Source organism: Rousettus aegyptiacus, unplaced genomic scaffold, assembly GCF_014176215.1.
Source record: "Rousettus aegyptiacus isolate mRouAeg1 unplaced genomic scaffold, mRouAeg1.p scaffold_m13_p_3, whole genome shotgun sequence".
Lineage (NCBI taxonomy): Eukaryota > Metazoa > Chordata > Mammalia > Chiroptera > Pteropodidae > Rousettus > Rousettus aegyptiacus.
The window spans coordinates 163,106,036-164,132,941 of record NW_023416306.1 but is presented as its reverse complement, the minus strand read 5'-3'; the positions used below and the strand labels follow the sequence as shown (position 1 = coordinate 164,132,941).

The 1,026,906-nt window shown below is 44.5% G+C and overlaps 7 protein-coding genes, 3 long non-coding RNA genes, 1 other non-coding gene and 9 pseudogenes across 33 annotated transcripts; 8 read left to right on the top strand and 12 right to left on the bottom strand.

Moving 5' to 3' along the window:
• Positions 1–80,537: 80,537 nt before the first annotated feature.
• On the bottom strand, positions 80,538–91,304 carry CALM1 (calmodulin 1). Its single transcript, XM_016154305.2, has 6 exons — positions 91,055–91,304; positions 88,208–88,238; positions 87,126–87,269; positions 84,836–84,942; positions 84,316–84,451; positions 80,538–84,151 (listed from the first exon to the last, which is right to left on the bottom strand). The coding sequence occupies exons 1-6, from the start codon at positions 91,055–91,057 to the stop codon at positions 84,123–84,125; spliced, it is 450 nt and encodes a 149-aa protein (XP_016009791.1). The 5' UTR covers positions 91,058–91,304; the 3' UTR covers positions 80,538–84,122.
• Positions 91,305–91,440: 136 nt separating this feature from the next.
• Positions 91,441–93,240, top strand: LOC118600426. The gene is made up of 2 exons (XR_004950087.1): positions 91,441–91,499; positions 92,440–93,240. It is a non-coding gene; the product is annotated as an uncharacterized LOC118600426 (long non-coding RNA).
• Positions 93,241–97,503: 4,263 nt separating this feature from the next.
• LOC118600802 lies at positions 97,504–97,621 on the top strand (annotated as a pseudogene).
• A 4,335-nt stretch (positions 97,622–101,956) lies between these two features.
• LOC118600752 lies at positions 101,957–102,075 on the bottom strand (annotated as a pseudogene).
• A 34,312-nt stretch (positions 102,076–136,387) lies between these two features.
• On the top strand, positions 136,388–175,095 carry NRDE2 (NRDE-2, necessary for RNA interference, domain containing). Its single transcript, XM_016154316.2, has 14 exons — positions 136,388–136,517; positions 145,762–145,870; positions 148,004–148,234; positions 151,258–151,407; positions 156,821–157,271; positions 158,109–158,514; positions 159,930–160,063; positions 161,993–162,113; positions 164,846–165,021; positions 166,948–167,334; positions 168,103–169,031; positions 169,722–169,860; positions 173,478–173,549; positions 174,102–175,095. Exons 1-14 carry the CDS (start codon positions 136,457–136,459, stop codon positions 174,225–174,227), a joined length of 3,492 nt encoding a protein of 1,163 aa, XP_016009802.2. The 5' UTR covers positions 136,388–136,456; the 3' UTR covers positions 174,228–175,095.
• Positions 151,415–155,054, top strand: LOC118615020. Its single transcript, XR_004956264.1, has 2 exons — positions 151,415–153,475; positions 153,593–155,054. It is a non-coding gene; the product is annotated as an uncharacterized LOC118615020 (long non-coding RNA).
• On the bottom strand, positions 164,305–166,952 carry LOC118615019. Its single transcript, XR_004956263.1, has 2 exons — positions 166,370–166,952; positions 164,305–166,248 (listed from the first exon to the last, which is right to left on the bottom strand). It is a non-coding gene; the product is annotated as an uncharacterized LOC118615019 (long non-coding RNA).
• A 133-nt stretch (positions 175,096–175,228) lies between the features above and the next one.
• Positions 175,229–186,518, bottom strand: PSMC1 (proteasome 26S subunit, ATPase 1). The gene is made up of 11 exons (XM_016154338.2): positions 186,458–186,518; positions 183,200–183,253; positions 182,511–182,607; positions 180,831–180,955; positions 180,421–180,606; positions 180,151–180,279; positions 179,153–179,249; positions 177,942–178,131; positions 177,231–177,382; positions 176,529–176,683; positions 175,229–175,529 (listed from the first exon to the last, which is right to left on the bottom strand). The coding sequence occupies exons 1-11, from the start codon at positions 186,458–186,460 to the stop codon at positions 175,395–175,397; spliced, it is 1,323 nt and encodes a 440-aa protein (XP_016009824.2). The 5' UTR covers positions 186,461–186,518; the 3' UTR covers positions 175,229–175,394.
• A 21,183-nt stretch (positions 186,519–207,701) lies between these two features.
• On the bottom strand, positions 207,702–270,333 carry KCNK13 (potassium two pore domain channel subfamily K member 13). The gene is made up of 2 exons (XM_016154348.2): positions 269,994–270,333; positions 207,702–209,773 (listed from the first exon to the last, which is right to left on the bottom strand). Exons 1-2 carry the CDS (start codon positions 270,331–270,333, stop codon positions 208,878–208,880), a joined length of 1,236 nt encoding a protein of 411 aa, XP_016009834.2. The 3' UTR covers positions 207,702–208,877.
• Positions 270,334–277,289: 6,956 nt separating this feature from the next.
• Positions 277,290–284,568, bottom strand: LOC107515602 (annotated as a pseudogene).
• Positions 284,569–285,369: 801 nt separating this feature from the next.
• Positions 285,370–347,026, bottom strand: TDP1 (tyrosyl-DNA phosphodiesterase 1). Of its 5 annotated transcripts, none has more exons than XM_036239185.1 (16): positions 346,770–347,026; positions 344,353–344,627; positions 340,591–340,634; positions 339,394–339,449; positions 335,854–335,950; positions 333,470–333,504; positions 329,781–329,873; positions 326,176–326,343; positions 325,632–325,710; positions 323,533–323,718; positions 322,847–322,895; positions 320,934–321,000; positions 319,483–319,590; positions 302,769–302,871; positions 294,897–295,005; positions 285,370–285,711 (listed from the first exon to the last, which is right to left on the bottom strand). In XM_036239185.1, exons 2-16 carry the CDS (start codon positions 344,615–344,617, stop codon positions 285,638–285,640), a joined length of 1,533 nt encoding a protein of 510 aa, XP_036095078.1. In that variant the 5' UTR covers positions 344,618–344,627; positions 346,770–347,026; the 3' UTR covers positions 285,370–285,637. The 5 variants fall into 5 exon arrangements, 4 of the variants coding, with proteins under 4 accessions (XP_036095078.1, XP_016009842.2, XP_036095075.1 ...); XM_016154356.2 differs by having other exon boundaries at positions 344,059–344,627; positions 346,621–347,024; XM_036239182.1 differs by having other exon boundaries at positions 344,059–344,627; positions 346,770–347,023.
• A 1,134-nt stretch (positions 347,027–348,160) lies between these two features.
• On the top strand, positions 348,161–650,347 carry EFCAB11 (EF-hand calcium binding domain 11). Of its 9 annotated transcripts, XM_016154380.2 has the most exons (7): positions 348,164–348,361; positions 348,920–349,015; positions 352,214–352,259; positions 364,601–364,702; positions 365,551–365,641; positions 465,919–466,004; positions 473,399–473,441. In XM_016154380.2, the coding sequence occupies exons 1-6, from the start codon at positions 348,287–348,289 to the stop codon at positions 465,998–466,000; spliced, it is 492 nt and encodes a 163-aa protein (XP_016009866.1). In that variant the 5' UTR covers positions 348,164–348,286; the 3' UTR covers positions 466,001–466,004; positions 473,399–473,441. The 9 variants fall into 9 exon arrangements, with proteins under 9 accessions (XP_036094340.1, XP_036094341.1, XP_016009855.1 ...); XM_036238447.1 differs by lacking the exons at positions 465,919–466,004; positions 473,399–473,441 and adding an exon at positions 647,842–650,347 and having other exon boundaries at positions 348,161–348,361; XM_036238448.1 differs by lacking the exons at positions 465,919–466,004; positions 473,399–473,441 and adding an exon at positions 454,289–456,237 and having other exon boundaries at positions 348,161–348,361.
• LOC107515612 lies at positions 486,716–487,520 on the bottom strand (annotated as a pseudogene).
• Positions 584,972–934,028, top strand: FOXN3 (forkhead box N3). Of its 11 annotated transcripts, XM_036238444.1 has the most exons (9): positions 584,972–585,124; positions 586,315–586,378; positions 673,032–673,147; positions 725,974–726,530; positions 771,956–772,092; positions 822,381–822,445; positions 902,512–902,577; positions 911,354–911,459; positions 927,341–934,028. In XM_036238444.1, exons 4-9 carry the CDS (start codon positions 725,988–725,990, stop codon positions 927,888–927,890), a joined length of 1,467 nt encoding a protein of 488 aa, XP_036094337.1. In that variant the 5' UTR covers positions 584,972–585,124; positions 586,315–586,378; positions 673,032–673,147; positions 725,974–725,987; the 3' UTR covers positions 927,891–934,028. The 11 variants fall into 11 exon arrangements, with proteins under 11 accessions (XP_036094337.1, XP_016009909.2, XP_016009992.2 ...); XM_016154423.2 differs by lacking the exon at positions 586,315–586,378; XM_036238445.1 differs by lacking the exons at positions 584,972–585,124; positions 586,315–586,378 and adding an exon at positions 665,023–666,271.
• On the top strand, positions 693,325–693,442 carry LOC118600770 (annotated as a pseudogene).
• Positions 830,225–830,343, bottom strand: LOC118601405 (annotated as a pseudogene).
• On the top strand, positions 855,183–855,301 carry LOC118600999 (annotated as a pseudogene).
• A 7,502-nt stretch (positions 934,029–941,530) lies between the features above and the next one.
• LOC118600942 lies at positions 941,531–941,649 on the bottom strand (annotated as a pseudogene).
• An 11,945-nt stretch (positions 941,650–953,594) lies between these two features.
• Positions 953,595–958,266, bottom strand: LOC107515619 (annotated as a pseudogene).
• Positions 958,267–1,008,842: 50,576 nt separating this feature from the next.
• LOC118601306 lies at positions 1,008,843–1,008,961 on the bottom strand. Its single transcript, XR_004950281.1, has one exon. It is a non-coding gene; the product is annotated as a 5S ribosomal RNA (ribosomal RNA).
• Positions 1,008,962–1,026,906: the final 17,945 nt, after the last annotated feature.

Below are 1,026,906 nucleotides of genomic sequence, written 5' to 3'. Positions count from 1 at the left end.
TGCTGGAGTCACATGGAAACGGTCTGGTGGAGGCGGCACTGAGACCCAGGCCTGAGGGATGAACCTCTGAGGCAGTGTGGGTCAGTGCAGTGTGGGCGACGCTGTGTGTAAGACACCTGTGAAGCCTCCCCGTGTGGAGGCGGCGGGCCGGGCGGGGCTGGAGCGTAGGCGAGAATCCAAGCCTTGTGCTCAAGCAGCGGAGGGGCGGTCGGCAGCCTCCGGCAGGAGCCCAGCTGCTTGTGGGTACAGCCGGCGAACCTTGGGGCTTCTCCTCCCAAGGCTCCCGTTTCTCAGGCAGCTAGAGAGCAAGCTGAGGGTGAATGGGGAGTTCGAGGAGAGTGGGAGAGCTGGCGGACCCCGGAGGGGATGAGGGAGACCGGGAGGGTGAGCGCAGGCCCTTCTTCCAAGGCGACCAGCCCCTCTCAGCAGGGAGGGCTGGCGGGTCCTGGGCTCACTCCCAGGGCTGGGGAGAAATACGAGTTCGGGTCCCCCCCTCCCCCAGGCACAGGGCCTCTGTCCCCTGTGCTCCTTATCTGTCTTCATGGCCCAAGAGAGCATGCATGCGTCCATGTCTGTGACCACGTGGATCAGGCCACAGACTCCTCCAGACGGTCAATCAGATCTCCTTCGTGGTCACACAGTCATCCTCGGATGTCTTGACCCATCTGCCCACAGGAAGTCCCGCCCTCAGCCAGCCTCCCTCCTCATGCTCTCCGGGGATTGCCACGCTCCACCCTCAGGCAGCCTCTCGCCCCCACCCCTGCCAGCAGCCCCTCCCCAGCTCCCCTCACAGCCAGCACTGCCTAGGATGGGCAGGACGGCTCTGCTGAAGGCCACTGTGTGCCCTGCCGTCTTCCAGACCTCCCTGCCTGCCCCGCCCCCAGGCGCCTTCCCAGGGAGCCCCCGCGCTGCCCAGCTCACTCCTTCCTGGTCTCCAGCTGTCTCCCTCCTCTCCTCTCCCCATGCCTCTCACGCTGGGGAGTGAGCGTTGTCCAATTTGGGGGAACCACTCACGTGGGAGAATTGCGACTGGCGCTCTCAGGCTTCGCACAGGGTGGCCACATGGTGTCAGGCAGCTCTTAGCACCCCCTGCACCTCTTCCTCCCTCCCCGTCCCTCTTTCTGATTCCTCTCCCTGGCCCTCCTGCCTACTCCAAAAGCATAAGCTTGCTTAGGTCTTATCCTGGGGAGTCAGGCAGCGGGCGGGCCGTGCTGGGCCAGGAGGACCCCACGCACCTCCCCGGCGCGCACACACACACACACACACACACACGCGCACGCACGCACGCACGCACACGCAGACAGGCCGGTCCTCAGGGGGCCAACCCTCGGAACTGCTGCTCCTGCCACCAGCCTTCCTCCCACACTCATGGTCACTCATTTCCTGCCGCCCTGCCCCTACTGCAGCTGTCTGGGACCAGGAAAAGGACATCCTGTGAATGGCTCAGACAGGCGAAGCCCTCCTCCGGAAGGTCTTTGGGGCCAGGCTGAGGCCCCCCTCCTCAAGACCGTACCCTAGAAGACCCATTGCAGCTCTGTGCCTGCCTGGGATGACCCTGACTGAGTCACTGCTCCTTTCTGGGCCTCAGGGTCCAATGAGGACAGGCACCCTGGCCAGCCTGCCTTCTGGGCTGAGACATGAGTTAGCAGGCAGCTGGAGGGGTTGTGGGGTGCCAGAAAGAGGACATCACCCCAAGCCAGCCTACAGGGGGACCCTTCTGGAGGTCCAGGCCCTGAGTGGGGCTGGCTACAGGGAGGTGGCAGCAGGTTTGGGGGTACCTTCTGAAGGTCTATCTGGAACCAGCTGGGCCACCCACAGACTCCACCGCCCTCCCCGCCCCTCCATCTTCTGCTGATTGGCCCCTGACCCCCCGAGGATGATAGGGCTTCCTGATGACCATTGGACTGTGGTTCGCACAGATCTGGCTAGAATCCCAGCTCTGAGTGACCACATTCCCTCCAAAGGAGATGAGCCTCCAGCTCCCGTCTCGCAGTGGGGGTGAGACTTCCCCTCACGGGGCTGTTGGGCATGTTAATATAATGAAGCGTGATACCTGGGCCCAGGCACACCCTGCAAGGACGGGCTTCTTACTTCCCTGCCTGGAGCAAGGCAAGGGGCAAGCAGCCCAGGGGACACCAAGGAGCTCGAGAGCAGGGCACGAGGGGACATGCTGACTTTTCTTTCCCTCTGCCCACACAGAACTATTTGCAGCTGAGCTGGAAGCCACAAAATGCTTCCCACTATGCATGCTTCATTCATTTGCTCGTCGAGTCCCTTTCTACATGGAGGGGGAGGTGAGGGGCCTGGCGGGGGTCCTGCCCGGCCAATGGTGCCAGGGCAGCAGGGATGCAGCTGTGGCCTCTCCTCACCTCTGCCTGCTGGGCCTCAGAGGCCCGTCCCCAGGCCCCGGGTTCAGCCATGGCCGAGAAGATTGGTGAGCCCCAGCCCTGCCCACGCACCCTGCGGGCGGCTCACATCTGCAGCTGGGTTCAGGCTGAGGGGCCAGCTGGCCGGAGTTTGGGCCTGGACGCCCACTTTCCGAGGAACTTTAGGGGGCTCGCTAGTTCCCTCCGCGTCTCAGTTCCCTCACCTGTCGAGTGAGCAGAGCGAGGTGACCACAGGGTCCGCGTGTGTGTGAAACACAAGCACAGTGCCTGACGGCGTGCGCTCCATCAGCGGTGCCCGTTCGGACGTCACTTCACTCCCGATGTGTTTATGATCACTCTCAGGCTAGAGCTGAGCCTTCCTCTCCCACGCAGCACCCCCAGCGGGCCCACCCCCCGAGGCCATGGTAGCGGGGAGGGGATTCCAGCCTGAGCCTGACCCCGCCCCTAACCCCACTGCCCCATCAGCAGCACCCAGGACGGTATAGCTGCCAGGAAGGCAGATCGCCCCCGCCCCCAAATCCCCCTGAGGCTTCCTGGGTGCCCAGCCTGGTGCGGACAACCTGGCAGTAACTGGGACTTCCTCCCCTTGTTAGCTACCGTGTACTGAGCACCCCCTGTGGTCAGACACAGTGTCCCTGCCCTTAGGAGCTGCGGCGGTCTAGGTGGGGACTGGGGAGACAAACAGCAAACAGAGATGTAAATAAATAAGATAATTACCAGGTAGATGGAACTGCCTGGAACAAATTAGAGTGTTGGGAGTGGGGCTCCTTTAGATTGGGTAGTCAGGGAACGACTCTGTGAGGCAGGGCCATTGAGTGACAGGAAGGTGCCCAACCTGGAGTGACGCAGGTGTCTGGGGTTCTCGGCCTGAAAGAGCAGACTTTCTGAGAGCAAACTGTGGCCAAGAAGCATGTGGTTCTGCTACTTGCTACCAGGTGCCTGGGCCTGGCCAGTGTGCAAAACGGGCCCATCCTCAAATCGGCAGTAAGGATCTGATGACGTGACCATGTGAAGAGGAAAAGGCCCTCTCTAAGCTGAAAATATGTGATCAACTTTAAGTCTTCTCAAGGCTTTTTTTTTTTTAATGGTCGTTCAAAGGCAACTAGGTCGATTTTTATAAATATTTTCATTTAGCCAACAGTGGCCTTAAAAACAATAAAATTAAATGAGAAATATGAAATAGCCCCTGCGTGAAAATGAAGCTAGTTCACCCACAACTCTGTCTTTTTTCTTAAACAGTTTTTTCTTTTCTTTTGTGATTATAAACCACATACCCACTGTATAAGTTTCCTACGGCTGCTGTAACAAATTGCCACAAGTTTAGTGGCTTGAAACAATGTGTTTATTATCTCAGAGTTCTGGAAGTCAGAAGTCTGACAGGGTCTCACAAAGACAGTTGACAGCAGGCACTCTCTGGGGTGTCTAGGAGAGAATCTGTTCCTTGCTTTTTCCGGCTTCTAGAGGCTGCCCACATCCCTTGGTTCGTGGCCCCTTCCTCCATCTTCAAAGCCAGCGGTGAAACTCTCTGACCTCTGACCTTCCTTGAACATCTCCTTCTCGGACCCTGACTCCTGCCTTCCTCTTTCATGTGTAAGGACCTTGCAACTACTCTGGGCCCAATGGAGAATCCAGGACAATCACCCCATCCCAAGATCCTTAATCGCATCTGCAAAGTCCCTTGTGCCATGTAAGGTAACACGTTCTCAGGTTCCAGTGATTAGGACACGGACATCTTTGGGGAGGCCTTCGTTCTGCCAACCACACCTGCCACATTCCCTTTCAGAAATGCGAAGATTAAGGTCATTAGCTTCCACCACCTGACGTTCACATTCTCAGCATTTGGCTTCTTGACTTCTAGCATTTTCCTTAGAGTGTACATTTTTAATGCGGTGAAATCATACTGTGTGTCACACTTTATAGACCTTTTCACTTAATATGCCCTTGTCATTAAATTGTACAGACAGTTTAAAGACAGCATAATCTTCCATCTCACCGATACACTGTAGATTATTTAATCTGCCCCAAGCTGTCAGCCATTTAAGCTATTTCACATTGTCATACCACATAGAATGGAATAATTAATGCTAGCTCACATTTATTGAGCATTTACTATGTACCAGGCATTATTCTGAGCAATCTATATCTTCTAACTCATCTAATCCTCACGACGACCCTATGAGATGGATACAGATACTGGGGCAGTTGAGCAATGAAAGTTTCTTCAGACGATGAAGAAACTTGCCCAAGGTTAGGTGATTCTGTGATAGGATTTCGAACCCAGGTCACCTGATTCCAGGATTCGTACTCTTAGCCACCCGCATACACATTTTCCCCCAGCATCCAGGGTTATCTATTTTAGGATAGACTTCCAGGAGAAATGTTAGTTTGTGCAGGAACCACACTCCACACTTCCTGTGGGTTATCTCGTTTAACTCTCACATTTCTGTAAGGTGGTCTGTGAACTGACCAGAGCCCAGCTGCTCATTTCGAACTGCTGGATTCTGTCTGGAGGCTCTGTGTAGATAGATGCCAATCATTAGCAGCACCGAGGGCTATGGGCTCCTCCCCAACAAGCTCACCTTGCCAGCTGGTGCCCCAATGAATGCATGGTATGGACAGGTGGTATCGTCAGCAAGATGCGGGTCCACTGTCTGGGCTGAGCAAAATCCCAGCGCTCGGGCACCTCGGGCACTGAGAGGCACTCCCGTGAAGGGCCATCTGAGCCGATGCCACAGGATTCTGACAACAGGATTCAGGTTTCAGCTTCCCTACTAGTCAAGTCAGGCAACAAAATCCTCAAAGGCATTTGGACACAGAACTAGATCGCGTCTTTGGTCCTGTGGTACTCCTAAAGGGGTAGTGGCTACTGAGTCCATTAGAGGTGCCTGAACAATATTGCTAACCAATCCACACTGACTGCAGATTAATCCATACTTCAACACCACTAATTTGACCTCCCCCCCCCAAAAAAAAGCATTTCTCATATCCACCCTCATTTCGTAGATGGGAAAACTGAGGCTCGGGGTGATGAGGTGACCCACCAAAGAGCGCAATCTATATTCATTCCACCCAGGATCCATTTGATTATCTAATTCCATGGCCTGCAGGAACCAGGGCAAAGACCATCAACATTTTTAATGTCCTTAAGATGTATTCATAAATTGTGCTTCCACTTTACACTCACAGTAGGGTGTGACTATGTCTGCTGGCTCCGGGGCCGCAGTTCTTAACTGGCCTCTTGGAGGGTCATTTGTCACTAGCCAAACCCCAGATCCAGCTTCCTGCAGCCTCTCTGTGTATGGCCGACTGGAAGAGGGGGAGCGGGGGAGGGGCATTCGAGGCTCACGGCAGGGGAGCGCGGGTCGCCAGCCCTTCGGCATCACCCGTTCTTGCTTCCCTGGTTTGTGCAGGTAAGGGGAGGGGGGTGGCGGGTGTCCCGCATTGCCCACAGAGAAACCCTGTAACGTACATAAGTCCTTATTCATTCAATACATGCCCACTTCACCCACCAATAAACACCTACTGTGCTCTGGCTCTGGGCCAGGACATCCTTGCAGGTCTCGGCCCTGGTCCAGCGGCCCCGGGCCATTTTCCTTCTCATGGTGGTGTGATCATAAATGAGTCATCTCCCGGACCTCGGTTTCCTCATCTGTCAAAAGGATAAGGAAAGGTTGGACTAAATGATCCCTGATCCTTTATAACTTTCAACGCTGCCGTGTGTAGGGATTATGAGAACCTCCCCCAGAGGGACAGTGGTCGGGTTAGGCATGAAGGGCAGTGTCAGTGGGAGGTGCGGGCATTGAAGATCCTCATGTAAAAATGAGACTTGGGGAGCTGAACATGTGCGTGTGGGCTGGATCTAGTGACTCCCATGCAAAGAGTAGTTTGGACATAGGGAGAATAGTATCGACTCCCAGTGGTGGAACCTGGCAGACACCACCTTACCCAATGACCAAAGTCAGCATCACCAGGGGAAAGTCATGCGGAGAGCATGGACTCCTGAAAGGATGGGACGAGAAGGTTCTTCACCTCTGTGGTCTTCTTGCCCCAAACCTATAACCCCAGTACAGTCATGAGAAAACATCTGAAAAACAAAATTGAGGAACTTCCTGCAAAATATCTGACCTATGTGTCTCAAAACTGTCAAGAGCATGTAAAACAAGGAAAGTCTGAGAAGCTGACCCTGGCCAAGGAGCCTGTGGAGACATGAAGACTAAATTACAACGTGGTACAGTTTCCAAGACAGGGTCCCGGAACAAGAAGGGAACCTCAGTGTTATGAACTGGCGACATCTGAATAAAGTTTAGAGTTTAATTAACAATAATGTACCAGTGCTGGTTCCTTAGTTCCAACAAATGAAGCAGGTGATATCAGGGGTTAATATTAGGGGAAACTGAGTGAGGGGTATATGAGTATCTTTATTTCTTGGCAACTTTTCAGTAAATCCAAAATTATTCCAAAATTAAAAGTTGTTTTTTTTTTTTTTTAATGAAATCTGGGCCAATAAGCGCATGAGAGGATGTTCGCCGTCATTAGTCATGAAAGAAATGCAAATCAAAACCACAGTGAGATACCACTTCACACCCCCTAGGATGGCTATAATGAAAAAGGCAGAAAGTAACAAGTGTTGGCCAAGATAGGGAGACATTGGAATCCTTACATATTGCTGGTGGGAATGTAAAATGGTGCAGCCACTTTGGAAAACGGTTTGTCAGTTTCTTAAAAAGTCAAACATAGAGTGACTCAGGAATTCCTCTCCTAGGTATTCACCCAAAAGAAAAGGAAATAACTCTCCATACAAAGACTTATCTGTGAATATTCAGAGATGCTCATTCATAATAGCCAAAAACTGGAAACGGCTCAAATGTCCATCAGCAGATGAATGGCTAAACGAATTGTGGCACATTCACACACTACTGGCAATAAAAAAGAATGAACTGATACATCCTGCGACATGGATGGACTTCAAAATAATGATGATGAGGTAAAGAAGCCAGTCAAAAAAAAAAAAGAGAGAGAGAGAGAAGATACTGTATGATTCCATTTACAGAAAACTCTAGGAAATGCCCACTAATCTACAGTGACAAAAAGCAGACTAGTGGTGGCCGAGGGCAGGGAGGGACTGAGGAGGGGAAGGGGAGGGATGGTAGGGGCTGCACAGAAGATAGGGAAACATTTGGGGATGATGTTCACCCTCTTAACTGTGGTGACGGCTTCACGGACGCACACGTATGTCGAAACATATCAAAGTGCACCCTTTAAATACGTGCAGTTTATCACGTGCCAATTATGCCTCAATTAACTGTTTTGTAAAGTGAAGCCTGAGGATAAGGATGAGGAAAGCATGGCCTCAGTCTCTCCACCTGTATTATGGGGCGATTGCATGTGCTCCGCACCCCGTGAAGACCCAGGTTGAGGAGGAGGCCACGCTGCTAAACCGAAGAGCTGGTCAGCTCTAGCAGTGGTCCCCAACCTTTGTAGCACCAGGGACCGGTGCTCCTATGAGGATCTAATGCCTGATGGCCTAAGGTGGAGCTAAGACGGTGAGATTAGCGCCGAGGAGCGGCTGCAGATACAGAGGAAGCCTTGTTTGCTCGCCCGCCCGCTGCTCACCTCCTGCTGTGCAGCCTGGTTCCTAACAGGCCACGGATGGTACCGGTCCGCGACCCAGGGGTTGTGGACCCCAGAGCTACAGGACCTGCCTCTGTCCCGCCAGGAAGGAGGCGACTGGAGCCCCTCTCCACTTCCTCCTTCTCTATTTTCTTCCTGAAGAGAAAAAACACGGGATGCTACATGTACTTTGGGGATTTTTCAACACAATTGTCTAAAAATAGTCTGGGCCACCACAGCCTGATTCCTTTTTAGGAAGGGTTTCGGCAGCCCAGCCTGTCCTGGCAGCCAGCTCAGGAAGTGGAGGCTTGGCCGAGAGGAGCCTGGGGCAAGGGCCATTGACCAGGGCCACAGGGACCCTTCCCTTGCTCAGGCCAGGCCCACCTCTGGCCTCCCGCCTCGCGAGAGCCAGGCTGCCGGGAGGACATGGTGGAGCAGGTGGCAGCCTCCTTGTCCTCCGCTGCTCCCTGGGCTGGGCCCACAGCCCCAGAATAGTTCAGCCCCATGCATCAGGGTGCCCTGCATGGCTGTTCTGTGCCTCGGTTTTCCCATCTGAGAAATAAGAGTGCTCCACTACCTTGCCCCGCCCCCTCTAGAGCAGGGCTGTGCCCACTAAGCCGACAGCGTGAGCTGGCCTCGAAAATGACATACCTGCCCTTCCCTGTGGTAGAGTGGACAAGTCAGGCTCGGGAAGGCCACTCCCCGGGCCAGGTATCAAGCTCCAGTGCCCCCCTCCAATCTCCTGGGGGTGCAGGCCCGTGTACACCCTGTGCTGTGAGGGTTATCGATATAATATAAGAGCCTGGACAGGTGGCGGTACCCAGCCTTGCTAGTTCCATTTCATCGTTAATAACTCCCACACCTAACCTATGAGGCTGATACTCATATCACAGCCTGTTATGGATTGAATTGTATTCCCAAAATTCATATGGCGAAGTCCCAACACCAAGCAAGCACCTCAGAATGTGACTCTATTTGGACTTTACAGGGCTTTAAAGAGGTGATTCATTTACATGCGGTCATATGACGAGGCCTTGATCCAACATGACTGGTGGCTTTGGGAGGTAGGAAGAGGACATTAGGACACAGAGGGACACAGAGGGTGACCATGCGAGGACACAGCGAGAAGGTGGCTGTCTACAAGCCAAGGGGAGAAGTCTCAGAAGATACCAGCCCCGCCAACAGCCTCCAGAAGTCGGAGGAAATAAACGCCTGTCGTTTTAAGCCCCCCGGTCTGTGGTGCTTTGTTACAGCAGCCAGGAGCAAGCTAGTACAAGCCCGATTATGAAGGGAAAGGCTGAAGCCTAGGTTACGAAACGTGCCCAGGATCACGTAGCCAGTGAGCGGCTGGGGCAGGAGTTGAAGCCAGGACCATCTTTCTACCAAGTGCCCTGTGAGGGGGCCGCGCGGGGAGCTCGGCCGTTGATGAGGCCACACTGGGCAGCAGGCTCTCGCCATGGTCCGGCCAGGAAGGGCAGCGAGACAAATACAGGAGACTCAGGAGCCTCTACTTGCCCGCAGCAGCTCAGCTGACCAGGGTGGGGCCAGGTCCAGAGCCCAGGGCCCTTTTCCCAACTAACCTCGGGGCTCCCTGGGCCTCAACCCTGTGGGGTCCACACTCTGCCCCTGCCCAGGAACTCCATCTGGATGGGGCCTACTACACAGCTGTCCCAACTCACTCCAGGAGGACAGACTGCAGGAGAGCCAGGAGCTCTGTGGGATGGCGCCAGCGTGAAGTCCATGCAGACAGGGAAAGCCATGAAACTCAGGCCACGCACCTACAGCCGGAAGGGATGACAAAGTAGGGCAGGGGACGAGCCTGGGCTTGGAGCCGGCGGGTCTCGGGGGAACGCCACCTCACTGCTATGCCATGAATAAAACATAGAACGTCCTCCGGTTTCTTCATCTGTAAGATGGGGGTGATGCTCCTTGACTCACAGGGCTGTTGGGACACACACTAAGGCACACGAATCCCCCCTTGCACACTCAGACACATACCAGGCACACATACTCCCCTGACAGCACAGAGAGATGAAGGGGGCTGGGCTGTGACTCCCCAACACCCCAGCTTTCCGCCTCCTCTCAGCTGTCAGGCCTGCCTCCTGGAGATCTGCTGTTGCCCTGGCAACCAAAACAGGCTCAGGATCTGAAGCCAAAGGACCAGCTTTGCAATCACCCAATGCAGGGACAGGGTCTCTCTTTGAGTGCCCCGGCTACCTCTGGTTTTACAGAGAGGCCAGGAGGGCAGAGGAGGTGTGGAGCCCAGCTAAGGCTACAAAAAGGGACAAGATTGGGCTGGGGCTCAAGGAGGCGACCCGCCCTCCCCCAATTCTCCCCCCGAAAACATGCAGCTCCTTTGTAGGACAGGTGATGGGAGCAGACTCTCAGAGCAGAAACTTCGGAAGCCAGGAAAGGCCTGTGGCTGGCCAGGAGAGGGAGGAAGCCATGGTAAGAGCTCGTCGCTCTGACGGCTCAGCCTGCCTGCATCTCAGTCCAGCACAAGGTACCCTGCAGAAGAAGCTGTGTCCCCTTCCTAGCTGGCCTGCGGACGGCAGAGGGGCGGAGAGTAGAGCATTGTGTCAGCTTCTCTCGGCCCTCGTGGAAGGCTGTGGCCACGGACACAGGAGTCAGACACCCTGGCTTCGAGTCGGGACTCCGCCGCATGTCAGCCGCCTGCCCTCGGGTCTGTCCTTTGCCCTCCCAGCTTACTCACCTGCAAATGGGACGGTAATAAAGACTCTCCATGTATCCGTTTGCTGTAAAAAACAAATATGATCATGTTTTGAAGGCTCAGAGCACTAGGCCCCACACGTAGTAAGCATCAAAAAACCATCGGTTAGTTAGTTTAGCGAGGTATGATGCAAAGAGAGCCAGGGGGTTTATATTCCAGCCCATCGGCCTTCCTGTTCTGGGCCTCACTTTCCCCAGCTGGGGGCTGAGAAGGCGAGGCGCTTGAAGGACATTGTCTTTCCTGCTGTGATTCTCACATATAAAACAGGTGTGGGACCGGCCCGGGGACCACAGGAATCGCGGGAAGAGCCCAGGATGTCCCAACAATTCTGCGATGTTGGGCAGGTCACCCCTTTCAGGCCTTATTTAAACTCCTGTCTTGCGAAAGGCTCAGGCTGGTGTCATCCCCTCTCAAACACCTTTGCGAGCTGTGGGAAACAGCAAAGACCTCGGGAGGCCCTCCTTACTGGGGCCTGCTCGGTGTCAGGCCCTAAGGCCCCACCCGGCCAGGTGGCCAGCCATCCCGAGTCTGGGTGCTCCTCCAAGGCCTCCACGGGAGTGCGCTGGGCTCTGCACCCCAGCTGGGTTGCGAGGCCCTGGCCATAACCGCTGCTCTTCTGCCTCTCTCCCTGGCCCCCCCCTCTTCCGCCACCCCCAGAAGTTCTCTGGAGTCCCTGGGAGAGGGCCAGTGGCCTGGCGAGTAACAGTGTTTGGCTTTATTCTGTCAGAAGAGCAATATTTTCCTCTCTTCGGCTGTACTTTTTTTTAATGGCGTTTTGGACCCGTGCCCAAGCTGGATCGAAGGCTCTGGGTGGGGGAGGACAGCAGGACAGCATGTTTGTCGGGAGAAAACCGTGGAGGTGAGGTCTGTGGGTCTGTCCCCTGCCCGTGGGGGCTGGAGGAGGTGGGTAGTGTACGAGGTGGGACTGCCCTGAGCTCCAGATGGGATGGAGGGCTGGGATCTCCTTGTGCCAGAGATGCCAAAGAGGTGAGGACCAGGAGCAAGGGGATGGGAAAGGTCCCCTTCAGGGCAAGGTGAGAACAGAAGCGTTTCCCAGCTTGCTCGCCATGACTGGGCCACCTCTGGGCCAGAGAGCGAGGTCCCAGTGGACCCCTGTCTTCAGGGCGACCTAGAACTCCGCTCCAACTAGCAGGAGGGTGAGGGTGGGATAAGGAGCCTGGGACCATCTCTCCAAGCTTCTGGCTTCCTTCACCTTTCCTTCCCTCTTACACAAGGTCCCCCGCCCCCCACGCCTGCCCCTAGCCTGGCCCAGCTGGGGAAGCCTGGGAAGCACCCCTAGTTTGGGGGTCTTTGCATCAAAGGCAAGGAAAGCTCTTCTCAGGGGCAGCTGCACCAAAGCTGGGCCCCTGAAGATGCCAGGAGAGAAGAGGGTCGGAGGGGCCCAGAGAACATGCCTGCTGGCGGCGGCCTGGAGCAGCCCAGCGGGGCGAGGGCCAGGCAGGTGGTAAACAGGAGGGAGGTGGCTCACCCCTGGGAGCTGCTGCCTCTGCTGCTTGGTGATGTTGTTTTGGAGCAGGGAGCAGGAGGCAGCCACCGTGGAGGCCCCAGGGCCCCGGAGAGCTGCTGGGAGCTGGAGGGGCCATCACATGGGTACAGGCCCCTGGAGACCCAGAGTCTGGGAGAGCTTATGCGACTGGCCTGCGTAACTGTGAGTGCACACACCCCTCCGGACACACCCCTGTTCACATGCACTGGCATACGCAGCCCTGCACACACCCCCGTACGCACCTCTGTACACACACACGCACACACACGGACATGCAGCCCTCCAACACCCGAACCCTGTGTGGGGCCACAGTGTACGGTGGAGCAGAAAATCCGGTTCAAGTCCCAGCTGCACCATGTCCTGGCTCGTGACTACGGCATATCACGTGACCCCTCTGGGCCTCGGTTTCTTCATCTGCCAGGTGGAGCCAGGACTCCTGCCTTACCCCTGGGTTGTCTCAAGATTTGACATATTAGTTGTCAATTTACTTAGTCATCATCATCATCATCCTCATTTCGTTAAGGAAACTGAGTCTCAGCGAGGTTGGGGGGGGGGTGCCACAAGGGCCCAAACCGAGTCATAGGACCTCGACTTGAATCACATTCTAACCCCAGAAGTCACATGTATGTATACCTTGCACATCCATTCACACGTGCCCATATGTGTAGACAACCGTGGTACACGTACCATGTGCACACGCACACTAACATGTGCCGTGGTGATGGTGGCCATCGTGCTAAGTGCTCTACATGTGCTCCAGCTGAGCAAATCACACCCCACTGCCTCCCTGACATGCTTTGCTACGAGCATCAGAATCCAGCTAAACCACAAGAACAGTAATTGCTTATTCAACAAGGATCCTGGGCATAGGGAGCTTCAGGGTGATTGGCAGGTTGGTGAGGTCATCGAGGACCCAGGTTCTTTCCATCTCTCTGCCCACCATCCTCAATGTTAACCAGCCACACAGTTGCAGGATGGCTGCCGCCGCTCTGGACATCATGTCTGCATTCCAGCACGCAAAGAAGAGGAAAGGAAGCCTAAGAGAACTCTCTTTTCATGCCTGTCCCTTTTATAAAGGAGCAAAAGCTCTCCCAGATGTCCTCCCCGCTCCCTCCCCCGCAGACTTTCCCTTATATTTCATTGCTTAGAACTGGCTCAGTAGCCACCTGGAGCTACAAGGGTGGCCGGGAAAGAGAGACTCTGGCAAAGGGGCACAGGACCACCGGCAAAGCAAGGTTTATGTCCCTGGGCCTGGCACTGTGCCGTTCTGAACAGCATTAGGGCGGCCAGGAACAGGGACGGAAAGAGCAGTTAAAGTGCCTGGCACTCGTGTCCCATGGCCGTGAGCGCCATCCTCCATCCCTCCTCCAGGGGGCGATGTGAGGACAGAAGACGCAGAGGGCACGAGGGTTTGCACTCCCTGGGGAGGGAAGAGAGGGACCCCAGATTCCCATACATCTGCGCCCACAAGTGTGGCAAGCCCAGCCAGAAACAGGTGTGCGGAAGACAGCTCGCCGGAAGCAGGAGGGGGCCTCTTACCTGGTTGCGTGCAGCCCAAGCGCCAGAATCTTGGTCGTAATGTCCTGTGTCCTCCAGATCCAGACATGTGATGCTGCAGTTCTCAGCCGTTTCTTCCCACCACGGCGCCTGCCATGGCGGCACTCCTGCAGGGTCCCACCCCTCGCCGGCCCTCGCAGGCCCTCGCCGGAACATCTGCCCCACTCCCCGCCTCCCAGACCCCAGCGACCATTTGTAGCTGAGAAGCCTTGAGGTGGCAGCGCTTCACGAAGACGATTTGTTGAGGATGGCTGGCAATCAGGTCCCTTCTAGAATAAAAGCAAATCTGTCTGCCCTTCAGTTAGCAAGAGCCCGAGGATGACGAGCCATGGCTGAGCCCTGACGGAGGGGCTTGGTCACCAGGGTCCCGTCTTTCCTTTCTGGGCACCTGTGGCGATGGAGACATGTCCCTGTTCTGGTTTAGTCCGAAAGCCTCCTCTTCGGGATTGTGCTGACGCCAGGGGCTTTGTGAGCACTCGTCCAGGCCGTGGGGTCTGGGAGGCGCCCCTTCTGAGGCGAGGCCTCTGTGACTGTGTGCATGACATTTGGGGTCCCTGAACCAGTGAGTGCTCTGAGTGCCCTGGGCGGCCAGCCCCAGCCAAGCAGCTGTCACGGGTTTCCTTCCTTCAAGGCGCTCTGTGCCATGCTGGCCACCTGCCTAACCAGAAGGCTCCTCGCTTTGTGTTTGGCCCTGCAGCTCCCTGTCCATCAGCAGCTGTCTTTGTCCCAAGCACTGGCAGAGGGAGGTGACAGAATCCCTTCCAGACGTGCAGAGCGTGGCCCCAGGACACTTGGTGCCAGCCCTGCACACAGGACCCCTCCTGGCCACCTCCACCCTGCACATGAGGAGAGCCATCGGCGGCTGCCCTTCCGCGAACCCGACTCCCCATAGGTTCTTCTGGGTGTGAAGGATGTGGCACCACATCCGGGTGGCCCTGCCCCCTGAGGGAGCTGGTGCCAGGGAAGGCTGGGTGCGAAGGATGTGTGAGCAGCAACCCAAGGAGAGGGAGTCCCCAGCACGGTGGCTGTGGCGGCAGGCCTGGCTGCCCTGTGTGCAGGGGCAGGGTGGGGGCGGTTGTCTGAAAAGGTTACTAAAGGTCGTTTCACTCAAAAGATAGGGTTCTTTTCATCTTGGTGACTTGGAGACCAGAGCTGGGGGAGGGGTGAGAACACAATGGGGCTTTCAGCTTCCTGGGCAGAGCCCGGTGTGCTTCTCTCCGGCTGCTACCTGGGCAGCCATCCCAACTGCGCACCTGGCCTGAGCCGGGGCTGTGGAGACCCTGCCCTGGGAGCTGGGGAGGGGCACCCTAGAGAGAGGCCGACAGGTCACTGCGGAGTCCTGCTCTCAGCTGGGGGTGATCGTGCCACCCAGGGGCCACCTGGCAACATCTGGGGACATTGGCGTTTGTTATAACTAGCAGGGGTTACTGCTGGCATCTAGTAGGTAGAAGCCAAGGGTGCTGCTAAACACCCCAGGGCACACGGGGCGGCCCCCAACGTAACAGAATGAATGCGCCGAGCCCCGAACGGTCAGCAGCTGCCAGAGCGCAGGGCATCGAGGGTGGAACCTCCTGTGATTATGCGACGCCGCCCCGCAAAATCGCCGTGGTTACTCATCGCGCCCGCTGGCAGGCGGCTCTGGAGAGTGGCACGTGGTCTCCATTAGGCTCTGGGCCGGCGGGGAGGATCCAGCCCCGTCCTCAGCCTCGCCAAGTCCCAGCAGGCACGTGGGGACCCGCTCCTGGTGGCAGGTCACGGACTGGCCCGGGCCCTAGTGGACTGGAAGAGACTCGGTCAGGGCCGCGGCCCCGGCAGCCCTCCAGCAGGGGAGACTGGCTCACTGGTGAGCGTCCAGCTGCCTCCTCAGGCCAGTCCCTCCCCCCCCCCGCCCCCCACCCCCCCCCCCGCAGCCCTCCTCCCCCTCCCCCTCCCCCCTTCTCCCGCCTTTCCAGGGCTTCCCTGACTGGAACAGTGAGTCCCAGAACACAGAGGCACCCAGTCAGGGACTCTGCCTCACCCCAACGCCCTCTGGCCTTCCGGTCTCCATGACCTGGCCTCGCACTACCTTTCTAGCCGCCCGCCACCACCTCGGCCCTCACCCCCTGGACTCCCCCCGGGGTCCTGATCTTACAGAGTGCCCTCCTGCTCGGCCTCGAGCCCTTCCCTGCCCTCGGTGTCCGCCACCCCCCCACCCATGGAGACTTCCCGTCCCCACTGAGAACCCCTGATTTAAGTCACTCTGTGCCCCCAGTCCATTTCCAGACAGAAAGTGAAGCCTCCGTGTTTCCATTCATCGCTTACTGCCTTTGAACTTTAAACTAAAAAATATAACTTTAGTACGTTTTTTAAAACAACTTTATACATGTTTGTTTGCATTTTAGCTTAAACAATACCAAAAAAATGTAAAGAAAATTAAATCGACCTTAAAACTGCTGCTAGCACCTTGGTGAGCATCCTCGCACACATCTTTCAGTGCATGTAGACGTCTACAAGTCCAAGTTTATCATTTCACCTAAACAGGATCTCTTCGTATCGGCTGTCATGTGATCCGCCTTTTCATGTCACGTGACACTTAGATTAGTCCAATTTTTTGTTTTTACAAATAATTCTCTGATGAATGTCCATGTGCATAGCTCTTTACCCACTTCTTTAGATCCAGAATGGGTGGGCACAATTAAAATTGGGGTATCTGTTTCCAGATTAGCCTTTAGAAAGGTTTTACTAATTTATACTTTGAACCAACAGTAATAATAAGAATAAATAATAGCCACCGTGCAATAAGCACCTTTTCCTTGCCTGGACCTGCTCTAAGCACTTTCTACGTAATAGTTCACTTCATCCTCCCACGAACTGCAAGATGAGTACTATCATGACCATTTTACAGATGAGGAAAGTAAGGCACGGGAAGTTGATGTCAGTGGTCACAGGTTAGTGGCAGAGTGTTAGTTTTTGAAGGTGCCCATTTCCCCCCACTTTTGCCATCAAGAGAAACGTTTCTCATCTTCCGATAATCTAATAAGAGGGGGAAAAAAAAGGAGATCACACTGTTGCTTTTATTTGCATTTTTGTTACCAGTAAGGTTGTTGTTTCAGTTTTTTTTTTTCCAAGTGTTTATTAGTCATTCTTTTACAAATTCTTTTATGAATTACTTTTTCATGTCTCCTCCTCATTGTTCAACCAGGCCATTTATCTTTTTATTGATTTGTGGTAACGCTTTACATAGTACAGAAAGCAGCCCTTTGTCATCTCCCTCCCCGCTCCGGTTCACACAGTGAGGGCCTGTGGGAAGCGGGTGACCATCCCCACCCTTCCCCCCACACCCCCCGCCCCCGCCGGGGCCTGGCACAGAGCAGGCTTCCTGCGGTGGGGTTTCTCACTGTTCAAGGGGGACTCTGGGAGCTCCTAGCTCCTGTCTGGGGACAAGGGCACAACCCATTTATGATCCTGGTCTGTCCCTCGGCCTAAAACGAAACTTCCCTTCGTTTGCACAGGGGTGGGGTTTACAGAACGCACATGCATCTTGTGTGATGTCCAGGCTGCCAGGTGAAGCAGACAGGGTGTAGTAGCCCCTTGTTACAAATGAGGAAACTGAGGCTCAAACTGTCTTTACAATGGCCAAGACTGACATCGAACCCCTGCTTTCTTGGCCCAAGGCTCACTGTGCTCCATCCCTGACTGACAAGCCCAGTGGGAAGAACAGGGCAGAATTGCCTGCCTGTAGAGGACAGGGGCCCTCGAGGGCCTGGCTCCCCAGCACACCCCAGTGCCTCACAGGCAGCAGGTCTTGCACCCACTGCTGTCACCTGCCAGGCAAGGCCCTTGGAGCCTCCCAGCTGGGCCGAGCCTGGGAGGGGAGGGAGCCCAGGGAGGGCAGGCCGCACAAGGGCCCCTTTGTGCCTGTTGCTAGGGCCTGGCTGTATTTACTCAGCCCGGTAAACAGGAGGTGCCTGGAGGCCTGCTCTGTTATGACAACTTAAAGAGCATTTTCTTTCCTTCCTGAGGCTGTTCAAGGTGATCCTCCACATTGGAGGGGATTCCCCGGGGCTGAGCTGAGGCCTACGCCAAGGTCGCAGAGACAGGGCTGGCCGAAACAGGCCTGGTGGTGGAGGTTCTGTCTCCTGCGAGCTGATTTGGGAGGCATCCACCTGTCCTTCACACGCTGATCGTTAGTATTTGGCTCAGCCTCAACTCCTCGCCACTTTCCTGCTGTCAACAGAAGAACATCCGAACCTATGAAAAGTTTTATAAGTTTATTGGAGCCAAATTTTTGAGGACAGACCTAGAACCAAGATCTCAATGGATCGAGAAAACGCTCCAGAGAATGTCAGTGTGGCAGCTTATTTTGTACGTTAGAATGAAAGGACGTGTAAGGAGGGTCACATGAAACCCATTGGTGACATTAAGAAGGCAGGAGAAGCAAAGCAGGGAAATCTCTGGGATCAGATAAAAAACAAAATGGAGAAACACAAACTTCTTTTATTTACATTAGCGGATAGTTAGTATTTAACATTTACAGCACATAGAGATGGTATGCAGGCTACAAGGTAACAGTGAGGGTTCTGTGGTCTCGTGCTCTGGTGCCTGTGCTTCGGGGGGGTCTGGAAAAGCAAATTATTCTGACATTTCAAAGGCCTGTCGCCCTGTGTTCACAAAGACTGCAGACAGAGCTCCATTATGGTGAAGACCAACCTTGGCTAAGGAAGCTAGAGCCGGAATGTGACCGCCCCCCACGGCCTGCCCACTTAGGGATTTATGCTCAGGGCTCTGAGCTTGCCAGGCCTGCCATGTGGCCCCTCGAGCTTGTCAGGTTATTACCAGCCCCTTTCTCATTCACAGCCCTCCCTGGGGGCTATGGCAGGGCCTGCCGGGCACACTCACCCAGCCACCTGCGGTGTTAATGAGTGTGGGGGTCCTCTCCCAGCACCTTGTCCAGGTTCTTGATGCCACGAACAAAGAATTGAGCAAGACGCCAAAATACAATGGAAAAGAAAAGTTTTATTAGAAAGGAAAGTAATCTTCCAGACGTGGAAGTAGATCTGAGCAAGAGAAGCGTGGCTCAAAAGGCCTGATAACAAAGGCTGCAGGGTTTTTATCCCTTTTTGCTGTGGGTGGTTACTTAGAGTGGGCGTCCTTGATTGAAAACTAAGACTGACAGAACTCAGTGATTCATCATTTTGCTTTCTGCGCATGTTTGTTCCCAGAATTCAGTCTGTTATAATGATATGAATGACCTTTCGGGCATATGCATCATATTATAATGATTGTATAAGGAGACTCAGGTGAGTTGAAGGTCATTGGGGTCTTCATTGAGCAGGTGCAGGTGTGAGTGACTCACTTAATCTGGTACCTAAATCTCTGACTACTGGTTTCTTTGTGTGTTAAAAAAAAAAAAAAAAAAAAAAAGCCTTCTGGCTTGCTTAATTGTGGGTGGATTAGGGTGGACTCCTTTTAAAATAGGATGGCCTCAATGTCTTTGCAGGCAGACCCAAAACCCCCTAACTAACTTTCCTGCCTACCTCTTTTCTAAGAGCCATGAACCCCTTTATTATTATTATGGATGCTGAGGGACGGGAGGTCTCTTCTTCTGTATCTGCTTCCTGCTGAGAAGGGCCATAGTCCCTGCCTACTGGGGTTCCATGGAGCTCTTTCCCTTTCTGCCTCCATCAAGGTGGGCTCTTGGGTTTCTTGCTGAAGTGCCGCCTCAGTCCCTAGACAGGAAAAGAAGATACAAACTCATTATTTAAATCATATATCTATTAATTTCTATTATTGATTTGCCTATTAAGAGAGTAAAGGGAAATGGTCTTGGTTAATACGTTTCTTAAAGAATAAAGAGAAATACCTTTGGCTTAAAGTCCCTTCCCCCTCAGACTCTAAGGGACCTGCCTGGCTTAACATCCTTTCTGCTTAAGGGCCAATGACCCGTATCAATAGCCAGAGGATCTGAGTCACCAGTTTCAGGGCAATTATCAGGATTTGAGGGAGAGGGCCTTATTCCCAAAGAAAGGAGGGAAGACAACTTAACTAGGTTTACTAAAAAGATGAACTCTGCAAGAGATGTCCAATTTCATTTCCTGCTAAAAGATTAAGAATTTTACAAGTGATGTCCAGTTTCAACAGGACCAGGCCCCCATGGAGCCAGAGGACAATGCAAACTGCAGTCATTTTTAAGGCTCTGAATCTCTTACCAAACCAAGACACATCGATTAGGTTTATAAGAATTATGGTGTTATTTTTAATGTTCACAATTAATAAATCAACACTTTTAACCCCTGTCCTGGGGTACTATGATAGTGGTAGCTACAAGCTAGTTGTAGGATTTGTTTTCCACATGTGCATGAATCCCGTGAGGGGCCCACCCTGGTGACTGGAAAATGAACTTCCTTTAGCCCTGTAGACATCTCAGTTATGCCTAAGGCTGTCACCTCCCTCTGAGAGAATGTCAAAGGGTTACCTCTGAGGCCCTTACTACTATGAGACCTTACTCCTGTGACCGACCTAGCCCAGGGTGGCCAGTGGCCAGGGCTCCTGTGTGACCTTCAGCCAGTGCCACCCTCCCTGGCACCCCTCCTCTGGGGGAGGGGCAAACCATGCTCCAGGCTCTGCCTTTCCAGTTCTGAGGTCCCTGCTCAGCCTTACCGCACACAGGGATCCCAGGGGAGCTGGATGTGGGGCCTTTTAGAGCTAACAGCTGATTTCCGGCAATACCCACAGCCCCTGGGCAGGTGCCAGATGGGCTTCCTCCAGGCCCAAGCCCCGCCCTACTCCCCTGCTCACACTCCAAGCTCCACAAACAAAAGCCCTAGGTACCTTGGCTGGCAGGACGTTTACACAAGGACTCCCGTGGGGAACAGAGTGGATCTCCTCAAAGGTGGGGCGGGCTGTCCAGGTGAGGCCTCCTGACCCTGGCAAACAGCCCACAGCACGGGGCCAGTCCTTACTGCTGCAAGCCTGGCCCAGAGCTCTTTAAAGGTGCCCGCCTGAGCTCTCAGCCTGGCAGGGGTAGGTCAGGGGCCAGAGGGCCCTGGAAGGGAAAAGCAGTGGAATCGGCAGTCACCGATGACAATACCGAACAGCCCGGACTTTCAGGGACATACCAGTGCCCAGCTCTTCAGAGATGATCGGGCTGGCACTGCGATGTTGAACCGCACCTTGGGTGGACACTGGGGGTACGTTTCAGGTGAAATCTGAATGGAATGGGTCATCTTAGAAAGACCATCCGTGAAAGGGGTGTGCCTGGGGGACGGGCGAAGACCGCAGAGGATTTTCTCCTCTCCCTCAGCTCACATTTTTAGCTCCAGAGCCTGAAGTTGTCCTGGTGGTGCGTGAGCCTCCCTGTTCCATGCAGGCAGCTAGAGGTCAAAGGCAAGCTGAGCCTCAGTTTCTCTCTGCCGCTGCCAGAGGAGGCAGCAGGAGCCCCGAGCAGTGAACGGTTTCTGGGACAATCAAGATCAAAGACAATGATCTAGGAGCCCTCAGCCTCCAGACAGGAGCATCTGATCCTTCGAACTTGGAAGCTCAGAAGCCTGAGGAAAGCCACGTCCCATGCCCCCCATGGCCTGGAGAGCATTAGCGGTGACTCCCACAGCGGGCCATGCCAGGGGAAGTAGCCTTCATGGGCTCCGGAAGAAAGAGCAGGCCTGCCCACCCGCCTGGGAGGAGCTTCCATGGAGTGCGTGAGCGAGGCAGGCCCAGGGGACAAGCACAGGAACAGCAAGGCCCACTCAGAGTGGGACTGGTGTCCAACAAGGAGTCAGTGCCCCGGGGGGACCCAGAACGGCGTGGCAGAGCACGGGAGCTACAAACAACACAGCAGCAGGCGCTCGCGCCATGTTCTTTAGATCACGAATCGCCTCCAACACCTGGTGGTTTAAAACATGTCATTACTGTGTCCCATAGCTCTGGAAGTTGGCAGGTGCTCACCTGTAAACAGTGGCTGGGGCCGGAGTCGTTTCGAACACTTGCTCACACAGGTGTCTTGTGCTTGAAGCTGGCTGTCAGCCGGGACCACAGCCGGCACCGTTGGCCAGCACGTCTGCACGTGGCCTCTGTGTGGCTTGGGCTTCCTCACGCCATGGCAACTGGGTTCCCAGGGCGAGCCTGCCAGGAGAACTGGGCAGAGCTCTGTCACCTTTTCTGACCCCGTCTTGGAAGTCATTTTCTGACATAGTCGCAGGCCTGCAGAGATTCACGGGGAGAGAGCGCAGACTCCATATGCAAAGGAGAGAGCGTTGGCACCATGCCGTGAGAAGAACTAGTGTCTGGGAGGTGTGGTGGCCAGACGGGACATCACTTGTAAAGTCCTTAATCTTTTAGCAGGAAATGAAACTGGGCGTCTCTTGGAGAGTTCTTGATCTTTTTAGTAAACCTGGTTAAGTTTTCTTCTCTCCTTTCTTTGGAAAAAAGGCCCTCTCCCTCAAATCCCAATAATTGCCCTGAAACTGGTGACTCCGATCCTCTGGCTATTGATAAGGGTCATTGGCCCATTGTTAAGCAGAAATGGTATTAGGCCAGACAGGACCCTTAGAGCCTGAGAGGGGAGGGGACTTTAGGCCAAAGGTCTTTTTTACTCTTTAAGAAACATATTGACCAAGCCTGTTTCCCTTTACTCGCTTAATAGGCAAATCGATAATAGAAATTAATAGATATATGATTTAAATAACCAGTTCGTACCTTCTTTTTCTTGTCCAGGGACAGAGGCGGCACTTCAGTGGAAAACCTAAGACCCCTGGCTGAGGCAGAAAGGGAAAGAGCTCCATGAACCCCAGCAGGCAGGGACAACGGCCCTTCTCAGCAGGAACCAGATACGGAAGAAGAGACCTCCTGTCCCTCAGCATCCATAATAATAATAAAGGGGTTCATGGTTCTTAGAAAAGAGTTAGGCAGGAAAGTTAGTTAGGAGGTTTCAGGTCTACCTTCAATGACACTGAAGTCATCCTATCCTAGAAGGGGTCTACCCACAATTAAGCAAGATAGAAAGCATTTTTAGCTAAAAGCAACTTACACACACACACAAAAAGCAAGCAGAGAATTAGGTACCAGTTTAAGCCAGTCACTTGCACCTGCACAATGAAGACTCTAACAACCTTCGACTCACCTGAGCCTCATTATACCATTATTATAATATGATGCATGTGCTCAGAAGTTCGTTAATATCATTATAACAGACTGAATTCTGGGAATGAACATGCGCAGAAAGCAAATGATGTATCACTGAGTCCTGTCAATCTCAATTGTCAATCAAGGAAGCCCACCCTTCTAAGTGACCATCACAGCAAATAAGGATAAAAACCCCAAAGGCTCTGTCACCAGGCCTTTTGAGCCACGCTTCTCTTGCTTCGGACCCCTCCCACATCCGGAAGCAGACTCTTCCTTCTGATAAAGTTTCCTTTTCTGCTGTATTTCGGCGCCTTGCTTGATTCTTTGTTTGAGGCTTCAAGAACCTGGAAAACGTGCTGGGAGAGGACCCCGCTCTCCGGTAACAATGGCAACCATCTTTGAAAATAGACCCTACCATCTTCAGTAGCTATTTATCGAGCACCTACTATGAGCCAGGCACTGTCCTAAACACCGGGGACACAGCAATGACCCAGAGACAAAAGTCCCTGCTTCATGGAGCTGACAGTCTAGTTAGAGAAGACAGACCATCGACCAGATAAATAGGTAAACTAAAAGGCATATAAAGTGGAGGTGACTACTAAGGAGGAACAGTGACACTGGGTGACACAGGGCTAGGGCATGCTGGGATGGAAGATGGGTGACCTGTGAGAGTTGGCCGTGAGGACGGATCAGCTGGAGCGGAGACACTGGGGTCGGGGTGTGTCTGGGGCTCAGGAAGCAGCCGGGAGGCCTGCGGGGCAGGCATGGGGGGTGGAGGAAGGAGCGGGAGGCAGCGGGCGCACGCCGTACGGGGTCGCCAGTCTTTATGGGGACTTTGGTTTCTGCTCTGAGCAGAGCAGGAGCCACAGAGGGCCCATGGAGGGTTCTGAGCAAACGCAGAGGACCTCTCCCTCCACGACTAGGACTGGGAATTAAATGCCCCCCTCCCCCAGCCTCTGCTCCTGCACCTCGAATGACGGGGAACATGCCCCTTTGTTGTTCATGAGGTTTGCCTTGTCATGAATGAAAATAAACTTCCTCATAACGTCCCCTCATTATGGCCTGCCTCTGAGATCGCTGTATTGGTCCCTCAGATGTTGTAAGGTAGAAGTCTAACTCTTCCAGACTTCATCCTGAAACCCACCCAGTTCTTTCCCTAATCCACACGTACCTCACCGTTCTAAATGCTCACCATACTGGTCAATCACGTGTATTCAGTAAATAGTTTTATTGGAGCATAGCCACACTCGTTTGTGTGCTATTGTTGTAGCTGCTTTGGGCTGAATCCAGTTCCTGACCTGGAGACTGTATGACCCACAAAGTTGGAAGTATTTACTATCTGGCCCTTGACAGAGAAAGTTTTCTGACCCTTGTCCTAATTACCTGTGCCTTAAATTTCACTCTGGATGAGATGCTGAAAACAGGCTGTCGGGGGCAAGGCTAGAGGCAAGAAGGCCCATCAGGGGGCTGGACTCTTAATGACACACAGTAATAAAACCCCCAAGCACAGTATTATCGGACTTTTGCTATATATTTGTACAATTCAAAATATTGATTTACACAAACGCATATTTTTAAATTAGATTATCTATCTTGTTCTCTGTACAGGTTTCTAGGACCTGTCTCTGTTTGAGTAAATACAGATTTCTGTATATTTTCAGGAACTATCAGCATGACAGAGCTTCAGACCTCACCTTGACTGAGTCCCTCCCTCCTGCCTGTGAGGAGAGCAACGGTGGAGAACAGAGCCGGGTGGTATCCTGAGGTACGATTAAAAACCACAGATGCTTAACTCTGAAAAACAACAACATTAAAAACCGCAGCAGGCGTGAGGCCCACAAAGGGCTGAGTGTCTGCGGCTGGCTGGCAGGGATTGGCCGGCGTTTTCGCCAGAGAAAACGAGAGAGGCCACACTCCACCGGCCAGGCCGGCCTTCCTGGGAGACTCAGACTGTCCCTGAACCTTCCACGGCAGTGTTTTTCAGTCACTAAGATCATGAAGCACGAAAAGAAAGCCCTGAGTTGTTTTCCAGGAAGAAAAGGAGAAAGGAAAACACCCAAAACATTGCCATTTCAAAAACACGTTTTGTCCTCAGGCTGCCTTAAAAAAAAAAAAAAAAACAAAAAAACAAAAAAAAACCATGCAGCAGGACTTAGAAAATTGGACGGAGAGGCTAAGAAAAAAGTGAAGTCTTTGCCTCTCCTTAGTGGCACCTTCCAGAATTTGTGCCCCTCGATATCTAAACTGTGTGGCCTCTCTGACCCCTTCTGCCCTGGGTCCATATCTGTGCAGTAGAAACCCAGGCCCGTCCCCTCAAGGGGCTGCGAGAAGTCTCGATGAGAGGGTGACAGTAGGCGTTCCAGGGGAGGGAACCGCCAGGTGTCCCCAAGTGGGGCTGAGCATGGAAGGACAAAGGAGCAAATGGCATCCTGGGTGTGGCTTTCCAGGGCTATCGCTACCCACACTGGGATGCAGGGTGCAGGGCCGTGTGTGGGAACCACAGGTGTCCAAGCATCGTCTGGAGCCTTTATTAATGATGTCTGTGGTGAAGAACTAAGAGAGTAAAGAATGTTACCAGGGGGACAAGCCTGGGGACACAGGTGGAGGTTCGGCCATTAGACCTTGACTACGGGAGGCCAGTGGGGTGGGGTCAGAGGGGCCAGAGACTCCTCCAGGCCCAGACCGTCCTCCGAGTTTGCTGAAGGACACCCCGACCTCCCCTCCCCCAGAGAGTTCTCGGGACACCCAGATGCTCTAATGCTGCCCGAACCTTTTCTGCGTCACAGCCCTGGCAGGGCGCCTAGAAGCTGGCCCTGGACCAGACTCTTCTTCCTGCTCAGGAATGTTTCCAGGGTCACGTTGGGTGTAAAAAGGCAGCTTCCCCGACTCAGGCCTTCCCAGCCTAAACCCTCGGTAGAGGTCACTTCCTTTTCTCATTTGTTCCATGAAAAAATTCTCCTCAGGTGAGTAGACAGCCAGGCACTGCTCAGAATGAGCCTCCAGGGAGAAAATTTGAGTAAATCAAAGAGTAGAAAGCAGAGCTCTGGAGTCAGAAGAACTGGGTTCAGGTTAGATTATCCCAGGAACTGGCCTTGACCCGGCAGGCTGCGCAAACCCTCTGAGCGCCATTTCCTCTGACACGTCCTTGCATCCAACACTTCCTCGAACTCACTGACCTCTGCTATCCTAGCTTTTCTTAATAACCACGAACAGATGATTAGTTTATTGTCTAAGGTGAAAAGTACCAGATCGAGCAGCTGGAACCAACTTCAGGGACGACCTGGGAGTCCCAGACCGTCTTGTGACAAAGCTGACCATCTCGAGTGGCATGAGAACTGTCACATCTACCCATGAACCACATTAAAGTATTCATCCATCACTCAACCATCCCTCCATTCCTCTTTCTATCTTCCCTTACGTTCTTTTTTCTTCTTTTCATCCTCCCACCCATCTATCCAACCATCCGTTTATCCTTCCATGGTCCATCATTTCGTCCTTCTATTTTTTTATCCATCACTCTTTCTCCCTCCTTCTCTTCCACATCTCCATCCTCCTTCCATCATCCAAACATCAGTCTTTACGTTCATCCCCGTCTGTCCATCCATCCATCCATCATGCCTTATCCTTACGTCCTCACATCCAATATCTATCCTTCTATCCTTTCATTCAGCTGTCTCTCCTTCTTCCATCCTCATTCCTTCAGTGTATCCATTCATTCACCTTTCTTTTGCCTTACTTCCATCCATCCATTTAACCAATTATTCTTTCCTCCGTTCTTCCATTTGTTCGCCATCTTTTCTCTCAATCAATACGTTCATTGATTACATATTTATGAACACCAAGTAGATCTAGATACTGCTAACATTTCAATATGCACATTTGCATTCATGTCCAATCTGAATAAATCATGAGCCTATTCTAGAAATATCGCGCAAGAGAGAGAGAGAGACTTCCAAATACTTAAGGCACAACACGAGAAATGTATTCGTAAGAAGCTGTGAGAGTCTGAGGGGGAATTGCCAATTCTGAGGGTGTGGTCAGCACGGGTTTCCCTGGATATTCTTGAGGGATTAGAGGGATGGATGGGTATCATGCAGATAAGGGTGGAGTTGAGAGATATTTCGAAGGTAGGGGGAGCAGGTGATGGACAGGAGATGAGGGTGGTTATGCTGAGGGGATGCCTAGCGGGTGGCCAGGAGCTGGGAATGTGTGAGCAGAAGGAAGGGTGGGAGGGCAGGCAATGAGTCTGAGTTCAGTTATGGAACATCTGAATATGCAGCTGCCAGCGTGCATACAGACCAGAGCACGAACCAAGTTCGCCTTTGCTGCCGATGAGCTCATCTGGTCTCCACTACCGCCCTCGGACCAAGGCCGGGCACTTATTCATTCATTCATTCGTTTATTCACTTACTTGTACACAACGAACTGGCCGTCAAAGTTCCTGGCACTCTGGGGCTGCATTCTGGTGACAGCAACTGCCGCTGGACAGTTTAGGAGTCTAAGAAGTGAAGCAACCTATCCGAGGGCACACGATCAGCAGGTGGCCAGGCCGAAGCAGACGCTGAGGCTCCCAGGTGCTGCCGGGCAGGGGAACGGAACTGAGTGAGGGCTGCTGACTCAGCTCTACAAGAAGCATGAGGTGACTCAGCAAATAAATGGCTTTTTTACTGCAGCCCAGGACCCAGAGCCAAGAGGGAACACAACGAGACAGCCGGGTGTCTGTGGCCAGAGCTCCCGCTGCCCCTGGGAGGCCACTCCATTTCCTCTGCCTCTTCCTGCTGGAACCTGCCTCCCCTCCCCTCACCCCGCCCTGTGTCTCCACTGCTTCCTGCTCCCAGCCCCCAGTCCCCACCACACCTTCACTCGGTCCCTTTCTTGGCAACTGCCTCTCTTCTTTGCCAGACCCCCGGTCTCTGGATGCATTTGTCCTGGACTACCTATCGGGTCTGAGACATGTCATTTGGCCAATGAGTTGCCTCCATTTCTCTGTAAAAGAGGGCCGCCTGCTCAGTGTAAGAAGAGCTTCCCTGGGTCAGGACTGTTCAGACAGTCCTGCCCCGGCAGGTGTGACAATGTGCAAGCAGTGCTGAGGAACATGTGAGGGACATGTGCCAGCTCTGACGGGGCCTTGGGGCCCATCAGCCTTTTAAGGAGCTGTCTCAGTTGAGCCCCTTGGCTGTGAAATCCAGAATCTATTTCCAAATGCCTCCTCAGTATCTCCATGGGGCTGCCCAATGGATATCTCAAAAAAGAACACCTCTAAAACTGAACTCTGATCTGTCCCCACAAACCTGCTCCTTCTACAGCTTCCCCCATCTCGGCGGAAACTCCATCCTTCCAGTTGCTCGGGCCTTGACTCCTTTCTCTTCCATCACACATTTGATCCTTCCGCGAATCCTGCCGGTTCTACCTTCAGAATGTATCCAGTTTCTGATCTGTTTTCACCACTGCCCTGGCTACTAACATGGTGCAAGCTACTGTCCTTTCTCTGGGGAACAGCAGAGGCCCCCTAGCTAATCTCCCTGCCTCTACAATTCCTTCTAAACATGAGTCAGAGCATTTTCTTCCTCTGCTCAAAAGCCTGCCTTGGACCCCATCCCACTCAGAGCAGAAGCAGGTCTTTGCGATGGCTCCCCACAGTCTGGTCCACGTTGCCTCTCTGAATATCATGGTGGAGAGATGGGCTGCAAGTAAGTGAGGAGCCAGGGGCCTGGGATGCCTTTAGCAGCTGGTCAGAGAGCATAGGGTCACCCTTATACCTGGCGTGGGGGTCCAGGCAGACTCAGCCCAGCTTCTCTCTCCACCTGCCTTCTCTTCCCCTCCCCCACTTTTGTGCAGAGTGGATCATACCCTGGAAGGGGACTGGTTCTTAACTGTATGCATGGCAGGCTCAGGTGTACTAAAATCCTCCCGAATTGTACCAAAACTTTAGGTTCACATAGGGTATTTTTGGGGGGGTCGGGGGGTCGGGAGGGGGTGGTGGAAGGATGAGGTCTTTTTTTTCACAGTATGTATCTTCTTCTGACATACCATATAATTTACTTATTTATTATGTTTCCAAATTTATTATTTATTATTTACCCGATTCTCAAAGGGCTTTATGACGTTAAATAGTTGAGAACCACGCCTCAATCATCCTGCTGCTTTTCTTGTGGCCAGTAGGGGTCCTGGACACCCAGACCTAGGAATTGCTCACCAGGCTTTCCTGGGGTCTGTGACTGCACCCTTCACGCGGTTGGAGAGGTGACAGTCAGTATCCTGGGCCTCAGCCAGCCCCCCACACTCTCTTTCCTCCACTCCCAACCCGGTGGTTCCCAAACCCCCACAGATCCTGCCCTTCTTCCCCTCAGATCTTAGCCTGAGCCCTGCCCCTCAGGGTCAGCAATCTCAAAATGGAAGGTCCATGCTGGCTGTGGTGCTCTCCGTGGTCCTGAACCACATCCCGGGTCCCTGTTCTGGATGAAATTGTTTCTTTGGGAAGTAGAGGTGGAAGGAGGGGAACGGGTAGCCCCAGAGGACCCCTCTCCCTCCATGTTACACTTGTGTTTCTTAAAACTCTAATCTTGTTTATTTTACTTAAATTAACCCTCCTTATCTCTGAGGTCTTGGCTAAGTTGTTACCTCCTCAGAGAAGACTTCTTGGCTTCTGCGAAGCTGAGAATGGTCTCCTCCTCTGTGTTCACACGATGTCCTGTACTTCTCACACTTGGATGTGTAAGGACCACCTGCCTGAGCCCATCATTCAATTGATTGTAGGCTCCTAGTCTGTCTCCTGCACTGTTGTATCTTTAACATGTTAAGTGATGAGGATAAATTTGGGTTGGGTGAATGAATGAATGAATGAGTAGTAGATGGTCTGGAGAATAATGCCCTCATGGTTTATCCTTACCCTTTGATTAAGCTAGGCCTACTATATCAGGTGCTCCGTGCTAGGAACATGGAAGAGAAACAAGGGGTTGGCATGGTTCTTCCCCTAGGTTCTCCATACGACAGGTGGAGGAATTAACAGTGGTTGACAACCTTGGCCCCGTTGTACACGGGGAAAGACTGAGGCTCAGAGAAGTGATGCGATTCTATAATGCCATAGCTCAAGAGTGGCAGAGGTGGGTCCTGCACCCCGACCCCTTAGCCCCAGATCTTGTATCCATCTCCTACCTATGTCATTACTTCTCCCTCTAGATTGCAGTTTCGGCCCCATGTAATGAAGACATTGGGATAAATCTATCTCTAAGGGAGTCTTCCAACTCCCATATTCCGTGGAAAATTGGGATCATGGGCTTAGTCTCTATTCTTTGGGTAACAGCTTCTGGGGCCACTACAATTGCACAAGGGAAGCCCTTTGTTTCCAGTGAGTGGTTTTGTTGTCCAAGTCATATCATCAGACAGGGGTGAGAGGCCCCTGCTTTCCAAGAGCTGGATGCTCAGCAGCAACCACCAAAGACACCCAAAAGGCCTGGACAGGCAAGGCCATGGCAAGTGGGGTAGGTGTGATATGGCCCACACTGACCTCAGTCTGGTCAGGCAGCCCACACCCCCCCTGTTCGTGGGTTGTAAGATCTGGGGAAAATTCTGTTGTCACCAACCTGAGGATCTTCACCTGCAGGGTTCTGAGAGATGTGAACTATAAGCCACTTCTTGGAACTATCCCACACATCCTCCACATAACCACTCAAGTTCATGTCTCTGTTTCCAGAGCAGTCAAAGCCTGGGCTCTGATGAGGCTTTAATGATCAAAACTGGGCCACGGTGAGCATAGTTCCTCGATAAAGGCTGTTTGCTGTAGGAACAAAAGTTTTGAAAACGTGGGGTTTATAGAAGAAAAATTAGATAGAAGGAGCTGGGTACATGAAAGGCAGTAGATTTCTGGCTAAACCAGACCCTACCAACCTCTGAAAGGGATAGTTGGCCTTCTGCTGGGGATCGAGGCGCAACTGGCTTGAGGGGAGGCGGAGAAAAGATTTGAAGGGAGGAGCCAAGATGAGGCCGTGGAACCTCGTCGGGGAAGGCTAGAGTGTGGCTGCTGAAGGTTGACTTTGTGGCCTTCTCATTTTGGATGAAACTTGGGGCTATTGAGAGGGGAGCAACCACAAACCCCAACTACCACTGTGTCCGAGGGAAGTGGGGGCAGTGGTGCCCCCTCCCCGCCCCCCGCCCCAGGCTCCCATTGTTTCCCTGCATCCCCCTGGCTCTCGGCAGCTGGCCTGCTCTCTGGGGCTGGCCCGCCATGTAACTAGTCTTGTCTGCGATGTCCTTATGTTCCCTGTGCCTGCTGAACTCACAGCTGAGCCCGGGAGAGAGAACCGGGGGGAGTCAGGAGGCCTGTGCGACCTTGTATGAGTCACCTCTCTGGTTGAATGTCCCCCCTGAGGGTCCTTAATGACAGTCCAGGCAGGACCCCCATTCTGGATTCCATGGGGGCAGGGCTGGGTCTCCACAGAGAGGCAGCGCTGGCCCCGAATCCTGGCAGCAGTCTAGCTGGCCGCCCACGCGCAGGCAGGCAGGTGGGAGGAAGGGTGCCACAGCCTCATTGCCAAGCACAGAGAACTTTCCACTAGGTCCAGGTTTCCATCACCATGGCAACTGTTGGGGGGGGGCGGTGAAAGCAGAATTCCTCAGAATCGAGGAGATTGCATGGGGGAGGGAAGAACAAGAAAGTGAGCCCTGAGCAGACCCTGAGTGGACAAGGCCTGCACTCAAGTGGGCCCCCCATTTCCTCTCTGCCCTCTTCAGTCCCTTCTTCTCCTTTCCTCCCTTTTTTGATGTTTCTCTCTGTGCCCCTTTGTCTTTCTTCAGGTCCCTCTTTCCCTCCTCCCTTCCCCGAGCCCTTGCTCTTAGGAGCAGTAGCTAATGTTTTATATATCGAGCACTGTTCCGAGCGTTCTGCACACGTGCACTCATTGAATCCTCCCACTCCTGTGTGGTAGGTACTGTAATCATCCCCATTTCACAGATGGGGAAATGCAAGCCCAGGGAGGTTGGGTGACTTGCCCAGCTCACACAGTGAATGGCAGATTCAGGAGTTTGTATCAACTCCAGGGTCTGTACCCTCAACCTCTATGGTGTCTGGACAGTGCCCTTTGTCTGAGAAATTGCAGGCACTGGTAATGAAATGAAGGTGGTGTGGGGGACAGACAGGGACACGGAAGGCACATATCCATGCTCTGGGGACCCCTCAGGGACTTCCCCACTTCCCCCTCTCCTTTGCCTGTGCTCCATGCTGACCTTCCTAATTGAGGCCAGGGCCCAGGGCAATGCAAGCTGCCCATCCTTCCCCGGCACTATTGATGGCTGGATTCCTTGGCCTTGGCTGACCAGCACTTGCTCCCAGGGAAGGCTCCTCACCTATGGATAGCATTGGGAGGTCCACAAGGCCGGAGACCCAGGTGCCATTCCATGCACCAACTCATTACTCCAGGGTCCCCTGGGGTGAGAGAACCTGACCAGGAAGCCTGGCCTAAGCCACACCATGATCCTGCAAGAGAAAGACTCAGAATTCCCAGAGGAGTTCATTGCTCACCTCAAAGCCTTCCAGGTGATAGTGAAGGGCTGATGAGAGATCATATATAAGGGCACTGTGGGAGCAGCAAAGATAGCCACCCATTCAGGCCAGTCACTCAGCATGACCACCATGGTGAGCCACTCAGCAAGGCTTATAGAGACCAGAACAAACTGGAGATTGGGAAAGACCTGCTTCAGCTCTGGGGAGAGAGAATCCCCTACTCATAGCTTTAAAGATGGTCGACTTCTCTCTAGGCTGGCTCTGCCTGCCCCTCGCTCCCTCCTGGCTTCTGCATCCTTGTGGCTCATGCTCCTCTACTCACTAGCTTCAGTGTGATTTTCATCTTCTGATCCCTCTAGGTATTGTCCCCCACACTCTCCAAATTTCTGGCTCAAATTCACAAGAGAAGGATCCAGCCCAGACCTCTGACATCCTGATTGGGCAGAGCTCTCCCTCTAGACCATCCCATTGGCTGCTGACCAGGCTACTGATTGGCTGCTCTGAGTCTGGTGCTTTCCCCTGGTCCAATCGCCTGTGGCTAAGGAGGCCAGGTCCCACTTTATTAGATATTGTTGTTGAGATAAAGGATACATTTCTCATTGTTTAAGCCATTTGGAACTGGGGATTCCTTTATCTGAGCAGCACCCTCGCTAACTTAGAGTTGGGCCTCACGCCCCTTGGCGATGAGTCAGTTGTTCCTCTGCTTCAAAATGGCCATTTGAGTTGGAGTTTCTGTTATTTGCAACCAAAACCTCCTGGCTGGAAACCCGTTTCATAGGTTTATTGCAGGACTGATTGAGTGAGACCTGTTCAAAGGTAGTCATGACCTTATAGAACTGAGGTGGGGGGGTGTAGAATGTTGTCTCCAGAAATCTGGAGGTCCCACTTCTATTTGTGAGCCTCCTCCCAGTGGCCAGCCAAAAGCAATGGGAGGCTTGTGTTTCCATATGCAGTCGTTGGTGGCTGTGACCTGGCCCCAAGATGCCTATGCTGGAGAGGACCAGAGAAATTAACTCCACCAATGCTCTCCCACTATTTTGGTCAGGGGAGGGCACAAACCAGGCTCTGAATCCTCCCTCCTGGGCCAGCCTCCCTATTTCAGGAGCCAGCTTCCTATCACCCATAGGAGTGGGAATGCATATCTGCAGCCAGAGGTCTCCCCAGAACCCACAGGTTCCTATCAAGCTAACCCTGCAAATGTCTCCCTAACTCCTGGGGCTTCGTGATCAAAGGGACTGTGGCTGCATCTCCAATGTAGTATCCATGCCTCATTATGTAGGCAGGAGGCACTAACTCAGCACCGGGTACCAGGAAGGGTGGGAGGACAGGGCCATCATGGGCAGCAGAGAACATCTCATTACAGAGCAAGACTGAACACTAAAGAACACCCAGCCCAATTCCCCCATATTTCAGCCTCTGATTGCACATCTCTGATGACATAGAATCGTTCCTCTGTTGTTTTATGGGGTCTTCCTTGGCACAAATAAAAATAAGCCTCTTCGTAACTCTCTTCCATTATGGTTTTCCCTCTGGGATCACTGAGTGGGCATGCCTAATACTTCATTCCACCCATGCCCCAACCTCCAGAACCCTTACCATACCAGTCTTTTATGTCTGTCCCTTTTTCTAAAGTAGAGTTTGGCAAACTACAGCCCACTGGCCAAATCCAGCTATCTGTTTTTATAAATAAAGTTTTATTAGAACATAGCCACACTCATTCGCTTAGTATTACTGGGGCTCCTTTTGTGCTACAAAGGCCAAGATGAATAGTTGAAATAGAGACTATGTGATCCGCGAAGCTTAAAACATTTGCCACCTGGCGCTTTACAGAAGGAGTTTTCTGATCCCCCTTCTAAAGCATCAGTGAGTGGTTCCCTAAATGGCACAGGAGACATGAGGTATGACCTGATCTTCAGGACCGACCCTTTCCTTCCCCCTCCTTGGATTCTATGTGTGTGACCGTCTGGTGCAGCCTCAGACGCTGTGGTGTTTCAGCAGCCACGGCCCAATATTGGCTCCAGGAGAACCTATGGTCAACAAAAACGCCCAGGTCACTCTTTGCACAGCCTGTTGCTAAGGCCTGTAGCCACAACAAGCTCCTCCCGCCCTGGAGTTTTTCAGGACTTGCATTCGTCTCGTTTCATTTTCCTTTGTTTCCTTTGCCCTGGGCTCTTGGCCTCTAGAGACTATTTTGAACCACGAGTCTCTCATTCATCTATGAGCTGGCCTCCCCAGTTTTGTGTTTTCCATATACTTGTTCGGCTTCCTTTCTGTGTGTCCATCCAAATTTTTTATTTTAAAGGAGCCCTGTTGCATGTCACTACAGACCTCCTTTCTAGGTTGTTATTGACCTATCGATCATTGCTCCTTAGGCATATTAATCAACCTTCATGACCCATCTCCAATTACAACCTGCAAGGGATATTTATCAGTAAGTATATTTGGGGATATTTTGTCAAATATTTCTATTCTCAAGGATAGCTGTCCACCTTCTAGAAAATAGAACTGCAAGATAGAAGGGACTTTGAAAATCCCCTGACTGATCCTCTTTTCTCACAGAGGGTGAAATTGCAGCCCAGAAAAGTGACCTGTCCAAGATGGCAGAGCAATTGGTGGTAGAACCAGGAGGAGGGTGCTCTTTGCATGACGCCTTCATTATTCACACAGTGTGTTAGTTAGAGTAGGCTAACTGCTGTAATGAATAGGCCCAAACATGTAAAAGATCGCAACAGGCGTTATATCTGCTCACTCTAGTCCTGGGTAGGTAGGTATACAGGGTGGATGGTCAACTGTCCTCCTCACTGACCTTCGGAGACCCAGGCTTCTTCCATCCTGTGGCTCTGCTATCCTGTAGGGCACATAGTCTGCCTTCAGAAGACAGAAGGAGAAAAGTCCTACTTTGTCCTTGCTGAAATCCCAAATGACTTTTTGCTGGCTTTCCCCGGCCCCTCATCGTGCCCTCAAGCAATTCCTCCAGACCTCAGCCTTCTCTGGGCCCCTGTCTCATGCTCAGCTCCTCTGCCTCAGGAAAGAGCATGACTCAAGGAGGTGTAGGGAGAGATGAGATGGGGGTGGGCCAGAAGGGAAGGACCTCGAATGCCAGGAGTAAGAGCCTATTCTGAAGTCAGGACTGGCCAGGTGGGCAGGGCTGCAGTCCAAGTCACCATGCTGAGGGAAGCTGGGCTAATTGAGCAGCTGGTGTGCGTCCAGTAATCATCCATTCTGCAAGGAGGAAAGGAGGCCTGTTTCCCCCATCCTGTAGCAGGAGAGAACAGGAAGCAGCAGCTGGCAAGTTCACAATTGGAGTCTGCCCACACGGAATCACAAATCCTTCACTCTGAATTTAAATGCGCCTGGAGCCATGGTGTAAGAAGCAGTTCCTTTTCTGAGGAGACTCATTTGGACTAAGGGGTCTGCCAACGGGGTCCTCTAAGAGGTGCACATCTTTGTCATTGCTGCTATTGTGGCTGAATAGGATTGTGAATGCCTGGCCTAAATTCTTCGCATTCCACGTCCACCACACCCCTTACTTACTAGTAGTTTTTTGTTTGTTTGTTTTTTGGTTTTGGGGTGGTTTTTTTTTTTTGAATCTATGTTGGTAAAGTCTGGGCTCTTAGTCCTGGCCAACCCCCATCTCGTCTTCTCCCCGCATCTCCTTGAGCTATGCTCTTTTCTGAGGCAGTGTGGCATTGCAAGTATATGGAGCAATGCAATTCTGGTTCTACCACTTACCAAGGGTATGGTCAGCCTCTCTGTGACTCAGTTTCCTTATCTGTAAAGTAGAAGTAATAGTAAGTAGTTAGCAGGGATATTATATGGATTAAGTGAAATAAAGTTATGTAAAAAAAACCTGGCACAGTGCTCCACAAACACCACCTTCTCTGTACCTTGCTTCTTTCTCTGAAGTCAGGACTGGGTTCCCATGGCTTCCTCTTCCTCTCTGCCTAGCTAGCTGCCCTTACATCTCAAGCCCTACCCCCAGCATCTTTCAATGACTATTGGAGGTAGGCCGTCTCTGATCAACCCATTTCCCAGTCACCTCTTTGCTGTCGTACTAATTGATGGGGGGAGTAGTTAGTTATATATCTGTAACCCAGAACATGGGAATCAGTCTTTGCATGAAGTTGTACTCAAAGCCAGTTTTGCAACCAAAAGTAATTTTAAAGGACATTTCAATCTTGATTCTTGATTCTTGCAAAACAATCAAATCCATAACCCACAGCGGACTTCTCAGAAGTTCCTTTGCAACTCCCACGTTCCCACACACCCTGAAGAGGTAGATCCCACAAGCCCACCCCGGCCCCACCCCCTGCGGTTTTTCTTCCGTTCTCCCTCCTTTAGTTCTTCATCATGTACATTGCTGGTGGGGGAGGTAGGGAACATGAACTCTCACAGATTAAAACATCTTGTCCTCCGCTTATGAGTTTCCAATGGGCATCTCCCTCATCTGATTGTAAACTCCAAGAGAAAAAGACTGGGTTGCAGGCGGGTGGGGGTGGGGGGTTACTTTTTATTTTATATCATTTCAAATATACAGAAAATTTGCAAGAATAATATATACACACACACATAGACACACACACACACACATATGTGTGTATATATATACACACATGTATATATATATTTACATATATAACTTAAGATTTTTTGAAATCATTTATAAGTCAGAGATATCATGCCCCTTTATTCTTACATATTTCAGTGTAAATGTTCTTTTAAAAAAAACATTCTCTTATATAACCACGGAATGGTTATAAAAATCAGGAAATTAAGCATTCCCCCAATATACTATTACCTATTTCACTGTCCATATTAGAATTTCATCTATTATCTCAATAATGTTCTTTATAGTTCTTTTATTTTCCCAGTCCGAGATCCAGCCCAAGGTCTTGAATTGCTTTTAGTTGTTGTGTTTCTTTAGAAGGAAATATTTTATGTTATATGTTTTTTTTGCTGATTCCTTACTCCTACCCAGCAGTGCTTAGCACAATGCTGTGAACTTAATAGCAATGCAGTAACCCCTTTGCATTGAATTAGAAACAAAGGGTTTTATAGTAATAATTGAGGCTTCTCACGTATGTCCTATGGCAAATACTCTTGGTTATGTACCCCAACAGTCGCTTCCTTGGGATGTGGATGTGGTAGTGGTTGGATGGAAAGATGGGCAGAGGGATGATGGATAGGATGGTGAGTAAATGGGTGAATAAGGAATAGCTGGACAGAGGAGAGGGATGGATAGTAGATGGCTGGAAGGATGGGATGAGATATGAATGGATAAGTTGAGAAATCAGTGAATTTGGGAATGCAGTAGAATTGTTAAATAAATGAGATTGGTGGGCAGATGTTATTTGTACCCAATATTCAATATAATATAATGGAGAAAGTACTCAGATGGGAGTCAGAAGTCCTTGGTTCATGCTCCAGCTCACCTCCTACTAGCTGGGACTCTTGAAGAACTCCTTCCCTACCCAGGACCTCAAAGGCATCCTTTGTAAAATGATGTTGCTGGACTAGTTGGCTTTTTTGATTCATTCTAGTTTGGACCAATTCCTATCTCGAAGTTAAATAATTTCCTCAAGATCATGGAGCCAGTGCATGATGGAGCCCAGATTTCAATCTGGGCAATTTGGCTCTAAACTGCATGCTTTTTAACTATTCTGCTACACTGCCATTATCGGGGCATGAGAAGAAAAGCTGGAAGGTCATCCAGGGGCTCCTCCTTCCCCAGTACCAAGCCCCCCATCAGCCATTGCGCCAAGCCACTGTCCCAGCCAGTCACTCTGCGGCCTTGTACCAGGAAGCACCTGGGCTTTTTCCACATACTCTGCCTCACCCAGCGCCTAAGGGATAACGCAGGTGGCATTTTCCACAGGCCCTTCCCCGCTTGCTTTCCTTCCAGCTCAGCCTCTCCATTCCCAGTCCCCAGTGCCCTTTGTCACCCTCCCAGTCAGCAACTTGCAAGACTTCCTGTTTCCTCCCAGAACCACAGGAACCAGGGAGAGGTGCCAGCAGCGCCAAGACCTGGCCCCTTTCCAGCCACGTGTAAGGGAAGTTTAGCGCCTGCCCACACGGACAGGAATGGGACTCGCTCCCACGGATTCCAGGGACACACAATTTTCAAGGTGCTTTTGGATGAGTATCACTTGCCTCCTGGATCCCACAGCAGGAGGCCCAGCAGGTGCCGAAGATGACAACAAACAGAGGCACCAAAAATAAATGAGGAAAAAGAAAACACTTTTAAAAGATTTTGATATGTCATGTTGTAAAAGCGCTATCAAAATAATAGTCACGATAAAAGTCAGAACTCAGTTGGACTACGGTATTTCAGTATTGTTTTAATTTTGTCTGACTTGCGGGGTGACGGCAGTCCCATGAATCTCTTCCAAAAATAGTGGTTCAGAAAGTCTTAATGTGGCCCTGCCTTTGAGGAGTTTGGAGCAGTGAAACTGTGTGGGCTGAGCTGACTAAGGCAGGTAGAGCCGAGGCTTGGGTCCATGATTCTAGCATTTTAAGAGTCTGCTGACATAAATGCCCTATGGGACCTCAGAGAAGGCATGGCTGCCTTTTCCAGCCTCAGGTCCCTGAGACTCAGCTTCCCAAGGCCAACCTTCAGGTCAAGAGTGGTACCCCTGCTTCCAGAAACAGCTCTCTGAGCCAGGGCAAAAGTTGCGGGGGTTGGTAGGGGTGGCATGTGCATGTGGATGTGACATGTCCAAGACCACATAGCCAGTTCCAGATAGAGCCAAGACTTGAACATTATGTGGCAGAAAATGAAGGGCCCGTGTAACTTACGTCATTTGTACCAGTGCAAGAACAGGAGCCTTTTCTAAGAGCTGTTCCTGGCAGCGACCCAAAGCTGTAACTAGGCCAACAGTTTGCTTTGAGACTTCAAGTTGAACGAGAAGGTTAATGTGTTACTGCAACACCCTTCTGCAGACATTAGCCGGCCTTCAGCCTTCATCAGAACATGTAGTTGATGCATCTGCATATGACACTCATCCCTCACTCAAGCCACTGACCTTTGCTGAGCACCAGCTCTCGGCTAGGTGACTAGAGAAGATGTGTAAACAAAGAACTCACAACCCAGTTTGCGACTGGGGCAGGGTTCGTGCCAAGTGCCCTGGGAGCACAGAGACAGAGTGACTCATTAGTTTTGCCTAAGGAAAATGGAGAATGTCTCACCAGGGACCTGGCATTTTGAGCCAAATCATGAGGGATGAGAAGAGAAGAAAATGAGAGGAAAAAGTCATGTTTATTGAGCATGGTATTAATTAAGGTGTTGTAGCTGCTGTAAGAAGCAAACCCTGAAATAAATAATGGGTCGAACGTGACCGTTGATTATTTATTCATGTAAAGTCCCAGACTGTGTTTCTGATTAGCAGGTGTCTCTTCCACATGGTGACTCAGAGACCCAGCCCCCCTCAACACCGCAGTTCCACCGTCTTCACCTTGCTTGTCTGGCAGAAGGAAAATGAGCATGGACAATTGCATGTGGGAAGTTTCTTATAGTCCTCACCTGGACATGGCACACGCCCTTCTTAATAGATTCCGTTGGCTAGCGGACAGCACATGGCCACAGCTAACTGCAAGGAACAGCGAGAAATGTTATCTGAGTCTATGCCCAAAAGAAAGGATGGTTTTGGTGAGCAGCTATAACAAACACCCGTTAGTCGTGCTATTTGCTTAATTGTGTCACCCTTATCCATAACTCCGTGACTTAAAGCATTGTTATCACTCCCATTTTACAGATTAGAAAGTTGAGGCTTGAAAAAAAAAATTCTGCAATCAGCCCAACTTCACAGAACTGGTTTGTCTGTGTAGGTCCAAGTCTTGTTCACTTTCCCAATATCATCAGGCTTCATCTAGAAGGAGAAAAAAACAGGAAGCAAACATGAGGGTGAATGGAGGAGACTGAGAAGCCAACGGAAGGGGAGGCAAAGGAAGCAAAGAGGGGCCTTAGTTTGCAAGTGGCAACGCCAGACAGCGAGGGGGGAGAAGGTGCCAGGGGAAGCGCCTGGGAACCTCTGTAGTTCGCGCTGTCACCAAGCACAGGCCACGGCTGCCACAGAAGGGTTTAAAACCAGGCCCCACCAATCTGACACATGACGCGGCTGGACAAATCTTAAACAGAACGTTAGCCGACAAACAAAAATACCGGCAAACAAAAATCCAGAAACACGTTAAAAAAATACGACATTGACACCATTTTAACATGCGACGGAGGCAAGAGCCAATGCAATTAGGTACGAGAAAGCAAACAGAGGCACAGGAATCGAAAGGAAGAGATGAAAGCCGTCTCTGTTTGCTGGCGATATGACAATACGCATCTGGGAAAGCCAAAAGGATATGGGAAAACTGCTATAAACAATGAGAATTTAGAAAAGTAGTCAAATAAAATTAACATGCAGAAACCAATATCCTCGTGAACATAAAAAAAAATGTAAGTTAGAAGAAAATAACATCAAAGCAGACTCCATTTATAATAGCAATACCAAAATAAAATATTTAGACATAAACTTTAATAAGAAATGTGGGAAATCTAGGAGAGGGAAAATTTTAAAGTTCCTGTAAAACAAATATGTGCACTTGAACAAATCGATGTATATACCGTGTTCATAGGTGTAAACATTTAACATCGTAAAAATGTCATTCTTCACAAGTTCATGTATAAATTTAATGAGTTCTCCCTCCCAAAATGCCATCTTTTTTTCCCTGGAGCATTAGAAGTTAATCATAAAATTCGTATGGAAGAAAGTTCCAGGAAAAAAAAAAAAATCTTTAAAAAGAAGAGCAATAAGGTCCTAGCCTTATAAAATATTAAATATATTTTCAAGCCTCTATAATTATAACAGTGTTGTATTAGTGAATAAATATGGATACATCCCTTTATGATACATGGATTAAAAATACAGAAGTCAGTCCAAGTGAGTATGGAAGTTTAATATATGATAGAGAAAGCATGTCAAGTTTGTGGGAGAAAGAACATTTTAATAAGTCATGGCAGTACAACTGGAAAGCCATAAAGAAAAAGATAAAACTGGGCCCAGTCATGTGCCATATGCTGGGATAAATTCTGTTTGGATCAGAGTCTAATTGTAAAAACTAAAACGACACAAATATTCTTTACAACCTGTGGCTAGAAAAATATTTTCCTAACTATAACTATAAATCCAGAAGGCACAAGGGGAGAAAATGGTACAATTACCCCCCAAAAAAGTTTTTAAAATTTTTATATTAAAAAATATATATATAAGCACAGTGAAACAATGATAAACTGGGAGAACATTCTACTAATCGTATAATTTTAAAAAAATTATCTTTATTGGCCACCTTTGGAGATTGCCAGGGCACCATTTCATTATTTTGAAAATTGATAATTAAAGAGAAGGAATGAAGTATGTAACATGCCTTTCCTGTACAAACACATTTTCAGTATAATCAAATAATTGATGTGAGAGAGTGCCTCTTTCTAGAAGAATTAGAGCTCATAGAAGTAGGAGAAATGATAGAATGGCACCATTGCAACTCCTAATGAAGAAATGGATCTGTCTATTCGATTGCTGCTAATACTGGTAGCAGCGGAAGAAGACTCATGGAGAACTTTATAATAAGCCATGCCGACAGGACCTGCTCCTAAACAGCACTGAAAGTGAGACGACTGGGTAGAACGTCCCCTGCTGTGATGTCTGCAAGTACACAGCATCACCCACGAAGCCAGCCTTCTTCTCCCGAACGCTAGATCCAAAAATATTTAAGCCTCTAGATCAAAGTCCAGTTTACTGGAAGGTGGAGGAAGAGGAACGTGCTAACACCACACCATGAGAACACAATCAGCCAGATCCAGAGTGCCGGACATTTTATCAGGCAAGTGAGTGCGTTTCTTCAACAAATGAATAGCGTCTTTAAAAGGAGGGGCAATGTGATAGACTGAGAGAATCTTAAGGGACCTGTAACTGAATGCCATGTGGGGACCTTGTTTGAATCCTAATTCAAACAAACAATCGCAAAAGACTTTTTTGAGAGAGTCGGTGAAAATTAAGAGTACTAGCTGATGTTATGCAATTAAATATTAATGTCAGGGTGATAATAGTATTATGGTGACATTCCTTAGCAATAGATGAAGCAAATACGACAGAACATTAAATCTAAGTAATGGGTATGCGGGAGTTTATTACACTACTATCTTTATTTTTCTGTACGTTTCGAAATCTTTCATAATAAAAAGTTTAAAAGGAAATTCAAAAAGGCCCCAGTAGAGGCAGAACCGCAATCCTTCACAGACCCAGCCCCATCCCCCCGGGCTGGTGGCTGCCACAAGTCCAGGCCCATTCAGGCAGCTGGGGATCTGGCCCTTGGCCCCTGTGAACTCGAATCACTGCTTCTCACAGCAGAGAATGGGGCTTGTTCTCCTCTGCAAAACAGGGGTGTTTCCGGGAACGGCATGAAGAGAAGCATCGACTTACCTCCATCACTGTAGGTATCTGAAGGGTGATTCGGTCACATCCCTTTTTTCCCAACTTCACATCTGCTCCTTCCATCATCCTGCACAGCTCAGCCTATTGGAGGTGACTGACCTGGCAGTGCTGAGGTACCAGCAGGGGTCTTCTCTGGACTTCTCGGGTGGGGAGGGGGAGGGGGCTCCCGCGGAAATGCAGCCCAGGCTTCCCAGCCCCGTACCGGGAATCCAGGACTACCTGCCAAGACAACCTTTACACCCCAGGCACTGAATAACATCCTTGCAGAGCATTGAGGAGCCAGAGGAAATTACTCCCACTTGTTTAAATATCTCAGCAAAAAATGGAGTGAGGAGACAAGCCTTCCCACCTTCACTTTAAACATTCCTCTTCCTTGGATCATCTAAAAGTCTCCGGCAAGTATGTTTCCATGGCACCAACGATGTTTTCAGAATGCTGGGACCAATGTGACATGCCTCCAGTTTAAACCAGGTCCTTTGGTAGTTTGGTAGTTTGAGTTACTGGTCTCAATTCGTCCTTCTCCCAGAAGACAGCTCTAAATCCACGCTCTTACTACAGCCTCATGGTGGTGGAGTGTACTTCTCCTTTTGACTTTAAACTTGCCCGTGTGACACTGGAGTATTAGTGGTCATATATTGGGTAGAAGCTTGAAGTGTGTTCACCCAGTTGCGCTTACCCTATTGAGCTCTGGGGATCGCCGTGGAAGAACAAGCCCCTTCAGTCTGAGCCCTCAAATGAGACAAGAGGAGCAGGTCACATGTCCCAGGTGGCCACTGGGCCAAGGAGGATGAGCAATATGTAGAGCAGGCTTGGTTTCAAGCAGCAGCCTAGGGCCTGGAGTGCAGGGCCCGGCATCTGGAAATCGGCCCAGCCCAGCTGAGGTGCACTGGACCTGTGAATATGCTCATCATTGATTGCTGTTTTAAGCCACTGAGTTTGAAAGTATTTTGTTACACAGCATTATTATGGTAATAGCTGCCTAATACATCAAAGCATAAAGAGCTTGCTGCTTATGCTGCAGCAGCTATCAAAAGACCTGACATTAACCCAGCTCCACCATTAACTCTCTGTGTAACTTTTAACTTCTGCCAAATTTCAGGTGCTTATTTGGAAGATACAAGTCCAGCTGGACTCACTAACCCCATCATCACTCCAGCAAATGACCATCTAAGACCCAGGCCTGTTACTTTGTAAATGTTGCCCCAACAAGGGACAGGTAAGTAGGGACTGTTTAGAACAATTGTAAGCCCTTCAGAACATTTGTTTACTTGATCTCTTAAAATTAAGCTTAGAATTTCTACCACATGTATTACTAAACACAGATCACCTGTTTTGAACTTAATACCCACCCCACACACACACACATAAACTGTTTTTGAAAGCCTCATGTGTTTCTGAGCATGTATTTATCTAATCGACTAATTAACTGTAGACATTTTAAAATGTTTATTTGGTCAACCAAAGGTTTAATCTGTGTTAAAATAGCCGAATTATGTGTAATAAATCTGGAAAACCATGTAAGAAACGCTAAGAAACAATAGCGGAACAAAGAAATAAACTGTTATAGGCGCAAAAGCTAATTCGTTTGACTGCAGGAAGACAATGTTAGAGATAATATTAAAATTTTTATTCACCTCTCATGTAAAAATTAGGAAAGAAATGAAGCTTTAAGAATGTTCCATTTACAAATTGACCTCTAGCTTGTCCCAGGTCAGGTGGCTTCAGTGCGGAGGTGTTAATGGCAGCACCTCCTTCATTATTGTTTCTTTTTTAAAAAAAAATTTAAAGCTGTTGGGGTGATTATCATAGTGTTTCAATGTTTGGTAGTTTGCGTTTGCCCAGGCAACTGGGTTTGCAAAATCTCAATTTTTCATTGAATCAACTCTCACCAGGTGGGCAGATGGCTTTAAAAGAATCTGAAGACAGAACTAATCATGTATGCATAGGAGAAAAACAAGCAAATGACAACGTTGACCCTCCCCTCTTCTGAGGCCGACCTTTATTTTCAGCTGCACTGAGATAAAACCCGTGGCAAAGCTAACAAGCAATTACCTCTTGCTCCCGATTTGAAATTCTCAAGAAGACTCTTTGAAAAGTGGGTTTATTTCCACCATTGTAAATGAAGACTCTTGCACTAAGTCTGTATTGGGCCTTGAGATTTTAATTCGTGGTAGCAATGCTTAAATGTAGTTTACAGGGTTTACAGGCGTCTAAATGTACCTATTTGGTGGGATGGTGTTCAGAAATCTTGGCTGGTGGGGTGCGTGATCACAAAGTTTGGAAGCTGCTTTATGATGATCCAAGCAAGCAATCAACACGAGAGAATGGAAGAATGGTTGGAACTGGGGAGACCAGGAGAGGCACCTTAGCTGAGGGTCGCTTACTAGCAGCTTTACTTAACCTCTCTGTGCTTTAGGTTTCTGTAAAATGTAGATGATCATTGTTCCTACTTCCTAAGGCTATTAGAAGGATTCGATGCGTTAATAACCCCTCGACAGTGTTGGCTCTTAATAAATGCTCCCTCAGAGTTTGTTATATAGGTTGCGAAATCTCATAGGATTTCAAGTGGAAATTCTGACTAGGAATAAACAATAAGCCAGAGTATAACCTGGCATGTCACCAATGCGAGCTGTTGGGAACAGGAGTCAAACACGCATGGCAGATGAATGGCAGGTGCCAGGCTGGGTACAGCTACTGGAATCATAATCTTGGGGCTCTCCCCTCCTGTGGGATGCACATGGCATCATCTATTTTGTCATGCCCGACACTGGCTCTTGGGGTGACAGAGATGAAGAACATTTGGGTGCTTCTGGAGCTCCCAGCCTGATGATGGAGGCGATGATGCCAACAGACACGATGGCCCAGGGAGATGGGCTGGGGAGGGCTTGGCCCTTGATGAGCCTTTTCTCTGTCCGCTTCCTTCCCGCTGGCTTGGAGAACTCTCCGGTTGACGCAGGCGCCCTCCCACCTCCCCCACCTGGAGCTCAGGGCATCAGCCCCCATAGCAACCAGGGGCCCTGAGGGAAGAGCTCTGACCTCAGCAGCTGAGGTCACCAGATGGGTCAGCTGCTCCATGAAAGCCCACTTGAAGTCAGGTGAAAGCAGTGTGAGTCGCCAGGAGCAAGGGACGCAGGCAACAATGGCACTCCAGTGCACCCACCTGGGTTTTCCAACTGGAAGATCTATTATTTATCCAAGTGGTGTGGGCTGGAAGTCAATTTGTTTTACAGGAACCCAGAGGGTGAGTGCCCTGTCTATCCATCAAAATAATAACTAAGCAATTAGGACATAATAGAATGGAATTGATTTTGTAAAAGGCAGGCAGTTATGTGGCCTAGTGGGCTGGGACAATGAGATTCAAAGGCTGAAGCAGGCATGGGGCCTAAGAAGGCTGAAAGCCTAAGAAGCTGGGATGGGAGGAGAAGGAGGTTGTGAGCAGAAAGGGGCAGGGGCCCCAGGCTGCTTTGCCCACCTCCTGTCCTGAGACCTGTGGGTGGCTCCACCTAGCCAGTCACACGCTCAGGCGGGGGCCACATGTTAAAAACTGCTCGTCAACATGGATCTTGCGAGAGGAGCTGTGGTCCCCTGGTTAGTGGCCAGACAGGCCCAGGGAAGCCCCAGCTGCATTTTCGGAGCCTGTCTCTGAGCTCTGTCCTGGGCAGTGACACCTTGTGTTCCCAGTGCCTAACCTTGAGCCTGGCTTAGAGCAGGTGCTCGTCAAATATTTGATGAGATGAACAAATAAATGAATATGTGCGGGTTCAGAAACTAGAGGGACACAGTATGAAGACAGATGTCCTGGACATGACCTTGGATGTGTTATTTCATCTCACTGTGCCTCTGTTTCCTCATCTATAAAATGAGGAGATGGATTAAATGAGTTACTAGAAGTCTAGAAAAATGCCTGACCCATGGTAAGCACTAGCTTTATGGCCGGCAGGACCATGGCACCCTGGTACCACAGCACATGTAGAAGCATTTCCACCACTCGCCCATGTGGCAAGTGTCACCACGTCCTGCCCATGTGTCCTCCATGACAGTTCTCAGGTATGACCCACCTCCCCAATCTCACTACCTTCCCTCTCTCCTCATCCCTCCTTTCTGACCTCCAGGTCTCCAGGCCTCCTCTTCCCATCTCAGTGGCAGTGAATGCCAGGCCAGGGATGGAAAAGATCACCTGAGTCCCTTCCACTCAAACCATGGTTCATGGGCCAGCAGCGCTGTTATCACCTGGGAGCTTGTGAAACAAGCAGACACTCCAACCCCGCCCCAGAACTACCGGTAATTCAACACGGTCCCAGGGGCTTTGTGGGCACATTAGAGCCGGAGTGGTCTCACCCCTGGCTGCACGTAAGCACCACCAGGGAGCAGCCAAATCAGAATCACTGGGGGGGTGGCGCTTGGCCATCGGTAATGTTTACGGGGTTCCCAGGGTGAAGAACCACGGACTAGACAAATGCTCTCCCTTCACAGCGAGGCTGACCAGGGTCCAATCTATCCCAGAGCAGAATAGGCCATAGCAGTCCAGCTCCCTTCCTCCTGGCATGACAGTGGACAGTGCGTGACAGTTCAGCCACTGTTCTAGGCCTCATGGGAATGATCATGGATGAAATACTGTCCTGACCCTGCGGTACTTGTGGTGTGGGGAGGGAGACACTTGAGTCGAGAGCCAACAAGTCCGTGTAGGAAGGGCAGGGGTCAGAGTACAGACTCGGGGAGCACAGGAGAGGGAGTGAAGAACCTGCCTGCGGAAGCGTGGAAGACGAGGATGGGGTGGACCACTTCTGAGCCTCATCCCAAGGAGCTGGGAATTTGGCAAATGACGGAAGAGAACAACAGTGCAGAAAGAAAGAAGAGCATTGCAAAAGCATGGATTCACATTCAGGCTCGTTGGTGAACGTGGGGGCTGCTAAGCCCTAAGGGACTGAAGCCTAGAGAGTCTGGAGCACACAGGTTGGTGAGAGATGAGGATGGAGATGTGGCGAAAAAGAATCAGCCTTGAATGCTGAGGAGGGGTGTCCAGACTTCACCTGGAGGGCAACGCACAGCACTGGCAAGAAGGTGCAGGGACAGAGCCAGTCTTGACTTCTGAGCTCACTGGCAGCAGAGGAAAGAGTGGATGGGAGGGGCCAGGCTGGGAGGGCGCGCGCCATACTGGTTTCTACAATGGCCGCACCGTTTTGCACCCCCCACCAACAGTGCACGAGAGTTCCGATCACTCCACATCCTCACCAATACTTGCTCCTTTCTGATTTTTTTGATAGTAGCCATCTTCACGAGTGTGGTATCTCGGTGTAGTTTCAATTTGCATTTCCCTAATGACTAGTGATGCTGAGCATCCTTTCGTGTGCTTATTGGCCATCTGTATATCTTCGTTGAAGAGAGAGGTATTCTCTTGAGTGTGTGTATGTGTGTCTGTGTGTAGCTTATAAGAGAGGCTGGACGATAATCCTTGGACAGATATCAAAGAAGTCAAATATATCAGAATGCAGAACTTGTAAGAGGCAGATTCGGAAGTATTCTTGAAGGTCAGGCAATGAGAGCATCTGTGTGTCTTTAAGGTGAGGGACCAGGCGACCAGCAGAAGCGAGGAATCTTGGCTCTGCAGAGCCACTGCAATGTGACGAGTCATCCCTATTCAGAGAAACCACAAGTCGATCCAGATTGAAGGAGGAGCAGGCTTAGGCGCTCCCTCTCATTGGGAGGAGTGTCAAGGTCACACTGCAGAAATACTGTGAAATTCTGTGGTAGCCATCTCCGGAAACTATACCTGGCGTAGGAGGTGTCCTCCTCTTCAGTACCTGTCTTTTTAAGTACCTTTGGAGTGCTGTCTTCTCTTTCTCAGCAGTTCCGGCCTGTTTGGAAGCATGGGAAGGCCCTCACTGTCTTCTCAACAGGATATACAATGTGCACCTAAATTATTTATGGAAATCAACTATATCTTTGGTGGAAAATGTCCAAGAAAAAGCTTACACATTGAACTAATTAGCTAATGTAATTGAAACGAAGGGATAGTTCAGACACTAAGTATGACAAAAATGAGGAAAAATGGATTTTTCAGTGGGAGGTGATATAGTTACCACGCTATCCAAAGTTACTGGTTTTATGAGCCATTCATTTAGCAAAATTTCCTGAGTGCCTACTAGGTGCCAAGTTCTGTGTTATGTACAGGCTGAAGATGCAGATGACCCAGATCCTACCTGCGAGGTTTTTAAACTTAGCAGTGGAGGTGATAAAAAAAATATATATAAGCTGTTCTGTGCTAAGGCTCTGATGGAGGATGCGAAGGTACCCTGGAAACAGGGGAGTGGTTGGCCTCAACAGTCACCCTTGAACTGGTTTTGAAATGTAAGCGCATTGAGAACCCAGGGGCAAAGCAGGGCAAGGACTTCCATATGACCCAGGAAGTAATATTCAATATACATATATATATATATGGTTTCTCCATCTCTCACTGAAGCCTTAAAATAGACAATAGCAAGTCACAATGTATTAAAGGCCAATTATACAGCAATGTGGAAGAAACTCACATGTCCACTGACAGATGGAGGGATAAACAAGATGTGGTATAGACATATAATGGAATATTATGCAGCTTGACAAAGGAAGGAAATTCTAACATGGGCTACAACATGATGAAGCTTGAGGACATTATGCTAAGTAAAATAAGTTAGACACACACACACGCACACACAATATTGTATGATTCCACTTGTGAGTTACTTAAAGTAGTCAAAATCATAGAGACAGAAAGTAGAATGGTGGTTGTCATGGGCTGAGGAAGCGGGAGATGGGGAATTACATGATATTATAAATGTATTCAACACCACGGAACTGTAAACTTAGACATGGTTAGGATGGTAAATTTTACGTTACATGTATTTTAGCACAATAGAAAAAGGGGAGGGGGAGAGAGAACATTTCCATCAAGTCACATTGATCTGCGGTTCTCACTGATCATAACTCTCTGTGCTTCACTCAGCCTCGAAACCTCCACTCAAGCTGTGCCCATGGCAGAAGACGTTCTCCTTGTCTTTTTAGCTATTTCCAAACATTGTTCTTCATATCAGTTAAAATTAGGCAGGGCTGCTGCTCAGCGGGTTTTCGGCTGGTATGCTTGATACACCATAAACCAGTGGATAAAATATTAAAATCCTTTCATACTAGTTGGGAAATATCTGTTGCTCCAAGATCCCCTGCAAGCTCCAACACCTTCCTCTGCTGCTCTCACATTGCGGCCGGAGTCTATTCTGATTGGTCAGTGCCCATGCTAGTCTGGTTGTTAAATATTTTAAATATTACCCCTGGAATAGGTTCAGCTCCATATAACAAACAAAAAAAAAGGATAGGGGGTACTTAAACGAGATAACAGTTTACTTCTCTCACACAAAAAAAGTAAAGAGATAAGTACCCTGGGGACATTATAGTGGCTCCACAGTGTTATCAGAAACCTTATCACACCGTATCACCCTCAGGGCACATTTACTATCCGCAAGGTCAGCTCACACTCCAAAAGGGATGCTGGAGCTCCAACCATCACATCAGTGTTCCAGACCAGCAGAAAAAAAAAATGGGACAAAAGGATTCTTCTCCCCGCAGCTGAGTCAGATCCTTTTAAGCATCCTTTCCAAAGGTCCCACACGATACGTGTGCTTTCACTCCTTTGGCCAGAACTTTGTCATGTTGCCACATCTAGCAACGAGGAAGGCTGGGAAATGTAGTCTTGGCTTCATTATTAAGGAAAAAGGGAAGAATGAATATTGAAGGGCTATAAGTAGTTTCTTATTCTTTTATCCTTCAAGGTTTAGTACTAGATTTCCCTGTGTCACCAGCCCCCTAGGATTACTTACACCCCACATCATCAGAAAGTCACAGTTCACATTCACTGTTAAACACTCATAGGTTTATGTAAAATTAATAACAGTAGTAGTTACCATTTAGTAGTAGGAGTTACTAATAGTAGTAGTTACCCTTCAATGTGCCAGATACTAAGTAGTTGACCTACCTCATCTTATTTAATCCTCACAAAACCCCTATGTAGCAGGTATTAACTGTCATTACCCCCAATTTGCAGGTAAGGAAACTGAGACCCAAATGGAGGTTAAATCCTTGCCTGAGAAAACAAAGCCGTGAAGCGGTTGAGTCAAAATTTGACTCATAATCTTGTTAAGACAAGAAACCGTGTTGTTTAAAGCACCAGCACAGGGGTCAGCAAAGAGAAGACGTTAAGAACAAACAAATGAGAGAAATGGGCTGGTCAAGTGATTAACTTGGCATTGAGATAGAAACAGGAACTAGAAAGGGACTTAATAGAATGACCTAGGTCTTCTCCGGGAATGGGAAACCGCGAGTCTGAGAAATAGGATGCTGTAGCTCCAAAAGTTAGGAATTTGCAGTCCATGGGATGAAGAAGGGCTTGAGTCTGGGGCCTGCCTCTGTGCCCACTGTGGGGTCCTCTGGCCAACATTCCTCAAGGAAAATTTGCGCTCCAAGAAGGACCCAGCGCGCCTTCTTCGGCAAGGAGAATTTCCATACTGCTTGTTCGGATTCCCTTAATTTTTTATTGTTATTTTTTGAGCAATTAAAACATCAATGGCACCATCTTCTGCAGCTCAAACATGTCCAGGCAAGTCATTGAGCATTCGCTATCAGTGACCAGTAAATTATTATTATTATTATTACTATTATTATTAGTTCAACAGAAATCATTCATGCAGGTTACAGAAGCCTCTGCGAGTTTTCAGCTTTTCTAATGACAATTCTACAGATTCTCGCGCCAGCCTATGACATCGCTTTCCTACAGCGGAGACGTCTAGAAAAGCAGATTCGGACCACTCCTTTTGCTCTAAAAAAATATATTTTTTTCATTAAGAAAAACTTCAAACATATGCCAACTTCATGTGTTTGCAGCACATGAAATTGCCATTTCGAAGGCCAAAAATGATAAAAAAAATCAGCAACTTCGTATGACTCATATTAATCGCACGGTATTACGACTCTGTGAGCCCCCCCCCACCACCACCCCGCTGCAGTGATGAGCCCATCTCGTCTCATCTAAACCTCCACACCCTCCTCTCCACCACAGGTAATTCTAAAGCACACTCCAGTCACCTTATTGTTTCATCCGTGAATATTTGAGTATGTATTCCTCAGCGATTAAGGTCTTTTAAAGCACAATCCCCAAACGCGCTCAACACTCCTCAAACATTAAATATCGTTCACTGACCTCACTAAACATCCAGTCAGTGTTTGTTCGAATTCCCCCAGTTGTCTCATGAATGTCTGTTGTTGTCATTGTTGTTTTTTACTTTGTTGGTGAGAATCGGGATCCACATCAAGTCCATATGCTATAATTAGTTGATATTTCTCTTGAGCTTTTCTGTTAATTTCTAAATACTCCTTCTGTTTTCATTTTTTTTTCCCTTTTATTCTTTTCCTTGTGATCTTTTGTTGATGAATCCTGTAGCTTTTCCACAGAGATAAAACCTAGCCTCATCCCTGTAACTGGAAGTTCCCTTTAGAGGTTCGATCAGATTCAGGTTTGATTTGGGCAGGAATACTTCATAGGTGGTGCTAATGGTTTTTCATGAGAAGGAACATCATTTCCACCTGTCTATCATTTTGTGATGTTAGCTGGCATTGACAATCACTGCCTAGATTCACTGTATTCTAAATGGTTGTAAATTGGCCTTCATGACAGGCAGGTGGCATATTCAGTTAATGGTCCCCTGATTCCCCCCATCCCTGGCTGTATTGTTTGAGAGAGAGTGATGGGGCTAGATGCTACCCTTTCTGCTCACCACTCCCCTCTTCTCCCCACCCTCCCCATCTCTGTGGGAGGTGCACCGTTACGGAAGGCCAGGGAATTAGAAGGAGCCTTGAGTCTGGGCCTAGCCCTGCGGATGCAGCCTGGGAAGTTGCTAGGATACGCAGCTCCCAGTGACGCCTCAGAGTTACAGCTTTCTATTGCAGTTCAGACCCTGGATGGGCTTGTTTGCAGTGGGGAGGGGAGAAAAGGGTGGCGCCCAACAGACAGACCTGCCAAGAAGTGGGAAACTGGAGCTCCATGGAACTGGGGAAATGTCCCCTAGAAGCATCTCTACGTGAAGATTAATTCTGACCACTTATGGTGAAAGCCAATCTGAATTTTAAAAGTCCCCAATCTTATCCTCCCCTGACACTTGCATTTCTTCCACAACATGCCCTTCTATATGTAATTTAGAAGATATAATATGAATGAATTAATAAATGCCAGCCCTCTCCTCTGCCTGTCTGCCTGGCAAACTTCTCTACCACCTTAAGATTCAATGAAGGGCTGCATCCTCATCCTCAACGCAGCCTTCAGACTCCCAGGCAGACTCAGACACTCCCTCCTTGTGCTCACACTCACTGACAGCGTTTCAGTTACCCGTTAAAGTGCTTGTTTCCCCACTGGGCCTCGTTCTCCCAGCACTTAGCACAGTGTCTTGCATCGGTCAGTTTGGATGCATGAGTGAAAGTGATCTGCTTGCACTCCTCTGGAGACGGGGAGCTCACTATCATAAAACAGCTCATTCTGGGCAGCTTCAAAGCTCTTCTTTATGCACAGCCAAAATCTGCCTACCAGAAACCTCCGTCTGCCACCCTTGGTGAGCCTGCCAGTGTCACACTGAGCAAACCAGCTGCCTCTTTAACTAGACCACCCTTTAGCGCTGAATCTCTCTCTACTCCCCTAGGCAACACCTACCAAGGAGTAGTGGGAAATGGGTCAGAAATTCATGTTCTAAGTCACTAAAAGCTTGACTCCACAGAAGCTTCCCCAAGGTTAGAGGCGTTGGTCCTATTACGCAGAGACATTGGCACCCTCTCCCTATTCCCACTGGGACAGCACCCCCCTCCCCCAGAGCCCTAAACAGTAGGGCAGAGGCATGGATGCCAAAGAGCTTAAAAGGAGGGCACAGGGTGGGCCCACAGTTTTCCTGGATGTGAGAGTATCTGTCCCTGCCCGCTCCCGGTGCAGGTTAGGGGACACCGAGGCCTAGAGAGGAGGCGCACATTCCCGGGATTGCTCAGAGAATCTGCAGAGCTCAAGCTAGAGCCGACAGAGCTGAGGGGAGAGAGAGAGGAGCAGGCCAAGAGAAGAGGCAGCGAGGTGCCAGCATCCAATGCCACGGTTGACCTGACGTGAGCAGCTCACGGTGATAGAGGCGCCACCGTCCTTGAGGTGGCAGAAGAGCTGACATCCTGACATCTCAGGATTGAACTCAAATCCTAGCAATGGTTTTCCCCATCACCGCTCAGGCTTGCTGAGGACACTTGACCAGAACAGCCTGGCCCTGACAAGCCAGTCCAGGGAAGGCTCCTGCCCAAGACTGCCTGCCTGTCAGGTGGGGGAGCTTGAACCAGGATAGAGGTGACAGCTGGCTGTTCATTCCCGTGGCGCTGGGATTCAGGGCTCTGGAGCTGGCCTGCCTGGGTGTGAATCCTGACTTTCCCATTCACCAGTTCTCTGACCTTGGGTGATCGGTGATTCTCACCCAGCCTCAATGTCAGTGGGCATATAACGTTTATAGTATGAATAAAATAATATATAAGGCTTAGCCCAGCGTCTGCCCTTTTGGAAACACTCAGTTAACAGCACCCATTGTTCTACATGCCCACATCCTGCCAGACTCGGGATGAAAAAGAGAGAGAGAGAGCCAGAGAAGACCCCTGTCCTCTCGGGGCGGGCAGCCCTGCCGGGGGATGTTCGAGTGGGTGAATGTGTGGTTCTGGAGAAGTGGGGCGGAACCTGGTCCCAGGGAATGCTGTAAAATGGTGGCGGTGGGGGAGGGTGCAAGAGCAGGAATGCTCTCCTCTGGCACGTGAGGAAGCTGACGCCTGGCAACACCGCGCCTTCCCCCTAATCAGTGGTAGAGCCTGGACCTCCAGCTCCGTCGGGCCCAAGTTCTGCCCCACAAGGGCCCTCTGCAAACCTGGCACCAGAGCTTTGGGAGCCCGGGCCGCAGAGAGGCCCATTGTCTGTCTAGGTAGGGATGCGGGGCCAAGGAGGCTGTGTTCCCAACCAATGGGAGCCCACAGCGATGATGTAATGCTCTAACTCCACCATCATTGGCTGCCCTTCTTACCACTCCAGAGCCTGCTCTGGGGCTGTGCCTTTCATCCGCAAGAGGTTTATCCGCAGAAAGGGTCATCGGTGGGGGGGAGGGGTTGGGAGTGAATAGGGCTGAGGACTGAGCTGAGAGCTCTGGTCCCTCCCTGAGCAGACCAGGAGACTGGCAGCCATCGGCTGCCGCCTTTACCGAGCTCAAAGCTCCTGGGAAATGCGGGGAGCGCGTTCTAAACACCCCCACTCCGTCACCTCCTGGGGCAGCGGAAGCGTCTTCGCGTCTGCGAGCCTGCAAATCCTAGGAGAGTTAGGAGGAGAACTGGGTACCAGCCCAGCCCGCCCGGGAGACAGCTGAGTGCCTGGGGGGAGGAGAGCTGGGCTGAGACGGCGGGAACCTGGGCTCAGCAGGAATCAAGCATGAGATTCCGATACCTGGGACCTGCTCTAGACATAAGGCGATTTATAGGTCTGCGTCCAACATGTGGGACCTGCAGCCTGGAGCTGCTCGGGACTTAGCTTCGCCTTGGAAATCACTGCTTTTTATAAAAAGATTACGCAAATGGCCTGAGGGAGGAGGACTGGAGGAGTAGAGGACGCGGCCAAAGCAGCTTTTACTTCTCTGAAGGGAGTGCTGGGGGTACCCGTGGGGAGGCTCCTGAGGGCCCCCCTTTCTTGTCCTCTGCCCCGTGAATCCAAACCACAAACACCAGCACACAAGGGCCCTGACCCTCCCCAAGCCTATGAGAGAATCGCTCTCTTTATCCCCATGTTACAGAAGAGGTGAAGGGGCAGGAAGTCAGTACCTGGCTCAGGGCTGCCTGACTTTGATGCCAGTGCTCTGTAGCTCACACAGGTGGCCCTCCAGAGTGACCCAGACTGAAGGGAGGGTTCCACCTTGGGCATGAGAAGCAGCAGTGGGAATCCTGGGATAGGGGGAAGGCTGGGTGGGGAAGGGAAAAGGCAGACCCTGCCTTGTAAACCGACTTGCAGCTGGAGCCCCAGAGTCAGGTCGCAAGGAGCATTTCCTCACCCTCTTCAACAAGGGGGCAGAGGCCTGGGACCACCCATCCCCCACCCACCTACCCAACTGCACTTCCTGGTTCTGAGAGACAATAGAGCCCGCCTTCCAGCCCCCCTCCTCTCCAGAACCCTGGACCGGCCCACTTCCTCCTTGTGCTTTTGCCAGAGCTAGGTGTGCTCAGAGCACACCCACAGGGCCCTGAGACTTGTGTTCTGGTTTGGCCTGGGCCACTTACCAACTATGACATGTGGGCATGGTCATGGAGCCTCTCCGGGCCTCCCTCAAGCTTCTGGGGATCACACCCACACGACAGGTGCAAAGAGCTTCCAGCATGCAGTAAGCTCCCCCCGCCCACGGCCTCCCCACCCCCCACTTGACAAATAAAGATCCTGAGCCCCAGAGGGCGGTGCTGCCCGGAGTCCGCGGTTGTTGAGGCAGTGCCAGGACTGCTCTCTAGACTCCCAGCTCAGGCTCTGTCCGTGCCCACAGGTCTCCCTCCCCCTGTCACTGTAACTGTGGTGTGGACTAGCTGACCAGCGACCAGCGACTCCTGACCAGCGACTCCTGAACAGAGTCGGCGAAGGGGCAGGACAAGCGGGAAAGGGAGAAGTGTGGAGGTGGATTCCTTATCTGGAGGTGGAGCGGGGAGGAAGGAAGGAGGGACCCTATCTCTCTCCTGAATATCTCCTCTTTCTTCTCTAAGGAGAAGGCTGTCCCCACCCCAAGCCTTCGGAGCAGCCTTGAGGCAGAAGTGGGGGTTGGTGGGGAGAGACCAGGTACAGAGAAAGGAGAAGAAAAACTGATGCCTGCAGTTATGAGTGAAGAGCATTTGGGGGGGAGGGGTCCTGAGATGGCATAAAGGAGCTCACCATCCCCCCGGCCAGCCGGGATGTCAGGCTGCCTTCCCTTCCCTCACCCTTGGAAAGGGGCAGAAGAAAGGAAGAAGGGGAGAGCTTGGCTCTGGCTGTAGCGGGAACTTTAAGGGAGGCAAGGCAATGCCTGACAGTACAATGGGACCGATGGCCAGGGGTTCCAGTCTGAGCCCCACTGTGAACTTGCCATGTGACCAAGGACAGAGCATTTGTCCTCTCTGGGCTACAGGCTCTGTATTCACGCAGTGAGGGGTTAGACTAAAAGGGTTTAAGGGGCCATTTCAGCTCCAAGACTGGTGACCTCAGCAGAAGAAGGGACACATTTAAGACCCTTGACCTTACTTGTTCTGACTCTACCTTCCTATGACATCAAAGTCACCTGTAGGGGAGGGTGAAGTGGGTAAAGGGGATCAAATATATGGTAGCCGAAGGAAACTGGACTTTGGGTGGTAAACACACAATAGAATATACAGATGTCAAATTATAATGTACACCCCAAAATTATATAATTGTATTAACTAATGTTACTCCAATAAACTTAAATTAAAAAAATTTTTTTAAAAAAAGTCACCGGTAAGTCCTCTTCACCCAAAACCAGAACAGTAAACATGACCAACCCCCTATGGCCATCAATACCATGGACACACAGAAAGTGTCTTGGCCCACTTGGGCTGTTGGAAGAGAATGCCATAGACTGGGTGGCTTATAAACAACGGACATTTGTTTCCCACAGTTCTGGAGGCTGCACGTCTGAGGTCGAGGTGCCAGCGTGGCCAGGTTCTGTGAGGACTCTGTTCTGACAGCCGTTTTCTCCTTGTAATCTTACATGACAGAGAGGCAGAGATGCTCTGTGAGGCATCTTTAAGGGCACTGATCCCATTCATGGGGGCTCCACCCTCGTGCCCTAATCACCTCCCAAAGGCCTCACCTCCTCACAGCATCACATTGGGGGTTAAGATTCCAGCACATGAATTAGGGGGAGGCGGGGACGACACAAACGTTCGGTCTATAACAGGGGGTATGAATGAGCCACCTGCAGTCACCAGTGGGCAGAGCTGAAGTGCAGGTCCAGGAGTTTCTGGAAGTTCTTGCTCGACATCAGGAAAACACCATCCTGTGAGAGAACCTTCCACCAGGATCCATCGGGATCCTGGCCAGTGGCAAATAGGAACAAACAGGCAGAAGAAACATTCCACCAGGCGGGCCTTTTCGTCAGTGAACCTGACAGATGTCCACCCAGTCAGCTTGTGATAGCAGCGAGGCTGGTGGCCAGTCAGCCGGGTGATCTGTCATTCACCAGATGGCCAGGTCAGCCTGCCCTGGAGTCTTCAGGGCCACTGGCTGGGGGGTATTCTGAGGTTACCTTGGGTCCTCCCTTTGAGCCAGAAATTCCGGGCTTCTCCCTCAATCCTAAGCACCCCCACACGTTCCCACCCCTTAGTCTTTGTCTTTCCATTCTCTTTACCTTTATTAACACCATATCACTTTCTCTATTGTCACAATAATGCTGCATAAGAAACCACAAAACCCGGTAGCCGAAGAGTATGCATTTCTTTAGCCTCCGAGTGTGGGTCAGTGGGGCAGTTCCGCTCTTGACTAGTCCCATTCACGTGTCTGCATCTGTGGTCAGCGGGCTGGGCTCTCCACATACCAGGGCCTCAGCTGGGACGACTGGGCAACTTGTCTCAGCTCCACGTGGTGTCTCATCCTCCAAGGAGCTAGCCCAAGCTATTCACACTAAGAAGGCCGGGATCCGAGAGAGTGAGTGACAGCAGGCAAGGCCTCTTATGGCTTGGGCTCAGGACTGGCACACTTCTGCTGAATTCTATCAGCCAAAGCAAGTGCCAAAGGTATCCCAAAGATTTGGGGGTGGGAAGGAGCTACAAAGTCTCATTGCAAAGGGTGCGGGTACAGGGAAGCCATTCACTGGGGCGGGCAAGGCAATCAGCAGCAAATACTGTCTCTGCCCCTCTTTCTTCCACCTGAGGGCCTGCTTCCTGTCCTTTAAGGCCCTTCTAGTTCCTTGAAGCTTTGCCTGAATACCCCCTCCCCATCCACTCCAATACTAAAGGAAGTGCTGGCTTCTCTTTGCCCTCCCAATATGGCGCCTGTCTTAAAGCCCTCAAGTCTCCCCAAGGCTGTGGGGTGACTTTGCTGGCTGCCATCACTGCTAGGGGTGCACCCCAGATTCCATGAGTGGCACTAGAGTACTCACCCCCAACACATCTCAAAAGCAGGACTGTCATCAGGTAGGGCTGAGAGCTGGGAGGCCAGCCTATTGCAGAAGCCCTGGGAGCCCTGAGCAGCCCAGGCTCCTCGGAGCAAGATACTATCTGAGACGCCCCCACCTTTCATGCGTCCTTGTGTGACCTTCGGCAAATCAGTTCATTTCTCTGAGTCTCTGTAATCTCCTACCTCCCAGGGTGGCCAGAAGAGAGGGTGGCTGCCAGTAGGTGCCAGCCTCAGGGCAGCAGCAGGCACAATGCATGGCAGCCTCCTGCCTTCTGCCCTATTTTTCCTAGCAGGACCCAGACCCGTGCAGTGACTTCCTCTCTCCTCACGGTTCTTCTGGGCTCCCCACGGGCTCTGCGCCCGCTCATGCATATTTGTCCTCATTTGAACACATAGCCTTGCTACAGGGAAGGGAGTCACCCACGCCCGCACTCCTCCAGTCTGCCCGGCTGCCCCTCGTCCTCTCTGCTCCCCTCCCTGCCCTCTTACCTCTCCCCAGCTGACGCTTCTGCAGACCGTCGGGGCCTTCCCCGGGGACGGCTCCAGAACCTAGAGGCAGCAGAAGGCTCCCGGAGGGCGGTCTCCAGCAGCACCGCCATGCGCGCCCACCACCGTGCTCTCCTCCCAGAGCCTCGCCAGCGCCGGGCACTCTGCCAGGGCTTCCAGGTGGCATCGTGACTTGGAGAGGAGGGTCTCAGGCTGGCCCAGATGAGGCTCTGCTGCCCACTCGCTCTCTGGGTTTCTATTTCTGCTTCTATTTCTCCTCCTATTCCGCTCTCTCTATTTCTGCTCCCATGTTTCCTATTTCCGAGGCAGTTCTGTGTCCTGTCCTCACTGCTCCTGGTGTATCGGGGCCCCTCAAAACACCGAGCCAGTGAAATCCTGACTGCGAAAATGAGCGTGCGGCAGTGCGGGGCTTGGTGCTGAAGAGCGAGAATGCGGGCGGCAGACAGTCTGGACCCAGAGCCTCCACCACTTTCCAGCTCTGTTCCCTTAGGCATGTCGCTGAACTTCTCTGTGCCTCGTCCGTAAGATAAGGAAAATAATAGTGCCTATCTCAAAGGGTAGGAAGAAGTAAATGAAAACGTCTCTGCTTCTCTATTGTGAGAAGTAGGTAAATTAAAACAAAAAGCTTTATTAACTAGTCGAGTTCATGTGAACTGCTCACAGCTGAATTACATACAGAACCTAACCCTGGCTAACAAGCAGCGCAGGGCAAAGCCATTTACTGGGAGGAAACTGGACAGCTTGCAGTAGTGAAAGAAAAGCCAAGGAAGCAAAGACAGCTCCTTGGGCAGAGAGAACTCAACAGAAACCAGCTTTAGGGAGGAAGGGCACCGCTGTGAGGATGACCCAGGACCTCTTTGTCACTCGGCATTTGCCTGGAGAGTCTGACTGGCCCCGCCTGAGCATTGCCCTAGCCCTTTGGGCTCAGTGTGATGGCTGACAGGCCGGGGCCTATTGGAATGGGGCAGGGTGGCTTTTTAACAGAAATGCTGAATGAACTTACCATAGAAAGAAGGGAGGAGGAGCCGGGTGCAGGGGTCTGGCACGTGGACCTGGGAGCCCGGCTGTCTAGGTTTGCGGTCCTGCCTTTCCCACTTACTGGTTGTATTTAACTAGTACGCCTGGCTATGTCTCGGTTTCCTCACTGGTGAAATGTTAGGGTGCAGTAATGGGTCAAACTCATCGGATCGTTGCGAAGTGTCGATGAACTCTCACGTGCAATGAGCGTTGGGTGGTTGTATCACTGTCAGGGGACTGGGAGAAAGAGTGGGGAGCTGGCCTCAGGAGACAGCACAGGCTGCCCGGGTGGGCCGCTGAGGCCCCTGACAGGCTGCCGGCTTCCTGCTCCTATGCTCTCTGCTTCCGGGTGGAGGAGCTCCGAGAGCTCAGAGAATGTGGGTGCTGCTGAGTCGCCGTCACGGGAGGCTCCATAGAGAACGGGACAAGTTCTTTGTCACGTTTCTGAGTCTCATGTGTGTTGGCATTGCAGTTGGGGCCTTGTGGGTGCCGAGTCCATATTAGCAGAGCATATGGCTTCCTGAGCTGGCACCAGATGAGAAGGTAGCAAGGTTAGGTGGAACGATCTGGACTTGGCCTGGAGAGATCCCATTGGAAACATAGCTCCACCATCACTCGCTGTGTGAACTTGGGCAGGTTACTCCAAGTCTCGGTTTCATCATCTGTCCAGGGAGGAGGAGGTAGAGGGCTCCAAGTGCCACTGCAATTCCCTGATCTGCCACTCAGAACTTCACCCCAGAGCTGGGGCTGACTTTTCCCATCTGATCACAGGGCCTTGTTTGTTTCCAGCAATGACCATGTAGCTCTTAAGTGTCACCCTCTGTGGCTTATCTTTGCTAGTCGGCATAAGCAGGCACCGGAATTAAATCAGGCCAACGAAAGCCTGGGCTTCCCAACTCTGTACAAGTGGATCCACTTTATGACAACCCAGCATTATTATTCCCCAGCAGAAGGACAAGAGAGGCCTGACTTCGCTCTCCTCCCAGTTGGGCACTTTGCTTGGGTAGCGCGTGGAGTGATGGGAGGAGGTGAGGCCAGCTTGCCCGGCATCAGCTGGAGGAAGCGGAGTGTGATTGGTCCAGAGAGACACACCATGCAGGAATGCTTCGAGAGATGCCTGGCTCACAGCCGCTCTCCACAAACCGCTGGGCAGGATGTGGCCCAGCCTGGCTGTTCTCTCCTAATCTCATGATCTCGAGGAAGGAAATCAGGTTAGCCTAACAGGCTCGTCTTTTACAAAGCCGCTTGTTTTTCATCAGGTTTGTCCTGTTGCCCGGTGTTACCCCAGACTCCGCAGTAAGGTTAGCAGAGAAGACTGTGAACTATTCTGACGGTGGACAGGGAAGGACCATGGGTATCGCCCAGTACCACCCCTTCGATTTTTTAAACTTAAAAAATAATGATAATAATTAGTCACACACCAGTGTTCAAATCCTGGCTGTACCACCAGATGGCTTCGAGCTTGTGATTTAACCTCACTGTGCCTCAGTTTCCCCATCTGTCAAAAGACAACGGTAACATTCCCTTTTATGATAAAGTCATGGGATGCTGATAAAATGTATAAGCTTCAGATGAGCTAACGCGTGGGCATGTTTGGAGCACCGCCCGCCTGAGGGCTCCCCGGCTCCCACCCAGGGCTTGCTCGTCCGCCCAAGGCTGGGGCCTCCCGGGGAGCTCTGTGTCCTTATGCTGGGGGGCAAGGGAGTTGGTCACAAGCACCCCAGAGGACCTGCCTCAGGCCAGGGATTGTGCCAGACCCTTGTCCTCACCACCCCCTCCCCTCCCCAAGCACTGTGACCCCTGCATTGTGATTTCTATATTTAAATTACAATATTTATTATACAATATATAATATACATATACAATATATTTGTTTCAGGTGTACAACATAGCGATTCGACATTCACATACCTTACCAAGTGATCACCATAATAAGTTTTGTACTCATCCGTCGCCGTACATCATCATTACGATATTATTAACTATATTCCCTGGGCTGTACTCTACATCCCCGTGGCTTATTTTATACCTGGAAGTTTGCACTGCGATCTCTAAGCGGCCCTCGCTCCCTTGCCACCAGCCAGATTCCTTCAGCTATTCGCGTCTCCTCCCTCACCACCGCCCCTCTCCAGGCAAGGGTCCCCCTCCCCCGAAGTCTCATCCCAACTGCTAATGTCTTCTGAACACCCAGAGCCTCTCTGCACGCTGTGGCACATGATGACTTGCCAAGAGCCCCACTTAAGACGACATGCGGAAACCATTTTATGCCACTGTCAGAAAAGGAGGGCGTTTCTAGAGACTTTGGAGGTCTCTGGCACGAAGCTGAGTGGCCGCGCAAAGGCAGGGGTAACCTGAAGGACAACTCCCTGGCCGGGGCTGGGAAAGTTAGGCCTTCAGGCATCAGCTGCTGAGTCCGTAAGGAGAATATTCTGTAAGGAGAAAAGCAACATTCGCTTGCTGTTGAACTGAGTGATGAGGATGGACCACTGGTACTTAGGGGTTTATTTTGACACCTCATCCTAACTTGCATATTGAGAAGCAAAGCAGGAGAACTTAAAAACGATCGACCTATATTTAGGAAAGGATGACAGCGAAGACACGTGGTGTTGTCGGCTGCCAGCATCGCCCCCTGTCCTAACAGTACGCCCGTTTCCTTTGGGGGAACTCTCTCTCCCCCATTGCTTCTACTCTCAGTGGGAGAACGAGTCCAGGGACCGGGCCTCACCACGGGAACACGGGGGACGGATACTCCTTCTCTGGGGCCTGTGACCTCGGCTCAGCCATCGAGGCTCTCTCTCTCTCGTTCTCACATCACCTACTGTGCCACATCACTGGAAGTGGAAGTCACTGGCTCCAACAGTCGTGGAATAAGCAGGAGGTGTGGTCTCGTGCCCAGCTTTGCCACAACCATGTGACCTTAGATGCGTTATCTAACTTCTCTGGCTCTCCGTTTTCTCATCTGGAAAAACAGACAAATGTTACAATCATGATTTTGAGTAAAAGACGCTGACACAAATAACGTACTGCGTGAGTCCATTTATACACAGTTCAAAAATAGGCAAGGCTAAACTTTATTATTTAGGGATGAATGCATGGTGGCAAAACTCAAACAAAAATGGAAATGATCTTCACGAAAGCAAAGTAATGAGTACCCATAGGAGGTGGGAGGGGGCGTGGCCGGAAAGCCCCCTCAGGTAGATGGCTCATTCTATCATTCATTCTATCCTGATCTGGGGTTTTTGTGACACAGGTGTTCGATTGACAATTATTACAATTATAATCATTTATGACACTTGACATTTGTTTATGTCCTTTTCCATATGTCTGCTGTGATGATAATGAAGAAGAAATGGACAATGTTTTTAAAGAGGTTTTTAAACTGTAAAGTGTGCGTAATGTTAGGGCTCGTGAATAACCCCTTCCTACCTGTCAAGGTTCACAATCCGGAATGTTCGAGCAAGGAGGAACCATTCTAGTCCAGCCTCCCACGTCCCATTTTATGGAAGGGCAAACTGAGGCCCAGGAGAGCAAAGGCATTATCTCCTCTTCCTTCTCTCCTACCCTCACAGAGCTTCCAGCCCTGAGACCCATGCTCACCTGGAAACAGAGGCTCCCCACCCCCACCCACCACATACACTTCCCTGGAGCTGCTGGAGTGTCGTGTGTGACTTCAGCCACATCAAAGTACTTCCTCTTCTTCAAAACCTGTTCCAACACCCTCCATCACAGGCTGAAAAAAACATTTGCAATTTCCTCCTGCCCACGACTTCCCTCGGATGCGCTCAGCCTTGGGAGCAGTAGGGGACTTTATTATTTTTTTTTTTAAAGAACTCATACACACCCTCCCGAGCTCACATAAACCCTCTGAGCATCCTTCTGCAAACCAACCCAAAGAAGTAAAACCCAGGCTGGGGAGAGCACCAGGCCAGCTGAAGGTGCATCTAAGATTCCTGCTCAGACATTGTGAGCTTGCAAGCGGCTCCCCCATCTCCCCATCACCCCAGCAGGTGTGGCACTTATTTCCTTAGAATAAATTGCCTTCAGCTTGGAGCAACTGGGAACTTTACAAGCCGTCCTGCTCCCAAGGCTGGTAAGTGGCCAAAAATTAGCAGTGACTAAGATACCTCAGTCTCCCTTTGTTCTAGGAGGTGGGGACCAGCTTGTCCTACAGTTTCACTTTTGGCCTTGGTCAGACGGCTATGGATACAGCCATCCATGGGCCCCTTTGCCAACCTTCGTGTGTGTCCTTCTGGCCTCATCCAGGCTGATGAGGAAGCATCACTGACTTTCCGTGACATTTGGTTCTTCTTCTTTGTTTCTCCACCATGTCCCCCTCACTCATCTTCCAGAATAAGAAACAGAGTGGGCGGACTGAAGGCCGTTTTCACTGCTTTGTCAAAAACAGGAAGTTTTTCCGAGGATTGGTGAGATCTTCCAAACCCCCAAGCCCTCTCAGAGCTGGGGGGAGCAGCCAAATGCTCAGGGACACTTCGAGTTACCGCTTAGAAGCCTGTGGGTCACCGGGGTGAACAGGGACATCCACAGGGCCCCAGAGAAGCTCTTGGGTACCAACCTGAATTTGCAATCCTTCTTAAAGGCACGAGGGCTGGCTACATCGCAAACCAGACTTGGCCACAAAGCTGACTTCTGAATTTTCAAAATGAACCATCTGCCTTGGAGAATATAAACATGGTCATTCCATTAATAAAGCAAGGTAATTTCTTTCCATTCAAACTGTAGCAGAAATTGCACTGGGAGACAGAGAGATTCGAATGAGAAAAATTACCTCCTATGATCTAGATATGTACTAGAGCTCAGCACGTGCTAGTTCAGTCTGAAATGGAGCTGGTCACTAAAGGGGACCAAAACCAGCCTTTCGGTTCCCAGAACCAGGGTCTGTGGGTGTCAGGCTGTTTTGGCCTTGAAATCAGGTGCCTTGCCTGCCCAGACCAGGGTGTCACATACGAAAGCATAGGTTGTGTGCTGGACAATGGGAGCAGTGCCCCAGAGCTGTGTGCCAGGGAGAGTCTCCACGAGGGGAGGGTGCCCGCGATCACTGAGGGCCTCCCCGCCCCCTCAGGGCGCCCTCACTAATCACCACGCCGCCACCATGCAGCTCTGGCGTGGGGTGCTGCTCGCCCTTTACCGTCCATCCTCAGTTCCCTTTAATCCCCCTTCGCCCATCCAAGAGCAGAGTGAACCCCTTAATCAAATCTTTATTAGAATCCCTGGGACGACAAAAAGGAAATAAAGAGCTGGTGCAGCTGGGCGATCTGTCTGGCTCGCAAACTTCACGCCTCTCCGGAGCCCTCGGGCTCAGCCCCAGCCCCAGGGGTTCCGGACAGAGCCAGGACCACCTGCTCTCCTTCCCTGCTGCCTGGGGAGCCTTCGCCTCGCAGGAGGACCAGCCTCCAGGAAGCAATACAACTTTTCCTCCTACGGGAACTTCCTCACTGCAGCCCAGAGAAACAGGGAAACAGCCAAAGTTCTACGCAACCTGCATCCTGTTCCTCTTATTCTCTCTCCGCCAGCATTTTCCTGAAGCTTCCATCTCAACAGGCCTCAGGGAAGAAGCACTGAGGTTCAGGGTCAAGAGACCAGGAGTTGAGTCTTGCCTCTGCTCCACGCCAGCTGTGTGGCCTCCGAGGAGTCATTTCACTCACCGCTCTGGCCCTCAGTTTCCCCATCCATACAGTGGGGACGATATGGGCCTCTCGCGGAGTGGCTGGGAAGATCCCGTGAAGGCTGAGGGGAAATCGTGTTGCGTCTGAGTGTTCGGGTCACTGCGATACTCGGCCCTGTCCAGTCGGGATGTTCTCTCTGGAACTGGATGTTGTCGCAGAGCAGGCAATTGAAGCTCAAACGGCCACCATTAGTGGCCTGCACCTTGTCAATGCTTCCCACGGAGAAACCAGCTGCCGATGGCTCCCCGCCTGTTCCCATGGAAAGAAGAGAGGAGGATGGGAGCCAACTGCAGCCCCTACCCCGAAATGTGCACGAGAAGGCCTCCTCTCTGTGACTATCGGTCTCTTGGTCCTGGTGGTGCCATCAGGAAGGGGGCAGCAACTGTGGATTCAGAGCAGCCAGCTCTGTTCATGCAAAAGGAGGGGAGAACATCCGAGAAAGAGGAAGAGACAGTGACGCAGAAAGAGAGAGACAGGGAAGGCCCTAGAGAAAGACTGGGCCATCGGGGAGACCCGCACAGAGACAGAAAGAGACACGGAGGAAGGCTGCGATGCCGAGACTAGAAAATGTGTCTAGGAAATGAATATGAAAAAGGAAAACGAAAATCGAACCTCGCTTTCCAGCGGGCCTACAGCCTTTCCCCTCAGTCCCTTAGGCAGGACCTCCTGTGAGGTGTACGACAATCGCATGGGGCAAAAGCACTATCGAATGTCAGCATAACTCAAAGGAAGTTCGAGGCTGTCCCTTCGATAGGGTCGCCCTCGCTAGTTCGCCCTGCCTGAGGTTTCTGGAGCGGGACTAAGAGTGCCAGGTGCAGCAGGTGGGCAAGCCCCAGCTCCTGCCTGAGGAGGGCTCTAGTCTTCCCATCTGCCCCCTGGAATTTCCTTCCTCTGAGCTCAGCCACTCACTGCAGGCCCTTTGCAGACACCAGGTGGGCACAGTGCAACGTTCCTTCTCCTCGGTCTCACCTGCCCCTCCAGCCTTGGGCTCCCAATGAACCCTCCTTACCCACCATGGTGACATGCGGGGTCATGGGCCACAACCCTGGGTCTAAATAGGGCTCTGCCTTCCTGCCTGTGTGCCTGGCGCCTCGGTTTGTCGTCTCTCAGTGGGGATTCTAATAGTGTTCTTATTCCCAACAGAGGTGGAAGGGTTGGAATGACCTCTCGCCTAAAGCACCGAGTCTGGGGCTTGACACCCAGCGAGTGCTCGCCCAGTAACTAACGAGTTCATCCTGTGGCTTTGTTTACCCAGATGTGAAACAAAAGGATTGGCATGAATGGCAGGGGCTTTCCAAACTTTTTGATGGCAAGTCACAGTGCAAAATAGACGTTTACGTCACAGCCCAGTAAACACATAGGTGTTTTTGTAGCTGAAACAAAACTGGTATATAAACCAACACACTCACCCTGAGTGCGTGCGAAGCATTCAGTTACTGATGTCGTGACAACTGGTCATGACTGGAGTTTGAAGAGCACTGGGCAAGGGTTCTCAGAGGCAGTAAGAGGCCCTTACTCTGGGGAGGAGAGACCCCGTCAGGCAGGACTGCGGGCCTCAAGCGACCCACCTCTCCCGCCTCAACCAGAACAACCCTCTGTTCTGTGCTGTATTCGCTGGGCTTCCCCATAAGGTTTAGCAGGGCAAAGGTGTTCTCTGATTAGACTCCCCCGCAAAAAATAAAAATAAAAATAAAAAACAAGAAAAGAGTAAAACCGACTGGACTGGCAAACATTGGTTGATTTTGAGCTTTGATGGTCTGTTGCTGTGGTTTGAACTGAATTGAGCAAAGTGAGTAATTGCGAAAACAAAATTTAAATTTCTGGGAAAAGATAGAGTTAGAATTATTTCCTCTGGACAGAAGGATTTGAACGTATTTCAAGTAAATATGTGATTATGATGCATTAAATAAAATGACTGCCTTCGTCGAGTGTCTTCTATGTCCCAGACATTGACATCACTCAACGAGTTAGTGTCTTCCCCACAAACTTTTGAGGAAGGGCTTCTTATGCCCATTTTGTACGTAAAGAAACCGAGGCTCAGAGACAGTTAGAACTTGCCCAAGATCACACAGCCATAAAGAATATCTCGCTCTCCCAAGAGAAGAAGCTAAGAGGAGATACTCCTGAACCAGAGGAAGCACCAGGGCAGCTAAGGGGCTCAGTTTTCTCTTTCGTAAGCCAGAGGAATCGCAGCGTTCACTTCGTGGGGCTATTACGAGACGTGACCGAGATAATACAAGTGCCTGGCTCATAATAGTTGCTCAATAAATAGTAGCTATCGTGATTGCAATGTTTCCATTTGAAAAGCTAAAGCCAACCCACAGAATATCTCCACTCTTGCAACACACACACACACACACACACACACACACACACACACACACACGCTTGGGCTAAAATCCTGCTCTATAGCTCAGTTTCTGGGAGAAGGAGCCACAGTTAACATAGCCTCTAGGCAAACAGCATAGCACAAAACTCCTCGAACTGCTTTTAACACAATTTCTAAAAGGACATGTCAGCTCCTCCCCCACCACGCCCCACTCCTCTCCCGCTTACAGATGACAAGCACAAAAAGAACGACACTTTCCTTCCAACGCAGGAATCCGAGACTCCTGTGAAATGAAAGCCGCCGTAGAGACCAGTCACCCAACCACATCCTCCAGCCCATTTCACTGATGAAGAGAACGGATCCCAAAGAGGGGAAGGCAGAGGCGCCCCAGTCTCATCACACGCCTGTGGGAGAGCTGGGCTCAGAACCTCAGAAATTCGCGTCCGCGTTTTATAACTCCAAAGGCAAGCCTTTCCTAAGCAGGCATGAGTTTCCTGGCATGTTCACGTTCATGGGCTTTGGTCCCAGGTCATAACTTCACCATCCCCTGACTCCTAACAGCCTGCAGCTCAGAGGGCCCTGTCTGCAGAGAGGAGCAACGCTGATTTTCCTACCGAAACCACCAGTGTGCCCTTTTGCTGGCTCACCGCAGAAGCCAAACTTAGACATACTAATCCTAATCCTTAGTCCAGGCACACGGGCAGGCGTCCACAAGTGTTTGCCATGAACTTGTCTCTCTTTGCCAGACTGTGAGCTTCCTGAGGGCAAGAACTGGGTCTTCCCAGCCGTATGACCTGGGGCAGGTTGCGTGCACTCTCAAAGGCCTAATTTTCTTATTTCCTTTATTGGAATAATGGGACAATTAAATAAGATAACATATATAAAGAGCTGAGCATGATACCTGGAACCTAGTAAACACTTAATAAATGTTAGTTATCATCCTTCTTGTATTAACTTTTGTTATTATTTGTATCCCCATCACCAAATCACAGTGCCTGACAAAAACATAAATTTACAAGAAATAAACGTGCCAGAGATGGTGCCATTTATTAGTCGCCTAGTGTCTACAGAATTTCTGCTAAGTACTTCTATGAGTCAGCTAATGCCATGAAACGCTGTGTGACAAACCACCCCAGAAATCGGAGAATTACAACAGCCAGCATTATTCTCGCTCATGGGTCTGCTTGCTCTGGGGTCCAGGATAAAGGGGTAGCAGTGCCTAGGGGGAACTTTCCTCATGGGGCCAGCAGATGTGCCGGAGGACAAGTGGAAATGTGCACAGTGTCTTATTGCTTAGGCTGAGAGCTGACACATTGCCACTTCTGTCCACCTGTCATCGGTCGAAGCCAGTCACGTGGTCAGCCTCAATCATCCTTGGGGTGGGGGGAATCCACACTGCCTCTGAGGCCAGGACAAGGGAGCGGGTGTGTTATACGAGCACAGGTAAGTGAAGAGTTGCAACCAATAATCCCACCTGCCACAGCGCTGACCCATGGGGTCAGTCTCTAACTAACAGACGACCAAAGGCGGGTCACTCCACTGCCCTTTTCCTCCAACCCATACTCAGAAGTCGCTAGAAGGATGTGTCCCCACCAGGATCTCAGGGAGAAAAACATCTCAGACAGAAAATGAAATGTGTTTTGAAGCATTCCGCGAGCAAAGCGTAAACAAACAGACAGCAATTCTTCCCATTTTGTCCTCTGCAGTTAGGGATGTTCATACAAAACAAACTCTTCCTAACAGAAGAGTTTAATTTCCAGAAGCTGAAAACCGAGCTGACAATGTGTTGTTTACAGGCCAATTCCACGGTCTAGAAGTAAGAAGAAAGCTTAGTTCAGGCCCACGGATTATTTTTTCCATTAGGATCAAGCCTCCGTTTTAACCCAACAACACCTCTTTCAGGAATATACCCCCTTCTGCTTCTCGAAGGGCATTGGGCCCAGGCCGATGGGAGTGGGGAGAGTCCAAAGGGCAGGAGGCCCAGCGTGCTCACCGATAGGGAGACAGAAGCCTCCGGAGCCCCAGGCGTCCCTGCAGCTCATCTCTGAGGGACAGACACCCTCCCTCCTCGGAGCCTGGTCCTCTCGGGCTTCCCTGGGGGGCACTGGACAGTGCTAGAAGGAAGGAAGCAGAAGTGTCGAGGCCGGGGATGTGGGAGGAAGTCCGCATTCGCCCCCTCGCAGCAGCAAACATTGTTTATCTCCAAGTCTGTGTTTTTCAAGGAAGCGGAGGACCAGCAGAGGAAAAACGCCCTTGTAAAAACATTTCCACGAATTTATATGGTTCGTCTGGGGGGACACAACCCCTCGGTGAGGTCTCTGGGATGCGATGTGGGCTGGCTGAGGCCGGCCTGCCTCTGGCCGCATGGAATCCACAGCCGCGCAGTAACCAGCCCGCTGGGTCCTCGACGGCAGGACACCGGCCAGGCCGTGAGGGTGCAGGTGTCACCCTGGGCGGGTGTCACTCCTTCTTGGAACTGGGAGGGGGATTAGTGCTTCACAAACCACATGCCTGGGACCCGAGGACGGCGGTCTCCCGTGAACACTCAGGGAACTGTCCGCAGGAGGAGAGGACAGCAGGTCCATCCCACAAACTCAGCTCGCCAGCAACGGCGAACTACAGCAAGCGGCCCGCCGGGGCAGCGCGTCCCCAGGGCCAGTATGACACCCTGGGAGGTGAGACTTATACTCATGGGAGTGGACCCAGCATTTGGGCAGTGGCTTAAGCCTCCACACAATACACAGTTAGGTCGGTCCCCACTCACCCACAGCAGCCCCACGCAATACCGGGGATGTCTTCTTCCCTGTCTCACCTCTCAGGCCCTGCAGAGTGGAGGGGATGGGACAGGGTGGGGCTGGAGCGATGGCCAAGGCCATCGGCGGGATGGGGTTCTGGAGGGAGCAGTGGTCCCCAGCCTTCCCCCAGACGCCAGTGCCCAGTTGACTCCATCAGCCCCCCTCCCCCACCCTCTCTCCCTTTTAATCCAGCAAAAAGCTTTTACCGTTTTTTCCTCTGCAGTGGAGCCTGAGGATTTAGATCTTTTGCATTTCAAATGTTTATTCGTGTTTTAATTTAAACCCTTGAAACTAATTCTGGGGACTCCATGTACCACGTGGCCCCCTGAGATCCTGAATCCTTTTCTCATACTCGTCCCCTATCTCATCAGACTAATGGGGTACGATGGGGATTTATTTGTGAGTATGTGTTTTTAAGAGGAAAAAAAAAAATCCAACGAAAGGTTTTTGAGATTTTAAATTGTTGTTCTAGTCTTGAAAATTTTGGATGGTTTCCATGGTAACTGGTAAGTTTGCTGCTTTGTTCTCTCCAATTTTCTAAAGAAGCCAAGACAGCTCTCAGTAGCTTCCCAAGTAGGTTTGGATCAAAGTCGCAGAGTCCTGGCATAGGAGGCAGCAAGCTGTCCCCCACCCCCAGGACGCCGTTACTAACCGTTAGGAAGACTCGAGCCAGAACGAGCCCCCGTGTTGACCCCACTCCCCTCCCCACATCTCCCCTAGGTTCAGATCTATCCCATCAAGGCCCCAGAAGTCCGCGTGCATGCTGGAAGCCCAGGTGAACCCCCGTGGGCTGCAGCAGGCATGGGGGTGAGGGAGTGGGCATGGGGACCAGCCTGCTTCTGCCTTCCCAGCTCCCCTGGGGCTTTCAGGGGTGCTCATCCAGATGCTCAGACACCCCACTGCCTGAGCTTCAGGAGGGCCATCTTGGGCCCTTCCTTCTGGGGGCCAGGCCAGAATCACACTCGCTGTATCTGTGAGCTCAGCCGCTTCTCCATCCTCAGCCCGGAGGCCCTCAGTGGAGTCTAAGCTACCACAGTGCTCAGAAGTTTTGCTCCCCATCAGAGCCTACTCTGAGGGTGAGCCTCCTCTCGGTCACCCGTTCTCAGTTACTACCTTTTCTGCATTAGGCCCTTTCCCCTTGTCTTCCGTGACCGTGCTTGTCAACTGTTCGTTGTTGTGAACACAGCCAAGGACCCGGCAGGAAGCAGAGGGCCCCTCCAACAGGGGAGCTGGGACTGTTTCCAGGGTGTGGGCAGGGTTAAGGAATTCAGCACAGGGTGCGGGAGCACCCAGGGCTGGACGCGGCGCCGGTCCCCTTGGCCTTCGGGACAGTGGGACCCGGCGTGGGAGCTCCTCAGAGAGAGGCAGGGGAGCTGCAGGAAAGGGCTGAGCCTCAGAGGCTGTGTCCCCCGACGTCCTTCACAGCCACTGCTGACTCATGGCCCAGCAGCCGCCCTTCGGTCTCTGTGGTAGCTCTTTCTGGCCAACCCCAACCCGACGCCAGCTGGCCGGGGCCCGTCAACGCGCTGGAGACAAGTCTAGGCACTGGGCAGGGCAGAGGAGGGCGAAGACGAGTCTGGGGGTAAATGGAGAAGAGCCGGCACCGCAGGCTCCCAGCCTCCCCACTGCCCCCCAGGTCAAGGACTGCTCCCTGCCCGGTATCAGGGGCTCTTAGCCAGTCCCCAAACCGCCCCCCACCAATATGTTCAGAATCAGGACACTCCCAAGGGGTCCTTGAGGCCTTGCTGCTGCGTCTGTGACCACCACCCAGCCCACCCTGAGCAAGCGTCTACCAGCGCCCTGCAGCTCCTGCAGCCCCGGGCAGGGCCAGGTTGCCCTCCAGGCCCTGGAGTTCCTGCTAAGTGGTTCATGCCATGCCCAGGCCTCCCGAGGCCTGCTGGTGCCCCCACCCCAAGGCCGCCCTCCACAGGCTGACCCCCTTCCTGGTCCCCTCCATTCTAAGCAGGCTCTTTCAGTGAGAGTTCACCAGGCACCTGCCCTGAGCCTGGTCCCGTCCTGGGCCCTGAGAAGAAGAGACCACGGGACAAGCCCTGACCTCCAGGAGGCTCTCGGCCGAGTGTGTTGGGGTGGGCATGGTTGTGTGAGGGGGTGGGTGAGGAATTTAACTGTATCGAGGCCCCCACACACACGCAGGAGAGGGAATTCATTAAAGTGCACCTGTATGTTTGTCAGCTGGCCCGTCAGGTGTACCCATTTGACACCTGACCCCAGGAGCCCCGGCCGCAGGACTGGTAGTTTCTGATGGGAGCTGATAGAAGGCAGGTCTCAAGAACGGCCATGGGGCAGAGCCTGAGGAGGACGCTGAACCGGGTAGGCCATTTCGCCCATGGGTGTCGTGCGTAGGAGGTCATGAGTAGGGGAATGCAGTCACCTACGACTTGCTGGGGTAGGAGGCACTGGCGAGGCATCTGGGGCCTGGGGCCTGCCTGGTCTTTCCGCCCTCTGGAGCTTTGGTCAGTGCTCCTCCACCGCTGGGAACAGGTTCTTCACCTGTTAAGTGGAGAGCCTGGACAGTTCCCCAGAGTCACTTCTCAGCTCCGAACGTTGGGAACCCCAGCCCCAGCCCACCCTGCAGCCCTCTCTCCAGGGACAACACCGGAGAAACCCTGTCTGGGGTGGGTTTTTCTCCCTGCAAATGTGCCTGACAGGAGGGGAGAGCAGGGTGGAACTGTGGCCACCTGCCATGACCCCCAAGCCCAGGAGGCCTGCAGCCCCGACCAGGGCAGGTGAGAGTAAAGACATGAGTGGGTTTTTCCCTGAAGCTGCTCAGGACCAAGCCGAGGGGAAGACCAGCACGCGGGTGGTGTGCCACCTGAGTCAGCCCAGCTCTGGCCTCACGCGAGGGAAACTAACTGTGGGAGGTCAGGAAGTCTGGTGTCAGGTAGGGGAAGGGGGTGGGGGAGGGGTGCGTGCGTGTGTGTGTGTGTGTGTGTGTGTGTGTGTGTGTGTGGGAAGGTTTGTGCCTGCCAGCTCATACGGGTAGGTTTCACAGAGAGCCCATACCTCCTCACCTTTCCACAGCAATTTGATGAAAAGTGTCCCCTTCCATTACTTCAGAGGAAGGGATCTAAAGTTTGGGGGCAAGTGAACCCAGTTCTCAGCCCAACTCAGCTCAGTGGTCCAGGTGGGTAAAGCAGCTCAGAGAAGCTGAAAATCTGCCTAAATGACTCAGCCAGAAAATTGAGGAGCCAGGATTTGGACTCAGGCTGTCTGGGTCACGCTAGGCCCAGAGTCTTGCTGCTCCAGGTGGGTCTGGGAACCAGCGGCACCAGCTCCCTATCTGCCAAACTTCCCAGCTCGCACTGGTGAGGGAGCAGCACGAAGGTGGCTGGCTCTATTCGGCAGGTGAGGTCCAGGGAGCCAGCGCGGCAGAGCCGGGACTCAGACCCGGTCTCCTGAGGCCAATGGCTGGGCTTCTAGCACTGCCCCCAAAGACAGTAAGATGGGCGCAGGATCCCACAGCACAGCCGTGTCTTCTCTCTTGTAATAGGCACATCACACACGCCGCGGCAGGATTTTCTAAGGTCACTGAAAGAACCCTAAGATACATGCATCACTGACCAAAATGAGAGACAGCCCAAATGCCCACCAAGTGATGAATGAATGAATTGTGGTCTAGCCATACAATAGAATATTATTCAGCCATGAAAAGGAACAACATACTGATTTACGCTACAGTGCACATGAATTTTGAAAACTTTATGCTAAGTGAAAGAAGCCAGGCATGATGATAGGTCGCATGTTATATGATTCCATTTGTATGAAATATCTAGAATCAATAAATCCATAGGGACGGAACACAGATTGGTGGCTGCCAGCAGCTGGAAGGAAGCAAATGGGGAATGACTGCTTAACACATTCAGGGTACAGGGTTTTCTTTTGGGTGATGAGAACATTTTGGAGCCAGATAGAGGTGGTAGTTATACAACTTAATGAATGTACTAAATGCCACTGAATTGTGTACTTTAAAATGGTTAATTTTATGTCATATGAATTTTACCACAGTTATAAAAGAAAAAAAAAGAGAGAGAAATAGGCAGTTACAATGTGATACATATAAATTTTTCAAAACCCAGCTAGAATGCATTAAACCCTCTTACGTGCCAGGCCCTGTGTGAACACAACCAGGACAATGTTGCCTTAAAGCCACTTGGATCGTAGGGTTCAAGTCCCTGCCTTGGCTCCTTGGCCAGGACCACGGTCCCCCTAGGGCTGGACCCTGCCTTGGGCTGGCTGCCCTCCCCATCTCCTCCTGTCTCCCACCACAACAGGAGCCCTGTCACAGCGCCGAGGAGTGTCCCCAGCGCAGCTCACCTCTGCGGACTGTTCGGCACTTCTGCCCTGTGTAAACTTCCACTGCTTCGGCGGTGTGTCTTCCGCCCATTCAACAGATATTTATTCTTGAGGACATCTAACGTCCAGGCCTGGGGCTGGAGGCCGGGGATACACTGATGAACCTGGTCCCTGCCCCGATGGGCTTTGACTTGCACAGGAGACAGATAGCGAACAAGGGAGGGATACAAATTAAGCTAATGCTAGCAACCCGGCATAGGTGGTGTGGTAGAGACTAATGGGTGAGTGTCTTGTGGAGGTTGGTCAGGGAAGGTTGGCCTCTAGAGGAGGAAACATCAAAGCTGAGACCCAAGGGTTAAGGAAGCTAGCCATCCCAAAGCGGAGGGACAAGCATTGTGGCCAGAGGGAACAACCTGAGCCTAGAGGGATGCCACAAAATGTAAGACACACTCCTCACTGTCAAAGAGGTCAGAATCCAGTCAGAGAGAAGCCAGAGGGAAGCCATGCTGGAATGTAGGAAGAGCATCAGAAATGGGATTTCAGATTGTGGAGTCGACACTGATCCTTCCCTAGCCTTGAGTCACTCACTGAATCTCCAGAATTCTCACAGTGCTACTTCACTTGCTGCCCTAGATACTGTCTCCCCCACATGGGCGGGAGCGTTCTGGAACCTCAGCATAAGATGCTACCTAAAGGCCTGTTAAATTCCCGGGAGCCCGTCTTGCCAGCGTGAACTTTCCGTATCCCAATTCTGTCACGCAGGGTGTTGTTATGGCTTCATCAGAGCCAGGCACAGAAACGGAGCCCAGGACAGAGCCCAGCGGCAATCCACTAGAAACCTCATGCCACATGACAGTTGATCCCTAACACCTTTTTGGAGTATGGTCTTATCTAAAGGCCGGGCCCTGTGGACTCAGACATGAGTAAGAAAAGGAAAGTCCACTGGGGAGGTAGGCGTAGCAGCTCACGGAAGCCCTTGGAGAACTTCTAACTGAGGCTGGACTTTTCCCTGGACAATAGGAAAAGAATCTTCAACGTCAAGGTTTTAAGTAGGAGTGACGCAGTCAGATTTGCGTTTTATGCAGATTCGTGTGGCAAGTGCGTAACTGGTGGATTTGAGGGGGACAAGCCAGACAGAGGCAGGCTGTCCAGTTAGAAGGCAGTGGCGGTCAACCAAGAGACAGACCAGGTGGAAGGTAACAGGATCAGGGAAATGGGTCAGGACCAGGGGGTGTTTAAGAGGTAAATTGTCGGGAACACCTTCAATCACAGTTATCTCAAGGATTAAATAATATGATAAGGAAGGAATATGGTGTTTAGTAAATGCTCAATTGTCGAAGTAAGGAAAGGGATTGAGGAGGCGCTGCAGAGTGGTTAAGAACATAGCCTCTGGAGCCAGTTTTCCTGGGTTCAAACCTTAGCTCTCAGCTTCCTGGCTGTGGGACCTTGGGCAGGTGTTGGCGCCTCTCTGTGCTGCAGGTTCCCTTCTGGAAAGTGGAGCTGATAATAACTATTTCATGGGGCCATTGCGAAGATTACATGAGTGACTATGTGTCGAGGGTTTAGACCAATGTTTGGCATAGACTAAGTGCTATGCGAGTGTTGATTAACATCATATAATCGATATTGCATGAGGGAGAAGGCAGGGGTTATGAATGACCCCCACGTTTCTAGTTTGGGCGATGAGTGGACAGCAATGACTCCGAAGGAAGACCTTTCATCCCCTCTGTGCGTCATCCCCATTCTGAGAACTCCCGCGCCCCTGTGGTTCCTGTGGGAGCCGCCCTGATCTCAGAGTAGCCCAACTCCCTAGCAGTGGTTCATTGGTCCAGTGGCCAACACCTGATCCAGGCTAAGCCAATCGCAGGCTGTGGCAAACAGAACCATGGCCCCCCCAAAGCGTCCACACTCTAATTTCTGGAACCTGTGAATATGTTCCCCCACATGGCAAAAAGAGACTGCAAATGTGATTAAGTTAAGGGCCTTGGGGTGGAGAGTATCCTGGACTATCCAGGGTAGTCAATGTCATCATGAGGTTCCTTATAAGAGGGGGGCAGGAGGGTCACGATCAGAGGAGAATCAACGCATGGAAACTAAAAGGAAGCAGGTTTCAACCTATTAAGAATGTGATCACACTTAGAACTGCTCAAAATGGAACATGCCAAATAGCCTTTATCAGGGGACTGGCTAACTAAATTATGCCATATTGATATAGCCAACTCCTTAAATGATATCCAAGAATTTAAATAGAGAGAGAAATGTTGGATATAAAAAGTGAAAAAAAAAAAGAATAAAAATTATGAATACACGACTCCATTTATATATGTCCAGAACAGGCAAATCAATACAGAGAAAGTAGATTAGGTTGCCGAGGGCGGAGGAGAACAGAGAGTGACTACTATTGGGTATAGGATTTCTTTCCGAGTTGATGAAAATGTTCTAAAATTAGTGTCAATAGTTATACAACCTTGTAAATATATTAAAAACCACTGAATTGTATACTTTTAAAGGATGAATTTTATGGTACATAGATTATATCAAAGAGTATAATAAAGATTATAATACGTGTGTATATATAGAATATGTAATTGTATATAATAAGGAATATTATGCTTGATTTTGAAAAAAAAAAAACCATACATACAGCTCCCAATTTTTTCGACTATATCTCTGCATCCATATGGTGAGAAAAAAATTCGGGCTGGAAATATAAAGTGTTAACTATATTTTTAGGGTAGTAGGGCCACTCGCTATCACAAATTTTATGCGATAAAGAGCATTTCTTTTATAATCAGAAGAAACGCTTGTAACAATAGGACCAGGCTGCCTGTTGGGGCAACGAGCTTCTGGTCATGGGAAATATTCCCAAAAGTTTGAGTGGCCAGATACGGACACTGGCCTACCATGTATGACCCAGTCCTTATTAACGAAGATATCATCATTTTTTAATCGCTTTTTCATTTATTTTCTATTTTTTAAGTAACCCACTATCTCACATCTTAATCGGTACTAGTTGGTGGGGGGAGGGAGGGATTCATCTTTTACTACAAAGCATAGAAATTTAAAAAGATCACAACTTGAAGAGTATACTATGAGTCAAAATCTGAAAGAAAAGTGGTTTAAAAGAAAACTACATGCTTATAAGCAGCCAGGATTTAAAAAATTATGTTGTAGGAAAATAAGAAATGATCTAGAGGAGGAAACTGGGGTTTTCCCTTTCATCTTTGTAAAAATGAAAATAAAACTTTAAAAGGTGACATTTGAAATACTATCTGAATGTGTACACATTCACTCCAAAGGTTGCTGACACACGAGCAGAACATAGTTCTTATGAGGAAGATTGCCACCTTTTTTTAACCCGAGTTCAGGGATTGTCAGCCATGAGATGGGAAGCCAGCCAGCTCCTCGGCCTTGTCAGCTCTCCCATGGGGCGCTGGAGCCTGCGCTCACTCCGCCCACCGCCTGGCAGAGTTGAGGGCAGTGGGAGAGGAGATGCACCAAGCTATAAAAAACTTTAAGTTTTATTTCCTTCTAAGGTGTCCTGACACTGGGTGCTCCAGCCCCCGTGCCCAGGCAAATTCAGCTCAAACCTGAGTGTGTGTGCGCGCGCGTGCGTGTGTGCGTGCTTCCTGAGCCAAAGCTGCCGAAAAACCAGACGACGTTGTCCCTTGCACTGAATCTCTTGCAGGCCGAGTGGTGGCTTCCTATTTCCGTCCTGGGAGGAGTATGGAAGTCACTTAATGCTCAGTTTCTCTGACCCACGTTCCAATATTACATCACATCCTTAATAGCAAGCTTACCCTCCACTCCACCCCCAACACGGGGCTGCTGAGACTAAAAATCCCATTTGTCATCTCAAAGCATACAGCGCTCCTACACAATTTTGCCTCCCACTTTTTAGGCTGCAATTTCAGTTTAAACACCAAGTGATGCCAAGCTGAGTTGGTCAGAATCCTAGAAAGCCATAGCTAGAAGGTACTGGGTCCAATAATCTTCTTTTACCAAGGAAGAAACTGAGGCTCAGGGATGGTAGAGAACCTGCCCAAAGCTAGAGGGACAGACCCAAAAGGAGGAGCCAGGCCTTAAAGTCTCGGAGGGACTCTGTATCCACGACGGTGTCCACATCCTCATAGTCCCAGCTCCTGTATACAGCAGGGGCTATTTAAATGCTTTCCAGAGATGTCTCAAGCTTTGTGGTCAAAGTAGGGGCTTACCCTGTGATCATTCCTTCTTTTTGGCCCTCTTTCTGCTTCTGTGCAGTGGGGGAAAAAAAATGGGTTAGGCAGCTGGGAAAAGGTTCCTTCTGGAAGCAGGTGCAGCCAAGAAGCAGTCTTTCCTGCTAGAGAAGCCTGTCTGGGACAGCACTGAAGGGGAACGTTTCAACTCCAGGGTTCTGAATGAAAGTTGCAACCCACTGCATTTTCCTCGGCTGCCCTGCTCTCGACAGTAGACACACATGCTTGTTATTTAAAATTCACATCTGATTTTTAAGTATATTTCTTTACACAATTCCTAAAGAGACTTAGATTAACATTGAGGTTAACAGTGTTTTTATGTACATTTTCTGCATAAAGCAAACCTGGGTACATTAATAGGCCTAGAGATTGTGTTAAAATGTCAGTTATTAACACCCAAACTACTTAAAACTAGAGTCGGGTTGCAGTGGGATGTGTCTGTGGTTTTTCTGGCCCCTCCTGCTCACCTACCAAACTAGGGCCCAGGTGGAATTACATCAGAGGGCAGGTATATCTTGTTCATTGAGCAAAAGGGATTGAAAGCTACGCAAGCTAAAAACCTACACAATTCGCAGTTAGAGATGAAAGGCTGCAGAAATGTTTATTGAATACAGTGCCAGGTTTATAAATAAAACTTATTTACAGTTTCCATAAGAGTTGGTCCCCCATCAGAGAGGTGGTGTAATCTCCAGTTTATCTCAAGATTTACAGAAACGTTCAAGTACATCTCCTTTACAGATCGCCACCGACTTTGCTACAGACATGTTTAATGAACATAGTAATAGATCTGGAGAAAGACCACACACTCCACTCATGCCACTACCTTCTTACTCCAAGGGATACAGACAGCAAAGAATTTCTGTCTCCTATAGGACAACTTCAAGGGATAAAAAAAAAAAAGAATAGTTAACTGCCGGCTGAAGGGATAGATTAAGACACATTCGTGGAATCTAGTCACTGCCAAAAGGATAAATTTAGAATATACAATAAAAGGATTATTTAGGATATACAATAATTAATTCAAATGTTTGAAATAATTGAATGAACAAAGAGCAGATTGACCAAATTTACATTCTTCATTTAGGAAAAAGTTCCCAGTATGCTGAAGGGCGAATAATATGCTGCTATTCTGACGGGCCATAGCAGCGATAGGCCTACTGGACAGCCAACTCATTACAATGTGGTTACAAGTACAGTCAGACATGCATTTATAAAGAGAATATAAAAATATGTACAGTAGCTAATTTTCAATGTGTTTAAGTTGCCGAAAGACACCAATTAAAGTGTGCAAAAATTCGTTTGTCAAAAATCAGAAAAAGCCCTCCTCGGCAACCATGCCTTAAAAGCCCATCTGAAATAAGATATTTGCCTTGTTCAACACCTACCCCAAACAGATGGAGAACAAAACTATGAAAGTGTCTGCCAAGTACTCAGCAGTTTTTTACGGCAAGTCTCAGGCTCAAGCGGGATGCCAGTTAAACTAGTCACTTCATATTTTTATATATATATATATATATGTATGTGTGTGTATATATATATATATTATGTATTTATTTATAGAGCGGTTAGAACTAGGGGCAAGAGTTTACAGGAAGATGCTAACCAACTTGAGCACTGCCACAACACCCAGTTATTTCCTCTCACAAACTCTCACGCAGACTGCAAACACCTAACCCCTGGGCTCGTCGTCCCCTCAAATGCCAGAAGAAAAAGGCTACAGCGGACTGGGCTGCACTTCTGCGCCAAAGTGGAACTCAGCATCCCTGGTTAAATCTCCACACAGACACCAGGGAAAAGGTTTCTGGTTCCTATGCAGCATCCTGGCCATAGAAGAATCTGATTCTAAAGGTAGTCTTCTGAGAAAGACTGTGGGACCACTAAAATGGAGTCCGCCCAGCTTCTAGAACAAGACTTGGTTGAAAGGGCAAGATAGAAGGCAAAGTTCTCAAAAACAAGTCAAATCACCCTCAACCCTCTTTGAAACAACCAAGAGGTCATCTACCATAGGCCTGAGAGGTCGACAGCCAGGCTACCAGACTTCTCTGTAAGAAACATCCAGGTCAATAACTAATTCGAACCAGGAGCCCTCAGTCCTATCTCACAGAACCCCTAAGGTATTCTTAGGTGTTCCTTCCAGATTCAGGGAATTGTGAAAGCCAACCCTCGCTCAGGATGTCGACTTCTCTTCTACCAACCACTGAGTATAAGCACCAGCAGCAGAGGAAGATGGGTGGGGGGCTCCTCTCCACTGCTCTGACCCACCCCTCTGGCAGGAAATCTAACAAGCTGCAAAATGCCAGAAAGACGGGGAGTAGGAGAGGGAGAAGCCAAGGGTCTCTATAAATCGGCCCTGGATGCACCCATTTGGCTGCCAAGGGCTTCTCACTGCCTCGCTAACAGCCTGCCACTGTTCCCTGGCAAATTAAAACCTCCCACACACACACTTCAAATCCAAATCTTGCTAATAAGATACAACCAGTTAACACTCTGAAAAATGCACATCTAGCCTTCGTTTCAAAAGAAGTTCTACACTAAAGCAATACTCCTGTAAGGGGGCTTTTATGAAGCAGCCCAACCCCATTGCAAAAACCAGTACCAGCGTCTCTTAGTTTTGGTTACAGTTTTATAATTAGATGCGAAATTCCCTCTCGGTTAGAATTTGACTTTCAAGCTAAGGGCTACCCTTAGTTCTTAGGGGGAAAAAAGCAAAGTCAAGTCAACTTAGAAAGTAGAAGGAGGCTAAGGTAATCATAAATTAAGAATCATGAATCAAATAATGACTGGTAGTGTCTTTTAGGCATAAAGACTGGCTTAGAAAAGTGACTACCGCTTCTACCACACACAGCAAAGACTGAATTACAGACACACTAAATTATGTCTCCTGCACAGATGGTCTCAAGTAGTTACATAAAACAGGTAATCAGCAGCACAACTGAGAAGAACCCCTAAATACATGCTTGAGAGAAAGTGGATATTTTTCCTTAAGAGCTCTGCCCGGAGAATCATGAAGTTACCAAGATTCAGTCTCCCCTCCCCACCCCCCAGTGAAAATACAATAGAGCTACACGTCCATAAACATGAAGCAATCCGCATCTGCTTGGTTTAGGCAAGGTCTCAGGCTCAGAGGTTGGTGCTTGAATGCCAGAAGGTGGGGAACTCCATGGCTGGTCTGGGGGCATTTAAAGGTGCACTGGCCTCCCCTCCGACTGCCTTGTCCCGTTTAGATCTCAGCTTTACAAAGTATTTAACACCACTTTAAGTTAATGGTCTTTTTATTGGAAAAAAAAAAAATAAAAAGACTAGCATTTACAACTTGGAATGGACGTAAATCGTGATTTCTTGAACAGCAATGTTGATGGTTGTGCTGAAGTCCACAGCCACAGCCTACCTCTGCCGGCTCCAAGTCATGGTTCGGAAGGTTTTAAAAACAGAGAGTCCAAAGGTGCTCCCTTGGTAAAAGTTTCTTTTTAAAAATTTGTGTGAACGGTGACAGCCTGACACCCATTTCGCTCTACTACAATGCAGACAACGCTAAACCAACACACGTGGGCATGCCACCAGGGTGTGTCACCGTCACCAAGGGTCAGGGCACATGGAAGTACAAGAGGACCAACCTGCTAGTGGGACTATGTCTAGACAGTTTATCCTTCACCCATTTTTCTACACGCATCCTGAGGTAAACCAATTTTAAATGTGTTTGCTTTCAGTAAACCAGCGATGACAATTTATACTAACAAACTGAACTAGAACCCATTCGACGTGGTTTTGAATTTGTTTTTTCATTTTTCGTTTTTAATACAAATGCCTGACTGTGCTCAATTGTCAAGCTGCATGCATGAAAAACTGGCCAGCCCAAACAGTGTATTAATAATCATTAGCAAATGGAACTGCGAGGAGTCCACTAAGTGCTTCCTTATCGTTAAGGTAGTACAAGTATTTATATTGTAAAACTGAGGTGTAGCTTGATCTTTAGGGGACAGGACCACCAACCAATACATGCAGATTGTTTTGTGTGTGTGGACAGAAGGTACTTTTGACATTCAGTTTTGCTATATAGAAACAGAATGAGTAAATGATTTTTTTTTTTTTTTTGCAAGAGGTAAGTAAAAGATTCAATTTGATTCTTCTAGAGGGGGGGGAAAGGAGTTGAAAGTAGGTCTTCATTTTGCAGTCATCATCTGTACGAATTCTGAAAAGACATAATCATAACTTTCAGTCACCTTCAAAAGCAGCCTGAATAAACACATCTCTACTATGCATAAAAAAAATCAGTGAATGCCCTGTGAAGCCGTTAACTTGTTTATATTTGTAAAGGAAGATTAAAAACTAAGCTAAAGAATTGTCATGTTTTACCTTCATAGTTGACTTGTCCATCTCCATCAATATCTGCTTCTCTGATCATTTCATCTACTTCTTCATCTGTTAGTTTCTCTCCTAAGTTTGTCATGACGTGACGTAATTCTGCCGCACTGATGTACCCATTACCATCCTGTGAACATTCAGCAATTATTACTGACAGTGTGGGCAGGGATAGTGCCCTCGAGTTACTGCCAACTCTGCTCTCGTTGACAGGCCTGATCTCCAGTTCCCACCTCAACCCACCACATACGTGCAAGATGGCAAACTCAGAAAACAGAGGCTTTCAAAAGCTTACAGAAATCGAAAGTAACAATCAAGAAACTTGGTTCAAATTTTCTCTATTTATTCTGCTTACCCTCACTCAATAAGGTTACTGCAATAAGTCAGGATATTTAAAAATGAGATTTTAGAGGCTCAGGCAGTTAGGTAAGAACGAGAACAGACTGTTGAAGCTTTAGAAAGAGCAAAAAAAAGCCGTACAGAAGTATCATCTGCAATGTAGATGCAAGATTACCTTGTCAAAGACTCGGAATGCCTCGCGGATTTCTTCTTCACTGTCTGTATCTTTCATTTTTCTAGCCATCATAGTCAAAAATTCTGGGAAGTCAATGGTGCCATTACCTCAAATTAAAAAATAAAAAGCTCATGTAAAATAAATGCTCCAGTAATGCTCCTCCACATTAATAATTTTAGAACTTCACAGAATAATAAGCACTTAGCTAGGACAAACTGGCAATTTTATTAGGTTGAACTATTTGTCGGTCTAAACTACTAAAGTAGTTCACAGGGCAATTTCACATAACTCAAACTAATAATCAATGCTCTGCATAGCATTTAATGATGCAAAAGAAACTGAACATATGGACCCTAGACCACTGAAGGGGTCTGTACAGTTCAGGAGAAAAAGGCACACAGCACAGCAGGCTGAATCTTTCTACTCCTAAGGGAGGCACCGGAGTAGCAGTCGAGATTGTCTCCCCCATACTCCCGCCCCCACTCCAAGTTGGGGCAATCACTTGGCTCTAACTCTGCCTTGGGTAGTGATACCGGTCAAGGCCCAGATTTAGGCCACCCAGAGCACAAAATGTTTTTAGGGATGAAAAGGATCATGAGGGGATAAACTGACTCTGTTATGCCATAAACCATAAAGTATTAGAAACTGTCTTCTACAGGGGGCGTGACATTTCTCAGCCACTTTAGGACGATTAAGTCACCTAATCGTTTTCTCCCCAACTCAGTATCTTTAGTTCCCATTAAGGGCAAAGCTCAGAAGTGCTTGCACAGCTCAGACTATTAACATCTAGGAAACTATGTCAGAAGAAGCTGTTCTATGGCCAGGGTTCCAAACAACTTCTCCTCTAAAACTAAGATATCGATCAAACCCCAAAGACAAAGGATCCAATTAATAATGTAACTTAAACGAAAATAAATTAAAATTAAAAAAGCCTTGTGTTAAGTTACTCTTTCACCAGTACTTTCAAATCAAAATAGTAATTCAGAGATCTTTTCAAGTCTTTTTGGCCTCCAAAATTTTAAAGCATTATTGATATTTATACAAATCAAAATTATTTGGAGTGTTATCTCACAGCAGTGTAGAGATGTCCTTAGGCATCATATTTATTCACTGTGAATACTAGATTTTGTCGCCTAAGACAACCTCTTTCCCTCGTTCCATACAATCTGAAGGCTTGATACATTTTGCCAGTCCCCAAGCCCACTTTCCCAGGGTTTATACAAAAAATAAGAGAGCTACTCTGTATTTCCAGATGGCCGATCATCTTCTCAAACTAGAGAGAATGATGGACCTGTTTTTCCGAAACATTATTAAGGATGAAAACAGACCTCAGAAGTAGTTTGAATAGACTGAAACCGTTGTTAAAGAACTTAACCGAAGCCCCTGCTTCTAAATGCACGTGACCAGACAAGTGTAACTCCACTTTATCACCTTTTGATGCTATATTTAATGACTATCAAGGCAACCATCTAGAAAGTAATCCAGATCAAAGTTGTTTATTCTTTGCTCACCTTTTAAAAACTTAACTAAGTTCTACAATGTTATATAGTACATTTACTAGTATATACATATATATGGTTTCCAAAATTATATTTTTGGGGGGGAGGAGGGAGGGCCCCAAAACTGTTTAATGATGGAAGAGAGCAAACAATAAAGTCTACCATCCACTGTTTTAGAGTCCAGAGGAACGGATGACCAATCGGCGACCAACTGCTACAGGGGTCACTGTTTGTTCCTTTTTGCTCCATGCCTTATACATCTCCTTCTATTAGGTTCTGTCGCTCCGTTCCCCAGTCAGCATGTACCCCACCTTCAAGCCTCAGGTGACCTTCAAAATTCTCTTCAATAAACACATTTATGGCTCGCACTGTATCCAATTCTATACTAATACTTAAGAGTACTCTTCGCCCACCTCACTTGGTGTTTTTCTGCTCCTCTTAGAGACAGGAAGCTTTTTTCACAGGTCTATGGCTATGTATTTTTTACATCCCCACAGAACTCAGTGCAGACTCATGGGCCAGTTAATAAAAGATTGAGCTGTAGGTCACAGCTGGTGACCTGCTTAGAAAAGAACAATACCGTGATCCAATCCAGGAAATGTTCTAGACGGTGAGCAGGACAAAAGGCAGGCCCATAATCTTCTGTTTTAATTGTCAATGGCCATTAAGGCAACCACAGAAAGGATCTCTGGACATTTGCTTTGCTCTGGGGACATGAAAGACAATCTCCCAACATGTCTGAACTTGAATTACACAACACTGGCACTCATTCATAGTTCTAAAGCCCTTACCGTCAGCATCCACCTCATTGATCATATCCTGCAATTCGGCTTCTGTTGGGTTCTGACCCAGTGACCTCATGACAGTTCCAAGTTCCTTTGTTGTGATGGTGCCATCACCATCTTTGTCAAATAGAGAGAAAGCTTCCTTGAATTCTGAAAACAAAAGTTTACCTTTTAGAATAAATGTCTTTACCCAACCCAGCCACAATACCCACTTTCCTGGGGCTGAACAAGCAAGCTGTCCAAGGTGTTTAAGTTATCAGAAACTGCCTGGACTCCGCTGAAATAAAAAGCACAAAAGTCCTGCTGGACTGGCCTTTATATCCACAAAGCAAACACTGCTCCTAGTAACCAGCTCCATAAAACCACAAGAGACTCACGTTTTTAAAGGCTAAACTTGAACACGTTTCAATCAGTCCTAAGTTCAATGTGACAAGTGAAGATTGGTCCATGTGTTTCCTTAAAGTCTCTTCCCATTAAATTTGTACACATAAGAATGTCTTGTTTCATATCAATTTGAAGAAGTTGCTAGAACTGTACATTCCCAAGTCACCAGTATGTTCTATGTGGCATTCAGATTTTTCCAAAGACATTCCTGGTTTCCTAAGGAGAAACCACCTCAAAAAAGTCCTCCAGGGACTATTAAGAGCTAAAATCTAAACTAACACAACTCTCTCCCCAATTATAATGGTCCTAACACTCCTTTTATCCATTTCCATTGATTTCCCATTGATTATAGAATAGCAAACACAAGCTTTCATGGCGGGTTACTAAAATACCTGTGACATACAAATTGTAAACTACATTTGAACAACAGACTCAGTACAATCTCATTACATGCAAAACCTCGCAAACTGTGAGTCGGCTACTGCTACTCCAGAGAATAACCAACGGGTGTTCTTGTTCTCCTTCCTTTCACGTTATCTCCGAAAAACTAGCAAAGAGTAACATCTGACCTAAATACTTCTGCTTGTTTTTATTGATTTAAATTCTCAGAAAACTGTTCAGATTAAGGGAGACGTGGCAGTCACCGAAATGGAGTGTTGCCTACTTTTCTGGCCTAATGGGGACTTCTGAACCCATCAACTCACCAGCAATCTGTTCTTCGGTCAGCTGATCAGCCTACATGGAGAAAGAAAAAGTTACAATTCAATTTACAATACTTTGAGATTAACAATGTTTTTCTAATAACACTCTGTGACCTTTTAAAAATCGATATTAAAAAAATAATTATCAACTACTTAAGAACTACAGTACTGTCATTTAATGAAAACAATTAGGATAAAGGGAACCCTTTATGATATTTTAAAGACAAAGGATGACAAGGAAGTGACAACATCTCGCTTCAGGCTTTCTCTTCTGGGCGGACGGGGTAAGGTCTAACTAGGAAGGGTCGGTTCATAATTGAAAAATGGCACCTCTAGTGGCAAAAGGTCCCACAACATTGGTTGCAGCCGCGGGCTCTAAGAAAAAAGGGCGCCATCTACTGCACCACCGACGCCACAGTCCCCGCTTCCATCAAGAAGGGACCCAACATAAAACACTGTTGTCACCGCAGCCAGGATCTCATCCAGAGGAAGGCTTTTAGCGCACCTTGCGCATTGCTGCGGGCGCTCCAAATCTCCAAACTGGCATTACATAATGGCTTTGGGTTGGATTACAGGCTTTTATATCCATTTTATGAGATATAATTAAGTGGAAAAAATAAATATACCGCAATGGGTTACCCCACCGACTTCATTTCAATGTAATAAATGCTTTCAATCACTTAAATTAGGCTTTTATTTGTTAAAAGCCTACCGTTTACAATGGCTGATGCCTTGGTCAAATTGATTCAGAAGCCAGGAAAAAAGTGGAACCACCTACAACTGAGCTGTTACAAAACTGCAAAAATTAAGTATATAAAAAACTACACAATAATCATGATATTATATCTTTTTCTGGAGAAGAGCAACGTTGCTGGAAGATATTTACTCTACCCACCTTAAAGATAACAAGAGCTGCTCACAATAAACACTTTACTAGAGGCAGTAATGGCTAGGAAGGTTAATTTTCACTTGCATTATTTGGTCTCGGCAACACTGAACCTGTGCCTTCAGCCAGGGGAATTCGCGATCTCAAAGAGAACATGTGGATTTTTATTTTAATGAAGGACGCCTAACAAAGCCAGTTACGAAATCAGTCCTAACAGAAAACTGACCATGTTAAGTTTATTCTAACTTTTAGATGAAAAGTTGCACGATTAGCAACGGTGTTCCAATATCCCGAAAACTTCTTTTTTCCGATTAGAATTGGATCTTCCTTCCTTTCTACCCCAGTGACTGCAAGTCGGTTTTCTTTACATCAAATGAGGTAGACGTGATGATTTATGTAACGCCAGGGCAACGTCTGTCTTGTACAACAGGAAGCGCTGCCGCACCTCGCAAGAGAAGCTGTCACCTTACCAGGAAGAACAGTCCCACCTCGCCGCAAAACTGCCGTGTGAGAGGGGTTATTGAGAGCATCAGCCTTCCTCGACAAGGAAATATCCCCCAATCGCACTGGCCTTGGGGGCAAAGGTGTACTGAGCCTGCCAGGGACCGTCTCCCCACCTCACCAAGCCAGAAAACTGTGGGTGATGTCAGCTCTGCCCGCCGAGGGAGGAAGGGGGCTGTGGAAAACACACCCAGCAAGGCGCACAGGCGTATCTGGAAATCTAGAAGCTGCAGAGAAAGCGGAAACGTGGAGGGCATCTCCCTGCGGACTGGGAAGTGGCGCTGAGTGGGGAAATGCTGAGCCAAGGGCCAGGCTAGGGTGCGAGCCTCAAGGGCAGGCGGGGTCCCGGGGGCGAGGCAGCCCCAGCGCGGGGACGAAGGCGCCGCCCCTCCCAAGCCAAAGCGACTTCCCACTCCCACATCCACTCCGGGGCCGCGCGGCGGGCGGGGGCCAAGTCCGCCCCGCGCCTCCCACCCGCTTCAGCTCCCCCAGGCGGCGAGCCCGCCGCGCCACCGCCTCCTCCCGGAGCAGAAACTTTGCGTCTCTAATGGAAACCGAGCCGCGCGCCAGCTCCCTCCTCCACCGCCCCCCCCCCGCCCCAATTAGCGCCAGCCTAGCGCCTCCCGCGGGAAGGGGCCTCCGGGTGTACCAAGGCTCACGCACGCTTTTACTGCCGCACTAGGTGGGGGGCTGCAAGGGTGCGAAACAGGTAGACACGAGCCCCGGCCACACCGCAGGGCTCCGCCCGGGCACAGGGCGGCCGGCCCGCCGCTTCCGCCCTCTCCGCCCCCCACCCCTCGCCTTCCTGCCCCCACCCCACCCGTCCCCGGCTCCTTCCTTCCCAGCCCACGCCCGCGCCGCGCCCCCCAGGAGGGAGGAGGGGAGAACCGCTGAGGGTGGCCAGCGGGGTCCGCTGGGGGGTGAGGGAACGACGCGGACGGCGCCCCCAAAGCCTTGCCGGAGCAATGTGCGCCACCGGCCCATTCATTCTCCCCAGCCTGCGCGACCGGCCGACTTCGAGCCTGGGGAAAGGCGGGGGGTGGTGTGGAGAGGGCTAGTGCCGGCCCCGCCCGGCTCCCCCACCCCCCGGGGCCCCGGCCGAGGCGCAGCGCTGCGGGCAGCCCGGGTGCGGCGCGCTGGATGCAGTGGTGCGGGGCTGGGGGAGGGGGTGGATGCGGAAGCCCGGGGCACAGCAGCCAGAGCCGCTGCCCGCGGACGGCCAAGTCCTGTTCCAAAGGGACCGAAATTTAAATGAGGATCCCTGAGGGAGGAAACCGAGATGCAAATCTGGAATGCATCCTTCTTAAACGCAACTGCTGCGTAACACCCGGAAAAGAAAAGAAAAAAAAAAAGCCCATCAAAAATACAGCAAAAAAAAAGAAAAAACCCGGACTGAACTAAAAATCTGTATAGAAGTCATGTACTGGCAGCTGCTACGCTGACGTCTGCCACTCCCGACCTACCATGGTGCGAACGGAGGGTAGAAGAGCAGAGGGATCGAGGGTGGCTGCACTAGCGCAGGGGCTGTAACGGCGGAGGAGCCTCCGCTGCGGCTGTGGCTGTGGCTGCTGCTGCTGCTGCTGCTGCTGCTGCTGCTGCTGCTAAGGCGCAGGGTGCGCTGCGCGATGTGCTGCTGCCGCCGCCGCTGCCACCACCGCCGTCCGAATGCGAGTAACGACGCCGCGTCCGCGATGTTCCCAACACCAATGCCGAAGTGCGAGCCTGCGCTCTGCGAAATATATACCGCGCTCCGTATCCCTCCGCCGCGACCGCGGCCGCCTCGCTCAGAGCGGCGCTGCGAGGGCCGGGCCTTGCCCGCTTGGCCCCGCCCCCGGCGCGCCCGGCCTCGCGCCGCCCTCTGCGCGCCCGCCCAGGCCCGCGGCCCGAACGCGGAGCGTTCGGACAGAGGTGAGGGGCTTCGAGTCAGGCCTCACCTGGGGCGGGGGCGGGGACAGAGCGCCAGCACAGTCCCGACCTGGGGCGGCCCTCGGCTCCAAAAGCTGCCCGCCACTCACCGCAGCTCCACCCCACCTGTGAGACCCCTCCATCACTCTTGCTACCGCTCTTCTGGGGCAGCCGGTCCGGTTCCGGGAGCCGCGGGACGTCTTGGGGCTGAGGGCGGCTGCGGGGGGCTGAGGGCAGAAGAATTGACTGCACACCCTCAGCTTCCAAGGAGAGAGGTCTGGAAGGGGGAGGGAGGGGCAAAGCAATTTTCCTCGTGCAAGAAATTGTTCGGATGTTTTGTTTCTCAAAATTTGAAGCATTACGTGAGACATATATGCTCAATCATTAAATCTGTCGTGCCCATTTGCTTAGCCACTCATTCTAATGTTTTTACATTTCCACTGAATTTTTTTTTATATGCCTGAATAATATTTCTCCCCTGCCGATGTTCTCTTTTTTCTATGGAAAATACTATTCATCCTGGCTCCAGGATTGCTGAAATTAATGTCTCAATGCATCTTCTATAGACCTTACAACCCATGCTTTGATTTTTTTTCTCTTTAATTTTCTTGGTTTTGAAAGGGATCAAATTTTTATTCATAAATCCATAGACACAAAGAAGGAAAAGATGCTTAGAATCCCCCAGATGCCAGCTGGAACACACAGCTAACTGACTACTATGGAGCTAGACCCTATTTTAACCTACAATTTTGATTATATTCATTATTAAGTAGTATTTTAGTCCTTAAATTTACTGTTTTCAATTTTCTGTAAAATAGAAAAAGGATAATTCCAGCTATTAATTTGAAGCCCAAAACTCATAAAGAAAGAAAGAAAGAAATTAAAGCGTTGCAGTGTATTTTCTTGCCAAAGCAGAACACAGAATTTGATCTTTTGTTTACAGGGCCTGGGCAACAGTTGCAAGTTACCTTCTGAGAATGTGGCAAAGTGAGTGAGTGACAAGCTCTGCTAGAAAGGGCTTTGCTTGGTTATGTTTGTTTCTGGCTTTGAGAAAGTCTGCAGAAAGGTGTTTTAAGAGAACGGAAAATGTTCAGCCACATTGCAGATGCCACAGGACTTCTGAGGTAACCTCAAGCATCGGTGGAGCTCTTCTTTCTCATGTTCCTTCTAGAATGCTGCAGAAAGGGTGAAACTGCTGTTCAATTTAAAGAGAGGCTGCAGGAGCAAGTCGGTGAATCTTTGCAGATTAGAAAGACATTCTCTTCACAAATCTACCAATCATCATCATCACCATCATCATTACCATCTTGTGCTCATGGAGGGAAACCTGAATAGGAATGAAGTATATATATATGTATGTATTAATTGGAGAGTTGGAAATAGGGAAGTAGAGGAAAGAAGAGTAATACAAAGTCAATTTAAAGAATATTCAATAATCCAGTGAGTTACAAATCTAAATGGCCAAACGTCATTAAAACTGCTTCAATCCTAATTTGTATTCTTTTGTCAGAGTTCTCACATAGTAGTTAATTAAATACATTTTAAAACATGGTATACATTGTGTAGCGGGAAATGCAATGTTTTTTAATTATTAAAGATTCATTAGCTTCCAGTACTCTTCCATTTCTTATTATTTTGGTTAAACTGCTACAATCCATGATTTTGAAAACCAAGCATACTTTAAAATGATATTTTCTACTATGTCATGTAACCTATTTCACCCAAAATAAAATACTTTCCATGACTTTCCTTGCCAGAATTTTTACTTATTACAGCAAAATTTATTATTCTAATCTCTTCATATTTACCAGCTAATGTATTAATTAATTCTTTAATGTATCAAAGCACATCTTAGCTTTCAAGTCTGTTGGATATATAATGAGGTCATGCTTTATTAAGTTTTATGGCTAGTTTGACACACTGAAATATAAGAAGGTCAAGTGACTTGCCCAAGATCTTACTGTGAGTCAGCGATGGAGCATAAAATAGAGCGTGAGCCCTTGTTCAGGGCTTTAATCTTAGATTATATATACTAGTGAAAGCACTATCTGAAGTTTTTAAACATATAGTGTGAGGGATTTCCTATTTCATGATACAGATTCTGCTGACTACTTAGATGATCACTGAGTTTTCATTAAAGTCAAATACAGTTGACCCTTGACCAACACAATCGTCCCAATCTGAGTTACATGGGTCCACTTATATGTGGATTGTTTTCAACAAATACTTATACTGTTTCTGATCTGTGGTCAGGAGTCTGCAGATGTGGAGGGCCAACATGTATGCATTGCTGTATGCCATTTTATAAAGTGGACTTGGCATCCACAGCAGGTGATGGAACCAATACCCCACAGATACTGAGAGACAATTTCAGTTTTCAGGCCATCAAAAGTCATACTTCGATTTTCAATTGCCCGGAGGCCTGGCACCCCTAACTCCTGTGTTGTTCAAGGATCTACTGTGCAATAGTCCCCCTGCTCATCTGCAGTTTTGCAGTTTCGTTTTCTGAGCTTTAAGTTACCTGTGGTCAACAGTGGTTCAAAAATATGAAATGGAAAATTACTGAAATAAACAATTCATAAGTTTTAAATTACATGCCATTCTGAGTAGTGTGATGAAATCTTGCACGATCCCACTCCATCTTGCTTGAACATGAATCATCTTTCTGTCCAGCGTCTCCCCATCCATTAGTCACTTATCGGATTGACTGTCACAGTATCGCAGTGCTTGTGTTCATGTAACCCTTATTTTAGTTAAAATTGGCCCCAGACTAGTGATGCCGGCAATTTGGATATGCCAAAGAGAAGCCATAATGTGCTTTCTTTAAGTGGAAAGATATGAATATATAGGGGAGAACATAGTATATATAGAGTTTGGTACTATCCATGGTTTCATACATCCATTAAAGGTCTTGGGATATAATCTCCCACAGGTAAGTGGGGACTACTCTAAAGTCCTTTAAGTGAATGAACTTCCTAATTTATAGAGAGATCAGCAATGAGGAAAATAAGCCACATTATTGTGATATCATAATTTGCTGAGAGCCAAAAGTCTACAAAATATGTCATGATATTGAGAGAAAATGGTTATTATTGTTATTTGAATAAAATAAAATTAAATAGAAGAAAAGAAGAAAGAATGCAGCCCAAGCCAGGAGTCTCAGGTTTGAATATCATTTTTGTCACTAACCAGATCACTATACCCCTCTGAGTCTGACAGAAAGACTACAAATGCAATAATTGCACATACTCTATTCATGGACACAACGAGAGGTTTGAATTTGATCTATAAAATTCTTCTAGCTGTAAAAATTTGTGCCTGAGACTAAAACATGATTATGAAATATACATATATCACATATATGTATCATACATATGTGTCACATATGTACACACACAAATATACATATATTGAAGATGAAGAGGACAAATTCAGAAATTAAAATCATTTAAAAATATAACACTTTCTGAGCATTGACTATCACCAGGCCCTTCTGCTCATTCTGTGAGGCAGGTATCGAATTATCCTTATGTGGAAACTGAGATACTGAAATATTCAATGATTTGCCTAATTTAAGTAGTGGAACTCAAAAATCTAGCTCAGAGACCAAGCACATAAGAATTACATTATATCTCCTATTATTAAATAGATTTTATTTTTAGTTTTTTGTTAGAGTACAAAGAATAAGATTAAAATTTGATTTTAAAAAGATATTTCTTAGCCAAGAATTTAAAATTAAAATAAAATTATAGGAATGTAGTAACAAGTTTATCTCCCACATAAGGAGTAGAGTGTTTGTGAAAAACTCAAAGCAAAACATTTACTTTGTGATGCTATCTGGAAGAAAATTCTCATTTTGCAGATGAGGCCTACAGAGGTGGGATTTGCTATCTCACAGGAAAGAAATCTTGTCTTCTACCTTTCCACCATCCCCAACTACCCTCCTCTCTGCCACATAGTCCAATACAATCTTGATGATTATCCACCATTTGGGATTCTCTGTCTCACTAATCATCTCCAATAGCCAGACCAGATTCTTGCTGTTTGTGTGTGAATTTACATTTCATTAAATGTTATACAGATTATAAAAGCTTTATTGTCTCAAAATGCCTCATTATTTTTCCTTTTTAAATTTTGCTATGATCTTTTTTTATTTTTTTGCTATTATCTTTTATGAATGACTCATATAGGTAAAGAACAGAGTAAAAATTGTAACATTAGATTTAAATTTGAAAATATTTTACCATTAGAACATAACAAGCAAGTGTGAGGCCATGACTTCATACCATGAGAAAAATATCAATTTTAGCATATAGAGTGTCTATTTAGTGTCCCATAATTTTAAGTGAATCATAACCAGACTACATACATGTCCTACTGTGTGTTCCAGCTTACAATGTTTATCAGTATATTTAGTTAATGGTCTAAGCTACAATCTTTGCAAACAGCACCATTCACCTTGCATGTATGCCCCATTTTTTCATTTGTTTTTTAGTGCGTTCTTTTATATAGTAGAGGACATCTCTTGCCCTCCATTCACAGAGCTTCTGCTTGTTTTGCTAGTAGCTGTGGTGATGGATTTGCACTATTCCTTCTCTGGCCTGGTCCACCCTTGTGACCAAGGTCATGAATATGCAACACAGCAAGCTTGGGTCAGGGATAGAGAACAGAGCAAAATAATTGGCCATTAATGAGACCAGACCCATGACTTGGGCCTTGTTAGCTCTGTGCTTTAATCAACTGGGCTCTTAAGTCACAGGCAGCCAATGGTTATATAGACTTAGGGACGGAGTGAATATGTGTATTCAGATTCTAAATGCCCAATGGGATAAAATCATAGTTTTTGTGCTTCAGTTTTTACATGAAATTCTAGTTGACCTTTTAAAAAATGTAGCTGACCTACTAAGCAATGTTTTCTCTAAGTTACATTAGTTTGGAAATTTTTGAATCGCCATTTTTCCCATTAATTCAAAACTCAAATGCAAAAGTAACTTTAATCAACACCAAACAGTAACCAGCAACTTCTCTTTTCTACCATATATGCTAGAGTGAGAGACAAATCATAGAGTGGATCTAAGACTTCCATGCAACAATAGGCATTTAGCAGCTTACAAATGATTTAACAACTACTCAGTTGGGAGATATGTGGCCACAGTGGTAAACTGAAATGGCAGGTTTTGGGGTGACTCAGTTTGCCTGAAGAGCAGAGCCAGTGATTGGCACAAATTGATACTTTCCCTCAGGTCTTGATATGCAGAAAACTGAACCATTATGATAAATCAGATAAACTGATGTTGACTGTGGATTATACCAAAAACTGGGCCTCACCAATTCCTACAGAGAGAAGGTCTACTTTGTTAACTGTGTTATGGTTTTGAATCATAATGAAAAGCCTTTGTCCTACCTTCTGGAACCATGCCATCAAACAGAGTAGCCACCATCCATGTGTGGTTGTTTAAATCAAAGTTAATTAAAATAAAAAATTTAATTCCTCAGTTTTACTAGCCACATTTCAAGTACTCAATAGGCCCATATGGCTTGTGGTTACCATATTGGACAGCATATAACATTTCCATCATCACAAAAGTTCTATTGGACAGCTCTGTTCTAGAGATTTAAAAGGAAAGAAATATTCATTTTTGCCTGGAACAAGAATCTTAACAGTCCCTAAAATTTTAATATCACATCCATGATTCTTTATTCATCCCAATTAGCATGTTCCCTTGTGATCTATCCAAATACACAGCCACCAGATTTGTTTTATCATGTCATTTCTATGCTCAAAAACCTTCACTGGCTCCCCAATGCCTACAAGAAATAAAATGCTAAGTCCCTGTGCCTAGCATTCAAAGCCCTTCGACAGTTTGTTGACCTACTTTTTCAGCATTATTTTAGTTATTCCACAAATATGAACTCTCTGTTTCAGGCAAATTGCCTTTTCCACGTCATTCCCAGTGTCCAGATGCCTGTTTATATCTTCACCATCTCTCTCTATCCTATGAGGCCTGTCTATGGCCATGCTACCCTGAACAAGCCTGATCCTGTCTGATCTCAAAAGCTAAGCAAGTTGGGCCTGGTTAGTACTCGGATAGGAGACCACCTAGGAAGACCAGGTGCTGTAGGTGTAAAAAATAAAAAAAATAAAGGATTGTAAGCTGACAAGGTCCTTGCAATCTGTGAGGTCAACCATGGGCTGCCTTGCCTAAAAAAAAAAAAAAAAAAAAAAAAAAAAAAAAATCCTATGAGTCCTTCATGCCTGGTTTAAATCCCACATTTTCTGAACATTCCTGATTGGTATAGCACCTTATGAACTTCTTCCCTGCTAAATGCCTATACCTCTTATCCATTTTTATCTGATATTATCTTTTCATGTATCTTACCTCCTCAACCAGATAGTAGCAGAAGCTGCCATCTTATAGTCTTTGAACTCAGCATAGTACTTGAGTCAATAAATGCCAAAAGATTATTTAACTGATTAATGTTGCACTCAATTCATTCCTGGGACTGGATAAGATATTAGACATGAATTTTCCAAAGTAGAGAGAAAAGAAAAAGAAAGTCCTTTGCCTTAATGCTGAACTACCTCCTAAAGCTGGTCTCCCTAGATTTGGTGGCAGGTCACACCTCCTCAGGAACACACTGTCCTGCTTCGATCCTTGTACCCTATAGGACTTGTACCCTATAGGACTCTGAGCAGGAATACACCTGGGTGAGACTTCCTCCTTCCGCAATTCTCTCTCTACCTTCATATAACTGGATCCATTCCCTGCTTCCTGTAATGGAGAAAATACTGGGACTCTTTCTAAGTCCAGTGAAGATGATTTATTGAGTTTTATTCATTCTAAGTAGAGACTCTGAGTTATTGGATTATAAACCAATTCTAGGCATCATAACAGGATCATTGAAACAATTGGTCGCTGAAAATACTTGTCTTCGGGAGAGTTTTCAAGTAGTACAATTGAGTATTGGGGTACCCCCTTTCTTCTCACATCCTCCTTCATAAACCAAGGGATAGACAGAAAGGTTATGAAAGGTTACCCAAAGTTTTGTTATCTTTATTGCTTTGAAAACAGTTATTTCCCAAGAAACCTCTTCTACTATATCATGGAATATTATTTGCTAGTTTAAATGGCTGCTACCTTGGCCACTTAGGGACACAGACTCAGCCATCTCATTTGTAAAATGGGTATAATAATAACACACCTCAGGGGCTTTTGTGAGGGTTACATGAGAGGGAAAAAATGTCAAATTAGATTATAAACAATAAAGCCCTAGACAGATATAAGGCGTGGCTGTTTATAATATTTAAAATAAAAGTCAGCTAAATTGGCAAAGGTCAGATCAAATGTCAATTTAGAACCAGTTGAAGAATCTGAGGCAGTAACCTAATGTCTGGGCAGTGGGAAGATCTGAGATGGTCTTCCATCATTCAGCGCCCCAAACAGGCTGGTGCCCTGGCAAATAGCCTTCCGCAGTCTCATTCCCTTCACCACTCCAACGGAATGCTGCTGAGTCATCACCCTCTTCTAGAGCAGCCTGAGATTTGTGACTCAGAGAACTGATTTATAGTTTCATGTTTCACTGCTCTAGCTCTTCTCTGCAACACTAAGTGTCATAGTTACACCTGTTTCACACAAAGTTTGAAACCTAGGAAATGACCTCAAAACTGAATAGCAGCTAAATACATAAGGCATATTTTAAATGGCCTATTGACTTAGTGATTCTAATGAAGACATTTCTGATTTGCAAATCCTAAAGAAAGATGGAGAACGGATGCGAGATAATCAGCACTTAGTACTTGTGGGAACTTCATATTTTTGGATACTTTGAGGTTGGAACATATACTTCAGCCTATATTTTGTATGGTGATACCGCAGGCTCCCACCAAGCCAGCCTTATTTTCTAAATGTATTTTGCATGTGAACATTTGCTAGACAGCCAGCTAGGTAAGGGAGTTAACTGCTGCTGGAGCCATGGAATAATGTTGGTTTTCTTTTTGTGAAAGAACACCATCTCTAAACAAGTCCAATCCATAACTGTGTCAATCAGCTGAAGAAGAGAACCAAATTTTTTAGAAACCAGACTGAATGTTGCATAATGAGAAATGAAGATATAACCTTGATTATTCTTCATTAGCCCTTTGCAATATCCTAAAACATACTTCGGAATGCAATAAAAGAATTATAGTTGTATAGCTACATTCCTTTTCATTAGTTTGTTACCCATCTCAAAACAGCTTTTGGGAATAAGAAAAGGAAACACTGCTAGACTAAAGAAGACATAAGTAAAGAAATGTGATAAGTTAACAACAGGAAAGTGTCAGCAATTTAAATGAAGGTCAAAGATTTAAAACAAGCCGTATAGATAAGGCCTAGCACAGAGAACAATTCAACACAGCCAAACCCTAAATGGAATAACAAAGTCCAAAGCAAAGTCATCTTAAGATTTTCCAGTCACTTGGAGGCCTTGTGGATGAGAACTTTCCTCTGCTTCCCTTATTACGATTAATCTTTGATTAAAATGTTTTCAAAGGTCAAAGGAAAGAACGATCTAGCATAATTCTAACGCCGCTCTGTCTCTAACTAGTCACTTCTCAGAACTTATCTGAAAAATGGAAAAGATGGACCAGATGGACTTTCTCTGGTTCCTCTCAGATTTAAAATTTTATGATTCTAAACATTTTGCTTGTGAATTTTGTGAGGAACTTGTACAGAATTCCCTAGTAACTCGGAGCCCCTTGGAGATGTGGATATAAATAGAGCTATGGTCATAGGGGACTTGACTCATGAGTTACATCTTTTTATAAATGGTAAAAATTAAGATCATTATAGAATTCCTACTTTGTTAAATGATACTCGATTAAAATACTTAGAATAGACTAGGCCATGCCTACTCAATCTGACTGATCAATCCTGAAATTTATTTTGAAAAATCACTAAAAAATATCAAAAGCTGAGCACAGGACATTATCTCTTTATAGAAAAGTAACAATAGAAGGAGAAAGTGAGCAATTTTGGTTGAATGAGTCAGGTTTTTTTTTTTTTAATCATTTTCTTCTAAATCTTTGTATTCCTCAAAGAATGTAACAGAATATATACAAAGAAAGCTTGGAGATAAGCCCTGTTATTTATGAAGACATTTTTAATGTCTCATAATGATGATATTTATTTAATTTAAAAGTAAAAGTAGAGACAGCTCAAATAGAGAAAAAAAATTGTGGTGCTGGAAAAAAAACAAACCTGTACCTTCTACATTGTAGACTCTCAATAAGTATTGATTGCTTTTCTTGGAACTCAGAAGACCCTTTCATATTCAATTCTTTTACCACTGTCCTAATTAATGTTCATTCATTCCTTCAATAAATGTTTACTGATTTCCTGGAATGTAAAATGAAATCCACTAAGCACTGAGAATATAAGGATGAAATGGACAGCCCTGCCCTTAAGGAGCTCACAATTTAGTGAATTAATTTGCTGACGCCCCAAAGCAGCAGGTTTGGTATGTAAAAAGACTGAAGTAATAAACCCAGAGGAATATTTTGTGGCATGCTGATTCACATTTGAGATAAACTCGAGACAAATTTTATAGTAAACCTTCTTTGTAAATGAAGACTCTCTCTCTAGAAGTTTTGTGAGTATTGAACATGAAAATAAATATAAAAGTGACTTGAAAAGCAGAAGCAGGTGAGCCTGAATATAATGGCATAATTTATAGTACAAATTCTTCACAGCAGCATCAAATATTAGAGCTGGAAGGAAGTCTGAAAATTATCTAATACAATCCTTTCATTCGACAGAAAAAAAAAATTGAGGTTCTGAGAACAGAGACTTAGCCAAGAATTCCCGATTTGTTAGTGGCATAGTCAGACCTTTCTCACATCACTGTCTGGCTTGATACAAGGTCATGATACATATCCCCTATACATATACATGGCAAGAGAAATATGATGTATTGTTTCTTTAGGCAGCTATTTTTATGGTGAGATACTCACTTTGAAGTTCAGATATTGGCTCACTTTGGCAAACATCTTTGGGTAGGACTACTAGCCGCCTGCAGAAAGAAAACCACAGCTTTTGAATGAAGGCTTTGAGTAAAAGTTTAAGCAGCAGCAATAAACGGCAACTGGCAACTATAGCCTTAGATCAAAGAACAATCTTTACATGAGTACAGTGCAGTCACCACTACTGGTTGCAAAACCTTGGGAAGGCCATTAATAGCATAATCTTAGAAATGGGTTGTGAATACAGTTCAATCACAAAACTCATTAGATCGTCCAAGCCCTGTTGTGCCAAAGTCACAGATTATGCTAACTGAAATGGTGGTTCTAGGAAATCCACAAGATTTAACTCTCTTAATTAAATTTCTTAGACTCTTATAGTACTGAGAATAACCAAGTAATATTTCTTCTCTGCTACTTTCTCCTTAGGATACTGATGGAAAATTATGTTTATTTTTTTTAATGCTTACAGCACCCGGTATTCCTAGGTGGTCTTTCATCCAAGTACTAACCAGGCTCCACCCTGTTTAGCTTCCAAGATCAGAAGAGATCCGACACATTCAGGGTGATGTGGCCATAGACTGAAAAAGTATGTTTAGAGAACACTATTCCCTTAGTTCCTACACCTTCTGTTATTCAATAAAGTTCCCCAAATGCCTGACCATCTCACAGTTACCATCAGCTCTAGAATGGGGTATTACTAATTAGAAACACACAAGCCTGGGAGACAGGCAACTTAGATTCTACTCTGTGCTCTGCTGCTGAATGGTTTTGTGGCAGTAGGCACGTTGACTTCCCTGGGTCTCAGGTTTTTCACTGTCCAAAGAGGGCTTAGCGATACCTTCTAGCACTGGACAGACGATGGTACCAAATGTGGCCCATTTAAGAAGTTATTTCACTGAAACTCTAACTAGACGGGCCTTTCCTCAAAGAAGTGGCAAGAGGCTGTCCATGGGGGAAGACAAAAGAAGCTTCCGCTCCGTCTACCCAGGAGCTAACCAGCGGCTAACCAGCAGCTCTCAGGCCACTCTCTGTTGAGATACACTCTTCGTCTTGTCCCGTGGTCCCCAGGCCAGCCCCTTTGTTCCCCCTCTGCTCACACTGGGCTGAAAACCGCAGCCCGGCGAGGAGATAAGGCAATCACAGGGGGGGACTGGAAATGGGCTCCTCTGAAACAAAAACGCCCATGCGGGTGCTTCTCAGGCGGCGGGGCCTGCCCTCATAAACAGGAAGGGTCAGCTCGGTGGCAGTCCCAGTCGGGGTTTCGAGATAAGCGCGGAGGTTTTATTTCCCCTGCGGCAACTATTTTCACAAAACATGCCGTAGGAACAGCAACCAGCGAGTCCTCATTGAGCCAGGGGGGGAGGGCGAGGGTGTTTTGAGACAGCACCTGGGGCGGCCACGTGCCACGGCAAAGGGACTTAGGATAGTTTTTCAGGTAGCCATTTGTCTCCAGTGTCTGGGAGTGGGAAGGTAAGAGCGAGCCTCGCGCCCAAGCGCCCCAAGCGCGCGCGAGCCGGCAGGGCGCGGCGCGGCCGAGGGCACTATATCTCCCGGCGGAGGAGCACACGGCGGCTCTCGCGGCACACGCCCCGAAACGCGCTCTGTAAGCGGCTGCTTAGTTGGCGCTGCCGCGGTTACTTTCCCCGTTGAGTTTGACAAGGGCGCTCTGATAGGCCAGTGCGCCCCTGCAGTGGTTGGCCGGAAAGAGTCGAGCCTCCTGATTGGTCGCTCCGCACCTGCAATGCGTCAAGCCGGGGCTGGCGTGGCGGGCTCCGCGTGAGTGGTCGTGGCTGGCGAAGCAGCCCGGGGACTTCGGAGGGAGCGGCCCCGCCTGTGGCCGCCATCTTTACTAGTGGCAGCACGGGCGGCCCCGGATGCAGAAGGGGCTTTTCTCGGCGCTCTTGACCCGTAGAAAAAGGCTGTGCGACACAAGTTTTGTTTGGGGTTTCTTTTCCCTTTTCCCTTTGCGGTGGTTTGTTTTGTTTTCGCTCAGGTCCTAGGGATGTGGCGGGGGTTGAATTCGAGGGCTAGAGCAGGGCAGAGTGGCCACCCCGGAAGGAGAGGGTCTGACGAGACTTCCAGCTGCCGCTTCGATAAAACCGCTTGGTTTGCGTTCTCTCGGCGTGCGCACGGAGGGCGATTTCATTCCTCTAAATTTTTAGAAGCAAAAAGTGAGATTTGCTTCCTGGGCATCTTGCTCGAGCTGGAAAGCAATTCTGGACAGCTCCTCCGAATACGTCATGGTTTTTGCGCTCGCTGTGCGCGGTCCCACCCGCACGGAATGCGTTTTTCGTTTGTTAGAACTGAAAAGCAAACAGCCGTCTTGGAAACTTTCTCGCCTCCAGAAACAGTGTCCTGCAGGGGCAAAACTGAGCTTGCCTGACAGGCATGCTACGAGATGTTGGCTGAAAATTTTTTTGATCATATCAGTTCACTTGCCTTTTTAGGCAACTGTGGTGTTTGTGTGTGCATCTGGTTTTCATTCGTTTCTGACGTCTACCCCCAGAAAAAAAGAAAAAGCCTTGTCTTTAACTGTATCAAAAGTGATCGCTGTTTAGGATTCAATCTCCCTATAGGGGAGACGGGTGCAAAAAATTAAAAAATACATTCTCTGGATGATTTAGAGGTGAGGAAACGGGAAAAGCCATGGTTGCCTTGGTTCGGCGGGAGGCGATGTCTTTGTTGTTTTTATCTGAGCTGTGTAGGTGCAAATTCGCTGGACTGTGGCTATCCAAAGGTGAATTCCGGCGCTACCTTAGTGCAAGTGTTGCCATGGCTACAGGGAGATGTAATTGGTGAATTGCAGGGCCGATAAACTCAGCGAGGCCAAGCCTCTGGTTTATGAAGCCTTGGGAGTGATAGACTACCGTTGTTTATGCATCCTGGCTTTCACTTTGCTCATCGCTGTCCAAGATTCTTGTATCGGTCAAATCAGGCACACGTGGGCGTGTCGATTTCGGTATTGACTAATACAGGCGCTCCCTTGTGTAGATTTTCTGATTAGATGCTGGGTATAAGAGTATTATAGTCTTTGTACCTTTTGCCTTCCTTTTTGATTTGTAAGTTATTGCTACTCTTACCTGATCTTACCAGTGTTGAATATTATTGACTTTCCTGCCTTTTTCCATAGGCAAACTAGCACTTTATCTTAGGGTGCCTTCTGCCTAAAACTAACACTCCATTTTACTGTGTCTCAATATAATGTCGGAGCAATGAGTTCATAGACTTTGTAAAAGAAAAAAAAATGCAGTTTTTGCATGATCTCCATATAGCAACCACCACTTGTGCTTCTGTGGAAAACACAGTAATTGAGTGTTCTTTGGCAGCTAGCTGCAGTTCTAGGCGCCGGCCACTTTGGTTGCTCTGTGAGGTAGCTAGAGCAAAGGACTAAATTTTCTAGAGCCTGCGTTTTTTCTGTAATGTGAAGAGAATCAAATCTAGCTCGCAGAGTTCTTGTGAAGATTACGTGAGCTGCGAATGTGCCAGCACTTGTGTAAATTGTAGAGCTACTGACGTAATGATACTTTGATACTTGGTTACTAAAGCGTTTACTGAGTACCCATAACTGTCTGACCTTCTGAGAGGAAGATTTTCCTTCAAGATTTTTTACTTTATGGGCAGAAGAGATGGAAAAACTCAGATCCAAAATAAATCTTAAATGGCATAGTTTTTTTTTTAATTTAAGCATAATAGTAATATGGTTTTATTAGAAAATATTGCCACATTTGGGGTCTTTTAGGATCACTAGCTCACCACAGTTTGCCTTAGATATTCCTGGTTATAGGACTCAAAGGCCCATTTCCTAGACAGCCCCTCTGTCCCAGGCAATGGAACAGTTGGTCACTCTTGGACTGTTTTCAGTGCCACAAGATGAGAGGACGAACAGAATGGGAAATGAAGATTCTTACTGTGTAGATGTGAGTAGGGTTCACTGCAGCTGGAGGTTTCCTGGCACAAGAAAATGGATGTCCTTGTATGAAATAAGTATGAGCTGACACCTGAAATTCAGCGTATCCGGTCAGAGTCATAATTTTATTCATCTTTATTGTTCTTCCTTCTCTCAGTCCCCACACGGCTCTTTTAAAAAATATATATGGATATATTTAAAATTTCCTTTTCTAATCTTTATTTCTGATAAAGGCTCTACCGAATTGTTAGTTATATTTGAGAGCAGAAGGTTTTGTTTGTTTGTTTGTTTGTTTTTATAATGTCTTAGACCCTTTGCCAATCTGATGAAGGTTAATGCTGTTATGGTTTGTTGCCCATATTCATAACTGTATGCTACAGTTCACTTAGAAGTTAGTGAAAATAAAGACGTTCTCCTTTTCCATCTAGGTTCGTGGACCTCTTACATTCTCTATGGAGTCCAGGTTGAGAACCTGACCCTCCATTACCCTACTCAGTTCTCTTTCTGCTCTGTCCCTTTACATTCTTTCCACTGCCACCATCATAGTTCAAGACCCTGTTGCTCTTTTCTTAACTGTTGAAAAAATCTTTATTGGTCTCCTATCCCTAGTTCCATCTGGTGCCCAGCTGATGGAATAGTTTTTCTAAAGCACACTTCTGACTATTATCATTTCCCTGCTCAAACCTCCCATGGCTTTCCCTGGCCCCTAGGGTTAAATCCAGTTTCCTTAGGAGTTCCTTCAGGACTCACCTTAATTTGACTTTCCTAGTCCTAATAACCTTTTGCATCTCCTAAATTTCAGCCATGTAAGTAGTTCTTAAATCTCTGCTTTTCCTTCTCCATCCTTTATTCACATAGCTCTTTTGGTCTAGATTACCGATTTCCATCATCTCTCTGCCCAACAAAGATCTTATATCGTTAAGGGCGTTCTTCAAATGCAAAGTCAGCTGAAATAACCTCTTCCTCCCCTGGGCTCCCTTAGCATTTTATTTCACCTTCTTCTGTTGCCACATTTTACTTTTATTAGTATTTGATTACTCAATTTTGTAAATATTTATCACTTATCTTTTGTGAGTTTGCTTCTGTACTAGGGGTCATAAGGATTTGGCCCTTAGTTTTTGAAAGGCTTATAATTTAGGTTGGGAGATAATGTAAACCTAAGCGACAATTTTTCAAAGTAGAAGAAATGACAAGTATTTTAGGAATCCAGAGGGAGAGCTCACTCTGCTAGAGGGATAAGAGAAAGCTTTGTGGAATTGGTGGCATGTGAACTAGCTTGGAAGGGCAGTGACCTGCATGGTTGTACATAGGGAAGGCATTCCATGCAGATGGAGTACCAGGAAGAAAGCAAGGAGGCTGAAAAGAGCAGGATGTTGTAGGGAAGGGAGAGAAGTTTAGCCTGTTATTGAGAGGCCTCAAGAAAGACCAGGCTGGTGTCAGGTTGGTTAAGGCCAGGTAGAGGAGGGCCACACGTTCTAGGCAAGAAGATTAGACTATTCTGTATGCATGGAATCCATTGAGTCGTGGGAAGAGACTGACTAAATCAAAGGTGATTTAAGAATAATTGCGTCACAGCAAAGTGGGAGGTGAATTTTCTATGTAGACTGTAGGCAGGGAGATCGATGAAGGCAATAACAATAAGAATAATGGCTGATTTTTATTAAGCACTTATAGTGTGCCATGCAATATCTCTACTTACAATATCCATTTTTTTCGCTCACAAAAACCCTGTTATTTCACTCCTTTTCACAATTAAGGAAATTTAAGCTTAGGATAAATAACTTATCCAGATTGACCATGGAGGCAGAGCTGGAAATTGAACCCACTTACTGTCTATTGTAGTTGGTGCACAAGTTGGCTATAATCTGAAAGTGTTAGCAGTGGAATTAGAGAAGATCCAAGAAATGATGCTCTCTTTACGTGGTAGTATTTTCTTTATGGTAGAGGTGAAGAATGAAAGAACAAATATCGGCATGGTTGGGCTCAAGTCCTGGACTATCTTCTCCAATACTGGTCTGATCCTATATCTCCTACATACTTTTCTGTAGTAAATAGGACACTAGTAAGCAAACTGTTGTTACAGTTTACCTCACTTTACAAAAAGTCATGGTACCAAAATGAGGCAAGAGTGTAAGTACTAATCGGGCTCGGCCTTCTATTGGGACTCCTCAGAAACCTCACAGAAGGAAGTGGCAACGGCACTGGCTTGAGGTGTACCAAGTTATGCCTCCAAATGTTCCTTCTGGGGGCATTTCCCAAACATGGGCTAGAATTTTTCCAAGGCATTTGCTTCTGGGTGAAAAACCTTTCTTAGTGTTGTACCTCTTTAAAGATTGTAATGCTCTCAAGGCACCGGAGGAGTAAGGTTTTCCTACGTTCTGGTCAAGTCAGCACTTCTGTGTTCTCCCTTCCTCTCCCAACCCCCAAAGGTGACAATAAGGAGGAAGAGCTGGTGAGTGTGCTCCTCAGGAACCACAGGATTGTTTTGCATTGCCCGTGGTCTTCTCTTCCCAATAACTGAAAACTATAAAGGCTATAACAGGGGGAGTAGGGAGGGGGGAGGGTCATTTATTGCGATTCGTTCTTTTCTACCTCTTCCCACTCTTTATACTTCTGGTCTTTACCTGATTGTGGATGAAAAAAATTAAGTCATGTATATAGCAGAACTCTTCCAAACCTAGGAAAGACTTTCACCTTCACAAATTCTAGTATACATTTTATCATACACTGACTTTTCCCCTTTGCTAATATTCTTACATCATTTTGTTTCTTTTATCATTCTGATTAGCTCCTTAGTGCCTTAAAAACAGAAAATTACCTTAAAAAAAAAGGACCTCCTATCACCTGAACCGTTGTCCTGCATATAATAATCAATCTTGATTTGTTATTTTTTCCTCTTTTTTTTTATTTTTATCTTTTCTACGCAACACTTATCTCTGGTGACACTACCAGCAGTTCAATCATATTCCTTCAGTACTGTTTATTGAATTAATTCTATGTGTCAGATACCTTAGACTGTGAATGCTGATCGCTTTCTTGATGTCATAATTCTTAGTGTTTGGGGAGTCACCAATACCTTTGAGAGTCTGATAAAAAGCCATAGGAATCTGCTCCCAGAAAAACATACATGCATAACATAATTCTGCAACCACTGTCATATAGTCTGTACTTTCTGACTTCATCAAAACTAAAACTAATCATTTTTAAATCCAAAAGATCCTCTTCAGTATGATATGTTTAGTGTTTATACTATATAATCACATATAATCTATATAATATATATATATAGATAACTATATATTAAGAATTCGTATGTAGTTGATCAGCATTAAGGAAACTATTTCAATACTCAAACTTTTTTGCCCCCAAATCACAAGATTGTAAAACAAAAATTAGCCATCTTTCTGCTACTAGAATTTGAAAGGCAAAATATATTATAGCATTGTTTTTTCTTTAAGAGTTCTAATTATTCACTGATAAAGCATTTTTCAAATTATAAGATGCCATATTAAATCTAGTCTTTGAAATTTTTAAGTTCTAGTCTCTTTTGTTTTAAATTTTGTGCTACCTGAAACATAGATAATTAAATTAAACTAGTATAATTGTTGTTTCAATCAATGTTTATTGTCTTGAAAATATATCTATTTTCATTGAAGAAAATGAGTACTGGTTTGCGAAATTGTTTTCAGAAGAGTTTACCAGTGGGTTTTTTTTTTTTTTTGCATTCTTTCCCATGTACTGCTCTACCTAATTAACATCAGCATTTGCTAAATTTTATTGCAGAAAGACCGATAAGAAGGAACCCTGTCATCTAGAACTCAGGATCTCTGAATTTGTGTAAAACTTTTATGTTACAGGGCACAAAGGAAAAAAAATTGTCATTTGAGAATTTCTTCTCTCTATGAATAATTAATGATGAGATAACTGAACGCAGAACAAAAGTTACAGACATCCAAACTTCTTACCTTTATGCAGAAACCTGTGTCAATGATTATGATTTCACTAAGACAAGACTGTTGAGACTCCCAAAAGGATGCGATTCCAGGTAGCTTTGAGGAATCAGTATGATGTTGCTTTGTTGCTGGATGAAGTCTATTTTAAACGGTAAAGTAAGCTGATTGCAATGTAAAGAATCTTTCTACCCATAAAAAAGATACGTAGGCAGTTCAAACATCCTCAAGATCAGGGAACATAATTCAGATTCTTACATGAGTAAAGACACTCCGGAAGGTACCTGGCTTACAAAAATTTATGTATGGCGCTTGCTGCCTATATGGTTTGCACAACTGACTAGACTAATTTGCATGAGGACAGAGACTGTGTTTTTATTTATGTTGTTTTTTTGTTACATTTATCAAATAAAAATTCTACACTAGTGTTTACAAGTGCATGCTTTTGTACAATGTACTGTATAGTGTATTGTATCTACTATCTTAAACTCATAAATTCCCAATAAATAGAATATTGTAATGGCAGGACAATTTTATCCTTCCCATTTATCTTTCTATATCTAGTTTTCATTGCAGTTCCGTATGCAGCCATCGAATAAGTTTGTATCTGATGTCTTTATTTTTTATTTTGACATAATTTCAGTCTTACAGGTAAGTTACAAGAACAGCAGAAAGCATTCCCATGCACCCCTCGCCTGCGTTTGTGAACGTCAACGTTGACCACATCGCCCCACACGCATATGTTCTCCTGTTCCCCGCACCAGACGGGATGCCCTTTTTGTCCACAAATATTTCAGTGTATATTTCCAGAAAGAAGGTCATTCTATTATATAGCTGCAATACAAGTATCAGAATTAGGAAAAGGATATAATACATTTTGTTTAACATTTTCTAACCTGCAGTCTTTATTCAAATTTTGCAAAACTCCCAATGCTGTTCTTTAAAGCAAAATAAAATCCCAGGTCATCCATTGCATTCAGGTGTCAAGTCTGTAGTCTCACTGAATCTGGAATCCTTTCTCAGTCTTCGTTTTTCACGACATTGACTAATTTACTGATTTTTGTTTTCTCTTTCATTTTTCTGTTTTTTTAATTTACTGATTTCTAATCAATATGCTGAGAATTTTTAAGGAAGTAAATATATTTTAAGTAACTGAATTAATTGCTGTGAAGATATATAGGAAAAGTTTTAGACACTAATTATCTTATGTTACATCATTAAAAAATGATGCCCAAAGAAAAAGTAAAAAGTAAGAAAAAATTTAGAATTCTAGACTCTTCCCCTTACTAATTCAATACACTATTCTTTACAGATGAGAAATTAGAAAACAGACCAAGTCAGATCAAATAATTGATCGAAAGTCTTCCAGCTCACCTGATTTCTAGGTCTCTATAGCATATAATGCTTAATGGGAAAAAAATTATTATAAAACTCAAAGTATTACATTGGTTTATTTTACTAATTCCATCTACTATATTTGGTTTGCCCATAAGAATTCTGCCTATCAGTGGTCCCTACTGTTAGACATTAATTCTGTATATATAATGCTTATAATATATAATTCGATATATAATGTTTATAATATAATACTTGTCCTATATAGAAGTTAAATTTATCTTAGGACCGTCCACACAGTATTTAGACAGCAATCTGACAGTTTGTCTAGGATACAAGCATAGCATGATCTTAATCTTACGTACTTCACAGGGGACAAGGTGGGCTCCGGGCTGTCTTCTGGAGGGAAACGTTTTAACCAGGTGTTGCTCTAAGATTTCCACGCAGCACAGCGGGAGGGAAGAAGTTTGCTGCTGCAGGCCCGTGGGTGCAGCCTGAGCTAGTCTACCCAAAGCCACACATTTCTTTGAAACTGTATTTCATGTTTAAAATTGATACACATTTATGTTTCTTGTAATTAAAAAGATGTTGCCCCCAACGACCAAGAGATAAAACTTATTTTTCCTGTGGTTTCAAATACCCCTGTATATCATGCACCCCAGTTTGAGAAATACATGAACAAATTTATGAAGAGTTGTGGAATTGCATGCTTGGGGTCCAGACAGAATAAGTATGGTAACTCATGAGTGACATTTTGACAAGTAAAGGTAATCTCTGGAGAAGTACGGATGTGGGACTCAGCAGTAAGGTTGGGCAGAGCAGTTGTGTGGACTTTAATGCCACCACGAGGAGTTAGAAACAGTGAACAATAGGACTAACGCAGATTGCAAGGAAGGAAACCAGTATTCTGGTTCTCTGCTACTCCCTTTGCCATTTGACCTTGGGCAAGCACGGAAATCTGGATTCTGGTTTCTTTATATGGAGAAAGGCAAGACTAAAATCAGTGGTTATAACTTTCCTTTTGTCTATAATATTTTGTGTACTTTCCAGTGACATTCTGCCTCTCCCCCAGCCCAAACTGCATTTTCAATTGCATTCTTAATAAATACATTAGCTTGTTAATAGTTCATGATTCATAATTGACAAATTTAATCTGATAGATGCCCTTAATATTATTAGTAGCCACATGCTCCTGATGACACACAATGTCTATTCCAAGGCAACCTGTATATTTTCACTTTTAAGAACATCACTGTGATATCCAGGCCTGCCATCTTATGGATCCTGAATGGTACTGCCAAAATACAGGGTAGTGTGTCTGTTAGTGTCAGGAGATGGTTTTTGCACAGATCAAGAGAATACCTGCTTTTGTATATGTAACTTATTTCCAAAGGAGTTTACACAGTATTTTGAAATTTTTTTGATAATTCTTAATTTTAACTCTGTAGGAAAGAATTCAAGTAAATCTAAGAAACTGCTCACCCTAATTTAATTGTGTATTGCTCCCAAAAAATATTTATCTAGGCAGTGTTTCTTTGTTTTTGAAATTGTTCAGAAGAGAATGGGTCTTTGAAGGGATTGCGTGGAAGTGCTGGCATGCATGTTTTATGAAAGCTGTGATCAGCTCCTCATACATGATTGTGAAATATGACGGTGTTTTTTTTCTTTTTCTATAGCTGGGAAATGATGAGGATAGTTCCATTGCAGAAAGGCTGCGGGGAATTCACTCCTTTATTCCCCTGCTCATTGATGCAGTTTAGCATTTTTCTTTATTTCCGCAACAAACATGGGGGAGGTTAGACAGTAGGAAACATTTTTCGACTCTTTTGAAATTGTAACTTTAAAATATTGCAAATAAAAGATGAAGGAAAAAAGACTGACTCTAAAGTTACTTATGAAATGTATGAAATTTATCTCAACTTAAACTTTGTTTTGTCCCAAACATCCAAATATGATTGTTTTGTCTCCTTTCCCACTGATATAATTTGAGACACTGAAATATTCCAAGGATTGCTTTTGATGGGCGTTTTGAAATTTTATCTGGGAGCAAAAATGGTAATTCTGTTTAAGGTCGTTGATCTCATGAAAGTTTTAAAACTGCACTCTATTTCTCATTGGTTTTCAATTTATTTTCAATATGCTTCAGTATTTGTAGAGGCTTTAATCCCTTTCAAGTTGAAAAATGATTATAGCACAGTAGAAGGCAGCATTTGAACATGGCTGATACTGCAAGCACTTGCTGTAACTAATTTTCATCAATATGGATCCTTACAACTGAATCAAACATCACTTTATCACAGAGAATTATAGGAGAATTCTATCCAAGCCATTTTAGCTTCTTGGGGCGCCCTTATTGCTGAACGGAGATGTTGCCTGAGATTGCCTTCTTTTTTCCTGCCTTCTGGAGGGTTAATGCTTTTCCTAATCATTTTGTGATTGAATTATCAGATCCCCATTCTTTAGAATTTTCTCTTAGCTTGACTAAGTTATTACTATTGCCTTTAGGAAACAGTGGAATTATTTCCACATCAAAAGACTGTGACTTCCATGTTTTTTGTTGAGTTTGGTCATTTATTTTAAGATTTTTACAAATATTTAAAATGCTTTAAAGTTCCAGTCAAAATTTGTCTATGGCCATGCTACCCTGAACAAGTCTGATCCTGTCTGATCTTGAAAGCTAAGCAGGTTTGGACCTGGTTAGTACTTGGATGGGAGACCACCTAGGAAGACCAGGGGCTGTAGGTGTAAAAAATAAAAAAATAAGGGTCTACCAAGGGCACCTTGTCTAAAAAAATAATAATAAAATCTTGGTCAAAATTTATTCTTTTTGTAGTCTAATAATTTAAAACATTTGAGAAAGCTTTTGGTTTTTCCAGGTTATTCAATTCATGTATCGTAATTTCTAAATCATCTACATCTTTTTTACTCGTAAAATATGCCGTCATTATAAAATTGTGTGACTATACCAAGTGCCAACAAATATAGTTTATAGAAATGAAATTGCTTGCCAAAATAAATCACTATAGGAAAGATACCTCAAGCATATTTTGTGAGGTTCAGATTTCACTGATAAAGGTAAAGTTTGAAATAATTTTAATGCTGCTACCTGGTTTGGGATAAGGAATGCAAATGTGTGATTTACATGTTGAAACAAGTGTATAGCTACCTATTAAATTTCAACATTTAGTTTATTTTTACTTCTGCCGCAGGAATATTCCAGTGGCCATAAATCCAAAAATAAAATCACTGCCAACTCTGTACCTTTCACCTAAATATGCAATCACAGTATTTTTCTTGAGGCAATTACTTTTGGAAAAATAAGGTACCAGTGAAAATTTAAATTGAGGCAACTGGTTTTATAGAGCCCTGTTAAAAAAATATATATATATATATATATATATATATATAAAACTTGTTAAGCAGAATTGCTTAATGTGGAATAAGTTAGATAGAAAAGACGTAAATTAGTTGTTTCTGTGAAAACGCAAGCATAAGTTGGGGCTTTTGTAGAATATATTTTTCACTGAAGGGGAGGTTGAAATAAATATATACTCAGAGATCCCTTCTAATTCAAAAGCCTAAGATTTTAGTAAGTTTAATCCTTTTTGCAATTTACCTTAGCAATTTCAGAGATAGGACTGGAGGCATTTTGAGAGTTGTTTAAAAGCAATTATCCATTTCAAGTTTCTCTTCTATTTCTGCTGATCTTCAGCAAGTCCTTTTTAATAGAAAGCAAAGATCATTTCCTGTCATTGAGTTCTGGAGTTTCATCTCCAAAAGACAACTGTCCTTTGATAACTGGCCATGTATGGTGTCATGTGCCTTGGAGGATCTGGGTGTGTTGGTCAATGATGAGGATTTTTCCATTTAATTCCCACAGAAGAACCATGTGATCAGAACCCATGATTCTTCCCTTTGGGGTGGGTACTGGCCGCTCATCCTCTCACTGTTCCCCAGCATATATCACTGTTCCCCAGCATACATCTAGGAAGAGGAAACGGTTCTCTGACTGCCAGTGCCTGGCAGGCCTTGGCAAAGCACTGTGTCAGAATTCCTCAGGGCGGGGTCCTCTTGACCCAGGATAAGCAGTAATCCGGAGGTCTGTTTCTGACCAGTGGTAAACCAACCATTAGTAAAACTATGACGTAAAGTTTATTTCACACCATTAACTCTGGTTCCCACTTTTTCTCCTCTCTGGTCTTCAAGTCACAGCTTCCATCCTGAGTCTTGATTTAGTATTCTCCATGACACGCCCTCTCCTAAATTCACTAATGCAAATTTAGGTTAATGTCTTATCGCTCAAGGATGTGTACATTTCAAACCTTTCTTCTTGTGGGATAGAATCAGCTGACAGTGGAGGAGGTTTGGAGGCCCTTCCGGAGATTATATCACACTATCTCTCAGCCTGCCTTCTTTTCAGGTCTTCACCTCTAGTCTCATCTCCAACATGCCCTCTCGGACAGCTTTCTCTCAGTCATTCAGTCAGCAAGTATTTATAGAGTTCTGATACGTGTCATGCACTAGACTAGGTGCAGGGCATAGCACAGTGAGGTGAAGGAAGGCACGGTTCCAGCTGTAATGCACATTATAGTCTAGTGAGAAATTCAGACAATCACGTAATCAGTAAATGTCAAGTTACGACTGTGGTGAATGCTGGGAGCGGGGAGGACGCTCATGCTGCAGAGTGACCTAGCCAGGAGGTCCGGGGCATGTTCTCTGAGAAAGTTTGCGCTGAATGGTATTAATGAAACAAAAGGGGTGATAGGATGTATTGGTTCCCCATGACTGCCGTTAAAAAGTGGCAACGCTTCTTTTTCTGAAACATCAGAAATGCCTCACGGTTCTCGAGGTTGGAAGTCTGAAATGGGGGTGTCGGCGGGGCCACGCTCCCCCTGATGGTTCCACAGGAGCATCCTCCTCGCCTCCTCTCGCTTCTGGTGTTTGCCGGCAATTCTTGGCATTCCTTGGCTGCTTGTTGTGTAATTACTCCAGGCACGGGGCTATCTTCTCTCGTTGTGTCCTTCCTCACACCATCTTTCCTCTACATGTCTGTGTCTGTGCCCAAATTTCCCCTTTTTAAGAAATACAAACATTAGTCATATTGGATCAGGGCCCACCCTAATGACCTCATTCGAACTTGATTACCTCTCTAAAGACCCTCTCTCCAAATAAGGTTACAGGCCGAGGTGCTGGGGGTCAGGACTTCAACATATCCTTTTAAGGCCACGATTCAGCCTAGAGCAGGGTAAGCAGGCAAGGGATAGAAGAGTGTCCAAGGTGGGGAAAACGGCACATGTCAAAGTCGTTAGGTGGGAGGGAGCCTGGCCTGTACGGAGAGGAGAGTGAGGGGAAGCATGGTGTGAGAGGAAACCAGAAAGCAAGAAACGGTTAGTGGTCAGGCCTACGTTAGGGATCTCGGTCATAATGTAAAAGCAGTGAAAAGTTACCCGAGAATTTCGGCAAGAGTGAGACATGATGAGATTCGCACTTTGAAAACATCCTGGCGTCAGTGTACAGAGGGGTTAATGACAGCAAGAATGGGGGCAAGCGAACCAGGTGGAAAGCTACCGCAGTAGAGCAAGTGAGAGGGGAAGTGACGTAGAGAGACTTGGTCATTGAAAGTAAAATCAGTGAGCTTTGATGATAGACCAGATGTGGGTTGGAGTGGCGAAGGGTCAGGGTTGATGGTCTGTTCCTAGATTTCCGACTCGTTTGCCTGGATGCATGGAGGGGGACACTGAGAAAAAACTAGGTTAGAGGGCAAAATCATGAGTTTAGTTGGCCACGTTGGGCTTGGGTGCTCCCTGTGGAACTGTCAAATAAGTATGTGTGGATCTGGAGCTTAGAGGGAAGGTCTGTCCCGGCAGAAGACGAAAACTGAGTCCTTGGCACATAGGTGACCATTGAAGGTGTGTGCTCTGGATGAGAGAGTTTGCACGGAGAAGAGAACAAGAAGGTCTAGGGTAGTAGCAGGAAATGGTCCTACAAAGGAGATTGAGGCAGAGTAGCCAAACAGAGAAGAGGAAAACTAGGAGAGTGTGGCTTCACAAAAGCCAGGGGAAGAGAGCATGGTAGACACGGATGGGAGATCCATAAAGCGTCCACTGGATTTAGCAACATGGAGGTGATCGGTGACCTTAAGGAAAGATGCTTTTGTGTAGGGAAATAGGAGGAAGCCAGACTGGAGGGACTGAGGAGGGGATGTTGGGGGTGATTGGGGGAGGCAAGGAAAAGAAGACAGTCTGTGTAGACCCTGCCGCTTGCCAGAAACTTGGCTGGGAAACGGTGGAAGCGGTGGTTGATGGAAGCGGGTGGTGGTACTGTCTTAGCTTGAGGTGCCATAACAGACTGCCATGTGCTGGGGGGTTTCAATAACAGCCTAGCGACCACAGGTTCAAGATCGAGGTGCTAGCATCATCGCTTTCCGGTGAGAGCTTGCTTCCTGGTCTGTCGCGGTGGCCTTCGCGCTGTGTCCTCACACATCTTTCCTGCTTTTCTTCCGAGGCAGTAAGAAAAAGTCATGTAATTTTTTTCATGCTATGGTGTGGTCAAGTCCAACCTGGAACAAAATCCATTCCGTCCTCTCCATCGGGACAATGATTCATTTTGCTGTGTTTATAATGTCTGGCTCCTTTATTTATTTATTTTATTTTTAATTCTAGATTCAATTAGTCTGCAATTATAAGCATTCCTGGGACTCATCTGTATTCTCCCACTCAATCTATTCTGCATTTCCTATGTTAAGCTTCCCGTCCTAGGTATGCATTTGCTTTGCCTTCAGCTTGGGCTTGTAGAAGGTACTGATAAAGACTGAGTCTCAGCTGGTAGGTAACTTAGGATCCCTCTAGTTCATACTGGCCTAAATGGACTTAGGATTTCCATGAAAGTCTTTCCTTTTTTTAAGATAAATATTTTGTCTTTTTTTTTTCAAAGTACTTGAACATTTTATATTCTTATTGTAAAAGATTAAAAAAATGCAGAAGTATTTAGAACAAAACTTAAATATCTGCCATCTCTCTTCCCAGCAGTCCCCAGTCATCCCATCACTATATCCTAAGTGAGGTTTTCATCTTTTCAATACCTTTTCTGGGTACATGTACCTAAATACTCTGAATATATATGTGGTTTTTAATACATGTTTATTTTATATATAGTATTTGCATATATAAATATTCACACATTTTATATATTTTTATGATTTCTTATATTTTATATAGGTACATACACACATTTATAAGGTTTTTTTTTTAACCTTAGCAAGATTATATCATACATATTATTCTATGACTTGGTTTCTCATTTAATATGTTTTTCCAGTTTTTCCACATCTTACCCCCCTCCCTCTCTCCTATTTGTTTTGATAACGGCAAAGTATCCCATAACACAGAGATATTGTTCTGTGACCAATGTCCTATTGATGTTCTTTGCTGTTCCTGACAATACTGCAGTGAACAGTGTTACTCTTACGTCTTTGTCCATACATGAAAGCATTCCTTTGGTTAGATTCGGAGAAGTTGTATCCTGGGCACATGCATTCAAATGCTGGCAAATGTCTGTGGTACCTTTTTTGCTTCCAGTTTCCCCATCTGCTGCAGCCCCAGAACTCTGTGGGCAGGAGGTCAGGGGCTGGGGTGGGGGTGGGGAGCAACATGGCAACCGCTGCTGCCATGTTCCTTTCAGTCGGAGAAAAGAGAAAGTTTGGGAATGTGGCAGAAGCAAAGGGTCTCAGAGGGGCTGCCGACGCGCATGCTCCCAGACATCCAGGAGCACAGACAGATGCCTCGCTCTGCAAAGCAGAGTTCCAGACTCATGGGCTTTGAAGGAAGACAGCTCGCGCGCGCACTTTTCGTTTGCTTAACTAGAAATTAACTTCTAAGGCTTTACCCAAGTTGAGACAATTGACTAACTTGTATTTAGGGGGAAAAAATTGATTTCTACCCTACATCATACGTCAACATGAAATTTCATATAAATAACAAGTTTAGATGTAAGAAATAAAACTAAAATGTACTAGAAGAAAATTTTGGTGAATATATATCCTAGGTGTGACCTTGATTTTTCTAAGCATGACACCAAAGGCAGAAACCACACACACACAAATAATTTGACTAAAAGGAAATTATAAAAAGTTTTCCATGACAAGAAGATCCCATATAAGCAAAAATTTAAGATGAATGATAACCTGAGAAAATATATTTAATATATCTTATATAACATCTGTGTAGTGTCCTATATACATATGTATGGAGAACTCTTACAAGTAAATAAGAAGACAATCTCTCCAATAGAAAAATGGGCAAAGGTCATGATGAAGCAAGTTATCCAAGAGGAAATACAAAGGACCATAAATATTTAAGCATAATTAGTACTATATTTCCGGAGCTAATGCAGTACGGTGACTATAGTTTACAATACTATATTGTATACTTGGAAGTTGCTCACCACACACACACAAATGGTAATTATGTGACATAATGGAGGTGTTGACCAACCTCATTGTGGTAAACATTTTGCAATATCAAATCTTTACATTGTACACTTCAAACTTACACTATGTTATATGTCAATTATCTTTCAAAATAGTGGGAAAAGAGTCTCCGGATCTATAGTCTGTATAGTACATCCTCTCTTGATTCTTAACAACTCAGTGTTCTCACCTACTTAAAAGCAGAACAGCACTTTCTTGAGATGTTAGACTTAAATTAGTCCCAGTCATCTCCCAATCATATCATTTTGCATTTGCTGCTTCTCATGAACGGGTGCCAAGACAAGGGACTCAAAGAACAATCATGACCCTCTCAAACTGAGAATTCAGTTAACTACTGGATGGCAGTGCATGGAGTGGGAATGTTTAAGTGGTCATAACAATGACAGCAACAACCGCCAAAATACCTCAAAGGACTTGTCAGTAGAAGACACTGTTGTCCCAACAGACCGTGGATGTGCTTTTTAAACAGTTAAACGTCAAACCAACTGATAGGGTCAAATGTTGACAGGCATTCAAAAGGGCTTTTGCTTATTAAATAGAAAACTTTGTTGCAAAATTATTATCTACCGTCTACTACAGTTGGTAATCTTGTTAGGAGCCTTAATTAAAAGGCCCTCTTGTTTTATGTTTTTCCTTAACTTTCCCTCAGAAATGGGTAACATGGAGGGAGAAGGTACGATGGGATTCCGTGACTGGGAAAGTGGTTTGCCCTGCGATTGCTAAAAAAGTTGGTTGGTTGATATAATTTAATGCCAACCGCCAGAGCAGTTAAAATTAGAAGAATGATTTGGTGCAAACTCATGAAATATCTCCAAGCATAATTTGCTCAGGTGCCCTTTGCAAACAAAGGAGTGTGGAAAAAAAAATGCCCAAAATGCAGGTCCAAAGTGTCCCAGCCAAGAACCCACACCTTGCCTGTCATGAGGAAGGAATTTACCCCAGGTGGAAAGGTCATCGAACGTGCTGCACCAACTATTTGAAAATTACTTGTTCCAAAAGCCCTTCAGAAACCAGTAATCCTGTTAGCTCAACTTCTGGGACACTTACCTACCTGCAGTAAAAAGTAATTACAACTGTCTGCCAGCAAATAATGTCTCTGGTGTCTAAATGAATGGAGAAACTTCTCTGGAAGGAATAACTGCTCTGAAGCGAGTCAGCTCAGCCACTCGTCTCGGGTTTGGTTTGCTGACAGATTGGGCCATCTGCTTAAACTAGTGAGGAAGGGTGAAAAGGTTGAAGGAGCTTTAATTGGTGGAAATAAGGCAGAACAGGGACTACCCAAGGTTTATCGGCTAAAGGGATTTTCTGAGCCATGCTAGAACTGAGACACCTTTGAGCCATTCCTGAAGATATGGGCATCCTCAGATGACTTCAGGTCAAGGACTTGGTCACGGGCTGCATCATAAAACCTCTGAATCTCCGACCTTTTCCTCCTGTTCTTTGCCAGTGCTCAGTACCTTTACAAGAAAGTCTGGCAGACAGGAATCCCTGTGTCCCGCCCACCACAGAGTAACAATGTCAGGGCGTGTCAAAGTAGATCTTTTCTGAAGGAAATCAATGGGCAGGGTTAGGCAAGGAAAGGAGTCAGTTTGTGAAAGATAGCATTCCAGTACATTGGCGCAATGCCCTTCCATGATACTCAAAGCCCCAGGTGCCACTCAGGATACCTAAGGGACCCCACTTTCACCTGAAAAGCCAGCTCCACCTTGGTTGATACCTCCATGTCACTCCCAGCTGGAAGAACTGGTGTACAGCAGAACCTCCTCTGGAGAAGATCAGCGTCTGGCCCAGCCACGCCTTGAGCCAGCTCTTGGGTTTTCCAGGCCTCTGTTTTGTCACATGTAAAATGAGAGGAAGAGTTTTCATTGAGGGTTCTCCTACTTGGAAATTCTCTGCTAGATTTGAGGCACAGTTGGGCTGTGAGGTCCGAACGCATGCCGGGTGCTGTAGGCAGCCAGCTTTGGAGATGAGGTTTTCAAGAACTCTCGCACTGAATTGAAAGCTTTTTAAAGGGCTCCTATGCACGGAGAGCCTAAGGGCATGGTTAAGTGGTGGGGGAAACTTACACGGGCCGCGGCTGTGAATCTGTGAATCGGAGAGGGAGTGGATCATCAGGCAGAGACCTGGCTCTGCAGCAGCGGTGTGTGTGCTCGGAGGCAGAAACCTGCTGCAAGGGACCGAACTTGCTCAGCCTTGATATCATCCATTGTCCTCGGCTAATGAAGGCGAAGCGCAGTGGGAACGAGGCGTTGGGGAGGACTGCCGATGCAGAGAGCGAGTCCGCCCCCCAAGCCTGGAGCTTCCTCCCTGGTCTTCCATTTAATAACAGCAAATTTGGAAACTCACCGGTGCCTGCAAAAGTAACAGGTAGCTGTGCTCCGGCTTCTGTGTTTTGTTCCCTCTTCAGCCCCAAGTTTAATATCAATATTGACTCATAATATTAAACATCTAACTTAACTGAGGACGCATTTGCTCACTGGAGACCAACAATATAAGATGTTGCTAACGAGACATGAATTCTTTCCTTAATTACTCCTGAGGTTAGTTGCATAAGTAACAGTAGTTAAGCAACTGCCTGAGATACTTATTTACTAATTATTAATTCAAAGTGTATTTTCTCTCTCTCCACTGTAGATTCACTTTACTATTATATCTATGAACATTGTTAATAGGAAGATGTATATTTAATGTATATCTATTAATGATGTCACGACTTTTAGTGAACTGCTTTAAACTGCTTATCAACTTTGCTTTTATAAATAACAGTTTTTGATGCAAGGACTAGGAAAATAATTCACCTGTTTTTTACAAAGCACTTTGTTTGAAATATTTTTGTAGGCAAATATGACCCTATGGCACTCCCCCACGACCCATTGGATACGTTTTGTTTCAGTATAACATTCCACATGTACTCTGTAAGCATTCCAGGGCTGCTCTTCGCCCATGACTGGGCCAGCACCAGAGTGCTGTAGGAACTGAGAATAAGCACTTGACTGCTTTCTGCTTTTATTTCCCCGGGAGAGCTCTTTTCATTCTCAATGTTGACACTCTGGAGAGCCCGTCCTTTTTCAAGATTTTAAACTCTCTGCAGACAACTCCCAAATTGGCATTTCCAGCCCTGCACACCTCCAGGCCCACATCCCCACTCAGGCATTCTGCCATCTGCAACCAAACTCCACCTCTGGGCTGGTCTCAGTCTGGAAGGCTTCCTTTGCTGGGCCCTAAAGTGTGAGGTGTGGACGAGTGTGGGGAGGGGCAGGGGAGGTGTTCTATGTAGCAGATCAGCAAACAGAGAATGAGGAATGACGGTGGTGTGGCACCACGGCCAGGCTCCCGTGGCTGCCTCAGGCTGGGAGGAGTGAACCCGGCAGTTAAACCTGGCTTTTGGTTGATGGAACAGTGGGTGGCATTAGTGCGCGAATGTACTGGAAAGAGACCGGAGGCCAGGGGGTCAACCAGGAGGCTGCTTCAATGTTGCAAGTGTAGCATAATGATAATACGTATTGATGAAAATGGCAGACCACGTCCATCCTTTCAGAGGAGGAGAGGGTCATGGACCCTTTGAGAACAGAATGAAAGCTAGGAGTCTTCTCCTCAGAAAAATATGCATGCATGTACCAAGTATTTGCGTAATTTTTTTTTGAGGGGGGGATGTTTCATGTGTCCCAGGAGATTGATGAAATAAATGAATTTGGGACCCCTGCAAAAAAATAGGAATATTTGCACACGTGTAACTTGTAGAAGCCAATAGGAGACTTGGAAAAGGAAGTTGTTTGGGAAAGAAGGGAACAGGTTTAGTTTCATACAACAGGACATGTGGAGATGTGGACATGTGTTTTGGAAAACTGGTCACGTGTCTGGAGCTGTGAGGAGAGATGCTTGGCTTCAGGGGAGATCCAAATCATTTGGTTCAATTGCAAGAGTTTGCATTTTGAGAATGAATGAGCTCCCTGAATTGAAAGAAAGGAAGGAAGGAAGGAAGGAAGGAAGGAAGGAAGGAAGGAAGGAAGGAAGGAAGAAAGAAAGAAAGAAAGAAAGAAAGAAAGAAAGAAAGAAAGAAAGAAAGAAAGAAAGAAAGAAAGAAAGAAAGAAAGAAAGAATTTCCCAATATAAATAATGGAGCAATAAATATGTGGGTAATATTTCTAGGAGAGTTTGGGATTACTGTTATAAAAACCATATATATAAAAAGTAGACACTAAGTGAATTCCTAAGTAAATTATTTCATTAATATTCATTATAAAGCTTAAAAATTAAGTGAAGTTGTAAGAATCAAGGTCAGGATAGGAGTTGACTATTATAAATGATAGTTATTAAAATAAGCTTAAAATGAACAGATATGTCGAGGTGTCTAAACTTTTCAAAACCGTTTTCACGGCGTCTGTAAGTTGCAGGGGGGACAGCGGGCATCGAAACGGCACGCCTCGGTGGATCCGGGTTCTCTGCCTCCGCTCCCCCCACCCCCCCGCGCTGGCGGCCGAAGCAGCAGCATCTTTGACCCTGTCATCTGCGCGCAAGTGGGGCCCTTCGGAGACGGAGCTCCCAGGAGCCAATGCCTGTCCCAGCAGAGAGAAGGGAAACGATATGGTTGGTGCCCCAAATGTCCAGTCTGCTGCCCTCTCTATGCAGGAAATCATCACTCTGACATTTGGCTTTGGGAATTCACCAGTTCTCCTAAGTGGGGCCAAAGCGACACACCTATTCCAGAGACCGAAGTGGGACATATCCCTGAATCTTCTCTCAGTCACCCTCCCAGGCTGCTGCCACCTTCCTGACAGGTCTGGTTGTCGCTGGACAGGCCATGCAGCGCCCTGCGTGGATCCCGGCTGAGACTGACAATGCTACAGCCACCTGGGGACTGAGCACTGGTCAGGACCTTCTCGGAGCCTACGCCCTATTCACTACAACCTACGTGAGGTCTCTACATCCGGGTGCTTCAGGTAACCGGAAAGCAGAGGCTTTAGAATGAATTATTGGCGTATATCTGAGCAGAGTGATTTACTTACCAAGATAATTGTCTGTGGTGGTTTCAGGGGCCCAAACTAATCTTTACTCCTCAGGTGCTACTTAGCTTTTGGACCCATTCAGATAGTTGTGGCATAACAGGCCTAAAAGACCTCTGCTCCCCAGAACTTGCAACTCCTGGAACCCTGTTGCTTAATTATTTTTGTGGGACTCGTCTCTCATCAGATAACATCTAACGGTAAGGGAGGTGACTCGCTCCAAGGACTCGTGTCTGGTCCCTTGAGCAGAAGAACCACATTATTGGTAAGCCATAACTCTGTAGCGGTCACTGATGTTTTGAATGCGGACCCTGAGGTACACACCATCCCTTGTCGCTGAGGAAGGTCCAGTCGACAGCCCGCTAGGTCTACAGAAGTGTCATTTACAATAAGAGTTGAAGCAAAAGATTTTCTCCTTGGCTCCAAAAAGCAAATTACCCAGAGCTGCCTCGGTCTGTTCAGCTGCAGAAACCAGGGCTGCTGGCCTGGGTAAGGGGCTCCTGGAGGGTCTTATACAGGCCCCGTCAGAGGGGAATGGGTTTAAGGCAAGGAGGAAGCGGGAGCACAGGGTTAGGAGCCGAAGAAGCCGTTCTGAGCATCAGGTCCAAGGCTGTCGGATGGGCTGCAGGCAGGGACCAGGTTGGGGGCAGGGCGTGCGGGGTCAGGCCAGACGGATGTCCCTATGACATGCCAGTGAATTGAGACAATCCCTGTTGCAGAGGAGGCAAAGGTGTTGAGGGGACCAAAGGAATGAGGGTGGATTGGTCAACTAAGATACACCAGGAAAATTCTAGAAATCTGAGTTTCTGCTATATTTTTGATACAGCAATAAAATGCCTAAAATCAGAGTTTGAAGCCTCCTTGTGTGATGGGTATTTCATACAACGTCACAAAGGACGATAAATGCTTATCGGTTAGACAGCTGCCCCCTCATCTCAAGCACAGGCTTCCTTCTGGTTTGATGTGCTCTGGTCTCAGCCTACGTAGCCATCGGGTTCCCCAGCGTCTGGGGGGTTACTAGTGCAGCGTCTTGTCATCAGGCGATAAGGGGGCTTTTTCCTGCCTTCCTTCATTTGTACCGTTGAATTCCTCGTGCCAAGTGAAAAGCTTCCCTTTCTATCGGCACATCTGACATACCTGGCAATCTAAGGCCACCAGGCAGAGTGCATTGAGCTGGCCAGAGGATGCCCGGGCCCTGCAGGATGGTGTGTTTACAGTGTCCGGCTGGCTTGCTGGTGCTGAATCTGGACTCCCACTGCGCCCATTTGCTGTTTCTGTCACCCTGCCAACGGCTTCTTCTCACTCCCCACTGCTCTTCTCACTCCTGTGTGATTGTGAGAGCAGTTCAGTGAGCCCCCCTCTAACCTTTCCTTGTCTCGGCCTCGCCTCCCTGTGAGTTTTCCAGCAGGGACTATGTTCTACACGGAGTGCCCCTCCTGGGAATGACGCGGGGTTTCCAGGAGATTAGAAAAAAACCTGGGGGAATGTCATCTCTGTGTTATGTTCCCTCAGCCCTTGGAGCCCAGGGCAGTTCTAGAAATCTTGTCAGTGCTTACTCAAAGAATTATGAAAAGAGGTCAAACACAGGGACACATTTAGGTCTTGGTGCAAAGTGTAATGATCCCTTCTGGCAGTTCTAAGTGTTTAGGATGATATGACATCTCAGTACTTTCAAAATCTCAGCTGCCTCTTGCTAATACACTGGATCCTAGAGATTCTTGCATTTGAGCACCGTGGATAATGATGGCTTGCCATGATTCACAATTTCTCAAGGGCAGGAGACCAGGTTTTCCTGAGGATTCTGATTCCGAAAGGTTCACTTCTGGCAGGTTCTTCTCAAGCCCCCCAATATGGAGCCCAGTATCTCTGGCTGGCATATTAGAGATGTTAATTTAGTCTTCTATCTTTATTACACAACCCCATTTTAAAAGAAAAATTCCCCAGCACTGTTCATCTGATTGCTTAGGGTCTCATGCGTGATATATAAAGTTAGACAGAAATTGAAAAAGTCATGAATAACACCCCTGGCAGCAAATACAAAGTCCATTAATTCAAAGCACCAAACATTGATTTGTAGAACACTATAGCACAGTGTAGAATAACATTATCTACAGTGTAAGAATGGGAAAGTAGGAATTAATTTAATTGTTAATGTACTTTTGACTGCTCAAAACAGATATTAAACATTAATATAATTTAATATATACACTGACATTTATTAAACTACTGAATCACAAACAAATGAAGCGTCATGTATTTAAGTATTAAAGAGTCAATGGTGATAAGTAACTGGAACGTCAAAGAGGAAGCCGTTATCAGCATCTTCTGCAGGATCCTCCATAGATTGTGCAACCCATATGCTGAAGGCTTGTGAGAAGTTGTGATCAGCTGCTTGGTATTCTCAAGAGAGACTGTTCTGACATATCGGTCAGCCAAACATTTGAAGATGGTGAAAAATGAGGAGACAGATTCCATCCTCGATGCCACCTTTCTGTCCAACAGGGAAAGATCTGTTTTTCATGTCGAGGCAAATCGAGCTGCCTTTTGGAGGTCCTGCCCATGACGTAAGCATCACCAATGATGCAGAACGGAGAACTGTATGAGGACTGTTTCTTAGTCTGAAGGACCCTCACCACTATGTGACATTTCATTGCTGAAGTGTTTGAAGTTGAGGGGCCTGACTTGAATTTAGTTTCTTTAAATATAACAACTAACTCAGAATAAGTAGCGAATTGGGATGATTTTTCCCTCAAAAGAGTCATCGCTCCAGAGACTGAATTAGTTGATAAACCTATCAGGTGCTAAAACAACATATACTATTGTGTTGGTTTTCTCTGAGTTGGACAGTGGATTTATCTGTGGAATTCAATTTGGTTGGTGTCGAAATTGAGCATAGGATTCCACGCTGCTAAAAAAAAAAATTTGTCTTTGAAATTCGCTAGTGTATATGTCTACTCTAACAAGGCCTTTTGCCTTAAATTATCTAGTTTGACAGGTGACAGTGATTAAATTAACGAAACTGATTGCCAAATCATAAATTCTATTGGTTAATTGATATTTATTTTGGTTTATAATTTTTCCCCAAATTAATCGTTCCACTCAAGATTGTAACTGCCTCACCTCAGGGGCCACTTTGCTGGTGCATGCTTTTGCTCATGGTCTGCAATTATTTATGCAAAAAATTAGCAATCAGAAATTGAAATGTATTTAAATAATCCTGGAAGAAATAAATTTGGGGCTGAACTGTCCTTTTGAAAATAACTTTCATCTCCTTTATTATGAAAGTAAAAATATTCATTATATAGTTTTTCATAAAAATATGAAGTCGAACGTGTGTATTTCCCACAACTTCACTACCCAGATGTTATGTCGTTTAACTTTATTTTTCAAATGTACGTATATATTTTTCCCCAAAGTGTGGTCACGCTAAGCCAATTGTTTTAAAAACTTTTAAGAAGCATGTCATATATCACGGCAGCTTTCTGTGTTAATAAATATAAATTAACTTTATCACTTTTAAGGCTGCATAATATTTTAGGTTGTTTCTAATTTTTTACTATTTATGGATTGGATTGTGTCTCCCCAAAATTCCTATGTTGAAGCATAGGAGATAAGGCTCTTAAAGACGTACTCAAGGTTAAATGAGGTAATTACGGTTATGAAAGGGTGGGTCTTAAAACAAAATGACTGGCATCTTTCCATGAAGAAGAAGAGACATAAGAGCAAAGGCCACGTGAAGACACAAGAAGATGGCGATCAGCAAGCCAGGAGGAGAGGCCTCAGGAGAAACCAGCCCTGCCGACACCTGGATCCTGGACTTCTAGCCTCCAGAACTGTCAAAAAAATAAATGTCTGTAGTTTAAGCCACCCAGTCTGTGGTGTTTTGTTTTTGCAGACTTAGCTTACTAACACACACTATTATAAACACAATAGACTCACATTTAAGATAAATTTAAATTCTTAGAAAAGGACTTGCTAGTTCAAAAGTATTCCCTTTACCTTCTCCTCTTCCCTTCAACCTGCTTTTATTTATTTTTTCTACTTTGACTTTTTTTATGCATATTATCAAATTCCCATCCCGAAGATTTTTACCTAGGTATCTTCCCACTATCAGTGAAAAATAGTCTTTTTTTCTTTTTGCACACACTGATATTTTCACTATCACTTACTGCGGTGAAATTCGCATTTCTTAGACTATTAAGAACAATATCTTTCCACATGATTATTTGCATATCTTCTTTTGTGAATTGCATTTTTATTTCCTGTTTCCATTTTATGGAAGAGATTCACATTTTTCTTATTGATTTGTAAGAGCTCTTATAAATTTTAAGGACATCAGTTTGGATGACGGAGCTTTTTTTTTAAAACTGTTGTTGCTGTGCTTTTTCCATTTTTTGACAGTTTTTGTAGTTTGGAAGTTTTAAATTTTATTTAATCTAGTAAAATCTATCAACATTTTATTTTCAGAATTTCTAGTTTTGGTGTCATGTTTAGAAAAATCTTGTTTTCCCTAAGATTTTAAAAATACTTATATTTTCTTGTATTTGCATGTATTTTAAAGATATTTAACCTTTGCTCCAACTAGAATTTATTTGGTATTAAGGAGAACGAGGGATATAATATAATTTTCCTCCAAATTAAAATTTATTTAAAGATCATTTATTGAATAATCCATACTCTCTCTTCACTGATTTGAAATACCATACTTGTGATAGACCAAATTCTATTTCTCTACTCTATATTGTTTTATTATGTCTACATAGTTTTAAACCAATGCCATACCATTCAAATTAGCAATGTATTTAAAATTTGGTAGGGCACGTTTACTTGACTATTTAAACGGCATTCTCAGCTCTTATTACAAAGTTAAAAACCGTAGTTAGGATGTGATGGAAGGGTGTTGCTATTACCAATTGAGTCTTTAATTTCACCTCTGCTGCAATTATGCTGAAAAAAATATCTTTTTCATTGTTCCGCCATATCATCTTATGAACATTATCCTCTAAGGGGTATGTTTTCCGTTCTGGATTATGAAACCCTTGAAGGCATCTTAAATGCTATTTCCCTCACCTAGAGATGATATTTTATTACCAGTGTAGAGGATGGTATTTAGCAGCAGTTGAAAGATATTCGTGCTTTCTATTTTTTTTCTTAAATAAAAAATACAGAGCTATATTTTGTTTTTTTATCTTTTTGGTAACTGTCACTTATTCTAGTTAATCTTTTTTTTTTGCATTGAAGCATCAATTCAGTATTAACTCAAGCTTCTTGGGTTAATTAACCCAAATTCTTATGTTTTTTATAACACAAATATGTTTGTAAAACTATAATTTGAAATAGACTATCTTTGCTCAGTAAGCCAATAGATGTTATTAAATTCATGCTGTATTCTGTAGAAGACTCAACCACGTGATCTCGTAGGATGGACTCCTGGCAGCCATGTCAGAACTGAAGGAGGAGGGAATGTTTGTTATGCTTTGGTCAGAGCTGAAACATGTCTGTCCTGTGTTTAATCTTATTTCCGGAAATGGTTTTTCATGGTTTTATTTTGTACCACAATGAATAAAGAGGAGTAGATAAAGGACAGTTCACTCTCCTCTCACGTTCTTAGGTGGGAACCTCGCCTGGCTTGAGAAAGGGAGCAGCACAGAACAGTGGCAAGGGGTTGGGCGTGTGTACCCGTGTGTGTGCACGCACGTCTGTGGGGAGAGGGTTTAAAAGGCAGCATCTTTACAATTGTAATTTTTTCATGGCAATAGTCTTATAGGAGACACTAAAAATTAGGTAATATCAAAGAGCCGAACCCTAAGAACTTAGGAAGAAAAATGGAAAAAAAAAAACCCACCAAAAAAACTCTGTCCTCATACCTAAATATCTAGAAATAAGGAATAATTAAGTATATTGTGATCCCATTCATTGGATGAAATATTATACATCTAATACATGTTCATGAGATTTGTAATAAAACAGAGAGATGCTTATGTAGATTATTAGAAGAAAAGTAATCATAATGATGATGAATAAATATACTAATTTACTGGAAAAGCATACAAGAAAGAAAGAAAAGGCCTGCATAGGACTACCCCAAAATGGTATTTGTCTTTGGGTAATGGAAATATGAGTGATCATTCCTTGTTTTCTTTATACTTTTCTATTTTTAAAATGTGTTCTGTATCAAGCACGCAAGCATGCTTAAAATGGAAGGAGAGGATAGTTTCTGCTTTCCCAAATGGGTGGGCAAAAGGTGAAATCAATTAATTTAAATATTTTCACCTGCACATGGAAATTTACAGATGAAAAAGTTCACACTGCTTCTTTTTGGCAGTGAGAGGGGTCAGTGAAAAGAGAGGTGCAGATGGGACTGAAAGTGGGGAGAGATTAACCAGCCAGAGCTGCCCCACGCTTAAAAGACATGGGGCCACAAGCCAGGAGAATCACCGGAGAGACAACGGTCAACAAAGTAATAAGGAGTTTTTAAATGGAGACTGAGACCAAACCTGGTCTTAAAATGTCACTTTCCTAGTCAAAGAAAGGCAGCCTGAATAGTGGGAATTCAACTCCGCCTATTAAAATAGTATTTTAAAACAATGTTCAGATTGTTTTACTGAGCTCTTTCATAGTCAATATAACTTATAAAACATAATATCACTTTCTAGAAGAGCTCTAATCACAATGAAAGCTGAAAATTCTTTCAGGGCATTTTGGGAAGAAGTGTTAAAGACCAAGAAATTCATTTAACCTTTTAAAACTCTGTGGCTAAAATCACTATTATCCAAGGCTCTTGAGAAATGTCCTCGGCTTGACCCACAACCCTCCTTATTGGAGAGTAAACCTAAGTGAGATTCCTCCTAAGGATCTGAAAGGTTCTGAACAGTAATGTCATCATCAAACGCTGTTGCCGACATCCTTCTCTAATTTCTGCACTTCTCAAATCCTTACATATTTCAGATTTTTGAGTGACTGAATTGTGATTAAGCATAAATACGTTAGTTTAGCTATGACTGAAGAACTATTAATTGGGACTGTGTCCACATATTAAGGAATTTGTAATCTAAGATATTCCCACTCCCCATCTCCCCCCTCTAAAAAAAAAAAAAAAAGGAAGAAAAAAAGGAAAGCAGATCACACCAAGAAGTGGTTCAGGTTCTTATTTCCTTGTTGGTATCTCTGGTTTCCAGAGGCACATTTTCTTACTTCATAGGGACTACCAGAAATTCCTTAAGATTGAATGAGTCGATAGACCTGTTTCTCCAGTTTGCCTGAGTGAGTGAGTGAGTGAGTGAGGATTCTTTCCTTCTTAAGGTGAAAGGAATTTGCTTTTACATGTTCTGGGTAGACCAGTTTAAAAGTCTCATTCAGCACTGAAACTAGTTGGAACACATCCAGACTTGGGGATTATGACCTTCAGTATGGAAATAGTGTCATTTACTCATTCATTCACTTTGTCATTCTGTTTGTTGTAAATGACAGAAAGTCAACTTGCATCTGTTTAACTGACATGGGGAATGTTTTATAAGGATATTGGGCGGTTTCCCAGAATGCAAGTGTAGGAATGTAGCTCGAGGGATAACTAGAACTGGAGTTCCAAAATCTCTGGGACTCACCTCTTCAACTCACATCTGCCTTCATCTGTTTCCACCCACAGGCAGGTTTCCTCTGCTCCTGCACTAGGTCCTAGGCTACTACATCTTGCAGCCTAGAAGCACAGAGACCAGCTTCTCTTTCTCACTTCAAGTTCTAAAAATTCCTGGAAGAGTACTCTGCTTGACCTGGCTTGGGTCAGAGCTGGGTTGAGCACCTGAACACTTGGCCAAGTTGGGTCATATACTTACCTTGACAAATCAGATGGGTCAGGATAGAAAGGCCACCGTTGTACTAACATGACCACCTTGTAAATACAGAAAAGAGGCTGCTAATTAAGTAAAACAAAAGGTATCCACTACCTGTTCTTTTTTCTATACTACCTTTCTCGGAAAGTAATAATAGAAATTATGTAGGTGCTGTTCCGCTGACAAACATGAAGAGAGCACCTGCTACTTTGTGTCTGCCTTTTGGCAATCTTTTTATTCCTATTGCGTCTTCTATGACCTCATTTAAAGGCTGTGTTCTATAGTTTTCAGCCCCTACTCAAGCCCACCTCTTTTTCATTCTTCATGGACAGTCTTCCTGAGATCGAGACTGTACATCCCTCATCCAATTCCTCTGCACCTGAAACAAAGCCGTGTTTCGCACATCTGTCCTGCACAATGTCCACTTCTTCTGCTGTCTCCTATTCCTCCCAGCTTCAGAGAAAAGACCAACCCTTGTCAGCGACCAGAAGCAATCAAGATCAGTGAACGGGATGCAGGCTAAGTGAGACTACACTAGAGAGTGAGAGAGATGCTAGAACAGCAACGTATCAACTTAGAGTGAGTAATCTCTGCTACAAAGAATAAAAATACTTAAACATGGTTGAGTAGTGCATTCTCTTCGTTTAGTCAAGTTACGTACACAATTTATTCTAAGAAATCCCTGCCACAGGCACTGGAAATACCCCAAGTATCCGTATGGTGAAATAATTAATAATAGTTAAAATGAGTTGTTTTCGTGTTCTCTGGGGTGGTTTTTCCTTTACAGAAAAGATTATTCAAAAGTCTACTTTTAGTTTTGTCTAATAGTAAAAAGTTTGCAGGGGTCCAGCAAACTATGACCCTGGGTCAAATTGGCCCACTTCAATTTCTGTGGCCCATGAGTTAAGAATGCTTTTTACATTTATAAATGTTGAAAAAATAGAGAATAATATTTTGTGACATGTGAAAACTGTATGAAATTCAAATTCTAGTGTAGTTGCCATAGAGACCGTATGTCCCGCTAAGTCTAAACTCTTTAGTATGTGACCTTTTTCAGAAAAAGTTTGCTGACCCCTGGTTTAAAAGATTAGTGTTCAATTTATTAAAACAACAAATTCAAAACCTCGGTGTGTTTGTAAGCTTAAAAAGAAACAGGTGGGTTACACATCCATGAAACCACCAAAATCAAGATACACAGTTATATCACCCCAAGAGATTCTCCATGCTTCCTGTAAAACATCAACCCTCTGCCCCCCAGAGCCAAGAAACCACTGGTCTGCTGTTTGTCACTATATATTAATTTGTATTTTCTAGAATTTTATGTAAATAGAATTATATAGTAAGTTCTCTGTTGTGTGTTTGTTTTTGCCCAGCATAGAGATTTTGCGACTTATTCATGTTGTTATGTGTATCAGTAGTTTGTTCCTTTTTATTGTTACACTTTTAAAAAAATAAACTTTAATTTTTAGTTTAACATTTTTGTATTATGGAACATATCACCATACTTAACAAAAAAGCCCCAAATAGGGTATGAACTCCCCGTGTACACATCACCCAGCTTCAACAGTTATCAACTCAGGGTTAATCTCATTTCAACCATACTTTTGAAACCGAGGGTCCTTATGGCTTTGATTAAATTTAGTTTTAAACCCTAGCTCTAGAACTCATATTTCTCTCTCTCTATATATATACCCCCTGTCAGAGAACTGCACTTTGCTCTGGATATCAGCAACTCCACAGTCAGCAGAAGGCAGTAGCCCAGACCTGCTAATGGTCACAGGGTCCAATGGGCTGCAGATAACATCTTGATTTAAGTTATGTTTCAGCTCTTGAGCTGTAAGTGGAATGGCCCCCTGGCTACTTTCCCATGAAACAAGACAGAGGGACCCGGGAGACCTCAGAACTGTCCTCAAGACCTGAAGAATAGATTCATGACCCTTACCTCACCTCTGACCAGTCAGTTCCCAGTATGACCCCATCCCCTAACCCCCAGTGTCTTGGGGGTTATAATCCATAACCTACATGCTATCAGGGAATTTGGGCTTTTGAGCGTTAGCTTCCTGTTCTCCTGGACGGCACCATTTATCAATCTTTCTCTATTGCAACTCTCGGTGTTTAGTGTTGGCTCTGCTAGCACTCGGTGGACAAACTCTGTTCCATAACTCCTTCACCCATTAACTGCCCACTCGTATTTAAACGAGTCTTGGGCATCACACCAGTGTTCTAGTATGTACTTCTAAAAGATATGGACTCTTTAAAAAATATATAACCACAACACTATTATAATGCCTATAAAAGTTTAACGATAAAAATTAATTTTAGCGATAAAACTAGTTGTTGGATATAAAAGAAAAAATGTTTTAATTGAAGAACGATGTTCTTAAATGTTCATGTTCATTTTACAAATTTTATTTATGTCTAGTACATTTTAGCAATAATTTAAGGGGGTCTTGAGTACTGTTTGTTTCAATTAATAAAGATAGCTAATTAAACACCACCTTATGTAATACAGGACCTTTTGGGGCTGGCCAACTATGGCTGGGGGCTTGCCACTTTCTTTTTGCAAATAAAGTTTTATTAGAATACAGCCATGCCCACTCATTTATATATTATCTATGGCTGTTTTCCCAACACAATGGCAGAATTGAGTAGTTGTGACAGAGACCCTCTGGCCCTTTATAAAAAAGTTTGGTGACCTCTGCTAGTATTTACACATTTCCTATAAATTTATAAATTTAATACATTTTATTTCCTTTTCAGGTACTTCAGTAACCTGACTCTATATCAATTTTTTCAAGTATTATTTTTTATTAAGCTAATTATACTTACAGATATGGTAAACTTCACATTCTCTTACGTGTTCTGAAACTCTGCCGAAACTTCGTAAGATTTCAACTTAATCAGGAGACTACATCAGCTACTCGATTACTTTAAATTGTTCTTAAAAGGGGGTTTCTTAAACCAAATTGTTACACATTTGTAGCACAGAAAAAATCTAATATGCCCATATTTTTTCTTACTACAGATACATTACTATTATGGTTTTGATTCTCATAAACTTTCCATATTAATTATTTTTCTGTAGTGGAAAGATATGAAGCACTGAGGAAGACCGTCACCATCCCAATTACCTGAGGTGATCTGCAAAGGGAGGCAGATGCTGCCCCAGTAAGTTGAGGTAACTTAGAGCTGAGATTGTGGTAGGATCCCAGTTTTACAGCTGCAGACATGTGGGAATTTACCTCCCCTACTGTCACACTTGGTCTCTTTTTTGTAATTTCTATGTAGAGGGCTCACACAAGACTGTAGCTTTCATAAGAGTCCACCCATCCCCTGATTAGATTTTGCTTCTTTTTGGTTCCTAGAGATCTCTGAAATCCCTGGAATCCAAATAAATGTATTTTCATCTTTAAATATTGGAGTATATATCTCTAATATACAGCATGTATCACTAAAATATAAGAACTTTATAAAGTAAACTTAGTGCCTATAGTTCATCCAACAAAATTAAGAATTGCTCGATGTCATCTAATACTCAGTTCACCTTATTCCTCCATCTGTCCCAAAAGATCTTTTTACAATGTGTCCAATCAGAATCATGAGCAATGTACTAAATTTGGTCTCTAAGATCTTTTCATCTATTGCAATCTTCCATCCCCTTAAAGCCATTAATTTGTTGAAGAAATTTTTTTTTTTTTTAACTAATTTCCCGTACTCTGGATTTGGCTGATTGCTTCTAGGTCCTATGAATTCTTTAAATTGCTCCTTTATCCCCTATGTTTCTGGTAGGAGGCTCGATTTTATACATACATACATACATACATACATACATACAATTTTTTTGATCAAGAAGTCAAGAATTCTTGATAGGTTGTAAGTGTATTTTCTGACTAGCAAAGACCTTTGAACTTGATAGGACCTTGCACTTTGTTATTCCTAAAGTATTCAAAGTGGCAAACTAAAGTTTGGATATCCCACAGAGCTTTGAGTTCGACTTGCAGTTACAACTCCCATAATGTATAATTTTAAGTGCTTTCCACAGACCAGGCACAATGTTAACTAAGCACCTACCTACCTGCTCATTTAATTTTTAAACATTTGCAGATGCGAAACTAAAGCTTAGAGAGTTTGATTAATTTGACCCATTTAGTAAGTTGAGTTCAGGAGTGGAATTGGAATCTCAACTTTCTAGTACTTTCTGTTCTTAACGACTCTACCTCCCAACCTACGCATTTCTACTTTTCACAAAAGCCCGCCGGTATCTATTACTGGGAAGTGCCCCTGCCCCGCCCCACTCCTTTTCGCCCCGCCCCGCCGGGTCCCAGGTCAGGCCCGACTGAGCGCTAGAAAAACCACATTTCCCAGAGTGCACCGAGACCACGGAGGCCTCACTACCGGCCGAACGCTGACGCCATTTGTGTCGGGGAACGGCGGTGCGGCCTGTCATCATGGCCCTGTTCCCGGCCTTTGCGGGCGTTAGCGAGCCTCCCGATAGCGGTTCCCGGAAAGGTAAGCACGCAAAAGGGATGAAGAAGGCACTCGGCGGGCTTAATTCGTAGTTTCTCTGTCCCAGATCTCGGCCCTTGCCTTAGATTTGTTGATCCGCTTGTGTCCCAGAGTTCTCTGCGGCGCTGCAAAGACTTCTGGGAAGGGCTCCTGTCTTAGTCCCGGGTTCTGGTCCCGGCTTCTTTGGGGCTAGAATTGTAGAGTATGGAAGGAGAAAGGCATAGGAGAGACCCTGGAGCTGGGAGTTACATAATATCACTGTCTCTGACCCCATTTTTTCTCTGAACCTCAGTTACTTCACCTATAAAACGGGAATAATGATACTCCATATCTCAAGGAGACTCCTGATGCTAATGCTCGATGTTCTTATTCTCTCTTATTTCTGAAATGCTTATTGGGTTCATATCTTTTGGGAGGCCTAGAGCTGGGGGGTTGGGATCAAAGCCTAGTGAAACAGTTGCTTTCCAGACAGGCACAGCTGCTGGGAATAAGAACTAATATTTATTTATTGAGGGCCTACTGTGCACCAGACATCATATATTTTATTTAAGACTTAAAGATTCTCAGGAGATCTGCATTGTTAAAAATTGACGCACATACAGGCATACCTTGTAGACACTGCGGGTCTGGTTCCAGACCACTGCAGTAAAGTGAGATGTCATCTTTTTGCTAGTGGAGGAGCTTCCTTTTGTAAAATCCTCAAGACCCCGTGAAGTGCAGTAAAGCGAAGTTCAGTATGCCTGTAGTGAATTGTAATTTAAAGTAATTAATCCTAAATCATGTGGCAGAGTCAAGTTGTGTCTGACACCTCTTTTATATCCACTCATGGCTACTGTACCTATGTTTTGGTAACATAATTGTGAGTAATTTCATATATAATTTAATTTTGGTTATCCTTTTACTGTCTAATCTCTGTGTGATCAGGACAGTGTTTGTCTATTCATTGTAGCATACTTAGCCCTTAGCACAGCCCCCGAATATAATAGGTGCCCAACAAATATTTGGTAGTTGTATTGACCACTAGTAGGTACTTGGCAAAAAAATAGCAGTACAAGGTAGAATGTTATAAATGTCACAGGTGAGCTACAGGAACAACGACTTCTGATGAGAGATTCAAATAAGCCGTTATGGCTTTATATAGGAGCTAACTTCTGGGTTGGGTCTTCAAGAGGGTAGGATTAGACAAATAGAGTTAGTGGAAAGGCATTCCAGGGCCTGCAAAGGCATGCAAGAAAGGAAACATGAGACCTGTGCAGAGAACTGCAAATAGTCTAGTTTGGAAATATAGGATGTAAAGAGGAGCATTGGGAAATATTGGAACTGGTGGTGAGGGAGTATAGTGACTTGAATAACAGGCCAAGGGTTTATCCTTTTATTTTGGGAGGGCGAAATGGAGAGTTTACAGGGGAGTGTTGCTATTGTCATTTACCTTAACTAGTATTTGTCAGATATCTCTGGGTATCCACCATCAGGATAATGTTTATAAAGGTTTTTTTTATAAAGTACTTAAGTTTGAAAATTTAAACACATTATTACTCTCTATGAAATTAACTGTCATTCTTTAATATCATCTAATTACCAGTTGATGTTCCAATTTCCAAACTTGTCTCAAAAATGGCCTTTTACAGTTGGTTTGTTCAAGTTGGGATTCAAAAAAGATCCAACGTTGTATGTTGTGGATATGTCCCTCAGGTCTCTTTTTAATATAAAAGTTTCTTTGTCTCCTCCATTTTCCCTTGTGATTTATTTGTTGTGGAAACTAGGTCATTTGTCCTATACACATTTCCCACCAAATCCTCATGGTGTCATTTAATGAGCTTCTCTATCCCTGTAAACTGGCGATCTAGAGAGTTAGATTCAGGTATAATTTTTTTTTTTTTTAGTTCAAAATACCTCACTGGGGGTTCTCTGCACTTGCTGTTGAATCAAATCAGGAGGATCTTCCTTCTAGTTTTCTCTTTTATAATGTAGTGATATTAATATTGATCAGTGGATTCATGGACAGTGTGATTCATCCAATATGAAGCTGCTTGTCAGCTTTTCATTCAATAATGTTTGTAGCCATTTTTGATTATTGCTTAAATCCATTATTTCTGTATGGTTACAAAATGGTTATTTTCTAATTTTAACATTTCTCCTATATTTATTAGCTTCAATTATCCTATAAAGAACTTTTTCTCATACCCTGAAATACAATTTAGGCAGAAAAGACATGATGAATGGTTGCTTTGTTCCCTTTGTCAGTTTTCAGAATAATGAGATAGGGTCTCTTTTGGAGGTGACCAATGAGGTGTTTCTTTTTTTCCCCTTTTCATTATGAGCTCATGAATTTTTAACATATTTATGTTTCAACCCATTGTAGGCATAATTTTTCTAGTGCTCAAATTGTCACATCTTTGGCTAATGGGAGCCTAATAAAGTTAGTGCCTATGTCTTTTTGAAATGGCCCAGTTGTCTCTAATCACTTCCATGCTTTCTGGCCTAAAAGAGACCCAGAGCTCATTGCTTACATGTTCTGGAATTGGCTGATCCTCCAAGGAACGTTTTTTGTTTTTAAGTTGAAAATGGTATGAGTATGTGAAAACTACAATTGAGTGTTAGAAGTACTCATTGCACTGGGTTGTCATTGCTTCCAGATATTTTTAGTGGTTAGAACCAGGAAGAAGAAACTACGTCATGAGTGCATATTGATATTTCCAGTCCAAATTTAAGATTGTGAGATTTTTACTTAATTTCTTTGATATAATATTTGTATTTCTTTCCTCTTATGCCGAAAATCTTAGTTCCTGGTGCCATTAGTACAATTATTGTATATATTAAAAAAAAACAGTATTAATATGACTGCTACTAAATAGTTTAATATTTCTTTTTGGTGCCATTTGTCTTTAGGACATATCCCACAATGGATATGCAGCCAAATTACTGTGTTTTAAAATCTCTTGAAATAATTCTCTGTGTGGTTTTGTCACCAATTGATATATAATTAGGTACATTTGGTTTCAATTTTGAGGAATTGCTTTTTTAAAAATTTAATCCTCTTTCATAATGTGAAAATATACATGGTTTCAGAGTTGAAAATATAAACCGGGTATATTCAGAGGAAAAAAGTTTTCATCTCTGTTCCTCCAACCTGTTAGTTTCCTTCCCCTACAGGTTCGAATTTTTATTAGTAAATGATATCCTTTCATTTTTTTCCCCTTGATATGAGACACCTACATTTCCCTTCTTTTTTAGATGTATGGTATTCTGCATTTTGCCTTAAATTCCAGAGATCATTGTACAGTGCGTAGTCTCCTTCTGTCACTACCTAATTTTGCCACCATCATCGCCTGGATTATTACAACCACCTCCTAGTCTCCCCATCTTTAGTCCTACCTTCACTCCCTGAACCACTCTCCACACTGTAGGCAGAACTTTAAAATGTATTTATTTTAAAACACTATGTGCCATTTACTGGTCTAAGTGCTTTATAAATATGAACTCACTGAATCAGAACAACCCTATGAAGTCTATACTAGTATCTGTATTTTTAAGAAGGAGGGAATGGAGGCCCAGCGCCAGGAAGTACCTTGCATAAGGTCAGATGCTTAATAAGACTCAGAACAGGATTTGAGCTCAGAAAACCTAGCTTCCGAATGCCTGCCCTTAAACACTGTTCTTTGCTGCTCATCTTTTGAACACTGGATGTGATTTTGTCACCCTTGCTCAGAGCTCATATTTAGGGTAAACCCTATCTCGAATGTGTTTTTTAAGGCCCCTAACTTCTCCAGATTCATTTCAACCTCCTTCCTTGCTTCTCACTTCCAGTGGTCTAGGCGTAACAGCTTCCTGCTTCCCAGAGAGTCGTGGCTTTCTCACTTTAGGCCTTTGTATCAGCCATTTCTTCTGCCTAGATGCTTCTGAAGGGCGTATTTAGGTCTGAACTGAGCTGTTCTCCCTGGCAGCTTTCTCTAATATGCCTAGTTTGGATTAGGGAACCTGTCACGTGCTCTTATTATACCCTGTATATTTTCTTTGTCTTGGCGTTTGTCACATTGCATGTGACTGGCAGTATGTCAGCTCCCCGAGGATCATATTGGGTTTGTCTTGTTCATTGTGTATTCCTAGCACCTAGAACAGTGCCTGGCTTTCAGCAAAGTGCTGAATGAGAGATTATTTTGCTCAGAGTTGCACAACTAATAAATGTTAAAGCCAATATTTGAACACAGGTTCTTCCGATTCCAGAACTTGTGTTATAAACCACTCTGTATTAGAATGGTGGGGTTCTGGTTGTTTATACATTACCTTTGGGACCCCTGAGTCTTTTCAAATTGTGGGTTAACTCTGTGCAAGAGCTGGCTTTGCTTAGGTTCTCTGTAATCACCATCTTATGTGCCGTTCTTAGCCATGTTTGCTGGCGCTTTTAGTACGAATGTTTGTGCTCTAAGAGTCTTTGTCAGAAAATAAGAGTTTTGGTCAAAATGAAGAGGTCGGCTTATTCTTTTTAGAAGAACAATGCCTCTCCTAGTACATACGCTCATTGGTTTATATAATCAGCCTGGGAGATGTCCCTGGAGGTGGGGCGCTTACTTGAGCTCACTTAAAAAAACTAGCAATCAGTGCTGTTTTGTTATAATAGAATGGGGAATGGGTGTGAAACTTGGATATTGTATTCAAGTGTGTTTCAAAATTTGTTTTTAAAACTTAAATCTATTCATAGCAGTTCCTCCCTCCCTCTAGCTATAGCGGAATTGAATTAAAGCATTTTCACTAGTGATGGAGAAGTAGTTACATAATAAATTTATCACCAAAAAAACCATTCAGCTTAACGTATTCATTTTATTATTTTCTGTAAAATATGCGTGCTGTGGTTCTTCCATATACCTGCCTGGTTTTTGTTAGGCGGTAGTTCTGAAGCGTCCTTTCTGCCTGATGCTTCCACCCTTCTTTCTTTCATAGGTGTGTGTATTTGTATAGCAGAGTGCTAATTTCCAGGTGAGTTTCAACCCGAGACTGATTTACTAACCTGCAGGGACAAAAGGTTTGTCAGCCAGTCTGCTTCTCTATCTTAACCCCTAGGTGGGTGGTCGGTCTCCTGCCAGTCTTCCCTGTAATGTGTTAAGTCCTGCCTCGCATTGACATAGTTATCTAAATAAACATTTGATTTCTATCAAGGGCACTTGTACATTATGTAAGGTTGTAGATAAATATAGAAAAGGACTTTGCAATCTGATTACTAAAGCATCTTTTAATTTCAAAGAACTTTCCTGAAGATTCTGGGTAACTAAAACTTAATCGAAATGTTTTATGTGAACAGTTAATGTTATCATTGAGTGTAAGCACTATATGAGCAAAGCCCTGACCTATCTGGTTCACCGCTGGACCCCTAAAGACTGCAGCTGTGCCTGGGCACAAAACAGGTGTTCAGTACTCTAGTCTTTAATGATTAAAAATGTATTTACAATGAAGACTAAAAGAATTATGATACCTAGATAATGACATGCTTTTGACAATCTCAAACTCCTTCAAATTGTTCAGTAAATCAGGCACTGAGGGTATAAAGATGCAAAGATGTTGTTCAGACCCTCATTCGTTTTATTTATTTGACGAGTACTTATTTAGCCGTTGCTCTGTCCCAAGGCACTGTGCCAGGAGTAGTCATGGCTTCTGCCCTCATGTCGCTTTTAGTTTGGGAAGAAAGGAGTGGGAGGAGGCAGGTGAGCTAGAATCGTGGACGCATGAGTTGTAAACCAGTTGGCGTCTTTGTTTGCTGGCAAGGTATTTTTGTTTGTCTTTTTTTTCTGTTGTCACTCTATAGTGTCACTGTAATCGTTACTAACCAGGTCCCTATAAGGCTCCGAGTTATTGACTTTTGGGTTTAGAATGTAGTGGGAAGACTGACAAGCGTGTCATGAGATTACGGTGTGAAAATTGGCATAGTCGCCCATGTCCTAATTGCAAGTAGATTAAGGAAAACCGACTGCTTAGTCGAGGAAGTGAAGAGCATCGCCATGGTATGGTGGAGGGCTGGGTGGAGAACCGCAGATCCGGTTCACACGTGTGCCTTTGGCCATGTGACCTGACTTCTTTGGGCCTCCAGCTGCTGATCCGTGAATGAGGGAGTGGTGTCCGGGCTGTGCTCCAGAGAACCTTCTCAGAACCGTCTTCCTCTGAACCCCCAGCAGAAGCAGTCTTGCTTTCTCCTTCCTGCATTTTGAATTTCTCTGAAAGGTTTTGGACAGTGTGCTCCTGGATTAAAAAAAAAAGTTTTGAAATCTCTGAATTAGATCTCCAAAATTCCTCCAGGACTAACATCCAATGATGAGTACTTCTAATATTCCATGCATGTTCTCTGCTAATCTGCTATCCTCCCCCCCCCAACCCCCCCAAAACAAGCAACTTTTTGTCAGCTGAAAATATCTTTTGCCCTGACAGAAGGTCATTCGATTGAGGTGAAGGTCACACAGAGAGTCAGTGATGATTGGAATTCAAAACCCAAGAGTTTTTAGTGCTTTATAAACCACTTTTTTTTTTTTTTTTCACAGTGATCCCATTTGGCAAAGCCTTAATTGCAACCTTAAAAACTCTTTCTTGTACCTTCTGAAGGACTTTGGAGAATCACATGCTTTATGATTTTTTGACATATGTATTTCTTTACCTTTCCTCCAAGCTGTCATCACTATCTGGAATATTTAAAAGTATGCTAGAAGTATTTGACAGCATCTCTCCGGGCATATTGTTTATTCCATCTTTTCCCACTTTTCCTTTGTTTATTATGGAATACAATTATTGTGGAAACGATTGCGATCTAGGCAACAGGAAGCATTTTTACTTGCCTCTTGCCAGGAATTAGGCCCAAGGGAAGGTAACCAACCTCAGAAGGAAAAAGGAGACAGTAGAAGAAAGATTGTGTGAACAGTTGTTCAGCGCCTCCTGGGCCTACCCTTCCAGATCACTTACTCCCTTTGAGCCTTAGCTTCCTCCTCTATGGGGTGGAGATCATAATACCTCCCACAGAGGGTTGTGAGGAGAGCAGATAAAAGGATGCAAGGTGCTAATCTTGGTGCTTGGCCCACAGCAAGAACTTAATAAATTAGAGTCCCTCTCTTTTTTCCCCTTTTCCCGTGCTTTTTATTGTACTTTGCCTCCTTAGAAATTGTCCTTCCTCCCTCCCCTCTTTTCCACACATGTTTGTTAAACTCCTGCTGATACATACCAGGCATTGATCTCAGTGCCAGGGACATAGCAGTGGATAAAACAAAGTCCCTGTCGTCATACAGCATGCATGCCGAAGTCTTTTCCTCACTAAAATGCATTTATCATTAGGGACTAGAATACAGACTATAGAAAGAACTCTTACGACTCCATAAAAAAAAAAAAAAGAATCCAGCTGAGAAATGAGCAAAGGATTTGAATAGCTACGTCTTTTTGAATATGAACCATCAGTAAACACACGATGCTCCATATCAGTAGTCACCAGCGAGATGGAAATCAAATCTGCGACGAGAAAACACATCCCACCCACTAGGATGAGTATAATCTGACAGACGAGCAGTCGCCGTTGGTCAGGGTACGGAGAAGTGGGGAGTCCTGCTACGTCGTGAAAGGGGGCGCGGAAACGTGAGGTGGTGCGGCCACTGTGGAGAGCAGTCCGGCAGATCCCGAAATTGGCAAACATGAGTATCCGTATGAGCCAGCCGTTCTCCTTGGTATCTTCCCAAGAGAAACGAAAACATGAGTTCATACAAAGACTCGCACGTGACTGTTCCTAGCAGTGCTATTCACGGTAGCCCCAAAGTGGAAACAACCCAAGTTTCCATTAACTGATGAACAGATAAAAGGTGGTGTAATGCATAAACTACTGTTGGGCAATAGAAAGGATTAAAGGCGTGATGCACGCCACAGCGTGGATGAACCTTGAAAGCCTTATGCCAAGGGAAAGAAGCCAGTTCGGAAAGATCATGAGATACACTGGAATTATTCGACACGTACACATATACTGGAAGTGCTCGAATCATCTCTCCTCGCGTAGGATAGTGTCTGTTCCATCTGTTCCCATTTGTCTTTTGTTCATCCTAGAATCCAGTTATTGTGGGAATGATTGTGATCTCAGCAGCAGGAAGTATTTTCCAGTTGTATGATCTTCTTTATATTAAATGTCAAACATAGGCAGATCTGTAGAGAAAAAAGTAGATTAGTGGTTGCCTAGCGCTGGGGGTCAGGGTGGGAGAGCGGGGCCGGGGTGATGGAGAGGGACTGCTAATGGGTCTGGGGCTGCTTTTTTGGGATAATGAAAATGTTCCGAAATTATTTTATGATGATAGTTGCACAGTTCTAAATATTCTAAAAACCACTGAATTGTACACTTCATGTGGGTGAACCTTATGGTATTAGGAATTATATTCCAGTACAGCTGTTGAAAAATGTAATTACCTGTCTTTCTTACAACTCCAACCATTTCACGGTTCTTTCTTCTTGGCGTATGAATGTGCCCTGCCTCCCATCCTGAAACAAAACAGGACTAAATATAAACCCTTCCTTGTGCCCTCTTGCTACTGCTTTCTTTCCTTCATAACTGAGATTCCTAAAATTTAGAAAATAAGTAATTTAGAAAGAGTTCATTGTAGAAGAGTTAGAAAGTAAGGGATAAGCAGAAAAAAAGTTTTTAGACATTTAATCTCAGATGTAATCATTGTTAACATATAATTTTAGCATTAATTAGAAAAGCTGACACCATGTATTTTTATTTTCAAAAAGGAGTACTGTTTGTTATAAGGAAAGGTTTATTATATTAAGTTACTGTGTGAAGACAGAGCATTAAAATATTTTTTTAAAGAAAAAATCTTAATCTTCTGTAATAATATTAAGCACGGTGGCCTTTTAGGCCTGATTTGATTTTTTAACTTTTCGGAATTGTCTAAATCAAATTTGAGGTCATTAAAACCTAATGCTTAGGAAGCCTTCATTCTCATCATGTGTGGATGGAATGCATAAAGCCTTGTTGCCTTTTGGGTCACACTTGTTACATGGCTTTTGCTTGAGCCACAGCTTGATATCACAAGAGGATTTCATTCTTAAATATTTTAGAGTGTGTTAAAGCCCCATGCCCTGTGAAATAAAAATTTCATGGATTCCCTTCGGCTTCTGTAGACTGTTCTAAACGCCTGACTGACATTGGCTGTGGATTTGGATGTCTGCTGGTAAGATGGATTTCCTGCTTTAGAAACATATTGAGTTAATTTCATCGATCTCTCTTTTGCATGTGCAGAATTAGACTGGCTGAGCAACCCAAGCTTTTGTGTTGGGACCATAACATCTCTGAGCCAACAAACCGAAGAGACCACAGCTCCTGTTTCTGAAGGTTCTCCACCGACAAGGTAGTGTGTTCGGTAGATGGGTTTTCAGTCTTTGTCAGTATACCGTCTATAGCCTAGCCTGGATGACGCTCCTTAGGAAACTCTGTGATAAAAGACCTAAGTAAAACTCTTAAAGTAACGAGGTGATCTTCGGCTGTTTTCCCTTATCTTACTCTTACAGATTCTTCCCCTTTGCATTGCCGTGGCCACGATGTGGCACAAGTACTGCCAATAATTAGGCCCCGAGGGAAATGGCGTATTGTGATCTGAAGTAACTTTACTAACCTCATTGGTAACCTTGAGAATGTTGATAAATATGGAATTCAGATATTTCTTTAGTTACATTTTCAACACTCATAAAATTAGAAGGAGCTCGTATAATATAATGTGGGGTAGGGGAAGAATTCTTTTTTACCTCCTCTGGTTCTTTTTGGCTGGCAGAATAATCAAGCAACAGGAGGTAGACAAGAGAAAATCAAATTTAATGTCGTGTGCATGGGAACCCCACGAGAGAGTCAGAGACCTTGTACACACGAGCGATTCTGAGGTAGAAAGCAAGGTTGAGGTGAATTAACACCCTGAGCTGGGGCTGAGGTCAGGTGCTCGGGGGACTTCAGAAGGTCAATGCAAGGTGATAAGAAGAGGAGACCTTTAGTAAATAGAAGTTTGCCCTGCCCTATAGATAGGTTAGAAGAAGTTATCTCTGCTAGGATTTCATTGTTTTTTAATGGCTGAGTAATATTCCATTGTATCTATGAACCATAATTTCTTATCTAGTCATCTTTTATAGGCATTTAGGTTGCTTTCATATCTTGGCTATTGTAAATCGTGCTGCCATGAATATTGGGGTGCATAGATCTTTACGAATTATTGTTCGCAATGACATGGATGGACCTAGAGGTTATTATGCTGAGTGAAATAAATCAGACAAAGATAAATACTATATGATTTCACTTATATGCAGAATCTAAGGAACAAAAAGAACAGACTAATCAAACACAGACTCACAAATATAGTGGACAATTTGGTGACGGACAGAGGGGAGGCGAGTTGGGGCGCTGGGAGAATGCAGTGAAGGGTTAAAGAAGTACAAATTAGTAGTTGATAGATGGTCATGGGGATGGGGAGCACAGCATAGGGAATGCAGTTAGCATTGATATGTTGGCCAGGTGGAGGGTCAGGGGAGGGAGGGAGCAAATGGGGGGATCGTTTTTGAATTATATAGATGTCTAACCAATGTACTGTATACCTGAAACTAATTTAGATAAATAAATTTATAAAGAAAAAAAAAAGGAAAAAATGTTGTCTCTGATAATCTCTTACAGGCAAGGCCTCTAATTAAAATTCTTCTGGGTGGTTAAGGGGTCAGGGGGAGGGGGAAGAAGTTTCTCTTCTCCCTGAAGCTGAAATGGCCTTTAGCTCAAAGCAATCTGCATGCCACTGAGGCACATCTTGGGGTGGCTCATTCTTGGGGTGACCCCCACAATAACATAGGATAAAACTTCATGATAACTTTGGGGAAAGCAAAATGGCTACCCAGCCTTGAAGGAACTTTGTTGTGGGTCATTGAACTGAGAAATGAACTCTCTCGCAAATCTGGACTAGATGGTCTCAACGTGATGAACCCAGGGTGCCATGTACTTGAAAAGTGTAAGAAGCCTTTGGAAATCGGGTATGGCTGATGCACAAGAGGGAGTTGATTGTAGATATCTCAGTAATGAGGAAGAGCTCATTATAATCTTTAAAAGCAAGGGCCAGAATTAAAGCTTGGGTTTTGTTTTGTTTTATTTGATATTAAGGACATGTTGGTATGATATGTAGGACTGAAAATAAACCTCTTATAATGATGCTTTTAAAAACACTATATTTGATAAAATAACTGATAGATTACTTTCATTTTAAGGTGTATAGATATGAAAGTATAGGTTTAGAAGCTATTAAAATTAGAATTTCTTTATCTGGTTTCATCTTAGATCTAACTCATGTCTTGAAGGTGAGTTGTAATCCAGGAAGATACTGTATAATATATGGGCAAATAATCTGTGTGAGCATTTTTAGAATGTCTCTATACATATTTGTTTATTCGATTGCTTATTTACCTATTATTTTCCCTAATTATCTTCTGAAAGTTCTCATGTCGATGTTCCCACACAGGAGTCCTCTGAAATCAGAGCCTTCAGATGAAAGCGATGCTAACACAAAGCTGAAACAAACAAGCAGAAAAAAGAAGAAAGAGAAGAAGAAGAAAAGGAAGCATCAGCACCACAAGAAAACCAGGAGAAAACACGGGCAGTCGGACAGCAGCGGATCCGAGCCAGACACGGGTGCCGAAAAGGACAGCTCTTCCAGAAGCAGAGACAGTAAAAAGGAATCAGAGAGATTTCCGTAGGTTTTCTGTTCTCCAATACCTATGATAGTTTACATTTTTAATTTCCCCCCCTTGGATTACTGCTACAAGTTAGACATTTAAATGATGATTTAACTCATTGTTTAATTCCACTCAATCAAAATGAAGTCAATAAATAGCTCAAGCTCAGAAAAAATAGAGCTCTACCATTAGGTCAACATAAAAAAAAAAAACCCTCAAAATCAGAAAGGTTCCATGAAAAAGATTAGGGCCATGATTTTATTGGAGAAATGTTAATTAGGTACAATAATGATGGTGTCAGAATCTGACTAAGACAAAAAGTCTTTGGGGTTTTTGAAAGATGGCAGACGTGCCACACACACAGTGGGTATATGGGCTGCTTTACCGCATGGTTAAGGGTTGCGTCCGTGAGGGGCCGTTGGCCTCCACGCTTATGAAGAAGAGAACTGTCTTCTCATCGATGTATCTACCTTCCACTCACTCCCATCAGCACCCCTCCCGGCCCCCCACTCTTCGCTTAAGGTTAATGCAGCACTTAAAAGACTTGTCGTTTTTGTCCTCCTTAGCTCACGTTGATTTAGAACCGCCGTGTTGAGGGTACAGACTAGCTCATGACCACGATATTTCCTTCCCTTGGGGGCTTTACTTCTCGCCACGTTTCACGCCGCCGACGGCCTTGAGCGTGGCGTGCGGGTCATTCTGTGAAATGGTCAGCGCGCAGGTCCTCGTCATGGCTTCTCCCCTCCACTCAGCCCCGCAGTCTCTTGCACAGGGACAGCTGGTATGTGGCGAAACTAGTTGATGTAGTTCTCATTTACCTTTTTCTTTCTTTGTTCATACGGTCTAGAAGAGAGAAAGCTTAAGTACCTGTCTAATACATACTTGAAAAAAAAATTAGCGCTATTAAGAATTCCGCGACTCTTCAGGGTTATTTGCTTAGAAGTCCCATCGATGTCAGCGAGAGCTCTGCGTGGGACCAGATCTGGAATCTGGCCCGTAGGGTTTCTGTCAGAGAGGCAAACGCCGCAGTCTCCCGGGACCCTCTGTCGTCCTGTCGGTGTTGGAGAGCACCACCGGCCCCTGGCGCCGAGGCTCCAGGTTCGCTTGGTCCTCTGCGCGTCCCAGATGCTGTGCCGGCAGCCCAGACTTGCTCTAGGAAGAAGAAATAAAGGGACTCAAGCAAAAAGGTTCCGAACTGGACTGAATTTAGGCAGGCAGGAACCGTGCCCATTTTACCGGCCATTGTGTCCCCCCACAACCCCTACCGGCCTCGGCACGGGGCCTGACACTCAGCAACATACACTGAATACAGGTTTGATATGTGGATGAATGTCTTATTGATGTTCTTGCTTTTTTGGTATGTCTTCAGAGGAAAATATATTAAATATATAAAAGATACATTGTATCTTTTGAAAACTTACCTTTAGCTCCTTGTCCTTTTTTATACTTGAGGAAAATGAGCTTTAAAAGATTTCCTGAACCCACATGGAACTTGAAAGATAGTTATTTTCAGCCTGTGCTTAACCACATCAGAGGTGATCTTTGCAACCTTTTGATAATTTTATGATCCAGACAGCAGTTTTAAGTTTGTTGATACCTTGCAGAATATCTCCAGTAAGATCAAAATAGAATGTTCTTGTCCTCTTTTACTTTCTTATTATTAACTTCTGTAACTTCTTCTTGGGAAGGTGACCTGGAAGAATTGTTTGTTTCCTTATTGACAAGGACTAAGATGTTAGTGAGTGTGTCTTTCCGTGATGTCAGGAAAGTGGGTTCATGGCGGTAATATACCGCATGGGACTCTACTTCAGAGGTATCGAGGGACAGTTCCCCCAGAGGCTGCAGCTTCTAATTAACCTTTGTGTCCTAGGATGACCTCTCTTCACCTTCAGGTGGAGGGAGCTCCCTCCTCCACACAGCCCAGGCCACGTCCTGCTTCCTGGCCTCAGTAACCGGTAGCGGGGGATAGGGCTGTTTCCTCCGCAGGGGTGGTCTGCAGCTGGCCCTTCGTCATTTATTTTTATTTTATTTTTTATATCCTCCATTTCTTTCTGGTATGCATCAATCTTTCCCCCTCCTTTCACTGCTCCTAACAGGTTTTCGTTGACAGATACCCCTCCACAGTTGTTCTGAAGAGGACCGTGTTAAAATCGCCATGTATTTTAACCTGAGACATGCCATTTATTGAACAGCTACTTTGTGTCCCTGAGCTACCATTGCCTTGGATTCCTAGCCAGGAATGATTTAGAAACCTCCAGAATCTCTGTTTCTATCTGAGCAGAGCTAAAACATGAAGATGGAACAAGTCAGTGGCTCTTTTGACCACCTTGGCAGCTTCTTGTGTCAGTGGTATATTCTAAACTGATTTTCTTTAGAGGAGGAAAGATGTCAGATGCCAGGAAACCCTTCCCTCCCCCTCACTTGATTCCTAGGGGAGTGGTTCCATTCGAATCTGAGCTGAAGGTCTGCCAACTCACAAATTTGTTCCAAAGGACAAATAAGGGTCTTGTCTTACGATGGGCTCTCTCTGCCCTTCATGTAGGAGGTCGGTACATATAGGCAAAACACCGTGCAGGGAGCCCAGACTAGAAAGACGAGACTTAGGCCAAGCATCATTCACGTCTGAGGCTGAACCATTCAGAATCGCGGCTTTTGCTGTTGTCAAGTTTTGAGTTGGAGTAAATAATCTGTACATTTCAAATAAGGTGAAGTAAGGGTAGCCCACATTGTTTAAAAAAAGAAGAAAGTTTGTGGATTTATTTGAAACTCAAGTTACAGTCATTTAAACGGAATATTTAAAAAGAACACCTGTATCCCTCAGGGTAATTTCCGAGATGACTTCTTTTTAGGTAAAGTATCGCTTGGTATTGACAATTTTTGCATTATACTTTAAAACTTGAGAGCAGGCGTCCTCTTCAAAACGATGCTGTGCGGAGTTCAAAATGTTTTACCTTTCATGCTTCCGCAAATGTGAACCATGGAACTGGAAGATTTCTAAGCGCCTCTCCCTTTTTCTTCTCCACTTTCCTTTGTCTCACAGTCAAGAAAATACTGCTGTTGCTGATGTCGGACCTCGCTTTGTTTGGCTTGAGGACATTCAGCCTCTGACAGGAGAAACCTTCAGGACAGATAAGAAACCGGATCCCGCCAACTGGGAGTATAAGTCCCTCTACCGGGGAGATATAGCAAGGTACCCACCCATCCTGATGTCTTTCCTGATTTTCTCTGGTGGGAAGTAACTTCTTTTTCCTGTGCTCTCAGCACTGTCTCTGTCCATAGACCCTCCCCCAAGATTCTGTTGGGTTTTTATCCCTTGCTAAGTTGTTTAGGCCTATGTCTTATCTCACATTCTAAAATGAAAAATTTAAACCTTGAGATCAGGATCCAGGTTGGATTAATCTTATTTATCCATAGTATGCTTGGCATGGTGCCTGGCATAATAGGTCTTCAATAAATATTTGTTGGACAAATGCATCTAAACAGACCTTGAAATAATTGTGACAAATGATCCAGAAACCATTTGGTCTAATCTATATGCCATTTAAAAAAGTTGTGAAAGCCTTTTATTTATCCACTGCCCACATATGCCATTTAAAAAATGACATTAAATGGTAATGACTTTTTCAAAATGTTTCCAGCATTCATCACCAGATAATCATAAAAATAGGTGGTGGTATTTGCTTCACTAATGAGTTTAAACTTTAATCTGTCAATCAAAAATATTTGAATACTTATTAAAACCCATTTGGCACTTCGTACTTTGTAAGACACTGCCGGGAACCTAAAGAACAATAATGCACAATCTCTGTTCCCAAACAGCTTATGGTCAATGAAAAGTGAAGGCAGAGAATCTTGGAATGTAAGGCCAACGGGAGACCTTGAAGGTCATTATCATTTTTTATAGACTAATTACCTTTTCAAATAAATTTTGCTTTTCATTCCTTTGCTGCACCTCCAAATTTTAATCATGTTTCTACTCATCATGACTTACCTCCACTAAAAAATTCCTTTATGATGAGTTTATATCAGTTATTTTTCAATGCATATTTATATCTACATTATCTACGAAAATCTCATGGCTGAGAGTAAATGACTTATCATTTAAAATGTATTCATATATTCTAAAATTCTTTTAATACTCCCTAAAATCTGGTTTGGTTTTCCATGCCACCACAGTGTAGTGTCACAGATGTGCTAGGAACCAGTGAAGGATGGGGGGCCAACAGACACCGATCGGGCATGAGGTGTGGGCCGCGCTCCTGGGCTCACTGACGTCTCGTTCACATGCTGTGCTGTGATGGGGAGAGCGCCCCCATTTTACAAACGAGGCACAGGAACCGCAGGGAGCCTCGGTGACGTCTCAAGGTCGTGCAGCCAGGAAGCAGCGGAGCTGGGCTTTGCAGCCCTGTTTCTCTGACTTCAAGTGTTCTTTCACTGTCCACGGACAGACGAGCCGGGTTGTATGCTAGGACATTTTCTAGGCTGGGAAACAGGGTCTGGTTCTCATTCTGAGTTTGCCATTCGCTGGTAATGTAATCGCAGCAAGTCACTCACCGCTGTCTGGGCCTCCATTTCTTCATTTGTGAATTGGGACTTGTAACTCTTGCTGTGCCTTACACACAGATATCAGAAATATTGGATTTGGAATTAGAAATCAGTGTGCAACTATAAAGGGTTATCACTTAGTAATAGATGAAAAAAGGAAAGTAAATATTAGCAATGAGTGGCTCTTGGGTCTCTGCTAATGAATGGCTCAGCCCTTCGGAAGAGTAATTAGTGACAGCTTCATCAATCTGAACTGCAAAGGTACTGCTGTGAAGCGTTTAGGGCATTGATGCGACATCCAGGAACGTCACCAGAGTTTACGTGAGGTGAGTCCTCCTGGACTGATACCTGTACAGCTGTTAACGTCAGGTCTTGGAAGGTACTGATCACGTGGCAGTCTGAGCTGGTCAGAGCACAGTGGGAATACTGTGTCAGGTACCGAATTTTCACCTCCGAAGAGGGACATTGACAAACCAAGAGGTTTGCGAGGGGGGCGAAGAGGTGACTTGGCTAGCGCCATCATCTGGGGACTGAATGGGGACTAAATGGCCTGCGGCAGGGTGTGGTCGTCGTCTGTCAAGCTTTGTCGCACTGACTTTGGGAGGACACAACCGGGGCCAGTGAGCGGAAGTGCCGGGAGGTCCGATTTGGCTCAGGATAAAAGCATCGCAGGGGCGATGTGTGTGTCGTTTGGAGCGTCACGCAAAGCAGAGGTGAGGTTCTAAAGCAGGTGTATGACAGAGTTAAAATTACCTTTGGGAAATTCCTTAGGACTAATATACTGTCTCTCAGTGAAGTTCACCCCAGTCCATTTTTTCCTCCCTTTTTAGAATGGATTGTCGTGTCTGTGGCTACACACCAGATGAAGCAGTCGCCATATGTTTAGGAGCCAAGTTCTATAAAAGAGTGATAGTGTACACTTCTCTAGCCCTTACCGTGTGGACAAGGACTTCACGTATATGAGCTTTTTTGCTCATCTCACCAGTTCTCTGACAGAGGCGCCATTATGATCCCCATTTTACAGATGGGGAAACTGGGACACATGTGTTTGTTTATTTTTTAACTACTGGGATCACGGTCACCCAGTTAGTAAATGTAGAAGTTGATATTTGGGCCCAGGCAGTCTGGCACCGTGAGAGGTGTGAACTGGAGTCACCGGAGGAAAGACACAGTTATGTCGCCCAGCCCAGCTCACTCTGGGGCTCAGGCCCACTGCGCGAATTCACGGCAGAATCGTGTGCTCGATCTAAATATATTCTCTTCCATACCCTCTTCCTCGTCGTTTTCTTTTTTCTTTGTTTTCTTTTTAAAATTTCGATGTCTGGGTGCCTATGGCTGAATTCATTTAAATTAAATGTCCATATGATGTCGTTTACTGAACCTCCAAAGTGGGGTTTCTGCTTCTAGAATTATTCAAGTGATGACTGGCTGGTTATTTGGTAAGGATTTTACAGGAAAAGTGCTTGCATTTGGGGGGAATATTAAATTATCTTCTAGGTCCTGTCCAGTTATTAAGATTCTATGGTAAGTGATAAATTGGCCACAATTGAAATGTCCAACTATAAGGAAATAGTTAAATAAATTATGGCACATCTCTCCAATGGACCAGTTTGAAGCCAGTAACAATTACATATTCTAAGACTAGTGGTATGGGGAGATGCTTAAGAGTAGGGGGGAAAGCCTGAAGCAGTTGTCAGGTATTTTAATATAGAATGTGTGTGTGAGTATACATTTCATATCTGAAAGTAGACACTTAGTAATATAGACCAATAAGGCCAGTCAGAAAACTCAGCAAACATTTTTTAAGAGATGATGTGACTATCTAAAATACTGTTCATTTTTAGTAAAAATTAAAATAGTACTTAAGGAGAATGAAACTAACTTTTCACTTAAAATTTGTTCCTTAAGGATTGACAGGCGTGTTTAGAGCTCTCGCGGCACTGTTTTGTCTCCTGCCGCTTTGTTAAAGGTGTTTTTTGACTCACAAGTGGAATGGAGAGGAGATTATCCCGAGGCGGATAGGAAGAGTTGGGAGAGAGGATGAAGAGAAAGGGCTTGAGAGGCAACTCCGTATGCGTGAGTCACTCTCCCCGCAAAGCGGAATTCACTGCACTTGGCAGCCAGGGAGGCCCCGGCAGCAGAGAGCTGCTCGGGTGCCCGTCGACTGTGGGGAAGCAGAGGTGACGGGCTCAGCCACAGGGAGCCGGAGTCAGAGCTCTCTGGGAGTTGACAGACGGTGGCGGCGGCTCTCTCCTGCCTTTTTCTCCCCACAGCATTTTATCATGAAAAATTAAAAAAAAAAAATAATACAGCATTAGTTGAAAGAATTTGAGTGAGCACTCACATACCCATCCCCTACATTCTGCCATTAACATTTTGCTGTGCTTGCCTTTTTGTATATCTGTCCATCCATCCATCTGTCCGTCTTATTTTTTTGATGCATTTCAAAGTAAATTGCCAATGTACTGCCCCCTAAATACTTGAGCATGGATGTCATTAACAAGAGTCCGAGATTTGATTAGTTTTTTCTTTCAATTTAAAATTTACATACAGTATAATACACACATCTTCATTTGCCGATTTTGATAAAGACATACACCTGGATAACCCAGACCTCCATGAGGATGTAGAACATGACCGCGACCCCAGAAAGTTTCCCCATGCCCCTTTCCAGTGAGTCTGCACCCCACCTCCCCAGAGGTGATTATTGTTCTAATTTTTTTCCCATCATCTATTAGTTTTGTCTGTTATAGAATTTCATATACATGGAATCATATAGTGTTTACTCTTTTGTGTCTGGCTTCTTTCACTTGAAGAAATGTTTCTGAGCTTCATCCATGTTGTGGCTTTTATCAGTAGTTTGTTCCTTTTTACTGCCAGCGGTATCGATGGTGCGGCCATATCACCATCTGTTTGTTCATTCATTCTTCCATCGATGGACGCCTGGACTCTTACCAGTATTTGGCTGTTCTGAATAAAGCTGCTGAGGACCTTTGTGCACAAGTCTGTGTAAACGTGTGGTTTCCTTTTTCTTGGGTAAATACCTATGAGTAGAATTGCTGGGTCATAGGGTAGGTCTGTGTTTAGTTTTTTTTTAAGACACAGCCAGACCTTTTCCCAAAGCGATTGTACCAGTTTATTCCCATCAACAGCCTATGAGAATCCTGGTTACTCCCGTATTACTCACCAATATTTAGTATTGTCAATCTTTTTAATTTTAGCTTTTTGGTGGGTATGTGGTGTATCTCTTTGTGGTTTTAATTTGCATTTCCTTGATGACTAATGATGTTGAATACTTTTTCATGTGCTTATTGGCCATTCATGTCATCTTTTGTGAATTCTGTTCAGATCTCTTGCCCGTTTTTTAATTGGGCTGTTTATATAACATACATACAGAAAAGTGCACAGTTTTCCTTCGCTTTTGTTCAGCTATGCAGTAGTCATGTGTTTGTAACTCTGGGGACGCCTACATGTTCCATAAAAGCATTTTAAAACCCAGCCTCTTTTCCTCTAGAGTAGAAAATAGCCAGCTGTAATTTTATTTGACATACTTTGTTTCAGGATTAAAAAAAGCATCTTAGACCTATATGTTATCTTTTTAAGTAGGGACACAGGACGATATTGAGGAAAACGGACTCCTCTGGGAGACAGATGACTTAGTGTCTCTAAGGTCTCCGTGTCCTTATTTAGGAATAGTGCAAAAGAGGGGATGATGATTTTTGCCTTGCCTGTCACATATGATTGTGACGATCAGACGACATAATGTATGTGACAGTACTTTACCTGCAGAGTGCCAGGAAAACGTAAATTACTAAGATCTGGAAGACAGGCAGGATCTTAAATTCATGAGACGTAAATGAAGGGTTGAAGTTTTAAAGGAATAAGCCAAATGGGCAGAAAAAGTTAATTGCTCGTTCTCATATTTCTCTAAGTAGAGACGATTTGAAAGTAAGGTGAATTTGAATATATGCAGTTACCTTGCATAAGAAGAGTTTACGTCTCATTCGTGGCTAGTGCACATAGTCCCTCAGTGACCTTTTCTCTCTTTCAAACGTAAGGTACAAGAGGAAAGGAGACTCCTGCCTTGGCATTAACCCTAAGAAGCAGCGCGTATCCTGGGAGGGGCCTTCTGCAGAAAGGAAGCCCCCTCGCAGGCACGTGGAGCGCTATTTTACGAAGAAGAATGTGGGGTTGATGAGTGTGGACGGAGTTGCCGTCAGCAGTAGCCCCGGAGCTCTCGCGTCTGAGCCACTGTCGTTTATCCCGGTCAAGGGCTCCGACGACGTGGCGCCTCCCGTTACGACCTGGTTGAACCCTCTGGGGATTTATGATCAGTCCACCACGCAGTGGCTGCAGGGACAGGGTCCTGCGGAGCAGGAATCGAAGCAGCCGGACTCACAGCCGGACCGAGAGAATGCGCTTCTCAAGGCCAAGGTGGAGGAGTTTAACAGGAGGGTTCGGGAGAATCCTCGGGACATTCAGCTGTGGATGGCTTTTGTCGCTTTTCAGGTAAGTGTGGCCGTCCCAGTTCTCTTACCTTACTTAGCACGGCAGTCCTCACTGCGGGCAGACCTGTTCACTCGGCAGCACTTTTTGAGCTCCTGTGAGGAGCCCTGGCACTGAGCACGTAAAGATTATTAGAGGACGACCCTTCCCTGAGCTTGTCCAAAGTGTAATGAGGAAGGCCGATGTGTGAAGAATAAATGCAGTCTGGGGTAATAAATGCTTTAACGTGTCATTTGGGGATGGAATGAGGGAGCGACTTGCCATAGACTAAGAAAGGGTTTTGAAGAGAAGGTGAAATTTGAACAGAATCTCGAAAGAGCAGTAGATGTTCAGCGGGCCTAGCGAGGCATTTGTGAGGGACAGACAGCACGCAGACTGCACAGAACTGAAAGAGGAGGGGTCGCGGGGTTAGAGCCATGTGCCCCCTTTCTGCAGCGCGGATTTGTCTCAGTTCCACTTAGTTTTTTTTGGAACCACTTAAATACAATTATATTTTGTCCTACTTTCAGCTGTTTTAATGGTAAAGTTGACTCTTCAGAAAGGTTTTCAAGGTATTGCATGCTCATTGATGCATAAATCTTAGTTGAAAATGACAGATCAGGTGACAGAAACACAAGATCAAGATCAGACATACTGGGTGACACAGGCACCCTGAGAACTGAGTTTCCGTGAAAAGGAATTCTGATGAACGAGTGGGTACCACGAAAGCCTGAATAGCAATTCATTTTGAAGGGCGAGAGACCCTTTGGAAGGCTGGCAAGTAACTCTGTGAGCAGTGTTGGAGCCCAGAGGGTCCCTCAGTTCCCTTTGCATTTGTAAATTGGTGTTTCTGTTGTTGAGGACGAGGTCATGAAAAGTCCTGGCCTGTATGCTATCGAGGAAGGAGAGCAGGAGAAGCGGAAGAGGTCCCTGAAGCTCGTTCTGGAGAAGAAGCTGGCCATCCTGGAGCGGGCCATCGAGAGCAACCAGAGCAGCGTGGATCTGAAGCTCGCCAAGCTGAAGCTCTGTGCGGAGTTCTGGGAGCCCTCCACGCTGCTCAAAGAGTGGCAGAAGCTGATCTTTCTGCATCCCAACAACACAGCCCTTTGGCAGAAATACCTTTTATTTTGCCAGAGCCAGTTTAGCACCTTTTCAGTATCAAAAATTCACAGTCTCTATGGAAAATGCCTGAGTACTTTGTCTGCTGTGAAGGACGGCAGCATCTTATCTCACCCTGAGCTGCCTGGCACCGAAGAGGCCATGTTTGGTAAGGAGATACTCACCAAGTCCGTTTACGTGGGAGGAATTGTACTTTTGGCTTTAGTTGAGAGTGAAGATGTATTTTGGTTTATTTTAGAAAAGTCTAAATTGATAAAATGGATAAATTGATAAAATCGATTAATCAAGAAAAACTATTTTGACGCTTTTGAGCATGACAGATCCCCCCCGCCCCCAGCTTCTTAGTGGTGGTGCAGGGGGTGGGGGGGGGGGAATCTGAGTTAGGAAAGTGTCACCGAGCTAGAAGTTCCAGCTTTTCTATTAACCAGGGAAGCAGAGTCAGGTCTCTCAGCTGCTTTGGCTGTTGACCGTCATCCACGGAGACGCCTGTGCTGCTCAGCACACCCAGTTCTGAGGTCTCAGGCGGCCATGTTTGTGAGGTGCCTGACTGACTGGCAATCATCGCCTAGGTATATGTGGTACTGATATTGTTACACTGCCCGCATTTTTGGTGTGTCCCAAAGGAGCTGAGACTAAAGCTTCTGTCCAGCGATGAGTTACCGGGGGCAGGGCGTCATGCAGGAGCTGGAGAGTGTCTGTGTGGACTTGAGTCCTGGGTTTGCCCTTCGTTGGTTCTGCTGTGACCTTGCATAGGTTCCTTGACCCGTGTGAGCTCCAGTTTCTCCCTCAGCAGCAATGGCACAACAGCCGCTCCCCAGGGTTTGTTGTGCCCATTAACTGAGCTAAGGCATGGTGAGGTCAGCTCTGTGTCGGGTACACAGCACGTGTGTATTTGGTCAGAGCGCTGCTATTACTGTTAACTTCTAAACATGGAAACATACTGCTCTAGAAATAAGCATTCATTCACCACTGTGACATAGGAGCCTTGTGCTCGATATCATTTGTGATGAGCTCAAAAAACCTGATGTTATTCAGTGGATGGAATGTACCACGGTTAAGACGAGCTGGAAATTTCAAACACGGAATCTTGATTTGTTTACAGCCAACTCTGAGCATATGATGAAAATTGCTGGTGAATAATGCCATCTAGTGATTAATTAAGCACAGAAATCTTTGCCTTCTGATAAAAAAAAAAAACAAAAAAAACCAAAAACTACACCACCCTTTTTCTGGAATTTTTCTTGAAATAATGAATGAGCTTTGAGTGATAACTGATATCCAGAACAACCACTTGCCCTGTGTCGATGTGATGTATATCGTTCTTATTGTTAATATTTGTGTTCTGTGATGGTTTCACATAAAAATTAGAGTAAATGTGCTTTGATTACAGTTGCTACGCGTCCTTTTAAATCAGGACGGCTCTGGAAACGCGGCAGGGACGGGTTTCAGGGAGGCGCCCTCGGGGTCGAGTCTAGCTGTCTGGCTGCGTGTTTTTAGAGGCTCCGGCCCTTCCCCTTAACGCCGCTAACCAGGGTTCTCGCCCTTTGCTGTCCGTGCTCGCAGCGCTCTTTCTTCAGCAGTGTCACTTCCTGCGCCAGGCCGGTCACTCCGAGAAGGCCGTCGCCTTGTTCCAGGCCATGGTCGACTTCACCTTCTTCAAGCCGGACAGCGTGAAGGAGCTGCCTACCCGGGGACAGGTGCGAGCTCCGTCCCCGCCCCGGCTCCTCCCTCCGCCTGGGGGTGGGGCTTGCGGACGCTCCGCCCCTCTCGGGGAGGTGGGGCTTGTGGGCGGTGGTCCTAGTGCTTTTAGAATAGCTCACCCTCCTCTGTCTCAGTTCTGCTGAGGATCGTTTCTTGGGAATCTTCTGATGAGCTAAGGAAAATTTCAAAACAAAAGTAGTGAAACATGGAGAAATGAAAGAAGATTCTCCTGCCCTCCCCCCGCCCCCCAATATGAGGACTACTTACGCCCCTTCTTTTTCCTACTTATAGCCCTTATTTACATGCGAGTCATCCCCGCCAGTCAGGGACACGCTGTCACGTCTTCGAGCCGTGCGCCACTCTCCCCTGCCGCTGCGCGTTCAGATCTCGGTCTTGCGTCACCTCCCCAGTTAATCTTTCTGCTACCCGAAGTCTTTGCTGGAGTCCGGAGTGAAATTACACATTGGCACTTTGTCAGTGCAGATCCTGACTGGGCAGGGGGTAATCATTTAGAGGACAAGTGAACAGTGCCAGTGTTTGTAATGCGAAGCAATAAAAAAACTTATTATAGAGCTGTCCATAAAAGAAAGCCTTTTTCCCCCTTTTTCCACTGAAGAAAACTGTTCTTCTGTGAAGAGGATCCGGTGAAAGATGGGTAGGATAGCTGAATTTATGGTGACCTTTCAAAGGTCTTTCTAGAGAGGCTAAGGTCTCCATCTTGTAGAATTTTCATGAATTGCCTATAAAGACTTATCTTTTTCATTTTTATCTTTTTTTTCTAGACAAAATTGGGTTAAAGAATATTGCTTAATGTTGGTATAACTGCTTGTTAGTACGATACGCCAGATAGCAAAGTTATTTTAAGACATGCGTTGCTATCTTAAGGATATGCTGTGCTACGGAAGTGATTCTTAGCCGAGCCTGGGGAGTGTGGGGTGTGTGGTTGGGGGCAAGGATCAGATTCGCCCTCATGTCCACTGCTTTGCTGACACATGACGAGATGTGTCATGGGCTGGGGGTGGGGATGGGGGTGAGGGCACTGCCCAGGACGCTGAAGCATCGAGAGCTACCCCCGATCCACGCTCTTGGGGTTTTAAATACTCACAGCACATGTAATTGCAAAGTATTTATATGACAACTTTGAAATAAAACTTTTTATTTAATGACATTCCATATCTTTATGACTCAGAGACTTGTTACCATAAACAGTAGTATAACATAAAACAGGCCGAGTCTGGTATTACTGTTCTGTGTTTCTGTGGTTTAAATTGGTTATAACCATTTATCACACTAAAAAAACCTCTTTTTCTTGAGTGCACTTTCTTCCATCCCTCTTCTAAGAGCAGAACCTGTAAAGAGGGGTGTCGTCTTCCCAGTCCCCTTCCTGGGTGGCCGGTGTGCACTCGGAGTCCAGGGCCCATGTCAGGACGTTCACCCCCCACCCCACTGCCCCCCGACCTCCCGTGGCTCCACGACACCGTCCACTTCCTGGTGTGTGACGCACTCCCCTGCGATGCCACTGTCCCTGTTAGACTGGCCTGCCTGCCAGGGCCAGAACTGGGAAACCACTCCATTCCTACCCTTCTGATGACCCTGGCCAGTCTCGTTTAAGCCAATCTTAGGAGTGTCCTCCCATCACTTTTTGCGATACCCTGTTTGCCAGAAGCGACTGGCCCAGCCCACCCCGCAGAGTGTGAACACAGGGCCCGGGGAAAGTCACGGAGGGCTATCGTGGAGTCCGCTCCCACACCGCACAATTATATTTTCTGTTTTGGGGTGTGTATCACGTATTTACTTTAGCCACTGACAACAGGCAGGATTTCAAGAATCCCAAGCCCCTCTCAGGCCATTTGGCACTTATTTGGACCAGCGACTCAGTAGTTTTGTACAGGTGAGGCTCACTTCCATATTTTAAACCTCAACAGGTAGAATTCTTTGAGCCCTTTTGGGACAGTGGAGAGCCGCGGGCCGGGGAGAAGGGCGCCCGAGGCTGGAGAGCGTGGATGCACCAGCAGGAGCGGGGCGGCTGGGTGGTCATCAGTCCAGGTAAGGCCCCGCTCGGCACGCGCACGCGGTTTTCCTTTCAGAGCGTGCTTTCGCACCTTCGTAATTGTTGGTTTATATGTGCAAGCCATTTATTAGTAGCTTAAGAACATTGTACAAACATCAAACTGTCAAAAACACGTGAAGTCGACGTCCTGGGAGAACCGACTGATTCTCTGCCTTGGAGCCTTCAGAGAGTCTACCCCGTTCCTTCAGTACATAAGGCTTTCAGCGTTTGAGGGGTTTTTTTATTTGTTTGTTTGTTTCACCAGAGGAAGTATTTTTCATTTTTCTTTTTATAGGCGACACCTGAAGTAATTTTGTTGCTGATCCCTCCACTCCTACCCCATTTTAATGTGTAAGACAGTCTTTTTGTTTTCTTGGAAGTGTCCAGATCCTTTGAAAAGTACTTGCCTTTTAAGGAATACTGTAAAATAATCATTAGCTAGCGTTTATGTAACTGTCTTTCTAAATGGCCCCAATGCACTTTCCCGATTTACACTCTAAAACAGGACTGTCCAATAGAAATACGATTCAAGGCACATACGTAACTTCACATTTTCTAGTAGCCATGTTAAAAACATATCAAACTACTCACATTCCAACATGTAATTGGTATTAAAAAACCAGGTATGTATTTTCCATGTATAGCATGTCTTGGTTCAGACCAGCCACCTTCCAGTACTTGGTAGCCATGGCATTGCACAGCGCAGCTCTTAGTGACCCGGGGATTCCTTCAGCCTCGTTGGAAAAGGCAGGGAAAAGCAGAGGGCGGGCACCCAGGAGACGGCCCCTCGCCCAGGCTCGGCCAGCCCCTTGGCGCAGGTCATCACCCTCCTGGGCCTGGGTTTCTTCATCTGAGGGATGGGAACCTTGATTGGCTATGATCAGCATGACTGCACAGAGCTCCAGGCCAGGTTTCGTGTCTGTCACCACTGAGGCAGGGACGGGTCCTTCGGGTGTTTTGGGCAGGCTCGCTCCAGGCAGTGCCATCAGGTGACAGTTGTGCCTCGGTTGGGCCATCGAAGCCTCAGCTGTTTTGAAGTCCCTTTGAGTGTTTTTCCCATAGAGACTTGTCCTTCAGTCTGCCCAGCGGTTTCACACATGAAGAAGAACCACCCGCAAGGCAGAGCGGAGGTGGGGATTGCCGTTTAGCCACCGAGTCTGCAAGGCCACACGAAGAGCCCCAAACGCCAGTCTTTCTGGTACTAACTCTTCTCTGAGTGACCCACTCAGTATGGCTCTGTTTCTAGGTTGTTTTTTTGTTTGTTTGTTTGTTTTGTTAATGAGCGAGCAAGACTCTTACAATGCGTGGTCTTGTATGTTCTAAAGTTTTACCATGTTCTGCATTTCTGTGAGGACGAGTTCTCATAGCAGTGTCCAGAGACCATTCCTTCTCTGATAAGTAAGTGTCCATATGTCTGGTAGTCACTCATAATCAGAAGTAAAGTTTGTTTTCTCATTATGATAATGCAAGTGTCAAAACCGTGATTTTTTAAATCTCAAGTTAGGAATGTGTGTTGGTACATGTGTACCCTGCAAGCTTTCCATCATGGGCAATCTTCTGCTGAATTTAATGTATTTAACGTATTTAATGTATTTTATCCTCTGAGGAACAGCCGCTGTGGCGTTTTGTGCAGCGGCGGCACCATCTTACGTGCCCGCCACGAATGCACTAGGGCTCCACATCCTTACCAGCACTTGTTTTCTGTGTGACTTTTAAGATGGGCTCTTTTTTCACGTAGCATAATCCCCCTAAGATTCATCCAAATTGTCGCACGTGTCAGTAGTTTGTTCACATTTATGGCTTAGCAGCATCCCCTGGCAAAGACGCGTCACAGCTGTTCTCCTACTAAGCGCATCTGGGTTGTTTCCAGTTCGGGGCTCTTATGAACCTAGCTGTTATGGGCGTTAGTGTTTATGTGAACAAGGGTTTTCATTTTTCTGGGATCGGCACCAAAAGTGTGATTGCTGGGTCTTACGGTAGGTGCATGTTAGTTTTATAGGAGACTGCCAAACTGTTTTCCGGGTGGCCGTATTATTTTATATACTCTGTGCGTTTGTTCATTTTAAAATATTGAACTTTACAGAAGACCCAGACTCTCTCCTTTTCTAGTCTGCACATTCAGAATTAGGGAACAAAGTGAAATCAAGTATAAGATACCTTGAGTCGCCTTTTTTTTTTTTAAAAAAATAAAAAAAGACTATAGGTCATAATCATAAAGCCATTGACTTGAAAATTCTGATGGCTTAAGAAAAGCTAAACGAATGCTGTCACATGTCATTTAGCATTCTAGAAATGTGTGGTTCAGTACGGGAGCCAATGGCCACATGTGGCTATTGTAATTACAATTAATTAAAATGAAATAAATATTCAGGTCCTCTACCAGTAAGTCACAGTGAGTTGCCGGTGGCTGCCACGTTAGCACAGATACAGAACATTTCATCACCACGAAGGTCTGTTGCCCAGCGCTGTTCTGGAATACGCGTCATTCCCGTTCTAGATGGTGTGACGGCGTCAATCACTTGATTTCACCTGCTAATCTGCGGTTCCTCCTGGGGACGTGAATGTGACTGCAGGAGAGTCCCTGCCTGCCTGGCACGTCCCAGGCTGGCCCCAGGTCTCACTCATCTGGCGTTCCAGGTGCTCACCGCAGTCCCTGGCACACAGGTCGACCGGGTCTCGATGGTTCTGTTTGCTGGGTAAGCGAGCTGGACGTTTTGTTCTTGTCTAGATGATGAAGACGATGAGCCAGAAGACGATGACCAGGAAATAAGAGATAAGACGCTGCCCCGGTGGCAGATCTGGCTGGCTGCCGAGCGCTCCCGCGACCGGAGGCACTGGCGGCCGTGGCGCCCTGAAAAGACCAAGAAGCAGACGGAGGACGACTGTGAGGATCCAGAGAGACAGGCAAGTCCCTGCCCCCAAAGAAGGTGGCTGGGCTCCCTGAGCACCTGCCTGGCGTAGGAGGTGCCGGCTGGTCCTCCCTGTCCGGAAGCTTCCCTCTTACCGAAAACCAGGGTAGAATTGGTTGGCTTGCTGGCGCTGTGGGAGCAGAGAGCCAGTTGACCAGGTAGTCGCTGTCCCCGAACAGGAGGGCGGGCTCTCACGGTCACCCTTCTGGAGACTGTCTTCCAGGTGGTTCTGTTACCTTTTCACGTGGGAGCTTGAGGCCTCAGGGTTTGAAAATGCGGAATTACTGTCCTAGATTCTTTAACCGTGTCCATTTTTCCCACCCCACTCTGACGCCCTCAGAAATGTAGCGGCTAGGATTGACTCCAGAGGCACGGGGGACTAGGTGTGGAGGCCATACTGAGACAGTGACCATATAGCTTGTCCTGCTGGGGAAGAGACTGGCATACATAATCTGTCGTGTGCCAGGTACTGAGCTCACAGTAGGTGTCTTACTTACTGTTATTGCGTGACTTGGGACATGCTACTCTGTGTCTAGTGGCCAGAGCTCTGGAAGTCTTACATTAAAATAAAGGAAGAGATTCTATTTTGGCACCTGGAATTGACCCAGTTTCACAAGATACCAACTGTGTTGCTTGGCATGGGGCATGTGACAGGTATAGACTGAGAGGTGTCTCAGTGGTGGCGCTTGTTAGCTTTGGCATGTGACCCTCCCTACAAGTTATATGCCTTGATGGTGGGGAGTTTTGTCTGTTTTCTTCACCGTTGAATCACCTGTGCCTGGACTGTGTGTGTCCCGCGGCAAGTGTTCAGTTCATGTTCCTGGATGTCGAATGAACAGTTGTTTGATGGCAGAGGGATCAGCCCGAGTGAAGCGTCAGTACCCGGAGGGTTTGAGGAGTGGTGTGGCCAGACAGAATTGAGCCACAGAGAGTTGGGAAGAGAGAAGGAGGTGATCTCTGGGCAGGAAGAGGGGAAGCCTCAGCTCACTGGAAGGCTTGGCGAGGGCACCGCCGTGAGGCTGGTCTGTACGTGGGGGCCCTTACCTGGCCGAAGCTGAGGTTCAGGGAAGAGCGGAGTCTTTCTGTGGGGCTCGAGGGCCTTACGGAGTTCACGTCACCCTTCCAGAAGTTAGTTCTCGAGGCTCAGAATTTCAGCTGATTTCTGGAGCAAACTATTACTGTGAGCAGTTTCTTGTCTCTTAACTTTTTCTCTACTCAAAGCCTGATGGAGAAGATTTCAGATTATTTGATAGTTTTGATCAGTTAGTCCCTCTTTGATGAGAGCCACAAAGACCAATCAGATAAGCAGGACCTTGAGAAAAGGGTCGTCTGCAGGGCCTTACATTTTCAAGTCCTGCGTGCAGTCAGCCACAAACGTTTGTGGTCAGCATTGGGCTCTCTTGGTTGCTCTTAACGTGGTTCGTTGCTGCCGTAGCCCCTCGCCCACCTTGCTGCTGTTTATTCGAGCACATTTTTCATTTCCCGAAGCAGTTTTGTACAAGGAAAGCACAAAATAGTAAAGGCCCTTCCATCTTAAAATAAAAATTTTTTACATTTGCAACTTACCAAAGTAACTATAAAAACACTTACGCATACTTTCAAGGCGAATATGAGTCTAGATTTTCTGTGAACCCATTAGAATACTCTGAAAGGCCTGGGCCCGCTGACAGTCGGTCCTCCCCCCGCAGAGGCCCCGGGAGGTTTGAGGATGCCAGCAGCTCTCTGGGAGGCCTCCAGCTTTTTTTTTTTTTTTTTTGCATCTTGCAGAAAACCTAGCTCCTGTCTGTTTAAAATGTAATCCGAATATGTTGAATCATGATATATTCCTATAAAAAGAACTGCGGGAAAAATCGTGAAGGCTTTTTTGTTTGTCGCAGTAAATAAACTCCCAAACAGGTCACTTTACCTTGTCTTATTGTAGGTGTTGTTTGACGATATCGGACAGTCCCTGATCCGACTCTCCAGCGCAGAGCTTCAGTTCGGGCTGATCGCGGCCTTTCTGCAGTTCCTGGGCGTGCCTTCCGGCTTCAGCCCTCCAGCCTCCTGCTTCTATCTGGCCATGGATGAGGACAGCATCTTCAGTGACGGACTTCATGACAAGAAGCCACTGACTTCCCTCAGCCTTTCGTTTTCCGGTGTCAGCTGTGTCGGCCGCATGGACCGGCTGGGCTGCCGGCGCTGGACCAGGGGTCACGACCGAGAGGGCGAGGATTTCATCCGCAACATCTTCCACCTCGTGATGCCGCTGTTTTCCGTTAAGGAGCGGTCTCAGCTCTGCTTCTCCTGGCTACAGTACGAGATTGCAAAGGTATCTCCAGCCTCCTCCACTTTGTGTCCGTGTGTGTAATGGAATCGCAGGTCCTTGGTGTTCCTCAGGCTACTGGGCCACAGCACCTCCTTTGGGGACCCTAAAGGCGTCTGGTGTGTGGCTGCCCCTCCAAGGGGCTACAGTGGAGAGGAAGAACGCAGGAGGGAGGCCAGTACCTTAGTGACCGGAGCTTTGTATTGTGTTGATTCTTGTATTACCAGATGTCTGTGATTATGTGAGCAGTTAGCGTTAAGAACCAGGCTTAAGCTTAAGCAGGGTTAGAGGATTTAGGGGGGCTTATTAAAATAGATAATAAGCTACTTACCCTGCCCTTTGTAGCTGTTTGCTAGAAATTCATCTAGGATTGAGTCTTCTGCCCTCTGCTGGCCACTCTTAGAATTGGGTCTTCACACCCAAAGTTCTGATGCTTTAACTGCAGATTGCATACCCCAGGCTGTATTATTAAAATAGTATTGTCAGATAAAATTTGGTGGCCACCTCTCTCTGGAGAGGAGCACTTGGAGTACATATATATAAGCTTTGTTTATAGAAGTTTGAGATGGGAACCTGGATATGTTCATTTCGGGGCACCTGTCGCCTTAGTAAAATCCTGATTTGTTTCCTGGCTCAGAGATCCTAAGTGTTTACCAAATAGGTGATGAAGGAAGGAAGCGTAGACACCTTGTGTGGCTTTTTCAAGTCGACAGCACAAAGGGATTGCTTTAAAATCACAAGGTACTTGGAGTCATCCTTTTCTTTTTACCTTAGGTCATTTGGTGTGTGCACACTAAAAACAAGAAGAGATTAAAGTCACAAGGAAAGAACTGCAAAAAACTAGCCAAGAATCTCCTTAAGGAGCCAGAAAACCGCAACAATTTTTGCCTCTGGAAGCAGTACGCCCATCTGGAGTGGTTGCTTGGCAACACAGACGACGCCAGGAAGGTTTTCGATACAGCACTCAGCATGGCGGGGAGCAAGGAGCTGAAGGACTGCGAGCTCTGTGAGCTCAGTCTGCTGTACGCGGAACTGGAGGTGGAGCTGTTGCCGGACGTGAGAGGGGCCGCCACAGCCCGAGCCGTTCACATATTAACCAGACTGACCGAGAACGGTCCGTGTGGGGCCTACACCGGGCAGGTCTTGGCCGTTCACATTCTGAAAGCTCGGAAAGCTTACGAACATGCCCTGCAGGACTGTTTGGGGGACAGCCATGTCTCCGATCCAGCTGCCACTGATGCCCTTAACCGCCTGATTAGCTTGGTTAAATGCTTTATGCTCTTCCAGTATTTGACCATTGGGATCGATGCCGCTCTGCGGATATACGAGCAGGTATCTGCAAAACTGAAGGGCTCTGTCTCCCCCGAAGGCCCTGGCCCGGAGGACAGCGCCGGCCCCCGGAGTCCGAGCGGCGTTCTCGAGGCCGTCACCCTGATGCACACGAGCCTGCTCAGGTTCCACATGAAAGTCAGCACTTACCCTCTGGCTCCTCTGCGGTTGGTGCTCTCAGAGGCTCTGAAGCTGTATCCGGGCAACCAGGTGCTATGGAGGTTGTATGTCCAGATTCAGAGCAAATCCCACAGTGCCAGTAAGACCAGAAGATTCTTCGATGCCATCACCAGGTCTGCGAAACCCTTGGAGCCTTGGTTGTTTGCAATCGAAGCTGAGAAAATGAGGAAGAGACTGGTGGAAACTGTTCAGAGGTAATGACAGATCATTTTATTCGTGTGTTGGCATTCTTTATGGACTGCTTGATGTGTTCCCCTACCCTGCCGGGCCTCAGGGAGACGGAAATGAGCATAGGCCAGTGCCTGGCCCACTTCCCATGGGTGTTTTAGGTATTAGGGAATAACACTGAAAGAGGAATGAGAGACTCGCAAGTAGCAGCATCTTGCTTTAGAGGCTTCGTGGCTGTCTTGCTCAGTCATGCGTTTTGGGATCCCGAACGTTGCTTACAGTGCGTGGCTGGTGACTGTCAGGCCTTCGGGTATCTGGGAAGCTGTAGAAAAGCACCATGGGTAAGAGCACAGGCTCTGGAGCTGAACTCTGGATTCAGATCCCAGCTCTTCCACATATCAGCCGTGTGACCTTAGATAAGTCACTTCTCCTCTCCCGTGGGCTCCCGAGAAGCAGGGCGTTGGCGTGTGATTCTAGGCAGACTCGGCGTGGTGTAGAAGCCACAGCACCCTGGACACTGCCTTCCTCTGGCCTTGGAGAAGCCACATCACATCGCACTCCACACCCCCGGCGCCCACAGACCTGAGAGGCAGCCCCGTCTCTGACACGCGGTGACCCAGTTACCGCCGACATTACTTACCACTGATGTTATCCCTTCCTCCTGTGACGTGGGGTGCGAGAACTTGTTTCGGAGTTACACGGCCTTTGTCTTGCAGGGTAGATGGCAGAGAGGTCCATGCCACGATTCCCGAGACTGGCTTGACTCATCGGATCAAAGCCCTGTTTGAAAATGCAATACGGAGTGACAATGGCAGCCAGTGCCCTTTACTGTGGAGGATGTATTTGAATTTTTTGGTAAGAAAATACTTAGTTTTTGTTTTTATGCAGAACCGTTTCTTCTTTCTGAGTGAGAAAGTGCAGGCGACCAGTAGCCACTGCGTGGGCAAGCTGGGCGGTGCGTACCTCACCCTCCTGCCTTCTTGGCTGTGGCGAGCCCTTATGGGACCCAGGGCAGAACAGGGTCTGGTCTCTGAGGACTTGGGAAGGGTTGCACTTTGCAGTTTTACTCAAGCTATTTGGTGGAATGACAGGGAGGAGTAATTACTGGGCGTTTTAGTGCAGCAGAACTTAATGCGGGTTTCTCTGAGTTGACTTTGTTGAGTCAACAACTTGGAAATGGTCTAGGACAGCGGTCCCCAACCTTTTTGGCATCGAGGACCCTTGCTTCTGTGAGAATCTAATGTCTGACGATCTGAGGCGGAGCTGAGGCAGTGATGCTAGTCCTGGGGAGCGGCTACAAACACGGACGAAAGCTTCACTTGCTTGCCCACCGCTCGCCTCCTGCCATGTGGCCTGGTTCCTAACAGGCCCCGGACTGGTTTGGGGAAGGTTGGTATCGGACAAAGGTTGATTAGATTGATTAGAGTAGGGACCTCGGCTAGCAGCTCCGGAAGCGTCTGTCTGGGTGGTCTCCTAGAGCGTTGGTAACCATGGTAAGAAAATCCGATGGGGCCAGAATGCGAGCTGTGGGCTGCAGTGCCCGGGAGGGCAGAAGGGAGCTGAGGGTGGGGCTCCGTGGGGAGGGGGAGTTCTGTGTGCTCGTGCGCTGTGCCTTCCAGCGTGCACGCGCACACCCAGCGCACATGCAGGCGTGTTCGCTTGCTCACTTTTTTTCTCCTGCAAAAATGAAGGAGTTAAAACTTACTGTCGACCATAGAGAATATGGGGAAAAAGAGGAATTGGACAAACAAGTTAAAATTTTCTACTAAGGTTGAAACTTAGTTTAAAGCTCATTTTTGAGGGGGAACTTTCAAATGTGCTGTTCTGCATACACGCGAATACTTTTAGCCAAACTGTTTTTGGTGTTTTGGCTAAAATTATAGTTATTTTCAAGATTCTTAGAGTTATTTAGTTTGGTCATCTGCCTGCGTGATAAAGGAAGAAATTTAAGTAAATAAACCAGTTGATTCCGTGGGCCTGATGAAAGGAACCCAAATACGGATAAAGGGAACGGTGACATGTCTAAGTTGGAATCCTTAGATTTTGTTTTACTGTCCAGTGTCATTTCTCGTTCCACTATGTTGACAGCTGGGGGAAGTTACAGTACATCGAAAGGGCACCGTTGGCAGGCGCTGGAGGGCGGGGAGGGTCCTCTTCTGCCCACCTTCCTGGCGGCCGTGACTCAGCGAACCTCCCGCTCTGGTGCCAGCCCCTGCCAGCCCCTGCCAGCCTCCTCGCAGGAGCATGCAGTGAGACACATTGTAGAAATGTCTTCGATTTGGGGAGCGTTAGATATCAGTTCTGTCAAATTACTTTTTCAAAGAATTGTTAACAGTCACTCAGGTTTGTTTATACCCAGTTAAGGAAAGAGAATCAAACATTGCAAAAGCCTGAAGACCTTCAGCCTTCTCTCTCAGAGACGGGGGTGGTTGCTCCCCCGTGCGGAGGCGGCACACGTCAGATAAGAAGGTACAAAATGGCACAGCAAGGGATTACGAAGCACCACCCAGCTCCCCCGAATGGGCAGGGCCAGCACTGGTTCTGTCATGGCTGGTGGGTGGCAGCCATGGGGCCCTCCCGGCCCCATACCCGCCCATGTCGGGAGAGGATTACTCACCCAGCTCCGGTCTGGGCAGCCGGCCCACAGCACCAGGGCCTCCCATAGCCGCGTGTGCCCGTTCACGAGGGTCTTGTTTGCTGAGTCCTCCCATGGCCTGTGTGAGGCTTCGAGCCCGGGCTTAGTCCCGCTGGCGGAATCGGAGGCTCCCTGGAGACTGACATGCCGGCTCTGCCCCTGCCTCGGCTCTGTCCTCCTCCTGAGATGGCCGGTCTGCGTGCGGAGACACACCTGAACCTGGTCGCGACCCCACGGGAGCTGCCCACTGCGTAGATTGCAGCCCTGACTTAGGATTTTACAGGGAGTTGGGGTTTGAGATGAGGAAAGTCGCCGGGTGAGGAGGGCGGACGCGGAGAGCCAGGGTCGCACCCACGGACTCCTCTTCAGACCACCTGAGGCTCTGCTCCAGTGAGAGGGAAAGGGCGAACCCAAGGCCGTATCTTAGAATATGACATCCTAAACGAAAAAGGCAGTGGCCGCCACCAAGCTTGCACTGGCGTGGAGCCCCTCTGCACCGCACACGACAGAGGTGTCGGGCGGCCGGTCGACAGCCACACTTACTTGAGGCTCGGCCACCTCACATACCGGGTCTGCTGGGTCCTGGGCTATCTGTGTCTCACTGATACAACAGTAATGCAGTCCTTTTTCTTCTTTCAGAAAGAAGGGGGAAAAGTTAAGTTTAATCCGTATTTTAGGAGAGGACATGGAAGAGCAGCTCACACTGCCTCCCGGGGTATAAACCCAGGGGTGTAGCCTCAGACCTGCAGAGGCCCATGCCAGGGAGGGAAGATGGGAATCCCCGGGTCATGCTGCTGGCCGTGTGTGACAGGTGCTTGGAGGTGGGGAAGGCCTGAGCCTTGCCTGAAGCCAGGTTGTCACAGCTGCTGGTTACAGCCCGAAGTCAGTCTTGGCGACTGTGGGAGTTAACTTGAAATGATGGGAAAGGCAGGCTGACCTTGGTAGATCCAGCTCCTGAGCCGTAGGCTGGGGTCTCTAGATGCCATTGCCAGGATTTCTGGGAGGTCAGTCAGTAGTCTCGACTGGTCCCATGCTGGGTGCTGAGCACAGGCCACCTGGCAGAGACCAGGCGTCCACCAGAAGGTTGTCCTGTGGGCACGGGGAGTCTGCAGGAGGTGGGTGGGTGGAAAGTCCAGAAACACTTCAGCTATGCAAGCTTGGCTTGTGCCCACTAACAGCTTCCAGCCTGGGGGGGCTGCCCGGGTGGGCTGTGGGGGGCTGCCCGGGTGGGCCGTGAGGGCCTGGAGGAGCTGCCAAGTGATGGGTCCCTCCCTGGGACTTGGGCGAGGCCCCAGCGGGCACCGGCTGCCACAGCGGGCGTGGAAGGAGCCCAAGTGAGTAGAGACGTAAGAGTTTTATACCTAGAGAGGAGAAAACCTGCTGAATTACACTCTCAGACTTAAATTCCTGACTGAAACTTCGCTTCAGTGTTACAGATTTAGGATTCCTGATTCTCTCATATCTCTTAAGGTTTCAGAAAATGGCAAGTGTTAAAGCAAGTACTCTGTTTCCGTAAAGTCACCAGCCGTGTTGCACACACATGGCCTCGTTCCAGGCATTGTTACGAAAGGCGCGAGGCCCACAAGGAAGGAGTAAAGACAAGTGAGGAGTGTGAAAGGCCGACGCTCTGGGCCCCTCGGTGGAGGGAAATGACCCCACACGGAGGCGGCCCGGGGTTAACAGACACCCAGTGGCCGCCGTGGTGGGCCAGGCTGTCCCCACAGGCAGGCCGCCTGCAGCCGACGAGCCTCCGTGGGGGTCAGTGCAGGGGGGCTTTCTGTGGCCTTAGCCTCCCTATTTCAGCTAATCACCTTTGTATTTGTTCCCCTCACCTCAGGTTTCCTTAGGAAATAAAGAAAGAAGCAAAGGTGTGTTCTACAAAGCACTTCAGAATTGTCCTTGGGCAAAGGTAAGTTCTGAAGACCATGGTGTCTTCAGACTTCCCAGGACCATGCTGCTGTAAGCGTCAGTCCAGCCAGTGTGTGCCTGGCCCTGGCCTGTACCACCAGAGACAGGGCACGTCCCAGACCTTTTCTTACTGAAACTGTCCCCTGTGGAGCCTGAGGCTGTGGGCATTTGTTTCCTTTCCCTGCACTGGAGCTGGTGTTTCCTGAGTGTTGCTGCGGGCAGCTGGCTTCCCAGCATTCGCCTTAAGTTCGGCCCAGATGCCAAAAGTGTTGGCACCTATGTCCCAAGTCCGCCTCGCAGCGCCCAGGTCGGAGGATCAGAAATCAAAGTCATAGTGACTGCAAAGTCTGCCAGCGACTCTGGTCCCACTTCGGAAAGAGACCTCGCTTTGAGTTTGCTCTCACTCTGCTTTGGGTTCAGCGTCCTCCCTGCGGTGTGCCCAGGTGCTGCCGAGTTAGGACAGGGAAGGGGAGGGATGACGTAGAGGGGGCGCAGGAGGGCTGGCTCGCTAGGACAGGAAGTGGCTGACCAGGGCGGTGGCTCTGCCCCCCAGGTGCTGTACATGGACGCCGTAGAGTACTTCCCCGGCGAGATGCAGGAGATCCTGGACCTGATGACCGAGAAGGAGCTCCGAGTGCGCCTGCCGGTGGAGGAGCTGGAGCTTCTGCTCGAGGACTAGACAGGAGGGGAAGGGGCCGCCCCTCCGGGGCCGTGTCGCCTGCCCTGGGAGCCAGGACGAGCAAGAGGAGACCGGTGACCCATCGCGCGAGTGTTAGGACTCCTTTTTTAAGTTTCTAGGTAATTTGTGTCTGGGTTATCAGTCTCTCACCCTTGCACATTTGTGCAAATGACACAAAAGCTGTTGTTTTACATATTATATATGTGAACCTGCGTATACGTGCAGAGAAGAGACTCAGGCCGGGTGATAACTAAGCCTGTGGCTGGTGTGTGCGAGCTGCTCTGCTCTTCCTGGCCAGCGCCGGCCCTGCGGTGACGTCCCCCGCTCAGCGGCATCCTCAGTAGTCCTGCCACGTCTAGCGTTGAAGAATTTCTTGGCACCTCATCTGGGAAAGCTAGTGTTGAGGAATAGAGTTTGGGCTAGAAACTGGTGGACACTGGGTGGGAAAAGGAGGGAAGGCAGCGTAGCGAGAGCACTTTCTAGGGCGGCGTCTCGGAGCACCCGAGGGAGCCGGCCGGCCAGGCAGACGCCTGCTGCCCCACTCGCTGACTTTAGGACCAGCGTGTTCAGAAAGGAAGGGCAGAAGCCCTGACATGCTTTTGGATGCTCTCGAGGCCGCGGCATCCCGGACCTGGGTTTCTAGGAACCCTCTGTCCCTTAGCAGCACCAGTTCTCCCCTCCTGCCCCCGGAGTGAGAGAACCCGCAGGCCTTTCGGGAGGAAAGGATTTACTGTGATGCCACAGCCACGTGAACTCGGCTTTGTTGCTTTAACAGCAACTGTTCGCTGGCTGTGTGGCTGTGATCCTGTCTTCCCCATCAGCAGCTGCCGAGCAGTTCTACCACCAGCACTGGGGGAGGGGAGGAGAGGGGGCGCGCGTGATACCGGGCAATAGGGAGTAAAGTCTGCACTCTTGTGATGGCCCAGAAGCTTCCCTGACACCTGGACCCACCAATTATTGCTGCCGAGTGGCAGGTGTCGAGGCTCCAGAAACAGATGAACTGCTTGAGAAAGAGTGCACTTTATTGGGAAGAGAGCGCTGCAGGACGGTCCCTCTACACATGCTCAGAAAGAGGCACAGGACACAGGACACAGGACGTTCTGCTAATGAACGAACAGAAACCGGCTTCCTCTGGGCAGCTTCCCCGGCCCCACCCGCTGTGGTTCGCTAGAGATACAGCCCCTCGGGGGTGCCTTCCTGTTTCTTATAAAGAACATTTTCTTTAGATTTTTTGAAGTCTTCATTTGTTACTTTCATCCTACGTTCTCTCAAGGCCATCAGACCAGCTTCTGTACAGATTGCCTGTAAGAGAATAGTATGTTCAGAAAGTGAAATACTTGTTTACATTCCAACAATTCACAGCTATTTTGAAGTAAGGTGTAAGACAGTACACACAAATCTATTTGGGAAAAGATTCAATTTTTAAAGATGTTTTAAAGTCTTCTAATTATTTTATCAGAGAATCGGAGGTAGCTTAGACTGGAGTAACTGAGAAAGAGGATGGGCCAGGAATCGAGGCTGTGGGTTCTGATATTGGCTCAGGTGCTAACCAGCTATGTGGCTTGGCTGGTCAGTGCGTTCTCACGGTCTACTTGCAGTAACGCAGTATTTTTAGGAAATAGTTGAAATTATACTGAGAAATTTAGAGGCAACGGAGTATACACCCATTTCATATATCTAGAATCATAAGAGAACACATTCTGGTTAAATATTTTAAGTTTCAACATAGTATTTATTCTAATATATTTCCTCAACATATTACTTGCCAAAGTAAAAGAAGAATACAGGCAACGTGATGTGATAACACAATCCTGCGTTGAAGTTTCTATTGGGTTATGGCCATCAGGCTATTTACTTTAAATGGTTCAGCAGAAAAATATGTTTGTGGATAGAAAAATAAAGCAAACGAGTAAAATGGTACTATTTGGTAAATCAAGGTGATGCATATATGTATGTACTATTGTTGCAACTTTTCTGAAGGCTTGAAATTTTTCAAAGTAAAAACGCTGGTACAGAAATAAGTAATTTCCATTTCAAAAAGAAATTTTCCTTCCTAAGACACAAATCTCATTCTATAGATGCCAGTGACATGTAGTTCTGTGCAGGCAGCAGCACAAAAAGGCCCCACAGGAGCCATCCCGTCCCTGCCTAACCATGGTATTTATGCCTGATGGAAACCCAAGTCTTCCCATCAAAAAGCAGGATGTATCCATATTCAGTCTCTCAATTCTGGGAAGAAACATCCCAACTCACATATGCACGTGGTACAACCAAGAGGTACAGTCCAGCCCAGGTTCTCACCTTGATGTCAGCACCAGAGAGGTCATCTTTAGCCATGATCAAGTCGTCCAGTGTCACGTCATCGGCCAGCGTCATTCTGCTTGTGTGGATCTGAAAGATGCGCTTCTTGGTCTTTTCATCCGGCAGAGGGAACTCGATCTTCCTGTCAATGCGGCCTGTATGCAGGTAGAAAGGCTTTCAGGCACACCCCTGTGCAGCCCCCCGCTTTGCCTGGCCCAGGAGGAGGTCTGAGCCCATCTCCTCACACGTGCACTTTGTCACTGTCCTTTGGGAAGGTGGTCCAAGTCTTAAAAAGTGAACATGTCTTTGTAGTTTGTAAATTTTTACGTTTGAATTCATCCCATTTAAAAAGTCCTCACTGCTACCTTCAGAAACAAATGAAAAGAACAATTCCTAAAAGCACACTAAGTGCAGAAGAACAGATCAACCCTGTTAAATACTAAAGAGAAAGCCAATTAGCTACTGCTATTTTGGTGCTATATCAATGTAAAAAATGAACCCGAATTCATATGAATTTTTTCTTCAGAAAAAAAGTGAGCATTTGAGAAAGAAAAGATCATAAGATAAGACTGAAATTCAAAGAGCCAAGCCACAGAGACTACATCCCGCTCTTAACTATAATTTCAAGGGGTCAGAGTTTGGATAAGTTATTCTAAATTTCAGTGCAGTACTGGCCTTACATGTATCATTCTGTAATCTGACCTGGTCTGATAAGTGCTGGATCCAAAGTTTCTATTCGGTTTGTGGCCATGATAACTTTCACATCTCCCCGTGAATCAAATCCATCCAACTGGTTCAGCAGCTCCAACATTGTTCGCTGAATTTCTCTCTCACCACCAGAATTTGAGTCATATCTTTGGAAAAGGAGGAAAAGAGAAGGAATGAAGACCCAACTGATCGCCTGCTAAAGGGAAATTACAACAGAACGCCTCAATATTCTTATCTCAATCCTTATATCATACCCTCAAATACTCCATCAAAAAATATCAGCACACCCTCCCAATGACCAAATTACATGTCACATTATTTTCTCGGTAGCAGTTTTCATGCCTGAAGTTACATCCTTTGTCCTATCTCCACGTCTGGTGTTCACCCTGACTGAGCTCCTTGAGGGCAGACACTTCTGCTCACGCCTGTGTCCCCAGAGTCTAGGTGATGCCTGGCTCAGAGCAGACGCTCAAGGCATGTTTACTAACTGACCCATCTCCAGACAGTCACAACTCCTGGGTACCTGGGAGAGCAGCGTCTACAGCAGCCACAGAGGACCACATACAATAGAAGCTGCAACACAGCACTGTGCAAGCCACTCAGGGAGTGCCTGAGATTGTCTGTTTTCAGAGAGAGCTACGTGGTTTCTACCTCTAAAGGATGCAAAATCCAAAACAGGTAAAAAAAAAAAAAAAAAAAGTCTACCTTTTTGTCCCAATGGCATCAATTTCATCAATAAACACGATAGATGGCGCGTGTTCTTCAGCAACTCGAAACAATTCCCGAACAAGCTTGGGCCCGTCACCCAGGTACTTCTGAATGAGTTCGGAACCAACCACTCTCAGGAAAGTGGCCGACGTCTGGTTTGCTACTGCTTTGGCTAACAAGGTTTTACCTATGTTAGATTGAAAAACACAAAAGGGAAAAAATCCTCAAGTACTGTTTTAAAAACTATCAGTACCACTTTAAATGGATATCCAAAATGGACAGAGTCTACGAGGAAAAGGCATGCCACCATTCGGATGTCTTGACATTCTGTTCCCCCAGTCCCTCCAGCGTGGGCAGTCCCCAGCACAGACCCTCTTGGGAATGTGGTTTTGCTTAAATGACCCCTCTTCCTTTTAATTTACATGGCAATGAAATGCTAAGTCTTGGATTGTACAACTTAGGTCATTTTATTGCATGAAGAACCACGTGTGTATATATGTGTATTTTTATCTTCATACTCTTTATTCATCCAGTATTACATTTAGTACCAACGGACCAGGAGAATGAACCCTATCTGAACAGCACAGGGCAGCTTTAGGATCGGTGGTGCTCCACCGCGGCTCTGATGCTTGCCCACACTCCAGGTGATTATATCAGAATCTTCGGGGATGGGAAGAGGCATCTGTATTTTTTAAAGCTCCCAAGAGAATTCCAATATACAGCGAAACTTAAGCACCCTGTTTTATTTTTTCTTATAAACTTATTTTTAATAGACTCACATTACTTATAAATATTCAAAAGTTTTGTTTTATAGCATATCCACTAGTATTATCAATTGCTTATAAAAGAGTTCCTGGAAATTATAAATGCATTCACACTGAGCAGGCAATTTTTGGGGGGAGTTCCTACTGGGGTTTTTGTCGCAAGCCCTACTCTGTTTTTAACACATTAACTCTGCAGCCTACAATTTCAAGTCTAAGATAGTTCAATTTCTTAATGCATCCGTTATATAGAAAAATCTACTTTTATGTGAGATAGTTTTCCAGAGGAATTGCTTATTCAAAAATTCCCCAGTGTTACTTAGAGCACCTTGTTTTAAAAGAATTGTGGCATCCTCATTCAACAGTAAAGTAATTGTAACTAGCTCATGCTGCTGCTCAAGAGATGAGCTGAATCCCTGGAAAGTGTCAAAGGCACAACACACATACCTGTGCCAGGTGGACCATACAGAATGACCCCTTTAGGGGGCTTTATACCCATCTCTTCATAGTATTCAGGATGAGTGAGAGGAAGCTCCACAGATTCCTACAGAAAACAAACACCCAGTAAAAATAAAAGGCTTTCTTACTGAAATCATCATATTCATAAATCGGCATTATGAATATATCTTGCTTTCAACAAAAATACACTAAAAACAGAAATAAGCTAAAATTTCAGTTCCTCTTGTTGGAGACAATGTGCTCGACTCCGACCAGCAGCAAGGACGCACTGGAGAGAGCAGCTGTCCTACTGGAGTTCCCGGCACCTATTTCCTGTTCCTAATAGCTCCTGATCCCCGTTCATGTCCCAGGAGAAGTTAGCCTTGAGAAACAAGCCCTTTCTCAGTAAACGGACTTTAAAAAGTTACAATTCACCCTTTTCAAATTAAACTAGACAGAGGCTGGCAAGATTTTCTGATTGCTGTTACCACCTGGGCCATTCTACAGCTGTCTGTGAGGTCACCAGTGTATGGATAACTGTGACAGCTCGGAATGACTTCCCTACAAAAGAAAGAACCTGCAGAGGGCTGGCCCACAGTCATCCTGAAAGACCACTTCCCTCCAAACCCAGGACCCAGGCAGGGGCTGGGATTACAGTCTAGACCCCACCACTGTGGAAGTGTGTGCCATTCATCCTACCCCGTACATCACTGGCGCCTTCCAGACAGCCGTAGCGGAAGTCGACATGACTAGAAACTACATGCACACAGCACTAGTAAACATGTAAAAAGTGTAAGCTGCAGCTGCCACAAGAACTGTCACATGATTTGTTATTTCTATTACCTACACCTTATTACCAAAACACCACACTGGCAAGCTTTGAATCAGTTACTGGTCTGATCAATAACGAAAAAAACAAAAACATGTAAAACAAGTCCAAGTACCCTAAACGTAGACATAGTAAGAAAACCAGAGTCTAGACACCCGGCGCTGGTTCCTAGACGTACCTTAATTTCCTGGATCTGGTTGTCCAACCCCCCAATGTCAGCATACGTCTCCTGCGGGGCCTTTTCCACCTTCATCACTGTGACCAAGGGGTCCGTGTCGTCCATCAGCACCCCTATCACAGCATGCACCTAACAGGGAACATTAAGCTTCAACACAGGAATACGAGGATCACACAATCCGTTTACAACAAAGCAGTGCCGATCACCTGAGGAACATCTACGGACGGGTCCAAGAGGAAGGAGAAAGCTGGCTTGAGACGCTCGACTTACCTTGTGGTTGAGCAGGACCGAGCAGCCCGGTTCCAGCAGATCCTTGTCTACAAATGAAAGGATGCTGACGTAATGTTCTGAGCCCACAGATGTAGATACAATGGCGTGATTGTCATCTATGATCTCTTCCAAGGTTCCCACTGACATTGGCGTCCCCCGTAGATCATCCACCTTTGACCTTTCCTCCTGTGTGAGATTATGCCGAGAAGAAAAAGCATGTTAGACCTGTGGGTGATGCTGACAGCTCACAAGGTTTACAAAGCAGTTGGTGCTTTTAAGAGACAGCTAATAATGATTCATAAAAACCTGAAAAGTTCAACTACTTGAATTTCATTTATTCATTGACAGTTTTAGGGATTAAATAGAATTCGATTTGTAAAAATGAAAGTTACTGTAATTTCTTAATTTACCTCTTGCTTTTCTTCTAAAGGTTTCATTTGTTCCTGATTTCTAATGAATTCTTCCTCCATAAGAAGGTAGTCTTTAATTCTCTCTAACTTCAATAATTTTAACCGGCATTGAGTGTGAGGTGTCACTGTAATTAAAAAAATAAAGTTATATTCTACTTGAAGCTTTAAGTTAGCAATTCAGTTTATTATTGAGAAAAAAGACTTAAAATAAGCTTATTTTAGTTTGACAGACTCTGAAAAATTAAAAGTTTGGTGACCGTAAGTAAGCAGGTGCCTAAATGCAAAAAAGAAGGGGATTTGGGCAGTTTCAAGAATATAAAAACGGGGATGAAGTCCGTGACCAAACAGGTAACATACAATTAATTATACCTACTGAACTGCCTATAGACGTAAGTAATAAAAATGTCACAAACTCAAAAGATAGTTTGCTTTGGCCCATTGTTCCCGACCGGCGCTAATGGATACTTGTGCTGTTCAGTCAGCATAACTTGTCGCACACTAGCTACAGCACACTCTCCGTTTACAGGAATGTGAAATAATAGAGATATTAACGTATGTGACAGACATTTTTCCTACTTTTTTTTTTTTTTTTTTTTTACTACTTATGCTATACGTGGATTTCAACATTTATATAGATAAACCCCTTAATCTTTTCTTTTGTAGTTTCTGGGATTGTTTACTTCTTCAAAAGGTTTCTCTTCCCCTAAGGTTAATAAATTTATTCTTGAATTTTCACTTACTTATTTTCATTTGTATATCTATAATCCATCTGGCAAAAAGGGGTCTAATTTCATTTTCTTTCAATAGCAAATAAAAGATGCCAGCCATTTATATTAAATAACCCATCCTCTTCCCACTAAAATGTCGCCTTTACCATACATTATTTGTTCATATAACTTGACTGTTTTTGGACTTTGTGTCCTTCTAGTGAACTGACGATCTACTCTTTATCAATACCATATTGATTCATTACGGTAGATTAATGGCACGTTTTTTACTGACTCCCTACATTCTTAACTAAGCAATATTTTGAAAATTATTTCATCTAAGCAGGAAGGGACTAGTTTAGATAAGGGTATTTCAGGTATTTGAGCTGAAGCCTGAAGGGATGAGAAGCAGGAAGCCATGGGAAGGACTAGGGAAGAACATTTTGAAGAAGAGGGAAGCAGAGGACATGGGCACAGCCCTGATGTGAAGAAGAATCAAAGAGCATAAGACAGGGCAGCAAGAAAGACCAGCAAAGGGAGTGGTGGGGCTGAGGATGGACACATGGGCTGGGCTGGGTCACCCGGTTTGAGTTTTACTCTAAGTTCATTAGGAAGCCACTGAAAAATTTTATGTTCAGATACCACGTGATATGAATGGCATTCCATTCATTCATGAAATAAGTGTGTTTGTAGGTTACTCAAGCTCAGCCTGAGTTTTCTAATCTAAATCTGTACTTTTAATACACTAGAAGAACTGGAATTTCTTAAAGTAAGATAGTCGTATACTGTTAAAACAAAATATATCTTTGATTCCAACTTAGAGGAATGCCGTGTGCAAGAGTTAGATATGGTCACAGAGCTAGAGCGTCAGCCATGCCCCTGTCCCATGTCCACAGTCCCACCTCTAAGCTCCCCGTACACAGCTGATTCCCCTAGGACTTGGAAAGACAGCAAGGAAGAACCATGTCGTTACCCAGTGGCAGTTTGCTGGCAGCATCTGGTCCCTTTGTTTTCTTTTTCTTTTTCCCCACTCTAGTTGGTACAGGAGGTTCATATTTCTTTTTCTTGTCCTTGAGTTTTCAGAACAGCAGGAGAAAACAGTCACAGGAATCATATTAAAACATAAACATTCCTTAGGACCATTATCTATTTCCAAGTGATATAATTTTCCTTATTTTTTAGGATGCTATTAAAAACTGTCCTTTAAACAAAAAAATAGGTTTTACATTCCTGAAATTTTAATATGTGAATGTAATTGATCTATATACTATCACAGGTTGTTCAATAAGGAATATAAAAATCAGAATTCAGAGTTACAGGCCAAAAGTCTGAGTTGATATAATGAGACAATTCTTCACATCTCGGGATATTAAACACTACAATTACAAGCAAGTTATTTTAACACTTCTGTAATGTTACTACTTTTACACATTTAAAAATTATTAATTTGTCAATACCTATTTGACAAGTCAATAATTTTATAAAACATGAAAAGGGTACTGTATCTGCAGGCCACACTGGTTAAATAACTATGGGATCATTTGTTTTGTAAATGATCATTTAAATCATTTTAAGCTTCATGAATCCCTGAAGAACTTCCCCAGATCTATGACATTTCCCACAACTTGCTCACATCACAGACATATCTGGCTTCTTATTTACCTTGTCATCCTTCTTGCCACCTCCAGGACCATGACCACCACTCTGACTTTGACCCTGGGGGGAAAAAAGTCAAAGCTATAAATTCAGAATATGGTCACTTCGAAAGAACATCTCTTTAACTTCTTGTGATTTGGGGTCACCAGCACTTTCCCCCTCATTTCAACATTTCTGAACTCAAGAGGTACCTGTAGGCATTGTGCACATTTAGCACAACAGAATTTATTTTCTGAAAAGCTGTTATTAGCAGAGCAATGGTACACCTTGTAATTGACTGCACCTTAAATCCAGGACAACTCTGTCAATAGATAATAACTAATGGATCTTCATGAGGCTAAGATTCTAAGACTCTCCCCTCCTTGAGAGGAAGGTAGAATTCGGCATTCTTTAATATAAAACTACCTGACCGAGGCCACTGAGAGTTTATTTTGTGGAATTAGGCCAGGAAAGTGAAATCATTTTACCTATTCGACAATGATTTATTAATCATTTACTCCGTACTATGATCACACCAAGATCCAAAAGACTTACCTGTTAACAGCAACTTATACACCCCCATCCTTAAAGCCTGGGGCGCTTGGGCTGGGCTTTTTCCCTCAATCTGAAAAGCTGAATCACCTTAAGGTATCAAGAACTGATGTGTATTAAATAATAATCAGCTCAGTGGAATTTCTAATTTTAAAAGACCCTTCAGTTATAAGACAACACTTAACATAGAGCTATGTCTCAGAAATGATGGCATTTTAAATGAGTAATAGTGAACTTATTTGATTAAGGGGCCCTCTCGGTCCCCTCAAATCACTTCTAGTCACCTCTAATACACTGCCAGCTTCACTGTCAAGACAAAACTATTATATCTTGGTTACCTAAAAGAGTTAAGGTCAAATATATTTCCCCATGTGCAGGATTCTTAAAACTTTGTGCCTTATAATGCAAAAGGTAATTAAGATCTCTAAGAAATTTTGGGAAGCAGTTATACTGTAATAGGCTGTCCAAATTATAGGTCTTTATCAATTACTTATATCCCCTAAGGCGATCTGCTGTTGGCTGAGGCAACTGTTTGTGGGGTGCTTACTACATGCCCAAGTCTGTACTAGACATTTTCCTTCACTGTCTCATTAATTCCACACACTTCTTCAAGGCAGGGTTCTTTATTCCCGCTTTCTAGAAGAGGAACTGCAACGAGCCTAAGAACATGGGCTATGGAATCAGGTGCATCCAGGTTTGAATTCGGACTCCATTAGTAATAGGCTAGGTGACCTTAGGTAAGCCTTGGTGTCCTTGACTAGGGATACTGGCTCCTACATCTTACCGAAAATGAGGCAACACACGTAAACCGCTTCCTGTTTACACGACTCCTAGTAACTACTGTCCAATATTGTGGTGTTAGTGAATAAGAAATGTTGGGGTCAGGATTTAATGGTCGGTCTGGATACAAATCTGGACTCTGAAACAAAGCCATCCTGCTGTAGCTCACTCTCGTCTATCACCTGTTTTTGTCCAGGTCATCATATCTTATTTGGACTCGGCCTCCCAACTGAGATCCCCATGTCCACCTTCTCCCCTTGTCAATCCAGCTATTCTCTAAAACAAACAGCTGATCCTTTATTCTCCTTAAAAACCTTCAACTGTTCCCCAGCATTTACAGTGTGCTGTCCAATCTCTTTAGCTTAGCATGCCTGGCCCTCTCCAAACTGGCTGCAGGCTCATCTACTTTTCAGATGGATTTTCCAGGTTCCTCTACTTTTCTCATGATCCTGTAAGTCTTGTCCCACTGGAGGACGTTGTCCTGAACAGGTCCTGAACTTTTTGTCTGGGGCATTTTCAATGTTTCCTAGTCTCAAATAACAAGTAGACCCATTATTGAGCCCCAGCTATATGCCAAGCAGTGTGCTAAACATTCTCAGGGTATCATCTCATTTAATTCTTACAGACACTGTGAGGTTGGTACTATCATTAGCTCTAATTTACAGATAAAAAACCAAGGCCCAGAGAAGTTAAGTAATGCCTATTGTCACAAAGCTTGTCAGGAATCACACTTAAGACTCACCAGTATCTGTGCTCCTCTACTGCATGGAAATCTAATGCATCATAGCAGGGGCTCTAGAAACGACTTACAGGGTTTGTGTTCTGGCACGGCCACTCACTGTGTTTCAGTCTCCTCCCTGGTGAGTGAGAATACCACTACTTCAAGGGACTGTTGTGAGGAATACTGAGAAAATGCTGGAAAGGTACCTGGCACATTTTTATCAAGCTTAGATTATTATCTAAGTCTATGTGATCTGGCCTTCTTGCTGTTCACAATACAGGCTAAATAGTCCTATCTCAGACTCTTTGAACTTGCTGTTCCTTTTCTCTGGACCTGTTTCCATCAGACATTTGCATAGGCTACTTTCATTTTATTAGGCTCTTTGCTTAAACCTCGCATCCTCAGAACCTCACATCCTCAGAAGGACCTTCGCTGATACCCTATGTAAAACAGCCACCCCTCCACATTCTATGCTTTCTGATAAAACAGACATAACAATGGCCACCCCATTCATCTCCATCCCATTCCCTGACATTACATATTTCTTTTCCATTTGTTGTGCCTTATCTAGAATGTAAGTTCCATGAAGGCAGAGGCCGTCAACCATGCTCACCCCCTTTATACTCAGTGCCTAGAACAGACCACCCCCAATGCAGATGCTCAATACATATTTGCTTATGAACGAATAAACTCCAGCTGTTTTTATTCCTAATGCACCAGGGGACCTTTCCTTCCGAGTTTTACCTGCTATAAAAGCGTCAGTCTTTAAGGATTCCTTCAAAGGCCCCCCTTGGTTTGGTCTTCCACGACTCGGCTCTCCCCCACCTCAGCTGGAAAGAAATTCTCCCTCTCTATAGACACAGCCTGAGCGGCTCGGAAAGCATTCATCCCAGTTACTGGAGGAGGCCCCGTTGAAACCCCCGGCACTGCTCAGCGGAGACCCCGAGAGCAAAGCTGGGCATCCTGACCCGCTCTGCAGCCCCACTGGCCCTCCCTGGGGACGCTTCGTGCAGAACCCCGGCCCCAGGTCCCCCGAGCCAGGCCCGCGGGTCGGACCCGGCCCGCGGGGGACCTGAACGCCGTCTCCGGGAGCCTCCGTCGCCAGCGGAGGCCGGGCCGGCGGGCAGGGAAGCGACGGACCCCATGCCTAGGGCAGCCAACTCGGTCCCTCGTCTCAGGCCACCCCGACACCGTCACACCGTGACCATCAGCCGAAACCCTTAGTCACTCACCATCTTGATTCGGCTCCTTGAGCCGCCGCTGCCGGAAGTGAATTAGCCACGGCGGTCCGTCAGAGGCGGAAGTTGCCGAGGGTCGCTACGGCGGCCGGTAGGAACCAAATCCCGCCCGGACTGAGTCGCGCGCCAAGGCTTCGTGCCGGCGGGTTGCGACAACGGTATCTGAAAAGGTGTGGATGTTATATTTTACTTGAAAAAAGTTTTGAGTTGCAGTTATTAGGCTTTTTTGTCAACAACAAGAGAGCCGAGTCGTAGAAGATCGCTCCGAGTGGGGCATTTGAAGGAGGCCTTAAAGACTGACGCTTCTACAGCAGGTGGAATTCGGACGGAAAGGTCCCGTGGAGCATTAGTAGTAATAAAAACAGCTGGCATTTATTCATTAGTTCACTAAGCAGATAGTTATTGAGCACCTGCGTTTTGAGGGGGGGCGGGACTGTTCTTGGCAATGACCTCGACTGTCAAAGTACCAGGACATGCAAAAATCATAACTGGTAAGAACTTTACTTATCGCTCCAAGAATTGCAATGGCATTTGGAGCTGCGAAATTGACATATTTTCGCATCAACGTCTAACTTATTATTTTGTCTCCGTAATTAATCTGCTCATCTGAACATTTGTCTAATGAATTACCTAAATCTTTTTTTTTACTCGACTTGTGATGATGCCAAATGTTGTTTTAAAATCCTCATCTTGCATCTAGTTGTTAAAGTTCATTTATTACATCCACCAGGACACTGGAAAAATGGCAAGCGTTTCTTTGGCCTCTGGAAACTTCCATAACAGGTGCTCAAAATGCTGCAACTTGCTGAACTGGAGAAATGGATCGCTTTGATCTTATTTTTTGCTGCTCCAGATTAATTCAGGCATTTTAGCTATGAAACACTCAGCATTTCACTAACACACAACAGGTGCAAAATACAGGAAATCTTTCGTTTTCATCATCACTAAAATACTGAAAGTCTTTCTACAGCAGAAGGTCTTGACACTGTCACTCCCTACTAACAGATCTGGCATGTACGTGATATATGAAATGATTTGATGGGTTAGACGTGACAACTCACCATGAATGCTGACAGCAGTGCCGGTGATTTGTATGGAAAGTCTAGGCAATCCGTGTGAACCTGAAGGCGTCACATTCAAAGAAACAGGCTAATTATCAAAACTTAAAAAGATTTAAATTCTGGGGGATATGCTTTAAGAGGTGCTTTCTTAATGCACAGCAAATACATTTGTCTCTTTTCTCCCTGTGGCTGACTTTCTCAGTATTCTCCACGCAGTTGAGAGTCGTCTCTGAAAATCTCCCTCTTGCAGCTTCCAACCTCCCAGAGCTGGGTGCCCCAGCAATCTCTAATCCCCTCCCCGCTTTCTCTTAGCTTTCATCTTGTGAATAGACTTCTTTGTTGTCTTAGCTACATTTTACCAGTTTCTTGGATTTCCCTGACAAAGGAGGCACAGACACTGACCCAGTCGTGGAATACCCTTCTATCTTAGCAGAGGTGGAGCTAGGAAGAGGTTGGGAGGCTATGAAGAGTCACATTGATTACTTTTGTCTTGGTAACAAGTGGAAACAATACTTCTTTTTTGTAATTTGCCTAGCCTTTGTTTAGTATATCCAGGAGTTTAAACACAATATTGACTTTTGCAATACTGTCTACATATGTTTATAAATGTGTATAGCTGTATATGTATTTATACATATACTTGTGTTTGAGTACGTGTGTATATTCCATATCTGTGTATGTATCTATATATCTATACACACAGGCAGAGACATGCTACAATTATCTAAAACTGAACTTAGTGTTTCCCTGAGACCTGTTTGCCCTCACATGTGTTCTATCCTGCCTAATGACACCATGCAGATTCATAAGCCAGAAGCTTCCCCTCCTCTCTCTCCCATCCCCAGCCAGCTCAGTGGTTAAGTCTCATCACTTTAACGCCTCCGTGTTCCAACATCCCACCTCTCTTTTCATTGCTGCCTGGTTCAGACCTTGTTATCCCATCTCACGATTCATTCATTAAATCATTTCTGAGCACTTACCATTGGCCAGGGGCTCCTTCAGGGTCTGAGGATACTGCAGTGAACAAGCAGACAAAAATCCTTTCCCTAATAGATTTTACAATAAACAAGTAAGTAAGTAAAATATATAGAATGCCACATGATGATAAATGCTGTGGAGAAAATTCAACAGAGAAGGATAGGGATCACGCAGCCATGGTGGTGTTGAGGTGGTTTTGACTTTACGTAGGATGATATCTGAGCAAAAACCTAAAGGAATGAGAGAGCTGTAGGGGATGGAGACTAAAGACACCCCATGTGGCCAGGGAGTCAAAAATAGACACTTAACTCCCATGGAAGCTCAGGGGTTAGAGTCAAAGCAATATAACCTGGCAGTAAAGAGAGTTGCAGATTATGGTATTAGAACCACTGGGTCTGAATCCGGACTGCATCCCTTATAGCTGTATTGATTTCCTATTGATACTATAAGAAATTACCACAAATTAAGAGTATTCCTTTCTGGAGGCTCTAGAGAGAGCCCATTTCCCTATCTTTTCCAGTTTCTAGAGGCCACCTGTATACTCTGGCTTGTAGACACTTTCTTTCTTCCATCCGCAAAGCTAGCAACATCGCATTTCTTTGACTTTGCTTCCAATATCACATCTCTTTCTCTGAGCCTCTTCTGCCTCCCTCTTCCACTTTTAAGGACCCTGACAATTATATTAAGCTCACCAAGACAACCCAGGATAACTTCTCTACCTTAAGGTCAATTATTAGCATCCAGATTTCTATCTGCAACTTTAGGTCCCCATTACCATGCAACCTAGCATACTCACAGGTTTCAGAGATTAGGACATAGACATCTTTGTATATGGGGGGGGGTCATTATTTTGCCTAACGCACTAGCTATTCAAACGTGGGCATGTCACCTCCCTCTTTGTGCCCCTCCCTTTTTTTAAGTAATGAAGGAATGATCTGGCATCCCTCAAAAGATTGAACATTGAGTTGCCCTATTGATCCAGAAATTCTATTTCTAGGTATACACCCAGGAGAAATAAAAACATTTGTCCATGCATAACTGTGTGTAAATGTTCAGTGTTATTCATCATAATATCCAAAAACGTGTAAATAATCTAAATGTCCATTGACTGATGAATGGATGAACACAATGCAGTCTATACATACAATGGAATATTATTCAGACATAAAAGGAACAAAGAACTGATACATATAACGTGAGTGAAAACGTTCTAAAATTTACTGTGGCGATGGCTGTGCATATCTGTGAATACAGGTTCCCCCCACTTATGTGAAAGTAGAACATGCCTATGAAAACTTTCATAGGCCAAAATGGTGTAAAGCGAAGAAGCAATTACCTTTAGGACACGTGATGCTATTTTCACTTTTCACCTTTTTTTACATAAAAATGAGAATCTTCTTCCGAGTTCTTTTGGTAAGCAAAAACGGGCACCGACGTACATCTTTTATAAAGGCGAAGTGGTGCAAAGCAAACTTTCAGAAAGCGGGCACACCCGTGCACTAGAAAACATTGAATTATACACTTTAGATGGGTAAATCGTATGTGTGTGAATTACATGTCACAAAAGCTGTTACATTAAAAAAAAAAAAAAAAAGAGCGTTGGGGCAGTGCAGTCTGATGGGTAAGAGCACAGACTCCGTGGCCAGGCTGCCTGGGTTCGACCCCCAGCTTGCCACTCACATGGCATGCGAGTGCATGACCCCAGACCTCAGTTTTCCCATCTGTAGGCTGATGTACTAATAGACGCTACTCACAGAACTCCTTGGAAGAACAAACGAGGTGACATTTGTTAAATGCGTGCAACGGTAGCTGGCACGTAGTATGCACGACGTGTGTTTGTTCAATAATTTTCTAAATGAAGCATTTGGGTAAAATGACTCGCAGTTTGATCATCTGCGACCAAAAGTAACCCCCGGCTTTGGCGCCCAGGCTGCTCCTTACTGTCCGTGCGTCTCCTATGCTTGGTGACAAAGTAGGAATGAACGGCAGGCAGTTTTCTCGGTGGTTGAAGGGGGTCTGCAGTTCAGACACTCACAGGCAGAGGGAGCCACATAACCAAATACCGCGCCGTGGCCTGATTAGAAGTCCCTCGTGGAGCAGGGCTCCTGGGTTCCTGAAGGGCTTTGGGTGCTCTCCCTGACACTTCTTCTCACCCCTTTTCTGGGGTTGGCCCACCCTTTTTCTCACCGTGGCCCTTGAGCCCTTTGGCCGGGAAGACTGGTGTTTGGCCGCTGTCAGTTTCAAACCCTGCCCGCTCAGGCATTGCTTCCAGAATCTACGTTTGGCAACACCGAGGCCACCTTTCTTCCCTCTGTCCAGGCTCCGCCGGGCTGGTCCACCCCTCACGGACACTGTGTGAGCCCCTCTCGGTGCTGGAACCAGACCGCTCCATTGTCCCTGGATCCCTGGTCCTTCCTTTCTACCCCCAACGATTACTTATTTCTGCCTCGCCCCCCACCCCCATCCCTCGCCTCAGGGACCTGATCTTCAATGATAAACTAAATCTAAAGACTTTGATTCCACCTACCAAATGCCCACTATCCACCCACCTTCTTAGATGGGATCAGATGACCCACAACAAAGCTTTGAGTTTAGTGCGTTACCCTCATTTTTCACATAAGAAATGGGGCCTCAAAGATGTTCAGAGGCCTGCTGGAGATTATACAACTGAGGGTCTGTCAAGTCTCAGACACTCTGGCCCCAAAACTTTATTTCCATCTCCTCTTTGTCTCAAGAAAACCCAGAATGCTTTCTGACTGAGGTGCACCCTAAAGCTCGCATCCTGCAACTTGGGGGCAACTCCCCACCCGGAGTGCCCCAGCCACCCCCTGGGGAGCCCCGTGACCTCTGCGTGGGGACTCTTCTGCCCGGCTTCCTCCTACTCAAAGTTCAGGTCTCAGCTTAAAGACTTTGGGGACCGACTTGGAACCCTAAAGTTGGTATGAGGATTATTTTAAGCTGAAAAACACTTGAGATTCAACAGATACAGAAGGAAGCCTTCTTGGACCTTCCCTTATCTGACTAAAAGCAGCAACTTCTGCGAAATGAGGCCACCATGAATTCCGTCTTCTGGGCGAGTCTATTTCTAGGTGAGAGATCAAGAGTGAACATACCATGAATTCCATCTCTGGGGAGTTTTATGGCCCGAAGAAGACAGAAAGCCTGCTCCTATCCGTAAGGACAGACATCATCACAGACTTTCTCATCTCCAATTTGTTCTTCTGAAAATCCATTTGTCGTTTCTAAAAACACCTATTTGTTCTTCTCTCAAAAGCCTTTTCTCCCTCTTTCCTTTGATATACTAAGTTAGGTTTGTAAGCCTTTGACTTAAACGACTGATTGAGTTAGCTCCATATGCACATGAATAAACGCTTTTTCTCCTGTTAATAAGGCATTTGCCCCAATCAGTACACCTCAGAGGGTAGAGAATAGCCTTTTCCTCTCCCAGAACATTCCGCCTGGGACATTTTCTCCCTGGCCCCCAAATCTGATCCCCGCTTTGGTCACATCTCCTCATTCTTCCCTCTGAGACTTTTTAAGAGTAGTAGCAGCTGTATGACCTTGGACAACTCACTCGACCTCTCTGAGCCTCTCTTTCCTTCTCTGTAGATTAGATGTTAAGTGGGATAATGCGTAGATGCCCACGGTGCAGACTTTAGCACATAATAAACATTTACTATACATATTCCAGGATTCTAGTTGACTTATTTGCTTCTTCTGCTCTATGTCCAGAGAACTACTTATAGTCTGTCCCCCTCCCCCGCCCCTAAGGGGAGGCAAAGGAGACATTCGCAGCTGTTGCAGAAGTTAGGAGAAACCCTCACACTGAGGACAGCAGACAATGAGTTCTTTCAGCTGCTGAGAAAGGTGCTAAATCCATCCCTCCATGGCTCGCTGCTGTCAACTTCCACCAGGTGCAGTGATGGCCCCTGTGATGGAGGACCAAACGGTAGAGAGAGGAGGGCATGCACGGAAGTGGAAGGTGCTTTAGGTTTTTCCTTCTCTCTCCCAAGTCTAAAGAGCAAAAACCCGGGCGGAATCGCCCCTAGAGGCAGGGAGTTATTGGGAGAAAGGACTAGAGTCTCATTTCTTGGCCACACGTTCGCTAAGCTGCAGACATGTGGGCACCAGGTGACAGCCTGCAAACGAGTAATTCTGGGGGGAAGTTGACATATATGCCTGGAGTTGGGGGAACAGCGTGGGAGCGTGACTGGAGCAGCTCACGGTGGCAACTGGAAAGAGAGGGCAGCCACAGGGCGCCCGTGTGCTCATCACGGAAGAGATGGATGCGATGAGAAGTCGCCGGCTGGAGCCTTCGATGGATCTGGACCAAGAGGCGGTGAGCTAGGATGAGGGAGCCCTGCAGGGAGAGAGTCTGTGGCAGACCCTCCAGAGCAGGAGCTGTGCGGCGGGGTCGTGAGAGGTCAGCTGGAGAATGTGAAGCCGATGTCTGGGCACAGGGCAGCGTGGAGGTCCCCACAAGCCTCAACAGAACCCCAGTGTGATTCATGAAAGAGCTGGCCTTTTGAGCAGTGGGTGTCAGCCAAGAACACATGGCAAACAGCCCAGCTAAGACTCAGTTCTCAAAATCAGATAATATCACTCTGTTGGGGGCCGTTTGTAAGCGCAAGGGGGTGTTTTCTGTTGTCACAGTGATTGCAGGGGGGATGCCCTGGCGTTTAGTGGGCAAGGATACTAGGCAGCTTGTGATGCATTGAACAGTCCAGCACGATGAAAAATGGCCCTTCTAAAATACACAGACTCTAAAAAATAAAATAAAATAAACACAGCAAAATGCACACACTTTGGAACCATGAGCGACCCCAAAGAGCCAAAGCAATTCTAAGAAAAAAGAACAAAAAAGGAGACATTACGCTTCCTGATTTCAAAATATATTACAAAGCCATGGTATTCAAAACAACATAGTATTAGCATAAAAACAGACAAATAATCAATGGAATGGAATAGAGAGCCCAGAAATAAACCCGCACACATACGGTTAATTAATTTACAACAAAGGAGCCAAGAATGTACAACGGGGGAATGGATAGTCTCCTCAATAAATGATGCTGGGAGAACTGGACCACAACACAGAAGAGAACGAAACTGGACCACTATCTTATAATGTTCACAAAATTAACTCAAAATAGATTAAAGACTTGAATGTAAGACCTGAAAACTAAATCTCCAGGAAGAACCCATAGGTTGTAGTTCCTTGACATAAGACTTGGCAATGATTTTTTGGACTTGATTCCAAAAGCAAAGGCAACAAAAGAAAAATAAACTAGTGAAGGAACAACATCAAGATAAAAAGCCTCCGCACAGCAAAGAAAACCGTCAGTGAAATTAGAAGGCAAGCTATGCAATGGGAGAAAATATTTGCAAACTATCTCTCTGATAAAAGGTTAATATTCAAAACATATAAAGAATTCATACAACTCAATAGCAAAACAAAACAAAATAATCCAATTTAAAATGGGCAGAGGATCTGAATAGACATTTTCTCCAAAGAAGATATAATACTACATGAAAAGGTGCTTGACATTGCTAATCATTAGGGAAATGCAAATCGAAAGCACAATGCCATGTTACCCCACACCTGATAGAATGGCTAGTATCAAAAAGACAAGAAATAACTAGTGTTGGTGAGGATGTGGAGGAAACGGAACCCTTCTGCAGTGTTGGTGAGATTGTAAATTGGTGCAGCTATGATTGAAAACGATATGGGGGTTCCTCGAAAAATTAAAAATAGAACCAACAATTGATCCAACAATTTCATGTCATTTATCTGAGGGAAATGAAAACACTAATTCGAAAGGATATCTGCACCCCATGTTCATTGTAACATTATTTACAACAGCCAAGATATGAAAGCAACTTAAGTGTCCATTGATGAGTAAATGAATTAAGCAAATGTGGTAAACGTACACAATGGAATATTATTCAGCCCTAAAAAAGAAGGAAATCTTGCTATTCATGATAACATGGATGAACCTTGAGGGCATTATGCTAAATGAAATAAGTCAGACAAATACTGTATGATCTCACTTATATATGGAATCTTAAAAACAAATGAAAACCTCCCTGGACTTACAGATACAGAGAACAGATTGATAGTTGCCAGAGGTGGGGTGGGGGGTGGGGGTGGAGGTGGGGGTGAAATCAGTGAAGAGGATCGAAAGGCACAAACTTCCAGTTGTAAAATAAGTAAGTCCTGGGAGGTGACGTACAGCGTGGTGACCAAAGTTAACGGTACTGTGTTGTATATTTGCAAGTTGCTAAGAGAGTAGATTTTAAAAGTTCTCATCACACACAAAAAATATATTTATAACTGTGTCTGGTGATGGATATTAACTAGACGTATTGTGGTGATCATTTCACAACTATACAGATATAGAATAATTATGTGGTTCACCTGAAACCAAGATTATGTGGTATGTCAATTATATCTCAATAATAAAAAAAATAAAATGCAACACATTCCCTTGAAGAATGCAAGTTCAATAAAAGACTTTTGTAGTATCTGAGGAGAAGCTACAAAAACCCTTCTTCCTGTGCCCTGATCCCGGGAGTGTCAGAAACCACGGAGAGGGAGGGGGAGGGGGAAGAGAGGCATGAGCCACTGTGGTCACGAGCCACGCTGAACTGGGTCTAAACTGGGGAGATGGGAGTGCTTCGGACTGGACGAGACCTTTTCATCAGGGCGAGTCTTCCAAAATGTGGCTATTCTTAATACTGGAAATGATCCCAAATGCTGGAATCTGCGTAAGATATGATCCAGCTTTGGGAAGAATGATTTCTCAAGGCACGGGTAAAAGCACAGTTTGGAGAAAAATAAACTCATTTCCCGTTTGAACTCTCTCTGAATTTTAATAAACCAGTTGTTCATTCACACATTTATTCATTCAATATTCATCGAACAACGATTATGGGCCGGGCGCTACACTTATCGAGGGGCAGACAAAGCTTCTGTTCTCATGGAACGCACCTGGTAGGTAGTTGGCACTTCATCCCTCTGTGCCTTCGTACAGGCTTCTCCCTCTCCCTGGAGTTTCTGGCTCTCTTCATCTCCCTGCACGTCATGGGATTCTTCCAGACTCAGGTCAGGTGAACCCTGACCTCCTGAGACAGCTTTGGGACTCTCTCCTTTCCAGTCCCCCCGTGATGACAAGTGCCAGCCTGCTCTAATCATAGGCTCACGTGCCAGTTCCTCTCGTAGCCTGGAGTCACCTCGTGATCTCTAGTGCCCCAGTGATAACATGCACTGAATCATTAAAGAAGACTCTAAAACAGCGGTCCCCAACCTTTTTGGCACCAGGGACGGTCCTTCTATGAGAATCTAATGCTTGATGGTCTCAGGTGGAGCTGAGGCGGTGATGCTGGTGCTGGGGAGCGGCTGCGAATACAGACGAAGCTTCACTTGCTTGCTAGCCGCTCACCTCCTGCTGTGTGGCCTGGTTCCTAAGAGGCCAGAGCCGTGTCCATCCTGCGACCTGCTGGGGCTTGGGGACCCCTGCTCTAAAATGACTGTAGGGTAATTGGGAAAATTTGCCTCCCTTTATTCACCATTGTTCAGCACTTTACTCTAGGAGATCCTAAGCCCATTCTTCACCTCGAAAGCCTGGGCCTCACTTTTCCCGTCGGTGCCGTGGGCTCGTAACCCTTACCCCCCCCAGGTGCTGTGAGGATGGAATGGAATGGCGTGAATGGAAAGCCCATTCCGGGCGGGGCTGCTGGGTGCTGCCCCCTGTGGGTGCGGGCGTGGTCTAGCCACAGCCTTGGCAGGACCTGTGCTGGGCGATTACTATGCCTTCTGGATCATCCATCACGCTACAAAATCAGGACTCCGATGAGCTTGCAGGCAAGTTCTTGTGCTGGCATATCGATACGGAAGGACTCCTCTGCGGGGACTATTGCTACGTGTCACTTTTCTAATTGCTTCTCCCATAATATCCTGCTTTTCAGACAAATTGCGCTAGATCCGTTTCTTGTACAGGCCCCGGGATGCCCACCCTCCTGCCTTTACTCGTACGTCTATCTCTGCCACTAGCTGTCGAACTCAAGCATCAAGACCCACGCGAATGCCGCCTGTCAACAAAGCTTTCCCTTTTTCTCTTAAGGTTATGCTCCTGCCTCCTTTCTTAATAAGGTGTTTTCATCCAACCACTTAATTAGAGTGGTTGTGCATCTCTCATCCCCTTTCTGGGCTGGGAAGCTTCTAGATTAGGAACCATATCTGTTTCGTGTCTGTTCTGGGACCTGTGCCTGGTTTAGTGGCTTGCGTACGGGCGAATTGCAAGGGATTTTCCTTCCGGGGAATGAAACCGAGATCGTGGGGGCATGGGTGGGCCCTGGGACAGGAGCCAGGCGGCCCAGGGTCTGAGCCGGGCTCCGCCTCCATTATGGGCTGCCTGAACTTGCCCACGCCATAGCGGCACAGCCACCCATCCACGGGTACCCAGGGAACACTCGGTCATTCCCGCAGGCTTCCCCCTGCTCCCAGGAGAAACCGGCTTTGCTCCTGGGGAAGCCCTCATGGAGGTTTAAGATTAGGTGCGATTTGTTAACAAGAGCGTTCACTACACGTCAGAACTTGGCTTTCTCTGTCTCAGCAAAGCTTTCTTGACAGAGCAAACTCCTCGGGGAAACGTAGCAAGCAACAAGTCCCTGTGGCGTTTGAGCAGCTGAGAAGCCAGCTGCCGGAAAGATTCCAACCAAGCAGCCGCCGGCAGACACTGACTAATTTATGGAATCCAATTTGCAATATTAATAGTAAACATCGCTACCCAGGTATGTCAGCCGTGCAGCCAGGCATCGAGCCGTGGGCCTAAGAGCCGGTTTCAGATGGCTGAGGACAGGGAGTGGGGGTGGGAGGCGAAGGGGATTTTGACAGTCGGAGGGCTCGGGGTCCAGGACCCCCAGTCTCCTTCTCCTTCAGCCGAGTGACCACTGGGCCCCATGGCTGGGTCTATGCCCACTGGATTTCAGGTTGTTGGCCTGGAGCATTTATTGAGCATTGAGTGTATGCACAGCACACTGGCTCAGGAATTGGAGAACCTGGCTCTGCGTTTTTGGATTGACAATCACTTTTGTCTCTCTGGACCTTGTTTCCTTAACTGCCATGTGGAGACAATGATGGTGACAGAGAGAACGAGATTCTAAAGTCCTCACTTAACATTGTCGAGAGGTTCTTGGAAACTGAGACTTTAAGCAAAATGACATGTAACTTACCATAAGCTAATTGATATAAATAAGTTCCAATGACATATTTCTGGTTACGAAAACATCAGCGAACTTCTAAATAAAGACCCCAAACGCTTCTAATAGTAAACAGTGAAATACATGTGAGCCATACAAACATTTAAGAAAGATGAATTTAAGCAAGTAAGGTAATGATTTTCCAACCTACCTGTTTTAGTTCGGGGTCATGAGCGGCCAGAGCCGGTCCCAGCAGCTCAGGGTGCGAAGCGGGAACCCGCCCTGGACAGGACACCCGCACCCACACCCACTCGGTGAGGCACACATGACAGGTCCCCTCACGTGCACGGTTCTGGGATGCGAGGGGAACCTGGAGCCCCCACGGATCTGGGGGTGGGAGGACACACAGACCCCACGCAGACAGTGGTCCTGGCTGCAATCTTTTTTTTTTTTTTTCATCAAAGTATAATGAAATGACATTGAGTGAGACAACATTATTTGAGGACCTGCTGTATTCGATGAACCCTTTCAGTATGCCAGGCTCTGTGCTAGGAGCTTTCCAGCCATGTCTTATCCCATCCTTATAACGACCCCAAATATAGAGAAGTGATTAACAGCACCACTTTATAGATGAAGAAGAAAATACGAGGCTTAGAGATTTACCGGGTTGGATAGAGCTCCCGCTCCCCAATTCAGGTCCTTCCCAGAAACTCGGACTGTGACCTCGGACTGTGCGCTGTCTGAGTAAGGTGGATGTAGGGTTGGCCCTTGCTCCTGTATGACTGGTGTCCTAATAAAAAGAGGACCTCTAGCCTCCAGAACAGTGAGAGAATGAATTTCTGTTGTTTCAAGCCACCCAGTTTCCGGTAATTTGTTCCGGTTGTTTTAGGAAGCTAACCCAGAGAGGTTAAGTAAGTTGCCCAAGGCTGCACAGCTGGGAGGCAGAACCCCTGGGATTCCAAAGCAGATTCTGATCCCAGAGCCCCATTTGTGCAAATCAGTGCCTGAAACGCAGCAGGAGCCGAGAAAGTGCTATTGTTGTTAAGTTGTTACTTATAGATTATCGTAGGCTCTCTCCCGCCTCTGCAGACTTCACGGGGTTGACGTGAGGATCAAGAAGATAACGAGCACCTTGGAACCTCTCAAGACCGAGACAACTATAAATGATAGTATCATTAATATTATCAGAGATGATAAGGCGAAGAAAAACTCTAGCTAATATTGTTTCTCAGCCTATCGAAGGTGAGGAAACGCGACACCAGTTCGTCCTGACGAGCGGCAGGTGGGAATTCTGTTTTCTTTGGTAAAGAACTTGAGATTTCCCTGCTGCTTCATTTATGTCACCAAACACTGCCGGGCCCGAGGCCAGAATGAGAATGACCTTCCGATTCCACATCTTTCGCCGAGTGACTTTGCGGCTCCTTTAACTCCCCCAGGTGGTACGTATTTCCCTGTCCTTGACTTTTTACCATGTGACTTTCTTTGGTCAATAGAATGAGAGGAAGTGATGTTATGTTTAATCTTTTGCATTTCTATCTGCCTTCTAGCGCCTCTGCCATCACCGTGAGAATATTCTGGGGCAGCTTGTCGATTCCAGGAGGAGGGTGAGAGCCACCTGGACCAGAGCCACCTCCAGTGAGCCCAGCCTACATCGGCCAACCCCCAGCTGCAGACCCATGAGCAAAATCAGCGCTCATTGTTGTAGGCATCGAACTTCTGAGGTTGTTTGTTATGCAGCATTCTTATACTCAAATCAAACTGATACAACCCCCCACGGACTTCCTCCTTTACATATCCAGGTCTGCAGGCGATGCTAGAGTCACCTGGAGCTATGACACACAGACTCAAATAGCAGAGAGGGCAATCCCTCGGGCCTGCACGGGGACTTGGAAGTTGAAGATATGGTCACGTGAACAGCCTCTAACGCCTCTGTCACCTTTGACATCTTCCTTAAATCTCTGTCTCAGACTTTCGTTTGTAAAGTGGGAATAAAAATGCTCCCTTTAGGATCGCTTTGAGTATTAAATGACATAAAATATGTGGAAGGGTCTAGCGTAGCACCTGGCACATAGTAGGACTCAGTAAGTGTCAGTTTCTTAGCAAATGGAGCGGTCGGAGAGGCCTCATGCTGGTTAGACTTGAGTACTTGGGTGTGGAGGTGAGTCTTTCTGTCCATCTGCAAGATGCGTCCGTCCTAAACCAAGGCTTGGGGCCTAAGGAAGGCCATCCGCCTGCAGACCGGGGCGCCCTTCATTCAGGCCTTGAAAAGTCTGAGGCCCTTCACCTTGCCCACTCCTTATGATGCAAGTTTTATTCTGTGCGACAGAAACTGGTTAAAGAACAGTTAGACGCAGGGGCCTGGAGCGCGGCCTTCGACAAGTTAATTACCTCTCTGGGCCTGTTTCCTCACCTGTGACGTACAGGGGGTTATACTGCTCTCCCGATGTGGCCGTGCTGTGGGTGAGATGTCACAATGCATGGAGGTGTTTAGGACAGCACCTTCTGTCATTAACATCTGCAGGACAGGCCAGTCAGTGGCCTCTGCGTCCTGGGGGCTTATCCCACCCCATGCGCCTGAACTTACCTGCTGGCCCCATCTGTAGGAGAAGCATGTCCCTCTGGCGACTCCATCTCACAGGAAGGAACAGGGAGTGCGGGTCGTGTTTTCTTTTAAACGCACACCCTCCCGGGCAGGATGTGTCCTTTGAAGCATTTCTGTGAGCGGACAGCTCGCTGTACACCCCCCCCCACCACCACCACCATTTTTTCTCCGTTTTTCTCTCCCTCACTCCTTCCTCAAACCAACTCTGTGATGCATGTGGGAATCATCCAGGGAGGACTCCAGGGCTCACCCTTGACTAAAAAACTCACTATGCAGTGGAGGAATTGAGGTGCAAATACAGAAATAAGAAAATAATTGTACGGCCACCATTTTACTGAGCCCTTGCTCTGTGCTGGGCACTGGGCTGAGCGATTCCTCTGCTTCATCTCGCTGAATCCTCCCACAGTCCTGTGAGATGGGTGGTAAGGACACTGAGTAAGGAAGGAAACTGAGGCTCTGTGCAAAGACCCACAGAGGACCGAGGGGAGAGGGGAGGGAGCAGAGGGGAGAAGGGTGGCTGGCTGGCGGTGGTGGCAGGTTGGGCTGGGAAGACCTCAGGAAGTAGATTATTGAGGATGAGAGGGGAGAGAAGCGGGGAGAGAGGGAGAGAGGCAAAGAGGAAGAGAGAGAGAGAGAGAGAGAGAGACCACCATGCAGGTGTCCCAGCAGCTCCTGTCAGCCAGAAAAAAGCAGGTGACACACAGGTGACTCTCACAGGCCTTGCTTCATCTAGAGGGGAATTTTGCAGGGAAAGTCATCTTTATGCTGTTCAGCTGGAAAGAGATTCCTTTGGGCCGTAGTAATAATTATAACATTTATAAAGTGCCTTTTAACTATTGACAAGTATAGCAGTAATAATAGCCACTACTCTGTCAAGCGTCTCCTCTGTGCTGGGGGCGCATTATTTATGTCTAACGTTATGACAACTTAGAAGGTCCCATCTCACCCTCATTTTACAAATTAGGGAATTGAAGCCTAAGTGACCCAGCAATGAGGGGCAGAACCAGGACTTGACCACGAGTATCTTAACACGCAGAAAAGGGTGGCAAAGGATGGTCAGAGTTTGAGCAGGTGGAGAAGCCACGTCCCCCACCTCCACTCCCCCTGCCAGCGCCCCGAGGCCAGGCTCCCAGCAGTACTGTTTGAGTGGGGTTCCAGGTTCCCAAGGGCCAGTGGCTGGGGGCGGGGTGTCTCCTTAAAGGCCCAGCTGACCCTGCACTTGTGTTTGGGAACTGGGGTGTGCTCCATCTGTGCCCTCTTCTCCCGCACGCCTGCAAGGGCATCCACCTGCCTCCTTCCAGCTCCATCCTCCAAGGGCCGTTGCCGGAAATCGTTCTGGAGTTTTAACAGCAGCTGGAGTTGAGCCGCAGTCACAGCTGTTTGGAGTTCTCCCTGCCACGAGCCTTGTGCTTTTCCTAATCCATCTACCATCCATCTGTCCGTCCGACATATGTTCGTGGAGCGCACACAGTGTGCCAGGCACTCGGCTAGATACTGGGCTCACAGCAGTGAAGGAGACAATTTGCCCGCCCTCACGGGCGCTCACATTCTCGTGAGAAGATAGGATAAAAAGAAAACCCTCCCGACAAATACTTTAAGGAGGGTCTGATAGGATCTGTCGGTTTTTGGCTCCATTACCTCACTTCCTCTTTGCAATGACGACAAAAAAAAAAAAAAAGACGATGATGATGATGAGAGAAATAACGGCTGCATTCGCTGTTGGCTCACTCTGGCGGGGCTTTTACTCGCTTGAGCTCATTGCATCGTCACAAAGGCCCGACGAGGCTGGGCTGTTATTATGCCCATTGTACAGTTGCAATGATGCTAAATAACTAGCTCAGACTCACGCAGCTGGTGCATCAAGGACCGGAACAAATTAAAACCCAGGTTCTCTGGACTCCAGCGACCTTTCGACACACCCTCTCCCCGACCTTTGTGTGACCCCTCCTTCCAACGCGCCTTTATACATACCTTCAGCTTCTAATCCACCTTCTCCTCTTGTGCTCCTATTTATATAAAAGGCCTACTGTGTGCCCGGCAACCCCTAAACACTGCAAATATGTTTTTATTTCATGGTATTTTATTGATAGGTGAATTGAGTCACAGAGAAGCTAAGTAACTTGTCTCTGGTCAATAATGGTTGGTAAATAATGGAGCTGAGATTGGAGCCTCGGTCTGCTTGACTCCCACACCTGTGCTCACTCACCTTCGTCTGGCGAACTCCTACACATCCTTCTAAACCCACTTTAAATGGAACCTCTTCATGAAGTCATCCCTGACTCTCCGAGGCATAGTTTCTTTCTCTTCTGTCCTCCTGTTGTCCCTTTAATGTGATATTAGTTTGTGATTATTTGTTTTACTTCTGCATCTTTCTCCCTAAACAGATGAGCCCCCCCAAAGGCGGGCCATGCCTGGCTGTATTCTGTTAAAAATAATTTCGCCTCTTCCTCTAGAGACTGGGGCTCTGTGCATTGGATGTCACTTCTGATTTTAAACTAATTTAAGCTGTAAGCCTATTTGTTCACTTATTTCTGCCATTTACCACTAATCCAAAGAGTATGAAATGAGGATTCAGTCCCAGTGGAACGGAACAAGTGCTCTCAAGGTCAAGTCCAGCCTTTAAGAATACTGTGGACTCTGCCTTTAACCACTTCCTGCCCTCTTATTAGGAACACTGGATGATAAACATTCACCCCAATTTAATGTCCTTGGATCCATTTCTTCAGAGACCTGCATTTAATTCAGAAATAACTAAAAGTAGAATTTCACTTGCCTTCTCTTAGAGCAGGGCTGGGGCATGATTTTTGTGAGCCTTTTGATCCACAAAACATGTTAAAAATTATAGTTTATGACTGTAATGGTATAAAGACTCCTGGGCGATTTATATTCGTTCCCTTCCCTTCCCTTCCCTTCCCTTCCCTTCCCTTCCCTTCCCTTCCCTTCCCTTCCCTTCCCTTCCCTTCCTTTCCTTCCTTTTGTCCTTCCTTTTTTTTTTTGGACAGGAAATACAGATTTATTGTGGAAAAGCTGAGTTGGCAGAAGTCGGAACAGCTACAGAACGCTGAACCCGTCTCTTTGCAATATGCAGGGGTTGGGGTCCCATACACAGCCGCAGCGCCCCCCTCGTGGCTGCACTGCCCTCCCTCAGCCTCAGAGGTTTTTATCCCTTTTCATCGACAGTCATTTCCTGACTCTGGCCCTGGACCTGCCGCTGGCCACACAGTAGACACACTCTTCAGGCCGCTGTCCCATCGTGTAATTCCCAGGCGCTGCCTCCTGATCCCTCAGGCTTCCTTCCCAGTCCCTGGCTCCTACGGCATGCTGGGTGTTGCAGGCGAAGCCCGATTGTGGTAAGGGGAGGGGAGAAGAAGAAGAAATGGCAACCGCGAACCTCCGAAGGGAAGGGGAGACACAAAGCGGTAAATCGAATCGTTTTTCGTTTCCGTTTTACTTTATTTGTTTGTGTTCCTGGGAGTGACTTGGGAATGGTGCAGTGGTTACAGGTGGCACGAAGTTATGTGTTTACAGCTTTGGCGTTAGCTGGATCCGCCTCTCCGTTCCTCTAACTTGGTCCCCTTTAACTTCTGTAAACTTGGACTAGTCACTTCTCTGAGCTCCAGTTCCTTTGTTGTAAAACGGGGATCATAATTGTTCCTATGCCATATGGTTATTGTGGGGACCGCATAAGATAATGTATACGAGGCACTTGGCAGAGTGCCTGGCACCCAGCCAAAACTCAGTGTTTGCTGTCATCACAGAGGGAGCTGATCGAAGAGACCGAATGTGCAGAAGAGAACGGGGTAATGACAGAGGGGCAATGACAGAACCCAGTCCTCAGCCGAGTCCCTTAATGGGCTCGTACCTACCACAGACCCCAGAGACTCGGGTTGCCTGGTGCTGACAGTTGGTGCACCTGCCCCGCTGACCGTTTCGTGCAGAGTGTGACCAGAGGATGTAGGCAGGAGCTGGGCCTTCCGTGAGCTCATGGAACGGGCTGTATGAACTGGGTTGAAACCTGCATGCCACTAAAAGGTTGTTGAACACGTATGTCGGGTGGAATCTGGTCTAAGACTGGCTTTCATTTCTTCCTGGTCGCAAGGTTTGGCGGGGGTGGTTAACTCTCTTTCATCTCAGAGTTTTCAGTGGTCACTGTCATCCAGCAAAGAGATCCTAAGAATTGGCAAATAATTAGACTGGCTTGGGTCAGATCACAGGAGGTACCGGGAATGGGCTTTGGAAGTGAGGAGGAGACGAAAGGAACGGGGAGTTAAGAGAACGGGAGAAGGGAGGGATCCCAGGGGTTAAGAGGAGAGAGAAAATGGAGTGTCCGGGGCTGAAGAGGTTGCAACATCTTCAGATCAGTCTCTACAGCTACCTTGCAGTGGCAGCCAAAGATGGCTCAGTGGCTGAAAGGCAACCAGCTGGCTGGACTAAAGGGGACCGTGGGAGCTGCCCTGCAATGAGGTGCCACTACGACTTAGACTGTGAAACTTACCAGTAACTTAATTATGACTGTTCAGGTGAGCGGCACCTGCTCCCCCTGGCCTGCCCATTCTGTCCTCTATTCATGGAACGATCTAGGATTCTAATTAAGGGACCTCTTTTGTAAGGCTTTGAAAATGAAATGGAATGGTGGAACACTTAAGAAAGATTTTTTTTTTTTTTGAGATCCTCTGTGTGAGACGCGTTCTGTAGCTGAAGAATAATTATCTCCACATTTTCAGCACAGAGAATGGATACTTCAAACATTGACCCAGGTGACCGTCTGCTTCTCCTGAGAGGTTTCAAACCGTGTTATGGTTCAATCCCCTGGCTCCCATCACTAATCTGAGAAAAAAATAAAATAGGAAATAGGCAATATTTTGGATCAAAAACAAATTGATGGGTGTAACTGTATATTCCCACCCTTAATAACTCCATAATTGAGAAAGATCTTTGACTTCAATATAATAGGGCATCCTTATCAGCAATGGTTTTGAAGGATTCTTCTCTTTTGTGAATCTAATTAGAGATTGTTTGTTATATTCAGTAATAGGCCCTTTTCTCATTGGAGGGATACAATTCAAAAGGGAAGGACATGAAGAAAAGAAACTATTACGATTCCTCATAAAAAGTGAGAAGAATAGGTAGTTCTCCAAAATAATCCGGGAGAGGATGAGAGAATGAAGTGGGAAGGAGTATTAGTCAGGGGGCTCTAGAAAAACAGAAGCAATAGGAGACAAAGATAGCTAGATGATAGGTAGATGACAGATAGATAGATGATAGATAGATAGATAGATAGATAGATAGATAGATAGATAGATAGATAATGATTGAGAAGTTCTTGGAAAAGGCCTGAAAAACTGCATTAAAAAAAAATCTCCTGAGGTGATTCTCATGGTTATGAGGAACATTGGTTGCATAGTGCCCTCCAGCAGGCAATTCTAGAATGAGTTAAATTCCAAGGCCAGCTGCTAGGAAGACAAAATAAAATCCAATCAGCCAATGCCCTAGGATGACACAGAAATCTTCTACCCAAGGATAACCATGAGGCGATGTTTTGTTTTGTTGTGTTTTTTAAAGTCTCTTACAAACAGAAAAGCACCACCTTCTGCATAAATCCAGGATGCTAATTATTACCTTCCTCTTAACACAGTACGGTGTACATAGTTTCCAGAGTAGTTATTTTGGCGTCTGGGCCATTCAACATCATCCGAAAAGGCTCTGAGCTGCAGAAAAGAGAGCCGGTCCTGCGAGGCATTGAGATCTGGCCACGGCAGTGTAGCCAGATGGTCACACAGGCTGCGCCCCAGGGGAGAGCCTCTTCCCTGTCCTCCACAGCTCACGGTCAGGACAGTGTTCTTTATTAGGGAAAAAAAATCTCAGGGAGGACTTGTTAAACTATAGGTTGCTAGGTCCTGCCCTTAGAGGTTCTGATTCCTAAAGCTGGGTTTGGAGCCTGAGACTTTGCATTTCCATCAAGGGCCCAGGTGCTGCTGCTCCTGCTGCCGGCCTGGGGACCTCAGTCTCAGAGCTACTGCTTTAGATCAATGGCCAAGCCCTGCTTAGGACGTGAGAACGGAACTGGAATCGTAGGTGTGTGCTTAAGCCACAGCCCGTCGAGGTGTGACCTGCAGTGTGAAATCTGGAGAAAGTCTTGGCTTTTTTCTTGTTAATTTTTTACCGTGAGATAAATTTTAGACTGGGTCGAGTTGTAAAAATAGTACGACGTTCCCATTTACCTTTTACCCAATTTCCCCTTAGGTTAACCTCTTATAGAACCCCAGAGCAACCATTAAAACTAAGAATTTAACCTCCATACAAGACTATTAACTAGACTCTGAAAGTTATTGGACCTCACCCCAGTGTTCCCACGAGTGACCTTTGTCTGTGCCAAGCTCCAGTCCAGGACCCCACGTTGCATTTAGCTGTCGTGTCTGCTTGGTCTCCTCCGGTCTCTAATCGTTCATCCGTCTTCTTGTTTTGCACGAGCTTGAGACTCTTCACGAGGACTTGGCGGTTATTTTGTAGTGCGTCCCTCGCTTCGTGTCCGTCTGTTGTTCTCTTACGATCGGACTGGAGTTATGTGTTACTGGGAAGGATGCCACAAGGATGCTGCACCCTTCTCAGTGTGTCATTTCAGGTGTCACATGACACCGGCAGGTCCTGCTGGTGATGTTAGCTTACTTGCTTAATGCCATGTCTGTCAGAATTTTACCCTGGAAAGTGACTATTTTTCTCTGTTGGTGGGGTTCCTTGGAGACTACAAATATCTCGATTCTGCTTAAACTTTTATACCTCAATTTTAGCATCCATCGGTGGATCTCTCCTGCAGCAATTGTTACTTCACGTTCTAATGGTAATTTTCTATTTCTTGAATTCCTTCTATGTTTATTAAGTGAAATTCTTCTGTATGGAAGAGTTGTTTCTTCTGTGGTTGAAGGCCTCCAACTTTGGAGCTACACAGCCCTAATTTCAAAGCCCAGAGCTGCTGCTTAAGACACTTCTGCTGTTGGACACTTCTGGCATTGTTAAGAAAATATTGGGGCTTGCCATCTGGAGAAAAAGGCAACTCAGCATGAAGAGGGAGCTGTGCTGGGAGGGTTCTATGGCTGTGTGGAGCCTGGGCCAAGAGCCCAACTTCCCCGTAAGGAGACCTGGATTCTCCTGGCTGTGCACCAATCAGCCCTGAGAGCTCAGGCAAGGAACAATTCCTCTGTGCCTATTTCCTTGTGTAAAAAACGAGGCAGTTGGGTGGGATGGTTCCTAAGGTCCTCCCAACTCTGATGCTTTCTGCCCAACATTTCAGTTTCATCATGTATAGGTTTTCTCCTTTATCTTCTCAACTGTATCTGTCTTTCCTCATTTTTGAAAGTGCTGTGTGTACATCACTCTTATCATGTGAAAACAACAGTTATCCTTTTTTTTTTTTTTTTTTTAACTCTCATCCCCAAAATGTTCTCTCCTGTATGTATGAAGATCAATAGCCCTTGTTCCTAGCACGGATGTTTTAACTACTTGGGAGTTTATGTAACTAGACTGTTCTAATTCCAGAAGGCAGAACTGAAACAGATTAGACGAGAAAAGCGAAATCTTATTTTCTGGCCCAGAATGTTTCTCCAGCCATGAACCCGAGATGATTCTCATATCCCTAAAGGTTAATTTCCCGCTTCCTTTTTCTCTGAGTGTAATAAAAGCCTGTTTAATTAGGCGCCCCACCCCCACTGTTCATAACGAGCACTTGTGTAATCTTGGTTAAGAAAATGCAAATTCATTACATTTTCAGTTCTAATAAGCACTCAGCCATTATCTTTGCAATGGGCCCCAAGCCCTGGTGAAAATGAAATGGTCTCTGTGACCACTCACAGTGAACATGTTAAGCCATATTCCTTAGTTGCAAAGGTGAGTCTCCCCCGCCACCTCGCTTCCCCTTAAAGGCCTGAAGCTGAATTTGGTTTTCTTATCACACCGAAGTCCCACAGACACCTTGCCCAAGCATTAAGATCTTAAAAATAAAAGAAAGAAAAAAATAAAAAAGCAGAGAAACAGGCACAAAGAGCAGAACAGACGGCTTCCTTGGCCATGGATGAAGCTGCTTGGAAGGCAGGCCAGAGCCCAGCCGCGTTCTCCCCTGCTGTTTCTGAAGGGGCTGGGAGAGGTGTTGACTTCCGCCATTGAGAGTTCCCAGGAGAAAATCAGAACCGCCAGGGTTTTTATTTCCAGATGCAGAGCAGAGCCGCAGGAAAACAAGGTTCACTCAAAACCCCCCTCCCTTAGGCAGTTAAAACCCTGGCGCAGGATGAGTAAAGAGACAGTGCAAAGTCTTAGGCTGCTTTTGTGATTCGTTTTCCAAAGACTGAATTTCGGCTTAGAGAATAAAGATAAGGAGAAAGGCATTGAGGCTTCGAGTTTCCGCAGCCAGAGAGCTGGCTGTTTGTTGGAGCCAAAAGATGAGATTTCTAAACCTGGGCTTGAAGAAGCCAGAAGGAACAGCTCCAGAATGAACTCAGCCACCAGCAGAGCTCAGCTGGATGACGATCCTCTCAGCGGCCGCTCTCCAGCCTCGGCCTCCGCACCCAGCGCGCGCCCTTCATCCCTACCTGTCCCCACTCGTCTCTGCCAGCCTATTGTTCATTATTGCAAAGGCTCCTACCCCCCCTGAGAATTCGTTGTTGTCCCGAGACAGCGTGCTGGCCTGGTGAGGGCAGCCATTGGCTGTCTCCGACAGCTGCTTCTGGAGGACGGCCAGTGAGACCTTGTTGGCTGCCAAGAAGTCCTTCATGGAGATCATCTCCCCCGAGGGTCGCCGCCCATCTGTGTCACTCTCCATCACCCCATCCGTTTCTATGGAGATGTTGCAGCGGCTCTGGACGTGGCCCGGCATGACGACATTCCTCCGTGACCGCGAGAGTCCACTTTGGCACTGTTGGCGGCACCTGCCATCCATTTTCCTCAGGATCCAGTTCACGGACTGTTTGATGAGGATGGAGATGACGTTGAATAAGGAGTAGATGCAGCAGACGCCCATGAGGATGAAGACAAAATTGGCGAAGCGGTAGAGGCCTTGGCTGTCGTACTGGGCGTTCTGGCTGCTGACCAGGTCCCCAAAGCCAATGGTGCTGAAAGCCACAAAGCAGAAGTAGAGCGAGTCGAAGTAGCTCCACCCTTCGACGGAGGTATACATGGCTGACGCGCAGCAGGAGATGAGGAGGGAGGCCACGCAGAGGATCAGCATGACATAGTACACAGAGGGCTTCCAGCCGGCCAGGCTGTCCGCCTCGCCCCTCCCCGCGTTCTTCAAGCTCTCCTGGGGCAGGGCCCTCCGGCTCCGGAGCTGCCGCTGGTGGCACGACTTCATGATGTAGGCAATAACGGTGATCAGGCGCTCCAGGAAGAGGTTGAAGAACAGGATGGTGCTCGCACACCCGATGAGGCCATAGAAGATCAGAAAGATTTTCCCTCCTACTGTCGCTGGGGTGGTCATCCCAAACCCTGCAGGAGACAAAAGTCAGAGGAGAGAAGAGTGAGGGAGGTCTTTGCCGTGAATGGGGGCAGGGTCTTGGCTTCGATGGCTGGCGAAGGACCTCCAGAAACTGTTTCACAAAAGCACTCAGCCCTATCCTTCCTAGGAAGGAGAGGGAAAGTCGTTGCCTCCCTTTGAAGACACTCAGTGTTGATCAGAGCTGGGGCCATTGTGCAAATCAGGAAAAGACACCTTGTCCTCCAGGCAGATACGGCCAAGGAAAAATGGCTTGGTGATGAGAAATGGGCTGGATTTCAGCCTCTCTGCCCCACCCTGCTAGATACTCTTGTACAGTACACAACCTGAACGACCATACTCAACAGACATCATTCAGAGAGACAAACAACGGCTCCTACAAAGAGAGGCTCATACAGAATAGTTATTGAGCACCATTCCAGGAATGGGGGACAGACCTGTGGAAAAGACAGACTGGTCCCTGCCCTCAGGGGGCTCTGGTCTAAGGAGGGGACTACTACGTTGTGTGATGAGTGTAGTGCCGGAGGAGGTACAGGATCCCACGGGAGCTGCTCAGAGGGGAGCCTATTTCAGGCTTGAGGTTCTGGGAAGAAAAAACAGAAAACCCTGAAAGCTAAATAGGAGTTAGGCAGGCAGGGAGGGTGTGTGTGCGTGTGTACGTGTGTGTGCGCACGCGCGCGTGCACACTTGTATGTGTGTTGGTGGCGATGGTGGCGGTGATGGGGTTGTTCCAGGCAGAGAAATAGCAGAGGCCGGCGTACGTAGAGATGAGACATTTGCTCAACATTTTCCCATTTTCAAACAGAATTCTTCCAACATACACCTCCTGCTTTGGGAGTGAAAACTGAGGTGTTCGTGGATAAAATATAAAACGTCTCTCTCGCCTTTGTCTCTTCCTGCTCACAGTTCCCACCTCCCTGACCTTGCTACCTGTGCACACAGACATGTTGCTAAAAATATCAGCCATGGGACAATGGATGTCACTAAGAAAAACGAGAAATAGAATAGAGCAGCGATACACTTGCCGACCATCAGAACACTTTCTGGTGCAGCGCAAGATTCAAATGAGCAAATATTTTCTTTCCCCAAATCTTCCTTTCTGATCCCAGAGGTGACAATTACTTTCCTCTTGGAGAGCAGAGCAGCAGCCACAGGTAACAGCAGTAATTTATTGAGCACCCGTTAAGTCAAGGACCTGCACCCCATGTCTGAGCCACACGAAGATGACACGGACAAGGTCCTGGACCTCAAGGAGTCCAGTGTCCGGGCCGAACCAGATAAACTTGCATCTACGAAACAGGGCACAGTGAGTCAAAGGGCAAAATAAAGGCACGCTGGGGCTGCCCTGGCTTCGGGGTCCTGAATTCAGCCTCACTTGGGATGAATGACATGGGCACCCACGGGGATGTCCCCAAAGCCCGCCGACAAGCCCGAAAACTGATTTTTCCAATCCGTGAGATTTCTAGTCATTTTGCAACATGTTCTGGGGATTTACGAATGTCTATTCTGCCTTGTTTATTTGGTTTTAAGACCTTCGATTGAATAAAAATAATTCATAACTTTCGTTACCTACTGCATTTGATTATCACCGCCCTCATTTCAATCAACAAAAATAACAGAAAATGGCACAAGCGGTGGTGTCCGCGGAAGCAACGGGAGACAGCCTCTCAGCCTCTCAGCGTTTGCAGTGAGAGGTGTTTTCCACAGCTTTGACCACTCCCAGAGCTTAACAGCATGTAAGCTAAAAACGCAGCCTTTTTCATAGGAAGCCTCCGCTTGTTTGGGCTGCATAAGAATGGGCGATAAGGATGCCTTGGGCTAAGAATAAGAAGCCTCAGGGTCTTCCTCGGTGGGGGACAGGACACAAGCGTTATCTCAGGCCCTCCACCCCGGCCACGCTGACTCCTCTCGCCCAAGCCGGGGAGCTGGGTGTTCATGACCAGGTTAGGAGTCCCATTTTGATAGATGAGAAAAGGAAGGACACAGAAGCTAAGCAACTTGCATAAAGGTGTAGAGCCGGAACCAGAACCTCGGTTCGTCTTGTCTCCCGAGCCTGCGCTGTCCCACCTGAGGGTGCTGAGTGCGTGCAGGCTGCAGTCAGTGCGCCGTATGCGCTGTAAGGAGAACTGAGCGAGGGAAATAAACTGAGCCTCCGCAGTTGCACGCTTCACATAAACACCCAAACTTGCAGCAGCTGCTAAATCTGGTACTAAAATCAGGGGATTGGCTGGCATCAGAAGCTGGAACCCTATAATCTTCACTTACTAAAACATACGTTTCCGAATGTATGCATGCCTCTTCCAACAACTGATGTAAATAAATCAGTTTAAAATCTGTTACGCTCCGTGCATTTCAATCTCCCTGTATTTCGTAGGCACACGAATGAAACTGATGTCACAGGTGATGCTTTTCAATCCACAATTTATTCCCTGTGCTTCGAAGCGGAGGCCATCTGACTTGTGTCCAACCCCTGAGTCTGGGAGCAGACGAGCTAGCCGACTGGGGGGACCAGGACATACAAGTTCAGCATGATGGCCAAGGAAGCTCACCTGGCAATCTACTCTAGTCCGGCTCCCTTGAACCATTTCAGCTCCATTTTAATGTAACTCTACCCCATTGGCAGCTCCTGGGACCAAACCAGGCTCCCTGACATCCTTGGCGTCAGGAAAGAAGCAGCCGGGGACTGCCAGGGTCGCGGACAACGTCAACAGAGCCCTTCATGAAGACTGTGAGGAAAGGGAGGCAGGCTGCAGTCTCCCGGCCTTTTGTGTATGTTGTCAACTACATATCCTTTTAAACATTTTAATCAAGGTAAACCATTTAAAATTCAATCAAGGCAAAAACATTTTAATCATGTTTTCCAAACACACACAAAGGGAGAGAGAATGCTGTGATAAACCTAATCCCCCAGTGTCGGCCCTTGCCAACACTTTTGCCAATCCTGTTTCCGCTTTCCCATCTCACCCCCTGATTGGCTGGAGTCTTAAAGCAAATCCCAGACAACTCCCACTTCATCCATTAGTAACGAGGCATCTGCAACTGACAAGAACTTTGTGTTCCCAAAATAGCCGCTCTGCCAGTTTCACACCTAAAAAAAAAAAATTAGCACTAATTTTTTAACACCAAAGAATATCCCGTCCATATTCAAATTTCTCAGAATTATTTTTTCCCAGATCATCTGGATAAAGCAGGATCCATGCATTTTATCTTTTAAGTCTCTTCTGTTTGTTAACAGTCTCCCCTCCCATTTTTTATGCCATTGATTTGTTGGGGAAATGTGTCCCGTAGACGTGAATCACAGTTTTTTCCCAGAAACGTTTGGAAAATCAAACAAATGTGTATTATACGAGTGTCCTCAGATGCAGCAGCAAATCTCAAACACTTCGTGGGACATATAAATTGGTGTAAACGGTCTAAAAAGCAATTTGGTAATATATATCTGGTATCTTAAAATATACTTTTTTTTCTGTTTTGTTTGTTTGTTTTTAGGGATATATTCCAAAAAGTATAAGAAAAATGTGACCATGTCTTTACTATCAATAATGCAATCCTCAGCAACCTAAGTATAACGGGTAGATTATAAACCTAAAAAGATACTAAGGAAATGAGTAAAAGATGTAGCCATTAAAACAAACCCATCAAAATTACATATATGAAGAGTCTTTAATGCCTAGAGAAGATGTTCATTGGAGAGAAGCAGAGCCGAAGTGTGTCTGCAGAGCGACACACGGGGCATCCTGTTGGACGAAGGAGGAATACATTTTATGAAATGCATTTGTGCACCTATTGTAGCAGTTAAGATGCTTTTGGCTGCCAGTAAGAGCAGACCATAAATAGAGGTGGCTTAAACATGGAGGGGATTGATCGTTTCCTAGAACAAGAAGTTTCGAGATAGGACCGCTCGAGGGATGATGAATTGGGTGGCTTCGGAAAACCGTCTCTGAACTGAGACCATCTCATGTTTCTGGCTCCGGCCCTGACATGTTGGCTAGTTCCTCTCATGCCAACAGATTTTGGCACTGCGTCTTCACACATCAATGTCCAGCGCCAGAAAATGTTGTGATCCTGCCTTGTGTATGTCTTCATAAAAGCAGGGGATCCTTTCCAGAACCCTCTTGCCAAAATTCTCACATGTCATTAATCAGTACCAAGTCACACGGCCACTTCCCAAACCAATTATCTGTGAGAGGAATGGATTTTCTCTTAGACTGGTCAGGGCTGACTCCAGTCCCTGGGGGGAGAGCTGGACCCCAGAACCACAAACGTATGCAGAAAAAAAGGAACATAAAGGGAAAGGGACAATATTTTTAATCGGGTTATTTAAGGGTAGTGATAATACGGATTACTTAATTTTTTCCTAACGTTTTATATCTTTTATTACTTTTAAACTGAGGTAGATACATTAAAAGATTCTGGAAGCTCTCCTGAGAATGCAGGCAAACATCTGCCAGAAGCAGCATTCTTCTTGACACACTGAGAAATCAAAGTTTGACTTGGATAAACTTTTTCATAATCTTTTTGATTTGGAAATGATAAGTCTCTTCGTGTGGGATGAAACTACATAGGGCTTTGTGGGTGGGTTTTTTTTTTTTTTGGTTGTTGTTTTAAAAAAAGATCCTCCAATTCGATTGGGCTGGAAAAAGGAGGCAAGGAGAGATCCCGTGAATTATTCTTCCGAGGGATGGGGAGAAGGTTCCGATGATGGAAGACCCGTGAGTCTCGCCAGTCACGCAGTTTTTACATAAATTATGGAACCACAACCCTTAGAGCTGAGAGGGACTTCACAGCTTTCTAGTCCAAGCTTTTTGTGTTATAGGAGGGGAAACTGAGGCAACCATTGGCCAGGTTATCTTCGTAAGGGGTGGAGGATGGGCTTGAATCCAGGTTCTCCATCCAGATTGCTCTTCTCTACTCTTGTGGTAAATTGTTTCCAAAGATGATTTTGAGCACATTGCTCCCATCCCTGTAAGTACTTGCTGTTCCTCTCATTAAAACAGCAGTCCCCCTGAAGAGACACTTCTTCCTAGAGGACATACAGATGGCCAACAAATATATGAAAAGATGCTCAACATCACCAGCTATTAGGGAAATACAAGTCAAAACCACAATGAGATACCATCTCACACCTGTTAGAACAGCCATAATCAACAGTACAAGTAATAATGAATGTTGGTGGGGACCCAGAGAAAAAGGAACCCTCATACACTGCTGGTGGGGCTGCAAATTGGTACGGCCACTATGGAAACCAGTATGGAGGTTCCTCAAAAAACTAAGAATTGCTCTACCATATGATCCAGCAATCCCTCTACTGGGTATTTACCCCAAAGACTTGAAAACCATTATCTGAAAAAGATATCTGCACACTGATGTTCATAGCAGCATTATTCACAGTGGCCAGGACATGGAAGCACCCAAAGTGTCCTACGATAGATAATTGGCTAAAGAAGCTGTGGTACATATAGACAATGGAATATTACTCAGCCATAAGAAGAGATGAAATACTGCCATTTGCAACAACATAGATGGATAATCATGCTAAGCGAAATAAGCCAGACAGGAAAAGGTGAAAATCACATGATATCACTTATATGTGGGATATAAACCTAAAAGCAACAAATAGACAGGACAAACAAAGAGATGCATGGACATGGACTATAGACTAGTGATTACCAGAAGGTAGAGGGTCGGGGAGGAGGGGGGAGGTAGACAGGGTAAAGGGGAATCAAATAAAAGGGGTTGGGAGAGGATAAAGTGGGTAAAGAGGATCAAATATATGGACTTTGGGTGGTAAACACACAATATACAGATGTCAAATGATAATGTACACCTGAAAATTATATAATTGTATTAACCAATGTTACTCCAATAAACTTAATTAAAAGAAAAAAGACAGTGGTCTCCAATCTTTTTAGCACCAGGGACCAGTGCTCCTATGAGAATCTAATGCCTAATGATCCAAGGTGGAGCTGAGGCGGTGATGCTGGCACTGGGAGCGGCTGCAGATACAGATGAAGCTTCGCTCGCTTGCCTGCTGCTCACCTCCTGCTGCGTGGCCTGGTTCCTAAAAGGCCACAGACCGGTCTTGGTCTATGGCTCAGGGGTTGGGGACTCCTGCATTAAGAGGCAAAGCCCATTTTCCTTGCCTTGAAACTTTATGACCTTGAGACTTGCTCTGACCAACAGAATGTAGTGAAAGTGTTGCTGCACCAATTCCAAACTTCAACAGTAAGAAACCTAGCAGTCTCATTTTTCTCTCTAAACCCCTGAACTACCGTGTAAGAAGTGCGACCACTCAGCTGGACAGGGGGGCCCGGCCCTCTCCAGCTACTCCAGCCTTCCCAGATATGGTGTGCAGCCATCTTGGTGGATGTTTCAGGCCCATTCAAGCTCCCAGCTGAATGCAGCCCCATGAGTTAGATATACCAGCTGATACCGTGTGGAGCCAATGAACCACTAGTTGTTTCCAGCAGATCTGAAGAATTATGAAAAATGTCCTTGGTTGTTGTTTAAGCCACTAATTTGGGGAGGTTTACCACATAGTAATGGAAAATGAAATGTCTTCTCACTGGGACTTGCAATTTTTCCACCGGGCATCTTTTCTCCCCTCTATTTAACCACCCCTCCACCTCCTCCTTCCATTTTTCATTGATTGTTGGTGTAAGGGACATAAAGGAGCTTCAAGAGGAGGCCTGAAAGGGATTTGGAACTTAATGGAAATTCCATTTGCAAATCAAGCAAAGCGATGACCTGTTCGAGATTAAGGAACAGACGCCAGCGGCATCGGAGGGGTGGGGTGAGGAGGGCATTCTACTATTGATGCAGATGTGGGTCATTTCTAGTTTGGAGCTATTATGAATAGCATTTCTACAAACATTCTGGTCCATGTCTTTTGGTGAATATATGCAGACATTGCTCTTGGATATACGCACTTAGGAGTGGGATTGATGACTCACAGGGTAAGTGTATGTTCAGCAAAGTGGACATACTGATTTACCCTACACTCATCAATGTTTGAGAGTTCCAGTTCCTTTATATTCTTGCCAATATTTATTTTAACCATTCCGGTGGGTACGCTGGTTTTAATTAGCATGTCCTTGACGTCTATCAAATTGAGCATCTTTTCACATGTTTTGTGGTCACTTGGGCATCCTCTTTAGCACCTGTTCGATTATTTTGCCCATTTTCTTTTTTTCTGTTGACTTTTAGGTGACATAGAAACAATAAAGCCCCAGGCCTTGGGTGCTGCCTTGAAGGGTTCCGGGTTTTCCTGGTGAATTCACTGCCTCTTTCACGTAAGGCTGTTGGGTTCCACGCGATCCGTCCCACTAACCTTGTGTCTTAACAGCCCTCATTTCCCAGACAGAGAGTTATTTCTAACATTTCTTATGCTAGCCTGTACACTGCATGGTGTAGATTTGATAACAATACTTACAGTGCTTAATAGCCACCTCTTGAGAATGAATTCCAGAACAGGCTCTTCCCTTGATGGCTAACTGCCTCTAGGCATAAACTGAGGTTGACTTACACAAACACATACTTACCCGTTTATATGAAGTGTTTTATGGTAAATGAGCACTCAGACCATATAATAGGACCAGAAGACACTCATGTTAACACTCTGTCAGGATTTTCACTTGACAAACAGGGTTGGAACCCTATAATTGAAAGCTATAGTAGTGCACCAAACGCTGATATGCTCAGTGGGAAATAATTTCTGTTCCCCTCACGCTTGAGTGGTCTTTGTGTACCAGTAAATCCAAGGCAAAGGTACAAGCTGATGACTCAAAATCCTTATTCAAGACCTAAAACTTTAAAAAAACTCACTCCATCCCAAACGCTGTTGGTTGGATTCTTCAAGATAGAATTCTGCCAATAAACAGAAATTCTTTTTGGCTCAAGGGAATTTCACATTGCACCATGTTTGTGTTCACTGCAATTTTCCTTATACAAATTAAAAAAGCAATCTCTATTAATTATTAATATCCAACGAGAACGTCTCTCCTTTGGCCAACCACTGGGAAGTTACCAAGAAGGACCAATGGGATGTAAACCAGCCTTCCTCGGCTGCTGTAGGTTTTCCTCACCGTCCAGCGATCGTCCCTGTGGCTCGGAAGTCCTGTGTGAGTGTTAAAGCTCTGTGGGTCCTTACGCACAAGACCTTTTGGCCGTTTACGCCAGCTCCTCGAAGCAGTCAGAACAGCTTCAGAATGAGGATGCTGATGGTGATGGCAGTTGGTGTGGACGGAGCACCTGCTCTGAGGCAGGTATGCTTCACGGTTTACATGAAATCACTTCTTCAGTCCTCATGCCAACCTTGTGAGATAGGAATCTTATTTCTCCACTCTTACACGCGAGAAATGTGAAGTACATAAAGGTTAAGAACTTGCTCAAAGTCACGTAGCTAGCTAGTTAGGGACCGAGGTTCTAATTCAGACTATTAATGACCTCGGTGTGAGATAGTCACGACTTACTCTGTTGTCCCTTTGGTGAAATGAGGGTAGAGTGGGCCAGATGAACTCTAAAGACCTTTAAATTCCAATAATCTGTGACTCACGCATGCAGGGTGTGAATTGGATACCTAAGGTGAGCTTTTCCCAGAATTCCGGGATGAATTCTGGGAAAAGCTCACCTTAGGTATCCATGGCTTTCCTTCTATAGGCCAGGCAGGTAAATCTATAGTCTACCTGAAGAAATGGTCTACCGTTTCTTCATATCAGCCTGAAACGTCAACAAGACGTTGATATAAAGCATTTCATAAGACACTAAGGAGGCCGAGGGGAAAGAATATGAGTTATTATTCTGCATCAGTTACTGTTGTGGATACAGAAGTCATGAATCCCTTCTAAAGTTAATATTTTTAGAATTTGCTATTATTAACATTTTGTTAATGGTAAAGCATCTCTGACAAAAAATTTATGAAATCATATGTAGTAAAGATTTAACTATTTTCCTGGTAACTTTTGAACTAGGCGACATGTCTAGACTCCTTAGCAACGGTAGTTTACAAGTCAAAAATAAATTACTGCTATCCTAACTATAAAAGTTGAAAACTTGGGTTTGACAAATAAGAATTCTTTAAATTGTGTACATTACTACAAGTCAGTAATTTTTATAGCTGGAAGGCAACAAAAATTAGCCTCAGTATCAGAATATGTCAGCTCCTGAAGAGGAATTTTACAAATTTCATTTCCCTGAGAAATACACGTAGTCATGGCATTTAGCTCTGTATTTCATGCTTTCTCAAGCCCCTTTCCTCCTTACAAATATCTAGCTCGTGTGATGGTTGAAATAAATGCTGTCATTATCTCTGACTTCACCCTCATTTAAAGGGGGAAAATCGTTTGATTTATTTATCCCGAGTAGGTGTTCTAATTCCAGTGCTACTCAACTTTTAGATCGTGAAACTACTCCTTAAAAGTAAGCACCTATAATTATGTTCTGTCTTAAGCTGAATTGCCCTCCCACAGACTCTGCAGAAACGGTTCCCTTAAGGAGAATGTTACCATAACGTGGGGCACATAACTGAGGAAAGGTGCCTTTTCTTCAACAAGAGTGAGAAGACCTGGCTGGAAGGCATTTGGAGGCATTATGAAAATGACATCTTTGTCTTGATGCTCCCAGCTCACCTTCTGAACAGCCTCCCCTTCCTCTCCATCCTCTGTGGGATCCTGGGACTTACAGAAATCCAATTTGAAAGCCAAAGACCTGGCATATATTGGTGGCTCTTTTGCCTTTTATGGTTTTTCTTAGATGTTGTAACAAGAACAAAGCATGATCTGGACAAGGCAAATGACAGAATTATGACAGAATTGTATAAGAGTTAAGAAATGTGTTATATATTATCATAATCTGTGTTCTTCCCCAGTTTGTATCTCTTCTCTACAAACTCATGAAATTGCCTATGTGTTATTGACTGAATCTTCATGTCCCTCCCCACTCAAATTCATATCTGGAAACCCCACCCTCCAATCCATTAGGAGGTGGGGCCTTTGGGAGTAAATTGAATTAGATGAAGTCCTGATGGTAGAGCCTTCATGATGGGGTTAATGCCCTTAGAGTCACCACAGAGGGCTTTCTTCTTCTCTCTGCCATGTGAGGATAAACAAGAAGTCATGTCTACAAGCGGGAAGAGGGCTCTCACTCAGAATCCAGCTGTGCTGGCCTCTGATCTTGGACTTTCAGCCTCCAGAATTGTTAGAAATAAATTCCTGTTATTAGTCACCCAGTTTATGGTATTTGTTATTGCAGCTCTATCTTACCATTATGTACCCTGCATTACCTAATTTCCTAGAAATATTTGGCAAACATCTTTACGTACTGTGAAAATTAGCTCTAAAGAACCAAAGTTCCCTATGGAAAATCAAGTTTTTTTTTTCGCTTTCTCCCTCTTCCCTTCTCTTCTGGCCCCCGTCCTCCCTCCCTCCTTCCTTCCTTCCATTTCTTTAAGAGTCTTTAGAGACCTATCACTCAAACCTTGCTCTTTTTAAAGGCATCTTCTGAGCTGTATCTAAATGCTTTGCTGCTCTGCAATAAACTATTCTTTCAGGGGGCCCTATTGGGGCCTTCTTAAAAACATTTAATTTTGGTGTTATTAGTTCCAGAAAGCAGTTATAACTTCCTTTTGCCCAAAGCCAGTAGAGAACCCATTTCGGAAAGCATTGTGACACTTGTGGCCCAAATGGAATTGGTATAATAATTTAACTGCCAGAGGAAATGTTCAAAAATATAACACAATGGTATTTTACCTAGTCTTGGGAAAAGAAAGGGCTGATTCATTAGGATTTATTTTTTCACCAAGGGAACAAACACTGAAGACAATTACCTCTCCTGTTAACCCAAATATGAGTGTCTTGAGTAAATTACTTTTATCTTTCTCTCTCTCTCTCTCTCTCTCTCTCTCTCTTTTTTTTTAAATGTAGCCTACAGCATCTGGTCTTCCCAGGTGGTCTCCCTATCCAAGTACTAACCAGGCCTGACCCTGCTTAGCTTCCGAGACCAGACAAGATCGAACATTTCAGGATGGCATGGCCATAGACTAAATTATGTTTAAAAATGGAAATAAGAAGTTAGAGTCAGAGAACAAGTTTGAGATGCCCAGTGCAAACCAAGATGCAGGTTCGTCCTGAATCTGATGCACTTGTCAATCACACTGTCTGTGCTGAGTGGGGTCAGATTTGGTGGCAAAATCATATGGCTGGAGAAGGGCACATTCAGACAAAAGGCCTTAGAGAGTCTCTTTTAAACCCTAAACTTTAACTCAGAGACTCTCCTATCCTAGTACATTCCCACTGGAAGTTTTTGGGAGTTCACACAAGAGATTATCTTCAAAAGACATTGTTTTTAGTTTTACTGACAAAATATAGGCTCTCCAATAAAAATTGACCTAATTTGCCCCTTTCCCCATGAAAAATGTTCCAGACCTCTGCTTTTTTCTTCTCCTCAACATGCATCCGAGGGTTTCTTCTCGTTGACAGGCCACCTTGTTCTTCATCTCCGCTTACTCATTCACTCAACAAACATTTATTGAGCATGTATTATGTGCCAGAGACTGAGCAAATTGTTACTGGTAAATAAGACATCACCTCTCAGCCTCCTTCAACTATATTTCTTCCGGAATTTATATATTTTTTTCTCTACCAGGTTCTGCTTCATTGCCTACATTTTTCACATTTTATTTCTTCTTTTGTGAATTCCTATTTATGTCCAGTCCATTTTCCTATTAGGGTGTTTCTTTTTCTTATTGGTTTGTGAGAGCTCTTCATATGTTCTCAAGAAAATCAGCGTGTTTTTTTATGTATGTTGAAATGTTTTTCCAAATTTGTCTTTTATTTTTTTATAAATGTATTGTTGCTATGCTGAACTTTAATTTTTATGTAGGCGTATCCATTTATTTCTTCTTTTGTGGCTTTTGGCTTTGGGAGTCACTGGAAGAAAAGTCCTTGGGAATATACTAGTATTCACTTATAGTTCTAAGCTTTTAAAACAATATTTAATTCCTCTTTAACGATAGGGAACTACCATCTTAAAATTCATTTTTCTCAGCACGACTTTCGATTGAAATTTTTGTTGAGATTATTGTAGATTGATAGGCAATTGTATGAAAAAATACGGAGAGAGTCAGTTTATACTTTACCCAGTTTTCCTTTATGCTAGTATTTTGCAAAACTATAGTGTAATATCACAACCAGGATCCTGACACCAATACACTCCATTGGTGTATATTTCCCAATATTTGTACTCATGTGTGTATTTAATTCTACACAGTTTTGTCACATGTGTAGGCTTATCGGCATCATTTTTAAATAGTCTATTCTTTCTCTGCTCTCTTGAAATGTCACTTTTATCAGAGGTGAAATTCTTACGTTTATTCTGGATTCTGGATTTTGTTTCATTGATCTGTCTATGCTGGGATAGGTACCAAAACATAAATGGTTCCTTTCAATATCCATGAAGACTTTTCCCTCTTCTTCCTCCCCTCTTCTCTTCCTCCTGCTTTTTCCTCTTTCTTTTCAAAACTTCCCTCGCTTATTTCATGTTCGATTTTCCTGATGAGCTTTAGAATCATTTGGTTAAGTTCTAGAAAAGATATTGGGAATTTGATTGGTGTTGCCTTATATTTAGATTCATTTGTGGAGAAATGACATTCTTACTAAATTGAATTTTTCCACCAGAAACACTGTATCTCTCTCCACTTACAGAACTCTTCTAAAAATGAGCCTTAGTAGAATTTTGTAATTTCTTCATATGAATCTGCACAAATTTTGTCACACTGATAGATTCTGTTTCATGGCTTTTGCAAAAGCTGATAAAAACAGAGTCTTTTCCTCTACCACATATATTTTTGTTTGTTTTTTTAAATTAATTTTTCAATTTTGATAAAACAATATAATGTGAAACTTACCATTTTAACCATTTTAAAGTGTATAATCCAGTGGTATTAAATATATCTATATGTTGTTTAACTATCACTACTATCCATTTCTGAAACTTCTCATTATCCCAAAGAGAAACTCTGTACCCATTAAACAATAACTCCCTATTCTCCTTCCAGACCCTGGTAACCTTATATCCTACTTACTGTCATGAATTTGCCTATCATTTAAGTGGTACCTCATATAAGGACCTCATATTAGTGGAATAAGACAAATTTGTACTTTTATGTCTGGCTTCTTTCACTTAGCATAAATTTAAAGGTTCATCCATGTTGTAGTATATATTATATTCATTTTTTTACGGCCAAATAACATTCCATTGTGTGTATACAATACCACATTTTGTTTATTCATTCATCGTCAATGGACATTTTGGTCGTTTCTGTCTTTTGGCTGTAGTGGATAATGCTGCTATGAGCACTCGTGTACAAATATATTTTTGAGTAAGTGCGTTTTCTACATTTATTTGTACATAGAATAAACACTAGTTTGTCCCAAATCCAAATATACATATTTATGTAACATAAAAAGGCACAACCACTGGACTGGACCAAATACAGCCGACTAGAAAGATGCCCTATTGAGGTCGGGGCTGAAGGGATCCCGCCTGGGGATGGGGGGAGGGGGAAACGTCCGGCACTGAGAGGCAGCGGAGCAACTTCACCCCCCGGTGAAGAGTGTGGACTCACATCCACTTCTGCCACTCATGAGTGGGGTGACCTTGGACGCAATATTTAACTTGCCTGTGTCTCAGTCTCTTCACCTGTAAAATGGGATGATAATAATACCTACTCCACAGGACCGTTGATCAGATTAAGTGATGCGCCTCCTTGTTGTAGACCCTTAGGTGCCTCGCCCATGTTCCTTGAGTATTTCAGCCCATGGTTCACAGTCAGCAATCTCTTCAATGATACTGCTGTCATAATTCTAGGTGATTTCAGTATCCATAGAGAATAGATGCTCTTTGCAACATCCTGGCATGGCCTCTCAATTCCAGGACGTCTTCCCTTCACGAACTGAATCACTTTCTTCATTTGGTTTCCAGGACAGTCTCTTCTGGTTTTCTTTCTAACTCATTGGCTTCTCCTTAGTCTCCTTTGCTAGCTCTCCTTTATTTTTTTGTCTTTTAAGTGTCAGAGCACCCCAGCCCTCAGTCCTTGGGCCTCTCAGAAAAAAAAAAAAAAAAAAAAAAAAAAAAAAAAAAAAACCTTTGACCTCATCCCTAACTGCCTAAAAGAATTCAGATAGAGGACCTGCTCCGGGAAGGTAGTTATCATCACAGATAACTATAGTGTAATATGATCTAGGTATGATAGACGGGGAGGAACCTAGCAAGGCTCCTTTGATCAAAGCCCTCTCTGTGTCCCATTGTTTAAAAAGGCCCAGCAAACATCTATTTATGAAACATTTGCTCCTCCATTTCCCTTAGTTCAGAATAGCATACAAGCCTCAACCGCCTGATATGTCCTCAGGCTCCATCGTCTTATGGTATCCCTGTATGAGCATATGTAATAATTTGGTTACTTTCTCCTGTTAATCTGTTTCATGTCTCTGATTATTACACCAGCCAGAAGAACTTAGAAGGGCAGGCATAAGATTATTTTCCCTCCCACACAGTAGACATCCCACAGGGAGGGATGAATTACAAAAGGCATAAGGAAACTTTTGGGAATGATGGGTGTTTTCATTATCTTGTTTAGATGGTTTCGAGGATGCATATATATGCCAGATCCCATCAAATTGTACACCTTAAGTATGTGGAGATTATTGTATATCAATTACATTTTGATAAGGCTGTAAAAGGCAAAATCTATGGATTAAAGCAAACAGCTCTCTAGTGAGTCTATTCAGCTTTCAAGTGCAATGCCGCATTCTTGTGTGTGATTGCACTGGGGAAAACACTTCCAGGAATGTGGTCAATATTCAAGTCATTTCCCTGGGATGAGGAAAGGACTGAGAGGGAGGGCTCTGGAGTGGGGGTGAGGGGCTGCTAGCAGGAGCCAGCTCTCTTGGTTTCGACCTGGAGTGGCTAAGATGTTTAGGAAAACCCCATCTCTGGGGAATGGGGTAACGTGTGGTAGAGTAATGTCCTCCCTCTCATTTACTCAGTAGGAGCTTAAATTGGTCCACTGAGAAATAACATGCCTTCCCCTAATGTGAGAGGTGGGTGGCTAAGAGCCGTAAGAAGCTCAGACACCCCATCCCCACTGATTTTAAGTTCCCATTAATTACTTATTCCCCAGGATATGTCAGGGCTCTGCCAAAAGTGGCCAGAGCAATGATCATAAAAACGCACTGCCCCGAGCAGAGAATAAACCTTTGCTGATTTATTTCTCATCATGGAACCTAAGACCTACAGAAGGCACTGGAAAATTTATCTTCAAGTCCCAACCAATATCCTTAACCCTCTAACTCCACTGGATATAATTAATCTTCCTCAGATAATTCAGAGAGATCTTACAGGAAATCCTGTGGGATTGTCAAAGGAGCAACATTAAAACGAAATGGGCTTCAACTCATTTCTGTGCTCGTCCAGTTGGAGGACCAGGTTTATCTCTTTGGAGAGAGGGATTTGGCGTGGACGAGATGATGACCCACAATCCCAGCCCTCCACCAAGGTTTAAGAATTACCAGCACAATTCCTTGGCTCCATCTTCTCGAGATCTAAATTCCTGCTTTGTTAGTATAGTATGTTAAAATGTGTAAGTTTATTTCTTCTTAAAGAGACTTCGAGAATCAGAATACCCTTAATGGGGTGTAGGTCTTCAAGAACCAGAAGAAATGCATACGTTTCTCTTGCCTTTTACTCTGTAGGTAAGACCAGGCACTGGGAGAATCCAACTCTTATTTAAGAAGCCCTGCTTGATGGCTCAGAGGCTCTGGGGTTGGGGTCTCGCTTATTCTTACACTGTAAGAAGCAACCTCTTACTCATAGTCAAAGGGATGCTACTAGCTGGTAGAAGGAGGTTCCCTGCTGGGCAGGTATAGTCCCCTGGGTGAAAGGTGTGGAGTGCACAACAGGCTAGGTTTTAGCTCCCCACTCAACTCCTTGGCTAAGGGTCTTAGTGCAGTGCACATGTCCACACAGCTATACGTAGCATCTTTGAGTGGTCATCTCAGAGATGCCGTGTCAAGCCCCATAGCATGGATTTTTAGCCTCCTTTTGGTAAATCTCTGTTCTCTCACACTTTATATGAACCCCCAATTATCCACGGTAAATAGGGAATGGAAACATGAATGCCAAAGACAACCTCTACATTTACTTTAATAAATCTCACTACTTACCAGGCCCTACCTATGTGCCAGATGCTGAGCTGGACAGTTTAGCACATTGTCACATTTTATCAACCATATTTCAGCACTTTGTGAAAAGAAAAAAATAAGTTACAAAATTCGATTGCTATATGATCTCTTTAGAAAATCAAAATCGGTTATATATGTATGATAGATAGAACACTTTCTAGTAGTTACTTTGGGGAAATAGGATTTATAAATAGGATTTATACTTGATGTATTCTGAATTGTTAATTTTTTCTTACAATGAGAATATAATTACTTTTATAAACAAAATCATAATAAAGATATTTTTATTTTGGAAAAAAATAGCATGGACTAAAAAACTAAAAATGTAAAATCAAATGAATCGCTTTAAATTTCAGGTTCTTTTATACACAAGATAAAAGTTAATGTGAGTAATATCTTTTTACTTCCTGTCACGGGTGCCGGTGAGCAGGGAAATGACCCAAGATGACCCAAAATAAGGTCGGAAGAGGAGATACTGCCAAGGGCTGAATAATCAGGCCTGGAATATCTTCCCAGGCCCCCATGGGTGACAGCAATTAGTCAGGGGCAGAACCGATCCAGTCTTCTCACCAACAGCTAAACCCCTCACCAGGCTAACAGTGAAATCAGTCTCTAATTATAAGAAGTTACAGGCTTTTTAAATGCACAATTGTGTGTGTGAGCAGCTCATTGTGTCAAGTCACTGAGCGAGCAAATGAATTCTGACATTTGCAGTTCTGATGTGGTAAACACGCAGCTGAGAGTCGATTATATTGTTCGTGTTTTTACAGCTCATTGAATTCCTCCATTTTTAGCAATAACTTCACAATTAATAGTTTTCTTTCATTTGTTCCCACTGTGTCATTTTTAAACAAGAAGAAGAGCATCGGCCACAATGGAGAAAAGTGGGGGAAGAAGTCACATTGCTCAACTGAGGGAAGCGCGTGCCTTGCTACTGGCAGGAAAACCCAAGAGAATTAAATAGCCAGTGACCCTCACCGCAGCAAGGAGACAGGAAGCCAAAGGCCAGAAAGACAGACGAAGGCTTGCCACGTTTCAGTGTGTTTATGTTGGCTTTTTTAAAAGTGAGCACAAACATAAGAAGAAGAAATAAGACTCGGAAACACTCGAAGAACTGCTCGCTCCACGGCCTGTGGGCATTTCGTCCTGTAAACTGTACCTTCGTCGCCTGTTTCGCTGTTTCGTGACTCGTGCTTTGCTCTTCTGTTCAGTTCTCTTTCGTTGTCCATCTGAGCCAGAGAATTGCACGTGATGGTACTGACGAAGGTAGCACTGACTTTAAGGACGCAACGGGTGATGGCCTTTCACCATCCCAAGGGGTATTTTAGAGCTGACTGGGCCCATGGTCCCCCTCGGTTCAGCCTAGAATGAGGGGATCAGAGACGGGGTACCTTCCCTCTCTCTCTCCAGTCTCTCCCCACCGGTTTATCCTGGAACATTCATTCGACATCCATTCCCAGCTGGACACTGAGGAAGGAGACGAAAGACTCCTGACCTCAAATAGTTCAGAACATGAACGATTTGGACGGGCAGCCGGGCGAGGAGCCACTTAATCACACGATGCTATATGCTGTGTTTATTATTGGCATCCATGAGTATAGTTCCACTAAAACTTTAGACAGCTCGGGTTTTAGCAAAATGGAAAAAAAAAAAAAAAACACCTAAAAAACCCTATAATCAATGAGTAAGTTTGTGTCTCTGCAATACTTCCTACGGGGTCCTCGTTAAAGGATACTCCCTTCTGGGATCAGGATTTGCTTGGTAAGCGAGTTTCCAGATTTCCTGTCCCCAGAACCCCCACCTCAGGCAGCACCACCTGCTCCCAGCTGCCTGAAGTGATCTGCATGGGAACCATAAGAGCGGAAGCCAAGCTCTGTGACGAGCACATGGGAGACATGAAGAGTAGGCCAGGGACCATTGACGCCATGTGCTCTGTTTTGCAGGAAATGAGGACGTGGCAGGCCCGGGGTATGGAGTGTGTGCGCCTGATGTGCACAGACTTCCTCGAGGCTCAGGCTTCTGCTCACCCCCATCCCACCGGCTCTCATCCACCCTCTGGTCACTTTCTCTGACTCTCAGACCAACCTCCCTGTTGAGTAACATGTTCCCATTTCCACACACCACCTGGCTTGTCTGTCTACCCCACTGCTGCCCTTGGCCTTGGCTTGCTCAGCCAGATGCGCATGTCCTGCAGGTGGCTTGTGCCCTGAGGCCCCGGTGCTTCTAGCACCTGTGTGGTGGTTCCATTCAGGCCAGGTGAGTTACTACACCCGGACGCAAGTTCCTATCTCTCCCAGGGGAAAAAAGCGGCTTATCCGAATCCTCTGCCATCATGGTGACTGTGGACCTTTCTCAAAAGTCACTTCAGGGACTTTGGGGAACTTTAATAGTCCATGAACAATGCCGTGCCCTTAAAATCAGTTAGAATGAAAAACTTAGATACGAAATGAAAAGGCTTCCTTTTCGTCAAGAGGCCATTAGCACAATCTGGAGCTGGAGCACAAGCCAAGTGCCCTCTAACCTTCCCCACAAGGCCAGACATTTCTCACACCCACCTGTGACACAGGAGACCCGCCCTACCGATGACATTGCAGGCCATCATGTCTCTGATGCCCGTCTGTGAGTCAGTGAAAGTCATCTGCCATTGTCATCCTGCGAAGGCAGGAAAGGTCTCCGCGGACCTGACGCTGGGCAGTTAGTGGTCATCAAATGGAAAATGATGAGACCGCAACAGCTTTGTGTTTTGGAAATCTGAGAAATCGCTTGCGTAGCCCCCTTTATCAGCCTTGAACCAGTTTGAGGTGTCAGTGAACCTCAGCACCTCCCTTCCCTTAGTTCTCAGTGAGAAGTGTTGACCACATGCCACGGCTGGCGGAGGCGGACCGAGGAGGCCCGAGGAGACGCTGGCCAGCGGCACACTTCCCGTCTTTCCTTTGCCAAGAAGTCATCAAGCACACGGAGGGTTTTCTCTCGTGAAACTCGCTTTATCCTTATCTTTGTTTTCTTTTTGAATGAGTTCCCAGTTGTGGGATTAAGCACAGATTTGTGTGTTTTTATTGGAAGACCTGGGTCAGCGGCAGGGAGGTGAGAGTCTCCCCAAACGAGCCTCCAGGCCCCATTCCTCTGCGACTTAACGATGTGTAAAGTAACATGCTCACTGGTGACTCTGACGGTGAGCTGTGATGCTTCAGTAATCAGCCTGGCAGCCGGGGGAGTGGGGGTGGGGGGGTGGGGACACCTCTCACGCCTGTCCTATGCCTGATCAATAGCTGGTCTTGAGCCCCGCCACTCCCAACGCAGGGCAGCCCGTCCCCTGGAGGTGTTTGTCCTCCGGCTGCAGATTCTTGGTTTGTTCTGAATGACATTTAGTTTATAACAACATTTAATGTGTGTTACTCCCAGTAACACATATTCATTATAGAAAATCTGGAACATGTAGAAAAGCCGGGAAATTAAAAACCATTCATAATCCTGCCACTCAGAAAACATAGTTAATGCAGATTCGGATCCACCATCGGTAAAGCGGGGGACAAACAATAGCACGAGAGCGTGAGGATGAAATGAGTTGATCGTGTAAAGAACTGAGCGCGACTTAAGGGCTAGTTAGCGTGAGCTGCTATTACCGAAAACTGCTTAACGCGTTCGGCCTTTGTGTGTGTGTTTCGCGAACTTTGGATCACTCTTACGGAGAAATTTAATTTTTCTTAAAATTCCTGCCTGTGTCCAATTTCACCTGGATTCTGATTAATGCTTCTAAGGCCACGAGCCATAGAGTCTAACGGGCAGAGGGGAAAAAAGATAGAGAGTCAAAAATTAAGAAGTGTTACCTCTGTGCACAAGGGAATAATGTGTATGCCTCGCCCTTGAACATGAACTTGCAGATATTTTTTTCCAGAGGCAGTAATGGGTTTTTCCCAAGTCACACACGTTCTTATCTAGTCTCCTATCTTATCAACGGCACAGGCTTTATAAAAAGTCTGTCTGGGATGAGATTCAATTTGCAATCACAGAAAAGAAAGCAACACTCCGTGACCTGCACAGAGATTAGACTGGCCACCTTGGCCTCATTAGTATGAAGAACTCATCAGTCAAGTTCACCAAACCCACTATTCCATTAAAGTGCCCCACACGGGGCCATTTCACTCAGGGGTCTTCTTTTGTGGAAAGGATACTTTGTGGGAGGGACTGGCCTGTGCCCCATGACCTCAGCCACAGCATCAGGACTTGGCACGTGTCATCGGTGCCGGACACGAGCTAGGTCCTAGGATTACATGGCAGAAAGGACCCGATCTCTCTTTTCTAGAAGCGTATCCTGTATACTGAGGAGGCAAACAGGGAGCCTGCCTTCTAGGACACTGTGAAAATCACATTAGAGAAGGTGCGTTTAGGACAGCAAAGGCCCAGGAGAGGAAGCACAAAGGTGGCCTCGAAACGCAGGAAACCTTTCTACAGAGGTAGAGGTGAGCCGAGTCTCAAAGGGCCAGTTTGTCGGGCAGACAAAGGGGGAGAGAAAAGTCCAGAAGCATGAAGTGTCGACTCTGCACACAACCCGCCCTGTTCAAACCCCAGCTTGTTACTTGCATGCTCTGTAACCTTGGGCAATTCCCCTCACTGCTCTGTGCCGATTTTGTGTTTGTTTTAAATAAGATTTAAAAAAAGAAATCAGTTTTATCGAGATATAATTGAGATACCATATGACTTACCCATTTAAAGCGTACCATTCATTTAAAGTGTAATAGTCACAGAGCTGTGCAGCCATCTCCATGCCAATTTTAGAAGCTCTTCGTCATCCTACAAAGAAAACTCGCGCCCCTCAAGGGTCCCTTCTCATGTCCCTGCAAGCCCCCAGCTCCTGGCAAACACTCATCTACTTTCTTCCTCCCTAGATCTGTCTCTCCCGGACATTTCATACAAGCGAAATCATACAACATGTGGTCTTTTGTGACCGGCTCCTTTCACACAGTATATTGCTTTTGAGGTCTGCGGCTCTTTTGTCGGGTATAAAGGACAGTAACAATCTCCATCTCGGACGTAGAGTTTTCTGGTGAGGGTGAGCTGAGGCCGAGTCTGCCAGGCGTCTGGCACAGAATAAGCGCCCAGTCGTGTTCGTTCTCCTCATGCTGATGTTTCTGTGCGGCGCCAAGGAAGGGAACAGGCGAAACCCATGTCCCGTCTGGAACGATTCCATCGTCCACACATCTAGGTGCAAGAGGGACCGAGCACGGCTCATGCCCACAGCTGGTCAAGTCTAAAACGGTGCCTGGTGAGGAAGACAGGACCTAACCACAGAGGCGGATGCATCAGAGACAAGGCAGGCCAGGTGGACAAGCATAAAATGAAGGTTATGACAACAGCGTCCTCTAAGGCACCCTGAGAATTCGACATGAAAAAGGGCCTTGAAAACAGTGAACTAAAGTAAAAAAAAAAAAAAGTGGCAGTAGTCGCTATTCTTATAAAGCTTATTTGACAGGAACAGAGGAGACGGAACGCTTATTAAATGCCCTACTATGCGCCAGGCGCTCTGCATGTGTTATCTTCTCACATCCACCTCCACAGCCCCACGAGGGTGACAGAAGCGACTCTGACTCAGAGAGGAAGAAGCTGAGACTCAGGGGAGACCAAGGCGTTTGGGCCAGTTCTCACACCAAGCCACGAGAGGGGCGGGAATTCACGCCGAGGTCCGGCTGGCGAAGGCCGATTCTCTCTCCTTCGGGCGCTGCTTTGTCGCCACGTAAGTGAAGGAACTCTACGGTGCCCTGCGCAAAGCTGCCCCTCGCCTTCTCGTGTTTATTCTAAATGTCCTTCTCTGCCTTATTCCGGTTAGTCCTTGATCCTCTTATCTGTCACGATATCGTAAAATCCCAACCACCTCTCTCCCGGGTCTTTGTCTCAAAACGAAGAGCCTTTTTGATTCACCAACGATGTGAGAACAGGCCAAAATGGTTTCAGCCTCCATAGGAGGACCTTCTCCAGTTTTGCTTTGGCTATTTGAGATTAACGACTAAACCATCAGCTCTCCTGATTCTGGTAAAAGACATTCTGTTAAAGTTATAAGAATTGTTCACTGTTTACTTTCCTTGGCAAACCTGTGAAGAGTCCATTCCTTTGATTGTTACACCCAACGAAACACACCCAAACAGTGTAAAGATCTCCACCTTCCTTTTAAAAAGTGTGAAACACGCTTTTCTCAGCGCATAAAATCTTTCCCTTCCCACGGTTTCAGCCACGTTGAATGTAGAGAAAGGAAATGAATGATGTCAGGGACTGGTGAAAACGGGGCTCACCAGAAGTTTCCTGCATGCTCGTGAGAAAATAGAATGTCGCAATGCCATAGGAAAACACCTGGGCATTTTCTTGTACTGCAGGACAGGTGCACGCCCTGCAGCCCAGCCATCTCACTCCTGCGTATTTATTTACCCTAGGACAGTGGTTCCCAAAGTGTGGCCCCAGGCCGGCAGCATCACCGGGAAACTTATTAGAAATGCAAAGTGTCTGGCCCCGTCCCAGACTACCAAACCAGAAGCTCTGGGAACGGAGTTGGCAATAGCATTTAAACAAAGCCCTGCAGGGAATTCTGACACACACTCACGTGTGAGAACCACCGCACTGGCCACCACTGCTGCGGATGCCCCGGGGACAGCGGCCAAGTGTCCGCTGTGCCACTGACGGTCATGACAGAAGCCTGGAAGAACCTCGAAGGCTCCAAATCAGGAGAGTACTTACGCAAACTGCGGAACATTCATACGATAGCATACTAGACAGAACCCAACATAAACGAACTGCGGTTGCAGGGGCCACGCATCAGAGGAGACTTAGAAACATAGCATTGGAGCTAAAGAGAAAGCCGCACTTGACTACGTTCGGCCCGATGCTTCCTTCGTAACTCTCAACCCATTGTTTCAGATTACATGCTTAAGGGACTGGAGTATAAATTTTGAAAACCCAGTGAGTGAAAGCACACAGTTCTGGGCTGTGGTCACCTCTGGGAAGGGGAGGTGGGTACATGTAAGTGTCTCCTGTTCTGAGTGCAGGTGGCAGGTTCGTGGGCGTCCACCTTATCGGGAAGATTTGTAAGTTAAGTTTAGGCTGCACGTATTCTTCTGGATGTGGCGAATGTTAAGTGAAAAAAGGAGGGAGGAGATGAATTCTGCCGAGCAGCATACCATCTCCTGATTGGGAGAATGATGCTCAAGGCGAGTGTCCTGTTAAGCGAAGGAATGAGAACATCCTCCAGGGGACGACCAGCTTGGAAGGTCTGCTGCCCTCAGGGGAACCCGTGGAGGGAGGCGGGAGGCCAGAAGACACAGAGCCCTCCTTCCTCTTTCCTCCCCATCAATCTCTGTCTCCACAATGTCTCCACGTGTTCGCGCTTTTTCTGCCACCATGCCTCATCTGGGTTATTCATTCATAAAACACTTGAGGGCCCATGATGTGCCAGGCAGTGAGAAGTCAGGGAACGGGGAAGAGCTGAAAGGCAGTGAGGACAGGAATCGAAGGGGCAGTGGCCTTGGTGGCCCAGGCCTGGCTAATAAGACCCTGGAAACATCGAGAAGTCAATACATAAAAGTGCTTTTATTGCTTAATTCTTTCAAACTTTAAAATTTTTTTTAAATTTTTAAATTTTTTTAAATTTTTTACCATCACTTGATCCCTCCTGGAACTGGAAATAAATGACTGAAAATTGGCAATCTTCCCCTGAATGAGAGAACAAGTTTCATCTGAAGATCGAGAACTTAACCACCTCATAAAGTACTTGAATTTATGTGCCATCAAGTTCGGAAAGACGAGATACACAGTACTTCCTGTACTTCCTCTGATGGGCTAGGGGGTAAAGAACCTATATTCTGTTTCCATGTGCAGACTGATTTAAAATCGCCTCCCTACCCTGATGCGGGAAGCTATTCTAAATGACATGGGCTAGAGGTGGGTTCCCCTGGGCCCAGGGTCACATCGGGTTTGCCTTTGCCTAGGGCGATTGCCGAAGCTCCATCTGTTTTCTCCCTTATTTCCCAAAAGTATACTCGAAATGGTCACAGAATGTACCTTGCTCAATGAAACACATTCTCGGAACATCGAATAGCTTCAATGTACTCTGGTGAGTGAGTCGGATGTGAAGCAGAGAAAGCAGTGTACAAAGATGACACAGTGTGCCGAGTGCTTCTACTTCAAACTCTCTGAAGAACAGATGCTCCCTCCCCGCAAAAGGGCTATTCTGGGGGCCATGCCCAGATCCGCACGCACGTAGGGCTTCTTTTTCTGCCCAGAAAATGCAGAAAGGTTCTTTTCACTCGATAGAACGTAAATGTGCTGTGGAAGAAACACTTGTAGGCATATAATTTTTTTTTTTCACTTAAAAATCGTGAGTGTGGTACAGAGAATTCCCCTATACCCTGCATCCAGCTTCCCCTGTTATTAATTGCTTCTATGAGTAGGGTGCATTTGTTATAATTAATGAACCAATACTGGTGTATTATTAATTAAAGTCCATACTTTATTCAGATTTCCTTTGCTTTCACTTAATGCCCTCTAACTTTGACCATTGCAGGATCCCATCCAGGGCTCATTACAATTAGTCACCCATAGGCACCACTTGTCTATGACACTTTCTCAGACATTTCTTGTTTTTGGTGACCTTGAGAGTTTTGAATACTGGTTAGGTATTTTGTAGAATGCCCCCACCCCACCCCCCGCCCAGCTGGGATTTATGTGATGTTTTCTCATGATCAGACTGGGGTAATATGTTTTTGGGAGGAAAACCACAGAGAGAAAGTGCTATTCTCATGGTATCTTGTCAAGGAAACTCGCCACCGACATGACTTATCCTGGATGATGCTAAAACCTCGATCGCCTGGCTGAGAGGCTGCCAGGTTTCACCACTGCAAAGATCCTGCCGCTCCTGGACCAGACTTTTCCGTCCTGTGCTCCTGGAGGCCCCCCACATGGAAGGAGTGGAGAGTTGTGCCCCACCCACTTCCTTAAGGGCGGAGCATCTGCACATCTTATCTGGGATTCTTCAGGGGAGACAAGTCTCTCGCCCTTATTTATTTATTTTTTGAATCATTTACTTACATTAGTATGGATTTGTGGATATTCATTTTATATTTGGGTTATTATCCGACACTACTTTATTGATTGCTCAAAACGTGGTCCAGCTTCGGCCTCTTCCAGTGGGCTTTGTGTCCCTTTGATATACTCCCATTATGGCAGATTTTTTCTTCTTGAGCATTTCCTTACTTGGTGCATATGATTTTACCATGAGCGTTCATCCTAAAATTAAGCAAATTTGGGGGTTGAGAGTGGGAGATAGTAGGAATTCCTTTGAAGTCGGAGGGCCTATTATAACTATTATTTTCTTCATAAAAAGCCTACTCTTTCTAAATGATCAGTCATTCGCCACAAAAATCTCTCTTTTCCTTCAATCTATAGTAACAGGTTCTTCACTCTCCTTTTTGCTGGAACTTCCATCAAAAAGTGCAGAATTTGGACCTCCCAAATCACCTAAGGCCCAGGACCCTCAAATTCAAAATCTTCTTGCGCCTAAGACTGGAGTTACCAAATACTTGTTTCTCCTTTTATACATTTTGTAAATTTGAGTTGCTAAGCTTCATGACAACTGGGAGAATGTGTCATTTTTCAGAGATCAGCTGTACTAGTTTTCTATTGCTACTGAAAAAAATTGCCACAAATTAAAATGCTTAAAACGACACAAATTTATTATCTCACTCTTCTGTAGGTCAGAAGTCCAACTTGGGTCACATCAAGCTAAACCCATGGTGCCTGCAGGCTGCCTTCCTGGAGCTGCTCGGGGAAAACCCTTCCTTGCTCATCCAAGTTGATGATGGAGTTCAGTTCCCTGTGGTTATAGCACTGAGGGCTCCATCCGTTTCCTTGCTGGTTGAGAGCTGAAGGACTGTTCCCAGGGCGCCGTTTCCTGGTTCGTTGAGGCTGCCTACATTCCCTGGATGGAGGACCCCTTGCTCCATCTTCAAAGACAGCAGTGAAGGGTGGAGTCCTTCTCAGACTTTGACTCTTTCCTGCTTTTCTTATGTTCGACTTCTGCTAGGAATGGTTCTCTGCTTTTAAGGGCTCATATGATTAAATTGAGACCACACAGATAATCCAGACTAATCTCCCTATTTATTCAAAGTTCCAGGGATTAGGGTATGGACATTTTGGGGGGAGCATTATTCAGCTTATCACATTAGAATGGTGCCTTGACTATCATAAGTCTTCAAGTAATGAATATCTTAATGAATGAAAGCACAAAGGAATGCTACGTGTCAAGTATGCATAAACTAGAGACTCAAACTTGAGTTGCCACTGTGATATTTTGCTGATTAGAATCTGTTCTGCATACAAAGGTCAATGTTTGTTCAGCAGAATGCACGACAATTTAGGATAACGAAGGCAACTCAGGTCTCTCTTTATATTTCAGTTGTACAAAGTTGTCAATTCTGGGTGCACATTCACATCACCAAGGAGCTTTAAAAAAAAAAAAAGCAGCAAAAAAACAACACCTCCACAGACCAGTCAACTGAGATTGAGATTCCCTGGGGGCATTGCTAGTTATAAAATTTTCCAGGTGATTCTAAAATGCAGCTGGTTGAGAGCTTCTGGTTTAGAATTAGCCATCTTTCATAACTGAGGATTTACGATCTTTCAAACTCTATTACCTTTTGTTATGTTGACGTCCTAACCCCTAGCACCTCAGACAGTGACGTATTTGGAGACGGGGTCTTTAATAAGGTAATTAAGTTAAAATGAGGTCATTAGGATGGGCCCTTATCCAACGTGACCAGTGTCCTTATAAGAAGGGGAAATGAGGACGCGGACATGCACGGAGGGCAGACCACGTGAGGGAAGAGGGAGAAGACGGCCACCCGCAAGCCCGGAGGAGACGCTTCGGAGGAAGCCAACTGTGCCCACACTCTGATCTTGGACTTTGAGGCTCCAGATCTGTAAGAAAATTAATTTCTACTGTGTCAAGGCCCCTGGTCTACAGTGCTTTGTTACAGTAGCCTGAGCACACTAATAATATACTTTTTTGAGCGTCTGATGCCTCTAGCTTCTTTATTAAGCGCAAACTCCTGGGCCTTGCCTTTCACCTTCGCGTCTCCTGATGCTTATCGTGCTGTTTTGAATAGAGCAGTAGTTCGATGAATCCAGTAAAAGCAGTCCCAACTCTGGGTTTACGTTGCTCTCACTTAGGGACCGTGCAGATGTGATCAAGTTAAGGATCTTGAAACGGGGAGATAATCCTGGGTTATAAACGACTCAGCTTCACAGTCTTCACCTGTAGCATGACACAACCTCACGTGACTGCTGTGACGAGAAATCTACTAAGATCTTTCCACAGCCTGCAAAGGGGTGTGGACGGAATGAATGAGCAGAGTGTCACGGAGCAAGTCCATGAAAACCTTTTCTTCTCTCAGCTCAGCTGCGATTTCATAAATGAGCTCTCACATTGGTCTCCAAGTTACAGCTTCTCCCTGCCCCCCACCGCACTTATTGAATGCTTCGGGCTAATTTGTGAATATCACATTCCAAATAAAACCCAACAATTTCACACATAATCCTTAAAATATAAATGGATGTAGCCCTTTGGGAAAGCGATGTCAAATTATGGGCGAAAAGCTGTTAAAATATTCATACTCTATTATCCAGAAATTTCACTTCTGTTACTCATTAGAGGAAGATGCTAAACATAGAAATAACTTTATTCGTAAGTATATTATTCACAGCATTACATATAACAGTGAAAAATCAGCAACGATCTAAATGTTCAGTAAGAGGGGATAAATAAAATATAGATAATAAATAAAATATAAAATACAGCGCATGCCCAACATAGACTATCATGAAGCTATCAGAATTATGAAAAATGTTTATATCATGGTGCCTACTTAACGAAGAGATGCAGAATACACATATGAAAACCGTATAGGGAGAAGACCGAAAGGAAATCCAGCGAGCTGCTAATAAAGTGGGTGCCTTAGCTGATGGAATGGTGTGATGTCCCTTCTTCCTTCTACTACTCTGCAGAGCCTGACTTTTTTTCTACACTACACCTATCATAGGAGAAAACAGAGTTAATCTAAGACAACCGACGACCAACAGAAGGCCTGGGAGAGCCACGTCGCGTGGGGATTCAGCCATCCTATTAGAACGCATGCAAAGGACCGACTGTTACTTAGCTAACGATATGGCTCTGGCATGATGGCTCCGGCACGACGGTGTCTGTCCCAGAGCATTTTCCTGGTGTGGGTGGAAAGCACATCCTTAGGAAGTCATAATACTTAAAGGGAGGCCAAGGCCAGGAGCTGCCAAGTGCTGCTTCAGCAACTTCTTTTCTATCCCTTTAACAAAACATTCTCCTTAATTAATTTAACAGAAACCTGTCGATGAAAGTCAATATTTACACAAACCTGCAATTCTGATAAGGCACGTATGTTAGTCTTAGACTTTGCAGCATGCTCTACAGGGTGGTCTCTGCCTCTGCAGTGAACGACACAGCCACCCACTCAGTCCCATGAGCCGGAAATCTAGGCGCCGACTCATTGCCTTCCTTGTCCTCTTTGCCGCACTAATCCTTCAAGTGCTATTGATGAAGGACTCCCAATCTCTCTGCGTTGGTCCACTTCTCTCTGCGGCTAATGCCACCACCATCTCTCCTTGACGAAAAACGATAACCTCCTGGAGACTGCTCTCCTTCTAATTTCATCCAGTCTTTCCACAGTAATAGGACCTCCTAAAGGAACTGAGTGCACAGCCACTTATTAAAAAAACCACCTTTCCCTGTTTCCTCGCAATTAGGTGAGGCCATGTGACTAAAAGCAGCGATGTGGCAACTTTGGGATTATGTGTCCCCCTGTCCCTTTCTGGGAACATGGGCTGGAGTGAGGACATAGTGGTCATGGTTTCCAATTCTTTAATTACCAGGAGGATGTAACTGAGCTGTCAGCCTCCAGTGTATTAGATTTCTCCTGCTGCTGTGACAAATCACCCCAGATTGAATGTCTTAAAAGAACAAAAGTTTATTCTCTTCTGGTTCTGGAGGTCAGAAGTCTGAAAACGGTTTCACTGAGCTAAAGTCAAGGTATGGGCAGGCTGGTTCCTTCCGGAGGATCTGAGAGTAGAAACTTCCTGTGTCTTCTGAGCGTTGAGAGCTGCATTCCTGTATTCCTCGGTTCATGACCCTTACAATGAGCCTGCAGTGCACATTTTCAAAACTCTTTCTGCTGCCAACCTCACATCACCTTCCATAGTTGTTAAATATTTATCATTTTTTATGATGATGCACTTGCAATGCTTGGCATATAACTCAGAAGGCATTCAAAGCATCGAGTGGCATTGCTAAACAAAACTTCCTTCTGTTCTCATTTGCCTGTGTATATAAGCAAGGCTTCTTAGAGAAAAATATTATACAGCTCCATTCATCTCATTTAGAAATATATTTTCAATAAAATATCATTGTTTTTTACCCAAATTTGTTACCTATTTATATGATTTTGATAAATTGTAAACTACTAATAATTAAAGAATAACTCAATCAGAAAAAAAATTTTTTAAAAATTTAAATCTTACGATGACAGGAAATTTAAAAATTAAATTTCAATTTATGTATATATTTTTGTTGTAGGAGAAATGTGATCAAGGAAAGACGTACATAACAAATTGTTGTATTAGTATAAATTTATTAGGGTGATCTAGAATGGATGCATGGGTTCCAAAAGAAAATGGAACAATATAAAATTTCTGTCAGTTAAAGAAAATCTTGTTTATATATATATATTTAAACAGGTCATAGTTGGTGGGTGTCAAATGGCTGTGGGATTTAGATTGCTTTGGAAGACTGAGATTCCACTTAGAAGACATAGTAGTTTTCTTTTATATGTCTAAGCAACGTTTAGATAATGTATCTAATGTTTCAAATAACGTATCTAAAAATCCGTCTTTACTATTTACATTTGTGAAGAAATTCTAGATGTCGACTTAAAAATGTGTGAGTTTTCCAAAAATTCTTTTAGGAGGTATATGAACAGAAAGTTTGCTTACGAGGCCTCCTCGTCAGGAGTGCACCGTTCCTCTGGCTCCTGCTAAGGATATTTTTTCTTGAACCATAATGCTGAGAAGTGTCCTTGGGCCCTCAGCCCAAGATAATATCTCAGGGGCTCCGCCGGCTCCATCGCAGTAACTACAGATACAAGTACCCAGAATCCTCTATTCACCAGCTCATTCATTCTCTTCTCTACACTGTGCAGTCAGAGAGATCTGTTTGCAGATAATCGAGCCCAAGAACCTCACACTCTGGCTGCCAACATGGAGTACCTGGTGGTTAGAAGAGACCTTGCAATAGCTCCCAAGGTTCCAACGGGAAGACCAGATGTTGCCAGAGAACTAAATACAGTTATTGCCCACTCTACCATCAGAAAAAGAAAGCAAGACTCCAGTGACCCACAGTCACAGGTTGCTATGAGACTACTTTTATGAGTGTGATATATATAAGGCGATTATTTTGGTTATTACACAGAGTAGATATAATTTGAAGCAAACTCTTAGAGCAGATTACTTGGTTATCTTCACTGGGATGGCGCGAGCATGTACACACACACAAACACACACACACACACACAGAGCACAACAGAACAAGTGTATACGTGTGAAGAATGAGCAGAATTGAAACCAGGAATCAAAGTGCACCCAGCCTGGGGTCTCTGAGCACACAGGGGGAACACAATGCGTATCTTGTGGACTTGAACAACACATACTACAAACAGTTAACAAAAGAAACATAGACAGCCAGTCCTCCCAGTAGGAATAAAAAAAGAATAAAGAGGGTGCAAAATTCCCAAGCAAACCAGACTCCATCGCCCATTTGGTCAGGAGCAGAAAGGGCTGGGGGGCTCTAAGCCATCCCGTTTGGGCCCCCACCTCGGCTCTATCGTTTACGACCTCTGTGACCTTGGACAAGACACCTAATTTCCTTATGTCTCCGTCCCTTCATGTAACATAAGAATGCTGGGTAGCTCATAAGGTTGTTGTGAGAAACGAATGAAATAGCACTTAGGGCAATCCTGATGGTTATTATTAGCTAGTATTCTTAAAAACAAACATTTCTTAAACACTATTCTCATCAGAGTCTAGGCCTTGGGCCAGAGAAACAAAGGAGTGCTGCCGACGCTTCTCACATCAGGGTCGGCCCCTGAGCCCAGATGGGCATGTGCCGAAGGGCTTTCCCTGCTCCTCAGATGCCTCGGTTCGGAAGCACAGACAGAGGTAAGACCCCACTGTAGAGGGGCATGGAAGACACTCATCAAGGGGCTGCATGTAGGGGTGTGTTTAGGTGACAAAACCTACCTGGTCAGGAAGAAGTACATCCGGACCAGGCTAGTCAGAGGCCCTGCAAAGAGGAACATTCGAGTCTGGCACTGAGCTGGCAAAGTGAGTTTGTTGGTAGGTATTTTTGTTGCCTTTCTGACACCAGTTATGAACCAGTTGCTGTCACTGGTTTAATGAAAACAGGTGAGCAGAAGACCACAGTCATCCATCACCACACTGGTCAGGACTCAATCACTCAAATACCTTTCTTGAAACATTTTCACATTCTGTTTTAAGAAGCTACATGTTGAGTGATAAAAGCAATTTGTGGTATATTTAGTTTTACTTTTTTTCCTACCTTTCTGAAATTTACAGCTATATTAACTTTTATGATGGAAAGGAAAAACTAATTTAAAGGAAGATCTTGGAAATCAACTGTAAAAAGACATTTTGGGGACAAAGAAAATCTGATATAGTCTGTATTATATGATATTAAAGAATTGCCATTAATTTTGTTAGGTGTGATAATGACATGATAGTTACATGAGAAAAGCTCTTTTTAAAAAACTCACAATGAAATATTTAAGGGTGAAATATCACGAGGGCTATAATTTACCTGAAAGTATTTAAGAAAAGAAAATGAGAGAGAGAGAGAGAGAGAGAGAGAGAGAGAGAGAGAGAGAGAGAGAGAGAGAAATGAACTCCCAATTCAAGGCAATTTAAGCTGAAAAGGGAGACCAGCTCATACGACCAGACCGAGGGGAAGTGACCCTTCTCTGGGACAGCTGGGTCCAGCCCCTGAAATGGTATGTAGACTGGTTTCTTCTCTGTTCCTGTATCTTCTTGCTATTGGGTCGTTGGGAGATGATTCTGTTTGTTTTATATTGTGTGGGTTGTTTTTCCCTATTACATCTTATTTTTCTCATTACAATTGCTGCACTTTTCAACCTTACCAAGTTTATATTCCTTAATTTCTCATTTGTGACAAGTTTTATTATGCACAGTATTAACTGTTGCCAGGTTCATGTTGCACTGAAAATATTTACTGATAACTTCAATAAAAGACAGACAATTTGTATTTTCTTAGGTAAGCCATGGAAGAATTGAGCGGTTCTTCTCAGATAGTCCAAGGATGTTTTATTGTCCAGAATTAATCTACTGTGTTGCTTATCTAGTGATCCTGAATGCTTGAGCTCACTTCCCATGCCATGAACTGGGAAAGCAGTAACAAATGACAGCTCATTTTTTTTTTTTATTCCTGTCCATCAGTAGCTCTGTCCTGCCCATAGAACACAGTGTCAATGGCACCCTTGCGGTTGTGTGACATGGCAGCCTGCTGTGCAGAAGAGCAAAGCAGAATAAGCAGAAGACAGAAGAGGACGGCAGGCGGAGTACCAGGCGGAGACACAGGCGCCAGAACCGGGGGGGAGGCAGGGCCTCGGCCAGAAGGAAGAAGTCCTAGTTCTTGGAATAAGGGTCCAAGGTCAGGATGAGGCTAGCCCCAAGGTGATAACACTGCTGAACCACTGGCCGAGGCTCTTCGGACCCCATACTCCTTGGAGAAGTGGAGTCTATTTAAGAGTCTGAAGCACAGCCCCGTGACCCACCGGCGAGGGCTGCATGGTCGGGATAGAGCCAGGAAATTTCAAGAGAAGATGACTCATCTGAGGAAATCAGGAGCCTTTTTTCTGTAAAAATGTTTTCAGAAGGTTTAATTGTAATACTCTTGTGGTAGCTAGCTGCCTGTCCCGAGGGAAGGGAGCTTTATTGCTGTGGCCAAGCCAGCTGGGGCTCTCATGCTGTGGTGGGGGAGATGGCGGGGTGGGGGGGCATCCTGCATCCAGAGAGAGCAAGACTCAGGTCCTTCTGCAAACAACCCCCAGGTGGCCTTTTCCAAAGCAGCGCATCTCTCTGCTTGGTCTCAGGACAACAAAAGCAAACATTTCATTGTGTCTTCCACAGTCCCCTCTCCCACTGGCAGATTAGAGCAAACAAAACCAATAGAAAAAGGACACAGCTAGAAAATGAAGGATAATTGGGCTTGAGTAGTAAATAATAATTCCCCTCATGCTTTCCCGGGGCTCACTGACCTCGTGTACTAAAGCTACCGAGGAAAGGTCTTGTCTGTGTGGATGTGAAATGTAACATACATTCAGAATCAAGTGAATAAACGTATAAATGGCTTGAGCATCTACGCACCTATCACGCAGTCAGGAAATTGAAAATTTCCAGACCCTGGAATAAGTGGTCAACTTTCTCACTTCTATCTGATGTCAGAGGAAAGATTTTTGACTTGACGGCATCTGAGATTTGGATGGAAAAATAGGGCTTCATTCCATGAGATCCTCAAGGCCAAGAGATCTCTAGAGAAGGTACTTGGGGGTTCTCAACTTTAGTGGTTTTAAGGCAATAATTAGGGAATCAAGTATTAAGATGCAGACGTAGGGAGTTCCTGATTGAGCACGGCTGGGGTGAGGCTCAGACGCTTACATTTTGACAAGCATCACAGGAGATTTGATAGCAGATGGCTGTCAGGGACACCCTACTCTGGACCATGGCCTGTTAGGAACTGGGCCACACAGCATGAGGTGAGCCACGGACAGGTGAGCGAACCTTCATCTGTATTTGCAGCCGCTCCCCAGTGCGAGCATCACCGCCTCAGCTCCACCTCAGATCATCAGGCATTAGATTCTTGTAGGAGCATCAGTCCCTGGTGCCAAAAATATTGTGGACTGCTGACCTAGATCCTTGTTACTCAAAAGTGTGGTCCTGGACCAGCAGCAGCAGCCATAGCACCTGGAAGCCTGTGAATGCAGAACCGTGGGCCCAGCCCAGGGCTCCGGAATCAGATGCATCGGAATAAGATCCTGCAGGGAACCTGAAAGCTTTCGAGCACATCTCTGGGGTCATTGAAGACGGAGCTCTCAGCCGGGGCAACGCTGCCACTGCAGGGCATTCTGGAAATCGGTGTTTGGCAGGTAGATTGGCTGTCATCTGATACCGCATTTCCCGGACAGGGGCCAGCGACGCTAGATGGATGTCCCGTGATGCCTGGTACCATCTGCACCTTAAAGAACTGCTCTGCATCCTGAATGACTTTCAAACATCCTACTAAGTATTCATGTATACGGGAAACCTTATTAATCTGAGCCTAGAACCTAATTCTTGTTTTACAAATAGACACACTTTTTTTTTTTTTTGCACAATTTAAAAAAATACATTGAAATATTCAGGAATGCAACTGTCATATAAGTTGGGGAGAAATTCAACATTTATTTTAAATATCACCAACAGTTGTTCACAAACTGTGATGGTTAATTTTATATGGCAACTTGACTAGGCTAAGGGATGCCCAGATGGCTGGTGAAGCACCATTTCTGGATGTGTCTGCGATGGTGTCTTTGGAAGAGGTTAGCACTTGAATCATAGGATCGGCAAGGAAGATCTCCCTCCCCAGTGTGGGTGGGTGTCATCAAATGAGTTGAGTGCCTGACTAGAACAAGAGGGTTGAGGAAGGACAAATTTGTTCCCTCTGCCTGAATCGAGACATCCATCTTCTCCTGCCCTTGGACATCAGCGCTCCAATTTCTTAAGGTTTTGGACTAAGATCTGGGCTTAAACCATTAGCTTCTCAATTTTCAGGCCTTCAGACTCCAACCGAATTACCCGCCCAGGCTTTCCTGGGTCTCCAGTTTGCAGACAGCAGCTCATGGGACTTCTCGGCCTCTATAACTGTGTGAGCCAAGTCCTATAATAAATCTCCTCTTCGATCTATTTATCTATCTATCCACTGGTTTTGTTTCTCTGGAGAAGCCTAAAATACTACCTCAGACAATCCTATCGCAGACAGCAGTGCAGCAGTGAGGACGTAGCCAGTATACCTGTGTCAGTCTGCCCGCACAGGCAACACCTGACTACCTCATCGTCAGACCCTAGCATGTACATATTAACATACACGTTATTTTCCTAAGAAACAATTTTGTTTCTTTTTTATACAGTTAGGTCGGTACATGTTGAAATTATGTGTATAGGTAGCTTAGCTATAAAATTTTATTTCGGGATACTAAAGGAATATTTTATTTATAAAATTTCGTTTCATTATTATAAGAAAAATGTTGATGTAAAAAAGAAGTTGTTGGGTATAACAGAGCTGAGAAGAACTGTGCTGACTGAATTGCCTAATTTATTAGACAAAGGATATGAAACTCCAGGAAGTAGAGTACCCGAGGTCACAGGGGTCACTTGTACCATAGACCCAGACACCCAAGAGCCCACCCCCCAGCACTGTCCACCCGGCCTGCCCACTGTCTGGATTGCTTCTCAGATACATTTAAAAGCTTCTCTGTCCCTGATCTTGCCAAGGCCCTGATCAAAGATTTGTAATGTCATGTAGCCTCACGAGGAAGCTCAATTATTGCTTTATCCCCCAGGATCTTTTCCTTGGAGACAAAGACCTTAAAAATAATAATAAATGGAGCGCATGTTCCTGGCTCCTTTTGGACACAAACTGCTGCCTTGTCTATTTGGAACTGGCCTTCAAAACAAACAAATAAACAAACAAATGGCAAGAAGAAAAAAAATAACAACTTCAGATTTTGGAAGGCAATGGATTTTGTAGCTAAAGACCCCAAACCTGAGATTCTAAGCCTATTAATACACTACCATCCTCAATGACAACAATCCGGGGCCACAGGGTGGGTGGCACCTAATCTGCATATACAGAGGACCCCCACAAAACGTGTAACAATTCCATTGCTCAAACACTGGTTGTTCTGCCCCTTGCTTTATTCTGAATGTGAAAACAAAGCGACACCTTGTGCCTCTAATGTCCATCATTTCAGGATAGGGCACAGAGGAGATGAACGAGGGGAGGGCTACTTCTCCAGAGGTGGTACGAGAAGCTCTCCTGTCTTCAGGAGAGCCTGGAGGACGGTGACCCAGCTTCATGAAGAGCCGAGAGAAAGAAAAGTCAGTCCAAAGGGCCTGAAGCAGGAAGGAGCTTGGACATAAACCCAGCCCCCAACCTGTAAATGGCAAGATGAAGTTGGAGTCAATCCTCAAGTTTAAGATGATACCACCTAAGAAGGGAAGGGATTACCTGGGACCCTCCCATCTTCCTTGTCAAACCTGGATAGGGCAGATCTCTCTTGGGTTTAACCTGGTCATCCCATGAGGACATGTAGCTTGGGACAGAAACAGAGGAGGAAAGATTTCACGCCTGTGAGATACTTCTGGCAGAATTCTTCAGATTATCAAAGTTTTTGAAGAAATTTAGAAAAGGATAAAATTATCAAGCAAATCGCAAGAGTCCCCAAACACAGTAACGCATGTTGTGACAAGGGCAATGTGTCTCATTGCCATCTGGGTGCTTGCTGTGGGAAGGGAGAAATACGCCTTCAGAGAACTGTGTTTTCAGTGAGGCTTCCAGAAACTCATCAAAGAATGGCCTATTCAATAATGGATTTGAAATAGTCTCTCTAAACAAAAGATGTGATAGCTTTAAGGGAGAAAACGGTCCAGAGAGAAAGCCCTGAAATGACTCAGTTCTTGACACCCAAGAAGAACGTAGGGAGAGGCCAAACAGCATGACGAGGAGGCGGCCGTGGGGGTGAGCGAGGCTTTCATGCCGTTGTGTCTTTGAGGAAGAAAACCGATGTCAAAGGAGGAGCGAGGTGCGCCGTCGACATGGCAAAAGATCTGGAGAGAGACGTAGACAAGAGCAGAGACAAAGACGAGGCGTGAAGGAAGCGAGAAGCTGACCTTCGACATCTGGGTGGGATTCCTGCTTCGTCTCAGCCAGGGAGAAGAGAAGAAGAAAAGAAGCCTTCAACGGTGGGAGATGCACCTTACAGATTTCTCTGGCCCGAGAAAGGAGAAAAGATACTGTTCCCTCCTTGGGGTGGAGAGGGGAGGGGGACCCAGTTTCCATGCAACTTTCATGCAACTTTCAATTCCAAAAAATATCTATATTATTTTTCATGGGAAAAGGCCCCGGGGAAAATAACCCGCATTGCGGTTAAAATTCCCAAAGCGTTAATGAAAATAAAATTCCTCAAACTCTAATGTATAACGCTTTATTTAGACTGAAATTTTCCAATTTGATTGGGAAACGGCCACTTAGAGAGACAAGAACTCAGTGTGAACATCTAAGAAAACACGCCATACTGATTTAGGAGCTCCGTGGGAAAACTCCCGTTCCCAGGGGCTATGTGGATAAGCGGAGGCAATTCACAGGGGGGCGCATAGGAGGGAATACACTGTCTGTGTAATTGATTCCCCCAAACCAGGAAGGAGGCAGGAGGGAAGACATGCCCTGAATGTGTCTGAGAGGGGGCCAGGGTTGAGATTCTGGATTCTGGAGCCCTGGACTGAATTCTGCCTTTGCTACCAGGCACTTGAGCGCATGCAAGAGTTTTCCTTAACCCCTCACCCACGAATGAAGGTACTCTGGGAAATGGAAGAGCTGTGTGCTGAATCTGGCATCTGGGGAGCTTTCTCTCTGGGGGCAGTACCGCGCCGCAGGTGAACAGCCTCACCTTTAACCAGAATTAATGGGGCGCCCACTTATGTCCAGAGGAGTCCATTTCAGTGGGTCATTCCTGAATGAGACCCCGCCCCCTTGTCTCAGTCCTGGTTTTGCCATGTGAGGGCAAGACACCCTCCCCTCACTGGCAGCTAATCCGGGGCAAGGTATCAGAGTGGAGACATGAGGGGACTTCTGATAATGATTCCAGAAAAACTGTCTCCCGCCCGTTTGGTACTGGGAGTGATGTCGATGAAAAAGTGCCCTCACAATGAATGTGGATCGAGTGTCCCCTGGATTGTGGGCATGGCTCTGAACACCTGGCCCAAGCCATTCTTTTACTTGTCAGCTCAACTCTGCGAGGTGTTCTTACTGTCACCCCCTGCCCCGTTACAGATGGAGATACTGAGGCACAGAGGAGTGAAGCTCCTTATAAGTAACTCCATTAATAAGCTGCAGCCCACTTACTTGTAAAGGCTGTAGGGGCATCTGCCTGAGTCAAATACCTGAAACGCAAATACAATTTAAAAAGTGGCGGCTCTCCAGAGTAGTTTTCAAAATCTTTCCACTCTTTCATGAGGACAAATCAAAGCTATAAAAATAACCACTACTAATTTGATGAGATGACTGGGTTTGGGCTGCTGTTGTTTAATCCACCGCTTCAGGTCTAATAACCTTGGTCTGATTAGGCTTTTGTCTTCTCTGACGTACGTAATTTTCTCTCCAGGAAATAGAAAAGCCTTATGTCCTGGGGGTCACCCGTTCCAGCTAAAAGTGGCTTATTAAGAGTAATCTCATTATGCAGAATCTACTTCCAGTTCAGATTTCATCAGGGATCAAACATTACTGAGGTCTGAGAATAAGCCAGTGACAAAAAATTCAATCACAAAAATGCAGCCATGGTACCTATTATTATGGAGCTTTTAGGGTGGAAAGTGAACTCATTTTTTTGCATCAGGGTTTCTACATGAAGCTCTTTGTACTTTTACTTAGTTCTTTTTTCACCGTGGCCAATCCCGAAATATCCAGGTGTAGATTATCTATACTATTTATGCCAGAGTGGGATTAACTCCAGAGAAACTTTACCCAAGCTCTTAGGCACTTCTTAATAGAGAAAAAAACTTATTAATTTTAATATTGAGTTGAGAAGGGAAAGGCAGGGGAAACCCGAGCCTTAAGCAATGGTGTTAATGCAACAGCAACTCCAGAAAACTTCTGAGCTGCATGATTTGCCAGGCGTAGGTATCTGTTAGGGAAGGAACTTTGCTGGTGGGGAAGAAGCTATTCTGTACAACAAAGCCAAATACATACAGTTTGGAGACCACTTTAGCTGCTTGCCTATCCTGGAAGGAAAAGGCATTTTTTTTTTTTTAAATAGGAGAAAGTATGTGGTCTAGAACTTTCTCCCTAAAGCAGATGTTCCAAACTTCTTCTAAATAATTCTGTGAACATCACGCCCACCTGTTTTCCACTTTTCCAAAAGCTCTGTGGTCATGTTTCACAAATATTGACTTGCTGCTTCAATCATGCAGAGATGACCTTGCTCTGTGATGGCAAAACTTGCCTCTACAGTCAGCACTTCTCAGTTGTCTCTCAAACAAACAAACAAACAAAAAAACTCGATGATACACACAAAGCCAACTATGAGCCAGAAACAATCTTTCTAATAACTCCTATGGATAGATGAATCCTCAGTTTCCTGGAACCCAACTGATGGACATTCTAGTTTTCTTCGAACTTCTTATATACTCAACTTTGAGGAAAAGGAAGCCGTTAACAAGAAACGAAGTGCCTCAGATTTATCTCGGACATTTCAAAGTCACCAAAGGGTTAATCTGGATAAAGGTGGAGAGAGGTCCTCTTCTGACACTCTCTACACTCACAGTTGCTCCTACAGTGTCGGAGGCAATGCAGAATCTCAAGCAAAAACTCTACTGAGACAGAAATATGTTATCTCAATTATGTAAAACCCATACAAAAGAAATACACAAAAATGGAAGCAGATAATGGATGATTATTCTTTAATTTCAAAGGTGAATACAAAATTATTTTCTAAAGATTTGGAGTAGGATCCTGGTATTCCTTGATGACAAGAGAAGCCTATTAACAGGACCAGGTCCATTTCCAAAACAATCAGATAAGGCTTTCACAGTCTCCGGAAGGGCCTTCTCCATGATGTGGCCATACTGACCTTTGGCTTGGTGGTCATGGGCCTAAAATTGTTATATGCATTGCATCACCTTAAAACTCTAAACTTCATCCTAAGCCATGAGAGCAAGAAATCACAGAGCCTTGGTGTCTGTGTGTGCACATGCCATTTACGTAAATAAAAATTCAAATAGATAGTACAATGTTTTCCATGTATCACCTAAAATTATGTGCACCCCGCAGTACTTAGGGAACCGTGCGGTAGGAATGCGCAGGCTCTCTGAATCTGTATTTTAAAGCCCCGAGGCTGGATCCCGCCCGGCACACGGGATGGTCGAGAGGGAAACGTGAAGCAGGTGCAGGAGGCCCAGAGAGAGACCGAAGGACTCGTCCCCTCCCGAGGATCTCCCGAGGTTTCTGCCCTGGGACAACGAGAGGGGGCTGGATCCTAATGATGAAGTCTCCGTGTCTGCTCAAATTCGAATGGTTTTGGACACCTGTGTCCTAAAGAGCCGGGTTTCACCTTCCTCCCCTTGGCCCTCGGGGCGCTGTATACACTCTGCACCAGCGGGTAGTAAGACGACATGATGCTCGGACCGTCCATCCCACATTCCTTTTCCTGAAGGGGAATTTTTTTTTTTTATTGCAATTTTGTCTTTTTTTTTTCCATCTAGTATTGTACTCTGGGTGTGTTGTGGGTGGTGTAACCTAACTGCTTCATCCACAGATGGCAGCGGGTAGGCGGTCATACCTAGTGCGGGCTCGGCGCTAGGTGTAGCTGCACACGCGTGGATGAGACAGACATGGAGCTCACGGTTCCATGTAGACGGCGAGTCCTAGGAGGTACTGGGACACTCCCGCTCTTCTCCGCGGAGCGAACGCTGAAGCAGAAGGTAGGAGAGATGACGTAATGGGAGAAAAAAGCCAGAGGGGCAGCATGGCACCCGCCAAATCCCATTGCAACGAATCCCAACACAGCGCAGCCGGTTAGGGAACCGATTGGTGTTTCCAAATGCCAGGCGCTAATCAGTTACAGAACAAGCACACTCAGGATATTGAGAAAGATCCTGAGCTGTATTTCTGAGTTCCATGACTGAGGATTTGACATAGCCTCCACCTACGAGCGAGGAGACCTTTGAGACTCCTGCGAGGAGCTGACCCTACAGAACTCAGACAGCTCGCCGTATTCTCTGGAAGTGAGTGGGAGACAAGAAGCTTCACAGGAAACCTCCAACGACCCAGCACTGTCCGCTCTCCGGGGGGCCCCTGCAGCCTTTAGTAATATTCAATCCACATGTAATGCCGGCTGGGCACACCCGACAGATCAGGGCTTCCTTGGAATACGGCCTCGAAAACCTCCACCATTCTCCCTGAATCACCCTCGATTTGTTTAAAATGCTGAGGTGGCAAAGGAAACCAGGGCAGTGGTAACAGCTTTAAAACACACACACGCACACACAACCATTAAGGAAGAATAACATCGACGGAAGTGGAGCTGACTTCATTTTCACTGATGATATTTTGAATGAACTTTCTTCATCAGCGCTTGGAGAACAATAACAATTCTACACCACGTTTCTGGGGAGCGTTATGCTCAACCGATTAGTCTGCAGTACAATCCGATGCTTGCGGAGGTGACGTGGCAGTCTGGAACGAGCGTGGGCTTTGAAGCCAAATGGACCTGCTCCACCTCCTGCCGGCTGTGGGACAAGGAGTGGGTTTCCTAAGTCTCAGTTTTCTCATCTGTGGCATGGGGACTTCATCATCTACCTTGGAGTGTTGTTCTGAGGATCAAAAGGGATAATCATAAATCTGCACTTGGTATGGTGCTTGGCTCACTGAAGGGCTCGACAAATTTAATTATTATAATGGAGGTGTCCACTTGGAGTGTCTGCCCGATTAGTTCCCAGAGGAGATTCAGCATCTGGTATAAAGTAGGTCCCTAAGAAATGGTGGCTATTTCATTTGCCTCTCCTCTTCTAGAGCATCCTGAGGGTTCTTTAAAAACAAAGAAACGACAACACTCAAGTCTGAATCCGACTCATCTCCGTTACTTATTGGCCGGTTTTCCTGCCACTTCAGAATGCTCCCTTTGACACCCATCTTCCCTACCTTCTGCCCACAAACTGCAGCATTTTTCTTTTTGACTGTGGCTTTACTGAATCTGTGTCCAATAAACTCTGTTAATCAGTTAAAAACCCCTCTCCTCTCTTCATTTATGTAAATTATTGGAAAGAAGAACCTGAATGGATGGACGTCGTGTATCTCGGGGTCTCTGTCTTCCCCCGCAACAAACACGAGGTGATAAGAAAGGGAGAGTTTTTACAGGAGTCGTTAGAAACGTGTCACCAGGTTAATGTTCACAAAAGGTGTCTTTAAAAATGGAGCTCCCTTTTCCAACGTGAAATTGATTTTATTTTCAAATAACACTCTTGCCAATGTTTAAGAAAATACACACATGATGCAATTCTTTACCCCACTGCTTTTCTGACTTCCCCGAACCGTCAGCACTAGAAACTTCCAGACTTCCTCTTAGCTTCTTCTAAATGTCACGTTCTTAAATCGTGTACAGAAGCACCCCACCCCGCCCAAGAACAGGGTATTAATCTGCCTCATACCCTTTATGGGTCCTTTAATACTCGTAAATAATGAGGTATTTATGGTACAGTCACTCCGGCAGGGTTGTTCCACATCCCGAGGTTCAGAGCAGTCTTTCCCCCAGACACTTGGGTGTTATCCAAAATCAACATGGACGGGATCCAGCAAGACCTCAGAGATGTTATTTTTCTCTCACTATGCGGTGTCAACTGCCTATACACAGGGCTTGATCCATCTCTAATTACTCACCGGGTTTCCTCTGAACTTGTCACTTTTCACCATTTCCCGTTAGTGGGTCTTTATTTCTCATAGGAGAACCATTAGCCTGTCACAAAGTTCATGCTTTTCTGGTTCAATTCTCACTCATGAAATATCGTAAGGAGAAAAATCTCTTTGCCTAGTGATTTGGGATGACCAGAGGGAAATTAACAAGAATGGAGTAAATTCTTCATGCACCCCATTAAGGAGAAACTTGACTGCCTCGCAATCAAACTGGAAACTATTTTTAAAAATTAAATCATAAGGAACCCAACTCTGCAATTTTTTCTTGATTTTTTTTTTTTATAAAAAGCCAGGGGACGCATCACTTGGTTCTTAAATCTCAAAGAGACAAGCTGAACCTCAGCAGTTAGGCCGCGGGACAGGAAAGAAGTCAAATACAGTGATGATTGGCAGGTAACACTCAGCCGGGTAGCATCAGGGTACCACTGGGCTCTCTGAAGGGAGTAGATTCACAGCTTTTCTTCCGTGAGTGGCTGGCTTGGAGAAATGTGCACCTAGCAGAGCAAGATTTTCTATTTTTTCCAAGAGAATTCGGAAATCTAGATTTTGACTGGAAAGTATAATTTTTAAAAGTTGAGACCCAATTTGAATTTTCTCAAACCCTCTGCAGCCCAAAGCAAGTGTCCTGGAACTGGCTGGTACAGGCTCACAGGAGCCAATTACGCACATCTTGCTCTGCCTCCTGCCTTCAGCGACTTCACGTTCATAGCTCGAAGTCAGCCATTGTTGGGAACATTTATTCCATGGAAATTGGCAAATGCTACAACTCAAGGGTTTTGTTGTTGCTGCTGTTGTTTGTTTGTTTTAAAAGTTGGTTGTTAAATATTTACCAGCACATCACCAACTGCAGGCAGAATAAAGCATGTCACCTTTCGCCAAAGTTGTAGCACCTAATTTAAATATCAAACAAGAAGTAATGTGAAGTAACTATAAAGAGTATTATATATTCCCAAACCAGTGTTTACAACAAAGAGTACACAAGACACTGCAGCCATCGGGGAGGTGGTGGGCTAAGAGTCAGAGGGACATCAGAACCAGCTGAGAATGTAGAGATAAAGACACAGAGAGGCAGCTCTGAACCAAGGGTACGACCTATTAGAAAAGCTCTCCATAAATAGGACAATTGTAAATGCTTGCTTTTTTCCCACTGCTCTGAGGGAGTGTGGCCCATCGACACTGCCAATGATGACCCTCAAGACACTGCAACATTCTGAAATGTCTTCTGAATCATCGGGAAAAGATGAATGAGAGTAGGCCCAGTGATTGAGCAACAGTAGTATCTGAAGTCAATTTTCAATTACAAGCAGATTAATGCCTTTCACCACTTGCACAAAGGGCAGTGACGGCAGCAATCGTAGTTCCTCTTTCTCCCTTCATTCAAAACCAGCCTAACCTTGTTGCGGCTCCCAATTCCTGTATTCTGTTAGATGGAGCCTTGGGCAGTCTGGGGAAGCTGCTGGGCCCCTTCTCAGAATGTTCTTTAAATGAAAGAAATAGCATGCATATGATTACAAAATTAAAACACAGTTATTAAACTATGAAACAAATGTGCGCTATAGTACGCACGCTTCCTTATTCAATCATTAAATAACAAGAACAGGTCTAATAACTACCATAATTTTGAAAGAGCAGCGTGGTGGCATCTGCCATGCTTTAAGGTGTGAGGGATACATCTGTGATTTCTACTAGTAACAAAGCTACAGGTGCTGCTCATGCTACCTGTGGCTTGTTGCCTAGGTTTATTATTGAAGGAAATGCTAAAAGCTGCTTCGTTAGAAGTTAGTAAACATAAAGATGTAATTATTTTCTCATCCAAATTTATAGACCCCTGAATTCTATCCATGGACCTGGGTTAAGGAACCCCTGTAGTGAGGTTGGGCGTCTAGGAGGAACTCAATAAATTCTGACTGAACCAAACTGAATTTTATATTTGACATGAGATGGGTGCTGGGTGTCGTCTTCAAGAGACAAGAGAGGAGAAAGGACGGTGTTCAAACCCAGTGTAGGACATCTAAATGTCTTCCTCATTATACCGCCTGGCAGCCCAACGTCTTCAAAACAATAGCTTGTAAAAAATGTTCATCGGTAACAGCAAATAGAAATCCAGTGATGGCAAAAAAACACAAAGAACTAGGGCCATAGGTTTTTGTTCCCGTTTTCAGTAGACTTTTGACTGTCTCAGAGGCTAACTTCCTCTCCAAAATTTAAGTCACAACTGAGCAAAGTTTGAATCAGAGTTCTACCACTTCCTAGCTGTGTGACTTCGGGTAAGCCATTTAACCCTCAGTGCTCCAGATTTCTCGCCCACAGAATGAGGAAAACGACAGTGCCACCCCACAGGATGAAAAAATTAGGTGTCTGGAATGTTCCCTCTAGTACCAAGGAAGAGGAAGAACACAGTGCACATTAGCTGCAACAATAACAAGAGCCTTGCAAATTGGTTAAGAGAACATTTAAAATGTTAAATTCTCAAAAATTTGACAGTACCCATACATATTTAAAATTAAGAGTTTAAATATTACATTATAGAGCTGTGATACCAGCAAGTAATTAGAAACAACCCACATGTCCTGCAACAGGAGGGACATTTTAACTGCTGGACATCCATGCCACAGACATTAATTCTGGGCAGCCTCAGAAAGGCACAGAAGAACTGTAGGTGAACACTTTCCGACTTATTCTATAGGCCAGAACTATCCTGATGCCAAAACAAGAAAAAGATATTGCAGGAAAGGAAAAAAAAAATAGATCGATGTCTCTTTTGAGCACACAGTCATGCACTGCATAACAACATTTTGGTCAACATGGACCACATGTATGACCACATAAATGACCATATAAATGACTCCACTTTGGTATCCTTGTTTCTAACGACAATAGCATCGTATACCAAGTGATCCACACTGGTGTGTCTGGGGGCCATTCTCCCTCCTCCCTTCTGTGTGTACCAAGGATCCTGGGAATTGCTCCCTTCTTGACTTTCGATTGCATGTCACTCCAACACGTCCCTTGCCACCCACACCAGAGGTGGGTGTATGGCTTGACTTAACTCTCATTAAGTTTGTCATGAAAACATGGCCACACAGGGCCCCGTCGAGCTCTGTTCAGGAACTCTGGGAAGACAGGCTCTTTTGCCTTCTGAGTTCTTGGATGCTGAGGGTCACGTCAGTCTGACCCTGCTGGGGCTGACTTCACTGCTCTGGAGCAGGCCCTGAGATTGGCACTTGCAAGAAAAAAGCAAAGCTCAGACAGACAGACAGACAGAGACAGACCTAATGACATGGTTTGAACCCATAGGTCCAACCTGTCTGAGGTGGAAATTTCAGTCCTATTTCCATTAAATATATATATATTTTTTTGTCAGAGAGCTAACTTTATTAATGACTTAGTTTAATAAGAAATAAAGAACAGTCCTTTTCATTTGCGTTATTGTTTTTCCTTTGGAGACTAACATGACTAACAACCTTAGTTAAGAAGAGAAGAAAAGAGGGATGGAAGGGAGGGAGGGGAGGCCGGCCAGCAATGGCACCTGCCAGCCCTGAAGACCCCCCGCGACCAATTCTGCAGCCGGTCCTGCTCCCACGCTCCCTGGGTCGCTCCCACGGCATCCGGCCCTCACCACACTCTATCCCGTTCTCTGCGCAAGGCAGAGGCCATTCGCTCTGAGCTCTGCATCGAGGCTGTCCCCAGTGGACCTTCCATCTGCCCTTCTTCTGTCTCCTCTATTTCCTTGCTGTTTGGGGCTGTAGTCGCAGCCTCCTCACTGCTCTCCAAGCGTCCAGACTCTTCTTCTGAGAGATCTGATGCACTTCTGCCAGATTAACCTCCCTGACACTCCATGTTTCACGATGTGACTCTTCCCCGGTCTCTAACGGCAGGCCAGCCCCACTGTGCAGAGTCCCCACTGTGGCCTGAGAGTTGAGCCTCTTCGTGATTCATCACTGATCATCTTCCTGTGGCCAAGCACTGCTAGGCGCCTACCTAGTGTTCTTCGTTCGTTATTCCTTAGTAATTATTTTCTGACACGTTACAATCCGGAATAAAGACTTCATTTCCTAGCCACTTTTGCAGCTGAGTATGACCATGTGACAAAGTTCTGGACGATGAAATGTAAGAGAAATATTATCTGGAATTTCTGGGAGGCCCCCTGTAGTCGACACTGTTGGTGCCCCACTCAGATCCCCCTAAACCCCATGTCCCAGCTGTGGTGAGCTTGGCTGCTGATAGCTTATACCTGGGGTTTTAGGTTTTAGGTTCCTCCCACCCCTAGCCATAGCCAATGAGTGACCGGGGTGGGACTGGAATAGCCCAGTTCCTTTGCCTCAAGGTGGGACAAGTTCCAAGGTATAATGTATGTTCCAGAGCTCCATGAAACACCCCCCTCCCCTACTTGGCTTCCTCCCTTTTCTCATCCTCACTGCCCTCGGCCAACTGGTGTCTTCTACTAGTCTCTTCTGGGAGCACTTCCTGGATCATTTCCGCCCAAATCCTTAGCCCGGGGTTGGCTTCTTAGAGAAACCGACCTAAGACATCGCCTTGAAAGGGAAAGGCCACACCCTTTGTCTCCCTTTCTTCCATCTTGTACCTTTGGACGTCCCTATGGTACGGATGCGATGGCCACACCCACAGCCATGTTGAGTCCTGAGGAACAGGGCCGCACCCTAGGGGCAGCAGAGCTGGAAAGGCCTGACTCCCTGTTGTCACCGTACAGTCCCCACACTAGCCCTGAGCTGCCTACATGCAGCGCATACCTCTTTTCAGGGATAGGGTAAAGGCTGTTTCCTGTCATATAACTTGGAGCTAAACAAAATTCCTAACTGATACAGTCACTCGCCAGCTGTGCATACTTGGGAAAGTTACTGACTCTCTCTGAGCCTTACATCCCGAACTTGAAGGACTGTTGAGAGAATAAGCGAGTCACCAACTCTTTCCAACCAGACCCCAGGTCCCAGATCCTCCAGGAAAACTGTCTGAAAACGTGGTGGTGTTTCCTTTAAATTATCGACTCTCGGAATTCAGTCTTCATACATCATTCTATTAAATGGAACACAAGTTTATCCCTGTGTGGTCAAAGCACGTTTTCAACGCACACATTTCTTTTTATAGGTGTTGGTACTGGGTCACAGGCTGTTAAATAAACAAAAAAACTCAGTGTAAAAAATATGGTAGGTTGAGAAATAGTATAGCATGCCTTCATACCAAATACCTAAAATATAACATCCGGAGCAGAAAAGATCAACAGCCAGAATTAACGAAATAGGCCTTAGTGAGAAAAATGCTACATGTAACAGAAATTGAGTTTTAAAATTTTTAGTCTCAAAGAAAGGTCTTAAAATTCTGCTGGAAATGGGAATGGCTTATGGGAAACAGCCAGGGAAACTAAAAAAAGAAAAGCTTCACAAATCTGTAAGATTGAATGAAGAAAATCTACTTTCAGAGAGAAAAGAAGTATAAATCACCAAAAGCGAAGGCAACAAAAGCAAAAATAAACATGCGGGATTACATCAAACTAAGAAGCTTTTGTACAACAAATGAAACCAGCAACAAAATTAAAAGGCAACCTACCAAATGGGAGAAAATATTTGTAAATTACACACCTGATAAGGCATTAAAATCCAAAATATATAAAGAATTCACACAAGTCAATAGCAAAAATAAAATAAAATAAAATAACAACAACAACAACAACAACAACAAACCCTACAAACATTCTGATTACAGAATGGGTAGAGGCAAAAGAATGAAACTGGACTGTTATCTATTACCACACACCAAAATTAACTCAAAATGGATTAAGGACCTGAATATAAGACTTGAAACAATAAAATGCATAGAAGAAAACATAGGAACTAACCTCAAGGACCTTGGGCTTAAAGAGGATTTTATAAATTTGACCTCAAAGGTAAGAGCAAAAATAAATAAATGGGACCACATCAAACTAAAAAGCTTCTGCTCAGCAAAAGAAACTGTCAACAAGGTAAAGAGACAACCATCTGAATGGGAAAATATATTTGCAAGCAACGCCTCTGATAAGGGCCTAATATCCAAAATATACAAAGAACAAAGAACTCATATGATTCAATAACAACAACGACAAAAAAACAAACGATCCAATCAAAAAATAAGCAGAGGACCTGAACAGACACTTCTCCCTAGAGGACATACAAACGGCCAACAAATATGTGAAAAGATGCTCAACATTGCTAGCTATTAGGGAAATGCAAGTCAAAACCACAATGAGATACCACCTCACACCTGTTAGAATAGCTATAATCAACAGGACAAGTAATAACAAATGTTGAAGTGCATGCAGAGAAAAAGGAACCCTCATACACTGCCGGTGGGACTGCAAATTGGTACAGCCACTATGGAAAGTGGTATGGAGGTTCCTCAAAGGACTAAGGATTGACCTACCATACGATCCAGCAATCCCTCTACTGGTTATTTACCCCAAAGACTTGAAAACTCACATTCAAAAAGATGTGTGCACACTGATGTTCATAGCATCATTATTCACAGTGGCCAGGACATGGAAGCAACCGAAGTGTTCTATGATAGGTGATTGGCTAAAGAAGCTGTGGTACATATACACAATGGAATATTACTCAGCCATAAGAAGAGATGAAATACTGCCATTTGCAACAACATGGATGGACCTTCAAATAATCATACTAAGCAAAATAAGCCAGACAGAAAAGGTTGAAAATTACACGATATCACATATGTGGGATATAAACCTAAAAGTAACGAATTAACAGGACAAACAAACAGAGACTTATAAACATGGACAATGGACTAGTGGTTACCAGAAGGGAACAGGGAGAGAGAAGGAGGAAAATTAAAAAAATATTTTAAAAAATAAATAAAGTCAAAATAAATAAACAAATAAATAACAAAATGGGCAGAGGATCTGAACAGACATTTTTCTAAAGACGACAAACAGATGGCCACTGATATATGAACAGGTGCTCGAATCCACTAATCAGGGAAATGCAAATTAAAGTCACAATGAAACATTGCCTCACACCTGTTACGATAGCTAGTATCAAAAAGACAAGATAACAAGCATTGGCAAGGATGTGGAGAAAAGAGACCCTTGTGCACTGCTGGTGGGAGTGTAAATGGGTACAGCCACTATGGCAAACAGTATGAGGTTCCCCTCAAAATTAAAAACAGAACTACCATATGATCCAACACTTCTACTTCTGGGTATTTACCCGAAGGCAACAAAAACACTAACCTTGAAAAGAGATCTGCACCCCCTTGTGCAATGTAACATTATTTAAATAGCCAATACATGGAAAGAACCTAAGTGCCCATCTACAGCTGTAGAATGTGTACATATACACGTACATATAAATACATATGCATATATACAATACAGAATATTATTCAGCCATAAAAAGAAGGGAACCCTACCATTTGTGACAAGATGGACAGATCTTGAGGGCATTACGCTAAGTGAAATAAGTCAGACAAAGACAAATACCTATAATCTCACTTATATGTGGAATCTTGAAAAAAAAAACAAAACTGAACTTATAGATACAGAGAAGAGATTTGTGGTTGGCAGAGCGAGGGAAGGCAGGGAGGTGAGTGAAATGGGTAAAGGTGGTGAGAGGGCACAAACTTCCAATTATAGAATAACTAAGTCCTGAGGATGTTTCAAAGAAAGGAAATTATAAATCAAGAACTGTTATGATGATAATAAAGATAACAGGAAAATGGCAGAGAAACTTCCAATATTTATACCAGTGCCCGACACAGAGTAGATCCTTAATAAATATCTTCTGGAAATATAGTTAAAATCGGAAGACAGTAGTCAGACAATAGAACAAAGAATTAGTGAGCTGAAAGATACATGGAGAATCAAATCCAAGATATGGAATTAAATAAATGAAAGCAAAGCAAAAGTACCTGATAGACTGTGAGAAACAGGACTATCCAAACTGAGACTAATAAGGGTACCGAGATAAACAAAAAAAGCAAGGCTCGTTAAGAGAACACTTGAAGAAAAATTCCCAGGATCGAAAAAACTTTAAGACATTAACATTAACTACTCATACACTACCTCTCGAAATAATCCTTAAAGGAAAGATGCCTAGACGGTATTTTTTCAGAAGATACAGTATTGTTGCCACACAACACTGTCCCTTCTCTTCAGCTTAGTAAAGGAACCTTAATTGTGTTCTCGGTAGTGATGCATTTCCATGCAGACGGGGGCGAGGACATTCTGACATATTATGGCCAATGAGGTATAAACAGAAGAGGAGGCCTCTGAGAAAGTTCTTTTCGAGGGACGGCATCAAAGGTATACATCTTTGTCTTTTCTTTCTTCCTATCTTGGTGCTGGTGACAACGTCTGGAAATGCAGGAGCTGTTCCGTAAGCACCGGGGAGAAAGCCACCATCTAAGCCTGCCAGAGCAGCAAGACAAAAAGCACTGGGACACTGGTGGCCCTGGGCTGCAGACCTCTCAGTTTTAGCAAGTGGGAAAAGTAAACTTCTGGTGCCGAAGACATTGCCACTGCAGTTTTCTGCAACACCTGCCCGATGCGATCTGCTGTTGATCTATCTGTCACTTTCTTTTCCTTTTTAAGTACTGAAACAAAGAAACAGTAGTACCAGCAACAGGAAGGAACAACATAACCTCGACCGAAGTGCTCATAAAAAGAGTTGCAGAATTAGGAGTAAGAGAAGCCAGGAGCACAAAGCTCAGAAGAAGCCGGTGACAGACGCTACTGTTTCTTTTTTTCCTCTCCACTCAGTGTTAAGCCGCACGTTATTTTCAGACCACATAGGAAAGTGATTCTTTTGAAGGTTAATTATCTTGCTTTAGAAAGCAGAAGCGAGGCTTGTGGAAAAAGCAATAATGTTAAGTAGATTATCAACCAGAGCCTAAATGTCCAGAGGCATAAGAAGAATGGAACCAAATTGAAGAGGAAGATACCGAAAGGGGAAATGCTAAGATCACTAAAGAGAAAAAGGTTGTGGGGGTGACATGCTCTCGGTCATCAGATATGAGGACACAACGCAGGTTCTAAGATGAAAAAAATGTAATCTCGAAAAGAATTTCCAGACAACAAGATGTGACAACCAGCAGCCAAGGGGGAAAGGGGGTTGGAGGGAATGGGGCTGGATCCAAGGCTGTAAGATAAGACTCCATACTGTCCAGAGAAAGGGTTCTTAATTTTGTTTATAAACATGAAAAATAATGGCAAAAATTGTCTTTTATCTGCAGGAAGTTTAGATAAATTTCATTCTGATCACACTTAAAATTACGAAAAAGATAGCCAATCTACTGTAATAGAAGGTACAGAATTGAAAAGAGAATAGAAAAAAATGTGAGTACAGAATGAAAAAGGATAATATATAGGAAACCAAATATTAAATGTGTGAAATTCCCCTACAAAGAGAGAAGTTTAAACCTGATTTAAAAAATAATATAAAATGCTTTAAGTGGTTTACCTAAAAAATTGCTAAAAATTATAACTGGAGAGATGATCTAAAGTTATCAAATATCTGCCAATATGTTGCAGGAATTTATATGTAAGTTTAAAAAAGATGTTAGCATATAAAGCACTAAAAGATAAAAAAAAAGGTATTAATAAAACAATAATGAAAGTTACACAAGTGATGAAATAAATAACACTGAATTTCTATGCCCTGAAACACACAACCGAAATGTTATTTTGGGTATGTTTACCAAGTCTGGAGTTTGTTTGGACATTATGTTCCCTCCTGCTTCAAAACTCTATCATGGAGGGAAAACCCAGGTGAAATATATACACAGATAACAGCAAACAAAGAAACATCCAAACAGAAAAGAGAATTCCGGAAAATGCATTTTCAAATCATTATGTGATAATTTTAGAAAAAAAATCAAAGCATAATTATATAGCCGATCACATAAAACCATTTAAAAAGCAGTCTTTTTGAGAAAAATTTGAGATGAGTTAGAGCTAACCAAAGAATTTGTGAGAATATTTATCTTAGCCATGGAGAATACCTGAGTTTATGAAAAACTATAGAAAGAAAAATTGCAAACAAAATGAATGTATTTGGTTAAATATATATATATATATATATATATATATATATATATATATATATATATATAAAATCTGTTCTATATGCCAAAAAATTTAATAGTCAACAAAAAGGTGGTATAATAACATAGAACTTTGGACATATATAAATAAACAGGGATAAGAACTTGAGGGATCCCGTTGGCCCTTGAGAGAGCCCTTAAGATACCACAGTGAAACCCAAGGACTCTTTGGAGCACTGTTTGAAAACCACTGCTCTGGATGATTGGTAGGATGAATGCCTTATGGTCTTCATCAGATGTTTAATACAATGCAAGACTCAAAATGCAGATAACCTTGGTGCCAATAAGAGCTCATAGGCAGAATCAGGAATTAACTTCTGGGATCAAATGTATCTGAATTGGAAATGAAAGGCCCGGGGACGGGCACATTAGTTGTCATGGTGATGGGAGGAAGGTCACAACTTTGAGAGGACTGTGAAATACTGTAACAAGAGGTATAAGTTATCATTCTATGGGCCCCTGGTCATCAGGCAGAACACCACCCAAGGTTTTCACCCATGGAATTGCAGACATTACAATATCACAGAGGTCTTGAGATTCTGCTAACCATACTATCTCTGTCTTCTTATATTATCCCAAGTCACCTGAGGACCACCACATCTGAAAAAAAGAGGTTATAGTTCTTTAGTTGGTGACTCTTTCCACACACACACAAAAAAAGATCCAAAGAAAGAAAAATGGCAAAGGAGGGAAGTTCAAAGTGTGAGCTTTGAAGGGAGGCTCTACACTATTGCCAGTGGGGAGACTTCGGACATCGCATGCAAGCTCTCTGAGGCTCAGGATCTGGAACATGAGAATATTAACAGTCCCTATCCTCATGGGGTTCTTATAAGAATTAAACATATGTATAGATGTGTACTGGGTTTAACCCATGGGTAGCTCAATTAACTTCATATATTTTATATATATGTATATGTGTGTATATGTATACACATATACACATACACACACATATACATATATATGAGTTAAAAAATCACATATAACCCCCAAATCTAACAATTTGAGGATACTTGAATAAACTATTCCATATTAATTGGAACACACGAAATTCTTGAGAAAGTGTATAGGAAATAATGTAAAAGGAAAGAAAAAAGCAGAACAGTATATACTACGAATTACAACACCCATGTGAAGACATGAGGATAAGAGTTAAGAGAATGTAACTGTCCTTAGCTCCTTTTAGAAATTAGTGGGTACACAACGACACAGCACGTATGTTTGGCTCACCTTCTGTGGTGACCAAGCATCCTGCACAGATGGGTACTAAGTGAACTGAAAAAAAAAATCAAGGTGCGGCTACTGATCGCGAAGAGTTAAGAGTTTCTTGTCCTTTTCACTCCCAAAGGGCGAGAAGCCTGGAGCTCACAGATGACCGAAGCTCTAACTCGGGGACCCAAACTCCAGTTCTGTTGTCATCAGACCTGTCTGGCCAGGACAATGTTGTTTTACAGTTAGAATCGGAATGCCTGTGGTGGGGCTGCCCTCTCCGGGCACAGGCCCCGCTGTCCCCTGACGTCTCATTCCTCAAGTGACACTCCTTTTCATCGTCCTCTGACTCCTGGGCTCACTGGCCATAGGTTTTCCTCTCCAAGGAGGGGTGAGGCAGAAGAGATGCTGGGGGTTGATCTGAGAACGGGAACAATAAAATCCGAACACTTATGAGGCTTCTAAAGATGGCTCTCTGGACAAAGAAAGGTGTGGCACTTCAGAAAAGTGGAACCACACCTGACAATTCAGACAGACTGAGCTGAAGGGGGCAGAAGGCGGGAGGGAGACGGGGGCGGGGGGGGGGGAGCCGTGTAGCAACAGTGAGGCCTCCTGACGAGGTAGGTGTGTCTCAGCAGGACCATGTGCCTCTGGGGCCGAGCACAATGACGTCCTCCTCTACGGGTTGAGAGTGTCCCCATGTATAAGTCACCAATGTACTGATGATCATAACCTCCTCTCCCTTCCCCCATCTCCTTCCTAAGGGGAAAGACTGTAGCTTGCTGGGTCAGCTCCCAGGGCTAGCTCCTTTACTATGGACAAAACAGGCACAGGCTGCATGAGAGAAAGCTTAAAGAAGGTGCAGAGGTTAAGCCGGTTGTGATAACGGAGGACAGAGAGGTGGAGGTGGGGGGTGAGGAGAGGCAGAAAGACAGAGAGTGCTGAGAGGATTTGGAGAAGCGTTTAGGAATAAAAGGCTCCAGAACGCCTCTGAGATGAGAGAGACAGGAGAGGAGGAGAGAGGGGACTTTCCGTTGTGTTGCACAAGGGAGGGATGTAGTTCCCTAAGCCCCTTGAAGTTGGGTGTGGCCATATGACTTTATCTGGCCAATGAAATGTGTGTGGAGGTAACTTGGGTCATTTCCAGTTGGCGGCCACTTAATTGCTGGCACGCCACTCTTCAGCACTTTCTTCGCCTTCCTGGGCTGTCCTGAAAGCACGAGCTGACGAAGGGGAGCCATGAAATTAAAGAAGCCTGGAATGCGGGGCCCACACAAGAGACAGCTGCCCTGGGGAGTCATGGCACCCAAGTGAGCTTTGTGTGTCACGCTACTGAGATTTGAGGGTAACCTAAAGCCTAAGCCTACCCTGACTACATTATATGCAAATGGCCTCAAATCCTTTTTGGAAAGAAGCTGAGTCATACATAGGCAAACATAGAAACAAACTCTTAACAAAAGCATATTTGAGAGAAAAGATATTTATAGAAAATCATATATAGGATAAGCTGTCAATCTACCTCTCTGAGTACTTCAAAATTATTCCTGCTTCAAGTCTGATCACCAGCCTCTTTCAGAATCAACATCCCTGAGTTGTGCTTTAATAGTCTGCTCTGATTTTTAAAGTTGTGGTAAAACATACATAATATTTATCATTTTAAGCATTCATATGTGTACAATTAAATGGCATTAAATGCATTCACACTGTTATATAATTATCACCACTATGTATACCCAACACTTTCTTATGGTCCCCAACAAAAATGCATGCCCATTAAGCAATCCATCTCTTCTTCCCCCAGCCCCTGGTATTCTCTGTTCTATTTCCATCCCTATGGAATTGGCCTGTTCTAGGTTCTTCATATAGGTGGAATTGTATAATATTTGTCCCTCTATGTCTGGCTTATTTCACTAAGTGTCAAGTTTTCAAGGTCCATCCATCTTATAGCATACATCAAAATTCGATTCCTTTTTATGGCAGAATAGTATTCCATTGTATGTAAGTACCACGTTTTGTTTATTTATTCATCAGTTGATGGACACTTGGTTTGATTCCATCTTCTGGGAACTGTGAATAACGCTGCAATGAACATGGGTGTACAAATACCCATTTGCTTCTCTGCTTTCAACTCCTCTGAAGCTAATCCCTAGGAGTGGACTTGCTGGATCAGATTCCATGTTTAACTGTTTGAGAAACTGCCAACTGATTTTCCAGTCTACTCTTTTAAATCAAGTCTTGATTGGGCAACAGTTGCATGAAATCCTTGATTGCATTTTCCAGGAAAATGCTCTTCGTGAACAACTCACACTGTTCTATGCAATGTTTCTCATACAAAATCCCAAGGCAGAAACAGTTCTGAGGATGAGGCACTGGGGTTTGTTTCCTTTTATCTGATAATAAGAATTCCAGGGTGAGTTATGGCTCTGGTATAGAGTTTGCAACCAAATTTGGAACTTGAATAGTTATTGTTGATGCCTGACCCACAGCCCTGGGGATCCCCTTTACTATTTCTAGTCAAACTGGCCTGACTTCAAATGGCCAGTGTCTTTATCTTTGTCAGTGGGCTACCCTTGGGCTGTCCATGAAAAATCAAGCCAGAAGCACTTATGAATTATAGCTTTGTGCTTCCCCCACCCTCCAAGCAACTTTTAACCAATTAGTGACAGGTGCGGGTGTATAAATACCCTGGCTGTCTTGCCTGGGATAATTCTGGGTCATGAGCTTTGCATTGTTTTCAAGTTTCCACTTGGGATTTAAGTACAAGCATACCTCATTTTACTGTGCTTTGTTTTATTGTGTTTTACAGGTGTTGCGTTTTTTACAAATGGAAGGGAAAGCCCTCTATCAGCAAAACAATCATGAGTCTCTTTATTGCGATACTATTTGCTATGTCATGGTGGCCTGGAACCAAACCCGCAATATCTCTGAGGTTTGCCTGTCCCAGCTGCCCACCCTGGTTTCTTCCTAATACCATACCTGTGTTCACTTACTTCCCTTCCTTGTACCAGTTTCTCCTTCACCTGTACTTGCCAAGGTCTGCTACTGAGGAAACTTAAACCAAGATGAAGCTCTTCTCTTCCAACTTCCTACATTCTTTTGCTTCCCATATTTCTGTCCTTTCCCCTGGTTTGGTAGTTTTATTTACATTTATGATTATTTTACTGTATGCTTCCTTGTTGTCTGTTACCTCAAAGTCTTTGCAGAATAAAGCACAGTGGAACTAATTTCTAGAAGAAAAACACCATCATATAATGTTATGATTAAAATATAAGATATAAATGATTCTTGTATTTTATGATTCCAATTAAAAAAATACATACATATGTATGGATATGCAAAGGGAAAAAAAGAACAGGAAGAAATGCACCAAAATGTTAACAATGGTTAACTTGGAGCGATGTCATTACGGATGGTTTAACTTTTCCTTTATACTTTATTTTACAAAGAACATGAGGCTTTAGTTTCCTCATCTATAAAGTGGGAATAATCACATGACCTCATGAAGACTGTCATCTGAAACTGTGTGAATATAATACAATTAGCTGCCTCATGTATTTACATAACAATCACAGTATATGCCTAACATCCTAATTAAGGGTAGCAAGTGCTGTTATTACATCAGCAATTAATAAAATAATTTAAAATGTTAAAAATGAGAAAGTAAAAATGAGCCCCTACTTATACAGTGCTTTGTACTGGAGGGGAGGGAGTGGGCAGGAGACAAGACTAATATTGACTGAACAGCTACAGTATGCCAGAGACCAAGGTGAACGCCATGGACATCTCAGATGAGAAGAACAAGGCTGAGAGCGGTTAAGACGGTTGCCCAAGTAACAGAGGCATGACAAACGGCTCTAACTTCAGACCCTCAGTCTAGATTTCCTTCTATTCCACCAGATTACATTATTATATCTGTGCCTCTTACATGCCCACCCATCCATGACATTCTCGATTCCTACGGCATCTATGTTCATCAGTGTCTAAGAGCACTCTGCTCCCTCCTAGCCCTGTGTGCATGGGGTGTACTCGTGGTGGTGGTGATGGGGGAGAATTTACCCCCTGATCACCCGTCAAATCCACCCCACATAAATATTCGACCTACATCAAAACCCTGGACTTGCTATGCAGACATAGCAGATTCCAGGTGAGTTCCTAGTTTGTTCATCCCTTGTCCTCCGTACATAGAAATTCGGGAACTATTTTCTGAGGTGACATAATCAGGGACTTAGGGAATTATGCTAAGAGAGTGCGGCAGGCAACGGGGCCTGGGGAAGAGAACTGAGGAGGGGATCACTTCTCTGTGCGCCTCAGGGACCTGCGTTCGGGTCATCATGGAGGATGCCATGCCAGCTTTTCTTGCCAGGCACCCAGGTACTGTGGTGCTGTAATGGCCTGCTGATGGCCAGGACCACTGGGATGGGATGGGGTGGAGGTTGTGAGCAAGGTAGTTGAGGACAAAGCACTTCAGATACAGCCTGCGTGTCCCTAATCAAGCCAGTCCTCTACACCTTGCCTCCTACTCACCAACTGAAGCCCTGGGCGTGGGAAATCCTTCTTGACAAATCAGGTCTGAGGCTGATCTGTTGTACTTTGTGCTCCTTCTTTTGGCAGAATGTCGTCTACCCAAGACAACCCCGTGTGGGAGCTTCGGGGAAGTTCGCCTTGTCATCTAGCCTTGCTGACAAGCTCTCTTGCAAGCGCACAAGCCACAGTTGCAGAGAACTTGCCCTCTGAGCCGTCTGATGCTGTGTGCCCTGTTACTGCCCCCGGAGCCTGGCAGCTGGGAGCCATTCTCTGTCAGCATAGCCTTTCAAAGCCCCCTCCTCCTCAGCATTTCCGCATCTTCCCCAAACCCCTTATCCCTCGATTATGTTTCAAGGGTGAACAGTGTTCAGGAGTGTCATGCAAAGACTTCGAACATTTTCCTTCTGCTGGGAGTAAAGGCGTAACTGACTGTAGCCATGCCATACTCTTGCTCAAAAACTGCTTCTAGGTAAGTTTTAGCTCCTTAGTCTGACCTAAGGGACCCCGAAAGGACCCCTCCATTCCGTTTGTTTGGAGACCTTCTGAGCCTTCCTTCCACTACTCTCTTGATCCATGGGAGCAATTCTCTCCTCCCCCAGAATGCAAAGCACTTTCAGCCCCCAAAGCCGAACCATGCCTAACACTAACTGGTTTAGCCCCAAGGTCACTTCTCCCCTGATTCTTCCCGGTAGGAAAGTTTCCATCCTCATTAGCTTTTATGCCTCCTCATGTCCAACCTGGTATTCAATCAGATTCTCTCTCTGTAAGTTTGAAGTCAAGGAAAGGCTCCTTCAAAATCTGTCTCCCGCTCTGACCAGTGCCTTGCGCGCTACTAACGCAGTACACGTGTATAGGTTCCTCTCCCAGGAACTTTGTAAGCTTTCTCCCTAAAGTCCCAGAAAACTCAAGCAATGACTCCTTAACGAGCCTGAACACTGAACCGAGCATCTCTCATTTCAGGATCGTTCAAGTCCGCGGGGGACTTTGTTAACTGCAGATTCAGACTCGGGAGACCAGAGAGGAGCTGGGACTCTGCGTTTGTTAACAAACTCCCGGGTGATGCTGATGCAGCTGGTCCGCGGACCACGTTTAGAGAAGCGGAAGGCAGAATCACCTGTTGGTCAGCAGCAGCTCACCTCCGTGCTGCCGGCTGAGCGCGGAGGTGATGAGCCCCAGGTGGAGCCGCACGGGGCCGGCCTTGGAGCGCCCAGCCAGGGAAACGCCAGCGCGTACCGCAGCCCCTGCGCCCTGGCGGGGTTCACTCACCTATGGTGGACACGACCGTTCCCACGAAGTAGAAGGCGCCGGTGAAGTCCCAGCGCTGGCGAGCGCTGTCCACGCGGATGCCGGCCTCGGCGGCCTCCTCGTAGTGGCGGAGAAAGTCGCGCAGTTCGTCGCGGCTCAGGCCGTGGCGGCGGCTGAAGTTGGCCAGGCGCTCCTCCCAGCGCTGCTTGGCCTGCAGCTCGTGCGCCAGCTCCAGCGCCGAGAAGACGGCGGCGCCGCCCAGCAGGTAGAGCACGATGAGCGCGGCCAGCAGCAGGAAGCGCGCGTTGTCCTCGTTCAGGTGGCCCGAGCCGCAGCCGCAGCCGCAACCCCGGCCGGCCATGGCCGGGCCCGCGGGCGCAGCCACTCGCCGGACGGCCGTGACCGCGGGCGGACCCGGTCCGGGGACCCACCTCCCCCCACCCCGGGGGGTCGGGGCCGGGCGGGGCGCTCAGCCCGCCGCGGGGCCACCGACGGCCGGCTCGCCCATGGCCGCTGGGCGCTGCCCCCGGCGCGCTGCCCCCCGGGCCGCGGCCTCGACCGCCCCTGTGGCGCCAACACCCCACGTCCGCCTTGACCCCGGGTTTCAAATCAGCCTTTTCGTCGCCATCCCCGCGCGCTCCGGAGTCCTCCTAAACGCGCAGAGCCGAGCGCCGCGGCGCACAGGCCTCCTCCGCGCGGCACGCCGATGCGGGCGCCGCTTCCCCCCGGGCGCCCCGGCCCGCTCGGATCGCGCAGGGGGCGTGGCGCGTCCGCCGCGAAGGTCTGTGGCCTGCGAGCCGCGTGGGTAAGCGGAGCCGCGCGGACTCCGTCTAGGGCGCAGGGTTTCAGTCGACAAGCTTTGCTGGTGAGCCTCGTCAGGTGGACCCGCCGTGCTGCGTCCCCCCCGAGGCGTCGCTTGGAGCCTCAGAGCCCTCGGGTCACCCGCCCGGCCGGCGGGGCTCAGAGGCTGGCGCAGGTCCCAGGCGAGCGCCCCGACAGGGCGCCGGTGCGGAGCGGTGTTCACGCGTTTCGACCTCCGCGCGGGCGCCCTCGCTGCGCCGCATCCAGCGGGCGGACAGGCTGGAGGAGGAGACCAGAGGGGGAGGTTGGACTGAGGGGGCGAAGGGCGTTAGGGGCATCTCCCCCGAGCAGCCTCCCTTGCCTGGCCCGGACCAGAACGCCCTTGGCCTCTGGGTCCTGCGCCGTGGCGTCTCCTTCCCCAACGTGTCAGCTTCGCCGGGCACCGTGAGCCAGCCCCAGCGAGAAGCTGCCAAGAACCGGGGACTGGTGGGACCCCGCGGCCAGGAGACGATGAGCCAAGGGTGCCACCTGCTCCGCCCAGGCTTGGCTGCCTCGGTGCGCTCGAGACTGTGCGCGCACAGAGCTCCGCGCGCAGTGCTCTCCCCCACCCGAAACAGACCAGCGGCAAGGCTCCCCAACAAACCGCCGAGCCCCCTCCCCGAGACCCCGCCCTTCAGAGACCCGCGGCCACACTCAAATCTCACCTCCCCGGGAGCGCCGCCTCCGCTGGGACTGTCCCCAGGTCCCCTCTTTGCCGCGGCCCTGCCCTCCAGAGAGACGCGGGGAGCAGAGGTCCGCGCCGAGCTTTGCCTTGCCTGGCCCGTGCGTTCCGACGCTGCAACAGGTGGAGCCCAGCGGCTGTCTGAGGAAGCGACTGCACTCCGTCCCCCGCCCCCGGAGCCGCCCCCAACGCCAGTCTCCGCCCGCAGATGCCAGGCGTTCGGCGGGCTCTCAGGGGGCTGCGGTGCTCCCGCCCCGGGCGCGCAGATCCGGGGAGTGGGTGCTGAAGAGGCGGGTCAGGTGCTTAGCGGGCTGTGCGCGCCCCTCTCCGGCCAGAAGAGGGCGCTCCGTCCCCTTCAGCCACATCTCACCCCTACCTGTGCAACCATCCACACGTTGCCCCTCCGAGAATCACCAGACCACTGGGATGTGGGAGTGAATCCGAATTCGTAGAGGAATGGATGCGTGGGCATCTTCGAACTAAGCAGAATTTCCTCGCCTCCCGAGAGAGTGGTCCCAGGCTTAAAGCTCACCCACCCACCTACACTCCCCAGGAGCACAGAAGAAAACAACCACAGAGCTCTGGATTCCAATAACCTGGCATCAGAAGCCCTGATGCTGCTAGCATTCCTCTCAGCTCCGTTATGCAGTCCCGAACGCCCCTCTTTTGCCTAGCCTATTGGGGGTGGGGCAAGAGCATTAGGGGGTAGTGCGTATGCAAGCATGTGTATGCACCCTGAGTGGGTCCTGCCCACTGCCCCCACCATTTTTATTATGAAAAATGTCAGACATAAAGTTGAAATCATGTAAACGTGAACTCCCAGATACCAGATTCTACAAATGAACATTTTACTTGTGCATTAATATTCATCCAAACCTCTTTCCATCCATCAACCCACCTGGTTTAAATACATTTCAAAGTAAGCTGTGGGGATCCGTGCACTCCCTCGCCCCATACTTCTCCCTGTATATCATTAACTAGAGTTCAGTAGTTTTCTTTGGGGGTAAAATTTACATACAATGAAATGCACAAATCTTAAGCAAACCATTAGTTGTGACAAATGCATACACCTTTGCAAATTAAAGACCTACGGAATATCAACCAAATATCACCAGTAAGTCAGTTACCACGTTCTTCCCAGCAAATCCCTGCCTGGATTCCCACAGAGGAAGTCGCTGTTCTTTATTTTTTTCTACCACCGATTTGTTTTCTCTTTATAGCACTTTTGCCTGTTCTAGATCTTCATATAAGTGTACACTTTTGTGTAAAAGCACTGTTTTTGACATCTATCCATGGTGTACCTTTTTATTCCTAGTTTGTTTTTTTTTTCTTTTACTGTTTAACTGTATCAAAGTTTTATTTATTGATAGAAACCAGCGCTGTCAGAAAATTGTGGCTGTCTTAGGTAACTTGGAAATATTCTTGTGTAAGTATTTGTGGATGTATGTTTTCTTATCTCTTGGGTAAATAGCTAGGAGTAGAATTGCTGGAATAGGGTAGGTGTGAATTTAATTTTATAAGAAACTGGCCAACATTTTTCTGTAGCTGTATCAGCCATGTACAATAGTTCTAGATGTTCCACATCCTTGTGATCATTTGAGTTTTAAACACATCGGTGGACGTATAGTGGAAAGTGGTTTATTTTTTGTTGTTGTTGGTTTTTGTTTGTTTGGTTTTTTTTGCCGTTTGCATTCTGCCTTTGTAAATTATCTGTTAAAATATTTTTCCCATTAGAAAAATTATTTTCTCTTTTGTATTACTTAATTATGGAGGTTCTTTATATATCCAGATTACTCCTTTCTCAGATAAATATCTTGCAAATAAATATATTCTACCAGTCTCTGGCTTGCCTGTTTCTTAAAGATGTTTTCTGATGGATATAAGTTGTTAATTTTGGTACAGCCCAATTTCTTTTGTTTGTTGTGCTTTGTGTACTAAGAGATCATTACCTCCCTCAAGGTTTCATGTTTTTTTTCTTCTTCCCTAGGAATTTTATAGTTTCAGCCTTTATATTTGGGTCTATGATTCATTTTTAAGTACGTTTCTGTATAGATAAGAGTCGAGGTTCATTTTGTCCATGTGGATATCCACTTATCCCAGTGCCATTTTCTGAAAAGAAAAAACGAGTGAATTTATTTTAGGTATCTGCATATTGCTCATTATTTGTCCATCCTTAGGCTAATAGCACAGTATTTAGATTGTAGCTTTATAGCAAATCTTGAAGTCAGGAAGTGTATGTCTTCCAACTCTGCTCTTCTTTATTAAGATTTTCTTTGGTTATTACAAGACCTTTACATTTTCATTAAAAAAAATGTAGAATCGGCTTGTTAATTTCATCAGAAAAAGCCTTGTTGGGTCTTGATTAGCACTGTGTTGGATCGATTTTGGAGAGAACCAACATCTTAATTCATGAAGTAGGCATATCCATTTGTCTTCTTAGCAAGTCTTGCACATCTTTTGTACATTCATTCTAAAGTATTTTGTTTTTTGATGCTATTGTAAGTGAAACATCGAGATTTACTTTTCCAAGTGTTTACTGGAGGATATATAAATATGAATTTTTGCAGATTAACTTGAATCCTAAAACCTTGATAAAATCACTATTAGTTGTAGTTGATTCCTTTAGGATTTTCTATGAAAATATTCATGTCATGTGAAATAAAATTTTGCTTCTTTCTGATAATTATTTTTTCTTGTTCTTATCTTACTGCAATGGCTAGGACCTCAGTATAATGTTGAATAGAATAGGTAGGTAGAAGCAGATATCTTTGTCTTATTCATGATCTTAGGGGAAAGTCTTTAGTTTTTCACCATTAAATATGATGTTAACCTTGGGATTTTCATAGATACCCATTATCTGGTTGAGAAAGTATCCTTTTGTTTCTAGTTTTGAGTTAAAAAAAAAATGAACAAGTACTGAATTGTGAAATGTTTTCTCTGCATCTAGTGCAATGATCATATGGTTTTCTCCTTTGTTAATATGTTACATTTCATTGATTGCTTTTCTAATGTTAAGCCAACTGCAGTTCGGAGATAGATTCCACTTGAGATTTCTACTATTATTTTCATTCTTCTACTTCCTTTTGGGTTGCTTCTTTTTCCAGATTCTTACAGTGGACACTTACGTAACTGATTTTAAACCTTTCTTCTTTTCTAATATTAGCTATATATTTTCCTGTTATCCCTACGATAACTGTATCCTGAAATTTTTGGTATATTTTCATATAATTTTTGTTCAAAATCATCTTTTTCTTTTCTTACCCATAAATTATTAAGCGGTGTGTTGCTTAACTTCCAAATATGTTTTTTTTAAGACAAATTATTTATTTCTCACATTGTCAATGTGGCCAGAGAACCACATTTAATGTCTCACTGAGACCTGTTTTATGGTCCAGCATATGGCTGATCTTAGCGAATGTACCACATGCACTTGAACATGTCTTCCGCAGTTGTTGGGTGTAGTGTTTTGTAACTGTCAATGAGGTCAAGGTGTTTAATACTACAGTAGTCTAATACGGTGACTACTGAGCACTTGAAATGTGTCTACCATCTTAGCATAGGTTGAGGCTGCTTACAGTCAAGGTAGTGATTTATATGACTGGATGTAGGTCTACCCTTTTACCATTTGCTTTGTTTGTCCCCACTGCTTTTTACCCCTGTTCTTCCTTTCCCGTCGTCTTTTGGAATAACTGAAAAATTTTTGGAATTCCACTTTATTGACTTTGTAGCTCAGTCTCTCTGCATTACTTTTTAAGTGACTGCTCTAGGGATTAACTTTTCGTAGTGCTCTAAGAGTTAATATCGCATGACTTTGTGTAAAATATAGAAAATTTGCAGCTGTACAGGTTTATGTCTCAGTTTCTCTACATCTACCATGTCATGGTTGCCATTCGGATCACATCGACATATGCTAAAATGCACACTACAATTTGTTTTTACTGCTTAAACAGTAATATATATATTCTTAAAGAGAGAAAAAAAAGTAGTCTTTTATGTTTACGCAGACATCTGCTGTTTCCACTGGTTTTCCTTCCTTACTGAATATCGAGCTGTTCTCTGGTATACTCTTCAGCTTGAAGATTTTCCTGCAGCATTTCGGGCAGTGCAGATCTGCAAATTCTTCGTTTTCTTTCATCTGAAAATGTGGTCGTGTCATCCTTATCTGTGAAGGATCTTTTCACTGAGGTGGCTTCTTCTCCCGGCGCACTCACGATGCTGCTGTTCTGCGTCCCGGCGGCCCGTGTTTCTGACGAGAGGTCAGCGGTCCCTGGAATCACAGCTCCCAGTTTCCTCCAGCTGCTGTTAAGGCTTTCTCTTGAAGTTCGGTCGTTGGTAGTTTGCCTGCGATGCATCTCTGGCATTTCCTTTGTGTTAATCCTGCTGCTTATTCACTGAGCTTCTTGAATCTGTAAAATTTGTCACCAAATTTAGAAACATGTTTAGCTATTTATTTCTTCAAATGTTTTCTCTGCACCATAAGTTCTCATCTCCTAGGATTCCAGTTACATGTAAGTTAAACTTTCTGATGTTATCCCGCGTGTCTCTAGGCTCCCCAACCCCCCACCTTATTTTCAATGTTTTCTTTTTGTTCTTCAGATTGGATAATTTCTCCTGACCTGTCTACAAGTTCTCTGACTCCTCTGTAATCTCCATTCTATTATGCCCATCTAGTGAGTTTGTTACTTTCCAGTTCTAAAAATTCCATTTAGTGTTTTAAAAATAATTTCTATTAATCTGCTGAGGTTCACTGTCTTTTTATTCACTATGAAAATCTTTTTTATACCCCTGAACGTAGTTTTAATGACTGCTTTAAAATCTTTGACTAGAAATTCCTGGGGGTGGTTTCCCTTGCTTTGCCTTTTTTTTTTTTTTCCTTTTTCTTTTTCTTACAGTGGGATGTGTTTATTGAGCTATATTGTAAGAGCACAGAGGAAGGGTATCTATAGCAGGAAACGGTTCCGACAGAAGGTGACAGACGGTAGTCAGTCTACCAGGATCCCACAGTATCAGTGGACTGCTCTACCCACGTCCCTACCACCTGGGAGCCTCCTGGACCATGACAGAGTACTTACTACAAGCTCACAGGAGGCGTTCCATGAATGCGGAATTAAGGAAGGACCCAGGCACAGAAGGCCCCCTCTTCTCTAGAGACCCCAGGCTGAGGCACGAGGTACATGAAGTTGAGATAGCAATGAACAAGAAACTTTATAATCCTACCTGCCCCCTTCCCTGCCACCAAACACACACGCTAGCACCAGCACCACCACCACTGTGATTACCCAGCCTCTGCAGACGAGAGAATATGGACACCCTGACACCCAACAGTCCTGAGTCCAGTGTCCAAGAGGGAAAGAAAGAGAGGCAGGCATGATTATGGCTTTACTTGGGATCAGGGAGGACCGGGCAAGGACCGTGGTGTGGAAGTGGGGCCTGCACACCAGGCCAATGCTGGTCTTCGGGGCAGTGCTTAGGGCTTAGGGCTTAGGGCTGAGCTCCACAGGCCGGGGGTCCAGTCAGCTTCCTCAGAGCAGAGCAACCGCTGAAAGGAAGGTTCGTCTGGTAGGCTTCATTGCAAGAGGGTTAATGTGGGTAAGGGTAGGAACGCCATTGAAGACAAGCAGGCAACTGAGCGTTAGAGGGCCCAGATGGAAAAGTGTTGGGAGAACAGTAAGGGGCCAATAAGGCATCTGGTGAGGGGGGAGAAGGGAGTGAAAAGAAGAAAAAAGACAGCTGGTTCTAGAGGTACAGGGAGCTGCATGTGTTCTCCGGGGCTCGTAGTACTTCTCGCTCCAAAATCACAGCTGTACAAGGACCTCGTTGTTGCCCCATGCTGCAGTCTTTAGAAACAGAGGACCCGGGAGGAAGTGGCTGGACTTCATGGAGGCCGGGATCTTCTTCGGTCTCTCAAAGTGGACCACAAAGTCCTTCAGGTCGGTGAATGTGTCCAGGCACTTGGGTTCAAATATATGGTGCAGGTCCAGGATGTGATAATTCAAGGAATCCACAGAGATGAGCTTGTCCCCTGCAGACCAAGACCTCTTCCCCAGAGCCTGAAGAAGCTTCATCCTTTCAGGCCACGCCTTCAAGTACTCAGGCATCGGTTTCTGAGTCAGGGCCATAGCAGCCCGTGACCAGGGACATTCGGATGCTCAGAACCTTGTTCTCCAAAATGTCCACGTGAATCTTCTCTTCCCTCTCCCCACATAGGTTGTGCCTACGAGCAATGTAGCAAAGGATGGCATTGCCCTGGGTGACCCTGTGAGCCGCACCAATTAAGTAGGGCAGACTGGAAAAGTCCAGTGCCAGCTTGAATTTTTCACTGAGCCACCGGCTTTTGTCAGAGTCGGGAGCGAACCCCTCATGTACTTCTCCTCATAGTTTGAGTCTGTGTACTCCAGAAGCAGGCAGATGGCGTGAGTCAGCCCACAGATGTCCCAGTAACTAAAAGTCATGGCCAGGGTGCTGATTTTGCCCAGTGGACAGGCTTTTGTGGAGCTAGACTTAAAAATTACTCTCCTTTGCTTTTCTTTTGAGAATAAATTTTTTATTATTTGTATATTGAGTAATTTTTGGTTACATTCTAGGCATTATAATTGATGTATAATTTATAACATAGAAACTCTGGATTGTTATGTTCCAATGAAAATAATTATTTTTAAACAGATGGTCCACTTGGCTGAACTCAACCACAAAACTGTCTCCCTGTAGTAGGAAGTAGCTCAAATTTTAGTTCAGTTCTTTTAGCCTTAGGTGTGCATGCACGGTTCAGCAGTCAGCCAAAGATATGAGTAGAGTTTGTAAACTCTACTATAGAGGACTTGAGAATCCACTGTCTGGCTCTGTTATTCCCTTCTCCACTCTCAAAGGCTGTGGTTGCTTCAAACCCTGTACTCTGGATGGTCAAGCGAGTAAGACTGCAGATTTTCCACTGGAGGGAGGTTTGCCTGCTTTGCTTGGTGCAGACTGAGATGTGACCTTGGGCCGAAAGTGGAAACAGGAAACTCACCCTCTATGTGCCTTTCTTCATATATTGACTCCCTTCCAGTTTCTGCTTGCTTTCGGTCACTCTCAGTACCTTTAGCTGGTTTTTAAAGACTTTGTTTCCCAGGGCTTATATGCTTTATTTGTGAATGAGCTGGTTTAGTAGGAACTATTCGGCACTGCCAGAAACCTGTGTTACTTGGTTTTTCCCACAACATTTTACAATGAAAATTTCAAACATATGCTAAAGTTGAAAGAATTCTACAGGGGCAGTCTTGTTGGTACACTTAAATTTTCCTGTTTGCTTTATCATGTACCTAACCACCATTAATACAACTTATTTTAATGCGCTTCAAAATAAACTGCAGATGTCATTACACTTGCCCCTAGATCCTTCAGTATGTATATCATTACAGTTCAACAAGTTAGTTTTCTTTTGATGTAGAATTTACATACAGTGAATGCACATATTCAAACCGTATTCTTTTTTTTTTTTTTAAATCAGCTTTATTGAGCAATATATACAGCAGATCCTCAAATGACGCCGTTTTGTTTGAATGTTAATGAGATGCCACAGGAACTTTACTCCTGTTGATATCAATTGACCTACGATAAAATTGCTTTTGTTTGTTATACATCGTTTTGCTTTAAGTCCTGGAACCTATTAACAAAGTTAAGTGAGGTCTTAATATAATTTACATATAATAATAAAAGTTACCGATTTGGTGTATAATTCAAAGGGTTTCATAAAATGTAACGAATGCCACAATCATGATAGGAACATTCCCATCACCCCAAAAGTTCCCTCATGCAGCCAATCCCCTCTCCCCACATCTTATTATTTTTAAGGCCACCCAGTTCTGCTTTGGTCAGGAGCCAGGGTACAGATTCAAGTATAGGAATTAGGGACCAGGAGAGAGACGAGCCACTGCCAAGTGTGTCCTCGAGTGCCAGAGGAGAAAGCAATGGACCTGTGGAGTGTGTGGGACCAAGGCTCGGGCTGGGCTCTTCCGAAGCGTTTTAAAGTTGTTTCTAGAATGACTTTAAGTGGCTCATTGAGACCCCACAGTCCAGATTCTGCCAATCCAAGCACAATAAAGATGCTCCTTTCCTGAGCCCGTTACGGTATCAGAGGATTTCTGGGAGCAGGTGCTTCATGATCTTCAGGAAGAATGCAACCTGAGGTGGGTTTCGCATGCCTCTTTGAGCCTGTTTCTTCATGTGTAAAACGGACTTCCAGGGGTGAAGTGTCCACTTACCCCTGGGGTTCACATGAACATGGACTCCCCAGTCCCACTCAACCACCACGAGGGCCCCTCTCTCCTGGAAGCAGCAGGCAGCATGGATCCAGTACTTCCGGGCTGGGAGGTATGCAGGTCAGTGTGCAGTCATTCAGGGCGTTTCACACACTGGGCCCGGGCTGAAGACTTCCCTGTGAACAGGGCCCCTTCCTGTGGAGTTGAGGCCACTGGCCACTGTGCTGCAGCCAGGACTCGTAAGTCTACCCCCGTCTTCTGAAAATAACCTGTAGTTAGTAGTGTGGAAGCCGAACTTGTGGGAAAATGCTCACTTTTCCAAAGGCATGGGGTTTATTTTCTACACTTGAATTCCGTTCTCTAAGTGCCCCACAGAGAGACCACCGGCTCCAGGCACTTTCACTTACCGAGAGTAAGAATCATTGTAATGCACATTTATGCGGCACTTCTCAGTGCTCCCGAGCACCATTTCACCATTTTGTTTGAGTCTTACATCAAGCCGTGGAGGCAGGAAGGATAGATAGTAGCTTCACTTAACAGCCGAGAAAATGAAGACTCGGAAGCATCTCACGACTTGCCTGAGGTCTCAATGCGGAGGGCACAGAGCTGGGACTTGACAGCTCTGAGTCCTGAGTCCCTTGAGCTGAGTCACTTCTCCGGCTTTGGTCAAATCTCTAGTCGTCACCCAAGTGACCACCTGTCTTCATTTAGGGTAGCTGAACTAGCAAACCTGGGAAGGAATACATTTCATTCTGTAAACCTGAACACGCTCACATAAATTGAAACAAAAATTACCTCACTTTGTGTTACACACAGACATTTTTCTACTATATTTCACTTAAAAGTGCAGGTCATGACCCCTGAAATTTATTTCATGATTCACTGAAGGGTTGTGACGCTCAGCTTGAAGTGAAGTCTCTTTTCCAGAACAGGTTACAAGGGTTCACTTATTTATGGAGCTTTTCGTGAAACTTGAATTTTAAAATTTCCTTCTTGGTTTTCTTTTGCTTTTAAATAAAATCTGCATGCCCGCACACATTATTTAAGCATGTGGCACAGTATTGAGAGTTCACCTAGAGATGCTTCTTGTTGCAAAATGAACCTCAGGCATTTTCCCGCTTGTCTCTGGAGATTCTGCACCTGGCCCCTCCTAACGAGGGGCTGTCCCATGACCTGGACTGCTTGCATCAGGGATGGACACGTGGCTCAAGCTGGACAATCAGGTGCGTCGAGGGACATGCTGGAGCTACTGGGAAGGAAGTATTTTTTCTCTGGAATGACAAGCTGGATGTAATATAAAACCCTGATGCTGGGGATTGGTGTGGCAGGGAATTTCAGCCTCCAGGTGGACAGGGCTTGCTCGGGAATGACGTCTGTATTCCAGAAAACAGAGCTGAGACTTGGAGATCAGCCCAGTTACGTTGCGATCCTCCGGCTCCAGCATTTGCTGGACTTATGTTAATGTCTCTTTCGTTGCTTAAGCCTAATTAATCTGATTTCTGTAACTATAAAAGCATCTGAATATATTCTTCCATAAAAATATCGATCAAATATTGTTGAATAATATATATCTACAGGCTTTTGTAGTTCAGTAATGTAAATTATCTGAAACACACACACACACACACACACACACACACACACACACACACACACACACCCCAGAATCAGCATTCAGCTATCACGATGTTAATTCTAAAGAACCTATGAGCAAAGAGCCACCCAGAGCATACAGTGGCATCATCTGTGTCCTCAGGACCAGCAAGGGATACATATTAATTGTGTGACCCTGAACCTTATTTTTCCCTCCTATAAAATGAGGTTACTATCACCTGCCCCATGGTGTGATAATGTATATAGTTACCTGCAGTCATAACCCATAACCAATTCCCCGCGGATGCAATTTCTCCTTTGCCGTTCCCTTCTGAGCTTCCCCTTATTCATGTTCATTAAAATAACTGGTCCAGACGCCTTCCAGTTCTTAATACAGCGGAACGGGGCTCTCTGAAAACCTTCCTGCAGAAGTAACAGAAAACTGAGCCAAGTGCCTCAGACTGATTAACATCGGCCAGACTGCGGGTCGAGCGGAGCTGCTGGTGGGGAATAAGTATCATTTCTACACGGCCACTGGATTCTGCTTTGAGACGGATTTGCTAAACATGGAATACAGATCATGCCCAGACTTGCGATGCTACGGCCCCATATTTGCTCGTCCCCCCGTTGCATATCCCAGCACCCCGTTTCCTGGGCAGCCTCTTGCCCTCCCCCTCTCCAGCATCTCCCATGTCACCTTCTCTCCTGACACTAGGGCTGATTCCTTCTGCTCTGTGCCTTACATCTGGGGAGTCCATGGAAACACATTTCAGAGAATTTACTAGAACATACTTAACATGGCAAAGTGCTCGGCCCTCAAGGTTCTCGCTGGAAAGGAAGCTGCTCCACTGCCAGGTTCCGGCTTTAGTAATTCAGTGGCTTGGTCTTGCACGCTAATGCCACGCGTAGTGGCTGGCTTTTGCGTGCCACTAGTTGGTTCTGTCACGCCATGATTTGCCAGTACAGCGGTTCAAAGGCACTGGTTTTGTAGCTACAGTTACGTATTTTATACACAAGGCCTCCTCCTTGGCTGGGGACATCTGCCACACTTGCTGCATGGGTTCAAATCCCAGCTCTGCCACTTGCCAGCTAGCTGTGTGACATTGGGCCAATATCTGCGTTTCCCCCCTCTGTAAAAGAGAGGTAATAGTGCCTCCTCCCCTGGGTTAGCGGTATGAAGATTAAATCAGTCAACACACATCACATACACAGAACAACAGTACCTGGGATAGAGTGCATGCTCAGCACTTGCTGGTCAGTGTGATCGCTCAGGAGCCAGTGGACAGGGACCGGGCTCAGAGGTGGTCACCAGACTCCACGTGTGTCCTGGCTGTATGTGCTGCTGGCATTTCCCAAGAACAGAGGGCTGCACACAACCCCTTATCAGATCTGTCTCATCTTTTGTTTTTGTGGGTCAATCCCATCATAAGCAAGGGCTACTTAAGACATATAATTTATTAGTTAATAGAAATGTAGTGAAAAATTGAAGTTTTGTTGGTAGTACTCTTTTGTCAGTCCTTGATATTGCTTGAAGTGGGCTACTAAACTTGGAAAACTTGTCAAAGATTTTATCATAATGGGATCTTGCCTATGTATAACATGTAGTTAGCACATGATCAACAGACTTTTTAGATTTAATCCTATACAATAGCTAAGCTGTTTTATGTCTGACAGTCATCGAATCCCTGATGGACTTTTGTCATCAGACTTTGTTATTATAATATCATTTCTCCATTAATACAATTGCTACATTTTACAAATGCAAAAAAGAATATCTAACCTTTTCTTTGAGGTATTCAGCAGTCAAAAGCAAGTATTCTTGAGGAAGGGGTACGGCTCTTAATTCTTTAGTACAAGGGAAAAATTCAAATGTCCTAAGATCTGAATCAAATTAACACCTAGGTCATCCAAAATGGTTTCACAATGGATCAAATAATATTAGCTATTTCCTTAGAAAGTGAATTTTTTAACTTATGTGGAAAAAAAGGTGACAAAATCAAACCTAAGATCCTTATTCTAAGCATACTGAATCTGATGCACAAACCGTATTCATTTGAAGTCATGTAGTATTAACAATTTCCACTAAGGAAAACTATACAGCTTCTACAGAACCCCGAGAAATGACACTTGGCTCTGTCGCTCTTGGTGGGACCTTATGCATGTGATTTCACAGAAGGCTGGCGTATTGTGTAAAAGCATCTGTCTACCACAGATTGGGGCACATGGTCCATCTCCCCAGATCCCGTCTACCATACTGCCTGGGAGCTTGGGCCGCCTGGCAGTACAGAACAGGCTCTGGACGCTGCCAGCCCTGGGGTCAAATACTGGTAGGAGAACTGTCTAGAAGTGTGACCTTGGACAAGCACCTTGTTTGGGTCTGGGTTTCCTGATTGGGAAAATAATCCTAATGAATTAACTGTAACAGCTACAATAGCAATCACTGTATAGTTCTCACTCTGAGCGGGCCCGCCCTAAGCGCTTTCATGTGGTCATTCACTGGACACTCAATAACCCTCTGTAGTGGGTATTACTATCCCCACCCCCACACCCCTTGGCCATTTTACAGTTGAGGAGACCAAGGCACAGAGAATTTAAGTAACCTAGTCTAGGGTTGCACAGCCAGGAAGTAACAGAGCTGGGATTCAAACGCTGGCATCCTGACTCCAGCTCGCAGCTCTAAGTCCCTTTTGCAGTTATGTGGATCAGATGAATGACATACCTGTGGGACCTCACACGGTGTCAGCCATGACTACCAGCTGTCCGTCTGCCATTGTTGCCTTGACTGGTAGGAGAACTGTCTAGAAGTGTGACCTTGGCTTTCTGGGTCCTGTTCCTGAGCAGGGTGACTGCTTGGAGCCCCTGCTGCCCCCACCCAGGATGGGACCACTGTGCTAGTGAGAATCTTAGGTCCTCTGCCACAGTCCTTTGGACACCCAGCTCAGACTGCACCTGCTCTGGGTTGTCTCTACTGCTACACTGGCCTCTCCTGCCAGCCCGGGGTATCCACCCGTTGTCTCTGGGCTCATCGGATGCAGGGTTTGAAAGAAGTAGAAGGCAGGGTCGGAAAAGGCTTAGGCCTTTGTTTTGTTACTTGTGGAATGAACTGGTTAAACTAATTAATTCAGTGGCTCTTCAACTTTTTAAAAAGCAGAGCACTAAAAAAACCCCCCAAAATACCCCAGCCAATATCCCAAACAGAATCTCGGCATGTACAATAGGAGATGCAGAGCCACTGGGGGGGGGGGCCCTCAGCGGGTTCTTCCCAGCCTCCTCCTGTCACAGCACGGCCACCCCTCCGAGTTCTTAAGATGAAAATTCTAGGACAGTTTGAAGAACAATTTTACGAACCTCTTTCCAAATTAACATTCAGCTCTTCTAAACTGTAAGATGAAGAGGCTGGTGACAAACTGGAGATCGACTCCATGCAAAAGAAAACGAAGAGGGCCTGTCACCTCGGGAGGACTGGAGCCCTCGGAATGAAGGACACTCACAGCTCTGGCCCCAGCCAACCGTGTGGCCTGGGCGGCATCCTGAACCTTTCTGGGCCTCGCCCTCACTTGGGACTCGAAGGCACCAAACTGTGTCACCCTTTGGGGTTTCTTCCAGCTATAATCCTTGTGTGTTTTTGTCTGATTCTCTGAGCTGGCTTTTCCGGAAATCTGTGGGGATGGAAAAGACGCCCACGCAGCCTGGGGACCGGGGGCGGGAGCGGCAGGTGGCTGGGTCCGGGGAGACCCATCGTAAGCCGTGAGGCGGCCAGCACGGTGCCGGGCCGTCCGCCTGGGCCGAGGGGCCCCGTGACCCCCGGCTCCGACCCGCGGCCGCACCGGGCTCGGCGGCAGGTGCCAGGAATCGGCAGACTGATGTCCAGCGACCCCGAGCCACGCTCGGGAAGCCGGCGGTCCCATTCCTCCTCGGACAAGTGTCAGCAGAACGAAGGGCACCGCTCGCGATGGAGCGCGGCGCACAGTCAGCCTTCAGGTCAGAAGGGCTGCCGCCCTCGTGAGGCTCCGCGTCGCTACGGGGCGCGTTTCACGGCTACGTGTTCTTTTAACATCGTGAAGTTTAATAGTCCTCATTCCGAAGCACAGTGCAGCAAAGGGAATTAAGAAACTATATCTTAAAAAAAATTTTTTTTGGGGAGTGAGAAATGTTAACAACTGTAACAATAACCGTGTTCAAAAGAGTGACCCAGACGGAGCGCTCCCCAGGGCGCAGACAAAACTCAGGGACGTGGCCACCACGGACCGACGACAATGTCCCCCGTGCGGGGCTCGCGGTCTCACGCGGCGGCTGCACGGGGTTTCGGGCTCTCACGACGGCACCCACATGTTCCCGTGGGTATCCGGGGCTTTGACGTAGGGAATGTTCCAAATCCACGGCCGGTCTGGGGGGGAAACACATCACGTGTTAAGGTCAACACTTGTTCGAACAGGATCACGGAGCCCTCGCCCACCGTGCAGGGCGACGCCGCTCGTGCTGGAGTCCGCGGACTGCAAACCCCAGGTCAGGGTCCGCTCACTCGGACGGGTCACGTCCCCTCGCAAAGCCTCGGCTGCCTTGTCCCGACCCACGGCGTGAAGCCGTCGTGAGGGTTAAACGAGATACACCTGCGTGGCGTCCCGCACAGGGAGGACCTCACGGAGACCGCACCCAGCTCCGTCCTTCCCCGAACCCCGGGGGAGCCGTCTGCGCGGTGGCTTCGGGGTCCTTGTCTGCGAAACGGGAGCTGACTACACTCGCAGCCAGCCGAGACTGCTGCGAGGCGCAATTGAGAGGACACCCGCGGAAGCTGCTAGCGTGTTGCAGGTACTCAGTAAACGGGAACTTTTCCTCCTTTTGACTGATGTTGTGGAAACTGGAAAAAAAATCCAAGCAAATCGCTTCCAGCATGTAGCACTAGTGCTAGAGTCAAACCATTTCCAAAGAACCATAATGAGTAGGTAGGGAGTAAATACACTGCAAGGGCTAAAAATAGTCCCCATAGGACTGTCCCGATGGGCATGAGAGAAACAGTCCCGAGGGCGGAGTGCTGGGCGCAGACTGGCCACCTCGCAGGCCCGCTGAGATGGACCGGCCCACTAAAGCCGCCGCTCGGCACTGCAGCCGCCCTCGCGGGGAGGCCTTCTCTTCCCGGGCAGAGGGAGCGCGGGCTCACAGGCCCGCCTGGCACCCAGCGGCGTCATCTGCTCTCCACTCGCTGCCTCACTGGGCTGAGTAATCGCAGAGCAAGCGCGCACACAGCAGGGGAGGAAAGCCAAAGATGGCAGAGAGTCATCAGAACCCCGTTCTCTTGTCGTTGGCCTGGAAGTGGTTTGAAAGCCTGACACCACAACCTTTCTGTGAATTAATGAGCTTCTTAGAGAGCCATGAACCGGGGCCTGTGTCACATGCTTGTTTCATAAAAGGGGAGGGACTGGCGGGGCTGGCGACCTGACTCCCCACAACTACTCGCTGGCCTTTAAAAAGGCGCTCTCTTCCGCTGGTAACACCACCTTGGTGGCTAGACGTCTCTGTCTGCCCTTGTCCTTTCCTGCAAAGTTGGCCAACTGCAGCTCTGCTTCACCGCCAAGACGGAGGACACCCTGATTCTTGCAATGAGCAGCTATTAGATTCTTCGCTAAGGCAGATTTGTGATGCAAACATTTGCCAGTCAGCAAGTAACTTCAAGCCCACCACCCCATTTACTCCTCCCCCTCGAAATTGGCCAACAATGGGCAAGCAGGGCCTGGTAACCTCGCTGTTGGTAAATCCCCAGATGCTCTGCTTTACAGATGAGCACATGTCTGTACCTACAGGCTAATCACTCTCATGCTGGCAGAAAGGCCCTTCATTACTTTGGGATAAAGCTGCAAAAGGCGGCCAACGGGTAGGTGAATAGAGGGTGGTCATGACTGTGGTGTCTTTTTGCCTATCACTAGAAATCAGCATTAACATGTACTGGCTTAGAGGAAGGCCCGTTTTAAGCCATCCACCTAAATCGTCCCTTAAGAGAATGACCTGCCTCATGATATAGTCAAGCACGTATGTGCAATGTTTGTTGAGTGCTGGTTAGATACAAGGTACTTTGCCAGACAGAGCCGAGGTCCTCTCAAAGTTTACAGTCCAGTGGGGCAGACAGAGAGCAGACAAGACAGGATGCTGGAACTCGTGACTTGACCACGTCTGCACAGCTCCCTAACTGGGCTCCTCTTCCCCCACGTCCAAAAAGCCTGTTTTAGTAGGTCTGGGCGGGGGCCTGGTGGTACGCATTTTATCCAGTTCTAGAGGTGATCTTGACACAATCAGAGTGTTGTGTCCAAGGGTAAAGGGGATGGGAAGCTGTCCTTCTTCTTGAATACGATGGGCGGGTTTAAAATAGCAGTGTGACATGACCGGATGTGCGTGGCAGCAGTGCAGAGGACAGTGTCCAGCGGGAGGAGGCCAGAGCCAGGGAGACAGATGAAGGCAGCATGGTCCAGGTGAGACAGGATGAGGTCTACAGCAAAGGCATGGCGGGAGGCTGGGGATGAGGGGGCAGCCTACGAGGTTTTCCGTGTGTATCCCTAGCCCGTCCTTCCCTGCGGCCAGGATCTGTGTGCATCTTTCATCTCTTTGTAACTCCCGAACTTGGCCCTCCATGGGGAGGTGCTACAGTGTGAGGGTAAGCGGGGCACAGGCACCGGAACCAGGCTGTCCATGGGGCCTGGGTCGAGTTAACATGAGTGGTTAGGGTTCCTTACCTGTTACACTACTACCTGCACCATGGAGTAGGGAGCGTTTAATGAATTCATTCATGTCACGTGCTCAACAGCAGTTCCTGGCACATACTACGTGCTTAAAGAGTGCTAGGTGCTATTATGATTATAATAATTACTGCCACCTTCAACTCATAGTGAGGACTGTCATTATCCTATATGCTATGTTAAGTCCTCACAGGTTTTTTTTTTTTTTTTTTTTTAACAATCAGACAAACCCAAGTACAAAATCCTGTTCTATTTGGCTAGCCACGCAGCTCTCTCCTCTAATCCTCTAAGAGTGGCCCTTGGGTGAAGGACTTGTGACTCAACCCCTCCAGGACCAAGCACTCACATGAACATTTCCCACTGTCTTCTCTTCAGGGGAACTTGATATGCTACCTTCAGAAGCCACTGTTTGAGCTGAGCAATCACGTTTCATTCTTACACTGGGCATAAGCAGACTGTGTGTGGTGTGTGGTTCCAAAGAGATGAACCAATTACCCTGAGACTTCTGATGTTATTGCATTTTACTATACTCTGAAATTAGGGAATGTATAAAAGACTTGCCAGCATGAAATATAAAGGAAAGCTCCAAAATATTTCACGCTGGGTTGCCAACCTAGTAGAATTGAAATCACTTGGAATTTCTGGGTGAATCATAATACAAATGGAGCCACTCCAAGATGGAGTCGGAGCTGCCATTCCGGAGAACGGCCTTGCACAACTTACTCCTCAAACCTTTGCAATGTTTAAACTGGGTAAGACAACCTTTGGACCTGGCCTACAGGAGCATCACACTCCAACTTTTTGCAAAGATAACAGGAAAGCAGATGTTATGACTAGCAGACTACAAATTAAAGGGATTCTTTAGAATTAGCATCATGAGGTTAGCTCATTTGCACCTACAGAAATTCCTTTTTTCCACTGGTGAAATTGTTCCCCTTCTCTTTCTCATAAAAACTCCTTGCCTTCACTTCCTAATCAAAACACTACTTGAGTTTCTGTCTGAACCAGTGCTTCTGATAGTATTTTTTTGGATCTCAAATAAACACTTGTTGCCTCTCACTTTGGGCTTTCATTTTTAGGTTTATAGCGGTATCAGTGTTATCTGAAACCCATTAACACCTTAATTTGTGATTAAATTAAAACAAAACAAAACAAAACAGAGCAATCTAGCTAATGGGAAGAAAAATAATTCGAATTGCTAAAAACCAAGTACTTATTTCAAAGTAATCTGATAAATTACTCTTTATTTTGATGATTCTAGATTTCCTAAAACTTTCTGATTATAAAGTCATTTTAAAAGCTAAGCTGGAAATTTATTTTCAGTCTTCTGTTTGTGTTATAAGCATAAATAGGTCTTCTTAAAGGAGATGATCAAAATCATGTCTAAAAAATGTTCTGGCTGCCTTATTTAAAAAAAAGAAAAAAAAAAGCCTCATTTCTTAAGATCTTTCAAAAATAGGTCCCTGAAAACTAAAATGAAACATATTGACAATCATTTTTAAGCAATCTACTTTTTTTTTTTTTTTGTATTTTCTTTAGATCAAAACATCACATCAACTTCGTTTCCCTTGCAAAAAAACATTATGAATCTAGACTCTACTATTCGGCAATAATTCTGATAGGTCTAAAGTTTATTCCCATATCTAAATGCAAGAAATTATTTCAAATTAATCAAACAGCAGGGCAAATAGTTACACCATTTGGGAACTGGAGGGGAGCAGAATTTGCCACCCTAAAATGTGCCTATTGGGCACTGATTTTAATAAGCTGGTTATTTTTAAGAAACAGAAGATGGGGGAAGAACCTTTGACCTCTCCTACCTAAAAGAATTCAGACAGAGGACCTGCTCTGGAAGGGAGCTATCATCCTAGATACCCACAGTGAATACAAACGAGGTATGACAGACAGGGAGGAACCTAGCAATGTCTCTTTGATAAAGTCCTCTCTGTGTCCCATTGTTATAGACGGCCCAGCAAACAATTGTTTCGCAAACGTTTGCTTTTCCGTCTGTCTCCCCTGTGAACTGACTTCCTGCTCTCTGAAGTCCCAGACCAAAACCCTCCACTTCTCCATAGCACTTAGGCAGCGAATGCCTGATTTGTCCTTGGGTCTCACATCCTCCTGGAGCTATCCCTTCTGTACATGCATAATTAAATCTCATTTTCTGTTAATCTGTTTTATGTCATTTTAATTGTTCGACCAGCCAGAAGAATGAAGAGGGGAAAGGGGGAAATTTCTAGTCCCCCATAGTACTGTGGTTATGTAAGAGAATGTATTTTTAGGAGACATATATTGAAGTATTTAGAGAAAAAGGGACATTATGCTTGCAACTTTCAAATGCATTAAAAAAAAAATTAACGTGAGTGACAGACATAGAGAAGGATTATGCGAACGTGATAAAATATTAACACTTGGGGAACCTGGGTATATGGAAATAATTGGTACTTTTGTTATATCTTCTTATAAATCTTAACTTACGTAAAAAATTTGAAATACTATATGTATACCATGTATACTGAAAAAAAGAAAAACAGACCACTTGATAAATTATAACTAAAACTTTGAAGCTGTTTAATTACTTCTTAAACTAAACATAAAGCTTATTCTTTAAATCCAAATAAGATAGGCTTTACTTAACCTTACCTCCTTTTAGTTTCTCACCGGTATATCAGATAATAAAAGAATATAAGGTAAAAAAAGTATGCGGAGCAGATGCCTTTAGTACAGAGCTCAGCAGAGACGACACACAGTCATTCACTTCACTGTCTCTTCACGCTCAGGGTCACAAAGCCAGTGGGACATATTGAAACAATTTGTTAAGATTAAAAAAAAAAAAAATTGGTGATTTTGCTTTAAAAAAATTTCCTTTTAAAATGACAACTATCAGTAAAATGAATTTGGTAAAGTATGAGTTTACAGAAGAGTAACTGTAAGCTGTGTGAGGGCAAGGATTTGAGGCCGACATATTCCGAGTCCCTACACAGTGTCGGCACAGTGTAGACGCTGATAAGAACTCGTGGAGAGAACTCGCAAGCGGCAAGTACTGCACAGGGTGAGGTGAACCCGTGACCCAGCCATTTCTGCTTTACTTTATACGATCCATTTCTTGGTTTCGGGATGTCTGGTGGCCTCTTACATCAAACTGTAATTTATTTCTTTGCTAAGATTTTTGCAGTCTTCTGATTTAAAAAGATATGTGTCACAATGGCCTGAAAGTCACTTTTCCAAATAAAGTGCTTTTGAAATGTTCTTAGCCGCTCGCTTTCCCAAGTCTTGGTAAAATGCCTTTGTATAGGCCACATGACTCCCTCGAATGTTGGTGATATACGAGACAGTGATATCTGAATCACCTGCATTATTCTACATGCTATTAAGGCACTGTGGAAAGTAAAAGAGGAGTTAGTGATAAAAACTAAAATGCTCCAGTCTCTCTGGTCTGTATCTTTCAAAGGAAGTGCATAAAAAAAAAAAAAAAAAAAAAAAAGAGAGAAAACTCAGTTAAGCAATGGAAAGCATTCTGCCTGCTGGCCAAATAAAAGGTTTATCATTACACAGTCTACGACACTGGCTACTTGCAAACTTTTAAATTCTTGGGAATGCTTTTTCTATTGGAACTGAGAAGAAGGACGTCGGGATATTTTTAAGTCTCTTCTATCTCTTCCACGCTTTCAAAGCCCTTTGGAAATTTACTGAAGGGAGCGGGCAGAATTCCAGCACAGGTTCAGGGCTGGGGGTGAGAAGTACACGGCCCAAGGTCAGACCGTAGCCTAAGACGATCATAGTCCCCAGCTCCATGTGTGTTCTCAGGTAATAAACAAAAAAAACCCAAAAACAAACAAAGGGAATATGAAGACGAGAAGAAAAGACACGAAGGCAGAGAACGCAGGCAGGGGAGACCCCCAGTCAGTCCTGGGACAGTCCTATGACGCTGGCGGGTTTAAAGACGGTGTTGCACAAGCCTCCCTCAGCAGCTCGCCCTGGATAAGGGGAGAGAATGAGCACGAATCCATGGTTACACGCCGGGAGCCGAACTGGACATTACAGGCCACAGCGTGGGGCTGCGTAATACACCTGGCAAGCTCAGGGGAGGCCAGCATGGCGCGCCTTATAAACTCAGAGACCAAAGTAACCACGGAGGATGGGCTGAACACAACGATTCCTACCTAAAGGTGGGTCATGGTGGGGAGTCACGTCCCTTCCCTGTAGCTTCCTTGACAAAGGTCAGCTTACCTTACGTGAGCCTGTCTATTGTCTTTCTGCATCTAAGATAACATACCTTTGAAATGTCACCGCGATCTCCTCTTCTAGACCTCAGGACACAGTGGCACCGGAGCGGGAGACCACAGAACCCCTCACTGTTATCTCGTGGCGTTGCCCGCACACCATCTCCACTGTGATGTTCATTATCAACTATCTGGAACCCGCCAATGTAAAAGCAGGAGTCTCTCCATTTTACCTGTCAGCCAGCCTCAGAGATTCCCGCCTGCCCTTCGCTTTCTCCCGCCCGTTCGTCTACCACCAACGACTTCATGTGATCCTCCTTCGGTCTCCTCCTTCGATTCTAATATCTCAAGTAAGCTGCAAAACGGCCATTCGCCAGAGCACTTTCTCAATCCATGGAGATTTATTTCATGGCGATTGTAGTCGGTTTGGCTCAAATAAACTTCTAAAAATTCTCTACAGGTTAGGACATTTCTTATACCGAGAACAGAAGCACTAGCTAACATTTACGGACTGCTAACTCTGCATGAAAGCACTGTTAAGTGCACTACAGATATCATCTCGGTTCCTCGCGTCAACAGCCCTATGGGGTGGGCATTCTCGCTCTTTTGCAGACAAAGACACCAAGGCCTGACTGAGATTGCACATAACTGCCCAAGGTCACTTAATAAGTTACAACGTGGCACGTAAACACAGCCTGGTTGTAAAGCAACGTTTTCCATGTGTGTGTATGGATGTGTGTGTGTGTGTGGGGGGGGGGGTGGTCAGGGACACGATGACAAAACCTGTATAATCTTGCTAGTGAAAAATGAAAATGCATGAATTCTACAAATTTAGAGACTTGAAAAAGGGTACACAGCATGGAAAGGAGGGGAACAAGAACGCCTTCTGAAACGTAGTATAAACACGACTGATTTTATATATATATAGATAGTCATCTGCAAGAAGCTAGTGCACCAGACAACATGAGATAGGATTAAATGCTGGATGTGTCAAGACAATCTAAGAAATGGGCCCATCAGAAGGGGGAGGCTTGGCTCACCATGAAAGCCAAAAAAGGGCGGGCAAGGCTGACTGTTAGGAAATCAGAGACTTTGGAGTATTAATGGGGTGATGTTATCAAAGCTTTCCGACCAAAAACCAAATTCGCTCTGTTCAGATTCAGCATTTACTCAAAAAGTATAGATTATCATTTGGCTACACGTGTAAATCTCTATCTTCTGGGGGAAACATGCCGGTTATGGTGGCCTGAGCTTTTGCTATTTCAAATTAATAAGCAGGGCCCGTGTGGGGGTTCAGAAGGAGTCACCCCCAGAGGTGCCTCTGGTATGCAGATTGTTTTGAGAACTTTGGCCTTAGGCTGAAAGGAACCATCTGCTCCTCCCCACACTAACTAGAACTTGAATGAGGGCCTTGCTCATAACTAGAGATTATCAGACATAACCTCTTTTGACCTATCTATAGTGCAAGGCAAACTTTTATCTCCTAAACATCTATTCTTCTTATCACCCTGCAAAGACCCTTTGAAGCCCCCGGGGCACCTGACCTCATCCCTAGCTTAGGATGTCTTACACTCCCAGGTTCCTTTTTGTCTCTGAAACTCTCCTATACGTGGGGGGTCTCTGATTCTCTCCTGTAGTTTCCCATACATATGTACATATTAAATTTGGTTATTCTCTCTTGCTAATCTGTCTCATCTCTATTTGATATTTATAGCCGAAAAACCCTGGAAGGTAGAGAAAAGTTTGTTCCCCTCCCACACCTAATTACACTCTTCACCTGTGAGTTTGGTAGGTGTGAACTTGCCCCAGCGAAGGACAGCCAGGGTGTGAGAAAAGCTTCATCGCAGCCTGTGGGGCTGGGTCAGAGGTGGGGACCCCCACACCAGCCAAACAACCTTCCTCCAGGAACACCCCGAACCGGAACCAAAATGCCATTGACTTTGAATTGTGAAAAATACATGGTCACTGCCCTTAAAAAAGTCACAGTCTAGGGAAGCAGTTTTCTAAGTGCGGCCTGGGGACCTTTCTTTTGGGGGCAGAGCTGTGAAGTCAGAATTATTTTCATCTTAATATTAAGCCATTACCTGTCACTTTCACTTTCTCGGGGGTGTAAAGAAGCCAAGTGACTTGTGTGATATCTCATGCTGAAAGAGGTTTGTAAAAAATACAAACAATACTGCCTTGCTCGCTCACTTTTTTGGGGGGAGGGAAGAGTCATAAAAGATATATATATATAATATATATATTATATATATAATATATATATAATAATGGGTTGATTACTGTTATTTTAAACCAGATTGATATATTCAAATTTCTTGATTTTAATTTCTGAAGTCGTGAATATCGATAGGTACGGAACTCCATATAAATAAAAGCTCTTCGTGGTCCTCAATAATGATGAGAGTGCAGAAGGGTGTGGGGTGCAACCACTTTGAGAACTATGCTTCCAGGGGCCCCAGCCAGGGCGGCAAAGGGGCCTACGCGGACCCGCGCTTCCGGACTGGGCCACGAGCCAGCACCCCCCCCCCCCCCCCCCCGCCTGGGGAGATGGACGGCTTTCCCTGGGCTCTCTTCCCGCTCTGGCACACACACCCCTGGTTCTCCTTCTTCGGGGGTCTCACCTCTACTTCCATACAGTTCTGGAGGCAGATCATACGGCACTGGAAAGGAGGCTGCTGGCTCCTGGCTGCCTGAGAAGAATTTCTGCTTCACTTTGAAGCTCTCCAGGCCCTGCAGACACACAGGAGAAATCTATGATGGCACCGATTTTCTGAAAAAAGATGGATCTCAAGAAGCAATTTTATCTTCATGGCACTTGCAACAAAATACTAGTTATTTCAGAGCTATTTTCAATGTTCAATAGGTCAAATCTATTTACGCCATTCTCCCTCAATTATCCTTTCTTAAAAATAAGAAGGGTTCAAATTTCAGAAATCAAATTATAGCAAAGTTTGCAAAAGTTTAATAAAAGAGGTAAAGATGTAAGAGGAAAAAAAACAGTTTCAGATATTATAGCCCATTTCTACTAACCGCTACATACAGTTTGCAGCAAGTGTTTACAAGACTGTATAAAAATACCTCAAAATACTTTCAATATTGCTATAGTAACAGGCTGCTCACTCTGGTGTAACAAGAAACAGAAGTCGCTTTCATGTACAATGAAAGCATTCCAATATAATGTGATCGGAATACAAAAGTGAAAACGCGTCGAGATGCACCAAAACAGGAAGGTTTGTTCCAAGAACCTGAGAAGAGGGTATTGATCTCAGATCTTAATCAGGGTGCACGTTAAGTTTCTGTATGGAGGCTGACGGACGTGACTGTAACCGCCCTTTTCTTCCAACGCAGGGCCGGGCACGGTGGCGGGTGCCTGACAGGACAGCTCTGTTCTCCCCATGCCGCGGGCATTGACCAGCTTCTGGCTCCCAGCGAGCATTATCCTGGCACTCTGTTTGCAAGTCTGTGTCTGTCTCTCGTTCCTTCTGTCCACTCGTCTAAATATACATCCACCCTTCACACCCCAAATACCTACATATCGAACTGTGCTAACGTCGTACCAAGGACCATGCATGGCTTTTGGTTTTGGCGATCACGTAACAGTGGGGGAGGCTGGTCACGGGCACAGCACGGGGGACATGCTCGGAGTTGAAGTCATACTGACCACGGGCCATTCGAGGTCTAGCTTTTGTTTGGGTAGTTACCGAGCTGTGTGAATGGTTTCACGTTAGCATTTATTCGTTCAACACATAATTTCTTGAGTCCTTCCTTGGCATTAGGAACGAATGGCAGGTACTGAGTATATAGGAGTTACCGCAAATGTCGCTATCCCTGTCCTCACGGGGTGTACATTCGAGCGGGGAGGCATTAAACAAACACATCTTAAAAAGTGAAATTAAGTACAATCTGTGATAAACATTATAAAGAAAAACAGGAATACTGAAAGAGAGCGTAGTAGGCTTGTTTTAGATTTGGTGGGAGGGGACGGTCACAGTGGAAGCCGTCCTAAAAAACTGACGTTTTAATTCAACTCTGAAGGATGAGTAGGGTTTTGGTCAGGTGCAAAAAAAAAAAAAAAAAAAAAAAAAAAAGTTCCGGGCAGAGGGAACAGCATCTGTGAAGGCCCAGAGGTGGCAAAGAGCTTACGTGTCCCAAGAACTTAAAAGAGGAGGTCAGTGGGACACCTGGATATGTATTTATTAGGCTTCGATTTTCACATTTGTACAATTGAAATAATATCATATTGTTTCTCACTTTAGCACTTAGCACAGGTCTTGGTGTGTGGTCAGAGTTCACGCAAGGCTGAGTGGTTATAAAAATGGTATCGAAGCATCTTCTCTGCTTAAAGGCTTTTGCATTAGATCACACGAAATAACGTGTGTGAAAGTGCTTTCTGCATGTTAAGGCCTCTAGAAAGGTGTGAGATTACAGCAGCAACAAAGACGGTGGTTCGTACTACAGTGAAAGGCACAGACTCTGGACAAAAAAAAGGAAGAAACGATCTTTGGCCCACTGCGGGATAAGAAAAGGCTTTGTAGAACATTGTTTAGCTGGGCCTTGAAAAACTGGTATGATTTTGGTAAACGGAGGGAAGGCAGGAAGAATGTTGCGGGGGAGACCAGCATCACCACAGGCGGAGCTGGACGGTGCACGGCAGACCGTGAGTGGACCTGTGCAGAGGAGGAGGAGGGCTGGGGAACGCTGCAGAGGACAGACGACCAGAGCCAGACTGGACCGCGTTTAGAATGGGAAGCAGCACAGACATCTGTGATTGTTCCTGTTTAACCAGGCCCGTCCCCGACCAGTGACTCTGGATGGGCACGTGGCCCAAGTCAGAGGTGTCGGAGAAGAGACTGTCTTTCTGCTGGGAAGCTCACCTGGTAAGGCGTGAGCCTTGAGCTGCTGGGTGCTCTTACGTCCATCAAACCGCACTCTGATAACATGGCCCAAGCCCCTGGATTCAGCCCGAACTGAAGCAAGTGACTCGCCCTCCATGTTGCGCTTCTCTCGTACTGTTGGGGTTGGTTACGCTTCACTTGCGATGGGAAGCACCGCAGGACCCCAGTCAGGGCGTGGCCTTTGCCATGACACAGAGAAGTTGCGCTATGAAGGCAGAATGGCACTGACTGGAGAAGCGTCGGGCTGGGAATTGCCAGAGGCAGGAAACGGGACATGGAACAGCGAGTGGTCATGATGATACGCGCGTTAAGTATCGTCATAACAAAACCCGAGACACGAACGAACGAGGAGGCGAGTTCGGATGAGACTGGAGTCCGTGGAAACACAAAGAAAGAAATGGACTTGAAAGAGACAGAAGGAAACATTACCAAAATCAGGGACGGATGAGGGCGAAGGGGGGAGGGAGCCGAGATACAGGACACCTGTAACACGACCCACCTGCCTGGCCCCGCCCCCAAACTTCCTCCCCCTCAGCAGAGGGTGCTGGGCCATCTCTGCAGGCGGCCCTAGTGGGTCCCCTTATCTTTGGCACATTCTGGATCTAAGGATAATCCTGACACACTCATCCTTTTGTATGTTATTTACTTGCTGGTGACTCTAGGTAAATTCCTTAACCTTTCTGGGACTCACTTCTCTTATTACATGGCTACAGCGAGCACGGTTATCTAGAGGGATAATTGGCACATGGATGTAAACAAATACAACATAAATATATGCGCGGTGTTCTCTGTGATGTCATTGCTCATGTCTTACGAAGGAGGAAACAAATTTGGAGGTTAAAAAGCTGCCTGAGGCCACATAGCGTTTAGGCGGCAAGGCTGGAAATTGAACCCTGCCTTTCTGATGCTTGGTCCTCCGTTTCTTCCACTAAACAAACATATGGTCTCACCTTCACACACCAGGAGCCACAACGAAGGAAGAATCCCTTGCAAATTTAAGAGGCAATGTTAAGGCAGGCCATGTCAGGACGGGCCTAATTCGGGAAACCTTGGTCCTTAATGTTTTTAAAAAGAAAGAGGCCAGAAGTTGGATGGGAAATGTCGATTTGATTAATGACTATTAAATACTTTATGGAGTTTCAGGTTAAAACCATTTCCCTCTTCTTCAGCTCCTGGCTTATTTCTGTTAATTTTCAAATGCATCTCAGTGAAAGATTAAGGGTCTTTATGGCAAAGATCCAGATGTGATGGCTTCATTTTGTGGTATCTGGCTGGCTTCACATACAAGAAGGTTTGAGCCATCCATGTCTGACAGGAAGCAATATGCAAAACGCTTTTTTTTTTTTTTAAATGCCATTTTTGATCCAAATTCTAGGGTGTTATGTATACATATATATAAAGTACCACTTTTCCCTTCAATCTGGATGTCAAATAATTTGAGGCTGTCTTCTAATTATCATTATTTACGTATCACAGTGGTGTCGCTCAGGGATTTTATAAAACAGAGGAAGACACCCTCCCAGGCACAGATACTTAAAAGACAATTAAGACAATGCATTTATAAAACACCAGGTGAGAGGGTGGACATGTATCACGCATGAGAAATGACTGGCTTTTCCCTTCGTCAGCTTTGGGAGTAAAAGAGCCGGTTATCACTGTGATGGATGAGGTTTAGCAGCTTAGCTCAATCACAGAGAACAAGGAAGAGGCTCAAGTTTCAGTTGGAGATGTAATTTAAATTTTAGTTGCATCTGACTGAGTAGCATTCTCCAGCAGTAAAAGCCTAGACAAGCTATCACATTTTCCTGGTTACAATAGTAATGGCAGCCGAATCTTCCAGAAGGAGCACGCTTAATCAAAGATGGGCTAAGTGACAGGGAAGTGAATTACAGGAAGGTGGCTGTCTGATCCTTACTGTAAGGCAGTATACGGTCATCGGCTGGAAGGGTTCCAGCTCTAGGCTTAGGAGAAGCTTCGTGAAGGAAAATACACCTCACAGGACCAAGAAGGACGGGATTTTGATGAGCAGGGGGCTGACGGTGGTGGGGCGCACTTCAGAATGAGAAAAAGCAGTGGGGGAATGTGATCGTGGGTCTGATGTCGAGATTTTGTTCACTGAAATTTAGTCTGCCTTCCACTTTCTGCTGCTGCTACTGCTAAGACTAACTGCACCCTGGGCCCAGTAACTTGCTAAGAACCAGGTATCTCTGTTAACTACTTCACAGGTCACACTCTTAATTCCCAAATGATCCTATATTGTCCCCATTTCACAGCTGAGAAAAAGGAGCCCTACGGAGGTAAAGTAATAGCCCCAAAGTCTAATAGCTTGTGAGCAAGATCCCAACTCCATTCTCTGTCTTTTTGGATCCCTGAGATCCAAGGTCTCTAAAACGCACACCGTGCGCTTTTTCTTGGCCCTTGGCATCTCTCCAAAGTGTGCATTTATATTCTGTCTTTTCAAGTTCTTTTAGAGTCTCTGAGGCAGAGCAGTCCAACTAGTGAAGGGATCACACAACTAGTGAAGTGGCAGTTGCTGCCACAGCCTACCTACCTCACCTGTACGCGAATGAGTCTTCGTGGGTGTATCAGGAATGGGTGGGAAGCTGTTCCAGTTTACAGTGGACCTGGGTGTCCCAAAAAGGATTCGGGACATCATCTTGTGGGCCAAGGGGGACCAGTGAAGGTTTGAAGGTAGGGGACTATAAACCTCGACAGGTGAGCAGAGACACAGCTTCAGAAGTTGGCTGTAGCTGAGATGGGGATGGAGGGGGGAGATTGGGTCAGTTAGTCCAGGGGAAGCAGAAGACAGTGACTGGCAGCAGCAGGAAGAACATTTGTTGATAGAGCAGATGGCACAGGATGTGGCAACTGGATTTAGATGGAAAGAGTAGAATGCAAGGACCTGGCTTTACGAGCTGAACAGGAGGACTTAAGAGGTTACAAAGAAACACCACTTGAAACAGTGTCACCCAGATGCGGACTCCTGGGAAGCCCAGAGAGCCTATATTTGGTTGCCATGCGGGATGGGGCTGGGGAATACAGAGGCGTGGAAGGCAGACCTGTGGCTGAGCGGTCATCGCAGATGCAGGATGGCCGGCAGCTGAGCTGCGGAGCCAGTGTGGCGGCCACACCGGGGGTGGTAAGCCCCGCAGCGGGCCCGGCTCCGACCCTCCCAAGTCTTCGCTGTCTCGTTCCTTCTGATCCTGTGACATTCTCCCCAAGCACCTTTCCAAAAAAAATCACCCCCTCCTGTGGGCTTTTGGGCAGCCTCGAGTTCATGGATGCCCCCTCTGGGCTCCGTTCATCCAGGCCCGGTACCCGCCGCACACGCCTTCGGACCTCGCGTGCGCCTGCGGCCTTTCCCATACCAGGCGCCTACTTGACATCGGTGGCCTTGCTCAGCTTGACCATTAGCTTGACATTGGCTTCTGGCTCGCCTCTGTGTATTGTCCACGTGCCTAATTTCAACACCCTGCCATTTATGATTCACTATGGGACAAAGACAGTCTACACAGAAGAGAGAATGTCTGTTGACAGCATCGTGGCAGTTTGTGGGTACTTATCAGTGTTACGGAGGAAGCCCGCTGTAAAGTACTATTCCGAACTCTGTATCTTGAGACGTTGCAAGAACTCCGATTGTTAGAGAAGCTGCCATCTTCTTAGTACGTTAATTACACAGTCACCTGCTTGGGGTCTTGATCTTGAGTCTGTTGGCACAGCATTTGGAGGGGGTGTGGGGGGGAAGCCATTCTTTATATTCTCACCTGATGGTCTTTATAAATAATTTATAAATACCTGAATCTCTAATTTACCTAGAATTTACTTAGAATTACTACTGGGGCCCTTTCTTATTCCAAAAGTGTAGCAATAAATCTAGTAGAGGTCGAATCTGCAACTTCTAAACGACTATCCCTATTTTTTCTCTATTAGCCTTCTCTAATGTACAGACAGAAACCATGTCAGAGGGAAATACTAGCAGCTTAGTAGGGTCTGGAGGAGCCTTCTTTCCTTCATTGCCATAGAAATGATAATTCCTAGTATCATTTTCAGGATGAGGAATTAGGTCAGAACCGTTAGAAATGATGAGAATTTTGCAAACGCTGACAACAAAAGTCAAACACAGTGACAAGAGTCAAACAAAGCTACGGTCACTATAGTCACACCCGATCACGGAGCATCACGGCCCAGGGCTGTGAAGTTACCATTTCCCTGGGATACGGCTGAAGAGCACCGGAGGGGTCAGTCAGAGCCTGAGGTGGGAGAGGTGAACCGCGCTCATCGGTGGCACCTCAGGAGAGTCACATCCTTGCCCACAAAGAACAGGGAGACCATCTACCCACAGGGCCATGGGAGTGCGTGACCTCAGCTGTAAGCCTTAGGATTTGCTGTCTGACTCTGGAGGTAAAAAAACTAAAGTACTGGAACCTTATGACACTTTCAGGAGGGGACTGTTAGGAAGTTTTGCAGCGAAACCCTCCGAGATGAAGAAAAGGATGGATAAAGACTGGCAAAGGGAGGAGAGAGAGAGAGGGAGAAAAGAGCTCTTCACCGGGGCAAGCGTGAGAAGCGTAACGGTGAGGACGGCTGGGTGGGTGGGGGGTTGCTCTTCGTTCTTTAAGCTATGCGTGGGTCGGGATTTAAGCCTACGGATAAGTATGCAGTGCTCTGCCCGAGTGGTCCAGTCCGAGAGGTTTACAATGGAACTGCATCATGTGTCTGTTTATCAAACTCAACTATAGAAAGTGACAAAAGAGAAAAAAAAAAAAGGAAATAGAAAGCCCTCTCATCGTGTGAGCAGTTCTGACCAGTAAACCTGTGCCTGGAGCGGGGGCGAAGGGGTGAGACGGGGGGCCCAGGCCTGTGTGCCTCTCAGAGCGGGACTGCCTCTCCGGGCCAAGAGCGATGCTGGTGTTTACGGAAACGTATGGCTGGTACGCCCCAGTCCCTGCACGGAAACAAGCCAAAGCCGCACACGAGCTGGCTGTGCTGGAGGGACACGGCTTCCAACGCGGCGTCTTCCCAGGGGGCTACCGGTGCGTCTGAGGGCAGGTGTCCCTCGCGACCCCCTGAACGCCATCTCTAGCAGATGTCGTGGGCTTCCTTCCCTGTCTCCCCACCTGTGCTCCTGCCATTCCCCCCAGATGGGATGCCCACCCCTCTCCACCTGCCCTAAATCCTGAGCATCCTTCAACCCACACCGCCACCGGCTGCCCTGCTTCCAAAGGCACTCTCCACTCTCCGGTCAGTCACCCTAACCTAAAGTGTCTGCACCAGCTGAGTCACTCCTTTGGTGACGCGTCACTTAGCCACCTTGTAATAAGTTTTCACGTCACGTTTCACAATATTAATTTACATATTAACTTTACCCAAAGCAGTATCTTCGCTCTCCAACCAGGGAGCAGCGATCCTCCCCCCAGAACGGTGAGTGTTGGGATAGGTTCGTCGGTGCAGGCCAGAGGCTGGGCGCCGGGCCCTGGGGTCGAACGCTGGCTCTGCTACGTCCTAACCTCGGCCAGGTCAGCCCGAGACAGGAAGGGAACACAAAAGCCCGAATCCTTTCGCGTGCCAGCGGTCAGGCCGTTTCCGGTGTGAACTTACGAACGCCGGAGGGAGGAAAAGGACGCCGAGCTCGTAGGAGCGGATCATCAGCTGGGTGCCGTTTTTCTCTAGCGCTCCCCAGGCGGCCTTGGACAGATTCGCGCTGCAGGGACAAGGACACAGGAGGAGCCGGCTCAGTGAGGCAGTCCGGCGTGGGTCACACGTTCACAGCTGCGAGAGCATCAGAGCATCGGTCAAACGCACGGACGGCCGCGATCACGGTCCGGCGGCTCCTGCCGCAGCCGTGCGCTTTGGGGAATGGAATTTGAAGCCTGCCGCGCTGTAATCCTCAAGATTTCACTAACTGCTAATGTGGGATAGCTTCGCCCTCATCTGCGTTTTCGCCTGAAAACGTAATTAAAGTAATTATCCTTCCTTAGAAAGATTTTTTTTTTCTTGTTCTATTTTCATGACCCTGGTGTAGCTAGGATGTTTGGTTTTGTTGTATAGAAAAGCAGCATTTGAGAAAAAGCTATGTCAGTATAATCTTATACTGCAGTATCTTAAGCTTCGCATTCCGTTTTTTGCCCTTCATTTTAGGGTAGGTAGCGCTAATTTCTGTTTTCAATATAAAGAAAAGCTCTGAGGGCACTAGACTGGGATTTGTATTTGGAAAGAAACAGTGCTCTTAGAATCATGTTTTAAAAGAGTTGTAGATACAGCTCGAGTCATACGATGAGGCGAGAGGAAGGAGACTCAGAACCGAATGGACAAGAGGCACTGAGATGCTATCAGGCTTAACCGTGACTGAGCTCGGAGGCAACTGCCTTTGGAGACTTTCTCTCCCACAGCAAACCAGGCTGAGGATGCTCATGAGCTGACTAATTAACATACACCGACCGTCAGCATTTCTTCCTGTCGGGCTCACCCGAGTTCTATTTCGTTTTTAGAATGTGGAGTAAACCCCCAGACTCTGAAAGCCTGACTTCGTGAACCGCCTGCCTATTTCAAGATTCATTCATTTTGTTTTCTTCCGAACTAAATGCAGGACCCGTCGTCATCATGCGAATTAGAGAGTCAAAGAGAAACAGAACCAAGGAAGGTGAAGAAAGTGATCTCTGTTCCGGGTTCTACGGGAACAGACAAGAAGGATGACGGAAATCGGAGTTAAGGAAACTCTTAAAGCAATTAAGCTAACTTAAAACATCATCATCAACAACAACAACAACTGTGTTTACAGAGCCCCCTTAACAACAACAACAACAACTGTGTTCACAGAGCCCCCTGCCTTAAGGGCCCATACTGAGGACAAGGAGCCTCTGATGCCCTAAGGCCACAATCGTGAACACCCAGACATGAAATGCAGACGAAGCGCTTGTCTTTTTTACAGAGTCGAAGATGATGGCTTGCTTTCGGGTCTCTCGTTAGTGAAGTGCGATGACGTCTCGGGCAGAGACAGCACTCTAACCGCAAAACCGACCGGGGAGCCTGAGCGGCGGAAGCAGTCCTCCCCCGAACACGTCCCCCATTTCCTAGACTACCGCCTCCCTGACGACCACCCCGACTTGTCGGCATCGCACCCCCACAGGCCAGAGGCACGCGCTAGAAGGCTCGCTCTCATTCCCTCCTCGCTAGTTGCGTTTCTCTCCACATTTCCAAGACCTGAGGGCTAATTCCAAAATAAAGATCGGTGGAGCCCATGAGGACGTCTCTTCAGACAGTTTCCTCCGATCCCTCCTTTGTATTTAGCTCCTAACAGAAGTCTAAGCATCTAGAACCTTAAACTTATCCCAAATGATGGGAGAATAAGAGTCACTTGTAGGGTGTCTAGGTGCTAAATCAATACGCTTTGAAATAGCACCTTTAGTCATTTTTTATGCTCTGAATACACGTTGGGCGAGTGGTCGCCAGGAGATGGGGTATATATTTCCAAACTGACCCCGCCTGCTGTGTGCGGGCGGCGTGAATAGGTATCTACGAGTGCAGGACACTTGTCTTTTGTCAGGCAAAGTGACACCACAGATCTGCCTACGACAAGCTCTTTTGCTCCCCAGACTCCCAAGGAGTTCTAGCTTCTTGTCCCCTCCGTTCAGGACCTACGTCCACTACCTGCCCTGGATTCTCGCAGTGGCCACGGCCAGTCTTCGAGCCCCGTTCCGCCATGCCATTCCCTCTGCCCACACCCCTCCATGTCCCCACCTCCTGGGGACCGGGCTGCTCCCCGCCCCCTGCGCTGCGGTTTATTTTGTAGCTGTTGCTGGGTGTTTTTGTTAAATGACGCTCCGTCACCACAGAAGGTTGGGGCTTGGTTGGGGTTATTCATTTACGTTGCTTTCTTTTAGGGTATGGAATGACTCTGTAAGTTGGAGAATTCCAGAGGGTAGGATTCTGGATGCCCAAAGTTGTGCTGTCCACCAGAAACTCTGCTCGGGCCGCTAATAAAGTTGTGGTGAGTAAAACAGTGGTTTTTGGGGGATGGAGGTATGTGGCAGTCGTGGTTCAACCAGGGCGACGGAACCACTCTGGAGGGGTATGCATGTCATACCCCATGAATATCTATCTTTATATACATACACATATAAAGATAAATATTCATGGGGATTTGGCCTCATGTACTGTGGCCAATGCTGCTGTCTTTGCCCCGAAGCTGGAGCTTGAAGTCTGCAGGGCCGGCAGAAGCCAGGGAAAAATGAAACAGAGAGCAACAAGCCGGAACCACGAGCAATGAGCTGAAGCCACAAGATCAGACTAAAACCGTGTCAGTTCACGTTGTCTCTGGCATCGGGGGTGCGGGTGCCCTGCCGGAGCTGGGCCCTTTGCCACAGAGCTAAACACGGACCCCCGGCGAGGCGCAGGGGTCGGAGAAGCTGAAGCAGGACCCAGGGGTCGGGGAGGCGATGTGTGGCAGCAGCAGGTGCAGCCGCTGGCTCACGCCAACAGGATGAGCCGGCACGAAGCGAGGGCGTGTGGGCTGTAGGAGTGGCCGCTGCTCCACACCCGCCCCCCAAATCTCCACGGGATTCTGCTCTGGGGCCCGCCCTCACTGAAACGTACAAGAAAGGGGATTCTGGAAAACGGGCTTCAGCCTAGGCAAAATGACACACGGCGGAGCCGCCACAGGGCGGGCGCTTTTGTTCTGAGCCCCCGGCTAAGCTGACTGCTGGTCAGTTATTCAGTCGGGCAGTCTAGTGAGGAACTTGACTGGCGGGAGATGCTGTCCCAGCTTGTGCAGGGTGGCTGCACGCCAGACGCCTGATCTCAGTCCGCAAAACGGGAGTTTCGTCCCAAAGGTGAAGCCTTTAGGAGTAAATTTAAACTAATCGTGTGTAACGAGAACTTTCTAAAGGGAAGGACTGGTGCCAGCTAAGGCTCATGGAGAAGGCAGATGGGCCAGTGTCGAGAAAAGACCTCTGGACCCCAGCTCGGGGGAGAGGTTTTGCCCCGGCTTCCCCACGAACTGCGACACCCTAAGGCATTCTTCTCCCCAGGCCCTCGTTTCTTGTCTCTAGAATGAGGGGTTCTAGCCGATGAGGCCGAACACGGCTTCCAGACTCCAGTCTACGGCTAGAGACGTCCGCGCTCACATCCAACTAGATCGCCACCCCCCGCCTCCCCACGCCAACCGAAAAAGATAAAATCCACAACTTTTACTGTAACTCGCCACTAAGGAGCGTTTGTCTGAAAGTTCGTGACCACGTGCTGCGGAAACAGCTACGTAAGAAAGGCGAGGGGAGCAACGGGGGCGCTCAATGGGGGCGCTCTCTGGGCCAAACCCTGCCACGTGCATCCTTGAGAGTCTACAATGCGGTGGCGGCCGGAGCACCGCCTGCCACCTCCGACTCTGGCCAGAGCACCTGTTCGCACGGCTGAGTTTCCTTTTAAGGTTTCGTTAGAAGGCGTCAGCGTCCCCGAGGATGGCAGCTGTCATGGGAACATGTGTCAGGGATAAGACGTGTTTCTTCGTCGCTGGTACTTCATCTAAGCAGTAGCTGCTCAGAGAGTCCAGAGATGACTAACAGACTCAGCTTTCAGCCACGGAGGACCGGGGGTGGGGGCCGGGGACAGACACTTCCACGGACAGAGGCGACGGGCAGTGCGTGGACAGTGGGTGCGGGAACAGACGGAGACTGGGCAGCTGGGGTGACGAGGAGGAGAAGGGGGACCTCTAGCGGACGCTGCTGTCGCCCCTGCCCCGAAACTCCGCAGCCGCGTGCCTGTCCCGCACACGGTGACACCGTTAAGCCGCCTTCCCTTTCGCATTTGCTGTAGGTTTTCTTGCTGCTGCCCTTGGGCTCTGTTTCCTTTTAATGCACCGGAAAAAAAAAAATTTCACAAGTGATTCGGAAAGACGGTCTCACTGTAAAAGATTCGAGTTGCATACAGGTATACGTAAAAACAGAATCTTTAATTTTGATGGATTCTGCTAAGTTTCCCTCTGAAACCTCTTTCCCGTTTAGACAATCACCTTATTCTTCTAGACCAGTGGCTCTCGACTGGGGATAATTTTGCCCGTTGGGGACATTTCGCAATGTCTTGGGGACATTTCGCAACGTCTTGGGGACATTTTTCATTGTCACAGCTGGAGGGTGGAATGCTACTGGTCTCCAGCGGGTGGAGGCCGGGATGCTGTTGAGCATCCAACGAAGCACAGGGCAGGCCCCCTACGGAAGGACAACGCGGCCCGGGGGCCGGCAGTGCCGAGGCCAAGCACTCCCGCTCCGGGCCTCCCGCTGCCCGGCCCTGGCGCTCTCCGCCTGCTCTGCGCCTTCCTTCCCTGGCTTTCTCTCCACCTGACTGTTCGGCTTCTCTCTCACGTGCTGCCCTTCCCACCCCGCATCTTCTAAATTTACGCTCTGCTCTTGGCTCAATTCTACTGTCTCTTCTCCCTTTTCCGCGCGCCCAGAATAACCATCGCTTCGACAAGGATGGAGCCCAGACTTCTCTCATCAAATTTCCAAACGGGCGTCTCCAACCACCAGCTGGATTTCTCTACCGGGATGTCACACTGTCACCTCAAACTCGAAACTCCAAGAAGTGAACATCCCTTCTGCAAACCAGCTCCCCGCTTCATTCCCTTCTGTCCACAGTCTCATTCAGTCGGGCTCAGACATCTGAGGCACGCTGGACTTGTCTGCTCCATAGGCAACTCTGTACGACTAGATGCCGAGCTAGTTTACCCTTGTAATATCATTTCTATGTCCAATGAGGTCTCCCTGGGTCAGTCCTTTTTGCCCTAGACTCTAGATTCAAAGGACTGTCCTCTCCACATCTTCCCCCAGCGGCTCTCAGTATCAACGCGTCCTTCCTGCTTAAGCATACACAAAATGAACGCACAGTCTGGCATTCAGGACCCTCCACGATCTGACTGCGAATTGATGCTTTGTGATCTTATTTCCCATTATGCCTTTCCTGGCTCCTCTACTCTTAAATGAATTCATTTACTGACTACGCCTTTGCAAACGTCATTTCCTTGTCCACAATGCCTTCCACCCTACCCACTCCTGTGGATACCTGAGCCCTTTCCTCCTCCACAAACCCCGTATCTCTTTCAAGAAGCTGTCTATGGCTCTTCCAACCCACAGACGTCTCCCAAGTGAATCCTGCAGATGATATGTAGGCAACAAACATCTAATTATTCCAAGAAAAGAGACTAGTATGCAAAGGCTTAGAAGATACAACTCATCAAAACTATTGGTTCATCATGGTTCATCATGGTTAGGAAAGTAAAAAGTTTAAAATCACAAAATCTAGAGGAAACATCTAACTGTAGACAATGGAGCACGAAAGGCCCAGTAGGGCGGTGAGTAAGAGCGGAAACGGAGCTCGCATGCATCCTGATCACAATCTGGTACTGTCGCAGATTCTCAATACGGTAATGGACCTGCCTCACAAAGATGACGTGCAGACAATATAAGGTAAGATATGTAAAGTGCTTGGCACATAAATGATGCCTAATAGACGTCAGCTATTACCATTGCCAATACTTTGCTAAATTCATGGGAGGTCGACTCTGGTCCTCTCTGATGTGACCCACCAAGCAACGGAATTCTCCAGAAGGCAGGTCCACCTAGGCCCCTAACCCGAGAAAGTGTTGGTGGTAGATGGGCCTAAATATTATTCACCAGATTGCTTCACTGGTTTCACAACCCTTGAACAAGTCCCCACCGCAGAAATACAGTGAGCTTCCATTTCATTTTGTAAAGGAAGTTAAGGGGATTTTGGTCCCCCTGATACAGATATACGTCCCCTTGACTTTTTAAGATAGATACGAGTGATAAAGTGCCAGGAACTTGACAGCAGAGTTAAAATTAAGCCAAACCTGCAGATGTCCAACAATCACGTGAGATTGAGTACCAAAGGGGACGCAACATGTCAGGGGTGTTTCGGGGGCCGGTATCGAGTCTTATAGATAACAGTGTGTCAATGAAGAAATGCCAGCAGGAAAGGAAAAATGGCAACGATTAGGATACATGTTTTGCCACAGATGGAGGAGAGCAGAGCACGACAGGTCGTCAGGGACTTACGTGACTGTGGGCTTTTAGAAGTAACACTTCTGACGAATCGCCAAATAAATTTTAAGAAATCTATTTGCACACTGACTTTGTTCCTCGGTCACAGGCACATTATGACCCTCAAGCAAACTCTATCCAAGGTGCGCTGAATTGGGAAGGCTAGCTCTCATTCCAGGGCGCAGTCCAGCCTCGGTGTCAACCTCATCTTTAAAAGGATCCGTCCACACTTGATCCCACAAATGGAATCACATGGATTTAGAAGCCACCACATCAGCATCCCAAATCCAAAATGTCAAAAAATACTGGCAAAGCAGGATCAAAGTTGCTTTTGCAAAGTTCACGTCAAAACTGGCACTCAGAATATACTATCAAGAATTTCAGTATGTATTTAATAGTAACCGATGTGATAACTGAAAACTGCTTACTATTTCAATTTTGACTGACAGGTTTCACTATTTTGGTTCGTCTCCTATGGCAGAAAGGCAATATGGAAACTTGAAGAGTTTTCAATGACAAAACTATGACAAGTTCTTAGAATGGGCCCTGGGAGATTACCTATTACAATGTTTTTCTTTTTAAACTGGGATAGTCCTTTGTACAAAGGAAACATTTATGTAAAGCAGACAAAAGGCAAGTGTCTCTAAGCGAACCAGGAACTAGTCAGCATGTAGTAAGCACCGTACACATATTTGCTATTACTTGTGAGAGGGTTTCTTTGGGGGCCAGTTCCTGGTGAAGGACTCCCAAATAGCACCACCTCATCTTAGGCCACAGGTACACCTGGTGATTAGCGATGCTAGTGCACAAAGGGTCTTGAGCCTTGAGGCTCAAGATCAGGGTGTCTCAAGCCTTTCCCCATGAGGGATAATGTTCCATGAGATCTGCCCTCTTGAGCCTAAAAAGGAGTATACTCTGTGTTTGGTCTACTTGGACCAGAATGAGAGAAAGCGAGGGTGGTGATATGACCTTGAATCATCTCTAATGTAGACAGGAAGACGTCTGCAGACTGCAGTACCGATAACCATTATTTGTTACAAAGTACACTAACCCCAGCATCTCGGAGCTGCAACACCAGGCAACTGAGTTACCCAATGACATGTACAAACATTTTTGTGTGTGTGTGGTTGAATTCGATTTTGGACCAAAAACTCAGACAAAGGGGGAAAAGGGACCATTTGTTTCAGAATCAAAGTAACAGACATTAGAGAAGCACGGCATGGGTATGTTGAAAAGCAGAGGAGGGCAGAACGTTTTTTTGTTTCCTCAAAAAGGCACAGTGGTTTTGTAGTCAAGCACTTGTCTCATTTTTCTCCAAAGTGGCAGCACCAACATTTCTGCTCATCCCTACTATCCCGAAATGCCTGTCAGTTGCTAGGCAACTGTAACAGCGATTGCTCTCTGCCCACCCACAATGCACAGCTTTCATAATTGTCCTCGTTGGGCTTGCCAATTACTCCTAGGTACTATCCTCTCAGCTAAGGCTGCTTCTTCCAGCTTATCTTCTTGTCTGCTTAGTTAGTCCTCTGGTAAAATTTAAACACTATATTTGTCATCATGTCTTGGTAATTTCCATAACAACAGGCAGTCCATCAAACACAGGATTTCATGGATCAAAAACTATAAATAGGTTTCCACAGAAGCAACCAGACACGAGAGGAAATTGCCAGCCCACGAAACATTCTAATAAGTTCAAGATAAAGTGCTAGTTTTAAGTTTCTTTGAACATACACTCTGGCCGAATGTACTTATCTTGATTAGACAGAATAATCTTGACCAATTTTTAAATAACCACATAAGTTTAGGAAAGGCTATATCTACGGACAAACCATTAGGTCATGTATAAACAAAAAAAGATAAAACCTTCATAAGCTGCTTTTTTCAATCCCGAGAAGCTTTAATGAATATGAGCTTGGTAACATGTGGTTGTTAGCAGCTACTAAAATTAAACCGTTAGCTAGTATTTAATACATCATACATACCAAAAAAAACGACATAATTCAGTTTAATAGGTAATCTCCACACATATTTTTTTTTACCATTATCCTCAGAGCATTCAATGAGATAAAAGCCCAGATTATAAAAATGACTTTTCTCCAAAATGTAAGTGGCGAGGCTAGTAAGTGGCAATCCCAAATGAGGCCTTGGGCCTTTCGACTCGACCTCGGTGCTTTATCTTCCATAGTACGTTGGCCGATTGAATAGTATCCCCATCTGAGGTACCTGGGCTTGCAAACGCTGAGGGGGTTCGAGCTGTTAAATCTAAGACACTGGTGGTACAAGTTTGAGGTCCAGGACCAGCATGGCTGGGCACAGGGGGTGGGAAGCCACCCTCTTCCTATTATGTGCATATATTACCTATTTGAAAACAACAGCGTCGTAAAGGGCTCTGATTCAAACAGGTATTGGCCACTAACCATAAGCCGTGCACAGTGTTAGATGCTGAGGATGTAAAGGTGGGTAAGACCCGGCACCCGGGCTCAAGCAGCTCGTAATATACGGAAGAAATAGGACCCATAAACAACTGACAAGGAAGACAGAAAAGGCCTAAGCAAAAAGTGCTCCAAGGCACAAAGGAAAAAACGAGTTATGTCTGCTGAGCTAGAAAAAGTTTCAAAGGGATCTGAAAGATAAGCACAAAAAGAAAAATATAAACTCAAAACAGGAGAAGCAATGAGAAAATGAAATGGTAGTTAGGTTAAGGGGGATATCCTTCATTCATTCATTCATTCATTCAAATTTCCTGAGTCATCGTAGACCATGCACTGTACTAGACACTACATTTGTTGGTCTGAAAGAAAACAGACATTAAACGAATAATTACCAATAGTTAGGAGAATTATTTTGGCAAGGACTGTAGGAATTACAAACTCATTTTCTCTTAGAGTAGAACAAAAACTTCTACCCTAGAAACGTTGTTAAAAGTAGTTTTAGTGCAGATTTTACAATGCTTGGTGATGTGGCCACTATATACTAAAAAATGACCTGGGATCTCTGAAAAATGTTTTCAGTCAGATTCCCAAACATAATATAATGAAAGAGAGGAAATGAAAAATTGATTTATGTGTTTTTAAAAGGAGAAATAAAATGGAAGATGAAAACTATATTAATTTTTTATAAGCATTTTTATAAGATTCCAATCCCTGATCGTCAGTAGCCGGTGTTCACACTTGTGAAATGTCATTTGGGTAAAAGAAAGTCCCCATGGCCAGGAAGGCAATGCCCTCTGCTCACGACGGGTAGGGAAGTGACAGGTAACAAGATATAGTATGTACACACTATATAGGAAATACGTGAAGTACACCTCTAAGGTGGTAGGCTGTTTTTTGTTTTGTTTTGTTTTGTTTTGTTTTGTTTTTAAATAATGACATTAGATTAGGACATTAGATCTTTGGGGAGTTTACTTGTCTTTTATATGACTTATTATTTTTAACGTCTCTACATACCCAAGTGAATGTGTTCTCCAATCAGTCGTGTTGTAATTTATTCCAATAAAGCTGACTTCTCTGGCTCCAAATAATTACAGAACATCACTTCTCAAACAGACTTTGGAGCCTAAGCTTCAGCCTTTTGGAGTACAGTCAAGGGTAATTCTGCCTAACTATGGAAGTTAAAACTCAATTTTGAAAACAGTATGAAATTATTTCAAGTCCAGGTTGGAGAATAAGACGGGTATTTATCAGACTGGGTAGTAAACACCAGCGAGGCCCGTGGAAGGCAGAATTCCCAGCCCTGCCCTGGTGTACACACCCCGTGTGACCCCTCCCTTTGAGTGTAAGCAAAAATTGTTAACATGATGGGATTTCATTCCCATGGTTAGGCTGCTAATCAAACGACTAAGTTGATCAAAAGGTTTGGAACACTCATGGGTGGGCCTGACCTTATCAGGTGAGACCTTAAAGAAGGGACTTGGTTCTTCCTGAGGTGAGAAATTCTCTGTTGGCTTCAAAGAAGTAAACAGCTGTGACGTGAACTGTCCATGGAGAGAGGACCGTGTGACAGGGCACAGAGGTGGCACCTGGGAGCTGAGAATGGCCCCCCAACTCACAGCCACCAAGAAAGTAGGAACCTAAGTCCTTTAGCCACAAGCAATTGAATTCTGCAGACCAGAGAGCTTAGAAGAGGAGCCTGAGCCTCAGAGAAGACCCCAGACCTGAGCAACACTAATCCTCTGCTTTTAAGCTGTTTAGTTTGTGCTAACTTATCACATTGCAACGCAAAACTAACACAAGGCCCCAAACAGAAGAGTGTCTATTTTTGGTAAAAGTACGAAGTTTCAAAAAGGCAACACTTCTTTGGATGTGCAGATCTGGATTATTAAAAAAGTCTCATTATCATTTTAGAGTCAGAATTCATATTGTTTATCATCCATCTTATTTATCACTGTAATATTTTTTTCCTAAAGAATCTGTCTTAATTTTGTTATACTTAATAAAAAGGGGTTACTCTTCCCAAACACACACATTAACATGGATTGGTAATAATAAATCAAAGTAGGAAAGTGTCAAAAAAAAAAAAGTTAAATTTATGTAGCTTTTGATGTATTTAGCTTTTGCTAAAATCTAGTTCTTAAAACACTATATCTGCCCCTTGGTGGCTGGACTGTTACATTTGCCTAGAATCTCTGCTTTTCCCAACAACCTTGCCTCATCGCTCTAAAGCAGGAAAATGCATTAAATGAAAGGACAGTAGCACTCATCTATCGGTTGTTCACAAAGCTAAGAATTAATTCTCAAAGGTGACGATATTCTCCACCAGGGTAGACAATCTAGGCGACACTCAGAAATGCATGGGGCATCTAGGGGGCTGGCACCACGACAGGGCATGCAATACGTGAGGGACAGGTCATGACATTTCCTATAATATAGCACGGGGCTCCGGCACCACAAAAAATTATTTTGACCAAAATGCCAATCGCGCCCTGCTGAGAAACACACTATTTGAGTATAAGCTAAAGCCAACCACATGAAAACCAGGTCTTATTCCAGAAAGCCTCATGGAACATTTTAAAAGTGCATCGTCGTTTTAAATGCACATGATCAAATATATAGATGTAGAGCTGCCATCCGTACACCTACAACGAAAAAAGCTTCAGGAAACCCAGGAGACATCAGGGCAACAGTAATGCTGCCTCTAAAGCAGGAAAAAGGCCAAATCTGGCTGCCAGCTACTACTCTGCCCTCCGGCGCCCGCTCACCCCACTCACTTCGGCACCACCTTGCCGTTTCTCAAACGCGGCGAGCACGCTAGAACCTCGAGTTCCTGCCTCTGCCTCTCTGCCCTTCCACCCAGCATGCTTTTCCCCCAGCTAGCCATCCACATGGCTCCCTCCCTTCTTCCAGGTCTCGGCTTCAATGTCACCACGTCAGGGAGGCCTTCCCCGGACCCTGGCTCGTGAGCAGCCTTCCTCCCCAACCCAGGTACTCGCTCGCTCCGGCACGGCACGGCGCTTGAGGGTGCTTAACCCCTCTGTGCCTCGATTCCCCCACGCACACTGGGGATTAACAGATTAATTGAGAGGGTTACCTGAGAGTGTGTGTGGGCGTGACATGTGCCTAGGACAGTGCCTGGAGCGGAGAGTAAGCACTACGTGTTAGCTCCGAAAACCTAAGTATGACCTAAAACAACCGTGAAATGAAGCTTTTGCCTAACTCATCTCATTGTACGGCAAAGCTTAATCTTCTAGACTCGGGTGGTAGCAAAAGTGGACCTAAGCCGACATGAGGCTACTTGTAACACTGAGGATGTTAACAGATGGTGTGTGCACCATATATTACCATTCTAACCCTCAAATACAGACCTATATCTGTGCCTAAGGATTCTGAATACAGGACTGGCATATTGGACTTTATTTTTTTTCTCTGTAGCACTTATCACCATTTGATACTATATAAAGAAACTTGCTTTTTGCTTAACTCCCACATGAAAACATACAGCCAATGATTATACTCCCAGCACCTGGAAGAGTGCCTGGTATATAGTAAGTGCTCAATAAATGTTAAATGCATGGTCAAAACTGAATGTGAAACACTTTTCTGTGGTAGAAGGAAAATTACTTCACGGAAGATGGTGGCTAGTTGCTCTTGAGGCTTGGATCCATTTCCTGGTTTCTCTTTTGATGACCATGACCACCCCCATCTCCCTACCAGCCACGCCCCAAACCCAGGAATCACCTTGGGAGCATGTGCTGCATTCACTGTCACAGCCTCCGCCCTGGCCTCCCGCAGCTTCCTCACTAACGAAGCAGTACCACCCTCCCCCACACACACGCTGGTACCGGGTGTGCTGAGTAAGACAGACATGGACTGGGCTCAGAGTCTGGAAGGGAAGCCGACGGTGACACGGGCAACCATGCCGGAAGGGGAGGAGCGCAGCACACAGGAGGACCAGGGCAGCACGGAAGGCCCTGGGCCCAGCACCCAAGGAGAACGTCAGTGATGCTTACGCTGAGAACCGAAAAGATGGTCAAGGCCTTGTTGGGTGGACATCTACTTGGGCAGAATAGTCAGGAAAGCATTATGTCCACAATTAAACAACACGCGTACCACGAGCTCTTTCCTAAAACCATCGTCGTCCTGCCGTGAATTCCCCGGGAGCGGGAATCTCACCTCCCTCTATCCCTGTGCCTGGAGCTGGCAGCTTTGCCCATGGGGCGGGGGTCGGGGGTCGGGGGGCAAACACTCGCTGGGGAACGGATGGAGCTGCCTCAGCTCTGCAGTCTTACTCCGCAGGCTCTTGTGCGGCCTGAGACGATGCGGCAAAAGGCGAGAACGTTCTGCCGCACGGCAGCTGGTTAAGGAGGGTCGAGTCCCCCCCCCGCCCCGTTCTGCTGACCCCCGCAGAGCGGAAGTGACTTTGTTTCATGCCCGGGCCAGGGCCTGACATTTTACCAGACTCCCCAGGTGGCTGACGGTCTGAGGAGAACCACGTGGCCGGCTCAAGGCCCGGTGGCGGCCTCCGAGGTCTCCGCAGTGCTGCGGTCACGGTGAGTTCACAGGCTGGGAGGCTCCTGGGGAGGAGTATCACTGCCCTGTGAGTGTTATAGACGTTGTCTCACGCGCTTACGAGGAGATCTTTATTACAAACACCGTTACACCTAATAATTTTAAGCCTCAGGATGAAGCTCCTCTAAGCAGGGAAGCTTAGTGCCATTTGTTGGGCTCTGCATTACTGGCCTCAAGAGTCTCAAGGAAACCTGCGGCATGACTTCGCGCCCCGCTTTCGGACCTAAGGAAACTGGAGCTCGGCGAGACGTGCCGACTCATGAATGGGAAGTGGGGGAGTTAACATCGGGGCTTGGCTCTGCCTGACCCCAAACCCATGCTCTTCCCACCATTCCCAAGTGCATGTCCTTGAGAGAGGATTTTTTGGGGGGGATGTGTTCCATACAGAGTCCTCCCCCTGGCTACTCCTCCAAACAAAACTAGGGCCTACGTGCTCTGCCTACCTGCCCCTCGCACGAGCAGTGCCACCTCCCGTAGCTAAGCCGCCATAACCTCGGCACGCGTGCCCCCCGGGGCTGCACGCGCCCGCCCACTCCCAACGATCCGCTCCGGTTCAGCAGCCTGGGCTTTCTGGGTTATCACGTATCGGACGGCGTCACTCCGCTGTTAAGCTCTCGTATGGGTTTCGCAGCACTCTGCGTAAAATCCCTGTTCTGGCCTTCGGGGCCCGCGGGGGCCTGGGACCGGCCTCTGCACGTCCACACCGCCAGCGCCCCACAGCCCGCGTGCGCTCCGACCAAGGGCCTGTCCCCGGCGGTTCTCTGCCCAGAATGTTCTTCACGGGGCTGGCACCCTGACGTCGACTGACTCAGCCCCAACATCGCTTCCTGCAGGAGGCCTTCTCTGACCCCACCGGGAACGCTCTGACGCGCCCCCGCGTCTTGTGGTTTACAGCCCTGGTCTGCTGTCTCATGCTGACTGGCTTGTACACTGCCTGCCTCCCCTATCCCGCTCTGCCTGAAAGGGACGCTCCCTTAGAACAGGGTCACTGTCTGTCTCTCTTGCGTCCCGTGGCTTATGAGTGCCTGACACAGACACGGCAGACACATCCTCCGATTACAGAACGAGTCTCGTCGAGCGCTCCGTTCACCTTCTCGACGAGCATTTAGTGAAAATCCAGTGTCTCGCACCTCTCGAGGCATTCCTAGTGACTGAGTGCAGCAAGGACGGTGTCCCGTTTAAGTCTTAATCCTCAGCATCTCACAGAGAAGCTGCGCCCAGGACTCACTGGATCTCTTGAGTGAAGAAACGGAGGCTGTGCTGTATCGCCCCTGGGTCCTCTCTGCCCAGCATGACATCGGCATTCAAGAAATGCGTGCTGAGTATTATGAGGGGCTAATGATGACGACTGGCTCCCCTAGCTGCGTGAGCCTGTAACAGGTCAGTGGGAGGGAGAGCGGGCTGGCAGGTGATACTGGCGCACACACCAAACAGGCGGCTGTTTTGAAAGCACCCGAGAGCACAGGTACCACCATTACGAGGGGGGCCAGACAGTCCCTAAGGGCTCCATGCTTTAAACGGGGCCTTTAAGGAAACGGAATTAGGACTCTTAGAGAGAGGAGGGGTGGCGTGTAGGCAGATGGGTATCGTAAGCAAAAGCACCGCAGCAGACTGAGCCAGCAGGGGTGCGGCAGAGACGGCCCTGCCCGGAGCAGGGTGGGGTCTGCAAGGAGCAACGGACGATGTAAGTAAGATGTGCGCACGAGCTGTCTGCTAAAACCCCTCCTTCCAACGGTCGTGAAGGCAATGTGGAGCGGGCGCACGCTGTCACTAGCAACCCTCGTATTAGGATTTGCTCTTCTAGTTCTTTCACTGTGCTTCATCAGCACATTTATCGCACTGAATTTATAATTATAGAGACTAACTCTTTGGAACCTGTGGGGTCAAGTCACGGAGCATGGCACCTCATACCCTCACGGCTGCTCTGCAGTTGAAGGTCTGGGGCTCAGGGAGGTTAAGAAAGTTGTTCAAAGCAGAAGACCTGATCAACAGTGGCCACGGTGGTCTCGTCCGGTACTATCTGGCGATACTAAAGCTCGTGCTCATTCGTCTCTACGAGACGAGACAAAACGGTGAGGGGGGAGCTCCGAGCTGCGCTGGTGGTGCAGGCGGGGTGCCGTGAAGGTGTGCAGAAGGGAGAGGGCGGAGAGGCGGGCAGAGCCTCCGGGGAGAGGTGAGACCCGACCCGAGCACGGATCCTTGGGAGGCGAACGGCTACTGGAGAGACGGAGAGAAAGGGCGGAGGGATCGTGAAAGGGGACCACGCGGACTGCTGCGGGACGGTTCCCGGGGCAAAGACGCGCCGCCTGGCTGCTTCTGGGAGGACACGCTGGGGAACCCGGGATCAGAAAGGCTTCGTCTCGCGAAGGCCTGACTGCCAAACTGAGGACTCCGGACTTTGGTGTACAGGAAAAGGAGGCAGATTCTGCATGTGGGGCTATGCGGAAAACCTGTGTTTGAGACAGAGAAATGGTCGCGGACACCGGGCCTGGGAAGGGACGGCACACAGGCAGGCAACCACTTTAGCGGTCTGGGTGACAAATATCTGACCTGGTAATTCTGGGGTTTAGAAAAGCAAAGTCTGAGACATTTCAAGAATGAACAGGCTTTGACAGATACTTCCAAAGTGTCTATGTGCCCACCTCGAGCATGGAATACATCTCTTCCTGTTGCGATCATTTCTGTCTGGCTTCGACACCTCTGAAATTGTGACTTGTCTCGAAGGCACTGAGTAAATCTTACTTTATTCTGCGTGTCTGACGTCCAGAGTGGGGGGAAGGACTTTACTAAATGCTGCAGGACGCTCTGAGGAGCGACCAGGACAGGAGGACAGCTGGCCTTAAGCCTGGCGACGAGGGCGGCGGGTGCCACGAGGGCAGAGAGGGGTGCTGGGAAAGAATTCTCCTTCCGGGTAAAGGAGCCCGGTGTGGGATGTTCTGACTCTGAGATAAAGTGGCAAACAAACACAAAAAAAAATGAAGGGAGTTACTGGTGGGTGTGTCTCTTATATTTGGGATCTACACCTTCCCATGTGTGGATGGAATAAGAGCGTGGCAAGTATTTTTTTAAGTGTTACTTAAGCTACACCTTCACAACACTGGGATGCCCTATGGGCAAAATCGGATGATGGTTACGTGCTCTATGGAGGGATTAGCCATGGTCCTCCTCTAAGGCTCATAAGAGACACACACAGAAAGCCAATGACAATTCATAAACACATTTAAAAAAATTCCTCCCATCAGGAATATAAGGACTATTTACCTTGTGACGAGGAACCACGCGATTTGACTGAAGTCTGGAGAGGGTCTCATGTATGTCTTAATATGCGGCATGGCATTGCTGCGGCCAGACGTCTCCGCTGACCATTTGCTAGACACAGGAGAGACGCAAGCGGGTTATAATCCCTACATTAGAAAACCGCACGAGATGCAAAAATTCTGTCATCTAAAATACAGTGCGCATACAGGTCTCTGTGATCTGACCTGTGATATCTGCTTTCACTGTGTTCAGGTCGCAGAATAATGCATGCTCATTTTTAGGATGTAGGCATGTAAAAAAAAAAAATCGCCACCACTCACAAAGAGCACATGGCCTTCCTGTCTTCTTTGCCATGGACACGCACACACACATGCACGCACTGTATTATTTCTGTTGTGCTTTTGACAGCGCGCACATCTCGTCTCCTAGCTGGACTGCGAGTTTTTAAAAGCTGGAATTGTGCTCCCATAGCACGTTAGAGGCTCAGTAAGATATTGTTGAATGAAACAACATACGAAATGGAGAGAACAAGCCGGGGTATAATTCAGAAACATTTCAGTCAAATGCTGATGTTCACCAATCTTGAGTTTGGATGTTAAGTTTCCAACACTGTCAGACTAAGGTTCCCCAGGGGAAATGTGACCTATATCACGAGGCGACGATCCTTACTTATGAATATAAGAGATGGTCCCTCAAGAGAACAGACTGTCTGCAGGAACAGAATCAGGATTAGCTGGGCCCATCGTTATAAACTCACTTGAATGAAGACAGTACTGAAAGGCCCTCAATCTAAAGAAATGTCCTCTGCAAGGTACAACCTTCCAAAAAGAGCGTTAGAGAAAGGGGCCAGATGACACACCGAATTAGGCTGACAGCTACTGAAATGTAACCTGCCCTCATTTCTGGCCGTCCAGCAAATTACATGCCCGTCGAAGCAAGCATGAGACTGGGATGAGCCTAGAACATGCCAGACCTGCACACGCTGTAGCTGGAGGAGGGCGAAGGTTATTCCTTGTGCTTGTCCATTCGACCATTTACTGAATTCTTACAAGAAGCCAGATATTACCCCGAATGCCAGAGAGGTTCTGTCCTCAGCAAGCCTGCGGTCACACAGCATATGACTGTGCAGACGGAATGGTTATATTTCATATATTGGAAACATGACTAAAAGGTACCTACTTACATAAATTCTAAACTACCCACTATGTTCTTTTATTTATCTTTTTCTTTGTGTGCCAATATATAAACAAAAACCTCGCAGAGATAAATTTTACTCTTTGGTATTAAAAACTATTCCACAAAAAAATGTTAAAAACTTTATTTTAAATTATTTCCATCACTAATATACGTAGAGAAAAAAATTTAGCTATATTATATAAGGTTCTTTTAAAAAAAATCTGACTGATATAAATAACATTTTCATTCCTAAAGAAGCAACAGCAGCAATTACTTACTGAAAATAAGAATGAAGCCAATTCTGTTTTTCAGCAGTCTGGATGCTATAGGGAAGAGAGCCCCCAGCTTTCAAAAGAAGAAAAATAAAAATTAGGGAACATAATTTGAGGATCCTTCATTAAGAAGGAAATCTATAATAAACAGTGAGATGGTAAAAAGAAAAAATCAAAACAACTTCCACTATGTCACCTTATGGAACTGTTCTTTGACAGAAAGTGTCTATACTTGCACTGGGTATGTAATTCTCAGTGGGGTTTCTTAGGGATGCATATTAAACGGTAAATGTTCACTATCTGAAAAGAAAAAGGTATTTAAGTACTGCGTGTGTGTGTGTGTGTGTGTGTGTGTGTGTGTGTGTGTGTATGTGTGGTAATTTAATAAGTCACAGCACAGATCTGAAGTGTTAGAAAAATGACAGAAAGGATCCCTGGCTCATCCTGTTGTCCTCAGGAAGGCGAGACCTCCTCAGCCTCGTTCTGTGGGGAGCGGTCGGGAGCGCTTCTGTTTCTGCCGTGACTGGGACCCTGGGGGCGGACGAGCGTGAGCACACTCAGGAGAACGTGCTTCATCTTTTACGCTCTGCTCCTTCCAAACAGACTTTGCACTAGCTAAACGAATTCTTACAGATGGAACAGAATGAGCGCTACTGAAAAATAAATAAATAAAATAAAGATACAGTTCCAGTGGAAACACAATTAGAAGCCGACTTTTGTTCATCTTTGAAAGGAGGAAGGTTCCACTGCAGATTTGTTGGCCACTTTCCAAACCCAGACTGGACCTTCTCCCTCGGAAGCTGTATCCAAACAGGGCTTTATGTTTCTCCGGCTTCTCAGAGGCGGCATGTTGCACCTCCTACTGCAAATAACTAACATCATATGCGGGATTTCGGGTCCAGGTATAGAGTGGTTTTACTGAAAAGGCCATGTTCTCCTTTATTAAAAAGCATGCTCTGAATGGATCCGGCCTATGAGGAGTGTGGAAAGGAGACGACAGAACAATCCACCACGCCCTTGAGTCTCAGCGAAATAGTTTTAGTTTCGCCATTAAAAAGCAGCAAATGGGCTAAAACACTCCAAACCCTACTGAACTCTTTCTGGCAAGGTCACGTCTAGTATGACAAGCAACGACTGGACTCAAGGAGCCTAATTCAGAGCATTTTGCTTCCAGCCATTCAGACTTCCTTTTGTCCAGAGGCATATGCTGTTTGGGGTTCTGGTTATTCCCTCCTGAATGCACTACCCCGGAGTTGGGGGCGGGGGGCGCTGCTGACTTCCAAACAAAAGTTTAGTGTCCAGCACTGGTTGGTATTAGGGAAACAGAACGGGTGATGTCTGCGAAATAATCCTAGGTATTTACAGATGAAGCTCTTGAGAGATCAGTTATATCAACCAGGCTATCTCAAAGGTTGAAACATAGGTTCTAAACCGTAAATGTATCTGTATTGAGAAGTCAAATTCGCCAGAACCGCACAGTACCACAGACACAGGCGGGGAGGGTACAGGGAAGGAGATCAGAGACAGGCGTGTTGATTTGCTCTGGAAAGGCGCAGAGCGGCAGGGGAAGCTGGTGTGATTTGGACCTCTCGTCTTGACAGCCCGTCCGTCGGTGGCACTGGTGAGGACAGGCTTATTGGTAGCAATCGGGAGGATAACAATCATTCAGAGGGTTCTTGTGAGGATTAAGTAACATATACAAACGGCCCAACTGCATCTTGGGAACAACCCAGTGCTCAATATTACCTATCTTCAGAATTCTCATCCCGTGAAGAGAAAATCATCTCCAAATTTCTAACCCATAATTTTCCCATCTCAAAGAGGAAGGCATCTTATTACTTGTTTTTAAGGAAGTTTGCCAAGGCATTTATGAAATATACACCAAAAAACACAATTGTGACAGCCTCCCCAGCAGTTACCTGGATATCCTTCTAAGCTGGTTCGCACATTTTCCACAGATGGATAGATCTAAAAATAAATAAGAAAGTAAAAAACAAAATAAAACCTGGAGGATACCGTGTTGAAGAAACTATTTCTTAAAAGGAATGCTACCTTGTTTTTTGAAAATGAAAATCTCGATTAAAAATACTTAAAGACTTAGAAATGACTTTAGATTTTAAAAAGTTCCCATCTTACTGAAAAAAAAAAAACCAACAAAGACAAAAATGGAACTTCTAGTAATTAAACTACAGGAAGTGTATATACTTGATGAAAAAAAAGATAACACGCTGAGTATTTTTTCTTCTGACATGCCAAATTAACATTGAATTGAATGCAAAATTAATGATTGATTCAAATGGATCTAAATAATAATGCTCATAATTCTGCCGGCAATGCTTTATCAAGTACTTTTTCCTTGGCTTGAACACCTGAGGAAGGAACTTCTGGAAACCGCAGGCTGGTCCGTGGCTGAACTGGTGCTCCGACTAAACCAGCGCCGGAGGACATCGGGGCCACTTGATCACAAATGACAATACTGTAACTGCCGTGTCCGTCCAAAAAATCACTGAATAAAAGATCTTTCCATGGCAAGGAGGAATGACCCTCAATTCCTCTCCTGGACTGGAGAACACGAATTACTAACTCAAGGAGGCAGAGCACTCACCAAATGAAGGGGCACGACGCTCCTCCCTGGGGTCCGGCCTTCCTTCCCCAGCGTCGCCAAGGTCTCTTTAAACTCAGAACACAGCCATTTGGATTCGTCGGCCCCCATGGAGCCAATGCTTGAAAACTGGCCTACTACTGGCCAAGACTCTGCTTTGGGTATGGATGAGGCATGTTCCTTCAGAAGCTGTGAAAGAACACAGTGAACCCTACAGTCACTCACATGTGAACGGAAATGCTGTAACGGCTCAGCACACGGTTTTCCGCCCTTGGATTTCCTAATTAACGAAAAATGCTGAAAACACTAGTGATTAATTTCATATCCATGTAGATACATTTTTCTCTTCTTTGGAAAATATTTTTTAAATTCTACGAATATTTTATTTTAATGGAGCAAGTGGATAGATGTCCTCTTCTCCCAAAATTGATTTGTGTGAAAAGCAAAATCAAATAAAAAAATTTTTTTTTAAAGATCCCTTTTAGGAGAAACGTCAGATAAACCACTAACCTACCTTATATAATGTTAGATTTTTGCCTTGAAATCATAATTGTTTAATATACCTACGTAATACATCGAAGGTCCAACTACTGTATATTTTGACTCTCATTTGAAAGAGGTTTAACGCTTGGGCTCCGGGTAGCTCTGAGGCTCTTAAAAAAAGAGAATATATTTATATATAGAGATGCACACTGCCTTAAGCACAGCAGAAGACGGATCTGCATTTCCTGCTTTGATACGCAAAGCTGCAGAAACAATTCAGAAAATGTTCAGAAATTTACCCACGTAAACGTGTACAGAGTGTCTATACCGAGAGGCAGGAGCCGGCACGGGAGAGAAGCTGTGGTGCCCGCCCCAGTGGAGCTCGTGCTCGGACTGAGGCACTGTTTAGTTTGATACGTACTGGTGAACACAGCTTAGGCATTTTTATAAACACTCTCACTAAAAAGCCCAACTAGTTCTCGCCTTCCACCCCGGGTGCCGCATGCTGTAGGAAAACAAGACTGAACTGACAACTACAAGACCCAGTGTCTGTTCTGGGGCTCGGCCCCAGTCGGCTGCATGACCCCACGCTTCCCCGTCCACCTCACTGAAGTCTGATCGCCCGCCATCCCTGGAAGGCGCTTGTGATGCAACACGAGTGACGGTCTGTGAAAAGTGGTTTTAAAACGTGAAGATGCTATTCAGCGTTCAGTAAGATTGTGACCCTACACAGCACGCGCCATTACTTAGCCCGTCTAAACCACCCATCCGGCACACAACCACTAGGCTTACTGAATACTCAGCATGTTTAATCCTTGCACAATTCCCTAGTTCGTTTAATCCTTGCACAATTCTGTGACTGAAGCCATATTAATACGCCTATTTTATAGATGACATGAAAAGGCAGGTTGAGGAGCAAGCCACGGTCATGTGACCTGTAAATAAAGGTCAGGGTTTGAAGCCAGGTCCGGGCTTCTACCTGCAAGCTGTGCACTTGGCCACAGTGCTCTACTCTCTTCCTAGGTCAAGACATGAAGCTGGTGGCTTCGAGGTCCTACCTGCTTTCAGCTGTGATCTCGTTTTTTAAAAAAAATTTTAAATTTCATTAACCAAGGAGAGTTCTTACATAATGTAAATAATTTACAGAAAAAGAGGTAAGGCATTTAAGAAAGACATTTTAGGGAATTTTTTAAGGTCAGTAACTGTCTCTTAAAAGGAGATGAGGACTTTTGTTCAGTACACGAAACGCAATATAGCTCAATTGTAGCCTCTACTTGACACAATTTTCTATTTTTTTGCTGAATTTGTATGTTACAAGTCCTTGATATGATGATCAAAAGTTACAAAATATTCGTATGAATGTGAAATCTCTATTATAATATAACACTCAAAGTCCACATACTTTTGCCATTTAGAAGTCTATACGCCTATAGAAAACATTAAAAATTACTGAAAACTATAATTAGACAATCACTTTATCATTTGCCTACTATTCTACTTGCCCAGAACTGTGCTAGGGATATTGTGATGCTGCCATCAAAATAAACAATTATAAATGAAAAAGGAGAGTATACATTCAATTTTTTTTTTAAATGTTAAAATAGTAAAAAATCACATACCTTCCTAAGCCTAAAATGTCCCCAATTATCTTTCTGATTTCCTTGAAAGCGTCCTGGGGTTGATCCAACGAGGTAAACGCTAAAGAGATATAAAATGTAAGTTATATAGAACACAGTGATGATTTGTAAATCCAAAAATCACAAAATACACATGAAAACTTCTGTAACTAGGAAATAATCGAAGAGCTAACCCATTTTTTTTAGGATGCTTCCTCAGAGAAGTAATTGATACTTAAACTCGTTTTTAAGCACATCAACTAATGGTGGAACACCTATAAGGCATAAGATGCCAGGCAAAGACCTCATTAATTTTTAGAGTATGCCAGCAGAGGGCTTAGAGTAAGTGGGAAGATTTCCTGGCCTCCGCTTCAGTGGCTGAGAACCAGGAGGTGATGACAGTGACTGAACCTTCTGCTCCATCACGTCGTGAAGGACGGCCGAACATCATTCGGCCTCTTTCCAAGACCCCTGCATTCCAGACCTTGTGCACCTCTTAAGGTACTGACTTACTGTAAGCACCCCGACTTGCTAAGATGACACATACTTTGTTTCAGAGAGATCGTGCGCGTGGATGGCGTCCGTCCACTCCTTGAGGGCAGGAGCATTATAAGCCGCCAAGTAGCCGATGAGATCAGCTTTAAAATGTGTCGCTGACTCTCCGGATGCGTTGGTTCCAGGGGCGATTCGTGGGTATAAGGGGCTCAACCATATTCTGGAATGGGAAAAAATAACGGCAATGCAACTGGTATCTCTGTACTAATTACGCGCTCAACCTGAGAAGTGAAGTCTCACAACCGAGCTTTACGTGTTCAGTCGCGTGACCCTTGTGAAACATAAATCTGATCACACCGAATAGCTTCCATCCTATTCGGAATTATTTTTGAACACCGCACCGTGAACTTAAGTCTAGCCTCCGCCCAGCTCTCTCGATCCGATCCCTGCTCATTCGCTCACCGCACCTTCCCTCTTCCTACCTCGCCCTCCATATTGCTTTCTGAGATGTGATCACAACAGTCGATAGTTCTGATTTCAACTGTTACGCCACCTGTAGCAACCCCAGCAAGCTTCTGCCCACGCCTGTCAGTGCAGCTATTTGGCCCAATGGAAAAGAATAAAAGTTGCCTATACTAAGAAAAATATATGCGTAAATCTATTTCCAATAAACGAACTGATTTTCATGATATATAATGGTTTTGAGATATTTCCATATCCTATACTTTTCTGGTGTCTGGAATGAGTATATATACCACATTTAATAATATTAACACTGACCTCAGACTTTCAAATAATACAGTACACAAAATATTAAAGACATCTTTCATTTCGTCAGTTCTCCCCAAAGGAAAACAATGCACTTTGCCAAAACTTCTATATTATATCCACAAATGAAAATCTATATCTAAACTCAATCCTTCTATGAACTGCTCCATGGTAGAAAAAAAAGTAGTTTCAAAATCTCTTATGCTCAGTTTCAACTGCAAAGTTGGGTTAACAGTCCTGACTCACAGAGCTGTGACAGATGCACACAGGTATGAACAGGCAGTGACCAGCTTAAGGAAGCATTTGAGAGGTCTTACCTGTTACTGCCTTTGGTCCCTTCTGTGGCTACTTCCCCCACAGTCCTACCCATTAAGCCAAAACAGAAACTGCCGAATTCTGCTTTTCACCTGGTGGCCCTTGAAGACTGGCGAGAAAAAGGCCATCAAGGCAAGAAGCATCAGAAACCCAGGACCCCAGCTGTGTGTCTTCTGATCTTTGTACCTGTCTTTGGCATGGTGGCATGTCATACTTTCTCTTCTCACCCTTAGGAGACCCCTTGCAAAAGGAGTAACGGCACAGTCTGCCAAAGCCTGAAGCCCAGGCTCTGAGCCTGGATCTAACTGGCTGTGTCATTTCGGGCAAGCCCAGCAACCTCTCTGAGCCTCTGCGTGTCAAGGTAGAGGCTGGACGGGTGTGCAGGCCTCCCTCCCACCGGCTGAGCGTGGCTGCCCCTGCCCTGCTGGCTCACTCCCAGGATGGTTCTGGATGAGGAAGAGGACAGATGACGACTATGGAAACCGTATGCTGAGGTGGGAGGCATTTTTTAAACTCTTCACGAAATGAGGAAATGACCAAGGTGGGCCAAATCATTTTAAAAGTGAGGAATTAACAGGTAGACCAAGCAGCAGCTGAGAAGATGGCTGGATAGCAGAAAAGCATGAGCACCCACGGCAGACAACTATGAAGATCACACAGAAGAAATGCCTTTGAATGTTGTTGTTGTTGTTGTTTTTTAAATTACAACCCACAACACAAAACTGCAAAGTAGCAGAAAGAGAAGAATCGAGACTAACTAGGAGATAACAGTGCCCCACTCTGGGGGCTGCGAAAGGATGTTGGAGGGAGACTTCACACCCTTGGTCCTTTTTGAGTGTTAAACCAGGCGAAGCTACTACCTGGTCAATAATTTTTTTAAAAAACTTTAAGTCTTTTAAATAAAAGAAAGCATTACAACCCGAGCCCTTCCCCCTACACCCCTCCCCCACAGCTGCACTCCAGAGAAGCCTAAGGAGGCACAGCTGCCTATAAATTCATGCTTCCCACTTGGGAAGGAGCAGGCCAGGGGCGGGGATCATGAGACAGCGCCAACTTAATAAATCCAGTTAGTTCCATAAATCGCTGTTTCCCTAAGAAAAGAGGATTAATCCCCTTTCCTTTATAGATGGGGCTTCACAGAAGCCAGAAGCTCAGAACCGAACCCTGGGCGAACCCTGGGCGTGGAAGCTCGAGGGGGAGGGGGAGGGGGAGAGGGAGGGGGAGGGGGAGGGGGAGGCGAAGGCACCAGCTGGAAACTCAGTAGGTTCAGAGTCCCAATCTGCTCGGCCCTGAACTGAGTGCATTTTGAGACGCATATTTTAAGTGGGATGCTCAAACTAGGGCATGTTTTAAGGAAAACTTTCAGGGAGAGGGCATGGGGCTCAAAGCCACCTGCTGAGGTGGGGAGGGGGCTTGCAGACAGGGAACAAGGGATGTCGGGCTCAGGGAAAACTCGTCTTTCAAACTCAGAGGGGCTGTCTTAAGGAAGAGAGGCAACTGATTCCATACGCACACTCCGGTGGAAGTAGGCCCAGTGCGTGGGGGCTGCAAGGCTCTATGTTTTAGCTCAAAAAAAGGTGGGACTTGGCTCCGTCAGAGCTAATGCTCCCCTAATGAGGGGTTCCAGCCCAGGCTGACCAATGAATCGGGGGCAGGTCCGAGGGGAGGATACTTGGGCCCTGAAAGCGTGCTAGGGCCTGCTTGAGTTTCTTCTAACACAGGAGGCTGTTAACCAGCAACTAACCTTACACAAAATGGCTTAAATGAAAGAAAGGTAAATGAAAACCAGTCACGAAGGGCTTGCCAAGAGACAGAATGATGGTTAAAACTGGATTGGAGAAAATCCTTCACATCCCTAAGAATAAACCCAAACCTTCTCTTAAAAAAAAGTGAGGGGAGGGATCAAAAACTAGATCTAACACGTGTGCGCCAAGGACGAATGGTAAGAAAAACAAAGCATCAAAAACCTTCACGCTCTAGTTCTCTTGGAGAGTCACAACCCTATGGACATATTAAAGGCTTGACAAAGACACCAGTGTAGATTTGTTTTATGGGAAACTAAAGCGACTGGGGGTGAGGGGACATCTTTGGCATGTGATTAACCCCCGAGCTGTCCTTTGATACCTGCAGGGAAGAGGCAAGCAGTACACACGGGTGCAGGGCCAAGCGGAGACCGAGAAGGTTATCTGGTGGGTCTCGCTGGAAAAAATAATGAGTTCGGACCTTCCGTTTTGCATCTTCTTTCCTGCCTCGACGACCTGGATGTACTTGGCTGTAGAGTGTGATCTCATTTTGTAAAAACCAGGGGGAAAAACTACTGAGTGAACATATTTACCTATGTTTACATGTATAACAGAGACAGTTAACATCGGCTACTTCAAGAGAGAGGAACTGAGGGTGGGAGGGGTTAAAAAATACTATCATTTATCCTGCATACGTGTTCTTCCTATGCCATGTGCGTGGGTTTTTCACGATAAATAAATAAGAGAAAAAAATAAAATAAAGCAAACGTTCTGGCTTTTGCCCTTTCTCAGCACTTGGCCGCGGCCGTGAAGCGAACAGAACCCCACAAACCCTTGTGTTTTCTGGTGCCAGTCGGCACGGATGAGGTTGGAGGTGTGTATGACGACCCGGAGGCCTTCTTCATACAGCAGTAGCATCATCTTCCTGCGGAAACAGAAGAGGCATCAAAAGGCATTAACGGTACTTTCCAAACAGGCAATATGTTTCGAATGCAAATATCATAGCTAAAGGAATGCTTCGAACCCTTATATTACCCAAACTTTTCACGCCTAGAATCTTCCTTTCTTCTACACATCATCATTATCAAAGTCTGCTTCCGAGTACGTGGCGGTCCATGAACTTTTGCCCTGGCCTGTCCACAGGGCCGGTCCTGGCACTTTGGACCCCTCCCCTCCAGTGTGGCCCCTTACTATCTACTCGGCATCATCTGTTACTTTAGGGGCAATGGGTCTGGTGTTTCTCTCAAAGTATGGTCACAACCTCTTGCTGTATCAACACTAGCATTTACACAAAACTGCGATATAGAATAAATTAGAAATTCAAGAGCACACTGCATATATTTAAGTTCAATACTGGTTCCTGAAACTCCTTCCGGCACAGAAGCGTGGATGTGTGTGGTAGACTGAAATGTCAACCGTATTTATCATTTTGGGTCGCAGTTTAAATAAAAGGTTGAGAGAGGCTTCGTTTTCATAATCCACGGATGCCACACTTATCACCAGCACACACTGGGGCTTGAGGTCACTCTTCCCTTTTTCTCTCCATTTACTCAAATCAGACCTAGTTGAGTCCTCTCTCTCCCACGGGTCTTCCTCAGGCCTCTAGTCGTCAGACATATTTCTCTTATTTTAATTCCGGTGAGAGAGGGAACAGGATATGAGAGTTCTCCTTTTTGAGGCAGAAGACCTAAGCTCCAGCACTGGAAGCCGTGGGACCCTAGGTGGGCCATTTAACATCCTCAAGTCAACCCGTGTCCCTCAGCCTTGGTTTTTCGCTTGTGACCTGGAGGATCAACCCCTTCGTTTACCTCACGGAGTTGTTGAGAATGAAATACGGTACGCATCGTGTTAGACGGAAAATACCCTCACGTATTCCCGAGACTCCTCCATGCCTCGCTTTATTTTGTAATCTACTATTGGGTGATTTTTTGGCCTCCTGATTGTTTTCGAATTATTTCAGGAATCTAAGTTCTCTCTCCCCAGCCAGATAGTCACTCTTCCAGGCAGTAGCTCTGTCACTTAATGCTTATGTAAATCAGTTCACACAGAGGGAAAAAAGTGAAAGTGTGGGATCTCTCAAATAAACGATAATGTGACTACTATCTGGATAGGACAGGGTTAGCGTTAAAAGCTTTGGAAAAGAATGTAAGAACAGAGAATAAGATTTAGCTCTTGCCAAAATGAGAATTTAACCCAAGCTGGCAAACAGTAAATTAACGCAAAGCTGGAGAAATGACAGCTGTTGACTCAATCTTGTTTCCATTTATGACATGTGCGCCTTGAAATCTGGGCAAATTTATATACACAGTTACCAAATTAGCAGCTGATTGTAATTAAGAATAAGCCAGTTATGAATTCATGATACGAGTTTTACAAATATTTCCATTAATCAAGGCATCAATTATCGGGAAAATCCCGCACTAATGCCAGTGAATCCTATCAAACAGAACTGCAAACTAATCTATGGGGTGTCATATTAATCCTTTCACAGACGAGATGGCATGTGCCAATAAGGTCACAATAAAAAATGGATACAAAAGGTAAGAAATGGGGTCTCCCTTGAAGAATGACGACCCTACGCACTATCTGTTGAGCTGTGGGGTCAGCAAAAGGGACACTTCCCGAATGTGAAGCTATTTCTGTGTAGGGGGAAGGAAAAGCAACGTCTCCAGGGCACCCAGGAGCCAGTGTGTTTGTGTATTTGTGTGTCTGTGTATTTGTGTGTGTGTGTGTGTGTGTGTGTGTGTGTGTGTGTGTTGGGGGGAGGGTAGATGGGTGTGGAGATGGACCAAAGGAAACAGTGAGTCCATTTCAGCAGTAAGGAAAACAAAAATAAAACGAGTTAAAATAAATGGGTTCTAGTACTATTTCTAACACCGTCCTGAGCAAAACGGCATGCCTACTGGAGGTCTCTGGTCTACGAGATGAAAAGGAAGGACCGAATAATTTTTTGAAAAGCATTAAAAAAAGGATAGCCCCTCTAGGCTCCATCGAGCACCATGGTGTTAGATCCTGGCCAGGCCCAGCATGCTCGGTCCCTCCCAGGACAAAGGGGACAGGCTGTTGTACTTGCTAGCGCATTAAGTGCAGGGTGGCTTTGCCCATGAAATGACGGCCGGCACGGGACGTGTGGCCAGCACAGGAACCCGGCACCGGCGGTCTATGCCCAGAGCCCAAATGAAAGACAGGACTTCTGGATGTATTTCAGGATCGGTAAGGTATTTACGCTAGGGTTCCAGCTATGGGTGGGGGGCGAGGGTCCACCTGGGGTTACCCTACACTGGCGGAAGGCCTACCCATGACAGGCTGACCAGTGCCACCCATCAGTGTCTCCTGTGACGCAGCTAGGGGCACCCTGAGATGCTGAGCTGCCTTATTCAATGCCATTGTGTATCCTCTGCCAAAATTAGCATCCGGCGAGTTCGGTGCTATGTACAAAACAATTCATTTATATCGCAGCCAGCTGCTTGAGTTCACTCTCAACCATCAATGAACTCTATTTTGTCCCCTATGAGACTAAAGCTACCAATTAAGGATGGCTGGTAAACTCGGGAGCATCTAAGACTAGGTAATATAGATTTGATGGGCATCCTTTTACAAATGGTTCAATTCTTTCTGCTCCAGTTCCTTTTAAAAGCAGATTGACAAAATATAGTTTTAAGTGTTCAATGAGAAAGAAGAATGTATGCCCTGAGTTTAGGTCACAGTAATATCAGAAAAACACCAGTCACAGCTAGACTCAGGAGAACCCCCCCCCACCCCCAGATCCCTTTTTGCCCTACAGATACCCGAGGGAACATGCCAGCTACCCATTCCCACTGCTCGCCTAGAAGAAAAATGAGGCTTTGGCATATTCTTTTCACAAATCCTTTCTAGAGGAAATTCGATTTATAAAAATAATGAAATGTGGAGAGGCCCATCATCCCTTTTCTCATTTATAGAACAAATTACGTAAAAGGGCTCAGCAAAAATGTCTGTAAAACTAACCAAAAATGGGAGTCAAGTTGACAATCAGGTGTGATGTGTCAAGCAGGAAGCAGTAGGAAGGTTCTTCCTGTCTGATGTTTGCAGTGTCTCAGAAAATTATTCTACAAGAAATGTCTTAGCTGTCTTATCAGGGACAGGCATCAGCCTCTCAGGCTGACGACTTTTTGTAAAATAGTTTTTCCTTCAATCACAGCATGGAGCTGACCTAACAGTATTCTATTTGATGCAATTCAGAATCTTATTTAAAAAAAAAAAAAAAATCATGCGACGGTCTTCAAAGTTGTGGAATCCATGGCCACGTGGCTAACACACACCGTCATCCATACCCATGGCCCACACAACCAGTCTATTCTCCTGTAGAGAACGTGCCACACAGAAAGCAGAAACTGCATCACAGACTCACACTTTCATGTTGAAAGCCAGATCCCAGGACTCTGTCTTAGGCTACTGGAAAGCAACTCTGCTTCCTCTCCTTCCTTACTGATAGCTTTCCTCCCCAGAGAAATCCTCCCCCCTTTCATAAAAATTGCTTACGTGTGGTGTGTTCCAAATGCAATATCCAGCTTTGCCTAGGATGAAAAAGAAGTCAAGTCACTCACTCAAACAAACAAACAAACAAATAAAAAAAAAATAAAAAGTAATATCCCTACCTATTGGAAATTAGAAAAGATTCAGGTCATCTTGTTTTGTTTTGTTTTCACTGCTTTTACTGCCCTCTAGTGGACAAGCCCTTGATTGACAATCAAGTTTTTATAATAGCGTCCAGGGAGGCTCATTTTTTAAAAAACTTACCCCACATGATTCAATATATACTGCATTTTTAATTAGAGTAATTTAATTTTTAATTAGAGTAATTAGAAGCAGAGAGGCCTAATTTCTTTAGTTGTCAAAAGAACTAATAAAAACAAATGACACTCTATGCAAAATTATAAAATGAGATATTTGGCCTATACTGAAAATATATTTTTCCAATATATTGCTGCCGGGCAGTAATGGGCAAATTGGAACACACAGGTGAGCATGATACAGGCCCTGCCATGGGGATGCTCACAGACAGGGGGCACGGTTCACTGTCCTCTTATACTCAGTGTTGGAGGAGGCTGCAGACCGGCCTGCATTTGTGTGGTCTGGGCACAGAAGAGAGAGCAGGAAACTGTATTTCATGTCTTTAAAATTACAAAATTAGAATGAAGACTGCCATTCTGTAAATTAATATTTAGCCTAGAAAAAGCAATAATCAAGAGACCTGGCTTTTGAGTTTAGTTTTGATTTAAGTTGTATGCTTTGGGGCATGTCTAAGCACAAAAACAAGGATGATAATAACTTCGACAGATAATATTTAATGGGTGTTTTTTGGGGGGTGAGAGCACCAAATCCCTTGCACAACCCTATAAAGAACAGTATTAGCAATCCACTTTAAAGATGAAAAAATTTGGCCTAAGGATGTTAAGTGATGAGCCCGAAATGACACACCTAGGATGCAGAGGGTTGGCAGTCTGGACCTTGAGCAGCAGAAGGCCTCAAGCTCTGGCCTCCGGCTCCGTATGTGCAAAATGGGAGGAGTGCCAGCATCCACTGATTCCCTGACTGACGTCAAAGTCAAGAATTCATCTAACAGACAAGATGTAAAGGTATTTCAATAGGTCAAGATGGGCCACGCATCTCCTGTACTTCAGACTAGAGATAGGAGCTTCTGAACAGCTCTGTGCACCAGGTCTGGAGGACAGCGGCTCCTTTCGCCCTCTGCTGGCGGACCTGGGGCATGCTACCAGGCACATCACCATCTCCCTTACAGGTAGTTAGTATTTGAAAGACGATTTCTATTGATGCAGCCACTGGTTTTCCAGACTCCTATGTTGTTTTATTTTCTGCTCACTTTTGGTCTGGTGAGAGCTAGCCAACGGGAGTTCAACCTCTTCTATTTTTTAGTAACTAAAACAAAGCAATGGGATCTTTGGCGACGGCTAAGCGAAGGCGTGTCTGTGTAGAAGGCCAGCCACAAACAGGTTGGGAAAAAAAATGCTTTCAAACTGCAACTATATAAAGTGCAGCGGTTAAATCACGGCGCTGAAACCCAGGTTTTGAGAGGCACGCTGACTAACCGGAGGAGGACCAGAGGCTGGAAAAAGATAGGAGATCCATGTTACATCAGACACGACTGAAGAAAGTGGGAAACCTAAGGGAGATGACTTCAAATATAAGAACCACTGGTACGTGCAGGGAGAATTATTCTATGTGGGGAAAATCAGGACCAAATGCGTGGGAGTTACAAAGAGGAAGACTGTGATGGCTAATTTTATATGTCTACTTGGCTAGACCACAGTATCCAGATATTTGGTTAGATGTTGTACTAAAGGTATTTTTTTTAGATGAGATTAACATTTACATGAGTAGGCTTTGAGTAAAGCAGACTACCCTCCAGGATGTAGGTGGGCCTTGTCTGATCAGTTGAAGGCCTAAAGAGAATAAACACTGACTTCTTCAAGGAACAGGAAATGCAATCTACAGACTGACTGTGGTCTCAACATGCAATATCAACTCGCTCCCAGGTCTCCAGCCTGCTGGCCCATCCTGTGGATTTTGGATTGCCAGCAGCCCCCACAACCACGTGAACCAATTCTTTGCATGCACACGCGCACGCGCGCGCGCACACACACACACACACACCATTGGTTGTTTCTCCAAGGAACCCTAACACAGAGATTTCAGGTCAACATAAAGAATAATCTTTCTAACCATAGGGCTACTCACAAATAGGATGGGCTGTCTCAGGAAGCATCTGAGCCAAGGCTAGACAAATACGTGTTGGGGATGCTAGAGAGAGGATTCCTGCACTAGGCAAGTGGATAGACTAAACGTCCAAATTCCCTTCCATCCCTCAGACCAAACATGATCTCAAATGACAATAAGCAGCTTACCTGGCAAAGGGAAATGTTTTTATAAGGCTTTGCCTCGGCGTGTAAGTGAGCCTTGGCTTCTCGTTTATCACCATGCACAAGCAGGATTGGTTTCTTCCTGAAAAAGATCAGAAGTATTCCATAAAGCTGGACTCCTGCCTAGTGAAGGAATGCTCGCTTCCTCATCACCCGACATGTGCTTCGGGCCTTCGTGGTGCCTGAGTACAGGGCTAACATGTAGCAGTGATCAGTTGATCTTCATTTACTAACCAGTTACATTTACAATGGCGCCGTGTGGCCCAATCCTAAAGCTCTACTGCGACCCAGAGGGGTTGTGACTCAAGAAAGACCTTGAGTAATGAATTTTCTTCTTTGGTCCCAAAGGGCACAGTTAGCTATGTGTTAATATGTCTGAATTCAGACAGATTAAAAGATTTACAATTACTATTACATAGCATGTTGCTCTGTTCTTTCCTTTGGACCAAGCGAGCAATGGATTACCTTACTAGGCCTGTGTTCACCAAGCTCCTACTGTGTGCCAGGTACTGCACCAGACTCCTCAGGTCACAAGCATGAACTCTGGCCCATGGCACAATGCGGACTCATTAATAAGTAAGGTTATAATTCAGTGATACAGAGTCCAATGTACATTGAAAATACTGTTTTTAATTCCTAAAAGATATCATAAAAAGACTCTAAGAATAGATTTAAAAGGCTGTTAAGGGAATCATGATCTTCTTCAGTTAATTCAAAGCAAGATAATCCTTAGAAATCAATAAACCTTCACAGGTGTTCCCAACAAAACAAAAATTGGATTTTTCTCCAAAGAACAATTGAGATGAACAAATGTAGCCACTGCCACATTTATCAATCATGGTGCAGAATGATTCTCTAGCATGCATGAAGGGACGACACTCGACTCACAAAGAAACATTATAGAAAATGCACTTCTGGTACAAATACCTAGCTACCTAATGCCCAAGAGTTTTATTCTAATATTGTAGGTCAAAGAAAACTAAGAAACGTGCATTCGTAACTTTTTTCTATTTGGAAACTTACTGTTTCACATCTAGAAAACCGGTACAGAGAATAATGTAAGAGACACTCGAGCATCTATCACCTGCAAACAATTAGCATTGGCAGATCGTCAGGACTTCTTAAACAATAAAAGATGAAACATTACTGACAGAAGTGAAGTCTGCATTAATTTTTTCAAATTTATTGGTTCTGTCAACTACCACAAAAAGGCAGTGGGTGATGGTTCATTTTATGGGTCACCTCGACTGGGCCAAGGGGCATCCCGATAAAAACATGACTTCTGCGTGTGTCTGCCTGTGAGAGCGGCTTCCGGTTGAGACCAGCATCTGAACTGGCAGACACAGCAAAGCAGACAGCCCTCCCCGAGGTGGGTGGGTGTCCAACTGCGGACAGCCTCGGTGGAGCACAAAGTGAAGAGACGATTTGTTCTCCTCCTGCTTGAGCCAATTATCCGTCATGAAGAGACATTTACAGGTCTCTCCTGCTGGTTCTGTTTCTCTGGAGAACCCTACTACAGGGCAGCCGCTGAATGACGTAAGAAGGTACAAACCCTTTCGATCTGAGTTTTTCTCTACACAAGTTCTTGATGTTACCTCGACATTTGTCATTCCTCTCCTTCCAGTGCTCCTGCTGGCATTTCCAAGGTGCAGTCAACAATGAGTGGGTGTTGGGAAGGGCAGGACTCTCCTGTCCCTTGGTGACAATTACTGATGGTCCAGCGGGTACCGAGCTAGTTTGCTGGGGCTGCATCACAAAGTACCACAAACCAGGTGGCTTAGGTAACAGGAATTTTTGTCCCGTGGGTCTGGAAGCACGAAGCCTGAGACCAAGGCGTCAGCAGGGCTGGCTCCTTCTGGGACGTGTTCCGGGCCTCTCCCCCAGCTCCTGGGAGCCTCGGTGGTCCCCTGACTAGCAGATGGTGTTCTCCCTGTGTCTTCACGCTGCATGCATCTGTGTCCAAATTTCCCCTTCTGATAAGGATACCAGTCGTAATAGATTAAGACCCACCCTCACGACCTCATTTAAACTTGATTATCTTTGTAAAAAACCTGTCTCCAAATAAGGCCACAGTCCGAGGTACTGGGGGTTGGAACGCCAACTGACCCTCTTTCAGGGCGAGACGATTCAACCCAAGACAGATACGGAGGGAACTGCAGTCTGTACTATGGCAACACTTGAAAGGCGCGACAATTTGATTTCAAGGTCTTTGAGAAGCAAAGTGATGAAAAACAGTAGTGCCAATGCCACTCGCAGGGATGCTTATGGCCAGAAGGAGCCTGTGGCAGAGACTGAGCGTTGCCTCCCAATAGGCATTCTCCTTTCTCCCTAACAAAGCCCAGATCTTACGCAGGACAAGGAGTGTTCAGCTAAGACTCCATCTGCATCCTCTTTCAGAGCTGGTTAACGTGATATAACTTGAGTTCCATCCAGTGAAATACAAGCAGGTGTTGAATAGGACGTCCAGGACAGCCACTCGGTGAGGCCTTGGCCCTTCTGTCCTTCTCCCCTTTTCTCCTTCCTGCCACCTAGAAGACAGACCAGTGATCTGGAGCTCTCGGTGCCATGCTGGACTGCTGGGTGGCTCTGAAGACTAAAGTCGCACACCAGGAAGTGAGACAGAAAGATAAAAGGGTTGGGGAAGTCATTGAGAATCTAGACCGTGAATGTCTACCGCCTCGTCTTCTTAAGCTGGAGAACTCTTTTTCTTTCTTGTTTAAGCTACCGTTATTTTGGGTTTTCTGTCACACGCAGCTAAAACGAATCCTACGTGTCACGGGTCAAGTACAGGCCCCTGAGTGGCCAAAGCTACCTGGGAAATTTCAACAGCATTTTTATCTACTAGTCTCCACAATTTGCGCCCTCAACGCACTGAGGACTTTGAGGATGCTGACAATCCTTTTTCTTGCGTGTGCACTCCTCCATCTTACTTGTCGTTGTGGATTCTGCCGTGTAGATGAAACCGGGAAGTGTGGCACATCACTGTGTGATGCTATCTATTTGGTCTATATTGTCTGAGCCCAGGCCGAGGAGCTGCAGAAGACTGAAAATCCATCCCCTCCATCACCTGGATAAGGGAGGTCCTATGAGCCTTTGTCATAACTCCTAAACTACGGGAAAAATCATTTAAGAGATTCTCGGAACAGCACTGATGTGCTCAGTGAAGCGTGGCCTGCTGGCCATGTGTTGGCATGCTCACAGGCCTAGAGAGCAGGTGGCAGTGACCTTTTCCTCTATATTAACACTGGACATAACAAAGTTCTCTTATTTGGGTTAGAATTTGTCCTTATCTACCTCTGCACGGAGCAATGGAGGAAAGTGCTAAAATCTGTTTAGAGAATGCATATGATTAGATAGGTCACAAAAATGCTGTTTTAACTGAACGATTTCCAGTATAACTTAATGACTTCAATGGTTTTAAAAGACATTTGAAAAAGATGGATGGCGGTTGCCTGAGAAGCACTAATCTTGGGTTTTAAAGCCCCATTACAGTTATGGAGCCATCTATCATCCTGTAGAACTCACCTGAACTCTGGTGGGTACTGTTTTATGAGCCAGTCCACGTCAAAGCAGTAGTTAAACTGGATGGGGGAAAGAAAAGAAACTAAGTCATGAGTGATTTAGTGAAGCAGTCAGTCTATAAGAACTACTTGGTTATTAAAATTGAAAAAAACTCTAAACAATGATGAACTACAATTTTATTTATAAACCTGGACAGCTAGGCTACTAGACTTATAACCAAACCTAAAATATCTCTCAAAGGGCACATTTGGTTCAAGGAATCTCAATCCATGGAGGAATGCATGTAAAAACAGGCTCTAAGACAATTATCTCTGCAGCATTTATTTCTGAGGGCTCTCTGATTAATTTAAATTAAAAAAAAATTATAAATTTATTTCTTTCTCCCTAGGTGATTATAAAAAGGACTTTTAGAAAAGAATATTTCCTTCCAGCCTAACTTATGAACTACCTTTATAACTGGACATCTGAGACTGGACATTCCCTAGGTTTACAACGATTACATCCTGACTCCACATCCTGTACTGGACTTAACCATGGGGCTCCCTCCCATCGACCTCCTCCTGGTCACAGTGACTCAATCTCGCTAAGAGAACATACACAAATTCGCCCCACCTTCCATCTGGAGACCAGAATTCCTGAGACCAAGTGGGAGGTGAAAGGCACAGGAAGCTGTGCTTTCTTCGGAGAAGTGACCTTTTTTTCTACCTGCTCGAAAGCCTGGAGCCCTGGACCGTAATGTGATTTATCAACACAAAGACACCAGCTTCGTCAGGCAAAAGCAATCAAACACGCTCAAGTATCCCTAACTTGTATGCATTTTGCACAAAACATTTTACTTTTCTAAATCAAATCAAACTTGACTTGGCCTTCATCGCTCCACACACACCTCCGCAGGGGGTTGCACCAGAGCCCAGGAGCTGATCAACTGTCCCAAAAAGAAGTCCCTCAGGCTGTAATTTCCAAGTGACTTCTTAGCCAGTCTTTGCAGCCTAATCCAGAGCCAAGATCCCCACCGACAGAGACATCCAGGTTCCATGCCGAGAGCTGTGGATCCTACAACTGCGGCTGTGGCCTGCGCCATCTTAGGGACCTGCACAGGACTGAGACACAGGTCCCCAACACTCACATTTCCTTATGGAGTTGTTTAACTATTTGCCCCCGTTCATCCAAAACAAAAACAAAAAACAACTGGAAACTCACCTGTGCTGAAGATACAAGGGTCCCAAACAGAGGAGATAAAATATCTGAGAAGACAAAACATGTAAAGTTCATATTTTGACAAAAATTCTCAATAATCACAACTGACGTGTTAGTCATTGATGATCAATTTTTGGCTTAGAAAACAGTGAACCGAGAAGTCACTGCAAAGCTAGATTTTAATGTTCCATAAAATTCAAGAAAAAATTTCTTGAATTGTGCTATTTAATATTATGTATTCTTTAATAAAATATAAGGTAAAATTAAAACCTACAACTTTGGTACTGGATGACTTGCTCAATTTTAGAAACTGCCAATAAGGACAATGATATGTGTTCTTTCCCGATCTAATCTATCTCCTTCAAGTCTTCATTCAGGTCCCCCTCGAGAAAACCTCCCCTCCAGGGACTGGCAGGAGGGTCTCTTCCGAAGTCTGGGAGCACTTGCTTCCTGTGCAGGAGGCAGAGGCACCCACAGCTCTAAGCTCTCATTTCTGGCATTCAAGGTCATCTCTAGGGAAGACCCATCTCACCCGCATTCAAGCTTGACTTCAGATGGGTCAGAAAGCTCATAAAGTTCACCGTGACAGGAAGTGCTCGGTGCTTGTCATCACCAAGGATTCTAACAACTGCACTGGAACAGGACTTCTGCGGTGCCAGGCACTATTCTTGGCACTTCCCATGTGTTAACTCTTCCCTCCCCCCGCCACAGCCATCTTCTGAGGCGGGGTCTGTCATTCCCATTTGGCCGATGAGGAGTCTCTGCCTAGGAGGCTGCCCGTGACCACATAGCCAAGAAGCGACAGTATCAGGAATGTGAACCCAGGCCAAGTGGCTCCAGCACTTCCGCTTTTAACCACCAAACTGTCTAGGGGGGAAGGGGGTTCAAATGGGCGTCTTCCTTTATTTGGTCCATATTTACTGTGTGCCTCCTTCTTCCAGACATGAGCTAGTTGCCTGGGTACAAAGACTTCTTTCTTTGTTATTTTTTATTTTTGGGGGGTACAAAGATTTTCAAAGAACAAAGTAGACCTCTTAATGAAGCTCCTATCTTTACAGGGAGTTGCATCATCAAAAAATAAATTGCAATATATTCCTGCACAGTGTCTTCTATTTTGCCATCAATGGCCACTCTTTTGACCTTTCTAAATTTTACCCATCTTTCTTGGCCCATGTGAAGTCCCTTCTCCTCTGAGATCTTCTAAACAACCTACAATTTTGTAGATACCGTATGTACCGCTCCGTATGTTGGAAGGGTACATCAAACAGTTAAGATCATGGATTCTGATGCCAAATGCTGAGATTCGAACTCCAGCTCTATCGTTTACCAGCTCTGTGACTTGGGTAGTCTATTTAACGTCTCTAAACTGCAGATCTGTCACCTATGAAAGGACAACTGTAATATCTACTCATAAGGTGGTTGTGAGGATTAAAGCTTACACACACACACACATGCACACACACTACCTTAATGTTATCACACGTTCCTCAATATCTTGGTGCTAATAGCCAGATTCTATCATTTTATTGCATACAACAAAGCCTTGCATCGTTCTCTAATGATTTCCTGTGTCTCTCTTTCATAACTCAAACAACAAAAACACTGAGTTCTAATATTTCTTCCAAGTATCTAGACAAGGGATTCTCAAAATGAAAAAGAACCTGAAGAATCTAACTCCTATTGTATAGAATTAAATATACCAATATTTAATATCAAATATTTATATATCACACAGAAGATATAATATACAATTACATATTTGATACGTAATTAAAACACTACTGATAGGTAACATAATCTATTTTTGAGTGTGGACCAGAAAAAAAGGTAATCTGAAATAAGAATGTTTATTTTGTTATATCTGCCATGTGAATATACTGTGTTGATCGCTTCATGTACTTCCTCCCTTTTTTCTGAACCTCCGCCCCCTCCAGTTTAAAGGTGAAGAACGCTGGGGCCTTTGTTAATCATCCACCCAGCACGTGAATGGTGAGACCAGAATTCAAACCCCGTGTCGTGGCTCCTACAGCACCTGCCATTCTCTCTTGGAGGAAAACTTCCTCTCTTCGCCCAGTACTTCTGACACCACGTGCTTGGGGGTTTTCCACAGACTTAGTCTCCAGTTCTCTGGGTGTCTACGATTTCATTCAGTTCTGACACCATCCGCCTGGAGTTAGCATCGGATCCCACAGGTTTGGCCCCACTAGCCTGTTCCACCTCAGACGTCAGTCACAGGTCCAGATCTCCTACGCTTTGATTGTGAAGCTATAACTTGGGGGTTCCCACGATCCCCTCCTCAGGTTTGATAATTTGCTAGGAAGTCTCACAGAATGCAGGAAAGGACTTTACTTACCAGATGACTGGTGTACTTAAAAAGGACACAACTCAGAACCAGCCAGATGGAAGAGATGCACAGGGCAAGGTGTGGAGGGAGGGGCGTGGAGCTTCCGCACCCTCTTCAGGTGCACCCTCCCAGCCCCTCCCCGGGTTCACCAACCTACCAACCTGGACGCTCTCCACATCCCTCCAGTTAGGTTTTTTTTTTTTTTTTTTTTAAAGGAAGCTTCATTACATAGGCATGAATGATTAAATCTTGGCCACTGGTGGTTAATGCAACCTCCAGCCCCTTTCCTCTCCTAGGGTATGGGGAGTGAGGCTTAGAGTTAGTTCCAACTTTAATCAGGAAATTGGTTCCCCTGACAACCTGCCCCCCATGCTTAGGGGGCTTTGAAAACTCATCTCATTAACATAAACCCGTGCATGAAAGGGGTTTGTTATGAATATCAAAAGATACTCCTTTGACTTTTATTACTTTAGAGCTGATTTTGAAGCCTGGGACAAAAACCAAATATAACCAGGGATGAAGACCAAATATACTATCACAATGTCAGATACCCCTGCAGAATGACCAAAGCCACCCAAAGGCCATCTTCGGGCTCAGACTGAAACATCTGTTTGTACTCTGGAATTCTTTTTTTTGTTTTGCTTCTTCAATAAGAACCAAAGCCAGGCTTCGAAGTAGCAGTTCTCAAACTTGATAGGGCACTGGCACCCCCTAAGAGGGTTGTTAAAACAGACTGCAGGGCCTTGCTCCCTGATTTAACAAATCTGGGTAGAGCCCAAGAATGTGCATTTTTAACAAGTTTTAGGTGATGCTGCCTGATCCGGAGACCAAAGAGAACTGCTGCTATCGGGTATTCGCTGCCTCGTTAATAAAGTGTTATCGAGTTTAATCCTTAACATAAAAGTTAAACAAGTCTAAATATTGCACTAAGTGGTCCCACTGGTTGATCTGTGGGGCTGTGAGAAACGCCCTCCGATTCCCTGACCTAAGTAAACAGTTCGCTGTCAAACTCACGCATTTGCCTCGTCAAAATGGTATTTTTTCTTTTCCTGAGAATTTAAGACCATGAAGAAGGGTCATTCCAGGCTACCCTCCTGGTCTCACCGAGGGACTCTGGCACAACTTACCCTTGATGTGGAGGGCGCCAGAATTATACTTTGGCTTAATTCCTGAGACTCTAGTGAGGTAAAATTGGAAGGGATTCCCTTTATCCAGCATGTCCCAAATGTCCTGGCCTTCCCCTGACGTCTCGTACTCCTCTTCCTCCTCGCTGAGCCCGCAGCAGGCGGGATTTCCTGCTCCCTGGGCGGCATCGTCTCTGGGAGAGGAGGTGCTTTTCTCCTCCTTGACAGCCACTTCCTCAGCCGGCATCTGCTGCGTCTGTGGCGGCAGCTCATCATCACTGCTGGAGAGATACCAACCTAGGTCTTCCTGGGAGCCACTCTTCTGCCTTTTGGGAGGTGACACTTCGGAAACTGCATCTGTGTTGCTGAATTTCACAGGTGACATCTTCCTCCGGTGGGCGGCTTTCCGAGCCTCGGAACAGGTGTACCTTGGCTCACACGCTACTCCCTGCCCAGCATGGGCGACAAGAGAAGTCGATGGCTTGTCCGGTTTGGGCTTTTCCTCCTCACTCTCGTCACTACTGGATATCGTCCACCTCCCGTAACCGCCTTCCTGAGACATTATATTTCTTCTGGGAACAAAAGATAGAAATATAATTATTTCCCACGCCCACAGTTGCCACTGGCAAACCAACTCCACTGCTCTCCAATTTCTTGTCATGTGACTGTCCGCAACACATAGAGGGCACCTGACGCCTACCAGATGCAGAACCAAGTAACCAACAACAGCTGCTTTGCAGGTGGTTCAGAAGTGTGTTACCAGAATCTGCTACAAAAATGTGGCAAATAAAAGTGACAGCAAAAATCCCAGTCATCTTCGCCTCCTCTTCCTTAGTCTTTCAATCTTAATGCCTCGAGAAAGGAGGTTGAGCAAAAAGTCCAAAACAAAACAAAAATGTTCAGTCTTGGTCCTGAAGCTTCCAGTAGGTGCTTGAGCTGAAAACAATTTAAGGAATTTCAAGTAGCTCTGACTATGTTCGACATCTTAGGGTCCAATTGGAATTTACAGATCTATCCCTTACCAAAGCATGGGAGCCTGAAGGACTTCAGCGATTACTTCTTACTTCCCCAAAGATAAGCCGACGAAGTCCTTGATAGTGTCAAATGGTCGATTCTGGATCTACATTATCTAGAAATACTTCAATGAGGACCCAACTAACTTAACAATTATCTTATTGGTCTGGTCCTAAAGCTAACTACTTACTAAAACCTACAAAGACCTCGTACTGAAGCAAAACATTTTTCTAAACCGCATAGTCTAATTTCCACTTTCTTGATTTCAGAAGAGGAAAATAGATGCCAAAGAAGATGAAAATCTAAAGAAATTCTCCCATCAAATGCTACCTTGGAATATTAGAGCTTTTAGCAAGGACTTAAAAAAAAATCTGTGGATGCAAATGAGCACTTCCCTTAAAGCTGCCAGCTCTTCCTCTGTCCCCACCATACCACATCCGCCTGGGGCAATTCCTTTACATTCCCACTGCTCTTTTTATAGAGCTTGAGACCATCAGTAGGGCACAGTAGTCAGGCTTCTCAGCTGAAACCGGTTGTGGCCAGTAGTGGGCAAACATGAGTCCCAATTTCAAATCTAGTCATTACCAGGGGGTAAATGTACACATGGGTAGGTTACTTAATTGCTGAAGGCTGTTTCCTCCTCTGTAACAGAGTATCATACCCCCGCCCCCCAACCCCGGTTCATTCATTAGACAAGTACTCATTGAGCAGCTACTATGTGCCAAGCCCTATAAATAAAGAGTTACTATAGAAAAAGTTTGTGCCCTGGAAGAGTTTATATTTCAGGGAGAAACAGATTAACACAAAATAAACCCCCTTCCCGCCCCCCACCCCGCCCCGAAAAAAAAGCCAAGATGTCTTTAGACATTTCTCACATTTCACAAGTATGAGACACAATAATAGGATGCCCTTACTTTGGAACTCTCTCTGACTAAATCACATTTAAGGAAGACCTGGAGGATGAAAAAGAGCCAGCCAGGAAAAAGCAGGGAGGGGGCAGTATTCCAAGTAGAGGGAACCCAACCTGCAAAGCCCAGGAAGTGAAAACGAGGCTGTGATAACTATCAGAGCAGACGGAAAAGACTAAAGAGGTGGGGAGGAGTAAGGCGTGTTAAAGACACTGGCTTTTATTTTAAGGACAATGAGGTCCCATTAAAGGGCTTTAATAAGCCGGGGGTACGTTGACCCGATTTACTCCTTTTTAAAATATTATGCTCCCTACAACTGTGTGGAGAACGGTTTGGAGGTAGACATAAGTCGAAGCGAGGAGGCTTCTGCAGGGACGCGGGGAGCTGTTGAAGGCGGTGGGGGTGGAGGGAAGCGAGTAGATTCGGGTGTGCTGAGGAAGTGCGGACACCTGCTAATTTTTCTGTGCGCTTACCTCACGCCAGGCACAATTTGAAGGGCTTTACCGGGTATAAACTCGTTTCGCTTTCACAAGTCTTCGACTCTTCCCATTTACCGGGAAACAGCACAGAAAGGTTAAGTGCCTGGCATGGGGTAGACGTTCACGTGCGCTCGCTATCACTCGTAACAACCGAGACCACCCACCTGCTTAGTGGAGCAGCCGGAATGAGAACCCGAGCAGGAGAGCTCCTTACACCCCACTCCCGGCAGGACTCTGGTCTCTGCAGCGCCTGAGGCTTGCGCCTAAAACGTACTATTACTGGAGAAAGCCGAGGCCCAGGAGGGGACCCTACCCAGTGTCTTTACGAGATGCACCGCTTCCCTGGGGATCCGCCTCCAGCTCCGCCCAACACTCACGACTTCGCCGGACCTTAGCGGCCGGTGCACCGCGACCCGGCCAGAGGGAGCACGATCGCGGGTCGGGACCCCGCCGCCGTCGAGCATGAACCTGAGGCTCCCCAAATCCGCAGCCGTCAGGGACGAGACCCCTCTACGACCACCCGCGCCTGCGCGAAGTTCAAAGTGTCCGGGCTGCGGCGCGCACCTCTAGGCCCTGCCCCTTCCTTTTCCGGGACGCCCGCCCTTGGGTCCTAAAGACCACCATATGGAGAGGGGCTGGGGCGGGGCTTTCTCACGATCGAGGTGGCGGGAAGACCTGGCGCCTCTGGTTCTCTGTTCATCTCCTGACCACTTCTACAGAGAGAGAGGGAAAAGAAGTGTTACTTCACTTCTCCCTCAATTAGTTAGCAAAACTCATCCCATTTACAGGGATTCTCATAAGCAGCTGCACCGCCGCGGCTCGAGGCTGGTGGGAGGTTTAGAAGCAGAGTTCAGCTGAAGTTCGAGGCAGAGATCTCGAGGGCTGAGTGAGATCTGTGTCCTGAGAAAAGCGGGCTGACCTGGAGCGCACACTAAAACCTGCTGTGAAATAAAAGGTTAACAAACGGACTCGACCTCAAATGCCTGTTTCTTATTTCAAACAGGTCTTGGTGCCTGCGTGTGTGTGTGTTTTTCATCTTACAGACTTGCCAGAAGAAAGGGAATCTAAGAAAAACTCCTTTGCAAAATGAAACCCTCTCCTCCATATTCTTTGCCTTTAATAAAGATGTTTGCTATGGAATTTGGGCTCAGTGCTGTTTATACTACTTATTCCGAGTTTCTTTCACCAGAGGATTGAATGAAATAACTTCCTGTAAATGTCCAAAGGGCTCGCTTGATTGGTTTCGTGAACGTCCGCTTTGTGCCAGGCATCGTGCTAGGTGCTGGAGTTTCCGAGAGGACAAAACATCTCCGAGGTCTCGATCCCAATGACTTGCTGATCTGCACGCGAATCCTGGACTTGGCTTGTTTTGTTTGGTTCGTTTTATGTTTTGTTCATACTCTTGCGTCTTCTATAATAGCACAGTGCTGTGGATCAAAATCCTCAAAAGTAATTTATTGCAAGGTGTGGGGGAAGAAAATGAAAGGAACCGCGCGGGACACATTGGAGCAAGACCTAGGTGAGCTGGATTCCGAGCAGCGCGTTAGCGGTTAACAGGACTAGACGGGGCGGAGCCAGTGCAGGGGGCGGGTCTGGAAGTCTCTCCACCATAGGCTGCTCCGGGGAAACGGTAGTGGAGCCTCTGGCCAATAGAACTGCGGAATCAACGCCAGTGGCTCGCAGGCCATCCAATGGGATGAGACATTGGAGGTGGCTGACCAGGTTTATTTATCAGAGGCGCGGTTAACGTGGCCGGTGGTCTGCAGCGCGTCAGTGTCTGGCTGTAGAGGTCGCGGATTCTGCTGTACTGACTCGGTTGTGGCGGTCGCGATGTTTTTCTCCCAGGCCAGCGCCCAGCCGCGGACGTGGGAAGCCAGCCCCTCAGAACGCAAGAAGTTGGCAGAAGTAGGTGTCCCGAGGGCTGAGTCTCGGACTTTAACTTGACCCGGGGCTCTCACTTTGATCACCCCGCTTGGGTTTTACTCAGCCTCGTTGCAAAGACAAGGACTGGACTGTCCTTGCAAAGTGTCATGATTAATGACAGCCTAGGGCTGCAAGGCTTCTGGCTCCCTGTCCAGAGTTCTGGCTTCTTCTAAATTCCTTCCCCACTGCAGCAGCGTTTACTAACTAATCTGCATCTCTCCTCCCTCCTTTCAAAGTCAGCCCCTTTGCCTCACCTTCCTAATTCTAGAACCGAATTTTTGATAGATTAACCCAATGGTTTAAAGGAATCAACTTGCATCAGTTTAGCGATTAAGTCTTTGAAACTTCTGAGGGGTAAATTTTAGCCCATCATTAACATTTCTTGAGAATTTAAAGTAGGATAAGGAAACTCCATTTTCGAGCCCTACAGCTGGGCTGAATTTTAGATTTCTGAGGTTCAAATTAAATATAACCTAGTAATAAAAATAATGGAACAGACAGTTTTTAAATCTTAACTAAAGGTACTTTAATTTTCCTCAGGTATTCAAAGCATGTGATGAAGACAACAAAGGCTATCTAAGCAGAGAGGACTTTAAAGTAGCTGTTGTAATGCTGTTTGGGTACAAGCCCTCCAAGGTAGAGCTTTCTTTATGTATTTGGGGATGGGGCAGACAATACAGGGATCCTAGTGGTGAATGGATCCTAGATATTTATAAAGTTAATCTCTGCCTTATAAACAATTTCAGAGATGTGTCCAGTGCTGAATATTATCTTAAAAACCCAAATGAGGGATGAATTAGAAAGCTATCTCACTAGAGCCCAAGACGCCTATCTCACCACCAGGCTGCTAATAATTAAAATAAATATGAGATGCTAGAGAAGTGTCAAGAGGAAGGGCTGGATGGGGAGTGTTAGTAGTAGGAGGAATTCACAGGAGTGACATGCAAGTTTTTTTTTTTTAAATTTAAAAAATGTTTTGCTTCATTTAAATTATAAAAGTAAACATTTACATATTCAAAAAATTCAAACAATGCAGAAAGGCATAAAATTGAATATAAACTCCTCTCCCTCTCTACCAGAGCATAAAAGCATAGACCACCACCACCACCACTTTTTAAAAAACAGTCATATAGTATTCTCATTATCCAGTTCCTGTTATTGGTCATTTAGAGTCCCTTATTTTTCATTCCTACAAACATTGGTGCAATGAACATCCTTTTGTACCTATATCTATGTTTGTGGATGTATCTGTGGAATTCCTAAAAGTACAATTCCTAGGTACATTTGAAATTTTGTTGGATATTGCTCTCCAGAAAACGTTGCACTAATGCACTAATAATGAGAGTTGAGCTGAGCTTCAAGGGACGTACTTTAGTAGGATAAGTGTCCTTTTCTCTCCCTCCTTGTGCTACTCCCCTTGTCTGTTATGTCACATTATAGGAATGGATCCCTCTTCTTAAGCTCCTAAACTGGAATTAATCAAAGATCTTGTCCAGGTTTAAGAAATTCAACTGTAGTCATCGAGCAGAGGGAGCATTCAGGGATTTGCCTGGAATGCCTTCCCTCATGCCCTCGTTAGACCAAATGGCTTGGCAATCACTTTGGCTCATTGTTGCATGTGAGTGGGCTCTCGCTGTCAGATTGTAAGCTCAGCAAAGCCAGGGATCACATGATGTTTCACTTCTCCATCCTTCATTATGCTTAAATGCATCACAACCTCACTGTTAACATGGTCTGTTGACATAAGTAGGTCCCATGAACACCCCAGGTGGGTTCGGAGTGGTTCAACTAAACTATTAGGGGATGTTGGTTACTGAGAGGCCCTTTACGGAGCTCAGATAATTAGGCAGGACTGGCTCCCAGAAAGCTCCCAGCAGCTTTCCTGTTAACATGCAGTCATTTCAGCTGGAATGCCAAAGCAAGTCAGCTGAGCAGACTCAGCCTTTGAAGCACTGCCTTTAACCTGGGTTCTGCTAGGAAGATAACTGGTCTCCCACCTTTGTCACCCTTGAGTCTACTAAGTTGGTTTTAATTTTAAATGTAAGTAATTTAATGATAGGTACAGTGATGTGGTAACTTATGTACATATACTCCATGAAATTTAATAGATTTTTACTTTTATTTTCATACCTGGTTGAGGTTTGGGATTTTATTTTTAATCCAATGAAATGTTTATTGACTGCAGATCATTAAACTGTAAAGGGCTAGTACAGGAAATCACCTATACACTTATCAATCATTTGTACAATGATTTTTTATTAAGTAAATAACACTTAATGTGTACCCTGCGTGAAATTTAACAGATTTTTACTTTTATATTAGGTTGAGGTTTGGGGTTTTACTTTTGAGTTTTGCTTTTGAGCAATTGAAATATTTACTGAATGCAGGTCATGAAGCAATAAAGCACTTATATAATAAACCACTTATACACTTATGCCATTGCTTACACAATTAAATTTATTAAGTAAGTGTTCCTATTTAATAAAAAGAACCCTTGGCTGGTTGTTAGATATAAAAGTGAGTAAAACATAGACCCTATTTTGAAGCAGTTTACAATTTAGCGTAGAGAGACTTATAAAACTTTGTGATGTGTACTAAGAGAAGAACAGAAAGAACAGAAAGTGAGTGTGACAAGGAGAAGGATCTGAGTCCAGTGGTAACTGTAATAGGAGTCCAGGCATTATTTAGACTAGAGGAGCTGACCCCTCTGACAGGAAAAGTCTGGGCGCACTTTATGGTGGTGGAAGTTACTCCACGGGGCTCGATTGGATGTGGTGTGCGTTCGAGGGTGCTGTGACACCAAGGAATAAAATGCAAGGGTAGGTTTGAGGAGGCCGTGAGCATTCCAAGTGCATTCGCTTGTTAAATACTGTGCGGGTGTCAAGGTTATGGTGGTAAAGATCTCTCAGATCGGGCTGCCTCTCTTAGACACAGAAATCTGAAATTGGGTGGAGAGGTGGAGGCTGGAGATAGATGTGGGACTCCTCCAGTGCCCCAAAAGGGCACTGGATGGAGAGTGTGAAGGGCAGTAGCCTGAGGGTAGAGCACTGAGGAGAACCAGCATTTAAGGGACAGCCGGGGCTCCGTGAAGAAGATGTAGTAGGGGCCATCTTGGGGAGGCAAGAGGAACCAGGAAAGTGCTGGGCATGGAGTCCAACGTGGAGAAGCTATGTCTAATCCTGCCAAGGACTAATCTGGTTCTAATTCCTTAATGTTTATCCTCCCCTTGTAACAATGTGAGAAATGCTTGTATTTTAATATTTAGTGAAGGCAGGTCCCCAAGCTTCATATACAGTCTGTTCTCAAATATATTTAAAATATATGGGGGGCGGGGGGAGCTAGACAGGCCAAAATATTAACAATGGTTTTCATTGGATGGTTGGTTTAAAATTTTTTCTTCTTTATAACTTTTTATATTTTTTGTTTTCTACATCATGTTACTTTTACAACCAGAAAAAAACAAAAATGAAAACAAAAAACCAAAAAACCGTAGAGCCCATTTCTGTATTTGTCTAAAATGGAAAGGTTACCTTTTAGGTTATACTATGTATGTAAGAGCCAAGTCGATTTTATAGGCTTAAACTGTTTTGGTCAATGAAGTAAAGTTTTAGGGGTCATTAGAGTCTGTAGCAGATTAGCATCTGGTGTCTAATAGATATTGATGAAAGCATAAAGTGAGTATTACAGCTGTCTTGTGACATTACTTGTCTGCTGGACTCAACAAAGTTGGTTTCTTATAAAATATATCACTTCCCCACACCCCAGGAATTAAGAACTTGCTCTGTGAAAGCATTTGATGAAATTACATGTCCTATTATTGTTTCTTCTTTCTAGATAGAAGCTGATTCGGTGATGTCTTCATTAAATCCAGACGCTTCCGGTAATTAATAGTTAATACTAATTTTTAGTACCTTTATTTAGACATTCATAAAACTAAATTTAAAAGCAAATATAGAAACTGTAAAGCATTGTGTTTAAGTACATTTTTATTTTGTTCCATTTCAAAGAGAGTAGTTTTCATTCTTTTGATTAATTCGTGTATTCATAAGTATCATACATGTTTATTGTAGGCAAATTTTAAACCATTGAAAAACATAAAGAAAAAATGTTGCTTATAATTTCAACACTCAATGGATGATTTGGGTTTTCTGACTTGAGCAGCCGAATGGATGAAAGTAACACTTACTGAAATGGGAAGACTGGCAGAGAAGATTTGGGGTTGGAAGAGACCAAGAGTTCAATTTCGAATATATTAAATTTGAGAAGGTTCAGCCACTGGGTTGTATGAATATGGAATTCAGAAGAAAGCGCTGGGCTGAGGAAATAAATCTGGGCGTCATCAGCATATAGATGGTTTTGAAGCCTCGAGAATGGATGAGACCACCTAGTGAGACAGTGGACGAAGAACTTAGGAATGATAACCTTTAGAAGGCAGGTAGAGGATGAGGAATGGAAAAGGAGACTTCCAGAGAGGCAGAAGGGCGGGAGGGAAAACCTCTGTCAAAAACCAAGTGTCTTTGACAGAAAGAAAGCCGAGAGGTGGATAGTTCAAGAAAGAGGGTGTGGTCACCACAATTGCCTGTGCTGCAGAGAAGGAGCATGAGAACTGAATAGGATCCATTGGCGCTGGCAACCGGGGTGTGTGGCGACTGTAGCAAGAGAAACTTCAGTGTGTGGTGATGGCAAAGCCGTGCCGGAGGGGGCTGAAGACAGTCGGAAAGTGAGAAGGTGCGACCGTGTGAGTAGATAAGTCTCAGTAGGTCTACGACAGTGCTTTGTTTTGTTTTGTTTTGGAATATGGTGATATCTGTAAGCTTGGAATGACCTAGTGAAGCAGGAAAAGGAAGATGAGAGAGAAAGAGGGAAATACCTGTTGTTTGAGAAGATAGGGTCCAGAGCATGTTGGTGTGGCTTTTTAAAAATTACATTTTAAAGAAATAATTAAAAATAGTCTAGAAAATAGCTGTATCCCTTTACCCAGATTCACTTATTGTTAAAATTTTACCCCATTTGCCTTCTCATTTGCACTTTCTACCACCACGCCTTCCTCTCGCTGCTCTGTACATAACCGCAGCACACTTAGCAACTTCATAAATTTATACTGAGACCATCCTTTAATTTCCCATCTATATCATAACAATATCCTTAGCAGCATCTTTCCTTGTTTATTACAGAAATTTTTCTTTGGTGTCATGTGTCTTTAGCTTCCTTTAATCTGGAATATTGCGGTAGATTTTTTTTTTTTTTTGTGCTTTCTTGTAACATTGATATTTTTGAAGAAATAGCCCCCCTTCACTGTTTTGTTTTGTTTTTTAAGAACAGTCTTTATGTTTGCCTGATTTCCTCCGTAACTCGGTTGAAGTTCAGCATTCTCAACCATAATACTGTTTCTGTCTTATGTCACTCTCAAGGTGCCACATCCAGAGGCATACAATGTCCATCTGTCTCTCTTAGATGATATTAACTTTTATCACCCGCCAAGATGTTGTCCAACTTCTCCATTGTATTATTTCCTTTTTATATATTTTTTCTCTTGCAACTAATAAGCAAGCAGTCTATAGCGAGACACGTTTAAGACATTGCAAATATTCTACTTCTCATCAAAATTTCCCCTTAGATTTGGTATTCGTTCATGATTCTTATTTGATCCAGTTTTTGCCATAATGGTTGCAAATTAATGGTTTTCTAAGCCCAGTGCTTCTTTCAGTTAGCTCTTGGCATTTTACCATAATCAAGAGACCTGCCTTCTTCCTTATCTATTTATCTACCTGTCTATTTATCTCTTATCAGCATGGACTTGTGAATTTGTATGTTTTTAATGATTTATAGTTTTTTGCTGTCCTTAATTCTTTCAGTGCTCAGCTTGACACAGGTCGGGCTGTTGAGTGCCTCCTTGAGCTGTCTCTTCTGTTCTTTTGACTGGTTTGACTTTTTCTTTCTTTTAAAAACTTTTTTATTTATAAATGTTAGATTTACAAAAGAGTTTATTGGATTGTTTTTTCACATCCAAGGTTTGGTATCACATATAAAATATGAATTTTAAAACGATATTTTTGCTAGGAGAAGGTGTTTTTTGCAAACTCCCTATCTTGATGGAATTTCAAGTTATTTAAATATCGTTTCTCTGATGTAAATTACTTATAACTTCTTGGGGAGGACCTCCCTACATTTTATTCCTTCTGGTTTCTATGTGAATATTCTTACCTACAACGATTTCTGTCTTCTGGATGTTGCCCACATTTTTTGCTTCGATAACGTTTCTCTCCCATAGGAGTCCCCGATGGCCAGCGAGTGGTTCAGTCTAGATGAAGGTCTTTCCCAACTCATCATATTGATATTAGCATTCCTTTGTTTTGTGACTTTTCTGATGCAGCAAGTGTGAATCAGAAAGCACTCTCACATCCATTATTCTCATAGAATTTCTTCCTTCTGTATAATCCCTGATTCTGAATTAAGGATTGGACTTCACACAGAAGGTTTTCTTTCCTTAACCAGTTCTTTGATGTACAGAGAGGTGTTATTCTGGAAGAGAGAGTTCCCATGTTCTTTATGGGCCTATTGAGTTCTCTGATGTATAAAGGTTGATCTCCAGCAGAACTTTCCCCCACATTCAATATCTTAAGTTCTCCCCCATGTGTATTATTTCACATTAGTAAGATATGACTTCATTAAAAGGCTTTTCCATGTGTGTGCCATTCTTATGGTTTCTCTCCTGTATGGTTACTTTGGCATACAGTGAAGGGTAAATTCCAGCAGAAGGTTTTCCCACCTTGGAGCACCTTCTTCTCTGAGTGCTCCAATATAAAGGGAGGACTGATCTGTGGATGAAGGATGCTCCAAGTATCCACTGTTACTCTTCTCCCCTATGTTTTCTTTTTTCCCTGACCTTTGGGAGAAGTTTGACTTGTGGCTGAACATATATTCATGAAATTTATAAAATTTCGTCTCCTTTATGAGTTCCCTAATTCTTGAAATTTGACTGTATGCAGAGATAGCTCTCAACCTTTGTGGCGGTGCTGAAGCTCCCATTCGCTCTGAGTTCGGATGCACGCTGGAGCTGTAAATTTTGAACGAGGGCTCCTGCACGTTTACGCGGTCTCTCCTGTGCCGGGATTCTCATACGTAGTGAAGGCTGCCTTATTATGGAACATTTTCTCAATTCATTGTGGCCCAGGGATTGCTTCAAAGCTGGAATTTTTTGATACCGAAAATAGTCTCCCTGTGAGGGATTTTGACTTCGATGCTGTGCCCCCCGGATCTGCTCCCGCCTGGTTTTCCTTGCATTTACTATCAAGGATATTACATCTACTTTCACATCCACTTCTCAATCGAATCATTAGGATGCTTCCTTTCACAGCATCTTTTTATAATATTAAAATATATTTTAAAAGGTTATGAAGTAGATTAGTCGTCTGAGAAATTCAGGGGAAGATTGGGTTGGAGGAATGAGATCGAAGTGTAGGTGCTTAGCACCTTGCTCCAAGATCACCGCGAAAGGACTCACCTTGGTTTGTAAGCTCCCAGTCTTTCCCCTTCCGCTTCTGGTCTCGACAGCAATGTCAAATTAACTTTCTCAAGCATCACTTCATGATTTAAAGAAATAGACTTCTACCCAGCATTTTAATTCTCTAAATAGCTTCAGTTTGTGTTCACTTGAAAGGGGAGACCCAAGAGAAAGAGTAAAATAGCCACCCTAGCAAGAAATCTCTGCCGAGCTCTGACGACTGCTAACATACACATTTTTTTTTCTCTTAGAGCTTTTCGATGCTCAACCAATTTCAGACCGTGAACTCCCTCTTATCTCTCTTTCAGTGATATGTCATATTTACATGTTCTTTTCCTTGCAGGAAGAAGGTTTGTGCACAGATTAAATGTTTTTCCAAATATGTTACCTCTCTCCTTAATGTTTTCATCTGGAAGAAGAACTGAAATGTTGGCCTTGCCTTTCTGGGAGCTATTTATTCAGGTTGTCAATTTTCCTAAGTTCTTCTGGGGAGCTGTGACTTGGGAATTCTGCTAGCTGTTGCACTTCTTACATCCAGACGACATTGTGTCAGGCCCCCAGCATGCCACCATTCTCTGTATAGTGCCCAGTTGCTGCCCAGCTTCCTGGGTGAGGTCCAGACTCACCTGGATTGACTCTAACTCACAGAGTCCTGGCGATGCACACACTTCACACAGCACCTATACCTGGATGCCCAGATTCCCAAGAACTTCTGGTCTGTCTAAATATGGATCATTTCTGTAGAGTTTCCTTGTAAAAATTAAGAGTGGAAAGTTACATCAAAGCTCTTAGAAATAAGAATAGAATGTCTCAAGGAAGGTCACACTGGAAGAATTTGAGGGCGGCCAGGATGAGTAGCAAATGACGCTAATAACATTTTTCGCCCCTATAACCTAAGAAGTACATGAGTATTTGCAAAGACTGCTTAAGCACCAGGAACTAGAAATTATATTTTTGGGAGAAAAAAATTCAAGCCACTTATTTAAGGAAGCAGCAGATCACTGTTGGGGTTGGTTCCAAAATGTGCTATTGCCGCCCCTTCCGTAGGTTTTATTTCATTACAACCCTTGGCCTCTGTGCTGCATTTTGTATCTTCTCTCAGCACAGAGAATGAGGTTTGGAACTGGAAGAGACCTGAAAACTGTCATCTATTCCCTTTGTTAAAATGAGGAAACTGGGATCCAGGGAGGAATAATAAAATACCTTCGTCCTGGCATTTGATGGTTTCGTGTGTTGCAGTGTTTATTATTATAGATATTATAGCTATGCTTGCCATGTCCAGGCTCTGTGATGATGCACAGATTGTTAAATTTAAAGCAACTTGATGACATGAGGATAATCTCCATTTTATAAGTTAAAAAAAATTCCTGAAGCTTGGGGAGGCTAACTAATTTGCTCAGGGTGGCACAGCCAGCTAACAAGCAGCAGACCACAGTGGTCTGATCTCCAAACTTACCCTCTCAGCCACTCGATAAACTCTTCCTTTGATTATAATGGTGCCATGGGCCCTACCAGTCATTGTACTATGGCAGAGTCGAGGCCAGTGTTCAATCCCCCTAGGAACTGAATTCATCCATGAGATGAAGTCAGGAGGGAGGCAGTACCCAAAAGGCAGGTTCTGTGCAGTTGCTAGAGGCCGATGCCAAATTTGGTTTTGAGCTACCTAGTGTTTAGAGCAAACGGGGCTCACAACCAAGTACAGCGATCAGTGTCCATGGAATAGAAACTCCTTTTCTAGAGAGACGAATGTTCCTCGATGTGGGATATATTTCTTCCTCGGCGTCTCATAGAGGGGAGACTGACGAGCGGATGTTGTTATCTACAAACCGTTCGATAAATACATTAGTGAACGATGTTGAGGCCGTTCCCTAGACTTTCCTCAGTGTAGGCCAGTGTTTAACACCAACCATGTCTGGGCAACTCCGCGAGGGGCAAAGACCATGTGTGATCTCAGATGATTTGACGGCATCGTGGGATAAATTGTAGAGCGTTTTACGTGAATAACAACAGCTGAGAACTGCATGAACATTGCCCCACCGAATCCTCTCACAGTTGTCTGTGCGTTTTTATCCTAGATCCATACAAAATATGCCTAAGGGAAAAACCAGAACGAAGTACGTCAGAATTTTGTTTTAACCAGGTGATTAGATAGAGCTTTTTCTTTTCCCATTACTGTTTCCTTAGATTATTGCCCTTTTAGAACAATGAACATATTTTACTTTCATGCTTAAGAAAGAAAAAGCTTTCTAGGAACTTTTAACCTTTAACTTTGAAAGATGGGAAAATTGAAGAGATTGATTCATCATAAAGGTGATTATGGACTGTTTGACTCAGTCATGCTCTGCCGTGTCAGTTCAATTGAAAAGTAATTTGTGAATGCTGAGGTTAATGGCCAGTCGTCTTTTATTTATTTTGCTTTTATTTTTTTCTGACTTGTTTTGAATGAGACAGTTGACTGTTATGTATTTTTTCCCCTAAATTAAAATGTCCATTTTCCAGTCTTTCAAGTTCTATGTAAACGCCTTTTGTTGTTGTGTACGTTTTGTTGTTTTTGGCTTCCACCTAGCAACTAAGACTACGGGGTGGCAAAGTTTCGTTTGTTCGATTTCAGATTTCAGTTGACCTCTTAGTTCTTTTCTATAATCGGGAAACTGCATACACATTAAGGCTACCCATTCTTGAAATCAGAATCCCAGGACTATTTTGTGGTGTTGCCCAGATATTCATCCCTAAATTTATTCACCCATTTAGAGGATGCTGAATCAGTATCATTGTAGGGATAGAAAAGAATTAGGAGACACAGATCCTGACCTAATGACATTAAAAAATAAAATAAAATGTGGGCTAGGGAAGACGAAAGAAGTATTGTCACTTCTTTTATGGCCAGATGTCACATGGATCCTATACACAAGAAAACCCCTAGGGAGCTTAGTGGAGGGCGACACTCCTTTCCTGCACAGGTGTGGCCCGGAGCCAGACGTGGCAGGATGGGTGGGATTTGAGAAGGTGGAATGGCAGGAGAGAGGGCATAGTGAGTGAGTGAACGCAGGGCAGGTGCCAGCTGTGAGCTCGTCCTCCGGCTCCTGGTGCTGTCTCTGCGCTGCTCGTGCCAATGTGGGTGCAGAACTCACCTTGAATTTAGACTTAACCCGCACACTGCAAGTCCATAAACATGTCGTGTAGACTTTGCCGAGGTGTTTTGTTAATGGTACAGAGGAGCTTTATCACTCACTCCCCACAGCTAGCAATGAAACAGTTCAGGTTAGGGCTTTCTTCTCTGGGGGCGGGGGGTTCTTTCTGCATACCAACCCTGTGGAGCTTCTCAGAGTTTCTCTCAGACTCTCTTCCCCCACGCTGTGTACCCTTAGTGGCTGAAACAACTTCTCCCACATCCCTGCCCCTCATTTTACAATACCCCCCTTTCCCTGCTCACCTCAGATGTGTAGACCAAAGTATGAGCTGTCATACCATTAATAATGAGTCCTACTGTAAACAGGATCCACCTTCCCTGGAATATTTTTGCCCCCTGAACCAGCAAGGAGCAGAGTGCGTGCCTATACACGAATGGCGTTCAGCAGAGTCAGCTGACCTGATGGAAGCTGAGAGTTGGGAAGGGCTGAGAAGGAAGGGTTAAGGACCATTTTGCCTAGAAGGATTAATGAAGCTTTAAATTCCAGAACAAGGTATCAGAACTTTGCACTGTTAACATCAAAGAACCTTTGCAGGTTTATGAGCAGGAGAGGTACATAATAAAAAAGGTAACGATTCCTGCCCGTGTTTGATAGAAATAGGGTTTTTTTTGGTTCGGATTATTCTGCTCTAACCTGTTTTTTACTCTTCCTTTTCATTTCCTTCCCAATGATATAGTAAAACTTGATTTCTTCCATTATGGAAGATTCTTTTCCCCTTATTCCCTTTTATGCAAGAAGCTGGAAAATATTAGTCCTCTGAATTTACTTATCCATCATACTGTGACAACTCACCGTCACTGATGCCGCTTTCACCTTCTGTCCTTAAAATATTTTTATATGAACATTTTATCTGTTTTTCCCTCATGGCTTCCAGAAGTCACAATCTAAATTTTATTTCTCAAACTAGAGAAGGCTTGTATTATATCTTTTAAAAGGTCACTTAATCCTTTTAAACTCTCATTTTTAGGCATCAATGTTAGTATGTGGCACAATGAACATGAACCCTCTCTTTTCTCTTCAACCTAGGACCAGACCCGTAGTCTAAATAACTTGGCATTTTTATTGTTTTCTCCTTCACTCTCCCCAGGTTTATTGCAGTTTCTAATTTAAGCTCACTGTGATTGCTGCAAACTAGACTGGTACTTCATTTTCAAGAGGATTTCTCTGTACGCACTGACCCTGAAGCTTAGAACTGTGAACCACAAAAAATATATACATAATGAAACGTTCAAGGAAAATATTTATCTAGTTTTATTGGACTTTTTGAATATATCCACCCCTGTAGTGAAAGACGATTATCCTAGTAGGAAACGGCTTAAAAATAACAACAGAAAAATAGAAAAGATAACATTCCTAGTCTTTCTATATCACATTCATTAAGTAGTTTGGAAAGTAAAATATATGTATTCATTATAGAACATGAAAAGGGTTCATTTTACCAGAGTGGATTATAAGATGAAAGGAACCGTTTTCAGTGATGTGGGAAGTGCACGGACTTGCAGACTCTAGATGGATTTGTAAAGACTGTTGGTCCCTGTGGACTTTAAGGTGTGATCCTCAATCTTGGGGCCTATGGAGGCAGAGGGGGCTCTGCTGGCCAGGAGGTGGTGGGGAGCCACCTCGCTCCAAATGGGATAGCTCTGCCCCATCCGCTCTACCCATTAGGCTTTCCTACAGCTATTAAAAAAAAAAAAAGTCTGCAAACTACTGATAGAGTCCAACTGCCAGTGCACCTTCTGAACACCTTCTGCTGACGGATTAATCATAAACTCAGATAAACACGCAGGGCTGAGTGGTTCCTGATGTCGTCACCCTCATGTGTAACTACAGCAAGGCGTGTTTAGGTAACGGTGATTAGAGGAGCAGTGTACTTAGGAGACCCGATGTTGTATTTGAAGTTAGAATGGTCTGAACGTATTCTTTCACTCCAGAGCTGGCCACAGGCAGTGCACGTCTCTTTGGGTATGAAATCCTATGACTTCGTGAAGTGGTAATTTTGGGTTTGACTATTGTGACAGCAGGTGGAGCTAGTAGGAGGACCTCTACTTCTAGGCCATGTAAAGAGCATCAAGAAGTACAAAACTACATTCAATGCATTTGCATTTCAGGGCTTCGGGAATAGCAAACCATTATGCACTGGCTTTGGGAAGTGGTCATACTGCCACAGTGTGAGAGCCAAGCTGAATGAAAACTTTGTCCCTTTCAGAGAAGGGGCTTGCATTCGGATATGTGTTGCCATGGAAGATTAGATCAAGTTAAGGGCATGTGGCGGCAGGGAGGCAGTAGAGATACATTCATGTGGTTTAATACTACTTGATGACTTTTAGAGTATTAAGGAATAATACTCTAATATGATCCTGTGGCAAAATTCTGTCAGACGACTCGATTTCTTATGCAGAGTTATTTATGTTACTATATTGTTTCTCTTTTTAAGTGGTGATAAACATACAGTTGAAATCCATATACACTTTCTCCTAGGAAAAACTAAAGAACATTTGCTTTCTATCCCACAAGGTTATGAAGTAAAGACCTGACGACTTTATAGCTCCAAATATGGATGAGTTTTCTGAATTAGTAATTTGCATATCACCATTCACGTACTTTTTTTTTTCTTGTGACTCAGACATTTAACCATGGAATTGTGCTTTTTTCTTATCATTTCCCTAAATCAGATGTAGTGATAAGTAAAGAACAACTATTACACATGCTTTTTCTTTACCTCTGATTTTTGTTTGTTTTTTACTATATCGTATGTATTTAGGAATCAGGTTTCTGAAATGATGATTTACTTTGCCGGCTATGTGAATAAAAAGTGACCTACTTTTTTTGTATCAGTTTACAGAGTTATAAGATCATTTAAAATACACATTTTAAAGCTTTTTTACTGAGAACTAGAGATAATATCTTTCTCTTATTTTGTTTACTTATTCGACAAACATTAATGAATGCCTACTTACATGCAAGCTGTCAGACCAAGCACTTGGGATAGAATTGTGAACAATACACAATGCTTTCTTTATCTCAGTGTTTCTGAGGCTGATGTCTGGCCAAATAATTACCAAAGGACCAGTAGATTCTATGATCACGTTAGAAACATAGGGCTGTCGGGTCACAGAAAAGGGGCTCAGGTGAAAGGAATCGCGGCTTTGCACCTGGAAAGAGATGCAAACAGTTACTGGGAGGAAAGGGACAGTGCACGCTCCGGGCAATGTGTCCTGTCCGACACCTGCAAAGCCGCGGAGGTGTGAAAGAGCCAGTCGACTCGGGAACCACCGGGAATTTGCTAGGAGGCTAGAAAGGTAGCTGGGGCTTGACTGTGAAGGGCTTCATCACATGTGTCATGATCAGTCGATACCTCGTTCAAGGATGTCAGTTAATCAAATGCTATTCAATCGATTAGCTTTTGGTGTTCATGAAACTCAAGTTACGGATTGGATCCTCTGGGAACATGGCACGATGACTTCAGTTTTAAACTCAGCTAGCAGTTTTAAATATGTTCCCCAGTCACAAAGGTGATTAGATGAGAATGGAGCCGCATCAAAACACACCCTAACTACTGTGGGGGAAATGCTACATGTGCTAAGTCCATGCACACATACTTACTGCGCACACGGCCAGCTCTCTGGGAGGTGCTGGGAGATGCACCCTGTTGCCTAGACTGTCTCCAGCTGCCCGCTTGACGTTTGGTCTTGGCCGTCTCCAAAGCATCGAACACATAAATCCAAATCACAGCTCTGATCTCACCCCTGAATCCTGCTCTTTCCCTCGTCTTTCTCATCTCCTTAAATGACTCCTCAAACCACTGAGTACTCAAGCCAGAATCTAGGGGTTATTCTTGACATCTCCTTTCTCACCCTTCACCTGTTCCAAAACGTCTGCCCCTCCATTCCCGCCAGCACCCTAGCGACCACGTCCCCTGCCAGCAGGCTCCTAACGGGTCTCCCTTTTTACATTTTGCTTTCTCCCAGTTCTTTTACGAGGCAACAGCCAGAAAGATCTTTAAGAAATTTCCATCGGATCATGTCACTTCCAATTCACATCTTTTATTGGCTCCCCGTTGCAACTTAAATAAAAACCGAATCATTTCCTCCCGTCCGTAAGGGACTGTGCATTCTGGCCCCTGCCCCCCTCACCAGCCCTGCCATGCACCGCGGTCTTGCTCACTACGTCCCAGCCACAGTGGCCTGTTTTTCATTTCTCCCACTTCCCACCCCATGGCCTTGGCACCCGCCGTTCCCACTGCCTGGAATGCTCTTCCATCCTTTAGCCTGTCAGTATCTTCTTATCATTGCGTTCTTCGCTTCAGTATCACCTTCTCGAAGAGATCGCTCGCTCCCTCGGGAGTCCGCTCTGCAGGATTCCTGTGACTCGTACAACCTCCTGTTTATCCCCTTATCGCACATGCTACACTTTATAGTTATGGGTGCGTTTGCGATCACACTGTATAATCACGGTTTCCCCCAGTACGCCAGTAAGTCCCTTGGGACTGGACTCACATGTGTGGTCTCTTCCCCTCTCTTTCCAGAGCTTGACACAGTGCCTGGCACACAGTGGGTTCCAAAGAGTCGTAAGAGAATCATTTAAACCCATAAAGATAGATTAACTTTTTTAGTGTCTAAGTCTTTAGAAGAAAAACATGGAAAATTAAGAACCCTATTTTCTCTGGGTTTCAACCATTAGAACTATTTTAGGAAAGGTATGCAGCTCAGCATCACCTCACCAAAAGAAATTAGCATGTGGTTATTGTAGGATTTGGGGCTATTTTTAAGACAGCGATATACTTTTTAATGGATATCCTGAGTATAAAAATGAACTGCTCTTTTTATATATTTAGGGCTCAGGTCACTGAAAGGTTTAAATTCTTGGCTCCGCTCTTTAAACCTACTACAAAGATCACATTAGAATTCATTTTAATAGACTTTGTAAGCACAGTATCCCATCTCATGTGATCACGCTGGGCTCTTTTATTATGAGAATCGCAGGAAGCAGAGCTGGAGGCAGCAGAACAGTCGTGGAGTGTGCCCAAGGCCGGGGACGGTGCCAGCCCTATTGTTTATGGAACGTTCTCTCCACCTTTATCTGTGGCGCACAATTGGTATTGACTTTTGAGAAACTACTTCTTCGCCCCGATCTCCCAGTTGGAAAAAAACCCTGCGGTAATGACATCTGGCTAAGAGAAAAGGGATCAAAGAGGCAGAAGGGAAGAAAAATTATGAGACCTCGTTTAATATGTAGTTTGGGGCCCGTCTGTTAGATCTCTTAGGGAAAGAGCGTTACACTTTTTCAAGGTCACCATTCCTTTATCCCCTGGAGAAGCCCAGGGAACTTCGGCCATGTCTGGCTTTTGGCTGTTGACTGCTAGCGTTGGGCCTACTTAGTGTTTAGTAAACTATTTTTTTGACTTTGTAGATCTTTAGGAATAAATACTGTTTGCCAAAATTAAGATAAATTTTGTGAAAAAAATCATTATGTTTTGTTTTTTTCTGAAAGAGGAAGACAATTTTTTTTTTCCCTCCCGACTTTTAGGTTTATCACTTGAGGAGTTTTTAAATTTTGTAAAGAAAAAGAAGGAACTTCAGCTATATCGGAATGAAATAAGACACATCTTCACAGCTTTTGACAGGCACTGTAAGTCTTTTCTAAAGTGTTTTGATATTAAAAATTGCTGTTAAGGAACCGAATGGGAACATATACTCAGTGAATCAAATAAATATCATTGGACGTTTATTTTACTGTGTTCATTAGCTGTTACCTTAGATGTTAGTGTGAATTTTTCTCTCCATTACAATCTTCAATTCTTGACTTTTACCATGGATGAAATAACATTTACAGTTATACAATTGTACCTATGATTATAAAGGGGACAGGAAAAGGACCGGCCATGTAGGTCATAGGTCATGAGCCACCTACGGTGGAGACGTGTGGCTTCTCCTTCGACTCCTGCTTTGACCCACACGTGGTTGGAGGAATTCTTATCCCTCACTGGGAGTGGCCGAGAAGAGTGGCTCCACTCCACACAGGTCGAAAATACTTAAGGAGTCCAGATTTAGTGTCTTGGCTGCTTTTATAGTTTCCTTCTAAATTATTATCATATTATATATAATATAAATATTATACTACTAATACCAAGCAAGAAAAAAAGTGAATTTGGAAAAATAAATTGTTTTTGGTAATTTACAAAGAATTGAAGCCTAATGCTGTTATTGCAGTGTATTTCTCTGTCGTCCTTTTCCTGGGCCTCCGAGAATCTGCAGACGATAGGGCCAGAAGTAGAAGTGGCCTTCGAGATCACCTGGGGCTGCACTGAAGCAGAGTCTTATAAGATTCTTAAATTCAGATTACCTTACACGTGAAACCAACTATACATTTCTGCTCTTCTCCTAATAATAAAAGTATTATGCAAGTTTTATGGCTAAAATAACAGTTCATAGGGTTAATAGAAGTAAATGAATGTTTTATATTTTGTTTTCAAATAGATCGTGGATATTTAACTTTGGAAGATTTCCAAAAAGCATTTAAACAGGTGGCTCCCAAGTTACCAGAAAGGATTATTCTCGAGGTTTTCAGGTAAGACACCGAAATCTTTACATCTATCTACTCCTTGATTTACCATTTGCTTTTACCAGTTTTCAGTTTTATCTTTATGCTGATTTTTCACTCAGAACGTTTTCATCTCATAGCATAGTGTCATGATCAGGAGAGAATTTTATCGTGGGCTATTAATGCACCCATATCCTTGACAGTAGGGCGCTTGCACACCGGGGAGGTGTATAAAAACCCTTGTTGGCAGGAGTGGGAGAGAAACAGGAAGGAAGAAGAACTTCTTTGTATAGTTATGTGTCGACCAGAAAAAAAATGAAGCTTTAGTATTAAACATGGATGTTCGTGTTCTCCAGTGTCCCCTATTTCATCAGGCACAGGTTACACAAGGTTCTTGAGCTGTTCGGACAGAAGAGTTGGCGTTACTTAATGGGGGCCTCGTCGTTCATTTGCTTTCAGAGTTTTCGATACATGTTGCAGTGCATGCGTATCTGATAAGGTAGATTTAAAGGGTATATTATTTCACCTTTATGAACTAATCTTAACAAACAGGGCAAGTGGCTCAAAAGCAGTTTCTCCTAGCAAGCTGCAGGTTGGAGGTAAGGTGAATAGAGCAAGCACATGTCGACATGAGGAGATGGCAGAGCCGCCGCCTCTCTGATCGGCAATGTGAGCTCTTGATCAGCCGTTACCTGGTGTACTGATTGGGGTTCAGTACAGCAGCGAGAGCTAGAAAAGCCAAAATGATAAAGCTCAAAAGAGATGGCAGTGTACTTCCCCCTCTCCCATGAACATAGGCAGTCCGGGGCTGATCCGATGGCCTCGTAGTCATGTAGGACCCGGATTCTTCCTTCCTTGTTGTTCTGTCTGCCTGGACACCTGGCTTCTCCCTTTCGCTTCAAGGATTATTTAAACTTCAGCTATCGAACTTGAATTCCAGCAAGATAGGAGGAAAGGGAACAGAAGATATGCTCCTCCTTTTAAGGCTATCCATTATTTGTCCTTACATCCCAGTGACCAAAACTTAATTCCAAGGTCATGTATCACTGGGTGGGGGAGAGGGCGAACAGTATAGTCTTTGCTTTGGGCAATTATGTGCCTTCTGAGTTTCTGATACTGAGGAGGAAGGAGAGAATGGACGTTTGGGGACATCTGGTAGGTGTTCCCATTTGGGACAAAAGTAATTTCGTGAAATCTGACCAGAAGTCAGCCCTGCCCATTAGAAACTATCAAGCAGGTTGTTCGAGATAAGGATTTGCACTTACACAGATGTCTATGAAATTCTCTTGCTGCATCATTTACAAGTTACCGAGCAAACTATTGAAGAATAAAGGAGTTAAAGCCACATGCTGACGAAGTGCCATAGGGCAGTATTCCTTAGTCAATTCTGGAACAGCAAGTTCTTTAAAATATAGTAGCATCTTTGTACACACTTTGTGATGAGATGAGTAATGAATGTCAAATGTATTTCTACCTCCCAGGGGTTGTTTTTTAACAAAAGAACAAAGAATTGCTACTTTATTTTTCTTTTACAAAAAGACAAGTGTCCAGATTCGTTGACCCTTATGTGTTAAGTGGTTTCAGTAGGAGCTACCTCATAGAAGTTTTTGAAATATGCACTCAAATATAGAAGCAGTGAGTGAGAAAGTAACTGCTTCTCAAAAGAAGCCTGTGCCACTGGGAGAGCATCTTTGAAAATGAGTGTTTGGAAATGTGATTAAAAATAAAACAAAAGGTTTGTGTCACCTATTAAAACCCTTCACACCTGCATATTCAGTAAGATGAAAATGGGATGTCTCAATCTGGTGCAAAAAAAAAAAAAAAAAACTTGCAAAGTTTTAGTGGTTTTAGAACATGATTTTTAAACATATAAAAACTTCATAGCATTAATGTTTTCAAGAGCAGCTGACAGGGGGGATGGACATTTGCTAGCTGAAGACCAGTTAGCAACAACAACAACAACAAACAACAACAGCAGCAGCAGAATACACCCCTAAACCTTTTCCGTATGGGAGGATGGAATTAAAAACCGAAGCACTCAGTGCCATGATTCCCTTTTTCCATTCTTATCTACATATCTTCATGACATATCTCTGATGGCCATTAAAACCAAGTATTAAAAAACAAGTTGCTCAATCGCAAAGGATTAAACTGAGATGTTCAGAAATAATAAAGTATATTAAATCATGTTCTTGATACATATGATTAATGATTTCTAGTGACAGCAAAAAGACATTTGCCATTAACAAATAAAATATTCATGTTTTTAATTCTTTAGAATTTCTGTATTACGTTTTATAATGTACATAGTATATTAATATAGTAGCACGTGTGCATATAATCTATAAATAAGTATGTTCTTAGGATCTTATCCTTCCAAAGATTGTGCGATCAAAACATTTTGGAGTCAACTGCAGTGTAAAACCAAACAGGCACTTTAGTTCATTGAACATGCCCTGCTTAAATTGTAATTCTATTATTATTATTATAGCACCACAGTCCCCAAACCAGAATAAATGATGCATAGTAAGCATTAAGTGAAGTTGTGAGACCATAAAATGAGAGAAAAATTTTTTCTCTTAGCGCAAATTGAAATAGGCCAAAGAAATGGAGATGTCTAATGTCCACACATCTTTCTGTTTCAGTGGTGCAAACAATTTTCAAGAATAAAGAAAAGTAAATCAGGCTGTTAGAGATGCAAACATACATAATGTTTCTAAGGTTAGACACTCACTTTTTGAGAAGACTTTGAATTAATTGACTAGTGTAAATGAAGTTCATTACCTGGATTGGTCCACAGTTGCCCAGAAGAAAGCTGGTATTTGAAAATCACTGAAAGAAGGCAACTAGAGAGGAAGATTTCTACTTAGATCAGAGTCACCAGTGGTTTTAATGACTGAAGACACTTTCATAATCTTCAATTCAATGTATGCCAGATTCTTCTCAAAGAAACTTCTAAAGACCAAGGGCAGTCTCTTTGAGAAGTACCTGCCCCTATTACACTTTCATTTTACAAGCCAAACCAACGAACCACAACAATAAAACCAACCAAACAACCAAACAACCAAAACAAACAATTGAAAAAGACCGACGGGGCCTGAGGCATCAAAGAATCATTTGACTTTACAACTTGATAGAAACACTGGTGTGTCATTCATTAAATCTGAGGGTGTTCCAAGAACTAAATGAGATTTTTAGAAGGTTTATGAATTGTTGCCTATTAGTGGTGTTTACTTGAGTGATTTTATCATGAATAAAAACAATGTGGTTTTTAAATATACATGTATTACCGGAGCTGATAGCATTCACAGTCTGTTCTACAATCACAGCCTCTTTCGTTTTAGTCTTACTTGTGCAGTTAAATGGACTCGGAGTTCTCACCTGGAGTCTTGTGCCATCGTTTCTGCTTAGCTGGAGTTGACCCTCCAGGAGGGATCATGAGAACTCTCTTCCCTGGTGTCTTTCATGTTCAACATGTTTATCTGGGCCATTGTCCTTGAATAGAAATATATAATGCATTGAATGTTAACATTTTGGAGTCACTTTCTTTTTCTTTGAGAATCCCGATTATGCTTGTGTTGGAATTCCTTTGAAACTTTTTTGTTAATTTCTATTTCATTTGCTGGCTTTGCTCACTATGTCTCTTAGTATATTTTTAGCAATGTCTGTTCTCCTTTGTGCTTTACCCAATGTGGCCTTTTTTTTTTTCTTGTTATGGTTTTATTTTTCTCTTGAGCTGTATCTGCTGATGTTTCCTTTCCTTTTATTTTTTTGCTATATCTTGTTATTTTACAATATCTCCCCTAAGCCTTACTATATCTACTTTCGACTCTTGTTTTATGGAGGTATTTGTTTTATTGGGGGAAACAATGATTTCTGAGGTTTTATTTTTAATAGATGATTGCTTGGGGGCTGCTAATTATGGATTTTTCTCCATATAAATTAAGAAAAGCAAGTTTTCTACTGAGGGAAGGGTTTTGAGGAATAAGTTTCATAAATGTTTATTATTTAGATTTAAAATTTTGGGATTCTTTTCAGTGTTTAAAACATAACTTTGCTTTCTACTGAGAGCTGATAATCATGATTTATATATTTGTGTTCTAAAATAACTGAGTGTATTTCATCACTAAAATAACTTTTTCTACCCATTACAAATGGCAGAAGTTCAAAAGGTATGAAGACAGAAAAAACTGTTTATACAATAGAATTAATGTGGGATAATAGGCTGTTTTTAGTACAAAAAGGTTAAAGCAAATAAAGTCTTTTTAATACCAATGAAACTTAACTGAAAACTTTGTACCACTATCTTTAAAAAAAATTCAGAAATCTTCAGTGACTCTGATGAGTCAAGTTAAAACTATTTAACTTGGCTCTCTAACATCTGGTCACCTTTCCAAACTCATCTTTCATTAGTCCCAAATTCCTGTGTTTTCCTTGGCATAGTGCTTGTTCCTTTGAATGTGTGACATGTGTTTAAACTTCCTTCTGTTTCCCTCGTGGGCAAAGCCTCTCCCTACTCCCTACCTGTTCCAATTAGTCCTCTCTTCACGGCCCTGCTCAGTAAAACCTTTTTTTCTTTACTTTGAATAGTCTTTGTCTCCTTTCTCTAAATTTCGATAGTACTTATGGTTGTGTATTCTTTTCAATCACATACTCGATAAATAAAAATATAGAGTTTAGGATTATCTCCATAAAGTACTACAAGCTCTTTGAGTTTATGAGCTTATCTACAACTTCCACTGTCTCCAGTATATTGCTTTATTCATTGTAGTAACGTAATAAGTGGTGGTCCATTGTCCCTCTAAATATCCAGTGACAGTAAAATTCTCACTTATAGTTTAATTTACGGTTTAACGTACACTTATAAACTAGGAAAGAGTACATTAAAATGCAGGCTTTGCTTTCTATTTTTCTTTTTCTACATGTGATTTTTATGAATCAATCTCTGATGGCCTCTCTTTGCTTCATTCTGGGGACATTTTCAGTTCACCATGTAGCCTCTGCCGTCACCAGGAAGGTGGCTTAATGTTCTTTCTTGACTTTGCTCACCATCAGTGCCCTGTGGTATTTATGGCTTGTATTTTTATGTGCATGAATATTTATTTCTCCATGTCTAAGAGCCTTCTCCATCTCATTGTAAGCACTGAGATTTGCACATCCCCACCACCTGTCAGTGGGCAAAAAGTCCTAGGAAGCTTTTTTCTGCTTTCCAGGCATGAAATGAAATGTGGACATGTAGAAAGCCCACCCTCACCCCATGTTCAACATTCTGAATACACAGGCAGATTGTCAGGTATTAATGTAACACGGAAATATTGAACAGCATTTTGGGCAGCATTTGGAGATATCAAAATGCTCTCCAGTCATGGCCGGAGCTGTTTAAAGTTATGTCCAATATTTCTGGCGTAAGAATCCCACCCTTCATGTTACATGGGGAGGGTAAAAAAATACAGAACATCTGATTCTCCTTTTTTGAGGTATTAAAAATTCGGCAACAGTAAGAGCATCAGGACTTGTTGACTAAAAGTTTTCAGTTTCAGAGTGTCAGTGGGGTAGGGGCTTAGGGATTCAGTTTTAAAGGGGAGTGATGGATACTCTTTTGGCAGAAAGATCATATATGCCTCATATTGCAGCCATTACACAGGGAAGGATTGTCATGAGCTTGGGTAAAATGAAGTAACAGACTCTTCTGAATGGAAGAGACTCTTATGCTGAATGGAAGAGAGTCTTACAGAGCTAGGGCCCTCTAGGAAAGTGGTTTAAGATAGCATTTATTTTTGCACATCATTTGCATCTCTTTTGAATTGTTATTCCTCACTGTGTTCTTTAGCTCCCTATAATTCCTTCCTACCAGCAGCCGACTTGTTACATAACCATTTTCTCGGACAATCAGTCACAAGAGAATTTCATAGTTATTATTTTGTGCATCTGAATGATTCTCTTATAAATGTAGTCACGTGACCTCGACAAAATCACTGTAGTTTTTTACTGTAGTGCATACCTACTTTGGGATTGATTATTGATCTGTTGGTATCTATATGTTCTGTGTATAGACAAGTATAAAAAAAGTCTAGAAATCCTATCTCATTCTTTGTAATCGTACCTAGACATGTCTGCCTGGGCGTGAGTAATGGTCAAAGAAGGAGATTTCTTGAGTTTCCAGTTTTTATTTCATGAATTTTTGTGTCTTCTCTGCAATGGTCATACCTTAGTTTTTATTTCAATTTTTTTTTCAGTTTCAAAATTGTTTTGCCAGAGATCCTCTCTTCTGATTATTCTCCTGTGCATATTCACTATGAGAGATAGGGATGTGTGTAAGCTTTTCAAGATGACCTCAGAATTTCCTCTCTCTGGGGACTTTCACATGTGATGTACTGAAAAATCTGCTTTAAAAATCGAGTTATCAAAATGATTATAGTCTAATCATTTTAAAACAATGCCTGTTTTTTAGAGCATTGTTCATCAATTTTGTTCCATGAACAAAAATTATATCCTTGCATTTGAGGATAGTTCTTTTACCAGCAAAAACTTTAGAATTGGTGCAGGAATTAAAGCCCCAAAACTCCACCAGAAATACGAGTAGAGAAGAGTGATGACTTTATCACATAGGTTTTCAAGTAGAACATGTTATTTTGGTTTCTTCAGTTAAACTAATGTAGTTCATGTTATCAGGGATATATTATTTGACTGGAAGGAATACTCTCTTTCACATTTAGGGTGTCTAGATTTTGTAGTCCTCTCTCATATTAAATCTGTCCAGGTCCAAATTCAATTTATCCTTCAAGTCCCAGCTGTTAAGATATTTACCTTAAAACCTGGCCCTACCCGACACCCCGCCTACCACCTTCCAATCTCCAAAAAAGAAATCGTCTCTACCTTCTGCTTTTAATTCCTAATCTGTCATAAATATCTTTCTTGTTTATGCTTATTCATGATGGTTGGTATACATACATTATTGCCAGTGTTAGAACGTGAGCTTAACACGAGCAGGCATGCGAGGGTATTCATCATCACACTCCACAGCACAGTTTGTACGTGTCGAATAGATGATTACGTTTTATGTAAATGAATGGCTTGCTTACGCAGTGAACAGGCTTTTTATTATGTATTTTTGTTTCACTCTCCAAATGCCACATTGGCACCATATTAAGGTTGCACTGTGCAGTGAGCCCCATGGCTGGGGATCAGGACTTGAGTTCTAGTCTCAGCTCCGCCACTGCCCAGACTTCCCAGAAATCACTGAACCTCTCTGGCCTGCACGCTCCTCATCTCAGAAATGAGGCTGTTGCGTTATATGATCTGGCAGGCTTCCTCCAGCTCCGAAACCCACCGATGGGGTTATCTATCATGGAGAGTGGCTTGGCAGTCTCCTTTATTTTCCCTGTGTATCACAGATATTATTCAGAATCCACCCCAGCATGAATGCAGATGTGGTCTGTCAGTGTGACAAAGACTGCTCTCAAGAGGAAATTGCTGGGTCTGACAGCGACCCAGCCCAGGGCTTCGTTTTTGAGATGTCACTATAACCAGCGTTATGGCCAACGTATCCAGTCTCTCATCTACATATGTGTTTGAAGATGCTGTTCTGGCTGTAATAGCATGAGAGCTGTTTTTCTTTTAATTCAACTGTCACATAAGAAACTGCTGCCATGGTTTCTCTCTTATGACCAGTGTAGCTAACCCTTTCACTCACCCTTGAAGTTATTAATAGCTGCACATCATGAATGTATTCATGCCATTTTCCTTTATAGAGAAAAGAATCCATTTCTTACGTTTTTCTTTTGTAGTAGATAACTAACTTCTGCGTGAAAATTTTGATAATATTGTGTGTCATACTCATAAGAAAAGTGTTTACTTAAAAATTTATATTTTATGGGATATTTAAATTAATATTGTTTTAAGATGTCAGGAAAAAAAATAGACTCAGAATTAAGAGTTACACTTCAGAGTTTCAACTGTCCTCCTTATGTGTAGCCTAAAATCAGAACCAAAGATTTCCAGTGCTGTGTTTTCATCTGTGACATACACACCTATGAGTTTGCTACGTCACGTCCAGCCATCTCATCTACCTACCTGCTGCCTAGTCATTCTTTCCCATCAGGCTGCTTTGAAAACAGATACGTTCTTGTCATTCAAAGAGTGCTCCAAAGACCATCAGCTTCGATGTTAGAGAGCTTACTAGGAATGCCTGCTCTCACGCCTCACTCCAGATGTTCAGAATCGAATGTGCTTGCTTTAATATGATCTCTGGGTGATCCATATGCACATTAAAGTTTGAAAATCACTGGCTGCCCTTCCAGTTACATTTTGGATAATGACAGTAAACCGGTATTACCTTCTAATGGTGCTTCGGGACTTGAATAGCTTTCATTGCCTACCAAATAATGCCTGGGTCCTTAGCCCGACATACCAGCGCTGCCCTCCCAACCCCCGACACACACACAGCCCTGGCACACCTTGTTAGCACGTCTCCCAGCATTTCCCAAATTAAAAATTCTACTCTACCATTCTGATAGACTTGCTATGTACTGATCCTTTCTCATTTCTCTTCTGGCATTTTTGCCTATGCCGGGTTCACTGCCCTCTCTTCTTCGCTGGCCGCCCCATCCACGTATATAAATGATATCCACCCCTTAGAGCTTAGCCAAACTCTCTCTTCTATGCAGCCTTCCCAGATCACCCCAGCCAACAAAATTGCTTTCTTCTTCCTTAAAGCACTTGTAGCACTTGCCACATTAATGCATCTAGTAATGCTAACTAACCACGATGATCCTGGCAACTAACATTTAGTCTTTAGTGTGTACCGGGCACAGCTGAATGAGTCTTCATGGATTAGGCTCTGTCTTTTCCCATTTTACCGATAAGGAAAAAGCTTGGAGAAGTCAAAGGACTTGCCCACGGTCACCAGCTGGTGAATAAGGGAACGAAGATTCATACTCGGGCAGGCCGACTTCCAGGATTACGCTCTTAATCACTGTTCTAGTTCCTTCTCACTTCTTGTAACAGTGTAAACATCCTGAGGGCAGGCACCTGGCCTGCACCCCCACACCACTGGCCTAAACACGAGGAAGCAAGGCGCGTCCTCTCCACCCAGAAAGGCTCCCGATAAACCAGCTGTGTGTTATACAGCTTTTCCCTGTCCATACGAATTGATTTGGTTTGCATTTCTGTACTAGAAATTTCATTTGGTCACCTGCAATATAAACAAAAGGAACTGTTCACAAAAATGTACAAAAGGAAGCTGCTGCAGAATTTTATCACGTGAAGCTGTCGCAGCCATACCGGTTCAGGTTGCTTTGCTAGGAACCCGTATGTCACGTGTGTTGCCTTTGGAAGTGTGTCACCACAGCGAAATATTTTGCCAAATAAACTGGAAAAGAATTTTTTAAAAAGTCAGCGGATGGGGTTTTATTGTATTAACTGGGTCAGGGTGCTAAACTAAATTCATGATTGTCTCGTCAGAAGGCAGGATTATACTTTGATTCACTCGAAAGACCCTTTAAATCTGTTGCTGTGAGTTTAGCATTGTGTTCTGTCATTTCCGGCTTGTCCACATTATCTGCTTGTCTTCCTTCCTTGCTTATAACCTGCTGCTGGAGAAAATCAGGGTGAAGCAGTAATTAAATGCATTACAGACTTCTCGTGGCTCCTGTCACCGGGAGAGGCAGGACAGGCCCCGATACTAATAACCTTTCCCTTTCCCACTCCTCTGTCCTGCTTATCACTCACATCTACGCATCTCCCACGCAGGGGACTTAGAATTTTACAAGCCCAGAACCGGTCATCTGTGGCTACACATGGCTGCTGGACGCTCATCATTCTTCTTCCTCCTCCTGCTGTGTCTTCTGCATTCCCCACCTCTGTTCTCCTTAACTGTGACGAAGCCCAAGTATGTTTATACCACTTTCCCGTCCTTATCTCCGTGTATAACCCAGGCCTCAGGCAGAGCCTCTGTTCAAAGCCCCACCGTGGTTCTGACCGGCCTGCAGACGTGTGCAGCAGGGCTGGGCTCTCAAGTGGGCCCTGGGACTTGGACCTGCTCTGTGCCAGCCTGAGACCCTGAGCGAGCTTACCACGTGCCCTCTTTCTGCAATGTGTCTACCTCCTCCCCTAGACACACACACTGCAATTAAATTCCCTCTCCCTCTCTCATCGAGTGTAATGTCTGAGAGACCTGTCAACTCTGGATCCTCCTTCCTGGGTCTGCCGCTTAGATTCCCTGCTGCCGGCCTTGATCCTCCGACTGCCTGTCCCAGAGCGGGCCTGCGGTCTCAGGTCAGGCAGATACCATTGTGCCAACTTGACCAAAGAGCTTGGACTACCCAAGTCTGTCGTCTGCACACGGTTCCCCGCCCTGGCCCAGAATAACTCAGAATGCTTTCCTGTGAGTGCTGAGGTCTGGCGCACCTGTCACTCAAGTCGTGTTAATACCCTCTTGCCATCCAGGAGAACTTCAACCCGTCTGTCTTCGATTCCGTATTTCAGGGATGGCAAGTAGTTGGCATGTGCGCCGTCACCGTCCCTTCCTGTGCCTGGGGCCTCTACTCTCTGGTGAGCCTCAGCATCCTTCCTAGCATCACACCCCCAGCCAGGTCATCAGCCCCGTCACACGCGGTGAGATGGGCGTGCTCTCCGTCATGGCTGTGCCACACCTTTCCCGCTGCTGTGCACAGCAGGCCACCTTGCTTCCGCTTCAGGACAGGGTCACAGCCTCTGCCTAGATTTCCGTTACTGCCTCCTCTTCACCTCCAAAAGCCAACGTTTCCCTTCCATCCTATTTCTAAGGAACGGGGGTTTCTTCTTTTTTTTCCCTTATTCCTCTTACTTGTTCTAATCTCATCCCTTCCCCTTCTTCTGATCTAAGACCTGTCTCCATCATCCATTTGTTCTCCTGTTTGTAACTTCCATCCCTGCCTGCAGCTATACTCCATTCCACCCCCCCCGCCCCCGCCAGCCCAGAAAGCTGCTTTCCCCACCTGATTCCCTGTAGGTAGCCCCTCGGTGTTTTCTCAGTTTACATTCTTGTCAGCTTCTCCAGGCATTTAACACTCTGCCTGGGGACCCTGTCCTTGATGCTTACTCCTCCCCAGCTCTCCTGGCGTGTGTCATCCCTGTGCCACTGATGGAAGTTCCCATGCCTTGAACACCTGCTGGTATTAACTGAGTCGGCGCACCGATCCTTCGCATCAGCCGTTATTCAGGCCCATTCCACAGATGGGGCTGAGCTCCTTTATTGATAATTTCAAGTCAAACTGGACTTCTCAGTTATTTATCTTTTGGTTAAAGAAGAAAAGTTGGGGCACTGACAAATAATAGAACCGTTTTTTTTTTTTTTCTTAATTCGATGACAATCATGTTGCTGGTACTTGCTAATGGTCAAGTGTTTTTGTTATACCTCAAAATTGTATATTTCAATTTAAGAATACCACTACCTAATAACAACAGTAGGCTGAATTTACAGTTAAAGTAAAATGCCTAACCATGCTTATCATTAAGTATCTTTCAGGAATCATGTTAAAGTACATATTTAGAAAGAAAAATGCAGGTTACAAAATGCTTTTCTTAACCTAAGTCTTCTTATTGTTAAGCTTCCTGGCACTCCATTTATGATTTCAAATAGAAATCTTCTCTGCTTCAGAAATGGAATATGGAGACTCTCCTCTAAGGAGAGGGGAGGGCGGTAGAAGTGTCTCATTCTTGTTCCCTTTTTGAAGAAATTTAACTGTTTGCTGAAGAGAGCGTATTCAATGAATACATGAATGAATGAGTAAATAAATAAATGAGCAAAGGGATACAATGAGGTTGATCAAAATTTGCATGTTCAAATTATGTGTTAAATTGGGTAGAGCAGCTGCTGGTCCTTAATATTATCTGGGCCTATTACAGATTGTCTTTACTGGGTTTTCAATTGCAGATTTAGACTCAGAGGCTTTAAAAAATATGAACTCGACCACACATTTGTATAGAGATTGAAATTGCTATCATCATAAAATTACCACCGTGATTTTAAACTCTGAGAAAACTTTTAACAGAACCCTGCCATCAGAGTCAAGTTCAGTTAACTGGATGGAACCTTTTTCTTTTTCTCACGTGCACTATCTAGTAGAGAAGTTTCTTCTGTGACCAGATTCGTTAGAGTGTGGTGCCGTCCATTCTGCTGGGTACAAATTCGTCATGACAACAAGTGGCTGGATATACTTTTCATAGACAGCTTACATCCACAAATTGATCGGTTTTGGGGGAAAAAATGGACTTCTTCAGAAATACTTATTTTCACAGGTTAATTTATTGTCTAGGGATCAGATTGGAAGCCCACAGACGCAGTCGCACTGTCTGCAAACTGCTCTCCATTGCTAGATATGGTTCAAGGAAGGACACGTGACAGCCTGTGTCCACATGGCAGATGGCAGAGTCCATCTTCGTGTCAGGAATCTTGGCGAAGAACTCAAATTTTTTAAAATGGGAAATTACCGCTTCATTTTTATTTCCAATATAGATACTGTAGGCTAAACAAAGTATTCAACACCGTTAAGTTTGATTTCTCTCTTAGTTTCTAATTTTTATTGTAGTTTTTAGTCTTTGCTTTTGGAGTGTGAGCTTATGGTAGAATAAATCAAATCAACTTTGGAGGGTAGATTTAGCTTTCTCTAATGACTTACTAACCAAAATATACCTTTTTATGTGAAAAAGCCAGAGTGGATTATTATTTATTTGACTGGCAAAGAAAGTCATTTCTAATTTTTTTTAGTTACTGAAACAAATTACTTTGCTGTAAATTAAATGTGAGATAAAAGTATGATCCTCCCTTAATGAACAAATGAGAGCCCGGCAAGTTTGTAGTAGATCTCTTTAACCAGTTGGTGGCGCTAAAAACTCTGATAAGGAGCTACCTGCAAGGGGAGGTGGTTAACCTGGAGCCTTTCCTAATACTATCTCATTCGTTTTTGAAAAATTCAGTACCAAATACTAAAATTGTTGCATCTTCTAAGCTTAGGAACTAAACTAAATCTCTCTGATGGGCAGTAGAGTACATTTTTAGTAAACTCGTGTGAAATGTCATTGGCTCCCATAGTATTCACATTTTGGATATTGCATCTTGTGTAACAAATGGCTCCATCCCAGAAATGACCTTAACCTTCTGTCTGGGGACTGGAGGTGCGGACAGTAATGAATGCTAGAGCTTTGTTGCTGGTTCTGTTTAGGTGCCAGATTTAGATTTAAGAAATAATAATAGGTGTGATCACTACTCCCTTTTACTGTTAACGCACTTTTTAGTGGCCGGTTCTTTGTTTAATGCTTTTTAACGCTTTGTTTTTTAGCGCCCGAGAAGTCTGATCTATCAAGGTTTGTTGCTTGATTGTGTCCCGAGAGGCAGTCAGAGGCACCCAGAGGCCTTGAGTCAGGGAGAGCGAGTTTTGAATGTCCACATATGTTTCGTAACTGTCCCTTAGTCACTTACATAAATTATTTACAGCTCAGTTTTCCCAACTTGTAAAACAGAGATAATAATCTCTTTCCCCAGGGTTTGTGTGAGCATTAATACTGAGAAAACGAGTACTCTTTAGATGTTGTTTACCCTCCATTTCCTTGTTTGAGGCAGAGACTGGGACTCAGTTATTTTTGAGCCAGCTCTGTACCCCGGACACAGCCAAGGCCTTAGGCCAGGAGGTCCTCTCTGCCTCTCAGATTGCCTCATGCTTCACCAACGTAAAGATCCTGCTAGGTCATAAAGTTCCACAAGGATTTTTGTAAAGACTCACAGACTCACAGAAGAGATACTCACCTAGTTATATCTGGTTTTCAGGCATTTGCCTGTCTATCTCGGGGGTATTTATGCGTTCATTTGAATCTGCCTAAACATTTAAGATTGAGGAAGGGAATACAAGATTGCTGAAAGGCGTAGCAAAGGTATTACTCAGAGTTTGTTCGTCTGTTTATTTGTTCCACAAACTTTCATGGAGCATTACTGTTCCAAAGATGGACTCCAGGAGAGCCTTAGCATGTCTCCAAGCACAGCAGACTTCAGGAAGCAGGGTGCTTCCCACTTGGCAGGACTTCATAGGCAACCCCCATTATGAAACAGGAAGATTATTTAAATATAAATATTTTCCATAACATTATAAAAATCAGTGTAGGATTCTCTGTAAAAAAAAAAATTTTTTTAACTTTTAAAACCTTGATTGTGTTGTTAAAATTTCCACAGCATATTCTGTGTTTGGAAGTTTGAAACCAGTCAGAGGAGGCTTCAGTAGATGGTAAAATCACAAAACATTATTAATTGGGTGCTTTAGTCAGTATAGGATTTAAAAGCATGACAGTGTAAGGTATATCTTTTTTAGGGACAACACAGCTAATGTCCTTGGCCAGATCTGATGGATAGATACAAACCTTTGAAATTTAGCGATTACAGGATCATGAAATGCGACAGTGGCAGAGCCTGGACCAGTCCCATACACCATCTTTCCTACACTGTAGCTAGGAAGATGGAGGGTCGACAAACTTAATGGCTTACCTGTGGCTACGCAGACCTGCATCAAAACTCAGGTCTTCGGACCCCCAATTCAGTGCAAGCACATTATTTTTCCACCCTAGCTTCTACGCGATGAGCCATTTTCAGTGTAAATAAAAACAAGTGTATGCTTGTTCAGCCTCTAATAAACTTTTATACTGAACGTGGAATAGCATTTCCACCCAGTCCTCAGAATGCATCCCTGGACCGTCTCTGAGGCAGCTAGTTAAGGTGCTCCTTCCTACACACATTTCGGAGCACAGCTAAGGGGAGGGCGAGCACCCCAGGCACGTAGCAGGCAGTCCTCAGCCGGTGCAAACGAGTGCCTGCTCCTCGTTTCTTGCTAGATGAATGGCATCCTATGCTGCGGGTGTATTAGCAATTTCAGAGTTTGTTCCCCACTAAAAGTGACCTCATTGTTTTGTGCTTCTCTTCCATAATTATACAGTAACAGGAAAATAAACCGGCTCCGAGTACAGCCCACAGCAGAAATCTTGTGCTCTTTATGCAAGTTTGATTTATAGACATGCACTGCAGAGCAGAGTGACTATGAAACATTCATCTTCCCATTGCTAGTTGCCATGGAAATCAAGTACACAGAGCAGTGTCATTCCAGTCCCGGTGATGCCTGCGGTAGTTTATTCCTTTGTTGTTCTTGTTTCTTAAGCAACTGCCTCGCATTCTTTCATCATCACAATTAATCACGCACACGAGTTTTTATCTTTTATCTCAGATAGAAAGCCCTATAAATGTATGAGAAAAATAGGGGGAATTTAAATATTTTTGCGGCTTTAAATATGCATTTGTGATTTTTTTCCCCTTCAGTCCCATTGGAAAATAGGTCATGTGAAAAAAAAGAAAAAGCACACATTAATGTACAGAAATTTCGATAAAGAGAGCAATATAAATTTTGAGGAAAAAGCAATGCTACGCTAAGGAAATGCTAAGGAACTTCAGATTCTTAGGTTTCCCAGTGTTTGGAGCTAAGTCTGCATTTTGGGTACTGCCAACCAAAAACAAGCCCCTGAGCTATATATTATCAACTCTCCTTTGTTTTTTTTTTGTTTTTTGTTGTTGTTGTTGTTGTTGTTGTTGTTGTTGTTGTTATTCTCCTTTGGGATTTGAACAACCTAAATATTTGCCCGGTAGATATGGCAGATATTAAAGAGTAGGAGTCCTTTTTTTCTTTAAAAGCTAATAAAGTTCAAGAATTTTTTACAGCGTAAGTTAAAGGAATTCTAGTTAGTCTTCCTTTTTATTATTATTGTTTTAAAGAAACCATCTCACCCCAGTTTCACCTAGCCTAGTTCCTAGTATATACAGAGCTAACAATTAATAAGTGCTTGTTGACAATCTGCCCTCTTTTCCTGGGCTTCTGGCCAAGTCTGTTGTTTAAGAGGGCATGTTCTGGAATAACTCTGTCTGGTTCTAAGTCTCGGATCCTTTGCTTATTGGCTATGAGACCTTTGAGAAGTATCTCTATTTGCCTTGGTCTCCTTCTCTGTAGAGTGAGCACTATAAAATTAAGATAATAATGGGTCTTTGGGAGGGTTCTCAGGAATGACACATGCAGAGGGCCTAGCTCTGTGCCTGGCACAGGATGGATGCTCAGGCTGGGGGACTTGTGGCGACGGTGATGGTTGTTACGACTAGAATTATCGCTCTTACTGCTATGACTACTCTAGGCCAAAACTGAGTGGAGAGCTAAGCTCTAACCCAGGGAACGATTCCAGCACCAAAGCCCGGGACCTTGTCCCCAGCATCTAGGTTCACAGATAATGGCCCATGCTTTGTTTCACTTGGGCTGCATAGACTCGGTTCATCTCCATACCCTAGGTACTAGGATGGTAGCCTGGACGTAGTTACAATGGTCCTTTGATCCACAAATTGAGAAGAGAAGGCTGCTGCAAATTTCTCATCTATGACCTGGACTTGTTTCTTACAATTGGTTGTGTATGGGGCACAAAGAGTAGGAACGAGCTACCTGATCGTGTCTTGCTAGGGGAAGGTTCTGGTGTTTCTTTACAGCAGTGGTCCCCAACCTTTTTGCACCAGGGACCAGTGCTCCTATGAGAATCTAATGCCCGATGATGATCTGAGGCGGAGCTGAGGCGGTGATGCTAGTGCTGGGGAGCGGCTGCAGACACAGATGAAGTTTCGCTTGCTCCCCTGCCGCTCACCTCCTGCTGTGTGTGGCCCGTTCCTAACAGGTACTGGTCTGCAGCCTGGGGCTTGGGGACTCCTGGTTTATAGAGTCTTAAATAACATCTGATCTGCTGCCTCTCTACCCCATGCTCTCCGTGTCACTCAGCAGTGGCCGCAGCCGTCCGTCAGCCTTTCTGGACCTGAAGTATTCCAAACTGGCGGCAGAAGCATTCTTTGTTGCAATCCTGTCCTTGGCAGTCCTCCAGGGTGCACGGCAATGCCTATTTATTGGATTTAGGTTTCGTTTGGTTAGCCTTGTATTATATCTGTTTTGCTTTGTGCAGCCCTTACCCACCTCCCCACCCCAAGTTTTCGTGTTTAAATACTTTGGACATCATTTCTATTTATTTTACTGGCTTGCTCCATAGTATTTACTGCTAGAAGTTGTTTGCTTTAAGCTATCACAAAATGAGTAGTAGCCTTAGTTTTTTTCCCCCCCAAGCCTGATCCAAAATGTGAGCGAGGTACACTTTCGTTAATGATTAAGACAAAATCGCCTGGGTGGTTTCCCCTTTGCCGTGTTCTCTATCACACCACAGCGTCTGCAGTTCTCTTTATTTAGCTCGTCGTTTTGACTCGCCCCGCCCCCCAGCAGCAGGCTCACATCGGTTCTGAAGAGGTAGTAGTGTAACTTTTCTGAATCCTTGTGTTCGCTCATCTCTGTCATTCTTCCTGCTTCTCCCCACGAGGTGAAAACTCTAGAGCCAGACTCCCACGTCTTCCAAGGGAAGCTGCTGACACCCGAAGTAACATGGCTGCTCAGTAGATACCTATATTCTTGCGGCTACTATTGGACCCAGTGTGTGTAGGTTTCAAATCAGTGCCTGAAATTTAGACCCTCTCTAGATGTTAGTGGTAGCTCCAAATCGTCCCTGGTCTCCTGATTGTGTGCATGGTTCTCACCTCATACTTAATGGGCAACATGCCCCCCAGTCGCTACAGGAGATGGTGCTGCCCTGTGTACTTCTGTCTGTCTTTGTTTTGGAAACAAATATTTGTTAGCATCCCCTACACTGCAGACATTGGGAGTACATGAAAGTAAGTAAGACAGTCATTGTCCTGCTCTCTGGGAGTTTATAGTCTGGTGGGGGAGATAGACAATTAGAATTCAAGATGGTTAATCCTGAAAGATGACCACAACGTCCTGTGAGAATATACAGGAAGGAGATTTAATACAGGCTGGGGAGAGGCGCCGAGAAAGTGATAGCCAGTGTGAGACCTGAAGGATGGGAAGAGCAGGCAAAGAGAGGGAGAATGTGTTTTAGGCAGGGCGCATCTGCCGGAGAGCAGGAGAGCATGCCATTGTGAGTAACAGAGTTGTTCAGTATAGCTAGTCTGCTGTACTGGAGCTAGAAGAATGAGTGCTGAGTCTTGACTGGAGAAGTGGACAGGGCCAGCTCTTGTAGGGCCTGATAAACTGTTGAGAGGTTTGAACTTTATCCTGGGGGCAATAGGAAGCCACTGAAATGTTTCAGGTAGGGAAGTGACATGATCAGATTTGTGCTTTACCTGATTTTGCCTCTTGCAGGGTAGAGAATGCACTAAAATGTGGTCCCAAGGACCACTTTTGCAAACTCACCTTCTCCTTATCCCTACAGTGTGTATCCAGCTCAGCATGTCCAATGTCTTGCATTTTCCCAATTACCGTGAAGGCTTGTCCCATACTAACGCTTTTCTATCTTGCTGAGCATCTTTGACCCCTGAAATTTATTGCAGTTCACACTGTTGGCCCTTCTTGCTCAGCCAGGCCAGGCCAGACGAGATTGCACCTGAGAGGATTCTTCTAGATCTCTTTTCCCCGCTAACGGTTGAGTATCCCAGGTATTCTACACTGACCTCCACTGCACCCCTATACAGGACAGTAAATGTGGGAAGATGAATCGAAATAAAATTAGTTGAACTGAACAATAGACTTTGGGAAAGTTACTTAGCTTCTCTGTGCCTCAGTTTCCTTATCTATAAACTATGGATATTAAAGAGGATCTAGATCATGGAGTTGTTTGGAGGATTAAATGATGAATGTGTATAAAAACACCATGCCTGGCCTATAGTAGGTGCTCACTGTTTATTAATATGTTTATGAAGGTGTCTAGATTATCTCGGAGAAAGAGGCAGGAGAACATAAAACGTTTTGGACTGCTAGAGTCATTTGCCGCAGCCAAATGGATATTCACCGTGAAAGGTCCACTATTCTTCACTATAGATACCCGAGAGGTGACAGCCATGCTACGTCCTGCCCAGTCGGGGGATATTGACCAAGCTGTCTTTATTTTAAATCTGAGGATTTATGCTGTGCTGATTTTGTTCCATAAATTCTTTTAGTTTTCGAATTAGTTTCGCATTTCATAAATTATGCTTTGTTCCAAAAGGCAGTCATGATATTTGCCTCAACTTTGTAATTTGACTAGCCTCCTAAGACCAGCCTTTTTTCTTTAATAATAGTGATAGTGCCAGCTGCTGGTTGGTAAAGCAATAGAAAGCAACTCTCTCTATATATATATTGCTTTATTCCATGAATAATTACTCAGCAAGTGCCATGTGCAAGGCACTGAGAAGGGTACTTTGGGGTCTACAAGGACAAATCAGGCAGGGGCAGTCTCACGGGATGACTGTAAGATGATAGAAAATGGTACCTTCTGTGGAAGAACAAATCAGGGAGAGGATTGAGCTCCAGCCAGGGCAATCCAGGAACTTAAGAACGGAGTTAGGAGTCGAAGAATCCTTGGGAGGAAAGACATCCAGGGAGAGCGAACGGCGTGGACAAAGCGTGGAGAGGAGATGGAGCTAGTGAGTGAGTAGGTGGAGGAAGCGAACGGCATAGCTAACACACACCGAGTGCTCACCGTGCGCCGAGCCCTGTGCTAAATGCTCGCTCGACTTAACTCGTCTTATCTGCACAACAGCCCTCTGAAGTGGCTACTGTTACCCACCCCCATTTTACAGATTAGGCAACTGAGGCACAGAGTGGCCGCGTAACTTGGCTAAGATCACATTAACAAATAGTATTTTTGGTGTTAACCCAGACAATCTAACTCCCGACTGGAAACACAGATCCGCATGCCCATCATTGCCTTTCCCTTTTATATTTCTCCACGTGCACCCTTTGAAAGGGATTTTTGAATCTCTTTATCAGTCAGAGCTACTACAGTTTACAGATTTCGAAAGAATCATTTTATAGAAGGGCCTTTTCCAGTTCAATTTCAATGGAATAAAGATCTAGACAGCATATAAATTTTCACAGTCAAAAATAGAGCTATGTAATCTATGGCTATAACCCTTTTCACAAACCTAAGGCTGTGGACGTCTGAAAACACTAGCTGAATTGTACCTCTTTCCTTCTGATTTCTGAAAATTTGGTCATAAAAGTCTTTTGATAAAAATTTCAAAAAACTTCATATTGCAATACTGTAAAATGTGAGTGTTAATGGCAAAAAACAAAAAACAACCCCTCTCCCCCATATTTTAGCCTGTCTTGAACTGTTTAAACATCGTAATGGGAAACATTTATGGCCTAAATAATTGAAATACGCGTTTCTCAGAATCCATCTACTCGTCTCAACCTTTTGTTAGACCTTTAAACAAATCAGAAAATTGGCTGGCTTGCGTTTTGCCACGGCCCCCCTCTTTTTCGCCTTCGTGCTCAGGCTCGGATCCTATTTTAGGGAGGAGCTGACTCAAACAAGTGTGTTAACCGCCCTGGTCTTCAGTCTCCTCTTCCAAAGGACTTTTTAAATACCCTGATTCTCCGTTTACTTACTCTTTAGAGAAATTTATAATTAATAGTACATGTGATCTAATGGTAAGAAATGAAGCAAAAGCAAGCAATTTGTTTTTATCAATTTCATTGAGTATTATTTGACAAATGTTTATTAAGCACCTACTGAGTACATGATAAATATTTGTGTTTATCATTTTCCAGTATTGCTAATAATTACAGTATTAAATTATCAGACTTACTTGGGATTTACCTTCTCCGTTTACCCATTGCTAATGTTCTCTTTGTGGCTACATTATTACTGTAGAATCTTATACTATTTAATCTTATTTTTAATGTCTAAAACAAATAAAGCAAAACAGAAACCTTTTATCCTAAAGGAACCCATTAACATGTTACAAATTATCATCAAATCATATACAATATTTTTCTTTCGATTATTTCAGTGTAAAGAAGCCCAATTTAAACCTATTGGATTATGCTTAGGAAAACCCACAGCCATCAAATGTTCACATCTAATCCAGGTGGGTCAGCTGACATACTAGTTTTAATGGTTTGCAGTGATAAATTTGTCATAGAATTTGAGCTTTCTCCAGGTTATAAATTGCCCAGACCCAAACGCTGTGGAAAATTTATAAGGACTGCCATTAGAATAGAATGTTTTAAATTATCTGTTGTATGGAGGAAAAAAGGAAGACCTGATAAGAGGTTTATCAGATAGTCATGAGTTCATGTGACAAAAAAGAATTACTGGGCTATTTGTCAAATGATAAACTGGATAATGATGATGGCAGACGTATCTGTCATTTTTTTAATGCTTTAATGGGTGCCAGGTAGTGTCATTATTTCAGCCCTCATAATAACCTAATGGGTTGTACATCATTATTATTCCTATTTTACAGATAAGAAAACTGAGCTTAGCAAGGTATTTATAATTGTTTGCAAAGACTCACAGTCAATAAATGGCTGAAAATGTTTCAAGTTGCTTGTTGTCACCTTCAGTTCATCATACTTAAGGTGACAGTCCTTATCCTTGTCCTGCCGTCAGCTCCTTCTGTTTCTGTCAGTGATGCCATGGTTTCCTCAGATTCATTCCTGCAGTCATCTTGTATTTTTTCTTCTCTGTCTTTCCTCTAATCCGTTCAATCACCAAGGCCATTTTCTTGTTCAGTGTCTTTCTGCTGTCAGCTCCCTTCCTGTCACCTGAGTCCAGGTAGCGAGGCCACACACCTAAGTGTACAGGCTGAACCCCAAACTCCTTATTCCAGTATTCCGGGCTGGTTGTCTTCTGCTCCCCATCTCCTCCTGGGTTCTGCTAACTTCTCTGCTGAGGAACTGGTTATCTAAGCATATCACAGCCTTTTCCCAGTGCTCTCTTTGCACATAACTTCCTTCTGGGGTGTACTTTCCTCCACACCCTGCTGTACGAGCCCTGCCCCATGCTCCTCTAGTACTCGTTCTGATCAGTCCGTACCTCAGTGATGGTCCCCTCTTCGCAGCGCCTGTGACAATAGTTTCCGCATCCCTCATTTTACGCTAGGCACGTGTCGCCCACCTCACACTGCTGTACAGCACTTCCCCTACGTGATCTGCGTCTCAGTGGCGCGTAGGGGCGGGGCGGGGCTCCTCACCAGCTTCTGGAACCTGGCTGTACATGCGGAAGCGCAGGTGCCCGCGTCCCGTGTGCATGTGTGAGGATAGACGCTCTTCTGGTAACCGCAGCGGACTCACTGAGTTAAGAATCTCCCTTCCATCCCCAAATCTCCTTATTCAGAGGCCCGCTTCGCTGGAAAAGCGCGCGTTTCAGAGATGATGGTGGTGGGTTGTCACGACGGCCACACTCCCCATTCCTGTCGGTAAGCCCTTTTGCATAGTGCCTTGACTCACTCCCATCTGGAGACGCAGTTTATTTCTCCACTTTCCGAATCTGAGCTGACCTTGTGACTTACTTTGACCAAGGAACGTAGCAAAAAGTAAGCATATCATTGAATCCGAAGGCGATATTGGGAATCTTTGTCTCCACCCCAACAAAGGGACCCATCTGACACTATGACTTTTGTCCCATCCCCTGCTGAGTTGTTGTCCCACTGTGTGCAAACAAGAGATGTTTGTTTTGAGATGCTTCCTTAACCACAGTCAATGTATTTTAAAATTCTGCATTTCTGTAGAAATGGTCCTGAAAGTAGATGATATATCGTGATTATTTACATGCCCTAATTCTATAATTCTGGTTTGTCTCTTGTAATTTTCTGAGCATAATCCAAAGCTAACATTGATTTTTGAAATGCTAATATTTTTCACAAGTCTAAGTTTTTAAAAACCTGTGTTCTTGGTTTGCAAACTGAATTTTCCCTCCCTGTGTCTCTTTCCCATTATATGGAAACAAGCTCCATCTTTGCCAAATAGCAAAAGAGCCTTTCTTTGACAGTGTGTATTTCACTTTTGTGCTACCGCTGTATCCAGGTAACATTTTCTTTCATGGAAAATGACAATGGCTTCCAGGAGTCTGAGTGTGTGTGTGTGCGCGCGCGCGTGTGTGTTTGGCACACGCGCGCCCGTGTATTTTTTCATATGCATGAAGTTTTAAAAATGAAACTTCATTTCAGACAGAATGATCTTTGGTTTTATAAAAGTGGAATATTTTTTATGGTTCTGGGGTTGTTCATCATTTTACAAACTATTAGTTGTAGCAGGTCAGCTTGAGAAATGAGGAGTTTTACATCTAACTTAGACAAAATACATCACGATAGTTGGATTTGAAAACCGCCAGTGAAATTGTGTTCGAATGATTTTCAAATTTGTTTTTTAAGGGAGAGCCTTCTCCTTTATATGTGCATTCAGTAAAACAGAGTTATTCAAATTCTAGGAGACATGTAGGAGCTTCGGATTCACGCATAATGCAGATATTGCTCTGTTTGTGGGGCTTTTACTCCCTAATGACTGACCTAATGTGTTCTGTCTCCTTTTTCTGGCTGAGAGAAGGAATTCTATTTCATAGGCATTTTATTCAGTAATATGTTCATATTGCATTTCACCTCTTACTATTTCTCAGACTACAAGAATACCTGTGACATATTGAGATAGCTCATATCATTGCTGGAAAAGTACACGGTAATTTGGATAGAAAAAAATAATGAAATAGCTTTAGCAACAGAATATAATTAAATTAGGGCCTAGTGTAAAAATAGTGAAAGGATTTATTTTTAGTTTTTAATGGATCAGATCGGTGTGATTAAAACATGTAAATTAAATAACAGCATTCACTTCAGTGATCTTCTCAGTGACATCAGCTCTCTCTAAAACTTGTAAGTATTCCATCTTCTTCTACTCTCCCCCATTTTTAAGTAAACCCAGTATGAAAGATTTCGAATTTGCCAGAATAGGGAATGCATTTTTTTTATAGTCGTAGAAGCTTTTTAACATTGGGTGGGCATATTTTTATTAATCCATTCAGTAAATGGTTTTTGAGCACCTACGGTGTACCTGGAACCTTTCCGGATGCTGAGGCTAGAGCCATGAGCAAAGCAAACAAGGTCCCTGCTCTCAAGGAGTTCAAGTTCGGTTGTAAGAAGATAAGCAATAAGTGCATGAACAGATTAGCTTCAGATAGCATTATTAGCTGCTATAAGGAAAGTAAACCAGAATAAATGAGAGAATGAATGGGAGGGGAGGTTAGGGAAGGCGTTTTTGAGGGGTGACCTTTGAATAAGACCTACATGATGTGAAGCTGACTGCCATCTGGGAGAAGAGCCACCCAAAAAGAGGAAAAGCAGTTGAAAAGGCTCTAGTATGAGTATGAGCTTGGCAGGATTGAGGAATGAAAGAGAAAACCAGAAGGTGGATTGCAATGAGTGAGACGAAGAGCTAAGGCGAGATTAGAAAGGTCAACAGGGGCATGACGATGCATTATTCACAGATGCCACCAATAGTACATATTGTATATTATATCCTATATATCATACCATATATGTTTATTTTGTATTAATATTACTTATGGAACCTTCTATAAGGTTGCAGATATTGTAAACAGGAAGATGAAGGTTAAGGACAGACGTCAGGGTCCTCAAGATGTGTAGGTTTTCTAAGCATTCCCAGTACACAGTCATGTTAGTGGGTTGTAGTATCCTTTCTTGGATCCCCACCATCTTTCCATGTTTGATTTTAATTTTCAGTTAAATTCAGTTCAAAAAATATTTCCTGAGCCCATGCTGGGTCCAAGAAACTGATGAGTCCACTGGGCTGTTGTAGACAGATGCAGCAGAAAATGTGACAGACTTTCACTGGAGAATTTCCTAAATTCTATCTGTCATTTCAATCAGGGGTCAGCTACCTTTTCTAACATCTTATTCATCCTTAGGTTACATACTGTAAAATGGTATTAAGGACCAAATATCTAAATGTCAGTGATTTGTAATGCTAGGTAGTCTTCAATTGTTCCTCTTCATTGGAGACACAAGACATGAAAAAATAATTTTGAGGCCCATGTATGCATCAGTCCAAAAAGGATTTATCATTTGAATACCTCTCTTCTGGAGGAAGGAAGTTGTTAAAAATTAACAGTTTAATCAAATGCACAAAAGCTTTAAAAAGATATATTCTTTTGAATGAAGCAACACAGATTTGTAGACTGTCCTATTATTGTGGTTATGACGCAAGGATTTGGATGAGGGAGTCGAGAAATGACATAGACTATCTCCTTTCTGTGTGTTTTCAGACCATAAGTCGTCATAATATACTGACTTAAAATTTCCACTGAATTAAGCTTTCTAATGATTTATAAGACATTGAAATGTATTACTAAGAGCACTTATTGAATCTTCCTTCAGAGGTAATTAGTAAAAAGATTTCGTTATTTAAAAAAAGGCAATAGTTTAGGTTTCATCCTGACAAAAGTAAGTTCTAGAAGCCTCGCTCCGATTTGCTGCTAGTAATTCCACCCTTTTGATGCCTGTTTTGCTTTGTTCTTCCTAACTCTCCCTGATTCTATCGTTTAATAGGTTTTACTCCTGTTTAGAATAAAACCGTGGAAGCCAGCACTACATTTAGTATCTCTCTCCAGGCACAGCCAATGCCTCTTCCTGCTGGCCCTGTTCCCGGGGTTCTGGAAAAGAGCTGACAGGGCCTGAGTGTGACAGGGCACGTGGCTCACATAGCTTTCGCACCTCTGCTGTTTCTCTGTGCATGCGTGTGTGTGTGTGTGTGTGCGCACGTGTGTGTATAGATATATGAAATATTTAAGGCAGGGGGAAGAAATCCATATATGTTCCTCCCAGATTAAGAAAGAACACATTCATTCCAAACACCGTTCAAGCCCCCGGGTACCACTGCCTGATTGCCTTTCCCTTCCTCTGCCCCAGAGAGAATCGCTATCCTGAATTTTTAAAATCATTCATGTGTGTCTTATACTTTGTGACACAGGTTTATGTATTTTAGATAATACATAGTATTATTTTGTATATTTTTAAACCTCATCTACATGCAAATTGCTTATTCCCGTATCATATTTTTAAGACTTGTCCATCTTAATGCACCTATCTTTCTTTTATTTTCCCTGGTGTATAATGTTCTGTTGGGGTTTAAGGGGGCACAATAACTAGCACTCTCTTTTTCCGTCTAGAATAAATTGAGAAATAGACATGTCAGAGAGTAGGGGATAAAAATATCAGCTTTATTTGTGAGATGGCTCTATTGGAGGGGTGGGCTTGCTAAACACAGGCAGAGTTAGATAGATTTATCCTTCTAGTCACAGGCTGTGTAGTTAGCCTGGGACTCCCCCCATGAGGCTGTCCTTGTAACATGGGGAGCAGAGCACTGTATATGCCCCCCAAAGTCAGGCGGCCCTTGTGAAGAAAAGGAGGAGGGGGCACTAATTAGATAACTCATGCTTCTAGGAGGAATGGGTAAAGAGGTGGCAAGAGGCTGGGAAAATTACTCCAGAAGAGCTTCCTCTGCAAGGAAATATAGACAGAGAAAGGGAAGTTGTTCTTGGAACGGTTTTTTTCTATCATGTAAGTATCCTATAATTTATATATCATTCTCCTATTGATGGACTCATTTATCGTTATTGCAAATGGTGCTGCAGTGACTATTCTCATCTACAAATGGGCAAGAGTCTGCAGGGCACATATACATAGGAGAGGCATGGAAGGGTCGTAGCTAAGTGTGTAGCTGAGTATGTAGCAACGTGACTTGCCTCCTAAGTGGTCTTTTGCATTTTCACTTATCACTGCATTAGAATTCTTTTCCGTCTGTATTCTCAACACTTACTATCAAACTCTTTTGGTTTTGCCAATCTGCTGGGTATAAAATGGTATCTTATTGTCATTTTAATTTCCCTGATTACTAGTAAAGTTCAGCATCATGTCTGCTAGCCGTTGGGGTTACCTGTTCTGTCAATTTCCTATTCATATTATTGGCTTGCATGAAAATATTGAGTTATCTGTTTTTTTAATATTGATTTATAGGGGTTCTTTATGTACTTCGGATACTAGTCCTTTCTCATTTATGAGTCACAAAACATCTTTTCATTTTTTAAAATAGAGTAACTCTCGACAAATATCTGAGATACACACAAATAATTTGGAAATATCATTTGTCATTTTATAACTATTCCCCTTCTCGAGAGGTTTTAGGGATAACTTTAAAAAAGAGAAAGTATAGGATTCTTCGACATGTCCAAAGTCTAAAATTATATAGAGAATGTGAAGGATCATTTGAGCATAGTAATTAGAGGGTCTATCTTGTGATTTTCTGCCTGTTCGAATGTTCATGTTATCCTTGAATAGTTGCTGATCTTTCTTTCCTGTATTAGACTAGGCAGTTTGAACAATATTTCTGCAAGATTTATTTTACTTTTCAAATTCTTTGACGTTATAGAATTTAATGCTTAATGTTTATTAAACTATAATGCTTAAATTATGAGTTTTGGTCTCAGTGCAGTCACATAAAAAGGCTATACCACAAAACACCTCTAATCTACCAAAAAGCAAATTTATCCACCCCTTGACAACTCTCTCATGTGTAATAAAACACTCCCGTTTTAATGAGTTCCATGCCAATGCTGTATCGCCGCTTCGTTCTCTCCTCAGAGCTTCTGGACATTATCATTGAAAGGCTTAAGTCCCAAGCGATTTTGCTGATTCTTGATACAAAGGGTTTCTTACAGAGTCATAGACTTTCACCAGTAAGAAGATCCTTAAAGAGCAATTGGTACAGTCTCTTATTTTACACACGTTACACATGTGAGGTTAAATGACCCGCCCAAGGCCAAACACATGGGCGGCACAGATTGAGATTAGGATTCGGGTCTCTGTCTTGTCACAGTGTGCTCTCCATGGTGATGGCGTCTTAGTCCATTCAGGCTGCCCTAACAAAGTACCGTAGACCCCGTGGCTTAAGAAATTTATTTTTCGCAGTCCTGGAGGCTGGGAAGTCCAGGGTCTGGGTGCTGACAGACTAGATGTCTGGTGAGGACCCACTTCCTGGTTCACAGACGTCCGTCTTCTTGATGTGTCCTTGCATAGTAGAAGACACCAGGAGCTCTCTGGGTCCCTTTTATAAGGGCGCTAATCCCTATAATCCATTCTTGTGACCTAAGCAACTCGCAAAGATTCCGCCTTCCAAACACCATCACTTGGGGGGTTAGATTTCAACATATGAATTTTGGGGGAACACAGACATTTAGTCTATAGCAAACAGATTACAGAAGCATAGCTTCATCCTCTATTTTTATCACAGTGTGTATTTTACAGCTAGATATCCTTGACTGATAGGTTTCAGTGCAATTTGGCTTTTTGTTGCTGGCATCTTTTTAGTTTCTTAGTACTGAAGAAACTGTTTACAATACTTCCTTAAATTAGCTTTATGGTAGTAATGTATACTATTTTCCTTACTTATTTTCAACTGGTGCTTACATGGTAGTCTTTCTAACAGGTTATATAAATAAGTTAAATGTTATGATAAATTATTCCAAAATGGCATATTAACAGTTTGCATAAATTAAAACTATACTGCAATAGTTTGAATCAGATTGTAGCAAGATGTAAATTTGTAAATGTGTGCAGTTAAGTTTTTAAATAGAATTTTTTCATGCATAGCTATCATTTATTTATTAGTGTGTTTAACATTACAATGAGTACATTTAATCCCAGAATTAAAATGCCACCATGAACTCACATGCAGCCACGTGCTCTTCTATCCTGTCTTCCTGCTCCTCTCCTTTAGGAACCACTATTCAGAATTCAGTGATTATTGTTTCCCTGCTTTCAAAATATGTGCATACATCCATGCAAACGTACACACACAAGCACGTGCAAACACACACACATGCCTGGGTATTTCCCTAATGTTTCATCTTTCTCATTTTAAAACTATAAAATTGATTGTCAAATGTATGTAGTCTTTTGTGACTTACTTTTTTTCACTGTGTCTCTCATATTTATCTCTGTTTTGTATATAATTATAATTTACTCATTTTAAATGTGTATAATGTTCCACTATATGATATTACTGTAAATTATTCTGTTGATGGGCATTTAGCTTTTATTCTCCCCAACTCAGTTTGTTTTTCCTATTACTGATAATACTGTATGGACAGTCTTGTATCGTGACTCCTGGTGCACGCATACAAGTGTTTTGTCATAGATATGTACTTTGGAGTGGAATTCCTGGGTTATAATGTATGCAAGTGTTTACTTAGATAGTGCCAAATAACATTTCTAAATCATTCGTATCAGTTTGCACACGCAATGATCTGTGTTAGACAAACCCTGAATGTTGACTCCTGGCTCCTTCTCCCATGAAGCCACCAACAAATGTGCCAGTGCAGACATGAACGCTCACCCTCGGGGCAAAAGTGGCCGACTTCCCGCTAACAGTTAGTGTCTAACCTCTTGGGGTTTGCCTTATCTTGAGAATATGGTCTGGCCCCCTATCTTTTTAAGTCAGTGCTTTTAGGTAGCTTTGTTTCAGCGTCTTATCCAGCATTTTTGTCCCCAGTGGGGGAATTGATCTGACCATTCCCAAACAGAAACTCACATGAATTATTAAATATTTTTTCTCTCAAACTTTTCTTTCTAAACTCTTTTTTTTCCAGATATTGATTTATCGGACAGAACATTGGATTTATTAAGTGTTGCCGAAGACTAATCGCTCATTCGTAAGCGAAGCAGAAAATATGTAAATTAGTGATGCGTTGCTAAAGTTTAGCGATTCTGGCATTTTGGTCGTGCTCTATTTTCTGTTGCTATTTGAAGGACGTGCCTGAGTATTTCTAACCACTTACCGTTCTTCTCTTGAATATCATTTAAATATTTATTTTCATGCACCTTAAAAGCATATTATCAGGAAATAGTGATATAATTTAATGAACATGCCATCGAATCTCAACTTTTTTATTTCATCCGTTATTTATGAAGAGCAACAATCCAATGCTTTCTGTTTTCATCAAGGTCTTATATTTAAAAATCACTTTTCTTGAACTTCAAGATTTTTTTAATGCATTTTTTACTATATTTATACCTAGTATCAAATTAGTATATTTTAAGCATAAGAGTCGGTGCGTCCCCAGGACCACCACCAAGTTTGACAATTTGCTGGAAGGACTCAGCATATGATTGGACTTCAAGCGGCGATTTGTTATAGTGAAAGGATACGAAGCAGAATTAGCAGAAAGAAAGGCGGCTGGGGCGCAGGCCAGAGGAAACCAGTGCAAGCTTCCAGGGACCCTCTGCCGGGGAAGCCACACGGGATGTGCTTAATCCCCCCAGAGACAAGTTATGACAACACGCGTGAGATGTTGCCAGCCCGGAAGCTCGTTAGAGACTCGGCGTCCCAGGTTTTTGTGGTATGATCATGTAGGCAGTCTCTGCCTGGCACGTACCAAAAGTCCAGACTCCCAGAAGGGAAGCAGGGGTGCCACATAAATCATGTTACACAGTCTTAGGCACAATGATCCATTCTTATGAATTAATAGTGGGAAACTTCCGGAAAACCAAGTTCTCAGACGCCAGCCAAGGGCCATCCCTGTAAGCAGGATAGCTGTCAGGGCTACAATGTGGATTCTTCTCCACATATGGAATTATGGCTAAAGTGTTTAAAGCACTTACTATATGGTAAGTACTGTTTTTTATTTATTTCATCCTCATAATAATCATTTCATAGAGGACAAACTGAGACACAGAGAGGTTAAGAAACTTGCCCAAGGTTGCACAGCTAATTCATAGTCCATCAAGATTCAAACTCAGGCTTCAGAATCCATGATTTATCAAATGCTTTATTGATATATTTCTTTCTCTTTCCATTTTGTCTCGCCTCTTAGGTAGGATGTTTTCATATGTTACCTTAAAAGTGTGATTAAAAGAAATTGTCTTCATGTAATGTCTGCTAATCTTGAGTGTTGTTTCATGGCTCATAATTTTCAAGTTTGGAAAACCATTCTAATTTTTGTATGCAAACCTTTCCTGATCTCACAGGCTTTTCTCAGCCTGTCTATTTCTGGATTACAGGAGTTGAATTGTTTATTTCCATCTTCCCATAAGAAGGCTTGTCTGGTCTTCGACCACAATTTAGTTCTATTTTTTCTGAAACTTCTTTTGGTCTCTTCTAAGACAGAGCAATTAGAACTGCAAACAGAGAGGGTATCACAGGACCATGGTTCATAAACAAAGACAGGACAGCATTTTCTGTTTTATTTCCTCCCTTATAACTCTCATCATTGTGTTAGCCATATTGTCTACCTCAATGTATTGGACAGTGACGTAGGAAATGGTCTTTACGTGCCCCTGGATGGCCATCTGGGATATAATGATAACTAATATAGCTGGTAGAGCTTGCCTCTCTGCTGGATTTAGAATTCTTTTTTTCTGATTGAAATGAAGAGATCAACCATTTACTGTATTCATTCCCAGGAAAATACATTATAGCTTTGAGAAAAGTTTGAGTAGTAACACATGTGCTGAAATATGATACAGATGTTTAATGTCTTACTTTAATATTATTTTACTGTTCATAGTCACCTGTTTTGATCCCTGGCTAAGCTTGCTTGCTTCATTCCATAACACCTGTTCCCAAGAATATATTTACAGTCTATTGTCTTTTCTTAATGGATGGTGCATTTGTTAGAAAAAGATTGATTTTTGCCAGTGTCATTCAGTAAATATCTTAAGGAGTCTTTGTTATTTTATTTTCAGTGTTATTTTATTTCAGTATAATACCATAATACTGCTTTTATTTAAATACCATATAAGAAGACATGCTTTATGACTTACGTATGATACTTATTTAAATGTTCATGGCTAGGAAACAAGTTATTTTTATTTTACCTTTTTTAAAAAAAGAATTGTAAAACTTTCAAACTACTGTATGATGACAAATGTCCTTGCATTTCTATAGGCTTAGAAAGCTAATGTTAATCATTATGCCTAAGGGGTCTGGAGCATCTAGTTAGAGACATTTGCTACCTTCTATTCTTGGTCTCTGCATTTTTGGTTCCCTATTTAAATGTTGCATCATCAGAGAGGCCTTTCCCATCCAATGTGAGTTCATCGTATCTCCTCTCCCCTAACAGTAAATTTTTACTACCCAGTTTTATGTCATTCAGGGCACTTAGCAATCTCTGAGATGGTCGTTTGTCTGAGTTTATTCATTGCCCATTTCTCACACTTAACTCTAAAGCTCCATGAGAGCAGCGGCGTCTGTCCCGTCTTGCTTACCTACGGATATTCAGGTGAGTGCAAAGCACCTGGTCATTTAGTTCTTGTTGAATCAATCAGGGAATTAATTTAGTAGAGACTACCAGAAAAAGAAGTTGTTTGTGTTAGATAGGATATTTGATCTTTGTCAAATCAAATGTAGCAGATATTCTTTGGGTTCCTTAAATCTTAAAGAGGGTATCCAGACTTGGGTTTAGGTTCCAATAGCTAACTAAAAGGTTCATATCGTGTATATTTCATGTCTAGGCTTGATTAAGTTTTCTGCTTCTTTGGGCTCTGAGGATTGCGTATCTGCCATAAACCATCAAATCTACAGTAAACCAGGGCTCCTGGCAAATTTCAAGATACCAAATACATCCTTCCACCTTTTTGTGTCCATTGGAAATATTGTAAATACAGAAAAGTGTGGACAGTAATATAATATGACACTCGCATTTCAACTACCTAGCTTTATTCTGTCTTAGCATTTGCCATATTTACTTCAGGTTTTTAAAGAATTAAAACATTACCTGCAGCACTGAAAACACCTATGCATCCTTCTCCAACTCCTTAACCCTCTCTCTTCTCTGGAGAGAACCATGATGACCTACATTTTGGTATTTATCAATCTTGTGCATGTTTTAATATGATTGCACAGATATTTATAAACAATGTATTATTTTGTTTTGCATGTTTAAGTGTTATATACATGATATCATATTGTTCATAACCAGAACCTTGATTTTTTTCCACCTAATTTAATAGTTTTTGAGAAACATCATTTAGCTCTCAATTTTCATTGCTATGTAAAATCTCACTGAAAGATAATTCACATTTTATTTATCTAGTTGCCTGTGGATGAATGTTTAAGTTGTTTTCTGTTATTCACTATTTCAATTGCTGCTGCAATGTTTTCTTGTACTTTCTATTTGTACATATGTGTAAAGCACTTGAGGACAGTGCTTTATTTTTTTTTCACCTTATTTCACCCATAGACAATGAGAGTGTTTATAAAACACATGTATGTAAACAGAGAAGTTCCTTTAGACTGAAAGCAAACTGCCCCCCTGCCCAAGAAACTCTGGGGCTCAATACCCTGCCACGCCTGTAAACCATCTGTGGCAGAGTAGAGTTTGGGGAGCTGTGTGCTAGGGCAGTGGTCTTTTATTTTCCTAAAAGCATTCTTAAACATTGTGTACTTCCTTGTGCGTTTTTACATTGGTAGCTAAAACTTCTCAAAGTAAGTTTAACTGGTTGCAAAGCATATGACTTCCAGAGAATTATAAATATTGACATTTAAAAATATAACTGTTATATCATTTAAATGTATCCAGTAGAATCTAAATACCATAGTGATTTGATACTTATCATTTCTCTTTCAAAAATGTGTGAACAAGCTTTTAAAATGATGTGACAAATTCTTCTTTTACAATTTGAAATTTTACATCCTTTCTTTTTTTGAACACCTATTTCTATTTTTCTTCCTCGGCTAAGTTTTATCTTAATATAATATATTTTTTTTCATTTTTTTGGCTTTCACAAACAATCTTTTGAAATTAGGTTTACTAAGGTATAATTTACATATCATAGATTTCTTCATTAATAGGTATAGTCATATGAGTTTTGACAGATACATACAGTGTGTAACCAGTGCCACGATCAGTATATAAAGTATTTCTATCCCTTTCGGTTCCCTCCCTCTACTCCCGGTCTCTGGCACCACTGATCTTATTTCTGCCCCTATTTTATAGCCTTTTCCAGAAGGTCATATAAATGGAGTCATATCGTTGGTAATCTTTGGTATTGCGCGTTTTTTTTTTTCACTTTACAAAATGCATTTGAAATTCATCCACGTTGTTAACATGTATCACTGGTTAGTTCTTTTTAACTGCTGAGTTGTATTCTATTGTATGGATGTACCATAGTTTGTTTATCCGTTCAGCAGTTGTGGACATTTCGGTTGTTTTCAGTGTGGGGCAATTACTAATAATGCTGCTATAAACATTTGTGTTCAGGTTTTTGTTTGGATATTTGTTTGCATTTCTTTTGAAATAATAAGTGTGATTTCTGAGTCACATGGCAGGTGTAGGTTTTAATTTGACAAGAAACAGGCAAATGTTTTTTTCCGATGTGCCTGATCCATTTTGCATTCTCATTTGCAAAACGTGAGACTACCATTTGCTGCTCATTGTTGCCGGCACTTGGTATCGTTAAATTTTTTATTTTGTTTTTGTTTTTAGCCATTTCTACAATGTATATGGTGAATGGTATCTCATTTGGCTTTTAATTAGTACTTCCTTAATGACTGACTGAAATGATTGTTTCTTGTCCTTGTTTGCCATTCGAATCTCTTGTAATGAAGTATATGTTCCAATCTTTTGCCCATATTTTTCTTTTATTCTTTAAGTACTGAGTTGTAAAAGAGTTTTACGTATTCCAGATCAGGTTCCAGCCTGTGAATTTTATTTTCATTTTTTTAACACTTCCTTTTAGAAACAGAAGTTTTTCATTTTGATGAAGTCCAATATATGAATTATTTTTATGATTCATGCTTTTTAAAAATCTTATCTTAGAAATCTTTGCCTAATGTAAGTGTGGTGGTTAATTTTATGAACATAGCTAGGCCACGATACCCAGTTTTTGATCAAACACAAGTCTAGATGTTGCTGTGAAGATATTTTTAAGTTGTGATTGACATTTAAATCAGTAGACTTTGAGTAAAGCAGGTTACCCTCCATAAAGTGGGCGGGCTTCATCTAATCAGTTGAATGCCATAAGGAGGGAGGACTTCAGCCTCTAGGCTGCCTTTGGACTGGGAGACTGTACCATCCGCTCTTCCCTGGACTCTCTATTATTTCGCATTGGTTTATTTTGTGCCAGAATCACACTCTCTTAATTATATGGCTTTATAAGTTTTGATATCTAGTAGCGCAATTTTCACTGTTCTTAACGCATTGCATTTCCTTATAAATTTTCAAGTTCACATCTTTAAACACTATGTTCTACTGCCCCATAAGTAATATTACTTTTCATTTTAGTGAAATAGCCAAGGTAACCAAGCCGACTGACTCTAAAGCCTGTATCCTTAACTACCTACCTCTCAATGAAATGAATTATAGACAGATATACCTGGCACATTTTTATCACTTGTTTTCTTTTAAATAATTAACATTTATTTTTCCATTTTATTATTTAGTTCCCATTATTATTTTTCAACTTATTATACACCATCTTCAAAAGAAAAGAAAAATGGAAGCAAATTATCAGTTTAGGATCAATTTGAAATACAGTAAGAAGCTTTGAGTATGAGGTCAATTAATTTGAGCCCTTCATCTGGCTGAGCAGTTCAGTGGTCAGGAGGAAGGGAGTCAGACAATAAATATTTTAAAAGCTGTACTAGCAAAACTTAGAATAAATGGAAACTGAAAAATTATTAATAGGCCAGATGTGAGGAGAGGACATACTAAGACAAAAGTGTGCACCCATACACATGTCTGACGTTTCTGACAGAACAGCTTTGTTCCAGAGGGTTTATATGTGATGAATTTTGCTTAAAATTCTCCTGTAATGTCCCTATTTTGAGATAGAGGAAGAATCATCACTTTTCTCTTTTTATAATTAGAAAAAGCAAGACCGTATAAGATTATGGCCAGAGTGAGTCAAGCTGAGTATCAGGTAATCCCGAATCATAAACACGTCCACACTCTACTTAGAAATTGTTATCTATAAGACTAGTAAGAGAAATGAGAGCCTATATGAGCTCAGCAGTGCAAGTTGGCCTACAAATTAGGTTTGGTAAAGGTGAAGTGTGCTCTTTGTGTTCTTCAAAATATTTATTCAGATATGTATATGAAAGAAAGTTTTGGTGTATATAAGTAATTGAGGTGTTCATTTTTTCATTTTGTTCCTTAGTGTTTTGTGGGGACTTTTTTTTGGCAGCTTACCATAGCTAAATAAATTACATGCATTAGCTCAGAAAAATAGAACACAGTTAAGTTTAGTAAGTAATATGGTTTTATGGGATTATACCAAAGTTAATAGTATAATCACTAAGTAAATAAGTGAGATGAGGAAGAGAATAATAACAGTTGTTATGGTACTGAAAGGGACCAACATATGGAACAGCAAAAGTAACAAAAATGAAAATATCAGGAAATGACCTAAATTTCATAAAAGAGCTGTCTTTTTAATGTCTTTAAATACAAACAAAATAAGACGAAGACAGTAGACTAAAAAGAAAAATCGTCACGTGATATATGAGTATGTCCACCAGAGCTTAACAAAAACAATGGAGAATAGGAAAAAATGGGGCTAAATATTGAATACAATAGCTACTGCGTAATGATGAAGGGACGGGAAGATGGGAGAATGTGTTTTGGCAAAAAGAATGGGCACAAGAGAGCAGGAAGTACGGTTTAGGTCAATAAGGAATAGAGGAAAATAATACCAAGTAGACAATGTCCAAAGGTAATAATGTATATTCTAATGTTATGCACATTGCTTAGCAACAAGCAATTTTGTTTTTAAAAAAGAATGAAAAAGGAAGTACAAAAACCAATTAAAAGAAGAAAGAGACATATGTCTTGTAAAGTAATCAGGTACAAGGTGAAAATGAGAAAAGCCAAGATGAAAAGTGAATTTAGACCTCGAAGAAGGTTAAGGTAAATATTCATATTTGTTAATTGTCTCTTAGGTCAATTTCAAAAACACTTAGACACTGAATTGTAGTAACCATCATTACAATAACTGTCCAAAGTAGACATATTGATTGCCATCAAAAATATACTTCATAGTCTATAGTCTATATAAAGCATTGAAAATGGATCTTAGATATTCATATGTTTTAATATTTTAAGAAAACATATTTTAATTCAGTGTGATAAAAACAAATCTGTGAAAATGATTATTTTTAAAATGTGGTTTAGGAAGGCATTTGGCAGTGATTTCTATCTTTCATTTTCTTATTTTGGATATAGATTGTTGCTTTGTACATATCTAATACTTTATTTAAAATATTTGGACAGTAGGTAGCATCCAACATGTTTGTAAAGTTCAAAAGTACCTTTAGGTAAATAATAGCTTCTAAAGGCCAGTAGACACATTTAAAAATAAGCAAATAAATCGCTTCATCCCATACTCGGCAGTGAAAATAGAACGCATTTCCAATATATGAATTTAGATTTGACCCTGTAAACACCGAAAGCAATACAAACCCCGGATGCCACAGTTACCACAGAGTTCGTCTGGTAAAAGAGTCCTGTCTCAAAATATTCTTCAGAACCGTCTTTTAGTATGTCCCAACTGCAAACTGGAACTTTTCTGTCATTTGAAACAGTGGCGTCTCCAAGTCTTTTCCCCGACCCATGCAGTAAGTGATTGGCATTCTACTGTGTTGGAATGAAAGCACCAATTTAATTACAAACACAGAAACAATGGAACAAAAAATGATAATAATCAGGCTCTTTTTATTATCGAGTTTTGGGACCTGGATGTTGTTACTCATGATGCGGCATCACTGTGCTTCCTGCCAATTAGAGTTCTTACTGGTCTCTGTTTTGAGGGGTGAATTAAGTACATAGCTGTCTCTCAAAATAGGTACTCAGGGTCTTAATATACGAAGGGGTACCTTTTAAGATGCTTCGTTTCTGAGATAGTACTTAGAATTTGTTTGTGTTACGTGCTGTTGAATCAGCTCTGACCCTAGGCAACCCCGTGGATGAGTGATGTCCACAGTACCCTGTCCTTCACAGCCCTAGAATTTACGCACTGCTAAAGCTGAGCGCTTTTGATTACCCTCTTCTCGAGTAAAGCACAATATCATTAGCTCTGAGACATCATTGATTCTAGGTCACCATCATATTATGGGCCACAAGTGAAAGAAAAAATTCTGCCCATTAAACTATGACACAATGTTAAGGTACCAATAACCGTAAGATGTATCACAATTTTAGAGATTTTAAATTGTGGGAAAGATATCCTGAGAATCAATGAAATAAGGTAATGTGCACGTGCACCTTGAGTCCACAAACATTTCATAGCCACCTTGATCTGAATTGTTTTCAGATTTCGTAAATACTATCCTCAACCAGTTTACTTTATTCTGTCTTTTAACCCCCTCTTTGATCTCATTATCCTATTTCCCTGGATATAACCTTGACGTTGCTCAGAAACAGTGTTGGTCATCCACCTGGAGAGCGGGTCTCTGACCGTAGTAATTACATTGACCTCCCTGCCCTGTCCTAGACTCGTGAGCTGTGAGTGCCCACTGGGCTAATCTCGTTTTATAAGCAGGACCTGGGCATCAGGGCATCACGACCTGGCTCTAGAGCCATGATTGCTATGCAGCCATGGTAGAAGTTGCATTCGGTATTGGTTGAGGTCCTTCTAGATGCCTGGCATTGTGTGGGTACTGTGGGTTACAATGCTGTAATATCTGCAGGCAAGGAATTTACAGCCTGGAGGAAGAGTAAATGTATAGAAAGGGACTAGAATTCACCTAACTTAGGAGATAAAGTCTTCTCCACCTTCTTCTCAATTCACTGTTCCCCCCCTTTTTTCAACCCAACTTACCCCTTCGTAATATCAAATGAATGTAGTCTACCTCACGTCGCAGAGAAGCCTGTGAGGAGTTATCCGCAGACAGGCTACCTCTCCCCGTGAGCGTGCTGTGAGCAGGAACTGGCTGTAACCCAAATCAGCCCCTCCGCGACGGGTGCAGGATCAGCTCGTTGTACGGATGATGTCCGGTTGAGTCGTAGAGAACATGTCCAAGAGGCCCGGCACCCTCCGACCTCAGGATGTGACCACGGCAGCCCCGTCTGTTTCCGCCGGCAGCAGCAGCAGCAGCACTGCCGCTGGCGATGACAGAGCCTGTCCTGGGCCCTGCAGCGCTTCCAGCGCCACTTCGGCCGCGCTTCTTGCGAGGGTAACCTGTGCTTGCTGTTACATCCCCCCCCAACCTCTTCGCTTCTCACCTTGGTGTGGCTTTCGCCCCTGACGGTTCCAATGAATAATTTTGCTGCGCTCACTCCTAATCTCCGAAGTGTCAGATTCAATGGACGCTCTTCAGTCGCTGCCCACTTCTGAGCATTCAGCCTTGATGACCACTCCTGGCATGGGACACCCTTTTCCACTGGTGTCTGTGGCAGTACTCGTTCTGGGGTTTGGTTCTACCCATAACGGCCATTCCTTTTCATCTCCTTCAGCGGCTGGCCTTCTGCCTGCGTACCCCGCCCAGCGTTCTCCCCGTTCGCAGTGTTCTTCCTCCGGGGGATTCCATTCCCTGCCTCCGCGCCCGTGCGGGGGGCGCCCCATTCCATTCCTTTATCCCAGTCTTGTTTTCCGCAATCCGCACCCGTGTCTTCACTTCATTTCCTACTGACCAGCCTTCTGGGCGTCTCTGCTGACCCCCCGAACACCGCATGTTCTAGATGCTTCATATTATCTTCTACCTCAGAGCTGCTGAGATTTCTCTTTTTTCTTGCGTTACTTTTCTTGGTTCACGATGTCACCATCTACCCAGTTACCTATTCCAGAATCACCGAAATCAACTTCTTTTCTTCACCGCTGATAGCCAACTGGTCACCAGGTTTTGTCTGTTCTGCCCCCCAAGTCTGTCTCAGGTTTTCCTCCTCCCTATCCTTGATCCATGCTGTCTTAGTTTGCCATGAGGAATACCACAAACTGGGTGGCTTAAATGACAGACATTTATTCTCTTAGAGTTCTGGAGGACAGAAGTATGACAGCAAGGCGTCAACAGCGTTGTTTTTTCCTGAGGCCTCTGTCCTCGGCTTGCACATGGCCCCGTGTCTTCTCACGGTCTTCTCTCTGTGTGTCTGTGTTCTGATTTCCTCTTATAAGGACACCAGTCACATTGGATTAGGGTACACCGTAATGACCTCATTTTAACTTAATTAACTCTTTAAAGGAGGTGCTGGGGTTAGGACTTCAGCATATATTTTAAGGAGACACAGTTCATTCTGTAACATGTGCCCTCGTCATCTCCTTACTAGTGAATAGTGTGCTCTCCCGATTTGTTTTCCTACCTCCAATATCACCTCCATTCTGACAGATCATTCCGTGCCACCACCCGACAGATTTTTCTAATTTCAAACACGAGCCCATTACTCTCCTGCTGAGGACTCTTTAACGGCTCCCGAAGACACTGAGTGTAACACCCAACTTCCTTCAGACGGCACATTCACGATCTGCGTCCGCCACTTCACACCGTGTGCCAGCCGTCCTGAAATACTCGCGCTTCCCTGAAGGTTTCAGACCCGCACCTCTATGCCTTTCCACACACAACATTTTGCATCTGGAACCTTCTTCACCTCCTTTTCTCACCAACCCTAAGTCACGTAAGACTCAGCGGAAGTCGCGTATTATTCTGCAGGAATAATTATTCCGGTCCCCCCTCCCAGCGGCCGGAAGGAAACGTGGCAGACGGCACTAGTGCAAACCGAGAGGAACTGTTAACCCGTGAGGAAGCATCTCTTTCAGATAGATGCAAAAAAAAAAAAAAAAAAAAAAAAGAATGTGTTAAATTACTTTAGTTTTTATAGACTTTTCTCATTCTGTGGAGCCCCTGAAGCTTTCTTAAAGGACAGATTATAAAATTGACATCTTCCTTTCATCATTTACTCAGCCATCAGCTCAAGACGCAGCCCATCATATTTAATCACGTCCTAACTCCTTCCTAAGTCAGGATCCCTGTCCAGAGGCTTGTCGTGAAGTCCAGAGCACTCACTCTCAGCAGTCTCTGTTCGTTAGCCCTGGACACACAGTCACAGTGCAGCTTTTCCCCAGCTTCTCTGAAAAAAAAAAAAAATGAGCACAAATTACAAGAAATGCAGTACAAATTGTGAGATGTCAGTACATTAGTCGCGACATGGGAAATCTGATGCGGTCGGCGGGAGGAGAGGTGTAAATTGCAGGATGATAGAAAGGGGAGCGCAGTCTGTTAGTAATGCAAGGAGTATGATGGGTTTAAAGAAAAGGTACAAATTACAGGGTAATATAAAGAAGAGGTCAGTACATTAGTAACATGGGAAAACTGACAATTTGGGAGGAAAGGTGCAAATTGCAGGATAATGTAAAGTAGGGGCTTAACTGTGAAGATGAGCTTCCATCAGCCCGAGGAGGCTCGATGGTCACACCGACACTGGCTAGAACTTCCAGCGTTTGTATAGTCCTTCCTCCCAGCGGGTCTTTATGTCTCTTAGAATCCTGCATTAAATTTCAAGCTAATATTACAGAGCAAAATTATTGTTCTTGTCGAACAGAGGTAAAAACCGAGTCAGAAAGAGTCCCTCGAAAGTTCTGAAGCCTGAACCAAGAAACCTCACATTTGTCAACTCTAACAAATAAGCACACACCTTTCGCTGCGCTCAGACACACATTCCTCCAAGAGGCTGTGGAAATCTGACCGTCATTTCTGGGTTCGAGATAGAATTTTAAAGAATTACACGATTAAAAAAAAAAAATTTAATGAAAATTGTAAAGAATGACAGATGATGGGAGACTGTGGGGACCCCATGGATCTCTTTTGTTTCTACGCATCTCGTGATTGAGGCACTGACTACCCTCTGTTCCAGAATATCTTTTCAAGGATTGCTGTCCAGTGACCAGCCTTGGGAGACACAGGTAGTGAGTGTCTCCCTCCAGAACAAAAGGCAGGCATGCTTACCCACCACTTAATAAAATCTGGGGTCCCTAACTCAAGTTCTTCTCCTACAACACAACTCTCTATAGGTGCAGGCATCTCTCTGGGCCCATCTGCATCACCCCACAGAATCTGGGGGTACAGGGAGCTGACAAAAATGTGCTGACCCTCATGCAGCGTGTGCTATGAGCATTGAAGTCCTTGGTCTATGCTCCAATAGTCCCTGGTCTTCGGCTACCTTGCTAACTTGTTAGGGGATTGAATTCTCAGGTTCTTCCCAGTTCTTAACAGTTTTATCGATGAGAATGGGTTGCCAATAGTGACATGGCTTTCCGGAAGAAAGATGAGGAAATCATGGTCCCTAACAGGATTTGAAGGACGTCCATGAGGACTAGCGATGAATATGCTGACCAAAGTATACGGTCAACCAGGCAGTGACAGTCCCCGCTCCGTTACTTGTTAATGAAGAGGACTCAGGGAGGGAGTTGCGGTAGGTGCCCGGACAGCATCCGGGTTGTTGCGACGCCCCTCCAGGCACGAGGACTTCCTCGCCAGTGTGGCGGTCAGCCTCAAGTCTGCCCCGTTCTGATGACTGGCACAAAGATTCCTGTTGGGAGAGCGGAAAGTTTTCATTCCATTGCAGATAGAAGCTGTGTGGACAGACACCTGTACTTAGAACGAAGGGACAGTTGCGGCTGCTCTGCGTGGAGACCAGGAGAATTCTCAGGACTTTGGCTGGTTCTCTTGGGAGAAGGGGAGCCGGGCAGGCAGGCGAGGCTTGTGAAGGAAGAACAGCAACAGCCGAGCCAGCTTCTGGCTGCTGCCGCCCACACTCCGTGGTGGGCCCTTCAGATCCACTCGGAGGTAAGGTCTCCATGTTTTTGTAGTGTTCCGCCAGACTAAACAGTATACACGTCAAGGTCCATATTTGGGAAATAATTGTTCGGAAAAGCAGGGGGACGATACATTCAGGTTCAGGAGCGTGATCACTTCCGAAGGCAAAGTACAGGGCTGGAATCAGGATGGGGAACCGACAGAGCCTTGTCATGTCCTAGTTCTTGAGTCGGGGGTAGGTTCACAAGTTCTGGTTTTATGATCACGCTTCATAATGTAGCTGCTCGTTCTATATAGTCACTCTTTTGTATGTATCAACTACTACATAATAAATGTTTACTATCAGCTTTGAGAAATTTAGTTCATAATTAGAATTATTGACTTGCTACAAATTACATAACATCTGTTTGATTCCTGTGTGGATGTTAGCAGAGTCTTCCTTTTAAGAACCCTAAATATCCAACGGGAAAATGGTATCTCTGTAAATCTTCATGCAGGAAATCCTGGAGAGAGTCATCGTGTGACCTTTCTTAGATAGTAGATATGTCATGTAATTGTCGCAGTTTAAGAGCTCATGTTCGCCCAAGCTAAGATTAATTTAAAAATTATTTTAGCTTGATGTCTTATTCTAGAGTGTTTATTTTCTTCATTCCTAAAAAAACAAGCTATCAACATTTTCTATATTTATAATACTGAGGGGCATTTGAGAAATTTGGGGAAATATCTGTACCCTGCCTACCTCACCGTGTGTGGGGAATGGCATCTTACTTCCCCTCCTCATCCTGTCTTGTGTTTGGAGAGAGGGAAGCGTTCTTCACAACCTTTCTTAAGCGACAGAACTCTAAGGAGAGTCTTGTGCTTCCTGTGTTCCCCGAGAACGACAGTTTGGCCCACGACATTGCCCCCAGGAGTCGTCCGACCCTAAACACGCTCCTCGGTCTAGCTGACCTTGAGAGTCAAGACACTAGAGTCTTTGCGAGGTCACCCCTGGGTGGTGGTCATCCTACAACTAGCTAAAAGTTTTTGTCACCTACTGGAGACGGAACACTTTCGGTGCTTTGTTTCACTGACTTTTTACAGACACCCGAGGTGGTGGTTATCACCACCTCCGTTTTGCGTTGAAGCAGGGTGTAGGGAGAGGTGAAGGAACTTTTCACGTTCTCCTAGTCAGAATCCCAACTTGGTTCTGCAGGTTTAGCAATGCCAGAGCCTTGTCGTTGAATCCATGAATTCTAAGAACACCACATGAGTAAGTATACAGAGTTTTTTTTACCTAAGGGAAGTCGGAATGCCACAAGGATGTGGCGTTGGGAGATAAGGTCTCAGACTTTATGTCATAAGGATAAGTGGGCCCCACTCTGTGGCCTCTGGGAGGGAGACTGCATTGGAGATTGCTGGGAACCTGCTACCCCTCTTTTTAGTGAATTCCATACTTTTTCTTCTCACTTAAACTCTATCAATGATATCTGGGCGGTTAATGGTTTTTGAATAAGCTGGATTTAATATTTCTCAAGTGTGAGGGGGAAGAACATGTATGAGAGAGATTTTTATTTTGCTGAACGTGGTTTTATTTCTCTAACACGCCAGAACTAGACCGAGCGTGCATGCGTTTGTTTCTGTAAGGAGGCCAGCAGGGTTCGAGTTGTGTTTTTGTTATCTGGTAGTCTCATGATTCGTATGAATGCCATCTTTCTCCTGATTTATAATTGATCCCTATGAGGGAAGTCAATTACTTATTGTGAAATGGGCTTCAAAAGGCAGCATTTGAAGTATCTTTATCCCTAGCTTGCAAATATATCTTTCTTCAGCTACAGAAAAAATAAACAAACAAACATCTGACTTACGGAGCATTTAAAACAAGAAAGTACAGTTTAAAGATAGCAGGAGGGTCCTCCCCCAGGAGGTACCTCAGCTGGTAGCATCGTCCAAGACAAGTGCTCAGCGCTTGAGAATCTGGTGTGGAAGCCCCGGCTGCAGTGTTTTCAGAAGAGCATTTTACAGAAGACGGTTCACTGCTCAGCTCTGCGGAGTACCTTAACCTGGCGCATACTTACAGGGGCCTTACCTTGGTGGGGCTCGAGGCAAAATCAATACCTCTTTCCCTGCCAGGGCCACACAATCTCTTATGTAATAATGGTTGAACTGTAACGCACAATTTGAAATGCAGGCCGCTCCGAATTACAAAATACATGATGATCTTAGAAGAGGATCAAAAAGACACTTTGACTTTGGTTTAGCCCTTTTGGGTTTCTTCTTAGTGGCCATGTTCCTCTCTTCTGTGATCGGATCGCACACTGCTGATCTGTCAGGGAAACAGGTGTTTGTTGCACAGTGGTTATGGGCTTAGTTCAGAGTCTGCTTCCTCTTTGGAAGAGACGAAGAAAAGATAGCCCTCTAGCTAAGAGTAGATTGGTCTCCAAAGTTCGAAAAAGTCGAATCTGGAACCTGGAATGTAATGCCCTGATAATATGATAAAAGGATGCTGACTTTCCCAGGCCAGCCCACCAGGTATCTTTAATCCTTGATGGCTGAGTCATACCCTAAGGCCTGTGGGTCCCGTTACTGCTAAAATACGGAAAGAAAAGAAGGGGGAGCCTCTCTAGGCTCTAGGCTCACCCTTCCTTCAGTGCTGTCCTACCTCACAGGTTCCCAGGTCCACGCATCACACTGCTCGCAAATCATTGGCTGCTGCTTCCCCCTCTCCCCACTCCATCAGAACTCTCATTTCTTCTGTATTGAAAGAAAATACTTATTAAATGCTCGTTAAATCAAACAAGTATCAATTATTCGGGGCATAGAATGCAGTGAAATAAGAGATTAAGACAGAGCAAGAGAATTTATGTTGGGGCAGGAGGGTCACCATGGAGACAGGAAAGCCCCGTATGGAGCTTGTTCCCTGGGGAGAGCTCTCCCCTAAGCCAGCCCTGCTTTTCCTCACTTCTTCCCTTGCGCTGCTTCCAAACTCATCAGTTCTAGAAAGAGCCGAATGTTGATGTCGTGAGACAGCAGTGGAGGTGAGTTTTGGGGAGAACACGGGGAAGACCGGGGCGTCGTGGGACATCAATGACCAGTTGTGGCGTGAGTTGTGCATAAGCCAACCAGTATAAGGCACGGACACTGGCCTAAGGAAGGACACAGGTACCTCAGTAAATAGCACGAGGCATGAAATCATTAAGCAAATGCAGGCCCTGAAAACTGGTGACGAGCAAGTAGCCCTGCTCCTGCCTTCCTGCTTGGGCTCGGTCAAGTCAGGAAAGAAGACTTAGGTAAACAATCACACTAAAACTAGATCATCACAAATCTCTCTGCCTGCTCGTTAGAAAAGCAGAGGGTATCACGACTGATTATAACCGGGGCCCTGAGTGAGGTGGGCACTGGCTGACTTCTCTGAGAGAGACGTCGCAGCAAAGACCCGGAGATCAAGTCGAGTCAGCCAGGTGAAGAGGGTGAGGGCGGCCAGGCCATGTGGAGAGCATCTCAGGCAAAACGCACAGGACGCATGAAGCCAGGAGGAAGGATCCTCGGTGCCTTTGAGGAATTGCCAGTGATGCTTGAAGATGGGGAACCTGTTGCCATGGGAGCCTGGAGGCCAGAGAGAGACACAGCTCTGCCACTCAGGTGTTGTAGGGCCACGTCAGGGGCTCTGACTCAAAGAATTTAAAGCTAAAGAACGACAGGGTATATTGTGTGGCCCTCGCTATATGTATCATGGGGTTTAGCGGAGGGAACTCGATCAGCGAGGGTTGTTCAGGTCTGCAGGGGTCATAGAGGGGCTGTTTTTGCCTCCTGTGTGTACTTTCAAGGGGGCCTAGCAAGGCCTCTGCTCAAAAAATACCTTTTTGGTTACCCCTGAAACAGGGTCTGAAATCCTGTAATGGAAGAAATGTCTCCTTTAAAACTCATTCCATAACAACCAAGGCTTAGGCAAAATTATGCATAAGTAACATTTAAAATGTTTTTCAGCCCCCCACCCCGGCATCCTTTTCTCAATTGCCTGTTCGCTTTCTCTGTGGTATCGCTTTTCCCTTCGGATACCCTCAGCTCAGTCTCTAAACCAATACCTGATTTCAGCAAAGACTCTGTCCGATTTGACTTACATGAACTCTATGATGCATACATTGAATTAGTCTGTAGGATGTAACCGTGGCTGATGGTAACTCAGATGCCTTAAGCGATAAGGTTTGGTGGCTGTCATAGCTGAAACCCGGAGAGGTGGGGCCGGCTCAGGCCCCGCGTCTCTGGTGTTGCCGTGGCCTTACCCTCGTCCCCGGTGTCCCCTGAGATCTTGGTCTGACGCCCGTTGTGGTTGCCACACTAACTACGGCAGCTCCGGGCCTCACGGCCACACCTTCAAGGAGGCTCCTCTCCATGGTCGGGGGGCACCTCTCAACCAGTTGCTAGGGCCAAGAGTGTCTGCTAACGTGGAAACCAGTCACTGGCGAAGGGGTGGTGTCCTGCTGACTGGCAGAGCACAGCCCCGAAGCTGTGGGCATGGGTGGGATCCTTCCCTCCCAGATCAGGGGGATCCTGGGTGCTGGCAATGGGGGTGGGTTGAGTGGGTTCTAGGAAAATGCCGAACAAGGCTGGCAGCATAGGGTTATTTCTAGTTTAAGCCTGTGTCTACTTGTAGAAAGTTAAACAGGTGTGGACATCAGCAAGCAGACAGGAAAGGAATTGCTTTTAGAGTGGACAGGGGTGCCATCTCAGAGTCCCTAACACTTGGGCTCCCCACATCAACCTTCTCCCCCCAACACACTTACACAGTCACTTCTTTGCTGGTATGGCTCAGATTATCCAGTGAGTTTTGTCTCTTACACTCCTGTGCCCTGGGAGTCTGTGAAGTTTAAGTAGGCTAAGTGTGTGTGTGTGTGTGTGTGTGTAGTGGGTGGGACTCAAAAAAAAGATGTAGAGCCTGTTTAGGAAAATTATGCATTATTTAAAACTATTTGTTATTGTAAAAAAATTAAAGAGCATTTCTTATTGTATGCATTAGAATAACTTTAAAAACTGAAGTTGAGCAGGAGGGGAAGGAGATGCTAATAAGGGTTATTGGTTAATTAGAAGTGAATCTTCATTCTTTTAAATGGGAGTTGTTTCACTTCTTACAGTTTTTACTTGTCTGAATAATACAAGGCTATACTGAATTCTTCAGAAATCTTGCCAAATAAGGCTAAATATGTAGCATTTAAAATTTTTAATTCTGGGTTCTTGCTCTTCAACCAACTATATTTTCTTAATGTTCTCTTAAATATTAAAATTAGGAGCATACGCGTCCTCATCAACAAACATTTGTCATGTGCAGGATGCTTCCTAGTTGCTGGGGATACAGAGAAATAGAGAATCACTTCCTCTCCTCAGGGAACAGCATACGATGTACGTGGGAATGAAGGCAAACCCATGGAAAATAAATAGGAGCAGGTCATTCACTGTCTCGTTCCACCAGGTGAGATGAAATAAGTTCAGAGAAGGGAGCAGTCGCGGGTGGGGGGGGGGGTGGTTAGGCCCCCAGAGGATGCGAGAGGCGCAGATACCGGCAGGAAGAGGAGAGCGTCCCGGGCCGCCAAGGAAGTTTGCTTCTGCAGTTCACCCTGTTTTCCCTAAAATTATGATTAGAGGATCTCGTTTAACTTCAAGATTTTCTTCATTGTATATTTCCTGTAAAATTGTTAGGATTTGGTCATATGGATCACTTCTGACCATTTCGTGTATTTTCCAGTATTTCTGTAATGATTCCCTATTACTCTTCCAGAATTGTTTTATGTTGATATGATGATGGTGAAGAAAGGATTGCCAAAAACACACTAGGAAATAAAAGTATCAACAGTTATATTTCTTATGAAATAAATGTGGGAGCACTTTCATATTTGTAGTTACTAAAAACTATTCCATCTACGCAGTCACGATTTTGCAGCATCTTAAAATGTTTGAGACCGTTACTCAGTGTTGTCTTAGCCTGGCACATTCAGACATGAAAACTTCAGAAAACTGAATCTGTGGTCAAGATTGGCAGAGTGTTTCTTTGGCATTAATTTAACAGTGAGTCGTTGGATTATTCTTCATTTAATGAATTTAGAAGTAAACCTGAAATTTTCCATTTAGTGTTCTTTCTTCCTTTTTAGTTATTTCCTGTCCCTTACTCTTCATTTCTTTCCACCAAGCCTGTGGTCTCCCCGGTTTGGTTGTGAATTCCTTTTGGACAGGGATCACTAAATCACTAGAGCTTTGGACGGTGCTCAAAAAATCCTTAGCGAATGAATACAAACAACATTCCGCATGTGATTAGAAAGAAATAATGCAGAGGAAATTAAATACAAGTACATATGCGTGATTTTAATGTTTGCACGTGATTTCGAACCATCTATCTTATTATAGCAACTTCCTGCCAGTGTTACCCTGCCAGGAGCTAACCTTGATATGAAGGCCGTAAGATTTATAAGCCTAGCAAAGAACTCTTAAACGTCAGTTATTTTGTAAGACAGACCTGTTACCTGTGACATATTAACACGTTTGACAATGTGGATGCTCGGATTTTAAAAGATCTTTGGCTTCCTCTTCTGCATAATTAAGTTCTTCACAGAACAGCTTATATATTATAGATTCCACACGTGTATTTTAGGCTAGTCAGACTACACAACTAAAATTTGATCGTGATTACTAGCTTTTCAAAAGCTTTCTTCATTTCCCAGCAGGCAGCTTCTTGTCAGAATTCATTTCCCATTTGGAAAATATCTCTCTGACCCGCGGTTTTTCAGACACAAGTCATCCTTCACATATTTGAGTCTACCATTGTCATCAATCCTTAGCTCCTCGGATGCCAAAAGACCCCTTTATATTCAGAGGGATAAGATCTATTTAAAACAGTGGAAGAGAGAAAACTAAGAATATTCAAAGATTTTGTTCCAGTGGCATTTCCAATTTTTAAAAAATGCTTTCCGTGTGTGTGGGTGTGTGTGTGTGTGTGTGTGTGTCTGTCTGTCTGTCTCTCTGTTTTTACAGTTTAAGGAATTAAAGTCAAAACCGGTATAGCTGAAGCAAGATGTGCTTTCTGTTTTCCCTCAATTTTTATATAATTAAAATTAAGCTTTGGCAGAGCTGCAGTACACGTTCAATTTAGCAAACGTTTGCGGAGACCCCTTCGTTGGCCCTTCATAACAGTGGTCTCTACAGAACTGCCCTCCAGTTGGAGAAAGCGAATGTGAGAGAGTGTATTCCAGATGTGACTGCTAAAGAAATTAAATTCACTGTGGCAGAGGTTCGGTTGGGAACGCATCATGCAGTTTCTTGTTGGATCTTGGAGGAAGTATTAGATTTGACTTGCAAAGGGGAGAGTCGTTCCAGGAAAGAGATACAGAGATTAGATTGAACAGGGCATATACTGATTCTTGCACAAGGAAGGGACATGATGACAAAGGTCTTCATCTGGCTTCAGGCTACAGGATGTACCAGAGAATGAAGAGGCTGGTCCACAGGAAGACTGTGACTGACTAGGGCTGAACCAATGAGGTCCTATTTCAAGGGTAAAGGGAGTGCACATGTGAAGTGAGGGTCAAATCTTATAAATTTTACACAGAAGGAATCTGGTAGCCTCAAAAGCTGATTGGATATTGGGAAGCAGTGCAAAGAGAACTGTCGAGGTTAGCTTTAAGGACCGAGAAGCCTAGACGAATAGGAGACTCACGGAGCCACGTTAGCATCCTTGGAGAATTAAAAAGAGAAACAGACCAGGCGGGGCCCTGGGAGGAGGCCTCTGGTTTGAAGGGAAGCCAGGCAAGGAATAGTCAGGGGCGAGCCAGGAACCTACACTTTCACAGAAACAAGGGGAAGACAGTGTTTCAAGACCAGGTGAACAAAAGAGTTAAGAAATCAAAGGCCTGAGTTTGGTTTTAGACAGAAGGACAAAGTGTCGGCCTTTGAGAACTTCAGAAAACTGGCAGAAGTAGATGCCAGATGGTGAAGACTCTGAAAGGGAGAAGAGTTCGTGTTATTAGTGAGACTGTAATACGAAGTCCTTCATATATTTCTGGTAATAAACGCCTTTGAGGGAAATCCACTCACCCGACGAGTGTTACATGACAAAATGCCAGCATATTATTAATACCTGTAGATTTAAAACATACCTATTTCTACATTGTAACCCAAACATTATTTTTGCGAACCATTTGGAAATAACATTTTTTTTTTTGATTCCACTCTTTCAGAATTTCTCTTATCCTTCTCTGAGATTTATTTCTAGGTCATTGATTCAGATTCCAAAACTAGTGTTTTCTATAAGCTTATTTTATGCTTACTAGAGTTTAAATTCAAACGTTTTTCTGACAGTAGCAACTGAAATAGCTTCAAAGACTTTTTTTTACACCTACCTTTGCTTTTTCTTTGTTGACTGTATCTTTCCTAAAGTGCCCCAGATTGATAGGTCCTGAGATAGTATTCCTATAGTAACAACACAAAAATGGTGTTGTGCTTTTTAAAATTGAGAAGTGTCCTCTGGCCTTCTGGTTCCTGAAAAATGTCCTTCACTCCTAAAAGGAGCCGATCAAGAAAAAAGTACATGAGAACTGGGTCACAGGACCTGTGTGACCTTGGGGAGGTCAACCCCTAGAGGTTTTCAGCTATGCTGTGAAAGGATTGTTTAGAGGATCGATTGGGTCTCTTTCAAATTAAAAAAAAAAAAAAAAATCCCAGAACTCATGAATACGCTACTTTATTCTTTACCTTGGTCAGCAAGCCAACCACGTGGTATGAGTCCACATTTGAATAAGTGGCCAGGTCCCTCCGGCACTCTCTGTGCCCCATTCCCTAAGGGTGCCACATGCTCGGCCTGTGGTGGAGGATCATCTCGCCCCTCCCGTGGCTGAGTTGCTTACTCTCTAACCTCGCATTGCCTGTTTTCTGGTGTATGATGGTCCCTGCCTAACCTCCCATACACATCAATAAATATCTGATGATCAAATAAACCAGCTGTATTATGTTATCGTCCACCCTGGTGTTGGGGAACCACCATACTAAGCATCAGAATCGATTATGAGTTTAAAAACGTGGCAATCTCCAGGTTCCCTTCTCCTGGCCACCTTTGATATTCGAGTTTCTAGAAATGGGCCTGTGCCTTCATATTTTAAAAGATCTCCATGGACCGTGCTCCTGCAGGAAGCACTAGTCTATCGTCAGTGGGTTCCTGGAAGTCACCGACCGTGGCCCCTACCAGCACATTCCCAAGCCCTGGGGCAATTCCTGGCAGAAATTGGGTATATAATAAATGTTTGTAAATAAATGAATCTAAATTTTGGGATATATATAAATGAGAATAAAATGTTTTTCTTTTTGGTCGTAGATATAATACCTAGAAACTTTATATACTTATTCGCGCTACCCATAAAAATTCTATTTTTAAGTAAATAAATTATTTAAGTGCCCAAATCACCGATAAAATTCAAAACTCATGGTTCATTACCTAATAATTGTGGCTGGGACCACTTGGCTCTATTTGCCCAATTCTTACTATTTGTGATAAATCACTTGCTTTCATCATTACTGCCTTGCCATCTACCTTGTTCTAAATGGTTTTATAAGAAGTCACAGCCCATCTTGCTTAGTTATAGAACCCTAGTATTTTGAACTCTGTTTCTTCCTTTGGGGATGTGAGTCAAGGGTCGGAGCAGGACCAGCATTAACTCTGTTGTCCCACGAGCCACAGTCGTGTGTGTCAGGTTTCTCTGCTCCAGAGAAAAGAAATTGAGGGAAATCGTGTTTTTACCTAAGAAAATTACTCTATCCTGAATACAAAAACTTTATCACTAATAGCCTATTGACCCACGTCATAGGTCTAAGACCCCCGTTCAACTGGCTTTATTGCCGTGGTCTGGAACCGGACCTACAGCATCTCCGAGGTGTGCCCATATTTCTGAGTAACAGATCACCCTGACGCTGAAGGAGATCATAGCAATGAACATTTAGTCTCTCAGTTGTGCGGCAGGAATCTGGGCGTGGCTTAGCGGGCGGTTCTGGCCCGTGTCCTCTCATGAGGTTACACTCAAGACACTAGCTGTGGCCGCAGTCAGTTGAAGGCTTAAGTGGGGCCGGCAGGTTCTCTCCTGAGGCGGCTCACTCAGATGCCTGGTGTGTTGGTGCCCGCCGTTGCCAGGAGGCCCCAGTTTCTCGCCAAAGACTCTCATCTTTGAGTTCCGGGTGCTCATCGTCAGGGCTGCGTGTCTTCACGACGCAGCATCTGGCTGCCCCCGAAGCGAATGACCCCGGGGGGGTAGCGAGTGGGGGAAGCCCCAGTGCCCACGCTCAGGGGGAGGGCTCTCAGGCTCCGCCCTTGTGGAAGGAGCAGCAAAGACTCTGTGGACACATTTTAAAACCACCACAGCCTATGACATAAAACCCCGTTTACTCCCTGATTCAGTGCTTTGTCTAGGATCTGAAAGCATCCATGATCCAGGTTATGTATTTCCCTTCTTATCCATGAACAGAAGGTGGCTATCGGAATTCCTGGTTTCCACTTCTTTGCAGCCTCCACTTCCTTTTTCTTTTCTTAGATAAGATAATGAGGTGGTAAAAATCATGAAGTATTAAAAATCATGAAGATGTCATTTTCTCCATGCATTCCAGACCAGAAACTTTTTCCTCTAGACTACAATTCCTAAAACTTAATCTCTCTTATTGGAGGTGTGAAGAAGTTTAAGAAACCTGCCCAATTTCCCAACGAACCGGTGAACACCACTTACATGGCACTTCCGGGTGATTGGAAAAACAGGTGCCCAGAACAATAAGGCTTTAGAGGAGCATCTTATCATTAAAGGAGAGCTTCTCCAAAAATGAAACCGGCGACCGTCAGGTATTTTGTCGGTGATTTTATATATGGCTTTTCGGGAAGACAAGAGAAAGGTGAAGTCAGTAACAGCTATAAGCCCAAATAGGCCTTAGAAATAAATCAACCTGAAGGCACTTATTACCTGAGCCAGGTATTAGGCACTGGGGTTTTTATATAATTCAGTTCTTTTCCATCCTCCCCAGTCTTTCCTCCTTCATGTGCTTTCTCACATCTTGGTTCTAGCACTTAAGAATGTTGTCACAATTCTTGGTCCACATCTGGCCGCCCCACTAGGCTGGGAAGTGCCTAAGGGGCAGAGATGTGACTTTCATCTTTGAATCCCAAGTGCTCAAGGCAGTGCCTGGCTCTTGGTTGATTTTTATTGTTTGCTGTTGATTTTAACCAGCTTTGTAAATATCATTATCTTCTTTTTCTCCAGAAGGGTGTGTGACTTGACTGAAGCTGCCCAGTACATGGCAGGGTTTGGGATTCAGGGCCAGGTCTGTGGTTTGTGCTTCAGCACAGGTGCTCTTGGAAGACTGTAGGAGGCAACTGTGTCGGGAGGCCCAAGTAGCATCCTTACAGATCCTACCTGGGAGAAATTACTTAAGAGATTTTTCTGTGTTTACCCAGAATGGATCATCATAGGTTAAGAGACTGCCAAAAAGAGACAGTTTGTCGATCAGATAAAAGGGTCTTAAAAATAAGCTGGCCCATAGTGTTCAGGCTACGAATGAATTTTTAGTATCACTCAATGTTCTTCCATCTCTAAGTGTGATGCTGAAAGTTTCTTATACCTAAAATGCTAAGGGAAGAAAGCCTTTGTACCTTTCTCTTTCCCCATTTTTTCCAGAGACTTTATCCTGGTCGAGGAAGGAATCAAACATGGTAGTGGGAGCTCAGTAAGTGAGCAGATCTTGTGTCAGACCCTCTGGCCAAAATGATCATGACTAGCAGAGGCTTCATTGCAAGAGTCTAGGCCCCAAACCAAGAGAGAGGTAGAACAAGTGCATTCAAGTGGTGTCTTATGTCTAAGTCCACAGGACCCTGGTGGCAGGATATGCAGTGGAGGGAGGCGGAGTTGAAGATGGCTCCTAGGCCTCTGGCCTGGGAGTCTAAGCGCATGGCGGCTCCACTCAGTATGACAGGGGACACAGGAAAAGGAGCAGGTGCAGGTCAGTGGTGATGCCAATTTGGGACATGTCTGTGGAACAGCGGGGAAGGTGTTCTACCTAGAAATGGACATCAAGGTCAGACGGTTCCATGACAGAGGAGTTGTCCCAGGATATCTGAGAGAGAGTCTGAGTCTTAGGTGTGTGTCTGTTGATGGATCGTTTGACAGAAAAGAGCCAAATGGCACAGCCGGCCTTTCTTGGCTTTGCTGTTCTGTTGGGTATCTCTGCTGCTGTCTTTACATTTCAGTGTCCTCCTTGAGGAGAGGAGCAAGAATGACCTCTTGTTTCTGGATGTAGAAGGGGACGTTGTTCTGGAGGCTGAGAGCCCATCTCTCTGCCCATTCTCCCGTTACATGGAGCTTGCTTCCGCTCGTTATGATTTGACAATCTTAAATACCTCCTTTATTTTTTTGTTTTGCTTTCCATGTTGTCTGTATCTGTTTTTGAAATGTCATTCATTTTTCTTTTTAGTAGACAACTGCAAATTCATGCTTTATTTTCCTGGGAAAAATAATTCTAATAAAACTGTAGCTTGCTTTTTCCATGTGGGTGTTGATACAGATGTTTGTAATGAGACCTCTTTTGATTAGTCACTTACTATCTGACTCTGTGAATTATTTTAGATGTGCTGGCTCACTTTTTTTTTTTTTGATTCAAAGAGTTATCTTGAGACATAACGTACTTAGCTTGTATTATAGTCTACAAACTTTCCAGCATATTCTCTTTTTTGTGTGTGTGCTAATCTGATAGCATAATTAAAATGTCTGACTTCAGTTCTTTCCTTACAAATACTGCCTAACTCTTCTGTCTTTAATTAGCTGAAACTGTTCCTATGCAAACAAATAACAGTTGAAGATTGTGCTACCTACACTCTTTCCTTGTGAAGATTTAAGTGCACCCCTTGTTTGTTAAATTCTAGTCTTTTAAAAAAAAGCTAGATGTGACATATTTTGTCATTTAGTATGATGGAGTAGAAAACAAAGGACCACGACTGTAATTTTATTGTTATACCTTTTGTTAACATTCATTTGAGAAGCCAGTGTGGCAGGTGGACTGAGGACAGGTTTTAGATTCACACCAGCTTGAACATCTCAGCCCCGCCACTTCTCTGTGGTGCAACTTTGGACAAGTTGGGTACCTCTCTGTGCCTTAGTTTTCTGTATGGAAAATGAAGGTGATAATATTTGCCTCACAGATTATGCAGAGTAAATGACATAATGCAAATTACATGCTTAGCACAGTGCCTGGCACATGGTAGGTGCTCAATAAATGCTAGCTAGCAATATCTATTTTTATATAGAACCAACCAAGGGAGAATCGCAACACAGGCGTCCGCCAATACCATGGGGTGTGCAGGTGCCAACCACCCTTCAGTTACGTGGCAGATGGAGGCAATCTGTACTAGTCTTCCTGCATTGACCAGACATTGGGTGTAGGCTGCCTCCCAGGGGAAGGGGCCATCGCCTTGAACAAGGCAACTTATTTTGGCTGTAGGCGAAGCTCAAGACATTCTCAGCTGTGAACCCCCTTAGCAGGTAACACTTCCAGCTGGAGAATCTGGTGGTGACCACAGCATCCACAATCATGTATATCCATTTTTTGAGTCTTTCCCCTTTTCAACAGACTTTTAAAAATTAGCCGATTGACTGTTGGTCCAGCTTACTTCAGATAAGAGCATCTTTACTACGTACACATAGTCTCCTGAAGGCGTCATCGTGTTCTGTCTTTACATATGCCAAATTGTGACATGACAACGCTGTGGCTTAATGACAACTAATAAACGTGTGTGATATATTCAAAGCTCAACTGATGTTAGGACTCTATTGACTTTTAAATACTTTCCACTCTATATTTTGAGATTTATGAAATGTCAGATTTTGCTTCTTAAATTTCCCAGCTTTTTTTGGCATGTGATGATTTCCTCCCCCCTATAAGACTCCATTGTTATGCTATAGGTCACTCTCTCGCACGCCCTCTGGCATCTGCCGCTGGGAGCCGTCCACTCCCGTCCCTTTTACGTTAGCGTTTTCCCTTTAGACCTGCATCCCTGTGTCCTGAGCCCCCGACGGTCAGTGTGAGCGATGGCCGGTCTCCAGGATGCCCAGATTTCATTTCTAGATATACTCTTTTGACCTTGAAAACAGGAATGCTGTTTTTGTAGTTGTTTTTGTTTCACTGTTTACCATCCTAACCACTTTTAAGTATACAGTGCAGTAGTATAAACTATACTTATATTGTTATGTAACCAATCTCTGGAACTTTACCATCTTACAAAACTGAAACTCTGTCCCCATTAAACTATAACTCCCCATTCCTCCCTCCTCCAGCCCCTGGTACCCACCATTTTCCTTTCTATTTCTCTGATTTAAGCAACTCCTGGTACTTCATGTCAGTAAAATCCTACAATGCCTATCTTTTTTTGACTTGCTTATTTCACATAACATAATGTCTTCAAGGTTCATTCATACTGTGTCAGAATTGTCTTCCTTTTAAGGGCTGAGTAATACTCCATTGTATGTGTATACCACATTTTGTTTATTCATTCATCTTTTGATGGACATTTGGGCTGTTGACAGTTTGGGGCTGTTGTGAATACCGCTGCTGTGAACATGGGTGTGCCAGTTTTTGTTTATTTTTAAATATATTTTTTCGTTTCTATCAGATTACAGATGCTAAAGAGGAAGTCTGAGTCCCTTTGCAAGTGTGACCATAAATATCACACAAAGATACTATGATTTCTGCAGGGTCTGTTTTCCTTTCGCGTTGGGCATGCGCTAACCTTTTAGCAGGAATTCTATTCAGTCTCATTTATACTTAGCCCTTCATTTAGCCATGTTTTGTTGTTTCCTTGGTTTCAAATTTTCTCTCTTTAGATGAACTGGGAACTGAAGCCTTTCATTTGACTTGTGATCTTGTACATTCTGGAAGCTCATACATGTAATCGTGTAACAAATAAAGCAGCTGGAAGAAATCTTTCCTTGAACAAAGCCCAAGTGGGGCATTTGGGTGTGAGCCAAGATTTCAGCAGCTACAGAGGGAGATGTAAAAAGACTGCCTATGTTACAACACCAACAAATCACTTCTGGCCTGATAGGAATGTCCTTTAGGTAATGATCAGATAGAGGATAGAGACCTTTACAAGTTTAATTGCCTGCCCACAAAATAAAGCGTTTACTGTAACCTTCCAAGGTCTCTGCCCAAGTTAATTACTGTGATATACCTGAAGGTAGAGCCTCATTGTGACTCAGTGGACTCAGCCATGGACGGAAATTCTAAGGCTGCTCATTCTGAACCTGGCCTCCCGCTAAATTGCCGTGTGGTCCCCTTGGCAAAACATGGCATGTTTGGCTTCCTAGGATTCTGTTCCTCCAACTAAAATTCTGAACCGTACTATAAATTTAGCTACTAAATAGCTAGTAATAAATGAAGCCCTGTATTAACAGCCTCTTTTTAGAGGAGAAAGCTTAATGTCCTACAGCAATTAAATATGTAAAATTTTACTGGACATTTTGACAAGATTGTATATTTATTTTTTTATGTTTATACATATACATATGTCTGGATTGACACACGCAAAATCAAAAGCTCAGAATGGAAGTAGTTTTTAAAAATATATAAAGGAGTGTCTCAGGTTTTTTAATCGTTTGTCAGTTCATTCAGCCAACATTACCTTGAGTGAGGCTTCTCAAACCTTAGGAGCATCAGAGTCACCTGGAGGGATTTCGACAACCTTGGTGGGACCCATCCTCAGCATTTCTGATTCACCGGATAGGGTGCACATGTGCTTTATTCCAACCTAACGCCCATTGGTCGACATTGAGTCTGCCCTGAGTGACCCCCTATGGCTGATGCCCTGACACTGAAAGATGAGGGACAGGAGTCAGCCAGGCAAAGACAGCATGGTGGAGGGGTGGACATCAAGGCCAAGGTCACGGCCAGTGCAGAGGTCCGGAGGTGAGGAGACCACAGCCCCTGAGAGGAGCGGAAAGATGTGTGGTCGGGAGTGGGGGCACAGAGATGAAAGCCTTGCAGCCAGCAGCCTGTAGTTGGACATCCTGGAGAATAATAATGGGCCAAAATTAAGTTAGTCAGGAAAAAAGTACAGAAAAAAGAAGGCAAGGAAAAAGAGAAAAATTCTGCAACCTACCGCTGAACAATGTCCCTTTTCAACCAGATCGTTTTAACACATTATTTTCACCAACTTCTAATTTGATTTTGACTAAGTTGTTTTCGCCAAATTACTTTCAGTTGTATTATCTAGTTCCAAATCAATAGGATTTGGGGACTTACCGGATCCAGTGGCGAGCTGGAGCCGGCTCGTCAAGCCAGGTCTGCCGTCTTTTCCCCGGTGGCATTCAGGGGTGTCACTTCGGTAGCTTTAAATCAGCAAATACTACTAATCAGGGAATTTCCCCTCCCCCCTCCCATGAAGCCAGCTCCCCAGCACACTGCTAGATGTCACTGCGTGAGGTAGAAGAAGTCCCAACGTCCTGGGTTTTGGCTTGGGACTCGAACACAGAAGTTGTATACCAGTGCTGTGCCGCACAAACTTTGGAGTCAGAAGGACCAGGATTTGAATCGTGTCACTTTCCTGTCATTTCCAGCCGAGTAGTTAACTTCTCTAAGCTTCATTTTCCTTATGTGTGAGATGGAGTCACTAATATGTAACTTACAGATTGTTATACCATTAATCCTTGAAAGATAGAAGTTATTATGATTATTACTGTAATGAAGGAGGAGCCCGAGGACGTAGTTGGCTTTTTTTTTTTTTTTTTTTTAATTCATGAAGCGTGAGTTGCTTTTGAGTTTTAGGTAGAGAATCCTGTTAAACAACTATAATAGCTAACATTATCCAGTGTTAACTATGTGCATATTCGTGTGTTATTTTCTTTAATCTTCAAAAGAATGCTAGAGGTAGATGCCAGTGATGTGATCGCCCCCATAATACAGCTGAGGAGACTGGGCTTTCACTGAATAACCGTCTCATGGCCGGATAGCTGATAAGTGCAGAGGCAGGAGTTGGAATGAGAGTTTGTCTGAATTCAAGGTCTACATTCTTAACCAATGTGCCTACGAGGTCTGCCCTCAATGGACACATCTAAGGTGGATGGTATGCATTTATGAATCTCCTGAGTGGCCGAAGTCTTAGGTGTGAATGAGCTCACACTGGAAGGATCTGAAGAGAATGATAGGGGGCAAAGGTGCAGCCCTGGGCACTGCTGGTATTTAAAAGACCAGATGAGTTTAGAGAAGAAAAGAACAGTGAACGGTTTTAGATGCCACAAGGAAATCACCAAAGCTTAGAATTAAAAAGGATTCCTTGGATTTGACAATGTGGAAAACATTGATAATCTTAACAAAAGCAGTTTGGATAAGGTAATGGAGACAGAGACCAGATTGCTTTGGGGTCGAGGAGTGAATCAATGAGACGAAAACAGAGAGAACTGGTATAAACTACTTTTGAAGAATAAGATGCTAGAGGAGTGACTTGGCATCTAGGGAGAGATTTAACAGCATACACGTGTTGGGAAGAAAGAGTGAGCAGAAGTAAAGGCATAGGAATGTGATCGAAGGAGCAAGCCCTTTAGGAGGTAGGAGGAATGGGATCCAAAGCCTGGTCAAAGAATTCTGACTGGATTGATGTTGGGTTTGGATTTCATAAGGAGGCAGAGAATGGAAGGTAATGGGTAGTAAAGGCAGGGCACCATGGGCTCTCGGCTACGCAGAGGTATGTAAAACCAGACAAACCTTCATGGACAGAGAATGTAGCGTGGCCAAGGTCCTGAATGTCTCAAAGATACTGAAGAGAAGTTGGGGATAAATGAGCAACAGAGTTGTAAGAGTAAGGAGGAGTCATGCACAGCGAGTGGGGTCTTGACATCAAACAATTCATATGCAGAGAAGTTCTGGGCAGTCGACAACATCGAGTCTAGCTATTGAAGGTCAGTTTTTGAAGCAGAATGGAAGTGAAGGTTATCAGAATTCAGGAGATCAAGACCTCGCACTGGTACCTTTGGAGTCTCCATCTAATAAGAATATGTCTCTTTAGAATACTTTGTTTTTAATTCAAATGTCTGTCTCTAAAGCAGTCCCTCCCGATAAGGATGGGAACACTCCTGGTGGGCAGTGACACATTCTTTAATTGGTGTCTGAGAAATCTGATAGAATCTTCAACTTTTTCTTGGGATCTTTTTCCTGGGGTTGGTAAGAGAATAGAAAAGTCCTAGAGTCATTTCTTCTCCTTCTAAGGGATGTACGGCTTATACTTTCAGAAGTTAATGATGATAATAATAATAATAGCTGCCATTTGTTAAACTCTTATGACATTCTAGCCCTGTGCTGTAACTACCATTCTTTACAGGCTTAAAACAATGCAGTGAGATGGGTATATTTTTAGCCTCTATTTTATAGATGAGAACTCTGAAGGCTTAAGATGTTAAGTCGCTTGTCAAGGTCACTCATCTCGTAAGTGACAGAGGCAGTATTCAAATGCAGGCACTCTGCCTCTAGAACTCAAGATCTCGACTGTGAAAAACTGCCTGTCAATGGGGAGACCTGGGTCAGCCTCTACTGGACATCTGTGTTTTCCTGTTTGTGATGGAGGAAGCAAGTAGCCCCTCGGGATCCCGTGTCTGAGAGACACACCCTCGGGACGAGGGCTCCTGACTGGCCGCCTTCTCCCCGGTGCCCAGCTTCATCCTGCTTCTCTCTGGAGCAGACTCACCGTGCCTTTGAGTGCCCACCACCCCAGACAGCACAGCCCTCCCAGGAGAGTGCCCCTCCCTGGTGGGGGCAGCGTGAGATGTCTTCCCAAAGCCCCCGGAAGTTAAACCTCTACTTGCAAGAGAGCTGAGGGATGGCAGTGACAGGCATTTCATTCTTTCATTGGCTCTCGGAGAGATTAGAAATTTGTTTCACAGGGCATGCTACTATAATGCAGCTCAGCTGTTCAGAATGCAAGGAAAACTCAGGTTTCCTTGATGTGGAAACCTTAATTCAAGAATGCTCAGAAAAGTAATATGAGAGGAATGCGAGGAGATGAAAGCATTTCTTTGTAATGACAAAAACAAGTTACTCGACGAGGAGGACCTCCTTGAAAATCACATTAATTTGCTTCTAAATTAATTTGCTATTTGCCAAAAGTGATTTTCAGGAAATGATACCTTGCCCTGTGGATGCCCAGCTCTTTCACATTTAAAAGATGCTTTTACCAAGGCCTCATATTTGGACTAACTCCTGATGCATATTCATAGTGATGGAAGAGAAATGATGAGCCCACACTTTTAATTTATTTATTTCTTTTAATTAGTTTCAAGTGTACGGTACATTGGTTAGACATTTAGACATAGTTTCTAAAATGATCCCCCTAATTGCTCCTTCCCTCCTCTGGTTTTCCACCTAGCCAATATATTAATGCCGACTACATTCCCCATCCCCATGACCATCTATCAGCTACAATTTGTACTCCTTAACTCTTTACCCCATTCTCCCAGCCTGCCCCGTATGTCCATCACCAAATTGTCCACTATAATTGTGAGTCCGTTTTTGATTAGTTTGTTCTTTTCGTTCCTTAGATTCTACATAGAAGTGAAATCATATGGTATTTATCTTTCTCTGTTTGACTTATTTCACTCAGCATAGGTCCATCCATGTTGTTGCAAATGGTAGGATTTTATTTTTTTTAATAGCTGAGTAATATTCCATTATATATATGAACCATAACTTCTTTATCCAATCATCTCTTATGAGCATTTAGGTTGCTTCCATATCTTGGCTATTGTAAATTGGACGAGCACACACTTTTAAAACCACAGTATGTTGAGCATTTTTTTCAGCTTATGTTCATAAAGTAGATGAAGATTTTTATTTTGACCTTTATCTGCAAGGGTAGAAGAACATTTCATATTATCTTGCAAGAAGAAAAGCAGTAAAGCAGTTGTGTTTTACCTTCGAAGTTAGGTATATTCCTAAACAATGTCAGTTTGCACCCAATTTTCAATCCCTATAACCCCACTGTCCCACTGCCCCTGCAGCGCACAACCAGTGCAAGAAACAGCTAGAAGTAAACCTGGCCAGTCCACCTCGGAATGGTCCAGAAGAGATACTAAGGAGGATTTACCTTACTCCTGATCATGAGCCTCAAGCCAGAGGGCAAACACCTAAAGCCAGGCCCCAGAGACAGTAACAATAGTGATGCCAGGAAATCGAGTTTCAAGCGGGACTTTGTTAGGGTCTGGTGTCAACACCCAGGGCTTCAGCCAGAACCAGCTAGTGGGGGAGGAAGCGCCTGGGAACCCTAAGAGTGAAGAGGAGGGAGTGAGCCATGCACAAGGTGCTCAGGACGCATTTCAGGCTGCGTGAGCCAGTGCCCCAGGTAGCCTGGTCACAGGCATCCAAGCCGGCCTGTGACTTCCTTGCCTGTATTCATCCGTCTAGCCCAGTGATTCTTGACATGTGATTTCTGGTCTCAAGCGGTCTACAAGGTCAAAAATATTTTCATAATGCTACAGCACTGCTTACCTTGTCTCACTCTGGTGGCGTTTGCATTGATGATGCAAAAGTTGTGGTAGATAAAGCTGCGTGAGTCATTTTATGTGTGTTTTGCATGAGTTGAGGCAGAAGCACCAAACCGCACTAGTCATCACTGTCTTCTTCACCCCATTCCCTTCATGGTTAAAAACAAAGTCGGTTTCACTTAAGAATAGCCTTGATGAGGCAATAAAGACTATTTTATTAAATCTTAACCCTCAGGTGCATGTCTTTCTAATATTTTGGGAAGTAGCATTTCTGTTATGTGCTGAAGCGCGATGGTTGTCTCCAGGAGAAGCAGTCACACAATTAAGTTGAGATCTGAACCGACTGCTGTTTTAATGCAGCGCTGATTTTATTTGAAAGAATGACTGACAGACAAACTACCGTTGTTCAGACTTGAGTATTTGGTGAACATTTTCTCAGAAATGAACGATGTAAGCCTGTCATTTCAAAGAAAACAACTGACAGACAATATTTGTTGCCAGTGATAAAAGTCGAGCTTTCAAGGGAAAATTAGAATTTGGGAAACTTGTATCCACCACTGTGAGCTTGACGGTTTCTCAATACCTAAAGACTTTTCTGATGAATTCAGTGGTGATATTAACATTCGTGATTTTTTATATTGTGTAATGAAATGTGTTAACATTCAGAATATCTGTATAACTCTGAATTAGTATTTTTCTGATAACCAGTGTATGATGTTAGAAAATCATGCTCGGGTAAAGATCTATTGAAACTACAAGATACACGAATGGATTTTAATATAACAAAGTATGAGGAGTTAATTGATATGGTTTCAAATTCTACATTGCAGCTAGCCTTTAAGAAACTACCACTTATTGAGTTATGGTATCAAAAAGAATATCTATAATTATCTGAAAAGACTATTAAAATACTCTTCTCCTTTCAGCTACATAGCTGTGTGAGGCTGTATTTTATTTTTACATACTATAATCATATCGCCTCAAAGGGAACTCAGAAGCAGATGTGAGAATCTAGTTGTAATTTATTAAGCAATACATTTAAAAGACTTGCAAAAATGTAAAATTCTCTTCTCACTATTTTTTTGTTGTTTTGGAAAATTTACTTAGTTTTCATAAAAATATGTCAAAATGCAATGGAGTTGTTATTTTTAAATGAATTAGCATTTTACAATTTTCTAAGTTTTAATTTCTAGTATGGTAAATTTTGATAGATTTAAGACACATCAACAGAAGCTCTTTAGGGTTCTCCATTTTCAAGAGTGTAAAGGAATCCTGAAGCCAAAATGTTCGAGAACCCCTGACCTAGTACATATTGAGTGCAGGCAGAGTGTGATGTACTGATCAGACGTGGGCCTTGCCCACTGAGCTACTCGTCCCCTACATTTAAGCAGATCTTCCCACAGAGGGTGGTAAGTGTGGCGATGGGAGAAGCAGCAAGCAATATGGGAGCACGTTGCAGAGCACCTGGCTTTGTGCAGGGGAGACTTCCAGGAGGAGTTCATGTCTCTGCTGATTCTTGAAAGATGAGTAAGAGTCAGCCAGGCAAAGAGGAGAGGCTGACTACTTTGAGTGGAAGAGTGTGTCAGAGGTCCCCATGTACGAGACCCTGGCTTCATGGCAGATGTAAAGGAAGTCGCGTGTACCTGGAGCACAGAGTGGAAGGGACGGTGAGACCTGAAGTTGGGCTGGAGGACAGCAGCCAGACGATGAATGGCTTTGTGAGTTCAGGAGTTAGGACCGCCTCCTGGGGGCGATGGAGGATCCTGGAGGGTTTTATGTCAGGAGAGTGGCGTCGGATTGTATTTCAGACAGCTCTCTCTGACTGTAGAGAATGGTTATCCAGAAGCAGGGAGATGGGTTATAGGTCACCATGGCAGTCAAATGGAGAGATGGTGGAACCTAGGCTAGGGTGTCAGGGAGATATGTTTAGATTTATGAGAGATTTTCATAGAGAAGTTTCTATAACTAGGCGAAGAGATCGGATGGACAAAGAGGGATGGGTAGGCATCAAGATTGAATCTAGGTTCCAGGTTTAGATCTGGGAGTGATGATAATGTTCACTGACAGAGAGAATATAGGAGGTGCAGGTTTAAAAAGGAGATGGAGGAACTCCACTTGGGTTACCTCTGGCTATCCAGGAGTGGTGGCCAGTCAGCATTTGGATATGTGGTTCTGAAGCCAAGGAGGAAGATCTGGACTCGCGACACAGATTTGAAGATCATCAACATACAGATGGTAACTGAAGCCATGGGCTGAGTGAGATCGCTCAGAGAGAGGGTTTAAACAAGGGAAGACTTCCCAAGAGAGAACCATGGTGAGTACCGACATTTAGGGGATGAGCAAAAAAGGGAGAGTATGTAAGAGGGCTGAGAAAAGTGCCCAGAAAATTAAGAGAATCTAAGACCATGTAGTCACTGAGACCAAGGGAAGAGGGGTCAGGGGTGACCAGTACTGTCAAGAAGTCAGTAAAATGAGGATTAAGGCGTCTCTTTGATTTAGCAATGAAGAGGAAGTTGGTGAGTCATTGACTGCATCCAGAATAAAGCCAGTGGAGCGGTAGGCTCCCATAGCGTGAAGAGTGAGGAAAAGGAGAGGGGGTGGATAACAGGAGGTGTGGGAGAGAGGGAAGGAGGGAGAAAGAGGGGGAGGGAGAGAGTTAGTTGAGATCACTATAATCTATAGGAAGGTTCAAGATGCAAGAGAGAAGGGGAATCCAAAAGGGTGACATTCCAGAAGAGTCAGGAGGGGAGGGGACTTGGGGCATAGGTAGAGGGACGTCACGTCTCCAGTGAGAACCAAGTTCCAGTCAAGCCATGAGGTGGAGACGGCATTAGCTGAAGAAGTCCGAGGCTATAGGATAGTTTTATTAGAAATAGAAGTTCCATGGTGCTCAAAGAAAAGGTTTAGGAGAAGAGTGGGAGTTTAGATTAAAGGAGAGAAAACACAGAGCAGCGTAAGCAAGAAGGCGGGGGAGACTAAGCGGGCCAGAGATGCGGGCCAGAGATGCTCGCCAGGACGACCACCTAACAGTTACACGAGGAGACAGGCAGGATGTACAGAAAGCTGTATCTCTTTGTTGGTAATGTAATTAAAGCAATCACCTTTTTCCATAATAATGCATTTACATCACAACCTAAAAATTACCGTTAACAACAGTGATTCAGTTTTTGTTTTTGTTTTTGTTTTTAACCACAGAACATCATTTTCTGACCAATTCAAATTTTCCTTATGTGTTTCTATTGTTTACTTTTATGTTCACCAGGTTAAGTCTTCAGTTATGTTCCTGCCATTAAGAGTTCCCTATGTGGAAAAATCTGTTCATTATGAGCACATTTCTTGCTTCATTGAGTTGCCTATTTAAAATACAGAGAACCACAAATTAAATGTAGTGCTTTTCCATTTTGAAAAAAGCAGATGAATGGGTATTATTTTCTTGAATACATCATGTTTTTCTTACGTAATTAATAGTCCAGATTCATAGGCTAACAGATGCCAATCCTTGCCTGTTTTGATATTTGTCTCTTATTGAAAGGGATGCTTCCTGATAAGGCAGATGTAATGGAGACAACTGCTTTTTGGGGGCAGTTAAGTGGTCAGCAGAGAGATTAGTCCCCAAAATCTATTTCAGTGAGGTTAATTATACAAAGTATACGACCATTGAAATTATAAAATATCTCAAGTAGCTTCCATATAAGAGTAAGTTATTAAATACGTCCAGATATCAAGTCTAGAGTGCTCCACTAAATATTTATTGTATTTAAGACTTTAGTGTTTGTTCCGGATACACATTTTTTAATGGCGTCTCCTAATTTCTCGAGGTTTCTGATACTGGTGGATGTGAACATGCCGCGATGAGCATGTGTAAGCGGAGACTGCAGTGTATGACAAGGGCGCCGTTAAGAGGGAAATCTGCAGTCAATGCTTAGTGGATCTGATCTGGAGGTCAGAGTTTATTCTTTTGTTTCTTCCCATTGTAACTCCAAAGAGGCCTTAGGTTCCATTTCTTAACTCATGTAATGGATCCTCCTGTGGGGGTTGAGTCTGTGGCAGGCTTCCAGAGAGAGCTTTTGTCTTCGAGGCCACCTAATCCCACCAGGGTCACAGCCCCACCGTCTGTGTTAAACACAGAAGCGCCTCGGGCTGTATCACCCCTATTCCATGCTGATCGTCGCTGGATCAGCCTCCATCCTGTCATCTGGCTGACTTTCCCCCTGTGTCCATGGCCCTGTCTTCCACCCACCTGCAGGCCATTTGCAGCACACACAGCCTCCAGCCAGACGTAGAGCCCTGACGCCATCCTGCACTTTAGATTTTCAGTTCTCTCACCCCCTGTTCCAATGACCCTCATCTGCGCCATGAAGATGACGCGGCTCTTCCCTGGCGTGTTACCAGCAAATGTACCGTCTCTAAAATCTCACATCCACATAACTTTGTTTATGAGTCAGGACCTCTAATACAGTCTTGGGGCATAGGGATGGTAGTGGGGATGGATCCAGACTGCGTTTCTAGCTTTTTATAGAAATGTTTTTAAAATCTCAGCATTTCGTATGTTACTGCTATAGGGCTTTGGTGGGAGGAATTACCTCTCATATTCCAAAGCTTCTAAATCTCTCCGTTGTAAATAGGTGTCGGACGACTTTGAGTGTTTTTTTCCTGCACATATGAGATGCTCATATTGTTCTTCTTCTTTAATGTGATATTTACAGCATTAAATATTTTCTCTCATCCATTGATTTTCTCTCTCCTTCTGTGACTTCTTTTTAGTTCAATATTAGCACTTTCTTTTACATCTTCTATGTCTCCTTAATTTTTCTTTTTTTTCTTCTCCTTTTATTTTATTCCTTTTTTTTTTTTTATCTCTCTGTACTAAATTCTGGAAGATTTCCTCAGTTCTGCCTTCCAGTTCATTAAATCTCTCTCAAGCAGTGTTAGGCTTGCCAATTATATTTTTTTTCATTTCAATATTTTCAGTTGGTCCTTTTTCATTTCTCTTATCTTACAACCTTCCTTAAAAGTTTTTTTTTTTTCAGCTGAGTTATAATTGAAAAATAACATGTTATTTTCAGGTGTACAACATAACGATTTGATATTTGTAAACACTGCAAAATAATTACCACAATAAATCTAATGAACATCCATCATCTTATATAGTTACAAAAATAATTTTCTTCTTTGATGAAGACTTTTAAAATCTCCTTTCTTAGGAAACTTCATGCAATAAGGCATTATTAATTATAGTCACTATGCTTTACTTTACATCTCCATGACTTATTCATCTTATGTACAACCTTCTGATTTCACAATCTTGTTTGATAGCTATTAGTCTTCCATTATGACTTTGAAGATTTTTAAAGTCTTTGTTAGTATTCTGTTATATGTATTTCCTCAAATGTGAATTGTCTTATTCATTGGACTGCCTTTAATCATAATGCACATTCTTGTACATTTCCTAATTTTCCTTTTCTTGAGAGCATAATTTCCCTGTGGATTTGCTCTATAAGGGTTCTCCTGCAGGAGCCGTTTTCAGATTGCTCAACCCCAGGTCTGTGAGTTCCTTAGCTCTGAAACAAGTCATAAATTAAGCATAGCTTGGGAATCCTGCTGAGGGAACTAACAGTTTCTGTGCCCACGTGCAGAGCAGACTCAGATGCTAGTGAAGTATAGGCATCTTATCTTCATTTGTCGTCACGGGTAATTTGGAGTCTTGACCTTAGCTGCGAAAGTGGAACTAATCTCATCCAATCCCACCTGTTATTTGTTCCTTTTTTTTTTTTTTTTTTGCAGATACAGAAATCTCAGACCCCAAGTCCTTCTGGTACCTGCCCCACCTCCAGTCTCACAGGGTCTTAGCCATCACTTACCGCCGTGGGCTTATTTATTATACCCTTTATTTTCAGAGACTTTCTTTTCTTTTTAAAAATGGTTTCAATCAGCCAAGACCCCAGCAAAAAAAAAAAAAAAAAAAAAAAAAAAAAAGAATATTATTCAGACACTTAAATTCAAGAAATTTTAATGGAGGGACTATTTATGGAAATATGGACAGGTATAAAGAATGCCAAAAGATGACTGGAGACTAAAAACAGTAGCCAGCTATTACCATGCCTTGTCCTGAAGAAGCAGGGTTGGAAATGTCATCATTGGAGCCCAGGAGAGCTGTCACTACGGGGGAGGGGCCTCCAGGTAGAAGCGGTGTTTGAAAGGAAGTAGCCACTGGCTGGGAAAGGCAGGCCTGAAGCAGAGAGGGGGCAGGGAGGAAATGTCCTATCCTCTCTCCTCCCACCCTCTTCTCCTGTTGGTGACTTCTGTTGGCCAAACCCTAGAGGAAGGCAGCCAGCAAGGGAGCCCAGACAACGTGCTCCAGAAGGGTGCAGCGGAAGGCAGAAAGTGCATTGAGAGGATATGCAAATAGAGAATAAATAGAACAAGCTTATGTGGATTTTTTTTTCTTTTAATTGAGCATATTATTTCTATATGTTGCAGCGGACTGGGAATTTTCAGCAAGTGTTTACTGTGCCACATTGACTCGGAGTCTAATACCAATCCCTCCTCCAACTACCCAGTTGACTCCCTCTCCAGGCACACCCCTAACATTTGCACGGCCTGGGGCAAGAATATAAATGGAGCCCATAAACTATATGTCTATATACAAAAATTATAAGTCAAGGTAAACTATTAAATAAAATGCTTTACCTTCCTGCCTCGATGAATATGCCTTAAGAACAGAGTAGAATGCAGTCTTGATCTAGAAGTCATCAGTGTCCAGGAGGTCTATATGGGACACCCAGGACCTGGGGGAGTGCTGGCCTCTGGTTTCTGGTTCTGTGCCATGTGGCGAGGAGCTTTGTGTCCACATGCAGTTGTGTGGACACGGCCCTCACATCTGAGTTTAATCCACATCTACAAACAGCCAGCCTTTGGGCGGAGCCTCGGGAGGAGGCAGTGGCAGTGGCTTAGAGATGCTTGGGCAGGGAGTTCTAGGGTCCAGGTACCTGGACTGTGGTCTAGAAGGTGGTGTGAGTATAGGCTGGGGGTGGGCACATCCCCTTGGTCCTGCAACTCCTTATTCCGTGGAGAGGGGTGCAGCTAGAGAAGGGCTAGAGCAGAGCCCTGTGAAACTCAGCCCCAAGGCCGGGTCCCCTCTGGCCTGGGTCTGGTGCTGCTCCCATCGTACCTGATCTTCATCAAGACCTCTAGTTCTCTACCCTCTCTGTTTTTCTCAGACCATGAACCTGGTGTGAGACTCCCTTCTTTCCCTGTTTGGCCTGGAGCCTGTGGTCCATCGTACTCTCAGCACTGCCCTAAGCCTCCAGGCCCCCTTGTTCTTTGTCACTCTTACCTAGCAAAACCTCAACCCTGGGTCAACCCGACTCTCCATCTTCCTGCTTTACACTCAGGTTGTTGGGTGCCGGCAGTATACATAGTATAAGAGGTAAACACATGTCCCTCCCAGCTGGGCCTCTGTGCCCCCAGTGGTCCTTCCATGTTCTCCTAGGCAGCTTTTCCTGGTTGCCACAAAAGCCGTTTCAACCGTCGCCACTTGTCTCAGGCTCCTGCCCCGCCATCTTTCCTGGCTCGTCATCTCAGCAGATGGCCTTGCCTCCTGCTTCTCTAGGAAAATAGAAGTCGTCGAAGCGACAATACCTTTTACTTCCCTCTCCCCCACACAACTTTACCGTACACTGTCGGCGATGGTGGGGAGGATGAGGAGGATACTGGATAACTCTTCTTTACCCGGGACCATTGACCTGCCACTGTGCTTCCTTCCCTCCTGTCACAGTGTCGAGGTGCTGCTTCTCTGCCCCACCCCCCCAGTCTCAGCCAGTCCTTCGACCTGAAGACTGGCTCTGGGTTCTGTCCCCATCTGCTTCCTCTGGACCCGACGGTGTCACCTACCTTCTCTACCACGGGTCTGTGTTCAAGCCGCCGTCTCTCCTCTACTTCTCATGCCAAAGCCCTTGCAGTCCACTGTGATCTTACTTCTGGCCCAGCGACTCCACCGAAACTACTCTGACCAGGCTCGCCAGTGCCCTCTCTGTTGCTAAAGCCAACGGGTCCTTTGGTCCTTCTTTAGAGTGTCTGACACTGGTGAGCACGCCTTCCGAACGCGCCCTTTGCCCTTGACACCTGAGCTCCTCCCGCCTTCCTGGCCAGCTTTCCAGGCCTCCTTCCCACGAATGTCCTCTTCGGGGTTCTGCCCTCAGCTGCTTCTCTTCTTTTTCTACTCTCGGCGCCTGGCCTCTAGAAGGTGCTCAGGCAATATCAAATGATGTATGCAAATCGAGCCGCTGGTTTCAAATTCAGCAATATACTCGAAAGTCTTTAAAAGTTTGAGCCAGAGGAAACCAACTTTTTTTTGGAGTGATACACATTTCCCATTATAAATGATGTATTACTTATTGCAACTGGAGCCCGCTGAAGGAAAAAAGAACATAATAGCTTATTTCAGAACTAATATGGCTATACGTTAGCAACAGAAATGATGCAGCTATCTTATTAGAACTACAACAAAGAGATTGCTTAGCAGCTGTCTCCCCACACTGTCATTTCATTTTGCTCTGTAGTTCTTGGCAGAGAATCTAGAAAAAAAAATTATTAAGCCACGTTGTGTTCTCCTAGAGTAAATGATTTCTGCTTTTCTGAGAAACAAATCTTAACAGGCAATGTATGTCTCCTGATTATTGGAAATAGAACATTTTCGAAGGTTTTTCTTTTCTTTTTTTCCCCCAGAGAGAAATGATTAAACATTATGGTCTTTTCCCTTCCGTATCTTGTGGTAAAGTTTCTCTTAGCTGCATATTCCACACTCAGAACTTGAGGGCCCAACACCAGCCTTGGGGGCCATAATGAGATCTTGAAACACCCCACTTCGCAAAGAGAATTCTGCAGAGAACCGTTCAGTGCTCTCTTTGTGTTGAGATAAAGGGATACCACATGTAGAGCATTCATTTGTTCATTCATCATTCATTCAACAAGTAATTATATTAATAGCCACTTAGAGTCATCTTAGGATAGATAGTATTTAATGTGTGGGAAGATGCTTGGCAAACAAGATGCCGAGTTTATTTTTTACTTCATTTGGCCTTCACCTGCCTCCCCACCTTCAGACTGTGTTAGTCATCAGGACCCACTTTGCATAGTCACGTGTGTCATATTGTTATGATACCATCTGTCTCTGCCACAGTCACTTTAATAGTGATCTAGGTCATGTGGGTGCATGTGTGTGCGTGTGCGCGTGCACGTGCGCGCTACTCTGTACTTAAGCAGAGGGAAAACTTTTTATCAGTCCAGGAAGAGAAGGAATTTTTAAAATTAAATCAGAAGTCAAGGTTCCATTGCCTGATGATTTTTATAGCTCACGTTTTTACAATGTAAGTATGAACTAAAAAAGTGATATTATAACTACTTTAGCTTTTGTTGACATGTCCAAGAAAATGAATATGGCTGGAAGGGAGCCAGGTGAGATGTGTAGATTTCATGGGAAAATTATTCATGCTCTTAATCTTAAGATGTTACCTAGGTGCCCAAGACAGCACAAGGCAGATCTGAATACAGTGCCCAGCCCAGGGTGAGAACTCATGCATGCTCCTTCAGGGGTGTATCATCATGGCCTGCCATAACATAAATGCATGACTTAAGCTGGGTGTGAGGTCATGGGGAGTGGTGACGCCTGTGGCAAAATAATAATAATAAAAAAAAACACTATGCTAGCCAAACAAAAACGTGTGTAGAGATTCAGTACTGCCCCTCGCTGGGGGGTGAGGTTTCCGAATGCTGCCCATCCCCTGCCTTACTTCCTCCTCCACTCTTCTTCCGTCCGCCAAGCACCCCGTGTCTCCGGCTGCTCGCTGCCTGAGACAGAAGCTGCAGTTGAAAAGTTTTTCCCTCATTTCAAAGACTGACTTTAACAAAATGTGCTCGTTTGAAAGTGTTTGCTTACGTCTTATCCAAGCATCATTTAAAACTTTTTAAGATTCATCAATCTTTGTTAGTTGTTTCATTTTATATGCATGTGTATAATGCATGTTCTTTATTTAAACCTTTTAACTATATAGAAGTGAATAAAGTAAAATGCATTCCTTTCATTCTCCTCTCTGCCCATCCCATTCCCCAGATAAATACTATTAACTGTTGGGTGTGTATACATTCCAGGTTTTTTCTGAGCATGTAAGCTGACATAGACACGCACATACTTACATACATAGATTACATATAAATATAATAGTATTCAAATGCTACCGTATCATTCTGTAGCTTGCCTTTTCATATATTGTAGACAATGTTTCCTAGTAGAATAATTGTATCACAGTTTTTGAAACTGCTATCCTTTCAGCAGTTTATCAATGTAAAATAATTTTTTTTAACCAGCCCCTATTAGTGACATTTAAATTGCCATTTTTCTGCTCTTACCCAGCTCCCTACATGGCCGTGTGATAGGCATCTCCACGTTCGAAAACCAAGCTCCTGATCTTGTTCCCTAAACCTGCTCGCCTTACAGTGTTCTCATCTTCATTAGTGGTAACTCCGTCCGTTGTGTCGCTTGAGCCAAACCCTTGCAGGCACCCCCAGCTCCTTGCGATTCCTTTTGCTCCTGCGCTAGCCCCTCTCAGCGCCTCCACTACTGCACCCCAGCTCAAGCCACCGTCGCTCATCCCGGCTCCACGCCTTCCGCCGTTGCTCAGCAGTTCATCCCCAACCCACGGGATTCCGTCCAAATGTGCATCAGGCCAGGCCACTCCTCCGCTGCCACCCTCCAGTAGCTTCTTATCTCACCCGCACAAAAGCCAAGGTGCTTAGAGTGGCCTTAAGTGATCTGCACCCCACCAGCCTTCCCCCCTACCGCCCCCATATTCGTCTGTAGCTCTCCTGCCTGCTCCTGCTGCTCCAGCCACACTCGCCTCCTCGTGTTCCTCGAACACGCTGGGTGTGCTCCTGCCTCGGGGCCTTTGCACACCCTTCGCCTTCCGTCCGCAGGGCTTGCCCCCCAGATCTGCACAAGGCTCGCTTCCTGACCCTTTCTAGTGTGTGTTCAATTGTGTCCTTCTCAAAAAGGGTTACTTTTTATTTAGTTTGTTATCTGTCTCCACCCCTAGAAGATAACTCGATGAGGGCAGGAAGGTTGTCTGTTTGGTTTTCCGCTGAATCCGCAGCACCTGGAAGTGTGCCTGCCACACAGTAGGCTCATGATAGCTACTTGTTTAATGAGCAAATGTTATAAACGTGTCCGCAGTGACCATCCATGTACATACTTAGTTGTTCACACGTACAGCTATATTTTCAAGGTGAATTATTAGAGGGCATGCATAATTTAAATTTAATAGATATTGCCAAGTTGCTTTCCAAAAAGGTTGTGCTATGCGGCATATGTGATTTTTCTTTTTAAAAAAGATTCATCGTTAGAAGAGAACTTAACCTGGACGTGGGGCGAACGCACAAGTGAAAGGGGCCTCTTAATTCAGGGGTTCTTCCTCGGGAGTCTGTGGGAGTCTGCGCGCGAGAGCGTAGACCGCTAATGGGCATTTAGCATCTTTATAAACTAGAAGTGTTGGCAACAGAGCACAGTCATTTCAGCAATGTCTGTGATTTTGTTACCAATGGAAATCACAGGTGTTTGTATCGTAATGCAAATGGAGATGTCCCGAATTCCTGTGCGCCCTCCTCACTGCTTTGAAATTACAGGGACCCTTCCTCATGTGACTCTTCCCTTTCCATCCCCCTCCACCGGCTATGTGCCACTGGAGCTCGTTATTCAACGTGTGAATAAAGAAGCACCTATAGTACATTATTGCTAATTTATTTTTTCAACTACTCTGATACTTATTTCAATACGGTTGGTTTTACTTGATGCATTTAACATCAGAGTCTTTCTCAAACTGCCACGAGGTCTATGGTGCAAAAACATTTAAGAACTCTATTCACTGAAGGTGCCACTATTCTTTTGGAAGGAGTGAGTTATTCATACAGATAATCATAAGGTATTTTATAAAATTAAAGTGCCACAAAATGTCATTACCACAGTAACAGGTACAGTAATATTCATAGCTATTATGTCTTTCCTTCATTCATCCAGTGCATATGTATTAAGCACTTCTGTATGCAGCACGCTGTGGAAGGGTTTCTGGGGAATCAAAGGTGAAGAGCTGCGTGCAGTAGCTTAGTGTGGGACATTTACAATAATCCGAGGCTCAGCATCAGTGATGCACACCGGAATCGCCTACCCAAAGCCTTTTCTTCATTTGCTCTCTCCTTCCTCTCTCTGCCCACCTCTGCAGGTGAGAAGGCTCTGGCTTTGCTCCTGGCTTTTTTCTTTATTCACACGTTCTCCCTAGATGAGCTCACGCAAAGTTATAACATTTGAACGCTGGAGATTTCCAAAGTTACACTTTCAGACAAGATCTATCCCTAAGTTCCAGACTCTACCATACTTATTATCTCTACTTGAGTGACTCATAGCATCCCAAACTTAACATATCCAAACATATTTTTCACAACTATTTCAGTAAGTGGCATCACCACCCACCCCGTGACTCAGGCTAAAAATTGCCCAAAGGTCTTCCTCGAATCCTGCCTTTCCTTTACTCACCCCCTCTTATCCCACATCCCTAATGCAGTTCATGAGCAGATACCATTGGTTCTATGTTCGTGCTATGTTCGTGATAGCTTATGACACTGCTACACAAAGTGTGGTCTCCATGACCTGTTCATTACTGGTCCATGACAAGTTAGGTATAGAAATTGAGAGTGAGCATTAGAAGCTTTGATAGCAGCTTGAAATCGTCCTGGTGGCGAAGTTCACAATGGTGAACTCATCCCACTGAAGAAGGTATAGACGCTTTTGTACCGGCCAGCTCAAATGGTGAGTCAGATGTGGTACACGTTGTGTAATAAATAATCACATGCAGTAGGACCATATACAATATGGGATATTTTATGATTGGTTTGTCGACTATACTCAAAGTGTAGAAGAATCTATAAAAACGTAAGCACTTATTTTTATAACTTATATTTACGAATTTTCACTAGTAATCAAAATATTTCATTTTATTTAACATTATTAGTTCATTAGAGAAGTAAATTTACTTAGTTATTCTCACCCTCATAAATTTACTGAAGGTAAAAGACGCCCCACAGGAGTTTTTTTTTTTTTGTCATTTTTATCGTTTTGGTGGAAAAAATGGTTTTCTCTTCTAAATATGGCAAGAAGATAAACCAAATGGTGAAGGTAGAAGTGAGTCCAAAGGAACAAAGACCCAAGAGTTCATACTGGTTTTCCGCGAGATGATCCCTCACGTACTGAGTTCAGTTTATAGCCGTCATTGATGTTGACACCCTAAAAATAGTGTTTAGTTATTTGTAAAGATATACCGGTTATGAAGCAATGGAACCATCGTAACGATGGGGCATTCACTTGTAAAAATTAAGCGTAAACTCACAAGAATGTTTTCAAAGAAACAATACTGGATTTTAAAAAGCCGATTGAAACAGATGCTCAGTATTTCACATGAAGAAACATTAAGGCTTTACAAACTTCTTAATAAGTAGCCTTTCAGTTTGCTGAGCCCAAAATCCACATTCCTGTGCCAGGACCTTGGCAAAAGACTATCAGAGGCGTTTGCTGGGAAATGATGGGTGAATCCACAGCAAAGAAGGCAGCTCAGTACTATTTCCAGGGGCCCCATAGCTCAACCTGTTGGGGAACCAGCTAACAATATGGGAGACGAACTCACAGAACAATTAAAGCTAGCACTGTACTTTTTTCATTGCAGTTTGATAACATCACTCATATTCCTGTTTATCTGCATTTGACCGTGTTGCTGATATGGAGGAATTCCTTTTTTCAACTTTGTTGTTGACAGTCATAACTAAGTCTGAACTGTATGAAACTCTGAAGGGTTCCATTGTCAACAGATGTGGTTTGGGGGTTACATCTGGTGGAGGAGCACGTTCCAGTGGTGCAGAAATCATCCCAGAGTTTAAAACCCTGATTAGGCGCCTCGCACCAGGATCTAAATCACTGTGCTGATTCTCTCATGAGAAGGTCCTGCTAGGAAGAATGCTGGTGGAACTAAACAGTTTAGTGTCATACTAAAAATCATGAATTAGATAAAAGCTGGTGTCAAAGTCTAGATTATTCTCTTGTGTTACATGGTACTGTGGAAGTGGATCGTAAACAGCTGTCCCTGTGTGCCGAGGTGCGACGATAGCTGAGTAGACAAACATTCGAGAACATTTCATCTACGGAACAATGCGCCATTCCTGCAAAACCAGAAGATGGTTTGTTTAAGGAGTTGGACAAACAGGGTTGCTTGTGTATCTGAGATCTTCAGTACTTTTAATGATCTCAATACTTTCAATACGAGGGAGAAATGCAACACGGTTTTTCAATGGCAGATAAGATCAAAGGGCAAAAATGAAAGTTATAAACTCAGAAGGATCGTTTCTACAGATTATTATGACATGTGTTCCATAATTTAACAATTATCAATGACATAGGTGATGATCTTGATACTGCACATCTGTGAAAAGCTATCACAAAACACCTTGAAGTTTGATAAAGCATTTTGAATTTTATTTTCCATCAAAAGAAGATCTATGCCTTAAAACTACATAGATCCAGAATCCATGTCTTTCATCAAAAGATAATTTAAATTTAACTGTAACTTATAGGATATATTACTGGAACTGACTTCTATTAAAGGGTTTAAAGGATTCTGAAAACATAGTAGCACTTTCTCCATTTTAGATAAAATTTAAAAATGAATAAACCGAGGTTACTGAAATTGCTCTAAAATCTCTTCTTCCATTCCATTCTGTGAGACTAGTTTTTTTTTCCTATTATCAATATTATTTAAATAAAACACAGAAACAGTTTAGATACATTATCCTCTACAAGCAGCCTCATTGACAATCCCGCCCAGATTAGATAAATTATCAAACAAGAATCAAGTCATTTTGTCACATTAAAAACTTTAAATATTTATATACACTGTGTATCCATAGACATTTAATATGTGGATTCATTTTTTCCCTCAAAACGAAAAAAAAGTTACACGTGTAATAATGAGCCTATGTATTAGATGCCTGTGTGCATACTTTCAATGAATACATAACATGTACAATTTCATACTTTTTTCCCCCATTTTATGTTTACCCTGGTAATAGTTATTACAATATGATTTCCTGTTTGTTGAACTCATAATACAAAATTACAGCTTTTATCTTGTGTCTTTTTTTTCATTTTGTTTTTCTAGTAATTCCTTTTTTATTAATTTTTACAAGTATCAGTTTGCAACAGACTGGAAAAATTTTTTAAGCATCCTTTGCCACAGAGAATTTAAGCAGCACTGCCTTATGGGACTGAATATAAAATTAGACTTTTCTTCAAAACATACCCTTCCAGAAAGAATCAGTTCTCTTACAGAGTCTCTCAGACTACAGGACATGCTCTCAAATAATTTTAAATGAGAAAATAGTAGTTGAGCCTGAAACAGCCTCAATCAGCGTGAGGTTTTGATGCTTACAGAGGTCACCAGATGAAATTGGCAAATAAATGAGGCAAGAAGGTTAAAACAGATCTAGTTTTTATGCCTAGTGTTATAAACTCATAATTGCAAATACTGGCTATCATTGTAAACAAGCCTTTAAAAATCATTTAAAAAGCAATACAGTAAACAGTAACGTATTGGAGATCTCAAATATAAATCTTTCAGGTTAAAGGGGGAAAAAAAATCCAAAACACATCTTTTATAGCGTCATACAAATAGCTACTGAGTGGCTTAGGTAAAAATTTCTCGTGTCAGTACCAGGCATGGAATTCCAAAGCCCTCTACTCCAGACAGCTTTTAATAGATAACGAAGATAGAGTGGAAAACAGAGTTAACGTCTCAGAAGCGGCCCTGGTGGTCATGAAAACATCGATATGACATAGGTGCCTGTCGAGAATGAATACAGTTGTTTCACAAGACGTGGTCGTGGACAGGCAGCGCGTGTTGGCTGGTTCGCTGCGGTCTCTCGGCGCCCAACCCGCCCTGCGGGGCGAGGCCAGGACGAGGCCTTGACACTGACATCCATCGCTGTTGGTTCCCCAGCTACCCCCCTTCGAGTCCTTCCTCCCGGGGTGCAGAGGGCGTGCCAGAGGCTGGAGGAGGGAGAGGCGATGGCTCCTTCCTGTCTCGGTTCCCGTGAGGGCCACCCCAGTGACCTGTGATCGGTGCTAGTCCCCCGCTGGTCCCCACCCTGGCCTCTCAGAGATGGCACCGCCTCCAGCGCCGTCCCCCGGAGGTCTGGGCTCAGTCCCCCAGGGCCCCCACCTGCCTCCCGGGTCCTAAAAACCTCGGCCTCTCCCCTTTGATTCTTCAGCCCTGACGATGGCAGAGGCTTCGTGTGTCCGTAGTCACCCCCATCTTTTCACAATCTTTTTTTTTAAGCTGTCGTGTTGTCTTCAGCCCTCCAGTGCACGTCTAACTCATTTCTTATGTTAGATTACCTACCTGGTTTAAAGTAACTTATGTTTCTGATTTCCCAACTGGATCCCGAGTGATACCAACTTGGTACCGTCACCGGGACTTGGTACCACATGTGGTCCCAGGTGGTCTGGGAATGGTCACTCATGCCTCAGGCCCTGAATGCAGCCTCCCAGTGCGAAGTGCAAGGTTAGAATCAGGTCATGCCGTGACACCACCCGGACTGTCGCCTGAGGTCGGTGGTGCCGAGTGCCTTCCGCAGCAGGTCACCTGAGGCTGCTGCACTCAGCCAACATAGTAACAATGACAGAGACGGAGAGTGCAGCGTGCGATGCCATTTCTGCCCGGACGGCGTCTTCACGGAGAAGAATGACAGGCTGTAGTCTTTAAACACTCAGTTCTAGTGAGTCATGTGGAAAATCTGAAGGGATTCCGTATTTCCTTCTCCACTGCTGCCATCCTGCCTTAAGCCACCCTCCTCTGTCCCCCGAAGTTCGCACTAACCTCCCAGCTTCCAGGCCTCCCTCCTCACAACCCACTTTTTTATACAGTGGCCAAAGTACCCCCAAATCAGCTCCTCTGCTTAGAACCTCCAGCGACAGCCTCTTGCTTTTAAAATAAAATCTAACCTCTTCAAACCCATCTCAACCCTCCTTCGTCCTCTCAGTGTTCCAGCCTTTCTAGCTCTTTCTGGCTGTGGAGCCTCCCGGATTTATAGTTCTTTCTGGTTGGAATTCATTTCGCTGCCGTGTATTTTTAAGCTCTCTGGCTCTCTGCATGTCTGACTGCTTCTCATCATTCAGATCTCACCTTCCCTAATTTTCCAAGCTTCCCAATATAGAGCAAACCTTCCACCATTTCTGCTAGCAAATTCGTCTTCCTGGATTCATTTCTTTCATAGCACTTACCACAATCTATATGCATCTTGTTTATTTCCTTATTTGTCTTTCCCATGAAACTGCACTCCATTCGGGCAGAGTCTTATTGGCTACCGGCTTCCCAGGACCTTGCTCTAATACCTATCACATAATGGATGATCAATAAATACTTGTTGGTTGAATGAGTTTTGGAAATCATTTTCCTTCAGTTAATTAACATTTTAGTTTTGAAGCATTTCAAGCATGCAGAAAATACCACAATCAACCCAGAAACCTGCCAACCAAAATTAACAGATTTTGACATTTTTCCATGTTTACTTCAGATTACACTTTCTTCTCTTGTTTTTTCAAGAAATGTTAAACATAAGAAAAACTTGTCCATTGTGTTTAAGTTTAAAATTAGCACAAATTATGCCTCATTGTCAATCCTGATATAGATAATTTGTGGGGTTTTTCATTCTGATCAGTCCAGCTAGAGTTACTGAACTATATTCCTTTTCGTGGACATTAGGATTTCCTACTGGGTTTTTGCCGTTATAAAAGACGATGGCATAAATGATTTTCTACCAAAAGCATTTTTTTAACATCTTTAATTGCAATATAATTGGCATACAATAAACTGCACATAAAGTGTACAATTCAGTAAGTTTTGACATTTATGCCCAGTCAAGCAGCAAAGATAGCCATCACCATCAAAAGTTTCCCTGTTTCCCTTTGCCATCACTCCCTCTAGCTGCCCCTTCCCACCTCTCTGCTCCCCCTTGACAGGCAACCCCAAACTGCTTTCCATTGCAACAGATTAGTTCCCATATTCTGGAATATTATATAAGTGGAATCACACAAAAGGTATTCATTTTTATCTGGCTTCTATGACTCAGCATAATTATTTTGAGATTTATGTTATAATGTGTATCAGTAGTTTGTTCCTTTTTAATTGCTGAGTAGTATTCCACAGTAACGATGCACCACAGTTTATCCATTCACATGCTAATGGACATTTGTGCTGTTTTTTGGGGGGAGGGGGTGGCTGTTGCAAGGAAAGCTGCCATGAACATTCAGGTCCAAGTCTTTGAATAGATGTGTGCTTTTATTCTCCTTTTGGCAAAGAGGAGAATGGCTGGATTATAGGATAGGTGTACGTTTAACTTTTTAAGAAGCTGCCAGCAGCGAACGAGAATTTCAGTTGCCATGCATCTTCACCAACACTTAGTCTTGGCAAATTTAGCCATTCTTACAGGTACGCAGTGGGTATCTCATTGTGGTTTCCAGTCATGTTTTCCCAGTGACTAATGCTGTTGAAAATCTTCCCACGTGCTTATTTTCTTTCCGTATATTTTCTTTAGTGAAGTGGCTGTTCAAGTATTTTGCCCATTTTTATTATATTGCTTGCTTTCTTATTACTGAGTTTTGAGAATTATGTATGTACTGCTTTATCAGGTATATATGCTTTGCGAAGATTTCCTTCTCTGTGGCTTGTCTTTTCACTCTCTTAATAGTGTCTTTTGAAGAACAAAAGTGTTTTAAATGCGTTTTCTTTGGATGTATTTGCAGAAATAGGATTAAAGGGTCAAAATTATCACCTTGTGTGTGTGTGGTTCAAATTACCTCCTGTCAGGCTGCCTTCTGAAGAGTTCGAAACACTGTTATTGAGTAATAGTATATTCCCTGGAGACTTGCCAACTCTGGCATTTGTCACTTGTCTTTTGAGTGTAAAATGTTACATTACAATTTTATTTCATGCCACTCGTCTGGCAAGTTGAACATGAACTTAAATTTGCTGTATTTAAATATTTTTCCTTTTGTAACTTTTGACCATTTATCATTGGAAATTTTGAGTTTTCTTATATATTTGTAAGAACTTGTTATGTAATTTAAATTAAGTGTCAAAATTTACATGTCAATATTTACCTTTAATGTTAATTTTATGACCCCTTCCAACCACCACATATTTGTAATTTCTCCTGTTTTTAAAATAGTAAATCTAAATGCCTACTTCAGATAAATGTATTATTTTCTTTTCCTCTAAATTTGGGGAATTTTTCTTTACTATAATTTTCTTATGGTTTGTAGTATAAAGTAAGGGTCTAAGTTTATATTTCTTAATATCATTAACTAGTAGCCTCAGCAGTTCTGCTTTCTAATGCTCTCAGATTGCCATATATTCAGCTCTCATGTAACTGATATCCTGTTTCCAAACTCTTTACTTTGATTCATGGATTTCCGAAGTCCGCAACATGCTTTCGATGTGGGTTGCTTTATGGTAAAATCTGATATTTCCTAAAGCAATCCCCCCTTTATTGTCTAAATTAATCTTTGATACAATTTTTATAATTTTTTTCTGTAATAAATTATCCTGTTATAATTTGAAAATGTACTAAATATGTAAATGAACTTGAAATATTGCATGCTTGCAGTATTTTTTTTCTTCTATAAAATATTTGCAGTTTTATTTATACTAGGCTGATATATCCCATCTTAGTTTTGTTACCAAATAGATACTCAGTAAATGTGTATTAAGTATAGATATTTTGTCATTGTTAAAAATCTATTTTAAAAATAAAAATTTTAATAGTTGTTAATTATTTAAAATGCTTTTATGTTGGACTATGTTTTATATAATAAGTATTCTTGAAGTATTTTATTTCTAAAATTCTTAGTAGATTCTGCTCAGTTTCCTGGGTTATATAATCATGACTTCAACAGTTAGTGATGCTCCTTTCCTATTAATTTTTCTTACTTTTTTTTTTCCTACCTTATCACCATGGCAAGACCTCCTAATAATTTTTTTAAAAAGCACATACGATAAAGAGTAGATTTGTTTGACTTTGCTTTTAGGAAATGTGCCACTGGCGTCTGTATATCCACTGAAAACAACATTGGCTTTTATTTGAAAGTTTGTTTTGTTCAGTTTTCAGAAATTAAAAATGAAGAAAGTGTGTTATACTTTATAAAATTTCCTTTTAAGTCTTCTATTTAAGCATAATATATAAGTGCCTACAAAGTATGCTAAGGGTGAATTAACTATATTATAAAAGGAATATGTTCTCTCTCTTTTTTTTTTTGGATTACTTTCCATTTTGATTCACCAATTTTTTGTCTTTCGCTCTGAATTTTCCAAGGTTTTCTTTTCGAGGAGACTAGCCCTCATTTGTCCTGCTGCCAAGGCCGCTGCAGTCTCCATGTTCTCTTATCTCGGCGCTGTCTCTAATCTGCTCATTTGACTTGCCCCGCGATACTCGTTTTTTATTTTTCCAGTTAGGTGCTCTATCAAGTCAGTCAAAATTCTAATCCTCTGGATGTTCCAGGAACACTTTTCTCCTTTAACAGTTTCTTTCCTCGCCATTGTGCAAACTCAAGTTTATAGCTAAGTAGTATTAATTAAAAAGGATTTGGTAATGAAATTTCTCTAATACTGATACCAGCGCTTTCATTAAACTCAAATTTTGCTAAGGGCTCTTTTCTTAAAATCACAACCCAGCCTCTATGGGAGAAAAAACATAATTAAGAACTTTAATGGAAAATTTTCAAATATATACTTACTATATAATTTTGAAGTACCAATATATTGAAATGTTTTTGTCATTCTCCTTACCCCCAATTTATTGGAATGTTCTCTGTTATTCCATGGAGCTCTGAGAGAGAAACCGATATGATGTGTTTAGAGCATTTCAGGTCCCAGTGTTATTCAGCCCGTGATTCTTCGTGGCTGTGAAAAGCTTTGGACTGAGACTGATCCTAGTCCCAGAATTTACCCCTTTTCCCACATCAAGTGGAAATGATGGCGGAGTTGGAAATGAGTTTTGTTCTTTAAAGTATCTACGTAGCTCTGAGCTGGCTGTGTCCTGAAACTTTGGCTTTTCTTTCCATATAATGTGGATTTTTGACAAAGATTCCCACGATCTCAGAAAGCCCAGGATTATTAACTGGGCATCGGGCTATGAATCAAGAGACCTGGTTTTCTGTTCTGGTTTTGTTGCCAATCGTAACATCAGGAAAGTTATATCTGAGCCTCAGTTTCCTCATCTGTAAAATGAGAAGAGCAGGCTGGGTGATTTCTAAAGTCATTAAAGGAAAAAAAAGTGACTAGGGCTATCATGCTGGGAGAGGGTCAGAATTTGGGAGTTTAAAAGTGGCCTTTCCCCCGGTGCACCAGAACGTGTGGGATTGACAGGGGACAGGTCTGAAGCACAGCAGGTCACTTGACTGTGGAGAGGGTGGTCGTGGGTTGGGAGACAGAGAAGCAACGGCGAAGAAAAGACGTGGCAAGTTCCCATCTCGGAGTGTTTGTTCTCTACAGTGCTCCAGAGGTGGTCACACCAAGCTCCAAGTTAAGGGTGGTTTTATCATTGTGGTTTTGATTCAAACGAAGAAAAATGTTTTGTTTTCTTTCCCTCTACCCTTATCCCAACTCAGGAGGTGTCTTCAGTAAAACTTTCGTACAGAGATATAATTCTTACTAGAGTGTCAAGTGGGCCACATAAACCACGCAGTCACAAAATGAAGGTGCTGCTACCGAGCAGGCGCCCAAACAGAGCACCCACTCCTCTCTACAGAGTTGAGCACAGTGGTCTCTTGAAAAGTTCTATCCACGACATCTTTCCTTTCATTCCTTTCTAATGAACTCATATTATGAAAGCCTTCTAAATGCTAAACGTTTTTTCCTTTGTTGACCGTCACTGTCAAGAGGATTTTATCGAATGTGAATTTTCCCCCTCAGCTGTCCACTGCATGCTAGGGGAAGCTGGCAGAATAGAGACAAGGTGTTTGTGTGTTTTGCTCCGTGTGCCCACACCGGTGCGCATGTGTGCGGGGTTGGGGAGATCGGATTACAAAAGTGACAAATGCTCTTCATAGAATATTTTGGAAATAGAGATAGGTAAGAGAAAGGAAATGAAAACCGACCATATTCCTATCAAAGATAATCGACGTTACTATTTTGGCATTTATTTTTTTCTGTTTCCTCCATATTTTTGTCGTTAAAATAAATGAGTTTTACAGCCCATGCTTTCCAATTATTTTGCTATGTTCACTTTAAAAATAACCCTACGATCAATATATTTGTCTATACCTTGAAATTATTTCCTTAGAAGAGGTTCCTAGGTGTGGGAATATCATGTTAGAGATTATGAATTCGTTTTATCATTTTTATGAGTCCTGATTCTTATCTAATCACCTAATTAACAAATTATACCCTCTCTCAAAATATCTGCCCCTTTTACCACATCTTGCCGGTGACTGCGTGTTAACTTATTTTTCAAATACTTGCTAGTCTAATAGGTGAAAAGTGTCTCACTTTTTGTTTTATTTCACTGATTGCTAAGAATATTGAACATTTTCATGTTTATTAGCCCTTTCTATTCCCTCTTCTATAAGTTATCTATTCATGTTATTTGCCCATTTTCTCATCTATATGAGAATATGTAACTGTTTTTTATTTTTATTGTAACGATTTTACTAGTTTATTGTTTTTTTATTTTTATGTTTTTTCAATGTGCAAAAATTTTAGGTTTTCATATATTCAAATCTGTGATCTTTTACATCACAATTTCTTCCAGTTTTTATATACTAAGAAAGTTTTGCTCTTCTAGAGACCAAGTTAATATTCATTTCCATTTTCTTGGTTGGTTTTAATCAGTGGTTTGTATTTTAAGACTATTTATCCCTTTTAATGTATTTGGGATTTATTTTGCATTTATTATAGCATGGGGTGATGACCTAAACATTTTTGTTCCAAAAAGCTATCTAGCTTTACCATTATCATTTGTTAAATGATCCCTTGAACAGTAACTTTTGTTTTACATGCTAGAGACCCGTGAAGGCTGTCCCTTAATTTCATTGGTCTCTTTATTCTTACATCAAGGAAATACTTTTCTCCTTCAGTTCTTATAATATGTTCTAAAACCTGGTATTTCTCGTTTTCAAATTGTTCTCCGCTCTTCTTGGCAGTTTCTTTTCCAGATGAATGGTGGAATCATTTTTGTGGAGTTCCAAAAACCTCCCTTTAGGGTTTTGATGAAAATCACATTCAACCTATAAATTAATTGGGAAGAATTTGGCATCTTTACGACGTTTTAGTCTTCCCAGGAATACACATGTGGCACATCCCTCTGCATTTTCAAATATCCTTTTGTATGTCTCAGTGGAGTTTTGTAGTTTTCTTTCCATAAATTCAATACATTTCTTGTTAAGGTGTTCCCAGATTATTTTATATTTTGCGTGCTTTTTTTTAATGGAATCTTTTCCCCTTTTAGTTCAGATCCACTGTTTTTAATTTTTTGTTTATTTTTAAATGTATGTTTTGATTATAGTCAACGTACAATATTATGTGAGTTTCCAGTGTACAATGTAGTAATTCAACATTTGTATACCTTATGAACTGATCACAGTATGTGTAGTAACCATCTGTCATGGTACAGTTATTAAGATATTTTTGACTAGATTCCTTATGCAGTATATTATATCCTCATGACTTATTTTATAATGGAAAGTTTGTACTTCTGAAGTCCCTTCTTCTTTTCTTCCCCTTACCCTGGGCAACCATTAGTTTGTTCTCCATACTTATGAGTTTGTTTCTATTTTTAATATCACTTTTTCCCCTAACGATTGCCAAGTACTGACAGGAATTTAAGTAAAAAGTGTATTTGTTTCTTTCCAAGCTTATAAACTCAGAGATTTAGAACTGGGACCAACCTTAAACATATTTTCTTTTTATATATGATAAACTCGAGGTCATTAAAGGTAAAATAATTTATATAAATATCATGTAACTTGTTAAGAGAGTAGCTAGATAGATGAATACTTCCAAATGTCCACTTTCTTTGTCTCAGGGACATGTACAGCTTAAATATCCAAAACCCCGTCACTCTTTGGTTTACAGCCCGAATCCTTCAATGGCTTGCGAAGTCCTGAGCAGTTTCATTCCAGTCTACCCTCTAACCTCACTCTGCTCCGTGCTCATCCTCACTGCGTACTCTGCCCACACTGACTTCTTTCGGTTCCTTGACTGTACCTTGCTCTCTCCTGCCATGAGCCTCTTGCACACGATGTTCCCTCTGCCTGGAAAGTTCTTCCCCGACTCTATCTTCCAATGAACTCCCTGCTTATCCTTCAGTTCTCAGCCCCATCTGCTCCCTCAGGGATGGCTTCTCTGAGCAAGGCAAAGGGGATGGCTTGTCCCTCTACCCCGCCCTCAGAACGCCTTCTTTCCCTCCTTCAGTACACTTAGCACACTGATAATTTTGCTTGGCTTGTAGAATTATTTAATTCTCTCCCTGGCTGGACTAAAAGCTGCAAGGGGCTCTGTTCTCTCCTGCTCACCCCTATGTCTTCAGAACCTAATGTACCTGGCCCATCGTGGGCTCACAGTGTGTCTGATGAATGAGTAAATGAACTCAAGAACCTATTTCTAAGAAAAAAAAGCATTATTAAAGAATGTGTTCATTGACATATTTGTAAAAGCAAAAAAAAAAAAAAAAGAAAAAGAAAAAAAAAAGAAACCGGGGTATTTTAAAAGTTCAACAAATAAATCCATTTAATAAAATTATATAGCGCCGTTAAAGAATGAAAATGATAAAGACTGTAACAGTGTGGAGAAATGTTTATATTATTTTTAAAATAACAGGACACAAAATGTTCTTATGTTAATCAGAAGGAAAAGTGCCAAGATTTTCAGAGTAATTGGTTTAAGGTCCTGGGATGGCGAGCGATATTTCTTTTCTCCCTTCTCTAAACTTCCTTTTCACATGTGCACGTAGTCAGCACATGTTCCTTGAAGGCCAGTGTGTGACGGGCACTGTGTCAAGTGCTAAGAAAAGCACAGAGAACAAGGTGTATTGTGGTCTCTGCCCACAACGAGTTTACAGCCAAGTGAGGACGATAGTACTCAAAACACAGATGGCCCAATATCCATGGACTGTCGTATTTCAGAAAGTATGGGTTCCTTTATCATAGCGTACACCATAGGCTAAAGAAAATATTCTTTTGGATCAGTTCCATTATTATTGTTGCATTAAAATTTTAAATCGTGGGGAAAAGTGTAGGAGTAATATATCCCCTTTAAAAAAAAAAGTTTTTAGGCTTTGAAGGAGATTTCCTAAATTGTCTCTTCAATCTTTATCACTGCTTACCAAGACGTACACTCTAGAAGGAGAACGTCTGGGGTCAGGATGAACTCTTCCTGGTTACTTTAGCTCAGCTACATTAAAAAAATTTCTGTAACCAGGACGCCTTTGATGCCTGCCCAGCTCATGCTCAACCCACACCTCCGGGGATTCTCAGCACCCACGTCTAGAAAAGTGAAAAAGCGGAGTTATCCCAGCGTTAATTCTCCTGGTTTCCTCTTCTCACGCTTAGGTACTCAGGGGCTGTGCCTCTGTGCTTGGACATAATATAAATACTTAATTTGTTTAATAAACATCCTGAAATAGCCTCTTTGAGTTGTTACTAGAAGGGCACGAACCTTTTAACTCACTTAGCCGGCACAGATCAACACTCCATGTCTTTAATGATGGTCCCGACCTTTTATAGTGGCTGCTCCATAATCAATGACGGGGGCCCTGCCTGCAGGCACCAGAGACCAGATAAACGGCAGAAAGTGTCACACTGCATGGGGCCAGTAATTTGAATCCCTGGCATTGGTATCTGTGTGGCCATTTATGGGAGAGCACAGTTTCTCCCCAAGGCTAGGAAGAGCCCCCTAACACCACTTATGTCCCTTAGTGATTTACACGTTAATGAAACCCCTTGTGGCCAGGTTCTGTTCTCAGCCTGAAACCTCTGAAGATTCGTCTCCCCAACCCCCAACCCACCCATTAAGGCAGATGCCATGTCAGTGGGTACCCAACTGGAGAATAATTCTCAGTGCTGGGCAGCGGGTGAGAGGCCTGTCAGGGTTGGGGCAGGGGGATGACATATGCAATTGTGAGACCTCAGCCCCTGTTCTTCCCCATCCCCATACTAACTTTGAGAATTATTATTTCAGAGATAGAAAACAAGTCTTGTTTTCTAGCTGTTGAATGAAGAAGCACTTCCGGGTTTCAGTCCTAATCTCCCCTCTGAACTTGTTCTTGGGAGACCCTAAGACTTGATTACTCTGGCCATGTTCACATTCTCTGTGCATTTCATAATATTCTAAACACTTGCCATGGGCACTCTGAACCTCTATCTCTTTCAACTGAAATTCTCATATTAAAAGCCCAGGTGGTCATTCCATTTGCTGTGACTTTGTGATTATTGGTGGGCTTTTATTAATAGAGGGATTCTGATAATCCAAGGGAATTGTTTCATTATGAAATATTTATTTTTTCATGTTGTTTATCAATGTCCACAGAAACAGAGGTCTTAGATGCTGGGAGCATGTTGTAAGCGAAAACATAAGTAATTTATTATAATTATGCTGAACTAAAGCCAGATTTTTCTATTGGTTCAGCAATGCACATCAGTGAGAAATGGGCTGGGATATAAAAATCTTATGTATCTAAATGGATTATTTAAAACTATAGGGTAAACAGTAAAAAAATAATAATAATAAAACCTTAATTTTTGTAATTCCCACATCCTTATTTAATGGAAAAAAGTGTGTGTGTGTTGGGGGTTGGGGGGGAATGTGACCTGCTAGAATTTTTAAATTCTTAATACCAAGCTATATAGAGTAAATCCCTTGGATTACTGGTGAGTCTCTGCTAATACAGTATGAGAGTATCTTTTAGGATTTGGCCATGGCACAGCCCACAGATGGCTGTCAAGTCCTGTACACTCCTTTGAAATGCGAGTGCTTTTAGTTAGATGGAGCAGTGGATAGTCTTTGTTTCTATATTCTTATATTATTATCATTCCATTGGCGGAACTCCTAATCATGCCTGACTGCAAGGGAGGCTGGAAAACGGGGTTTAGCTATATTCTCACGAAGGGAGAGAAGTAAGTTTTGTTGAACACATAGCAGGCTCTGCCGTGAAATCAAACTCCACTCATTCTCAAGTGGATAGCCAATAATCCCAGCTTCTTTTTCTACCAACCTGTTTCATCCCCACCAATTTGAAATCCCTCTTTTAACCTTTGCTGAATTCTTATCCAATATATAGAGAAATATACACATATATATGTAGATATGTTCTGGATTCTATTCTCATTCATTGATTCTTGAGTCATCAACACACTTTTTAAATTAGTGAGGCATTACGTTTTGTTTTTGTTTTGATATTACTATTTTTTGAAAAATATTCTGAATCTTCTGATGTATTTTTTTCAGATAAATGTTAGATTCAATTTATCAAAATCCCTTTAAAAAGAAAATAAAAACTTCTACAATCCTCATCATATATTATTGAAAATATATTCCACTTGAAAATATTATACTAGTAGAGAAAATAAGCATTATTCGACAATCGGTGTTTTCTGACTCCGAGGAAAGATGCTTTAATAGCAAGCTTCCTATCAAACAATGGCTAACAATGTTATTAGCAGGGCATTTATAAATGGCTCGATGTTTGTAGTTCATATTTCAACTTCAGCTCTATTTGTTGCATTAGCAAAATGAAGCTCATTAAGCCTTATTCTTTCAGTCCATCTCTGCAAGCCTCTGAACCCGCTAATACTCAGCTTTCTTGTCTGGAAGTATGTAATCTTTCCTACATTACACTTGAAAGTTCAGCTCATTCCTAAACCTCCAGTCAAGGATATGAACTTGTTGCTTTCAGAGAGGCCACATCTGTGCACCGAGCCATTACACCATCTGTTAAAGTGGTCAGAGTTCATTTTATTGCCTCCTTTGTGGAAGGACTTGTACTGTAAAAGTGTATGTTATTGAAAACATAATTTTCCTCATCATTATACTTTCTTTCTAGCCAGATCATAACCTGCCAGGAATCTATTTAGCATACAGTGAAAAGCTCTTCAGAATAGCTGTTCTTAAGAGATTAAATGATTGCCATCTCTGTCCCATTTCTTTTATCTCATAATCAAGTTCAAGATGATACTCGATATCTCAGCTGAAGTGATTATATATTTGAAATAGAAACGGCTTTATCTCCATTCGTGTTTCACACTGTCGAAGGTGGGATCATCCCCCCCCCCATTTATATTTTTATATGTTTATGGTTCTTTACTGCTGTCCACAGGATTACAGACTCAAGCTACTTTTTAAAGGCTAAAAATGGCTAATGGGAATTGGGTTGCTTTTCAGCTTTTTTCTGTGGACAAAGACACTAGTTATATATTAAGATCCAGCGTAGATTCATCAAAATGCAGAGCTGTATTGAATCATAGCCCAGTCATTCAACTTGACCAGTGAGGAGCTAGAAAGTCCTATCAGCTACGAGACTTGCCTAGGGTCACCCCGTCCAACAACAGCCTTGCTGAGACGAGGGCTCCCGAGTGGGTATTCCTGGTGGACCACACTGCCACATTCCAACTAGGCCCATTCCACGGATTATGGCATGGGGGAAAACCGGAAGATCTGGTCACTTAAAAGGACAAGAACCAGACTTTTATGATGAGTTCAAAGATGTTCCCCTGGGCTTTTGTTCTTCATCCTTAAAGCTTTCTGATCTGTGCCATTTTCTTACATCATAATTTCTCTTCCAGAGATTCAAACTGCAGAAAAAGATCATGCCACTATTAGAGAAGGAATGTGATGAGACTATATGCCGGAAACGAGACTGTAGGCTATGTGGTGATTGCATTCATCCACGTGCCCACAAGTAGTCAATAGTCAGTCGATGGCAACGAAATTACGTTCTTTCCTCCTTTTAAAATATTTCTAGCTTTAAGTAAGAATCCTCATTTTTAAAACCTAGTAAATAGGAAAAAGTGAGTCATTATTTATGGTTAATCACTTTTGCCAGCTGCGACTGCATTTCACATCCATTTTTTTCCTTTTTTTCTTGAAGTAGAGAATCTATTCTATCAATCTTGAGAGGAAAAAAAACATACTAGTTCCATCAATAGGCTCTTTTAGGACATAATCACAGTTAAGACACTGTGAACAGAAATATTTTTTAGATACCGCAAGAAAGTTATGTCTTTAGAATGCAGAACTATGGAGAATAATCCAGAATCTTGGGATAGCACCTAAAGAGAAACTTGACTTATTTTAGAGTTCCTTTCAAAATGGAATAATTATTTCAAAAATATTATACTTATTGAGCATCTGTTCCATGTCTACCAAGTGTCAGATATTGCAAGGTTTAGAAAAGATTTCCGACAAGATACCTGGTATATCAGGATGCAAGTATCAGGAAATCCATTTAAGGCTTCCATAAACAACCCAGGGAATTTATTGGGTCGGGTGACTAAGAGTTTCGATATAGAGCATACTCCAGGCATGGTCTGATCAGGCTCCACCTGGCTCTTCTCAGTCTGTATAGCTCCATTCTCAGGCTGATAATTGACATTTAAATGCATGTGGCTAAATTTTTGGATCAGCGCACCACTAGATCATAGAACTGTTGTGGAGATTGGACCCTTATGGTAGGAAAAAGATTGTTGTAATACCAGCCTCACCTCTGCATCCAGCTGTCCAATGAAAGAGCTTTTCCTTTCTCAGCTCCAAGCAAAATTCCTAGGCTTCCTATGGTTGGACGAGCTCTTTACCAATCAGTCATGCCAGGGGAGGAAGGCCATGTACTAAATTGGCTTAAGGCAACCAGTCCTTGAGCCATCGCTGTGATAAGGAGGGTGGGATTATAGGGATTGGCTGAATACCAGTCAGATCCCACTTCTGGAACTTGGGGTGGAGATCTGTCCATCCGAACCACACAGCTCCTGCATAGCACAGATGAGGTGAGATGGACGCTGGGGAGTAACCGACAATGTCCACTGCATCTTTCATCCCATAGGCTGAGCCTGGTCTGAATGAGGCGAAAGTTTTGTCTGGTTTGTGTAATTCTCTGTTCCTGGCCTCACAGTTCATCCTAAACGGCCACGTCCACCCTGTGCGCATGGCCAGTCCACAGCTATACCTCTGTATCCAAAAGGCAGAGCACTCTCTTATATTCAGAAATACAATGTTCTCATGCCGAAGGCATACTTAAAGTTTAATAATGCTATTTATTGTTGACAGACTAACTTATGAAACAAGACAGGTGTATTAGAGAAGACTGCTGTATCTTTTTCCGTTAACTCTGATATTTCAGTTGCCTGGAACATCAAACATCAGAGCTCTTCTTAAAGGCAATATTTAATCTGCTCTTAAAGTCTGCTCTTCAAATAGAAGAACACTCTAGATCAGAGAATAGATCACTTCAAGTAGTGAGATCCCTGTCACCTGAATGAGACTCCGATGTGACATACCGTTGCTGAGGTCAATTTACAATGCCCTGTGAGAACTTCCTCTCTCAAAATAAACTTTCCACTGTGTTAGCCTGGGTCCTTCCTTAAAAGCAGAGTTTTAGATGAGGTCTGGGTGCAGGTTGTTTGTTTGGAAAATAATCTCAGCGAGCCAAGAGCACAGCAGAATGAGCGAAAGCCAACGCAGGTGTCTCTTACCCAGTTTGGTACTTGCGTGAGCAACTGGAGCTCGGTCTCACCAGAACCACGAGCCAAGAGACAACCTCTGAGTTGTGAGGGACAGAAGGAGAAAGCAGTTATCCACTGACTACTGTTCCCTCATTGGCCCAGGGTCGCCTATGGGGAGTTGCTTCTTTCTTCGCGCTTCCGGGTTGCATCTGTGTGAGGGCCACATCCAGGTGTTAGAATGGTCCCAGGCAAATAACCAGAGGTGCCCGGTGCAGAGTGCAGCTGAGGGGAGGCACTCCCAGCAATGGCTGCAGTAGAAGATGGCAGAGAGCGTGAGAGGTGAGGCACCGAGGGGTCCAACACATGCTGAATTGCCAACGTCGCATAGAAAAGACCAGGAATTATCTATCGTGTCTTTCCTGCGTGTCTGAATGGCTTTTCGTAACATGTACCTTTAAAAAGGTAAAATTAATAAACACATTACTGGCTGAATTGGGCAGAGCCCTGCGGTCTCTCATCAACAAAGAGGCAAGCATGCCAGTGGGAAGGACCAGCGGGCGCCTCAGAAAAGGAGGCTGCTCGCGGGAGAAGCTGTCATCGTCACGTCTTCAACCGGCGGCTCTTCTCATCCCCAGCAGGGGCTCCTTGCTTGGGGGGTAATTTTTACTCTCACCGTTCAGTCAGTATGACAGCTCTGTCCCTGATGTCCCTAATGGCAGTTTTGACTTTTGTTTAAATTATTCCATAAAGAATCAAAGAGAAAGAGATTCTTTCTCCTTTTCCCCATCCCAAAAATTCCACTGAGGAAACTTTCCTCATTTAAATCTTTGCTTCCACATTAAATTTCTCCTTCATGTTTCAGGTGAATCAATACAGCATTAACTTTCAAAACTCTGTGTGACTATCATGGTGACTCAAAATAATTGCTCTCCGTCAGTGTGTTTGCTGGGAACACAGATACATACGCCTGTCACTAGCTCTGTTATCACCACCAAGAGCTGGCCTCTTGTGTGGGGTCTTCCCTGGGCTCAGTTCAAAACCTTGGTGATGGCAAGGCAGAGTGCTGAGGCAATTACCTGCACAATCCACCCAAGATACATATACGCCTCGGCTGCCCCTGAAATCACATTAAAGAAGAAGTCTTTAAGGCAATTATTTTAGTAAGTACAGATGTAGCTGGAATGTTCCAAAAAAACTGCCTCCAACTTTGTTTCCTCTAGCTCAGTGGTTTTCAAACAGGGATGATTCTGACCCCCAGGGAACACTTTGGCAACATCTGGCTGTCACAACTGGGGCAGGGGGAGGGCACGACTGACATCTGGTGGGTGGAAAGCAGGGGTGCTGCCACGCACCCCACAGCGCGCAGGACGGCCCCCAGCAGAGCGACCCAGCCCCCAGCGCCAACGGTGCTGAGGTCGGAAAACCCTGCTCTAGCTGTGAAAGATGTGTACATGGAGAAATAAAGTCACTTATTTAGAAAATTCGGACCGAAAAGGAAGGAAATATTCCTTCAGTTGAAAAAGGTATCAAGAATGTAAAGAATATTTTAAGACAAAATTACTCACTTGTAAGACAAAGTTTCTGTTTAGCATATAACCTTCAACTTCTGCCCAAATGACTATAGATGTGTATACGATTGCTATTTGAATATATGTGCTAGTTTGTAGTCTTGCTTCTACTTAAAAGTGTCACTTTTATAGTCTTTATATAATTTTAATAGAGAATATTTCATTGTTTCAGTGAAATGAAATTAAAGCATTGCCTCTTCGTTTCCCTTCTCCTTCTCCTTCTGCAAAAGCAAAGTCTGAAACCTGGCTTTGGAGAGCTGGCCATGCTGTACTCTCACAGTATTTTACAATAAAAAACTGTTTTCCAAGAAATAACTACTTTCAAAACATTACAAGAAATTGTGATGATGTAAATATTTTTGTACAAAAAAACCCCAAAACACATTTACTACTTGTAAGAAACATTAACTATTTACATATTTTTGTGTTTCGCTTCAGACCGTATTAGAGCAACACTATGGCCTAGCTTAACGAAGGTTCACGGTGTGAAACCCTGGTTCTTTCAGAGTGGGGACCACTTAGCTTCTGGTCACGGGAGCACAGCTAGTCGGGGCTATCGAAGTCTGCACAGCGTCACAAAGAGGGGAGAACAAAATCTTGCCTGACAAATCAGGAAGTGAAAGATGCACATGCTAAAGCTCGTGCTGATGAAAGCAATTATAACTCCTTATATGACGAGTTGGAAAATATGTTTTAACAGATATGAAAACAGTCAGAACTCAGCTGAATGGACCAAGTCAAGTCCTGCCTGAAATTCTCAATGAACGAACCCCAGTGTCAGCTGGGCTCTTCCTACATACACTACACGGTCCACATAGCATTGCCTGGAGCCCCCATTCCACACCCTGTAGAATTTTAAAGCATTTCCCAAGATTTTTTTTTTTTTTTTTTTTTTTTTTTTGCAAATTTCTGAAAGGCTTAGGTCTCTGAGTTCTCATTTCCCTGAATTTGTTCAGCCGATGGGCCGTCTTGCGGTCCCCACTGCTCTTTGCTCTCTCTGGCACCCACTCAGTGCGAACTCATCGCCTAACTCAGTTCTCAGCCCCTAACTCAACAGGACACCCCAAAACACACTATCCCTCTTTAAGTGTGTGTCTTTTGCACCCTTGATGAAGATAGGGAAGAGTTTATGCCAAGTAATACAAACAACTTCAAAGCACACAGTAAACATACCAGTCAACCGAAGGACTTCTGATCAGGGTACCACTAGGGACGCTTTCTTGGGCCAGTTCCCCTCGTGTAGGGTCCCAGCTTCCACCCCTTAGTAGCCCCCTCTTCCTATACCCTCTCTTACCTTGCTTGTCATTCCCCTCATCCCAGATGACCTTAAATTGTTCATGCTGAGTCATACAGAGCAGTTCCGCTCCCTTGAGTCCCATTCCCAAAATCGAGTCCGGTCTTTCTTTTGCATCTCAAAAACAAGCAAACCAAAGTCCTTACCTAGACCAACATTTCTAAATGCAGCTATTATTAATAACAATTTCTATTTCTCGTTCATCTGCAGAAGCTTTGTCAATTCCTTTGACAAGCCGGTTCTGACGTATAAGCCTGTATGTGTGTCTACAGTTGAGCCTTGAACAACATGGGTTTAAACCGCACAGGTGCACTTACATGTGGATTTTTTTCAATAAATACTATAAGTGTACTTTCTCTTCCTTATGATTGTCTTAATAACATCCTCTTTCCTCTGGCTTACTTTATTGTAAGAATACCATATATAATACATATAAAAATATATTTCAATCGACTGTATATGTTGTCTGTAGGGCTTAGTAGTTACGTTTTTGGGGAGTCGAGTTACATGTGGATCTTCGACTGGAGGGTCAGCACCCCAAACTCCCACGTTGTTCAAGGGTCAACTTTATGTCTGCTTCCATGTGTCTGTTAAAAGAGCGACTACTTAATTAACCAGGTTGGTGTGCTCAGGCCTCAGCTGTAGGACAGGTTAGTCCAGTGTTCTGCTCTTTATCTCTGAATTACTCAGCCTGACCCTCCGGGGGTTTCTTCCATCCATTGCTCTAGGCTGCAGCCTCATTTTCCAGAGTTCATCTCTCACTTGGTCTCTCTCCTACCGGGTCTCTGTTTACAAAACACAGTTGGGCCTGAAAACCGCAACTGGCCGTTACTAATAGTCCCTGAGCGATGGTTCCTAGGTACCCTCTCCAGTGTGTATTATTTCTCCGGCTCGTAGTTAGACTCCACGAAAACAGTGGTGATAGACTCTCTCCTTCTGTGATTCCCCAGTGCCTCCTGGAAGGCAGTCGATATTCCATACTGTCGTAACTGTTTCCCCAGATTCACTTATTTCACAAATGCCTTCGCTCTGCAGACATGCCCTGCCTGCTCTGGGCGAAGAAGTGGGAACGCAATGGGGAACAGAAGAAAGCTCCTGCCTTCCCAGCGTTTATTTATAGTCAGGGTGAGAGTGGCGGATTATTTTAGTCCTGAATGTATGTCGGTGACACAAAAAAACAGCACACTCGAGTTTCATAACCAGAGTAAACTCCTTTCAGGGTTAAATGCTAAAAGCAGAAACAATGAAACTTTTTTTTTTTTTTTTTTTTTTTTTTTTTTTTTTTTTTACCTAGTGACGTTTTCTTCCTCTCCTCTACCCACCAGCCACATGCGCTCTCCGATCGCACGATGATTTGCGTGTGGGTGCTGTGAAACCTTCCTTCTTCAGAATAATTCCGTCTGCAATGGAATACAGTATATTTTAGCTTTTAAAATTATAGCTCTGAAATGTGAATTTTCCTCTTCACGCCCCTCGAGGCGACCAGATCTGCTCATATATATGTGCGACGAGGAAGACGAATCGGAAGACAGAAAGCGTTGTACCATGTCTCATTCTAAATATAAACATGACGCTCCTCTACTCGTTACATGAATAAAATGCCACTCCACACCTTGTGAAGAGACCTTTCCATTTTTAACACCTCTCAGTTAGACCGTGCCCATTTTGTGATGGGAAGCTTTGGCAAAGACAGCAAGACAAATAGGAAGTTAGTGCAATTTCAGTGGTGGTTATTTACTAAGAAAAGCAGGCAAAGGGATTCCCTTTTCTCCAAACTCACAGCATCTCAATGAGTGAATGAAAACACTAAAAATATATATATTATCAGAAGCAGTTTATTCTAAACATCACTCTTTTAGGTTATCCACTTAACTCACCCTATGAGATGTAGAGTTCAACCATACCAGTTCAGAGCAGAAAGAAAAAAAGGCCATTTATCTAATCCAGTTCCTTGGGGGAAAAAATACTTAGGCGATATTAAGAATCTTCAATTATCTAATTTAATAAAAGGGATGATTTCTATTCTGTAGTCAGTAACATGTGATACTGATTATTTCTAATCCCTTAGCAAAGATCTGACATTCTGCTTTTGGTCCTATATAGCATGAAATTGTCATGTATATTTTACCAAAAGAAGTAACGAGAGTAATGGCCTCCACAGTCTGCAATCATTTTATGCGAACACACTGCAACATGGTTTTGCCCTGGGGCAGAGAAGTGGGGATTTTCTCAACTTCAAAAGAATGAAAAATTATCATTGCTCTATCCAGAACCATTATAGACTTCAGAGACTTTGGCATGAAATATTCAGAAAGTTTATTTTAGAATTCGATATTTTAAAAGCCTGCTTTAAAACTATTACAGTGATTAGTGGCCCTGTTACTTGGGCCGGTCTTTGCTTTAAAAAGCCCTGTGTCACGGTTGATACCATTGGTTGTTTCAACGAGGTATAATTTGCATAAGGCATGTAATGCATTGTTTTAGAACGCCCCGCAAGGAGGAATTGCGACCGCTACTCATCAGTTATCCCTTCAAACACACCTTTTAAATAAACATCGCTTTTACTGGGAATGGTTGAATGTGTTGTTTATGCCGTGATTTTGTCCCTCTGTTGTTCCTAGCCATGTGGAATGGGTGCCGTTTCTCTGCTCCCTGTTTGGGAAGGGCGTGGGGGCGGGGGGAGCAGTGCTCCTGTCTGGGCCAAGGCGCAGGGCCAACCCAGCCCAGGCCACCCACGCCCTTAGCCACCAGCCAGAGGCTCACATCTTCACCACTCTTGATAGGAGTCAGAAAAGATGACTGGGTGTTTGTGAGGATTTAACAGAACTTAGGAGGCCATGAATGAAGCCAGTGAGCACTTCCGGAGTTAGAGTTAGCCACGTGAGAATTACAATTCAACAACTTCGCTCTGGAATATCCTATTTATGGAGCGGGCAACATGCAGTAGAGTATCGAGCCCTAGTTTTGGAGTTTAATGATCTGATTTGAGTTCCAGGTCTGTTACTTACCAGCAGTTTGATCTTGTGAAACTGCTGAACCTCTTCAAGCTCAATGTCTCTGTCTGTAAAATGGACTCATCCCGGCATTGGTGCGGAGAGTCAGTGAGACAAGGAATGTAAGGCGTGCAATGCAGGATGTCGGTCATTCTTTCCATCGTTCTTACTTCCAAGATGTTCTGATCTCCGGTTGGTTTATTCCTCATGTTTCGTTAGGTAACGCGTATGTGTTTATTGATAGATCACAGAGAATTCACAGGATGACTAGGAAAACCGTCATTTCTGCTTTTCTCATATAACCTATGCATTTGACTTCATTCCTTTAAATGTATCGAATATGATATTTCTGTAGGATTTAATAAATACCTTTTCCTTTCCTTCCCACTCATCAATGTAAAGAAAAGAAGCAAGCATCAACCTTAGCCTTCAGGTAGATGAAATAGGTGTCTCTCACATACAGAGAAATGAAGCTTCTGATGTGCTCTTGATGTGTAAGTGTGATGAAAATAACCTCTAAATAACTTCTTGTTTCATTTTCCAGGGAAGTAGATCAAGACTCAGATGGTCATGTAAGCTTTAAAGACTTCGAATACGCCATGAAGTATGGACAAAATGAAGCCTAACAGTGTGAGCTGCTTTCGGTAACTTCTGGGGAGACCAGTAGATTGTAATGTATTTAAATGTCAAACTTCACTCTACGTGTGATGTAACACTACATACTTGCGATTGAACTCTTCAGCATGGTTTGTGAATGTCGATAATTGCTAGCATCTCAGAAGCCTAGAGGTGGACATTACAGGCACTTTCCTTGCATGTGGCTAGCAGCCCTGCTGTGGCACTGCCCCTGGGGTGGTCCCCAACCCGCCCCTTCACTCTCAACCCCTCACTCCCACCCCACACTGCAGGCCGGGGTGCTCCATTCATTTACTAGTCCTCACCACCCCACAGGCTCCCTGATTCTCATCACCTAATTTCAGGAGAGGAGTCACTTTTTCCTGCCAATGGGGCCAGTTTCCTTCATGCATTCGACTTTGGTTGAGCAAATAATAACACCTACCTGTACCGAATGCTTACTGTGTTCTAAGCAATGAGCACGGCATTTTAGGATTTCTAAGATAATGTACCCAGAGTCAAAATCACCATTCAAAAAGGGCCGCAGACCCCCGGCTGTGCAAGACAAGCCAGATTGGGCTAACACAGATACGTCTTCTCCAGCCGTATACAGAGGGGAAGGACTTATTTGCAGAACCCTTTATGATGGCCTGGGCCTGGGGATTCTGGGGCCCAGCAGCAAGGCCCGGTCCGCCCCGCCGCCTCTGCTGCACCCGCCCTGGTTCCGGCTGGTTCCATCCTGCACCGAGAGCCTCAGCCGCCGCGTCCGCCTACTCCACACTCTTCCCGTCCCCGCCTGGGGCCCGTAACGACTGCGCCGGCGCAGAACCCGTGACACCGACATGCGGCATTTATTCTCAACAAACACCAGTGTCAATACCGATGTTTTATCTATTTGTGTTCAGAATTTCTGACATCAACAACATTAGGAAAATATCTAATGCAATTCAAATTACAAAAGTATTAAACATTTAAAGGTCAAGTAAAAATGTAAATTCGTAAAATGGAACTATTAAGCAAGCATCATTCTAACACAGATTATTAGCAGATAAAATGAATAAAAATAAGGTCTCAAACTGTCATAAGTCAGGGTAAACACTAACAAATTATGGACTTTAGTTAATACTGTATCAGTAGTAGTTCATTAATTGTGACAAATATGCCAAACTCATATAAAAGGTTAATAATAGGGCAAACTGGGCGAGCAGTCTATGAGAACTCTGCGCCATCGTCACAGTTTTCCTGTAAATTTAAAACTATTTCAGAATTAAAAATTTATTTAAAATAGAGTCTTATTCAAAAATTAGCAAATAGACATTATCTAAAATGAAGAAAACTTTGAAAATCAGTAAGAACAAGTGAAATATTATTTCAAAAACAAAGTGGACCAATGGTCTCATTGAGTATCGTATGTGTTTTAGTACAAATTGTTCTAGAAAAAAAGTTTAAAAAGCCCTTTCTAACTTTGGATAGAGTTTTGTTCAACAGGTATTTTTATCATAAATTGAATAATTGAGTCATTGATATTTATCTCAGTACATAAATAATATTGGTTTACGATTTTAAAAATATGAGAATTAGAGTAATACACCAACAAAGTGCCAGTATTCCAATAATTGCCAGGATACCAAAACCTCATATATTGCAACCACTATTTGGACCTCATTTCTCCTGGGAAACATAACAAGATAAAGGGAGGTGTCATGTAGGCGCGAGGCCGGGCTATGAACAGCGACGGGACAGCCAGCTCCCTTGACCTTGTATTAGTTCAGGCTCTACTTGGTTTCAGTGACAGAAACCTACTTGAACTAAATTAGACAGAAGGAATTTACTGGAAAATAGTGGCCTAACGTATGGAGTATAACATGGGTGGTGGGGGGCAGTGGTGCAGCTTGGTTTCTGGGGTAAGTAGAGCCCGCACGGCCTCTGTCCCATAGTCACCGTCAGCATTACACCATTCCATGAAGGAATTGGCCCCTGATCTGTCCAGTTCCAAGTTCAAAGACCCCACAAAGAGGCTTTTGGTTGGCCCCTGAATCAGTCAACTCTGGTTCGCTGAGAGGGTGTAGACATGGCCCCTGGGTACTTACCCCGGTGTATGCAGGCTGCTCACAGGGAAGTTGATGAGGGCTGGCCAGCCATTCCACTCTCTTTCTCAGAAGAAAACGACATGGCCAGCACCTGGTCTAGGAAGGAGAGCAGCCTTAGGATTCGCCACTGAGGAGGACCCGGGCTCCTAGAGCACAGAAAAAAAGAGAGGGGAAGTGAGAAGATGCTTGTTTCACCTTCTCCTCTTATCGCTTCCCCAAGCCCACTCCTAACCATCATCCTGTAAGCTTTTCCTCCAGCTTCTCACTTCCAGGTCCCAGTTCCTGCCCTTGTCCCCAAGCCACATGATGCTGTCTGTGCAGTAAGACCTTGTCGGTCTGCCCTCGGTCAAATGCCCCAAGAGTGGGCGTCTATGCAGGTTGATTGGCTCAGGCTCTTCCCTTGGAAGATGTCAAGAATGAGAGTGTCTAGGACATAGCAACTCTGCTCTAGGTGGCTGAGAGAGTGGGTATGACTCAGGAGCAAGTGGCAGACATGTTTTCCACCACATGGCCTGGAAATCCGAGACAGCTGGTTTGTAATGAGAGCAGAAAATGTAACAGATACCGAGAGAGAAACAAGAAAGAAGCCGGAGAAGCCCTATGGTACTTGATTTCTAGTTAAAGCTTATGTGCAAAGCCCAGTCATAACCCTTTGGGTCCTGTGAGGTAACCCTGTATCCTTGCAATAAATCTCTCTGCTTGAGCCAGCTGGAGTTGCTTTCTGTTATTCGAAACCAAGAGAACCTTAACTGTTATGAGCACAGAGCCAAGGAGAGTCCTAGGCAACATCAACATTTACTGGGCAGCAGAGAAAAGGGTCTTCTAAAGAGACTAAGAAGTAGTAGAAGATGGCAGGGGAAGCTGTTACCACTTCTCTCTCTGGTACCCTGGCCTCTACTTGACCCCTCACTCTGGTCAGCTCCTGTGGTCCCAGCTCTTAAAGAGATCACCAGCGACCTGCTAGAGGCCGAGCCTACCAGCCCCTCAGACCTCATCACACCTGTCCCTTCTCCTGGGTTCTTCTCTCTTTAGCCTCCCTAACATTGGGATCTCATGGTATCTCCGAAGTGTTAATATTCTCCAGGGTCCTGTCATTGGCTGATCTTCTGGATCAACACGTTCTCCAAGGATGATTTCATCCCAAGGCTCTGGCTATCATTTTATGTGGATGACTCCACAAACAAATCTTTATCTTTAGTCTTGACCACTGCTCAACCCCAGACCTTTTTTATTTTATTCTATTTTTCCAGAGGTGGGGAGTGGAGTTTTGCTTTTTGTTTTTAATTTGTTTGGGGGTTATTTTTGGTTTGTAGTTGGGGTTTTTTGAGCCTGGAACATCTTATAGTGCCAGAAAGTGAGGAAGTACTAAAACAAACAAACAAAAAACCCTATGCTGGTATGGAGTATGTCAAGGGGTCACAAGAACCAACAGAAAGAGCTTCCAGTGGCTAAAGGTAGAACAATTTGAGCAACAAAATAGATATAGTAGTATTGGGTTATAACCCAAAGTATAAAATAAGTATCTATGAGTCCCTACTGATTCAAATGAATGAATGAATGAGTAAATAAATAAATGGAAGAGTAGACACTACTCTCCCTTGCAGAAGAGTTCCAAATAACTTAGGAGGATACTCTGCCCACAAGGGAAAGAAATGTAACTCTGCATTCCTTCAGTGTGGGCTGCATGTAGTGACCTTCTTCCAAAGAGTGCAGTATGGAATCAGAGGACAGAATAATAGTAGAAACACCTGACAGTTACTACCTTAGCCAGGTGATCAAGATCAACATCAACCATGGTAAATTATGTTGATATTACATACACTTATATAGGTTATGAAAATGGCTTTGCTCCTCTAAACTCACAGCCCTGGTCTAATGAGAGGAAAACATCACAAATCTCAACTCAGAGACATTCTACGAAGTACCTGACGAGCCCTCCTCAAAACTGTCAAGGTCATCAAATACGAGAAAAATCTGAGAAACTCTCACAGCCAAGAGGTGGCTAAGGAGAGGTGACCACTAGTAATGGGATAACCAGGATGGGATCCTAGAACAGTAAAAAGACATTAGTTAAAAACCCAGGAAATCTGAATAAAATACAGACTTCAGTTAAAAATCATGTATCAATATTATTTCATTTATTACAATAAATGTACCATATTAATGTAAGATGTTGATAATAGGGGAAACCGTGTGTGAGGTTGGGGAAACTCTGTGTTCACAATTTTTCTGTAACTCTAACACTATTCTAGAAAGTGTATTTTTTTTTATTTTAGATTTTACTTTATGATGGAAATTATATCCCTTGTCATTATTTAAATTTATAATAAAAGTCTTGATGTCAATTAAAAATATGTTAAGAGGGTACATAGTTTTTCAAAATAATGTTATGGGGTACATTAGCAAAAAAACCTCTGAAGACCACCACTTTATGGCACCTTTTTAGCACTCTCTGAACTTTCCACAATGATCCACTGGGGTCAGGACTGCCACAGGAAAGGATGTTCACAGCCTGTTACATAACATGGGTTTGTTTCTGACAAAGAAGAGACTTCATGCGGTTTAAAGTCTCTGCTTTTGAATTACTTTTGGAGAACCTTCAAAAACCAAAAAGAAAAAAAAAAGCCTCCAGCTTTCCTATTATATGGCTTTCAATATACATTTCAAGGAGAGAAATCCCTCGGCGTTGGATCTATTGAAAAGAAAACCCCTTATACTTCTTTTGAACTTCATAATTCCTCACAGCACTGAGAAAACTGTAAGGTGCCATCAACCCACAGGTGCGGTTCCTACATTCTTCCTGTGTCTGGTCTCAGAAGGCCTGTTAACATAACAGACATGAAAACAACCTAAATATCCGTTGATGGATGAATGGATAAAGATATATACCCATTTCAATATATATATATATAATGGAATATTATGCAGCCATACAAAATAAATCCTGCCATTTGTGATAACATGGATGAATCTTGAGGGTATTATGCTAAGTGAAGTTAGAGGATGACAAATACCGTACGACATTACTTATATGTGGAATCTAAAACATCGAAATTCGTAGAAACAGAAGAATGGTGGTTTCGAGGCCGGGGAGATGGGAGTGGGGAGATGTTCAACAAAAGGTGCAAGCTTCCAGCTACGAGTAAGTTCCGGGGCTCTAATGGACAGCATGGTGACTACAGTTAGCAATACTGTATTACATACTCTTCAGAGAGTAAGTCTTAAATGTTCTCAGCATAGTAAAAGAATAAGGTAGTTATGTGAAGTGATGAAGGTGTTAGCCAACCTCATCGTGGCAATCATTTTGCAATATCTATGTGTATCGATGTGTCGGATCATCAAGTTGTGCACCCTACACTTACACCATGTTATATATCAATTATATCTCAATCAATCTGGTGTGTGCGTGTGCGGGGGGGATGTCCATTTATGGCGGAGCACAGGGGCGTACTGTGACCATCTGCGCTCTCTGCAGTCATGGTGGCTCGGCCTGCGTCGTAGCCGTGGGGGCCAGCATGGTCACTGTGCGATTATGTGGGAATGAGACCATGACAAATGGTAATGAGCCCAGTTCTTCCTTATGCTTTCATCTCATATACAGATCATATTGTTTTATTTATAAGTCCTGAAGTTTTATTAATCACTAAGGTGGCCTTTATAATTCTGGCACAGTTCCTTAAGTTTTAACTACATGTATAAATAACATATCCTGTTATTATTATTTTTATTACTTTGCTTTGGCCTTTCTAGGGATTTATCAACTTTATTAAGCTTTTCAAAACATCGACTTTTGGGCTTGTTGCTTTTCTTTATTTTCTGTCCTTATCATTGTTATTTCCGTCTTTCTCTTTTACTTTTTATTTCTAGCTACATGAGAGACTAAGATCATTGATTTTCTTCAGCCTCTTTTCTAATACTTATATTTAAGGCTATAAATGTCCTCTAAGCACTGCTTTAGCTGTTTCTTACAAGTTTCAATATGTCTTATCTTCGCTCTTATTATCTTCAAAATATTTTTCTAATTTCTGTTGTGATTTCTTTTTTGATAAAAGTATATTCATAAATGAATTGTTAAATTTTCAATTTTTTCGATTTTCTAGTTTTTATTATTGATTTCTAGCTAATTCCATTGTGGTCAAAAGACTTATTTAGAATGTTTTCAAACCCTTAAATCAATTCTCTTTTAAGTCTTTTGGTTCTCCAATGGAAAATACTTCATCCCAGGTATTTAAATATATATTTTAGGTGTAATTCATTAACTCTATAATCTGATAAGTCCTAAATCTCTTGAATATTCCAATACTACTTTTAAACTTGGATTTCAACATAAAAGCAGAACTCCAAACCAACTTTTATCTTAAACCGGAATCACAAAGTGAATCTATTCATCAGTCTAAAACAGCTATCCGATGTGGTAGCCACTGCTCACGTGGCTATTTAAATTTAATGTTTAACTAATCAAAATTAAACAAAATTAAAAATCCAGCTCCTCACTGCATGGTCGTGTCATGTTCCGTGGCCGTTTGTGGCTGGCGGCTACCATATTCATACTGAACAGCACCCAATAGGACATTTTTATCATCGATCGAAGTTCTGTTGGACAGTGCCCCGTAAATACTCCCAAAGGGTGCTGCCCAACCTTTAGATTGGCTGCCCTGGTCCAACCAGGTGACCAAGTCCTGTGGCGCCAGCATGCTGATTTACGCAAACATACCCCAAACGAGGGAACTGTTGTAGGGGCACCAAAGGGACTGAGGGGAGAGAAACATTTCAAAGCAAACTCCTGGCCACCTCTCCGAGCCCCACGCCAACATCCCCTGTGCGCCCACTCACCCAACTCCTTTAGGAGATGAGTCGCTTTCTTCTGGACTTGGCCCGCGGTCTCCTCAGCGTTCTCCTCATGCGATATATTTCTATTTCTGTCTCCAACTCCAACATATGTGCTCCCCGAAGCGAGGACTATGTGTCTTTTCCATTTTTTGTGTCTTTAGTGTCTGACACCACGCCTGGTACATGGCGGGTCTGGGTCCATCGATGAATGAGAGAGAAATTTCCTAGAGAGGCCATGTGATACGGAGCTAAGAATCAGCAGATCTGAATTGTACCCTCTACTCAGCCCCTACCTCCCGTGCAAATCAAACACTTTTCTGTGGCCTCAATTTCCTCTTCCTTATCAGTATCAATGTGGAGGTTGACAGATGAGGTTGCTCATTGCCTGTTACACATAAATGTTATATGAACAAAGATTGACATGGCCAAGGAAGCTCAGGAAATATTTGGCCAAAGATTATAAATGGGTATTTTCTTTTATTATTGTAGGAGTTCACAGAATCTTTAAAATGCTCAAGTTGATGATGGTACTCCAAGAAACAGGTAGGATGTGCAGAGTTTCTCGGACTTGTGTGATGGATCATAGAAGCGTGTGTGTGTGTGTGTGTGTGTGTGTGTGTGTGTGTGTCTAGAAAGAGAGAGCCATCTTAAAGACCTAATGTTCCATGGATCATTCCTCGGGAAATGGTTGATCAGCTGATCTCTAAGGGATCTTCCGGTTCCATGTTTTTATGACTTTTATGAAGGTGCCACCCAGTCTTACCATCCCTAGTACCTGATGTGAATAGTTGTGTGACTGTGAGCTCATGGAGACACACACTTAACCTTCCACTCCCTTTGCCCCTGCTTCCTCGTCTCCCCTTGCACCCCCATCCCCCACCCCAGAGAAGGATTGGAGCAACTCTTCTCGAAATGCCTGTCGGTAGGGAGGGGGCCGGGGTGCGTGCATTTAACTTTGGACCTCTGATCGCGAGGTAGTATCAGTGCTAATGTAAAGGGGAGCTTTGAAAATTGAAGAGTAAGACTGATTTTATTTTAATTTCTAATTGATTTTCTCCTTTCTGCCATGTTTCTTTTAGGATATCATTGGTATCACTGGTTAATATATCTAATTGGAGCCATAACTTAATATATCAGGCTTTCATGCCCATGAATTCTTAAGTCAGCAACAGATTATTGTGTTAATAGGGAAGCAATAATGAAATATTATGCAGAGTCTCTATTGCATGTTATTAATAAAGAGCTTTTGTGTTTGGTGGGCCTGATATTTCATGATGTGATTGCCGAATAGATTAGAAAATGTTTTTGCCTTTTCTTAGCAAAAAGACCCCAAATTAGACTACGTGACTAGGTAACAGGTAACAAAAATGGCCATAAGCATTGTGAGATGGGAGGCGATGAACTTATTTTAATCTGAGGAACAGCAACATTCTTGTTGCTCAAGAGTGAAATGAGCAATTCTATCCTTACAAATAAAGAGTGGAAAAAAAAAAAAAAAAAAAACAGGGTTTCCGCAAAGCTCGGTCCGGTGCTGGGCTGAATCGCGATGTGCACTGGAGCATGCTAGCATCGACTGTAAAAACCAGTGCTATTGTACGTCCGTCGTTGGCTGCATCGCTCTAAGCACTTTACTTGCATTGTCACATTTAATCCGTGTGGCGGCTCTGAGAGGGAGGTATTATCTTCACTCTGAGGAGGGAGAATAAGCACAGAGAAGGAAAGGGGCGTTAGCGGTAAGTGGCAAACCCGGGAGTTGAACCCGGCCAGTCTGACCCCTGAGCCCATCGTCACAGCCTTGACGCTGAGCATGGAGACCCCTGGCCTTCCAGGTCTGAGCTCTGGGTCTGGGGAGGCGCCGCAGGCCTCCAGCCCACCCGGAAGAGCTTCACGTGCTCCTGGTCAAGGACTCCTCTGCCTGCACCTCGGAGTGACCCCTAGGTGTAGGTGTAGGTGTGGGTGTAGCGGCCGAGACATGTCCCAACTACACTGCCAGACGTCGAAATCCCGAAAAACAAAACTCCATTTTCCTCAATCATTTGGTTTTGAAAATGGGAGAAATGACACAAAGTTGACTTAGCCAGTGTCCTTTCTGTAGATGTAGTCATGGTAGCTGTGATTTAAATACTAATTCTCTGCCAGGTTTAGTTTTAAGAGGTTTTTTTTTTTTGTTTGTCTTTTTGCAGAAGCAGTCAGGGGAGTGACTAAAAGCTTGTTCATTTGCAGGGTTTTTCTTTTGGAAATGAACATGCTGGCACAATTTTAATTGGGTTTTAGTTGTTGTTGTTTTAATTCTCACAGTGATGGCTTGGCTATGTCTTTTGGGACTGCAGAGGGAAGCTGGCATCTGGTGTTTGAGGATTCTGGGGATTTGCACCATATTTATGTGTAATAACTATACAGTAAATAAACAGAATGAATAATTAAGTGAATAATGAGTTTCTCAGAATAGAGGACTCCTCTGAAGACTTATAAGACGGAAATTCTTATGTGTTTTCCGCCCTCCCTCCCGGGTGGCAATTCCCCTCTGTCCTCACAGTGTCATTGCCCTGTGGAAACCAGAAAGGACATTTTCCAAACCAAAATCAAGCATGACCTCAATCAGCATGATTTGATACAAACAATATATTTTCTTCCAATTGCAAGGATGTTGGATTTATTTCTCTTAGAATTATCTTTTTTACCCTAGAGAGAGATATTTGCCTCTTTAAAAATAAAATCCACGAGATTAAATTTCATTGAACAGTGTTCTCTGGGGGACTAAAAATGTGAAATTCCAGGAATTCACTCTATCTAATAAAATTACATAAATGCATGTTAATACCCATATTAGCCAATACAAAGTGCTCTTGCTTCTAGATGCAACCCAGGCCTAAAGCAAATCTTCCCAGAGGTAAAAACCACCGTGTGATTACTGTTTCTTTCACGCACGGGTTCATCCATTTACTCATATGTTTTATTCATTCATGCAGCAAGTATTTAATGAGCACCTACTACGTGCCAGGCACCATGATGATGATGTTGTGGTGAGCAAAACCAGACCCAATTCCTGTCCTTATGGAGCTTGCATTCTCATCAGGGAGAATGCAAACAAGAGTTAAATTGCAGCTATGAGAGCCTCTGTGAAGGAGGAGGTATTCGTTTGATAGGGCTTTCATGACAAGTACCACGGACCAGGGGCCTTAAACAACAGAAATCGATTTCCTCACAGTCCTGGAGGTTGGAAGTCCAAGATCAAGGTATGAGCAGATTTGGGTTTATCTGAGGCCTCTCTTCTTGGCTTACGATGACCACCTTCTCGCGGTGTTCTCACGTGTTCACCCCGGTGCGTGTGTACGTCTGTGTCCAAATTTCCTCTTCTATAAGGACACCAGCCAGACTGGATTAGGGCCCTTCCCCAACTACCTCATTTTAACTTAATCACCTCTTTAACGGCCATATTCCCAAATACGGCCATATTCTGAGCACTTGGGGTTAGGGCTTTAACGTGAATGTTTTGAGAGGACACAAGTCAGCCATAACAAAGAGGTATCTTATACAGAGATATCAAAGGGAGGAGTCAGACACCCAGGCAGGGTCATAGGGCGGGCTTGCCGAGGATTAAATGGGGATCTAAAGGATGACCAAGAGCTAAGCAAACAGAGGAGGGAAGGGCATGTGCCAAGGCCTACGAGTGAGAGGGGATGGCGAGGCTCAGAGACCTAAGGCAGGCCAACCATGCCACTGAGGAGCTGTGAGGGACAGCATAGGGCCGAGGATGACCCTGACTTTGCAGAACGGCCCAGGCCTGGCACGGCCTTGCAGAACAGGCAGCGAGTTTGGTCTTTTCCCCAAGGGCAACAGGAGACCATTAGAGGTGTTTAAGTGAGGGGAGAAGTGGCAGGACTGGATTTGCAGCTGGAGAACAGACATGAAGGGCCCTGCAGAGCATTCTGGTAGAGTGTTGGATACAGGGGAAAGCTGCCGGCATCAGGTAAGACATGAAAGTGGCTGGGGTTCAGGTGGTGAGGTGGGATCAGGAAGAATCGAGTGGATTGGATAGATCTATGGGGGAGCAATGGGTTAGACATGGTGGAGCGCTGGGTGACAGGAGTTGGTCATAAGGCAGATTAGATCAGTTGGCACTGGGTGAGGGAGATGCAGACAGGGTTGTCTCCTGGATTTCTGACTCCACAGCTGGGTAAACAAGGTGGAAGTCAGTGGGTCGGAGAACTGGAAGACGCTCATGTTTGAGTCGAGTTTTGATCGTATTGATGTCGGCGGACACCAAAGGCCTCGTGGTCCCTTTTTGTTTCTCAACACAGGTACCTCTTTCCCCTGCACACGCTGTTCTGCATGGACAGTCTTTCCTGCTTTTGCTTCACTACCCAGACACCTCCTGTGCGAGCCCAGGGGCCGACCTCCTCAGCAGCCAGACCTTCCCAAACTCCTCAGGCCAGGCTACTTCTGCCTGTCACACGCTCTTCTAATACCTGTACTTTTCCTTCAAAGCAAAAATTAAAATTACATAATTAGTTGTTTGAATTCTGTTTATCCCACTAGAACGTGAAGCCGATGAAGGTCAAGACTGTACCTAAGCAGTACAGCAGACTGGTGGTTCTATGCCAGACTCCCCAGGTTCGACTCTCGACTTCCCTTCTTCCGAGGGGTGTGAACGTGCTGTGCCTCAGTTGCTTTGTACGTGAAGTGTGGATTATGATCCTCTATCCTTTACAGACATGTTGGGAGGATTAAGTGAGTTAATTAGCATAAAGTGTTCATAACAGTGCTTGACACACAATAGGCACTAAATAAATGTTAGCTGTTATTATTATTTATCAATATATCCTTAAGTATTTGATGGACAGATGATCAGATAGATCAATGGACCAATGAATGGGTAGATTGAAAATGGAAGGGTAGGCAGGGTATTAGGAAAAAGAACACGATCTTTTTAAAGCCCAAATGGGTATTGTGAAAAAGGGAGCTAGTCCCATACTTCATGGCATAGCTAAATTCTAAGACAGTGGGTCTCATTAATGTTAACTCCTATATGGTTACTTTCAGGCAGGGCTTTAAGGAATCTCCGTCAAGCCTCCTTCAATGATAAACCGGGTTTTTTGTTTCTTGACTTCAGTAGAGTGAAAAAAAATATCACCACAATCCGACCATTTCCTCCTAAATTAAACTGACTGCAGATTCCCGACTTAACTGTGAAGTTTTTTTGAAAGATATCATTTTAAAAATTAAGTTTAATCTGATTTAAACAATGAATTCATTTATTCTTTTTTTGTGTTTCTCCCTTAAACATTTATGGGATCCTGACTATGAGTCAGGCACTGTGATAGGGATGGGGCTTGTTACCATGGCAACTAAGATATTGTCTCTGTCTTCAAGGAGCTTCAGAGTCCTAATAAACTTCATAAAGAGATCTTAACTAAATCCATGTGATAGCAATCCCTGATCAAAATAAAGCAAACGCAGAAGCAAAAGCTGTTTTCTAAACAGGGCAGGCAGGCGCCAGTGGGTCATCCTCGCTGTGATGATGGCTCATCCCTGCTCTGCCCGGTCTTCAGTGGCGAAGCCACCATGTTGAAGCCAAAGCTGCTCAGCCCCAGCTGGAAGATATTTTTATTGCTGTCACTCTATTTATGAAAGCAACTCATGTCTGGTCTCTTCTTTTTACCCAAAGGATTCTCTTTCTGTAATTTATTACAAAATTCAAGGCCGTTCCATTAGGGGGAAATGCGCCATGTCATTATTAAAACGACTCCCCCCATTTTTGTTCAGTTTTGAAACTGACAATCTAAAGACTATTTTTAGCTCAGTCATGTGAGATTATTTGTTTCCTTATTATGAGTTTTTCCTTCGGACTAGTTAACATGAATTTTATGCTCACTTATTATGTCACATGCTCCAATTCAATTTATTTTAAAGCAGATTCTTTGGGGAAAACTGTAAAGCTAATTTGAATCGATTCTTTAGAGATTCCATTTTAAATGAAGTGCTATAAAATTGGCAGACAAAGTGAAAAAATGGAATTGAATTTTCTTCTTCAGCTACTCATTGGATTCAGAAATCTTGCCTTTCGACACTGCCAAGGGTTTTGATATAATGTTTTATGCAATTTTCATAACATTTATCTTAAACTCCACTGCTTTTAGTTTGGTTGTTCAACTCAAAATGGTTTCCTGATATTTCCATGGGAAAAAAAAAAAGCAGAGTTCTTGCTAAAAGATGAATTTGGTGCTTTCATGCAAACTTCCTGCCATGCACAGTGGTGCCCGGCTATCAACCATCTGATGTAAAGCAGGTGTTTTAATTCCAAAGTGAATATTGAACATTTGTGAACAGACCTGCTGAGGGAGGTGTGGGATGAAACGGCACCCCAACTTCCTCCGACTTTGCCCAGTTTATATGTTCCCTTCTCTCATATCTGATGCCTTTACAGCTTGAGGGAAGCATGGGAATAACAGGCAAGATGCCTGATGGCTTAATTTCCTGTCCTCCCCAGACCCCAAGAGACACCCGTTGTTTGTCAGGGCAGCAGGCTCCAAGCTAATCAGAAACAGCCGTCACTGGGTGGGGAGAGGGACCCCAGGATTGGCCCTTATGATTCCAGTAGATGATTTATATCCGATTATTAACAATCAGATAGAAAACATGTGTCTACAATTTTACCTTGAGACACACTTGTTTTCTTTGATAGGTTTTTAAAAGGGAGTTTTATTTCACACTCATCTTTTCTCCCGAATTCCCTAAATAGCTCCTATCATTCCTATTGACCCAGATAGTAGACTAAAAAAAGCAGACGCATGGAGGGTCTTCAGCCAAATCTGCTCTGCTACCGTTGAGTACAGCGTCAAGTACTTGGAGTTATTCCCCTAAACTCAGGTTGGTCTTGAAAGAAGCAAATCATTGCTGCCTGTGTTTTTGTTCTGATTACAAAGAAAGTAATGTGTGAAGTGAGCGCACCTGTCAGCCAGGGTTTGGCGAAAGAAGCAGGCCCAGGGCCAACTTCTCCATTAGACACACAACGCCTAGGGCACCCCTTACTTGTAGGGGTCCACAAAAGCTTTGCTTTTAATTAAAATGGGTATCCTAATAAATATATAATAATGAGCCTAGCCTAGATAATATTTGTTTTTATACCATAATAGCTTTAAAATATCAGTTGTGGAGGAAGGGACTGGAGCCCACGAAGGCAGTGTCTCAGGCCCAGGAAACGTAGCCCTGAGCAGAACCACTGTGAGGTACATGGGATGAGGGGTCGATTATGGGATTATATCTGTAGGGGCTGGCGGAGAGGTCGCGGCAAGTTGCATAGGCCTCTGCAAGTAGATGTGGGCCTGAAGTTGCTGTAGGTCACAAGGCCAGCAGGCGGGAAGAAAAACTGGATGTGAAGACAGCAATTCTCGACCCAGGCTGAGTTTGCCCCCCAGAAGACAGCTGGTACCATCTGGAGAGTTTGGTCTGTCACACAGCTGGAATGAGGGTCGCCACTGAGATTTAAGGAGTAGGGCTAGTGACCCTGCTAAACATCCCACGATGCACGGGACAGCCCCCATGCGACAAAGAATTATCTGGCTCAGAATAGCAGCAGCAGCACCGAAGCTGAGAAACTTTGAGGTTAAAGGACCTGCGAGGCCAGCTGAAGCCCACGTATGTCTCCCACAGAAGTTGCTGGTGCCCTTGAACACGGAGCTCCTCTTGCACCTGGCCGAGTGCTTGGAGAAGCTGAAGGAGAGTAGGTATTTGCTGAGAAGCTGCAGGCCGTTGCCCTGAGCAACAAGATGAGCCAGCAAATAAGCAGCGATACACATGAGCCACAGCAATGCATGGTGCCGTGCACCAGCCTTCAGAGTGTGGCTGTGGAGGCTGGCGGAGAGGTCTTGGCAAGTTGCGTAGGCCTCACTGCCACCTTCCGAATCTCCCGCTCATTTCTCTCACGGCCAACCCTAGGCTTGGAGCCTGACAGGGAAGGGATCTCTAGGCAATGTCACTCCAGCTCCGCTAGGTTGACAGAGTATACACATCCTCCCCGGTAGACCACATGGCTCTCTGCTCACAAGAACTTTGCACTTACGAAGCGGCTTTTCCTCGACTCAGCCTCAATCTTGCACACATTTAAATAGGATTTGGTATTTCAGTTGTTTTAATCTGCAAACACCAGGTGTGAGGTAGACTGACAGTTGTGCACCAACATCTGTTCTCTCCTTCAGAAACAGAGTCATGGCCGGACACACAGCTACCTGGACAGACTAAATGTCCCGGCCTACCCTGTAGTTAGATGTGGCCGGGTCGCTAATTACTGTCCACATGACTATGAGAGCAAGAGGTTATGTCAGCTCCAGAGCTGGACCTTCAGACCCTGTGCCGTGTGTTTGGCCCCACGTCCAGCTGGAGCCCAAGCATGGAGGCGAGCGGCTTTCATCACACCGTGACGAGAGCAGAGCAGCAAGATGGAAAGGTCCCGGAGGCTTCGCGGTGCAGAGGATTCTTCCCTTAAGCATTCTTTTTCTCAAGGAGTTCTAAGTGAGCACATTAGTCACTTAGGTTGTAGATGATAAAGGCCAACTGCAATTCATGTAAGCAGAAAAGGAAATATATTTTCTCACATAATTGGTAAGTTCAGAGTAATGGTTTCAGGGGTTCGGCTGATGTCGTTAGGGCCCTCTATCCCCCAACGTGGGCTTTCTGCAGAAGTCCTGGGAAGATGACCTTGAGAAATTCCAGCCTCACAGTCTCCTTACAACTCATGACCCAGAAGAAAACAGGAGTTTCTCTCTTCCAACGTGTGTTTTTAATTACACAGAGCAAACACTGACCGGTCCTGCCGAGGTCACAGGCTCACCCCTGAACCAATTTCTATGAACCCCAGGAGAAGAGAGATTGGAATAAATCTGCAAAATTAGTAGCTGCTACAACCAGCTCAGGAAGTTGGCCGACGTTGCCAGGAGCGAAGACTACGCCAACGAGTGGGGTCAGGTCAGGAAGTATCAGTCGGGGTTCAGAGGAAGGAAAATCATACTCGACTGGGGTGGTTAGAAAAGGCTTCACAGCAGAGGTGGGCTTTGAGCTGGGCATTGAAAGACTTAGAATTTAAAAATGGATAAAGAAGAAAATACCGTACTTTCATTCCTGACCATTTCAAAGGCTCAAGCAGGCTCAGTAGCCCCATGGGATGGAAAGGATCCTGTCGTGTTGTTTTTTTTTTTTTTCTTTTACCATCGGTTCCGAATGAGAAGTATTTGTCTTTGAGCACTGAGTCCTCCCAGAGACTGACAAAAAGGGGAAAGAGTCTTGTTGTCAGGACACAAATCTCTAACATGGGCACTCCCACATAAAGGAAGGAGAAAACGCTATGCTTCCCCACAACCAGAAGAAAGGTTGGTAAATGTAATTGACAGTTCCCTTAATCAGTCCAGAAAGGCTTGTTATGTAAATAAATGATTCAAACATGAAGTGACTTACCTGAAGAAACAGGCATTTCTCCTTTGCGGTTTTTGTGTTCCTAGAATGTTTTCTTTCTGTTTGGAGTGGAATAGGCTTATAATCTTAATATGCCTTTATTAATTCCAAAACTGTCTAGCGTTAGAATTTTAGAGATACATTTTTTTTTTTAATGACGTTTCAAATAGCTTAACGATTTTCCAAGCAGTCAGGCAACCAGAGCCTGGGGCTTATTTCTTCAGTACAGGGGTCCGTCCTTTGGGATGGAAATGCCCCTTCGGCCAACCAAACGGATGCTTTTGGCTGGGTTCAGGAGTGGGTAGCTGGCTTGACCTTAAAGGGTGATGGTGGTGATGATGGTGATGTCATGAACAGCCACGTCCACAGCAATCCAATATCCCCTGTAGGAAATTAGCCTTTTTGTTTGTTTATATTTGTTGTTTTTGTGATATGGTTTGTTTTACTGTTTCTTTTGTTTATTTATGGGTATGAGAGAAAAGCGAGGGTGTAAGTACGATTCTTCAGGAAGCAGACTTTGAGGCAGGTATTTATTGGGGTGTGCTTTGGGGAATGACATCGGTGAGAGAGTGAAGGAAAGATCGGGCATAGAAAGAAGTTGAAATTCAAAGCTGTTGCAAAAGAGGCCTCAGCCCATCATCTCATGGGGAACTCTGAAGATGGGATGGCCCTTCAGAGATGACTCTAACTGAGGCAAGGGGCCGAGTGCTTTAGTTCTTTGGGCGTCTTGGCAACATACTACAGTATCCACCAAAGATACACAGAAGGGTTTTGGCTGATTGTGGTGAGACTCTCAGGGTGGTTGAGTGACAACTCTCAGGGTCTGATACTTCCATCTCTGAGATCCAGAACCTGAATTTCTTTATATATCCGTGGATAATTAGCTTCTCAATGGCAAAGCCACATTAACTCCATTCAGACAAGACTGATAAATACATGGCGAATTGATTTGTTTACAATGAGACTATCCTTTTTCAGTGTTCAAAATGTTTGTGTTTTTTTATTTCTAGCAGCCCTTTCCCCAAGTCAAAAGTTACAAGAAAATCATGGTCCAATTCGCAGCAAACTAAAATGAACCATGATTTTGAATCATCGATGGAGTATAATAAGAAGAGAGAATTAATTGACCACACTACTGGGAATACTCTCTTTTGAGTCACCCAGGAGTTGTGACATTGGACCCAAGAGGAAGAAATGTAGTCTTAACACAGTCCTTGGCTCTCCAGGGAACATTTGCCTGCTTAAAATAATTTACATGCAGTTCTTTGGTTTTCAACTCAGAATTAACCTGCCGACCAAGCAGAGAGGACTTATCATGGTTACAGGACAAAACATAAAGCCATCAATCAGAACAATGGAAAAGTACAGGTCAACTGACAGGAGTCGGAAGGAGAAAGCAGGGGAGCTGGCACCTTCATCTCACCTCGTGCGGAGTTCAGAAATACTGTGTCAAGTTCATGGAATTAGAAAAAGAATTTTAAAAACATTAGTCGAAGTTATCGAAGTAATCAAAAGAAGAATCGAACATAATGCTGTAACTACCACACTTTGGAGAGGAGAAGGCGAAGCGAACGCAGAGTAAGCAAACTTCCATTTTCAATATCGATAGATAATAAATAGTATTGATAAATTGTGAAAGAGAAGAGTAATATTTAGGGTTCTGGGGTGACCACCAGAAGACACAAAAACAAATGGTCAAGCGGTTGGCCTTTGGATGTGGCTGTGGGTGGAGGTAGTTTGAGGGGGATGAATGTTACTTCTGTAATATTTTATTATTTTATCCTATATATGTGTATTCCTTTAAATTTGCGGAAAATACGCATGATTTTTAGATCACCAGGCAAAGCTCATATATTAATCCGAAGTATGTTTGGCGGGTATTGACTCGTATGATTTGGAGGACGGGTCTTTTATGTTCTAGGAAAACCCAGTGAAACCCTCCTCACCAGCAAAGGGGGGCACAGCTTCGGTCTTCCCTCGATTTCAGGACCTGTCTCTACCAAAAAAGAACTCGGTCCACGCAGACACACTTTAATCTGCTGGATTCCATTTCCTTTACTCTGTAACCCAGCAGCATGGATCAGTGTGGGTCTGACTTCTCCCACAGTAACCTTTTTCAATCCTTTGTAGCTCAAAATAGAGAATAACTGGTTCCCAACTGTGGTCACACATTAGGCTCTCTTGTGGTGCTTCAAAAATATATCCTTACCAAGGCCCCATACCAGACCAATTAAATCTATGGCCCAGGCTTTAATATTTAAAAAAAAAAAAATTCTCTACTCCTTGCAAGAGTGGTCATATTTCGTCTCAGCACAGCGTCTGAACTTCCTGACAATGCCTTCAATCTTAAATCACTCTCCCTTGGCTCCTTTGAACCCCGCGCTCCCTGATTTTCGTCCTCTCTGCTGAGCGATCTCAGTCCAGTTCACGGGAGACCCCTCCCCTGCCTCCTTGGGACTGTCCTCTCATATTGTCTTGACCGCCATTACCATCGCGCCAAGGATGGCTCCCAAAGCATCTCCTCCATCGTAGAGCTCCCTCCTGAGCTCCAGGACTGCATGGCCAATGGCCTACTGGACAGGGCCACTTCACCATCTCACAGGTACTTCGAACAAAAGCCGACCCCAATGAAACATCGCCTGTGGCCCCCAGCCTTCTCTCCCATCTTTCTTGCTGTATCGACTGGCACCAGTTATCTAACCCCATTGAGTTACACGAACTCAAACTCCAGGAATTCCCTAGACACCTCCCTTTTCCTCCTCGCACCGACGCCCAATGCATTCTGAGTCAGCCCCCTTCTGCTTTATCTCTCTGTCCCAGGTTGGGTCGGTCCATCATTGTCTCTTCCTTGGATATTTGCAACAACCTCCTACCCAGGCTCCCTGCCTTAATCATGTCCCCTTTCGATGCTCACTTGGACCAGAGTGATGATTCCCAAGCACAGATATGACCGTGTCAATCTCCTGCTTGAAAGCTTCCTCGTGGCTGTCCAAGTCCAAACTTAGAAAGGACCACCGTGCATGTAATAACTCACTCGTCCCTGCCTCTCCAGTTTCAGCACCTGTTCAGCACCGCCGACAGATTGCCCTGTGCATCTTATGACACTGAGTCCCCCACTCCCACCAGCCACCCCGTCCCCAAATCTGCCAGCCTGCTTCCTCCCTGCTTTCCCCTGCAGTCTCCCGGGCCTGGAATGCCCTCCCTGACTTTCAGCTGTCTTCTACTCTCACTTCGAAATTTTGTTCAGAACTCACAATCTCCAAGTCACTTCCTCCTCCTCAGCGCCCATCCCAGAGCCTGGAAAACAGTGGATGTGCTTAAGCCATGTTCACAGAATCAGTGAATATACAATGCTGTGAATTTCAGAGAGGGAATAGAATTACTACATGAAGAAAGTGAAAAAGGAAACTATAACTTATCTCTGATTCTCAAATACATTGACTTTAAAAGGAAGGTTTTCGATGTACTCGAAAAAGCCCTGGGGTCTCACAGAGCCTCTTCGAAGAGCCCCGGTGGGGATCTCCATTAAAACAAGAATAGCATTTCCATCTGATGTATTTTATACGTTGGTCTTCTGAGAAAGGTCTAGTTTGAACAAAGTGTTTTGTGGCCAAGAAATATTTGAAAGCCAATGGTCTAAATTATTCAAATAATTAAGGTAAAATGTAATTTCTATTCAATTATTCCTCCAAAAAGTCCTCTTCAATCTATATTTATCTTTTAAGCAGAACAGTGAGATGTTTTCTACTGATTTTACTTAGTGTGTCTTAGTGACATATTACATTTTAATTATTTTGGCTTTATAAAGGAATTATTATTTTAAATCAGTAATATGTGCTTATGGTTAAAAAAAAAAAAGGGGGATTCAGTGAAATATTAGCCTCCCCTCAAACACTCATCCCCCATCCTCCAGAGACAACACTGTAGCCAGCTTCAGCGTGTCATTCCAGAGATTTCCATGCAGGCATCACTGCCCTCGTGGGCGGGAGACACATCCCCTTGCTAGGGACAAGTGAAGGGCAAGCCTTCTAAACGCCACTGATGGTTTAATCATTACAAACTCAGAGTGGTCTCAGAAAGACACCTGGCCCTCCTATCTAATGACTGTTAGGAAGAAGGGCTTAACATCAACTCTTCCCGTATCAAAATCATTTTTGGCAGACAACCTCTAGCATTCGCTTGGCTCATATCCAAATACCCATTTAGGTCAGCTTATTTACTTACTAAGGGGGACATTTTTCTCCTAATACTTCTATTTTAGAGGCATTATCAGAAAATTACACTACTTAAAATGAGATGGTCTGTAGGTACTGTCTGATTTTTTTTTTTTTTTAAAGCACCATGAATAGGTTTTATTTGTCACTGTGAAAAGTCTGAATTGTAAACAGATTCTTGGACCGAGGGCTCATATCCATCAGCTCATTCAATTTTAACATCTGCCTCATCTCCAGCAGCTTTTCCAGAACTGCAGCCTTCATCATGAAGCTCCATGAGTTTCCCCAATTCAAACGTAGACTTCTTCAGCATTTTGACTGAACAAACAAAGGAGATCCTGGGGCAGATAAATAGATTGGCAAATCTTTTTAATGTTTTTTTCCAGTGCTATCTGGAATCAATTTATCGCCCACTCTTTCAAGTCCTTTTGTCTTCACCTCTTGGGTCTTGATTTCCATGATCTTTTTCTGGATTTGGTGGACCTGTTGATGCTGAGCACAAGAAGTCTTCCAAGTCTGGTCTTTGCATTTTTTGGTAAGACCCACAAAGAAGAGATGGCACAAATGGCCATCGGTAGTCTTGACATCAACGTGAGCTTTGATCGTGGTCCACCGCTTTTTGAACATGGAGCATGTGTTGTCACAAATAAGAGCCATGCCATGGAAATTCATAAGGCAGTTTTGGCCCCGAGCATCCTCAGTAATTAGCTTGAGTTAAGACTTCATCATTCTGCAGATCAGCTAGGCTCACTTCAAAAACACGACCCCTTGAGTCCATCAGATGCAATTCTTGTTCCTCAAGTTCCTGTGGCAGGCGTTTTCCCAATATGTCTTATACTGAACATAGCTGGTGCTTTCACACCATACCAGTCTTTCTTAGAGAATGGGTCGACCGCTTTCTTCTTAACTCCCTTTTTGCCACCTTCCTGAGGGTGCTTCTTCCTGCCGACTGCTGTGAGAGCCCAAAAGCCAGGTTTTTTTTTTTTTTTTTAATTGTGGGAGTAAGTAGTTGATGTTTCAATAGATGGTGTTGGGACAATTGACTCTCAACTGGGGGGGGGAAAGAAACTTCCTACTTATCCTCATCATAGAAATAAATTAAAGATGTACTGTAGATCTAAACAGGGGAGAAATATAAGAAGAAAATATAAGAGAACACCTTTATAAATTTTGGAGAGGAAACACTTTTTTATTTTTTAAGATGACACAAAAAAGAAAAACTATAAATAAAGGTTCATCTGATTACATCTAATTAAAAACCTTTTATCAAAATAACACCATGAACGAAATTAAAGGACGAGTGGTAGCCTGGGAGAAGGTATTTACACAACAGCTAGCAGACAGAGGGTTGTTATCTAGAATGTACATAATTAACACAAATCAGGTAGAAAAACACATATGACCCAAAGGAAAACAGGCAAAGGATATGAATTGAGAATTTATAAAAGGTGAAATAAGAATGGGCAATGCATGTGTGAAAAGATATTCAACTTTATCTGTAGTTAGAGAAGCACAGTTAAAACAACAATAAGATTATTTTTGTCAATCATATTGGCACAAATTTTTAAGTTTGAGAATATCAAATGTTGGCTAGGACATGGGAAAATTGGTATTCTCATTCACTGTTGCTGAGATTGTAAATTGATACAGATGCTTTAGAGAGCAATTTGGCAGGATCTTGAAAATTTGAAAATGCGCCTCCCCTGTAACACAGCAATTTCATTTCTAAGTATTGCCCTAGAGATTCCCCCACAAGCGTGTACAAGGAGCCGTGTGCAAGGATGCGTAGTTGTGCTTAGTTTTCATCTCAATATCCACCACTAGGGGAGGGCTAACCATACTGTAGGATTTTTATTCCGTGGAATATTCGCTGCCTGTATTAGTTTGCTCGGGCTGCCATGACAAAGCAAACCAGGTGGCTTAAACAACAGCTGTTTATTGTCTCACAGACCTGGAGCCTAGAAGTCTGAGATCAAGGTGTTGGCAGGGCTGGTTTCTTCTGCATCCTCTCTCCTTGGCTTGTAGACAGCCGTCTTCTCTCCATGTCTTCCCTTTGTGTGTGTCTGGGTCTTAATCTCTTCTTCCAGGACAGCAGTCATAGTGAATCAGGGCCCACCATAATGGCCTCGTTTCAACCTAAGTATCTCTTTAAAGACCCTATCTCCAAATAGTCACATTCTAAGGCTCTGGGGGTTAGGGCTTTAATATATGGATTTGGGCAGGGGAGACACCTCATTCATAACACCACCTCTATAAGGATCGAGTGAGATTCACGTGTAACAATGAAGCTTCATCTCAGAAAACAATGTTAAGTTGAAAGGGCACGAGGCATAATGGTCCCTACCATATGCTACTACTCATCACTATGGGTGTGAAACACACACAGACCTACACAAATACCTTATATATATACGGTAATCCCCCCTCATCAAGGTCAACCGCGGTCCGAAAGTACTACATGTAAAATTCCGGAAACAAACAAATCATAAGATCAAAATTGCGCGCCATTCTGAGCAGCGAGATGAAATCTCGCGAGCCCTGCCCGGTCCCGCCCTTTGCTCTGCGGCTCAGCCACGTTGGAGACGCTCCCTCCGCTCGAGTTACGAGTTACGTCGCAGCCGGCTGTGGCGGTGTCGCAGGGCTTGTGTCCCGGTCACCCTTCTTTTACTTAGTAATGTCCCCTAAGTGCAAGAGTAGTGATGCTGGCAATTCAGATATGTCAACGAGAAGCCGTAAAATGCCTCCTTCAAGTGAAAAGGTGAGTACAGTACAGTATGACATTTTGAAAGAGAGACCGCATTTATATAACTTTTATTACATTGTTTTGAAACAATATTTTGTTATTAGTTATTGTTAATCTCTTACTGTGCATAATTCATAAAATAAACTTTATCATAAGTATGTAAGTATAAGAAAATACACAGTGAGTATAGGGTTCGGTACTATTTGTGGTCTTGGGCAACCGCTGGGGGGTTTGGAAGGTACCCCCTGTGGATAACGGACTACGGTGTATAAACTCCTCAGTGTGCTGGCATGGTCTAGTCAAACGCATTGGAGGTTGCCTCTATACTGGTTGGTTAAACGTAACTTCAGCTGTAGTGTTTTATTTCTTTAAAAGATATTGGAACCAGATGCGGGAAATGTGAATGGTATCTAATTCTGAGTAGTAGAATGTGGGAGTTTGATTATATCCTTCGTATTTTTCCTGTATATCTTAAAGTGTTAAAAAGTTTAAAAAGCAAACGGTCGACTGACTCATCCATTCCTTGAGGTACTTTAAATTTATTTTTTGGGTGCAGTCAAACCATGAAGGAGCTGAAAAGTGGGACTTTACTTCACCTTGACCTCCCTAGAAAAACGTTGCTCCTTCTCCCTGCATTTTGGGGTCATGGAACTCAGGCTGCTTTAGGGATCAGCTCTGTGAACTTCCTTTTGAATTTGTTATAGGAAGGTGGCTGGTGGTCTTGGCTACCACCTCATACTCTTTCTCCCTTATGAGGACTAATTTATTCTGGAGATATTGTTATGAGCTAACTAAAATCCTTTTAGACTGAAAAGGGGCATAAATAAATAAATGACTATAATATCAAATGCCATAAACATTTCTCTGCTGGTGGACAACAGGCTCATGCCTTTAGGATGAAAGCAACCTTTACTGAACTCCTATTGTATACCAGGCACTCTGCTAGAGACTAAATAATTGTCTTTAGAATTTTAATTTTCATAACTTTTTGAAGTAGGTTATGAGGAACAGCGAGTTTAAATAACTTGTCCAAAGTCACATAGCAAGTGACTAAACCAAATTATAAAAGAATATTCTCAGGAAAAAAATATATTTGGGAAGCCAGTGTTTTATGATTATACAGGAAATGGAAGATGAAGGGAGATAAATTTCTGTTAATTTGTTGATAATCTAGTGCAATAATCCCATGAACCAATGATTTTTTTAATCCCAATTTTGAAATAAAGTAACTAAAACTCAGATACGTTAAAAAAAAAAAAAAAATGAGAGGGCTCCAGATGACACATTAAGTGACTCTATAAGGCAGTTCTATTTTTAAAATGAGAGGAAAGTTTCAAGATAAATATCTTCCATGGAAAATACACATGCTGGCTTCACTTCTTTTGTCCTGTTGTATTAGTTCGTGGGGCTGCCATAACAAAGTCCCACAGACGGGGCGGCTTGAAAACAGAAACTTATTTCCGCACAGTTCTTGAGGCTAGAAGTCTGTGGTCAAGATGTTATCAGGTTGGTTTCTTTGGAGGCCTCTCTCCCTGGCTTGTAGGTGGTTGTCTTCTCTCTCTGTTTTCTCATGGGCTTTTTTATAAGGACGGCAGTCATATTGAATTTGGGCCCATACTACTGACCTCTTTTTAACTTAACTACTTTTTTAAAGACCGTGTCTCCAAATACAGTCACATTCTGAGGCACTGGAGGTTAAGACTGCAACATACGAATTTTGGGGGGACACAATTCAGCTCATAACACCCATCATTCATGCTACTGAGGAACAGGATGATTTTAGGAAGCTTTTATGGTCTGGAGAGCTGGTAGTCCAAGAAAGGAAGAAAAAAAAAAAAAGAGGAAAGGAGGAAGGAAGGAAAGAAAGAAGGGAAGTAAGGAAGAAAAAGTAAGAAAAAAGAGGCCTAAGTCATAGATCACTAGAGGGCTGATTAGGGCAAAAGCTGCCCTTTTCATAATGAATAATTCCTTATGAACTAGTCTTAATTTCAATTAATTCATGTTGCATCCTACTTTAGCTAGGCCACTGTTAGAGTGCTCAAGCAGAGCTGAGAAAAGAGAAATTACTTCTTCACTGCATGAAGGAAGTCATCGAACACTCAGATAAAACAACTTGTGTTTCCTACCCACATTTAACACCAGACTTGAAAAGGACAATCAAGTGATGCCTTGAATTGGCGATTCTCTGAAGTGATCTATTTGAGGTTGGGGGGAGTGGTCTTCCCCAAACTAAATGGGATGATTTCTTATTTCCTGGGATATAAATCTTTCAGGAAAACTCTGTTTCGCCAAACAATCAAGTGATTGATTCAGTGACTATTTGCAGAGGGTGAGAGTCTTTCTTACAAGTGATCTGGGTCTGTTTCGAGTTCATTCAGCAGGAAAAAAAATATTGCCCCCCACCCCTTTATTTTTTTAATCTCCATTTTGGAAGTCACATGTGGCTTGGGACACTGCTGTTCCTCATTTCTATCGACTTTCTCTGTTGGCGAGTACTGAGTCTCACAGCTTTAATTATCACTTATATACAGATGATATTCAAATTTACACTTCATTTCCAGCCCTTTCAGATGATGTCACCCTTTGCCTCGCCCCAAATTTGGCTTGCATCTTCTTTTGGATGAGCCACAATTTTCTTTAATTGAATATGGATGAGATGGAGGCTTTGCAGTCTAGTTGTAAATAAAGTCTAAATGCACTGGAGTTAATTTACCTCATTGATATCCTGCCCCTCCAGTCAAGAGAAAGGGTGTTCAGTGACAGGCTCCGAATTACTCTCCTGCTTTTATCAGAGATGATTCAGCCAAGGGATTAATCTCAACAAAATTATCCAAAGATGTGTGACAGTTTCCATCACTTCCAATTTTGGCCAGAATTCTGGTTATCTCACCGCAGAAATTCTGCCATGATCTTTGCAAAGGCCTCCAATAAACCTCCTGTTCACGGTCTACTTGGAATACGGCTGCGCTTTGGCCTTGCTCTGTGTACACAATCCCCGGACACATTTTCCTTCAGGCAGCTGTGCTAGTTTCTTGTGCACTGAATAAAATGTTTGTCAAGATCTTGGCCAGATTCTCTGCCTTCGCATAAACTAGCCTTTGAAATGACTTAAAATTATGGTCTCTCCTTTTCAAGACTCGCTTGCTGTTTTGTCTCATCACGTAGTTGGAGATGTACCCTACATGGCACTGCGCTACTCATAGAACACGCTTCCTTAAACAAAAATGTGTATTGGAAAACATTAGGAATATTTCATTATAATCATTAGCCTATGAGACTTGACACATAATAAGCAAAAAGCACTTAATGCTCACCAGGATACAGACCAGATAAATGAACTTGTAATCCTTTGATCCATTTATGGGTTTTGCTGCTGTAGTTATTTATAATATATTTTATCTACCCCTTCGCTTATTATGTAACTGTGTCTGTGTAATTAGTATATCAACTAGAACATATTAGAAATCTCCCTTGACATAACTGAAGGGTATAAAATAGAATAGAGTTATCAATTAGCCAATTTGTCTTATGTTGCTTTTCTTCATTATTTCAGTGCAGCTAATGGTTCATTCAGCACATTTTAATTAAAAACAAACATATGTGGGTCTTTTAAGGACTCTCATGTCTAGTAGCATAGTTAGACAGGGATGGCAAATATTGCTAGCAGCGACCATATGATATCTTCCATTCATCTCAGCGATAATCCTCCAAATCTAATTATTGGGAGGATAGCAGCTGTATTAGGTTAGGCTTTTCTTCATTTTTACAAAGATGTATTTTTTCAGCTAGTTGTATTGTAGAAAATCAGCTGCTGTTGGAGTCCTTTCTAAGGATGGAGCCCCAGCATCGACAGGACCTTCCCCGGTTGCTTTCCATCACAACACTAACCATGTGTGCCTGCCATGTACCTTCTGACCGGAAGATGTTCCAAGGAAAAATATAATCTTCTGACAGTATCTCTTTCTCTGTTTATATAAATATGTCAAGTATCTTATTGTAAACTGAAGATATAATCGTGGAACAGGTGTCGCCAGGAAAGCCTTTTAGAATGATGTGGCGTTAACTGCATGAAGTCGCATGTCCCAGAGTCTGGTGTTCAGTTTTATAGGCTCAGAGGCACGATTCTATTAGTGTCAAGAGAGTAGTTTAGTTTCTTACTAACTGAGGACACAGAGGAGAATGTGTTCATTTAAAATGAGAATTATAACAAAAAATGTCCACTTATACCAAGTGTTCCTGTAGTGAAATAATTGAGCACAGGGATTCTGGAGTCAGATCACCTGGGATCTGACTAGCTGTGTGACTTGGAACACATTGCTTAATTTCACTAAGTGGCAGACAGACTTTAAGGTGGCTCCATGAACCCTGCCTCCGAGTAGTCACACTTTTATGTCATTCCCCTCTCCACAGTGTGGGTGGGACCTGTGATGTGCTTCCGACCAGTGGAAGGTGGCAAAGGTAATGGGAGGCATGTCATTATGTACATGTGATTATGTAAGAGCATAGCACCCATCTTTCCAGAGTTCTTCTCCCTCTCCCTCTTTCCCTCTCCCTCTCCTTCTCTTTCTTCCTCTTCCTCTCTTCCTTGAATGTGTGCTTTTGGAGACTTGCAATGCCATGATGCCATATAAAAAATTCTACTACACTGCAGCCACCATACTGGAACAAACATATGGAGAGTCCAAACAGAAACAGAGAGAGATGCCCAAGGAGCTGCCTGTCTTCCAGTACCAGCCTCCAGTTGTTTGAGTCTTTCCAGACCAAGCCCTAGACACATTATGATGAGGGCCTCAAGATGATTCCAGCTTCACTCACATACTGACAGGAGCCATGGGAAGATGCCAAGTGAAAATCACCCAGCTGAGCTCAATGATAGAAGTGTGAGAGAAGAAGAAACGATTATTATTGTTTTAAGCCAGGTAGCTTGAGGTAGCTTATTATGTGGCAATGGAAAACTTGAAAATATACACATACCCAAACTCACATTTGTGTGCATAAACACTCATACCGATATATCATACTGATATATATTCTGTTTTACATACACATAGTCACAAGGCTTGGTAACTAGTGGTGTCAATACTTTTGCCACATCTACTATTATATCATAGACACTTTCATTCCTAGGGCCAGCATGCATGGTTTTGATTATTTGCAATTCCTAGATGCATGATATATGGTCACTTGCAATTTTGCTGAGCCATGAATTTGAATCACAGGCTTGTGGGTGGAAGTGAGTCTCTCAGCTAGTGAGTGATCCTAGCTGACTACCAGCACACACATGGTTTGGTTCTCTATTAGTAGTTCCTTATGCAGTACATTTTAGGATGTAATTTTTTTGTAATTTTTTCTCCTTTGTAAACACACACACACACACACATCTCTAAAAATTATCAGCTAACTGCTAGTTGTAGTGATAGAAATAAAGAGAAAACAAAGAAACCTGAGAGAGAGAGAGAGATCTCCCACCCAATAATAAAAATTTCAAAGAACAGGATGTCAAATGTGATGGCAGCTTGACTTTATAAAGTGAAAATATTTGGCAGATGCAGTCTCAAAACAAGGGAACATAATTGGTTAAGCCATTTTTGGTGAGACTGCGACTGGAATGTAGTAATTAATAAAGTCATTAGCCTAAGGCATCGTTCATATTTTTCAGTTAAAATATACTTCATTTTGGAAGGAAATTATATGCTAGTTATATTTACCAATTTGTGGGATATTTGAAGGTGTGGGGGGATACACCTCTTAAATATAGTCCTTAAACTTCATGTACGAGATACTCTGCTAGGCTTTTGCAGCCCTGAGAAAAGTACAGGGTCCTTGCCCTTGAGACGCATACAGTTTATTGGGTAGGAGGTGTAGAGAGAAGAAGGGGAAATGAGAAACAAAGGACAAGTTAAATATTATCAGTCTCATGTATTGTAGTAAATGAGAATAAGGGCTATTAGTTCAGGAGAAAGAGGAGAACTTGAGATCTCTCATAGGATAAGGTCCAAGCTCCTTGGCCCGGCATTCAAAGCCTTCTGTAATCTCACCCAACTTTATCTCCAAACTTCTCTCCTAATATCTGCTATATAAAACAGCCCTCCTAGTCAATTTGTTTGATTCATTAAGAAATGCACACGCCTCTCAATTTACATCCCGGTATTTTAAGTTTAAAATAAAATGAAAGAGAAATGAGCAACTTTAAAATGTGCTTTTAAGTGTTGTTATAACATTCTTTAACATGAAAGAGAAATGAGCAACACACACTACACATGAAATAATTTCAGAACAACAAATTTTAACTGCCCGCCATTTTCTTTCCTTTTTTTTTTTTTTTTTTTTTTAAAAAAAATTTCTTCTCAGTAGGGACTATAAAAACTTATCATGCACGATGTATCATGCCCCCCCTATTTTTCTGGCTGGCGGGAGTGGAGTCAAGCCCCAGGGTGATCCTGGAAGCTACATGTTGAAGACGGCAGAGCTTATAGCAGCTTGGTCCATGAATGAGTATGTCCTGGAGGAAAGTCACCTAGCAACCAGGACAGTCCTTGTCATCCTGTTACATATGTAAGAAGTAAGCATCTATTGTGGTTGCCCTTAGAAAACCGGGCTTTGTTTATTATAGCAGCTAGTTTCTTAGGCAGTTCATATCATTTTAACCAGTATGGCCAGTTAATATGAAGAAGTGAAGAAAAGCTACCACTACTAGCATCAAAATGGAGGTTACCAACTGTACTAATAAAAGCTAAGAGGACTGTTTCTATCAAGAGTATGGAATCTAGTAACAGATTACAAGATTGAAAGCCAGTTCTACCGTTTACTGTGTATATACCTTAGGCAGGTGTATTAGGTGGGGTTCTCCAGAGAAACACAACCAATAAGATGTGATATGTGATATATTTCTCTCTCTCTCTCTCTCTCTCTCCCTCTCCCTCTCCCTCTCCCTCTCCCTCTCCCTCTCCCTCTCCCTCTCCCTCCCCCGCCCCCACTCTTTTAAGCATTTGGCTTATGTGATTGTGGAGGTTTAGCAAGTCTAAAATTTGATGGGGGAGGCCGGCAAGCTGGAGACACAGTAAAAAGTTGCAATTCAAGTCCGAAGACAGTCTGTTAGTGAACCAAGGAGAGCCGATGCTGCAGCTGAAGTCCGAAGACGGTCTGCTGGCAGAGTTTCCTCTTGCACAGGGAGGCCGGTTTTTCATTCTAGTTAAGCCTTCAGCTGATCAAATGAGGCCCACCCAACATTATGGAAGGCAAACTGCTTCACTCAGAGTTCGCTGATTTAAATGTAAATCTCATCCAAAAACACCCTCATAGAAATATCCAGAATAATGTTTGATCTAATACCCGGGCACTGTGGCCCAGCCAAATTGACACATAAAAGTAACCATCATAGGAAGATATGCAATCTCTCAGTGCCTCAATTCCCTTATCTGTAACACAGATAATAAAAGAACCTATCTTATTGGGTAAACATGAAGACGGAATGAATCAGTGCGTGCGTATAGAGCAGCGCCTGCATATAGCACTCAGTATTTGCTCTTGACTATTATTATTATTATTAATTACTATTGTCACAGACTTTGCTGTGTATACTTTACTCTGATGAAAACGCTAAGAAAAAGTTTAAGCGGGGCCACCAAGAGTAACAGTGTTTGGCTGCGTACACCACTAATATGATAAGAGGCTTCATAAATTAGAATTCTCATAGTGTAAAACATGGAGACTTGCATACTAGCATTTGCAGACTCTATTAGCCAGTGCTCCATTAGTCAGTGGCTATTTTTTTCTTGTTGTTATTCCATGAATAAATTTTAATATATTCAATTTCCCCCATAAACTATTTATTTACTGCTCATATTAATGCACTATGGCAAAAACATTTACATGACTGGAATCTTTTGAAATCTGCTACTGCATTTCTCCTCCTTTTCATTCTCTTCATTTCTGATGAGAAAATTCATTTTCGCTCTACATGTTTTTGAATTTACTATTTCTTCTCAGGTATGCAGCATCAGCAAAAAAAACGAAAGGCTGATGTGCAGTAGAGTGATTAAGAATCTGACTTGGGGTTGGCCAGAATTGGCTACGAGCCTTTCCAAGCCCCAGTGCCTTTGCAAAAGGTGATCGTGAGGTTTGAATGGGGAGTCTCAGCACCGTGCCTGGCCCTCAGGAAGCACTCGGTGAATGGGAACTAGGACGATTCCTTTAACTAGTAGTTCTCTATATTGTTATAATGTTCCTCCTTGAGTTAAGGAGACCTAGCATCCTGGATCACTGAATGACTGTGTGGAGGAAGTCACCTAGCAACCAGGATCGCCCCTGTCAAAAGTGGTTCATATGCAAAAAGTAAACTTTCGTTGTAGTTAACCTTTTAAACTTGGAGTTTCCTTATAGAGCAGCTTGCTTGTTAGGCATTGCACGTCACTTTAACCAGTATGGTCAGTTAATATTGTAAGACGATCACTAACAATTCATGATGTCCTCTCCACCTCTGCAGACTTCAGGGATCTTGAACTCCTGTAGAACATATCTGCTCCAGAGTTTATTTACACTCTGTATCTAATAGCCAGTTCTTCTCTCTCTCTCTCTCTCTCTCTCTCTCTCTCTCTCTCTCTCTTTTTTTTAATGGAAATGTACTGCTTCCCTAGTTAGTCAATATCATAGATATTGATTTAAGGGTGTGAGAAACATGACTTTCTTTAATTTCTCTCCTGGGTTTTCATGTTACTGACATAGCAGAAAAGGAATTCTAGTTAATTTGGTTTTTTTCCTAATTTTTTTTGAAGTTGCTTCTAAGTTCTGGATTGTGAGGATGAGCATCTCGTTTTCAATGTCATCGTCTGATGCAGGCATCCTCATTTCTGTTTGGTATTTCGTTGTCAGTTAACTGGGTTTTCATTCATTCTTGACTGTAAGGCCTCCCTCCATTGGTCCAAGTCTCAGCATTTTTATGCCTCTTATAGGTACACGAGGATAAAGAGGCTGGTGTGAGAGTCCCAGGTATGTGAAAATCTGTCTGTGGGTCAATGGGTAGAAGAAAATACAAAGACCAAAAAAAAAAAAAAAAAATCAGTTAACATGTTAATATTTCAAAACTATAATTCTACCACAAAAAGAAAACCCCTTGAAGGCAGGAACAGTATCTTGACCACATCCTAGTACCCTGTCCAGCAAATCAAGTTGACCTCATAAGTATTTGCTGCTGCCATTTCATGATATAAATAAATAAATAAATAGATGAATAGATAAATAAATACATATAAATAAATAAAGTTGATGGGCCATAGCAACAGGTGGCAAAAAGATTCCCAATCATTTTTGAAGTAATAATTTCAAGTGTGAAAATTCTGTTATGTGCTGAATTGTGTTCCCCACCCCCCCACCCCTGCAAATTCACATGGAAGCCTTAACCTCCAGTACCTCTGCATATGACTGTATTTGGAGATAGGGTCTTTAAAAAGGTAATTAAGTGAGACCGAGGTTACTAGAGTGGGCCCTAATCTAGTGTAACAGGCGTTCTTACAAGAAGAAGAGATCCAGAAATAGACGCACACAGAGGGAAGGCCATGTGAAGATGGAGGGGTTTCCTTCGCTCCTCTGCGGTGGCTGCCAGGACTGCAAGAGGACAGCGTTAACAACTGGCCAGCACAGGACTGAGATGCATTTTCAGTTCTGTACTGAAGGATTTTTTTTTTAAAAAAAAGTCATGCTGTGTAAATTTATTTCTCATTATGCAAATTTGAACACCTTCTGTTTCTAACCATATTAGAATAACCAGTATTACTGGTTTTCTTCTTGCTGTAAACAACTGAAGGACTGGACAAAATACGTGTAACAATTATTTTTCGACATTGAACAGAAGGACTAGAATCCCTGAGAGAAGGGAAACAAGTCAAGGCGAAAGAACCAACAGGAAGCTCAGCTGAAACAGTCTCAGCAGTCGCAGTGATCTGGGATACGGTGGAGTTCCACCTGGTCAGCATGGAGAAATCTCTCTGACCGCAGAATTAGTTTTCTATGTCTGCTGTAATGAATTGCTATAAATTTAACAGCTTGAAACAACACAAATTTATTATCTTATGGTTCTGTAGGTCAGAAGTCTGACGCAGATCTTACTGGGCTAAGACCAAGGTCTTGGCACTGTGCATTCCTTTATGGATCAATGAAACAGAATAGAGAGCCCAGAAATAAATCCACACCTATACACTCACTTAATATATGACACAGGAGGTAAGAATATACAGTGGGGTAAAGACAGTCTCTTTAATAAATGGCGTTGGGAAAATTGGACAAATACATGCAAAAAAAAAAAAAAACTGGACCATCTTCTTACACCATATATAAGAACAGACTCAAAATGGATTAAAGACTTAAATGTAAGACCCAAAACCATAAAACTTCTAGAAGAAAACATAAGCAGTAAACTCTCTGATATTATTAACAGTAATTTCTTTTTGAATATATCTCCCCCAGCAAGGGAAACAAAAGAAAAAATAAACAAATGGGATTACATCAAACTAAAAAGTTTTTGTACAGCAAAGGAAACCATCAACAAAACAAAAAGACAACCGACTGATTGGGAGAAGATATTTGCTAATGATACATCTGATAAGAGGTTAATATCCAAAATATATAAAGAACTCATACAACTCTACAACAACAAAAAAACAGTCCAATTAAAAAATGAACAGAAGCCCTGAACAGTTACTTCTCCAAAGAGGAAATATAGATGGCTAATAGACATATGAAAGGATGCTCAAAGTTATTAATCATCAGAGAAATGCAAATTAAAACCACAATCAGATATCACCTCATACCTGTCAGAATGACTATCATCAATAAATCAAAGAACAACAAGTGTTGGTGAGGATGTGGAGAAAAGGGAACCCTCATGCATTGTTGGTGGGATTGCAAATTGCTACAGCCGCTATGGAAAACAGTCCGGATGGAGGTTTCTCAAAAAATTAAAAATGGGTATACCTTTTGACCCAACAATTACACTTCTGGGTATTCAAAAAAAACCCAAAACAATAATTTGTAAAGATCTATGCACCCCAATATTCATGGCAGCACAATTTACAATAGCCAAGATATGGAAGCAGCCTAAATGCCCATCAACAGACAACTGAATAAAGAAGTTATGGTTCATATCTACAATGAAATATTACTCAGACATTAAAAAAATGAAATCCTACCATTTGCAATGACATGGATGGACCTAGAGGTTGTTATGCCAAGTGAAATAAGTCAGTGACTCGTCTGATCTCGGAAGCTAAGCAGGATCGGGCCTGGTTAGTACTCGGATGGGAGACCACCTAGGAAGACCAGGTGCTGTAGGCGTAAAAAAAAAAAAAAAAAAAAAAAAAAAGAGAGAGAGAGATAAATACCATATGATTTCACTTATATGCAGACTCTAAGGAACAAAAAGAACAAATGAATCAAAAACAGATAAATATAGTGGACAATTTGGTGATGGGTAGAGGGGAGGGAAGTTGAGGGGCTGGGTGAAGGGTTAAAGAAGTACAAATTAGTAGTTGATAGTCATGGGGATGTGGAGCATGGCATAGGGAATGTAGTTAGCATTAATGTATTGGCTAGGTGGAGAACCAGAGGAGAGAAGGAGCAATTAGGGGGATCATTTTATAAACTATAGAAATGTACCGTGTACTTGAAACTAATTAAAAATTTTTAAAAATGCATTGTCATAGTGTCAGAAGAAAAAAAATACCCTATCAAAATAGAATTCTATATCCAGAAAAAATAACCTTCAAAAATGACAGCAAAATAAGACCTTCCATCCAGGAAACTGACACTGTAAGAAACGCTGAAGCTTTGGAGATGAAGGAAAAGGATACGCACTGGAAACTTGGATCTGTATGACGGAAAGAACACTGAAAGCGGCAAACGTGTGTATAAATATAAGCTAAATTTTTCTCTAATATTTCTCCTGAAAGGAATTGAATGTCTGAGGCAGAAATAATAACGATGTGTTGTGGAGTTTACTCGTATGCGTAGAAGTAGAATATACGGCAACAAGCGCATAAAGGACCCAAAGGGTAAAAGGGAAGCGCACTACTGTGAGCTTCTCAGGTGATGTATTAAGAGGCATCTTATAGTTCGATGTTAAAGATTCAGATTGCGACTGCTATACTCCACCAAAAAAATAAAGCAAGTAAATGTAAATAAACCAAAAGAGAGAAAATAGAATCTAAAAATACTCAACGCAAAAGAAAGCACGAAAAGAAAAAGATAGTAGATAACTGAGTAGGAAATGAAACGTGAGGTGGTAGACTTAAATCCAACCATATCAGCAACTACATTCAATAAAAATAGTTTAATTAAAAGTCTCTGGACTTTAAATTAAAGTCAGATGGGATAAAAAAGCAAGACCCAATTAAATGTTGCTTACAAGAAACCTAATTTAAATATAAAGATACAGATAAGTTGAGTGGAAGAAGATACACTATACAAACATTAATCGCAAGAACACTAAAGTGGCTATATTAACATCAGACAAGATGAATTTTAGGAAAGACTATAACCAGAAATAAAGAAGGACAATTCACAATGCTAAAAGGATCAATTCATTAAGGAAATATAACAATCCTAAATGTGTATGTACCTATTCTCAGAAATTCAAAATATACAAAGCAAAAACACTGAGAGAACTGAGGAAAGATTTTAAAATCCACAGTTATGAGTAATTTCAAAACTAAAGATGTTTTTTCTTTTAGTGAGTGGTGCTGGGAAAACTGGACATCCACATGCAAAAGAACCAAGTTAGACCCTTTTCACCATACACAAAAATTAACTCAAAATGGATCAAAGACCTAAACATAAGAGCTAAAGCTATGAAACTCTTTGAAGAAAACAGAAAAAACTTCATGACATTGTATTTGGTGATGACTCTATGGATATGACACCTAAAGCACAGGCAATGACAGGAAAAATAGATAAATTGGTCTACATCAAAATTAAAAACTTCTGTGCATAAAAGGACACTATCACCAGAGTGAAAAGGCAACCCACGATATGGGAGAAAGAATTGCAAATTATGCATCTGATAAAGGATTAAGACCCAGTATAGATAAAGAACTCTTACAACTCAACAGTGAAAAACAACCAACCAGATTTAAAAATGTGCGAATGATCAGTAAACACATAATTCTCAGCTTCACCAATCATTGGGGAAATGCAAATGAAAACCACAATGAGATACCACTTCATACCCAGTAACATGGCCATTATTAAAAATATATATATAACAAAATAACAAATATTGGTGAAGATGTAGAAAAATCGGAACCATTGTACATCGCTGGCGGAGATGTAAGATGGTATAGCTTTTATGGGAAACAGTACGATGGTTCGTCAAATAATTAAACGTGGAATTACCACATGATCCAGCAATTCTGCTTCATGGTATGCGTACACCCCAAAGAATCGAAAGCAAAAGGGACTCAAATGGACACTTGTACACCCATGTTCATAGGAACATTCATCACAGTAGCCAGAAGGTGGAAACAGCCTGAATGTCCATCAACAGATAAATGAATAAACAAAGTGTGGGACGTAAGTACAATGGAATATTGTTCAACCTTTTAAAAAAAAAGCGAAATTCTGACACATGCCGTAACGTGGAGGAACCATGTTATTATGAGAATAAGATATTACTCTAAGTAGCATAGGCCAGTGACAAACGGACGAATATTACATAATTCCTTTAAATTCCTTTAATTTCTAGAGCAGTCAAATTCATGGAGATGGAAAGTAGAATGCTGGTTGCCAGGGGCTGGGGCAGGGGTAGAAATGGGGAGTTAGCGTTCGATGGGGGCAGAGTTTCAGATGAGGAAGACAAAAGTTCTGGGGATAAATGGTGGTGATGGTTGTACAACGGTGTGAATATAGTCAATGCCATTGAATTGTACACTTTAAAATGGTTAATGTGGAAATTTTTATATTATGTATATGTTACCACAATTACAAAAAAGAAAAGGGGAAGAGGAGGAAGAGAAAGAGGAGAAAGATAAAGGGTTTGGGAAGAAAATCTCAATACTTTTTTGACTGAGATGCTTTAATTTCTTCTTTTTTTCTTCTTCTTCTTCTTCTTTTTTTTTTTTTTTAATTTTTGCATCTGAGGGAGATTCTTATATTGCAACCTGGCCCAGTTCCCCTCTAAGAGAACTCCTGTGCGCTAGAATCTGTGGCCAAGTGGGCCTGTGGGGGTGTGCGCTGGCACGCGGACTAGTTTTTTCTTACTTCCCAGTTTAATTTAGGGGAAAGCACTTCACCAAAGTGCTTAAACAGGAAGGAGAAATTACCAACACTGTTATTTTCTCCTAACACAGCCTCAAGATTCAAGCTAAGCTACCATTATCCTTTTCCCTCAGTTCCTCTAAAAATACTCACTTCCCTAGTGGATTCCACGCAGAAGGGAGCTTCGCCTGGTTCCCAGGTGCAGGCGGAACCACCGGCCTCCTGGTCCTCACAGGCTCCTGCAGTGACAAGGGGCCTGTCCTGCCTCTGGATTATCCCTAGGTGCTCCTCGCGAATTCGGGCGTTGGGCCGGATCCCAGACTTGGATGTGGACTTCCTCTCTGAATGATTGAATAAGTTATTAATTTGTCCAATAACTAATAGACCCCACAGGTAGTTAAGTCAACGTGATAACAATTCAAATTCGACGCCAAGTGGTGCTTTCACACACAGCAACAGAAGTGTGGCTGACATAATAATTTTTTAAACGGGAAAAACAATATTGACAACATTATAAGCTAACATTTGAGGTGCTTTTCATATATCGATTCCTTTAATTCCCGCAATAATGTCATAAGGCAGGTTTTATGATTATCTCCATTCCTCAGATGAGGAAACTCAGGCACAAAGACACAAAGTAACTTTCCCAAGTTACTCGCTCGTCCATAAATTTTTTATTCCTTCCTCTTAACAGCTTCTTTCACATGAGGTGTGTCACGGAGAAGCAGAATGGTTTGAGGCTTGCTCTGTATCACTGTATTATTCAAATTATTTTGTTAGCAAGCTGCGGGAAACCAACTTAGAATTTGCTGCAGCAAGTATGGGAATTTATTATCTGTGTAAGCAAAACAGTCAGGTGTATCTAGTTTTGGACACAATGGTATCCAAGTGGCCAAATGGCGGCACAAGTGCTCCCTTCCTCTCTCTTACACACACACACACACACACACACACACACACACTCTTTCTCTCTCTCTCTCTCTCTCTCTCTCTCTCTCCCTCTCTCCTTCCCTCTCCCTCTCTCTCTCCCCCTCTCCCCTCCCTCCCTCCCTCCCTCCATTCCCCCTCCCCCTCCCTCTGTCTCTGTCTTTCTGTCTCTCTCGCTCCCTCCCACCTTGGGCCCATATTCAAACGTTTAAAGTCTGGTAGAAATAAAAGGCTTCTTTTTCCCCTCAAAAGTCCCAGCCTGAGTCCTGGGAGTGAGTCTTGGACCAGTCTTGAATCACCTACTACCCCTAAACCGATCATTACGGTTGAGTGGAAGGAAGTCTTGGTCTTGGCCTCACCTGAGCTAACTGCCCATCTCCACGTCTGGGAAGGGGTTTGCCTCCACCTAAACTGTGTGAATCCAGAGTGAGAAAGGCAAATTGAGATACCATTATTTACAGAAGGACAAGTATGTGCAAGACAGACAAAAATAGCACACATTCATTGCTGCTGCTGCTGCCGCCAGGAAAGCCATCAGTGGCTGACGCTAGATATTACCTGACCTCCAGGTGGAGTCTAGGGAATCTCTGTATCTCAGGATTGGCTATCCAGTGGCCTATATTTTCCCTCTGAAGCTTGCCAACCTAAGTCCCTTTGAATATGTTATCAGCTTTGCATTCATGACTCATGCATTGCTCAAGAAACTGAGTCACTGCTGTATTTTCACTCTTCTTTTGACATTCATTTATTCATTCAGCAAATATTAGTGGAGCTCTAACTGTAAGTAAGGACCTTGAAACATGGAGGTGAATCAGAGTCGTGGCCCAAGCTTGCATTTGGAGAGGGGCCTAAATGTCCATTGCTGTTTAACGTAGATTTGCTTGACTCTGTAAGTCACATGAAGCTTTTGCATCTAAGATTGGATTTTCCCATAACGCCAAGGATAGAATGTCAAAAAGTAGCATATAATCAATGCATGTTTGCTGATTGATTATATGACAGTAAAGATTATCCTTCTAAAGATTTTTTTCTCTATTGTTTATCTGCTCCTCAACCAATCAGATCATGAGTGATGCAAACTACCAGCTGTGTTTCCAAGAACAGTGATGTAATGCTATTCCTTATATGTGGTAGAAATGGAAATTATTTGCTATAGGAACCCCACATGTATTAATCATTCGTGTGGTGGTAACATGTGTGGGAAATAGGAAGTCTCAAAACTGCCTTTCTTCCCTTTCTGTATTTTTGTTACCTTTGACCTGGAATTTTAATCTTACTGGGTTAAATTATTTCTGGCAAGGTGTTCGAAAACTTTCAAGTATCTCTGCTTTTTTGCATATTAGCTTCTCTGTAGTGTGTTTTTTTTTCTAATTATTCCAAATATAGTATAATGACATGAAAGCAGGAAAAAAATACATTTTATGTTCTTGAATTTGATTTCATATTCGCAGCTTCCGCTTAGTACCTCTCTCACTAGTAAGTTAATTTCAATGTCATTTTCAGGGTGCCTGCCAGGATTAGAATCATTTCAATACAAGTTACTATGCAGTTAGGGAATAATTTGGTTCATTTGATTTGAACACAGGATTTTGATATCTGTGTTTATATGCTGCTCAAACTCCTAAGATGGTTATTGTAGAGCTGGACTACTGTGCATTATTTTATTAATTCATTGATCAGATAGTTATTGGACACTTACTATGTGTTAGGTCCTACTTTAGACATCAGGAATACATCACTGAACAAGATAAAGTTCCTGCTCTCAAGAAGCTTTCATTGTAGAGGAGAAGATAGATAATCAGTGTGTAAATAAGTAGGTTTGTATTATCATGTGCTATGAATAGATGTAAAACAGGGTATGAGATAAACTCATGGAAGCGAGTCCAAGTTTGGGGGTAGGGTACATTAGTCTGCTCAGGCTGCCAGAATAAAATACCACAGACAACGTGGCTTGAACAACAGAAATTTGTTTTCCCTCAGTTCTGGAGGCTCAAAGTCCACACTCAGGGTGTCAGCAGGCGTGGCTTCTTCTGAGGCTTCTCTCCTTGGCCTGCAGATGGTCATCTTGCCGTGTGTTCACCTGGTCGTCTCTGTACGTGCACGTGTCTGGTGTCTCTGTGCTAACCTTCTATTCTTATAAGGCCACCAGTGGTATCGGATCGGGGTCCATCCTAACAAGCTCATTTAACTTAATCACCACTTTAAAGACCTTATCTCTGAATACAGTCACATTCTGAGACGCTGAGGGTTAGAGCTTGAACATATGGATTCGGGAGGACAGAATTCAGCCCATAACAGGGAGTCAGGGAAGGCCTCCCTAAGGAGGGGAGCCATCTGAGCAGAGATCGGAATAAGGGAACAAGTCATGGCTCTGCGGTGGGTCATCTGGGGGGTGTTTTCAGCAGGGAAGATGCTGAGTGCACGGGCTGGAGTATGGAGGAGGCCTTGGAGGCCAGGGCCCCGCAGGAAGAGCGAGGACACCGCAGGTTCAGGCAGAGGCCAGCTCACGAGCCCTGGAGGCGCGGCAAGGACTGGATTTTCCTCCGAATGTCATAAGAAGTCATAGGAGTGTTTTGAGCAAGGTAGGGACATAATCTTGCACATGTTTTTAAAGGACAGTTTGAAAACTTACAACAGATTTTCAGTAGACTCCCAAGAATTCAGTGAGAAAGATCATACTGATCATGAAACCTAGAAAAGTTTAAGATAACTAAGATGCAGACCTGAGAGGCTCCTCTCCACCGATTTTCTAGGAATTCCTTCCCTCAAAGGTTATCAACTAAGAATTATTTGGAATACTGGATTACTGCTGACATTTCTCCTGCTACATTCAATGATGCCGAGTTTACGACAAAAAAAAAAAATATCTGGTTCAATTTGCATATATGGAAGAACACTCTTTTCCTGAAGCAAAGGTTATGATTTGATCTGTAGTAATTTATTCATAAGGAGTAATGTTAATCGACATCACTTGAGACAACATGAGTCAGGGCAAACTCTGAGGTATATTTTCCATCTTTGACAAATGCCATCTCCAGACTTACATAAAGTAACAAGAGAGTGATTAACAATTACTTCGGGAGATTTGAGCAACTCGTGCCAAAAGATAGGGATCTCCACAAAGCAGCTCCCATGCATCATACCTAGACCCCATTTGGAATAGACCAAAGTCTGGATGTTTAAAGCCCCACGACAGAGAGCTTGCATGACACTGGATCATGCCAAGCATCAAGGTATTTCTTCAGTCGCTTAAAATGTTATGTCCATTTTTATGGAGTATTTATGCTGTACTCAGATGCAAGCAATATACTCAATAAAAAAACATTCATTGATTAGATTGGTAGTCATTTTCACGGGAACTTATAAATATAAGTCACCAATTTTCCTTCTCGTATCTCCATTAAATGTTGTCACTGAGGGCTGCCTTACAGCATCTGTGAAGAGTTTGTTTCCTCATATAGAAGAATAGTATTACAATATTATAAATATACACTCAGACACACACACACACACACACACACACACACTCCACAGAAACTCTCAACTGTAATATCCTGATTAGAGTTAGTAAAATTTTAGGAGCAACCAGTTATTTTTTTTAAATAACAAAGACTTTTTTAGTCTTCGTTTGGAAACACAGTATTTATTTTATAAAGGGGAGATGGTAAATAGAAAATAAATTTAACTAGTATATGCCATGGAAATCATTTAGAGAGAACTGGAAACAACTTCAATATGAATATGAAAGCTTTCCTCACCCCCGCAGAGAGAGAAAATGGACTAACCTTTCTGGTCAAATAATTAGAATCATATATGTGGGAAGTGGGTATAACATCCGTAGTAAAAGACATAAACTGCTATGGATTTCTGCATCTCAATCGCGTGTGGAACATTCCCCTAAAGACTGTCTTCAGGCACCTGAAGAAACCAAACACCCTAGGACAGCAACACGTTTTTCATAGAGTCTTGGCACCAAAGGATAGAATGCAAAGCCAAAGCCAGAACGTCTCAGTTAAGTTCTTGGCATTTTGAAGCTATCCTAGATGGCTGAATTAAAAGAATAGCGCAGTGGTAAAGAAATGTCGTTTCATTTGCTTTAATAAGCAAAGTTAGAGATTATTTATGATAACACAGTCATCAGTGGAAGGAGGGCCCGTGCATTCTGAAAACACGAAGCCTCGCTTTGAGCCTTACCATTAAGTCCTTGCTGTGAAGGGGTGGCAAGTGTTATTAAGTTGTTAGATTAGCAAGGTTCTACTGCATTTTCGCTTTAAGCCAGAGTGCTTTCACAGCTGAGCTGTAATGCTCTGAAAATGCCTACATAACAAGATCCAGACGTGGAGTTGAATCCCAAATGGTAAACGGCCAATGGCATTTATACACCATTACCTTGTTGAAGCCATAAAAAGTCAGAAAGTCTGAAAAGACACTGCGCCTAAATCCAAAAGCACAGAGGAAGCCAAAACAGGAAATAGGTGGCTCTTTCAACGATAACACAGCTCTACAGGCCAGGAAGGTAGTTCTGTTTTCTAGAGAATGCCAGTGTGAACGCCAATCCCTTCCTAAGAAGGCAAGTAGAAAGAATGAACCTAAATTATCCTATCGATGACTAAATGTTACCTTTCGCTCCCTGGAGTCTGTGCTTGGAACAGAATTTCAAGGAATCTCATTTAGTTAGCCTGCTGGCCAAGTGGGACTTACTGCCTACTTGAGTAAACATGAGGTTTCTTGATAAACTGTCTTTCTTAGAAATCTAAAGTACCAAAATCCTGAAGTTCAGGAAAATTTGGATTTCTCAGAGAGGCAGGAACGTGGATCAAGCTGAACAATAGCACTAGGAAGAAAACCCTAACGTACTTTAGGGCAGATAGCTAAAGGGGTTAGAGAAATTACATTTCAGCGGCCAGGTTAGGCTCTAGTTTTAAAGGTGCTTGGACCCTATGACTAGGTTAAACCTTGTACAAACCCTATTTGCCTGGCTCGATTCAAAGTAATCTGTGACTTCCATTTCCCACGTGACTGACGCACTTGACATTGGTACCTGAACATGACAGGGGAACAAAGAACCGTAAGACCTGCCTTTGGGCTTGGAGAGGTAGGGAGCAAACATACACATCTGCAGCAGAGGCGGCAACATGGTGGTGGGGGGTTAGGAACAGGCGTCAATAAAGTGAGGAAGAGTTTAGTGAGTTGCAACCTGAAACAGAAAGGTAGTTTTTTCCTCTGTTCGGTTACCCAAAGTAGCTTATCAGAAGGATGTGGGCCACAACCAGAGATGCAGAAGCAAGTTCCAATATCCAGAATACAGATTCTAGAAAGTCGAATGAAATTAGTCTGTGACTACGTTAGCAGAATCCAACGTCGTATAGGGGATTCATCCTCATGGGGGTGAATGATAACACTTAGCTGACTATAGTTGCGAAGTTTTGGATGTAAAAATGATCCATGACCAAAAGGAGCAATCTTTGCTTTTGTACATACAAGCTCCGTGACTCTTTTTGGTGCTAATGGTTCTGCTGTTTCACAGACCAAACCTTTTAGTACATCGATGTCCTTAAATCGCATAGAATTTTTTTTAAATGGGAAAGTCCAAAACAGTAAGATAAATTTTATCTTGTAAATAGAATAAATGAAAACAAGTTTCTGACTGTGTATCTGTTATCACATCACCTGGGAACAACAGGGTGGATTTTCCCTGTGTTGGAAGGCATGTTTGGAATTATCTGACTTAAAATAAGAGCTCTGTGGCTAGCACAAAATTTACTTGAAGTTCGGTCCTGGAGGGCTACCTCAAAGAGAATGACAGTCATCAGTCCAAGAGGTGGGAACTGTCAGGGTGGGAGCGGGGCGAGGCTATGTGACTGCTAATGACCAACGAAGGGATGTGCCATGTATATTATCTTAGGTCAGGATCTCCCAAAAATGGACTTGGATGTGAGGATTTACATGCAAGGATTTTTAAATAACCTGCTCCCCAGGGAAAATCAGTGGGAGTAGAAGGGATTAGTGAGGACAGACAGGACAGAGAGCAGAAAGAAGCCACACCAGGGAGCCATGTGAGGCAAAGTCCCAGCCTTGGCCTGACCCCATGGCAAGCCATGAGGTGTAAGTTACACCTCAGACTTTGTCCCAACTCTAGGCAGAGAGCTGGGCTTTCGTCCTGGGCACCAGCCGGTCTTTGACCAAGCCCCACTACCGCTCCCCCTAAGAAGGATCTAGATTCCCAGGCAGTTCTGGCTCCAGGCTTCTGAAGAGGGTCACTGGTGCTGGCCATTGGAAGCAAACATAGAAGACAAGGACAGGGCATCCAGAAATGGAAAAAGGATGTCGAGGGGATCAGATAGAGCCCAATGGTGTGCACAGGACAAGAAATAGATATTTCAGATAGGAGTCCAAAATTCCACGGGTAGATACTTCAAACTGGTTTACAATTGAGCTGCTTATCATATGGGCTATTCTATGAAGCTGGCAGCAGCTAAGATTTGTAGACCTAGTCATGGTTTTAAACAGTGGCTGGTGATCCCCCTGGGCAATCCTAGAAGGCCAGTTGCCGTGTAACATTATGTGCCTACTGAGCCTGTCCCTCTCTTGATGCTGCCCTTAAATGGGAGGGGGGCGGGGGTGCCTGAGTGCTCCAAGGGCACCTCTGACCCGAAGCAGCTAACGGCCTCTTTCTTATTCAACTTGTATCTGGCTGAACCCTTTTCTCTTTGATAACTGGAGAGGCTGAGAGTTTTCATCAAAAAAGACTACATAATCAAGGGCTAGGTTCTGTGATACAAACACTATGAAAGTGTCATGAAAACGGAGGTTAATTAGAACTAGCGAAGCCTCGAAAGGCTTTGGGGAGGGGATGAGATTTCACTTTGGCCTTGAAAATGAGCAGAAATTCATATAGGTAGAAGAGAAAAGGAAGGGCATCCTGACAGAGGGCAACAAAGTGAGCGAAGGCACAGAAGTGAGACCTGACATGTACTTTTACGGCACGAGTAGAGACTGGCTTAGCTGAAGTGAAGAATCACAGCATAAAAGCCTGACTGCAGACCGCCCTGGGCCTGATAATTGGGTCATGGTCTTAAGTCGTCTCTCCCTCTCCTGCTTGCTTCAGCTTCTTTCTGATTCTCTGCCCAATTCTCCACTCAGACTTGCTTTCCATCAAGCTGTGTCGTGCGCTGGATCATCCTGCTAATTAATACGTGCCAGGTTCCATGAGCTGACAAGCTTTCAATGCAAAGAAACAAATGATACAAGCCAGGATGAAAAACAGAACAAAATAAAGACAGCAGGGGTTGTTTTGAGTGAACAGTATCACAAAACAGGCAAATTTTGGAGACTTTTTGGCAAAGGGGAAGCCTGATGTGTTAATTAGGAGTCTATTTCTGTAATAAGACTGCTCAGAGGAAGGTAATGAGAGAAACAAAGAGGCAGTGGAGGGGACTATTCGGGCAGAATGGAAGTTATGGTTTAAGGAGATGGGAAAGAGTTTATTATCCTCTGTTTATTATTCTCTGCGTGTCTCTGGTCTGTTGGCTCCATATGACAGAGGACTTAGCCTTTTATGTTTTGTAAAGCACCATGAATAAAGAGCTTCGGGTATAAATGCAGTTTCTGCTCCCAAGACCTAGTTCAACAGGAAGTATGACAGCCTTACCAGCTCCAGCTGGTGGTGGATTTGGGCTTTTCAAAGCATATTCTACTCAGAGGAACTGTCTGCCGCTTAGATGGGCCAGTGTAAAGACTCAAAACGAGAAGAAGTGCAGCAAGGAAGCAAGCCACCGAAGCGCCCACAATGAGGAACACGGGCTTATGGAGCCAAAAGCCTTCATCTAGCTTCAGTCTGCCTGGCTTAGGGGATTTGAGCACAGGCACTGAAATCAGACAGACACGGTTCTCAACCCAGCTCTGCCACTTGCTGGCTCCACAGTCAGGTCTTCCAGCTGGTGCTGCTGAGCTAAGAAAGGACAGTCTGTCTTCTACACTGCTGCCAGTTTAATTTTCTGAAAGCACAGCTTTGAGTCTGTCTTTCTGCTGCTCAGAACTGGCCGTGACTCCCAGGTGCTTAGCAGAGTCAATCCATAGCAGGCTTTGAGGACCAAGTGAGTTAGTTAACCCTCCTATACCTCACTCTTTTCTACGAAGTAAAGATGATAATAATCACTGCATAAGCTGGGATAGGACACAGGTATTCAATAATTGTTTAATGACTAAGTCTTCACAAATGTTATATGCCCAGTAGTGGCATAGCTAAGTGGCTCATTCATCAGAAATTGAGCTGGACGAAGACACTAAGACTCATGTTAGTCCAGTGGTTTATGAACGAGCCCTTGACAGCAGCCCCCTGCAGTGCTAGAAGAAGCCTCACCTGACCATGGGGGCTTAGGAGAGCCTGTCACCCTCTCTAGGGTTCTTTTTCATGGTTTGTAAAGCTAGAAGTTTAGACCAGATGATCTGTGTGGTTTCTTCCAGCTCGCACATCTACGATCCATCCAGCTAGTGACCAAACACCAAGAGATGATGTGCAGAATTCCTAGTGATAAAGGGAGATTCCGGGAAAGGTACCAACTGACTCCTTTTCCATCATCTCTACTTGATTTCAGAGCAATTGCCTCTTGCAAAGACCAGACCAGGTAGACAATTCTTTGTCATCCTGGAATCTCATTCTCTTTTAATAAACTATTAGTTGTACTGTTTAGAGGTATTTTTAAATTACCTGAAATTATAAAATACAAATTCTCATAAAGAAGAAATTTAAGATCCCATAGTCCTGAAACTCAGTGATTGCTTCTGTTAACTTTCGGGTATATATTCTATCAGATGTTTTCAATGAACTTATATGCAATTTTTTATTTTTTATTTTTTATTTTTGGTCAAAAAACAGAACCATGTTATATATCACTAGTTCTATATTTTGACCTTTTAGGTCTTTAGGACCAGTTTTATTTCCTTGTTTGTTTTTTGGTTATTTTTCTATTTTTTAGTCTTCAAGGTCTCCACACTATGGTATCTCAGATTCTGGTTTTATTGTAAATATTGCAGACAAGAGGCAGGGGTTTGCCTCAGTGGCTGAAGGAGAAAGTTCAGAGGGTCAAAATATGGACAGCTCTGAAGGAGATCAAAGCAGGAAGGATTTGAACCTAGCTGAACTCCTCCTCAGTAATGGGTTGAATTATGTCACCCCAAAAGATACAACCGAGTCCCAGCCTGGGGACCTGAGAATGTGACCTTGTTTGGAAATTGGGTCCTTGCGGATGTAATTAAGTGAAGGATCATAAGGCCACCCCGAATAAGATCTTTGCGTATTTGCAGAAGGGTGGGCCCTAAATCCCGTGACCGATGTCCTTCTAAGAGAAAGAGAGGAAGGCTTGAGACACAGGTGCAGAGACACACAGAGGGGAAGGCCACGTAAAGAGGGAGCAGAGATCAGAGTGATGCATTGACAAACCAAAATGCTGCAAGGATTGCCAACAACCAGCAAAAGCTCGGAGAGAGGAATGGGACGAATTCTCCTTCAGAGCCTCTAGCAGAAATCTGAAGGAACCTGCCAACACCTCGATGTTGGACTTCTGGCCTCCAGAACTGTGAGAGAATAGGCTTCTGTTGTAAGCGACCAAGTGTGTGGCGATTTCTTATGACAGCCCCAGGAAACTAACGCACCCTCCATAGCTTATTGCTCTTTTGTTTCATTCTTGTTTCCTGACTTGCCTGGTAAGCCATTGAATGTCTTTTCAGCAACCCTAAGGAGTTAGTTCTGGTAAGTGGGGTCAGAACTACTTCAGTTTCCTGAACAAGAATGCCATTGGAGTTTTTCCCAGAATAAGAACCGTGCAATGTACAAACTGGACCCCCTGGCTCTAAAAATTCAAACCGATGAAGTCAGTTAGACCAAAGCCCACCAGAATCTCCAAAATAAAAATAAAGCCACTACTTTATTAGCTCTTCGTATCAGATTTAAAGTCATAGAGGTCTAATTAGGACCATGCCTAAATGACCACATCTCATCTCTTCTCTTTGGTCAAAGTTTTGCTACCGCTGCTAATAGCCAAGGAGAAGCCAAAAGGAATAGTGTGTACTACACGGAGTGAATACTGTTCTAAATAAAAATTGGTTTTTCTCATAAACACTATATTTGAGAGAGTTCTTTAGATCGTCTTGGTTGTTTTACTCTCCTGTACTAGCACTATGTGAAGCAATCTCACTGTATTTACCCTTCCTTTCATTATTATGCCAGCAGAAAAAATGCATGTCACATTTTCTAAGAAAAATTGCGAGGGAGGGTGAGAGGCACATCATCTGTGTGGGCTTATTCCCATACAATGATTGAAAATAGATTGATGTGAAAGTAGTACTAGGGTCTAAAATTTGAGAAACTTTTTTTCAAATTTGTGCTTTAAGTTACAGAAATAAATGTCACGTGGTTTAAATTTCAAAAATTTTTAATTTTGTTTTGGGGAAATTTTCTATTGTGCTCATAGCTTTGATTTTACTTAAACCGTCATTCATTTTGAATGACATTTACAAACTGTACTCACTGCAATTTTGATCAACCAGAAGCAGAGAAATGAAGGTTACGGGAAGAGTAATGAGAACATTCATTCAACAGATTTTTTATTGTATGTTTTCTTAGCTTCTTCCATGAACCAGGACCCTGTGCTGGGTGCTGAGAGTCCAGTTCCCTGGGAGCTACAGTCCAGCAGGAGAGTCACACAATGGTAATGGGATGGAACCTTGGTGGGCTGTGCACTGGGAGACACAGCAGCCTGGACTGGCGGGTGGGCACCCCAACTCAGGGCTGCTGCGGCTTCAGAGGCTGGGATGTCTTAGTGTGAATCTGAATCAGGCAGGGTGGGAGGGGAAGGGGTGAGCAAGGAAGGTGAGCAAGACACAACGGAATCCACATGCAAAGGCCTAGGGCTTGAAGATCGTAGAAAATTTGAGACATTGAAAATAGACCAGAGGGTAGAAATATGGAGGCTGGGGAGTGGGGAAAGCTTTGAGAGTTGAAGCCAGTTGGAGGAGTAGGGATTGGATGCCAAAGGTCTTAGATAAAGGTCAGGCCAAGAAGTGCACTCTTTGTCTTGAGGGGATTGGGAGAGTGAGTAAAAAGTTTTAATGTGGCCAGATTTGTGTGGCATTGCCAGGATGGCAATAAAAAGAAGAGACAGGCAAAAGAAAGGCTAAGGATTAAAGCTCAGCTGAACCTGTCTTGTTTGGGAGCAAAAATGCACTACCTAGAATGGTGCAGTCAGTCAGCTTTCAGGAATAGGTGACCACGCAGTTAGCGGAATTCTCTCATACACATTTTGCCTGTGTTGAGAAACTAAAGCAACTTAACCATAAAAACTGTAACCAAATAAACTATTATTCTGAATCTGGTACCTGAAAACCACGAAATAAGAGACCAGACTTTAGCTTCTTTCCTTGCTCTGAACATACCGTGTGGCTAAGACACTTGGCATCAAAAGGAACCGTCTCTCATTTTGTATATCTGCAGCCGACAGGCCTCATGAAGGGTGATGTTTGAACATTTCAAACCACATTCTCTCAGTTGAGAGTGTTAAGGAGTTTGTTATTTTAAACAATTTGGACAGATATTTGCATATACAAGCAAGCACATTCTTTGAACCAGCCCATTATACAACCTCACTTATCCCTGCAGGTAATAAACTGTTATAAATGCAGAATTAGATGTAATCCAGGGTTCTCTGTGCATGCACATGTAGTCAGACCAATGAGAAATAAACCCACTTGTCGGGGACGATAGCTGCCTTCTACTTGACATACCTCTTATGAATTATTTCTGCTCTCAATTCCAAATCAAGAAAAATACATCATATTTCCTAACTCATGTGCTCAGATAAGTGCCAGAAGAACTAATAATAATGGCAACTGTACAGAAATGCGTTGGAGTGAGATGTATGAGTCTGCTGGTGTAATATCTAGAAATAGAGTATTCTATATGCTCCCCCCTTTTCTCCTCACATCCTATTCAGGGTACCCTGTTCATTATTCATTCATTCATTCATTCATTCATTCATTCACTGCTTATTCAACCAGCTTTGTAAGGCTCCTGCTATAGCCCTGTTTTGAATATTAAAAGTGAGATTTCATGTCAAATAAAGTACATTCCAGACCTCCAGTAGTTGACAGCTCCAACTGAGGAACTGGCATTATTAATGGTGCATCAGAAAAGGACATGCTTGTGCGGCACTAACCCCCATCTCTTCTCACTTCTAAGAGAGGCAGCACAAGCTCTGGAGCCAGAGTCCAGGGAGTGAATCCCAGCTCTGCCACTCACAAGGGTCAGACCTTGGCCTCTGTGAACTTCTTTCTCATCTGAAATGGAAATCCTAATAGAGGCTACCTGATATGATTGTTGTGAGGATAAATAAATTCGTAGAGCACCTAGAATAAGGCCTGGCACACAGTAAGGACTCAACCAATTTTTGTTATTAACATAAATGCCTGGAGTTCCTGCCTAGGAATAATTTACTGTGTGACTTCTATGTGCAGGGCCACACCCCAGCTGCTGCATTGGGACTCAAATGTGGGCATCGCATTCTAGTAGGTAGATATAATTGTTCAAGAATAACCATATGTGAAGATATCCTCAAGTCTACAGGCCAGTTGCAGAATTCTAGTATTAGTTTATCTACTGTGGTATAACAAATCGCCACAAACTTAGTTGCTTGAAGCAATATGCATTTATTATCTCAGAGTTCCTATAGGCTAGGGACCTGGACTTGGGTTAGTAGGGTCCTCTTTTGGGGGTCTTTCATAGGCTGCTATCAAGATATTAGCCAGGACTGAGTTCTCATCTGAAAGCTCAACTGGGAAAGGAGCCTCTTCCAAACTCACGTTGGCAAAATTGAACTCCTTAAGGGGTGTTGGACTAAGGGCCTCCGATCCTTTCTGGCTATTGGCTGGAGGCTCCCCTCAGTTTCTTTCCCAGGTGAGCCTCTCCAACATAGCAGCTCACTTTATGAAAACATGCAATCCACAAGCAACAGAGAGGGTCTGCTAGCAAGATGAAAAATCATGATCTTATATAACCTAATCAAGGAAGGTAACTATCTGCTCAGGGAAGTAGGGGAAGCAAAACACCCCATGGCACCCATCTCACTCATGCTCTGAGTGTCCACGTACTGTGCTCCCCCATCAGCACACACGGGTACCCAATCTCTCTATGTCTCCCCAGTGGTTTACTCATAGTTAGATTCGAGGAGGTGCCAGAAGCTCCATGTTGGTTGTTCATGTGTTAATCTGAGCTCCTTTAACAGTTGTGATACTCTGTCTAGGCCCGTGCAAGTTCCCCGTATAGGTTCATGCTCCAGTTTCTATAGGCTTTGCTCCAAAGAGTTCATATCTACATCTTTCTTTGGAGAGCTACCCCTGGTACCCTGGAACCACTTCACTCAGATGACTTCAGAACCAAAAAAGCCTGAGAACTTACAAATCCCCACGGTGGCCTGTAGCTAATGACTATGTGGTGCAGAAGTGTGAGAACCTAGCTTCCTTACTTTCAGGCAGAATGAACTCTCTTGGGTAATTTATTCTCAAAAGTTCTTCGGGGGTTCAGGTTCCGTCTGGAACTTTACTTGAAATCACAACCTTGCCTGGCTAATTTTTGTTCCCTGATCTGCTTTTCCTACCCCTTACCAATCTCCTTGGGTAACTTGCTTAATAAATTACTCACATACAAACCTTCTCCTCAGGTCTGTGTCTGTGGAACCTGCTTAAGGGAGTTAGTGCCACAAGTAGTCCCAGAAAGTTGACTTTAAGAATAGGATTTCGGATGCTGCTCATTCACCAGCAAGATGAAATGGGTATCTGGTGGGATTCTGTATTTTTTTATTTGTTAAAATTTCAGCATATCTTTATTTTATATCAAGGAAAATTAGATACCTTTATATTCATTTTACATAAATTTAGGGAAATATATACAAATAATCGAATTAGTACTATATGGTAAAGCATCAAGAAAGCAGACTTTTTTTTTATGTACATGGCATTCATCATGGCCCTCTGCATCTTTATACCAGTGCAGTTACTAAAACTTTCACTCTTGGCGAACTGCGATGGGACACAAATGGAAGAGGATGCACTGACTTGTGCAGTATCCCCAGCTTTTGAAAAATACAGAGGAAATAACAATTATAAGGACTATGTAATTGGGTGGAATTAGGCCTGAGATCTGGAACATATGAGTAAAATGAATGAAGTAGGGGTTCAGACCTCTGTGTTATTCACTAGCCAATGCACCTACATCAGCTCACACCTATGGCCTCACAGGGTATCTCTTATGACACAGGCCGATAGCAGCAAGGTCCCAACTTTGGTTCACACATGGGTTGACTTAGCTTATTGGTGCAGAGTAAAAACAGCTGGGCCCAATAGCCCCTCCCAGAGTTGGCTCCAAAGAGGCCAAAAAGGATAAATCATGTTAACAGGAAGAGCTTTGGCATTGTACCTGTCATCTACTTTGTATGGCGAGAGAGGTGGCCCAGTGTAATAACATAGATAGACTCAAGGGCTGTGGCAAATGACCCTCCTGGTCAGTCGTGAGACTAGAAGGAACACAGTTGAAAGATGGGGGATAAGGAAATTTGGGGAAAGAGGATCCAAGGGAGCGAAGCTCTTTATATTGCACCCTAATGCCTACCAGCGAGCATTCACTGCAGAAGAGGCACTAAGCAACCGGATGGACAGGTCGGTTCATCCAATAGACGTCAGCAGGCTTTGTCCTTAGTTACCGTAATCCTTGTCCAATAGACATAAGCCTATAAATGTGGTAGCTACAGTGACAGGCGGCTATGAGTCCAAAATCATGGGCTCCTTCTCACCACAGCTGCTCTGGCTGCTGCCACTGCTGAATGGTTTGACCTATCAGCAACGGAGATTTTGAGTGCTAGTCTTTGAAGAGACCAGAGACTTGGTGGCAAGTTAATTATAAGACTCCTTTCACCCTGGAAATGGCAGCATTTTATTTTTAGTGGAATTGATACAAATTCAGTATATAAATCGGCCTTTCTTGCCTACAGTGCTTTGGCAAGATCCACTATTTGAGAACACATAATGTCTAATTTGTTGGATCCCACAAAACATTACTGCCATTATTGCCAAAGGAGATATGGTATGGGCATATGACCACGGGGTCCACCAATCCCACAACATACCACACCCTTCAGAAGCTTCTAGCATGATATGTTATAACCATCTTTTGAAGGCATAGATGGGCACTAGCTTAGAAATGATACCCTGTGAAGTTGGGGCACCATCTTTTAGGATGTAGTATGTACCTTAAGCCAATAGCCATTATATTGTGTTGTGTCTCCAGTAAGTGGAATACATGGATGTGGGAACCAAGGGTGTGTATAGAAGGCTAGCCCGGCTCACTATAACTCTGTGCCTCTCTTGTGGAATGCATCCTTCCTGTGTTCACAACTCTGGGCATTAGGTCTAGAGGTTCTAGTTCCCACAGGGAGAATGCCACTAAGCTACAGCTGCAGCCCTATCATTGTAGACTTCATGTAGTCAAAGAAAGCACTTACTATAATGGCAGGGGTAACTGACTCTGATCTTCATAAGGAGGTAAGGCTGCTGCTACCTAATGGGGGCAGGCAGGACTACGTTTGGAACTCAGCCTACCCACTGGAGTCTCTCTTGCTGTTTTGACTGAAAATAGGTAATTGTACCAACTCCTACCCGATGGGTATTAGTTATAACCTTAGGGCCAGCTGCAGCTGCATGGGCTGTGGTTTGTCCCACTAGTTCTGTGACCAATTAGAATCTCGAGTAATTTGTAACCAGATGATAGAGCAGTCTTAATGTGAGAAACACATAGATCTGAGTGGTGCAAGAGGCGGACTACATAGCAGATGCTTTCGGCGCTCTGCCCAGATCTCTTCAGATCGCCATTATTCATTCACTGTACCCATTCCCGGGCTTCTTGGTGCTTCTCTCCTAATGGCTCACACTTCCGCCTCCTTAAGAGAGCTACCTTCCCTTAATCTACAGCAACGCTTTACCCAGAATCACCCCAGAACTATAAGTGCTGGGTATTTATGTCCCCCACCCCCTCCAGGAAGGCCTGTAGCCAATGACTGACTGGTATCGGGGCATAAAAACCCAGCTTGTTTGCCTCAAGGTGGGATCAACTCACTATGTAATTTGTGCTCTGAGCTGCCTTTGGGTGAAGTTAAGGCTGGAACTTGACCTTAAGTTGCCCCCTTGCTTGCCTCCTCTTGCCCTATTCCACTTCCCTTACACCCTTGCTAGTTTCTCCAGGAAGTGCTTCCTTAATTGCTTGCACACAAATCCTTGACAACACAAGTCAGTTCCCTAGCAGAATATAAATAAACTCTTTGTGGACAGACACTATTGAGGAAAAAAAAAATTTAATCTCTTACAATAGATAGCCTAGCATGGGATACTTACAGGAGTCAGTATGCGTTTAGGCAAATTCTTAGGTTTAGAGTCGCTTCCTGTAGTGAGGATCTGAGGATCCTAAATGGTGATAGCAGTAGCGTTACAGACCGGGACATCAGTAAATTATCAATGTAACCAATGTAAACAGTATGTCCCAGGTTTTTTGACAATTCTGATTTCAAATTTTCAATCTCCTTGTCAGGCTATTCCCAGTGTATCCTAGTTGATATGGGTCTATGGGTGTTTGGATGAAAAGGGACAACGTGCTAGCCAAGAGGCAGCTGAGGAAGGACACTTAAGCATTATGAAAAACAGCAGGGACCTTGAAGTTAAGACTGGACCTTAAATTCTAGCTCCACCCCAACCAGCTGTTATGCCTTGGCCAGAGCTTATTCATGTACAAATGAAGTTACTAGCTCCTGCTTTACAGAATTAACAATGAGTCAATGTATGGAAAGTGCTTAGCATTGCTCTTTGATATAGTAAAGCTCAAGAAATGGTTCCTTTCTGAGTGGAGAGAACCGTGGGAGTCTGGGGACCTTCTTGCTGTCCTTATAGAGCCAGCGTGAGGAGAGTCAATGCCAAAGTGTTTTCGTTCATTTTTCCTCCCAGGGAACAAGACACAATAAGCCAAAAGGAAAGAGGGCGCCACCTTGGCCGGAAGGGCCGGCCTCAATACAGAGAGGCCCTGAGACTCTTGGCCACCACGTGGCTTCTCAACCACTCTCCCGACCCTCCCCCACCTCCTCCTTCTCCGCAGGGCTGAAGTAGGTGAAGGGTGGAAGCAGAGCCTCGCCGCGGAGGCGGACGCCCTCCTCGGGTTTCCTAGCAACCCCCGCCCCACCCGGTCCTGCTTGGCAAGCCGCGCCGGCACCGGAAGGGGCGAAAAAAGAAAAAAACGGGCCGCCCGTTGCCATGGCAGCGCCTCCGCCGCAGCAGACGCCGGCGTAGTCTGTGGGAAGCGCGGGCTCTGCGCCCGCGTGGGCTGCCGGCGGCTTCCCTGCCTGGCTCCCTCTCCCGTCCGGACCAAACCACGCGCTTGCCGGTAGCCGCCGGGGACCGAGCCGCCAGCAAACTTGTCTGGGCCGCCGGGCCGGCTGGCCCCCGCCCTCCCCGACTGGGCCTGGCGATCAAATCTTGACTCTTGGGGACGGAGTTGGTCATCTGGCCTGGTCTAGGCTGAGTGAATTGTTGGTCATCCGGCCTGGTCTAGGCTGGGTGAATTGTTTTGGTTTTGGAATCTCGTCGGACTTTTTTTCCTACCTACATGCAAGACGTGTACACACACACACACACACACACACACACACACACACACCACACCCCCCCCCCCTCTGGCTCGGCCTCCATCCTTTTAAATGTTATACCTGAAGGATCTTTTAATCTTGGAAAGAGAATATGCAGAAAAAGAGGAGCGGGCTTCCAAAATCAGCCTTTAAAACAACACTGCAAATAAGTATCATGTTTCTCGAGGGCCATTTTAAATTGAAAACGTACATGCCTGGAAGGGTATTCTGGATTCTGGACTTAAATTTGCATTCTTCTAAATCCCTCTCTGCAGTGAACTGTGTTAGATGGAGAATTCAGTTATGGGGCATTACATTTAAATATATATCCCTCTAGCTAGTGATATGATTGCGCTGTTAAAGGACCCACTCACAAAGACAAAGCCACACACATCTCAGCCATTCCCTGGCTCGAGAGTATTTTTAACAGAGGCGGAGTCAGTCACGTGTTTGTGAGTTTAATCAAATTGACAAGGGCTCTGAGCAAGAAAAGCTTGCTATCTAATGCTAAGACAGCATTGGGTACGTAGAGATGCATTCTCTTTGGACTTACTTGAACCAGAGCTTTTCAAATGTAATCTTCTCTTGCATATATTTTCCTCAATCTACTGCAACTGGAAAATTTAAATCAAAATCCTATTTCTCATGTTCATTTTTATGGTAAATGTGTCTAAGTTGAGATTGTGCATTTTCTTGATCAACAAGAAAATGCGCAGCAATCACTGTGAATTGAGCACCTTGCCGATTGAGCAACACTTGAACCTGGAGGCAAGAACAACCCGTAATCTTAGAATAAGAATCCTCCGCGCGGTATATTTCACAAGCATATTCACAGCTAACCTTTTTCCACTCCAAAGGATTGTTTGCTTGAAACTTTTTTATTCTTCCCTTTGTCAGAGTATTTTATCACTTAGAAAACCACATTCCTGCACTTTTTAATTTGAAAATATAATTGTAGTTGGACAAGTAATCACATAATTTATAGTATAATAAGTTATAATAAATATAATTACATATTTTTTCTCTTACTCTTAGATCATTTTTTCCCAATGTCTAACCAGAACCTTTAATTTGCAATTTGGAGAGTAGAAATAAATTCTCAAAGTTAAATCAAGGATCTGAAATTAATAGTTTCATGTTTAGCACTATTGAAAAGAAAAAACCTAAAAACTTATGTGTACCTTATGACTTTTTGTGCTTAAGGCAAATCACTAGAATAATCTGCTTCAGATGTGGTAGTTTAAATGTTATAATAGCAGACACAATAACAATGTATTTTGTAGTAAAATATTAGCATTTGTACACATTAATTTTTTTTTGGTAATTTTCATAATATCCAATCCTTCATTATCCTAAAGGTTTTTTGTTTTTTTGTTTTTCGGTTTTTTTTTTTTTTTAGAGAAGTTTTTCAGCAGTATGAGCCCAGACAAAATTTACTGCAAGATATTAGTGAGGGTCCTCATATGCCTGACAAGGCAAGTAGTGCTGACCAGATTAGCTTTCTAACTGATCGGTTTTCTCTGCAGATAGAGGTTCAGTTACACTTATAAGTCAGCCCAACCTTCACTCTTCAGACTTCACTGACCACTTCAGAGAGTTCAAGCGACAGACATCAGAGGCTCCCACAGGATTTATTGCATGCCCTACGTTATTAATAATGTCTGAATGTTGAGAATGTCACTAGATTTTCCACATAATTTTGGACTGATCTTCAAACAGCTGGTCCAGTTAATTTCCAGTTTTACAATGTTTCTATCTTATCATTTGTGGTTATTGTTTCCTCAGGAACCTAATATTTATCAAACACCAGATCCATTTGGAGTACTCACCCTTTCTTCTCTCCCAAATAATCAGTGACCTTAAGCTTTGAGCATCTTATCATTCTTTAGGACTACCAGCCTCTTATCTGGTCCTGCATTAAACTCCATTTGCTGCTTTATCTATACTGCTTTAATCTTTTAGAGGCTTATCATAATATGAACTCTTTAATGAAATCTTTTATCATAAGAATAAACTAACCATTCTCCTTTTTTCACATTCCTCTAGTTTTGCTCAGTTACCTGTATACCTTTATCTTTCTTTAAATATTCACATTCCCCAGTTTCATTTCACATACAATTGAAACAAACCAAAATGCTATCTTGTTACTGCAGAAATGATTGTGTTATCACAAAATGTGAATGTTCTTGTTCAGTTCTTAATGACATATTTAGTCCTCCTGATCTCGGTAAAATCTAAATGCTTCTGTTGCTAGAGAACTCCTTCACCCTGAAATCTTAAAATCTTCCCATCAAGCTGCAAGGCATCTAATATTCTCAAATCATTCCTTTGGATTTCCAGGGGCAATATGGTGTGGTTGTTATGACACAACACTCTGGACTCAGACCAGGATCCAGGTCCTGAATCAAACTTGCTAGCTGTGTGACTTGAATCAAGATTTTTTTTTTAAAAAAAAATCTCTCTAGGCCTCAGGTTCCACATCTGTAAAATGGAGATAATAGCACTTAGTTCATTAGGTTCAGGGATTTTTAAGGATCAAATGACATAATTCTTATAAAGTTCTTGGCATGCAGTCAACTCTCAATGAATGTCTGCAGTGGCTATCATCATTATTATCAACATTAAAACATTGCTCCCCCTGTCAGCGATTAACTTAGCTTGAATTAGTTTATTGGATTAGTCTACCCACAGATAGACAGGATTCTGACAGGACATAACAGGCATTTTGATCAAGGTGGGGATGGAGACGAGGAGAAGGGAAAAGGCTAGAGCATGAGCTGGTGCTGGAGGGGAGTACATGGAGACATTCTGGAAAGCTAAAGCACAGCTCAGGGTCACCAGGCACCTAACGTGAGAAAGTGGAATGAAAAATAGAGCCCACAGTAGAATGACGTTCATAAAATTAGTCATGATCCAGGTACACAAAGCCATGACAGGTATGACTTTTAAATACATGTAAGATTAAGATTATGAGACCTACCATATGGGGAAAATATTTTTAAAATAGAGGATTCTGATATATGCTAAAGACTTAAGACCTAGATGGAAAGATTTTGTTGTTTATTTATTTATTTTTTAAAATCAGAGTTCCCTGGCAGAGATCTGACTCTACTTCAGGGCATGTAAGCAGGAAGAAATTTATCACAGGGTGGGATTGGCTTCCAGACTTGTACTTAGGTTGCAGAAAACACTCTGGGTTGAGCTTTAGGACTAATTCTTCAAACTCCTACTCAGAACCCAGCCATGGTAGGAACTGCTGCCTTTTGTGCAACAGAAACCTGCGTGCCAAGTCGTGAAATTGCTCCTTCAGGTGCTGGATTGGGAGCCACTCTGCCTCGGCCACGATCAGGAGGCAGCCACCATCAGGAAACCCCCAGCACCAGGAAGTTGCCACTACCGCTGCCAGCTCAGAGCCACGGCACCTGCCCCACTGAAATAGGCGTCCTCCTCTGACACTTACAAGGCTCGTGACCACACACTACCACCTGTGTCAACCCTGCCCAAGAAGCACTCAATGGCTCCTTGACCACGCTTGCTAGTAGAAGCAGCAGAAGCCCAGAAGTGAACTTGGAATCGCACATGGTAAAAATAAAAATTATAACTAGAACTGTGCTATGAGGGAGTCTGGAGCATGAGCCCGGGTGTCCCCACCTCTGCAGCAGAGGCCCGCATACAGAAAGGCAGCTGAAATGGCTACTGAGCGCTAACCCTTGTCTACTGTGGGCCAACCCTTTGGTGGTTAATGTCCATATAGGCCCTTTCCCCAGATTTAAGCTTCCAAGTGATAGCAATAACCACAGGTCCTTCCTGACATGACACACAAATACTCTTGCCGTCTCTCCAACAGTGCTCTGCACCGATCTCCAGTAATGTTCATTTTTTTCCTGCAGCCAAGTCACAACCCAGTCTTGATGTCCCACAATCTATGGACTGAATTGCAAAGTTAATCATGCCCGAAAAACCTTTTATAAAATGTTAAAACCCAAAAGGCGGGAGTCAAAAGAAAGTGGTTGATAAATGTAAGTGACGCATAAAGAGAGCAAGAAAACAAACATGAGTAGTTAGTTGCCACTATCCCAGTTTTTGCTGTGGTCACAAGTCTAAGTTGGTATTTATAACTTCCTTTCTCTGCTACCCACGCCATGTAGTCTTTGCTCCCAGCAGGTTGCTCAGTGGGCCAGACTTCTCTGCCTGGTGGCATGACCTAAGCAGTCATTTCTGAGGTGTCCCAACTTATAGGTTCATCGAAGTGTTCTCTAACTTCTGCCACTGGATGTAGCTGTACTAGGAGGCACTCACTCCAGAGAAACTCTTGGCCCGTACTGCATGGCAGCAGTCTTAATGTTACTTGATGGTCAGGAAGCCAATGATCATGAGAAACCCGATAACCAGGTGGAATCCAGTGGAACCACATGTTCCCTGAGAGAGGTGTCCATAAACCTCTAAGTCAACAAAAACTCGAAGTCACAGAGATGTAAATTACGAATTCCGCATGTCATCAGGCTTAACAATGACAGATGCCTTTCCTGTTCCTACCCCTTGGTTTCCAGCTGCCTGAGAGCTGGGCTTCTAGTCTCCAGAACTGTGAGATGAGGAAGTTTGGTCGTTCCATCACCCAGTTTGTGGCACTTCGTGACAGCAGCCCTTGCAAACCGACACGGACTGCGCATCCCTCCCTCCCTGTAATTTATGACGTCTTTGTCCTGACTTCTAAATCGGGCTCAGAGGGTCCCATCAGAGTTGCCAAAAAAAATCAAGTCAGTGCCTCCACTGTTACTGATAACTCTGCAACATCCGCCACTGAGAAGTGAGCTCCCAAAACCATTTGAGATGACAAAATTGTTTCTTTAATGAGTTGCAGCATTTTAACTCTGAGATAGTTTGGAATTAAGCAGACACATTTAAGAGGAACCAACTTACAATATATACATTTATGAACTGAAGGAACCAGTTCATATTTGTGAATATTTGTTTAAGAGAATGTAAAACAAGTCCGTCTTGTTATTCTAAATAAAAATTATAATTGATTTGGGCTCGTGATTTCTAAATTGAAATCTTTCCACATTTACACAAAGTTTTGGAACATTCAAGAGAACTTCAGACTTAACAGTTATAAGAGTACAGTAGTTATGTTATAAATAACTATATATAAATATATAAAATAATTATATAATTATATAATATTGTGTCATAATACAATTATGTATAAATGAATGTTATTTATAAATTGAAGATTCAACATGGTTTATTAGATTTATAAGAATAATGCTTGGGAATTTTTTTTGTTAAAATAGATACTTGAATTATTTTAAAAGTAAATCTAATATCAAGTTTATATAAATATATAGTTAAAATGTTTAAAGGAGTTTTAACTAAATTTATAAAAGCCTCTTTAAAAGTGACTGTCAAGATTTGCCAGCTTCATATAGAGAATAATAAAATCTATATGTTGAATCCAAGACGGGTTGGCAAACTCTTTTTGTGAAGGGCCACATAGTAAATATCTTAGGCTTTACTGTTCCTGAGGTCTCTGCTGCAGCTACTGAACTCTACCATTGTAGCACACACTCAAAATGTGAGTAAATAGGTATGGCTGTGTTCCAATAAAACTTTATTTTCAAAAACAAGCATCCAGCTAGATGTAGCCCACAAGCTGTAGTTTGCCAACCTCTTGCTTGCCAACCTCTTATCTAAAAGATTAAAGATTTTCAAATACAAATTTTTAAATTTTTAAAGTCAATAAAGCAAATGTGAATTATGAAAACAAGCACAACCACTGAATAGTCTTCCCTGTTCGCAAAAGCCATCTTCAAAGGCATCTAAGAACTCAGATTGAAATGAGCTAGATGGCATTGGGAAACTATGTGATGTAGTACAAAAAGGATGAATTTTGGCCTCTGAGACCTGATTTTCAGTTCTAGCTCTGCTACTCAAGTAACAATACTGTTTGAAGAAAATCTTTCAGCCTCTGATCTTTGTAAAGAGAAGAACACAGTCTCCACTGAACCTACACTCATAGATTTACTGTGACCTTCAAATGAAACCTTGCATGCAAGTGTACATCGAAACAAAAAGACATCTTTCAAAAATAAAATATTATTATCACAAAGTGTAAATGCAATTGTACAATTTTGGTCCTCAAAATGTAACAGGAATTTTGAATAGTTTCTTATATTTATCACTTGAAAATTATCTTCTTGGTTGTAACTATTCTATGATGTTCTGCTGATCAGAATCTGAATTAATTTAATACTCAGAAACCTGGCTCTTTGACATCAAAAATGTTAACATAGGCACTTTGTAATTTCAACAGATTCAACATGGATTTCTTTTCTAAGACCAACTTCTTTCCCAGGAAAAGCCGTTTTTAAACTTAATTCATGTTTGTGTGCCATAGTTTGCTATATAATTTTAGAGCTAGAAAGGATCTTGGACGTCATTTAATTCAATCTTAAACTGTTTACCAACGAAGATACCGAGGACGTGATGGGCTAAGTGGCTTGCCCAAGAGTACATTAAAAGGTGCACATTGGTAACTTAATGATGTTATGCATTAAAGCATAAAATCGATAATGAGGGACCCTTTGTATTTATAGGATGAGTTTGAGTGCATGATCTGAACCTCACACAAACAATATACAACTAGAAAGAGTAGATAAGTGATTTACAGCTAACAATGCACGCTGCAATCCTTTCAAAGTCTATTAAAGTGAACTATTTGGAATCATGTGTAGGAAAAAATGATCACTCATTCCTTTGGGTCCTTTATTTTTCTCATTTGTGCTATAAATCCTCTGTAGGTTTCCTAGGACATATTGATAGAAGAAAATAGTAAACAAATTAACTCTCACATTCTTTTTTAGTATTTGTCCACAGAGGATTTGCCTATTTAGTTTACTACTTTATTTTATTTAGTCTAATCAGGTCCCTGCAAGAAATACCACTGAGGAAGATTTCTAAGGTATATGTTTTCATGCTGGCATTGAAAAGCATTAATAGAAGTTAAATGTGGAAATCCCAGCATGCTGAGATAAGTTCACAGCTGTAAAATATAATTTCCTTCAAAGTCTTTTCAAGTCTGGAATGTTGAGAATGGCTCGTTAAACTCAAAATATTTATGTAGTTTTGATAGTATCAGAAAAAGGAACTTATTTTCATTCATTCTTTTATCTTAGTTTTGTTACAGAGTTTTCGACACAATCTTTTCAACTAGGTTTCCCTCTCAGTTCAGGGGACAGAGGTCTCACACAGACAAGCATTTGAATAACCAGCATGGGTTTATGTTGAGAACACATATATGTAGATATAGTTCATTGTGAAACTGGAAGCATGTTTATGTATTGTTGAGTAACCCGCTTTTGTCACTTTACATGGACGTTTTCTCTGGTGATTAAGTGTTCTTTTGCAGCATGATATTTAATGCCCACATGGTATTCCATCAACCAGATGCACCGTCATTAATTTACCCACTCTATTGTTGGACATTTGCGTTTCCAATTTTTCAATATTATAAGTAATGTTGTGATGAATACGTACATAAATCTTTGTGCCCGGTTATGATCATTTTTGCAAGACAAATTTCTAGACATAAAATTGCTGGCCCCAAGAGCGTGAATATTTGTGAAACTCTACCTATAATGATCACGATAACACCATTTATTGGACTCTATCTACTAGGTACTATGTTATAAACATAATCTCATTTAATCCTCTTAATAAATGTATGATATAAGTACTATTAATATCCACATTTTTTTCGGAGGAAAAATGTGGATATAAATAGTACTTATATCATAAATTTAAGCTTTTGCCCAGAAAATGGTTAATACATGATAGTGGTTGGCAGACCCTGTATTTGAGCCCAAGTCTCTGCCTTCAAGGCTGATAATCACTACACTACATTGCTACCTCCCTAGTGCCAATATATCTTTCAGAAAAGATGATTACAATTTAGATTTCTACCAGCAATACATGAGTGTGCGTGTTTCCCTGTCCTGTTGAGGATACTTTGATTAATAATGAAGCTGAACAAATTTTTTCATGTTTGTTGGCCATTTGTGGATTGTCATTCCTTTGCGTAGACTACATGTCTGAAATCTTTCCTTTTGAGATGCAGAGTCAGGTGATCTGAATTCTAATCACAGCTCTGTCCGTAATTAGGTATGCGATGTCAGGAAAAATCACTGCAGCATACTGAGACTCCATTTCCTCTCGTGGAAAATTAGATGGTCAAATTAAATAATCTCATTGCCCATCTTTAAAATTATATGATTCCATCAGTCCACCCACCTTAAGTCCTGTCACTGGGCAACGTAGGGGGGAATAAGAGGTCACCTACGTAGTATATCCTCATTTATATATTTAAGGAAGGGCCTCTCTCTCCTCCAAACCTCTCTCCCAGCCCCTGGGATTCTGTGCCTGAATCCCACCCATCACTCTCTGGGACTTTTATCCAGCCTCTGCCAAGTTTTTCCTTCCTGCTTGACAGTTTCTTATTCTTTGGCTTCCCTTTCTTATGATTTGCTCCTACTCAGATTCCTTCTCAGGTTTCTCTCTCTTTCCCCTAAAATGTTTGGATTTCCCAGGTTTGCCCTTGGCCCATTAGTCTTTTAATTAGATAACTTTCAGTCATAATGATTCATATGAGGTTCCTCTAATAGGCTATGAGTCTCTTGCCCATGAACCCTTCAATATGTTGCTCCCTCTGCCAGGAATGCTCTTTCTTCCTTTTTCCCCCCCTTTTTTTCTTTCTTTTTCTTTTATTTTCTGATAATAGTCATTTATTTTTATTAAAAATTATTGGGGCAACATTGATCGATAAAATCCTGTAAATTTCAAGTGTGCGATTCAACAATATGTCATATATATATATATATATATATATATATATATATATTGCATTGTATGTTCATCACCCATAATTAGAGTTCCTTTTGTCACCAAATATTTGACCCCTTTTCCCCCTACCTATCTCCCCGCTCCCCCTTCCCAGAATGTAGAAGCAACCGAAGTGTTTCTCTTCCTTTACTAAACTGAGTTTGAGCGTGTCTTCTGGAAAGCGGCTTGGCTAAAACTTGATACACGGGTTTGCAGTCAGTCAAGTCGAGGTTCTGAATCTCCCATGAACTAACTGCGTGACCTTGGATAAATTATGTGTCCTTTCTAACCTCCATTCCCACATCTGTGCAGTGGGAGTGATGATAGTGTCTATCTCTTAAGACTGTTGTGAGGAGAACGTGAGATAGTGTATGCAAAGCATGGCCCGTGGCCCGTGATGCTGGGTTGTTGTTGTTGTCGTTTATTTTGTTTGCTCGTTTTTTGAGTTTTCACAGCACCCCTTGCCTACATCTATCACAGCATTTAACACACTGCATTCTGAAATTCACCATTTCATCTCCATTCATTCATTAGCACTGTGTCTGGCACACCGTAGGCACTCAGCAGTCATTTGTTGAGAATAAATGAATCACATTGAAAATACCTTTAGGAGGCTTTTATTGTGATGGTTGTTTTGTTGTTGTTGTTGTTGTTGTTGTTGTTACTCAGGTTTGTTTGTCTTACTAACACCCTATCAGGATGCTTTCTAATCTGACATATAAGGAAACATGAAATGGTTAGATCATTAGGGAACAAGGATGCCCAACCCAGAGACGCAGAATGGTACCACAAAGGGAAGCAAGGATGCATTGGAGACAAAGTTTATATCTCTGTGCTTTCGCTGTGGGTACTCCGAGAAAATGTCCTATTAATTCCCTTGCGTTTCTTCCTAATTCTAGCAGAAACTTTGGCCATGTTAGTTAGTTCATCATCATGGGCAGGTTTAAGTCTACATATACTTAGAGATACCTAATGTTACCTGTTAATCCCTCAACCCAACCTCACCAAGCAAATGAGCAATAAAATATCTCGAACCAGATGTTGTCACTAAAATAATAAAAAAAAAAATAGCATATATGTTTGGGAAATGGGCTGCCTGAGTGGTCAGAGGCTAGAGATAACAGAGAAAGCAAGGGTAAGTGTATATGGGAAGAGCGAGGCCTAGAGGCGTATTGAAAATTGAGATGTCTTTGGGGGAAGAAAAATCAATACGGGCTATGAATCTTTTATAGACTGATGGTGAAAGGCATCACGAACTTTTTTTTTAAGGATTTAAAAATAATTATCCATGCACATTAGCTGGTGTTTCTCTAAAGAAAAAGAAGCTCGCAAGTACTGTATTTCAAAAAGATTTTAAAATAGTAAAATTACCTCCCATGTGCAAATCGATACCTGGCCCCTCTTGAAAGTGCTACACGGGTTTATCATCAGTCCTAAGAGCCTCAGACACAGAGTCCTCATTAAGATGGGTTCTGGCACTCACTAAGAGTAAGTGCCGAGTCAGTTTTATAAAAACAACATCTACCTTCTTTCTATATCCTTCCACACTTCCTCCAAACCCAAGCAGTCTTTCTAATGCCTTTAAAGAATTGAATACATTTTGTTGAATTTTGCCCTAGAAATGTAACGTCCTTCACTTATCTCTTGCCTGTCCCATCTCTCTGTGGTTTTCATTAGGTCCGCACTTGTCAATGACACTTTGAGACTGTACATCATCATCAGTACCTTGAATGGTAACTCAAGGCATTTGTACAAGGTGAACATAAAAGTGAGGACGGTGGTAGCCCACTTGGCTCGTAGTACTAAATTTCTGGCTTGAGAAATTAACACTCGTGGTGATTCCAGGAATTAATTATGATATAGAAAGAGACAGTCCAGCCTTCCACATACTTACATCTTTATGAATGCATGTCGTTGCATATTCTTCTGACATTTGATAAAAGCATTTTAAAAAATATTTTTCTTTTGCAACTTCCTAATGTTTTTCCCTCCATTTTTCCCCACTTTGGATGATTAACCTTTTAAATGATAAAGGAAATTGGTGTGGGGTTATGAGTTTGAAAAGAGACAAGAGGAAATGCCTCTCCCTCTGCCTAGAATTCCTCTTTCTATTAATTAATTAATTTATTTATTTTTGTTAACCTATAGTTGACATACAATATGATATTAGTTTCAGGTGTACAACATAGTAATTTTTCAGCCTCCACTGAGATCTGCTATATATTTTCTTGCCCAGAGTATATGTCACTTCTGAATTAAACACAGTCCCATTTAAAAGTGTGAAATGCAGGGTAGCTGAGAGCCACATTCGAGCATAAAATTATTTATGCTCAATTTAAGTACAGTAAAGGCTGTGTTTCTCAAAAACTTATCTCAGAAAAAAATTTGTAGGGAAAATTGATTTCTGTTATTTTTAAATATAAATATTCAAATGGTTGCATTTTCCCACGCTGAAGCTAATACAGCTTTCCAAGTGACTTGTCGCAGGCAGAAAACTTGGCTGGCAAGAGCAAAGGCTGACTTGCTTGGTCGTGGTTTTAGCACCAAATGTTTCCCCTCCCAAAGTGTTTCGTTTATTTTTCCTTCTCCTAGAACTTGAAACACCCTCTGTAAGAAATGCCCTCCAGTTTTTTCAGAGGGTTCCATTACATTTCTAGGAATCCTTCAGTTGAACTGAAGTTCAATTAAATTAATTTTTATTAGCTCCTAGGAATAAGGCACAAAGATACCCATTAGAATACACATCACTCTTGTGCTGTTTAAAGGGGAGAAGGTAAGTTTTGATAAAACGAGGTGTGTGAAAGGCCTAATGCATCCTTCACATTACTATAGGAATTGTCCTCCTAGAATATGGAGCTTATTGTGTCATACACACCCCTGACCCCATAACTCCAAGGCTTTTGATGGCTCTGCCTCCTATGGAATATCTGCTTCCTTTTTGTAAAGGATGTTCATCTGACTTATTCAAACAGGAAGGCCTCTGGTACTACTCCGACTCTCCTCTACCCCCGCACCCACCCACCCACTTAGGAAGCAAATTCTCTCAGACATTTTTACCAAGACAAGAGCATAGATTATTGGAAATTTCTAAAAAAAAATAAATAAATGATGGCCGTTCTCCGTACATAATTACTGAACAGTAAGTTAACAAGCATCCATTGAAGAAAGCCCGTTGCTGACATGATCTCCACTGTTCCGTAGTGAAACTGTGGTGTGAACCTCACGCCTCTCAGGCAACATCCTTTACTTACAAGGTCATTGTTTCTTTGCTCTCATCTTGTCTGCAGGTCACTTCTGAAAACCTACGCCTGTCCGCAGGGGGTTCGCCACTCCCTTTTGTGTCGGTGCCACAAAGCGCCAATTCAATGATGGCGTTCAAACTGCGTGGTCTGCACTTCCTCAGACCTCCGTCTTTAAACTTCAGTCTTTCTGCCTCAACTACAGAAGGTTCATCAACTATCTTTAACATAGTTCTCTAATCCATTCCTATTTTTTTTTTATTGTTCTTGATTCTGGACAAACCCCACGAGACACTGAAACAGTGGGTTCTGCCTTACAGGGTGGGGTAACAGATTTGGCTCAGTGTTCACTGTCTGACTGTTTTGTGCCCAGTGGGCGGTATTAACACGCTTTCAAAGCCCTTTCATACTCAACTTTTTCTGCTATTTCGTTGTCTCCCGTTACCTCCCTCTTCATCTGCCTGCCCTTGGGCAAACCAGCATGAGCATTTTTGCTGTTCCACATTTATATCTAGAATGACAGACACTTATTGACTGGTTTTTCTGTGCCACGTGCTTTTAGGAAGGCCACATGGGGTAAGATTCAGACCAAGGTTTAAATTTGGGCTCTATTACCTAACACCCTGGCGACCTTGGGCAAGTCTTTCGGACCTTTCAGTTTCAGTTTTTAGAACTTCCATTTTCTTATAAGAAAAACGGAAATAAGAACTACCTCATGATATTAAAATATATATGTATATATGTGTACGTTATATGTTTATGTATGTATGTAATTGTTCATCTCATTCCTTTATATTTAGTTTCTTTGCTTTTACTGTTCCTTCCTCCTTCTGGAATGCTATTTGCTTCATCCTCCACCTATCAAAACCCTACTCATATTTCAAAGCTCAGTAAAAATTCCACCTTTTCTAAGAAGACCCCCCAGATCTTGCAAATCAGTTTCCCACGGGTTCCCACTGCTCCCTATTTACATATTTTGTAACCTGGGTTTTCCAGGATGAGGAGACTTGGTATAATAAGAACCAAGAACAGTCACAAGCTTGTCTCCAGTCCTGTTCCTACCTGCAATTGTAGGAACTTCTCAACCCTAATCCCTTTGCCTCGGGGAAGCATTTTACAAGCCATCAGATGACCTCGATCCTGACCTCTTTATACTTTCCCAATTCTGTACTTTTCCTTCATAGTGTTGACTCAGTGAAATAATCACTTATGCAAGAATGAGTTAATATATCTGTTTGTCCCAAGCAGACCATAAGCCACTTAGTCATTGGGCTGGTTGGCCATTATATCCTCAGGGTCCAGTCCAGTGCCTGCATATGGGTGATGCCCAATAAATGGTCAGGTCCTGTGTTTATGTAAATGAACACAGTCTCCAAGGGTGCCTCAGCTTGTTCATCTGCAATTAGCCCTGCCCTCCAGGGTCTCTCATTCCCCACCCTCCCACCCTCTTTCTGCTACCTGCGATGCTACATGTTGTTATGGGGGCAACATTGCTGACACCAGCCAAACAGAAGCCTTTAGAAAAAGAACTTCTATCTTCTGAGACCATCAGAACACCACTGATGATCACAATGGCAAGTGCACATTATCTTCCCACAAGTCCTCTTTAATCCAGTTTCCGGCTGGGCTGTCTAGCTGCTTAAAACCACGGGTCTGTGCCATGTCCACATGGGCTTCAACAGTAACCCGGTGGGAGAGGAAACCTGAGGCTCTGGATGCCCCATGGACCTGTTACTGATGGAAAGATTTTGTTCTTGGGCTTCACCCCTTAAGACTCAGTGATGTGGCTGAAGGTCGTGTTGTACTCAACCTATCTCATTACTCTGACTTGGAAGCACTAAATATACAACCATCTTAGGCACCTGTGCTCTCTCTCCCCTTACGAGTTCTTTTCCCCAAAAGGCCTCTCAAGTCGTTGGGCATATTAACTATTACAGGTGTGCCCTATGTGATTTCTAGGCGCTCTGAGAAAAACCCTCTCCTAAGACACTTTCTGGTTCCCTGTCACACAATCGGAGCCCTCGATATGCTCACGACTTTATTACAACCTCCATATTTAGCTCCCTCGGATTTTAAATTCCTCTAAGAAAGTTATTGTGTCTTCTTTGTCTTTGCATCTCTCTCTCTCTCCCTCCCCACATTTCCCCAGCACCTAGACCAGGCCTTGTGCATATTAGTTGCTTAAGAAATACTTGTTTCACAGACCAGTGAATCAACAGATGAGTGATTATCAAGGAAGGACAGGCTTGGCAGAGACCCTCAGAGCCCACTGAAATCTCAGAGGGCACACAGGAAAAGGCAGGGAGAGCACAGAGGAGCAGCCAGAGAAGACGCCACTTCCGCCTGACAGTTGTGTCTGTGTCAGAATGTTTTCTTCATTCCTCTTGTTCCCCACAATGGTGAGAAAGGAAGCTGTAGACCTCTGCCTGACAGGGCTTCTGCAAAAATCAATACTTTCTGTTTACAAATTATTTTCTTTCCATTTATGTATAGGTCTTGCAAAAAGAAAAGGCAGGAAAGAGAAGACAAATAACCCAAGCCTTACATACGGCTGGGGAAAGGTCAACATGAATTAACCAGAGTTGCTGGCCAGAGTTTTGGACTAGCTGACGTCTCTCCATTTCCCCAATATCAGGTAACAAGGCTTTTTTTCTACTAATGTACCCATACATTTTTCTTTAGGTTGAATATTTTTTTTAAAATACATTTGTCTAGAATGGTAGCTATTTTTTCTTTTTTTTCGAGTTTCCATTTGCATGCACAGTCATTCCATTCGAGAAGACACAGTTTACCACCATTATGCAATAAGTCTTTCACTTCTTCAGAAACATACAGACTATTTTTACAGTTCCCACTCTCTGTGGTGAATGTTAAAGTCCCAGAAAGAGCACACAGAGTACAGATTTATGCACCAGCTACACGTCTGCTCGGGGGTTCACAATGCCCTTCTTTCTTCATGATATAGATGATGGGAACTTATTTACCTTATGCTTGACCTAAGTTTTCTAATTAGAACAGAATCTGTGTCTCATTGAAGTGAATATTCTTTATAGCTGAGGGCTTGGATTTATGGAAATACAATAGAAAAATAAATAAATTTCTCCTCCCTAGCCCTCCTTTTCTTTTAAATGTTGAAATTAAACTCCTTTTCCCCACTGGCTGCAGCATTTTCCCTCGATGAAATGCTTTCGATGACAGATTCTGAAAAAAATGGCAAAAAATATGTCTTTGACATCAACTCTATTTGAATTACTGTGTTGTGTTTCTTAAACCTTCTTGAGAAATGGAAGACCCGAAATTAAAATAATGAAATCTGAGTCCAATATGGCCTCAGCCATCCTTCTGATTTACTGAGAGTGCTTACACCTTGGTCTACGCCTTACGGTTCCCCATTTGAAAGAGAGGTACTGGATTTCAAGGTTGGTAATGATCTGACATAAATTCTCAAGCACAGTAATGTTCTTTCTCTTGTTGGGTTAGAAATAGGACATATATATTGGAAGCAGTGCTGAAAATTTGACCCTAATTTTTCACAGATTGCCACAGTCCCTTCTCAAACAGTGCATGGTCTTATGCACCAAAGGAAGACAGTTTGAGGGAAATATAGATGTTCGTCGAGATTCAGGTTTACAGCTCGTGGTTTCAAATATTTGGGTATGTCCCCCTTTCCCCCAATGCACTGTTCTGGCAATTCGTTACGCATTTTCCTGACATTCCTGCACTCGGTCTGAAAGAGGAGGTTGCATTACCAGATTTGCTGTATGAGGTCTGCAGAACTGTGAGCTCTGCGCATACTTGGCCCTGCCTTGGATTCTCTACGCTCTTCTTCCTTCTCCAGCACTTGAATCAGAACTTTACGATCTAGCCCATTGGTGTCCAATAAAAATAAAATGTGTTAAACAAAACCTTCAAGGCCAAAAGTTTTTCTGAGAGAAAGGCTTTATTGAGCCCTATGTTAGTCAGGCAAAGACAAGGTCGGGGGTTTGGGGGGCACGCAGGCTAAGCCACCGGCAGCAGGGCTGGATGAAGAAGACAGACATGTCCACCCTCTTGGGGCTGACAGGGGATCTTTCATACAATGAATTCAGAGAAGAAGGATGTATGTTGTGTTGGCAGAATATACACCGGCCATAGATAAAGGGGTGGGTCAAGGCCGAGCGGGAATTATTCTGGGATGGGGGCATCGTCTGTAAGGAAGCGTATTTACTGCGTTTGGATTGGTCGTGGGCAACGTTCATGCATAAGCAAGATGTGGTGGCCATTCCCTCTAGATGGGAGCTGAAATAGCCACCGAGGTGTTAAGTCAGCGTGTCAGCCTGCAATCAGACACGTGAGTCTTGTTGATTTTGGCCCTTGGCTCTGTTAACTCATTGACCTCACTGGTCTTTCTCTCTGACTCTCCGGCCCACTGTAACTTACCTTTAAGACATCGCAGAATTTTGCTCTCTTCAAACGTGTGCCCCATATGTAATTGACATTTTCTAGGGGCCATATTAAAAACAGTAAAAAGAAACAGGTGAGATTAATTTCAATAATATATGACATATCATATTTAATAATATATCCTAAATGTTATCATTTCAACATGTAATCGATATAAATATTAGAATGTGTTTTATATTGTAAGTCCGGTGTGCATTTTATCCGCATACCACAGCTCGCTTCAGTCTATCCACATCCAGGTGTGGAGCAGCTACGTGTGGCTACCTAAGTGGACAGGGTAGATACAGGACATTTCCATCGCTGAAGAAAGTTCTGTTGGACAAGGCATATCTAGCCCATTCATGAGGATTTTTAGCTAGAACTTTATCTTTGTGTAGAAAGCATCACCTGTCATCTTTACTTTCTAAAGAGCCTTAGGCACTGTCTTTCTTGTGAGCAGAAAAACAAGAAAGCCCATTTCTGACTATTTGGACCTGTTTTTCCTCAGGGCTCAAAGTATACTACAGTCCTCTGAAAGCAAAGAAAACACAGTCAAATAAATGCTCTCTGCAGGCCTTGGCAGAGGCTTGGGCCGCCTCTCTGTTACTCTCTCATAAAAATTCTCACTGGTGTAAAAGTTAATTTACATATCATTCCTTGAAGTTCCCATTTAAAAGGATTGCCTTCCACCCACCTTCGAAACCACTCAAAGAAGTGGTGTGCTTGTAAATGTTTCACAATCCATTCTCCCTGGGAAGAAGCCCTGATTTGTAGCATTTGCCAACTTCTGTGGTGTAAACACTCCCACTATGGTCCATAATTTCTAGCTTCCAAAGTGACATCTCTGAACACCGAGGTGGGCGGAGATGCTCACAACCTATGTGGCAGGAGACAGTGCCAACACGCCACGGGAGCACATCAAAATATCTGTAGCCTCCCCCACCGCCCTTGTCCAGGAATATAAATCATAGACTACCCTTCACACACAAAGCAAAAATGTCCAAAGACCTCAGTGTGTTGGATGCTAGCGAGATTTTAAGCATGGCTGAATTCTGTAAGAAAGCTCACCAGTTAGCTTAACAAAATACATAATGTTATAGATTTATCATTCTTACATTCCACATCTATACTCATAATTAACAATGTAGATCTAATAAATATTATGCTGTTTAAAAATAGCTGTAAGTGATAAGCAAGACAAGTCAAAGAAAGACAAATACTGTGTGATAGCATTTTTGTGTGAAACCTGTAAAAAACAGGGTAGAATGATGGTAATCTGGGGATTGGGGAGGTGAAAGGGAAGAGAGTGATGGTATTTAAGGGAACAAACTTGTCATAATAGTAAATGAGCCATAGAACTCTAAAGCACAAAATAATGAATATAGACAATAACATTGAACTATAATTATACAATACAATCAATATCACTACATCAGCAATTATATTACAATATAAATGCACCAAAGTAACACGCTGTACACCTCACACTTACGCGATGTTACATGTCAGATAAGTTATTTGTTCAATTGAAAAAAAATGTACTTGAAAGTGGGATCGGCTTTCATTAGCACCTTTTTATTCTGGTCAGATGACAGCCATACTGCCCGCTGTTCCATTAGGAGAAACAACACCAGATACATGTGTAGCTCGAGAATTCATCTGAAGTTCTCACTGACCCATTCTTCCAATAAAAAGTGTTCGTGCTTCATGAGGCTGAAATGAATGGTGTAAAGCAAGATGGTGGATCTTGTATGTGGGGCTGTAACTCGTAGAGTCTCAACTACCTCCAACCAAACATAGGATCTTAGGTAAACATTTAAAACTGTACTCAGGGCCTCATTTGTCTCACCTTTGAAAGTAGGGATTGGACTAGATCAGTGTTTTCCAAATTTTAGTCATTCTTATGTATGACCATTACTATTTTTGTCATTTACATATGCTACCTGTACTACTTGTTTCTTAATATTTTTCTTTAATCAACTCATCTCTTTTAATTTTACTGAGTCTTTTCTTAAGTAGTAACATCTACAAAATGATAGCTTCAATACACTAGCTTCAATAGCTTCAATATTTCTGTTTTTAAATACATATTGATATTCAAACATAACTGTAAATTTAACCAATGTGTGTGTACATCCTAAAATTATCTTGTATATATCACATGTAGCTAGCATTCTAAAGATGAGGTGACCTCTGTGGGTCCCAAAGCATTATTGGTTTGAGAGCTGTCATAACTTCAGCCACTTGAGCGCTTACTGTAGACATTTCAGGATTGATTCACGTTGCAGAGATACTTGTCAATCAAGAAGATGAGTGAAAGTAATGGGTCATCTTTCTACACTGTTGTCCAGGTCTCTCATTATAGATACACATGGTCTGAGACATTGACGCTGAAATCTATTTGCTCCTGTACCAATATAACTTTCTTGTTTCTTCAAGCAGCAGAAAAATCTGATCAAAAATTTAAATGAACATATTTTGCATATAATATTTTGTCTCTTACTATTAAGCTCTGTAAATAGGTTGAAATTTGCATATAAATCACTTATATTTGCCTAGTTGTCTTTATGCAGGTTGCAATGATGGTGCTTTAAATATCACGTGAAATTTTAAGTGATTCTGGGTATGAGAGAGACTATGAAATTATTTTTATTAAAAAATTAGGAATTAGAAAGCAAGACTTTCTTTAGAGTTGATGTGGCTTAAATAATTTCAACCAGATAAACCGTTGTCAACAATTTGCATTTAAAACATAATTAATTATGTTAGTCTGCCTGTTATTATACTAGGAAATTAAGATATCATACATGTTTATAATAGAAAATTTCTCAATTGTCTTTTTTAATCCACTATGAAGCTGCACATTTATTTCCACAGGAGGAAAGAAAAACACATTATGCTGCTAAAGTAATACCAGTCTTTTCTAGGATTAAGAATCAATGGATGGTTTGTGGGATTAGTGATTTCTATTCTCGAATGAATACCAGATGGGCCAAACAGACAGCGTAAACAGTTGAGGGAAAAAAATTGGCAGAAAAAGTCACATTTGACAATTACATTTGTTTTTACACTTTCTTTTACTTAATGAGAGTGAGAAAGTTGGTTTGTAGGAGAAGGTAACTCCTAAATTCTGATTTAACTCATTAAAAGTTCAGATTCATGTTTGGGAATAATTGTGTAACAACATGATAATCAAGTAGTTCTTTTTATTAGAAATAGGAAATTCTTACAAAAAAATTCAGGAAATGTTCATCCTACTGTTCACTTAAATGTATAATAATCAGTATATGTATGTTTATATTAAAAAATGGGAAATTTAATGTATGCCCTCTATTGTAAATGTATTAGCAATACCTATGTAATTACTAACCATACATTTTAGTAATATTTGGTGTTTTAGCACAAATGTAAGAAACTAATTTATATAAACTTAGGAACTAGACAGTAGAAACTGTTATGTTAATCACTCAGTATTTTTGAGAACATGACACTGAAGATACAATACATGTTTTGCTACTTAACCTGGGCAGTTTGTCTAGAACCCCAGATTCATAGGCTCATACATTCATCCACATTCCATGAGTTAGGTTCTGTGCTCGGCGCTTCGTGAGCATTCTCCCATTACTGTCCCCACTTTTCAAAGGTGACCGAGGCTCCGAGAGGCTCAGGTGATTGTCTGGCTTTGCCCAGCCAGTATATGGCACAACCGGGTTTGAACGCTGACACCTGCAGAGAGCCTTGCTCCGGGTTGCTGCTGCTCGCCAAACTCTGGGCTAAGCGCTGGGAGCTCAAGGATGAGTAAGATGTGGATGACACAGCCCTTCATGTAGAACCTTAGAAATTTAGAGTCGGAAGACACCATGGAAATTGTCTAGAAAACAGTGAGAGGCTAAGCGTCTTACCCTCCATGTGTATGGTAGAAAAGTATGTAGATAAAAATGTGAGGATAAAAATTATGAATTGGCTATTTAAAATGCTGCTAGTGTCATTAAATACTGTAGATCCTTGTGGCGTAAGCGTGTATAAACTGGTACTTCAGCCCATTCTTGGCTCAACACATGGCAAGAATATAGATATCAATGAGTATTGCAACTGTCGCTAAAACAGAGATTCGGAAAATGAAATAATAAGTCTGATTTATTCAGTTCAACAAGTATAAATCGAGTGTCTATGTGCTGGGCACAGAGGTAGGTGGTGCTGGATAAATAATGATAAACAAGATATACAAGGCCCTATCCTTGTGGCTATTGCCATGCAGTGGGAGAGACCTATAATTAATGATTTTACTGTACAGTGTGATGGGGGGGGGTCGGGGTGTTTTTGGCACATAGCAGGGACACCAAGCACAGCGAAGGGGGACATCTGGGTTGGAGGGAGAGCTGGGGAGAGGGCGGAAAGGAGAAAGGTGATCCAGATAGAAGGATGTCTGTGTGCCAACCCCTCTCGAGGGAAAGCTGGACCTGTTCTAGGTGCTTGTGCCAGATTCCTTCCATTCGCTCCTCGAGGTCTAATTTCCACCCTTTGCCCCTGCTCTCTCATGGAATACTGACCTACAGGGGTGCACCAATGCGCCCTGTAGCTTCTGGATGGATTTAGCCTTTGGGGAGCCCCAGGAGGAGATTTGGTTGGAGGAAAGTGAGTGAGTCCAGGTGCTTGTGGGGTAGTTTCTAGTTGGCTGGTGGTATCCAAGGACATTTCTCCACCCAGCTCTGATCCAGGGTCCTATAACTGTTTCCACCTTTAGAGGTTACAGCCCTCGGGTACTGTGCTATCCTAACAGTTTCCCTACAGCCCACCCAAACCTTTGTATGCTATCTCTTTATTAAAACCTCCTTGAGTGACCCCAATTTCACGTGCAGAAATTCCTGAAAGGGAAGATTCAGAAGAGGGGAGTAGTGTCAATGGGATCGGCAAGGTAGGTAGGGACAGATTCACCAGAAGGTTTGTAATTTAGGTTAACAGAGTTTGTGGCCCAAGGGTAGCTGGGGCCAAGATCAAGGAGAAACTTGTAGGCAAAGTAGGATTTTGGATTTTATTATTCTTTATGGGCTGGAAGAGCTTTGAAGGTCTTCAGCAGGGGAGTGACAAGATCTAATTTGTGTTTTTCGAAGATATCTCTGGCTGCTAGGTGGAGAACAGACTCTTAGGGCTAAGGATAGGACCATGTGGGAGGTTATTGTCATAGTCTCCATGAGAGACGGGGCGATAACCAGCAAGGTCATGAGAAATGGTGAGATAATGGAGCTGTTTGGAAGGTCCAGCTGACAGGGCATACTTCTAAGTCAGATGTGGTAGTGGGTCCTGGGGATATGGAGAGCTAAAGTAGACTTGCTTGTTGCCCTTCTGGAGCTTTTATTGTAGTTGGGGTGTCAGACATTAATCAAACAATCCCTTACATTAACTTCTAACTGGTTAAGTGCTCTGAAGAAAAGCAAACCCAGGACTACTCAGGTGTATAGAGAATCTATTATGGGGTGTCATCAAGGAAAACATACCCTGAATCCAAAATCCATGTGCCCTGACAAGGTATGTGTGGGTAGAGCAGAAACAGCATGTGCGAATGTCCTGGGGAAGAGGGGGGAACCTCTGAGAGGATCCACTGGAAGGCCAGGGAGAGAAGTTAGAGGAGACTTGAGGAGGTAAGTCTGCGAGAGAGTGAGCAATGTGAAAATGAAGACATTTCGAAAAAGGCTTTTGTTTGCCTGTCACATTTATTTATTTATTTTTATTTGTTTACAGAGGCAGCAAACACTGAGTTCAATAAGAATAGCTATTGTGGACACACTGGTTTCGGGCAGGAGTGCTGCGATTAGGAGACAAAGGCAATGGGTATCTTAGAGAAAGGGAAGGGGGAACAGCTACGCGAATAGAAGGGGGGAATTAGAGCAGATGACGTAACATGCATAGCGATACTGATTGTAAACAGCGTTGTCAATTTTCAGTCCCATCCTCATCAGTCTGGTGGTCGACTGCTTCCTTATCTTCGCAAACAGTTCTTTGGGACAGAATGTTGACCTAGGCCCCGCCCGAAAGTGATTTTGCCCTATTTTTAGCATTCCGAGGTACTGCAAGGCGAGTCCTCTGGGAGGGCAACTCCGGCTTCATTTTAAAGTGGCCCTATTTATATATTGTTTACAGTAAACACACTAATTATACTGCGTAAAGTCCATCACACTCCTATAATGGTCAAACGTCGTTTGCACCTAAATTAAAAAAACTAAGTTGGATCTTTTTGTATCACTCTATTTTAAATTCATGCTCCTTAAAGTTCAACTCGTTAAGGGGACATTCTAAGAACCAGAGCGAAAGTCTCATGACAGGTAGTATTTGATGGAAAGAGTGGGGTGAAAAAGGTTGATCATGGGGACTGCCACTGTAATACCCGTGGTCTCACCCTGAGGCAAACATAAACCCTGTTAAAAACATTTTGATGTATTTCCTTCTTGGTCCTTTTCTAATTTATTCTTTTTGTTCTTCCGTGTGGTTGATATTTTATTTTTTTGTTTGTTTTTACTACAATGGATAGTTTTGTCCAAATAATTTATATAGATAATTTCAAAATCCAAAACGTATCAGTCCAGGTTCAACCAGAGAAGCAGAACTAGTAGGAGATACGTATTAATAGATTTGTTGCAAGGAATTAGCTTACGCCATCATGGGATTGGCTGGGCAAGTCTGAAGTCCATAGGTCAGGTGATCTGGGTGGACAGGCTGGGACTTTCTGGCTAAAACTGAAGCTGCAGTTTCTTCTCCAAGGAAACCTTGGTTCTGTGATTAAGGACTTTCACTGATTGAATCAGACCCACCCAGATTGTTGAGGATAATCTCCTTTACTTAAAGTCAACTGATCATGGACTTTCATCACACCTACACACTGCCTTCACAGCGACTGCAAGGTTAGTGCTTGAGTAACTGAGGACCTTAGCCTAGCTAAATAGACATATACAACCCACCATCGCCGCCCTCCTAAACTTTAAGGAAATATTGCCTGTTACTTTTAGAGTCATTCCCAGAACATGCAGACTGGAGGGCACACGGGATTAACTTTGAAAACCCATTTCCCGCCCTTGGTTGTGTGCTGTGGACTGACTTGACTATTTGATCAGCTGCTGCCTCTGGACTTGAGCTCTGTTTTCCTTTGCTGTTTTTTTTTTTTAATTGAGGTGAAATTTAGATTACATAAAATGAACCATTTTAAACTGAACAATTCAGTGGCCTTTGGTATACTTACGATGTTGTGCAAGCACTCTAGTTCCAAAACACTCCGTCACTCCAAAATGAAACTCCATATCCATTAAGCGGCTACTTTCCATTTCCCCTGCCTCTCAAACCCTGGAAACCACTAATGTACTGTCTGTCTCTATGGATTTACCTCCTCTGGATCTTTCATATAAATGGGATTAATAGAAGTTTGTGAAGTGCTTTCGTTGTATCAATTAAAATTATTCTGTGACTTTAATCTTTTATTCTGTTAATGTGGAGAGTTATAGTAATTGATTTTCAAATGCTAAACTAATCTTGTACTCCTGAATAAATTCAACTTATGCATTATATATATCACATTTTTATACACCTCTGGAGTCAGTTTACTACTATTTTGTTTACTATTTTTGTGATCTACACTTACTGGAAAGATTTTCCTTAAATTTTCTTTTCTTATAATGTACTCTTCATGTTTTAGTATTAAAGTTATGTTGGATGTTTAAAGTATTATTGAGAAATATATATTTTTTCTGTTTTCTGGAAGCTATTGAGTAAGAATGGTGTCAGCATTTCTTTAAATATTTGGTAGACTTCCTCATGGAAACCAACTGCATCTGGAATTTTCTTTGTGGGAAACAAATTCAATTTCTGTAACAGATGTAGGACTCTTTAGACTTTCTCTTTCTTCTTATGTCAGTTTTGGCAAATTTTGTTTTTTCAACAAATGTATGTATTTCATTCTAAATTTTTTAACATAATAATGATGTTGTGGTTCGATCAAATCTAAGACCCATGAAGCCAATTGAGATGAATTGTGAGCCTTTATTAGCCGGCGGCTGACTCTACCATGCAGGATTAGAAGAGATCAGTCCTGAGCTCCCAAAAGAGACAGCTTATGCAGCCTAGAACCACACTCTGGTTAACGTCAAACAAGATTAACAAGCAAAGAGATTATAGAATCAGAATCAGAAGTTGGCCCTTAGCATATCTTTGAGCAGATTATGACACCCTGGTTAACAGAATCAGAGTAAAACCTTAATGCTGGCTCACTGGAAGATTTTCCACCCTTAACAGTTGACATGCTATCTTCTTATTATCTCTTTAATGTTTGAAAGGCCTGTGAAGATTTTTTTACTCTTCATAAATAATATTTGTTATTTGTGCTACTCTTCTATTTTTTTCTTGATCAGTATTTCCAGGGCTTTATCAACATTTTTGGACTTTTCAAAAACCAACTCTTTAAACTCTGTTGATTCTATTGTATGTTCGTTTCCATCTCATTGATTTCTGTTCTAATTTATGCTGTTTTCCTCCTCCTTTCTTTAGATTTATTATGCCATTCTTTTCCTAATTTCTTGAGATTAATGCTTAGTGAATTGGTTTTTAGCCTTTTTCCTTTTTCAAATCTGTATATAAGGATAGAATTTCATACTAAACACTGCTTTAGCTGCATACTGCAAGTTTTGATACGTTGTGTTTTCATTACTATTCACTTCAAAATATTTTTTCTCGCACTGTGCTTTCTTTTTAATCTATGTTAATTAAAAACTATGCTGTTTAATTTCCAAATATTTTAGGAGGTCCTTATTTATTATTACTAACTTCTACTTAATTCAGTGGTAGTCTGAGAACACTCTATATGATTTTATTATTTTAATTTGTGGCCCAACATATGGACACTTTCGGTAAATTCTCTGTATGTGTTTGATACAAATGTATATTCTACAGTTGTTAGGTAGTGTTCTACATATCTTCATTAAGTTTATTAATTCATGCTGCTCAGTTAATTTATAATCTTAGTGAATTTTTGTCTATTGCTCTGTTAGATACTGAGTAGAGAATTTAAATTTTTTCATTATGTTTATGAACTTATTTCGCCTTTAAGTTTTGTCATAGAGAGATATATAACTAAGTGTCCTCCCTCATTATCTCTAGTAATGCTCTTGCTTTAAAGTCTATTTTGGTGTTAGTAGAGCTATATTGGCTTTCTTCTCATTGTGTTTGCATGGTGTGTATTTTCTGTATTTTACTTTTGACATTTTTGTGTCCTTATACTTAAGATGTGACTAGTGTAAGCAGTGTGTTGTAGTTGTAATCTAGTCTGAAAATTTTTTGTCTCTTAATTGAAAGATTTACATTTAATGCGATGGCTGAACTATTTGGAGTTAAATCTACCATCTCGCTATTCGTTTTCTTTGTATTCATGTTCTATATTTCCGTTTTCTCTCCTCGTCTTCTTTTTATTTAATTCCACATTTATTAATACATTTTCCAGCTCTCGATGCTTGTTATTAGTACATTTTAAACTATTTTTCAGCCCAGCAGATCACAACATGCATTCTTGACTTACTGAAAGAATGATATAAATTAAAACATATTAATTGCTTTTGTCCCTCACATTTTGAGCTACCGTTGTCATATATATTAATTGTATATATATCTCAAACCTCTCAAGACGTTACTATCATTCCTTTATTCAGTAAGTATTTATTTAAATTCATGCATATATTTATCCTTCATCTTTCTTGCAAATACTATCTGGGATTATAGTCCTTCTTCCTAAAAATCTTTCTTTTGTATTTGTTTTAGAGCAGATTTGCTGCTGGGAAAAAAAAAAAAATCTATTTTTTTTTTTTTTTTTTTTTTGCCCAAGAGACGTTTTTATTTTATGTTAGTTTTTGAGAAGTATTTTGCTGGGCCTAGAATTCTAGGTTGGCATCTGTTTTCTTTGAGTACTTGGAAGATAGATGTCTACTGTCTTCTAGATTCCATTGTTTTTGTTGGTAAGTCAGAGGTAAATTTTATAGTGTTGCTTCTTTGAAGCTAATATGTTATATTTCTTATGAATGCTTTAAAGTTACATCTTTGCCTTTGATTTTTAGCAGCTTTACTAGTATATATACGTACATATATATATTTTTACGTAACGTTGTATATTTATACACATATATGCATACATAATGCTTGTGTGTTCATGACACTGTTTGTACCTATGAGATCACTAACATCTCTGCTTACCTTCTCATTCTCTCAGCCACATTTCATTCCAAATGGCTTACTACTCTTGATTTTTCTCTAATTCAGATCTTGATCACACAATTATCTCTGCTTTTATATTTACATAGCATCTTCAGAGTTTGGGGCTTATGCGTGTTTTTATATTCTCTCAAGTTTTCCTAATTTTTCTCAGAAGGAGAGGGAGACAGAGTTTTACTTGATGAACATGGGGATTGAAGAGAAATTATACTATGTCATGAACCGCTTCCCCATTTAGGAGGTGCCTCTACTATGCTAGTCTCTGTACCAGTAAATGACAGACATGAGGAGTGGTAAGATGCTACGTAATCGGACGGCATGAGGTTCAAAGAGGAAGAGAAGTCCATGTCAAGGTAGAAAAGCGATGACCTGACTGCCACAATGAGAAGCTTAGAAAATACCAGCCCTTCTTGCCCTGATCCCACCTCCAGCTCCCTGCCCTATCACAAATCAGTCCCGTGAAAACAAACATCTTCTACATGAGAGTCCTATAAAGACCATCCATGTCCTCAAGAGAGAGATGTTAGTTATAATTAGAAAGTGAAGGGAATGTTTTAGGAAGTGATGGAAAGTGCTAGAAAATTTGCTTAGCATTTAGCAGGGATTCCAGAGGATGAAACGGACGGCTTGGGAGAAAGAAAAGTGCCCATAAAATCTCTCCCATGCCATTTGGAGAGTGTGATGATGAAGTTAGGGCTGAAATATTCTAGCAATCAGTATCGCAACCAGTGATGTTTATTCATGACAGTGTGAGAGCAAATTGAAAAATGGTTGCTGACAACACAGACGGCATCCTTCATATAACTTAGAGCCAAAGATAACCCAATTAGAAAATGAGTAACAGAATAACAGGTATACGTTTTCAAAATTATGTACATAGATAAGAATAACTTAGAATATAATGATTTACTCACTTGACTTAAATTGCTGTAAGAACAACCTCTTTAAAAAGATGAACAGTAGCATTTCGTATGGTGCGCCACTATGGTGTTATATGATGTATATATTGAAGGCAAGTAACAGACAAAGCTAAAAAGAAGGGCAACAGTATTAAAATCATTCTGAGTCCTATTGGACACATAGATGACATTTCCTTCTCCAGAAAGTAACAAATAGGAAAACAAGAAAGGACAAGACAACAAAGAGACTATGCTGATATTAAGAGGGGGAAAGTTTTCGAAAAACTATTATTAAAAGAATATATAGCCTAGAGCAAGAGGCATGTTTCGAAGTTGCTAGTGCATGGGACCCTCTTCAGGCAGACAATCTCAGGCCTGACACCATCACTTTGCCTTTGAGATGCTAAAGGCTAACATGGCGTTTCTAGAACAAATGTGGCTGTTGAATGCAGAAAAATATAAAGTGTAAGTCACTGTTACATCTCCCCATCTTTGTATACCGTAAATTGGTTATTTTCATGGTACTAAGTTCGTGGTTGAGAGTGGCCACAGGGAAGTCATAGAAAGGCTCTCTCAATACCATTTTACCACCAGTATATACTCTGATGCTTTTTTTTCAGACCCTGCTTTAACTTTTCTTCCTAGGATTTTTTTTTCCTATGTAAGTTGTCTTTAAATAATAAAATCCTTTTTCTTACTAGTATGCACTGCTTGTAATGACTGCAGTGAAACATTTAGGTCATTTGTGGCACAGAACTGTTTTGTGATTCACATCATTACAAAATATGTCCCATTAAGATGATGCACAAGCTGCACTGGAGTTAATGAGCCCGCATTCTTGCAGGATAATTCAAACTTTAAGGGTGATATTAAATAAAATAAGAAAGGGAAGAAAATTCAGGTTCATCGTATACCGGGGATCATGATCTCTATCCTCTCAGTTCATAAAAACATATCTATTGCTCGGTTACTCTCAGACCATTAGTAGAGTGGTTGTAGAGCACATATATGTTTATAATGAAGTGCCCCTCGGTGGTCATAAAAGGACTGCATGTGCTTCCACAGGGAGTGCATGTGGAACTCGGTTCCTAAGCTCGTGAAGGAAAGTAGGTACCTTTAACCTTTATGGAACGCTGCATGGGAATGTGGAATATCCCCACCTACTATGCAAAGCAAAGGTAGGAATGAAAGAGTCAAATCTGACCCCCTGCTGGTTTTGTAAATAAAGTTTTATTGGAATACAGTCACAGCTATTTATTTACATATCGTCAATGGCTGCTTTAACCTTATAACAGCAGAACTGAGTGGTTGCAACAAAAATTGTATGGCCCAGAAAGCCTAAAATGTTTACTATCTGACTCTTTAAGGAAAAGATTGGCCAATTCTCAACGTAAAGAAAAACCTTTGTTTCATACATGTTGACCATATACATGATTGCAAAATGAGTAAAACCTACATTCAATTAATAAAACATCACTTCAGAGCATGATATTTGTGTATAGTGTCAAGGTTCTAGGACCCGCTTCTTTAGGAATATGTATTTTGAAAAAGCCTATACTCGGTATCTTCAACTCTTCTGTTGTCAAGAAATTTAATTAATTAATTAATTAAAACAATAGCTACTAGTTGTTTTTTTTTTAACCCCCCTGAAACACAGTATCTCGAGTTCCCTGTCTGGCTCTGTGGCAGCTGTTAACTATCAAATACTATTTCTAGAACTGGGCTGACATCAGTCGACGCTCATACACAAAGCTGTTTGGCAGGACATACTCTGTGCAAGTTGAGGCCGTTAAAATGAAACGGCTCTGTTAAAATTAACTCTATTCACATCACAGGGAAAATATCTAAGTTTGCCAAATCAAATCTTTCCTATATTAGTGGGGAAGAACCATTTTCCAACCTCTAAAAAAGGTTATTCAGACACAGGAGTTTAAAAAAAAAAAAAAAAAAAAAACCTTCCAAAATTAAAATGATAAAACAAAAATTTGCTTGACAGCAAAAGTGCTTCCAAATGTATGAAATTGAATCCAAAACTGAGCCTGCAACAAATTTAACTGACAAGAAAGTCTGCATAATGGACTTGGTTTTATTATTAATGCTAATATGGGTACATTTTTGTTCTATTGTGCTGATGGCAAGAAGATAAATGCCCACTGAAGGCACTAAAATATCTCTGCTCCGCTGAAACGCTGGTCAGAGTGAGAATGCAAACATTTATTCTTCACTTGTGAGAAAAAAATATATGAATTTTAAAGCAAGTGCTAGTCGAGAGGCCATTTTAGAATCAGGTATAGCTTTGAATTAAGAAATAGAATTTCTTAAAATAACTAAATGCAATTTAAAAAAAAAACTTTTTATAGAAATTTAAAATTATATAGATATAATTTTATCAAAATGATAGATATATTCCTTACACGATTTATAAATAGAACTTTTTAAAAAATGAATAATTATACTCTCATTGTCCTTATGATCAGCGGTCAAAGTTTACATTTGGGGCAACCGAATCAAATGGTGTAAAATGCTTTTTTTCTGCCAGCTCACCTCTCCCTGAGAAATCAATATTTAAAGACCTCTCCACCCCTGAACCCACGTCACACTGGGGGTTGAGCAGCAGCCGGACAGGAACTGTGAGAGGTGGGGTCTGTGCCCAAGTATATGTGGCCATTTTCAGGACACGAGCCAAGGGTTGAGAATCCACAGTTGTGTGCAGTTGGGAGAGCCAAGGGTCTGGAAGCCAGGGAATTCAAGCCAAAGCCAGAGTGTGTCAGGCCAGTAAATCAGTTAATCTGAGAAGAAGCAATTGGGTTTGAGAGATCAAGGCTAGCGGAAGGTCAGAAACTCTGGGAGGTTAGTAACAGCAAGGAAATAGAATATAGGAATGCCAGCCTTTAAGGTAATGTCTATTTGTCTTCGCTCTTACGGGGCTTGTTTCTACTCCTCCACAGTTGTGTTCGGAGTAGTGGGGACCGCTACTGTCAGAGCGAAACCACTGTGCGCAAACCTTGATCCTGGCTGCAGACAGCCTTTAATTACAAGAAAGCTGTTACAGACCTCGGTGCTGTCGAGATTATTTAAACAGCAATGACATCTGCTCTCTAAGCCTGTGCTAATCATTCCAGACTCCCCTACCACTTGCTTGCTCTATTATTTATTTAACTTGTTTCTGCTTTCTAGATCAGTTCTATCTGTCGTAGACAGAATTTTAGGAAGGCCCCCAAGATTCCCACCCCTTGGTGTATAGTACCCTGTATAGTCCCCTCCCCTTGAGTGCGGGTGGACCAGTGAGTATAATGGGGCATCACTCCTTTGATTAGGTCACTTATCATTTGGCTAAGTTAGTCAAAAAGGAAATTATCCTGGGTGGGCCTGACCTAATCAGGCAACCCTTTAAAAAAAGGTGACGCGCCAGAGAGATAATATTCTGCTTGCCTCAAGGGAAAAACAAACTGCCATGTTGTGAGGGGAGGGGAACACATGGTAAGGACCTCAAGGTGGCCTCTAGGAGCAGCAAGCACTCCCTTGGCCAACAGGTACAATGAAATAAATTCTGCCAACAATGAGTGAGCTTGGACAAATATCCCAAGCCTCAGAGAAGACTCCAGCCCATACCTTAATTTCAGCCTAATGAGAACCCGAACAGATGACTAAGTGTATATAGACTCCTGGTCTATGGAAAATATGATAACGTTGGTCATGTTTTAAAACACTAAGCTTGTGGTAATTTTTTATACAATGATAAGAAACTAAAACACTACCCAATAGAACTTTCCACCACAATAAAAACATCCCATATTCATGCTGCTAAGATATGGGGCACTAGCCACATGGGGCTATTGAGCTTTTAAGATGAGGCTAGTATAGCTGAGGAATTGAAATTTTTATTTTATTTTATTTTATTATTTTATTTAAAACTTGAGAAGCCATATGTGGCTCGTAGCTACCCCCATTGGATGGTGCATTTCAAGAGTGATAGTAATGAAGACAGCAATCCTTCGATTTTCGTGTTCTTGATCACAAATAGCTCTCCTCTGAGTTTACTTTTTGAACTTCAATCTTAAATTCTCTAGGAAGACTATATGAGAAGCCATGCACGATCTCACCCCTGCTCTCTGTCTTCAGCTCATTCCTTTCTCCAAAGCACAAGTTATTTCCCACCTGAAACCTTTCCTCCACCAGGACATTCTTCCCTTCACCCTTCATCTGTTTAATCCTGACTCAATATTTAGGTCTCAGTCCAAACATTACTTTCTTGGAGAAGAATTCCCTGATACCCTGCCTCAGTCAGCTAGCTATTGCTGTGTGATAAATGATTCCAAAATTCAATGGCTCAGAAAATGATTTTTTATTATAGTCTATGCACCTGTGGGTCAGCTGAGTCTTCTGATCTAAACTGGGCTCACACAGGTGCCTTTGGTATGGCTGGAAGCTTTGCTTTAAACTGGGATTGGCTGGAGCACATGAGTAGGGTCATGTCTCTCTGGGTATCCTTCTTCCTCCTGGGACCAGCAGGCTAACCTGGGCATGTTCTTTTCATGGCAATGGCAAAAGTGCAATAGAGAAGCATGAACACACATGGACTGTTGAGGCTTAGGCTCAAGACTGGTACAACATCACTTTGCCTCCTCGGCCCTTATTGCGGGAGGTGGGGGCAACACTCTCGTTGGCAAAGGGCTTAGATACAGGGAAGGGTGAAGAATTGGGGTCAGTGATAGACTCTTTCATATTTTTTTCATTTAAATTGAATCCCTCATTCTTAATATCTCACAGGAAAGACTTTCTTTCAAGGCACTTGTACTTGATGATTGTGTATTTATTTATGAGATTATTTATTTACTGCCAATTTCCCCCACAATGCTGTGTGAGCTCAATGAGGTCAGGAATCACATTTATTTTATTCACTGCTGTGTTACTAGAACCTATGACACTCAATTATTTATGAATAAATGAATAAACAAAAATGTCTGAAGAACATTTTAAAGCTGAATATGTCCTGATAAGCAGGATCTGAGAACAGATAGTTAAAGGTTGAGCAAAATTTGTTAGTTATTATCGGAGCATGAGGAGATGTAATTTAACAAATCAGCCTTTGAAAGTCAAGAGAAGTAACTGAAAAATAGGAGAATGTGTGTGTGTCTGTGTATATATGTGTATATAAAATTCGTATGTGTATGTATGACTATATGAAGGCAAGAGAGAAGGAAGGAGGGAGGGAGGAAGAGAAGGAAGAAAGGAAAGAAGAAGGGAGAAGGAATTGACAGGTAGAAATCATAGAACAGGTGTATCTGTTTTTGGAGCAATAATATGAAAATCCTCTAATAGTCAATGAGTAATCAGCCAGAATATACCTCATATAGGAGTCAATAATAGAATGATAGATTCTGTATATATCTTTTTGATGCGATTATAAATGGAATTGTTTTCTTAATTTTTCTGATAGTTCATTATTGGTGTGAAAAATGCAACTGATTCCTGAATTTTAATTTTATATCCTGCTACTTCGCTGTATTTATTAGTACTAATAGTTTTTTAGCGGAATCTTTAGGGTTCTATATACACTATCATGTTGTCTGAAAATGACAGTTTTACTTCTTCCTTTCTGATTTGGACTTGCTATTTATAGTGCTATAAAAGTGTGCAGAAATACTTATTGAATACCTACTACCTTCTGATGCTGGAAATACTAAGATCGGTGACCAAATCTCCCATCTTCACGGGGCACACAATCTAATGTGTGAGGCACACGTGTGTAAACACGTGATTCCAAAGAGATGTGATGCATGCTGTCAGAGAGAGAGTTGTGCAAAGTCAGTGGACACTTGAAAATGAGTATATTCATTTCTCCTGGAGAGCTCTCTGAAAAGAAGGTGATGCTTAAGCTCAGGATAAGTAAGAATTTGACAAGTGGGTAAAGGGCAAACCAGGAAGAAGACAAAATTTGAGAGCTGTCGGGGTCCAGACCCTGAAAGACCTACTTGCTTACATTAAGATGTCTGGCTTTTATACCTAAGTGTAATGGTTCTCCAAGTGTGGTCCCCAGAATACCACCATCTTCCTCACCTGGAAACTTGTTAAAGAGGAAAACCATTAGTCCCCGCCCTAGACTTACTGAGTCAGAAACTCTGAGAATGGAGCCCCATAATCCGTGTTTCGACAAGTCTTCCAAAAGAGTCAGATGCATTCTCAAGAGGACAAACCACTGCTCATGGTTTGGGGAAGTGGCTGGGTCAGACCTTGACGTTCAGAAAGGTGTCTCTAGCCATAATGTGGAGGCTACCTTAGAACTGGGAGAGGAAGCGAAGGTGAGTGGAGGCGATGAGACCGATTAGGAAGCCATGGAGAGCATCGTGGGGAGCCCTGATAAGTAACCAGGGATCCAGAGGGAGGCTCTCACATTCGCCCTGATTAAGATGCAGAGGCCTTAAAGGCATAGAGGTTATTGAGAGGCTTTGCACTCCATTAAGGAAATCAGGAGCAGAGGAGCCCTGAGGCCACTGAAGAATTACTACAAGGGGCTTATGAATCCACGTATCCACCTAGACTAAATCAATCACGGAGTTCACATGTGTGTGTGCTGCTGTTGTCAATGGTACACAGCTGTTTGTGAGTAATAATATGCACATTCATTTAAAAACACTTCCACATTTTCAGTAACTTTTTGTCATTACATATGTTTAGATCAGGTACTTTGGAAATATTACAGGGAGTCCTCATATTTTTTAAATTCTCGATCCTAGATATGGTGCCTTGAGTGCCCCTTTGTTACTATTGTTGGTAATGGAGGCCCAGTATAACATCTGAGGTTCACGCAGATATGGAAATTTTACTGATTTGGTTCTCTGATATTTCTTTCTCTTTGTGGGGTTGAGTTTCTAAGCTCAGCACTCAAAAGAGTGTTTAGTCCCTTTTAGTGCTTTGTATATGATTAGGGTACTGGCTGCCAAGTACGTGATGATTCTTACATTAGAGCTTTATGGTCTAAAAAACCCAGATTCCCCAAAGGTATGATTAGCCAAAAGATTAATTTATTTTACAATCTAACTGTGATTTCTTTTTGCAAAGAAGGGATCTCTTTGTTAAAATAGGTAGCAAACATTAAAAGACAAAAAGAAGATAGCCCCACAGAGGAAATACTAAAGAAAATATATACCTAAGTACATTTGTTACATTTCTCACCCATCCTTAATTCTTGCCAATCATTTTTAATCTTTGTCTTATTCTTCTTTAAAATCTTTGTTTTATTCTTAAAGCTTTGTACAAAATTGCTTGTTCAGTCACCGGAGTCTTTGTACTTCTAGGCAAAACTTCCAGTTGCTCTGTCCGACTTGCACCATAAGCCTTCCCCAAAGCCCCTGGCTCTCCGAGTCGCTAGAATGGGATCTGCTTGCATGTCTGGTAGGATTAATTAGAGAAAGGGATTTTCCAGTATAGATGGCTCCTCTCCTCTCACCTACCCACTGCAAAGTTGAGGCTGTCAAGTTCATCTCTCGTTTTATTAAAAATCTAAGAACCATCCTGAACTTCCCAGTGGCAGCTGGGATGCCTCTTACCAGGAGAGCCTCACCTCTGAGCGCTTACTGCTACACCCACGGAAGTCTGCTTCTCCTCAAGCTTTGAATTGCACCATCTTTCTCTTCATGAAATAACAATCTTTAAAAAAAAAAAAAAAAAAAGCTCTTATAGGCATGTAGAATGTGTTTGCATCAGCACAATATGATTTTATATGATGTTTATATTAGAGTTCTCCAGAGAAACAGAACAAATAGGATAAATAAAAACATACACACACACATACACATACACACATATATACACATAAACGTACATGCACAGAGAGATTTAAAGGAATTGACTCGTGATTGTGGAGGCTGTGCGGAATAAGTTAACGGGCTAGATGCCCAAAGAAGAATCGATTTTGCAGCTTAAATCCAAAAACAGTCTGGAGGCAGAACTCTCTCTTCTTTGGGGTACTTTGGTATTTTGTTTTTTTCTGTAAATAGATTTTATTTTTAGAACAGTTTAACATTTATAGCAGGAAAAAAATTAAATCATTTCTTCAATTAAATAAATAAATTTTAAAACACAAAATAAATAAAGTTTATAGCAAAATTGAGGGGAAAGTACAGAAATTTCCCACACCCTGCCCCCACACGTGCGCATGCGTAGCCTCCTCTGTTATCAACATCCCCCGCCAAAGCGGTACGTTTGTGACACTTGATGAATCTATCCTGACGCATCATCATCACCCCAGAGTCCGTACGTTAGGGTTCACTCTGTGCGTTTAGACAAAGATGTGATGACATATGGCCATCATTATAGTATCCTCTGAAGTAGTTTCACTGCCCCCCAAATTCTCTGTGTTTCACCTATTCACCCCTCCCTCAACTCGCGACCCTTGGCAACCACTGATGTTCTGACTGGCTGCATAGTTTTGCCTTTTCCAGAATGCGATGTAGTTGGGTTCATACAGTACGTAGCCTCTTCGGACAGGCTTCTTTCACTTCATGATATGCATTTAAGTTTCCCCCATGTCTTTTCATGGCCTGGGAACACATTTATTTTTAGCACTGAATAATATTCCATTATCTGGGTGTACCAGGATCTCAGTCTTTTTTCTTTTGAGGCATCCAACCGATTGAATGAGGCCCAGCCATATCTGCTTAAAGTCTACGGATTTAAACATTAATCTCATCTAAAAATATCTTCACAGCAACATCTAGACCGGTGTTTGATCAAATATCTGGGTGTCGTGGTGTAGCCACGTTGACACATAAAATTATCCATCGAAGTCTACCGTTTATCAACTTGGCACCCACACACATCTCCATGAACCACCCTTCGTCTCAAAATGAAGACAATGACAAGGTCATAATTCCACCTAACATGGCCCAGCTGTTCTGCATGCAACAAGAAATGTGCTAACCCTTTCCTAGGAAGAGGATGCAAAGAGGATGTTTACTCTTATCCTTGCTGTCCCATAACTTAAATATTATAATGTCAAGTTAACAACACTAAGTACTATGACGTAAAGTCCATACATCTTATGTTACGTAATAAGGGGATAACGGAAGAAAATAAAGATATTTGATATCTGTATATTTATATATCTCTCTTTCTGTAAATACACACATATACCCACACTAACATACCACACTAACATTCATAATAAATTATGGAAGAAATACTCATGTCAATTACAGTCCCCATTTCTGTAACTAGTCATGTGGTCGTAGCTGTTGTTTATAACTATCTCTTCCACTGCCCATTTCACGTTGTCTTTATCTTTAGTGAGTACCTCAACTGGTTGTGGTTCTTTCCCTGGTGAGGTGACCCATATCTTCATTCCTGAAGGGTCTCGGCCAGCAGTGGTCTTTGCCAGGGTTGGATGTTGTAGTTTTCCATTGATTATAATCACAGTGGATGGCAGTACTAAGAGCTGCTCTTAGTGATCTCTTGTATTCTGTATATGCTCTTCCTTATATCCATTGTGGAGTAGCAGTCCAACTTCCCCGTGGTAATCAGCATCAATCACTTCAATCAGCACAGTTATTCTCTTCTTTGCCTATTGATCCAGAGGTATGAGGAGTCCAACGTGACCAGCTGTCAGTCTTAACTTCCAGTTTAATGGAGTCATCTTCACATCTCTTTGTGGAAACATTTCTCCCTTTGCAACTAGGACCTCTAGGCCAGCAGAGCATAAGATCTCAGGGAAAGGAAACAAGTGTTTTGCTAGTGGGTCACTAGGGATGGTAGCCAGTGGTGCCACTCCTGTTTCCAACCCCTTGATTCCTGGAGCCATGAATCCTGCATGTGGGAGCAACAACATCATTTATTGGACTCTGATTTGGGGAACATACAGCCTCCTAGAGAACCTTGCCCAGACCTGCAAGATATTGCCATCTGGTTGGCGCCGTAACTGAGTCCTCAAAAGGCTACCCCACACCTCTGTGAAGTCAGCTGCTTCGGGATGGTGGAGAACATGGTAAGACCAGGCTTGTTGGAGCACTTCAGTTGCTGTGAAGCAAGTTCTTGACCAGAAACAATGCTGTATGGAATACCATGACAGTGGCTAAGGCATTCTGTAAATCCACAGATTATAATTTTGGCAGAAGCAGTGTGTGCAGGGAAGGCAAACCCGTGTCCAGAGTAAATGTCTATTCCATGATGGAAGCAGGCCAGTGCCGTCAACCTGCCACCAGGTAGCTGGCTGATCACACTGGGAAATAATGCCACATCAGGGACACAGTGCTGGTCTCTGCTGCTGGCAGATTGGACACTCAGCAGTGGCCATAGCCAGGCTGACCTTGGTGAGCGCAAGTCTATGTTGCTGAGCCCATGCATAACCTCCATCCCTGACACCATGTCCACTTTGTTTATGAATCCATTGACAATGACAGGGCTGTCTGGGGAAGGAAGCTGACTGATACCCACAGAGAAGATCATTCTATCCACTTGATTATTAAAATCTTCCTCTGCTGAGGTTACCCTTTGGTAAGTATTCACATGAGACACAGATATCTTCACGTCTTTGCCCATTCAGAAACATCTGTCCACATACCTCTTCTCCAGACTTCCTTGTCACCAATTTTCCAGTCATATTTCTTCCAAGTCAAACAACAGACCTCATGTGGCCACAGACCATGAACTGCTATGTCATCGTGTATCTGGCCACTTCTCCTTCCAAACAAAGAGAACAGCCAGGTGTACTGCTCAGAGTTCTTCCCCTGGAAGAGTTTCACTTCACCACAGTCCTTCGGGGATGGCTCAGAAAGGGACTATAGTGCTGCAGCTGCCCACTTTCGAGTGGCACCTACATATCATGCAGAACCATCCTAAATAAGGCCTGGTTTTCTCTTTCCCCAGGTGATCATAGGGAACTCCCCAGGAGGCCATAGGCGCAGGCTGGGGAAGAGAAGGTAGTATTGTGGAGTGGGAACCCAGGGAAGAGTTGATGCTACATTTCGACAACGAAGGCAGTCTTCTGGCACAGTTCTCTCTTTTTATGAGACAGTCGTTTTCAATTAATGCCTTCAACTGAGTTGATGAGGCCCACCCACATTATGGAGAATAATCTGCTTTACTCAAAGTCTACTGATTTACATGTTAATCTTGTCTAAAAAAACATCTTCTCAGAAATGTCTAGAATAATGTTTGACCAAATATCTGGGTACCATGGCCTGGCCAAGTTGACAAATAATATTAACCATAATAATTTTTTTTCCTCATAGAAAAAAAATCTGTCCTCCCTCCCACACCCGTCTTCCTTCTTTTCTTCCTTCTTTCTTTATATTCTTTTTTTTTCCTTTCTACAAATATTTCCTGAGAGCCCACCAGATTCCTGATCCTAGAAGCCTACTGATGAAGTTGAGCTGTCTCCTTGGTAACCATCTCTAACCCAGAATGGAATACAAAGTGCTTTCTGAAGCAGACTATCTTCTTTAAAGAGATCATACATCCCTTTTCAATTTTAAACCCTAGCTTACAAGAACACAATTTTACTATCTCTTTTAAACAAACAAACAAACAAAATAACAGTTTTACAAAGAGATTCATGACTTACTCCACTGTTTAGCTGTTAGGTGCACTAATTTAGATCCTTCTGATTTAAAATGTGTCATGATTTGGTCAGAGATTGGCTCAGAGATTACTCTTGTATTATGGGGTTTGTCATGGAAATGAGTGGTTTAAAAATATTTCAAAGGAAAACATTAAACCCACTTTAGACAATAAACTGTTTTCACGTCATTTAGGTAGCTGAATATATAATTAATGAAACATGTAAGTTACACTACACTTAAAACTAGATTTATTAAAGCAAGTCTTAAGATGTCTTATTTGTCAAAACAAACTGGAAAAAGCATTGTAATTCTACTTTGAATTAGGATGGTGCTTGGACACTTATTTGTCATGGGGGTTGCTTTTTTGACATGGGCTCGCTACCCAAGCCTGTCACAGAGGAGACTCTCGAAGCTCCCTAAGGGGTCGTGCGCCCAGCATTGCACGTTGCCATGTTGCCGATGTCACGTCTGTTCTTTCCAGCTCCTCAGAAAGCGCACGAGCTTCTCTAGTTTCTCCTCACCCCGGGCCGCAGTGAGGCTCACGGCCGCCTTCTTAGCATCAAAGGTTTCCCACCAACCCGACATCTGCTCCACTGTTCCCGTGAAGGGGCCTCGGCCGTGGTAGAACAGACACGTAAACTCCTTCGTGATATCATTCCCTTGATATCAGGTCCACGCACACTTTTGCCACTCACGAATGGGTCAAAACTATGAATCAAAACACAAAATGAGTGTGGGAAAGAGAGGCCACACACCACAAACCTCATTTACGTAGCCTGGAAGAAAACTGGTCGAGAGCACAGGTGACCCTTGAGCGACGCCCGGGTCAGGGGCACCCACCCCTGTGCAGTCGAAAGTCCGCATATAACTTTCGACTCCCTCCAAACTTAATTAATAGTCTACTGTTGAGCAGAAACCTTACCAATAACATAAACTCTTGATTAACACATATTTTATGCAAGCATTATATACTGTATTCTTGCAATGGAGTAAGCTAGAGAAAATGTTATTGAGAAAATCATAAGAGGAAATACATTTAAGTATTTATTGAAAAAATTCACACCTAAATAGACTGCAGTTCAAATCCATGTTGTTCAAGAGTCAACCATATATGCTTTATAGTACGGTAATGCTCATTGGACAGGAGTGCAGAGCACAGGCTGTCACATCCTTTCTCATTGGCTAACAGCACATGATCTCCTCAGAGCATAAGAAAAACAGATATTGCAGTAGACTCTCATGGGATGTGTGTAGATATATATTTTTTTCCTTAGAAATTATGAATATGAAACCATCTCAGAGACAAGCAGCTTTATAGCAAAATTAGTACTGCCCGAGGCAGTACTACATGTAGCATGCATGTACTTAAAAATTATTTTGTATCAAAATATATCATCTTTAATACAGACGTTTTGTGATTTTAGACCTACTGTATTCCCTATGACAAATTAGTTCAATAATTACAAAACAAGACAATGCCTATTTTTGAACAGAAGCAAGTTGACCACTTGTGCCCAAATTTCTCATCTTATGGGGTCTTTTTTTCTCATGCCTGTTATTGTATACTTAGAAATTCCCAGGGACTGATGGCATGTCCCCCTGATTTTGTAAATAAAGTTTTATTGCAACACAGCAGACTCATTCTTTTAGGTCTTGGCTGTGGCTGCTTTTGTGGTGTAAAAACAGAGTTGAACAGTTGTAAGAGAGAACGTTAAGCCCTCAAAATCTAAAATAGGTCCTATCTGTGCCAGTAAATAAACTGTTTGTTATCTCTTGCTGTAGATACTCATAATATTTTTGTCCTTTTTAAGCAGATAGAGGGCATTTCATGGACTCAGAGGATGAATTAACATAGACTACTTACCTCTATTTCTACAAACCTGCAAAATAAACTACTCCAGCATCCATCTTGAACGTGTTAAAGAAAGAATTGCCTAGAGCAGAGCTGTCCTACATAATTACAGTGCTTGCCACTTAGGCAATTTAAAATTTTCTAGTAGCCACATGGAAAAGGTAAAAAGAAACAAGTGAAATTAGTTTTACTAATATATTTTAGTTAACCCAATATGTCCAAAATATTGTCATTTCAACATGTAATCAGTAGACAAAATTAGTAATAGCGTGTTTTACATTTTCTTTTTGTTCAAAGTCTTTGTAGCTCAGTGCACACCTAGATTCAGAGTGGCCGCATTTCAAGTCCTCGTCAGCCACACACGCTGGCGGCTGCTCTGTGGTGCGGTGCAGGCCTGGAAGCATATGACATTTACATGCCACTTTAAAAATTACTGAGATCTTGCAGAAGTAAAGACAGAGCTCCTGTTCTGAAAGACTTTCTTACTTGGATACTTAGTTACTTATGTAGTTATTTTGCACTTTTCTGAGTATCAAAATGTGCAAAAACGTTGGACATGAGGAAAAGCCGCCTAGGTTTCTGGAGGGAATGTTGCTTACCAGAGCATAATAAGATCAGAAACAGGACCACCGAGGAAGAGGACGGGAGGAGATTTCAATCTTTAAACACCGTGTATATGCTTACCCTCTTTTTTCTCTTTAACCAGAACAAGTCGGCAGTTGCCAGCTGGTAGTTCTCTGAGCATGGCCTGGGTACGCATATGCACCAATCTGAACTAGAGTGTCAGCTCAGGAGCCCAACACCACTTGGATGGCTGAGCATCTAAATATAGTCATGGATCCTATCAGGGTGTTTCGGTCCAGAACAGGCCACATATACAGCAGTGGTACACCATGCAGCCTGGGTGTATAGACGCCAGACAATCTAGGTGTGTGTAAGTGCGCGCTATGATGTTTGCTCAATGACGAAGTCACCTAATGACGCCTTTCTCAGCACACATCCCTATCGTTAAGCAGCGTGAGACTGTGTACCATTTCTTCTTCCTCCTCTTCCCTCCCTCCTCTGATGCCCTCTGAAGAGCCCTGTCTTCCATCTCGTTTCAGTCAACGTGCCCTCAAGTACATGGAATTATATGGATAATTAGCTACTATGACATGAATCATAATACTTCCTATTGATCAGTTTTGTCAGTCTTTCACCTTTTTAAGAATCTGGTTAAAAACTTACTCTCTTTGTTTCGATTTAAAAAAAAAATTGGAAATGAGAGATTCTGATTATATTGGGAGCTAGGTTAAGAAATGGAGAAAGCCTTCAGTGAAATATAGATTTTGTTTTCTGCATGTGTGTGTTGGTCATATTAAAAGTATATTTGTGTTAAATACTCTTCAGACACCTTAAATTATTTCCATATTTTATATAGTCTACCTACCTAGTGACCAAAAGACACTTTGTCCTTTTCAAATACGGAAACAAAATCCTTGCGTATTCACAGGCAGGTACTGGCTAGAGGTGCCTGATCTTTCTAATAATCAGAGAACCCAGGGCCACAGGGAGAAGCGTAGCAGAAACCAGGCCTCTCCTGGTTTACTGTGGGCATGATGGAGGAGAAGGATGGTGATTTTTTTTTTTTTGGCATGCATATTTTCATCACCTCTATTTCACCCATGGCAGACATCGTTAATCAACCACTACGTTCCTTCCTGCCGAGCACAAACGTGAGCTCAGAAACCTTCTAAATGGGACACTCTAGGAAGGCACTATCGAATGAGAGGAGTCGGCACACGAGACAAAACCTACTTCACATCTCTGGTATACAGAGCAGGTTTAGCATCCAACACCATAGTTAAAAGATAAGGAGCTGCTTATCGTCTATAATAAACTATCCTTTATGGCCACCTGAAGATGTCTTAAGAAGTTCCGAAGGGCCAGGGTAAAGGAGATGTATTTGTCATGAGTCAGGGGAAGAACAGGCGGCATTAAAACCAGATAAAAGCTATCAAATCTTTTTATAAAAATTTTTATTCATTAAATATTTATCGAACAATTACCAAGAGTATAAACATCTTGAGCTTTTAGAGGTTTTCTCATTTTCTTGTTCTAAATATTTTACCAGAAGTTTCTATTTTCAAATTCCTTTCTATGAACTACAGAATTTTAAAATAGTGGAACCTACTCTGAATAAAGTCACCTCTTCTTCATCCTCTCCATTCATTAGCTATTGATGTCGCATGAATAAGTTTTACAAATCTGTTTATTCACCAATTTGTTCCCTGCCTGTGTGTCCCTTCTAGGCATTGTATGCATTGCTATTGCTTTGTTTTGCTTGGATCTTGTTTTTTAATTACAAAGGACACCTAAATTAATACTGGCCATGCTACTCTGAAGTTTATTTGCTGCCTATTGACTTTTCAGTGTTGTGAGCAAAACAACCTTTATTTTCCTATCAACTTAGCTATTCGTATAATGTGACTCACTTTAGGTCTTCTTTCCTAGAGTATATCGCTCCACCTTCTTTTCATTGCCGAGGTTTTTCGTTTGCTTATTTTTAAACAAAGAATCCATTCTACAAAGAAGATAGAATACAGTATTAGCTGCCTTTCTTTTTCATTTGAAAAGAAACAATGCCTTTTTGTGGCAATCATTCACCTACCCAGAGGTCATTTTTCCAATAATGTCAGTCATAGAAAACACAGCTCAAAGAAAAAGGCCTCCGAGAAGTTAAAGTAAATGCCATAGATCTCATTCACTAAGCTCATACATTTTATTTCCATCTTCTTACTCTGTCATTCAGCAACTGTCTTTTCCCTTTTTAGTCACAATCCTACTAACCCTGGTTACCTAGCTCCTTATCCCGTAGAAGATTAAAAACAACTAATTCAAAGGAGATCAAGAGGCATCTAGAAATCAACGTGATGGCTGGTAATGAAGGAGAAGATAGAAAAAGTACCAGACTCAAGAATTCGAAAATTACAGCAATCGGGGGCCATTTTATGTTTGGTCAGATAGTACTACATACTGTAGTAATCTCCGCTACCCTCAAAATCATGTTTCTAACTATGTCTTTGAGTCATCGAGTTTATTTCATGTTCAATACTTCCTCATTTAAGAAGAGGCGGATCTGTTGTTTTCTGGGAGGCTTCCGCATGTCGAAGGTGATGTGATCAAAAGGAAAGAGAACGGGCTTAGGAGCACAATACTTTGGCTTCCTACTCTTTCCTACTTCCTGTGGAACCTGGCACCTCTTAGTCTCATTTTCTTTATCTGTAAAATAGAGAAAATAATTCATGGGTTAATATTCACATAGTACCGCCTTAATAAAAGTGGGTGCCAGAATCCCGCAAACAGTCTGGAGTCTCAAGCCCACAAGTATTAGAAGAAAGAAAAGAACAAAATCAAATGTGAAGGGTATGACAAAGGACAGATAAGATCAAGTGGTAAGTGAGAGGCAGGTAAGCTAGGGAGGATTTTTAAATGCCACAGTACACAAGACAGGGAAGTACAGGAAGTGTTTTACCTCATTTCTCTTTTCTGAATATTATTTAAGTTTTTTTTAATTTTCAAATAGACTTTTTTTTTTTTTTAGAGTGGTTTTAGTTTCCCACAAAACTGAGAGGAAGGTACAGAGAATTTGCATACCCGCTACCCCACACATGCATAGCCTCCCCCATGGTCAACGGCTCCCATCAGACTGGTGCATTTATTACACTCAGTGAACCTACGTGGCCACAGCAGAAGCCAAAGTCCACTGCTTACATTAGGGTTCACTTTGATGTTGTGCATTCTATAGGCTTGGACAAGTGTATAATGACGTGTCTACCATTCTGTATGTACCATACAGAATAGTTTCAGTCTCCTAAAAATCCTCTGTGCTCAGCCTATTCATCCTTCCCTTCCCATCCCCTGGCAACAACGGATGCTTTTACTGTCTCCATGTCTTTGCCTGTTCCTGAATGTCGTACAGTTGGAATCCTACAGTATGCCGCCTTCTCAGATTGGCTTCTTCCACTTAGTATTATTTATTTAAGTTTCCTCCAAGTCTTTTTGTGGCTCATTTCCTCTTAGCACTGAATATCATCCTTTGTTTGAATGTACCACGGTTTATTTTTCCATTCACCTGCTGAAGGCTATCTTTCATGCATGATTCCAATTTTTGGCAAATATGAATGAAGTTGCTATAAACATCCATGTGCAGGTTTTTTTTGTGTGGACATAAGTTTTTAACTCCATTGGGTAAATACCAAGGAGCACAATTGCTGGGTCATATGGTAAGAGCATGTTTAGTTTTATTTAAAAAACTGCCAAACTATCTTCCAAGCGGCTGTGCCATTTTGCATTCCCACCAGCAGTGAATGGGAATTCCTGGTGTTCTGCATCCTCACCAGCATTTGGCATTGTCAGAGTTCAGGATCTGGTCCATTCCGTTAGGTGTATGGTGGTATCTCACTGTTGTTTTCATTTGCATTTTCTTTTTGTGACATGATGTGCAGCCAGTTTAGGAAATTTTTAAGTGAAATGCACTCCTTCCACCTTCCAGTCACATGAAGTTCTTCACCACACTATAAGAATGTCTTTTCATTCACTCACTCACTTGGCTTTTGACAAATTTGATGTGCCTGCTACGTCTCAGGTACTGTGCTGCTTGGTATACAATAAGCAAAGTAACTGTAGTTGTTAAAAAAGTAATAATACCAGGAGTGTTTCCTACTCTACTATCACCAAAATCCTGACAAGTATGGAAGCTCCTCGCTAGGACACTTGACATGTGTCAAATTTGAGTTGACGTTAAAATTTGAGTCAACAGTTAGTGGTGACAGAGGGAATCAGGGTTGATGTCGAGTTGAATGTTTTTTCAAATAGAGAATTAGCTAAACTAAGGAAGGTGTAGGAAAAGAGGAGTTGGTCTTGAGCGGGCAGTAAGCAGAAGACTTCTCTTCCAGCCATCTACTGTTGGTCATTGGCGTGGCATCAGCCCCTGCGAAGACCTTATAGATCGGTGTTAGGTCAACGGGAGAGAAAGTCCTCCTTACTGAAAGAGTACAGCCCCTGATTTTGGCAAGTGGTTTCTTGTTTATCAACCTAACATTAGAACAAGACTTCACTTTCAGGTTAGTCTTCTACCACATCTTAATAATCTCAATAATGCAAAAAAAAAAAAAAAAAAAAAAAAATCTGTCATTTATGTTTGTATCATTTACATGAGATTATATCTAAAAGATATGTTGTAGTTACTAGACAAGATGACTTTATTTAAATATGATGCTTACTACTTTAAAAACTCAGTAAAATACCAAAGAAAAGTTACTTTAATCTGGAGCGTAAAGAAAGGGGGTCAAAGTCATGTGGTCTTCTAAGTGGCCGATCCTAGCTCTGTCCAAACACAGAAAGAAAAAAAAAGTAGTCTCATATTGTCTTAGAATTTATTTTCTTCTTTTCATTAATTTTGCCTTGCAAATCTTGGAATTATGATTTCAAAGACCCTCGGGATTCCCAAGCGATCACCTGCTTCATTTTACTGATCAAGAATTTAAGCTCAAAGAGGTTAAACGATGCTTATGGCTGTCTGTTATAGTGGTAGCGGAGAGTTTACTGGACACAGGCTCAGGGGAAAGGCACAGCTGTTACTTCCTTCTCAGAAAAGACTTTCAAGCAGAACAACCTCTGGAACCTGATTTTCGTAACATCTCACATAGCTATCGAGAGTTTTGTAAACAAGACAGGGGTACTTTCATAAAAGGAATTATTGATCAGTTATTGCCGCCTCCTTTTATCTGCAGTACCTAGAGTAGCTTTCCTCTGCTAAATTTGATAGCAGTTAACGTTAGTTTCAACCTTTGCCCCTCTCGCTTTGCTGAAGTTGCCACCATGAAACGTAGAGGGTTGTTTCTTTGACTCTCGCAGCTCCCTCTGTACCACTTTCCTTTGGCAGCAGGACATGCATTTGCTGTTGATCTGACAAAATTGTAAAAGTGTGTGTGTGCAAGCATGTGCGTGCATGCAAAACCCAGTAGGCTAAGGAATTTTACTGCCCAGTTTAACAACTCAGTAAATGGGATTTTACATTATAAGGTTTTTTTTTTCCCTTCTGTATGATGAAGAAACAATTGGTCTTTTAATTTACAGTCTTCTCTTAAAAAAAGGTTGCATCAGCTATAATAAATTCTGGATAAAAATGTTTCTGCTAATTCATTTTTCACTGAGCCAACCAGTCTGCCAACAAGCTGCTTCTTTATTTGAATTCAAATTGATAGTGAAATATTTTAAAGCAATACATTTGTGGCTTCTTTTCTTTCCTTTTTTTTTTCTTTCTTTCTTCTTTTTTTTTTTGGATCATTTAAAATCCAATATTGCACAGAATGTAATTATCTCTTTCAATAAATATTTGCCATGACTTTGGAGTTATACTATTTTAGAAGCAGAAGGTAAACAGAAATGCACTGAACCAAGAAAGGAAATCCAAGACTTTGATGGACTACGTGACTGTAAAGAAAGCACTTAACCTTACGGGGTCTCATTTTCCCAGTTTATAAAACAATAGGATTGGACTAGAAAATCTTCAATGTTTCTTCTAGTCCAAGATGTCATGTTTCTATATACTTGGCCAAGAAATATGAATCTTATCTGCTCCCAAGGCTTCAAATGGCATCTACATGTAAATGATTTCCAAGTCTTGATCTGTAGTCTCGTCTCTCTCTGGAACCAACGCGTTCACTTGCTCTCTCCATTTAGATGGTGAGTAAGCATCACTAATTTGATCCCCAAGTCGAATTCCCAAGGCACCTGCTGACTTCTGGGTTAGCTCTGCTTCGGTTTTCCCAGGTCAGTGGGATGGCTTTACTGTCTACCTAGCTACTTAAGCCAGAAATCCGGAGTTATCCTCAATTTCCCACTCTCCATCCGCACTAACAAACAGCTATTGGCAAGTCCTGTTTACTTCGGAAGTTATCCCGAGTCTTTCCACTTTCACTACCCTCATCCAAGCCCTTGCCATCCCTCTCCTAGACCACTATGGCTACACCCTAACTTGTTTCTTGGCTTTCAGTTTTGCCTCTGTGCAAACTGCTTTCTGTACAAAAACTGAAGTGAGCTTTAAAATATATACATAAATCAGGCCCCGTTTCTCTCCTGATGAAAACTCTTCAGTGGCTTTTTACCACACTTAGGACGCATCTGAACACACTCTGCCTCGCAAAGCTCTAAGTGATCCGGTTCCTGTCTTTGCTCATCGCCTCCTCTCTTTCACTTTCAACTTCCCCCATTTCACTCCAGTAACTCTGAGCTTCTTTCCTTTTCTTTTACGGGCCTGTATCAGTCAGGGCTCTCCAGAAAGAGACGATAGTATAGTTATACGTATATACATAAAGAGATTGATTACAAGGAGTCGACTCACGTGAATATGGAGGCCGAGAAGTCCCACAATCTGCCATGTGCAAGATGGAGGCCCAGGAGAGTTGGTGGTGGGTTATTGTCTGAGCGAAGGCCTGCGCACCAGGAGAACCGGTGTGAGTTCTAGCCCAAGTCTGAAGGCCTAAGAACCAGGAACATTGATGGTATAAACCCCAGTCACGGGGCAAGAGAAGACCACGGGCCCCGTTCAAGGAGGCAAGCGGAGAGAGAGAATCTCCCTTCCTCCACTTTCTGGTTCTATTCAGGACCTCAGTGGCTTGGATGATGCCCAGCCACATTGGGCAGGGCAACCTTTTAAACTCAGTCTACCGATTCAAACACTCACCTCATCGGAAAACGCCCGCACAGACACACCCAGAAATCATGTTTAACCACATAGACCATACGCAGTCAGCTGGACACGGAGTTTTCAGCCATCACTCGTGTCAGCCTCGTTTTCCACCTCGGGCCCCTGCGCCCGTTCTCCCTTTTGCCTCAAATGCTTTCCCCATGACTGCGTGGCTCGTTCCTTCTTGTTATTCTTGAGAGTCACCTTCCCCAGAAGGATCCTTCCCTAGCCATCCGAAGTGAAGTAGCCACCCGAGTGTCACGCGTTTATTCTAACTTCTGGATCAGGGCCGGCACAGAAGGAGGAAGGGCATTTCGATGATCCCACACGCATCTTTTTAACCTGAGGTCTCTGAAATCCGTCATTCCCCTGAAGCGGTTGCCGTATTTTATATGTCTTTGTGTGTATGTATGTGGTTGCTTCGGATTCTCAGAGGAGCGCGAGACCCACAAACGGCGAAGAGACAGTTGAAGCGGAGCCGGTGGCCCACGCACGGACGCCCCGTCGCACTTTGTTCCCCGTCTTCCATTTCATCTAGAAAATTAGAATTTACCTTTTGTAAGGCATCGCAGGTCACGCCCCCTTTGGCGCCCGTTCTTGTACCTCGGCAGAGGAAAAGTACCCGTTTCCCCCCTTGAAACAACAAGAAGCAACAACGACAACAACAAAGTTCGATCCTCGTCACTCCGAGGCAGTTATGAGAGGACAGACGCGCACCACTACCCTTCTGAGGGGCGTCTACGGTCCGGCTTTATTATTCGGCTCTTACTAAAATGCTAATCCCCTGGGAGGAAAAAAGAAAAAAAAAAAAGTCTTCGTATGAGTCCTTTAGCACATAGAAATACCTTAAAGGAAATGCGAAGTAAAAATCACATTGATGTAATTTCAAAGCTGCAGTATGACAGGGCATGACCAGACACCTCCATCGCCACAGAGAAGGGGAAGGGTGGGGGAAGTAAGCAGCTTACATAGAGTAGGGTGAACTGAGCTGGGAGGTGGGAAGGCAAGGAGGCACATTTTCCTAAATCCATGAGCTGCGTGACAACAGAGTAAGTCACCAAGGAGAGCAATAATTTTTAGGGCAACATTAGAATGTATCCACCCAGATAAGTTCATGTTTGATTTTGACATTAACAAAAGCAAATCCCACCACACGATCTAGCCCATGTGGTGCCCTACCAATAAAAAATATATAAATATGTCGTGGGGTTTCATGCCCACAGCTACCAGAAGCAATGAGCTTTTCATTTTTTCATTTTTATTGACACCACCAGTAGACCTGCCTTTGGAATTGTTCTAGAAACTTAATAGGTTGTACAGAGCCCTAGTTTATGTCAGTGAGATGGACTAAACAGATGCTTCTAAAGGCGCTCACTTCTCCTGAATTCCTGTGAAAGGAAACGTTGCCCAAGAGAAGGAATTCGAGGCTCTCATTTGTATTACTAATTTTGTTTCTAATCTCATTTCCCTATTTTTCTTAGCAGATATTCTAAAGAGACACCCGTGGTGATCGATGCCAATTCTCAGCGAGTAGGAACCAGAGCATGCAAGGATAGGGAAGGAGGCCATTGTTAGAGTACAGAAATGTTACATGCTGAAGGCAGTGGTTGGCCTTGGGACCCAAGTATGGAGGGCTGTCTGGCCTTCCCTCTCTACTTCAGCCCCGTGTTGGGGTGCTGTCCACCCCTCTGAGTCCTATAATGAGGATCATAGACAGGACTGAATTTTTTTTCTCTTTCTTTTCTTTCTCATTGTCCAAGCACAAAGAGCACTCAGCTTGCTCCTCAGAGATCAGAGAGAGCTCCCTCTTCCCCTCACCCATCCCCTCCTCCAAACTCAGACAACATTTGACCCAGCTTCCTTCAGGCCTCTTCTGTGGCGCACCCAAGCTGTAGGGTCCCAGCAGTACGGTCACATGGGCGGAGCGAAGATAATTCATTGGTGGGTAAAGGCTACCTAGACTCTGGGCTGAGTTTGAGGATCTTTTCTTAGACTCCGTGAAGGATGCTCTCAGGGCATCATCTGGCAGCACCACTGCAGAATGGATTTCATCGGAAAGTAACTTCCTTTTCCTCCTCCATCCGTCTTCCCCTGTGGATTAGGAACTCCTCAAAGTGGGAGATTTGTCTTATTCGCTGGAGTCAAGTTGGCCCATGGTTGGCACTCAGTCAGTATTGGTTCATCAAATGAATAATTATGTATGTGTCAAAACAAACATGTTGGAAGAATTATAGGACAGGACTCTAGGAGGAGAAAAGGCCTGGGTTAAATGTCAGCAATTGGAAAATCAAGGTCAATGGTTAAGCGTGTCAGAGGAGAAATATTAATTTAGACAAGTAAGTGATGACACACTGGGAAGCAAATCCATGAGAGATTATGGGGGTCCTGGAGGCTCAGAGGGAGGTATAAAACTGTGCGCAGTGTACTCTATGGGTGATTGGCAGTCACCAAAAATTGGAAGACTGGAAAGTGATGGAACCAAAGTGTTATTTTAGGACAACTAAGTATGTGGCTATGGGCAGCTTCCTCGGGAGTAGGGAGCAAGTGGAGGCAGGTGGCCATGCACCAACCCTGGGGGGAGCCGAGGACTGGCTCGGTCACTAGTAAAGGCAGGACTCGCTGCGATCTCAAACCGTACCTTTCATTCATCCAGTGTCTTGACCCCCTGAAAAATCTTTGTTCTTTTTCTAGCTCCCATCTGCTTGGACTCCCAGGTCTGATGGGCTTTTCTCCCTTGGCTGCCCAAGCAGCACATGTCATCTGGTGTGAGAGTAACTGGGAAGCAGTATGGGGTGTGCCGGGGGCGGTAGCAGTGGTCAAGAGATGACGGGGGCTGAACCGAGTCAACAATTTCTGAGGCAGAAACTATAGAATTTAGTGAATGAATGTGGAGCGGAAAGGAAAGGGCGTGTTCAGGATTAGTTTGAGGCTTTTGGATGCTGAATATAGAGATATAGAAAGAGTAAGTTGAGACCAAGAGGACAAATAATTCAATTCGGGATGTATTAAATTTGAATTTGAAGCAAAATTTCGAGGTGGAGGGGTCCAGGAGCTTACTGGAGACGGAGACTTGAAATTCAGAAGGGTGGTGGGGGCTGGTTATTGGTTATCGGTGATCATTCGAAGGTGTGGAAACAGGTGTGATCACCCAGAGAGAGTGTGTGGAAATAAGAAGAGGCAACCACAGAACACGAGCCTAGCCGTTAGCAGATGGGCGGGGGAGGAGGAGCCCGCGAGAGCAACCAGGAAGGACCGGCCACAGAGGCAGAAGGAGCCGGAGGAAAGCAGAGCTCGAGGAAGGCTGGAGTTCTCAGAGAGTGAAAAGAGCAGCACTACCTAGGGCCGACAGGTAGAGTAAGCCGTAGGGGATTCATTAGTGTGTTAGTGGGAGTGATGCCAGCGGAAGCCAGGTCAAGGGAGGTGCGGGAGGAAAGGGGGCGGAAACCCTCGTCCCCACGCTTTGCAGCGGTGCGGGGGGGGGGGGGGGGATGCTCACCTTCCACACTGAGTAGCAGAGTCTCTGAACAACTGAACACAAAGGAATTCAGCATGAAAGGCAGAGGGCGATGCCTTTCATTAAGACCCCCCCGATCTGATTCTCTTCCGTCTACCCTGCTTTCAAATCAAACCTGGAGCGTTTGTTTCTGGGCTCGCTCATGGCTGCTACCAGGAGCGTAAGTGCAAGGCTTAATGATATCGTTGCCTTCTCGTTGTGTACGAGATTATTCTACTTCCACTTCTTAACGTGCCGGGAGAATAAGACGAAAAACTTGCCTCCCTTGTTTTTATCAATGGAAGTGCACATTTTCTCAAACATTTAAGAAATCACTGCTTGGCTCTTTGAGTCGAAATGATCCATTTCACGTTGAAAGCTTCTCATTGTCAAGTTCAGTGCCATCAGGAAGAGTCAACACATAAATTATAAACATTCACCACAATGCGATTTATATAAGACAAAGGGGAAAAGCTAAACAAAGAAGAACTGGATATCAAAACTGTTTCTTCTCTAGTGAAACGGCAAAAATATTTTCTCTATCGCTTCGGAGGTTTGTTTTGTCTTTTTGCTTTTGATCGAAATGCTAGCATATTATATTCTGTAGTGTCATAAAAAAACTCTACCCTGCCCGTGGCATCAGAAACATGTCAGCAGTCCCCCCTTATCTGTGGGGGACACGCTCCTAGACCCTCTGTGTACACTCGAAACCGCAGATGGCACCAAACCCTATATACTAATTTTTTCCTATTTTTTACCTGTTCACTTGAAGAAAGCACTGTGGCTTCTCATTGGCGTATCCGAGTCGCCAGCATCACTGCTCTTGCCCTTTGGGGGCTGTTATTAAGTAAAGTAAGGGTTACACAAACACAAGCACTCTGATACCACAACCTTCAATTCGATAACCGAGGCAGCTACTAAGTCACCAATGGGCGTCTGCAGCGTGGAGGTGCTGGGCCAAGGGGAATCTCACATCCTGGAAGGGAGAAGGTGGATGGCGGTGGATTTTATCGCGCTACTCAGAACGGCGGACAGCCTAAACCTTATGAATTGTTTATCTCTGGGATTTTTCCTTTAATGCGTTCACACCACTGTTGATCATGGATAACTGAGAATGTGGAAAGCCTGCAGGTGCAGGGGCGTGGGGGTGGGGGACGCTACTCTAAAGAGCACATTCCCCGTTTTATCCACGCGGAAAGGTATCTGAGGGTAACTTTGCTTACATTCCTGGTTGATTCACTTAGCATCGGCAGCCAAGGGTGACTAGTTAAATCCCCAGTGAGAGCAACTGGCTCATTCTGTGACCACAGACAGTCTCATTCCTAAGTGTGTGTCGTTATGACATGGGGAGTCCGGTGAGAGCGTGGGGCATCAGCGCTACTGCTCACGAAACAGTGGCTGGTTGGGATCCAAGAGGGAGGCCGTGGGACGAGGCCCTCATGTCAGTCAGTAGCAGCGGACTCCGGTTGCTCTGAGTAGAAAAGGCGTTTGGGTGCAGCACGGTTGGTGGCCCACAAGAATCCTCAGGAGGGCTGGAAGACCAGCAGTGAGGCGATGCCGCCTGGCCCCAGGCCCAAGGCCACGCTGCAGACCAGTCTGGTGACGACCCTGCGAAGGACCCCAACAATGCTGCGCTCTGCCCGAGGGGCTGTGATCACCCTAGGGCTGCTGAATTCGGCACTGTCCCCAGCCTTTTTACCACCAGCTGCAGGGGAGCCTTCATTATGCCCCTCACCCCAACCGCAAGAAAGGCTGGGAGGATGGTCTCTGGCACTTCCAGTCTTTAGTGGGGAAGTGGCTTTGCCTCCTGAGGTCGGGGCTTCCCCAGGCACAGGAAGGAGGTCACATCCTGGGCAACTAAAAAGAGTGACAAATGTCACTCTCGTGCTTGAGAACTGGGACTATAACTTCGCCCTCTTTATGGGCCCAGACCCAGCACTATGCCCTGCACATGGTGGGTGCCAACGAAGCTTTCGATTGTGAATGCTCTGCCAACATACGTTCAGGTGTGAGTTTTACCTCACAGATCACTAGCGGCCTGGAGAGCTGAGCCTTGGTGACACATGTAATCTTGGCTTTTTAAAACTGTGGCTCTTTGGCTGAACATGTTGTGATATGGTCATATTATAGTCACACTGTTTGATGGGATCTATATCAACAAAACCTATTAACAAAATCTGCCATCCACTCAGTGAAAATTTCCTTCTGACCCCTATGCGCACATCACCATTTGCATGGTATAAGAAATAAGGAAATAAAAGTGTTTAAATCCTCTGGTCTCTATTCAGTAAGAGGAAGGATATCCTCAGCATTTTAAGATGAATATCTCAAAAACTGGACTCGGGTGGCAAGCAGTGTAATTTACAGTGTTATTTGACAAGATCATTCTTCCTCGTCACTGGCCACCAAAAGGGAGCTGATTGACTGGCAAGCCATCCGTTTTCTGTGAAATAAGAAAAGCACTGGGGGCTTAAATGGTAAGGTTATAAAATCTCTACATCCAAACAGCTATCTTAAAATGACTTCCACACAGGTGACGTTTTTTTTTTTCCTGACAGTAATGTTGGTTATTTTAACGTACAGTACGGTGCCTTGCAGTCACTGGAAACGCAATGAGTTTTTCTTGGTGACGATAACAGCTAGAGATAACATGAATTGCCTTTTATTTTGGTAACAAAAAACTTGACACATTTTTGGACCCTGAGGAGGCATTTTAATCTAGTATGCTAAAAGTATAGGTGGAGTATTAGATGGATTGTGTAGGCATTACTGATTTTAATGCATTTTTATAAGATTATTGTGATTGTTAGATGAGCATTTATTGCAAAGATGGAACAGGAGAGTTCCTGCATATCCCTCACCCAACTTCCTGTAATGTTAATATGGCAAATAACCATGACACATTTATCAAAGCTAAGAAATTGACATTGATACTGACTGTCGACTAAACTCCAGACTTCATTTGGATTGACCCTCCCCCCACTCAAATTTCTTGTCAATTTTTTCAGTACTAATTTGAGCTAGAGGGCCTAGCACGCTACATTAATTCAGAAGTTCTGGGGTTAGATATAAAGATGGCTCAGAAAGGCCATAAAATCTGCCATTTTATGTGCCATACGTAAATATGTTTTAAATTTTGGCCCCAAATATTTTGCACGCATGATGTGATTTCATCCTCTCCAGAAACTAAGGGGGAGGGAGCGTAGATACTGTCATATCCACTTTACAGCTAAAACAGATGGACGTAGGATTCCAAACAATGTTTGCAAGATAGCTCAGCTGGGGAGTGGCAAAGCTGGGATGTGGTCTAAGGCCTCTCTGAGTCCACAGCCCGTGACTGTGACTGTCACCACTATGGCACAGAATGAAGGGCATTCTCACAGGTGTGACACAGAGACCACACCTCGATCGGCAGCCTTGCTCAGGACCCACCTCTCAAAGGTCGTCTGGATCCACTGCGGTGGGCGACCCCGCGATGGGCGGTCGTCCTGGAAGAGGGACATGTGACTCTAAGCGAGGCGTGTGGCGTGTGGAATCATCTCGCCCCTTGACACCCCGCCCTCACGCGTCCCAGCGGGAAGTTGTCCCTGGCGGCTTCCTGCGCGGGGCGAGTGTGGGGCCCGGCCGAGCAGCCGAGAGGAGCAGGGCACGACCGTCCCCACGCGCCTTTTGCTTTTCTTCCCTGAGCGTTGCAAGGCTTAATTAACGTGTGTAAAGTGATCTGAAACGCAGGAATAAAAAGAGCTGGGGAACTGCAGTGTCGACAATTACCTGAGGCGAGACAGCTGAGAAAGGGGAGCCCAGGGAGACAAAGCGGGTCTGGGGAGACAAGAGAGGCCTTCAGCTCCGCAGCCAGCTGGTTGGCCCCGAGCCAGATGGGGCTGTTTCTGGCAGCGTCTGCCCCAAGCATTCCTCTCAAGGCCTGCAGGGCCGCTCTGCTCAGGAGTCAGACCCCAGGATGAATAATTCTTTAAGGGCTGAGCCAGAGCTGAGGGAAATAGATTTGAGGACACGAACCGCAGCCAATTCTATAACTGGCCCTGTAGAGAAGGGAACGAGATGCCACCCATCTTCCAGTATTGCCAGCGTAGGACCGTCCCTAAATTACTGGATTTGGTCAATGAAGGAGTAACTAAATGTGACAAATATCGAAGACAGGAATGAAGCAAAGTGAGTTTCCTTCGGTTCCTTTTGACAAGCACGGATACATAGTAGTGATTTAGTACTGTCACCTGCGGGAGGCAATAAATCCCGTATAAAGTGCTGGGTAAAAATAATGAAGTCTGAGTCACATGCTAGTTCACCGTCTCCTGGGTGTGTGTTCCTAAAAGGGCAAGGCTGTTGGTTTCCTGGAGAATGTTAAAGCTTGTGACTTCATAGGGTGAAGGCAGGTGGCATTTTACTGCAATTTAAAGCATAAAAAGAAGCAAGCAGAAAATCTTTCAGCGTAACCCGATACCACCTATATCTAGAAAGTTAGCATTATGGGGTTCTTGCCAACAGAGTGAGGATTTCTGTGCATCTGTATATAAGTGGTGGCTATGTATACAGCCTATTCTAAACTGTTTACAACGGCGGAGGGATAAAGGTTTATTTGGGTAATCCAAAGTTTATATTAGGCTTTCATCATGTTTTTATGTCCCAGTCGGGCGAATCATTGGGTGGTTATCCGTCTCCTGAGCCTACAAGCTGAGGATGCGGCTGCTGGCAGCACCCTATGGCTGGGCGACCAAAGCGAAAGGAGGCCCGCTCACCCTGGCGTCCGCCAGAGGATTCCAGAGGACCCTAACCAGCCTGGCGTGGGGTCGAGGGCCCACTCCGGGGCCAATCCTACGTTCAGCAAGGAAGGGTCCCCCCGCGAGATGCCCGCTCCCTTTCAACGCCATGTGAAATGGAAAATCCCCCAAAGAAGAGCCAGGTAGCCATCCTCGTTTGTGTCTACTCCAAGTGAGCAGTTAGAGAGGCCGGAAGACGCTGTCGTCCCCAGCGTTCAGCCAGGGGCCTTGGCAATGGCCAGGACACAGCTTAGTCATCCAGTTAGTTCCGCTCTGGACATTTCGCTGTGACTGATTCCTCCGGGAGTGGTGTCTGCGGGACGCCGTTGGTGTATGTGACCACACGTGTTGTTCATGGGTCACTGAAGGATCATCCGACGCTCCCCATGGTGGCTTCCTCCTGGTCTGTATCGATTCTTGCCAGAATTAATATAATAATAACCTCCTGATAAGTCTCCCACTTCTGCCTTGCTCCCTTCTAAATCATCCTCCGTACAGGTCCTAGAAGGATCCTTGTAAAACACAGAGTCCTTTTCAATCCTGGGACAATGAATTTTACATGTGAACTTGACTGGGCCGCAGGGCACCCAGATATTTGGTCGGATATCACCCTGGGTGTGTCTGTGATGGCATCACGGACAGTCCCAGCCTGAGTCCCTGGAAGAAAGCCCCTGCTTGGGAAGGGAGGCAACAGGGCTTCTGCAGCAGAGAAACAAAATCACTTCAAGTGTTTATCATAGGAGAAATTTCTAAAAGCAGACTTTATTCTTCGTAACACTTTTAAATTTACAGAAAAATAAAGACGATGGTGCAGAGAGTTCCCACACACCTCAAACTGGTGGCGTGAATAAAGCAGATTGCTTTCCGTAACGTGGGTGGGTCGCGTCCAATCAGTTGAAGGCCTGACCAGGACAGAGAGGCTGAGTAAGAGGGAACTCCTGCTAACTGCCTTGAGCTGGGACATTGGTGTATTCTTGCCTTTGGACTCAAACTGAAACATCGGCTCTTCCTGGGTCTGGAGCCCGCCAGCATTTGGACTGGAACCACAGCATCAGTTCTCCTGGGACTCCAGCTTGCCTACTGCAGATATTAGAACTTATTGGACTCTACAATTGTCTGAGCCAGTTTCTTGAAATAAATCTCTATACAGACTTAGAACCTACTGGTTCTGTTTCTCTGGAGAACCCCGACTAATATAAACATCTTCTTATTTACTAACTTTATTCATTCATTCATTAAAAAGCTTTAGTGAGCACCTACCAGGGCCAGAAACTGTTTTTTGTTCTTGGAAATGATCACTGTACAAAACAAGGGTGCCTGGCCCTTGTGGGGGGCAGTGGTGGAGGGAGGGGGACAATGAATAACAAGACCATTAGTAACGCGTTAGAAGGTGGTACAAAGGGGAAGGGAAAAAGTAGAGCAGGGTTGGGAGGATCAAGAGACATTGAGGGGACAGCTGAGCAAAGGCTTGAGGGAGATAAAGGGGTTCGCCATGTGGATAACAAAATAAAGTGCAAACCTGGTGGCCCCTGGTTCTCGCCTCCATCTCCAGTGGAATCTACAGGCACTTCCTCATAACGGACTTAGGCTTGAGCTATAATTCTGCCCCTAAATATCTTTGCAACTTTAGGCAAGTTCATTTGCCTGTAAAAGGGGGATAAAAAATAGCACCTTGCTTATAAGGGATTAGAAATGAGAAAATGCAGGTAAAATGATTCAGTGACTCTTAGCTGCTATTATTATTGTTCTTCCTCTTCCCCTTCTCCACCCACACCCCTCCTCCCCTCTTCCTCTTCGCTCTGTGCTCCCAGAGAGCCCAGGGCCAGCCCCGCCCCCACCCCCACAGTCATTCTGACCGGCCAGTGGAAGCAGTCTCCTTTCTCAGCTGAGGCCCTGGGCCCTGGCTTCTCACCCTGACAGGCTGTCTTGGTTTCCTCACTCACAGCCCTCAGCCTCCTCTGGTCCTTCTTGCCCCAGATCACATTCTGGCTCCAGATTCAGGATTTTTCCTGGCTTCCCAGAGCCACTTGATCCCTGGCTGGGATGTTTCTTGATGTCTTGACTCTTAAACTCCCAGCCTGGGTCCCTAGAAGAAGTCCCCTGCTTGGGAAGGGAGGCAATGGAGTTTACCATAGAAGAAATTTCTAAAAACAGACTTTATTTTCCATAACAGTTTTAAATTTACAGAAAAATCAAGACGATAATACAGAGAGTTCCCACACACCTCACATCCTGTTTCCCCAATTACTGACACCTTACTTGTTAGGGTGTGGTACAATCAATAAACCAATGTTGATACGTAATTACCAGCTAAAGTCCATATTTTATTCAGATTTCCTTAGTTTTTAACCTTTTATCCTCTTTCTGTCCCAGGGTCCCATCCAGCATACCACAATACATTTAAATATGTCTCCCTAAAGCTCCTCTTCGCTGTGACAGTTTCTCAGCATTTCCTCGTTTGTGATGATCCCGAGAATTTTGAGGAGTTCCACTCAGGTTTTGTCTGAGAGCTTCTTCCTCTGGAATTTGCCGATGTGCACAGAAGGAATTTAATGCAGGGGATTGCTTACACAGGTGATGGAGGATCTGAGCTACAAACAGGGGAAGGTACAGTTATCCAAAGACTAATTTCAGCAAGAAGACTTTAACGTTCCTAATCCAGAGTGTTAACAGGAAGTAGTGGTGTTACCTACGCCAGGAGCTGAGGTCTCCTGGCAAAAGCCTCAACCAGATGCGGCCACTGATGGACATGCAGTCAGAGGCAAGAAGGAGGAGGAGAAATCACCTGGCTTTTCATTTCCTCCCACCTCCACTCTCCTGCAAGTGCCTGTCAGTGACCACACCCAGCCGTCAGCCCACTGAGCCCGGAGTCTGTGAAACCAGCTGCAAGAGAGTGCTCTTAGCAATACAGAGTAGAGGGCATGGCTGAGAACGACTCTAAAAGACAAACTGGCCCACGACTGGGACAGTTGGCATTTGAATACGCAGCATCTGTGACATGGCTTTCTTGCAGCACCTGCCGCACTGCTTGGCAATTGTCTGTCTGTCCATAGGCTTTGTATAATGATGGGTGCTTTGAGGGCAGTATTTATTCAATTTTTTTTATACCCAGAACCCCAGAACGGTACTTTGTTCATATTAGGTTTTTAACATTGGAAACATATACAAGGAATGAATGAAGGTATGAATGAATTAATGATGGTTTCTTTCGACCAGTACCTCTTCTGGTGTGCTCTGGCTTTGAGAAAGTGCTCACCGCCAGCATTTCTTTTCGGCTTCTCATCACCTCCTACTGGTGTTCATTTTACTTTGAGCCCAGCATTTGCAACATTTCAAGGCCCCATGGATGGTGTGACTATAAAGTACTTAGATGGGTTTTCAACAAAGGGATCAAGTCGTGCATTAACCTTCCAAGTAGTTCCTAAAGGAAGTCATCCACATCTTCCAAAGATGCCGGTGTGCCTAGCTCCTTCCTTGCGAGCTGCACACGAAAAGGAATGGATCGTTTTTTAGAATAAACCTTTTCTGTCTTTTCAGCTAAATGTCACACAGGCCTCACCTGGCTGGCATTTAGGTGGGTTAGGACACATCATCAGAGAAGTTACATTTCCTTTCGGCAGAGGGGAGGAGGAAGTGGACTGCCACAAACAGAACTGACTGGTGACTTTCCCATGGGTGCAGGAAGGCTGAGATGTAATACCTTGGTTGTCGCCACGTCTGAGTAGGGACATCCTGGATCTCACTAATAAGCCACCTGGTATCTGAAACATCTGAAGTCCTAGAAGTTTTCAAGGACTTTCAGTGTTGGGACGACATACAGAAAACCAAGTTCCACTTGAGAAAACCTCACTCCTCTGTGTGTACCGTGGAGTCAATTCTTAGTCTCTGATAAAGAGCCAAATAATGCACAGTGACAGGAGTATTGCTCAGCCCTAGAGGTTTAAGTTTTCTGTCTGCTGGGGGGGCCCTGGACAGCCACAAGACAGAAATCTGGCCAGCCTGGGTCTCACTAGCCATCTTATTTAGCAAAGACTGAAATATTTTCATCTAGCCTCTTCTTTCCATTCTGGTAAATCACTGCTCTAATACAGGTGGAAAGTGATGACTACAGAAACTTCCCTTCATTTTTGTTTTGGAGACCTCATTTTTCACAGTAGTTATAGAGAAATAGTTGGAAAGCCGAGTGGTACAACTTGAAAAAGCAGGAGTGGATGTTGGAAATGTGGTTTTGGACAAATCACTTTTTGATACCTCCACTTTCTCATTTGAAAATTAGGAATCGTAATGTCCGATTTATCTCAGAGGTGTGGTGAAGATTGCGTGAGATGCACGTGCGAGGACTTTGAAGATCGACAAGTGTAAAATATTACAGTTAGTTCTTTGCATGGACATAAGGCAGCAGAAAAAGGTGCTTTTGATGTTTAATTAATATTAAAAATCTCCCATTACGTTTATTTAGCTATAATTGGGAAGGAGGAGGGCAAGGCTAATTTTCAAAGGGACTTTTTTTCTGTTCCGAACACAGAACTCAGAAAACACCTATTTGCTTTTCCTTTTGGTGTCAAACCACAGTGCCATTGTTATTAGCAGTTCTACATAACCGTGAACTTCGAACTTAGGGATATCAAAGACTGAAAGAAAAGCCCCCAGTCTTAAAGCCTTTTAAAAAGGCGTTTCAAACTAAGACAGTTTTATTTTGAAGTAAGAGCTAATAGAATTGTCCTCTTAAGTGAGCACTTGCAATTTTAAAAGTTGCTTTACAGGTGGCCTGCAGTGAATGAATGTGCCGAGAGGGCACTGAAAGCCCTTTTGGGGACGACAAGGGTCACCTGTTGTCGGGGGCCATATAACATCCTTCCCACAGTTAAAAGAGAAATTGGGAACTTACATTTTTCTTAATATTACATAAGCGGATTTGCGTATAGATCTAGGATCATAATTTACTTTCGGCTTACTGAATTTGTGAATTTCTGCATTTGTTTTAAATTGTAATTAAGTTTTCTCTATGAGGCACACCATATGCCACCATTAATTCTTTCTCGTTAATTTCTTAGGCGGTACACAAGGGCATATTTTGATGCAATTTTTGAGGTCTTTTGAAAATCAGATGACTACATGTTTAGCCATATGGGCCTTTGTTATTTAAAATAGGGTATGATATATAAGGGAAAGCAAAATGCGAAAGGACCTGTTGAGAAAAAAAAATTGGAAAAATTGTTTAAAACATCGTTTTAAACAAGTGATTTCCAACCATTGTGTGTGTGTGTGTGTGTGTGTGTGTGTGTTTTATTTTTGAAACCTATCTATTGATCCTGCACTGTCTCTTACCGTCTGTGAATATGCGCTATCACACGTGCATCGGGCAAAACCTACCGAAACCAGTTACTGCCCTGAGCTTTACACTGGGTCTGCAGATACTCACATCCGCCTTCCATGAGTCCAGCTGTAGCCAGTGATTTTCTTTTAACATCCTACGCCAGGATTTGACAGTAAGCTCCAGTTGATCCGCATTTACGGTGTCCGGTCTTGCAAGGCACGGACGGGTGATTCGGTTTTCGCGGGGATTCACGGTGCTCACGAGCTGCCTGCCGTACGTGCGGGCGCAGACCCGGCCGCCGGCGGGCGCGCGGCGCGCACTAGGACCCAGCAGGGCTCCGGGCCCGGGTGGGAGCCGCGCCGCCGACCCCGGGCGGGCGCCGGGGCTGGAGCCCGGGTTCCGGCCACGATCGGCTGCAGCTCCGCCGGGAGACGGCGCGACCCGGCAGTGGGGCCACCGTGAGTCCAGCGCCGCCACAGCCCCCCAATGCAGCCGCGAGAAGCAGCGGGGGGGCATGCGATCGAAGGTAACGAAAATGGGCTCATTTCCTGCCTCCCGATCTTCTGCCCTGGTTCAGCATTATCACGAGAAGCCCTCACTGTTCGGGCTGCTGCATTTGGGGGCACCCTTTGGTTTTTCAAGGTGTCCACCCCCCATATTTCCACCTCGTTTGATTGATTTATAGCATGCAGCCCATATGGGAGAGATCCAGGGATGGCAAGTTGCATATTTTCATTAGTTTTGTCTCAAAAGTAAGTTCATTAAAAAAAAAAAAAGTTTCTCAGGAATTTGTGGATAGTCGTTTAAAATATTTTTAAAAAATAGGAGACAAATAGATAATTTTTAAAAATTATCAAATAATTGGTGTAATTGTTAATTACTTCCTAGGGCTTTACTTTTGTGGGCTCCCCGGCGTTACTTTTATTTTCAAGGAACTAACGTTAAATGTGGAGTTTGGCTCAAGCAGAGTTTACAGCATTGCTGTCGCAACTGTTTTGCTATCAATTGTAAACAGAGTGTCAAATCTGTGGGCAGTTTAAACCTCTTTTCAAAGACTGTAACTGGTTATCCTGCTATGACACGTACGGATGAGAGTTTCCTGGGAGGACAGTCAGAATATTTCTCATTTTGGAGCAACATTGTTTTGAGGAGAAAACCATGATTACTGGCTTGGGAGGCTGAAGAGACTATTTTTCATGCTTTGTTTATACTCCCGAGATGACATACGAGGACGAGAAACACGTTCTTTCTCTGCGGCTCTTAACCGTGGGATTATTAATTTATTTAATTTTTTTAGTTTCAGTCGGTTGGGCTCAGGGAGCCCTCTGTCACAGGATGTGCTTAAGGTGACACGTTTGCTAGCAGTTGGGACACATGATTGCAAATGTAAAATGTGCATCCCCTGAAAGGACTGGCCTGCTGGGGGCTCCCATGTGGAACTGTTGTAGGCTGGGTACCACTGGCTCATTGAGGAAAGAGGGGATCGTGTTCCCTAGCTAAGGAAGACATCCTGTGATATTCCTTTTGTTCCCTGTTTTTCATTGATCGCCAGCTCTGCCTTAGAGAGAGGGGAGAGCAGCTCAGAGAGTGCAGAGCTCGGCAGGCTGCACAGATGACTACAGCCCACTTTAACTCTCACCCTGATTGGTCAGCTAGGCTGAGACTTAGGAAAACAGTCACTCAAAACCTCCTTTTACAATCACGCTATAATTTCAGATTCGCCTGCTTGTGCACAGATTTCTGCGAGACTGACTTTTAATTCGGGTGCTGTTTGCTTGAGGTACCTTTACGTTTAATTTTCTGTTGTTGTTTCTATTCCAGATTAAAGTAGGCCATTTTGGTGACAAATTTCTTTACAGACGTCAGCGACTAGCTTACATTTAGAGACATATCACTTTACAATCCATTCTTAACGATTTCTCTTCGGGAGTTGTAGAATGCAAAGTTGTTCAACTTAGAATAATTTTTCCTGCTTTTCGATCTGAATATTTGAATAGCGCCATTAGCAGATGGATGCATAACTGTATCTTTACTTTGGTAATGCAAGTGTCTTGTGCATTAGCGTGTATCATGCACTAAATTTAAGTCTGCAACAGTGATAGAAAAAGACAACCAAGAGCAAGCAGTCGAAATTGGCTTGTTAGAAGAAATTGTGGCATCTGGCTTGAGGAGAATGCATTTCACATCGGGGAAAAGGGCCTTCTTCACCTTATAAGAATATGAATTAGTAACTAATGTGGAATGTTTTATCTATAAGAGAAAAAATATAAGGCCGGTGGACATCTCTGTTTGAATCTTAAAACACCTCAATGAAAGAAGCACTGTCCAAGGAGTTGTTAAATGTATAAACACTTTTCTGATTGGCTTAAAAATTTAGACACAGGATGTGGATGGTATCTAACAACTGAGGAGTTGGAGACATGGTTGTCATGGAAACCGACCAGAGTACCCCCCCCCCAGACACACACACAATGCACTACCATAACCACCACTTAAAAAAAAAAAAAAAAAAACCTGCATGTCATCACAGATGCCTGGAGAACATGTTGGCTTCTGTGAGCTTTCCCACAGCATCTGTTGAAACCTGAGACTGTGCCTGTCAAATCAAGGTCATTTTACAACAACAACCAAAAATGCAGTCTCCTAGATTTCATAACTGTATTTTTATTGAAAATATGTGAGGAAGAGTCTTAACGCAAGAACGAGCACATGTGCTCATTTGGCATTTTGCTGCTTGTGAGTTGTGCAACGGAAGGCTAGGAAGAAGGCACGTGAGCGCTTAATTGTGGAATCCAGTTGATTTGTACGTCTGTGTTAGAACAAAACTCTTTTTAGAGCTGTAGAGACTAGAATATTACCTGTCAAAGAAGCGTCATTTGGGGGAAGGTATAACGAAGACTTTCTGTTTGCAGGAGGGTTCAAAATTGAACTCTCTGAATTGTATTTGGAGAACTGTGGTCCTTGAGAACCCTACTCTAAGGCTGCACGTGCCAGGGTAAATGAAGGCCAAGTCTTTTGCTTTCGGAAGTGTGAGGGTGTTCTCAGAAGCTGAGCATGAAGAGGAAAACTAAATTGAAAATAAGAATGCTTTCAAAACAGCAACTGTTATTACTTGGTTAACTCAGAAAAGTTTCTTCTTCTTTTGTGAAGAGCAAAGAGTGCTTTAGTTTTTAGTTCCCCAAAGCAAGGTTGTATTTTCAATGTCATGCTAATGGTTTCAGTGAAGGAAGTAAAGAAAAAAGCAAAGTTTGGAGACCCTACAAGCTTTCACTTTGCTAAGCGAAACATAACCAAGAAGGCCCACTTCTAAATTTTGGCTTTGGAGATCCACAACGAACCTTTTAAATAAAAGGACAATGCCTTCCTTATATTTCTCTAATCTTGTCAATAGTAGTCTTCACATTTAATGTTCTTGATTTTCATTTAGAAATATCTTTCTTCCAATCATAATGATTTAGAGCATGATATTGCTTTATCTTAATTGAAAATAGTTTTAAATCTCATTTAATTAACACTGTGATCTTTTTTAAAAGCAGCAAATTTCCCTTGTTTTTATCAAATAATTGCATGGGGGGAAAGAGGAGATAGATAGAATCCTAACTATATTTTAACGTTTATTTACTATCCTGGATCATGTCATAGGAAATACTATAGACTTTACAAGTGATATAGCATCATTAGGGTGATTTAGTATATATTTCATGATCCCATGTTGTTAGATATTTAATGGATGGGGATTTGGTGAAAAAGGTTAAGTTTAATGGCACAACTGTTCTCTTTTAGCAAAGGATTTCCTGCAGGGAGCTTTCTTATCTGTAACTGTGTTCATTGGCAGGAAACATGTCAGTTGCTTGTTTTTACAAACTGAAGGAAATGAATGGGATTTGTTGGTTTCTAGAATCTGTCTTCATTCTCCATTGTCAAATAGTTTTCTCAGAATACTTCATTTCTAAAGGGACTTTTGAGGAGTACAATTAAGCACTCCAAATCTTAGGCATTTCTGTTTATTTATTTTTGACTTTGGGATTAGAAAAATTGATCATTATAGTACTATGTACAATTTAACTTTCCCAATACAGATTAACAAAGTATTCAATAAAGTTCCAGTTTATTTTCAGTTGTCAGATATACACATACTCACTGTAACAGGCACTTTTTTTTTATAGCTATGTAAATTTCTAATAATTACTCTAGAATACCAACTATATGCCAATCTCAATTTTGGATTAGTCTGGAAGGGTAAAGGGAGAGAGGCAGCTTCGTGCTTCTCTTTGTGTAAAAGAAGAAAATCCATCAACACTACCATCAGGTATAGGCCTACTTTGCTGATGGCAAAAATTTGATGTGGGGAAGAGTAGGAAATTGGGCATGGGAGTTGCTAAAACCAGTTTAGAGCCCATATGAGAAAACAAGTCTTAATCTTGAAAAGATTTACTGTACAAAACTCTGGAATTTTTTTTTTTTTTTGGATATTTGTAAATAAGTATATTTGTTTCAAATTTTAGAAGAGGAAACCAGGGTGAGCTTCTTTAGAGGAAAATTAGTGCGTAAACTCCACTGGAAGGAGTGTCTGAGAGAGAGAGAACCATTTGTTGTAATGGGTTACACACCTTTTCGAAGACATCATTTTTGTTTTATATTTAGCACCAATGAAATCTATGCAAGGCCCTAGTCTATGAGTGGAGTGAAAACTGAGCTACTTCGGGGGAACCAAAAGCCAGGAGCCCAGAGTCTGCTCTTTCTGCTGGGCTGTGCCTGGGACACACTTGAGAACCCGAGTACTGCTCTGAACACAGTTTGAAAACCACCGTTTGTCAAGTGTGCAGAATATTCTCTAAAGCAGGCCCGAGTGAATGACTTGCAGAGTCCCGCCACATCTTAGCTGAAGAGAGAACTTTTGTCTTGACAGTTTCCGAGGACACTTCTGCTCAGAGCGAGTAGGAAAAAGGTATGTAATACAACGTATGCTAGTAAGCCAGTGCGCAGAGAGCACAAGATTGGACTTGCCGTAAGTATGAAAAAGCCCTGGCCCAGTCCGTAAGGAGGGAAGGCGAGAGGATGTTTTTAAGGGTTACTTACAAACGAACCAGGGCCCCTTTCCTGGGAAGTTACAGGAACATGATGGAGGTGTTCGAGGTCAGGTGGCTGTCCTACCCGAATGCGTGGACTTATTCTATTACCACCTCAGGAGCTGTTATATCACCGTTATTTTATCTGTCAGTGAAAATTATTTCATATTAAGTGTCATTCATGAAATGAAAGTTTGCCAAGCTATATAACTGTTTGGCAGACTCACTGGTGTTTTGAGTGTTGAGTAAAATGATAACACACAGATGATATTTGAATATCATCAAACACTTTCACGTTATCTCCCCTATTATGAGATCGACTGAAATGGTGATCCTGGGATTGGGCTCAGTTCTCCTCTTTTACATCCCAGAAGCTACAAGTATTAATATTTCTGGGGGTGGCAGACAGAGGAACCCCCTTCAGTTCCATTCTTGGTTTTCACACCCCCTTGAGTCGCACACGCACGGTTATGGAGGAGAGGAGAAGTCAGCAGAGACGGCAGGCAGACTAGTGGCATTGCGTTTCTCGCGGCCGTGGCCACTCTCCCTGCATTGTTTCTTAAAGGCTGCGTAGCTGGGGAGTTTGTAAAAGGAAGAAGAACAAACCCTTCTCTACATTCTCCTATTCCACCGTGCTTGCCATGCTTCTTTCTATTATGTGCATGGGGTTAGAGATGGCAATGAAAATAATCACTGTTCTAAGAAGCCACAGGTCTTCCAACAATTTGTGCTGGAACTTTTTCTTTTTTTAAGAAAATACTTCAGTCTCCGGCCATACCACCCTGAACGCGCCCGATCTCGTCTGATGTCGGAAGCTAAGCACGGTCAGGCCTGGTTAGTACTTGGACGGAAGAAAATACTTCCTCTTCAGAGATGAAACTAGTATAAGCACACAATAGTAGCCTGTGATTTTGGATGAAAATGACTGTGGTTAACTTGTATTTGTTGAATTGTGTTGAATGAAGCTTTTCATGTTTAGGCCATTTAGAGCTGTCTTACTCCTCCTACCGCCTTCATTTCAAAGAAGATTGAGTGTTGTACAGTCAAAGAAAACCAATGGAACTGTCCCGAGGTGTATTTATGAGGATAGACCAGTGACTCTTCGTGAGTGAGCGTTTAAATCCTGATGTTCTCGGGGACTTTGGGAACTCAGGAATGCACTTCAGTTACTTGGATGTTGCTGGAGCTTCCGAAGCAAGACTTCAAATGTTCTATGGGGTGTGTGCCCAGTACTTTTGCAGATGACACTTTCTTAAGATTCAGATAGTAGCAAGTCCTACTCGCAGAGGGCATTTTAGCATTTTACACAAAGTTAAATTTTATATAACCTCAGATATCTCTTCACACTTTGAAATTTTCTGATTTGGCAAACTTAATATTTTTGCCGACTTTAAAATGAAAACAATTACCATTTTAATGACTAGTTAATACATACCTCTAAATTAAGACAGTCGTATTGTTTCATGGGACTAGATTTAGTATTTAGAATGATCTCTTGAGAAAGAAATAAGTCGTTCTGGGTAAGTTTGGCAATACTGGCTACTATAGAAAAACCATATCACACTGGTAGGGGGCTTTTAAATGCTGCCCCTACAGTATTTTAATTGTCTTATGATAACCTAGTACTAACATACTGCTGATCATAAGCAATGATAGTATATGTTAATATCCCACTTTGCAGATGAAAACACTGAGAACTCTCTTCTCAGAAGCATACTCTTTGGTAGCCAAGTAGTTCTCATTCTTAGGGACCCCCTCTACTTAAAAGTCCAGGCATTTTCCACCCCGCTGGCTACCTTACACCCGTCCCTCAGTTTCCATTCTGGGGTTGATGATGTCCCCTTCTGTACGTAGAACGGCGTCTCCTCCTGGGAAAAATTGCAGAATGGGGTGGGGAATGTTTGTTATGACACTGGCAAGAAATAGGACTATGCGTATCGTCATTCTGTGTTCCTGTGTCTGACCGTCAGCGATGGGGGGCGAGAGGGGGACCTTTTAGTTCCCTCCTGGGCGACCGTCTTCCTTAAGTCATCTTCGTCCTTTAAATTCCCCCTCACCTACCCCTGAGCACATTCAGCAGTTCGGTAAATGGAAGGCCCTTACCCCAGGGAATGACTTTCCTGAGTTACCCAAATACTACCCATAGTCTTTCTGTTGGTGGCATCCCCAGAGACGCATTTCCTAGACAACATTCACTTTTATAATTCGGATGAACTGCCCAACAAACTCAGGGATGTAGATACAATGACATCTCTTTTATTTCTTTCTGAATTAAAAAACAATGGGCTTAAGTAGTCAGATTTGCAGGATGTCCAGCATTTCCTTCTTGGGGTTCTCCTACCCCTAAGTCATGCAAACCTCACTTGGGTTTACACAGACCCAATGGAGAAGGGTCAGTTTGACTTCCTCATCCAAGCTGGGAGCTCTGCTCTTGTGCTCGAGCAGGGGAAATTACAAATTAAATCCCCAGCCGGGCATCCAGGACGCCTGGCATATGTGTGCCCAGTTGGAACTCGCAGTGAAACCAGTGTAGACGTTTTTGGTAAAGCATGTGCCGGCGCGCTGTAATTTTCTTGACGACTTCAGGTGAATGATCAGAATTTGATGGAACTAATTCATATTTCACGTGTACATGTGCTTTCGCAGATTTCACATGTATGAAATCATTTTAAAAAATCAGTCTAGGAAAGTGCTAAAGATACACAGACACATACATGTATGTACACACACACACACACACACACACACACACAAATTTGGCGAAGCAAATCACCCATTCATTCAGTGACCAGTTCTTGAGCACCTACAGCCTACCAGGTACTGTGCTTTTGTGATAGGGACCACAAGCGTGAAAAAAATCGCTCCCGGACAGCCCACTGTCTGTTCTGTAACTCTGATTGGCTCCTTAACCCATAAATATCACCCACGTGGCTCTTTCGAAGTTCATATTCTGAGCTGATGTAGATGATGGAAGCGATTCCCCTCGGGCTCCTTCCTTTAGGTGTCATGCCTTCTGTTTGAGTTAAGAGGCTGACCTCACAAGGAGGATACCAGGGTAGGTTGTTTACTTGGGAGCCGATCCAGGGAAGCCATCAGCAGGGGACATGAGTGGGAGACGGGGACGAGAAGGCGGCCAATAGTGAGTGACTCGTCCCTCCAGTTCCCGCTGTGCCCGGAGCTCAGGTGCACTGCTGCACGCGGCGAGCTTGTGTCTGAAATGCCACAGGCCGTGTGCCGTCCCTGGTGGGCGACTGCTCTCGGGGAGCATTGATGCCCAGCAGCCGAGGGCGGCGCACGAGCTAGCGGAGCAGGCTTCGACCCCAGCAGGTTCTCAGGGACTGGTCGATGCCTTTGGTAGCAGGTAAAGGCTGGGCTGGTGTGTGCCAAAGCAGAAAGGCCGGGAAGGCATGTGGTCAGGGCCTCGGCTGCTTCTCTAACCTCTCCCTCCCATAGTCTCGGGACTGTGGTTGCTTTAGAAGAATCATTTTTTTTTTTTTGATGGTTCTCTGAACTTCAAAATGCATGACGATCCTGGGAGAGTGGGTTTTCAGCCTGAAAAATGGGAACAAGAGACATGGCGTAAGTCCCGAGACTGAGCATTGAGGCAGGAAGCTTCAGTAAGGGCACTTCCTTGGTTCTCTTTGTTTGTTTTCTCTTTTGGTTGTTGTGGGTGTTGTTCCAGCCATTTTCCTTGTTTCCCAGGTTGGAAAATGTGGACACCCACTTGTTTTACATTCCACCTTTACCTGGGACTCAGTAGTATGGAAATAGACTGAGTACTGTGGAAATCCTGAAGGGATTATTGTGAAGGCTCTGAAAAGCCCTTGGCACAGAGCCTGGCACATAGTCACAATGTAAATTATTGTAGCTACTTTTATATTTACGTTGTTGGTGTTATGTCCGTCATCCGCTAGGAACCTAGCGTGGCTCCCTGAGACTCAGGTCACCATGCCTGTCCTCTTCTGCCTGACTTCTATGCCCCGTAAGGCCTTCTGTAACCTGGCCCCACCCAGCAGTGCTCAGGGAAGGCCGTTCAGTCTGATTAGGGTTCATTCATCCCCGAATTTGCTTTGCTCCTTCCAGTTCCCCTGCCTTTTGTTCATCTTGCCCCCTGACCACAACCTTCTTCTTCCTGCCTTCCCCCGCTTGACCCACGCTGCAACTCCGAGTAGAGAAAATGCAATTTGTACATTTTGTCTACAGCAAACCTTCCTCCCCAGCAAATGCCCAGTGGTTATCAAAAGAAAGAATAACTTTCGATCCTCTCCGTTTTAAAACTTAGTTTGATCTGAGAGTCCAAACAGCCCCTTAAGATCATTCTCAGTCTTCCTAGGCAAACGGTAGCCATTCCCTTGTGTTCCCCTTCTTTGCCTATGGGAAGGGGTGTCGAGTGCACTCCTCCCTTTTGTTTCTTGTGGAGGACAAGCAAACCGAGACTCCTGGCGGGGGCAGGGGGTGGCCTCTGCTCTCAGGGGCTAGGGCTTTTGCCCATCTGTGCTGCTCATTCTATCCAGCAGGCCCTCCAATAATGTCATTTTGTTCAACATCATCTTGTTAGAACATTGATGAGATGACATGGGAACCTAACTCTTGTTTATTTCAATTAGCCTATGGTACAGTTGATTTTGTTATATGTCATTTCGCTTAAAGTTGCGGAACCTATCGATGGCATTGAGGACCTCCAGTACTAGCGGTTGTAGTCTGCTAACATAACACGTGGTTTTCAAGACCCACAGTCATGAGATTCTAGTAAACCATGGGATATATGTATACCATGCAAAGGTTTACTAAATAACGTGTCTCAATAACATTCCGTCATCAATGGACATTTGGATTGTTTTGCTATAGCTGAAACATAATTTTTACAAGATAATATTCTTGCCATCCTAGGGTGTACTCTAATCTCTTCTATTTTGTTTAATGAAAAAAACACACAGGTTTGGGCCCAATAATGTTAGTGAACACAAGGGGTTCATTTTGCCTGCATGCGCCAAAGCCAAAAGAGACACAGGCCAGAATTTGCCGCAAAGAAAGTAGAGGTTTATTTAAGAAGATGGCTCCAAGCCCAGAGACACAGGTGAGCTAGCACTCGAAGATCTGGTTCCCTGATAGTCTCTAGGGGATAGGTCGTATAGGCAAACACTCTGAAAACTCATTAGTAGCAAAGGGAGTTGGGGTCGTGGGCTCTACTGAGTGGTTGGGACTAGGGGAGGAAGCAGTTGATTGCATCAGGCCCTGACGTCAGTCATGGCGTCATTCTGTTTTCAAGGGCATGCTGGTAGGGTTGTCTGCCTTTGTGGATGTGGATCTGCAAGATGTTATCTTTAGTTTGACCCGAAATTGTTACTGTGGTCACCATACCTGAGGCTTTGTTCCTAAGACTGTTTGATGCTGACCTAAGGGCTTAATGATTAAGGGAGTGGTGGTGCAGGATGCAGAAGGATAAGGGAAGAAAAGAAGCTAATAGTCCCAAAACCAGTTCGAATCAAGGAGAAAGAGAAAAGAAGTCATTTTAAAGATTTGCATGGATATAGGGAGTGACTCCCAGTTCACAAAACATGTTCATCTTGTCATCCTCTCAGCTTTACATAGCCCTGTATGGCAGTCCCCGCTGACTTCTTTTCACCTTGGCTCCCAGTGACAGCAAACTCTGAGTATTACCCACACCCCTATCAAGCCCACTGGCCAGGTGGTCTTTGCAAGGGGTCCCCTGCTCTGGCCACAGCTGACCTGAGGCTCACCACCTCACCGCTCCCTCTGCTTCACATGCAGCAGCACCGGGCTGATGAAGTGATGCACCGAGCCTGGTGCAGGCTGTGTCCTCCCAGGGCTCCCAGTGATGCAGGGAGCTTGGCACCAGGACATTCTTTTGCACTCAGCTTTGTTACTTTCTTCATTCAGGGGACGAATCCCCCAGGGGCGAGTCAAGACAAGCAGCTAGCCACTTCACTGTCTTCTTATCTCCTTTTTCTTTCCCCTAATTAACTAGACTCTGAAAGGGGCCAGCTCTTTTTTTCTTCCCCTCTACAATCTCATCCTTCTACCATGGAGGCAGAAAGATTAGGGCCTTTACTATCCCTAATGGGTGGAAGCAGCATTTCTATTGCCTTTGAGTAAATTCTTTGAGCTGAATTCTCCAGACTCCTGTTAAATGGTAGTCAATCCTGTCTGAGGACAAAACCTGACTTTCAAGGCCATGGAATTTCTACCTATGGCAGAGTCTACCAGTTCCCCACCTAAGTCCATTCTCTGTAAGTTTTAGCTAGGATCGGCTAACAGCCACATTTCTAAGACTGCCTTGCACATAAGAATGGCAAAATTCTAGCCACTGGAATCTTAGTAGATGTGAAGTATGTGGCTTCTGGTTTGTGTCTTTGTTTTTTCTTTACAATTTACCACATACATTTGTTATCATGAAACTATATAGTTTAGTTGTGCATGCTTTCTTATGAATGGAAACACAGATAGGCTTGTGTGTGTTTTGTTTTTGTTTTTGTTCAACATTATGTTCCTGCGGAATACCTGTGTCATTGAGTGTTAAGTAATTCATTCATTTCTTTATTGCTGTATACTATTCCACAGAGTAGATATACTAAAATTTATTCTATAATCAGTGGACATTCGGGTTGTTTGTTATTACAGTGTTGCTACGAACAGTCTTAGTAAAGTCTAATTGTAATTAATATCTTTTCTCCCAAACAATGCGAAGACCTTAACTCCAGTCACACTACCCACTTAAGTCCCCATGGGTTAAACATTCTCATTTTAAAATAGAAATTTTTGTTCAGATATACATACCTACATATTTATTACGTTTTTGCTTGTAATTCCTTTCCCCACCTTAAACCCCCAAGATCACTTCTATTCCTATATTTCATTTGTGAAAATCAATTCAGGGAAAGCTATTTCAGTTACTGTTTGTTGAAAAACTCTATTTTTCTTGTTTTCTTAAAATATAGTTTGGCTAGGTATAAAATACATTTTTGCTAGGTATAAAATTCTAGTTATTTTTTTCTCAACACATTAAAGATTCTCCATTGTGTTTTTGCTTCTGCTGCTGAGAAATCAATACTAAATCCAATTGCCGCTTGTGACTGAAGGTATCTTTTTTTTTTCAAGAGTACTTTATGGCTGCTTTTGATATATTTTTGCCTCTGGCATTCTGCAGTTTAATTATAAAGTGTCTAAATGTGAATTTCTTTTTCATATATTTATTTTGCTTCGGGTTTTTTTGTTTGTTTTTGGTTCTGATAATTTGTAGATCGGTTTTCTCATTAGTTCCGGAAGATTGTGAGAATATTGTCCCTGCTTTGTACCCTTCTACTTATAGATTTCGGATTAGGTATATGACAGACTTTTGTGCCCTGTCTTCTCTATGTTTTAACCTTGTTTGCATATTTTCTGTTTCTTTGTGTAATATCTTTATGTGTTAAAGTCTAGTAATTTTTTTCAGCCTTCTTCAGTTTCCTGCATCTACTCTGTTTAACCTTGTCACAGCTATATGCTCGTTTCCTTTTCTTATTTGTTTAAACATTTATTCTGTGTTCTGTGTCTGATAATTTAAAATTCCGAAGTCTTTACAGCTTCAGTTCTGTTTTTTTCTGCCACTTGTTGTTCATGATGCTTTGTTTCCTTATACGTGCGCGTGTTTGTGGGTTTTGTTTTGCTTTGTTTTATTTTACTGTGACCTTGTGTTTGTTTACGTGTTTTTTGAGAGTATACAAGTGGGAATTCTTTAGGGTTTGCCTCGAAAGTGAGTTTCTCTAGATTTTGCATTTGTTTGTGCCTGGGATCATCACCAATCTGCAAAGCAAGGACTTAAAATTCTCGCCTTGAGATTTTGGGGACCAACTCCATAATCAGTTCATAGTCAAAATCCATGCGAGGGTTGTCTTATGGTTACAAGTTTTCAATAAAGACCTTCTCCCCTCTACGCAGCACTAATTTCGGGGGCAGGCAGTTACTGAAATTGTCTTTTGGTAGACTTTGGAGTCCTATCTTTAGCGGAGCACTTCCTGTTACTTTGTACTGTGATGGGCCCTGGTGTCATCAGTGCCGTCAAGTATATCCTCGGTCTCCTGGGCCCTGCTAAGTTGTAAAAAGAGAAACTCAAGCTCTGTCAGTTAAATGTCTTCAAGACGAAAGCCAGTATAAGTGCTATGCTCTGACTATTCCTCATTTGCTCATCCACTCATAAATACATTTCAGATTGTTTCTGGGGAAATATTTGTCCAGCATTTTTAGTTGTTTTAAGAGGATTGGGCAGGTATTTTTTTTTCTGCCATACTGCCAAAAACAAACAAACAAACAAACAAACAAAAAACAAAAAGCAACTTCCATCCTCTTTCTCTTTGTAATCTTTAATTATCCTAACATTCCCTGAAACATATGCATTCCTCTGGGCAACTAGGGTGAAGATCATATGTGCATAAAGCAATAAAGGAAAAAGAAAAATCATTATTTTCAAAATGTTACCTTCTTCCACACATATTTGAGGGTATTTTAAGCCCTAACTTGTATTAGTTGAGGTAACACTAGATGCTTCAATAAACCCAACATAGTGCAATGAATCAGAACATTAGATGTTTACTTCTTACATATCCCAAGTGGGTGTCCTGATTAGGGGGTGCCTCCCATTCAGATGGTGATTTAGGGAAACACGCGGATTCCATTCAATGGTTCTGCCATTTTCAACCTGTGGTTTCCAGGGTCATTGTGCTTACTTGGATCACACTGGTAAAAAAAAAAGAAAGAAAGAAAGAACATGGAGATTCATAAGTGATAGGTTTTTACCAGCTAGTGCTAGATGTAGCACATTCTATTTCTTTTCCCATTCCATTAGCTAGTACTTAGTAAGACTGCCGCATCTGACTGCAAAGTGATCTGAATGAGAGCCTAGGACAAAGAAACAACGGCTTTAATGAAGAGCCAGTCTTCTCTGCCACACATTTCCTCTTTGAAACTTTAGCCCAACCTGATTTCACACTTCTCTGACTATTTCACTTACAATCAGTGCCACCAAGTTTAAGATCTAATCATCCTGAATCATTTTATGTTTGTACAGTTTAAATGCCCAGTTTGAATCCCTAACTGTATAATAACTTCTTTGAAGTTGTGAGTTTTGTGCTGAAATTTTGAAAATGACCTCTACCGTATGCTCAAAAAAAAAAAAAAAAAAAATTTAAACCTCTTAACAAAAGGAGAATGTTCTTGTTTAAGGAGATACCTAACATATTTAGGGATGCAGGGTTATGGTCTGCAACATTGTATTATTCCTTCAGTTTTTCTTCTTAGATTTGGAATTCATCAAAATAAAAATTTGAGAAAAACAAAAAACAAAAAAACTAAACCCCTGAAGTTTGAAGGGAGCTTCACAAACAATGGTGGTATTTCCATGGGGGATTAATTTAGTTGAAATCAGCCCTCTCAGCTCTTTCTGGGTTGTCATGAGAATTCACTTGGTGGTTATGGAAGTATTCGTTGATGTCTGTAGAATACTAGATACTGTCGAGTGGCTGGGCATAGGGAGATGATCAATACAGATAAGATCCTGCCCTAGACGGGGTTAGTGAGGGGGTATAGAGACTGTTTTGAGTGGTGAAAGTCCTTTACAGTTGACTTTGTGACTGATATAGTGGAGGTGAGGTTCTGGGTTATTTGTATGACTTGAAAGAAAAAGGCTTGGTGCTGTCTGAAGTCCTTCAGTAGAGACCTTGCACTCTTCTTGTTCCTTTGTTTTGTTTGTTTGTTTTAGGCCTTGCTTAAGGAGGGCAACATTTTTTTTTTCTCCCTAGGCCAGCCAGTATTTAGCAGATCAACAAGCAGAGGAGCTTAGCTCTTGAATATTCCTCAGGGCCACAGATAATCTTAGCTGAACTGGACCTTGGTTTATTGGCCTCCATATCACTCTCTACTTGAGATTAACTCATTACTTGTTGCTTGGCTCAGTGCTTTTTCAATGTTTCTTTTTTATTTTCTGTTGCTGTTGGTCTCAGTAGATGAGAATGACATATGAACTTGAGTTAAATTGCTGGAATCATAATTTGTTTTTGAGTAGTTTTCTTTCTCTTACTGAACTGTACTGTGGATGAGAAAATACACTAACATCTTAGTAACTATAATCTATTATCCACCTGCTAGGATGCGAACACAGTGCATGTGGCAAATTACTTTATATGCTGATAAAGCCTGTGTTTTGGAAAAATGTTGGACTGTTTATATACAAAACATTGTTTTCGAGTCAAGCCAGCTCAAATATGCAGATGAAGAATAGGGAGTTGTATCCTGAATAGGATTATTGAAATTCCAGGAAGGGTCAGGCTGCAAATTTTAAGATGTGGTGAGTCTATAATTAGGTATCGGCCATGTTTTATTTGATCGAGCATCTCCTCGAGTTTAGCTCTGGCATTGGTCAGAGAACAGCTCTCCAGCTCAGAGGTGTTCACTGTAGAACATGGCTTGGGTGGCGAATCTAGCTCCCTCGAAAGTCAAGACAGAACAAGCTCTCGTTATGTTGTTTCCTTCATGGAACAGGGTATGGAATTTCTGACAGATGAGAGCAGACTCCCAATTTATTTTTTCTATTTCTTCATCTATGTATTTCTAATAAAATAGATGAGGGTAGAGGGGAGGTGCACAGTTCTCTTGGAAATTATGTTCACTTTATTCTCATCTCTAATACCTCTCGCTTATCTGTTCAGAAACATTTGTGTAATTTGGAAAAGTTTTCAAAACTGCTCTTTTGGAGATACCAAGCCTCAGCCAAAGACATTTATGAGATACAGAGCCCAGGAGCTAGCAGGCTGTGTGGAATAGTTAACCCCTCTGGTGATACAACAAGCTACTGAGTGGTTTCTTCCCACATTGAGCAAGGGCTGATTTCTATCCTTAACACCAAGTATTCATTATGGTCACCTTACTTACAATGGTAGTCACCATGTCTAGCAATAGTAGATCGGCTTTGTTCACACCAATTCTTCTGCTGAGAAAAGCTGCTTAAAATTTAAAAAAAAAAAAAGTTACCTCAAAAACATTGGAGAGCCATCAAGGCAATGAGGAATTGCAGGGCCAAGGTTTGGGGGAGGAAAGCCCTAAGCCTAGCTCTTGGATCTTCTTCTGGACATAATTGTCAATTCCAAAAGTAGTGACTAAGAGACTAAGAAACTTAGCAAAACTTTGAGCAAATTCATGTGGTTGGAGACATGCTAATTGTATTCAGATCCTGCCAAAAAAACAGAAGCCCTAGTAAATAACTAAGGCTTCTACTTGGAACTCTTAAGTCAAGAGGAACCAGAAATAGAAAAACTCTCACAGGGACTGAAGCCAAAAATTAAATATTTTCATATTAGTGTCCCCAGCGTAAGTGCCTGCCAGAAGCAAAAGTAAAAATACTCTCGGGAAGAAGATACGTCTTTCAGAGCCTCATGTTATCACGAGAGCTTTTCATGTACTATATCCATCACCCAGTGCAAATAAGCAGACATATGAAAAGACAAGACATGATCAAACACAGAGAAAAAAAAAATGGCAAATAAGAGAGACCTACAAGAATCCAGATAGTGGATTAATCAGTAATTGGTGTTTCAGTAGGAGAGGAGAGAGAAAAATGGAACAGAAAAAATAATTGAGAAAAAAAATGGCTGAGAATTTTCTAAGACTAACAAATGACACAAATTAAGAAGCCCTAAGACACCAAGCAGGCTCAGTATGAAAATACTTCACCTAGGAACAACAGTAAAAATTCTGAAAAAAAAAATAAAGAGAAAAGCTGGAAAGTAGTAAAGGGATGGAAGAGTAGGTACCTCTTGCCTTCGAAGGAGCAATAATAAGACTGCCAACTGAGTCTTCTACTCAAACAAAAGGAGTCAGGATGAAATGGAATGATATCTTCAAATTGCCGAAAGAAAACAACTGTTATGCATGAATTTTATACTTAAAATATTCCTCAAAAATGAAGAAAAACTACAAGTTAAAAAAGTTATCATGAGCAGATTTGTACTAAAGGAATACTTAAGAGCATCATTTGGACAGAAGGAAAATTATTCCAGATCAAAGCTCAGAGGTATAGGAAGTAATGAAGATCAATAGAAATAATAATTGATGATTAAATATAAATAAATATTGACTGACTAAAATGATAATTGTCCCTAAATATACAGGGAATAAAATATGTGATCAAAGTGGAAATTATGTCTGAAGAGATTAATGAAGTTAAATTGTTCTATGGTCCTTATATTGTAGAGGAAGTGATAAAAAACTAATTTGTATTAGTCATTAATAAGTTCAGGATGCATGTTTTAAACTCTGGATAATCTTTAAAAGAACAACGTAGGGATATATAAATAATCTAAGAGAAGGGGAAACAGACTAATAGAAAATATTCAGATAATTCAAAAGAAGGTGGAAAATGGGAGAAAAAGGATCCTAGAGTAAGTGCCACAAATAAAAAATAGTAGTTTAAGTGAAAATATATCAGCAATTATATTTTTAAAATCAGAGTATTTTTAAAATACTCTAATTAAAAGTCACAAATTATCAAATTGGATTTTTAAAAACTTATATACTGCTTTACAGAGACATACCTTACTTAAGAAGATAAAGAAGGGCCAAACATAAAAGGATGTAAAGGATATACCATGCAAACACTAACCAAAAGAAAGATTGTATAACTATGTTAATATCAGGTAAAGTAGACTATTTACAAGCAAAAAATACTATTAGAGATGAAGAGAGATATTTCATAATAAAAAAAGTTCAGTTTACTAGGAAAATATAATATTTCTAAATTCATATGCAATTATTAAATGCACACACAATTGTAAGACCTACAAGGAGAAATACAGATCTTAATATATTAGAAATTTTAACTTATCTCTCCTAGTAATTGATACAACCAGCAGATAATAAAAATCAATTAGGATATAGACAGGTTAAATAAAGTTAATTTACAAACCCCATCAAATTATAAGGCAGTTCACTCAACAAATATAGAGTACACACTCTTTTCAAGAGCACATAGAGTATTTGATAACATTGCCCATATTCTGAGTCATTAAGCAGCTCAGCAAATTTCAAAGACTTAAAATCATACAGAGTATATTTTCAGATCACAGTGACATTAAACTAGAATTCAATAACAGAAAATATAACTGAAAAACCCCCATGTGGTTAGAAATTAGCAGCCATGGGTCAAAGAAGAAATGGCAATGAATATTAGATAATATTTAGAAATTAATGGCAATGAAAATACGACCTACCAAATGTTGAATTAAACCAAAGCTATACTTAGTGAGACATTTAGAAAAAAAGGAGGGGCTTAAAAATAACCTAAGCATTAATTTTAAGAAGTTATAAAAGAACAATTAAAAATTAAAAACAGGTAGAAGGAGAAAATAATAAAAATTAGAGAAGGAAGTAATGAAACAAAACAGACATCTCATAGAGAGAATAGATGCAAAGAACTAATAAAATTAATAAATCCTAGTGAAACTGATCAAGAAAAAAAAGTGCAAATAATATCAGGAACGAAACAAGGGACATCGCTATATTTGAAAGATAATAGAAGAAGCAATATGATGAATTAGCCTATGGCATATGATGAAACAAAATTTTAGAAGAAATGGACAAAATACCACTTATCAAAACTCTCATAGGAAATATAACACTTTGAGTAGCCCTAGGTCTACTCATATGAATATGTAATTAAAAACCTTACCACAAGGACAACTTCAGACCCATATGGCTTTTCTGTTGAATTCATTAAATATTTAAAGAAGAAATAACACATTTTCCACAAACCGTTTCAAATAATAGAAAAAGAAGAAACACTCCCAACTTACTTTAAGAAGTCAGCAGAATTTGATACTAAAACCTGGTGCTACAAGTAAGGAGAATAACCAAGTCCCATGGCCCTGGGAGCCACACTGTGGACTCCTATGTCCCCAATCGATTTGGAGGGAAAAGAGCAGGTGTAGGGCAAGGGTGATGAGGTGACTCTGGAAACTGAAGCCCACAGAGCTTTTCACGATTTTCTGGGCACACATAATCCCACAAGATGTTCCTTTATCCTTAGGAAACAGAAAAGGTCCCTAAAACACACAACTGAAAGCAAATTTCATGAAGTGGGGCCTTGAGATTCATATTTAATTAGGAGAAATAAAGTAATATCGCTTCCCTTGCACTAACTGTGGATCGAATGTATGTATACCTATTACAGATAAAACCAGGTCAAGATCCTGAGGGAGCACATATTTGGGGGAGAGCAGTCTCACTTCTGGAGAGCAGATCAGGCAATCAGGTGTTGGTAGAAAGAATCATGCAGATGGAAACTGCAGGGACAGGGGGCACCTTCTAGAAATCACCCATTCCTTTCCGTTACCCAGAATCTTCCAGGAGGATGAGGTCACATCCCCATTTGTCAGGATTATGTGGTCCATCACTCTTGCCTGTATTTGTATGATACTCAGAATTGACCGAGAAGCCCGCATGGTGGTATCTGCACAGAACAAGTTTTAGTTAAAAACATTCAGGGCGGTTAGTCTTAAAAAACAATCATGTGAGAGGTTACAAAACTCTTTATAATCTAGAAGAAAATTATTTCTCCTGAAAGCTCTGTGAGAAACTCATTTGGTTCCTCCAGTTTACAGGTGATAAAGCTGTGGCGGAAGAAGAAATTCTCAGCCTAGTGTAAGTTCCCAGGTGATTTGTTTCTGGAAAATCTTAGGAGCAGAGTTCCCATTCTTGACTGATTTTCTAGACTCTGTTAGAAAGACTAACCTGGAGTGTCAAAAGATGGGCACACGAGCCAAACAGATTCAGGTTCAAATTCTGGCTTTGCCTCCAGTTACCAGGATGACCTTGGATGTACCTCTGGTAACCTCATTTTTCTTCTGTTCAACATAGGAATAATCTATTTATAAAGTTAGAAAAATGTAGGGAAATATATTTACTTATTTATGTACTTACTGAGAAATTATTATTGGGTATCTCCTCTATAGCAATGAGAAGGATGCTCAGTGTTCCAGCTACCATGGAGATGAGATTTGATCAAAGGGGCAGGGAAACACTAAGTAGTTAAACAAATAAATATATATGATACTCTCAGGCTTAAAATACCCATAGAGGGTAAAGAATGAAAATGAATGATAGTGAGACCCCTTTGACAAGGGTGTCAGAGGAGAGTTCTCTAGTTACATAAAAGGCCAAAGGGCATAGTACATTGATTGAGAGGCCCAGAGGTAGGAACCAGCTTCCATGTTTGAGGAACAGGAAGAAGGACTATTGTGGCTCAAGGTTGGTGAGTTCTGAGGTGACTGGAAGATGAAATAACAGGGTCCCATTACTTTGGGTCTTACAGGCAAGGGAAGCACGGATTTTATACTAGGTGTACTGAGTATAATAAATACTAGAGAATTTTAAACAAAGGAGTTACTGAATCTGGTCTATCGATTTATTTATCTTTCATTGTAGTTTACATATAATATTATATTAGTTTCAGGCGTACCACATGGTGACTCGGCATTCACATACCTTGTGAGGCGATCGCCACAATAAGGGTCATAACCACCAGTTGCCACACGTAGTTATTATGATATTATTGATTATATTCCCTGTGCTGTACATTACATCTTATGACTTATTTTATAACTGGAAGTTTGTACTTCTTAATCCCCTTCCCTTTTTCTGCCCATCCGCCAGCCTTCCACTTCTGACAACCGTCAGTTCGTTCTCTCTGTCTTTGAGTTTGTTTCCGTTTGTTTGTGATTTATTTTTTTTTCAAAAGATCATTCTGGCTGCGATGTGGAGGATGGAAGCAGGAAGACCTTTTAAGAGGTGTGACAGTGTCTGGGAGAGAAGGGGCTTCAACCAGAGTGGTCAAGGGGAATGGTGGGAATGGAAAGAGTCGGGGTGTATTTTGGAAGTAGGGCTGACGGGCTGGAAGGGAAGGTGGGCGGGAAAGGAGCACGGAGGATTGTTTCAGGATTTCGGAAGGTAGCGTCGTTTCCTGAGATGGGATGGACTTGGGCGGGAGGTGGTGATCTGGGGAGGCGACAGCCCAGGTTTGAGATGCCTGCTGGCGATGTCCCTCGGGCAGCTGGGTTGTTTACATCTAGAGCCGGGGGAGGGATGTGGGGGGAGAGTCATGGGCATATAGGTTCTGTCTGTATCTATAAGATTGGGTGATATCATCCAGAGAGAGGGGCAGGAGAGAGAAAAGGACGCAAGACTGAGCCCTAAGCACCAAAATTTAGAGATAAGACCAGAAAGAGACGATCTAGCAAAACGTCGTGGAGAAGGAGCTATCATGGGGGTTGACGCAGAATCGGGCGTGAGGTGTCACAGCAGCCGTCATAGCAGCCGAGAGAAGGATCATGTTGACCAGGCGGGACACACAGTAGACGCTCAATGAAAGTTAGTTCCCCCCTAATGTGAATAGTACCATTTATTTTAGCTCCTTCAAGGGATGTAATATTACCTTTCATCCTGGCATTAAATTAATTTGCAATGGCATTTTTTTTTCTTACCTCTTTTATATGTCTTTCAAGGTTGACATCTAGAGCCCCGAAGAGCTGTGGGTTGGTCACCCCTCTTGGAAAGCACGCATTTACCAGCCTGCGAATCCACCAAGTGAAGATTTCGCTTTTTCCGCCTTAAGTTCACATGATTTAATTTGCCTGCATAACCTGCTGTCATAGGTTTTCATAGAGTCCTGACATCTAACAGAGTAATTAATGCTTTAGGCTTTTAGGAACTGTTTCAGGATTTTATTAATCACCGTTGTGATTGCACATATGAATTATGAAGGAGTTATTTTGGTAGTCGGATTTCCCCCTCAGAAAAATTTCCATATTTGTTCATTATGAACTGATAGCCTGGAATAAAAATGGAGAATGTTCCCTGGGTCCTACGCAGACATTTCAAATTATCCAGAGTGAGGATTGCTTCCTAGTAAACAGGAGTGTGAGTTGTGCGAAGTGGGTAGTTCAATGCTTTCTCTTTCCCTCACTGCAAATTAATTAGAGACTCTCGGTGACTGCCCCGATCTGTGGATTTCGTGAACTATTTAAAGATACACGAACATCAGAAGGAATTTGCGGGTTTTGTTTAATTTGTCTAGGATTCATTCCCATCATTAGAGGAATCACTCGTCGGATTTTTCGTGCTATTCTTCTGGGGCTTTTCCAAGAGACGAAAGTCTCCTAGTAACTGGAAAGAAATAGAAACGAAGGCTTCTAATTCCTTCTAATTTTATTTAGGGAAAACATGATGGATTTTCAAAAGTATGTGATTGCATTTGAGATCAGTGTATGAAGGAGGAATGTGACTGGTGGTGTCTAGTCCTTAGGACTCAATGTGAAATGTAGAAAACAAAACACCTTAAATGTTTTCTTTGAAACTCGTCCCCTGAGGCATCGCCCGCCCCCGCCCCCACCCTCCACCCCCCCCCCCCCAGACGCTTGCAGGTTCCCTACAAATATGCTAGTGTGCCTGCAGTTGGGTCCTGCTTGCCGTTTTTCTTGGCATGGGGGTAAAAGGAGGCTTCCCTTGTGTTTACAGGAAATTTTACTCCATGCCTCTTCCCCTGACAAGAGGAGACTTGCTGCTTTACTGGGAATAGAGCTCTTTCCAATGATTAGAGTGATTTTCTGTGATTCTGCCATACTTGGGGAAGATTTTCGAGACTACAAATAAAAGACAAAGTGGTTATATCAGTGTATGGATGGAGGCAGCCACTCTGCTAGTATGCAGTGCCTTGACTATTGAATGGAAATACCTATTATTGCTCTAACTGCCATTTTTGCTCTTTCTAAGTGGCCAGTTGGGATGAGGGGTGGAGGGAGGAGCTGGGTTGGGCAGGAGGAAGTCCATTTGCAAAGCCAATAGAGGAAGTATTCGGCAGAGCAGCAGACATCTGATCTGAGTTCTATGTAGATAAGGGGAGGATTTGATACCCAGCAGATGGGCCACCCTGCTAATTCTACAGTAGCTTGCTGTGACAGACTATGCACTTCTAATCTGATGGTATTTTCATCTTAATTTACTCACAACTTGCTTTTTTTGTTGGTAACAGCATTTCTGACAAAGGTGATAAATTTGCTAAAGCTTAACATTCAGACTCTTTCCTCATATGAGTGTTGTATAATTATATATACATTTGGGCTCAAAGGTCCCAGTCTAACAAATTCCCTTCACAGGAGTACCATTTGAGAGCCCATTCTCTCATTAATTTTATTTGACATTTATGTCAACATCACATTCCTAGCCTAAAAGGAGAAATCACATGTGTACGCAGGGGTGTGTTTTAAAGTGGAGTATTTAGTTTGGCAGTGAAAAGCAGCCGCCAAGTCTGCTAAAGCAAAATTTTCTAAATTAGTTAATATGAAGTGGTCTAAATGCACGAAATTTAAATTGTTCTACAAAGTGCTAAATGCTGGCGCACATGGCTGTTTTGATATTCGTAACATTTTTCCTGCACGGCTCCCAGACTTGACCAAAATGGTATCTGGAAAAATAACTTGGGAGCCATCAGAGGCGAGAGCAACGGACTGAAAACAAGTGGCTTGTGGTGTCGGGGTGGAAGTTGCTAACATGAGTCCTGGTGCAGAAGCGATTCTCCTCCCGCGTACACAGTGCTCAGAGCGAGGAGTCGATCAGTTAGACGCGTGGCATCCAGGTCCTCGTTCTGCGGAGTGAAGCGTCCCGCAGACACTGCCCTGGCGGTGGGAGGGCCGTCGGGAGCCCCGTCCGAGCAGCACGAGCTGCGTTATTTCTCTGACCCGTTGCTCACATGTCCACAGCATGGCTTAGTGCTTCCGAAAGCAGACGAAGGCATGATCTGGGGTTGTCAGCCCAAGGTGAGAAACGGTTGTTAGGTGACGTTGATGGCCTCTGACTTAGGGGTCTGGGTTGAATTGCAGATCAGTGGTCACCAGGAGAGAGGAAAGGAGCTGTTCCAAGCGGCACCCCAGGGCCTGAACGTGGCCGCTCCTGTGGTTCCAAAGTGCGGACTTCCACGTGCTCTGTGGTTTGCGTGTTCTTGAGCTGTGCTTTGTGCTTGGCTCTGACGGTGAACTGCAGACTGGGCTCTTGTTTTGCAGAGAACTCGCCAGCGTTGGAGAAGCCTGGCTTGTGGCGTAAGTAGGGCGTGAGCAGTTTGTCCAGCCCCCTCAACCCTCTTCGTTCCAGCCTTCGGCCCCACCCGCCACAGGCCCCCAGCTCTGCCAGGGTTTCTGGACCCCAAACGAACGTCCCAGTCCCCTGAGTGCTGTTGCAGTTTAAATCATTCTGCAGTGTGCTAAATGCTGGCGCACGTGGCCATTTTGATATTTTTAACATTTTGACGTATATGACATTGTGACTCTGAAGGATCAAGTGGTTGGTGGCCAGCAGACCTGTGCGCCTGCCTAGATGGCAAGGTCTCTCACGGTCATCACTAGAGTGATTTTTACTCTGACCTTCAGGGGTCGGTATCTCTTGGGAGTCCATGGTGGGTTGGCCACTGACCGTCTGTGAAAGGTAGGAATTTTACCAGGGAAGATGAGGAGGATGGCAGCTACTGTTCATGAAGGAGGAACTTTGAGTCCGGGTTGGTCTCACTGTCATCAGCTTAGACAGGTTTGTTCTTCGCATCCCACTTTGGCTTGGAAGACTTTCTGATTTCCTTACCTGGTCTCGTCTGCTACAGCTTCTGGTATACCTCGGTAGTGGCCAGGTGGGTGTTTGGTTTGAGCACTCTGGTTCACCCTTCCAACCCCCTTAAAGATACTACATGCAAAACTAAGAAATTCGTAGTTTTCTGCCTGTCAAGACAATTCTGAATTTTGCAGGGAAGAGATCTGGAGAGCTGGAAGGACCCTGGAGGTCTGGGCCACCTTTGCACATGTAGATAAGCCAGGTTTCCTGACAGGTCCTCAGTCTTCTTTTCTCCTTATGCCTATGGGATGGTCAGAGAAGCTTCCCATTGCGACACCAGCGTAGTGGAGTGGAAAGTGGTAGAGACCCCTTAGCTGAGAGTCGGTAAGTTATGGTCCAGTACTCTAGCATGGACGGCCTCTTCCACGCTATGGAGTCAGACCCTGAGGCGACAGGCTCAGAAAGGCAGACCTGGGACAGGCAGGGAGCTTTTTCAAGCCCTTAGTTCAGTGTTCCCTTCAACATTTGGAGTGGAAGATGATTAGAGGCATCCACTGGGTGAGTCTCTCTCTCCTCTCCACCTCTCTGCCAGCATATCCATTCCAGGCCTTTATCAGTCCCAAGGAAGACCTAAAAGCTCATTAGGGAAGTGTTTATAGTGAAACTGATTTGTCCTTGCTGAGCTCATACCTCCGTTTTTAACTCAGTTCAACAAACTGCCATTCCCTTAGGAAATTCCCTTAGAAAACATCCATTTCTCTGGAATTCTTGCTGCTCCCATCGGCTGCCCGTTGGGGTCTTCCTCCGTTCAGGGGCTGTAACGAAATATCGCAGACTGGGTGGCTTATAAACAACAGAAATTAATTTCTCACAGTCTGGAGGAGAAAGTCTTGAGATCAAGGTGCCAGCATGGGCGGACAAGGGACCTTCCCCAGGTCGTAGACTTCTCACTGTGTCTTCATGTGGTAGAAGGGGCCAGGGAGAGATCTGAGCTCCCCTTTATAAGATGCTAATCCCATTCATGAGGGCTCCACCCTCATGACCTAATCACCTCCTGAAGAGGCCCCACCTCTTCACACCACCACATTGTGGGTCAGGATTTCAATATGTGAATTTGCGAGGGGGTGGGGAATGGGGTGAGGAGTGGGCACAAACATTCAGACTATAGCGAGGACTGACACTTTTCAGCCGGGAAGTGGTGAGGGTCTTCTCTGGAGGGCACCGTGTGATGGGTGAGGGCTACAGGGAGAGTGGCTCAGATCAACAATAATTGCAAACTGTGGCTGTGGAGATAATTTGGCCTCCTATCTTCTTAAAAATGACTCTTCTTTGCTACTGGAGACCTTGCTTTAGGTACATGCCTCCTCCTCCTTTACCCTTTGGGCCCATCGTGCTGCACCTGGCAGGGGCCCCAGTTCTTGTCCCCCAATACTTGCACATATGGCATCTTGCTTGTTCCCGGGCCCGGGAGTGGGAGCACAGGTCACGTCCGAACGGCGTGAAGGGTGCTCACTTGCAAACCTTTACCTTTGGTGCAGTTTAGAAATTGCCAGGGGATAGCCCTGTGGCTGGAGGGCCCAGTCTCTTCTTTCACGAAATATTCAGAAAGCAACAAGTGCAGCTGATTTTCCCTAAGTGCAGCTTTATTGGCATCTGGCTTCTTGTAATATATTTTTAATACACTATGTATGCTGTATCTGAGTAAATCAGTAGGTATGTTTTGAAATTAAACATTTGCTAAGGGCTGGGTTCTTCTGGTGTTCAATTATTGATAACAAATTTCACAGACACTGTATGAGACTTGATGATATATGATTTTCGAGTGACCTGCTATTTATTAGGCTTTATCTGCCCATGAAATCCATTTCCAATTCAGACCGTATCTACCTCGGGGATTGCTTGCCAGAAATCTATTCCCAGGTTTCTCCTTATTTCGGTGAAATATCTCTGTCTCAGCACCTTTCCCAAGGTGGCTGATCTAATCGGGGCCCAGTCACTTATCGCTCCTCATTTTCTCAGGCAGGTCTGTCAAACTGGGAAGCACACACTCAGAAGCACAGGGACCTGCCCACCTGCTTTGCCCTCTTCCTGCAAGTGGGAGGCTGGACAGAGTGAACTTCAGGACCCGGAGCTCTGCTCTAGGCAGGGTCTGTAAGCAGGCACAGGACCGCCTTTGTGGTCAGGAAAATGGAAGTGGTCCCGAGTGGTCAGGTCCCGCCCCTGGATGCCACCGAGCAATGAGAACTCGTTTGCATGGCATGGAAGGCCATGGACCCCCAGCCCTTCCCAGCTCCCCCTCCCTTTCTGACTGCTCTGTAGACAGGTGCATGCTTCTGGCTGCAGCAAGGGCCAGCTGGCAGGACAACTCTAACTTGTCATCACAGAAATAAAATTTGTCACCTCTGTGTTCTCAACCTCTGTTCTTTCATGTTTAACCAGCACTCTGAATCTTTATAAACATGTCAGGGTTTCTATTTTTATTTCCTAATTAATTCAGAAAAGGAGCAGAAGACATCAGTAATGATAGAGAAGAGAAAGGGACAGGTAGGGCTGAGGATGGCTTTTGTTGTTCCGTTAGATAAGGTAATTGAATGAACATGGGTGCCCAGCAAGTTGAGAAATTACTCGGGGCCTGCCAATACCTCGGTGATTCTTGGGCTGTCCTGGTACTGGTCAGAATTTATGAACGTGTCTAAATTGATCAAATATGAAGGCAAGCTTTTCATACACTAACTGGCAATGATACCTCATTTTCCCACGTACAAGGGAGAATAAGAATTTCCACATATATTAATTTTTTAATTATTTGAAATGTATTCTTTTTAGCACTACTTCTGACATTAGCTTCTCTGAGTACATTAAACCTAATTTAACCTTTGCCTTGATGATTCAAAATCATTTTTATAAATATCTGGAGCTGTGTACTTTAATGATTCCAGAATCTTAACAATCTCAAGGGTGTAGTGTTTTAATTAAATGAGCATTTCCTCCATTCCATTGTTACCGAAAAGCTAAAATAATAGACATGAAATAATGGAAAGAGTTCTAAACTTAGAGTCAAAACCAGTTCTAATTTAAGTTTAATCATTAATTAGCTGTTTGACCTTTTGTAAGTCTCTTAACATCTCTGAGAACTTATTTCTTTATCTACAAAAATGGGGAATTGGGGCATAATGTTCCCAAGCTGCTTTAGATTGCTAAAATTTTATAATTTTATGATGAAGAATCATACTCTTTTGTAATACAGTTATCCCGAGGGCTTTCGAGGTTAGGATTATTTATTTCTTTATGATATGGCCCCAGATTACTAAGATTTCCTGGATGTTGTGTTGGCTTTGAAGCTTTTCTCTATTCCATGGGTGGCAAACTGTAGCCTCTGGGCCCAGTTCGACCCACCACCTGTTTCTGTAAGTAAAATCTTATTGGAACAGGGCCACTCTCATCCGCTGGCTTCTTTTAAGGAACAATGATCAGGCCGAACAGTCACATCAGAGAAGGTATGATCCATGATGTGTAAAATATGTACTGTTTGATCTTTATCTTTACAGGAAAAATTTGCCAACTGCTGCTCTATTGTGATTTATTTATTTTTTTTAACTTTTAGTCTATCACTTCTCCAGGAGTCCATTTTAATTTACCACATCTACCTGGCTAGAGGCTAAGAAACCAGACAACACAACTAATTAGAATTAAGTTCAAAGGGAGGGTCAGTAGGCTCTGAACAAAAGTTCAAGGGGACAGTCTTTGAGTGCAGTGCCCAGTGCAGGGCTTTTTAGCTGCTTGGAGGTCCTTCTTTCTCATTTAAATATCTGGGTTGTTTTGGGTAACCATTCAGTGTAGCTGAAGTCTTAACCACAGTTTGACATTTCTAGAAACGGTTGCTTTTGTTTTGCTGACAGTGGTTATGGGTTTGTCATAAAATCTGCTTCCTACCTATACCTACGACATCGTACATGTAACTTTACTATCATGCTTAGGCTCACTGCAAAAGTAGCAAACTGAATTTACAATGGAAAGACCTGAGTTTGGATCCTGCTTGGCTTCCCTGTGGCCGTGATCTCAGGCAGTCTCCTTACATCTCCAAGCCTGCTTTCCTGGGCTGTAAAATGGGAAAGAGACGAAATTCATCACAGGATGTGCTGCAAGGAATATCGTGCATTTCGGCTCCAGCCTTCAACTGCCCTTCATGCCGCTTGGGTGGAGCAGTTGTGAAACCAATGTGCCAAATTATAGAAAACAAAACGGGCCTCAAGCAATGACAGGCAAGATCACAGTGCCTTAAAATTTACGCCGTGGCTCCACACGTCTCCTCTCCTGTGTGTGGCCAGGTGAATAAGTCTCGCCAGTGCGCTGTGTTGGCTCAGCTCATGATAAAGTCGAACTTGGGTTCTCATTGGGCCTGTTCCTGTGTATAGCTCACTAGGTGGGAAGGGGAAGGAGTTAGGGTGAGGGGCAAGAGGCGTCAGACATTCATGGGTCCCTAGCTGTAATAGTATCAGCCCCAATTGCTATCAGGTACTGATGAGTGTGCTATTTCATGGGCATAGGTCTGAGAACAGGTATGTCTAGACGCTATATAGAAGGCTGCCTCCCTCTCTGATCTATACGTTTCTTAAAGGCAGGGACTATTTTTCTTTTTTAATTTTAGCTCCAAATCTCCATTGACTAGAGCAGTGTCTGGCCTCAACAAATACATGTTGAACCGATTTGTCATGGCCAAGGTTTTCTGGCCGCATCAAGGTTTCCTTGAGGTTTCTGTGTTAACTGTGTGTCTAGGTAGACCTCTGCAGTAGCCATCTCTTCTAAATCGCTTCGTTGTCCAGCGCTCAGTGTAAAAACGCAGCCACCTCGTGGAGGAAGCAGTCCTTCCTTTAGGGGACAGGAACAGAAGGTGGGCAGCAGCTGCGGTGACCACAGAGCCGGGCAGAAATCGTGGCGGGAAGTCGCGTCCGAGCCTGCCGCTCACCCAGGATCACCGCGGCTTTCCACCACCTCCATCCTTCCCGCGACTCCGCGGCTGGCGCCCACTTCTCACACCCATCCCCGTGGCCCTCCCCGCTGTCAGGGCGTCATCTGGGTCAGGTGGTGGGATCCGACAAAAAGACTGCTTACTACTCAACTCCTCTTGAAGGTTATCCAGGAAAGGGCCAAAGTGTACAGCGCGGGGACTCTCGTTCACAGTGCTGTGTTGCATATTTGGAAGTTGCTAGATCTTCAAAGTTCTCATCAGAAGGAGAAAAATTGCAACTGTGTGTGGTGGTGCATGTTAACTAGATTTATTGTGGCGATCATTTTATAATATCCGCAAATATCAAACATTTTGTCGTACACTGAAAACTCGTATAATGTTATCTGTCAGTTACACCTCGATTAAAAAAAGAGGAAAGAACCAAATCATCCATGAGCCAAACTATGTGTAAGTACATATAGGACCTTCCTCCTATGTATACTTTCTTGGGGAATAAATAACAAACACTTGATTCATTCATTTAATAAAATAGTGAATCTGGTTTGTGTCAGGCCTCATGTCAGTTGGTGGGCTTGTAGCAGTGAAAAAGACAGAGGAGGCCCTGGCCAGTAAGGAATTTGTATATAATTAACAAGGAAACAAACAAGTAAAACAACTGCAAATCGTGATGAAAAGCAAGGAAAGACACAGGTGTCAGGGGCCAGCTCTGAGGAGGTGACATGTACAAAGAGGTTTAAAAATCCAGAAGTAGTTTCTTATGCAGATGGTAGAAGGAAGAGCTCGCAAGCTGAGGGCACAGCATGTGCAAAGACCCTGAGGCTGATGGAGGGAGCCTGGCTTGTTTGAGGGCTTGGAACAGTGTGAATGTGTGGGAGAGGGTGGCCCGTGAGGCCAGGGGCGGGTGGTGCAGGGGCAGGAGGCTCAGGGAGGAGGCTGGGTTTCTTCTAGTTGCTGTGGAAGCCATTGCCCAGTTTCAGGTGTGGGAATGGCATGGTCGAGTTTCTGTTTAGAGCATCACTTTGCGTTGTGTGTAGAATGGTCCAGAGATGAGCATGAGTGTAATCGTGGAGACCAGGAGAGTGATGTCCCTGGACTGGATAGAATAAGGGGAAATACTTAAGTGAAGATGAGGAGAGCTTTCTGGATTATTGGGATGGAAGTGGGGAGGGCCAAGGAGGTCCTGGGATGCTGACATCTAAGAGGTGGCATTTATTAAGATGGGAGAAATTTGGGGGGCTGGCAGGAGGAGAGATTAGGGGGAAGAGTCTTAAAGCTCTGCTTTGAAATAAAGTGTGTGTTGGCGGCACAGGCACCCTTGGGAGCTGATGAGTGGGAGCCAGCGTCGCCTTTCTTACCCTTCCACTCACGAATCGTACCACGCCCTGACAAACAGCAAGCTTTGTCCTTACCTGTGAATCTTCCCCAGGCACCCCTCGGCGACTTAGGTCTAAACCACGTGGCGTTCACAGCACATAGTGTAATCGCTTGCTTGCAGTAGATGCTCAATAAATCATTGTTGCTCTCTTGCCTGCACCAAGCATCCCCGGCCTGTTCCCAGAGCTCGACTCCAAAGCAGGGAGAAAGGAGCCGTGGTTCCAGGGGAAGAGGTGACAGTGGGGACGAGGAGGAGAAAGAGAGCAGCGCCATGGGCCTCATTCAGGTGTCCCAGGGCGGGGGACGTCCTTTGGAACACGTGGTAGCTGCAGTCACACACACACACACACAGACGAGTCGCGAACAAGGTCACGTCCCCAAACCCAGCACGACGAGCGCGATTTCACGTCGTGCGGTCCGTGTTCTGGGTGATGGCGGTACCACTCACTACCTTCAGAGGTGCACCTCTGTGATAGGTCTCATGCCCCGAATTAGTCATTTTTTTTTGACAAAGCACAATAATGAGCGCAGTGCCCTGCAATTTTTAAAGCTTAAACGTTTGTTGCATTTAAAAAAAATTTATTTTTTTAAGTTATTTCTTCCCTGTAGGAAAGTAAAGAAATCCGTGATAAAATAATAATTAAATGCTGACAGTGCTAAATTTCTGCCCAGCGTGAGCTGGCAGCAGTTTCGTACCAAAACATTAGGTCATTTGAAGAAGAAAAAAAAAAAAATCTGATTAAATACCTCGGTCGGCTTTTCTGATTAGCCGTTTTTAAGAGTCGGTGACAGTAATGAAAGGGTGTAATTTGACAGCCGCAATTTACTCTCAAGAAAAAAAGGTAAAATAGAATCGAGTGTGTGTGTGTGAGGTTTTCACAGGAATTTCTTACGGGTCTTTTCTGGTGGGGTTTGTTTCGCTCATCGTTAATTTCTAGTCATCCCGAGGCGCCCGCCAGCCAGGAATTCCGTGAGATGGAAAAGTGCGTGGCATTATTGGGGTGAGGACTGGGGGTCGATGTCGACGCCAAGCTCTCTCTTCTTTTCTTTTTCTTTCTTTCTTTTCCACGCGGCGGGTTTCGTAGTTCTGGGGTTAAATGACCTTGACATGAGCAGGTTTGGAAAATGAAGTGCAGGGCGCTGAGACCCTCCTTGCATCCCACGTATTAATTTTCCGCGTCTGGCAGCTCCTGGCGTCTCTTTGTATTAACTCGCTATGGCATGAGGGCCGCAGGCCAGATTTGACGTGAAGATGGAATGAGTAGGTGGCATATGGTAAACGCAACCACCACCACTAATTACTCTTTCTTTTCACTTTCTCCTTGACTTCTACGGCGGCTTGCAGGTTTCTTGAATTTGAAAATGTTTTCCTTTTTTTCAGCCCCATTGTACTCTTAACCTTCGGTAGATATTAGAGCAAATGACTTTCTTGGCTATGATGTGAGAGACGCGTAGAGCTTCAAACCTAAGAGAGGACTTAGGGCTTATCCTGCCCAAGGACACTGGGTCCACAGGGGTTAACCGGGAGGATTTGCAGATGGAGCCTGGAACTCCGGTCTCCCAAGCTTTAACGGGCCTGGCTTTTCCCCTCTGTCCTACCTCCCAAAAGCCGAAATGGAGTTAGTGTATCGGTGTCCTGCAGCTGCTATAAGAAAGTACCACAGAGCGCCTTTAAAGCAGCAGAAGGGTGTTCTCTTACATAAACGTTCGAGGGGTTAGAATTCGAAAATCCAGGCGTGGGCAGGGACCACGCAGACTGAAGGCTCTGCGGGAGAGTCTGCCCTGTGCCCTTCGCCCAGCTCCTGGCGTCGCTGGCGATTCGTGGCGTCCCTTGGCCGCGGCGGCCCAGCTCCGGTCTCCGCCTCCAGCGCCAGCACACCGTGTTCTTTCTGTTTCTGTCGGCATCTCTCCTTCTCGTGTAAGGACCGCAGTTGTATGGGGTTGAGGGCCCGCCCGCCTTATTCCAGGATGACCTCATCTTAACTCATCGCATCTGCGAGATCCTGTTTGCAAATAAGGTCACATTCTGAGGTCGCGGGAGTTAGGACTTCAGCACCTCTTTTTAGGGGACACGATCCGACGCGTAACAGGCGAGGCTGGGCAAGGATTTTCATGGAGGGCTTTGGAGACGTTCAACTGTGATGAATCGTTATCACCTTCAAGTGTACTTCCAGGGCTGGTTCTGTCTTTATGCTTTTCCTGTCAAGAGCAGGAACCTGAGTCCTTTCCATTTATTATTAATGATGATGATGTGTAGCTTTCACTTTTTAGCAGGGAGTGAGAGCATGTGAGGCAACCCGAGGATTAGCCATTAAAAAGAGGATAAAGTTAGAAACAATTCGGAGACAAGATTCGAGTTGTAGACATTTTTATAGAGATTCTATGGGTTCTTTTTCAGTCTGCATTAAAGCCCTTCAATTTGGAGAGTTGGTTCTACTTAGTTTTACATTTGACTTTTCTTTATAATTTAGAATACACAGCAACTTATTCTGTAGTATTTATCCTATAATTTATTCAGCAACCACAATTATCCTAACTTTCTCCCTCACCATTATTTTTTGACTATCCTTCACTCTAAATTCATCCTTCCGGAAAGCCTGGCCGTTTTCGTTCCTTTGATCCTACCTCGCTCTGCGCGTAATCCGCAGTGGCTCCCCATTTCCTGCCGTTGCTGTCTCCTTGCGGTGGCCCCGTCGAGCCTCCCTCAAACCGAACGGATTTACTTCCTGACCTCCAAATACACCTCATACTGATCTACCTCCCTACTTCTCTCCGGCGCCTCTCGCCATCTGTGAAATGGTGTCCCCCTTCCCTTTCTGCCCCTCTGAATACAACCTGCCCTAAGGGGTAGTGGTCACACGGGAAGTGATCTTCTCCTGAGTGAATTTTAACAGAATTCCTTGTTGGTACCTCATTTGGATCTCACAGGACTGCCTTTTAATGCTATCTCTCTATAGAAGCGGTGGGTTCGCAGCCACAAGACCTGCCTTCGATTGTGGTTCTGCCCTTAGCACTGCGTGGCCGTGGGTCACTTCTGATACTGACTGCCTGCCTCACTGTGGCTCTACGAGAATCAAATGAGATAGAACGTTAAAATTGTTTGAAACTCATCCATGAGAAGTACTATTCAAATATTTCTACTTAATGCGCCTCGATTTACTCGCCTATAAAATGTACCTATTACTAATACTACCTAATGAGAATTAATTTAGTAAAGGACAGAGGATACTCCTTGGCTTACGGTAAGTCATTCCAACAGTAGTTAGCGGTCGTCTTCATCATCCTCAGGACGGAGGCTGTGTTCTGGGGTCTCCTCTCTGTGTAGGATGGACCCTTATACTGGATGCGTGATAAACACCTGCTGGTTAAATCGAGAGTTCCGATTCTCGTTGCCATGTGCGAGTACTTAACGTTCTCTTTTTTTCCCTCTTTTTCCTAAGACATTAAAATTCCCGCTGATCTCTCTTTAGCCTGGACATTTTTAAATGACTAGAAATCAACTCTCCGACAGCACTGTTGATTTTGGCTCTGAACCTAAATTAGTTTGATAGGGGAATCGCTGCGGTGGGACGGATGTCATGATTCAAAAGTGGTCCCAATTCCTTTGCTTTGGATGACTCCTCATCAGGACATACCATGGGCATGTTTTGAAATGGAGCGTCCTCTATTAGCTGAATCGAGCGTAGTTTTGACAGCATCGAGGTCTGTGTAATGTCCTCATAGTAACCCTTCGCAGGTATGTGTGAGGGCTCAGTCGTTCTACAGAATGGTGGGGTGGAAAATTTCCGGTGCAGCTTTCTGTTCCACGTCTGGTGGAGGGGAGCTGGTTAAGTGATAGTGGGGGAATGAGAAGGAACAGAAAAATCTTGCAGATGACTACTTGGAAGTAGAATTTTAATATGTTGCCTAAAAGTACATGGCATGATCTGCTCACACACATACAAAAATTTGCAAATCATGTGCTTTTTGATGGTGGTACAACTTTCTAACATTTTGACCCCCTCCTCCCCACCCTTAGATGAATCTTATATATACACTTTCCTCCCCAAGTCCAAGTCCATCCATCCCTGTTTTTTTCATGGGTAGAAGGATAGAGATGCCTTTGGGGATAATGTGAGTGGATTTCATGCTTTCCATATACCGGTATGATGCCCTGACTGGCACCGACGCTCAAAATCTGTTGATAACTGTCTCTCTTCCTAGCACATATGATCGGGTGATTTTCCCATGAATTGCTGGTATGGCAGCAAAATTAGCGATGCGTATTTAGAAGTAGTTTTCTTCTAAGAAATTGAGTGGGAAAATGTTGAAATCCCACTTCATAGAAGCAGGTCAAGGCAGGGAAGTAGCTGCTGCTACAGGGAGGGCCCCAGGAGGAGGCAAGAGAGCAAAACAGAGTCTTGTCATTTCGATGTGATGGCGAATTACTGTAACAATCACACTGGAACCCCTTTCCCCACACACACGTTCCTCCCTTCCCAGCCTTGTGGTAGGGTCGCACCAACCTAACCAGAGTGACAGTAACAGTAGACAGCCTTCCTCACAAGTTGCACAGATACCTCTCCTTCGGGTATTTTTGAGAGATTCCCTCCTCTGCTACCATGTTTCCCTGATGTGTGAAACTAGTCATTGCCTTTGAAGGTGCCCCAAAGCCATCAAGGTTACTCAAGGCCACACCCTTATCATGCAAGCCAAGTCTTTGTGATGCCCGCCAAGCATGACATCTTCCCTTCCTTCCTCTCCAGAGCCCGTGTGGATCCCCACCTGCTGCTCAAGCCCAGGTGGCTATTCTACATCCCCACTCATCTCACTTCAGACTCTGCATCCTATACTCCTGAGGTTACACCCAGGGCCGATTTCAGCCGGAAGGCACCTGGACTCCCGTACCTGTCATTTACTGCCAGAATCCTTTCCAGTTGGTCTAGGCATAGACATGGCAGTTGCTACATGTTTAAATAATCTAGGGCACTTTTGTTGGAAACGTCTGAACTGAGGCTGTATCTGGAGGCCACGGAGCAGAGTTAAGAGGTGGGGACTGGCTTGTCCACCGATAGGCTGTGATCGTGGGAAAGTTATGTCCTCTGAGAGCCAAATGGGTGTCTGTAAAGCCCTGATCCTGGTGACTGTCATGCACCACACCTTGGAGGAGTGGTATAGCTGGTTTTATTTTTCTTTTGAATATCCTCAGAGATATCAAAAAATAAATCACTGGAAAGCAGGTAATACTTGCTGGGTAATGTAATTTGGGGTCCATAACGATAGGTCATTATGAAGTAATGAGACTCAGGCTTGTAAACTGGCTCTGGAGTCACCTCTAACGTCAGTGGCAAGATATATTACTGTTCATAAAGCCTTGTGTTCCAGGGCTAGGGTTTCGCTGTCCACAGCTTCTGTGCCAGGGCGGAGTTGTACAGGTGACCTGCGGACAGGCTATGGTTTCCCGCTCCTTGCATCCAGTCAGGACAGGCTGTGTGAGAGGGGCGGCCCCGTCCTGTCACCAGTGATCGGGGGGCTACGCAGTGCCACAAGCTAGCCAGCCACTTGCCCATGCGCATGACAGTTCGTGCAAGGACTACGAGCCTGGCAGGCCCTCCCTGCTTTTGCAGGACCCCTTTCTTCCCCCGGCGTATGTGTCTGAGCTAGTTCAACTGCCTCTGTCCCTCAGCCGTTACCGCCCGGTCCCAGAGCTAACGAGAATAACTTTACTGCACGCAACACCCTCTCCTCACTGTTAAGGGGAGCTTTGCTCCCAGATGCTATTTGTACACAGAGGTTCTAATACATCGAGTTTAAAAAAAAAAAAAAAAGGGGCCCTGTGGCTCTGTCATAACACTTTCCTTATGACTTTCGGTAGCACTGTGCCTTCCGGAGAAGGCGAGCGGGCACGTGAAGTGATACATAGGAAGAGGTTTCCTGTCCAGAGAGGCCTAAGCCGCACATGTGAACAGGTTGCAGAACATCCACTGAGCATCCCAGCCAGGTAATGAAAATCAAGGTGCAGCCCACCTGGCTCAGTGGTTGCCCCCACTTTTCAGCTGGCTCCCCTGGGCCTGCTGTAGCCCCAGAGATGGTGCTCCCTGCGAGCTTCCTCTCTCCTCCGTGCCTTGGCAGGGTGGGCGGGACCCTTGGGCTCCAAACCTAGGCATCGCTCCTCACTGCACAGCCAAGGCCAGCTCAGCCTTCCCTGGGGGGTGGGGCTTGTCCAAGACCTGGGATGATGACTCTTGACCTGAGGCAGTATTTAGGGAACTTGCTGCCTAGTCCAACCTTGACCTTACCTCTTCATTCTTTTTGTTGGTTCCCCAAACTGGCCCCCAGGTCCCTATCCTGTTTCTGAGCCCAAACCACCCCACTCCCTCGTCTCATTTTCCTGGCTGAGAACCGCAGGCGAGGGTCCTGTGCTCAGCCCCGCCCCGCGCGCCCCGCGCATGCTCGCAGCAGCAGCCCGGCAGAAGCTTTGCCCAGCGGACTGTCTGTCTGCCTGTCAGCTCTGAGTTTGGCTCCGCTCCTGTCCCGGTCCGCAACCCGTGTCAGTGCGTTCATTCTGTTTTCTGACTTCGTACAACCTTTTCCCTGTACTACCAACTTGTTCTTTCAGCCTTGCCCTTCGAGTTTAGTGGAGATAGTTCATGCAGGTTTTAACCATATGCTCTAGGTAAAGATAGGTAAGTACGTAGGTAGGTAGGTAGATAGGTAGGTAGGTACATAGGTAGGTAGGTAGGTAGGTGGATGGATGGGTGGATGGGTGGGTGGATGGATGGATGGATGGATGGATGGATGGATGGATGGATGGATGGATGGATATCATCTGGAGAATTAGAAGCAAGTTTTCAATATGCACGGTACACGTTGTAGATTTTTAAGGTGACTCCATTTTGAAGCCACTTTTAATTTTAAAGTGATTTTGTCCACACCTGGCTTTTGCCTTATGTTTTGGCTTTAGTTCCTAACTCCTGCATGACATGAGACCACGTTTGTGTGATGTCTAAGGCCTCCTTCCCGTGCTCGCCACGGAATCTTCGCCTGGAGCACCTGCCCTGCCCCGGTGAACAGATGTACTGCTGAAGGCCAGCCGGGAGGCCCTGTCTCCAGCTACCCAGGCAGAGTCAGGCTGCAGTGTGGGCTTGGGGCCAACTCTCCGGGCTGGCTGGCTGAAGCTGGTACCAGTGCCACCAAGAGCTGATTAGATTCCCACCTTTCCCGTGTTTGGCTACATTACACTTCTCACCCACCCTGTGACTGGGACGGGCGCTCCATCAGATGATAGTAGAATTTCTAGACAATCCGAACGTGCTTGCTCTCCCAGGATTCTTCAGCTTGGCGAATATTAATCCTTCAGTGAGAGTGGGAAATGGGAGGAGAGATTTTCTTGTGTAGCTAAGGAAGGAACTACTGTTAAAGGAAATGAACGGATTGATGCAGTAACTAAATTAAAGGGCGAAATGGCACCTTTTATTAAAAGTGTAAGCTCGGATTTGTGAACCGTTGCTCGTCGTATCTTCTGGCCACACTGGCCTTGAAGACAGTCAGGAGTTCGGTGAGGAGATGGCAGGGTTTTAGATCTAAGTCACACCCTGTGCGACTTAGTACCAGAGCCCTTCAGCACAGCTTAGCTGAGTCACCTCCTGCCGTGCTCACCAAGCCCTTTCCTGCCTGCAGGTTCTGGTGGCTGCCTGCCAGGTCCTCAGAGGCAGCTCTGATCGGGTTCGCCTCTCTCTGTTTTTGCCCCATTGCTCACAGCTCTGGCTCTCTTTCCCAATTGCCCTGCAATATGGACACAATATAGTTCTAGAGCTTTTTTAGAACTTTCCTGTCCCTTTTCCCAAATCATTCAGATAGTTTTCATCCCAAAGCCCCTTTCTGATCAACTAGAGACCATATTCTTAGGGACACGCCAGGGAATACTTGGGAATCAATATCATAAGTTGAACCCAGAAGCATTCCTTGTCGGTTGTCAAAAAAAAAAAAAAAAAAAAAAAGACGGGCCCATATGGTTTGTAACCTCCTTCTCTGTCCTCCTGGGGGGCTCCTCCTCTCCCCAGTGTCATGCAGTATGGGAAGGCCCGCCCGGGGTCCCAGACTTCCTGGGAAAGGTGTATGTCAGTCCTCTGATACCCCCCTCCACCCAATACTCTGCCGACCCAGGTCGATGATAACAGGTTGGCGTACGTAGAGTCAGCTCGTCTAGGCTTTGGCTTGAACAACAGAATGAGAGCGAAACGTTAGTATTTCTTATTTGCTTGAGACACTGAAAACTGATGAGGCAAATAGAAAGTACAAATTTATCATCAGAAGAAAAGAGAACATTATCTTTCCATTCTTTTCTACAAACTAAGAGACATTTCGATGTAGTAAACACACACACACACACACACACACACACCATTATACTAGAAGGTAAACCACATGAATTCTAGTACTAGATACAACTTTCTATGAGCTCTTGGGCCAAACCTGCTAACTGTCTAACCCTTGGCTTCCTGAGCTAGAAAATAGGAATAATATTTTTATGCCTTCTTACTAGCTTCTTGCAATTATTAAATTAAAAAAAAAATGTATGACTGGGCTTAAAGAACTATAAAGATCTATACAAAGACCAATTTGGATATTGAATATTATTTACTAGATTGCTTTCTTTTAATAAAGAAAAGGAATTGGTAGAAAGTCACCTAGAATATGCCATTGCAGTTGACATAGAGGAAATAAATTGCTGTTAAACATATGAATAGATGCTTACCCTCAGCTCTCATTAGAGAAATATAAACTAAAACTTTAAGACATCATTTTTACCTGTCAGGTTGGTGAAGTTCAGAATGTCGATAGTACTCCATATTAGCCAAAGTGAGGACAGGCAGACTCAGTGCCGATGAGTGTGTAAACTGATACAGCCTCTAGGAAAAGCACATTGGTAATACTAATCAAAGTAGAAAATGCTAACATTTTGGGGCAAGTGATTCCTCTTCCTAAATGTATCCTACAGATGTGCTTGTACTTGTACAAAGTAAGGCAGCTCTATATGTACCGATACAGAGTGATCTGGAAGATGTGTCAAAGTGAAAAATGAAAAGCGTGGAACAGTTTATAAAAACCATTGTTTTGTTTTGTTTTCACAAAGAGAAAAATGCTAGTATTTATATAGATTATATCTGAAAGGATACGCCAGATTTAGATAATTGTTTTCTTTCTTTTGTTGTGTTTTGTTTTGTTTTGTTTTCCCTTTGGTAGTAGTATTTGCTGTTTTTTCTGTTTTTTTTTTTTTTTTACCCTGCCAAGGAATGGGGTTGGGCGGCTGATGACAGGGGTGATAAGGTTACTTACTTTTTACTCCGTATCCGTTTGAACCTTTTGAATTTTGTACCATACGCAGATGTCACCGATTTTTTTAAAAAATTGAAACAAAAGTAAACAAAAATATCAAAGTGAACAACAAAAAATTGCAGACAAAGCCCCAACTCTCCTACTTTCCTCTTGCTAAAAGAATATAAAATTAAAAGAAGAAAGTCAATGGGTTTTTGTTTGTTTGTTTATTTGACTTTCATAGAGTAAAATATTGTTCTCTGAAAATTTGGAAGACTAACTTGCCAACCTTTTACAACTGCAATAAAAAGAGATTTTATTTTCACCATTCTAAAGAGCCAGACAGTCATGCCTATGCTTTTCCCTTGATCTCCCAATCTTTATTTCTGAGATCTGAGTAACCCTTGAAAAGTCGTGAGCATCAAACCTCACCTGGATATTCATTTTCTCTGACTTCCCAACCGGCAGTGGAACTGGCTGGAGAGCGCCCTTGGGGTCTGCGACCAGGGTAATTGATCTCAGGAGCAATTAAATGGCTACTCAGGGGCTGTGGATCCTAAATGGGTATCGAATATTTTGTTAAGTGACTCACGTTCTGTCTGTCGTCCTTCAGCTTTATTTGAAGTTGTAAGTTGTGTATTTGGGGATCGTACCTCCTGAGTTTTACTTTCTTTATTTTCCTCTTTTTAAACTCTCATATTGTTTAAGCAGAGGGCTCCTTTAATCAGGCTTGTCTTTTTACCTCAATTAACCCACAAGCACTACTTTATAGTCCTTCCTTACCAAAGTGTTCCCTTCGTGTAATTATGGGGAACTGTGCAACCTCTTTGCTGTGAGGGCCAAATGGAGCCCCCACCCCACTATCAGGCGAGGTCTCTTGAAGAGTTTCGGATAAAGAGGTCCTCCATCAACGTGTGCCAGGAGCCCCTTCTAGTTGACTGAGCATCACCTTCAATTAGGAAAATTTACCACAGCCTACATGGAGACACCTGCCAGGCCCCCATACGAGCCTGTTGTATTGTGTGTATAGACAGTTTAGAGTTAAAGGCTAACTTCAGCCAAGGGTCATGTTTACTTTTCTATTGTGAACTAAAGCCACTTGTTTGTTTGATGGGGCTCAGCTTGTTTACACATTACTCATACCTATAAGTCAGAGATGATCTGCGTGATTGTGACACATAGGTGAATTGCATGCTTATATTTGCTGGTAGGGACTTGAGTTTAGCTAATATTTTCACGGAACTTTTCCAGCAATCCTTACCGCGTCATTTAAGCAAACAAATAGTTATATCCTTCACAAAACAACTGAGTGCACAATTCCGAGTGATTTTTCAGATGCTCTTTACAATGATTGGCCCAAGGCCTATCCTAACATCATGTACTGTAGAAGCAACTCTAAGTTCTTTGAAGAAGAAAGATAAATCTCAAGGCAACAGATTTCCTTCTGTTTTCCTTTAAGTGTTTGGCTCCAATTCAGGAATTAGTTTTACGCAGATCATCAAATCATGAAAGTGATGGTATATTATTTTTCTTAGGTGACTTTTACTAGGTTCCCAGAATCCCTGGGTTCCCAACTTTTTGAGGTCTTGCTTAATAACTTTTGTCATGACATGAATTTGAAATGAAAATAAACTAAACTGCTCTGGCAAGAGAAGGTTCTGATGTCTGTGATCGAATCATGGGTCAGGCCCTAAAAATAGAATGTACCCCAAAACAGGTAGAGAGCTGGCAGAAAGGGAAGAGAAAACGCTGGAAGTGGGCGTAGCCAGGCCTTTGTTCTGTAAGCGTGTCGGGAGTACTCACTGTGTACCCAGCACTGCTCACACAGCGTGCAGGGATGGGGTGGTCAACCGGATAAGACAGGTCCCACCGTAGAGAATAAACACCAGTCCGGACGCCCTAGAGAAGACCCGTGTGGAGGCACTCAGAGAGAGTGGGCGTTAGGCCTCCCTCGCCACCCCCTCCACCCCGTGGAGGATGGTATCAGCACTTTAGACTCCTACTTGAGAGGCGGCCTTGGAGTGAGCTGGGGGGACACCCTTTATTGAGGGGGGTGAGATGGGTCACAGCAGTGTCGTGGTGTTGATAAGACCAGGGCAGGTCGAAGCATCGGAACCTACCTCTGCTTTGTGACTTTGTTGTAAGTTCCACCCACAAAACTGATCTGAATGGCGTAGAAGACTAAAAATAAAGGAGGTTCACCCCGATAAGTCAGGCCTGTGGCTCCTGTTCCGCCTAGCCCGATGGAGTGCCCGTGTGTAGGCTGCTTTCCCCACCTCACCATCCTCTCATTTGCCATTTCAAAAATTTGGCTCTTTTGCCTGGCGCCACAGTGAAAATATTTCCACAATTCTTGGTAAGTAAATGGAGTCTTAAAGCTTAAACCTCTGCCCCGGGGTGAGAAACCAAAGGATGTCATTGTGCATAACTTCAAAGGCTGATAAGATGTTTAAGGTCGCTCCTCTCTCAAAGAGTTTCTTTCTTTCAAGGCCAGCCAGAAATATTCGTGTGCAGGGCCCACCACTCCCAGGAGAAGGAGACTATGGCGTGAGTGTTGAGGCTCTTGCGTACACATCTCCAGCCCACCGAATATATCCTCTCTCTGCCTTACGGTGATCGTGTTGCGCTTTGGGTGGTGCCCGTCCATCCAAAGGTGCTGCACGGCATTGAAAGCAGTACCTTTTCCATCTAGAGGAGTTGAGGAAACGGTGGTCTCTGTGGCACCATTTCCATGTTTGCATGAAGCAGTCACCCAAGAACTTGGGCATTCTTGTTGTTGTTGTTGTTGTTGTTGTTGTTGTTTTAAGCTGATGTGTTATAAGCTGGTGAAAAACAATCACGCTGCTTTCTCACCATCTCTGATCATCCACCATTTAAAGTCTCTTGGTGACAGGTCACACTGGTTTAGTTCAGAGTCTACCGTGTGTCAAGGACACCTCTCTCTCTCTCTCTTTTCAATTTTATCCCTGGGCAATGCAGAATACATTGGTTTCTCTCTGTCACCAGCAGGTAATTTGGCACAGCAGAAACCCTCAGCCTATGAAAGAAGGGATGGAAGATTTTCAGTAAATTGTCCAGGAAATAGAGAAATACTGGCTGTGCTGCTGGGAATGTTGACTGTTGACTGCACGTTATTTCACATAGAGTATCTTCCAGCTATCACACGTTTTTTAATACATTTTGATTTTGAAAATGAAGGCCTGCACTGTCAAGTCTAGGAGCATAAGGTCTCAAAATGGAGTCCTTGAGGTGGTGGGCCGTGGACCATGGATGCTTCAATGGCCAAAGATGGTGGTGCCTCTTTTGCGTCTTTAGAGCACAGTGCTTGGAACTCCTGGGCACTCGTTAAATGCCTGTGCGTTGCTTGATGAAAGTGTAATCTAGGGTTCTGGTGCTTGCTTACAGTTCCCCTGTCTGTCACCTGAATTCCCGGTGCTGAGGATGGAGACAGAACTCCCTAGTCCTGCTTTACGATGCCACTGTGCGTTACCGCAGTTCACAGGCATCGGGTTGTTGCCTTCCACTGAAGGAGCCTTAGCAGGCCTGCTGGAAAAAATGTAAGATAAATGAAGATTTGGGAACCTCACAGGCTGAAGCTCCCCTTCTCGCATTCCAGACTGATGCCCTCAGGCAGACTGGAGATAGCTCAATACAGGCCTGTTTGTAACCAGATCAAAGGGCACAGGGCCTGTCTAGCCTCCAAGATGAAAACTGGACTGTGCCACTGGACCGTGCAAGCGAGCCTGTGTGACTTGACCATGCCTTGACTCTAAAAAGAAATACCAATTCTGTTATGGATGTTTGAGCCATCAGATGGAGACTTTGAAGTCTCTCTGCCTATAATAAATTGGATTTAATGCCTCCCTCATCCCCCCCACCATGACCTAGGACTAGTTTAAGATTAGGGGTGTCTTCTAAACAGGTGCCGAGTACCGTGGACCAGGGCAAACTCAGCTCGGAAACAGGCCCTCAGGATGTACCAGAGGTTGCTGGGATTGGGGTGACTAACGGTAAAGGGGAACCTTACTTTATCTCCCCAAGCAGACTGTGGGTGTTTTGTTTTGTTTCCTGGATCAGCTTTTTTCAGACTTGGGTTCTATGGATTTGTAAAAATTTCAAAAGAAATTTTTCTTTCCTTTTTTTTTTTTTTTTTTTTGCAGCTAAGGGCTTTAAAAATTATCACTTGTTATCATGACAATTTCATAGAACAATGGCCTTTGAACAATCCCAAAAAATCAGCAAGAATTTAATTTCAGAATAAAAGCAGTTTGGTTTGGGAACAGGTATTTGAAAACTATTGTGTTAGGCTACGTATATTATGTAATACATAGACATATAGATGTACACATAAATTGAAGAGAAATACCATAGTTATTATGGTAATAACTTACATTTACTTTAGGCTGTAATTATAGAGTTACTTTTACATATATTATCCCATATGATCAGTTAGTGTTTGCCTTTGAAACATAAATTAGTCGTAATAGCTTAAGCTAAATAGAATTAAGAATAGAAGGGAAGTCTGGTGTTTAAACTGTTAGTGTCCTAGAGTCAAATATGAATAATTTTAAAAATTATCTACTGCTTTGATTTTTCCATGTCTGTTACCCTGATATATTAGCAAGAATAAATAAACATAATACTGTGATGATATGCACACAGCCGTATGTATAGCTGATTTGCATGCATGCATATATTTATGATGTTTTTTTCTGGATAAAAAATTAAAACATATATTCTAACAAATATAAATGGACATGTGGAGAATAATATAATTATCTGAAATGCAGTATGAGGAAATAGGAGGAAATGTGGGGCAGGGGAGAGAGGGAGGGAGAGAGGAGGAGGGGAGGGGGTTGGGACAGGGCTGGTAAGTGGAAAAACCAGTTTTTACTGAAAGTGAATGGGAATGTTTGTGGTCCCAAACTTATATTTAAAAACAAACATGTATTTTGACTTGAACCCAAGTGTCTCAGGAGAACATGTCAATGTAGGTGTGTCTGGTTGAGTGTCCTCTTGGAACAAGATGATAAAGTCTTTTCGGGTTGCCAGCCCTCCTTCCGGCTCCTGCTTGTTCTCCAAGGGTCACTAGCAGGCTCCCTAAGATGCCCCCGTAGGAGGGTGTGAGCTGAATTCAGTATTCTGGTTTGCCAGAGTTTCTCTGAAGCAAAATCCATGGCGAGATCAGCAGCCCAGTTGCTAAATTGGTGGTCTTATTTTGAAAACCCTCAACAAGCTAGAACTTCAATTAGGCATTAATTAACCAATTGATTAATTAATTCAGGTTTTGATTATTCAACACATCGTTACTTGGTATGTCCTGTAGTCAGGTTTGGTGCTGATAGGGCTCAGGATAAAATGGTTTCTAACCTTGGAGTGCTCACAGTCTGTTGTGGAGAGACAAACTAGGAAGCAAAACATAATTAATTACGAACAGTGATGAGTTCTGGATTGGGAACCAATGGGATGCTGTTATTAATAAACTTGAAAGACGCAATCTTGCAGACTCATTGGCTAAAGAGAAAATTTGTTTGTATAGATATGTGTGTATATATGAAAAAGACCAAGGTTATACAATACATTTGTATTACTTTTTTTTTTTTAAGAAAGAAAACCATTAGGAAAAATATCATTTACTCCTTATTTTTTCATGGCGTCTACTTACTGATTGCTCTGCAAAGCCACTATTTATGATGTTAACTACAGAGAGCAATGTGGACCCCAGTAGGAAGGCGGAGCCAGTCGGCCGACTTCACACCCATACCGCAGACTCTTCTGTCTTTGACACAGCCCCGATGGTTTGACCAGGTATCCCAGACTATCCATAAACTAAATTTTTAATTTTAGGGGGTTATATTTACATGCCGTTTTGTTCTCTTCCAAAGAAAAACAAAGTCATCTCACATGAACTGAACATCTGTTCTGAATAAGGCCCCGAGCCTGCACTTGGGGAACATACACCTGTAAGAGAGAGGGTAGTTATCTGCGAAGGATGGGTATAAAGTAGAAAGGTTCCGTGCAGGGGCAAAGCTGCAGAAACAGGGAGAGATTAGTCGGAGGAGGAGGGACTTAGCAGAGGATTTCTGGAGTGGCATGGGGACTAGACCTTAGAGGGTGGGCAAGTGTTAGACTTGTGGAGAGTGGCAGTACCATGCCCCTGCTCAGCCACCTCTACGAGCTCATGGGAACACCCATTAAGCCTCTTTTTCATATTAAAACTAACAACTCTTTGTTTCCTGAGGGCATATGTCTTGTTACAGAGCAATAATAATATATCAATTTCCATCAAGTTGCATTTTATCATCATAATGGTTACAGAGGAGGCTGCTTTTAGCCCCTGCAGTGCATTTTAATGTGTTGCAAAAAACATGGAAACTGACTACAGGCATAATGGATCCATAATGGACCAGGGGCTGACGAGGCCACAAATGGGACATGCCACGGCTGGAGCATGAAAGTGCTTCACTTGAAGTCGTATATGCGTTCTCCGCATTAGAAGGGGCCGATGGACACAATTGGATTTCACCCGACGCTCCTTGGAGATGTGTGGGCAAAATTTGCTGGTCTGCTTGGTCTGGGTACGTCTGCCCTCCGCGTCTCCTACGGCGGGCCTGTGCCCACTAATGGTCACAGATGCAGGATTGCATGTGACGAGGAAGCACTCCGTCAATGCGAGTGTGTGCAGTGTTCTGAAGAGGCTCTTACCGAAGGCGCTGATACATTATGAATGCTGTGGAGGATGTTTTTCTAAAAGAAAGAAAAGTTTGAGATCAAGTGTGCATGTATTTTATGCCATTCGGAGCCCTGGCAGGTAGGCCAGCTTCACACCGGAATTCTGGGAAAGGACAGGCATGGCCCTTAAGCCTTCAACGCCAACCATCTGGGGAGTCTAGCCAGCTTAGTTGCTGTATCTTGGAGGTGGTTTTGTAAACAAACAGTCATGCCAAATTTACCTTTTGCAGAAGAACTTGGTTGGTGAGAAGAAACCCTTTTACCTTATGCCCTAGTAGTAAATATTCTAAATAAGGCCTGGCCCAAAGGCTTTTTGTCACCTCCCACTGCATGCAGGTGAAACCTCTGAGCCCTTAATGAGCCCTTGTTGATTATTGACTGCAGTGCGGGATGTTTGCTGAAGAAGGTGTGAACACCTTCACCAATACCAGACACAGAGATGCATTTGAATCCAGAACTCCTTCTAACCTCGAGGCTCCATCTTTATAACACTAATATTTTCCCCCAATACTCTCGGATGCTATTTTTACCCATTGCTTTTGGATGTTCTTGTTGAAACAAAATCACGCGGATACTAGCTAGACGACGCAAGAGATCAATCACACGGTAGAATGAACTTTAGTGAATTCTACTTTTCCCAATGATAAGTTAGTCGTTAGCTGGCTGTTGGGATATTTTCTATCTCTCCCCAATTCCTGAATTTGGAAGCGAGTGAGTTCCAGTGTGTTTTGATTCAGGTTTAATCCATCAAAATCAAGTTAGTTATAAGTGATAGAGGAGCTTGCTTTGTATAGTCCAGGCTGCCTGGAGACGTCAGCCACATGCCAAAAGCTTGCTCGTTGCCCGGCAACCTTGCCGGAGGAATAGATTTCCTGCCACTGGTTCCTTTTTTAGTCAAGGTGGAATTCGTTACCACTAGCACTTGGGCCCAGACAACCGGAGCCGAAGTTCAGCTGAAAAGAATAGTCCAAGTTTTTGGTTTTTATTTTGTTTTTGTTTGTTTTTTTAAAAAATAAGCCAGCACCATATCTCTGGCTTCTAAACACTCTTGCTAATTTCACTGACATCTAAATCAAGACTTCAAACTTATTAATATTACTTAACACTGCTGAAGCTAAAGAGGTCAGTCTTGTGCCTGCTTGACTCCTGCTTGAAGCTTCTTGTTTCATTTCTGGAGAAACTACGTTACAAGGAGTGAGTGGGGACCATGAGCATCCAAAGTGAATGTGGAACAGAAAAGAATAACTTCATTCACCCCCAAACTTTGTCCTAAGTCTTCGCTGGGGTGTACTTGTCAGCTCTCATGCTTTCTGGAGGCAAATTTATCATCTGGCCGTCGAAGCTGTTTTTTCTTCAAGTATATGCGATCCAGCTCTGATTGAAAAGTGCCTGTGAATTCCTTCCTCTTATCCTTCAATCAAGGAATGTCTTTTGTCCTTTTGTAGCTAAATACTTCACCAACAGGATTGATGGTTTCCATCTACCAGGGGAGTTTGTGTTACTGTCAGCTCAATTGTTTTGCTCATGCTCTTAATGTAATGGCCTTAGGTTGTAGCAGGGGAAGATGATGGCTAAGCCCAGGTCAGGTGGCTGGAGTTATTTGCCTTTGCTGAAATGCAATTTTAATAATGGACTGTATCAGCTCAATGTGTTTTCTTGCCCCTTTGTAAAACAAAAGAAGATCTAGCGCATTAACTCATTGGTGGCAGGAAAAATCAAAATTGCCAAGAACCACTTAATTAAATGACACTTGCATCTCAAATTAGAAATCTTGTGAATAGGATCCAGGAATTCTCTGGGTAGGAGAGGAGGGGGAGGATGGCTCCCTTTTAAGTGAGGGGACATTAGCCATCTCATCGGTCCCACTCTTTCCAAAGGCCAGCTGCAGAAAAACACAGTTTGTGAGTTGGCAGAGCAATGGGCTAACTTGAAAACACCATGGCTAATTTGATAATGCGTTTAATTGTTCTGTTCATTCTAAACTTTATTAATTGTGATAACTCAAGCATTTGGATTTATATTTTCCCGAGCAATCTTAGAATATTACTGATACAGGACACCTTTGAGGGCATAGTTCAGGTGCTCAATTTTGCAAAGAAGAGGTGTAAATGTTGACCCAGGGATGCACAGCTATCTTGAGATGGCAGAGCGGGGACCAGAATCCTGGCCAGGTGACTCCTGATGACAGTACCACCCAAACAATGTGTTTGAAGTGAAGTAAGGAAGGAAAAGCATCTACTTCCACAGCTCTGATTCAAGCCATATATCCAACAAATGTATAATGCAGCGGTCCCCAACCATTTTGGCACCAGGGACCGATGCTCCTGTGAGGATCTAATGCCTGGTGATCTGAGGCGGAGCTGAGGCGGTGATGTTAGCGCTGGGGAGCGGCTGCAAATACAGAGGAAGCTTCGCTCTCCGGTCTGCCACTCACTTCCTGCTGTGCAGCCCAGTTCCTAATAGGCCTCGGACCGAACCAATACCAGTCCTTGGGGAGGGGCGGGGGTTGGAGACCTGCGATTTAAGGCACACCTGCCATGGCCGTGCAGGTACTGGGCTAGGTGCTGAGGAAAGGCAAGGTCTTTATCTTCGTGAAGTTGTATTTCAGGGTGGGAGAACCCCACAGTCAACGATGAAATAAGGAAATTACATGTGATGAGGAGTACGTAGCTAACATATAAAGTGAACATGAGAATGTTGGTGACAGTTATATAACAAAGTATCACCTGCTAAAGTACTTCACTCTTTGGGAACACCTGCATCTTTACCACTCACAGAAGATAAGTCAGATAAATTGAAACCTCTGGAAGGGATTCATTGTGGCATATCATGTCGCATCATAATGGAGAGATCTGCCTGGAGAGGTAGTGAGCTTCCTGTGACATAGTGCACAAACCAAAATCCAGGTTGGCCGGTGTCTTAGAACTCTTCTGACTCATAGACACGGTGACTCAGCCACTCCATTCATTCACTTGTTCACTTCTTCATTCACATTGCAAATACTTATTATTTGTAGATCGCTATAGAAAATCTCTGCACAACAGAACTATTTCCAAGACCCAATTTGATACACTTACATCGAGGGATATTCTATGCAAACTTCTGTTAGCGGCAGACTTTGGACATTTTATCATAGTGAAATTTGATTTTTGAAGTCATAGATCTCATTCTTCCCCCCGCCCCCCCCCCCCAACTGGTTGCTTTGCTATCCCGGGCAACTTTACATGGAAGATGGAAGATTTCTATTTTTTTTAAATGTGTACTATGAAACCGTAGTGTGAGGATTTGCTTAGTTTCAGGTCTGTATTAAGCAAGTCTCTTCGAAGGCAGTAGTAAAAACTAATTTACCTGGCCAAGCGAAGTATCTGTTTTCAAAGTCTTGATCTTATCATGTGTCACATGGTCGCTTGTTGCTGGCTCTGCTGCTACCTCCGTGTAGCTCCTTAGAAATACGCTGGATCCTGAAATCTGCTGTGAATTTACCGTGGGTGGGTATGGCATTTCCTTCCACCGCCATCTTGCAAACACCAGCTTGAAGGAATGAAGAAAGAAAACACCTACAAGTATTTATCCTGCTATTCTTGCGTTTTCTTTGCTTTTCGGATACACTGTGATATCTAGACATCAGATTTCATAGAAAAGTAGAAACAGCCAAGGGCACTGTTTTTGTAATTTCACGTCAAATTCATTTCCATGAAAATTTGGCTTGAGAAGAGTTTTCTTTAAACTTTTCTTCCATTTTGGTGAATTTTTTTTTCTTCTTTTCCCATATGGGCTGTGGAGTTTTTCACTTGTAATCAAGTGAATGGACTTTTGTTTTAGAATAAGAAGACACAGCAGCAGAGGACTAACCTCTGTCACCCTCTCTCTGGGGCCCCTCTGTCACCTTCGATCATCTCAGATGATTGTTTCTGACCGTTGCAGGTTTGCTCCGTGCTAGGTAGGCACTCTGCTGGATGATTTGATTCAAATGCTCCCACTTACCCTTACGGGCAAGTAATGCCATTATTCCCATTCGACTGAAGTGGGAACTGAGGCTGAGAAAGTTTAGGCAATTTTTAAGCCAAGGCCACACAGTATAAGTGGTGAGCAGGACCCAAAGTTATATTAATAGAATTTGAAAGTCCCTCTACTGCTGTGGGCAATCACCATAATGCCCCGTTTATTTCTCCATTATAGGCACACTTTTTTTCTTTTTAAACTTGACAAAGCTCATATAATAAGAAGGGTAGGTGATTTATATATCATTTCCAGTAGACCAGTATTTTCCATGTGGGTTTTCCACAACACTAGCCAGGAAGATGCTTCTAAAAATCAAACAAAAAAGAGTCTTGCATAAATTTGGTGAAAACTGCATTGTGTAACCCCTTCTAGGAGATTCCGAATCCACCTTTTCATATTAAAAGACCTGAGATGTGTTTCAACAACAACAAAAAATGTGTTTTTATTTTAAAATGAAAAATGTTTTATTTTTATTTTATTAAATACTCCCAAATTTCCATTTGACCATAGAACAATTTTTTACCGCCTTCTAATGCCTTTAAAAGCACAATCTGGAAAAATCGTTAATTAAAAGACTAGTCAAGAGCTTCATGCATTCCACTATACAGTTGAATTTAAGAAAAAAGAAAATGGAATGTCCTCAAGTCCCCCGAAGATCACAGCCTCCTCCTTCACCCTGTTCCACCTTAAAACTCTGCTTTTCTTTTTTACCCACATTCCTCCCAGACAAGAAATGTGAGTCCCCTGCTCTTTATCTCCTGCCTTCAGACTTCATTTTTTTTTTCCGCCTGAGTCATGATTCTAGGTTTCTCGCCATCTGTGTACTTCTCCACCCACCACTGTACGTTAAGCTCCTTGAGGGGAGGAACTGGGCTGTGACATCTTTGTGGTGTTACAGGGCTCGGTAACCACCTAGAAAACACATAGAGGAACTGCATTTCAGACAAAAGAACAAATGGAGGATATGGATCTGTTTTTCTGAGTTGACTCCAGCCAAGTGAATAACCCTCTCTTTGGGTGACAGTGAGCAATTCGAGAAGCTGCAGTAACTCATTTATATCACTAGGGTTCCATTTGGAAAATGATACCTCCTGTTGTCTAATTTAATTAGTAATCGTGTTTTCAGTTCCAATTGAAAGCCTCAGAAGAAAGGATTGCAATAAACTGTGGTATTTGGTATTATTATTGTTACCTAATTATATTTACTACTGTGACAGTTTTAGATTAAGGCACTTTTCAAGAAGGAACTTGTCAATGTTACCTAATTGGTTTTTCTCTGTTCCTCTCCTACCTCCCCTGTATTCTAAAGTCCAGTATCGTGAGCCCTCTTTTGCAGATACATAAATCAATGCACACAGTTTTACTGTTATTATCTTTGTTTGTTTGTTTTAACACATGGCCTAAAGTAATGGCAGGTCCATTCTGGATACAGAGGTTGAACCACAAGTCTTTTCAGAGGTGTCATTCACATATGGGCAAAAGCAGTGTTGACCTAGTGAAAAGATGACCCAGTAGGAAGTTGGAAGATATGGATCCTGCTTTGGCCCTGCCATGTGCTTGTTGGATGGCTTTGGACAATTCATTCATCCATTTGTCAAGAATTTTGTGGAGTATCTACCAGGTTGTCTGGTGCTAGGCTAGATGCTAGGATTGCAAAGATGAATAGGACATTGTCCTTGTTCTTAAGGAGCTTCCTGTTTAGAGTGTGAAATCAGACACATAAACCAGTGTGCTCAGAAAAACGCCCTGGCTGCTTCGTTAGAAGTGCGTCCAGGTAGGGTGGGAGCCCAGAGCTGGAAGCAGGGAAGCAGGAGCATGGTCTGTGGCACCGCAGAAAGGCTTTGTGGCAGACATGATTTGGGGTTGAGGTTTTTTTTGGTGGTGGGATATATGTATACATAAATCCTCACTGAGGGATGATACCTTGGTGAGGACTTTGGACTTTATGCCTCAGTTAATTTCCTCACAACAAGACTCACTGAAGAGCTTTAAACGGGGAATAGCACAATCATTTTCGCATTCTAGAAAGAACTATATGGCGGATGAATTTATGTCATCTCTATGAGCCTTACTTTTCTCATCGTTAAAGTGGACAGAAGTGATGCCTACTCTTCTTGCCTCATGGGTTTGTTTGGGTTGCAGTTCTCTCTTTAAAATGCAGTAAGGATAGGCTGAATGTGTGACCCGGGGGACACACGGCTGGTACTAGTGGCACAGTCAGGATTTGAACTCAAGCCTGCCAGATTCCGGAGCCCTGTGCCCTTCATCATCATGCATTGCAGTTAAGATGCTGGCAAGTTTCTCATCTGCCCCTCATTTCTCACCTGAAACATCTTGGCTGGTGGCTGTGATTTGCCTCCAATGACCTTAGCAAAGAGTATTGATGTATTGGAAAGACTCAAGATCAGCACCAAACTATTATTTACGGCTGTTTAATCTTCGTCTTTAATAATATGGTCTTTTATTATTAAATAGAACCAAATTTATGGAGTAGACTATGTGACTTTAATTCCTTTGTACTAACTGGGTATTACAAATAATGTATCTTTCTATGAGCACGGACATAAATCTTCCTTCCAGTGTTAACAGAAAATCAATCGTGACTCTGACTCCTTCATTTTGGGGAGCTCCTTTGAAGATCCCTATTACGAATAGGTAAAAGCAAAAGCAAAGAGGATGTAAGGAGATGGATTGGAGCAAGAGAAGGACTTCGAATAGGGTAGGCCATCAAGAGGAGTTGCCGAGGAACAGAATGGACAAAGGTGAGGAAGTGAGTTTGGCAAACTCAGCGAGCTCTGCTTGTTGAAAGGATGGTTTGGAAAATATTCTGGAAGTTCACACACAGGCAGTTGTAATTCAAGGACAAGTACCTCTTTGGGAAAAAGTTTAGTCAGTATGTTTTCTCTGTACTAGGTCATCGCAGGGTGAAAAAAAAAAAAAGCTGTGTTACCCGCTAACCGTGAACCAGTGTCTCTCAGTATTGCTGCTTGAAGATCCAGATGGTTCAAGAAGAATAATGAAAATAAAATGTCGTTCCATGTCTTGACCCGTGTTCGGCGGGCCCAAAAATAGCCCTGAAAAAATGCCAGGGTTACACGTTTTGTGGCTTGGGAGGAATGTTTTGATCAGCCTTCAGCTGCTCATAAAAAAATAAATATATGGACTGTTTTTTGAAGATCTTTTAGAGTAGATTTCCAGCTGAAATTTCACCTCCACTTAAAAACAAAAAAACAAAAAAGCCGTGCCTTACTTAAAACATTAGGCGTGTCGTGCCCGAGTAAAATAATGCAATCATAAAGAGAAAATGCTCTATTGAGATAAAACAGCTGTCCTTTATACTCACTGCTTAAGTATAATTCATCCACTGTTCATAGGTTATGCTTTAATGGGAAGGACTATTAAGGGAATGAGAAAGAATTTCTTTATTAAATGGAAGAGCATTGCGAGAAATATATATACCCTCAACTGAGGCAGCTGTTTTAGAAGAGGAGGTTCTGGAATGTGGGTGGAATTATAGCCCCCAAGACTCCAAGACTCTGCCCCCCAGCATGAAGGAAGAATGGAGTGAACACGAGGGGTGTGTGAGCCGTGCATAGGACTGACCTCATGGCATTGGTGCGAGGTAGTGGATGTCACTGCCTGGCACATCGGTTCTCAAACTCAGATGTGTACGGGAATCTCTGTGATGCCTGGTTCCACGTCCAGAGGTTCTAACTTAATTGGTCTGGGGTATGGCCTGGGCATGGGGCTTTTTAAAAGCTACCTAGAAAATTCTGACGTACAGCAGAGTTTGAGAAACGCTAGCCTAGAAGATGACTAATTTTTCTCTTCCTGTGTTCTCCTCAGCTATAGGGACTTGGTTTGGAAGCCTCTGCCCTAACTCCAGTGCAGAATTCTTCAAAGCCAGAGTCAGAGAGCACTGGATTAAGTCTTCAGTTTGACAGATTCCTCTGTTTAAGGGCTAAAAAAGTAAAATTTTAGTGTTCCTTTGAAAATGAGTCCTGAGATTTTTTTTTTCATCACAGGAAGCTTAAGTATATTCTCTGTGAACTCCATGATAGGAAAAAAGGAGACAGAAAAAAAATCCAGATGTGGGCAAAATTCCAAATCATGGGAAGATAAGTGAGGAGAAGCTGATCTTGGGGAATTGAGTCTTAATCCTAATTTGCTGCTGTTAAAAAGAGAAGAAACGGAGCTATAGCGACATTATTATGGGTCAGACGGTCAGAATCGCATAGCCCTGCTTAAGTGGGAGCTTTCTGGGATCTCCAGGGAACACCAGATAGTGTAACCTAAATAAGAAGGAGTGTGGCTTTTTGTTAGTATTTTGCTAATGATAAGCTTCGACCTTCAATAATTCACTTAACTTTTATAAGACTGGTTTTTCTCAGTCTGTAAAAGAAGTGTAATGCTGTCCCTTCGAATTTCTATTCCAAAATCAGATGTAGTTTGATAAAGGACATTTACTTCCTTACAGGGAACACCCTCCCAAGCCAATACGTTAGCACGGGGTGACTGAGAGGGGGTGTCTTCACGTCAGCACCAACCACAGGCAGCCACGGGGGGTGTCCAGTTGAATCCAAGGCTTGAGCAGTGTCGCTCAAACAGAATGCCCCCAGATCTGCTAGAGACGTTCAAATACAGATTCTGATTCAACAGGCCCAGGGAGGGACCCGAGAGAGTCTGCATCTCCCACGAACAGCATTTCCGGGTGGGGCGGATGACCCCAGTCCCTGGGCCCCACGTTGCGAGGCACGGCGGTTCAGAACCTCTGCTGGTGTGAATGTTTTTCTTAGTGCAGCAGGAAGAGAATAGGACGTGGATGGAGAAGGCGGGCGTGTGTAGCTGCTCTCTGCAGGACATGAATGACGCACGGGCACAGTCACAGTTGTTCAGCTTTGAGTTCGTGTGGCTCCAAGCCGCTCGGTGTGATCGATGCCTGGTTATGTTCTCCACTGTCCTTTTTACAGATACTAATTTTTATGTCTTTTCCATTCTCATGATCTTCAGGAGAGCGAGTATAAAAATTTAGTTTTCTTCATTAATATTTTTCTATTTTTATTGAATTATGGCATGTCAGCTGCCTACCTTTCCCTGTGATTCAATCTGTCTCTCGAGTCTTTGTTACTTACACGTATAGCTAGGTTTCTTTTATCTGGTGCCTACAATAGTGATTAGAAAAAATCTCTAGGTAAGTGGCACAATTATTCAAAATAATCATCCGGCTGACCTCATCCTCATTGGGTTATCAGTGGAAATATTGGGGTAAAATCCATCTGTCAACATCATTATAAATAAGATCTTCTAATTATATTGTTTGCCCAACTGATAGATTTTTGTTTTGTCAATATAAATCAGTAGCTGTGTTGTATTTTCCTGATCGTTTTGTGATGTTCTCACATATTATTTAAGGTTTGTAAAGTTTAAGAATAGCTGTAGTTTTATGTGTTGTAATTTAAACAGAGTTTGGAAAAAGAAGAGGGTTTTAGAAAATACGATTGTGACATGTTTATTATAAACATGGGAAAATGGAGCCCATGATTATGCTGGTGGTGTATATGTTGTACCTTATCAACAAAAAAAGCTTTTATGTTTGTGTTTTTCACATTGTGTTTTCTTTAAAACATGTTAGAACTGATCATTTCTCTTGGAAGACTTAAAACACATTCTGGTGTAAAATGGCCCTCTATTACTAGGTTTCTTCTCGAAGGTTCCATGGCTTTCTCTTAGAACTGCAGACCTTTTGAAACAGAGCTGTTTTTCATTAGTTGTCGTCAGTTATTCCTCATCCTCTCACCAGTGGTTCTCGAATATCAGCAGGCATCAGAATCTTCTGGAAGGCTTATTAACACACAGACAGCTGGGCTCTACCACCAGAGTTTCTGATTTGGGAGGCCTGGGGCAGGGCCTAAGGACTTGAATTCCCCCCTCACAGTCGCAGGTGTAGCTGGTGCCCCTGATCCAGCTACGACGTGTTCAGAACCACTGCCCTTCAAGCCCTTGCTAAGTGTTTTCTAGGGCCAGCAGCGTACGTATTGTACTTTGCTGATGCATCGTCTTGGAGCTTGTCAGAAATGCAGAATCTTAGGTCCCAGTCCTGACCCGTTGAATCCAGATTTGCATTTTAACAAGATCCCATGTGATCTGTATGCACGTTAAAGTTCGAGAAGCCTTCCTTTAAGCTACTTGCAACCTCATAAAGGCTCTGACGATAGCACTGAGATTTCTCAGGCACTGAGGTGTAAGGGGAAAGAGGAAGTCCTCAAGAAATTAGAACTTAGGGACTTACTTCCTCTCTGTGACATCATCTTCTCTGGCAAGCCGAGGTCAACCTGGCCACCGTTGAACTTGCTTAGATGAGTTCAATTCTGTACTAGTCTAAAAAGGAATTTTAAATGATTTCATTAATTCTAGAGAAAATGACTTGCAGGTTTATTTAAAGCTACTTATGTAAAAAGCATCATAAAATTACAAATGGTTTGTCATAAAAAAGCAAGCTCAAATACTCGATATTCACTCATGGCGTGTTGTAAGTGAGTACCCAGAGGACTGCAGACCGACATGTCCATAGACCTGCGAGGTTTGTCCGGAGGGTCAAGCCGCAGCAGGTTCTCCCCCGCCTTTTTCGACAGCCGCAGGGCTGCATAGTGAAATCTGAAGTTCATAATTATAATCCTGAGGCATTGTCTAATCCAGTGGAAAGTCAACAACAACAGAAAAAGATTTTCTGGGATAACTAGACTATTCAGTTAATCAAAACCAAAAGTGCCCCTTCCTGGACGAATGAAGAGTCTACTGCGTTTTTTTTTTTTTCTTTCAAATCGATTAAATGTCAAACATTTGGAATTCACAGTCGTTACTTAAAAGAGGAAAGGAGTATCTAACATTGGCAACTATATTTTCTGACCCGTTTCCTAGAAATTACAAGTAGAAAAAAGAGGAGTTGGAGGAAGGGTGACTAACACAACAGAAAGATAGGAAAAGCATCTAGACGTGGCAGTTGTGCTGCTAAAAAAATTCTATGCTCCTCTTCCGTGCGTGCCAGGGTAAGCAACACCACAAGGGAAACAGGGAACATCCTCCCGTGGTATCTGTTGAACCCGAAGAATTGTGGGGGGGACAGGGGACATGTCATACAATCTAACTCGTAATTCATATCGAAAACATTGAGTGTATATTGAAACAAACACAGATTGTTTATAGACTAGAAAGTAACATGTATGAATTTTTAAGATACAGCATGAGACTTAAAGTTGGCTTTTGTGGCTGGCTGCCATGGGTTTTATCTCCAGACTCTGGGTTTTATTCCTTTTATTCTATAGGGGCACATTGGTGGAAGACATTAAAAAGCTCGTCTTAAGATATCAGGTAATCTTTTTTTAAAAATAACCTTTACTGAGGTATAATTGATATTTTACACACTGAATATTTGCAAAGTATGCAGAATGTTACGTTTTGACGTATGTATACACCTGTAAACCCATCCTAACAATCCAGATAATGAAGATATCCATTACCTGCAAAAGTTTCTTCATTCTCCTTTTATTCCTCCCCACCCTTGCAAGTGACCACAAATCTGCCTTCTTTCCTGATAGATTACTTTGCACTAGCTAGACTTTTATATAAATGTAATCATATAGTATGCACTTTTTGAAGGAGTGTGTCTAGCTTCTGTCATTCAGCATAATTATTTTAAGATTCATCCACGTGTAAGATTCATACATACATAGAGTACATATTCACCCTTCAATCTACTTTATTGCTGACGTGGTATTCTGTTGTTTGGGTACATACAATTAGTTTTTGCATTCACCTTTAGACGAGTGTTTGAGCTGTTTCTAGTTTAAAGCTCTCAGAAGTAGAGCTCCTGCGAACATTTGTGTACAAATCTGTGTAAGATCATGTGCTTTCATTTCTCTTGGGTAAATGCCTATGCCTAGAATGTCTGGATAGGTGTGTTTAATTTTAAAGAAACTAACAAACGTTTCCCAAATTATTTGTACCATTTTACATTTCCACCAGCAGTGTTATGAGAGATACAGTTGCTTCCCATCCTTGCCAAAACTTGGTATAATCCTTTAAAAATTTTAGCCAGGTATGTAGGGGTAATATCTCATTATAGATTTAATTTGCATTTCCCTACTTACTAATGATGTTGAACATGTTCTCATGTTCTTATTTGCCATTAATATATCTTTATAGTGAAGTCTCTGTTGATCTCTTTTCCCATTATGTTATTGGTTTGATTATTTATTAATTGGGTTTTGAGATTTTTTTAAATAGCATATTCTCATTATAAGTTCTTTGTCAGATATGAGATATACAAATGTTTTATCACAATCTGTCACCTATATTTTCATCCTCTTAATCATGTCTTTCGAAGAGCAGACATTCTGAATTTTGAAGTCCAATTTATAAAATTTTTCTTTTGTGGATTACACTTTTGGTGTTATATCTAAGAGGTATTTACATAACATGAGATCACAAAGATTTTTTTCTTATGTTTTTCTCTGAAAGTTTTATAGTTTTACATTTAGATCTGTGGTCCATTTTGAGTTTAATTTGCATATATAGTACAAAGTGTGTATTAAAGTTCATTTTTTAATATATGGATTTCAAATAGTTCCAGACCATTGGTTGAAAAAACTTCCTTTCTTACTGAATTACTTTTGTAGCTTTGTTTAAAATTTATTGACCAAATATATCTGAGTTTATTTCTGGACTCTATTTTATTCCATTGATCTGTTTGTCTTAATGCCAGTACCACACTGTCTTTATTGTTGTAGCTATATAGTAAGTCTTAGAATCATGTAGTAAAATTTATCCAAATTTATTCTTTTTTGAAAGTTTTTTTTTGACAATTTGGAGTCCTTTGTATTTATGTATGAATTGTTATTCAGCCTGGCAACTGCTACAGAAAGGCCTGCTGGGATTTTGACTGGGATTATATTAAATTTTAGATCAATTCTAAGAGAATTAACACCTTAATGGTATTGACTCTTTTAATCCATGAACATGGTATATGTGTCCATTTATTTATGTCTTTAATTTCTCTCAGTAATGCTTCGTAGTTCTTAGCATATGAACCTTACACATCTTTTATCAGATTTATTCCCCGGTACTTCAATATTTTTATGTTATTATAAATTATATTTAGTATTTTAATGTATTTGTTTGCGAAGATACAGAAATACAACTGTTTTTAGTATATTGTTGTAGTGTTCTGCAGCCTTGCTGAACTCGCTTATGGATTCTAGAATTTCTTTTCTAGATTGTCTTTTTTTTTTTTCCCTTGCCTGCTGGTTCTGGCTACAACCTCCAATTCAATGTAAAGTAGAAGTGGTGAGAACAGAAGAGCTTGCCTTGGTCCTGTGATCTTAGGAGAAAAGCGTTCAGTCTTCCACCTTTAAGTTTATAGGTTTATTTGTTTGTTTTTAGTAGATATGCTTTACCAAGTAAAGAATGTTCCTTTCCGTTCCTGGTTTGCCGATAGATTATACCAAGGATAGGTATTGGATTTTGTCAAATGCTTTTCCTATGTCTTCTGAGATGAGCACCTGACTTTTCTCTTTAGTTGTTACTATGTGAATTATATTGATTTTTCTAGTGTTAAATTAACTCTGTATTCCTGGAATAAACCCCATTTTCTCATATGTTAACTTTTTACATTTATTATTTGTTAAACTTTTTTTAATTTTTAATTTTTGCACATATGTTCCCAAAAGGTTTGGTCTTTAGTTTTCTTTCCTTGTACAGTAAGTCCTCACTTGTCATCAATAGGTTTTTGGAAACTCTAACTATAAGCCAAACAACATATAACAAAACCAATTTTACCATAGGCAATTAATATAAACAAGAGTTAAGTTCTTATAGCAAGTTTTTGTTCTAATACCACCAGACTTCTAAATAAAGACCCCAAATACTTCTAGTATTAAACATTGAGATACATGTGAGCTATACGTATATTTAAGAAAGATGAACACAAACAAATCAGATAATAATTTTCCAAGAGGCTGATTCCAGTTCAGGTTTGTGAGTGGGTGGAACCTGTCCTGGCAGCTCAGGATGCAAGGCGGGAACCCACCTTGGACAGGACACACTTCCATGGTCGGGTGCACTCACACACACACCCACACTCATTGAAACCAAAATAATTTAGACCTGGCACTTCACCTCATGAGCACATCTCTGGGATGTGGGAGGGAACCCGAGTACCCAGAGAAAACTCATGCAGTCATGGGAAGAACTTGCAGATTACACCCAGACAGTGGCCCTGGCCGCAATGGATTTTTTTTCTCCTCGACATTATAACAAAATGACATTGAACAAAATGATGTTATTCGAGGACTTGCTGTATATCTTTGTCTGGTTTTGGTATTGGAGTGATCCTGGTCTCACAGGATAAAGGAGGAAGCATTCTCTCTTCAATTTCCTGGAAGTGTTTGTGTAGAATTAGTATTGTTTTTTTTTTTTTTTTTCTTAGATGTTTGTAGAATTCAGCACTGAGACTATATGGGCTTGGTGCCTTGTTTGTGGGAAGATTTTTACCTGCAAATTCTATTTCTCTAATAAATGCAAGCTTATTCAGAATATCTACTTTTTATTGATCTTTGTTAGTTTGTGTTTTTCAGGGACTTGTCAATAATTTAAATTATTGAATTTATTGATATAAAGTTGTTCATAATGTCCACTTATTATACTTTCTAATATCTATAGATCATAGTGATATCACTTATTGCATACCTGATATTGGTAATTTAGTTTATGTCTCCTTTTTTCCTGATAATACTGGTTAGAGATTTATCAGTTTTATTGACCTTCTCAAAGAACCAGCTTTTGGTTTCATAATTTTTTTTCCTATTTTTTGTTTTCTGTTTAACTGATTTTTAATTTTTTTATTCTATTTCTTCCGTTTGCTTTGGGTTTCATTTACTCTTCTTTTTATAGTTTCTTAAGTTTGAAAATGCTGCAGTTACTAATTTGAGACCTTTCTCTTTTTTTTAAATATAGGCATTTAATGTTTTAAATTGTCCTCTAAGTCTGCTTTAGCATTGCCTGTGAATTTGTAATATATTGTGTTTTTCTTTTCATTCAATTTAAAATACTTTTTAATGTCCCTTTAGATTTTTTTCTTCGACTCATGGATTATTTAGAGATGTCCTTTTTTTAGTTCTTTGGGAATTTTCCAAATAGCATTCTATTATTGATTTCTAATTTAATTTCATTATGATCAGAGAACATATTTATATGACTTGAATCCTTTTATAAATATTACCCTTTAGCAGGGTAAATTTCCTTGATTTGAAATCGACTCCGTCTGATATCAGTAGAACCATTCCAGCTTTCGTCGATTAATGTTTGCGTGATAGATCTTCTTCCACCCTTTTATTTTGTGCATTTAAATTTAAAATGGGCTTCTTGAAAGCAACATGTGATTTGGTCTTGTTTTCCCTCATCTGACAATCTGTCTTTTAATTGGGATATTTAGACGACTTAGATATAATTTGATTGCTGACTTGGTTGGGTTTAAATTGGCCACTTTATTTGTTTTTCCTATATCCAGTCTGTTTTTCATTACTCTTTTCTGTCTACTTTTGGATTGAGTATTCTTTTTGGATCCTTTTTTTTTTATCTCCTGCTTACTTAATAACTTTATTTCTTTATTATTTTAGTCATTACTTTAGCACTTGCAGTATACACCTTTAACTTATCACAATCTACCTTCGAGTGATGTTATACTAATTAATATATAGAATAAGAATCCTAAAACTGCACGTGGCTGTTTCTTTCCTCCTGGGCTTTGTGCTGCTGTTGTTACATGTTTTACTTCTGTGTTCGTTATAAACTCTATCATCCGTGGTTATTATTTTTGCTTTAAATGGATTTTCTTTCGAAGAGATTTAAATAATAAGAAAACGTGTTTTATATGAACCTACACAGTTACCATTTATGATGCTTTTCATTCTTTCGTGTGTATCCAGGTTTCTATCTGGTATTACTTTGCCTCTCCCTGAATGCTTTCTTTTGACATGTCATACAGTGCAGGTCTGCTTGTGATGAATTCTTTTAGCTTTTGTATGTCTGAAAAAATATTTCACTTTGTTTTTCATTTATTTTCACTGCGCGTAAAATTCTAATTTGACAGGTTTTTTTTTTTTTTCCTTTCAGCATTTTAAAGATGAGGCTCCACTGTCTTCTGACTTGCATTGTTTCGGATGAGAAATCTGCTGTCATTTTTACCTTTAGTCTTCTGTATCTAATGTGTTTCCCACTCCTCTGGGGGAATTCACTTTGTATTCTGCTTTTTTATTTTATTTTATTTTTTAAAATCTCTTTTCCCCAAAAGGATTGGCTATAATATACTCAGACATGATTTTCTTTATATATACCTTACTTGGCGTGAACTAATTTTCTCGAATATAAAAATTTATGTCTTAAACCAAATTTTGGAAATTTGGAGCATTGTATCTTCAAATAATTTTTTGTGCCTCATTCTTTCTCTTCTGTCCTCCTGTCCTCTTCTTCTCAGACTTTAATTGCTATACATGGATAGATAGTTGATAGATAGATACATAGATAGCCAGCCTGCCTTATAGGTCCCAAGGTTCTAATTTTTTCAAATTTTTATTTCTCTCTGTTTTATAGACGGAGTAAGTCTGTATTGCCTTCAAGGTTACAGACTCTCTTCTCTTCTTTCCATTCTGTCCTTAAGCCCATTCAGGAGATTTTTAAATTTCAGATTTTATTTTTCATTTGGATCTATTTGTTTCTTATTCGTTATGAGCATATTTTGTTTATGCCGTGCATTTTTTTTTGTAATAAAATATGATGTGCATAGTTGTAATAGGGTTTTAAAATCCTTGTTTGTTAATTCCAACATCTGAGTCACCTTGGGATCAGTCTTTTTATTGCTTTTTAACTTTCTCTTAAGAAAGGGTATTTTTTTTGTTACTTCATATGTCTAGACATTTTGGATTGTAAACTAGATGTTGTGAACACTACATTGTAGAGACTCTGGATTCTGTTATTCTTGAAAAATGTTAACTTGTTGTTTCATCAGGCAGTTATCTTGAGTTAACTCTAATTTCAACCTCCATGTTTCTTGCAGTGGGAAGACGCTAAATTTCTTTTCATTTTGTTTAGCCTTATTTTTCTGCTTATAATCTTCCCCACACATGGCTAGCCACAGATTTGGGTAGAGTTTTTATACAAAATTTAGGTCTTGCCTCTCAGACTTGCTCCTTCTGTGATTTTACTGCTCACTTTAGAGCTGCTGCAGTTGCCCCAACCTGTCTTCTGGTTCTTCAAGCCCAAGTTTTAAGTGACTCATGTGTCAGTGACTGGTGAAAATTCCCCGAAAAACAGAACGTTCACCGACTGCCTTTCCCTTCTGTCAAGTGTAGACTCCCCTATAGTTTTGCCACTTCTGTGCTCCGCACCACCTTTCGGAAGTATTTTTGTTGGCCTTTTTGCTCATTTGTTTGTTTTTAAATCTAACGTGGGTAGTTGTTATCTGCAAGAGGTTTAGTCTGTTAGAAAGTATTCTGCCGTTGCCAGAAGGATAACCTTTCTCTTTCCCTAACTTTTAAAGTTTTATCCCTGGTTCTAGCTTACGTCTCCCTGGGCTTCGCCCCTTCAGGGAAGGCATTCCTGCCCTCCTCCGACCCCGGTCAGATCCAGTGTTGACGTCTTCTTTTCCTTGAGGGACTTGGGTTCTAGTCTCCTCATTCCCACTGGCCTCATCATCTCAGGACAGGCTTTATCCCTTCACACCTGACCTTCTGGCTCCGGGTTTCCCGCCTCCAAACTATCTTTAACACCTTTGCCCAAAACTTCCTTAAGCACCACATTCACAGTTTCTGCCTTGCTTCGAGAACTTCAGCAGCCCCCCAATGCCTGCGATGGTGGTCTCCACACTCAGAGATGGGGATAGATTAGGAGTTCCAGAAGCCAGCTGTCCTTCCGTTTCTTTCCACAACCTTTTCTCTATAGTTTTCTAGCTTCCTTGAAGGTGAGAGAGGCAGAATAAATGGAAGATTGTCAGCTCAGCTCCACTCTTAAGACTTTACTCTCAGTATGTAGTAGAAACATCTCAGAACTTCAGGGAAATGAAAAGCATGGTTTTCCTTCAGGTATATTGGCATTCTTTGGCTTGCAGCCTGAGCATCCACAGGTGTGCACAGGTGGGCTCAGCCCACTTCTGACCTCAGCCCCTCCCTTCCGCCTTCTGGCTTCACTATTTCCTCTATCTTGGCCCACCTTCCCTTTGAGCAGGAACCACGCTCATTCACATGTCTGGGTGAGTGCTTGTGAAGAACTCATTCTTTAAGTCTTAATTCCAACGCCTGTCTTTTTTTTTTTTTTTTTAACTTGAAGCTCTCCCAGCTGCCAGTGGCTGAAAGTCATCTCTCCCTATGCTGAGCCTTTATATTTGTGTTTTTGAATTACTTAGCATGATTTTATTACAAGTAACAGAGACTCCCTTTTTCTTGGAGTAGGGCAGAATATATTATAAGTGGACTTGGGTCTCTACCTTGCTGTTTCCCATTCTCTAAATCCTGATTCTGTGTTTCTGAGGAAGATAATCTGATTGGCCTGGCTTGGGTAGGTACATACACCTCCTCCAATCAGTCTAGGCCAAGAAGGCAAGGTCCTATGATTATAAACATGGCAGCTTCATGGTGGGGGGGGGAAGGGGGGGGATAGTGATTTGGGGTTGATCAAGGGAAAGATATGACCACAAGGTGGCAGTAGCACACGCAAGCTTTATTGGGCACTATGTAGGCAGGTTGGCGTGGGGCGGAGGCTGGGAGAAACCCCGCAGTGGAGGAGTCTGTTCGGAAACTGCATTGGAAGAATTGAGGGCAGGTGCTAAGGAAGTGAGGAGTGTAAGGGAGCTCCAGGGGAGAGGGCCATTGGAGAGGGGCTACCGGTGTCTAGGTGATGTCAATCAGCAGCATGTGGGGGAGTTTCTAGGTCAGCAAACTCCTCCAAAGGGCAGTGGCCAAGGGTCTTATAGCCACAAGGCTCTATCTTATCAATGGCTAACAGATGCTGGGTGTTGTTTCCCGGGGTATGCAAAGCAGGCTAGATCTCAATGGCTTAAAATCTGCTTGTTTGGGCTATTTTAAAAATAATTAGAGGTGTAAAAACTTGAGTTTGGTGCCAGCAGGCTTTTGAGCTCACAGTTCTCAGACTGCGGTGAAGAAATAAACAACCTAGGGGCCAGTATACAGGGCCCTCTTTGACTCATTTATGTAACGCCCCAACTTATCTCCGTTGATTTGGCCAGTGGGGAGGGGAGTCGAAAGGAGGAGGAGGCAGTTTCCAAAGAAAGCGGGGGCATCTGCACTTGCTCTTCGGCCCTCGCCCTGGTCACAGTCATCTAAGCATTATAGCTGTCAGTGCGCACACCACCTCCTGTAAGCTCCCGGGCATATTTATCTCTGTATTAGCTGAAGTACACTTTACCTTATTACACAGGGTAAATGCGAAATCATGTTTGTTGAATGAACAAATGAATGAACAAATGAATGGACGTACGGACGTATGAATGAACGCTTTCTTCCTCTCTGAAATGCCCGGCATCTCTCTGCAGTCTACTCACGCAAGGTCATCTCCCTTCTGCTGCTTTCCTGGGCCGATCTCTGTGTTTCTCTCTTCTGTGCGGCCTCTCTGTCACTCCTTGACACATGCCGTCTCATGCGCGCGTGTTTGTATTCCTACCGAGATTGTAAATTTCTGGAAGGCTTGCGATACGGCATCTCCTTCTTTCATCTTTTTCGTCATTAGAGTCGTGCCCTGCCTGCGGAATGGGGAGCGCTTCCCCATTTGGGTGGGTGCACGTAAGCTAAGGGACCTGGTTCTCAGGGGAGCAGGAAGAGCAGAGTCTGAGCACCGCAGTCATGCTTCCGGAAAGCTTTGGTTGGTGGCCAGGAAGACAACCAAATGTGGCTGACCCTAGAGAAGCCACACCAACAAGAGGTCAAGCGATGAAGTCAGTGCCCGGGAGAGCGTGGAGGGGGGCCGGTGAAGCTCCGTGGACAGGTCAAGGGCAGCAAGTCATAGCTGTGACTAAGACCGGGAACTGGTGGCCAGAGTGCTTTTCTGCAGGGTGTCTGCTCTGCAGAGCTCCTGGAAGTCTAGCACTCTGTGCCCAGCACAGAGCTCCACATGCGCTTGGAGGCCACTATGTTTCATTATTTTCCTGAGTCCTGGGTGGCATTTTAATCCCAGAAGTCCACTCTGTCACAGCAGAAGGACAAGTTATTGTGTGTAGAATACTCAGTGTGTGCTCATCTTTGAAATTTCATTTGCTTATTTATTTCTATACCTTAGAAGAGTGGAAGCTTCCGTTTCCTGTGTAAGGGCATAAAAGCTTTAAGCGACAGAGAGCACAGCTAGACGAGAAACGTTAGCCCTACCCCGTTTTTCTAAGTCCCCGAGGCATCGCGTGCACAGAGGGCCGTCTCTGTACGTGCAGTGTCTGCACACGGATCAAATGCCCTCTGTGTGGGGCGCCTCACAAACAATAGTACTGTGTACTCGCTTCTCCAAGATGCACAACTCGAGGATGAAATAAACTACTGTTCTGTAACGATTTGCATGCTTAATTTGGACGATTTGGACGCTGGGGTTTTTCTTTCACACTCTGCGGCATTTAAAAAACCCTGCAGCCATTTCACGTGGTGTGGCTGTTGACCGAGGCTCTGGGGCAGAGGAGGTGCACACCTGCTTCAGGGTCCCAGAGGCAGCCACGCCGTCACAATTATGGCCCCTGAAATGCCTCTGGGGTCCCAAGCGCTGCAGGAGTGAATGGTTCCCGCTGCAGCCACAACCCTCAGCGTTCATGGCTGGGCTGTCCGCAGACCGAGCCTTTGACCTTTCCTTCTGCGTATTATCTTACCAGTTACGCCCGCAATTGCTTGGCTTCTTCCAAAATGGTCTTCGCTGTCTTTGAAGTATTTCTGAAGAGGAAAACCAAAGACCTCTCTAAATGACAGCGTATGCCGTCAGTTGACAATGGTGACCGTATTTTTGGTGGGTGTAAACCTTGGAAGCAATTTCTTTTCTGCTCTCACCCCAAGCGGATTGTCGACGTAGAACTGGCCACTCAGGGTGACTGTTTTCGCCCTCTGTCTGCTGTTGACATGACAAACAGGTGGCGATCAATTTAAACTCTTGGACCCCTCTCCTTTGAAGGAGAGTGTGACGGAGAGATCCACGGGAAGCACTGAATAAAGCGAAGCTAGTAGAATGGCAAGATGCACAGATGGAGTGGAGACTAGAAAATTCCTCGAAAGCGCAAGCCGAATGTGTGATGAACTAAAATTAAATGTAGTTGTGCTAGGCAGTGTGGGTAGCGGAAAGAGGGCCGTCCTGCCGACGGCTCCGCTCCTAACAACGTACGTGACCTTGACCAACCTCTTTGGGCCTCAGTTTCTATGTTAATAAAGTCTGGTTGTAGGAGAAGACGTCCATTTCTAAGGTCTAAGACTCTCGCTCTAAGACTGTGTCATAAGGAACATTCCTTGGTAATTTAATTGCACTTAATTGAGGCAACGTTGCTGTTGTCTTGACGCGCGATTTGCACAGAGGTTGGCCCCAGGGAGGAGGTGAGGACAGCCTTGAGCTTATACGGGCAGACACTAAGGTCTCAAGTCTAATCGATGCTGAGGCCAAAGGCCATTCCATTTGCAATAACGGGCTCCCTGTGAGACCTGCAGCCGCAAAGCTGGGGGAGGAGCGGAATGGGGCTCCATTGTTCCAGCCAGCTCTGGCCCCCAGGCGTCGGGACTGGAGAGCGTGGTTCCCCAGCAACGGGACAGCTCCCCGTTCTCCATGCTGCTCTTCCTCGCTCACCACTTCCCTCTTATTCTAGCATCTTCTCTTCTGTCTGGCCTGTCTCGTTATTATCTTCCATTATCATCAGTCCCTGGTTCTCCAGCGACCCTTCCACATTAGCCACACACATTCCGGAAGAAGAAGCAAAGATAGAGCAATGTCCCCTTCCTTCTAGTTCATCTGGAAACTTCTCTTAATTGTAGGAGAGGGATGTGTGTGTGTGTGTGTGTGTGTGTGTGTGTGAGTAAGAGAAAAAGAAAAAGAGACTGTTACAAGTGGTGCCATGGTGAATAGGGTTTTGACATTTAAAAAACTCCAAACTCAAAAACAGTCGTATTGGAAACAGCATTGGACCCGGTGGAAGCTGCATTTGGGGCGTGGTTCTGGGAAGCCGTGGCTGCCTCGTTTGTTTCTCACATTTCAGTCTTAACACTCGACAAGACGCCGCCCGACAGCCCTTGTTCGGTCCTGCAGGGGATCAGAACACACCATCCCAATGCGTGCCACGTCGGCGTATTGATTATCCGAGCTGAAGGCTTTCGAGAAACGGCAGGTGCAGGAAGGGCTCTCTGCCCTCCCGCTCTCTACCTAAAAGCGGGCCGTACGTGTGCTGTGAGAAAGCCGATCAGCCTATAGCAGGAGGAGAACATCCCTATCGCTGGGGACGGGGGCTGGAAGCGTTAAGAGTCCGTACAAGGAAACCCCACTGGGGTAGCCCTTATCTTCCGTCAGTTTCTCCCATATATTTTCTAGTCACTTTTCTACAACCCAACCTACCCCCCCCCGCCCTTTTTTTTTGGTTTTGTCACATCTCTACAATTTATCACTCTTTGTTAAAATGGTATACAAACCCCCGCTGGTCTAACCACTCTTGGGAGATTTTCAGTTCTTTCTCCGAAGCTCCCTGTACCATATAAAAATATCGATATCAAATAAAATTTGTATATTGTTTTCCTCCTGTTAAACTGTCTTTTGTCAGTTCAATTCACAGGCCCCAGGGATGGAGCGTATGAGGGTGGAAGAAAAGCCTTCTCCTCGAGTCCCCGGCAGCTGGCCATGCCCCTCCCCTCTCTGTCCTGGAGGGGTGCAGATACAATTGTGTGCTCTGAGTGGCAGGCAAATGACCGAAAATGGGTGCGTCATTCTGAGAATGCAGCATTGTGTCCTTTTTTTCCTCCAGAGAGTCTGTACTGTTCATGTCTGAACTGCAAAACCTCATTAAGTCTGGGTCAGTTTATCAGTTCATTGTCTCTGGGGGTGACCTCTAAACTTCAGTGGGAGCTGGGCTCTGAGGGAATATGAGTTATAATCTGAAACATGAACCCAGGAGGGCTTCCAAAAACCCTGCACCCTCCCTGGGAGTGGGGGCGCTTTGAATGGGAGTTGAGGAACTCTCTGGATACTAATAATTTACCCCCAGGCCTGCTTTGGCCAACTCTGCACCTTTGGGATGGAATGGGAGCAGAAATAGCTTTTGGGACAAGGCAGAAGGTGAACTTGGTCACTTACTACAATCTGCAAATTCAGAGCTGCAGTCGCCCAACTCCAGCAATACCCTGCCATTCTGAATGTGATGGTGACTGTGATCACGGATTTTCTGAGAGTTAAGGCGAAGCTCCCCACACTCTCGCTGGTCTCCTGCATGCTTGGAGGTAGGCATTGGTGAGATGCACGGCCGGGTCAGAGGGCAGCGTGGGTCCTGGACTTCCACTGGCCACACATCCATCTCTGCTTAGTTCTAGCTGCCTTCAGTGCACATGCTGGACTAACTCCCGGGAAGAGTTGATTTTCTCTGGTTTTATGGATGTCATGAGATGTATTTGGGATTCCTGTCCTAGGTCTTAGAGCTGAAACCATTCTCAAACCAGATCCCAGATTCTCTTTACAAAGAGGAGCAGAGTACAAATAAAGTATTGGGAGTTGGGAGGCGTGGGCTCGAATCCCAGTGTTAGCACCAGAGGCCAGTGAGACCCTGCTCAAGTCACTTCTCTGGGCCTCCGGGTCTTAACATGCAAAGCGAGGAATTCCCCATCTTGCTCTCCAGCTTCTCTCTGATCATCCCCGTTTGGTGTAGGAGTACGAGGTCCCTCTTCTGGGGAGGTTTGCCTGCCAAGTTTGATCCGCCTCTTGTCTTTGTGGGTCCTGGGAGGGGGGCGGAGGAGGAATCCGGGCTGAGCGGTGAATGAGAGCTGGAAACGTGGGGAATGCCTTTGCCTAGGAAGCCCGTGCTTGCATGACGAGATAAAAATAGCTCCCACAATCTGTAACAGCCAATCCCTTTGAAATCTCAAAGAAGTACCTTTTTTTTAGATTGAAAAATAGCGTTCGTATTAGATGTAAGCAGATCACTGAAGTCCTTGAAGATGACCATTGGCACTTTAAACATTTCATTAAAAATTAAACTCTTTCTTCTGCCCATTATGTACCGTACACTGGAATAGATGTGGCAGTGAGCAAAACAAACAAACAAACAAACAAACAAACAAACAAAACCCCTCGACCTCTTGGGACTGATAGCCTAGTGGGGAGAAGGACAATGGGCACAATAAACAGTGTGTATGACTGGCACCTAGAGAAGGACGGAGCAGGGAAGGACCCGTAGGAGGTGTGCAGCCGGGGGCTGTGACCGTACGCAACCCGGATGATGGCGAGAGGAGGTTTTCCCTACTGAAGGAGGTGAGGGGCATCGGCAGGTAGATATCCAGAGGGAGGATTGTGCGGGTAGAGGGGACAGCAAGTGCGAGGGGCTGAAGGGAGTCTGTTCTGGTCCGGGAGCTGCAAGGCGGCCAGGGCGGGTGGAGCAGCGGGCGGGAGGGAGGGGGAGATGGCGCAGAGCCCTACTGGTGAGTGGAAGTCAGAGGACGCGAACGCCAGCGGAGGGTTCCGAGGCACGCGATGTGACATATACAACTGACCCTCGAACAATGTGAGTGTTAGGGGCACCGACTCCCCCTCACGGTCAACAACCCAAGTGCGATTTTTTGACTTCCCCGAAACGTAACTACTAACACTAGCCTGCTCTCCACCAGAAGCCTTACTGACGACATGAACAATGAACACATATTTTGTATGTTACGTGTATTATTTTCTGTATTCTTACACTAAAGTGAGCTAGAGAAAAATGTTGCGATGAAAATCACAAGGAAGAGAAAATAACATTTATTGCATTTATTGAAAAAAATCCACTTGTAAGTGGGCCCACACCATTCAAACCCATGTCGTTCGAGGGTCAGCTACCCTTTAAAAGGGCCAATCGATAGCAGTTGTTCTATTTTTTGCCACGTATCCGCTCACGCACGGGAGTCTGCCCAGGGCGTCTCCACTAGGTTGTCTCTCTTTCCTCTTTGCAGAATGTTACAAAGGTACAAAGTCTATACTGTGATGGGAAGAGCGGCGGTACACTTTGAGCAGACACGGCGGCTAATCTACAGACCAAAGTTCCCATCACTTGTTGCCGGGTCCCTCATGGGCCTAGTGCTGCAGGAAGGCCGGTCACCTTCGAGGGCACGTGGGAATGTTGCTTCTTGTGACGAGCATCCCTTTCGCATTGCGCGGGCCCGCCCGCGCTAGCATCAGGCGTCAGGTCCCGGGCCTGCCCTCCTGAGACAGGGCACACAGCTTGGTGCCCTGGGTCTGCAGCCTGGAGTCCGGATCACCTGATTTTGGCTCGACAATGATTAACTTCTGAGGAACTTCAGGCAAATCACTTCACATGCCTGGATATCAGGCTGCTTTTTGGATAAAAATCTAGTTATAACCATTTCTACTTCACAGGCAGGTTATTGAGGCTTCATTATCCAAATGCTTTTGAGAGCTGTTCTTAAATGTGTGATTTCCAGGCTGTAGTCACTACATACTAGCATATCTTTCTTTTTAACGAGCGTGAAATCCTCTCCCCACTTTTGTTCATTTAATGACCGCAGCATTGACAGCAGATAGTGGCAAATGCCTTTTAACGTTACTTACAGATTATTGCAGGTTAAGAAACAAACTGGGCATTGACCTTTCTTGGCCGTTTCTGAATTAGTCACACTTCCCGTTATTTGTGTATGTCAGCAGAATGACCTAAATAAAGTTAGAGTTGATCTCTTTCAGAATACATTTTGGATTTCTCCTTACAATAAAGTTAAGGCAAGCTGATGTATGGCTTGCAATCAAATAGAAAGACCTTTTCAGCCAAGCCCTTTCTCAACTAGGGAGTCTTTATTGAACATTGGTTTCTGGATGCGGTCAAATTCTCAGGTTTCTCAAGTGTGTCCTGGCTTGCTAAGGACTGTAGGAGAAAGCAGTCCTCATTTGTCACTGCCGTTTTCCATTGGTGGGGCCACTCGATCGTGGCGATTGCCCTGCGTCTTACCTTACCACCGTAGAGTGGTAGATGAGCCCAACGCTAGCCGGGGTGGGGTCTTTTTCAGATCTTTGCTGTTGCGCCCTCTGAGCTCACTTGACCAACTACTTAATTAGCTGCTATCCTTGCCGTGTGAAGCAGGGAGGTTCAGGGACAGTTTTTCACTCCTTGTGTGGTTTTAGACAACCTTCCAGTTAAAGCAAGCGAGCACACAACGCAGCGTTAACCACTAGCACCCAAACGCCCTTGGTCACGCCTGCGTCTCATCAGGTTTAGGCCGCAGAGATAAGAGTGGACCAGGACAACTCAGCCAGGCAGGAACCGCATCGGTGGCTAAGTCGCAGGTCGCACGTCTTTTCCGGCCCTTTGCTGTTCCATCTGATACAGTTTCACTGCCCGGATGAAAATTGTCCTGGACCTCCAGGATGCATAAAGGCTTGTTGAAGAAGAAAGGGCTTCGTGACAAGTTCCTGCCCGGTTCGGAAGCTCCTGGTGTGAGCGGGGACTGGATCCAGGAGCTCTGGATGCCAGGTCTCGAGAACTGCTCGTTGGGTCCGGTGGGCCGTGGCTGCCGCTGGAGAGCATTTGGTCTAGTAACATCGTGATGTGTCATCTTACAGAAGGTTTATGCCACGGAGAAGGTCGCTCCCGAGCCGTGCGAAGCCGCTCCTCAGGGGTATCCCCCAGACCTGGGACTTCGATTGGGGTTAAGGTCTTGGGGTGGTGGAGGAGTGGGATGGAGACCCTGGGACTGGACCAGGTTGCATAGACGCTCCGGCGCTTCCCACACAGCGCTGTGGCTCTTCGTCCTGTCCTCTCTAGTGCCGCTGGGAAGAACACCAGTCTTCATAAAATGGGCCAGATTGAGGGATTAAGCTATTGCGAATTGCTGCCAGGACGGATCCAGGAGAAATGCTATTGTTTTGTTCTCTCAGCTCATCAACAAGTTGGGGAAAGTTTGCTCACTTCCGTCACAGGCTTTGCCACCCGCTCCCCATTTCCAAATGCATAGGAATCAAAACATTCATTGTTTGGACCACCTCGTGGCATGGTAGCCATCCTGCAAACACGTGGCTTGCATTTTCGACACGTGGTTTGGGAAGTAAGCTAGCATAATGCCACAGATTTCAGTCTTTTGTGGATTGGTGTCCCCCGAATGCACATGAGTGGATTAGCAATGCACATGACCGCTTGGCTTGTATATTCCCTGACTGAATGACCCAGTTAGAGGCCTGGCCCAGGGACAGGATGAGCCATGCTAGCTGGGTACTGTCAGGGAACCCTCCCAGCTGGGGGACAGGGGCTCCTGCCATCCTCGCCAGGGGTGCAGACGAGTGTGAGAGCAAAGGAGAGTCCCTGCTGTTGGCTCGGCCTTGGGTCATTTCCTTTCTGGCTATGTAGATAAATAGAAAGAAGCACAGAGAAAATCTTGGGCTCGATATTAGACCCTATTTCACTGTATCTCATGTGTCTTTTGGAAGTAGCCATTGTGAGTGGTCTTCTGGTTTCTCATGCAATTGTTAACCAAAGTTGAAAAATACAGAAGCTCCTTGATGCGTTAATATGCCCAGTGAGGTGAAAATCACAGTTGTGCCCTCATCAGGGACCAAGCAGAGCTTCAGAGTGGTCGTGGCCTAGTGAAAATCGCACACTCGCACCTAGCCAGGCTGCAGCAGGGCGCCAGGCCCCGATTCCGTCTGTCCCACTATTGTCTCTCAGATGGTGAAGTGGCTTGATCTATAAAACGTGTGGTTGCTATGAATTACTGTTGTTGGTAAGGAGAATTGGAAACACTCTCATTTCTAGATTACCTTTCAAATATTCAAATTCATTCACCAGTAGCATATGGCAAGAACTTTTATTTTTTCACTCAGATGTCTTCCAATGTGCTTTATTGAATTCCAAATCCACATCAGGTTCGAATTTCGAAAATGCCAACTGTATACGAAGGGAACGTGAGAAAGGAAGAAAACTTTCATAAATTTTTCAATAATAATGGTGATTTATTTTTCTGCATTTATGTAAACCAGCTGTATGGATTTTTTTTTTTTTTTCCATTTTGGTTCATTTGCATCTTGATAATACTGAGGGAACAATGTTGCCGGTGTATTCTTAGCTAATTTTCTGCAAGGTAGTAGCACATGTCGGACATTAAACGGAAGTGGGTCACGGTGGTCTCGTTCTGTCACCTCTGCTGGTTAGGAACATGGCGTAACTTTGGGTGGATGGAGGAGTCTTTGCTGTCCTCAGATGTCTGTGTTTTCTGTGTCCTCTCAGCCAGCCCAAAATTTGGTCCAATAGTTATCTGACTCATATTTTCTTCTTACGTGGGTTGAGTTTTGTTTGTAGGTGCTATTTAGGCTTTCGTCTCCTACCAGGTGAGAGTCCTTAAGCACTTAAGAACTAATAAAGGAGGGCTTTTATCAGCTAGATTTTCCTCAGTTGCAGAGAAAATTAGTCCCAACGTGTGTTTTCACATGACCTCGGTAAGAGGCTCTATCAGTGAAAAGAATGTTTTCCCAGAAATCAGAAAAACCACCCAACAGAGGGAACCCAGCGATGGGGCTCTAAGAGCTTCATAAGCTTGGGGGTGCCCACTTGTGGAGACCTTTTCCGCCTACTCTCAAGCATATGAAAATGCTCCATGCTCCACTTGAAATATAATTTATACATTGTACATCTCCAAATCTGTTACCATTAATTGTAAAGTATAACATTATTTTATGTACCACTAAGGAAAAATGCTACCTAATATTGTAATTAGATGCACTCATTTCAGAGGAAAATGTGCATTTTAGAATTGGTGATATACAGTTTAATTTTGAGTTGAGTCATTGAGATAATGCTAAATTTTGTGTATGTTATTTTGCAGATCTCAACATTTTGCCCCATTTGCTTCATTTTTTTTTTTTTTTTTTTTTTTATATAACACTGGAGATGCAGTTGCTGTCCCCTGTATATCCTCAACCCCAAGGCTCATCCTCCTTGTATCCCCATGTAGCGGCCATCTTGAATTTGGTATTTATCATTCCAATGCTTGTTTGTGAACTTTTAGGATATATCTCTATATCTGTAAATATATTTAGTATTTTTTAAACACTGCAGTTGTCCACCAGAATCTGTTCTCTGCTTTTTTCCTTTTAATAGTAGAACCCTGGAGCTTTAGCTGGACACTATCTGCCCCATTTGCTAAGTGACTAAGTTCCGGCTGATGGATGAGCGTGGTTGGGTAGATTTTACCTTCAGAACAAAAGAGTAAGCCCTTCATGTTCTCTTTCTTCTTGTTTCTGATTATGACAGGAACAGGGTGGTAGTGAGCTACTGAAAACCATACAAATGTGGGAAACACACTAAGACAGCGGTCCCCAACCTTTTTGGCAGCAGGGACCGGTGCTCCTATGAGAATCTAATGCCCGATGACCTGAGGTGGAGCTGAGGCTGTGATGCTAGCGCTGGGGAGCGGCTGCAGATACAGATGAAGCTTCGCCAGCTCACCCTCCCACTCACCTCCTGCTGTGTGGCCTGGTTCCTAACAGGCCACAGACTGATACCAGCAGCACAGCAGGAGAGGAAAACCCTGGGTCTCTGCCTTCAGGGCACCAGCTGCCCCACCCCCAGACTCCCTACCATCTTGGGCTGTTTTGTGAGAAGTAAACAACCAACCATATTTTTACTTAAGTCGGTTATTTGATCTCTTTTAAAACAGACCCAAAAATGTTCTAATAGAACTAGTTTATTCTGATTATGTACATTACTAGTGACTTATGGTAGTAAAAACTTCCCTTTTATTAAGTAGGGAGCATTGGGTAAAACACATTAATGCAATTCACCGTATCCTCAGATTAAAAAGCAAAACAGTTTTTTTACAACTTTCCCAATGGTTTGTGTCCAGTCCTGGAGTGAACATAACTCCTTTGAGGGCACATGAATTGAGTGCATTGATTATCTTCCATATAGAAATAGAGGAAGTTCATACACACTGAGGACAGCCAGCTGCTCTGTCCCCAGCCAGAGACATTTAAAGCAAATCTCCCAGTGATGGTTTCAGAACGAAAAGTTTTCATTCCCAGGAGAATTTTCTTCCTAAGCCCTGACCGAGTGTCCGAGTGTCCGTGTGTGCATCACAGGAGTGAAGCCTTCCTGGTTAATGGACAACTGGTCCCTAACTCCGCATAACTGCATGCGCTGCTGCTGCAGGAAGAAAAAGACCCTCACTCTGCTGGCCGGCATTTTCCAGCATTTTGGCAGCTCCAGGCCAGGGCACCATGCTGGGTGGAATGCTTGCTTTCCACAGAGTGGTTAAGTGGCTTAGGGACTCCCAGAGGGACAGTGTCTGTGTCAGAGCCTCAGGTTGATAATTGGGGAGGGCGGGAGTGTACAGGGACCGTCTCCAATCCTTTCCTGTCTCACTTTGCAGCCCCGATGCTGTCTGATAGGAGCATGCCACTAGCTCGTCCCTAATCTCACAGGTCAACTTGGTTTCTGTCCTTAACCGCAGGTCTGGTCTTCGCTTTCCCTCCCAAAAGGCACTTGGAACAATGCTGCGTGGCACTTGGCCTCTCCTTTTGAATGGGGCTGGTGCCATTAGTTGTGATCCTGCCGGATAGACCTTGACCTTGGGCTTTTCCCCCCTTGCATTAAGAATCGGGTTGTCAGGTGACTAATTCTCAGACTTCTGCAGTCTATGCATCGCTTTGATGGCAAAAATCATGGATGCCTCTTAGTGCCATCCGTGTCGACATACAACACACAAACATTCAGAGCACACGGCAGGGCCTCCTGGGATGACTGGGAACGTGAGCACTGCTTCGGGTGAGACTCAGCAAGCTGCGCTTCGTTCCGTAGTGCCCGTCAATGAAGTTCACAGGGGAAAAGACACAGAGCCGGGCCATGCAAAATTCCTTCCCTTCAGTGGAGGCTGGAAACTCAACTGTGCCGAGTTTATACAATAAGAAGAAAAAGGTCTGGGTAGCCTCTGAAAGGCAGTTCGTGCGTTCCAGTCTGACTGAACTTCAAATTCCCTTGGACAGTTTTTGCATCCTAAAAAAAGAAAAAAAGAAAATTAGAAGTAAACATCTCTTTAAAACTAGCCACCCGTATCAATTTGCCTAATAATCAGCTCACCAGAAGTTCAATTCCATTTTGAGCGTTTTTGCACTCATTGCCTTTATCACAAAAAAAATTGTTGAATTTAAAAATTAAAATTAAACAAAAACTTAAGTTTAAAAATAAGCTGGGTGTGCCTTAAAAGACTCGATTTATAAAGCTTCTAATGCCAAAGGGATGTCAAAAAAAAAAAAAAAAAAGAAAAGAAAAGAAGAAGAAGCAAAGGCCATTCCCTTGTAAAAACACTCAAAAAGGTTTTAAATTATAGGCAAATTGCTCGTTAGGTGACTGGCTTTAGGCCAATTGACCCAGAGTCAGTGGCATCCAAAAGTCGACACTTGTGCTCAGGAACACTTGCTCAGGTCTGTATTCATCTTATTTTAGACCAAATTCTAATCGACTCTCTTATTTGGTTTCCCAGCCCCTGGCGTATTAGATGTGAATCCAGTTGGAGGGAACAGCCAGAGCCAGCCACCTTGTGGGGCAGGAAGGCCAGCCGATCCCCGGACAGCAGGGAGGGCCAGCCGGGGGCCAGAGAAAATTACAATGTAAACAAAAGGCTTAGAAAATCATCGTAGCATGGGGCCTGTCCCTGTGTGGGTGACCTTCTTTCTCCTGCCCATGCTTCTGTGGCTTTGAGAACATCTGTGTCATAATGTACATAATGTCAGCTGAGTTGTGGGACATGTAAATCACGTGCTATGTACTTGGCCCAATTTGCTGTTTTCTTACATGGTCCATTTTAGAAAGCTTTTTACCAAGCAGGACCGAATCGTGGACTCTTAAGTTGAAGCATTTGTTTGAAGGCACCCAGTACCCCTCGCCCCCGTTGAGGGGGTCCCCCTCAGAACACTGCACCTTGGAATGTCTTCTGCTGCTTTATGAATACCGCCAGGTTTACCTGGGATGCACTCAGTAGTCTGGAAACACCTCCTCCTAGGAAGTCCTCTTTCACCAAAATGTAGCGTGAACAAATTCAGTTAATTCTTGATATTGAGGGTACTGCGGGTAGGAGGTTGTGAATAACCCAAATCACAATGAATTCCATTCTCAATTATTTGGTCGCTGCAAGTCCAGAATGGCTTAATTCCTTAGGAAAATGTATTACTCAGAGTTTTCCAGAGATGAGTTTTCCAGAGATACTTTACCAGTAGAATAAACACACACACACACACGCACGCATGCACACGCACACACAACTGTCACAGGAAGCTAACTACTGTTTTTTGCTGCTGCTTGCTGCTCCCGAGTCCCCTTTCACTTCCAAAGCCCAAGGAGCCTCCAACCACCCTCCTCCCCCTGGCTGTCTCTGAGGAGCGGCATTGGATTTAGAGCTGGGTCTTTTCCTCCCACCCTCGGGAGATGAAGGTGGGTAGGCCAGGACAGAGAGGAGCTTTAGCTTAACAACAGCCATCATTAACATCTACACCAAATAATCTGGTACTCGTATCAGTCCCTTTGTAAGTATTGTTACTGTAGGTGTCATAAGCCATTTACAGGCGGCTTCATTTGTGAGCCGCCCGGAGGCAGCAGCGTGACACATGCAAAGAACATTAGAACAGAGTCGGGTCAGGGCTCTGCCACTTCGTGTGTGGCCTTGGGCCAGTCACCGATTTTTGGGACTTTGGTGCTCTCCACTGCTAGATGAGATGAGATGGTCCAGACTTGCCAGACTAATTCATAGTGTAATCTTGTGATAGTCAAATGGGCTGACCCGAAAATGCCTAGTAATATTGGACAGATGTAGATACAGAAGTGCAAAGCGCATGGAAGGAATGACTATTGCATTGCTGCGGCTCTGCTCCTTTTAGTTTTGTAAGTACTGGTCACAATTAGTTAAAGAGTAATCTCTACCTGCCTTGCTAATACTCGAAGACTAGCCTTTATCCTGCACCCCAACATCGTCTTGAGATTGCTCTTAAAAAGTGATTTATCTCTTCCACCAGTAAGGTTTGTGTATCTATTTTTTGTTCTGCTTTGTCTTAGGGATGAATTGATTATTATTATTATTATTATTATTATTATTATTATTGTATGTAGAGAAGGATGATTCAATTTAGAAAATAATAGGAAAAATTTTCATAGCTTTCGTAGGCTCATTTGGCCATAATTCCCACAAATAAAGTAATGGTTTCTTTAGAACATGCCGGTTCAGAGTCACAGATCTGCACTTTTAAAGCCTACAATTGATTGTTTAGTGTGAAAATTATATTCAAGTGAAACACATCAGTATGCAAATCTAAAGTGTGGCCATTTTCATTTAGATTGAATATTATTAACTAGCCCAAGGGATAGGATGTAATTAAGATTTCGAACAGCTTACTTTTGTCAACTTTGTTGAGCAACCCCATTATTTAAAGCGGCGCACCACCAGTTTGAATAATAGCAAGCTGGCCCACCGCACCGATATCTACACATTCTGGCTCTTAGGTGTATTGAAAGGATTTGACTTTTCTCCACCAGTCCAAACACTTGACAAGGGCAGAGATTTGAACTTGCAGCAAATAAAAGAATGTTCAAATTCCAGGAAAATCACATTTCTTTCTAAATGGTGGAACATTTCCATCTTGTTTCTCATTCCCTAATTCTAATACCTTCTTCCGTGGGCTTGGGAAAGTAGGGACAGATGAAGCCCTTGTTGAGGTTTATGCTTTCGCCTAATTAAAGCGATTGGATTTACAGCCTGCTAATGCAGTTCTGGTTGGAAGGGAAAACAACTCTTAGCTTGGATCCACTTCAGAAAGTTTGCAAAAACCTCCCTCTGCCTTTCACAGAACTGATTAGGCACGATGCTGATAGCATCTTTATTCTGCTGCAATTCTGCAGTAACTGTTCTTAGGTGAGACCAGATGCTCACCTTTTTTTTTTTTTTTGTCCTACCCACACCGTTTTAAAAGAAAGAGACAAAGTTGTCTGTTTCTCCCAGGAGAAGTTAGTGGAAAGATCTATTTCATAGCTACACGACCTTAAGCAGATACTGAGCAGGCTGGGTTGGCACACAGCACATTTTGGCCATTCGTATTTTCAGGTGTGCCATATGTATTTAGCGCATCATTTGATAATGCTAAAAAATATTAAAGCAGTGTGAGACTAAAGGAGAAAGAAGATGAATGTTAGCATTCCCCTGGGGTTCATGGGTGAAGGAATTAACACAGCGTGGCACTCTACCCTAGCTGTGTTTGTTTCCATGGCAACAGCTACGTACATGTTTCAGACTATCTACAGTGACACAGTTGCAGAAATAGTAGCTTGCAGGTTTCTGATATCGCATCAGTGGACAGGCAGCACGCACTATATTAAGTAAGTGTAAAAGAATTTAAAATATAGCCGTGATTCAGCTGAGTGATGATTTGGGGGTGGTTCGGCATTCCCCTTCCTCACGGCAGCAAAATCTGGGCAAAGTTGAAAGTTGCAAGATTCCAGTCAAACAATTGTCCTTGCTTGGGTAAATATCATCAAATGAAACAAATGTGAGTGAGTTGCAAAGGTAAGAAAATGGCCTTGGCAGATGACATATTTACGACGGATATTGTCAGGGAAGCTAATTTTTTTTTTTTTTTTTTTGGAGGGGGGTAGTGATGGGTGAGGGATGAAAGCTTTGGTTGAAAATAGCTAAGTCTTAAAGCAAATCTAACGTGCAACAGAATCTTTAACTGCTGCTGACTTTATGGCAACTAAGGTCTTTGAACGTATCATTGTAGAGATTGCTTTTATATAAAAAACGATCAGGTGAGGAGCAGAGAGGTTGATTGGATGTGCAGTTAAAGAGAATTGGAGCTCTATTGTCTTTTCTGAATGCTTATGTAAATATCTCTCTTTGCGGGATGACCCTGGCTTGTCTTTGACATTTGCTGCTACTTTTTGGTACCATTTGCTGGTCTCTGTGTTTATATTATGCTGCCACATTGTAGCCCGATAAGACTTGAGTATTGGTTAGAGAGCAAACAAGTAAAGATGATAGACTTTGTAAGTGTGTGACTTTGCAATCAAATTGTACAGTAATTTAGGAGGAGAAGTGTTCAAATGGGTATTTATTTACACGCTAGACCTCTGCTTTTGAATAGCAGCCTAGGTATTAGGTTAATGGATTTCAATGTGCACGTTATGATTGCAGGAGCTTTCAAGTATGCCGTAGTTCAATTTATACTGAGTTTTTAATGTCAAAATATTTTTATGTATGCCCATTATTCAGTTTAAGCCCGCATTTACCTTATAGTTTTATTATGCTTGTATCAGTGAAGAGAATGTAAAATGGCATTGTACTTTAAGCTTATCTGTTTATTTGAGCAGGATTCCTTTTCTGACCATAAGTGGACTTTTACGAAAAGCAGCGTGATACACGCAACTCTTTTGTAGTGTATGAGACTATTTTTTATATACATGGGAAACTCTCTACAGCTCTTACTGCCTGTTGTTTTTCGCAGTAATTATTGGATTAAATGTTAACACAACACCTATGGGTGCGGGTGTGAGTGGAGCTTCCTGAACCCCTGGGTCTGTGGAGGGCCGGGACAGATTTTGCATTCTAAATCAGGGACTTGAACCCTAGAATGTTCGACACCTCAGTGGATAGATATGATTTGCCTTTCTAAATAAGGTGATCCAAAATGAAACTACTGTTGAAGCTTCCCGTTTGGGCCCATCTGTGGTCTGAGCCACCTAGAGGTGGGAGGGGAAGTTTGTGTCTTCTACAGGGAATTTTTTTTTTTTTTTTTTTTTTTTTTTTTTTTTTATGGTTGCTCATACCCAAGGGCAGCTCCTTTCTCAGAGGAGGCTCCCTGCCTACTCCCACACTCATCCCTGTGGAGTTTCGAGACACCAGCTGTCTCTGGGGCCCTGGGAAGGACAGACTTGCAGACCCCTCCCCCGTGCCCCGGCTTGCCTGGCGAGGGCCCCGTGTGTCATGGCGAGCAGCATCTCTCTGTGACAGCTGCAGGAAGCCACCTGTGCTTGGCTGCCCAAGGCAAGGAACCAAATGCCATTGGTGTGAGGGTTTACATCATATTCTGCTATTATTATTATTTGAGGGGCTCTGGAAACCTCGAGCTTATTAACCTTGGGCTCTGAAACCGGAAGTCCAAAAAATTTCAATGAACTACTTTGGATGAGTAGTTCAGCGTTTGTTTGGGACTGCCAGAACAGGCCCTTCTAACAGTCGGGATATTTGTATTTGTTTTTTCATCACCTAGAAATATTTTCCAGTGTAAAAAAAAAAAAATCCAACAACAAAACCCACCAGTCTATGCCATGTTATTTTAACTCTTTCGTAAGAATAGAAAAACACACCTAAATGTCAAGCCCTAGGCCCAAGCAGTCATTCGAATTTAAATCCTGGCAGTGCTCGTAGGAAACTCAATTGCTTCCATTTGAAGGGCCAGGAAATTGATTTGGAAAAAATAATAAATTTGAGGGATTCCCAAATAGTGGCAGCATGGAATGAATGAGAGAAAAATGAAGGTACAGACTGATCTTATTACTAGTCTTAAATGGTAATAGAATTGCCAGAACCCACTTCCCGGGGCTCTGCTGCCCAGTAACTTCTGAAGGCTCTGGGGGAGCACAGGGCAGAAGCCAGCACGCAGGCTGGCGCCCGGGGCTCTCCGCCACCCGTCCCTTCCCAGCCTCCCCCCTCTCTGGGCCCTCTTTCCCTTCAGCATCCTGTGGCTGCCCTCGGGGATTAAATACTGTGTCCCAGCCGCGCCAGGAAGCTTCCCGGCCTTTGCTCTTGCTGCTGCCTCTGCCTAGATAGATGCCTTTACTCCCATCTTTGCTCTGCAAGGCCTAGCTTCAAGTCTAGTTCCCCGGTAAAACCTTACAGATCTTCCCCTCTAACCGTCCCCTCAATGGGACGATTTCTCCATGTGCCACATTCCCATAGTAGTTTCTTCGTCTTCAGTTGTAGCACTTATTTTCATTGTATAAAGATTAGTTGTGTTTCTCCTTAACTGAGATGTAAGTGAATTAAAGACCGAAGGCTGTGACTTATGTTAACTCGCTTTTGCCATGCCTGGAACAGTACTTCAAACCGTTGTATTTCTTGAATTCTTAAAACCTCGTAAAGACAGACATTGTTACACAATCTTCAGCGCTTTGTTCTCCGCTTCAAGGGAGCCCATTGGATGCTGAGGTCCCTAAGGCTCTATCTGTCACATCACCAAGCATGTGGACTACTTCAGCCACTTCCAGAGTCTTCCAGATTTCTGGCTGTCTGGCATCCTCTAAACACAGAGACCAAGGGAATAGTTAATTTTTTTTTTCATATTCATAACATCACAAGATTTTAGAGCCAGAAGGAACCTTGCAGAACTGAACCCCTCCCACTGCAGAAGAGGGAACTAAGTGACGTTGCCAGAGCCGCATGGGTGGTTAGTGACCCAGGGGTATGGGTGCAGCCAGCACTGTCTCCACATGGCCCTGCCTACTGAGCCTTCCCGACGGAGGCTTTGGGCTCCACTTAAGACATTACCAGTCAGCTTGTGTTCCCTGCCCGGGTTGGGATTGGCTGGCCTTCTGTATGTAAACACTGTCATCCGACAACAATCTCGTTCCACACTTTGCCAAAAGCTGGTATCATCGGGGTAGAATTAAAAACAAAAGTGGACTGAGAGTTGAGCTCAGGGGAGCTGGGAGCAAAGCTAACAATTCATTAGCCATCGTCTCGCTGAGAATATGGCAGCTGCTGAATTCAGTCAAGTTCAGACCCTTAAAAAGAGTGGAAAAAAGAAAGCACATACTTTCCAATGCCTGGGCACCACACAGCTGGGCCAGCTGGGTGCAGCACTGTGGCAAAAAGATCTCTTCAGTTTCAGAAATATGAGACCGGAGCTTGCACACAGGGAGGGGGGTGCGGCTGCAACTGGACCTGATTTGGTGTTACGTTTCTGGGCTTATGTGTGCCTGCAGTTATATTAGACTCAGCTCCTATGGGAAGTCCATGAGTATCTAAAGAAAGAACCAGCCCTCCAAGCTGACAGGATGAGCAAGCTCTGCGTGTGTGTGTGCGTGTGCATGCATGCATACGTGTGTGTGCATGTGTGTGTGTGTGTGTGTGTGGTTTCAAAGGCCTGCGCCTGAGGCCAACAGGCTTTTTAAGAGGAACTCTCGGTTTTCTATGTAAACGTGTGCATCCTCTTGTCCAGAGTTAGTTTGTTAAGGGAATAAAGCGCAATTCAGGTTTCCAAGTTGGAAGCCTGATTAATCTCTCTGCCAGTTACATATGGAAATAAATTAGTAAATGGTCCATCTGGGACGAAACTACTGCCGAGATGATAAATTATCGCCATCGTATGTGTCTGTGTTGCTGAAGACTGAGTTGTGCTCACCAGGAGTTGCTGAAAGATAACTGGATGCTCTATCGTGGTCAGAAGGATAAATTTAAAACGAAACAAAAAAATCACAAGTGAAAGATACACTGTGAAATGTTTCATGGGTTTGGTTGATGCCAAGTTTGTTTTTTTTTCAGAACTGCGTTATCTGCAAATATTTAAAAGGAGTGTCAAGGCCATAAGAAACATTTTGCTTTTATATTTCCAAAGGCCAATACAGTAACCAGTGTTAATTAGTACCCAGTTGTTTCAATGACTAGGATAATTCTATACTTCTGCACAGTGTTGCACTTTATAATTTTCGTGTCTATTTTTTTATTCAAATTTCAAAGAAGATGGGGCAAGGCAGCTCCTCTGTTTCTTGATTGATAAAAAAAAAAAGCCCGGGGTTTAGTGCCCATATTACTCGAATGGCTAAGTGAGCAACCAGATATCGCCAATACTAAATCCAGCTTATTTTCTATCAGACGTCGGACAACGTTTTCAGTATCTCATCAATATATTCATCTAGCAACATCAGTAAATAAAAAATTATACTTAGTCAGTTTTCTAAAATCGAAAGCCATGCCTTCTTGATCATGCAAAGCATTTTTTCTGTACTTGGAGATGCTCAGTATCAGTTGAACTTTTTCCTTCTACATGTTTTAAGTTTTTTATAATTGCGGTCTAATTGGTATATAACATTATATTAGTTTCCGGTGTACGATGTAACGATTTGATATTTGTATACATTGTGAAATGATCACCGCAATAAGTTAACATCCATCACCTTACATAGTTACAAATGAATTGTTTTTCTTGTGATGAGAAATCTTAGGATCTCCTCTCTTAGCAACTTTTAAATGTGCAATACAGTAGTTTTAACTATATTCGCCATGATGTACATTACATCCCCAGGACTTATTTATTTTATAACTGGAAGTTTGTACCTTTGATCACCTTCACCCATTCTCCCTAACCCCTTTAAAATTTTTCCTGTGACTAAGGCATACCATTGCCTACCTGAGTCATTTTATAAAGCTGAAACCATAGATGTCCTCGGGGACTTTTTAGGAGTGGTAAGATTTTGCCCCTTTGCAGAATGGCCCGAGGCTACTGTGACATCCGGATTCATGCCTACTTTAAAATGTCCTTTTGTGTCTTCCTCCTGGGCAAACCTTCAGCAGTTAAACCTTGACGCAGCCCAGATGCTCGCCTCCAGAAAACGCAGTCCAAAGAGTACAGAAAAGCAAACTGGATTTAGAAATCTTTAAATCTAGTTTATGCGACATCAGTTTCTAAACATAAGTAACATGCTGTTGAGTGGTCTTCACACATGAAAGAGAGCCCACAAGGCCTCTTGCATTTACCTGTTTGTACTTGGGAGTGACCTCGTCTCACCCAAATCACCTTCAGGTGTCTCTGACGTCAGCCAGACCTGGATACGCCATGCACCGGAATAGCCTTCATGCTTTCTCACCCCTGGGCCTTTGCTTTAGCTACCGCCTGTTCCTACCCGTCAAAATCCTGTCTCAATCTCAAGACCCACTGGTACTGTTATTCTCTTGGTGCTTTTGCTTACATGTCTGGCCCCCAACCCCTACCAGAAACAAATGTCTCCGCTGAAACCCTCCGTTTGTTAGAGGAAATAACATAATCTGTCTGTATTTGAGTGGCCTATACACATGCCTTCTCTCCCACAGTAGAAAATACATTTCTCAAAGGTGGTGATTTCATCACCTTCTCTCTCTGACCCCTTCCTTCTTCCCTCCAATCCCCTAGCTCAATACTTAGCCCTTAATTGAAGTCTAATGTGAGTAGGATAATTCTGTTTTACAACAGATTAAATGTCTTTCGATGGGTGGATAAATTAACGATCTAGAGTATATCAGAATCACTCGAAGGGCTTATTAAAACAGACTGCTGTGCTCTACCTCCAGATATTCAGACTCAGTGGGTCTTGGGTGGGGGCCAAGAATGTGCATTTCCAACAAAAGCTTGGGTGATGTTGCTGTTGCTGTTCCGGGGCACTGCCTTTTGAGAACCGCGGATTTAGTGAATTTATTCCCTAACGTTCTCACACTAAAGCTCATAAGGTAATACTATTCTTTTCATTAGAGAGTCTACTGATGTGTCTTCCATCAAATTATTATGCAATCTATCTCAGGTACTAACTTTCCTATTTTGCAAGATTATCGGTTAAGTGTGGCTGAAAGACTTGTAGCCTAGTTAGTGAGCTTTAGCTTGATAGGATCTTTCCCCCTAGGAGTAGAGCCAGAGTCATTTTATTTCACAACAGACTAGCCATTGACTTCACAGCCTGTGTTCCTGGTCTACCCAGCGGATTGAGGATGGTCCACGTGGTGGAACACTGGCCTTGAATGCTTGTTGGGGCACCGATGTTTTTCCTTTATACAGGCAAGTGTTTCAGTGGCAGCTGTAGTAAAATCAAATGATCTCACAAATGTCTCACAGCCGTTGTAGTAAAATAAAATAATCTTGCAATGTCTGTGGCATGTATTTTCAAATTTCTGGGTCCTTTTATGCCCCATGAGACAGTTTCAAGAACACTCCATCGTGAAAGACTCAGTGCTTCAGTAACTTTCCAAGAAATAAAGAGGTACCGTTGTAATTGACTTTTTAAGTGAAGTGTGCCGTCTTTTCGAGTCAGGCCAGAGATGACATCCATTGTAGTTGAGAGGGTCCTCTCTCCTCCTCCGCTCTAATCTTGTCTTCCTTCTGCTCATCTCCGCCAGCCACTAGAAGCATCATCTCCTCTGAGACCAGCATTCTTGTGATGATGGAGGCTTCTTTGTCCTTTCTGTGACTGGAGCGATGCTGACCTCGGTTTCCTGGACCCATTCTGACTCAGGTAACCAAGCTCTGCCTTCCCCGACCCGCCTACACCTCACGGAGACTGCAAGGAATAAATGAAATGCCAAAGCTATATTTAAATGCAAATGCCAAATTGATTGTTTCTCCATCAATTGGCATACTCCCCCTCTTCCTCTCAATCTTCTTAATGATCAATTTATGCAGCTGATCTGACTGACAATGTGATCAATCCAATTTAGGCATTAAGATAATGAAAACATTGAATCACATCTTCATTTAAAGTTTTGGTGTGTGTGTCATAGACACACAAAGCAGCAGAACGTTGCTGGGAATTTTCCGTGTAGAAACTAGCCTCTTAACCATGGTTCCTCTAAATCGTTTTCTTCCCGTAACACCACGTTTTACTTGAGTTATATTGATATTTTTAATCTTTGTACCTTTTAATTGAGGTCTGTGAGTATTTGTTGAGTCTGGTTATGTGTTCTCGGACAGATGAGGATAAAATAACGTTAGCCGTGGAGCTGCTCACGGAGCTCACAGCTCAGCCACAGACCCGGGACTCAGTCCTGAGGAAGTGGCAGGTGCAGCGTGGGCTGGGCACGGGTGCGGATGGCGGCTCTCGGCGTCAGGGACCTGAGAGACTGTCAGCACTGGGACTGAAATAATCAGGGAAGAATTCATAGGAGAAGGAGGGCTTTGTCGCTGTGGATCTTTAGGCTGGGAGGAGGGGACAGGAGCCGCTCTGTGCCTGGGTGGGAAGGTGGGAATAAGCCCGGGCGGCGAGGGCCTGCCTGCCAGGATCAGACGGGGCTCAGAGAGCACCGATCCTCTGTCACAGCCAGGGCCAGACTTTCTTTCCGAGCCTGGGTTCCTTACGACTTCCTGGGGAAACCCCGCCTGCCCTGCGACCGAGGGGCGTTGGCCGGCAGCTGCCTTCAGCGATAGCTGTAGTTGTTTGGCTGCCACCTTGCTGGCTTTTTCTGCTTCTTTGGACCTGTCCACGCCTGGCCTCTGCCTGTCTACCTGGTTATTTACTCTCGTCTACACTCCACCCCGACACCCCCCACCCACTCCTGCAAGCTCAGCCCGGCAGGCCGGCCCTGGCAGACTCCGCCTGCCTTGGCATGCTCCCACCCCGCTTTACGTCTCGGTCTCCCGGAGCTGGATTGCACCGGCGTGGCTGTCCTCTGTCCAGCACTTTGAGTGTCCAACCTTCCTCCGTCTTGTGACACCTACATCTCAAAATGTGGCTTCCTGGTTGCCGCGACATACGGGGGAAAAAGCGTTGAGAACACACGTTCATTCTTCAGTGCCTTAGACGAGAAGTGGCTCAGACCAATTCCACATCCACAGTCCATTGGGCAGAATTAGTCACATGACCCTGTCTCCCTGTCAGAGTCTGGGGAGTAGGGAGAACCAGAGGAATGCTTGGGGTCCCCCCTGCTCCCTCCGTACCGTGTCGCTGTGGGAAAGCCGATACTTTTTCTGTGCTTTTGTTTGTTCATTATTAAAGGGTAATTAACTCGGCCCTATGTTTTTTGCACATAGTTTATGAAAAGCACAAATAAGATGTATATAAAAGAGCTTTGTAAGGTATAGCGAGTTGTAAAAGATGTAAGATGTAATTGTTACTGGGTTCATTAGATGGTGAATGGTGATGGGCTGGAGTCAGGGTAGTCACACACGCCCTGGTATGCTTGGGACCGTCTTAGCATTCCCCAGATGACCCAGCATAATTATCACACCATCCTCCCTTTCACGCCCAGAAATAGCCGGACGTAGACAATCATTTAGATGACCACCCCTGCTCGACTCCGCTGGTTAACTTTCGAGATTATTCTTACTTACTATTTATTGAGCTTTTTCTAAGAGTCAGACACTGTTCTAAACTTTTGCCTGCATTACTTCATTTAGTCTCAAAAAAAAAAAAATGTGAGGTAGGTACAAGTAATCTCATTTTCAGGGGAGGCAGCAGATGCAGGAAAGGTTGACGCGTTCATGATCACACGGCTGTCCAGTGGCGGCACTTTGCCTTGAGCCTCGGTCTGTCTGACGCTGTCCTCTTAGGCGTCCGACGGGGCTGCCTCACTCATCCTTTACAAGGATCGAGCCCTGGACCACGTGGGGCCCCACTTCCCTGACACTGGCTTGGGAATCTGTTCCCAGACCACAGGCTGGTAGAAAGTTACAGGCCTGAATGGCGACTTCCACCCTTTATGACCCAACAAGAAAAAGAGCTTTGGGTTCACTTTGTGAATCTCCAGAACCAACAAGTAACAGGATCAGGGCTGGCGAGTGTGTCTCCTGACTTCCCATCACTACCCTGACGTGGACGTGTGCAGCTTGTTTTAAAACTGGGCACTGCGTTTTCCATAGGGAGAAAAGACTTTATTTTGAAATCTAGGGTGGAGTAGAACTAGCCAGTGAAGACTTGCCATGTGCTCTGCAGTCGATCCAAATAGGCACCCTCCCAACACAAACAGCCAGGAGAAACCGGCTCTGTCTTCAAGAAGTTTATTTACAAATTTGTTTGTTTTAAAAAATAAAAAATAAAAAAAAAAGCCGGACTGCAACCAGAGCCCAGTTTGCTTGCAGAATAATATCAAACAAAAACCCATCCACTCACAAGATGGTTTTAGTTTCCCTGGTCCCTGGCCTTCCTAATCAGTCTTCGAAACCAAAGCCGTGGAATCAAAGGGAATGGTCTCTGAAAAATGAACCAGCTGTGGCAGAGTCATCTAGTGCATTGCTTGCTTCAAGAAACCCCAGCAAATTATATATGTGGCTTCTAAATGTACAAAGAAAACCAAAGGAATTCCATTACGAAAGAAAAATTAGATGGAAATTTCTAATCCTGTCTCATAAACAATATAGGAATAAATTTAAAATATTCTGCTTTAAGCATGCATTTAATTTGTGCTCTGGGAACCAAATAATGTTGCTAAGATAAAACATTCTAATAATGATTTATGTAAATTTATTTGTACAAAGTAATGGTGTAGTTGCCTATAGCAAATTGCTCGGAATATGAAATGACATTTATGAGGTCTTTTTTTCCCCTCTGAATGAATACAGTGGAGAAAATGAGAGGCTCCAGAAAGAAAGAAAGAAAGAAATTCATGTTCAAAATGGAGTCTGATGCCTCCAGAGGCAGAGACAGCTGGACAGGTTAGAGGGTGTGAAACAGTCAACAAACTCAATTCAGTATGTTTTCCTGTGATGTTCTCATCATCATTTAAGCTATTTAAAAAGCCAAACAAAGAATGTGTGTGTTTGGTTCTTAGAAGGCTAGAACCCTTTATCTTAGTGATCATAAACTGCTCAGACAACGACGCTCTTGTAGAATAGCCAATGACAGATCACCTGTTCTCACAGTGCCCTGATAGACACGGTGTTTACAACACGGGGTACGAAGAGGGCAAATGTAATTAAAAACTGGGCCATTCATCTCAGCTCCCAGTTACTTTAATACCGAGGAAGTTATGCTTGAATCATCAATGGGCCCCAAACGTTGATAAACAAAACAAAACAAAAACTCTCCCAGAGACTGATTCATGGACTACAGAGAGTTTTCCTATTGGCTGTCTGGTTAGAACCTCTCATAATGACCTCTGGTGTCTCCCGGAAACTTTTTAATTAAATGGAAACCCCACATAGGTAACAGAGAGGGTTTCTGCATCTGTGCATTGGGCTTCTAAATACCCGGTATTTGCCATAACCTGTACCGTTTGGGAGAGGTGTGATGATGTTGACACCTTCGTGTCGGAAGGCATCAGTTATTTTTTCTCAGACCCTTTTTGCTGTCTCACGTGGTCATTGCAATCATTTAGGTTGAGAGTCTGTATGCTCTGTATCGGGAAACTGAGAGCCACAGAAGTCACAAAGCAAGGCGTCAGCGGAGTAAGGGGGACAGCTTCCATGCTAAGGCTCGTCCCGTTATCACCACAAGCTAAAGCAGATGAAAAAAGTCTGTGAGTTCTGGAGAGCTTGCTTTATTTAAAACAAGTCAGAGTTTTGGCCCATCATAAGCCATTCTGGAACGGTATCAACTGTCCTGAGAGAAATGGGTTTATCTAATTGGACAGAATGACTTTGCAATTCCGTTGTCAGCTGTGGTGGGGCCAAGGCCTGAGGGCTGAAGTTAGAGCTCCTGAGAGAGAGGGCATAAAGCCTGAACAGGACTGTGAGGAAACAGAATGAAAAGAATGCTGGCTTCGAGGAGAGAGGGGACGGCCTGGGTTTCCAGCAAAACCATTTAACGCGCGCGCACCGTAGAAGCCATGGCCTACGGCAGGACTGGTGTTGGTGAAATGGCCCAAGATCCCTAGGGAGAGGCAGTGGGTGTTAGAGTATCAGCCACACTTTCGGATTCCAGTCCTTCTTCTTCCTACGTGAATGACTTTGGGTGTTATTTCTGAGCTGTGGATTCCTAGCTAATAATGTCCGGTGTCTGAGCCCCCATTTCTCCATCTGTAAAATGGAGATGGGTGCTATTTAGCTTATAGAGATGGTATAAGAATGAAATTAAGTAATTCTCATAAATTACTTGGCATAATGCTTGACAGATAGTATACACTCATTTTATGGTAGCTCTTAGAGTGATTATAATTATTATTACTTAAGAATGTATGGTCCTGACCAATAATGGGAAATGATATTAAAATCCATTATTTTATTTAATTAAGAATTAACCTAAAAGATTTCTAAATTGGTTGTTTTCTATGTACCAAAAAATAACAAGGGAACTATGAGAATTCATTCATCTGTCCATGCAGCAAACAGCTCTTGATGTCAAAGGCCCTTTCTTTGCAAGCTGTTCACAAGGGGTGGAGAGGCCAGATATGGAGTTCTCGTCTCAAGGCGTAAGGGAGACTTTCACTCATGGCAAATAGGCACTGTGCGGGCCACTTTAGTATACATGGTCTTTGTCTTCCAAGAATTTAGAAATTAGCTGGTGTAAATCCTTACTCGTCCTTGAAAGTCCTGGTTCTGAGCCAGAGTCCAAAGCCAAATTGGTTTCCTTCAGAACAGTTGTCTTGGCTGGTTATGGAGTAGGTTCATGGTCAAGATGAATGGCTAGAAAGTCTTTGGTCGTTTGCTCCTTCTGCCACTTCTGCCTGCAAAAGAAGGCGTTCACATTCTTGGCACATGTGTTCTTGGCCATTGTAGGCCAGGCTCCTAGGCCGGAAGTGTGAATACACTCTTTTGTTAGAATTCATTTCCATGAGAAGCACATCTACTACTGTCTTATCAAGGGTTGAAATGAATCTGATGTAAAATGTGTTGATTTTTTTTTTTTTCCAAGACAGCTATATAGTTATGTCACCTTAGAGAAGGTGTTTCACAGAAATTCTCTGAAGGAAGATAAGAAAATGTGCAACATTCTCAAGTAAAATGAGAAAAATAAGCAATAATTCTCAGATGCTGGCTGCCCTCTGGCCTATTTCAAGGGGCCTCCTGTGGGGAAGGCAGAGGGAATTCTGAGGTGCCCTGATTGAGTTTACGGCCCTGCGCTGGTGGGTGGGGGGCAGGAGGACAGACAAACATGAACAAATAAGCGTTCAAACATGACCTTTTCCCCGAGTCCAAGGCAAAGAGAAGAATAAGCTCCAGCTAGTGAGTTCAGTATACTCACTTGGCAAAAGAAAAAGTTGGCAACCCACGCTTGTCCCCGAAACTATTTTTGAAATTTTATTGCAGTGCAAAGTCACGATCTGGGAACTCACTCGAGGGGGCTCTCTTGCCCCTTCTCCTCAGCGTAAGAGTCTCACCTCCCTCTCTGTCTTCCTTCCTGGCTCCTGCTGTTGTTTCCTGGGGGTCCTCCTATTAAAAAGGAGATTAGCAAGTGTTAGAGACTTAGCAGCAAGTAGGACTTTCTTCCTGATTTAAGGAGGAGGAAAAAAAAAACAATGTGTTTGAGAAGACGAGTAGGCCTCTGTCTATAGCATTCTGGGTTAAGAATACACAGCCCCACGTTTGTCTCCTGGCAGAAATCGGGCAGAGCCAGCCCCTGCGAAGGCAGAGGGTGAGCTGTTACTTACTCCCCACAGAACGTGCTGCTTCGTGCCAACTGTTTCCCTGTAGTGGATGGATTTATGTGTCCACATGTATTTTACTCTCACTCTGGTGTGTGCGTACGAACTCTTACATGGATACACTGGCATTAACCAGGAACTGAGTCTTTTAACTGCGCTCAGAGCCCGGATTCTGTCGGTGGTGGTCCCAGTGAAGCACAGGTGAGAGCTTTCTGGACTCACAGGATAGGGGTGACTCGGAGGAATAGTCGGGACCCAGAGCTGGGGCATCTCCTGGGGAGTCTGAAGAGGAAGGGCTGTTTTGAAGTTGATACCCCTTGAAAGAGAATGGCATCCATGTTGGTTGGCCCTGTCAATATGACAGCTCATGATGAAGGTGGGGTAGGTGCCTTTGTCAAGGGTGTAATATCACCCCAAGCTTGGTCAAATGGCCTCTGAGCAGTTGGGCTTTTAACTGACGAGAGACTAGTAGAAGGTGTGTGTGTTGGTGAGGTGAATGCATCCGATGGCAAGTGGGTCAAGCGCCCCCTCCAGCATCACTTTATTCTTGCTGGAAACTGAGGAGACTTGACTGCCTTTGACTTTTTTTCCTTGAATACCAGAGGATATCATTACCTCACACATAAGACATATTTTTCCAAGTTAACAAAAAGTGTCAGGAAATTGGTTGTAGTAGCTAATGGAAAGTCAAAATTACTCACCAATTAGAGTTTAACAGACTTTCTCTGTGATTATTTTGATCTGGTGAGGGAACACCGTCCCTTCTGAATCAGTCCTGGGAGAACTGGTAGAGAATTGGGCAATGCTGAGTTCTGATTAAGGACTGTGTGATTTCTAGAGTGTTCCATAGGGGTCCTCTAAGGTAAACAAGGAAGAGCCCTATTCTTTTACAGAGTGGCGTGTGGCTGTGTGGTAGATAGTTAGGTGCTTGCTAAATGCTCCTAAATACTGATGACCTATTATTATGATGGCATTTAACTTTATCCCTCACATTAATGTAAACGAGAAGTTATACTTAATTACAAGAATCCATTATATATATATATATGTAATATGTGTATGTAAATATATGTGTCTATATGTATATGCATGTGCACGTAAGAATAAATAAATTACGTCATTTGATTTTAGGACAGTTTATAGGATTCATTGTTGTCTCAAGATGTGGAAATATCTATTTTACTACCATTGTAACTAGCTCCATTTTTATATCATTCAGTCTCCATTTCTTTTTTTAGCTCTTCTACCGAGGATACATGAATAACCTCTGGACATACATGCGCTTAACCAAACAAAAGTGTCAGCAAGCTGCTGTTTATTTTATTAAACAGCTTGAGCAGAGATGTTCAGTCTGATTGCAGGAAATCGTTAGCTTATCATGGAACTGTCCCAATAATTCTCATTATTCAATTCGCATTGCTTATGCTAATAATTATTACTATATACAAGAGCACGATGTTTTTATTTGTATAGTTCTTTCATTAACAATTTAATTGACTAGTACATTTACGTAGTTTTACGAGATGCGTATCAAGGTACTTAGAGATTGGGCCTGCGTTCCTTGGGAGGCCAGAATTTACGTATAAATTACAAGCCTTGGGGCAAGAATACGGATGGCAGGCCGGTCCTTTGGCCTTGGCATCCCATTAGTTAGCTGCACTTTCCCCCTCCTATTCATTTCCAAGCATTTTGTTGATTCACCAGCAGCCAGTGACCCTGCTCTGGTTATTTTAACAACCTAAGACATTCCATTACGGTATAGTTATTTTGGACGCTAAAATGACTAGATTGGTACTGATTTGTAAGTTAAAAGGTAATGATGACTGAAACAATAAATCTGGCCCAAAATGATTGCCAGGAGTGGCTACGTGTAAACAGAATCTGTGTCTGTGGGGCCCGTTCTTTAGAAATGGGAAGATTTTATCCATCACAGCTTAGCTCACATTCCTGGTCTGCATTGCGACTGTGTCAGACATATGTTTTGATACATCTTACTGCAGAAACACTTAGTTTGTGGATTTTTCTACTGTAGGAGAGTGCTGCAAATTTTGTCCTAAGTCATATTTTATATACTAAATCAAATGATGAATTAAGATATGCTTTTGGTGGAATGAAAAATGGGGTTGGACCTGACTCTGGTTGCTGTCGACCCATAATGATGTTCCAGGAACTGCTTTTTAAAACTCTGGATTCAACAGGGAAAATAAAGATGACAAAGGAATTCCCATTTGGCCAGACCAGCCCGACATCTGGGTGGATGAGCATGTGTTGATCAAGAGTGTAGTGGAGGAAATCTTCCACATCAGAATTTGGAGTCTGCTAAAACGATTGCCTCCCCCGCTAGTGGACGACGCATTTGGAGCAGGTGTGGATGTCTGGTCCTTGAAGCTGGGACCGTCTTCACTGGGGCTCAGGAAAGGAACTGAGGGTTATGGGTCTTGTTTGAGAGAGCTTAGTTTTAAATTTTACCTTCTGGAAAGGAGTTTGATTTCTCATAATTAAAAGTCGTGTCTACATTTGTAATAAGCGGTAGACTTCCTAGCACCGTGAACTCCGCAGGCTCACAATCTGGTTTTATACAGTTAAACACTTGGCCATCAGTTACCAGTTAAGAGAAGAAAGTCACGTGGCAGTGGTTAGGTGGTACATATTTGTTACTCAGGGTAGGCTAGGTTTGGGGTAACAGATAGCCCCCAAAACTCGGGGGCATAAAAAAATGAAAGTTTATTTCTTACTCACTCTGTGTGTCCCTTGAGGCTGGCTGGGGACCCTGCTCCATGTCATCCTTGTTCTCATTCCCACCTGGAGGCCGAGTCTCCATTACCGTGGCTGAGGGGAAGGAGAACATGATGAAGCACGTGCTGGCTCCGAAAGCGCAAAGTGGTCCAGTCGTGACGTGTCCCTTCCACGCACAGTGTACTGGCCAAGGCTAGTCACGCGGACACACCTAACTTCCAGTAGGTGGGAAAGTGTGATGTCACTGTGTACTCGAGGAAGAGAGAGCTGGAATATTTGTAAGTAGCTCTGTGATGTCTGCAGTAGGCACCTTCAGCATTAGAGCTAGAACTCTAACCCAGCTCAGCTGAAGCAAGCGAGTAGAATTCGTGAGAAAATTCTTTACGTCCTTCCGAAAAATGGACCAGTCACCTGAAGTAAGGTTGTCTGATCTCTTCAGTACCGTCCACCCCATACTCTCCATCTTACAGACCATTATAAGCCACTCGGACAAGTAGTTGGCGTGCTTGTGATGCAGGTGCAACATCACGTGGAGGCCCCCAGCATCTCTTTCCCAGGCCACCCAAGGCCACCTCTGAGCTCCTCCGACAGAGACATTCTGGAATGGCCACAATGTCTTCGTTTCTTCTTCTTGGGTGTTCATTGCGGACTGTCCCGGTGTTTGAGGTCATCCTTCAGATTTCTTTTTTTTTTTTTTTTCAGTGGGCATCGGAAGGTTTCTTCCTGCAAAGGCAAAGCCCAGTTGGTTGGGGCATTGGCCTTGGTGTAGAGCTAATGGCAGGGACGCTGTCCCTCACTCAGGGGGAGTTCCTGTTCTCTTTGCCTCCCGTGTTTCTGCGTCTTCTGTTTGTGCCTCCCCGGCTGCTTCAGGGTGCTCGCCGAAAGGCTCCCTGCTTACACCAGAACCCTTGGCTGGGGTCGTTGGTGTAGCAAGTTCCATCAGAGCCTTAATTATGTCCTTCAAGGGCCCCAAAGGAATTTATATCCACACAAGAGAGCCTCACTTAGCCAGCAAATTCAGCTCTCTGGAATATAGCCAAGAATTAGGAAGAAACAAAACATATCTCAGAAGGCAAAATAGCTTTCTCTAGATCCACGCACTCCGCCTTAAGCAGATCCTCACCGGTTCTGTGTTCTTCATGTAGCCGCACTCCTGATGAGCTTGGCTTTCTGATTCTCTTTAATTTTATATGTGAGAAAACTGAGGCACAAAGAGGTTAACTGATTTGCCTAAAGTCTCAGCGCCGTGAGTGGTAGAACAGGTTCTTATGATTCTAGACTTAGTTGGATAATCAGTGTTTATGGTGGCGGCAGTGAGAGGAGGGAAAAGGGCGACCTGTGTTTAACTTTTTTTGTTTTTTTAAAGAAAGTAGTAGAAAAATATGTAGTAATTGTAGAATGATTCCTTTAAAAACGGCCACTCTGTTTTTTAATTCTAATATGTGATGAGTATCTAGTTGGCTGAGAAAATCTGGTAAAGTGGAACTGTGCTTCTTCGATCTGCCAAACGAATGCGAAAGTACTAGGGTTCTCTCCGCTGAACATCTAGTTTAGCCGTGATATAAATAGACGCTTATGAAATATATATTTTTTTTGCACAATCAAAATGAAACCTCAGTCTGTGTCATGATGATAAGCCTGGTTCTCGTAAGCTTGGGTAGGAGGGGGCTTCAGGAATACCTTAGAGCAGGGGCCGGTCCCACCCTGGAGACTGAGGCCAGCAGCTTCAGAAAGGAAAGCCCCAGCCCGGAAGCCAGGGGCGACCAGCTCACAGACGTTCACCAAGGTCCTCCCTTTGGACGGCGTGTCAGTTTTCAAATCGCTGTCATGCACACACCGTCTACTCTGCCAAAAACAATCCCGCGTGTTAGGCAAAGCAGGCCTCCGGGTCATTTTCATCATTCAAGTGAGGACAGCGAGGCTTAGAGGAAGGTACCCAAGGCCCCAGCACCAGCGAGAAGCAGAATCTGAGCCCCTCACCTAGACCAGGTGCCCACACCCCTACCTGCTCCGTTCATGCCTGTGGGCGGGGCGTGTAGTCAAAGGAGATCTTTTTTCTCTACTCCAAGTGGCTTTCTTTTCTGGTTAAAGAAGTCTTGTTCTATGGAGAAGGAGAAAGAGGATTGTGAAGGCCCAGTGACAGCATGAAACACTTTGCTCTCAAGCAGAAGAAACGTTTGAGATGCCGTGAACAGGAGGGAGAAGACCCTTGGCACCTCGGGCGGCTTGGAGGTGAGGCTTCCTCTATCTTTTGGCTGCCGTCAGCCACCTTCCAGTCAGAGAAGCCCGGCAACCCTGCTTCCTCGGCCAGGACGAGGCTGCGACTCCCTCCACATGGCAGGGGGGGTTCACATGCCTCGGGATCGCTGGTGCTGACGGAGACCCTCACCCTAACCCTTGCAACGGAGAGCCCCACCTGCCTACCCAGCCTGGGCATCCCCTGCTCGGGGAAGAGGGAGAAATCGGCTGCCAGTGGACCGCGCACCCATGGGTGGCCCCTGACCCGACAGGTGGCCCCTGACCCGTCAGGTGACCCATGCTCATCTCTATAACTAGCACAGGGTTAGACCTGAAGCCAGTTAGGGGACTAGGGGACTTTTGGGTCTCTATTTTTCTCATCTGTAAATTAAACAGTTCGCAACCTCACTCGTAATTTAAAGAGGCTCAAACCAAAACAACATTAGTTACTCGTCTGACTGGCAAATATTAAAAACATTTAAGAATGTTCATTTCTGGAGAGGGCCTCAGTTTTCATGGCAGGAACACTGGCGGAGATCTTGGGAGGGCATTTGGCGATGTGTACCAAAAGTTACATGCACTGACCCAGCAAGTCCACCCTTAGGAACGTAGCCTATGGATCTGTTCACCAAAGTGTCAGAACCTGGTGAATGACGGTATCCTGATGTTGTTTATAATAGCCATAGCAGAAGACTGGATATAACCTCAACACCCATCAGCAGGGGATTGGGGAAGTGTATGCCCTTGGCACATAAGGGTGTATGTCTTTGGCACATTGGGCAACATTTCAATAGGATGATGTGGTACAAAGATAGATATGGTGGAAATAAGTGATAATAATATGTACTTTTGAATGCCATCTACAATCTCAGAAGCTTATATGTATTAACTCACCTAGTCCCATTTTTAGAGATGAAAAAGCTAAGGCACAGTGAAATTAAATGGCCGGCTCGAGATCATAATATAATTAGAAAGTATCGCGACAGCAGGAGCACAAAGCAAGCATTAAGTTTTCAGAACTCTGTCCATTGCCTTCTGCCTTAATCTGTTTGGGCAGCTGCGGCGAAGCACTACATGCTGGATCGCTCATACACATCAGTAATGCATTTCTCACAGCACTGGAGGCTGGAAGTTCAAGATCAATGTGCCAGCATGGCCCAGTGAGGACCCTCGTCCAGGTCACGGAGTTCTCGTTGTGTCCTCACGTGGTGGAAGGGGCTAGGGAGTTCTCTGGGGCCGTTTTGGTGAGGGCAATAATTTCATTCCTGAAGGCTCCACCTTAATTAAGACTCCAGGAACATGTCCAGCTTGCGTGGGGTTCAAGCTCACAGGCGAAATAGTTGTCTGAGCAGTCGAGAGGTACCAGAAAGCAAGTTCCCTATGCTTGCTGTCAATTGGAAGATAGATGAAAATGAGGAGGAATAAGTGGAGTGTTGTTTTTTCTTCTTTTTTTCTTTTTTTAGTTTAGCAGAATTATATTTGGTAGCAAAATGGCTGCCCCGGGGTTGGCGGGGCGCTGAATGTGTAGATCGCTCTCCTCTCAGTTTGCTTTAAGCGGAGTAACCTGCATGCCTCAGTGAACCGAACTGCGATTTCGGAGGGGGCAGACACGAAAGGAAAAGAGATGGAAAGGAGGAAAAATAAGTGGAGGTGGTGGACCAGAGGCACCGGGAAGCCACCGGAGCCTGGAGCACCTGGGGGTTTCTGGAGAAACGGGCCCCGCGTTTGCTTGCTGGCTTCTTCCTGCCCGCGTGCCCAGCCGTGTTCACACTGTGACTCATTTTGGGACAGCTGGTAGAAACCCCTTTGTGTGTGTGTATGCATAATTTATAAAAATGAACGAAGCTAATGAGATGGGGCCCACCCCAGTATTCTACCTGAATAGTCAGCGTGGGAAAAGAACACTGTTCATGAAAACCTAAAAACTAGAGTAAGCATGAATTGTATAGGACAATCCAGAATGACGTCCTAAGCCTACCACATCTAGACAGCTCTAGAGTTGAGATTTAAATGGAGATTCGCGAGAGTATCTTCCACCTAAGTCAAGGGCACTAGCCAGTCCTCCCCTACTGGAGAGAATAGAAATGACCTCTCAGTATCTGAATTGATGAACAGCTCAGGTTGAAGGTGTGAGATCACTCTTCACAGTCTTTGCAACACTTAGATCTGGGAGTTCCAGGGCTCCCCGTTTGCATATGGCCGGTGGTGTAAAACACACCTTGAGTGGCCATCTTGAAAACTTCCTGTCGGATACTGCTGAGGAATTAAGCAAGAAGTTGGATCCTGCTTTATTAACTGTGGCGGAAGCTTTCTCAGCAAAGGTTTCTGGGAAGCGGGAATCACTCGTAAGTTTTCCAGGTGTTGCTGGAAAGGTAGCTAAACACTATGTCCGTGGGTTGCTTTTAAGTGAGCTGAGAGGATGGGACATCTTGGAGATGATTCTGAGGAGGGCTATGTGCATGGAGAATAGACACCTGAGCTGCCTGTAACCCCAGGTCAGCAGAGGGACTCCAAAAGTCTGGGAAAGGGGGCAGGCCTGGGAAACAGTAAGAAGGCAGAGGCCACTCACAGTCCCTCCCAAACACTTCCTTATTCTTTGGTGCCCCCGTATCCGCTCAGCTGATGGAATCTGGAGAACACTGGGTTCTGTTTCATCTGCCCTGTAGGACAGTGGGCTGGGAGCCTCCACCCCTGCACTGGTCCACAGCCAAACCATTAGGGGAGGCCAGCTTCTCATGGCCCCGGAGCAGTGGTGTCTTGTGAGATGGTTTTTGCTAGCAGTAGTCAGATTCCTTATCATCCCAGTCTGATGCATTTGACCTTGAATGCTTTTGCCAATATCAAGGGTTCACTTGAGGAAAAAGAAGAAGAACTTGACTTTTTCGTGATCAGGAGAGCTCCCCACAGTGACGCTCCCCACAGTGGAGGAGTGTGCCCCAAAGGGGCAGGGACTCCTGCTTCTCCCTGATCAATTTTAAATAGCCTTCTGGCTTCCCTTCCAGCCAGCGAGAACTCAGAAGTCTGGAGGCGCCGTCTCTAAGCTCCCTGCTGTATAATCAGGAAACATTCATTAAATGAAAAAGCCAGTGTTTACAAATCTTGTTTTACTAGACAGAAAGCTGATCATCGAGAGTGGAAGCTCTTGTGGGCAGAGCCTCCTCTCTCCTTCACTGCTGTAGCCCCAGCAGTGCTCATGAGAGGTCGCCAGCTTCCTGGGGGGACAGGTGTGCGCCTGGATGCCTCCAAGGTTTTCTTTCATGCTGGTTCCCAAGCTCCGAAACACCCTGTTCTCCCCGTCCCTACTCTGACCTCTCTTTGAATCCAATCCTTCTCTCTAGATAGTTGCCTACCGGACACGTTTTCTGGTTGTCCCAGCTCCGGCTGCATCTGCTTCCTTAAGGCACCTCCTCCAGACATCGCGTTGTATGTTTTCAAGTAATTTCCTATGATCATGGTTAAAGTGCTATATTTTGTAAAGGACTTGGTTTATTTTATTTTATTTTATTTTTTTAATTAGAAAGGCTTTAAGGCTAATGGCATCACTCTCAGCATCAAGTTTCTGATACACTTTCTTCGTTAATTCATTAACATATTCATTGGTCATTCAGAAAATATTCATTCCTTAAGAGTGGTGAGTGAGGGTGTCCCCCGGTACCGGGGAGACCGTGGTATGTGCAGCCGAGGTCCCCATTCTTGTGCCAGCTGCATTCTGGTGGGAGAAGACAAGACAGCAAACAGACGAGAGATTTCGGATGAGGATTCGTGTGCTGAAGGAAGTAAATAAGAGGCGTGAGAAAGTGCGTGCGGTGCTCGTGGGCCAGGGAGACATCTCCGAGGGGGCAACATTGCAGCTGAGAGGCCACGGAGAGAAGGGGGTAGGAAGGAAAGGGCGGAACCCTTTCAGCTCGGTGTGCACTGCAGGGAGGAGGCTGAAAAGCCCTCGCCTCAGCTGCTCATCTGGTACCCGGAACATTGTTGCCTTTTTTTCTTTTTCTTTCTTTCTTTCTTTTTTATTTTTTTTTGCCATGTTTTTTGCAACTTCTTATTTTGAAATAATCATAGAGTCAGAAGTTGAAAAAAATAAAGAAAGTGTGAAACTACCCTGTGCATCTTTCCTCCAGCTTCCCCCACCTTATGTAACTACAGATCTTACTTAGAAGAATTCACCAGTTTTTATTTGTATTCATGACATTTGGAGGACGTGTGTGTGTGTGTGTGTGTGTGTGTTTGATATATTTTTTTAATGTGTACATTTCTTCATCTCTTCTTCTTTAAACTTATCTGCTGGTTGTTTCAGGAATGTTTGAGTTATTTATTCAATAAATCTTCACCGAACACCTACTCTGTCAGTTGGTGTTGGGTACTAGAGACACAAGGCGGACGCAAGGGGCCCAGCGACTGGTCGAGGAAAGCTGCCCGCAGGAGGCGTCATCAGTCTGGTGAGAAGGTTCGGATGCTGACAACGGCTGGCCCATCCCAGAAATGCCAGAGGAGAGAAGGGGATGAAATCGGCCAGGATAGGTTAGTGGGTTTAGGGTATGCGGGGCCCAGAGAGCCAGGCTGAGGGTTTAGGGCTTGATGCCTCTTTGCAGATTTCTCAGTGCCTCTCGGAGGTAGGAACTCAGAACATGATTGTGATCGAACGATAACGCTACTTAGTTTATTTATTCTCTCCAATCCATCTTTTTGAGCGATAAAGACAATGTCTACTATGTGCAGACCTGACCCAGGAGAGACCCCTGCGTGCAGCCTAGCAAGGTCCCTCCTCCCAGGCGGGGACCTTGAACCACGAGAAGCCCCTTCACCATCCGACAAACCAGTGTTTCTCGACCAAGAGCCTGTGTTTGCACATCATTGACATTTGTTGCACGAGAGGAAACTAGGTGTCGGATGCTGTTTAGATGTTTCCTTCAAGTTTTCTGGAGAGGGTGCGAGACACCTATCGACTGCTGGATCCGCACGGATGAAAAAGCACCCATCCACCAGAAAAGGAACGCGCACGTTAATCGGAGCATTTAGTACTTGGCTCTGACCTTTTGAATGTGTCATTTGCGGGTGGCAGCCTGTTAGACACAGCCTGCATGGCTCTACCGGAACGCTCAGTGTAACTAGATGTCCCTGTCTTTTAGAACAAAATGCAAGAAAAAGGAGTCCCCCTCCCTTGCCCCATCGCCCCATCGAGAGGTAGCTTGACTTTCTAGAGAAAAGAAAGAAGGAATGTGCGTCGTGGACCCCGGGGAAGTGTGCCCTGGGCTCCTGGGAGAACACCAGCCCGGCCGGGCTGCAGGCCCACCCCAGCTCCGAGCTGCTCTGCCGGAGCTCACAGCGGCCTCCCCTCCCGCTCTTGCGCTTGCCCCGTGCAGCTGTGCACCTCGCTTGCCCATCGCACAGGCCCCTGTGAACTGTTTATTCGGTCTTGGTTGCAGATCCTGGAATGCAGCCCTGAGTGAGAACTTGGACACTAGACAGGCAATGACCTTCCTAGCAAAGGATTCGGGGTTTTGGGCTGCACGTGATGGACCCGCCTTCTAAATCCAGCTGGCGCTTGCGCTTGCATAGACAGGACCAGCAGTGAAAGCTGTGGTGACCTGAGTGAGGTCGGGTGTGCTTCTGGCCTCCCCGACAGCCCTCTAGGGTGGAGCCTTCCTCTTGGCCCTGGAGGTGCTCCAGTGAGAAGTAACTTCCATTAGCAAAAGCTCTCGCTCTCTGCTGCTGCCTACACAGGGCTGTGAGGCCGTAGAGTGTGTGTAGCAGATGCCAGGGGCATAAGGAAGAGTTGCAAGTTCTAGATCAAGTCATTTAACCTCACTGCACTTGGTTTTCCCCATCTGTAAAGTAATGGCTATGGACTAGATCATCTTACAGTTTCTCCCAAAATAAATATGCTGTCATTGTTTGGGTGCAGATTTTAATTCACTCTGATTAAAAGGGCGCCTGTTTTTTGACCAAGCTCCTCGGCGATTGTTAAGGAATAGTGTGACCTTTCAGGAGTTCCCTTTCTAAGGTCCCCAAGCCTTTACCGATCTAAAGTACAACAGTGTCTTTGTCACTTTAAGCCGCCATAAGTTCTTTTACAATGGCCCTACTGCTTTTTAAGGGATGCATCTAGTGCAACTCTTTGCTGAACCCCCTTTTTGGAGAGCCCACTAATTGTTTGTGATTCAGGGACCAAAATGTTGAGATTCCCACCAGGTCAGTACACACTAGCTTAGCCTTCTCCCGAGAGGAGATTGGCAAGGTAAGCAGGAGAGAATTACTCTTTCTGGTCTGTGGTGAGAGCTTGCAAATGAAATTTGTGCCTTTCTGTCCTTTTGCGCTCGGCAAATATAGACTTTGACTCTTGGCTGTGAGTAGGCTGGAACGAGAGTGGCTAATCTCTATTTAAGGCTTTATCTTCTCCAGGGCCAGATCAGCCAAAGTTTTTGCTATACTTGTTGACTGGGACCTGGGGTGGGTTTCGAAGGCTCTGTTCGTTGAGGCTCACACAGAGCCAGCCAAGAGGGCTCCACACGCAAGACAAAGCAGCTGGCAGCTTGGGCGACAGGTGGGAGGTGGGGTGGGGGGTGGGGTGGGGGTGGCTGGATAACTTTTTGGGAATCATTTGTTTCAGGCGTGCCAGGGCTGCACTTGAAGCTCAGATTATTCACAAGCACAAGAGCCAAGCTCTCCGTTACGTTGTGTCTCCCTGCTGAGTACAGAAGGAATAGGGTAATTTTCTGAGAAGTACACGGGAAAACACTCGTTAAAAGGGCGTCAAAGAAGCAGTTGGTGTGCTTGGTTGACCCGCATGCTGAGTTTTGAAGGAGAACAGTGCTCTCCTCCCCAAAGGAAAGGCAGCCCAAGTGACTGTCTCCAAAAACGTATCCATGCATATCTCATATAGGGACAGGGACAGCTAGCTAAGCCTGCAAGGCCCAGAAAGCCAGCCCAGGTCCAGGCAAAGGGAAGAGCTGCAGATGGCCAGACACATACAACATGCCAGATATTTCTTAAAGGAAAAAAACCGCGGAGAGCCTGGGCTGCAGAGGCAGCAGGAGCCATAATGCTTCGCCATGCCACCCACCTCCTCCTCCAGATCACCTAGTTGCTCTGACATTGAGTGATGCTCGTGCGCCCCAGACAGATGTCCTGCCTGACCTTCACGTCCCCCTGTGAACTCACCGGCCTCCACTTCTCATTCCTCCCACATCTCCCTGGCCCGGGCTTCTCCGTATTCGCCGTCTCCCACCTCTTCTAGAAACCGTTCGGAGAAGCGGCGGAGGCCACCAAGTGGGGCTTCGGAAAACTTCAGTTCGGGTCTAGACTGCGCCACGGCTGTCTCCTCCTCTTCCCTCTTCCCTCCGAGTCTTCATTTATTTGTCTGTTTATATAATCTTTTATTCAATGTACATTTATTGAGCACTTACTGTATGCTGGGCGCAGCAGGCCCTGAAGGTCTGGCAGTGAGCATGACAGACGCGGGCCCTCAGGGAGCTCACGTGGACTTGTTCATTTTTATGGCACATATGCTTAATCCTTAGAGACATCACTGTAGATTTGCTAGCTGGATAAATGGTTCAGACCTTCTCTGGGTGACCTGTCCATAGTTGTATGCCCAGATTCTTCAGTTGGGGAGTGTCCCAATTGAAAAAAAAAAAAAAAAAAAGTAATCAGAACAGAGATTTCTGTTCATGTAGATTCCAGGCCTCGGCTTCAAAAATGCCAAGATCATCACTCACCTTAGTCTGTACTTAGTTTTTTGGGTCAAACAGGTGTGACGGACTGTTAGAGTCTTTCAGCTTGCAAGTCATCTCGTTATTTATTCGACAGATATTTATTGAAGACTCACTATGTGTCAAGCACTGTGCTTATCTTCCTGATGCTTCTGTTTGCATCACCAGCGAATTCTTTCCTCCAGGCCTCAGAGAGGATTCAAGACGATTGTAGGTTTAATAAAAATGTGAAAACACAGAAAAGATAGTTTGCATGGAAAGAATTTTTTTTTTTTTCTGGGAGGTTTTCTGCCAACGGGCTGATTGATTTCGATGATTTTCCACAAAGCCACAAGAAACAAAATCTTCTGCTTTTCCCCCATTTCTCTGGGTAGGCCCTATTTTCGCTCCCCATTTTCCGAATACGAACACTGAGGTTTCAGGTGGTTGAGTAACTTTGCCGAAGGCCTTGTGTTAAGGTAGGTGGAGCCAGGATTCAAACCTGGGTGTCTGGCTCCAGATTCCACACTTACCACGTTAGATTTTGCTTCGTGGAACAGGGTCAGGCCACAGGAGGCCAAGTCAGGATCAAACCTCAACAGTTTGGGCCTGGGCAGAACCAGAACTGCCCACAGACCTGCTGGTTCTCTTTGACTAGTCTGCATGGCCTTCTGTCACATACACCTTTTCGGGTGCTTTGCAAAGGTCTCCGGAAGCAGTGGACCCCCTGAGAATGTAATGAGTAAAGCCACTTTGAAGGACACCGGGAAAATGCTATTTTTAACAGAGAGGCGGTCGCCATGTTGGTTATTAACTAGTAGCTCCCGAGGGCCAATTGAACTGAATTGTGTCACTTTTAGGTGACAGTAGTGATTCCAGGAGATGCTTGGGCTATGGTATGAGTCGGAGTTATTAGTACTATGATTCAATATTGGTTCTCATTTTCTGAGAACCTGTTGTGAACGAGAGGGCCCAAGCCGGATTTTCCAGTCTCCACAAAAGCCCTGAATTTTGCTTCAGGAATCGCAGTGGAAGGACCAAAGGCTCAAAAAAGGTTCAGTGACTTGCCCAGGGCCACACAACTTATAAACAGTTAACCCCGCTGTTAACCCCACTGGCTCTTCAGTCTGTGCCCTTTCCACTACATCATTCGTTCATAAAAATATTTACTGGCACCTACTATGTGCTAGCCATGGTTTTCGGTGCTGGGGATGCCATGGGGAATATAGTCCACAGGTCTCTGTTTTCCAGAGTTTGTACCAGACAGCGGTGGCCTGCCAGGGCCTGGGACCCCCACTTAAACTAGACAAGTAGGAGAATAGGGTCCAGGATGTAATATGAAGACCTTGAGTCGGCAGGGTCCAAACCCTCTTTCACAGTCAGGGTTTAATCAGACATGTCACGTTAGAGATGTGGATCCTTTAAAGAGGTTTAATTACAGGGAAAGCATGACTATCGTGGTGGATCCAGAATGGGCATTTTGGGGCTAAGCAGTTTGAAGTTTTAAGACGAGCTGCAATGTCCATGCTACCCTGAACAAGCCCGATCCTGTCTGATCTCGGAAGCTAAGCAGGGTCGGGCCTGGTTAGTACCTGTATGGGAGACCATCTGGAAGACCAGGTGCTGCAGGAGTGAAAAATTAAAAAATAAGGGTTTGTAAGGTGACAAGGTCCTTGCAATCTGTGAGGTCAACCAAGTGTTGCCTTCTCTAAAAAAAAAAAATAATAAAAAATAAAAGATGAGCTGACTGGGGAACAGGCTGCAGAGGTGGGCCGTCAGGCGGACATTCAGGCGGTCTTGCTTCCTTGCTTTCCTTCGACAGCCACCCACCTAGCACCGAGCACCCAGCCCCGCCTTAGCCATTTGTCAGGTCAGGAAGCCGATGACTGCTGTCCTCACCAGGACCCCTTAGTGTTACTCCCTGGGATGAACTGGTGTGGACCGTCCCATACCTTGTGGCAAGTTTAGCATCTCTGCCTCGACCCATGAAGTGCCGGCAGCATCCGCCTTCTTTCTCCCTGCTACTGTGACTACCCAAACCGTCTCTGAATATTTTCAAACATTCGGCTCTCCAGTAGAGAGCCTCAGAAGTGTCTGTCTTTTTCCTGTCTTTTCCCCGTTTTACTTTCTCCACTCTGCTGACTCTACACCAGCTCCAGATGATGTAGTGAAACTTTTTCTCAATTGTTCTTTGTCTCACGGTTTCCTGATTTCAGGCCCTGTGGTATTTCGACCAACAGCTACTGAGTACCCCTTCCATGGGGAGTCTGATCAGGGAGGGGTCAAGGTCTTCATATGAGAGAATATCAGGAATGATTCCTTCAAGCCCTTATTCTTACTGATGAGAAAACTGGAACGTGGGAAGGAAAGTTGCCCAAGCTGACACTCTCGAGTCATAGCCCTGCAACCTTGTCCATCACACGGGCTACTTCTCAAGTACGAAAGGTATTTAGTGTAAAGGTATTAGAAAAGCTGGAATTGTGAGCCATTTATCAAATGGAGTTGCTGGGATTTAATACATAGCCCAGAGCCACTATTCTCCAGAATGTGCATGAAGCGCGGTCCTCACTCCCGCTGCCGGGATATGATAAGGAGCAAAGACGAGGTTGTAGATAATTAAACAATGTGAAGCTGGAGGAATTCATGTTTTCCCTTTCTGATTACAAGTTACTGTTTAATGTTAAAAAATAAAAACATGAAAATCCTAACTCATTTAGAAGTGTTTATCATGGAAAGTTTAAAGTCCCTAATGATCCACCCATCAAAGGTTTTCTGTACATATATTAACATATCTAATACTATTTTATGAAAAATAGACTTGCTATTTTTTTGTGTTTCTACAACATGCTTTTCTCGCTGAGTGTCTTTTTCCTCCAGCACTTCAATCTACCTTTTTCTTTTAAAAGCTGCCTATTTTCGTTATGTGAATGAACCAGGATTTAGCTAACTGATCCTTTTTCGATGGACACGGCATCCTTTCTACTTTTCTGCTATTATAAACGATGCAGAAATAATCCTTGTACATTGTATGTTTTTGCACAATTGTGTATTTCTGGATGATGAATGCCTACAAGGAGAATTGCTGGGTCAAAGCTGATGTGCATTTTAAATTTAATAGAAATTGCTAAATATCCCTCTGAATATGATAAGACCCACCAACACTCTCATTGACCAGGAGAGTGCTTATTTCTTTATATCTTCACCTACAGCAGGTTTTTACTGATTGTTTAATTCTTGGAGCTAAATTTTTAAAGAGACAACATGATCATTTGGTATAATTTAAGTTTATATTTAAATGTCAATGTCTTCTGTCAGGGTACAAAATGTTTAAAGGTATGGTGGTTCCATTTTTAGGTAGGCATTTCTTAAAAGATTTTTGTTTCAGATTTTTGGAAACCTAAAATTAAAGTCTAGTCCCTTTCCAGCATTTTTTTCCCCCAATGTTTCATGATGGGGCTGACATGTTTACTGGCCCCTGGCCCACAGACTGTTGAATGTGGACACACTGGTCTTCTCGGAGCTCCATAAAGGAAAATGGCCAATTTCCAAGGCCCTGCCTTTTAATGGGGACCAGAGCCGAGGAAACTCCTTGAAGCAGACTGATGTTTAAGCTCAGCTCCCCATTAACACGACTTCCCCCAGCAGGCTTTAGTGAGCACATTTCCTAGCCCAGATGGCCTTGCAGCCTGGACACCTGGCCGGGACAATGAGCTGGCGCCTCCTGTGTCCGCGTTAGTGCCGCTCGGTGACGGTGTTGACGGTCTCAGCTGTGCTCAGCGCCGCCTGCCCCCAGCAGCGCCGGGGAGACGGAGATGGGCTTGGCTGGAAGGCCTTTCCACAGCTCCGCTCGGGCACCAGGTTCGCCAAGGGTGGGGACGTTTTCCTTCACTGGAAGGTGATTATGGGATGCTCTTTTTGAAACCAAACTCAGAAGAGGTGGGGTCATCTCCTCAGGAAAGTAGTGCGGTGTCCTCCTCGTTCTGGGTACCACTACCTGTGCTTTCTGCCTTTCTCTCTCCCTGCCTCTTAGGACACACCTTGACAGTGCACCTTTACACTTCCTAGGGGCACATGGCTCCCTGCTTTCTCTCCAACTCGTTTTCGGGACTGACCCTGGTATCAGTCATTTATACACTGCTGTGACTGTAATGTACTGGATTTTAGACACTGGGCAATAGGAAGGGGGTGAGGAATGGGCTTCCTGTATGGCTCCTTCTTATGCCCTGAAGTCGCTCCCATGAAACGATGCTCTCCTGAGTAGTCAGTGGACTCAGCGAGCTGAGCTACTTACACAGGGCGGGGAGCAGGGTAATGGTGTTCTCTTCTGGAGTCCAAAAGATTCTGGAAACTCTAGTCCCCAGCTGCCCATGCTTGAGTGACAACTTCCAAAGATATACTTTGTGTCTTTTAAAAGCTCTTTTAATTTAAACTGTATGACACACACACACACAAGCCTACCAATTTTTCAAATGGGTAGTGAGTGGATACACTGAAAGATAAAAAACTGACTCTGAAGTGTTAAGACAGGCAGGCAGGGGTGATGAAGATTTAACTTGTGTGCCTGTCACCCTCAAGCTACAGCAGTTCTCCAGAATGAACACAGAGACATGGCAGCACCCCGCACATCTTGGCCTGTGCTCAGGCTGACATCTGCATGGTGACGCGTTACTGACAGGTAGCATGAAGAACTGAAGACATGTTAATCCGAAGGCCAGCCGAGGAAAGCCTTGTTAAATGATAACATGGTCCAGAAGCTGCATTACCAGATTGGTGGCCAAGGGGCAGTATGGGGGTGGCCGGCAGTCATTTTTAGGGCTAGGGCCCTGGGTGGAGGAATTAGATTTCCTGACAACCAGCCAAGATATTCAGAGCATCTGTTACCAGGTGCTATTCGCCTGACCTGATCATAACTGGTCGGCACTGGATGCCCCACCCCGCCAGGGCAGAGCCGATGGCAGGGAACTGGCCGACTTACCTTACGCTCTGTGGACATCATCAGCCTCCTGGAGTCAGTATCAAATGGGAGGCAGCTAATGTTTGTGTCTGATTCGGGGTGTTCAGTCAACACTGGCTTGTCTTCTTTTCCTATTCCGCCCTTTGCTGGTTAGCTTGAGAGTTCTACTTGCAGAATCCTGGGCTTTTCACTCTGAAAGAGACGTTAGGATTTATCCCGTCTGCCCCACTAATTACAAATGGGAACACTGAGCCATCACTGTTAAAACCAGTGGGGGCAGGATGTTGCCTCCAGGCCGTGCAATGTCCCCTAGATACCGAGGAAGGAAAGGCTAGCCCCGGGGGACTTTCCTGGCATGCTCCATGTTCTAGATTCATTTAACAGGCGAGCCTGGAAAGTTATTTTTGTCAAAGGCACAGGGAGCAAAGTTATAGGAAAATAAAAGAGAATATTCATTTTTTTCCGCTGGACGAAACTTTGGAAAAAAGCTGGAGGTCCTACTCCTCATTGTCAGAAAAAGACACTGAAGCCCAGAGTGGTTCCAGGGCTCATCCAAGGGTCGGGAGCTCTAAGGCTGACTTACCTTGGGCTGGGTTGGGCTCCAGGGAGTTGCTGAAGTTTCAACAAAGGGCGCCAACCAAGGCCTGGAGGAAAGAGGAAGGGAGGAGGGGATCCTTTCCCTGGGAGCTGTGGGCTCTGAAGCTCCTGGGAGAAGGTGTAAATGGCAGGTGGGGTCACAGGAGACCTTTGAAGGCCTGCACCTCAGTGGGCAGATACAACAGGGATAATTAATTGTAACAGAGATCCCCAACCCGCGGGCCTCAGACTTGTACTGGTCTGTGGCCTGTTAAGAACCAGGAACCAGACCACGCAGCGGGAGGTGAGCAGGGTGAGAGAGCGAAGCCTCCTCCGTACATGCAGCCGCTCCCCAGCAGCGCTGCCTCAGCTCCACCTCCAATCATCTGGCGTTAGATTCTCATAGGAGCACCGATCCCTGATCCACAAAGCTCCCTGATCCACAAAGGCTGAGGACCGCTGACTTATAATGCTCTCGGCCTGGCCGGTCCCTCCATGAAGCAGTGATATTAGGCGTTCGGTGAAATAATGCATCCTGAGGGAGCATTTCTGTGGAGGGTGGGAGAACGTGAAGACCTCATGAAACGGCTAGAGCTGGGTCTGTCAGGGAGCTCCCGTGGCTGGGAACGGTCGCAGGCCGCTGTCTTGGCATAGGGGTCCCTTTCCTGCCACCCCTGGTTCAGTAATGAAAAAACGGGGAGTGTCAGGAGCTGCAAGATACCTGGTTGTCCCCTCTGTCCAGCCTGGGTCCAGAAAAATCCCCCCTAAGGGTGGAAAATGGAGCAGACAGAGTTCGTTGGCTCTGTCCCATACAACGAGCAGATCCTGCTCTCAGTGTAGTACCGTCAGTGGCTTAGCGGCAAGGGGACGTGGCCAGCGTGCCTCTAGTGACAGGGGTGCCCTCTTGTTGCTCTTCTACCATGTCCTCTTGCCGGACCACCCACTTCCATGCCTGACTCCCATGGTATGTTCCCCTTGACTCAAGAAATCTTTTTTTCGCCAAGTGCTTTCTTTAGAGGCTGGCTTTCTGGCTCTCATCACGAGCCCTTATCTCCCAGGAGGCTGCCTGATGGCGAATTCCCTTTCCGTTGCTGAAGGAGGCAGAAGTCCATGGGCAAGGCTGTCAGACCCCCATGGTGAGTTGGCTGGATTGTACGCCTGTGGGGTTGTGGATCTGGCAATGCCACTGCTCCAAAAGAGAATGCAAAATGTCCTATAGGCTGGCCTCCTGCCCCCACAAATGTGGTAATTCCAAATGTCACCTTGGCATTTTCTTCTCAAATAAATTTGGTCTTGTTCATATCACAAGAAAACTGGAAACATGGACTTTAGAACGTCTGTGTTTATTTCTCAGTCCTCTGATTGACTTGCAGTGTGACATGTTGAACTATTAAATTTCTTTTGTGGATGAATGTGAACATGGGCTTTGCGATTTTTATCTGTGGAGTACTGGACTCTTGTGGTTTATTTTGAGTCAAAGAAAAAACAAGTTGGACTTCTGTATTGTGTGACTGTGTGTGTGTTTATAAAAAAAAAAATGATATAAGGTGAAAAGTAGCTAATTGTGAAGAAGCATATAGATTTTTAAAATCTCACAGATGCTTTGAAAGGTAAGGAGATCTCCTGATGACATTGTCATCAGAAACTAAGGCAGGGGGACGATTTGAGTAGAAGAGCAGTGTTCACCTGTTAAGAAAGCAGGAGTCACAACAGAGGAATACATTGAATTTAAAGAGATGCTTTGCCTGTCAGAACGCATGAAAGATTTTTATGCTGCAGTTCTTTATAAAGTTCTTATAAGACACACAAGAGAGATGCAGGAGTCACCCCATTTTGATGATGGAGAAATGAAGACGCAAGAGGTTATGTTGACATAGTCATTCTGGGAGGGAGGTGGGATTTGAATCCGAGGTTTCTTGTGTAGAGAATACAAATAATTTTTCATCTTTTGTTCTCTCTAAAAAGGCCGTGGAGAGAAGCTAGTGGTTTCCCTGAGCAGTCAACCCCGAACTGTGGGAAGAGACATGGGAGAAGGGCTGCGGCGGGGGAGGGGGCGTGAGAGCCAAACTCATTATCATATGGTATCAGGAGTGAGTGTCTTTCCTGGTGTACTCCGTGGTGGGGTGCAGGAGGGGCGCACACATGGATGTCGGAGCCTCTTCCTTGCTGAGATGCTTCTGTTGGCTTCCAAGTGACCTCAGGCCACAGAGAGTGCGGGCTTGGGGCTTTTGGGGTCAGCTCCGTTTTCGTTTTCACAGAGCGGCCTCCTTGACCTACAAGGGGCAAGTCGATTAAATCATTCTGTTAGATAGATTCATCTGTAATTTATTTTGCTGATTTTATATTAGGAAGAACAGAACTATTTCTAAGAAACAAATATTAAAAGTGTGTTTTGAGGTTCGCAGCATGTCGTTAGCTCGTGAGTGTAGGCAAAAAGACATTTAGAACCCACTGTGGACATTTTCTTTGAACTGCAGACGTTTATAGACCAGTTTAAGCGAAACGGACTTGGTGCCAGAGACGCAGATTTGGTGTCAGTCACCGTTTATATGGAAAGATTGGCTTTTTTCGTTCTGCGTCTCAGTAAACGTCCCGGGCTCCTGTGAGGGTGGGTATGTTTCTTAGTGTAGCACGTATTTATGTGGATAGTAGGCAGTTGATAATTCTCCTTGTAGTGATCTGAGGTACCATGTGATAGTTTTCAAAAGAGAGGATGTCAGGTGGAGGCTGGCGAAGGTTTAGAATGACACCCTGTGTTGTGTGGGGCCGCCAGATACCAAATGCATCTCATTCCAGCGCCGACTGAGGGATTCTGCCATTTCCCCTTGACTCATACTTACTCTATGGAGAAAGTGCTGTGCTTTCACTCTCCCGTGTCACCGGTGGAGGATGTAAATTAGGATTTCCTTTCTGGAGATCAGTGTGGCGGCAGGAATTCAAGGCCTTACGGTGTGAGCACTCTGCCCCATGATTACGCTTCTAGGAACTCGTTATAAGGACACAGAGCCGCGTTCAAGATACACGAATAAGGCTGTTCCTCTTATATAGTTCGTATAAACAGAACGCTGGGAACATGTAAATATCCAGCAGAATGAGGGTGGCTGAGTCATTGGTCATATCACATAATGTCACGCAGGCATTCACTCATTCCACAACCATTTATTGAGTGCCTACTATGTGTCAGACACAGTAGGTGTGATATCAAGGCTGACATGGTCTCAGCCCTCTGAAGCTCAAAATTTGTCATAGAAGCATATTTTATACATTGTGAAGTAGGCAAAAGCAGGGTACAAGGTATCTTTAAGTGTGATCACATTTTCATTATGAAAATCGAAAAACCTGGGAAGACAGGCTGAATCATTAACAGAAATGTAGAAGCTTTGGGTAGTGGGGATATATACATGCTTTTTCCTCCCATTTTACTTTTCCAAATTTTCCACAGTGACCATTATAAATTTTATAATTTTTAAAAATGTGACTTTGAGGAAAGAGAGGAAAAAAAGTGCCCAATTTTGGGTTCTAGACCCAACTCTTCCTTAAACTGATGGTGAGATCTTGAGTGAGTCAGAAATATCCTGAATCTCCTCGAAACGGGGCAGGGCGAAGAGGCCTCTGAGGCCTCCAGCTTGGGGTTTGAGATCTCTAGCTCTTGCCCCCTCCGAGGACACTGGGGATTTTGCTGCAGGGCCGGCAGGCTATGGGGCTGCCCCGAGAGGCAGGACAGCAGCCCGGCCGCTGAAGCCCCAACCCCTGGGCATTTCCGATGACCAGGGCTCTGGTCCTCTGGGAATCTATCCGGTGATGTACACAAGTGGGGAAAGGAGTTTCTATATCATACATGTGATAATTAAATTAAAGGAGTGCCTCACTTAGCAAAAACAAAAACAAACAAAAACAAAATAAAATACCAAACTTGGACTAACTTAACCCAATCTTATGGCACCCAAGAAAACAAATGACAGCATCTCTATCCAGTACGACTTACCCAGGTGCTATGCACAGCGTGACAGGTATTTTGTGGACATTTTCCTAGTTCAGGCATATGATACCCCCTGAAGTAGTTCTGCTAACATGAACAATGTCAGGTAAATCATCAACTCCATTTTACAGGTGGGGACCTTGAACTCAGAAAAAGCAGGTAACCCGAGCAGGTCACCAGGGTAGAGGATGCTGGGGTTCAAACTCCAGTCCGTCTAATCTAAGCAACATTTTTAACCTCTGCTTTGTGCTGCTTCCCATTCTAAGAGGCAAGCTCTACTATCACTGTAAAAACGAATGTTTAAAGCCAAGGGGATGTGTATGGAATGGAGTGATCCATCAAGTGGCAGGTCATAGTGAACCTAAGGGATGCAGAGGCTTAGAATGGGCAGAAGCTTATTCCTTAAGAAACCTGATGCAGAGAAAGTTACTCTAAGCTGTGTTTCTGGGAGGTTATAAATGATGAAGTTGGGGTTTGAGAGAAAGAGAACATGCAACCACCTTCATGCTCACTATAATAACCTTTTCTCCTGCTTGTGATTTCAAGTCAAAGGTCACTATTGCACCTTATATACCATTACCTCCCCAAAGAGTGATAACTTAACACCAAGACTTGACTTTTTTTCTTGAAATACTTCCTTGCTTATTTCCGGCTTTGCTTATTTAGCAGGTATTAAACGATTATAAGACATATTGGAGATAATCAGGGATACACATAGAAAAATTTAAGTTAACATGAGGATAAAGGATTGTTTCTTTTACCCATCAAAAGAGTGTTCCACTATGGTAGGTCCTATTTCCTGTTTCAATTCTCATTCCTCTACAGTTCGGTTTCTTCTGATTCATCTTACATACCATGACCAGATTAACCGTTCCAACATGCCACCTCCATGGCGTAATGCCCTAAGTTCCCTAGAACATTCAATGGCTCCCCCTTGACTAGGATAAAATCTACAGTTTCGGGCTTGGGATTCAGATCCTTCTTAATCTGGCTCGGGCTTTACCTTTCTGGCCGTCACCCCTGTTACTCCCACGAGTGACCCTTCTGTTCAGATGAACTGGTCTGGTCCGTGGATGGTTCTCAGAATATCTCACTCTGAGCATTTGCTTTACTGCCCCCCCCCCCCCGCAGTTAAGAACAAAGTGGAATGTTCTCCCTTCCTTTTTCCTTTTTCTGAAGTCCTACCCATTCTTTTAGGCATTATTCATTTCCTTTTTTAAAAATAAATAAATAAATAAATAAATAAATAAATAAAAGCAAAGAAAAAAGAAAGAAAAGAAAAAAACACTTTTTGACTATCCCAGCCTAGAGTGACCTGAGTTTTCCTTATCAAGTACTATCTTCTGCTGGAGTCCAGTGTCTTGTGGGGGCTGTGATGAGTACAGTGTATTGCATATCACAGGGGCTGATAAGCACCAAATGACAATATGTTCGGCACAGCTGACTAAAAAGGAGTGCTTCCTGTCCCAGCCACAAAATCCTGCTATATCAAAGAGAGGCCCTCTTATCCTACAGAAAACAAATAGCCAAATCTTCCAGTCATGTGTTCAAAATGCACGTATTGGGCTATTAGCTAATTATTTGTCATGCATTTGCAACCCATGACTAATCCTATTTTATGAATGGAATGGAAGCAGAGAGGTAAACATACTGGCGTGACCTCACAGAGCCGGGCCATTGGCAGAAACAGCATTCGAACCCAACTTTCCTTCTGCTGACTTATTAGGAGATTGTTCCTTTTAAATCATGAATCATAGGCTATCAGGAACTTCTGTAAATATTCTGGTGGCTCTTATCATCCTCTCTTCTTTCCTTTGAAGGGCCAAATAGTAAATATTTTAGGCTTTGCAGGCTATGATGATTTCTTTGCAATTGTTTACCTCTGCCCCTGTAGTGGGAAAGCAGCCACGGGCAATCCATAAATGAATGGGTGTGGCTGTGTCCCAATAAAACTTTATTTACAAAAACAGGCAGTGGGCTGGATTTGGCTTACAGGTTATAGTTTACTGATTCCCTCGTATAGAAGGTTTTCTTTTCTCTGTTTCTGATGTTAGGTTGGAAAGTCTAGTTAACCATAAAGAATTTTCATTTTGAATACTGAGCAGGCCCTGCAGTTGAGTATAGGCTAACATGTAAATTATGTCCGTGGCTGAGAAGACTGGCTAGTTAGGGTAAAATTGGGAAGTCGTAAACATTCAAGCAATAGACTGTACCTAACCAGCCGTAGACAGCAGTCACCCTTGGACATGGCCATCGGTCTCAAGGGAGAGTGAGGAGCATTCAGAAACGAGCCAGCGTTGAGGGGCAGGGTTGCCTCCTCACCCTCCACTGGCGGAATGGTCCATCATGCCCAGAGTCTGCGCCTACACACCGACCTCACTTCTCACATCTGAACGTGGGCCCCGAGAACAGTCAGGGTTAGGACAAATACGTACAGCGAGCTCTCTGGTTGTGCGTCATCCACAGCACGGAGCGGTTCTCATTGGCGGCAGAGGGCCGCGAGCGGTGTGATTCCTCTGCACGGAGGTGCATCCGCGCATCGCACGGCAGAGGGCCGCGAGCGGTGTGATTCCTGTGCACGGAGGTGCATCTGCGCATCGCACGGCAGAGGCCGCGAGCGGTGTGATTCCTCTGCACGGAGGTGCATCTGCGCATCGCACGGCAGAGGGCCGCGAGCGGTGTGATTCCTCTGCACGGAGGTGCATCCGCGCATCGCACGGAAGCGTCACTGGAGAGGCTGATACCTGTCCCCTCAGAGGAACAGGCAGATTTGAAAAGAAAATGTCTTAAAAACTCTCTGTGAGTCTCCCCATCCCTAGGAGGGTGCACATTCTTAAAGGGCAGTTTCCAACAAATCAGACTGAATTCGAGGGGTCCTTGGGGCCTGGCAAGTTTATCTCAGTTCTGCGGTTCTGAGAGCCAGTGAGGTCGATCCTTTCAACAGAGGTAGCATGAGATCGGGGACCAAGTACAGAAACGTTTTTCAGAGGTCTTCAAGGAGTTGTGGAAAATATCAGGAAATCCTAATTAATTTCAGCAGAGAATTTCAGTGGTGTCTTAATAGTTTAAACTACTGTATAAAGAAAGAAAACAAGGAAAGCTTTACTCGTTCTGCTTAGGAGGAAACGTGACCGGTTAAGGCAAAGTTAATGTAAACAATGAGCAAATAATTCTTTAATTGGCTCTTAACTCTTGTCCTATTATAAATTTGTGTTTTATGTAATACTAGTAAACAGTTGTATTTACCCTGGGCCACGCATTCATCTAAGTACAATGTATTTAATTGTCATAGCAGCCTCGTGAGGTAGGTGGTGTTATATCCCCATTTTACAGGGGAGGACAACGAGGAACTAAGAGGTCTAATGACCGGCCCAGACCCTCACAGCTTAAGTATGTTCTTGCTAAAGGATCCATTGCTTCCCAGAGCAGACCATTTGGTCTCTCATTCAATTTTTTACTCAGCGAAGATTTCTAACGCTCACCGTCTGCTGGGCAGGACTCTGCCGTTGAGCTTGCTCATAGGATAGGAGTGTCCCAGTGGGCCTTCACGTGGCCCATAGCAGTCTTGGCTGAGTTGAAGAACTCTGTATACTATGTCACCTCCATGGATTGACTTCAACCCAGAGGAGCGGGCCTGTTTCCCAAGGGTGCACCTATTAATTAATCTCATGGGACAGATGCAGCAAATCAATAAGTCCGTGTATTAATTTACAGTGAGAAATATTACTGCCCAGAAGTGGTTTGGTAACCTCGGGAAGTAGGACGGGAAGGGAATTCGGGTGGTTTGAATGTTGAGTGCCATTGGAGAAATCAGCAGTCACAGTCCTCTGTATAACTACATATGATCTGATCATTGCGGGGAGACACACACCCCCTGCCCCGCTCCCTCAAGGCCAAGGTTAAAGCTTCCAGAGTGCTGAGTGGGTCTTAGAAGAGATTTCACATTTGTGGAATTTGTAGGAGTCTCCAGTACTCTGACCCCGCCCCCCCTCCCGCCCCCCACCCCACTCCACCAGCCAAACCCTATTCCAGGCTTTAGTTCTTTAGATATGTTAATACAATCTACCCTTGGGTGGGAACTGGGCGGTTTCTCTGGAGCTTTGCATATCTATGCCCAATCTTGGAGCTGGGGGGCCTTTCTGTTCTAGTGTGGATGTGTAGGGAGGAACTGAGACTGGGTGATTCAGAGCACTGGTGGGGACCAGTGACACTGTTTTCGTGGTTAGGTCAAAGGCCTTACTTTCCCTGGGCTCCCTGGGATCCTCTCAGCTCGGCTGCTCTGCTCCAAGAAGGTAAGTCACCTACCACCTTGCAGTTTCATTATTTTTAACATAAAATGAGTGCTACCCAAAAACAGCAGGTCCAGTCCCGTGTGCAGGGAGGACGTCCTGCAGAAAGTTCAAGTAGCTGGGGAGACGGGTCTCAGAGGAGAGACACAAAATTGACTCAGCAGGGAGTTTGCCAGACACAGAGCATTACGCGGACGACCCAGTGGTTCTGAATTCGGAGGCGGGGGGTTGGCCCGAGGCTGGGGTGAGACTCTGGGGAGGGGCTGGGCTGGGGAGGAGGGGGAGCTGGCACTGCAGCCGGGCTCTCACGCCGCATCCAGGGCTCCCTTTCCTGCAGTCGGGCCTGAGCCTGGTCCTCCGTGTTTCTCCCTCGCCACCCACCGTCGCCATCTATCCCTCTGCAGCCCAATCAGCATCACCTGAATCATAAATAACATCGAAGGAAAGGGCTGGTCACTGACAGAAGTTGTGGCTCAAGAGGTGACCCACTCAATCCTATTGTCACCCTTTGACAAAGGTTGAACCCTTAGCTCTGCAGAGAACTGAAATAGGGCCCTCTGCTGGGGGCGTGGGCTGGGCTTGAGATGCCCCTTCTTTCCAAACTGTACCCAGAAGCTGCTGCAGCAACCAGAGACTAGGAAGGCACACCTAGACAGGAGAAGGGGTGGCCCTTCCTTTTCTTGCCTTGTGGAGTGGGCGGGCCGCAAAGCAGAACTGGTAGGGCAGCATGGTACCCTGGCTAGGAGCCCTTTGGATCAAACTGCTGGGTTTAGTGAGTTCTGGCTCTGCCACTTAGCTGGGGAACTCTCGGCAGGCTGATGTGGCCTGCTCGGGGCCCAGATCCCTCATCTGTACAATGGGGATGATAGTACCTGCTTCAAAGTGCTGTCGCCCCGCCGACAGAGATGTACGGGATGTATGCGGGTTTTGTATGGCCTGAAGCCTATTCCGTCAGTGGGGTGGAGGTGGGGGTGGGTAGAGGGGTTGGGGTTTGGGGGTGTGTGGGGGGTGAGGGGGTGGTGTCTTTAAGAAAAGAATGTAAACTTACAAATATAAAACTGGGTATCAATCAGCTGTTTCATGTATGTCTTTTCTTTCCTGCATTTTTGGGGCTGTGTACTCTGATCATTTCTTTATATGACAGTGATTTCGGAATGTCATTTTTTTTCTCTAGAGAATAGCTCTCATTTTTCTAGCACGGTTGATTGGGATTTGTTTTTTTATTATTGATAAGTTAGAAAACAAGGGTTTTAGTTTCCCAACTGGTTATTGATAATGTCATTTAAGTTTTTAGGATGATTGTCAAGTTTGGGGAAAACTCAAGTTTCTTTCATATATATGAGCTAGAAGGTTTCAGGGCAGTTTAAGTATTTTTTATGCAGTGACTAATCTTAAAATATTAAAGAAGTTCGTTTGACACATTTCTGGGGTCTTTCCCAGCTCTGTGGAAGGGGCCCGTGTGGTGTTGGAGATGATAAGGTTCAAGCTTCAGTATTTCATGGTAAATCCTCCTGTGAATACGCAAAAACATTAACTAGATCATATTCGATTATATTTATTGGTGCTCATCTTTTTAATTTTATACTTTTAGAATTACTACAGAATGTACTCTCATTGACACCAAATATAGTCTTAAATTAGTTAAATTTGTTCAACAGCCATTCATTCCTTCGGTATCATTTAACTCTGATCAACCTACCTCACCTTGAGCATTGGGAGCATTTGATGACATAAAGCAGATAAAACACAGCTCAATGGGTTCCTGTAGTAACTAATGTTAAAAAAACAGAATTCAACCTGAGTACATTTGAAAATCCAATTGGCTTTACTAAATGATTCACGAATCAGGCAGCACCCCATCTAGCAAATCGAAGGGAGCTTCCAGGAGGCGCACGAAATGAAAGCTTTTTCTAAGCGGAACCTGGGCGGGATGAGACAGTTACTAGCAGAAGAAAAGAAAGGATTGTTTCAGGCAAGGGCACCTTTCTTTGGAGAAGGCAGGGGTTTTACCCTGCGGACAACCTCCTCAGTGGAGATCCGGAAAATCCAGACTGGTTTGTCACATTCCTGGGAGGAGCTGAAACTTCAAGTAAATTTTGGTTTGCTGTCCTGGGGGCAGGCCACTCCACCTGGGGCCTCTTTCTTTTCTTTCCTTCTCTCCTCTCCTCTCCTCCTCTCCCCTCCCCTGCCCTCCCCTCTGCTCTCCTTTTTTTCGTGTCTCTCTCCTTCTCCCTCTCCTCCTTCTCTCTCTCTCTCTCAGTCTCTCTCTCTCTCTCTCTCTCTCTCTCTCTCTCTCTCTCTCTCTCTCTCTCTCTCTCTCTCTCTCTCTCTCTCTCTCTCTCTCTCACCTTTCCACTACAGTGTACTCAGTAAATTTAGCCATATGACCGTCATCACCTCTCCGGCACCCACTCTGGGGCTAGGCACTTTGGGGATATACAGTTAAGACATTGTCTCTCCAGGAGGCCTGCTGGTCGAATTCTGAGACCTAAGTAGGAGTCATGATTTGTATCAAGTTCTAAAAGACCTGTCTAACCCCCATTAGCCTTGAATTCTCTATAGTTAATCTCCATTCATGAATTCTCCATTCATCAATAATACGGCCACATTTACACATTAAACCATACTTGTAAAGTGCTCAATGATCATATTTAATTTCATATTTTACTCCCAAATTTTTTTCATTTTTACCAAGTCTGGCCACTATATTTTTCAAAATATGGTTTTCTCTATTTTGTCATGTTAAAGACTACTATGACAGGAATACTCCTGGACAGACAGTCAGGATGTTGGTTCTGCCAATAACGCTGCATGGGTATCTGTTGGGATGCTTTGGGTTACAAATGACAGAAAAGCCAACTCATTGTCTAACCAGTAGAGGAAATGTGTTGGCCGGCACACTGAGTCCTAGCTGGACCTGCCCATTCTTCAGTACTAGTCCAGTGCCTCTGGAGCAGACGGTGGGGCCAGTCTCACACAAACCATAGGCTGAGAAAGTTGGGATGCTGTTGGGAAGGGAGAGGAGAGACACTAGAGCGGAAACTGCCATCGTGCATTCGGACATGTGGCCCTAAGACATTTCGCTTCTCTGGGCTGAGTTGCCTCATTAAATTAGAGAGGCTTGTCCGCCACCATCAGTAAAGTCCTTCCTAAGGGTCACATTTAAGATTTTATTTTCTTTTTTCACTAATTGGTTTTTGTAATGAAGAAACAAGCCTTTGCTGGCCAATGCTATAAAGCTAAGAATGTAATTAGTAAACAAATAGTTCTGTTTAGATCAAGTGATAAGCCAAGGCAGTCGGCCTCAGTACCTTTCTTCCTACCCATGAGTTGTAGATTTTGATCTAGAAAAATGAGCAAATGGAGGCTGTGAGGGAGAAGCTGTAGAAAACAGTGTCTAAAACCTGCCCGGACTCAGTAAGCATGTCTTCTGTGCAGCAAACGTCACTTGGTTTTTTATTCACGGGAGATCTGGAAGGTCTGGCCGGGCAGGGCTTATTTTTCTTACCACCACACATCAGAGGCTCTGCTATGATCGTGGTGTCACAAAGAAGCCAAGAGACGTTTGATTTGGTTTCAGAGGGAGCGGGCGTCGGCAGAAGCCAGAGCGTGGCTCTAAATGGCAGTGGCACCAGTTCCCTGTGGATAGCTGAGGGCTTCTCGAGGGTGAAACCACAGACCTCAGCTTCTACTTCATCCCCTCTTTACGGAGCCTCTGGCTAGTCTTGAGATGAGATTCCAAAAGCGGCATCAGGAAAGCTTTCAAGGAAGCATCTAGGGTGGGTCATGAGGGGGTCACCTCCTCCGTCTTGGTACCAAAACCTATCTGGGAGTGCCCTGGATGTGCAAGGTGACATGAGTGCTGGTGGTGGCAGGAGGCTATGGGAGCATATCTTCTCTTCATCTCCAGTGGACGAGGCTGTGTGAAGACTCCTTGGGCCCGTGGGGCATCAGGCTGCCTCAGTAGGCGAGTTTTACCCTGCTGTTCAGATGTAAGGGGAAAAAGTTAATCGTATTAGTAGTACAGTCTGTATATTTTCATTGTGGCTGGCTAATTTTTGAACATATTTATAACGTTGGCAAAGGTTGATCTGTACTTTGACCTAGTTCTTTGTAATAAAGCTTTTGGGAAATAGTTCTAGTGTGGTAGTCAATGGTGTTTTAAAACTGGCAGACAATAACCACTTAACTTTGCCTGCAAAGAGTAAGAGAAATAGTTTGAAAAGGGTTTCCAGTCAAACGTTTGAGCTTTGGAAGTATTAGCTTGAAGGGAACCATGGGATCTTTATCCCTGTGGCTGCAGGATATTGAAAAATGGTTCATTTGTTGGAGTGGGGGAGTGGGGGGTGAGGACTGGAGAAAGTAGATTGTTGTGTGGGCTCCTTCTTAGCGCTCGTTCCTTCTGAGTGTCTCTCCAGATGGGAGATGGGAGATGAGGACAGATTTGGAGTTTCAGACCTGGCCTCTGGAGTTATTAACTGTCATGTAGGCTCCTCCCCCAACCCACCCCGTGCCCCCATCCCCCGCCCAGTCTTTGGGTTTCATGATTTAGATAGCAGCAGAGTATTTTGTTATTTTGTAAATATGTTTGTCCATTCAGTGAATGGCATCCATTTCTTTGTGAGCATTAAGAGCTAAGCCTGTGAAAACAGAAAGCGTATCAATGGATAGTGGCCCATTTGAAAAGTGCTATGCAGAAACCAAGTGAAACAAACCCCCAAAACTGTGACGAAGAAGCCCAGGAGGTAGATTATAAACAGGAAGTTACACTCTGTGATCTTGGAAATTAGATCTTGGTTCTAGGGTGGACTCTGCGGGCTGCAAGACGTGGGGTCTTAACTTTTCATTTCACCTCTGCCAGTGACCAATTGTTGACTATGGGCAAATGACTTAATTTCTTTAAGCCTCAGGGTCCTCACCTGTGAAAGGATGACAGCACCTGTGTCATGGAAGGATAAAAGAGAGAAAGCAGGTAAAGCTCTTGGCATGATGCTGGCATGCGGGAAGCATTGGAGGGCTTTGTTATGTATGTTTCGTTGCGTATGTTTTGTGATTTGAGGAAACAAAGAAATTGTTCCTCAGTGTTCACCATTTGAGCTGAACCTCCTTGGGCCTAACTGACATTACCTCTGATCCTCAGGAAAATTAGGAACAGGGTGATATTAGGATAAGCCAGTTTTCCAACCCATGAAGGGAGAGGTGGACTCCGTCTGACATGTAACCCAGGAAGGCCCACATGTGGCTTGGTTTCAAAGCGGTGTTTTGCCCACACCCTTCCACAGAGAGGTGACAGGAATCTAGTTAGTGGAAAGGTGCAGAGCATCTGAGACTTCAACTTTTTTATTTCTTTGGTTGGAATTGGGGTTTTAACCTGTTGTTTGATTAAAAAAAAAAATGAAACTTCAAGAACTCTTGCACAGAAGACCAAAAGAATAGCAAAGTACTACATACAGAAATGTGGGTAAAAAAAAAAAAAAACAAAAAACATGCCAAACAGGTGAAGACCGACCAGATGGCTGTTGGTATGTGGCAGAGGACTCTGCTATAAATATTGAAGGATTCCTCTTTCTCTCTTTAAAAGAAAAATCACTTTGCATTTCAGACAACAGAAATGGCTGGACAAGCCTTTAGTTCAAGTGCAAGAAGCTGTGAAAACAATGTGCAAGATTTTCCTTAAATGGAGTCAGAGCTTGGCCCAGTCTCATTTTGAAGTTAGGGCCTTGCTCTTAATTTGCCTTCCATGCGTTATTTCTCATATGTTATGCAAGATGCCAGGGCCCAGGACCATTCATTTTTCCCCCTCTGTAATCTCGAGGTGTGTGCAGGGCACAGCTCAGCTTCAGACCTTGCTGCTTTCACTTTTGGTTAGTCAGAACCTCCATCTGGCGGTATTTGAACATGAGTATTTTCTGTGGCTTTTCTGTGGCTCCTTTTCAAAGTATTCAGAGCAATTTAAAAATACATAATGTTCAGCGATCTGACCAAGAGCTAATGTAAGTACTTATTTGGGGGCTATTTTTAAGGGGGAAAAAAAGACTCTATTAGATTTGAAATTCATAACTCTTACTGTGTCTTGAAAATAGATTACAAAAAGGTTTGAAAAACATGGGACTTGCTTCTCCAGTCCTAATGCTTTTAGTAGTGGGAGTAGTAGCAAAGTAGCACAGTTTATAAAAACACAAGAGCTGAAATTCTTTATTGAATATTAAACAGGAAACTGAAAGTTGTCTGCAGCAAATGTGGTGGGTTTTCAGCAGACCTGCTGCCGGCTTTATCTGTGCTGAGAAGCCTAAATGAGACATTTCTCCTTTTATTCTGTTAAGATTGTGAGTTTTTCAGGAAAACCTTAACCAAAACATGACCATGGGAAGCAGGTTCTGTACCGTAAGGTTTGAAGCAACGCGATTCCATTCGCACCGAAGGAGCTTTGGAAGCAAACTGAAAATCTCTCAAAGAGTAGAAAGCGCCCTGCACTTTTGTCTTGCCTTTCTGCGCTGCTGTCACTCACCCGACGTGTGCGTACGAATGTTCTTTCCGAAGACCTGGGCTTAATTTGAAGGGTCAGCCTTCAATTTCTAGAGAATATAATTTGCTGCTATTTTTAGAGCATCAGGGTTGCTTGTAATAACGAATGGGGGAGAAAAAAAACTCAACAGAAAAATAAATGTGTAACAGCTGTGTCTGCTTAAATTTGATTAAAGGCAGAAAAAAAAAAGTAAACGGAAGAATGGATGTGACAACAGACGAGGGAGAGACGAGTGTCCCTCTCATGGCGAAGTTTTGCAGACGTAACTAGTTTCACTTAGGAGGCGGCCGTCGTCTGTGTTTAAAGTTTACTTTACTGTTTGTCTTGAGTGGGATCAGTGTTGTAGTGAATAATTTATAGCCAGCATGAATGAGCTCATTAGTCACCTTTTCAGACTTTAAATGAGTTTTGTGGTTGTCATTACTCGGGCCTTCTGTTCAGCCGCCGAGCAAAATGACAGTTTGGCAGTTGGCTGCCTTGTGGGGCAGCCGGCTCCCCTTCGGGTCTGCCTTGCTTTTGTGTTTTATTGAAATCTTCCCTTTCTATCCCTGTGCTGGTCCTGGGACGTTCACATGGCAGATACCTTTTGTACCCCAAGTTTAAATGAGAAGTTTTTGGGGGATTATATATATATATATATATGTATATATATAAAAACCTCTTTCAGTTGCATCGGCCAGAGAGAATGAAATAGGTAGAGTGCGCTTTCTCCAGCAACTGCTGCGTATTATTCCCTCTGTGCTCAGTTTGATACTCAGGTTATTCCAAAGCGGCAAACTGGGGAGCCCTTGTGGAGCTGCTGCGCAGGGCTCTCCCAGGGTGGCAGGCACTTTGGGCAAGGGGATGGACCTTGCAGTTTGGAGGGAGGAGGGTGTTTCAGAGGGTGCTTGCATTGTTACAGTCTGTCCTGAATATCACTATGACGTGAGTGTGTGTGTGTGGATAAAGAAACCCAACTCACATTTTTGCTGGGTTAGGTTTCCAGGCCATAGAGAGAAAACCACATTTTTCCTACAAAGGGGTCGACGAATGACCGTTCAGGAGGACCCCAGCCTATGCGGGGGTCCAGATCATTAGGAATGGTCAGCCGTCATACCCATCTCTGCATCTTCCCAGTCCAAATCATTAAGAGCCAACAAACTGTTGCAGCTGCCTGCTCGCCATGCCCCTGGGGGCTTTCCTGGGGGGCTGGTAGGTGGGGAAGAGGATCCTGGACATGCTGCTAGCAGGTGGGATTTCTTTGGGGTGATGTCATGAGGTTCATCCCACCCTTTGAAGCCGGCCTGGGCAGCCTGTGGAGAACTCTTGACCTCCACTCGCTGGGACTGGACTCCATCCTGAAGTCCAGGACACTGTGGCGTGCCTACCTCGGACCTTGGGGGGCCTCTGCTGGACTCATGGTGTATGGGTGCTCATCTGGGGTGCCTCATCCAACCTGCTGGACCCCTGTCCTAAAGGCTCTTTGACATTTGCTATGAGCAACAGGCACTACAGGCTGCGATCGCCAATGTGGGCAGCACCCCCTTCCGGGATCCATATTGTTTGACAGCTGGCCGAGCACTGTGTGAGGCGTGTAGAAAAGATGCTCAGTATTCCTCTGTGGAAGAAGAAATGCCAACTTAAAAAGGACGCCTGGTTGTTTGGGGGCCAAATCTTTAAGGCCAGTCAGAGTCACATGTCTGAGTACAGAGAAATGAGGTGCTGTTGATTGCACCCACAGAAAGACAGCAATCCACTTGGCTACTTCCTTTCCAGTCCCCACCCTTATGAGAGAGCGCTCACACACGCTGATGCCTGCACCTGATTCACAGCGTTAAAGGCACAAGAGATGCTATTTTGGAAGGAGTGGGATTTCAAGACAGGAAAAGTTGGTGAATTTCACCGTCCAATATTGGGGCAAAGACCTCAGGTTTGCCTGTCGTTATAAGTTGAATAAGTTAGTAATCTCTTCCAAAAGAACTTCGTACAGCAGGGAACTACGTTGGTAATATGTACCGTTTAATCTATGTACCGTTTCCAGAGAGTTCATCAAATTTTGAGCTTTTACTTTGTTTTAAAAAGACAGTCTTAAGGAGGAGAATTGATTGTTTTCTTTCACATCCCTCTGAAAAAAGAAAGATGAGAGAAGTTATTTCTTGGCATGGTTGACTTTGGCAGACCTAGCCACTGAAACCCATGAAACTGTGGTACTTGGTGTACTCACTGGAGAGAAGAAAACAATAAAAGCTCTTAAAAACTTTGGAGGAGGAAGAGGTTGATGAGTCTACTTTTCTTTGACTAATCTGTGTAGTTATTACATACTGGCTTGAGAGAGGAATTAAAAGCAGCAATTTTTTTTTTCTGTTAAGCGATCCATACTTTTGATTACCACTGTGCCACATGCTGTGAGCAGCAGAAAAGTACAAGGCGGGGTCCTTGCTTCTCAAGGCACTTACAATCTGTTTCACCCGCAATAGCTACTTGACTTATTTTTTTATGAGAAAGGTATACTGTACCATATTGGTTATGACATAGAAGCTGAACTTTTTTGTTGTTTTGTTTTTTGTTTTTTTTGCAAGTACTGCCTTTCATTCAGTTTAAAAGTCCTATTTTCCTTTCTCCTCCTTTATTTCCTGGTCACAATTTTTCTTCTCTGGAGCTCCACTGCTCCTATCCATGCTCGAGAAGTCAGATGCTCTGGATTGATCTGAAGCTTCCCTTGATTGCTCCCTGGAATATGGCTCCAAACTCTAGAGTAAGATTATGTGGACTCAAATCCCAGCCCCATCACATACCAGGTGTGTGACCTTGGCAGGTGGCTAAACCTCTCTGTGCCTTGGGTTCCTCATTTATGAGATTGGCATAATAAGTAGTACCTCTATCACACAGTTAATATGAGGCTGAAACGACTATTTGCAAAGCCTCAGAATACTGTCTAGTACTGAGTCTATTTAACCATTCATTAAATACAGTTGATCTTCATTAGTTACAGATTCCATATTTGCAAATTTTCACACTTGCTAAAATTTATTTTAAACCCAAATCCATGCTCCTGGGGCTTCCACAGTCACATGGACGTTACGTAGAGCGACGAAAATTTGCGTTGCCCAATGCACGCATTCCTGGTTGAGATCCAGCAAAGCAATGAATCTGCCTTCTGGTTTCAGCCCCGGTTCTGTAAGCACGTGTCCTTTCCATGGTCTATTTAGTGCCACGTTTTTTTGTGTGCTTTTGGTTGGTGATTTTGCTGTTTAAAATGGCACCCAGTCACAGTGCTAAAGTGTCTTTTAAGTGTCCTAAGCTCACAAAGGCTGATTGCCCCGTGGGGAAAATCCATGTGTTAGTTAAGCTTTGTTCAGACATGAGTTACAGTGCTGTTGGCTGTGAGGTCAATGTTAATGAATCAACAACATAAATAAGGTGTCTTTAAAGGGAGACACAGAGGAAATAAGGTTATGTTTTGATCAGTTAATGAAAATGTTATGACTAGCACTGCTAGGAACCTAACCCTGAACTTCCTCTAGGAGCAGTGGTTTGGTGTTTGTTAATTTGTTGTTTGTGGAGACTTCGACAGAACACAACTACCTCGAATAACAAAAACTTGACTGTAGGTGCATGAAGTCCAAGAGCTCAGAGTGGCAGCTTTTTCAGGGCCCCCTCCTGACTGCAGGGAACAGCCCCTGGAAGGCAGGAGAAGCAAAAATAGTTCTGGCCACGTGGAGTGCCTCAGCTGGGTGCAGATTTTCTGTCAGGTTTTGAAAAAAGATAACCTGACCATATTTGGTCTCTTATACACGGAAGTTGTCAGAGAAGAACAATCTGGAAATAGAGAGTAAATATTCCCCCCTCTCACGCAAATTCTTAACTTGAGTATTTTGCCTTATCTTTGAACACATATAAGTTTGTAGAGAAAGTTTGACACTCAAAGGCTGTATGTAACTCGATAGACTTCATACAACCAGACAATAGAGCCCAGAGTGTAGGGTAGAGTGTTGGTTATACTCAGCCAGTTCCCCTGTTTGCTGAGGGCGTCAGCCTTCTGATTGAAAAGATCGCAGAATACTTCCATTTGGCGGAAAGCTTCTGATGACATATTTATTCTCTCCCAAACTTTTACTTTGAAAAACGTTCGCAGATTGTTTCACACCTACAGTATCTGAGAATGTGAAAGTAATTCAGAAAAAGGGAACCTTCACTTAGAAAATGCAAATGACGGAGGACAAAGGGAACCTGGGTACTGTGGCCCACATGATGCAATCATATGCCTCTAGCCTCTTCTTTCAGCAATTCTCAGGTTTCCAGGAGGTTAAACAATGCCCCACAAACACCCTCCTGAGTCCACTGTCGCATATTTCAGTGCATTCCGTACATGCTGAGTGTCTTCTGTGTCAGGCACTGGGGTAAGTGCTAGTGTACGTGGCCGAATAAAAGAGGCTTGAGTTCTGCTTTCATGGAGCTTAATGTCTCAAGGGGGTAGGCAGTCTGATGGGGGAAGTTAACTAGGATAAATTAATACCTAGAAACTGGAAATTTAGAGTCCATGGCTATGCTGTTTTATGCTTTAATTCATTTTGTCATATGGCCCTCTTGAATAGTTGTACCAAGTCCCACTGGTCCCAATACCACACTGATGAAGGCAAGGTTGTTCGTTTTAAATCTGTGCCAATCTGATAGATGAAATGTAATTGCAGTTCGCATCTCTTTGTTATTGCTGAAGTTGAGCATCTTTTCATCGGTATATTGCCAGTTTTGTTCTCCTTTTGTGAATTTGCCCTTTTATCATTAGGGTGATAATTTTTTTTTTCTCGTCGAGTTTGTCAGGGTTATACATTTAAAATACTAACCCTTTTTCATATGTACGGCAACTATTTCCTCATTTTTCGCTGACTTAATTTAGGACCTCTGGTACTACACACAAATTTTAAATTGTTACACAGTCAGATATGTCAGCAATTTTCCCTTTGATTCATTTATTTACCAAAAATAGTGCTAAGTACCAGGGCACTGTTATATATATATTTTCCAAATATTACTTAATTTAATCTTCCATCGCAACCCTATGAAGTGAGTATTGCTATTAATCCCCTTCCCCCTTTTTAAGATGAGGAAGGTAGGTAGAGTGAAAGAAGTTAAGTACCTTGACTGAGGTTACACAGCTACTAAGTGGTAGAGAATGTGAACCCAGCCTCAGGTACTGATCCTGGCCACCATGCCATGCCACCTCTGGCTGTGGTGACAGGTTCAGTGTGTTTTTTTGTAGTTGCTTCGTAAATGCTCACCGAATCTCCCCGATCCTTGAGGGTGAGTGCCAGGTCTTTTATGTCTCCTGGTTCTTTCCCAGTCTCCTCCACTTGGTAACTGGGCATAGAGTAACCAGATGCTTAATAAATACTTGTTGACTGAATGACTTGACTAAATCTGGATTCTGGATCATCAGCTCACACTTGTGTTCATGCTCAAAAAGGAGTTGACAGGTTCTATATTTCCATTTTGCCTCCAGCAGGCAACTCGGTAAGCTCAGGTCTGGCTAGGGCACCTGAGCTAATGCACTTTGCTGGTTCAGCTTTACTTTCTCTTCCCACACACCCCTCCTTCCCTCTTCAGATAAACTTCCTGGCTCTATTCTCTGCCAGAGAAATTCTAATAAACCCTTTCCCAGGCGCCACCCTTCAGAACGTGTCACGTAAACACCAAAAATGCACAAGAGGAAAACCCCAAGAGAGGATGGCCAGAAACTCCAAATGATGCTTCCTCTAGTCTTGAAACTCACCCAGAGGTGGAGGGTCTGCTAGCAGGGATGCTGGTCCCTCTTCCTTCTACACTGAAGGGAGGAAGTGAGAAGCTTTTTTTTTTTAATCACCACAAAGAGCATTCTCATGTTATCTCAAAGAGACTCTTAGTCAACCTATGGTTAAGGTGTTATTTTTGACCATAATCTCTCCCTTTCTTCTCATATTCAATCATCGGACAAATTCTCTTGGTTCTTCCTTTGAAGGCTTTCATGAATTCATTTTTTCCAGTTTCACTGACTATTCTCTACTTCAGTGGGTCTCAAAGTGTGGTCCTCAGATGAGCAGAGGCAGCCATCATCTTGGAGCTTGTCAGAGATGTGAATTCTCAGGCTCCAGCCCAGAACTACTGAATCAGAAACTCTGGAACAGGGACCGGCAAGCTGAGTTTTAATAAGCCCTACAGGTAAATTCTGACGCATGAGTTTGAGAACCACTGTTCTAAGTCCCCTCTTTTATTATTAGAACACTATAGATTATAAATGTAATAGATGCTCACTGTAGAAACTTGGGAAATGTAGATGAGAATGAAAGAGGCAGGCAAAAAAAATTACCCCATGACTCTACCACTCGGAAGGAACCACTATTTTAATAGTTTAGCATTTTTCTAGTTAAAAAACATATTAAAATAATCTTGATTCTCTTTTGGATTACTGTAATGCTGAATGGTTCTGCCTGTTTGGGGTCTTCTGTTTTCTCTTTTTTCGCCCCTAAAATTCATTCTGGATCCATGCTTTCCTCTTCCCCCTCCCCCACCTTCTCTTCCTTTTTCTCCTCCAAATTGAGATATACTTGACATATAACATATAAGGTGCACAATGTATTGATTTGATAGATTTATAGTGCAATGTGGTTACCACTGTTGCGTTAGCTAACACCTTCATCATGTCACATAATTACCATTTTTTTTCTCGGGTTGGGAACAATTAAGATTAGTCACTTTGCAAGTTTACTGTTCATAATACAGTCTTGTTGTCTATAATCACTGCTTGTGTATTAGGTCTCCAGGACTTATGCAAGCCATTCTTCTTTTTAAGCATATTTTTGATAGTACAGTGTCTTGGACTCAAAAATATTCAATGGTTCCTCTTGTCCTCCGAATCAGTGCATGCAAACTGCTCACCTAAGCATTTAGGGAGTTTTGTGATGTGTTTCCACTGTTCTCCACTAATAGGCATGCTCCATAAGGAACAAAATTCTATATCTCTGGTGCCTAACACAGTTCCATGTACTTAGTAGGCATTAGGCAAATATTTGTTCATTGAACAAATGCATCTCCTAATATAATCAGGTTTGCAACTGTTAAATCTGTATGTGCCATTCATTTCTCCTACTTGGAATAGCAGGTCATGCTACGTGGTACCTTCTCAGAATGCACATGCCTGGGACCCATCCTAGGAGATTCTGATCCCTTGGGTGTGATGTCCTGGGAATCCCTAGTAGAGAAGCTCAGGTCCAGAGCGCCATTTCCACAGATCAAACTTCCACCCATCTTTATTGGCTATCCTCCATCCAAAGTCATCTTCCCTCCCTTCCCTGGTCCTATTGTACCAAATGGTTCCACCATGCCCCCTGCCTCGGCTCTTAGGATGGTGTGGGCACAAAGGGAGGAGTCACCTGACTCAGGCTAAACCAATCAGATGATTTCTCTGAGAATGTGAACTGCGAGTGGAAGACTGAGGTAGTCAGAAGGTGGCAGGTGCTCCTGCTCCCAGATACTTATGTGCTCTTTGCCCCATGCCCAGAAGGGGCTGCAGAATGGTCCCATCAGGTCCCCAGTCCACAGTGAGTTCTGGGGCACCCATAGGATTCTGCCGTCAAATGTGTTTTTTAACAGTGTCCCTTGTTTCTTTGAAACTTCTCAGGGTCTAAGGCACAAAGGTATTTCTTGAAAAATTTAAGAGGGGAATTGAGAATGATGTTGTTCCTAAGTGAATTTGGCCTCTGTACCCTTTTGTCAGGGAGCACGTCCCAGAGTCAGGGTCTGTGGAATTATAAGGTGAAAAAGCCAAACTAAGCCCTTTGGCTTTTAGGAATGTCTTGAGCCCCCATTTCAGACAGAGAGACAGGCAGAGACGTGTGGACTCCACTGTCTACATCAGGCAGGGCTGGTCCATCACTTCAGGCTTATGCCTTCCCTCATCTCCTGCCACACTTGTAATGGGAAAGGGAAGTTAAGAAGAAATACACTTGAGGTTAGAAGAAACCAAAAAACTGTCAGAGGAAAAAAGAGGTGAGCTAATAAAAGGCAGCTTACCTCTCCCTCATACTCCACCCACTGCTTATGGCTCCTCCAGGCCCCAGACTTGCTCATCTTTAACTTTTTGTTCTTCTAGGATGGCTTGTTCAGACACCAGAGCCTAATAGCTTACACCGAGAGTTTTAAGAATGACATATTCCATGTGCAGTAACCTTCAGCTCACATCCTCTCGTTTTGCACTCTGAGGAAGAATGAAAGTGCTGAGGTGAAAATAACATGCCACCTCTACTTAATGTAGAGAGATTTCTAGCTATGGTGTGAGTGTGGCTAGGGATGGGGAGGGCTGGTAACTGATGGAAGGGGGTCTATTCCTCACCCAGCCAGTAAGGTGCTGGGCCAAAGGTCTCTCACCTTGGTTCCTTTGATGGAAGATTGAGCACTCTCAGCTGATATGCTGATGAGGGGCGGGACATGCACTGGACCTAGCTCCTGTTCTGGCTTTGTTACCAGTTCTGACTTCAGAGATGATCTGGTTTATTTCTCTTACCTCACACCTTTTGCTTAGTGGCTTAGGGAAGGTCACATCAAGTGCTCAGTAATTAATGGGGTGGTGCTGGATGACCTCAGGCTGCTCCTGGGCCTCCACTTCTGAATCATCTCCTGGTTGGGATTTGCCATAGAACTGGTAAGTAGTGAGGCCTGTGGTGACCTTGCTTGAGACTTGCCGCCCACCATCTTGAAGCTTTGTTAAAGGGAATGACTCAGATCTATTGGGGTTCCTTACTTTTTGAAATTAAAAAAAAAAGAAGCTGACATCTGGGGGATTTTTCTCCCTCTTTGGCTAGGTACGGCAAGCTAGAGGAGTTTCTGAGGGAGATCACTCCTGCTTGGCCTTCTTAATTGGTTTTTCTACAGTTTTCAGATAGCTCAAAATAGCCTGTCCACTGGCTCAGGTGGGTTCAGGTAGGGGTGGCAAGAGTGACCTGGACTTCTCTTCTGTAGAGGAACCTACTGATTTGGCTACCTGGGAGTGTTGTGCCATCATATTTTTTACTTATGTCACCACCAGGGTGTCCTGTTGGACTCTCCTTTCATCCTCTGAAAAGGCAGCTGTTTGGTGTGGCTCTAGCAGTAGGTGGCCGTTCTTTGGAGGAGCGTAGACTTGGAGTGGTAGCTGTACCGTTTGCCGGGTGGCCCTGCGAATTCAAAATGTGAAGGAGACGACTCTTGTTTTCTCTGGAGGGTTAGAAGTGGTTTGGGGCTCTGAGCACAACGCACGGGAGAGGCCCCAGTGGCGTGGCCTCTAGGACGGGCTTCTTACTCTAATCTGTAATGGCCACCCTCCCTCCCTTGTCAGACAGGCGCCAGCAGACGACAGGAGGAGCGGCCACCTGGGCCGGAGGCTGTGGTGCCTTTGTGCCTTTCCTCCCGGGGCACGAGGTGCGCACTGGAGGAGGGCTGGTACGGCCCTGGGAGTCCGCCGTGATTAGGGAGAAATGGAATCTTTTCTCCCCCTCGCCCTCATCGTATCGTGATTCTTTATATTATTTACTTTCGAGCCATGTAAGGCATGCGGATGGGGTAGCTCGTTCCGGCGACACGTTGCCCGCGGCGCAGCGCCGGCCGCGCCCGCGTGGCCGGAGCCCGGGTAATAGACAGGCCGCACGCCTCCAGCCTCCCCAGTGTCGCCGCGCACGGTCGTGGCCGTCCCGGGTCGCGGGCCCCGCAGCTCGCCACCCCCGCCCCGCGGTACCGCAGCAGGCGAGTCCTTGCGGCCCAGCCCGGCTCCAGCCCTGGGCGCGCCCGGGAAGCTCCTGGGAGGGCGGCCGATCGTGGCGCAGAGGACGCCGGCAGGGGCCGCCCCGGTGGGTTCGCGCCCCGCGCCCCAGGCCGCCGGCAGCCCGGCCCACGTTTTCCCTCTCTCCGGCTCCCTCCGCCCCCAGCGCTCTGTCCCTCCCCTCCGCTCCCCTCCCTCCCCGCGCTTCCCCTCCTCCTGCCTGGTCATGTGTCGCCTTTTTTTGTTTGCAGTGGAAACAATTTCTCGCCGCTCGGCGCGCCCCGGCCCGACGCGCCGCGGCGGAGGCGAGCGGGAGGCGGGACGGGGCGGGGAGAGCGGCGGGGCCGGCGGGAGGACGCGCTGCGCGCCGGGCGGACGCCGCAGGTCCCATGCCGCGCCGCGACCCCCGCGCCCCTGCCGCCCGCACCCGCGGCCGCCCCCCGCCGCCCGCCGCCCCGGGCTCGCCGCGCTGCGCCCGCGCGTCCTTAGCCGGGCCACCAAGCGATGCCCGCTGGGCGCCTGCGAAAGTTTGTCGGCTCCCGCTGAAGGGCAGCGGCGCCCCCGCGCCCCGGCGCCCCGCTCCGGCCAGGTGAGTTGCTTCGCGCTCCCGCCGGCGCCCGGACCCGGCTGGGTGACTAGGGGCGGGGGCGCTCGTCCGGGGCCGTCCTGGAGGCGCCGTGGCGGCTCTCGGCAGAGGAGGGACTCCGCAGTTCCTGGGGGAGGGCGCGGGGCGGGGGCCTGGCGGGGCGCGGGGACCGCAGCCCTCCAGCCGGGAAGTTGCTCGGTCGGAAGAGTTTCCTACCCCGACGTGCGGGCTGTTTCCTGGTTCCTGGGCTTCGAAAAAGACACCCGACAGGAACAGAGTTGGTATTGTCCGCGGTGGACGGGGTCCCCGCCTTCCGGGCCGGGAGAGGGGGTACTGATCAAGGGGAGACCCCAAGATGAGAAACAGGCACCTAACAAAGATACCCTCCCCCCTACAAGCTGCAGGCTTGGCACGAGCAGTGAGCGTCCCCCGAGACCCCTGAGGCTGGACCCCTCCTCACTCTGGCCCCCTTTGAAGCCCTCCTTGGGCCCTAGAGAAGTTGGGGGACGGCGGGCTTTTATTGATGTGTTTTTAAGGCTTGCCGCGGTGCGGCCAATAAAAGGTTTATGACATCTGACCGGCAGTGAAGGTATGCGAGCTCCCAATTGCCCTGTATACCAGAAGAGCAGTTTCCCGGTTGCCTGGCAACGCCGCTGATTGACGCGGGAGCCAGCCAATCGCTGCTCCCGCAGGTCCCCTTGAAATGTTTTTGACAAGTACAGTAGACTGGAGCGGAGCGCGTGCGCGCGCGCGCGCGCGCGCGCAGGGGCGTGTTACCCCGCCCCCCCTTCCCCCGCAAACTCGCGACTGCTCTGCTTCGCTTGGGGAGAATTTCTCAACTTTTTAAAGTTCTCATCGAACATCTGTTCAGCGCTGGGCCCGTAATGTCTTTTTTGTTATTTGGAGACATTCTGAGAGTCGGCAGGAAACTAGCTTCTCTGTCGCTTTTTCTCTGTTAAAAAGGAAAAAAAGATACTAAACACAGCAAGTCATAAAACAAAAGTGTGTGTGTTTGTGTGTGTGTGTGAGATGATGCGGGCGGGGTGGGGGAGGGTGCGGGGGACTGGCAGCGAGGACGTAACCAATAGCACACCGAAAAGTTGTAAGGAGGTCACTCACTAGTGGATAACTATTTGCGTATATCTGGTGGAGCAACCTTTTTGGCAGCAGATTAAAAATGTTTGCTTAACTGCAGACTCACATGATCCGGATCCCTTTTTTTCCCTCTAAAAGAGGAGGAAAAAAGATTTGGCGAATTACGTAGTTTGAATATAATAATGGAAAACTCCTCAGCTATGGTTTCTGGGAACTGTTTTTTAAAATGGAAATGTAGTGATCAGCAGCTCTTGATACTGTTGCTATAAAATGTGGATTTATAGGGATGCAGTTGACAGTTGGAGGGCATGGGTGGGGGACAGAGACACAAAGCAGGCAAATGATTGAAAGGGACTGAACCCCATAACCCTGTTTTCTTGACAGTGCTATTTTTCTAATAAAACCATATTGCTGGCAATGTTTGTTTAAAACAAAAGAAAACATGGAGAATAGCGTGTTAGTTCCTTTGGGAAGCTACTGACAAATAAGCAGATTAAAAAAAAAGAGAGCAGCATGTTGTTGTCATAGCAACAGGGCAATTAAATTACTTACTGTCAGCCATGATATAATTTTCCTGTTTGGAAGCTCAGGAGACATAAAACTTTCATCTGGAGCTAAAGTTGACTTCAGTGACTGGGTAGTAGTTCTCTTTTCTACTCTACTGTGTAGATATTCCTGGTTATCAGAAAATTTTTTTTTAATTGGAGTCTGAGGAAAATTTGAAAGAGACAGTCCTAGCTTTGTTCATAAAGAAGGTGAAAGCAATATCAGGCTGGCCTCCGTCAAGTCCCCAAACCTAAAGATACTAACTTATTCTTTAAAATGTGCCATGTACCACTCAGGTGAGTACATGACAGAAATTTCCCTCTGGATGAACTTGAGGTGTTAAAACTGCCCTGCTCCATAGGACTTTGATGCTCATAGAAGTTTTCTTTCCTTAGAATTGGATGTTTCACAGCAGCTCTAGAGAGCTTGCCTTCAGGCCTTCTGTCAGCAGGTTGTTTGTCCAAGTTTTGGAGGAGGGAGGGTACTGCAGTTCTGGGGCACCCTTTGTTGGCTGTGGTTGAAGGGCACCCACATTATGCTTTCTAGAATCCCATTCCAGAGCTTCCCCAGCTGAAGTGGCAGTTATTTTAAGCCTAGTGTCAATGGACATCGAGAGCCCTAGAATAATCATATCTTTGCTTTGATGTGTTCATTTTTTTTCCTAGATAGATTGCTTGATCTTACTTGGGGAAAAATAATAAAAGACACGCTTCTTAAACCAAGTGCATTGTTGGAGCGCTACAGAAGGAGAGTGGGAGACCTCTCATTATCTTCACTGTTCTCTCTATCTTACATTAAGTACCAGGGGATTGAACAGCTTTGAATCTGCTGGGGTCATTCTTGCCACCTCCTCATTTTCTTTTCTCATCATGTATTTTACTCCCTGTTCTAGGTCATTGATAAAAATGGGGGTGGCAGCTGGGGTGGAGGCAGAAGAGAGTTCTGTAGCAATTTTTGTTGAATTTACCTCCCTGTCTTGAAGCTGCCCCTCGCTCTCCTGATTTTTTTCAGCAATTCTAATTTCGATTATTGGCTTTTCTTTCATATTCCCACTTGTGCCTGAAGTTACTTTTTCGGTCAGAGTGTAGTGTCCAATAAAATTAAATGTACTTCTTCCTCCAGTTTGAATCCAGAGAATTCAAATGTAATTAAAGTTGCAGAGCTTTTGGTCATGACTTGAAGAGAGAGAGAAAAAAATCAAATCAAAAACTACCAAATTGATGCTCACCGTGGCCACCGTTTTCATTTCAACGCAGTTGTGATGGTCTTTATGTGGAAACAGCTGAACTTAATCTGAAACCACTAAACTTAATCTGAAACAACTGGCTTTAAACTTACAAGTATTTTCTTTTTTTTTTTTGAGAAGGAACAATGAGACCTATTACCCCAAGTGACAGGGGTTGTGTATTGAGCTTATCATGTAGTGTTAACTTGAGGCTCAAAAGGTTTTTACCTATGTATGTACTTATTCATGTGTTACAGATAAACTGAGGCAGCAGGAAATAACTGAGTTTCCCAGGGTCGTAGAATTTTCATAGAGCTAGGAAGAAAGCATCGTGGAATTTCTCATTCTCTTTAGGATGCATTTGCACATTAAAGGTGCCCTAAAGGTTCCTAGTCTTAACTATATTGAGGGGGTAACACGTCTCTACTGTATGTGTGCATGATGGACCGGTTTTACTTATCATGCATCTCTGTGGTGGAATCGTGGATTTGTGTCACCCAGTGTGGGAGCCGTGAAGTGTTCCTATGTGGTGGGGGGTCCATTGAGGTGGCAGGGGCCGGGGGCAAAAAAGTTAGGAGGACACAGCCGTCCTTCTGGTTTGAGTTTCACTAACTCATCTTTTCCCTGTGATGTGTTTACCAGGAGCCTTCACGTAAATGGGTCCAGTCATGCCTCCCAGTAAGAAGCCAGAAAGCTCAGGAATTAGTGTCTCCAGTGGGCTGAGTCAGTGTTACCGGGTCAGCGGTTTCTCCAAGGCCCTTCAGGAAGACGATGACCTCGACTTTTCTCTGCCTGACATCAGATTAGAAGAGGGGGCCATGGAAGATGAAGAGCTGACCAACCTGAACTGGCTGCACGAGAGCAAGAACTTGCTGAAGAGCTTCGGGGAGTCGGTCCTCAGGAGCGTCAGCCCCGTCCAGGACCTGGACGATGACACGCCCCCGTCCCCCGCCCACTCTGACATGCCCTACGATGCCAGGCAGAACCCCAACTGCAAACCCCCTTACTCCTTTAGCTGCCTCATATTTATGGCCATCGAGGACTCTCCAACCAAGCGCCTGCCAGTAAAGGATATCTACAACTGGATCTTGGAACATTTTCCGTATTTTGCAAATGCACCTACTGGGTGGAAAAACTCAGTGAGACATAATTTGTCATTGAATAAGTGTTTTAAGAAAGTGGACAAAGAGAGGAGTCAGGTAAGCCTCTTTCCGGAACTCAAGTTGTTCATTTTTAAAATTAAAAATTTTTCTCCATTAAAAAATTGTTAAGGAATATAAATTCGCCACACTGCAGCAGCAGTTATAAATAGATACTTTTAACTTGATTTCATTCATTTAGGTAGTTGTAAAGAACTTCCTCTTCCTTAAGCACATTAAGTAAGTACTCTGGTATTGGTGCTGGGTCGAGGGTTTCCTTCTGTGGTATCTGAACATAATCACAAAACTGGTTCACACACTTGATCTTCTTCCCTCGATGTGGACGGGTAAGTTTGAGTTTGGAGCACATGGGGCAGCCAGTTAACCATGAGGTGTATGGATAGATATTTGAGGAAAATTGCTGTGAAGGTCTAGAGATAAGTGACATTTATTTTCTCTCTGAATATTAGCTTGGAGAAAAGCAGCATCTCTGGAATTCTGGAATAAAAATGGACAGTCATACACAGTGGGAGGTGACCTGAACATACTGATATGTATTCCAGGACTAAACAAAGACAGACATGAATTGCCCAGGTGACTCTTGAGATCAGGTGTCTGCCCAAGTGTTTGGCAACCTCGGAACTCCCCGAGTGTGAAAAGTTGGCTTAGGGTAGAGATCTCATTAGAGACTGTCTTAAAAAGTGTTCAGTTTTGACTTGAAAGCCTTAACTCAAGCTTCATGGTCCACTAAAAGACTTTTAATAATTTGCTTTACCTTCCTCGCAAGGAACATAATAGGTACAATAGAAATTGGATTAACTGTTAGAACTGGAAAACAAAATTGTGACCTAACTTGGAGTTCTGAACGGTAATGTATCCACCGTTAAATTTCCGGAAACGTTTTCTGCACAAAGTTTTCATGTGACTTTTCCATGTTAATAGTGCTGCACTGTGCAGCTCCTCGTCTGCTTTTACCCTCCCGAAGTTCAGGTTTGGGCTCTGGACCGCAATTGTGGGGGGGGGGGGTAAGCTGCTCTGTAGGGTTGGGGTCTTTAATTTCTTTCTCTCCAGAAACGTGTTTCTGTTTCCAGTAGAATCTTGAGCCTGAGAAAGTTCTCCTTGTCTTGGGCAGGGAAGAATACGAATCAGAACGTGGTAAAGTAATTTGTCTCCTTGCTGCAACTGGACATGTTTGTCTGCAAATGCTGTGACCAGAGTTTATGTTCAAGATGGGGAGTGGGCGTCATGCAGGGCTTGAGGAGGGGACGTTGCCCGGGAAGGGGAGGGTGTGCACACTAAGGACATTGCCTTTCAGCGCTGCCCGGGTCCAGTGGGCAGCTGTGAATATTCGTATGTCCTGGGCCCCTCCTTTGCCAGCGTTTTATTTTTACATAGCTCACAGTTGTGAGGGACTGCTGTCGTCCCTCGTGTCCACTTCTCTTCCTCCTCCACGTCTCAGAATGGACATTTGGAGACCGACCTCCAGACTTGGCGCTGTCGAGTGTTTCAAGATCATTCTTTGCATTTAGAGAATTTGCTCCTCCCCTCGTAAAAGCCAGTCTGCGGTATTAAAAGCTCAGGTACAGATGGGGGCCCTGTGGCATGAAAGGGAAAGTCTTAGACAACAATTCCAGGGCTAGAACATAGAGAAAAAGGTGCTGCGCAGGTGCCCCGAAGGTGCACGTCACTGATAAAGCAAAAACAGGGCTTTTAGTTTGGTGAGAAACGATTGTGCAAGTCACTGCGTGCCCGCATCTGCCATCATGCCGATGTGCATCAGAGTCAGCAAATGCACACTCTGCAGTGTGAACCAAGCAACTCCAGAGTGAGCGGCAGCGACTGGAGGGTTGTTCACCGGCCTGGGAGTGACAGGTGGGCGTTGGTGTGTCTGGGAGAGCTGTCTCTCCTGTGCACCCCCTGCTCCCCCAGTCATATTTTCCAGGGGTGACAGTTGTCATCCTGAATAAACATGGATATCACCCGTTGAAAGGAAATGGTGTAAAGGACTTAGGATTGTGAATCTCCTGAAATGCTGAGTTCTGGCTTCCTAGCCATGCTGATCTGTGTTGACACGTTTCTGATCGAATGCCAGTCAGTGTTGTGGTTGAGAGCTTGTTCCCAGGGTTTGTGATGCTGTGAGAACAAAGCAAGGAGTGTGAGTTTTCCCATTTTCTCCTTCCCTTGGGCTGCCCTGGGGGACTGGCAGGGACTTCCAGGACACCGGTCCTGGCCCGTTCGCATGGGGTTTTCTACCCTGGCCGGCTGAGTAAAGGGGAAGGCATTCCCCCGTGACACTGAGCCCAGCGAAACTTCTTGGGCTCTCCAGGTACACGTGTTTTTTCCCAGAGGATTTTACTTGGCAGTAGCTTCCACACCGAGGTTCGGCTGTGACACAGTGACTAAGAACACCCGAATGCTGGGGGGAAGTATGTTGCATGAAGGGGACAGTGGAGCCTTGCAAGGTGTAGTCACAGAGTTCGCCATTTCACTTTTTTTATTATTATTATTACTTCTAAAAGTGTCAAACACAGTTTTAAACTTGACAGAACTGAGAACACAGAATTCTGTGTGATCCTTGTCCCCGAGGGCTTGGAACATGGACCTGCTGGAGGAGCGCTTGGCTAGGATATTGGCTCAGGAATGTACTAGATTGCATCAGAATCATCTGAGGCACTTAAAAACAATGACTATTTTTGGGCCCCTCCCTGAAGATTCTGATTCAGGCAGTTTGCGGTGGCTTGGGGGAAATCGGTGTCCTGATAAGCTTCATAGGTGTTTCTGACTTGCAGCCAGATTTGAGAATCAGTGAACTAAATGCTTTTGGGTTCTTTCCAGTGCTAAGATTTCATCAAGAACGTACTCTCATGAATGAGTCAGTTGGGAGAATAGATGATTTTGCTTCCGTTTCATCTCACTATTTTTTGATTTATCTCTTACAGGAATTTAAAAGACGTAGTTCGCAAGGGCTTCCCTCCCTTCATTCTGTTTTGTTTTGCTGTTGTCTAAATAGTTTGAAGCAAATCCTAGACCTCGTGTCATTTTATCCCAACATATTTCAGTGTGTGTAATAATAATCGACAGTGTCTTACATAACCACAAGGCCAGTGTCACCCCTAACAAAACGAACAGTTCTTTGGTGTGACCTAATACCAGGTCCACATTCAGATCTCCCCGATGGCTGACAAAATGTTTGAATTAGGACCCAAACATGGTTTATGCGTTGCATTTGGCTGTTAGGTTTCTTCTGTCTGTTATTCTCCACAGCATCCCTACTCCTCCCCCTACTCCCCCTTCCATGTTTGAGAGACCCATCAGTTGGGCTACAGAATGCCCCCCATCCTGTCTGTTCACTCGAGGTTTTATTTAGCTTGTTCCTCTATCCCCTGTCTTTTCTGTGAAATGGAAGTAAGCTCTAAAGGCTAGATCACATTCCGGCTTTTTTACCCCCAGCATATGGAAAAGTCTTGTGTGTTCTCACATCGAGGAGCCTGGTTGACCCTCTCCTGGGGATGCTGAGCTTGAGCTGTGGGTTCACATGGGGTCGGCCGCGCTCTCCTCCGCAGAGTTTCCTGTCAGCTTTTCACCTCATGGTTTCATCTGTTGAGGACCTTTGCCTGAATCAATCAAGATAGAGTTTCAAAGTCAGGGATTACGTTTTATACCTCCTAAATACAGACCTTACTTAAGACTACCCGATTAGCATGTACTAAACCCTGAGTACTTGTAAATTTAAAGTAGAGTTATTTTTTTATCGACTAGATGGTAATGGTTCAGGCGTGTTTCTGTTTCTGTGCTTTTTTTTTCCAACTTCCCTTCTTGCTACTTTAACAAAAACATTGTTGTCATAGGAGAGTTTATAAAGGAAACACTGTGCAAAATCATTTTTTTTTTTTTTTATGTCCAGGACTGAATGCTTTAAATACAATTTTAGCTTACAAATATAGGCAACTTGTCTTGGTTGAAAAAGGACTGTGTTGGAAGCTAGGATTCCTGGTTCTAGTTCTGATGCTGGTGGCCCTCAGTCTCCTCATATACAGAAGCAGGAGTTTGTTGTTGCTTGGGGTTTACTTAACTTGGGTCTTTAGGTGTCAGAGTTTCTGCGGACAGCCTGAAATTATTAACCACATGTCCTGTGATGATGCATATTGCATTTTCCTAGAAGATTCCAAATTTTTGTTGGTTTAAGCTTTTAAGTTCTTAAAAGCTTAAGACCCAGGAAAGGTGTGAGGAACCACCGAAATTTTGTAATAACTGTATTGGACTTAATATGGAACACCTTCTTTGTTCTTTCTGTATGCAGTATCCTATTTCTTCCTCCCTACAACTTTATATGGTAGGTCCTGTTTTCCATCTTAAAATAGATGACAAGTTAAGCTCAGAGTTGTTAAGTCCCTTGCTGGATATCACACAGCTAGTAGGTAGCAGAACAGGAGTTTACCAAATTCCGTCCAAAATAACTTAAATAAACCCAGAATTTGCTGTAGGGGTGCAGGATAGAGAAAGGTAAATAAATAAAGAGAATATTTTCATGCCGTTGAGAGAGGGCTGAATTCTGTCTTTGTCAGTAAATGGAAAGGTGTCACGTTTGCACGAAGCATATCACTGTCCTCTCTGCTTCCTGTTTCCAGGCTCTGACCTCCCAGGCCCCCCGGCCTCCCAGGCCCCCTCCACCGCCCAAGCGCAGAGCCCCTTCTCCCTGCACGGGCACCGTTCATAGCAGTTCTCCCGCCAGTGCCCAGCCCAGCCCAGCCCCCTCGAAGTTCACTTTTTGTCCTGCTGGGCGAGATTCTTCTTCAAAGGCAGTTTGGAAAATGAGGTAGCCCTTCTGATGTGGCAGCGCTTCGTATGCACTGTGGCCTCCGATTTCCTCTCCTCGAGTGATGTAAGCACAGGATCAAGAGCACTTCCCTTTCCCCTGACGCCAGTCAACATGTTCGTTTAATCGATGGTCATTTTAGTAAGAAGATAAGACATTTTGTTTTCTTTTGTTGTTTGGATAAATAATGCTCTTTGAAAAACTGCGCAGCCTGGGCCTGATGGGTAAATTCCTAATGGTGGGTGATGGGACGTGCAAAAATGTGATGAGGTATACACGTCTTCTGTGGTCTCTGGGGCAAGTGACAGTCCTGTTCTGCCCTGGCCTGGGGCTGCCCCTCCCAGCAGCGGGAACACTACCTCTTTCTCATGGTGCCCACTGTCTTCTGTTGTCTGTGCTGCGTAGACTGTTGTCTCAGACACCTCAGAAGGCTGAGACCATCGGGGTCTCCGAGGGGCCTGATATAAACATACCCCCATGCCACGGGCCCTGGAATAGGAAACACATCATACCGCCATCCTCCGCCATTCCAAGAAAGCTGCGTTCTGCTCTTGGCCCCTTTCCCCAACTTATGTATTTGTTCCTTCCTGATTCTTCCAGGTATTAGACACCTTGGCTGGGGGGTGGGGGGAAGGGGCATTTCTGTTGTCTTGGTCTTTCAATAAACTTTTTTAAGTACCTGATATTGTCAGTGCCTACTCTACTGGAAAAGTGTACAAAAGTGAATGTCTTTTGGCCACAGCCTAGAAAGCAAAGCATTCCTGGTCCAGTGAGCCCTCCTGACAATCTCCTTCTAGCTAGTAGAACTTACACGCAGAAGCCTACCCTTCTCGTTCCCCCTTTTATTTGTGTTTCCTGTTTCTCACATCATTGCTTTTCCAGCCCTTCCATTTCAAGGATATGCTGCTTTTCCAGCGATTCTTCTGCTGTCAGCTTTGATGAGGGTCTCTACACTGTCTTCTGGAAAGCTTGGTTCCCCTGGACCCGAGGCCCCTGGTGGCGCATCTCTCCAGTGTCTGCACATTAACTGTTCAGAAAACATTGCATTCTCTTTGGTAGGGTTTTGTGGTACCTGGGTAGGTCTATGAGATGCTTCTTCATTGATGTACTGCCTGCATATCCAACCATAAAGAAATTGTTCATAAAGAAATTGTTCTCAGAATCTCCCCTCTTGAGCTGAAGAGTCTCTGGGATTTCCCTTTGAAATCACTTTAGCTGCAGGATAATTCTCTGCGGTAAATAATATAGGAAGTTGGCACACTGACCTCCTATTTGAAAGTCATGGGTTTTGCTTCTTTCACAAATAGTGATGGGTTGTTTGGATTATTACATCCTCTCTCACGGAGCCCTTGGCCATCTTAATGTTCTTAAGCTTTGTCACGATGATGGCAGGTTTCAGATTTTGTGGAAAATTCTACCACCTTCCCAACGGACATGTTGCGTACTTGACACAGAAGACAAATATATTTTTTAAAGGTTAACGTAATGTTTGTTTTGGCGATACTGTGTTAATTAGGCAGTTGTTTTGTTTACAGATTTTGGTTTCGTGCTCCCTTAAAGTGATTTAGTTTTGTTTCCACTCTTGTCATTTTTAACTTACTTGCTGCTTCTCTCAATGACTACATCTCACTGTCCCTGTAAGAATTTATCCCTTGGCTACATTTGCTTCCATCCGAAGTTTTCCAGCTGTAGGAATTTACCCAGGTTGTTCCCGGAGATTCCTCTGTATTAGGAGGTAATCAGGATCCCATTACCTGTGATACTGGGACATTCAAGCAACTTCTGCTTATTAGTTAGTTTATTTGAGAGAGTTATTTGGTGGTGTTGAAAGTTAAATAAAAAGTGAGATTTGGTTCTTGCCTTTTAGGAGCTTACATTCCAGGGAAACAGGAGACGTAATACAAAATAAAGAACAAACCACCACCAGTATGGGAAGCAGGACAGGTCCTTAAGTGATCAGTGTCGTTCGAGGTTAGTCAGGGGAGCTTCCGATCCCCAGAGAGAGAGGAGCATTTGGAACTGAGATAAAACGTAGCAACGGGCAGGTTTTGAATATTCCTTCTGGAGGAGCCCTTGAGTAAACTGGTAACCAAGCATTCTTCTGCCGTGGGAACGAGCTTGAGACCACCAAGAGTGGACTAGTTAGGATGAGGTTTGACTGTCCATTGTAGAAAATCCAGGTAACAGTGACTTAAACAGACGCATATTGCTGTCACATAGAGTAAGTCTTGAAGAACTGGACAGAGACCTACCGCGTTCCATCTGTCCTTCTGTTCAGCTGACCTTAGTATGTTGCTGGTTTCCATTCTCAGTCTTCTCGTGGTTCAAGATGGCATCAGCTCGCTTGTTCTCATTTCAAGGAAACAGGAAGGGGTATGCAGGGAGACTAAAGGCGGTTCCACTGACTTAGCAATTTTAAAGCGCTTTTCCAGAAACCCCAGAGTCTGCTTTTGTCTCGTTAGCTATGACCTGGTCACTTGACTCCTTAGATGCAAGGAAGTCTGGGAAATGTAGTCTTAAGTGGGCCCATTGCAATCCGAAGTGAAATATTAGTTCTGTTACTAAGCAAGCATGGGATTTTCGGGGTTTCGGCCACAGAGGCCTAGATGCTTAGGAGATGAATGTCGCTAGACCCAATGGATGTGTCTGAACAGTATCAGAGGAAAAGGAGAGAGATGGGTGGTCGAGGAGGTGACGTAAATAAGTATGAGGAGTTCTGGCGGGGGAGCTAAGAGGGTAAGAAGAAAACTTTAAATTGCTCTAGTAACTTTAAAGCAGAGATGCTGATCCATTTTTTAAGAAACGTTCCAGGTAACTAAGATTTTGCTTCAAGGTATTCTGGTTAAATTGCATTTAATCTCTTCAAAAGCAATACCTCGATAGGGGCGATGATGCAGTCTGCCAAGTATGATAAGAAAAGCAAGGAAATACATGGTTCAAGATAGAGTAAAGTTGTTCTTTTAATAATAACTTGGTGGTGTGCTGTATGAGGTTGCACAGTTCCGAGGACAGAACGAAATCTTTGATAATTGTGTGTGTGTGTGTGTGTTTGCACGCGCATGCATGCTTCTTGGAGTACCTTTGCCGTGAACTCAGCAGGAGACCAGTAAATACAGGCAGAGTGTCTCTGCTGCTTCTGAGGGTTGGGGGAGAGGCTCTCCAAGTACCCCTCTTTCTCTCTCCTCCCCTCTGGGTGTGTAGGGTTCCTCTCTGGGCCAGGTGAGGTCAAGTTCAGTGTCGCCTTGCATTTGTTAGAGCTCTGCGAAGTGCCTCACAGAAGACTCTGACTGTTCTCTAGGGACAGGACCAATGAGTGATTTAATTAAAGTCATTAGACAGAAAACAGATAGCAGAACATTTGTACATACTTTGTTTTCAGCGGGGTGGGCCAAGTCATGTGAGCGCTGACTCCAGTCACGGCTGTCGTGGAGGGGAGAAAAGTCCAGAGCTTGCCGGAGTCAGATACGGGCAGTGTGGCACAGAGCCAGGGTGCAGAGTCACACTAAGTACTCCCAGAATACGGAATGCCCAGCTCCTTCCAGAATCTTCCATAGATGCAGTCATGTAAAGTGAGAACCTGTGTTCATAGCCATGATTCTGAGACCCTGCAGAAGCCTCAGTTTGCAAGGTCAAACTTAGGCACCGCGCTTAAAAAAGAAGTAGCTTCAGTCATTTTAGAAGCATTTTCAGCAGTGGTTCATTTATATTCCATACATTTGTGGACCGCCAGGCACTGTGCTGGGTGCTGGGGATGCAGTTTGTGACCTGTGACAGTCCCTTGGCTGTTCTCCCACATCCGTGGGGCAGGACTAGGTGAGGGGGAGGCACGTGTGGGGCAGTAGATCTGTACATGGCCCTGTAGGTCACGTGTCAGACAGTGATACCTGTGGTGAAGGAAATAAAACAGGGTAATGTACTGGAGGAGGGGTTCAGGGACAGGGGAGAAGCTTCCTGGAGGAGCGGATTGGCCACGCCTTGAATGGCAAGAGGGACACAGCCACCAACGACCTGGGGCACAGAGAACAGCAAGAGCCAAAGCTCTGAGATGGCAGCAGCTCGAACCGTCCTAAGACCAGAAGGGAGGCGTCTAGGAAGTGTGTTAAAGAGAGGAGAATGAGCAGTTTAAAGGGACCTCAGGGGGAAACACCTACTCAGGGCTTGTTCCAGTGGTGCGGGTTAGAAATGGCGATGGAAATGACCCCGGCTCAGACCGGGCTTGGGGTTCGCAGATGAAGGCATTTGGGGAGTGGGATGGAGGTTAGAGGAAAAAGGCTGTTTTGACCATGTTAAATTTGAGATGGCCCTTGATCATCTAAGTGGAGCTATCAAGTTGGAAGTTTGGTAAATGACTTTCAAGCTCCATAGAGAAGTCCGAGTAGAGGTACAAATCGGGGATGCATCAGCGCTTAGTTGGTGGAAACTAAAGAGGATTTCTGGATTACCTTTCCATCAGAAAGGAGGTGAAATCGAACTTCTGTTTTAGTTCTTATAGGAAATTATATTTCCGTTAGTGTTTGACTAAAGCATTTATTTTGGAGTATGTTCATTGTGGCAGGTAAAAACAAAAGGTTTCTATTTAGAGGGAGAAATTCAAAATTATTTCAAAAATAACTTACCTGTAGTTATTGCAGTTACGGCCTGTAGTTCTGCAGGCAGAGGAGAACAGACTCTTGCTTTTTATAATGAGGATGCGACTTCTCTATGTGCTCAGGGCCATGGCGTCTCTGATATGATGAGAGAAATGTACTCCGGTAAACATTGCGTTTAGCAAAGCCCCCTAACCCATGACTTCTGTGAGTTCCCTGCCATCTGGTCCCTGGCTGGAGAGAGGAATTCTTCTTGTATATGTGTCTCCATAGCAACGAGTTTGCAGTTGATATGGAAAGTAAGCAGTTGCCTTAGCAACGGAGTTGCCGATGTGGTGGCTCCCCTGCTTTCAGGGAATGGACAAGCTGACCAAACTAGTTTAGATGCATCCTGTAGACACTGTAATAGCGGGCTGCACATGCTGCCCCTACCGTGTAAAATCAGCCCAGCTCTGAAAGAGCTCGCAGCCCCTCCCTTTCTCAGGGGGAAGGGCTTGCAGAGGTAATAAATCAGACAAAAGTAGCTGCTGTCAGTTGAAATAGATTAGAAGAGAGATCTCTGGTGGAATTTATTTAGTTTCGTTTAAAGGAGAGTGTCATACTGTGGGCATATTTGGTTGCAAGGAAAGGAAAGCCACCCTAGTGGGCTTAAGTAAAAGAGTGTTTGTCCCAAGGACATAATAATCAGTCCCACAGACCAGTGGCGAAGAGCAGTGAAGCACACCTCAGGTCTGTGGTGATTGGAAATGGCCCCGCTGTGGCCACATGGATGCTCATCCCTGCCTTTCTCTGGGGGTCTGCCCCAGTCTCCTCTTTGCAGCCTGGCTTCCTCTGTGTGGCTCTTGATTTCTGCTTCCTCCCACCCGGGGCGTGCTGTGGCAAAGGATTGGCGCCCACCCCCGCAGTGTGAGGGCCCCAGCGCCCAGTGGTGCCGACCTCGTCACCTGTCATTCCAAACACACAGACTTGTTCTTCCTGAGTTAGACGTTCAGCTGTGGGCCAAACAGGGGCAAGGTCCCCAGGATCAGGACAGCTGCTGGGATTGTCCCTTCACCTGGGGTGGGGCTTGGGCTTGGGCTTGAAATATGCCTGCAACAAAACGTTTCCTGGAAGGAAAGCCTTTGGTCTTTTGAAAACATTTGCATATGAAAATTAAAAAAAAAAATAAGTTTTGAGTGTTTTATACTCACTGCTTCCCTTTGTGTCACCTCAGGGCACCTCTCACAGGTGACAGGTGAGCACACCAGAGAACTCTGGGACTGTCCTGAGCCTCCCTCCTGCTTTTTGATGGTCTCTGTGATGACTTCATCTTTCTTGCATTTCGTTTCCCTAGATTTGGGGCTGGTGGCTCCCAGGCTCGCAAAGTTTTTCTTTGGTGGCTGCTTTTTCCTGCCAGCTACCCTCAAATTGCCTGTAATCACAGGGTTGAGTGATTACCAAATATCGTGAACTCTAGCCCCCTGTTCTAGACAGGAATAAATGTCAGCTATCCAACACAAGTTGTCCTGGTTTTCAAGATCAAGAGATTGGGTGATGATTCTTGTTAACCACTGTGTACCAGCCCAAGTCATCACATCGAGATTTTCAACATGAGAGGAAATGTAATTACTGTGTGCTGGGAACTGGAGATACCCAGAGATTACAAAACTCTGGGCAAAGATAAAAAAGAGAACAGGAAGGTTAAAAGTGGCATTTGCCAATTGTCTGGGGACTGTCCCATGGCCAGAATTATATGATTTGGGACTCCAAAGGATTAAAATGACCCAGTTGGGAACCCTGGAGAGAAGACAATTTCATCAGCTGGACTTTTCGGGATGGCCAGGCTGGGGGCTGGTGACAGGAGACAGGAAGTCACCTGAGTCAGTAGGGTTAGCTTGGACACAGAGTGGGGATGCATATGGGGGAAGACCGGATGTGAAAATGGGAACTGATATTTCTCAGGGCTCGTGGGGGGCTGTTCGGCATCGTGTGGGGCGTTTGCATCCATGCTCTTCCAGCATTCCGGCAACTGTAAAGTAGATACTATGTTTTTCTTACAGGTAGGGAGACTGAGGTTCAGAGAAATCCAGTGGCTTCCTCAGGTGGCACAGACAGATGTCGAATCAAGATCTGAGACTTCTTTGTTTTTCGTTTACCCTAGTTGGCTGAAGCGGAGGGTTCCTTTGGGGTAGAGAGGGAAATCGATTTGGGAAGGTAGTTATTTTTATTTAACGGACCCTGTTTCCATTAACCGTTGCTTTTATTTGTTGATGCCACCTCTGACTATTAGTGTCTTGGCCATTCTAGAATTCTGGCCTGTGGATTTGGTCATTTTGGGGCGTTGGGATGGATTTTCACTCTTCCCGTTTCAGATGGCGACATCTTTTTACCTCTGGCATTGTAGGCAAACATTCACCCTTTAGTTCTGTAGAAAACAGGGGCAAGGAGGTGATTCCATTCATGCCTTTGTTCATTCAACCACATCGCGTTCTTGGAATGTGGAGGTCATTGCACTGGGTGCTGTAGGGGCCACACAGATGTGTAGGACCGGGCCCTTGGGGGACACTTCGGGAGTCGTCCCTGGTACTCCAACTCTGTACCAAATGTCCCTTGATCCTAAATGTCTCTCGGCTGTCCCTTTCTCCCTAACCCTGCTGCTGGTCTTCAGTGGTAGCTGGGTGGTGCGGGAGCCTCCAAACCCCTTTCCTCCTCCTCCTTCACTGGCCCCCGCAAGTCCACCTCACCCAGCACTGCCCTGCTCCCCGAGGGCCGAGTTCATACACGGACCTGCTTTGTCACCGCCCTTAGTGTCTCCTATCACCTGGAGTGGTTTGTCTCAAAGTGTGGCTCTGACCACATAAACTACACAGAACACACAACCACAAAACCATTATCGCCCCTAAAAACAAATGAACCATGATTCTTTGCTGTCATCCGGAATCTAGCCTGTTGTAGAATTTATCTGATTGTCTGCTAGGAAGACATCTAGCAGTAGTTCGTTCAAATTGGAATCCAAAAAAGGTCTAGAATATGACATTTGACTGATATATTTCTTAAATCTCATTTTGATCTATGCTCCTTCGCCTTCCTTCCTGCCCCTTCCCCGCCCCCCCCCCCCCCTTGCTGACCATTTAAAGGAAGCCATCTTCCCTTTTTGTCCTCTTCTCCTGACATTGTTCCCATGTTCCCGTCCTGCCCTGGGTGAGGGCTCCCTGTTTCTGCAGAAGGCCGTGTGCTCTGGTACTGGCTTTCACTCGCAGATGCCGTTCCTTTGTCTAGAATGCTTTTCCCGCTCTTCTCTCCTGGACGCTGCTTTCCCAACTTGGAAGACCCAGCTGATCTCCACCCCTGCAAAACCGTCCCCTTTTAGCTTTTGTTTTGTAACGCTCTTTTCGTTGTGTAATTAATTGTCTCCTTAGTATCTGTCTCTGCTGTTGTCCTCCCCTCACGCCTCTCCCCACCCTGAGGAGGGCAGGGAGCACTTCTTTTGCGCATCCAGCATGTTGCTTGGCGTGTCGTAGACACTGTTAAAACACCTTGCGAGAGAATGAACAAGCCATAAGCCACCAATTCAGGTATTTTTTAATAAACTTAGCATCAGCTTTGGGACAACAGTTGAGTATCTACTGTTTGTGTATCCTGTATGAGGGGCTTTCTCTAATTAGGATGATCACGGCTTCCTGATTTCCTTCCGTCCACCACGATACTGGAGGCTCATTCAGATGCCTGCCTCTACCTTCCTTCAGTGGCCAACAGCAGCCCTCCTTCCTTCCTGTCTTTGCCGTCCCCGTCACCTTCTTGTCAAGAATGAACAAAACAGAGAGGACACTTCTTAGCACTGCGTGTAGAACGTTTCACAGTTGCTGGAGAAAAGAGGCGGTTCAAATGATACGGAGGAGTTGATCCCTACTGTATGGAATTTACTTAATTGTCGAGAACACCCAATAGTCTGTCGCTTCGTTCAAGTGAACTTGAGCACAGCAGATGTTTATTCGCTGATGGCGTTCCCTACAGTTCTTTGATAGAGTTATTATCACTGGGATTCTAGAAGATGATGTGGGTTTATAGATGAAGAATCCCAGGTCCAAACAGTGCCAGCGACTTGCTGAGAAAGCGTGTATCTGGGTAAAGCCTGGCTCTGCCGCCTCTTGGTCAGACTCACTACCTCATTTATTCCTCAAGGACTCTGGTTAATTGGAAACAGACATGAACTCGTGTCATATTTTGAGTCACTGAATATACTAATTTTTTTATACGCGATTTATTTTCTGTTTGTGACCTTTGAAAAATATGCTCGGACCTATTAAAATTTTGTTTCCTTGATTACTCCAAATGTTCTTGGATTTTAGTCTTTGAATGAGTCTGTGGATACTGCTTTGAGTCATCTATTAATTAGTGTTATAACCATTGATGAAACCTACACAGATTTTTCCTGGTGAGCAAAGGACCCGATTCTGTTTGTTGATATGGATATTATTTGTAGAGAATGCAGATTGCCCAGAAGTGGTGACAGGTGTAATTGGAGGACTGTTGTAAGACTTTTTATTTAAATAACTGTCTTGATTAAGTCTACCATTCATTATCTCTGGTTCTTTGACTTATTTTAAAGGTTTTCTCCCCATCCTCAGGGATCAGTTTATATTGAGGGGGATCGTTTCTCCGAAATAATATTACTAAGTAATAAGGTAATGATACCACTCCTGTGTGGTGCGTGAAACTTCCCCACAACTCATCCATTCATCCAGCAGATGTTGGTTTCATACTTATAAACAGGCTTTGTTCTAGGCATCAGAAAAACAAGGATGATTCCAGTCTAGTGGGATAGAGATGCTTATAAAGAAACACATAAACACCATGGCATATGGCATCTGTACAAGGGGCCGTGGGAGGGGAGGGGAGACCGCCTCTTGGTATTCGTATGAGTCAATGAACAAGATATGTTGCAGAGAGAGGGTTGGTGACTAAAGAAAGCTTGGGGGTGCACAGAGCACCGAAGTCGACGTTAGGGGATCTGGGTTCTAGAGCTAATAGGCTCTGAGGCTTGAGCAAGTCTCTGCATCTCTCTGAACCTCATTAGATTTCTTCATCCCGTCGAAGGAGCCTTCCTTCTCTTGTGGGCTCACTGTGTTCGTTCACTGTATTCATTCAGTAGTTCATCTGTGAGCCGAGTTAGCCTAGGTTCATGCTTCTCAAACTACTGGCTCCGGAGGACTCGTTATCCTCTTCACTCCATGCTTTTGTCAGACACATAGGATGACCACCAGGCACAGGTTCTGCTCAGCGTCGGATACCCGGTGCCAGCACAGTGTGCTGAGAACGTTTCTGCCCAAAGGATGAGAGCTGGACATGGCAGCTTCCACAGCCACGTGGTGCATAAATGTGTGACTTCCGAAAGGCTTCGGGGAGCTGTGGAGTCCTCACAGTGCTCACTCCGCAGAAGACCCCTTCTGTTTGGGACCAGCCAGACTGCACTGTGTGATCTGCAAGCCCTTCCTGTACTGTGATTAAAACTCTGTGCAGCCACATGGGAGGGACTCACTGGCTGGGACTGAGTTGGATCTTGCGTCTCCCCAGGGCCCGCCGGGTCTCTCGTTCTTGCCTGTGTCTTACAGTCAGCAGTCGGGACCCAGCTCTTCAAATGCTCCCCCAATGCGTTCCAATCACGGGGACCCAGGGTTAGAGAATAACCGCTCCAAACATCCTGTTCCTGCAGAAATGGGATTCTAGGTTTGTGTGTGGCAGGGCGGGCACCCTTGGCTCACACGTGGACCCTGCCAGCTCTCTCAGGCCAGGCACGTCCCCACTGGGCCGTTGGCTCTTTTCTCTCTGTACGTTTCTCTCGACGATGTCTATCAGAAAGCATTCAGTAGACCTCGAAGCCAGAGGCTGCGAAGGTCACTTGCCATCTTCCTCACCTTTCCTCCCCAAGTTTCTGCACTAGACAGGTCACACCTCTGGGCTCTCTCTCAACTCGTGTCCCTCTGTCACCATCACTTCAGACAAGCCTGCTGTCTGTGCCGGCGTGATTTATTGCCAGATGGTTATTTTATTAGCAGTGGTTGAGTTTTATGAAATGTAATCCCAGTTGGTCTTTTATTTCTCTGTGTAAATATTTGGTTTACACACTCTGTACCATTTGTTCACCCCCGTGCTTAGGTGTGCAGGTTTTGTGGCTGTCACCTGTTCGTGGCTGATTGATGTATCGCTTCCCCTCAGCAATTCAGAGACAGCGGTGAAGGTTTTCAGATAATCTGTTCTGAAGTGGTAGTTTCTTCCCACAGTGTCATTGTTGGATTTCTCACGGCGCCCCGTGTTGCCTGTATAAGCAGTCCTTGTGGTGTGAATTGTGTCCCTCAAAAAGATATGTGGAAGTCCCAACCCTCAGTACCCGTGAACGTGACCTTAGCAGGATATAGGGTCTTGGCAGATATAAGTTAAGACGAGAGCATATTGGATCCGGGTGCGTTTTAATCCAGCGTGAGTGGTGTCCTCGCGAGAGGACGTGAAGAGACACAAACACTTCGGGGGGAAGGCCCATGCACGAAGGTGGGGACAGCGGTTGGGGGGACGCATCGACAAGCCGAGATGCTCAGGGGCCGTGGGCAGCCGCCGGAGTCTGGGAGGGAGCATGGAGCACGGCCTCCTTCAGAACTTCCAGGACAAAGCCGACGCCTGGGTTTTGGACTTCAAGCCAGCAATGTAAGAGAGTAAATTTCTGTTGTTTTAAGCCACCCAGTTGGTGACACTTTTTTTTTTCCCAGCAGCCCTAGGACACTAATTCAACAACAGAAAGAATTGGCAGTGAGTTTCTGCCTACGTTAAAGATGTTAGAGTAAAACCTAGACAACAGCACTTAGGAATTACGCGGGGCAACTGTGTCCTGGGACCCAGTGGGGATCTGAGGTCTGGGCAGGTGCCGTGTCCACACGGGGGTGCTGGTGATGGGCTCGCGTCCAGTACCCACCTCTCCCCAGGTGAGGACTTCCTCCTCACTGCCTGTTCCAGCCCTTTCGAAGCCTGCCCTCGTTCACATTAAAGAAAAGCCACGTGAGGAGGGGGCAGATGGCTTGTTTTCCTCTTCAGGTTTTGATGACGAGTGAGACACAGAGCGAGGAGACTTTGTAGGGTTCTGTTGTATTTGCTCCCCAAGTGGAAAGCACACCGGTGGCCAAACCAACGGGGCTCATTATTCTGGACCGTAGCTTATTTGTCATGCACTCGAACTTTCTTTTCTTCATCAGAAATGGCGTGTAATAAGTCCCATTGTGTTCTTTTCTTTCTTCCTCTCATCTCCCCTCCTCTCGAAATGAAAGCATTTAAAAAAGGCTCTTCTCATTGTCTCTCTTGGGTCAGGTAGAATGGGTGACTGCGCAGGTGCAGGCAGGAAGGCTTAGCGTTTTGGGTTTATTTGAAAATCCCAAAAGGTGGCATTCTGCTTGAAACTCACAACACTCATTTCGCCCTCTCAAAATCCGACTTACTCTTTAGAAGACGCCCTTCCTCAGAGCGTTGGCTTTCTTGGCTCGTGCCTCCCTACTTAGAGTTTGAGGTGTTTACGGGCCTGGCTCAGTCTTCTCCCCAGTCTGCCAGCACTAAGTCTCCACCGTCCTGGGCTGTGACCTGCACCCAGGCATCTGCCTCACGTGCTCACTCATTGTCGCGTGTACCTGCAGCGCGGTCTTAGCCGTGCCGAACCTGTAGGCGGTTCTTGCTGCCTGGAGCTTGGCTCGAATTGGTATAACGAGGTGCCATACTTGCCCAGCATTTCTTACTGAGAGCCGATCTGAACCTTGAACTCGGAGTGACTCTTGTTGGAAGTAACATGTTCTTAAGCAGAAAATCCATGAAATCGGAGACTCGGTTTGTACAACTGCAAATGGTCACGTCAGATGAGTTCTTGGTCCAGAAGCGGAGGGACTGGCTGGGTTCCTGTAAAATTATTAATGTATTTGCTATTTGTCCCCAGTGACTCAGTGTTTGTATGACCTCAGTTTTGCTAAGCATCTGAAGGCACTTTTGTCAAGTGTCTTCAGTTTGCCCAGTGTAACATTTTATTTCTGAGCAACAGTCGTGCCCTTTGACTGGGCTGCTTCTCAGGGAGGGCAACTCACTGGTTGCCCTTGAGAGCCGAGGTCAGTGTGGGCCGGCGACGGGCGGTCCGGCTGCTCTGGGTTCAAGGTGATTCTCTTCCCCAAAGTTCTCACCCTCATTAATTGGCCCCAGGAGACCAGACGTAAACAAGTAAATGCAGTTCCCTAGACGCCAGTCCCCTTCACCTCTGGACGGCGGTTGGCTGGATCCACTGTTAAGCTTAGCAGCTGGAAAGAGAGCTTTCTGGAGAGACTGCCGACCAACACTCTTCAGCTCATCTGTTCTGAGGCTTTGAGCTTCTTTTCTCAGTGACCACCTTTCCTGAGTGACAAGGGCAAGGACTCTTGAGAGGAACTAGACTAAATTAAGTCTGGACTCTGCCTTCAAGAGGGTCACACTACCCCCCCGCCCCCCGTATCAGGACTTTGGTGGCGGTGCCTCTCACAGAGTTGTGGGGGGGATGGCAAGGACTTCAGAAGCGTTTCTGGAGATTTGGGTCATATGCTTGGATCCAATTACTTGGGAGCTTCCTCGCGCCATTTTTATTTTCTTTAATACCTTGTGTGTTATTTTGCTAGGCTTCCCCCCTAGAATAAAGGCACATTCAATAATAAGAATTCTCTAGTATCCAATACAAAATGATACTGCTTGTCAGTTTGAAGAAAAAGCAAATTGTCTGCTCTGTGGGTTGGGATTTCCTTTTTTTAAAAAAAAGCAGCTTAGAGAAAATCCCTGAACATAGTCTTCTGATTGAAAAATATATTAGTGGATTTCATGGCTTTATCATTTTCTTAAAGTAACAGCCTTTTTTTTTTTTTTTAAACATTATATATATTAAGATATATATATTGCCGTTGGAACATATGGAGGAAAACATTCCCAGTGCTCAATATTTACGGTTTACAAAACTGAACAAAGTCTTTATTACATAAAATTGCCTAGTTGTAAAGGACGTTATTCTTTACGTCCGACTCTCTGCCATGGGCCAGAGGGCAGGAGTCCCCTGTGTAGCCATGACCAGTCTGGGTCGTTTCCGTGAGACTCTGTGGTGGGCTTGTTGCTGTCATGCCTGACACCTGTAGACCACTCTGAATGCCGAGTTGGATTTCCTGCCCTTCATCCGGTGAACGCTCCCAGCCGTCTTACCTGGATACGTCATTTTCAACATCTTCTCATCTTTGTCTTTATGGCACATTTTGTGTGTGTGTGTGTGTGTGTGTGTGTGTGTAATCACTTGGATTGTTTATGTACTTTGCCATTGTTTTCTAAAATTAAAAATTAAAAGAGTTAGGAAGAGCATAATTCTCCCGAAAACGTCCATTGAGAAGGAGCTGGAAGTTGATGGGCGTGACTCCTGGGTCTTGCTTGGGTAACTGTGGGAGTCCTCGGTTACGAAGGGAAAGAAGAAAGTTAAAGGGCACGTGTGAAACGCTGCAAAGGAATTGTGGATGCTTGGATCCGGAAGGTTAGGTGTATTTAGGGATTTTGTAATTGTTCTTACGTTTGGTTTTGGGCACTCTGAGAAGGAATACTCCCCTATGCTTGCGAGATGTGTGTTGTCGCATGTAAGGGTTTGACTTTCCTGCATTTTGCTTGCAAACGCATTTTCAGGCAAGCATCACAGATGGGACAAAAGGATTGTCGTGAGAGGCCAAGCGGATCTGTAAGTTTGCCTGCTGGAGCTTTCCTGGATAGATATTTCCTCTGCATTTTTTTTTTAAAATAATAATTTATTTATGGTTACATTGGTTAATGAAATCTGGTAAGTTTCAGCTGTCCATTTTAAGAGTAAGGCATATATGTATATTTACATTGTGTGTTTACCTCCCATAGTTAGATTTCTTGCTCTCACCACATATTTGACTCCTTTTATCCTATCTACCTCCCCCACCCCAAATATTTCGTATTCAGGTAGCAAGACGCCTTGGAGGTCAGCCCCATCACCCTGATTCTGCCTCAGATGTTCAGTTACCCAGGGTTTTCTCTTTCTGAGTCACCTGACCTTGGTCTCTCCCATTCCACCCCCCCTTTTATTTCATGGATGACACCAGGTGTCACAGCAGTCTGGGGCCAGCGTGCTGCCGGCCCTGGTGAACCGCCCCTGGGACTCCACCCCCTGACGCCTGGAAGCCATCCAGTTTCATCACTGTCCCCCTCAGCCTTTGCTGTCAGCCTCCGAGGCATCCCAGTTTTGAATTTCCTGCCTCTCACCTAACCTGGCACCTTCTGGTCTGTCACCTTCAGGCTTTAACGACACCTCTTCCCGGAGGCCTTCCTTTAGCTGGTTCCCTCGGGACTTTTCCTCCAGGACCACTCAGCCCCCAGGTGTATTCGTACATTTATATGTTGTGTTTTACCGTCTGTCTACTTTTCCAAATGGAGGACAGCACTTTGCACAGGAAGCTCCAGAAGTTCTGAATGAGCAAATGGCACCCCCATCCACTTGGTCCCCTTGGTGCTGGACCTGGCAACTGTCTTTGGAGTTTATAATGAACTTTATAAAAAAGTCTGCCATCTCATGAAATAAGGACCAGTGCCTTGGAGATTGGAATCAGAGAGACCCAGGTACAAGTCTTTGTTTTCACCATTTGCTAGCTGTGTGTCCTTCAGCAAGTTAATTACTGGTAATGAGCTTCAAGTCCTCATCCGTGGTACTAGAATAATAATGCCTCTGTCACATGGTGGTTGAACCCATTTCTCATCCGCCCCAAGAATACTTGCTGGCCGCGTGTGCTGCTGCAGCATTTACCCCGAGATAACTCATGGATCACAGTCCTAACTTCACCCCGAAAGTTTGTCTCGCTTTTATTATTATTTTTGTATCGCTCTAGTAGATCGATTGTCTTTGGGAACAAATGACATCGTTATTTTTATAGCGTTCTGTTTTTAGTAGGGGTATTTCCATTTATAGAATATAGTAATTCTTGATCATCACAAATGTCAAATCCTAGAAAACAGCATCCCTACGCATGATGTGAACATGGTTCTCGAACATTTGTTAGCCGAGGATTCATTTGATGAATCTGGTTTATGTACACATTTCTGTTACATTAGGATTAGAGGCATATTCTGTTTAGAAATAACTCCAAGAACAGATTTTATATTTTATTTTCATATTGAAAACCAGTCAGATTTGCTCCAGCCTCAGAGAGTGTGTTTATGTAAACTTTAAATAGCACTCACTGGCAGCGAGCTGCACTTTTTTTTCCTAAATGGGAAATGGGTTAAAGATGAAATGATAATGATGGTACAACTTCTAGGATATAGTAGATGCTCAGTAAATAATATACTGATGGCCATTTTCCTTGTGCTGGTGCTGCTGTCTGGATGATGTCCCCCTAAAATTCTTATGTTGAAGTTGTAACCCCACTGTGACTATCCTTGGAGACAGCTTTTAGGAGGTCATTGAGGTTAAATGAGGTCATAAGGGCGTGGTTCTGATCTGGTAGGACTGGTGGCTTTATAAGAGAAAGAGAGAGGGATCTAGGCCTCACCAGAACCCAAATCAGGCAGCATTTTGATCCTGGACTTGGAGTCTCTAGAACCACGAGAAATCCGTTTCCGTGTGTAAGCCACCCAGTCTGTGTGTTTCGCAAAGGCAGCCTGAACTGACTCACAGGGTTGGCTTTCACTCTAATTAGATAACAATTTGTTGAGCTGATTTTAATTGAGCACTTATTATATGTCGGGCGCTTTCTCATTTAACCTCACATGTCTAATCTCTCAGTTCTCATAACCACCTGCGGAGACTGGTCGAGTAGCTTGCTGAGGTGCCTGTGGCCTGGCAGTGCCAGAATCGGAACCGCGGCTTCACGTTGTGGCCTCGTAGGGCTGTGCAGCGTGTGCCTCTGTGACCCTTCGCGATGCCTCCGATGAGAGGCCATGTCTGTGCCTCCAGATTCCGGGGCACATGCACTTTATATCTGGGGCGATGTCTCATATTTTCTCCCCAGTAGCACTTAGCAAGTGCTGCGTGCACAGGCAGCAATTAGAAGATAATTTTTGGTTGGCTAATTTTTCCCAAATAGATCTCCCGATCAAAGAGAGTGAATGTCTCCACCCGCCCCAGTTCCCCAGGGGGCGTCCCCTGAGTACTTTGCCTTCGGGGGTGAGGCGGCGGGCATTGCTTTTGAGTGCCAAGGTGTATAGCTTGCCCATGAATTGTGAGCTGAGGCACGGAAGCATCAAGAATGGTTGGACAATAAACCTTCGCACATCTGAACCTTCAATTCTTGTATTCTCTCGGTGAATAAAACTGAGTCTTCGTGAGAATGGTCCTTGTGGAAGCTTCTCTGCATACACATCGGTGATATAAGTAGTTCTTGTTTTCTTCCTCCTTCGCTTGCTTTCCTTCTCTCTATGAACTAAATTTAAGAGATCAGAGAGTACCTTAACCCATTTTTATTTTTGCCTCAGCCTTTGTTATTCAGAGAGAAATTTACTTTACTCCTCAGGACCCAGATGGTTTTGCTAATAATTAATTAACCCCTTTCCTCTCAGAAGTTGATGGGTTTGGGCTTCTGAAAAAAAAAAAAAAAAGATGAACCATGTGGCATTAAACGTAGGTTCAGGGTGTTGGGTTATAGCTTGTAAACTTCGAATACCACATGTCGACAAATGGCCTATATTCCTTATCAGCATGTTTATAATTTATACTCCACTACCTTTTAATAAAAATTCCTGTAATGTATATGACCTGTTACAATAAGGCTGTTACAGTAAAAACTGAAAATAGGCAAACTCTGTAGAGGAGGAAAGCAACTATTCCAAATTCTTAAGCTGATGGGTTTGCTGTGATCGAGTGCCCAGACAGCCAAGGCAAAACTGGAAACATAGCTGGTTACATAATTCTGCCTCCCTGGTTAAAAGCCAATTTAGGAGAGAGTTGTAATTCTCTAATGCCAGTTTCTAAATAGACTACATTGTGGGGCTCTTTCTCCAAGGGATATAAAACCACGTAATTTGCAACATGTACAGCCACCTCAGCCACAGTTTAAGAAGTGATCGAGGCTTTTGCTCATGCTGATAGTTTCAGCCTTATCCTTCTTTGCCTCTGGAGAACTCCTCTTCATCCTTTAGATGCTGACAGGGGTCACCTCCTCCAAGAAGTCTTCCATGATGCTCTCTTCCAGGCTGGGCTGAGTCTCTCTCCTCAGTGGAACCATACTGCTGCAGGCATATCTTTATCTTTCCACCTCCATCCTGCCTACGTTGTCTCTCACAGCTAGCCTACGTGTTCCTAGGATGCATGCTTAATATATTGGTAGGTGTGCGGCTATCGCTTGTTAATCTAGGTTAGAAAAACATTTCTAGGTGGATGAAACCAGTTTCTGCCTGTGCAAGCCATCAGCTGATTTTTAGTGTCTGCTTGCCTCTGACACAGAAAGCTGTAGATGTTTTTGTAACTGTTGAGAGTGCGGTTGTCAGATTTGGACTCGGGAGACCTGGTGTCCGGTTGTTCCTTATTCCTCTACCAAGTGGAGGTGTGACTTGAGCCTTTCACGGGCTCAGTGAGCATGTCACACTAGGTCAGAGGGCACCGACGTGGAATTCACCTCCGGTCCCACGTTCCACACCCACGGTGGGCAGCCCTTATCAGCCCCAGCCCTCCCCCGTGAGCAGGGTCAGGCTCCGAGCGTCGTTCCCAAAAGCCACTGTCAAACCACCAGGGTTGGTGTCAGAGAAGAAACCTCTTTAACTTCTGCGGTTATCTTTGGAGTTTTCAGTTCTTGTGATTTTAGAAAATTCTCTGGTTTTCCTATCATCACTGAAACAGGCTGAAGAGTGGACCCCCCAAAATTCATGTCCCCCTGGAACCTCAGAATGTGACTTCACTTGGAGATACGTTTCTTTGCAGATGTGAGTGGTTAGGATGAGGTCATGACTCGTGTCCCTCTGATAAGAGTGTGTAGACACACAAGGAAGGGTGCTTCGTGACCATAGAGGCAGAGATCACAGTGATGCAGCCACAAGCCAAGGAGCCACCACACCGAGGAGGTATTCCCCAGAGCCTTCTGAGGTAGTTACACCTGTCAGCTCCTTGATTTCAGACTTCTGGCCTGTGAGAAAGTGTTTTTTGTTTGAATACACCAAGCGTGTGGTAATTTGTTACAGCAGCTCTAAGGAACCAGTATGTTAACCTCTTATTTCTATGTAAAAACGATCCCAGTGTGTTTACTGTCTCTAATGCTGGTACATCCCTCCTCATGTTAGAAAGATGTCTTTTTGCCATGCTGTTGTACGATGGAAAAAAACAGACATTTCTCTGACTGTTCATAAAAATTTAGACATTAATAAAAAGCCCCTTTTCCCAATTAATAGATACAAGCATATGAATTACTTTATATTTTTGTGGGACATATGTTTAGTTCAGACTCCCCGAGGTCTTATTCAAATTATCAAAAACCTGGCCTCTGCAGTGTAATTCACAGATGGCACTGGCTCTAGCCAAAAAAAGAAAAAGGCAGGGGGGAAAAAACCCATCCTGTTCAAAACACAAAACTGCTCGAGTGCTCTGAGCAGTAGGATGTCGAGGGAGCAGCATTGGACTGGGCCTGCCCCCCGCTTCTCCCGTGCGGGACTTAGCAGCATACCCTTTTTCTAGGAGGTGGAGACTCTCCACTGTCCTGCTACTCATCCTGTTCAGTGTGACCTGCGAGCTTTTGTCTGTTTTTCCCTGCCTCAGATACTGCCCTGTCACGTGTTTCCCTGAGTTGTTTAATGATCTCAGCGCTCCGCAAAGTGGGCGATGATTGTCCCACTTTATAGACCAGAAAACCGAGACTGGGACAGACACGTAGGTAACCTTTCACAGGTCACGGTTCGTAAGCAGCAGAGCAGAATCCGAAGCCCACATCCGCCTGCCTACCTCTGGGCATCTGTGGAAGGGGTCGGGGCGGCGGCTTGAGCAAACTGGGATGGACATTTATGAGTTGGGCGAGGAAGCTGGAGGAATAGGCGAACACTAGGGAACCAGGCCGGGTCCGGAAGCTTAGGAGGGAGCCATGCTGAGAAGGGCTTGACTCTCAGGCCTGGAAGGTGGGATGTTTTGTCTACACTGGGAGCTGTCAAAGGCCTGGAGCGTGGAGAGGAGTAGAATGTGGCGGGAGTGGCGCTTGGGGTCGTTATGCCTGGCAGCGGGAAGCAGAGTGGTGGATTAGAGTCGAGGAGGGGTGGGAGGTTTGGCCGGGGTAACGAGGGCTGAGCTAGGCTGGCAGTGGGAGGAAAGGCCAAGGTCACATCAGACCTGCTTTCCTGGGGGAGGAATCCACAGGCCGTGATGACAGCTGGGGCCGTGGGGTGGGCAGACGAGGAAGAAGACTGTGAGTCCAGGTATAGGAGAGGGTGGTGACATCATCCACTGTGACAAGCAATAGGAGGGGAGGATGTGTTAGGGGGCGGGGAGAAGGTGATAGATTCTGGTCTGGCCACCACGCACTGAAGAGTCATCAAGACAGGATGAGCAGTTGACAGCCCGGTGCGTGGGCCACCATGTGCGGGCCAGGTGCAGCCTGAGAGAGTGTCGAAAGGATCGAGCAAAGGGCCTGGGCCAGCTTTCGCTTCATTTACACAGAGGTCTCAAAGCCCTTCCCGCACAGCACACACTGGGGACAGCTGGACTTGGCAGTCCTCTGCAGAGCCAGGATGCCGGGGGCGTGGAGTTAGCTGGGGGTGGCTTTTATGATCATGCCACCAGATGTTGTGGGGAGGCTTTTTATAAAATTAAGGACAAATCTATAATCCATGTGGTTTTGTAGGCGGAAGCCTTGGTCCGAGCCATAATCCTCCGTGAGTCGCTTCAGGAATACAGGGAGTCAGTAGTCTGCAGTAGAGAATTGTTACTCCCATTTGTCACTAATGTTTGCCCACGACACTTCTGTTACCTTGCAGGTGTCTTTGCGACGATTCTTTGAGCAGGTGGCTTTTCTCCTGTGGCCACTGGGCTTGATTTCAGTCTTACCTACCGAGCCTTAGGCATCTCTGGGCTGGTTTTGCCTCTAATGCAGCCCGGCGCCCTGCTTGTAGGCGGGGCCTGTGGGGGGCGTGGTTTGAGTGGGCACTCTGGGAAGGACAGGTGCATAGCGGCGCGGTGCTGGCAACGCCCAGTCCTTTCTGAGACCTTCTTCTTTTGACATTAATATGGATGAGGAGGTGAGACCTTCGGTGTCCCTGGAAAGTAGGACCTTAACGAGGATGAGGCTGGGAAGAAAGCGACGTGGCCGTCTGTGGGCGTTGGGGAAAGTGCCGTACTACATTCGAATTGAGCTTGTATTTGGAGATTACTCTTTCCTCTTTTGGGGGGATTCACGATAAATTTATATAGTTTATCATGCTTTGAGCAGAGGTTCTTAACTGGAGGTGATTTTGTCCCCTGAGGGGACACTGGACCACGTCTGGGGACTTGGTTGTCACAATTTGGAGGAAGGATCCTACTGGCATGTTGGAGGGACTCTGCTGAACTTCCTGTGATGCTTGGGACCAGCCCCACAGCAAAGAATGACCCTGCCTCAAATGCTAGTAGGGCAGAGCTTGAGAAACTGTGCTAGGGTTCCAGCAAAATCTTTTCATCCTCACCTGTCTGCTGGGGAGGCCTCAGAGGTCTTGCCACAGCCATGCGGTCCAGCCAGGGCAGTCTCTGAGTGAAGATCCAGGTGGAGAGTGGCCCATGTGGAGACTGGGGCCAGGCCACCAGCCCTGTGCTGTCGGCAAGCTCTATCCATCTGAGTTTAGGTTCCTGAAATGTCAAGTGAGGAGAGCTGACCAGCTCTCACTTCCTGAGATTCCAGAGCTGGCCCTCTATCCTCATAATAACCTGGGCATGATTCAAGTAATGTAGGGAAAGAGATGGGATGAGATACCATTTTCTTTGCCTTTCTTATTCATTTTTATTTGCATTTTTTTTTGTTCCCAAAAGGTAAAAAATGAATAATATTAAATACATATTTAAAGTGTCTCTTTATTTTAATCAATATGAGCCATGGCAAACACGAGAATGTTTCTTTTATTTCAAGGAGAAGCGACTTTAATATATTTGACACATTTCTGCTCAGTGATGAAAATTCGATATCTGATCACTTACATCAGGCAGCCGTGTGCCTTTTAAGTGTCTCTCCCAGGATACACCCAGGCTGCAGGGATCTCCCCAGACATCTCTGGCTCTGAGAGAAGGCGTCCTGGGAGTGTGCAAGAGCCCGCGATTCCAAGATGTCTGGGTATTCCCCAGCTGATGCAGCAGACGTTAAGTCATCCTGAATAGCTGTCTCAATTCCCACCCCTCGCTGCACACACGTACGCATATGCACTATCCTGGGAGCACTTGATGTTCTGTATCAGTGAGTGGATAATGTATGTGCACAAGGTAGCAAAAGCTGTTTCTCTACTTGGATTAGAGCAGTCTTCCTCTATCTCGTGGACATCCTCCCTTTTCATTTGCTGAGGACTGCCATAAGTATCAAGACGGGAGGCTTGAACGACAGACACATTTTCTTCTCACAGTTTTGAGGCTGGAAGTCTGAGGTCAAGGTGTTGGCAGGGCTGGTTTCTTCCGAGGCCTCGCTCCTTGGCTTGTAGATGGCCGGCTTCTCCCTGTGTGTTCACAGTCTTCCCTCTGGGAGTGTCGGTGTCCAAATTTCCTGTACTTACAAGGACACTGCAGATTAGAACCTACCCTAATGATGACCTCAGTTTAACTTAATTACCTCTGTAAAGACCTATCTCCAAATACAGTCACATTCTGAGGTGCTTGGGGTTAGGACATCAATATGGGAATTTGTGGGGGTGGGGAACCCAGTTCAGCCCAGTATAGCGATGAAGATGTGTGGAGTGCCGGTCCTCTCTGGGATAGACTTTACAGATGTGATAACGTCACCTCTGCTTTCTTTTCCCCCTCTTCATATTTTAATTATGAAAAAATTCAGACCTATAGAATAGTTGCAAGAATAGTACAGTGAACTCCTGTGCACCCTACTACCAGGGTAGTAACTCTACTGCCTAGAATTAACTATTGTCAATGTGCTTATTTGCTTCATCTTTTTGTGTAGACTGTATGAACCAACAACGTGATGGGCATTGTGATGCTTCACCCTTTAAAACATCGGCACGAATCTCTTAGGAATAAAGACATTCTTTTGTATAAACACAACACTATTATCACACCAAGAAAATGGGAAATAATGTCTCACAGCATCAGATATGTAGTCCATAGTCAGCTTTCTCTAGTTGTCCCTCAAAGTTGTTAATAACTTTTTTTTTTTAAACCAGGATCTAGTTTATATCTCTTTAGTCCTTTCAGCCTGGAATGATTCCCCCACCCCCCACCCCACGCCTTTTTTTTTTCCCCCTCTCTGAAAAAAATCAAGGCCCTTTGTTTTAGGGGATGCCTCACCTCCTGATTTTGGCTTATTGTTTCCTAGCGATGTTGTTCAACTTGTCTGTGTGTCCCCTGGAAGTCAGATCCAAATGTTTGTTGTAGTCAAGCTTGTTTAAACAGTTACCAGGTAATGCTGAGTGCTTCTTAAACCGTCAGCTCTCACGAGGTGGACCCACTTGCCAGTGATGCGAAGCTTGAACACTGGCCTAGGCTGGCCATGCTGGATCTCTCCACTGGATGATATGTAATTCCCTTTGCATTCAGCCCGCAGTCTACGGGGGGATGATTTGGCGTGATGTGCCTATCGATTGGTGATCCCTGCCCAAATTATTTCACTCGGGGTTTGCAAAATGAGGATTTTTCTAATTTCATCATTAGTTGGCATTACAGTTCCCTACTGTAATGACCAAATTGTGGAGAAAAGGATTGCTGTAGTAATCACCTCTAATGGTGGCACGTGAATCTCTCTCTGTGACCATCACTATGGACTCATAGGTTTTTATTTAGTCGTGTTTTAGAATCAATTACAGTCATTGTTTTGGTGTTCAAAGTATCCCACATTTGGCCAGCAAGGGCCTTTTTAAGCCACCTTTTATGTCCTTGGAACATACCCCTTTTAGTCTTCAAGTACTCCCTTGTTCTCTTGCCTAGAAATGTCCTAGGCTCATCTTAGTCATTCCATTTTCAGACAGGCTCATTCATTTCTCCAGAAAGCTCTGATTCTTGTTAGTGGAGAATGGTGTGTATAAACAACCTGGACACTAGGTGTGCTTATTGTGGCCGGGGTGGTATTTTCAGAGTTTTCAGTGGACAGAACTAAAGAAAAGTAGAATCATGAATTTATTGATATTTCTGAATCCTGTTTAATGTCACTCGGTTTTTTCCCCCTTAAAATCTTTGATTTTTATATTCATAGCTCTTTGCTTGGCCTCCTATTTCTATTAATGCTATTAACACATTCACTTTTTGCTTTATTCTACCATATATAAAATAGTTTTAAAATTCTGTTGTCTGTTACTATTAATAATATTCTGATTAAAACATAGTATTTTTTCTTGTAGTTCATTTCGTCCATAGGATGTACATCCCACTAGAATGTACAGTCAATATTAATATTAAGTTCAAACGCCATGTGAAAGAATTCTTTTCCCTGTGAGGTTATGTTGCCAACTGGATCACCTAGTCAGGTTATTTCATTTGCTTTAACATTTTATTTTCAACTTATGTCCTGCTCTTTTTTTTTAATCAACTTTATTAATGCATAATTTAATACATTTATAATAAATATACCCATTGAAGGTGTTTTGATTAATATGTATAGGCCTGTGTAACCAACAGCAGTAGTGGCGATCAGAACATTTTCGTCACCACAAAATGTTTCCTTTACTCCTTTGAGTCAGTCTCCTCTCCCTTCAAGCAACTGATAAATTTTCTCAGTAGATTAGTTTTTCTTTTTCTAGAATTTCTACTACTGAAATCATAGAATAGTATTCTTTTATTTCTAGCTTCTTTTACTCAGTGTTATGTTTTTGAGGATCATAAATATTTTGTGCATTAATAATTCACCCCCTTTTACTGCTGAGTAGTATTCCATTTTACGGAGATATAATTTATTTATCCTGTCACCAGCTGATGGATTTTGGGTGGTTTGCAGTTTTTAGGCATTATGAACAAAACTGCTCTTAAATATTCCTTTCCAAGTCTTAATGTGGATGGATATATGAATTCATTTCTCTTGGGTAAATATCTAGGAGTGGGATTGCTGGATCTTGTGATAAGTGTGTGTTTCATCATGTGATAAGATGCCGAACTGTTTTCCAAAGCAGTTGTGCTAATAGTTTACATTCTTCCCAACAATTTGTGAGTGTTGCGGTAGCTTCACGTTCTGACCAGCACTTAGTATTGTCAGCGTTTTTAATTTTAGCCATTCTAATGGTCATGTTGCCACAGATCATGATTTTAATTTGTAGTAGTATTTTTTTTTTTATTGCATTTTTGAAGAGTAAATTGTTTCTTAGTTCTGAAGTCAGAATTTTTTGTAAAAGGATATTTAATGTGGCCTCAAACTCATTTTTCTCAGTCCTTCTATGGAAGGCGTGGTTTAAATGATTAGACAGTCTGTTGAGTGCCTGTGTCTGTGTAAACTGGGTTGTGAACAAAGCGGTAATATTTCCTCCCTTCACAGAGTTAACATATTTGCGAAGGGGATCTGGACATTAGTCAGCTTCACAAATAAATATAAAATCATAACTTTGCCGTGGGCTGTGTAAGAAAGATAAAGGAGAGGACTAAGGCCATGACAGTCTCTGGATTTCATCACCGTTTCCCAAGAAAAAGAAATCGTTTATGTGCTCCCTCCCTTAATCCTTGTTGCGAAATTTCTAAAATGCTCTTACTCTGAGACCTGTATTAACAGGTTCCACCCTTGGAAAGTCACCAGCATGCCATCGTTGGAACCCAGGTCCATGCAAAAGCTGTGATAAGCCTGCACATGATCGTTTGGCTTTAGATGAAGACATGCAGACTTGTTCCTCACAGAGCCCTGCTTGAAACACACTTTGCATCTTTGAAAAATATTTTGTCAATACATGGTATACATTTAATTTGTTAAACATTCCTTTTTATTTTGTTTCTAACATAGATACTGATACTAGATTTTAATCATTCCTCAGTGATTAAAAACTGTCAATGCAAGTTATTTAATCAGTGTTGTTGTTGTTTTTTTTAATCACATCTTACAGGTTTGTTGGAGATTCCCCAGCTCCCTCCACCCATGAATGAGACTCTTATAGTGTTTAGATTTGAAACTATTTTAATATCCTGAAGGTCACCCTGACCTAGTACAAAACACCAGTGGTCTTCCAGATGAGGTTGACTGTTAGGTCTTAAATTCTTAGAAATTTTGGTTCAGCATTGTTATTGTTATAATAATCGAATTCACACTATGTTGTTGTTATTCACTCTGTGAAGTGTTTAAGATGAGATGCAGTTTCAATCAGCTCTTCTAAAACTGAAAACTCACTGATACTGTTGTCCTACTTGCAATTTTTATGCACCGTTAACATGACTCTGACACATAATAGTAATCGTTGATGATATACTTATAAAGGAATTCTACCTAGGCTAGTTTTAGTAACAACATACTTCTCGGATACTGTAATTGAGTATTCATGTTTGAAGTCTTACGTCACTTTTTAGGAAGACAAATTCTGCTCTTTCCCCATATGCAAGATAATAAATTATTTTGGAAGTATTGACACCCCCACCCCACCCCCCACCTGATCTCTGTCCTCTGTGACTTAGAGGAATCGCAAGGGAGTTATGCACATATTGTGGCGTGCAGATGCCAAGGGTGAAGAAATTCTAGGGTGATCAGTTTGGTTTTTATTTTGCTGGTCACCGTCCTGGCGGGAGACGGATGGCACACTCGAATGGAAGTAACCGAGGAGCGTTTAACGAAGGGCCAGGTCCCCGCGAGTGGGCAGGGGGACGAGGAGCCAAGGGGGGCGTGCCACCTTCCGGTGCAAGAGAAGGTAGCAGAGACTGTGAGCCTTTGGGAGCCGGATGCAGTAACCCCCCGGAGGGAGCCAGGGGGAGAAGTACCCGGCCCTCTCCCCCAACGCCTCCCACCCTCTCTTCCCTCCCTGGGGCCTGCCTTTAGTGGAGCCAGACCGGAAGTCAGTGGGCCAGGGAGCCTGATGACGTATCTGGGAGTGGCGGTCTCCTGGGGCTAGAGGCAAAGCCTGGGAGGGTAGAGAGTGGCCGTGTGGGGCAGGTCGAGTGTGTCAGGCACACTGAGGGAATATACAGACTGGGGAAGACCAACAACAGTCTCAGTGGACCCGCCCTCTGCCCGAATAGCCAGTGCATGTGTGTGCTTAGCCCTAACGGATGTCAGGATGACGGAAGCTCACTGCGCTGGGGTTTTTTTCTTTTAAATATCTAAGGATCCTTCCTTCCTTCCTTCCTTCCTTCCTTCCCTCCTTCCTTCGGTGAGGCAACCCTTGGTTGACCTCACAGATTGCAAGGATCTGTCAGCTTACAATTCCTTGTTCTTTTTATTTTTTACACCTACAGGACTTGGGTCTTCTAGGTGGTCTCCCATCTAAGTACTAACTAGGTCTGACCCTGCTTAGCTTCCGAGATCAGGATCGGGCTTGTTCAGCGTAGCATGACCGTAGACAAGGATTTTTCTTTAATTAAAAATACCTAAACAGAGCCCCAAACTTTTTTCAGCTAGGTTCTGATAGTCGTCATTTTTAAGCATTTGATGATTATATTCTCATCACTGGAAGATGGTACAAAATCAGGGGAGATCTGTCCCCAAGAGCCTTCCTCGCAGGGCCCCCTTGGGGAATGCGGGAGACCGAGCTGGCCTTCCTGTGCAGCTCGCATCTCTACAGGGCCCCGTATAAAGTGTCCGTTTGAGCTGGGTGCTTACAGGGGCTACCACGTGGATTTACTATGGCTAAGATGGTCTGAGTAAGGTTACTGTCCAAGAGTGCCCCGCAGGCTATGAGTTGTCTTTGGGGGTACCCCATGGGGGAAGAAAGTGCTGCTGAAGGAGATGTATTGTCTTCTTGTAGTTTTGAGGAGCAGCGGCACAGTTGGAACACCCAAAGTACATTTCTTTCTATTGTTTTAAAATAGATAACTGTGTCTCATAGACGCACTTCTAAGCACTTACCACGTACTGGGGTGAAAACATTTCTAGTCGGCTGGGCTTTCTCACGGAAGCAACATTTTTGATGGAAAGGTGGAGGTTTGAATCCCGACGCTGCTCCTGGCTGATTACGACCAGGGCAAGGCCTCCAGTCTTTTTGGAGCCCGCTTTCCTGGCTCTAAATGGACTTCATCTTCTCAGGTTCTTTCATCGAGTTGTTTAGGGCCACCTGAGATAGTTGATTGCCCTTTGAAATTTGCTATACAAACAAGAAGGTGATATTTTATCTGCAGGTGGTTATGTGCCAGCAACACCAATATGATGTGATAACACTAATTGTCACTTTTAACTTTGTTTTTCATCTACGTGAATGATTAAAGAAAGTGTGTGTGTGTGTGTGTGTGTGTGTGTGTGTGTGTCAGAGAGCATTTGTGTGCGAGTTGCCACGTAAGGATGCGCATTGCTTAGTACAGTAGACGATCCCCAAGTCATTCGTGATTCGACTTGGAAAAACATGGCTTTTTTGCAGCTGGCTGCCTTTCTGATGGTGTTTGTCTCAGACTCTCATCGCGATGCTGACAGTTACAGGTTCCTGAGTCAAACTGCTTTTTCACCTTAGGCAAGTTACTCAGCCTGTCTGAACAACAAGGTCCTTATCTGTAGGGTCAGAATACTTAACCTGCCTCCTAGATTTATTGGTAGAATTAAATGAAATAATGCAGGTAAAATGCCTGGCGTAGCACTTGGCAGGTGGTCAGCTCTCAATTACTGTTAATGGTTATTGTGTCACTACTGTCATGGCCGAAAGGTTGGTGTGTACCTTGAGTTCCAGGTTGGACCAGCATTTAGGCCAGGCGACTCAGCAATATACTGATTTAAATTTCTCGTGTATAAAATTTCCATGGATAATTAAGGGCCGGCTCTGCGTGGAGACCTTAGGTAATCGTGGTGGCCGGGTCTGAGAGTGTGGTTGGTATGACTCCAGGTGCGTTCCTGGACAGCACGCCCAGCTTTCCCGTCCCTCCCCTCCTGTGGGGGAAGGGGTGGGGTTGGAATACCGGCTGTGAGTCCTTACTGAGCCCCGGCTCAGGACTAACGGCGTGGTGGCCACAGAGTGCTTTCACACGGTGAGAGAGACGCGCAGGTGAAGTGTCTGTTACGCGGGAGGTGTTCCCCCTATGCGTCACAGCCAGGTAAACTGATCACCCTTGGCAGACTCCCACTGACTGTCCTCTGGTTTGCTATCAGGTCACCTTGTGTTCTTTGTGTTCTGTGCCTCTGGTTGTAGTGAGTTCTCAGGTGAGCGGAGAAGTGTCCAGAAAGAGATGCGTTGTCCCAGGTGCCCCTGTGAGCGTGAAACAGTCTTCTGGGCCACTGTGCTCGAGGCCTAGGCAAATCCCCCTAGTGACCCATAGCTCCCTTGTGACATTGGGCTTCACGGTGACACGCATCACGTTATCACCCAAACTCAGCAATCCGGGAGATAGATGTGCAAGTGCGGAGGCTGGCCATGCCGCCTTTTGCAAGACCTCACAGGAACACAATTCGGGAGGAGGATCTGATGAGACCGAGGACCAGTTCTTTTGGTGATTTTCTTTTTAAATACTCTGCAGTGGGCCACATTGAGATGGGAGGGTTTAAACTCTGTGGGGCCATGGCTCCTGACAGCTGCTGGGCCAGGCGACTCTGGCTTCCCTGAGGTTGTCACGTGATCTCATGTGGTTCCCAGGGTTCATGTCAGCTCGTCTTTTAGGGTAGACTCTGTCCACTTAAATTTTTCCTCAGTCCTCTTAATCATAGGACTAGTTCCTTCTCCGGCTCCATCTCCCTTTCCCCACTCTCCCTTCTCCCTTCTCTTTGTTTGCCCAGAGCTTGATAAGGCCTGTGGTGAGTTCTGGATTAGCCACCTCTTACTGGTTTTTCTTGACCCACTGTACCTCGGCTGTGCACTCTGCACCCGTGGGCTCTGTCCTTATCGTGACTTGCGTCTACCAGAATTTTGAAGACATCCATCACACAATATCGTTCCGTCATTGTCGCTTCTCCCACTCCAGTCCTGTCAGGGATGGTTTCGGATTTATTTTTGTAGCAGATGCCACAACGTCAGGGGTCCAGGCCGTTGCTCAAGCACCGTTTGTTGAAAGGGTTTCCTTTGCTCTTGGAACACGTGTGCTAGAATTTAGAAGCATCATCAAAGCAATTTCTCCTTCAGAGGGGGCCGAGTTGGTTATAGCAAGATGGTGTGGCGAAAAGCGGGATTCCAAACTGGGACCTTCCAGCAAAGGCCCCATGTGGATGAGTTAGGTGACTGGTTGGTCCCATGGCCAGTGGCCACTTCTTAGAAAATGAGACCCAGCAACCCAGTATGCATGGTTCACTGAGAGGGAGGATCTTTATGATTTTTCTGTTGTCGTTGTTGTTAATAAAAGGCTATAACTCTGGGCCAGTTACACATACACCCTGTAACTAACTTTTACCTGGCCAGGTACATTCAACACCTTTTAGTTACGGAAATAAGGTGATCAAATTACATGTGCCAATTAGATAAGATCACAGTGGAACATTTAAAAATAGATGAGTAACTACTGACAACCAGAAGATAAAGTGGCACTACGTGGGCCAGTTGTAATCCAACCAGGGGTGTCTCTATTTGTCAGACCCATATGTGTCTTTATTACCCGCCGTAAAACATGATTGCATTATCATTTGTGGCATTTGAATCACTTAAAAGAAAGTGGACGTACAGGACAGAGCGTGAGCTCAGTCCGGACCTAGAGCTGGCGCCATCTTTCCCTTCTCCGCTTCATGGAGTGTGTTTGTAAAAGTCCTGTTCTGGGTCGTGAACTTTTTAAGTAACTGAGTTTTTGTTTCTGACAACATAGTAAGTAGTGAATTTTACCTCCTCTCATATCTACTCGCTTTAAGTCAGTTTGCCTTTTGAACTAAAAAAAGAAAGCATGTAAAAGGCAATTTAATATGTCCATGTGTCCTCTTTGTAATTTGTCATGCAGTTTGAACTTTTAGATTGTAAGGTGATACAAACAACTGTTTTTAAAAAGGGATTCTGTCCACGTTTGGAAAATTTTATTATAGCATTGGACATTCCTCATTTGTAGTAGGTGACAAAACCTTTTAGATTTGCACATCTACGTTTCTATAATAAAGTTATTAGCAGTTAAATGGTCATAAAGAATCTGTGTTGGGGGCTTGATGCCTTAGGATATCTTGAATTCTTGAATTTGTTTGAGCAGTAGTTCAGCTCTTTGAAGTCGTGGAGCATGGCTCATATTAGGAGGATATAAAACAGCCAGCTTTTTATACTTCCTGGTACTTTCCGGGTGCTTAAAATTTTCTTAAATGTCTCTGTCTATACTCTTTCTCAGCCTGCATAGGTAAAAATGTAAGGTTTCCGATAGGGGGGTGTAGTTAGCCCTTACTTGGTAAAGGCTCCCCAAAAAACAGATTGGTAAAACTAATTTGGGAGAATCTACTACAAAATTCACTACGATTTACTTGGGTAAGAGCAGTGCTGTCATAGATGTCATTCTTCGACTTCCTGACTTGGAGTATGAGGAATGTGTGTGCGCCCGTGCGTTCCTTTCTTTAGTAGGACCTAGAACTTACCAGCGTAGAGCTTGGTGATACTTATAAGTAAACATATTTTGGGTGTTTTGGTGATCATTTTAACATCAATTGTTCTTGATACTCTAGCTGTTAACTACCCTTGGCAGTTGGGAAACAATAGTCTAGAAAGTACAAAAAAACTCAGCCCAAACACACACTCAGCTAGCTCTGCCAGCCTTCACGAGTGGACGAGCTTCAGATTTGCCCCCCTCCTCCCACTCCCCCATGGAAATGCCATCTGTGGGCGGCAGAGGGCAAGATGCAGAAACAGGCTTCATCACATAGCGAGCGGTGAGAGGTTCCCGCACGGGCACAGCTCCGGTAACCTATAAACTAGGCTCCTTCGCATTGCCAACCCCACCCAACATCACCAACAGGTTCCTCCTAGAGATCATTTGGTTTTAGGTCATCTTGGGGCCATTTTGGTTTTATTTAGGTGTTCATGCAAGGAAATCATAGATTCTCCCTGCATTGAATAAGACGCAGTTCACGCATGCATGCACACAGCCCCCCCCACACACACACGCACACACACAACCTGTCTGGCCACCACGTGCCTGAGACAGTTCCTGCCACGTCCACGGATGCTCAGCGAATGAAGGTAGCCGAGGTGTGCTTCTGAATGAGCCGTGGTGCTGTAAAATCTCCACAGAGCTCGGGTACCTGGATGTTGTACAGGTGACGTGTTACTCGTGCGTGATTTCCATCTTTATAGCCTTTAGAACACACCTGTGGAACGAGAGCAAGACGGTGACAGGAGCGGAGTTGATTTCCTTATCTGGTGTTCGGGGGACCTGCTGTTCGGTTGAAATCTTCAGTGGCTGTGATTGTCAGGGGCTCTGTGTCCAGCTCCAGAGGCCAACAAGCCGGCGGGGGCCGGCCCTCGCCGCCTGCAGGGCCCCCGCCCAGCGCTGGTGTTAGACTGAGGCACGCAGCTCCAGGGTCTTGAGAGACAAAGTCCTCTCTAGACCAGGGGTGTAATTTCTCTTTTCTGTCCGTCCTACTTTTGGGGGGAGAAAACCCCAAACCTACAAAACTATAAGAGAGCAAAATGGGACGTTTGGAAAACTAAAGATAGGGAAATCCAAGTGCCTGAAGTGACTTCTTATTAAATCTTTTTTTTTGGAGTGTGTGTTTGTTTTATTGAAATGAACATGGTATATCTAGAAAAGAATTCTTTGTAATCAGTTTTGTTTTTTCTCTTTTCTCCTCTCCTAATATTTTTAAAAGTTAATAATTTCCCTTCATGTCTTTAGACTGTGAATTACAGAATTGTAGGACAAAAACGGCCTTTGAGAACCACTCACCCACTAAGTATTTCATTGTGGTACGACGTCACGGTCACTCGTTAGAATGACTTTTTATTGTTCTCTTTGTCTTTCGTTTGCTTCCCCCGGTATCACTCAACTTCCCCCGTGACTTCCTTTGACAGAGAGGAGAATTACATTAATTACTTAGATGCCGGGCACGGCGTTAGGTGCATCTCGACGTCACAGTTTAGCCCAACGTGACGTGGAGAAGATGGTGCACAGGGGAAGACACCGCCAGTGTGCGGGGACGAGCGGTTTGTTCCCGGTGACGGTGGCAGCGCAGACGAGACACGTACGGGTCCGTCGGTCGCCTGAGAGCACTCGTAGGGGCGTGTTCTAGAGTGTTCCCCTGGGGGGGGGTCCTGGCATTGCTCTGGGCATATTTGCCTCTCACCAGAGGCCCAGGGAGCAAGAACTTAAGGGTGCGCCCCTCCGGAGGTGAGCGAGGGGAGAAGAGGGTGCGGTGGGAACAGCCTCGAGGAGGCTGTGTGTTCCAGGTGGGGGCCGGAGGGCCGCCTTGAGCAGGGGATGGGGCGTCGTGTGGGTCCACAGGAAGAGGCGGCCCGTGTGTGCGCGTGTACGTGTGCGCGTGTGCTTGCACTCGCGTGTGACGTTTTAATACCTTCCTCCCCACAGCACTCATTTCTTCCCCCCTCTGTTGTCCTGTAGCCTTTTGGCCAGCTTGTGCAGTCACTCACAGTTGCTTATTGTTTGGCTGGAGGTTCTGCACCCTCAAAAAGGGACCCATCCTTGTGTCACGGTGGCCTGCCCAGCATCTCATACTCTCTGTTGGCTCTCTGTAAGTGCTGTTAAGTGACCTGCTTCGGTTTTTCTGGGGCCTGGTGACAGTTTAGTGGAAATGGGAGAACCCGGGCACTGGACTGCTTCTCCCCGCACCCCTCCCCCAGCCCCTTCTCCTCCTTCTGGACCCTCTTTCTCCTTTACCCAGTTTAGACCCGAGGAGCCTGAGCCTGAGCGGGAGCCAGTCTTCAAGAAAGGAGGAACCTGCAGTAGGGAGCGGCTTGTCGCGGGTGGGAGGGGGGACAGAAACAAGGTGGGACCAGCATGTCGGGTGCTGCAGCAAGGTGCCCCCTGGGAGCTAAGTAGGTATTTATAGTGAAACAAACCAAGCTGCTCCCAGAAGACTAAGCCTGTCTTCCAGATCCTGGGAAAACCTGTGTGTCTAGAAAGGCAAACCCGGGACCACCTGTCTATAAATAAAGCTGCAAGTGTCTTTTTGTGCCAAGTGAGGGGACCTTATCAGATCCAGTTTCCAGTGTGAACCCACAGATCCCCCAGAGAGCAGAACAGTGGCCTCCGAGGCCTAGCCCTCCCTGCTAGGGGGACTCTTCTGTCCATCCCAGCTTGTCCACCCCATCCTGTCCACCTCATCCTTTTCTCTCGCTAGGCTCCCCTTCGCCCTGTGGCCTCTTCACTCAGGGAAGGAGGTGGCAGGTCGTAAGCCCTTAAGGCCAGGGACCACAAGGTCCTGGGAACCCAGGGGGCCCTGATGCCAGAAGTGACGCCAAGCAAGCTCTTCCTCAAAGTCCCTTATCCCTCCCGTCACCCCTCAAGTGACCAGGTCTTGCATTGTTCTGTTATTTTCTTCCCTTTCCTCCATCAGCGCATCTGATACAAAATGCTTCCTGTGGACCATGGAAAGCACCCGTCAGCAATGGAAAGCAAATAGCTGTGTGTGGTCCCCCCCCCCCTTCTCTAGCTAATGAAATTTACATCATTTAGCAGTTTGACAGATACCTGTTTCATCAGGTCACAGCCTGGATTTTTTGGAGCTTGGTGTCAAGGAAAGCTGGCTATTTAATATTTTTATGATCTAATTAAGGACAGCAGTGTTTGTTGGACTTTTATCATGTGCCAAGCAGTATTATCTCTTTTAACTCTTGCAGCAGTCACGTGAAGCAGGTGTGATTATATTCCTCCCGTTTTGTAGATGAGGAAACTGGAGCTCAGAGCAGCTAAGTGTCTTGCCCAAGGTCACACAGCTGGGAAATGGAAACGAGGCTTGGTCCCAGGTCTCTGCGTGTCCAACATCTGTGCCAACCAAGTACAGGTCACCTTTTGAAAACTCAATAATGTGCTTCTTGTCGACTTTACAGATGCGTGGTACTGGCCCCAAATGGAAAAACGTCAGTGTTGGGAAGCTAGCAAGGAGGTGGAGAACTCTGGGCTTACGTATATAATTAATCTATGGTAACAGTCTCAAAGCTGGGTTATGAGCCTGTGGAGTGATTTAGTCTGACCTCTGAATTCACGGATGAGGAAATAGACCCAAGAGGAAGAGTGAGCGCACGTGCACAGTGGTTTCAGAAGGCGGCGATGCTAGGTACAGCTCAACAAATAACAGTCTGGGCTTACTTATTCCAGTCTGTGTCCACACCTCCTCCCTCCCCCCAGCCCTTCGTGTGTCCCCCTTTCCTGCCTTGGCGCACTTGACTTGGCTCATCAGCACCCCCTTCCAAGCCTCCAGGATGCGCAGCCCACCTTTCCTAGCCCCGAAAGACCCCTTACCTGGTTTTAGGTTCTCAGAACCACAGAAGCGCTGAGTCTGAACCCTAGGTTCAAGTGCGGGAGCTGTAGGGCAGAGGCGGGGAACGATGGGCGGACCGTGGTTTTGTAACTAAGTTTGGGGGAAGCGCAGCCACATCTGTTCGTTTACATCTGCGGTTGCTTTTGTGCTGCAACAGAGGCCATGCGGCCACAGTCTAAAATATTCACTCTGGCCCTCTAAGAAGAAGTTTACCCAGCCCCGCTGCAGAACGGCCAGTTGCGACGTCAAACCTCTAAACCCAGACCACCTCTGATCTGCCTTTTCCCATTCATGAGCTTTTGCTGTAACAGTCTGGGTCACTGACGGAAGGGAGGCGGTGTGTGTCCAGCAGGTTTCCAGGTTCCCTGATCAGTAGTCCTTGGTACATAAACGTCTCAAAGGTCGTGTGTTGCAGTGAGCACTGGAGTTTCCCCTTCTCACCATCTTTGACCGGGTTCGTTGCACAAACCAAACCGTTATTTTTTGTTTACCTGCCACCTCTAATCCATATCCAGGTCCAGTTGGTTTTTCAAAGTGCATCCTGACGCTGCCCTGCTTTCCCCACTGCTGCCACCTGGTCACCTCAGGCTGGACTGCAGTGTCAGCTCAAAACTGGGCTTTGCGCCTAGGTCCTCATGCTGCTTGCAGTCCATTTATTCCTCACCCAGTGGCAAGTTTCTTCTAACTCATTACTCTGTTTTCGTCACAGAAGGCATTACAGTCTGTCACGATCTTGCATATTTTTTTCTTTACTTACTTACTGCCTTCTTCCCCCTCTAGAATCCAAGCTTCAAGAGAGCAGTCCCCTTTTGTACTGTTGCGTATTCACTAATGTACCCCCCACCCCTCCGTGGTGCCTGGCATGTCCTGGGTACCACATGGATGAGGTGGTGGACGAGGGTGGATGGTGTTGGAAACACCCTCAGAAATGGCATGTCAGAAACATCAAGAGGGATCATTTCAAATTCTCCACGAACACATCGCCAGCTCCCTGCTCCCTTGTGATGTGGGTCCTGCCTCATGATCCCCATCCCCCGAGTTCAGCCCCTCCCCCCCGCACCGGATGTTCCCCGTTACTTCTGGAAGTGGGCCTTATCCCTCAGAAGTGATGAGAAGGAAAAAAGAAATGTAAACTGTTGTCTTAGACCAGTGTTTACCACACTTTCTGGACCCAGACTTCTAGTAAGAAATGTGTTACCTTTGGGATCCAGTATGCACCTGCGTACCTGTATATACACACACACTTCACAAAATGCCACTTGCTACAGGTATTTTCCAGTCTATTCTCTGTGGTTCTATTCTGTTTCATTCAAACAATGCTGATTGTGACCCCAGTACACTGATTTCATGACCCATGCGTGTATCAGAGCCCACAGTTTGTAAACAATGTTTAAAATATGATACTTACTCTCAGCACTCACAACTGAGTGAAGAGACCCAAAACGTATACGATGTCAGGGTGAACGGACAATCAGGAACCGGGAGAGCTGGGAGAGATTCAGGAGCTGCCGGAGACGGCCCCGAGGTCTAGACAGCTCAGGGAAAAAAAGTTATCTGTAGGAGTTAGAGTTAGGCTTTAATTTAGTTGTATTCTTAGCTCACTCTCTCTCTCTCTTTTTTTTTTTTTAACCTTTCTCACTAATCAGTTTTTTTCCTACAATATAGGCTCTTGTCTTTTTTTTTTTCTTTTATGTACTGATTTTTTTTTTTTTTTATTGCTAACAAGGGAGTTGTCTGTTATTCCTGAGGCGCTTTTTAATTAACAGCAATGAAAAAAAGCTTGGCCCCCTCCATACCTTTTTTACTCATTTTGCCCTCTACTTTTCACATTAGTCTTCTAAAACTGTGTGTGTATGAAAGATCTTTATTCATAGGAACATTTTTGATCTTAAAAAAAATATGTTTTTAAGATGAAAATGTATGAATAAATCTTTCTTCCCTTTTTATTTTGAATTTCTTAACCTCACAGTTATAGTAAAAAAAAAAAAATCCGTATTCTTTACAGAAGATGCAGATATTTTTAAAAGCTCTGTCAAACATAATATATAACTATGATCAAATGAAACCCTTCTTTCCTGTGTTAGGAGCATTCAATGTAATTTTTCCTGGCCTAGGAAAGTCAAGTATCTTCTCTGTGTATTTCCATTTTAAAAGTTTTCAGGTCAGTTTTTTTTCCACTATTCTAAATTGTTACAGGAAACGAAGCAGAATGCTTGCAGATAAGATGCGGTGCCAGCCTCTTTCATGCTCTGACCATGCTAGCCTAGTGTTCTCCACCCTCAGGTTATTGGAGGGATTAAAGAGATTGACAGTGTTTTCATGGGTGTGTCTTGAAGATTTTTATACTTTCATTGATTCACTTTTGCTCTTTGGAAATTGTTAAGTACAAGATACTGAAATCCTTGTCTGGCCTGTAAACTGCAGGACTGATCAAGGTCAGAACCGTTAATGACCCAGAGCTTGGGCGGATGTCTGCAGTGAATGAGTCTTGTGAATATGTGCTGACCAAGTTTAAAATTAAACCTTAGCTTGATGATCACTGTGCAGAAGACAACCAGGTGAAAGAACCTCTCGCAGCGAGGTCGTGAGTCAGAATTGGCTTCTTGAGCAAAGGAGAATTTACAGTAAAGAGGACACGGAGTGAGGGGTACACAGAGGCCGATGTGGGGGTTGATGGAAATAAAGAGGAGTCTGAAAACATAGAAAAGCTTCTTAAAGTCTAAGCCAGGACCAACAGCCCATGAGTAGAGTTCATTTCCCTCCTGCCTCACCACGGCAGCTTGCCGAAAGCCCCTCCCGGCGGGACTGTTGGAATTCCGTGCCTGTTTTACGATGGACGGCTTTGGGGAAATCAGATTTGATTTAATAAAAGGCATTTTACAGCCAGCTTTGCTGCCTTTCTAATGTCAGAAAGGAGATGTTCATGACACCGCCTGTCGTTGATTGAGTACCTGTGGATGCTGTCACTGTGCCATCCCTGGGCCTGGCACCAATCTCCGAGGGGTCTTTATTTTGCCAGTGAGCAAGCCCAGACTTTCTGCGGGACCGTGATTTTCCCAGGCTGCACAGGAAATGTCTTGCTCCAGAACTTTTTGTTCTTACTGTAACTCCACCTGCCTCTTGCACCTGGATCACTTACCTTGTGAAATGTCCCCTTCAATTCTGTGGTTTTCCACTTAGTTTGTAAATAGTATTGTAATATAATAAATAAGCTACTTGGGTCAGGGTTGGGAGAAACCACAGTCTTGGCCTATTGTTTCTCTATGAGGATCAGTTGTCCTTTTTTTTCCTTTGTCATATTTTTTACTCCCTGTAAGATTAACCGACTCTACCCCAAAAGCCACCTTGATGAAAACAAAAGTCTTTAGGTTCCCAGGACTTAGGTAATCTCTTCGCAGAAATGTTCAGATTGTATGGGGCCCTAGCCCTCCAGGTAGCTTGGTGTGGGCCCTTTGTTTAAGTGGATCAGAGAGACAGGTCCCACTGGGCTCCACAGGGAGCTCTGAAGTGGTCAGGCCAGGGCCCTCATTGCTTAGGAGTTATGGGCTTCTGTGGGCGTTTGTGCTTTGTTTGACAGCAGCGATCTCCAACTTTTTCTGCACCAGAGATGGTGCTCCTGTGAGACTCTAATACCTGATGATCTGAGGTGGAGCTGAGGCGGTGATGCCCTTGCTGGGGAGCGGCTGCAGGTGCAGATGAAGCTTTATTCACCTGCCGCTCACCTCCTGCTGAATGGCCTGGTTCCTAAACAGGCCACAGAGACTGGTACCGGTCTGCAGCCCAGGGGTTGAGGACCCCTGTTTTGCATTATCCAGATTTGGCAGTTATGGTCTACCTTTTCCTCCCTCACACCTCTCCACCCCTAGCTTTTGGCTTCCTTCCGAAAAGCATGCTGAGTGTTTTTTTCCCAAAGCAAAGAACGGAGGGTCCTCGGCAGATCTTTTGGTGGCCTGCCTGCTTTACTCAGAAAGTCTCATCAGTTCTCCCGAACTATTCTGGGCTTGAAAATGGACACATGAAAGGAAAGCCGTATGCGGATATGCAGTTTTCTGAAGTTGAAATCTTTCACATCTTTATACAGTGCGGTGATTAAACTGGGAACTTTGGTGTTTAGCTGAGGCAGGTCAGCCTGACTGGAACTTGTGTTTGGGGTCAGGCCTGTGCCTGGGAATGGGTGCCTGGGGCATGGGGGTCCCAGCCCCCTGACCTTGGCTTTGAGCAATTCTCTGCTCTCAGTGCACCAGAAAGAGTTAATTCCAGTTACACAGCTTGCTAACGTTATTAATAGTAAAGAATTATAGTGTGTTCTGTAAATAAGTTTGTAAGTAAATTATTTAGTGAACCGATAACTAAAATACACATTTTTAAAAGCTTCTTTAAAGATTTTAGGAATCACTTATTTTTAGTACTCCCTTCTATGAGATTTTCATGGGCATTCCCTCCTATAATAGTTGAGCAATTTTCTTGTTTGCTTTCTAAATCTTTCTGTAAAACAGTAGTTCTGAAAACAAGAGTCTGTTGGCTGGAAACATGGGTGGGCACGGGTTTATGTAATTTGACTTCTCTCTAAATCAGTAAATATTTACATATGACCTTATCAAACAGCTTGGGCACATTCTGTCACTTGAAAGTGGTCAAAGCAGGACCGACCGTCAGCTTTCTGCAGTTCCACTGGGTTTCACAGGAAGGACTTAACTTTTTTTCTTTTTCTTTTCTTTCTTTCTTTTTTTTTTTTTTTTTTTTTAATAAAATGCTGTCCACATACCATAAAGCTTCCAAGCTGAAAGTGGGCTTCAGCAAGTCTCTCTCATTCCATGCAAACAGGTTTATAAAATTTGCATTTTACATTTGACATCTAAAGATTCGACTCATTTAGGCTTGTAGCTGAGTACTCTGAACTGAGGAATCCAAAAAATAAATACTGGATTTTGGCATAGGTTTATCACTGCTGCCTGAGTGCTTTTGTTTCTTTGGGGAAGGTAATTACAGAATTCTATTTGAAGCTTAAATGTTGTATTTTGTGAGTAAGTAGGAAAAAAGAAGTGGATAACTTTTCTGTTTTTATAAAGTAGTACCAGTGCAATATGGTTTAAAAACGGAACTCTTGGAATTTTAAAGCAGTGATGGAGTATTTTCTTTCATTGTTTGAAATCTGACAAATTAATTAATTTTTAGAAGAGAGTACATGTTCTTCAAAGTTGACAGTGAAAAATAATAAAGAAATCTAAGTTTTTTGGTCATTGGGATATGAAAATTACAACGTTATTGTATTAGTATCACCCAGTAATAACATGTTCCTTTTATCTGTCAGACTTAATATGAAAAAGTGCATTTTATGGTATTTTGTCATCTGAGTACAATATTTATTACAAGATTTAAGGCTGGCAAACAGTTAACAAATAAATGAGTCTTTTAACAGTAAGTAACTATGATAATACTTACTGAAAAATACTTAATGTTTCTGTATTAATCATGTGTGTTTTCCAATTTTCTTTGCAGAGTATTGGGAAAGGGTCATTGTGGTGCATAGACCCAGAGTATAGACAAAATCTAATTCAGGCTTTGAAAAAGACACCTTATCACCCGTACCCACACGTGTTCAGTACACCTCCCGCCTCTCCTCAGCCATATCAAAGGTAAGCAGTTCGGACTTCCTTTTTTTTTTTTTTTTGTTTGTCTACTGAAGTTGCCTTATTTTGACAGAGACAGGTATTGAAACTAATTTAATAGCTGTATGCCTTTTAAAATAGATAAGTGAGAAGGAAGGTAAGTATTATTTGAGGTATATTCATTGTTAGATTTCATGCAAACTTACCGTGTTTGCTGCTTCAGAGGCATGTGTTTCCAGAAGACTTCATGGAGGGTGAAGTACTGTCTTCCTGGGCAGAAGCGTTGACAAAGAAAAGGTGACAGCGTTAGCATCTCGGTGTGTCACCATTTGTTGGAATAAAAGTACAGGAATGAGACTACCAAGTGACTTTGTCTTCCCTTGATCTGACCAGGAGTGTCTACAGGTGTGCCCTGAAAAACTCACCCGGTTGTTGTCATTCCGGTCACCATGTGCACGGTGCTCCTGAGTGATCATTTTGTTGTGGTTACTTGATGTTTGCCTTTTGAAGGAGAACAGAGAACAGTGGAGACTTTTATTTCCCCTCGTATGCCCATCGTTTTTGAGGCAGGGAGGTCGTGGGTCATGTGTACTATTTTTACAAAGACATAAATGGAGGGGAGGATGTGTAGCTTGTCACTTTTTAAAAAGTGTTATTAATGTTAGAGTTCCCCAAAATATAGCACAGAGCCAAATTTTAAAATTGATTTTATCTTACATAGTACTTGGCTTTGGGCTTTGACATAATATCCCTCAACCTTCTGAAAAAAAAATTTTTTTTTTTTAATGTATAGAAATGTTTCTATTTTAACCACCCAGTTAAGAGAAATTAACCTTGGATTACGAGCTTTTGTCAACGAGGAATGGTGTGAATGCATAGGTTTCAGTAGTGTTATGGGGCTCGGCTTTGCAGTCTTTCTCTAGTCCTGTGTTCTACAGAAAGGGGCACAACGTGATGCCCTGAAACAGCATTAATGAAGTTCTTGTGCATCTCAGTTGAGGAGCATTCCATCACAGGCCCCAGACAATCAGTCTTCAGCAAAAGACGGGAAGAACAGCTGGGCTCTCTGAGAAGACTGCTGTATGTCTGCCTTCGCTAGCGATTAGCGTGATGGTAGCCATGGCAACTGGGGCGTCTCCATAGCAACGCGTAGCCGAGACAGGTGCAGTTGCATCACAAGACTGTTTGTTGCCTGGCAAAAGGACAGGCCATTAGTACTGAGATATACGCTGTTGCCTTAGAAACAAATCACCCTACACAGCAACTACAGTTGCCTTGAAAGATTTTGGGGGGAAAAGAAAGGTTGTAGCAGCTTTTATCTATGTTCATAAAAATCAGTGGAAGCATACTTTATTGGAAATGACAACTTGAGGTCATATAGCTGTAGGAGATAAGATGGGATTTTCCAAAGCAACCCAGCCAACATCGTAGAAACATCCAGAAGGATAGAGCCATATGCTTGGTTTTCTTCTTGTGGCTGTGGCCATTCCTCAGATGCAAGGGGACTAGGACCGGAGTGGAGCGCTGCTGATGTATACGGAGTTGGTGGGGGAGGAGAAGCTACCGGTTATAGGACCATTTCCCAGACCCTCTTGTTCCTTTGTCACTCTCCTCCCTTAGCCTGCAGACCCCACAGAACACCGTTTACTTTCCTTCCCAGTTTGTACCTCATATTTCATATCCATTTGCTTCTGGGAAGTTAATGTAAGTTTATTCACTAGATCATCTCATTGGTTCATTTTAGACCAGAATTTTGTTGCCAAGTGTGACCCCAAGGGAAATGCAGTCGTTACTTAATAATTTGAAGGATTATAGCAGAGCAGGGGAATGCACACTCAGGCGAGAGTCTTTCTGAGCTGTCCTAAGCTTCATGACTACATTTGATTTTTTAAATATAGGCATAAAAATGCAGACAAATTCGACTTTTTGTAATGAAAACGCTTTCCAAATGAATACTTCAGGTCCTGTACTATCACCTCCTGTTCCTTTTTTCCCAGTTGGCTGAGGGGAAAAAAATGTTTCCGTATTTACCCATGCGGGTGCTCAGATTTCACCTCCATAAAGGTCACTGGATGCGTAGTGAGGTGACATATCAGATCCTAGCCTGCCTCTTCCATATCTTAACTCTGTGAGAACAAGGCCCTTTGTCTTTCCTGGGGACTGTAATCCTTCACCTGAAGGCTGTAGGTACCCAGTACTGGCTGATTGTACAGTATTTGTGTGGTTTATGACGTTGTGATGTTCGGCTCTCATTCTAAGCTGTGAGGCCACTTGTTGACACTACTTGGGGAAGCATGAAGTGGGACAGAGCGAGAAAGCGAGTCATTAAATGGGGACCAGAAATTCTGACTCGACGTTATCTGGACGGATCCCCTGTGATGTAGGGAATCACCTGTCAGCGGCTTGCGGGGTTGCTGTGTGGGGCACCTGGGGCACCTGGGAAGCGCTCGGCTTTCCTGGAGCTGGTACTTAGCATGTTGAAGATGGCGATTATACACGATGGGTGGTCATTGCTGGTACTTGCAGGTGTGCTTGGCAAAGGAGTGCTCTGAGCCACGCTGCAGGTGGCTGAAAACTCTGCAGAGGAAATGGGACATCTGAAAACCTTGTCCTCGTGCTTTGGTCACGTCCAGTAAAATGCTAAGTGTTGTGGCTTATAGACTCGTGCCTCTGTTTTCCAGTGTACTCTTTGGATATTTGTTAGCGTTACCTTATACCTACTTCTTTGGATGCCACATTTGTTTTTAATTGAAAAGTGACATTAGCTATTTATTAGATTGCCATAGCAAAGTAACTGCTGAGTGACTTAACACAACAAAAATTCATTTTCTCCCAGCTCTGGAGGCTAGAAGTCCAAGATCAAGGTGTCTGCAGGGTTGATTCCTTCCAAGGCTGTCACGTAGCTCTTACCTAGCTTCTGGTGGTTTGCTGGCATTTGGGGCATTGCTCGGCTTATGGAAGCATCACCCCAATCTTCGCATGGTGTTCACCTGGTGTGCCGTCTGTGTTGAAATGTCTCCTTTTTATAAAGATACTAATCATATTGGACTAAATGGCCCACCCTACTCTAGCACAACCTCATTTTAACTAATACATCTCCAATGACTATTTTAAATAAGGTCACATTCTCAGGTACTGGTGGCCAGGAGTTGAACATGAATTGGGGGGTGGGGCACAGTTTTTCTGTAACTATCCTTTTTTCTTAAGGCATTTTTGCTTAATATGGAGAAGAAAGGGAGGAAGTATTCAAAATGCAAAATGATGGAGTTTGTCAGAGTGACACCAGAGCTCACCTGGAATTGGTCCCAGTCGCCGAAGCTGGGGCTATTCGAACAACAGAATAAATAACAATAGTATTGGGTTATAACCGAAAAGAAATAATAAAAAATATCCATGAATTCACACTGTCATAAATAAATGATTGAATAAATGGGTGTAGAGACAAATTTCCCATACAGAAGAATTTCAAAACGATTTATGTAGATACTTCCTCCACTGTAGGAGATGAGGCTTAACTCCCCACTCCCTGAGTGGCTGCACTCAGTGACTTACTTCTAAAGACTAGAGTATGGAAAAGAAAGATTATAGTGGAAGAACCTGGCAGTTACTAACTACCCTGACCAGGTAATCAAAACTAAATAACATCCTTCATGTGAAGTTGACAGCTTGTACCTTTGATATGGTGTCACGAAATTGACACTTTACCTCTGTTATCCCTCCCCACGCCCTCCACCCCCGGCCCCAAATCCATAACTCCAGTGTCTCAGGGGAAAAACATCAGACAGTAGTTTTGTCTTCAAGGGGGGACGTTCTACAGAATACCTGGCCAGCACTTTTCAAAGCTGTCAAGGTCATCAAAAACAAGAAAAGTCTGAGAAACTGTTACAGAATAGAGGAGGCTTGGGAGACATGATGGACTAAATGGGTAACATGAGATCCTGGATGAGTTCCTGGAACAGAAAAAGGACGCTAGGGAAAAACTAGTGAAATAGAATAGACCGCACAGCTTAGTTGATAGTAATGTACCAGTGTTGGTTCCCTAGTTGGGACAAACGTACTATAGTAATGTCAGATTTTAGTACTGTAGTAATGTAGATTTGAGCGAAGGGTAAATAGGGATACTCAGTGCGCTCTTTGTAACTTCTGTTAAAAAAGGAAAAAGGCAGACTAGTTGAGTTTTTCGATTTTATCAAATTTAAATATTCAAGCCGTTTTCGGTGTAATGGCAAGTGAAATCATTTCATCGCTGAGCAGTTGTCTGGCCTCGTTTGGTGTCCGCCTTTGTCTTCGTCATAATGCATCTGCAGGGCTGATTGCAAGGAGCTCTCTTGCTTTTACCTAATTCCCTGTAGGATCTGCTGAGCTGCACAAGGGGCATCGCTGTAGGGAGGATATTACAGTGTTTGGAGCTTTATTTTTGTGACATGGCACTCAGTTGGGCTTTGTACGCTCCCCATGGCCGCAAAGGGATTTGGGCTAACCATGCGCAATCCACTTTCCATAGGACTCAACCTTTGCCAGCCTGGCCTTCCAACTCTTAAAAGAGGAGGGAGGATGGTGTATTTGGTTTCTTGTCCAATCCCTTCAGAAAAGTCCTGTTACTTGTCTTAATGGTTATCTTGCATGCGCCTATCCCTCTTCGATGTGGAATTTCTCATTAAAGGGTATGCATATTTTAATGCTTTTGATAGAGAGATTGGCAAATTGCCTTCCGATATTACACGCTGTTCCAGTCTATACTCCCACCAACATTTTAGGAAGTTCTCATTTTCTAATCTTTCTCCATGTCTGATGGTTAAATAAACAGACGGTTGGTTCCCCAGTGGGTGATGTTTTTTGCATGTGTGATTTTGATACTGTATAGTGAGGGCATTTAAACCTTACAGTATTAGATTAATGCCCTGTAAATAGCAGATGTCCCATAATTGTGTTTATGACATCAGATTGTTTTCAAAAATTATGTATATGGATCCTGTGTAATATCTTTTCTGGTATAGGCACCAGTCCAAAGTCGCTTTTGCAGAAAAAGCATTTTAATCATCTCTCACCATAGGTGGGAATAGATTTTACGATTAATTAAGCAGTATGGTTTATAGAGAGTTTTCTGGATGATCAGTTTTCAGAAAAGAGAGGTTAAATAAAATATACCTAATTTGAAAGCCAAAACAAGTTTGTGCTTCTTTGGTAAGTCCAGAAAAATCTCAGCGTCTTCTGAGCCTCTGGTCAGTGCGACGGGTCACCCGCGGCGTACTCAGATGAACACAAACCCTGTTGGAGGGGATTTTTGTTCCCCATTGCGTCTTCCATTTGTTGTTTCATTATCTTCTGCCTGAAAATAATGGCAGCGTATTATATATTTTGTGTAAAGTATTACAGCACTTACATATACAAAGCTAGGAGAATTCACAAGACTATTAATTTGATGTTCTAGGTCTAAAGATGTATTTCTTGGATGACTTCAAAGTTTGCAGAGTCAAAACATGTGAAGAAAGTTTGTCGCTCTCATTTTTTTTTTTTTTAAACTTATCGTTTAGCTCTTTACATTTTTGCTTCTTCGGAGCAATCTAATGGGCCACTAAAAAAAATATAGCCTCTCCAAAGATTCAGCCTTTCACATATTTAGAGTTTTAACGAAAATGGCTGATTTGGGTGCTGATTTGGCCCAAGGTTTTATTTTATCCTGCTTGGTGCCATATTCATGTGCTTTGAGCTTATTCTTTATGATTTCTTTTAAATGCCTACATAGCAGGGTAATTAATATTGCTAAGGATGTAGAAATTGTACAGAGTGGTCAGTATATATTTGAATTAATGAAATCATCAGCGATTCCTCTCCGGGTAAGTAAGTCGTGGCTGAAGGAGTGAGCTGGTAATGTCAGATGGGAGATTGCATTGGGAGGAGGTAGGGAAGGTAAGGTGTTTTGGGAGCTCATCCTTTTAGACAATTAGAAGATTAGAAAATCCTCAGAATGTTAAGCTTGTTAATATAACGGTGTTAATTCCCCCACTGAAATGCTGGGTTTGCACACAGCGAGGAATTCTTTGCTTGGATAGCATCCAATAATTTTTTAACTTATAAGACATCTTTCATTCCAGTTACTCAGAGTGGTGTTATGCATTTAATAGTTGGCAAAAGAACTGGAAGCCACAATAAAATCAGTTTTAACTTGTGTTGAAGATAAATGGTTAGATTGGTGTGTCACTGCAAGTTTTCATGTAGTCAAGCCTGAGGGAAGAATGTGAGGATTTCGATTAGTTGCATTACTATTACACCTTATATTTACTTACAAACAACATATTTGATAGAGCCATTGTTTTTAAAAGTCTCCTCGTATTCAATACACTTTTGTAAGTTTAATTGAAAAGGGCGAGATATTAGATATTTTGAAAGAATGTGCTTAAACTGCAAGTTTTTGTTAGAGTAATTTTTTAAAGAAGGCTAACGTAAAAAATCCACAGTAAGCCTACACTGTGCTACATATGTAGAGGGAATGTGCTAAATTAATGTGGTAAAATGGATATGGGATTGGATGGCACGATTTTCTAATAATAGTACTTGCAAATTTAAACTTAATTTTGTTAAAAGATTGGAGAAGACATAATAGAAAAGCCTTAAAATTGTATGAGGTCACTCATATATAAAAATAATGGTCATTCACAGTGTGAGGTTTAAAAATCCATTCATTGAAAAAGCATTTTAAAAGAAAGACTAAAAATCCACTAGTTGGCTGTAATTTTATTTGCATATCAAATCATATTATCTTTTGACTTCCGGTATATTTTCTGAGTTGGTCTCACAGTATTTTTGCTGTTAGCATTTTGTCTTCAGTATACTGTTTATTGTACATTTTATTCTCATTTAATCTTGCATTATTTTATTTAAATGGAAAACAGCCCCTGTTATCTTTGAGGACTTAGGTAGTAGGCATATCACATGAATATTTTGCCCGGTTATCCAATTCCGTTGTTTTCACACTCACTTTGAAAGTTGAATGTTTAAGCAGCTGGGCCGATTATATCTGTTTTACTCAGGTGCTGAGTAAAACTCATGGCTGAGAGAGCCCCTCCAGACTCTCGGGGTACCCTCAGCCTCTGGTTTGTATTCTGATTGCAGAAGCGTTAGGATCTCTTCACATCTACTACCGATATGTTTCTGTTGCTCTGACTCCTGAGACGATGGGCAACAAGGAGCGTGTGTGTCCCTAATTCCTGGTTAGAAAGTTGAAGTGTCGATGGACTGAGGGGGGAGCCTAGGGTCTTCGCCTGGTTGCTTCTCCACATAGCCAGTGGAGGAACTGGCAGATGCCTGGTCAGAGCCTCTTAGATGTCGTTAGAGCTGGGGAATGTCTGCAGGCTGAGGCTGACCTGTGTTCTGCAATACCAAACCCCTCACCCTCTGGCGGGGAGATATTGATCTACATGTTAGAAGTATGAAAGAACTGTCAAAAATGCACGGAATCAACGATATACAGTGTGAAAACAACAGGCAGCCTGTTTTTTGTTTTGTAGTGGTATAAATGGGCTTTTTTTTTTTTTTTAAATCACAACAGAAACTAAAAACCTATCACTCCCATGTCTAAGCTTCCATTTCTTCAACTTCTGGTTGTGTGAAATGCTTTTGGATTTCACAGATTAAAAGGTGGGGTATGTGCGTAAGGTACAGATGTAATACAGTTAGATTGGAGGGTGGGTGCAACCCATCATTCATAAAGGTTTGGGGAAGATAGAATGGAGGTAGCATTAGTTTATTATAAGCAGGACAGCAGCGAATTAGATTGGTCAAAAGGTAATCTTAGGTAATATTAATAAAAGGTAAGTATTTGAACGAGCGATTGGTCTCAGTAATTCCCACTTTCAGTGTGGATCAGTCTTCTCTAGGAAATTTCTGTACAGATGGGAGAGACACTTTGAGATAATGAGGAGAGCTATCCGGCTGGCTGTGTGTCACTCCTGAAAAGCTGGGAAAGTGTAACTTGGAGAAGAACATCTTCAGAAGGTCAGCCCGCCAGCCATCAGCTAGGAGGGATTTATTTAGATCTAATGGGGAGAAGGAAAGAAAGATTCAAGCTTAGTTAAACAAAGGTCTAACAGAACAGCATCAAATACTGTGCCAGGGACATAATAGGAGATAGGTAAGTGTTTGGGTTGACGGGTAAATAAGCCACTCATGAGGATGCTGGTCAAGTCTAGACAACCAGCTGCCAAGGTCCTTCGAAGATATTTCATCTTTTCATTTTTGCGGAGAGAATTACAAGGTTCAATCTCTTCCAAATCTTGAGATATCCTAAGTCTGTTGAGTGGCAATGGCAATAGAGTATGGGCTATCACTCTGTAAACAATGTTTGTCGTGTTCCAAGCCCACGTGTAGGTTGGAAACGAAACATTAGGGAAAATACGCATGGCTTCATCACTCAGAAATGAAAGGTCAGATTCTTCTCATGAAATTGTTAAGTCCAGATTTCAAGACCGTGACAGGACTAATTCAGTTACTCTTCATTTTGTGCCATCCAGCTTTTTGATTTGTGCCCTGTAATTACCTCTCTTGTTTTAGTGACACTTCTTTGCACTTCCTTCCGTGTGAATAAAATTATCACTGCAGTGTTTTGCCAAGCAGAAGATCATTTCCAAAAGCTGTCCATCAAATCACCCAGACCCTCCCCCTATTGTTTATCCACTGAATTAATGAGAGCAATACTCACCCTTTGTATAAGTCCCCATGGGATTGCTAAACGGGTGTCCTGGTTCTGTAGAATCACATGTTTTTGGCCGGAGTCCCTGATCACATTTTTAACCTTTTGTTTTTCTTAACGTGAGGTTCATGTCACATTATTTGTCAAACCATCTTTGAGACCCTGCCATATATACGAAAGTTTTGGAGTGTGAGAATCATCAGAAATTCCACATTAATTGCTAACTTCTGATTTTTAAGTCATCTGGAGAAAACATCCGGAAACTGTTTAGGTACATTTTTAAATCCTTATCTTTTTAGATTGAGTTGCTTAATCGCAATAGTCCAAGTTGAGACATGTTTACTGTGTGTTTAACTACTTTTGAATGGAAAGTTTTGGGTCAAAGTCTGTTTACTAGCTTGCTTATTGCACTCATATCTGTCTAACAAACTTAATCTGCCCCCCACCACCGCACTTTATCTGTCTAGTTTCACAAGAATAAAAGTGAATGGGGAGGGGAAAAAAACCACTATTCAGAGGAAAAATACTAAAGAATTTTAGCAGCTTTCTCTACTTTGTTCCCTCTTCTCTATGCAACTGTAGGACTTCTGAGTGAGAGGATTTTTGTTTTAAATACTCTAAGGAAAGCAGTTTCTTAGGATTTTTCTGAGTTAGAAATTGACACATACCCCCTTTTCCGCTGGTATAGAGACAGGCACACAGAGTGACACCCCTCTTAAACTTTCCAGCGGAGTCGCCCGCTGGAGATGGGTGTTCCGGCTGCTTTGGTGCGTTCCTCAGACCCACAGGCCCCCTGCCCAGCCTTATGTCTGCCCATACTTGCTGTGGAGGGGGACCCCAGCTGGTCCTGCAGGCTGACGGATGGATGCAGCAGCTGTGAAATCCTCAGGAGGAAGAGGCAAGTCTGGGGAAACAGTAAGGAAGCATGGAAAAGTTCCGAAGCTCCCAAGCTCTCAGTATGGTGCTGGCTTCCCCAGCTCTCCCCGCCTCCCTGGCTGTCACAGCCCTGCCCCGTTGTGGAGCAGAAGTCGGACAAGGCACTCTGTCCTGCACCTGTCTCTGAGGTGCTTCTGTAACTTTGGGCAGGTCCTCGTCCCTCCCTGGGCCTCGGCTCCGCGTGCATAAGAGGGTACACGATGGAGCAAGACCTGAGAACCCCACACTTGCTGGCAAAGACTGGGACTGGAGGTCCCCAGGCTCCCGTCCAGCTCCTGCAGGCCATCTACCTTCAAACCATCAGGCCTAAAGCAAATCCCAGTAAGTTTCAGAAAGGCACTCAGGTTAGAACCTCACCTGGGCCTTGGACTGCGTGACCTTGGACAAATATCTGACCCCTCTCAAGCCTCTATTGTGTCTTTTGTGTTATGGTATACCATCTCAAAGGAGAGCTACAGGCATTAAATTAAGTAAAAGGATGTAATGAATGCTTAGCACTTGTGCCCGGCCCACAGGAAATCAGCGTGTTTTAATTTCTCTTTCCTCACCCTCACCAGACTTTCTTTTGGTAATTGTGAAGTATTGTTTTTGTACACGCCACGTACCAATTTGGCCCTTGCATATATGGGTTTGCATTGTAAAGTATCATTTTATACTTTATATTCTGTATTTTCCACTAGATTTAAGGTCCGTGAAAACCAGAGTTCTTGAGTGCTCGTTTCCCTGGCTGTAAACAGAACCTGCATGCAGGTGTTATTCAAAAAATATTCATCAATGATTCCTCCTAGAAAGCGTAGATTATGAGACTAGTGCCAAATGTTTTCTCCGTCGCCTAGGGATGCCAGCGTAACTGACTACCTTCCTCCCCTTTACTGTCACAAGGCAAGGGCCGGAGGGAGGGGGAGGGAGGTGCTCTGCTCCACATCCCTTCCCTCTGAAGATATTTGAGCGATTTTGCGGTGTCGGTGTGTTTCTGGCCTTCCGTCTTCTCCGTCTGTCTGCCAAGGCCCCGCCGTACCTCCGGGTATCACAGACTTCGACCAGGTCATTCTCGAAGCCTTAAGAGACCCATCAGGCTACTCTGGGGTGGAAAGGTTATAAATTCCAGGCTGTTGACTCCAAGGCACCAAATACTGTCAGGACTACACACATTTTGCAGCTGCCATAGAAAATGCAAATGTGCTCAAGGTGGTGCCGGCTAGGAATTGCTCCAGCTTTGTCTCATTCATTATTCCTGTGAAAAGAAGCCTCCCTCTGCTCCTCACTGAAAAGAAGCCTCCTCTGTACACTTACTGCAGAACAGAGCACTTGAAAGGTAAGTCGCTCGGGCCCTCCTTGCCCTCATCATAATGGGAAAAGTTTTCACCGCAGGCCGGCCAAAACAGTCAATTGTGTTCATTCTCTCCCCGATCCATAATCCGTGTTTAAATCTCTTGGCAGTAACTCATTAGTTTTTTTCGTCTCCCACCCCCCCACATTCTTTTCTTCTTTGATGGGAACAAAGCCCGGCTCCTCCCTACGCAAAGTCTTGCTTCTCTCTCCCAGGAAATCTCACTGTTTCACTTTCATCCCTGAAGAAGAAAGCCCCGCCCCCCACCCCAAATGTTATCCTTCCCTACCTGCTAAAAGACGAGGATCTCAGTTCTTTGTACTTCAGAATCTGTTTTCAGAACTCAGGAGTATGTCGTGCCCCAAGCCCCAGGATCTGCGACGGTAATCTGGCGATGATACCAAGGCCTGTCTAGCTGAGGACCCCTCGCTCCGGCCGCTCCTCCTCCCAGCTCTTGAAGGGACCTTTCTTGAGAAAGGAAGGATGGGACATATGGTGACTCCGGGGGGATTTTATTCTTATTAAAGCCCTTTGAAGTTCCCTTGTCTAACGCCCACCCCCTCTCACCCTCACCTCTTAGATGTGGCATATTCTGTCATCAGGATCGTTGAAATCAGTGTTACAGGAAAACCAACCTGAATCTCTCTGCAACAGCTCTTTGATGCAGTCAAACAAAGATCTATTTCCACCCGGTATTTGAGACTTCTAAGAAATAAACTATGAATATACGCCCTTTAGCATTAAAGGGTGAGAAAGAATTTTAAATTCAGTTAGTCCCTCCTGTTTTGGACCCTAAACCGTTCTGAACTTTGAGTGGGAGGCAGAAAACCAAGCACTTATTGAATACTTACTGTGGTATAAAAGACATCATATATGCAGTGACTTAATTCTTACAAGAATCCGATGAGGTTGGTTTTAGCACTGTTTCACGTCCGTGAGAGCCCAGGCTAAGAGAGGTCGTCACGTGCCTGCAAGTGGCGGGCCGCGTAGCTGGCGAGCGGCTAAGCCGGGATCTGAGCCGGCACGATCTCGCTGTTCAGACTCCAGAAACTGAGCTCTCCCCACGTAATCGAGCACCTTGTGGTCACTGCCGTCAGTGGGAATCTTGTCCGGTATCTAATAGTTGAAGGGATGAGCCTGGAAAAGGAAGATGGCATATCGTTTTTCAAAAAGCAGGTTTTGTAGCATCATAAGGGTGGGATGGATGGAGGTGAGACCCGTTAGGAGGACATTACAGTCGATCAAGCCAGTGGAGATGGGAAGTTCTGAAACTGGCGGTGGCGAGGAGGGAGCAAAGACGGTTGGAGGGAGGTGATCTTCAGGACTTGGTGGGGGGCGAGGGGAGGAAGCAGAGAGGGCCTGACTTGTGTGGATGGAGAAAGGTGGCACTGTGAGGGACGTGAGCGGGCAGCGACTCGATCGTGTGTGTGCGCGCGCGTCTGCCTACGTGCATGTAAATCTTCTGTTTTAGACAAAATATAAAAGTAAATGTGGAGTGGGGAGAATCATATTTTCTCAGACTTGTGACTTGAGTTTTATGATTTTGGAGATCATTTACACTGACCATTTAATAAGAAAAAGAAATTCAAAGTTCAAACATCAGAGACCTTGCCTTGTCCAAGAATTTCACTCTTAGAGTAATTAGGGTTTTGTTTTGTTTTTTTTTCTTCTAGGCTTGCTAAAATACTGTCATCCTTAGGAATAAATAGTCATACTTCAACTTTCTTTCTAATCTAATCATCGCTATGTGTAATATATATATATTTTTAAATATATCTGTAGGGAGAGCTGATAAGGGCTTAACCAGCTTTTGTGTTTGAGTATGCTTTTTTGTCGTTGTTAATGTATCTTGTTAATATTATTTTTAAAAAACTCTTGGCCTGAACCTTCAATATGTATATACGCAGTATAATATTTGTGAAATAAAAATGAATAAATGTAATTAACATCCTTTATTTGATGCCGAAGTCACAAAATGAATTAGAAACAAAAAATTGTGTTAAGGAATCAGCAGCGAAAGTTCTTCAGAAAAACCTGGCTCATTCCAGTTGACCCAGGTGTATAGAAATTAGGCTCTAAATAAGTATCGAAATAGTGCTGTGAAATTTCATGTTTGCTATGGCGAGACTTAGGTGGTAGGACCCGGTAAGCACACGTGGCATGTTGGTTTAGAAGTGCCACGTCGATCGGACCACTCGGGCGACAAAGCGCAGCACAGAGCCTGAGGGTGTTTTCAGCAATCCGAAAAGGTGTAGGAATAATGCTACATTTGAGAAAACCCACCGAAATTAACATGCTAGACCATCGAGCTGTTGTACGGTTAGTCTTGGAAAATTTGGTTTTAATAAAGTCTCTAGATCAACATGAAGGGGGAAAAGGGTGTAAGGTATCAGAATCACTGGAGGGACTTTTAAAAAAACTGTAGAATGTCGGTGGCTGTATACTGGGGAGACTTTCCATTCAATTTTCTCTGAATTTAAAACTTTTAAAAACTACAGTCTATTATTTTCTTTTAAATTTATATTAATTTATACTAATTTAAAATTTATATGTATAGTCATATATGTGTTTATCATATATATAAGATACAGTATTAAAATCACTGCCTTAACTGAGTCACAGTTAGTGTGGTCGTGGGGGAGGTATTTGCCTCTCTGAGGTATGCAACGGGAACATCATTTTGAGAAATGCTGTTCTGTAGCGTACAATGTTGTAGCAGGAAAGAACCTAAAGTCGCCCAGTTTAGTGATCCCCAAATGACTACGAAATGAAGTTTCAAGAGATGTTAGGACTTTGCTTTTGAGTATGCGTGAAGTCCTCCATGGTCAGTAAGTGTGGGAAATGTAGCTCATTAACTTCTTCGTAGTGAGCTAATTCAGATGGTTCCCACAGTTCTTATGTAAGGTCCTTTTTGAGGGCTGTACTTACCAACATATTCCAAGAAGACCAGCTTGGGAAAAAGTAATGTAAAATAAGGGTGTTTCAAAGTGTGGTTGTCAAATCAATTTAGGGAATTGTAACCTTCCTTTTTTTTTTTTTTAATGAAAAATAACAAGAGACTAGAACATACCAGAGTTATTGCACATAAGAGGGTAAATGTTATTTTGTGAAACTTTTGTTTTAATTATGTATGTGGGTTTGTATAAACTTAGTCATAATGAAACATCTATTTTTAACTACAGATGATGTTCCCCAAAATTTTGGAGAACACCGGTCTAATTCAGTTCCTCAATTTTGTAAGTGAAAATTCTGAAATGGGTCTCAGGACCACGTGGGGAGTTAGTGACAGAATCTGAGTCCACACTTCATTCTCTATCACCTGCACAATTGCTCCACCAAATTCACAAATCACCTTAATATTTAAAAAGCAGCAACTGGTGGAAACAACCTAAATACCCATCAACAGATGAATGGATAAATGAAATCGGGTTTATACGTATAGTGGAATAGTATTCAGCCTTAAAAAAGGTGAATTTTGATACATGTTGCAACATGAATGAGCCTTGAAGATATTCCGCTCAATGACATAGCCAGACACCAAAGGGACAGGTATCGTATGATTCCGTTTACTGAGGTTCCCAGCGTAGGCAGGCTCATGCAGACGAAGTAGATGACAGGTTACCAGGGGCTACGGAGAGAGGAGAACCTGGAGTTAGTGTTTAATGCATACAGAATGTCTGTTTGGAATGACCAAAAGTTCTGGAGCTGGATACTGGTGATGGTTGCACAACAGGATGAGTGCCTACAATGGCAAGTTTTAGGTTATGTGTATTTTATCACATGATTAAAAAAAAAAAAAAAAGGATCCAGCCACAGAGGAACAACAGTAATAATAAAGGCAACACTGTTTCTTTTAGACCTTGTTTCACATTCTGACATCCGCTCAGCTCATCCCTTCGGGTTGTCACTTGAACAGGCCCGACCCGACCCGGGCGCTGAGGATCCTGAGGCCGACAGGACAGGCTCCCTGCTCTCAGGAGTCCCTGGAACAGTGTGTGGCCACATCTGGCCTTGATTCCAGAATCCTTGGTGGGTGGTGACTGCCGGCCTTTCCACAGGTGATGCCTTTTACGGCCACGAAGTCACACTTAGCATGTGACCTTTGCCGTGCTAATAGCGCTGATCTTCCGATTGCAACACTTGAATAAACCAACAACTTGCTTTTGAAAGGCCAAGCGGAAACGTGTTGCATGGCTTTTCTCTTGGTTCCACCCCGTCATCAGTTGGTCTTTCGCCCTGACCCACAGACAAAAACGGCCTTTCCTCGCTTTACCCTTCCCTCTTTCTTCACAAGACGGCCCGTTGTAAATAGCAATGTCAGTGAGCCCTGCCACCCCAGGGTGGTTGTGGTGGTTCCCTCTGTCTCCATTCTCTGCCCCTGCTTCCCACGTCTGGCCACGAGGATCAGAAGAACCTGGTGGAGCAGAAATGAGGGCAGCAGCGGCGGTCGGATGGCGGAAAATGGATACGTGTTTCTTCCGTGGAGCCGCTGAGGTTTTTGAAACTCTCAATGCAAGGCGGTTTCTGCCCACAAAAGTTATGGCTGAAGGAGTCACTCGTTGGCGGTTGGAGGACTTTGGAGGTTTCTTACTGTCAGGCAGGCACCCTTGGGCTTCCGGTCCCTCCACAGGGATTGACAGACAGCAGTTCTGTGCTTGTAGCTACTCTGTTGGCATCTCTGGGTCTCAAGTCAGCATCTGCAATAAAGGAACCGGGAGAAAATGCCTCTAATGCAGTCAGCAAAGATGTTTACCTTGGTTTACTGGGAGCTAAGAAGCTCTTCATAAATAGTTTATTTTTAGGTTACACTGAGATTTGCCAAGAATGAAGGGGCAGCAGAATGACTGGCCCGAATCCTCCTGAATTGGGGCAGTGCATCCTAATATTGACCTCCAAAACTTTTAGCGTGACCTTGCAAGTTTGACGTTTAACTCAGGATTTCTCCACCTTGGCACCGTTGGCATTTGGAGCCAGATAATTCTTGTTGTGGGGGCCGTCACTGGCCTTTCCCACCAGATGCCAGCAGCAGCCCCCCAACCTGAGATTATCAAAAATGTCTCCAGACGTTGTCAAATCGTGTGTGTGTGTGTGTGTGTGTGTGTGGCAGGGGTGGGTGGGGGCGGTGATCACCTCTGGCCAAGGATCATTGGCAAGCTCCACATACCTTCTGTGTTCTGGGTTTCAGGCATTAGGGATTTTGTCAGCTGTTATTCCGGAAATAATGGAAAAAGGCTTGGGTTGGTTGGTTTGTTTAAGTCCTGCTTTATTTGTACAGAGGTCAGCTCTTTAAAGTATGTGTAAAGCATCATTGACCGGGAGAAAGTAATGCCTAGCACTGGTGGCAGAATGTAGTAAGCGCGTTCCATGATGAGTATTTACCAAGGATCTCAGGTGCAGTGGAGATTTGCGTTCTGGGTCTGGGGCCTCTCTCATTTCTTCTGCTTTGCTGCTTCTCCCAGTTATCTGGTGGGGTCCAGCGTGGTTATTGAGTGAACAGGAACCAGCAGGCTGAAATTGCTGGAGCCTGCATCAGAAGCGTCTGAGTGTACCCCTCCTCTTTACCTGCCATGCCAGTCACATGGCCAGATGATAGGAGCAAGTTATTTAATTACTTCCCTCCAATCTTTCTCACATCTCAATAGAGGATGATACCTACTCTTCGTCTTATTAAATGGCCATACTATGGCCAGTTCATCAGTCAAGCTCACCTCATGGAGTGGTATCAGCTGTTCGAGACCATGGAATTCTTTGTAATTTTATGACCTGTTCCAAATTCTCAGATGGGTTCCCAAGGTCCATCTTCCGAAAAGCAAAACATCCGTCTTCTTCCTCTATGCTGACTTAGCTAGAATGTTTCTTTATTCAGTCATCCAGTGTTGCTGGAGCTCCTGTGTGTCCTGCTTTGTATAAGTCACTCGTGTAAATCACTTAGATGACTAAGCCAGGTTTCCTGTCACACTCTAGTTAGAAAGATGGGTTTATAAATTAATGTAGTACGAGAATTGCCTTCTGTCACCTTTACAGAGTACTGTGCTTTAACCTTGCTGCCTATTTCGAAGCTCTTCTTAAGCGCTGAAGAACTGGAACGTGATGGCGACTGGTTTGCAAAGCGTTAGCCATGCTGTCTGGGGAGCACTGTTCTGGGAGTGTGAAAACCTGGGTTTTTATGTTGACTCTGGCCCTCTTGAGCGGTGTGCCCTTACCCAGGTCACTTCATCCTTCCGGTCTCACTTTCTACGTTTATGAAATGATGTGTATGAGCTCGATCATCTCTAAGATCTCTACTGACTCCTGCCGTTTACACTTGTCGTAATAACTATGTTGTAATTATTAAATACTATTTTGTTTGGAGCCAGAAACCTCACAATTAGCCAGTCTTTGTGCAGAGGATTTATTGTAAGTTTTTTAAATGGGTTCCCTGCTCACTTGTGCCTGGTGGGGAGACTTGGATGATTCTGGTAAGGTCAGAGGCTTTCAACACTCTGAGTCCCTGTTTAAGGGGTAAACAAGTCTGAAAGGTTGAAACAGATGTCTGGCCCTGAAAGCTCCTTGAGATACCAACTCAAAATAGATCCATCAACTTCAGGGAGCTTCTTCCCACAGGGATTTTTGGGGAGGGGTGCCTTCTACCTGTATCTTCCTGTCTACCTACAGAATTATGTAACCTCACTAGTTCACAGTTATCTATTCCTTCCACCTGAAGCTGTAGGTAAGTTTGCTATTCAGTTTAAATCTCGTGACAGCTGTCACTTCTGGATGTTGTATGCTCTATTCCCAGCGTCCCAGGGCTGGCAACCTCACGACTGAGGCCACACTCAAGGCAAGAGATCCCCAGTCAGGGATAAGATCTGTAGTCACAATGCATGTCATATAATAATCAGGGAGACATATTCAGAGCATTCAGAGCATGTCTCTCCTCAGACAACTTAGCCTCCTTATTAACATTCTAGTTTTGGTCTTGCAGGTAAATCTCACCTTCTCTGAGAAACCATCATGTAATTTCTCATTGCATGTTAGAGTAAATCTCTTGAATCATCTGGATGAAACTTGGCAGCTACTGCCTTAGAGTGTGCTCCTGTGTGAACATGTGCTATTTCTCTTATAAGATTGCAGTCATCTCCTGGAGCCCTGATTGTATTTAATCACCTGGAAGGACCCCACGGCCCCGGTCAGCCTGTGCGTGCGTGCGTGTATATTAGATAATTGATACAGGCTGGAGGAATGGATGGATGGATTGCGGTGTCAGGCATTGGGAAGCACTCAATAAATAGCTGTAGAATTGGACTGTGTGAGCGCTTAAATATTTCACCATTCTCTAGTCTTCCTTCTTTATGCCATTTACTGTGGGTTAGAAAATAAGATGGAGTTGTGAGCACACACTAAAGCATGTAAGTGCTTGTTGGTTAGCTGGAGAGCCTGAGAGCTTTTAGCTTTTTTACAGCTCCAAGTCCCTTTTTTTTTTTTTTTTTTTTTAGCAGTGTTTACTATTTCTGGCCATTATGTACACTAATATAAAAATTTAATTAGATCCTTTCTTTTCGATTAATTATTACAGCCCTGTTTGTTTGCTCTCTTGACAGAGCCTGCATTATGGGAACAAGAGAGATCAATTTTTTATCACAAAATTCATTAGTTTTGACTAAAGTCCCATGCGCCTGTGAGTGTATGCGCCACTCTTGGTGACTTCTGAGGCGGTCGGGGGATTGTGGATTGTGGAATGGACGGGTATTCAGCAGCCTAAGAGAAAGGATTTTTCTGAATCAGGAGTAGTTTTGCTGTGGTCATTGTCCTCAGAGCAACACGTGAAGCAAAGATAAAATTCTGTACAACACTGGAGACTGAAAATATACACGTGTCTTACTAATTCCTCATTGTTTCATATTTTTTTAAAGTACCTAGAGAGTCGAATTTGGGTATAGACTACTCACGGGGCTCTGGCATCGGAAAGGGACTTTGTTTGAGAGCCCCTGCGAAAGGTGTGTGTTCTAGGAGGACAAGGGGCCTGCAGCTCTATTCTTTCTTTACCTCCAGGGCCCACACAGTGCCTGGCACAGGGTAGGTGTTCAGTAAGTATTCGTTGAATGAGAATTCATGAGATGAATAGCTTGTTTTGCTTTTTGATCGCCGATTAAAGTGTTTTCTGGATTAAAGGCTCTCTGTGACCATGGCTCTAGGTCTAATGTCTTGGATGAGGCCACTTTGCAGTGTTGGGAGATACTACCACACCTGTCTTCGTGAGCTGCAGCTACGGTATCTGGCTTGACAGGGCAGGGGGCTGGGCCTGGTTCCCAAGAGGCACAGTTCACATGGCCCCTAAGGACAGAGCATGAGCTTGCAAGTCATGGAAACCTGCTGCAACGCCACCTACCACTAGCTCCGTGACACTGAGGCAAGTAGCATAACCTCTCCTGTTGTCTGTTCACCGTCTGTAAAGCTGGGCAGGTCACACCTGCCGTCCAGAGTGGGTGGTGGGTATTAAAGACGATAGTAGTTGATGTCCTGTATACTCAGATATTCAATAAATATATCCATTTCCAGTTTCTTCACCTTTTAGAGGTATATCACTTGTATGTCTCCTCTACACTGAATGGTTTACCTTTTTTTACTCTTGCACAAAATGGGGAAGATGGGAGAAAGGGCCCAGTAACCTCAGTTCCTTGGTGCTTCAGAGAATCTTTGTTATGATGCAGAGTTGGCAGCTAGAGTGTAAATGCAGGAAGGGTTCGTCCTATGTAGCAGTGGTGGTGGTGGGGATGGTGAGCGTAACTGAGGAGCTGAAGTTTTAATTTTATTTCATTTTAATGTAACTGATCACATGTGGCAAGTGCCCAGCACATTGGACAGTGTGACTCTGGGGCCTGGCTCTGACATCTCCCCAGACCTCCTAGGGTCAGAATCTGGTTTAGAAACCAGATCCCCACCACGTGGTTCTTGTGCACCCTGGAGTTTCAGAAGCCCCGGGCTGACTGGCGTTCGACCCGCTCAGCCTTCTCTGTGGACTGGCGCGGGACGGTCCGTGGTGGTGCCGTGCAGGACGGCACCTGGCACCTGGCAGCTGCAGGGCCGGCGTTGTCATCTTTGTGTGCCCAGCTGTTGGCACGCCCTGACGTGGTTTTCAGGGGATCCATGCACGCAGGTCTCTCTGCCCTGTGGTTATGACATTGAAGAAAAAATGTTATGTAGCTTTTAGCGCAGTATTAAATATTATTTTGCTTATTCCTCTTCGTAAACTTTCATTTCCGTGTTTTCTCCCCAAAAGGTTGCTCTTTTTTGATGTTCCCTTTCATCACACTACGGTTTCATTTTTCTTTCCTTTCCCATTATTTTGCCTTAAACTGATAAAAAGATTGAGTGCGTGTGCACACACATGCACACGCCCATGCACACATGTGCTTTTTAGAAGTTTCAAACCAAACTGGTCCATTCAGGTTGTGGTTATCGTAATGCTTTCACTCTAGCTAGTGATAAATATTTCAAAAGGGTAAACAGCATTTTCTTTTTAAGTGGAATGAGAGGACTGCCTCCCACCCCTTTGAAAGTATTAATAATTTCTCTTCTGTAATGATGCTAATGTAACCGATTCAAGCAACAACAGAAACCGTCACAGATTTCTTTGACATCATCCATCAGGCAGGTCACTCTGGCTCCTGTGGGTGATGCTCGGGTCTTGTTGATGTTGGCCACAATTGGCAATCTGTGTTTACTCTCCTGAAGACTTTTTATTTTGCTCCCTTTCAGGTCTTGATTGGTTCATAGACGTCATGTGATGATGGCTCTGTGGCCAGATGTTGTCTATGTGATGTCTGTAGGGGGTCGAAAACCTTATAGGCTGTATCCGGTGCCACCAAGGGCACTAGGAGGAAACCGACGCATTGTGCCAGTCGGGGCACCACCCCAGCGCTCCCTGCCTCTCTGATGCCTCTCTAAAACTGACTCACGTTCACGGCACCAGCAAACGATGCAGCCGGAACTTGACCCCTAGCGTTTGGGCTCCAGCCCGCCTTTGCCCTCTGCCAGGAACCGGCTCCCTCCAGCATCCAGTCTGCCTGTTCCTTCCCGCTGTTGCCGTCATCTCTTTAGACCCTTAATGTCTTTTCTCAGATGCCACCTTCTCAAAGGCACCTTCCCTAGCTGCTCTGTCAGAAACAGCGCACGCACGGGCACGCACACCCCGTGTCACTCGCTATTGCCACTGCCCTTCTTCCTTTTTTCCATAGCTGCATCTCATATATTTGTATGAATGTCCCTTGAGAGCAGTGCCTTTGTTTTGTTCACTGCTGTATCACCTGGATCAAGAACACTGCCCAGCCCATAATAGCACGAGGTAAATATTTTTTTAATGAACCAACAAATGAATGAATGTTAAGAAGCCATTCTAACTTGGATAGCCGCCGTCACCTCCCAGGTGGTCTCTTTCTTGCCTCTTTCCGGGTGTGCTCCCCTCAGTGGCCTGAGCAATGCTTCTGAAACTTGTACTTGCCCCCTGACAGTTCCTTCCAGAAGCTCCCTGTTTTTATGGCTCCTGACTGCCTCTTAGTCCCCTTCTCCTCAGCCTTCCCTAATTTCCTTCGTTTTTTTTTTTCATTCTGCCTCACCACACCTCCTTTCTCTGTCCTTCCCTCTGCAGCTCCTGCAGACCAGGGCACTGTGTCCTCACATGGGCCCCAGCTTCGTCTGTCTGGCTTTATACTTCACAGCCATCTCTTCCTCAGTCGACTCCAAGCTTCATGAGGGCAGGGACCATCTCTCTGTTGCTCCCCTTCGCTCCCCCACTCCAGGCTTCACACCCCGCCAGAGCAGGCACTTAATAACTATGTATGTATTGGAGGGTGAATGAAGCCACTTAATTCTTTGCGTCGATCCACACAGAATCTGTTGGAAACAAGTCTCACTTCTCTAGAATTAAGTGTTTCTTTGGCGCCACGAGGTCTTACTGTTCAAGCTGTGAGATTTAAAGACAAAATGCTTCCTGCTAATTATTAACAGTTGCCCTGTACGAACAGAGCCATTATGAGGCCCTGAACCCTGGCACGCTGCCCCTCGTCCGGAGGTGTGGTGTGGGGTAGGGAAGCAAAGGCCGCCCCGGACCTGGCGCCCATTAGCCCTCAGATTACCCAAAGAGGATTGCAGCCTTGGGGCCAAAAGAGTAAGGAATGGGTAAAAGGATTTGAAATGAGATTATAGGACCTAAAAGCGCCTTGCTTTTTGTTCAGGAAATAATGTGCCAGTTCTCCTCAAGGCAGCGAGACAATCCGGTTTAGGGCCTGGAGTGGTGGATCCATGTCCTGGGGCGCTTCTGAAGAATGAGTTGATCTGTAGTTGTACTTACTAGGCTTCTTCTTTTTTTATTTTTTATTTTTATTTTTTAAAAAAGAAGAAGATGGACAGAAATGGGAAGAAAGAAGAAGAGCTCCTAAAAGTACTAAAAACAAATAAAATTGACACGTGATCTTTAAGAGCATACAAAGACAGGCCCCCTTTAAAGCAGGGGTCCCTAGTCCCTGGGCCTCCTACATACCTTCTGTGGCCTGTTAGGAACCAGGCCACACAGCAGGAGGGGTGAGTGGCCAGCGAAGCTTCATCTGCGTTTGCATCCGCTCCCCAGCGCCAACATCACCGCCTCAGCTCCACCTCAGATCATCAGGCATCAGATTCTCATAGAAGCACCGGTCCCTGGTGCCAAAAAGGTTGAGGACTGCTGCCTTAAAGAACACCTTACTTGGTCAGTATGTCTTCAAGCCCAAGTCTAGAAGGCGAATGGGTATTTTGAATTCTGAGAATGGTTATTTTTCCCCTGGACACCAGCTCCCTCCATGGGGGATCACTTGAAAATACTCTGCAGGTCTGGCTGGGGCTGAGTTAGAATCAAGCTGGTGTTCTGCCGTTGGTGGTGGGTTTTATAGCCGTCATAACAATTCTCTTAATGCTTTAACGTCTTTTTCACTTCTCATGCTTCCTGGAGGGATATTTTGTTTGGCTCTTGGCCCAGGTGCCTCTTACAACCCTAGATCTCTTCCTCACACTGTCGGCTTCCCTGCCTTATCTGAAGTTTTTATTGATACAAAGTGGCTTTTGGCCCAGTTAGAGAGCAGGCCTTCCTATTCCTCCAAGTATGATGACGGAGACTCACAAGGGTTCTGTTGCAGCTGATAAAGCCTGGGTCTGACCCCGCCATGATGGTGGGGTGACCAGCTCTCCCGGTGAGGTATGCTAAAGAATACCACGTTGTCTGAAACTAAACTCAGAAGCAGGATATCCCATCTCCAGCAAGAGGAGCAGTTGGTGGGTGATTCCAAGGACAACATTTGAGAGATCATTCCTCTTAAGGACCCCTGAGCTAACACAAAGTTTGGGAAACACAGGTCCTCTGGTTACAAAATTTACCTCCATGCCTTGAGTTTGAATTCCCATTGTTAAAAATTTATTCTGGATTTATGAGACTGTTTTCTGCCATATTTCTGTCAGAATAGGCTGAACGAATACTTGATGTGTTGGAGGACACTGTTTTGCCTTTGCATGTTCGATTCGTAATTATGTTGATACATAAAGTATGTGCCCACTGTTGAGAGGCCGCAGGAAACGACTGTTTTGAATAACTCCCTGATCGAAGCTTTTGACTTGCCCCTTTCTCTTGAAAGTGAAATAATCTCTCTCCTCCCATTCCCCTGTCGCCTGCTGATGTTTTTTTTTTTTTTATTATTTGAATATGGGGGCTAGTTGGGTTTCAGTTAATTAAAGTTTTAATTGTGTTTGATTCTGCAGCAGGCCTAATGTTTATTTACCTTAATAATGAAATGCAAAGTGTCACCATCTTCGAGCTTTTACTGTCCTATCGGACAGCGAGGGGAGTAGAAGCAATCTTGAAACCTGCGAGTCCTGCCTGGTGATTTGTATTTGCTGTTATAGTCATAATTCGTCATTTGTTTCTGATATATTCACGGCTGAAATAAGTGCTGATTGAGGCTTCATAATCTGAACATTATGAATTGCTCTAGTGTCTAAAATTTGAGCACCGTGTGTTGTATATAAAACATCACCTGTTCAAAATCTAAATACTTGTCCTTCTGTACGGAATACGGTTAACAGAGCAGGTGGAGACCGTTCTCCTTAGAAAATCCTGCTGGCAAGGTTGGCCCTTGGCTACTAGTATCAGGAGACGGATTTCAAGATTCCCACTCTTCGCAGAGCTGGTCACCAGAATGGTTCACTGTGCCTGAACTGTTGGTGTTAACTGTGTGATTGAAGGAAAAAATCGGGAATTTGGACACGTGCTGGGCAGAGGGTGCCTATGGGAGCCATCCCCAGCGACAGGCTTGGGCAGTGAGTCCCCGACGAGCTTCCTTGATAGACAGCACTTAATCTGTGACGTCACGACTCGTTGCCGGAGGAATTAGAGCACATTCTGTGCGACTCCACTGGGGGCGACTCGTGGACGCTTGTGCCTGATTTCCTTGGGACTTCGCCCTATGCCTTTTCCCTTCTCTGATTGTACCTTGTGTCCTTTTGCTGTGAGCATGTCTCTGCTACGTACCAAGTCCCGTGAGTTTTCCTCTAATTTCCTCAAATCTCAGACGGTGACTCGCCCTTCCCGGTGCCTGTCTTGGGCGCCTCGGCACCCCTCCCAGACCTGTTCTGCCTTTCAGATGTTCCTGTCTTGGCAGATCTTCCCCTTCAACCCTGCACCAGCAGTCAGGGACGTCGGCATCGTCCTGCGTTCTTCCTTTCGTTTCGGCACCAGGTCTTGTCAGCTTTGCCGAAGGGTCAGAAGGGTCTTGGATCCGGCCTGCCTGTCGCCCTTGCCGCTGGCCCGGTCCCGGCGATCACTGCCTCCTCCTGGACTTCCCGCAGCGGCTTCCCTGTCCCGTTTTCCGCCTTCGTTCTCTCCTCCAGACTGTTTTTCATGTCGCCTTATTCCAAAACCGCGGATGAGTTACTGCTGCCAATGAAATAAAACACGAATGCCTCGGGTCAGCCTTCCAGGGCCCGTGTACAGCTCCGCCTGGCGGTGGCGCGCCAGAGCCGTCGGATTCGTGTTGTCGCCTCCGCCACGCACCTGCTGGCCACAGGCAAGCTGCAACCTCTGCCCGTCGGCGTCCTTATCTATTCGTGAGGGTAAACTCGGCACCATCCTCATAGGATTGGGTCGAGGATTAAACGAGTTCATATTTAAAACACTTAGAACAGTGCCTGGCATGAAAGATGTGTCTGTTCAATAACTGTTAGCGGTGCTTGTTTTTTATAATTATCCCTTGGTATTCTTCCCTCTGGGCTGTGAGCTACCCTCTGACATTGTGTGTGGCTATGGCTCTTTAATAATCAATTGCCGGATGAATGAGAAAGAGGGGGAGGAAGGAAAAGTTGGTTAAGACATGGTTTGTACTCTTAAGAAGCTTATTAGTTAGTTGGAGGATATAAGATGCACGAATAGATTAAACTGAGTTTGAGAGGAATGTGGTTCCACTGCTGGATTCAGAGAAGGCGCGGTGAGAAAGAAAGAAAGAAAGCAGACCAAATCGTTGAAGCAAAGTTACCAAACTCACGCCTCACTGCCATTTCAGATCCTACGGAGAGAGGCGGAGAAGTGTCAGGATTTGGTGTGTTTCTAAGAAATAATGAGAAGGGCAAAGTCTTGCTACGGGACCCTTAGACACTACCCCGGCTGCAACTCGTCTTTTCCTGGGGTGACATTTTGAGTGGCGTAACGGGCTGTGTGCACCTCCGGGAGCGTGATCACTCTATGACGACTCCCAGATGGTTCCCCCCGGGGTGCCCAGAGTCCCTCCCTGCTCTCTGAGGTAGCAGGGACCCTCGGGGAGAGGAAAATGCGAGCCACCACCAGTGCCGCCTCCTGGGACCCTTGCCTCCCAGAGCGTGTCTGAGGGAGAGGGCTGGCTGTCACCACCACGTCTTGCCTCACTGGGTCGGCAGGATGGGTTTGTGCGGGTAAGTTGCTGTTCAGTGCCATGTGGAGACAGTTTGTCCCGTGAGCTCCTTCCGTAACTGCTAGAGGCAAGATTGCACAGTGTCATCAGGATTGCCGTACCCGCTTTACTGTACTTTACTTCTTGTGCATGAGGCCGCTGCTAGTCACTGTAGAAAGCTTCATCTTGAGGCTATGTATCGCCGTCTTGGGATCAGTTTGTTGTGCAGGTTTTATTGTAAGGAGCTTTGTATCATTTAGCTTCTACTGTATAACAAACACCCCAAACTAAGTGGCTTAAAACAATAATCATTTCTTTACTCGTCATTCTGTGCATTGGCAGTTTCGAGTTGGGCTCAGCTCAGGTGGCTCATTTCTGTTCCTCGTGGTGTGATCTGGGCTCTCTGTGTACTTGGACCTTGCCTGGGAGGGCTGGGACAGCTCTCAAAAGGGCCTCACGTCCTTTAGCAGACTGTTCCAAGCATATTCACATGGCGGCAGAAGGGTTCCCAGCAACAACAGAAAACAAGCCCTGTTACGCAAGCGCTTTTCCAGTTTCTGCTTGTGTCCAAAGGTCCCGTTGGCCACAGCAAGCCGCAAGGCCAAGCCAGAGTCGTCGTTGGCAGGGCCCCGCTGAGTGTCCTAGGGTGTTAATGTGGTGGTCTACATCAAGGAGTTTATCTGGGGTCTTGCCAGGGATGAAAGCAGCAATGCTGTTGGCACTCTTGGCCTTTCTCCTTGGGACAGTTGCCTGGCGTGAGTGGTCAGTGGATTAGATGCTCCGCTTACTGGTCCACACGGGCCTCCTTAGCACTGCTTCTCTCTGTAACCAGTGACTCTACAAAGGCTTAAGCCATCTGACTCACAGATAGATGGGCACTCCTAGTCCCAGAGGACTCACCAGAGAGCGTGGCCGGATCAGCACAAATCCAATGTTAATGCTGGAAAAGGAACTCCAAGCTGATACTAAACACGGCCCACGCCGAGAGGTCTGACAAAATGGCTTCTAAAATCCCCTGCAGTCTTCTGCACCTGGCCTACGTCCTCCCTCTTTTCTTGAGCATCTCTGAGGAAAAGCCAGCAGCTGTCCTTTGTGCACCTAACAGTGCTGTGGGGGACACCAAAGACAGCAGAGCAGTGGGGAAGGGTCTGGGGACGTGAGAAGTAGAGACTTTCCTGGGACACTGGACGCACAGATCGTTTAGCTGGGTTTGCTGCTAGGCGACTTTGATCTCTTGGGTAAGTGGAGGGGTGGGCTGAGGGACTGGATGATAGCCGTTTTCATCCCCGTTCTAATAATCTCATTTTAAGATGTGTATCTTTTTAGGGTTTATGCTGATGTTAGAGGTTGTGTTAGCAAATATTATCAAAATATTGTGCCTTGACGCACCACAAGACAAGAGTCGAGGGAACGATTTTGAGATCAGATAGGTGTTTTCACGTAGAGCTGGAGTGAGGAGGGATAAGGTGGAGGTCTTCAGGGCCTAGAATGATGCTGGGCCCTGGGCATCAAACACACGTTAATCAGCCCGTCCTTATTTGGCTGAGCCAGGTGAGGGGTATGCAGGGCTGATCAGTTATTAGAGAAATTTTACCAAGTGCATTTGGAGGAACTAATTCAAGAAGATGACTAGGCTTCGGAGGTATGATTATTGGGGAGATGACTTCTGCTACGAACAGGGGAAAAGAATTAATTTGAGCAAGAATGAAATTTCCGTTCTTCTAGTCTGAGATGATGACTGTGTCGGTTGAGCAGATTCCACTGTTATGGTCTAAAGCCCGCCATGGTGGGAACCGTGAAGGTTCCAGGCAGGCTGGTGTCAGTGTCATTGAGTGAACGGTGGCCAGAGTGACTGTGTGTGCGCGTGCGTAGCCTAGTATGGAAACACAAGCGGACAGAGCTCCAGACCAGCTCGTCCACCTCACGTCTGTCTTCCCAGTTATGGTCTGAGCTCAGGAGCCAGGAACGGAGCTCACCCTGCCAACGCGGCTTTGTGCGTTGCCAGGCACCTATTAAGCACTTAAGAAATATTTATTGAACAAACGAATCAAGAAAAGCTGGAAGGTTTTTTTTTTTTTTTTTTTTTAAGCATCTTTATGTGGTAATTTTTATAGAATTAACCCTGGACATATTCTAATCAGCTACAGGACAATGACCGTTGATGTCTTTTTAGCTCTTTTGGTGGCAGTGAGATAAGAAATGAAAGGAAGCTGACAAAAGTGACCAGAGTTAAATTTATACAGTATTAAAAACAATACACGCTAGCTGCTAAAAAACTCAAAACCTAAGTTAGATTATCAGCGTCGTGTAATAGAAGCACATTATCTTTTTGTGGCATGGTTCTGTTTTTCCAGAATTAAAATAGCTTTGTTGTGTTTTCTGTCAGTAAGTAAATAACGTACTTATGTAGAATGGTCAAATTATAAACCAGTATAGAGAATTCCACCCTTATTTCTATGCTATTATGAAAAAAAATTTAATCATGGTAAAGTACATATAACATAACATTTCCTATTTTAATTTTTTAAGTATAGAGTTCAGTGGCATTACATACATTCGCATTTTATGTAACTGATTTCCAGAACTTTTTCATCTTGCAAAACTGACCCTGTGCACCCACTGAACAAGTCTGTATTTCCTAGTAACCCCTGGCCCTGGCAGCCAGCACTCTGCTTTCCGTTGGCATGAATTTGACCCCTCTAGGGACCTCATGTAAGTGGAATCATACCGTATTTGGGTTTGTGTGTTTCCATGTCTAGTTTTTTTTCACTTCGCATGATATCTTAGAGGTTCATCCATGTTGTCACATGTACCAGAATTTCCTTCTGTGTAGTCTATTGTATGTGTTTATATATGTAAAATATACATACATACATACATAACACGTACATAGCGTGCACACGTGTGTGTGTGTCCATTTCTCCCTCCGTGAACCACCTGAGTTGCTTCCACCTCTTGGCTGTTGTGAATAATGCCGCTAGAGCCCTGGGTATCGAACCTCTTTTAACATGTCCCTTCACCACACACTCCTTGTTTATAAATGGGATCGTATTGTGTGTGCTGCTTTGTAATGTGCATTTTTCCTCAACACTCTGCCATCTGTATCTTCTTTTGTTGATTAATATCGACATCAGTGCTCTTTTTATATTGTGTGCGTAATGTAGGTGCCCTTGTATGGATTTATCTATTTGTACTTGGACATTTACATTGTTTTTCATTCCTCGTTATTGTAGTTGTGCCTGAGTAAACATGCTGAGACTCATATTATTGCCTCCTTGCCTAGTAACCAAAATCATAACAGTTGAGTCTTAGGCTGGATTCTGCAGAAGCTGAGCCTGAGGCAGGGATTCGAGTGTGATTTACTAAGGGGATGTTCTCAGGAGAAGAGGAGGCATGCAGGCAGGATGGGGAGGGGGGCTGAGCCCGAAGTCTAGCCTAGGTCTTACTGGAGCTAATCACACTGATAGGGTCGACCCTTTCGGGTCAAGGGGGCCTTTCAGCTACTTATGTTGTTCCTCGCAAGCCTCACTGGGGGAGCCCTCACAGCAGCTGGGGGGATGAGATGGGTGCAGTCCCCGGTGCTGAGGCTGTGGATGGGACATCACCATCAATGCTAGAATATTTGTATTACGTGCTGTATGCCTTCAGTGTTTTAATAGCCCTGTGCTCTAGGTGCTTGTGTAGCCCCACGTTAAAGATGAAGAACTGAAATCGAGAGAAGAGAAGTAGCTTTCCTAATGTCCCACACAGCTAGGAAGGAGTGGTTGAAACTGGAAGGCAGGCTCAGGTCGGTCCTGTACTACAGCCTGGGCTGTTTATTAGTAGGCTTAGGACCCAACAATGAACTCCTGGAAGCAGAATTGCTGGGCCAAAGAAATAGGCATTTTAGATAGACATCTATCTATCTATCTGTCTGTCTGTCTGTCTGTCTGTCTGTCTATCTGTCTATCTATCTATCAATTAGATAGATAGATAGATAGATAGATAGATAGATAGATAGATAGATAGATAGATAGATATCCTAGTTTCTCTCCTCACCCCTTCCCCAAGTTGCTAATTTATATTCCTGCTAACACTTGGACTATTCTTCTGCCACGCCTGGGTCTTGTCAGTCTTTAAATATTTGCTAATCCCAACAGTAGAGAGTTTTTGCCTTCATTTTCTTTTCTTTCATTATCACTGATACCAACACCCTCCCGCATGTTTATTGGCCAGCTGTATTCTTTTCTCAAGGTCCAGGTTTTGGTTAAGGCTTATTGCTTTTTTTAATGGTCCTTTGCACCAGTGTTTGAATTTTCCAGATCTCTTCCAGGGATTTGCTTTGTTGCATTTACAGAACACTTGTTTCATACCAATGCTTCATTCTTTGTTTGGACTTTCAACTGAGTTCTCTGTCTAGTCTTTTGCTAGCGACATACTTTTTAAATTACTGTACAGCTTATTTTAAAATACATAAACTTGTAGGATTTCTCTTGTTAGCTAGTTGTGAACTAAAGGTTGCCAAGTCTAGGACTTTTATAGACCATCCAGCCCCAAATAAGAATAAGTAAAACTCTTTATTAGCAGTTAATAACAGTACTCAAGTACTGGTGGCTTATTTTTATTTTTTTTTAGTGAAGACACTGTTTCTCTTTTCAGCCCTGTCTATTATACATCCCTTTGCATGGCAGCCACTTTTTAAAGGTAGCGGGAGAGGTAACCTTGAATTTAGTCTCTATTTGAATTATCAGCCTGTCAGTTAGTACTAAATTTGCAACTAAATTTGAGAGAAAATTTGACTCATAGGGTGGCGTTAGGTACAAATGAGAATCTATTTCACTTTATCTAACTATAAAGTCCAAGAGTGGGTCTAACTTCAGCCAAAACTTGTTCCACGGCTCAAAAGTCATCAGTTTCTCCTGCTCTATCTCTCGGCATTGCTTCTCCATGTTGGCCCTTAGGCAGGCTTTCGCCTCATGGAGGCAAGATGGTTTCCAATCCAGCATGAATCCTTGAAGGTCAAGACCAGTGATAAAAGAGAGGATCTCCTTAAATTCGATACCCTTAAATATGAGCTTGGCTGCCATTGGCCTAAAGACTGGTAACTGTTAACAGAGGACTGTGTATATACCATACAATGTCTGCTATCAGACAATATTTAAATTAACTTAGAAATCAATAACAGAAAGATAATTGGAAAATGCCAAAATATGTGGAGATGAAACCTCATACTTATAAATAACACATAGATCAATAAAGAAATCTCAGGAGAAATTTTAAAATATTTTAAACTAAATGAAAATGTAAACACACCTTATCAAAATTTGTGGGATGCAACAAAAGCAATGAGTAGAGGGAAATTTATAGCATCAAATGCATGTTAGAGAAGAACTAAATCAATAATCTTAAGTTTCCACCTTAGAAAACTAGAAAAGGTAGAGCACAGTAAGTCTAAAGTAAGCAGAAGAAAAGAATTAGAGCAAAAATCAATGAAATCAAAAACAGGATATTATTAGAGAAAAATCAATAAAACCATAGTTTTTGAAAAGATCAATGAAATCAGTAAGCCTGTAGCCAAACTAAGGTAAAAAGGGAAGAAGACTCAAATTACTAATATTAGAAATGAAAAAGAAGACATCACTGCAGATTCCCTGTGGACATTAAAAGGATAATGAAGGAACACTGTGAACAACTCTCTGCCCACACATTTGATAACTTAGGTAAAAACAGTCCTATTGCTTGAAAGTCACAGTTTGCGAAAATTTATACAAGAAGAAATAGACTATCCAAATAGGCCTATATCTATTAAAGAAATTGAATCAATAACCTTCCAAAGCAGAAAGTACCAGACTCACCAGTGAATTCTACCAAATAATTAAGAAATTATATCAATTTTCTACAATCTCTTTCAGAGGATAGAGGCAGAGGGAGGTACTTCGTAACTCATTCTGAGGCCAGCATTGACCTAATACCAAAACCAGACACAGACAGATATTACAAGAAAACAGCAGACCTGTATCACTCATGAACATAGATGCAACACTCTTCAACAACATATTAGCACTTCAAATCTAACAAATGCATAAAAACAATAATACACCATGACCAAGTATCTCAGGTATGCCAGGCTGGCTTAGCATTTGAAAAATCAGTGTAATCCATCACATCAACAGGCTTAACACACACACGCACACGCACACGCGGCATTTAAACTAACACAAGAAAGATAAAAAGGGTTTTGGAGCCATCAGGAAAATGCCATTCACATGCATAGGACCATAATGCAGGCAGGCCTTAAGGGGACCAGCGCCTGGGGAATACCCCAGGCCCCACTGAGCTCTCTCAGGGTTTCAGGTACCTGTTCTTCAGTCCTCCTCTGCCTGTGGCTCCAGACATCTCCCCAGAAGCCAGATTCTTCTGCTCTGCCTTCAGCTTCCTCAGCTTCAGCCAGCCCGTGGGGTCCACCACGGCCCCAGCTGCCTCCTGGCCTCCTGATGGCTTCTGCTTTTACAGTCTCTTCTCTGGAGTTTATTTGTATGTTTCCAGACTTGAGGACTCCGAATGGCTCAGCGCTTCCTTTCCAGGTAGGCCAAATAGATTAAACACCACCTGGAACATCTGTCCTTTGCGATCTGCCCTCAATCAAGGTCCTCTTCTGCCCAGCCAGCTGTGGCCGTTGACGTGGGCTCGTGTGGTATCGAGCATGGCCACTGGGCCTGGGCATGCCGTTGGGGGGCATTTTCCTGAGGGTATCAGCCAGCAACACTGGGAGGGACTAGCAGTTGCCATCAGGTATCGAGTTCACCAGATATCCTCAGTCACCAGATAGTGCTTTTCCTACCTCAGCCTGAAAATACTAGGATTATTTTCAGAGAAGCAACTGTGTTCATCTGCTGAGGACAATGTAGGACATCCTGAGGAATTCCAAAAGATTCAAGGTCATTTCAGGAGAGCTAATTCTAGCCAGCAGGATCAGGGAGGTGAAGTACCTTTTTTAAAAATTTTATTTTGATGTTAGTTACTCTCATGCTCTTCTTCCAAAATTGCCACGGCCTTAAATACTGCCAAAATTAAAGATCTTTTCTCTTATGTCAGGAGCAGAGTGTCCAAAAATTACTTATGTCTGGCATGCACTTGGGTTTTGATCAATGGAGGTCGCTTTAGGATTTATTGTAAGTGATCCTGGAAGGTTTGAAAAACGGCATTTGACAGTGGAGTTGAGAAGGATGGTCAGATGAACAATCATGGTTATGCAAAATCCACGGGCTGTAATATAATGCAAAACATGTGCCCCGAAGTAGAAGCAGAAGTGTGAGCTGCCAGGGAGCTTCAAGGAAATACCGGGGTTCAGTAAACAGAGAGCCCTCAGGAGAGGGAAGCCAAAGCCGGGACTGTTGACTTTCAGAATTCAGCGAGAGCGCATCCAGATCTTAATCTGGATCAGCACTTTTCCTAAAGAAAGTTCATGGACATACAGCATAATCTAGTGGGCGGGCTTATTTACACGCAAAATATAATTGATTCCATATTCCTCTCAGACCTAAAAACAATACTCATGTTTGTTTTTAATAATAAAATCAGTCCAGTTTAGAAAGCGATGTCTGTTTACATAGACCATCTGATGAGTTGCTCAGATTGTTTTGCTAAATAACGAGAGGAGAAACAATCGAATAAAAACATTTTCAAGGTAATTTGTGCGTGTTTGGTGGGGAAGGGAGGGTTAGTTAGCTGAAATCAGATTCTAAGTAGTGGTGATTAAATTTATACTAATGAAATGAACATTCCAAAGGGGCCGTTTTCTGGAAATTCGGGTGTGCATTCACTGAGCCGCTCGGACTCATGGCCACTTGGTGGGAAATGGCTTCTTCACTTTTATTTTGGTCACATTTAAACTTAATCCAAACATCATTTTCTTTTTCAAATACTAAAACATCGCTGGTCTTTATTCCAATTCAGAGATCTGTAAACTTTTGTGGTAAAAGGCCAAGTACTAAAAATTTAGCACAAAATAGATATGTCCGTAAACAAAGGAGCATGTATCCCAATAAACTTTTATTTATAAACATTGGAATCGGATTTCATAGAATTTTCACGTGTCATGAGATATTATTCTTTATATATATTTTTCAGTTTCAACCACTTAAAAATATAGAATCCGTTCTTAGTGCTGGGTCAGTATAGTTTGGCCAAACTCTATCTAGTTCCTACTCTACCTTTGTAGTTGGTGTTTTGTCTTTTGGAGGAGAATATACTTATACTTTGCATAGGTATATACTTTGTTCCCTTGAAAGGAGCCAGCCTCCGCTCTGTGGGATGAAGCAGGGCACCCAGACTTGTAGAACTTTGATCATTCAGGATTTTGCCACCAGCGCCATAGCCTCATGGACTCTGAAACAACTCTGAACTCATTCTCCACCTAGAGAAGTCCGAATGACGACTGAAATAAGGGAACTAAGAATGCAGGCAAAGGCAGAAACGCGATAGGCTGTTGAGCTTTTCGTCCAGATAGTTCTGTAAGAGTTGTGAAAATGGTGGTAGCAGCCTCATAATTTCTTCGAAAATGTGTACATTTTAAAAGGCTTAGATGTCTCTGATGCTTCTTTTCATCCTTATTCTTAGAGAAGGAGGCAAAATACACACTTCTTAAAAAATGTAAGCACATGGTTTTATTTAGTACAATATTTAGGGAATTTACAAAAGTTGCAAAAACATCCAGTTTCCTAAAACTATCTGCATAACGTGGGCTAATGAAACAGAGAAATGCATTGTATTTGGTTAAATCAGTTTACTAGGAATCGTTCTTATTAGGATGCTCTCCCAAAATTCTTAATAAATATAAAGCTTTACATATTTGTCCCATTTTGTAATTAGTCTAGATTTAGCAGTGGCTCTTCCTCATTTGGGAAGAAGCATGCTTGACTGTTGCCAGGCAACAGCTAATCAGGGTATTAGCTGCCAGCCCGCTGTTGGCAGTAAGTGTAAATTCTTTTGTCTCGTTAACAAAAAAATGAGTGTTAAAGATACCCACAGTATATAAAGTCTATTCTCTTGTTCAAATCTATATAACTGAGGTGATAAATTCCTGGACTACTATGACCTCAATGTGCTGCTAAAATTTATAGTGGATTCAGAGAACCCGTTCATTCTCGCGTGCGAGTCCCATGCAGTCTGCTCATGGCACCAAAGCTCACAGAACGGGACAGTGAAGTGCTAGAGCTGTCGTTTTCTCAAGGTCTGCAAAATAAACAGACCGAAGTTTTCGTTCAGGCACAGATTGTGGAACGTATGTGAACTTCGAGCATAAGTGTCCCAAGCGAGGGCTCTGGTTCATGAACTGGAGCCACCAGTTCACCACATTGACCTCAGTCTCCATCTCCTGGTGGCCAAAGTGATTAGGAACTGTGGTGAGTCCTGCTGCCGCCGGACCCTTGTCCCTGTCCAGCTCAGCCAGGCTCAGCACGAGTTTTCTGGGACAGATCCTCATAAAACTAATTTTCACCTCATAAACAAACATGGTGTGAGTCATTCTTTGGATACGTATGATTAATTAATAAGAAAGAAAAACTTGTGTTTATTTGGTAGGCCCTTTTTTTTTTTTTTTTTTAACAAAACTGCGCCATATCCCAGACTTGACCATGGTCAGCACTCTCCCTTCCGGTCCCGTGTTTCTAAATGACATTGCTGGTTGTCTGAGGGGTGCACACTCCAGCAGGCACTTGGGCACCAACCCTCACACCTCGTGCAGAAGGGCGATGAGACGCAGCAGGTCCCCCGGGCCAGAAGGGGACGGACAGGAAATAAAGCCATGCTCTTCTGTCTTCCAGGCCTGTGCTCTGCTGTCCCCTCAGTTTGGGTCTGGTTTTCATCCCGGGAGGTCCGGTTGCCCAGTGAACCGATATAAGGCATTAAGGGGATGGCCACGATGTTGAAGATATTTTATCCTTTGTTTCCTTGATTTCTAAAAATGGCTCTTAGATGTTTTTAACAAGATTATATACACACACAGGCCCACATGTTTATAAGTACTTTTCTCTCTTTTACCGTTTTCCTTGCCATCGCCTCTTCCCCTGTCAAGCAGAGTCAGAAATCCCACATCACAGGAAGCACCTCCCTCCTGTCTCCCCCACAGTTGTACTCGCTGCGTTTCCCCTTAAAGGTGGACATTTTGGATCTTCCCTGCCAACCTCACTGTTCTTCCTGGGGCTCTAGCTCAGCAGAAAGTATTGTCACTCACCAGAGGCAGGAAACCCATTTTTTCTTTCTTTCTTTCTTTCTTTTTTTTTTTTTACTATGAGCTGAACTCCTTTAGCATCATGTAAACACGTTGGAGTATGTTAACAGCTGCCTCTCTTTTAAAGTTGAACAGGCGCAGAACTAAAAGGGGAACTGCTTTCAGGTTCTGCTCGAGTTTGCATGTGACAGCATCAAAGCTATTTTTAGTGGAGTGATCACCGGCAAGAAGCTGAAAACGGCTGCTTTCAACTATAAACAGTGGGAAGAAAGGATCATTTATGCACTACTGCAGCTCTTGAGCCCATTTGTATGGGAGACAAAGGGGTGTGTAAATCTCTTCTCCAAAGTTATGCAGGCATCTCGTGCCTGTTCAGAGCCCCATCACCTCTGCTGAGGAGAGTAATGTTAATTTAGCGCTTGGCTGCCCGGGCTCCAAGTTAAACTAGATGCACTGATAATAGTGAATTATAGGACTGTCCTTCTAGGCGTCTGTTCTGAAAAGAAGGGAATGTATACGTGCTCAGAAACATGCAGTAAACTTTTATTTCCTGGAGATCACAGAGCTCAAGAGACAACAGGAAATGAGAGGTGGGTTCTGTAAACGTGGTGGGACAGGGGGAAGGGCATGAGTCACTAATAGCTGTAGCACCCTCGTGACTTCACCCTTCAGAGTTGTGTTCTTAGCTGCAAATTGATGGCCATGATACAAGCTCTGTGTAGTTTATTAGGCCAGTTGCTTCAGCAGACATTTATTGAACACCTACTCCGTGCAAGCCACTGAGACCTCTAGCCTGGTAGGACAGCTGTGGTCCTCCAAGAGGTCACAGCGTAGCCGCACAAACAAGCAGTGTGACGCGTATAAAGGCGGCAGCATAGGAGAGGCAGGATCTGCTCTGGGCGTGGAGGGAGGTGGGAAGAAGACAGGAAGAGCAGAATTTTCAAACATGCTTGCAAGTTTGCAAAGAAGACCATACTAGAAGGAGGGCTGGTTCACGCCGGGCCGCTGAGTGAGCGAAGACGACGGAGGGAAGAGGCATTCCGGTGCGTCGGGGCCGCGAACAACTCGGGATTGCCACGGCAAGAGGGGTGGCAGGAGGTGAAGCCGGAGCGTGTTGAGCCATTGTTCAGAGCTGAGGAATTCGGAAGTGGCACAGGCCACCGGGAGCCAGGGAGTGGCTTTGAACACATGATTGACCACATGATGCAGAACCAAAGTGGAGCCACCGCTGGTGAAAGCCTGCGCATCTCCAGACGTGAGATGCTCGCGGTTTAACGCAAGCATTCTAAGCCCTAAACATAAAGTATCTTGCCAGGAAAGGCTGAGGCCGGGACAGCAGTCCCAACACTGGGTGGCACGTGCCTTCGCTGGGCGTTGCATGTAAGCGGGGTGGCGGAAGGCACAGAGGTGGTATGCTGGAAGGGCCTTTTTAAGCCCCGTGTAGTGCTGAGCTCTGCGAGCGAGTGGGAGGCTGACTTGAGTCCTTCTGGCGCTCTGTGCCCCGCCAGTCCCGTTACGTTAGAAGGGTGTGAGCCTAAGATGCTGCATGCGGTCATTGTCACGCGAAGGTGGGCAGAATGGACCAGGCACCAGGAAGCACCCCCTGTACCATGGGAGTCAAGTTCCCTTAAAGGTTTCAGGAAGTTAAGGTATTTCTGAAAATGCTCGAAGTTTCAATTACGTGGTGACTCTTAGACGCCATAGAAATTCAAAGAACAAAACAAAGCAGAACAGAAACCTCACACACAGCTCCGCTCACTGTTTACGCCCAGGGAGAAATGTTCTGAAAAGTCACCATCTAACTACCAAATTTTTTGTGCATCCATGTTAATAACTATGGCCAAGGAGTAACATCGCTTTTCTGAAACGATGTTCTCTTTGAATTTAATTCTGTCGAGGAAGTTTAGCAACGTTATTGGCTTCACTTGCCTTTAAGGAGGGCAGTAAATGTTTCTCCGAGTTTTCTCAAAGAATCAAGCGGCTTTAGGTTTTAGGTGTTGAAGAGTCAGTTATGTAGGCCCTGGCACCCCTGACGTGGGAAGGGGGCCCGCACGCTTGGGTGGCCAGCCATCTCTTCGCGTTTCCCGAGCAGGGCTGAGGGTGTGGGGCAGTTTGGGGGTAGGAGAAAGTCACAAGGGAGTAGCGACTTGGTACAGGTTGTGTGCTGGCGGGGGAGGGTGGGTGGGGAACGTCATGGACAGGATAGGGGAGAGGGGCACCTTTGGGAACCAGCTCTCTGTGCTCAGTCAGAAGTATCAGGACAGAGACGCGGTGTAGGTGCCAATGCCGATCACAATATTTGTCGCCTCGGCAGACGTAAGGGTTTAATGTTTAGGAAGGGAAAATTGCTTTTTTTGGTCATTTCAATGCCAACCACAAATAGGTCCGGTAAACCATAGGAAAAACGTCTCATAAAAAAAATAAACTGTGCTGCTAGATATAACTTTAGCGTTCATTTGATGCCCGGGTTTGGTACCCCTGATGTAACACTTAACACAGAGGACGTGTCCAGCTCTGTGTTGTCGGCTTTCCAAAATCAGCATTTATGTCTCTCATCTCCGTGGTGGAGTGTGGGACGGGACTGACTCTCAAGTGGAGGAAATAAATAATCAAGATAAATCACAGTTTTTCCACAAATAGGTCATTTTCCTGGCTGTGACTGGTTTTCAGCTTACAGGAAGTTCCAGGAATCAGACTTGTCAAAAACTTGGATTAAATGTTTACATCTCTTGATCTCTGTCAGCCTGAAAGATAAAGAGGTCATAGTGACTTTTGTCTCTGTTACTAAGGTTTTTCTCTAAAAGTCCTGTTTTAATGAAATAATGAGAGGTGACGCTATTTGCATTTTCCGTATGGGGTAGTGTGTGGTTTGTCAGTCACAGCCTCAAAGTGATGTGTTGTCTTGGGACAGAAGATAGGAGTGTACCGGCCCTTCCTTCTTCCTGGTATTAGGGGATGGCCCAAGGATTTATGAAACCTGGGCCACTGAGATCAGGTGACCTACTTTTACTCAGGAGGTGTTTCCTCCTGAAGTTTAAGATTTTTGGATAAAGCCTTCCTCCTGTCACTTCTCTCCACCTGACACTGTCTAAAGTCCCCAGCTGGTTCCACATGTTAAACTGAAGATATTTTGCACTATTGTCAAGATCTCCACAAAAACTCGGCCAGGGGGAGGAGAGAGAGAAGAGCGGAGTTCCTTAATCTTGAAGCCCCTTTCCCCAGCGGGCATGGCCTTGGGGTTGTCCCTCTGCTGCCTTTGGCTGCTCCGTCTCAAGGACCCACCAGCATCAGACAGCTTCTGCTGGGTGGGGGTGGGGGTGGGGGTGACTTAGCACCTGCTTTTGTGGGGCAGCGAGTCTGAGACGGAAGTTCCGTGGTGAGGCCCCCAGGTTTCAGCTCCTCAGGAATGGACCGAGGAGTCTACTGAGGGGCTGCTCCCTGAGTGGTGACGATGGCCAGTGTTTACCGAGCACTTAATAGGGTACCTTACAGGGTACCAGGCCCTAGGCCGAGCACCCAGTGAGGTGGCCGACACCTTTAGTTTCCCTGGCAGGCAGCCAGAGAACTGGCAGGACAGTTGGTATTGAAGTCCATATGTCAAGCGTGGCACTGTTGTGCCTCCAGGAAGGGACAGAGGAGTGTCACATCAGGGTTGGCCTCGTGGAAGAGAGAAGATTGTTGATGGTTTCAGCCCAACAAGAGGGTGGTTGTCCAGAAGGTGCTAGAGCCCAGTTTCACTCATGGCGCAGTAATCGAAGGACCAAGGGTAGAGGTCTCGCAGCTGCGTTCAGAGCTGCGTGCCGTTCCCCGTACGGCCCTGAATCTTTTCTTTTGTCTATTTACCCATCCATGTTCCTGCCTCTTGGAAGACAGGATAGCTTATTCATTGCTGTGTCCCCACAGCAGGTGTAGAAACATTTTTATTCCATAAGTGGACGAGGGAGAGAGAAGAGGGTGGGCAAGCCCACTCCCTATTTTCAGAGCTTTGGGACAGGAGCAGAAGCGCCACCTGCCTTAAGTAGCGTCTGGCCAGCCACGAGGGAATGTCTGTTTGCTTACTTGTTTACATAGCTATTCATCTATCACTTATTTTAAATTTCTAGTAAAATACACATACATTTATTATCGTAACCATTTTTCAGGCTACAGTTCGCTGTGGCATTGAGTACATTCAGACTGTCGTGCAGTTGCTAGCGCCGTCCGTCTCGGGGATTTCTTTCATCTTGCAGAATTGAAACCCTAGTCCCATTCAGCAACTCCCCACCTCCCCTCCCTCCACCCCTGGCTGCTCCCATCCCACGCCGTCGTTTATGAATTGACCACTCAAGGTGCCTCATGGAAGCGGAATCATATGTATTTGTCTTTCCGTGACTGGCTTATTTCACTTTTAGCATAATGTCCTTAAGAGCCACCCATGTGGCATGGGTTAGAATTCCCTCCTTCTTCTAAGGCTGAGTAATGTTCCTCCCTCTGTATATACCACATCTTCTATGTGCATTCACCATCAACCGACGACGCTTGGGTTGCTTCCGCTTTTTGCCTTTTGTGACTAATGGTGCCCTGAACATGGGTGTGCAGCTATCTCTGAATTCTCGCTTTGCGTTTTTTGGGGTATAAACCCGGAAGAGGAACTATTAGATTATATGCGGTAATTCCACATGTCATTTTTTTTTTTTTTGAGGATTCGCCATACTGTTTTCCACAGAGATGGCACCCGTTTAAGTTACTTAACTCAGTTACTTAACTCTTCCTAAGTGTGTCCGTCTTGCCTTTCCTCTGTGCGTTTCACAAACGCAGGCCTCTCCCTTCTGCTCCACTTTGCCTTCTGGGCTGGACCGGTTGGCATCTGGGGCCATGGCCTTGGACAGCTGGTGGGCCACACTTGCATAGATAGGCAGCCTCAATGCCAGCACCCTCGCCTGCTCTCTCCCCACGCATACCTTTGGAGAAGTTAACTTTATCCCATTGGGAAGTCCCAGGTTGTCCCAGAGATGAAGCTAGAACCGAATGGCCCTAGACGTTGAAGCTCTTGGAACAGCTGCTCAGCTTTCCTCAATTCCACCATTTTAATTGTGATTAGTAGGTTCATTTGCATCTAAAAGGAGCAGTTTTCTTATCAGCACCATTGAGTTGGGATCCAGTGTGCTCCATTTATATAGAGTGGCCCATTTTAATCGGGCCCATTAAGCAGTAAAAGTAAATGTGGGTGTTTTACAAATGCAAATATATCATGCAAATAATGTACTTTATGCTGAATGATGCCTTGGTTTTCATATGTAAAATTAGAAACTGTGTAGCACAAAGATAATGATAAACACCTTTGCATCTGTTCTTAAGATGTATCGTGAGCTGTGTGCATCTAAAATTGAAGCAGAGATTTCCAGCAGGATTTCTTCAGTATGCCCAAACGTGCATTCCATATTATCAAAAATATACATGTGCTTATCGAGTTATTTATATATTCGTAAGTAATCAAGAAATCACAGAAAAGAGTAATCCAAATTACCTAACCTATTACTTACCATCAATGATGAGATTTACAATTTTGCTTCCATTTTAAAAGATTTTTCCGTTTCTAATCGGAGATGATGATAGTGGAAGAAGAAATGTTACTGTCTGGGCTAGTTCCATTCTAATTATGTCTCGAAGAGATATTTTTTTAATCTTTAGTGTTTGAAATAATTCTGTTTTACGATATGCAGGTAGCATTTCTGCTATTGTATAGAATCATTTAGTAGGATAACGACAACCCTCTTCCACGTTCAGTGAACTCAGCCAAGTTCTAGGAGGGAGACCACCTCTAGTTTCTACCCACAGGGGTTTCTGCTGAGACATCATTAGATCAAGAAATAGCACAGAGTATGACCAATTCCCAAATTGGCTGTACAGACAGAATTACTAGACAAATTCGGAGTGGGGAGAGGTCCGAGGTGGGAGTGACCGGAAGTGCCACCAGGATCTAGTATTTGAGTCGAAGGAGGATTTGAACTTGAATAGGTACAGAGAACATGGCAGCAGGTCATTTCGGGAAGCGGGAGACCGAAATGGCTTGACTGGGCCCCAGAAATATACGGGGTACCTGTATGTCCTGGAGACCTTTGTCAGGCAGCATATTGGGGAGCAGAGGGAACACAGTGGGAAAGAATGTCAGGGCTTCTGAGTGGCAGAGAACCTATTAGACTTGACTCTGCCCTATAAGCTTCTGGTTTTCACACTCTTGTATTTACCCAACTCTTCAAATTTTCACATGTATGTGGAAGCTCAATACTTCAGACACATGAAAATGAAATTCTTTATGGACATTGAGACAGGACCCCGTCTGGGTGCCGCCCCCCAACCTCCACCGTTGGCAGCGCTATGCGCCTGCAGGGAGTTTCCAGAAGCGGTTTGCAGAGCACGCAGGGAGAGCATGTGAAGACACTGTTCCTCGAGAAGCTGCCCACGTGTCAGGCAGAGGGCTGGGGTGGGCTGAGGTTGGAGGTGGGGGAGACCCGTTAGGAGGCTGCTAATGGCAGCATGTGCACATGAGGCGACCCAGTAGAGTAGCCACACAAAGAGAGGGAAGGTACCAGGCACCCAAGGAAGAAAGGGTTGCCCGGAATGGGTGACAGCAGACGGGTGTGGCAGAGGAAGGTGTTAGAAACTCTAGAATTTTGAACTTGAGCGTTTCATAGGTGATCACCAAAAACTGAGTCACTTTCCTCTTTGTTTTTTATGAGGAATGCTGAGTTAAATTATAGACTTGTAGTCTCTCAGCGAACATCTTTTAGATGCCAGCCACGTCCCAACCACTTGCAGTAGGTGATAGAAGTTAGGGAAAGACACAGGTGTCTCCGCGTTGCAGGGAGTGAGGGTGACAGCCGTGGACACATCATGGGTCGAATTGTCCCTCCAAAATTTATACGTTTATGTCCTAATGCCCAAGACCTCCAATATGACCTTATTTGGAAATTAAGTCATTGCAGATGTAATTAAGATGAGGTCAGACTGCAATAGGGCGGCCCCCAAAGCCCATATAAAAAGGAAAAATCGGACACAGATGCGCACACACAGGGAGACAGCATGCAGACATGAAGGCAGAGATGTGGCTGATGCACATGTAAGCCAAGTCCTGCTAAAGCCAAAGCTTGCCATCAGCCACCAGGAACCAGGAGGCAGGCGTGCAGCATGCCCTCGCCCACCGCCCTCAGAACTGACCTCGATCTCAGACTTCGAGCCCCCAGAAGGTGAGACAACCGATTTCTGTTTAAACCACTCATCTGTGGGACTTGAGACACTGGGAGCAGTGGCTTGGGCAGGGGAGGCAGCAGTGGGAAGCTGGACCCCTGAGCTGAAGATGATTAAGGAGAGCGGGTGACAGCTGAGTGCCGTGTCAGGACACAGCCAGAGATGCCAGCCAGAGACTGGGGACAAGTTCAGTTGGAGACACAGAATTGCAAAAGTTAGGTTTTCCACGGGTCCACAAACTCTCCTGGGAAAGGAATCTTGCATGAAAAAGAAGAGGGAGCTAACACTCTAGGAATGCCCCTCATAGGGTCAAGGCTGGACAGAGAGCTAGCAGAATATTTAGAACAGAGAGTGGGAGGTGACCGGGCTAGGAGAGTAGTTTGAGGCTAAAATTGGAAAGGATTTTAAGAGATAATGTCAAAAATTATAGTGAGTTTATGTCATCAGAAAATGAAAGCAAGCTCCTCGTGCGAGCCCCTGCGGGAGGGCATGGAGGGAGAGAGGACAGTGGTGCCGTCAAGGGCCACTAGCCCTAAACAGCTGAGTGACGGAAAGGCCTCTGGTGACTGCTGTGCGAGGACCGTGGCCAGTCCAGGGAGACTGCGACATGAGGGAGTGGAGGTCAGGCACCCAGCGCCCAGCTCGTGGGCTCCGTGAGTGCATGGCAGAGTTTTGGGAGCTGACCTCAGGACACTAGTAGATGTTTCGCAGTGGATAAGAGGAGATACTGTTACAAGTCATCAGAAGGGAGAGGCAAGTGGGGACCACAGGTAATGGGGGGAGAAGAGATCCCAGAGGAAAGGAGGGCAATTGGGGAGTTACTCTGGCCAAGAAGAAGGTTCAGATGCAGATAGAAATAACGGAGGGCGAATGGGCTTACGTGGAATGGCTTTGGTTTTGGAAGAGAGGAGGTGACATTGGCTGACGTGGTGTGGGTTTGGGACTTGGCGATTGGGAGATGATCGAGGCCAGTTTAGTTGGGTTGCTGCCCACCAGGTCAGTGGTTCTCACTTGGGAGAAATTTTATCTCCCAGTCGGCATATGGCAGTATCGGAGACATTTTTAGTTGCCGCAGCTGGAGGAGGAGTTACTATTGACTTCTAGTGGGTAGAAGCCAGCATGACTGCCGAACACCCTCTGATGCACAGAACGGCATCCATGACAAAGGACAACCCAGCCCCAAACGTCAGTAGTGCCGAGGCTAGGGAACCCCGCTGTCTTAGGTCAGCAGTTCTCAAACCTGCCCGAGGAGGAAGCCCTAACAGCATGCTTGTGGAGCGTCATGAAGCACCGACGTTTTTAAACATACCTGGTGACTCCGGAGCAGCCGCCTCTGTCAGAGCCTCAGCCATCTTAGCCCTGGGCACATCCAGGGCCTTGGCTATAACGAGCACACAGGAACTGTTTCAGGCTGATCCAGGTGGAGTTAGGGTGAGTCTCCAGGTTTCACATTTGGCTAAGGTGACAAAGCAATTCTGGATGTTTCTTACCACGATCCATGTTTTGCCCTCAGAGTGATCTTGCCAGGCTGTCAGTTGTGGTTTTTGTGGTCCTGGATGGTTGCTGTGTGATCATGTTCCCAGCATTGCCAGCCTCTGAAAACTGGTGAGAGGCCAGCTCTGATCGTACAACCTGGAAAGGTCACTGCGGGCTGTGGACTAGCCAGTTTGGACCTACGAGAGATTCTATGCAGTTACTGGGTTTTTTGTTTTGGTTTGTTTTGGATTTTTTATAGCTTTCTCTTGAGTAGTGGCATCTGTGAAGCTGCTTCTCACCTGTTGATTTTAGAAACTGTTCACTCCTACTTTGGACTGAGGACCGAGTGCAATGAGACCGTCTCAAAGCATCCTTAAAGAAAAGAGGAAGCTGGAGATGTGGGAAGGAAGGAGCCATACCGGGGGAGTCCACACCTCAGGCTGTAGAAGGAAATGCCAGCACCCAGCATGTCATTTAACGAGAAAACTGAGCTGTGGTTTTCTTGTAACCAGGATGACCACTGGGATGGTTGCAGGTTGCAGAGCGTCCTTTTTACATACATCAGCTCATTTCACCCTCACACACTAGCTTCTGTCACGGCTGTCGGTTTGCAGGCGTGGAATTGAGACTTTGACATGTTAAAAGACTTTCAACATGTGTTTTGCACGGACAAATTCCCTGATTCCAAATCTTATGCTGTCCCCACCACACTTGGATGGGATCAGGCGGGCACTGAAATGGTTTCAAATGTCAGCACACTCCGGTTTTATTACTAAGGTTTATTAAAAATGTCAAGAATGTTCCCCAGGATTTTGAACTCTCAACTGTGCTCTTTATGGATGCTTCTCAAACTGGGAACAATATTCTGTGGAACTTGAGACTGCCTCACACATGTCTCTGACAGACTGTTCTGGCCCCTGAATTCGGGGCCTGGCAGCCTTCACCCGAGGGGTCTGGTTTAGTGTGAGCTGTAGGTCATATTCGTTCCTCTGTGATTTCCTAGTGATTGATCCACAGTTAGATTTAAAACAATGGAATTCCAGGTATTTTTTTGTTCCCAGGAATTCCCCCTCTGCTACATCTGTTTTGACTGTTCTGTTTCTGGAAAAACACCGTCTGACAGTGGACGTCACTGTTCCAAAGGGATTGCCGTCGCACTGTTCGCAGGGTTAAGGATATGACAAGAAGCTGCTCTGTCGCCTGAAGCTCAGTGGGCAAGCCGCGGCCTCTGGAAGGACTAGTTTAGGACAGGCTGGTCTCGCTACATCCTTTTCCCTTTGCTCTCGAGTGAGCTGTGGACCATTCTGGCAGAGATGGTGACCTCAGGGGCTGTTCAGAAACAGCACGTCAGTTGGTCCTTCAGTGCCCAAAACTCTTTAGACTTGGATTCACTTCTCCCAGAGTCTTTCCTATGTTAATTCTTTCTTTCATTTTACATTAAAAAATGTACAACTGCAGTAAAATACGTGTGACGTATTATTAACTGTCGTGTGAAGTACATGCCCACTGCTGGGCAGCCAGTCTCCTGAATGCTTTGTGCTGTGCAAAACTGAGGCTCTGAGCCCATTAACCACTAACTCCCTCCTTCAGCTTCCCATAGTCTCTGGAAACTACCACTCTGCTCTCTATGAATCTGACTTTTTTTTTTTTTTTTTAAATTATTTATGCCTACAGCACCTGGTCTTCCTCAGTGGTCTCCCATCCAGGTACTAACCAGGCCTGACCCTGCTTAGCTTCCGAGATCAGACAGCGGGTTTGTTCAGGGTGGCCGATGACCATGGACTGTGGCTCCACTGGAGCGCGAACCCAGGACCTTCTGCGTGTAAAGCAGACGTGCTGAGCGCTACACTATGGAACCACATCCTAAATCTGACCCCTGCAGGGACCTCCTGTGAACGGAATCCTATAGTATTTGCCCTTTTGCGTCTGGCTTGTTTTACTTAGCATAAAGTCTTCAAGGTTCATCCATGTTGTATATCTCATTCTCTCTTATAGATACACCAGTTCACATTTGGCTGCTGAGTTCTTAGCAAAAAGTTCATTTCTTGATTTGCTTTTCATTAGACTGTTAGAAAAAATCCAGGCTGCTCGGTAGAGAGATGCCTGGGTCTTGGTCACCATCCAGCCAGTTTTCACAATGATGAAAGCTCAGGAGTGTAGAGAAAACACGGGATCCCCTCGGTGGTTCGAAGTCATGCAGCGAGGAGAGCAAGGCCCAGGGCGTGGTGGACGCCTGTGAGTCCAGCAGGCGCCGGGCGTGCTGTTCACGACGATGCCGCTCATCTCTGGGGATTTGCTGGCTCAGCGCTGGTCTTAATGACCAGCTGGATCAATGTTCTCAAATGCCAGTTCGCAAACAGCCTTTCTGCGAGGCGAGGCCCTCTTAACCTGTTGGTTGGCTTCCTTTGTTGCAAAGCGGGTTTAGCTGGTAGCTGCTGAAGGTCACGGAATTTTGTGAGAGCGTTATTGAAATGAGACATTTGTGGCGACCATGCCGCGCTGTTCTGCTCGTAGGAGCCCACGTGCCGCGTTTCACGTTTGTGGCCTGGGGTTTTGCCTCAGAGGGATTCTTAGTGAAATACCATTCTCGGCCTTCTTCCACGGAGAGGCATAGCTAGGAGTTTGGTGCTGAGAGAAGGAGGCTGGAAGATGAGGAATGACGCCAGGGCCGTCGTGGTGTGTGTGTCGGGACAGAGGGCTGGCACTGGAAGCCCTGGTCTGGTCTTGGGCTGATCACTGGCCAGCCATGCGATGGCCGGGCAAGTCCGTCTTCCCTCGGGGTCTCCATTTCCCCATCCGTAGAATGGGGAAGGCGGGTCCTGCCCTGCTCACCCCCAGGATTGGAGGGTCCCATGGGAAAGTGTCATTGCTGTTCTCCGTAACTGGTAATTTGCTATCCCAGCATCGAGCAGTGTGAGCGCTGTTGTATGGTGATGAAAACCCACTGCGGCAGGTTGAAGGGGGGCCCTAGTGGCCGCCTCTCACTGCCCTTTCACAAGTCACTGACATTTAAGTGACTAGTACGGTGGGTCCCTCATCCTCCCCCATACAAGCCACCCCCCTCCCACCCTTGTCTTTTGATTTGACATGCGAATGGGTGTTTTCTCAGTGGCCTCAGATTCTTCTACAAAAGACCTCAGCCACATGCTTCTCTGAATTACTGGGGTTGATACACACTTTCAGTTAATTTCATGTAATGTTTTCAAACTAACTTTGAGCATCTGTTTGCAGCCTCCACAACCTGCAGCCACTCAGGGCCATAGCCACCAGCCTTTTTATAGGCATCTCTTATCTCTTTAGGTAGAATCATAGAAGGCTGGAACTATGTAAGTATGTCAGTATCTTACTAGAAGCCATACAGTGCGGCCTTTAATTCCCCCTAACCCAACGCCATCTTCTTCTGAGCACCAAACAGTTCTCAATAAGTACTTCATAAATCCTCAATTTACTGATAGATATCATTTAGAGAGACCATCCAAAAGTACACTATAGAATATAGAGCCAATAAGTTCATAAGTTTGAAAACGTTGACGTTAGCAGGACAGGAAACAGCTTACTTTGAGCTAGAAAGAGACCCCAGGTGAATTGGTCATTTACAGTAAGGGCCAGGTAAGAGCAAGTGGGTGTCAATCCAAATCTTTCTTCACTGCTACAGTATAGATTACACAGAGAGCACAGCAGGGTGACTAGAGTAGTGATCAATGACTTAGGTACTTTAAAAGGGCGTTGTAGAACTCTTTAAGTAGATTTCTATCATATAGAGAATTTTCCTTATCTAAACCACTGGATTTACCCGTCCTCAGTTGCCCGCATTTACTCTATTCCTGGCAACTACTTAGTTTTCAGCCAAATCAAGGTCAGGATAAAGAGGAGCTTTGGATGGAAGTAAGCCGGATGGATATTCAGGCGCCTGCAGTAACACTCAATTATTGAATTCTCCAGAAGCACCAACTCCTCCTCAGTAATGAAGTCCTCAGTTTTTAAATATCTTTAGAAATCAGGTGATTCAGTATGGGCAACAGCCAGCTTGCTGTTTCCTGCTTTCTTTCTTATAAAAATAAAATGGTGAAATCCCAGGAGCTGGCTGTGGTTGTTAAAAGATAATCGTAAGCATTTTAATGCACAGTGTTCTTCATGCATCTTTGAGCCTTAAAAAGCCTCAAAACGGAATCGGAGGGGAGAGAAATCTGCTTGCCGCCATCATGCTACGGCCCTGCGACCCCAGCCAAATCTGCCGTCCTGGCCACTCAGAGGCCACACCTGCCAGAGCTGAGAGTCTGGGCTGTAGGAAAAGCCACAGCTGAGAGATGCATTATTCACGCTTATTCTGAGTATAGCAAATCCAAAACAGAATAAAACGAAAAGATTCATTTACATCAAGGTTCACGGTGTGTTTTCTAGCACGTCTGACATGGCTTTAGTGTTTACTAGTACTTTTACGCTTAAGCTCTCTTTTCTTCCTCCCTCTCTACTGCTCCGCAGTCATGTAATGTGTCCCTGTGCGCGTGATGCTGTTTGTACCTCTGCTAATGAAGTTTCGGTCAGCAGAATGTGTCTCTGGTATTTCTACGTTTGTTAACGGTATCGCATTGCTAGAGACCCGGTTGACAGATGAGGCATTCAGATTTCTCATTCTCTGGGTGTCTGTCCACCCAGTTTACAAATGTATTATTCACACCTACTTCCTATTTTTTTTTTTTTTTTTAATGTTGAAGGTGATTGATAATGCTTTAACCAGTATCATTTGCCATGGACCGTTTTGGTGAAAGTAGTTTATACTGCCTGTTGGGCTGGGTGCAGTTTTTGACTAAGTGCTTTCAACATTAATGTAAACCAATCCTTGATTTAGAACAACCCACTTTCCACTCTAAGCATGGTTTACTAAGATGAGTTATAAGGGTTTTCACTGGGTGTCTTAAAACAGTGAAAATGCTTGTCTATAAATGCAGTAAAGTGTCTGTGACATATTGATCTTTCTTAGTTTGTTGCCTCTCCTATTAGCAGACTCTGGGTGGTAACACATCTGCACAATATGTTGTAGGGTATGGAGTGCAACATTTTAAGCCAAGAAATTAAAAACAGGATACAAAACAAGAGGATGAGGGAGGGAGGAAGCTGATCAAGGTCATATCTGTGTATATATTAAAGATTTGGTGGTAGAAAGCCAAACAAGTTTGCATTTACAATAGGCAGGTCGTACCAAGAAGTGTTAGAAAACCTACCTGGTCTGACATGCCACATAAAGTCATATATTTATGAACAGATTTGCACGGGTTATAAGCTATAACATTAAAGTGTGTGAATTTGCCATTTTATTTACTTGCAAATGATTCTGGTGCCCAGGAGGGGAACAAGCAGGGTCAAGAACATCCACTTATCACAGAACGAAACTAATGATTTCTGAAGATGCATTTTGAGAGGGTATGAAGAACGCATCGCTGGGAAGGTGTTTCAAGGGCTGCGTCTGTGTGCAGGCAAGCACGTGGACATGAGCTGACCCTCACGCTGCTTTCTCTTCTGTTTCAGCACATCAGGGCCACCCATCTGGCCGGGCAGTACCTTCTTCAAGAGAAACGGAGCCCTTCTACAAGGTAGGTCTCCAGAAACCCCTCTCCTTTCTCCCCCTGCCCTACCCGCCTTCAATACTCCTCTGTGCTTGGTGTCAATCAGGAGAGTTCTGTCCCGTTGAGGAGTGGCCCCTGGAGAAGTGTGACTGCTGCGGGTTGGGTCTGTTTGTCCATTTCTCTTTATTTCTTCCTTACTCATGTCTTCTGGTTGCTACGAATTGCTCACCTGAAACCAGGACTGCTTCTTTGGTCTGTCGTCACTGGTCATAGTCTAGAATTGTTTGGCTGGCTTTGACGAAATCGGAATTACATGCCAGTTAGGATGTGACAATAGCATAAACTGGACTGATGAAAATAAACCCCGTTACGTCTTTTCAGTGCTTGGGCTAACGGGGATGTTTTGGGTGTTTTGGCACCGTGGTCATCGTGGAGGTCCACTCATTCCTGGCTGTCCCATAATGTCCGTGTGTGCCTGGAAGGGGTGACTGTGGTGTGTTCAGAGGCTCAGACACCCCTCACTTGTCTCTACAGGCATCATATCAGGGGGACGTCCTTCCTGCTGTCCAACCCATGGTCAGCTGCTTGAATGCGTTCCTATCCCATGTGTTCAGGGAATATTCAACCTGTCTTTCATCTCTACTTTTGCAATTGTTTCTTTTGAAATAGCTAAAGTTAAGAATAAACAACAGCAAAAAATAGCAGTAAGATTCATTCTAAATACTTTCAAAAATTACTTTTTTGAGGTATCACTGGTTTTGATATATCGGGTGTGTAGATAAGCCAGAATTGGCCGGACCCCCAGGGTCTTCCTGGTTTTGTTTCCATCAGCCTCTGTTGCTTGGCCAGGTGTCAGAGCGGCACATCTGGCCAAAAGCCAGGTGGATTTGGTTGTGCTGAGGGCTTTGAGACTGTACTGGGCTTATGGTGAGGAGTTTCAGTGCATTTCAGTGGGCTTAGAGCTGTTGTTTGGTTGGTTTAAGACTCTTTTTCTTAAAAGTCTACATACTGAGGACTGGCCATGCTTGTGAAGGAGTGGAATGTAAATGTGGCTAAGAAAGAAGAGATATTTATCTTCAGGTTTCTGGATCAGCTCAAAACAACTGAGAGAAATCGCATTTTTGTTGTTGCATTATAGGCCATGCAGTAGTATATTAGCTTTCTAATAGCCTGTGAAGTCGGGAGCTTAAGAATTTCTTTGCATTTTTGCTTGGTACAGGTAAAATTTAAGCAAGTTTGATTCATCTTAATTTTAGTTAGAGCATTTAATTCATCATAGCCATCCTAAATATTGAAGAAAAAGAAGGTAACTCCCTCCACTCTCAAAACTTAATACTTAATTTTAAAAAATCTATTTCATCTCCCTTCAGATAGTAAATGTGAAAACCGATTATGATGAGCCTTTGGGTTTTTTCCAAGTAAATTTCAAAGTAGGAGCATCTTTATTTTTCCTCTACTTCTATAGCAACAATGTGATTATCAATCATGTTTGGATAATTTACAGAAAAGTGATTTTTATTTACCGAGAGCATTTTCCCATAAGTTTTTTATTCATTAAGTTCCACACTAGGTAAGATTTGCTTTAAGCATATTTTGGGTTGTTTCAGGCAAAAGCACAGGAAGGAACATCAAAAAAGTTTCCAAAATTGAGTGATTTTACTATGAGACTGTCTCATGGGTGGAAGACTTTTTTTCTCTTCCTGACAGCGTTAAAAATTCTCCTAATTTTTAACAATTGAGAATTAAATTATTACAGATTTCAGATGCCCACTGAATCCACATCCAGTTCAGTACAGCCCATTTGTTTTTTTGTACATGTGAAAATCAGAAGGATCTTGGAGAGACTTGGGGAGTGTGGGTGGGGATTTGTCGACTTTTTTTTCTGTGATGTTTCTTCATATATTGGATCTGTATATAGAGTTCTTGAGACACTTTTATTTGTGACACGATTTTTCAAACTACATGCATGCTCTTCTTAATTATTTTGTGTTCCTTTAGTGGGTGGTACTGGCTCATCAAGAAGTCACTAAAAACCACAAGCAAAAGTTTTACATTATATTAAATATATTAAAAAGGGAGCTGCCCAGCCATACCAGTGACAGGTTAGGGTTAGAATAAAGTAGAGGAAAATGCACCTCACTTATGCTCACCTTCTCATTTTTATACTTTATATCTTAAAAATATGGACACATTCCTTCTTTTTCCCTACAGCAAGCAGGAGAACATTTTTTTCTAGACATCGGAGAGTAGAAAAGAACTCTGTTAGAAAGAACTCAGTAGGAAAGAACCCAGGTATTTGGGATTGAAGGAACGCCCTAAAGAACCCAGTTCCTAGGAGTGGGGTGGAAGGCGAAGGCACCAGCCAGCAGAAAAAAGCGGGCCTGGCTGGGAGCCCTGGATCACAGCAGAAGTGGCTAAGCCGGCTCTACTGGGAGACCCTGCTGGGTAGAGTGGTCCTGGGGTGCAGACTGAACTCATGCAGGAGCAGCATCATAAGCAGACGTGTCGCAGTGTTTTGAGCAAACAGACTTATTTTTGTCAGAAGGGAGGGAGCATAAGAGCTGTCACTTCTTGGGAGAATTGACACTTGACCAAAGACCTCAAAAAATAGACGTGGGCATGTGGAAGCAGGAAAAAAGGGCACTGCAAGTCGAGGACACAGCCAGAGCGCGTGGGCACGAGAGAGGAGCGACGGGGGCTTCATGTGGCAGGTGCGGGCAATGAGCGAGTCTCGGGCACTTTGGGATAAAGACATCACAGGCGTCAAGATACGTTTAAAAAGAGTAATGTGATAGCCGAAGAGGAAATTATGGACGTGAAAACCTGAAACGAGTGGAACAAAATGACATAATGGTTGCAAGGTCGACAGATAGTTGTTTAGTTTATTAACTGTTGAGCAGAAACGTAGCACAGTTATTTTTTTTTTCCAGCATAAAACCAATTGCAAGAATTAACTGGAAGTACTCGAGGTCCCATCGAGTGCAGCCTGTGTGTTTTGGTTCTTGCAGAATCAGTGGCAAGAGGGCCTGCTGAATCACCTCGCAGTTTTGAGGATAATGGGGTAAGATTTGGTTTGGATTACACCAGGCTTTGGTACTTAACATAATTGGTCATTTCATCAATTCACAGTATTTATTTTAAATGCCATTTAGGCTGCTAGAGGTGATTTTAGTATGTGAGCAGTTCTTGTGGACTAGAGAGCACTTCAGTTCTTATACAATAGAGACCTAGCAGAGTGCCAGAAGGGGACAAACCCATTGTTTAAAGGGGACCCAGGATGGGGCCAAACAGATGAGTGTGGCTTGTTCCGAACCCTGCAGGAGTGGCCAGCTAACAGGTGTCTCCAGCTGACCCCTCAGCCTGTCTCTCTATGTCTCTGTTATGGTCTTTATGTGTTTGAAATACATTTTTAGTTTTATTAGTTAATAACATCTCTTAATTTTTTAATTAAGATAGTAAAGCATTTTAAATTTTTTTCCCTTTTCCAGCCTCTCTAGCCACCACCCTCCTCGCGTCCTCCTCCCCGCCCCCACCACACTCATACACACATATTCCATTTACCCATCACACTTAAAATTAGGTGACTTTATTTAAACATCCCCCTCAGATGAATTATTTTAATCATCAGTGCTTCCTCATTAAAGATGCCCCTCACCCCTGGTCTGACCCTTCATCTGGTCCCTGGAGGTTTCATCCCAGCTGCACATGGCACAGCTGACCTTGTTTGCGTCATGCCTTCTTCTAGAAGTGTCTACAGGCTACTGTCGATCTGATCTTCCCCTTTTGCCCTCTTGGTCTTTCTAGGCCCCACAGGCCTTAGAGCTCCCTGCCGAGTTTTGCTTTGAGAGAAACTGCTGCCTTATAACTCTGGGTCCGCTGACCGCTGACCACTCGGGCCTACCTTTTTTTTATTTCCAGCTCTGCCTGCCTCTGAGCAGACACTCCCCGGCCCAGCCACACTACTCCAACTAGCAAGCATTTCTTACTCATCTCTGTCACAGGCCCAGGATGAGGCTGTCACAGTTCCCAGGGAGCCCGGGGCCTGCCTCCTCAGCCCTTTACAGCCCGTCCTGGGGTCAGACCACACACATGTCCCAGTCCTTCACAAGAAGGACCGACATGGCCCTCGTGCAGTTACTAACACCTGGCCGGCCTTCCTGGCCCTCCCTCCCTCTTCCTTTTCTCTGTCACTCCAGTATCGGGCCACTAATTATTATTAAATCTGTTTCTGTAGGATGCAGTGGTAGAATTAAAATATATTCCGTAACGTGCATAACAAGTTTTCATTTCCATTCGCTGCTGACAATCCACTGGATGAGCTAATGAAATGGAAAGAAGGCCTTGCAGGCATTTCCAGGGCGCCGAGCAGGACTATGCTGTTGCAGGCCCAGAAACGGGACAAAGGAAACGCGCTCTTCTGCTGCTGGATGCATGTTGTCGCATGAATGTGCAGAGTGCTTGCCCTTGGCAAAAGGCGACAGAGGTTGGTTGTGACCATTAGGTGACTCGCTTTGGGGATGCCAGTTTCCCGAGTTCTAGGTTAGCTTCATGCACTCGGTTTCCTGGAAGGACTGTGTGTACCACGCACTCCGCACACCCCTTACCCTCTCCCTTAGCTAGGCATTTTTACAGCTGAAGTGTATGTGGTACCTACCTCACTTTGCTTTTCAGTCATGCCATGAAAGTCTCAAGAGCAAGTATTCAGTATAAGAGAAACTAGTTAAGAGTGGAAGGAGCAGCGAGGGACCTGGATGGGCTCTGGTCCCAACACTGCCACTTGGTAAACTTTGCAACTTGGGGCAGAGCCCCATAGCACCCCACGGCTTCATTGTCTGACCCGTGTCTCAGGGAGCGGACCTCTAGGATGGCGGAGGTTTCCTGTGGAGTTTCAGCTGTGTTCCCCAAAAGTAGGTCAGAATGGAGTTTGAGACGTAGCTCTCTCTAGCTCAGTGGGAAAAGAGTGTTCCCTTCAGCTCGCTGTGTCTGCAGATGCGTCCAGGGAGAGGAGAGAGGGTGGTGGCAGCCTGGCCGAAGACCCCGATCCTCGAACAAGACAGGTCTCAAAGGTCTCGTGGACATTGGCGGCGGCAGGGGAGGCGATACTACTGATTTGGACAACCTGCAGACGAACCCTGTCTCGGCTTCCTGGGCAACTGGCCGAAGCTCTCTGTGGGGATGACAAAAACGTTTGTTTGTCTCATGGGGTTCTTACGAGGATTTGATGCACTCGTATTAGGAAAGCGTTTACAACATGCTAAATTTCCAGAGTTTGTTGTTGTAATATTTGACAAAACTGATTCTTAGGAAAATAGGGCTAAAATTCTCAGCGTGTGGTTTCCCTCTATTCTGCTAAAAATGTCCCTTGTCCAGTTGCCGGGCAGGCGACTGGGGAGGCCCCGGATCCTGTGGGATTTATATAGATCTGAAGGACAGTTCGTGCATCTCTTTATCTCAGTTCCTTATAAACAGGACTGCTTCCTTGAGAGGTCACCCAGCTCCCAAACGCCTCCCTGTACCCCTCCTCTAAAATTGACATGCAAAGTGGGTGCGTAGGTAGCGTGCAGAAGGGCGTGGGATTCATGCCGCATCCGCCGGGTTTGAATCCCTAACTCTGGGCACCAGCTGTTTGACCAGGGGCCTTAGTTTCGCTCGTCTATAAAATGGGGCTATGAGATGTATCTCCCAGAATCATTGTGGCATTAAAAGAGAATGGGAACATGAAAACGTCCATCCAGTCCAGTGCTAGGTCCCTCTCAAATGCTTGATAAACTTTAAGGTTTTTAGCCTTTGACACTGTTTATGCCTAAGGTTTCTTCTGGTCATTAATCCTGGTCCTTATATTCAAGGTGAAAGTTCCAGAACCCCTTGAAGGAGGGGTCTCCCAGACTCCTCTCCTTTGCATGATTTCCGTCCCCACTGCCAGCCCCACTGGCCTCTCCGTTCTAACTGAGTCAGAATGATGCCGCCAGCACCCCGGCCTGCCACGGGCCCAGGATCCCCGCCTCTGTCGGGTTACCCCATCCTCCCCCACTCATTTCTTTCACATTTGGCCACAGCCCCCGGGCCCTCTGGCTTCCTTCACCTAATCTGCTCCACAAGCTGACTCTTTTGTCCGTTTTTGCAAACTAGGGCATCCACCTAATGCATAAATCTCCTGATTCTTGCCCTTAGGCACACCCCCGTTCAGGAAAAGAAAAAAGTCATAATAGAAAGGGAGAAGAAACACCCTCTCTACATTTTCCCCATCCTAATTGCCTTCTGTCCTCTTCCACCTGAGAAGCCCTCTGATTGGGGTGTTTTTTTAAATTTATTTTTTATTTTTTTTGATGGCAGCAGGGTGGAGGTGCTTTCTCTTGGCATTCGTTTGTCTTATTGTCCGGCACTGAGTTACGGGTATAGATATTTATGTAGCTACAATAATAAAGTCTGCTGGGAGATTTGTTTGCCAGCAGGTGAATTTAAGGGGGTGCCTTTCAGCGTTCCTAATCACCCACCATCTATGTGGTCACTGAGAACATGTTTTTAAGTTTGTTGAAAAAAAAAATAATAAGGAAATGCAATTTTAAAAAGAAGTCTTTGGTCAATTTTGGCTTTCACTGTCTTTTGGGAATCCAATTTTTCCTAATCGCCGGTCACCCCAATGTCTACGATGTGTACAGCTTAGTATGGAAACTGAGGAAGCATCAGTTGGAAAGCCTCTTTTAATGACACCTGATCTGCTACCATAGTAACTATTCTCATGAAAATCCGGTGTCGGCACCCTGAACAAATGGCAGTCCTATGGATGGAGATAGGGAGTCAGAAGGAGTTGCCAGCTTGACTGAGGACATGGCACTGAGAGCTCCGTCTGGGCCAGGTACCTGCCGAGCAGGAGTGTGTGGGCCGAGCCTGCTGTTTCAGGGTGATGGCCAGTAGGAGGAGGAAACTGAGGCTGGAGTTTCAGGAGAGGGAGGCCGGCGTGGAGAGCAAGCTTCGGAGGTTCTCAATTCAGAAACGCCCATTAAGTGGTGAGCAGAGTGGGAGTCTCGGGAGTAGGGATGAGCAGAGAAGAAGGGTCCATATTGAAGACCCAGATTTGTGGTAGAAGGAGGAGCTGTAGCTGATGGCAGCAACAATAGCAAAGAAATAAACAGTGAAGAAAGTGGAGGAAATGACCGAAATGAAGGGCACAGATCGAGGAGCGGAGCGCAGGGGCGGGCGCGCTTGCTGGGCAGAGAAGCCGGGGAGGCGGGACTGGAGAGGAGGCACCCGGCGGCTCCGATGAGTAACACGGCACCGGGCTCTTCAGTGTGCGTCCACTGCTCTGCCTCCTGTCTCTGTGGACCTGCGGTCTGGGCATTTCACGGGGATGGCGTCATACGCCGTGTGGCCCTTCGTGTCTGGCTGTGTATTTTCTTTACATCATTCTTATATTAGCCTTGGGCACTAAGTATTATTTCACTCATTTTATAGATGGGAAAATAAGGCCTGACGCAATTGTCCTGGTCAAGGTCACAGAGCCAGGGTCAGACAAACCCACCTTTGGTTGAAAACGGTATAAGTATTTCTAAACAGTTTTCCACTTTAGATGTTTAGGTATTCTTTAGTGTTTTACAGACTGTGGCTTAAATGCGGTTAAGACAAGACGGAAAGATGGGAATGAATACTTGTGTTGTCTTCTTTCATTCCAGTAATTAAGGTGCTTCCTTTCTCTTTTTGTCCCCACATGTGACTTTTGTAAACAGCTAACTTTAAGATATTTTAAAGGCCGTGGATAGAGAAAAAGGGACATTCTGAAATTAGTCATTCACAGATTTTTTTTTTAAACACCTATAACACCTGGTCTTCCTAGGTGGTCTCCTATCCAAATACTAACCAGGCCTGACCCTGCTTAGCTTCTGAGATCAGACGAGATCGGGTTCATTCAGGGTGGCATGGTCGTAGACAGTCATTCAAAGATTAATGCAATGAGGAACACAGCCCTTAACGGAATGAATATTTTATTTGAGTCTACTTGAATTTTATTCCAGTAGATAGATAGATAGATAGATAGATAGATAGATACGGATATTTTTATACCAATTATAATTTACCAATAGGAATATTCCTTATAGTTTCATTTTTTGAGCATTTAAAAATGCATCTCTTGTCTATTAAGTTGTATCAGATTATAAAATATAAAGATTTTACAACCTTGGATCATATTGTACTGCACAGCCTGCTTGTGTCAAAGGGCTCACTCTTAAAATACAGTTGGGAAAGTCATTCCCCTTGAAGATCTGTTAAACTGCACATAGATGGAAGTCTAGAAATATTTTTATACAATTGTCAAGAGGCTTACAATGAAGGAGAATTTAGAACATACTCCAAGTGAGCAGTTCACATTATAGTTTCAGAAGTGAACTTAAAAGGGTCCACCTGTAAACTGCACGAGGTCAAGTTTGTGTTCCTGTTTTGTTCCCTCGACAACTGAAAGGTGCGGCGGAGAACTCCTGGGCGGTGTGCGCTCCAAGTGCGTGCGAGGCGTCAGAGTGCCGAGTGCATGCACGAGCGCACGTGGCCCGTGCACTCAGGCTTTTATCATTGCTCCTCGTGAGTCCGCAAGAGTAAATCTCTCCTGCCGTCCCCTCGCCCCTCCTTCTGCGGTGTCTTTGTGGCCCTCAGCTCTCCCATTGGCCGTTATAAGCGATGGCATGAAGATAAAAGTCCTCAGTTTTCGTATCAGACATACCTGGATCTATTCCCTGCCTTGCTACTTAATTGCTGTCGACTTCGGAAAAGTTATGTAAAGTTCTTTGAGCTACTGTAAAATACGAAAATGCCAGTCTTGCAAGGTCGGCACAGTTACTGTGACAATTAGATGATTGACAATCTCCGTGCAGTTGAACTGCGGTTACACCTTCAGGAGTGTTTGACTGCTTTTGGTCTCCGTGAAGCGCCTTCCACGTTAAGGCAAATACCCACCAGACACCCACCGGAGGAGGAGAGTTTGAGCCCTCATCAGCTGTTCTCTCTGATGCTTTCGAGTGGCTTAAGATCTTGGGGATGTGTTGGAGTGGCTTTCGATTTGTTTTTCTGTTTCTTCCAACTCTTAGTGTCTCCGAGCCAGAATACGAACTATTTACAAAGCTTCTTTACAGAGATGAGAGAGGGAGACAGAGTTGAGAGGGAGAAAAAGAAAGGAGAGACGTACTTGCAGTGATAAATAACTTGAGAAAATTATTTAAAGGATCATGCTGAACTTCTCCCTCAACTCACGGTCAGAGAAGGCCCTCTTAGGGCTGCGATTTGTTTTTATTTTGTTTCGTTTTGTTTTGTTTTGTTTTGTTTTTAATGGGGCATTTTCAGGATGTTCTCGTTCTGCTTATTTGACACAAATTGCAGTGAGGGGTTGGAACCACAGGCCTGTGCCCAATGACATCTGCCAGTAGAGCTGCTCTAAACTGGTGTCTTGGCCCTGGATTTGTTTCCTACACTTAGAGCAAGACCGTGAGGACGTCGTGACAGGAGACAAGCTGATGACGTGTAGAAAGGCCGAGTCTGTGTTTATTATTTGTGTGTAGTATTTTTCAGACTCTGAGAGACTTCATTCTTTTAAGTTTTGCCATGATTGGGATTTGAAACAATTATGAATGAAGTTTTCACTTTTAAACTTTTGCAGCTGTAGTAGGCCCAAATGATGACATGGGTACAGTAGCCATGTCAGGGCATCTTCTGTGGGACCCACTGTGAGCCTGCCTCTCACACCCAACTTCCAACATATATTCCAAATGGGAGGTGCCAACTTCTTACAGGAGGTCCCTGGCCTCAGCGGTGGATGGGCCCACTTAGTGGTTAGGCTGTCACTTGAACGAATTTAAGATGAGCTTGAAAAGATTTTTAGAGATGGTGACTTGACTTAAGCAAATAAAGTAGGTCATGGTAATGCTAATACCAGTTCTTTCTCCCCAGCTTGGCTTTGCCTCTGGTGGAAGTAGGCTGGACGAGGCTCACAATGAATTCACAAGGTGACTGTTACCTTTAGTGCTACGAGCCTCAGCTATGAGTCTAGCATATCCACAGTGTTTCAGGGCCGCATTGTTAATCACACCAGCCTGGGTCACGTGACCACCAGCGCCATCACTGTAACCAGGGGAACGGGGAGGGGTGGATGGGTTCACCCTAGGGGTGAAAACATCACTTGGAAGCACATGGATACTTTAAAGAATGAATGTTCTCCAGATGCAAGTCAGGGTCAGTTCCCATAGAAGGCAAAAGGAAGTGTCCATTACAACAGCACCACCATTAAAAAAAAAAAAAAAAAGCAATGGGCACAGAAAAACCTTAGTTACATGTGCAAGTAAATCTATGTTAGCCAGTAAGTGGAAGGTCTAAGGCCAGAATGCAGATCTTCCCATTTGAGACTCTTCCAACTTTCTCTGACAACAGCCATCATCCCTCGGTACACAGGACTGCCAAGGTCTCAGGTCATATGGTGGTGTCAGTCAACCTAAAATAATTTCCCAGAGGCCTAGAATCTGAGTTAATGGTGACGTTCACTTTCCTGGCAGAATGGGATTGCCTTAACTAGACTCGCCTCATCGGCGATAAAGGAGGGAGGGGGGATGGGATGTTAGTGCCCTTCACAGAGGATTAGCCTTGAGCAGCCAACCTCAGGACATTTGTGAACTTCTCATGGCAGCCACAGTTGATCCCCAGAGTCCCAGCTTTAGAGTCCAGGGTACTTGGACAGTGAGTGGGTATATTAATCAGCTGGAGCCGCCATAACAAAATACTACAGACTGGGTGACTTAAACAACAGCCTTTGATTTTCTCACAGTTCTGGAGGCTGGAAGTCCAAGTCCGAGGAGTTGGCAGGTTTGATTTCTCCTGGGCCTCTCTCCTTGGCGTGCAGACAGCCGCCGCCTTACAGTGTCCTCACACGGCCTTTTCTGTGGGACTGCGCTCCCTCTGGTCTCCTCCTCCTCTTGTAGGACACCAGCCCTATTGTCTTAGGGTCTCCACCCTTATGGCCTCATTTAAACCTAATCACCTCTTTAAAGACACTGTGTCTAAATTCAGTCACATTGGAGGTTCGGGTTTCAATATATTAATTTTGGAAGGGACACAGTTCAGTCCACAACAGTGAACTACATATATGCATTTCACAGACGTTCCTCCCTCTCCTGCAGTGTGCTGGGTACCCCTCGAGGTGCTAGGGAGAGAGATAAGAAGGCCTCCGTTCTCAAGCAATTTGCAGTCCAGCTGGGAGACAGAATCACTAAAGACAGAAGCCTTGGTGGTTTGCATTGCAGAAGGACTTGGAGTCTGAGGGGAGAAGGAAGTCAGGAGTTGGGGTGTTGCTTGTGTAGTGCAAGGCTGCTGGGCCTGCATTTCCTAAATCTGCCCCGTGAACTGTTTGACATAGCCAGCTGTGTGTTTCTCGCAGCGTCGCTCCAGGACCTAATACAAAAGAGGTACCATTACATTTGCAGCGGCAGCAAACACTCATTTAGCCAAGCTCGCAAAATAACGGAGCCCACACTTAAGGCACAGACCACAAGTAAGTGCACAGACAGCGCGTATGTGTCTTCAAAGCAAAGGAGAAATATGATGAGCCAGGGTGGAGATGGGAAAAGTCACCCATGTCCCTTTTGGGCAGCTTACCTTATTCCCTCCAGTTTAGAAGACGGGAAGATGAAGGAAGAGTATTCTGGGCAGAATCATAGGAGAGAGTCTGGTAAAGGTACTGGAGAGCGGGTTTGACTTTGAGAAGATATAGGGGTGACTAGATAGTGGGGACTCAATAGGTGGTGTCACTTAAATCTTATGCTGACATGCGCACGTAAGGAAGGGCCCGGAGCCAAGAGCTGATACTCATAAACATGGGGATTGCTGCAGGGGGGTTGTGCCTCGCAGCACGTGAGCACCGTGGGTGGCAGTCAGGGTACCCTGAATTGTAGTGTCATTGCTGGGGCCAAAGCTGGAAGGAGATGCAAGCAGCCGTGACCAGGCCAAGAGGTCATTTTGGGTAGAGGTGAGGGGGCCGGGGCGATGGGAAGCGGGAAAAGGTAGCAGAGCCTCAGATGTCATTAGTGTAGAATACTGTGGCGTTTCTCCCGTTACCCAGTCAACTCAGGAAAAATAATACTAATCACATCTTAAATCAGTATAATTTAAAGAGTAATGGAAATCCAGCTCAGAATCAAAGATGTACCCTCTTCAATCTCACTAGCTTGTTCCCAACTTAATTTTCAAAATGAAGACACCTCTAACAAGACGCAGAATCATTCACGATCCAGAATGTAATGAGAAAATGGGTCACATTTCAAAACCTAGCATACCATACGCATGCGCGCGCGCGCGCGTGTGTGTGTGTGTGTGTGTGTGTGTGTCGGGGGCCAGGGCGTGCGATAGTTCCCTGTATTACACCATTTAACTATAAATGGCATGTGTTGGACATGTGAGTCAATGAACTAGGAGGAAAATGGGATTGCCTAAAAATAGCTTTTGTGCTAAACAACTGTGTTTGGCATTAGAGAGACTTGGCTTTGAATCCCAGCTCCGACAGACTCTCATAATAGCGCTCTCTCCCTGTCCCTGTCCCTCTCCCCCTCTCGCTCTCTCTGTCTGTCTCTCATATGTACACACACTCACACACACTTAAACATATATGCACCTACATATGCATGGCTACACACTCATTTACACACGTTATCTGCCCCTTGGCTCAGTCAAATACTTGACTTTGAGCCTCTCTTTCTTCGCCAGTAAGATCAAGATACCACTTACCTTTCAAGAAGTAAATAACTTGCAGGTCAGCACTGGTGGCTCTGACGAGGTGATCACCCTGGCTCTGTGTTGCCCCCAGCCAGGGTTCACAGGGATAGTGTGCAGAGAGAAGTCACGGTGTGGTTGTCCCTGGGGTGCAAGGTGGTGACTAGAGGAGGTGGAAGGGGTCTCCTGAGGTTTGCTCATTTGGGTGCTGGTTACTTGGGCAAACTGTGAAAATCCATTTAGTTGTACACGTATTATGTGGGTTTTGCTGGGTACGTGTTACTTCTGTCAAAAGTTTCAAAAATGATCGGGCAAGAAGAATTTCATTATACCTACTTGATTTCAGATTTTCATTATGCACATATAATAAACCTCAGAATTCTTACATGATTAAAAAAGAGTTTGTCATGGATTTTATTAAATCAGTGCTAGGTGAAACACAGAATAACAGAAATTGCTCTCACAATTCAAGAGTGTTTTATTAAGGCCTGCCGACCCTGCTTGTTATTGATATTGCTAATACAATATTTAGATTCCATTCTGAACATGCCAGCTGGCAAAGATTACTGAAATGTCAGTCTCTCCCAAGAATAGGTTGTTGGGGTTTGTTTTTTTTTTTTTTTTAAAGCATTCATAACTAGAAAATTAGGTTCACAAATGTAGGTTAAGATGAATTTATGTGACTAAAAGTGAAATTAGGGAAAAAATGAACCCTTTAACGAAAACTTTGAGAAAGTCTTTGCTTTCAAAACACACGGGAAACTTGTACAAACTTTAAAATTTTACCTAAACAAAAGTGGATTTTCCTTCCATATAGTATCTTGATGGATAAATATGTTAGTGAAGTGACTGATGTAGAAATCCTTATTTAAACCTTGAAACTTCACAGCAAGCGTTTTGCTAGTGGAGAAAACATTGCGTGTGAAAACTTTTGAAATTTAAAAACAAGTGGGCCAGGGTGGGGACTGGGTGAAATGGGTGAAGATCAGAAGGTACAAACTTCCAGTTATAAAATAAGTAAGTCCTGGGAGGTGGCGTTACAGCATGGTGACTAAAGTTAACAGTACCGTATTGTATATTTGCATGTTGCTAAGAGATCTTAAGAATTCTCATCGCAAGAGAAAAATCTGTAACTATGTGGTGATGGATACTGTGTTGATCATCTGGAAATATATCTGAATGGCGAATCGTTATGTTGTACAGCCGAAACTAAGATAATGTTATGTTAGTTATACCTCAATAAAACCTAAAATAAAAACAAACAGGGCCAGTTCCACTGAGATCTGTCACTCCCAGTGGGAAATGGAATTACCAAGATCTGTTGTAACCGAAAGCACAAATAATTATGGTTGTGCCTTGAAGGGTGGCTTGGAAAAGAGTGCCCTTACTCTGCAGCATTTGTTGAAATGATTGAGGTGTTCAGGAAAGCCTGTCAGATCGGGGAAGCCTTGGTTATCTTCATTTAAACTGCACGTCTCCACTTATCAGTCCTTTGCAAATACTAAGTGGCTAATGCTGCCTCTTAAGTTTTCAGATCTCTTAAGAATGCCTTATAATAAAAAGAACTTAATATCACTTTTATGTAATACTCAGACATACATTTTGTCTTGAGTGTTCCAAAGCCAAAGGCTGTGATACTCCCATATTTCAGGGGCAGAGGGAATCTAGGGATATGTCTGTATTTGTTATCCCAAAAGAGTTAAGGTAGTATTACAGAAAATGGTGTTTCCTTGGTCTTCGGGATCGTTGTTTCGGTGATAGCAGTGCGTTGTTGTTGTTGTTGTTGTTGTTGTTGTTGTTAAGGTTAGGTGCCCACATGTTCAGGTTTTGACTAGTTTATGTTGAGTACACTTCAGAGTCTACACGGTAAACATTTCTGAAGGGCTTTTGTCACCATGTAGTCATGTATACCAGACTTTAAGGTGTCAGTAGTGTGGTCTATATTCTACATCAAGTGTTTCGCTTATTTCATCTCAGTGATAGTACAAGAAGTACACACCCGTGGCTTTGGGGTCACTTCACGATACAAAATTAAATCGGGAGCGTTTCTTCCTTCTCGTGTCTTCCATGTAATTCTCTCTTCTAATGTCTCCTCGTCCCCTCATGTGTAATAAAATGAAGCATTTGCTTAATGTTTTTCTTTAGAACAGGGTAATTCAAATGGTATTTACTATGTACTCAGAATTATTATTTCGGTGATAGCAGCAAAGTGACACAAATCCCTTTGTCCTCACTGGCATCTAGTTTGTATGTGGTGAGGTTATGCGGGGACCAAGTCGAGTCATAGAATTTCAGAGCTGGACACCTAGGTGACCACATCCTCAATGAACAGACAGGCGAACTAGGCCCAGAGTTGGACTTGCTTTGGGGCAAGTCGGTGGCAAAACCAGCCCCTCCCCAGGCCGGTCCAGCTGTCCTTCCTCGCCATCCTTTCAGATTGGAGTAGACCCCCACCCCCTCACCTCCTGCCCGCCTTCTCTTCCTGGTAACGAACACCTGGAGATGTGGGAAGGAAGAAAAGACAGCAAAAGCTGTATATCGTCATTGAAACAGTAATGTGAAACTGGTGTTTCTTTCTTACGATGGTGGACCAGTCACGGCCTTGAATCCCCGCCTTTCTCCTTACGAGCAGTATTGTGTCTTTTCAGGTCTCACTTTCTCCTTCTGTGAAATGAGAAGTAAGCTTCACTATGCTAGTTCTCAGGGGGGGTTTACATCGTATTGCCCAGTGCCTGGAATATAGAATAAGCACTCCATAATTGGAAACTACTACGAAGCCACTTGGTGGGTCCAGCTACCTTCTTAGCTTCTTCTGAGAAATTGAATGAATGCCCCAGCCAGCCTTGGGTTTCAGCCCAGCACGGTGCTGACATATGTGGTCCAGAGCCTGACTGAGGCTGACCCCAGCACGTAGAAGCCAAGGATGGGAAGGACATACAGTGAAACATGTTCATTGTAGTTATTTTGAGTCAGGAAATTACGGGAAGTTTTTTATTTACTTCATATGGGCTGCAATAAGGTGGTATCGGTCACACAACTACAATCTATAAAAGAATAAAATAAATTACAATTTACAGCTGCTAGTTTATGTTCATGGGATTATTGTTAATGGTTAGTTCACATCTTCAGAGATCAAGTTATGTTTGCAAAAATAGAAAATGGCGGTGTTTAAGGCACTCTTGGCTACTTAAATATTAGAGAATAAGGAAGCTTTAGATCTGACCCTTGTGCCTAATACATGTACCTTGAGAATTTTGCTATATCTCACTTAATTTTTGTTGCCATTTCCCAAGTAAATTTAATAAATAGGATCCATATCTTTAAATTATTACACGAAAGAAATAACTAAAAGCAATGACAAGAACAGGCGCCCTCCACTCAGGCCCCGCTGCCCATATACAAGGCCAAGGTCAGACCTGGACGCTCCCCGGCTGTGCCGACCCGGAGACTGCTGGCCAGTGCCCACCCTCCTGATGCAGATGGATCGAGTCAGTGCTAAGAAGGAGCGTGAACCCCTCTGAATTATAGCAGCACATGGTGATCACCACAAGCACAGGGCCTTTTCCCTACAGGCCAGAGTTCTGGTCCAGGCTGCCATGGGGTCAGACCAGCCAGGGCTCCTGGTATCAAGCACCATGAGTGCTTCTGACTCTGCGCCCCAGAGAACAGATCCTTTCACAGGTAGAAGAAAGCTTTTCCATAGCAGATGGCAACCTTTTTGATCACACTTGGTTAACAGTAGTTTTACAGTAGTTCCGCTAAAAGCATGGAGGCAGGTTTTGTGGGGTCATAGTGTGCAAGCTGTTTGGAGTACCCAGGACTTTAAAATGTTAATGGTTCTAAACAGCTGGAATGATGTTCAGGTATTCTGCACAACCCACTCGTGTCGTTCGATAGGCGAGGCCAGAGACTTCAGCATCTGCTGTAACTTGCACGCAGTCCCGTGGACCCACCTGCTACGTAAGAGGCAGCATTTGAGAAGTTCTGCGTGTGGATCTGCTGGCCGGGGTTGAGAGACAGCAGGCTTAGAATTGACTATCAGGAGTCTAGATTTCGAATGGGTATGGCTGTTTTTATTTTTCTTAAATAGTTTAATAATCTTTATGCATATTTAATATGCAGTTCAGTTACACTCCCAGATATTCTGTAACGACCAAAGCTGGTGGGAAGGTTTCTGTTCAGGGAGTTGACCCTAAAACCGAAGTTTCCTCAGAGCCCTAGTCTCAGCTTTGGTGCCGGTCACCATCTGCCTTAGAGCTGGCTGTTGTGCTACAGAGGGCTGCAAGTCAACGCCTGTGTTTAAATACTTTGTCTAACATCCCACTTTGTTCTAAAATGATTTTGCAGTAGCTGTGCAGTATAACAAGAATTTTTTTTTTTTTTAAAGGACACTCAGCAATCAAGGCAAAGGGAAAATAAAAGTAAGAAACTCAAGATAGAGTTAGGGGATAACAATATATAAAATTAATACCATAAGTTCTTTCTATTGGTTTAAAGGGTAGGGCAGTCAGTCATGGGTTTGTCTGTGAGCTTCCTAGTGACCAAGGCAAAGAGAAAAACATGTTCACTTGTATCTTTTAAAGATTAAAACTGACTCATTACCAAAGAGAACCAAAGATCTAATTTGTCCTTTAGATCCAGGGGTGGGGGAGGGAGGGAAGAAAAGAGAGAGTGGGAGAGAGAGAAATCCTTAGTGATGTAGCAAGTGCATCCCTGAGGTGGATGCTAGTTTGATAGGCAGCTTTCTGTAACATGTCTTCAGGCAGGGAGGGCAATGGCAGCAAGACCTTGAGAAGCCATTTGTTCAGCGATAGCCTGGGGACGTTGCCTTCTTTAGACTGAACGACTGGGTCTGGGGTAGGGGTGTGGAATCTGTAGTTTCAGAAGCTCCCAGGCAAACTCGATAACCTGTTTCAGGTAGTGAAAAACATGTGGCTAAAACAGGCCAGTGGCCGGAGCTAGAAACTCTGAGGTGGTGACTTCTTGGTCCACGGGGTGATAACTAAGCTTGTGAGAGACGAAGCTCACCGAGGGAGGAAGCCTAGAGGAGACCAAGGGCGGGGGTGAGTGCACCCGGAAGGACACCGGAAGAGAACTGGGTGCCTTTTCATCGCAGACCTGTGCGTAGCTCCTTAACCCCTTCTTGAAGCAGAGTTTAGAAGAAGCAGTGATACAGATTGGAAAGACGTACTGTAAAGTGGATAGAGGCGTTCGAAGGTAAAGTACATTGACTATGTCTTTAAATTGGTTCCCTTTAACTTTTAGTGTTGTCTGTCATCATTGAATATGAATTCTTTCAATGAAAAAGATATGTAAGGTTTATGAAACGTTTCCCAGCGAACGGGGCTCCAGCGGTGCTGGCTGTGTCACAGGGGCCTCACCACTTGTTAACCTTGCCTACCGTGCGGCAGCCGTTGAACTTGGCACATGCCCGCACGCCCTCACTAGGGCCTCAGCATCGCCCGTGGGGTAAAGCATCAACGTCTCCCTGTCGCTGGCACGTAGCCAACATGGGAAACAGAGGGATCGGGGTTCACGTCAGACCCGCCTGCCCCAGGGGCTCCGTGAACTTGGCACTCCATCTCGGGTTGCTTGGGTTTCCTCTCCTTCCCTTCCCCTCCCTTCTTTCCCTCCCTCCTCCTCCTCACCTTCCTCCCTGCAACCTTCCATGGAGCTGAAATAAAGTAAAACAGGAAGTCAGAACTATTCTGGTTGAATTAAGGGGTCCGGGGGCCAAGAGGCCCCTGGCTCAGCCTCCCCCTCGACCCCAGCGTCACCCCCACACAGGGGTCGCGGGAACGCCACTGCGCCGAGCTCTCGTGGCCTCCCCAGCGCTTTCGTCGTGTGACGCAGCCCCCTTCGTCACGGCCCGAGTCCCTGCGCGTGCGTGAGCGTGGGTGCGTGTTTTCACGTGTGTGCGCCAAGCTGTTCCAGTTTTCCATCCGGAGACGGAGGGCCAGTTCCCCTTTCATTCTCTACGCCATCTCATTTACTTTTACGCATTAGGACAAATACGAAGTCTCGTTAGGATGCCCAAGGTTGGGCACGCACACAGACTCCATTGTTTTCCACCCGTGTGCTCTGAAGACCGCAGCCCCTCACTCAGCCCGTGCTCGTGGCTCCCACCTACACCCCGTGCCTAATGCCGAGGTCGGAGTCAGCTGAAGATCGGCGACCAGGTGGCTCTCACACCAGGGCCTCAGCCAGAAGTCAGCCGCAGGGCGCCACATGTTTTAGGGTGAAAATCCAACCTGATGGGGAAGCCAGAGGGGATTTTGAGAGATTTTCTCATCCTGTCGACTCCCCCAGGATCGGATTATGCACACATTGATATTTACAGGTGGCAATTAGTTCTGTTCTTAAAAGATTTCTCTAGACGATAATTTTACTACTTCCTTCAATAGTATGTTTCAGCCTTGATTTCTGGAAGGAACCTCTTCCCACTCTTTAATTTAAATTTCTTGAAGTTTAAATACAATGTCCTTTACTTCTATGCTGTGTGAAGAAAAAAAACAAACAGCAAAACAAAACAGGTTTATCCGCTGCACCTTAAAAGTGTCGCCCTCACCATCAAACACCCTTGGGTCGTGTGCAGATGGTGGGACTCACCCTCTAACAGTAGAATGGATATGTGTCCTTATGTGTCCACGTGTCCATGTGAGTCGGCAGAGACGTCGTTCATGGCGATTAAGAGGGGCACGTCCCCCTGCCCCGGGACCCCCATCACGTGGATAGAGGTTTAGTTTTCTAACTAAACAACGGAGTTTTTCTCTGCTCAAGAATAAACTGGTTTATATGGGCCTCAAACCTTCGGCCTTTGAGTCATTGACTCCCTGCTTTTTTTCTACTGAAGTGACATGCCACTCACCAGAAAATAACCTATTTGCAGAATGACCGGGATAACTCGAGGAGCCCACACTACAATGCTTTTTATAGGTTCTGATTCTTTGAAAAGACTTGTAGAGGTCCCACCTGCTCAGGCTCCCGTTGGCAGAATATCACACTGTGGTCTCATTGCCAGGTTCTCCCTGAATAATCAATGAGCCAACGTCGAGGAAGTCAGAAATAGAAATCAATGAAGCTAATAAATTCCACCAAGAATAGGCAGCCCATGCAGTAGAAGGGTCGAGAGCATTGAGGCCGGTGGGTGCCAAACACAATAATGCACATCCTCAAACGCTCATGGATTAGGGAAAGAAACAGTGAAAACCTGCAACTCGGGAAGAGTCGTAAGGAGTCAGAGCGTGGGGCTATGCCTCACTCCATCGGAATGAGGAGGGATGGGCAGACAGTCTGAGGTCGCTTCTTCCGGGCCGGGAGAGCAGCGGCTCAGCGCACAAATCTCCTTTGGCCAAGCATCAGACATCTTCATAAACCCTATATTTGCAGCTGTGTGACAAAAATAGATCCACACACAGCCTGTTTATCCTGGCTTCAGGGAACATGGCAAGAGCACGAGGTCCGAGACGGCATCTGTGATCCCTGCCCCCTGACCCTCAGCGCTGAGCCGTTCATCAACCATCTGCTCAGCCCTGACTCTCCCCTCCCTCACTCCCTCCCCCCACCACGCACCCCAGGCTTTGATTGCCGGAGACACAGTATCACTGATTGATTGATTTTTAGTTTGAGGGAGAGTGAAGCGCATTGTGTGGAGAACCTTTTTTTTTTTTTTTTTAATGCCATTTGTTCCATGAAAGACTACTTGATCTCGTCACCCTTTGAAAATGACAGCAGGCATCCTTAGGAGGCAGGACTGTGCCCGCGCACTGATTCTACTTAGCTGGGGGGCAGGCCGCCGGAATTCATCCTTTTCTTAGGGGCGTATGAAGTGTGCCCCTTGGGTGCGTGTTCAGACCCACCTCCACCCCGCCCTCTAGACTCCTCGTGAATCTCCATCACCCAGGAGCAGGGCTCTTGTCCCTTAGGTGCATTGGGACATTGAAAAAGAAAGAAAGAATGAATGAGAATCACTGGCAAATAGTTCTAGAAGGGTGACGGGAGGAGGGACCCCTGTGCAGGTGCCCTGGCGGCGTCTCACAGGGCCTTTTTCTGTGGATGTTGATGAGTGTCACGTTTCCTTGAAGGTCACCGGGTCCTGATGTCTATCTAACTGGGTGCCCGGCCTCATTAATGGTTTAGAATCCTGTTTCGAGTGTTCTGTAGGGCACTTTGAAAAGAACGCTGGACCAGGAGCAAGGATTTCTGGTTTGATCTTTATCCCCCTCCATCATAGCCAAATGGTCATGTGCAGTTTGTATTCAACTCCATGGGCCTCAGGTCATCCGGAGGGTGTACGGATGGGGCCATGTCTTAAGGCCCCATTTAGCCTCTGGCGTTCTGTGTTGGCGGGGATAGACTTTTGCTATATCTCACTTAATTTTTGTACCGTTTCTGACATAGAGTGAATTGATGCTGAGTGAGTGAGTGAGTGAGTGAGTGAGTGAGCAAGTGAGTGAATACAGATTTGCCTTAGTAGGCAACTCATGGCTAATTTAAATGTGGAGAACTTGGTTTCCTCGTGTTTGACTTGCGTCCGCAGACTTGGAGATTTGGGCAGCACTTGAAACCTACGTTCTGTAGACATGAGACCAGAAAGTGGCAGCATGGGCAGCGGGGGTAGAAGCGTCGGCATGACGGAGTCTCTCCAGAAAGACACTAAGCAGTGCGCTGCGCCCTCAGCCCTCCGCAGCCTCGTCGGAAGGGTCCCCCGACAGTCAGTTGCACGCACCCCCTCTGCCAGGGAGAGCGTCACGGAGCAGCCCCTGGCCTCTGGGAACTTAGCCTCCAAGATCCTCGCACTGCTGCAGCTGTGCCATGCTTGGGAAATCCAAGTGGAAGAATTAAAAAAGCTCTAAATCGATAGGCGAGTGTCATTAAAGCACTTAGCTGTTCTGCAGATCCTTGCTAAGTGGCCTAATGCATTGCTGGGTCGGAGCGAGTGGGGGTGGGGAATAGTTGGGAGGGGTTGGCCTGTGCTTGGGCCCCAGCAGGGAGGGTGTGGTCAGAGAAAGTGGCCTTGAGGCCTCTTGGTCTGAGGAGGTGAGAAAGACAAGCAGCTCCTCTGGGGCCACCTGGAGGAGACCTGTGTTCAGAAGCACGGTTTGTAAATGACTGCGCCCCACAGAGCAAGGTCCCAGACCGATGACCCTGGGGGCAGATCTGGAACCCTGCCGCCAAGATGGACTTACTTGTCACAGTGATTTTGAAAATTTGAATTCATTGCCAATGCTTAAACATCAGGAAGTTTGACATAAATATCTAGATTTCTGGGTCCTCTAGACAACCAGGGGATGCGGCAGCCCTGGGCCTGCCTTGCCACAGGATGACAGCTGGCTAGACCCGAGGGGCCGCATTCCATGCTGTACACGGTTCTGGTCCCCACGCCCGCTTCACTCAGGCATGTGACGGGGAGCTCCTGGTGCGAGAGCGAGCTTCCCACTTCCACTGAGGAGGTATTCCAGGTTTGGAGCGATGAGAGCAGCCCAGCCGAAGGTAGGGCGGGGTGGCGGGGGTGGCGGCGGGGGTGGCAGACGGCAGCCAAAGCACGGACGGGCTCGCTCCGCGCAGCCCCCGCTCTGAGCGCTCCGCTTGCTGTATCGTTCATTCCCACAAACACCCGTGGAGGCGGGTGCTGTGTGTATGACCCGTTTTACAGATGGGGAAACAGGAGCATGAGCGTCGCAGCTGGAAGTAACTGCAGAGCGGCAGGTGGTTTATAAGTGGCATAGCTGGGATTTTCACCCGAACGCATTGGCTCCAAGGTCCGTGCTCTTGACCAGTGATGAAAATGAGCTGAGTGCTGGTTTGGACTAGTGCTGAGTCTGAGAGCTGTGCGTGCCACGTGGCGGTAGATTCCTGCAGAGCCGTGGGTGGGGTCACAGGCTCTGTACAGATGAGGAAATGGAGGTGTGGCGAGAAGGGTATTCCCTGGGGACACAGCTGGAGTTGGCAGAACAAGGAAATCCTGGGGGATTTCAAGAAAGAAATTGAGGCCTTAAAAAACACAATGATGGCACGTAAGAGAGGTAGAGAAGAGACTGGAAGGAGGGCGGAGGCAAAATATTTATTAAAAGGACTCAGGCAAACGTGGCTGTACATTCCCTTCTATTGAAATAGTGTAGAATTTTGCTTCTCCTGTGAACTTGGCACATTCTTGGTGTTCCAGCCCAAAGGAATTTGCTCCCTCTAGCCAGACTTTTACCTTAAGAAATGATTCTGGGGGTGAAATAGGATCTGATCTTTTCTCTGCTCTCCACTGAGATTTCTGCAACCCAGTCTGTTTCATGGGAATGAGCTGTTTGATCTCCCACGTGGGCAGCATTTCGGGGCAGACAGGAAGGACCAAGACTAAACGAATGATGAAAACTTGAGCGGAATCTCCACTTCAAAGCAGGGTAGAGATGCACAGACCCTGAGCAGCTTTCCCTGGGGAGCTCCTGCAATTCTCGCTTCCAGAACCTTCACACCCCAGAGTGAATTCCAGGTTCGTGCCCGAGGCCCTTTTGCACAACGCCCATGAACCTTCCATGAATGAAGCAAAAGGATGCCTCCAAACACATGCTCTCTCCATTTTTGGTCCCCTCAGGCCCAGACCATCTCACATTGTGCCTTGATGAGCACTGACAACCTGGGGCAGCAGGGGAGCCATTTATAGCTGAACTGTGGTGGCCGCAGGCTGTCGGCGCGCAATGCGCACTCTCTTCTCTCTGGCACGGTCCCCCAAGTTCAACTCACCAGATACTCAGTGCCCTTGACAACCCCCTTCCATGCTTTGTCTGACCTTGTTGCCTGTCTCTGTTAAGTGACTGCCCTCTGTAGGTGGCTCCCGCAGCCCTGAGCCTACCAGAACGTGGGGCAGCAGCATTACTGCCATGTTCTTCGCAACCTTAATGGAAAACCTCTGAGAGTTTTATGTTCTATTTTATACTATATCTGTATATATGTTCATATAATCATTTGCTTGCCTTCAACTATCCCTAGATATTCACGTAAAATCGAGGCTTAGGTAAAATGTGTCTTTTCCATCTTGGCTTCCTGGATGTTCTTACACACCAGGGGGTGGTGTATGGCCCACTTTGAGAAGCTCAGGTGGTAAAAGTAATCCTGGCTTTGGCCTGTGTTTCACTAAGTTCTTAGCTGAGTAGTAACCATTGTCAAGTCACTTAACCTGTTACCTCATCTGTTAAATAGGTGTAAGAATCACTACTTTGTAGGGCTAAAGGACTAAAGATGATCATTGAAATGACTAAGTGTGTTAAGTGGCACCTAGTAGACACTCAGTAAATGGTCATTATTCAAGATGCAGTTCTTTCCCTGACCATTTCAACCACACCTCCTGTCTGAATTGTTTAACTTAGGGTTTGTTACATGACTTTTGTCCCGTTGTTTGTAAATGCTTCAAAGTCAAGGGTGATGTATTAAGACTGCTTTGCATCTCCCATAGCCCATCATTGGTATTCTAGAAGTGCATTACATTATTTCTGTATAGAAATGATTTTATGGATCTAAAGCGGCATGTTCTCTTAGAATACAAAGAAAGTAACTTAAAAATGAAGAAATATTTCATAAGGGACATGACAGTTGAGTGGGATCTTTATATAGAAAGAAAACGACATCTTGAGTATTTGGGTAGCTCTGAGTACTCTCTCTGTGTTTGGAGGTTCCACCCGTCATCACAGCAACCTGGCGAAGTTCCCCCACCCCCCACACGAAGTATCATTGTGTGTAACTTGTGTGAGAGTTAAGTTGTTCTTGCCTAGTTAACATAAGGTTATTTTTATGCACATTTAAGTGAGCATTTATTTCAAATTTGTGAGGTGCTTCTGGAGTAAGTTTCATTTCTCAGCCCCTTGTTTTCATCAGCCTTGGAAAGCTTGGAGACCCAAAAGCACCAGCATGAAGGGCTGGAAGGGCTATGAGCAGAAGGGCGGCTTTCTGAGTGAGCTCTGGTAGCCTCGAACTCATCCCAGGACCACCTTCACCAGTGGGACAGGGCTGTAGGGGCATCTGGGTAGGGCAGGGTACAGCGGAGGAGGGTCAAAGGCTGATTAGGAGGAAATGATGACTCGTGAGGCACCAGTGGTTCACGGGTTAGGGGTGTTTTGTTGAGGAAAAAAAAACATAAATCTGGCACTTTTCGATCCTTTTTTTTTTTTTTTCCTCAGATAGTTCTCAGTAAAGATCTTTTTTTTTTTTTTTTTCCCAGTCAACAGGATGGAACATATATGAGTTTGGGGACAGCAGAGGTGTTTTCTCCTCGACTGTGCCATTCATTCCCTGTGGCCCTGGCAGAGTAATTTGATTTCTTGGGGTCCAGTTCCACATCTATAAAATGTGACAGTTGGTCTAGGAGACATCAGAGGCTGCTTTCCATTAAAACTGGCAGATGGTTTTGTGGATTCTCCCCAGATTGTCCCTTTGCTAGCTATTACCTGCTAAACTAGAGTTAGAGGTTTACTTATATATCTTATTTTTTAAAAACAAAACCCCTCAGTCCTGCTCAGCTGCGTTAGTCCAGGGGTTGGCTCACTTTTCTATAAAGGGAAGATAGTGAGTATTACAGGCTTTACGGACCACACAATTCAGCTCTAACTTCCCAACTTTGATGTGACTGTGTACCATTCAGTGTTGTTTATGGACATTGGAATTTGATTTCCATATGATATCGATGTGTCACAAAACATTAAATCTTTTTTTTTCAATAATTAGAAAATATGCAAATCATTTTTGGCTCCTGGGCCATCCAAGCAGAAATAGGCAGATCTGGCCTATGGGCTATACTCTGTTGACTTCTGAATTAGTCTATCCCTCCCCTGCGGACATAGGATTTTATTCAAGTTCCTATTGTAGTCCTGACTACTATTGTGTCTTTTGTGATTGAATCATCATTGGATTGTGTCTGTTTCTCCTGAGCATCTTATGAGACCTTCCTCTACTGCCATAGTCCTTGGCGCATAGTAGGTGCTTGCAGATGCTTTCCAAATGAATGGCGTAGTGATTATCCCACTTACAGAACCACCATGTCTACGCGAAGCACCAGGAAGTTACTGTTTCATTCCTAGACTGGAACATCTGTCTGGATAGATCCGTACTGAAATGTGTTTAGTTTCATCGCAGGGTCCGCATCGGTGAGTTGCCCTCACAGCATTTCAGAGGCTGCAGTGCTTGTAAATAACTCCTCCTTCCCTGACAGCCGCTGTTCCAACAGTTACTCAACTGAGGAGCTCTGTGTCTGTGATTCTGAGTAAGTGAAGACGCTGTCAGATGGAAGGGGGAAGGGCTTGGGAAAGGGGGGCAGAGAAGAGACGGCGAAGATTTCAACAGCGGCCCCGACTGCTGCGGGTGTTCTATGAATGCACTACGTGGGTCCACAGGAATTTCTAGATCCCTTCCTCTACTGCTGGCAGGCTTTTGAGAGTACAGCCTGCCTATCTTTTTGAATCCAGACTCTTGAGAGGCTCATTTGAACGAGCCCCTGAAATATTTATTTTATCTCTTGTTTGCAATTTTAAGGTAAGGGCTTTATAATTTCAGCTAAGGAATGGTGGTCAGTTATTCAAGTCTGGTGGTGTTTGTACTGGCTTCCGCTTTTCCCGTGAGAGAGATGCAGGGCGCTCAGAGCGGATGACTGTTCGGGGCTGTATATCTAGAGGGTGTACTGCCAGGATACACACAAAAAAGAAATTATGGCCATTTACTTGTTGTATTATTTTCTCAATTTGAAGCACTTGAATTCCAGAGCTCTTAAATCAAGAGGTTGAATTCCTGGCATTTTAAAGTAGACCACTTGAGTAAGCTGTTTAAACCATTAGAATGGCTTTTTACAAAATTCACACATTTCTCAGATCATTTGCTCTTGAGATTTACTTAATTGAAGTTTTTGCCTTTTCCTTTTACTTCAAATCAAAATGATTTCTATAGTTAAGGAAGTTTTAATTTTATTCCTGTGGGGAGAGTAGATTTCATCTTTTAATCTCTTCCCCAACAGGTGAAAGAAGGCAGTTTTCCAAAAACCTGACACAGTGCACCCACCATACATGCTCGTGTACTTAGGATTTCAACTCAGACTTCTCCACCCCCCCACCCTCAGCCCTGCCCCCAGCATCATATCTGTAAATACAACATTGCTACATCTACATGTTCAGGGTTTCAGGCCCGTATCAACTCAACTCTGTCTTTGACTAAAGCCACCCATCAGGGTAGAGAGAAGATGGAGCTAGGGAAAATATTAATAATGAAGTTACGAAATTGTTCTGCTGGGCATTTATTATAGATCATTTGTTTCTGTTGATGGAAAGCAAAGTAATACGAAAATGCAAAAGTATGGAGGGTGAAGCTAAAATCAAAATTATCTATTTGCATAAAGTGTCTGTTATACATCAGTCACCGTAATAGGCCCTGAGGAAATAGCAGTGAATAAGTTACAAACAGCAATGAATAAGTAATAAGATCTCTCCCCTTCTGTGTTCTGTGACATATCTTAATGGGAAGACAGAAAACAAACAAATAGAGAAACAAGTTTGTAATGTGATCTCAGATGGGGATAAGTGCCATAAAGAAGAATAAAGCAAGGTGAGGGCAGAGTGGTAGTCATAGCATCTTATTTTAGGCAACGTGGCCAGAAGAGGCCTTTCTGAAGACTTGACATCAGGACCAATGTGATGAGAAGCTACCAGTCATGTTAGCATCGAGGAGAAGAGCTTTTTAGGCAGAAGGCAAGTTCAGAGGCCCTGAGGCAGGAACAAATGGAGTTCGTGGAAAGAACAGCAAAGCCAGTGTGGCTGGCGAGGAACGAGCAAGACAAAAAAAGGAATTGGGAGTGGTAGGTAGAGGCCAGATCATCAGAAATCGTGAAACAGCGACTGGGTTTCATTCTAATGAGAAAGTATTGGAAGGTTTTGAAGAGGGGCAAGGCTTAATCTGGTCCACTTTTTATAAAGATCACCCTGGAGAGTAGAGGACAGGTAGGTGGGCAGTCGGCAGGGGGCCTAAGAGTGGGCTTCAGGTACTGTTGTCCTAATCTAGATGAGGATGAAGGCGGTTTGACCAGGTGGTAGAGGTGGCCAGACATGGTTGTGTACCATAAACTCTTAGAAAGCAGAGGCCTTGAATATATGTTCTCTCTCCTTAACATAATTCAGGCCTCTAGTATAAGCTTATTGATTTGTCTGTTTAGTTGAGCCTAGAAGTAAGATCTAATTTGACAACTTATAGTAATTCTTTCCTAGCCTTTTCTTGCTTTCCTAGGTTCCAGAAAGCTCTGCTACCAACCTAATTTTTAAAAAAATTTTTTTACTTATCAAAGTTTTTTTGGTCCCCAGGTGTGGGTATGTAATAACCTTTGGCTAGTGTTTGGGTAGGGATGGGGCAAAGAGGTAAATTGCACTTTTCGATTTCATTGCAGTTATCATACTTACATTTGGTATAGCATTGTAATTTACAGCAATTATTTTATTCATATCACTGTTTTTGCACAGGAGATTGACTCTTGATAGATGATGGATGGTTGGACGGACAGACAGAAGGGCAGACTGCCGAATGGACGGATATTTGATAACTGGAAGGAGGAAGGAAATAAGCAAAGTCTGTTCTCTTCTCTTGTCTCCTGAAATTGGACGTATGAATTGGGAGGAGTTGTTATTATTCATTTAACTTGATTTTCTCAGTAATCCGGATTTGAGCTTTTCCAACCATGCCTTCCTTCTCTTTTCTTTAGTGGTACAGCTCCATTCCCCAAACAGCGCAGTCAGGAGATGAGGGACTAAGACAAGATGCTCCCTGCCCACCCTCTGTATCTGCCCTTCGTTGGGGCTCTCAGCTCACTGAGTACGTGATGGTACAAAACCCATCGTTTCAGGGTACAGAACCTGCTGTAGTGCAGACATCCAGGCTTGGAGGAGGACATGCCCGGGAAAGTTTTTTTCTTTTAAAAAATTAAAACAGTTAAAACATAAACGGTAGTTTTCAGTGATAGCCCATTAGTATGAGGATGATGTAATAAGAAAGACCATTGACATTTTGGGTTTGATGATAATAGTGAATTTTGGGGGGATGGTAGTTTTATCGAGATAGGATTCATATATACTCTTAACGCTTACAATTCAGTGTTTTTTAGTGTAATCGTAGAGTTGTGCCACCATCATCACAGTTTCAGAACTTTCTCATCACCAGGGGGTGGGGGGGAGGTGGTGGTGGTGGTGCGGGGGCAGGGGCGCAGGGGAAGAATCCCTTTAGCCAACAGCCACTCACCCAAATGATGACTTATTTAATCAGTTGGCAGGTCATGAACCTATTGGAATTTGAGCTCTGAGCCTGAACATCGAGAAAAAGTACCCATGAGCAAATGGGATGGGGGGATAGGGCAGGTGGGCTTCCAGTGCCCTTGCTGCTTGCAATTTGTCTCATGGACTTGCTATCACTGTTGGTGTCTTCAGGAGTTTGTTCATTTGACCAAGCCGCTTACAGAGCACACACAACATGCAAATACTGAAGCATTCTACTGCCTCCCTTTTGCCTGGAAATTCTTTTTTTTTTTTTTTTTTTTTTCATTGACTCTCTTTTCCAGATGATGGCCCTGGTGGATGGAACAGCCTTCTCCTGTATTTCATAAGTGGCTTATCACCCTGAGGCTGAGGGACTCTAAATAGAAAAACAAAATGTATATAGCAAAAAAAAAAAAACTCTCCATTTAAAGAGAGGGAAACTGCAGAAACCAAGCTCCTGTTTCTATCTTTATTTCATTCCTTCCAGTGTCTTTTTGAAGCACTGTAAGGCCAGGAAATTTTAAAATGAGAAACTTACAGTGAGTGTTATTTCTCACTTTCAAACAAGGAAAACATTTCTGGCCCTAGGGTATTTTGTGCCCGGAAACACTTCTTTTCGTATTTCGAGTTTCAGGGTGAGGATTGTCAACCCTTGGTCAATAGATCAGTGTCACATTGTAAAGATGGAAAGAACACAGATCGATGCCCACCTGTGTACCTTTCGCACGTGCTTCTGAAAATATGTTATCATCAGTGTTTCCTTTGCCTGTATTAGTGTTTTAGTATTTCTTTGCTGCATGAAAACTTAAAAAGACCAAAACTTAGGTTATTTATTCCTGCTGCTGCCTTCAAACGAGCTTTGCAACTTGAAGCCCCAGTTTGCCGTTCTGCAAAATTTACCTCGCAGCATGTACTGTGTGTTCCATAGTACAGCCATCCACCTGGCAAACTATATCTCTGATGTTTTCCATCTTCTCATCCGTCCCCAAGAATATCAGCTCGAGAAGGCAGGGACTTTTTTGTTCATTGCTGTATACTAGGCTTTTAGAACAGTGCTCGGAGGGTGCGGAGGCTTGGTTAATAGGGGCTGAAGGAAGTGAACTTCCAAGAAGATAAGTAAATTCAGGAAGTTGAGCTTAGATGACTGGGAAGGGCCCTTCTAGTTTTAGCATTTGAAGGTCCGCGCCAAAAGCTCTCTCCCAAAACTGTTCTGACACATTTTTGTACATGTATGAAGGATAACTGGGTTTTCACGTGCTCTAATCTTACTTTTTGGTATGTTTGCCTTCTCTATAATCTTAAGAGGAAAATTAAGTCTGGACATCTTACGTGTAGCTATAAGAAGGCAAGGTAAATGGTTTTTCTTTATAGTCTCCTTTGAAGTAAAATTCTTACACACATCTTATCCTGAAGGGCAAATTTCTGTGTGTGTGTGTGTGTGTGTGTGTGTGTGTGTGCGCGTGTGAGCGAGCTTACATATTAGCACATGCCCAGACCCTACTAGAAATCAGACAGCAGACCTAAAAGAAGTATAATAGGTTTGCCTTCTCATACCCTTCACACTTAGTAAGGTTTTCATGACAGTTCGTAGGTGAGCTCTGAATGTATTTAGCCATAGCCAGATTCCTGTGTCTCTTTGCTTACTGAAGGTACAATATAAAGACTTGCAGATGACATTTGTAGGTATGGCTTAGACAAGGGAAAATATTTGAAAACTCCTGGAGTATTTTGGGAACTTGTCTTGGGATGCATTTATATTATAAGGTCAAATTTAAGGTCAGGAAAGGCCATTAACAATAGACTATATTTATGTCTAAGAAAATATTTTGTCTTTTGCAGAAACTTGACTTCAATTCGCCTGGTTTCTCGGGGTGATTTTTGCCTCAATTCTGTATAAAAGGTATTTCTGGGTACCTAGTTAAAATTAACTGCATGTTTCTACTAGTTGACTGCGAGTTGGGCTTTGTGAGTTGGTTTGTCCTCATTCCTCTGAACCTCTGTTAGCATTGTTGCAGAGAGAATTTCCTGTGTAGGCAGGGCTGAATATAGCTTTTTATTGTTTTCAGTCTCCTGCGAGATGGCGCTGAGGGGAGCCCTTCTGTGATGCGCCCCGCAGAGTCCTCACGTGTCCCCCCGGCGGGGGCCGCGCAGACGCAGCAATGTCTAGCGTCTCCCTCCGCGTGGCCGGGTGCCGCCCGCTCGTGGAGTTCCCGCACCTCCGCGGGTCGTGCAAAGTGGCAAAAGTAGGTGGTCGAGCTAATTTTTTCAGACACCGTTATTGTGATTGGCATTGGTCATTTGCTTCTTCAGTTGTATTCCATGATGTCAGATTTGCTGTGTTTACCTGTAGAAGATGGAAAACAAACCCTCTTAGAAAAGGGCAGCGTTATTATGTGTTCATGAAGTCATAACACCGCCTCGTTGTCTATGGCTGCAGCCATCTAGGATGCAGTCTCGTAAAATAACACAGCGAGGCTGGTGCTTAGTAGTTACGAAAGAACGTACATGGGTTGTCAAAACTATATCTAGGTTAAAACGCGTCGCTATACTCCCAGCTCGCCTTAAAAGAGGCTATTTATAATACAGTGCGGGTTTTTGTGCTGCTTGCATTGTATGCATCCTGAATGAAGAATCAGCTCCTTAAAAAGAACATTAAAAATAAAACCCATGTTGTAGAAATCTGACTTCGGCAGCCAAAAGAGATTGCCGGTGCCGTAAAGGGCTGCGCATTTCCTAAGGTTGCTCAGATGCTTCCTCTTGGTTGTAAGATAATTTGGACATGGCATCTGGGCCTTTATTTTATTTTTTTTTTATTTTAATGTTCTGGATATGAAAATGCATACATATTTCCTAACAATCACTTGGCAGGCCCTGAGGGGATGTGAACCCCCAACCTCCTAGGAGGGAGTTTGTCTCCTCCCCTTTTCGAGTTGCCCTCACCCCAACCTGTGCCCCATCAGTTTCTGGCTTCCTTTGGGGCCGTTCTACTTCTCTCTCCCCCATCAGGGGGTAAGACTGGTTGAAGAAACTCTTATGTAAGGTATAAATGATACCTCAATAAAGCTGTTAAAAAAAAAAGGGCCCCGATTAATGGACTGTGCCACCATTATGTGAATACTCTTAAGTGGTTTTAAAAATAGCTCTTTCGCTAGACTGTTTTGGTTCGGGGTGTGTATTCTTGGATTGTTTTTATAATTTTTTATGCATGGCATCGATAGGAAAATGTAGAACTCTTACAATAATACATGCAGTATTTAGACTGGATACATTGCTTTCTTCCCTTGCGTTGATTTTCTGACTTTCTCCTTTGCTTTTTTCCCTGGTACTTAAGCGTCAAGTCTCGGGCATGTTCCCGGTGTAATTGTTGATTAAGTATTGCATATCCCACGATGATTATGAGACGATTACTGTATTCAGCTTTTAATCTTGTGAGTGTCAAATATTTTACTTTGATGGTGTCTTTATTATTATTATTATTCATAGCTCTTTCTGTCTGAGTAATGCAATCAGGCAAAATAAAGGTAATGCCACAAATTCAGCATTTTTAAAGTAATTCTTTCTCTCAGAATGGAAAGTGCCACCTGCAGGCCATTCTCAAGCGCTGATTGGGATCTGTGACAATGGGATTAGAAAAATTTTAGGCTTCTTTTGGTTGCAAGTAACAGAAAGCAACTGGCGTAAGGAGAAACAGAGATAAAGACCTGTTAGGGGCCAAAGTTAGGGTCTCCCAGGACAAAGGCCAGCCATGTAGAAGGCTGCCTCAATGCGTCTACAGCCATGCCACCCTGAAGAAGCCCGATCCTATCTGATCTCGGAAGCTAAGCAGGGTCGGGCCTGGTTAGTCCTTGGATGGGAGACCACCTAGGAAGACTAGGTGCTGCAGGCGTAAAAAATAAAAAAAATAAGGGATTGTAAACTGACAAGGTCCTTGCAATCTGTGAAGTCAGCCAAGGGTTGCCTCACCTAAAAAATACACACACACACACACACACACACACACACACACACAGCTGCCGAAAATGCGGGTGGCACTCGTGTCTTCTCTCTCCTTCCTTCTCTGTGTCCTCTGTGTTTCCTCAAACACTGTGCATGGTTGGTGGGTCATCTGTAGCTTTTAAGCTAAATATTCTCTGTGGCAGAGAGTATCCCAGGGGGCCTGGCCATCTTTCATTCTCAGTTCCCAGGAGCAATGGGAATCCTGACTGGAGTAACTGAAGTCATGTGACCACTCTGGTTCAGTCCGCTGGTCCAGGAGAGCAGGTCGTGAAGTGAAAACATGGCAGCCAGGGCTCTCCCCATGAGTGGGAAAAGGCAGCTTCTAGAGAAAGAAGCTGCTTGTGAGTGGGCCAGCACCCCCAGGATGGATCTGTTTGTGTTTTCTGGTGAGGAGTCTTCAGTTCCTCATCTAGCCTTCCGTTAGAACCCCCCTCTGCTCCAGACATCATTCTAGAGCATCTGTTCCACGGGCCAGAGCATGCGATTCTGAAAAGAATCCCCCGAACGCTTAGCTGGATGAAAGCAATTAGTAGTACGACTAACTCCAGTTACCATATCCACAGAACCAGCAGACTACCTGGTTCTTTCCTTAGGTACTGATGTCCCTATAGAGGAAGAAAGTGAGGTTAGACGGTAAGCGTATCACCTGACGTCATATAGCCAGAAAGCCAGCTGACTTGTTCCAGCTCCAAACTGCACAACCAGGCGTGTCTGCCCCAGCCACTGTGGAAGGTTTGTAGAGCGTTTCCACGTGCCCGCAGTGGCCACTAAAAGGGTGTGTATGCAGTAAATGAAGAAGTGGATGGGTAGATGTTGGGCCTGAAATAGAAAATTTCCTGTGCGTGGTCCACGTGCTGAGTGATACGTATGCACATAGTGAGGACTTAACCTTGGCGTGAACGCGCTACGCAGAAACCTAAAATCCGTCTAAACATTTTGGTCGGGCCTCGAGCCATAGGGCATCAAGGAGTAATGTCATTGTTTTACTTTGCGTAGAGTGTCACAGGGATAGAGTTCTGTCTGGCCCGGCTACTGTCATTCCCTAGTCGTCACTCAAAGGACGCCGGTGCCTGTGATATGGGGAATGGCGCTAATGGGAAAATTGAGGCTTATCAGAGTCAGTGCTGCTAACCCAATCACAGAGCTAGGGCGGTTGGTATAGTTTCTCCAAGAGTGATTCTTGGCGTCAAGTATTGAGTGAGGTATAGACAATTAGACTGCCTACGCAGATACCGCAGTGAGAAGAGCATGGCACTGGGAGCGGGGACCTAGGGGTCAGGCCCAGCCTCACCACTGGTCTTCTGGAGGACCCCAGGCCAGTCACTGTCCACAGCACCTCTCAGGCGCCTTTCTCTATTATGTTAAGGGGGGGGGGGGAGCGAGGGGGGGATCAAAGTACAAAAAAAAAAATATGTAAGGAAAAGTAAGCCACCCTCCTAGCAAAGAAATACAGCTCCCTTGTTCCCTCTCCGACGTAACCAGCATGACCAGTTTCTTACGTGTCACTTGGTAGCCGAAGCCGTTACATGAGTGTGTGCGCCTATTCGTGCAAATGGGGACACACCGTGTATGTCATGGTGACCGTGAGGATTGTCCCGCATCGGTGCCTGCAGAGCTGTCCTCCTTTCTGTGGGCTCCAGGGTGTCTCACAGGTGGACGCTCCACTGGACTGAAGCGGGCCCTGGCAGTGGACGTTCCACAGTGTTGCAAAGTGACTTTTTGTGGTTATTTGTTTCCTGAATTGAGTGAGCTTGGAGGCTGGTTGTATTTCTTTTTCTTCGTCCTCTGCTCATTTTTTTCCCCCTATTGAATTGTTCTTTTTCTTACTCCACCTAATTTTCCAAAGAGACAGTGATCTAAGTGCCGGTTAGTCTGTCATTAGGAATATTTTAGTTTGGCACGAGTGATCCAATGGATGTTTGCCAAGAAGTCTGGGTACCTAGGAAAAGGCCCAGCTCCAGCTACAAAGGCCACCTTGGCTTACCTTGTCCCTCTCCTGCTCCCCAGAGTTGCTGAGTGGGGTCATTCCACGTTCCTCAGTAAGCCTCAGACTCGGCTTTTCGACGCTTGGCAAAGGGGACTGTCTGTACCACGCAAGGTGGGGCTTGACTAGGTTTTGCTGGGTGGACAAGAGAGAGCATAGCATTGTGGGACAAGATTGTCTTTGGGGTTGGGTCAACTCGTCCTCTAGACATCGACCTGGCTTCAAACCCTCTTGGCTCCAGAATTTACCAGTCAAATGACCTTTTCTGGCTCTCCATTTCCTTACCTCTAAAATGGGAGTAATAATAACACTGACGTTGCAAAGTTGCAAGCAGTAGAAAGAACATATTAAAGTATTAGCATGTGACAGGTTTCCCGTGACTGATAGCTTCTAGGGTTAGGGCCATTGTTACAGTTGTTCTGTTACTGTCATCATCATAAATCAAACAAATGGCAGTAGGGGCACAGGCTAAGGCTGAGCATTTGCTTCATGAGCCAGCCATGTTACACTGGATTTCACCTTCATGAGCCTGTTCCAGATGATGCAGTTGGGTCTGTAGACCGGTCGCCTGCACCTTCGCAGTGACGGCTGATTTGCGCCAATGTCTATTTCCTTGGTCTTGTGACTGTCGCTTTCCTGCAGGCCTTGTGCCTCTGTTGCTAGACACAGTCCGTAATGCCATCCAGGGTTCCAGCCTTGAAAAGAGAGAGTGACTTGAAAGGATGCCACTTCTAAGTGGGAAGAGGTAAAAAATCCTCTTCTCCCCATCCTCCCTCTGCCCCCTGAAGTCTGAGGCACCAAAAAAAAAAAAAAAGGTCTTTCTCTCCGCATCCCTTAAACCTAATTTACAAAATTAACAAAGGAAGATGGATGAACTAAAAGAAGACTCCCAGAGAAGAGATGGGAGCCTCCTAATCGATTCCCACAAAGCTGCTGGTTATTGACAGGTAGGAGACTTGCCTGCTTGGAGATCCAGGTCAGCTCGCTGGTTCCGGCGGCTCGACAGGAAGCACTGACCGCGCCTGGCGGGGAAGTGGAATGAATCACGTTGGACTGTTAACACCTCTCATTCATGGGTTTCTGCCTTTTCCTCCAGTTGAGCATTCACAGTGTCTTTTTTCATTTATAATTGTTCATTTTAAATTTTCATGTTTGCTGTAGCTGGGTAATATGTTCAGTACTGGCAATCTGCAATTATCTTGTCTCTTTGTCATTTCCGTGGCGGCAAGGGTAGTATGCTAGACTTTTTCCAATAGCAAGAATTTTAATTTATAATTCTTCTCAAAACCGTTTAGAAATTGATACATTTTACTCACACTCTTGATGTCATTGAGTAAGTGCTATTTGTTATGCTCAGAAATGCCCAATATTTTGGTTCATTCGTTCAGCCTGCAGTCACTTACTGAGCATCCACTCTGCATTAGGCGCTTGGGATAGATGTCTAAATAAAATAGACAAAAATAAAATATCTTCCATTTCTCTGTGTAACTGAAGGAACTGCCCAGGTGACCCCTAAAGCCACTGCCTGGCTGGTGGCAATGAGCGTGTGTCCTCTCAGCTGCTAAACAGTTGTCCATTCTCAGCACTGTCATAATGAGGAATTTGGTAAGAAATTAGAAGCCAGCGACCTCATTAAAGTTATTATTTCACATGAAAGTCCCCATATATGATATCGGCAGCTGAGACATACTTGGAAAACATAATAATCTAAAGATTATCAGATTAGTTCCAGACATCCCCATGATCTGTGTGCAAATTAAATTAGAGGTCCATCAAATTGATCCAGTGAAGAAACAGGGCTGGAATTTAGGAGAGACATGTTCTTACCATAGGAACCAGGTAAACAGAATGACAGTTGATCCTGCCTGAAGCCACGTTCCTCAGAGGGAGGTGCCAGCACCCTCGCTAGAAGCCGATCCCAGGGCTGGACTGCTCTGGTGCTATATAGCAGGATGGGGACTAGGGTCCTGCCAAAGACTAAAGGTTCTGCGGAAATGGAGTCACAGAGGGTCCCCCTGGTGGGTTCCGCTGAAGAGCAGCTCTGAAAGGAGAAAGGATTCAGGGGCAGTGAAGCCGTTGGAAATGCGCTATCTGCAAAGGTGTGTGGATCGAGTTCCCCGTATTCGCTCAGCAGCTTTTTTTTTTTCGTACCCGTATAATGTGCCAGAGTGTGAACCAGGTGGAGGCCCTGCCCATGTGGAGCTTACATTTAATGGAGGAAGGAAGACGGACAGGACAGACTGATGGACAGGTAGCCAGATGTGACGTAACATAATGTTGTACAGCTGTAAGCGCTGCAGGGAATTATTAGGCGGGGTGGAGGAGCAGAGTGATCGAGGTCTTGTCCCACTAATCTTTCCTTTGCTCTCCTGGTTCTTCTCAACGTGAGAAGAAAACATTGGGGGTGGGGACAGTTTTTGTTTTTTGTTTTTTTGTTTGTTTGTTTGTTTTTTGTTTTTCCCAAATCAATCCAGGGCTTTTATTTCATTGTTAAAATATCACAGATAGGTCTTGTGAACCACCTGGCATCTTGTTCCTGTAGCTGGACGACTTGGATCGTATTCATCAGCCTGCCGAACTGTTCCTTTTTCAGAGACAGATACTATCCAGAGAGTTTCTGATATTCTTGTCTTTAACTGTTGTGGCTTGCCGAATCAGAGCTGCTGGATTTGTTGCCAGTTCAAGAATTAATGCATCTTTCTGGGCTTGTGATACTGAACAAGCAACACCTGGCCTCATCTGAACCCTGCGGATGTTTTTGGCCAAGAAATTTCGGATTTCAACAAGAAACCCGGTCTCCTGAATCACAGCATTGACGAGGCAGTGAGCCTATGAACAGGAGCCCAGTGTGACATTCTTGATTGTGTTCTGTCCATGACTATGATAGTGACCAGTAGCCAGTTCTTTTTTTTTCCTCACCATTTGTCACCCCAGAGCCTCTTCTTTCTCTTTCCAGGGGGACCGAGTTCTACATTGATAGGATTGAAGTCACTCTTCAGGGTTTTTCTGGGGCCCTTCACAGTAACTGTGTGTATGTCTTCAGAGTGATGTCGACACTTTCTGGGATGTCAACTGTCTGATTACTGAGAACGGTTTTCCTCCATGCAGTAGATTCGGCAAAGAGTGGTTTTTATTTTTTAGCTAAACCTTTTGAGGTAATTGTAGATTTACATGCAGCTGTAAAAAATAATACAGAAAGATCCTATTGTACCCTTTACCCAGTTTCTCCCAATGTAAATCTTGCAAAGCTATAGAGCATTATTTATATATATGTGTGTGTGTGTATGTGTGTGTGTGTATATATATAACTTTTATATATATCTATAAAATTCTGTATCTGTTAAAAAAAAAAGTCTTGCTAGGGTTTTGATAGGAATTGTATTAAACTTGTATATCGGTTTGGGGACAAATGACATCTTTACTATATTGGGTTTTCTAATCCATGAGCATGTTATGCTTCTCAATTTATTTAGATCTGCTTTGATTTCTTTCATTAGCATTTTATAGTTTTCAGCACACAAGTTCTGTACATGTTTTGTTGGATTTACACCTAATTCATTTTTCTTGAACAATTATAAATAGCTTTTTTTGTGTATTTTGGTATCGGCTTACTCATTGCTACCATAAAAGAATACGGTTGATTATCCTGAGACCTTATCGAATGAACTTATATCAATTGATATGATCATATTATTTTTCTTCTGTATCCTATTGATATGATGGGTTACATTAATTGATTTTTAAATATTGAACCAGCCTTGCATGCCTAGAATAAACACCACTCAGTCATGGTCTATCATTCTATCCATAGATTCTTGAATTATATTTGCTAACATTTCGTTAAATGATTTTATGTCAGTATTTATAAAGGATATTGGTCTGTAGCTTGCCTTTTTTGTACTGCCCTTAACTCATATGCTTTCTTCTCTCCCCCTTTCGAAGTGTTCTAAGGTTTGTCTTATACTTAATGTCTAGCATTTTTTAGCTGTGTTTAATGGGAAGAATAGGGGAAAATGTGTCTCTCTCACTTTGCTGGAAGCAGAAGTCCTTTTTGGATGGTCAGTTTTTAGGTATACTCTTAAGCAGCTGTATAATTTGCTACCAGAAGAAAAGGAAATCTTGAATTCAGATCTTAATGAATAAAAAATTATTCCAGGTTACCATTGTTCAACCTGCTGGATTCTAAAAGAAGCTGAACAAAGAGATTTAGGCTGAGCAAACAGCATAATGACATTAGCTGTTCTGTATCACTTCCCGGACTTCCCAGCAGAAGAAAGACCCCGTTAGGGTCCCCAGAGTGTCAGGGGCATTAGACAGTCTTTTTCCCCAGCCAATCAGCACACACCAATGGAGGCCTTTTGATGAACTTCAGTCTACTGCTTTTCCAACAGCATTCATTTAAATTGTACTACCTGCAGGCTGTTGGTAATACCAGATATTTACGAAAAGGTACTGTTGCATGCTCTTAGTTGCCCGTCATAGTTATTAGGCAAATTGTTGCATGTCGGAGGGGGCCTGAAACTTGGGCCTGGGGAGAATTTGTCTTCTATTGTAGACAGATGATGATAACTGGTAGAGAAGTTGGTTTCTCAGAATGTTAATTGAGAATCTCTTTCTGCGCTAAAACTGATATATGTGGGGTATACATGGCCGGAATTGCCCTAGGTCAGCTCCCAGAGTCAGGATGCAGTGCTTAGCAGTGAAAAAGTTGAATTTTTCAGAAAGTGGAACTTCTTAAAGGCTTGGAAGTCAATCTGCTCAGGGAGCTTGCTAAGCCAAAAGGTTGCAAGTGTCTGTATGGCTAAGCACTTTTAAGTTTTGGAAGGAGGGGACATTAGCCACCCTATCAGGATAATTAAAGGCTCAGCTTCTAATCAGCACATGCAAACTGGGGACAAGTGATCAGGGACCTCCTTCTTCTAATTTATCATTACCTCCCTATGGTACGCTAGCAAGATGCTAGACTTCTGTAACGTGCCAGAATTCTCACTGGTAAAGGAGGTGCTGGCCTCTGCTCCTTGTGGCTCCCATGTCCAGTCACCCTGTGACTGTGACCAGACTTTACATAAGGACAGCTTGCAGGGTTGTATGCTCCTTCTCAGCCGAGAGCCAGGGGACTGGCAACTGTACCCAAGAAGGAATGTGGTTTACTGAAGCAGGTGTCTTTAACCACCTCTTCTGGGTGCAGTGACTGAGGGAGAAGTAACCCGTGCTGTCAGGGAGGGGTAGGCAGAGAGAGTACAAATGACCACAGTTCAGGTGTTACCAAGAAGTGGATAGAATGCCATCAAAGGTCAGAGGCAGGTGACTTGGCTTCCTGATGGTGAAATTTCTACTGGAGCTTTGAAAGAGAGTAGGGTTTCAGCAGCCTGGGGTAGGGGTGGCGCTACTGGCCACGGGGACTAGATGGGTTAAGATGGGAAAATGTAGGCATGTTCTGGGGAGAAAACTCCGCTTTCCTCACAAGCGACATGTCACCTGCCCAACCATTGGAAATAGGTATTTTCCCCCATGTGACCATTAGACCCATAATGCCTTTCCACGTGTTTTTCCTCGTGCTTTACCTGGAGTAGGCTTCGGTCATCCCCTCACGCATTTATGCACCTGAGTTTAGTCTTCAAAACGTGATTACCTAGTGGTATGGGTTGAATTGCAGCCCCCCCCCACGAAAGATCTGTTGAAGTCCTCCTGTCCCCAGTCCCTGTGACTGTGGCCTTATTTGGAAATAGGGTCTTTGCAAATGACCCTAAGAAATAGGGCGATCCAAGTTCAGACGGGGTCATTAGGGTGGGCTCTGATCCAGGGTGATGGGTGTTCGTATACGAAGGAGGAGCTTTGGACACAGACAGCACGGGCAGAACACCATGAGGTGACAGAGACAGGCGGGAGTAATACAGCTGCGAGCCAAGAACCCACTCGGGATTGGCACCCCCACCTGGAGAGGCAAGGAAGGATCTTCTCCCACAGGCTTTGGAGGGAGCATGGCCCTGCTGACCCTTGATTTTGGACCTCGAACCTCTAAGGCTGCACATTTCTGTTGTTTTAGGCCCTCTGGTCTGTGGTTCTTTGTTATGGCGGCCCCAGTAACTAGTATGTCTGGGTTGTGCCCGGCCGGTACTGTGAGACTTCAACTTTGATTCTATCCCGATGACCTTAATTTATCAGGGAAGTGCAGTCATGTCTGTTAAAAGTCACGTCGGTGGCTAGTAGGTGGTTTCTGCAGGGGAATCTGACCATCAGAAGAATGCTTCGGTTTTCTGGCCTGTAGGCTGAGGTCTCTGGGCCCTTCATGAAGGACAGTGATTGGGTGAGGGATGGAACAAGCAGGCCTAGGCCTTTTCCGATTCCTCCAGGGACTCCCCAGGCACAGCCAATTGCAACATGGTTCTTGTTAGAAAATTAGAGCTAGACTGGAATTGTAGGGGTTTAGGGCAACGGGCTTCAGGGTTCCCTTATTCTAATTCTTGACAGATGATAAACCGCCTTGGGAAGCACGTGATCCATTCAAGTTCACTCAACTAGTAGCCAAATCAGGACTTGAATTCAGATCTTATATCTCACATCCAAGATTGCTCTGTGATTTTTAGGGACTCTAAAAATCTGTGGTTCTGATTTTTTAATGTTTTCTTCCTGGCACAGAAATTTAATTTATGCCTTTAGGCTATTTTATATTTACTGGGGTTGGCTGGGGCAGAGGGATTTTAAAAGAGATAAAGCAAAAAGGGGAACATGTTGACCTTCAGAGAAGGGATTCGAAAGAATATGTTTATGTGGTTTAAAAGAAAAAGTCCCATGGATATTTAATTTTCCTCCATGTCATTACAAAAAAAAAAATCTATTCTTTCTCCCTCTTAGCATCAAGTGGATGGGAAATTTCAGTTTATAGCTTCATTTGTTGACCCATCCCACCCAGGTATTGCGGAGTGTAGAATTTATCAAATCAGCAGCTATTATATGACCTCAGACACCACCAAGTAGCACTCTCAGCCTCCTTCCGACTTTCCTGTCCTTCTGTTGGGTGAAGTAGAGCCACTAATGTTATTTCAATAGATTTCAGCTTTCCAGCCCAGCCCTAAATCACGAGCATGGAATGCTGGGTAGATTCATTATGGCAGCAGCAGCGCATACACGGCATCTCGGTAGCTTTAAATCAATATCTCTCCTAAAGGTTCCGAGGGATGTCATATCCCAGGCACATTGCTTGCGTGACCATCCTTTGTGTTGGGTGTCCTCAGACGAAATTTCTATCAGTAAGACATGAGGAGGGATCAGTTTGCTTGGCAGCACACAATGAAAGGAAGGGGGGGGGTTGTTATTTTTTGTTGTTACTGTTATTGTTTCTTGGGCTCCTCTCACAAAGAAATGCTTTGTGGCTTTCAGAAGTCTCTCAGTGCGAATGCTTCCTGTCATGAGTGATCAGTGTCCTGCCATTTTGAAATGGCATAAGTGGCTTCAGCAGCCCGTATGAAATTATCATTGCACGCCAGGCGCTGGAGACCGGCCTCTGGGAGAAATTGACGCCCTTGTTTTCTTTGTTCCTGTACATCTTGTAATTACCGGTGCGCTGTCACTTTAACAAACTATCGCCCTGCAATGGGGTTGCGGCTCCCAGCGCTGTGGAAACGCAAGGTTAGAAGAGCAGAGACTTTTGTTGATGGCGAGTAAGTGCGATCAGTTAAACCAGTATTGAAAACTGGTTTGCACAACTCTGGGCGGCTCGTGTTACTTCCGAAAAGATGAGCGCCTTTAGCTCTCGTTGGCACAGATGCAGCTGAAGTTGCATCAGGACCTTGGTTATATAACCTTTCCCGGTTATGTAATTAAGGGTCCTGGTTTTTCTTGCCCTGGTTTAACATCAGTTGAAACAGGAATAGACGATAGCAACAGTTCATGGTCTCCTGGCATCACCAAGACAGTAATTTTATTGATAAAGCGCATGGGTCTCTTGGTTGTCAGTAATACCGTATGTAGGATGAACTACGTTTAGGTGAGCAGTTTGTGTTTGAAGAATATGAACTGAGTTTCAGACACATGTATCATCCTACAGATGATCAGTTTGAAAAAACTAACCTTCAGATTCTGACTTACAGGAACCTTCTGGTATCTGCCCATATCTCTAGCTGGTCAGAAACTTGAAGCAGACTGAGGTAGGGGGAAATGCAGTGCGGTAGTAACTGTTATGGCCGCCATGAGATGGCTCCTATCTTTCCAGACCTGGCTCAGATGCAATTAGGAACCTACAGCCTAAGGGCCAGGAAGATTCTCTTGAATCACTGAGTTTACATCCTTCTGAAGTGGCTCCTAGCACTTGCTTCCATCCTGGCCCCCTCCCAGCTCTTTCAAATGTAAATAAACTCTGTAGCCACAACTTGCTGTTCCCCCAGCCAGTGGATTTGAGCAGACCTCTCTGTCCCCCTACTCCCATCTTCCTGGTCTTGGAAGGGTTATGGAATAGGCACACCTGCCCCCTGCCGCAGCTCAGAGGCACCACTAGGTAGGCAGGAAGAGTCCCCAGAACAGAATTCCTTAGGGCAGCCGTGCTATGACTTGATCTCCTGTCTCCACATGCAAGCGTTCCATGTCAGTCCCCTCCAGGGCCCCGGTACCCCTACTGTGCGCTGGGACCTGCTAAACGCTGCTGGTCCTCAGGAACTGCTGCCCATGTCCTGCTGACAAAACTCTAGTCCACAGAATGGCAGAGGGCACACTTTTCACTCTGCTGGGCGGATCTGATCAGACCCCCACTTTGCCTCCCTCTCAGGCCCCTGGCTCCTTAGCTCCTGCCACCTCCCCCACCACCCCACACACACACCCCACCCCAGGCCTGCACTGTTTTTGACTCCCAGAATTCCATGTGACCAGTGAGGCTAAGAAGTCATGCTAACATTTTCTTTCTGCAAAACAGTAATATTTTGCTGCAAATCCTTCCTAAAAAGCCAGTACTGGGGCTGTTGATCATTTCAGTTTTCCTCTTTATATTCTCGTTTCGTATGAGATTTTTCCATAATAAACAGGTACTCGTTTTTAATTGGAAAGAAAAATTATTTTAAAATACCAGTTTGGGAGAAAGGAAATAAAAACAAATCCTCTTTTTGGTTCAGTAGAAAAACCAGAGCAACAGAATCACGCAAGATAAATTGATGCAAACGCGTGAGGCAGGCTCGCTTCTCCTCATCAGGTAGTAAATGGCCTTTCACAGGTGAGATAGTGTGGGACGTCATCGTCATTATCATCAGCCTCAAGTCCCAATATTTTTATGGAGCTGCTGGGTGTGTGCCACTCCAGGAGACACCGTGGGGATTTATGGCAAGGTTGTTGGGAGGCTCGAATAAGAAAATAGATGTGGAAATCCTTTGTAAATGGAAGCTGTTATTTTCAACAAAAAGTAGAGAACTTTGATCTACATTGGCACACAAGTAAGGATGTTTATACAGTTTAACATAAAGACATGGCTTCTAAGATCTAAAAAGTTCATTCGTTCATTTAATAACTATTTATTGGGGCCGACTGGGCACCTGGCATAGTTCTTGGTGCTTGGGATTCGTGGGGAAAGGAAACAGACATAAATCCTTGCCCTCGTGGAGGGGGCCTTGTGAGGGAGACAGAAGAGAAACAATGAATCTACTAAATAAAAAAGTAGTTATCAAAATAATAATAGTAACTAAGACTTAAACAGTGCTTACTTTGTGCCAGGCATGCTTCTAAAGCCATTTACATATATTTAATCCCAAACCCCCTATAAGGTAGATATTGATGCTCCTTGACTTACAGTAGAGTTACTGGTATCGTTAAGTTGAAGATGCATTTAATACACCTAAGCTACTGAACTTAGCCTGGCCCACCTTAAACACCCTCAGAACACTTAGCACTAGCCCACAGTCGGGCAGAAGCATCTCACTGCCAGTGCCCGGCATCACGAGAAAGTAGCGTGCCACATGTTGCTAGCCTGGGTAAAGATCAAAATCCAAGCTGCGATTTCTACCGAATGCTTATGTATCACTTTCTCACCATTGTAAAGTCGAAAAATCATAAGTTGGAGACCATCTATACTGTTATTAACCCCATTAGGGGAAAATGACCCACACAGAAGCGAAGCGATTTGCCCAAGGTCACAGAGCTAGTAATGCCGGAGCTAGAATTTAATCTCAAGACAGCCTGGCCCTTCATCACAGAGGTTGTTAGCAGGTGATGAGCAGGTGGGAAAAGGAACAGAGCAGGTACGGGATCGTCCATTCATCAGATTTTCTGAGTGCTCTGTGCCTGGCATCGTGTGTCGGATGCCTGGGATACACAGATGCAAGGGGCATTATCCCTGCAGTAGGTCAGGGATCATGGTCTCCTGGGGAAAATGCGGGTGAGGGGACACAGACATATCAATCAGCAAGCCGTGTGACAGTGTGGTGGGCTATACCTTCCTCCTTGGCTTGCTAGGACAGCATTGGTTTCCATGACACCTGTTATGGGCTATTGAATTCATGGTGTCAGTTGCCTTACTTCTTCCAAAGGCCATTCATCAGTGACAGCATACCCTCTCTCTCAGCACAGAGCCACAAAGCCTGGGCCCTTGGCCGTCCTGAGCTGATCTTTTCCCATCTGCATCCGTAGGGTTGGTCGAGTTTCCCTTGACGTCATTCTGTTCATTTGGTGCCTGTGCTGGTAGCTGTTACTCCTTTGATCTGCCTGTCTCCTTTCATCTCTCATTGACCTCGGCGAGCATCACACAGAGGACAACCTTTAGCATCCTTCTACCTGTAGCTAGCCCTGTGGGTGGTCCTCCATCCTAAGCCTGACTGAGGACTAGCCGGGGAGAGCACATGCCTCTGAAAGAAAAGCCCTGGGAAAGTCAGCTCCTGCTCCCAAGGGCGCAGTAGCATCTGCTTCCTGCCCACACAGCAGCCTGCATGCTCCTGCAGCCCGTCTTCCTTCCGCGACTAGAGGGTCGTTGCAGTGTGCACCTGAGCAAAGGTGGATCCCGGTCGTCCTTTTTCCTCCGACTTATGTGATCCCTTAGCCACCAGGATAGAAGGGTGTTCTGGCTGCTGAGCTGCTGTAAACCCATGCTCGGAGCCGAGAGTCACAAGGGCCTAATAAATCCTCTGGTGCTGCAGGGTTTGTGTGTGTTTTGGGGTTATATTTGTTGCTCTACCTCTGTGGCTATCAGAGTCCTTGACTAAATCTAAATTGCCTTTGCCATTGCTCAGGACTCGGGAGATTAGGATCGTCATCAGGGACTCTCCCCTTATCTGTTTTTGTCCCCAGGGTGACCACTCTTGCTTCTTTCCCCGTAGACACCAGTGCAGGAGAGTTCTTAACTGTCATCATTAACACCCATCATGTGACAGGTCAGGACTTCCTTCCCCTCCTTGGGACCTTTGATTGAATTCCCTTCTTTAGGCCTGTGGCGGTGTTTTGTTAGCTTATCGTAGGGCCCGGCACTGTGCAAGGCTCTTTCCTGACTATTTCATCTGTTCCTCACAGTAACCCATTTAATGGTTGAGAAGACACAGGCTCTGAGAAATAAAAGTAACTTCCTCCCAGGTACACGGCTAGCAAGTAGTAGAACAAGGACATAAATCCAGATGTTTAAATTCCAGTTTGTTTTCTTTCCATTGTATTCCCACAAAGGATGTTTGGAATTGAAAGTTTCTTTCAGGTGTTGTTATATTATTTCAGAACGAGTTTTCTTTTGCGGGGCAATGAATTGAGCCTGTCCTGCTAAACACGTCATTTTAAAAAATAACTTACAACACTTCCAGCTTTCTACAAACCATGTTTTGGGGGTGGGGTGGGGAGCGGCAGGTTACCCATTATTAAACCTACTAGAAGAAGCAGGATTGAAGATTTTCTTCTAATAAAAGAAATTGTTTTCTTTTCAAATCTATACTTTTCTATTTAAGCCAATTAAAGATGATGTGGTATCAAAATAATGATTATTATACAGATGAAGAATGAAACAAGCTATTTAAATTCATATTTCGGATGGTGGGAATGGGCTAGCAGGTGATCCTTATGTACTGTGACCTTGTTCATTTCCCAGACATCACCAGGCTTTGCAGTAGAATTCATTGACTAGACAAAAACAGGTTCATAACCTGTTGTCCAAGAACATCTCGGGGCTCATTGACAAGTTTTAGAGCGCCTAACAAATCCCTGAGATTATATTCAAAACGTGTGCCTTACTGAGCTTCTCTAATTAGAGATTCCTTCCTTTTCATGAGATCCTCAAAGGACAGCATCATCGCTGTATCTGTCTGCTCTGTTTCATGACAAATTACCCCAAACAGCAGCTTAAAGCGACGTATTTTTATTATCTCGTTGCCCCGGGCCAGGAATCCAGGCCCTTGCTGGGTGCCCTGCCCAGGGTCTCGCCAGGCAGCAAGCAAGTGTTGGCGAAGTGTCTTTTCCAGAGGTTGGGTCCTCTTTCAGGCTCTTATGGTGGCTGCCAAAATTCAAATCCTTATGGTTGAAGGGTGGAGGGCCCCATTTTCTTGCCAGCTTTCAGGTGGGGTCCACTCTCAGGTGCTAAAGACCCCCATTGTCTGTGACATGGCCTCCCCATAGGCCTTCATGATCATGGCAGCTGACTTCAAGGCCAGCAAGAGCACCCCTCTTTCCAGTCTGCCACAGCAGTCTCATAGGGTGTTTGCGACCCCAGGAGTGACTGTCTGTCGCCTTTGCCTTATGTCACCGCTAGAAGCAAGTAACATCCTGCCTACAGTCAGAGGAAGGGAGGGTCTTACGAGGTCCCCATTGGGGATCACCATAGTGCTTGTCTGCCCTGGTCACCTCCTAAGAGCTTGGAAGAACCACCGTTCTGGAACCTTTGAGAAATGACGTCATCTGACTAGTCATATTACACCCATAGGAAGAAATGTGACATTACTAGATGGGAAAAAATCGATCAGTCTCATTTTCTCTAGATGGAGGGGCATCGTGAGAGGAGTCCAGCTGGCGAAGGCTTGAGAGAAAAGAGCTTGATCTCGGCCGTGTGGAAGAAGGCCCAGTGAACACCTTCTGAGGGTTTATGTCAATATTGCAGCCTCTTTAGCGCTGGTGTGTGTTTGTTTGTTTGTTCGTTTTTAGACAGAAAATCATGGTTTGGACAAATGGGAAGGAGCCAGACCCCAAAATAGCTTACAGTTCTCATTCCTGGGTGCTGAGGGGTAGTAGCATGTTGACTGAGATCATTTTTGTTTTACTTGGAGTCTATTTTGGGGTTGATACAAATGTTTGAAATTGAATGGCAGTTGATCTGCGGTAGAATTTAATGGGATCTTCCCAAAGTTGCTTTCTCTTCTGGCTCTGTTTACTTAGTATATTAGTATTTTAGTTCTGCCTTCGCAAAGTACCACAAGCCAGGTGGCTTAAACAACAGACATCTGTTCTCTCATAGTTCTGGAGACCAGAAGTCCAAGATCAAGGTGTCAGCAGGGCCAGGCTCCCTCTGAAGGCCATAGGGAAGGATGTGTTCCAGGCCTCTCCTCCAGCTTATGGTAGTCCCGTGGCTTTTGAGAGCATCACCCCATCTTCACATGGCATTTCTTCTGTGCTTCTATCTGTATCTGTCCAAATTTTTCTTTTTTATAAGGATATTGACATTTTGGATTTGGAGTCTACCTTACTCTGGTATGACCTCATCTTAGCTAAATATATCACAATGACACCATTTCCAAATAATGTCATGTTCTGAAGTATTGGGTAGAACTTCAACATAGGAATTTCACGGTGGCGGGGTGGGCACAATTCAACCCATAACAACTAATGTAGAATAATTGCAATTTTTCCCGGTAGGCATACTATTCTAGAAAGTACTTACTTAAGTTTCCCTGGTAGATTGAAAATCAGAGACAACTGATCCCCTCTCTCTCCTCATTTGGGAATTTACTATCATTCTCACTAGAATGGCATCCTTGCCTTTTGGACTTAATTTTAGAAGTAAAGCCGCTCTCATTCTACATCTAAAACTGGCTAGCAATAAACCTATTTCTGGTAGCGGGATACTCCTATGGCTGTCAGTTATCTGGCAGCCTCACCTATAAGGCGGGTGGAAAATGGAGAACCAGACTCTCGAAGAGAATGGAAAGAATGCTGAGCAAAGCTGTCACAATCTTCACAAAATAAACCCTTTTCTAGGAGAGCCGCCTTATGGACTTTCACTCACATCCTGTTAACCTTTACTTTGCACATAGTTGTAACAGACTTTTAAAATCTGCGTTTCCAGGTCTCGGGGTAGTAGAAGCATGAATGAATATATGTGTATAGGGCAAACTCAGGATAGCAGGGTGTAGAAAGGAATCTTACAAACCTTAAAAAGCCAATTCCAAACTCGGTGCAATCCAAATATTCTGTTATGATGATTTCATTGATATCTCCTTCTGAATTCCATTATCACTTTATATTTAGTTCCTTGTTCCCTGTTTTCTAATACAGTATTTGTTTGTAAACATATGTTAATCTCCTCTACTAGATAATGATAAGAGCCAGGACACACCCATTTGTGCCCTTCCACAGTACCTGACACATGGTGGGTGATCAGTACATTTGTGTTGAAGACTGAATAACTAAAAAAGTTGATGTCACAGAGGTAGGGTAGAGTTTCACAGCATTAGGAGCAGAAAAGATTATCCTGATCTTTACTTTAAACCTTACATTTCCTTAGGCTTTTAAGAGCTGTTCAGAGATCTCATTTTATTTATAAGCCTAGCAGTTTTTAACAATCACTTTTAAGGGGGCTTTTTATTAATGTTTGGTCTGATTTGCAAACTTAGTTAATTAAACTCCTTTAAACATTTTAGACTGCATTTGTAAAGGAAATCGAACATATTAAATTTATAAGTACTAAATTGCCTGACTCAACAAACAAGCCTCCATAAGCACTTAAAGCAGTTCTTATAAATCTAATTAAGCTTATTAGTATGTTGCACCATGCAGTCTTTTAAGGTTTTTCTTATACTGTATATGACTTTAGTGAGATTTCAACTCAAAATCAAAGTCTAAATTGGTTATTTAATTTCACATTTTAAATTGATGTTTCTAGGCTGGTCGTTATCCTTACAGGCTGATTTTTTTTGATTGTAGCAAATATTTAAAATATGAGATCTGCATTGATTTCTTATTTTAAAGATTAATTCTACAGGTCTGATTTTTTAAAACATTTTTGTTCTTTATTGTAAATCTTCTTTGGGTTAAAAGGTGCTCAAATTGTCCAAGAAAGGAAAGAAGGTCACCCCTCCCATCTGCCTTCCAGAACCTTCTGTACATCAGGGATCTTGGAAAACTTCTGTTCATCAGCATCCAGCAGTGGCCCCATCCCACCCATGACTGTCCAGTGAGAGAACTGCACAAATCCCTAGCAGGTGCTCCTTGAAGGGACCTAGCAGGTGCTTCTGGTGGCTTTGAGAGAGGAAGTCTGAACAACTTGAGGTTTCTGGAGGCTGCTTAGCAGCTCAGTCCTCAGGCTTTCTAGAGTTTCCTCAAAGAGCTTCACTAAGGTGGACACACAGGCCCCACCCAGACTGCTGGGAAGCCGTCAGCCACCAGTGCCCAAATGTCTCCCGTCGTCTTCATGGCTGCCTTCTCAGTGGGCCTGGGCAGGCACAAGGCAGGGGGCACCAAGTTCAACGGTCTGTACCCTGCTCGGCCCAGAGCTGTTCCTGTAGGTTGCTGGTCTTCAGGCACACACGCCGTAGCCTCGCCACAGCCTCTTCTGGCCTCCATCTTGCATTCTCTCTCCTCATGCAGAAATCTCCTCCTCAGTGGTCAAATTCAGACTGCGATCCTGGAGTGAAACTATTACAGTGATTCAAATTACTGAATGAATAAGACCAGATCTGACCCTCTGGTTCACAGTTTTAAAAAAAATTAGAGCCCCAATGGTTTCTTATTCTGCAGAAACAGTGAGGGTGCATTCCATTGTTCAGATATTCTTGACAGAATTTTTGTCTACAAATAACAAGTATAAAACTAAGCAGTTGCTTATGTTTTCATTTTTTAAAAAAAAGAAAGGAAAAGAATGCTTACTTCACTAACAAGTAATTAATTTCTCTTTGGGGTCATCTCAAATAATTTGGGGTATTGCCTTTTTAAGTGAATTTCTGGGGGTGGGAGTGAGGGGGAGGGGCTGCCTTCAGCTTATTGGGATTTTTTAATGAAAAAAAAAATTGGTCTGCGCTCACTTGAATATCTGTGCCCCTCACTGCTGGGCTGAGCCCCTTCTTTATAGTCACCTTCTAAATGAGGCCGCAACAAAGGGGCTGGCTTCAGTTTGCCCACATTCCTTGGGTTAAAAGGCAAACATCAGATCCTTCTGTCCCTTCAGAGAGATCTGTATCCCCTTACCCTCTGGCTGTCACTAGAATGGATTTTGCATTTTCTAAGTTTAATATATGTAGATGCCTTTCCGTAGAGTCCAAAGACCTTGAAAATATGGGATGGTGCAAGATCGTCACACAATGCTAACTGCTAAAATGGCCCTTCGGAGCCCTCCCCTCCCGTCGACTGGCCAGAGCTCCCAACCCCCCAGCCAGCTATTCCACAAGTGACATCAGCTCTGGAGAGAGTCGTGCTTTACAGCAATGCCCAGTAATGGTTTCCATGGTGACAACTAAGTCCTTAAGAAAAGATCGTGTGGACAGGGAAGAACATGATACAATTTTAAAATTTCGTTAAAATATTTAAAATTTAAAAAAAAAGATATTTCAAAAGACAATGCTTCGTGTATTGGAAAATTCTGTTACAGGGAATGCTTTATTTCCTAACAATGTGAGTTCTTGCTGGATAAGACAAACATTTGTAAAAGTCTGACAAAGACTCTTCCTCCAATAAGGAAGTTGGTAAAAGTAAGTTCTTCATAACTGTGTAGAAGAAAAAGCAGTATAATAGAGTTTGGTTATCATTTATTTGTTATAAAATGTTAAGGGATTTGCAAGGCTTTCTGGCTTTTGCTGTATATATCATAAATCTGACTGTAACCAAAGGTTATATATAATACGGCGTGGTGAATAATGCATGGGGAGTGATAACAGACTTTAAAAGAGAGAGAAAGAAAAGAAGGTGGCTTTTAAATACTCTATGGCATTTCCTCTTCTGCCATGGTGATACATGATATAGTGCTCTGTGGTGTGCAAAATGTTACTGGTTGTCATAGCAATAGAACACCAGCCCCGAGAAAGGAGGAAACGCTAGCATCAGACGCTTCACTAGAATAGAACTATAGTCATAACAAAGTAATCACTGTTAGCACTGTCTTTATTGTCCAATAGTAAAATCCATGCTGCAATTTTTTTCTGTTAGTGATAATTCTGAGAGGCCCTGGCACCATCCTAGGACGTGTTACACACACAGGCTTCTGCCTTCATTCGTGATTTCTGTACCTATTGCTTTGGCTGCTCGTTGGTTTAAAAATAGGTTATATTTTTAATGCCTCTCTGAACTCACTTTCAGCGACTGGCCCAACTCCAGTGAGCTTGAAAATTCGAGCACCTTCTCTGTAGAGCCCTGTAATTAATTTCCATGTTTCTCCTTTCTGTCAGGGTTGCCTCCCCGTGGCCGTTTTTCAGTCTTTGTCTTATCAGGTTAGACCTTCAGGGAATAAATAGCCCTTCCGGTAACACCGTCTAAACTGAAGCTCATCCTTGTTTGCTGCGGGTCCTCGGGCAACCTTCTTCTGATGGAGTCTCCCATGTGTTGGTCCCGTCTTTCAAGACCTGCACTTGTGTACAATTGATGGAAATTCCTCCGACCCGATCACTGATGTTCAGTTGCCTGGGCAGGTTAACTCCAGAGGGTTCCTAAGGGGAGTAACTTTTGGGTCCAGATCAGTTGTCTTTGCCACAGTCATGGTTGCGTCCCTCTTCCTGCTCCACCAGCCCTTGAAGACGCATTCTGGACCCAATGCAGTGGGGGTAGGCAGTGTGGAAGGGGTCAGTATACATACACAGCCAGGAAGAATCCATCACGCCACCTGGAAACACAGCTCACATTGCAGGTCCTTAAGACCATGGTACTTTGGTTGCACCAATTTAGTCTGAAGATGATGGTACAGCATTTACCGAGTGCCTGGTACCCTCCTACGTGCTTTCTACACATCAGGTCACGTAATCCTCCCCACAGCCCGTTTTACGGATAATGACATGGATGCACAAAGAGGGTAAACGTCTTGACTAAAATCACACTAATAATAAGTGCTAGAGCTAGCTTGGGAGCCTGTGTACGCAGTTGCTCTACCACTTCCTGTGATCTGAATCAGAACCAAGGGGAGGCCCCAAATGCATCCAGGGAACTTGGCTCCTTCTGGGAGAACCTCTGAGATCCATAGTGCAAAAGGAAGAAGAAAAATGTAGTGATGAGAAAGGAGAAGAAAGGGTCTTTGAAACTAAACGAGAAAGCATCACTTGCAAAAAGCAAAATAAAACAGACCAAAACAAACAAAGTTCCGCTCATAAGTTGTTATTAATATGGAATTATACGTCATTATAATAAAAAGGACGGTAACCCACAAGCAGATTATTAGCACTGGGGGTGGCGAGGCCCCTACCACACCTCTGCCAACAGCTCCTGGCACATCTAGCTCCCTGCTCTCTCAGCACCACACCACAGCAGGCTCAGGGGTGCCCCTGAGTACAGCATCCCGTTGATCAAATGGAACATCAGACTTAACACAAGCTAGAAGGATAACTAACTATAATAGCAGCTAACGTTAGTTGACTGTTTCTGTATGCCAGGCATTGTACCAAGCATTCTTCTAAGGGCTGTCAACTCATTACCTTTGCACAGCAAATCTGTGAGGGAAGGAGGTGCTGTTATCTCGGTTTTCCAGCTGAGGAAACTGAGATACAGAGGGAGCGAGGTTAAGTCAGCTCGCCCCAGGCTACAGGACTAGATTAAGGCCTAGGTAGGAGTCATCCTTTCACCAGATGCTTAATGAGAGCCTGCTGTGTGGGGTGCACTGCTCCGGGCTCCTGCAATATGATGAGCAAGCAGACAAGGCCTTTCCCCATAGGGCTGACATTGACGCAGAGGTGCGTGCACACTCAAGTTATAAATTCTGAGCTTCTCTGATGATGCCTATCACGTATTAAAAAGTGGCAGGAATTTAAGAGAAGAAAGAAGTTTACAAAGATACAGGATCAGGGGTATCATGGTGTGTTCGATAAAAGCAGAAAATAAGGATAAATGAACTCAGACTATGGAAGACCTTGGAGACATAAGGAAGGTCTTAGCTGGGGGCTGGACTGGGAATAGAGTTTGTGTGAAGAGACAAAGCCTTCTTACATGGCCCCTAATGCCATAAAAAGTTGACCTAGAAGTACAGACACAATGGACTGTTTGGTCCAACCCTCTCATTACGCGGACGAAGAAAGCAAGGCCCAGAAAGTTTCTCTGAGACGAATCCACTAGAAAAGCAGCCGCACGTGGATGTGCAGCAGCTTTCTTATAAAAGCCGAAAATTGGAAACAAGCTAAGTACATGTCCATGGCCAGGGAAATGTTGAAATAAATTATGCAGCAGTGAAAAGACATGAGCTACGTCCCTCTGCACCCCAGATGGATAGAAGGCCAAGACATACTATTGAATGAAAAAAAAAAGTTGCAAAGCAGTGTACAAGTCTGTGTCCGTTTCTGTGAGGCAGCTGCACTATCTAGTTTTGAAAGATACAGATTCTCGTCTGCGTGTCTGCAGAGAACAAGGTCTAGACAGATAAACACCAGGCTTATAGGGAAGGTTACCTTCTGAGAAGGGGCAGGACAGTAGGATCAGATGACCTTTTTGTGATGGCCTTATTTTAAAATAAGTGGCTGTATTCTTGTATTAGTCACATGGTTAAAAATTAAGTTAAAGATCCACTGATTTGTTTGAACATATACATATCGAGTTAGTTGAAACGGGACCTCTCAAGTCACCTGGCTCCCGGTCCCCAAACACCCAAATGTTCAATAATGGAGGGGTGGGGTAGAAGGGAAGGGAGAGCTTCATAACCAGCCACGTATTTTTATTGCCAAGGAATCCCAGGAACCATACAAATGTCAATGAGTTAAATAGAGTTTTGCTAAATGAACGTATATTTTTCAAAAAAGACTCCAGCTTCTACTGGCATTAGTATTCCAGGCAGCTGAATCCCAGGCTGGAGAAAGGTACAAATGATGATTGCTCATTAGCAAATAGAATGCAGATGTTAGCTTCGTTTTGCCTGAGTGCATCAGCACCTTAGGGAGCCCCCAGCATAGTGAGCCAGGCCCGGCAGCAGGGCTGCGGGCTCTGCACAGGAGAGCAGGGGACACAGGCCACTTCAAAACTTACGGAGCTCGACTTTGTCCATTTCCTTTGGTGGCTTGTTGAGAGTCACCGGTGGAAAGGGGAAGCTAGCATTTTTCCAAGCAACTAACCAAAAAAAAAAAAAATGTTTTTAATACAGTTTTTATTTTACAATTTGCAAAAATATTTAATTCTTAGCGACCACTCATGAACTAGGGTGCCTAGAAAGCAAACTGAGGCTCAGAGAGGTGAAACGACTTACCCAGAGTCCCACAGCAACTGAATGGTGAATTTGAGCCCGGGCGTGTGGCACCAGAGCTCAGACTTTTCAGTACCTTTCTCACTAGTGATTGGGGGCGGGGGCGAAATAGACAACACATAAAAGCATTTCGAGATGTCACTCTCACGTCCTTTTCCTAAGGTGCCTGCCCCTTCTTTGAGCAGCTTTCAGGCCTTAAACATCCCGTTCATTCAGGAGCCTCATGGAAGATAAAGTGTGCAGCACACCGCGGGTCCGTCTGGGGAGGGCGGTTCAGAGACCTGTCAGATGCCAGTGCAACACTCCTCCCCTTCAAGAAGCATCTGGCCTTGTGGTAGGGCCGTCAAGATGGAACATGGCCAGGGCCTCGTCATCCATTCACCAGACCCTTGATGAGAACGATCGTGGAAAGTTTTGACGACAGTTCCACACGACGGGAAACTGTGCGGACGTCGGGTTTTCGTTAAGGGGCGGGTGCCGTTTCCTTAGGAGGAAAGGATGGGGAAGGAGTACCGGGTCGTGGCGACATGACGTCAGATGCCCATGAGGGGAGCCAGGCGTCGCCGAGGTAAAGGAGAGGCTGGCTGGAGGGGCTGGCTCTCTCCAGGGAGAGGAGCCGTTTGGCTCTGAGTGCCAGGTAGAAAGGACGGACTATGGTTTGTGGGGTGAAGAAGAGCTGGCGGCAGAGGCTTAGAGCGAAAGGGGTTTTTGAGGGTCCCATGCGGACAGTGGTTTAGTGGGGAGACCTGTTTGAAGGTACAGCAGGTCCCCCGGTCATGTTCTAATGTGGATGAGACGCCATATGAGCTTAACTCTCGTTTATGTCAATTAGCCTGGGGTCAAATTGGTTTCATTATACATCGTTTGTTTCGCTTTAAGTGGCAAAATCTACCAACGACGTCCAGTGAGGAGCCTGACTGCAGTTCCAGAGGCCCCGGCACCAGCTCATGAGCTGGTCAGGAGTGTGGCTGGTGGCCTGGATGCGTTCTAAACGCATCTGTCGTATAATGGTCTTAGAAACTTATCTGCCAAAGCATTGTCCCCCTCCACCTGCCCCTCGTAGATTATTCTGCTTTTGGTAAAATTTGGTGATTTTCAAAACCTTTTTTGGTGTTTTTATCCAGCAGATAGATGTGACAGAGAGTTTATACCCGGTGAGGGTATAAGTGCCTTTCATTGCTCAGTTGTTACTCCTCACTACCCCATCTTCCACGCCGATGCCCCTGCCGTGTGTCTGTAAATGGCCCTGAAGCAGCTTCCCCAGCATCAGAGTTCGTCAGCCCAGGTGCCCGTGGTGCCTTGAGCCAGACCCGCCGCCAGCAGCCGGCCCACCCTGCCAGGCCTTTCGCTCTTCATTTACTCGCTCTGCTTTGCTGGTTGGCAAAAATGTCTCGCTTCTGAGTTTTGATCCTAAGGGGTTAGGCATGCTTCTAGAGCAATTATCAACAGTAAATAAATTTTATCAAGAGTACTGAGGTTGCTTTATTAAGATCCTGGTCTAACATGGAAATGAATAGTTTTTGATACAAGAAACTGTTTTCTTCTTCCATCAGCATCTGTCCAGCAGTTAAAATTTTAAGACATCAAGTCATCAGATTTTTCAGCCGTCTGGCCACCACCACCAGACACACATGTATCAAATGTCACTACAGGTCTCTTGGTCCAGCACATTGTCTCGACGGCCATGCAACAGAAATTGCACAGAGAAGCCACTTTGCTTCTGCATTCGGGCTGACAGCGATAAACAACTGGAGACATGCCTTAGGGAAAAAACAAAACCACATGCAGTTTCACAACTGCCGTCAAAAGAAAATAATTTTGAATTTTTCAATTACAGTTGATATATAATATTATATTAGTTTCAGGTGTACAACATAGTGATTTGACGTTTATATGACTTACGAAGTGATCACCCCAAAAAGTTAGTACAAACTTGGTACTATACATAGTTATTACAGTGTTATTGATCACGTTCCCGGTGCTGTTTTACATTCCTGTAACTGTGTTTATAGCTGGCAGTTTTCACATCTTAATCCCTTCCCTCTTTCCACCCAGCATCCCAACCTCCCTCCTGTATGGCAAGAATCAAAACGTTCTATCTATGAGGTTGTTTCTGTTTCAGAAACAACTGACTTTAACTTCTCGTTCTAGACTGAAAGTTTTTACTGTCGCTTTTACTAAGTTTTTGAGTGAGAACTTCTCTCACCTTATTAAATGGATAGAATTTAGTGTGGTCAGAGGCGCTCTGCCTCAGGGGTATAATATTAATTTAGAAATGGCATTTTAAATAGCGGAAGCTTTTTATGTAATGATGTGAAAATTGTTCTGCTTTTGAAAATCAAAATCAAACATGAAACAGTATGTGTCTCTGTAAAGAAGTCGGATGCCTTGCTGGGGTATTACTTTGGCTTTCTGCCAAAAAAAAAAAACCTCTATCCCCCTAACTGGAGAAATGAAGCAAAAAGGTATTTGAGGAAGGAGGAGGGGTTTGTGATTGTTTCATCTCTCAAAGAAGCCAGATTTGCAAAATAGCACTTTTTTTTTTCTTTTTCTTTTTTTTTTTTTTTTTAAACTAATCCAGACAAACAAAAATGGGCACCTTCCCCCAATAGAATCTCTAAACTACGCAGGGAAAGCTTGAATAACTAGTTTGGATTTTGAAAGGCAGAAAACCCTGCCCATTGCCGACGGTAGTTTAATTATATAATTAACCCACCAGTCCTCTTTTTATCTAGTTTACATGCCTTGTGAAATAATATTCCGTAGACTGCACCGCCACTGGCTTGCACTCTCTCCCTTGCTTTTTGCTCACCGAGGTAGATACTTTTAATTCTCTTGCTTTTTAAAAGGTCTTGGCTTGCCGCCCCACCTTACCTGATACACAGCGTTACAGTCAGAGGCAGCCTCTGGCCCTCTAATAGGGATCAGGACATGGAATTGTCACTCCCAAGGGGCTGGTTGCAGCCTGTTTTGTCTCTTTGAAAATACTCTGCTTGGAAGGTGTTCACATTACCTGTTTCCACTGGGCTGAGAAAAAAAAAAAAAATCTGACAAAATGAAGAAAATATAGTGAGTTCGCATCAAAGTTGAACCACCTCCGGGGTGAATTCAGTGAAAGGGACGAGGCGCCTGCCCTGGAAAGGGTCCTTTGCATAGCTCCATCTTTTCACAGCCTTAATTGAGTGAAGAATATCACCAACTTGACTTACAAAAGCTGCTATTTGCTCCCTCCTTGTGTCCCAAAGCAAACAAAATAGGCAGGTTCCCAATTTGGAGCCAGGGGCTTGAAGCCCGGGCTTTTGTTTGCTGTTGAGTTAGTTGTCTGGGGCAGCAAAGCAAATAGATGTGAAGAGATTAAGCAAACAAGAAGCCCCAGCAAGGGCGGCCCTTTCTGCCCGACTAAAATGTGCAGCCAGCGGTCCCAGCCTCAGGGTGGCGGAGGCCGGGGCCTGGGCCCTAGGCACAGGGCCTCTCTCAACGTTGGACGGGGGCCTACGATTGAGCTTGGTTTTAGGGCACAGAATTTATTTTGGCAATTTACTCCAGCCATCCCCTCCTTATTTTACATTTCATTTAATAGATAAGGAGATAGATGCTATTTGTGCTAAGTAACTTGCCTGTGACTAGTTGGTAGATAATAAAAAAACGTATCATCAAAGGTGAGAGAGTGTGTACACTGATTTATTTGTTCATCTCTGGGAAATTTCTAAATTCGTCAGAATGCTTTACTACTTTTCAGCTTGCGTGTTATCCTAAGAAACTTTGTTCTTCAGTCTTTAAGCATCCACAGGAAAGCTTATGGAGTAAAGACCCACAGGTCAACAAAGTGGAGTGAGAATATTACCTTTGATACTATCAAAGCGAATATAAAATTTAGAGGAAGCAATAGCCTAATAAATTATTAGGTATGCCCTTGAGCAGCCGCACCACAATTTTTTTTTTTTTTTTGGTATTGCATGCTTTTTCTTTTTTTCTTTTCTTGCTTTTCCTTTTTTTTTTTTTGTTTTTTTTGTTTGTTTGTTTTTTGTTTTTTTTACTAGAAACCCAGTTGTCAGATTTCCTCTTGGTGGCCATTTTCCTGTGCCCTCCAGAACAAAAAGGAAGGGCATTATTATTTCTCTTCAGGACTCTCTACTTAGGTTAACTGAGAAGGTCATATCCTTAGACCGGTGGCTTGTCCAAAGCACATGTTTTATTTACTTTATCTATATATTTCCCTATCTCCAAAGAAAGAAAGTAGGTGACTCAAACTGACAAAAGCACAAGAAACCACAGTATTCACAATCTTTTATGTAGGAACTTTAAAAATGTCACTGTGTGAGAAGTAAAGAGAGAGAGGGACCCTCTGAGGGTCTGTCCTTCAGGAATGGAGGTTAAGAAAATGACAGCGATTGATTCAAAACGCAGCTTCGAGTTTCCTGCTAGCAAAGGCAAAGGGAGAAATGCGGTGGCCCTCACAGCCCTCTTTTTCCAGTACAGCACACACCCCGGCAAACAGCTTTCTGGTCCTCCTCAGTGATGCCCTGGTCGTACAGTTTGGGATACAGAGCAGGGAATGGTAAGTGTCCTGAGTGGCTGAAGTAGAAAGGGAGACCATCCAGGAAATTAAGTGCTGACAAAATAGTTGGAAGGGCCCAAGAAGAGGAATGCAGTTTGGCCCTTCAGGAATAATTTTTGGAATCCTGTAGAACCAACCACCAGAGAGGCCACTGTCACTGGAACTGTAAGGTCAGGAACATACCTCATGTCTGTGACTCAGAAACCCCTGCCGCTGACATCGAGGATGGGCACTGGAGAGCGGACACTGGTCCACCACCGCGGGAAAACCCAGCGTCTTCGGATCCCTCCGGGCCCACTCAAACAGCCAAAGAGGGTCTCACCTCACCTGCACCTTTAGTCAACCTGAATGCATTTAATTGACAGAATGAATTCATACCCAGAACCCTAGCTGCAAGAGAGTCTGGGAAAATAAAAGATTTAAAAAAAAAAAAAAAAGCTTTCTACCCGCCCCAGCTAGAAGACTAATAGAAGAGAGTCCATGCAATCCACCTTATCCGCTGCACATAATCTTTGAGAATTGCTGAATTCTGATAACACAGCAGCCCCCAAGAAATGTGTCTTATTCTGCTCTTGTTGCCATAACAAAATCCTCTAGACTGGGTGGCTTAAACAGAAATGTATTTTCTCAGTCTTTAGGCTAGAAAGTCTAAGGTCAAGGTCCAGTAGGTTTGGTTTCTAGTGAGAGCTTTCTTCCTGACTTACAGAACCACCTTCTCCCTGTGTCGTCCCATTGAGGGGTAGTGGTTTCAGCATATGAGTCTTGGGGAGCCACAAATGTTTAGCTCTTAACAGAATGCAGCTTTCTTAGCATTGCAAAGATTTCAAGCTCATTCCAGACCAAAGACTCACAAAGCTTGCTTTCAGCAAAGAGAGGGCATTTGGTCCTGTTCTAACCAGGCACTCCAGGGTGAGACTCCTACCTCTGATAAGTAAGTGTAAAGCCGGGGATACTCACCCTCTTCTATTCAGTCCACTGCCGAGAGGGCTGAATAAGAGCCGTGGACCCTCTCCAGAGATGTGCAAAAAAACCCAGTGTTTGCTGGCACTTTGTGCAGGCTCCAGGACTGAGCACCACCCTCTCTCCCGCCCTTCCTTCCGGATGCTTTCCTGCCCTGTCTTCAGTGTGAGCTGCTTTTCCCTTCCTCACAAACTGCTTTTGTTTGAGGGGTCATTAAGCAGTCGAGGTGCTGCTGATCAGGTCCCAGGGCACTAATGAGATTCGGTGACTGGAGGTGAGAACCATCTGTCCACTTTCACAGAGAGAGAATTGGTTTGTGCAGCTGCATCCATAGAAGCTCAGATTAAGATCTTTCCTATTACCTTTAGTTAATAAACATGACCAAGATGACTGGGCCACTTTGGAGCATGAAGATTGTGATAAAAAGGAATTAACTTGGAAAGTTTAATCTCCAAAATTGCTTCAAGTTTGGGCCCTCATCTTTCTAGCATGAAAACTGTAGAGAGAGACATCAGAGAGACATCAGCTGGCTTGGTGGGAGGAACATGGCGTATATTCCAGATGGAAAGGTGGAGAAATAAAGAAAAACATTGGTTAAATTAACAGTTTTACTTGAAGTGGAATCAACAAGATTAAGTCCACTGTGGATTCATTAACTATCCTGTTTGAGGTTTTGTGTGTGGGTGGGTGGGTGGGTTGGGGGGGGGTTGTTTTTTGGTTTTTGGATTTTGGGGGTTTTTTGCTAAGTACTTTGGTGGAGAAAATAGGCAGCTAGAGAATGTGAAGAAATATAAAAATTGTGTTGTCATCCAAATTGTAAACTGTAGTTTCTTTTGAGAATAAAACGAAGCAAAGTGAAGTGAGCCCGATTTCTTACTCAGCAGACACCAGGATTTTATGATGCAAAAGGAATGTTTTACTTCTAAACGTGCTCAGTCTGATGAACCCCCTCAGGAAGGGGCCGACCCAACGGCGCCCCCATTTTTAACCCTTTCAGTCTCCAGGTGCTGAGGCTGCCAGTCTGCCATGGCCAAAAGTAGCTAAAAGCAGTGTGCGGTCCAGAACCAACGTTTAATTCAGATAGGAAGTGACAGCATTTAATTTGTGGCTTGCTTGTGTAAATTAATGCAGCAAACAGCATTTAGAGATAAATATGGTGGGCCCTGATTTCTCAAGCAGTTAGCAGAGCTCTAGGGAACCAAGCCTTGTGCTTTAATCGGGTGTCCGAGCTACAGCAGTATGCGAGGTGCTGCATCAAGCCACAGCTCTAGAACTGTGACATTCGGGTCCATGGGAAGCGTGGACCTGGAGTTTCTGGGCCAAGTAACTACACGGAATGTTCCAACACTTGAAGAATTTATCACCGAAACATTCCCCCTTATTCATTACAATGGCTAAATGAACTGTATCAGTGCATTTGCATTGGTATTTCATGCAGTGACTTCACATTGAGATGCAAATGAACTGGTCTCAATTAAATACCTTTGTTGTAAGGTATTTAGACTTGTTCCTTTGACTTCTTTTACTGAACCAAAAGAAAATAGTAGTAAAGTAGTATTTCTTAGTAGTGACATGCGTATAAAAGCAGTAAGGCAATTATTCTTTTATTTAAACTCTAGTTTTGGACACCTCTGAATAGTAGTTAAGTTTTTCTTTCCTGAATAAAGGAGCTTTTACAAATATAGAGAACCATCGTTCACTCCCAGGCTGTTCAATTCAAGAAAAGTATATTGGTTTAAAAAAAAAAAAAAAAAAAAAAAGCTATTTCTCAGGGCCATTTAGTCGAAGCTCATGCCTCCAGAAGGGAATTGTCACTCGGCTGTGTAAATGTTGTGACTTGACATTGTCTTATCCATTTGAAACTACTTGTATCAGGCCTTGGAATTTTCAGTCCCTTTTTTTTCCCCCCTAGTTTGGAAGAGATTAGCTGGTTTTGCAGCGTCTCTCTTTTCAATTTTTCAAGCATTGACTGAGATTTAAAATACTGTTGGAAAGAACTTGGCTACTTGTCAGGGTTATTTAATGACTCCTGGTAAAAGGTGAAGAAGCAGATGCTTCTAAGTAAAGGAATATGAGAGACGCAGATGAGCTGCTTAGGCTTCGTGTTGGACGTGGGAACCAGAATTAACATGGCCACCAAATAGGGCGCTAACCACAAGTTGGTCATAAAATGTTCCTATGAGTTCCTCACCCCATGACTTCCTGCCATCAGATTTGCTTCCCCCCATCTGAACTTGCCTCAGGCATTTCATCTGTAAGATGATTTCAGAGGGTCTCTTTTAGCTCAAAAGTTCTATTCTATGCTTAAAACTGAAAGCAGTCTGGCTCTATGAAATTACAGGTAGATTTTACTTCCCCACAAAATTATACATTCCATATAATGATTTGGGCTGTATAAGCTAGAAATATTGCTAGGTGAGGTCGATTACGAGATGTAATAAAATAACGATAAGTCAGAATTTTTAAAGTGAAGTACAGGCTCTGTAGCAACCCTACAAAACACTAAAGTGGAACAAGGATCAGGAATCGATCTGTTCAACTTCGTTATTACATGGATAATTAACCAGTAGACGTACATAACTACTGGCATATTAATTTGAGTGGTTGCCTTTGCCTTTTTGCCATAGCCAGAAGAACCATGTGAAGCTCTGGCTAGTCCGTGTCTATTTAAAGAAGTAAAATGTTTCTCAGCAAAACATGATCATCAGTAAACCCCAAACAGATCGAAGTTCCTCAGGGAGTAAGCGTGGGCGCCTGACCTCAGAAATGCGAGGAGATGCTGGCTGCAGGGGACATTGCTGCCCATCATGGTGTCTCCAGACAGTCCTGTACCCGCCTCTTCTGTACTTCCCAGCATGTAGGCAACAGTGCCACAAGAGGTCAAGTTGAATATTATGGTCACATTTTAAAAAGAGAACCGTAATTATGACCTCTAATTATGTATAGTTATGCCTGCTGAGTTAAAGATAATGGCACCTCCTGCTTGGAAGTATAAGTTAATTGCCTACAGGGGTCAGAAGGGTGGTGACCCTTGTCCCTTCCCTAAGCACATCCCCCCAACCTAAACCCAGCGAACACTGTCAGACAAACCAAATCGGGCCTGCTGAGCTTTAATCATTCTGTTCAAGCGTCAGATTTAACCACTGTTTAATACGGAACTCCCACCAAAAGTCAAATTTAACTTACGGTCAAGAGGAAAACAAAACTTCGGTGAGTCCAGATCCAGTTTGTGATCCTTTTATTACCCAGAGCTCCATGTCATGGGCCCTGTTTCTATTGAAAAGGAGCATATTCTGCATCTGATACAGTTGGTCTGCTATATTTGGCCACCATTTTTTCCTAAGTATTAAAACTTCTTATTATAAAATATTTCAATATACTGCAAAGAACAGAATGATAAACCCAAATCACCTTTCACCCAGCGATCATCAGATCCTGGCCCGGTTTGTTTCATTTGTACCCCTCTCACTTCCCACCACACTCCACTCCAGGTAATGAGGATTTGGGGAGCAGACCCCAGATAGCATATAATTTCTTCTGTATCTCAAAAAAAATGTAGAAACTTTTTTTTTTAAAAAAATCACAGCCATAATATCAATAACATACCTTAACATATAATTCCTCAGTGATTCATCAGTATTAACTATTCCCCAATTGCTTATAATTTCTTTAACTATTTGTTTTTCAAGTCAAGAAACACATAAGCTTCGTGTATTATAATTGATCCATACAGCCCTTGATCCGTAGATTCCCTTTCATAATTATCTATCCGTCTCTCTTTTTTTCCCCACCACTGCTGCCGTCGTTGAAGAGATTGGGTTGGCTGTTCTGCAGTTTCCCACAGTCTGAATTCTGATTCATCTTGTGTTGTCATTGAACATGTTCCTCTGTCCCTCGGATTTTCTATAAATTAACAGTTAGATCTACAGCAGGGTTTTCCACCTCGGCAGTTGATGTTCAGGGCCAGATAGTTCTTTGCTGTGGGGGCTGCCCCGTGCATTGTAGGACGTGTAGCAGCATCCCTGGGCTCTACTAGATTGTAGTATTGTGTGCACGTACACACACACACACACACACACACACACACCAGTCGTGATCATCAAAACTGTCCGCAGACATCGCCAAGTGTACCCAGGTGGTCTCAGTTGCTCCCTGGTTGAGCTTGAGAAGATGCAGACTGAACGAACGCTGGTTTGGGAGTAAGATGACCTCTAAGGCGCGTGTTGTGCCACCATCAGGTGACTCTATCTGGCTTTTCTGATGTTAACAGCAATTTATGGTCATTAGATAAATTAATTCATTAGGAGCTGCGAAATAGGGATATAATTTTACCCTTCCTTTCTCACATGTTATCCCAAAGGGAAACATCTCATCAGTCGCTTAGCTCCTTGAGGTGCACTTCATGCAGGAAGGCGGAGCGATCGCTTGCTTCGTTCTTTTTGTCAGTTTTCAAAGAAAGCGTTCCCTAGCACTTTTACAAAGATGACCAGTGAGTTTCGGTTATTTTTTAAAATTATCACTGGCACTATTAGATTGAAGCATAAATGATGTGTTTCAATTTAATGCAGTTGTTGGCTCTCAAATGCCTCACCTTTGGCCAGCAGGAGGGCCTTCAGCTAGGAGCCTGAGGCCTTTTGACGTGAAGTAATAGACCTTGATAGAGACCTCACTTTCTGGTATGACGGGGTGCTCTGGGCTCATCATGTATATTTCCTGCTCCAGACTGGGAGTCAGCCATTTCTCCAAAAAAACCTGCTTTTTTTTTTTTTTCCCCACTGGAAAATGGTAGAAACTCCAGCCTATTGCCACTAGTACTTTAACCACGTGATTTTTCTCTTTGTTATCGATCTCAGACTCTACAGAAATAAATTCTTGGCACCTCGATGATACATACAGCCTCTTTACAAACCTGCTCGAGATGGTATCCTGTTCGTTTACATCCCCGAGCCTCTCTGGAGACTGATAAGAAACATGTTTCCTTTGCCTGGGAAGTCAGTGTTTCAGGATGGACCACAGTGCATGGAAATGAGCGAGACTGAGCTGACTCTAAGAAGGCTTTTGTGGTTAATCACCTTGTAGGTTCTAGAAGTAGCAGAGCCTAAAAACTTATCAGAATACCTAGGAATAAGTGGAACATTCTTAAAAGTCCATTTTCGAGGTCTTCTGAGGACCAGAGGACCGGACCCTTGATTGAGGCAAGCCCTTGATAAGAGCTTGGCAACCAAGTAGGGTCACCGTCTTTGTAATCTACCAACCCTGTGGCAGTTCAGCAAGGAAGAAGAGGTTCTTTCTGGTTCCTCTTCATTCCACTCAAGTGCCTAAAGTTGTGGCCGCCTGTGGCTCTTAGCACTTCTGCTACTTCTGAGAATCCTTCCCAAACTAAGAATGTAATGGCAAAAAGGAGTCTTCCTTTTTTCCTGGAATGCAAATAAGACAGGCTTGTTAGAAGTGAAGTATTGTTCCAGTAGATGAATGCTCGCCGGCTTCCCCCAGGGCCAGTGGAGAAGGTTAAGAGAGCCCCTAAGACAGGAGCTCACCCTTTGGGAAGACCCTGTGTATCCACAAGAAACAGTAGAGGGTAACCCAGGCAGTAATGGTATGGAGAACTCCGGGTGTCTGGGAAGGGAGAGACGAGACCGTCATGACTGGGTGCTCAGAGGAGGCTCCATGGGGGAGTGACATTTGGCAGCTCCACATATGGCCTGCCTCCGGGCACTCAGGCGCGGCCGCCTGTTTCTGCTGCTCATGCCCTATGAACCCTCACCTGGTCATTACAGCATCAGATGACAAATTCCAAAAGTAATTTTGAGGCAACAGGTAGGTACACCCAGAGGACCATATCGCAGAAGGGGGCTCCGCCAGGATCCGGGTCTATTCATTCCATTTTTTGCCGTCAATTCTGTCAGTCCAACATGCAGAGGACGGCAGACTGCAGGAAAAATATAACTTTCAGAGAATACCGTGATGGCCAGGTGGGTTCAATTTTAGGTGGGATTGGCTCTGTAAAGAACATTTATAAAGCAGCAATCTTTTCCTTACCTAGGAGAAACAGTGAGAAATACATACCAAGTTGGGGGTGAGGGTGAGGAGGACGGAGGGAGGGAGGAGCCAGGCCTCTCAGCCTGTTCTCTTCACGGCAATTTAAGCCGAAGTCCAGATTCCAGAGTGCGTGTTTTATCCTTACTCCTCTCTTCCGCGCCTCGCCTACACCCACCACACGCGTGCACGTTCTCTGGAGCCATAATCGTTGGGAGGAACAGCGGGCTGGTGGCAGCAGGGTCAGCCTGGCCCGGCGGGGTGGCCTGAATGTCCATCGCCGGTCATCCAGTGGTCGGAGCAGAAACAGGCGTTTTGAGTTTCTTCAGACTAGGCACTGGGAAGGCCTGCGTATGCTCAGACACAGATATTCATTTTGATGTCCCCCTGGCTCCCCTCACATGTCCTAGGAGTACAGTGGCCACACTGACCTCTGGCACAGCCGGAATCCGAAGGCCCCCGGGCAGGTCTCACGTTCAGTGAGCAATACGCCGAAACCCTTCCAGAAGAATCGTGAAGGGGCGCGAGAAAACCCCAGGAGCCAGCGTGGTGGTGGCCACCTGCCGGGTTTTTCCTCCTCTGTCTTCCAATGTCCTTTGTTTGCATCTGATTGTATAATACTTGCCATAACTTTTTTTTATTGTTGAAAGATGAAATCTGCCTTTCACGGTCAGAGAGCGAACCCGGTTGCTGTGAGAGTAACCTGAGCCCCCCCAGCTTGCCCGGCTGGCCTGCAAAGCTGGCTCCAGATGGTTTTGTCCTTGTCGCAGCCCCAATGGGAACAGACTGGCCTGGAAATCTCTGTGGGAATAGTCTTCAGAACCAGTTTCCCATTCACCCACTGGACGATCAGCTCACTGCTTTATGGTTAGACTAAATATTAAACCCGAACTAATCGCTCCCCGCCTGCCGCCCCACAGGTCCTCGGGGGGCGGGTATCTTCTGCCCTTAGAGATGCTGCCTTCTCAGCCGGTGTCTCCTTACGGATCGGGGTAGGGTGGGCTCCTTCTCTTTTCTCTCCCATTGGCACGGTATGATGCTTAAGTCTTCTGGGGTGGAAAACTCAATCTTTTTGTTTTTATGATGCCTTTATTTATAGTCTTAATCTTAAATCTGTGTATATTTTCACGTTTGTGTCTGGAATGAATTACTCATTAACAGCGTAACGATATTTTTTATTATCAATGATGAATGGATGGTGCCAGTGTCTCTTTGTATGAAATTGAGTACATACTATTCAGTGAAAACAAAATGAATAACATTATTATGTCGTCCTCATCGAACGTACCCAGAAAGGCACAGAACTTCCCAGGAGCCGCATTTGGGATGACATGGGGTAGGGGCGTTCCCACGTAGGGTAAAGGAAAACAAGTGTTTTGTCTTTATTTTTCAATCGATAAATTTCATAACACAGGTTGTTTCTGAATGAATGTGTTTCAGAGAACTGCGCAAAGGTTAAAAAAAAACACAAAGTGACAGATTCGCTTTTATCTCTTTTTTCCTAATGCATTTCTGTGAGGGGAAGATTAAACCAGAAAGCATAAAAGGCTAAGCATTAAAACTGAGGCCTAGGCAGAGCTCAGTGACCAGTAATCCCACTGCAAGAATCAGCAACCCCAGGTTCCTATGAAGAATGCGCCTCAGTAGTTCAAGGGTGATGTGGGGTCTTCAGGCTGGTGCGTCTGGGCTGAAGCAGGAACAGGGTCCATCTCCAGGTCTGTGGGAAGTGTGCCTCCACTGCCATGGGTTCCTCTGGTGTCCGATCTCAGGTCTCTAAGGGAGAAAGAGGTGGGCGTTCCAAGGACCCGCTCACATGGGGAGCATGATCACATGATTGCGTCGCTGGCGGGTTGTAGTATTGTGTGAGTCGGGAGGGGCCCTGGTTGTATCTGCGTTTTTTCCTGGCCTTTTGATAAGATGTCCCAAATGGGATTTAATTAACCAAGTTTTACAAGTAAATTCTTGTGACTTTTCAACTGGGGGCAGGGTGGCCGAAGGGTGCTGGCCGACATGACGTTTGCTTTGGTGGTGCCAAAGCCACGTAGGCATCCCTGCTCCTGGTCAGCTTCACCGCCTTGGCCCGCTCTGGTTGGACAGGGACCTCAGGACCAATCAGAGGAAATCCAGAGATGACTCGAGCCTTCGGTGATTCTGCCTTGCCCTTCACCCACCCGTGCTGCCTCCCGCAGCCCAGGCCTGGCCCCGGCCACGTGTCTGCCTGCCCTGCGGTGTGACCCGAGTGTCTTACCACGCTTGTTAGCCCTTCCCGATCGACCTCGTCCTCCTCTGCATTACTACGTGGGTCCGCTTGGTCATCTCAGCTCACATGCACCTGCGGGCCCCGCGGCAATTCTCCCCGCCACCCCCTACCCCCCGCCCCAGAAGAGGGGAGCCCCTCAGTGCCCTGAGGAAGGGAGGGCAGCAGACCTGCGCCCTGGCGAACAGGCAGGCCTCTCTCCAGGGCACACCCTGAACTTTCATTTAGAAGTAAGTGGTAGCAAAGCGAAGGAATTCTGGGACGTGTACTTGAACTCAAACCCACGTGGGGCAGGCCTGAAAGGTCAAGGTCTCATTCCTCTGAAGTCCCCTCGCCTCCACACCGCGTCCCCGCCCACCTCCTCCCACTGCAGATGGGTTCTTAAAATACCCTCTGACTTGTCTTGAAGTCACGAAAGGGAAGTGCTGGTGTCACTCCCAGGTGTAGCACACGCTGGGGGCTCCACCTGTGGAGTTAGAGATTTGAGCTCCACAATTGGGGAGGGGTCTCGCCTTCCAGATGTTTGAGGAGCAGCTCTGTGGTACGGAAATTGATTTCAGCGTAGGAAAACCCTTTTCATTGAAGATCATCTCCATAACCGTCTGCCATAGGGACGTAAAGATGCTAGCATGGGAAAGAAAGTATGTATGGGTCAGTATGATAGACGCAGAAAGCACAGAGTGAGGTGTCATTCTAACGTGCCTGATGACAGTTGACGGTCAGATCTGGGATAATCAGTGGTTCTGTGGTCCCTTTCGAGGTTCTTGTGAGTCCAGCATAATGCACGCGTTCCCAAAGCGAGCTCTGTCTTCAGAATCAGCCCCTTCAGTTCTTTGTCACTTGAATGTTATTAGGAAGACGATTGAGAGCCGGGCAAGCAGTCGATGTGTGCCCCGGAACACTGGTGTCCGGGCTCCGAGCGCCGCTTACTCTCACTAACACGCCTGCCGGTGTCACTCTGAAATGGAATCTTTGCCTCTTTTAAGGAGGCTTTGCACGTCTACCCGGCTGAAGATAGAGCTAACCGAAGATACTGAGCAAATGGAAATATTCAGTCATTAGCACCGACCAGAATCGCAGTGTCTGGTGGGGAACAGGCCACCAGGAGGTCAGCTGGGACTGCGGGATTGTTCGCGCGGGGGTTGCCAGCGACCTCGTGCCCTTTACGAGAGGAGGAAGTCGCCCCCGGGGTGGGGGCTAGGCAGGAGCTCATCTCCAGTGGGGAGGGGGGGTGATAGTTGGAGAAGACAGACAAACGTAGAGAGGGACAAGATAACAATAGATACCCGATGGTTCTCCAGCACATCCTGCCGTTCCCGTGCCTAGCGCTCTGCTCTGTCCCGCTGGCTTTCAGCTCCCGCTCGGGGACCTCCCGGCCTGGTTCTCCCTCTGGCTTCCGGAGTTGGCACATCCTTCCTTCAAGACTTCGGTGTGGCTAGACCTCTAGCTCTCAGGGTTCTCATGGGCATCCGCATTGCTGTTGCACCCCACAAAAACCATCGCGCACCCAGGGCCGGCTTCCCGTTCCCAGCTGGGCGGTGGCCTTTGGTTTCATTGCTGGTTGAAGAAGCCAGGAGCAAGCAGAAGGTTCGCAAAACAGAGTCTAGCAGATTTTAGCATTTCTCCCCTTCACTCCTTCCTTGCAGAGTTGGAATTCCCTCTGCATAATCCCCAGGGTGCCTCAGAGAGGCAAAAATCAGAGTGCGATAAATAGAGATTTATAGCTGAATGAGGCGCAGAGGGGGAGGCACTTCTGAGGAATATTCCGTTTCTCGTTCACCTACAGGAAGTTTAAAAAAAAATTTATTTAAACTTACCACAGACAAGCAGCTTAAACAAGCCAAACAGAACCAAACCAGAATGCCACGTCTCTTAAGTAATGGTTACAACCCATGGGACAGAAGTCAAAACCTGTCACCGTTGGCCTGGTCTTCAAGTTCTAGAATTTTAGACCCTTTTAAATTTCCATCTCAGTCGACATGGTCCCCTTGCATTTGCTCCCAGGCAGCTTCTAGAAAGATTGCCATCAAATGGTCAGAGATGTTGAAGGAGGCAGATGTTCGTCATTTGGAAAGTCAAGAGTGCCAGAACGAAGGGGTGTGGGAGGACAGTGTCCTGTCTGAGAGGGCAGAGGCGGACCCCAGAATGGTCCAGGAAAAGGCTCGGGGCCTCGAGTTCATTGGAAACACCTCTTTGGAAAAAGAGGCAGTGAAATGCAGACCACGCTATGGAAGCAAAGGGGGCGTTAGAATTAAAAGACTCGGAAGACGTCCAAGTTAAAGCATTCCTCGTTGCCCGGACAAGACAAGTTGGAAGCAGCAGCTTGTGGACTGTCGATGCGCTCTCTTTCACGTCTCAAGCAAGGAAGCAGCAGCGACAGTGACTGACTCAGAGAGAGGGTCCCTGCGAAGACTCCCAGATCAGCCACCCAAACGCTACATTAGAAATGGGGCTTCTGAGACCTAGAGACACCTAGGCGTCCAACTCCCAGCCTGGGGTCCATGTGGAGTTCTGTATTTATCTCCCAGAACCTTTTTCTCAAATCTCCTTCTGCAAGAAAAGGACTGAGGGGTAATAAATGGACAACTTACACAAGTTAGAAGGCCGCCCCTGCCTGGGGAGCTGACTTAGATAAATGCTTTCCTCAGTCCCCAGAGTCGATGGTGACGCTGCCCTCGGGACCAGTACACCCCTCAGTTAGAGTTCACCAGTCACTGTTTTTAAGCTGGGAAAGACTTCAAAGATGTATGAACAGGAGCCTAATAGGAACTAAAATGTATGTGTATAGATCATTGTTTTTTCCTCCAGCTTGATTTAGATTCTCTTTTGTTGCAACAAACGACTGTTAGTTTCAACTTGCTTAATATAGTGCATTTTAACTCGCCTTATTTCTTCAGAGTAGCAAGCGTTTGGAGTTTTCTTCAACTCAGTGTTTTGCAGGAGAAGGCTAGCTCTTGGTGTTCGCCCGCTCCAATCCCATCGTGAAGATGATTTTTGAGGTCACAACTCAGAGTCGATTTTTTCATGAGGCTTTTTATTCCCTAAAATCTCATCAATCGTGAAGAATGTCCACTGGGCTCAGTGGCGTTCCTTTCGCCCCTGTCTGGCTGTGAAAACCCCTCAGATGTTCGCAGTTCACAGCAAGACCGTCTTAGCAACCTTCGGCCAGAAGGGAAGTGCAAGAAATGCTCGCGGTGAGTGACCCTGATAGAGCTGACGGCGACCCCGGTTCTGCTGCCTTCCAGATCACAGGTGGCTGTTTCAGATACCTCGACTGATGGCAGCAGTCACCAAAGAGTGCGACTCCTTCTGCAGTGGTTTCACAGCCACAGACGTAGATGTCCTCTCTATTAAAATACGCCTGGGGATTTTGCGAAAAGGAAAAAAAAAAAAAGTCAACAATAACGTGAATTTTATATCTATTTATTTACTTTTGACGTATTCTTTTTGAGATCATTTGGTTCAAAGAACTGCTTTTCTTGACCGTGGCACATGTATATGGAAGCTCTGTACAGGGGTTCCTCATCCCCAACACCGTTCCGTTGTGGATAATTCCTGGTTGTGGGGGGCCGGCCTGTACACTCTGGAATGTCGAGCAGCACCCCTGGGCTCTACTTACCATCTACCAGTAGCTCCCTCACCCTCTCAAACAGACATGACAGTCAGAAATGTCTAGACATTGCCACGTGCCCTTGGAGGGAAGGGGTGCGAGATCACCCCCCATCGAGGACCGCCCACTGAGCGTATAGGGCGTACCCCGGTGAGCCCGCGCACACCCACGCAGTCCCCCAGGAAGTACACACCTCATTTGGGGTCTTTGTTTATTTGCTCCTTCATTTGTTTGTTTTCATCTGTTTCTTATCCCCTTCGCCCTAAAAGTTGTCCAAGTCGTATTTTTCCCCCTCCATTTTTAGGGATTAACCAAATACTTTTAGACGCGTCAGTCTCATACAGAGTTACAGAAAATAGATGAAAAATATTTCAAAGCGAAGTGATCCAGTGAAGCTACAGCCGGTAAAGGCTTTCTAGGGAGCACTGGTCAGGCTGATGGGCTTTGGATGGCATTCACGCACCCTTGGTTTACTATCGCTACAGGTGGTTCTGTACTTTTCATACACATCTTCTGATGAATTTTCGCAAAGCTCGGTATTGCTGGGGTACAGCCTTGCATTTGGTTTTCTGGAATTTCTGGGGGTTCCACTGCACCTCCAGAGGCTTACACCCCAGGCAGCATCATCTTGAACCTCAGACAGCTGGATTGGACAAGCCATCCATTAGTCTGTTCAACAATATTTATCTGGCACCCGCGTTCCAGAACTGTTCTGTACCAGGCATACAGAGAACAAGGCAGGTGAGGAGGGAGGGGCTTTCGTAGTAGGGCTCACTTTCCAGGAGAGAATAAGATGAGAGAGAGTATGAGCACCTTGGTGTATGCGTCTGATTAAGGCTGTATTGTGTCCTTATATCTGATCATTTCGGTCTGAGTGTGTTATCTATTATTATTTTTTTTTATGCTTCTTGAATCTCTTTTATTCGGTTATATGAAGACCTTTCATCATCCTGTGAAACATTTCAGATATGTGGTGGAGCAGGGAGAAATAGAGAAACGCATTAGCCCTATGGAAAATCAAACGATTTCTAAGAAGGTAATGATTGCCGGTTGTAATTCTCAGTCTTTCCGTATGGGAAATGTTTTGTTATCATTTCGTAAGGTCCGTCAGCTCAGAGATGGTGAGGATGGGGTTCGCATTTTTTAGTAGTTCTACAGCAGTGAGGATTGAATCCGGGGCTCCCAACCATCCTTTTGTATTCTGAGTTTGTTAATGGATGGTCTCTGCAAACACTTGCTCTGATGCCAAATCTCAGGGGGCAGGAGGGGACGGGGTGAATGTAAACGGAAACCCGCAGGATACCTCGGCCCGGCTGGATGGATGGTTCTGGCATAGACCCAGCCGATGATCGGCCACAGCTTCGCAGGAATAAAAGGATATTCCTCCAGCCTTACTAAGAGTGTTAGCGCCTCAAAGATTTTGGAGCAGATGCCCCATTTGGTAGGTACTCCTGGGAGCCCATAGTCCTGGCAGCCACGAGTCAGAAAGAGAGGAAGCAGTCAGGGGACATTACAAGCAGAACCAGGAACTGTGTGGAATGAGATGGAAAACCAAGCTGGCTCCTCCAAGTCTGTAGCCACCCACCACCATTTTAAAAGGAAGGAACTCAGATCACCTAGTACACAGGAGCAAAACCAGGACCTGAACCCAGGAATCCTCCTGCCTGGCTGAGTGATTTTTCCATCATACCCACAGAGAAAAAGCCTCCTCCTGTGCTCAGAAGAAACCAGCTCCAATTTGGGGGAAATGAAGGGCAGTATTGTTTTAAATCCAAGAAGCTGAACCATTGGTTCTAGGAACTTTGTGGCCTTTGTCTTTCACTGCAGCATAATATAATTGTCTCTGTACCTTCAAGAGAAAGGGCTTCAGAAACATCTATGAGATGTGTAACTGTTTTTCAGTCTCGTACTGCAGAGAAGAGGCAAAGTGATAAGATAACCGCATTAAAGATGAAAATTGAAATGGGCCTCTGGGAACCGGTCCAGAGGAGAAGTAACATTTGTTGCTGAAGCAGTGAAGGGAGGAGTGTTTGAATGTGGGATTTGAGATTGGCTGTGTTTTGAGTGAGGGTGGTCGTAACTTTGTTAAGCACCCATGACGTCGTGCTCGGTGGGACGCCGCATCAGCCAGTGGCAATGATGTGGGTTTCTATATTAGGATGCTGACTTAGGTCCTATTGGGAGACACCTTCTCCCCTTTAAAAATAGAGTTCTGCTTCTATATTCTCCTGCACTCCGTCGCCTCACCCTTGTTCTCCCGAGTTACAGCCTGAAGGATACGCCTGCCAAGTGGATCTTCATTCCTAAAAAGAGTTCACGGCCAAAAATATCTTCCTCTTTTCTTATGCCGATAAACTGGATTGAACCACCTTCTCTTAAGCCCAGGAGAAATCCTGTATAGCCATCCCACTGTTCCCTCTCCCCAGAATCTAGTCCTGGACCTTTTGTCCTTCAGACCCAGTGGTACCTCTGAAGCAGAAGAATCCTCTAACCCTCGAACAGCTGCCAAGTCCCCTAAAACATCTCCAGCCAAAAAGCCCCAAAATAAGTGTCCTTGGTCAACAGCATCCTGCCAAAAAGATGTGCTTCCGTCACAACATCTCTGTTACCTAAGGGTGTGTAAAGCACCATTTGTCTCTCTTGACCACAGAGAATTGAAAGGCATTCAGGGAGACCCAGAGTGTGCTCAGGAAACATAAGGTTACCTAAGGCAGCCAGTGGGGGTGACCCCAGGAGGTTCCAGCTGTGAGCAGGCAGAGGAGGGAGGGGGTGGGGCTGTGCCAGGCTGCACGGGAAGGGAGGAGGATGAGGGGGCTGCAGGAGGAGCGATTTGCCGTGCTGGGCACAGGTTGCAGTTACACACGCGTCGTTTCTGCCTTCCCGTGGTCTGCAGTCCGAACGAAAGAGAATGTCCGCACGAACACCGGTGTGTTTCCGTCACCACTGGAGAACTTAGTCACGTATACTAATGTGAAACGGCGGCAATATATGTCATTAAGTGAAAAATAAGGGGGAAAAGTTACTTCAAAAAGTATTTTTCCTATAAACCCATTTTTAAAGAGTATGTACATGTGCATGAGTGTTGAGTATATGTGTATTCGTGTCTCGGTGAAGGTACTTAAATGCCTGTATTTACGTAGACAGTTTCTGGACTACGTAAAGAGAATGTGAATCTGGGAGGGGTCTGTGGGAAAGGTGCTTATTTCTCAAATTATTTCCACCTAGTATGTATTTTTTTTACTGTGAAAACAACGATTTTTTTTAAAAGGAGGAAAACCTGGGCATTTTGATGATAGATGAGAATAAGCATTGTAGCATGTCTGGAGGAGAGAGATGGGCGGCCGTCAGCTCCGAAGACCGAAGCACACGCAGAATGTCAGGGTGTGACGAGCATGGAGGTGTGTCCCACGTTTAGCGGAGGGTCGAAGAGACTTTTTCCCATAGAAACATGGCTGGCAGAGGCTTCTCTCTAAAAGGGTCCTTTTAGTATTGATTTATACAATTCTCAGAGTTCCGTGCTTACTGGGTAAAGGAAGAGGTCTGGTGGATTACTTTCATTTACCTGTAAATCTGGATTTTAAACCCAGATAACATTGTATTTGATATACTAACAATGAGAATAAAAAAGGTGTTCCTCGGGGGAAAAAATCTTTGCAACTTTGGAGTAGGCAAAGATTACTTAGTTTGAGACATACAAAAAGCATTGAATTACACAAGAAGTTGATAAATTGGACTTAAAAATTTTTTAACTTCTACTTATTAATAGACTGTTGAGAAACTGAATAGATAAGCTAAGAAAAAAAATATATATCTCACAAAGCACTTTCATCCAAAATGTTCAAAGAAATCTTGCAACTCAATAGTAAGAAGCTGAACAACCCAGTTTAAAAAATGGATACAAACTTCAGCAAGCATTTTACCAAAGAGGTTATACAAAAGGCTGTTAAGCACATGAAAAGATGCTCAACATCACTTGTCATTAGGGAAATACAAATTAAAACCGCAGTAAAATACCACTACACATCTACTCCAATGGCTAAAATTTTAAAAGACTGACAATTTCAACTGTTGGCAAAAATGCTACATGGGACATCCTCTGAGGAAAAGAGCCTGTCGGTTCCTTATAAAGTGAAACACACACTGACCAGCAGTCACCCAAGGAAGGTGAAAGCATGTGTTCATGAACCACTGGTTGCAAAACTTCATAGCAGCTTTTTAAGTACAATCCCGAACTGGAAGCAAGCCAAATGACCATCTTCGGGTAGATAAACGGATTTCAGCGTATCTATGCGGTGGGTCTTACCGCTCAGTCATAGCAGTAATAGGGAACCACTGACACCGCATCATGGATGGGTTTTGCCCAGGTGGGGGTGACTGCAAAGGGGCACAAGAAAACGGGGGGGCGCCGGAAATCCGTATCGTGCCTGTGCTCTAAGGCCGTGGTAGCGCTGGTGTAAAACTGGTCAGAACTCCATAAACTACACCGAGGATGGCACTCACTGTGTCCCCCGGTGAAAGGGGGCGCTGGTGTGCGCACACTTGCGTAAACACACAATTATGCGTTCTCATACCGTTCGTAGTTCTTACGTTGGTCAGTTCTCCTGCTGGTCAGTTCTCCTGCCCGGATGGCAGGAGCGGGGCGCGTCCCGTGCCTTGTCCTCCGCTCCACTCTGCCCATAGGGTTTCGTATTCGGGCTTATGCCACTCAGGAACCGACCCATTCAGAATGGAGAGTTGGGGCTGTAGGTTCGAACTGATTGTGAATAAGCTGAGAAGGCTGGGTGTCGCACCAACGCCAAATGCCTGGAGACCGGCAGTATGAAGGTAGCGTCAAAGTTGTTATCTGTGGAGGCCAAAGGCGTGGCAAATCTGGGTAGAAGAAAGAATTGAGTGATTTGTCCTTAGACGTGTTGTTTTTACTTAGTTTAAGTGGTTATTTGGCTTGGCTGGGGTCGGGGTGGGAGTCGTGGGCGGCTGTTATGTGGGTCTAAAGCACTCCTCAGGAGACCCCTTGGGTTCTGCGAAATTCGTGTGAGTGTTAATTCTGTGCTTTTTCTTTAAGGTCTCTTTGTCTTCCTTTTCTCGCATGTATTTCATTATATCTGTCTGAGGCCCTTTATACCTTCCTCCTGAGCTCCGATGTATTTTTGAAGAATACGAAACTACTTCCTTTAATTTCCCGCAAAACAAATAGGAAAAGACTCCTGACTTCTTACCTGTATTTTCCTCTTGCTCTGCCCCCATCAGACCTCCTGGTGGTTCAGGAAAACTCCGGGTAAGAGTCACCTGGGAAGGCGGGGACCATCCGGCCTGGACTGTAGGTTGCCAAGTAGCATGTGCATTCTCAAAATATGGCAAAGAAACTTTACTTGGTGTAAAAACAAAACAAAACAAAAAAACAAACCTGGCAGGTTATGTCAGACCTGAGACAGGAACGTCCCTTTCCAAAAAGAAGGGGTCGTCCTCAGCCCCCTACCACAGCACCTCCAGGAGCTGCTTGTTCCCCAAGGCTTGCGGGGTGCCGCAATACCCTGAAAATGCAAATTCTCGTCTTGGCAACAGGCCCCGTGGGGAGAGGAGAGGGCAGGGGCCACGGGAACCCCGGGAGCAGTGAGTGGAATGTTACATTTTTCAGTTCACCCTTCAGCTGACATATATATTTTAATACCAGTGGGAAGCGATGACTGTTTTAGGAATTTCACCCCAGGAGTTGCCATATCAGTTAATTTACCTGTTTTTCATACAATGTACTTATTAAAATAAACTTTCACTCCATTATGGAGTGTAAGTAACGGGCCTCCTGCAGGCAAAATAGAAAAGGGCTTGCAGAGGAAAAGTTCCTTCGCTTTTTTTTTTTTTTTTTTTTTTTTTTTTTGAGACATTGTCTTCTGGAACCAGCATCATCTGTATTATTAATCGCTGGTGGGGCTTTCTGCTGCTTCGCATTACTCCCTTGGAATTAAACTGCACATATAAAGTATGAAAAATGTACTTTTTTTAAACAGTAAAAAAGTCATTTTCTTGCATAATACCCGAAATAAAGTGCCATGGAGCCATTAGTAGTAAATTGAATTTTTTGGTATGTAATTTGTACAAAAACTGACAAGCGCGGGCCCCCGTCCCCCCCATCATTAGTCACCGGGTTCAGCGGACACAGAGGTAGTAATCTGCAAGGACAGGCATTGTGATGTCGGCTTCGATTGCACACTTCGTTTGTTTGGACAGGGCACAGGCGGCAGCTTCTGTCATGCGGCGTCACCGCACTATTAGCGGATTTCGCCCCAGGGCAGCTGGGACGCCGGGTTGGGGCAGATGTTCTTTTCAGCCTATTCAGTGACCATTCTTGGGGGTTGTTTACTGTTGCCATGGTGACTTTCATTTCCATAGCAGCCGCGCTGCTGTTTCTCAGAGGAAAATGAATTTAGTTATAAAAGGATAATATTTTTCTCTGTCTCTATATAAACCTGCCATCTGTCAACCGGTGGATCAGTAAGGGTTCAGAAACCTATTAAGAATTATAGCAATGAAATGATGAGTATTTTTTTTTGTCCCATGTTAAAAGCAATAATGGATGTGGAAACAAACATTGTGCCCTCGATATTATAACTTTAATTTTTTTAAATATATTTTAAGTGTGCATTTTCTAATGCCTCACCATCTCCACCACCGCTGTGCACACAGTCTCTCGTAAAATACAATTTACATTCTGCTGACAAGTGGAAATGACCAAACGTCTTGTTTGTAATCTTACTAGATGCAGGTGTATTTAATACACTCTCTGATGGGTGCTGTGAGTTTCCCCACTTCATTAAAGATTCCTGTGGCTGGACCTCTTATTGTCACCCCACTCTGCTGTGCCTCCGCTCCAGGGGAACAAGCTGTGGGGGGTCTAGAGCAGCACATTACCAGTTACATACAGTACAAATTATGAAATTAACAAAATGAGAAGACACCGTACTTTGTCTGAAAAACTTAGAATCTGCCCCTGAAACCTCATTCTAGAATAATCTTTCATCTCTCAAATCCAAATGGGAAGAAAATCATCTTTGGGATAGCTTATCTAGTTTTTGGATTTTTTTTTTTTTCCTCTGTCGCATTCACAAGCTGTATCATGCAGGGGGAAAAACACACACACACATCGGCCCCGTTGTAAATAATGTTATTTATTGGTTGATTTTTCCAGATCCTGACATTGATGCTGCCAGTGCCATGATGCTTTTGAATACTCCCCCTGAGATACAAGCAGGTTGTGAGTAGATATTTCTATAGCCTTCAGCACCATAGTTTGTGAACTTAACCTTCTCATTTATATACCAGGCCTTAGGAAGAACTAATGCTCAAGTACAACTTCTCTTGTAGAATCACTTTAAAACTACCTAAGTGCATGATTACATGCATATGCATATAAACATGCATCCATGCATATGTATGAAAGAATGCTTAGGTGTGTTTCCGAGATGACAAAGTTCTAATATAATTTCAAGGCTTAAGATTTGGGGGAAGGGAAGCAGCCCCTATAATGAATCCCAGTGGAGAGACCTTCTTCACTCCTGCGGGCATTGTTCCTGTGAGTCTAGCTTCTGCTAGACAAAGCTACGTAGGGCCAGCTTCACAGTCGTGGGGCTGAGCAGTGCCCCTTTTAAGAAATTTCTTTCCCTTTTGGGACCTCATTAATCGCAGGCTCCCCTTGTATAGATGGAGCAGAGAGGAAGGTCTGGCCCTTGAGGTGGGCACTGTGCAGAAGCCTGGAATAGCCTTGGAATGGGCCACCACGGTGCCCCCCGTGACATCCCCACCGGCCCTCCAGGCTGCCGTACAGAGGAGGACAGGGCTCATTTAGTTAAGCAGAGCTCTTGTCTTCACCTTCTGTTGGCTGTTGAGCAGCGTCAAGTATGGACAACGCCTTTCCTTCTTTGAACGTCTCTTCTGTCCACCGCCTGGTGTTTTTTCGCCACGTCTGGAGCTAGACTACCGTGGTTTCAGAAAGGACTTCTTAGCAAGTGTTGGAAAATGGCCTTAAATGGAGCTATCTGTCCCGTCCTCCTCCTTACTTGAGGCTGTTCCTCTGCCCACATTCCACCCCAGCCAGCGCCCTGAGCGGGCGGTCAGCTCGTCGTGCAGGGTCTGCTCAGCTCGTCATCACGACGCTGCTGCATTGCAGCCTCCTGTCGATGAAACGCGCAGGTGTGCAGATGGTGGCGTGAGGCACAGACCCCACCACGACACCCACCAGGGCCGGTGCCCGCCTGGCCTGCCCTTATGGCCGGGCCTTCAGCTCATTTGGGACTCCAGCTCTCGGAAGACCATACGGTCTCCTGAGAAAGGGGGTCCCCCAGTTTTGGAGCCGATAGTGCTTCTCACAGAGGAACCTCTAGTCTCAGAGTCCCGACAGGCTGTCTTGTTAATAGTGCACTGATGCGGAGGTCCAGGTCATCCTTCCTGGTTCTACACTTGTGACAGCCTTCCGGCAGCTTTAAGGAACTTGAATCCTTCCTTTCTCATTCCTTTTTTTAAAAGACCCAAGGGACATAGCCAAGCATTCTCAGAACGGGCTTGTCCCTCTGCCAGCCGCTGCCATTACCTGCTCCTAGTGGTACGGAATCCTCAGTTTCTCTTTGCTAAACTCAAATCGCCAGCAGTTGAAATTTCAGGTGGCCCAGACCTCCAAGAAGCCAAACACCACTGCTGAGCAGATGTGTGACTGGCTTAGTCCTGGAGCTAGCAGTTAACCTGTAGTGTGCTTTTAAATGATGTTTGAAGTTATAGAGGAATATTTAAAAAAAAAAAAAAAAAAAAAAGCCAAAACAACTTATTCTCAGACGGCATTGCTAGAGGAGTAAAAACAAGATTGTAATCAAGTTACAGCCTGAAATGGTTTCTGAAATCAAGTTGCATAACTCATCAGGGGGGAACATACTGATTTCATCAGAGCTGTGTAAGATTCAAGCACCTTCCTTAGCACCCAGCCACTGCACACAGTGATCATTGGTTTAAAGAAATCCTTTTGTCAAACTGGAATAATGAAGTTAAGGGGTTCAAGGCAAGGAGACCGGTCATTCGCGGGTCTTCAGCAGGTTGCATAAAAGTCCCTTATCACTGGATTCTTGACCGCAGGTAGAAAAGAAAAGGATTTTGTCCCCCATTAGTTGACAAGTTGATGATTTTTAATGTTCTCATGACAAAATGAACTTATCCCCTCCCCCTCAGCATAACACTCACAAACTGTAAATAATTTTTTTCAAGGTATCCGTAGTCTTCTTTACTTTGAAATGCTGAAATTGAGTTTTCAAAGCTCATTGTTTATGTGTGGAAGCTGTAGGCTGATTTCCAGAAGGCTTTCCTGCCTAGGTGTGAGAGACCCAGCCTTCCTGCAGGTCTCACGCCCAGAAGGGGCTCCAGGGTGCCCCCAGAGGGTGTAGAAGGAGACACCCTTGGCAGGTGCAGCGAAGAAGTAAACGCAAAGACTGGGGAGAGAGTAGGGACACCACCTTCACGTTCAGCTCCCCTCTGGCCCCAAGCCTTAGCAGACTGACTTCCTTATAGGTCAAGGTGGGGCAGGTGCAATGCCCCTAAAGACTGGAGCCGAGCTGCAGGAGGGAAGTGAGCCCGTGTCCGGTGTCGGCTCTGTGTGCTGGGGAAGCGGCCGCCCCGGGCCTCCTAAGCAGCACAGTCCCAGGGCGCGTGTCCCCAACGCTCTTCTCTTCGCTCTTCTCTGCTTCGCTCTCCTTTCTCTCTCCTTATTTTCATTTTACATTGCATAATGTTTCTTACCCCAGGCTTTGATATAGTGCCTTGCTTCCTGAAGGGAGAAGCTTTAGAGACATATAATGATGAAGCCGTCCTCCCCTGCCCAGCAGCTTTGCCCAAGGCCTGGAAAAAGTGAGGGGATTTCCAGCCAAAAGGTTCAAAGGCCACAGGCACCAGGCCACAGTAATGGAGTGCGGGCAGCGGGCAGCCAGCCCAGTGGTGTTCGTGACCCGCGTGGATGTGCGCGCGCATCGTCCATAGTCAGGCCGCTGCCGCTGCCCACGTGCGGGGCGTGTGGGCGCCTGTGTGCACAGAGCCTGCCTGCATTCTCCGCCTGGCTGGTCTGTGGCCGGTCTCTGGGTATAGAGCCTTGTGTGCTATTTATAGCCTCTCGTTTTCACCTCCTGGGCTGCGTGACGCTCCTGTTTGGACAGGGCCACCAACCTAGTCTGTCTGCCGCTGTCACTCCCAGCCGTAAGGGCTGGCCATAAGGCCCAGATGGCTGGAAAGGCGTTTCCTCTGTCATGTTCTTCATAGCCACTCGACTTCAGGCCACCAGACTGCAGCCACTTCGATCTTTCCCTCTCATCCTGCCCTTGGTCGGCATCTGCAGATCTAGCTTGGGGCTGGCAGATGGGCCATAGTCCGGGGTCTAAACTGAGTAGGTCGCACAAAGGAAATGACTCAAGGAACTGGTAAGAACGGCAGTGGGCCTCCCCTTGACCTCTGGGGCGCTCCACACTGCCCAGCAGAGCTCAGCGCACCATGTCCGGCTTGAGCTGGCCGCCCTGTGGTCCCCTCCGCCTCTCACTGCAGCCCGAGGCTTCACTTCCCCCACCCACCCCGACCCGCACCCCCGCTGGCAGCCCCAGTGGTGACATTGTCTTTTTCAGACTTCATCAGTTTGTTTCAGAGGAGAACATTCTGCAAGGAGTGTGCCCTGGGGTCTCCCGTGCTGCTTTCAGAAAATGCAGCTCCGGACATTGCTGCTTCGTTATTGCTTCAGCGATATGGATTATGCTTCTAGTCAAATCCGTCCGTGTAACCCGCCCCCCAACCCCACCCCGTGGCAGTGTAGACCGATTCCAGCTTCTAGAGTCCACCGAAGTTACCTGCTTTGCAGTCCCCTTTGACAAGCCCAGTGAGTCATCTTTAACCCCAGTGGAGGGATTGTTATGAAGCCAGGAGTCAGATCACCATTACTCACCTTCAAAGGCTTGTATAATCCTTGGTTGGAATGTCCCAGAGAGGAGATCCAGATAATAAACAAAACAGCAAAATGAGACGGGGGGAGGGAAAGGGGACGGGAAGTGGGCAGGGAGGGGGAGCATTCCGCACCCTGCCCAGAACTGGGAAACGGACCAGATACACCAGTCACCTGACGAGAAAGGCAGCCAGGAAGTCAGTTCCCCTGCTGCAACCCCCTCCCCTGTGAGCAAGTGGAAAGGCCGACTTTAGGGAAAGGAAGGATTGATGGATCACCTGCTGCTCGGCTTATGGCCTCTCAGAGGTTAATTTTAGAAGCTGTGAAAACCGAGGAAGCTGAGCATCAGGAGGGAAGCCGGGATGGGGAAGTGCGGAGAGGTGGCTCGGGAGAGGTGGCGCGGGTGGGGAGCGTGGCGGAGGCTTTGTCCTGTGCCATCAGTCTCAAGATGATCGCATTTAGATCACAGGGAGTGGAGCTGCGTGATCTGACTCTGTGTGTGTGAGTGTTGCATTCTTCCTGGTTGAGAATAAGAAAATTTAGAGCCACTGTATTAACGTAAGAGAAAGTGGTCGATCAGCTCTGGGGCTGATGTCCTGGACACGTCATCCCAGGAAGTCGAGAGTCTCAGATGTGTGTCTTCTCCCCTATAAAAGCCCAATATTTAACTGATCTAACAAAAAGGGATGTGCCTTTTCTGGTGAGAGCCACAAATCTAAGTTAGAGGCCATTTTTAAAAGTTTAGTTTTTTAAAATCTCTAGCCGGAGCCTATAATTTTGGGTATAATTTTAGTACTTTGAGTGGGGGACACTGGTTATGAAGGGCTTGGGCTTTAACTGTTTTGATATACTTTGAGGGAAATACAGAGTAAATGGAAGGGCTGAGGAATGGACCTTTAGAATCCCAGAATCAAAAAAGTCATAAAACGTGGACCTCAGAACACCATTCTCGGGCATTTTTAGAATGGCTGTGATTCGGTTTTGTTTTTTTTCCAGAAGCCACGGTCCTGACCCTTGAGAATAGAGACAGAAAGGAGAAAAGATGGGGGAACAGTTAAGTGTCACAGCTGGCTTCTGGCAGCCAGTGAGCAAATAGGAACACATCCACCATCCCAACACGGAGAGCACTGCCAACGATAAGGGCTGAGAAATGCCGCGATTGGCAGAGGCAGCAGCGTTCGGTTGCCGCTCGTTTGAAAACAAGTTTCAGGATTCAGAAGAAGAGCCTGGTTTACGTGCCAGAAGTCTTGCGAAGTTCAGAAAATAGCTCAGGGAGAGCTTTTTAATGCTGCAGGGTCGCTCTGTCCATGAAATTCTCTTTGAAGTGGATACAGTTCGTTAATCAGGAAGATGTGTTAATGGGTGAATGCAGATTTGGGGATAACTACAAAAGGCATAAGAGGCTGAAAGAATTTCCCTGTGTCTTGACCCCGTTAGGCCCTGTGCCTTAAAGATAGTAAGAGGGTGCTAGAAGGATGGATGATATGGAGAGGTGGACAGAGGAACATCACGGTGATGATGATGCATTTATATGATTGGCCAGCCTCTGAGCTAAGCAATTTATGTAATGTGTCTTATTTAATCCTCAAAACAATCCTGTGAGGCATGTTTGAGTAGTTTACAGGTTTGGAAACTGAGGCACAAAGCGGTTAAGACACTTGTCCAAAGCCACAGAGCCAGTGATAGGGCAAGACTTTGGATGGAGGCTCTGTTGCCCCGAATGTCCTCTTAACTACTGCAGGATACTTCTTCCCTAGAGGCTTACATGAGACCAAGAGCGTCAGAAGAACCTGGTCTCTAGCAGGTGCACAGGGAGGGCCGGCTTCCTGTGTCTCCAGCAGGTGCGCGGGGAGGGCCGGCTTCCTGTGTCTCCAGCAGGTGCGTGGGGAGGGCCGGCTTCCTGTGTCTCCAGCAGGTGCGCGGGGAGGGCCGGCTTCCTGTGTCTCCCTTCCTGTTGGGCGTGCCCTGGTGCTTGAAGGTTCTAGGCACCGGGGCAGTGACCCTGGGCACAGGACACTGTCCTAGGGGTTGCTTTTCTCCTTTGACTGGCAGTCACTGCTCTTCCAGCAACTCTGTGACCAGGAAGATGGCCAAGTCCTTCCATTGTGGTCTGGTTTGGGTCTCTCTTCATTCTCATGGGCTTTCGGCTCACTTGAAATGGAGAAAGCACGGGCTGCCTCAGGATCGCTCTGGCTGTTGTATTGATTGTTGTAGTGATAAATAACATAATTTTCTCAGTAATAATACCTGTACTCTTAGTTAAATCTCCAAATACTCTGCGAGATAAATACCATTTTTAGCCCCATCTTGCATAAGTAGCTTACTTGGTGGACACAGTAAATGACAGAGATAGGACGCAGACCCAGATCATTCAACACCGGAGTCTGGCTCTCGGCCACTATGCTTGAGACCACATCCCTCCTCACGATGCTTTAATGGTTTTCCCACTATCTGTGAGATAAAGTTAAAGCACATCTCATCCTGCCAGGATTATATGCTTTAGCAAAATTACTTTTTACTCCTTGTGCACATTGTGCTTTTTATTATTTCTAGGGCTTGTATGTGTTGTTCCTTTACCTTTGATTCAAACTTAGATGACACTTCCTACAGGAAGTCTTCCAAATACGCCTTACTTTGGGTTAGGTGTCTTCATCCTTCATACCTATAGTGTCCCTGCCCCAGCATTTTACCTTAGTATATTTTCATTGCCTCAAATTCTCTATCTGTCCCCCTTAACTGTGGTGGCCCTATGTCCCCTTCACCTAATACACAGGTAATTGGTAAAAGGTTGGATCCATTAATTGGTATGATCTGTTTATGGGACTGTAATTGTTACTGGCAAGAATTATAACTATGGTATAGATTTTAAATACTTAAAGTCTGTGTGGTCTGTTTTATCAGGTTTGCTTGGTGCCCTAGTTGAAATCCCTAGTGACTGATATGTTAGGTAGCATTGTCAGAATTAGACTGAATCTGTGGTTGTCTGACCATTTCAAGGAGAGCACCATGTAACAAAATAATTGAAAAACGCTTTCCCACAATCCCCAAAACAAACAGAAAGCCTGTCTTTTCAGGCAACATGCATATTGACTAAAGCACCTGACTACAAACCTGAGAGTTCTACTGTTTTTTGCGTGTCTTCTTGGGAATTACTGGTAATTTTTGCCCCTCTATTTTCTTCCAGACGTTTTATGGTCTTAGTTCTTACATTAGGTCTATCATCCATTTCTAATTAACTTTCATATATGATATGAGGGTAGGATCAAGGTTCATTTTTTCCCAAATGAACCTTCAGTTGTTCTAACTCTCCTTCCCCAATCGCGTTGTCTTGGTGTTTTTGTCAAAAATCAGGTGACGCGTGTATGTGGGTCTGTTTCTGGATTCTGTTGTGTCCCGTTGATCTCTGTGTCTGTGTTTTATCAGTGCTCCACTGTCTTGAAACCAGGTCATATAACTCAGGCAATGTAAATTGTAGACACTCTTCCTTACAGAGAACTCATCAGTGAAGCAAAGAATGAGAATTAGCTACAGCATCAAACTATAGGTTCTATGATTTTAGATACTTGTGATTCTCCTGCCTCAGATGATCTGTTATCAGAAATCAGGCTACTGTAAGGGACCGGTAGAAGTTCTCGATCTAGTTAAGCCTCCTCTCACATTAAATATGAAAAGAGATTGGGGAGGTTCTGGAACACCAGACTGCACTAGCAGTGCCGACTTCAGGCATTAGTTTCCATTTTTTCTCCCATCCCACCTTTCGTAAAAACCTAGTAATAACAGCCTTATGCAAATCTGGAAGAAGCATGGCCAACACACTAGCAAGCGCCCCAGAGCGCCCAAGGAATCGGCTTGGAAAGTTACCCCGTAATCTAAGAGTGGACATGCGTCCTGCATGAAAGACCTTTGATTAAATGTTTGGAACATTTATAATATTCTCTTAGAGAGCTAAAATTTACATGAGTAAAAGCATGTTTGTGTTTTGTAAGAAGTATTTGTTCTACACAAATAATATAGGCTTTAAAAACTTAATAGCCAGAGTGGTTTCCATTTTTGAACGTGTAATTCTCTCGGTGTTTTTTCGTGTGGTCTTCCTTTGAGAAAGCAGTTTACTCACCTTGCCTCCGTGTGAGACTGCGCCCGGGGTCACCGGATGCTGGTGGCAGATGAGGGTCTGAGCGAACACGGGGAAAAGGAGATTGGGGGACTTGCACAAAGTCGCACAAGTGTACCAGTTCCGTGTTCTCACTTCACGGAGCACGCCCGGCCCCACAGACACGTTGGAGGTGTGTGAGTAGGTGTGGGAAGAATATTAGCTTGAACTAGATGACATTGCTATTTGGGCAGTCAAAAAAGATCAGATATCGGAGATCTCCTGTGGTTGCCGTTTTGTAAATCTCAGACAAAACCAGGTTGCTCTGAAACCACTGTGAGTTTGTGTGGAAATGGGACAGGAGCTGGTGGTCACTTGCAAACACGTTGGCCTAGGGTTGGTTAGGTTGGTTGGAGAAGGCAGAATGACGAGAGAACCGGGAGCTGTGCTTGGGGGGAAGCTTCAGGAAGGAGGCAGGAGGACCCTGCAGAGGGGGCTCTGGGCGGTTCTGGAGCAGAGGTTGGAGCTTTGCCATCAACCGCTCCCTCCCAGCCATGCGGCCGGGAGCCTGTCCCCAGGCAGCAGAGATGGGTGAGAGAATGAATGAACTGGTTTGTGAGCTCCGAGGAGCTTGTAAAATTGGCTTTGCTGTTACTTCCGGTTATCTTCTTCCCTTGTCAGATTAACAACAACTAGAAAGATGTTCTCAGCTTTTCACCATGAGTGAAGCACAGGAAATGCTTTGGTTTGGTCACCTGCTGTTTGGTGGTGTCAGAGCTCTTGAGATCCTGTTAGGGTCTGACTGGAGATAAAAGCTTATATTTAATAAACGCAGGAAACTGACGTTTGAAGCCCTGTCCTCGCCTCTCCTCTCCAGCCCTCTCTTGTCTTCTCCTCTCCTCTCTCTGCATCCAAAATTTCTGACTCAGTATGGAAGTCTTTCCGGCTGAACTCAAGTGTGTTGTCTTTCCTTTTGCTTTTCAGTTCCTCCAGGAGTGATACAGAATGGGGCGCGGGTTCTGAGCCGAGGGCTGTTCCCCGGAGTCCGGCCGCTGCCGATCACTCCCATTGGGATGACGGCCACCACGAGGTAAGGGACATGCGCTCTGGGCCAGGCCCGCGGGGGGGGGGGGAGGGGAGGGCATGTGTTTTCCGCGGGGCCGCTTGACGAGATGGAGAGTGGTGAAGACAATCAACCTGGCGTGGGCGTTTTAAAAAGTTAAGGCCACTACCAGGGATCCCAGTGCCAATGCCGGCTTCTCCTTCTCGGGCCGTCAAATTATCCTGGTCTCCTGGCAAGGCGATGAAGACTAATCAAATTAAGATTTTATTGTTATTCAGAAGGGGCAGTGGGGTAAGGCAGGTAGAAGGAATTGGTGGGCACGTTGTTTGTTAGATTCTGGGCTAACAGGTGTGAATCTGGACCCAGCCCTGTGGCTTCGGGTGGCTGTCTGTCTGTCTGTCTGACCTCTCGGCGTCTTAGTCCCCTCGTCCTGGGAGGAGCCGCAGTGAACGCTGTGTGAAAAGCGCTCTGGAGCGCGGTGTGGGCCTCGCAGGTGGCACCCTTGTCTTGCTGCCGAGAATCAGGTCGGCGCCAAGCACGCGAACTCTTCCCGGGGCAGGGTCTTTCAGCCGTCCTCGGCCACCACGGCCGGGCTGGGCGAGGGTCCCCACTAGCCCAGAAGCCTCACGTGGGCCAGCGCGGGTGCCTCCGCCTCTTTGCGCTGCTGCCGCTCTGCCGCTCCCACCCGCCTCCCACCCGCCGTCTGCAGAAGCACCTTCCACGCCTCCCACCGCGCCCCCCTGACACAGCCCCACCCATCCTCCCCTCTCCTGGAGCCGAATTCCTTCCCCAGGCTAATCCTCTGCTTGCCCATCCTACGCGGTTTCCCCCACTTACATTTCCCTCGGCCCCCACACGCAGGGCGCGGCATGTCCTTCCCAGCCCATCACAGAAACGACTCCTTCACAGAGCTTTTCTGAACCCGGCCTCTGAGCCAGCATCAGGTGGATTTCTCTTTGCTTTGCTTGTGTCCCTTTGATGCGTGACCCTATGTGGTAACACCTCTGTGTGTCCCCCTCGTTCCTCGGCGGTTTGCTTGCTGAGGACGAGGGCCGGGTCTCAGGTGGCCGATGCCCCCATCACATCGCACGGTGCTGGGCCCAGACCTGTGACGCTGAGCCGCATCTCCCGACAGCGTCGTCGCCTTGCTTCCTTTATTCCTGCACTTAGGGATCAAGTCCCCGCCTGAAGGCCATTCGGCTTTTTAGTATCTGTGTCCCCAAGGAAACCGACCCACGAAGTCCGCTTAGCTGGGGCCAGAGGGAGATGCAAGGTCCACTCGCTCGTGTCTTTTCACTCTTCCAGCAAAGCAGCCTCCTTCTGCCGAGACAGAAGTCTCTTGATCTCTGGGCAGATGCTGGTGTCCGGAACCTGATAAGGAGGGAAGTTTGTAGGAATTAGAATAGTAATAGAATTATAAAAACTACTTATCATTTCTGCTAACCCAACATGGTGATGCTTCCACAAATATATGGGAAGGGTCTTTTTCTTGTACTTCCCCAGCACCTTTCCTGTTGTCCTTAGGTCAGTAATTCTTGAGTTCTTAAATGGTTAAGCCTCTTCCATGAAGCCAAAATATTAATGCCTTTGCCTCACATTATGAGAGACATATTCTGGTTTCCATTCTTTCTTTAAATATCTTTTCTGCCTCACCCCTCAGTTTACCTTTTTGGTTGAGAAGACTTCAACCCCATAGACTATTTTTCAGTCGTGGATTCTAAGTATGGACTCCCACTTTGTCACCTTGAGCATTCTTTCGGCCCCCTCCAGCTCTGTGAGTCTGGCCATTCCTTGTGGAAAGGCACAGACGAGCAGGCGGGGGAGGGGAATCCTGAGATTGGGTGGCCCTCAGCAGGCGCTGCCTCTTGATTTTAATCGCTACCCTCATGGTATGTATTAGCTCAGATTTTATTGATTAATGTCCTCTACAGATACTATTTAAAATGTTGGGTTTGGGGTGGGGGTTGTTTGGTTGGTTTTTTGTTTTGCTTTGTTTTTTGCTGGTTATGTTCTGGTTGGAAGATAACAAATCTCTATAGCAAAACCATGAAGTCTTGTTTCTGGTTCACGGGTTGCCACTCGTCCAGTCCAACACAGCACCTTCCACAGTGAAAGACCACAAAACAGCTTTCAGGTCCAGTCAGGAAACAGAAAACACAGTAGGCATCCGAACACAGAGACGTGAACCAGCTAGAGGGCGATTAACCAAGTAACTAGAAGGGTAAAATGAGCACTCAAGGTACCATGAAGGGAGCAATTGCAGGAAGCAGATACCTCTCCCGGGGCTCAGGGAATAAAGGGGAGAGGCTGGAAGGATGGCCTCTCTGAGCGGGAACTCAGACCCCGGAGGAGGCACCGCTCAGCCGGGCTGGAGTATGCGAGCTCAGGAGGGACGTGTGGAAGCACCAGAGGGATTGAGGAGAAGGTTCCCGAAGGTGCAGGTGCTTCTAAGGGAACGTGAAGAAACTGGTTCCCCAGGCACTGGAAGAACCACAAAGCGGATTCGGCAGCTACTACACTGCCGGAGGTGCAGAGGCCATGCTGGCGTGATGCAGGGACCGGACACACGGGAAGCCCTGCCCAGTCTCTCTGTGGCGCCCCCTGTTGACCAAGCCTGACATGGAGCCAGGTGGTACAGCAGAAATGGGGCTGAGTGACAGTAGCTTCATAATGGCACAACTTGCTCAACATCTGCCCTCTGCAAAAGCACGCCTAGTCTAAAGTGACCTTCTTGAGCATCGTAAGAGTTTTGAGCGGAGTCATTTCAGTAAAATACACAACCATGGTTCGCAGAAACTAGACAAATTACCACTGACCTAGAGACAAATAACCAGGAAAGAAAACCACCATGCACTCGCAGGACACTGTCCAAATTCTGCACCGCCCACCTCGGTTTTAAAAGAAATTGGGGAGAGATGTGTGGAAAGCTCTGTTCGGTCAAGGACCCTTGCTTTTAAGACCGTTGCCCTCTTTATACCCTAAATGCCTGGCAAATAGCAGGCACTGTGATGCTTTTAGAAAGAATGAACATAGACATAGCTACGTAAGTATTTGCTGAGTCAGTGTCTGTGTAAAACTCATTAAGAACTGTGGTTTGCGGGGCGGGGGGAGCGGGGAGGATCTTGTTTTGCTTTTCACATTCATTTTAAAGTTTTGAAAAGTTTGGCCGTGTGTCAGTTGAACCAAATTCAGCTGAGGTTAAAAGGAAAGCAGTCGAGAATAAAACAACAGCAAATGTCACCCGCCAGACCACGTGGCAGTGACCACTGGTGCCTGGGAGTGTTCACATGTTTGTGTGGGTCGCTGCCCCCGTCAGTTCAGCTGGGGCAGAGGGACGGCCAAAGAGTCATTAGCACCCACTAAAGACCAATTTCCTACTCTGCTTTGTGTGACAGGTTCTCTGTGTGAGTCTAAGTGACTTCTCCTTAAGTGAAAATATTTGTCTTTCAGGGTTTTTTTCCCCCCTCCACTGGGTGGCAAAGGCCATGTTTGTTTGTCTTAACTCTAAAACCATTATTGACATAGATGAAGTGTTACTTTTATTAGCTGATCATTACACAGCTTGTATTTGCTGGGTTCCTTTGCATATAATTATGATGTGAAATCTCCTTGTAAGAGTATCTGTCAATAGTGTAATTGACTTTATAGTGTTGACTTTTTACTCAGTAACCTCAGAGATTGGCCCATCCTTACATGTTGGAAACCTGCTTATTTTTAAATCTGCCTGAGCATAGAGTTCTCAAGACACATTCTCCTCAAAATAACTGCTCGCACATCTTAAAGTTTTATGCCTGTGTCTTCTGGTGCTTTCCCAGCGAATTTCCTTGCAGAGAATATGTTGAATGGAGCACACAATGGTAGCCCTAGGAGAACTGTTTCTGGCTGTCTTGGGAAGTGGGAGCCCCAGGTTTCTTACATTTACAGTATCATGGGCTGCCTCCCAGGTAGGGGTCATAGCAGGTCTGGATCTGGACCACTTTGCTTTCAACTCTTAGGGTTGTTTTTGAACCCGAGTGACCACTCAGGTGGCAGAGAAGAATTAAAATAAATATCGAGGGCTTGCCAAAGGCTTGGGAGAAAACTGATGAGCGTGGGGTTCTTCATGTGAAAACAGAGCCCAGAAATCACACACGTGACCTTGGGAAGCAAGTGTCCTGGGTCTTTATCCTATTGGCTGTGTGGCCTTGGGCAGGTGTACCTGGGCTTCTGAGAAAACCAGCACCTGCCTTATGGGCTTTTAGAGTTAACACAGTGGCGACCCTGGCATTATGCAGGTGTTTGATAAGTAATGTGGAAAACAAACAGGCTGATTCAGAAATGAGCAAAGAATTTGAATAGACATTTCTCCAAAGAAGATGTACAGGTGGCCAATAAGCATGCAAAAGGATACTCAACATTATCGATCATTAGAGAAATGAAAATCAAAATTACAATGAGATACCACCTCACACCAATTAGGATGGCTACTATCGAAAAACCAGAAAATAAGTGTTGACGAGGATGTGGAAAATTGGAACCCTTGTGCACTATCGGTGGGAATGTGAAATAGTACAGCCACTGTGGAAAAATAATGTGGAAGTTCCTCAAAAAATTTCAAATAGAATTACAACATAATGTAGCAATTTCACATCTGTGTACATACCCAAAAGAATTGAAAGGGTCTTAAAGATTGTATATTCGTGTTCATAGCAGCATTATTCACAATAGCTAAAATATATAAGCGACCCAAGTGTTCATCAGCAGATGAATGAATGAATAAGCAAAATGTGGTATCATAAGCCCAATGGAATATCATTCAACCTTAAAAAGGAAATTCTGGCATGTGCAAGGTTCATATGGATGAACCTCGGATATGTTTACATTGAATGAAATAAGCCAGTCACAAAAAGGCATATATACTACACGATTCCACTTATATGAGACACTTAGTCAAAATCATAGAGACGAAAGTTGCATGGCGGCTGCCAGGGTCTCGAGGGAGAGGGAAATGTGGAGTTGTTTAATGGGCATAGACTTGCAGTTCTACAAGACTTAAGAGTTCTGGAGGTGGATGGTGGTGACGGTAGCATAACATTGCGAATGTATTTAAGTTGGGGAGGAACGTAAAATTAATAATGTGGAGAGCCTTCGTGGATTCATCCAGCCTGCCCTCCAAGACCCTCCCTGGTTTCCAGTCTGAGCACCCCAGACCCCAGGAGAAGGCTTAGATTGAGCTTCATTGTGCCACCTTCAGGACAATGCACATGGGTGGCAAAGCCATTGGTTTTGAGGAGTATGGCAGTCGTCAGGGCGGCATGTCTAGACCACAGCACATTATAAACTTACAAGGAAGCTTCACGTAATTCACTATTTAAGTCTGCTTAATTTTATTGGGATCTCTTAGGTCCTCAGATGAAAACTTCAGTTCCCAGGGAACAAGGAGCAAGTCAGGAATTGATGGTCCTATTGTAGTACGGAACATTAATACATAAGGTCCTGTCGGAGGAGAATTATCAGAAGCCCATCTATGAGTCTAAGACCTGCTCCTGGCCACATGCCTTTGCCTTCCCCCTTGAGAAGATGTTTGTCACATAAGGTTAGAAAGCTGGCAGCCTTCACTGTTAGGATAGGTGGTGGTCTGATTATACAACCTGAGGGAACATTTGCCACTGATCTTTTTTGTATTGTATTTTAATTTGTTTTAAAGACTACCTGTCAGCTTTTGTCTCCTGAAATCATGGTCTTTGACGGCAACTCTGAAACTCATTCTTCAGGTTATGCTTTGTGTTGGGAAGGAGAGGAGGAAATGCCAAAGGGAATGAGAATAAAGAGTACCAGGAGGACAGAGCATGCACTTGAGTTCCCACTCGGCCCCCTGTCTTGGGTTTTTGGCTTTGCTTTTGGCTCTTCTGGTCCAGAAATCTAAACAGTGACCAGCAAACTTGCTGTGTGAAATTTGATCAACTTTCTGGAGTTGCTTCTCATGTGTCAAATCAGTGGCATTAGCCTTTGAAAGTCCTGGCGGCTTTTCCTATTGTGTCTGAACATCCTCTGAACTCCTGGTGATGCTGAACTGTACCAGATGCCAAACCAATGAGGGAGGAGAGCTTTAGGATCACGCCTTTTTGTGGTCGGTGAGAGTCACATTTACCTCACTGGTTCAGGGGAACAATATGCAGCTCATGGGAGAAAATGGCACCCCCACCTCCACCCCGGGGATGACCACTGAGTTAGGACTTCTGAGATGGGTGATTCCATATGCTTCTCAGGAAGGGCTGAACAGCTAGAGCAGACATCATAGGCCCCTGGACCTGCTGTCATTATACTCTGCACATAATTAAAAGATACTCATGAACCTACCACCCAACTGAAAATTGAAAACATCAGTGATAACCTTTGTCTCCCCTGAAAGATAATAACAATCCCAAATTTTGTATATACTGTTTCATGCTTTTAAAACCTTTTTTGATATCCATAAATAATATACTATTTAGTTTTACCTGATTTTGAGTGTTGGGTGACTGGAACAATACATTTATTTTCTAACTTGCTTTTACTCATTATTAATTTTGTTTTGCTACGTGTAGGTGTAATTGAGTCGTTTTCACAGCTTCATAATATTCCCTGCTGTAACAAAATATATTTGAATCAATTCTAGCTCTTAGCTATTAGAAACAATGCTGCTGTAGAAATTCTGGTACATGTCTCTAGTTTTCATTTAAGATACACAGCTAGGTGTGGGATTATTTGTTGCTTGGCAGGATAGTTACATACTCAGCTTTGCAAGGTAATACTGAATTGTTTTCTAAAGCGTTTGTATCCACTTCCACTCCTACTAGCAGAGTACGATGGTTCCCATCCTGTACATCTTCGCAGACATTTGGAATCATCATACTTTGTAATTTCAGCCCATCTAATGAATATGTAATGATATCTCATGCTTTAATTTCCATTTCCCTTGATTTCATATATTTAATCAGCTGTTTTGAATATGTTCTTCAGTGGGTTACCTGTTCAGCATTTTGCTCAGTTTTCCTTTGGGTTCTCTTTTTGTCTTTGTAGGAGTTCTTTGTATGTTCTGAGTATTAATCCTCTATTGGCTGTGTGCGTTGCAAATAACTTTTTTAAGTTTATTGATCGCTGTTTTACTCTCTGAAGTAAGCTCTTAATTTTCATGCTTATTAACCATGTTTAATGAAATCTGATGTCTTAAAATCCCTACTCTGAGATTAGATTGTCTTCTATAGTCTTTTCTTAAAGATTTTTAAAGTTTTTCCTTTTACATTTAAGTCTGTAATCCATCTGGAGTTAATTATTTGTATATTGATTTTTTTTTTCAGCAACCTTGATAAATAAACTGCCCTAGTAATTCTAATAATTTATCGCCTCTAAATAATGGTGGATTTTTTTTCTAATTCTTATATCTTGTATTTTTCCTGTCTTGTTTAGGACCTCTAAGTAAAAGTAATGATTGTAGACATTTACGTTGTTTCTTGCTTTAAAGTGAGCTGTGTTATTGATCCACAATTGATAGAATATTGTAGGGTAAGGAAATATCTTATCATAACAAAAAAATCCTTCTGTTCCTAATCCTGCTATGATACTTTATCATGAATGGTTGTTGAATTTCATTTAAAAAATGTTTACATCATTTAAAATAACTATAAACTTTTTCTTTCATTGTTTTACTGTGGTGAATAACTATAAATTTCCCTTTTTTGAGTAAAACCAGCGTTCTGAGTATACTTGCTTGGGATACATTATATTTTTTATATATTGCTGGAGTTGGTAACCACATATTTCATACATGAAATATGCATTCTTGTCCATACCCCATTTTCTGTAGTGCTATCTTGATCTGGTTTTAGTGTCAAAATTATTCTCATAAAATTAGTTGAGATTCTTTGAAATAGATTGTGTAAGATCGCAGTTGCTTTGCTTAATGTTTGATGAAACTTGCAAAACCGTCTACGGCTGATATTTTCCTTGTGGGTTGATTTTTAACTATCAATTTTTAAAAATAATGCTGTGGCTTATTTTCTGTTTCTTTTTAAATTCATTTTGGTAACTAGGAATTTTTCCATTTTACCTGAGTTTTTAATTACATTGGCATCAAGTTATTCAAACTGTTATCTGTCATCTTTTCAAAAGTTTTGTATAGTTATGTCCCTTTCTTATTCCTTATTTCACTGTATCATCCATCTCTTTTTGCTTAATCTTTCCGTAGTTTTTTTTCCAAAAAATCAACTTTTGTGGGGTTTTTTTAACCACCTCTATTTTGTATCTGTTCTCTATTTCATTGTTTTTTGCCATTTACTTTATAATTTCCTTCCTGTCTTTGGATTTATTTTTTTCTTTGGCTTGGACATTTTAAATCTTCTTTTTCTATAAAAGTTTGAGATTATAATTTACTTAAAACTACTGCTTAGTTGTATCTTGTAAGTTTTAATGCCCTTTATTTTTATTATTATTAGCAACTGAAAGTATTTCCTGATTTCCGTTTTGATTTCTTTGACCCATAGGTATTTTTAGAATTGTATTTTTAAATTCTCAAGCCTATGGGGGGAGAGGGTTGTTTCTTATTTTTGTTTTTAGTTACCCTTTCGGCATCGATTACCAACTACAACACATTGTGATTAGAGAACAGTTCTGTAAGATCCTGCTTGGAAACTCGTGGAGACTCACTATGTGGTATAGTGTATGTCAGTTTTTATAAATATTCTGTGTGCTTCAAAATAATGTGCCTTCTACATTATTAGCACATGTTCCAGATCAAATCTTTTACATACTAATTCACGTACATGCATGTATGAGTGTGTGTGTGAGAGAGAGAGAGAGTGTGTGTGTGAGTGTGTGTGTGTGTGTGTGTGTGTGTGTGTGTGTTTGAGAGAGAATGAAAGAGAGGTGTGTGGAAGGGGAGAGAGGGCTAATCGATTGAATATGGAGAATGATGTATTAAAATCTCATTACAATGCGGATGTGACAATTCCTCCTTTGTAACTCTCTTAATTTGTGGTATTTATATTTTGACGCTCTCTTATCAGAGGTATTCATATTTAGAACTATTTTATCTTCCTGGTGAATTGAACCATTATGAATGTTTAATGACTCTCTATCTGTAGTAATGATTTTTGACTTAAAAACCTACGTTATCTGGTTTTAATATAGCTGCACCAGTATGGCATGACACAAGGTTTTCCATTCTTTTAATTTTAACTTTTCTTTGTCCTTATGTTTTAGGTTTGTCTCTTATAAACAGCATATGGCTTTTTTTTTTTTTTGACACGTGTTAATGAGTTTTACCTTTTAACAAAGATTTTTAGCCATTTTTATTGACATTCGAATTTATTCTACCATCTTATTTTGCATTTCTCTTAGTCCTACTTTTCCCAGGTTTTTTTCCCTTTCTAGCATCATTTTAAATTGATTGCAATTCTCTCATTCTGCATTTCTTTTTTTTTTTCTTTCTGATGGTTTGTAAGTTACACATTTTGTTTCTCTTCTTTTAGTGTTGATCCTGGAACTTTTAACATGAATATTTTATAATGTTTAAAGTTAATCAATATCTTTAGCGTCCTGATCAATACAAAGCCCTTGGAATGCTTTAACTTGTATTCTCTACCGCCCAGCTTATACACTGCGTTCGCCTAGCACCTTGGTTCTGTTTCAGTTTCTTTTTTTCTTTTTTAAGTCAGCTTATTATGTTGTTGTTGTCAAGTCAATGCAAGATGACATTTTCTTTGCTTATCACTTTTTTCGCCTCTTGGACCTTCTTTTTTGGATGATTCTTCTTTTTCCTGCAATATAGCCCTAAGAAGTTCCTCTCCTGAATATCAGCTTTTAGTTAAACACCCTGACTTCTTTTGTCTGAAAATATATTTATTTTGCCCTTATCCTTGGAAGACAGGATATACATCCTAGGTTGACAGTTATTTTTTTCTCTCTCTCTCACGTTGAGAATATTGTTCTGCTTTTATCTACTTCACTTGCTTCATCTTAATTGGTGCTCCTCATTAGATATAATAGTTTCTTTTCAATCTTCTCTGCCTTTTTATTTTTGATGCTCTACAGTTTGACTGTGATGTGTCTAGACATGGATTTCTTTTTCTTATTCTCCGTGGGATTTGTTGGCTTTCTGAATCTGAGGATTGGTACCTTTCATCAGAACTAGATAATCCTCAGCTGTTTGGGTATTAGATCTTCTCCATTATTCCTTTTCACTCCAGAACTCCAGTTAGATTTCTATTTTCTTACTGTATTTTATATTGCCGAGTCTTTCTTCCCTATTTTCATCTCTTTGTCTTTCTCTGCTGCATTTTATGTATCTCCAGATCCATCTTCTAATTCACTAATTTTTTTTCACCTCTGGAAGATTCTATTTGATACTTTCCAGAATCTGTCTTCTTAGTTTTGATAATCTGTTCTTCCTAATAATGTTTCAATTTCTTCTTTTATTTCCTTACACATACTTTACATACTCTATCATTTGCAAACTTTGCAGTTCAGAGTCGATAGTTTCTTTTTTCCGTTGTCTCTGTTTCGTAGTGGCTTATTTCTTTTGCCTTTAATGAGTTTTCGATTACAAACCTATGTTCCTTAAACTCCCATCTGTGGGGGATTCTTTGTGGCCTGGATTTAAAGTTTGGTTCTTCCAGAAAGGGTTTGTATTTTCTTCTAGCAAGCACTGTTGGGCACTTTAAACTAAATTTAGCTTACCGTCTTTGGTCCAGACCGAATTCTGGCCTCATACCCACAAGACTCCAGGCTTGCGGTTCAGTATTCCCAGGAGACACTTTTCTTGTCTCCAGCTCTATGTGGAGCTGAGGCTAAGGCTGACTTTACCCACAGTGCCTGCCGGTGCGGGCAGTTAACTTTCCCCTAGGACCCTGTTGTCGGTGTCATCATTCAAGTGTCCTAGCTTTTTTTTTTTTACATAGTATTTTTACATTTATATGTTCCTAGCAGCCTGTTTGCCAGCACATTCGGTGAGTTTATGTTATGAGCGTCTCCTCAGATATTTCCTTGAACTTAATCCATGAGAATCCCAGTGACCTAAATTCAGGTTGTTTTCATCAAGAGAGTTGCTTTTTAAAACTTCTGCTGGGAGCCTGGGGACCACTTTAACTCCCTTCCAGGGGCCACAGTAACTATAGAGCTGCCAAAATCCCAACTTCCCACCCTTTCCTCCCCCTCACCATTGACGTTTGGGCTCTTGTCCCAGTGCTGGGGTAGGCATTGGCTCCACGGAAACCCTGGACTTCTTGGTCGTTTGCTGCTCACATTTCAGAGTATGTCCCTTTACTTTTTAATGTTTCATTTGTGTGTGGGAAGTACTTTGGGTACGCGCATGTCTCTGTGGGTCTCTAAGATTCTCTTTATTCTAGTGAACCCAGCATTGACTTTAAAATATGTTGCTGTACTTTATTTGGGATCTTTTGTACGATAGAAGAATGCCTTCCAGACGTCTCTTCTGCCACCCTGCTGGAAGTGGAAGCCTCTGGTCATCTCTTCCCTTCCATGTCTCCCCTTCTGTGGTTGGTTTTGGACCAAAAGTGTTGCACTCACTCCAGCTCTAGGACCCCATCTACAGTCCCCATAATCCCACCTGCCTCTTTCCTGTGTGGAAAAAGAGTTCTCAAGGAAATCCAAGGAAGGACAGCGTCCCCTTACATGATAGCGTCTAGGTTTAAAGCCATTGGTTTCAGAGCGAACCCTAGTACCCAGGTGAAAGATGGAGGTGACACATGCTCAATACAGCATAGCGGAACAAATAAAGACCTGGTAGAGAAGACGGCAATCTGGCCGTGTCTAATCAGGAGCTGGACCTTACCTTTGTTAGTTGCAAGCGTCGCGCATTCTCAGCCTGAACTGATGTGATTTCTCACTTTTTGTGTCCTCATCTATTTGACGAGAGAAGGAATACCAGATTCCATTTGAGATTAATAAAACATGGTTTCGTTGAGGCCTAGTAAAGTCAAGTGGCTTTAATTTATGCTAACCTGATAACCGAGTAGCGTTACATACAAATTCAGCTTAACCTGAAAACTTGCAGGCACTTCAGATACATCGTGTGTTCATTTTAAGGAAGGATGTTTGAGGAGGTGGTTAGAAATTCACCTTCTCACATGTTCAGGATGGCTGGTTTCTGCTTTTAAGCGTGTGGCCCCCTGTATTGACAGCCCTGCAGTGGGAGGTTTTTGACACCAGGTCAGTGCAACGGGCTTGCACCCATCTGAACGACGTTGCATCGTTATTAGTCATTGAAGGAACTTGTCACTTCCTGCTGAGTGTGTAATTTACAGATTATGAGCCCATAACAGGGAAAGGTAATTTTAGTCAAATGAGAAAGAGATATGTTTATATTCTCATTTAAACTCCCTGACGTTACATCTGTGTACCTGTTTTCATCTAGAAATACTATCAGTGGGTGTATAGGTTTCCTGTCTTCATCACAATAAACTTCCTTCCCCAGGAAACACAAGAGAAGCATTTCCAGTTCCTGAGAACTAACTGGGCCACCTTGGACAAGTCCCGAGGCCCCCCGAGCTTCTGTTTATCATAAACAGTTGGGCTGGGCCAGCATCCCAAGGTGTAGGTCGTGGAATTGCCCTTGGCGTGCGGTGTGCGGTGCGCCCAGGCAGTGTCAGAGACCCTGCACTGTGCAGCATCGATCCGTGGTCTGTGGGGGCGATTTTCCTTTCTGGTCTTTAATTCCTGTGTTCTGTCCAAGAAGAACATCTCCATTTGGTTCTAGGGCATCTTTACCTCCCTAATGCTTGCATATCTCCTCTAAGTGAGAAGCTCTGAGGCCCAGAATTTTGCCTTTCGTAATAGCGCGGAGCCAGGATACTGTGGCCCTGCTTTCATTCTAGTGTGGTTCTCCCACTCCCCACCCCAGACATTGTATTTAAAAAAAAATTTTAAACCTGTGGAAAGAAGAAAGAACAGCCCGATAAACACCACATGCCTTTGACCTAGATTCACTAAAAGTTAACTTTCTGCAATACTTGCCTTATTTCTTACTCTTTGGCTCTCATGATTCTCTTCCTCTCCATATATATCCAGGGAAGTATCATATTCTGCTTAACTGTAGTAGTAAAGTGAGTCATAAGCCCCACGTTATGAAAAAGGAAGGATTCAGAGCTAAATTGATTTTTCTAAAAGCTCAACATAGCCCAGTTTACTCATCCAAGTGGAGCTGGGTTCACTTTGAAACTGCTTTAGGCTAGTTCAGCAAACTCGCTACTGAAGTAATTTTTGGATTTTACTGTAGTTACCTAAAACGACAATGACCAAGAGAACCATGATACAAGACTTTGATTTTCATTTGCTTTAATGATTATTAATAGCTACCTGTACAATTAATTACATTAACCAGCTTTCCTGTTGGGAAAGGCCTCATGGGCATCTTTTCCTAGCCACTTTTATGTACCCAGAGTACAGAGCCAAGAAACAGGAAGTCTGTATAAAGTAGATATCACCGAAGCCATTGGCCAAAGTTCAGGGGCTGTGTTTACAGGCAAGAATTTCTTTCCTAGGTTCTCTTTACTCTTGCTTAATGCTGCATTCCCATAAGTTTCCAGGGCCAGAAGAGAAGGGAAACAAGACACTCGAGATAAGTGTGTGGCAGGAGTGAGCAGTCCGGACAGCAGCAGATGGACCAGGCCAGAATTCTTACACACCACCGAGAACCATCCTGTGTGCTTGGGTCTGTTCGTTCTGTCACGCTGCCTTGCGGGGTGGAGAGGAGCCTGCTAAAGGTCACTAGCGAACAATGCTAGGATGTGAACAAAAGCCTGTCTGACAAGCCTGGCTCTTTCTATAAGGACTGCGGGGAGGTGGCACTGAGCTGGGGTCCTCTGGGAGCTTGCTAGGACTCCTTTGTGCATATGCGCACATTGTAATTGATTGTCTCGAGGCATCTAGCAAAGGTTGGCTCTTGATACTGACCCTCATGCATTTTGCTGGTGCACATTACTGTGCTGGTGCATGTCCCCACCAGCTTGAATTTAGCAGAGCACCATAGGCCCAGGACGACCAGGAGGAGGGAGACCCCTTGGCCTCACTCCCTGCCACTCCATAGACATCAGGTTGGACTCTCCTCCCCCTTTCGCTTGCTGTCTGGGCTGAGCCTTGGGCTTCATGGGGACAGCAGGAGAGGAAGCGGAAGGGCTCACAACTATATCTTATTGGTGGGCTTGTGACCCTTCCACCGAGGTCATAGCCTTGGTGGGGGTATCTGGTAAAGTGTGTATCTGGTTGGTAGAGATCCACAGTTATCGTCCCAAACTTCCTTGCTCTCTGCCATGTAATTCCATCTGCTCCTGCACTTGGTCACTATCTATTGTGTCCACTCTGCACCTGGCACAATGGTGGCCACTGGGGATGCATCAGTGATTGTAATGGGGGGCACAGACCTTGAACAAGTCCTCACATGCTTCGTCTCAGGTGAGGGACTGCTCCTTGTGGGGGAAACGTAGAAGTACTTCCGTTTGGGGTTTGTGGAAGGGAAAAGTGTGCTCGTGTTCCCCAGATCACCCAGAAATGTGTCATCAGGTGGATGAGCTTACAGAAACGGCCAGCATGGTACCAGAGAACATCTCCCCTCTTCCCTGCCCCAAACCTTCAGCCCTCACATCAGAAGCCATGGCTTCCCCCAACCTTTTCCTTACACTCTCCTCTGCGCGATCCAGCTATAAGTAACCCTTCCCTCCTGCGAGGATTCGTCTCCCCGATCACAGCTCCCTCTGCACACCGTCTGTGTGCCAGGCACCCCCCGAATTATAGCGGCCGTCCAGGCAGATCAGTGCCCACTCCAAGGGGTGTGTGGTCTGACCAGGGATCAGCATCCCAGTCCTCACTCTTAGGCCAGGCCCTGGTCCAGACACCTGCAGGCATCATTCACTCACATCCTTGACCCAACAACCCCGTAAAGTGGGCGTAATTACATTTCCCACTTTGCTAATAAGGAAATACAAAGGGCTCAGTTCATTGCTCAGACATAAAGAGACGATAAAATATTCAGAGGTGTGATGAATGTCGTCCGTCCCTCATGAGATTGTGTAGATTATAGGGAAATGGGAAAGGAATGAGAATTGGTTTGATGACGTAGCTGAGAGCTAAAGCTTGAGGGTCAGGCTGTGGTTCCAGTCCCGGCTCTGCTACTTCTGTTAGCCATGTGACTTTAAGTAGATCACTAAACTTGTTTCTAGACCCTTCCCCTGTCATCTAGAGAGTCAGGATGCTAACACTCTGTAGAGTTAAGCAGGCACCCCCGCAGACTTCGCAGCTCGCTCTGATCTAGCCAGGGCCTGCTTCTCTGCCCGAAGGCATCTTGGTGCCAGTGTCCGGATCGGAGTCTGCCTCAGCTGCCTCCCCCAGGACCCTCCCTAAGGCCGTGCATTTGTATTAGGTGTTCAGCGCCTATTTGTAGAACGAACAAACGAGGAAGGGAATGCGAGAGTGACTAGCTGTCACCCCGCGGCAGGTACGTCTCTTTTCTCAACACCGGCTTCAGTCTTCTGACAAAAGGCGCCTAGCGCGGCAGCTTTGGAAGGGAGCAGGCTTTTCCCTCCGAAGGACCCAGCCAGCGTTGCCTGGCGGTGCCGCCTCCCGGTGCTGGCGGGGATGCGAAACCCCGCACAGCTTGATTTTTATGGTTTAATGTAAGAGCCTGTGCTTCCAGTGCTGTCACTTCAGAAGTGTTGTTTTGACATCTCAGCTGCACAAATTGAGTGAAAATGCCAGTGATGGGAGATAAGCGGGGAAGACGGAGGTGTCAGGATTGAGGACCCCGTCTTCAAAGCAGAACCACCTGCTGCCCCGTGGTTGGCACGTTGCTAGATTGCACGTCGGCGGGTCTGGGGTGTAAGCAGAGGGGGTTTAATCCAGATCTATCCTCTCTTTGTCTCCCGCCCCTCCCCGCTCAGGAACGGCCTCACGGGCTGCCGGATGCGGACTGAGAGCGAGCCGTCGTGTGGCTCCCCGGTGGTCAGCGGAGACCCCAAGGAAGATCACAACTATAGCAGTGCCAAGTCCTCCAACGCCAGGAGCACCTCGCCTGCCAGCGACTCGGTCTCCTCCTCCTCGGCCGACGACCACTACGAGTTTGCCACCAAGGGGAGCCAGGAGGGCAGCGAGGGCAGCGAGGGCAGCTTCCAGAGCCACGAGAGCCACAGCGAAACGGAGGAGGACGACAGGAAACACAGCCCGAAGGAGGCCAAGGATGCCCTGGGGGACAGCGGCTACGCGGCCCAGCACAAGAAGCGCCAGCACTTCACCAAGGCAAGGAAGGTCCCCAGCGACACGCTGCCCCTCAAAAAGAGACGCACGGAAAAGCCCCCTGAGAGCGACGACGAGGAGATGAAGGAGGCGGCGGGGTCCCTCCTGCACTTGGCGGGCATTCGGTCCTGTTTGAATAACATCACCAATCGGACGGCAAAGGGGCAGAAAGAGCAAAAGGAAACCACAAAAAATTGAAAACAAGTCACTGATTTGTTTTGAACTTAACGGCCATTTGGTTTCAGCATGTCAGGAGATTTCTAATGATTTGTGGCAATATCAGCAATTTATTTTTCTTTTTCTTTTCTTTTTTTTCCTTTGGTTTAGTTTTCTTTCTTTTCTTTCCTTTTTTTTTTTTTTTTTTTAATTTGTCCCCCTCCTTTGTTTTCGGACCCTTTAAAGAATTTTATTTTTAAAGGAGATTGAAGCCATAGAACTCATATTGACACTCAGCTGTTTTACAAAAGCTTTTCATTATCCGAAGACAAAACCGAAAAAGCCAAAATGACCATTGCTTCCTCCAGCCTGTCAGGACACGTGGCCGAATCCACAGGGATGTCGCGGATGACGCCACGGGGATACCCCTATTCAGCACCTAGAAGGCACGTGTGCAAAGTGACCATCGCTCAGGCCCGACCCTTAGGTTTAAAAGGCCAGGGTGTCCCCTTGGTTGGGTTCACTGAGTGAATGTGCATAAGGCAGTTGGGGAAAAGGAAGAGCCATCCATTCCTCCAGGAGCACACCCAGGCTTATGGTGCCAGGCAGCAAATCGTGCCAGGAAAACCCTTGGCCTTGCCACGCCGGGTGGTGGGGGAGGGCGGGTCACCGGTCCTCTGTGCTGCTTAATCGTTAAGCTTCACATCTTACGAGGCGGACATGGGGCCGTACATGCACACTGGGGGTCAAGGACTAATGAGAAGAAACGGGGTCAGTTTTTAGTGATGTCCCTAATCACTGGATTCTGTTCTATATTAAATTGAGAGAACGTTTCACAAGCCCTGAGCCTGAAGGCTGGCCCTGCACACGAGAGAGAGAGGAAAAAAAAAAAACGTGCAGAAAACAAGCTACGTCTTCACTGCCTGAGTGAAATTCAAGCCCAAGAAATTACAATAGCTGTTAAGGAAGGAAGTAATGGTACATATCTTTTTCTGTCTGTCAAAACTATTTGATCTAAGTGAAAACAAACTAACAAAAAGCTACAGAACCTGCCATTAGTATTGTGGTGTAGTTTCAAAAGATGAAAGGCACATTGATGGACAAAAATAAGTAAAACATGGCAAAAAGAAGAAAACTCCTATACGGTCCTCATAATGGAGTTTGCAAATAATGTCAGTCAGGATTCATCTTTGCAAAATTCAGTGATTTCCACATTCAGCCAGTGTAGCCAGCAGAAATTTCTGATCCACAATGCATGGATTCCTTCAGAAAAAAAAAAAAGAAAAAAGAAAAAAAAATCACAAAAACACAAACTTTTTTTTATTCAAAAAATAACAAAGTTCTTGTAAGGTAAATAATGTATTTAGCATGAAGCATGAATTATTTTCATATAAATAGAGAAAATAGAGAAAAGGCTATGCCTCTAATTTTTAAGCCTTTAGGCTTAGAGGTTCTTTTGGTTTTCTTTTTTCTTTCTTTTTTTTTTTTTTTCCTTTAATTTGTTTTGTTTTGTTTTGTTTTCCCAATTATTTTGTTTTGGTTTTTTGAAGCAGGTGTTTAAGGTTTAACCTTCTTCAGGGACAAATTCTGACTGTTGGGGAACTTACTCTGCAATATAAAAATACCTTCATGTTCCGGTAGGGCCTGGACGGTGGCGCCCCGTGCCGCCTTGCCTGCACTTCAGCCCCGACCCCTCTGATTCTCTGTTGAAAAGTGTGTCCTTTCTCTCTGTCTGTACATGTTTATCATGACGCAATAATTTGAGGGCAAACTTAGTAGTGAGTGTGTATGATAGAATCAAGAGAATTATGGGACGCTGACTTGAGAAAACCATTACCGAGACTTAGTTCCAGGAAAAAGGCAGTGAATACTTATGCAAATTCGTCAGGAGAAGGGGAAACACACTAATGGGCCTTATTGGATGAGGGTGTGAGTTAAGATACACGTGAAGGAGGAAGTGACCCAGGTGGTGGAAGGACCAGCCCCCCAGTTTTCCTGTGATGCCATCTCTCGGTGGGAAGGAGGGGCCAGCCATCTCTGCCACCTGAGCATACGAACCAACCTGGCATCGAGCCCACCTAGAATGTGAGAGCTGAACTTAGACAACAGGATGATGTCACACAGACCAGAAACTCCTGCTACCTTTGCCTAAAAGAAATTATTTCGGGAGATCGAAAGAGAAATCTGAAAGAATAGGATCTCCCACTCAAATGGAGGGAAATTTTAAAACACAAAAACACCCACTACGGTTGCTCAGGATATCACGGTGTGAGGGAAGGTGAGGGAGCTGCGGTGATCTTGATTTTTAAAAACGGGACAGCGTGCTCCGGCGTGGAGCCAGCCCGTCCACCAGCACCAGGCACTGTCAGAACCTCAGTCAGCCAGGACAGTGGAAATTCACTGGTGCACGCCCTGTGCTTATCTTCCTCTGGGTTGCTGATGAGCTGACCTGAAAAATATCTACACCTGTACAACAGGTTGACTTCATTACCTGAACCTAAACTCTTCCACCGTTTCTGTTCAAGGTGTAGATGAGAATCTCACCAAACATCCGACACCCCCAAAAGCCATCCACACCTGTAGAACCTGAGCGACGCTTTGATTTGCGTTGTCACCTGACCAAGCCCAGGAGACGCCCCCTCCCTTCACCCCACCCCCCAAAATGAAATTCAGACTTCCTCCTGAAAGGCAGAGTAGGCATTCAGGACCGTTTCTGGCAGGGGACTTCTTCCAATTCAAACCCCCACGGTGGGCTGTCTCCCCTCATTTCATTTTTCTAAAGGAGCAAAGACCTCTTTTAGAAAATAATAAAATGCAATGTGTGTGATTTACTTTTCTGATCTCTTTGAGAAATAGATAACTATCTTATAAAAGTGTGTTCTTAACTCCAGAACCACTCTTTTTGCATAAATACCTCATCGGGCAGCTTTCTAAGTGTTATTTTCCTGAGTTTCCCTCGGCCCCTTCACAGGGGCGGCTGGGACACTTTCGGGGGAAACTTTAGTGAGGGTACTTTTTTCTATTTTTCTTCTGTTTTTGGAGGCATACACATTATGCATAACCAAAACAATGGCTCAATCGTGTTTAACTTTGTATTTTGATTGTTGAGAAAAAAAAAAAAGTATCAATGTGTATGTGGCCATTTGTAGTAAATTCATTGCAGAATGAGGTCCACGTCCTCACCAAGCCAAGGGGCAGGAGGCACCCTCTCTCACCCCGTCCTCCAAGAGCAGTAGAGAATGTAAATTTAAGCACAAGCCTATTTGTGAAAGAATATTTTGCTCCAGTGTAATTCACTTCAGTCTTGGAATTCCTTCCCAAACGTCAGGTGTTCTTTTAGCTTCCAAACTAGCATACGTATCCATTAGTCTGACAGATCGCCTGAACACCATTCGAGGGGGGTGGTGGTTTTGCTTTCGTTTCTCCTGCTGGGAGAAGTGGCGTTTCATGTGTCATTCCAGTATCTCACATAACTCACATGGGGCAGGGGGGAGGGGGAAACGGGGAACTATAGCAATATTTAAAGATGCTTTGGAAAACAGCCGTGAACACTTCAGCACCATGACATCTACAATTACTTGCTGTTGGCCCTTGGACACATTTAAGGGAAAGAGACCGTAGCTCTTTTTTTCTTAAATGGTATACACATAGTTATTTTTATGCTATTCCAGTTGTCTTTTACCTTTAGTACTACGTGGAAAGGGTTTGTTTGCATCATAGATTTTTCCCAGCCTTATAATATACCATAAGCTCCTACTTCCCCTCCCCTTCTCTAATCAGTGTCCTACTTTCAAGAGTTCTTTGGTAAAGCTGTCCATCTGAGATGAAAATAAACCAAACCCACGTTTAGATGGTGGCCGGAGACAGCCGTGGCAGGTTCAGTCTTGGGGCTGAGTGTTGGAGGAGTGTGTCGGGGGCCTTCCCCAAGAACTGATTTTCCTTGGAGAGGCACTCAGCCTGTCTGGCCCTAGCTGGGCATGGCGGGCGACTACCTTAGGGCATTCTGGAAGAGGCCATTGTGCCCCGTGGTGTTTTCGGCCTTGAGGATCAACTTCAAGCTGTGGGCTCTGTAGAGTGAAAACTGCCCGGATGGCTTCTGTGCCCAGCTCCGTCCTGGGACACCCCAGGACTGCCCAGCGCCGAGTGCCAGATGCCACACGCGAGCATGGGCCCTCAGCCTCTCCTCGAAGGGCTCTTGGAGAAGGAATCAGAGTTACGTACAAGTGACCTACACGAGAGGGTTTTCCGTATGGGACTGGATTCGATTCCGTGTGACTTCTCATTTCCCTTTAAACTTGATTCAGGTTGGGAGTGCTTTCTGTCTGGTGGATCACAGCTGCCCAGATGTTGCAATTTATTTTTGTGTTTCTATAGAGAAGTATTTTTCTTTCATCTTCAGGATTTTTTGCCACCAAAAGAACACATTTGAACTCTGTGTCCCCTCTTAATTGTGACTTACCAGTGTTGACAGTTAAATCCTTCGTGTCGTAGGTCCTGGCCCTCCAGTACTATATCAAACACTGTTATGCACATAATGCAGCACTGTGATCTAATTTAAATAATACTTTTTTATTATTTATACTACTATATATAATATACATCAACACTTTTGCTATATAACCTAAGTGGATAACCCTCTTTTAGTTACCTGCCAAACTGGGGACTTTGGTTTATATTGCAGTTAACACAGTTACAAAGTTGTAATAGTGTCTTTTTTTTTTTTTCCTTTGTAACGGAATGTGTAAATCAAAGTATATACATTGTGTGGTGTTCCTGTTTCTGGAGTTTCACAAGGATTTGCACATGGCATTCAGTGTTCTGTACAGACGCCTACCTTTGTGAATTCATCTGTTAACCCCTCTTCAAGAGAGCGCCTGTAATGGTGGTTAACTCTTTGTTTTCTCTCTCTCTCCTATTGGTCATTCTCGAATTAAGCACAGACTTGTCAGCTCGGTTGCTTTATCATGAATAACGCGTGTGACCTTGCCATTCTTCCACAGTTCCACAAACAAGTGCTAGTAGCTTCACTGACCAAAAATTAAGGAAGGAAAATACGATTTTTAAAACAAATCTATCTTTTAACGGCTGAAACCGATGTGTCTATGGTGCTGTATCCTGCTGTCTGTCATTCTTTTGAAATCAGACCTAGGTGAAAGATCACTTCTGACTTACTGTGATAAGCTCACAAATACCCTTCTTTTTTGTTTTGTTAGCGTCGAAATCAAGACTATTTATTTGGAATATATACAACAGTGTTTTCCACTGTATTTCATTTGCAAAAGTTGAGAACAGCCTTCCCTACCTTTTGCAAATAATTAATATTCCATATTGGATTCTCAAAGACTTCGATATGGTGAACCTATCAAACCTAGAAATCATAGTTCACCTTTTCATTACTATGGCCTGAGTTCCCCACCTTCCACCCCACCCACCCCCCCTTTTTTTTTTTTTAGATAAAACTTAGCATAATTTTAGTTATTTAAACATTAAGCTTTTCCCGAGTGTGTATGTTGCGGCCATTGAAGCTCATAGCTAATTCAATAACCAGTTTCGTGCTGTGTCGTTCATACTCACTGCTTATACTGCCATGGTGAAAATGTGGAGGAAAAAAGTATCCGTGTGTGTCTGGGAAGCATTATACACAAGTACATTTTTTTATACTCTGATTCTGTAACATTTCTGAGTTCCTTTTTTGTTTTACAGAAAAAAATAAATAACAGTGATAAAGCAATCAGAAGACCAAGAGGCTTCCTATCAATGCTTAGGGTCATCTGAGCTTTGCTGGCCAATAGACCTACATGGCCAAATTAATTTACTAGAGTAATAATTTTTCAAAAGCCAATTCTTTTTTTCTGTATTTTCTGTTTGAAACTGCCAATATCATGAATAGAAAGGGAGAACCGTAATGGAGGAAGGGCGTGACGTTCAGCCGCGCCCGTGTGGCCTGGTGGAGCGTGTGGAGGCAGGCGTGATCAGCCAAACTCTAGGGACCTGACGGTGTTGCTTTGGAGGTATCCATACTTGCATTTCGCATTCTTCATATGTAATCATATTGCCAAAGACAAACTATTTCATCATTTATTGTAAATAACACTTCCCCCCCCCCCAGACCTACCATAAAGTTTCTGTGATGTATTGTCTTCCAGTTGCAATAAAAATTACTGAGTTGCATCAATTGAAGAAAAAAAAAGCCACGCTGTATTGTGTGCTCTGCGTCTCCACGCGTGAACGCTGAGCGGTGAAATCGTTTTCGTTTCTCGCCCGAGCTAGAGTGTGCCGTTCTTCGCAGTCTGGCTCGGGGGGCTCACTGCACTTCCTGTACCCATCCTCATGCACGCTTTCCTTTCCGTGGGGGAAGCACACGCCTTCCTGCAAATACACAAGCGTGCGTCCACAGGCTCCCCTGTGGGTCTCGGGAATTCCAGCTCTGCCCTAAAGAACTGTCGGACAGCAGGCCTCCCACCCCGTGCCTTGGAGCTTGTGGTTGAGACAGATTGTGCCTTTCACTTGGAAGTTATCCAATGATAAACTAAAGTCGAACCTTAGGACTGGAGCCCACCAGCCTATCCCAGGTTCTGAAGGGATCTCGTGACTTCTCCCCTAACCCTGAGATTTTCATCTTCCAGAATTTAATCCTTCATCCAGTTACCTTTCTTGCCTGCCATACACACCAAGAGCCAGCAAGGAGCCAGGTGGGAGGGAGGACTTGTTGAGACAAGCAATAGGTCGCAGGGTACCAGTCACTAAGCTAGAAGAATGGAAAGATGATGTTCTCTCAGCCTTTCTGGTTCCTTGGTGATGACTTTATGTATTAGCATGCTGTAGATCTACAGTCATCCCAGTAGAGCTGGCCTCAGCCACCATCCTTCTGCTGGGCCACCCAGTCACTGGTGTCTTCTAGGTTGCCTGGGCCATACCTCCTGTGTGCAGGGCGTCATCGTAAAGGCAGGGGTCCCACCTGTTCTAGTGAGCTTACTGGAGCAAATTCCTCCCAATGAAGTGGCCACCTCAGGATCCTGTCTCTCTGCCGCTAACTCCACTCGCACTGTTGGAATCACCTTCAAAAGCTGTGGTGTGTCCTCCTAGGTAAATCTTCAATATTTGTGAAGAATTGATTGGGAGGAAGAGCAAGAGTCATTTGGGTCAAATCTGATGAATCGGGTAGTTGACCGAGTTGTGTAATGCGTAAGGCCAAATATAAAGTGTGGCTGCCATCAAACAGCCCAGGTCAAACATTTTCTGTAAATAATTCTCAAGGTAGCCAGAGAGGAGACAATGGTATCAGAATATCTGAGGGAATTCTGTCAAAATGGTAACCCCTCCAAAATTCTGATCTGACCTACAGGGGACATTGACTGATCCATAGAAGGGAACAAAATTCTGGTAGTAACTTGTTGCCTGCAGTGAAGAGGACCCTAATGAAGGACTGCTGGGCTACAGTACAGTTTAAGTGGGAAAGGAGACAAGTAAAAGAGGTAGAAGTGAAATAACCCTGCGTGGTAATAGTAAAAAACTGCCACCAAAGTCAAATTCCCCATATTAGGTATCGCACATGATTTTGCATGAATGACTGCCCTCACAAGGTGGTTTAATTCAACGAGCATTCATTTAGCACCAGCCCTGTCCCAGTGACTGCTGGGTGGCACTGACCAGTGGAGCCAGTCTGGAAGGGGCTCGAACCCTAATAGAAGAGGAGCCCGGAGTTGCCCTGGGAGGCATGTGCTCAGGTGCTTAATGGGCGCCCCAGAGTGGGAGGAGCCAGTCTTTGGAGCAGAGCTTCCTGAAGGTTAAGCTACGGCAATCTGGCAGTAAGTTCAGAGTATTGCCAGGTGACCGACTGGAAATGGCAGCACTCAGGTGTGTTCCTAGCTGTTTCTATTTGTGTTCTAACAGCTTCACTTCCATATGGAGTGTATTCATGTGCCCTTCCGCCATGTTCCTGATGAGCCATTAAATGGTGACCACGCACATCACCGGACCTCGGATGGTCCTTTCATCTTCAGATACTCTTAATTGTCCTAATACTGAGACAAAATCCCAATTCTTAAAACTTTTACCTGAAGGTCCTTGGACTAGCCCGAAAAGACACAAAAATGCAAACCTAAACCATTTTGCACATGACCATGTATATGAATAATTTCCTCCCTTTTCTATAATACATATTTCAAGTTCTGTCTATTTCTTCTGAACACGTTCTAGTTTGTGATCAGAACCGAGAGCTGGAAACAACTTCAGGTACTGTCTGATGATGAGAAACTTCCACAATTCTAGATCTTTAATTTCGACTTTCATAAGCAAAGACTAAATTCATTTTTTCGAAGTCTCATCACACCACTGATTCACAATGAACTTGCTATTAACCAACTAAGTCCTCGCCATTGGCATACTTCTCCAGTTATTTGTTTGGGATCAAAGTGCAGGACTTTATATTTATTTCCCTTCAATGTCACCTCCTTAGATTTGGCCCATTGTTCAAGGTCAGCTGAAATTAGATGTGGGGTTGGGGGTGTGAGGGTTCTGATTTTCTCATCTAGACACTTGCTTTCCTTCTGGGTATTATTTGATCACAGATTTGAAAATGTCTCTTGTATATCGATCAGGACAAAGCTGGAGCCAGGCAGCATGGTTCTGGAGACTCCCTTACAAGGAGCTTTTATTTCACTCGACACCCTTTGAGGGCAATCATGCAACTAGTTACACCTACACCTGGTTTTCCGAAGATGTATCATTCAACTAGTTACACTTACACCTGGCTTTATGAAGCTGTAGCCTAGTCGTTGTCATCCAATGAAAAGGTTGTCAAATACATACTTGATCTCTAGGTATAAGTCCACAGTCTTTGTAAAACAGGAAATAAAGTCATACTCTCAGCTAATATGAATTACGTAAATTTGAAATAAGGCAATGGAAAAAAAATAAAGTTTTACCTAATTGTACAAAACTTAAAATAATGTAAATCCTACTTTATTCCTATAGGGGAATTAGTCGTGCTTTATACCTGTATTAAATTAGATGAGGTCTTAAGAAACAAACCGTTCATACAAAAAGCAACCGCGGTTCATCCAGCCATTCCCTCCTTCCTTCGTTCATTGACTATATCTTGGTGAGCCCAAGCTGGCTTCCTTGCCAAGAGCTTACAAACCATTCTCGTGATAATCCGTTCAAAGATTTTGCCCAGCGGTAGCATTGAGACTATGGATCTAAACAGTTTGCTGACACAGTTTGCAATCAAGAAGTTTCAGCATTAACACTTAGCAGTGTTTCTTCACTCTGTGTGCATGCCTATTTAGAGGGCTGCCGTGTCTAGCATGTAGTTAGCCTCTAAATATAGTCAAAATGTGTTTACAATAATGGGATTCCTTTTTAAAAATCTCAGAAGTTGAGTTTGATTATTTCTGGCACCTATTTATCTTGAAATACTTGACACCTTCCATGGCATGACCTATGTATTTAAGCATCCAGAACTTTAATAGTCTGAAAGGCTATCCAAAAACATGAAAAGATAGAGAAGAAATGAAAGAAGAACTAGATTAAGAAAGTTTTAAAGGAGACTCTCTCCTTTGCACTCATGGTCAACCCAGACTTGTTTTTCAGCAGCTGCTACGTACCAATTCTGAGAAATGCTGGGGCCACAGATGAAAAATCTGGTTCCTGCCTTCAAGTTTGATCACCTCCCAAAATCCAGCTATGGCCCTCGGCAGGTAATTGGTATAAATGCCAGTTGGTATCGTGTTCCCCAAACTGCTCAGCAGTGGTGGGCTCTTCTAGACATAAAAGTACTGGTTGCAAAAATCAATATAGCCTTTGTCCCCCTGTCCCTCGCACCTCCTCTTGTCACCTCTGCCAGCTGGCGAAGAGTTGGATAAGAGCCTGTTTGCCATCGTAGACCTAGCTACCTCTTCATGGGTGAACGATTTCTTACCAAACTAATCCTCGTCTTGGTTCCTGGCCCTGTGAGAAAATAACTGGGTGTTTCCTTCACTCCTGCACAATGCTTGGCATCTCGACTTGCAGAGAAGCCTTGATCTCCACCCCTGCCCCTCTGCCTGCTTCCCCTCCCCACCGCCTCGCCTAACCACCCAAACCACTTCTTTCTAGATCCCTCCTGTTGTTCGCATCACTGACACACCTTCCAGCCACTCAGGGGGGCAGCAACCTGTGGCCCACGGGTCAACTCCAGCCTTCACCTGTTTTTGTAAATAACGTTTCTGGGATACAGCCATACTTATTTATATATTGTCTAGGACTGCTTTTGCATAATAGCAGAGTTGAGTGAGGCTGAGACCCTATGACTTACAAAGTCTACAGGATTTACTATCCAGCTTTTCACAGAAAAAGTCTGCTGAGCCCTGCGTTACCCTGAAGTCATCCACGATTTCTTCTAGCCCTCACCCCCTCTCGGGAATTCCGAGTTCCATCCCCGCCACAGTCGTAACCTCTGTTCAGATCTTTATTACTGCTCCTTCAGATTCTCCCAGTTAGAGAACTGGTACAACTGCTTCCCTTTCTCCACCTGGATAGGGCAAGCCCCTCCAGGGAGACAAGCCCACTCGGGATTGGCTGTGCGGGTGGTGGAGGAGCTGCGAAGCCAAACACAGCAGATAGTGAGGCCGCCGAGATGAGCAAGGGCGGGAAGCCATCGCCACCTCTGAGGCAAGAGGGACGGAAGGCAGAAGCAGGGCCATTAGAAAGTGCAGCCGCACAGGCCCGGGCGGGCGGAGGGGCTGGAGCCGTGGACAGTCACCACCCGGGACGCAGAAGGTTGGAGCGAAACGCCCTTCCCTCCTCCCTCCTTCCAACCGCCCATCACTGTTTCCCCCTGGACAAACGCGGAGGGGAGCCAGCTGACCTGAGAGCAGGGCACACGGTCCCCGGGGTCAGCCCCGCTGCCATGCCCAGCTGGGCTGAGGAAGGTCAAGGAATGACATTGGCGGCATCAGGCCTCATTAGTCCTGCCCTTCTCTGTGTCCCCTCCGCTACAGTCAGGGTGACCATTCCAATCACCCCTCTAACACTGCCGAAGTCCTCCCATGCACCCTGAGCTCTCACTAAGGTCCCATTCCCTAGCATGGCACCTGGGCCCCTCACGCCTGCCCCTCCCGGTCCCCAGCTTGATCTCCCCGCCTCTCCCATGCCCACCCTGAGTCCCAGCTGTTTGGTGAGCTGGTTTCCAGGATGTCCCTGGTTGCCCCTGTCCCTTCGCGTGACCATCCTCCCCACCTATCTGGAAGAACCCCTCATCCGGCAAAGCTCAGTCCCTCTGTGTTCAAATTCCATGTTCTCTGCCACCAAGGTAACTTGTGGTTAAAATTCCTGTACTCGAGCACTTTCCATGTTTCCTGGCAACTATTGATTTCCCAGTCTGTCTGTGTCATGTTCCCCGAAAGGGCAGGCTTTCGTCCTGTACGTTCCGTTCTCCCCAGGGCCTGCCACAGCACCCGGCACGCAGTGGTCGCTTGGTTTGTCGTTTCTCGGACGCACGGCTGCAGGGGCACGAGTTGCTGCTCAGATCCCAGCCTGGATGCTCCGCTGGGGAGCCTTGCACACTCTTGTCTAACCACGGCCAGAAGCAGGATGGAGGAGGAGCTGGAAATGCATTCATGTACCACACTTGAGAAACGCAGTAGGACCTCCTGCCTAGGAAGGCTCCCTGGGGGAGGCCTCGCTCACTACCCTGCTGGGGGCTTCAGGGGTGAGTAGGAGATGCTTTGGCTTGGCTTATCCAGGCCACATTCATGGCCACCATCATTGGATGGTGCTGCAGCTGTGGCCAGAAGGGTGAGGGGACCACCCTCCCTCCACAGAGCCCCAGACCCAGAAATATCACAGCTCTAAAGGCTCCTAGAGCTCCTGGATGAATAGGACTAGGGGATAGGAGTGGGAGGGACCAGAGGAAGGGACAGCCCCTCCTCCAGGCACCCCTGGGCTCTCCCAGCTCCCGGGCCACCCCAGCCTCTTCTCCTGCTACCTGTGGGGGTGGGCATGGAGGTGGGGAGAGGTGCTCACAACCCGAACTGCCACACCTTTTGGCCAGGCCTTGGTTTCCTGCTTCCTTTACGCTGACTGGCCACGCTGGAGCCCGTTCCCTCGTGGGAAATCACACGTGCCAATGCACTCAGCATGGCGAAGTCAGAATCCTCAGATCATCACTGGGGGAACAATCGATGCTCTCGTCCGGCTTTTAATGACAATCAATTCTCTCTCTGGCTCTTTGCTAAGTAAGTGTCATAGAGAACAACTGCATTTTGTGAACCTGGTCACCGGCCTTGAATCTGCAGCTTCCTCCCGCTGATGAGAGTCGGAGAATCTTATTACTGCTTCATTCTCAGTTAGTCACGCAGTGTGCTCGGCTGTACAATTTACGTTCTTTCCGGTCTGTGTTTTCGGTCAACGTGGCAGCTCCATTCATCAGAAAAGAAAGTCCGCTCATGTGCACAGGCCTTAAGGAAAGGGCTGAGAAAAGTCTGGGTGCTGGAAGGCCTCTTTGCTGACCCGGAGTAAATGAGGCAAAGTGGCTACTGTCAGACAAACTAGGTTTCCAGTCCCAGCTCTGCTGTTCACCAGCTGTGTGACCTCAGGCAAATCACTCACCCTCTCTGAGCCTCTGTTTCAGCATCTGTAGAATGGGATAATAAACAGTACCCCCCCAATAGGGTTAGCAAGACGATTAAATGCAATGATACATGAGAAAAGGGGTTAATACACTTGTCACATCTAAGTGGGTCAATAAATTATTATCATTGCTATTATTATTATCATTATTATTATTATTATTAGGAATCCTGGAACTGCATAGTCCAGTCTCTATCTGTACTGATGCTGACCAATACAGGAGCCACTAGCCATATGTGGTCACTATAGAGCAGCTGAGATGGAGAATTTAAATTGAGATGTCCTCTAAGCATACTGGATTTCAAAGACTTTATATGAAAAAGATAATGTAAAATAGCTCGTTAGTACCTCATTTTTAAAAAAGACTTTTAAAATATTACATATTGCAAAACTATTTGGATATATTGGGTTAAACAAAATATGTTATTAAAAGTAATTACAGAAAAAGGTAATTGCACCTGTTTCTTTTTACTTCTTTTAAGTAGCTACTATTAGAAGATTATAAATTACATATGTTGCTCGAATTCTAATTTTCTTCTGTAGCACTGTTATATATGAATTACTTTCAAAGAAGTCCCATCAAATAACCAAAAATTATCAACAGTAACAACAACAAAAAGCAAGCAACAAAACAAAACCCCAGGAATTCAACTCTTTAATTTGTATCTCTTTACAAAACAATAACAAACAAACAAAACATACACATTACTGGCTTCTTGTATTGCCTTTCCTTTTCTCCTAATTTTCTTGCATCCAGTGCTGTTTTAAAGCCTTTAATTTGCCTACTGCCACACCCCACTGCCAAGTACAGACAAATGATCTTTCTACTTCAGCCCACAGGACATTTTTCTCCACCTGTTTGACCAACTCCACTACTACACCCGCTTCTTTCCTTCCTTCCTTCCTTCCTTCCTTCCTTCCTTCCTTCCTTCCTTCCTTCCTTCCTTCCTCCCTCCCTCCCTCCCTCCTTTCCATCCTTCCTTCCTTCCCTTCCTTCCTTCCTTCCTTCCTTCCTTCCTTCCTTCCTTCCTTCCTTCCTTCCTTCCTTCCTTTTCTTTCTTTCTTTTTAATGCCTACAGCACCTGGTCTTCTGAGGTGGTCTCCCATCCAAGTACCTACCAGGCCCGACCCTGCTTCACTTCCAAGATCAGACGAGATTGGGCACATTAAGGGTGGCATGGCCGCAGATACACCCTCTCTATACAGACATGTGCCACTTAATGACAGAGAGATGCTCTGAGAAATACACGTTAGGCGATTTTTGTCATTGTGTGAACATCGCAGAGTGCACTTACACAAACCTAGAAGGTATAGCCTACTACTGCGATTATGTATGCTCTACTTTTATACCACTCACAGTGCAGTAGGTTTGTTTACACCAGCATCACCTCAAACACGTGCATCTGCTACTACCTTGAGATGGCCACGACATCACTAGGTCATAGGAATTTTTCAGCTTCATTATAATCTCATGGGACCCCCATTGTATATGTGGTTCGTCATTGACCAAAATGTCATTACGTGGCATATGACGGTCCTCCCTGTCCTTCTCCCTCTCCTCAGGCCTTGCCCTTTCCTATCTAGTCTCTAAATTAGCATCTATTCTCTAAATTAGGTCTCTGGGTTTGTCAGCTGCTCCCAAAGAGACTCGGGTAGAGCAGAGCAGACTACCATTAACTAAGGTCACAAAAGATTGATAGATAAACCATATCATCGCCGGGTTAATTGGCAGCACAGAGAGTCCCATTCGGGGACCGTACATCCCCCCGGCAGCGAGGGATCCTGACCCTAGCTCCACGTTGCAGGTCGCGTGATGTGTGCCTTGGATGACGCCAGGGCACAGCAGTTATACAGAGTGCACTGTGAGGCGAAAAGCGCGGCACGGCGTTTGCAAGTAACAGAGTTAACAGAGGCCCCAAGAAGGTAATTAGTTTGGTGAGCACAGCATTAGAATTAAGAAGCTCTCTCGGGAGATTTCATCAACGCCGTGGAAAAGCCTGGTGGACGCTCCCTGCCCAGCAGTGAGTGGAACTACACGGAGGCCAGAGGGCCTGAGTCCTCGGGTTTGCTGACTCCGACTCCTGGCCAGGGCCGGCTAAACACTGACAAATTCTTGTTCTTTGGCTTTCCCTTTTTCCAGGCCCCTGGAGGAATCTCGTTGTCCTGATAATAAGGTTATTCTCCAGCCTAGACACGAGACATTTGATCAAGTTTCAGCTCAGGGACATGTCACTTTTTCCTCCTGAGACTACAGCCTGGTCCTTGTGACTTGATTTCAAGAGTTCGCCCATATCTTTGGCCACAGTTTGGGGCTGAATCCTGTCATCTCCATCCTCCACCTCCCGCCAATTCCCATGTTGAAGTCCTAACCCCCTGTAGTTCAGAATATGACCTAATTTGGAAATAGAGTCATTGCACCTGCAATTAGTTAAGGTGAGGTCATACTGGAGTTGGGTGGGCCCCTGATCTAATAGGACTGTTGTCTTTACAAAAAGAGGACATTTGAACACAGACACAGAGGGAAAATATCATGTAAAGATGGGAGTGATGCCGCCAAAGCCAGGGAAGGACCAGAAGCTGGGAGAGAGGCCGGGGACGCTTCCTTCCCCAGAGCCTTCAGAGGGAGTGTGGCCCTGCTCACACCTTGATCGTGGACTTCCAGCCACCAGAACTGCAAGACAACAAATCTCTGTTGTTCAAGCCACATAGGTTGTGGCACTTTGAATGGCAGCCCTAGGAAACTGTCATTCACATTTAAATTCTTGTCTGTATTGATTTTAAGATAGCCTCAAAAATTCCTTTAAGGAAACTCGCTTTATTATACACTCGGCTTGTTCCGAGAATTGATATAAGAAACTTGATAAAAGGAACTCTGTTTGGGAGTGACATTGAGGATATTGTTCATTAAGTTACTCAAGGACCCCTAGCCAAAGGCCCTGTGACTTATCACAGAATCTCAAAGCTCAAAGCCAAGAATCAATTGGGATTCTGTTTATTTTATCCTCATAATTAACCCGTATACAATAAAAGGTACATGGCATATTCGTGTCCCTTTTTTTTTTTCAGACTGCAAGGAAGTTTGGAGTTTCATTCCTATAACTTCCCTAAGCCAAGAGTTCTTATTTATTCTAAGTCCCCCCACCCACACACACACACTTGTTTTTTCATTCTCTGTTCTACATCTTGTTCTTCTCCTTTGCTTCACGGTTGTTAGTTTTATTGTCCCTTTAGTAGAATGATAAGCAACCTCAAATCTCTTTGGGAAGCAAGCGAGATATGAATCGACAGATTGAAATGAAGACAAAAAACCCAAAGCAATGAAGTTTTGGGAAGTGGGAGGGAGGGATCGTTTTACCAGAAGTCCCAGTCATTAAAAACAAACAAACAAACAAACAGGAAGCACGAGAACAATCCTCTGCCACCTGACACGTATTGCAGGCACGCGGCAGAAGATGGAGATGAATTAAAGCATGGCGTGGCGGGGGTTGGGAGGGGGCGTTCACACTGACCCGTGCGGAGCTGCGAGCCGACGCGGAGCGTGATGCCCAGCGTCTCCTCCTCCGCAATCGTTTCGTGTCTCTAACTGTGAAACCAGACAGTTCTTCACGGACCCAATTTCATCGTCTTCTCTCCTCCCTTCTGCGATTGGAGCAAACGGCGAGACTGCGAAGAGGCGGGTTCCACTCCTGACATCCCGATTGGCACCATGCGCCCCTCCCTTGCGGGGCATGTCATGGGGCCGCGTGCGGAGTGGGCTCCCCGGAGTGCTGTCCACGGCGGGGGTGGGGAGGGGGTCGCCGGAGGCCCCACCTCCATCCACCTCCATCTGCCCGACTGCCCTTTCTCCCACCTGGAGTTCCTAACATCAAACGTGAGGACCAGGGGCCACCGCACCCAGCAAATCACAGGGCCCGGGGCGCGGGGGGAGGTGCTAAGCAACGAGTCATCTTGGACCCTGGACTCGTCCTCTCCCAGGTAGGGGGTCTTTTTTCCCAGATAAAGGATTCGAGATACAAGAGGAACCGAGGTCCCCCCGGGGTGTTGAAGGCGGGCCAGGGCAGGCTCCAGCAGAGCCTACATGTGTTGAGCACTGATTAGATGCCCCGGCCTGTGGCAAGTGCTTTATTTGTAATAACCTGCTTGATCTCTCTTCGAACTTCTGAGCAGCTGCTTTTATTATCCCCATTTTACAGATGAGGAAACGGAGGTACGGAAAGTCCAAGGAACTCACCCCAAACAACAGATGTGAGTGGAGGAGCCAGGATTCGAACCCAGGTGCGGTGACTCCTGATTCAGGAGCTCAAGTGCCGGCGAAGCAGCACAGCCCATTAGCACGGAATTCACTGTGCACGGAACCCGGAGAGCGCACTCGGCGTTTCTTTGCTTTGCTGTGAGCTCCCCTTTCTGGTCACACAGAGGTCCCTCAGAGGGGCATCCCGGGGTCTCTCTTCTGCCCCTCTCCTCTTTCCTCACCTCCAAACCAGCCCTCCAGGATGCAGGCTCCACACCAGGACCCCCAGATCCCGCTACAGTGATCTTTGGTATCCTGGTTTCCTCCTGGTGCAGCTTTTACGCAACAAACATCATTCTTTGTTAATATTGACCTCTTATCAGCGAAGAACGCCCCGGCCCCAATCTGGGATTTACTCCGTTCTGCTAAAGAACTCTGTCCCCTGCACCGAAGAGTAAATTAGGTGGGAAGGAGAAAGAATAGTTTTTTCTTCCATAAGAGCAACTCTCATTTATTGCACGTTACCACAAAGCAGGCCCGGTGCTCAGTGCCTCACCTTACAAGATGAGGGACCACTGGCCCCCATTTTCCAGATGAAGACGTTGTGACATAGAAAGTTAAGTAACTTGCCCAAGGCCTCACAGCTATTGAGTGGCAGAGTTGAGGCTTGAAAAGAAAAGTGGCCAAGGCATTTTGTCAAGAGCAAGGAGGCAGCGAGGGGGGCTTCACCTCAGCTGTCAGCCCTGCCTCATACAGACGCAGACTCTCCTCCACCTGCAGGCTCAGCCCCACCTCACCCCTGCCCCAGGCTGAACGAGGCGGCCAGTGTCCTGCCGCCCGTGCCCTCTCACGTGGGGAGACTTTGTGCAGTCCCCTTCCAGGTCCGAGGACTGCTCTGTGACTGCTTGGACCTGCAGCTGTGCCCTGACCAGAGGGCAGGTCTCATGCCAGGAAGACGTTCTTTGTGAGAGGATCAGGCAGGATTATTGGGTAGGCTTGACCAGAAGGAGGGAGTAAGTGTGTTCTCGAGGGATCTCTCTTATCACAAAGGATGGAGGAAGATTATGCATTAAGGGAGAGTGGAAACACAGACCTGCTGCCCGGAAATAGCTTTCAGCCTTACCATTCATCAGCTGGGCAGGCCTCAGACTCACCGTGAGAAGCCATCTTCTTAGAGGGGGCTGTAAAATTGAAACAAGACCAGTCATGTTGATAGGCTGCTTTAATTTAATAAAGGGTTAGTTAGTTATTAGTTTATCTTCACAACCGCTCTGTAAAACAGGCTGGGAAATAGTAATGTCCTATTTGACAGGTGAGCAAAAGTAAAGTCCAGAGAGGTGGATAATCGACTTCGGTCATTTTCTAGAGTCCAAAGCAAGACGACCTGTGTCGTGGGTCCTGGTGCTGTAAATGGTCCACTCCAGAAAATGGACAATTAAAGTGGCAGGAAAAGAAGAGCTTCCGTTTTCATTTTTAAAGATATTTTTTAAAATAAGGAGAAAAGTCTTATGTTTACTCACATATACTATTTCCAGTGCTGTTTGTTTCTTTTGTTTCAATGGATATTGCCATATAGTATCATTTTCTTCTGCGCAAAGGACTTCCTTTGCCATTTCTTGTCTTTCAGGTCTTCCGGGATGAATTCTTTCAGCTGTAGTACCTCAGCTTTTGTTGATTGAAAGATTTCAGCTGGGTATAGAATTCTAAGTTTTTTTCCCCTCCCTCTCACTGTTTTAAAGATGCATCTCCACTGTCTCCTAACTTACATTATTTCTGTTGAGAAATCTGCTGATATTCTCAGTTTTGCTCCTCTGTGTGTAATGTGTACTGTCTTCCTCTGGCTGATTTTAAGATTTTCTCTTCATCAGCTGGTTTTAAACAATTCCATTTTTGTTTGCCTTGGTGTCATTTTCTTCTCATTTCTTGGGGTTCACAGAACTTCTTAGATCTATAAGTGTACAGTTTTCTCCAAATTTGGAAATAGTTATTTAAATATTTCTTCTGTTTCTCCCGCCCTCCTTCAGGGACTCCAATTACACATAAATTAGGCTGCTCGAAGTTGTTCCACAGCTCACTGACGCTCTGCTCACTTTTTTCCTCGGGTATTTCTCTGTCTCATTTCGGTTGGGTTCTACTGCTATGTCTTCTTCAAGTCGATTGATTTTTTACTCTGCAGTGTTTAATCTGTTGTTAATCTCACCCAGTGTATAGCAGACACTGTATTTTTCATCTCTAGTATTTTTGTTTTTCTGTTTTTATATCTTCTGTGTCTCTCCTTAGCATGCTCATGCTTTTCTCTACCTTCTTAAACACGTGGGATACAGTGAAAAAAATTATTTTATTGTCCTTGTTTACTACTTATACCGTCTGTGTCAGGCCTCAGTCTGTTTCCATTGACTGATTTTTCACCTTTTTTTTTGGTTTACATTTTCCTACTTCTTTGTACACCTGGTGATTTTTTTTTTATTGGATGCTGTGTTGTTGAGTGCTAGATATTTTCATATCCTTAAAATATTCTTGATCTTTGTTCTGGGATGTAGTTAAATCGCTTTAATTCTTTTGAGGCTTCCTTTTAAGCTTTGTTGCTTGGAACCAGAGCAGATTTTAGTCTAGGGCTAATTTTTACCCGCTGCTAACACAGTACCCTTCTAAAGACTCTATCTGCGCCCTGCATGATATGACATTTTGTTGTCGTTGATGTTGTTCTGGTGGAAACACAAACTGCTCCCAAACCTCGGATGAGCCCCATGGCTTGGTCAGCCCATTCTGTTTGTTGGTTCTTTTTCTGGGCTCAGGTAGTTTGCTCATATGCGTGCACTGATTAATAGTCAAGTAAGGAGAATCCCTCTGCAGATCTCAGTGCTGTCTCTCTTTATAACTTTCTCCTCTCCCTGCAGCTCTCTTTCTTGGATATTCTGCATTGTAGATTCTCGCCGCCATAGCTTTCTTAAATTCTTCTCAACTCTGTCTTCTCGACTCAGAAAGACTATCAACTCTATTTGGCTTTCCCTCCCTGCGCTTTGGCCTAGAAGTTATTTCCTCTTACTTGTTTCTCTTCCTTCCTCTCAGGGATCACTTTTTGCCCTGCCTGTTGTCTAACATCTGAAAAGGATTCTTTTACAAAGTATTGTTTTATGCAGTTTTTCAGTTGCTTAAGGCAGGAGAGTAAATCCAATCCCTGTTACACTATCATAGCTAAGAGCGTAATCCCCATATGTGTTTTAATTTAAAGAATTTTTTATTGTGGTTACATATATATAACATAAAATGTACCATTTTAATCCTACACAGCAAGGCTATGAGCTTCATTGAGAAAGGATCCTAAAATCACAATAGCCTTTGCCTGTCTATAAGGACTTCTACTGGAAGGCTATTTCTTGACCTGGAGCAGACATCCCAGAAATCAGCCTGCAATCCATTGCTGCAAGAGGGTATTCATGCATATGCCAGAGGAACATTAGGCTTGGGGCCAGACTGATGACTGAGTGACAGAGTCTCTGTCACCTGTGAACCAGGGTAGATTCAGGGAGGGGCTCCCTCCTTGAGGTGCTATACAAGGCGGGGTGCACTGGGAGTCTGTAGGCTTGTCGGGCTGGTGGGACCCTGAGACCACAGTACACAGTCAGCCACGAGGAGTTACATGTCAGCTTCATTTGCATCACTGGCTTATCTTAAATCACAATTACAAATCTTCTGAAATCTCTATTTAACTTTTGCCATCCCCAAATGGGCATGTTAGCGGCCATCGATCCAGCACACCAGGGATTCTCGCCTTCCAGGAGTCTACTCCTGTCCGTACATGCATGAGAACAAGATTCTTGTCTCGGAAATACTCCGGTGGCCTCTTTGCAAAGGCTGTGGGTCGTTTACTCCCAGCCTTTCATAAGAAAACCCTAGAAGCACATTCCTTTATATGGTTTCAGTTTGTGTGAAATATACTCTAAGGGTCACAAGTGGGTTTTTATTAGTATCTTTCACTAGCGACCTATGAAGCGTGGGACGTTTTATAGATGCTCATTTTACAGATGGGAGTATCAGGGCCGAGGGACAGCCACTGTCCCACAGCCTTTCCTATCAAATCGGGGCGGTGCACCTCCTCCCTGCAATTCCCCCGTGAGTGTCCGCCGGCTCCTGAGGCCGGCTGCCCCTCACACTGTGTGAGGAGCCCTCTCAGCCCCGAAGGCCGGAGTGGGCTTCTTCGTCTTTGTTCCTCTCCTCTGTGTGGGGTGTGGAACCCAATATGCTCTTAAATAAAAACAGCCAACCTTCATCACCGTTGCTTTATCTTCAAACCATCACGGTTTTATGGCATCCAAACCATTATTAGTCCTTTCTTACAATGGTGCGCAGAGAAATTAGTAGGCCAAGTTTTACTTCTGTCTGCCCAGCACAGATTCAGCATAAAACTCAATTCCAAAAAGACCCCAGATAAGGAAACAACTACCTAGTTTTTCCAGAGAGCCATTAGAATAAGAAGTATTAATTTGGTAAAATAATAACTTTTTTCAAAAAGGTCTAAAAAATGGGCAGTTCTGAGAAATCAACTTTTCTGGTGAACTGAGTTTCACGGTTGTCTCAGCACTTTGGCTGCAGCTGGGGTGACAGGGATGGAGCCGATGTCACCTGTGGAGGATGATGGAGAATCTGGGGTGTCGGAGCCTTCATTCTGAGCAGCAGCTCTTCTCCGATGGTGACGGTAAAGGGGCAGCAAAGATGGCAGCCTCCCCTGCAGTCAAGGAAGGAAACCAACCTGGAGACAATGGCGTTCCCAGCATACGGGACACTCAGAACCAGTGCCAGCTTCATGGGTATGTGACCTGTTCAGTCACACAGGGCCCCACACTCAGAAAGGCTCCAACCAAGCTTGGTTTAATGCTCTACTGTCGCCATCTTGAAATTCTTAATCATTTTGGTACAAGGGAGCCTGCACTAGGCACTGCAAATTCTAAAGCCAGTCCTGCCGGGGGTGGATCATTGCTTAGCTCCCTCTTCCTCTATAGGACAAAATTCTTTTCAGTAATAATCAGGAAAGAGAAGGAATAATAACAATGGCCAGAAGAGAAATGCAGACATTGAAAAATTTTCTTTTTTTCGAATTTTGTATGCATGATACAGAAGTAAAATTTAAAATAGAATAAAATAAAATAAAATAACAATTACAGCACAAAAAAACCCTCAACTATTTATTCAACAGTTTTTATATTTGCCTAATAGTTTGAGCTAATAATATCTTTAAAAATAATTTTTTAGTAACTAATAATTGTTCAGCAATGTTTCATTTTCTTGACTTGTTCTTTAGTTGCTAAATAATCAACAATTTAAAAGAAACAAATTTCAATTTTAAAGGTGGTATTTAATAAATTCAGTGAAATAGTTTATTCATGAACTAAAATTTGCATTTTAAAAATAAAACTACTACACCTCATAGTTTTTTTACTTTGTTTCCTTTTAAATTTAGACACAAATAAAAATTCCAAGCGGTCACATGGAATGAAGTCATTCAAGTTCTGTGCCATCATTATTTATTTCAAACCATTAATTATATCAAATTTCTGACCAAACGCAACCATCCATGGGACTGTGGTGATGAGGGCTAAGAACTGTGCCCCACATAAACCTGAAGGACCTTAAGCCATCATGAATTTAATTTTGAAAGGAATCTGAGAAGCCGCCCAACCTGTGTCCCACACCGAGGGCAGCCTCATAACTGAGGGATCTTCAAATTAACTCCCATGCAGAATACAATTCGTATAAACGATAAGTTTCTTTTAAACATACTAATTTTAAGATTATATGTTCTTATTGAAACTCAACAATAACCACAGCAACTATTTAGAAATTAGACCAAAAACAAAACAAAACAAAACAAAAGACTGTCTTTCAGGAGTATTTATCACCAATAATGTGTGACATTGCTGACATATGGTGCTGACAAAAAGCAGACCAACTTTAGTACATTTTATTACTTTTAAATTCTCTACAAACGATGTACCCCCTGTTTGCCTGCCTCTGGTCAGAGACCCTTTTTATTTTGCCATCAAAAGTCACAAACTTTTTTTTTAATGGTAGTGATAGGCAGTATTACTAAGGGTTCTGGGCTGCTACTGGAAATACAATTTGGGGGCAGAACAACATGGCAAAATGACGAAAGTGTACTTCTTTTGGCGTAGAAATTTTGTTTCAAGGATTTCAGTCTAAATAGATGGACATGGGTGCATTTACATATTTAGCAGTAAAATATTCCTCACAGTATTGCTTGTAATAATGACACTGGAAATAAATTGGTCGAATAAATCACAGTACGTTCACGCATTCGAATTCTTGGCGTTACGTTCGTTGCTTGCTTTTTGTTGTTACTGTTGATGACTTTTGGCCAGTTTTTATGTTGCATAAAAATGTTTAATATTACAGGAAAAATTTCCTAACATATTCTTAAGTGAAACAATCGGGTTATAAAACACAATGTATTATATTTTCCTCTTTTTTATATAAGAATATGCACGTTATTCGTACATACCACCCGCTTCCTAGCTGGAGCACAAAATAAGTTTATATTTTATTTTATATCTAAATTATAATGATTCCAGGCTCCCGCCTCAAAGATCACAGGAAATTCCTTCTCCTGACAGTTCCCGTCCAGAGTCCTTCTGGGACGTTTGGCAGTTTCTCAAATTCAACCTGCTTGCTCTTCCTCTGGCGCCCTGCAGGGCACCTCCGGCAGCTATTTTGGGGAAAAGCTCTTGTTTTCCAGGCCGCTGGGCCTTTTCCTTAGCTGCCCTGACTGCTTAAATCCATACTCAGGTGTTTAGCAAACCATTGCTGACTGCTGGGGGGAATAACCCAGAGTCAAGTGCAGTGAATGCCTTGACAGCTTAGTACTTTACATTTGTTTGGGACTCACAAGCCCGAAGTCACCCTCAGGGTCTGTGCTTTGAGCCTGAGAGGCCTCCACAGGGCAGCACCATCCCAGCCCTCTGCTAGCCCGAATGCAGTAAGGTGGCCCCTCCCTGGCACAGGAGCTGGCCCTCACGCCCACCCTAAGAGACTGAGAGAGAGGGGATCTCCTTCCTTCACAGGAAAGACCTCACCCGCAGACAAGCAGACCACGTGCATATTGGCACAGAAGGTTTGATCTGACCTCTCTAATTTAGAAAAAGCAAAACCGGCCGTTGTCAGCACAATTCCCAAAGCCAGTCATATAACTAAATAACACGACATGAGACACACCAAGAGTCTGACCCAACTTTTTCATTCAGATAAAAATTATTTATCCAACTCATTAAGGGCTGAGTCAGGTTAAAGAATCGCTCCATTTCCATTAGTAACCGTGTCGCACTATACAGCCGTGGACATATTTAGGGCGACTTTGCCATTTTCAGTATCATAAGCAAGTCCTTTACATTTGTGTAACTAAAGAGCCCAGACTGAGACTTTTTCTAAAAACATTAGAAATCTGCTCCAAAGGAGAAATGACATCTTCACCTCCAGAAACCCCAAATTGTCAACGTGTTTCAAATATTATTACCCCCATTACAAACGTCTGTGAGGAAGGGAACATCTCCAGCTGTCACCCAGCTGCCATGTGTGTGTGTGTGTGTGTGTGTGTGTGTGTTTGTGTGTGCGTGAGCACGCGCGCACGCATGTGCAAACGTGTGTTTTGTATATCCATTAAAGACTGGTACCTTGTGTACAAAATCACAAAAGATGGCTAAAGCAAGATGGTGAGATTGTGAGCAATGTTAGCAATGTTAGTTTCCTTTTATTTTATTTGCTTTTTAGGTTTTTGTTTGTTTGTTTATTTTGCTTGAATTTCGAAATTAGGCTGAAAATGAGGCAAGCACAAAGCGCATACACAAAACTGAGTTTTAGGTTTCTGTGGGTTTTAAGCCCCTAATATTTTATTTTCTCTTTCCTTGATTCTTTCTCCTAAAACACAAAGCCCCATATGTCTGATAAATTAACATTTTCAGTTAATCAGATTTTATTAAGTATTTTACAAGTTTTATAGACAATTGTCCTTAAGCGGGCCTGATGCGCAATGACAGATGGGGCCCGGCTGATCAGAACCCGACGAGAGAGCAGACTGAAAGCACAGGCGTTCCTTTCAATCAGTGTGATTTAGAATTGGAAGAGTTTGTTTGTTTGTTTTTTTTAAAAAAGAAACATTCATGTTAGCAGAGAGGGAGTTGAAATTAGTGATATTTATTGAAAACTACACAATGAGTTTTAGAACCATAGGGCACCTTGATTATCTTGTCGGTGGCCCACTTTTTGAACGTGAATCTGATTTTAAAAAACACTAATATTAAAACTTTAAAGCAATTGTTTTTCTCTGTGCTTGAGCAGTTTCTCATCCGTCAGGTGGCAAATAGGCCGGTGCTTTTTAAAACACTTTTTTATTTCGAATTACCAGAGTAATACATATTTGTTGATGAAAATAAAATACGCATAGAAGAGCTCAAAGAAAAACAATCGCCCATAATCTCTCCGTGTGTTTATGAAAAATCTGCTCATTTGTGGCATTTACTTCCAGCCTAATACACACACACACACACACACACACACACACACACACACACACGTACCTCCATGGGAGTACACCTACCCAGATACATTCACGTATATACAATGACAGGATTATTCTGGGCACACTGCTTTGTAATCTGCTACTTGTAATTTACCAGTATGTTGTGTGTGTGTGTGTGTGTGTGTGTGTGTGTGTGTGTATAATTTTTTTTTTTTTTTTTTGCTGCAAAAGCTTTATAGTTTTACTTTGGTCAGGGAATGGGAGAGGGCTCCTGGGTGGTTAGAAGCCTAGGGGCTGCAGGGAGAGGCTCAAGCAGAAACACAACTTCAGGGGGATACAGCGGAGCTCCTCAAAGGCCTCAGGGCTCCAAAGGCTTCTATTTGTGCTTGAGGATGAGCCTTTGGAAGACATTCGCCCAGCCCAGCCTGGGGCCCAGCCAGCCCACGGAGGTTAGTCAGGTGTCGCCCATCTTCCTGATGAGTTTCACCTCCTCCTCTAAGAAGTGGCTCTCCAGGACATCACGGAGGTTGGCGCCTGCGCCGGCAGGACCCAGGGCGTGCAGAGCCAAAAGGGCCTGGTTCATGTTCTTCTCCATAACCGTGGTGGCTTGCATGGCATCCTGAGTTTCCCCCCACTCATGTTGGGAAGGCAGGTCCTGGAAGAGGGCACAGCCGCCATGCTGGTTTTGCATTTTCAAGAGATGCTGGGGGCCCTCGCGCTTTTCAACCAACTCACAGAAGAAGTGGCCCACGTCCTCCGGAGCCACATTGAGGTGGCCGAAATAGAAGCCCAGAGAGAGGTAGGTGTGGGAGGCCCGCAGCTGCAGGTTGACCAGGCAGTTGACAGAGTCCTCCACCTGGGCAGAATAATTCTGAGGAACTTGGGAGCTTGTGGTTACTCAGCGATAAGGAGTTAATGCTCAAAAAATGGTGTGGGCTGGTTCCCAGAGGCCAAGGATGGTGAGATGGTTCTACCTTAAGGAAATTATTTATAAGAAATAAGAAATAGACAATGAAAATGTACACGGAAGTAGTCATGAGAGCAAAGAATTAGAAATACTTCGAATACCAACAATATGACATAGCACAATGCACCCATTAGAAAGCTGTTAACAGAGAATTATTGGTCCCTGCTCCGGGGGAACCCCCAGTCTTGGGGATGCTGGAGAAGCGGGTACAGGGCTACATTTCACCTAAGTCTTCCTTGAATTGTAAAGGAGGCTCAGCGTAGTGATAGCTAAGGAGTTCGCCCAGAGGAGAGGAGGAAAGGGATGCTGAGACCCAGGTGCTCGGAAAGAAAGGTCACCGTGCAGAGGAGGGAGGTGCTCCAGTTCAGACTGTGACTGGCGCCCAGCCCATCCGCATGCTGCCCAGTCCTTCCTCACCTGCCCCCACATGCATCTCGCCCCTCAGGGCTGTACGGGACAACTGGTTTTGCTTCAGGATGAGCACTGGCTGCCTCACAGTCTGACGCAGAAGGGAAAAGGTTAGGGATGAGGTGCTAGGTGAGCTGTTGGTGGTAGCAGGATCCTATCGGTGCGCAGTGACTGGTGTTGGATTAGACTCCTCCATCCTGGGCAATATGAGGCCTTGACTCAGGAACACCTGCCCTCTCAGCGGGGCTCAGAAAAGAGGACCAGCAAACGCAGAGCTTTCACTGGGAGGTTGGCCGCGGGCCTGCTACCTGGGTGCTTTCTTGCTTTGGCAGAGTGTTCGGTCCTAAATATAGATCCCTCTCTGGGAGGTGAACTTGTCACTCAATAGGAAGCAGAACTTCCTGACTGGTAAAGGCATGGGAAATCAGTTTAGATTTGAACCAATTCATTCTGAAAGATCTCTTTGACTCTGAGATCTTGTGTCTCCTTTCCCTTAAAATGCCACCTTGGAAGCCAGTGCATCATCCACCTCATTAGATGAAAATGCTCTGCTTACGTGAGGCGTCACCAGGCTGCCTGGCCTCCGACTTCTGCTTCTCCACTTCCCATCTATGTGATCTCGGGCAAAATAATGAATCCATCTGCCTCAGTCTCCTCATCTATCTAACAGGATACTACTACTACTTTTTGCCTAGGGCTGTTGTGAGGATAAAATGAGCTAATATGTGCTCAGTGATTATGTGTTGAAGGTTGAATGAATGTCTGTTTTTCCCTCCACACTGAGTGTATAGACCATGATTCATCTCTACATCTGTAGCAGCTAAACGCAGATTGCACCAGAGAGTTCAACTACAAACCTTTCCCTGGTCTTCCTCTTTCAAGAAAAGGTCTTAAGTAATAAAATATGCAGATGTGTGGGATGTGGAAATAACAGGAGACTTCCACTGGAACATCGAAGTCAGTAGAAATCCAGCTAGTCTCCTGTATCTTCGCAGGTTCTGTGCAAATCATCACGGTTTGTAGGACATGTGGGGCCCCACCCAGCAGCACAGACTTCAGGACAGGGTCTTGTGTCCATTTTTCCAATAGCAGGACTTATTTATAAGCGTGTGTATAATATAGAAGGTAAAATAACAAAAACTTAAAATTTAAAAATGCATTAAGTTCATTAAAGTTTATATTTTTTATTATACTCTATATAAATAAAAGTATTGTCATCTATAAAAATAGAAGGTAATAGAAAGCTAATAGACACGTCTGTCACATTGTAATCTTCCCACATAACAATTCGTACATAAACATCATTCTCACTGTAGGCAGAGTCTTTCCAAGGACTGTGGGTAGTAGAGGGGGGTTGTCTAACGAGTGAGGGTTGGCCCCCAAGCCCCTCCCTATCACCCATAAATCAAGAATTGGTGGAATCATTTCTAACCCCTAAAGCAGTGGCATTTGGCCTCAGCTGCACATGGGATCATGTGTGGAGTTTTCAAAAATAGTAATGTCCAGGTGATTTAAAAATGCTTTCAAGGTTAAGAATCACTGGTCCAGGGCATACCCAGACTTAGGCTCTGGCAGGCGTCTGTCATCATTGACAGTAGGTGAGGGAGGGGCTTCTCCTTAGAAAGGATGCATGGAGGCCCATCTGTCTGTTTTGGATAGATTCTCAGGTGCTTCAGCAGAAAGGGCTGGTCACAAGACTGAGATCCATTAGGCCTGTGGTTTACATCACCTGCTTACAGGGCCTTCTATGGATAATGCAAAAGGGCTGGAAGAATTGGAAATAGTTATTTCGTTAAACAACTGAGAATATAGGAAAGGTTTTAAAATGTCAAAATGCTTTAAAGCTGATTCTAGTAAGTCAGTATATTTAAAAATCCGTTGTTGCCTTTCTTTTTGGAGAGTTATTTTAGAGACTTGAAAAGTATGATTCTGTGATATTGTCTGGCCGGCTTTCCACTAGGAGCTTCTGTTCTGGAGAAGCGTGGGAAGGAAGCAGGAGTCAAGTCTCAGGGAGCTGGGGCAGGACACAGGGAACAGGTGTGGGCGGGGGAGGTCTTCGGGCCGTCGCGTCTCTGCTTTTGTCATGACGGAGACCTGCTGGAGGAAGAAAGTGAGAAAGACAAAGCCCGCAGACAGGAATTTATTGGGGGTACGAAAAATGGGAGGCATATAGGTTACGGGCCCTGATCGCAGCATCGCAGAGGCCAGGAAGTATGTTCTGGTCACGTTCTCCAGGGACAAGACACAGTAGAACCTTGGGATATCACATGGCACACCTGGCTTTCACACCCTACTTGGAAAAGGGGAGAAAGGGTCTGAAACAGGTGACAGCTGAAGCTCCTCCCTCCAGTTCAGACATTCTGGGAGATGACGCATTTGAAAACTGGGTTGCCGACGGGCTGCTGGGAGGGGGAAGAAGGAAGACCGCTCTCAAGGTATTAACGTTTGCAGGGGTTGAAGGAGGAACAGAGCAGGTCGGGTGACACTTAAGGAAACAAGGGGATCTCAGGACAGTGAGCCCGGGAGCTTGGGCAGCTCTGTCCCCAGTTTCCCTGTGACCTAGAGGCTGTCGCTCACACTGTGAGGCACAAAATGGCGGTGGTACCAGCTTCCTCTTCCCAGCTTCACAGAGACTTGCCGTTACCATGGTGATGTGATGTATGGCTTTGTGCTGTGACCAGCTCCTTCTTTATTCTCATCTCAGCAGCGGCAGTCAACCTCAGCTTACCTAGCCGTAAGGTACTACCTCTGGGGCTGTAAGAAAGGGCCTGAATAGGGAATTTCTGTGCTTGTTTGACTCACCTCAGGAGCAAATCTCTTCCTTTCCTGTCGTGGCCTCTATCCTCCAAAGAATTCAGTTTCCTTAGATAGAAAGTCTGAGGGACTTGGGTCTTATGTCTCGAGGGAGGCAAAGAACGAAATCTGAAATATAACACCTACTAAATGAGAACAAAATGTGGTCTCTCCCTTTGTTCTGTCTCTGACAGCAATAGCAAGAGATAGTTTCTGGGAGACACACAGTGCTCGCCTTCAGCGAAGTCAAGTTCTTAAGGTTAGGGATGGGAGCCTCTTCAACTCGCCCCTGATAACTCACTCTGCCTCTGTCGCTCCCGTGAGCTCCTCTAAGCCCTTCGCGAACTTATTTATTCTTTGAGCTTTTCTTGGATTCCAAAGCATGGAGGCAACCCCCTGAGACCTGTGGTTGAGCTGTGGCCTCATCCATCAGCCGCAGACTGCTACTGTGGAGTGATGTCCTCTGTACAGAATTCTCTGCCGGGGGTCTTTCCTAGGCTCTGCTGCTAAAAAGCTATGAGCCTGAGCCAAGTCCTTCCATTTCTCTGAGTCTCAGTTTCCCATTCTAGAAAACAAGAGCAGGAGCCTCTGGCCACTGCAGGCTCAGAGCGTGGCCGTGTTCTGAGGGCAGGAACTGTGCCCTATTCGTCGATGCATCCAAGAGCTCAGCATGGCCTCTGGAGCGTTACAAAAAATTCAGTGAATGGCAGTCAAATGGAAGGAAAAAAAGGGAAAAAAAAACCTTAATGGTGATCATTTCATGCCACTTAGAATTCTTGGTGGCCAGCGACAGAAGGAAACTCAAACTAGCTTAACCATCTACAGGGAGTTTACATCTCACGTAACCGGGAAGTCCAGCGGTGGAGTCGGCTTCAGCCATGGCTGGATTCCAGGGCCTCTAGGAAGCCGGGAGCGCACAAGCCTTTAGCACAAAACCCAATTTCACTTGTTTGGCGCCCGCCCCTCGGCAGGGGTGGGAAGGAGCTAAGTTTCAGGATCAGAAATGTCTGGATTTCTCCTCCTGCTCTGCCTCTCCTAGGCGAGTCACTTTTTTCGAAGTCCTGGCTTCAGCTCTATAAGATGGGTCTAAGAATATTTGCTTAGCATAGGGTCGTTGAAAGCTCAAAAGCGGCGAGAATGTGAAAAGTTTCTCCTAGCCTTAAAATGCCATTTACATGCGAGATGGGTGGCATGTATATTGTCGGTGTAAGTGAGCACGAAAGCCTAATTTACTTTGCAGGAATTCATTTTAGGAAACGTGTTTAGGGCATCTCTTTATGTAAGTCTATTTCTCTGCTGATTTAGACCTAGTATTTATTGAGTACTTCATGTGGATTATCTCATTTAATCCTTAGCTGACTCTGTATGGTAGGCACTACTGTGAGTTCCATTGGAAAGGCGAGAGAACTGAGGTTTTCTGCATGCCAGTAAGTCTGTCGAGGGCCACAACAGCAGGTCGTGGAGGCAGGGGACTAATACTCAGGTCTGACCGAGTATCCTGCATGTATCACATCTGGGGCTGCTACCTCTGTCCTGGAGGTCCTCCTTGCCCGACACCGTACGTTAGTGCTGGGTGGGACTTGGGGAGTGTAGGGTCCCGCTGCCCCATCGTACTGACGCCCAGTAGAGCCAGGACTTAGCTCCGCTTTCTGACTTCTGTTCTGTATCTGCCAGAGCTTCTAAAAGAAAGCTACAGAAATGCAAACCAAAGGAATACATTAAAGGAGAGCGTATAGAATTGCTGGAGAACCAGGCGGGGGTCACGCATGCATGCGGGAGCGACGCCCAATCGCGCTGCAGAACCGGCCTGCAGGACACCCCCTCTGTACTTCCCAGCACCAGACGCAACCGTCGGTAGCACCGAAACTACCAGCACTGAAGGCTGCCGTAGCCCCTGGCCAATGTCACCCTCCCACCCGCATGCCCTGTAACTCCATCTTTCTGCACATTCTACTGTTCCCGCCTCCCTATCTTGCTAACCCTGAATTTGAAGTCTTGTTGGGTACATGCAATGGGTGTGCCCATGTCCCAGCTGCAAGCGGGGCTGGAATTAAGTGTCTGGCGATTCTGGAGTTTAAAATGAGAAGCATCAGCGCCACCCACCGATACTCACAACGTTGACGAGTTTACCAGACCTCATGTGAGGATTCTCATAACTGATGGCTAAAACCAGTGTTCTTAAAACGCCGAAGGAGAGTAAATGGGATCTCAGAAAATGTCGGTTTGCTCCCCAACCCCACCCCAAGAGCCAAAAAGCAAATGCCGTCGGTTCCTTTCCTGCTTCCCAGGAGCTGGGACATGTGCCTTCCGCTGAGTTTTCTGAAGTCGGCAGTCCTCAGCTCTCTGCTTCTCTGTGAGGCAATTCTGCAGCCTCTACGCTGGGTCTGATTCATGGGCATATGGCGCTGTGTCATATTGTTGTAGCATAAATAAAAATATTTTACATGAAAACGTAAGAGATGGAGGCTTCTAGAGCCCCCACACTCTATCAGTGGCCTCGGGCTGTGAAGGGAAGAATGTGTTTGGTGTGCAGACCGCTTCTGCGGGAAGCTGGCTGAGGAAGGGCCGCCTCTCCCCTGCTGCCTGTTGAGTCTTTCTCCTCAGGCTCCCCCACCCCACCAGCTCAGACCCCCAAGGCACCTGGGCATGGCTGAAAAGGGAAAAGGCGGAGGATCCCTGGGTTCGAGCTGTGAATGTTCTAGGGGTCTAGGAGGAGAAAGAACAGCTAAGGTGGAGAAAGCCACCCCGCTGGTTGGTGGAGGGCATGCCTTGCCTCATCAGCCAATCTTTTGACTCTGCCATGGCCCATGCCCTGGGTTGACAAATTGTGACAGCTTAGAGAGTTTCCTGCTCTTTAAAGGACATGAGCTTTTGCTCTACCTGATTTAAATATTTGAAGTCGATTCATTTATGCTTTATTTGTGACGTGTCAGAGGCCTCCCTTACCTGACAGCTCATTTGCTGCTGTCCCAAAGTTATTACCCCCGATTGTAAATGCATAAACTGTCAGAGCAAAAAAATGACTATTCCTGTCACCTGGCTGGTTCTTGACAGGGCAGAGATGGGAACCCAGGTTGCCTGCCTCCCAGCCTGGACTCGAAGATTTTGAGTCAGAAGCTACCTTAGGGTTCCCCTCATAAACAAGAAAACTATGGCCCAGATTGGTGAAGTGACCAGGAAAATGATTGTACAGGCGGCAGCAGAAAGGAGACCAGAACTGCACCGAGTATGGCTTAGCGAATCAAACAGACCTGGTTCAAATTCTGCCTTTGCCTCATTTGCAACCAGCCCGCCTCTGTGACATGGGCAGTCACGACCACCTCATAGCATTGCTTTAACAGTCGAATGCAATAAAGACTCTCAGCTCCTAGAGCAGTAGCTAGCTAGCACCCAGCAGGCATGTCATACATGCTACTTCCTCTCTTATCCCATCTGGACTCCCAGTCCAGTGCTCCTGCTGCTGACTCGGTGTGACTGTCCCTGATATTAGAAACACTGCCAGTCTCCTGCCTTGTGGGGGCCAGGCTGGCCAACCTCCTCTTTAACCACAATGACTTTGATTAAGTGCCAGCTCGTCATCCTAAAAATGTCACATATTGGGACCTAAGAGAATCACCACTCACAATGCAGGAAACCATCCTAGAACATCTAGATTACTGAGATTTCTCTCCTGTCTTGATCGCCAAGATTTTATAAGCAGTGATTGTCATCTTTATTTTCTCCGGCTTCTCATTTTCAGGGATTATTTATGCACACATCCTGCAAATATGCGTCCCCCGCATTCCCAGGGTGGTGATGTGAACAACTGTCCCTCCACCTTCCCTCCGAGCCCTGATTTTTGGCTCTGTGATATCTCATTATATTCTAAAGAGCTATCCACAAGGCAGGGCACCGCGGATGCAATTAAATCTGCTTCTGTAGCAACACTGCTCTTAAGCAAAATATATTGATCGCTGAAGCTTTGGACCCACTTTAATCAAGTAATCTAAACAGGGCTTAAGCTTCAAAAGCTGAGCGATGTGCCCGGCTTCAAAGCGCTTACTTACACTGAATTAATTTATCCGGGATGTACTAATGCTCCCCGCAACCCCGTGGATTATAATGTTAGAGGTTGCAATCAGGGCTCTGATAATATCCCCAAAGCCCGGCCTCTATTGATTGTCGTGTAAAAAGACAGAAAGGGGCGTGGGGCGCAGGGAAGGAGGGAACAAAGGGATTTGGTTTGATTAAGACTGGAACATCCCCGTCCACTGCCATCCCAAGGCCCTGCTGGCTCTGCCCTTGGCCCCCAGGACTGGTTTTGTGGAAGCCAGAGGGATGGAGTGCGTGCGTGCGTGCGTGTGTGCGTGCGCACATGCACGCATTGTGGCAGGGCCGTGGGAACTGGACCTCTGCTGCTCTGGAAGACAAGCTGCCAGCCACCCTCCTATTGGAAGTTACCCCTCGAGGCCAATTTAGTCAGGGAACTACGTCTCCTCTGCCTCAGTCTTGTTTTCTGAGTACGGCCCCCACCACATCCCGGGTCTGGCTGGGGTCTGTGACCTTGTTCCTCATCGATGGAGAACTCGCTATGTGCCAGACTTTATTCTAGGTCCTGGGGATACCACAGTGAACAGGGTAGACAGAACTCCTTGGCCTCACGGAGCTCACTCTCCACTGGGTTGTGATGGGAGAAGACTAACTACACACTGTCTTTTGAATGCATTTATTGGGTGATAGGCTGATGGCGAAATGTACTCTGGAGAAAATAAGACAGGAGCCAGGGAATGGGGCGCGTGTGGGTATGTGTAGGTGGTGGTATCAGTGTGATTTCAATTTTAAAGCCAGTGGTCCTGATTGGGAAGGAGACATTTGAACAGAGCCCTGCAGGAGATGTGGGAAGGAGCCATCATAAACTTCTGGGGAAGGGTCGCTCCAGGCAGAGGGAGAACATGTACGAAGGTCCCCGAGCATGTCTGAAGTGTTCAAGGGGCAATAAGGAGGCCAGTGTGGCTGGAACCAGTAGGCGAGAGGAAAGTAGGATGACATGAAGTCGGAGATGATACCAGGGACGGATGGGGGCCAAAGTCGACCGGCGTATTCAGTTCCTGTGGCCACGGTGATTGGTTCAGGTGTGGACCGGTGACGTGGACCACGGAGGATGCGCACTGAGTAGTCAGCAGCTGTCCGTCGCCACACGGAGCCTGAGGACAAAGCCGAAATGGAGGCTCGTGGGGCCCAGAGATACATCACAGTGTTTGAGTCTCTGAATCCTATCGAGCTGGAAAACTCCACAGCACTGGGATTTTTTTCCCCCCCAATTTATGGGAGCCAATAAATCTTCCTTTTTGCCTGAACCATTTTGAACTGTTTTTCTAAATAAGTATTGTAGCCATAAGTATCCTACCTCTTGATGCTAACTCCTGAGGTAGAGCATGTAACCCAAATACCGTGTATCGAGCTGAAGGCACAGTTTGATTCTCCTCTGCCCTGACAAGTAGGAAAGTCCTTTGTGACTCGCATCCATGGGAGTAAGAGAGGACACCCTCTCTCTGCCTCGCGAATGCACCTGGACTAGCAGGAATGGGGATGGCAGAACTCCGAACCCCTTTCCAAAATCCGTTTACTGCCTCCCATTCCATCCCCCCAAATCATTTGACCCTGCTGGCCCTTTCCTACGCACCTGAAGTAGAAAGAGAAGGTATTAGCATTGATTAAGGACCTCATGTCTGCCAGATTTTACACATGTTGAGTTTTAATATATATTATTGCATTTTTGGGGGGGGGGCAATTTTTGTACCTCTAGGAACTCTGACGGTCACCTGATGTTATCATGAGAGTGTCCAGACCAGCATCCAGTTCTGGTGGTTGGTGCCCATGTCCCACAGGCTGAGAAAGTTTTTGGGTATGACTCCTGGATATTATGGTCTCCTGTGCCCCAGGTGTCAGCAGAGGCCCCTGCCCTTTAAGATTAAAATTCAATGCATTGGGATGCTGGTCTTCGTGTGGACCTAGGCAGCCAGGTTTCCTCCAATCCCTGTGTGGTTTTGTGCTGCGTGGAGGTGGTGTCTTAGTTTCCTGTTCTCCCCTGGCTTCGGGCTCCTCTGAATCACTAACCACGCTGCATGGGTTTGGAACGCCTCCCACCCTTCATATTCACACATGTTAACACAAGGCATTTGCATGTAGAAGACTTTCCTGAAGGCTTGGAGAGATGGAGGGAGATTTACATCATAGTGTCATAGAAATCAAACATTTTGCACACCCTGCATTCATTTATTTGGCTATTTCCAACAAGAAGACTCTGCCCCTGATGCCCTTTCTCACCCCAGCCACGTTGCTAAGCCTTCTCTTCTAAATGCCTCGTTCCTCATTTTTCCAGGTTCGTCCCCCTTTCTCCCTTTTCCTCTCATTCTTTCCCACCCCTTTCCAACTTGACTCCCAGTCACTTTTGCAAGGAAGAGAAATTGGTCGTCCACCCTTACTCAGCTCTGGGCTCATCTGAAGACTCATTAGCAAGTCTGCTCTTCAGTGGGACAGTCACTCTTGGTCCCTCTTTCCTGCAGCACGGAGGCTCCAGCTTAGCTTTGTGCTTTGTCTTTCCCTTCTCCCAGCCACCTCGAGCTCGGCCAGGGGAGGCATGGAGTAGCGAACTATTCCCCGGTGTTATTTATGAATGATTCCATCACCTGCAGGAGACAGGTGAAGCCACCACAGCTAGCCTCGGTTTCAAGAACTAAATTATCTTTATTAGACCTATTTTAATGATGAAAAAATGGATGCTCTGTGAGATTAGGTGGATAAATAGTTTGCCCAATCTCACACACCTAGTACCCAGGGGAGAGGGGATTTGGATCCAGGTGCGATGATGCAAATTTATGTCATTTCCACTACAGCATCATGAATTCAATAGAAATTGCATATTATAGCTACCTAGATATATCCACACACATTCACTGATTATTTCCTACAGGAAATCACCAGTCCGAGAAGGTTGTTTTAGATGGTATGAGGATGGAAAATAAATGGTCCCTTCACAAAAGGAGCTTTTTATTTCACATGGGGATAGGCTAGATGGCCCATGAATTAAAGTTAAAATTCAGGAAGTTCAAGGAAAACAGGGTAAATACTCAGAAAACCTTTACCTGCCTATTAAAGGAGCAGGATAGCAGCGATTATGAACTTGGCTATGAACCCCCTAGCAAGTTGCTTACCTGCTCCATACCTCGCTGTTTTATTCAGTCGTAAAATAATAATAGTATCGCTCTTTAAGCTTCGTGAAGGTTAAATAAATTAACCCATGTAACACATTTAACAGTGCCTGGCACATAGCAAACACTCAATAAATGTTAACTATTGTTCTTAAATAATGTATGGTGTGCTCAGCCGACAATTATTTTACTTGATACATATCACCATCCTTGGGTGACCGGAGGAAATGGAAGCAGAGAAGCAACCTCCTCCACATCATGGAGCCGTTTTGGGCAGAGGCAGGAAGAGGGTGCAGGTCTTTGGAGGCTGACCTGGTTTCGTTCCCAGTACGTCCCAGCTGAGAGTTGAGAGTACAGGGAAAGACTATAAGACAGGCTTGTGGAAAAGGTAGCACTGATTTGAAATGGAGTGGATTATATGTAGGAATGGATAGTCAAGAAGGATGATGTGACCAAAAAAACAACTTATTGTCCACCAAAATCTACTCTCCTCGTCTTCTATAGTGATAGTGTTGTAGCTGGACTCATGCTGCCCATTTAGAGACTACATTTCCCACCTTGCCTTGTGGTTCAGGGTGGTGGCCATGTTGAAAGGTTCTCACCAATAGAATGTGAGTAGAAGAAAGTGATCTTCCTCCAGGCTGGTACTGTTACCAAGCGGGTTGTGGGCTGGACCTGTCTGCTGCTCACACTTTAAGTAGCACAGCCCCAGGGGATGCAGAGACAAGATAGAAGGTACTGGGATTCCTGATGGATTCATGGAGTGGAGAAGCAGTAAAAATAATTCATATTCTTTAGCCACTAATTTTAGGATCACTTTCTCAGGAAAGTATGCTTTACCCTAGAACAGATGGGTCATGCCATGTATGAAAAGGAAGAATGGGCTTTCAAACCAGGAAAAACGGCCCCTGAGCTAGCCCACGCTTTCGATGTGTTGGCTTCACTGGCTGGGACGGTCCCACACCTCCACATGACACTCCTGAGCACCCACTCTGTCCATACACCGAAGGATGATACAGGGGTCACTGGTTTCCTGCCAGCAGCACCTTTGTTAGGTGCCTTACGATCTGAAAGTTCTTGGGATACCTTGGGATGATTTGGGTCCACATAAATCCGCGTTCTGAGGCTCAAATGAAACCATAGGTGTTGAAGTGGTTTGAAAAAGGATAGTAAACAAATTTTAGTTTATAACGCAGCTGGAGATGAGAGGGATTGAGGTAAGGATTTAGAAAGCCACAGGCAGGTCCCCATGAGGTCTGTCTGAGTGACCCTGCAGGCAACGAGCAGGGCCTAAAGTGGGAGGAGAGACCAAAATGCTTTTGATGTCTAGAGTCGCTAATTCCAGCTGAGTGGCTTTGGGCGAGTCATATAGCATCCTGCCTGTGAACGATTGCTATGATGACATTGCAGGATTGCTGCGAAGGTCTGTGAGAAGGCACATAACGACGTGAGTGCACCTGTGTGCCGGCTAGGGCCAGGCAGGAACCAGACGGCCCATTCAGACTGGGGGATTTGAGAGAGGACAATAAAGAGGCAATTTACAAAGGTGTGGCAGGGATAGGGAGACTAACAAGGGACAGTTAGAGTACCTGGCTAGCAATGGCACGTACAGAGTGAGGGAGCAGCAGTTAGCAGGAGCCACGCCACATCCAGGTGGCATGATGGAGAGTGCCATCCAGCAGGAATGACAGCCGGAGCAAAGACAAAAATGCCACCAACCCAGCGGATTCCCTGCCGGGAGCGAGCTGGAGGATGAACATCCTGATCTTAGCTCTCTTCCTCTCCCCTTCCTCCCAGCTCTTGCTGCTGCCTCCCACTGGCCAGACTCTGGTGGAAAGCAGAGAAAAAGGAGCCCCTCCATGCTTGTCGGCCTCCTGTGCCCAGAGGAGGATGGAGAAGCAGGAGAGACACCCAGTGGGTCCAAAGATTCTGTCCCCAAACCCTGCGGATAGAAGCTACCTGACTTACAGGGGCATTTTTTAAATTATTATTTTAAAGAATTTACAGTCTCTGGATGTAACTGCAAATGAGAAGGCCACATGCTTCTTCCGAGGTGCCACTTAACTGAAAATTGGACCTCCCGGACATCGGGCGTGCAGGTCTGTTCTCTCCTAGAGCAGAGAGGATGAGCAAATGGTTCTTTCTGTGCTGGCTTCTTGCCAGATCCTCTTCCACCTCTTTATTCCTCGTTGTCTGTTGTCCTTGCCTGAGAAGCCACCATCTGGCCGCAACCCGCCTAAGGAAGGGATTGGTGAGTTGAGAACCTGGGGTACATCCCCTGCTGCCTTAAGAGATGATTAGTGGCTGCTTGTCAGCAGATGTAGCTCAGTGGCATTTTAATATCCAAATGTCCCCCCCACCCTCACGAGGAAGGCCGTGGACTATTGAAGGCATTTCACACAGAGAGCGGTGATTGCCACAGCAATCATTTCCTTCAACAGCCATTAAAACACTTCTGAATGTGTTTTAAAAAAGAAAAAGAAGAGGAAAAGGGGTGGAGGGAAAGACAGGCGTCCTTCCCACTTCCCAGCCAATATCGATGTTCACAGAGTGACTTTAATCAGACGGGATTTTAACATCAGCATGTTTGCAGTTATTAGCACATTGTCGGTGCCCGCCTTTCATCCTCAGCTCGGCCCGGAGATGTGGGCAGGGGCAACATGGCGACACATGGGGGCTACCCCCGAGACCCCCCAGATAAAGCCCGGGCAGATCCTGGCTCTCTTTGGGGTGGGGCTTGCCTGGGCTTCCCATCAGCAGCCTCTGGTCCAGAGAGATGTCGTCTCGAGTCTTCACAATGAAATGAAGCCTCTCAGTTCAGGTCCTTTACTCCACAGAACAGTCGATTCTCCAGCCAAGGCCTGGGCTCCAACGTGGAGTCCGCTTACCAAACGGGAGCGGGAATACAGCCGTGCCTTCATTTATTCACTCAACAGATATCGATGGACGGTCTGTCCGGTGTCAGGTGCAGCTTTAGAGCCGGGGTTGCAGCACGGAGGGTCTGTAGAATAGTAACAGCTGTCGAAGTCCTGGTGATGACCAACTAGAAAAGACGTGGGTGAAGGGGCTGGAACAGGGCCCTGGAGGCCGGCGGGCCGAGCGCTGACCCCTTAGGTGCTGGATCATAAGGAGGCCAGAGGAAGCGTAAGGAAGGGCGGGTCAGCGAGGGCAGCAGGGCGCACGCGGGGCCTCAGGACAGTGAGTGTTGACTGGTCTGGAAGTATTTCAATATCTTGTCAATTGTCTTGGTTTTACTGTCTGTGCTCTCCCGTACGGGGTTTACCTTCTCGAAGTAAGCCTGTCTTTTCCATGCCTATTATAGGGGATGTTGTTTTAAAATCTTGCCAAAAAGTTTGAGCGGTTCCATTTTCTGCGCTATGCCTGAGCAGAGTCTAAAAAATGATGAGACAGAAGTTTCAGGCCACCAAGGCAAATTAGTCGTTCAGCAGAATCCTTTGGTCTTTGTGAAAGGCAGGACTGGGTGACGCTGGAGCATGTGCTTTTCTGCTGGAACTGCAGCTAGACAGCTGTCCCCAGCACCCTGTCCCCCATCCTCGGAGACGTGAGCAAAGGGGAATTTGCCCAAATGGCTAGGTACCCAGGGCAACTGCTTCAGAAGAAAAACCTGTTCTGTCCCCTCTTGTCTCTCTAAGGGCCAAAATAATGGGCTATGGTGACATGCGGCCACAACTTCTGACATCCTTTGCCATACCGAGGGGCTGGTTTTCTCCACCGGGTCTCTTTCTGATAGAAAGCTCTTATATATGGCCAGGAAATTCCTTCTCACAGCTACGTACAGAGTCGCATGGTTCCTCACTTTGGAATAATGGTCGTAGATTATGAGTCCAGTTTTGTCCCTGGAAAGTGAAAACTATAGCATGCTTACTGTTGACATCCCTTGTGCATAAAAGAAGTTTTGCAGGCACCTTGTAGAGACAGCACCCATTAATCTACCCTGGCTTTCTGAGAAAGGACCCTCTTTTCTGAGGATTGCTAATGCTGCCAAGAAGGCAGAAATGCAGACAAAGACAGGAGGAAGCAGAGAATGCAGTTTTCCATTTACAGAGTTAGAAGCAGCATTATTTTTCTTAAAAAAATTACCAAAAGAGAGACAACATGCCTTCTATGCTCTTCTGGGTTATTCTGATATCAAGTCTGCTAAAGCTTTTCTTAAAATCTGTACTTGCTGACATGCTAGTAAAAAGCAAATTACAGAACAGCAAATATAGTATGATTCTGTCTGCGTGAAAGGAAGGTATATAAAAATGCATATAAATCACACAAGGAATATGTGTACACACACAACTCTATAGAAAATCTTGGAAGAATACACATTTTAGTGATTTCCTTCAGGCTTCAGAGGCAGAAAAAGCTTTCTTTGAGATGATGTGCTTTATAGAACTCGTCAGGTTTCCCTTTTTGCTTCAGCTGCTGGGAAGCTCACATTTAAACCTGTGTTCTCATTTTACTGATGGTAGCCTCCACTTGAGAACAATGGTTCTCAACCTTGGCTGCAAGTTAGAAGCAATTGAGCAGCTTTAATCAAACTTGATGCCTAGGCCACACCCGAGATTAGTTAAGTCGGAATCTCTGGGGGTTGGGATCAAGACACCCTATTTTTAAAGATCACTAGTGGCTCCAGTATGCGGCTGTGGTTAAGAACGCTATTCTAGTCTGTATGTCTGAATTCTGACTTTCTCTTGCAAAAAAAATTGCTTACCTTTATTTATATTTTCCTTAGATCTGATTTTTATTTGTGTTATTTTTTCAATTTCATTTTGTATATTTTTGTAAATTGCCTCAAGTCCTCTCTAGAACAAGATAAAATATAGACAAAAATGATTAACTTGTGTTCAAGCCATATGGCAAGCAGTTTGGAGCTGTGTGATTTCAGGGGGGAAAGTATTCTCTGTGTGAGGGTACCCACCGGAGGGGGTGCACGGGCACTGAAATCCCATCATGCACCTGCATATAGGCCGAGTGTGCCCTTGTCTCTAAGACACCCTTTGGATTAGTAGCCGCCCCAATAGACACCCTATTTGTGAGTGGGAAAAAGGACCTTCTCAAATTCTGTAAGGAATAAATTCTAGAATATGTCGATATATTCATTCCCTGTTTATCTGAGGAAAACTTGACTTGATAAACAAAGCTTGTGTGTAGGTTCAGAGGATCAAGAGAAGACAAATCTAACTCCCTCTTGAAGGGAGTTTCCCCATCATAATTTGCTTAAATGGAGCTGATTGGGATCATCAGCTCCCACTGGAATTATGGGTACTGTTTCTGGACTAGGTGCCGGGTGGAGCTAGTCCTCGGCTAGGGGAGGAGGAGTGCCATTCTCTCCTCCCACTTAGATTGTCCCCTTTTGAATCTCCACCTTATAAATCTTCCCCTGGTCTCCTTTAACCAACCAATTACCTGTGTATAGGTAGGATCAAAATGGAGTGGCAGGAAGTCTGGCTATCGGCCTTGAACTCCAGTTGCAAATTCAAGTGCCCAGCGTAGGGGGCAGGGTGGGGAGGAGCAGAGATCCATGAACTGGGTCTTAGAGAGAAGAACAGAGTGGTGAGGACTGCGGCGAAATGGATCAGATGGCGTCGGAGGGACATACAACCTCGTATAAAAATGGGGGCGGTGCCGGAGGGGGCGATTTGAGGGCAACAAGCAGGGTGCTGACAATGGTGAGAGCAGAAGCTTCCAGAACCTGTGGTCCTGATTTGAGCCAGCTTATTGCCCAGGAAACTATACAAGAGAACTTAAAAATAGCATCTTCTGTAATCGTTTGAGTCTCTGGGTGTTTTGTAACCATGTCTGGCAGTCTACACCCAAGGCAGGCTGGCCACGGGGAACGCTATTGTTAAAATAAAATCATTAGCTTAATAGGCTTGATGAAAAGGGTGGCGAGATGGGAATTTCCTCTCGCAATATGTTCTCCACTCAAAACAGCCCCTGAAACCACTAGGCCACGTTAATTATTGACTAAAATGCCCCAATATCTCTCAAGCTGTTTTTTTTTTTTTTCTTACGGACCTGACAAACATTACCTCGGAAAACAGCTTGAAGTCCCAGAATTTGCAGGGTTAAATAGGGCTATATATCACTTAAATCCTTTCCTTTCTTGGTTTATTTCTCATTTAGTTTGTTTCCTAGTGACTATGCGTGCGCGCACACACATACACACACACGCACACACGCACACATACACACACGTATACACACACAAGTACACTCGCACACGCACATGTTTTGGCATTTTCCAAGGAAAAGAAATGTCGGCTAATGAACTTGAAAGCATGGCCTTGTGGAGATGGTTAGCGAGGCCAAGTGCTCAGTGATGTCAACACACTAACGAATGCCAAGCCAAGCGTGAGAAGGCAAAACCCAGGAGAACTGGGCTCAGCCGAAAGGACCAAGACTAGGTGAAATCTGAAGCAGATGTGGGGTGGAAAGGGGGTTCTTCCACATCCTACCTGTGGCGGATGACAGATGGCCAGCAAGTCTTTGTCAATCTCCTTCCCACTACCTCTCCATCAGGAGATGGAGTTCACGTCCCCTCCACGGACTGCTGAGGGGCTGTTTAGCCAAGTAGAATCGCCACGCCAGTTCTGTGCCTGAGTCCTCAGTCAGCCCAGCAGCTTCTCCTTTGCACTTTTTGGGAGCCCTGAACTGCAGGTAAGAAGTCCGACTGCCTTGCTGGAGAGGCCCGGCGGGAAGAAGCCCGGGGACTCCATGGAGAGGGAGAGAGGCCCAGTGTTCCAGGGCTGAGCATCCAGATTACCCTAGACGCAGCTGCCATCTGGCTCAAACGCATGAGAGAACACACACACACACACACACACACACACACACACACACACACACACGTGCATACACACACATATCCAGCAGAAGAGCCACCTGGTCAACCCACAGAATTGAGAGAGAGAGAAATGATTGTTATTGTTTTAAGCTGTTAATTTTGGGGGTGGTTCATTATGTAGAAAGAGATCATCAAAACACTGTGCACACAGAAACAGAGCGCACACTTACGAAGACACAGTTTCCAGCCACTGTCCAACCCACTGCTGCTCTAGTAGTGACCGTGCCCTCCCTCAGTTTTCTCCGTGTTGCCTCTTCTCCGTTAGTGGAGTTAGCAGCAGTGGAACAGGCTTAGGAGGCGTGGCTTCTTTCAGAACTTCTGTCTCTTCAGATTAACTGGGTGGGACATCTCAGGGATGACCTCAGGCCCCTGGCTGTCAAAGGCAGGGGTGGCCAGGCAGGCCGAAACACCTGACTCCTGGTGAAGAAGGGAAGAGGAGGTCTTTTGTCAAGCAAGAGAAACGAAGAGGCCAGATTCTAACCAGACAGGCCCAGAGTGGGAAGACAGGTGATTGTTTTACTGTTTTGGGAACATCATTTTGCTGGACAATGTCTCAAAACAGAATTATGCGGCCTTAATCTCAGTTTCTTCCTGGGAGTAAAGGAGAATGGTTTGGACTAACATTCGTGGATCAGGAACATATATGCCAAGCTTCGGGCCAGACACTTCGCCACACACTGTCTCCCACACTTCTACAGAGACTGGGTCACCCAGACTGGCTTTAGATTGCTTGAAAACTGTAGTTTCTATTTATAGTTCTCAACTCGAGCCTTGAGTCTTGTATCATTTTTATTTTAATTTAACTCCTTTTAAATTCAAGATAGAAAGAATATGGCAAAAAAAAAAAATACAAGGGAAACGGAGTAGAAAAATTCATTTGTAGTATTTGTTACTGTTGACAGAAGTGGAAATGTAGCAACATAAATGTTTGAACAAGTACATTTCCCCCTTCAAATACGAATGCACCAAGGGACGTTGAAAATGTCCTCTCTCCTTGATTTTCTGATTCACATTTCACCCTGACATCTGAGCAGTTCAATAGAAGATCACGGTAAAACATTTTCTTCTTATTTTATAAGTCAGGATTTCAGGCATCAATTATATTTGAATATACCAATAGCTTGGGGAGAGAGAGAGAGGAGAACAGAAGAGAGGAGAGGAGAGGAATTCTTGTTGATCTAGAGAAGAAATCAGCCTCTGTCACTCATGAGATACGTAAAGGTGACTCAAAGGAAGAGTTCATGGTAGGGACGGCCTGTCGTTTCTGTGTCTCCTGAGAAAGGAACTGCCGAGAGATGAAAGGACTTCTCATCGCTGAACCTCGGTGGCGATGAAATGTTTGCATGTGTGTGTTTTCTAGAATGGCTTGGGGGTAGCAATGTTTGGAAACAGGAAGTCATCGCAGCTTCATTATTCCTGCTACACTTATTAATGAGTCACAATTCATTTATTTTTAAAAGAAGCTATAAATAAAGCCAGGGCATGGTTATAGCACTGTTTAGATGGAACGATTCATTTGCTTTTTTTTTTTTTTTTTTTTTTTCGGAAAATTACTAGAGCGGTTAATAAAATACTTTATGTCCTTTGGAATTCATATATTGGAATGTCCCTCCCCTGAGGATCTCTCTAGCTTTATTCTATCTCTAGAAGACAATATCTTTGGTCTAAAATACGTATATAAATATACACACACATAATATTTCAACATATATGGAGAAGATGTAGGTGTGGTAGATGGCCCTATTTTTTCATAATTCTTCCATTTCTCCCCATTCTTGCCAAATTTCACTGGAGCAGATTCTTTCCCTGTGTCACGTGGTCATATTTCTTTGGCCAATAGAATGCAAAAGTCAGACCATACACCACACCTGACTAGAAGTTTTTAGTGTGCGTTTAGGGATTGACTTGGTCACTCGCAATCCCACTCGGCATCATGAGAAGAAGAACCCACTCCTAGTAGGGGCTCATCTTTCAGCTGAGGTTCTAGCAAAATATATATGAGGAGTAGACTTGGATTTGACCTGAAGCCAAGCCATGACACCAACTCAAACCTTTGAGTGAGCAATAAACATTTATTCTTGCAGGTCACTGAACTCTTTGGAGTTATTTGTTACACAGCATTAACTAAGCAATTGCTGACTAATACAGAAGCTTTCAGATGACTTTTAAAATGCATTTTCTTCTTATATGTCTGTATTTCCAATTGTTCTACAATGAACAAATGTTATTTAATTTATCCCGTCAGTAGTTATATATTGAGCACCTACTGTATGCCTGCCCCAGTGCTAGATACTGTGAATAAGTTGGTGAAAAAACAGTTGATCTGTCTGTCCTCATGGAACTCAAAGTCTAATGTGGAGACAGGCACCTGTCTACACACTACGCACATGAATGTAAAATAGCAAATGGGAAGTAAGTGGGGCCAGAAGCATATAGAGAACAGAAATGTGACTTAGGCGGAAATGCCAGGACGGGCTTCGCTGAAGATGTGACAGCTGAGCTGAGATCAGGGAACATGACTAAAAAAAAAAACAAAACAAAACAAAACAAAACAAAAAAAAAACACAACTCTTAGGAAAAATGACTTTTTATTTTTCTGCCTGACTACCATAATATTAACAGGTAATATTTAGCCCGAGGACCAAATTCCCACTGATCTTGCTATTAACCACCTCTGTGTGTGGCAGGGGCACCCAGCTGTCCATCAAAACCCACAATCCCCCTCCCGTGACATAGGGCTGTGATTAGGAAGAGGTCCATTTGCCAGATTCCCTTGTGTTCAGATGCCCTTGCCATTGCCGATGGAGCTGAGCCCCATTTCCGGGCCAGGCCTTCTCCACATCGGCCCTTTCCCCTTCCCCCAGCAGATGAAGCTGACAACATGGGACCCCGAATGACCACTTAGAGGAAAGCTGTCCACCACCCATTCACCGTTATGTGAGCAGAAAATAAACAATTACGTCTCAACTCCTGAAATCTGGAGGCCTATTTGTTACAGCCACTGCATTACGTATATTAATAGAACATATATATTTTGTAATGGATTTAGCGTTTTCCTGATTCACACATGCACACAGCCAACCTTTTAATAGAATGGAATATTTGCTTTGTGAGAAATGAACTTCAGGCTCAATTTTCTTTTCCCCCCACCTGGTAGGACCTTTGTTTACTGGGTCCTGTGTGTCACAACTGATTGGTGAGTTTGGTGGAACTGCTTGCTTTTATATACTATTAATTTTATTTGCTTCTCTACTTTCATGAATTCTTACGGGCGATGCTGACATTTTCAGCATGAAGAATGTTTTACACAAATCAGAGGTGCTCTGCTGGAACCTAAAATGCATCGCCTTGAAAGAAATACCATATTTACTCACATAAATCTAAAAGGGCACATTTTCGAGGGTAGATGCCAGACCAAGCAGCCTGATTTGGGAGGCAGTGGGGAGCCATTGGAAGTCTTCCAGTAGGGGAATGATATGACTGAGGAGGTGTTTTGGGAAGATGAATCTGAGAGTAGCACACAGAAAAAATGAGAAAAAAAATAGCTCGGAGGCTTAGGGACCAACTGTTGCAACAATCCAGTTGTGGAATAAAGAGGCTTGGCTTGGGATGGTGCCGGTGGGAATGGGGAGACACAGGGGAGCAGGTGAGGCGGCAGAAATGAGGGAGCAGCACTGGGTCACTGTGCCCAGCTTCTCAACGGCTCTTACCAAGCCCCAGAGGTTCATGGGTACCAGGTTACTCATGTGACTCCATGAGCACCATCTTCCCTGAAGGGACGATTAAAGTGATGGTATTGTTTTTTAAAGAACGTTCACAAGAAAAAAAAGAGTAATTGTTCAGCTAGTTAGAAATAAGACAACCGAAGTATTTTCCAAGATTGTTTCTAATAGCCGACGACTCTCTAGAGAGGAAAGGATTGCACGTCTTAGTTTCAGGGGCAAATGACTCAAACACGTTTCTGTTCTGGAAAAATAAATAAGCAAAAGGCTAGGAGACTAGTGTGGAGGAAAGAGAATGCCTGACGATAGTTTTTTGGAAGCATTGGAGAGTTGCTTGCACGTGTGCTTTGCTGGAGTCAAAGTCAGACTGCCGGGGTTGGGTCCAGGCTCCGCCTGCCGCCTGCCTCCCTGACCTCAGCTCTCACCGCTCTTCCCTGCCTACTGGGCTGCGGAAACAGATCTGCTTTCTAGTCCCCAAACGCACGCTCATCTGCACCTTGGGGCCCTTCCCCAGCTGTCCGCTAAATCTGAAATACTCTTGCTGGCTGCTGCTTGCTGTTCTCATTTCACCTCAAACAGCCCCTTGGAGATTCTCTCTGACGACCCAGCCTAATGCAGCCAGCCACCCCCTCGCCCCCATGCCCCATCATTACCCCCTTTCATGCCCCCTGATTTTAATTCTCTCAGTGCATTTATTTCTCTTTGACGTCCTCTCATTTATCTACTTGTTTGCTTGTCGACAGTCTCTCCTGCTAGAACATAAGCCCCATGAGGGAGCACCTATCTGGTCCGCTTTCACAAAGTATCTGCAGCACCTAGGACAGTCCATGCATTTACTAGGAGCTCAGTAAATATTTGTACCTCTTTGAATAACCAAGTCAGGAACCATCAAAGAAATTACCTAATGAATTACTCCCCCTGCCCCAATAAACTCTCTCTCTCTCTCTCTTCAGAGGGGCATATTCAATGAAAGTTTTTTACCCCTGTGGTTACATTTGATTAAGAAATCTATTTTCACAATTATGACTGAGTTTTTTCGATCTGTATTTCACATCAGACAGCTATACTCTAGGAAAAAGTAAGTTTCTGATCAAGGGAGAAAAAACAAATATGTTTAAAATCATCTCTGGGGGAAGTATAACCCTAAATGCATGTTATGAATTTTATGCATGGTCTTCTTTGGTGCTAATTAGCCTCTTCCCTTTTCTTAAAGTTTTCTTAAAGTCATCTTGGTAGTGCTGATCACAGGGCTGTGCACACATTCAGAATTCAGAAAATATTGAGCCAAGGTTGAGCAGACAATATTTGCAATCTGCGGGTTTGGGATCCCACCTTTAGAAAGTCTTTTCTGGTCCTCTCAGGCGGACTTGAACTTTTTTTCTTTTTCTGCTCTCATATTACCATTCATTTGACTCTATAATCACCCCAGTATCCAACCCCAAGGAAACACTTAAGAGGTACTCAATTAAATGGATGCATAAATGAATAAAATAAAAATTATATAAGAAAAAACTGTTAAGAATTGGGATAGGCTTTAGATATCACCTAGGTAATGTTTCCCAAAATTCAGTCATTTGCATCTCCCATCTCGATTTTTGGCATACTATTAGTTCTTAGAAATTTCTGTAAATCAACCTTTCCACTATTTAAATACATTCATAGTCTAAGAAAAATTTGCATCAGAATCATATATGGAAAACTGACATAGGTTTCCGTAAGTAGAAAGTAGCCCCCACCTTTCCAAAAACCAGTGAAAACTAAATAATATCCTTAAAATCTAGTTTGGAGTTATTGACTCAAATGTGTTTCTCTCGAATTCCTATGTCGAAGTCTCAGCCCCCAGTACCTCAGAACGTGACTGCATTTTGAGATAGGATCTTAGTGAAAATTAAGTTAAATTCGGGTTGTTGGGTAGGGGGGCCCTAATCCAGTATGACTGGTGTCTTTATCAGAAGAGGATATTAGGACAGAGAGAGACACAGAGCCACTGGACACGAGCTCGCACAGAGACAACTGAGTGAGCACACAGCAAGAAGACGAGCCGTGGAGAGAAGGCTTGGAAGAGACCAAGCCAAGAGAGAGAGAGAGAGAGAGAGAGAGAGAGAGAGAGAGAGAGAGAGAGAGACCAAGATTCCCAGTACTTTGCTCTCGGACTCCAGAACTGCGAGAAAAAATGAATTTCTGATTTCTGTTGTTTAAGCCCAGCCCGTGATATTTTGAAACAGCAGCCTGAGCAGACTGATGCGCTGAGGGTTATTGCCTGCTAAAGGTGCTGAGCCCAAAGTCTGCTCTAATTTAGTTTAAAATGAGATTATAAGAGTAAGAGAGGTGTTAATGACCTCCTATCACTGAGACCTTCTCCTTGACAAAACCAGAAGAATTAAGTAGAATTTAAAAGGAAATGACTTTTTCACTAAATGATTCGTATCAGTCTGGCTGGAATATGTAGTATTAAAAATAATCTCAGTGTTTTAACACATTGAAAGTGTATTTCTCACTCATGCTATGTGTCCCACCCAGGTTGGCGGGGGTTCTCCTCCACCCAGTCACTCAGGGCTCTAGGCTGATGAAGGCGCCACCGTCTTGGAGCTTTGTCACCCTCTGTTGCCATGTTTGGGGAAGTGACTAGTCACACGACCTAATAGCAAGAGGACCAGGAAACGTAAGCAAACAAATGGATTCTTCCTCTTCCACAAGATCTGATGCTATTTAATTCAAATTCCTGTCCTTAGAAAAATCTCAAGTACATCTCAAGGATGCATCCCATGGTTTGGGGTGGTGAGGGGCGGGGGGGGGGGTGAAGATCTGGGCCAATCTCTTTATTGCATAACTGAAGTCCACAATGTAAGCATGCATTTGCTAATACATACTCTTCGTGGTGGATTTGCAGCCACATCTCTGGTCTCTTGAGACCTAAACTTAAGCTCTTTTCATTCCACCCTGTGAGCACAAAATAAATGGTAGTAACTAGAATAATTCAGATGTCTATTTTTGGTGCAAGAAACTTTCATTGTTCAAGATCACAAGGGGAAACATTCTAAAGGCCAATGCTGATATGAAGAACATGAGGGCAACTTGTCCCATTTAGCATTTCATCTGGAACATGCAGAGACCTTTTCCTACTCATGTTCAAGGCGAATACATCTGCGGAATCAATGAAAACGTATGATTGCTCAGTGTTGTCTGGTTAGCATCCAATTATGTGCAGCGTGTTTATTTTAAATTTAGAAGACGCACACAAGAGATTTCCAGGAACAAAATGAGAAGAAATTGGCAGTGCACTGAATGGAAAAAATTAATGACTTGAATCATATAGCCTGCGAACTGAAGCCGACAAGCGGCGCGGAGCAGGAACGTGAGGGTGCAGTTACTCACGCGGAACTCTGCTGACGGTCTTGAGCAGTGTTTGAAAAGTGGTCGCCCTCCGTGCCGCTGTCGTATCCTTTATCTTCATGGCTAGCCTGGGCCTCGCAGGTCACCAATGTGTCACAGCTTCGAGAGAATAAAAGCAATGCCCCCAAATAGACTTGAACAGCGAACTTCCTTTGGGAGAATGGATTCAACTTGTAAGTTTATGGAGTAATCGCTTTGTCCACTCCACTGGGCGAGAGGCAGGTGGGGTGTGATGAAAGCCACAGCAAAGCAGCAAGGGTGGGGACTCCGGGCGTCTGTGCTGATGGAAAGAATCAATGTCACCTGAGCTCCTACTCCCTGCAGTGTCTATTGTGAGTTAGGGACCTACACGCACATTGTCTCCTTTATCCCTCAGGATTATCACTCATTTTAGAGGCAAAGAAACTGAGGTCAGAGAGGTCAGTTACCTTTCCCAGGTTGAATTGTGTGCCCTCGAAATCCATATGTTGAAATCCTGGTCCCCGGGGCCTCAGAATGTGACCTTACTTGGGAATAAGGTCATTGTAGGTGTAATTAGTGAAGATGAGGTTATACTAGAGTAGAATGGACCTCAAATTCAATATGACTGGCGTCCTTATGAAAAGAAGAAATTTGGAGACAGACACACACAGGTAGGAATCCAAGTGAACCTCACTCAAAGCAGGAATCGGAGTGATGCTTCTACAAGCCCAGGAACACCAGAGATTGCCAGTTACCCCCTCCCTCCCCCGCCCCCAAAGCTAGTGGAGAGATGTGGAGCAGATTCACCCTCACAGACTCAGAGGGAACCAACCTGCCAACACCTTGATCTCAGACTTCTGGCCTCTGGAGCCATGAGATCATGGATGCTGTTGTTTAAGCCCCCGAGTCTGTGATACCTTGTTCTGGCAGCCCTAGAAAATTAATACAACGTGGCTACGAAGCAGAGGGCCACTGGCTTCCTCGGAGTCTAAGTCTTGTCTGTGCAGCCCGGGCGAGTACCTGCCTTGGCACCTGCTGCCTCCCTCCATGTGGCTCGCTTGACATTCGAACCTTCCTCCTCTTTTTATAGCAGGAGGAAACCGAGGCCCAGAGGTTAGGCTGTCCTCTCCGTGGCTGCACGGCCAGGTGGCTTTGCACAGAGGCAGGTCGCTCTGCACTTCTCCCTACGCTGGGTCACGATTCTTTTCTTTACCGCTCACACTTCAGAGTGTTCCGAGCCAGCTTCTCGGATTCCTGGTAAATCTGGAGCAGAAGGGAGATAAAGAATGTTTCTGGCCTGGAAGCGCCTGACACCTTTTGAGAGGGTTGGGATTCGGGATGCTGGCTGGCTGTCATCACAGAGCCCCCTTATGCCGGAGACCCTGTGGGCTCGAGGCCTAAACCATAGGCCTTGGGAGCTACGGCTTGCACAGAGGGCTGGCTACTGGGTTTGCATCTTGTTATCTTTATGAGGAGTTTATATTTCCAGTTTTCAATCAAGCCTAGAAATGGAGAATAGATTCAGCTCTTAAGAGTAATCACTTTGTCTTAAAGTGATCAGGAGTTTAGGAGATTAAGAGCTTGCAAAAGAGGAGCGTTTCTCCTTGGACGCCTGCAGTGGGGACTGACATTTAGGGAGCGTCTGGAGTGTGCCAGACTCTGCGCAAAGGGTCCCGAACATGTCTTTTGTCGTTTCTCCTGCCCTTTGAGTTAAGTCTCACTGTTCCCACATTACAGAGGAGAAAACTGAGACTCGGTGATTATGCTGGTTGGTGGGGGAGTGTGGATTTGAACCCCAGCCTCGTAGACTCCAGAGGCGGATCCGTTCCCACCGCGCCACGCTGTCCCGCCCAGAGCCCTCGCGTGCCCTCACCTGCTGGCCGCCCCTCTCTGAGGCTCATTCCTTGGCCTCCTGGCACTGTCAGCTCTGATCCCTCCTTTCTGTGGTTCTCTCTGGACTTTGGCGACACTCTCACATCTACATTATACCATAAACAGTAGTTGCTATGTTCCGGGGTCACCATGGAGGAGCGTAAAAGGCTAATTAATGGAAAACCAGTTAGTGACCCTTTGATGACCATCACTTCCAAAAGAGGGGTTGGGTTTGAGGAGAGGATTTCTTTGTAGAGCACTGTCCCCCCAGAGGCGATGGGGAGGGGGTTTCTCTTTGGAGGGTTTAGGCTGTGCCTCGGGGCTGAATCACATGGTGGACTGGAATGTCACTCATGCCTAAGAGAGCTGAGGGTAAGAGGGCACTGTGCTGCAGGAAGTAACTTTGTTCTCACCTGATCAAGGTGCGTGTGTCCCACGGACCACGGGTGGGCCCCGTAAGAGACAGGCCACATGCTCCCTACCCTCACATCACCCCATTCTGAGCTCAAATTGAACGAGTTGTGATTCACTATGTGTTGGGCTCTCTCTGACCCCTCCAGGCTGCTGCACGTGCTGCCTGCCCCTCTTGGAAAACCTCGCCTCGCCCTTTCTCCTGGCCACCTCGAACCAGCCCTCCAGTGCGGGTTGAGATGACACTTTCCCTGGGAGCCCCACAGCGAACGCGGCTTTCCCTCCTGGGCTCGCTGGGATTCAAGCCTTCCTGCTTTGATGGCTCCCGGACCAGACTGCAAATTCGGTAGGTGAGGGGCAGAGTTCAGGTCCCTGCTTCCTTCAGAGCTCCCCTCAGGGCCTCTCTCATCTGCAGCGTCTACTCAACGGGTGAGTGAGCGAGCGGGGGAGCCTCCAGCATGCTGGCTGACGGGGTCATTTTTGGCCGTCACACCCTGAGAAGGCTGTGCTCTGGTCATCCCTTTGCCTAGTTGGTCCCCAGTCAAGTAATGGGTGAGTGACCCCCAGCAGCCGGGGGTAGAGGAGGAGACAGAGAGATGGCTCCCCCTGTCGGTGCCCTGGGCGTGACGTTAAACCTCGTCACAGATGGGGAGCTGTCACCTTGTGGGTTTTTCAGTGATTGGAAAGTAATGCAGAGATGTGATGTTTACCGATGGGACGAGTAAGTCTTGGGACAAGGCACCCACTTTGCATTCCGAGCGGCAGGAAAAGGACGGCCAGTTTGGTCTCAGATGGTCTGAATTCAAGTCCTGTTTGCCCCCCATTTACAAACCAGGTGCCCGGAAGAAGTTCTGTTTTCTTGCCGAAATTCCATTTCCCCAGTGGTAGGCTGGGCGTCACCTCCTACCCTCCTCCTTGGCTTGTTGTGAAAACTGGGTGCAGTTATATCTATGAAAATATGGTGAGGCTGTCAAGTCAGAGGAAGTTGTTGGGTCTGGCTCGTGTTTGCCGGGCTGCCACTGTGACAAGCCAGTGCTGGCTTGCAGGTGTGTTGTAAGGACGCAGCGTGCAAAGTATTATGTGTAGTCAACCTGTCTCTTTCAGGGACCTCAGGAAATGTATCTATTCCAGACCAGGCCCCCGGGTTCTTGGGAGACACCAAGATAAATATGCTGTTTCTGCCTTAGAGAGATTTATAATTAAGCAGGGGAGTTAAGACCTTTAATAGCTACTTAAATGTACTAATATATGACCCTGATGTCAGCCATGATCTCTTAGCCTTTTAAGATCTAAATAAGATTTGTTTAAAGCTCTCAACCAGTATTCCATGCAAGTCCGAAACCACCCCCAAGGTTTGTGAGATGTTCCAAGAGGACCGCAGCCCCTCTGTCACCCGGCTGGCTTTGTGTCCCTGCTGTATCCAATTGTTTAAGGACCAGCTTCCTGTCCCTGCTCACTGCCTCAGTGAACCAGACATGGAGCTCAGACTCTTATTGGATTCCCCTCACAATCCAACTTGGACAAGGCTCATGTGAGTGAGAGAGAGAGAGAAAGAGAGAGAGAGTGTGTGCGTATGTGTGGCAGGCTGGAGGTCTGGGAGGAAGGGGACTGGGAGGGGTGTCCATCGCAAAATTGCAACAACTTTAAGTTGAATGGTTGCATCAAAATATCTCCTGGCCACTGTGACACCGAGGATGTCACCACGTGGGGCCCTGGCCTCATCCCATCTCGCTCAATTTTGGTTCTTTTTCTGCTTCTCATCACAAGTCCTCGCCGCTTTCCCTCAGATTATCTCTTGGGATCCAACTTCTTCGCCTTCTTCTATGCAGAGCAATCCCTTTCTCCCACGTCTCTCCCCAGGCCCGCTTCCAGAGTCCCCTCTGCATCTCCAGACTCATCAGGGGGAGGCGGGACCAGAGGGCCTTCAAGAAGCTGTTTGCAGCGACGGTGTGTCTCGGAACAGAGGCAGAATTCAGTAGGAGAAATCCCGGGAGGAGGGATATCAGTCTGGGGCCAAGAGAGCGGGGGCGGGGGCAGAGGGGGTGGGGACCATACATTCTGGCCACTAGTGACATAGCTTGTTGAGAGAAGGGACAGACCCAAGGTGGCTACACTGGAAGGACAGAGGGAAGCAGAACCCAGCTCTGCCCTGTAGCTATTTATTTGTTTATTTACTTTTTACTCAAGTATTTTATATAATACTTACCTCTATATATATTAAACATATAATACGTATCCATTGAGTTGTGTGTACACACACACACACACACACACACATATGTATATATGACAGAAATTCACCTGTCACAAGTGTACAGTTCAATGAATTCTCTGAATGTGCCCGTGGGCCCAGCACCCAGGCCTGGAAGCAGAGCATGGCAGCACCCCAGTAGCACCCCCTTCCCGTTGCTCCCCTCCCATTGAATGAGGCGCGCTCCTGACTGCTAACTGCATAGATTTGTTTTACCCGTTTTCGTCCTTTCTATAAATGCAATCTTGTAATCTACCCTGGTCGGGTGTCTTTCTTTCAACTTTCTACTCAGGAAATGCATCCACATCTTTGGGTTTAGTCGTACATAGTACGTCCTCTTTGCAGTAATTAATGTGTGGCTATTTATCTATTCTATCGTTGATGGACATGTGGGTTGTTTCCAGTTTGGAGAGATGAGGCCTTTTTGGTTCTGAACGTTTGCAAGAGGCCGGTTACCAGAAGGAGATTCTGGATGGAAAAGAGCATCATTCGTCCACTCAGCAAACGCGTGTGTGGTACACCGACGTGCCGGGCATGTGGGCAGCCTCTGGGACCCGACAGAGGGCAAGGTCACTGTGACACGGCCCTTGTGAAGCTGACCGTCTGTAATGGAGGTGGATGTGTAGACAGAACGCAGAGAGGCCGCGTTTGATGAAAAGGAAACCAGCAAAGTGCAGGCGTGAAGGAAATCGAGCAGAGGGGGCCAGAGAGGGTGTGTTCAGGTAGAAAAAAACAGCTTGTGCATGTGGCGCGTTTGTAAAACTTAAACATTCCTATTACTGGGGCAGAGGGTGGGGTGGGGTGAGATCGAGATGCAGAGGTTCGCAGGGGCTGGATCTCGAAGGGTGGAGAGAGACATTTTAAGGAGCTGGGACTTATCTTGAGGACAAAGAGGCTCCATCTAAATAGACAAGTGGCATCAACTGCTTTGCCTTTTAGAAGCTCCTCCTGACTGCCGTGGGGGTGGGTGGAATGAAGCCTGCCCCAAGGCAGGTGGACAGAAGAGAGTTAGTGGACCTGAGCCCCCGCCCGCCACTCCTATCCACTGACATGGACCTCACAACACAGCCTATGAGGCAATTAATTTGCCAGAAACCAAGACCAGAGGGTCCTTCCTAGGACACGTTCGCTCAGACCATTCCACATTTATACTTCCCTCTACTCTCCAATGCTGTTTAGTCTGGGAGCCTCTGAAAGAAGCTCCCATCTGACCTTTCCACGTTTCTGGAATCCCCTCTTCCCATTCAGAGGTCTGACCCGGGAAGGCCGTTTGCTCCGAGGCGCCCAGCTGGCTCCTTTGAGGCAGGGAGTCTGGGAAAGGGGAGGCCCGGTCCTGCCTCACGGAGGAAGAGGCAGCTGCTGGGCTGCGTTTCCTCTGCCTTGCTTATTCTGCGTTTTTGGGTGAGCTGTTTTTGTTTAATGTAAGCAGAGAAAATCCATCCATAGCAAAATCAGAGAAAATAACTTGTTGATGTGTAAACCAGGATGTCACAAATAACCCTGTTTGTTTAATTATAGCAGGCTGAGCGCTGTGAGCCGGGAAGGGGGTGGCGGTGGCGGGGGTACTGATGGGGGGAATTCAGGATGCCATTGCCGCGTCTCAGAGGCCTGCGGATGAGACCTTGAGGAAAATGTGAGTGCCCGAAGCCACGTGGATAAATTGGGGCACATATGGTGCTTGAGTCAAGCTCCAATGAGTGGGTAGACGGTTTTCGGTGCTAATGGGCGTTTGCTGTGGAGTCGCTAGACAGAAAAATTAAATCATAGGTGAAAGGATAAAAAAGGTAGGTGGAAATAATAAGGCTGTGAATATAGGAAATCTCAACTTTATGAGTGATCTTTTTATGAAGAGGTTCGTTCTTCCCCATGAAATGCATCCATTGGTTCCAGGGCAGAGGCTACTGGGCACAAGAAGAGGGGTCTCCCCACGCCACTGACTATTGCCCCCTCTTCATTTCAGGAAGAACGCGGAAACTAGGACTTTAAGGAAGCTAGAAGCACTGTGGTGTAGCATTTAAGATCGTGGCTTTGGAGTAAGTAGGTCTGGGTTCAAGTTTAGGTTTACGTTTCCTTTCTCTCCTATGTGACCATTGGAGTTTGCGCACCTCTCGGTGCCTCAGCTGGTCATTGGGTGTCGGGGTGATCCAATTCCAGAGGCATAGTCAAGCTCTCAGCACTGTACCTGGCATACAGGTAACTATCAGCGTGTGAGATTTAGGTAGCAGAGTGAGAAATGAATGCAGTGAACAAAGTCGTGTATCTGGGAGAGGTAATTCCCTCCCAGCACACACCGAGCATCTCTCTTATCCTCATTGCCTCTCTGTAGTGGCCCCAAAGCCCCCAGTAAGCCGTTCGATGAAGTGGTTATTCTAACTGGCTTGCGGCTTTCTTTCCTTAGGCAGGGTAACACGTTGATTAGCTAATGCAGGTGAAGAGCTGAATTTTCTGGAGATACCAACATGACACTCACCTTCAGAAATTTAGAAAAGGGCTTTGAGGGAGAGATTGGAGCAGCACCACTTTATAACTTTCTTGGGCTCATGGCACACATGTCTTCAGGGGCCTTTTCCTCCATAACAAATTGTATAGTTTGATTGAATATATTATATTTAGCCTGGTTCATTATTATATATTCACAATAATAATCATCATTTTATTCTGATTTTAAAAAAAATTAAAATATTTCCGTGGCCTCTAGGCACAGTGTCTATTAGTGGGTGGGAATCAGGGGCATGGAAAGTAAGTGTATTTTCTACCTAAGCGAAGCCTTTATAGAAACTGGAAAATACATTTACATTGAGTTTTTCATAAGCCACCTTTATTTCAATAAAAGAGACAACTTCCTTTTCTGTTTTTATTTTGTTTCCTGGTTAAAATGGGTTTTCCATTAGGAAATGATCCTGAAATTACGTAGTAATTTTATTTTATTTATGGTATTGTATTTTATTTCATGTGGTGTTAGTCTGATGAGATAAAAACAGCCCCGGTTCGCATATTGCTTTTGCCTGCTCGGGTTCCTCACAGCTTCTTTGTGTAATGATGTAACTTTGCTGAGCCATTCCTCTCCCACTCTCAGTAATTCTGATGAGGTGGGGCTGGCCACACCCCCTTGAGCTGGCCTGGCCAATCAGAGCAGCCTTCTCCTAGACACTGATTGGTTCAATGATGATGAGCACCTGATTCCAGACAAGCCAATGGGAGCCAAACCTGGTGATGTGAGAAAGAGTTGTTTTCTTCCTACTAGGATTCCTGGATATAAAGGCAATTATGATTTTCCAGCTCATGAGGCTATTGAATGGGTTAATATCTGCTAAGAGTGAAGCCATTACAGAGGAAAACAACAAAGAGACAGAGACAGAGACAGAGACAGAGACAGAGAGAGAGAGAGAGAGAGAATGAGTTCTGATAGTATCATTTGAACACTTGGATCCAGTAATGCCTGAAGCTAGTTGGCCTTGGGAGTTAAGTTACTGGAACCAATAACTTCCCTCCCTCCCTCCCTCCCTTTCTTCCTTCCTTCCCTTCCTTCTTTCTTTCCTTCCTTTCCTTCCTTCCTTCCTTCCTTCCTTCCTTCCTTCCTTCCTTCCTTCCTTCCTTCCTTCCTTCCTTTTTCTTAAATCTGTTCAAATTGAGAATTTTTAAAAATTGAAATGAAGAATTTTGTCTAATATACTTGGCAACTCCAGAAAAATTTTTAATGTTTTATGAAATATGCATATGAATATCAGAGGATGTTTGTTTTATGCCCCAGTGGAGTAACAGAAGGCTATGCCCAGGCATCTTCAACCAGTATTTCATGACCTTGCTTCTGCAACTGCCCTCCTCTTCTTTTTATTTAATTCCTTGAAAAACATCCTTCTGAATCAAAAATTACCTCTTTGTGGTAATCAGGAGTAGGTGGGAGAGACCCTCCCATTACTGGGTCTCAGCACTGTGCTGCTTGATAACTTCCTCGACAGAGGAAAATCAGCAAAGCCTGACAATCAGGATGTGTGATGGCAGCAGTTTCATTCACTATGGGCACTAGTTCTCAAAGCATGGTCTCTGGACCATAGAATTGGCACACTGAGGAACTTTCTGAGAAATGCAAATTCTCAGACCCCACTCCCAAGGCCGTGTGTCAGAGCCTCTGAGGGTGGGACCCAGCCATCTCTTTTTCACAAACCCTGAGAACCACTGGCTTAAGGGTTTCTTCTTTCACGGTTACTACAGAGACAGCTGCCAAGTTGTTACAATCAAGCTGGAGTTACCTTTGTAGAATCACCCTGGATTTGTAAATTTGCTTTTACTTTGCGGATAGAAGGTAGGAGGGGTCAAACTATAACAGACTATTTTTTTTTCTCCTTTGTACCCGTTAGTAGTTTGCTAAGTATACGTTCTGGTTTTATTCTTTCTTCAAGCCTTTATTTTTTACTTTACTCAGCATTTATGAATGTGTGTATTTCTATCAATGTTGAGAATTCATCAGTATCTATTACCTATCCCCATTAAGCTAAACCTTGATGCTATCATGTCTTTCTTCCCACTTTATGAACCACCCCCTCTTCTTAAGTTTTATTAAAATCTTTTGAAATTGACAGATAGAATTTTTTTCTTAATAATTCATTAAACTTCATAGCCATATTTTTGGTGGTCATTTGGGCTTTACTAGTTTCTTTGAACACCTATCATTCTCTTTCTTGGATTCATTTTTCCTATTATTGGAGCAAATCCTCGAGAGAATCTTTCAAAAAGGGTTCATGGAGAGAAACTGGGTCCTTACCCATCTAAAATAAGTTTTTATTTTGCGCTTAAATGATTTTTTGTCTGAGTATAGAATTCTAGATTCAAAATCATTTTTTTTTTCCTGCAGAACTTTACAACACTATGTCTTACAGAATTTTATACTTGTTTCGCTCGAGAAGTCTGATGTCCATTTGTTTCTTCTTCTTTTGAAGTTAAACTATTGGGATTCTTCTCCTCCTCTGGAATTTTTTTTTTTTTATTCCTGGAAATTTTACCAATATGTCTAGTACCAAACCCTCCCATGTTCCTTTTCAATATTCTGTAGGCTCTTTTTGTATGAAGACTTGAGACTCTAGTTTGCCTTATACAATTTATTTGATGATTTTCTCTATCTACTCTCCTTTGGGATATTCTTTGAGACAGAGGTTGGAACTCCTGGTTCTGTTTTTTGTATTCACTTGGAGCTTTGCACTATATTCTGTGTCAATTGCTTGCCTCGGTACTTCAGTTTTTTGTGCTCTTCAGTTGTATGCATTTAATTCATCAATCTATCCATTTTTTTTTAATTTGGAAAAGTTATAAACCATAGAAAATTGCAGAAGATAACGTAACAATCACCCACGTACCCATCACTCAGAAATAAAAACATTAACATTTTGTCATATTTGCTCCGGTTCCTATCTAATAAAATAAATACAATATTATGGATAAATTGCAGTTTATTCCTCTCCCTACTAAATTTATTCCTCTCTCTACTTCTTTTCTCCATCTTCCCCAGAGCAATTACTATCAAAAACATTATGTGATTATGTGTATATTTCACCATCTCTCATTCTTTTCCAGTTTTTTAGCAGTTTAAGATGAATAGTATCACACTGGATTTACTTTTCTGTAGCTAGTTTTCTTCACTCAACAATACTTTTGAGAAATTTATATAGGCTGTTGTATATCTAGTTCATTCATTTTAACCATTGTATGATAGACCATTATAGGAATACATGCAATGTATTTATTTATTCCACTAATGATGGATATTTAAGTTGTTTCTAAGGTTTTTTGGGTTTGTTTTTGTTTTTTGTTTTTGCCATGAGAAACGGCACTGCAGAGAACACAATGTGCTTGTCTGCTTGCGCATGTGTGAGGATTTCTTTAAGGTTTATATCTGGAGAAGAAAGTGATAAACCAAATGTTCTATATTTCTACCAACAGCATTTAAGAATTTGTGGCTCCTCACAACTTCATCAATCCTAGATATTGTCAAACTTTTCATTTAGGGAAGCTGATGGGTGGAAATTGCATCTTCTATTGGGCTTTAATTTTTGTTGATCACAATTTTAGTTTCCAAGAACTCTTAACAAGTTTCCAAGAACTCTTTTAGTTTCTAAGAACTACTTTTCATAGAAGTTTTGTTTATCTATCTATCTATCTATCTATCTATCTATCATCTATCTATCTATCAATCATCCAGATATACAACTGTCTCAAATATCTCTGAGGATACTAATTTTATTTATTATGCCGGGTTTCTTTTTTTCCTGCTTCCCCATTTCGTGAATTCTATTTCTTCACATGTAAATTTTTCTGGCCGTGAATTGGTGCTTCTTTCATTCTGTTTTGGTGATTCCCGGCCGTCTGCTCTTCCGTATTGCTCTGGTTGCAGTGGATTCCTTAGCTCACACGGGAATCCCTGTCCATCTGGACATACACGCAGGTGCCGAGCAGAGAAACTGGGTCTCCCTCCTGTGGGGGAAGGGAGAGGCCTCCGTAAGGGGTTTGTGTTGTGAATGTGAGGTCTCCTGTCCACTGCGGTGGCCATGGATGACTGGGGCACTGTGGTCTATTCTGGTCACAGGTTTCTCCCCGCGTCTTCACTTGATTGTCTCTTCATATAAGGACACCAGTCATTTTGGATTAGGGTCCATCCTAACAGCCTCATTTTAACTTCATCACTTCTTTAAAGGCCTTATTTCCCAATAATGTCTCATTTTGAGGTACTGGGGGTTAGGACTTCATATGAATTTTGGGGCGACTCAATTTAGCCCATAACACTGCTATTCTAGGATTCCGGATTCTGCTAGGAAAAATAATCTCTCTCTCTCTCTCTCTCTCTCTCTCTCTCTCTCTCTCTCTCTATATATATATATATATATATATATATATATAGTAGAAGGCCTCTCTCTCTATATATATATATATATATTGTAGAAGGCCTCTCTTTATTTTGTCCTCTCTATGCTATAGCATATGACCAGATAGGCTCATATGGGTAGTAGCTAATTTGTTTAATTGAGTCCTGTGGTGACATATTTAGTTGTATTTTTCCCCCAAGTCCTTTCTATTCTAAACAATCTGAACAATAAATTTCTTGTGGCTCAATACATGTTCATAATTGCTCTTTCTTAACAAGTTTTCATAATTCAAATTAGATAGAATATGATAGATGAACTAAGGTAAATCATTTGCATGATAGGGATCTCTATTGATTACAGCTTGAACGCCTAGTGAGAGGTAGCACAAATATGTCAGGGGCAAAAAACTGTGGAACAATCCGGAATGAACAAGGGAGCTTCTGGAGTGTTAATAATGCTCTGCTTCCTGATTTTAGTGCCAGTGACACAGCTGCGTCCAGTTGGAGAAAATGCATTGAGCTATACACTTGCAATATACACCGATTTCTGCATGGATAGCGTCTTTCAGGAAAAATGGAGAGAACCCGAAAAGCTGGCAGCAGAAAAGCATAGGAACTCCGAGTGCCGATCACCCAGTTGACGCTGCCTTTTTAAAAGGCAGTTATGAATCATGTTCTGTGTGGCAATTTTTTTCGATGGTCTGGTGGTTCTCAGCTCTGGCTACACATTCGATTCATCTGGGGATTTTTTAAAAAAAAAAAATACTGCTGCCCAACCCTGCTCCAGGTCAGCTAAATCAGAACCTCTAGGGGCAGGGCTCAAGTATCAGTATTTTTACAAAGCTTCCTGATGATTCTAACATGCAGTTGGATTTGAGCAAAAGTGGTCTTGAAAGGGAATTATTTTGATCACCTGTGTTCAGTTCAGATTTGCTCAGTGATTTCAGATTTTTTTTTTGGTCAGTTCAGATCGACCACTTCCTTTTGCAAAAATAAAAATGAACACACTATAGAGTTAAAAATATATTTTATTACCAAAATTTCTGCAGAAAACAATAACTTTATACTGTGAATGTGAATTTGTACCTTCCCACCTCCTTTCTATTTTAAATTGTTAAAACAACTTCTTTAATAAAGCAATTTTTGCAAAGTCAGGTATGTGATTATTGTGTGTCATATTAGGATGGCAAGTATTTCCTTAGGATGCATTCTTGGAAGTAAAATTGTTAGTTTAAATGGATGTTTTATCTTGCAGCTTCCGGTATCGCTAAATTGCCCGCTACGATTCCCACGAAAAGAAAACTGGGCCTGCTGGTCCCTAGTCTTGCTGCCTTCCCCCTCCCCTTACCTCCCTCCTTTAAAGAAAAAGGTGTTTGTTAGAAAACCCTAATTGTATGTAAAATATTGAGGAGAAATTTAAAACCACCTGAAGTTCTACCGCCTACATAACCATTCTTAACATATTATTGTCCCGTCCAGGTTATCTACAGATTTGTATAATATGCAGGTAATATTGAAGCATCTCTTCTTTCCTGTTCACCACCTTCTCCTGAACCATTGTGGTCAGAGTGGTAGCTTGAGCCTGGTGCCAAGATTGTTATTATTTTTAAAGAACTTAGACTGTAATCATTTTAGAAGAAACACACACACACACACACACACACAGCCAGTAAATATGCACGCACAAATTTTTTTGTAGATATAATTAATGTATAACATTGATTTGGTTTTAAGTGTACGATATGATGATTTGATGTATGTATATATTGCAAAATGATTACCACAACAAGTTTAGTCAATATCCATGACCTCACATAGTTATGATTTTTTCCCCTTGTGATTAGAACTTTAAGACCTACTCCCATAGGAGCTTTCAACTCTGTGACATGGTATTGATACAGCCACCATGAAGTACATTAGATCCCAGAACAACTTCTTTCTTATACATTCAACTGAATGGTCTTTGAAAATAAAAAATTGGTTTTATTCTAGATGCTTTAGGAGAAAAGCAGCCCAGCCTGTTTTTCTTTCTTCCCGCCTCTCATCTCCAATCTACGTTGACCCCTCGCCAGGGGGTCAGTGGGGAAGAAAATGAGTGACTTTGCGTGAGCGCTTGAGGCTGTAGAATTTCAAGACATGGGAAAGCACTAGGGACCTTTGGTGGGTTTTCTGTGCGGGTAAAGCACACTGAGTCTAAACATCTTAAACATCCACGATTGCGTTCGCCATCTACCCCATCTTGATTCTTAGTCCAGGTTTGGTCAGTAGTGTTTCTCAAGCTCCTAAACAGAAGCTCATGGTCACACCTGATGCTCCCTTGTCCCTAAACAGAGTCTGGCCATTATGCCCTGACTGACTCTACCTCAGAAATCTCGTTCTTATCTGGCTGCTCCTCTCCGGGCCACCAACCTCACCTCTCTTCCATCATCCTCCCACTCACTCTTAAGAGTAACCTTCTAAAACTGATCCGATCCTGCTCCATTCCTGCTTTCGAGCCTCCCCTGGCTTCCTGTGGTCCCCACGATCGAGTCCATGTCCCCAGTGTTAGTCGAGGCCCTTACAGTCAAGAGCCATTTATGTCTTCATTGCTTTGTTCTCACCTCCTTCTGCTCTCCACAGCGCCGCCAACATGCCACCTGCCACCTGCTTTTCAAGCACGCAGGGCTCTTTCAAGCTTTCCTGTCTTTACAGGGCGGATCCTTTGTCTCAGAACGCCCTTCCTCACCTGGAGAAGTCATCCTGATCTCTCAAGGCCTGGTTTAGATGTCACTCATTTGGATACATTTGCCTTAACTCTCTTATCTCTCCTAGGGCCAATCACGGAGGGATCAGGGGTTGGGGGGAAAAGGGTCATTTGACCTGGGTCACACATTCCGAAATGGTCTTAAATTTGGACTGTTGATGAATGTGTGCACACACACACAGGATAATACAATGGCTACATTGAAAAACAAGAAGATTTATCATTTGCCTTTCAATGTGTCTTATTACCCAGCCACATTGGATGTCATGCACTGTAAATTCATAGTTATTTTAAAAGAACAAACTGTGATTATGTAATGACTGACATAATCCTATTGCATTGTATTGTTTGTTAAAACCATTAATTTGTTAAATGCAAATATTTGAAGCATCCCACAAATATTATAACTCTTTTTTGGCATTTTTCCTTCCTTCCTTATTATTATTTTTTCTTTAAATTTCTAATATATCAAGAGCAGAGAAGTCTATAGAACTCCCTGTTTAGTCTCCTGCGGAAGTCAAGATACATCCGTTACGAGGCTTACTATGTTAGGTTGCAGCAAAACCAGGTTATCCAACAGGATGAGCTCAATGGGGTACGAGAGGAGACAGCTTTACTTTCTCCCCTCACTGCTTTCTGACATGCTCTGTGGTTTCTCCGTTCCCTGCCCCTTAATTATATCTCACACAAATCCGTAGCTTTTCCATCACTTGCAGCTATGAGAACAGTTTTATTTGGTGGGTAGTAAAAATGCCAGTCTAGTCTAGATCAAAGCTCCAATGTCTCGTCCAGCTCCATGGACCCCCCTCCCAGCTCAGACCAGTGATTGGGGGGCATGATGGGCACGGACCACTTCCGGCTCGCTCTTCCTCCAGGCTGCTCTTCTACTCCTTCCCTCCCTCCTGCTGGTTCCCCCAGAGGAGGGAAGGGGACAGGGAACTCCAGGGACAGGGCTGGTGCTCTTGAGATGTGCATGCCAGGCCCTCCCTCAAAGCCCTCACTGTCAGTGTCTTGGGGACTTCCCACACGCTGTGGTTGATTTGCCCTCTCTCTCACCCTTGGCCACTGCCTGTAGTTCTTATGCTCGCCTCCCCTGCTGCACCCACAGGACATATAGGGTAAGGGTGCTCGGCCTGGTAGCAGCCCTGGGGAAGGTCCCTCCATGGGCGCCTCTGGGCCCTGCTTCCACTGCTGCCTTTACTCTTGGCTCTGTCCCTGTGGAGAGTTCCCTCCAGCCTCCTGCCTTCAGCATCCCACAGCCAATAGGGAGGCGCCTGACTGCACGTTCATGTCACATGACTCCAGGGGATACATCACATTCTCCAAAGAACTGTCTTCCTGTGCCTCGGGCCAGTGGCCTCTCTGAGACAGGAGACAGACTTTCCAGTCTCCCCAACTCAGCCAACCACCTATGACCAAGGACTAAGGGCTCAGCGCCTCCTGCAAAGCCTTACCTCCTCTCCACTTGACGGGGGATGGAGGTTCTCCCAGAAATCCAAAGTGCTCTTTTTTTCCTACAGATCCCTTGAATTATTTTTCTATTGCTGCTGTAACAATTTACAAAAACATAGTAGCTCAGAACAACACACTCACTCTCCTACGGTTCTAAAGGGCGGAGTCTGACACGGGGGTCTCCCCGGGGCTAAAATCGGGGCTAAAATCGAGGTGTCAGCAGGGCTGCTTTCTTTCTGGAGGCTCGAGGGGAAATTTCATCTCTCTGCCTATTCTGGCGCGTGCAGGCCACTCCCGTTCCTGACTATGAACGCGACCCCTTCTCTGTCCCCGAGGCCAGCAGCGTCGCATCTTTCTGCCTGTTCTCCCACAGTTACGCTCCCTCTGACAAAGCCAGGCAAGGTTCTGATTTTAAGGACTCGTGTGATTAGATCGGGTCCATTCGAATGACCCAGGACAATTTCACATCAAGGTCTTCACCTTAGTCACAGCGACCGAGTGCTTTTTGTCACATTAGGTCACATATGCGCAGGGATTCCGACGTGGGCATCTTTGGGGGAGTGTCATCCTACCACATCCTGTTGCTCCCATGTCCCTCGTCTAGATTTCTAGTCCTTCCTTCTTATCTAGGCTGGAGGAGGGGGACGGGGGACGGTGGTTATAGGCCCGGCTCTGCCACATTTCAGTGACTCCTGTAGGGGCTGCTCTCTTTACAGTATGGGGCACTCATCGCCATTGCCTTCAGCTCGAAGGCTGTCACCGGAATCCCTGGCATCCGGAAAAGTCACATTCCGCACGCTGGCTCTGCGCACGTCCCCTCCTGCTCCAGGCTGTGAGATCCTCGAGGGCACAGCCTGCTTCTCATTTGTGGAATCTTGGTGCTAGCCACATACCTAGAGCCAGCGAGCCTTCTGGAAAAGTCTGTTGTGTGAATGCCAGAAGAGAGAGAGAAAAAAAAAAATGCTACCTGCTTTATCGCTTAGAGAAATTAAGGATGTATGACAGTGGTCAAAACTCTGCGGGACAAAATGGTGTAACACGCTTATTTAAAAGAACAGGTGGACTTGAGACAACTATGAGACCCCATTCGTTCATCACAAAGGAAAAGGGGGTGAGGCCCTCTGGATGGATGACACCGGCGTGGGAGAGCGCCCGGCGGGCTCCCAGCTGCCCTTTGAGGAAGAGGTTTGTGACCCAGCCCAAATCAGTCTGCTGGGCTCCTGGTACGGCCTCAGACTGAGGCATTAAGTCCTGTCTCTCCTCTTAAACACCGGCAAAGTTTGCTGCCAGTGGATTATTCTCAGTGCTGCCTTAGGCCACTGGCAGGTGGGGACACTCTGCATACTGTTACCTGTGAATGGAATTGGGCACCGGTGCGTTAAAGCCGACTGGTTCACACCCTCCTGTTGACTCCGTGGTGGACACACGGTTACAGACCGATTTTGATGACTCTGACTGTTCCCTCTTGTTTACATTGGGTCCCTGGGCAACCTGAAATTCCTCCAGTGACTTTTAAACAAAGTCCCCATGGGGGTGGGGGTGGGGCAGGGGAGGAAGTGTGGGCTGGGCGGGTGGGATGGAGTCAGCCTGCCACACTCTGGCTTCCTTATTTTAAGTATTGTAAATACTGGAAATATAGGCACACCCGGATTCAAAGCACAGTGAAAATCCCCGAATAACTGTGTGTGCGTGTGCGTGTTGACTTATTCCATCGTTCCTCCTTATCAGATATAGTAGGCTGAATAACAGCCCCCTAATAGATAATAATAAGGGCTATCAGGTAATAATCCCTAGAGCTTGTACATGTTACCTTAAATGATTAAAAAAAAAAAGAGGACTTGGTAGGACTGATTAAGTTAAGGATCTTGGGATGGGGAGATTTTCACCCCACATTTTCAGGATGAAACCTAAATGCAGTAACAAGTATTCTCATAAGAAGGAGGCAGAGGGACATTCAACTACTGCAGAAGAGAAGGACATGTGACCACAAAGGCGGAGATTGGGGCAATGTGACCACAAGGCAAGGAACGCCGGGAGCCCCCAGAAGCTAGAAGGGGCCTGGGAGGGATTCTCCCCTAGGACCTCCGATGGGAGCACATCCTGCCCACACCTTGATTTCAGCCCATGGGCACTGACTGCAGACTTCCTCCCTGCAGAATCGTAGGAAAATAAATTTCTGTTTTCAAGCCACCAAAGCGAAGGTAATTTGTTACAGCCTTAGGAAGCGAATACATTATATAGTTGAGAACTGACAATATACGTATATGTTATTTATGCATTCAACAAATATTTGCTATGATGTGGCACGTTTGAACCAGGGAGACAGGCAGGAGAGGGCCCGGGGATGCTCGCGATCCCAGCCCACCTCCCTCAGTCGGATGAAAAATACTCCAAATATGCACTTTTTTTTTTTTTTAGAGGAAAGTTTTATTGTTTGTATTAGGCTCTGAATGAGGTTCATGCTCCCCCAAAGTTAAGTACTTTTGATGTAAATGTTGATGACCAAAGTTTCTTCCTAGGCTGAGTGACCCCCTTCCCAATGCCCCAACTTTGAGGACAAAAAGACGAACAAACATAAAAACCACGGAAGGTGTATTCTTTGCCTCCCTTGGAAGAATAGAGAAAAAGCTAGAAACTTAAATACTGAATCCTATTATTTATATTACAATTTAGAGATCGTTTATCTGTGCAAATATTTACTGAGCACTTGCTATGTGTCAGCTGCTACTCTAAGTCGCTGGGGATATAGTGGGAACAAAACAGACCGAAACAGTCCTGCTCTCAGGAAGCTGGCATTCTGGTTGAGGGGAGCAGACGAAAAAGAAGAAAAAAAAAACCTGAACATGTAGTAACACAGGTGATTCAAGTGAGAGGCTGAGGGATAGAGGCCAGTGGTGGGCATTGGGGGATGCTTCATTCAGAGACAGTCCAGGGAGGTACTCTGTGAAGGTGACCTGGGAGCAGAGACCTAAAGGAGAGGAGGGGACGAGCCACAAATTCCACAAGGAAGCGGGTTCCAGGCAGAGCAAAAAGCTAGTGCAAAGGCCTGGAGAGACGGCTTGCTGGGTGAGCTGCCAGTCGGCAAACTGATTCAGACGAGTTGCTAGTTTAGTTTAGCTGGGAAACAGAGGGAAACCATTCATATAAAAGGAAATTTTTTTCCTCGTGGTATTAAACCTTGATGGCACTCATTAGACGGTGAATTGTCACCCAAAGGAAGAGAGGGGAACTCTGCTGGGTTGTTAGAAATCTTCTCAGGGAAGGTAGAAGTACCCGTTGAGAGGCAAAGCTGACGAAAACAATCAGGAAGACAAAATGGAACTTGGGTTTTTAGGCAAATGGGAAGAAATAATGAATTGGCCCAACAAAAAAGTGGGATGGGGTTGGTTGGATGTTTTGTTGGATTTTCGTGTTTGTCTTCAGTATTTTGTAACTGAGCCTCCCAACTTCCTATTAAACATTGGTGAAATTATTTATAGTTGTGGGTTTAAGGAACACACCAGGCCCTGGAAGTTTAACTAGGGAAAGTGGCTGCAGAGTACGACGTGGAAAGACTCCCACCGAGCCAGCGAGTGGCCTTCTTCATTAGACCAGTCCCCGGATCTGCAGGAGACTGTGTTGAAACATTGCTCCCTGGAGGGCCTGGACCCGCAGAAATGAGATTGCCAGGGCCCTGGTCCCTGAAATGATGTTAGGGTGCTTGTGCCCAGCAATTTGAAGGTAATAAGACTGATTCAATTCCACAAATGGAGACAGAGAGGCAGTGAGGGTGGCGATAGAGAGCTTGGCTCAGCAGAGCGGACCCGGGCTGGAATCCTAGTCCTTCCCCTCACTCCATGACCTTGGGGGTCTTATTTTCCCACCTTAGTATCTGTGTGCGTGTGCAGTGGGGATGAATAGTGTCCTCCCAAAATTCACGTCCGCTCAGAACTCAGAATGTGCTGGGTGCATCTGAGTCGGGTAAAGGCTACCGCAGGGGACATGGGGGAGTTTGCCACCACTTGCCTGCTGAGTCCATCCATCTGTCCTCTGACCTCAGGCCATCAGAGGGTGCTGCAGAGCTCAGAGGGGACTTTCATTTTGTTTGGGAAATGGCCTCTCCGAAGGAATCTGGGGATGGAACACCACTGCTGCCTGCACCCTTTGGTACCCTGTTTCTGCTCCGCAGTATCTCTGCCATCCCTGGAAAGGGTAACCAGCCAGCTGGTCTTGGGAAAGTCACCAAACTTCCCTGGGCCCTGCTTTATTCATCTGCAAACAGAGATAATAAAACCCACCTCTTTTAGATTGTGTGTGTGTGTGTGTGTGTGGCGGAGGGGGCGGATTGGATGAAATAAATCATTCACTTAATAAATATTTATTCAACGGCCATAAATTGCTGTTAATTATACCAGCTGGATACACAGGTTGAACAAAATACACATAGTTCCTGCCCTCCGGTATGAAACAGTCTAGTGGGGAGAGGAGATTTAAACAAGTAAATTACAACCCAGGGCAAGTGCAGCAAAGGCAAGGATGGAGAGAAGAGCCGTGCGGACCTCCTCTGGGTTGAGCACAGGAAAAAGCCTCTGGGAACCAAAAGAAGGGGAGGTAGCTTTTAATAGTTGTAACAGGAACCATTAAATATGCAAATTAACAAAGGAACAATCGACATCTTTATAATTTTGGTTTTTCCTATCCAAGGATAGCACAAGGATTCAAACGTCTTCCACGCGAAGGGGAAGTTCTGTTTTCTGTTTTTGTTTCTTTATGGTGGTTTAATTTTTGTTTTCAGGAAGAAACTAGTTCGCTGAAAATAAATAAGAGAAATAATATTGTAACCCTACCACCCACCCATGGACACACCTTGTAGGCCCCTCTTACACATCAAAGGCCCAAAGATTGCCTACCTCTCTTGGCTGGGAGGGCGTGGGGAGAGTGGGCGCGGGACAGGATACCCCTAAAGCTGTATTTATGATTCTTTTGTCTTCATTTATAATTTTACACATTGCTGTGTATACCTGAATAATAACTATATCGTCTATTTTTGCTTCTTTTTCTAATTTCATGTAAATGAAATCATGTCATATGCTTCCTTTTGAAATCTGCTTTCTTCACGCAACATCAGGCGATGAAATTTGTATGCGTCGTGGAGGCGGCTCCAGTACCTTCCTTCTCACAGTAGAGCAATATCACACCAGGTGACATTCTCCCACTGGTGGCAATTTGGGTTGAATGCGACTCCTGATGCACAAGTCAGAGTTCCTCCAGGACATTTATCTAGGAATGGAATTACTGGATTGTGGGATGTGTGCATCTTCCATTTTAAAGATAATGCCAAACTATTTTCCCAAAGTCACTGAACCAATTACATTCCCACTGGTGGCGTGTAAAACCGCCCTTGGCTCCACATCTTTGCCAATGCTTGGTATAGACAGATGATTTTCATAATTGCTTGGGTCAATGTGAGTATTAAATAGTAGCTCCTTGTCTTAAATTAGCATTTTCCTGTTTGCTGAGGTTGACTATCTTCTCAGATGTTCATTGGCCATTGTGTTCCCTTCTGCGAAATGTCTTTTGTTGTCCGTTAAAAATTTGAATTGTCTTTTATATATTGATTTGTGAGAGATTTTAGATATGAGTAATAATCCTTTGTTAAATAGATGAGGCAAATAGCTTCTCCCATTTTATGGAATATCTTTCAGTTTCTTTATAGTATATTTGATGGAAAAAGTTTATAATTCTAATCTAGTCAAATTTATCATTCTTTTCCTTTATGGTTTATATTTTTGTCTTATTTAAGAAATCCTTCTCTACACTGATGTCAAATAGAAAAGTATATATCTGTATATACATGAATTTTTAGTGTAGAAAAAATATATCTATATATAGCATGTATTTTTAACCATTTTTATGCCATGGACCCTTTGGCATGTTTTTAAGTATAAAAAATAAAACTCATAGGATGTATCAAAATATTTAAAATTATAATATATAATAAATGTGCTTCTTTTTAATGTATTAAATAACAAGATTTACCAGAAAATCTAATAGCTGCTATAAATTTCCAAGTACTCATGAGCACGAATAATATTTTGAGATACCCGCAACAACTGTAATATGAATGAAAATATTTGTATTCTTCTTAGTGACAAAGTCACAGATACTACAAGATTATTACTTTCTGTTATCTACGTTCATAATTGAATCTCTAAGTTTTAGTTAGAGGTCAGTGAAAAACGCCAATTTTTTTCCCATTCATCTTCATGAACCTACTGGATTCTATCCCTGACCCACCAGAGGTCTGCGGAGCCTGGGTTTAAGATAAGACTCCTCCTGTATAGCACTTTCTAAAAATTTTAAAGTTTTATCTTTCATGTTTTTATCATCTATCAATCAAAATTTGTTTTTTATATGGTACATAATATTTCTTTTTCCCTCTTATAATTAATCTATTAATTTTTTAGTTATAATTAATTTATTAATTAATCTTCTTCTTTGAGCTGCAATGTCGATGCTGGCCTAAATCATGCTTCTTTGTAATGGGTCCATCTGTTTCTAGGCTCTTGATTCTATTCTACTGATCTAGTTATTGATCTACTGTAAACACTACGTCGTCATAATTACTATAACTTTGAAGTAAGCCTGACATCTGGTAAGGCAAGTCTCCCCACTTGTGTGTTGGCGTCTCTTGGTCCTTTGCTTCCCTATGTAAATTTTAGAAATAGCTTGACAAATTCCATGAAAGAGCCTATTGAGATGTTGATTGGAACTGCGTTGAGTCTACAGACCCTTTATTTATGTCTTTAAAAAATTTTAAATATTTTTTCCATGAAGGACTTGTACATCTTTTCTTAAATCTTCTGCTAGGTTTCTCTCTCTCTCTCTCTCTCTCTCTCTCTCTTTCTCTCTCTCTCTCTCTCTCTCCCTACCTATTTGCTTGTGTTACAGTTGGAAATTTTGATTTTTAATTATATTTTCTAACTCTGTTGTTGATGTATACAAAATCAATTCTCTTGAATATTGCTCGTTTATTCTTCATTCTTATTAAACTCACATATTACATCTAATCACTTACAGAATTTCGAGTTTTCTATGAAAATAATTGTATCACCTTCAGTTGATATCTGTTTTGTTTCTTTGATTTCAAACCTTGTATCTTTTATTTCTTTTCTTGTTTTATTGCACTTGTAGAACCTACAGTACAATATTGAATAAGAACAGTGATTTCTAAAAAGCTTTAACCTTTAAGTGTGATGTTTACTATGGCTTTTCTGTGTTAAGTTTTATTAATAGTTCATCAATTTTATTTTAAAATCATAAGTAGGTATAGTTGAATTTTCGTTTGTTTTGTTTTGTTTAAGGTGACAGATACCAGAATGTGTGTATATGTCAACAGAAAAGGCCCACTAAGGAGAAAGAAATTGAGGATCCAAATGAGAGAGAACATGACTTAAACACTCAAGTCCTTGAGAAGGCCAAGGGAGATTTTTATATCTTTCTTTATGCGTATAAAGTACTTAACACACCACCTGGTTTATTAGCTTCTTATTGCTGCTATAACATGTTGGCACAAACTTGGTGGCTTAAAACAACACAAACTTGGTGTCTTCTAACTCTGGAGGTCAGAAATCTGAAATCACTTTCACTTGGCTAAAGTCAAGGTGTTAGGGCTGCGTTTGTTCTGGAGGCTCCACGAAAAACCTGTTTCACACCTTTTCCAGCTGTCAGAGGCTGCCAGCAGTCTTTGGCTTATGGCTCCTTCCTCTGTCTTCAAAGCCAGTAGCATAATACCTTCAAATCCTTTCTCTCTATTTTAATTGTGACATTCTCTTCCTTCTATGTAAGGATTTTTATCAATGATGGAGCCTACCCTGATAATCCAGGGTAATCTCCCTGTCTCAGAACCCTTAACTTAATGACATCTGCAAAGACCCTTTTGTCATATAAGGTAACATCCACAGGTACTAGGGATTAGGATGGGGACATCTTGGGGATCCATTATTCAGTTTACCATTCTTGGTATGTATTCAATTAAAAAAAAAAACTAGTTGAATATTGGCAATTCCATGTGATTCAACCTAAAGATTCTCAATATATAGAAGTTACTATTAATACGAAAAAAGGAGGTGATTTTACCATAAACTACTGACTCTAGGCCTGTCCCTATTGTCTTAGGAATAGTTGAGTTGGGCAACTTGCAGCAGAGCCCTGGATCTTAAGTACTTCCTGGGTCACTGCCCAGGAAGCACAGGTAGGTCACCCTCCCCAAGGCCACGTGCTTCCCCACAGCCTTGGAAGAGGCTTGCTCAAGGACTACAAAAGATCCTGCTCCCAGACAGTGAGGGAATCCCTCTGCCTGACTACAAGATCCTCCACCCCACACCATAAACACTCCTTTGAGAAAAAAGCAGCTCCTCCCATCTCCTGTGTTGTGAATGTGTGTGAGGCAGGAACTGAGTCTGCGGCAATGCCATCAGCCACGCCATCTTGGCACCTGAGGCCAAAGGGGAAAAAAATCAGTGGTACTGGTCCTATCTTTAAATGTTTGCTATTTTATTCACCATGGATCTTTTTGCATTAATTGGGATTTTTATCTTTGATAAAAATATTTATCTTGATGATTGATTTTTTTTGGTTACCTTCTTAAATTTCATACCTTAGACTTCACTCGCCTCACCTAAATTCCCACTCTGGTCGCTGGGTCTATATTTGTAGCTATTTTCTCTGATGGTAGTTTTGGACAGATGCTCCCAGCGAAAGTCCAAACTTTACCTGCAGAGAAAAACACGGCGGTTAGGATTTACCGAGATCACAGGGAAGCAAGGCCACCTGTGACCCTCTAAACCACCCGTCATCCAAGTGACTCTCTTTGCTGCCAGTCGCCTTCTCCAAGTGAGAACGAATAAACTAATTTCATACCTATTCAGTCCAATAAAGCTCATTGTGCTACCTTTACCTCCAGCGATAAGAGACAGGAACAGTTCATTTTCCATTGCTAAGCAACGGGCAAAAACAGTGCGCAGCATCTGTGCCCGGCCCAACCGGCTGATAGGGATCAGTGTCTAAAGTTCTTGTTTGCATTTTGAAGTCAACAGTAATTGCAGCTCTCTATTAGTGTTCATTAAGTTGGTTTATGGCTGGACCAACTCCAATCTCCACTGGGCGGTTTGAATGCGTTGTCCTCCTAGGGAAAGAAATATTTGGCAATAAAATCCTGGCGCTGATTTCCTCAAGTCACTTCCCCTCGGTGGGCTGGGAAACTGTGGTGACCACCCGCAGGTCTCTAGCTCCAGAGAACAAGGCCCCTGTTGAAGGTTCTGGAAGAGCGGGGTGGACAGCGGGGCGGAGAGGAGGGCCCTGCTCTCCTGGAAGCTGGCCCCCTTCCATTCCACGCTAAGAGCGGGCCAGTGGAGCAGAAGACCATTATGCGAACCGAGCCGCGGGCAGAGAACTGCCCCGTGTTCTCAGCGCCAGCAGTAAAGTTTGGAAAGAGACTTCTCAGCCTTTTTCCATGGACTAGGGCCAAAAAGAGTCACTACCCAGGGACATGATCAGCTTCTGCCTCCCTGGCCTGGGAATGGGTCAAACGATGGCCTCCTGGCCTCCATGTAATGATGAAAGGCTCCAGCCGGCTTGAAAGGGCAACCCTCTGATGCCGAGTCCCAGGTGTTGACTCACCGGAGGCCTCTGCCTTGCGTAACCATCCTTACCCCCCACCCTACCCCTACCCCCTACTCCACCCTCTCACCCCACCCCATCCCCCCAGTTCCCGGGAGCTAGGTCTGTCCTGAAAGTAAAACCAGAAAACCAATTAGAGCAATTACTGAGGATGTTCTTCTTTCTAGACTCCCTTCCAAACCCCCCTTCCGCTCCCAACACTTCCAAGAGCAAGTCTATCTTTTCTCTCCTGAGCTGGGGAGAATTTTTTAGGGCCAAGCTGGATAACAAGCCTGCTTGCACCCCCTAGTGTACACAGGAGCCCAACACCATTCAAATTGTGTCTCGGGGAGGCCCCGCCAGGCAAGTGGGATTGTAGACCTTTATCGGAGTGATGGGGCAGGAAGGTCTAATTTCCATGAGGTCTAGGTCAGTAAGAGGAAACCGCGATTACCTTCCTGATTCAGTTCATGGCCAAGAAAATCATTCTTCTTGAGTTTTTTCTCCCATTCTTTTTTTCTGCCGCTAATCTCTCCTCTGCCTGCAATGGAGCAAGAGGCTCTTTGTGTCTCCCTGACTGAGCAGAAGTGAGGACCAAGTATTCAAAATATTTTCATCTCATAGAGAAGCTATAGAATAACCCCGTCTTGTGATTGATAGATACAGAAGCCTAATTGTTATAAACTGAGAAAGTCTGAAACTCCAAGGTCATTTTTCTTGCTACTGTTGTTAAAATATGTATTTACTTCTGTTTAGATAGACACAATAGGACAATGATTCCCAAACAACAGACAAGCTGTGGAAGATTGAGGAGATCTGAGCAGCAAGCAAGTTCCTCATATACTCATCATTATGTAGATCTTTCTCTGAAAAGCATACAGGAGAGAATTTAGATAAGTGCAAAAAAGAATCTGTTTTCGGGACAAACCAAGGCGGGAAGGGTGGGCAGTAGAGTATGAAGCGGGCATTAGGAACCATGGAAATCTTTAAGAAGATGAATCAACAATTACGAGGATACCCAGGAGGCTTACCTATCAAGATGCTTGGGGCCTCAACCAAATGGTCATTTAAAGAATCTTTCCAGATTGATTACTTTGATTAAAAAGTCAAGAACACCAATAGAATTATAGATAGATCAGAGGGAAGGAAATCAAACTTTGAGCATTCATTTACGTCGTAGGCGATGCCTTTTGAAAACAAGTCACTTCTGTGACTGCTTTTGAGTCAACCCAGCCTACCACAGCAACCTAACTGCCCAGGGAACTTCTAAAATCTAAGAAAGCAAACAAGTCTAGCAGTTTCACAATCTATCTTTTTTTTTTATAAGCCAGACTCCAAAGACTTCTTTCTACCCACAAATTGGTCATGTAAATTACTACCTCATGTATCATTTGAAACACAAGGGAAAATAGAGTATAATATTGTTTTTGGCTCCATAGGATCTAATCAGGCATCTTAGGCCTGTGCAGCCAAATTTTCAGTGGAAGGAGAGTTAGGGAGTGGGGTTCGAATGACTCAGGTACAGGAAAAGCCCAAAGGGGTCTGCCAAAGACTAAACCTGCGGACAAGTTCAAGGACTCAGCCATGGTTTCCACACTTCCTGCCCAGGGCTGGGTCTCTTGTGTACTGATGGGAGTGGACGTCGCATTGGTTTTCTTTGGACTGTGTCAAGGTGTGGGCTCCATTCTTCCATCGAGGTCCATCCAAAGGTGGGCCGATATGCGTGAACAACAGAAGTCTCAGGGGGTGTAGTATCTAAAGCCACGCCCTGCAAGACTGTGGTGTGGACAAGAGACATCTTTTCCTGGGATGCTGCAGAGGGCAGCTTGGCTGAGCGAGGTGCTCACTCCATGTTCCTACAGCAAGCACCACCCCCTGCACGGTGCTCCTTGCTTGGTCAAGGGCAGGAAGCTCTGTGAGCAAAGGGATCAGGAGCTGTACCCAGTGCCATGTCCCTAGACACTGATCGGCTTATGTTCACTGATGAGGCATGAATAGAGGAATGATGCTTTGTGGATGTAGATATGGGGTGAATATAAGTCAAAATTCTTGATCATTACACCTGCCCAATGATGGAATGGGCTGTCTTGAAAAGGACCAGTTGGGGTCAGCATTTCATCAGTATTAATTCTAGTCAGATTGGGGTGCCACCACAGCAGTTGGGAATGGGAGACAGATGTTGGGTCCATGGGTCCTGGGGTCTGACACTTTCCAGGCACGAGTCCTAGGTCTGTCACTTTTGACTGAGACTTTACGGAAACTTGCCTCAGTGTCTACATCAGTAAATTGGGGTTAACAGTCCAGTTTGGGTTCCCTCAAAGCAGAGCCTGAGACAAGGATGCGAGGGCAAGTGGTTCGTTTGGGAGGTGGTCCAGGAAGCCGGAGGGAAAAGCAGTGAGAGGAGACAGAAGAGAAGGAAATGCCCATCGCGGGGACCTTATTAAGCCTTGCCAGGCAAGTGGGGCTCTCCCCTACTGGGGAGTCTTGGAAGAATCACGCGGAAAGAGCTTCTCTGAAGGGTGGAAGGCCCGACATCTCTCTGCCACCTCCCATCCCTTCCTTTGAAGCAACTTCCCTGCTCTTCCAGGCTGCACTACTCATGCGATGAGGCCCCTCCCTCTACCTTTAACCAATCAGAGCTGTCCATCCATCCATCCCTGTAGTCAGAGTGGAGGGGGGGGATGGCCCAGGGTGCTGTGCTGTGTCACCTTGAATAGTCGCATGGTTATAAATGGCATGGGAGCTCCAAGAGGGAGGGACCAGTCAAGACCACAGTCATTCAATAAATACACTTGGAATAAACATTTACTATACGGATTAAATAAAATAGTATTCTAAAATGCTTAACACAGTACCTGAAAATAAAGTGCTACAGATAGCCTCTATTATTGTCATTAATTTTCTTTATTAATAACAATGACACTTTTCAAGAAAAACAGGAATCATTTGGGGTAACACTGTAACTTTTGGGCTTGTGCATTTGCTTGGTGGACTCATCATGGTTTTGGAGAAGATGGAAATAGTTCTGACCTTGACCTACAGAAATGAAAACTCTGGGTGAGTTCGGCCAGCCCCACAGACGTCTGGGTACCCGGGAGCTTCTCATCTGGCTTTTAGTGAAGCCACCGCCTCTAATACTCCCTGACATGTGGCTTAATAGTTTTCTGAGTTAAAATGACAGTTTTAAAGCAGGAACAATAGGATTGTGTCAGGGAGAATTACCTGGTGACCCCAGATGTCCTAAAATGGTGGTTTAACTGGATGACTTATGGGGGGAGAAAGTGCAAAAATTCGTGTCGGCGCCTCCGTGTCATTGAGCTCAAACTCTACTCCAAGGGGGGGGGGCGGAAAAAAAAGTGGCTGAAATGTTTTTCGTTCTGTAAATCTGTGTTTTGCACATCATCTGGACTAGCTGCAACTCTGTCAACCATCACAGGCCTCCTGAATGAAGGCCCCGCCCCACGAAAGAGGGGAATGGAGAGCTGAGCGACAAGCGGGCGGGGCCTCGTGGTTTCTCGTTAGAGAAAGCCACGCCTCTTCGGATCTTTAGTCTCGGCCTGGTTGTGTTCACGAAGGAACATCTCTTCTAACCCTGGACAGACTCGGCCTCAGAACAGGATGCAGGCGACATCACCTGGGCAGCTTGTGTGCCGTGAGGACAGCGGAGAGAGAACACTGAAAAGATGGTGTAGAAGGACTTGGGTGGGACCACGCTCCTTGGCATGGCTTCCTGCAGCTTTAGAATTCCCTGGTGACGGGTCCCTTCCTTTGGGATGGAGGCTTGAGCATGTGGTGTCTACCGGGGCCCAGCTAGTGTGTTCACGTTGCATGTGCTCACACCCTAGTGACAGGCCACCCTGAAGACTAAAGATTCTCCTTTGCAGGCGTTCGATGTTCTCCTGGCCCGGAGAAGCCGGCTGTCTTTTGTTCCCTGTGGCATAAGGTGTATAGCCCCCTGTCACCTCGAGCAAACACACCTGGCTCACCCCCCCACGCAGTGCAGCAGAAGAAAGAGTTTCAAAAATACGCTGTCGACGCTAATGCATTCAGGAAGCAGAAGGTGGCTCGCGGGACGGCAATGTCAGGTCTGGCGTTCACATATTTAGTGGCCGAGTAATTACTGTAATAATTAATTTCCGTTGCTTAATCCAGCAATCAGGCATGTCGCTTTACACATGGGAGAATGTTGGTCCCTGTAGGGGTGTGTGTGTGTGCATGTGTGCGTGTGTGTGTGTGTGTGCGCGTGTGTAAAATACAGAGCAGCAATTGCTATTTAGTCGGGATTTGGAGATCAGTTTGTGGAATAAATAAGATGCTTTTAGTTTGGTTTGTAGTCGCAGGTTTGGGAGAAGAGCAGGAAGGCGAATAAAGAGGAACGGAAATGAAGCGCCTCGAGCTTCAAATGCCGTCCTGGCGAGAACTTCTCCAAAGCGGGGTTCGATCCCATGTTGCAGAGTGCAGCGGTGGACATGGCAACTAGAAGGTGGTGGGTAATTGTACCCGATCCCAAGTCAGGCCGCTCCGCCCGAATACACTGCAAGCCACGTAAGTCGTCTTACATTTTCCCATAGCCACATTTTTGAAAAGTAAAAAGTGAAATTATTTTTAATAATAAATTTCACTTCGGGCACTAGATCTGAAATACTATCATCTCAAAATATAATCAATAGAAAAAATATGAATGGGATCTTTTACATTTTTCCCTTCAAAGTCTTTGAAATCTGACTTTTTTTTTTTTTTTTTTTTTACATTTATAGCACATCTCGGTTCAGGTTCTCAGTCTCACGAGCCACGATTCAAATGCCCACTGGTGACATGTGACTGGAGGCTGGTGTGTTGACCAGCACAGAGATATAGGATGCTGGACAGATTGACCCAGAAATGATAATATTGTCATAAAAAAAAATAGACAATGTTGCTTTGTATGTTGAAGGATGATCTGATTCAATTGAAGCGGTTATTGGGCCCCTCGATAGGCTGAGGTAGGGATCATACCTTTCTCATCCTTAAACCTCCCCTCCACATTCGTGTCCTTTTTTTTAGGCGAGGCAACGCTTGGTTGACATCACAGATTGCAAGGACCTTGTCAGCTTACGATCTCTTTTTTTTTTTACACCTATAGCACCTGGTCTTCTGAGGCGGTCTCCCATCCAAGTACTAACCAGGCCCGACCCTGCTTAGCTTCTGAGATCAGACAGGATCAGGCACATTCAGGGTGGCATGGCCGTAGACTGTGTGTCCATTTTCATCTTTCCAGGATGGAGTGCATTGTGAGGACCCGGTAAATGTCGAGCGAATGCCTAGCCACTTGTGCTGGGGGGAGGTATACAAAAGAATGACTTGCCATTGACTCTGAATTCAAGGACTTTGCCATCAGGAAGAAGAGGCTACATCAAAACAAAATGGTGGGAGAAGACCGTGTAGAGTTTAATGTCACGTTAAATATGATTAAATGCCAAAGTGAAATGCGGACAGGGGTAGAGAGGCCAGTGCTGGCTGTCTTTACCAGGCAGAACTTTGAGGGAATGGCGGGGTCCTTCAAGGTTGGCTTGGATGCTAGAAGACTCAGAAGAAAGGCATTCGGAGAAGAGAAAATGCCCCGTGGAGGCCGAGGGAGCATCCTCCCTCCTCCGCATCCGTTCAGCCTGGACTCGTGCCTGCAGCTGCCAAGCGGCCGAAAGCTGGAACTGCTGTGCTTCGGGGAAGACCAGATTTGCCCAGTTCTCTGAAAGCCCCCATTGTCCCTGTTTTCCTCTCTTTTGACTTTCCTTTCCTCATCCCTTATGGAGCCACCAGTGCCGTGTGCTGAATCTCCTGAGCTCCCCATCTCCTGGTGGGATCGTGCTTCCTGGCCCCCACGTGGTCGGGTGGGTCTGTGCGACTAGTTCTGGTCAGTGCGCTGTGAGTAGAAGTGGAGTGAGTCACCCTCAGGCCACCTTCCAGGGCTCGCTGAAGAACTGGCTGGAGATGCTGGCTGCCCCATCGGTACCTATAATGATTTGAGTCTGTCTGCTGACTCATCCTGGGCATGTCACGGGAGACGGAGATACATCGGTGTGGTTTGAAACCCCATTCCACGGATGCTCTTGCCATGATTTGGCCTATTCTCTTCTGGGTGATACAGCCCCTCCATTGAGAGGGGACACAATCTTCTTGGGATGGTAGCGGCTTTGCAAGAGGGGCCAGGAGAATAATGTCTCTCAATAGACATTCAGAACCCCTGGAGTGCCCTGCCCTCTCTGCTGGGGGAGCCTTACCCATGGTGACCTATGATGTAAGGGCCTCCTGGCAAACTGAGGCTCAGGGTCAGGACAAACCCCCTCTAGCGCTCAGCCCATTTCATAGACATACGGGCGTAGTCAGCACTCGGCGATGATGGTATTGCAAGAGGGATGGGGGAGACATCTGTCTCAGAGAAGGAGACAGAGGAGGGCAGGGTCTGGCCCACGGGCGTCGAGGACAACTAAGGGCTTGGAGCCAATGACCGTCTTGACCGGCCCTGGACCTGATGCCCAAGACACCCCCTTCCTCCAGAGCCCTGCAGCGGCACGCTGCTTCTCGAGCCCCCTGCAGACTGTCCTCTAGTCTGATTTCGCCTCCCCGGACGACCAGTGCATCACCATATCCACCAGGCAGTTAATAGACAGTACGGAAAGCCTCCAATGTGCCTGTCTTTGGACACAAAACTGTGCCACCTTAAGTTGTTCCATCTAGTGGGGCAGAGGGTCAAGTAAGGCTAAAATTCATGAGGTGAGTTTTAAGTGCTAGGATAGATAATCCAGAGGGGGTCACCGCAGAGAAGGAGCCTCACCCCCAAGTCTGAGAAGTCAGGGAGAGCTTCCCAGAGGAGGTGAGGCAGCAGCCACTGGACGGATTTAAGGGAGAGGCAGTCTAGGCACAGGCAGCCAGGAGCACAAAGGAACAGAGGCGGGAAGGCGACAGAGCTGAGCTGGGCGCATTTGGGAAATGCTAAGCGGCTGGGCAGGAGCTGCTGAGGGCAAGCCGGGAGATGGAGGGGGCAGGACCCAGTCACCAACGGCCTGGTAACCATGGCAATGAAGATGAGAGCAGGCTAGCGAAGGGCTACTGCAGAGATTTAAGCAATGGAAGACCTCAATCAGGTTTGTATGTAGTTGGAAAGACAAAGAAGTTATTTCGTGAGCTGGCCAGACAGGAAGAGACCCTTTTTTTGAGGGTTTATTTTGGTCGGTGTGTTTATTTGTGTTAAGTAACCCACCAACCACCACCACCACCCCGCACAGGTGAAGAGAGAGGCCCTGGGGCGGCATCCAGAACGAGGAGCTAGAGCAACGGGATCATAGAAAATTTTTAACTAACGGGGGGCACTTTGTTTTTTCCTGGATAAGTGGCCAGAGAGCCACGGGAAGGGTGGTATGGTAGAGAAAGAGGCGCCACAAGGTATGAGAAGCCCACGGAAGAGGGAAGGTAACTAGCAGGCGAGAGAAGACGGCGAGGAGGAGGCGCAGAAGTGAGGACTATCCTGACGTGAGAAGGCTGAAGGACTTGTGCAGATAAGGACGTCCGATATTACATGTTAAATCATGAGCAGCGCCACACATCAAGGAAACTGTACCCAACCGCGCTGCTTGCCAGTCCTCACCAAAAGTGACTCAGTGTTGATGTGCGTCAGAGAGAGGGGCCAGCCACAGGGCATGAGATCAAAAGCAAATTTAGAGCTAATGCTTTAGGTCTAGAACTTTGGTCTTATCCCCCACCCCCAACCCCATCTCCTTGCCCTCTCCCACAATTAAAGCATTCTACCACCTAATTGGATGAAAAAGTTAGTTGATTCTGCCATAAGAATGTTATTGCATTTATTTCAGATGAACCTACGTTAATTAGGGCATTCTGCTGTAACGAAGAGCCTCTCTCCCACCAAAAAATTACAGTGGCTTGAAGACGTTGATTACTCTCTGAAACAACCATCTGTAGATGAGCTATCTGGGTTGATGGGCAGCTCTACTCCATGTGGTGATTCAGGGATCCAGGTTCCTTCTATCTTGGGGCTCTGTCATCCCCTAGGGCATTGCCTTTCAGGGTCTGAGCTGAGTTATGGGATTTCCATTTTCCTACTGGTAGGAAGGGAAAAGAAGGAAACTCAAGTGCATCTATTGAACCTTAAGTTGGAGTATGAGTTTTAGGTTGTCTTGTGGGTTGGATAAGTTGGGCTATCTCCCAAGAGATAGATCGAGACTTCCCCATATCCCTTCTACTCACATCTCATTGGCTCAGACTTCATCACAAATGCACCCTGGGTGGAAGAAGACTAGGAAGAAGAAGTTGGGTCCCTGGCTCAGCAGCATCGCCTTCAATTCTACTACCATGAAAGAAGGAGAGACTGGGTTTTGGCCACTCTGCCACAGAACCCTTCCTCAAGGTTCTTGTGGAGGGCCTAAAAGGATAGAGAGTAGGGACCTCACAAGAACAGGCTGAATCCATGTTCTGTGCCTACATATTAATAAATGTTTATTTATACAGCAGAATTTGCTCTCATCATCACATACTTGATGGGGAGGTTGTGGAGGAGACCTTGTTACAGCAAAGGTGGGTGATCAGCACCACCTTGTTAGAAATGCAGGACTCAGGTCCCATCCTAGCCATGCTGAGTCAGAATCTGTCCTTTGTCAGCACCTGCAGGTGATTCATGGAGAAGCACAATCTTCCTATACCTTTATTTGGCCTCTCACATAGACACTTTCCATTGACTTTTCCAGCCGGAAAAGCCCAGCCAGCACCCATGACAGTGTTTTTCAAACTGGGACTATGGAACCACTGAGTAGTGATATCATTTTAGCAGATCATATCCTGTGTTGAAAGAAAGGTAGAAAAGATGTAGTATAGAATAACAAAAGAGAACAGTGCATCACACTGAGGACATGTGCTATTTTCAGTTATAGTTACGTGTATGGGTGTAGTTCACTGTCAAAAAAACAAAAAGGTGTTTGAAAACCACGGTTGTAGGAGGCAGGGGTCTGCGGCAGGAAGTTCACAGACTTGGCAGCAAATCATCCTGGGGTTGAACATCACCTCTGAGCAGTGAGGCTTTAGTCAATACTGAGTCTCATTTTCTCACATGTAAAACGGCTTAACCTCAACATCCTGGGTCGTTGCAACTGATACTAGGACAGAGACCTGAGGATCCTTTCCTTCCCCTTACTCGTACCGCCCTTTCTTTTTAGGAAAAGAGAGTTGTTTGCTTGTAGCTTCGGAGCTGAGACTAAATCCAACACTCCCAATTCTTTGGGCCTTGGTTTCTCTGCTACAAAGCAAGGCACGTTTGCCTAGGAGACCTCTAAGGGGCACAGTCAGCCCCTGGGTCGGTGACCGGAAGGCATGTGCATGGGGCGTGGGAGGGGAGGTGGTGAAATGACCCTCACCTTGCCTCCAGACCATGCACACTCTCCTCCGGAACTAGCCCCAAGGAAGAGTTAGGGAAGAGGGCCCGTGGGTCGCTGGGACGCCCGGGGCGCCCTCTTCCCCGACCTCCGCCAGCGGGCGGTGCGGCAGCGCCACCGTGTGGCCGCGAGAGATCAAAGCGCCGCCGCTCTGCCGGCTCGTGCGTCCTGCGCAACCCAGCCCAGCCTGAGATTTACTCGCAGGGTGGCCAGCGGCGGTGGAGGCAGGCCGGACATCTCGTCCAGCCCCTCTTCCCGCATTTTCTTGCATATCCACCCTCGTGAAGGTGTTTGTGCCACCGAGGACAGAGCGGACGGCGCAGGGGCCGTGCCCTCTTCCTACTCTCGTGGAGCCGGCGGGCGCCGCTGCAGAGGGCAACTCTGGCAGGCACCGTCCCTTCGTCCCCACTCCCCGCCCCGACGGAGGACATCTGGAGGTGGATCCTAGTGATACAGGCCAGCGTCTAGCTGCCAGCTCCACGTCTCGTGGTTAGAGCGCCCTGCTCCTGGAGGGCGGGGTCACGGGTTCGAGTCTCGCTGGGCCCCAGCGCGCATTTATCTTTCCCCCTTCGTGACAAGCATATCGCCCCATCCTGGGTCCAGGTGAAGCTTTACTCTTGGATCCTGGACGGGAAGGAGGAATAACGAGCATCCCTCGAGGAGGGTGCCCCATGCACTTGGTTACAGGTGAAGGGCAGCCAGCTGCAGGAACGCGAGCATTACCCTGGGCAACGACGGCCACTCGGGTCCCACGGTGGCACCTTGTCCCAAGGTTCGTGATTCCAGGAATCACTCCAGAAGGCTTCGCCCTAGCGCCCAGCGCTAACACTCTCCAGACCAGGGCATTTTCAAGCGCTTTGCCTGTGCGCTCAGGAATGATGCAAGAGGAAGGCGATTTAAGAACATCCCGAGCATCCATCCCTCGTTACAGTGGGAAGGCTCTACTTTAAGCTCTTATTATTAAAGCTCACCCTCAATAAATTCGAGGTCAGCCATTGTGCTGAATTCGCCCCAGAAAGGAACATTATGGGCGTTCTACAGTGTCTAGCTAAGGAATCTAAGGCCAAAAGAGACAAACTAATATGCCCAAGGCCGCCCTGTTAATAAGTAACAGTCTGAAAACCCAGGTCTGTCCCTCTCCCCAGCCCACCACCATTAGAAGGTGATATTTGTTCTTTTCCACCATCAGTTTTGGGGTGGGGGTGGGGGCGGCGAGGAGCTTTTTACTGAGCCCGTTCAGGGAAACCTGGGGATTTGGGAAGAGAACTCACATCTTTTGAAGGATGGGTCTTCCCGCCGCTCCCTTAGTCCGCACGCCCCCGGAGAAGCTCCCTGGCAGTTCTTTGTCGGTAAAATGGGAACGCAGGAGGGCTCCTGCCACCTGTCTTACGACGCGTCCTTCCTCCTAGGGCTTTCCACCTTGGCTATTTCAACGCCCACACGTGAAGGAAACCACACAGAGGTTTCCATTGAGAACCCGAGGTTAATTACCCGGCCTGCCGGGGAGACTCTGAGCGTTACTCTCCGGGGTAGTGATCATGATTAAATCTGGACTTGGTGCAAGTAACTTTCAAATTCCCGGACCTGCTCTCCCTTTGACTGCTAATAACAGCTGATGCTCTAACGCACTGGTCAAATCTAAGCAGAAACCGCGAATTAACACAGTAGTGTTTACAAAAACATTATAAGCGTTATTATTAGTCTCATCATCCATACAAAGAAGCTGGTGGCCAAGATAAGTGAAATATTTTGCCTAGAGTCACAAAGAAAGCAAATAGCGGAGTCAGGCGTCAAACCCGAGCTTCCTTGGTGCCCGGCGCCCGGCACCCACTGTGCTGCTGCAGTAGACATCAGAGCCGCCCACAGGGGTTTTCTGGAGACAGGGAGAACAAAGATGTGCCTTCAAGGAAATAGTTTTTGCAAATGTTCTGTCAAAGTCTTCAGTTCGTAGAACACGGAGATTGTGTTTACACCATTCGAGAGAAAAAACAAAACAAAACAAAACAAAACATAAGAACCTCAAAACTGAATTCCCCTTTGTGCCTTTTCTTGGGAGTTCTCTCTGGGCGGAGAATCTGCTCTGTGCCTGGAAGTATTATCTTTTCATCCTGCGCAGAGACCAAAGCAAAGTCCCTGTTATACCCTCCCAAACACTTTGTTCTTTTTATTCTGCATGCAGATATGTGGCTGTTGTGAGGAAAAAAAATACCTGCCCTTTACAGCTTTTAAAGCAACAGCCAAAAAGTAAATAAAAGAAATTTGTGTGCAGATTTATGTGCATCACACCATGGGAAGTTAGTCAGGTGGCAGATTGTACTTTCCGAAACTGGACATCCCAATACGTCCCATCTCATCTGCTCTCATAATATATCTGTGGCACTCATTTTGAACCTGACTTCTCTGTGTCCACCTCTTGAAACTGGGTGGACTTTTGTGACTGCCTCGACCAATTAATTGTAGCAGGAATGATGGTATACCTCTTCCGAGCCTGGGTCATAAAAATGCCATGCATGTCCACCTTGGGACAATTGTCCCTAGAGCTCGGCCATCATGCATGGGGAAGCCAATCTGCTACTTGGAGAGGTCGCATGTGGGTCCTCTGTCCGACAGCCCCAGCTGAGGTCCTTAGATGTGTGAGCAAGTGAGTGAGTCTTCAGATGATTCTAGCCTCCAGCTTCCCAGCCAGCCCAGCTGATAACCACATGGAGCGAAGATGAGCCGAGACCCACCAAATCACCCAAACGAAAGATTCATGAACAGAATAAGAGCTCGTTGCTGCCCTACACCACTAAGTTTGGGAGGCTTATTGTTAACACCGTGGTACATGACAGGAACAGGTTGTTCACACTTTTTCGTGTTACAAACTATTCTGCAGTGAACTTCTTCAGGCCCATTGCCTTCTGCGTATACCTGAACGTTTCCCAAGGTGACATCTATAAGCAGTGTGGCTGGGCCACAGTGTCATCCTCAGAGCGAATACTATAGAGCAGTTACGTGAACCAACTACATCCACATCTAACAACGTGGGGCCACCTCGAAAACGATGTCAAGAGAAACATGCAAGTTGTAAAATGATACAGGATGGTATCATTTATGTAAAAGTCTGAAGATACTCAGAATAATGCTGTACTTTGTTCATGGGACTCTACAGTAGTAAAAGTGTGAAGACATACAGGAGAGTAATACACATAAATGAGCTTTAGTAGTATCTATACTATCTTATTTCTTAAAAAAAACACAACTGAAGGTCTGAAGCAAATACTACAGTATTGACATTTGTTGAATCTGGATATGGGGACATATGGGTGTTATCGTTTTTCTTTATATTTCTTATATGTGTTATGTATTGATATTACATTATCTGTAATTATGTGGATGTTTCTTTGTTTAAAAGTGTAAAAAATTTCAGCTCGAATAAAATTGTGGTCAGTGTAATTTTTTCCCTTGTGATTTTCTGTGTTTCGTATGTTTGATCACACAACCGATAGATTAAAACAAGACCTTTGGCCTTTGATCGGGCGATCGTTCCATCCAAATATCGCACCCTTCCCATCATGCACCTGTCATCCCGACCACTCTCGAGGTCTCTCCCTTTAAGAAGCAGTCGGTGCTGCGTAAGCTTCCCTGCCTTTACATGAGATGGTCCCTCTGCCTGCAATAATAATCTTAGAGACTCGGTTTCAGAAATCACTGTCACACCTCATGTCCCATTCGATCCTCACCAGCTCCCTGCGATGGTAATAATGATCTGCCATTTACTGGGTGCACAATGCTTTACATGCGTCTTCTTTTTTAAGTAGGTTCTGTTATTGTTGTCCTTTTTTGCAGACACACACACAAAACTTTGCTGAAATATCTTGGTAGCAGAGCAAGAGTCAGCACCAGGTGTATTCGGAGTCGACACCCCTGGGCATTGGAGTGTCCTGCCTCCCATGAGAGAGCTGTGCTTTTTATCCTCAAATTGCAAAGAAACAGATTCTGAGAGTGTGTTTCTCCTTGCCTGCCTGATGAATTATTCATCTCTCAGGTGCACTGGAATATCGCCCGGTTTGGGAGCCTCCTCCAAGCAGTCCACAACGCTGCACCCTGAAAGGGTGTTTATACCTTCCCTTTTCCTCCACTGCTAGTTGGTGAGCATCTCAAAGGCAGAGACTGGCCTCTGCACATTTGTATTCCCAGTACCTAGAAGGGCACCTGATGCGTTATGACACCCCGTCTTTCCAGAAATGAATATTGATTAGCACCTGCCTTGCTCAGTCCCTGAGCTACATACATGCCCACTAACTCTGCTGAGCAACTCCTCTCACCCGTGTGCACAGGGCACAGTTTGTGCAAAATGGCTCACAGCCATCCTGCTTACTTCTCTAAAACAAACGAACAAAAAGAAATCCCCGCTCATCTTTACTGAAGAAACCCAGCCCAAAGGACAGCCCAACTTGAGAAGTTAGATTCATAATAATAATAACAACAACAACATAAATAAATAAATAAATAATAATAACAACAACAATAGAACAAGAGTGAATGTGTATTGGGCATTTAGCATGTGCCTGAGACTCTGCTAGGTGATAGCCATGGATTTACCTTTTGGAAATAAAAGTTATTATTGCTTTTCTTTGTTCAGTGAGCAGTGTTTTCTGGTGTCTATGTTAGTGAAGGCCCAAATCGGAATTCGCAGGGGGAGGTTTGAAGGAGGGGATGGGATGCCTTAACTCAGAACCTCGCCATGTTATCTTCCCTGGTGAGAAGACTCCCAACAGTGTAGCTTCTCTGAGCCAAGGGTGGCATTCGTCATATCCTGGGGGCATGTGTGGCAGAGCCACTTAACGATGCCATCACGCCATGCTTGTCAAGATCTCTTTTTCGAACCGCATCAGGGTGCGACTGGCAATACTGTCTGGAACGATCTGCATTGTGACTTTAGATACTGACAAAGTCTCTTTTATCAGCCTCATTCTACCCGTGAAGTTTTGAAAGAATGTTGGCACGGCACCGTTTCTTCTTTCGACTCCACGTTCAATTCACCAGCGTAAATCCTCTTGAGATGTCGTGCATAGGAAGCTGTACAGCCACGCATGGACAGCTGAAACCAGAGACTCAGGTGACCTCGGGGCTCTGCGTCCCCATCTCTTGTCTGTTCTAAGTGCTGATGTCATCCTCTTCTCTGCTGCTCAGCTTCCTCCAAACACCAGGCAATGCGGTGGGACCCAGGCCAACTTTCACATCTGACAGTTTTGCTAAAAGGCAGAGATTAACAGCAAGCTGTATGTATCGAGTCTGTGCTACGTGACAAATATTTTACCTGGTTCTGTGAAAGATTCGAGGGAAATTCGAGGCTTGGTCTCTGCTCTCGAAGAGAGTACTGCCCAACGGCACGAGCGAAACAAAAACCTATGAAAAACTTACAAAAACGGCTGAATTCAGAGTATGTCTCAAAGCCAGGTTGAAATGTCCATCAGTAGAAATTAGGGCTTGGTCAAGATGGAAAAAAAAGACTTCCCATTTTAACCCCATCGTCCCTTATACAGGACAAATAAGAGTCTAATCTGATTGTCATGAAACTCAGCTCGTGATCTTCCAGGCCCCGATCATCCACAGAAACAAGAATCAGCCCTTGAACCTCATTTCAGCCTCTAGAGGCTGGTTCAAATAGCATCAAGTGGAGGACCAGCTGGGATTAAAAGTGTAATGGGAAAGAGTTCCTCATCTTCTCTCAGACCTCTCAAAATCAGCAGCGAGGCAGAACTTTGGTGCCCCTTGCTTGGACTTGATGCTAAAAGTAAAGTGGTTCAAAGACCTTTTACCCAAGCAAAATTTAATGCTTTTTCATAATAAAAATGCTCAAAGAAACTAGGAATCGAAGAGAATTTCCTCAATCTGATAAAGAACATCTATAAAAAAACAAACAAACCAACCACAGCTAACATCATACCTAACAGTGAAAGACTGATTGCTTTTTCCTTCAGATCAGGAACAGGAGAAGGATGTCCACTCTCACCGCATCTACTCAGCATTGCTGGAGTGCCAAAGGTTCTAGTGAGGGAATTTCAGTAAGAAAAAGAAATAAAAGGCATCCAGACTGGAAAAAAAGAAGATGTATATGACATGATCTTGTATATAGAAAATTCTAAGGACTCCACTAAAAAAAAAAAAAAACTATTAAAAAGAGTAAATAAGTTTAGTAAAGTTTCAAAGTACAAGATTAATATACAAAAATCAATCAATTCTATTTCTATACATTGGCAATGAACAATTTGAAAATAATTAGAATCTGAAGAAATAGAAATGAGAAAACAATTCCATGTATAATAGCATCAAAAAGAATAAAATACTTAAGAAAAAATTTAACAAAAGAGGGCAAAATTTATGCTCTTAAACAAACAAACAAAAAAGCTATTGAAAGAAATTAAAGAAGACCTAAGTTAATGGAAAGACATCCTAGGTTCATGGATGAGAAGACTTAATATTGTTACTATGGCAATAGTACCAAAACCGATCTACAGATTAAACACAATCGCCGTCACAATCCTAGATGCCTATTTTGCAGATTTTGACAGGCTTATCCTAAAATTCATATGGAAAGGTAAGGGATTTAGAATAGTCAAAACAATTTTGAACAAAAAAAAAGAATGAAGCTGGAGGACTCACGTTTCCTGATTTTGAAACTTACTGCAAAGCTACAGTAATCAAGACAGTGTGGTACTGGCATGAAGATAGATATAGAGATCAATGGAATAAAATTGAGGATCTAAATAAACCCTCACATATATGGTCAGTTGCTTTTCAAGAAGAGCACCAAGATGAATCGAGGGAAAAGAATAGTGTTTTCAACAAGTGGTCCTGGGACAACTGGAAAGCCACAAGCGAAAGAATGAATTTGAATCTGTTCCTCACACCATATACAAAAAATTAACCCAAAGTGGGTCTTAAATGTAAGCACTAAAATTACAAAATGCTTAGGAAAAAAAACCCGTAGAAATAAATTGTCGTGACTTTGGGTTAGGGAATGGTTTCTTAGGTAGGATACCAAAAGCATAAGTAACAAACAGAAAAAGACATGAATCAGACTTCGTCGAAATTAAAAACATTTTTTTTTTTTTGCATCGAAAACTTCATCAGGAAAGTGAAAAGACAGCCCACAGAATAAGAGAAAAAATCTTGCAATCATATACCTGGTAAAGGACATGCATCTTGAATTCTGCAGCTCGATAAGACAAATAAGCCAATTTTAAAATGGGCAAAGGATTGAATGGACTTTTCTCCAAGGAAGTGCTACAAATGGCCAAAAACAAAGATGCTTACTGTCCTGAGCCATCAGGGAAATACAAATCAAAACCACAAGATAGCACTTCACACACACTGGGCTGGCTATGATAAAAAGAAAAACAAAAAAGACAGATAACAACAAGTGTTGGCAAGAGGCGGAGAACTGGGAACCCTGACGCGGCTGGTGGAAAAGCTAAGTGGTGCGGCCCCCATGGACAAGTCTGGCAGCTCCTTGGAAAGCTCGACGTAGAGTTACTCTGTGACCCCCAAATGCCACTCCAACTTATATACCCGAGAGAAATGAAAACATATGTCCACGCAAAAAGTTGTACACAAATGTTCAGAGCAGTATTATTCATATAAAAGCCAAAAAGTAGAAATAGCCATCGACTGATGAGTAGATAAATAAAATGCGGTATCATCATGCAATGGAATATTGGGCAACGAAAAGGAAAGAAGTCCTTAAAAATGCTACGACATGGATGAACCTTAAAAACATTATGCCCAGGGAAGAAGCCAGTTATAAAAGACCAATTGCGTGACTCCGTTTATATGAAATGTTTAGAACAGGCAAATCCGTAGAGGGATAATAACTGAAGGGTACGGGTATTCTTTTGGGGTGATAAAATTGATTGTGGTGATGGTTGCCTAACTCTATGAATATATTAAAAACCACTGAACTGCTCTGTTTAAATTGGCGAATTGTAAGGTATATGAATAAAGCTGCTGATGTGAATAAAGCTGTTAAAAAAAGAAATATCCGCGATATTACGAGAGTCTTTAGGAATAAAAGAAGCAAGTAGCAAATTAAATAGCCTTTAATCAGAAGATGCAGCATGATTTCAGAAATCTTGCCATGTGCTGTCTTAGAACTAAAGGAACTTGCTATTGTTACCCATTTTGTGGATGCAAAAAGTCAGTCTTAGAGTCTAATAAGTTGCTCGAGTTTATCTAGTTAGGTAAATGTCAAGGCCAGGGCTCAGGCGCAGGACAACCACGGTAATGTCAAGCCCAGGGAAGTGAAATCTTTGTCTTGAATTTAGTCTAAGGAAAATAAACAGCATTATCTTCTCGCAGGTTTCGTTGGATTGTTGTCTTGAATATGAAGGATGGAGACAGGGAACTTCTCAGAGATGTTCCTTTGGAACCTGGGCGGACATCTCTGCCCTGCTTTGGCACTGTGTCTGGGAGGCGTGCAGTGTATCGGGGTGAGGGGCTGTGTGCCCCAGGCCTACACTTGGAGGACCCAAGCCCACCCACAAGGCAGCTTGTTCACTTACACAGCCTCTTGGCCCAACGGCCAGGCTGGTTATGTGCCTCACGACTGTCCTCTGCATTTATTTCCCCTGACTCTGGGCACGCGGTTTTGCACCGGGTTTCAGTGTGTGAGCTGAGAAAGGCTGGTTTTGAGTTGGAGCAGAGCTGGTGGTTCAGGTTCAGCAGTCAAGAGGCCATGGGTTTTTAATAGACTTTCTTTCTTTCTTTTTTTTATTTAAATAGGTTCTCGATGTACTGCGAGGTTAATTAAACACTGTATTGCCTTTTTCTATTAACTTTATGTTTTATGCATTCTCTGTTTTATGGACTAGAAACTCAAGGGCACAGGCCACGTGCCTTACTCTGGGTAACACAGCAGCTACAAGCTCTCGAGATGCTTGCGCTACTAACTCCGCGGGGCTGCACTCCTCAGACCCACATCTTCTGCCTACCAGCGAGTCTGTGCGTGGAGCCAGGACTCTCCCAAGAAGGGTGTCTACTTGGGGCGTGCTGTGGGGCTTCCAAAGCAACATCTCTTACATTCTCATTTTTTATTTTGATAGAATACAAATCTATAATCCTGAGTTTATGGTATTATTCCTATTTTTCAGATGAGGAAACTGAGGCTCAGAGTGGTTCAGTAACTTGTTCATGGTCACATAACCAGTGTCTGAACCCAGAGGTGTTAAATTCTAGGCCGAGAATCTTTTCCTGCCCTCACCCCAGCCTTGGTTTGTGGCCAGAGAAAATTCCTGATGTTTCTCCCTCCCCCAACTTTAGCTGTTCCTCACGTCCTCACTTTAACCTGATGAAATTAACTTAGCTACAAAGGACACCTGGAGAGAGAAAGGAGCCATGAACAGGCAGTGGGAGCCCGTGGGATGTGTGGCGAAGAGAGAGGCAAAACCTTGGCCTTGTCGATGGGAACAGGACAAAAAGTGTGGGTGCCTTGGACAGGCTAGACTTTGTCCGCTCTTTCAAACCGATGTTCTTGCTCTTTTTATTAACTATTTTTTTTTTTAATTGGGAAAGTAATAAATGTCCATAGTAAAAAATTTTAAACTACTTCTATTCCATACCTCTGACCTCCTGGTCACCCTCCAAAGAAAGGACAACCTGTCTTCTGTCCCCTTCAGGAATACTCTAGGTACACACACACACACACACACACACACACACACACACACACACACACACACATTTCCTCTTTTATTTTCACAAATGGGAAAATACTCCGTGGCTTGTCATATAGCTTATTTTATTCCCTTCTCTTGAAGACCCTTCTCTACTAGCTCACATAGCTCAATCTCAGTCGTTTCATTCTTTTTCACAATTGCACAGTATTTCACCTGACGAATGTTTTTTAATTTATCCAACAGGCCCCTGTTGCTTATCCTGGGTAACACATTCTGATTGTTTACAAATTTAGGATGTTATATACCATGCTGGAAAAAATATCCTTAAATGTTCATTTTTCAGTATATCTATCTGTATGAATTCCTAGAAGTTAAATTGATGAAGAAACTGCTGAATCTGAGAGAAAGCATATTTTACTTTTGATAGGGATTGCCAAGTTGTCCTGCATTAACCTGAACTCTACCAGCAGGCTACGAGAGTGCTTGCTTCTCCTAGTGTGGCATAATTTTTCAATATGTCTTAGAAAGTGTCATGGGCTGAAGAATGGACCCCCAAAATGTTAGGTCTTAATTCCTGGAAGCTGTAAAAGTTACATAACATGGAATAAGGGTCTTTGTAGATGTAATTAAATTAGAAATTTTGAGATAAGATGACTACCCCAGAAATTATCCAGGCAGGCCCATTTTAATCACCAGTGTCCTCATAAGAGAGAGACAGAGATTTAACTACAGACAAAAGAAAAGAAGGCCTTGTGGTGGGAGCAGGAGGAAACAGAGAGAGAGAATTCTACATTGCTAACTTTGAAGATGGAGGAAGGGGCCATGAGCCAGGGAATGAAGCTGGAGAAGTTAGAAAAGGTATAGAAAGAGTCTCTTCCTAGAACCTGCACAGCTCTGCCAACACCTTGATTGCAGCCCAAGAAAACCATTTTGAATTTCTGGCCTCTAGAACTGTAAGAAAATATATTTCTGTTATTTTAAGGAATTAAGTTTGTGATTATTTATTACAGCAGAAACAGGTAACTTATATAGGAGGGAAGGCTTAGTGTTGCGGGGCCATAGGGGAGCTGCTGTTCACTCCTGCTTCTGCTCCCTGACCTCCTCAATAGGTCAAAGCAATTGCCCTTGGCCCCAGGCCTGTACCCTTCACCCAAGAGAACAAAAGCCTTGCAGCTAATTGGCTCCCCTCTTGAGAGGGCGGCTGAAGCTAGCATCTGTTGCAAGTAGCATATTAAAATAGTTCTTCCAACCACCCACAGATCTCACTGAGAAGACACAAATAAATGGCACTTTCTTCATCTTCCTGCATGTCCAGCTGTGTTTAGTTCCCGCTGTTCATTGCCCTTGCAGATCTCATGTGTAGTACATTAACATGGGATTTTTTATAGAGCTAGCTTTGCAACTGCCTGCAAAAAAAAATAGTTAGGAAAGTGGGAGGAGCCTAATTCGATACAAATTAGGGACCTCATAGCTATTCAGTCTCTGGAAGTCGCAAGGACTCTTTCGGTTGGGTCCCTCTTGGATTCTGGGGTGAAGAAGGCAATCGAGGTTCTTAGGGATTTCTGTGAACTGGCTGGAAAGAGGTGTGGGGTAGAAAGAATCAGATCAGAAATTTGGTACATACATTCAAAGGTTCAGATCTGGCTGTGGGGCTCCCTAAAGGAAGGAAGGAAGAAAGTCGCTGAGCAAATGAACTCCATCTCAAACAAAGCTCTTTGGGGCAGATGAGTTATAGAAGGTGCCTGTGCTTTGCAAATAGATGGGGCTGCTTGGTTAAAGTCCGCCGTGGTCATTTTTAGATATCGAGAATATCCCTCCGCCTCCTGCCTCCCTCTAACCAGTCTCCTGGTTCTGGCATACCAATTCCTGCTCTGGGTCACGCAGGTGAGAGATGCAGGGGAGTTCGCTCCCTAAGCTACCTGTTAGCATAATCCTGTGTTGTTCCACATCCCCTTCCCAGGCAAGTAGGATGACAGTCTAATTATCACAACCATCAGAAACTTCTTCTGTGTCTTTAATCTACCTTGACAATCTGATGGTTTTTGTCACTTTGAGGCCTCTTAATTGGCTGCATGATTGACACCAGTGTGGGGGACTTTTATTTTAAGAATTGAGGAGAACCCATGTCTTCAAAATTAGCACAGTTATATGATGCCGGAGACCTAGTTTGCACCCAACATGGTCTAGAATCTGATATTTGCAGTTACTCTGATCCTGGGTAACTAGCAAGAATGTCAGGGAAAGAAAACCAAGCAACTTTCTGTGTTTATTATTTACCTTTCATCAAAAGTTTCCTCAGCCTTGGCAGACCTGATATTCCCTTTCAATAACGTTATGAAAAAGACTGCTAGGGCTTGAATACTTGTGTCCCCTCAAGATTAATGTTTTGGTTGTAAGCTACAGAAATATAATTGTTATTTTGTTGTTGTTTCTGTAATTTGGAAGTCATAACTGGATTTGAGTGCTTAAACAGTATGGATAGGATGTCATTCTCTTTCCAACTCTCAGTCCCAACTTCATTCTGGGAGAGTCTTCTCTTCATGGGGTGGAAAAGATGGAACCTGGCACTGCCAGCCTCAGCTGCCCTATTGGGTCCACCTCCCAGAGAAGAGAATACCTTTCTCTCAGGGCTATTAGCATAGTACTTGTGGAAGGTTCTGATTGGTCCTGCCTGGGTCACGTGCCCTCCTCTTGGCTCAATCACTGGGCCCAAGAGGATGAAGTTCTATGACTGGCCAGGAACTGATCATGTGACCAGAAGGAGGAAGGTGCTCTGTCATTTCCCAATGACAGAGGAGGCTAGGTAGAGCAAGAAAACAAAAATCCTCCACAGACATTAGAATCTAAATTATTTCAAATCAAGTCACCCTGGTAGGTGCCATGTCTCCACTTTTTTCTCTGAATAGCCTCTTTGTCTGACGGTACAGCCCATTGTGACAACCAGTGTCAAAAGCTAGTTCGGCTTCCCCATTTTTCAGAGTTTGGCACTGGCAAAAGGGGATAGATTGCTCTGCCTCGGTCGCCAGACCTCACTGATCAGACACAATTCTTGCTTCCAGTGGAGAATGGCAATGGATGGGGGCTCCTTGACAGCAGTTGATAAACCCAAGGAGGAAGTGGCAGCCTCCCTAGCTGGCCCCTCATCTGTCTGCAGCGCCTGCCAGGCCTGCCTTCCCCCTGCTTTGTCTTCCTTGGCAGTCTGACGGGCACTGGCCCAGCCTCAGCTGGAATGTCTAACGTAACGACTGTGATAGCTTGACAGTTTTCTCCTTTCTCGCATTTTGTAAGCTCCAAAGAGAACCTTTCCTCATTTGGATTTTTCCCCCTATCCCTGCCTGGGTACTTAATGGACTCTCTGAACTGGAGAAGGGAGGAAAAACCTTTGGGAGTTTGTTTTCAAGTGAAATCGGCCCTTATTTGATCATCTTCTGCTGCAGTTATAAAAATTTTAAAGAACATTTGGTTCTTGGCTACTTAAAGTTTCTTGTATGTGCTTTACAGTTCCTGGTAGAATGAATGATCCATGGACGTTACCTAGTCCATTTCCCACCACACACTGAAGTCCCCGCTAGAGCATCAAGAGGTCATTGCGATCTCAGCTTAAATACCTCAAGGGATGGGGAGCTCAGCCTTTGGTTTGCTGATTGCATCTCTAAACATCTCTGGTAGTTATAATGTTCTTTATTTGGAGAATCCATCTTCTCATTTTGCCGGGCACACAGATTTGTCTCACTTTCTTCTGTAGCCGTTTAAATATTGGAAGACTGCTTTTATGTTCCTTTTCCTCTCTCTTAGCTAATATTTATTGAACACATACTTTAGCTAGTGCTGTGCTAACTGCTTGATATGTATATACATATGCTCGCTCTCCTTGAAACAACCTGTGACATAGGCAGCATTATGGTGCCCAGTTTGTAAGTGAGGAAACTGAGGCACAGGGAGTCACCAGGCTAACTTGTCCTATGCCAGAAGTCACACTTATAACCCCAGGTGCATCCCAACTTTGTAAAAACAAAAGAAACCATATAAATTGAGTATACTGAGTAATTTATTACTATTCATGATGGCCTTCTAAATCTCCAGAAGAGCTCGAGGAAGAGGA

What these genes read in the sequence shown, in the direction of transcription:
- CALM1 (XM_016154305.2), bottom strand. An exon ending in GACCGAAGAACAGATTGCTG is followed by an intron (nt 87,270 to 88,207) that starts GTGAGTTGATGG and finishes TTTTGTTTTCAG; the next exon opens with AATTCAAGGAAGCTTTCTCT. An exon ending in TGGACAAGTCAACTATGAAG is followed by an intron (nt 84,152 to 84,315) that starts GTAAAACATGAC and finishes ATGTCTTTTCAG; the next exon opens with AATTCGTACAGATGATGACT.
- NRDE2 (XM_016154316.2), top strand. Translation starts at nt 136,457, where the DNA reads ATGGCCCTGTTCCCGGCCTTTGCGGGCGTTAGCGAGCCTCCCGATAGC. An exon ending in AAGGAATCAGAGAGATTTCC is followed by an intron (nt 148,235 to 151,257) that starts GTAGGTTTTCTG and finishes TTTGTCTCACAG; the next exon opens with TCAAGAAAATACTGCTGTTG. An exon ending in AGCTGCCTACCCGGGGACAG is followed by an intron (nt 160,064 to 161,992) that starts GTGCGAGCTCCG and finishes AAACCTCAACAG; the next exon opens with GTAGAATTCTTTGAGCCCTT.
- PSMC1 (XM_016154338.2), bottom strand. An exon ending in GTGGCAAGAAGGATGACAAG is followed by an intron (nt 182,608 to 183,199) that starts GTAAATAAGAAG and finishes TGAAAACTCAAG; the next exon opens with GACAAGAAAAAGAAATATGA. An exon ending in GATGCCATTGGGACAAAAAG is followed by an intron (nt 177,383 to 177,941) that starts GTAGACTTTTTT and finishes CCTTTTCCAAAG; the next exon opens with ATATGACTCAAATTCTGGTG.
- KCNK13 (XM_016154348.2), bottom strand. Translation starts at nt 270,333, where the DNA reads ATGGCCGGCCGGGGTTGCGGCTGCGGCTGCGGCTCGGGCCACCTGAAC. An exon ending in AACGGTCGTGTCCACCATAG is followed by an intron (nt 209,774 to 269,993) that starts GTGAGTGAACCC and finishes TGTCTCCTGCAG; the next exon opens with GGTTTGGGATGACCACCCCA.
- TDP1 (XM_016154356.2), bottom strand. Translation starts at nt 344,617, where the DNA reads ATGTCTCAGGAAGGCGGTTACGGGAGGTGGACGATATCCAGTAGTGAC. An exon ending in CAGTACCCACCAGAGTTCAG is followed by an intron (nt 335,951 to 339,393) that starts GTGAGTTCTACA and finishes GATCTTTTTCAG; the next exon opens with GAAGAAACCAATCCTGCTTG. An exon ending in CACGATCTCTCTGAAACAAA is followed by an intron (nt 325,711 to 326,175) that starts GTATGTGTCATC and finishes ATATCTCTTTAG; the next exon opens with CGTTTACCTCGTTGGATCAA.
- EFCAB11 (XM_036238447.1), top strand. Translation starts at nt 348,287, where the DNA reads ATGTTTTTCTCCCAGGCCAGCGCCCAGCCGCGGACGTGGGAAGCCAGC. An exon ending in TTGGGTACAAGCCCTCCAAG is followed by an intron (nt 349,016 to 352,213) that starts GTAGAGCTTTCT and finishes TCTTCTTTCTAG; the next exon opens with ATAGAAGCTGATTCGGTGAT. An exon ending in ATTATTCTCGAGGTTTTCAG is followed by an intron (nt 365,642 to 647,841) that starts GTAAGACACCGA and finishes TTTTCCTTTCAG; the next exon opens with CATTTTAAAGATGAGGCTCC.
- FOXN3 (XM_016154423.2), top strand. Translation starts at nt 725,988, where the DNA reads ATGGGTCCAGTCATGCCTCCCAGTAAGAAGCCAGAAAGCTCAGGAATT. An exon ending in TGGACAAAGAGAGGAGTCAG is followed by an intron (nt 726,531 to 771,955) that starts GTAAGCCTCTTT and finishes TTTTCTTTGCAG; the next exon opens with AGTATTGGGAAAGGGTCATT. An exon ending in TCTCCTCAGCCATATCAAAG is followed by an intron (nt 772,093 to 822,380) that starts GTAAGCAGTTCG and finishes CTTCTGTTTCAG; the next exon opens with CACATCAGGGCCACCCATCT.